General features: G+C 42.1%; 2 protein-coding genes and 4 long non-coding RNA genes across 43 annotated transcripts; 3 read left to right on the forward strand and 3 right to left on the reverse strand.

Annotated features, from left to right (window-relative positions):
- Positions 1 to 64,326: 64,326 nt before the first annotated feature.
- On the reverse strand, positions 64,327 to 226,233 carry ADAMTS9 (ADAM metallopeptidase with thrombospondin type 1 motif 9). 3 transcript variants are annotated; one of them, XM_019469801.2, is made up of 40 exons: positions 226,087 to 226,232; positions 225,061 to 225,473; positions 220,013 to 220,175; positions 198,346 to 198,635; positions 195,777 to 195,860; positions 195,563 to 195,675; positions 194,818 to 194,858; positions 194,584 to 194,689; positions 190,036 to 190,182; positions 188,667 to 188,808; positions 187,340 to 187,444; positions 181,608 to 181,753; positions 172,939 to 173,120; positions 172,701 to 172,837; positions 170,810 to 170,927; positions 170,464 to 170,559; positions 161,792 to 161,958; positions 161,570 to 161,699; positions 160,794 to 160,920; positions 154,818 to 155,028; positions 154,155 to 154,319; positions 151,718 to 151,882; positions 148,090 to 148,209; positions 145,097 to 145,201; positions 144,792 to 144,959; positions 142,727 to 142,996; positions 137,314 to 137,475; positions 135,030 to 135,206; positions 108,972 to 109,139; positions 101,865 to 102,038; positions 90,300 to 90,473; positions 86,197 to 86,391; positions 85,002 to 85,134; positions 84,367 to 84,461; positions 84,157 to 84,251; positions 83,931 to 84,064; positions 82,079 to 82,170; positions 77,169 to 77,273; positions 67,689 to 67,783; positions 64,327 to 65,841 (listed from the first exon to the last, which is right to left on the reverse strand). In XM_019469801.2, exons 1-39 carry the CDS (start codon positions 226,199 to 226,201, stop codon positions 67,694 to 67,696), a joined length of 5,820 nt encoding a protein of 1,939 aa, XP_019325346.2. In that variant the 5' UTR covers positions 226,202 to 226,232; the 3' UTR covers positions 64,327 to 65,841; positions 67,689 to 67,693. The 3 variants fall into 3 exon arrangements, with proteins under 3 accessions (XP_019325346.2, XP_019325349.2, XP_019325348.2); XM_019469804.2 differs by lacking the exon at positions 108,972 to 109,139 and having other exon boundaries at positions 226,087 to 226,233; XM_019469803.2 differs by lacking the exon at positions 195,777 to 195,860.
- On the forward strand, positions 101,411 to 128,832 carry LOC109279057 (uncharacterized). Of its 9 annotated transcripts, none has more exons than XR_008420473.1 (6): positions 101,411 to 101,792; positions 101,890 to 102,055; positions 108,779 to 113,500; positions 113,818 to 118,064; positions 122,820 to 124,901; positions 127,733 to 128,832. It is a non-coding gene; the product is annotated as an uncharacterized LOC109279057 (long non-coding RNA). The 9 variants fall into 9 exon arrangements; XR_008420474.1 differs by lacking the exon at positions 127,733 to 128,832 and having other exon boundaries at positions 113,818 to 117,431; positions 117,909 to 118,064; positions 122,820 to 125,586; XR_008420476.1 differs by lacking the exon at positions 127,733 to 128,832 and having other exon boundaries at positions 113,818 to 116,058; positions 117,172 to 118,064; positions 122,820 to 125,586.
- On the forward strand, positions 223,301 to 532,336 carry LOC109279056 (uncharacterized). Of its 25 annotated transcripts, XR_008420471.1 has the most exons (7): positions 223,306 to 223,836; positions 248,348 to 248,593; positions 325,806 to 325,897; positions 364,132 to 364,162; positions 379,461 to 380,623; positions 388,820 to 388,922; positions 433,498 to 434,188. XR_008420471.1 is itself a non-coding variant. In XM_053897784.1 (4 exons), the coding sequence occupies exons 1-4, from the start codon at positions 223,463 to 223,465 to the stop codon at positions 446,701 to 446,703; spliced, it is 612 nt and encodes a 203-aa protein (XP_053753759.1). In that variant the 5' UTR covers positions 223,301 to 223,462; the 3' UTR covers positions 446,704 to 448,066. The 25 variants fall into 25 exon arrangements, 14 of the variants coding, with proteins under 14 accessions (XP_053753759.1, XP_053753763.1, XP_019325351.2 ...); XR_008420469.1 differs by lacking the exon at positions 364,132 to 364,162 and having other exon boundaries at positions 223,308 to 223,836; XR_008420463.1 differs by lacking the exons at positions 248,348 to 248,593; positions 433,498 to 434,188 and adding an exon at positions 446,670 to 447,219 and having other exon boundaries at positions 223,311 to 223,832.
- Positions 462,409 to 693,268, reverse strand: LOC109279053 (uncharacterized). The gene is made up of 5 exons (XR_002085977.2): positions 693,014 to 693,268; positions 608,171 to 608,258; positions 607,157 to 607,247; positions 564,548 to 564,646; positions 462,409 to 462,639 (listed from the first exon to the last, which is right to left on the reverse strand). It is a non-coding gene; the product is annotated as an uncharacterized LOC109279053 (long non-coding RNA).
- LOC109279054 (uncharacterized) lies at positions 545,208 to 557,966 on the forward strand. Of its 4 annotated transcripts, none has more exons than XR_002085980.2 (5): positions 545,208 to 549,219; positions 550,847 to 550,903; positions 552,997 to 553,033; positions 556,409 to 556,500; positions 557,638 to 557,966. It is a non-coding gene; the product is annotated as an uncharacterized LOC109279054 (long non-coding RNA). The 4 variants fall into 4 exon arrangements; XR_002085979.2 differs by lacking the exon at positions 550,847 to 550,903 and having other exon boundaries at positions 545,208 to 548,236; positions 548,915 to 549,219; XR_008420481.1 differs by having other exon boundaries at positions 545,208 to 550,903.
- Positions 693,269 to 768,207: 74,939 nt separating the features above from the next.
- Positions 768,208 to 783,780, reverse strand: LOC109279141 (uncharacterized). The gene is made up of 5 exons (XR_002086032.2): positions 783,593 to 783,780; positions 781,812 to 781,975; positions 778,760 to 779,010; positions 774,608 to 774,730; positions 768,208 to 770,731 (listed from the first exon to the last, which is right to left on the reverse strand). It is a non-coding gene; the product is annotated as an uncharacterized LOC109279141 (long non-coding RNA).
- Between the last annotated feature and the right edge of the window lie 58,166 nt (positions 783,781 to 841,946).

Genomic DNA, 841,946 nt, shown 5'->3' on the forward strand with positions numbered 1-841,946 from the left:
AGCCAGGGAGGGGCAGAGAGGGAGACAAAATCCAAAGCTTGCTCCAGGCTCTGAGCTGTCAGCACAGAGCCCGATGCGGGGCTTGAACCCACGAACCATGAGATCGTGACCTGAGCTGAAGTCGGACACTGAACCCACTGAGCCACCCAGGCGCCCCTAGGCAATATTTTAAAGAATCCGAATTGATGCCAAAAAAAAAAAAAAAAAAAAAAAAGTCCATGATGAACAGAACATCAACATTATAAATAAAGACCAGATCCTACCCCACACTCATACGTCCCTGCCTCACTCACCTCACCATAATCCTAGCTCTGAGAAAAATGCTCCAATGTTTAGCCACCGAAAAGGTAGACTCTTGAATTGCTTTCATCTATTTACCCAACACCCTCCAACACCAGTAGCTGGTATTCTTGCAGAGTAAATGCCATGGCTCATTCCTCTCTTTATTTGCTCAGGCCTAGCATAGGCTCTGGCTCATTTCAGATGCTTGACAAATGCTGGTTACATGACTAGAGAGAAGGCAGTCGCTTTGGTAGAGGTGGGGGGCAGGGGTGGTGGCAGGTTATAATCAAACCGGTGCAGGAGGCTCAGCTGGCCTTCTCAGCAGGGCGACTGCAGACCCTGCCCTGCCCCGCACTGCACATGGCCTTATAATTGGCACATGTGGGTGGGGAGGACCATGTTCTCACTGTGGAGAGTGCCTACTTATATTTTAATTATGAAAATTTCTAGCAAAGGTCAGAAACGAAACCGGTGCATTACACGTGTCTCACAGATGGAAGAAATGTATCCTGAGGAAGCAGCACCATCTTCAAATTCCCTGGAAGGCAGTACGAGGGGCAAGTGGCGATAGTCCTGCCCGGTGTCTTACTTCTGGATAGACGCGGCTGGTGAAGGATGTGACAATAATAATGCTCTTGGGGAAAATCGTTGGAGTGATCTGGGCATTTAGCTTTTGTTTCTCGGTTAAAGAAGAGATGCCAAGAAGATGTAAGTGGTCTCCACGTAATGTCCGATCAAGCCACGTGCATGAGGCCCCCTTCCACGTCCCAAATAGAGCAACAAGTGTTGCCCCGACACCTGCCATAAAAAACACCCCTGAAACTAATGTAACATTGCATGTTAATTATACTTCAATTTAAGAAAAGCAGTAAAACTAAAAACATTTTTTTATATTTATTTATTTTGATAGAGACAGAGACCGTTCAAGTGGGGGAGGGGCAGAGAGAGGGGAGAGAGAATCCCCAAGCAGGCTCTGTGCTTCCAGTGCAGAGCCCGATGCAGGGCTCGAACCCACGAGCCATGAGATCATGACCTGAACCGAAACCAAGAGTCAGACGCTTTGACTGACTGAGCCACCCAGACACCCCCCCCCACCAAATCACCCCCCTCCTGGAATGAGTCCCCCTTGGTTTATCATCTCAGAACAGGAACTTGTTTTCCATGGGCTTTTTTACACCTAAGACTCTGTTTGGGAAGCAGTATTTTACATCTCTGGTCAACAACCACTTTATCTTGGTTAGGAAGATAAAGCTTAGTAACCTGGGAAGGAAAACTCATTCTCACTGTCAGCTGTAGGTGAACAGTAGACAATTTTATTTTACTTTATATTGCTGCATTTACTCTTCATAGACCTCTTTGATGTGTGTTCTTTCGTCATCTCTCAAGGCAGTGCAGGTACTGATGGAACTTGGAAGAATCCTCATACATGATCATTGACATGGGAAGACACCCTTCCTATTATACGAAGTGGGAACACAAAACCAGTATAGGCTGTTTGGCTTTAATGTTTTAAAATATGCATCAAGAAACTGGAAAGAAACACACAGAATACGTGTCTTTCTTTTTGCCTTTTAAATATATTTCCTATAATGAACATGTGTTCATTTGATAACCAGAAATGTAAAATTATTTTTCTGAATGGAAAATTGTTGCCTGAGGTCTTCTAACATCAAATCTGGAGCAGGCGTGGCAAGAAGCTGTTTGTCTCTTGGTATAAACATGCCTGTCGTCTATATTTCGGCTTTTCTGTTTTTTCTTATATGAAATCTGTGACTGTTAAGCCTCTGACTCCCTGTTCCCACACACCTGCAGGAAACCTTACGGATGTGTCTGCACAGTGCTTTTTAAAATAGGGAATAAGAACACAGAATCTCAGCACAGCCTCGCCCAGGTGCACAGTTCTGTCTGTTAGCTACTGGAAATAATGCCGAGTGTTGCAAAGGGGTAAAAATCTCCCAGAAGATCAGCCACCACTTAGAGTCTCCATGATAGCATTCCCCTACTCAGAAGTCTACAGAGGGTATTTTGAAAAAGTGTACAAAGCCATGGGTGGTGAGGGAGTTGGCAGGGGTGACCAGAGAGATGAGTCTCTCTCAGCAGGGGGATTGTAAACGGTTTTCTCTTTCCTCCCAACCAACTCTTCTATAGTCTACAAATTTTCTTGTATGAGCATGATGCCGACATACATAAGCAGAAAAAAATTAAATCTTTCAGGACAGAACTGGAATAAAGAGTGTTGGTGGGCTAAGTATTTCATAGGGCATTAAATCATCCTAAATTTATAAATAGATTCTAATATATGTAAAGCAAAAATATTTGAAATGATAAAATGTACTACGCTAAGAACCATACATCGTTCTCTCTGAAAATCCTTAGAATTCTGCAGAGCCATTGGCCCAACTCAACCCAAAAGTTAAATTGCAAAGAAACCACGAACATGACATTAAAGGATAGTCATGACAGTGGTCTTTCTAAGAGGAAAAAGAAAAGTCACAAATGATCTAAATACTTAACATTAAAGGGTCTGTTAAATAATCAATGGTGCATCTTCTAATAGAATTTTATTCAGACATTAAAAAGTGATGTAGAATATAGGGCAATTTGTATGAATATTGTTCCATTTGGAAAGCTGGCTACAAAACAGCAATATGCGTTCGTAGTTGCAAAAGATTTTTGGTACCTCTTATGCGTTCAAAACTACACTCACTTTTGAAAACTGCAGTCTAGAGATGGGCCGCCTGGGTGGCTCAGTCAGTTATGCATCTGACTCTTGACTTTGGCTCAGGTCATAATTTCGTGGTTTGTGAGTTCAAACCCCGCATCAGGATCCCTGTTGGAGGGTGCAGAGCCTGCTTGGGATTCTCTGTCCCCATCCCTCTCTGCCCCTCCCCTACTTGTGTGCGCACTCACTCTCTGTCTCTCTCAAAATAAATAAACTTGAAAAAAAAAGAAAAGTCCAGAGGCTACAACAAAAAATATTACAGACTGTAATCAATTATTTGGGGGGTTGGATTTCAAGTGGTTTAATAGTTTAGCTTTTGCTCATCTAATTTTTATAAAATAAACAGATTTGTTGTGTAAAAAAGGTAAACATATATAAAATATATAAATAATTATTTGACTTTTTAAAGTTCTAGAACGGTAGGTAGTCCTAAGTGGTAGAAATAGATGATTTTTGTTACCTATCTTTTCTCCATTTCTGCAAGAAGCATGTATTGTTTTGCATTAAGAAATGCTTCCAAACTTGAAAACATAATGGGCTTTAAATAGGCATAAATAGTTGTCATATATGACAAATACTACTATTCTTTTGGAAGGAGAAATTTCAGGTTTTATTTCTTTCCAATTTTCTATGCTGTTTTCCCCTATGACATATATGTCTGTTGTAACAGAAAAATATGTTTTCTCTTCTGTTACTGCCTTCAACCATGCACTTGAGGGCTTTGTAATACTGTGCTCCTGGTCGTCCCAGTACGGCTATAAAAACACAAAGATGGAAAATTGACTTTTTAATAATTCCTTATACTAATGTTGCAGCCTACTGTTTCCAAAATACATTCTTAAGTAACATGCTGGAACCCTGAGACTCACAGGAAGGTCAGAGGAAGAAACAAATATTCACTGAGGTGATGTGATTTGCCTGGTACCTTGTGCTGTTGAGAGGTGGTTCCAGAAGAAATGAAGCCCAGCTTCCTTGTGCCAGGTTTTCATGATTGTTTATTGCCTTTGGTGGATAGCTTTCTATTCAAGTGCTTTCTTTTTCTCTCCCCCTCTCTCCCTCCCCCGCCTTTCACACACACACACACACAAACACACACACACACACACAGACACACACGTGTTCAGATTCTTCATGTACCCTGGGGTGGGAGCTGGTTGCATCCAAGGGGCACCTTTTAATTTACCTGAAAGTATGTTTGAAGGACCACCATGGGTCTGAGGGAACAGCGTATTTGGGAAGGTGAGTGAACAACCTTCTCCCTTGACTGCCTTTGTTTCCCCAGATTTCCCAGCCTCTCTTCCCCCCAGCTTCCCCTTCAAGGATGCCCCTTCCCTTCAGCTCTCAACTTGGTGTTGTTTCATTTTCTTGCAGGGCCTTCTGTGAAATAAATAGAAACTATGAAAAGAAAAGAGAGCCTCCTGGCACCGATTCCCCCACTTGACCTAGTCTATGCCTGAGAAACACTGTGCCAACAAGATCTGACACAGGGAGCTGATACTTCTCCTCAATCCTAACTCAAAAATAGTTCTCTCCCCTGACCTTCTCAATCTCTCTGCTATTTCATGGCCTCTTTTTCTCACAAAGACACAGAATTATCCAGCGGTTCTCAACCTTTCTTTCTCTGCTTGTACTTTATGATGTTAGAATCTGAGAAGGCTCACTTGGTGGGATTTAAACACTCAAGACAAGACTAGATGGGTCAGCAAGAAGGACACAGGAATACCAACTGCAATGTAGGAAACCTGGCTTGCAAGAAGCCTTTCATCTTGCTCTTTAGCACTAAGCACTGTAGAAAAAAAAACAGCTCGGACTTGGCTGGACATTAACAATGACCTGTGAGAACTTTTAAGAATCCTAATGCCCAGGCCACACCCTAGGCCAATTAAATCAGAATCTCCAGGGGCATGACCCAGATATGAGCATTCTAAGAGCTCCCTGTATGATTCCAATGTGCAGTCACAAAGCAGAGCTATGGCCTGTGTGGCTCTTTAGGCGAGGGCTTCGTAGGGCCAGCTGCTTCAGCTATGGTGTTTGCATTGGCCATACCTTTGTCTTCCTTCCAGAAGCTGTACCCCTCTCTGCATTCATCAGAATACATTCTTCAACATCCAGGTAACAGTTTCGAACATACAGGGCTCCCCCGCTTTCCAAAAAACTCCTTTATGTCCCTTTACTATTACAAAAGACCTGCACTAGTACCCGTTTGCACTAAGCACAAGAAATCTGAAGACGAGGTTTGCATTTATGAAACGGTGATTGCTTCCTTGCTTCACACCCTCTTGGCTTACGAAAGGTTTCACGGGAAGACTCTACTCTGAGATAGCAGGGGAAACGTGTTTACCTAAGGGGGGGCGGGAAGGTTTCTAGAAAGACTTGTGTTTGCTATCTATGCCTGAGTACGGGCAGCCTCGTGTGGAGCAGCTAGGACAGAGCCAAACTCTGCTCCAAAGGACTTAACAAAGGGTATGGGGCATGGTCATGGGGGAGAATCTCCTTATTGGCTGCCTGCACAGGCATTCTGGGGGAGAGGATGTCTAACGGGGATTGCCCAAGATGTTGTTCAGTGGCTGATGTGCCCCCAACCCAAGACATAGGAATCTTAGGTGAAACCACAATATTTGCAGACGCTTGGCACGCCTGGATTCTGGAATGGGGCTGAGCTTTGTGTCAGAGCTGGCAAAGGGCCAATTCTGAGCTGGCTTCTGGTGACAAAGAGGCAGTCTACACCTGGGCTTCAGAAGTATAAACTCGATCACAGCAAAACTATGCTCATCGGTCTGAATTTGTTGGACTATCTGTGCTGGGCTCATTCCTCCCGCCCCTTACCCCCTCCCCACCCATAGAGGCCTACTGGACCAAGACCTAGTTAATGCTACCAGCCAAAGCTGGCTTCTGTGCTCCAGTAAGAATCCTTCAGTAGCCTCTGTGAGCACAGAGGACAATCAAATCCACAACGTTAATGAAAGAAAAAGAGCCTCGGATTCCAAAAAATGGCATGGATTTCACGTTTCCCATTTACCCTTGGCTTCTCAACAAATTGCTTCAGAGGACCAGATTTAGTGTTTTCGTTAACAGCTTCATCAAATGGATCTGATTTTTCAAGGTTTCAACCAAATGGCTTCTCTTACTTAAATTTCCATGATGCTTTTTTTTTTTTTTTCAACTAGCAGCCCCTCAAAATCAACCCTGATTTAATATCTTGGTAAGACCCCTTCCAGATTCTTTCCAGCTGGGAAAGTGGCCTCTTTTGTCTAGCCCAGCAGTTCTCAACCCTGACTGCGTATGAGAATAACCTGGGGAGTTATTTCCTTTAATATGTCACGTCTGGCCCCATCCCAATCAATTAAATCTGTATTCCTGGGGTGAGAATTGACAACGGAGAGTTTTTAAAGCTCTCCAGGTGAGCTTAAAGTCTAGTCAGGGTTGGAAACCTCTAACCCATCTCTTTTTCCGTGATGTCTGTACTCATCTGCCTAGGTTCTCCTTCCGGCCGCTAACTCTCCACTACCTTCATTTTATGACTTCCCCCACCTACTCAAAGTAGGCAGATCAGCTCACCTATGGAGGTACCAGGAGTGGGAAACACAGAGCGGGACAAGACTCGAACTTCCCATTCTTCAAAGGTGGTACCAGTGACCAGCAGCTTTGAAATTACCTGGAAACTCATTTAAATTACATACTCCTACTCACTCAGAATCTGCATTTAAACACAATCTGCAGCCAATCTGAATGCATATTGGAGTTTGAGAAGCACTGTAGTGATAAGCACATACACCGACATGCTCACGGCGGGACCGCCTTGATGCCCCTCCTTGAGGGGCCAGGCTTGGAATTACATGTTCCAAACCCTCAGTGTCCCCAGAGGTATGACTCTGTATGAAGCCCTGTCCTAACTGCTTTCGTAGGCAAAGCTCATTTTATTCTTGCTATAATAGCTCTGTGAGGTGGATGTGTTATTAACCCTAAAGACAAAGAAAACAAGGCTTGGAGAAGTGAAGTGACCTGTCCAAGTTCGTGATAGACTTGAAATTTTGGGTAGAGGTCTGTTTGATTACCAGGTGGGTCCTCTTTACAATGAAAGAGGTGTTGTGATGATGCTTTGCCTAGAAACTAGTGGGCAACACAAAGGAAGTGAGACAGGATGTGTCATCCTAGCCCTTCCAGCTTTGGACTGAAATTGACAAAACCCTCTCCCTGATGATACCAAAGAAAGAGAGACCAGTTGTCCTGCTCCAGTCCATTATTAGCAATGAATGAAAGGAACGGTGAGTGACGTGCACAGCCCCGTTGAGAACTACCTCCCCGCCTCTCCCCCCACAGCACAGTCTGGCCCATTTCTTGGCCGAATCCTCGTGGGCGTGGAGTCATTTCCTCTTTAGCACAGAATCCGATCTCCTGAGTATTAAAACTTACACTTTTCGTTTATGTTCTCCTCTTCGAAGCCAAAAATCACCAAACCAGATGGCTCTTTCTCTGTCATGGAAAGGACATGCCCAGTTTAAAAATCATTGTAAAAAAAAAAAAAATTGTCACTGAGTGTCGAACAGAACCGAACTTTCCTACCTAGCTTATCGCTGGGATCGGTATGGCCAAACCACTAAGGAAGCCACTTGCTCTCTGGCCCACGAAGCCACTTTTTTCATATTATGAACAGGATAATTAACACCACAGATGAGGTTAAAAACTCGATCGCGCGGGGGCGCCTGGGTGGCGCAGTCGGTTAAGCGTCCGACTTCAGCCAGGTCACGATCTCGCGGTCCGTGAGTTCGAGCCCCGCGTCAGGCTCTGGGCTGATGGCTCGGAGCCTGGAGCCTGTTTCCGATTCTGTGTCTCCCTCTCTCTCTGCCCCTCCCCCGTTCATGCTCTGTCTCTCTCTGTCCCAAAAATAAATAAAAAAAAAAAAAAAAAAAAAAAAACTCGATCGCGGTAGAGGCCTTCCTTGAGCTTGTAAAACGGATGAGTAGCGTGCTGAATCGTCCTCTCTTCATAAAAGTGGTTTCCAGGACGTGTGTCTGTATTAGTCAGGGCTGCCTCGCCAAAAAGCAATTCTCTATCCAAAGAGCTGTTATTTGTTGCTCACATCCCAATCCAATGCAAGTGGAACAGGAGATGGAAGGGGAAGGGGTGGAGAAAGGGGAAGGAAGAAGGTGCTCTGCTCCACCCAGACCTCAGGCTTCGGATCTCCAATCTTGCAGAACTGCAGTGTCCAATGGGGGCAGTCAGTTTTACCCACCATTTAAACTCATCAAAAGTAAAACCTCACCTCCTCAGTTGCGCTAGCCACATTTCCAGTGCATAATTGCCACATGTGGCTAGATGCTACTCTACTGAACAGAGCCAAATAGAAGTTTCCCACTGTTCCAGAAAGTTCTTTTGGACAGCTTGCTCTAAACTTCAGAGCCCCCCACTGGGTTGTTTGTATCCTCCAGGCAAGGAAGAGGAGAGTGTATGCAGGGTTATGTATGCCACACTAGGGTGTGGGGATGCTGACAAATTTTCCCTTAAATCCGTCAGCAAAAACTCAAGATTTGGCCCCCTCTTACTGCAAGGAAACTGGGACATGCCTTCTAGCCTTATGCCTAGAAACAAGCACAGATATGGGTGAGCCCTTGGCAGCCTTGTCCCAAAGGCCTTATCAGATGTGCAGTATTCTATTCCTTGTAATTCTAGAAGGATGAGCCAAGCTTCTAAGAAAGACTGCCTTCCTCTTGATTGTGGCAGATGTAAATTCTTGGTGAAAACAAAACAGAACGGTAATTAAGGTGTTGATGAGGGTTGACTCTTAGGCACAAAAAAATCTTTGACTACTGTTAACCACTTCTTAAAGAAAGCCTTATGACATTGATATCCCCCGTGGCAGGCCATGTGGAAAAGTTACTGTGTTTTAATGCTCTAAACCAAGGTTGGTGGACTTTTTCTGTGAAGAGCCAAATGATAAATATTACAGGTTGTGAGGGTCATGCAGTCTTTATCACAATGACTCAACTTTGCCAACAGGAGTGCAACAAGGGTCATAGAGAAATGAGTGACTCCATGTTGGCAAAACTGTTTACAAAAAGGCGTGGTCAAATTTGGCCTGTGGGCTTCGTTCGCTGATCTCTGGTCTTGCACCAGGTACTCTTCATTTTCCAGCAAAATCACCCTTTTCTTCTGCCTATATCCTCCAAAAAAGGGTTGCTAAAAAGAAAAATGAAAACACTGTTGCATTCATACAACCAACGTTCTGCGTTAAGCACTTCACTGGCGTTAATTACATTTCATTTCATTCTTACAACCCTTTAAGTTAGATTTTTACGATCGCCCCCATTTTACAGATGGGGAAGCTGAGGTCCAGGGAGGTTAGGTGATATGCTCAGTGCCACAGAGGCACAGCACAGGCAAAGGGCGGAGCCGGGATCAAAGCCCGGTCTGGCTGATGCAGAGGCTGAGACTCAAGTGCATGGTGTATGCTTCACTCCCAATCACTGGGGCTCAGAACATACTGTTTAATATCCTCCAAGGTAGTAATCAGGGAAGTATTTATCCATAGGCGTCACCAGACAGAGGGAATTAGAACAGGAGGTGGAAAAAGAACTTACAGACACCAACTGGTAGTTGACGGGGTTTGTTTGCGAACATCTGGAGGAAGGGGGCAGTGGAGTAAGAAAGAACTGTATAAACTATGTAGGGGTCTATAGTCTTGCGGTGGCAGATGGGGAAATCACTATTGTGATGAGCAAAGGCTTATTAATGTGCCCAGTTGTAGCCCTCCCCTACCATATCGGAAACAGGGATTTTTGTCTTTGTTATCAGCTTCTCCTTTTTCCAGTTGCTAGCTTTTTTTTTTTTTTTTTTTTTTTTTTTTTAATGCAAAATCAGGACATTGAGAAATAGAGAAATAGACCCAGGTGGAATGGAAAAAAAGGGAGATAGATTTTTGTTAGGCATTTCCTGTGCTCTCCTTTGTTGTGGGAAGGCTGGGTAGTGAACAAAATAGAGAAAGGGCAGCTAGAGAGGAAAACAGCCAGAGAGGTAAACTATACAGTATATTGCTTAGAAATAACAGAGGTAGAAAAGCTCCCCGAAAGCACATGTGGTCTGCTCTCACAGAGACTTGGGTTTGGGGTGGCGAATGAGAAGCTCTGATATAACAGAGAGGTTTAAGAGTTAAGAAGGGAAGGGGAGATACCTAGATAGCTCAGCTGGTTAAGCGTTCGACTGTGGATTTTGGCTTAGGTCATGATCTCGTGGTTCGTGGGTTCGAGCCCTGCGTGGAGCTCTTTGCTGATGGCATAAAGCCTGCTTGGTATCTTCTCTCTCCCTCTCTGCTTCTCCCCCGTTTGTGTTCTCTCTCTGTCTCTCAAAATAAATAAATAAATAAAAACTTAAAAAATACTTTTTAAATAAGGGAAACACTAGGGTTTTTAAAAAAAAAATTTTAATTTTTGTGTTTTTTGTTTTTTGTTTTTTTTTGAGAAAGAGAGAGAGAGAGAGAGCATGATGGGGGGAGGAGCAGAGAGAGAGAGAGAGGGACAGAATCCGAAGCAGACTCCAGGATCTGAGCTGTCACCACAGAGCCCGAAGTGGGGCTGGAACTCACACACTGCAAGATCATGACCTGAGCGGAAGTCAGACGCTTAACCAACTGAGCTACCCAGGTGCCCCAAAATGCTAGGGGTTTTTTTTGTTTTTTTTTGTTTTTTTTTTTAATTTTTTTTTTCAACATTTTTTATTTATTTTTGGGACAGAGAGAGACAGAGCATGAACGGGGGAGGGGCAGAGAGAGAGGGAGACACAGAATCGGAAACAGGCTCCAGGCTCCGAGCCATCAGCCCAGAGCCTGACGCGGGGCTCGAACTCACGGACCGCGAGATCGTGACCTGGCTGAAGTCGGACGCTTAACCGACTGCGCCACCCAGGCGCCCCAAAATGCTAGGGTTTTGAGAAATGCTACCATGAGTTATAAACTGGACCCCTTAGAATATTCTTTGAGTGAATAGTGAAAGCCTTGTTACCACTACAATTATTCCTGCTTTTGAAGATAAGACTCTACACAAAGATTGGGCCACATGGGACCTTGGGATTTTTATTGGGTTACATGAGCAAAGTGACTCCATTTTTAACCTCTGAACTGGTCAGAGGAATCCAAGTTCTATGCAAAAGAGAATTATAGTAGGCATAGCTCACAAGATAGAAAATTCTACCCTGGAAGTGTTCCTGTAGCCATTTATAGTGATGTTGCAGGAAGAAACTGATGAGCCATGTAGAGAAAGGGTTCTCCAACTTGGCTAAACATCTCCAACATGGAGCTCGCCCAATCCAAAGTCCCACACTACTTCCATTCCTGTAATAGTGTGGGGGCCTGACCCTTTACAAAATCTCTCCAGGGGATTGAGAGGTCTGGGAACCAATAATGTCAAGAATTGAGCATGGTGACCAATAACTGACTTCTAAGTATGACATGAGAGCAATATCCCCCACAGACCTCTCTTTCATAAAAGAACACCCTTAGGGATACTTAGCCAATGAGAGCACATTCTATTGAAAAGGAAGTGTCCAAAGCATCTCTCAAATAAATAGAGAAATAGAATGAACAAAGTCACTATGAAGTTATATCCTGCTTCTTTTTGGGTCTGCTCAGATGATACTTCAGACACATTAAGCTAGCCCACTTACTTATTTTAGTGCCTTTTATCCTTTTAGTGCCTATGGGGAACCACCCTTTCTCTGAATTTATGCCAAAAAGATTTTTTTTTTAATTTTTAAAAATATTTGGTTTTAGTTATTTATTTTTTTCATTTTATTTTTCATTTTTTAAAATTTCTATCCAAATTAGTTAGCATATAGTGAAACAATGATTTCAGGAGGAGATTCCTTAATGCCTCTTACCCATGTAGCCCATCCCCTTCCCACAACCCCTCCAGTAACCCTCAGTTTGTTCTCCATATTTATGAATCTCTTCTGTTTTGTCCCCCTCCCTGTTTTTATATTATTTTTGTTTCCCTTCCCTTATGTTCATCTGTTTTGTCTCTTAAAGTCCTCATACGAGTCAAGTCATACGATTTTTGTCTTTCTCTGAGTAATTTCACTTAGCGTAATACCCTTCAGTTCCATCCACGTAGTTGCAAATGGCAAGATTTCATTCTTTTTGATTGCCGAGTAATACTCCATTGTATATATATACCACATTTTCTTTATTGATTCATCCATCGATGGACATTTGGGCTCTTTCCATACTTTGGCTTTTGTTGATAGCGCTGCTATAAACATGGGGGTGCACGTGTCCCTTCGAAACAGCACACCTGTATCCTCTGGATAAATGCCTAGTAGTGCAATTGCTGGGTTGTAGGGTAGTTCTATTTTTAGTTTTTTGAGGAACCTCCGTACTGTTTTCCAGAGTAGCTGCACCAGCTTGCATTCCCAATATTTATTTATTTTTAAGAGAGAGAGAGAGAGTGTGCTAGTGGAGGAAGGGCAGAGAGAGAGACACAGAATCTGAAGCAGGCTCCAGGATCTGAGCTGTCAGCCCAGAGCCCAGTGCGGGGCTCAAACTCATGAACCACAAGATCATGACCTGAGCCGAAGTCAGATGCTCAACTGACTGAACCACCCAGGCACCCCCCAAAAATATTTTTCACAGGAAAACAGAGTCAGACAAAAAAAGAGAGAAGAAGTTCTCAGCCCTGTCACAAAAATTCTTCTAGAATCCAGATAATTGTGGCTGAAAGATATATCTGGAAAATAGCAAATAAACTACATTTTTTTATAAATGCAATCCCATGTGAAAAGCTGTACGGGAGATCCTTAGGAAAAAGGCTAAGTTAGGATGATTTTTCTGTAAACTGAGTGTGTATATTTTTAAAGGGATTATATATTTTTAAAGTTTTCCCTTGCTTGCAAAAATAATATTTATTATCGCAGAAGACATGAAACATTTAGAAAAACAGAAGAAAAAATTTAAATATGTATAATTCTATCACTGAGAGAGAGCTATTTTAAGTATTTTGGAGCATACCTTTCCAGATGAACACACGCGCGCACACACACACACACACACACACACACACACTCATATACACACATATGAACATATATGTACATACAATAATCTGTTTCCAAAAAATTGGAATCGAACCGTGCATAGTCCTGGTAACCATTTTTTTTTTCACTTCATCTATCATGAGAATCTTCGACATTGCAAACATTTTTGCACGAAATACTTCCCAAAGGCTGCAAAGGATACTATTAAAACTTTACTGTTGGCCACTGAGGTTGTTTCCAGTCTTTGATATGATGATGAGTGATGCTATTTGTCCAAATCAATATTATTTTAAATCAAGACACAAAGATACAAGCAGCAATGTCAAGGAAAACAGTGACATTGGTAAACACCTCATGTTTTATTTATTCTCAGACACTGAAGTTGTGTCTTGGGAATGGGTTAACTGGTTCAAGTGTACGAAGCTATTCCTCCCACGTCTGAACGGCGGCTGATGAACCGCTGTGTCAGGTATCTCAGGTTGTAAGAGAAGCATATCCCCTCAGGTGCCCCAGTGCCCTACCCTGTGCTCTGGTTCCTAGGCTCAGGAAACCTCTTTGTCCCTCCAATATTAATAATACTAAAGAGGCAGAAGAAAATATAATGGATGGCTTCTGTGATGGGCTGAATTGCATCTGCCCCAAATCCATATATTAAAGCTCTAACCCCCAGTACTTCAGAATGTGGCTGTATTTGGAGACAGAATCTTTAAAGAAGCGAGGAAGGTAAAATGAGGTCGTGGGGGGGGGGGGCATGCTAATCCAACGTGTCTGTGTCCTAATCTCCTTTTCTTACGAGGACACAGTTATATAGGACACACACGAAGACCATATGAAGATGGGGGGAGAAGACGGTCATCTACAAGCCAGGAAGAAAGACTTCAGAACAAACTGAGCCTGCTGACACTCTGATCTTGGACTTCTAGCTTCCAGAATCAGGAGAGAATAAATTTCTGTTCTTTGAAGACACCCAGTTACTGGTACTTTCTTAGGGCAGTTCTAGCAAAGAAATACAGCCTCCTAACACTTCTACAGAGGAATTCTGTTCAAAGACAGCTATTTTTTCCTAAACAAAAAACAAAAAAAAAAAAAACAAAAAAGATACCCCAAAATAAAAAAAAGCCCTTTCCCCTTTTATTCCAGGGGAGTCCAGCCCCTCGGAGCAAGGTTTAGTGTCAGAGAGATGGGACTGGAACTCGGGCTCTAGGGCTCAGGAGCTAAACCACCCTCAGTATGACTTTGATGCGTGTGAACGTCAGGAGCCTCATCTTTGAAACAGGGATCGTGATTCCTGTGACAAATAAGTCCCACCCCTTGGGAGGATTCTGAGGCACAGCAGATGGGAGGAGCCCCCGGCACAGTATGGAGGAAGCACTGGATGAACCCTTTTAGCTGGTGGCCTGTCCAAGCTCATCGACCTCCCTTCAGATAAAGTGAGTTGTGAGAAGCCATGTCATTTTTAAAAAGACAACCACATGTTCAGAACTTCTGCTTTAAGGCAGACTTGCTTTTGTGTAGCCCACACAATATCTTCTAAAACTTGGAATTAGCCGTCAATATTTTAAAAATAGGAGATTCTGCACACAGATGCTGAGTTTCTGGCTTTTTGAAAAACCAGAAGATCTGGCATCACTAGACCCCACACTCCTATAGCTGCACTCAGCTGGATCCGCCCAGCAGCTGCCCAGCCTTCTGGCTCACATGGCTTCTGGGCACAGAACTCATCCATGTTGCCTGCCAGGCCCTGTAGCATTGAATTTGTAACCCAAGCCTCAATGCATAAACTAATTTTTATAAACGAGAAATGCACACACAGGGGTGCTTGGGTGACTCAGTCACTTGACCATCGGACTCCTGATTTTGGCTCAGGTCATGATCCCGGGGTCATGGGGTCGGGCCCCACGTCGGGGTCAGCGCTGAGCCTGGAGCCTGCTTAAGAGTCTCTCCCTTCCTCTCCCTCTTCCCCTGTCCCCAGCTTGTGTGCTCTCTCTCTCTCTCTCTCTGTCTCTAAAATAAAATTTAAAAAATTACACACATATATATATATACATACAGAAATATACATATATATGTATATGTATGTATATGTGTGGGTGTCCCTTAAGTCACATGCCTCTTGACATCATTATTGCATCATCTTTTTCTTTTTAAAAATCTGCTTTGACTCTGAAGCGCACCTTTGATTGAATAAAACAGAACTCTAAAAACCCTATCACCACATACATCCTAGCAATGTGGATGAAACTTTACAATTCCCCTAATCTAACCCCTTATTTTCCACATGTGGTCAAGCAGCTGGTTTACAGCCAAAAATATAGCTTCGGAAGGGGCCCTCGAAATTATCGAGTCTTTGTAAGTCCTCACTGTTGCCGGGAACCTCCGAGATTGAGGAAAGGTTTTTAGGATCTGATTCAATTTTTATCAGGAAACAAAAAGAAAGAAAGAAACTCACATTTCATTAGTGCTATTAATTTTCTTTCTTTGCCGCCCCACAATCCCCCAGGTATCATGGAAATGATCCCAGGTATTCCTAAAACAGGCTTACCTCCACCCAGCCTGTGAACCTCTGCGTTGTCTTGTATTAGTTGCTAGGTAACTGAAGAAGATTTATGCACATCTATTGTTAATTTCGAAGACAGTTTCCAGTTCTGCCATAAACAGCACTAGAAGCAGACACCACACTTGCTCAAGAGAGGCTCTTCTCACCCTCCCTGAGATGAGGCATTTCAGGGCACATCTACAAGGTCTAAAATAACCTGGTTAAGAAAAAGAAAAAAAAAAAAAAGATAATGCTGGTAAATTCCCAGCTGTCTGCAAAACAGTTGAGCAAATGTGAGACATTTGGGCCCATCTCCAGTGCCCTCTTGTGCCAAATCCATTAGAAGTTGTATTCAAAGAGCATCATCTGTCCTCTTAGTTTGCCGGCACGAAATCTAATCTTGTACTTCTCCTTCCCAAGCCTTCCCAGCAGCACCAAAATCCAGTCTTTGAATGGAAAACTCTATATCCCAGAAGCATCTGCAAAATTATTTCTCAGGCCTGTAGCATCATTACCTTTTTAAACGCTCTCGTTAAGCACAAGTACCATTTATACTGGTTTGGACCACATGCACAAATTTTATTGCCACCGCCTGGGTAAGCGATGAGGAGACCCAATTTATACGATGGTCCCCCAAACCAAAGTTTTATAGAGTGATCATGATTATCATGACCCTTCGCATTTCGGGAGCAGTTCCTGTTTTACTAGGACCTGCCCTGAGCATCTCACCATCGGATTCTCAGTACAACTTCCTTTTTTTTTTTAATTTTTTTTTTTAACGTTTTATTTATTTTTGAGACAGAGAGAGACGGAGCATGAACGCGGGAGGGGCAGAGAGAGAGGGAGACACAGAATCGGAAGCAGGCTCCAGGCTCTGAGCCATCAGCCCAGAGCCCGACGCGGGGCTCGAACTCACGGACCGCGAGATTGTGACCTGAGCCGAAGTCGGACGCTTAACCGACTGAGCCACCCAGGCGCCCCCTCAGTACAACTTCCCAAGAGGCCTGGTCTGTGGCATCACCCATTGCTTCTGGCCCGCATGAATTCCTTTGCCTCTTCCTAATTCATCCTCCACACAGGCTCCAGAGAGTTCGCTTTCACATCAAGACCTGAGCGTGCCAGGCAAATGTTTACATCAGCCACCGCATTTCCTGATTCACAGGACGCACGTTCACGTTCCTTAGCCCGGAAGATGAGGATCTCCATCACCTGGCCTCTGCCTTCTCCGTCTCATGCCCCTCACTGCCCCCTCACATTCTGCACCCCCACCCCCAGCACTGCCCCTGGTGGCGTTCCCTGCACACGTGCTGTTTCTTGCCCTGGGTCTTTGATTGTACCGCTTACCCTGCTCCCACAGCATGTATTCCCACCATCCCATTGTTGCATCACCTCCTCGAGGCTCCCAGGATGCTCTCAGTGCATCTGTGGAATTGCTTTATAATGTTCTGTTCATCTGTCTCCCTCGCTACATGTCTGAGTCTTTTCCAAGGCAGCATCTACATCCATCTCCTTCCTTGAGGTGTCGCCAGAGCCTAGCACAGTGCCTGGCCCCTCGGGAGCGTCACTTTTTTGGCGAGAAGGAGTAGAGGGGAAAGGGAGAGAGACCCTATGAGGGAAGCCATGAACACCAATGCCTGATGGATGAGGCAACCCAGGTTCCGACAGAGGTAGAGTGAGCTGAGGCAACCCACTTAGCAAATGGAAGAGCCAGATACATAGAGGGAGAAAGATGGCTAGAAATAATCTCACCTATCCTTTCATAGAGTGGAAAGCGCTTCTGCTCGCTCTCTCCCAGGAATGGGGCACTCACTGCCTCTCCAGGCAGCCATGCCCACTGTCGGTCAGTCACCCCCCACGACAGCCCTTTCTTGGTTGGTGCTGAAACCAGTTTCCCGGATTCACATCAGTCTGGTTCTACTTTTGTCTTCTGCTGCGAGACGTTTCCTCTTGTCAGAGCAGAAGTCTCAGACTTCCCCTTCTGTGGATAAATCACCCTCAAGTTGCCCACCCCCTCAATCATCATCAAAAATGCAAAAATAACCAGATTCTCAGCCTGAACAGAAGTGTTTTCCATGCACTATCTAATCCAAACCTCCCTGAAGCACAAGTTAAAAAACACGCCCAAGATCACACAGCGAGAAAGTCACAGATCAGGCTAGACCCCAAGGGGTCTAACTCCAAGTTCATGGATTTAACCACCTCACAATACTCTTGCCTGTCTGAGCCCTTCAGCTATTCGACAGTGAAAAGCTAAGCAGATTAAAGGCACATAATTCGCTCTCTTTTTTTTCTTTCCTCTAAAACCAGCTTTATGGAGACCTAGCAGATTTCTCTCCTCTGAGGATTATTTTAAAAAGTGAGTTTCTTTCTCCTCCCTCCTCCCTCCCCCCAGCCCCATCTGAGGAAGAAAGATGGCTGACTGCAAATACCATGTTATTCAAGGGGTGCCGCACCAGGATGAGCCAACTCATTAGTTTCAAAGCCTCAAATTAATCTTACATTACTGTTCTCAAAGGTTAAAGGTCATTTTTTATCTTCTTAGCTTTATCCACCACCCGGGAAGAAATTGGATCTTTATGCAGGCAGAGACCCCTCTCCCTATGGTACCAGCTGTTCATGCTTCTGTCCTTCCTCGTGAGCAGAAACTGTGCAGAGTGCTGGGATTGTTTTAGAAACCCAGAAGTGGTTGTTTTTTAAGCAGGAGAATCTTGTAAATCATGCAACACAGAAATGATTAAGAGGCCAGTCCTAAAATTGTTGAAAAAAGCTAGAGACTTAAACACACTGCTATGCCAGAAAGAAGCTGGAAGAAGCTGGAAAGAAAAAGTCCCTTCTCTGTCCTCCAGCTTTGCAACTTCCCTCTGGTGCCTCCTAGTGGCAGAACCTAACATGGCACCGGCTGGCTGGGAGAAATGGCAGTCCCAGTCGCAGCATCACAAAATACGGGCGGCTTCGAGGCTGAAAGACAACAGCTTAATACACGGCACCTGCAGTCATACCTATACCAGGGATATGGGCTGAAAATGTAAGTATTTAATTATGCTGGTGTGTGGAGGCGCTGGTGGGGTGCTAGTGATCCACATTCATGGAATGTTCTAAGCTTGGTCCTGAGAGCCTTCCCAAATCATCAAAGGAGCCACCCCCACAGAGGGAGGCATCGTTCCCAGATTGGGCTGCCCCAGTTAGACTGAAATTCCTCCTGGGTAGCCCTGGCTGGATCAAAGCTGCATTGAGGAAGGGAAGAAAGCTGCATTGAACCTTGCCTGCTTGTGTTCACAGTAGCTATTGTCTCGCCCATAACGGTGTAATCAGAGCGAATACATTGAATGGTATTTGCTTTCCTGACCTGGGCCTTCTCCTACCTTTTCTCCCAGTTCCATAAGGTGGGCTGGCGTATAAAAGAGGGTTGGGGGTGGAGCGTGGCAAGAGTGATGGGTCGCCCCTGGAATAGAGAAAATACAGCCTGCTCTTTACATCTCTAAATGCTTCTAGAAAATAGGAGCCCTGGAGAAAGCACAGGTTGCCATGTGGTGTCGGGACACGATACTGTCAAACTGAGAGAGAAATGTGCCCTTTTCCAGGGCACTGTCCATCAAAACCGTTCCGTCGATATCTCGGAGCCAAATGGCATTCCTGCAAGATTGCAGCTGCTAAACAGAGCATGGAAAAGGTCAAGGTAGAAAGGTTGGATTTGGCAGAAGAAAGCAAAATACAGCCATCACAGCCTCTAATTCAACTTAATTTTAAATTGTGTTCAGCAGGAAGTTTAATGACCCCATGAAACAGGGCAAAGGTGTTATACGTATTACATACCACGCTTCCGATTCAGGTCAACTCTGTCTCGAAGACAGAGAGGCAGCAGGGCATGAACCCCACTGGGGATTAAAGCCCCATGAGCACAATTGAGGATGGGAGCTGGTGAGAAAGGACTGTTATAAATCAGGGGCAGGTGGGGACCCAGCAATAATTCCAGTCACTCGTTTTTACTTCCATGTTGAGCTGGCACTGTGGGGGTAAGGGAGGGTAAGTTGCCAGTTGGCTGAAGCCACCTCACCCATTGTGGCCTAGAAAGAGAGAGGCTAGGGGCTAGGGCTTTTCAGTGTCAGGAGTATGGAAAACACTGTGCACTGGGCCTCCCTGGTGACTGGTCTTAGCTCCCATTGAGTTCCACCCTACCTAGACTGTCAGGTGTAGACATGAGCAAGGTTGGTTCCTGACTCTTATGGTGCCATGGGACACAGATGTAATGGGAATCATTCATTCTGCATGCTTGGCATCCCTTCCACTTTCTTCTGGTAAAAGCACCACGATCTTCCTGTAGAGAATGACCTGTTTTTTGGCACCTAACACCTTGGTTCCAGATGCCCCCCTCTTTCCCCTGCATCCCAGTACTGGGAGCAGACCTAAGCCTGGCCACTTGAAACCAGTCTTAAAATTTTTGTTGCAACGGTAAGGAAGGAAAAGCTCTCTTTTTGTGCAGGTTATTGGGAAAATGGTTTATGTATCACTCAATTATGGCCACAATAAGTCTACACAGTGGACCCGCCCCTCACCTCAGTGGCGCACAATAGTAAGCATTGATCATACCGATGGGTCTGCATGTTAGCATCTGTGTTCAGTGGGCAGTTCTGCTCTAAAAGTCTTTTGCTCCTCTGGGACTGGCAGGCTACCTGTAGCGTATTCTCATGGAGATTCCCGAAGCACTACAGAAAGGCAAATGAAACAGGTAACTCTGAAGGGCTAGGCTTAGAACGGACATACTGTCATTTCCAAACACATTCCTCTGGCCAAAATAGGCCTCACGGCCATGCCCAACATCAATGGGGTGGCAAACGTATTCCCCCTCTGGTGGGAAAAACTACCCCATTACTGGAAACGAGTATGCACGCATGCATATAAGAGAGGTAAAGAATTGGAGACATTCATGTAGTCAATCACATGGTACAAGCCGCCTTTGCCACCTGATGGGACAAGTCTTCCCGAATAAAGCCAACAAAAAGGAGAGCAAAGGCAAGAGAGGAAGACTGACACATGATAACATTGTGGAAGCCCCTGAATCCTGCTGTGTCCTGACTTTTCAATTATATAATTGTTTAAGGCTGTTTCAATTGGGTTTCTGTCCTTTGCAACAAAGACTCCTGACGTACGGTATCAGTCAGGAAACTCGCAAAGTCTACAGAGTCAAGTCTAAATAAGAAGTGGCAAGATACAAAGAGCAAACAAGATAGAGTGAGTGAGTTCTGGAGGCTGAGCCTCGATTGGCTGCCAGAGGCCATCGCACCTGAGTTATGGAGCCTTTTTCAAGGTGCCCTTAGAAAGCCAATCAGTATAAAGGGAGTATTGAAGGACACTGCCATTGCACTACTCTGGACCAAAGAAATATAAGGGCTCTTGTTTCTCCAGTACTGACAGAAACAGACAAAGGATATCAGAGCGGGCCATGCTGATGTTAGCCACAATGGCCCCCTCCGATGTTAGAACAATGTAAGTTCTGGAAAAGTGCCACAGGGCTTCTGGGATCTTAGGTAGTATAAAAAGTCCTTGATCTTGTGATCCTAAAAAAGAAACCAAAGATCTCACAGGGGGAAAGGAGAATTTTGGCCTGAGAGGGTCACAAGGACGCTAATATTTGAAGAGCCTTAGCAACAACATTAACTATAGCCATTACCATTTATTGAGAACGAACCACAAGCCAAGCACCAGGGTAGGGAATCACCGTATGTTAGAACATCTAATCTTATCAGGAAACCTGGGAGGTCAGTATTTTATCACTATTTTACAAATGAGAAAGACCTTAGAGAGTTTCCATCCCCCATCTGGGGTCCTTGGGCTGAACATCTGCCCTGCCCCAGAGCCCTGGTAGTTAACAACAGCTGCGAGCCTCCCTAACTAGAATTCTTTGTTCTTTCTGACCCCGGAGCCCACAGGGACCTTTTAATTAGTACTTCCTTCCTTTCCCCTTTTTATAGCCTCCTGTTCTTTGAAATTGGGGCCCAACATCAGATTGGAGAGAAAAATATCCTCTCTGTAAAAACTCTTCTACAGTCTCATTGTCGAGGACAGTTGTTTCCCCTGACTGGCATCCAATCTCCCTTCTCCTGGGTAAGAGCACCCAGGGTTCCTTTGAGGAATCAGCTTCCTTTGGGGAATGAGATGCCCTCATTCCAGGCAGCTGAGGTGGAACTGGCCCTGCATGCTTTCTTCCCACTCCAGAGTCTTGGTTGCCAATCCCCATAGTCCGTGACCTTAGAGAGCCACTTAGTGTGGTGGGGCCAGAGACTACTAGGGTTTGACCTTAAGCCACTTACCTTATCATTTCTGTGCCTCAGTCTTCCCTTCTATAAAATGGAATGATAACAATAGCCCCAACTCTAGAAGGCTGTGATGAGAAAGAGTTAAAGTTATGCATATAAAGAACACTGATTCAGCCGTGACCATCACCAACCAAAGCTTGGGTGTGTGACATATGCAAACCAATGGGCATCTTTCCTAGGATTTTGTTGGAAGTACTAAAAAAAGCAGTACCTTCCTCTCTTTTCTCTCTCTCTTCACTTAATCCTTTCCTCTCTCTCTGGTGGGGGTGTTAGGCTGTGGGATATGGGCCCATATCTGATCTGAGTGGTCCATAGACAGGTTTTTATAAGCATTGTTTGAGAACCCAAGTCTGGCTGTGCCTGTAGTTACCCCTTCCCTGGACTTTTCAGTAGTGTGCACCAATGATTACCTTTCATGGGAAAAATCAGGTTTAGATGGAGTCAGAAGAGGGGATGGGGCAGGCAGAGTGACTAGGATAAGAATTGTTGGAGTATCTTCAGACTTAAGCATCTTCTGACTTTTCTCTCCTCTCTTAACACACAAGCCACTCAGAGGAGATAACTAGGACAGGGGAAGAGAAAAGCAAGTTTTATGCTATTTATTTCCTTCCTCCCTCCTCAGTGAAAGAGCACAGCCACTTTGGAACTATACATTCTGGGTGGGAATCTCAGCTTAGCCATTCCCCAGTTATAAAAACACACACAATTTTTGTAAACCCACTGATTCAACCGTATGAAATGATCACTTATATTGGTCAAAAAATGGTTGAATATTAACAATTTCACATTGTTCAAACTAACAGTTCCCACCTTATAGGGTATGGTTAGGATTAAATGAGGTGATGCACGTGCACATCTTATCATAATGCCTGGCACCAAGATAATGGCTGTTAACTGCTGCTACTACTATGATGGTGGTAGAAGTGATGAAGACGGTGATGGTGGTGCTGTTGGAAGTGGTGATGAAGATGGTGGTGATGCTCATGGTGGTGGTGGTGATGAAGGTGATGATGGTGGTGGTGAAGATGGTGATGGTGGTGGTGATGGAGATGGTGATGCTGATGGAGATGGTGATGAAGATGGAGATGATAGTGGTGGTGGTAATTAAGATAGTGATGGTGGTGGTGACGAAAATGGTGATGGTGGTGATGAAGATGGTGATAGTGGTGCTGATGGAGGTGGTGATGAAGATGGTGGTGGTGGTGGTGGTGGTGATGATAGTGGTGGTGGTGATTAAGATAGTGATGGTGGTGGTAATAAAGATGGTGATGGTGGTGCTGTTGAAAGTGGTGATGAAGATGGTGGTGATGCTGATGGTGGTGGTGGTGATGGAGATGGTGATGGTGGTGCTGATGGAGGTGGTGATGAAGATGGTGGTGGTGGTGGTGATGATAGTGGTGGTGGTGATTAAGACAGTGATGGTGATGCTGCTGATGGTGAGGAAGATGGTGGTGGTCGTGATGAAGATGGTGATGGTGGTGCTGATGGAAGTGGTGATGAAGATGGTGGTGATGCTGATGGTGGTGGTGGTGATGAAGATGGTGGTGGTGGTGATGAAGATGGTGATGGTGGTGACGAAGATGGTGATGGTGGTGCTGATGGAGATGGTGATGGTGGTGCTGATGGAGGTGGTAATGAAGATGGTGGTGGTGGTGGTGATGATAGTGGCGGTGGTGATGAAGATAGTGATGGTGGTGCTGCTGATGGTGGTGGTGATGAGATGGTGGTGATGCTGAGGGTGGTGGTGACGAACATGGTGATAGTGCTGATGGTGGTAGTGGTGATGAAGATGGTGATGGTGGTGGTGGTGATGAAGGTGATGATGGTGGTGATTAAGATAGTGATGGTGGTGCTGCTGATGGTGAGGAAGATGGTGGTGGTCGTGATGAAGATGGTGATGGTGGTGCTGATGGAGGTGGTGATGAGATGGTGGTGATGCTGAGGGTGGTGGTGACGAAGATGGTGATAATGCTGATGGTGGTAGTGGTGATGAAGATGGTGATAGTGGTGCTGATGGTGGTGGTGGTGATGAAGGTGATGATGGTGGTGATTAAGATAGTGATGGTGGTGCTGCTGATGGTGGTGGTGGTGATGAAGATGGTGATGGTGGTGATGAAGATGGTGATGGTGGTGGTATGAAGAAGGCGGTGGTAGTGATGACGAGGATAGTGATGATGATAATGATGGTGGTCATGGGAATGATGAAGAAACAGTCACAAATCAAAGGGAATAGAAAGAGCAGCAGTTTTCAGTCTTGACTGACATTTCTGCTTATTTCCCCCTAAATCTTATACGTTGGGGTCTTGGCTGCTTTTGTCTCCACCAACTCAGGGAGGCCAATGGTTCACAAAAGTAAACCAGGAATCTTCAGGCCTCAGTGGCTCCTCTGTATTGAAAAACTCCTCTGGGGTCCCAGGTTGTACAAAGTTCTGTTCTCCAGAGAGGGAAAGGAGGGGAGGGACGCAGGGTGTGACTGTCCCAGAATTGCTGCTCGTATTTTTAAACATCTTGACGTCAGTAAAACAGTTTCTAATTCAACCAAGGCATTTGTATAGATCATGGTTTCTCCACCCATCAGCCAGTTATTTTGGTTAAAACAGAGCATTTGTTCTCTGAAAGGTGACAAATTGATGCCACCAACTTATTCAGTCTATTCCTCCCTGCCTGGAGATTCGGGATGCATTCTTTCCTGAATCCAAACGCTCTCACCTCCTTCCCTACCTGATTTACTCCTACAGAGCTCTCAGCCTCAGTGTGACCTTGTGACATCTTTTAGACACCCAAATCCATCACCCGTTCTATTGTGTGACCTCAGATGACTTGGCACTTTTCTTTCACACCACATATGACAATGTCACTTGTCCCGTCATCTGTGTAACTCTCTGTTGAACACTGTCTTCCCCATTGGATTCCAAGATCAAGGTAACAGGTACTGACTGGATCTACTTTATTTCCACTATTCCCAAGACCTAGCCTGAGGGAGGGCAAGTGGTTGGTAATCAAAAATACATGTTAAATTAAGAATTGATCATTCGTATGGAAACCAATTTGACAATAAATTTCATATACTTAAATGAAATTAAATGATTGAGCAAAAAAAAAAGAATTGATCATTCAATAATTCATAATACTCAGTTGAATACATTTATGAATTAGTGACGGAGGCTTAGACCTTTGCCATGGGAAATACTATGAGTTTCAAATTGGGGGGCATAAAGGGATCACAGCCATGATGCAAACCTAGTCCACCAGATGAGGGGACACCAAGACGAAGGACACACCCTTTGACTTTGAGAATATTCCAACTCGTTGTGAAACCTGGGACAGGTGGTCCTCCACATGCTAAGAGAGGCTATAGGAACCAGTCTTGATTTTAGGCATGACTAGCAGGCTGGAATGAACAGTGAAAACGCAGAATGGAAGGAATTCTACGTTAGAATTAGAGGGGGTAAGGGACACTTATCCATCACCCTGAGATTGCACACTCAATCACAGGTCCTTGGGTCGGCCATGGCTAGCGGGGGGGGGGGGGGTTCACATCTGAGTTTGCATGAGTGACCAAAGACCACAGCAGTTACAGACAGGGAACATTTCAGTTAGTTTTCACTAACCAATCAAACAGCAATTCATCTGCTGGCCATGGCATCTCCCCAGCTCAACAGAGAGGCTTCTAATGTCAGAACCTGAACCTTATTTCACCTTTCAATTTCTGTTACATAGAACAAATGTCTTTGGATGAACAAACGCATGATGTCCATTATTGCCACGTGGCCTCTCTCCCTCAAGAAAACGAAGTACCATCCAAATCCGCCAATCGAGAAAATTTCCACTCCACGAAATCTCCATGATCACGAAACAAATACTTGTTGAGTACTTACAATGTACTAGACGTCATCTCACACTTTGAGAGGCACATAGGGACAATGGCCTCAAAGAGCTTAATTACCCGATTAGGAAGTATCCTAGTAAAAGCTCGTCTAGACCCACATAACAAAAACCTCACTCAACTCAAGTAAGAAAAAGAAAGAAAGAAAGAAAGAAAGAAAGAAAGAAAGAAAGAAAGAAAGAAAGAAAGAAAGAAAAAAAGAAAGAAAGAAAGAAAAGAAAAGAAAAGAAAAGAAAAGAAAAGAAAAGAAAAGAAAAGAAAAGAAAGAAAACAAAAGGAACATAGGTTGTGGAATGAAGAATGGGAGACAGAGTTTAGTGAGGTGTCATGGGCACAGAACTGAAGACACATGAACAGAGGCCACCGCACTGTCCCACTTAGGCTTTTTCATCTGCTTCCTTATCTTGCACGTGACCCAAGCTGGTGGCCAGTCTCAACGTGACATGATGACCTATCCTATCCTAACTGATTCATCATGTCTGGGGAAGGTAAAGGATAGATCATATGATTTGATGCCTACTTGGGCTACATGCAAGTTGCCCAAGAAGGTGTGGCAATGACTGACCTTTCAAATCCAGGTTAAAGGGATCCACAGACACAAAAGGGTAACAGAGCAAAGGACAAGCAGCAGAAGGCATAGAAGTCCAGGAAGGAAGTAATAATGGTGGCTGTGCTCTGTAGAAAAGGAAACAAAATAGGGGGGAAGGTCCCTAACTCTAAACCTTAGTAACACTAAAGGATTCCAAACCTTCTCTTCAAAGAGCCAAGGCTCTGCTTGTTCCCACTGCCAGAACGTCCCAGATGGTTTTGTTAGCAAGCCCAAGCCCTCTAGCTTCTTGGAGGTGGTATTTCAGGGAATTTGCTTCAATTTTGTTATTTAATATTTATTTAATTTTGAGAGAGAGTGTGTGTGTGTGTGAGAGTGAGAGCAGGCGAAAGGCAGAGAGAGAGGGAGACACAGAATCCGAAGCAGGTTCCAGGCTCTGAGCCGCCGGCACAGAGACCGACGCGGGGCTCAAACTCACGAACCACGAGATCATGACCTGAGCCGAAGTTGGACACTTAAGCAACTGAGCCACCCAGGTGCCCCTCAGGGCAGTTGCTTTAAGTCGTCTCCGTAGCATCATCGGCCCCCATGACACTGGGCTCCAGACAAGAGATGCCTGGCCTTTGAGGCATCCGCAGAGGCATGAACACAGACACAGCCCCAGAAATTAACAATAACATCTAATACTCATCTTGAACTTGGTAGGTTCCAGATAAACTTCTAGGTCCTTACACATATTAATCGTCTTCAGACCATTTCATTTGAGCTTCAAACATTGAGCTACTACCACTTACGAGGCAGTTTGCTAGAACTTGTTAAGAGCCATCTACATGTTCTGCCCATTCTACCCTAAATGTTTCTTCTTGCTTGTTTCAAAAAGTAACTGAACATGTCTAGGGTTGGATTGAGAGTGTGAGCTTCAGAGTTAAGGAGCAAGTAAAGTTGGATCCTAGTCCTGGCACTTACTGCTGAGAGACTTGGGCTGGGGTTCCTATGCTCTCTGAGCCTTAGTTTTTCTCATCTGTAAAATGGTGCAATAACAGTACCAACTTCATACAGTGTTCGGAGAGGAAAAATTAGAAAACATATGGTAAGCTCTCCATTCGATCCCTTGCAGAATAAGCATAATCAACACTGGCAATTAGCTTTGCTATTTAGAAATTCATGGCGGAAAGTTACTGAATACCGAGATGGATTCAGGAAAGAGAGTGCAACTGAGACGGGTGCCTGACAAGAGCAGGGCAGTATAGAGACAGGGAATGAACATGGGAAACCATTTTTCATTATTATCTGCAGGTGAATACAGGGTAGGGTCAGATACCTTTTATCTTCTGTTGCTTACTTTATTTATTTATTTATTTATTTAATATATGAAATTTACTGTCAAATTGGTTTCCATACAACACCCAGTTCTCATCCCAAAAGGTACCCTCCTCAATACCCATCACCCACCCTCCCCTCCCTCCCACCCCCCATCAACCCTCAGTTTGTTCTCAGTTTTTAACAGTCTCTTATGCTTTGGCTCTCTCCCACTCTAACCTCTTTTTTTTTTTTTTTTTCTTCCCCTCCCCCATGGGTTTCTGTTACGTTTCTCAGGATCCACATAAGAGTGAAACCATATGATATCTGTCTCTGTATGGCTTATTTCACTTAGCATCACACTCTCCAGTTCCATCCACGTTGCTACAAAAGGCCATATTTCACTTTTTCTCATTGCCACGTAGTATTCCATTGTGTATATAAACCACAATTTCTGTTGCTTACTTTAAAAGACAAAAGGTGAGTCTTGTGTTCACTGAATATTTAATACACTGCATTATTCCTTCAAGGAGTTTTTTCCTTGGGTATTTGTGACATGCTCCCCACCAACCAAGTTCTAGGACTATGTGAGCATGGGGTAGGGAAGAGTGTATTGACCAGCATGCAGAAGACAGGGGTCCAGTCCTTTCCCTAGGCCTCATGTCCTCTCTTGAGCTTGGACGTATAAAATGGATGCAATCTAAGATCTTTCTAGCATGAATTCTATGAACATAGCATCCTAGGGAAATTGTTTTCCCTTAATGTTCTCAAGATCAACAAATTATAATGAAAACTTACAGTCCGTAAGTTGAAATGAAATAAATTAGCCTCTACTATATTGAGAGGTAATTTTCAATCATTTATCCTACAAGGACATCAGTTAATTTCCTACTCCCCAGTAGGAATGAAAGATGAACTATGTCCATTGAGCTATTCAGTTAGTCTTTGTCATCAAGAGCAGGGGGCCCGGAAAAACAGAACTGCGAGGAACCAAGGAGAAAAACACTCAACAATGCTACCTCTTTTTCATGTGTACCTACGTACGCAGAAAAACACAAAAGGGAAAGTTCTAGACAGATACACCCCAAACTTGTAACCTCCACTAAGGAGGGTCAGGATCATGATGAGGAGTAATGGTCCAAGGGAACCGTAGCTTTGTCTGTGACACGTGAAGTTTTTTATTTTTTAATTTATTTTTTAATTTTTTTAAATGTTTATTTATTTTTGAGACAGAGAGAGACAGAGCATGAACAGGGGAGGAGCAGAGAGAGAGGGAGACACCGAATCGGAAGCAGGCTCCAGGCTCTGAGCCGTCAGCACAGAGCCCGCCCGACGCGGGGCTCAAACTCACGGATCTCGAGATCGTGACCTGAGTTGAAGTCGGCTGCTTAACCGACTGCGCCACCCAGGCGCCCCACGTGAAGTTTTTTAAAGGAGACTCTATTCATATCTGGTTTAGGTAATTAAAGTTTAATTGTTTAAATAGGAAACCTGCCTTAGAGCATGTTTCTCCAAGGAACTGCAAGACAGAACAGGTTTGCAGGCTGATTTCCCTGAGACTAGGTCAGGGTTCAGCACTACCGGCCACTTTGCCCCTATCCCCACCCCGTGATCCCAGAATTTAAGAGGTGGCTGGGTCAATTTAATTAGTAACTGAACTGAGAAAGTAATTTTCTGGAGACTGACTACTGATTTTGACATTGATGTCAATATGTAGATTTCTTTTCATTTCTTTCTTTCTTTTTTTTTTTAAAAAGAAAGCCTCTGGTTGTGTTTTCCCCAGTGTTGTTAAAGCAAAATTCGATGGGAAGACACATGTGCATAACTGCTATTCTGGGGGACTCTTGAGAAAATAAAAGTATGAAATAAACAGAGCATCAAGAAAATGCGTTCCGGGGGTGCCTGGGTGGCTTGGTCGGTTAAGCGTCCGACTTCAGCTCAGGTCATGATCTCACGGTCCGTGAGTTTGAGCCCCACGTCAGGCTCTGTGCTGACAGCTCAGAGCCTGGAGCCTGTTTCAGATTCTGTGTCTCCCTCTCTCTCTGCTCCTCCCCTGTTCATGCTCTGTCTCTCTCTGTCTCAAAAATAAATAAACGTTAAAAAAAAATTAAAAAAAAAATGCGTTCGGCAGTGGAGGTGCCATAACTGCATCCTCGACTCTTTCTCTGTGAATTACACACACACACACACACACACACACACACACACACACACACACCTCTTAGCTAATCTCTTTCCTCCAATTCTCAGGAGAGTAGAGGTGAAAAATCACATAATCAACACTTAAAAATTGTCAATGGATCAGAAATGTCACGGAGAATGTATAGCCTAAGTCTCGGAGCTAACCGCTGGTCTCCACTGCTTTCTCTACAATCCTGATCAAATCCACTGCAAAACCACAGATACTTACAGAGCCTTCCCGTGTAAAGCGCTTTGTACTTTTCTGTTCTGCCAGCCTCTTAGAACTTGTATCAAATTCTCCCTCCTGCTGGGCCCATCTCCTCTGTAAGAAAAGATTCCCGGCCTCTATGCCTCCCTCTGAGGCACTCTGAATATCCAAGGCTTCACAGAAGCTACTAAAAATAATAATACAATTTCAGGCACCTTTTTGCTATTCTTTGCCAGTAACCGTGGGGAAGAAGCAAACTATAAATAAGAATTAGGTAACAATTTGTTCTCAGACCAAACTGGGCCCGTGGAAATGAAGGATTTCTATAAAGACCAGGAATCAAAAGGTCACCTCAGGATCATGGGTAGTGATGGGGGAGCGGGGACTGACTTATCTGCCATCTGGAAGGGCAAGGAAGAGGGTCTTTAGAAACCTAAGAAAGTGGAGGTTATAGGGTGGCCTGGGCATTATAATAGTCGTAGTCGATAGATACAGAGGAGACTCAGATTGCACAGATCTTGTTCTTAAGATTTTGCTTAATTCTATGACAACTCAACCATTATCCTCATTATACAGAGGAGAAAACAGAGGGTTAGAAAGGTAAAGCCACATAATTGGTAAGTACAGGAGCTGTGATTTTAATCAAGGCAGTTTGACTTCTAGTGTTTACAATCACAGAAAGGAAGGAGGGAGGGAAGGAAGGAAGGAAGGAAGGAAGGAAGGAAGGAAGGAAGGAAGGAAGGAATAGAGAGAAGGAGAATAGATGGATGGTCAGTCTGAAAGAGACTAGAATTGAGAAATTATGGTTTGGGAACAATTAGCAAACATCTTGAACCCAAGCAATGTTTGGAGGAGGCGGTAAATATCAGTAGTGAGTTTCATGGAGCAACCAGAAATATAAATACGGCAAAGCCGTATTTATACAGGCCAAAGGAAGGTATGCCAATCAGGGACTCAACACACTCAAGTAAGGACAAGTGGAAGAAGGTTTATTTAGAAAGGGGCTATTTCGAGCGGGGCAGGTGCAGAGGAACGGAAGGACTAGTGCAATAACCTAGAGCAAGGAGAAGCTAAGGGTCACATCCCTAGATCTGAAGGGATGAGGGAAGGGACACAGTCTGGCTGAGGTGACCTTGAAAGGAAGGACCCAGGAAATCCCTCCCCCTCCTTCTCTTCCCCCCTCTCTCCAATGTCCTGCAGGGCTCTGCATTGGCAGACCCCCACTGAGCGCCAAAAGGCAAAGACATTGTGTGACAGATGGTCAGCCACCAGGCACAGAGGAGTGGGTCTAATGGGGGAACCCAGATGCCAAGCCCAGAAGATGGAGGCAGCACTTTTACCTAGAGACAGGTGCAGAGAAGCGAGCAGATAAGGGCTGAAGGAGGGGGTAGGAGAGAGCCAAGGTTGCAGATTGGCTCTGGGGTGAAGGAGCATTAATGGAGCATGAAAACCCACATTTGGCCGCTGCTAAGAACTGCCATCCCCACAGGGGATTGGGTAAGACCTCGGTGAAGCCCTTCATGGCTGCTGCAGGTTGTTTGAGCCCTGCAGATGTTTACCTAATTGATATAATCTAGCACCGCATCTTGCTTTGGGTTTCTGAATAGTCACTTGGGTTGCTGGAATGTTGAAAATAGCTCTTTCAGTAAAGGACACCCAGCCATTTGGGGACCTACAAGGACACACAGAGGTGATAAGTGGTGGGTAAGGAGGCACACCCACAGACCCCACCTCCCTTCACTCAAAGGCACAATCAAGGAGGAAGTCTCTCTCTCTTTTTTTAATGTTTCTTTACTTTTGAGAGAGAGGGAGAGTGAGAGAAAGAGAGCAAGAGTGTATAGGGGAGGGGCAGAGAGAGACAGAGGGAGAGAGAGAAAGAATCCCAAGCAGGCTCCAGGCTGTCAGCGCAGAGCCCCACACAGGGCCTGAGCTCACAGACCGCGAGGTCATGACCTGAGCCATGATCTGACCAAGAGTCAGATGCTTAACCAACTGAGCCACCCAGATGCCCTGCCTCTTGATTCATTCTGGACCGCATTCCCAGGGGACCAAAGGGCTTTGGTGACGGAGCCGGAACAAGCTATATTCAGAAATAAAAAGTAAAGACAGAAGAAAATAGATACAAGGAAAGAAACCATTGTAATTGGGACACTCTTACTTATCGTAGTGATCATTTCGCAGTGTATACAAATATCAAATCATTATGTTTGTACACCTTAAACGAATATAATGTCATGTATATGTCACTCAATTTTTTTAAAAGTTTAAAAAAGGAGGAATATGTCATGTTGGCAAAGAATCCTCTCTGTCCCTTGGGAGCTTTGATGTGTCGCGAAAGGAAATGGTAGGAAAGAAACCTCTTTACAAGGCCCACTTGCTGCTAGAACCACAAGTCCTCGAGGGGCTGGGTTATCAAGTTAGAGCGCCCAGAGAGTACCCGTCGTCAGGATGCTAAGAAAGGAGGACAGGACCTGCCAGGCAGCTGAGTACGGCAAGACCAGCCCTGGGAGCAGATAGGGTACCCTGGATGACAGGGGCTTCATATTCTAGGAGGTCACAGCCAGCAGCCCAGAGCGCCAGTCCATGCAGAAACACTAAACATCTCAGGAATAAGCTGACAACAGGGTGCCCATGAACTCTGGTTGACTGGCTACGATGCAAATTGGTCCTAATACTGTCAGAGTAGAAGTCACCCTTGGGCGGAAATAAACGACAGTGTCCACCGACGGGACCTATCTCTGGAAGGAACTAGCCTGGATGGGCTGGGAGTCACCACGACTGAATCTTGGCATTTGCCAATTAACCGCTGCTTAAAGGCACAGGCCACACAGATGAAATTTCAGAGCTGAGAAATGCGTGACACAGTACGGTTTCCCGAGGACCAGGTATTTTATTTACATTTCGCGCTTTTAAAAAAAACTTTCTAAGAAGTGGTCTGGTTTGTAATATCGCAAAGGAAAATTGAAGAGAGGGGCCCAGAAAAGGAGAAAGTATTTTTCTTTAGTCAGGGAACGAAAGAAGGCAGTTTGTTTTGAATGTACACAGTATTAACTAGAACCTAGGTGTTTTCCTTTATCCCCACTAAATACGTCTCGAAGAAATGTTTCAAGAGTTCTGGCTTGACTGGGAGATTTTCCCTGAGGAAGTCTGAGAGTTCAGTCCCCCAGTTGAACAAAATTTGTTCAATGCAGAACACGGCTTTGCTTGCTGATATCCCTTTCCTTCTTCTTTCATTCTGACAAACTCAAATTCATGGAGCACTTGCTCTTTGCCAGGTTCTAAATGTCGAACATGGCTTATTTTACCTAACGCCCAAGGGGATACACAGACCTTGAACTTAGATATGTGTTAGACCCGCACTACCCAATACAGTGGCCACCAACCACAAGCGTTTGTTCAGATGTATTATAATTAAGTAACATTTAAAAGTCAGTTCTTGAATTTTAAGTAGGCAGCCCTATTAATCGCTCAGGAGCACATGTGGCTGGAGACTACCCTATACTGCACAGTGCAGAGAGTGTTTCCATCGTAACAGAAAATATTGCTGGACAGCGCAGCTCTCGGACCTTCCAGAGCTGTCATTAACTGACCATCTCCTCTGGGCATCAAGGTCTGAGTCTGCTAGATAACATCACCTCACCCTATTTTAAAGATGAAGAAGGTCCAGCACCGAGAGGCTGAGTAACTTCCCCACCATCACATAGCAAGTGAGTTTCAGAACCATGGAAGTCTGATTTCAAAGGCTTTGCTCATTCAGGTGATGTCACCTTCTTCCAAGGGCATTTCCCCAAGACTCTCAGTAAAAGTGCCACCAGAACTAAGAAAGAGCTGCTAGGGATTCTGGCCCTTCTGACAGAGAAGTGTTCATGTGCCTTTGGGGTCAGACAGGCTAGAAGACGAAGCCCAGTTTCGCCATCGTCTAGCTCTGTGACACTGGCCAAGTCACATATTCACTGAATGTACATAAAGTGGGGATGTTAACAGCACCCATCTTGCAGAGCTACAAGGAATAAGTGAGACCGTACACGTAAAGCATTTGCACAGTATTGGGTGCATACTAGCTGTTTAGAAATGTAGATATGATTATTATTTCCAGAGTGGATCCCTTATCTCCCAGTTAAGTTGGAAACCGCGATTCAGCTCACACCCCGCAAACGCACATTTCCGAGTCTGGCGCGCCCCCTGCTGGTCACTCTGACTACGTCACTCAGCCGGGCGTTCCCTGCAGCTGCCCATTCACGTGTTCTGGAGCAACTTGGTTATAAAACAGAAACGTCCCACCAGAACATTCAGGAAAAAAGGCGAAGGTTCTTTCACAGTGCACACGTTGCAGCTCCTCTTATCTATCATTCGGGAGAAACTCAGGGCTTGCTAACTTGGCTGTGATCTTTGCCGCCTTAACTGCCAAGCAGATAGAGAAGGTGTCCCTCTTCGGGTGCCTGTTCTCAATGTCCAGCCCGTGTTCCCAGGCTCTTCTAGCTGCAGGCCACCTACCAGCACAGGGTTTTCACTATCATACTGGTGTCACCTGGACTGTGATGCTGAATTAATTCCCACCCTCTGTCTCCACATCTTACCTGTCTGAAAGTCTTATTGGCTTTGTCTCTTAGAAATATTAAAATCTTCCTCCTTCTCTCTTACCGGCATATCCTGGTGGCTTTAATGAACTGCCAATGCATAGGAGCCAACCCCAGACTAATAAGTCAAAATCTTGGAGCTGGGGGTCACTCAACATTCATAGGTCATTAAAGCTCCTGGATGATGATGATTACTTTTTTTAAGTTTATTTATTTTTTGATAGAGAGCATGAATGCGGGAGAGGAAGAGGGAGAGGAGACACAGAATCCCAAGCAGACTCCTGGCTGTCGGCACAGAGCCAGATGTGGGGCTCGAACTCACGAGCTGTGAGATCACGACCTGAGCCGAAGTCAAGAGTCGGACACATAACCCATTGAGCCACCTGGGGGCCCCAGCTCCTGGATGATTCTTTTGTGAAGCCAGGACTGAGAACCACTGAGTGTCCAGTCCAGACAGGAAGTATCAGCATCACCTGGAGGGTTTGTTGGAACGCAGACTGTTGGGCCCCACCCTGGAGTTTCTGTCCAATAGGTCTGGGGAGGGGGGGGCTGAGAATTTCCATTTCTCCCAAGTTCCAAGGTGATGCAGATACTGCTGGCCTGGGGACCACACTTAGAGAACCAGTACTGTAAAAATATAACTTGGAGCACAAGCTCCTTATTCAAATGGCTTCTCATTACACTTACATACATATTTCAAAATTCCCCTTCCATACATGGCCTGCCAGGCAGGATGTGGCCCTCCGCTCTCAGGGTCCCCCACCCCATCTGCTCACACTGGCCTCCTGTCTGCCTCTTGAACACTTATAGACCTTTATACCATCTGTTCTCTCTGCCCAGAGGGTTCCTCCTTTATTTCATCTTCTCTGGTTGCCTCTTAGTCTTTGAGGTTAATAGAAATGCCACCTTCTCACAGTAGCCTTCCCTCACCGCCCCATTCAACATGGACCTCACCTTTTCCTTCCTTCTTTTTTCTTTTATTAATTTTTTTTAAATGTTGATTTATTTTTGAGAGAGAGAGAGAAAGAAAGAGCACAGGCACGTGAGCGGGAGAGGGGCAGACAGCAAGGGAGACAGAATCCAAAGTGGTCTCCAGGCTCTGAGCTGTCAGCACAGACCCCAACATGGCACTCGAACCCATGAACCGGGAGATCATGACCTGAGCCGAGGTCAGACGCTCAACCGACCGAGCCACCCAAGCGCCCGCCCCTTCTTCCTTCCTTCTTATTGTCTTTCTCAGCGACCTGTTCATGTCCTTTACAGCACTTGTTACAATTTGCAGTTATCCCATGTGTCTGCTCACTTCTATTTTATCTACCTCTCTGCCAGGATGCAATGTGTGTGAGCAGACTCGGTCATTGTGTTCACTACCTGTTACATAGCAGGTGCTCCATAAATGGTCCCTGAGTCAAGGATTGAAGAGAAACACAGATTTAGAGAACGCAAGGTTTAGAAGTAGTAGTCATAATACAAGCAGGAGCCATTTTCCCCCCCTGAGGCTGGTCTTTTAACATTGTTGTCACTAATCCACCCAAGGACCCGGCAAGGCTGTGGCATTATCTTCAATTTACAGATGTGGAGATGGAAAACCCCCGGGGAGGTTAGAGAAACTGAGCTGAGGTCCTAGGGCTAAAGGGTGGAGCTGGCTGGGATCCCAGGCTGCCTCCTTCCACAGTCCCCCTACAGGAGAGAGGGAGGGAGGGAGGGAAGGAGGGGCAGGCAGCACAGGGAGAGCTTGAAGAACTCTTCCCTCTGGGAATTTTTAACTCCAAACTCCCAGCCAAGGCAAAAATAAAAAACTGAGCTGAAATCAAAGAACCCTTGCCCTACTTTCCAGCTCTCTGATTCTCCCAGAATCTCTTTAGAAGAGAATGATCAAGCAATGATGGATATCTCAACTTGAAAGATTTTTTTTTTTTTTTAGTAGCTTGCTCAGAGTTTTTGGAAGAAAAGCACAGGTGGGATGTGGGAAAGGCAGAATCTGAACCCTGCCCCACTTCCTGCATACACAATAAGGGGGGGGGGGGCAGCTGATCAACTTCCCTTTGTGACCATCTGCCTCGTGACCGTATTACTTAAGGTAATACTAGATGCTGTAACAGAGAGCCACCTCCCTCCCCAAACTCCATGGCTGAACATAATAGAAATTCATCTCTTCGGTAAAGTCCAAAATCAATGCTCTTGATGAGGGGGTGCCCATGGGGGCGGGAGGGGTGGGGGGCTCCCCTCATGACTGGGGAAGAGGACAGTACATGCGAAGTCTGATGGGCCGGGGCTGGAAGTGGGGCACAGCACTGGCCAGAACTCAGTCACAAGTGGTCACGCTTGGCTGCAAGGGAAGCTGGGAAATAGAGCCTAGGTGTGGGGGTTAGGGACTAGCCAGCTGGTCTCTGCCTCATTCCCTGGGCTCTGTGAGGAGACCTCTGCCCCGGCTGGCCTCCTCTTTCTGACGGGAGAGTTTCCATAATCGCAGACTGTGAATACGACCACCTGTGGGAAGAGGGCCACCTTGATATTAAATTCACATCACAGACGAAATGGTAGGTCTCCAGTGTTCCCCTGAGAGAAGGCTGGAGGTTTGGGGAGAGAGAAGGGAAGGAAGGTGAGGCTGGATGCCCAAACACTTACATTCAATCTTAGCTAAGAGAGGACTACAACTTTGTCCATTTTCGTGTCTACCTTGACTTCATTTCAACATTTTTCAAAATTTTACTAATGGAAAAAGCATTTATTGAGTATCTACCATTTCGCAAACACAGTCCTAAGCTTTGGGGATACCAATAAAGAAATAAAGAATATGATATAAACCCTATTCTTCATCTGGTTGAGGATTTGATAACATCTGTCACAAAAGTTGGACACGGGCTCCTGGGGGGCTCAGTCGGTTGAGCGTCCCACTCTTGATTTCCACTCAGGTTATGATCTCGCGGTTTGTGAGTATGAGCCCTGCATCAGGCTCTGCTGACAGTGTGGAGTCCGCTTGGGATTCTCTCTCTTTCCCCGTCTCTTTCTGCCTCTCCCCTGCTTGCACTCTCTCTCCCTGTCTCAAAATAATTAAACAAACTTTTTAAAAAAGTTGGACACAAATAGTATTCAACATTGTATTCGACACATGACACAAAGGGTCTCGTTGAATCTATAAAGATTAAATATAGATTATATCGGGGCGCCTGGGTGGCTTGGTCGGTTAAGCGTCCGACTTCGGCTCAGGTCATGATCTCACGGTCCGTGAGTTGAACATAAGGCTCTGAGCTGACAGCTCAGAGCCTGGAACCTGTTTCAGATTCTGTGTCTCCCTCTCTCTCTGCCCCTCCCCTGTTCATGCTCTGTCTCTCTCTGTCTCAAAAATAAAAAAGAACCAGTCAAAACTGAGCTCAAGTAGCTCCTGAGGGCCTTGAGGCCAAGCGAGCTATGCGTCCTGGGGGAAGACATTTTGCCTCCCTGTTTGTCAGTTTCCCCTGGCCTAGAGGATTCCTAAATTTCCTCGTTCCAGTAAAAGCAGCACTGCTAGGGGCAGGCACAGAAGCTGTCATGGCTAGGTACGGGCTCTTCCCGCCAGTCTGAGACTTTGTTTTCCCATCTGTGAAATTGGAATGGGGTCTGACTTACGAATTTTTCTTTCCCTGGTGTGTGGCACAGGGAATATAATAGGAGCTCAATAAATCCTGGCCATCCCCTTCATCTCGCACCTGACTGCAGAGGGCAGGAACTGTGTGAGCAGGAGGCAGACTTCTAAGTGTTGAGCTGCTTCTGAGAGCACAGTATTTGAATTTCCATCGGGGGGGGGGGGGGGGGTGGGAACAGGGCGTTCTGCGGAGCAGCTGGGGGTCGAGTGTAACGTTACACCAAGTGTTGCCCTGCCCTGTCTTCCCCATACCCCATGCCCTGTCCATCAACAACCAATCCCAGGGAATCTGGATTCCCACCATTCTCTCAGAATCCTCGACAGGCGAGTTCAAGACTTTGGAGTACGGGGTTCCAAGAGATGAATATGAAATATCCCCGCAGGCCTCCCCAGTCAGCCTTATTTCTTAAGGATGACTTTCTGGATGCTCCCAGGAGCCGTGCCTGCCTGGCAGGTATTGAACAAGGCAGAAAGAGCGTGGAGGAAAAGCAGCATCTTGGTTGCCTAGTTACATGGTGATCTGGACCACGTGGTCTCCTCCTCTCAGAGGGCCCAGGGTGAACTGAGGAGGGGAGGAACACGTGTCCCTGCACAGGAGGGGGGCAGAGGCAGCTAAGCCAGCTCCTAGACACTGTGCCTTCCTCCTCCTGCCCCACCACCTGCAGGGCAGGGCAGGAGAAGTGGACGAGCTGCCTGGGGCGGGGGGGGGGGGGGGGGGGGGGGGAAGCTCGCCTCACCTGCCAGATTTAGGAACTAAGTTTACATTTCCTATTCGCACCTCCCCTTCCCCACCTTTAAAATGAGTCTACTGTGTATTATCGGGTCCGACGTGTGCTAATAGGACGTTCCTCACTGGGTTCTTGCAAGCCTTCAGACAGATAATACACAAAAAGCGCTGAGCACAGGGCCTGGAGCATAGTATCTTGACTATTAAAAAGCTAGCACTGCCCAGTCAGAGCTGGAGGCCGACGGGAGCAGGGGTCCCGAGTCAGGACCTGGCACCTAATGTCAGGTTCCAGAGCAAAGCGAAATGCGGAGCCCTTGTTCAGAAAGTAGGAAAGACGTGTCGTTAACGGTACTAAAATATAAGGCTTTGGTTCTTTTGCAGACTCCCTCAACAACCACCAAGTGTATGGGGTGATAGGGAAGTAGAGCGAGGCGTCCTCCTTTCCCATAGGCCCTTTACCCCAACCCACAATGCACAGGTGACCCCAAAACTTGCATCCTCCATATCAGGACGCGCTAGCTTCCCGAATCAGGGCGAGGGGAGAGGCTCAGCCCTGCTGGGCTGCCCATTGAAGGCACCTGCCAACCTCAGGCAGAAATCGCTGCGGTTATGCGCTTCCCTGAGACGCTGTAGGGCGTGTGGGCCAGCCCTCCTCATCCACAGGCCCCTGAGGGTGGCCGCAGTAGGGATGGGGCTGGGAGAGTGGGGAGGGGCCGAGGGAGCCAGGCATGGGCCACTGGGGGGCTGAGAACCCACCTGGGGAGGCAGAGAGGCAGGACTTCACACAAATCCAGGCTCCCAGCCCTCAGTGCTTGCTCTGCTGTCCCGCAGACAACACTTAACAAACACAGATTTAGGATAAAATGAGAATTTCAGACACGGGAGCAGAGCATTAAGTCCTAAGGCCAGGTACAGTGGCGACTCTGTCCTGCATTCTCGTCCCAGCTGTCACTACCTCCCCTCTTTGGGCCTTGGTTTCCCCTTCTTTAAATGAGGGGGGAAGGCCACATGGTTTTTACACCCTCTTCCAGCTTCTACTTTTTAAGAATCCTGTCCTACTGACACACTATGTGGCCATGGGCAAGTCGCTGCCCTTTCTGGGCATCAGTTTCTCCTTCTGTAAAGTGGGGATTCGATGACCCTGAAGGGCCCTTCCAAGGTTAATAATACCTAAAGAGTTGCCTCTTCCTCTCCTCTCCCTTGTGTGAGGGGACTTTATCCTTCTGTGGAAGGCGAGGTAAAATCTTCAACAGGTGCTGGGGGCATAGGGTTAGCTGGGACATTCCTGGTCTCTTCCTTCTGCCCACACTGGTGAACTTGGGGATCAGGAGGGGAGAAAGGAGGAAAGTACAATCAGCATGTATTATGGAACCAATGTTTGTGCACCCTGTGAGGTAATAGAAAATATATATGGGACTCTTCACCCAGCTCCTGGCACAGAGCTCCTGAGACCTTTGCAACTTCCTGGGTGACAGAAGCATCATTCAATCTAATGAGGTGATTCTAGGTGGACGCCCAGAAGGGGGCTGGTCCCCAGGAAGACCAAGCCATGATAAGAAGCTTGGAATTTTCAGCCCTGCGCCCCATTCTTTGGAGAAGGCAGACAGGCTGGAAATGTAGTTACTGATCTAGAATGCCCAGGCGGGGAAGCTGCTGTACAAAGCCCCGGAGTACAGCAGTCAGAAAACTTCCAGGTTGGTAAGCACAACCATGTACCAGGAAGGTGACGCATCCCAGTTCCATGAGGACAGAAGCTCCCGTGCCTGGGACACGCCCGGAGCTCGCCCTATGTACCCTTTCACCGGGCAGTTCATCTCTGCTCTCTACCATGTCCTTTCCTAAACGGGAAAACGTAAGCAAGTATTTTTGTGAGCTCTGTGAGCTTCTCTAGCAACACGATTTAACCCGAGGAGGGGGTTGTGAAAATCTCCAATTTGTAGCCAAGGTGGACAGAAGGTGTGAGTACCTGGGGACCTGCTACTTCAACTAACATCTGAAGGGGGCAGAAGCAGATGGGCTGAACCCTTCGTCTGTGGGATCGACCATATCTCCAGGAAGATAGTGTCAGAATTGAGTGAAATTATAAGATACTCAGCTGATGTTGCCGAATTGCTTGCTGCAGGGAACACACAAACCCCACCATTTGGTGACCAGAAGTGTCAGAGAAGTTCTGTTGTAAAGCAAAAATTCAACGCCTCTCCCCATAATTCATATGTTAAAGCACTAACACCTTGGGGCACCTGGGTGGCGCAGTTGGTTGGGCGTCCGACTTCAGCTCAGGTCACGATCTCGCGGTCCGTGAGTTCGAGCCCCGTGTCGGGCTCTGGGCTGATGGCTCAGAGCCTGGAGCCTGCTTCCGATTCTGTGTCTCCTTCTCTCTCTGCCCCTCTCCCCTTCATGCTCTGTCTCTCTCTGTCTCAAAAATAAATAAAAACGTTAAAAAAAAAATTAAAAAAAAAAAAAAAGCACTAACACCCAATGTATTTGGAGGTGGGGCCTTGAGAGGTAGTTAGGTTTAGATGAGGTTATGAGGTGGGGGCCCCCATGATGAGATGAGGGCCCTTTTAAGAAGAGGAAGAGGGGTGCCCGGGTGGCTCAGTCAATTAGCCGTCTGACTTCGGCTCAGGTCATGATCTCGTGGTTCACGAGTTCGAGCCCCGTGTCGGGCTCTGTGCTGACAGCTCAGAGCCTGGAGCCTGCTTCAGATTTTGTGTCTCCCTCTCTCTCTGCCCCTCCCCCACTCGTACCCTATCTCTCTCTATCCTTCTCTCTCAAAAATAAACATAAAAATAAATGAATCAATCAATCAATCAAAGAAGAGGAAGAGACATCAGAGCTCACGCTCTCTGCCACGGAGGAACAGGGTATGCACGAAGAACGGAAACTACAGGCACCATGATCGTAGACTTGTGAGTTTCCAGAACTGTGAGAAATAAATGTTTAAGTCATCCCGTCTGTGGTGTTTAGTTACAGCAGCCCGAGCAGCCTTGATGGAAGGCTGGCTCACTAACTAACGGACCAGAAAGGCAAAGAGGAACAAATCGTCAGAGAAGGTGAGAAAGCAGGCAGCACTAGGCCATCCATCCAGCCATTCATTCATTCATTCATTCATTTATCCATTCATTCATGCACCTGCCTGAACAGGTGCGGCAGACTCTACCCTATCTCCCTGCTTCCAGGCTCTTACTCCCTTTTAGTCCATTCTCCAAACAGTGTCCTAAGGCAACTCCTTGCATGATAAACAGAACCATGTCCTTCCCCTCTGAAAACCTCCTTCAGTTAGTGTTAGATTCAGTTGTGACAGACAACGCACACTAACCGTGTCCTAAATAAGGCAGACATTTCCCTTTCCCATAGAAGCATCTGGCGCTAGGCTACCCAAGACTGGTGTGGCCGCTCCGTGGTGTCAGAATCCGGGCTCCGTCTAGCTCATGGCACCTCTGTCTCTAGCTTCCATTTTTAAGGCTGCTTCCAAGTCCCCGATGGTGTTGGGGCTCCAGCCATTGAGTCTACATTCCACAGAGGAGCGAGGATGGGGCCATTCCTCCTTTCACAGCTACACCTCAGCCTCCATTGTAGTGACCAGCCTGAGTCACATGACCACATCTGCAAAAGGAGGCTGGCAAAGTTGTGCCTATCCCACGGAGCTGTGTGTTGTATCAGCGAAGGGGAAGGGGAGGGTGGATACACGGAGACAACTGTGGGTCTTTACCAATCCAATCCTTCCATGGCTCCCTCCTCCCTTGGAATAAAACCCATACTCTTTCCTATGCCTCACAAGGCCTGGCCCATTTTCCTACCTTCCTGCCTCTCAGCCTCGCTTCCCGCATCCTGCTTCAGGCCCTCCTTTGGGTCTGTCAAAGGCCAAGGCTCTTTCCACACAGGAATATCCACGCATGCTGTTCCCTGGGCCTGGAACAGCCCATGCTCACTCTCAGTTGGTTAACTGGCTCAGGTCATGGTTCATGAGTTCGAGCCCCACATCGGGCTCTGTGCTGACAGCTCAGAGCCTGGAGCCTGCTTCGGATTCTGTGTCTCCCTCTCTCTCTGCCCCTCCCCTACTCTTGCTCGCTCTCTCTCTCTCTCTCTCTCTCAACAATGAATAAACATTAAAAAAATTAAAAAAACAAAAAAACCCCAAACCAACCATGAACGCCCATACCAAATGCCTGCCTTGGGGTTGATGTCTCCCTTAGAAAGGCAGCCTCCTGAGGGGAAGGTCTGTATCTCGTTCACAACTGGATCCCCAGAGATGCTCTGAGCAACTATTTTTGCTTTCCCACTATGTACCAGGAACTTAAAAGACGGTAAGAATATCCAGTTTTCTTCTGAACCACAGAGAGGCCAAGAGATGAGACGAAGGGTCTATCCGCTGGAGAGAGGCAATATTCAGCCAGGGTGGTCAGCAGAGACAGGATGCACCAGTCCGGTCAAATCCCGACCACGACCCTGCAGCGGCCAGAAGGACGGCTCGGTTCCTCTCAGACTTTGTTTCTGGCTCCACCCTCCGTCTCCACCCTGGTGTTCAAGCCTTCTCGGTCCCACTTCTCACTTGTATGGCCTATTGTTCATTCCTTATCCTCTTAAGAAGCTTTACATCCTTTCTGGAAGAGGGTGGGGTAGAAACACACAAGATAAAATGTATAAGGTATCTAGGTATGTCCAGTTGCCAGGGAAGAGAAACCTCCTTCAACCAGTGCCAGATGCCAGCAGGCAGCCAGTCATTTATTCGTCATCTGCTCCTGGGTGTTTTGTTGTTTTTTGTTTTTTTTAACAAGAAACACTTATTTCTCACCGTTCTGGGGGCTGAGAAGTCCAAGTTCAAGGTGCCAGCAGATTTACTATGTATCGAAAGCCTTCCTCCTGGTTCATACACAGTCATCCTCCTGCTGTGTACCTCACAGGGTCTCATCTTGGGCATCTGTAGGGACTTCAACTGGATGCATCCAGAAAGCAACCCACAGTTCCCCTCAAACTGGTCTTCTCCTGGTCTTGGTAAATGAGTTGTCTAAGGTGTAACCCAGGCAGTACCCACAAGAGGTGGAGCTTCCGACCCTGGCTGCTGTCCTGGGGGTAGCAGCAATCCATTAGCGGCAACCTTGGCTTCCTTTTGTTCTTTAGATGACAATAGCATCCCCCTACCCCGGTGGCGACAGCCATAAATGCCCCCAGATATTGCCAAACGGCCCCTGGGGCAAAATCATCCCCAGGTAAGGACCACTGGCTTATAGCAAGGACAGAAAACTCAGACTCTCAGGCTTGAAATCCCAACTCTGCTGTGGGACGTGGGGCAAGTTATTTAATCTTTCCACACTTCGAGTTCCTCTTCTGTAAAAGGAGACAAAGAATAGTGCCTCCTCCACAGATTAAATCAACATATCAAAGTGTTATGTCAGCTATTATTCTTACCTTTGAAATTACCCCGCATTCCTCAACCCAATCCATTACCATTTCTGGGCAATTTTACTTTATAAATATCTCTAAAATCTGGGGCGCCTGCGTGGCTCAGTCAGTTACACTTCCGACTTCGGCTCAGGTCATGATCTCACGAGGGGTGAGTTCAAGCCCCGCATCAGGCTCTGTGCTGACAGTTCAGAGCCTGGAGCCTGCTTCAGATTCTGTGTCTCCCTCTCTCTCTGCCCTTCCCCACTCATGCTCTGTCTCGCTCTCCTTCAAAAATAAATAAACATTTAAAAAAAATTTTTTAATAAAGAAATAAATAAATATCTCTAAAATCCATTCCCCTTTCTCCACATCAGCCTTGCCCAAGCCACCAGCATCCCTTGACCCTGATTAAGGCTTCCTACAATTTATTCTCTACAGAGCAGCTGGATCTGTTTAAATCATTCAATGCTTAAAACAGGTGAGGGGGGGAAAAGCCCCTCGCCAATGGCCTAGAAATTAAAGAATGACCCCTATCTATCTCTAGAATCTTGTCTCCTAATTTTGTCTCCCTTGTTTGCTAATGTCAGCTGCAACGGTTTTTCTCTCTGTTCCTCAAAAATGTCATTCTCTCTCCTAATCCAAGGCCCTCAAATATTCTAGGCCTTCTGCCTGCAGTCCCAAACGGAAGTATCTCCAAAGCAGTGATCACGGGCTTTTTAAAAACAAAGATAGGCCACTTTTTCAGAGTAGAAAGAGTTTAAGTGATTGAGCCAAGAAGGACTGCCTTGTTCAGTAGGGCAGTGTGTGCACTGCACAATAGCCAAGGCCATGAGTAGAGACTGCAGTTCGTCCCAAGCTGCAGTTGCCCAACCATACCCTGATGCAGAGCTACCTGGTCACCAGGCTGTCTGTGGAAATGTGCTCTCTGAAAGAGGGTGCCTTTGGCTAATTTGTAATGAAGATGCCATGCACAGTGACAGCCCTACAGTGAGAGCATACTGTAGGTAGATAATAGTGGAGCTGTATATAAAAATGCGTATTTCTTGTCTGTTGCACAGGCATTAATTTGCCAAAGGCCAAGAAAGAGACCAACTCTGCGAAATGACCGGCACTCTCTTTCCTTCCATGGCTAGAAAGTAAGCTATTCTGTATCTCTGGTACCAGTTTAGAAGTGAGGCTGACTTAAGAAAAGCTGTCCCTTACTTTGTGCATGAAGCAGTTGGACAACTTTCAAGTCTTGGAGTGATACAATTAGCACTTTCCATAATTAAATTCACAGTAAAATGCCTTCTGGGAATCCAGTATTTTTTTTTTTTTTTAATTATCTATTCTTATTAACCTCATTCATCTGTCTCATAAAAGATGTAAACTAAGCCTGGCCATACCGAACACATATCCTAACAAATATAATTAGCACTAAATATTTAGCCTTGCTGTTACAACCCTTCAGAGGCAGAACAAACCCCGAAGATCACCTCAGTACAAACATTCTCACCGGGGGCTTGGAAGCAAGTGGTTAGAAGCAATGTGCCTGGGATCACTCGGCTCAGGGGTCGCGTTGCGAGAGGGTACCCCTGTCTCCTGTCGGCCACACGACTGCCTCCGTAAGCCACAGTAGAAAAAGAAAGGAATTCCCCCTGTCTCACCAAGTAGTAAGTATAAAGGAAAGCCACATTGCTTACTACGTTCAGAGTACCACTCCCTAACTCTGTATTGCATTTAATTATAATCAATTACTGGGACTGTTGTTTTTCAGATGCCCACGTGTGGAGGGTTATCACTCCCTATCCAGACACAGAGTCTGGGTTGCCGAGGCTCAGATGTATTTTGTCATTCTCGTGCTCTTTAACAGGTCTGAGGGTTCGGAGATGACCAGACCTTAAGGAAACCCAGTGTAATGGAAATAGAAATGCAAATGGAAACACTAATAGTTATTTCCCAGAATCGGTTGGATTAAATGATATAATGTACGTGAGCATATGGTCTTAGTGGAGCTGAGTTTTTTGGTTTTTTGCTGTTTTCTTTTCGTTTATTTTTTGTATCCTGGGTCTCTTACAAGGCCGTGAGGTCTCTGTAAGGTCTTGGCCTATTACCTTCACCTCCGTGTCTGCAAAGACTGGCCTTACAATATGCACAGGGCCTTGTCTTATAATCTGCTCAGTAAATATTTGTTGAATTTATTAATCGGTGTTTGAGTGTGTGAAGAGGTTACATCTTTTCCTTTACCCGCAATACTAGAGGAATCTAGTGGATTGACTGATACCCTGACCAAAGTTATGTCCGCATCCCAATCCCCAGGAACTGTGAATGTGACCTTATTTGGAAAAAGGGTCTTGGCAGATGGAACTAATTTCAGGATGCCCAGATGAGATCTCCCTGGATTATCTGGATGGAACCCTGTTTTAATCTATTCGAGTTACTATAGCAAAAACAGCATAAAGGGCACCTGGCTGGCTCAGTCTGTAGAACATGTGACTCGATCATAGACATTGTGGGTTCGAGCCCTGCATTGGGTATAGAGATTACTTAAAAATAAAACCTTTAAAAAAAAATCACAAAACACCAAAAATTGGGTGACTTATAAACAACAAATATTTGCTTCTGTCAGTTCTGGGGGCTGGGAAGTCCCAGATCAAGGCGCAGCTGATTTGATGTCTGGTGAGAGCCTGCTTCCTGATTCACAGACAGGCATCTCATCACTGTGTCTGTCCGCACCTGGTGGAGGGAATAAGGGATCTGTCTGTGGTCCCTTTTATAAGGGCACTCATCCCATGCACTCTTGTGGCCTAATCACCCCTCAAGGGCCCCACCTCCTAATACTGTCATGTTGGGGATTAGGTTCCAACAGGAGTTTCGGGGGGGACATGAGCCCTCAGTCTGTAGCATACCTAAATCCAGTAACAAGGGTCCATATAAGGCACAGGAAAGAAGTCACAGAAACAGAGGAGGTCATGTGAAGACAGAGGCAGAGAGACTGGGCTGATAAGAGCCAAAGGAAGGCCAGCAGCTACGGGAAGCTGGAATTAAAAAGGAATAGTTGTCCCCTAGAGCATCCAGAGGGAGCATGGCCCTGCTCCCAGCTGGATTTCCGACTTCTGGCTTGCAGAACCATGAGAGAATAGATTTCTGGGGTGTGTGTGTGTGTGTGTGTGTGTGTGTGTGTGTGTGTGTTTTAATATTTACTTATTTTTGAGAGAGAGAAAGCATGAGCAGGAAAGGGACAGAGAGCGAGGGGGACAGAGGATCTGAAGCAGGCTCTTTTGCTGACAGCAGAGGGCCCGACGCGGGGCTCGAACTCACCGACTGCAAGATCAGGACCTGAAGCAAGACTTAACTGACCAAGCCACCCAGGAGCCCCTGGATTTCTGCTATTTTAAGCCACCCAGTGTGTGGCCATCTGTCACAGCAGCTCTAGGGAACTAACAGGCCTGCGTGCGGGAGGCATCGGGAAGCCCTGGAGGAGTAGTCAAGGGACGCCGACCCGTGTTTTGGCGTCTAACTCTACATACATCCAAACATTTTACCCAGGTTGGATCAGCCCGGAGCTGGAATTTTGGCAGGGGTACATTAGCCTCTGAAGTTGCACTGCAAACGGGACAAGAAATTCTGAAAAGGCACCCAGATTACTTCCTTTTCCTAGGAGAATATACACCATGTATCTCCTCTTCCCTCCATCGGCCAGAGATACCCAGGACAGCCAGTGCTTACAGATAAAAACCATTTTTTTGCTGAGAGGCAGAGATGCCCCTTAGACATCCCGGGAGGAACCAAAGAGCAGGGGGACATTCAGTCTGGAGGTTGGGGGCGGAGATCAGAGGTGACAGCCAGGATGAAACCAGCCGCCGCCTTGCGCTCCGGGTTCATGCGCCCAGTTGGGCCTTGACTTGCCCTCCACTGAGCTGACCGCTGTCACTCTACCTTGCTACTTGGCCCATCTCTGAAACCAGCCACTTCATTCTTCCCGTTCCTCCACCTGCTCTCCCAGCCCTTGGCCAATCGTGTGGGCCCTGCCTTGAAAATGGAATCCAGTCACTTGGCCCAATGTCCATTGGTACTATAGGCCACCATGCTTTCTGGATGGGACTATTTTGCGTGTCTCCCCCGCGCGGGGGTCGCGCTCATCTTCTTCGTACGGCACCAAATTTCAGTAGTCAGTGTGGCTGAAGCCAGCCCTGGGCGGGACGGTTTTAAGAGCTTCTTCCTAACTGGTTTATTTGCTTTAATCCCTGTCGGACTACATTGTGTTTTCCAACTGGAAGCAGCCAGAGAAAGTTTTGGAAACCTTAAGCTAAGTCTAATGACTTCCTCGCTGACTGGAAAGAGAATTGAGGAGCCTTACTCTGTGGATAATGTATAGACTGTCCCCATATCATCCTGCCCCTTCTCCGATTTCATTTCGTCCCGCTCCTCCTGCCCGAGGATATAGCCCAAACCTGGATTCCCTGCTGCTCATTTATTTATTTGTTTATTCATTTAATATTTTTAAAGTTTATTCATTGAGAGAGAGAATGAGAGAGAGAGAGAGAGAGAGAGAGAGAATCCCAAGCAGGTCTGCACTGTCAGTGTGGAGCCCAATATGGGGCTTGAACTCAGGAACTGAGAGATCATGACCTGAGCCAAAATCAAGAGTCGCCTGTTTAACCTCCGGAGCTAACCCAAGGGCTCCACTGCTGTTCTTTTAAAATGCCAAGCACACGCCTACCTCAGGGCCTTTGCCTCTGCTCTCTTCTCTACCTGAAACACTACCCTGCCAGATATCTTCGTGGCCTTGTCCCTTCCATCATTCAGTCTCTGATCCTGTGTCACCTCCTCCCAGAGACCATCTCAAACCACCCTATGAAACAGCACTCAGTCCTTACTTTCTAACCCTCCTTTTTCTAACCCCTGCCTTACTTTTCTTCCCTTCATAGTGCACTCCACGTCAAAAGAATGACCTTGGACACTGTGCTTAAAAATTCCTCACCCTTCAGGGCTCCTGGGTGGCTCAGTTGGTCCAGCCTCCGACTTCAGCTCAGGTCATGATCTCGTGGTTTGTGGGTTCGAGCCCCGCGTCGGGCTCTGTGTTGACAATACAGACCTTGCTGGGATTCTTTCTCTCGCCCTCTCTCTGCCCCTCCCCTGCTTGCTCGTGCTCTCTTTCTCTCAAAATAAATAAACTTCCAAAAAAATTCCACATCCCTCTGAGAGATATTCACAACATAATTAGAAAGCTGTAAATGTTGTGTGGTCTTAGGACTATGAAGGGAGAAGAAAAAAAAATATTCTGGTCAGGTTCACAAGCCTTTTAGATCTAGGAATAGATGTACTTATCTGTAAAGTAGATGAAATATAACACCAACAATGTGGTCATCTGGGTGAAGAGCCATGAATTACATGGGACTCTAAGAGACAGGAGTGAAGCCATCACTTTCTTCTTTTTTTTTTTTTAAATTTTTTTTCAACGTTTTTTATTTATTTTTGGGACAGAGAGAGACAGAGCATGAACGGGGGAGGGGCACAGAGAGAGGGAGACACAGAATCGGAAACAGGCTCCAGGCTCCAAGCCATCAGCCCAGAGCCTGACGCGGGGCTCGAACTCACGGTCCGCAAGATCGTGACCTGGCTGAAGTCGGACGCTTAACCGACTGCGCCACCCAGGCGCCCCACACCACTTTCTTCTTTAGACAGTGCTTATAAAGGGGTTGAGGTATCACATGACACTTCAATTACCTAGCAATATCCTCATGATACTCAATGAACCTGGAAGGCACCCCCCCCACCCCTAACCTGGAGGGGTTGACATCATCGTTCCTTAAAGGTTAAGCATATTACTACCCTTAGGAAAAGTACAATTAATTATAAAACGGTTTAAGATAACTAAATCCATAGATTAATATTTTATTTTATTTTTAAATTCTTTTTTTTTAATGTTTATTTATTCTTGAATAGAGACAGAGACAGAGTGTGAGTGGGGGAGGGGTGGAGAGAGAGGGAGACACAGAATCTGAAGCAGGCTCCAGGCTCTGAGCTGTCAGCACAGAGCCCGACGCGGGGCTCGAACCCACAAACCGTGAGATCATGACCTGAGCCAAAGTCGGACGCTCAACCGACTGAGCCACCCAGGTGCCCCTGTATTTTAAATATTTCAATATCAAAATGTAAATTTTACATGCTTTAAAAAAAATTTTTTTTAATGTTTTATTTATTTTTGAGATAGAGAGAGACAGAGCATGAGCAGGGGAGGGGAAGAGAGAGAGGGAGACACAGAATCTGAAGCAGGCTCCAGGCTCTGAGCTGTCAGCACAGAGCCTGACGCAGGGCTTGAACTCAGGAACCGCGGTATCATGACCTGAGCTGAAGTCGGACCTTAACCGACTGAGCAACCCAGGCGCCCTTTATGTGCTTATTTTGTTTACAGTAATTTGATCTATTAGAATGAACAGATCAGCCTAGTAGCAGCCATTTAAAATATGTAATTGAGTAATAATGGATCCTGACTTAGGATTTTAATTTGAAATCTTATGAAGTTTACATATAACGTTAGAACATTAAGATGCTTTAAGGATCACTATATTTATTAGCTTAATTTAATAGCTTTATAAAAATTACTTAAGCACCTAAGAAGATTTGTCAATAACTCAAATGAGCTACTAAAAAAATGAAACTGAATACACAAAATTTATAAATGTAGCTTAATTAAGTTTGCAAATGCAATCAGACATTTTCCAAATGGCCTTTAGAAACGATGGCTCACGTGTTTCAGGCTTAAAAGTAAATGTATAAGCTGAGCTTAAACCCTTGCTTTTTTAACAATTTTTTAAAATTGTTAATTTCTTTTTTTTAATGTTCATTTAATTTATTTTTGAGAGAGAAAGAGAGAGAGCGTGCACATGTGTGAGCGGGGGGTGGGGGCAGAGAGAGAGAGAGAGAGAGAGAGAGAGAGAGAGAGAATCCCAAACAGATTCCATGCTGTCAGGGCAGACCCTGATTCGGGGCTTGAACTCATGAACCGTGAAATCATGACCTGAGCAGAAATCAAAAGTTGGACGCTTAACCAACTGAGCCACGCAGGCACCCAGATGAATTGTTGATTTCTAAAACCAAGATACACGTCACAATTGTCTTTTCTGTACCCCCAAGCCATCAAGCACTTTAGACATTATTTACCTCTTTCATCTCCCATTAGAACAGAAGCCCAAGAGTGGTATTGTGATGTTAATTTCCTAGGGTGCTTTCCCTCCTCGGGCCCTGTGCTGTGTTTAGCAAATGCTCAGGAAAATGTTGAGTGGAGGTGAATACTCTTTGACCCGAGGTCCTGTATGATTCCTGGGCTCTTACTATATCCTAAAAGACAGAAGTTCAGTGACGGTGTGGAACACAGCCAAGATGCTGAACAAAGTCGGACGGAAGGGTTCAGGGACGGCCCTCCGACCCAGACTTCCTGGGTGTTCTGCTCTTCAAGGACCTCTGCCTCCTTCCCAAAGTCTCCAATGCACTCAAAGCACGTGTTACACCTTTTACAGGGCTCACCCTTGTGGGGTTACTTGTGTACTCATTTCACGTTCTCTTCTGAAGGGCCAAAAAGCTCCAACATCTTCACATGCCTTTCAAAAGAAGGAACGACCGAAGAAAAGCCTGGACAAAGAGCACTTTGATAAAGCACACTGTGCACACCCCTGCTGCAGAGGTTAACAGCCCAGGCTTTGCGACGAGGCCGCTAGGATCTGGTCCGAATTCCGTGGCAGGGGCGGTATGCGACTTCAACCCGTGTTTAAGAAACATGGTGAAAGCTTCATGCTTTAAAAATACATGCTAGCCTCGATCTGCTTACCAGGCAAGATGAAAGGAAAAACTAAACCCAAGACACGAGCGAAAACATTTGAAACTGTTTGCCTAAGATAGGTCAAGAGATAGCGGCAAATGTAAAAAAGTCTTACCGGGAAGGCAGGCCTTTGGGAGAAGGATTTCAACGTGGTTTACATTTCAGCTTCCATATTTATAAACAGAATGAAATCTGGCGGGAAGGAGCACGGGAAGATAAGCCTTTCGGTAAATAGTTCAGGAGGCACCAGAAGCTGCTTCCGGGGATGGGCCATCAAGATGTAACAATGGCAGTGATTGGGTATAGCTGGAAGGTAGGGTGGGGAGGAGAAACGAACAGACCAGGGCTTCTCAGATTTTAAAATGCACTCACCACCTGGGCATCTGGTTAAATACTGCTTCTGATTGAGTAGGTTTGTGCTGGGGCTGAAAGATTCTGACTTTTTAACGGGGTTGCAGGTAACGCCAAGATTTCTGGTCTGTGCCGTGCGCGTTGAACAGCAACGGTCTGTGGCGGGAAAGCATTATACGCCCCGCTCCAGAAACAGTAGTACACCAGAATAAAACAAAACAAAACCCCTGAGCTGCAGAAGTACAGACAGGGACGGGGCTATTTTTACTCTCAGCAGAGCGGTGTCTTAGAGGTTATGTATCTTAACACAAACCGCCTGGTAAGATTTATCTATTTGCTCAGTTGATGGGGCATTGACTAGGTGCTTGGCACTGCCAAGGTGTGGGGGTGCGGTAGTAAGTAAACAGGACTCGGTCTCTGACCATGAGGTGTTTCTATTCCAGTATGGGAAGTCAGACAATAAACCCAGAAACACATACGGAAATAATGCGAGCAAAAAAAAAAAAAAAAAAAAAAAAAAAAAAAAAGGTGAAATTGTGATAAATAGCAAAAGAAAATAAAACAGGGCTATGGATTAGAGAGTGGTTTGGGAAGGAGGGCTGTTGAGGAGGGATGAGAAGTAACCAGCCATGCAAAGCTCTAGGGGAAGAGTGTCCCAAGCAGGTAGTGCAAAGGTCCTAAATTGAGAAACATCCTGGCAAGTATGAGGTAAGGGGACTCACTGCAGTGGAGGTATAGTGACAAACAGGGGAAGAATTAGCCCAGAGCCAGATTACAGTAGGGGGCCTGGATTTATCTTAAGCGTAATGAATGGGTTGCCCTTGCAGGGCTTTAGGCAAAGGAGTGACAAAAACATGTTAAAAACACCACTCTGATTAATCCTAAAATCACCAGTAGTGGTCCAAGCAGCCACTACGTGCCTCCTAGTAAAATAGAAATTGGATTACACTCTGTCACTGATGAAACAGTTTGCTGAATATAATTAAGTCTTTAAATCTAACATCTAGTTTATAGGAACATAAACATACAGCAGATAAACGAACAAGTTCAAGGACATCACAAGGAAGCACTCAGATAAATCCAGCTGGTGGAACCATTGGCCTCCCTTCTTTAAAACCAATCGATGGCAGGAAAAAGGGGAGGATGGTGTTGGAGATTGAAAGAGAGTTAAAAGATATCACAGTCAAATTTATGCAGCGGGTGGATGTTAATTGATCGTCGTTCCAATAAACTATCCATAAGGGACGTTGCAGGGATAACTGAAAACGTTTTAAGATAGGAACAGGAACTTAGGTGATGTAAGGAATTATTTTAGGGGCGCCTGGGGGGCTCAGTCGGTCAAGCACCTGACTCTTGATTTCGGCTCAGGTCACGATCTCGCGGTTTGTGAGTGTAAGCCCCGAGTCGGATTCTGCGCTGATGGTGTGGAGCCTGCATGGGTTTCTCTCTCTCTCTCTCTGTCCCTCCCATGCTCCCGCCCTCACTTGTTCTCTCTCGCTCTCTCTCAAAATAAACAAATAAATAAACTTTAAAAATACAATAAATAAAGGAATTATTTTAATTACTTTAGAGGTCATAAGGCATTGTGGTTAAGGAGGAGAATGTCTCTTTTTTAGAAGAATCTAGGAGTAAAAGCAGCTCATGATGTTTGAAATTAGCTAAGGACTTGCTTCTTGTGAATAGAATACAGCCAAAGGGATAGGATCCCTCCTCCTAGATTAGGTTATAAGGGACTATGACATCCACCTTGCCGGCACTCTCTTTCTGGCTCTTTCTGCTTGTTCACTCAAATCAGAGATCCACTCTGGATCTACGGAGAGATCCACTGGCAAGAACTGAGGGTAGCATCTGGTCACCAGCCTCCTGGGAACTGAATCCTGCCAACAACCGTGGGCATGAACTTGGAAGCGGATGCCCCCTAGTCCACCTAGAACTGACTTTAGCCCCTGCCAACGTCTTGAGTGGAGCCTGTAGGACACTCGGAAGGGGTCTCAGACCCAGCTAAGTCCTACCAGGGTCGCTGATCCGCAGACGCTATTGTGAGATAAACGTGTGCATTGTTTTATGTTGCAAAGTTTTGGGGTGATGTGTTGGATGTACCACATTGGCATGAGATCAATGCCATGATTGCCCCGACTTACAAACGACTTACAAACGAGGAAGCGGAGGTCTAGAAAAGTATGCGAGTTGTCCAGATTTGAGAGACTGTACTCTTCACCGCCACACGCTCGCCAAGACGGTTTTGACGCTCTTCCTCTGGGACCTCGCGCCAACGCAGAGCACTTCGGTCTCTGTGACCGCGGAGCCAAATCTATTTCTTAGGCGCTGGCGATGACTAGAAGGCATGTTCATTACCAGGGAAACCTTTTATTCCATAGAAAAATGGAGCCATAAATGATTTAGCACACACGAGGAGGCAGAGGTGGAAATTGCTGCCGAAAACCTGCTCCTATCTGGGCAGCAGATCGGGACTGGAACAGAAGCTTGCCCTTTCAGAACGGCTCACATCCTATACCAATTAAGTGTTTGGGGAAGCCGACAATGGCTTCCTGATGTGGAAATCGCTTTGAAACATGTAGGCTGGTAGTTAAAGCCATTAGTCCCACTTGGGCTTCAAAGACAACTACAAAGAAAATATTTTGTAAATTGTGCAAGAAGCATGGATTTGCGAACCCCGGGGTTAGCCCAAACTGGCCAAGCAATTGCTTTTAACACTTGAGCTCCTAACTGGTCTAATACCTGGGCAGAGATGGAAAATAAACCTCACTTCAGACAACACTGGGCCTCTTAAAAGCCACAGGTCTCCACACCAGACAGCTGTCGAGTGAAGAGCTTGGCTCTTGCCCCAGACAAAGAGGTTTTATTTCAGACACCGTGTCACTGTGTCGAGGGAATGCAAATGAGCCCAGCGTTTCTCTCCCAACCTTTCCCTGTTGCAACCGGGCTGCTGGTCAGGCAGCAAGCTGGATAGGACGCTGAGGCTGCCATCTTTAAGGGCTTCTCAGTCGTATGAAAAGGTGAGCCACAAAGAGAAATGGAAGAGGAGGAAAGTCTTACTAATTAACTGGAAACTGACTTCATCCTGACTTCTCAGGGGCCCTGTGGCTCTTAACTGTTGCTGGTGTCTGGTTCAGGACATAGTCGAACACTCACAGGAAGTGTTCCGGGGGCGGGGGGGGGGGGACCATTTTCTTTCTTTCTCTGCTTGCTCATGTGCAGCAAGGTTCGAAATTTCCTCTTCCTTGTGTGGAAACTCAGTGGTTCAGGAGGGAGGAGATGTTGGCTTTGGATCTCGCCTGCCCCAAGTGCTTCAGACCCTGGGAGTCAGGCTGTCAGACTCAACTTTCCATGTCCTCAGCTTTAAAATGGGAATAAAAACAGTGGTTCCCCCAGAGGGCAGTCGTGAGGTTTCCATGAAAGGACACATGCAAAGCACAGGGCTCAGGGTGAACGGGACCCTCTGAAGTTGGGCAACAGAGCAGCTCCGGCCTGTCATACAGTATAATAGTCTCCAGAAAAAAGAGAACCAATAGGAGATATCAACCAGATATAGATATCTGTACAGAATATACAGAGGGGCACCTGGGTGCCTCAGTCCATTAACCATCTGACTTTGATTTCAGGTCAGGTCATGATCACAGGGTGGTGGGATCGAGTCGCACATCAGGCTCTGTGCTGAGCATGAAGCCTGCTTGGGATTCTCTCTCTCTCTCTCTCTCTCTCTCTCTCTCTCCCTCTCTCTCTCTTTCTCTCCCTCTGACCCTCCACTAGCGTGCGCGCTCTCTCTCTCTCAAAATAAATATATAAACATTTAAAAAAACAAAAACAAAAGTATGTATAGAGATAGACAATATATGCTATTATACGATCTAAAGAGAGATTTGTCTTGATGGCTTATGCGATGGCTTATGCTGGCAAGTCCAAAATTTGGCAAGCAGACTGGCAGGCTGGAGACCCAGGAAGGAGCTGATGTTGCAGTGTGAAGGCAGTCTAGAGTCTAGAATTCCTTCTTCCTCAGGGGACCTCAGTCTTTTTCTCTTAAGGCTTTCCACTGATCAGATGAAGCTTCCCCATGGCACAGAGGGTGATCTGCTTTACTCAAAGTTTACGGATTTAAATGTTAATCACATCCCCCCCAAAAGAAACACCTTCACAGCAACACGTAGACTTGTGTTTGTCTAAAAACTGAGTACCATGGAGGGGTGCCTGGGTGGCTCAGTCGGTTAAGTGGCCGACTTCGGCTCAGGTCATGATCTCGTGGTCCGTGAGTTCGAGTGCCGCGTCGGGCTCTGTGCTGACAGCTCGGAGCCTGGAGCCTGTTTCAGATTCTGTGTCTCCCTCTCTCTGACCCTCTCCAGTTCATGCTCTGTCTCTCTCTGTCTCAAAAATAAATAAAGGTTAAAAAAAAATTTTTTTTAAATAAAAACTGAGTACCATGGATTGGCCAACTTGACCCAAAGTTGACCCTCACACATAGTGAATGGTCAACAAATACAAGTTTCTATTGTTCTTTTGATGTAGTTGCAGTGATTATTGTTGGCCTATCTATCCTTTCAGGTTCCTTCTGGTCTTGACATCAACCTTTGATCCAAAGCTTTCGTTCACGTTTTGGAAAAGAAAGCAAAGAACTGTAGGATTTTGTGAGCAAATGGAATACACAAGGGGACATACACAAAAACCTAGTTTTCTAACCTATAGGGCATGGAGTTGAGGCAAAAAGTTGAGTCAATACCCTTGTACCTTCTCCACAGTAGCCCTTCCCAAATTAACGTATAGATTGTACATAGCCCTTATTAATGTTTTACATATATCTTCTAATAGCTAAGAGACACCGAGCAATTACTCCATGCCAGGAAATGTTCTAAATGCTTTAAACGTATTAGCACATTGAATCCTCTCGGCAACCAAATAACACGGGAGCCACTATTATCCCTCACGACATGAAGAGGAAAGTGAGGCTGGGTAGTGGAGGCAACATGTCCAAGGTTACCCAGCCGGGAGTGGAGGAACCAAGCAAGCCATCCCACTTGTTCTAGAGCCTGTAGGTACTCACCATAGATGACAATAGGCAGAGGTTAAGTGCTGGAGTTGGGGGGGTGTGGGAAACGGATGCTGCCCAGAGAGGCTCAGGTTGTGTGGGAAGAAGGAAACTCCAAAAGAGGGTCCCCCTCCTGGGCAGAGAGAGAGAGAGAGACAGAGAGAGACAGGGGCAGGTGGATCAAGGCACAGTAACTGAATGTCAGCTTTGGAGTCATTCTGTGGTTTTCTTTTTCTTTTTTGAAGTTTATTTATTTATTTATTTATTTAGAGCGAGTGAGAGGGAGAGAGAAAGAGCACGCAAGCGGGAGAGGGGCAGAGAAGGATGGAGAGAGAGAATCCCCAGCAGGCTTGGCACTGTTAGTGTGGAGCTCAACACAGGGCCGGATCCCATGAACCATGAGATCATGACATGAGCCGAAACTGAGCCAGACACTTAAACGACTAAGCCACCCAGGCGCCCCTAGATTTCTGTACATATCATTGTATGTCCTAAAAAGCCATCATAAAGGGGGGGACCTTTGATTCTCTAGGGCGGTTCAGAGATATCCAAGTATAAGAGAAACCAGAAGTCAGTGTGCTATCGCCTCTGTATTGTAGGAATTCTGTGTCCCAGGAAGTACATGTGAAAACACAGAATTCCTGTCGAGTTCAAAAGCCTTTGGACCAAGACAGAAAGGTATCTATATATAAGAGCTGTGTGCAAAATCCAACCAAGCCATTTGTTGCAGACCTTGGAATGTGAGTGGAAACAATTAGGCAGAACATGGAGAATTCAAATCCAGGAACATGGGCTATGGGAACAGTCCTGTCTTAAAGTTAAGGGTCATTGACACAAAGGCCAGTGTGGCCCATTTGGGATTTGGACGATCATGTCAACATCGGACCAATACCTCTGGTCCTGAAATGCATGGAGAAGGTATAACGGACAGAACCATGACCCCCAAAGATGACCACGTCCCAATCTCCAAACATCTCACGGGGGATTACCTTACATATCACATGGGCTTTGCAGATACGATTAAGTTAAGGATCTCAACATAAGGAAAACACCCTGGCTTATCTGGTGGGCCCAATGCAATCAAGAAGGAAGCAAGAGAGTCAAAGTCAGAAAAAGCTGTTGTGATGATGGAAGCAGAGGTCATAGGGAGAAATTTGGAAATGCTACTTTTTTTTTTTTTAAGTTTATTTATTTTGAGGGGGGAGGGGCAGAGAGAGAGAGAGAGAGAGAGAGAATCCTAATCAGGCTCTGCACTGTCAGTGCAGAGCCCAAGGTGGGGTTCGATCTCGTGACCCTGGCATCATGACCTGAGCTAAAATCAAGAGTCAGACCTTTGACTGAGCCACCCAGGCACCCTGAAGATGCTACTTTTCACGCTACCACTGCTGGCTTCAGAGATGGAGGGAGGGGCCAGGAGCCAAGGAACATAGGTGGCCTCTGGAAGCTGGAAAAGCAAGGAAATGGGTTCTCCCCTAGAACCTCCAGAAGGAACACAGCCTACTGACCCATTTTAGATGTCTTACCTCCAGAGCTCCAGATAATAAATGTGTATTGTTCTAAACCTGGCCTGAGGAAATCTGTTACAGCAGCAACAGAAATAACAATAACCTTGAGACAGAAGGTTTCTCTAGGTGGAGTGAGAAGAACTATCCTGATTGTCTCCCGCTCCTGACCTGCCAATGGGAATCCCAGGGTCTATAACACGGTGTAGGAGGCACAGCTTTTATTCATGCTAACCGTCGGACTTAAGATATAAAAATGCTTAAGGGAATCAGAACCATTGTGTCAAGATTTTTGTGTTAGGAATTTGTAAAAATTTAATAGCTTCTATAATTGCCATGATCTTACACATTTGAACCACGAGCATGGTAGCTTATAATGCCAATTTAAAACATGCCATTGACTACTTGATTTAAATTAGTAATTTTACCTTACAGCCATCCTGGATTAATTTTCTTTTTTTTTTTTTTTTTTTTTTAATGTTTATTTATTTTTGAGACAGAGACAGAGCATGAACGAGGGAGGGTCAGAGAGAGAGGGAGACACAGAATCCGAAGCAGGCTCCAGGCTCTGGGCTGTCAGTACAGAGCCTGATGCGGGGCTCGAACCCACGGACCGTGAGATCATGACCTGAGCCGAAGTCGGACGCTTAACCGACTGAGCCACCCAGGCGCCCCCTGGATTAATTTTCTAATTGGGATATTTAAAAGAACTTTATAAAAAAATTTTTTTATTAATGTTTATTTCTGAGAGAGAGAGACAGAGAGTGAGCAGGGGAGGAGCAGAGAGAGAGGGAGACACAGAATCCGAAACAGGCTCCAGGCTCTGAGCTGTCAGCACAGAGCCCGACGTGGGGCTCGAACTCACCTGTGAGATCACGACCTGAGCTGAAGTTGGCACTTGATCGACTGAGCCTCCAGACAACCCTAAAAGAACTCAATGCCACTGATTTATGTAATATTTATATTATATGTTTGCATTTATAAAAAAATATTTAAGTACTCAGAAAGGTTTGCTTTGGTCAGATAATTGAAGGACTTAAGACAAATTTCATGAAATGTATAAATACCGTATAAAGTATTTGAAGGCTTTTAATTGACTGAAGATGAAGCCAACATTATTTAACAGTTTTTAAAAAGTAATTGCTAAAAACTAGACGGATACATAAAATAATAGAATTTCTAAGCTGAACTCCAAAGCTTAAGAACTAGGTTTTTGCACTTGTAAATGTAATAAATTGACTCTTAGTTGTCTTTTCTACACATAAACGCCATGTTCGACCACTCTGTGATATGCATACCAACAATGTGTGAGGCATATTTGTTCCTAAGTCCTACCAAAGTGCCATAATACCAGCCACATAGTGATGTGAATATGTCTATGCAAAGTTGAATTTTATCTTCTTCCCCACTGTAGCTGGATGCCTCTCTTATAAGCACTTTGAATACTTGCTCCTTTGTCCTGATAGAATATCATTGTGACTAATAATGCTGTAAAACTAGCTGTATCACCTACTGACTACAAAACACCACTCACGGCTATAGAAAAACTGGTCTTCAAATTTCTTAGGAAAAAAAAAATCATTATTTGGTTTTTTTAAAAGATAGCCTTCATGAGGAAGACTAAATTGATGGTCTGAGTTATCTTTAATTTTGAGGTACCTATTTGAGGGGAGTAGCAAAATCTTTGCAGGGTTAGGGGCTCTGCGGGTCTTATGCCCTTCCAGCAAAATCACCTCTAAACTCAGCAGAAAACATTGAAGGCTTACCAGCGCAATGACCTAGCCTGGAGACCTCTCCCGCCATCTGTTGGTGACAGGTAGATTTTCCCCGCACCTGCTGGTACCCACAGCTTTGTTTGTAGCTGCAGAAGTTAATCAAGAAGGGATTTCTGACCACTTTATTTAAAACAGCAACACACTCAGGCACCCGGGTGGCTTAGTCAGTTAAGCCTCTGACTTTGGCTTAGGACATGAGCTCATGGCTCATGGGTTCGAGCCCTGTGCTGTGCTCTGTGCTGACAGCTCAGCGCCTTTAGCCCGTGAAGCCTCCTTTGGATTCTGTGTCCCTGCCCCTCTCCTGCGTGTGCGCGCGCTCTCTCTCTCTCTCTCTCTCTCAAAAATAAATACATAAATAAATAAAGTAAATGTAAAATAGCAACACTCTCCCCTCAGGACACAGGGCAGTGCCTGTTCATCTTCTTAACTTTATTTCTCCCTTTGTTCCCTCTCACCATCCCACACACTAGGTTTCACTTGCTATTTATTACTTTTGTATCAGAAGAGACAGAAAACTGGATGCACAAAGGCAAAGGGGACAGCAGCAGGTGTGAAAGCTCTGGCTACGAGGCTCTCGATGCTGAGGGAGTGATGTGGTGTGGCACGACAATATCTGGATGGCCATTGGGGAAAACAGGGTCAGATTTACTACCGGAAAACGACTGTGGAGTGCTTTGGCCGTGTCTTTGCTTATTTTCTTCTCCACCTGTCCTCACTACAATGTAAGCTCCGAAGGGCAGGTTTTTTTTCACTGCGGCTGGCAGAAGCTGCCATTTTGCCCATCAGCCACCCTTCCCTTCATCCTTTTAGTGACAGAACCCCCACCTCCACGTGGCATTTGCTGGGTGTGCGGTTGACCCACTTAGAGAGCATGTTTCTCAGCCTCCCTTGCAGCTAGACAAGGCAATGCATCGAAGCAATTGCCAGTAGGTGGTGAATTAAAGTCCTTTAACTTCCAGATCTTGCCTGGAAATGACTGCCCCCTTCCTGCAGGCTAAACTCAGATGCGGTGGTGAGGACAAGCCACTTCAGGACCACACCTGCGAGAATGGCTAAGCCGCAAAACAGAAGGAGCCCAAGTCCTCCGATGACATACAGAACAGACTCCCCAACCGGATCTGACCTCTGCATGGTGAGGAGAGAGCAATAAATATCCATCTTAACTTGCAATCTCTTCCTTATAGCCTCTGTTAGGAACTGATACATGTCTCCCCAAAATTCATAGGTTGAAGTCCTAATGCGGCTGTGTTTGGAGACATGACCTGTAAGGGGGTAATCAAAGATAAATGAGGTCATAAGGGTGGGGACCTATCCAATCGGACTGATGTCCTCATCAGGAGAAACAGAGACCCCAAAGATTGCGATCTCTCTTTCCCTCTCAGTCCTCACACCAAGGAAAACCCATGTGAGGACACAGTAAGAAAAGGGATGTCTATGAGCTAGGAAGAGAGGTCTCACCCAGGTGAGACATCTGGAGCTTGGCCTTCTAGCCTCCAGAACGGTGAGAATAATTTCCATTGGATAAGCCACACACTCTGCGGTATAGTGTTATGGCGCCCCCCTAGTGGACCAATATAGCCTCTAGCCTGTACCCTAGAGCCTAGAACATGCCTGGAAATTTGCATGTGCACCCCTAGAGCCCAGAACACGCCTGGAAATTCGCATGTATGCAATAAATATTACTTAAATAAACGAAAGAATAGAAAGACAATATTTAATTTGTATAGTGCTATAAAAATGTAAAAGATTAACAGACTCTAAAAAGATCGTATCTGTCCATTCAGCCATCTACACATTCAGCCTTGTATCACCCTGGCTGTATTTGCAAGCAAACGAAACCTCGCCTCTGAACCCTTACCAGTGCCTTCTCTCCCACAGACCACCCTCAGTCTATCCACTGTCAGCTCCTGTCAATCTCACCACCTAGATCACGCTGTAATTTTCTACTATTATGATCGCAACTTTAGCCCAGATCCTATCATCTCTTGCTTCCTTGGAGATAACTGCTTCTAAACCACTCCCTCGAATCTCTCTACTTGAACCTGTCACAGACTTTTAGTTGCCTCTCTCAGACTCATTTTGTGCTCTTTTGAAGGAACAGATCTCTCCTTTTATTCAGGTTGGCAATGTGCTCTGAGAAGCAACCCTTTTCCCCCACTGCTCCTGCAGCCTGGCTGCAGCCACGTGACTAATTTCTGGCTGAGGAGCTAAACGGGAATTTGTTAAATGCGGTTTCTGGAACACCTTTTTTTAATTTTTATTTATTTTTTTTAACCTTTATTTATTTTTGAGACAGAGAGAGACAGAGCATGAACGGGGGAGGGTCAGAGAGAGGGAGACACAGAATCTGAAACAGGCTCCAGGCTCTGAGCTGTCAGCACAGAGCCTGACATGGGGCTTGAACTCATGGACTGCGAGATCACGACCTGAGCCGAAGTCAGACGCTTAACCGACAGAGCCACCCAGGCGCCCCTGAAATACACTCTCTAATGTTGTAAGCCATTGCCGTCAGGGCTCTGAAATTAGCAGCAGAACGCAGTTCCTAACTGAAACATCTCGTGTCTCACTGTTGTAAATCTGTTTAAGCTTGCTGATGCAGAGTCTGAGGGCAGCTATTTTGCCACCATTGATGCAGGGCTGAAAGGGTCTTCAGAAAACCATCTCACAAGTAAGTGGTAGGACTATCAATAGCCTCATTTTACAAATGAAGAAACTAAAGCTCAGGATCAGACAGTTAATATATGTCAGAGAAAGGCCTAGAACCCAAGTTTTAGATGATGCTTAGGGATGATAAGGGGTGGGACTGTGGCTGATATGAGCTATGGGATTTGAGTTTGCCCGTGCATGCAAACACACACACACACACACACACACACACACACACAGGGACTCTGGAGTGGATTCCTTTGGCTTTTGTCTGTCTTTATTCTACCTACCTTTTTCTGAAAACAAACCTTTCCCTCCAGGAACCATCCCTTCCAGCTGAAGCTGTCAATCACCCGGCCCTAGGTGGTACAGGATGTCAGCTCCCTCAACAATATGACTGGTCCAGAAGTGGATGTGTAACCCCATCAGAGCCAAACAGGGTTCTTTTGGGGACGGTTACTTATTTGCTGTACGTGAACATCTACTTGGTGGTTGTCAGGATGAGCTCAACTAATTACGTAGAGGGGCTGGCGACCTACTATTTGCTGTTTATTAGACTTCTTTGGAAAGCTCTCATATCCCTGGACACCATTAAGTCCGTAGAGTAGAAACTACTGCTATACAAAATCAACAATCAAGCCCCTAAACCCACCGAAATCTCCTGTTTTGTTTGTTCATCTGTTCCCCATCACACAGACTCTTTCAGAAGAGACAAGTGATTTGAAGGATGAAAACGCAGACCTGAGGGACAGACCCTGTCCCTTATCGACCTCTGGAATGGCAACTGTAATGGATAGGATTAAGAAAATGTGCATTTCTTCTCAATCCGGCAACCTTAAAAAAAAAAAACAGATATATTTTCATTCCTACTTGAATCAAGAGTCCAGAAACCACGTGAAACACAAATGTTTGGATGTGGTCATGGTATTTATTCATAGTATATTTTCACAATGTATTAATAAAGGAGAATAACACTTATTCATACACTGAGTATAACTTCTTATGGAGCACTCTGGAGTTCGTTTGGGGGTTGGAGGATACTCCCAGGTTCTTTCTAATCGCTTTGGGTTTTGGACGTGGGCAGAATTTCAAACACTGAAGGTCTGCCACGGGTCATTGGCAATGACTCCCCTTCAATCAGGTTGGAAGGGCTGAGAGACACTGACTTCAGGACTTCCATTTTGGATGTAAGTAACAAGGAGTGGGTTAATGGAAGATTGGAAAGACTCAGGTGTCTTCCATTCCACGGTTTACGTCTTCTCACAAATGCTAACTACTGCAGCAGCCATGAACTGGCAGGGTCTCAGGCGCATGGCCTGAAGAAAAGTCATGTCACCAGTCAATGCGTTTAGGCAGAAGGCAGTCCTGACGATGAGGAACTAGTTTTGAACTTCTCCGGGTGTGCTGGGGGTGCTGAAGGTCACCCCATCCTGAGCATCCTCTGTCTTGCAGCTGATAAACGGGGACACCATTTTAGAACGTCTCGGCAAAATGTCGAGAGGATCTCACTTTCTCAATATCACTCTGTAATGCAGTGGCTTTGGGGTCTCCTCCATTTAACTTCAGAGAGATCTAGGCACCATGAACTGAAGCAAAGTATTAATAACAGTAACAAAAAGAACAGAGTCCAATCCTCTTCCAAAACAAGCGTGTCCAAAAATAAGAACAAGTGGTCTTACTTTTCCAAGTGATTCTGTCCGTTGCATTCTGTCCTTCTATGCCTCCCTTTTATTAAAAGTGTTTACATTTCTGAGTCTGGTGATCACTTAAATATATACATTATATAGCACCAAGGCAGCAATTTTTTTCCCAGAGATCATATGAAACTGAATAGTTAACATAACTAATAGCTGGTACAATCTGTGACATCGCTAAATTACTTGTGGGCGGATACTTTCCTAGAAATGCCAAAATACACTCACACGACTCTGTAGCACCTTGATGGCAGCTAGGTTGTTTTAAAAAGACAAATTACAATTTCTTAAAGGTCACAATAAAATATTTACAGATAGAAAGTAAACAATAGTGTACCGTGATAATGAAGGATCACTTTTGTCATAGTACTACATATAATGTAGAGTACGTAAAATGCAGTGATTTGACTGCAAGGGACAACATAATGCAAAAAGCAGTCATAATAGAATCATTTTACGTACAAAAATATTACATCACAATAAATAATTTCAAACATAAATATTAAACTTTACATCATTAGGATATTCCACATATATATACACACACACACATATATACAGATATATATGTGTGTGTGTGTATATATATGTATATATGTGCATATGTACACACACACACACACACTCATACAAGTCCTCACACACCCACACGCACACAAATTTAAGGTGGAGGTATTGCATTACTATCCTTCATCCATCCCATAATGGCTTCCTTTTCAGAGCACCTGGAAATAAACAAACCAAATAAGAAAAGTAAATCTCCTGTATCAACTGCGGTAAGTCAAGAGTAGATAAGCCAAAGATTTTTACGTACAGAATTTAAAAAATGACACTTGTTAACTTCTCTGGATTTTTAAAGTGATATGTGTCTGCTATAGGAACATGGACGTTTCAGGGGAGTATATAGAAGAAAATAGACTCCTAGCCTGAAATCCCCCACGTGAGATAATGCTTTTCAAATATTGGCACCTTTCCTTCTAGTTTTTTTCCTAGACATACATGTAAATATTATAATATACACTCACTCAAATTTTACTACACATAAACACACACAATACTATTTTACTAGATATCAAATATGTAAAATACACTTAAAATGGGAATCTCTAGTGGACACCTGCTGACTTTGCCTGTCTCCATCCCATCTCATCTTTCCTGATAACAATCGCCTCTTTCCTCTTCTAAAGGAAGCTGTCAATCACCTGACTCCAGGTGGGTACATGAGTTCAGGACATTGTCTCCTGGACATGGTGATTGGTTCAGAAGTGCCCATGTGGCAAACAAGAGCCTGAGTTCTTGTGCAGAATGAATGCTGGATGTGAGCGTTTTTTGGGGGGCAGCTCATGGTGTTGGGGAAATGGTCTGCTTGAGAATGAAGCAAGCCTTGTTGACTGATGGGAGAAAAAATGAGTACTGATGACTCCGTTTGAGCCTCTGGATCCAGCTATGCCTGCAGCTAGCCCACTGATTGGATTTCTCAGTTCCTTAAGATGATAAGTTCCTTTTTTTCCTGTTGCCTCTTGCAATAAAAACAATCCTAACTGAAGATCATAGTTTTGACTACGGATTTCAATTAAACTGAAACACTGATACACAAATGTCAAGTAGGTACTCCTGTGTCAGGATCTTGAAGAGCCCTCCAGGAGAATGGACTGCTGAAAGCTTGAAATAAGTTGCAGAAGGGTCACATGAGTTGGCTGAACTCATACCTTGTAGCTGAAGGCGCAGGGACCAGAAAATGAGTGACCGATTCATTCCTCTGCCCAGCAGAGGGAGCACTTGCCAGCATAATGTAGTGAGACCAGGAATTCTCAAACCTTCACACGCATGACTCTCTTGTGGATTTGTTAAAATACAGATTCTGGTTTTGTAAGTCCAGGGGAAGGCCTGAGATTCTGCATTCCAACAAGTTCCCAGGTGATGCTGATCATGCCAGTCCTTGGATGACACGCTGAGTCACAAGCGTGTGGAACAGAGCATTAATTGAGAGCACTGGCTTTGGTGTAGGACACTGATGGGTTCCGCCGAAGGAATCTATTGTGATCGTAAGCAAGCTACTTAATTATGTGGGCCTGAGTTTCTATCTGTGCAATGAGGGTAAGTGGCCCCTCTTGTGGCTTTACTATGAGGTTCAATGAAATAATGCCAGCAAAGTGTTCAGCCTGGTGCCTGGCACAGTCACAGCTCAATGAATGTCATGAATATTATTAATGCAGTACTCTCGGGCAGTATCTCAAAAGTTAATCCGTAAGTCACTTGAATCAGAATTCCCTGTATCAAAATTACAGATTCTTAGATGTGCCAGAGACCTCAGGACCTCTAGAGATGGAGCCTGGTTAAGTTTTTAAAGAAAAACTGCAGAGGAATCTGACGCAGAAAGGCTAGGGACCTCCTATCCACGGGCGGAGAACAGATGAACAGGGCAGATGAACAGGAAAGAAAAAGTTACAACAGCCAGTCAGTTTCAAGATGCTTAATAGTAACCTTTCCGGGGGCAAATGACTTGCTACATTTGCTAATCGTGAGTTTACAAAATAAGAGAGAGAGAGAGAGAAACGTGGGACCTACTTACCTTAACTACAAAATTCGAACCTCCAGGCCAGTGCCAGAGGACGGAGTACATTTTCCACAGTAGCCACCGCATTTTCCCATGACTCGGGTACCGTCCTGCAAGAAAACGCATGCTCTCAGACTCCCTGCCTGACTAGTGTTTCCAAGGCTTGCGCTGGCTTTTTGGACATCTTTCTTGCATGCACGGGAGGGAGGTAGGCCTTCTGAATAGAAGCAGACCCCAACGTCCCCACACGGTCTAAAGCAGAGGCTGACAAACTATGGTCTGTGGGTCCAATCCAGCTTGCCACCTGTTTCTGTGTGGCTCGTCAATCATCAATCAAGAAGAGCGTTGACATTTTTTCAACGGCGAGAAGAAGCAAACCAAGAACCGAATTTCCTGACATTTGAAAATTGTACGAAATTCAAGGTTCAGTATCCATAATCAAGTTTTATTGGAACACAGCCATGTTCATTCATTCACTTAATGTCTGTGCCTGCTTCCAGGCTGTAAGAGCAGGATGGACGGCGGTGACAGCTCTCATTGCTTTGCACTGCGACTCAGCATAATGCAAACCACAGGGACACAGGGGTGACTTAACAGTGTTTGCAATGCTGTGCGTGTTGCCATATCCTAACATTGTATTTTGTTTCATTACCAGCGCATACCATCGTGTCAGAACAAGAAATGGAAAGGGACTGTGTATGTTGCTCTTTTAAGGCACTGTTGTATGTGAGCTATTCTGTTATCAAACTTAGATGGCAAAGCATTGTGTTTCTCATGCAATGACACCACAGCTGTGCCAGGAGAATACAATATACACCATCGTCACCAACCTCAGCCTCAGCACACGTTTCCAACTCACAAGGAAAGCCATGGTCATAAATTTAGAAAATTCAAAACCGAAGATCTCACCGTAGCATTGTTTCTTCCCAACGATAAAAAAGTGAAACCGAGTAGGGGCACCTGGGTTAAGCAACTGACTGCGGCTCAGGTCACGATCTCACGGTTCGTGGGTTTGAGCCCCGCATCGGGTTCAGTGCTGACAGCTCAGAGCCTGGAGCCTGCAGCCTGCTTTGGGCTCTGTGTCTCCCTCTCTCTGCCCTCCCCTGCTCATGGTCTGTCTCTCTCTGTCTCTCAAAAAATAAATAAACATTAAGAAATTTAAAAAAAAATGAAACTGAGTAAAAATAATGAAACCAAGTAAGTTTCCAAGTGGCTGATGCATTAGCTAAGCCGGGAAAACAGTTTGCCCCATGGTGAGTTAAAGACATCCTTGTTTCATTGTTAACAGCTGAACAAATGCATCCAGAGAAAATAAATTGTTCAAGACTACAATCGTTTTCGGGAGGAAAACAGTTGCTTGAAAAATCGATGACACTGACAGTAACATCAATAATCAATTAAAACACGAGGCAAATAATTTGGGGGGGGGTGTTGTTTTTTGTTTTTGGCTCCTGATGAGCTGATAGGTAGGTATTATGGATATCATTCAGTTGTTTATTTGAGACGATGCTGAGCGTGAAGTGACTACAGACTTGGCTTCTGTGAATAGTCTGTGTGAAATGAATTCAGGCAAGACAATTTCAAAGAGGCTGAGAAAACACTAGCACAGAACAGCTGAAGTGGAATCTACCAAGATGTGTTGGCAACTGACAGTGGTAAAAAAGTATGTGAACGCAGAGAAAGCTTTAGTTGGTCAAATTTACAAAGCTCATAAAAATGTAAGGTGTCTGAAGCCTATAATCACTTCATGTATTATCCATCAGTAGGTGCTTGGTGGAAAAGAGAAGAATCCATCAGGTGTTACAGAGCCAGGATGAACAGCTTTCGCTACCACGACCTTACCCATCATCAGTTTTATAAACTTTCCTTGTCAGAACTAGAAACGGAACGCCCTGACCCATGCTGCCATCTAGCAGTTTGATAACTTAGCAGTGGACAGGTTTGACGGTGAACTTTCGAGCTCAGAGCTGGGATTAACATTTTTTTCTGAACGAGAACTGCTCTCAGTCGCTGTAATTGGACACCCCCCTGGCTGTGCGCATTAGCTTTTGCTATGGATCTGACAATATTTCTTAGGGAATGGAACCTGAATTTCAAGGCAAAAGTGCATTTACAGGCACAGCTTACCCTGGGGTAAAGTCATTTTAACGTCAATTAACATTGTTCCAATCGTAAGTAGGGTGAAGCCGCTTTACGTGCTCTCCATTCTGCTGAGAATGAAGACAAGAAGCCGTATCTCAGGCCACGTATATTTTTGGTGAATGTACTTTCTGAGCTTGAGTGGCAGCACCCACACCATGTTCTGGACTTTGGGCGAAGTGCCGAGCAAATTTCATATCTCAAAATCCATTTAACAAGGCATCTGAGAAGCTTCTATCTCGCCTTCAATGGCAAGGGCTTAATCTGTGATGTAATGACGTACAAAAGGGCGAATACCAAGAGAAAAATCGAATAGGATTCTAGAAATGCTTGCCAAGGTGTGAATATGCTCAATTAAAAGGACATGGTTGTGGACTATATCAGTGTTTGACAATACCTATTTGTGTAAAATAAAGTTTATAAAGATGAAATGCAGAAAATCTCATCGCTGACCCGCATTAACAAATACTTATCATCAGCTTTGATAACAGAGACTTAAGCAAAATATGCAGCTAGTTTAAGCAAAATATGATCATTTCTGAATATTCCATGGTTCTCACTGCTAAGTATGTTTACAAAAAAATGTACTCAATTATTATTTTTAAAATTGAATCAATAAAAATTTTGTGCAAATTTGTTTTCACTCTTGTCATATAAATACATATACAATTAGCACTGATTTTTGCCCCCTGGCTGGCAAAGTCTAAAATATTTATAAGTATTCATTATTCAGCTTTTCACAGAAGAAGTTTGCTGGCCTGTGGTCGATCCCTTCCTGACTCTCCAGATGCTATCATTTCCCTCCACCCCACCCCTGACCTCTGCCTTTCGTTGGGTTGTTCTTCTGACGTGCCCCTTATAACACAGGGCCTTTGCACATGCAATACCATGGCCTATGCCTGGAACTCTCTTCCGTGTCCCTTGCCCATCTGTGTACACTGGACCACCCCAGTTTTTGACTGTTAAATTCTTCAGAACCCAGCCTAGCAGCCACTTTCTCTTAAAAATCTTCCTTACCCAGTTACCTACCACATAGCATCCTATAAAACTGGGTAATACTTTCTTTACATCTGTCTTCCTGCTAGAATGTAAGTCCCACAATGGCAAGGTCAATGTCTTCTTTTGCTTTTAAAGTTTATTTATTTTAAGAGAAAGAGAGAGAGTGAGAGAGAAAGAGACAGCCAGTGAGCATCCTCATGGGAGGGGCAGAGAGAGAGGGAAAAAGAATCCCAAGCAGTCTCTGCACTGTCAGCGCAGAGCCCAATGTGGGGCTCGAACCCCAAGAATCATGAGATCATTACCTGAGCCGAAACCAAGAGTAGAACGCTTAACCGACTGAGCCACCCAGGTGCTCAAGGCCAATGTCTTTTTTAAATTTCAAGGTCTCTAGAACCCAACAGTGTATGGCTCAGGCTGGGACTAAATACAGATTTCTTAAATGAATGAATGAATGAATGAGAGGCTGAAGCTGATATACACTCTTCTTTTTGACCCGCAATTCAGATCGCTTGCTGAATTAATTCCCCTAACACTTTACCATGCTGTGACGAACTCCTTGTCTAATTGTGACATCATATCTCACTGTGTAAATTTCCCATGTTGTGTTAGCCACCCCCCACCCTTTCATTCCTGCACAACGTTTGGCATCTTGGATGGTTCACATTTTTCACTGTCCAGAGAAACGCTGTGATGAACTATACTTGTGCCTGCATTTCAGGATATCTTCGGGCCACATTCCCAGAACTGGGTCAAGGTCATGAAGGTTTGGTTCATATTGCCAAACTGTGAAAGTCTCTTGCAAATAATGGATAATCTTGTTTAAAAACAAAGGGAAGAAAAGCTCTGTCAATTTAACAAAGAGAACAAAATAGTTTCTCTCCCTTTTAAAAATTTGCTTGCCTTTGATTATGAGTGATGTTGAGTTGGAAGAGTGATCTATTTCTAAAACTCAAATTGGTTCTGCCTTTTAAACTTTTTTTTTTAACATTTTTATTTATTTATTTTTTAATGTTTATTCATTTTTGAGGGGGGGAGGAGCCAAGAGAGAGGGAGACACAGAATCGGAAGCAGGCTCCAGGCTCTGAGCTGTCAGCACAGAGCCAGACGTGGGGCTTGAACCCACGAACTGTGAGGTCATGATCTGAGCAGAAGTCGGAGGCTTAACCGACTGAGCCACCCAGGTGCCCCTAACTGGTCCTACTTTTAGGGGCCCGTATTAATTCTGGAGCCAATCTGATACCATCAACTGGATGTGATGCCAGACCAGCCAGCCTTCCAACTAGGAACCTTCTCTGGAGGCTAAATCGCTGGCCTGTGGGTCTTCAGAATGCTGATGTGCTGTGAATGTCTTCTGTCTCACACAAGCTCATGCTTTCTTCACACTCTCTCTGGACCCAGCAGTAGAGAGAACCACAGTCAGACTGCCTGGGGCTTGTATTGCATGTTTAAGCAACTCTCTAAGCCTCAGTTTCCTAGAACATCTGTAAAATGGGGGTAATATTTGTCTGCCCTCAGAGATCTGCTATAAAAGCAAGAATGTATGCAAAGTGCTTAGCAGAGTTCTTGGCCTGATGTGCTTGCTCAAAAAATACTAGCTATTATTATCGTAAAGGTAGTTTTTCATGTGTGGATCTCCATCATAGCCTTTTCTCATGAAGAAGGAGAAAAGTCTGGGTAATTATAAAGGTGCCGATAATGGCTTTGCAATGTTCATGCTATTTCACTAATCGGGACTCTGTTAATGTGATTTAGATCAAGTCTGAGCTAAAACTCATCATTTTTACTACAGAACACAAAGAAAAAAACATACTAAGAGAATGATTAGCATAAATATGATTGTCATGGAAACAGTGCCTATTTCAGAGAAAAAGGTATGCTTTCCAGCATCTTAGAAGTACCTACTCACATACAATGAAACACTAATTATAAATCATTTTTATTTTCTTCATTAAAGCAAGTACTCTAAAAATCTCTTTTCAGTGAATATTTTGTTAGCTTAGTTTGAACTGTTACATATAATTAAAACGAGAGATTCTCTGCTCCATTATGAATAGTTTGTATTTCATACTTTTCGTAAATGTTTCTGGTTTCCTCCATCAACGTGAGGTAGGCTTTGTGATTTTACTTGTGATTTTCTGGAAGCGTATTGATTTACATTTCTTTCTTTTTTTTTTTTAGTTTACTTATTTATTTTGAGAAAGAGAGAACATATAAGCAGGGTAAGGGTAAGGACAGAGAAAGAGGGAGGGAAAGAATTCCAAGCAGTCTCCGCACGGTCAGCGCAGAGCCTGACGCGGGGCTCGAACTCACAAACTGTGAGATCATGACCTGAGCCCAGATCAAGAGTCAGATGCTTAACTGACTGAGCCATCCAGGCGCCCCTGATTTACATTTCTTTGGAGTGTGCTGGTGGTGAACTGCCCATAAAACATGGGAGGTATATATATTTCCCAATATAACCCTACACAGTCACATATATGTGAATATACACATTGTTTAATATTTAGAATATATTTAAATCTCTAACTTCTACAGGAACGTATGGAAGAAAAAGTACACATGTCTAAAATGTCATTTTTCCCTCCTGGCCTGCAGTATGATTTCTATGTTTGCGGACAGTGGGATTTTCACAAGTGAACTACGAGGTAGGAGGCAGTACATGGAAGATGAATGAGCACTGACTCCGGACCACGTATACACTTGCACCCTGACCCAACACGTTCATCTCGTGTTCCCTTAACTCCACTGGTTGTAAATGAGCTACAAGATATGGGAAGCAAAAACAATATAGAAACAGGGAGGGGGGCACAACGTAAGAGCCTCTTAAATCTGGAGAACACACAGAGGGTTCTGGAGGGGTGGTTCGGGGGGGCGGATGGGCTAAATGGGTAAGGGGCCTTAAGGAACGTACTCCTGAAATCACAGTTGCACTACATGCTAACTCACTTGGATGTAAATTAAAAAAATAAATTAAAAAGAGATATGAATTGAGGCCATCTCCTCTATGACAATGCAAAATTCATTAATTTTTAATTTCAAAGCAGTTCTTCAATCTACAACCCTCCCTCAGCGTAAGGAATGTCTGTTAGGCCCCAGGGCCAGGCAGCCAGGCCTCAGAAACACAGGCCCCGCCCCTCGCCCCTTGCTGACCCCACAAATTCCCCAGGCCTGCAAAGAAGCAAGAAGACTGGTGGGCACCTCTCCCATGTGGCCTGAAGTGAACCTCCCTTCGCTCTGCTCAGCTCTCAAGGCTGTTCCAGAACCTCCTCCTGGAGGTTCAGATAGCAGCTCTGAGGATGGGCGTGGGGAGCCCCGGGAGACCTCTGGATGGGGCTGAGGGCCTTTTCGTATCCTGAGCACATCTGTGAGCTGAGGGGGCACAGAATGTCACTGGCAGAGGAGCTCCGAATTCCAACATCTCCTTTCCGATCTCACATCCGGGCCATGCTCCCCTTTCTGTGGGTCTCCCCCTCACACACAAGCAGGGTAGAAACTCTAGTTCCCGTGCATAGCAGGTGCAGCTAAAGCACCGCTGGGAAATAGGGTTGTCCCTCGCTCCCAGGTGGGGTGGGGACCCACCTGGTGCTCTGGGGTGCCAGCCACCAGAAGTGATTCTGGTGATTCGGTTTTACCCTGGACAACTGGAGTCTTCCTCTAGTTTTGCTGGGGAAAAACATTTTATTGCCAACCAGGTTTGGAGAATTGAGGTTTTCACCATGGCTTTTTCTTTGAAGCTCTCAGCAGAAGACCGTAGGAAAGTAAGGGAGGATGATCGGAGGCTGAATCAAAGCAGGGCCTCAGTCCCTCGGGGCAACACGGGAGTAGGTAATGGTGGGAGCAGGACATTGCAGGGTTTTGCAAAGTGTGTTCTAAGGAACACCAGGTTATTCGAGGGCAACTAAAAAGTGTAACTTTGAAAAGAAGCTTCTGGGGTTGGTCTAACTCAGGCCAACAGTTCTGGAAACGTGGGCAGAGAACAGGGCCATCAGCACCACCCAGGAAACTGCTGGAAATGTCCATTTTGGGCCCTTCCTGAGGCTGGCTGTGCTTTTAACTAGCACAGCAGGTGATGCACGCTCCAGTTTGAGAACCGCTGATTTAGGGCAACACTGGTTTCGATAAAGTCACACAGGCTTCCTTCCTGTATACTTCATTCCAACCTTTAGTAAGCTCAGGCTTATCGTGCCTCTTCAAGAAGCAAATAAAATATACAATTTTCTTCCAGATGTCATTGGCCAGGGAGGCCTGTGTTCGGGGCGCGTAGTCAGGGGATGCTGCTCTGAGAGCCCCTCAAGCAGGTGAGGCACACAGGGCAGCACGTGGCACGGCAACCAGGAGCCACAGATGGCTCCGGCCGGGCTCCCAGGGATTCACAAGGAGTGCTCAGCAGACCCTGGAGATTAATTTTTGAGCTCCGGCTCTCCGGGCTGTCACAGAACACCAAGAGTTTTGTTTTTTTTTTCTTTCTTTCCTTTTTTTTTTTTTTTTTTTCCGGAACACCAAGATTTAAAAAAAGAAAAAAATGCTGGCAGGCAAATGTCAAACCAACCCCCTCCAGGAAAGGCGGAACTTCTCCCAAACGCTTGGGAAAACAGCCAACCCGTCTTTGCAGGGCAGTGATCATTCTCTCCAGAAGGTGGCGCTCTCCGCCGTAATTATTTTTAGGTTCTGGATGAAAACAACAATACCGATAAGGGCTGACGGGATTGAAATTTAGGTATCGGAGTCTACATAGACGGTTTCCTACGGAATCATGCTTCGTGTCTGACCACGTTTTGGCAGTTAATGTTGTTGTCCCTCGGAGTGACTAAAACATAATATATGGCCCCTGGGGGGTAGTGGTGTGGAAGAACATAATCATTTGGTGCCACATTCTAAAGCAGGCGGGCCGTCTATCAGCTATCTTTATTCCTTTCAGTGCAAAGGAAAACGTTAAATGATTTACCAGCAATCAATGGGGACTGGCTTAGAGCAAGATGGGAGTCAGCTTTTTCTTTTTTCTTTTTTTTTTCCATAGACAAATTTAACCCTGGAAGCTGAAAATTGGGGCTCTAGAAACTCAGGGATTCCCCTGGGAAGTCACAATTGGATGTTTCGTCCCTTCCTGGGGGGGGGGGGGGCGGGGAACAGCTTGAATTTCTTCTTTATATTCATTTTGATAAGGTTTAGCAGATAAAAATACAGGGCACTGAGTTAGATGTAAGTTTCAAATAAGCAACAAGTAATCTTTTTAGAATAAATATGTCCCACACAGTGTTTAAGACATGCATGTAGTAAAAAGAAAAAATGTTCCTTGCTTATTTGAAATTCAAATTTAACTGGGCGTCCTCTACTTCATCCGGCAACCCTACTCTGGAATGATAACCCCTTTCCCCGTTCTCTTCCTCTTTGTCCTCCCCCAGCCACATTTCTGAGGAGACCCCGTGTGAGGGTCACGGCTGAAGCAGGACCTGGGACCACAGGCCATACTCTGGTAAATTTCCCCTTTGTCGTTGGGGTCAGGTTCCTGTCGCAGGTTCTCAGAACTGAGGGAAGGCTGGAACACGCAGCAGTTTCTGTCCTGGGTATATACAAGGGGAGTTAAAATTCTACCCCTGCCTGGGAGGTTCCCATTCAGTCAGTCTGGCTGGGGTCTGGGCACATGCATTTGAAACTTTTCCAGGGGATTCTGAGAAACACCGCCGAGACCAGGGTTTCTCAAGCTGTGCCTTGCTTATGATCCACCTGGAGACCTTGTTCAGCGGCAGATCCGGACTTAGAAGCCACGGGCCCCCAGAAACTGCATTTGCAACAAGCCTCAGGTGATGTTGATGCTCTATGTGGACCACACCTTGAGTGGCAGGATTTTTGAGCATGAAAACCTGGTAACTGTGAAACCCCTGAGTGTTTCTCTAACGCTCTGCGAACATCACCTGATAACATCCCTACCTTCCAGCCTCTGTTGTACTTCCATTTTTTCTTACAACAACAACAACAAACACACATCCTGTGCCCTACGTTCACAAAAGGAATCTAATGTTGGCTAATTGCAGGGTGTTGGAGCTGCACACTCTCTCAGAGGCTTCTTAACTGCTTTCAGCTTCCCCGTTAGGCATCCTCCAATTACTTGGATGGTTCACAGGTTGAGGACTCAGGGAAGGATTCACCAGAAGCGAAGCAAGGCTCTTTCGGATAAACTCAACTTACACTTGCTTCACCTTCAATTTATGTCCTAAATTTCCTTCCTGACACTTTGCAAAATAGTTTCAGCAAGTGGGAAAGCGCGTTCGTCCCTTTAGCACCACCACAACAGACCCGGCAAGGAAGGAAGGAAAGAGAAAAAAACAAAACCCAACGGAAGCCACTAGGTCACCTTACCGGGGACTTCTTAATGTCGGAGACCGCGTAGTTCCCTTGTGATATCCATCTGGCTGAGTCAGTTAAAGACAGGCCGGTCCCGTAAAGGTTGATGCTAAAACGACCCTGGAATAAATAGCCAATGAAAAAGACTTTTAGTCCACGTGATGTCCTAAGCAAAGGCCACACAATGAAGGGCCCTTGGAAAGGAGAAGGACATTAATTAATTACGATAGCTACTAATTAATGAGGGTGTTTTTTTTTTTTTTTTTGGAAGGTGGGGGGAAGTCTGGGCCAGGCACTTTACATGCATGCTCGCAAGAGCTCTCTGAAGGCGTTCTCTTTACAGATGGGGAAACTAAGGCCCGGTGGAGGTGATTAGCTTCTGCAGGAGACAGTGCGAGGCCAACTCACATTTTCCTGACTTCAAAGTCCTCGCTCTCAACCAGCGCCATTCTGCCTCCCTAACCCAGCAATCCTGATGTTGCTCACAATTATCAGATTCCTTCAGGAACAAAATACCACAGTGTAATTTTTCTAACAAGATCTCGCTGCCAAAGCTTCCCGGGCCTCCGCTTCCCCGCCACGCTGAGCACTGCGCGGCCTAAGCACAGCAGGGCGGGACTTCAAAGGACAGGTGCGCTCTCCGGGACGGCCAGCAGAGGGCGCGCGCGGCCCGTTCTACACAGCCTGCAGCGGGACCGCCTCTTCCAGGCCGGGGATCCCGGATCCCAACCCGCTCCAGGATTCCTTTCAAAACCGGGCCTCTGTGTTTCCACGTTTATTACTAAGGAGACGCCGCCGCAGAGCTCCTCTCCTGCGTTGCCCATCAGTCTCTGTTTCTCCCTCGCTTGCAAAAATGACTCCACAAAGGCACCTGAAATACTTTGCTGAGGCTTCCTTGAACCCCACAAGGAGCGGTTTCAGAACTGAAAATGTTCTGCACCAACACGCTCACGGTGAATGTTTCCTCTCGGAACCTGACACGGTCCCGTACTTTGTCAAAGCAGTCTTTAATAAGGCGAGGCGGACTCCGCGCCGGCCTCAGCATGTAAAAATCGGGCTCTTTCAGGGAGGGAGAGGGGGGATGAAATCTCAGAACCTCAGTTTGTCCACCTGTAAAATGGAAGATAGTAACAGTATCTGCCTCAGCCTACTGTAGGGAGGGCTAAATGAAATTAGCCATGCTGCACACGGCTGGTACCTGACTTCAGAAATCCTGGTTATTGGTTGTTTTGTGTTGGGTGTCTCGCTCCAAGAGGAACAGTAGACTTAGGGGAGGGACTTGGTATTGCTTTATTTATATCAATAATGGTCTGTAACACATAGGCGGTTGATCGATTGTTAATAAATATTCCATCCTGGCTTGTCCACTATGACCTGGCAGGACTAGGGGTACCCTGCAGGCTCCCTCTCTGTGTCCGTGCCATCACTATTTCCTAACCAGAAGTTATCAACCCCTTTGGAGCCTTAGATTCCACATGTATGACATGGGGACAAAATAACATTCCAATTCTCGGAAGTGATACGAGCATCGAAGTTAGTGGCTCTCCACAGGGGACGATTTTGCCCCTGGGGGGAAATTTGGCAATTATCTAGAGATCTTTCTGGTTGTCATAACTGGCAGGTGTGTGTGTGTGTGTGTGTGTGTGTGTGTGTGTTACTAGCATCTGGTGGGTAGAGACCAGAGGTACTGCTAAATAGCCTGCGATGCACAGCACAGTCCCTACAACAGAGATCGATCCAGTCCAAAACACTGATAGTGCTGACAGTGAGAAACTCTGGTTGTGACAGTTTGGATTTTTCCTAGAATCCAGATTCCTCTCCTTTTCGTGTAGGCTTAACTTTCCTGAGTCCATCTGTAAGATGGGTTAGTAATGCCTACACTGCAAATAGGAGGGGGTGAGGTAGAAGGTATAATGCATGTAACTCATTACCTGGCACAGAGTAGGTGATATTTAAAAAGTATTTTTGGAAATTATGATGTACCCTACAGACGTTAGTGGTTGGTAGGCGAAGTGGCCTCAGTAAGTGTCCGTGACTGTGGCTGCCCTGAGGCACGAAGCCCAATGTTGCCCGGCCTCCTCAGATACACACCTCTCCCAGCTCTGCTCTCTCACCTGCTATTTCCTTATTTCACTCTCCTGCCTGTCCTGAGGCCATGTTCACACCGTTCATTATGACCAGACCCCACTGCAGCCGAGGATCCCTCTCTTTCTCCCCTTCCCATCCTTCTTCCCATGTGGATGGTCTGTTCCCCCTGCACTGCAGGAGAAGGTAGCGTGATCTGCTTTGACCTCAAGGTTCCTGCAAGGTCCAGGCCCCTGACCTGCCTTGTGGCCCAAGAACTCCCCCTGCTGATCTGGGCGTCCGGTGTCTAAGCACCCTCCATACACACGTCTGGCTAGATCTGCCCTCTCGGAGAGGGTGACAGACCCGATGGAACGGGCAGTCTTCCTCCTCGTTCTCTTTCCACCTTTTCCAGCACAGGGGACCTACGTTTTCAGCTGATAATGACCACCTTAAGTTAAGGGTCCCGTGAGGAGTGAAAACTTACTGTCCTCTGAGCTCCAGGTGAGACATCTTTGCCCCTACAGTCCTCATCTTCGAGGGGTAGAGGGTGGGAATGTTATAGCTACTACCTCCTGTGGCTGATTTAAGAGGGTAAAAGTAATTCCGGGTTATGCATGCACTAGAGGATCCAGAGGGATTTGAGAAAGATGTGCCTGAGACTAGGAGAGGTTTTGTTCTTTGTTCAGACAAAGGAGAAGGCTGCAAAGTCCTCTCTGCAAGTGGGGTCAGGCAGACCCGTCTGCCATCATGGATTTGCACTCAGACACATTTGGGATCAAATCCCGCCTCTACTGAGCACCAGCTGTGTGGGTTTGGGCAAGCCCCCTTCCCCCCACCCCCGGCGTCTCTGTGACTCCATTTTCTCATCTGAAAAGGGGGGACATTCTCGCTGGTGGCTGCTGTGGGGTGACATGCCACACCACCTAGGAATGCTGAGCCAAGTCTAAACTCTAGTAAACACTCAGTAAATGCTACCAATTCCAGCATCAGTAACAGTAACGCCGCATCCCCTGTGGTCAGAAGAGGAAAACACATTCTGGCTACATTTCCCGTTGAGGGCCCTTGGGGGACCTGCTCTTACTGCTAAGTAAGTCGCCAAAGCCACAGTGTGAACGAGGAGGAAACAGCACATTCCCTTTGGCTTCTGTGCAATCAGCAGGTCACAGGAGGGGCCAACCGCTCCAAAGCTCCTCGCACAAGGGTGCTTCTTTGGACCTTTTCCTGGAAAACCCGTCTGCAAAACTCAGGGCTTTCATCAGTATATGGAGTTGGTGCTCAATAAATGTCTAAGGGATTGAGTTCTGAAAATCCCTGATATGGCTTGAAGAACAGGCTAGGAAAAAATACAAATTAGCTTCTCATGGGCTTTGGGTTTTCTCATTTAGCAATTGCTTCAGGGTCAGGATTTAGCAAATCAATACGTTCATTTGTCTCTGAATTATTAAAAGAAATGAATGCAGATTACCTTTCATTTACCTAAACTTCCCCAAAGATGCGCAGAGAGAAACAAGAAGATCCTCAGACTTTTGAAAAAGGCAGGACAGGGCTAATCTATCAGCTGTTAAAATGCAACCCACACCAGTGGGGTGTTTGAAGTCATCTGCTGCTCTAAAGAAACAGCACTTCAAAAGTTTTCAATTCCTGGGTAATAGAGGAGAGGCCCCCTTTTACCATTATGTCCTTTGTTTATTTTCTTTCTCCCTGAGAGCTTCCTTTTCACTTCCCTAAAATGTTTAGCATTGCTTTCTGAAGCTGGGGGCTGAGAAAACACTTTGTTAAAAGAAAATTCAGATGTGTTTGTCTTCGGATGGTCTCTGATTGGGCCTAAACCCATCCTGGGGAGATGGTGTATTCCCAGTGCAGCTCCCCGTCCTGGTCCCCAGACTTTTGAAGGCCCGGGGGTGCCGAGTGGGAAACTCCTGGCCCAGAGTTTAGCAATGGCCTCGTGAGGACCCCTTTCGAACCAAAGCCAGAACTGGGGCCAAGTTCTTCTGGCCTGAATCACGGAATTCGTCACGCCTTCTCAGGGCCGCAGCTTCTTGCAAAGATGATGCCGATTTTGCAAAAGTGGCACCAGGCAGATCCTTACGACAGCGCGTTTCAAAATATCCACACCTCCAGAGCGGCAAGGGCATGTGGCAGTGTGGCCGGGCAATGAGATGGCCGCTGAGCGGCTCTGCTGAACAGCAAATCCAGCAGACGATGGTAAACTTGCCCTTCGTCTGGACACTACACGTTTTATACATCTAAGGAGGGATAGCAGTTTTTCTGTCACACAACGTTTACAATTTGTAACGGCTGACCGTGGTGGTGGGTTAGAGCGCGCTTGTCCTGGCTTGCGAGAGCCAATCGTGCGCATTTCTGCCGGACTCCCCATTTGGGGACATAACGCTGGTGTCTTGAAATCAGTTACGGGGCGTGGGGGCGGGGCGGAGCGAGAGTATTTACACCTGGGAGGCTGGCAAAAATGCTACAAAGCAGGACTTGTGATTTTCTTAAAGAGCCAGTCATGAAGCCTATACCGGCCTGTCACTGACTGTATAACATTCACTCTGTGAACCAGCACGGTTTGTTTAAGCAAAGCCCCTGCCCTCTGATGCCTAATCTGCTTCCAGATGTTTACCGTTATAGCAGGTGCATTTTGCTGCATGTAGCTCTGAGTGGTTCCTTAGGAAACACTCCTAGGAGTGGCGTGGCTACATGAGTAGCTCAGAGCATCTCTGAGACTTCCTGCAGGGGGCCAAACTGCCCTCCAGAGCAGCTGTTCTAACTGTATTCCCGGGAGCAGAAGCAGCCAGGGGTCCCCTGCGGACAGGGCGGGACGTGGGTCCTCGGTGGGGGGAGCCCTTAGCACATACCTGCGGGCACTTGGCAGCACTGTAGCAGTCCCCGGCTGTGGCAAAAGGGACAGGGTGTCCTTCGCTGGTCCGGGCAAACTGTAAGTCAGTGGCTGCGGGGTTTTGCAGAAAGGGAGAGAAGAGAGAAGTCCGAAAAGGTACAGAAGGGATAGGACAGTCACAGGGAGGCGGGAGGGAAGAAGGATAGTGAGAGAATGAGTAAGAGGGAGAGCGGAGAGAAAAAAAATACCCGAAGTGTCATTAGTGAGCAAACGGATCCAGATGTGCAACAGATCCAGATGTGCACTGCTTTCCCCCTTGGATCTGTGGTTCAAGAGCCTCGCTCCCTGGGTTTTATCTGCACGGTCTCTCCATGGGAGGGAAGCCAAAAGGGGGGTTTAAGATGACTTTGGAATTGATTCTCACATAAATAAATAAATACGTGAATCACGTCCATTAAAGGTAAGCGTCACTGGATGGCTGTGAGTCTCCTACGTACAGCCTCCCAGCTGTAAGGATGGGAAGAAATCAGCTACAAAAGTATCTCCAGCTACTTAGGAGTTACTTCCTGGGGCTTTAGCTGCCCTCCCATGGCCAATGCACTATGCCTGCCAAAATGTGGCGCAGTTAGAACCCTCATCTTGAAAGTATTAATGGCAGTTTCTCAAGTTTGGGGCTACCTTGGAGTTTAAAAAAAAAAATCCAATGAAAACAATGCTTGTGTTTTTAACCTCTTCATAGCTCCGGAGAGCAGCTCTACACAGAGCAGGAGGAGTCGAAGCAAGGATCTCACAAAAGCCATCGCTGGTGGAAGGAGAGGCCGCTTTTACCTCCCGGCCTTGCCTTTCGGGAACAGCCCTTCATCTTTCTACAGTTAACCGAGCTCCAGTGGGAAGGAAGTCTGAGCTCCCTGTCCCGCAAAGAGAGGGGCCCTTGTGGCCACAGCACACCGAAGCCCGGAGTCTCAGCTGGAGTGTTTTTCTAAGCGGAAAAACTGCAGACTCTCTGCCTTTAGCCCCCATCAGGCTTGCGGAAGGCGATAAAAAGTAGCTTGGTACAAATCAAGTTTCATCCACCTCGAGGGGAAAGCAATGCAATATTACGGGAGCAACGGTAATGAGGAAAAATTAATTATTCATTATTTCTGTTTTTCCTCTATTCGAGGGAACACGTTTGGATCGTTCAGCTATCTACAACCACGCCTGTGATTAACGTCCCTACGAAAAGGCAGTGTTGGCTGCAGGATGAAATCAGCTCGCGCGGAGGCTGGTTACAAGAGGCAAGCCCGTGGTCCGCTTCTCTTCTGTAAATCGACAACTGGATAAAATTAGCTGTGTGCCCCTGCATGTGTGTGCACTGTGCAGGGGGGAGGCGGTTGGGGGAGTGGAAGATTCCATCAGAATCTCTTTAAGGCGTGCAGCTGCTCTGTCTTCTCCCTTCAAAGCTTCTGCTACTACCCTTCCTTTCCCCACGCCGATACCCTGTGCCTGGCTAACTGCTACTTGACCTTAAGATGTCAGGTTCAGTGTCATATTTTGGGGGATGCCGTCCTGACTCCCCCCACTGCAGTGGTCCCCTTTTAGTGGCCTTCACCTACTCCACGCATTGATTTCTCACAAATCTCACGGGAGCTCCGCCCTGGGCAAGGCACCTTCCAGGGACTGGCTGTACAGCAGTAAAATGGAAAGGAGCCAACCCCGCCCTCACGCAGCTTGGACCCCAGCTGTCGTCACTGGATGGCAAGGCAACCCATCTCGTTCCGCCGCAGCATCTCAGAGCCTTGCCCCCGGGCAGTGTGCGGTGTGCAGTGCGCTGGCTGAATGGGGAGAGGAATGGGCACGTCCCCTTCTCCGTGACATTCTACCGGACTTACTTATTATCTGCATCGTGGTCAGGTCTATTCTGATTTTCTGGAAACTGGAAAACCCAGCTGCCGTGTAGTCCTTCCGACACTGGCAGTCATCCCGTCGGCTCCCGTTGTAGGGACATTCGGTTGGGTTGTGCAGCCTACGTCACGGAGAGAATGTTCTGGTGAGGATGGCAGCTACTTCCGGGGCATCTCCAGCTGTCTGTGCCCTTCCGAGCCCGAACGCTCCTACCTGTGCCCGTATACCTCGGAGAAGTTTTCTGAGTCACCATGGACCAGGGTTATGAACTCTTTGGGGTGGTCAGACTGCATCCCTGCACAGAATATCTGAAAGAGAGGCCAGAAATAACCTAGGAAGAGCAGCTCAGAGGTGAGACCATGGGACCCAGGGCGACTCACTCTCCAATCATTCTAGAAATAATGACTGATATGCATCGCTCACCTTCAGGAGCTTTCCCGCGATGAGCAGAAAGTATTCACCATCTTCAGTGGCACCTTTCAGTCTCTTTACCTCCTTGCAGTTCTGGGGTAACTCACCTAGAAACCACGAAACGTACAAAAGGAGTGTGATGCTCCCGGATCCCCCCGCTGTCTGCCTGGGGAATGAATGATACTGTTCACACTAACACTTTGCAGCTTGAAAAGGCGGGGTGGGGGGGATAATTTCCTTAGAATAAATTCTTTCCCTTTTGGGGGGTAAAAGTTTTTTTTTCTTTGAGTTTTATGGAGAGGTAACTGACCTATAGCAGTGTATAGATTTAAGGCGTAGAGCATAGTGGCTTGAGTTCTACAGATTGTGAATAGTTACACTAAGTTTAGTTAACATCCATCATTTCCTACAGATAGATGCATAAAAATGGTTTTTGTTTCCTTTTTGATGAGAACTTTCAGGATCTACTCTCTTCGCGACTTCCAAACGTAGCATACGGCAGTGTTGACTATGGTTTTCACGCTGTGCATTTCATCCCCAGCACTTATTTATCTTATAAATTCTCTATTTCCAATGAGGGTGGGCAAACGAACAAGGAAACCCTGGTCCTCGTGCTCCGGAGAAAGGGCTTCAGCTGGCCCACTTACAGTTATAGATATTGTGACAAGTTTTCCTTTCTTCTGGCTTCAGGTCGGCAGGGCATAAGTGGCTGGGCTGGTCCTCGTTGGTTAAACACTGCACAGATCTGTGTGTCACTCCCACACCACAGGACACTGAGCACTGGAAGGCAGACCAGAGTCAGTGATGCAGCCCCGGAACCCGGGAGGCATGGGGTCTAGTGACGCGGGGCTCACAGCTCCACGTCCGAGGTGTCATTTCAGACCCTAGGCTGCTAAAAACAAATGCTGACGTATGTGCAACACTTACAGTGGAGCAGTCTCTGTGCTAAGCATTATACATCCATGTTCATATATGTGGGTATCTTACCTGTGTATTTATATTTACATGCATAACATATATACTTATATATATGACATATATATCCGATATATAATTTTCTCATTAAGCCTTACAAAAATTTTCTGAGATAGTACTCCCATTATTCTATTTTTACAGAGAGGAGATTGGGGCCCAAATGTCAAGAAACTTGTTCAAGGTCATGGTAGAGCCAGGATTCAAACCCTAACCCCTTTCAACCGATCCTGTACTTTGTCTCATCGCTTGGCCACACTGAGAACCTAGTAGGCAGGAGCCAGGGGGTGGTGGCAATACTCCAAGGACAGTCGCAATTTTAAATGTTCTTGCTTATTGTACGCCTAATGCAGTGAAATACTCCCGTTGAAGAGGGACTAGAGTCTGCTGACTTCCTAACCGCGGAAGCAACAACGAACTCTTCTGTAACTCTTACTAGGTGACAGAGTTCCGGGAGCTGGTGTGGAAAAACATCGTGGTAAAATACGCGTAACGTGAAGTGTGCTATTATGATCTACGAGCTGTTTACATATTAACTCGTCCCTTCTTCACCACCACCCATTTTGCAGATGAGGAAACAGAGACACAGAAGTGTTGCACCTCTCATTCAACTGGCAAGTAGGAGGGCCAGGATTCACAGGGCGGGCGTCTGGCTTCAGAGCCCGTGCTCTAAGCTCTGGGTTTGGCCACCCTGCCGAACGAGAAGAGAACCTTCTCTTCCCATCAGCCCACCTCGAAGTGCTAACACCAGTGTCTTCCCAGCATCCCTCCCGGAAGGAGGCTCCCTCGGGACGGCCGAGGCAGGACATGTCTAAGATGAAGTCTGGGATCCCAAAGCTTTCCCATTTGATCACCGAACAGTCTACTTACGCTGCCCCAGTTGCCGACTCTCCAGCTGGCCGACACAGGGCACTCCCTCAGGTAGCACGGATGGACGCTGGGGGGCTGAGTGCCCGGGCAGTTGACGGCTGTTTGGTAGCTGTACTCATAATTCTCCTTCCCGGTGTAAATCTCGCTACAGGAGACGAGCCTTTGTCTGTAGCCCTTTCCACAGGTCACTGAGCACTGGGAAAACAGGGGGTGGGAGGAGAGGCTGGAGCAGCGCCTGGGGGCAGCCCACAATAGGCCCCTGACCCCCACATCCAACGTTGACCCCGGACGACGCTGCAGAGAGCTCTCACTTTATTAGCTTGTTTGTGCATTGCAAGCGGCAGGCCCCGAGCGCACCGCGGACGGACAACCCTAAAAGTCGCCTTCGGGGATCTAGTGTGGCCCCCGCTGCGGGACGGTGTGCCCTGAGCCCTTGCTTTGGATTTCAAGGGGAGGAGGGGAGGAGGCTCCAGCTGTCCCTGGTTCCATTTAGACGCTCCCCAAAGCCCCACTGCACATGCTTCTCCAAACCGGAGATGTGGCCACGGGGGACGGGAGGAGGGCGTGTCACAGCTCACCTGAGTTACAGGTGAAACCCAAGCACTTAGCCAAAAGGGGACTTGGGCGCAGTTTTCCTTTCCTGCTCCGTTCGTTTTGCTTTCCCGTCTGCCCCGCACTCACTCTCCTTCTCTCTTTGCTCTCCCTGCCCATACGTCTGGACCGATAATGTCACCCTTCTGCTCTCCTATCTCTTTGCCTATCTAACCAGATCAGGCAGTCACTATACCTGTTGACCATCATTACACGGCATTTACAAATATGCAAACAACACGCCAAAGGAGAAAGAGAGGACGTCTTACTAGCGTCCAAGATCCTTCCTGTGATGAGACACCTAATTGGTTACTGACGCCATGTTCAAGTAGGTTCGACCTCCCACGCTAAGTACTTGATACAATATATTTAGAAAATAAAAGTGCATCGTAGTGAATTTAGTTTTGATGGTGTTTTTTAGACAATGTGGTCAGATAACCGGCCATCCCCTGGGAAGGTGTCACATAAAATTAAGTGAGAGGATCAGGATTCTCTAGACCAAAGGTTGCCGGAGGCGTCCTGGATGAACCCCTGACCCAGTCCGCAGCAAGTGGTGTGGTCTGCTTTTTCCAGGGGGAGCATCCATGAGGTCTCACTAGCTATTAAAAGCCACAGTGTCATTCTTTCCTAACGTCTCCTGAGCTGGTGCTTTCAGCCACGTGGCTTTCGTCTCCTATAACTACCTGTTCCAGGGAGAAGATACCTCTTGAAGAGGTCCTGGAGGCAGGGGGGTGACAGGCCCAGCCAGAGGCACACGGAGCATCCCTGGTCCTTCCTTTTCAGATGGCTCGAGACCTGGAAATGTTGTGCATGTTTCTTCCTTCTTCGGCTGCCACTGTTCAAATGCTTGAAGAGCCAGCAGAGGCCAGGCCCGGGGAGGGCGAGGCTGGTCTGGGGTGTTTCGTGTGTGGGCAGATCGCCAGCCAATGCTGGGTCTGTCTAGGCTGGGAGGGAGGAGGGGGACTGGTGGGGAGGAGGGAGGCAGGGAAGCTCTTACTCTTGACTCTCCATGCCCTGGGGGGTCATGTGCTTGCTTCATTATGAGCATATATTACTTTTCTAATGTGAAAATAACAGTAAAGCAGGATGAAATGGTAAGAATGTGCGCTCCTTGCATTAATGATGCACTTCAGGCCTAAGCCGAGAAATGCATGATGAGCCAGGGGTGATGGGGTGCTCTTTTCCCATCTGGCCCAGGCCTGCTCAAATTCAAGGAGAGCTCAGAGAAAAGCACTCAACTCTCCAGGGGACAGAGGTCCTAGAGAGAAGGCATGGCTTGCTGTGGCTCTTGAACTTTTCCAGAAGCTTTTCTAGAGGGATTTCTGGTCCAGTGGCCCTTGCATCCATGTGAGGTCCTATCTCCAACCCTTCTCCACTTTGCTATAAGTTTCCAGAGTTTTTAATCCATGAAACACTTGAGAATTTGCAGAAATACTGAAGACTTTTTTTTTTTTTTTTTTTTTTGGAGAAGATTTGGATCTTCTCCAAGTCTCATCTGTTGGGGGGTTAAGATTAAGGTTAAAATAAAGCTACAGGAGTCACATGACTCAGTCTTAGATCGCAATTCTTTTAGCATAATAATAACACACAAAAGACTGGCTAAGATGAAAAGTGAAGAGACCAATGTTTGCAGTGTGACAAGTGTAGAAACTCCAGAGAGATGAACGACCAAGAAGTAAGCCAGAAACTACTAAGAGGAGGCCTCCAGGAGGCAGAGAGGAGAGCTCAGAGGCCTGAGGAGCGAGAGAGGCTTTTCCCTGCCTGGTGGGGAACCAGGCAGTTATGGACCTGAGAACCAGAAGTTATGGACCACACCTGAGGAGGACCGGGGAGAAGCGAGTTGAAGAGAAGAGAGGCACCCTCCCCAGACGCCTTCCCCCAGACCCTCCTTGGAATCTGGATGGGTTGGAACCTATGCCTCAAACCCAAAGTCAAGGACTATTTTGAGCAAGCATCTGGACTCCCAGGTTCCTGGCTAGCCAATGGTAAATGTACTTCCTAATGATTTGGACCATGTCTCCCTTCCACTCTTTAAGAGTTGGAGAACATGCAGAGTCGGGGTAAAGGAGGGTTTCTCAACTTCAGCACCATGGCCATCTGGGCCAGATAGCTCTCTGTTGTGTGTGTGTGTGGGGGGAGGAGGGGTGGCTGGGTGGGGGAGGGCTGTCCCACATACTCCAGGAGATTTAGCAGCATCCCTGACCTCTACCCACTAGATGCTGGTAGTATCCCACTTCCTCCACTTGTGACAACCAAAAATGTCTCCAGACATTGCCAGATGTCCCCTGGGTGAGGAAGGGGAGGCAAAAGTCAATGGAGTAAAGAGAAGAAGGATGGGGAGACATAGTTAGAAAGGACTCTAGGCCAGCTACAGTGAAGGAAGCATTCACCACCCAACACACTTATCGTCTGCATGCAAATATTCCTCCTATTGAAATGTGAAACCGCTGCCCTGTGAAACTTTGCTACGAGCCCAGGTAATTCCGAAACCTCTAACTCCTTTTGGGCAAATGACAACTGGTTTGGATGTTAGAGGTCTTTCAGTCTTTGAAAATATTATGAGGCAGAGAAGGAAGTAAACCATACGAGACTCTTAAATACAGAGAACAAACTGAGGGGCTGCTGGAGGGGAGGTGGGTGGGGGATGGGCTAGATGGGGGACGGGCATTAGGGAGGCCACTTGTTGGGATGAGCCCTGGGGGCCATATGGAAGGGATGAATCACAAATTCTACTCCTGAAATCAAGACTACACTGTACATCAACTAACTTGAATTTAAATAAGTAAATTTAAGAAGTGTTACGAGGTTTGAAAACAATGTGATCATGTTTGGTCTATTAATAATAAAAAGTTTCTAGATTAGGCATTGTGGGCAAACGAAGAGAAGAAAAAAATTGATTCCTTGAATACTTTGGAAAATCATTTGGTTCCTCTGGATCAGAGGTTGTCAAAGAGGCAGCCCGTATCTGGCCCACGGAAAGGTTTGCTTTGCCCCACATAACGTTTTCAAATAAAAAATTGGAGTCCACGTTTTAAAGTTAGGAGACCCCGCATAAAAGTTCAGATTTTTGTCCTCCTTGAAAACTCAGGTCTGGTACCACCGGACCCACATTTCTGCATGGCCTCTGCTGGAGAGGGAGGGAGCTGCTCCCATCACACGGGACGTGCTCATTTGTCACAGTCTCTGCCATTCCCTGTTGTCTCCCCGACGCGAAGGGCATCTTCTTATGTTAACTCTCTTCAGACACCAACAGGCATCACATGAACTAGCAGGCCCTGTGATAATTCCTCCTTTATCATACCAACAGGACATCAAGGGGAATCACAGGACTGAGGGGAACCGAGAGATCATCTCAGGCATCCTCCTACCTTGCACATGGTGGGGAGGGGTCTAGCCCCAGCAGGTGGAACTGGCAGGTGGGTCCCAGTCTCCCCCGTTCCTACCCAGAGGTCACTCTGTTGCCTTCAGGCCATCGCTGTCCTGAAGGCAGTTACAGAATCCCCGGGACGTACCTCTGACCATTCTCCTGTGATCCAGACATACTCGCAGGGCTGCAAACTACAGCTCTCCCGGTCCGCAGGTCGCTTGCTCGTGTCGCAGCGTAGGCCGTGAACCTCAGTGCCTTTGTCCACATCCATACACACCACCTTGCGGTACCTGGAGCCCTCGCCACAAGTCTTGGTGCACTGTTCGTGACAGACAGAACAGGTGTTGATATGGAAAGCTAATAAATGGCTTATTATATGCTGTTTTTGTGGTGACTTATTTTCCTGTCTTGTCTACCCTTTAGGAATGTGAGGCCTCTGAGGGGAGGCATGATCAGAGGACTCATTGTCTTATCCCACTTATTCCCAACACTGTTCCTGGCACAGCGATAAGTGTTTGATAAGTGGCTATTGGAGGGAAGGAATGGAAGCACGAATGAACGGATGTCAGGTTTGGAAAGGACCTTACGGCTTGACGGCTTTACTCACGCAAACATGGATTCTCTTTAAAACTTACAGCTAAATGATTATCGAACGGTGTCTAAATACCTCGAGAGTCAGGGAAGTTGTTATGTGTCCAGGTGGCCCATTTTATCTTACGACTACACACACCAATTTGCAGACCGCAGCCTCGTGTCCTAGTTGTCGACTCCAGGGGAGCATGAAGGACAAATTTCATTTCTCCCAAATCGTCCCCCTTCCGGGACTTGAGAGGCTTTGCTTTACTGTGACACCTTCCCCACCCCCCCCCCCCCCCCCGCCCCCAACTGACTGCGTTTTCTCCTCCAGGATGAAGGGCTCTCATCCCTCATTCACTCGGGAAATATTCACCAAGTTCCTAGCATCAGGGCCTGTGATGGGTCCCGGGTCAACAAGAACGGACACGCACCGCACAGCCCTCAGAGAGGAGCTTATATTTTAGCAGCAAAGACAGACGTTGAGGACGGAGACAGCTAAGACTTAAAGATTACTGCAATCTCCATTTTTCAGATGGAGAAACTGGGACTTAGCCGAAATGCCTTGCCCCAGATCAAACAACTCTTTGTGAGGTAGATGGGACACATCTTTTTATTCCCATCCACCAAGTGAGGAAAACAGAGCAAGCCGTACGTGCTGTTCCAGGACCCTCTCTATGCTGTCTGCAAACTCCCTATCTTCTTCGCTTTAACCAACGGCACACCCACCTTTGAAGTTTAACCTGGTTATCTGTGTGCTAAAGGTTTCCCAAAGCCCGTCCTATCTAAAGCATCTATTGTGTCCCAGCATTTCAAGACTGTAAACCACCTTGGAGATCCACGGTGAGCTAATCTGGGGACTCCTGTTTCCTTTACACCAGGGATTACGCGTCCTATAGCCCCTGGGCCTTAGCTAACTCATTAACAACAACCGAGAGTTGTGGGTAGCATGGTATCTTTTAAACTTTCTCTTCTCAAAAGTATATTTAGGGGGCGCCGGGGTGGCTCCGTCGGTTAAGCACCCAACTTCGGCTCAGGTCATTGCCTCGTGGTTCATGGGTTCAAGCCCCGCGTCGGGCTCTGTGCTGACAGCTCAGAGCCTGGAGCTGCTTCCGATTATGTGTCTCCCTCTCTCTCTGCCCCTCCCCCACTTGCTCTCTTGCATTCTCTCTCTCTCTCTCTTTCAAAAATAAATAAACATAAATAAATTTTTTTTAAGTCTATTTAGGGAGACCCATGGACCCCCACCTATCTTTTTCTCCTCTCACACCTCTTTCCCTTTTATTACTTACCTTGTCCCACAGGCATTTCAGTTTGGGCTCCAGTCTGACTCTGGAAAGTCTTTGCAGATATGTCTTGTGCCTTGCTTTTTTGGCAGTAAAATACACCTAACCTAACCTAACATTGATCATTTCGATCATTTTAAAGTGTACAATTCAGTGGCATTTAATCATCTGCAACGTCGTAAGATCGTCATCCCTATGTGCTTCCAGAACGTTTTCATCACCCGAAAAGGAAACGCTGTACCCATGAAACAGTCAGTCACTCCTTGCTTCCCCAACCGCCCGGCCACCCCCCCTCCCCCACCCCCAGCCCGTGCAACCACCAAGCTGCTCTCTGTCTATAGCAGTTTGCCTGTTCTGGCTGTTTCATATGAATGGCATACAATACGCAGCCTTTTGTGACTGGCTTCTTAATTCAGCATACTGCTTTCAAGGTCAATCCATGTTGTAGCATGTATCTGTACTTTCTTCCTTTCTGTGGCTGAATAACCATCTGTTGTGTGGCTATACCACATTGTGATCATTCAAATGACAACGGACATTGGGCTGTTTCCACCTCGTGGCCATTATGAATGGTGCTATGAACACTCATGTCCAAGTTTGAACATGTGGTTTCAATTCTTCGGGGTGTACCCCAGGAGTAGAAATGCTGAGTCATCTGGGATACCCCGTGCCTTTTGTGAGCCACTTTGTTCTTTTAGGAAGTAAAAGGGAGATGCGATGTGTCCTGCTACCCCTTATCATTTGCAAACTTAACTCATAGCTTCTGCTGCTTGGAAGCGAACCTCCACGTCTAGAATGTGGAGTCACTTGAATTTTTCTGGGGCACAAATATGAATTGAAAGTTCTCTGAGGCGATGAGTGCAGATGAGCAAATCACTTCAAAGGGTCTGGGAGGCTGGTTGAGCCCCGTTCCCTAGGTCAACCCTAGCTTGGGGTTTTCTGTTCCTCTGGAGTGTCCTGGGTACTAGTGTGAAGCAATAACACTTTTGTTTATTCACACACACACACACACACACACACACAATCCCAAATGAGTTACAGAGCCACTGAATGTTCAAAAGCAAAACAAAGCCGTGGTTAATCTGTGATGTGTATACAAATGCAGAAGAAACACTTAACTGCCTGGAGAAAAAGTAATTCCTTAGAAAATCGGGACTTAGGTGACTCAGATCCTGATTACTGAGCGGCCCAAACTGGACTAAACCTTCCAGTGTCTTCTTCATTAATCCCTCGGGCTCTAATCTGTGCCAATAAGTAACAGTTTCGATAGAAATGCAAGGACTTCTAGACACCTATTTGCTTTTTAAGGGCTTCTGCCTTGGTGTCCAGGAAAGGTTAACTACCATGAAAACTCTTTTGCCGACGGTGGAGAAGGGAGTTAGTTGGGAGACCTTATGAACATTGCTTTTAGAAAAATTAAGCTAGGTAAATAAGTGACTCGTCCAGGGTGTTGGAATTAGTCAACAGCAGCTCTGAAAGTCACCTGGCAAGGCTTTTCTCCTGGGGTCCTAACTAGAGCACGGGGGCTGGGGGCACAGAAAGCAAACCCACCCAAGCTCCTGAATTTTACCAGCTTTTGGGAATATCACTGCCCACCAAACCCAGAATTAAGGACTCTTTCTATGTTCTATGTTCTATGTTCTAAAAACAGCCAGAAAGTTCAACTAGCCTCATTTTCACTTCCAAAAGGTTTTCTCGACTCTCGTTACAGCTCTGAGAAATAACTATAATTCATCAAGCCACGGGTCACGGGGCTGCACTAAACTGGGTAGCTTGCTCATCGCCCTTCAGGCTACATATGCCTTTAAATGTGCTGAGATTAACAGGAGGAAAATAGCTGTCGACATTTGAGAGTGAGGAAGAGCTACCGTAAACTTTTAAGGGACTATTTTGTTTAACCAGGTAGGTTGGCCACAGGGTAATGGTCTAAAGAGGGTCCTTTAACGCAGGGAGTAGAAACTGCCTTTCCTTAAACATGGTAATGGAGTTGCTTTACACTTTTTCATGAGATGCCCTAACCATGGGTAGGAAAAAAAAAATCATTTCATATTTACATGGTCTACCTTTTAAGGCTGTGGATTTTGTTCACGGACAAAGTCATTTGTCGTGTCGTTTCCAATGCGAGACTACCATTGTCAGACAGCGTGTGGACAGACGAGTGACAGAATGAGTGGGGACCTTGATGGCACAGTGTTTTGTGTATACTCTGCAGAGTTTTATGTGATAAGCAACAGTAATTACGAATCAATTTCTAACAATGCTTTAAATTGAAAAAGAAAAAAAGCAGCCTTCAAATTACTAATGGGTTCTTTCTCAAAGCTCATTTTAAAGTCAGGTGTGTGGAGTTGGGACATTCTTGCCCCCAAACAGTATATTCATAAGGGAAAAAGGCAGAAATAGGACTATGGAGATATTTGATAACTTCCAAGTTATTCACTCATTCAACCGATATTTGCAGGGGGACCGAGTTCTGTGCTGGGCCCTGGGATACAGCCCTGACATCTTCCTACTCATGTTCTCTCTCTGTTATGACACCCAGGTGGCTGCTACTCCCAGCTTGCTGTCCATATGCCAGGACAGCCGGCTACCTGGTGACCATCGGCATTCAACACTTAGGGCTGCCTCGTATGGCCAGAGGAGCAGGTGCGGGTTTCAGAACAGAGCAGGATGGCGAAAAGAAGCCACCAAGGTGTCCCACAACTGTGACAGCAAGAGAGGAGTAAGGGCGAGGGTCTAGAATTCCCATGGTGCCGAAAGGGGTGCCCAAGCAGTGGCTGAAGAGATGGGTTAGCCAGGGAAGGAGGAGAAGGGGACATTCTCAGGACAGGGCTCAGCGTGCATGGAGGCTGGAGGTGAATGTCGTGGGGAAGCCGGGCTCGGGACCGACCACTGCAGTTTGGGGCTGAGACTCGGTTCGAATCGAGATGGGAATTTCCGAAGGCGGGCAGGGGCCAGGTCACGAAGGCGCTTGTTAGCCACCTACACTGCTTGGGGGAAAACCCAAACCCTGGCCCTGGCCTACGAATCCTAATCTGGGCGCTCCCGCAGGTCCAGTCTTGTTTCAGCCTTCTGGTCCTTCACTTGCTCTGCTCCCGCCATGCTGCACTTTTGTCTGGGCTGGACCCTGTCCTCTTCCTTCCACCTGGAATCATCTTCCCCTGCCCTTCACCTCCGACCACCCTAAAGAAGGTAGGACTGGCCTGTCATTCTTTGTCTGTATCTCAGTGCCTTGCTTCTTTCCGTCACAGCACGGTTCACACTTGGCAACTTCACAGAACATGTTTGTTTGCTCGCTTTCCGTCTCTTCCACCGGTCAGTCAATCCCCCACAGCAGTGTCGCTGTCCCTACTGCATCCCCGATGCCCAGACCCCAGCATTTGGTAGGTGCCGGGTAAAGATTTCTTGAGCAAAGTAATGAGGGAAGGAATCATACAGAGTTAATATCTGGCCCTTGTCCACACACCCTATTGCAAACTTCGTAAAATCTTTGCAACAGGTTGACCAGAGGCCTGCCGTTTTCTAACTTTTCTGGGCTAAGGGGGTAAACTTGGGAATCATTCTGCAGTTGATCTCAATAAAAGCCCTTGGAATCCTAATATGTATGAGAGCACACGGTCCAAGTCTCTGCACTGGGCCAAAGAGCCACGGGGTGGGAAGCTCTGCGAAGGCCAGACATGTCAAAGCATAGCGTGTCCGTGGCAGTGTGGCAAGAAAATAAACTATCTGTTCTTACAGGAAAAACACAGTCTGCTTGACTGTTTTAAATGACATTTTAGAATGTCATGATTCTGAGGACTTAGGAAGGTATTGATATATAAATGTCTTCCCTCCCGCCTCTTTCCCTCCTCCTCCCTCCCTCCTCCTTTCCTTCCTTCCTCCCTCCTTCCTTTTCCTCCCTCCTTCCTTTCTTTCCTTCCTTCCAACTTTCTTTGGTCCCGCTGTCCACGTTTATTCAACAAGTGTGTTCAGTGCTCTGGGTACTATGCTAAACGCTGAGGAAAACTCTGGCGAACAAACTCTCTGACCTCAAACGGGTGACACTGTAGGCAAGGAAATCAGGCAACCACAATTCAGAGTGCTAACTGCTAGAGCAGAGTATTTTTGGGGTGCCAGGAGAGCTGAGAGGAGGGTAGTCTCACGCAGTTATTGGTGGGGAGGTGTGAGCTTGGAAAGGTCCAATACCTGGCCCCAAGTTGGCAGGTGATATTAAAAACCTGGAGTCGTGTCTGGATACAGCATCTGTCTCTTCTCTAATTGTCTCGCCTTATATCTATTATTATTATTATTTTTTTTTTAACATTTGTTTATTTTTGAGACAGGGAGAGACAGCATGAACGGGGGAGGGTCAGAGAGAGAGGGAGACACAGAATCGGAAACAGGCTCCAGGCCCTGAGCTGTCAGCACAGAGCCCGACATGGCGCCCGAACTCACGGACCGCGAGATCATGACCCGAGCCGAAGTTGGATGCTTAACCGACTGAGCCACCCAGGTGCCCCATCGCCTTATATCTAAAAGTCCAGACTCTACTCTTAGGGTATCCTGAAGGCACACGGGTGCTTCTTCCCTGCTGTGTAGGTACCAGGCCTCCCAACAAAGGAGGCCCAGTGAGATCTCCATCACCATCAAGACTGACCCCACTGGCTTAGGGGCGGACTGCCAACCCAGGGGACCAAGCATTCCATGTTCCGAAGGAGGTGGGGGGGGGTGCTCACCCAATAAAGGGAATTGGACTTTATGCCAACTCTGGCTTCTGTGAGAGGCTAGACAAGCCATTAAGAAGGAAATAAAATAATTTGCCTCAGATGAATGCTGGCACGGGAGGGAGGAGAATATAAAGATTCAGAGCGCGTGTTCCAGAAGTCAGGCTTCCAAGCTTCAAATCCCAGCCTTATTACTTACTGAATGCATGAACTTGGATGAATTAATCTATCTCAGCCTCAAGTTTCCCCATCTTTAAGTGAGGATAAAAACTTAATTACTTCGTTAGAGAGTTATGGAAAGGTTAAGTGAGGTCTTCCATAAAAAACACTCAATATAGTGCTTGGTCCCTAGCTTAATAAACAAAAAGATGTATTATTTTTATCATCAGTATCGACCACTGAACTGTGTAAGTCTGGGGGATGCCCCTCGTATTGTAACCTATGGGAATGGTACCCCCAGAGTTGTGCAGTGTGCAACCTGTATGACTGAGAAAAGCGTACCCGATGATCCTGCTGTTGTGGTTATGCAGAACCTGTGCTCCTCAAGGTGGACACCTGGATTATTTGTCAAAACGAGGGGGCTGCCATTCCCTATGTGCCTAGCATGACACACATCTTGCCCCCAAACAAGTGGGCTTTGACAATCCACAAGGGGGAGGCAAGAGGGAAAAATGCACACTCAGCAGGCAAACAAGAGCTCTGAGGTGGGTGCCAAGGACGGCTCTGAGGTGGGTGCCAAGGGCCTCGGCTGTGAGGCTGGACCTTGGCATCCTCACTGACATCAGGTTGAGGTGTCACTCGTGGATGGGAACCAAGTCAAAGCAGATCTGAGGGAAGATGGTGGAAGAGGGAGTGGGTGGGAGGGGAAGTAGACATGAGAGAGGGGTGAGGGCCGTGACTGAGGGGAGTCTGAAGGGTGCTGTGCTGTCCGATCTGCTGTTTAACAAGGATAACTTTGATCATGAAACTAGGGACAATGAATGATTACAGCAGAACTTCCCTAGGCATGCACAAGGACTGCGGGCACGCAATCAGGAAGGGAGATCTGGCCTATTAAGGTGGTTGCCCAGTTGCTATGAACACTCACTCTAAGTGTTGTGGCCGTGAGGACATTCTAAGAGGGCCACCAGCATGCTGTGCGTAGGAGGAACAAAGGCTTTGGACGGGTCTTCTCCCTCCTCCAGCTGCCCCAAGCCTCGCTCTGCCAATTCAGTGTCACGTGAGGGCACCCCCCTAGGCCTCTATCCTCTCTTACCACCCAGGTCCACCTTTCTCAAACTTTCCGCTTTGGGTTCAGGCAGGTGAGAAAGCATGGTTGCAGGTGGGTAACTGTAAGAATCTGCTTTTCCCACTGCTTAAAGATTCTGTTCTCTTCGTGAGAATGGTTAATCTCTAACTTTTAAATACAGCCACAGGTCAGGCTAGCTCCTTAGGTGTTCTGTTCTTACGTGGAGCTTGACAGCAATATTTAAAGCAGGATGTTAAAAGATCCATCTGCATAGCGTAGGCAAAGATGTACATTTCTAAGCATATTTTGTACGATCAGAGGCAGGACTTCCTCAGTGCATATTTGGCGAGGTTTCTATTCTTTGGAATTCAGAAGGAATTGTAAATGGAGCTTGCATTTCCCTGATTGGCTGGAGCATTTCTGAAAGTTGGCTAAAGCGTGAGCAGTCAGCTTAGATTCATTTCAGCACACTCTCTTACTTTCTGTTCCTTGGAACAGTTACACAGGGTCGAGTCTGGCGCGAGATGAAGAGGGAGAAGGAGAAAGCAGGCAGGGGTAGGTCTGAAACCAGACCAACAGAGAATCAAGAGGTAACACTGAGGGGGCGAGAGGTCAGGAAGCCCTTTCTTCCTTCCATATCTGATAGTGTCAACCCCCAAACCACTTTATTATCTCTCATTGTCTCACAACAACTCTGTGTAGTTGTTATTATCCCCATTCTATAGGTGGCAAACCCAAGAATCGGAGAAACCAAGCATCCTTGTTCGAAGTCACATGGCTAAACAGTAGGACTGTTGGGATATGAACTGGACTGCAGAATTCCGTAGTCTCTGGGGATCCCAGGAACCTGTGTGGCTCCAGTGCGATTAACTTGAAATTTACCTGCTTTAGCCATTCCTCCCCACCATCCTCTGGTGAAAGAAAAAAAAAAATACGGAAGGAAAACAAGCAAAAAAACCTGAGTAGACAGAGAGAATGAGAGTCCTAAAGAAAGGGCACGATGACAATGGAAGCAGTCCATCAGGAGGGTGAGGGAGACGGAAGGACCAGGAGGAAGGCTGATCTCCACATGGGTTAAACATGCAGCTGTAAGAAAACAGTGCCATTCAAGACTGCATCAAAAAGAAAAAAAAAAAAAACAAAACACCACTCAGGGAGAAATTAAACCATGGAGGTGTAAGACCTGTACATTGAAAGCTATAAGACACTGATAAAAGAAATCAAAAACGACACAAATAAATGAAAAGATCTTCTGTGCTCACCAGCTGGAAGCATTAGTACTCTGAAAATGTCCACACTATCCAAAGCAATCTAGAGATTTTAAGGCAATCCTTATCAAAATTCCAAAAGGTGGAAGAAACAATCCTAAAATGTGTATGGACCCACAAAAGACCCTGAAAAACTAAAGCCATCTTGAGAAAGGAGAACACAGCTCAAGCATCACCCTCTTTGATTTCAAACTATATTACAAAATTACAGTAATTAAAGCAACATGGTACTGGCATTAAAAGAAACACACAGATCAATGAAACAGAATAGAGGGCCCAGAAGTAAAGTCACACATATATGGTCAATTAATTTATGACAAAGGAGCCAAGAGTATGCAATGGAGAAAAGACCGTCTCTTCAACAAATGGTGTTGGGGAAACTGGACAGACACATGCAAAACAATGAAACTGAACTCCTATCTTACAGCAGACCCAAAATTTAGGGCAAAATGGATTAGAGACTTGACCCTGAAAGACCTAAACACATAAAATTCCTGGAAGAAAACATAGGGGGTAAGATCCTTGACAATGGTCATGGCCATACTTACTTTGAACATGACACCAAAAGCAAAGACGTCAAAAGCAAAAATAAACAGGTGGGACTGCATCAAACTAAAAATGGGCAAAGGACCCGAACAGACATTTCTCAAAAGAAAACATGCAGATGGCCAACAGATACATGAAAAGGTGCTCAACATCGCTAATCATTGGGGAAATGCAAATCAAAACCACCAGGAGGTATCGCCTCACAATGGCTATTAGCAAAAAGACAAAACATAGCAGGTGTTGGTGAGGATCTGGAGGAGAGGGAACCCCTGGGCATTGTTGGTGGGAATGTAGATCAGTGCAGCCTCTATGGAAAACAGTATGGAGGTTCCTCAAAAAAGTAAAAGGAGAACTACCCTATGATCCTGCAATTCCACTTCTGGGTATTCATCTGAAGGAAATAAAACCGCTAACTTGAAAACCTATCTGCTCCCCCCAGCAGCATTATTTACAACAGCCAAGGCATGGAAGCAACTGAGGTGTCCATCGATGGGCGAATGAATAAAAAAAAAAATGTGTATACATACAAAGGAATATAATAGCCATAAAAAGGAAGGAAATCCTGCCATCTGACAATATGGGATGGACCTTGAGAGCATTATGCTGAGTGCTACAAGTCAGAAAGGGAAAGAGAAATATCATATGACCTCAGTTGTATATGGAATCTTACAAAAACCAAACTTCTAGATACAGAGAACAGATGGATGGTGCCAGAGGTGATGGGAAAGGTGTAGGTGAGCGGGTGACGGGGTTCAAACGGTATAAACTTCCGGCTACAAAATAAGTAAGTCCTGGGGATATAATACACAGCATGGTGACTGAAGTTAACAATACTGTATCATATACTTGAAAGCTAAGAGAATAGATCTTGAAAGTTCTCAACACCAGAAAAAATTTTGGAACCGTGTGAGCTGACGGATGTTAAGTATAACATAGTTACTGTTAATAACAACTTATAATACATACATACGTCAAATCATCATGTCTTCACCTAAAACAAATACAATGTTATATGCCAATGATAGCTCAATACAACTGGAAAAGATGCACATCAGCATTGCCATGAGTGCTTGTGTAAACTTATTTTTAAATGTGGCTGTAGTATCAGGTAATGGTTTCAGTTTAGAATCAGGTCTTGCTCCTTCTGGGCACGTGACGCTTGGACAAATGGGGTTGGCTCTCTGAGCCTCAGTTTTCTTGACTGCAAAATGGGATGATAATAGTGATGCCCACTGTGCCCAGTGCTTAAAAGGATTAAGCGAGGGGAAGAATATAAAGCACGTAGCACACACCAGGCGCTGTTTCTCCCTGTTCTAAAAATCATTCCTGGTGGGAAATTCCTATCTTATCATTCATATCTCTGAACCCTTTACAGCATGTAGTTTTTATGTCGTTCCAAAGTCAATGGACACAGTTTTGCTTTCTTACATTCTTTCTCCCCTTTCTACAATGTATTCTGTTCTGGAAAAAGGAGGTTATCTCCTGCCCAAGTGTTACCTTCCTTAGCCAGGTTCTTCTCCAGGGACGCATAGTGTTTTCTTTAACTAAACATTAACTTGGTGAGGGAGAAAACAAGTCTATTTCTGCATCAACTGAGCTGTTTTTCAGATTCCGTCATTTTTTTTTTTTTTTTAATGTTGGAAATGCTTCACTAATTAACTGGGGCTTCAAGCGACCGCCTGTCTTCTCCTTGACAGCCCAAGTCACGGAAAGGAGACAAACACAGAGTAGGTCCTACCTGGAGTCTGCCCTGTGGCTGTCTGAGCTGACACAGAATGACCAAGCTTGGATATACATATTTAAAATATCTCTTCCATCTCCCCCTCCTTTTGTGAAAGATAGCTGTATGCATTTGGCCCAAGGCCTGTTACAGTTTTTCTGGAGGCAGCCAGACTTGGAACATTCAAGAACACAGACGTAGGAACTGCATAAAAAGGAGGAGCTCTCCCACCCTCGTCGGAGTGAACCGCTTGCCGTCTGACAGCAAACCTTTTGGGAAACAGCCAGCCTTGTCACCGTGCTTGAAGGCTTTTCAGGGTAACGGATGTGATGGTTGCAAGGGGGTTGAGCGAAATGCCTGGCAGGTGCCCACTTCATGGCTCTACTTACTTCTTGCCATTCCTCTGCCCTCCAGGCATAGAGAGGACACGGTGCGGCTTGGCAGGCGCGTTCCGACTCCGGTCTGGTGTAGGGGTTGCACTCAGTCTCTCTGGCTGTTTTGTGTGTTCCCGTCTGACAGCTCACACTTCTCCACCGTGTGCCTTGGCCGCAGGACACAGAGCACTAAGAAGAAAGACTGTGTAAGTGGGAGCTTTGGGTCATTTGGTGGGGAGGGTGTGTGTGTGTGTGTGTGTGTGTGTGTGTGGCAGGAGTGGCGAGGGTCACAGTCATGGGGAATGCGCTCCTAATCCAATGACTTTCCTTGCGATTACAAAGCTTTCTAATTTCCAATGAAGGGGACCCAAGATAATGTCTTAAATCTGCAAACTCACTGCCTGTCGATGCCGGTGAGCGAGCAAAGTATCTCTACCTTTCTTGGGGAATCTCTAAAGATACCAAAAGTCTTGGAGATGGGAGAGGTTGGGAGAGATCGTTATGAAACGATACGATCGAAAAATAAATAGTGCTGCCATGTGAAATGAAAATCCCAAATGATTACTATCCCGGAGGATTGCAGTTTCTTGAAAACTGGAGATAAGTGCTGTACAAGAAGAATTTCTTGGCAGATTAAAAGCATAACCCAACGAGAGTAAATTACTGAAGCTTTTAGGGCCTTATAAGCAGAATTATTTTCTCCAGTCTCTTTCTTTCCTTGCTCTTATTCCTGGAGATAGAGGAAAGAAGAATTTTTTTTAAACTACTGAATTCACTAAAGTGTTAGTGTCTATTTACAGCCTCAAATGAATACGTGAAGAATAAAAACTGACAAGGAAAAACCATTTCTTCAGGCGGGCGTCATGTTTCCAGCCCCTGAAAAATACTGTGAATCAGGCTGAAGCATTTTGTTGACCAAGTTGCAAAACGCCATATTAAATCTGCAATTAACTTTCCTTTAAATTAACTTTTTAATGGTTTCCTCATTGCTGGGTTTCATAATCTCACTTACAGGCAGGCCAAGAATTATTGTCTTTATTAAGGTTTTGACAGTTAAAAACCAAAGGCAACATTTGCTTGGAAAGAACAGCATATTACTGCGTTTATTTAAAATCGTTCCTGAGTTTTTGCGATAGCTCAGCCTCCGCTAATTTGTCTGGCATTGAGAAAACAAGTTTAGCATACATTAAAGCCGTATTTCTAAGAGGAAGTCTTAAAGAATAGAATCATGGTCCTTTCAATTAGAAAGGTATTCGTGCCCAATCATTTCATATTTTAAGAAAATAGTTGGTGCTCTTTAGAGGGCAGCTCGGGAAATCATATCATTTCAGATGAGTCTATACCAGGGAGGGGCTCAAATGTTCACATCAAAGCTAGCTAAAGAGAAGGAAATATTTTGAGGCAACACAGCTGCTATTGTTTGGGTTTAATTGTATTAATTGGATTGAATGAGTCTGTGACCCAGAAGGAACCAGACTTTTAAAGTCATTGTGTCCTGGGTGGAATAGGAGGGCCCCTGAAGACAAGTAATGCTCTTGTCTACAGAGAATGACCCTTTAAGGCTCACGGGAGCTACACGTATGTTTCCCATTGATTACCCTGGAAATGAAGGAACTGTAACTTGGGAGTGTCATCCCATGAATGACAGAAATGTTCCAAGGGCGTCATCGTCGACAACAAACAATGACAACTACAAACCCTGCCGCCATTTGAATTTGGGGTCTTAAATATAAAAGAGTACATTTCCAGAACAGTGTATCGAAATGGAAATACAAAGAAAGATTAAGAACCATTAGGTAAACAAATTTGAACATGGCATAGGGCTGATATATATTCAAAGTCTCCTAACGTTTTAATAACCTAAAGAAAAAAGAAAAAAAAAAACCATGAAAGACTTTCAGAGTGTCTCCTATTCAAGCTCTAAATAAATGAAACCTCTTTTTGATGCTATTGTTATTGAGTAAATTACTTATGGTTCAACGAAGGTAAGGTATTAAGAGCCATAAGTATCCAAAACTAAAAAAAATCACTTCCTCCAGTGTTGAATACTTTTTCAAAAGGCAAAGACACAGGAAAGTTCAACTATATAACATGCCGTCGTGGCTTCTGATGTTTATAATGTCAAAGCCAGGTGTGAAATAAAAAATAAAAGTTTTGACACGACTTAAAGGCATGTGAGGGACGAGCTCTGCCTTTCTGAATCCTGCATCTACGGTCATCTTTATTCTGAATGTAATAGGCTGCATCCGAGTGAACTCTCTGGGTTGCACTTTTCTGCCCGCACTGTGTCTCAAGGGAGGCAATGAGTTGCATACACAGCCAGTCAGGCTTGCTCGGAGAATTCTGAGCGATGTGTATGGAAACCTCGTGAATAAAACAGCAACCGAAAGACCTCTGCGTGACCCTGGAGGTGGTGAGGGTTGTGCTGTGTGCACATGTGTGTGCTTAATGCTTCTGGTTCCATTTGGAACAGGCTTTAGTTGGTTTGTAAAAGAAAAAGGTCGGGCAGTCTCTGCTAATGTGCTCCCTCTGCCATCATTCCGGCACAGGATGCGCAGGTCTGAAAGGAGGTGTTTTTCGTTCCAAACTACTGAGCCGGGAGCTATGTTTCATCTGTCTGCTCTCGGTACTGTGCATTGCTAGCTGGTGTGCAGGCCTCACCAACTTGACGGGGGGCCTTGACACTTATTTCCACGGATAAAAAGAATCTCTGTGCACCCTCTGGTGTGTGGGGAATCCTATATACCTGAAAACTGGAAAGTGTTTACATACTTTCTTCCAGAATTACTGCTGAAATTATGGTGGTGATGTTGTTTAGAGGAGGGACTAGCTTGAAAAAGAACTCTCGGAACCAACTTTAATACATAAGAACAGTCCCAATGATAATAGCCACCTTTTACCAAGCACTTACTATGTTCCTGGCTCTGTACTTGGGTTTTTCAACCTAATAATTCTTTCTTGCTGGGAGCTGTTTCATCCACTGTAGGAAGTGTAACAGCATCTGTGGACTCTAACCATTAGATGCCAGGTGTATTCCCCGCCCTCCACCAAGTTGTGACAACCAACGCTGTCTCTAGAAATTGCCTAATGTCCCAAAGGACAAAATCACCCCCTAGTTGAGGGCTTAGCTCCATGCCGAGCATGGCACACGACATATCTTTGTACTTCCTAATAAACCTTTTAGGGAGATCGTGCACAAATACAGCAAGGAACAGAGATAATCACTCCAACTCCAGCAAAAACAAAACCCAAAAGCAGCCAAAGTGAATTCTGCCCTAGGCAATGTACCATGGTTACTGTGGATTAGAATTTGGCTTCCAGTTTTAAAATATGGTGCTAATATGATGCAGTCTTCCGTACTACGTCAGCAAGAGTGTGGGTGAGAAGCCTGTGTTCACACAAATCAACATCAGTGCTCACAGTTCAAATACAAACAAAACAATGGAGAACTCGAAGCACGAAAGCGACCCTTTCTCATCACCGACTCTGTGCACATGGTTTCCTTGATTTCTCAAAGGACACGAGCTACACGTTTGCCATGTTTCTGCATTAAATACTTGCAGAATACTTCAGAATCAAACACCAAAACCAAGCTGCTCTCACTGGATTCACAAGGAAAGTCCTCACCAAAAATGGCTGGTGGATTCACAAGGCAACTTGCCAGTTTGCATTTTGGCATGAACGGTGGAGAGCTTTTAAAAAATTAGTTCTTTTCCCTTAACCTAAGGCACCGCTGATTGCAAGACAAAGCATAATGTTTTGTATCGCTACAAAAAAGGTCTATTTTAATTAAATCATGGCATTCTGTCGGCTGTTAGGCCCATTCTGAGAACAGTGAGGTTAAGGTGTGAGAGACACATGCATCTCAGGACTGATGAATGACTCCACTGCGTAGATTCATGACTGACGAGTGACGATAAAGTGTTACTTTTACTCTAATCTGCTCATTTAATCTTTTTATTTCTGACCTTCATTTTTTTGGAAAGCCTTTCTAGAAGAATAGGATAGATTAAACGATTTTTACTCAGGAATGCTTCTATTTCATGGGATTACCGAGCCTTCACATTTCTCAAACTGAATCAAGAATTCGAGGCTGATTTTTGTCTTAAAATTTCATGTGCATCCCTTACCTCTTGATCAAAAGCATCTACACAAATTGAACATGAGCTTCTAAAAATGCTTTACAGTTTTAGTGAGGATGTTTTCCTTTTTTTTAAATATATAATTTATTGTCCAGTTGGTCTCCGTTCAACACCCAGTGCCCATCCCAACAGGTGCCCTCCTCAATGCCCATCACCCACGCTCCCCTCCCTCCCACCCCCCATCAGCCCTCAGTTTGTCCTTATTGGATGTCTTCCAGTAAAAGCTCTCCTTTTACTGGAAAAATTTCCTTGACAAATTCAAGATTTTCAAAAGATGGAGAAATGAAACATTCCCCTTTAAATCTCAAAGCACCAATTTTGAGGGCGAGACTATGAAGATTAACACAGCGTACCCGTTGCCAACCCCAACATTCTACACGTCTTGTCATCATCAGACATTTCAACATGATGAGAAGTTGCACTCATTCCTCTTCCTACCTTCAACAAGAGATGACTAGGATATAGCTACCGGCAGAAAACAGAAGAACCAGACATAAAATCTTCCAACCATTGTTGCAAATGGGTAATCATTACTCTTGCTTCAGTATCCCTGCCTTAGGGACATTTCTGTTTACCATTGGATCATTAGTAAGCCAATAGTCTTTAACCACGCAGACCGTCTTTCTCCATCAACCACTGCGTCTGATTATTTTCAGCTATACTTCGAAACTGCACAAGTCAGATTTTACTCACGCAGCACCTTGTCCTGCCCGCTTTTATAATTCATTTCTACAGATCAAATCAGGGCATTTCAAAGCTGGCCACAGACCATTACATAACTGTGTTTACTTGCATTTTTCTACAAAGGTGACCAGACTTTTCTAAGCAATCATTTTGAACAGGTGCAGTCTTTTCTGGGGAGGCAGTCTGATAATCCTATTACATTATGTTCAAAAAACCCCACAGGGTTCAAACCTAATCATCCCAGCTTTGTAAGCAATTTTGGACTTCCCCAAAAGACCACAGAATGCTGGGCTAAAACTCACTCTGTGTTTACCAGTAGAGAGTGAAAGATTCTTTTAATTGTCTCTATGTCAAATACATAGCCCTATAAAATGAGCATCATCTCCGTGCTCTAAACTTAATATTCAGGGCATGATGCAAATAGATAAGTAGAGGCCAAGCAACATAAAGAAAAGCAACAGAGCATGAAAGTCTACAAGAGGACAAGCTAATTAGTGCAATATCTTAAATAATGTTAGCTGCAGGCTTTTACATGAATTGAATAGCTCCCCAAATAAAAGGGCTGGAAGTTACAGAGGACAGCAGTCACTCAGACAAACCGTTAAGGAAGACCAATATGAAACGCTGCCTTGAAATCTGATCCTGTAGGGAAGCCAGAGGGGAAACTAGCTCTGGCTGGGCACCGATGCTTGGATTGTTGAATTAAAACACAAACACAAACACAAACACACAGGTCATTCCGATAAAGGCCTCGAGAAGGATGAGGCTACTCTTCTAGGGAATGATGCAGGTCATGTTTTACATTTCTGTGAAGTGGCTATGGTGGGGGGAGGGCGTGCATGTGGGGCAATGGTGACAGCTCAGAGCCTTTAGGAAAAACTCACATTGCTAGAGGAACTTTCCGTTAGTCACATCGAAATGGAGGGTTCCCAACTCCTCCCCATGTTAACACAACTGTCCAAAGCTTCTTTGAGGCTTTAGGGAATCGAGATCAAGGCTCTGAAAGAACCAAATCTAGAGGGTGCCAACCTAGAACCTACTTTTCTATTTATTCCTAGGGGCAGCTGTGTGATTCTCCACTGCACAGGAGAACCACAAAGTCAGTAAAACCTCATTGAGGCACATCAGTGGAGGGGAAGAGCAACATTATATACAGAATATATGAAACTGCACCTTATTACTTTTTAAAGTTTATTTATTTTGAGAGAGAGAGAGAAAGAGACAGAGACAGAGACAGACAGAGACAGCAACAGAAAGAAAGAATCCCAAGCAGGCTCCACACTGTCAGCGAGGAGCCCAACGTGGGGCTCGAACTCATGAACCGTGAGATCATGACCTGAGCTGAAGTCGGACATTTAACCGACTGAGCCACCCAGGCTCCCCTGCACCTTATTACTATTAGGTAAGCACCTTCAACCGAGCTGAGAAAATGTACAAGTACAGAGTAAAGAGATCAGCTTCAAGGATTACGTGTCAGAGACTTCAGTTCACACAACAATTATTTATAGATAAATAGAAGCTTCTGGAGTTCTTTGTTGAATCCAACAGGGAAACTCTCTCACCCAGCTGCTGGCTAGATTATCAAATGTTTAGAATTAGCGGAGTCTGACTGCAATCGGTTTCTTGGGTACTTACCCCTTCCCCATCTGATACACACATCACATTCATCCACACCAAATACTACTCTTGAGAGCCTCTTAGATTTAAGACCTCTGAACTAAGTACTTGGCATTCATTATTGCATTAAATCCTCATAAGAGCTAAATGTAGTAGGCTCCGGAAGGTGAAAACAGATCACCCAAGGTCACATAGCTAGCAAATGAGAGAGAACGTCTGTCTCCCACTTCTGCTGTATCTAAGAACATTCGCTATAATACTTCACACTGACAGCCCTTTCTTTAAGAACCTCAAAGGTAAATTCAGACCCAGTCCCTGCGAGGTGACCAGAGTCAACCTTACTGCCATCTGAGTTAGTGTTTTTTTAAGTGGTGAGTGATGATAAAAATGCCATCAGCGAAGCATTAAAGGGCTCCTCCGTGCTAGATGTCTGACATCAATATCTACTACTACTTAGAATTAATTCTCACAACCATCCTACTGTAGGTGTTATCCAAGGCCCCGAGGGTGGAATCCACTCGGCCAGGTAACAACTATCCTGACGGAAAGAGTCGTCCCTCCCCGTCCCCAAGCTCCCCTCTGAAAAACCAAACCTGTGCAGACAAACACAACCAACACGCCGGTGTCAGCCACGTGGCCCAAGGTAAGGAAGCAGTCGTAGAGGAGAAGCATTGCTCACCTGACTCCAGGCGCCAGCTTTCCATTTGGGGCATCTTCCTCCTCTGCACTTTCTGTGCCCACTTGGCTTAGCAAGGTGTTTACAGTAATCACTTTCTAAATGGTTTCCATCTTTTGCCATGCAGTAAACATTTCGTTGTTTATGCCCTCGACCACAAGAGACAGAACACTGAAATATAAAGCAATGGCAAGGTTGTTGTTGTGTTTTTTTTTTTTAAATCACATGGAGTTTGATAAAAACCCGTGTCGTGAGATGTTAAGATCATACCTGACAAGAGTCACCATCTCCCCCCTTTTCCAACACCATTTAAGGTAATATCTCAATGCTCTACATGGCAAGAAGATAGCATTCGGGGAAAAAAAATGTCCGTAGTATTTCAGCAGCAATCCTGCCTAGTATTTTGGGTTCTTCAAGAGTGTGGGTAAATCCTGACAATTTTGGCCAAAAAATAAAGCCAATGAACCTGAAATTACCATGACATCCTGGGATTCTAAAAAATCTTCCTATGAATTAGAAAGGATGCCTTTCGCACAACTCACTTTATGCAGGATCAGGATACTTCTTCAACCAAATGCCTTGCGATTCACTGATGTGGATAAATGTGCATTTCCAAAATACAACTGTGTCCAATTTCCTAATGAAATGATTTAAGGAAACTCTCCTACCATTTTTCAGAGGATAAACTCTCATTTTCCCAGTCCGTTGGGAAGGAGGTGAAAAAGCCACATTAGAAACCGAAAGGTAAGCTGGCAGGTAAGTCTGTGCCAATTCTGGGAGGGGGGCATTACCTTTCAACTTTGATCTGCAAGTTCACTGAACTGTTTTAAATGTGACCTTGTCTGACCACATCTAAGGAACTTGACTTTGATTTCAGATTAGGTTTCTCAGAAAGGTCTAGGAATCAAAGCGCCCACGGAGTCAGGACAAAAATTTGATATGACAGCTTCTTGTGGAACAGGCAAGAGGCTGGCCCCAATGAGTGCACTGAGATATTCAACGTCCATTGCCTCATTAGCGATTACAGAAGTCATTACCACTTGGATCATAAGCTTGCTGGCTCAGATTTTCAAGACACATTACTTCCCAATATAACGTTCTTGACTTTTAGAGGGAAATGAGTTTAAGAATGAAGAACAAAATGTGAAACTGCAATAGGAATAGATTTCATGTCATCACCCCCTATTCAATAGTTCTTATTGCCCTCACTAACTTTGTGATTTTGTTAACTTAAATTACCAAAGTGCCCTTTCATGCCTAATAGATAAATAGCATCACGTAAAACACGTAGCCTAGTATTAATTCAACCACTGTTACCAAGCATGTCCAAAGTTATATCATTCATAAATGTGCCAGACCTCTTTCTCTAGTAAACACAAATCATTGTAAAGATTTCAATAGTAGCGAATAGATTATTTTGAAATATGTATATTAATAGGTTTGGCCCTGACTTTTTACTTTAGGAAAGGGAAACATTGCTGGTTTCGTTTGGGCTTCATCTTATGACAGTATTATGATTTGGAGAGGTCAATCTGGAGATCTTAACAGAGCATACAGTGAGGAAGAAAGGAGCCCAATTTGAATATTCAGATCAAAACAAAAATACCCATCTTTCAACCTATGGTGCTTTGACATAAATAAAGACTTGGGACATAATTCTGGAAGGTTTTTAAAAGGAAGCTCCTAGAAATATTCCTACAAACCACCGGTCTAATGACTTGCATACAGAATAATCTCTATTGTTAGTGACTAATTTTGGTCCTTAGAAACTTTCCTTGGACGAATAAATAACAAAGGGGCACAAGTGGAATTTGGGATGAGTTCCTCCGTGTTTATTCAACAAACATGTGAGCAACTACTAAGTTTCAAAAATTGTGCGAAGGGCTGGAAATACAGTGATGAACGAAGTTGACTACTCCCCGCCCTCACGGAGCTTACAGGCCAGTGTTAATCAAAACACTGCAATGTTGACAAAAAACAAATGCATGCTTATTAACAGAAATGAGTGCTCTGAAGGACACAGGCTGCCATGGGTGCAAGAGGGCTCCTGAGGCTTCCCCCCAGGGCCAGACCGTGCAGAGCTCACAGGTCGTCATAATGCATTTGGATTTGGAAAAATCACAGAAGAGTTTTAAATCAGGGCAAAACACGGTCTGATTTTTGCTTCAGAAATTCTACCCTGGATACTGAGAGGACAATGGATGGGCATACAGCATGAAGGGAAATAGTAAAACTGCTCAGGAAGAGTTAGTACACTGGTCCAGGCAAGAGGTGATGGTGATACTAAATAGACTGCAGAGGTATTGGGGTGGGGGAAGTTGGTGGACTTATGACCTATTTTTTTTTAAGGTAGAAATGACAGTTTGTGGTGGATCAGCCATGGGGTGCAGGGCAGAAGGCAGACTCAGGAGGGACTCCTAGGTTTGCAGTATGGGCAACCGGACAGTGATGACGTTTACAGGGATGGGAAAACAGCCCCGGGCGTCAAGGATGTATTTATCTGTAGGAAAAAGGCTGAACTTGAAAGATACAGATTCCTGGGTGGGAAAAGGTGCTTAATGAAGAAAGAGGCATAATGGTGATGAACATGGATGAACTTAAAACAAATCCACCTATAGGGATAATCATTTCAACATACAAATCATCCAAGCAAGCTGTCCTTTAATATGAAGGGGGGGGGGTGGGGAAGAGAGTTGATGAAAATGCTAATTCAGTAATCTGCATGGCATCGGAGGGACAGTCTAAAAGTAGACAGCAACCTACAGAGGCAGAATGAGAAAAGGCACAGTATCCTGGCGTTCATTAATGTGCCACCCACTCCTCTAAGACTGTGCGTGCAACGTCTCATTTAATCATCCTAACAACCATTGAGGTAGGTACTGTTATGGGAGATAACTAGTGTTTCCAACCTGGTGTAAGTAACCACAAAGCTTTCTAGATACCTCTCCCCACATGATTCCAACACAGATGGACAGATGTCTGTTGAGGATAATGCCAACACAAGGGAAACAGTTAAATTATCACTAACATCGCTGATACTAATTCATCTGAGGGGCACTACTGGTGTGACCCATGCCTATTGCCCTTCAAGTGAAAGGGAACAAAGGAGTTCCCAAATACGATGCCTTAAACATCCTGTTAACATCTAGATTAGCTACATCCCACCCATTCCTACGTGCGTTTTTCTTATCTGGGGATTTGAATGGAACCGACTTGGAAAAAAGAATGCAATAGTTCAGCATGACTCACATATTATTTGCCTAAAATGAAGATCTAAAAGTGATAAGGACATTCTCGAGGTAACTAATCAGAAAAAAAAAAAAAAAACCAAAACACTTTTCATCTCATGCTTTCTAACTTACCAGTGAAGAAAAGAAGCTGCTTATGGAAATTTTCATATCTAACAGGTTCATGAGTGGGTCTATTATGATTTCTCTAAAGAAGCTGTCATTTTGATAATCAAATAAACAAACGTTTCAGCTCTTCTACTCTGAGGGAAATTTCCATCTGATCATTTCCAGTCCTTTTCCAGACGCTGACTTTTGAGTCGATGTGCATCACTGAGATTTAAGAGTAAAGTTCAGTGCATCATCTACTATGTGCTATCTGTTGGCTACATGTCTCAGGGTTCTTGCTCTGGGGAATGTTTAAGTCCTTAAATGGGCAGTGGACATAGCCTCCTAAATTGCCAGTTGGAGTCCCACGTTTGCTCCTCTGGAGAAACAACCGAACATGTTTACGAGCATGCTTTCTCCCCAGCTTTGCACAACACTCCCAAACAATGGTATAGTCTCTCCTTGTGACTTAGAAACGTCAAGGTCAGGTGTGCCTGGGTGGCTCAGTCAATTGAGTGACTTCGGCTCAGGTCATCATCTCCATTTCGTGAGTTCGAGCCCCTTGTGGGGCTCTGTGCTGACAGCTTGGAGCCTGGAACCTACTTCAAATTTTGTGTCTCCCTCTCTCTCTGCCCCTCCCCTGCTCACACTCTGTCTCTCTTTCTCTCAAAAATAAATCAAAACATTTAAAAAATTAAAAAAAAAAAAAAGAAAGAAATATCAAGGTCAGTATCCCAAATGCCTGGGCTTTGAGGCTTTTGTTTCTGTGAGGCCATTCAAAGGGGATGTTTAAGGTGAAGCTTTGTTCAGGTCTTGCCTTAACACGGTCTACCCGCCTAACGTCTTAAGAGTTTGACATCCTTGCATTTCAACTCATCTGGCTGGAGACAATGTACTCAAGGCATGGGCAGTCTGCTCATCATCTCTCCTCTGGGCTTGTCCTCTCTCAGTGGTAGCCCTGGTTATGGTGCCGGTTAGGATCTGGCGGGCTACCGCTGGCATTCGCGATGCCCTGCTTCTGCCCTTTCACTTTTGTAGACGTGTGTGGTCTCTCAGACATCAAGGAGCCAGCAAACAACCCCAGTGTGTCTGCCAGGATGAGAAGGGCTGAGGACCTAGAGAGAGGGAGATTCCTGTGTTGCCAAGGCAGCCATGAACCTGAACATGTGTGCAAAGACAGAGGAGAGCGCGGAATTAGTAAGGCCACCGTAAGGAACTAAGAAGGAATAAGAAGTGGAGGCTGGAGGTCAGGGGTGCTCAGAGAATCTGGCCAGATGGAGGCTTCTCGATGGGGCTGGGAGATGCCGGGGCTTAGAGGAAGCACCAGCAGGGCCGAGGTATAGACCTGGACCGCCTGGTTATAGCAGGTGCTCACTACACAGGGGTTAATGGATGGTCTAGGAGAACAGCTGGCGGAATTCTGGCACTGCTCTGTATATCTAGGTGATTGCCAACTCCAAGGGATCTAGCAAACACGAGAAACATGTTTATTACTTTCTTCATAACATCTTTAGGACCCTGGGAAGAAAGACACTTATACTGCAAATACACAGTCACATAAACGGAAACATTCTGTTTATGTGTAATGTGTGATGGAGGATGCTGATCAACTAGCCCATATTTCCAACCACGGGACTGGCTGCCAGCAGGTAAGGAAGAGCTCGGAGGCCGAGAGGAAGGACAGAGACCGCAAGCCATGACCAAGTGAAGTCACGATTCTCCTGATGGAAGGAGTTTTGCCAATCAGGGAGCGAACCATCCCTCTGAGACCGACGAACAGAGCTCAGTTTGGGGGCAGGACCCTGAACTAATCATGACGTGCCTTTCCCTTGTGCGTCCCTAAAATGTGAAAGTAACATCCAAATCCCTCCATTTAAAAAAATGTTCCTTTGTGTCTTCCACGGACAGCAGGCTCTTTCTGATTCTAGTCTCCTTTGGACTTGGTTGAACAAAACACAAAGTCAAGCCTCACCTGCAGAATGTACTGTCAGAAAGGACGTGAGGCTCACACCCGAGGTTTGCATCTGCCTTTGCCAGTTACGGGGAGGAACGAAGGGCATATACAGGAGCATGGCACCAGTGGGGAAGGCAAAACCAGCCTGCGCACGCCGTTTCCGGGGAAGCCAGGACGTGAGCACAAGGATCTGGACTTAGGGATCAGAGTTTCAAACACAGCTCAGTGTGGGGCCTGGAACACCACGTGGGCTTGCCACCGAGGAAAAAGAAAGCAGCCATCACTCACATGTGCTTATAGACTGCCTTCCACGCCGTAGGCAGCCAGCAAATAATTGCGGGAACGAACGGACACGTGAAATCTGTAGGCATCACAGAAGTGTGCTCTAAACGAAACGTCATGTTTGCCTAAATGTCACAAAGAAAGAACCACTCGGAATCTGACCCACAGTGTGAGGGCTGAACCGATTTGGCACAAGTTATTGAGATGCAAAAAGGCCACCCCAGGACCCCTCTTTCAGTCAGAGCAGAGCTATTGGAAATCACACCAGCTACCTTTTATTGAACTCTTAACTGTGAATGGAAAACTGGGCTGAAGGACACTGGCTTCTGTCATTTATCCCAACAGCGACCGTGTGACTCAGAGACTATGAGGATTCCTTTTTTTTTTTTTAATTTTTTCTTTAACATTTATTTATTTTTGAGACAGAGAGAGACAGAGCATGAACGGGGGGAGGGTCAGAGAGAGAGGGAGACACAGAATCCGAAGCAGGCTCCAGGCTCTGAGCTGTCAGCACAGAGCCCGACGCGGGGCTCGAACTCACAGACCGTGAGATGATGACCTGAGCCGAAGTCGGACGCTCGACCGACTGAGCCACCTGGGCACCCCTGAGGATTCCTTTTTTACAGATAAAGAGAAACAAGGAGGTGCTGTCACTTAGCCAGGGACACAAAGCCAGGAAGCAACAGAGTTGGTCTTCAAACAGGTCCTCTCCAGAATCACCACTTTCTTCCTTAAGCTATACTGAAGAAAGGGACTGGAGAGGAAAACAAGGTGCTCACCCCTGCTCACTCAAGTCAACAACAGAGAGCAAGGACCTCAATGGAACGTCTCTTGAGCCTATTTTTGAAGCCTCTGATTCCTCGAGTCTCTCAGGGAGACAGTACCTATACAGAGTTAGTATGTCTGACTTTATTACTTTTTTCCTAACTCTTTAGGACCCTGGGAAGAAAGTCACTTAGTGGGCAAATAAACAGCCACATACATAAAGGGCCAGATTTCCCTTGGGCTGAAGCCACACCCTGATTTTCTCTTGGCCATTTTTCAGGGTTTATTCACCCTTTGGGGCCCGCCTGATGTCACGGGGCGAATGATTATTTCCGTTCACTGATGAATGGCTCTTTGCATGGTCATGAATGGAAATGTGGGCCTGTCCATTCACCGAGGGCTAATCTCTCAAATGTCTGAGCTGTAAGGGCATCTCAAAGATTATCCAGTCCGTCTGTTTATCTCACAAATTGAACACAAGAGGAAAGGAGACACGACATGCTGACAGTGACACAGTGAGGAAGGAGTACATGCACGCCTAGGACTAGGAGTTCCCGTGCCCCGCACAGAACGCCATCGCCCTGGGGATTTGTAGCCAAGTACGGGCGTTCTTCGTGTTGTTCAGCAGCCACGGCTGACCAGCCATCCTGACTCTTTCTATTCCAAAGGGAGAGTCCCAACAGGGACTAGCAAGGGAAGCACAGATTCTCCCGCCTCTGGCTTTGACGGACAGCAGACACGAGTATGAACAAGAGTGAGCATAACAAGCTCCTGTTTCGGGACACCAGCTAAGAACAAATTCCAACGGGTGGAGGCACACGACTGCCAGCACAGGAAACAAAAGCTCACTACTTGTCTTCACCTTGTTCTAAAATGCAGCATTTCAGGGTGCAGGGCATTTGAAATCAGGCAGTGCTAGGCTGGCCCGCCACCTGCCATTTCACCTCGGGGCCATCTGGGGCCAATTACCGAACCTCTCTCAGCTCTGTAAAACAGGGACAACAGCACAGTCTACACTCAACAGAGTTACGTTACAATTAAGCGGAACAACGGTATACATGTACGACTGTATTGCATATAGACGGAGCTCCTGGGGCTTTGGCCAAGCGGTGTAGAAATCGATGCACGTTCACTCGCATCACTACCACTATTTCTACTCAGCAGAGTCTTTTAGAATATCCCCAGCATGTGGTTAAAAAGGTATTAAAAAAAAAAATGTACGTCAACTAATGGAGTCTCAGATTAACGTTCTAACACAGGCACTGCTGAGTAAGGGAGGGACTTAGGCAACATCTCACCCAAGTGAAAGGGCGAAGACTTTTCCTTTCCAAAGGTCACAGAGCAATCCACAGAACAGACATAAATGTCGAAGATTCCTCTGCTTCTGCAGTGCCCTTTTCACTTTTATCGACTATTATTAATACGGTCTCTCTGACCAGAGAAGACAGGAAGACGAGGAAGACAAGGACCCCACATCTGAATGCCACATCTTTCTCCTACTCCACCATTTCCTGCTCATACTTATTATCTGAGGGACTACTTATGTTTCTCATTTGTTTCTTGTTATGTTATTTCTTTAATGTCTAGAGACACAGAATCCACACCAGGGATCGCCATTACTGCACGCCCATTCACTCACTTCCTGGCTCTGTTCGGCTCTGCCGTGGCAGTGGTCACAGTTATTTGTTAACTGGTGGGTGTGCACACAGTTAGGGCTTCTCACAACCCATGAATGGCTCTGGTCGGGGGGCATCGGGGAAGCCGAGTGACTGAGGAGGGAGAGAAAGCTTTGCCAGGAAACAAGGGCTGTGACTTCAGGGCGTAAAGCCAATGTTGACAGGCCTGCCTGATGGCTGTTTATGTCCAGGACCACCATGGCACTTATTACCATGAAAAGGAGCCGAGAAAGCAGGAGATTGGCAGGGAACACCATGGAAGAAAGCAGATGCGCGAGTCACGGTCATCCCAGCCGGATGGGGCACGAGGCCATCCTTCCATCTCCGTTGCCCCCAACACCGACAGTCTTTGCAGTACTCCAAAGGTCTAAGACCGTGGGAGAAAAGGAACTAAGGATCACATGTCAACCCTTGGGGCACACTCGAAGGCTGCTCTCAATACTACAGCCAAGTAGGTGGCCCCACAGATGGCTCACAAGGGGGATGGGAGGGCCAAGCCAATAAGGGGAGACAGTAAGAAGGGCTCACGCCCTCCACCTTCCGTTACCCCCAAGAATTAGGAGGCACAGGGCTCTCCAGCTGTCTCCTCCTAACCTCTTAATGTAACAACATCTTATGGGGGGGGGGGGACAAATATTCACATTAAACAGAACAGCATATGAAATTAGCTACATGAGTCATGAAACCCGAATTGAGGTTCTTTTTGTTCTGCCAGAATGTAAATATGACAGTTTTCCTCCCCATCAAGACAAAGAATAACAACCAACAAAATCTGCAAAAGCTGAATTTTCTCATGGCTACGTGCAGTGGTGCCCCCAGGAATCTGAGGCATAGTACATGCCCAGGCTCTGTTGTCCCTAACATGCCCTCCGACTCCCCATTTCTAAGCACACTGACTAATTTTACACAACTTCTTTTGCCTCTCGAGGTTATAGGTAATGATTATTTGTAATGTGACATCAGCAGAATAATCTTGCAGGAAAGAGGTGGAGATGACAGAAGGACAGAGATGACACAGGACAGAATCCCTGTGCTTACCCCGGGATTATTCATGAAGGCAGTCTGGAACATAGGGGGATAGGAGGTGAGATATTTGTGCCAGGTCTCAGCTGTTGCAAAGGTAAGTGAAGAAGTGTCTGAGTGATTTCTGGCAAAGCTACAGCTGAGGGAACAGTGACCAGAATTTCTTGGCACTCTGCAGGCAGGCGGTGACTGGAGGTTACCTGGAGATGTCATTCTTCTAGAAGATGACAATGCTCAGGAACACCCACTCATGATACTACAGGGCAGTCAGGAACTTCTTCCTCCTCCAAAAGAACTAGTCTATCGGCCATTCAGTCATTTAAAAGACACCAGGACCAAGTTTATTCCATTGCCTCTTCCACTGTCTTGCTTTCTCTGTGTATCTGGACCTTCCTCCATTGGCGTGGCACAAAAGGAACATCTTTACATGCCAACATGTCCAACATCTTACACTGGAAAACTTACAACTTTTTTGGGTTTTTTTTTTTTTTTTTTTTGGCAGGGGTGGGGGAGAAGTAGTTTATGTAATTAGTTTGCTTTCCGGTGGATACCAATGCCACCCCAAAACTGAAACGTGCATACATATTTGAGTCTGCATCCAGAGAAACATATCTCAGCAGGAAGGAAAAAAGATTATCTTAACCATTGTTGAATTAGATGCTCATCCTCCAACTTTGCTTTGCTCTATTGGGAGTACAGATCAGACCAAGGTGCTGTTAACAGGCACTATTCATTCGTGTTTCTTTTCTTAATTTTTAACGGTTTTAAAATTTTTTTATTTTTTGAGAGACAAAGACAGAGTGCTAGTCGGGGAGGGGCAGAGAGAGAGGGAGACACAGAATCCGAAGCAGCCTCCAGGCTCTGAGCTGTCAGCATAGAGCCCGACATGGGGCTCGAACCCACGAACTGTGAGATCATGACCTGAGTTGAAGTGGGACGCTTAAACTGACTGAGCCACCCAGGCGCCCCTCGTCCACGTTTCTTTTCTTGCTTCTCCTCCTGCTTATCACTTGGTAAAGAAATGGCTCCAAAGCACCATTATGAAAGGATCAGACAAGAAGAAATAAAAACCAGCTAAAACATAAATGGCTATCACGTGAATGACGTGGCATATGAAGTGGCTAACATCAGGTCAATGGTTCTATGTGAATTTAAATTATTCCTACACCACTCTGAGATGTACTCAAACAGACATCCAAGGGTTGAGTCAAAGAGGGTGGTAGGTATGAGTTTGGTTTTGGAATCATTCAGACCTGGTTTGACCAGGGCTGTCTCTTCCTTTGTGATATTACGCAAGATGCTTAACCACGGCAAGCATCTCTTTCCAGTTCTGCTCAACAGAGACATGAAACGACGGTGAATAAGCAAGCAGCTCAGTCTTAACATGTCCAAAGCATAAGCCCTGGTCCGCCTCCAAAAACCACTCCTTCCTGGAGTTCTCCCCATCTCAGTCAATGGAAATTCCATCCAACTTCTGCTTATTCTCTGCCCAATATTTGGGCTCATTCCACCACCTCTCTTTCTCTCATAGCCTATATCGAAACTCTCAGCTAATCCTTAGGTACTACTTTAAAAATACATCAGAATCCCACCAATTCTCACCGCTTCCACTGTGAACATCTGAGCCACTCACTGACGGGCTTCTCCCATGTGATTTACTGCAATGGTTTCCTAATATTCTCCCTGCTTCCAGAACTCTGTTCCTCGAGGAGCTTCCTCTAAATTCAGAAGCCAGCATCCGTCTTTGAAAACAAATTCACGTTCCCACTCAACTCCTCTCCCCACAATGGTTTCCTACTTCACCGAATGTAAGCAAAAATCACTCCAATAGCCTAACCCCTCGATCCCCATCCCATGATTTACCTCTACGTTATACTGCCTCAATCGTATCTCTAATTTCATATCCTACCACCCACCACCTCTAATCCAGCCACAGTGGCCTCCTTACTATTGCTAAGATGTGCCTGAAATACACCTGTCTCTAGGTCTTAACCCAGAATACTCTTCTTCTTGATATCCACACAGCTTATCTCTGTTTAAATCTCACCTTCTTAATGGATACCTGCCTGACTCCTTAAATGTACAGTTCTCATCCCCCCTTCCAAGCTATTTTCCTCTTCTCTAAGAATTTTTGTCTTTTTTGTTCACTGCTATATCCCCAGTAGCTAGAGAAGTGCCTGGCTTATAAAAAAACCTTCAAATACTTATGGAATATGCAAGTGAATGCATGAATGAGTGAATGAATAGCATCTCAAAGAACCTAGGGCCACTTATGTCTCAAGAATTTTTAAGGATTAAGTCAGTAACCTGCACAATGCTCAGTTCATTGTAAGGACCAAATAAATAACTATTGTGCTCTCCTATCTCCTGTGTCTACTCAGTCCAAAACTGGGGTACCTCTGTGGCTCAGTCAGGTAAGCATCCGATTCTCAGTTTTGGCTCAGGTCATGATCTCATGGTTCATGAGATCGAGTCCCACATCTGTCAGCATGGAGCCTGCTTGGGATTCTCTCTCTCCTCCTCTCCCCCACTTGCTCTCTCTCTCTCTCTCTCAATAAATAAACTTTTTAAATACTGCACAGGGGACACCTAAGAGGAAGGTTATGCGAGAATATAACACAAGACCAACAGCAAATGGCAGAAGCTAGGAACTCAGAATACTACTCTGCCCCTGCAAGGGCAAGACTATTGTTGAAAGTCAGCTCTAAGCCTTTGAGACTGTCTTGTACCCCAAGTGTCACATAATGTTTCCCACCCCCAAAGATGTCACCTCAGAATGATACTTTTCCCATGTGGAAAAATGTAAATATACAGACTGAAAGCAACCTATAAAGAAATGTATGAACACAAAGGGGTTCTATGTAGGTTGGGTATTTTCTATCTCCATTCTGGCTGGAAAGATGTAAAAGCAAAAAACAAACCAAAACCCAAACCAAAACACCTCCGAAAACTCACACTTGCTATTCCCAATAATTAATTATTTAATTAATTTTAGAGAGAGACAGCACGCACAAGCGGGGGCGGGGGGCTGAGAAAGAATCTTAAGCAGGCGCCACATTCAGAGCAGAGTCCGGCATAGGGCTCAGTCTCACAACCATGAGATCACGACCTGAGCCAAAATCAAGACTTGGATGCTTAACCAACTGAGTCACCCCGGTGCCCACGGACTTTTTTTTTTTTTTTTTTAAGTTCCCTTCCGTTGAAGAAAAGGCCCTCAAAATATACGATATACAGGGCTGCCAAAGCAACACGGAGTCCTGAGATTTCGTAACCGTAGGGCGAATTCGATAGAAATCAATCACTGCCTCTGTCCTCTACACCTTCCATAAACCAGCCACCACAGACCGATTAAGTGGTGTGACTGTGACCCAAATATTAGGATCAGGTTGTGTTCAGAAAGCCCTACTTTTCTTAGTCCAGCAGAAGTTTCCTTAAAAATGTATCAATTCCCATCATCCTAGGGTGCCGTAAATGTTTAGGGGGAAGCCAGGCCCTTTCGGAGCACTGGCTGGGGAATTCTGGATGACCAAGCCTAATTCTGGAGTTGTTTTGTTTTTTTTTTTTTGAAAACCATTCAACACCAAGTGAACTGTCAAAATTTTTCTGTTTAAAAATGCAAATATTCAGCTCCCTCCCACTTTCGATAAGTAAGGTCAACAAAACCAGGAACCTGGCTGAAAATCCTTGGGAAACATTTCAAGACTAAGGACTCAGCTTCAATGGATTTTTTTAAAAGCAGAGGAGAGCTACACTGGTTTCCATTTGTGCAAGAGCTAGTTTCTTGCATGTGTCACAAATCGAAAATCACTAGTTCTAGAAATTTTGAAAGCCCTACCAGAGAGGAAACAGGAAAGCATGGGGCCTGGGAGTCAGTCAGGTGGGGCTTCAAGAATTACTGATCATATGATGTTGGGAAAATTGCTTACCTCCGGAAGCTCAGTTTTCCCACCTGCAGAATGGACCTTATTACATCCATTATTATGTAATAAGGTCCATTCTGCAAGGATTTTATGAATATTAGTAATAACGCACAAAAAAGCACCAGGCCCAGGGCTTGGCTCACTGCAAATGCTCAGTAAATGGGGGTCGTTGCTATTATGTCTCCACTTCCAGTTAAATTATATAAATATAACTAGGTTTATAATTCGGATTATAATCAGGTAAAAGGCAAAAGTCAATTTCTAATTTTGAAGTCATTTTTACATAGTCCATTGGTAATTTAAGGTTCTAGATAATTCTGGAAGGTGGCACTCACTTGTCTTATGGAGAACTCTCTTCTACATCGGGCACCAGTGTCCAGATCTTGTAATAAAATTTTCTGTGGCATTCCAACAAAAATACATTAAATGTTGTGGGTCAAAAACAATATCTCATTAGGACTTAGATCCTACCAGAAAACTTCTGAGGTTGGTAACAGTATCTTGGGGCTTGTTGTGCTTGTCTTCTCCTCTACTGACAGATTTCTTCGGTCTAAAAGTTTTGGAGTCAAAATAGTGTTTTGTGTTTAGTGTTTATGTGGCCACTGTTTTGTGACCTTTTTTTTTTTTTTAATTTTTTTTTTTCAACGTTTATTTATTTTTGGGACAGAGAGAGACAGAGCATGAACGGGGGAGGGACAGAGAGAGAGGGAGACACAGAATCGGAAACAGCCTCCAGGCTCTGAGCCATCAGCCCAGAGCCTGACGCGGCGCTCGAACTCACGGACCGTGAGATCGTGACCTGGCTGAAGTCGGACGCTTAACCGACTGCACCACCCAGGCGCCCCTGTTTTGTGACCTTTTTGAAGGAGAAGTACTGAAATTGATTTTCATTCTAGGACCAGGAGAGGCATCATCTAAAATGTTCTCTGACCCACCATGCTCAGAGTTGAGGCTGCTCTTCGGAAGGTATATTCGTATGGGTGGTGTGGAGGTTGGAGACACGGCATTTGCTTTCTGCTAGAGCACGGAAGATTTGCAAAGTGGCAAAGGGAAGAGGAGAGGTAGAGCTTCAGAAACTTTCTTCCTCAGAGGTTCATGCGCTGAAAAGCCAACTTAATGCCACACATCTGGAAAAGCTGATCACCTACATATGGCTTCCTCTTAAGGATTTAAAAAAAACTGGTGGGAAATAATTGAAGGCATTGATGGTGAAAACCTGCTGATCTCTACAACGTAACAATTTATCTTTCCAGAAAGGAGAAAGGAATTTTATAACTTTTAATTTTTAATTTTATAACTTTAAGGACTTCTCTGACTTAAAAAAAAAATAGGAATTTTGTATCAGACACATTTGGGAAGTGCTGCAGTCTATATATAGCCCACCTAATGCCCATGAGAATATGGAAAGAAAAGTTTTACTGTCAGAAATCCATAGAAATGCAGGGAGGAGGCAATATCACCGCCCAGGGGATGTGGCAACGTTTGAAGACATTTTTGGCTATTACAACCAAGAGGATGGTTGGCATCCAGTGGGTAGAAACAAGGATGCTGTGTGACATCTTACAATGCACAGACCAGCTCCCCAACAACAAAACTACCTGGTCCCACACGTCAACAGTGCTGAGACGGGGGTATCCTGATTCACTCCTATTTACAACCCATACAAGACTTCCTGCACCTCTGCCTTAGTCTCTAATCAGAAATACACTCTGCTACTTCTCTGATCAAATGCAAATGAGGAATGAATCCTACTTTTAAAAAGTATCCAAAAGAAAAACCAAAATGTTCAACTCTGACACACCAGTTCCTAGATAGAGCCGGACTATTACATATGTTGCAAATTCTATCGTGGATGAGGGAAATACTGATGCCGGAAACACGAAGTTAAAAGCAACATACAAGTATGAACTATCAGTGCTACCAGAACAATCCAAAGGTGTGAACATGGCAGAGTAGCCCTTTTTAGAAATGCCCATCCTCGTGTGTGCCTTTGTTTCCAAAGTTGGTCACTCCTGCCAAAATTGCCATGCAGAATGTCTACGAGTTACATTGGACACATTTGTAGACATTTATAACAATTCTCCCTCCCGGCTTCAAAAAAAGAAGGAGGGACTCTACTCATTGGTTTGCAAATTCAGTCTGGTAAGACAACGTTGAGGCCTCATATTTTCAGCTCATCCTTGAAAGTGTTTGACTGACCTTGATGGCTTCCCGCAATCCCACATAATATATAATGGAAAATTCAGCTCTCTGGAGAGAACTGTTTTCTGATAGCTAGCCAGTGACGTTCCATGGGGCTTGCATCTGTGACCTTGAGTTTGACTTTTGCTGAGGAGTCCTCCCTCTCCTCACCAGATGTCTCTTTAGGATTTCACAACCTTGGTACTATGTCAACATCTTGGGTGAGATAATTCTTTGCTGTTGGGGGCTATGCTGTGCCTCGTAGGATGCTTATCAACATCCTTGGCTTCCATTTATTAGATACAAGTAGCACCCCCAACCCATTTGAGACATTAATCCCCAGACGTTGCCCAATGTCCCCAGGGGGTAAAAATCACCCCCAGTTGAAAACCACTGACTTATCCTAAGGTTTTCAGAAAGTCCTTCAACAAAATCTCAAAACGGAATTGATTTTAACTGATTTAATAGCCATGGTGGGGCACAGAGAGCTTTTTCATGGAAGGAAGTGGTAAAGGGCCTGCTGAACATCAATCCAAGATCAAGGTCTTAGGCTAAAAGAGTTGGGAAGTCCTGGTCTCCAGAGAACGTGACATGGACAACGTGAAACCAATTCCCACACACAGCAATGACTACAATGAACAAACACGCTCTTCGGGACAGCACTTCCTCCCTGACATCATGTCCCTGGCCTGCCACCGCTAAGAGTTCCCGGATATTTCACATATGATTCAAAAGACAACCAATGAGAAGGAAATCATGATTTCAACAAGAAAGGGCACATTGTAATGCAGAAATAGGTGAGTTGGTTGGGTGAGGGCTTTTTATTAAGTGCAAGGAAAATAAACACACGTTTTTGGAGGAAAAAAACAAACAAAAGAACCACAATCCTTAGTTTTCAATGGAATCTGGGCTTTACTGGGGAGTAGTAGATCTAAAAAAAAAAAAAAAAAAGGTGAATCTGCATACAACCAAGTATTTACTGGAATTTACTGGTACGACTTGCTATGAAAGTCTGGGTTTCCCTGGGAAAAAGAGGAATAAAAACCACACCATTCCCAGGGGCCTTTCATCTTAGTTGCATGGGTACAAGGGGGCCAAGGGAAGAAGGGAGATAGAGACAAGGGGAAGAGAAAGTCATGGGACATAAACCAGTGAAACACTGAGAAAGATTTTTACTGAGCCCTGGCTACAGAACTCACTTTTGTTATGATGTGCTAGTGGAAATCTGAGAATAAAAATAGCTAATATATATCAGAATTCTTGTAAGTCCTGGAATAAATCCAGAGACCTACCCTTCACTTCCTTGTGAAGTAAAATACACACTCTGAACCTATTTATGTTTAAGTAATTTTAACAATAGCTTATCTTGAAATACATCAAACTTAAAGAAAGATTGCAAGACCATCATGAAGACCTCCCTTATCCCCCTTATCTAGGTTTTCCAACTGCGAACATATTACAACAACCCCCTCTATTTAATAATGGCGTATATATATATACATACATATATATACATACACATGTGTATATATGTATGTATATGTATGTGTGTATATATACATATATATGTGTATATACGTATGTATGTGTATATATATATGTGTGTGTATATATATATATATATACACACATGTATATATTGCTTATACACATAATGTCCCATCAATTCAAGGACACTCTCCTACATAAATGCCATACAACTCCCCAAGTCAGGAAATCACTGTCGATACACCACCAACATCCAATCCTATGTGTTTCTTTTTAATTACTCCCTCATACAGATTAGCTCTTAATTTTCATATTTCTAGGCCAATGCCATAAGGATTTCAGCTCCTGAGTAGCGGGCTCATTCATTCATTCATTCATCCATTTCAAAATTGCTTATGGTATGCCCCTTGGAGTAAGGCAACAAGCTTCAATGGCAGGCCTGTTCAGCCCAAAGGAAATTAAGGTTCGGGGAAAGTAAATAAATGATTTGGTTAAAAGGTTTTTCACTTGAAATGTGGTGACTGTATCTGTTCCTTTGTCTTAGCTAAGAAGAAGCAAAAGAGCCCACTGTTTGTTTTTTTTTTCTGCTACGTCTTCCCTCTCTTCATCCCACACAGCTCCCAAACCATAACCAAGTCTTATCATCCAGCAGCCATGTGGATAGAGGAATACAGTGGTTGGGACGATGGGGGGGGGGGGGGGTGAAGAAAGGAACAGAATGTAAGGCCAGAACTCAGAGTTGATGACTGTCCTACCAATGGGAATAGAGGAAACTCAGCGTTGCTCAAGGAAGAGCTTAGATTTAGCCCAAGAACCAGTTGGGAAGGTATCTCAGTGCATTTGATGTGTTTTATTTCAACCAGAGAGCTGTTAGTGTGAAATCACTTTTTAATACATTTTAATTTCATCATTTTTTCATAATTCCCTTGTAGGGAAGCAGATTACATTCGACAACAAACCACATCACCACACGCATCTGCAAATCCCCCAACTGGCTTTAACAAAACCTGATCTATTGTCCTGTTACCTATACATCCACTGAACACAGAAAACACTTAGATTGACTACCCCAAGTTATTTCATTGCTCTTTGCATATTAAAATGTCAGAAATATCGCCCAATGCATGTTTAATAAATAAATGAGGATGCTTTTTTTCCTCAAAATCTTCTAAACCCAAATTTTACTTTTTACTTGGTTTAATTTTAAGAGGAACAATTTTCTCATATTCCTCCCTTCAGAACTCTGAGCAAAATTTGTTAATGGCTCAGGAATTCCAGAATGTGTCAAATCGTTACAATTTGGGGGAACAGAAAATCTTAAATTTCCTCTTTCCACAGAGGTTGCATTTTGCCACTTCACCAACTAAAGAGGAAGATGAGGGAATTATATCTTGGTTAAAACCTGGGGTTTGAAAGGCAGAATGCCCCAGGGTCAAGTCCTGACTCAGCCCCTTCTCAACAGTGCGACCTAGACCCAACATGATGCTAACTTCATCAAATAGAGAGGATTAAATTAGACTATATGGGCGAGCTGCTTTGTAGAATTCCTAGCAAAAAGTAAAGATTCCAAAATACAAGTGATTGTTATAATAAAAAAAAAATCAAAGCCCTTCCTATAATTATGGAAAGAAATACATGGTACAAAATTAAGTGAAGGGAGAAACAGCTCTTTTGCGGATACCTGAAGCTATCAGTTCATCCACTTTCTGAGATCCTGAGAATTATTTTACTTATTTCCCATTTCCCATGTATGCAGCCAAGCTGTGAGCATAAGTTAATAAGTGCTTCTTAAAAAGATTTCACCTGAGTGGTTTATAGTTTAATTCAGATGTCACTCTAAAGGAAAAAACAAACAAACAGCTATCTGGCCACTGGGAGACAGAATTGATGACATCATCATTCAATCTGCAGCCAACGCTGTTGCCCACATTTTAATTTCAAGGCAGGGGTGTGTGTCAGTATGGTGTACGAATGTGAATGAATCCATAAGGGTTTTCTTATCACTGGGGAGGCTAAGTTTTGCCAAGTTAAATGATGAGAACCACAGTGGTGGAGAAGACATTGCCTCAGCTCTGATTCTTCAGAAGTATCTTTCAAACACAGCCCCTTAAAGCTAATCTGCTCAACCTTTACCTTACAGGGCTCAGTGAATATGAAAAGCTGCCTTCCGGAGACTTCCTTCAAAGAGGGAATGATCTCTTGGAATTCAAGCTTCTACAAGGTGACTACCTGGTGTTTTCCATTTTTGTCTTCTCCTAAAAAGCATCAATCAAGCCTTGCCCTTTCGGCCCACTGAACACATAAACACTCTTTTTCCCTAACTGAACTTACTGCCACGATGAACTTGAACTCTAAGACGCACAAGAGGAGAGTTGTTTTAACAGCTGCTTTTACACTGAGGCTCTGGAGTTACTACTCTCAAGACAGCTGGTTCTGATAAGCCTCTCTTCCCACTGTCCTGTTTTTTCTAATGCCCAGCTGTCAGGGAACACCCACTAAAGTGTTCCAAAACAAAGGCACAAAACAGAAGAAAGGCAAGAGAATGGTACTCATTTGGATGCAAGGGCATCCTACACAGGGACCCTTCACGAGCCGACACAGGGTTTTTCTCTCCAACTTGCTTTTGTAAGTTTACGGATTTCTCGGCTAGTTGCGGATTAATTGCTAAAGACGTTGCCTGAGGTTGCCCTGTCCAATATGGTAGCCACCAGCAACAGGTGGCTGTTTGGATTTAGAGTAATTAAAACGAAATACAATTTAAAGTGCAGTATCCCTGTCGCACATTTCAAGTGCTCCATATAAGCCACATGCAGCTGGCAGCTTCCATGCTCGAAAGCAAAAAGAGAGAACATTTCCCTCATTGTAGAGAGTTATTGGACTGCACTGGCCAAGACATACGCTCTTTCTAAGAGGGGAAAGGGGATGCAGATCTGGTAAGAATGATGGTTTTGTCCGTTGGGCCTGTATCAATTATCTTCCATACTACTTCCTGTACACTCTTTTCTTGGCTGCCAATGTTCCATTTTCTACATTTTTGGAAGGGGAGGTTGTGGTCTTTAAAACAATCCATGAAAAGGATCCCGCTTCAGAGGAAACAAAACCACAGGAAGCAAAGGTGGTGGTGTGGCAATCCCCACGTTCTAGATGTTTTTATTGGTGATCATCAAATAACAAAGGGGACAATGTACCTCGGCCAGGGCTTCCCACGTTTGGGCGGAGGCTGAGGACCCTGACAGAGAGAGATGGAAAGCCAGGATCTCTGCCTATCCTGGCTCTCAGACCACGGACCTCATGTCTAGGTTATAATGTAGCGGTGAATAGAAGAACACTCTCTGGGGGCACCTGGGTGGCTCAGTTGGTTAAGCGGCCAACTTCGGCTCAGGTCATGATCTCACGGTCAGTGAGTTCAAGCCCTGCGTCGGGCTCTGTGCTGACAGCTCAGAGCCTGGGCCTGTTTCAGATTCTGTGTCTCTCTCTCTCTGACCCTCCCCCGGTCATGCTCTGTCTCTCTCTGTCTCAAAAATAAATAAACGTTAAAAAATAAATAAATAAATAGAAGAACACTCTCTGATAAGAGGTTTTTAAAGGTTCCGTGTCATCAGCCAGGGAGCGTTTATCACTGAAAATGATTGTGTAATTGTACATTTAAAAGGAAAGGTAGGATGGATAATTTTTATTTAATGACCAAAGATCATTAGCAGCTGTGTGCTAATGTACAATTACACAATACACACAGACACACAGACACACACACACAGTAAGAGCAATCGGTATTTTTATATTGATGGTTGTAACGAGGCTGCCAGGAAAAAAAAGTGTCAGTTCTTTAATTACACGTATAATTGGTTTGATTCGTTTAACAACACATTTTTCTTTCTCCGCTAGAATAGCTCCGACTTGTTCACTGCTGTATCCTTAGCACCTAGAACAGTGCCTGGCTCACAGCAGGCACATAAAAAAGTATTCGCTGAAAAATAAATGGTGACCCGCCTCCCCCTCCCCTTTTGAAAGGAATGACCTAGAACTGTTTACTCCCTCTTCGTAAAATCAATCTACCTCAACTGCCTTTACTAATCAGGATTCCCTCCTAAACAATTAGACATGGACTCAATCTCTCGCTCCCACTGTACATTCCAAAGTTTTCATTCCTTTCTGTTCCAGAAGGACAACTCGCTGACGTGAGTCAGTAAAAGGACCTACACTCCTCCTCATGGTCTAATAACTCTCCTACCCCTGTCTCCCCCATCTTCGGACTTTTTAAAGCTGTAAAAATAGAAATCTGTCAAGCTATCAGGACATATCAGCTGTCAACAATGGGGGGAGAAAAAGCTAGTTAAGTTTTATCTCCAACGAGCTAGATGCAGGCCAGTGTTTTGCTTGTTTTGAACACATCTGAGATGAGTGGGTTATTGAGGCTTAATCTACACTGAATTCGGGTATTTTGTAATTTCATATGTTACAATGTTTTGTTTAAAAAAGCCTTATTTTTCACTACTTCGTATGGATAGAGCCAAATAATGTGTTTCTTAATTTTTTTAAAGGCACCAGCAGTGTATTTAAGATGTGTCCTCATTAGTGAAAAATCTTTTTCTTTATAAAAAATGCATATGCATTTAATGTGACATTCCTGATGACCAAAATCTTTATACTGTCCTCCTAATCTGGCTAATGTGATAACTTTAAAATGAAAGAGAGATGTTCTGCCATTCCTGAAACATAACCAGCTGAAGTGTTTACAAGTGCTGGTTATGGGAATTTACCAATAATCGGAATAAATGTGGATTATTCTGTTGCTGGAGTCAAATGGATGATGTTGCTATTAGCTAAATAACGTGGAGGTTGATGGAGTCTGACTTTTAGGCATCTCTTTTATTGAATATAAGTGGGAGTTTAAAAAACTCATATTCTGAATACGGGCTATTTCTGTCGGACTAGGCAGGATTAGTATAGTCAGTATACTGTTAGTGAAGTCTTAACACTATAGTAGGTGATCAGGTACTCAAATGGATTCATAAAAACACCACCTTCCTGGGGTAACATGGGGGATAAATATGATGTATATTTGCTTAACTTGGCTTGGTACACAGAAAATACTCAGGAAAAGTTAGCTATCATCATCTGCTTTGGAGAAGTTACCTTATTTGGCACCTTACAGAAACCCCAAACTCACATACATCTGATTTTGGTCCTTTTAACTCTCAGTTACCATACTAAATTACATGTAAAAAGGAGACTCAGGGGATGTGGAACCAATAGGTATCAGGGATCATCTTTATGATGCATAATTTTTTGAAAACCGCAGGCTCTCTTAAAACTTCCAAGATTATTTTGATCATATTTTCTTTATTTAATAAGAAAGAAATTCCTTCTGAAATGTATTGCAGGTGAACCAATAACAAAATTGACAAATGCTCAAGTCTTTTATAGTTATCTGAACACAAAGAATAAAGTGTGATCAAATTTATGCACATTAGGTTAGTGTTTTCCTGTACCTAGCTCTTTTTACATGTTCAGGACCATTTCTTTTAATCGCTTGTTTTGTCTTCTGGCTATATTTTATCATTATCTACAAATTCAATAAATGGAACATTCATATTTCATAGCTGAGACTCAATGAATCAGGACAACAGTATTAGAAAAGAAAAAAAACCAAAATATTAAGCCTCATATATTTTTGTTTATATCACTAGGCATCATTTCCAATTCAGAATTCTTTTTTAAGTATCCTTTTAAAATACACATTTTAAACTATCCAATTACATAGAGTTTACCAGTTGGCCGCTCAGACTGGGGAGAGGGATGGGACACTGGGGAGAGGGATGGGACACGTTGGAAGGGATTTACAAAATTCGAATGTATCTTTTTAAAACCCAAAGAAACATACACATGAATTTCTAATTCACATAGCCTATTTGCCTTTACAATCTGCTGATAAACACTGATTTTTAAACATTGTATATAAAATTAAATAACATGGAAAAAATAAATATGCTTTATTATATAAACACATAGAAATCTGTACTGCTCAAAATATTCAGACAATACTAGGCTTGGCTGCATAAAACCGTATTCAGAAAGTTTGGTAGTGATATTTACAATCTTTATTTTTGCTAGAGATAGATGCAGCGAGGTGATAAAATACTGATGTCAGACATTTTCTCTTCCTACCTAAGGAAGCTGCAAACTTTAATATGAAAATGAGGTAGACACAAATTCGTAAGTTGGCCAGGCAGAAACAAAAGCACAGTTCCTTCATGAGCTCATAAATTCTCATTATTCGGGTCGACAAGCGTTGTTCCAGAGCACCTAAAGCAAGGCTCAGAGAACACTTTTAGGTTTGTCACGAAAAAACCCAAACAAGCAGTTTCTCCTAAGGAGAAGCACAGGGTCCAAGATGATGAGCAAGCAGATACACGGGGCAACGCAGAAAGGAATGCGACAAGACCAGCTGGGAGAGCTGACATCACCTGCAACCTTTGTTACTTGAATTCTCTCCACGGATCTGCTGACTGGAGAATGCTGCGGATTTTTAAACTACCTTCTGCTGTGGTTTGACAGTATAGAGCTCTCTTTCTAATTTATCCGCTAGCCATGGGACGTGTGCGTTCAACCCCTCAGCCCGCTCCCACAAGCGGCAGGAGCAGACTGGAAGGCATTAATTAGCAGGGTGCGAACCTGATTTAGAAATCAGAACGTTACCAAGTAAGAGTGGAAGGGCACATTTAAAAGAGGACAGAAAAGGCTGAGTTTTTGGAGGATGTTTTTCAAAATCATGATTCCGAATCTGCAATGACAGGAGCCAGAACTAAGGGTCTAAGACGGGTACTTAAGCCTACGTTCACCGAAGCTTCATTTTAAGAGACACTGGCAGGCCATGCTAACATGATGTGGCTTTTCTCTCCTAAATATTGTTCCTTAGTAACAACTGTTGAATGAGGCTATCTCCATTTTGACCTTGGAAAAGGCCTACTCCACACGGCCGCAGCTGATTCTGGACACTATCGCCAGTGTGTGAAAATCTGGGGAGAGAAAGCAATCCTACTGAAGGACTAATTGCTACTCTTGGTCTCTAATAAATGGAGTGTGCTTTCTCTTGAAAGCAACATGTTAGCACCTCAAATATACTTTTTGCTGTTGTTAATTTCACTGTCAGTTACAATGATGAAGCACCATGGGAGTGGTTTTATGGCTATTAACACGATTCTCTGAGGTATGCTTAAATTTAGAATTGCTCAGAAATTGTACCAAAGCATCCATGAAAATCGACATGAAAGTGAAATCACAGTCCTACAGTAAGAATCTGAAAGACTGCCCTCACACACATATATTTAAGTAATATATTACAAATGTTATCTATTTAAATAGAATGCTTTTGATTTCACTTTTTTTTTTTTTTTAAATCACAGCTAGAAGCCTTATGCAACTGGCCTTGCTCCTAGATTGTAGAGGCATTTAAATATATGCTTCAACAACGATCACTTTATAAAGGAAGCACTAAAATCATAGAGGCAGCAAGAATATTTTAAAAACCCATGTATTCTTTTCTGTGAATGACACAGCACTAGAAATCTCTCTTCTTTCTTTTTCTCTCTGTGTTTCAGAAAATCGTGTGCAGGCCTAAGAAGAGTAACTACAATAAAAATCTTAAAATTTTCAGCTAAAGTAGCAAATCATAGTTTAAAATTTAAGCACTGAACTCTTAAAATATCTGTGGGGGAGGGTGGTGGTCTTGTGTAAAAAAAATTTGAGGTGTATTTAGAAAGCATTCAAGGAGAACAGCAGTGGAAACCAATATAACATATATTATATATTGTATATAATGTGTATCCATACACATATACTATGTATACAGTATATAATATATTATCATATTACTATACATTATATATATTATATATTAAATATCTCCTGACCTCTGAAGGTCAGGAGATTTTTTTTTTTTTTTGGTCAAAATTAAAGAAAAAGAACTTTTTTGGAGGGCTAGAGGTTTTGAGACACAACTCTGGGGTGGTGTTGCTGTTGGCTGAGCGAACAAGGTAAAAATATAATGGGCTCGAGAGGGGAAATTTCATGAAAAATAATACGTCAAAGGTGAGTTAGGGAAGTTGGGAGTGCCAGAGGATGTTCCTGACATTCTATAGCCATTTCTGATCTTTTTCAAAATGTTCATTTTGGGAGGGTGCCAGTATTGCAGACAAAATGCTTCGGGTGAAGATACATCTGACTCAGAGTGGCATTTCTTAAGCTCTTGAAGGAAAGCCTTGCAGCCCAGCTAAATAGTACCAGTAGAGATGATACTCTAAAGTTTTCTGGCTTTCTACTTCATACTAAGTACAGTGCTTATGTGGCTAGGTTCTACCTGCAAACATGATCTCAGACCCTGAAACCCCTGATTCTAAGAGGCATCGACAGGTATTAGACATTTCACTTCTGTTAATCTGTTCTTCATCTGGTTTCAGGAATGGTTAAGACTTTCCCTCAGAACCCTATGCAGCCAAAAAGGCTTCTGGATATGACTTCATATAATACTAAATTCCGATTCAGTGCAATCAATGAGTTTACAGAAACGTTTACTCTATTTACATGAAACAGCCCTAACGGCTCCAAAGATTATGACACAACTCAACCAAAGAATTGTTTTGACGTAGCCAGCTGACCTTCTGTTTGCCAAGAGCCGCCCCAGAAGTTTGCATAGTTTTTACAGTGGAAAACCTGTCTCACAATGTCAGCGAGCCCATAGCAAGGGAAGCCTCGGACTGATGCAAAAAAGCGCCTCAAACGGGCTTTGTGTCTTGGGGAGAGGGAGGGAACATTTCAGATGCCTTGAAAGGCACCAAGTCATGGAGTCCACTGTCGCTGGTCTTTTGCGTTGTCAGAATGATATCAGTCTTTTTTTTGTGGGCACAGGCTTTATGGTGATTGCGTCGAGAGTCGTACCCGAGTCATACAGAGGCAAATTACAGTCATTGAAGAAAAAAAAATTGGTTTGGCCTCAATACGCAGGTATCTTCCCCACAAAGTCAAAACTCTTGTAGCTTAGGAAAGGAAAGAATGTCTGCTATTGAGTTGTCTGTTTAAATCACTTTGGAGCTTAATAACTACGTGAACGTATTTCATTTCTTAAAAAAAAAATCTATCTATCTATCTATCTATCTATCTATCCAGTCTTGCTTTTCTCAAAAAGGAAGCTACTTCTTGACATTGGCCCCAGGCCAATATGAGGTACATATTCTGTAAAGTCACTTCGGCAATACCACAAAAAAATTAATTCTCCTGTTTGTCAGTATGAGGACAATCACAGACCATAGCACAGTCCCGGGGGTGCCCTTGTGAGCAAGACCACTGGCTGTCGCAGAGGAGTGCGACCCAGAACACCTTGGAATCAGGCATGTTAGTCAAATAGTTTGGTTAACGAACATTAAGAGTTAGGGCCGTACCGAACTCCAAGGGCCGTGATTCCAGGCAGCGTCTTGCGGACAAGCGTGTGTGTTACACTGCTCGCGATCTGGAGGCTTATCAAGGATTTCACAGCTCAGATCTGGAAACCGCTCACCGCTGGGCCGCTGGCAGACCACCAGTCTCGTGCGCAAGCCCCCACCGCATAGCTTCGTGCACTGCAAGAGGGGAAAACGATGCTGTGGTCACTCGGTCTGAACAGCCAGCGACAAATTTTCCTTTCTTTCCCTTAAGAACAATTTCTTAACCAAATTCCATCACGGCACTGGGCAAGGTAAGTCTCTAGGCAGGACCGAGCTGAGTTACGAAAATTAGTATATACGATACACTGGAGTTCCCTGACTTAACGGTAGGCATCGTCTCTTGAGTGCTTCCCTTCCCCTGTACTAAGCGCTGGTGTGGGCGTTGTCTCATCAGGAGGAGACTATAATTATCTGCCCCATTTTACAAACGGGACAACGGAGCTTAAAAGAGGTTAATTAACTTGATCAGAGCCAATTCGACAGTAAGTGACTAGGATAAGATTACAGCCTTTTCTTTGAGGTCTACAGAGGCAAAAATCAAACCAATAAAAATCCCGAAACCACCCACTACCAAATAAAGGAAATAATGACTGAGCCAGTTTTATTTTCTGGCAGCTTGTAAGAAGCTGCTACCAACTTGTGGCTATTAAGTGACTCCAACCTCCCCAGACCTTTATGACGTTAAGATATTTTACGCTATCTCCGCATCTCAGGATAATGATGATTTTCCCCAGGATGAATAAACAATGTGGTGGGGGAGACCCGAACTTCTGAGGCAGGAACGAGCTGTGTTTCTTGGACGGCACTGCTGTGCTCACATCCAGGAACACTGACATCTGGCTTTCCTGCTGTGTCGAGGCCAGATCTCCCACAGAATTTGGAATGATCTGGTCTGCGCTGACAGCAAGCATCCCAGTGAATGCGTGTACTCTCCTGGCTTTGGTCCAATTACAGAAGCTTAATCACAAGCCCCACAGGACAGAACTCTGTGAGGAGTTTTGGGAAACCCACAACGCATGAGTCTCAAAGCCTGACTCCCCCTTCCTGCCTTTCGGCAAAGCCCTCCAGAATGGCGCACCGTCAACGAAAGTTAACAGAATGCTCCATTATAACTGCCTATTACTACTGGGTTATGTGAAACCAGGGACACGTGATTTGGGTTCGCCAGGAGCATGGACTAACACGCCCATCCCTCTCACTTGTCTTTCTCCCCCTCTTGGCACTGGGGTCTGCAAGACATTGACCTCCACGTTTTATTTTATAAAGTTGACAGTCAAGACAGAGCAATTCCACAAGCTTTAAGCATGCGCTCTCTCCGAGGATTCAAGAGTAGAGGGATGCATTCTTGGTCAATCAAACACGAAACAATAAGCATGTAAGCCCTCCACAAAAGAGTGGCTCAAAACCCTATCTGATACTGGTGGTCATCCTAATGATAAAGGGTAGTCGTAGTGAGGATAATGATGATGATTGCAATAGCAGCGAACTTTGGAGACTATATATGCTAGGTATTGGTCGTGCGCTATCTCATGCAATAGGTCGTGAGTTGGTGCCATGATTATTCCCGCTTACAGACAAGGCTACAGACATTTGGTAAAGTTACATAATTTTCCCAGGCGACAAAGCTTGGAAGAGTCAGCACCGGGAACGGAACCCAGTTTTGTCTGCTCCAGATACTCTATTGCCCCTCATTGGTCATTACTCTTAAAAGGTAACAGCTGAAGAGTTTTCTTACTTGAGGTCGTAGAGCTAATTATTCCCGTCCACCATTAGAACGCATCACCTCCGGTAGGAATAACAGCACCTATTCATTCTGGTTTCGTCAAGGATTTGGAACACCAGAATGATTATGCCATGGGAACAAGCGTAAATTATAAACAGCCCCAAACTATGAAAGGGATGGCAACGTCTTCGTGGACCAATTTAACACATATGTCCAATTACCTTCAAAGTGTCCAATTTTTAATCAGCAGAGGTTAACAAACAATCTAGCCTAGCATTTATCTGTGTGCTTTCCTAATTTTCCTCTCCTATGTGTTTAAGCTGTTTCTCATGGGTCATGACTGTACTTTTAAGATGGTCTGGAATTAAGACAGGTCTCGTGGTTAATCCCCAATCAAGAAGCTCTCACCAGAATTCATTCTTCTCCCTTAACATAGATTGCGAACAACAGCACAGTTTGGTCGGCAAAATTACTCTGTGTTCTTTCCAAAGGAGATGCAAAAGGATGGCTCACTCTCACCTCTCCCCAGTTGCCATAAGCCCATTGAGGACAAGGGCCAGATTCACAGGCTCTTTGCTCATCAGGTTTTATCCTCTCCACGCAGTCATTTGCAGTGTATCCATTTTCGTCCTGACATACCACGACACGTCGCTGGGACCCACCAGCACAGGTACTGGAACACTGAACACATCAGATATCAGTCAACAGGTTAATCCCTACCTCGATCGACATCTCAGCGACCCGAAAAGCAGCTGGTTGGAAAGTCAGAGACAAATGTGACAGAATCCGTTCTCAAGTTTCCCACCGTGGTCAAAAAGCAGTTATGAGAACTTCCACTCTGTGGGGTTGTTTACTGGGCATGCCTTATAAAAACCGGGAGGGCAGAAAAAGGGCCTCTCCCTTGCACACTTTCGGCACTCGCGAAGTGTTCAAAAGATGCCCCATGCGTGATAATGTCTTCCAAAGCAATTCCATTTACTGTCTTCTTTTAACCTCTCTGCAGCTCTGAGAAGTACAGAGGTGTTAACAGATACCATAGCCTATTGAGAAACTCTTTTCTTTTCAAAATCCAAATGCTCGTTTAGAACCAACATTTGACTTCAACACAGAGGTCAAAGTACATGCTTAACGAGACACCACTGTTGAAAGTCAACTTCGGTATTAATTCATTCGGTTACCCAAAGCGTAGCGGAACGTCACTAAGACATCATTTCCTTGCAGGGAATGTTCCCGTCTCTCTCTTCAGAATAGCCTTGACTTTAGTGGCTGATGGCAGCAAGATTTGCTTTTTAATTTATTTTTTACTTCCCCAAGGACCTTAATTGGATTCCACATTGACAAGCCTCTCTTCAGGGGCACTTTCTAACGCTCCCTCTCTTGGTTGTCACAGAATTATGTTTGCAGTGCAGCTAATTTCCCACACAAGCTTTTCATAGTTCTCTTATTTATCTACATCTTGAGTGGTTTTGTTCTTTCCATAATGTCCTTATCTTTTGAAAACCAATGTGTTTGCTAGTATCCTTCACTGTGACCCCTAAGTTGTAAAATCAGTTTGCCTATAAAATAGCAACTTGTCCTCAAAGCAACGCAATTCCCATGAATTATTAAGCTTCCAACTGCACTGGACAACTTTTTTTTGTTAGTGCTGGGTTCTTTTAAAAATTTTTTTTTAATTTTTATTTATTTTTGAGAGAGAGAGAGAGAGAGAGAGCAAGCAGGGTAAGGGCAGAGAGAGACAGAAACACAGAATCCAAAGTAGGTTCTAGGCTCCGAGCTGGAGGCAAAGAGAGGCTTGGACTCACAAATGGTGAGATCCTGGTCTGAGCTGAAGTCAGATGCTTCACCAACTGAGCTATATCAGTGTCCCATTTGTTCTGGGTTCTGATGGCTGATCTGTGCTTTCTGTCGAATCCTAGCTCAAACCAGGGTTATTTCAAAATACGTGCAAACAATGCATCTTGCTGGTCAGATTGTTCCAAATAAAGCTCTGAATATATTTTTTGGCTTATTGTTGGACCGAATTTCAATTTCTCTGCCCATCTCAGACAAATTACGGGTGACTTTAAAATACATCGGGTATAATTTTAAAATGTGGAGCCAGAAAACAGATTTATGACTTCTGCCTGAGAAAAAAATTAGGCAATTTTTGGGGTGCCTGGGTGGCTCAGTCGGTTGAGCCTCCAACTTCGGCTCAGGTCATGATCTCACAAGTTTGTGAGTTCGAGCCCAGCGTCGGGCTCTGTGCTGACAGCTCAGAGCCTGGAGCCTGCTTCGGATTCTGTGTCTCCCTCTCTCTCTGACACTACCCCGTTCATGCTCTGTCTGTCTCTGTCTCAAAAATAAATAAACGTTAAAAAAAAATTTAGGCAATTTTTGATTTACAAAAAGGCCATTTCTATTCTCGGAGGATTCTGGTATAATGACTCTAAACTTGAAAATACTTGTTTTCTATGTCTAATGTTTTTAATGTTTATTTTATTTATTGTGAGAGAGAGCAAGCAAGCAGAGGAAGGGCAGAGAGAGAGGAAGAATCCCAAGCAGGCTCTATCCTGTCAGCACAGAGCCTAACGTGGGGCTCAAACTCATGAAACTGTGAGATCATGACCTAAGCCTAAATCAAGAGTTGGACACTCAACTGACTCAGCCACCTAGCCACCCCTGTTTTCTATTTTTAAACAGCTTAGGACGTAACAGGAAACACAAAATCATTATTTTAATTGGCTTTGTTTGGGAACCAAAATATATAATGTTAGGAAGGAACTTCCATATTGTAAGTGCATTTGTAATATATATTTTGGCCCCTGAGTTCTTCCCTTGAAAATACAATCTTGTCTCATTCTTTTGTCACCTGTGAACATTACTGCTTCAATGAAGTGTGGTAAGCTCCTTGAGAGGGTTCAGTGCCATAACTTGTGTCCCTGTTAGCTCACATAGCAGCAGTCACAGGATATTCAGCCTGGTTCAATTAACGTTACTGGAAACAACAGCTCTATAAACCACATGCTACCCTGCCTCCAATATGCTTGAATGGAGCAAGGCTGGTCACCTGACCTATGGCCAACCACTCCAGTGGCTGTCCAGTGACGAATAAGATGTTTCCTACTGAAAATCTGACCAAAGAGATGGAGACAGTGCTCAGCTGGGGCCAAGGAACTACATAGCACAGTCTTGAACCATCTGAACCCAGGGCCTGTCTGGGGCTTTATAATCCCATAGACAAGTAAAGGGCTCTACATCATTTTTCTCCAGGTTCAATATGGCCATTTAAATAATGTTTATTTTTATTAACAGGGATTCTTAGTTCTCTTCCATGTTGCAGCATTTCACTCTGGACTTCTTTTGGTAACAATCTTCCTGTACTTTTAAGATGACATATTTTCTTAGGTAAACATCTCTTTGAAAAAACCCTGTACCTATCATCCACACTGGCCAAAATGAGAAGGAATGGTCTCTGCAGGGGTAGGAGGTGGTGGTCATCTGTTGTTCTTACTTGCCTAGCACACTTCCCCTTATATCTGGCAGCCCAATTCTCCTTTAATGAACCTTTCTTCCCCCAAGGGATGTCATCTTGGGGGAGAATATGTATTAATATACTATGCCCCTCCCTGATCACTGAGTGGGCAAGTGAAACAAGCAGGGCCAGTGAGACTTGCCTGAGAATTTAGATCCTAAGCAGGGTAGATGAGCGTTAAGAGGGATCTATTAAGACAGAAACTCCCTACAAAAATTACCCTCTAATTACCGTTCCATCTAGATAGGGGCTGGCAAGACACAGCATGAGGGCCAAATATGACCTGCTCCCTCTTTTATAAATAAAGTTTTATTGGAACATAGGCATGCCCACTCATTTATGTATTGTCTACACCTGCTTTTGTGCTACAACGACAGAGCTGATTAGTTGTGACAAAGACTAGATGGTCCGCCTCACACAAGATATTTACTATCTGGTCCTTTGCCAAAAAGATTTGCCAACCCCTGAGGCTAGATCCCTGAAGGTGCTCTGGTCTCTGCCTCTACCGGGGCCAAACGAAAAGTTTTGTTTGTTGGTCTTGTTTTCACTTGAAAGAGTCAGTTTCTTTTGTTCACAACCAGAGACCCCTAATTGGTAACAGGGGGCAAACCTCACACAGGGTCCAGGTTTATACAGGAATGTACTAGAAATTGAGGTATTTACTCCAGAATCCACTGAAAACATTAGATTCCCATTCTCTAGTGTTGAAGATTCTTTGCTGCCTTTCCTGCCATGGAAAGCAGGAAGAATCCCGTGGTTTGTGTACTGCACCAAGCAAACATGCACCTTCTGGAAGCAGGTCAGGCTAGAGCTGCAAAAAAATCACATTGTCCATTTTCAGCCTCACTTAACTTAGGGGGGGGAAAAAAGTCCTCAAACAAAAACACGATGAGGAAAAGAAAGGCATTGCCCATTGCTGCAAAAAGGTTACCTAATCCTCCCTAATTTGGAACACTGCCCAAGGGCAGAATCATTCAATTTTAAAAGAATGCATCATCTCCAAATGTAGTCGCAAGTAAGAATAGCTTTAAAATTTTGTTTGAAAGAGTTCTAGTGCTATCATTAGAACGCACATGAGTTTGGAAATTTTCCAATCCGAAAAATTGCGGGACACTCGGTGATTACCTCCTGTGATCACCTGTTAACTTCTCTGAACCCAAATCTCTTCTAACCCAGGCCCAGGAAGCCTGGAAGGGGTAAGCCAGCAAGGAGAATGAGATGGCGAAGGTCCTGGGCAATATGGCAGACGTTCTGCGGACATCCAATACTTGTACTGGGTGGAAATGGCTGACGGCTCATCAGTAGTCACAGGAAAGAAAAACTCACTTACTGAAACATAACCACAGTGGGAAGCACGCAGCTTCCTTCTAATGCGTTTTAGTTCAGAAATAATTAAACACAATTAGTGGTATGCGAAGGAAACTGAGAGTAAACAATTAGAACGAAGACCCCGGGGTGATTACTAGACATCTTCCGACTTCCCACACCTATGCGGGGTCCCTTGCTCTCTTACCCCTCCTGCAGTCCCATTAGACATGCCCAGTATTGCACAATATAATTACTTTGCGAAAAATATTTAGTGAAAAACCTAAAATTCAATATTTTTCAAGGTCTTCATCACGTGAAGGGCAATGATAAGAATACTGAGAAAATTCTCACTCTGGGGCAGGCAGCGCGCAAAGCACTTTATTTCCATCGTCACATGTGTTCCTTACAACCACCCAGGAGAGCTGGAATTGTTCACTTTGTTTTACAAAGGAGGAAACTGAGGCTCCTTGAGACTAGGGGGCATGCTAAATATCTCAAAATCTGAAAGTGTAGGTCGTTGGCTCACACAGAGGCACCTTCACTCGGAGCCTGTGCTGCTCGCCGTTAGATTCTGGTACTGCTCCCCTAAGCACAGAATTATCTGGACCAGTGATTCCCCTCAGTCCAGGACAATGATCTACTACTACAAATTATGCATGGACCACGCCACTTTGAGACTGCACTCGTCTAGAAAACAGCAAGAAGGAAAACCACTTTCATTAAGAGCTCCCTATCAGAAAACTTCCTCTGTCCTTTTGATTTCCTTACAGGTAAGAGCTGCCTGCCGCCTCCGCCTCCGGGATCAATCATCCTGGCCCTCACGGTACCTCCTAGGAAGCCACCTGATGCTGTTGTCCAGCTGTGATATGCCCCCCCCCCCCCCCCCCCCCCAGTTAAGGCAACTTCTAGGTGGCCTGCAGGCACTATCGGGGGACAACTTTTCAGGGACTGTGATGAACCCGTTAGGGTTCACCCAAAACAAATGGGAATGTATAAGGCCAAGCCCTTGTGAGAAAAAAGGGCTTCAGAGGTGTTTCTAGTTTGTCTGCCCCCAAAGCTGCAAGGGCGAAGGAGAAGAAAGCAAAGTAGAGAAGGACTTCAGGGAATACTCACTGCTCCCCAGGGGCCAGTCCTCCACTGGTTTCCACCAAGCACATGGGTGCGGCTGGGGCCCGCGCTTCTGGGGGGGAAATCCTCGCTTTGGAAGGGGTGCTGAGCGAGACCGCTGTCTGGGGTCCGCTGAGGGCATGGTGAGGTGGAACAGTCCTGGTCGGTTTCTGGGATGTAGTCTGGATCGCACTCACTCCGATCAATCACGTGGTCACTGTAGTTGACACACACCACTTCCCGGGTCGCCCTGCCTTGCCCACATGTCACGGAGCACTACGTTGAACACCCAGAAAGAGAAAGGGTCGGTCATTGGCAGGCACAAACCCATCAGTGTGCGTTTTCTGTGAGTGGCTCAGCGTTCACTCGGTTGCCCAGACCCCAAACTCTGGCATCATCCGTGTCTGCTCCCTTGTCTTCCCACCCTGCAGCCATCTCACTGAGACACTCTGTCAGCTCAGTCGTCACAGATACCCCAATCCATCCATTCCCCACCGTGTCTGCTGTCACCTTCCCCTGCCAGGAGTACCGCAATGGCTTTTCAGCTGGGCTCCTGTTTACAACGTCGAACCCCTCCCTGCAGCCCTAGTCTGTGGTCCACGTATCAGCAACTATGACACCTACAAATAAAAGATCATGCCATTTCCTCCAGTGACTTCCCAACTCACTTTGAAAAATGTCCAAAGTCCGTACCTTGGCCTGGGAGGCCCTCTGTGATATGGCCACTGGCGACCTCCTCGACCCATCTCCTAGCACTTATTGCACTCCAGCCAAACTGGTCTTATGGATGTTTCTTGACCATGCCAAGAACACTCTCTACTCAGGGTCTTTGTAACTGCTGCTATCTTTCCCCGTACAACATGGATGCCCACATGGCTCACTCTCTCACTTCATTCAAGTCTTGCTCAGCGTGCTATCGGGCCTTCTCTGACCACGCTGTCTAAAAGCATACTCCATTTTTCCCTATGCTATTATGCTGCTTGACTTGTTTCTACTACTTGTCAGTGTCTGTTGCTAAATCTCTCTTTATTTGTTGACTGACTGGAACCTCCATCAGAATGATCTTCATGAAGGCTAAGACTTTCTTATTTGCTGTTCATTGCTTTTTCTACACTAAGCTTTTACAAATATCTGGTGCACAGACAGGTGTATTTAATGGATGGATGGATGGATGGACGGACGGATGGACTGGAAGCTCAAGGCATCAGAGTGAGATTATCTATCATTTATTGAGCACCTACTTTGTCCTAAGCAGTTAACATAGGCAATCTCAAATAATACAACATCTTTGTAAGATAGGTACTCTTTTGGGTCTTTTAAGAAGAAGAAATTGAGGTTCAAAGGCTTTAACCAGACTGCTCAAGGTTATGCAGCCAGTATGTGTCAAGATCTGGATTTTTACACGGCTCTCTTTGAATCTATCGCTCAAATTTCGTACTTACGTTATGATACTTATGGAGATATTACTTCTCTATTTTCCTGATGGCCTCTCCTCACCTATCCTAAGCTTTATATTTCCCTATCGCTGGGATTTTTGCAAGGCAGAAGGCAGGTGCCGCCTGAAAATGAAGGTTTTTCTACTTTTGCACAAGCCCATAGATGGTGCCTGGTGTGCACAGGAGGCCGAGCCCATAGCATTGGATGAGGATTCCCACTTCCCACTCTTGACAGAGAAGCCAAGAACCTCTGAACTTCAAGAGTCTGGGTTCTAGGAGGCGCCCAGACTCAAGGTAAGAGGCTCTTTCCTGACTCCCCCTCTTCTCCCTGGCACTTTTGGTGCTCCACAAGCCTATTACATTCCGATGTGACCCAATCAACACCGGGTTTTCCAGTCAACCCAACAGGATGGGGCATCAGTCAACTGCACGTTGACTTACACATTTTAACAACATCCATTTCTTGCCCATCCGGCCAAGATTCATACCAGCCGCACACATAGGAGGCAAAATAATTTAAATCATAAACTAAGTCCAATTATAAAACAGTACCCATTGACATTTGTGACCTGTCGTTAGTCATCCTCTATGGTTCCCCCAGTCATTTCCCAATTCCCAAGAATCCACTCGCTTACAGGGCTCCAGTCCAAAGCTTTCCACTGCCCACAGGGAGTCACAGAACATTCTTCCTTTGCCACTGGTCTAGGCAGAGTCACACAGGCGCTCTCGTCAGCCACAGAGCCGTCTTCGTCCCGACAGCTGACATATCTCATCCGAGTACCTTTTCCACAAGTGGCTGAGCACTGGGTGTTGAAGTAAGATAATGCAGGGATGTTATTGGACACGATGGTTCATTGGACAGCAACCCACTTCCTACAGTCAAGTCAGAGAACCTCTTCCTCCCCTCCCACCCTCTCTATGTCTGCCATCTATTTCTTACTGGTGTCCAAGACCCAAATCGCCACTGGGTTCTTGGCGCACTCTGCGTGCTTCTTCTTCCTTCCGGGGCAGCTGGGGGAGGGTGACAAGATGGTAATTCACAGTCCTAGATGGGAGAGGGGGAAGAAAGTCAAAGTTACCTTGAAGTCAATGCACACTTTAAGGGTCAAGGTGAATAAAAATATAAGAGTGAAGAATTCTAAGACCTCAGAATTCTGGGAAAATCACATGGCATCTCTCGGCCCCAGTTTTTTTCAACTGTAAAATGGGGTATAATCTGAGTCACCTCATGAATGCACTGATATAGGGCAGGGATTTACTTGGTGATTGTTAATATCATATTTATTTGCCTGTCCATGTGGAAAGAAAAAAAGCGATTGCAAAATGGCACGTAAGTTAAGAAAGAAAAGGATATCCTTTCAAAATTATCAATTGTTGGGGTGCCTGGGTGGCTCAGTCTGTTGAGCGTCCAACTCTTGATTTTGGTTCAGGTCAGATCCCAGGGTCATGGGATCGAGCCCCACTTTGGGCTCCTCGCTGAGCATGGGGCCTGCTTAAATTCTTTTTGTCTCTCCTTCTGCCCCTCTCCCCGACTTGCTCTCTGTCTCTCTCTCTCAAAATAGAAAATATATATCAGTTGTTAATTTTTAAAAATTCCAAAGACCAAATTCTGTTTTCACATTTCAATTAATTTCCTAATCAGAATTTGCTAATCATGAACTGGCTTTCTAGGTTTACCCAAAGAGAACTCCCGAGGTTCTGATGGTCAAATCTAGATAAGAGGTCTATTCAATATGCCAATGCCTGGAATGTATATAAATAACACTCTTCAGTCACTCAGGAAATCCCTATAATGAATTGAGGTTATTTGTGTGTAGATAATACTTTCAGATTTACAGATGGGGAAACAGAAGTACGTACTTGCTCACAATTTAGCAAATACTCTTTGATTAAATACATATCCATTAAATTACTGAATGTGCCAGGCATGGTGCAAAGTGTGGTGAGCTCGGGACCGAGCCTGACATTAGGGAGCTTACAAACTGAATGGGGAAATTCCGCTACTTGGCTCCAGACCCTGCCTATTCTTCTGCCGGTGGTCCAAAGAAAACCACAGGAAACTTTTCCCACAGTGAAGAAATGGTCCATATGCTTCAACTGTGGGAGCCACCCTGTACTCCACTGAATATTACAGAATAATGTAGAGAGAAACGAGTATTCTGAATCTCTAAGGGAGTTGCTAAATCCTCAGTTCATGACTATTCAGATGGAATAGCTAACATTTCGCAGGCATTTAGCCTGTGGTGGTTTAGAGCATTTCGATAAAGTAAAAAAAAAAAAAAGATAATAAAGGGGACACAAGTCACAAGTGGTATTTTATCATCGATCAGTGACAACATGAACAACACTGCCATATTCCTGTACTTTTTGGCACTTTTCATCCATTCACAATACATGTGGAAGTGCAGACAGAATGAGGGCCCTCAGAATGGAATCAGCACATTGGCCAAAGGGGGCCTTAGAGCGTGAGCTCTGGGCACGGTCAGGGTTCAAGTCCTGTCTTCGGCAGTTAGCAAAACTGATGTAGAAACCCAAGTCTTCTCTTTACATAGTCTCTTTCCATAAATGATGCTAAAATCATGGCCCATAAAGAGGAAGTAGTGGCAGTAATGGTCAGCTGGCTCTCTTGAGAAAAAAGGAGTGCGTGTGTGTGTTTGTAGAAATGTATTTACATGTATACACACGCATATTACATGCCCATATACACCTATATATGTATACATATGTTTGTTTGGTTATCACAAAGTTTACTGATACAAAGGCTGTATAGTACACAATTTACATATAGTAATAAAATATACAATGCTCTCTTTTAAATTCCACATAGCCAGTTGAGTCTCACAGAATACTGTCGCTGATTTTTGTTGAATTCTTGAATCTGTTGCCAAACTATGGTTGTAATTGCTGAATGAGTGCACTTCAAACATGAATGAGAGCTGCTATTTTGTTTATGTTGAAGAGTAAGGAGAAAGTGGAACAAACAAGATCTATGTCAGAACTTCATCTACCAACGACGTGAATGACTTCTACGCCGAATCAGACAATAATGTCCAAATACCAGAAGAATATTTCCTTGATATTTGTATGTGTTATTTCCAATGTAACAGTTAAAGACAGAAGACTCTTTTAAACATAATGTAGATTGCATATGAGTATCATTTTCTCCATCACTTTCTTAAGTCTAAAAATAATCAATTAACCCTCAATTATAGCATTTGCTGATTCCTGTGGTGTAAATACTCTCACCACAGCCAATTTCAAACTACCAGCTTGAGGTCGATGAACACAGACTTGGGAAGAGATGTGCAATAGCTTACCATTATGTAATATTCCCACCACATGGACACACATGTAAATGTAAATAACCTCAAGGTCACAGATAATAGTAAAATGTAGTAAAGCAATGGAAAAATGTGAGTTTTGAGTATTTATCTGCTTTGTTGAAATATCATCTACTTAATTATAGGCTTATATTTTCAATTTTTACTAGTGTCTACATTTAGCAACTAGCTCGCAACATTCCTGAACATTCACCAATCCGCTCCTGTGAGATGGTACGATGGTACGAGCCAGCTCTAGCAAGTTGCTGCCTGAACATATAACACTATTTGCTCAGCCCTACATTAAAATCACTAAAAAAAAAAACCTCTGAGCTCAAGAAAACAAGACCAAACAATCAACATTTGCTAGCCAATAAAAAATCAGAATCAGACCTACCTACACTTCAAATAACCAGAGAAGAATGAAACTTGTATGTCCAAATATTAGATTCAAAATATAGCCAACAGGTAAATCTGGACCATTTACTTAATCATCTGGTTACTCTACCTACACGCTTACCCATTAGAGCACTTCCATTCTGACTGAACCACTGGGAAATTCTGGCATCCTACTGCCCAAAGCCAATCACTGGGCTGGACAACGGAGACTCACCTGGGTATCAGTTGGTCTAGTGGCTGCATTGCAGTCATTGTCATCGACCACTGACATGTAAGTCCCAATGATGCACTTCACTGCCCTCAGCTGGTATCCTTGTCCACAAGTGACACTGCACTGAGGGAAAGAAATACAACAAAAGGGATGCACACGTTAGCAAATTTTCTCTTTCCCTAACTTTCCTCATAATGTCCTATAAGAAAAAAAGTAGTTCCATCATAGTGGAGCAGAAGGCTACCACCCAAAGAACCTAGGTTAAAGTGGGCAGTCCTGCTCTGCACAAATTATATTTAACGATGGTTGGAATTATTTCCATCTCCCATTGAAATTCTATGTGTAGGGGTTCAACCCCTTGTCTGTGACTCAATATACCCCTATTTCAACACTCACTACAAAGCTACAGTGACCAAAACAGTGTGGTACTAACATAAGGATAGTTATATACACTCATGGAATAGAATTGAGTCCAGAGAGAAACCTGGACATCTATGGCCAATTGATTTTTAACCAAGATGCCAAGACCCTTCAGTAGGGGGAAAGAATAGTCTCTTTAACAAATACGTTGGGGGCAACTAGCTGTCTATATGAAAAAGCATAAAGCTGGACTCCTACCTCATGCTATTTATAAAAATCAACCCTAAATAGATCAAAGACCTAAACATAAGAGGTAAAACTATAAAACTCTTAGAAGAAAAGGTAATAGAAAAGCTCCATGACGCGGAACTTTCTTGGATAAGGATTTCTTGGATATTCTACCACAAGCACAGGGAACAAAAGAAAAAACAAGACAAGTTGTATTTTATCACAGTTAAAAATTTTTGTATCACCGGACACCACCAGCGGAGTAGAAAGGCAACCCACCATGGGATTGGGGAAATTATTTGTAAATCATATGTCTGATGAAGGGTTAAAATCCACACTATAAGGAGCAACTACAATTCAACAACAAAAAGCCAACCTTGTTAAAAAATGGGAAAAGAGGAACGATTAAACTGTACATTTAAAAATGGCTAAGATGTACTCTCAACAATAGCCAAATTATGGAAAGAGCCTAAATGTCCATCAACTGATGAATGGATAAAGAAATTGTGGTTTATATACACAATGGAGTACTACGTGGCCATGAGAAAGAATGAAATATGGCCCTTTGTAGCAACATGGATGGAACTGGAGCATGTTATGCTAAGTGAAATAAGCCATACAGAGAAAGACAGATACCATACGGTTTCACTCTTATGTGGATCCTGAGAAACTTAACAGAAACCCATGGGGGAGGGGAAGGAGAAAAAAAAAAAAAAGAGGTTAGAGTGGGAGAGAGCCAAAGCATAAGAGACTGTTAAAAACTGAGAACAAACTGAGGGTCGATGGGGGGTGGGAGGGAGGGGAGGGTGGGTGATGGGTATTGAGGAGGGCACCTTTTGGGATGAGCACTGGGTGTTGTATGGAAACCAATTTGACAAAAAATTTCATATATTGAAAAAATAAATAAATAAAAATAAAAATGGCTAAGATGGTAAATTTGATGTTATGTGTTTTTTTTTAATTTTTTTTTAACGTTTATTTATTTTTGAGACAGAGAGAGACAGAGCATGAACGGGGGAGGGTCAGAGAGAGAGAGGGAGACACAGAATCTGAAACAGGCTCCAGGCTCTGAGCAGTCAGCACAGAGCCCGACGCGGGGTTTGAACTCATGGACCGCGAGATCGTGACTTGAGCCGAAGTCGGACGCTCGACCGACTGAGCCACCCAGGTGCCCCTGTTATGTGGTTTTTTTAACCATAATTACAAACTTTTAAAAAATGGGCAAAGGACGTGAATAGACATTTCTCCAAAGAAGATACACAAATGTCCAAAAAGCACATGAAAAGACTCTCAATATCATTTGTTATTAGGGAAATGCCAAATCAAAATTACAACGAGATGCTACTTTACTCCCACCAAGAGCCATAATGTAAAAGGGGGAATATAATAAGCATAATGAAAAAGGGATGGAGTAGAGAAGATGGAACCCTTGTGTATTATTGGTAGGAATGTAATATGGTACGGGTTTTGTGCAAAACTGGCAGTTAAAGAGAGCAAAACAGGCTTCCCATACGATCCAGCAATACCACTCCTGGGATACACCCAAAAGAACTGAAATCAGGTACTAAAACAAATACTCGTACGTGAATATTCATCTCAGTACTATTCATAGTAGCCAAAAGGTACAAACAACCCAAATGTCCAGCTTGGTATGAATGGATACACAAATACGGTACATCTGCATAATGGAAAATTAAGGAGCCACAGAAAGGAAAGACACACAGAAACGTGGCTTGGTGCGCTGATGGTTTGGTGTAGACAAGGATAAAAAGACGCCCATCAGTTGTAAAAGATGTTATACGCAAATCTTCTCAGTGACTCTGAGCTGGGTTCTCTTTCTCCCTCTCTCTTTCTCTCGTTCCCTAAGAGCTACGCAGATGTTGACAAAAAAGGAGGCTGGATTTAGGAGTGTAAGAGACTCTCCTTGTTAGTGTAATCAGATATGATCAGCCATTCTGACTAGCGATGCTGTACCACAGGAGGGTTCAGAAGAACATCAGGTTCATAAAAATTGTAAGGGGGTAGTAATAAAGCTGCTCTCATTTATTGCATGCATCTTGGAAATGAAGACATAAATGAGAAGACTGGTTGCGGCTGGGCAGGGGGGCGGGGAGGGAGAGTTATTCTTCAGGAGATTGCACAAGTGACAGCAGACAGCTGTTTCGCTTCTCTCGGGAACTTGGAGTGCTACTTAAATAGTACCCAGAATGCTTTTGCTTCTATATTGGGAAGGACTTCATTTCAAGAGCAGTGGCTTCTCAGATGTGAGCCCAAGGGAGACTTCCAGTCTCTCCTTTAAGAATAGCTCAGGTTCAGACTGTGGAACCGACACACTAGGCGATGGGAAAGATTCTTTCACAGCGAGATGATTCTGCAACTTTTGATCACGCTCTTTCTGTATGAAGTGTCTGACTGGTTTATGAGAGGTGAGCTTTGGAACCGTGACACGGGAGCCAAAACATCCCTTCCAAATCCCGGTCCAGAACCCCCTGCCAAAGGCACTGGACCCCATTCCGTAGCAACCCACAGTCGCATGCCAGACGGTAACATCAGGGGGCACCTGGGTGGCTCAGTCACCCAGCTCTTGGTTTCAGCTCAGGTCATGACCTCACAGTTCGTGGGTTCCAGCCCCGCATCGGGCTCCGTGCCGACAGCACGGAGCCTGCTTGAGATTCTCTCTTTCCCTCTCTCTCTCTGCCCCTACGCTACCGACACGTGCTCTCTCTCTCTCAAAAGTAAATAAATAAACATTAAAAAAAAAAAGATTAACATCAGCCAGACAGGAGATCTGGTGGGAATCTGTGCACGAAGACTTGCACGCGTATCTACAGAGGGAATAACCAGCTCCAGCGGGGAAAGCAGCAACCCCCAGACCTGGGGCAGAATGGCTGCAGTGCGTCTTGCGCTCGATCTGGCGCCATGGAGGTCCAGTGCAAGTCACGAGACACAGCGGTTAAATCCCCACCACCGGAATGCCCCTCTGCAAGCCCTCTCCAGATAAGAAGGAAAGAATGTAGTTAAGAACTTTTATCGTTCAAAATACCTGTCCCCAGGGACCCGCCTGCCAGGACGCACATTCTGGCTGCTGACAAGTCAGTATGGAGGCTGGCTTGGTCTCAGGGTCACAGCTTCTATCGTTTAATCGATCTTCCCCAAACTGACACCAGACCTGGCGGTGCTTATGTCCTTTTCCGCAGGTGACCAGGCACTGTAATAAAAAGCACAGACAATCGGGGGTGTTTCTGAACAATGTGTTGTGGTTCCCAGGGATTATTCACGGGTAATCAGGAGGAACAGATGCGCCCTCTCCCACAGCAATTTGTAAATACGGCACGGCTCATTTTTCTCTCGTTCATGCGTTCATTCATTCACTCATTCATTCACTCCTTCTGTATTGATAAAGGCTCTGGACGGTGTCAAGCACAGAATGAACTCGGCACAGCACTACGCCACGAGATACAGAACTTCCCCGACTTGCAGTGGGCTTACATCCAGGTAAGCCCATCGTAAGTTGAAAATATCCTAAGTTGAAAATGCACTTAATACACCCAACCTACGGAACATCATAGCGTAGCCCAGCCTGCCTTAAACGTACGCAGAACACTCACATGAGCCTACGGTTCCGCAAAATCGTCTAACACAAAGCCTCTTTTATAATAACGTGTTGGCTATCTCATGTAATTTGCTGAATACTGTCCTGAAAGTGAAAAATAAAGCTGTTGTGCGGGGACAGAATGGTTGTGGATATATCCATTGTTGACCCTCATATGGTTTTGATTGCACGGCTGCCCAGTTTCACCAGAGTATGGACCACAGACAGCCAGCCCGGGGAGAGATCCACATTCAAAATTCAAAGAACAATTTTGACGAAATGTGTATTGCTTTCACACCGTCGTAAAGTTAAAAAAAAAAAATTGCGAAGTTGAACCATCGGAAGTCGGGGACCATCTGTACTGAAAAACAACATTCATGGTTTCCTAGCACAGGAGTTAGGTGTGGGGCTCAGCCTGGGTTTTAACTCCAACACAAACAGCTATAGGTACCAATACAAGTGATGTCTCCGTACCTCAGTTTTCTCATTTGCACAGTGGGGATAACAGTAGTATCCAATGCAAAGAATTGTGAAAACTAACCGAAAAAATCCAAATAAAGTGCTTACCATATGTTCATTTAATAAATGTTAAATATCATCCTTATCATTATCCGTGCTCATTGTAGAACATTTGAAAAATACAGAAAAACAGGAGAAAACTATAATGATTAAAAAAAAAAATCTCCCTACCCAGGGATAATCATTATTAACATTTTGCTGTTTTCTTCCCAGGTTTTTAAGCTAAGGAATGTTGCATCATACTGAATATATAGTTAGCATCCCCCCACCTCCATTTTACCAAGTATTCTTGCAAAGGTTGGTTACTCGATTTGAAGTGGTCCTTTAGCTATCATTAGCTATCTAAGTAAAACTTTAACCCACTACCTTCTTTCATCTTTTTAAAACCAAACACTGGAGTTTAAGCTAAGGCAGCTTGTTAACAGAACAAAAACAGTGGGTTTGTTGTTAACTTGTGCAGGAATCAGACACTGTTAATCATATGCATTCACTCTCAGCCATTTCAGGGGCATCTATAATATCCTTTTAAGATTCGTATTTTATTTGCTGTTGAAAGGAAACAGTTAATATTGTGCTTACATGGTTGAGATAAGGAAATGGGCACAGAAGTTGTTCAGGGAAACCTCTTTCCCCACATTCCTGACTTGGCCCCCAAGTAAGGGAACTTCTGCTCTCCTTTCCCCTTGCTCCCATAAAAGAAGACGGAGGCAGTCACCTGCTTGGTGAGACTCTCACTGGTCTGGGTTAATAGTGAGTGTTAATACCGCACCATAAAAGCAAGAAAAAGGCTCTTCCTTCTTTCTCTTGCTGTCCTGGGGCCACCTGTGCTAAGCAATGAGGCTTTGCCTTTTGCTTCATCAGGTAAGGGATGAGACAGGTAAAAGTCTGGAACCCTCAACTAGTCCTTTCTTTTCTAAGTTTTCCACTAGCAACTGGATGGGTGAGTCCAATAGGTTACTTACTGGGGTTGAACGATCTTATTTCACAGACGAGAACGTAGAAAACCTCTTTTGTTTCTTTTTCTTTTTAACTTCAGTTCTAAGCCAGCACAGATTTCGGATTAACAAAGCCCTTGTTTTCTTTTACAATGATTTAGCAGGGGCTCAAAGAGGAGGAAAGGTAAGACGCAGGAACTTCAAAATCACCAACAGAAGCTATCACAGTGGGTGATCCGGCCAAACCCACCACGCCTCTGAGGTCACCAGTGGACCAGTCACATCCTGTACGGCAGCCATGGGGCAGATGGGGAACCACAGTTGCTTCCTCCGGGGTAGGGGGCAGAAAGGTGCAGCAGGTTTAGGTTGCACTGAGCCGCAGAGACTCAAAGTACCACAGATGACCTGAGGAAATAAGAGTCCTCTTATCTTACCTCTGACCAGTCTGCTGACTTCCACTGTGGACAAGAGAACTCATTGCATCTCTGAATGGTGACTTTCTCTTGATGTGCGCATTTGCGATCGTCCAGTACATCATTGCGGGTGTTGACGCAAATCGCCCTTCTTCTCTGGCTGCCACCGTCACAGCTTTTGGAGCACTGAAAGGAAAATGAACGAAATAAAACCGCTGCTAAGTTTCCTACCCAGCGTGGTCAAGATCCTGGCTCTGTCCTGTGTCTCCTCCGGCCCTTAAGAAACACCCACCCACCCAACCCGATTCTAGTGGTGATTTGGGGAGCATCTGTTCATGTTATCAATTTATTTACCAATTTCATAGTGAAGTCAGTATTAGTAAACGGACACAGGGAAAGAAATTTGGAAACGGTTTGCGGGGTATGGAAAAGGGGATTGGATGAGTTGTTCCACTGCCCCCGGTTTTCCACATGCCATGGTCAATGTCATATCATCAAACATTACAAATTGATCATGGTACTCTTTTCTGCAGAATGAGGTCAGGCATTATAAATCAATGTATATAGAAAGTCTAAATGGGGGGTTCTCAATGCAGCCCTCACTAATCCATTAGTTGATCAGCCATCATTAACTACTCAGAGTTAGCATCCAAGAAAACGCTCATCGAGTGAGAACCGACTTACTTCAGTCCAGGCAGAATAGCGCCAGCCACCCGTGTTACATTCTCCTGAGCACTTTTCCCGGTTGCTTGGTTTGGGGTGACTGTTGCAAAAACTGTCGTCAACCTTCTCGGTCTTCCCATCTAGCCTGCTATATTTGGCACAGTAGATGTCTAGTGTGCGGTAACCCAAGCCACACTGGGCGCTACATTCACTCCTGCTGGCAATGTGCCACCTATGCATAAATAATGGGGAGAAACCAACATTTCTGTTAAATATGTATGTCCCATTTATAGTCAGCCGGTGGAAAAATTGAGTTCTTTTTTCTTCCTTAACTCAAATACCGCGAAACCCAAAGCCACAGTCAGCTACTGAAATCCAATTTTAAACCAACATATCCATGTATTTTTCATGGCTGCCAATGTACATGGAAGTCAGAGTGGAAGTCAGAGGTGCCATCTTTGTGAAGATTCTCCCTTCAGTCAATCTGAAGTTCAAGCAACCAAAAAGAGGAAAACATTGGAATTCAGCAGAGCAAAAAAAAGCAATTTTGTATTTAAAAGGCTCATGCAACTCAGCATTTCATTTCTCAAGAAGGCTGCTTCTAATAGACCACCACTGTTGGAAACTCTCCCGAGAAAGCCTCCTTCATAGGGGCCAGGCTGAAAAGCGTTTAGTGAATATCCTGTGACTTACTAAAGGCACGGATAGTTGGAGGGTAACTGTGAATTTCAAGTGTGCTGAACTCTGTATACGTTACTGTGAATAAAGACTAAGCTCCTTTTAGACATGGACCACAGTCTACACAGTTTAATTATACAATTTTTTTTTAAAAGACTTACGTTTTTAGAGCAGCTTTAAGGTCCATGGCAAAACAGAGAGGGAGGTACAGAGGTTTCCCATAGGCACCAGCCCCCACACATGCATACCCTCCCCAGTATCAACATTCTACCCACAGAGGGTGCATGTGTTATAATCAATTACACTGACATATCAGCACCACCCCAAATCCATAGTTTACACGAGTGCTTACTCTTGGTGTTGTATGTTCCATAGGTTTAGACAAATGTAAAATCACATGTATCCATCACTATCATATCATAGAATATTTTCACAAAAAACCTAAAAATTCTGTTCTTCATCTATTCATCCCTCCTGGCCCCATGATGATATACTTTTAAATTCAGAATTGAATCGACAAATCTTTATCATCTTTGTATCCCTAATACCTCTAATGAGCCTTTCTTGGGACGCAAGATGTACTCTGTGTGTGCTGAGGAATTGAGTTATTCTTAAATGCCCCCAAAACACAGTGCTTAAATTAAAAAAAAAAAAAATCCTAAACTGAATAGAAGAGCATGAATAAATAAGCTTAAAAGGTAGGTTGTTGGTTCAATTTAGTAATCAAAAAAGGATAATTTCTTTACATTCTTCATTTGAATTAACTCTTGTTAATTGTCTCCTCAGAAATTGGGTGGTTTGCCAAATACAGGGAGCCTGAAGAATTCTTCCATCCACACCTGTCCAGGGGCAAGGCTGGAAAACAATGAGTACTGGCCACACGCTTATCTTGGAGTTTCTCACAAATGCTTAAAAGTAGGTCAGAGTTGACCAACTTTTACGTTTGGCATATAAAGTGGGCTACTGAGATTTTCCGTTAGAGTGACACAGTATTTTGGGATTTTGTTCTCACCGGAACATGTTAAATGAGGGATTGTAAAACAAAGCTTTATCTCATCCTGTCAAAGTTTAATCTGGGCAAACTCTCACTTCCCTGAGGAAGTGAGGCAAAAATGCGGTCCAATTCAACAGAGGCATCTGGAACTTTCATCTGCTCTTTGATTCTTGGCTACCTTCTCTCTGCCTTCATCACCATTTTCTCGTAGAAAGCTTATCCCGGGTAAGGGAGGTAGGAGTCCTGCCCCTACCCCCCAGCCCCCCACAAAAAACAATACACCAGTAGGTCAAGTGTAGTAAGTCTCACTGATATTCACACAATCCCTGGAATTTGAACAGAGAAGCTGGAAGAGACTGTGGAAATGTTACAGCATGGCCTTAGGAAAGTTCTTTTCAAAATGCGGTCACCCGCTTCATATTCTCTCCCTGGAAGGTGGTCTCAGCTTGAGTGTTTTGAATTCATTTGGTTCATTTCATGTGACAAATCATTTTATGACTATATTTCAGAGAGGCAAAGTGTTTATTATAAGTGGAAACAAAACAATGTATATGCCTCCGTGGGTGGGCCGGCGGCTGTGAAGTACATAAAACTAGGAATCAATTTGGGAACTACTGATTTAAGCAGGTTTCTGTATTTCAGGGCTTTCTCAGGGCCTTCCAAGTGTTAAATGACATGATGCATTTCCACACGGGAGGAGACAGTTGGTAAGGCTCCTCACGCATACTGGTTCTCCACAAATCATCTCGTGGAACTCGTGTTCCACAAACACGCTTTGGGAAAAACTATTTAGAGTTTGATCCATCAGTAACAGTCCTCTCTCCAGTCTTTCAGTGTTTTCCACAGACATTCAGCAATAATTAGTATGAACCACAATGAAATGACAGTCGGGTCCACAGAGAGAAGAAAGACAGAACACCTTTTCTGGGGCTTGGTATATATTTTTGTACATTTTTCAGCGAACAACTTTATTTTTCCGACAGTCTATAAAATTCAGTAAGGAATGAGTCTGAGTGCTGACAAGGAAGCACGATCTATTTAATTTCAGATGCGAGAATGCACCTGTATAGTTGCAAGGGTAGGCAGGACTGCAGTTCCTTCACTTTCTTTTCTTTGATCAGCCAGAGGTCCTATTATGATCCAAGCCTGTTCCCAGAGCAGCTATCCCTCCTCCTCTACTTCTGTAGAATTAAGTACTTTTTTTTTTAAAGTATTAAAACAAGGTGGCTTACTCCAAATGCGGAATTTACAATAGCACCTTTGACACACCTACTTTATGAAATGAAGAGACTTTAAGCTCTGGTTTGACCTGGGTATTATGAAGTTATACCTGGGTGTGAACGTGAGCTCCAACACCCAGGTGTTTCCAACACCCAGACAGGTGACTCAACCTCACCAAGCTTCAGTGTCTTCATCTGCAAGATGGGGGGAAATTGCGTCCAATTTATCGAAACGTTAAATAAGCTACAACATGAATAGCATTTAATACACAAGCCAGGCCTTCAAGAAGAGTAGCTGTTATCATTATTACTACCACCCTTGGTATTTTATTCTGCAGCCAAGTTCTAAGTATCACGTAGCTCTGCAGAAGCCAATAACACAAAGTTTGAGGAGAAACCCAGTTGAGATCTTTGGTATCATTCTACATAAAAGTCTCATGGACTTGAGGCTACCTGTAATTGCATTCACTTTGTAAAATTTGCTTTAATTTTTGTTTTACATCTGAAAGCTTCCAATGCAGGAGAAACTCTGCAGAACAGTGATTCGCTAGCAATACCACAAACTAAATCGTGGCTTGCTTTAAATCTATTTGAAGTTAAGAATATTCATTTCTGGAAGTAATTGCTCAAACATCTCCACCCTCGCGTTGGTCCTTAGGTAGGCTTTCAGCAGGGTTCTTAAAGAATTGTTTATTTACTTAAGGTCACATTCTAGGACTTGAAATGCTTTGTACAAACTTGCCTTCCTTGCCACAGAAGAGCGTGCTTACAGCGCTGTGGGCAGGAGTCCCACAGCATGGGCTGTCATCATCTGAGACTCTACCAGTCCCAGTGTGATTCTGCTCGTGGAGAAGTGACAGCAAGTGCCTTACTCATCCAAGTCAGGGGACAGGGATGAGGCACAGAAGTCCTGGGAGCCGTTTCTATGCGCAAAGGTAGAAAAGCTTCACAGAACGGGATCAATGAGTAACCCTTATCATTGTGACTGAATTAAAATGGCTTTCTCCTAGGGTTTAAGAGTATAGAATCCAGGTTGTGAAAGACAACATTTGACTCCTGCCACTTCACTAATAGTTGTATGACCTCAGGCACTTTGTTTAACTTCTCTCAGCCCGTTTCCTTATTTGTAAAGTGGAGGCTAACTGTAATACTTAGGTCATTATGTTCTGTGCGGGAATTAATAAAATATTAATTGCATAGGACATATATTAATGTCGGCCCTATATTAATTTAATAGGATAGTAATAGTGCCTTAATTATTTTAATAGGATATGATTATATGTAGCACATAAGAATATTAATTATATTCTATTAATAGGAAAATACATCTTAGTAGATGGTTGACGATTATGTTCAGAGTAGTTACCACCCCAAATAATATTAATATCAATTGCTATTAATAATTATTAGTATTAATTAACCAATAATCAACACTAATATTCTTAATTATATTAATTAATTATTAATACTAATAATGTTAATATTGTTAATTAATAGTAATTAGTAATAGCAATTGATATTAATATTATTTGGGGTGGTAACTACTCTGAACATAATAATCATCAACCATTTACTAAGAACTATTTTAACAGTTACATATTTTCCTGTTAGAATCTAATTAATATTCTTATATGCTACATATAATATTATGCTACATAGAATATTCTTATATGCTACATATAATGCTATTAATTAATATTAATTAATTATTAATTACAGAACATCATTATTTTCAGTGATAATTTGATATAGGACTAATCTGAAAATGTCACCTTTCTCAATTTATTGAAGCTGTACCTCAGGGAATCTACTTACTAATTCATAGTTTTTTCCCTAAACTTTGGTGATTCAGTTCAGCAAATAGCTAACTAATTATTTTTCTGAAAAGACCTTAACTCTAATTCAACTAAATCAACTCAACTGGCTGAAGCAATGGGTTTATAAGTACATTACCTATAACAAGAATTAATACCGCAGAGTGCCAATGTCTGCCTTTTAATATCTTGGGTGTTCTCTTTCTATAATGGCTTGTCAATGCTTTGCAATAAGCTCATCAAACAAGCAGGTAACTGTTGCTGGGTAGACATAAGTATAGCGGGGGTAGAGAGAGTCTGGGTTTTGAAGTCAAAGCCACCAGGTCAGGCCTGGCAAAGATGTGGCACTCACACCGTGGCACCCCCACCTACTCTCGTGACAGACATTACTAATTGATCACAGCACTCCTCTTTTCTCTCAGAGCCTCAAGAGGGCCTTATAATCTTCACTCCAGCACTAGAGGCTGCCAATATCATTTGACCAGATTTGGCACCATGGCAAAGAAGCTGCAAAATGCTTAAGTATTCACTTTGCCACTTCCAAAAGGTAAGAACCTAACAATTTCCCACACCACTCCACACTGATAATTTCTGTTCTGTAAAAGGAGAATTAAAGCATCAACTTCTGTTACCTGCATTTAACTGACATGCAGATTACACAACACAATACCCAGGCTATTTTAATATTTCAAACCTGACATAGTCAACCTAGCGGGTCAATGAGAAAGCTTTAGAATTCTGTACCCATTCACTATTTCTTGCCTCAGGTTTCCTATTTTCTTAAATACAATACAGAGTATTTGTAATATCCAGATATCTTCTAGCTATAGTTCCTTCTAGTTGCTTCCATGACTTTCTTATGCAACTTTCATATGCATACGATTTTTTCTACTGGGTGATACACACTCTGGGTGCATAGAGAACATCATACGGATGCTCTGAGAAATGACATTTCCCCCTTTTCTGTTGACGTTCATACCAAACTTTTACGTAAGATGTGATTCAACCATAACAATACCTACGCACTGAGTTGTGAAAGTCAAATGAGAACTTCTTTTGGCAAGTGCCATACTCTATTAGCTATTTTTAATTCTTAGGAGAAGAACAGGAAATCCGCAGGCATATGTCTTGGATAATTGGTTTCAGAGGGATGGAAAATTGGCTGAAGCTTATTTCACAGAAACACAAGGAAGGGAAGAGGAACTAAACACCACTGTCTCTTCCTTCCGTTCCTTCCCCTACAAGACCCTCACTGCTCACAGTAAAGACCATAAGCAAACACCAGCCTCACCTCAGGTCACAGTCTGTGCCGCAAGGTTCAGTAATGGGTCCTGGCTGGGGCAGCCGGTCACATCTTTGATCAGAAACCGTAAGCTGATCAGATTCCCGGGTGCAAACGGGTTTGCGCTTCCGCTCCCCTAGGCAAGGAAGAAAACAATCAGAGAAAAGCACCCATTCTGTAAACTAGTTAGCCCAGGGACTGACAAACATTTTCTGTACTGGGTTAATTAGCTAATATTTTTGGTTTTGTGGGCCTTATGACCTCTGTGACAACCACTCCACTCTGCCATTATAGGACAAAAGCAACCATTCATAAACAATATGTACACAGAGGTGTGGCTGCATTCCAATAAAACTTTATTTATAAAAGCAGGTAGCAGGCTGGAGTTGGCCCACTGGCTGTAATCTGCTAACCCTCAATTTAGGCAACAGGAAACAAGATAAATGACACATAATATGACTACTAACTCCATGTCTCTGGAAAATCAAAGTGGCAGAACTGACTTTCTTGGCTTCACAATGTATATGAATCGCTTAAAAAGAGGAAAGCCAACAAATCCCGAATCGCTTAAAAAGAGGAAAGCCAACAAATCCCGAAACCCTTAAAAAGCTCAACTTGCCAGCTAAAAATAACCAGAAAGATGCAGGGAAAGGAGATTTGAGAATGCGTGCAGATAGAAAGTTTTATAGATCACATGTGTTTGGCTGCCTCCAAAAAAACAAACAATAAATAAAAAGAAACAAAAAACAGCTCAAATCCCCAAAACACAACCGAAAAGTAGATACCTTGGCAGGGTTTGCTGCAGGCTTGCCAGGGCCCGTGACTGTTCCAGTAAAACTGCTGGGGTTTGTCTTCAATTGGAATATTGAATGAATAGCGCACATCAGGGTTGTATAACTTTCCCACCGACAACACCTGGGACAAGTGGACAAAATGGAGACGATGTTTGCAGGTCTGGTGATTCCAAGTGGAAGGAAAGGGTGGTGGGCTCATGGCCAAGTTTTTACCTGAAGCAAAAGTTCTTGTTCGATGCGGTCTGTGGAGTTAATTCTTTCCACGACATTGTCGGACCCGCTGTACTCTATCACAGCGTTCCCAATGCGGATTTCCCTTTTAGACATTGTGACCACAAAGTCTCCATTTAGTAAGAATTCACCTTTACTGCTTGATAAAGCTGTAGATGAGAGACGAGAATTCACTGATTTTCTGCCAATGACTCACTGTCTGAATTATGAAATAACACTCTGATAGGCAGAGAGTCAGAGTGCAAAGAATATACACTTTTCGGCCAGACAGGATGAACTCAAAACTTAGTTTTGCCATTTGCCAGCTCCGTGGCCTTGGGAAATCACTTTCCCTCTCTCAGTATCCACTTCCTTATCTCTAAAATAGGGATTAAAACACCTGACCCTGTAATTATATTACTGAAATATAATATATGGGTCTTAATTAGCATGGCACTTGATATACAAGCCCTACATTATAGGATTACTGGTGGAAGCAAAAGTCTCATGATTTGAAAATATGTACTAATGAACTGAACATTACAAAATCGATTCCCATGCAAATATCCCTATTTTCTGTTAGGATTAGTTGAGTCTGATTAGTTGAATCTCTGTTAGTCTTCTTTCACAGATATTGAAATCTGAAAATTCACGGCCAACATGATGCTTAAATGTCACTTTTTTCACTGAGGTCTAGTAGAGTAGCCAGCCTCCAATATGGCCCCAATGATCCCTGCCTCCTGATATTCACACCCTGTGTCGTCCTCTCCCACATGGAATAACACTGACTGAGTAATCACTGCGATTATGAGGAAATGACAGACTGTGACTTCCAAGGCCAGGTCTTAGGCATTGGGGAACTCTTCCTTGATTCTCTGGCTTTGGAGAAGCCAGCTGAACCTCCATGTTGTGAGAATATCCAAGCAGCCCCACTGAGAGAGTTCCTGTAAAGAACTAGAGCCTCCTCAGTCAAAAAGAGTGAAATCTTGTCATTTGCAACAACGTGGATGGAACTGGAGGGTAATATGCTAAGTGAAACTAGTCACTCAGAGAAAGACAAATATCACATGACTTCACTCATATGAGGACTTTAAGAGACAAAACAGATGAACATAAGGGAAGGGAAACAAAAATAATATAAAAACAGGGAGGGGAACAAAACATAAGAGACTCATAAATATGGAGAACAAACAGAGGGTTAAGGGGAGGGGTTGTGGGAGGAGGGATGGGCTAAGTGGGTAAGGGGCACTAAGGAATCTACTCCTGAACTCATTGTTGCACTATATGCTAACTAATTTGGATGTAAATTAAAAAAAAGAAAATTTAAAAAAAAGAAAAAAAAACCAACTAGAGCCTTCTATCAGCAGCATCTGAATGAGGCATTTTGGAATGGAGCCATCAGCCCCAGTCAAGCTTTTGGATGTGATCACAGCCCTAAATGAAGTCTTAACTGCCACCTCATGAGAGACCAAGCCAGAAACACCCAGCTCTGCTGCTTTCAATTTCCTGACACACAGACATTGGAATATAGTAGACAGTTGCTTTCTAAGCCACAAAGTCTTGAGATAATTTGTTATGCAATAAAAGATAAGTAATATACCTTTCTGGATCATTCTTTTTAAAACTGCAACCCCCTCCCACTACCACACAGATTCCATACTTCCCATACCTTTCCCCTGCCCTTAATTTTCTTCCATAACACTTTATCCTCTCTCTCCCCAAACAAGAATGTAAGCCCCATGAGGGCAAGGATTTCTGGACCCCTTTATGCACTGCTATATCTAGCTTCAAAAAGAGGACATGGTACCCCATCAATAAATACTTTGTTTTTGGAAAGAATGACTGGATCTACTGCACATCTTGAAAAAGATGAAAAAATCAGAAAAGCATGAAAAGTCATATTGTCCAAAATATTGGCCAACTGAGAGCTTGATGGAGTTAGACCACTTACAAACTTAGGGAAAGTAAATAAAGTGGACAGAGAAGATAAGATGACAGCTGCTTCAGAAGAAATCATTTACCTAAGTCCAAGTGCAAGAGAGACTATCGAGAAAGTGAATAAAGCCCCAGAAAGCTTTAAAAATCTTTTTTAAATGTTCATGCATTTTGAGAGAGAGAGAGAGAGAGAGGGAGGGACAGAGAGAGAGGGAGATACAGAATCCAAAGCAGGCTCTAGGCTATAAGCTATCAGCGCAGAGCCCAAAGCGGGGCTCCAACTCACAAACCGCGAGATCATGACCTGAGCCGAAGTCGGATGTGTAACTGACTGAGCCACCTAGGTTCCCCAGTTCCAGAAAGCTTTTATAAAAATAACTCCTTTTCAGATTTTTCTGTGAAATTCAAACAAATTTAGGCAAAGAATGTACTACTCTGCTAGCACATAATTTAACTGGAAAACTTAGGTAGGAATATTTATCAATTGCTTTATCTTATCATCTAAAACCCTGGGCATGATTGACATGAAAATATAATTTTATTGAATGTAAGAAAAAACAAACTTATCTTCATACTACTTGATTAATTTCTCAAGAGAAAATCCCAATCATATCTTTCCCCCCTAGTATTTATTATACAATTTTGGTTTTATTTTAAGTACCACTTAATTTTTTTTCAGTTCTACTACTCCTGGAATAATGAATCCTTCTGAGTATTGGGCTTGACATAAAACAGGCACTCAATAAATCAGAGCTATTAAATATTTCGCCCCGAACAAAATATCAGAAAAAGGCCCTCTTACCTTTTATAAGTGGTGCACAACTAGTAAATCTCAGTAGGGAGAGAATCGAAATGCACAGGCCGTGTATTTAAGTGAATAAAAGGCATGTGGAAATTTAACTTGGGCAGCAGGTAGATTTCATCCCGGGTGCCAATGTCAACCAATTTATCCCAGCTGCTCCAGAAACTATGCAGCGCACAATTCATGAGGTCATGCCTCAGCATCACGTTAGTGACATTGATCTTGGTTGTGGGATAGAGAGCCGAGCTGTCTTCGGCATTAGCCAGATTCTAACCTCTCTTTCACCGATGCAGGTGATATCTTGTCTTTTACCAGGCAGGCCAGAAGCAGCGTGTATGTAGGAGAGGTGTAGAGGGTTTAGGGAAAGTTGGCCTTGCGGAGACGCCTGAGGGCTGAGATGAGGCTCTGAACATTCTTGGTGGCTCCGTGGCACCAGGGTCCTTGTTTTCTTGGACATGGAAACCCCACAGAGTTCAGTCATTTGGACACTACACTGATGCAAGAACTATTCTTTCTAGGGTCACTGATCAAGTGCATTGAATTCTGTCCCTAATCTAGTACTTTACTTACCCACTCATATAAGTCCTACCTTGGTCCTGAGGGAAGAACGAGATACCTTCATATGAAATGGTTGGGAAGAATGTGGTGACAGGGAAAAAAGCTCTTAAAAACACAAACCCTCCAAAATCTTGGCTTCTTCTTGACCCCAAATCCTTTGATAATCCTCCCTACCTATACAACGCAGTTCAAACTCAGCATAACCTGCCTGGGTCTTTGCCAATCTTATCTTAACCTATCTTTCCAGCCACACTATGCACTGCCAACAATAAACCTCAATTTCCATTCATATCCCTAAGTCAGCCAAACGTTTTTCTACACTGAGGTAGGAAAATGAAGTGGGTTAAGGGTGTAGGGTCTGAAGTCAGGCCAGTAACGATTCCAACTCTTTCCACTTTCTGAGAAGTTTACGTGACCTTGGGTAAGTTACATAACCTCTGTAAGCCTCAACTTCTTCCTCTGTTTAATGGGTTTCTTACTGGATTGTTACAAACATTAAACAAGATAGTGCACACTGGCTGCAGCTGCTGTCTGATCAGGATGCCTTCATATGCGCTGTCTTCTTACCATATCTTTACAGATGCCTAATTTAGGGATGGGAAAAGCATGACGTGAATATTATTAACATACCTTCCCAAGGGAAGGTGATTTCTAATCATGGGAAGTCTGTCTCCAGAGCCTGTGAACCACTAAAATTTTCTAACGACGAGGTCAATGAACGTCTGTTAAATGAGTGAATGAATTCATGCATGCTTTCTCTAACATACAAGTTGAAATCAAATATGGTGAGCCACAGATTTGAAAAAATTTAAGTCATTGTTTTTGCCAGTCAAGTGACCATGGAACAATGCACTTTTATAACCCCAGGAAAGGTCCTGGCCCATAGTAGGTGCTCAATCAGTGACGTTGAAAAGAAGGAGTGATGGATCGGACCTGACATTTATGGCAAGGAGAACAGAGTGCTTCCAGGCAAATGACCGTTTCCCTGTCAGTGTAAACGTCTGACAGCCTTGTCTCCCCTGCAGCTTCTGCAACGTGACATCCACCGGCCATGCAAGACGCAGGAGCTGCAATGGGTCACTGATTGGAGGCGAGGTTGTTTCCGTGGTCCCTCAGACATCCCGAGGCTGCCTCCTAATGTGGGTCATTTACACGGTGATGGCAGGACGTGCTGCCAGCAAAATCACCCAGTCCTTTCAAGGGAAGTCGCCTGCTGGCTACCCAGCTGATGTTTCACCAGAGATGAAATGAGATGTCACAAGGCCTGTTCTGTAAATTAAGCAATAATCCAGTTTTGGTCGTACTCAAAGAGCAACCGTCTACCGCAGGTCCATTCTGGGGCTCCTCCCCAAAGTCTCCTGCCTTCCTCTCCAGCTTGTGCCACCTCGGGTCATGTTCCCCTTCCCTGCGCGCTCCTTCTCCCAGTAGATGGTGAGGAGGGAAAGAGATAGGAGTCGTCAGGTGAACTGAACTTCGTGCTTTATCTCCAACTGAATTGATTCCTGTCTTCCCGTTGCCATAATTAATCAAGAGCTAAGTGAACTGGAGACAAAACGTATCATGGCAATGGCCCCTTTTTCTCCTAAAGAAACTCGAACATGGTGGCACTGGGTGCAGCTTGGCTCCAACCCAACCGGAGGGAGCGGGCTGTGTGAAAGGATGACCTTTGACAGGGAGACTTTCTGCTTCGGTACCTTGTGAAACAAATAGCTTCCTGCAAACAATAGTCTCCTGCCCAACCTTCCACTAATGCGATTAGGGGAGCTAATTTCCTGGGTTGGTTTCCCCCCCATTTCACCCATCAGAGCTAGGTTGCTACAAAGGCCCTCTCCCCTGGAAACGGCTCCCTCACCAACGCATGCGGAAAGAGCGTGGCTTGACTGGCCTTTAAAAAAAATGTGAGGGAGAAGGATGAAGATACCTCAGCGATGGAAACAGCTGTGGGTTTTAAAACCTTCTTGGAGCATTTGCTCTACCTTCCTTCGGGCCCAGCGTAAATTTGTACACACCTCAGATTGGACGACATCATGTTCTTCCTCACTTGTTAAGAAGCCACTGCAATGTTCAAAGGCCCTGAGGTCTTGACTTTCCCACTCAGTGAACTGTGACTGGCCATCTACGCCTGCATACTTCTCATTTGCTTCCAGAAAGTTCTTTGGTCAACAGGTGACTTTACCACAATATTCCACTAAAGAGCCACGGATGCCTCAGCCTGCATGTCCCAGATGACAAATCTTCGTGAATTTTGCTTTCATTCTTTACAAGGAGATTAAGAAACCTCCAATGAGGAATACAAGGTTATCAGGAAGGCCTCCCCAATTCAGGAGCCTGGCCTGGTTCATGAAGTTCAATTGAACTAAGGCTACTACTTGGAAGATCTTTCCAAGAAGGGAAAGAAGAGACAAGAATCCTCCTTTTCAAGGAGAAGAAAGAAGCAGGTCAACATGGCTTTTGGCTTTCAGGAAATGAATTAATAAATGAGGTTGTGGGGCGCCTGGGTGGCTCAATCGGTTAAGCGTCCGACTTTGGCTCAGGTCACGATCTCACGGTCCATGAGTTCGAGCCCCGCGTCGGGCTCTGGGCTGATGGCTCAGAGCCTGGAGCCTGCTTCCGATTCTGTGTCTCCCTCTCTCTCTGCCCCTCCCCCGTTCATGCTCTGTCTCTCTCTGTCTCAAAAATAAACGTTAAAAAAAAATAAAAAAAAATAAAATAAAGGAGGTTGCATGCGATGCTGCAGGATTTAATTAGGAAGTACCAGGGCCATAGCAGCCACATGTTCAAATTTATAACGCAGGGCATGAAAAACAAAAACAAAAACAAAAATGCTTGACCTATTTTGCTCAGTGCTGAAATGCGAAATGTGGATTCCCCCCAAAAGTAAATTGAAAAGCATCCCCAAGAACTTTGTTAATTGTTTTATAAAGTCACCATTCATTTGGATATCTAGGGTGGGAAAAAGTTGACGCAGTTACTGAGTGAATGATTCCAAGTGACACTCCGTGGTCTTTAAAAGAAGGGATGGTTCTGTATATTTACATGATAATCTCATCCCCCTGTTAAGCACATAGGAAACACCCAGTAAAGACAGCATGAGTTGGGGCGCCTGGGTGGCTCAGTCGGTCGGGCGGCCAACTTCGGCTCAGGTCATGATCTCACAGCTTGTGAGTTCGAGCCCCGTGTCAGGTCTGTGCTGACAGCTCAGAGCCTGGAGCCTGCATCAGATTCTGTGTCTCCTTCTCTCTCTGCCCCTCCCCCACTCACGTTCTGTCTCTGTCTCTCTCAAAAATAAATAAGCATTTGAAAAAAATTTTTAAAAAAGCATGAGCATTGACCATCTAACAACTGAACAATCATTTACTTAGCATGTATATGTGTAGGCTTTACATCAAGGGCTAAAGATATAAAGACAAAGCCTCTGACCTTAAGACCCTAGTGGTCATGTGGATAAATAACAAACAAATTGTCTCATCTCAGCTCATGGCAACTCTGTCTTCTCAGCTGCTCAGGTAGAAATCCTGGCGTCACCCTGACTTCTTTTTCTCTCTCATATATATACCATATTCAATCTACCAACAAATCATGATGATTCTGCCTTCAAAAAGTATCCAGATTTCAACCAGGTACTGTCACCTCCAGTGCTCCTAATGGGGACCAAACCACTAGCGTCTGTCTCTTGGACTACTGCAATAATTCCCAACCAGTCTTCTTGCATTTACTCGGTGCCCTTCTTCCAGCCTAAGTGCTCCTCTGAAAACACAAATGTGATTATATCAAGTTATTCCTCAGCTCCCAACCTTCACTAGCTCCCCATGTCTCCCAGAGTATGAGCAAGTCCTTTCAATGGTTATATGGCCCTATATTATCTAGTCCTGGTACATGGTTAGCCTCATCTAGAACTCTCCTCTGTGCTGCAGCTACAGCCACACGGGCCTCCCTCTATTCTCGGAGCAATCTAGACATGCTCCCATTTCAAGGATTTTGCACTGGCTGTTCCCTCTGCCTGGAATGCTCTTCCCCCAATCAACCTGTTTTCTCCTGCTACAATGCAAACATTTCAGCTCCATTGTTCCCAACTCATCCTCAGTATCCGAACTTCCCTTCTGTTGTTCTATTTTCCAATAGCACTTCCCACCTTCTAACAGTATACAGTTTGCTTATCTGTTAAGTTATTGCTTATTGTCTCTCTTCTCTCACTAAAAAGCTCCAAGGAGACAGTGATTTTTACTTACTTATTCTTTTATTTTGGCTTATTGTACCCAGAAGAGTGCCTGGCACATATTAAATAAGGGAATGAATGAATGAATGAATGAATGAATATACACTGCAGAAAATACTATGATGAAGTCGTGTATACATATCATACCGGATTAGCACGCGTGGCCAAAGGATCATTGTCTACTTATGAAGGATTTCATGTAGATATTCCAAAATACAGATAGGGATTCTAATTTGATTCAACAAGTACTCACTGACTAGCTCATTATGCCCAAATGTGTGGAGAAAGCCTTTACAGAGGCTGAATTCAGATAGATTAAATAGAGTTTCTGTCTGGACATTGTAAGAGAACAAGTACATTCATTTCTTTTAAAACATGACTGCCCAGCCAGACTGCTGTGATTTCTTCTAGATCAGAGGGCAAGCCATGCTGCCTTCCGTGGCTCGGAGGAGTCTGGTTGTACAAGGTGACCAGCTGAATCCCTTCAGTCATGACCTCACTCCCCTTGTCCTTCTCTTAATTAAAAGTGGTTGGGAAAATTTCATAATCACAGCGGTTTACAGAAGGACAAGTTGACGTGGGATTGGGCTGAGCAAACTGTTGAAATGAACACAGGGTTGTTGGCGCGTTGTGGTTTAAACAGAAGGCACAGACATGAATTAGTCATGTGCCTGGACATGAGAGAAGGATGAAGAATCTATAAAGGAACAAGGCGGGCCATTCTAGTCATGACATGAGAAAAATGTACCACTCTAGAACCTTTTGGAATAACAGGGCGTAACGAAATGCCGAATAAGTCCACACCAGTGGTCTATAACTGGTTAGAGTTGACACCACAAAAATTAGGGGAAGTGGTACCTTTAAATTTTTACGCTGAACTTACAAGGTAAGCGCTTTCAAAATCTGATTTAGGGCCTTCCTATTTACTGCGATCCAGAATAAAGCCCTGATATTGACTAGGGTAACTACACGACTCTTCATTCCATACTTCGAGGGTATACACATGAGGGAGAAACAAAATAAGGAATTTCAAGATCAACTGCTTGTATGAAAACACATGACATCGGAAAGCTCTCTGTGCGCTGAAGGGGGAAGGAAGGAGCACCTGCCAACGGCTCCAGAGAACCAGAATTCCCGCCCATGGCAGGGGACAGACCATCTTACCCAAGTAGTTGTCATCCTCTGATTTCCCTGAGAAACTGTGCTGCCGCACGTCGATATTGGTAGCACCGGCTGGAATTCGGACCACGGTATTGTAACCTGAAAAGAATTTAGCCAAAACTCAGTATTCCACAGCACAAGTCACTTTCTCTAGGTATGGAATAAAAGGTGGGCCACCCAGGGGGGTAATACAGTTCTCACTCTTGAGTGTCTTCTAGCCGGACGGCTGATGTACCCTAACGAGACTGACTTTACGCCTGACATGAATACTTTTACATACTACATGCGGTTAACAATTTTTCAGTTTTGACTATTTTCCCTCTCACGGTTCTTAGGGACAGGTTCTTACCATAATGCACTGTGTTAAATGTTCCTGCCACTGTTTTGCACGAAGAATTATCACCACCACAAACTCCACATTTATCTCTCCGGGCTTTTGAGTTTAAAACGTGGTCGCATCCAGCTTGCTTTTAAGAAGAAACGTTTGAAATGAATGGTAAGTATTATAAAGTTATACAAATCCTAAAACATTATGAAACGGCAGGTAGCATGTTTGTTTGAATGACGCATTCCAAAAATGACAAGAACGTCCCTTTAAAGTTGCAACGGCTAATAACTCAAATTGTCTTTAGCCCTGGTGTGGAAAATGTGGTCCTTGGACCGGCAGCCATGGGCATCTCTGAGGCTGTTAGTAATGTATTACCTTGGGCTCCACCCAGATCCACTGGGTGGAATTCTGACATGCTAGAGGACACTTAGGTGCTTCATCTACAGATTAAAGTTTGAGAAGTACAGGGGCGCCTGGCTGGCTCAGTCGGTAGAGTACGTGACCCTTGACCTAAGGGTTGCAGGTAGGAGCTCCACACTGGGTGGAGAGATTAGTTAAAAATAAAATATTAAAAAAAAAATAGGGACGCCTGGGTGGCTCAGTCACTTAAGCGTCCGACTTCGGCTCAGGTCGTGATCTCGTGGTATGTGAGTTCGAGCCCCGCGTCGGGCTCTGTGCTGACTGCTCAGAGCCTGGAGCCTGTTTCAGATTCTGTGTCTCCCTCTCTCTCTGACCCTCCCCCGTTCATGCTCTGTCTCTCTCTGTCTCAAAAATAAATAAATGTTAAAAAAAAAATTTTAAAAAAAATAAAGTTTGAGAAGTCTGTCTACAAATAGTGGAATAAATAAGAAAAACCGCTCAAGAATGAAGACATAGGAATGCTGGCGGGGGTGACTGTATCCAATTAAAGATCTGCTATCTCAGGGCGCCTGGGTGGCTCAGTCAGTTAAAGCAAGTGACTTCGGCTCCGGTCATGATCTCATGGTTCGGGAGTTCGAGCCCCACGTGAGGCTCTGTGCTGACAGCTCAGACCCTGGAGCCTGCTTCAGATTCTGTGTCTCCCTCTCTCTCTGCCCCTCCTCTGCTCAGGTCTCTCTCTCTTTCAAAACTAAACATTAAAAAAAAAAAAAATGCCTCTGAGGAGAAGCTCAGTGTTTTACTACGAACGGACTGACAAGGAAACATGGACTGTGCAGTTCTGAGTTGGGAAATGGGTGAAGCTCTCAGGGGCTCATTGCATCAGATCCGACTGACTAGAATCCCCATTTTCCTGGACCACACGCAAGGAACAAATAAATTATCTCAAAGCCTGGCGACGCTAAGAATGTTTTCTGATTGGTAAGAACAGTGAAATGGTATCAAGCCCTCTAGGAATCACTGCACTCGTGCTTCACGATCTTCCAGAAGTTTCTCCATGTCCCATTCAAGAGTAACAAACAGGTAGGTCTCAGGTAGAAGCTATGGTGTTTGAAATCAGAATGAGAAATCTGATGGAGGCCTGGCTGAAGCCTGATTCCTTACGACGTCTTTCTGGAACAGAGCTATTCAGTCTAGAAAACTCGCTGTGTGGGAAGCATTTGGTTTAACCTTAACCAAATGGTTAAGGGTTAGCCCTGAGGTTACAGTAAAGGAAGGTGTGTGTGTACAAATTATTGTAATAAATTTTCGCGGGGAGGTTTCGCGCAGATCCTCACAGAGGTTGAGAGTGCCGGAAAAATGCAGGACGCCGGTTCTCGAACTTCGGCATCAGAATCAAGCGATGCCACTGCTGATGCTGCCCTGGGAAACACGCTCGGAAAACCACTTCCCTGGAGACAGCGCACAGATATTCGCCGCTGGTCTCTTGAGGAAGCCACAAATCACGGCTTAGCAGCAAGACAACACGGTGAAGGAAACGCGATGTGGGACTCACCCGGCAGAGGCCTTGGACACAGATATCGCTGGTGTCTTGGCCACAGGGCGTCCCATCTATCACTCTGTCTCGCAGCTGGTAGTAGGCCGTGTTACCTGCCACCCTGCAGAACAACTTGCAACGGTCCTTCATCAAAACTAGAGAGGAAACACACGACGCAATGTGAGTTTCGGACCTGGACCCCCGGCCGACCTGCCGACCAACCACGCCACCCCCCCCACCCCCCGGTTGCACTTACTTCCACTGTACTTAGGGACCCAACGCACAGTGGGAAGCAGACCGTTGATGTTGAAATGCTTCCCGTCAAACTGAGCACACTGTTCATCTCGGAAGTCTCGCTTCTGCTTGAGACATGGCTCCGTGTTGCAGGACTTAAACTTCATCCTACGTCCTACACAGTACTTCCCACCATTTTTGGGCCTGGGGAAAGGGAAAGAACACACGCGCTGTATTGCCAGGGATTTCTCCCCACATCGCTCTCTCATCCGTGGCTTCCTGTCTCCCAGGGAAGCATGTCTAAAAGTGGCTGATGACAGAGGACAGGACTGAGGCTCTGAAATCTGCGTGTGCATTCTGCCTTCATTACCATGAAGTGTATGACCTTGGGCAAGTCACTTAGCCTCCAGAAGCCTCAGCCCCTCCATCTATAAAAACGGGAAGGGGTTATTGAGTAAGGCAGTGCTGAAGATGAAACGTTAGAGCACGTAACTTCGAGTTTGAAATACAAAGCCTGGGATCTGTTGGGCAATGATCTGTCCTCTCTCCTGAAAATGCAGTCCTTTGGTTTTCAAAATGTGGAAGGTAAAAGGCCCAGATGAACCATTGGAATGCTCCCTGTCTACTTTTTGTAACATGACAGTCTCACAGGAGACCGGCCTAAAACCTGTGTTATTTTACTTACATTCATTCTCTCCCTCCCTCCCTCCTTCTCTCCACCCTCACAACCATTGTTTTTCTTTGTTTTGTCTCACAAGTGAGACGGAGTAAAAGGAACATCCCCATATTGTGACTAACTTAATAGGAGAAGCAGGAAGAGCAGACTGGTTTCATTAACTTTTGTGTGACGAGAGCACGGAGGGTGCCTTGCACAGCACCAGAGTGTAAATTTCATCTCGACATGCAACCCCGAATTAGATGAAATTCAAATGTACATGTATTTTCCAGATGTGACCCAATGACTAAATTATACAACGTTTCTCCTAGCAGTCCACAGCTTGCCAAGTTCATCATGGAAACGGGAAGATCAGAGAATCGTAGGAAGTTGGGCTCGCCCACCCAGGGCTGGAGCAGGTCGGATTTCGCAGCTACGCTACGGACATCTCTGAAACGGAAAGAAAGTTTTCCACTTTTCTTCTTTAAAATGAATCTTTCAGGGCAATTTGGAGCATACAAAGGGGTTTTTGTTTTGTTTTGTTAAGCTGGGACCTGGGTGAATGGGAAAGACATCCGTGCCCATTTATACAACAAGAGCCGGTCCAACAGAACAGGTAAGGCTCTGGAGCTAGAGCTGGGTTCCAGTCCCGACCCTACCCTCAGTGCATGACTTTAGATGAAGTTCTGAAGTTCTCAGCCCCCGAGTATCAGTTGCCCCCTTGTCTAAAATGAGCACAAATAGTAGATGCTGAAAACGTTAGCTACTGTGCTAATATGTCAGCACCCCCAACCTAATCTGATCCAACCGTGCACTTTGAGTACCGAATCTGCGCTAAGACATGGTGTTCAGCGTGAAGGCAGGACTCACTGCTCCTGCAGAGCACCAAGCGTCAGGGAGGGCCACCCGCCATGACACTGTCGCAACGTGCTCCCATGCGGAGACTAAGGGAGGAGCATGGGCTTTGCAGCCACACACTGGACACCTTTGTGGGCGCTACCTGGCCTCTCTGAGCTCCATCCTGCATGTAGAACAGAGATGGTATTGTACACCTGCCATGAAAAGCTCAGAATCTGGGAAGTTTAGTAAGGAGGCGGATAAATATTGAGTTATTTATCACAAAGAAAACTGTATCTAGGGATACAACATGGCACCTAACCCAACAATAACTGTGTCTCCTTGTTTCTCCGTGAAACACAATTAAGCCCATATGCTTTCTAGCTCCACTGTGCACTTGACTCCCTAAAATACACTCCTATCTTGCCCAAGGGTAAGGCAGTGGCAGTATTTTTATATCGAGCAACAGGAAGTTCAGAGAAGTCAAGTACTTTGTCATGATCACACAGATAAAAAAAGAGAAGAGATAGGACTAGAATTCTAAATTCCCTGGGTTCTTCTCTGTGCTCTTTCTGCTACATTATCCAGGAACTATGGTCAAGACTTTTTTCTTTTTTTCCTTCCTTTTTTGGTGCCATTTAGAGATAGAGCCTTGGCTTCCTGAATTCCCAGCTCTTCTGTAAGTACCAAGACGCCCTAGTCCCATGCACACAATATCACAGATGATACATGAGTAACAGATCAGGCCCATATACCTGTTCAGGTGAAACACATTTTAAATGTGCTACATGTAAGACCTCTTGCAATTTTTCCTCAGATTGAAATGATCTTTGTGGAATCTTCTTAAAAGGCCCACTGACTATGCAGGATTAATCGTTTATTTATCGCCTGACAGTAGCTCATTTTTCTCTTTGAAATTAAATTTTCAAAAGTTGGTTCTTTTCTTTTGGCTCTCTTATACAACAAGTCTTAATGCACCCCGGAAACGGCCCACATGTAGCAGTTTTTTGGGCTGTGAATAATACATACTTACAGGTAGTTTCCCTTCAGAGGAAAGGGACGTTTGCTTTTGACCACTATCGAGTGGCAAACAGCATTCACTGACTTACTTTTATAAATGACATTTTGAAAAAACAACACACAGAAAACACTCCATGGGAGAGGCAGTGTTGCTGAGGGTCATAGGTGGGGACTGTGGAAACAGAGGGTTTGAATCCCAGGCCTGCCTCTTAATAATGGTGCAGTCTTGGGCAAGTTGCTTAATCTTTTGAAGGATCAGTTTCCCTATCTGTAAAAGGGAGATGATCCTAGTATCTAGTTCATCAGGGTAAGCGAGGGTCAGCTGGGTTAATACATTCAAAGCACTTGAACAAGGCCTGCCACACTGTAAATGTTTAGCTATTACAAGAGCCTGCCAACCACAGCCTGTGGACCAAATCCTGTCCACTTCCTGTCCTTCCCTGGCTGTGAGATAAGAATGGCTTTTCTATTTTAAAAACTTAAGGAAAAGCGTGCTTAGGTGGCTCAGTCGGTTAAGGTTCTGACTTCGGCTCAGGTCGTGATCTCACCATTTGTGGGTTCGAGCCCCACACCAGGCTCTGTGCTGACAGCTCGGAGCCTGGAGCCTGTTTTGGATTCTGGGTCTTCCTGTCCCTGCCCCTCCCCTGCTCAATCTCTCTCTCTCTCTCTCTCTCTCAAAAATAAACATGAAAAAATTTGATTAAATGAATAAAAAATAAAAATTTAAGAAAATATAAAACATATTTTGAGACACATAAGAGTTAGATGAAATTCAAAGAGTAATATCCATAAATAAGTTTTAGTTGGCATGCAGCCACACTCAACCCTTTACATGTCGTGGGTGTCTGTCTCTCACTGTATCAGCAAGGTTGAATAGCTGGGTCACAGACGCTCTGATCCTCAAGTCTGAAACACTTACTGAGTGTTTTGTGGCAAACATGTTCCTTTACGGTAAAGGTCTGCCCTGAGGCATGCAAGGCACCATGCCACTTTCTGTGACCGTGTCCAGCCGTGCTGTGAGGCAGGTAGTGGCAGCCTTGCTCCTGAAGGCTTGTTTGAAATTGTTTCCGAAGTGTGAGGTAACCTGGCAAGGTGACATGTCCATCAGGTGAGAACTGCTGGTCGATGGACCAATGCAGGTCTCCCGGATTCAAAGCTCATGATCTGGTGTCTTTCCTCGGCTTCCTCTCTTGAGACAGGCCTCTTTCTGTATCAAGACTCATTCTGTGACTCTGCTATTTTTTATGTAAAGACAGATTATATTTTATCAACAAACTTAAATTTGCCCTCTCAGAACATGTGCCTTTTCTCTTATCCCAGAGTACCTCTGCCTGATTTGCAATGACTGTGTAACGGGGAAGGCTGTAGCCAACCTAACTTACCTTTCAGCATGGAAAAAATTCATGCTGTAATTTAATAACTTCGCTGGATGGGAGTATTTTTTTTTTTTTCCATGTAGACAAAAAATAAAAATTAGAGGAAATGCAGCTTTAAAAAATAGTATTAACCACGGGGCGCCTGGGTGGCTCGGTCGGTTGAGCCTCCGACTTCAGCTCAGGTCATGAGCTCATGGTTTGTGGGTTCGAGCCCCATGTCGGGCTCTGTGCTGACAGCTGACAGCTCAGAGCCTGGAGCCTGCTTCAGATTCTGTGTCTCCCCTTCTCTCTCTGCCCCTCCCCCAATCATGCTCTGTCTCTCTCTGTCTCTCAGAAATAAATAAAAATGTTAAAAAAATTAATTAATTAATTAAAAAAATAATATTAACCACATTTTCCTGCTATTAAGATCCTTTCAAACATTGCAGGTCAAATACAGATGGAAAGGACTTAATGAAACTGCTAGGTTAATTACTATGAAAGTAACTATATTCAGCACAGCTGAGCTGAATCTTCCTTTCAGGCACATATTACACAACCACGCCTATTCGTATACAAAGAAAATTCATGATACTGCATGGCCAAAGCTATGAAGGAATTTTTGCAAAGATCACCACACGTCCGTTCACCCTCCAGGAAAGCTAAATTTTGGTCGGCAAATGGGTTTGAACAGAAATCTCAGCTTCTGTGAACACTTAAAATGAATTGCAGCAGGCCGATTAGGGTTAGCACAGGGAAGGAATTTCTAACAATTCGACAGGCAGCCCCAGAAGGTAGTGTGTTTCCTATGCTGGGAGGGTTTTGGGAAGAGGTCTAATGGACAACCGCAGTGGACGCTGAAAGGCTATTCAGGGATTAGACGGGTTGGGCCGGAGAGCTATACTTGCAATCATTAATGATCCTTCCAAATAGAGCAGTCTAAAGGCCTGGATATCTTTATTCATTCATTAGTTAATAGCTTTCCCACAGCAACTAATTCTTGAATTTTGAAATACGCTCACCCAACTCAGTGCCTGAAGAAAAAAAAAAAAAAAAACGTTGCTGCAACTCTTTCCAGCCAAATGAGCAATTCGTTTCCTTAGATGAAATAGACATCTATTACCTTGCTCGTATGCCAGATTTCATAAGCAGTTACTATGGTGAAAGCCTAAATGGGAAAATATCTAGTTCACAGTCTTTTCCTCACACCTATGAGTTTCTTAGTTTTTAATTTAACTTACCTCCTAACTTAAAAGCAAAACAGAAGCACCAGAAGAGGGAAGGGAAGCACCAGTTCTTTCCCAAAGAACCGGGACAATTTTTTTTTTTTTTTGATGGACTGTAAAAACTGTATACATTTTTTTTTTTCTAGCTACTAGGAAACTCAGAGTCAATTCAGAGCACAAAATAACAAGTGTAGGGCCCAATGGCCTCATACATGCGACTTCTAGTTCCAACGGTGGCCTTGTTTAGGTACCCTAAGTTATGCTTTTGGCAGTTATGATTTTAGGTTTTACTGTATTACATGTTTCTTATAGATATGATTGGGTGATCATGTAATTAATTGTTCAATTCAGGACACTTAGAGAATGTAAAGGGTAGCTATGAATAACTTCTCCTGGACAACAGACGTAAACTGGGACTGGGTTTACAAACCAGAACATAAGCTCTTATCTACAGGGCATGGGTCAAAGATGGGATTAAAAAATAAATAAAACATTTAAAGACAAAATATTAGGGCCCTATTCCCATGATGGCAAATCAGCAGGACCGCCTACTAGTGGAGACCAAATACCTTTTGACCAAAATCAGAAAGCATCTGGTTTCTACAGCTTGTTCACGAGTATGCCGTTATCCCCTGTGTAGGACAAGGCTATTTCTCTTTTGTAACTTTTACGCTTTCAAGGGAAACAACCCTAAAAGTACAGCGCAAAGTATGGATGTTAAATACGTTCTTGAATCACATGAATACTGTGAAAAAAAATAAAAAATAAAAGCAACTCAGGGTCTTAATAGAGACATACCTTGGACTAAAAATGGGGCTCTACATTATATTCAAAGGGCTCCTCAACCCGGGAAGAGGCAGGTTGCCAGCTCCGGGGGCACCACTTCCCTCAAACGCCTTGAGAGTCAGAAGCAACTACTACTGATCCCTGCATAATGAACCATCTGCTCTGTGAGTTTCTCTGAACGAGCTTTCAAACTGAGATTTGGATCTGATTTTCCCTGTTCTGTGTCCCTTTCTCTCGTCAAACTGACTTCCTCAAAGTTTTCGGAGGCAGACTCCTTCCTCAATTCACAGGGACATCCCAAAGTGCAAATAACTTGGAAGCTCTTTCATGAAATGGTGTCAGGGCTGACAGTCAACTGGGGGGATTGTATTCTTTTAAAACCTCCCATAGCAAACAGCAAGGACAAGGACCTCTAATTGAAGTCTTTAATGATCAGCCCCTAACTTGTGAATGCACGGATCTTTGCTTCACTTGGAAGCTCGAGATCCTTTCCTGCTGAGATCTTTACGCTGGGTGATTTTCTTTGTCTGGCTCGTTCCAATTATGAAGTGATTTATCTCTCTCCACTTTCTACATTACCTCTAGAACTGCTCGAAGACTTAAAAAAAAAAAAAAAAGACCAAACACTTCTTTTCAACGACGTATTCTTGAGTCACCATTTCAGAAATGCCTACTGTTGGCAACAGTCATATCCTCACGACAGTAACAGCTCACGAAGATGGTAATAATGTGGCTCCATGTAGCTACTGCATAGTTCTTAATTTTTAAAAAAAAAATGTGTCCTATTTGCTATTAGCTTCAAATGCTTTATTCTAAAGCTTCAATAATACCAACAGCTAAGATTGGTAATTGACTTGAAAGAAGCAAGTAGTGGAACACTATATATAATATGATCCTTATTTTATATCTACAGGATACTTATTTCATATAATACATATTACATGACAAATCTTTTTTAAAAGTCCAAAGTGATGCACGTCAAATCATTTTTCCCCGGTGATTTCTTGCGGGGAGTAGGTGGGAGGGAGGAATGATGATGACAGATTTTTTTTATTTCGTATCGTTCTGTGTCTGAATTTTTTGAAAGCATGTACTTGGTTTAAGCTATTACTTAAATAACTAACAGAAACTATAGACTCTATTGATCATCTACTGTTTACTCTTTATACCCATAGCTACAGACTACAGTCTGTGTCTTAGAGCTCTTTAGTTGTCTTTACAGAGGCTAATATCACATGGACATGAAATAAAGGTTGGACTGTGGACAGAAATAAAGGGAAACAAATGGATTGTCATTTGTGATTTGCACGAATGAGTATTTATTAGGCCACGGCTGGCAACAGTGGCCTAAAGGTACGTTCTTTACTGGTGAACACAATTCAGATTTTCCTTTTTTTTAAAAAATTTTTTTAATGTTTATTTATTTTGAGGGAGAGAGAGAGAGACAGAGCATGAGCAGGGAAGGGGCACAGAGGGACAGAGGGAGACACAGAATCGGAAGCAGGCTTCAGGCTCCGAGCCGTCAGCACAGAGCCCGACGCAGGGCAAGAACTCGCAGACTGCGAGATCATGACCTGAGCCGAAGCTGGATGCTCAACCGACTGAGCCACCCAGGCTCCCCGATTCAGATTTTTCTTATGAAAAAACTGGATGCTTTGCCAACACGAGGCCCCTTTCCTACCTGTGAACAACCAGCTAAGTCTGAGGAGCACCTGTCCGTGGTTTCTACCACCTTCTTATACAACTCTATCATACCATACCAGTATATACATACATCAATATACACCGTGCTACGCTACCCTAATATACGGCACCCACGTCACTGTTGTACCTGTGTGCTTCTGTCTACAATTCAGTTGGCTACCCCAACACAGTCTGTGAAAAAGAAATGAATACTACCGGATGAAATCACTTTACCTAATCCCAAGACAGCTGGTTCTTAAATATGGTTATCGGTGTATACACCTAAAAACTATTACTAGTCTACGAAGACTTCTCGGCCCCCTAGCCTATACAGGTTTGATGGCAATAACGTGATGTATTAGCTTCTAGTCCTTCAGATTTGACACATCTTGGAGTCACACAAAATTTGATGTCATTCCTTATCATCAAAATCTGATTTTTTAAAATCTACTTATAAATACGCACGCCTCCTGGGCTAGATGCGGGGGGAAAAAAAATCAACTTCATTTGAACATGTGCTACAAGGCTAGGTTGGTCACATAAGGAGAATTATCCTGAAAGGCAGGATACTCCCAGGCTGTATACTGTCTAGTTGTAGGATGGGCCTTCGGTGTCTTCCTCGTAAAACAACTAACTCGATTCTAAAAGTAATTCCTGACTTGAGGTTCTCAGTCCCTTAGAGTCTGCTATCACCATGGGGCTCCGTGTGCCCTGTCCAACATCTCAGTAGCTAACAGGAAAGGGTACAAGTTACCTACAATCTGGATGGAAATGTCCAGTTTCTTCATTTCCTCAGGAAAACCTGTTTCCCTTCATTGGCCAGCTATACTAAGCTCTGGAGGCAGGGAGATATGCCTGACTGTCAAACTGTTAAACAGACCAACCAACACAAAAAGCATCTACTGGGGTAGACCGAAGTCTTAATGGAGGATGGTGGGAGAAACTAATGCTTCAGAGGACAGTGCCCGGGAATAAACTGATTGGATACCACCAGTCTACGCAGCCCTAGAAAGGCACTTACTCTCTACCAGGGAAAGAGTTTTCCATCTGCTTCCAGCCGAACGATTCCCTTCCAGAGGGCTCCCATTGGGCCATCCCAATAATGACAGCAAGGAGTTCTAGGACTTACTCTGGTCTGTTGCACTCACGAATGGCAGTTTTGATGCCCCCTCCACACGTTCTTGAGCAGGTTCCAAAGTGACTCCAACTTCCCCAGGATCCATCAGTCACAGGGACCTCCATTTCTTTGGGAACACAAAATCCAAACTTGCAGTGCTGTGTTTAATAAGGGGAACAGTGAGGGAGAGCTCGGTGCTGGAGACGTGATAGTACCCACTGTCCTTTTGATTATATGGCATACTTCACCCCCCCCACCCCACCTCTCCCGCCACATGCTAGTTTGAAACGCTGCCATTTCATCATCTACGTGAATAATGAAAACCGTCGGGATTTTAATCTCGTCCTTATTGATTTTAGGCCATGTCTTCATTTACCACTTGCTTGAATAAAACTAACCAATGAGTGGTTGGTTCCAGGCTCTCAGGGTAACTCCAGTGGCCAGGCTCAAAGCGCTCAATTAGTCTATTTGGAAAAGTGAGGAGAGGAAGCGGGCAGACTGGCTGCAGACGGGGCCAAAGTGAGTTACTGGGTTTGCAGAGCAAATGTCCATTAAGAAGGCTCAAAGGTGCTGTGAGCCTGGTAAAATATGTTTTATTGCTCCCCGCAGATTTGAAAAGCCAATTTTAATTAAGTGGCAGAGAAAAAAAAAAAAGCACGTTAGAGGATTCCTATAAACTCCCTCCACCAAAGCACACAGGATGAGACTAGAGCAAAATGGACATATTCCAGAGAGCCCTAAACTTTATTGCTTTTTTTGTTACTAATGGTTTCAGCTTCTCCAGCCTGCAGCAGGAAGAAGGCCATGATGCTTAAAACAAAACCAAACAGAATAAAACTCCTCAGCAGGACAAGGGATTCGAGAAGCCCATTTCAACCCTCTGCCATTGTTGGGGTGTGAGGCCCTGACACAAAGCGAGGTCACGGAGCAGCGGACAAAGCGCTGGCTGCAGTGGCGGCAGGAGGGTGATGCCCCGCAGCTTGCTCAGATCTCTGAAGTGGAGCTGGTGGTGGCTGGCTGCCGTGATTTATCTGCAGGGAGGGCAGAGGCAGAGGCCCACCGAGGCCGGGGCCGGGGGGTGGGTGGGGGGGGGGAGCGTGCTGGGAAAATGGACGACAAATAAGATGCAGGGGAAGGTCCCAGACTGAACAGGGCGGCCACACAGAAGGCTCAGCCAACAATGACTCAAAGGGTGCACTTAGGCTTTCTCTACTTTGCAGCGCCTTCTCCCTCGTAATTATTCTCTTCGAGCATCTGAGGATTGCTCCCTTTCCCTGGGCTGTGTGGCAGAGGCTTAAAACGTTGTGCAGAGAACTCTGGGCGACTCTGGACCCGAGAAAGGCGGGCGGAGGAAGAGGGACAATGGCACTTCCCGAAATCATTTTGGATTTGTCTCCACGAGGCTCTTGAACGTTTATTGGAACGTACACACATACAAATAAAGGAGAGAGGTAGTAGCTTGGTCTAGAGCACCACCATCCAATGAGAATGTACCAGAAGCCACACACTTAAGGAAAGGTTTTTAATATCTAGAAGCCACCTTAAAGCAAGTAAAAAGAAAACTGAATTTTAATATGTTTTTACTTAGCTCAAAGCATCTGAATAGTATTACTTCTGTGTGCAATCAAGGCACAATTAGGTTTTTTGCACTCTTTTTCTCATACTCGGTCTTCAACACCTGCTGCATGTTTTCTCTTAAGCACATCTCAGGTTAGGACTGACATGTGAAGGGCTCATTAGCCATGTGCGGCTACTGGCTGCCATGCCAGACGGTGCAGGTCTTAGAAAGACAAAGCTTGGAAGGCCAATGGTCTCGTGGTGAGCGGGGCTCTACCACAAACTCACTCTGCGACCCTAGGTGAGTCCCTGACTCTGTTTCCACAGCTGAAAACGGACACCAACCTGCAAAGTTGTCGTGAGTATAACACTAGAGACAGTGTATCTAAAGCACCCAGTACCCAGCTGTGTAAGTCAGGGGACCTGACTAAATAAAGTTAGTAAGATAATGACAAACATTTATACAACTCTTAACTGTGACACATATGCTGCCTTCCCGATGGCGAGCAAATGGAAATAATTTTTGACATTAAATAGAGAAAAAAAAATTGTAAAAAGGCAAGATTAATGACATAGTTAAGTGAGGCCGAGACCCCAAGCTGCCTACCCAATATCCATTCTCTCCTATATCCTTGGTAAAAGAATCTGCAGATTCTTGCACAGATCAGAGAAGTCAGCAGACTTCATTGGGTGATATTCCTGGGAAGGTCTTTCTGCCCCTTTGTCCCCTGCCCCTTGGCTTCATTCTGCCTGGAACTCCCACTTGATGGCTGGAGTCGCTGCAGCCATTCTGTGATCTTGAGGAGGAAATTCATTTGCATATGAGAGCAGAACAGGAAGACGTTAGGAACCTACGTCTCTGCCTGATGATTTGTGGAGCTGCCACAACAGTTCTATAACCTGTCTAGTTCGGGACTAATTTTTTTGTATGTGTCAGAAAAAAGGGCCAATTTGCTTACATTACTATCATTGGATGTGACCTAAACAAAATCTTAATTAATAGACAAATGGGGTCTTAGCTGATGACTCTCAAATCCAGCCCTCAAGGCCAGCTGCTAAAAACAGGTTTTACAAATTCTACAAAATAATGAGAAATTCCTATACTTACAATTAAAAACTGATCTGCAAATCAAATATTCCTTACTGATGTGATCACAGATGCGCAGGAAGGGAAGGAGAAGAAGAACCTTAGAATAACAGGAGAAGTGGGGCACCTGGTTGGCTCAATCCAAAGAGCATGTGACTCTTGATCTCAGGGGTCTTGAGTTCAAATCCCACATTGGGTACAAAGCTTATTGAAAACAACAACAACAACAACAACAACAACAACAACAGGAATAGGAGAAGTGCCTGGAAATCAGAGCTGTTTGGCAGATATGTCCCAAGAGACTCTATTTCACCAGGCAAATTCGACAAATAATTACATAGTGGAAGAGCCATTACTTCATAACAAAGTGCTAAGCGGCTGGTGGAATCCAAGCCAAAATATAGTCAGCCTTTTTTAAAGGTATCCAGGACCATTTAAACGACAGTTTATATAAATGCATCTTTTTTGAGAGGTTGGAAGAGGTAGGTCAATTTTGTCCTAAGGAGACTTAAAACCAGAGTTTCATACCTCAGACTCACAAAAAGGGTTAACATGAAATGTTAATGGACTTAACAAGAGAATGGAGAAAATAAAGACAATTAGAGTCATTCATCAAAATAACATTGTGTCAGCGGCTCAAGACAGATCACTGCTGAGGGAGCAGGGCAGAAAGAAGAGAAAGAAACAAGAAATTAACCCCACCGCAAAGGGAGTCGGAATCGGCTGGAGAAAAGGCATATGGTTTTACTGCTAATTCTAAGAAAACAAAACAAAATGGAGGAAAGAAGAACACCAAGGATTTCTACGCCAACAAATCCACCATCTTCGGTGTATGCAAAATGCATACAGGCTCTTCAGGGAAACAAACACACACGTGCCCGCATCTTTAATAAAAGCTGCTAGACTTGCATACTTTTTCTAAAACAGAACCAACAGCTACCTATCGTGTTCTCCGCATAGTTGCTTCTCTGAGAGTGTTCTGAGCCTGCCCTCTGGAATGCCTTGAAGTCTTTTGCTCTTGCTAAACATAAGCATATATAGAAAAAGACTTCTGAAAGATCTACCAAGTTTCCCCATCCCTCAGGTATAAGATTACCCTGCAACCCCTTATCTTCTGCTTCTGTTACGAAAACAGAAGATCAGAAAAAGATACGACAAATGTCCTCCCAACTTCTTTTGTGTTTCAGGGTTGACTGGGATGCCACGATGCTACGCTGACGTTGGTAGCCCATTCGCGGCACTATCACTAAATACAATCCACGTCATCCTATTACTGAAAATTCTTTGTTACGGTTTTTCCAGCGATAACGTGCATGAGAAATGGACATAGCAGGTGGGTACATCAGATTGACTAAGGACCACCACTGGATAGCACCCGTGAGTTTTCTGGGATCAAACAGCATCAATTTAAGCAACATAGTTAGCTGGCTCTAACGCAAGCCAACCAACCAAGGTGTCAGCTAGGTCCAATCTAGGAACCACTTGCATCAATGGTCTCTCTGGATCAATGGAAACCTGAGAACCATATTCTCACTCAAACCTGTGATCTTCCAGCCATCAACACGTTGAGATAAACGTCCTGCAAAAAGTGAAGAATTCTCTCTGGCCAAGGACAGCCATGTCTTTTGAAGTTAACGAAAGGTGCAAAAGCTACTGTGCCCATGTCCATATATAGTTTTGGTTAGGTTGTTATTGGGGAAAGCTCTATTCTCAAGGGCTGAGGTCCTTAGCCATCAAGAAGCGACAACATGAGCTGACAGAGTCACCAAGTAAGTCAGATATAAAATCAGCTTCATTGTAATTTTTAATTTTTTGTACTGAACTTTGTAATTTTTCAAATAACTTTCATACTCGCCAGCTCGTGTAACTTTACAACCACCCTGACACACGAGTAAAGAAGCCACCGGTCTTCCTGCTTGACCACTGGGACCAAAGGAGCTCAGTGGGCCTGAGGTATGGCCACCATAGTAGACGCTTCAGACAAAGCAGAGGAGGAAAAGAGGGTGGGGAGGGGCTTGGGTGTATGGGGACACTGCCCTGATGAGCTGAGTGACCATGGGGCAAGTCACTTCTTTTTTAAATTCCCTATCTAGAAGATCAGGGAAGGGAGAGTTCAAGTCTGTCATTTCTGAGGACCTCTTCTATGGACACATCCTGAGGGCTACTAATTCCACAAGGGAAACTAGACGCAAATGAAATGAGCCAAGAACAGAATATTAAAAGTGAGGAAAGTGGACAGTGGGAAGAAGAGAAAAGACAGGAAAAAATCTATGTAAGGATGACAAGAGACTCAGAAAATAGTCCCAGGACTGCATCATTGGTGAGTGAAAGGACACCATTTCCATAGGGATAAAATCAGGTTTAGATCTAAAACTTCTTGTAGCCAATTTTTTTGTGATGATGATGATGATGGTATCACTGATATACTAACTTTTTATTCTTGCAGTGGAAAGCAAGTGCAGAAGGTGGCATTGATCATATTCCTAGGGGTGTGGATGCATCGTTATTTCCGGGCTGTACGAGTAGCAGATTTTGTTTGGTCATTAACAGATAAGTGGGAATAAGTGCAAATTCAGAATCTGCATTTGGATATATCCCAAGCGACCTCACAGCTCCTTTAAGGGACCAACACAGGCTGGGACAATCCTGGTATCCCACTAGTGAACAAAATAAGTTCACGGTATATCTGCGTTTCTTTGATTTTAAGACCCTCCATCAATTTAAAAACAGCCTTCCATTGCCCCAACCCCCCCGCCACCTCCTGCAAAAGAGAGAAAAGAAAAAGGAACACCGTCTCGCATTAAATGTACCCATACACTGAAAAGCATATTGGGATTTGAGGGAGGCTAAAATGAGAGAAGGGGGGTTTTCAAATTGAGGCAATAATGATGGCTCTGTGTCTTGCAGCATTATTGCACTGCAATGTAAGTCTTCACAATTTTCAAATGTAAAGTTGAACCTCCTGGCCCCAAAAGGTATTACGCATGCTAAAACACACTGCATCAACTTCTATTCTAAACGACGGCGACCAAGCTGACAGCTACAGTTTTGCCCGTTTCTGCCGCCCCGAGACAAAAGAACGGATTGGGGTGCTACTTGCCTTTCCAGGCTCACACTCTGTCCCGTCTGCCCAGGGCGTGTGCTGAGTCCGGCAGCCTTTGTGCGCTCCGTCCACATTATGGCACCAGAGCCGTCTACACTGCATCTGCTCAATTCCGTTAAACAAAAATTCAGCGATTAGACGTTATGGGACCAGGCAAGGACTGCTTTCAACTAACGTTTGGCCAGCGAGAGAGCGTGGGTTGGAAAGGGATTGTTTTTTTTTTTTTTCCTTGCTATGATGAATGATAAAATATTCCAAAGGCTCAGAGGGCAGCCCGTGAGACACATTTCGACGTCTGGTAGGACTTCAGATGGTGTAAAGGGGGAATCTTTGCCATCATGAGTAATGCAGAAAGGAATATAATCATGGACAAATTTTACTAAAAATTTTTACTATCTCCCTGGAATCCCCGTGTTTCCCAATTCACCATGCTATCTTGGAAGTCTGTCCCTCCAAAACAGCCAAACAGACTCCCACAGGAAGGAAAGGGGGTACCTTATGGAAGCACACTTGCACCCTGATAACCGATGGATAGCATTGGTCCAAGTGCCCACAGCACAGAGATTAAAATATCCCACACCCACCACTTGAGCTACCGCCAGAAATGATCTCAAGCCCCACACGGTCACGGGACACAGCCCTGACAAGCAGGAACCGGGGAACAGGTTTGCCTCATGAACCGCCTTCACCGAATCTAGAAGATTCTGTGTGGTAAAGGTCACCCCGACAAGTCAGGGGAGACGAAAAGAGGTAAGGAGAGAAAAGGGCTGAGCTGTGCCATCACCAGCTCTGTGACCCCGTCCTCTCTGAGCTCACTGTCCCACGTGAAAAATGAAAATGATAATGGGGATCTCTCTTTTGGGCTGCCACGACAGGGTAATGAGAATGTGTAGGTGAAGTACCACCCAGCGGCAAGCACTATTCCTACTTGATCACCAACATCACTATTACTATTGTCCTGAACAGCCAGTGGACCCTTCTCAAGTTTACCATGAGTGGCTGATGTTAGACTGAGAAGCCAGTGGGAAACTGTGAATTAAAAATGCCAGAATCAGGGCGCCTGGGTGGCTCCGTCGGTCGATCAGGCATCCGACTTGTGGTTCCGGCTCAGGTCATGATCTCGTGGTTTCGCGAGTTCGAGCCCCGCACTGGGCTCTGCACTGGTGGCACAGGGCCTGCGTGGGATTCTCTCTGTCCCCTTCTCTCTGCACCTCCCCCACTCGGACTGTCTCTGCCTCTCTCAAAATAAGTAAGTAAAATGTAAAAGTGTTAGAAAACTGTCCAGAATCAAGGGATGAGGGCAGAGATGGCCCCACACACTTACCATATACGGGCACACCTGAGAACCCGGTCCAAAAATCAATTCACATTGTTTATTCACGTTGTAAAGGAGGCCCGGCAGTTGGGGAGGCAGAGGGTAGCGTCTGGCTTCAGGTTCATTAAGCAAACACTCACCGTAACCAGTGCTATGGAAAGCAGAAAAACACAGATGGTGAGAGCACTGGATGAGATGTGGCTGTCAAAGGCTCCAGATGAAAGTGAAGGCCATCCCGCCTTTTAAAGGTAGAGCGGAGAGTTTATTTTTCAAATGTGCTTTACTCTGTATATCCCAGGCTAAACTCCAGGAGCTGAAGTTCTATTTTTGGCATATACTTGTTTGTGGATCTGCTGGCTATCCATACAATATAGTCAGCAGGAAATATGTAGTTTTCCTAGCATTTATCACATTTTGGGGCCATTACCTATTATTATTTGCTATCGTCTCCAATAGACTGCAAGCTTCTTAGGTGCTTGCACATCTTTTTCATGTGCACGTGGGGCTCTAAACATTATAGCAACAGGTCTTTAGTAATTGTTTGCTGAACAGATGAGTGAGTGAACCTACAACCATAGTAAGCAACCCTTCAGATCATCTGGTTAAAAAGAAAAAACAGCAACCCTCCGGTTCTTTGACTTTTCTGCAAACACCTCTTCTGGAAAATTCACACCTGGTGAGTTCTGATTAATAAGCCCCCTCTTCCCTGTGGCTGAAGAAATATACACCCAGTGACCTTGGACAATCACTTAACCTTTCGTACATCTGGGAGAGAACAGCAATAAATCTGTGACACAGGGATATTGTATAATGTAATTGGATCTCTGAACTGCCTGGCAGGAAGCTTAAAAAACAAAACAAGAAAAGAGAGGAAAGAAGGAGAGAGAGAGAGAGAGAGAGAGAGAGAGAGACAGAGACAGAATGTTCTCAATTCAACAACATGGAGGTCTGTGTAATTTTCATACACCCACATTACCCTCTTTGGGGTCATCTCACCACCCTCCCCCTTTCCAAGCCAAAATTACTAAGTTGCAACCACATAAATATTTGTGGCCTTCCTTCATCGTGTAATCACAATCATGGTCCCTCCCCGAAGACCTGAACAGATTTCATATCTTTACCAAGAATGAAGCAACATTTACATATTCTCTTTAAGATCCTGACCTTTTCTTTAGCTCAGTCTGTAATCTTCAAAACTCTGGCAAGGATAGAACTGCACAGATGTCACAGAGTATTTTTTTTACCTCCTCCCAGGAATGTCAACAAAAATAACAACTCAAAAGGAATGCTTGACTCTACATTTTCTTTCCCACAACGAGTTCACTACATGGAGGCCAGACACTAGAAGCCCGTGCTTAAAAGAAAGTTTAAGTCTTACTCTAAAAACTCAGTGATATATTTTCGACTACATTTTGACCACATCCAGGGGTTGGTGTAGAAGTTCAATGTGGGAGCCATGACATGCTGGGGACTCTTCACTCCTTCCTCTTTGCACTTGTTGTTGTCATCATGAGGCATGTTAAACCTAAGGCCAAAGAGACAAAGATGGGAACGTCAACAAACACCAAAGGATTGAGCTCTCATCATTGCTACAAGAATGCATCTAAGAGCAAAAAGTTAACTGACATCTTCATTGTGGGTAAGAATCTACATCCTGGTGATCACAAGAAAACCTACTGGATGGTTCGAGGCAGAGTGAAGCATAAAACAGAATTCTCCCCCAATTTAATACAAAGGGCCTTTAATGTATAAAAAAACAGAACAAAACAAAACAAAACAAAAAAGGAGAGTGGGCCATGATCTGGGTCAAGTGTACTTTTTGGAATTGCAGAGGCTGTGAACGTGCTATAGTTGGTGCTAGAAAACAGTAGTTGGAATTCCTAATAAGCTGTTAAAGGCCAATTTATAGAGTCAAGAATTTGGCCAAGTTATGATAGCATCGTGAATACAAAGAGTCAGTCAAGTGTCAAAACTTGAGGCCAAAAGCTTTCTAATAAGAGGCTCACTATGGGTCTTGGCATCCCTCCTTTTGGGTCCGGCTGACGAATGATATAACCCATAGGTATATCATTATAAAGGAATGTGAAGTTCGTGCACAATAAAACCCATTAAGGAAAGCGGCAGGCGTGGAAGCCGGAGACATGCCAATTCAATTGGCTTAACGCAGACATGGCAAATAGTTTCATGCTTCCTGCCAACGCCAATTGATTGGTACTGGCTTCCTAAAAAGTTGGGCACAAAAAGATTCTAAAACTAATCCAGGTTCTACCCGAGAAAAGGCAATGATGGAGTGTCAATGTCCTCTGGGGCTTGGGAGGGAACTCAGCAGCAGCATTAACACATACTTGCCATTCTTGGCTTTGCCAGAGAAAATGGGGCCTGGGAGGGGGGGGGTGGGTGCGTGGGGAGGGAAGGACAGGAAGCATTTCTCAATCTAGAAACATCAATTCTATGACCCACATGCCATTCACAGCTCAGGTAACAAACCCCCAGGGACTGTCCTCTCTGAATGATGCTGCAGTCACAAAATTGATGCATGTGATTAATTTTGCATTTGGGGAAGAATTTGCATCATGAGTTCATCCTGGAATAGGGAAAGCAGGGAGCTAGGCAGAAGTGTGTGGACTTGTTTCACATTCAAAGCCCAGATAAAAGCCTATAAAATCCATTTCATTCATTTTCCTTGGGTTTGGTTTTCTTCTACGTTGGAAAAAAAAAAAAAAAAAAACTTGGGCTCCTCAATAATTACTGCCTGATGGAGTAAACTCCAAATGGAAATTATGAGATAGAAAACCTTTATCTGTCTAAGTTAAAATTAATAGTTCTTCAGGCTTCAGAGTCCATTTTCTGCAAAGAATGACTGTCCCAGTTGCCAGTTCCCTGATGCAAAGTCACTGTCATACCAACAAACCCAACACAAACAACACCCTCAAATCTTAGTTTTTTGTTTCCTTGTGGTGCAGAGGATCTGGTGTTTGTGGTTAAATTGCTTGATTAAGGCCCCACAGCTGATGGGGTGGGGGAGCTGGGATTGGAAAGCACTTCAGTCTGACTCTAAAACCTCTGTGTTTCGGAATACATACAAAGCATATTCTCTCCTGTTAGACAAATTGTACAAGATTTGTCAGAAATACTGCGTAAAGATCTCTGTATCTTTATAGAGTAGAGACTCAGTGACCTCCCAAATTCTTCCTACCTCAGAGCTGTTAAGAGAATGTAGGAACTATTTTTGAAGCATCCAATGATGCTCGACACACATAAGATCAATTGCTTTTTCCTCTCCAACAGGGTTTTATGTTGTCAGACAGTCATGACTGTAACAACTTAACATTTAATCTTTAAAAAGGTCATTAGAAAATTTGCTAAAAAGTACTGTAGCAAATTAAAATACATATATATATACATATGTATATATGTATGTATACATATATATGTATATATATGTGTATATATATTCGGTATATATATATATATTCATTATATTCATTTTCCTTAAAATATAAGCAAACCTGACAAAGCACCAAAACAGAAAGAATTCACTAAATGGCTAGAGCTCTACCTTTTGTTTCGCTAATACCTCACATCATTCACCAATTACTCCATTTTTTTTTTTTTTAAACTTCTTAACACTTCAGAGATGTGGTGCATATGTTTTAGCCCTATCTAATAGTTAGGGAAACAGCATACATTTTTCTCAAGTCAAAGAATTAGTCCAGAACTTGCGTATCTGGCTCCCAGCTCCCTAGTCCCAATGTCACAAGTTGGTACCTCAACATTAGCAACTAACCTTGAGGCAATTTAATATTGCCAAGGTCAAACCAGGGAAACAACACTATCCACCATGTGGGGATTATGAAGTTTAAGGGAGACCATGTCAAAAGCTCCTAGGCCAACACCAACAACATGGTTTTTGTTGGGGGAGATGTGTGTTGACTACAGTTAACACAGCTGAGGCTCCTCTGTAGCTGAAAGTATTCAGGTTTTGCTGATCAAAATTCTCACTTTCCTTAAAATACAAACTTTGTAAATTGACTATCTAAATGGAGTTTGTAAGCTCTTGTGAGGAAGGAATTAACAGGAAGCTAATTATATTTCTTTAAATAGTATACGCCTCTTGACCATACATTGTGGGGAATTGTTAATCACAAAAACTCTTGCCTTTTGAATGCATTCCTATCTCTATAATTTCCCCCATTGTGGTCTGCATTGTTGAAACGCCACCCTACTCTTCATGGCCAAACCTATACCTCCTATTTAAAGGTCTAAAGCAATTACTAGACTTTACGCAAAAGAAACAAAATCCCCAAAAGATTCTATTAAAATAAGTTTGGGAAAACAGAGTTAAACAAAACTAAGCAGTTTACTTTAATACAGGACTTGTCAGAGCCTTGACTTTATGTCACTCAGCCTTGTGACTCCAAGCAGGGCTCTACCGGGAAGAAAAAAAATGTTTTAAATCACTTGAATATAAAAATCCTTCCCCCCTTCACAGAGCATTCTCCTGGAATTATTGTTGGAGCGCTTGTACTGGGAAATGTTGGTAGGACCAGTTTTTAAACTGAGTTCCAAGAAATCCTTGAGTTTCACAAAAATATCTCAGAAACCAAAAAGACAAAGAGGAAGCAGACTAAGAAGGACTCTGGCTCACCATATCTGCTTAATTGAAAGCCATTTCTCTTTTGTGCTATAAATATTGAGCATCTGACAATATTTCCTTTGGAGAAAAGAAAACAGGCGTGCTCTTAAAATATGCTTCAAAGTTTTAAAATATACCTATTATATGCTGAACTAAATTGGAGATGGCTTTACATATGCATCTTGCTTTCCTTCTAGAATATCACATTGTGCATACATGCCTTCAAAACTCATTTGTTGAGGGGCACCTGGGTGACTCAGTCAGTTGAACGTCCAACTTCGGCTCAGGTCATGATCTCATAGTTTGTGGGTTCAAGACCCGTGTCGGGCTCTGTGCTGACAGCTCGGAGCCTGGAGTCTGCTTTGGATTCTGTGTCTCCCTCTCTCTCTGCCCCTCCCCAACTCATGCTCTCTATCTTTCTCAAAAATAATTTTTTTTAATTAAAAAAGTTTTTAATTAAAAATTTAAAAAATTGTTGAATGAAAAAGCTTGCTTGATAGATTATTTTTCCTATAAACAAAGTTAACAATGACATGCAAACTGATACACAACTACATTAGTGACATCTTTTGATAAAATTATTTTTAAAAGATATAGCATAAGTAACTCATCCTAGAAAGAAAACAATGCAGATCAAAAATCAGAAGAATTTCTCGTAAATTTACACTCTTTCACCCATGTTCTAACTATCCTTTGTCTCTAAAGAACAAAAAGGAAAGGCCAATTTCATAATAACCACCAAGTGACCATAGTTAGGAAATGTTTTCTTCTCTGTATCTTTGTTTAATCTCTTCCCTGAAAAAAGGGATGCCATTGTGCCTAGAGGCTAAATGTCTGAAAGACAGCCTTGTATATCTACGATCAGGAATGATCTGGATTTGCGAAAATCTCGTGAACCAGGGGAAGAGAGACCGACCCTTCCAGATAAAGATGTTACGTCACAAAAGTTTCCTAAGCTAATACACCCTCAGCTTCAGTGGATGGGCTGGAAAGGCCTCATTCCTCCAATTCCCAGTAGGAAAGGAAAATATCAGATTTTGCACAGAAAACACGCGCATTTGAACCCAAGATACACGTCAGCCATGGCTGAAGAGGGTTCACCGCATTACTCAACTTTCTAAAGTCTAAGTTGTTTCTCCCAGTTAGGTCCAAGGCTCTTCAATCCTCAAATCTCTATTAGGACTCTAAGAGTAGTTCCACTCTCTGAAGTCAAGTGAATACTCACTGATGCCAAGGAAGAAAAGGGTTAGGTCACTGTGAATTAAATGGAAACACGGAAAGGAAACGTACACATGGCCCAGCTCGTGGGCTATTGTGAAAGCCGTGCTCAGTCCACTATCTTCACTAATAGAACAGCTTCGGTAGGGATCACAGATGGTACCCAGTTCAGCAAGACCTGTTCAAAGGGGGGAAAAAAAAAGAAGGAAAGAAGGACTGAGAATTGCTTTAAAAAGCAACTGCGGCTTGGAATAAAAACATGCAGTAGACCGTTGAAGCCATAGAGGATACACAGAGCACACTCACCTAAGGTGTCACATTTGTCATGAGCTCTGCAGATATCCTGTCTGAAAGCAAAGCAGACTTAGGGCCAGCATAATACTGAAGAGTAAATGTCAACACAAGTAAAACACTTCCCAATCCCCTAGACATTCACAACAGCACCCACCTTGCGGGGGAGGAGGTTACAAAACGCCAACAAGGCCGAGGGTTTGCAACTCACAAAAGCTTGGGAGCCAGTGACTTCCGGATTAAAAGCTACATCTAGCAGTCTCCTTCTGCCCCAGGGGTAGCCACAGAGCAAGTGAAAACCTCTCCAACTGGGACTTTCCCTCCCACAGCAGCGTGAGTGCTTCTAGTTCCTTTGGGAGCATTCCTGAGAAGGCTCTGGATGCCTTTCGTTTCAGTTCTTGTAAGAGTAAGCATTTGTGACTATATCCAAGGTGGCCAACAAGAAATACAGATAGGACAGCGCCCCTCTTGGTTGCCCTGCATGGCGCTTCAAACATTTTTGAGTTAGTAGCTGCCATTTACAAATTGGAAGATTTAAGGGGCGCCTGGGTGGCGTGGTCAGTTAAGCGTCCGACTCTTGATCTCGGCTCAGGTCACGATCTAACAGTTTGTGAGTTTGAACCCTGCATCAGGCTCTGTGCTGATGGTGCGGAGCCTGCTTGGGATTCTGTCTCTCCTTCTCTCTGGCCCTCCCCTGCTTGTACACTCTCTCTCTCTCTCTCTCAAAATAAATAAACTTAAAAAAAAAAAATCCATATACCTCGTTACAAGAACAGCGGTGTCATGCTGGATTCCACCTGGATAGTTGGAGTGCTGCCACTGGCAAAAATTTCTTAATGTTGTCTGGGCGTTAAAAGATATGGAAGGTCCTTCCTAAATGCAGAAGAGAATTATGATTGGCCCATTGTGCCGACACCAATTAGATATGCCATTTCGGATACATATACAAGAAAGAAGAAAAAAAACTTTATTACCTGTTCATTATGAATCACAACTAAGTTCACAATAACAATATTAATTAAATTTCCAATACTTGGGTCTTTATAGATAGAGGCTACCTGCAACCGAGATAAATTTTTCAAGGTTAATTGTGAACTCTGTGTAAGCAATAAGCAATACACTTCTTACGCTGGGCTCCACCTCTTGCCACGTTTTCACGTAACATATGCATTTGGTAGTTCTGAATTTGCATTCATTCAACAAACACGTATTAAAACTCTCTTTGAAAAATTCACAGACAGCAGTTTCAGATGATAATGAGACCTAACAAGTCTAAATTTCAAAGTGTTTTCCTTGGAAACTGCATTGCTACGCAACTTAAAAGTTTTCGGTGCCAAAGCACTGGATATTAATTTTCGATCACTCTTTCATCCCAGTTGAAGCCCCAGATTGCCCAATTATGGAATCTCACAGTGACCACGCGTTTGCTAATATTGCCATTCTTCATGTTTACCTCCCATTTGTGTTCCTCACAAGCTGGTAACCTGTTTTTTTTTTTTTCCCCAGTATTATCATTAATTATGAGAGCTAACATTCATCGAATGCCTGTTGTGTACCAGATCATTGCTGAAAACTGCACACACATTTGCATTTAGTCCCCACAGCAAAACTCTGAGCTGGGTATTATAATCTCTGTGCAACAAGCAAGGAAACTGAGGCTCAGAGAAATTAAGTAACTGTTCCAAGACTAGACAGCAGTGAGGAGCAGAGCCAGGCTCCATTTGACCCAGAGTCCGGGCTCAAAACTGAAATTCTTCTGAAAGGTCTGAACGTATAGGTTGGAAATGGACTTGACTCAGTGCGAAGGCTGATTAGGTTCTCCTTTCCTTCCTCCAAGACAGGAGAGGGCTGGGGCACATGGGACTGAGCCTGGGGAAGGGGTGAGAGGGGAGAGGAGAGGGGAGGCAGGTTGAGGTGTGGGGTGGGGAGGACAAAGGAGTGGTTCACAGCAGTGAGGGGAAAGAGAGAGAACCAGAGGCGAGGGCGAGAGAGGAAGAAATCCTAAAGCATAGTTCCCAAACACGGCTGCTTTTCTTATTCTTTTGAGGAATTTATTAAAAGTACATTCTTGTTTATATAACTTAGGGTCAGTCCATTGGAAGAAAAGCTATGTTGAGTCTTAAAATGAATGAGGGGAGATTATATGTGCTGCTAAAGAACAATTCCCAGTATTTTTAAAAGAAAAGAATAATACGTATAACACCGTATATTAATACTCCATTCTGGTTTGAAAAAAAGATACATATGCATACATATTCATCTAAGAAATACCTAGAGTTGTGTTGTCCAATATGGTAGCCATTTGCTACATGTGACCACTAAGTACTAGAAATGTGGCTCATCGAAAATGACATGTGGGGTGCCCGGGTGGCTCAGTCAGTTCAGGGTCCAACTCTTGATCTCAGCTCTGGTCATGATCTCATGGTTCCTGAGTTCGAGTCCTGCATCAGGCTCTGCGCTGACATTGCTGAGCCCGCTTGGGATTCTGTCTCCCTCCCCTCTCTACCCTGCCCTGCTTGCAGGCACACACACACACACTCTCTCTCAAAATAAACAAACATAAAAAAATAAAATGATACGTGCTGTTGAGTGTAAAACACGTATTGAATTTTGAAGACTTAGTATGAAATAAAAGTAAAGTATTGCATTAGCAAGTTTTGAAACGATAGTATTTTGATAGAAAATAAAATACATTATTAAAACTAATTTTACTTTTTTTTTCCTCACAGAGTGGCTAGAAAATTTAAAAATACATACGTGCCTTGCATTATATTTCTATTGGGCAGTGCTGGTTAGAAACATATGCAAAAAAACCTTTTAATAGTTGTCGCCTCTGGGAAGGAACCAGGGTAGGGAAGGACACTTATTTTTCATTAATAGTCTTTGGTTCTGTTGGATTTTTTTTTTTTTTTTTTTTTTTTTTTATAATGCAAACCTATTGATTTCTTGATTCAAACCAAGAGTAGGAAAATACAGAGGAGAGATTTGAGGGCCTCATCCCAGGGCTATTTCATTCGAATCTTGGGGAAGGGGACAGAGCTTGCAGCTCAAAAAGCTCCAAGGTGATTCTGATTCACAAGAAGCACTCAAAAGTCTTACGAGAGACCCGAACCCGGTTGTGCAAGTTCATATGTCACACAAAGAGCACTGGGTTTGGGACGTGGACACTCTACAGGTCACATGCAGTCTCTAAGCCCCTGATCAGCTTTACTTGACCACGGGCAAGTGACCTAAGTCCTCTGAGGCTCAGTTTCTCTGTAAAATGGGGGCGATAAGCTTACCTAGGAGAGTTGCCAGGAGGATTAGAAATGCCACCTTGTCACAATGAAGCACACTGTCTAGCGGAATGAACATTCAGGACGGTAGCCCTTATTGTTCTGACAGAAAGGCAACCAATACGTAATCTTAGGTTCTCTTCGGTCACTTGCCTGAATCGTTGAAATGCCAGCCCTGAGAAGGATCTTCCACAGCACTGGGTGGAAACCCATTTCCCAATGGCACATTTAAGGACCTCACAAATCACCTTCTTTGGAATGTACTTACAATTGACATTAAAGTTAAAATATAGTGCTGAAGGTTTGCTCCGTGGTATAAAACCATTTTGTTGTCTGCCACCACCATCACTTCTACAAACCGTGGGTAGGATAGAAAACGTTTTGTTCTTCTGTGGGTCCTCTTTTCCCTCGTGCTGTCCGTCTTGTTACCAGAGGCAGGCAGAGCCTTTGTTGCTAAGCTGCTTTTTAGTACCGCCACATCGTCAGCCAGGCTATGCTTCTCTCCCCGTTTTCTTGTTCTCATTTTCCTCTTGTCTTCACTGTGACTATTTTTGCGTTCTGTAACAAATCAGATGGCGCATATTATGTTTCGAGCCACATCTATTTCATATTAAGAATGTAATTCGCCACGTCTTAAAATGATGCCGCTGTTGTCAAATTACATACAAAACCGAGTTCTACACCCTGTGGACTCCACGGGAGAAACTCAATCTGCACTCTCATCTAAATGACGAAGGACCTGAAATGAGCCTCCCCGGAAGCTTCCATAAATGCTCACTTAAAGTATTAGAAAATCAGGCATGGGTTTAAGGGAAACAATTGCCTATGACTCTTTTCATTTAGTAACAAAGTCCTGCTGGGATTTAAGTGGTTTCCATTCATTGTTCTTTGCCACAGACAAAGGAAGCGCCAACACAGGTACTGAGCTTCAGAGAATGGAAATGGAGATGTCTCATATACACCACTTTTGATATCCAAGGAGCTACAAAATAAAGAGGCCTGAGAGGTGGCGAGGCTAACAGACAATACAAAGGAACTCTAGAAAACGCACGACAAGGTTATTTTTCTATTACTGTCTTAAATAACTGTAACACGTGAAAGGTAAGAATAGAATCACTCCTCTTCGTCGTCATTGAATTTTTAATTAATTTACTTCAGGGCTCAGCTAAGGAAGTGGGTTGAATTCAGAGAGTATGAACGGGCCATTGGGGCCGTGATGGATAGGGCCGGAATAGCTCTACTCATTTCTGACTCTTGCCTAGGTACCCCGTCAGTTCTACACAGTCTTGCTGCTCAGAGTGTGGTCCATGGACCAGCACCATTGGCTGCTCCCACAAGCTTGTTAGAAACGTAGACTCTGGCCCCACTCTACACCTGATACATCAGGATCTCCATTTTAACAAGATCTCCAGGTGATTCATATTCATATGCATGTTTTGAGAAGCACGAGTCTGGAACATGGCTTGAAGCTTGTATTGCTGATGGAAATAATTCAATTTTAAAGTCATCAACCACACAATAAACAGAATAAGCATAAATGTGCCTGCCCAAACAGGCTTGGAGTAAAAACAGAACTTAATCAGTGATGTTGCCTCTCATCTCATAAATGTACTCCCAGGTTTGAATGCCACCATCTTGTAGCCTGAAACAGGCAACAGAATTGTACAATGGACAAGTATGCTTACCTAAGACACGAGTGCTAGAATTTATTACGCCAATAACAAAGATTAAACTATGAGTGGTTTCACATTTGAAGGGTTCACATATTTGACCATGAAAACCATTGCTAAAGCAACTGATGGAGGCCAAGATGTGTATTTTGCCCAAGATGAGTGTTTTAGCAGTTGTTACAATAGTGAAATTAGTTCATACTGTCAAACAACTTATATGCGATTCGGCCATAGATCACATAACTAGCCCAAAGTCTGATTCATAGCACAATTCAATATGACATCCTTTTGTTCGGGTCTCCTTCAAGTACATTCATATACGTTATACCCATGCCATATGGGTCATTGGGCTGTCCCTTTTTAAGTCATCAAATGACTATGGAATAGATATTAATCAAGTACCTACTATGGGCCAGGCATTGAACTAGGCTCTTTGGTGTATGTTACCTCACGCTTCCTTTTAGAATGAGAAAATTAACCTCTACTGAGGAAAATAAATCTCAACGAGATTGAGCAACTCGTCCAATGTCACACGCAGGAAGTGGCCATACAAGGTATGAGATGTGTGTTTGATCACTGCCCTGAAAACCGCTTTATCGGGGCGAGATTTCTCAAGACCTGGGGATTGAAATGGGCTCATGGTTTGGTTGCATCTCAACTGAAAAAAAGAGAGCACCTGGATATTTTCACAAAGACTAGCTTTTTACGGAGGCCATGTTGAAAATGGAATGCTTTTTAATATTAAGAAACTATGTCATTTACTTTATGAGAAACAAATAATCCTGGTTAATGTCTTCTGTAAAAGCTTAAGACAATTATTGAAATCAGTAAAGTTTCAAAGGTTTTAGAGTCTCTTTTTTTTCTACTATTTCATGAATTTGTACTCTACTCTTTACTATTTTCTTTCGTCTACATACAGTGGTTTCATGTTCTTTTCCTTTTCCAGTGTCTTAAGGAGAAGGTACGATTACTGATCTGAGATATTCTTTCTGAATAGAGCCATCGATGGTGCTAAAGTTCCCTCTAGCTCTGCTTTACCTGTAACCCAGACATTCTGATATGTTCTATCTTCATTCTCGTTCACCTCCAAGTATTTTCCAACCTCCCTTTTGACCTCTTGGTTATTTCAGTGTGGGCCGTTTACTTTCCACATTGCTTTGAGTTTCCCACTTTTTAAACGGTTTGGATTTCGACTTTCATCCCACTGTAGTCAGAGAAGGTGCTATGTATTACCTCTATCCTTTAAAATTTATTGAGTTTTTTTTATGGCCTAGCATATGATCTATTCTGGAGAATGTTCCTTGTGCACGTGAGAAGAATTTGTGTTCTGCTGTTGCTGGGTAAAGTATCGTATGGGTATCTGTTGGGTGTAGTTGGTTTACACTGTTGTTCAAGTTTTCTGTTTCCTGTCGATATTCTGCTTCCCTGGTCTAACCATTATAGAATATGGGGTACTGAAGTTCCAAGAGTTACTGGTGAATTGTCCATTTCCCCCTTTATTTCTGTCGGTTTTTGCTTCATGTATCTTGGTGCTTTGTTATGAAGTGCATCTATATTCATTATGGTTAAATCTTCATAGTGAATTGGCCCTTTTTTAGAATTATAAAACACTCTGGCAAGCTTTACTGTATCAATAAAGTAATGTGAAAGCGGCCAGTCAGTATATGATTCCAGTCATATGAAATGTGACAACAGGCAGAGCGAAAGAGACAGAAAGTAGATTAGTTGCTGGAGGTGGGGCAGGGGTGTGAGTGGTTGATAGCTAAAGGGTATGCTGTCTCTTTTTCAAGTGATAAAGATGTTCTAAAAGTGACTGTGATGATGGTCGCACATATCTGTGAATACGCCAGAAGCCATTAAATTGTATACTTCAAATGGATGAATAGGATGATAGGTGAATTAGATCTCAATAAAGCCGTTCCAGAGAGAAAATATGTCAGTTTGTGAAAAATAAATAATATTTACTTCAGGTCTTCCTTAAGTATTTTGATTTATCAGGTTTAGTTAGAGAAAAGTATACCTGCAGTGAGAAAACCACTCAGGAAATGCTGTAAAGAATTCACTCTTTCTGACCACTGAGCGGGGAAAATATACTCTCAGAGAATCAACCATCAGGGGACTGGCACATGGAAAATCTGAGGAGGAACTGAGTCGGAGGAGGCACTAACTGGAAACAAAGTACACTTATTTAAATAACAAAGCTGAAGAAATCAGGCATTTAGTCACAAAGAGACTACAGTGTATAACAGAGAACAACACACGAAAATCCTAATATTCCTGGAAGACATTTCATTCACAAGTAATCTGTATATCAAAGAAATAATTCAGTAGGCTTTATGTGGCATGAACAAGCAGGAATAAAATGACTTCTTTGGAATCAAAAACAACATCTTCTCATAGATAATACATCTGATCTTTTACCCTAATCAGTTAGAATCCTATTTGATGACCTAATTGGCTCGACTAATTCCAACCACATTATCCATTTTAACAGGCAAATTTTAATTTAACATTAAAAAATAGTATGAGCTTTAAAGATTCAGGTATTCATAATGACTAAAATGCATGGACGTTGTTTTACTGAGAACTGAAAACACAGGAACTGTAACGTGCATACCTACAAATAGAATTTGTAATAACAGCCAAGGATTTCCGCCAAGGGACATACAGGATAAAAAGAAAGTTGTCCACATTTCTCTTTTATGACCTGGTCGCATCATAGAACTGAGCCTAGTGTTTCCAATTTGCAATGTTACTTTGCTACCAGTTTTATCAGAATGGGCTCCATAGTGAAATTTCACCCTGGTGGAAAGCACAGGACAAAAGGCACATTTTTGCTCTTCTGTCCCCTCCTCCCACCACTCCCCCCAAGAAGCTTTACATGTATTAGTACTTTTTGTTGAGATATAATTTGTATACCATAGAATCCACCCTTTCAAAGGGTATAATTCAGTGGTTTTCTTGAGCATATTCATAAACTTGTGCAACCATCACCATTATCTGATTTCAGAACATTTTCATTGCCCCATAAATAAGTTCTGTACCCATTAGTGGGCACTCCCCATTGCCCTTCTCCCTCTAGCCTCTGGAAATCACTAACTTATGTATTTATCGATTTGCCTACTCTCTCATGTCATACGGACAGAGTCATACACAACGTGGCCTTTTGTGATTGGCTTCTTTCACATTTTATTTATTCGTTTCTTAATTGGCGGCATTTGGGTCTAACAATCCAACTGGGTAATTCTACTAGGACCATGCGTGTACAAGTTTTTGTGTGACCATGCTTACGTCTCTCTTCGGTATGTACCTAGAAGGAGAACTGTTGTGTTTACCATTTGGAAGAACTGCCAGCTTATTTTCCAAAGTGGCTGTACCATTCTCTTGCCTCTTCTTAAAGTTCAAATATGACACTCAGAAATAGGAGATCATTTTTTCAAGATGGTTCTCCTTCGAGGATTCCTCAAAAACTCATCACTTAACGAAATAACTTAGGAGTGACCCGTACACCTTCAAATCTTAAAACAGTGCGTTGAGCAGAAGAAGATATACCGTTGTCAAATAAGCACACGAAACTACGCTCAGCATCGTACATTATCAAGGAAATGCAAATTAAAACAACATGAAGATATCGCTACATGTCATTTACAACGGCCAAAATCTGGAACACGGACAACGCCAACTGCTGGCAAGGATGTTAACAACGGGAACTCTCATTCATTGATGGTGGGAATGTAAAATGGTACAGCCACTTTGGAAGACAGTTTGTCAGTTTCTTACAAAACGAACCATACCATATTATGTACCAATCAAGCTCCTTGGTATTTACCCAGAGGATTTGTTCACAGAAAAACCTGCACATGGAGGTCTATGGCTCCTATTCATAATTGCTAAACTTGGAAGCAACCGAGATGTCCTTCAGTAGCTGAATGGATAAATAAACTGTGACACAGCCAGACAATGGAACAGTATTTAGCGCTAAAAAGAAATGAGCTAGCAAGCCATGTAAAGACATGAAGGAACCTTGAATGCATACTGCTAAGTGAAAAAAGCCAATCTAAAAAGGTTATACACTGTACTGATTCCAACTATGTGACATTCTGGAAAAGGAAAACTATGGCGAAAGTAAAATATCAGTGGTTGCCAGAGGCTGGGGCACGAAGGGATGGGTGGGCAAAGCAGAGAGGATATTTAGAGCAGTGAGAATACTGTGTATGAAATCATAATGATGGATACATGTCATTTTATGCATTTGTCCAAATACAGAGAATATAATTTTTTTTTAACTTTTTTTTAATTTATTTTTGAGACAGAGAGAGACAGAGCATGAACTGGGGAGGGGCAGAGAGAGAGGGAGACACAGAATCGGAAGCAGGGTCCAGGCTCCGAGCCATCAGCCCAGAGCCCGACGCAGGGCTCGAATTCACGGACCGCGAGATCGTGACCTGAGCCGAAGTCGGACGCTTAACCGACTGAGCCACCCAGGTGCCCCCAAATACAGAGAATATAAAACACCAAGAAGAAATCATAATATAAATATGGACTTTACGTGATTAAGATATAATCATTATGGTATATCAATGTAAATTCATCAACTGTAACAAATGTACCCTCTGGTGAGAGATGTTGATGGTAGGGGAGGCTATACAGGCCCGAGGGTAGGGGATGTATGGGAAATTTCTGTACCTTCCTCTCATTTTGCTATTAAAACTGCTCTATAAAATACACTTAAGACAAAAACAAACAAACAAAAACCACGAAAAAGCATAATGAAATGCACATTTGCCTTCAGAGAAAAGTGCAATATTTTGCAGTCTCCACCCTTGCATGCACAAAGAAACAAATGAGGCTGGTTAAACAGCTGGAGGGGGCAGGGGCGTGTTTCCTAAGGCCACATCATAAGCACTCAAGTTGTAACATTTTGTAACAAGAAGATGAGTTAATATTGGCTTTTCCAACTGCTTTGCGTTGCTGACTACTAAGCGGAACCAGTGATGCTTACACCAGCACAGTGTTCCAAGATCTCATGCGCTGAAGGGAGCACGCTTCAAGCCCTATTTGACTTTGGGCAAGTATCCCACCCTCCTGCCAATGCCCACCTTTCACTCTCCATTCTCTCACTTATAAAGCTCAGTAAGAACAGTACCCATTTCATAGACTTGTCTGAGGAATAGTTGGAGGTCATGCACATAAAGTGCCTAGCACATAGGAAGCAACCAGTAAGTAGAGTTATTCTTTCTATTCTTTTTTACAAGTCATAAAGGACTTAAAGGAACCATTTAAGGGAGAGTGACTACATAAAAACAATTATCTGGGGTACAGTGACAATTCCAAAGATATAAGCTATTTGTACCCTTAAATGATCTTTTCTAAGTCACCTCTCTGGACCTCAGTTTCCTGACCTCTTAAATGGGCATGTCAGGGCATGCTCCTATGTTACGGTGGTCTTGAGAATTAAATAACAAAGTACATAGAACATTCCTTATATGTTACATGTGGAATTTTAAAAAATTACTTCTGGAACACCTAATTTGTGAAGGTAGTGAGCTAGGTAAGTTGAAATAAACAATATCAAAAACAAAACAAAAATAAAACTTGGGGCCAATCCTTAAAAAAATTATATTATAAAAATTCAAGATGGCGGGATGCCTGGGTGGCTCAGTCAGTGAAGCATCTTGGTTTCAGCTTAGGTCATGATCTCATGGCTCATGGGTTCAAGCCCTGCATGAGGTTCCGGGCTGACAGCAAGGGGCCTGCTTGGGATTCTTTCTCTCACCCTCCCCCTATGCCCCTCCCCTGCCTGTGTTCTCTCTCTCTCTCAAAATAAATAAATAAACTTAAAAAAAAAAAAAACCAACAAATTAAGATGGTTTCATTATTTAAAACCTCACAGTAAAAAAAAAAAAAAAAACTGTAACATTTGGCTATTTTTGGTAAAAAATATTTTAAAGGCGCTTCATGTCACATTGCCATACAATAGAACGCATATGGCATTACAAAATAACTGGAATCATTTTAGAAACTAACATTCAAGCCTTGTTATTCAGCAGTCACTCAATGAGAGTTTCATGTCCGCCGGGGTTGGGCTAAGGAGACTCAAACGTTAACTTTAACAGTTGGGAAGTTAATTATTGCTCTCTATTTTCAGAAGGTTTATCAAAATTTAACTGAACTTCCTTAAGGCACTGAGCCACCTTGTGACCTCATGGTCTAAGTGGGCAGAGAAATCATAGCACAGAACCAAAGGGAAGACTATGCCTCCCTTCTGCTCCACCTTGGCCTGGCAGCCAAAGGAAACCGGACAGGAATCTGTGGGTCCTGCTCCTGGCTTCTGGAGGCAGACCAGCCCCGGTTTGTGGCCCTGCCTGAGCACTCCTATAACTGCCCTTTGTGCCTCAAAGCCTCAGTTCCCTCATCTGAAAAATGAGGATAATAACAGGATAACAACAAAAATGAGGATTATAACAACAATCGTAATAGCAATGACAGCACATTGAAGGGTAACTGTGAGGATAGAAAGAGAGGGTGTCCAAAACGTCCTCAGAGCAAAGCACGGCATGCAGGAAAGACCCACTAAGTATTTAAGGTGATAATAATGATGAGTGATGTCTTTACCAGTCGTTTGCAACAGATCTCCTCTTTAGGAATTCGTGTGCTGATACTAAGGTTTCTCAAGGAAAACAGTTCTATTTCAGAAAGACTCTTCTACAGGAAAGAAGGGAGGGTGGGGGAGGGGACCAAAGGGTGAAGGGCCGGTCCCTGCTCCAGTGGGACATCCGGTCCAGTGACAAGCACACGTGCACTGATAGGGGGAAGACAGTCTGAGATGTCACGGGATGGAAACAAAGGCCACAAACGCTTCCATCTCTCAACTGACTCCAAGAGCCGATAACATACCGGGAAGAAAAAGGAGAGGCCAGTGGCATTGCCCAGACTGTCTTTGTTCTCGTCAGATCTAAGATCTGCATTACTCCCGTCTGTTCAAAGGGTTCATGAAGCCTTCAGACAGAGATTCGGTTGGAGAGAAAAAAGTCTATTGGGACCAGAGGACGATGGATAAACAAGACCCATGGCGGGGGCGGGGGGTGGGGGGGGAAGGTAAAACATAAAAAGAAAAACGGCCATAAAACCAATGAATGTTCTAATAATAAAGAACAATGAGTTTCCAGCAACTGGGTATGGAAGGAGCTGGGGGGTGGAGGGAAGACTGTCCTGGATGAATGAAAACTCACCAATGTTTAATTTTTTTAAAGGTCCTCAACTTGCTGGCTTTAAAAGCAAGAGTGAATCCCCAGATACTCACTGGGATATGTCAAACCCATTTCTCTGTACAAATGGTGAGCTTTGGGGAAAACACAAATGGCGCGCACAGTGTCTCGTGATGCTCTGTGCTCAGTGCCGGCAGGGAAATACGTGCAAAGGGCAGTGGTGGAAGACAGTTTGCTAAAACTCCTTTTGGCTGGCCAGAACCTTTGTGAGCTATGTTTCCCTGAGAGTGGTTCATGGGACATTAGTCCCAGAACATATTTCCAGAACCGAATAATGTAGGTTTGCAAAACATTACATGCAGCATTTCCATCTGGGACTTTCTCCATGCTCATTAGCATTTTAAGAACGTCAAGTCTTGCAGGGAAGAAACCAGTGTACATTTGTTGAACCACATAAGAGGGAAACTTACGGGCTCTTGGCGAGGTTACAGGGCAGGTGAGGGGGACTGACCCAGTCCTGGAAAGACAATGGAAAGAAGTGTATTGAGGAACTTTCCTCTGGGCGGGGGCCGGTGGGGGGGGGAGGGCGGTGGCAGAGAGGGGGATGCCATTGGAAGAAAACACTTGAGAAGCTTTCTTGCAGAGTTCAAGGGGCTCGGGTGGGTTGTGGGCTGTGGGTGGTGGGAGGGACGTCTGAGGGTCATCACACTATCTTCCAGCGGGTGGGTGCCTCCAGCCAAATGGGGAGACTCAGGGCACTACACCCAAACGCCCAGCTTCCGCATTCAACAGCTGCCCCTTCCGCATTCAACAGCCTGCACCTCATTCAACAAAAGCAGTAACAAGGGGCTCCTGGCACAGTAACGCTGGCTGACGTTTGTTGAGTGGGTTTCTCTGTGTCAGGGACTCTTCTAAGCACTTCATATCGATTAACTAGATCATTCCTCCAAGCAACCAGATATGGGAGGGACTATTCTATCCGTTTCAAAATGAGGAAACTGAGTCATACTTGAAATAACTTGAGAAAATATTTAAAGAATATCTATTTGACGTAGTATAACATGCTGAACATACCCAGGCCTGCATGTCACTAAGAGACTGTTTGGTTTTACTATTAATATCCTGCAAAATACTCTTCTGGAAATGTTGGTTTTGACTCATTCCATTCTCTCCGCAGTAAGGGGAGCCTGGCCTTTCTGGCGGTGGGGTGCCAGCCGCCCACAGCCACCCTGTGCTATCTGCAGCCTGCTTTGGATGGCCGCCTCCCAGGCCCCTTTGTGACCCAACTTGGGACCTTCTAGGCCAGCACTTTCCAGAAGAAATAAAATGTGAGCCACACATGGAAGTTAAAATTTTCTAGTAGCACATCTTAAAAACACCAAAAGGAACAGATGAAATTAATTTTGATGATATTTTCTATTTAACCCCATATATCTAGAATATTATCATTTCAACATGTGGCACTAGGCCACATTTCAAAGGCTCAGGAGCCACATGGGGCTGCTGGCTGCCATTATAGGACGGTCCTTTCAAGGTGCTCGCAGAGTGAATACCGGATCCAACATGCTGTGCCAGGGAAGTGTGGGCTTGGGACTCAGAAGGACTTGCGTTTAAATCCCAGTTTCTCCACATTCAAGCTGTGTGACTTTAGGCAAGTCATTTAAGGTCTTTGTGCGTCTGTCTTGTCATCTGTGAAATGGGGATAAGGAGAGTTCCTCCCTAACAGGGCAGTGGGGAGGATTCAATGACTTCATACACACAGAGGAACGACACAGGGCCAGGCTGTGTAAAGGCTCTGAGGGCCTTGGTTCTGGGGTGCCTCGTGACTAAAGATGAGCAGCCCCGAAGGCTGCAGAAAAGAGGTGGCCCCAGGGCTTGCTGCTATCTGACCTTTCACTGCAGCGGCAGTGGCTCTCCAGCTGAATGTGGTGCCTGTGGGGGGTCGAGGTATCCCTCCCCTGTCAGAGATTAAAGAGCAGTTGGTCCTGCAACTCTTTAAAAAGGCTTCTAGGCAACTCCTCGGGGGCATATCTCCCACATTCCTTTGATACACATCTCCCAGTTTACACACGACTGAGGACTAGCTTCCACACCACAGCCCGGACTACACATCCTTTCTCCTCCTCATGTCCGTGTCTCAGCCACCACGGAAATGAGTGGTCACAGGGACACAGTCTAATCTGATTACAAGTAGAACCACCTGGAACCCTCTGCAGTCACAAGCCACCCTCCTGCAGCACCCTGGCCCAGCTCAGATGTTCTGTTGCTTTAAATTCAGCTGTTGCTTTAATCCCCTACATGAATTAAGAGCCTGTTATCTCTCTCTATAGCCTTGAGATAGCTTCCTAAAGGATCTCAGTAGTTTATTCCTCATTATCCTTACTCATCAAATAAATCCAGTGATATTCCCAAATCTCATTTGAGGTGCACTTTGGAACATCGTCTTTCCAAGCGCGGCTTCCACCAACGGCCTTCCCTTGACCTGCAGCTTGGAAAGTACACAGGACGCAGAAGTAAGAGGCCTGTGCTCAGGGCCCAGTTTTTCATTTGCCCTACTTCCAAGATTACGAATCCCTTCAAAGTGCTGAGCCTTGATCCTCTCTGATCCAGAAAAAGAAGGAATGGAAAAGAAGTTCTCTCTCAAGTTCCTTCCAGTATTAAAAAATTGTGAGTTCTTATCTTTTATAAGATAAAATCAAATAATGCTGAAAAATGAGCTCCTAGTTCAACACAGGCTAAACCCACCAGAGTGTCCTCTCCTGGTCAACTGACACTTGGAAAGAGGGTGTCAAAGAGACAGCCAAACAGGGGGCAGGGTGGGAGGGTGGAAGGAGCCAGAGTAAATCCAGAGCAGAGAGACACCCACAGAAAAGAAGTGGGTGGCAGCTTATGTTCAAGGGAAGTGCAGTGTGTGTGTGTGTGTGTGTGTGTGTGCATGTCTCCATTATTCACTGCACATTTTCTATTTGGCACCTGCTAAAACAGATAATAGTTGCTGAAAACCATTTCCATTCTCTCTAATCTAACTTGTTAGAGTGGAAAGGCATCAAATGTGAGAATTAGGAAATTGGCTTACAAGAAAAAAAAAAAACAGCACATCATCAGGAAACTTTGGAAAAGCCTTAAACTGTCCTCGGAGCAACTTGGGACTAATGGAGTCCTGTCTCTCATTCCACACACCACAGGCCAACTGCTTTCTTCAACCCCCTGCTCTGATTCTAATGTCCCGCGAGAGATGAAGAGTAATAAATCAGCAAGCATTGCACCAACATTTACCCCTTGCTTTTGCTCCTTCTCAGACCCCACCACCTGCAGGTACATAAAGCATCGTATCTTGCATTTCCTTATGCTCCTTTTTGGGGTCTTCAGAATGCTTCATATTTATTGATTCGCAGCTGTACAGAATGCCCATGTAGAAGTCTGGCCCAGACAGGAGCCGACTTTGGCTACTCACAAATGGCTACAGTAACAATTCTGTAATGATCTGAGTATCAAAGAGAGCCTAACTTTGGCAGATACAAAGTTAAACCGTTTAAATCTCAACTGCATGATAAAATAGCCCTTCATTGAACAAGTGGGTTTATTCCCTCATACGAAGAGAACTAACAGATTCTACAGCATCTTGCTTCAAAAAGACGGCCCATTCAGATCAGATGAAGAGTCTGAGCTCCGCCCCGATGAACCCCAAATACTTCTTCCCTCTGTTAGTCTGCACGCCTGACCAATTTCCCTCTGGCCCTGACCAAAGCCTTCTGAAGTTTGTTACATTTCTTCTTGAGAAGGAGGCGTGCATCTAAATTTGTTTTAGGGGCTTACCTGGAAGATAAACACATTGGCCAGGTATTCTATGACCCTTTTTCCCTCGACCGACAATGGGTTTCTGAAGCAAAGTGATAGGAACAACCAGGAATGATGACAGGTGACAAGGAAATCAATCTGGAGCTCAAAGTAAAGCAGGGAGCCCTCATGCTATCTCTGGTTCCAGACGCTTACCAAAAGTGCCAAGACAGGAGGCAGGAAAGCAGGTCGTACATCATGGGGTCCTAATTTCGTGCCCAAACCTAACTTGCCACTTGACAATTCCCAATTGCAAACTGACTCTCACAGGCTTCCAACACAGGTGAGTACAATCCTTGAATGGTAGACAAGGGAGTCTTAGTAAATACTGTAAATCGAGGATCTTTCTATTGGTAGGTTTAAAAAAAGAAGAAGAAAGAGGGTTATCAAGGTACTCCAGATAAAGGGGCAAAAATCAACCCAACCAAGCTGCCTTTTGTGCTCAATGAAATTACTCTGATAAGTGGCTCATTCCTGGTAGCTTTTTTCTTGGTAACTGCTCTGGGTTTAGGGCTGACCCAGGTCTTTCGAATGGCTGCAAATGCAGACCGACCTTAGGACGACAAAGAGGAATCAGTGAATAAAAGAAGTGGAAAGGGGGGGAAAGACCGCGGGGAGCAAATCTAACCCAGAAGGAAAATAGTAATTTAATAAGGATGACACTGGCAACGAAGTGAAAAGTTATTTAAGAGATAGAACAACCAGCCGCGACATGGGGAGCTGATTCAGATCACAGCCTAAACGAGTGGACTTGAAGGAGGCATTTCAGGGACAATTAGGAACGTTTTATAAACAGGCACTGTTCAGGTTATATGGAGCGATTATTGTTGATTTTGCTCAGCATGGTATATTTACATTACAGTTACGGAAGAAAGTATCCTCGTTTTTCAGAGATGTCCATGGGAGTATTCAGATAGACAATGTCATGGTACCTGGGTTTCCTTTAAAATAGTCCAGCAGAGAGAAAAAATAAAAAGCACACATGGAAAAAAAAAAAAGCACACATTACGGGTAGATGGGTTCGTTTACAATTGCCTCCACCTGTTTAAGTGTGCTTATATGTTTCTTAATAACGTGCTTTTTAAAAGACACCAGGGAGGGTCGGGGGCCGGGGGGCATCTGGGTGGCTCAGTCAGTCAAGCGTCTGACTTTGGCTCAAGTCATGATCTCACAGTTCGTTGGTTGGAGCCCGGCGTTGGGTTCTGTGCTGACAGCTCAGAGCCTAGAGCCTGGAGCCTGCTTCGGATTCTGCATCTCCCTCTCTCTCTGACCCTCCCTTCCCTCTCTCTAAAATAAATAAATAAATAAATAAATAAATAAATAAATAAATAAATAAGAAGACATGATGGAAAAAATTGAAATGAAAGAAAAAAACACTGCCTGTATTAGAAGTTTCTTTTTTATTATCCTTTCATTTTGTTGTATAGCACTATTAACACTGATGTTTTTAAATGTTTTTATTTATTTTTGAGACAGAGAGAGACAGAGCATGAGCAGGGAAGGGGCAGAGAGAGAGGGAGACACAGAATCGGAAGCAGGCTCCAGGCTCTGAGACATCAGCACAGAGCCCGATGTGGGGCTCGAACTCACAGACTGTGAGATCATGACCTGAGCCAAAGTCGGACGCTTGACCGACTGAGCCACTCAGGCGCCCCAACACTGATGTTTTTAAAAAGCTGCCACAAAGAAGATAAATCTGAGGGAAGAGGCTCAAGAATTCAGTTATTTAAAAAAGTAATTTTCTAGTAATTTGCAAAGAGAGAGGCCATTGCTTATTGCCTAATGCATCTGACTATGTATTAGATATAGTCATTGGAGAACATATCAAAGACAAAAAAAGGTATACACACTGATGAGGAACAAAAAGGTGTAAGTGACAGGAAATTAAGCCAAAACAATAAATCCCAAATGGTGGAAACTATCTTTAAAGATTCAAACAGCCCTGTGTTTGAGGGCTGTTTCCCTTACGCAGTGCGCACAAGTTCATTGACCGCTTGGAGTTCAGCTTTCTTATTTGTAAAAGGGAATAACTGAGGCATCTTCCTTGCAGGGAGCTGTTGTTGCAGGACTAACTGAAAGAACCCACGGTGTGCCCAGCACAAGGCTCCTTGACTGTTGCCCATTCTTACATTCACAGGCTGAACAGCCCAAAGAAAGGATGTGAAGATACAGAGGGTGTGTGGGAAGACGAAGGCAGGCCGGCTTCTCACAGAAGTAACTAATTAGCCAACAACCACTGACCTGCCTGAGCCCGGGCAGGAGCGTGAGGTCAGCCAATGCTTCTGTCGCATCCTGGAACCCTCAAGCTGTCCCAGAATTGTTTACCTAAAGCCCCCCTCGGAGGTCTGCCCTTAGCTCTGTCTCTCACTCCATTTGGGCCCAACTCTCAGGGCAGCTAATCTAATCAGCTAATCTATGCTAAATTATTAATGGGATCCCAGAGGTTAATGAGTAACAAGGATACTCTCCAACAGAGGCAAGCTGCAGACCAAGGCCTCAGCGAGTCATTAGAGTCTCGGTGGGAATTCCGGGCATCAGGCAGCCCTCCTCCAATCCTATCAAATTATAGGCAAGCATGTTAAAAATCCTGCCAGCAAAAGTAATCCATATCCGAATGCAAACGAATCAACAAAGGACAGAGCAAAAAACCCTCCAAGTACACCAGCACAAAATGGTTGTAGGCATTGGTGTGTTTTCAAGTTTTGTGTCCTTGGGCGAGCCCACTGGATGCACTTCTCTGTGTCCCCATCGTGCCATGTGCACCACGGAGGTCGAGGTAAGGATTAAATTACACAATCCATGTAAAGCACTTGGAACAGTGCCTGCCACACAATACATGCTCAACAAATGTCAGCCGTTGTTGATATCATTTGGACTTGTATATTCAATGGAGTTAGGCCCACAGTGCAGCACGCTGGAATTAGATCGGGGTTCAAATGTCAGGCCCACTTCCCACTAGCTGTGTGACTTTGCACAAGCGGTTCGGCCTCTCTGAGCTGTAATTTTCTCAAATGTAAAATAAAGATGATAATACCTACCCTATAGGGTTGATGAACAGATTTCAAGTGCTAACATATGGAATGTGGGTAGCACACATAAAGCCCTAACAAAGGATGTCTTGAACCATCATCTTGTGTTTTCCAGCGTTTTTGACTGCACCCTTGGGAGTCAGACCAACAGGTGACCAGACATTCTAGTGGACAGAGTCTCCAGTGCCTCATGGAGACTAAGCCATGGTAATCCCTGGGTATGTCCAACAGGCACAAGGCAGTTTAGCTGGGTTGAGATGGAGCCTCAGCTTTGATCGGTCCCGATGTCCCAAGGAAGTACACACAAGGCAGGATTTTCATCTGTCCGGCTACTAAGACTGTCTAATTAAAAAAAAAAAAACAAAACTGCATGGGATCATGGCTTGGCTGTCGATATCTGGTGACAAATGCCACGGGGCTACAAAATAATTACATGCCAGTATCCTCGTTTCTCTTTTAACTGTATCTTCTGATTATAAAATTACTATAGAATTATGTCAGAAATATAGGCATTTAAAATAAAAAGACAAATGTTGCCTATGTTCCTGTCAACCACAAACAATCCCTTTTTAATATTTCGGCGCATACCGGGGGCACCTGGGTGGCTCAGTCAGTTAAGCATCCCACTTCGGCTCAGGTCCTGATCTCATGGTGAGTTCGAGCCCCGCGTTGGGCTCTGTGCTGACAGCTCAGAGCCTGGAGCCTGCTTCGGATTCTGTGTCTCCCTCTCTGTCTCTTCCCCACTCACACACTGTCTCTCTCTCCCTCTCTCTCTCTCTCAAAGATAAGTAAACATTAAAAAAAAAAGTCTGTGCATACTGCTTCAGATTTTTCTCAATACACACATATACCACCACACTGTTGCCGTTTTAAAAAAATGAGATCATACCATACCCACTAACTTATCATCTGCTTGTTCACTATATGTATATATGTATATATACACATATACATATATACATATATATACATACATATATATACCTATACACATACATATATATGTGTGTGTGTGTGTGTGTATTTGTTAACATAAATCTGTATGCTTATTTCTGATGGCTGCATAGGAATCCATGAAATGTATACCTCATGAATATTTGATCTATCCTCCGACTGAGAGGCACTTAGGGTTTTCCATCCTGCTGCTATAATAAACAACACCATACTAAGTATTCTCCCACAAACATCCATACACAATTGTCCAATTGTTTCCTTAGAAGTGGCATCGATGGGTCAACGAGTATATAATTCTTAAATTCCTTAAATAAAACAAAACAAAAGCAGGCTTGCCGAGATGGGAGGGCGAGAGAGGTATTCTAATAACGGAAAAACACTGTCGTTTAGGCCCAGGCAAACGAAACAGCCTTGTGTCGGCCTTCTCCCCCGCCTTTCTCTCTCTCTCATCTACCAGGAAGCACGTCTGTCTCACTGATAAGAGCAACTAAATCCTCTTGTGCAAAATTCAGAGTCAAACGCAGAGTGTCCGTGAGACAGAATTTGGGGTTTCATCTGGAAAAGCCACGTGAAGGATCAGCAGGAAGCGGCTTGTAAAAGGCAATAAGCTCCTGAATGGCTCCCCTGAGCTTGCCACTTGGTCCCCCTGGTGTGTGGGGGCACACAGGCCGTCAGCTCGATGAACCCTACTGAGGACCCGCTGCGTAGGGGACCCTGAAATGACAAGGGCATGCCACAGGAGGCAGAAGATGCCCACAGCCCATGCGGAAGCCTGAGCAACTTACAAACAGGATGACAATCACAGATAAATCCAGACACACTCAACTGGCCCAAACGTATACACACAGACATAACCAATGATGCCACAACAGAGACATTCTCGCAAGGGCAGCCACCAGGCCGAGAGGAACTTGCAAGAGATGAGTTTTTACAATGCTGCATTAGGTACAGAAAAAAAAGAAGCTGAGAGAAAGGGCTCTCGGCCTTGCTGGCCACTTGCTGGCAGGGTGACCTTGGGCAAGTCCCATAAGCCCTTTATGACCTGGTTACCAAGAAGCTCTAAGCTTAATCACGGGAACCCGATTAGCTCTGGGTTTTGGTATTTTGAGTTTTCCTTTCCTTGCTGTGTTGTTTCAATTTCTATTTTCATGATTCTTCTTTCTAGCCCACCATTCAGTGATTGCCTACCATCTGCTAAACACTGTCCTGGGAGCTTTCATTATTTCATACTCATTTAGTCCTAACTACACCCTTGAAAGGTATGTGTTATTCTTACTTTATGCTCTAAATATGCTGGAGGTCACACGGCTGACTGGAATAAAGATGGTTCCTGGTTTTATCCTCATGGCACAGAGGGGTTAGTAAATACGTTGAGGCTGAATGCACACATGAATGAATAAATTAAGTTGTTGACTCCCATCTGAACCCATGAAATTTTCACTACATAAGACTCCCTTCTGCACGTGTCTTTTTAACATAATTTATCTCAGAATCTGTTCCTTGAAAATCAGATATACATCAAGAATCAGACATGAACAGGACTCACAATCCATCTGTAGGGAGCAGTGTGACAGCCACAGTGCCTGGCCCTGGGCAGACTCCCAGCAGCCAGCAACTAAAGGGTTAAGGCCCAGCTCAGCAGGGGACTTCCAGGAGCCTGCTCCAAGGCTAGGGCTATCTTAAATTCTGAGGGGCTGGTGCTGAATGTATAGAGTATCACTCCTAGAAATAAGTAACTTAACATCCCAGGACTACAGTTTACTCATCTGTACAGAATATTCGTTTGTTGGCCTAGAGCTAACAATTTAAATTTTCCTCCAGAAAATCTTCTGTCATCCTAAGAGAAGAATTAGAAAGCAGTGATGAAGAACACCAAGGGTGCCTGGGGGGCTCAGTTGGTTGAGCATCCGACTTCAGCTCAGGTCAGGAGCTCAAGGTTCATGAGCTTGAGCCCCATGTCGGGCTCTCTGCTGTCACAGACCTGCTTCAGATCCTGTCTCTGTCTTTCTCTCTGCCCCTCCCTGGCTTGCAAGCACCTCTCCCCCACCGGCATGAGCGCTCTCTCTCTCCCCTTCTCAAAAGTAGACACTAAAGTGGGTCACCATGAAAACAAAACAGAACAAAAGAACCCCAGGTCCAAAAGCAAGTGGCAAGCAAGGGATAGTGGTTATTGCCTTAAATCCCACGTTAGCACGAACTCTCACGTTTATCTGAACTTCTGGGTCCCGTAGAGCACTCGGTAAATCCCAGGTTTCTTGCTCCTTCTCACCAGCCCGAGACAGAGGTTGGTTTTATTGTTGTTGCTGTTGTTTTAAAGAATCTGCGTTTGTTTGAGGTTCCCAGGATACTTCTAAAGTTTACTCTGGGCTACCAACCACTGCTCTGGGGAGAAATCCCTACAGGTGAATGGATTGACACTGGTAGAGGATATTTTCTGCTCCGACCAGAGAGGCTTCTCCCACCCCCCACCTACTTTCACTCCCTGTGCACAGGCTACCTGGTTTTGAAGGTTTCCAAGACCTGCCACTCTGTTCCTCTAATGGCTGCTGGTGAATTGTGCCATATTCCGAAGTTCTCTCCAACTGTTCTGAGCCTCATGCATCTGTATTCAAACAAGGGTTGCAGAAGCAGCTGGAAGAGAGAAACCAGAATGGCAGCAACCAGTCCAGCAGCCACATTTGGAAGAGCCGATCAAACTGCTGGGCTCCTGATTCATCAGGAGTGAAGGAAAGGCAGCCATATTGGTCCCTGGCAAGGACAAACCAGAAGGAACACTAAGTTGGCACCAGTGATTTGGATGGTGGCACACAGAGGCCGCCAAACCCATAATGACTAGAACGCAAATAACTCCTGTGAAAACTTGAGGCATCTTCCCTTGTCCTCCATCTGCACCTTTCGAGAGTCCCCCGTTCTGTTTTCAACAGGACTTGACAATGACTCGTCCTCTAGCCCAGGAAACCAAATGTCCGTTGACTCAGGTAATTAACTTTTAAAAAACGAACTCTGAGGGTTTTCTGAGTGAGAGCGTCAAGTAAGACTTCTCTCTCTTTCTGTCACAGCCAACGCGCGCACGCACGCACACACACACACACACACACACACACACACACGTGCACAGACAAAATGGGTCACGGGATAAGACACATGGGCTGTCATGATGAAGTAGCTGTGAGACCTGACCCAAGTTGCTTCGTCTCTGCTCCTCTGCCAGGTACGATGGGGGTAAGAATGGCACCCGCCCCACAGGGTTGTGGTAAGGATTCAGGGAAGTCGTGAAGGGAAAGGGCTTTGCACAATGCCAGTGCAGAATAGGACCTTCAGAGCCGAAAGGCTTTTGTTTGTTGGTTTTGTTTTGTTTTAAATCTTGGTTTGCTGCCACTTTAGGGCAGAAGAATGTCACCAGGTGCCACTGTTCAATAAACAGATCAATGAACATACCAGTTGGGTATCTTTCAAACATATATTAGTAAGATAAAAGGGGAGGAATCACATCTTTCCTCTCTATCACACGCTATATATAGGTTTGTATACATATATAAGATGAACACTTGCTAATTCTGATATGGGAAGTCAAGAAGCAAAGGACACTGTTCTTACGAGCGGGGTCCAAACAACGGGACGACATCTTGCTGCTAAAGTTAATGGACGACATCTTGCTGCTAAAGTTTAGCCTTGCGGCTAAAGCTAGGAAGGGCGCAAGTTGCTGGCACTATTTTTTCTGAGCACACCACTCCTTCAACCGGCTCTCCCTCGCCCTGGCTCTCCAGTGAGTCTAACTGACATGCTATTTCACTTAGATTCCATTTAGCCCTGGCAGTGGGAACACGGTGCGACATGAGCTACCACACCACACAACTTATGACTTGACTACTCCAGGTCATAAGGAGCCAATGTTATCTTTCACTGAAAGATTTCACTTTAGAAATCACAATTCCAGGACGCAATAGGATACCACCGTGTCACAGCGGAAGAACCTGATACAGATATAGGATGAGATAAGGACTCACTTGGGAAGCATTTTGGGAACCCCCTGCCGGTTTTGAGCTCTATTTCGGAGATGCCAGAAAGACCCTGGGAGGTTATATGATTTAGAGAAGCAACTTTTAAAAAATAAAGAAGAGGAAGAAGGATAAAGTTTTAGAAACAGAAAGTCGGAAGAACAACAACAAAAAGAGTATTTTAACAAACATCCTAAAACAGGATCAAACTGAAGGACGATCTTTTTTTTAAAATTTTTTTTTTAACGTTTATTTATTTTTGAGACAGAGAGAGACAGAGCATGAACAGGGGAGGGTCAGAGAGAGGGAAACACAGAATCTGAAACAGGCTCCAGGCTGTGAGTGGTTAGCACAGGGCCTGACGCAGGGCTCGAACTCACAGACCGCAAGATCATGACCTGAGCCAAAGTCGGACGCTTAACCGACTGAGCCACCCAGGCGCCCCTGAAGGACGATCTTTAGTGATAAGCTGAGAAAGTGACCAGGCTTCAAAGAGGGTGAAGAGTTGCCTCATGGCTAGAGACTGAGCAACACACACAAGCATAAGTTTTTCAAGGTGCCCAGAATGACACATGTCTGACAATGGCCAGGCACATTAGCGCAAAGCCTCAAGGAAACTGTCCAGCATGGGCAGGAGTCTAGGGGTGGGCGGATACGCATTTGACACAAACCCAGAAATGCCATCTACACTTCCATTTGTTTATTTCCCAAAGTCACAGAGCAACGGCGAAAACCGAAGTTGATGGGAAAAATTCCTATAAACACACAGAGGTTTTTCGGAGTTCCATTTGTGAGACTTTTTCACTTTTCATAACCCTACATGGTTAAAAAAAAAAAAAACACAAATCCCTCATGAACAGAAAACACCAGAACACCCGGGGAACACGAGCGATGGCTGATTGAGGATATGGCCGCAAGAGCCTGAAGACGTTACTAACGCTTGATCCTAAAAATCAGCAACTTCAACGAGAGGCAGCTTTGCCCACAGAGAGCTTGAAGCTAGTTGAGCTTGTACCCGAACTTGGTGAGTTCCCAGCTGTGCTACCTTGGACAACTTACTAAACCTCTTTTCAGCTTCCACACCTGTGCCATGGGGCTATACGTACCTCGCTTGAAGACTGAATCCAAGACAACGTACGTGGTAGCACTTCGCAGCCTGTCAAAGAGCTACGTGTTTGTAGTGTGGCCACTAACCCATCTCGCAGAGCTGGGATCTCTGCTTAAGTGAGAAGGAAATACCTGAGGTGTCACACGCCTGCCTTCCTGTTGAGGGCTCTCCGTGCAGGATGCTGTGCCTATAGATAATGTGGGGTTTGTTTTGTTCCTCTTCGTCTTCTTGTTCATCAATGGACAGCAGTGGTTCAATAAAATAATCCCCATCATGGGACCGGAATGTGCCCAGCTGCAAATGAAGAGAGGGGAGAGGTTGATTTAATATAACTCAACCACAAGGAGGGAAAAAAAAGGAACATTGTCAAGTAGACAAGGTGCCGTTTCACCCAATCCCTTCCCCGTGAGGGCTGCTCGAATGGAACTTGCTGCCGACATATTTGGAGAAGCAGTTTATTTTCAATCCGCCAGGCCAGGCCCGTACCTTCTTCATTTGACAACTGCTCTCCAAATCTGTTTCTAAGAAATCCTTCCCTGGTGCTCAAATTCTCATCACACTCACTTTTAAAGGAAAGAGAGCATTCTTCTTTGTGTTAAGATAGCCCGGAAACTTAGGGAAAAGTGTGAGCTTCCCAGGGAAAAGCTGACCTGTGGAGGCCTTATCATTAATTCAAATTCAGAGAGCATATACTGATCACAGGCACTCCACGTGGTGCTGCCTGCGACATTGGCACATGAGCGTCTCTGCACCCCCTCCCTGTGCAATAGGGAGTGAAATGGTGCAAGGCCTGGAGTCAGGATGCCTTAGGTTCCCAACCCTGCCACTCACCCATCCACCCTGGGCAAGTTCCTTAATCGCTCTGAGTTTCAGCTTCCTTGTTCATCCATTGGTGATAAAAATACATACTGTAAAGCCTTACTGTGCAGAATAAATGGGAAAATGCATGGAAAGTGCTTAGCAAAAGGACCCTTTGTAAGGAACTGTAACACCTTAGTGGCTTTTTGTGTTGCTGTGTTAGCCTCTAACCGCCAGGACAGAATGTGTGTGGGGCACCTGGGTGGCTCAGTCCCTTGAGCGTCTGACTCTTGGTTTCAGCTCAGGTCATGATCTCTCAGTTCAGGAGTTCGAGCCTTGAGTGGGGTTCTGTGCTAACAGCTCAGAGTCTCGAGCCGGCTTCGAATTCTGTGTCTCCCTCTCTCTCTCTCCCTGTTCCCCACTCATTCTCTCTCTCTCTCTCTCTCACAAAAAAATAAACATTAAAAATATATATAAACAACTCTTGTGTTCTCTGAGCACACAGCAGGAAGCTTACTATAACACATGAAACCTACCAGAGACAGGTCATAAAGACTAAGAAAGAACTTGGGAGCTCATGTGATCTGACACCTTTGATTAGAAAAGAGGAAATGAAGACCCAGAGGGAGGAAGTGACTTGTCTAAAGTCCCTCTTCAGTGATACAGAAGCAGCTGAATCGTGCTTCAGGTTGAATCTTAACAGTGTCCAATGCTGAATCTAGAACTCAGGTATTTGGAGTTTAGTCCAGTACCTTTTTGGAAAGAACTTTGAGGGGCGTCTGGGTGGCTCAGTCGGTTAAGTGTCCGACTCCTGATTTTGGCTCAGGTCACAGTCTCACATGATCTTGTGAGATTGAGCCCTGCCTAGGACTTTGCGCTGACAGCACGGAGCCTGCTTGGGATTCTCTCTCTCTCTCTCTCTCTCTCTCTCTCTCTCTGTCTCTCTCTACTCCTCACCCACTTGTACCTTGTCTCTCTTAAAATAAATAAACTTTAGTAAAAAAAAAAAAAAGAATTTTGAAAGTCTTTTTAGGAACAGAGATTCAGTCTCTGGCCCATGGTTAGGAGCATGGGTCAGAAAGATAAGGTGGGAACCCCAACTCTGTCACTTAGTACGTAGGAGACCTCGGGCAAGCCTCCAACTCTCAAAGCCTCAGTGTCCTTCCTCATCTGTAAAATTGGTTGTTTTCAGAACTGGGCTGTTATGAGGATTTGGATGGGATGAGATGATGCATACAAAAAGTACTTATTACAGTGCAAGACACATAAGAGTCCAATAAATGTCATCCTTACGAGGTCAAATTAATTTTGTTGTCGATTCAGAGAAGAATGTTTGATCAAAGAGTAGTCCTTTCTTGGTTAAAGTGACCATTTATTCAAACATACGTACTAAGTACCTACAATATACAAGGCTCCAACAGGGGAGAGAAAGGCACCGATGTTGTCCCTGCTGCGAAGGAGGAAGGGGATAGATCATGTGTACCAAGAACCACAACACAAGAGAGAGCATACTCAGCATCATAAGAGAGGTACAGATAAGTGTGTGTGCAGGTGAAGAGGGAAAGAGAACAGTGGCTGAAGGACAAGGTTTCCCGGGGAAAAAGCTGTGTAAGTTACTTTAAAAGAAGGGTAGGATCTGAGCATGTGATGCTGGGGGACATGACCGAGTACACCCAGAGACCCAAAGGCAATGAGGTAGGACTGGGGTGGGAGAGAAACTCTGAGAAAATCTGCAAAAGCAGATTGCCCGATACCCAGAATTTGTGGAGGAAAGCCTGAGAGATGAGCCTGGCGGGTAGATGTGCAAGGCATGAGGAGGGATGCCGTAAATGGTCTCAAGTGTCAGATGATGAAGTCAGTAGTTGTTCACTAAGCAATGGGGAGCTATGTAGAGTGAGTGAACAGAGGAGTAATGTGATCTTACACCTAGTCACCCTTAATCTGTTAGCGGTGTTTGGCAGGGATTAGAGAGGGAAGACTGGAGGAGGAGAGACCACATGGAAACATTTCTGAGACAACAGTCCTAAAAGAGCGAGGGGCAGAGAAGTGAAAGAGGTCTAGAATTAGGATAGGGCCTGTTCAGACCAGTGAGAGACACATCTGAGATGGAATTCAGGAAAACTGATAACCGACTGGTAGGGTGTGTGTGTGTGTGTGTGTGTGTGTGTGTGTGTGTGTGTGTGTGTGTGTTCCGGGTTGAGGGGAGGGGGAGTAGATTGGCGTGGTTCATTCTAAAGAGTGAAGGAATTCCCGGGTGGAAATATTTCCACTAGGAACGCCATGATACTTCCGGTGCAGAAACGGTAATGGGAAGTCTTGGGAGGAAAGATAAATTCGAGAAGGGAGACAGAGGGATGAGGTTTTTGGAGCTAGGTTAATCACTGAAACAGCCAGTGCACCTATCCTTAAGACGTGTTCTGGACCTTTCCCTCCCCAGAAAGGCAGATTGCAAATTAAATGCAATATACATGGGTTTGTCACGGTCTATACAATCATTCTAAAGTCCCGGCCGGCCCTCAGTTCCCTAAGAGAGTTACCACTTGCCGTTCTACGTGCGAGATACCACCTAAAATTGGCAACAGAAATTAAGGTCCTGCACAGCAAAGTATTTATACAACTGCTGGGGCCACTCCGCGGGGTGTGGAGGCGGGGAGGGAGGAGGAGTGAAGGTTGTTTACAAACTTTACGTACATACTCAGCACCATTCCTAAAGTTCTGGAATTGGTGTTTACAACCTTCGGATCTAGGGGTGTTCTGATAACCTGGGTTCCAGTGCCTGGTTTATGCCCACCCCAGCCATAACCTTCGGCAGAATGTTAGGATTCCTGCGCTTTGGCCCTAGGTCTTGGGGCGGCGATGACTCACGGCAGCACCCCCTTACCCCCCCGCGCGTCAAACTGCCGTCTCCGCCCACCCCCAAACAATCTCAACAACGAGCCGAGCGGCAGCTCCTGGCGCTTTGCTGGGGGCTGGAGGGGCTCATCGTTGTGCTCGTATCCCAGCAGGCTAAAACCTTCCCAGTCCTACTCTTCAAGCTTGCCTCGTTCCCCCACCGGACCCTTCCGTTGAGCAGTGGAGACAGATGCGACATCCCCAACCGGGGACGCAGGATCCACCAACGACAGCGCTCGGCAGGGGCAGCCAAGTGGCCCGGTAAGTTACCCGTGCTCCCCTTAGAAAAGGTGATGGGGAATGTGGGTCCTCAGGGGAAGAGTAAACGCATCATGGGGGGGGGGGGGGGAGCAGTGCGCACAACGCCGTGCGCTGGGAGAGCCTGACCCGGGAAAGTTTCTGCGTCACACGCGCGTGTTAGGAACGCACATCGTTTGGGAAAGTCAAGGATCACTTTCGCTGGGGTAAGAACTTTAGAGCATGTCTTCAAATGTGCTGGGGAAGAAAGCGAATGCCTTATCGGACCAACTGGAGAGCAAGTGGGGAGGGGAGGGGAGGTCAAAAGGGGGTCGAGGCACCCTTTCGGAAACCCTGCTAAGTGCGTATTTTGCAGCGCAGGGAGGTGGCCGCCCCGCGCCTTCTCGTTCTCCTTCTGTAGGGGAAACGTGCGTTGTAGGCTCCGTCTCTCGACTCTCTGGAACCCGTATGGGTGGCAGAAAACCCAAAAGAACCTAACTCTCGTCCGGGCAGCCTCTGCGGGCTCTCTCCCACTATTTCTGTTTCTTAGGGGCTACCCCGCCAGCAGGGTGCAGAGTCGGACTGCGCCACACCCCCACTCCGAGTTATACCCTAATTCAAAGCGTCCGGGGCAGGCTCCGCCCTCTTCCCCGCCTCCGGAGTCCTTGGCCCACCCTTCCGTTCCTGGGACGGACCTGTTCCCTGTCAATCCTCTTCAGCCTCAGGGTTCCTGGCGCGTGAAAAGAGGCCCAGAGAGATCGCGGGGACTCTAGATTACGCACCGCCCTCCACGACACACAGAAGGAACTCCCCATACCCGAGGCTGGGGATCCTCAGCCCACACCCCTGACTCGAGACGCGCCAATAAGGAGTCGGGTCCTGCCTGCGCTCAGCTGCTCCGCTCCTGGGCGGCTGTGTTTGCTACAAGGAAGGGCAGGCAACTCTGGAGTTTGGAAACCGACTTCCAAGCCGCCTGCTAGCGCTGGGCAAGGAGCAGCGGAGCTCGGTTCGGACTCTAGAAAGCTCCAAGACACACGGAACCCCTGGGAGCGGATGCGTGCGCTCCTCTCCAGTGTAAGCGCACGCACTGGGCTAGTCATCCAAACCGCTGGATGCAAAGTAGTTTCCAGCGGGTATTTAGAGCCGGACTGGAAACTCGGCGCAGTGAGGGTCTTAGAAGAGAGAGCAGTGAAGTCTTCCAGAAACTTGTGAAGAGGCGGGAGGGGAGGGAGAGGAGCGGGCACCAACTCACCATTCCTGAGCAGAGGCTGATGACCGCCGTGTGCTGGGACTTGGTAGACTTGGTATTGACATGGCCTTTGTAGAAGCAGTGCTTGAGTTCCGCTTCCTCCTCAGAATAAAACTTTGTCTGGTTCTCCCCGGGCGTCCCGAGAAGGGTGACAGTGAACAGTGGAGCGATAAATCCGGAATGGGCGGAGAGATTAAATAGAAATTGCTGGCCGAAGGCAGAGAGGCGGTAATGCTCCTGGTCGGAGGTAGAGGAGGAGGAGGAAGACGAGGCAGAGGCCGGCCAGGGGTCAGAGGCAGCGTTAATGCTCCGGCGCCTCCTTTTGAAGTGCACGTTCGTAGAAACGGGTTCTCCGAGAGCGTTCACTCGGATGGGAGACGCGATTTCGTACTCGCTCAGGGTCTCTAATAATTTCACTGCAGGGAGAAGCAGAGACACATGAAGCAATAATTCAATTTTCTGCAAACCAATTTCCCGCAAGTTTTAGTTTAAACATGAGGGGGGCTTTGTCCCGGGTTATTTTCCAGCAGTTATTTTTTTTTTGCCCATTTGAGCCCACGCCTTCACCCTCAGCCAGTGCACAAATATTTGCTGAGCACCTACTATGTGCCAGGAATAGCCAGGAACTGTGTTCGACGCTGAGGCTACACCATTTGGAATCAGACAATGAACAAGTCAAAATACATAAGATACATTTCGTATTCTGACAAATAATCTGAATAAAATAAAACAAGTCAGTATCTGCTACCCCCAGTTACTAAGTAACTATAGTTTGGGCCCTGGAGGTGGGGAAGGGGAAAGATCAAACTACCAGCAAAGCGGGGTGGGGGAGACCAAGTCTACTCTACAGTGGCTCTCTCTAGAAATTGGCTGGGAATGACCTAAAGAAGGGAGAGGCAGCAAAGCCGGAGATAATTCTTTCTAGGAAAAAGAGAGAGGCCCTCCGCTGCGGGGTGCCCGATGTCGGGCGCAGACGCTGGGGAGGTGGCGACTGGGGCGGAGGGGTCGCGATGGCCGGAGTCTCATTACCTTGCCTCGGGTGCAGCCTGTCCTTGCGCACGGCCGCCGCGGCGTCTGGGCTCCCCATCTCGGCCAGGTCCCGCACCAGGAACGTTAGCAGTGTGGCCCAGGATACAAACTGCATGGTGCTTCCCACCCCTCCCCTGTTGCTCCCACCCCCCTCCCTCCTGCCCTCCCTGGCTGCGGCGGCGACGCGAGGCAGCGGCCGCGGTGAGCCCGCGGAGCCTGGCGCCCGCCGCCAACTTTTGACTTTAGGAGTCGCTGAGGTCTCGCCGCAACGCCGCCGCCTGCCGAGAGCTGAGCCGCTCGGGCCGCAGGAGGAGCCGGAGGAGCAGCAAGAGGAGGAGGACTGGGGCTCGACTGCTCGGCCGCATAATGTCCAAGGAGCGGGCAGGAGAAGGCGCGGAACGTGCGCTCCGAGGCGCGCCGGGCGCCCTTTGCTGGCGGGGATAGCGGAGCTGCTTCTTGAATGGGGGGCTGGGGGGGGCGGGGGCGGGGGGGCCGCGGGTCCTCCGCCGCTCAAGTACCCCGGGTGCCCGCCTCTAAGAGGAGAGGGGAGGGGAAAGCGCAGCGAGCGGGGACCGCCTCCTTCCAGACGGAGGAGTCCTCTCCTCGGCCGGCCCGTGCGAGTCTCGCGGCCGGCCTCGGGCTGCAGGAGGCGGAGGCGCCGGGAGCTCGCGGCCAGCGGCTGGCGCTCCCCGCCGCCTCGCGGGCATCAGCTTTGCTGAGACTCCCTGCCCCGGGGCCGGAGAGCACAGAAAGTTCTCTCCCTTTCCAGGCGCTCTCGGTTTCTCGACCCCTCTCCTGTCTCTGCTCCATTTCTGCCTTCAGAAGCTGTTTTGTCTTCCTCGCCCTTGCCTCTCTGCCGCGCCGGCTCTGTACCCGGTTCTCCCGCGGTGCCCCAGTTTCCCCAATTTCTCCCTTCCCTTGGCTCCCTTCTGCCTCCGTGTCTTTACAACAGACGCCTCCCTCTTCTCTCGTCCCCTCCTTGGGAATTTCTGTCCCCCATCTAGCCCATTCTTTGGGTTTCTTACAAGTGAAAGTGGCCGCGAGCAGGAGCGCCCGGCCCTCCTACAGTCTCTCACTAGGGACTAAATGTGGCATCTGAGCTCCACTCTCGGTTTAATCGCCCTAAGTCAAGAGTTTCAGAGATTCTTAAGATTCAGGGGTTCTTAATCTGGCAGTTGGGGGTGTGCTTCAGATCCCCGTCCTTTCGAAAGTTTTGCAAAGCTTTCAAGCCCTTTCCGCGCCCCCCGTCCCCAGTCTCTGCCCCCATCCGGAGAGGGTCCACCGCGTTTTGTAGGTCCCCGGCCCAAAAAAGGTTAAGAATTGCTCTTGGCCGCGAGAGGGGGCGGGGACTTTGGTGCCCAGACTGCCCCTAGGTTTAGAGATACAGGGGAGAGGACAGTAGGGGGTGGAGTGCCCGGGGAGAGTCCTGGACCCGCGCGGGGGACGGGGCACGGGGCGGGGAGTGGGAAGCACCAGTCTGGGGAGGGATTTCTCAATCATTTCTCCTTCACTTTGGCCAAAGACAAGGAGGAGATGCTTACCTTTGCCTTGGGAGGCAAATTTGGAGTTAGACAAGCCAGACCCCAGGGAGGGTGTGTGTGAGCATGTGAGCGCGTGAGGGGACAAGTCGGGTGGGGGGAGAGACAGAGGGAATTGTTTAATCCTGGGTGGTTAGAAGTACGTGTTTCTTCACCAGCCCTCAGGAAGAAGCTAGCTAGAGTGTGCTAATTTCAAGAGAAAGGAAATCGCAATTTCAGTAAAAGATACAATAAATGTATATTTGCCCAAGTGTCCCAGAAGTGGAGATTTCTGTTGCTTGCTGGGCTGGCACTCTGGATGGGAAAAACAAAGGCTACCAATACCAGGGACCAAATAGCAAAATGCTACAAGTATCCACTACTCTTGAAATATTAATGCAAATATTTCTCTTGTAGAGGGAAAAATGACTTGGTAAGACTGGAATTTCCTAAAAAAGTTGTTGACCCGAATGGACCAATGGTGCCATTCTCCAACTGTATTACCGGAATTCATAATAAGTATAAACAGTATAAAGATGGGAAAACAGAAACACCTGTAAAATGCTCAGTTTTAAAGGATGACATTTAGATCTTTTTCTTAAACCTTCAAAATAATTTACTAAAACATAAGTCTCCTAATACACAACCTTTCTTTTCATCATGTAAGAAAATTCCTCGCAATCCCAGTGTCTGGGAGTTGCTGTAAATTTAGCAAGGAATGGAAAAAAATACCACACAATCAAATTATTCGCTCATTTCAATGGAAAATATTCTAGAACTTTTACTTTAAAATGACGCAAAAATATAGTACTTTTACACATACATAAATGAAAAGAAATGAAACCCATGTTCATAGTCAGTTCACTTAGGGCAAAGAGCCAAGAATATACAGTGGAGAAAGGATGATCTCTTCAATAGTGATACTGGGAAAACTGGACAGCCACACACAAAAGAATGAAGGTGAATCCTTATCTTGCATTATACACAAAAATCAACACAAAGGGATTAAAGGCTTGAGTATTAAGACCTGAAATCATAAAAGTCCTAGAAGAAACAGGGAGTAAGCTCCTTGATGTTGGTCTTGATGATGACTTTTTGGATTTGATACCAAAGGCAAAGGCAAGAAAAGCAAAAATAAACAAGTAAGACTACATCAAACTAAAAAGGTTCTGCAAGCAAAGGACACCATCAACGTGAACAGGCAACCTATGTAATGGGAGAAAATATTTGCAAATCATATATATTTGATATGGGGTTAATATCCAAAAAAATATAAAGAGCTCCTACAACTCAAAAGCAAAAAGAAAAAAACATCAATGAAAAAATGGTCAGAGTATCTGGGGTGCCTGGGTGGCTCAGTCAGTTAAGCATCTGGCTCTTGGTTTCTGCTCAGGTCGTGATCTCATCATGATCAGGTCATGATCTCAGAAAAGGTTTGTGAGTTCAATCCCTGAATCAGGCCCTGCACTGACAGCGTGGGGCCTGCTTGGAATTCTCTCCGACTCTCTCTGCCCCTCCCCCACTCACATGCTCTATCTCTCTCTCTCAAAATAAATAAATAAGCGTAAAAAAATGGTTAGAGGATCTAAAAAACACTTTTCCAAAGAGGATACACAGATGGCCAGCAGGTACATGAAAATGTGCTCAACATCACTAATCATCAGGGAAATGCAAATCAAAATCACAGTGAGGTATCACCTTACACATGTTAAAATGGCTTTTATTAAAAAGATAAATAACAAGTTTGGGGAGGATATGGAAAAATGGGAACCTTTGTGCACTGTTACCATGGGAGTGTAAATTGGTGTAGCCATGAAGCACCATAGGAAAGTTTAAAAATTAAAAATTAAAAATAGGGGCTCCTGGGTGGCTCAGTCACTTAAGCCTCTGACTTCAGCTCAGGTCATGATCTCACAGTGTGTGAGTCTGAGGCCTGCATCAGGCTCTCCACTCTCAGAACAGAGCCTACTTTGGATCCTCTGTTACCCACTGTATCTGCCCCTCTCCTGCTCTCTCTCTCTCTCTCTCTCTCTCAAAAATAAACATTAAAAAGTAAATAAATAAAAATAGAAGTAGGGATCGAGCAATTCCACTTCTGGGTATTCATCTGAAGGACCTGAAAACACTAACCGAAAAGTTACCTGCACCCCCATACTCCCTGCAGTATTACCACTAATGGCCAAGATATGGAAGCAACCTGTGTCCATTGATAGATGAATGCCTAAAGAGGCCGTGGTACATATACAATGGAATACTGTTCAGCCATAAAAAAGAAGGAAAGCTTGTGGCAACGTGAACAGACCTTGAGGGCATTTTGCGAAGCGAGATAAGTCGGACAAAGGAAGACAAATCCCAGACGGTCTCACTTATGGGTGGAATCTAAAAAAAAAAAAAAAAAAAACCCACAAAACTGAACTCATAGATACAGAGAACAGACTGGTGGTTGCCAGAGGTGGGGGAGGGAGGTGGGCAAAATGGGTAAAGGTGGGCAAAAGATACAAAGCTCCAGTTGTAAGATAAGTAAGTCTTGGGATGTGATGTCGCATGGTGACTACAGTTAGTACTGTATTGTACATTTGAAACTTGCTGAGAGTAGGTGTTAAAGGTCATCGCAAGGGGGAAAAAATGTAACTCTGAGTGGGGAGGGATGTTAACTAGGCTTACTGTGTTGATCATTTCATAATATATACATACAATAAAGCATTCTGTTGAATACCTGAAACTAATATATTATTATATGTAAATTATACATCAGTAAGAGGAATAAAGTTTACAAAGGATAAAAGAAAACAATGGCACTTTTCAAAATTTCCTAGTAAACAAATATTCTCCCTTTTAATTTGAACCTTTCTCATAAAGATAAGCTGACAGCGTAGAAATTATTTTTTTTTAATTTTTTTTAACGTTTATTTATTTTTGAGACAGAGAGACAGAGCATGAACGGGGGAGGGTCTGAGAGAGAGGGAGACACAGAATCTGAAACAGGCTCCAGGCTCTGAGCTGTCAGCACAGAGCCCGACGCAGGTCTCGAACTAACGGACCGTGAGATCATGACCTGAGCCGAAGTCGGATGCTCAACCGACTGAGCCACCCAGGCGCCCCGTGTAGAAATTATTTTATGTAGGGATACAAGTCTCCTCTCTGTCTTCTCCCTCCTTACCTTTCTTTCTATGACTTGATTTTATTTTTTATTTTTATTTATTTTTAATTTTATTTAATGTTTCTTTATTTTTGAGAGACAGAGAGAGACAGCATGAGCGGGGGAGGGGCAGAGAGAAGGAGACAGAGAACACGAAGCAGGCTCTAGGCTCTGAGCTGTCAGGACAGAGCCCCACTCGGGGCTCAAACTCACAGACTGTGAGATCATGACCTGAGCTGAAGTCAGACGCTTAACCAGCTGAGCCACCCAGGCACCCCTAGGACTTGATTTTAAAAGATGAACTCTGTTTACTGTTCTTTACAATTGCTCGTGACACAAACAAGAGCTGATAAGGAAGGAAAATACAAAGTATCTCTTGGTGACCTTGTGACGTGATCAGGAGCCTGGGTTTCTGAATTTCTTATCCTCAGCAAGTCTGCTCAATCTTTCTCAAGTGTATTGTCTTGCCTCTGAATTTATATCTATAAACAAGGCTTAAAAAATTTAGGAAGATGTTTGAAATCTTACCTTAGGACAATGAGCTATTTATCTAAATAATTCAGGTCCAAATCATCATCATCAGTCATCATCATCATTTATTGAGTACTTATCACGTGCCAGACCATGTACAATTGTACAGTACTTAATTCTTAACAACAGCTATATGAGGCTGTAATTTCATTTTACACATAAGGATATTGAGGAGTAAAAGGTTAAATAATTTGACAAAGGACAAAGGTCCCTCAACTAGTGAGAGATAGGATTGAGATTCTGTTCCAGTAATTTAGTCCAAGTTCATAATCACTATCATATATAATGAATGAAGGGTTGATCAAAAGTGTGGCTGGGTTTTTGGGGGTTTGGTTTGGGAGACGTCAGCTAATACCACGTAGAGAGTTTCCTCAAATGTACCTTGATTGTATAATTTTTCTTTGCCTGTCTAACTTCCTATTCTAATGCTGAGTATTTCATAATAATCATCTTAGCTGATTTTTTCATTTCACTGATATTTCACAACTTTTTTCTTGGGATGTAGAACAAATCTGGCACATAGTAGATGCTCAAGAAGTATTTATTAAATGAATGAATATATTCTTTATTTTATAACAGCACACACATGTGCAGTTTAGAGGATAGTTTTATAAATAGGAATATAGAATGACTTGAGCTCAGGGAGAAAAGTGAATTCTTTGGTAAACTGGCCCATCGCAAAAGTTTGCTTGAAAAGAAGCAGAGTTTTGGGAGGTCACCTAGAGTTAATGGAGAAACAATTTTTGGTCCATTTTCTTCTCCCAGGCTTTACTGGAATTGAACATTATTGTAGGTTAAGAGGCAGACCTCTTTGGCTGATTCTCCATGAAAATTGTATCCCAGGGGAGTGATGATTGACATTAATCACTAGGGAGAGAGAAGCTGGCCAACGGAAATACGAGACATGACATCACAAGTGACTGTGTTTGCAGAACATCACTGGAAACAGCAGGAAGGAGATAAGAGGTACAGCCATCTATTTCCTCAGAAAGGGAAAACCCACACCCGAATAATAGGGAGAGACCAGGAGCCAGAATTAAAGTGAATAGTTTCCTGACTGGTCAGCAGTGGTGGTTTCTGGAATAGATAAGCCAAGGTACTGGATTATACCGGACTCTCCCACAAAGCAGAGAACTGGTAGTGGCCCAGCTCTGTGACCTCGAGCAGTAACCTCTCTGATCCGGTCTCATGCTTGCTTAGTGGAGGTGGGGAGAAACGGTCCTCTTTTCTTGTCACATGGGTGAAGGACACTACTGTATTGTTTGAAGTCTTCCAAATACTGACTTCAAGTAAACGATAATGTAGAGAAAGTTATAATTGTATACCAATGGTATACCAAAAGTTAGAGGAGTTTAGCTGTTAGTAATAATAGCACAAGATTCTCGAGTCCCTACTTTGTGCTAATGAATCCTTATCGCCAGTCCTGCCAGCTGGGTTTGACTCTCCCCATTTTACATGTGATGAAAGTAAGAGGAAAGTGAAGTGACTCACCCAGCGTTAAAGAGCTAGAGTGAGCTGCACAGGGATTTGAACTGTGGTCATTCTACCTCCAAAGCCTGTGATCTCCATTAACCGGAGAAGTCTACTAATATGAAGATGTTTGCCTAATTGTTCTTGATCATTCAGCCTTTATACTTGGCCTGATGAATATGATCTTTTAGAACTTTTCTCTTTAGTGTCTCTCTCTCTCTCCCTCCGTCTCTCTCTCTCTCTCTCTCTCTCTCTCTCTCTCTCTTTTATTTTGAGAGATGGAGAGCACACAGGGGAGGGGGAGAGACAGAGAGAGACAGAATCCCAAGCAGGCTGCACAGGTGGACTACTGAGCCACCCAGGCATCCCCTAAATAACTTCTCTTAAGCCTACTTTTAAAGTCATAGTTCCAATTTTTAATGTGGCTCTAGATACAGCTAGCTCATGGCAATTCTACAAAGTTGTTCACTCATCAAGTGTGCCTTGCTTACTTGTCATTCCAGAAGACCATACTTTTGCTACTGTTCAGGCTTTAGAGCCTGAAATGAATCCCACTGATCTTCACTGGAGAGTCTGTGGACCTCAAATCCTTATTTCATTCCCTCTAACACCCTATAGAAGAGGCCATGATACCTGGGTTCAACTGATCGGGTTGGCCATCATAACCTGGCCATCATATCTGGGTTCAACTACAAATGATTCAGAAGTAACTGGACTTCTAGCTCAGATCCAAACCACTTTTAAACTGAAGTCCAATCAAAAAGCAATACAGTGGGTGCAAATACAATGTCACCATCTTGTGAAAGAGCACATTCAACATAAACAGGTGTTATATATGTGCGAGCATGGAACCTGATAACTCTTACAGCATTTTGAGATGCACCAGGACGCTGTATGCCCCCAGAACCTTGACATTCTCCTGTCCTACTTTGTTTCACGCTTTCTTTCATTGTTGTTGCTTGGTATACTCTGTAGACTTTCAACTATCTGAGGGCAAGGAGCAGATCAGTCTCTCTTATCACGGTATCCCCTTGGTGGTGTGCAACAGGCACTTAATAAATATTTCTTAAATGAATGAATTAACTATTTCTGCAAAATTATTTCCAGCTTTCAGAGCCACTGTTTCTCTTCATTAACGAAAGTCATTCTTTCATACACAGTGCGCGCGCGCGCGCACACACACACACACACACACACACACACACACACACCTGGGAATGACTGACATAATCTCTGGTTTTTTATGGTATCATTACTCGTGAGAGGCAAGTCTTGCTTTAATTAGAATCTTATCGTGATTTCTTTTTTCCGGAGTAGAAATTTTCAGAGCTAGACTCTCCCCTATGGCAACTTCAGGATCACGAACGTGACAAGAGACCAATGCTGTGGCAATTTCCATATTCTTTTTGTATCCTAAAAACAGGGTCATTACAGTTACCTGCCTTGTAGGGATGGTGTGACAGTGAATTGACCAATGAAAGTCTTGGCTTATTGGCTGGCATAGAGTAAGTGATCTCTGTTCAAATCGGTGGCCTCACTGATTAACTGATAACCCTTCTGCTAGTTAGAAAGAGTGATTTCTGATTCAGTTAGACAGAAAACAGTCGTGGTAACCTAGCACGCCTTTCCCTGTTAACTGCCCTTCACCGGGTCATAAGCCTTTCTCCTCCTGGGAAAGAAAATCAGTCACACGTGTGCTATAATATTTCTTTGACTATGTATTTTTTTTCACACTTATCCTTGCTGTTAGCCCCCTTGCTCTTTTAAAATTATTTTCATTTTTGGGGTGCGTGGGTGGCTCATTCGGTTGAGCGTCCGACCTGGCCTCAGGTCATGATCTCACAGTTCATGGGTTCAGGTCCCATGTCAGGCTCTGTGCTGACAGCTTGGAGCCGGGAGCCTCTCACAGATTCTGTGTCTCCCTCTCTCTCTCTGCCCCGTCCCCTGCTTGCACTCTGTCTCTCTACATCTGAAAAAAATTTTTTTTTTAAGTTTAAAATTATTTTCATTTTTTAAAACAGCTTACTCTCTCTTTCTCATACTCCGCTTAAAATTAGCAGTTCTAGCATATAAGTCCGATTTAACATTTTTTTGAACCCTGGGCCTTGTGTTTTTCTGGCAGAATGCTGACATAATCAAAACATAATTTTCCCTCTAAACATCGAAAAAAACCTGTTTTTCTGTGGCAAGCGATTTTTACACATGCAAAAAAGTAATTTCCTCTGCAGATAATGCTTAATGTCCTGTCTGTCCTAATGTTATTTATTATAATAAGGGTAAACCTTACCAATTGCTTTCTATGTCTAGGTACGGTAGGTACTACTGTATTCAGTTCTCCCGACAACCCAATGAAACAGGAAGGCCGTTAGGCCCCCTTTTCTGAGGAGGAAATGAAGGCACAGAGGGGATACGTAACTTACCCAAGGTTGCACAGCTAGTGAGTAGCTGAGTAGAGATTTAAAGCCAGGCTTTCTGATCTCAAGGCCTGAACTCTTAAACCATGCCATGATACTGACTGTCATATGTATTTATGATCTAGTAAGCTTAATGCAGGATACATTTTTATGCTTAGAAATACATTCTGAAGGAGTGGAAATATTGACATTAGTAGAAATTCAGATATCAGGCCAATTAGGGAAGGAGGCCAATGGGGGTCTGGTTCAGGGAGTCAGAAGTGATGAAATTCTGAACATCAAGCCAAAGCGATATTGAGGAGAAGATCTTTCCAGTACCCTCAACCACTCATTCATCTAAATGCAAGACTGGCCCATGACAGCTCTAGTCTTCTTCAATAGTCTTGCTGCTACAACCACTTTTGTAAACTCCGGTGACCCTCAGTTTAGCCCTGCATCTTAGTGTTCAGGCTGCGCCCTGGTTCTTGCTATAAAAACATTGTACAGCCAAGCTTACCTTGGAATTTTACAAGTGGGATAGGATTTGAATTCCCCATGATGAGTTTCTGCGGGGGCCCAGTACAAAGGTTTTCCAAGAACTTTTCAAAATATCTCAGCTACTGTGACCACCAAAGACAATGGAGAGAGGCTGGGCGGAGGGGAAGCAGGGAGGAATACCTTCATTTTCCCAATTAATGTGCGAAAACCTAAACGTGTCCCATGTCCCAGCCTGACCTGGCATGGAGATTATGTGACATCAGATGGATGCCAGTTGTAAGTGGCATATTCACCATGCACTGCCCTTGTATTCCTTGGCACCAATAACACAAAATAGGTTGCTTCCTGAAATGTAAGCCTAGCAATTAGTGCCTTGTCGCGTCCCTATCAGATGTTGGCAAAATAACTGCCTTTGCACTTTTCTTTTGCCCCACTCAAAAACAGTACCTATCAGTGGCAGTCACGGCAAGCATAACTGGAATAAGCTTCAGCTACTGTTGGGCTCTGTGCAAGAGGTACGGTTACAAGAAGTGGGGGTTTGGAGGTAGAATTTTCTTTTGGGCAATCTTCTCACAGTGACATTGGTGCCTGAATTCTAGTTAGAGCAGGCCACACAAAATCACCTGCATATCCTTTCTTTTCTTTTTTTAATGTTTGTTTATTTTTGAGAGATAGAGAGCACAAGTGGGGGAGGGGCAGAGAGAGAGGAAGACACAGAATCTGAAGCAGGTTCTAGGCTCTGAGCCGTCAGCACAGAGCCTGACGCAGGGCTCGAACTCACGGACTGAGAGATCATGACCTGGGTCGAAGTCAGATGCTTAAATGACTGAGCCACCCAGGGGTCCCTGCATATACGTTTTAAATCAACACTTCATACGGTAGATTATTCAGTTCATTAATTATGAAAGCAAATCTGTACCTCACAAAATTCATATTTGCTCTAAGGTACCTTTTCTGGCAAAACGGAGGTCGTAGTAGAGAAAGGACTCCCTGAGCAGTGACTTTGGTCTGTAGGTCCCGGTGTGGCAGAGGTCCTAGAAATAGAAAAAGGGACAATTCAAGACCGTCCCCTCCCCACCTTACCAGTCAGGTGAGAAGGGAAAGGCACAGTCAAGAGACCACAAGTGCCATGAAGTATTAGACAATGATCGAAGAGGACGGAAGAACTGGGTGTTGTAGCACATAAACATGTCCAAGGTGTTTTATGAAGCAAGTTACAGAATTGTTTGTCTAATTGGGTCCTAGAATGGTAAAAAGAAAAAAATAACAAAATCTCAGCCGGTACTAAAACAGGGTATGCATAGAAAAAAAAAATCTAGAAAGGTGGCTATACATCAAAGCATGGCCACAGGGCTGTGCTTTCTGGGACTGGGGATTATGGAAATCTTTCATACTTTCTACATTTCTGATACCCATCTCCATATTTTTAATAATCTTTACAACAAGAATATATGTTTCTTGATGAGAAAAGTTGATTTTTTTAAAGTAAAAAAGATAATATATAAAGAAAATATGGTTTCACCATCCTTAGAGAAATTTTTCTCATGAATTATGCATGACTTCAGCTTTTTCTCTACCATTCAGTATGTGTTTCATTATTTGAAAATAACCTCATATATATTATGTATATATGAACAAGCACTAGGAAGAGATTTATGATAGGCAAGTCAGGCTTTAGAGAGAAGACTGTGACTTAGGAATATAAGCATTTCAGGGGCGCCTGGGTGGCTCAGTCAGTTAAGCGTCCGACTTGGGCTCAGGTCATGATCTCGTGCTCTGTGAGTTCAAGCTCCACGTTAGGCTCTGTGCTGACAGCTCAGAGCCTGGAGCCTGCTTCGGATTTTATGTCTCCCTCCCTCTCTGCCCCTCCCCTGCTCACGCTCTGTCTCTGTCTCTCAAAAATAAGATACGACATTAAAAAAATTGAATACAAATAAAGAAAAGAAATACAAGCATCTGATACACAGTAACTGTGCATTTAAAATGTGAATGCAGAATAACAGCTGAGTAACAGGACAAAAGTAAAAGCGTTCTCAGCCCCTCACTGTACAAAGTGAGAAGCCATTTGTTCATTCATTCAGTACATATTCTTGACTGTCTGCTATATGCCATGTACTTTGCAGATAGCATTGGAGTTCACACTCTAGTGGGAAAGACAAACACAAAATGAGTGAAGAGATGAACAGGTATATAATTCAACATTGTTCTAAGTATTTCGGAGGAGATTAAAAGGGTGAACAGAGAAGTGGTAGGTAAACTGAGATCTGGTGAATAAGAAGGAGCCCGCCCCCTAAGGAATGGAAAGAAAAAATATCCGTGGCAGAGAGAACAACAGGGCAGGGTCTGGGATAGGAAATTGGTGGGAGTGTTTCTGAACCCAAAGGACGCCTTGTGGCTGGAGTTCTGTGAACAGAGATGGTTTCCAGGGGGTGGGGGGCAGGGAGGGAGCCAGGAGCCAGGTGATAGAGGGCCTTGGGGTGCATTTGATTCTGGGTGCAAGGGAAGCCATGGAAATGGTTTAGGCAGGGGGATTACCAGATGCTCTTGTTGTTTTGAAAAGATCCCTCTGGCAGCTTTGTTTAGGGTCGAGGAGGGGTATTGTGTTGTTCCTGAGGGGCATCATGGCTTGAACTGGGGTGGTGTTAGTGGAGGTGGCAGGATTTAGACACGTGCAGAGTGTATTTTGAAGGTTAGTTCAACATGACATGGTTCTGAAGGATGTTACAGCAGGGATGAGAGAGGAGGGACATCAGGAATGAGTCCCATAGTTATTATTTTTTTTCCTGTTGTTTTTTAAATTTGTCTTATTTTTTAAAATTTAATGTTTTTAATTTACATCAAGTCCCATAGTTCTGACTGCAGCCATTGCTATCTTTTATGTACACAAATAACAACCAGACAGAGAATATACAGGAATAGAAGCCACACATACAATAGCAACAAAATCACTGGGAAGAAATAACGAGAAATCTGTACTGCCTATGTGAACAATATTTTAAAAACACTAATGAAGTCCTCAGAGGAGATATGAGTATACGGAAAGACAGCCAATTCTCAGGATGCCTGACTATCACAGAGGTGCCCATCCATTCTCCCTGAGACAGTTTACAAATGATTAGAACCCCAGTACAAATACCCACAATTTGTTTCTGTTATTTTTTGTTTTGTTGGAATGAGATAAATTGAGCCAAAGTATATTTGGGAAGATAAACAAAAAAGAGCAGCTCAGAAAACACTGGATCTCCACGTTGGTAGTATTAATACTAGATGTTAATATATAATATAAAGTCTCAATAAGTAAATAGTGGGATGTTGATCTGTGAATTAGGAGAACATTCAATGGAAGAGACTAGAAAAATCTAGAAACAGGGCTAACTGTGAGAATTTAGTTTCTGAAACAGACGACGTTAGAAACTTTCTGGGAAAAGATGGTTCGCAACACAATGAAAGAATGACGTGGTGGCCATGTGGTTTCAAAACAAACTAACTAAAAATAGTTCAGTTGAATCTTATCTCACACTTTCAATACATGCTTGATCCATATTGAATAAATCAAGAGTTGAATATAAGAATTAAATCAAGACAGATTTAGAAGAAAATAGGAGGAAATACTTGGTATCTGTGGCATAAGGAAGGATTCCTAATCATGATTCAGAAATCTACAAGCCACATGAGAAAAAAAGTTGAGGCATTTAACTTCTTTACAAAACAAAAACAAATTCTGCGTGAGAAGAAACATCCTAATCCAAATCCAAAAGTCAAATAACTGACAGACTGAGAAATGATATTTTCAGCTCAAAACACAGAGATCTTTCCTTCAAGCCAAAAGAAAAATCTACAAAACCTATCAATTGATATCTTACGAGAAAAGAAATGCAAATGATGTGTACCTGTAAAAAGATACTCGGTTTTACACATAATAAAAAAAATTCAAATTAAAACTATGCTAATACTAGTTTTTGTAGCTATCACGTAAAATCTTGATAAATACGGTGCTTTTTTGTGTGTGCCTGTGTGTGTGTGTGTGAAAAACACTGGGGATCTATTCTTAGTCTGCTAAGGCTGCATTGGGTCCTCCAGAAAAGCTGATCCAGAAGGGGTGTGTGTGTGTGTGTGTGTGTGTGTGTGTGTGTGTGTGTGTGTATACGTTTGTGTTTATTATATACATATTAACACTATATACCTATTAGTATCTATATTTCTTATAGGGAATTTATTATATGGAATTGGCTTATGTGATTATGGAGGCTGTCAGGTCCCCAGACCTGCGGAGTGAGTTCAGTGCAAGCTAGGAGAGGTGATGGGTTACTTCTAGTCCAAGTCTAAAGGCCTGAGAACCAAGAGTCAATGGTTTAGTTCCATTGGAAGGCCAGCAGCCTCAAGCCCCAAGAGGAGCCTGTGTTTCAGTTAGAGTCTGAAGGCACAAGTAGATGTCCCAGTTGGATGGCAGTTAGGCAGGAAGAATTCTCTCTTACTTGAGGAAGGGTCAGCCTTTTTGTTCCATTCAAACAAAAGAGACGGATGGATGAGGCCCACTCTTATCCTGGAGGGCAAGCTGCTTTACTCAGTGTACCAATTTAAACATTAATCTCATCCTAAAACACCCTCACAGAAACACCCAGAATAACAGTGCCTGATCAAATATCTCGCCACCCTGTGTGCGACGCATAAAATTAAACCTCACAGGCTGCGATAACAAAATACCACAGGCTTGGGGGGCTTAAGCAGCAGAAGTGTATTTCCTGACAGGTTTGGAGGCTGGAAGTGCAAGATTCAGGTGCTGGCAGGGTTATTTTCCGGTGAGACTTCCCTCCTTGGCTTGCAGATGGCCACCTTCTTGCTATGTTCTCACCTGGCCTTTCCTGTATGCTCATGCACTCCTGGTGTCTCTTCCTCCTCTTCTAAGGGAAAAGGACACCTCTCTTAATTGGATTTGGGCCCCACGCTTATCTCATTTAACTTTACCTCCTAAAAGGCGCTGTCTCTAAATATAGCCACATTGTGGGTCAGGACTTCATCAATATGAATTTGGGGTGGGGGCATATTCAGTCTATAATTGGAGATGAGGGCAGGAGGGAGACTTTCATTGTTTGCTTTTTGGCACCTTCTGGGTTTTAAGCTACGTGAGCATGTTACCTATTTTCAAAAAGTTAAAGAGTGATTTCCACATTTCTGCCTCCAGCAACTTGGAGGAAAAGGGTGTCATTCACTAAGATGGAGAAGGCTTCGGGAAAGTGGGAGTGGGGTCAGGAGCACTGGGCATGCTGGTGAGGCACTCTAGTGGAACGTCCCCTAGGCAGGTGGTGTTCAGGAGTTTAGGTGGGAGATGAGAAAAAAGCAAGTCTTCTACATGTTTCCAAAATCAGGGAAATGCACGGGCTCACCCAGGGCAGTGGTTCTCAAAATCTGGTTAATATAATTTAGAATCATCTAGAGGGCTTGCTAAAACAGCTGCCTCCAGTTTCTGATTCTGTAGTTCTTCAGTCAGACCCAAGAACTTAGACTTCTTCTTTTTTAATTAGTAAATATTTATTTATTGTGGGGAGAGTGCAAGCAGGGTCGGGGGGGACAGTGGATCCAAGATGGGCTCTGTGCTGACAGGTTGACAGCAGTGAGCCCAACATGGGGCTCAAACTCACAAACGGCGAGATCACGACCTGAACTGCAGTCGAACGCTCAACCGACTGAGGCACCCAGGGGCCCCTAGAACTTACACTTCTAACAAATCCAGGGGATGCTGGTACTACTGACTGGAGTCTCCACTTGGACAACCACTAGCCCAGGGCAGTGATTTTCCATTCTAACCTCATATTGGTATCAGATGGAAAGCCAGGAGAAAAAACACAATTACCTGGGACCCACTCCACTGCAGGCCAATTAAGTCAGAACCTCTGGAAAGTGGGCATGGACACCGGTAAATTTTAAAAGCTCCCCTTTCTGGGGCACCTGGGTGGTTCAGCTGGGTAAGCATGTGACTTCGGCTCAGGTCATGATCTCGCAGTCCATGAGTTCGAGCCCGGTGTTGGGCTCTGTGCTGACAGCTGAGAGCCTAGAGCCTGCTTCGGAATCTATGACTCCCTCTTTCTCTGCCCCTCCCTCACTCATGCCCTGTCTCTCTCTGTCTCTCAAAAAAAAAAAAAAAGTTAAAAAAATTTAACAGCTCCCCTTTTGATTCTGATATGCAGCCAGGGAAGAGAGCTGCTGACCAGAGAAAGAGACTCTGGAGAAACCAGAGAAAGCCAAGAATAAGGACCTAGGATTCTACCTTTTAAATGGCTGGTAGGCAGAGAAGAGCCAACCAAAACATAGCGAAGTAAAGAGATGAAATGGCAGGACCTCCACTTGCGTTGTGGAAGGCAGTTACTAGCTAGCAGGCTCTGTGATGGGTTCTGGCGATAGATACAGTTAAGCCCTACCCAGCCTTCAGGGAGCCTCCTTACCATTAAGGACCCAAAAAACACGGCCTTACAGAAGCAATGGCATGATCTATTCCCTTCCTGATGTGTTCCCTGGAGAAACACTTGCTCCCTTACATAAGAATGCATGTCAAAGATGTTCATGACAGTGTTGCTTGTAATGGTGAAAAACGAGACCACGTGTCCTCAGAAGGATGGCCACATTATAGAAAATGGCATGTTCATATGGCAGAATATTGACAAAGGAGTGAACCAGGAGACCTCCATTGGCAAGATCTAAAAAAACATCGTTGGAAGGACAAAGCAAGTTGCAGCATGATGTGCGTGTGCTTTAGGTGAAGAACAGCTCACATAGGTGTTTGTGCATAAAGATCTAAAAAGAGGTCTAGGAAGATGCACTCTAAATTCGTACCTGTGGAACGGGAGAGGGGACACATTTGAGGATGATGGGCAAAGGGATTTGATTTCTAATGCTCTTCATATTTTCAAAGCTTTTGATAAATGCATGTATTTAATTACTGCAATATTGTACTCATTAAATTGTGTTAAAGTCTTTTACAAATGTCGATAATCACCATCAAGTCTGAAGTTAATATATGCATGTTCTAGAATATCTGTCTTTCTGTGAGGTCTTGAAATAACAGTCTCCTGATTTGGGGGGTTAACTGAAAGTCTCTCCTGACCACAAGAAGTATTTCTCCCAGCCCATTTCTTAAACTGAGAAAGGGGCAGAAACTATAACTTAATAGAAAAAAAAAACCCATTGTGTGGCCGTTACTCTATGAATTTTTCTGCAAAACAAACATGTTTGAAATAGCGTTTCAAAGCTATAGACAGCTTCCCCAGAGTCTTGCCTGGCAGACATACTACCGTTACTCAGTCAAGGAGCTGTTGTGGAATGCAACTCTGAAAAGGCAACTGAGATTTTTATTCTGCAAGCTTCTGTCTCTTATGTAGTGAGTAAATGATGCTAGGAGGTCCCATGGATGAACATGCAGGAATCCACTGGAACACGCTTTAGCCTGACCATCCCTATGACTTTCTAGATAAATGGATGCCTTTGAGGTACTGTGCCGTTTTCCTGAAAAGCAGTGACTTTTGAATCCTCAGATGTTTATTTTCAGAGGCAAAAGTTACGGAAGTTCTAGGAGACCAAGGTCTTGTCTGTATCATCGCCGTCACTTGCCCAGTACCTAGCATAGTGCCTAACTATGGTAGATGCTTAGTAAATATTTGCGGACACACACAAAATTAAAAATAACACCATGGATGAATTCTATATTATGTCGAGCGAAAGAAACCAGACGCAGAAAACTGAATCCTACATTTTCCATTTATAATGATGTTAAAAAATAGACAAAATTAATTGATGGCGATTGAAAATGGTCACTTTGGGGGGACAGTGATTTTGAAGGACACAATGGGGGCTTCTGGGATGCTGGTCACATTCTTTTGCTTGATCTTGGCGGTGGTTACAGGGATGTGTTTACTCCGTGAAGCTTCATTAAGCTATATAATTATGATTTGCACACCGTGCTGTTTGCACGTTAATTTTTTAAGTTTACTTAAAATAAATGAAAAAAAAAGTTTTTTTAAAAAAAAAAACTCACTGTTAAATAAAGGCACATTAACTGGGGTTTTAAAGTTTTAATCCTTTATGTTGTAGATGATCTCATCTCTGGAAAATTATTTTCCAATACAAAACGTGTTTTCATTTTGTATTTCTGAAGAGATGTGTAACATCACCTCCAGGGCTTAAAGGCTTAGCCTTCCTTGTTCGAAGGCATTTGTTCCTCCTTATCGGAATTCAGCGGATGGTAAAACAGCTGCTGTATGATGAGAAGAAGTTTTGCTGTTGGGTTTTTAGCACCCATTCTTTATCCTGCCCCTACTCTTTTGAAATGTCTAACCCCTTTCACCGATGAGGGAGACTACTGAAAAAAAAAAAACCCAGAAACTTCAGAGATGTGCAGTCTGGGAAAAATATGTGACATTCCCCACTATTTAATAAACACCAGACTCACTAAATTTTCTATTTTTTTTTCTTTTTTCTCCCACATTCCTTTTTCTTGTTTTTCTTCTTGACAATAGCAAAAACATTAAAAAACTCCTTGAACCCAGTAACCCAGAAACTGAACTTGCACACACACACACACGTGTGCACGTACAAAGTGATAGATTTACAAGGTAATTCACAGACACGTGGTCTGTGGTAGCAAAAGCTGAAAAGCAACCTAAATGTCCAGCAAAAGGGGACTTTTAAGGGTATTACATTCAGCAGTAGAAAAGTATGTGACCGTAAAAAAAGAATGAAGAGGCTATGTTCAGAATATAGAGATAAGTGCAAAGTACAGTATATTTAGACTCCTACCATTTGCTAACACATGGGTTCCTTCTGGAAGGGATACACAAGAAACTGTTAACATGGGTTGCCCCCAGAATGGGATGGTGTACGTAGGCAGGACAGTGACTCTCCCTGTACACCCTTGGGTTCCTTTGATATTTAAACTGTATTGTATGTTGTCTAATCAAAAATAAATTTTAAAAAACATGTAAAATAATACTGTTGGGAGTAGTTACTAGAGAGAACCCCGATTTTGCCAAGAATGTAGAACAGTAGCACAATCTTACACCCATACTTGGAAGGGGAAATTGGGATCACCTAACATGAAGTTTGTCAAAACATATTAAAGACTTCCAGATTTTCCTTTGGACTAGATATATCCAGTTGCAGGAATTTGTTTTTTAAGAATATAACTGTTAACTAGAAGACACTGATGAAAGAAATTGAAGAAGACATAAATCAATGGAAAGATATTCCATGCCCATGGACTGGAGGCATTAGCATTGTTAGAATGTCCACACTACCCAAAGCAATCGACAGATTCAACACAATGTCTATCAAAATTCCAATGGTGTTTTCACAGAAATTAAAAAAAAAATCCTAACATCTGTGTGGAATCACAAACAACCCCAAATAGCCAAAGCAATTGGGGGGGCAGGGAAGCAGAAGAACAAACCTGAAGGTATCACACTTCCTGATTTCAAGCTATACTATAAAGCTGTGGTAATCAAGATAGTATGATCCTGGCATAAAAACAGACACAGAGATCAATGGAACAGAATGGAAGGCCCTGAAATAAACCCATGAATATATGGCCAATTAATTTACAATAAAGCAGCCAAGAATATACCATGGGGAAAAGATAGTCTCTTTAATAAATGGTGCTGGGAAAACTGAACAGCCATATGCAAAAGAATGAAACTGGACCCCTATTCTACACCCCCCCACACACAAACTCAAAATGGATGAAGAATATAAGACTTGAAAGCATAAAATTCCTAGAAGAAAACATAGGCAGTAAGCTCCTTGACCTAGGTCTTGGCAATGATTTCTTTTGGATTGGACACCAAACGCAAAGTCAACAAAAGCAAACATAAACAAGTAAACCACATCAAACTAAAAAGCTACTGCACAGCAGAGGATACTGTCAATAACGAACAGGCAACCTTTGGGATGGGAGAAAATATTTGCCAAACGTATAATTAATTAGGGGTTAATATCCAAAATGTATAAAGAACCCATTCAACTCAATGGCAAAAGATAATCTGACTAAAAATGGTTAGAGGATCTAAAAACTTTTTTTTTTTTTTTTTTTTTTTTTTTTTTTACCAAAGAAGACATACAGATGGCCATCAGGTACTTGCAAAAGCGCTCAACATCACTAATCATCAGGGAAATGCAAATCAAAACCACAATGAAATGATCTCTCACACCTCTTAGAATATTTTTTTTTTTTAATCAAAAAGACAATAAATAGGAAATGTTGGAGAGGATATGGAGAAAGACAAACTGTTGGTGGGAATGCAGACTGGTGCAGGTACTATGGAAAACAGTACGGGGATGCCTCAGAAAATGAAAAACAAAACTACCATCTGATCCAGTAATTCCACTTGTGGGTATTTATCCAAAGGAAATGAAACACTAACTCAGAAAGCTACATGCATCCCCATGTTCATTGCAGCTTTACGTATAATAGCTAAGACATGGAAGCAACTCAAGAGTCCGGTGATGGCTGGATGGGTGAATAAAGAATTTGAGATTATCTAGGTCTATCTATCTATCTATCTATAGTGAATGTGTAAATACACACAATGGAATATTATTCATCCATATAAAAGAAGGAAATCTTTGCTATTTGCGACAACATGGATGGACCTTGAGGGCATTACACTAAGTGAAATAAAACAGAAAAAGAAATATAAATATGATATCACTTATAAGTGGAATCTGATGACAACAAACAAACAAACAAACAAAAATACTGAACTCTTAGATACAGAGAATAGACTGGTGGTGGCCAGAGGAGGGGAAAGGAGATTGGGCAAAATGAATAAATGTACAAACTTCCAGTTTTAAAAGACATAAGTCCAGGGGATGTAATATTGTATATTTGAAAGTTGCTAAGAGAGTAGATCTTAAACGTTCTCATCACCAGAACAAAAATTATAACTATGGGGGCACTTGGGTGGCTCAGTCAGTTAAGCGTCCATCCGGCTTCAGCTTGGGTCATGATCTTGAGGTTCATGAGTTCGAGCCCCATGTTGGGCACTGTGCTGACAGCTCAGAGCCTGGAGCCTGCTTCCGATTCTGTGCCTCCCTCTCTCTCTCTCTCTCTCTGCCTCCCCACCTCGCGCTTGGTCTCTCAAAAATAAATAAAGGTTAAAAAATTTTTTAAATTATAACTGTGTGGTGATGGATTTCAACTAGGTTTCACAATATACACAAATAAGGAATTATTATGTTGTACACCTGAAACTAATATAATGTTATATATCAATTATATCTCAACCAAAAAGGTTGTCTGGAGAAAACAATGATACACAAAAAGGCTTAAATACAAGGAATTCCATCCCACTGTTCTTTGTAGTGAAATCGGAAATATTTTAGTAAAAACTGGAAGCTACCTCCCACCACCAAAGAATGTATGTATGAAAGAAAGAATGGTTATAACAGAGCACAATGACAGGCGCCTGGGTGGCTCAGTCAGTTGAGTGTCCAACTTCAGCTCAGGTCATGATCTCACAGTTCGTGGGTTCAAGCCCCATGTCGGGCTCGCTGCTGTCAGCACAGAGCCCACTTCAAATCCTCTGTCCCCCTCTCTCTTTGCCCCTCCTCACCCCCCCCCCATAATAAACAAACATTAAAAAAAATAATGGAGCACAATGAAAGACTAGATTGCAGAAATACTGGGGAAGAAACCTTACGCGTCTGAAAGAGATAATCAGTTTCATATGTTATGGTACAGCTATACATTAAAAATGCTATTTTAGAAGAATAATGACAGAGAAAATTGCTCATGATAGAAAGTGAAAAATAATACAGCATATACAGCATAATACTATTTATTTGTTGCCCAAAACGCACGTGTGTAACTGTATATACGTGTAGGTGTGTACACGTACGTGTAAAACCAAACTTTAACCCTTCCATTCTAGGTGATCGGATGATGGCTATTTTTATTTCCTGTTTCCATTCTTATATGAGTGTTAAGAAGGGACTATATTATGCTTATGTTTTATAGTAGAAAATGCACAACAAAAGACTTAATGAGAACATTTTTCAAAGGTGCTACAGATAAAGCCTGCCAATATAATGTAAGTGAGGTCCAAGATATTCACCTGCTAACAATGAAACACTGCATTAAACTGAGCTTAATTAAATGACAGGATGGACACTTCTGTGAAGGACGAGAGCCGGCAACCAAGCACTTGATATCCAAGGCTATATTGTTGAGGGATGTGTTATCATGGGGCGTTCTCTCCACAGGAAGCATGCTGATCACGCAGACTCTATTACTTCTCCCATACTAACCTATTATAATTCGTTTAGGAGGCAAGTAATTGTTTACCCCAAAGCAAAAAGAATTTGCTGATAGGCATATGGCATGGTGATATATTTTTGAAAACCACTTCTCATCAAATGACTCCCACACTGTTATCTTTTATCTTTATTACCTTTTTAAAAATCAAGGTGAGATTCACATTTTCACTGTCTTAAAGTGAACAGTTCAGTGGCGATGAGTGCACTTACAATATCACGCGACCACCAATTCTATCTAGTTGCAAAAGGAGGTCCCACACACATGCACACAGGAAGCAGGTCCATTTCCCCTTTCCCCTTGTCGCCTGGCAACCACCAATCTACATTCTATCTCAATGGACTTACCTCTTCTGGGCATTTCAGAGAAATGGAACCCTACAGCATGCGGCCTTTTGTGTCTGTCTTTCATAGAGCGTAATGTTTTCGAAGTCTGCACCATGGACCAATACTTCATCCCTTTTTATGGCCGAATGATATTCCAAAGTACGGATCTGCCACCATCTGTTTATCCGTTCCTCTGTGATGGACATTTGGACTGTTTCCGCCTTTTACCTATTGTGAACAGAGCTACTGCGTGTACCTGTGCTTGACTTTCTGACTTCAGTTGTTTTATGTATATAACTACGAATGGAATTGCTCTGCATGGTAATTTTTTTATGGTAAGTTTAACTCTTTAAGGAACCACCAAACTATTTTCCACAATGGCTGAACCATTTTAAATCCCCACCCAAAATATCCAAGGGTTTCACTTTCTTTTTTAATTTTTTTAATGTTTATTTATTTTTGAGAGAGAGACAGAGAGAGAATGAGAGTGTGTGAGCAGGGGTGGGGGAGGGGCACAGAGAGAGGGACACACAGAACTCGAAGCGGGATCCAGGCTCTGTGCTGCTAGCACGGAGCCCGATGTGGGGCTCGAACTCACAAAACCATGAGATCATGAGCTGAGCCAAAGTCAGGTCCTTAACTACTGACTGAGCCGCCCAGGTGCCCCTGAAGGGTTTCTGAATGTATTTGCCAACTCTTGTGATTTCCAGTTCTTGTTTGTTTTTTTTTTTTTTTTTTTTTTTTTGAAAAGAGCAATCCTAATAGATGTGAAGTGTTATCTCATTGTGGTTTCAATATACATCTGCCTCATGTTTAATGACATTAAGCATCTCTGGCCATTTGTATATCTTCTTTGGAGAAAGGCCTATTCAAGTCCTTTCCCCAATTTTCATTTGTCTTTTTTTGTTGTTGAGCTATTGAAAGTTCTTAAAAGATTCTAGATCCTAGGCCTTTATTAGATATATGATTTATAAATACTTTCTCTCATTCTGTAGGTTGTCTGTTCACTTTTTTGATAGTGTCGTTGATTGCACTTGTTACTTTCACTTACTAATGTTTACACAGAGAAATATTACTTCCTGTTTTGTTAGTTTCACCTACAATTACATTTGGACACACTTTTGTGTTTGACATTATTTAAAAAATTACATTATTATCATTTTGATGGCTGCATAATCCGTCATATTCATAATAATCTGAGGATTGCTGGCAAAGTATTTAACGTTTTCTTGGTATCAGAAACGAATGAAATCGAATGAACCATTGAACAACCAGGCACAGAGAAGGGAGGGGACCACGTGGTTTTGAGGATCACATGAGTTTGTGGACTTTGCCTCAAACACTGTAGTAATATTGCCTCCCCGTTTCTGGTTTCCTTGTCTCCCATTTCAAACTCTTAGACAACAGCATCTTACCAGCTCAGCATGGGTCAGTGTTGACCCCTGTAGAGGACACTGATCGACACAGTCCAGATCCCCCCTCAGGCCTGACATGCCCCTTCCCCCGAGTGCTGGGAGCATTGGCTGCTTCACGCTCTCGGTTGAATCCCTCCTCAGGACTTGGCCTTGACTGAAGATTGCCTTTTCATCCAAATTCATGTCTCTTTCCCACAGGCAGCCCATGTGTAATGATAGGTGATGCAGGACAACTCTGAAGGGTCATTCCAGCTCCAGGCTCCTGGGTTTGGCTGATGCCTTGTTATGACTGCATCACAGTTCATTTTCCCTCTGCCCAGTGTCAATTTACCTCACTTCCCCACAGGTATTGATCACAGGTATCGTTCCTGCACACCAATAACTGACTGAGACTCATTTTCCAGGAATGTAGCCTGTTGAAATCATTAATCCAGGCACTAGAAGAACATCATCGTATCTAGGAAAATATCTGAGGGTTTCAAAACTGGTTTCAGAAATGGAAGGAGTGGCTATGGCCTATTGCTATGGAGTACTGAAATAATTTCCAGTTGGGCTCTTTCAGGAATACTGGAATGAACAGCTTTTACTTTTGTATTGTTTCATTTGAATAGACCCCTAAGAGTTGGCTTGTCCTGACTCTGGTACATTTTTAGGCTGCTTTCAAAAAGGATTTTGCTAATTTAACAGTTGTCAACAATGAGCAAAAACTATGCACAATTTTTAATACACCTGTGACCATAAAGGGGATGGAAAAAATAGTATCAGATGTATCAGAAAATCTGCCAGGTGGCTTAAGTAAATCCAATGTTGTTCCCTAGTATTTTCCCCTTTATCTATAATAATAATGATAATTTTTATTAGATACAGAGTCCTAGGACATTTTGAAATAAAAAAGGCTCACCCTCTTTTGAAGCTAAGAAAGCTTTAGAAATTTGGTGACCTTTGAAAGAACCCATAATTATGAGTAGGGTTTGTATAATGGAGACGTTTGGGTTTTTGGTTTTTAGTGACAGAAGCCCAACTCTAGTTTAAGCTCAACTCTAGTTAAAGCAAAAATGGACTTAGCTAACTTAAAAAAATCTGGGGGTATCCTGCCTCAGGGGCATTTGGATCCAGGATATCCAAATGATGCTCTAAGAGAACAGTCTCTCCAACTCTTGACTGTTATACTTTGCACTGGCTTTGTTTTCAGACAGGTTTCTTCCTTGTGGAGCTAAGAATAGACACCAGCTCTCTCATACACCACCCCCCCTCCCCGCCCCCCGCCCTGTTAGCAGCTCTTATCACTCCAGCAAAAAGAAAATGCCTCTCTCTCCTGATAAATCCAGCAAAATATACCAGCAGCTCTGTTTGACCAGGTCTAGATCACGTGCCCAGTTCTAGAATCGAAAATAGGTTCAGCCCCAGGAACCCATGAACTGAGCCTGGGCAAGAGCGGTACTCCAAAATAATAAAGGGTGCTTCAAACTGCAAACGAGGAGAAAGAGGTGTCCATTACCAGTTTCACAAGTGGAGATGAAGAATGGGGAAGCATCGGCCTGAATAAAGGCGTGGAGGCAAGAGAGGAAGGTCCAGGTTGACAAGAAGATTGGAGAGCAGAGAAAAAGGTGACTGGAGATGTGTTGGAGAAAGCCTTGACTGCCAAGATAAGGTTTCGTGCCCAATTGTAAAGGCATTGCGGGGGTGGGTGGTGGCAAAGAGGTGTCCAAAAAAATCATCACATTTTACAAATATAATCCATCATCAAGCGTAATTGAAAACAGGTGAGCTTTCTGTGTTGTCTTCAAGACTCTGGTATGTAGTTGTAGGCTTCATTTCTAAGGAATTTGTTTTCAGTTAAACTGCATAAGCCTGCTTGACCTACCCCTGGAAAAAAGTTTTTAGTATGTTCGTTGAATGCATCTGTCTTTCCCACCTTATTCAATTTCTTCTTGCCTATCACTTTGAGATTTGGCTAAACTGAAAAATACATATTAGGATGAGCAATCCCAGGTGGAAAACCAGGAACTCTTGGGGATAAATAGAAAGAAGGCAGCCAACCATGAATCCTCAGACCTGATGGGCAATTTACAACCTCACCACTTGAAGGCACCTCATTTATTCCTCGGTTAAAGTTGCTCTCTCAACCTTAGCACAGACTTTGGAGAAAGACATATTTTGTTACAATAATGATCAGAAAGTCCCTCTGGAGGAAATAACTTGCTGATGGAGATTAATTTCTCTCTCCCTTCCTCTTCTGCCTTCTGTGTGTCTTCTCCATAAACAGAAGTGAAAATAGTTCACTGGAGCCCAGAGTAACGGACCACAAAGTTCCCAATAGATGGTCAACCTGGGTTGACTATAACTTAGTTTTAATGGCATCCCTTCACTATAGAGTGAAACCAGAAAGGGCTTTGCAAATAGCCACATGCTACACTTGAATTCATTATCATCATTTCAATCACCACGTTAAGATCCAGGAGGTGGGGTTCCTAAAGTTCCCCTTTTTTGGATGTGAAGCAGTGTAGATTCATGCTGACTAGTCCTCAGCCTCCGGAATATGACAGTCCTGAATTTTTTTTTTTTTAATTTTTAAAACAACGTTTATTTTTGAGAGACAGAGACAGAGGCACAGAATCTGAAGCAGGCTCCAGGCTCTGAGCTGTCAGTACAGAGCCCAATGCAGGGCTTAAACCCACAAACCATGAGATTGTGGCCCGAGCCGAAGTCAGACACTTAACTGACTGAGCCACCTGGGCGCCCTGACAGTTCTGTTTTTGTTACTTAGCATGCCTGAGCCTTCATAGCCTCATCTGAGAAATGGAGTAATTAAAGTATATACTGGTCTGATACAGCTTTGGGGGATTAAGGAGATCAAGATGAATAAAAAACAACCTGTTCATTGTCATAACATGACTCACTCATCATGGCGTTGCCAGAATTTCTTCGTTTTAGGACCAAAAGTTCCATATCCTGGGGACCTTGTCAGTCCCATGCAAACTGGGACTGTTGGTCATCCAAGGATGAGGAACTCAAACAACTTTCAGAAAGTATTAGCTATTTTTATTTCAGGGAAGAAAAGTGAGGATTAAAATTCTCAGCATGGTAGAAGGAACACAGGCATTTTGTTTAAAAAATTAGGATTACAGAATTAAACCTCCTAGGATTCATACATAAGGCTTCCAATGCAAATCCTGTACTCTTCCTGGGGTGCTTTGATTCCTTCTTTCATTCAATTCTTCATTCCTTTAATCAATGCTTGCCTTCATAGGACTTAGAGAAGAAGACACAGACAGTTAGAAAATAGAAACCTTACAAATGATTCACACTGCCACCGTGCTAAGTGTATTGGCATCGTGGGTTTTCTAGGGATTTTCCTGAAGCCATCTGCTCTCCAGTGTTTCCTCTTGTGTCCATATTTTCCTGCAAAGTGACCCTCGTAGGACTGCAGTCCAGCCTTTGGCCACAGAGGAGCAGAAAGTTAATTAGCCTGAAGTGACCACATTTGGTTTACTCAGAGGTGTTCCTCTTCTTCCATTTTGATAGATAGCAGATGTAAGGAGTACAACATCATCCCCTGTATCACATGGAATAATCCATGGCTGATAGGTTCCTAACTGGAGGAGAGGCCTTCATTTATCTGTGCAGGTGATGTGGATCTACGTTTGCCTGTTTAAGTTCACGAAACAAGAAAAGACCCAAGAGTCTTACATTTCAACCCATAATCTCACCATGCATAGGAAAGGAAAAGTGGTCTGTCCAGATGTGTTCCCATTACAATATTGTGTGGTCTTTTATTTTCATTCCAGTAGAGCCAGGAAATTCAGAATCAGTCACCTAGTCCAAAATATAATAATCTTTCGGTATTATATTTACAATAACATATCATGGGGAAAGTGGATATTTCATCTGGGAGCCAGGATAGCCACTGGGGGACTGACTTGCCTCAGCAGTACCGTGTTAATAAACTTGAGAAAGCCCTATGCTGGGTTAAAATGCAACTTTTCACCCCCCTGGCATGGCAAACTGAACAGGGAAGGAAACCTCTAGCAAAACAGGATTAGATTTCACAAAAAGATACGGAAGGGGATACAAAATCCCTCACCGTGTCTCCTGCAAAAATAAAAGAACAAAAGAGCCAGTGGCCATTTCTTCAAAGAAGAGCCTTGCCTGGACTGTTTGCATTTAAAGTCGACTTCTTTCTTGCATTTAAGTTTTAGGTGGCTGGTATTTAACAAAATCTTTACAAAATCGAGTTGTTGTTTTTTTTTTTTTTAATGTATTATTTTTAAATTTAGGATCATTTCAGGGGGAGATGTTTAGGTGTTTGGATTTGGTAGGAAATTCTCTGATCGGGTTCTGAGAACAAAATAGGGTTTGTTTTTGGTTTGGGTCTCAGATGGGACAAGCAGTTAGGGGATTGAGAAAGAAAAGTGCTTCTGTGGCATCAAGTACCAGGAAGGTGGTCTCAAGGATATATGTCAGCGACAGCAACTGTATTAACGTTTTTTTTTTCTTTTTTTTCAAAATTGCAGCAAGTCTGGGGCTATTTCTTAAAGGAATTTAGTGCAAAAGTTGTGCCCCTTGCTATCCTGAGATCTTGCCCAAGATTTGAAAACATGCCCAATGCAAACATGATAGGAGACTTTGAATGAAGAAAATAAGCTCCAGAAAAATGTTTTAATTGGTGGTGGTGTAGGGTGGGGGGTGTTAGAGAGGAGTTACATCTGTTTTTCGTTTTTCTCCTCTCCTTTTCCTTTCTTTTCTTTTAAGAAGGAATATTCTTTGTTAATCAGATATCCTAGTAGGAAAGAAAAAAGGAGAGCCCTCACGGCTGCTCTTGCTTAGTGTTCTAGGCTGAGTTGTGTTCTCCACCCATCCCCAAATTCACATGTTGAAGTCCTAATCCCCAGGAACTCAGAATATTTGGAGATAGGACCTTGAAAGAGGTAATTAACATAAAATGAAGTCATATGGCCGGGGGGTGGGGGGGTGTTTGCCCAATGTGACTGATGTTCTTATAAGAAGAGGGAATCTGGACTCAGACATGTGCACATAGAGGAAAGGCCATGTGAAGACGGTATGCCAAGAGAGGCTTCCAAAGAAATCAGCCCCGCCAGCACCTTGATCTTAGACTTCTGGCCTCCAGAACTGTGAGAAAGTAAATTTGTGTTGTTTAAGCCACCCACTCTGTGGGATTTTGTTATGGCGGCCCTAGGAAACGAATACATTCAGTCTAATGACTGTTTCCACCAAAGGATGTTGCCAGTGGAAGATGATAACTCCTTGTTAGAAACAGTAGCTTGTTTTCCATATTCCTCTGCCATACATGTTTAGCTATGTTTTAAAAGTACATACAGAACTCAGGGCATTTGTGTTCCAGTAGAGTTATTTTTTAAGGCGAGGGAGGACATGAGAACATATTTCAGTCACATCTATTAACTGGAATGCCTTTTAATATGCTTAATAAAATTGTGAATCATGCATGCCCTCTGAAATAATTTTAAAATAAAAGAATATTAATGTATTTTTAAGGTTCTGATTTCTTTGCATAGCTTAATTTAGATTTCTTCTTTTTGACTTAAAATGAGAGTGTTTTTTTTTTTTTTTCTGACCTTTGTAAGTTGCTTTAAATGCCCATGCTCAACTTCACAGTGATTAAGGCAAATATGATACAGCCGTAAAGGGAATAAAATGCAGCTGTTTAAAAAAAAGGGGAACCCCAGCATATCAAAAAGAAGTTTTAGTGTTAACTGAAAAACAATTTTAAATCATTGCGTGTATGTTATTATTGTGATTATGCATAGTTATGTATAGATTATGTATATTATGCATCTTTTATCATTACAGCTAAGTTTTCTTTTTTAAGCCAAATCTTATAAAAATTATTCTGGAGAAATACACTGAACAGTCATTACTTTTGGGGAATGGGGTTATAACTGCTCCCTTCCCCCCCCCCCCAGCTTATTTTCACTTTTGCCTACATTTCTTAAATAAGCATGTATTACTTTTTTTTTTTTAAATTTTTTTTTCAACGTTTTGTATTTATTTTTGGGACAGAGAGAGACAGAGCATGAACGGGGGAGGGGCAGAGAGAGAGGGAGACACAGAATCGGAAACAGGCTCCAGGCTCCGAGCCATCAGCCCAGAGCCTGACGCGGGTCTCGAACTCACGGACCGCGAGATCGTGACCTGGCTGAAGTCGGACGCTTAACCGACTGCGCCACCCAGGCGCCCCAATAAGCATGTATTACTTTAATGATTAAAGATAATTATCCACCACCAGTGTAAAAATGCATATGAGTTCATTATCCATTAATAATTAAATGAGCTAACCACCAGGTATAAACATCTGGCATGGTGCCTGGTCCAGACTGTGAGCTCGGTCAAGGTTAGCTTTCATTCTCTACGAGATTCAAACTAGTTTCCCACCATACAATGGATTACAGGTGTCCTGGAGGCAGCTAATGATGTTCAGTCGTGAGACCACAGGCCCAAAACCCAGAGTTGACACAATTTAAGAAATCTGGGTAGGAGGTAAAAGGAGAGGGCATTTGGTAGAATTTCATCTTTTTCGTGAATTAGTGTTTTATATTCCTCAATGGTAAAACTGCATATTTTTTATTAAGAATTCAATTATGTATTTTGGGAGAATTGTAAATATCATTGGATGTCTCCCCCCCATCATCCCCCCCCCCCGCCCAAAAGGGATATTCAGAAAGATGGATGGAAAAGTAAAAAAAAAAAAAAAAAAAAGGTTGCAAGTAGGAAAGCACCCTCCCTTGAAGTTTCCATCAAAAAACATTCCATTGGCTATATAGTCTTCATATATACTGTTTGGGGGACTACTGAGGATAAGAGCCATTTCTCTGATCAGGGTGCTCTTGTGGATTGACATGAGATACTGAGGGGGAATAACCAGGTGGTATGAAATTGTTCAGCACATGTGGCTAATGTCAGTAGAGGGACCCACGTTAGGACCAGCACTCCCAGACTGTGCTTTTGTTTTTTTAATTTTTTTTAATGTTTATTTATTTTTGAGACAGAGAGAGACACAGCATGAGCAGGGAGGGGGCAGAGAGAGAGGGAGACACAGAATGTGAAGCAGGCTCCAGGCTCCGAGCTGTCAGCACAGAGCCCGACGCGGGGCTCGAACTCACGGACTGCGAGATCATGACCCGAGCCGGACGCTTAACCGACTGAGCTACCCAGGCGCCCCACCAGACTGTGCTTTTGTATCTTGCTACTCAGCTTCCTGACCCTCCTCTTTCCCCAAGGGAAAAAAAAAAAATCCCTAAGCCGCTTTTAGAACAGCTGAGGAAGTTGTGTAATGAGGGGCAGGAAACGGCGTGGACTGTAAAACAGGGATTTTTCAATAGGCCCTAGCCAGCCACAGAATTTAGAAATTCTAGATTTTTTTTTCCTGTAGGTATCTAGAAACCCAGAACCCTGACAAAATAGAAAGCAGACTGCAGTGTGCCAGGTGAAACCTTATTTGTCCCTGTAGATGGATGGGTACCTTCAGTAATGACAGGAAGGATGCAGGCTTACCAGCCCTTTTTTCTCACCTGATAGAAATCTGTCAGGTTCTGGGTGGAGGAGAGAGAGGTGGAGAAGAAACTGGAAAAAAATCTCTGCAAGACTGCCCCAAGACATATGAGAATCACGAATCCTTTGTATTCATAGATTCTGAGCTGAGCAGTTCGTCTCACCTGAACAAAGTACTTTATTTTCTACTTTAATGTGAGTTGACCTGAAACTTTAGCCCTGGGGCAAATTACAAATATACCCTACGAGAAGTTGGCGTTGGTAACAAATTCCTAACTGGAGTCCCACTTTTAGTGAGGTCTGGCTGAACCTCAACACTGCGACCAGGCTCATTGTAACAATATGAGCTTTCATAGCCTTGCTTTTAAGATTCTTTCTCTCAGACTAAATAAGCAAAAGTGCTCCCAGACATCCATCCTGGGTATCACAGAGTGACTTACATATCATGTAACTTAGAATGGAGTGGTTCCATTCCTTCAGGCTTCCTGACTTGAGTTAGCTGCATCTGCTAACGTTGGAAATGTGTTTTGAAGACATTGTATCATTTGGCCAGGAAAATGGAGGGCCAGATGGCTTTGGAAGAATATTAAATGGCAGAAGGCTCTCCTGGAATGTTAAACTGCTTCTAGAGATCATGCTTCTATTTCCTAAGGGTAGTGTCCTTTTTGGGGTAAGATTTTGCTATTTTATCCGAATCAGAGGCAATAAAGAAGATAAATACTTGCAGGATATTTTCTAAAATAAAGATGATGAAAGCTTTTGGAGTAATGACAAATATAATTTTGGATATCTTTGATGGCACAGTGGTTAGGATGTTTTATCTTACTGACACATTCTGTTTTATTAGGGAAGGCATAATATTTACTGTTAGCTTTCAACAGTGTGTTTCCTATGCTGAAGGAAAAATTTTGAGGAGTAGGATGATATCCGTCGCTCATAATTTGGAAACTTAAGAATTTATCAAGAGGATTCAGAGAATAAATGTTGATCCTTACTGTCAGTAGGATTAATAAAATAATGTAAAAACAATTTCTTAGAATGAAGCCTGATACGTTATAACTGCTCAGTAATTTAATTACTATAATGACGATGATTAAGTTGTAGACTCAGAAAGTCAACTTATTTCACATCTCCTCTTGGCTATCTCCCAGGCACCTCAAACATGACATATTCAAAGAGGAGTTATTTATTTCTCCCCTGTTGCAATCTGGCTCCTACCATGGGCCTTTCCATCTTAGTAAATGACAATCCGCATTTGTTCAAGCCAGGGTTCTGGGAGTCTCACCTGATACGTCCCTCTCCCTCACCACTCTACATCCATCCATCACTTAGTCCCATACATTCCACAGTTTAAACATTTTAAAAATTTGTCTACTCCTGTCTATCACTTTTGCTAAACCTCTACCCTAGGGTTTACGGCCTCTATACTACTGACATTTGGGGCCAGAAAATTATTTGCTGTGGGAAGCTATCCTGGGCACTGTAGGTCTGTTGGTGGTTTCTCTGTTCTCTACACACTGGACGCCCGTGGGAACTCCCACTCTGATACAGCTGAAAATGTCTCCAGGCGTTGCCAAATGTCTGCTGGGGGCAACGTCTCCCCCATTTGAGAATCCCTGATCCAACCCATATTACTGTCAGCTCCTACAAAGCCTCCTTACTGCCCCTTACTCCCTCCCCAGTAAGGAGCAGACCCTCTCGCATTCGCCTTGAGCGTCTTTCAGGTCACAGAGGTCTTCATAGCATATGGATCTCACCAGCTCCCAGCCAGTCTGAACTTTTAACCGTTTCCTTCACACTTAGAACAAATACTCCCAACCACGTCCATCTTCATCGAGTCCTTCCTGTTCCTCTCTCCAACCTAATCTTTGTATCTCCCTCCCAATGCTCCAGCCACAGTGGGGTTCCCCCAAGCACCAAACATCTGTGGCCCTCGGCACCTTCACGCATGCTCTCGCTGCCCAGAGAGCTCTGCAGCCCGACTTCATCTTTATCCCTGAAGAGACCCCCTCTTACTTTCTATCACAGGACCCGACGTGTTTCTATCCATGCCTTCATCACAATTTGCAACTGTGCAGTTTTCTTCTTCCTTTAGGTGTCTTAGATGAGACTAGGAGTTTCTAGAAGGCAAGAGCAGGTCTGTTTTATCCCCTATTCAATACCAGCACCATCACAGTGTCTTGCTTACAACAAGGAAACCATACATATTCATGGAATGAAAAGAATGACGAATGAATGAAATTAAAACCAGTTTTGACTGGGAATTGCTTTCCCCATTCTTCACACTAGGGGGTGCTAAATCAAATAATTTTTAATTTATTTATTATTTTTTACGGTGTTTGGGAGGTTTGGATATTCCTTTGCCATGATGCCGTTTAAGTTAGTTGCTCAACAAGCTTTCCTTTTCACTTCATCGCAGTTATCAAGTTCAAAGAGTTGTGTTCATTAAATGAGATATGCCTGTAAAGTGCTTATGAGCACAACACTGCCAGGCAATCAGAAGTATTCAGTAAGTGTGCTAATTGTCACTTTAAGTAAATTATTTTAAAATTTGACTTTTATCAAATTTCCCACCAAAACAGTTCCAGGAAGTAGTTTAAAGCAGAGAACCGTCACTAAGTTTCCCTCAAGCGAATCAATTTCCATGTCTCAGGGTTTTCATTATTTGCACTGAAACCTGTATCTTCCAGCTCTTAACAAAAGGGGATCATGTTTAAAATACAAAATGGCTAAAATCTGAAGAATAACACGTTCAGTAAAAATACTCGGTTGACTTCATTGTAAGTCCATCCTCAGTGTTCTAATTCCTAAATAAAAATGTCGTATGACGAGAGACTTATCTGACAATTCAGGTTTGGCTCTCATTTAAAATTTATGAGGGTTTCAAAAGCCCCATAGCCAAACAAGAGAGGATTTTACAACCTCTATCACTAGATTGGATTAGCTGCAGGTGAAAGGTCTTCATGGTGTCAAAGCTCATATGTTGCTTGGCTCTTCTCAGCATATTTTTTTAAGTTAGTTAGTTAGTTAGTTAGTTAGTTAGTTAGTTTGTTTGTTTATTTATTTATTTATTTATTTATTTATTTATTTATTTATTTATTTATTTATTTATTTATTTATTTATTTCGAGACAGTGTAAGCATGCATGAACAGGAGAGGGGCAGAGAGAGAGAGGGAGAGAGAATCCCAAGCAGGCTCTGCGCTGTCAGCACAGAACCTTACCCGGGGCTCAGTCCCGTGAACCATGAGATCATGCCCACAGCCGAAATCAAGAGTCTGACGCTCAACCGACTGAGCCACTCGGGCACCCCCTTCCCAGCATATTTTAAGTCACACGCTATTCACAGCCTTCGTTTTATCCAGGCTGCCAAAATTCTACTGTCTAAGGGCATTAAAACCTCTTAGGTAGAAAGAGCATGTGAAAAAATAGTGTCTTTCAGATATCTGTCACATATAGAGTAATGGATTTTTTTTTTTTTTCACACTGCAGCGAAGATGTAGTTGCAACGTAAAGTTGTAATGTCCCTGTTTTCTGCTGTCCTTTTAGGCTTTCACAGCGTCCTGATTTATTCGTGTTTCCGTGACATGTAATTTTGTGCCTGTTAGATCCTCACAATGAAACGGAGTGGTTGTTCTTATGTCTCAGGAAATGCAGGCCGGCTCCGTCCCAGGCCTTCTCCCAAGGAGTCACCATAATCTGGAGAAAATTATTCCAAAGGAAAATCTGCTGAGGATAGAAAAGGAGCCCGATAATAAAAATATTTTCTGCAGACAGTTCTGTTGTAGAGCCAAGGAAAAAACCTCAGGGACTGGTTTGGGATTTCATGCTTCCTTCATGTCAGACTAGTTAGCTCTGTTGGTTATGAGTACGGTGCTAGTAGGAGCGAGATGTGATCCAAGGTGAATCCCCGCCTGGGCCTGTCAGCTCTGTGAAAGCAAACAACCATCTTACGAGCATAAGCTCCTGCTCACAGGAGGGCCTGGCCAGAGGACTCGGGAGGAATAATTTCAAGTTTGTCCGTAGAAGGAGGAACACAGTTCAAAGAATTTAGCCCTATTATGCTACAGAGTTCTTTCTTTCTTTTTTTTTTTTTTTTTTTGATCTAGTGTAGTGTATATCTAACCTTGGCCTTTAGAATAGCATCATGGGGAAGGTAAAAGTTAGGTTAGGTGGGAGAGGGAAAGAATCACTGAGCTCATCAATGTCATGGTTGTCATCCCTCCCCCCCCCCATCTTGGATGTCTTCTGCTTCATCATCATCATCATCATCAATATAAACATCATCACTGCCATCATGTTCTTATTATAAGCCAGGCCCTGGGCTAAGCGCTTTATCTACATTATTTAATCTTTGCAACCATTTCTGGAGGTAATCTTGGTTAAACCCATTCTAGAGTTAACAAAGCCACCAACCTAAGAGACTCCCCAGCTCATGCATGAATACCCAGTCAGTGCATTTCAGAGCCCAGATTCAAATCCAGGCCTCTGTGATTCCAATGTTCATGATCTTAGCATCTACACACATAGGCTAACCTCAGAGCAATGAGGCTGTCCGCTTTTGATCTATGCTAACCTTATGTTCAAAGGCTGGGTTCTCTTTTTCTAACAAAAATGTTATTGTGGGAAAGTTTAAAACTCTTTTGAGGAAAAGCTTTACAGTGACCCAATTTCTTGTGACCTAGATTTTCCCAGTTAGCTGACAGTCGATACCCTTTGAAAAATTACATTATAAAACATACTTGTGTCCAACTCCCCTAAAGAGTACGGCCTGCTCAGTATATGACCACGTACAAATAAAATGAAAGCTGCCTCGTAGACATCAGATGCCCAGGAATGCTGCGGAGATAAATTCTACTGTTCTACCACAAAGACACTGTAAAGAGGGATGCCTGGGTGGTTTAGTCGGTTAAGCGTTCGACTTCGGCTCAGGTCATGATCGCATGGTTTGTGGGTTTGAGCCCTGCGTCGGGCTCTGTGCTGACAGCTCAGAGCCTGGAGCCTGCTTCGGATTCTGTGTCTCCCGCTCTCTCTGCCCCTCCCCTGCTTGTGCGCTCTCTCTCTCTCTCTCTCTCAAAATAAAAAAGAAGAGTTTAAAAAATAGTAACAGGAGCTAACATTAGTGAGCATTTCTCCATTTTTATGTGGAATCCTAAGGACAAGAATGGGATTTTATCTTTGCAGCCACTACAGTCCTTTGTACGTAGTAACATTACCAGATGACACTGGCTTATTACTATAGGAATAGATTATAGGAATATAGTTTCTGGTTTGTAAGCTCCACAATATCTTCCCTGATTATCGCCATAGCACACAGCATAGTGCCAGGAACAGAGTAGGGACTCCTTATTTAGTTGCTTAACACTGAATTGATATTAAAGTTTACTTTGTAACCATTCACCCTATCCTACACTGTATTGGACACCCAGCATGTACTCAGATATATACTAGAAATTTCACAGCGGCTATCGGTGGCAAGAGTGCAGGTTTGGGTATTTGCTGCTTAGCCCCCTGGTAATGGATTTGCACCAATCCATCCACCCAGTTGCACTCTGTAACTTGAAATGGCGCTGCCCATGGAATGGGGCCAATCATAGCAACAACATCTTGGAGCCTGAATAAAAGGAACTGACCCCTCGACGGATCCAAACCATGGCGTTCACCTCCTTAGTTATTGCTATAGTAACAGACAAAAGCAGTCTCACGATCACAGAAGGATAAGTTTAGGAGCACGTGAATACCATCTGGTCAGAAACACCGTATTAAAATGCTGGATGCACCCTGAGCTTGCTTCCTAGCACCCCATTAAATTGTGTTTCCTAAAGTGAGGTCTGAGCTGCCAGGTGGCATGTAGGGCCACTTTGTGAGGGAAGGTGCTTTTTATTGCTAAGAAGCTAGACTAGAAAATTCATGGGCTGAGCTAAAAAAAAAAAAAAAAAAACGAAAACCCACCACCTTTTTATATGACTGCTGATGGAAGAAATTTCAGTTCAGTATAGAATGACTCTGAATAGCAAAGTAGATAATAAAAGGAGACGGAAAAGCAAGGCTTTTAGATTTAGGAAAGTCATTTCACAGCCTGGTATAGCAGAAAGACTCAGAACTTTCTGTTAGAAGGCCTGACGTGAGTATCAGCTTTGCTATTCATTGTGTTGACCTTGAACAAGTGATAACTTTTCCGAGGGCTCACTTTCCCCATCTGTAAATTAGGGATGCATCTCTTAGCCTAGCACAGTGGGGTCACAAGGGCCATTTGACCAAGTCTCATGTTCGTGAAGAGTTTCAAATGTAGATGTTTAACATAATCACTAAACAAGGTTCCCGAGATACACTGACAAGATGGCAAGAAGTTAATTATATTACTTTAAATGATGTTCCATTACCAGACCACACTACTTATGATGAATTATTTATTAATTTTTTTTGGTAAATTCTATAATTATCTTGCTTCAGTACAAGTACATAGCAATGCATTTTCCTTCTATTTTAAAAATGTTCATCTGTTTAATGTAAATATTTAAGAATGTGGCACAAGTTTTTGTGGACTGGGGAAGTCTTTCAGTGAGTTAGAAGCAGTACATTAGGAAGGCTGAATTTTGGCCCTTTGAAGCCCCAAGTCCAAAAATGTGTGCTGGTTAGACATTTAAAAATGGCTAAGATGGTAAATGTTGTGTGTGTTTATGACAATATTTTTTTAAAAATGGGACTATTACTTATCATTTTACTCAGTTAATTGCCCAAGATAAGCCAGTTAATTAGAATACCTTAAAACCATGCTGCCTATTTGGAATATCAGATGAAAAAAAAATGAAACATTTTTTTTCCTTCTTCTCTCCCTCCTTCCTCTCCACAAATATTTATTGAGCTCCCACTTATTTGCTGACACTCTTTGAAAAGTTGGAAAATAGGAAGATAACAAAGTTCCAGCACTCGTGGATCTTACATTCTAGCAAGGGCGGGAACAATAAATAGGAAAACAAATAATGTCAGATAGAGATAAATGCTATGAAAAAAAAAAAATAGGAAAGATCATAGAGTGAAGGGATAGGCAGCTACTGCTTAGGGACCCAAGAAAGCCTTCTTGCAGAAGAGCCATTTCACTGGAGGCTTGAAAGAGACGAGAGGGTGAACCCACAAAAATCTGAAGGAAGAGCTGTTTCTTGGCAAAGTGCACGTGCAAAGGCCCTGAGGCAGTAATGTGTTTGGCATGTCCAGGAGACATGTAGGCTGTCCTTGTGGCAGAGGATGAGTGAGGAAGGAAAAGAATGGCAAGAGCTATGGTTGGAGATAGAGCCAGGGGCCAGAATTAGGGTCTTGTAGGCCACTTTACAATGAAGTAATTGAAGTCTAAAGATACTGCTTCTTCCACTCTGGAAGCTGCTTAAGATGGAAAAGAGCCTTTCTGTCCACCCGCCCCCCCCCCCCCGCCCCCGCCAGGGAATCTCTCTTGACTGTGCAGAGTCATATTACAAACCTGATTCATTCCTTTTTTTGTCTCTTCCTGATAAAACCTGAAGTTCATGAATGATATTTGATGATCTCTCTCCCTAAATTGTGATGGTATGTATACTTTGAAGGAAATGCAAAAAGGTGTGTAGAGAATGAAGGCCGTTCTCTTGTAATTCAAAGAATGTACGTTACAATAGTCATTTCAGAATTGCTTTTAAGTGAAATCCAGCATGGTTTGATAAAGGTTGTAATGTGCATAATTAGGCAAGCTCAAATTCTCTATCTGTGCACATGTACTATCTGTGCTATCTGTGCACATGTACAAGCTATGCATATTAGATGCGTGAAACTATAATACTTTCCATCAAGTGTTTCTTACTTTTGCAAAGCAGATCCCCAGGTAGCAGCCTTCTGTTTTCAGGTATGTTGGTGTGGGTCTTGGTGCTAGTTACTCATTCTTTGTTTTTGAAATCAATACTTCTTAGATTGCTACCTAACACTAATTTCTACTTATGAGCATCAGCAGTTGGTTTTTTTTTTTTTTTTTTTTCCTTGTAGCGTTTTAGACATGCTTCATTTTCTAGCCATGCACGTCAAATTCCGGCCTTAAATAGGGCACAGCTAGAATGCATTTGCTCTGACTGGGAATTGTTCTGTGGTCCTGAAGTTACTTAGAGATACTTCCCCACCTGTGAATGGGGATAATTCTACTTGGCTCACCTCCTCGGATTGTTGTTTGGTGAACTGAAAGGCAGAGTTTTAGACGTAAAAGGGTCTGTGCGCCTGCCAGGCATGGCTACATTCAGTAGAGGAAGTCTCCTGTTTTAAAAAGCTCTTTGTTGCTGCCAGAAGCACTGAGACCATGGTCTTTAAACACTGTAGTAGAAGAGACTTCTTTCTCTTTGCCACAGCACTGCCACACCAATCTTTTGAAAATCTTGATCCTGACACTTCTATTTTAAAGTTTCTTCATTGACTCTCCAGCGCATAGAGGACAAGAGCCAAGCTCTCCTTAGTATGGCTGAAATGGTTCTTGGTTATCTCTTGCCTGTTCCCACCAGGCACACCCCAGCCGTACCTAATGAATACATGCAGTGGCCTTTGCAGAGCTCAGTTCTTTGTTGGGACAGCTCTTGTCCCCCTGGTGGGTACTTTGAAAAGGACTGGACCGACACGTAAAATGTCTTTCCCAGCTCCATATTCTGCCTCCAATTTAAATCATCCCCCTAGCACCACTGCCAACTCCAAACTATCTATGCTAGTGCAGAGAGTAATTGATGTTGAACAAATGCCTGTTTTGGCAAATGAGTTTGGGATGTACAGATCTTCCTAGACTTCCAAGGGGGTTAGGTCCTGATAAAACCATCCTAAGTTAAAAATATCCTAAGTTAAAAATGTGCCCCTCCTCTCTCCAAATACGTACATATATATTATTACTCAGCCATCAGAAAGAAATGAAACCTTGCCATTTGTACTCATGTGGATGGAGCTAGAATGTGTTACGCTAAGAAAAATAAGTCAAAAAGAAAGGTGAATACCATATGATTTCACTCACATGTGGCATTTAAGAAACAACACAGATAAACACATGGGAAGGGGAGGGAAAAAAAGAGAGGGAAATGAACCACAAGAGACTCTTAACAATAGAGAACAAACTGAGGGTTGGTGGAGAGCGGTGGGTGGGAGATGGGCTAGCTGGGTGATGAGTTAATTAAGGAGGGCACTTGTGATGAGCACTGGGTGTTGGATGTAAGTGATGAGTCACTGAATTCTACTCCTGAAACCAATATTGCACTGTCTGTTAAATAAATTGGAATTTTAAAAAATGCATCCCCAATACACCGAACCTATCCAACATCATAGCGTAGCCCAGCCTGCCTTAAACGTGTTCAGAACACTTACATTAGCCTATAACTTGGGCAAAGTAATCTAACACAAAGCCTAGTCTGTTGAATAACTCATGTAACTCAGCCAACTGTACTGAAAGTGACAAACAGCACGGTTGTATGGGTACAGAATGACTGTATGTGTTTCAGCTGTTGATTCTTGTGATCAGAGGGCTACATGGTAGCTGAGGCTTGTTGCCCAGGTTGAATGATCATTCATAGTTAACTTCTGAACGTTAGGTTTCAAATCCTTTTCTTTCTTGCTGGTCCTTCCATAGCGTATGTCTCCAGTAATGTTTGTGTTCATTCTGCCTCTACAGGATAGTTTAAAAGGACCGATGACACGGCATGGGGAAAGCCCTTGGCAAAGTGAAAATCCCTTTGTACGTGGGAGGGTTTCCAGTTGCTGCATCATCACTGCGGGTACTTTTACCCTTCTGCTGGTTAAACTGTTTCCTAATTGTGATGGACCAAAGAAGTGACTTATTATTAATCTACTGACTTCTTAGCACTTCCCAGCTTCTTTACAATTTTTCTGGGACAGGAAGGAAATCCTTGCAAGAAGTCTGCTTTCCGCAAATCCTGTCTCCTTGCTCTATTATGCCCTGCCAGTCGGGGCATACCTAAAGTGTGGGCTTCAACAGAGATAAAACTTGAGACTCCTATTTCTCACCGGGTTGGGTTCAAACCCCCCACACGTCACATACCAGAGGGTGATCATGAGAGTGGTACTTAACCTCATTGAGCTTTGAGCATCTCATCTGTAAATTGGGGATAGTAAGAGTGCCCTCCCTCCTTGTATCCAAAAAAGTAACACAGGGAAAGCAGATGAGAATCAAATAAAAAGCAGGTGTTCAAATGTAGGTAATGCACATAGCATGAATAAGCAGTGAATGTTATTCACCATCGTATTATCATTATTTATCACTATCATTAACGCAAGGTTTTAGGCAATCTGAAGGGTAGCTAGCTGTAAGTTCACCTTAGTATCCTACTGAAAATGATTTAAGGGGCGCCTGGGTGGCTCAGTCGGTTGAGCGGCCGACTTTGGCTCAGGTCATGATCTCGCGGTCAGGGAGTTCGAGCCCCGCGTCGGGCTCTGTGCTGACAGCTCAGAGCCTGGAGCCTGTTTCAGATTCTGTGTCTCCCTCTCTCTCTGCCCCTCCCCCGTTCATGCTCTGTCTCTCTCTGTCTCAAAAATAAATAAACATTAAAAAAAATTTAAAAAAAAATAAAAGAAAAGAAAATGATTTAAGATACAAGTAAATGAAAGCATGGTTGGTCCGGATAAGTTTGTTTCCAGATCAATTTATTATTTTTAACAGAAGCCTTTATATACATGGATAATGTAAATGAACTTTATAACAAATTTCTGTTGTGAAGCTTCAGCCAGCTGACTGGGACCCATCAGAGTGTTATGACACTGAGTTCGTACAGGTAAACTGATCTGATACTTTGTACTGTCGTGCAGTGACCCTAATGGCTACCAAGACCAAGAACCTGCTACATGGTTTACAATCCACATTCCGAGGCATGAAACAACACTGGCTTCCAATAGCAATAGTTTACAAATAATTATGATACTAATGGGAGCAACTGTCCTCTACCGGTAACTACTACATTCCGGATTTTTTGCTGCATTTCTATGAACTGTCTCATTTAATCCTGTGGAAGTCTACTGAGGGGAGTCCTTATACTGTAGTACAGTTAGGAAGAGCGAGGCAGGGAACAATGAAGTGAACTGTCCATGGTCGTACTTCAAGGAGATGGCAAAGCTAATATTTGGACCCATGTAGTCTAATTCCAGAGCCAATGCTCACCCAACAGCCTGTGTTTGATTTCCCACTCTTTTTTCTCTTTTTCTTCAAGTTGAAGAACCTCAAAAGATGCTTTAATGACAGGAGCTCATATTCCCTAAGCACGTATTTTTGTTGCTGTCGCACCTTTTGTCCTTTTACATTTCTTTTTTTTTTTTTAATTTTTTTTAACGTTTATTTATTTTTGGGACAGAGAGAGACAGAGCATGAACGGGGGAGGGGCAGAGAGAGAGGGAGACACAGAATCGGAAGCAGGCTCCAGGCTCTGAGCCATCAGCCCAGGGCCCGACGCGGGGCTCAAACTCATGGACCGCGAGATCGTGACCTGAGCTGAAGTCGGATGCTTAACCGACTGAGCCACCCAGGCGCCCCTGTCCTTTTACATTTCTAAAAGTCCTGGGAGGGAGGGAGGAAGCTCACAGATAAGGAAACAGAGGCTCTGAGAGGCTGCATGATCTAACGTCATATAGCCACAAAGAGATCTCTGGGGCCATACCCAAGCACATCCTATTTTCCAACGCAGTTATCCTCAAGCGTCTAATTATTACAAGACCTCGAATGAGGTGATGTGGGTTGTGCAAAGATACATCGCAAAGACTTTACACTTTTCTGTGACTAGAAAGTACATGGCCACAACCTATCCTAAACATGATGACCCAACAACCACTAGAATGAAAATATTTTCTTCTGAAAGACAAAAGGATAGCATTTTCAGTCAAAGTCAAGGCTTAGAAGCCATGGTGCCTTTTTTAAACTCCTCCAAGTGGCTGCACAGATCCCTTGATGGTTTTCTGGTAGGAAATGCTCCCGACACTGACATCCTATCGCATGACAAGAAGACAACTGTAAAAGGGGCTTTCCCAAACGGGACTCCAAGATGCTGCTGAGATGTTTTCAGGTTCTAAAATAGTCACTTCCATCCAAAGTCCTACAAGGTAATTATAGCCTTGCCATTATTCCCAGCCTGGCGGTGATCCAGAACTCTGCTGTCACTACCGCTGCTGCCTAACTCGGGGGTGTGATGGAACCCTTCCATTATTGATCTCAGGACCGGCTGAGCATTCTGTTCTTGCTCTGCCTTCCAGTTGTCTCCTAAACATTCCTGAATGTCTTGGCTTTGGCAGGTCTTGAGGGAGGAGAATTAAGGAATCAGCAGTTGAAAGAGAGAACAGAGCAAAGGAACGGGTTTCCTAGTCTGCGAGGTGGGAAGGGTGCGCTTAATTTTTTCTCCAGGTTTGGGCATGTATTTATAGGCCGTTAGAAGGAGTGGAGGGTGTTAGGTAGACCGGCTTCTCTCTTAAGGCAGAAAAGAAAAACATCCTTCCCCACCCCGTTTCTTTTTAAGGCCACAGTTGAAGTCATGCTCACCTTCCACTGTGAGGCACGTTGATGTTTTTCTAATTGTCTGGAGTCAGGTCTGCCACACTTCCTTGACTACACTTCTCCTTCCTGTCGGGGACAGGTTCCTGGGGTCAGGCACGCAGCAGGCTCCAGCCCAGGGCGTCAACTCAGAATTCAGGAGCCACGGTGTCGTCCAAATATGGAGGCGCAGGGCCCAGACTTCGGAACTGGGACGTGACGGAAAGCCAGAATCAGCCCCCACACACTGTGACGAATTCGGGCAGGTTTTGCCTCTCTAACTGGGTATTTCAGAGCCCTTCAATAGTAGCCTAGATTATTAGAGGGTGTTGGCCAATCACCAGAGCTCTGTGCATGGCCAGATTGGTGTTGGCCAATCACCAGAGCCCATGCGGAAAGGAGGTGGGGCTAGCTCAGGCGCCGCGCCCTACTACGAGCAGCGCCGGGTGCTTGAGCAACACGTTCTTAAAATACTCCTCACGGACGTCGCCCGTGATACAAATGCGCCTGTAATCCTCATTTTACAGACAAGGAAACGAAGATTCAGAGAGAGAAAGAAACAGCTGAGGTTACCCAGTGCCTTGTGGTTTGCATTCTGACTTGAAGCAGAACCTGTGACAACGAGTTGAGTGAAAATAGTTCGTTTGGGATGTTCAGGAGATACGCGGAGAGTCATGGGAAAAATAGACACAAAAAGGCTGGCTGCTAATAAGGAGCGTGATGCTAAGCCAGTGGGAGATTAGAGGGTTAGTCCGCAGGGAAACTCTGAAAAAAACACTGCAGAACATATACATCAGAGTTCTCGCTTCCAGAGGGTGAGGGAACTGCAGCGTATTCCCACACCAGCTTCTGTGGATCATCGGTGGAGGGTGGGTGGGGTGCACATGGAGTGTTAATTTCACAGCTGGGATCGAGCCCTGGCCAGGACTTTGCAGAAAGGCCCTCAGCAGGGAGTTTCAGATACTGGTAGTTGGAAGTCACCCAGCCTGCGATGGAGGTGGTGAGACACCCGCCCCCCCCCCCCCCCCCAAATAGGAGCTAGAAACTGCTACATACATGAAGTGGCACATCCCTAAGTGCCACTCTCCATGATTTCTTGCTGCAGAACAGACCAGCCCAAAACTTCGTGGCTTAACACAACCACCATTATATTTGTTCACAAGTCTATGGATCTGCAATTTGGGCTGAGTTCAGCTGGACTGTTCTGCTGGTCTCACCTGCGGTTATTCATGTGGTTGCCCTCCTTTGGTCACTTAAGTGGGAGCCGCTTGTTCTAAGGAGACATCAGTTGGGACAGTTCCTCTCTGCTGTATGTACTCTCATCCTGTAGCGGCCAAAGGTACAGCAAACTTTTTCGACAGAAAGTCAGATGGTAAGAATCTTTGGTTTTGCGGGGTATCCAGTCACGGATGTATCTACTCAACTTACTGGTGTAGTATAAACCGGTCATGGGCAATACGGAAACAAGTGGACACAGCTGTGTTCCAATAAAACTTAATTTACAAAAACGGTGGTGGGGTGGATTTGGCCCATGGGCCATACCTGGCCAATCCTTGTCTTCAACCAAACTTCATCACATGGGACTGCACCTTTCCAAACAGTTAAGGCAGAAGCTACAAGGCCTCTTGAGACCGAGGCTCAGAAGTCACAGGGTCTTTTCTGCTGCATCCTACTGCTCAAATCAAGTCACCAGCTGATACTCTACACGAGTGGGCGAGCTGTAGACGTGACCTCCTGAAGGAAAGCTCTGAAGCATCATAGCACAAAGGAAAATGCATTCAAGGATGGGAGGAATGTTGGTGTTCATCTCTGCCGACAATTTGCCCTCCAACCCAAACCTGTTTCGTTTCGGAGTCCTCTACACTGAGGTCCCACACTGTCTCCTCTATTTCCGTATGTAACTGGTTCAGGGATGAGGTCAGGAGGGTAGGTATTGGCAGCCTTAGGTCATCTTCAGCCCAAAACTGGAACAAGGTCTTTGTGGCCCTAGGTAATGAGATTTCCATGTGTTAGAGCTCACCTTAGAAATGGAGGTTTAGAGACCTAGAGAATCCTCTAGTCCACTCAGTTACTCAGTCCACTTAGTCCTTTCAGTTGGAAAGAATTCTTTCTCCAAACTACCCAACAAATGACCACTGAGCTTCTGCTTGATGAACCCTTGAGATAGGAAGGTCTCTACTCCAGTCTTTCTTCCTTCAGTTATTTGTATGTTTCATCCATCCTTCCATTCGTTGAATCATTCAGCCACGTGTTCAGTGAACACCTCCTGTGTACCAGTTCCCGAGTTAAATGACATACAAATAGACCCAGGAGCTTCTTTCATTGAGCTTATGATCAGTTAATGTTCAGCGAGGTACCTGTTTTCAATTTCTTCTTGGTCATATACTTTCTTTTATCTTTATCGTCTTTGTTCTGAGATCTAGGGTAGTGTCTTTTTTATTTTTTTAAAGTTTATTTATTTTGAGTGGGGGTTGGGGGGAAGCAGACAGTGAGGGAGAGAGACAATCCCAAGCAAGCTCCGCTCTGTCAGCATGGAGCCCAGCACAGGGCTTGAACTCACGAACCGTGCCATCATGACCTGAGCTGATATCAAGAGTTGGATGCTCAAGGGGAACCTGGGTGGCTCAGTCAGTTAAGCATCCAACTTTAGCTCAGGTCATGATCTCAACGGCTTGTGAGATTGAGCCCTGAGTCTGGCTCAGCATGTATTGGTAGCTCAGAGCCTGGAGCCTGCTTTGGATCCTGTGTCTCCCTCTTTCTCTGCCCCTCCCCCATTCTGTCTCTCTCTCTCTCAAAAATAAATAAACATTAAAAAAATTTTTTTTAAGTGTTGGTTGCTCGACTGAGCAACCCAGGTGCCCCTAGAGTAGTTGTTCTTAACTCTCTTGAGAATATTTAGAAATACTTCTCCCTCTGTACTGAAATGAATTCCGTTTCTTTCCTGAAATGAACTTCACAGATGCATAGCTACCTACACAAATGCAAAAGAATCTACCCAATGCATTAACTGTAATGAATAGAACTTAAAGGGAGAGCAACATGATAAAATCACGCGTCTTTCAACAGGTAAATATACCAGAAATCAACTAGACTAGGTACTGAATGTTATTCTAGACACAGAATCAGGTTTATACCTAGGATTGGCAAACATTTCTGTAAAAGGTCAGAAAGCAAATGTTTTAGGCTTTGTGAGCCATTCTCATCTCTCCTGTTGTGCTACAAAAGCAGCCACAGACAATATGTAAACAAAAGAGCATGACTGTGTTCCAACAAAACTTTATTTACAGAAACAGGCGGTGGCCTGGATTTGACTAGCTGACGGTAGTGTGCTGGCTCTTGGCATATTACAACATCTGTGAATGGAGACTGATAAGGATATGTTGTGTGTATAATGGTGTTCAAACATCATGAGCATGACTGTCAATGATTTTCCAAAATGGTCGTGAGTATACTTTTGGCAAAGTTCTGAGGAAAACAAAGTACAATCCTCCCATAATCTACTAAGCAGTTACTCTCCCAGAAAATTCAGTATATAATACTACCTGGCAAAAAAAAAAAAAAAAAAAAAAAAACCAAAACCAAAAACAAAAAGTAAACCCCACACATTTTTCTGCATTTTTATGTAGCTTTAGGTTGTCATATATAGGTATCGTCTCTACGTGAATGTCCTGTGGGACATTTTGAAGGCAGTTGGGATGCACAATATTTTGTATTGTGAGGACTGAGCTGGGCACTGAAGAAGGTGTTCATTTTTCAAGTGTCACTGCCCATGAAACAGCTCTTGTGCTCCTTGGGCTTAGCAACCACCAAAATTACCCGCCCCACCCCCAATCTCTCAAATGCCCTGCATTATGCAGTGCCGTTCACTGCTGAGGACCACATTTCTAGACATACTCTCTGTATTAGTCTGCTCAGGCTGTCAGAACAGAATACCACAGACCAGGTGACTTAAACAACAGCAATTTATTTTCCCACCGTTCTGGAGGCTGGAAGCCAAGATCAAGGTGTCGGCAGATCTGGTTTCTCCTGGGGCCTTGCAGATGGCCATCTTTTTTCTGTGCCACCACATAGCTTCTTTTTTTTTTCCTCTGTGTTGTTCTGCTCCTGGTGTCTCCTCGTCTTCTGATACAGACACCAGCCTTCTTGAATCAGGGTCCTACTCTTATGACCCCATTTGACCTTAATTACCCCCTTAGAGGCCCCGTCTCCAAATACACTATATTGGGGGTTAGGGTTTCAACCTACGAATTTTGAGGAGACACAATTCACTCCAAAACACAACTTCATGTCCACCGCCTAAATCTTCTAATTCTACACTCTTTTTCAGGGCTCGTGGGAAGCTCACTCCTCAACATAGCTTTCCTGGTCCATGGCAATGATAATTATGACGCATACTGCCTTCATATCACCTTATATTTGGCAACGTACTTTTATGTAAATGCCCAACAATTTTTGTTAACAGTCTCTTTCCCTTTTTTTTGAATCCAACTTTTTAAAAAGTGGAAAGCATTTTAAATTTATCGAAAAAATACAAAGGATTGTGTAGCAAATATCCACGGATCCCCCACTCAACTTGAACAAATGTTCATATTTTTTGCCATATTTGATTCAGATTAGTTTTATGGAATAAAACACTATGGGGTCAGGTGAAGTGCTTTCTACACAGCCCTTCCAATATCATCCCTTTCCCCCCGCCGTCTCTGAAGTTGGTGTGTTTCCTTCATATCCATGTTTTTTTTTTTTTACTTCTAGATGTGCATAGATCCATAAAATAGAGTTGTCCTCTACTTTCAAAATACACTGAAGTGGTATTGTACTGAACACCCGCCATCCAGAAATTTCTCTTTTTCACACTACACTTTGGTTTCAAGAAGTGTCTGTGTTGATAGGTGCAGATCGACTTCGCTCCTTTTTCATTGCTGTGTGGTGTCTCACAGGTTATTTATCCATTTCCCTTCTGATGGGCACTAAGCTTTGTAATTTTCCACATTACATACTTCTGTGTATGCCATCTTATGCGCAAGTGTGAGTTTCTCGAGAAACCTATCAAAAGTAACCGAACTAACAGTGAATTAATGGCACGGGAGGCCACCGTTCCTAACAGAACAGTAGGCATGCTAGGACAACCGTGGCCATCGAATGATGCCAAGGGATCCAGGATTGTTCCATTTCTCTGCCCTGCCATCCTTAGAAGGTACACTTGAATCCTCAGATTTGCTCTTTCGCAGCCACAAAATAGAGCGACCTAGGCACTGTGTCAAGTTCCAGTCAGAGGGAAAGGAAAGGAGCGAAAGTCTAATAAAGCAGTCCAGCCAGTGTGTCCGTCCTGGTAAGCACGATTTCCTAGAGGCCCCCTCAGTAATTTTCACTTATACTCTTTTAGCAGAACAGGATCTTGTGGTTCATTCCTCAGCCAATTAGAGGAGGGTTTCTGGATGGTGTGGGGCTGTGGAAAAGGGTTGACTCATGTGACCAGTTGTATCTGGCATAATGCCCAGGGCATCATGGCTGGCCCCTAGAATATGTGCATCTTCAACACTCCTAGATGTTGCCAAACTGACCTCCAAGGCGGTTTAACCAATTCACAGTCTTGCTAACAAAGTACGCAAGCCCCTGCTTCCTCATGTCCCAAATCAAAGAATGATTACGAAGCTACTGTGTGCATAATGCTGGATCAGGTCATTTACAAAAAAACAAACTAACAAAACCTCAAAATCAGTGCATTGAGAGCTTTAAGCAATGCGTCTAGAGCTTAGCGGAGACTGTCAAATAGGTCTGCTGGACTCCCCACCCTGCCACCTACTGGTGGGTGATTCCATATAAGTTTTTCTGAGCCTCAATTTCCTCATCTATATAATGGGGATACAAGTATCATTTATCTCATAAAGTTGTTTTCATGATTGAAAGACAAAATGCCAACGAATGACTACCACAACACCAACTACAGAAGCAGGCTGTAATCAGTGTTTCATACTGATGTTAATATCATTATCTAAACATATGTCATACATAGATCGACCAAGTTTCTGAACCCCAAATTAGGAAATAGACATGGCACTTACGAGTTGTACTCATGGAAAAATGGACTCAAATATTTGAAATGGGACCACTCTGGAAAATGTGGAATGATTTCTAATGTCTTAATGTATTCACTTATACTCAACCGTGGATTTCACATCATCTGACTCTGGAACTTTGTATAAAGTGGAACATATTTCAAAATATGAACCTCAAAAAGATGGCAGACTGAGATCAAATCACCATTCACTAAACCCACATCTTACTCCTCACCCCGTGGATATGTTTGTTGAGTTTTCCTTTTTTTGTCTTTAAGCTCTCAGAGAACAAAAGTAGGAATATGAACCTCAAACTTTCATTATGAGATTTAACAATAAGAGCTAGGATATGAGTGATATGGGGAGGTGGGATAGCAGTGGAAATTATTAGATTTTTTTTACAGGGATAAGGTTAGGAAGCTGAGGTTATTAAATCTAGAAAAGAGAAAGCTGAGGGGAAATGTCATAATCATCATTAAGCCCCTGAGCATTACCTTTGCAGGGAACCAAATGAAGGGAATGAGTTTAAATGATGGGAGGGTCCCTTTAGGAAAGAATGTTCCAGCAGTAAGTACTATTAAACCTTCTCTGGGTTTCCAAATTATTGAGTGGCCTAAGAAAACAGACGGGCTGATACTTTCCTGCAAATGTTTATATCCCTATTAGGTCACGAAAAGTCTGATCTTTAAGCATTTTATTACACAATGCTGAGGCTTAAAAGAACTAGCATGTTTTGGAGTTCTCAAAGGTACCATTCAGCATGGTTACTAGGTGTGTAATTACATATCAGGCACGAGGCTAGCTGTTGAGGATCTAGAAGACGGCCTGCTGGAGCCTGCCCTCATGGAGCTTATAGGCTGCTGCTGCAAAAGTCCCAGAGGGACCAGTTAATCCTGCTAGAGTGGGCTGGGCAAAGGGATCCAGGAAGGCCTTCTGGAGGAGGGGAGGTCTGAGCTGGAATCTGATGGAGAAGTAGGAATCAGGGTGCAATTAGGGTCCTGCAGGAGGTTGGTGATTAAAGCTGAGGAGGGGTAGGGAGAGGACAGCAGGCTCCCTTACGGGGACAGTGAGTCTGAGGGATGGGCTGAACTGGAGAAATGCAGGGACTGAGCCACCGTTTGTTGTCTGTTGTATGTAGCACTCTTGCTATCCTAGTGCTCCTCTATTGTTTTTCCTTGTTGTCTCAACATCCGTGACATTATCATTGTATCTTAAAAATCATTGAGAGGCTCCACTTGAGAATGAGCCCTGGTGGAAAAAAACCACCTCGCCTCCCTTTTCTCCTTAGCTACACATTGGCTGAAAAAAGTCAAACGGTGGTGTAGGGGAAGGGAGAAAGAGTGGACAAGCAGGGACTTGGAGGGCAAATTAACTCATCTCTTCTGTTTCAGGAGTTCATGTAGTTCAGCCACTGGATTTGGGGCTGTGTAACCACTTCCCGTGTAGCGTCAAGGTTAAGAGACTGTGCTCTGGAGCTAAAGTGCCTGCTTCCAATGGAGAATGACTGGCTTGTGACCTTGGGCAAATGAGTGGACATCTCTGGACCTCAACATCCCCATCTGTAAAATGGGAATACAACAGTCATTCCCTACAGAAGTTAGAGGAAGCATTAAATGAGATAGGTATGTGAGGTGCTTAGAACTAAACGGTTAGCAGTGATCGTCATGGAGCCTAAGGTAGGGACCAGTAACCGTGATGGTTCTCGCTGATTGAGTATTCGTTCTTTAACACCTACTGTGTGGCTTGCTTTGCCTTCATGATCTCTCTTAATATTCACAATCAACCCTTTTTGTGGACAAAGGAGCTAAGGATCAGAGAGGGTAATGAACCTGTCTGAGAAGAGTGGTAGTTTGGTGATTCTACCAAACACAGTCTGGTATGAATTTGCTGAGGAAGACTGGGATTCTGGCTCCTAGCCTTTCACTCAGAATGCCTTTTTTTTTTTACAGCTCTGTTGGTGGACTCTTTTTAGAACCATGTGGTCACTCTAGAGGTATGACTGGCTCTTTAAAGACCTCCTGGCCGTTATATTAATAAACATGGTTTAAATAAGTGCCAGAGAATTGGCCACCATAGCTCAAGAACAGCCAAAGGAAAGTTACCAACGTAATTTGTGTTCTATCAACAAATGTGTCTGGGGCACACGAGGAGCTTAACTTCCCCACCAGGGACATAGATGGTGACGGCATTCAGGACGAAAGTTTATTCTCAGTCTTCCATTGCTCAGCTGGGGTCCAGGAGCCCTATTTCAGAGACACATAACTGACAGAGTCAAGTCACGTGAGGTCATGTGGTCCAAGAGCAAAGCGCAGAGACTTGCCACACTCCAGGCTGTGACGCCTGCTCTCCTCACCTCTGGCTAGGTGAGCAAGGCTAACAATTTCAGTTCCCGGTTCCACGTCCCTGTGAGCTGAGGATGTGAATATTCACATCGCAAACTCCTTGCAGGATTTTTTGAACGCCCACGGAGATAAAGAGCACAACACAAATAGTACACCACACTACACACGGTCTTGAGGCCTAGATATCAGCATGTAATTAATGTTTTGTTTTTGGAAAGAGTGGATTGCTTCCCGAAAGGTTTTTGGAGAATGTGCCCTGATGCAAAAGAAAGGTGTAAGAAAGGAGAAGAAATTCTAAGGGGGCAGAGATGTTGTTCAGGGGGCTGATGCGGGAAGCAGTAGGCTGGGCTTGGGATGCAGCTTCTGGGAGCACTCCCTGGATCCTGTGGTATCTTGGTCCCTTTCCAAGCTTTAAAGCAACGTGAAGATCTGGGAGGGGAATCATAATACTGGGAAGTGAGAGAAGATGGCTTCTTGGATGCAGAATAGGGCGGTCCTGTCCCTCCTTTCAGTCATAGATTAACAATGATTTAATTCTAGAAATATTGTCAGCAAGTAAAATAAATAGACTAATCACTGTGGGCAAATTGTATGTTAATACATCTAGGCATTGTTTCCAGGCTGACCCTTAAATATACGTTTAATCAATCTAGATGGATGAGTCATCCTGTTCTTAATTAATCTTTTTGGACATTTATAGAGAAAAGGCAGTCTTTACAAAGACCTTATAAATGTGTTTAAGTTTAGCATGGATTTTATTTATGTGCATAGCACGAGCGGCCGTTACTCCTAAATGATGGCTTATTTTGAATGTTCTCAGACCTTCAAAATGTTTTATTTCCACCCTTGGGGAGAGAATCAGGGGTAGGTTGAAAGGAAACACATGATGGCCATTTTCCATGGCATGAGCTGCCTGACCTTTCTGGAGCGTACACATTTGTTTGGATTTTCCAGCATTGTAAGCAGAGGATAGGAGAGAGAGTGAGACGGGCGCACTCATTCTTTTGGAGGCCTTTGTTGGGAAATGGTGTCACACGCAGAGATTTGTCTCCATCGGGGTGACCCTAGGCTTCGTCTCCTCTGCCACCCAAGTCATCACTATCACAAAGGCATTTCCCTGGAGCCTAAAGCCTGACTCTTACAACCAACACTGAGGAATGTCCAACTGCACTTGTTGGCATGACTTTTGATGTTGTCTGCCACTGCTGTGATCCACCATCTGGTGGGACATTGGAAGTGTGGTTCTGGTGCTGTGTGCTGTAGGGACGTGACTTAAACTGGAGCCAGTTCTCCTAGGACACTAGGCTATGGGTGTGCGAGAATGGTGTCACTCAGTCTCCCAGCTTCTCTTATCCGCCAGAATTCTGTGCGCCAGGGTCAATTATTTTTGCTACTTTTGTGGTCCAGCTTTCAGCTGTTGGTGTTCGTATGTGTTGAATGCAGTGAGGATATTATTTTGGTGTGCACTGTGAGAATACGGTGGTGCCTGCTGTAGACTAAGTTCTGGCAGCTTATATTCTGCAGGTTTGGAATAAGTCGGAATCCCAGATACAGATAAGGGTCATTTAAACAATGATGAAAAGGTGCTGGGATAAGAATGGCATATTGGAGAGGCAGAAAGAAGACCAGGGTGGCTGATGGAGAGAGGACAAGGCAAGAAGAATGTTGAGACTTGTCCAGCAATGGGAGCAGGGGCTAGAGTATGGTAGGTCTCAAAGACACGCAAGGACTTGGGATTTTACTATAACTGCAGGGAGAAGCCACTGGAGGGTTTTAGGCAGGAGGCTGACACAATCTGATTTAGGTTTTAGAGATCTCTTTGGCAGTTGTGTAGAGTCTTTGTGCTTAAAGCGTGGTCTGTAGGTAGACCGGTCACATGAGCACCACCGGGAAACGGGCTAGCAAGCAGAACCTTGGGCCTCCTCACCCAGGTCTTCTGATGCACCATATGCACTGTTTTTTTAAGGTTATTTGTTTATTTATCTATCTATTTTTGAGAGAGAGAGCGCGCAAGCAGGGGAGGAGAAGAGAGAAGGGGAGAGAGAATCCCAAGCAGGCTCCTCACTGTCAGTGCAGAGCCTGACGTGGGGCTCAAACTCACAAACCACAGGAGCGTGACCTGAGCCAACATCAAGAGTCAGATGCTTAATCAGCTGGGCCACCTAGGTGCCCTGCAGCATGTGCACTTTTAATAAGATCCCTAGTGTGAAGAGTGCTTTTGCCGGAGCGCTTGGGTGGCTCAGTTGGTTGAGTGGCCGATTTCGGCTCAGGTCATGATCTTGCCTGACATGGGTTTGAGTCCCACATGGGTTCTGTGCTGACAGCTCAGAGCCTGGAGCCTGCTGCGAATTCTATGTCTCCCTCTCTCTCTGCCCATCTGCTGCTTGCATTCTGTCTCTCTCTCTCAAAAATAAATAAATGTTAAAAAAAATTAAAAAAAAAAAAAAGGAGAAAAGTGCTCTTGCAGAGAATGAATGGGGCAAGGAAGAGTCATTATACAAGCCCTCTAATCTCGCTTTCTTCTCAGGTATAGGAGATGAGCTGTTCTAGACAGATGTCGAAAGGCCGACTCAAGCTTGCGTTCCCAGGCCAATGATGATTGAATCATTTAACATAAAGTTTTATTTGTTCACTGATTTCTCTAGTTTTTACGTAACTCTCTGTCTTGCCTTTTACCCAGCAGTTGCACTAGCTTTTGGATGTTTCACTCAACCTCTAACTCCTTACTCCCCAAGAAATGACCACCATTTCCAATACGATTCCTCGTGGTAGTTACATAAAATTCCCATCTCCTAATAGGCTAACTGGATCCTGTGACAACGTTTGTATATTTATTGTTTAGCCATCGTTACTATCATGTTACTCTCAGGGTCTTAGGGAATGCTGTTGGCACGTACGTCAGGTCGGATTTGATTTGCCATAAATGAATAAACTTATAATGGTGTATAAATAGAAGTTTATTCTCTCTCATGTCAAGACCTGGAGGAAGAAAGTGTGAGGTTATCATGAGGTTCTGTTCCATGAAGATCATGAGAGCCATGCTTGTTCTGTCTTTATGACCTACTGTGTATGGCCTCTATTTTCAAGGTCACCTCATGCTCCAGTGTAGATGCAAACACATTAAATTCCGACCACCAGGAAAGAAGGAATAAAGAAGATGGAGCTAAGGAAGCATAGCCACAGATTTTTCAGGAAGATTCTAAGGGCTGCCACATGATACTCCCACTTACAGAGTACTAGCCAGAATTTAGACACACAGCCCCAATTCTGATAAACTGGGTAGCCAGATACCTGGCTAAAAATCAGAAGTCTCTTTCTACAGAGAAAGGGGGGAGGATTAGGGGAAGAACTAGCAGTTCCTAACACAGCATGTTTTAGTGATTTGACATATCTAAATACACAATGGTACCTCCCCACGAATTTAATCTAGGCTGAGTATTCTGCACCATCATCTCATTATGGTGTCTTGTAATTCTTTCCACTTTCCTTTCCAGAGGAAAGGAGGTGTCTGATTTAGCAAGAATGCATTTCTGCATTCAAAGTTGAATTATGAAGATAAACCTCACCACCTGAAATAAGATAAAAGAAAATCGCCTGGATAGAAAAAAATATGCAAACAGTTCTATTACCATGTGTATCTTTTCCTGAACTAAGTCTTTATGCAACAAAGGAATTGGAGGTAAACCACTCCTTACCCTAGAGTATTCCTGAGCCAGCAATTCCAGATGCCATTGTTACTACCAAAGGATTGGAAAAGGGTGCAAGCACTACAATTTCAGAAGACTCTCTTCCTTAATTTCAAAATTTAGGTCCGCAAAGGTCATGTTTAAAATGTTTCAGTGGACTGGCCAGGAGGACAGGCTATGGAGTCATGTAGGCCAGAGCCAAGAAATGGTGTTTCTTTTTAGAAGTAGATAACTGCCGATCTCTCTCTATATGCTAGTTAAGCTGAGAAAACATACTATCAACTGAGGGCTCATTTGAAAATTAAATGAAACACTGCATGTAAAAGCTCATAGCCCAGAGCCTGGCATTGTAAATACTTAAGAAATGACAAATTCAGCCCAAATTGCAAATTAAAAAGATTTTTCTCCCAAGGGAGCCTTAGGGATATCGTTGAATCATTTACATGGTATTACTTATTTATTCAACGATTGGTTCATCCATTAATACAACACATATTGACTCCTACTATGGGCCAGGTCCTAGTAGCTGCTGTTTGTTAGACAGGGTGGGAAATGTACTAAGATAAATAACATAGTTTCTGTTCTTAATGGAGCTCAATGCTTAGTGGAAGAGAAAACGACTAAAGGTGTAATCGTGTTCCAGGGAGAAAACGACTAAAGGTGTAATCGTGTTCCAGGGAGAAAAACACAAAGAATAAGGTGTTCCTAACTTAAGAAGAGACCATTACAATCAAGAGCATCACATCTGTGACATTTCCTTGGTGTATCAAGACATCATAGTGCATCCTTTAACATCAGCTGTGTTACAGGGGCAGAGGGAAAAAAAAAGAAAACATATTATATGTATATAATGATTCTGAGACCTACCTTCGTCTCAGAAACGTGAATATGTCAAGAAACATGAACGTTCGTTTAACAATTGAGGAAGGTCATCATTACAAGTAGTAAATTACTTTGGTCTTGTTAGATGACATACCAGTGGGTTGGTAAGCTAGCCGCATGTCTGTGGACTAGAGTCTCAAGAGGAAATTCCAGGTGGAAAAGTGTTTTCCATCACATGGGGAACAGCTCACGCCCAGGGCAGGATCTGGGAGCGAAGGAGGACTAGCATCCTATTTTGGAGTGCCCACTTCTGTTTTGGGGCTTCCCGCACCTTGAAGACTAAGTTTGTCTCCTACTTCCCTCAGCTGGCCTATAGAGTCATTATTAACCATGGCAGGAACTCTTGGACTCTGCCAAGAGTATGGCATGTAATAAAGTCTTCACTCTTTCTCTAATAGGCGGTAATTGAGAAGTACGGATTTGACTCACCTCCCTGCAAAATGTGTCACGATACCACACGCACGCTTTACTTATAGTTTCCCAGCACTCCTCAGATGGAGACCACAACTTGTATCATGGCCTGAAAGACCTGTGTCCTGTATCTTCAACTACCACCCTTCAATCCATGATAGCAATTCCGCGAACAGTTTAATGTCTGTGAACCTGTCTTATACCATGTTTCTTTCTGATCTGTTTCAGCCACTCTGGCTTTTTTCTCCAGTCCATACACTCTGTGGGTTTCCACTTGCGTCGCAGTCTCTGCACGTATCTAGAAGAGTCTTTCCTTCTACTCTTTGTCTAGATTAGGTGGGACCCCCCCTCAAGAGCTACATATCGTCCTGAAGCCTCACCTGCTTCTTCTCTTTCCGGGGGGATGGAGGAACTTACTTTGCACTTAACACATCAAGGTGTTTTATTTTTATGCTTTTCACTCCAAGGCCTATAGCTAGTCACTTCCTGCTTATTTTTCTTTTTGATTCTTTTCCTTGGGAACTCTTGAGTATTTCTCTATCTTTGGTCTCTGCTGCAAGTTATTTCTTCCTTCTAGGCTGCCCTGTTCAGAACTCCTTAATTCTTTTCCAGAATTGAGCAGGGGAGGAGAGGAAGGATGATACTGATGATGATGACAACTGACATTTATTATGGGTCAGCCTTGTCTGCGGGTGACTGTCCTGCATGGTGGCAAATGGCTCCCCACCGCATATACTGTTAACAAGGAGTTTCTGTAGCCTAACAAAAATCCCCCTGCTTTGACTTCACTGATCCCTCTTGCCAGAGAAATGCCTGTTCTAACTAGCCAGGCAGGGATACCTAGTCAATCTCTACGATAAGGGGGAGAGGATTATCCTGCATTTGGTTCAAATGGGCCCCATCCCTGGATCTAGGAGCGGAGCAAATCTGACTCTATGGCTGCTACTCCGTGGGAAATGGGTGGGATTGAAGTTAAGGACATAAGAACCATGTCTATCACAGCTATGCTTCTTCTCGGGTATGCTGTCAATCATGACACTTTGCTCGTGACACAGGGTGCTTCTACGGGGTGCTTATCTCGGACTTTGAAAGTAAGCAGATTCACAGCTTTTACTGCAGGATCTTCTATTCTTGGCTACAGTGTTTGTGGGGACTAAACGCCTATACACTGCTAACTCCTAGCGCTAAGCTCTGATAGTGTAGGGATACCATAGGGTGAGCAAACATACTCTTGAGTTTGTTGAACTGCATTTAGCCCCCATATCTCGAAGCCCTTTCTCAATACGATGACCAGTTAGCTTTTTAGCTTATTTTAAGATCCAGTCACTTCTAGGATACAGACATATAAAACCTTGCTTACGTATACCTGTGCTAAAGCTTCCTTCCAAGGATGGCTCAATCTCATCCCACCAACTATAGGATTATGAAAGTGGGGTGGTTTTGTATTTGCTTTGTTTGTACAGGTAAGGTTACCAGTGAAAAAGATCCATATGTGGAGAGGAGAAGGTAAGAGCTCTCTACCATGCATCCCATCCACCAGGACTTGTTACAACACAAATTCCCCATCATGTCTGATTTATCAGGTTAGGAACAGGGCCTAGGAATTTGCATTTCTGGTGTGATCCTAAGTGCTCCTGCTGCTGCTGGTCCCAGGCTTTGACAATCACCTAACTATCATGACCCCATTTGACCAGTTGGAAGTGGAGAACAGGATTTCACCAAAGCTTATCATGTTCCCTTTGGGAAATCTGGCCCTAAATTTGTAAACACCACTACTGGTTCAACAGAGGAGAGCAATTCCATGATGATGTTTATGTCTAGGCACCCAACGGTTTTCTGAATCATGCCTGTATTAGAACCTAAAAATGGCCTCTCTTTCCTGGAACAGTTGGAAACTCTTCTCTGCCCTCCTCCTCACATCCTGTCATCCGTGGCTGGATTGAGGAGCTCACAGTGGGAGCTGACCAAACTCCCCAAGGATCCTAATACGCATCCTGGCAGTGGTCTACGGTGGCTGGCACTTGGCTAATGTTCTTCCAGCATTATCGCTTTCAAATCTCACACCACCCCTACGGATAGGTGTTAACATCACTCCTAACATCTGGTGAGGGAATGGAGAAGAAGTTAAGTGGTGTGCCTTCTTTGCCAAGCAAGAAGTGGGGTCAGCTCAGTCTGACCCAAAGCCCAAGCTCTCAACTGCCCAGTTGCACTATTAGCTGAACATGCAAAAGGAAAGTGAACTGGGGCGACTCTTTCCACCATAATCAGAAAAGCCCTCTTCTTGCTTCTCAGACTCCAACCCTGTGCATCAAGTTTCCCCCCTAATCTAAAGAAAACAGTAAAAGGGCTGTGAGTCTGGAATACCTATTAATCACAGAGAAGCCAAAAAACCCCTACCACAGCACGTTACTACTTATATCAGTGCCACGAGAGAGAAGTTACACCATCCATTATTTTGATGGTTACTGGAGGGAGGCTGAGGGTGAGATCAGCCCCAGACAGATCCAGAAGTTATTGGCAAATACAGCTGCGGAGGATGTGCTTTCATACGTTTTTCAACCTTTCACTGAGGATAAATAGCATAGGACCATAAGCAGCTATCTGTCTGAATATGCCTCCCCAAATAAAAAGTCTTACAAAGGGAAAAATTAAGACAATCAGAAACAAAGAAGATAAGAAAGGATGAGTACATGTCTCTCCTACTCAGAGCCATATTATGCCGTATTTCTAGTGCATTCAGTGACTCCCACTCAAATTATTTCTAAACTTCTAGGCAGTGAAAAAATGACCCTAGGTTGTTGGTCTGTGCACTGATGTCTATCAATGTCTATGCATTGGTAAGAGGTAATTTATTTTTTGGTTTTTATTTCCAGAAAACTGTAGACCTCGGCATGAGAGTGAGCTAAAACTGAACCTTGGCTGAAAGAGTGTTTATAAATAGTTGGGCTGGGATGGCAAGAGGTTGGTGGTTTTTCTCTACATATGCTATTATAGAAGCTTGTGTGTTTAGATTTGCTCTGCAACCTGTCAGGCGGTTTTGTGTGGGTTTGGACTTGACTCTCATGTCTTTTTTATTTATTATTCTAGAATCAATGGCCCCCATAAGTCTTCCCATTCAACATGGGTTTCCAGTAAATGGCAAAGGCCCCTTAAATCTGTCTTCAGTTTTAGTGGAGGCTGATCCAAAGCCTTTACAATAATCATGGGTGGGCATTTGTTGAAGGGCTCACTGTCACGTTTATTTATTCAGTTCAAAGGTAGGAGGTTTGCCCGACAACTCCAGGAAGGAATGTAGATGCTAAGATGATCAATGGTTAAAAGCTAGTGCAACCTAAATGGTTGGGCTTGGAGGAAGCTGACTGGAACCATAACCCCCCAGCCTTGTCCAAGTGGAGAGCTATTATTATGGCATTAGCATTATCATCACCACGATTATTGCCCAAATGACCCTTTAATGGGGCCACTGTACCTTCAAGTCTGTGACTAAGACACAGATCACTTATGTCTTCTGTTCAGCAGCCATTAGAAATGTCCCAGGCAGATTTCAGCCCTACCAACTCTAATTCTAATCTTCATCTCCTCCAGGGGTTGTTCTGTTTATTTCTGTTATTCATGTTATTTACGTGTGCGCTTAGGATTTGCCTTTAAATTTTGACTCCTACATGGAGTGTAAAGCCACAGTTGGTGTTCTTATGTATTCAGGGTACTTACAGCTTTCATATTCATGGATGGGGTTTAAAAAAATATTTTTCAGAGTCATTTTGATATAGGTTGTCCTACTATCCTGAGCTGTAAAACTCAATGAAATTCCTCATAATTCCACTGCTGAGGAGTTGGACTGTCTTCTCTTTTGTCTTTTGCTCTTGGATTTGGTTTTTCCCAAATTCTGCCTGGAATACTTTTGACTATCAGAGAAGGATGGAAGTAAAGTAGGTGATTTATAACCAGTGATCAATACATTTTAGTCCCCTTCCCACTTGTACAGTTTAGTGACATTTTCATTCTCATCTCAAAAGGCTTAGAATCCTTCCCAATTCATGAATTGAGTTTAAAGTATGAAGGAGAGCTAATATACATCCAGTTTCCACAATAAATAGGTTAACTTTCTCTTATTTGCCAATTTGAAATCTGACACCTAAAGTCCGTGAAACTAGGAGCTTCCTTGAAGTCAAGTGCTGTTCTGAACCCATTTCTAGGTTCTCATCACCTAGCAGAGTGTTTAGCTCCTGCGTGTGCATTAAATGACTGTCGAATTAAGTTGGTTTTCTAAAAATGTTTATTTATGTCTGAGAGAGCACAAGTGGGAGAGGGGCAGAGAGAAAGGGACAGAAGATCCGAAGGGGGTTCTGTGCTTACAGCAGTGAGCCTGCTGTGGGGCTCTAACTCACGAACCTCAAGGTCGTGACCTGAGCTGAAGTCAGACACTCAACTGCCTGAGCCACCCAGGTGCCCCTCGAACTAAGTTGTTTTATTTCTGCATGGGTCTAAGTACCTTAGTAAGTGTAGGATGACAGAATAAGATAAAATATTATAAAAAAAGTAATGATAAAAAGGAGGAAACAGGTATGGAGAGGTGATGTGACCTGTCCAAGGTCACAGAAACAGAACTATGGGGACTGGCTTCAGGGCACACCATCCCAATGAGTCTCTGCCTACCACAACCTTCATTTATACCTACAAATATTTTTTTTTTTTTTTTTTTTAATTTATTGTTGGGACAGAGAGAGACAGAGCATGAATGGGGGAGGGGCAGAGAGAGAGGGAGACACAGAATCGGAAACAGGCTCCAGGCTCCGAGCCATCAGCCCAGAGCCTGACGCGGGGCTCGAACTCACGGACCGCGAGATCGTGACCTGGCTGAAGTCGGACGCTCAACCGACTGCGCCACCCAGGCGCCCCCTATACCTACAAATATTTTTAAGGATAGCACATTACCCTTAAAAGTCATATTACCTAAAATTCATATGTTGAAATTCTAACCCCAGTACCTTAGAATATGACCATATTTGGAGATAAGGACTTTTCAGAGGTACTCATGTTAAAATGAGGTCATTAGGGTTGGCCCTAATCCATTTGACTTGTATTCTTAAAATTGGGGGAGGGAATTTGGACGCAGAGACATGCAAAGAGGGAAAATGATGTGACTAGACATAGGAAGAAGATGGCCATCTACAAACCAAGGAAGGAGACCTGGAACAGAGTTTTCCTTCACAGCCCTCAGAAGGAACCAAGCCCACCAATACCTTGATCTTAGACTTGTAGTCTTTACGACTGTGAGATAGTACATTTGTGTTCTGTGAGCCATACAGTCTGTGGTGCTTTGATAACTCAGTCCTAGCAAAGTAAAACAGGTTTTGGTATTAATTTCCTATGGCTGCCATTAAAAAATGCCACAGACTGGGGCGCCTGGGTGGCGCAGTCGGTTAAGCGTCCGACTTCAGCCAGGTCACGATCTCGCGGTCCGTGAGTTCGAGCCCCGCGTCAGGCTCTGGGCTGATGGCTCGGAGCCTGGAGCCTGTTTCCGATTCTGTGTCTCCCTCTCTCTCTGCCCCTCCCCCGTTCATGCTCTGTCTCTCTCTGTCCCAAAAATAAATAAAAAACGTTGGAAAAAAAATTAAAAAAAAAAAATGCCACAGACTGTGTTTCAATTATTTCTGCTATTCTGCTGTTCCTATTCTCTTACCAGGTGACACATAAACAAGAAAATAAGATGGAGTTGACCAGTGGTGGCATTCAGAACTATGGGTGGAACTGGTGGAAACTGGGTAGGCGGAAGCATGGTCTGAGAGTTATTTGCAAGATCGAATCCAGTGACATCCGGCAGAACTTTCCATGATGAAAGGAATGTCCTAGACCTGTACTGCCCAGTATGGTAGCCAGGGGCCACATAGGACTATTGAGCACTTTCAATATGACTGCGGTGATTGAAGAACTGAATTTTAATTATAGTTAATTTTAAGTAAACATAGTTACATGTGGCCAGTGGCTCTTGTGTCGGACAGGGCGGAAAATCGTACGCTTATCTGAAGCTCTTCATTGCACCAATTGTTTGCAAACCTTTCCTGCTCTCCCACTCCTTAAGTTCTGAATGTATTTTATCCAATATCTGAGTTATTTCCATGTAAATTAATCTTCAGAGGTTAGTTTTGATGGTAATGTAAACGTAACCGCCCGGCAAATAGTTTTTAGAGGTGGAATCGCGAGGCAAAACAATATACTTTAAAACAAGCTAGAAGGGGTTATCAGCCAAAGGAGCATAGCGGGGAGTGAAAAACAATTAGGTGGATCACGTTATTTTAATCCTGTGTCTGGGCGTTCTAAGCAAACTCATCTGCTATTTAAAGAAAGTTGCCAACATTTGCCCTCCTGTCCTTTGAGGAAACATGCCATATATGCTTTCGTTTCCTCCTGTTTAGACAGTTGTTTTAATGCCCTTTTCCGATGTTATCCCTGAACACACAATTAACAGATTTCTACTTAGATGCCAGCTGCTGTGAGAATTGTCTGTCTGTCACTTGCATGTTGCCTCAGCCCTGGCTCACTTACACTGCTTGGCAATGAGATTCTATAATAACTTTAAGCTGCTCTGTCCGAACAATAAACTCTATGGAATTTCAGTCTAACCATTAATTTCTTTTTAGGGCAAGTTTACCTCCTCTGTTTTTAGACTCCTCCAAGCCTGCCATGCCACTCTTAATAGGCTATGAAAGTTTTATGGGTTTTTGACCATTTTGCCTCTCTCAGGGTATTCTGATGCCAAAGATAGCAGAGATATATCCCCATTTCCTTCAGCCAACGGCTTGTCTTTGCCGGCTGCTTTATTAAATGGGTGTGCAACGCTGGGAAGGAGCCCTGCGATTTTCTGGCACGATAAAATGGACTATATACATTGAGGCTGTTGTTTCAGATTCCAGCCATGGGCTTCCCAGATTTGGCAACCTATTCAGAACGTGTCCTGTAGGCACGGTACCATAATAAGTCCAGCACGGGGCCCTTTCTTCCCAGGGTCGAATGAACAAGAGCAGAGCTTAATGAAGATTTTTGAGAGAGCTGTTGACTCTCCAGCGCTATTTTAAAGTAACTTGCTTTACGAAAGTACTCAGGTAACATGCAACTTTACAAAATATTAAATGGAGGTACGTGCCATGAAGATAATAACGTATATATTCTTTGACCTAGCAATTCTGGTTTTGGGTATCAGAAAAATATTTACAGATGTGCCCAACAAGGCACATTAAAGAACTATAATGCCAGCATTTGAGATTAGCAAGAGTCAAGACCATCTAAATGTTCATTTGTAGGGGGATTGATTAAATGAAGCTTGGGACATCCCTATAATGGAATAATTTGCAGTCATTTGAGAAGATGCACAGATTTACGTGTAAGTGCTGATAGTGAATGATATTTAAGATGAATTAAGAAGGGAAATGCAAGGTGTAGTTCAGTGTTATTTAGTTTGCTTCTACTTGTGTTCTCAAAAGGCTTTTTTATACTAAGAAAAACCCACACACCCACAGATGTGCTTGTGTAGGCAAAAAAAAAAAAATTTTTTTTTGGAAGAATACCCAAAAGCTTGTAAACAAAGTGGTTATTTGAAGGAGATAGACATGTTTTATTTTGTATTCCATTTGCACTGTGATATTTTTGGAATCGAAAATATTCGATTTATCGAAAATAGTGTGTTTTAATTTTCTCGTAAAAAAATTACTTAATACAAAGACAGTAAGATTCATCTATAAGCCCACTACTCAAGAAACGTTTTACTATTTTAGTGTATGTTCTGCCAGACTTTACTTTTGCTCATATATGGCATATGTTAGATGATGTAGTACATCCATTTTGTGATTCATTTTTTTTACCCAATAAAAATCTCTCGTGTTAACAAATACACTTTTTTTTGTTTTAATAAACTTTATTGACAACAAAATGCAAAGATAATAAAATGCACCCGTTTTAAGTGCATACTGTTTCCACAAATACAGACGGGTTTGTACAGTGTTATTTTTAATGGCTGCATAGAACGGCTTCTTACTAAACAGGGATTTCTGTCTTCCTGATCAGAGCAACTAGTTCAGGGATAGGTCCATGAATCAAGTCAGCCCAAACTGAACCATTCCTGGAATTTCTGGTGGAAATACCATAATTTATTGCTAATTCCACACAGAATGGATGTTTACGATGTTTCACATTTTGAACTGTTATAAATAATGCCGGGATAAATGAACATTTTTTGTAGCCAAGTCATTGCACATATCCTTAATTAGATTATTTTCTTCGCGTGAGTACCTAGACGCAGAAATTCTGGGTGGAACGATATAAATGACATGTTGCTACATTTCTCTCTATGGAGAGTATGATGGTTTATATTCCCTCATCCTTCACCTCGCTCTTTTTGTTCACTCTACCTGTTAGTTTTTGTAACCTTGCTAAGTGCCATCACATAGATATTTGAGCACAGCTTCCTAGCTGACTGAGTAGATAGAAGAGGGTGGGGTGCGTTGGATGAAACTGTGACTTTACAGAAGGAAGATCTGCTCCCCAGCTCCCACCTCCAGGCTCAATTATTTCTTCTGCCTGGAGTTCACTTCTCCCATTCGCAGGATTGGGTCTTTCTTCTCCCTTAGGTGGCTGGTGCTCAGCTATCACCTTCTCAGTCAGGTCTCCCTGCCTGGGCAGGTTACGTGTGGCCCCCTAGCACTCCTTCCAGGCTTCAGTTTTCTCTTCTTCCCTCTGACTTGCCAAATATTTTTCTGTGTTGTTTATTGTCTCCCTCTGCTGACATATAAGCTTCACGTGAGCATGGATTCACGTTGTGTTAACCATTACACGTGTACCGAGCACAGGGTAGGCTTCCAATAATTGGTTGGGGGAATGAATCATACTCTACAGTAGACAAAGCACTTTTGCTCTAAGCACGTCCTCGCAGCCTCTCTCTTCAAGGAAATCGGCCTGTAATTTCATCAGTGGAGAAGCAGCCCGGGTTACAGCAGTTGGGCCAGGGAGCCCATGGACTAAAGGGGTAAGAACCGGGAGACCTGGATGCTAACGCAACTTCACTGAGCGTTCTCACGTTCCACATTCTACCGTCCACTCACCCTAAAGGGAGATATCCACCAATGAACTGATACACAGAGGCTGTCCAGCAGGGAGGCCAACCCTCCTGCCTTTAAATATATCACCTCTAAAACTGGCTCTACAATATGTCCCTCCCGGTTCAACAAAGTGGGCCATCACTCCCACTTGTGCTTCTCCTAAGAGGAGGTGTGGGGAGGAAGTACCGGCTAAGCTGATGGCAGAAAATCCTTTTCCAGGAATGGGGAATCCCGGCCCTTTGTAAGTCGTAACACTCTGTCCTAGGGGCTTTGTCGGGGTGTGTAAACACTCCTTCCATTAGTCAGGATTCTTTTGGTCACGAGAGCTGGAAACCCGACTTTGATTTAAACAAAAATGGGGGTTCATTGGCTCACAAGGCTAAAAACTTCAGGCAGAAGGCAGATGTTAAGCTCAAGCAAAGTCATTAGAACTCTGTCTCTCAGCTCTGTGCTCCTCTCTGTTGACAGACTGGATGCCTGACTTAAGTATTATCCTCTCAGATCACCTAATGCCTTCCCGGGGTTTCCATCAGAAGTGGTTCCGGTTGGCCTGACCTCAGTCAGAGGCCCATCCCTCAGAGACAGTCTCTACAGCTGGGGAGATGGAACATACAGACGGGCAAAACCTGGATCATGCATCCATCTCTAGGTCATAGCACATGGTCTTATCTCATCCAGACCCTATGGACTGAGAGCTAAAGGCATGAAAACAAAGGTACTAACCCTAGGAGTAAGGGTGGAGCAGGCCGGAAGAGAGAACAAAAGTTCACTGTCTTTTTGCCAACCCCTCATCTCTTTCCCTCTCCCTCTCCAAACAGCTGCAGGACATGCATTTTGTTCTTGTGCTGATTGTTGTGGTTGTTGAAGAATTAGAGCATTTAAAAATCCATTTGGTTGTGAACTACTGGGGAAGGGAAGGGAATTCCCTCACTCCCCATAAGGTCCCTGGAGATACCCTGGGCTGGCCAAACCCCACAGTGAGTTGTCTCTGCTTTGGAGGAACGGCCAGAAATTCTTGCCTAGGAGCTGCCCTAGCGTGCCGGAAGTGTGGCAGGATGCAATCGACAGAGAAATGTGTCTCAGCACGAGATTCAAAGGGTCATACTGCTGATGGCCCTAGTGTGCAGGCTCAAGGAATGATGTTCAGCAGATCCTGCCAGCATTCTGGGAGTTGGAAGGCTTACCAGTTATCATCCGGAATTTTTAGAAGAGCCAGATATTCAGGGCCTAAAGATTTGAACGGAAGACATTTCCTGTGTCCTTGTTTCCCCTTCAGCGGACACAAAAAGACAAGCTTCTTCTTAAGTAATCCATTCTCCCCGGGCCCCACCCCCAACATGGTCCAAAGCAACTTTAGTGTTTTAGAAAACATTTTAGAGAAAGGACTGATGGCAGAAGAGTGAAGTAGCCAAGAAGGTTGACTGGCTGAACCCTCTTCGCTCCTCTGTCTACAGATGCATGTTCTCAACTGCCACTGCACAACATGTGTGCCTCAGGTTCTGTGTCACGCACTGGGAATGCAGAGATGAAAGACTGTCCTTGTCCCCAGGGTGCTCAGAGTCTCTGATGAGGGTCTTGAGAGATGGAAGCTTGAGAAACTATGGGAATATGAATCAGGGGTGGCAAACTACCATAACCCCCGGGTCAAATCTAGCTCACCATCTGTTGTGGCCAATCAAGTTTTAGTGCAACGCGGACTTGCTCACTTGTGTAGGCTTTCGTGCTCCAATGGTAGAAATGGGTAGCCCGGAATACTCACTGTCTGGATCTTTAGGGAAAATTTTCCAATCCCTGATGTAGACCCTAGAGACAAGCGTAGTGGTGGGGTCTGGGAGGTAGCCAGTAGAAGCAATACCCGAACTCGGACACAAGGGTTATGGAGGAGTTAACCAAATGAGGCTGAGAAGTCGGAGGAGGCCAAGGTAAAAAGACTCCTTTTGCCAAGAGAGGGAGATAAGAGAGAGCACAGTTAGTACTGGCACCGCTGGGGTATGCAGAACTAACTGCAAAGATGGCCAGACCAGAGATGTCACCCACATCACGAATATTCAGAAGTCAAGGGGAGCCTGGAAGGTTTTTAAGCAGGGGAGGGGCTGATCAGATGTGTTTTCTGAGAAGGTCACCCTGCAGGCGTAGGGAATGGGTTGAAATAGAACTGCTTCCATTGCCTTCCATTCTGTCTTCTGCTACCTCTTAAAATATTTAGCTTCTAGGCAACAAGCCAGCATAAATATCTGAAACCATCTATCTTTGCCTTGTATCCTTGGGATACCCATGTGACCTCATGGCCCCTGTGCTCTGTGGTGTCCTGGTCCTTTTCCACTCAAGGCTGCCTTCTTCTGCACTGTATCGTGGGAAGGAGTGGGGTAAGTGGGTGGCTTAAGGGGCCATTTCTCCCCTTGGCGTTTGCAGCCCCCTCAGCCTCCATATGGAAATTTCAACGACAGTAATTGGATAAACAGTTTAATAGTAACAGAAGAACAGGCCCAGCATGAGGAATCTCAATGCCCTTTCCTCAAAGTGACTTTCCTTTCCATGCATTATGATGTAGCCAGGTCATCGGGGATGCAGAGAAATACAACGGATTGACTTCACCTGGCAATAAGGTCAGACAGTAAGAGGCAATTTTAATAGTCATGTTATGAAAGGGACATGAAAAACGATATAGATCAGCGTGAGGTGGGGGCAATCAGAGGGAGGCAGAAGGGGAAAAAAGTTGTCTTTCCTATTTATTTCTGAAAGTGAGCTACACCTTTACAAAAGCATTAACAGCCATCTCCTATTTTCCAGTCGGAATGGATTAATTCTTTAATGTATTTCGGGCTTTATTTTCTCTTCTTTACTCAAAAGAAGAAAACATTCTTGCCAGAGGCATAGTTTCAGTCCCTTCACTTATAAAGTTACAAAATTTAAATTTTGCTCAAAGATTTCCAAGCTTAAGTTCACAAAAATGTATTCTTTGGGACTTTCAGAATCCTCATTCGAGATTTTCAGAATCCTCATTCCCCCGCCCAGACACAGACCTCAGACACCTGAGCGGCTCATTCCGTGCATGCCTGTGCTGCAAAGTCTGGTGCAGACAGACAGCACCTTCCAGTCTCTCCTCCTTTCCCTCTTAGTTCCAAGCCGGCCCTTCCATCCAGCTCTCTGGTTCTGATATAATCCCGGTCAAGCATTCAGTGATAAGTTAGGTATTAGCAGATATGAACTGGAACCCTCTCCTGAAGACAGAAAATGGTCCAGGTTCCAGGAAATAGGCACTAAGAGGAGACAGAATCCTAGCTGGCTGTATACCTGGCTGACACTGAAGGCCAACACTTGTCTGCTTTCACATCACTGTGGGGAGTATGAGCGCCCTCTCTGAAGCGGAGACGTGGGAGGCAGTTCTCACTCATACGCTCACGAGTTGGCAAGCAGTGGCAGAAATAACGGCTCACCCGCAGCCGGTGAGCAAAAGTCGTTTAGAGATGACTCTATCACACATGCCCTAGCAGCTTGGGCCTCCCCATTTAGGCTTCACTTAATAAACTGGCAATTGCTGTTTTATCCACTAAGCAGCTGGAAGCATAAGGAAACAAGGCAAGTAGGAATGAGATGGTCCAGAGAAAATGTACGTCCATGAGAGCCACTTTCAGCCTTTAATTGAGACTCACTTTCTGTTCCCCCCTTTCCCTCTACCTTCTTTCTTTGGCTCCTCTGTTCTCTGCACGACATGAGAATTGGGGGTATCTCTACAGGCAGGTCCAGCCAGTTCTTCGTTGTCTGCTATGGGAGGAAATAGTGGTTCCCTTGTTGAACGGGAGGAAGAACCCAGGGTCTGAAGTGGGATGTGCAGAAGTGCAACTCAGAATCCCCTTGTGCATGATCTTGGCGAATGTAGGGCAAGGTGATTTCCCCTCTCTGAACCTTGTTTTCAGCACCTATAGCGTGCGAAGGTCGTGAATTCATCGTGTTGTTGAGAAGATTCAATCAGATGACATAGGGGTGAGGTTCAGCCCTGTGCCTGTGTTATAAATCTATTCTAAGAGTCAAATATCTGCGTATAGCAATACTTGATGTAACAAGGTGGACACGTTTACAGAGTCACCAAGTTGCTCCCTCCATCCCTCCATCAAATGTTTGTGGACCACTTCTCACGTATAAGCCATGGTGAACGACAGCAGGTCCGAAGGCAAACATGGATAGGCTGTAGGGTGAGAATGGAAAGGAAAGGAAGGGAAGAGAAGTAGACTATGAACCAAAAGTTAATTCAGTCAGAATTCATGAAACTCGTACTGTATTCCGGACACAAGGGTAGTGTGCAAAAAGTCATGGAGGACACAAACACAAGAACAGAACTCTTATATCAGGAAGGATGTAAGCATGCAGGAGGGATATTCGAGTATGAAGAAAAAGGCCAGAAAAAGGTAACAAAGAGCAGGTAGAGACACAAGCATGTAAATTACATACAGTGAGACATCAGACCTTGGCTTAAATTTTTTTTTTAGTTTTTATTTATTTTTGAGATAGAGAAAGAGCACGAATGGGGGAGGGTCAGAGAGAGGGAGACACAGAATCCGAAGCGGGCTCCAGACTCTGAGCTGTCAGCACAGAGCCCGACGCGGGGCTCGAACTCACGGACTGTGAGATCATGACCTGAGCCGAAGTCGGATGCTTAACCGACTGAGCCACCCAGATGTCCCAGACCTTGCCTTTAAAAGGTCCTATTGATATGTTCTGTCATCTTTGCCTGGTGGAATACCAACCAACATCCACCTCCAATGGCACATCCTCTGAGAAATCTTTGGCATCATGGAAGAGGGACAGAAGGGTTGGAAAGGATGTCTCTCTTTGTCTCTTACTGTTAATACCACGTCTGTATAGGATTCTTGCGGCACGTACTATCAGCTGCTTTGATTATTTAGATCAGCTGTCTATGCTGATCAGATTTCACTTGCGGTTTGTCTGTGTGGACTCAGTGCTTCTTGAGTGATGGCAGCCGCATAATTGAACCAAAGAATCTCAAATGGCATTCGCTTACCCAAGCAACCATGTGCTTACAAACACAGCTGTATCTAAATGATGAAATCAAGAACTATTTACCTTTCCTTCCCAACACATTGCGGCTACAGGATTTTGATGGAGACCAAACAAGGGAACTTCAATAAGACACCAGGAGGTGCAGCTGTGTTTCTGAAGGCTGCACAGGGCTTGAATAATTCAGTTTACATTAAATACCTCTCAGTATTAACAAGGTGCAGAATAAACTGTTTACTGATGAAGCGTACGCCTTCAAATAGGATGTGCTCGTCTCAGTAGCTTACATTCTACTTTGGCAAAGCAAGCAGTCACAGCCAACACCCTTGGGGGCCTGGAGTCCGTTTATCTTTCTAAGAAACCAGGTACAACGAGGCATCTGAAACTGTTCAAATACAGTCCAGAAAGAAGCTTCTGCCAGAGAGAGTGGAATCTCAGCTCTCAATATGCAAACACTAAGGTTATTTGTTTTCATCTTCTTTACCACGAAGATAAATGGCGTTTCGTTTTTCAAGAGGATCACTTGACGCCATTTATCTCCTTTGACTTCAAATAGAAGCTACGGAGAGGGACCAAAGGTGTTCAAAAACTGGATCCATTTTGTGAGTTAGCAGGCTTAAGGCCATGTGCGAATGTTGGGAGGCATTCATGGGAATTCCCTGGTTCTAATCTACGAGCCAAGCTGGGTCACCAGAGGCTAGCCACATCATGTTTGATGAGGAAAAATCATCTCAACAGATTTACTTCTGTGTCCAGAAAAGGGCACTTCGTTGTGATCTTCCTTGAACTTTACCCTCGTAGACTTGGGTGGACCATTAACTAATTTAGAGACAGCTAAAAAACCACATAGCCAGCATAACTTTCACTTCTCCTGGGCCTTTATTTTGCTTTTGTTTTTGCTTTTCCTTTTGATTTAGAAAGATAAAGGCAAATGATCTAGAATTTATGCCTGGACTCTTAAGCTACCCTGGTGGTGTTTAGATATAAATGAAAATTGCTATATATCCTTAATCTTCTTGCTGGTGAATTGCTAGAAAATGCTGGAATACTTTATTTTGGCCGGGCCCCAGCTCCATTTAAAATGCCAGACACAGCAGGGCTGAATTTGTTCATGTTCATTTGAGGACAGGGAAGCAGAGGAAGTTGTGTAAGGGATTTGGAAATGGATGTGGTGAGAGTGTGGGACATGAGAGAAGGACACAACAAATCTCTAACAAAAGGAAATTTATTTGTTCTACCAAATATGCCTTTCAGGGAAAGGCCATTTCTAACCTGCAGCAAGTAATAACTGAGAGGAGACTGTAGACAGGGAATTGCTTTGTATTTCTAAGTCACTGAATTTGGAGCATCTGATCTGACTGTGCAGTTCAGCAAGGGAAAGAAACCCATTCATCCAACGTAAAGATTATTGAAGGGGAGAAAAGAGGATGAGTATGATATAGAAACTGTATCCAAGAGAGAGTGACATGATGCAGAAGAATGAAATTAGATCCTTACCTCACTCCATATACAAAAATCCACTCAAAACGGATTAGAAAATTAAAGGTAAGGCCTGAAACCATAAAACCATTAGAAGAAAATATAGGCAGTAAGCTCCTTGACAATGCTCTGGGCAATGACTTTTTGGATATGCCCCCAAAAGCACAGGCAACAAAAGAAATAATGGATGAATGGACTGCATCAAACTAAAAACCTTCTGCACAGAAAAGGATCCAATTAACAGAGTGAGGAGACAACCTATGGAATGGAGAACATAGGATAAGGGGTTGATATCCAAAATATATAAGGAACTCAAAGAATTCAACAACAAGAAATCACTCAATTGAAACAATGGGCAGAGGGCCTAAATAGACATCTCTCAAAAGAAGGCACACAAATAAATGGCCAACAGATATATGAGAAGGTACTCAACATCACTAACCATCAGGGAAATGCAAATCAAAACCACAATGAGATACCACCACCCACCTGTTACAATGGCTATCATCAAAAAGATAAAAATAACAAACAATGGTGAGGATGTGGGGAAAAGGAAATGCTTGTGCACTGTTGGTGAATCTTAAAAAAAAAACTTAAAAAATAAGAGAATGTAGGGGCGCCTGGGTGGCTCAGTCGGTTGGGCGTCCAACTTCAGCTCAGGTCATGATCTCGCAGTCTGTGAGTTCGAGCCCCACATCAGGCTCTGTGCTGATGGCTCAGACCCTGGAGCCTGCTTTGGATTCTGTGTCTCCCTCTCTCTCTGTCCCTCCCCCACTCATGCTCTGTCTCTTTCACTCTCAAAAATGAATAAATGTTAAAAAAAATTAAAAAAAAATAAGAGAATGTAAAAATAAGGTGAGAATGTAAACTGGTGTAGCTGCTATAGAAAACTATGGAAATACCTCAAAAATTGAAAATAGGACTATCACATTGTCCAGCAATCTCACTTCTTGGTATCTATGAAATGAAATCAGTATGTCAAAGATTTATCTGCACTCCCATGTGCACTAGAGCATTATTCAAAATAGCCAGGATCTGAAAAGAACCCGGGTGTCTACTGATGAATGAGTGGCTGAAGGAGATGTGGTATACGTATGTAAATGCAATATCATCCAGCCACGAGAGAGAAGGATATCCTGCCATTTCTAACAACATGGGTGGATGTTGAGGGCACTCTGCTAAGTAAAAGAAGCAAGGCAAAGACAAATATTGCGTGATCTCTCTCACATGTAGAATCCTAAAAAAATAAGGTAAAACACAGAAGCAGAGAGTAGAAGAGTGGTTATTAGGGGCTGGAAGGTGCAGAAGAAATGGGGAGATGTGGGCCAAAGGGTAGAGATTTGCAGTTCTGCAGGATGAGTACGTCTAGAGATCTAATGTATAGGCATGATGATTGCACTTAATACTGTATTGAACAATGGAGGTATGCTGAGAGAGCACATTCAGGTGCATTCATAACACAAAAAAATTGGACATAGTGTCTTCACATGAGTAATAATTTCACTATGTATAAGTACATTAAACCTTCCTATTATATACCTTAAATATATATGTAATTTTTATTAAAAAAAATTAAAAAGTGAGGGGTTCCTAGGTAGTTCAGTCAGTTGAGCATTCAGCTCTTGGTTTCTGCTTAGGTCATGCTCTCACAGTTGGTGAGATCCAGCCACACGTCAAGCTCTGCACTGATAGCGTGGAGCCCGCTTGGGATTCTCTCTTTCCCTATCTCTGCCCCTCACCCACTAATTCTCTCTCCCTCTCTTTCAAAATAAATAATTTAAAATAGAAAAGGGAGTGACATGGGATATAAAGAAACTTGAAGTGAAATTCATGCATATATATGTATCTACCTACATATACACAGAAGTTTTATAATGGCCTAGGTTCCAATCTTTGATCTGCCACCTGTTCACCGTGTGACATTGAGTAGGTTATTTAACCTCTCTGGACTTCAGTTTTCTATCTCTAGTAGTGCCAACCTCACAGAGTGGTGAGATCACAATTATATACTATGTGCCCTCCTCCTGGTATATACTATGTGCCTGTCAACAAGTAGCTTTAAAAACTGTATTTGGCAGTTTAATATCATGGATGGTAAGTAGGTTCAATTTCTGGTGTCAAGTCTGGGTAATGAGTTATGACCACCTGGAGTGCTGTGTTTAGAAGTAATGAGAAAACTTCTAGACTCATTCTATGAAGATGGCATTACTTTGATTCCCAAACCAGACAGAGACCCGGAAAAAAAAAAAAAAAAAAAAAAAAGAGAGAGAGAGAGAACTACAGGCCAATATCTCTGATGTATATGGATGCAAAAATTCTCAAGAAGATACTAGTGAATCTAATTCAACAGCATATAAAAAGAATTATTCACCATGATCAAGTGGGATTCATTCCAGGGCTGCAGGGCTGGTTCAATTTTCTCAAATGCATCAATGTGGTACATCACATTAAGCAACAAAAAGGTAAGAACCATATGGTCCTGTCAATAGATGCAGAAAAAGCGTTTGACAAAATACAGCATCCTTTCTTGATGAAAACCCACAAGAAAGTCGGGACAGAAGGAACATACTTAATCATCATAGAAGCCATAGATGAAAAGCCCACAGCTAATATCATCCTCAATAGGACAAACTGAGAGCTTTCCCCCTGAGATCAGGAACACGACAGGGATGTCCACTCTCAGCACTATTGTTTAACATAGGGTTGGAAGTCCTAGAAGGAATGAGAGACTGTGGCTAAACGTGGCACACAAGAGCAGGGTGACAGATTACTGATGTCTGCTCTTGGCACCAAATGCAGAAGTGTACATGCTATTCTGAGTCTAAGAAAAGATCACACAATGTCAGGAGATGTGGTCTCCTTGTCTCCAATTAGCTGTGTGACCAGGGACTATCTTTTATACCCCCTGGGCCTCATTTTCCCCAATATAAAACGAATGGATGATATGCTAAGGTTTGAGTATGAAAATTCTGCTCCTAATCCGGAAAATATTGTCACTGATTCACAGGATTGGAATGGTGACAGTTTTTAAAAATATTTGCACTCAGTGCATGTGTATATGAGAAAATGTTCCATGGTCTCGTTTTGAAGAGTATCTACCATCACCTAAGTGAAAGGGTATGGAGGTCAGTAAGTGAACTACATCTAAGGCCTCCTTGTACCAGCTGTGTGCTCCTATTTCAGTGAAAACCTCTCTGGGCCTCAGGTTCATCACCTGCAGAATGGGAGAAAAATCATGTCTGTCTCTTCTGACCCTGAGATGTGGAGCAAATTAATGAGGTCACATTTTCTCAGTGCTTTGAACTTGTCAGATGGCAGATCTTATGTGACCCTAAGGGAAGAGGATTTATATACAAATGTGGCCCAGAAATTGCCCCCTTGATACGATGCACATTAATATCCATTTGATGTACTACAGCTTTATTACAGCAGAGTAATGCTTCCAGAAGGAAAACGAGATTGCTTAAAAAAAAAAAAAAACCAGACATTATTCTTTTACTTTTAAGTTGAGCCTTCCTTTTCCTTGGTGTAAATCTCATAGTCTCCAAGGTTAAAAACATGATCAAATCTGAAAGAAGCTTGATATTGAAGTAGTTCATTTGGCAAACTTGGCCTTCATAGGAGTAAATGTACACTGGCTACTTAAAACATCCTTAAAACCTACTTGCTGTTGGACATATGCAAAAACGAGTCTACACGAAGTTGAAATATGTTGGCCCCGTAAATAGTATGACAATGGATCCTAGTGCTAACTTCTGTTCTCCTGGACAAAGTGAGAACCTGAAAGGTGTCACATTATTGCCCTAAAGCCCACATTCCGAAAATGACTGAATCAACAATGGGAAAAAACGTGCCCCAACTCTTACCTTGGACACACTTGTAGGACAGAGAAGATAAGCTAAAACAGGTAAATAGGATAAATGTGCTTCTTCCTGATCACTCGAATCAACAACTTTAGCATGGAAATAGAAGAAAACAGAATTGGCCACCATTTACTCCATTCAACTGTATTTCTTTCTTCACGTCTCAACCAGAGACTCTAGGCAGTAATGGTGACAATAACAGTAATGACTATTGCAACAAGATTTTAAAACAGAACTCTTTCTGTCTCAGTTTCAGGTGACATATCAATATGACAGATTCAAAATAACAAAGTGAATGAAACGAATCTGCATACACAGATTTTTAAAGAAAATGTCCAGTAAGCTCATTCAGCATTCTTGTGCCTTTTTTAAAAAATTGAGATAAAATGGACATATAACATTATATTCATTTCGAGGGTACAACATAATAATTTGTTATTTGGACATTACCACAGGATTGGATTGTTTCGGTTCTTTTTGGTTTGTTTTTTATTATTGAGTTGATTGAGTTCTTTTATATACTTTGGATATTAACCCCTTATTGGGTATACAATTTGCAGATAGCTTCTTCCATCCAGTAGGTTGCCTTTTCATTCTGTTGATGGTTTCCTCTGCTGTGCAGAAGCTTTTCAGTTTGATGTAGTCACACTTTAATTTTGCTTTTGTTGCCTTTGCTTTTGGCATCAGATTTAAAAATTCGACTCAAAGACTTTTGTCAAGAAGCTTAATGCCTATATTATTAGGAGTTTTAAAGCTTCAGGAATTACATTCAAGACTTTAACCCATTTTTCATTAATTTTGAATAATGTATAATATAATGGTCAAGTTTCATCCTTTTGCTTGTGGCTCCCCATTTTCCCCATCACCGTTTGTTGAAGAGACTGTTCTTTCTCCATTGTATATTCTTGACACCTTTGTCATAAAGTAACTGACCATATATCAGTGGATTTATTTCTGGCCTTCCTTATTCTGTTCCATTAATCTATGTGTCTGATTTTATGCCAACACCATAATGTTTTAACTACCATAGATTTGTAGTATAGTTTGAAATTAGGGAGCATGAAACTGCCAGCTTTGTTCTTCTTTCTCAAGGTTGCTTTGGCTATTTGGGGTCTTTTGTGGTCCTATACAAATTTTAGAATGACTTCTTCTAGTTAGGCGAAAAAAGCCATTGGAATTTTGGTAGAGACCGCAAAGAATTTGTGGATTATTTTGGGTTGTATGGATAATAATAATGTTAATTCTTCTCGTCCTTTATGAAATATCTATTTGTGTCTTGTTTAAATTCTTTCATCAATATCTTACAGTTTTCAATGTATAAGGCTTTCACCTCCTTTCTTAAATTTATCCCTAGGTATTTTAGTCTTTTTGATGCAATTGTAGATGGGATTGTTTTCATAATTTCTCTTTCAGATATTTTGTTATTAGTGTATAGAGATGCAAGACATTTCTGCACATTGATTTAATATCCTGAAATTTAATGAATTCATTTTTATTAGTTCTAATAGTTTTTCTATGGAGTCTTTAAAGTTTTCTGTATATGGTATCATGTCATCCGCAAATAGTGACAGTTTTACTTCTTTCTTTCCAATTTGGATGCTTTTTATTTCTTTTTCTTGTCTTATTGCCATGGCTAAATCTTCTAACACTACATTGAGTAATAGTGGCCAAGAGTGGGAATTTTTGTCTTATTCCTGATTTTAGGGGAAAAACTTTTAGCTTTTCACCTTGGTGACGTTTGCTGCAAGTTTGTCATACGTGGCTTTTATTATGTTGACGTATGCTTCATCTATATGCACTTTATTGTGAATTTTTATCATAAGTGGATGTTGAATTTTGTCAAATGCTTTTTCTGAATCTATTGAGTTGATCATATGTTTTTTGTCATTTATGGTGTTAATGTGGTGTATCATATTGATAGATTTGTGGATACTGAACAATCCTTGCATCCCTGGAATAAATCCACTTGATAATGGTGTATGAACCTCTTGATTGTTGATGTTGAATTTGATTTGCTAATATTTTGTTGTTGATTTTTGCATCTATGGTCATCAGAGATATCGGTCTTTAATTTTCTTTGTGGTGTCCTTGTCTGGATTTGGTATTAGGGTAATTCTGGCCTTGTAAAATGATTTTGAAAGGGTTCTCTCCTTTTCATTTTATTGGAGGAGTTTGAAAAGGATAAGTATTAAATCTTATTTGAATGTTTGGTAGAATTCACCAGTGAAACCAGCTGATCTGGGACTTTGTTTATTGGGACATTTTTGATTACTGCTTCAATCTCCTTACTCATAACTGGTCTATTCAGATTTTCTATTTATTCATGATTCAGTCTCAGAAGATCGTAATGTCTCTAGGAACTGAACAATTTCTTCTAGGTTGTCCAGTGTGTTGGCATATGAGCCACACCCCTTTACATATCATGTATGGCTGCTTTGGCACTGAAAAAGGAGAGTTGACCAGCTATGACAGAAACTGGCCTGCAAAGCCTGAAATATTTATCATTTTTGTCTTTACAGAAAAAGTTTTCTAATCCCTATCTAACCACAAGCCTGGTTTAAAAAAACAAAAAGGTTTGGAGAGGTACTGGAAAAATCTGAAATGTGTCCCTTGTGTTTGGGACATTTCACGACTACTGATTTCCATATGAAAAGTCCTGATTAGGGGAACTATTGTCTAGGGATCTCTTCCAAGGAAACCAATGGCTAGAGAAGGGTTGACCAACTTCTCTGGTGCTAATTTTGGGAGAGTTTTGCTGTGGGGGCAAAGGCCTCAGTTTCCACATATTGAAGAACAGATGTGTCAGCATTTCTTAGAGATCAGATACAGGATGCATGAAAGAGGGCTGGTGTAGACTCTTGGCTGCCTGGAGGGGATCTTAGTAGGAAGTAGATGGATGTGCCCTTCTGGAGGTCGAGGGCTTGAGGAAGGAGCCATAAGGTGACAATCTGGAATAGCCAACACTTTGTTTTTTTGACAGGCCAGAAATTGCGCAGCCAAGTATAAGCCTTTCTAGCCTGCTATAAGCCTACAGTTAACAAAGAGAAGATGAGGTGCGCCTGAGTGGATCAGTCAGTTAAGCATACAACTTCAGCTCTGTCATGATCTTGCGGTCCGGGAATTTGAGCCCCACACTGGGCTCTGTGCTGACAGCTCAGAGCCTGGAGCCTGCTTCAGATTCTGTGTGTATCTCTCTCTCTGCCTCTCTGTCTCAAAATAAATAAAAATAAATAAATATTAAAAATATTTTTTTAAAAAAGAGAAGGTAGTAGGGAAGGTGAGAGGTGATGAAGGCGAGGCATGCCCTACCCATTCTCTCTAGCTTTTTCAAGATCACCCTCACTGATTAAAGTTTAGACAGAAAGTGAAAAAAAGAGAGTTGTGTTTTATTAACGCAGGAGCTATGCTTTTCTAACATACTAGTATTTATTGAGCAGTGCCAATAAATGAAAGCTTTATATCCACTTCTCAACTAATTATTGTAACAAATCTCTGAGACAAGTATTAAAACACCCATTTTATGGGAGAGGAAACCAAAGTTCAGAGAACTTATATGATATACCTAAGGCCCCACACCAGTAAGAGGCAGAGCCAGGATTTAGTCCATTGGATGCCCAAATGCATGTTGGTTTCATTGTATCCTGGGAAGCAGCTTTTATCTTAGGAATGAAATTTTGGGTCCTATATTGGTGTCCAGAGCCCAAACACCCCACGATGACAGTGTTCATCGAGTATTTTTGTGGTTAAGGAACAAGCATTCATTCAGGTTAACCAAAGAGATACGTGTTTACAACAAGGGCACACTTTGCCCTAGGTCACCTAGCAGTGGAATTCAAACTTTGGAAGTACTCAATCCCTGTGTGGAATTGCTTCCCAGTAATAAGTGTTTGGAAGTGGGGCAGTTTGCAGTCATTCAGATGACTTCACACATTCCTTAACTGAATCTTTGCAACAGCATAGAGTAATAGGCAAGGAAATTACTGTCCTTCTTTTTCAGATGAGTAAACACAATCTCAGATGCTCAAACTGTACCGCTCAATGAATATTTGTCAAATGAATAAATGAATGAATATACCCCATCCCTGATGTATGTGTATGTGGATAGCCAGGCATTGCCGATGATTATTTCATTTTTTTGACTAGATTATAAGCCATGGAGCCCCCATCTCCGTATCCCATATTAGAAGCATAAGACCCTGTACATAATAGAAGCCCTATTGGTGTTAGAGGAGAGCCTTCAATACCCTATAACAGGAGAGTGTTATTGTAAGCAAATATTTTGTATTAAGTAGCATTTTGAAGGGACTCAGTGCAGTCGAGGGGTTAATTTTCTTCAGGGGACAGGCTCTGGGGTGAAAGAGACCTGCATCTAAATCCTGTTGCTTTTTAACCTATTAAATTATTTTCACATGAAGGTAGCGACGGTGGTTTTCAATCCTTCACTGCCATTTGCTGGCCTTTGCGCAAGTTAGTGTCTTTTTACCTCTAAAACGGGCCTAAGTTTACTCAAACATGGCTTTACTTTCAGGGCTAAATGAATAATACTACCTGGCGTAGAGTAGGTACTTGATCAAGGGTAATCATTTTTATTTAAAGTGACCATCTGCTGGCTTGATTTTCTAAAGCTCATTCTTTTTTTTTTTTTTTTTAACGTTTTGTTTTTTTTTTTTTAATTTATTTTTGGGACAGAGAGAGACAGAGCATGAACGGGGGAGGGGCAGAGAGAGAGGGAGACACAGAATCGGAAACAGGCTCCAGGCTCCGAGCCATCAGCCCAGAGCCTGACGCGGGGCTCGAACTCACGGACCGCGAGATCGTGACCTGGCTGAAGTCGGACGCTTAACCGACTGCGCCACTCAGGCGCCCCTAAAGCTCATTCTTACCTCCAGATCACAAAGTACAAAATTTAGTTCACAGGTAAGGAACTAGATTCTGCTCTTCTGTTCAGGCCAAAGGAAGCATTCTGAAAGCATGGGAATAAACTGTTCAGAGACTTCTTAGAACCATTTGGGGGCCATAGTGGAGAACAACAGTCTGCAAAACAGACCAAATCGACGAATGTCCTGGGAGCACAAAATAACTATGTTTTCAGTTCCTTTATCCAAACCTGGAATTGTAGCTTTATTTTAAAATTTCCAATCTTGCCCTTTCAACTAGATCATTATTTAAAATGTAGGAGGCATATTAAAGTAAGAGGAAGACATTTCATTTACTTAGGTCCAAATTCAACCATTTTTGCTGTTCTCATTTGAAACTGGTGATTGCTTGTGAAGGATGAAAGAACTGGGTGGTTAGAGAATAAGATTGGGGGATAGATTTTGAAAAGGGTTTTGTCTGTACAGATCTCCGAAATAAACTGAGCTCACTCAATAAGTTAAATCCCACTAAAGCACGATTTTCCAGTTCATCCACTAATTAATCATGGATATAACGACCGAGGCAAAATTATGTTCCTCCATAGATGTGAATTGCTATTTTGCAAGAGAAAAACACGATTTCTATTAAAACAAATGATTAACATCTCCCTTGAAAATGTCTCAGATATTTTTCTCTAAACAAAGGATTCCCCTTGAGCCCAGAATTTCTTGGCGTCATCTGGTTCTTTGGTCTGAATTTGACATAAATTTGTACATTGGTCATTTGTGTTTTATTTTCTCTTTCATATTGGCCATCACTCTGGCGGGACTATGGTAAAAGCATCATTGTTAGAGTAAATAGGTCCCCTTTTGCAATCAGTTCCTTTCTTGCTGGTTTACTGTACAGACAGTGGGCTCCTTGAGGGGATCTCCTTCTCTTTATCTTCGTCCTATTCCTACCCCTTTACCTAGCACACAGGAGGCAAGCAAAAAATGCCCTTTGAAGTGGAATTGAAGGGCTTAGGCGTTTCCTGCTTTTCAAGGCCAATCCTGCCAATTATTGGAGAGCAATAAACTGAGAAAGCGGGAAAGAGAAGTAAGCGGTGTCATCTCACATGGGGTTAATTTGGGCATAGAGGAATGCATCTGGGAAATACACTTCCCACTACTTGGAGGTATTTGATTTTCTCTAGCTAGGTAGCCCATCAGAATCCTCCATGCTAGTATTATTTGGTCGTAGGCCCCCCTTATTTTCTTTAATGTCACATTCTGCTTTGAGTGTTTCGTGCCACAAAACACATGGTTAGGGAGCCTGCGACGAATCGAAAGTTCTCCAGACTTTGCTTCTTCTCACATTGTTTTCGTGGTCACACATCTCTGGCATGAAGTGAAGCATCCCCCAGTTACGAAACACTTGCAGCCCACAGGCTGCTGGGCAAGCATTTGCTTCAAGTCCAAACAAACAGAGATAGAACTTCTCTCTCTGGGCATTAGTCTTTACAACAACAGCAGCATGTTGCTCGCAGGGTAATCTCAATCTAAACAACCCACATTTAAAAAGACATAAACGCTTTCCACGGGAGCCTGGGAAATTTGCAGAAGGCCTCACACGGCCCTTCTCGAACGCTCCATTTCTATACTTCCCTCTGTTTTGGGTCACAAATGCTGTTCCTTTTTCAGAGCTGGCTTGGAAAATGACTTGGATGTGATCCTGCTGGCCTGATACCACGTACTTGGCCGGCCAGGACTTCCTGGCTCTGCTGTTGATAGTATACAGCAGGAGCAGAAGAGTCTTGGCAAATCAGACACCCTGTGCTTGGGCAATTTGCAGGGTTCACTGGCAATAGCCGTCGACATACCGTATTTTATATATTATATAATCTATATACATGTATATTCGTGTCTATTTACGCGTCCAGCATTTCCTACGTATCACAAGTCCGGGGGCCGTCCTTCACAATGTAGTTTGATTCGTAGCCTGTGGAACTGTGTAGCTCACAGGCCCTAGGATCATACCCGGCAGCGTGATGGCCATCATTGAATGTTCACTGGGCACTTACTATATTCTAGGCACCGTGCCAAGCACTTTCCACAAAAGATCGCAGGAATTTTCCCCACAACCTTATCAAGTTTCACTGTGTGTCTTTTACACATGCGCAAACTGAGGTTCAGAAATGAACTGGAAGTCAAAGATAACCTCTCAAGGAGAAAATAGAGTCTGCACTAAGTGAGAACGATTAGTGCGTGTGCCCTAGCTGTGGCCCTTGACTACAGGACGCTTCTCCCTAGGGGAGGTGTATCAGAACCTCCCCTCCACGGGCAGGATGATGAAGATGAAGGGCAAGTTATTAAAGGAGAGGTAATATTGTAGCTTAATAGCTGGAAATTAAAAAAAAAACAACTTGCAATTTTTATAAAACAAGTGAGGGTAAGTAAAGCTTGGCAAAGGTTGCCATGTGGTCACATACAGGAGACAGAGTCTGTGTTCTGGGTTTTAGTGCCTGTTCTTGGTGACAGGAAGGGAGGGGCAAGCCCTGTCCCCCAGCCAAGGCTGTGTTTCAGAAATTCTGGGGTTTTTTGGGGGGATATTTAGGATTATCAGAATGGGGCATGCATTGTAAAAGGTTAAGAAATTCCCATCTACACCGATCAAACGAAACTGATGTTCCTCAAATTTCTACTCTTTTAAAGTTATCTTCACCCAGAAAAAGCTAGAAGTTATATTTTTATTCCGGTTTTCATTTTACAGGTTCAATTCTCTGAGCAATGACTCACTGTTTCATTTTCCCTCCGTGAAGTTCTGGCTGGGTTAAGCTGGGCATTGCACAGAATGTACACATTCCCCGTGATCACTGTGAAAATCAGACCTTAAAACTAAAGGATTTATAGTCCTAGACGCAAAACCAGTACTGCAAGGCCAAACAAAGATTAGAAAGGAGGTATTTGGGCTGAAAACAGCCATAAAATGCTTCTCTTGTTCTGTACGTGGCTACCTAGGAATGTTTTTCCAAAATTTAAGATTAGACCAAGAAAATCATAGCTACCTAGAGTTAGGCCTTTGGGAACTATTTGTGACAATTGCTGCTTTTATAGGTAGAAAATCAAGGCTCAGATTGGGCTTACCTGAGGATGCAGAGAGAGAGAGAGAGAGAGAGAGAGAAGCTAAGTGGGACTCAGAACCTGACTTTCAGCCTGCCAAGAGACCAGAGCCCCTTCATTATACTAGTACTGACCAAAAGACTGAGTATCTCTCTCTTATGCTTATTGTATTGTGTGTTTTTTTTTTAAATTCTTTTAATGTTTATTTAGTTTTGAGAGAGAGACAGAGACAGAGACAGAGACAGAGACAGAGTGTGAGCTGTGGAGGGGCAGAGAGAGGGGGAGACACAGAATCCGAAGCAGGCTCCATGCTCGGAGCTGTCAGCACAGAGCCCCACGCGGGGCTTGAACCCACAAACCATGAGATCATGACCTGAGCCGAAGCTGGACGCTTAACTGACTCAGCCACCCGGGTGCCCCTTGTATTGCATTTTTAATGGACGATGTTATTTTGCAGGTGCCTTTTAAAGTATAGCCTGAAACTTACATGAGATGGTAGAACGTTGTGCCCGTTTTAGATGCTCCCCACAGTCCCTCCTTTCTCTTGGGAAATGGTAGTATCCAATCGTAGCCCTCTGGCCCCTGTGCTGGAGCTTGTCATGTGACCTATACTAATGCAATCAGAGACCTTCCCTGAGATTTATTTAAACTTGTCGTCTTTTCCCGCCCTGATCAAACAACCAGTGGAGTATAAGAGCACTGGGGCTTCTAGTTAGCATAAATGCACTTTGTGGAAAAGCACGCTGGTAAAAACCCGAATGAAGCCAATCCTCAATCCCTTGAGTGTCTAAGTTCAAATGCTTTCTCTGCCCCTAGGGCACTTACATCACTTCTAGGAGCCTTAGTTTCTTCATCTAAAAATAATTGCTGGGTGAAAATTCAGTTATATAATATATTAAAAGTATGATTTAGAGTGCCTGATACATCATAAATACTGAATAACAGCAACAAAAACAATAGAGGCTAATTAAGACTCCTGCTGTATTTATCTTTACATATTTTGAATACCTATGTTGCCGTCTTCCGGCTGGTTTTATTCATGTACTTCTTGGCAAAGCTAATCCCCAGCACTCATAGTGGCTTCCATAAAAGCTCAGCCTTGCTGCACATACTGTTTTTTATAGTATGTACTTGGGTAAACACAGTAAATAAAGTTTGCTTTTGTTGGGGTACACTGGATAGGGAGGCAGGGGACGTCAGGGGTCATGGTGAGCCATAGGCAGCCAAGCCGCTTGAACTTTATAGAAAAAGTAAGGATGATAGAGGACAGAGACTGTTGTTTGCCAGAGTCTGGGCCTGTCTTCTATATTTTGAAGAAACTGTGGCTGGTGCATTTCTACTATAGCTATATATGGGATCGGAAGTTCCTTTTGGTGGCAAATCCAGATATACATTTTCCAGCTACAGCTATAAAAGGCAATTTTGGGGCTGAAAAGACAGGTGCTGTTTCTCATGGAATCATTTTTTTTTTTTCAATATATGAAGTTTATTGTCAAATTGGTTTCCATACAACACCCAGTGCTCATCCCAAAAGGTGCCCTCCTCAATACCCATCCCCCACCCTCCCCTCCCTCCCACCCCCCATTAACCCTCAGTTTGTTCTCAGTTTTTAACAGTCTTATGCTTTGGCTCTCTCCCACTCTAACCTCTTTTTTTTTTTTTCTTCCCCTCCCCCATGGGTTTCTGTTAAGTTTCTCAGGATCCACATAAGAGTGAAACCATATGGTATCTGTCTTTCTCTGTATGGCTTATTTCACTTAGCATCACACTCTCCAGTTCCATCCACGTTGCTACAAAAGGCCATATTTCATTTTTTCTCATTGCCACGTAGTACTCCATTGTGTATATAAACCACAATTTCTTTATCCATTCATCAGTTGATGGACTTTTAGGCTCTTCCCATAATTTGGCTATTGTTGAGAGTGCTGCTATAAACATTGGGGTACAAGTGCCCCTATGCATCAATACTCCTGTATCCCTTGGGTAAATTCCTAGCAGTGCTATTGCTGGGTCATAGGGTAGGTCTATTTTTAATTTTCTGAGGAACCTCCACACTGCTTTCCAGAGTGGCTGCACCAATTTGCATTCCCACCAACAGTGCAAGAGGGTTCCCGTTTCTCCACATCCTCTCCAGCATCTATAGTCTCCTGATTTCTTCATTTTGGCCACTCTGACTGGCGTGAGGTGATATCTCAGTGTGGTTTTGATTTGTATTTCCCTGATAAGGAGCGACGTTGAACATCTTTTCATGTGCCTGTTGGCCATCCGGATGTCTTCTTTAGAGAAGTGTCTATTCATGTTTTCTGCCCATTTCTTCACTGGGTTATTTGTTTTTCGGGTGTGGAGTTTGGTGAGCTCTTTATAGATTTTGGATACTAGCCCTTTGTCGGATATGTCATTTGCAAATATCTTTTCCCATTCCGTTGGTTGCCTTTTAGTTTTGTTGGTTGTTTCCTTTGCTGTGCAGAAGCTTTTTATCTTCATAAGGTCCCAGTAATTCATTTTTGCTTTTAATTCCCTTGCCTTTGGGGATGTGTCGAGTAAGAGATTGCTATGGCTGAGGTCAGAGAGGTCTTTTCCTGCTTTCTCCTCTAGGGTTTTGATGGTTTCCTGTCTCACATTCAGGTCCTTTACACATTTTGAGTTTATTTTTGTGAATGGTGTGAGAAAGTGGTCTAGTTTCGACCTTCTGCATGTTGCTGTCCAGTTCTCCCAGCACCATTTGTTAAAGAGACTGTCTTTTTTCCATTGGATGTTCTTTCCTGCTTTGTCAAAGATGAGTTGGCCATACGTTTGTGGGTCTAGTTCTGGGGTTTCTATTCTATTCCATTGGTCTATGTGTCTGTTTTTGTGCCAATACCATGCTGTCTTGATGATGACAGCTTTGTGGTAGAGGCTAAAGTCTGGGATTGTGATGCCTCCTGCTTTGGTCTTCTTCTTCAAAATTACTTTGGCTATTCGGGGCCTTTTGTGGTTCCATATGAATTTTAGGATTGCTTGTTCTAGTTTCGAGAAGAATGCTGGTGCAATTTTGATTGGGATTGCATTGAATGTGTAGATAGCTTTGGGTAGTGGAATCAGAGATTTTTTATTGAGCACCCACTGCATGCCAGATACTCTTAAAGTAGCTGGAGACAGGGTGCCTGGGTGGCTCATTTGGTTAAGCGTCCGACTTTGGCTCAAGTTATGATCTCGCAATTTGTGGGTTCAAGCCCCGCATCGGGCTCTATGCTTACAGCTCGGGGCCTGGAGCCTGCTTCGGATTCTGTCTCTCTCTGTCTCTCTCTGTCTCTCTGTCTCTCTCTCTCCCCCTTCCCTGTTCTCTCTCTCTCTCTCTCTCTCTCTCTCTCTCTCAAAAATAAACAAACATTAAAAAAAATAGATGGAGGCATAGCAGTGACAAAATAGATAATTATCCCTACCATTTTTTTTAAGTTTCTCTTTTTTTGTATTGAGGTGTAAATCACATAACATAAAATTAACCTTTTAAAAGTGAAAAATTCCTAGGCATTTAGTATATTTACAACCTTGTGCAACCATCACTTTTGTCAAGTTCCAAAACATTTTTATCACGGGAAAGGAAAAGGTACCTGTTAAGCAATTGTTTCCCACCTTCCTGAATGAACCCTGCCCTTTGATAACCACCAATCTGTGCTCGGTGTCTATGGATATTTCACACAAATGGAATCATACAAGTGACCTTTTGTGTCTGGCCCTTGTTCACTTAGCATAAAGTTTTCAAGGTCGTCTACATTGTAGCATCTTAGATATTTACTTTTTTTCTGAAGGTTTAATAACATTCCATGATATGTACAGAATACAATTTGTTTATCCATTCACCCGGTAATGGACATTCAGGCTATTTCCACATTTTCTCTATTGTGGCTAGTGCTCCTATAGATATGCATATACGTGTACTTGTGTGAGTACTTGTTTTCAATTTTTTGGGGTATATATCCAGGCGTAGAATTGCTCAATCATATGCTAATTCTATGTTTAACTCCTTGAGGAACTGTCAGACTGCTTTCTAAACTTGCTGAACCACTTTAAATTCTCACCAATAATGGATGAGCGTTTCAATTTCTCCACATCCTTGCCAATACTTGTTATTTTCCATGTTTTCATTATGGCCATTACAGTGGGTGCAAAGTGGTGCCTCACTGTGAATTTTGTTTGCGTTTCTCCCAGGACTAATGATGTGGAACATCTTCATTTCCCTAATGTTTATTTTTGAAAGAGAGAGAGAGCGAGAGGGAGGGAGGGAGGGGCAGAGAGAGAAACACACACACAGAATCCAAAGCAGGCTCCAGGCTTTGAGCTGTCAGCACATAGCCCGACGTGGGGCTTGAACCTGTAAACCATGAGCCCCTCAGGTAAATCATGACCTGAGCCGAAGTTGGAGGCTTAACCAACTGAGCCACCCAGGTACCCCAATGTGGAACATCTTTTTATGTACTTGTTGGCCATTTCTTCTTTGGTTATATCTTCCTTGGAGAGATGTCTGTTCAGATAATTTGTCTTTTTAAATTGGTTTGTTGATATTTTTTATTGTTGAACTGTAAAAGCTCTTTATATATGCTGGATACTATATCCTTATGAGATACATGATTCACAAGTATTTTACCCTATTCTCTAAGTTGTCTTTTTTTTCTTGACAATGACTTTTGATACAGAAAGGTTTTTAATTTTAAAGAAGCCCAGTTTGTCTACATTTTCTTTTGTCATATTAAAGAATACATTTCCAAATCCAAGGTCATGACGATTTGTCTCAAATGTTTTCCTCTAAGAATTTTACGGTTTTAGGGACACCTGGGTGGTTCAGCTGGTTAAACCTCTGACTCTTGATCTAGACTCAGGTGAACTCATGGTTCATGAGATTGAGCCCCATGTTGGGCTCTGTGCTGACAGTGTGGAGCCTGCTTGGGTTTCTCTTCCTCTCTCTGCCCCTCCTCAGCTGGCATTGTCTCTCTTACTCTTTCTCAAAAAATAAATAAACTTAAAAAAAAGAATGTTCTGGTTTTAGCTGGTATATTCAGGTCACTAATGCATTTTCAGTTAATTTTTGGACATGGTGTGAGGTAGGGGTCCAATCTCACTCATTTGCATATTGCACTCATTTGCAATATGCCTATCATTTTGGAGAAAGGAAACATAGTACCATAAACATAGGAAAAAGTAAATTGACACTATCAGATCCAAGAGGAGCCCAAGAAGACATGACAATTAAATATAATAAGGTATTCTGGATGAGATCCTGGAACAGAAAATGGATACTAGATAAAAACTAAGGAAATCTGAATAAAGTCTGAGTTTTAGTAATAATACATCAATCTTGCTTCACTAACTGTGACAAATGTACTATACTAAAATAGGATGCTAATAACAGGGGAAATTGGGTGTAGGGTGTATAGAAACTCTGTTCTGGCTTCACATTTTTTTCTGTGCATCTAAAACTCATCTAAAATTAAAAAGTTATTTTAAAAAAGTAAACTGATAGCATCTAAAACAATTCCAATGTCTAGGAATAAACCTAATGAAAGATATTCAATAAAACTACACCAAAACTAGAAGACACTACTAAGAGAGATACTTCATGTTCAGTGATTGCTAGGCTTGGTATTGGTAAGAGGTCAGTTCTGTCAAATTTGTTTATAGGTTTATTGGCATCCTAGTCAAAATGCCAGCAAATGTTTTCCTAGAAGTTGATAAGATGATTTTAGAATTTGTATAAAAACAAAAAAGATATATACCAGCCAAAATAATTTTGAAAAGACACAAAGCTGGAAGAGTTACACTGTATGATTTCCAAGCTTATTATAAAGCTCCAGTAATCACAAGAATGTGGTATTGACAAAAGTATCGACATATAGAGCAGTGGGACAGAAGAGAGTCTAGAAATTGAGACCCACACACCAATGGTCAATTGAATTTTGGAAAGGTTCCTAAGTAATTAAATGGGAAAGTAAAATTGTTTTTAATAAGTGATGTGGGAACTGGAAATTCGTATTAAAAATGAATTCTGATGTCTATTCATGCCATAAACCAAAATTAATTCAAAATAGTCTTTAACTATAAACGTAAAAGCCAAACTATAATATTTCTAAAATAAAATGCAGGAGAGAAGCACCTGGGTGACTCAGTTGTTTGAGCATCTGACTCTTAGTTTCAGCTCAGGTCATGATCCATGAGTTCAAGTGCCGTGCGGGCTCTGTGCTGACATCACGGAGCCTGCTTGGGATTCTCCTTCTCTCTTGGTCCCTCCCCCCATCCCTCCCCCATTCACAATCTCTGTCTCTCTCAAAATAAATAGAGAAAAATTTTGCAACTTTGGGGTGAGCAAAGGTTTCTTAGACTAAAAATAAAGATATATTTGACTTTATAAAAATTGAAACTTTTTGCTCTTCAAAGGACACCAACTGGAATACCCTAACGCAAGCCACAGACAGGGGGATAACAGTATCAATGCCTGACTCTGACAGAGCTTCTGAATGCAAAATACATAATCCAGAATGTATAAAGTGATCTTCAACTCAACAATTAAATGACAAACAATTCAACTAAAAAATTGGCTGAAGACTTAAAAAGACCATAAAAGAAGATACAGTAAAACCTTGGATTGTGGGTAACTTGTTCTGCGAGTGTTCCACAAGATGAGAAAACATTTCTAATAAATTTTAACTTGAAATGATGTCTCACAATACAAGTAATAGCTGCCACCGAATGTCACATGATCACAACTGAGCCAGTGGTTCTTCAGATTTGCTTTGATATGTAAGTGCTTCAGATTACAAACATGTTTACGGAACAAATTGCACTCACAAACCAAGGTTTTACTGTATATAGCTAATACACACATGACAAGATACTCAATATTATATTGGTCTTCAAGGGACTGCATGTTTAAAACACAGCAAGATACTACTTCATGGCAATAGAACAGCTAAAATTCAAATGACTAATAATACCAAGTATTGGCAAGGATATGGAGTTTGCAAAAACTCTCATACGTTGCAGAGAGTTGTGTAAAACGGTACAACTTTTGGGAAAACATTTTGGCCACTTTTTGTGAAGTTGAGCAAACACCGTATTACCCAGTAGTTTCACTGAGGCATTTATCCCAAGAGAAATAGGAATATATGCCCACAAAAAGGAATCAGATGCTAATGTCACAATAGCCTTATTCAAAGTAGGCAATAACTGGAAACAACTCGAATGCCCATCAACAGATGAATGGATTAACACACTGTGGTGTATTTATAAACTATTATATTAAAAAGTTGTTTATTATAAAATATACAAAGGTATATTTATAAAATGAAAACTTATAAGAGAGAATACTGAGCAATAAAGGGGAGTGAACACACAAACATATAGACTAATCTCAAAAGCAAATGAGTGAAAGAAACCAAACACAAAAGAGAACGTACTGTGTGATTTTCTTTTCAAGTCCTAGACTAGGCAAAACTAAAGTATAGCAATAAGTTTCAGTTCAGTCTTTGCAGTGGTATAATCCCAACCGAGAGTGAATACTTTCTTAAATACCTTGCCCTAGGCACTTCAGTCACCTTACCATATTTTCTGACTCCGGTAATCATTTAAACTTGTCCTATGAAAGAAGTTCATTGAGAAGTCGGTTTGTGTCAGTCATGTGGTTTGAAGACCTCCTACTCTCCCCATCTAGTTTAGTGTTCCTTCAGTCATCAAGGTTTTATAATATATAGAAATGAAAAAGTTGTGGTTGGGATTTTATCTTGAAAAATACAGCATAACTTGGGGAAGGAAAGTACCTCATAGGGAATATAGTCAATAATATTGTAATAACGTTAAATAGTAATAGATAGTAGCTACACTTATTGTAGCGAGCATCGCATGTAGAACTGTCAAATCACTATGTCATATACCTGAAACTAATATAATGTATGCCAAAAAAAGATAAGGTGTATCCCTTCTAAGCAAACAAAAATACAATGTAACTTATGAAACAATCTGCGTTTAAGATAACTTAGGTCATAACTCCAAGCATGAGATAGTATTAGGACAATTAAAGCATGAATCAAGTGCTGTTTCTTGTGCGTGTGTGTGTGTGTGTGTGTGTGTGTGTTTGTAAGTCTTTAAAAATTGAGCTATATTTACCTGCAAAAGAATTAAACACCACCACTTTCTTACACCACACACAAAAATAAACTCAAAGTGGTTCAAAGATCTAAATGTAAGACCAGAAATCATAAAACTTATCAAGGAGAACTTAGGCAGTAAACTCTTGGCCATCAGCCTTAGCAATATTTTTCCGGACCTGTCTCCTTAGGCAAGAGAATCAATAGCAAAAATAAATAATTGGAACTATATCAAACCAAAAAGCTTTTGCAGAGCAAAGAAAATCATCAACAAAATGGCAATTTACTGAGAAGATATTTGTAAATAACATATTTGATAAGAGGTAAATATCCAAGATATATAAAGAATCCATACAATGCAACATCATTAATAATAGTAATAATCTAATTTAAAAATGGGCAGAAGATCTAAATAGAAGAAGACATTCAGATGGCAATCAGACACATGAAAAGGAGTTCAGCATCATTAATCATCAGGAAAATGCCAATCAAAACCACAATGAGGTATTACCTCACAGTAGTCAGAATGGCCAGCATAAAAAAGGCAAGAAATAAGCAGCGATGATGACTATGTGGAGAAAAGGGAATCCTCGTATATTGCTGGTTGGAAGGTCAGCTGGTGCATCCACTAGGGAAAATGATATGGTGGTTCCTCAGAAAGTTAAAAATAGAAATACCATTGATCCAGTAATTTTCCTTCTGGGTATTGACCCATAATTTTCCTTCTGGGTATTGACCCCACACCAATCAATCAATCAATCAATCAATAAAAACACTGATTCAAAAAAGATACAAGAAACCTTATATTTGTCACAGCATTATTTACAATAGCCAAGAAATGGAAGCAATCTAGTGTCTATCAGTAGATAAATGGATAAAGAAGATGTGGTATGTGTGTATATATATATGCCATTGTGTGGAAAGAGCCCAAATTTCCTTCTGCTATTGAATGGATAAAGAAGAAGTGGTAGGTAGGTATGTAGGGAGGGAGGGAGAGAGATATAGATAGACACACACAATGGAATATTACTCAGCCATAAAAAGAATAAATCTTGCCATTTAAAACAACTTGGATGGACCTAGAAGGTCAGTTTTGATGTCAAGTTTTGATGTTAAAGTCATTTTATTTTAAGGCATCTATAGCATTACCTCACTTGGTTATGTTCTGTTGTTTTATTGCTAATTCTGCATATTCCTATCTGTAATGGCAATTATGCTCATTTTACAAGATCCCACATCTTCTGCAAGATTTGTAATTTTACTTTACCATCCATTTTCACTGTTTTTGCACTGTATTTGGGGGATTTTAAAAACAGCTAACAACCTATGGGATACTGACTAGAAATACTATTGACACGAGGAGAGAAGGTAAAATTAAGTCAAAAGGTTGTTTGAGGGGACACTAGATTTTAAAGAGATCATTTCTTTCAGAGACACAGATAACTAATACTAAGATAAGGGGGACCTCCCATACTTGAAGCATAATTCCCTCAAACAAGTTGTTCTGAAATTAAGGTGCTTTTTTATATAGTTAAGTTTCTTACCTCAATAAATGGTCCTGGGACAAACTCATATTCATATGAGAAAAGTAAAATTGAATCCCTACTTCACGCCACATACAATGTGAAGATTAAAGACAGAAGTTAAAAGAAAGTCTTTAATATGATATAGGAAAATATAGAGGAGAATATTTTTATGACATTCAGATGGGGAAGAAGTTCCTAAATAAGATAAAAAGCACAAAACAAAAGGGAAAAGATTGATGAATATGACCACATTAAAAAAAAAATACATGAGTTCATCAAAATAAATAAAAATACAAATTAGAAATAATTTAAAATACATGGGATAAGAATAAAAATCTAGATGACATAAAGAATCTAAAATACATGGGATAAGAATAAAAATCTAGATGACATAAAGAATCTCTATAGATCATTAAGAAGAAACTAAGCACGAAATAGAGAAATTTGCATAAGTGCAAACACTAGTAACTAAGCTTCTAAAAATGTTCACTCATTTGAAATATGGAAAATGCAAATTAAAATTTAACAAGGTAGACAATGTTACTTCTGGGTAATAACGTCCTGGTTTATTTTAGACAGTCTCTCCATTTGATAATAACTAGACAAGCTTGACTAAATGTCTTAAAATGTTTCTTTGAAAGCATTGATAAACAATACTGATACAGTAAGAACTTGTAATTCTAGGATTGGAGGGAGGGTGGAACCCCAGAGAGGTGAACCCATAATTTGAATTGCTTGTTTCCCTAAGGAATTTGCTAATATTAAAGGATCAGATGAGAGCTTCAAATTATTTCCAGGTTTCAAAGTCAATGTTTAGCACTCAAACAAAAATAATGAGACACACAAAAAGACAAAAATTGACCAATAACTAATATAAAACAGTAGTAATATAAAACTATAACAGTAGAAATAGATCCATAAGTTATCCACATATTTTTGTTATCAGACATAGATTTTAAAGTAAACAAGATGCAGGGCACCTGGGTGGCTTGGTCGGTTAAGTGTCTGACTTGGGCTCAGGTCATGATCTCACGGTCAGTGAGTACAAGCCCCGTGTCGGGCTCTGTGCTGACAGCCCAGAGCCTGGAGCCTATTTCAGATTCTCTGTCTCCCTCTCTCTCTGCTCCTCCCCTGTTCATGCTCTGTCTCTCTCTGTCTCAAAAATAAATAAACGTTAAAAAAAATTTAAAAAAATAAATTAAAAAATAAAGTAAACAAGACTAATATGTTAAAATAGTAAATAATGAGGTGGAGAATTTTGGTGGAAAACCAGATTTTATACAAAGGGATCAAGTGAAACCTGGAAAATTTTAAACTATAATAACTTAATTGAATAACCCAATCAGTTGGGCTTAATAGAAGATTAGATACAGAAGGTTAGAAAAGAGAATTAGTAAAGGGGGAGATGGGCCAGAAGAAAATATCCAGAATGGAGAGGTATCATTTTCCTAGGTATTTTGGAGGCCAGCATAATTTTAATACAAAAAAATGACAAGGATATGATAAGAAAGTAAAGCTACAGGTCAATCTTTTCCATGAAACCAGATTTTAAAAATTACAATAAATGATTTTTAAACATCTATAATGTCATATTTAAGTGAAATGTTGAATTTTTACCTCTGAGATTGGGAATGAAACAGGTTTGGCTATTATTACCACTTACATTTAATATCAAGGGTCCTGTGTTTTATATGTTTGAAGTATTTGTGTATATGCTTTGTTCTAGTCAATGAGAAACAGAACAAGTGGGCAGAAGTGTTAAACCACTACTTGATAAAATAGGATATTAAGCAACCCACAGGCTTTTATACAAGGGCTCATCTTCCCTCATCAACAGGTAAATGGAAATTAAAAGTACAGTATGATACACTGCCACCAAAATGGGTACTCTCATACACTGCTATAGGGATGTAAACTGTAGAACAACCTTGGATAACCATTTCGCAGGATTGACTAAACTTCAGCATATACATATCTTACTATCCAGCAATACTTAACACAAATACATGCTTCAAAAAACATGTAAGCATGTCATTAAACAAATACTAAAAGTAACTTAAATCTAGCAATATGGAATTATAATAGGGTAGGTACATACAGTGGAAATCTATACAACAATGAACAGTAATGAAATATTGCTACACACAAGAGAAATGAATCTCACAAACAAAATATTGAGCAAAAGAATCCGGACAAAAAAACATGTGTTGTATGATACCATTTCTAAGTAGCTTTGTTTGCAATAGCAAAAATCTAAAGATAGTCCAAATATCCACAAACAGGAAAATGTGAAGAATACTCACATAATAAAAGTCCACAAACAGTAAAAATGAACAAACTAGCATTTCATGCATAAAAACATTAAATGAAAAAAATCCAGACTTAAAAGATAGTAAACTAATATATTGTTTAGAGATTCACATAGACATAGTAAAACTATGAGGGAGGAAAAGGAAATGATGAACCCAAACTTCAGAATAAAATGCAAGCTCTGTGAATCAGGGCTTTTCATTGTTTCATTATTATTTTTATTTTATTTTATTTTATTTTATTTTATTTTATTTTACTTTATTTTATTTTATTTTATTTTACTGTCTTTCAGTGACTAGAACAGTACTTGACACATAATAATCATGCAAAATATATTTATCAGGGCACCTGGTGGCTCAGTTGGTTAAGCATCTGACTTCGGCTCAGGTCACGGTCTCACTATTCGTGAGTTGAGCCCTGCATCCGGCTCTGTGTTGACAGCTCAGAGCCTGGACCCTGCTTTGGATTCTGTGTCTCCATCTGTCTCTACCCCTCCTTCACTCATTCTCTTTCTCTCTCTCTCTCAAAAATAAATCAAACATTAAAAATGAAGAAAAAAATGAAAGAAAAAAATGAAGTATTTTTTTCAATAAATAAATAAATGAGGAGAGAGGCAAATGATAGAGGTAGTTACAGTAGGATTCGTGAAGTTCTGTTACTCAGGCTGCATGATGGGTATTTAGGGGTATGTGTCTTGGTGCTCCTTATCCTACATATGTGTGAATATGTAGTTTCTGGATTATGAAATATATTATACAATACTTCAAATTTTTAAAATGCACTACTGAATTTTTATATTGAGAAACATTGCCAAGGAAGATATAAAACAGACCTCCTCAGTGCATCACTCAGATGCAAATTATCCCTGCGACTGCCTTGGCTCTCATGGGAGGTGGGTGGGGTGATGGGTATAGGGTTGATAGGAGTCCCAGAAAGAGAATTGGAGAGGGTAGTTAACTCCATATTTTAGCAGATTAAAAATTAACATTTTACATTATGATTTTATATTAAAGTGGCCATGTTGATATGTCTTGCTTTGTGCCTATATAAGAGCAAGGAGTGAACAAGAAAAAGAGGTAGATCTATTTGCGCAGGTGGGGAGATTTTAGGTCATAGAGGGCTTTTAAGAAGGAGTAAGTAGCATTTAATTTTTATTTCTTTCCTTTCTTTAGCTCCAAAAGAATTTCCACAATATATGCAAAACTCTCTTTCTGATGAGTCAGTAAAAATTACCTATACCAAAAATACCAAGGCATCTCCAAAATATAGTCTTAGAAAAGGAGGATATGGTTCATGTGACCATATGAGAAAGCCCACCAAAAACGCCATTTCCCCACAACCATGAAGATCAACTGGAGATCAATCCCATTCTTTAGTTTCTTTTTGTTTGTTTGTTGTTTTTTGAAAAGCAAGCCATCTGTTTGAACAATTCAGAGGGTGTAGGTTCTTATTAATGTGCCTGTTGCCACAAAGTATTTCAGTTCATTCATGCAAGTGCTGGCTGAGTGCCTAGCCCTTATGGAAATGTGGATAGCAGTAGGTTTTGGTTCCCAAACACCTCAAATACAGAGCGAAACCTCCACCACAAGGTATTTTATCAGTAAAGAAACTGGGTGATTTCATTCCCTGTCATGTATTCCACAGGTTTACCTTGATACATTTGAACGTCACATGTATGGTATGTTATCACCCTTTACTCATTAGGACCACTTAAAGATATTACAAAAATAAGTTACCAACTTTAAGAAACAAAACAGATGATCATATGGGAAGAGGTGGGGAAAAGAAAGGGAAACAAACCATAAGAGACTCTTGATGATAGAGAACAAACTGAGGGTTGATGGAGGGAAGTGGGTGGGGAAGGGGCTGAATGGGTGATGGGCATTAAGGAGGGCACTTGTTGGGATGAGCACTGGGTGTTACAGGTAAGTGATGAATCACTAAATTCTACTCCTGAAACCAATATTACACTATATATTAACTAACTAGAATTTAAATAAACTTTTGAAAAAAAAAGTTACCAACTTCAATGATATTCTGCAACAAGCACACATAATCTACAAAGAATTGGTATCAAAATAAGTTAAAATGTCTATAAATCGCTAAGAATAACACAAACAATCCAATAGAAAAATAGACAAAAAAAAAAAAAACAAGAATAAGCATTTCAGAGAAAAGACACAGGTGCAATAGATGCATGAAAAAAATGTTCAGTATTATTAATAATCAGGGAAATGCAAATCAAAATTATAGGAGATGCCATTCTACTGACATTAGAGTAACCAAAATGAAAAAGGCTGATGATAACAAGTACTGGGAAGGATTTGGAACCCTAGGACTTCGCAAAAAGTGGTAGTGGTAGTGGTAAATTAGAGCCATCTCATTGAATTCTATTCCGGCATTATCTCCTAAAGATTCACATACTTTAGGGCCACCTAGGTGGCTCAGTCAGTTAAGCATCTGACTTTGGCTCAGGTCATGAGCTCGCCATCTGTGAGTTCGAGCCCTGCAGCAGGCTGTGTGTTGACAACTCAGAGCCGGGATCCTGCTTCAGATTCTGTGTCTCCCTCTCTGTTCCTCCCCCGCTCACGCTCTGTCTCTCTCTCTCTCAAAAAAAGAGACTCACCTACTCTATGGCCCAGAAGTCTACTCCAGTGAAGTGCTTGCAATGTCTGATAGGTGACACACACTCAAAGATTCAGAGCATGGCTGTGCACAATGGCAAAAACTGGGAAACAATCCAAACCCATGTCAGTGGGCAAACAGATGCTTAAACTGTGGTATACTCATCAGAGGAATGTAATAAAGCAGTCAAACCAAACGAACTGCAGCAACACCCAACAATATAACAATAAATATAACTCTCAGCAACATGATATTAGGTGAAAAAACGTCCCCAGATACTGTGTACGCATGATATCCTTTCTATAAAGTTCAGAACAACCAACATAAGAAAAATAAATTTGAAAATAGGCAGTTAAACTATTCAAACAGAAAGCAAGAGAATGGCGATGACAGGAGGCTGGGTCAGGTGGAAGGATGGAGAAGAGAACAAGTGTACTATTTGGGTAAATGTCAGCTGTTGTGATGTGAGGATCTTAGCTTTTGTTTTGCACTGTGAATTTGTAGATGCTTATTATGATACAAAGTAACAAAACATATCTAAGTGGGTCCTTGCAAGGGCTGGTGATGACTGTTTCATGGAACAGGGATCACCATTAATGCACTTCTGTACATCCAACATCCATAATAAAGAAAGCAAACACCATTTTTTACAAAGAGAAGATGAACACTAAAAACATACGATGACCTTTAAATTTCAGAACATAGGAATACTCCTTCACATTGCCCTTTGTACCACCAGGGCCATCCATGGCATGGAAACCGTTGCCCTGCTATACGACAGTGAACAAGAAACTGTTTCTGCTCTTGAGGAATTCATGTTTGGTGAAACACGTAAGTAAGTGGGTAACTCCAGCATTAACTAAGTGATAGGATAATCATGGAATATGAGAACACAGGGCAGGGGGCAGGAAACTTGCCTGCACGTGGAAGCAGTCACCCTAAAAGGCTGTAGCATCTAACTTTGGATTTCAAAGGGCAGGATATTTTAGGCAGAGAAATCCCACGTGTGTGGGGCTCGAGGTGGGACATCGGAATTGTTAAAAGTTGTTCCATTTGACTGAAGCAGAGAAATGGGGGAGGGCTGGCGGGGAAGAAGGGAGATGGGGCTGGGGAAGTTGACAGGGGACCTCATCATGCGGGGCCTTGTAAGCTATACAACAAACTAGGGACCTCATCTCAAGAGCTACCGGAAACAATTGAAGAGTTTAAGCCAGAGAGTGAAAAGATTAGATTTTGTGCCTCATCAACAGCAGGACTGGAGGCAGAAAGGATCAGTGAGAGCGAGCAGAGGCTGAGGCATGAGGCGGGGCATGGTGGTGGTTGGAAGAAATGACAGGGAGAAGTAGCCCACTTGGGGATTTATTGAGGAGGTACAAGAAGGAAGACTCTAGGATGACGTGCAGAAAGGGACCAAGTAAGAATCATTTGGGCAAGAATCGTTTTGACTTTGGGTAGCTGGGGAGGTGGTCGCACAGACGCCGAGACCTGAGAAAATGTGAGGAAGCACGTGCACATCTTGCCCAGTGCATTGGTGCACAGCATCTCCCAAGCCTTCTCAGATGAAACTTACTTTCCTCCGACAAAATATGGCTCTCGAGTTCTAGAAATGACAGAGATCCTCTCGTTCGCAAACCCCTGGACTGAGTTGTTAAAAGGTGCTGTCTCAAGGTACCATAGGAGGAACCTTTAAATGAAGGTTCCCCAAATCCATGACCTGACCTTATGAAAGTGGCTTCACTTTATTTTGTGATTCTTGGATTAGTTACTTGCGCAGCCTAAGGTTTAGGAGTATTGCTAAATATTTGTGCCACTGACCTCCAGTTTATAAAATGAGGTCAGAGTGCCTTTGAGATTATTTTCCTTCTATTTAAAAGCAACATAATTACCTAAGCATGGCTATACTGGGCAGCGGCTAAATAATAAAACCTTTTGCTTCAGGCATAACATACAACAACTGCACATATTGTTTCCTTTCATATGGTGAGCCATAAATATGTGAAGGAAGCGGCATTAATTTCCTATAGAGTGATTTGCCAAGGTGAAATGTTCTGATCAGTGGTAAAATAGGCATGCTTGGACCTATGTCTTATAACAGTCCTGTGATATGGCCAGTTCTGTGGTCATTTTTATAGCCAATACCCACAGAAACCTTTAAAGCAAGACAGCCATAGGAGTGATGCATTGCCAGACTGCAAGAAATATTGGCCTATTACGTCCAGCTCAGTTCCTGAAGGGTTACTGTTAATATTTGGCTTTGGGGAGAGGAGTTAATAAAAATCCATGTTCATGGTACTTTATATACCCAAGTGCAGGCAGAGGGAAGGCTAAGGGAAGTAAAAATAGTTTACATAGCACATAATAGGGATCATGAATATTAGTTACCAGTTGTAACACTGCCAATGTGTGGGTTTATGTGGATGGTAATATAGCTTAGTAGTTAGCAGAATGGATGTGGGTGTCCAAGAGACTGAAGTCAAATCCTAGAGTTGTCAATTAGGAAGCAATGTGACTGAACAAATAATTTAAATTCTAAATCTCAGTTTCTTCATTGATATGATGGGACAACATGCAGCTTCTGTGGCTTTGATGAATTAACACATGCAAAGAATCTAGATCAGTACTTGCTGTATCATAAGTATTCAACAAATGGAGATAATGTAACTAAAGCAACATAAATGTATACTAATGATCCAGAGCTGACTAGCGTCTGAGATTAGACCTAGATGCCTAGAATAACCAAACCATTATAAAACACTTAAATTTGTGGATCATTGAGTTTTTAACATGGTCTACAGGAAACATAATATCATATTCCACTGACTCTAAGATGTGCATTTTTAAATATTTAAATGAGGGGCATTGGCTTTGCCTGCACATACGTATCAAAGTTTGGAAAAAAGAGGATGGTAGTTTGGTAGAAAAATCCAGACCCAATAATGGAGCATTCTTTTAAGAAATGCGACATCACCGGGGCGCTTAGGCAGCTCAGTTGGTTGAGTGTTTGACTCTTGATTTTGGCTTAGGTCATGATCTCAGGGTTGTGGGATTGAGCCCAGCATTGGGCTCCGTGGTGGGCACAGAGCCTAGCTGAGATTCTCATTCTCCCCCGTTGCCTGTTCTTCCCCTGCTTGTGTGCATGTGGGCATGCATTCTCTTACCTTCTCTCTCAAAAAAAAAAAAAAAGGATAAGAAAAGAAATGCTACATCATCGATCCTCTCATTGACACGGAATATGACAATGTGGAGACATACAGATAGCAGTGACCTTCATCTACAAAACAGTTCAGAAGAGCCAGACTCCAAATGAGAAACTCTAGGAAACGTCTCCTTCCATTTATTTGTTTTGGCTTTCTGTTTTATATTCGTATAACAGTAACATTAGGGAAATATGTATGCCTAACGGGGTCTGTTTATTACATAGAGTGTTTTCAAATCAATATAGAGGGAAAATTGTGGCGTTAAAGCATTGTGTCATAGTTTAACTGTCAGTCTTTGTCATACAGGCACGCAAATAATGGAACACCTTACGACGGATGACAGGTTGGCTTTGCTGAAATATGGTAAATAAGAAAGTATGATGAGTCCAAAGAATTTAGAATTCAAGTGAATTCTGAGTTGATAAAGGCCAACCTATCTGGATTCAAATCTTATCTCCTGTATTTCTAGTTATGTTATCTTTGGACAAATGACCTTCCCTCCAAACCTCTGTAAAATGACAATTTTATCTAAACCATTAGGTAAATTCTACAGATTAAACAAAATAATGTATATACGAAGCATTTAACACCGTACTGTGTAAGTACTTCAAGACGGCAATAAATGATTGATATAATTCTTATTATGATAATTAACAGTCTATCATTCTATTTAAGAAGTCAAATTGCTTCTGGGTATTTTTCACAGCATGTAACAGAAAGCCATGTGTTATAGCTACCAATCACTCACATTAAAAAAATTATATATATATATATATATATATATATATATATATATATACTGAAATATATTAACCTAAGCTGTGAATTAACCTCCTATATTTTAGCTTAAGCACAACATAAAAACAAGTGAATGAATGTTCACCAGATTTGAAAGTTACATTTATAATGGTCTAGTTTGAAATATAATGTAAGTGCTCTACTCAAGGGTTTAAGTTGGGGTGGTCAAGAGCAGTGAAAAGACAGGTGGCCATCTTTTAGCTGAAACTCGTGAATAGGAGGAATACGTGATTGCTAATCAAAAAGCCAGGCCACATATACTAAGAATACACAGACTGAAAACATCATTATCCTCAAGAGGGGTTTCAAATGCAAGGCTAGAGCAACGGGAGACTTAAAGACAGATACCCTGAGACTAGCAATTGAACTGCTACATATATGGACAATTAAGGAAAATGCTCTAGGGTGAAGAGTAGTAGGTATTCCTTCATTTAACAGTTAATGAGATGACAGTGTGTTATAAGATGCATACGCCTTTCTGAAGACCCTCCCTCATGGATTCTCAAACTGAAGATTCCTTTTAAAGAAAAAGTAATTGCTGTTCTCTGGTGCTGGCTTAAGTATTTTATTATAATGTCACTTAAATGTCTACGTATACAACTAGATACAAGGAATTATAATGTTCAAGAGAATCCGAAAAAATTAAAAAAGCAAAACAAAGCCAGTAAGAATTAAAATTGACTGCATTTATTAAATGCAGCTCAAGTTGTTTTGTTGAAGCCCACTAACTGCTTGCAATTTGAGTGTGGCATTGACAGAACAAAGATTCCTTTGAGTTCAGCCTGCCAGAAACACCAAGCTGGGTGTGATGAGCCATTTTCTTGTCACTGTTCTCTATTTGAACCGCTGCAAGACTTTACCCCTCACTTGACATGCATTTATTAAGTCTGCCTGTATTCTCTTCTCATTCGCCCCTAATAAATACATGGTTGCAATGCAATCATAAACTCAACTGCAAGCAAGAACAGAGTAGTAACCTATTGCTTTGTAACATACACCACAAAACTCGGTGACTTAAAACAGCAATGACCACGTACGTCCCCTGGTTTCTTTGGGCCAGAAACCCAGGGATGGTTCAGCTGGGTAGTTCTGGCTTGGGGACTTTCATGAGGTCATAGTCAGATGGTGGCTGAGGCTGGGGCCCTCTCAAAGTCTTTATCACATGCCTGCTAGCTGGGCCGGGAAGACTTGAATAGTTGGGGTTCTCCTAGCAGTCTCTATAAAGTCCCTCCATTTGGTTGGTAAAGCATGGCAGCGTCATGAAAGCCGGATTTCTTATACGACTCAGAGCTTCTTAGGCGGATGCCCTAAGACAGTGAGCCAAATGGAAGCCATATCACCTTTTCTAACCTCTGCTTGGAAGTCATGCAAGGTCGTCTTGCCTCACATCATTCCTTAGAAGCAAAGTCACTAAAGCCTGCCTGCATTCAAGGGAAGGAAAATTAGATCCCACCTACTGAAGGGAAGGGTGATAGAGGATTTGAAATATATTTTAAAACCTCCAGATATTGAAATCACATGACCACATTCAGTTTTTTTTTTTAAATGTATTTATGTATTTTGAGAGAGAGAGAGAGAGAAAGTGCAAGCTGGTGAAAGGCAGAGAGAGAGGGAGAGAGTCCCAAGCAGGCTCCTCACTGTCAGTACAGAGCCTGACATGGGGCTCCAATTCACGAACCGTGAGATCATGACCTGAGCTAAATCAAGAGTCGGATGCTCAACACCCAGGCACCCCAGCCACATTCAGTTTTTCAATGTTTATCTACATGACTCAGCATATGCCTACAACTCTTTACAAATCTCATAGGGAATTCACAGAACCCCAAGAAAAGGTAAGCCGGCCCTCGTTGGTCCGTGAACCTCAGACTGAGAAAAATTCAGTTATGCACCAGATACAATAGCATGGAATGGAAGTTTCCTTAAATCACAGGGTAGCAGAGAATGCACTTAAATAAGTAGGAAGAGAAGATGAACTGAAATGTGTTCGGTGAGTTGGTGGAGCTAACGAACTTGACGTATTCATGGATGACTTTATGTCTTTTTAAGTGCCTTTCCCACGTAATCTAATGATGGTTAAGTGGCACACTCCATAAATAGGGCTTCGTGTCAAGAGTGTGCAGTGTTCTTCCATTATTCAGTGAATATGGTAACACACTCTTCTAAGTATTGGGGAAATGTTAGTAAGAGCAATGCATATTCATTCCTCATGGGTATTAGGGTCTAGTGGGGGAAGACAAGCACTGAGAAGATCATTATAAATGCACTAAATGCTACAAAAGGGAAATCATAAGGTCCTATGGGAATGCTAACTTAGTCTGGGGGAGAGGACTGGAACAGAGAATAAAAGGCAAGCCAACATCCAGAGATCGAGACTGCCAGATGAACGGGAGGTGGCTGGGGAATTTCCAGGCCTTTCCTATATTTGCTTTCAACCAGGGTGCATCTCCTTCTACCACTGAAATAGATTTCCGGTCCACAAAATAATGGTCTTGATGAATATGCATATCAATTCATATTTAAGGATTATCTGGTGATCTATAAGCCCTGGGAAGACATAACAGAAGAACAGGTATTCAAACAGCTGGAGTTTGTCCTCTGCAAACCATCTTCCCATTGAAGACCGGCCACTGTCTAGATGGTTTTCAGACTGGCTAGTAGCACATGGTTGGTTGACTCATGCTGGGCATGCTATGCATCAGGGCTTCCCTTCCACTCACAACTGGCTTCTCCATCTCTGCAGCTGAGAAGAGTCAGAAAAAATGGCTTACCTCCCGTTGACTTCACAAGGAGCTGAGGCTGTTATCTCTGCAGCTGGCGAGCTTGGTTTTCCTTGTATTTCCACTTGTCGTGAGTAGGGCTCTCAGGACTTGAGGGATGGCTCTACCATTTTAAAAAGAAATAAGAAAGGTGAGAGAGGTGGGGCAGGACCCTTCTTGCCTCTGACAATTCAGATGCTCTGAACTTCCTCTCTGTGGGAGAGAACATTTGAACCCACACCTGGAAGGGGATGGCAAGACCTCCTCAGAGTCCTGAATGCTGGGGCAGAACGTTCTCCTCTTGTGCACTCCCTCCTCCCCCTGGGCCCCCACAACGTGTACTATGTACAGCTGACTTGATTGGCTTTCATCTGTTTCTTACATATGAGATAATACTGTTATCCCAAATGACTGACATGTGGCCTGTAATCCACCCGTCAATCTCCCATTATCTGGAGGGAAAAGAGCATGCGTGCTGGCTTTTGTGTTAAGGAAGGGTTCATATTAAAAATATTTAACGAAGGAAGGGGCTTGACTAATCAGAATGGAAACTGGCCACAGGGACAGATAATAGCCCTTTCAGTTATTGATTGTGGGGAGGTCTAGGAGTCCTGAGGAAAGAGAGAGTTTCAGGATGGTTGTCATTTGCTAATCGGTGTGCATATATTTTAGAATTTTAGTAACTGGTGCATCTATAATGGTGACGTGTGTTGAATAACAAGATGTGCACTGCACAAGAACTGGGGCATCAAAGCTAGATTTCAGTGTCTGGTTCTTTATCTTGCTACATGGCTTTGGGGAAGTCACTTCTCTCCCTCAGTCTCAGGTTTTCCACCAGGCTAAATGAGGTTAAAGCCTCCTTCCAGTCCTAACATTCATCTCCGCAGTTCTGTCGCTGTGGTGATCCAGGCACTGCGTTTTTTTTCTTAACACTTAACCTTGTGTGATGATGGAGAGCCTGCCCGATCCTTGGGTCTGAATCCTGCTCAGTGATCCAGGGCAGGTTCACTAAGTTTTCTAGGTCAAATTCCTTGAACTGTAAAATGAGGATTACAATGGGACCTACCACACAAGGTTGTGTGTGATGAGGGTTCAAAGGGACGATGCAAGACGAGTATTTAGTGCTGTGTGTAGTACAGCTATACTCGATTAATGTTAGTTCTTATTCTATTTAATGGCTAGAGATGGCTGAAGAGCTACAGTGTGTTCTTTTTCATCCTTCAAATCCATCCATGAATTTCAAGGTTATATTTCAAGTCCAAGTTGCCCTAGCTCTTGAGCCCACTCCTAGTGTTAATGGCATACTGAACGTGAGGGGGCAGGTGGCATGGGGCCATGTCTTCAGAACGTGTGCCAGGCATGGCCAACGGCCCATTCTCTGATGTCTCAATCTGGTCGGCAGGACTCTGCCACGTGCCAACTTTTTCTAAGCCACGAAAAGATTTAGAGCCCGTGGTGAAGTGAGATGTTCAACAAAGGAGAATTCTTCCTTTTGTTGAAGTTTGGAATTGGTGATTCAAGGTCTCCTCATTTCAGATGTTATCTTTGTCCATAGGAGGGGGTGAAGAGGCTGCAAGATGTTGGGAAGGCTCTGGACATTACAACACCTCCCAGTTAGAATTTTCCTATTAAATTTTGATACGAATGAGGCGAACATATGGGAGAACAGGGGTGCCTCAGAATTTCTCACGTAAGTGAAAAAATGAATAAAGTGGAGGCGCCCGGGTGGCTTAGTCAGTTGAGCATCCAACTTCAGCTCAGGTCGTGATCTCATGGTTCCTGAGTTCGAGCCCCACGTTGGGTTCTGTGCTGATAGCTCAGAGCCTGAAACCTGCTTCGGATTCTGTCTCCCTCTCTCTCTCTGCCTCTCCCCTGCTCACATGTATTTGGAAGGATATCTACATATCTCTATATATGTATATAAATATATGTCTCTATGTACCTGTGTGTGTGTGTGTATACAGTTGGTTATAAGGTGGTTGAAACCCTGAGAATTTAGTGGCCCATTTCCTTGAAGGATCCAGGAAATGGGTTGACTTTAGGCTTGGGTGGTTCAAGTTGGTCAAATATGTTTACCAGGACTGTTCTTTCTCCATCTCTCAGCTCAGTTTTCTTCTATTTTGGCTTTCTTTCCTTTTCTTTTTTTCAGTTTATTTATGTTGAGAGAGAGAGACATAGCATGAGTGGGGGAGGGGCAGAGAGAGAAAGGGAGAGAGAGAATCCCAAGCAGGTTCTGTGCTGCCAGTGCAGAGCTCGACTCTCATGAAACTGTGAGATCATGACCTGAGCTGAAACCAAGAGTCAGATGCTTAACCAACTGAGCCAGCCAGGCGTCCCTACTTTGACTTTATTTTCAAGGATATTTTTCCCAAGTAGGGGCTATGAAGTCTACTCGTAATCACAAGGCTTGCCTTTTACCCATTTCTCAACCCTAGCAAGAAAAGAACACTTCTTTCCAAATCAAGCAGCAAAATCTCAGGTGGGATTCTCATGGGCCCGGCTGGAGTTACACGTCTCTCACTGAATTCCTCTGAGGCCAAGGGGAAACACTATCTGGCTGTGCCCAGGCCGCAGACCATCCCTTCAAGCCAAAAGGAAGTATTAAAATCAAACTTCACACACCAACAATAAGGGGAGGGTTGGTTGCCCCAAAGAAAATTAGACTGTTTCCCCCCCCCCCCCAAAGAAGGCAGTAAAACCAACAGATCCCGTTACAAGCAAGAATTCAGAATGAAAAAAGTCATCAATGCCCACGTGCCCACAGACACGTTTATCTGGAAACTTTCGTCAAACAGCTGGAAAAATGAGGTATCAATCTTGACGAATTATTTAGCTGTTCCCTTTTCTTCAGCAAAGTCCTGAAGGTTCATTCGTCCAGCAGTCCTCACCCTTTGGAGCCTTGACCCTCAGCCTAGGAGCTGAGGGCAGGGAAAGAGCAAGACCCCCCTCCCCCCAGAACTCAGGTCTGGCTGAGAGCCAGAATATTCCACCACTTTGTTACACTGCTCTCCTACACTGATTTCTGTATTCCATCATTCTTCTCAAATAAAGCTCGGACCTGCTTCTTTCCCTTCGAATGCTGCGGGCTCTGTCTCCCAAGTTCTGCCGCTGGAAGGCGTATTATGAAATGGGATGTACCATCAGAGACAGAGGTAAGAAATCTGAACCGCATGGCCTCACATAAACCCACAAGGTCTCTGTTAGGGGCTCCTTCCCCTTTCAACAGGTGTAAGGACAAAGGGCCCATTGTCCTTAGGAGCCTATAGGATAAATAGAAAGAACATGTCCTTGCTGGTTAGTCCGCTGGCGATAAAGAGTATTGTTTTATCTCCTGCCATCTCCACGGTTCCATGGGATGAGCTCTATTGTGGCACAAAGTCCGCTTTGTCTTTCCAACCCAGTGAGACGTTTAAATTGACCTTTCATATATTCCTTGGTTGTCACAACCTGAGCACTGAGTTGGTATTATGTATTGAGAGGATTATCAATTTCTTTTTTCTCCAAGGGCACTGTCATCTACAGAGATGCTATGATGCTGAAAAACAGTGTGATTCTCTTCTGGTTAAGAAAAATAAATTCATAGACTTTTTTTGGTTTCCAGAAGAACTGAACACAGACTACCGAGTTCCCATCGACTCCCTCACATTGCTTCCTCCCTCAGTCTCCCACATTACTGACATCTTGCATTACTGGGGTACATTTGCTGTCATTGGTGAGCCCATAGTAATACATTGTTATTAACTAAAATCCATAGGTTACATTACATTACTCTCTGTATCTTACAATCTTTGGGGTTTCACAAATGTATAATGACATGTATCACATTATAGTATCACGAACAATAGCTTCCCTGCCCTAAAACTCCTCCTTGCTCTGCCTATTTAGTCTTCCCTCCCCACCAACCCAGGCAACCACTGATCTTTTTACTGTCTCCACAGTTTTGCCTTCTCTAGAAAGTCATACAGTGGGAATCCTATAGTATGCAGCCTTTCCAGTTGGTGTCTTTCACCTAGCAATATGCATTTAAGGCTCCCCCGTGTCTTTCTGGGACTGGATAGCTCCTTTCTTTTCATTGGTGAATAACCTCTGCTTAATATTTAAAACTTCTAGTGTTCGAGACCGGAATGGTTATCCCCACCCCTCCCTCTCCCACCCGCCGCAACTGGCATTTTCACATTCATTAAGATTACTAGTCATCACCTAAGTTTTAAAAAGTTTTAAAAGTGTTATTTCAGGGAGTTAAATACTATTTCAGACCAGCTTCAAGTACCTTTTGTACAGCTGGAGAAAGAAAGCAAATTCTAATATCTCAATCACAGCCAAAGTAGCGGTGGTCTGTTCAGGCTGCAGGCAACAATGGACTTCTTGGCATTTTTACCCAGAAGAATTTATATCCATAGAATTAGTGTTTTCCCTAAAATAAATGATCTCCTGGGTTTTTTTTTGTTTTGTTTTGTTTTGTTTTTTACTTCCAGCAACATCAGAGGCTCACCTACCTGATTCGTGATAACATTCATTTTTAAAACATGAATCCAGCATTTTTAAATTTATTTTTATTTTTTGCCTTAAACTTCCTAAATAGCACCCATCTAGTCCTTGCAAAGAACAGTGGTGGAGGAGCTCCCATTCACTTACTGCGTTTGAGAGTCATAAAAGGTACAGGCTTTCAAATTCGAGGGAGTAACGTTAGTTTCCTGGCTCTGTCCGTCACTAGCTGTGTGTCTTTTAACAAGCCATCCCACCTCTCCTAGCCCCGTTTTTCTCCTTCGTAAACTGCAACTAATAATAGGCTCTCTCTTTTATGACTGTTATGGATATGGAAGGAGATAGTCCATGGACAGCATACAACAGTTTCGAGCACCAAAAAACGTCCTTGAACATCATCCAGTCCACATCAGGCAAAGGGGCTGTGTGAAAAGGAAACGCCGAGTATCGTGTAGGTGCTCATTAAATTTTTCCTGACTGATCAAGGGGGCAAAGGGAGGGCAAATCCTTTCGTGTGTGGACTCTCAGAGAGCACAGACATGTACGGCAGGAAGCTGACTTAACCGGGATCAAGCACGATGGAGTATGAGATAAGGTGCCCTGTGCAATCTTACATGACCGAGGACACCACTTCTAGTCCCTTTTGCCCCTCCTCCTGCTGAGACAGGTCCCCTACCTACCACTAACTCACATTCTTCTCTTCGTCACCCTTGCAAAGCCCATTTCCCGAGCAAGCGCGTGCTTTGGTAAAGTGATTAGCAGACAGCCTGGCTCCTACATTTAATGAACACTTTGTTTAGGGTGAAACACTGGGTACTGAACCATTCTCGGTCTCCCCTTCTCCTCACCCCTCCCCCTACATCTCTCAGATAAAATGATTGGCCAGCTAACAGTTATTAAGATGCATTCCTTCCACTGGTGCAAGGAATCCCAACCCCTCCAACCTAAGGGTTAACGACATACCCGGAGTGTCCTTTTTTATCTTATGCTTGCTTTTTACTCACTTTCATTCTGTGGATGAAGACTCTCTTGCCAAAGACGGGGTAAATAAACTCAGACGCATCCTGCCTCCCTTACATCTTTGTGGATCTGTAAACTGTCAGAGATACAGATGAAAATCCACTAAAGCATGCTCAGAGCAGCTACACAAAGGCCATGTGAGATCAGAGCATGAAAGCCTGATGTTAGGGGAAGCTAGCACCTAAAATGCTACCAACTTGGCTCTATGTGAAGACATGAATAAACATTGGAGATGCCAACAAATAGTGACCAATCGCTACGGTTAAGGATGGCCTCAACTGTGTAAAAAAGCAATAACGACAACGAAAACAGTTAACAGCAAAGTGTCAAAGTAGCCACGGCAGTCAGTGAGAAAGTGAGAAAGCTGAGTGGCTAAGAGCGCGCATCTGGGAACAAGCACAGACTCGAAACCTGGCTTGACCTTTCACCTTTTAACCAGGCAACCCATTTAACTGCTCCACACCTCAATTTCCCCATGTGCAAAATGGGATCAATCGGCATCCACCTCTGAGGATTATTTTTTGAAGCCCTAAAGAGGTAAAATACATAAGGTGCTTGGCTCAGGCAGACTTTCAATGAGACTCAGCTCTTATTTTTGTTATGTTAATGAGGACTGCAGGCCAAGGGACACGTAACATGCAGCAGTGTCCCAATTTTACCACCATAAGCCTTTTATTCCAGGACATCTTTGGAGGTTAATGTTCTACAGAAAACAATTTGGGAAATGCTGCCTTAAATAAATAAAACCTGAGACTTTGGGGGTGGGCAGTATGGCTGTTTGTCTTAGATATCCTCACTAGCAAGTTAAAAGTTTCAAAATCATGTTTGTGGTTGTTTCTATCACATTTGGGGCATCAGGTTTTAGGTCAGGATCCTCAATGCTGTCCGCATTTCTGTGGAAAATCAGATTTCATTTACATCATTCCTACTTACAGCAACTTTTCTGGGACCCAAATACAAACAAGGACTGCCTGCACAAATTGGCTATGAGATTTGCAAAGCAAAATCTGCCTTTTGACCTATATCCTGGAAGCAGCTCTCTGCCTACCCCATCCTGCCCCAGGTCAGAAATCCCCCTTGTATTCCATGAGCACAGAAGCCATCACCTACCCCGTGGGGGGAGGTACGAGGAGCCTGGAAGAAGCATCTTCAGCCTCTCTGGAGAAAGATAAACTGCGTGCAAGGTTATGGGTATTTTATGATCTGTTATAGATGGATAATCCAAGGTGCAGGCTTGCAGCTTGAATTTTTTTTTCCTTTAAAGCAAGGAAGCTTAGCAGTTAAACTCATTTTCCATAACTCCCAAAGTGGTTTTGCAATAAATCTGTGAATTTAATCAGCCTCTCTGTTGAGGCAATCTTGCCTAATTGGGTTCTTGTGAAGAATAATAGACATGATGACAAAAATACTTCATCTCTGCAAGGGAAGCCAGAGTCTCGTCAATAATACCGATAATAAAGCTCCCATTCCCCTAACAAAACGGAGCATAGGGCTCACCTGTCTCAGGTACTGTGTGCTTTTTAGACCATCACTCTCTTTCTCCTCCTACCTGGCCAACAGCAAGAAAGTAAAAATCCCAAAATGAAAAATGACCGTTGCCATGGGCTTTAGCCAGTAACTAGGTCGACTCCTAAGTAGGCTTCTAGAAATTTTCTAGAAAATTACAACAGAGAAGTGGGGAATTGCCTCTGAAATGAAACTAAAGATGGAACACAGAATCCCAACAACACGATTTTGTTTTGTTTCTCTGGTCGGCGATTCCTACTCCTCTCTCCCAATCCTGGGAGTAATGGTGGGGTCTGGAAGGGCCCCTGCCAGGAATGTAACACACACAGCTGTTGGCCTTCAGCTGGCAAACCAACCTAGTGACAAAATCGGCCACTGGAGCTAGATGCCACATGTTTTCTGATGATCGGCCAGACAGGACCTCCAGATCTAGCTGGGATCTGTCCTACACAGGTTGGGGGCTGAAAAAGGAAGATCCTAATATCGGAGGCAGGCCTGGCAGGGTTGCTCACCCCTGTGGAAGGGGGTGAGGAGCAACGGCAAACACAACCTAGGTTTTTCCATCCTGGAGTATGAGAGAAGCAAAGCGTGATAATTGAAATTAGAAATGGAAGGAAAGGCATAATTTCACAAGGATGTCATCTGCCACGGCCTTCCCAATGAGCTCAGCATTCCAGCACCCTCCTCACTCTTTGCGTGGGAGAACATTCCTGACTTGTCCCCCCCCCCCCCCCACCGTCCCTGCTCATGGCCCTCGGGGGTCAGTAGATCACGTAGGTGATAAACACAGGAACTCACCTGTGGTCAGCAGACACAGAGCCAAAACTGCAGGAAGAGAAGTAAAAAATGCCACCTTCCCCGCGAACTGGACACAAATGCTTACTCGCACAACAAAAGATGTAGCGTGCTTGGTCTCCTCTAGCTTCAGGCCTTCACTAGCACATGAGTAAGGGCACTGAGGGGGCACAGAAGCAATAAAATCCCAGGTTTCCTCGTTTGAGCCCTGAGTTGTGGTTTCTCTGCTTCCTCCCACTGGACGGCTTCAGTATGAATTGCTCCCAAAACCAACAGTAAAATTTAACCACCACTCCTTGCAGGAAAAGAAGAAATCCTCATCTCTTCAGAGAATTTACTTTTGGTGCAAGTCTTGCTGCCTTTGGCTTGTGTCTCACACACACGCAGGCGTGCCCACGCGCGCGCGCGCACACACACACACACACACACACACACACACACACACACATACACACAGCTGTGGGGGTTTCCAGATGATCCTTCTAAGTAGATCAGGGCTCTAACAATGTGTTGTCCCTGGACAAGAAGGGTACGAATGGCGTTAGAACTCATTACAAATGCAAATTCATGGTCTCACACAGCCCTGCTGAATTGAAAGATCTGAGGATTGGGCCCAGCATTCTGTGTTTTTTAAACAAGCCTGTAGGGGCGCCTGGGTGGCTCAGTCGCTTGAGCTTCCCACTTCGGCTCAGGTCATGATTTCACGGTCTGTGAGTTCGAGCCCCGTGTCGGGCTCTGTGCTGACAGCTCAGAGCCTGGAGCCCATTTCAGATTCTGTGTCTCCCTCTCTCTCTTCCCCTCCCCTGTTCATGCTCTGTCTCTCTCTCTCAAAAATAAATAAACATTTAAAAAAAAATAAATAAACAAGCCTTTAAGTGATTCCAATGCGCCCTTAATTTTGAGAACTCCTTCTATAGGCTGATCATTTGTCCAGAATTCCTTACAATTTTATGCCTGTATATTTGCTCCTTCTGTCTGCCCCAGGTGGCATGCTTCTTTCTCTTCTGCTTGGCAGGCTCCTGTTCAGTCTTTAATGCCCTTTAAGAAATACCCTCTTCTATTTGTAAATATTCCCCCACCATTCTGTCTATCCAAGCAGAATTAATTGTCCCTGATTTGTTTTTTGACAATATATCATATCATATCATATCATATCATACCATATTACAATCATCATGTATCTGTTTTCCACACCAGGCTGAGAGGGCAGGAAAATGTCTAATTCAGCAAATGCCTTATACAACATATCATGGGCCTATTATTATGTTAGCTCTGGTGATGCCAAAATAAAATAATAAAAATATTAACTAAAAAGTAGGTCACTGCCTCGTTTGCCTAATTCATTATTGCATGCCAAATAAGGTTTCAAATCCCTGGCATATGCTAGCTGTGTAACTTTAGGCAAGGTACTTAACCTCTTTAAACCTCATTTATAGCAAGAAAAATGCCAAGAGTATATACCTTACTGTTTATGGGATGAATAAATTAGCAATATGTGGACAGGGCTTCGTACAGTACCTGGCCAGGGAAAGCACTGAGTGTATGTTAGTTATTGTTGCTGATGATAGTAATATTAATATCATTGTCGTCCTCAACATCAAAACACTAGCAACTTGCATTGTGCCTGGTACAGAGGATGTAGGCATACATGTGAACATTTTTAAAAGATCAGGGTTCTAGGCTTATCTACTTTGCTTGCCGGGTCACTTGACACTGAATGTAAAAAATGCAACTTTACCTAAAATGTTTCCTCAGGGGCGGCTGGGTGGCTCAGTCAGGTGAGCCTCCGACTCTAGATTTCGGCTCAGATCATGATCTCACAGTTAGTGAGATCGAGCCCCGAGTGGGGTTCTGTGCTGACAGCATGGAGCCTGTTTGAGATTCTCTTTCTCCTCTCTCTCTCTAAAAATAAATAAACTTAAAAAATGTTTCCAAAGATAGGCAAGAAGGTGCAGAGAACATTTACGTTGCCTCCCTAAGTTGCCCAGTGTAAGGACTGATGAATACAGAGAATCCTGCTGGAGACTAAGAGGCTGAATTGAAAGCCAAGGGTGGTTGGTCAGCCATGCACGTCATCCGTATGTTATTTCTGATGCTCGCTGACTTAGCATCACTTGCGATGGTACCTCACTCAAAGCATTTCTGTAGACCCCACCCCCCGGTTGTTTTACTGCACACGATGCCCCCCTCCACTCACACCACTGTCTGGTTCTCAGACGTGATTTCACATGAGAATCACTTGGGAAGCTTCCAAAACAAAATCCTGGTGCCTGCGTCTAGCTCCCAAAGACTCAGATTGAACTGATATGAGATATGGCCTGGGCACTGAGACTCCCAGGTGATTCCCGCGGGCAGCCAGAGTTTCTCCCTGCTGTGTCCCCAAACTTACAAGGAAGGTAAATGGTGGCTCACGATGAGTGGTTAAGTAACTACAAAGGTCTTACCATTTTTCATAGAATGGAAGTGTGATGAGCATACTGCTGGTGGGGGGAGGGGGAGGACAGTAAATCACAAAGCATCGATAGAAATGCTTTGACTCTTAAATTCCTCACAAGGGAAGGGAAACAAAAATAATATAAAAACAGGAAGGGACAAAGCAGAAGAGACTCATAAATATGGAGGACAAACAGAGGGTTACCAGAGGGGGTGTGGGAGGGGGGATAGGCTAAATGGGTCAGGGGCATGAAGGAATCTACTCCTGAAATCATTGTTGCACTAGATGCTAACTAATTTGGATGTGAATTTTAAAACATAAAAAATAAATTTAAAAAAATGCTTTGAGTGGGTTACCATTCAAAGTGATGCTGGGGCGCCTGGGTGGCTCAGTCGGTTGAGCGCCTGACTTTGGCTCAGGTCATGATCTCACAGCTCTGTGGGTTCGAGCCCCACATTGGGCTCTGTGCTGACGGCTCAGAGCCTGGAGCCTGCTTCGGATTCTGTGTCTCCCTCTCTCTGCCCCTAACCCACTTGCATTCTGTCTCTGTCTCTCTCAAAAATAAATAAACATTAAAAAATATTCAAAAAAAAACACACAAAAAACCAAAGTGATGCTAAGTCAGCGAGCACAGGAATAGCAGAACGGCCCTTAGCTTTCAGCTTAGCCCCTTGGCCTCCGCAGCTCACCCCTCGTGACTTCACCCTGGGCAACCCAACGTCATCTATCAACAGAGCCCCACCAGCCTGTAGGAGGATAACAGTCACATCAGCCTAGACTTTCAGTCAGTGAAACGCCCAACAGACACCTTGAGGCTGCTTTCTCTCTCCTACAATTTAGAGATTGTCTTATGTGCCAAGAGCTCTGTGGATTAAGACCCCTTTCCCTGACACTGCATCAATCTCCAAGTGTTTCCCTCTCCTCAACCTTGCTTCCTTGATAAAGAAGCCCAAGTATGATGACAAGGGGGTGGCTACTTGGGACAGGGTCCCAGTGCCACCAGAGCCAGGCTCAAAGCTCTGACTGAGAGCCATGTTAATGCTCTTCTCAAACTCCAGTTAGGACCAATAAGGAAGGGTCTATATGGCAGAAAGCGTTCGTTTTAAAAGTAATTGTGGAGGAGAGGCACTAATGACTTTCAAAAGGTGAATATGGGGTGCATGGGTGGCTCCATCGGTTAAGCAGCTGACTCTTTATTTTTATGTCATTTTTTTAAGTTGATTTACTTATTTTCAGAGACAGAGACTGTGAAAGTGGGGGAGGGGCAGAGAGAGAGGGAAACGGAGGACCCCAGGTGGGCTTTGCGCTGTGGGTGTGGAGCCCGGTGCGGGGCTTGAATCCACGAAACTGAAATCGTGACCTGAGCCGAAAGCAAGAGTCAGACACTTAATGACTGAGCCACCCAGGCGCCCCAACTCTCTAACTCTTGATGTTGACGTCTACTTTATCATAAAATGCAGGCGTGATGAGCGTACTGCTGACGGGGGGAGGGTGAGGACAGTAAACCACAAAGCATCTATAGAAATGCTTTGAGTGGGTTACCATCCAACCCTTGATGTTGGCTCAGGTCATGATCTCATGGTTCGTGGGTTTGAGCACCACGTTGGGCTCTGCACTGACAGTGAGGAGCCTGCTTGGGATTCTCTCTCTCTCTCTCTCTCTCTCTCTCTCTCCCCGCCCCTCTCCCTCTCCCACTCACACACACACACACATACACACACACACACACTCAAAATAAATAATCTTCAGAAAAATAAGCAAAAGGCAAATGACATTAAAATAGCTAAAGGGAAAAAATGAAATAATAAACAAGCCCACCATATACTTTATGTTCAAAAGAGAATTCCTTGGACTCATGATTTGAACAACTTACAGCTGTTTGGAGAGCCATGTGTTCTTTAAGTCACACGTGTAGATAAATACGAGCTCACAGTTTCTTCTCCCTTGCTCTTGCCCGCCCCCCCACTTTCCGTTTCTTTTTTGTCTTTTCCTACCAGTATCGTGAGGGTCAAGGACACACATCGTGGTACATTCAGCACGGCCGTGGAACAGAGAGAGGGCCACTATAACATTACTTGAGAATCGCCCACATGCCAGGGTGTTATGGAACAATACCTTCTCTAATCTGCACAAAAGCCCACAAAGGGATATTATATGCCTGTATTTAAAAAGATGAAGAAGGTGAGGCTCAGATAATAAAATGCAATTTTCCCAAGGAGGCATAGCTAGCAAGTGTGAGAGTCAGGACTCAAGTCCTCAGCTATGCGACCTTGAAGCCCATTCCTTTTTTTTTTTTTTTTAAATGGGTTGGGAAGTGTTCTCTTCTCTCTCTCTCTTATTAAGTTTATTTATCTTTGAGAGAGAGAGAGAGAGAAAGCACAAGTGGGGGGGCAGTGAGAGAGAGAGAGGGAGAAAAAGAGAGAGAGAGAGAGAGAGAGAATCTCAAGCAGGCTCCACACTATCAGCACAGAGCCTGATGTGGGGCTCAGACCCACAAACCATGAGATCATTACCTGAGCCAAAGTTGGATGCTTAACTGACCAAGCCACCCAGGTGCCCCATGAGCCTCATTTCTTACATTACCCTGGGCTGGGCTCAGCTGGCAACTGTCCTCCTCCAAGCCATCAATGACGCTGTGTTTGCTCTGCCTACAGATGGGGGAAAGACCCCCTTTGGGCCCCTTGGCTCATAGCTATCATTTCAGTTTGGATCTCTGTCTGTGTTCTCACTCCAGTTGTCCTAATATCCCCTTAACATAAAGTCCATGCCTGTCACCCCGGCAGAAGCCACATGAAAAGTTAGGGGAAGGGACTCCATGACCACAGGGACAGATCTACTCTAGGCATTAATTCTACACATTTGGCGGCTTTATTTCCCAAGGTAGCGTTCCTTATGCGCGTAGGAGACGGAAGGGAGAGAGTCAGAGAGAGGAGAGTCCCGGGCAAGGAAGAAGCTCCAAGAGAACATGCAGCAGCAAATTCAAATACCATTTGATAACTATCAGCTCACAGATTCAGGTCTTGCCAGGTCAGAACACTGGCGGAGGCAGGACCCAAACGAGGGAGATGTGCGTTGTTTCTGGCCAGGCCCATTTCTTCTCTTCGGAGCAGAGAGCACTGCAACAAAGGGAATTTGGAAATCCTGTCCCACAAAATGGGTACGATTGAACACAGGCAAATGAATCATTCATGGAATCTCTTGGAGTTCTTGCCTATCACTATCCAATGATGAACGTGCTTCCCCATTCAAAAATGGGAATACATTCTAAGAATAATAACCTCTTCATTAAAAAGCTAGGCTGTAATTTTTCCAAAGGTCACCTGGGTACCATGCATTCTTTTATAATCTCTTTGGGCTGTTGGAGCGGGACTGGTTTGGTGCTATTTCGGGAGAAGAGATTCTGCTGTGTGTTTTCCCCTCCTCTCTGAGGTTGTGGTAGACAGGCAGGCATTCACATTTTGCACCTCTGTCATGAAAATGACACCCCTACTTCAGGGTTTGGGGCTGTTTTTCCAGAAGTGGGCACAGATGGTGTTTCTGTCTCCTCCAGAGAATATTTTAGGATATAAAGTCTCTGAAATAAATTATTCGGCTGAGGCCAAAATAGTCTTCTGGAAAAAATCATATGTGAGTAGGAAATAAGAGCAGCCGGGCCAAGGCTGAAAAAAAATTGTAATGCAGCTGGTTTTTAGAAATGGTAATATTTGTAATAATGCTTGTATTGGGAATGTAATGAGACCTGGGATTGTGGAAGAGAGTGCTATTTTACCCAGGAAATTGAACGATTGTCTTGTCTTCCCTCCCCTTTCCTCTCCTTCCCTGCCCTGCCCTGCCCTCCCCTCTCCTCTCCTTCCTTCCCCTTCGCTTTTCCTTCCCTCTCTTCTCTCTCCTCCCAGCCCCCTCCCCCATTGGGACTGGTGAAGAATAGGCAAAGGTCCATACTTGTAAAACTTTGATAAGAATATGAATTACCTGGGGATTTTGTTAAACTGCCCGTTTAGGTTCCGCAGGTCTGGAGTGAGACCTGAGACTACATTTCCCACAAGCTTCCCTGGTTAGGCTGCTGTTCCTGGTCTGTAGATCATTCTTTGAGTAACAAGTGCTAGAGGAAGTTCAGATAAATTATGTAATGGGGTATAACTATGCTTTGCCAAGCTACTAAATAATTTCATTCATTCCTTCACTAAGTATCTACTGAAACCTGCTTAGGACTGGGCACAGTGCCAGGTGTTGGGATCAAGCGATGAGTGTGACAGACCCTGTCCCTGTCTTTACGGAGCTTAGAGCCTGGTGTGCATGATAAATGGCAATCAAACGATCACATCTTGAAATGTAACATTGCAACTACATTAAATCCAATGGAGGAGAGGTATAGGAGCACTGTAAGTATCAAATAGGGTGCTTTCACGAGAGGGTCAGGAAAGGTTTCTCTGAGGATGTGACGTTGAGCTTAGCTAGGAAGATAACAATAGCCGTGACTGTTATAATAGCAGGCAGCTAACCCTTACCGAACATATACATTGGACGGGTACCCTACTATTCCTGTGCATTAGCTTATTTAATTATCAGAGTAACTGTGTACGGGAGATGCTATTATCCAATTTTACAGAAGAGAGACCCAAGGCGTAGAAACTTGCACAAGGCCACACAGTTAGTACACAGCCAATTCGCGACCCAAATGTGGGTCACACATAACCTTGATGACTCCACCTAACTGCTTCCGCTTACGAGCTAGGACGTTAACTAGGAAGACCATTAAATCAATTGGATCAACCGAATCGGCTTCTTTGCTCCTTGTGGTAACAATGACCATAGAAAAAATCCTGCTCCTGCTGATAGGAGGGCAGCAAGGAAAACCTCAGGCAGGAATCAAAAGTGGGAGTTTGGGTTGTAGCTTTGCCAATAACTTGCTGTGGGTTTGGGCCAAGGTCATGACAGCTACCACTTTTCAAGCACCTACTGTGTGCCAGATACTTGTCCAAGAGCTTTACATGTGATCATGTCAAATTTTCAAGTTAATTGTGTAAGACCAGAGTTATGTATTAATAGCTGCATCTGACAGGTGCAGACACTGAAGAAACTGAGAGAGGCTAGAGTGGTACAGTTTGTAAGAGGGACGGTCTGGATGTGAGAGGCTGGTCAGCATAGTGTAACAGTTCTCCCAGTGTGCTCTGTGGGTCCCCTCAACTTGCCAAAGGTCTTTGTTTAAATGTTTATTTATTTTTGAGAGAGCGAGAGAGAGGAGAGACAGAGAGAGAGGAAGAGAGAGAATCCCAAGCAGGCTCCATTCTGTCAGCACAGAGCTCGATGCTAGGCTCGAACTCGCGAACCAGGAGATCATGACCCGAGCTGAAATCAAGAGCCACACACTTAACCACTAAGCCACCAAGGTGCCCCTGCCAAAGGTCTTTTAAGAGGGCTGTGTGGTCAAAACTATCAGCATAATAAGGCCAAGACATTGTTTACCTTTTTTTATTATGTTAATCTAGGCACTGATGCCTCCAAAACCACTGCTGGGTAGAGCTGTTGGTGCCTTAGCAAAATATTTTTTCCATAATGATGTTAATTATATAAATTGAAGTAACTTTTCTCCTAGAGATATTACTTGAGGACCTCTGATAAGCACACTCACATAAATCAACGAAATTTCAGAAGATACAAACATAGCTGGAAGCTAATGTCTAGAAATATATGCTAAAGCAATGACCAGAAGGGCAACTGGGACAGTAACCTGATATTCCTTGCTGCCAGTAATACAGTTTGGACTTTTCAAGCAAAAATCAGAGTTTTGGAAAACACGTTTCTGCCACCATTAGCTTGTCAGGTTTCTATTTCATAAAGCCTTTTTAAAATGAGAATGGGTGACATTAATGAACCTGTTAAAAAATTTTTTTTTCTGAAATATCTGCAAAACTCACTGAACTGGAATCTTCCAAATGTCCAATGCATAGTGTTAAAAAAAAATCACATGTGGGCAAAAGAGCCATCGAAAATACGAAGTGACTCATGGATCCTACTGTAACAAGGTAGGAGAAATTTCTTGGTACGATTCTGGATTCCACACAACTAACCTTTATGACAACAGCACTTACCATACTATCAAAAATAGCACTTTTGCATACAAAGAAGAACACCTAAGATTATCTGAAAGAGCTAGTAAACTATTCTTTTCCAATTGGGTATCTGTGTGAAGTTGGATTTTCTTCATATACTGCAATCAAAACAACGTGTAATAGCAGATTGAAAGCAGAAGCAGATGTGATCATCAAACTGTCTTCTATTAGGACAGGCATTAAATGTAAAACGATGCTATTCTTTTTGCCAAATGTTTTTTGTTTGGGGAAATATATTTATCTTATGTTACTTATTGTAACATATAATTAGTGTATTGTTATTTTTAAATGCATTAGTGAGGAAATATTTTTTATTTTTTATTTTTTTTTAATGTTTATTTATTTTTGAGACTGAAAGACAGAGCGTGAGTTGGGGGGGCGGGGAGGTGCAGATCTCACAGAATTCCAAATAAACTCCAGACTCGGAGCTGTCAGCACAGAGCCCTTATGCGGGTCTCGAACTCGGCAATGGGGAGCTCATGACCTGAGCGGAAGCCTGACGCTTAGCCGACTGAGCCTCCCAGGCGCCCCTGAGGAAAATTTTTTTAAATGTCTTAGTTTTCATTTTGAATACAATAACTATTGATAGGTATGATGCACCTAAACAAAGCTCTGTTGGGTCCTCAGTACTTTTAAGGAGTGTTAGGGGGTCCTGAGATTAAAAAAAAATAGAGGACTTTGGGCATAACCACATGAGAACATGGACTCTGGGGCCTGGGTTCAAATTCAAAACACCATCTCCCAAGAGATGTCTAGGCTTGGGCAAATTATTGCATTTTCTCTGCCTTCTATTTCCCATGATATAATGGGAATAAAAACAATGATTCCTCCCTCCTGGGGTTGTAGTGAATGCTGAACAAGTTAATACAGGTAAGTTCTGAGAACACTGCCTGACAGGGTTAACTCTTGTCTGACTTTGGAGTCAGTATTCTTTCCACTAGATTCCATTTTGTGAGCATCACTTTCCTTATTTCTGAGGTTTTTTTTTAAAGTCTCTCTAGCTTAGCTATTGCATGCTTCTGATAATATATTCCCTACTGTTTAAAAATACAACACTATAGCCTTCTAGCCAGACGTGGCGCTGGCTTAGAAAACAATGCCATTTAGCCTCTGAACAGAGGATATATGCGCTGTGTAGACCGAGAAAGCTACTTTAAAAGCTTACCCAGCTAGGGGTGCCAGGGTGGCTCAGTCGGTTAAGCGGCCGACTTCAGCTCAGGTCACGATCTCGCGGTCCGTGAGTTCGAGCCCCGCGTCGGGCTCTGGGCTGACGGCTCAGAGCCTGGAGCCTGCTTCCAATTCTGTGTCTCCCTCTCTCTCTGCCCCTCCCCCATTCATGCTCTGTCTCTCTCTGTCTCAAAAATAAATAAAACGTTAAAAAAATTAAAAAAAAAAAAAAAGCTTACCCAGCTCTGCTACAGATTTATAAGTGCTCTTTGGATGTGAACTTAGATATTTTCTTTTAGAATTTATTGACTCCGATCAAGTATTTTGATTATGAAACTTAGCACCATTAAAATGCCAACAGGCATCAAGTTGCATTCTGTTTTCCAGCAAATGTTTACGGAGCCCCTAATGTGTGATAGGCACTGTTCTGCATGTAGGAATAAAACAAAAAGCAAACAAGGCAGGAATGTATATTCTGGGTGTGTCTATCAGGGAAGAGACAAATAATAAAAAAGAAAAATATGAAGTATGGTCACAGATAATAGGTACAGGGAGAAAGACAAAGCAGGTAGAGGGGAAAGGACATGTGATGTGAACTTGGGTTGCAATTGCCATCAGGGTAGTTGGGAAAGGCCTCGAGGCAGAGATGACTCTGGAATAAAGATCAGAGGGAGTGAAGCATGTGGATGTCCAGGCAAAAGAATTCCTGGCACAGGAAATCCAGGCTCGTAGAAAAGACAGGAATCTTCCTGGCATGTTACAGGGATGGAATGGAGGCCCATGTGGCTGGAGCTGAGTGGGTGAGGCAGGAAAAGAAGATGTGGTCAGAGCGGTAAGGGGTGGCAGATCACAGAGGGCCTTGTCGACCTTCACGCATCGATTTGGGAAACCACTGGAGACTTCTGAGAAGGCAAGTGACATGATCTGACCTTCATGTCAACGGAAGCAGAGAGTCCGACTAGGATATTTATCGCAACAAACGTGGCAAGAGATCCCGGCGGTGAGTCCCGTGGCTGCAATGGAGGTGGTGACACATGGGCAGATTCCAGATCTATTCTGAAGTTCGAGCCAACGGGATTTGCTAATGGATGGAACTTGTGGTTTGAGAGAAAGAATGGAGTCCAGGATCGCTCTAAAGTCCAACTAACTGGAAAAGCGGGATGCCAAGAACTGAGGCAAGAAACACTGGGGAAAGGGGCAGTTTTGGTGGGAGCAGGGGGAGAACAGAGTTTGGGTTCGAGTCTGTGAATTTGGGGATGCCTCCTAGGCATCCGCATTTCTTTCAGATACAACCAAGGATGATCCCAGCCAGTAAAAGTGGCTGACATATTGTCAGGAATTACTAAAAACAAAACAAAACAAAACAAAACAAAACAAAACAAAACAAAAAAACCGAAATGAAGGTGGCCGAAATTTCTTTCTTGGGAAAAAAACAGAAAAGCCTGGAAAACTCACATGTAAGGTGTTCTTTCTTTAATGGCATTCTAGTGCAGTTCCAGAACTTAACACTCTGTGCCAGGTGCGGTCTTATTAAAGTTTTGGAAGAAAAGATGATCTGTTTTGAGAAACAATGCCTCTACTTACGGAACCAGAACTAACTCAGCTCTCACTCTGCTGTATACAGGGGTCTCTAATTGGCCATCCATGCATGTCCTCGTTGGCTTGGCAAGTGAATTTCCAAGGCTCACCTGCTCACCACTCCCATGGCATCTGGGGTTTAGATTCATTTTAATTTTTCATAGCTCCTTTTGCCTTTCTCACAAATGTTAACTTTCTCTACTGCACCCTTCCCTTCTCACCAAGGCTGTTGTTGAGTCCGGCTGCCTGATTAATTAATCAGTCATTAATTAATGAATACTGTCATCAACAATGAAAACAGCATCTCCCAATTTAGTATCATCTGCAGATTGCATTAATGTGCTGTTTGTATTTTTGTCCAGATACTTCCAAAGGATGTCCAATAATGTGGATAATCCTCTTACAATGATAGTAAGGGAAAGGTTAACTTTTGGGTTTTTTTGAGGATAAAAAGGACATGCTCTCTGTTGTTGTTTTCAGTAGCTTGTGTGCTTTGAAAACAGATAAGAAAAAAAGCAGGAATAGATTCTTTTTTTTTTTTTTTTTTTTTTTTATGAGGATGCCAATCCATTTGTGGACTGGGGAGAATTGGCCGGAAGCTCAAGGAGGGTGTTCCTCATCCATATTATGCCGCATGTATTTTCAAAACAAATATGAGCAAGAAATGCAGATTTCATAACCTAAAATCTCTTTCGCTTCATCAGATGCCAATAAGTGAATGCGATGGCAGAATAAAATACACTCTTGTGTTTTGACACAATGATCATGTCTGTTTCTCCTTAATGAGCCAAACTGGGGGTTTCCAGCCATACAGAGCCAGGGCGATGCTGTCCAACGGCCAGATGTGCCCCATTCTTGTAAGGAGCATTTACTTAATGGACCATCTGAATACTTGTCTACGTGTCAACGTCAACAATGATGCAAACATAACATCTCTCGGCTTGAGAGTTGCTCTAGCTCTTGTGTGCAGACCGATTTACAAAGTCATAGGATAGGGCTTGGAAAGGAATTTTTAACTGGGAATACATTTCATGGCTCAGCTGCCGGCTGAAGACTGCAGGAAGGAATTCACTTTCGGCAGCTATGTGAATCCATGGAGTACGTCCATTCTATTTCCGTCCTGCACAGCTGGCTGACCGAAGCTTTCTCTTTCTCTTCTCAGAGCCGAGAGACATGTCTTTAATGAGTCTGGAATGACAATTGCCAGCTCTCTTGATGATTTTGTCTTCTCTCAATTTGGATATTTCTTCTTATGTAGGTAATTCCTCATCTTAAGATTCTTTTTTTTTTTTTTTTTTTGGCTAATGTATGAGTTCTTTTTTTTTTTCTTTTTCTTTCCATGGTTGCTGGGAACATGCATTCAGTTGGGTAAACTTCATCAAAAAATGAGGATTTAGTATAAGGATGCAGAGGTGTTGCAATGGAATGGTGAGCAGGAATATAGTGAGGGCTCAGAAAAGTCTAGAATAGTGAACTGGAAGGATGGCGGGAACCAGGGAGTACACACTCTCTTCCATCTCTGCTGTATCTGCACAACTGCTTCCTTTTTATTATTATTATTTTTTTGTCCCAGGAGATGCATCTTCTCTGCTCCTCATTCCATGTGGTGGGGGAAAGATGCCCACCCACAGCTCCCAAGGCCACATGTTATAGTTCCAGACACATTAAATGACCAAATAAATTCCATTCTCTATCTCTTGGCTCTAATTCCAGGTTCCTGAGGAAAACTGACCCATCTCACTTCAGGCTTCCACCCCTGGTCCAGTTTGCTGAGGCTTCTGTCAGTCCGTTGCTTTGGGTTGGCTAAAAACTAACGGAATGATTGTGAGAAGTTCAGAAACTCTAAAAAGTGTCTACTACTATTGCAGGAAAATGCCCAGAGACAGATGGATTTGGATAAAGAAAAGTAACAGGATGATAGAAAGGTAAATCCTAACCTTATTTTTCCTACAGAGTAGGAAACAATATTCCAAACATCTCAGTCCCCAGAAACTGCCCAATGAACCTCAGGAGCAGCTAAGCACATGGGCTGAAAAACGATCGGGCTCGTCCTGAGTTTTCAACACCTTGAAAACATCAGGCATGGCCTTTGCTACCTAATTTCAACCACAATGCATCTTCCCTCTGATTATGTCAGATGCTAGAGAAGAATGTAAAGTCTTTAGCAAACACATTTCAAATACTTGTTAAGTCTTAAAACCAAAGAGAAGAGTGTGAAACCTGATGGTCCTTTTGGTTTAGGACTTTGACACATGGACAAATATCAGTTTGCAAGGATTCCATTTAATTCATTCAATGAATATTTTCTGAGCAATTTTTCCTGCATGCCAGATATGCTGTTAGGTAGTTATAGTTAGGACTTTTTGGTTGAAACTATCTGAAAGCTTAAGCATATCAGATCACATACTTGAAAAACTTAGAGTAGTAATGGCTAAACCAAACAGGTGAAGCAAATGTCATTAGGATTTGTCCCCTTTGAATATTTTTACTCCAATTTCTTCTGTGTCTACTTCACTATTACACAGGCTCTCTCCACATGATGACTCCAGATTTTATACTGTCTGATTCAAATTTAAAACAAAAGAAAAGAAAAGAAAAAGACTCCCTATTTCTCCATCTCTCCTCTGTCTCTAGCTCCTTTCTCTTGGTCATTCCAGCAAAAGTCCAAGGATTAGCCTCAGTTGGCTGTGATTGGTCATGGACCTGTTCCCAAGCCAACCACTGAGTCCAGAGGAGATGCTACTTTGATTGGCCAAGCCGGGTCACAAGGATAATGCTGGAGTTGGAACAGAGAGGGCTCCAACCTAAATACAAGGGATTGAGAGTGGGCGAGGGGTTGTTCTCTAAAGGAAACTCAGGACACTGACACCCAAAGGAGGAGTAGATGCTGTGACAGCAAACCCCATAATGTCTCCTACATAGGCTAAGGAAGACGGAGAAACACACACAGGTTATTATCACAGACACCTAATGGTAGTAAGTGTTCGAGATGACATAGTTGGAAAACAAAGGGGAGAAACCATTAATTATGAGAAATTCAGGAATGGAGTTTTTCAGAAAAGATAGTATCTGTGGTAGGCCTGGAACAACATGAGGATTTTGACTGGTAAAAATGGTAGGTGACAGGGAGTGTGGGAAAGGACATTCTAGGCAGAGAGAGCAATGTGCAAAGACACTGTGAGATGTCTAAGGGGAAGTGCATTTTGTAAGATATTACTAGCGTGTCCTGAGAGTATGTAGATTAATATAAATATAACATTTCTGACCCTTGAGGATTAGTATCAATGTATATGTATATTTATTGAAGAGTCACATACATAAGGCTTTAGGTCTCAAATTATAGACAAGCATGGACACATTACATGCAAGGGTGAGATCAGCAAAGACTTAGAATTTAGACTTGGTCTGAATCTTGCCATAGCTACCTACTAGCTATATGATTCTGAAGAAGTCACAGAAGTTGTTTAGCCCTTGCATTTTTATATGTAGGATGGTGATGTGTCTATGGTGTATTGTGCTTCTGAAAAAAAAAATGAGATGGCATATACAAATCACCCAAAATGTCATCTGGGATGTAATAGACACTCAATAAGTACTAGTTACTCCCTCTTCCCATTCTCCTTGTAGACACTCACACTTTTTCTCATAAGGACATGACATTGATTTCCTTCCGTGCACATGTCGCACCCACTTCCTTGTTTATCCACAGTTTTCAAAAGCAATGATGTAACTGGGCTGTGCATAAATACTGGGAGCTGAAAAATCACTTTTGCCCCCACAGACCCACATTCTACCTTTCTCTAGTCTGACTGGTGTCTTAGGAGGCTGGCCCTCAAGGACTGTATTCACAAATTCTCATGTCCTCTGGCCAATGGTGGGCTCAGCAAAATAGATCACAGGAGATGGAGGTAAGAAAGAATACATTGGAACTTTTATTCTCCACATTTCCTTCCTATAGAGTGGTCATGGTTCTTTTCAGACAGGCTTCTCCACCCACCTACCTCCCCCCCCCCCCGCCTTTACTTCAGGCCTAGAAGTATACACAGTGGATCAACCTTTACTAGCTGTTTTTTGTGCATTAGGGCTGGTATAACTAAATACTATAGACCAGGTGGCTTGTAAACAACAGAAATTTATTTCTTACAATTCTGCACACTAAGAGGTCTGTGATCAAGGTGCCATCAGATCTGGTGTTTGGTGAGTGAGGGCTTCCTGGTTCATAGATGGTCATCTTTTTCCTGGGGTCTTACATGGTGGAAGGGACAAGGAATCATTATCAAGTGTCATACAAAAAGGGCACTAATCCCATGCATGAAGGCTTCCCTCTCATGACTTAGTCACTTCCCAAAAGCCCCACCACAAAGTGTGGTCACACTGGGCATTAGGTTTTCAACATATGAACTTGGGAGATAACACAAACATTCAATTTATAGCACAAGCCCCAAGGTATGGCATGATCCCGTGTAGTGTCTTTATACCCTGCCCATGCCTTTGTTAATTACTCTTTTATTAATACCTCTTCAAGTTACCCAATGTGACTCTGTTATCATTTTCCTATAGGGACCCCGATTTGTCCTTATATCAAGGAAAAACTTGATGCCATCATTGCTCTAATTTGATAAGAACCCTTCTAAACACTGAGATAAATTCTGATCTGTATAGGTAGGGGAAAAACTCTTCAGGCTGAATGGAGGCATTTTGGTTAAATGTAGCTAATGTGTAAAATAATTACCCTTCTTAGGAAGCCTTGCACTCCTGTATGAAGCATGGTGGTGCCTCCTGCATTTGGATTTCAGAGATTATACAAGTTTTGGTAATGAACTTGATATAAGAAACAGCACAAAATTCATTACCCCCTGGGTTGAATGGGAGGATGGGACATGAGTCCCATTCATCTCCTGTTCTAATGACTTTTGGATCATTTTTGGGTCTCAAGTTGCTCCATGTAGAATATCAACCATTTTGGAGGCTGAAAAACTCCCCTCTTTTTAGATATTGACACCAAATCCTATAAGAACAACTCTGTTAGACCCCTGAAAGGCAAATTGTGTCAAAGGGACAAAGTAGGGAAGTAGATCATAAGGAGTCAAGTGTTCATGGCATACCTTTGAATCAGACCACTTTGAGACCATCCAAGGCCAATCAGTTCTAAGCAAACTACTAAGTTGAATCATAAGGATTGCTATCATCCTACTATATTCTGACCTACAAAATGGAAATTTCCTTTGGCTTAACTAACAGACGATTCTTGCTGCTCTTTAAAAGAACATGACCATGGGGCGCCTGGGTGGTTCAGTCGGTTAAGCAGCCGACTTGGGCTCAGGTCATGATCTCGCGGTCCGTGAGTTCGAGCCCTGCGTTGGGCTCTGTGCTGACAGCTCAGAGCCTGGAGCCTGTTTCAGATTCTGTGTCTCCCTCTCTCTGACCCTCCCCCGTTCATGCTCTGTCTCTCTCTGTCTCAAAAATAAATAAACGTTAAAAAAAAATTTAAAAAGAACATGACCTTCATTTACTTCCTTGTTTCTTGAGAGAATTTTCTTCTCACTTTGGTGGTGAATTCCAGATTTTTCTCCACTGATTCTTTTGATAAAATATCTGAGAGATAGCATACAGACATTGCTATAATATTTAATTTTTTATTAGTGAATTGATTATATAAATTGCAGTGACTTTGTTCACCATGTTTACTATAGGAGGACTTCTGATAAATGCCTTCACACAAATCAACACAATTCCAGAAAGTAAAAAACCCAATTGTCACTAGAAACTAATGCCTGGAAATAATATAACTTATTAATGGTCACAGAAGCCTCTGGGCCAATACCTGTTGGCTATTAAAAATTCTACGCTCAGTTAAAATTTATTTACCAAAACATCTAGTCTTACCAATTAACACCCTTCTATTCTGCCATCTGCTTTAAATAACTCTACTTTTTCATTGAACTAGGGGGTAGCTTACTAATCTCCAACCAATACTAATGCATCCTTTCCAGGGCTGGCTTGTATACTCTCAAGACTTAAGCTTCAAAAGAGGTGTTTTAGTTAAGGTCAAAAAGGACCAGCCAATTACACACACGCCAAGATTATGAAATGACTAAATCCACTCCTGGGAAGAGTGATGAGCCTTTATGGTTATGGGGTTTGCAATTTCTGCAAATGGAGTGTGTCTAGCTTTTGGAGAAAGTTAACAATAAAGTCATCCTCTGAAACTAAAGCTAACAAAGTTAACAAAATATTATGAAATTAATTCTTTGAAAAAGTAACATGCCAAAGGATAATTTATGTATGTATTATTTATAAGATAAGTCATCATGGCTTTAAAGGCATCTACAGAAAAAAAACTAAGCAAAAATCTCTGTTAAATATATGTAAAATATAACTATAGTCCTGTCATGTTATAAAGGGTGATTTTGGACCAAGAGCTGTGTGTAATTTCCACCACAGTCTGTGTATAAAATATTTTGCCCCATTGTCATATCATATGGCTACAAGATTTTTAAATAGGAAAATAGGACTTCTAGTTTCATAGGTGTATGAGTTTCCTGTGGCTGCTGTAACAAATTACTTCGAACCTGTTAGCTTACACAGCAGAAATTTATTCTCTTACAGTTCCACAGGCTACAGGTCTGAAATCAAAATCACCGGGCTGAAATCAAGGTGTCGGTAGGTCCATGCTCCCTCCAGAGCATCTAGGGGAAAACCTATTCCCTGCCTTTTCTAGAACCTGGTGGCTTCCAGAGTTCTCTGGTTTATGGTGGCATCACTCCAAGATCCAAGGCCAGCATCTTCAAATCTCTCTCTGCTGCATTTTCATATCACCTGTTCCCCTGTGTATTATGGATTCCCCTTTGCCTAGTTCTTAAAAGGATAGTGTGATTGCATTAAGAATTCACCCAGATAATCCAGAATAATCCCCCTATCTGAAGACCCTGACCTTAATCAAACACCTAAAAAGACATTTTTTTTCTCCATACAAGGTAACATGTATGGACACCAGGGATTAGGACATGAATAACATTTGGGGGCCATTTTTCAGACTACCATAATAGGGATTGTAGAGAAAGCTTACAAATGAACAGGAAATATCAGAAGTTAGAAAACTGGGGTCAGGCCCATGGTTTGTCACAGTCAATGAATGTTTCTTTTGGCAAGCCTCTTCTTTTAGAATCATTTGTCATCTATGATATTGGTAACAGTTCAGGGAAAGAGATGTTCTCTAAGGTTCCTTTCAGCTTCAGAATTATATTAGGCATAGACAGGACGCATCTGTCTGCATGGATCATTCTCTGAGGGTAGGTAGAGAGGCAGAGACAGAAAAACAGAGAGGGAAAGGAAGAGAGAAAAAGAGGGAGAGAGAGAGAGAAAGACTGACCTTATATTTGGGGTATTTGCAGGATACAAACTGTTCAACCACCAGAAAAGTACCAGAATAGTGGAACCAGGGTCGGTCTCTGGTTGGTATCACAGATCCCACACGACCATAGAGACAATACCTTGTGTTCAGATTCAGAATGCATAAGCACCTTTCTGACTATCAGTTCTATGTTCTGACTGCCTTGATTTCAGGAAGTCCTGACCCCTAGAAAAAAATATATCTTCCATTGTAAATTGATGAATTGCCATTCCGGCTAAGAAGCCAAACTTCAGTGATTTCCTTAGGCCTGACCACTACAAATTGAACTAATAAAATGTAGTTCCCTAGTGGCCTCCAATTTGAGTTATCCAAGTGAGCTTTATCTTGAAAGAGCCTGGCATTTATTATTTTATTTAACATTCACCAATCGGGTGCAGATAATAATAACAATGAAAATTGTATCTCACATGCATTGAGACTCTATGCAGGCATAGGGTTAAACATACAACATGAATTGCATCATTTTCTCTGCATAATTTTTCAGTGTACTAAGATCTTACTCAACAAATCATCATTGGATACCTGCTATGGGCCAGTCACATGATTGATGCTGGGGATACAACGATGAGCAGGACCTGGATTTAAAGTAACTTAATGTCGACAAATCCCTGGAAGGGAATTCAGTGTAATACAAAATACCTGTTTACTTCAGGTGGTGAAGTTGTGATTCACAGAACAGTTTTCTTTTAATATTGCTATCATGTGATAATTAAAGAAGATAATTTAAAAAAGAGAATACAGTGAATAAATTATAGTCTTTTCATACAATGAAAAACAAATAAAGTAACTTAATGTCTAGGGGGGTCTGGGTGGCTCAGTTGGTTAAGCACCCAGTTTCGGCTCAGGTCATGATCTCGTGGCCTGTGAGTTCGAAACCCCATGTCAGGCTTTGTGCTGACAGATCAGAGTCTGGAGCCTGATTCATATTCTGTGTCTCCCTCTCTCTCTGCACCACCCCGCCCCTCAAAAAATAAATAAACACGAAAAAAAGAGTTTTAAAGTTACTTAATGTCTAAAAAGAGGAGACAAATATTAAGCAAAGAAGTACAGAATATGTATAACATTTACAGCTGCGTTAAATGCTACCAGTGGGGGTACATGGTTGCTATCAATACTCACTGCAGAAATAAATCACTTTGAAAGAAAATTGCATGATTTGCTCCAGGTCACAACCTCAGTAAGAAAAAGAGCCTGACTTGGAATCCTCATTGGTAACCATTCTGCTATGCCTTGCCCCATGCCTGATTTCTCGATCACTATTTGACGTAACATGCTCGCCTTTTTTGTTGGCATTCTGTGCGTAGTCATTTTCCCACCGTGACTGCTTGGCTCCAGAGTTTAGTTTTATTGACTTGACTGAACATTCCTAGTATGTGGAAACTCTGAAAAGCACCCTCAAGCCATTCCTGAAATCTATGACACAGACTTGCTATCACGTTCTATTAAGAGTTTGATTCCAGGCCCACTTCTGAAAAGTGAAATTGTGTACTTGGTAAATTCCTGAAACTGACAAGAACCCTTTGGCTATTATTCAAAAATGTCTAATACCATGAACTAAAGTGGTGAGTTATTTCCGTACTCCACACACAACCCCCCTACCCTTCAAAGTAGAGTGCTAAACTATGTTTACCACTGGGGACAAAACCATTTCCCCTTGAAGATAATGTGAAATAATTTGATAATGATGGTGGATTAGAAATCTATGTTGATACAAATCTATGTAAATCGGCTATGCTTTAAGAAACTTGTTCTAACTGACCGCATTTGTATCCTATAAACTATTTGTATAGGATTTTTAAATTGAACTTCACACACCGTTAACTGGATACGGCATTAGTAAACACAACCATTTCCTTTATATTAACATAGCTACACTAAGCGTGAATTCACTGTAAGTTTATTTGTTTTCCTAAAGTATAGTCACCTTTTCATATATAACCAATACATTTTTATGTGGGCAAAGCCAGAAAAAGCCAATATTCACCATGGATTTTGTATTTCCTGTAAGTAAGTACAAGCAGAAAAGCTGGCTTTACATCCACTTTAATTAAAAAGAAAACAAACCTGGTTTTAAGTCTTTCTTTTCCATTATAAGCAGGATCATAATATAAAACAAATTAGTCATTTAAAAAACTTGCCATTTGATTTTTTTTTTTTGCCATTTGATTTTTTATGTTTTGATATTTGAAAAAATTGCAAATATGACTTAAAAGAGGCATATATATATATATATATATATATATATATATATATATATATTTCCCCCCCCCCTTTGGAATAAACAATCCCTTTTGAAGAGCTTTCCTCTGAGCTGCTCACTGGCAGATTAGTTAGCAAATCAAGGAGTGACTCCATGGACTTATATACCATTACGCACTCAATAGCAAAGGAGCTGATGGAGTAAATAACACAATTCGAAATGAAACACCAACTACGCAATTCCCCAGTCACTTTTATATTGGTGACATATGCCCTTTAATTCCGAGGAATTTGCTCTTCTACTTATCATTTCTTACCATATATCTCTATAATCTGGTTTTGCAGAAGATTCCTGAGAAATCATTTTCATTCTGCATAGAACTGGTCAGGCCTATTTTAGAAATCCTAAAGTAAATACTTCTAATCCCTGTCCTCTTTAAGTGATCAGTCAAAGGGGACATGACATGTTCTTTTAAGTGCCAAACAGCTGTTTCGTTTCCCAATTAAGGGAGAGCACTGTAAATGATAGTTCTAAATAAATATATAATGTAATCTACTGATAAGCACAATGTAAATATTTATGGTGATTAGGGAAACAAATGTACACATATTTGAATATTCCCCAGGGGCTGACATCCATCCATTGTAAACCTTTGCCAGAAAAAGTCTCTTTGGTGGATTCTGCTGAGGAAGCAGGGTGTTTCGCTTTAATCTGGCTCAGCCTCTAGAAGATGTGTACAGGAGGGAGAGCCCAAGGAAAGGAAAGCTTTCAGCAAATTGCCTTCCAATAGAAACTGGGTTCCCTGTCCTCTTGGTTTCATATCCTGGGTAGGGTGAGACTACATGTCCCCTCGGCGCTAAGGGACAGAAGACAGAGTTTGCAGGGGCCTGGGCAATCTGTCTTTCTAATGAGAGCCCTAATTTGGTTTTCATGTAAACATGGCAACAACGGAGATACAAAACATTGCTTCAGGGTGACATTTTTTCCAGGTAAGGTTGTACTACAAGAAGCACGTAAAAAGGAAAAATAAAAGACTATCGTAAGGAAAAAAAAAAAAAGACTATGCTATGCAACAGTGCCACTAATTTTACGTAAACTTTTGTTTGGATTTAGGTCACAATTGTCTGGGCCTTAGTTCTTCCATCATTAAAAAGGGATTGTCCCTTCTGGCTCCCTCATTCTGAGCTTTAGAAGACAGTTTGGACATCCAAGTACTATACGTACTTTGACTTTAAAAATGATTCACCATTTTTGATTATAAAAATAATCAGTAATCATTATAGGTCAAAGGTGAATGATTAAAAAGACAAAAATCACCTCTTTTTCCATCATCCATGGAATATACTGTATAATGTATATTCAAATACATCCATACTGTATTCATTATACAGTATACATATATACTGTGTGCATATATGTGTATAGATACACAGATATTTACATATATAGAGACTATATAGAATATGTACATTTAGTTTTTTTTAAATGTTCATTGTTTTATTGAGAGAGAGAGAGAGAGAGAGAGAGAGAGAGGGAGTGTCTGTGAGCAAGTGCAGGGGAGGGGCAGACAGAGAGAGAGAGAGAGAAAGAGAGAACCCCAAGCAAGCTCCACACTTAGCACAGAGCCCGACGTGGGGCTCAGTCTCACGACTGACATCATGACCTGACCTCAAAACAAGAGTCAGATGCTTAACTGACTGAGCCACCCAGGTGCCCCCAGAATATATACATTTAAATTCTGCTTCTGTGGTCTTGCTGTTGTGAACATTTCCTCATGCCATTAAGTACTTCAGGAAAGTATGATTTTTAATGCTGCACAATATTCCATTGTATGAATGAATCATAGTATCTTTAAGGGTAACTATTTGAGACATTTAGGTAGCTTCTAATATAAATGGTCTCTTATCAAAATGCCTGTCCCTGTTGTGTTTTAGTCTCTCACACTCTATTTTATCTCTTGGGGTTGACTCAAATGTTAAGCCTGGGAAGACAGGAAGACGCAATTTTGAAACCCTCCCTGGTATTTGCTAAGAGTGTGGTCTCTGGAGAAGTTTAACTTCTTGGGGATCTTAGTTTCCCAATTTGCCAAATGGGAACCCCAAGCCCTGTCTTTCAAGGCCATTGTAAAGGTGGGTTGGAAGTCCGTCAAGTGTCAGCCACCCCAAAGGCTCCTAGTAAGAATTAGGCTCTTTTTTTTTTCTTTCTTCTTTTTCTTTTTAAGTTGATTTTATTGTTTTAAATTTATTTACTTAAATTCAAGTTAGTTAACATACAGTGGAGTATTGGTTTCAGGAGTAAAACCGGGTGATTCATCACTTACATACAACGGCCAGTGATCATCCCAACAAGTACCCTCCTCAATGCCCATCACCCATTTAGCCCATCCTCCCCCCAACCACCTCCCCTCTGACAACCCTCCATTTGTTCTCTGCATTTAAGAATCTCTTACGGGTTGCCTCCCTCTCTGTTTTGATCTTATTTTTCCTTCCCTTCCCTTACTTTCATCTGTTGTGTTTCTTAAATTCCACATGAGTGAAATCTGATGATACTTGTCTTTTTCTGCCTGACTTATTTCACTTAGCATAATACATTCCAGTTCCATCCTATTTATTTGTTTTGAGAGAGAGAGAGAGACAGAGCTAGCATGCATGTGCAAGCAAGCAGGGAGGGACAAGAGAGGGAGAGAGAATCCCAAGCAGGTTCCACACTGTCAGCGCAGAGCCTAACTTGGCCCAAACCCACAAACCGTGAAATCATGACCCGAGCAGAAACCAAGAGTTGGGCGCTTAACCGACTGAGAGAGCTGCCCCTCTCTCTATTTCTTAATACAGGAGTCCAAGGTCCCCATTATTAGGTATCAGGGTCTCTGTGAAAACCCCTGAAATTGTGTGCAAAATTCTGTATGTCCAGATATTTTTTTCAAGGGAAAAACCTCCATAAGTATAAGCAGGGTTGCAAATCTCCTTCCTGCTCTATGACTTTCCATTTTGCCATGAAATGATAGGACTGGTATTTCCCTGGTCCCTTAGGACTACCATATTGGGTCTGATTTCTCTTGAATATCTCTCTCATCTGTGGGTGAACTGACTGTTCAACATAAACCCAGACTGACACACAGTCTCTATGCTGACACTCCAAAGCATTCAGCCTATTGCCTGACACAAGAAACAATATTGCTGCTGATATTATTACATTCATGAGAAAATTTTTAGGAGAGGTGCATTCATTTTAAATGACTAACTTAATCATGGAAGGTCCATTGTATATGAATGGATAGCTATCTCTCTCTCTTGCTTTAGCTCTCTTGCTTTCTCTCAAAACTGAGACCTGTATGGATTTGGTCAAATCCTGAAACATTTCCAGGTCCCATTTATCTTATGTAGGTTTATAAAGGGATTAAGCGAGCCAGAGATTACAATTTCTTTTCTATAATAATAATAAAAAAAGGGATGTGTGCAGGAAAGAGGAATTTGGCATGAGGCAAACATCAGTATAAAATAGGATGACGGTCCATCTGTCTTGAATAATATAGACCACAAGTTGACTAGCAAAGGGGAAACTGTTGAGATTCTTTCCAACTTTGTGATTCTCTGATCTTACAGATGGTCCATTTGACAGATCTCTCAAAAGCAAGTAAGTACCTTTCTGAGTGTCCATTATAAAGCAGGGCTGTTCAGGCTAGTGGGTATGACAAGGTAAAAAAAGTTCCAGGAGGAGGTCACTGATGCTACTGTATGATTTTCAAATCATTGGCTCCTATAACATTTGATTTATGTCTTTCTGTTTACGGTAAGAGCACTCCATGACTTCATTCAAGTTTATCTGTGTGTGTGTGTTACTGATACTTCTAGAAATATGTGGTAGTGAATTCAGATAATCAGAAAGGAATAATCAAGGAAAATAGAACCTGGACCCACTTTGTTCTTAGATTGGCTTAGGGAAGTGAATGCTTTTAAAAGGTCCAATTTGAGGGGCGCCCGGGTGGCTTAGTTGGTTAAGCGTCCAACTTCGGCTCAGGTCATGATCTTACAGTCCATGAGCTCAAGCCCCGTGTTGGGTTCTGTGCTGACAGCTCAGAGCCTGGAGCCTGCTTCGGATTCTGTGTTTCCCCTTCTCTCTGCCCCTCCCCTGCTCATGCTCTGTCTCTGTCTCAAAAATAAATAAAAACATTTAAAAATAAATAAATAAAAGGTCCAATTTGCGATTTTTATGTTCTGTTTGTTTGGTTTTTGGTTTTTACCTTTATTTATTTATTTTGAGGGAGACGGAGAGAGCATGAGCAGGGGAGGGGCAGAGAGAGAGGGAGAGAGAGAACTCCAAGCAGGTTCTGCACTGTCAGCATGTAGCCCAACACGGGGCTCAAACTCACAAGCTGCACGATCATGACCTGGGCCAAAATCAAGAGAGGGATACTCAGGTGACTGAGCCACCCAGACACCCCAGGACCCAATTTGTTTTAAGCAAGCCAGTTTTCAGCAGCAGGGCTAAGGAACTTAATGCATGTGGAAAAATTATCTGCATCATTCTGCCTTGTATTTTCTGAATCCAAAGCAGAGGTGGTATCCCAAGTCTTAGAGCCTATTTCTTTTGTTTCTTTACTCATGCTACCTAAGTCAGCTAAAACAAGCCTTCCCCCCCTTTCCCTTTTTTTTCTGTCATTTATCCTTATCTACTGGAGTAAGTTACTACAGTATGGCCTCCAGTAAGTCATGCCTTTCTATCCCCATGCTCTTGTGCAGTCACCTCCATTACTGATGGGGCTTGGCTATTTGACCAACTTTGGCCAAAGGGACATCAGAACATGCAATGCAGGCATAGGTTTGTGTCCCTGGGGCTTGGCTCTCAGCATGCTAATACCATAAGAAGAAGCTCAGACTATCTTTCTGGAGACATAGGAGCTATGAGCTACAGCCAGCACTAAGTGCCACAAATGACAGTGAAGCCATCCAACCCCAGTTGGGCCACTAGATCACTGCAGTTTCACACGTGATGTCAGCTGGGACCTGCAGAGAAACTACCCAGCTAACCACAGCCCAGAGTGCTGACCCCAGAGCACAGTGTTGACCCCAAATCATGAGCAAACTGAATAATTGTTTTAAGCTTTGGATGCAGCAATAGGCAACTGAGACATCTATTTTCGACTGGGTAGAGACTGGCTGGTCCAGCGACTGCTAGCTGTTTACTTAATATTCATGCAGTTGACTTCTCTGTAGAGTTCACGAGGGGCTGCGCGATGAGACAGTGGGGCAAACAGAGGAAGGCAGAAAGAGATGGGATAGCATGAAAAAAAAGAGAGGGCTTTTCCTTTCTCAGGTCTTTCTCTTCCCCATTTAGCTCTTCTTTGGATGGTTATGCTAGACTCCATTTGGCTGGGTTGCTGAGCAGAACGCTAATAGTAGGTAAATAAAACCTGCTTCCCCACCTCAGGCACTATTTCTTTGGAAGGTTGCTTAAAGGAGCCAAACCTTATGTTTGATTCACACATTGGAACACCAAGGGGTTGTCTTTTAATGGGACGCCACTGGGTTCTGCGGTATGAAATTAAGCATTTCGACATAGCCCAGCCTCTACTTATGTTTGATGTTCTGAAACATGAACCACTATCCATCCCTGGCACAAATCAAAGTGTGGCTTTACCAGAGTAACTTTTGGGGTTTTTGTCTCTCTCTTCAACTAGAATATAAGTAGTTACCCACCAAGTGATGCAAATTCCTTCCTTTAGCTACCAAATTTAATAGTAAGCTTAGAATGTTTGAAAACCTTAATCCTTATGTTTAAGTTAACATAAGGAATTACTGTTTAAGTTCAAGTATAAATGTGAAGTAAAATAAAATAAAATAAAATAAAATAAAATAAAATAAGATAATGTCCCCTGGGTCTTTAATTTTTAATGTGTTTCCCAACACACTAAATTTAAGCTTAACTGATGTATAATATTTAGGCTATTCATCTGAAGACTGAATAAATAAATCTTCCTGCTTTCCTAGGTCAAATGTCCCTGTTTTTCCTCAAAACTATAATCTGGAAAGGATGAAAAAATATGGCTAGAAGTGCCCCACTATCCTCTACCTTAACTATTATGTGATGAGGGATAGTCTGGAATTAAAAAGCTATTGTTTTGTTAGTATTAACAGCTGTTGGACTCAAAAGAAGACTCCTAAAATTACATGGATGGACAAACAACCCAAATAAAGAAATGAGCAAACTTTCCCAAGAGCTTCCTTGGCCTGTGGTGTTACTGAATGGCAGCTGACAAGGTTTTCAATAATGTCAACCCAGCTGGTTCTAAAATGCTGGGGTCCCCAAACTTAATTAAAAGTGTTAACAATTTAGTAGTCGATATTAGAACATATTCTCCCTACATACCTTCAGTAACCTGGTCACAACTGTTAGAGACCAGTAACCCTCTTGCCTTGTTTTATGTCCCGAAGTCATTGTACCCTAGGCCACTTCCTTGACCGTATCACCTCACAGACTCCAAAACCCACCCAGATGGATTGCATGGAGTTCTTCCAGCAGCATCCTTTTCCTTTCTTGGGATGACAACACACAATCAAGCTTTTTGAATGTTTACGGAGGAGGAAAATGCATGCGGTTTGGCGATTTTCTGTCAAGTTACTTTTGTTAAGTCCCTCCACACATGAGTGAAGCGAGCTAGGCTTCCTGGTGGAATGGGAAAAGCTGGAAGGGACTTGGTAAATCATCAAGTTGACCCAGCATTTTATGTTTTGGAAGCCGAAGGCTGTAAATGTGGAATGCGTTACGAGCGTCTGCACCCTCTAACTGCTAGGGCACTCTTCCTCTATCACCATATAGAAATGTAAGAATTTGTACCTTTGCATCTAGAGCTGGGGTAACCGTGCCAACCTCGTAAGTCAAATCCCAGTTCTAAACATAGTCATTAGTGAAACAATGCCAAGTATTCTTAAAAGATAAGGGTAAATGTATATTAGGCACCTACCTAACATCTGATGTGTATTCCATACAGATCCAATTTTGGTGATTATTTTTCTCTGTTCTGTGTGACATTATAGATGATTGGGTAAGAGACAAGAGTATTATCTCCCTTGTTAGGCTGCTGGTCAGGAAGGAGACTCTGCCGCCCTTCTGCACCGTGGCGGAATAGATGCCGTGACTCGATCAGAGCCTACCTTCCTGCTGATTCTCATTGGAGCCTTGGAATTCTTCTGAAGGCATCACTTCCAACATCACATCCACTTCTGCCACTATCAAGGACACTCCAGATGATACTTAGTTGTTATGCTTGAAGATCAGGATCTGTGTCCTGTTCACCTCTGTACCCCCCCGACCAAGACTCTAATAGTGCTTTGTGCATCAGAGGTACTCAGTAAATATACTAAAAACATACAATCAACTTAACACCGATGGGATAATCACAAGAGTACAACAAGGGGAAAATTAGAGCTTGGGGATTGGTGTCTGTTCTGAAAATCCCCAGGCTCTCTGAAACCTCTTGCAGGGTTGCTGAAAGAAACGACTCAAAGGTTCATACTAGGTCAGAGAGACATCTTGGCTCATCAGAGCCCCCTTTGTAGTTAACACAAGAGGACTAAGTAGTAGAGGTCAAGGGGCACCTGGACCTGAGCTGAAGTCATGCGGTTCTACTTGGAGATTCCAAGTCAGTGGCGCCAGTGGTGGTTTCCTCAGTTACTCCAGACCAGCATCCCTCCTTGGCCTTGGTTCTGGATCTTTGTGGCTGGACACTCACCCACCCGGCTCCACATGAATAATTCAGGGAGGTGATCCAAAGCCAAAAGTTGCCCCAGGGCCCCTGATTCCATTCTCAGCTCTGAGATGGGCTTTACGTAGTGGCACCAAGAGTCAGGAAGAACAAGGATGATCACTCACTATCACATCCCTCAAGGGGAGGAAAAAAGCCTAAGAGGAAGAGATGAGCATTTCTCTCCTCTGAAGTTAAGATATAAAATAATCATCAAAATATGCTCATTGGTAATAAAATTAGAGATGAATCAAATCTAATTGGACCTATTAAGGCAAGTGAAATGTTTAATTACTCTTAATTGGCAACCTCTTAATGTAGCTTTGCATCCATTTCCCCCCCAAAATAGAAACGGCATAGCTCAAGTCGTAGGCCGTATGATGGGTGTTGGCCTGTGCTGATGAGTAAATGCTAATACAACAGAGATCGTGTCACATGCATTTAAGATAGGGGTTTCAAATGTGAGTGCCTTCGGGGAGGAGACTGGGTTTTCAAATGTGTAACTGAGCGGTAGGACATGATAAAGGAGGGAGGGTAGCTATAATGAATTTTTTTTTTTTTGGCTTCACTTTTGAATTCAGTATTTTTATATGTTCCTGGCCATTCAGAAAATCCACGTACAAGCCAAATTTGGCCAGTCCACAGGAGTTTGCCATCCTTGATTTGGATACTTTCTATAAGTGAATTTAAACTTAAAAAAAAAAAAAAACCAGAAGACCATGGGGGAGGGGAAGGAAAAAAAAAAAAAGGTTAGAGAGGGAGAGAGCCAAAACTTATATAAGAGACTCTTAAAAACTGAGAACAAACTGAGGGTTGATGGGGGGTGGGAGGGAGGGGAGGGTGGGCGATGAGTATTGAGGAGGGCACCTGTTGGGATGAGCACTGGGTGTTGTATGGAAACCAATTTGACAACAAATTTCATATTAAAAAAAAATCCTGTACTAGGGCGCTTGGGTGGCTCCATTGGTTAAGTGTCTGACTCTTGATTTGGGCTCAGGTCATGATCTCACACTTCATGGGATAGTGTCCTGCGTCAGGCTCTGTGCTGACAGCATGGAGCCTGCTTGAAGCCATTTCAGAATTTCATTCAAGACTCTCTCCCATCAGACCTTTGGTTTGCATCCTATCAGTCTTAACCATAACTGATCTGGTAGTTGGGACATATCCGGTTCTGCTTTGACACTCTTCCATTTAGGTCACCTTTTGGAAGCCTTAGTAGAACGCAGAAAACCTACAGCCTAATGATTTTCATTTTCATCCCCGACAGGAGATAAGTTCATGAGAATAGCCTCGGAGCTAGAGATCTTAGATCATGAAATGATACCTTCCACTTCTCCCAAGTACTTTAGAGAAGAAAGATGCCTGGACCATTTCATCCATTTTCACTATGTTAGATGGAGTGGGTTCAGAACGGGCAGCGGTAGTTTGTTGAGGGGTGAGCTCAGGCAAAGCTGAACCTAAATTCTGCTCAAGGATTTGGTCACATTTGTAAATAAGCTAAATGACAGGCAGGCTCAAATGACCAGGAAGTACAGTACAGTGGGTAAGAGCACACGATGTGAGATAAGCAGACTTAATGTGAATGCTATGCTACTTACTTGCTGTGAGACCTTTCAGCAAGGTAATAACTTTAAAATTGGCATAATAACACCAGATGTGTGGAGACAGGGTAAATATTAAATAGGATAATGTATGTAGTCCTGCCCCTGGCACAAAGAAAACGTGTATGGCTCTGTAGTGGGAATTGGGTCGTTTGTTATTATAAGAGGGGACTGCAGAAGGCATAAGGTTTTTATGTGATTTTCTTTTTCCGTAGCCAAGGGGAACAGGGTTAGCGGGAGTCCGGTTAAAAGCTACAGCAAGAAAGGGAGACGTCCTCAACTTGACCTGCTACATTGGTAGCAGACCTTTCAGGGGTTTTTAGAGGATATTCCAGCATAAGGCCCCACCCCTGTGGGTCCTTCTCAAAGGATGAGCACCCTCAGCCTGGCTCAGCTCTCTCTGCTTATGGTGGCCCTTCCTCCCGTGCCCACTTGAATGGCTTCCCAGGATTCAGAACTCCACTTCCACCCACATTGTCCCAGTACCTGCCAGCCCTGCTCCAGCTAAGGCGCTGCCATCATTTACACTTTGTTTGTGTGTGTGTGTGACTGTGTCCTTTGAAGATCCGCTGTAGTAACCTCTAGCCGTGACGAGTCACCCACCTCAGCTGGCCCACTTCTTTCCCCATGGACCTGTTGGTTTTGTTAGTCCGTTGGTTGTAAAGTGGGCAGGTTTTGAGTCCTCTGCCCCTAGTCTTCCGTGCTCTACAATCTTGGTTATTTTCAGTGCACACTTGTGCTCAACAGATTTTTTTCGGAAGGCATGTATCACATGATGGGGTGACATACCGGAAACAACAGGAGAAGGGAGGTTCTAAAATGAATGCTATTTCTGGGGCATCGGTTAAGCGTCTGACTTCAGCTCAGGTCATGATCTCACCATTCGTGGGTTCAATTCCCACACAGGGCTCTGTGCCGACAGCTCAGAGCCTGGAGCCTGCTTCAGATTCGGTGTCTTCCTCGCTTTCTGCCCCTCCCCCACTCATGCTCGCTCGCTCTCTTTCTCAAAAAAAAAAAAAAAAAGACATTAAAAAAATTTTAAATGAATGCTATTTCTATAGAGTTGGACTCAGCTCTTTTCCCGTGGTCTCCAGAATGGGGATGACATTTACTGACCAGGCTTTCACCCAGGTAAGTAGAATGCTCTTGAGCCTTTCAGGTTATTCCTCAGGCATTAGCAAAATAGTTAGGTACTGTTAACATCGGAAGACTCTGCTTCCATCTAGAGTGGCAATGAGTACCATTTATTCAGTGTCACCTCTTGTGCTTATACTCCTCACCGTGTAGTATGTATGTTCCCTTTTAGACTTACAACACTCCTAGGTGGTGCATTTTATAATCCCCATTTTGAGGAAACTGAGGGGTAACAGCTTCTAGGATTATTCCTTAGCCAGTCAGGGGCTGAGCCAGAAGGCGAACCCTAGCTTCTTCTGACTTCCAAAAGCTGAACTCTGAAATAGCATCAGTACTATAGATAGAAGGGCATTTGTGCCTGGCCCTTTATTAAACTTCTTGAGAGAAGCTCTGTCCAAAAGAAATATAATGTGAGCCACATATGAGAGCCACAGCTGAATCTTCTTTGAATTGTGGTAAAATACACATACCATAAAATTTACCATTGTAACTATTTTTAAGTGTGTAATTCAGTGGCATTCACCGTGTTGGGCTACCATCACTGACCATTTCCAGAAATTTCTCATCATCCCAAACAGAAACTCTGTACTCATTAAACTCTAACTCTCCATCCTTCCATCCCCACCAGCCCCTGGCTGCCTATACTCTACTTTTTCTCTCTATGAGTTTGTCTATTCTAGGTACCTCATAAAAGTAGAATCATACAATATTTGCCTATTTGTGTCTGACTTACTTTACTTGGCATGTTTTCAAGCCTCTTCCATGTAGCATGTATCAGAATTGCATTCCTTTTTAAGACTGAATGGTATTCCATTTTACATATTTACCACATTTTGTTTATCCATTCATCTATTGATGGACATCTGGGTTGTCTCACACATGAATTTTTAAATATTTTAGTAGCCACATTAAAAGAAATCAAGAGGGGGGCGCCTGGGTGGCTCAGTCAGTTAAGCTTCTGACTTCAGCTCAGGTTGTGATCTCACAGGTCGTGAGTTCAAGCCCTGGGTTGGGCTCTGTGCTGACAGCTCGGAGGCTGGAGTCTGCTTCCGATTCTGTGTCTCCCTCTCTCTCTGCCCCTCCCCCATTTGTGCTCTGTCTCTGTCTCTCTCTCTCTCTCTCTCTCAAACATAAATAAGCATTAATTTTTTTTTAAGAAATCAAAAGGAACAGGTGAGATTAATCTTACCATTTTGATTTAACTCAATATGTCCAAATTATGTTTTCAACATACAAACACTGTGAACTTATTAATAATACATTTCACATCCTTTATTTAGTACTATGTCTTTGAAATCCAGGGTGTATTTTATATTGGCAACATATCTAAATCTGGCCTAACCATATTTCAGGTGCTCAATGAACACATGAGGCTCTGGTTACCACACTGGACAGCTCTACCCCAGAGATTTAGTCGGGGGCTTTCTCTTTAATGATGTTCCATTGAGCCCCAAACCTTAGTGATGTAAATTTCTTAGTTAGTTTCTATGACATTTAAAGTTCCCTTATCAACTGTCCATAATTAACGTGTTTCTTTGTAACGCTAGGTATTGTGAAAGATAGGGGGGAATATCACATGGTCAAGATAGGCCCAAGATATAAGGTAAAGAATAATACAAGGTAATACATTAGTCTTTGCCAAGAAAAGAGGTATACATAATGGCAAGTGTATCTGGAGCAAATATTCAGTTCCAAAACTAAAGAATTTTTCTTCTGATTTGTGAATTTTTTTACATGCAGTTTATGAAAGTTTAACAAATCATTTTCCTTGAGTGTTTAACACATTATCTTGATGGTAAAGGATATAAGGACATGAAATCTGAAATCTAATAGGAAACCTGGGATGATAACAGAAGAATGAATTAAGGTGATGTCTTTTATTAAAAAATTTTTAAAAATGTTTATATATTTATTTTGAGAGAGAGAGCACAGGTGAGGTGGGGGGGCAGAGAGAGAGAATCCCAAGCAGGCTCCAAGCTGTCAGTACAGACCCCGACGCAGGGCTCAAACTCACGAACCTTGAGATCATGACCTGAGCCCAAATCAAGAGTTGGATGCTTAACTGACTGAGCAACCCAGGCACCCCAAGGAGAGGGCTTTTAATATCGGAATCATTAAGGAAGAAAGGATGACATTTATTTATAAAACGACAGCCTCTCATATGCCATGCCCTGTATACTCAGTATACGCTCACATTGAACTCTATGACATTATCAAGCATTCAACGGTTTTTGATCTACAAAACTGTCAGTTTCATCGGGTTCAGCCTAATACATTATTTCACCATGCATGTGATGTTAGCAAATTCTTCATGAAAACTTCAAGAGGAGCCTAGAAGACTGTGTACAACTTAGAGAGGCTAAAGAATTTTTCTTCTGATTTGTGAATTTTTTATATGTAGTTTATGAAAGTTTAAAAAATCATTTTCCTTGAGTGCTTGAGAAAAAGGCATGGCTCTTCCTGGAGGATGGCAGAAGGTAGAAGGAAGGGAATTAATGTTATAATAACAGCAGTGATGATGGTGATAGTCACTGTGTCTTCAGTGCTTACAATGTGACAGACCCTGTCCTAGGCCTTTAATATACAGAATCACAGTTAACCCTTAGTCCAACCTTGTGAGAAGGGCATTTTTATTCCCATTTGGAGACTTAGATGCTGAGACTCGGGGAGACAGACTGGGCCCAGATCACCCTGTGGTTTCTGACTCCAGAGCACCCATCAACCATCCAGGTTTACCGGGGACTGAGGGGTTCCACGAACGGGGAGCTTTTCATTTAAAAACTGGGATGGTCCTGGGCAAACCAGGACAAGTTGGTCGCCCTCCTGTCAGAAGTCTTCTTACTCTATAATGGCAACCTCGCACTCTTTGCTCACCAGCCTAGAGAGGCCATTCCATTAAGCACAAGGCACTGATATTTTTTTCCAGTTTTTCAAGCTTTCTCACTGTGGGCCCTGGTCAATGGGAACATTTTATTAGTGGAGTAGTAGTTTAAACACATGTCAGCAACCACAGGCATCTCTATGGTGAAGTTGGGTGTAGTGTTTAGTGGGGAGGCTGCACGGCCTGGTCAGTGTCCTTGCCCAAAGTTCTCATCCTGGTCTAGAAGCTGCAGCCTGCATAAGATGATACCGTTATTTTTTATTAACATCTAACTGAAATTTAGCATTTTCTTTGATTACAAATATAGGCAACACACCACAGTACTGTACATAAATTGTAGATGTTTTCACTTCACAGTACAGAGGTTGCAATACTTCAAACTATAATTTAAACTTGTCACCGCTTTAGGGATGCCTGGGGGGGGGGGCCTAGTCGGTTAAGCATCCGACTTCAGCCCAGGTCATGATCTCGTGGTTCATGAGTTTGATTCCCAAGTCGGGCTCTGTGCAGACAGCACAGAGACTGCTTTGGATCCTCTGTCCCCTTTGGACTCTCTGCCTCTCCCACACTTGCACACGTGCTCTCTCTCTCTCTCAAAAATAAACATTAAAAAACACCCAAAAACCTGATCACCGCTTTGAAATGACATAAATTTTCAGACCTACTGCTAGCCCTTGATATTTAATGTATTTACAAACATCTATACTACTGATCTGTCTTGGGGAAAAATGGATAAATGGAATTCAATATAATTACTTTGCCTTGAAATTTTATGCTCTTTCTTTTACACATTTAAAAACATTATTCTGAGAGGAAGTCCGTGGCCTACAAGAGGTTAAGAGGGGTGACAAATGAACCTTCTTAGATCAACATCAATAGATTTCACTTCACCCCAATACCACTTCACCAATCTGTTGCTTCTTTAGAGAAACTACCCGGCTCTCAAGATCGAATCCAAGGCTCTCTCTCAGGCTCTAAACTAATCCAGTTCAGTGGAAGGGTATTGGGCCACAATCGACTAAATTTAGAAAATAAACATAGTCACCCTCTAAGCAGCGAGGGACAGGGTTTTAAACTCTGGAAGGAAGAAGGCTCCCCTCACTCTGTCCAGCCCGCCCATTCCTTCACAGGCAATTTTTTCCCCCCTGACCAATTGTGAGAGTCCCTTTGTGAATTACATGTCTGGATTAGTTTGCTGAACAATTGCCTCTTCTTAGTTAGCCTCTGATTGTCCTTGCTTTTGTGACTCAAAAATCCTTAATCTTATTTGAATGCAATTTAATTCCCTAGAGAGCTGAGTCTTTAGTCTCTTAGTTTTATAAAGTGAGTGCTTAGGGAAAATGCATGAGAGCTGACACGGTACTCCTTCAAAGCTAGGTCAATCTACCAAGGAAATAATTAGATAAATGTGCACGCCAATTGGGGAGAGGAGGAGGAAAAGAATTTCTCTACAAATTACTTTTAGGACATTTAAGTGGAATTGAATTAGAATGTCAAGGGCCAGACAGCTCTCAGGAGGTCATTTGATCTAGTCCCCTGTTGCTGGGCAAGAGCACAGATGTGAAAATCTAGCCCATACTTAAAAAGCTTTAGAAAGGAGAGCAAACATTTTACCTAAGCAGGTCCTGCAAGGTAGGTAGAAGAAGGTTGTGGATTTACAGGAATATTTGTAGTAAACCAAATAATATCATGTAGCTCATCAATTAACTAGTCAATTAATTAAACACATATTTATTGAGCCCCTGCCATGTGTCAGAGACTGTCCTGGGCACTTGAGAAATATCACTGAGCTTACGTTCCAGTGGGGGAAAGACACGAAAACAATAAACCTAGTAAGAAAATTATAAGGAATGTTGGAAAGAGATAAGCGCATTGAAAAATGGTGGGGGGCGGGCAGGGAAGAGTATCTTAATAAAGTTGTAAGCATAAATGGGTTATTACATGTTAATAGGAGTAGAATAGAGCCAAGGGTGGTAAATTCTCAATAAATAAGATAAATATTATATATTTAGTAATATGTATCACATATATGTGTATATATGTGACATTTTGTTTAGTATCTTATACTAGATGGGCTTGCTTAGGTGCAAGAGCCAGAAATAGGCTTTGCCTAATATAAGCAAAATAGGAATTTTATTAGAAGGGTGGTGTGGGCAGCTCTGAAGAACCAGAACTCATCAGGAACCCAATGCCTGTAGAGAACCCTTCACGACCTTGCAGGGTGAGAAAAGCAAGGAAGCACAGAGCCCGACACAGGGCTCGAACTCACGAACTACAAGAACTCTAGGTTTCAGCTCAGATCATGTTCTTGTAGTTCATGAGTTCGAGCCCTGTGTCGGGCTCTGTGCTGACAGTGTTTGGGATTCTCTCTTTCTGTCCCTCCCCCACTCATGCTCGCTCTCTCTCTCTCTCTCAAAATAAATAAAAAAACTTAAAAATAATCTCTGAAAGGACATTGGTGGAAAAATGGTGCAGTGAGACAAAGATAATCTCATCCTAATTAATAATCTGACCTAGGTGTATAAAATGGATTGGGTTTACAAAAAAAGTTACTGGGGGAGGATATTACACACCCTAAATACTAGCTATAACCCAATATGATGCCAAATTTATTGAATGAGTTTTAATTTAGAACATATAATACTCATTATAATCTTCCTAGCTCAAAAACGTTATCAAATCTTAGTAGGAATGGGTAGAGTATAATCACAGCCATGGTAAATTCACTCTCGAAAACCTACAAATGGATTCTGGAGAATTCAATCATCTCTGATGAGGGAATTACTGTTCCTTCCAAGTAACAGATGAAGTGAACAGATGAAGGGTGACAGATGAAGTGAAAGCAAACCAAACCATACATGTTCTCTTGACTTTGGATGATCTCTTTTCAAACCAAACAAAACCAATGTTGGGTTCAACAATTTCCCCTGCCCTTGGCTTCACTTGGTACCAACACTTGTTGCCGCCCTTGTTTAGGTCTGTCCACATGTGTATAGCTTGACACAAGAACTTGTCTATTACCCAACATGAAACGTGACCACATTCAAGCAGAAAGGTACAGGGGCTCTGTGGTCTATTAAAACGTGCTGTAGTGTATCTAAGAGCGTAATCACCAGTTCATTGTGATTTACAAAAACTTTCTCATCGGAGGCATAATAACTAAACACAAAGTAATTCTACTTGAGTAGTTCAAGCACTTGATTTGTCCCTTTGAATTTCTGCCAATACATATGAAGCTACGATCTATTTGCCACACTACCACCATCTGTATATTTTATTTCCTATCTCTGGGCACATAGACTCCCTTATCCTCATGCAGCTTCTTTTTGGACAGAAATCTCACACTTTTCAATGAATCATGCTTACTTTGCATGTCAACGTGATGCAGGTGTGTGAAGATTTAGAGGAAGGATTTGAGTCTGAAATACAAACAATTTGGGTTTCAGATATGGTAGGCCGGAGAGACTTATTTTTTATGACCGAATGGAATAGTAATATATTTGGACATATGGAATTCACGTTATGTCTCATTTTCTTCAATGTTGCTGGCAGGAAAGCTGTAGCTAGAGAAATGGTTTTCTTTTCCCCTGTGGTTTTGCTTAGGCAGTAGAGACTCACCAATCAACATTTGGTTCTCACATCGATCCTCTGCTCAGGCTAAAGAGTCATAGGCGGCCAATTAATAATAGGATCTTCTACGGTCAAGTTTTGGGGGGAGTCAAAGCTGTTCACACACAGACTCATTATCCATTCTCGACCTTGCCACATGCAGGGAGTACCTAGAGAGAGGTGGTAGGGAAATAGTTGTAGAGGGGAAAAATCTGAGCCACCGATATTAAGCGTCTACTTCAAGAATAGAGTATTAGGAGCCAGATCTCCTTCTCAACTCCTTAAAGGCCTCAGAGCCAAAAAGGAACATAGAGATAATCCTAGACAGTGCTTGTTGAAGTGTGATGTATTTGCACATGTTGGTAGGCACAGCTCACTGATGAGATGCTGGTAGGGCAGGCATTGTTCTAAGCGCTGTACGTGTAATAACTCACAGTAACACGCTTAAATGGATTCACATTATCTTGATTTTACGGATGAGGAAACTGAGGCACAGGTACGTTAAATGGCTTGCCCATCAACACAAAGCCAGCAAGTGGCAGAGCTGGGATTTGAACCCAGGCTATCTGGCTCCAGGGTCTGCTCTCAGCTGCTACACTGTACCTACTGGTTTCACATGTGTCTATATTAACGTATATTTGAAACAAAAAGATAACTATTATAGCTCTGGACAAGTCCAAGGCATGCAAGGTATTGGTAATCCATTTGGCATAGCTATGGCGTCCAGACATACCTGTGAATGGGTCGAACCTCAAGTGACAGGATCTTCACAATAACACGTTGGAGTAACCCATCTACATTAAATGACAGATTTATTTTAAATTTGTAGATTTATACAGATATACTGAATATCTGCGCATTTGGCTTTATTCTTTCCAGGGCTGTACTGCAGGGGTATTTTCCCCCCTTCAACAGCAAAAATGTTAAGGGCTGGGCTGTGTAAGAATGATTAACTGGGAGAAACATTGATTCTAGTCCAAATCTCCTAATTTGGAAGTAAGGAATTGAAAGCCTGGGCGGTAAAGCACCTGCTGAAAGTAACACAGTTAATTGATGTTGACAATAATGATTTTTTTTTCTGAGCTCTTACTATGTAGCAGGTACCATTTTAAGTGTTGTTACGAGGCTTATGATATTTAAATCTAATTACAACTTTTATGGTAAACACTACTGTGTTACCTCCATTTTACAGGCAGGTAAACTGAGGCTGACACAAAGTGTAATCTGCCATGCGGTCACACAGCGGTAAGGGATGGAGCTGGACTTGAACCTTAGCTTTTCTAATTCCAGAACCTAAGATGTCACCTCTGCCACTACACTTCCACCCGTGTGAAGTGTTAGCAGTTCATCACAAAGCAAGTCCCTATCTAGATTTCTTTCAACGTCACATGGCCTGCCACTGCCTCTGCGTACTGAGTTGAACTGCTGCAAAACATAACTTCAGAAGGAAGAGATGGGGTGTCTGACTCTGAAGGGTACCCTCCCCCCTCAAAATAACCATTTGAAAAGTTTCAAAATAAATGCAGTTCCAAGCAGAACGCTATTAAAACGCTATTAACTCACCTGCCGTAATAGCAAACATTCTTTGTTTGAATGCAATGAGATAATGCCGTTAGAACACCAAAAGAAAAATGTTTAACGGTACATCCGTAAACGTTTTGTAATACCATGATCGTGTTTTCCTAACAATAGGATGTAACTTGTTACAGGTGAGCCAGATATAAGTTCGCTTCCCTAAGAATTCTCCCTCTCAAGCTTCTCCTGCTCCGGCCCTCATCTTGTTTTCTATTTCTGACTTTTACAAGGCACTGATACGATTTCAATAACAAACAGTGGCCTGTAGGTAAGGCTTTCATCAGAAAGAGGATCTCAAGGTTTTCTTTATAAGCAGCACCTTGATTAACTGCCACTCTTTGGTGATGATAAAATGAAGCCAAGTTAATAATTTTCTGTTCTCATTTCCAGTTGAAGACAATGGCCACAGAGGAAATATGAATGCTTGGTTTGCAGGCTTTAAAGCCTGAGAGTCTGCTAAAAAAGTAGAATCCAGAGAAGTAAAGCTGCTGTGTAAACGTGAGAAAATCTACAGAGAGAAGGAGAGTTTCCTGAGGTTTCTGTCATCACAGCCATGTGAGCCAAGCATTAGGTCCATTTGACAGACTCGGGGAACTGAGGCCATACAACCAGCAGGGAGCGGACCTGAGGTGGGCACCCATGTGCACTTGCTTGTAAATGTGCACTCTTGCCGTCGTTCCGGGCTGAGGCAAGAGGGGAACCAGCAAATGCACAAGGGAGCCCTTGGAACACACACATCCCTGCTGATGACCCTCTCCTTCTCACTTCAGTTTCCCAAACATTTCCTGTGATTAAGGAAGGGAATTAATTATTGATGAGGCAGCAGGCCAACACAGATAGAAATCCCACTCGGACTGGACACGTTGCCCCTGTGGAGAGCTGGGATTACCGTGGAGGAGAATCGTTTTGCTCTTCCTTCAAGAAAAGGCCTGAACAATTGGTCAGCGCCCAGCAGCCTGGTCTTTGGGCCCAAATGGGCATGGCTCTAATTAAAGGCTGTTACTCAGGCCACCTGGTCTGTTCTCTCCCCGTGAAGTGCATTGCGCCAAAAGGTATATCACGTCAAGGTAGAAAGTGGAAATCTAACAAAACGTTTCATCGCTGAATATTGGGATGTGCCACAGTGCAAAGAAAGATCACTCATTCCAGCCAGTGGAATGCATTTAATATTGTCCAATCCTAAGAAGGACTGACTGCAAGATCCAAGCTGAACGGTATCCAGACATCTTAGCATGGCCCACAAGGTCTTCCATGATGTGCCTTCGCTGATCTCGGCTTCCCCACGAGGTCATGATCATCCCGCCCCAAGGCCTGTGCCGTTCCCTGGGCTGGACTACCTTCTCCACCGATCTCAGGGATGGCTCCCATTGGTTCCAGTTTCAGCTGAAATGTCACCTTCTCAGAGACCTCTTCCTCTGTCCCAGGGCACAGCCTTTCACATGACCCTGTCATTTCTCGTCTTTGTAGCATCGAGGCTGTGTGAATACCTCTGCTTTGATTTCCGCTGCCGTCTGTCTCCATCACTAAAATGAAACTCCCTGAAAGTAGGAATGGTCTGTGGTCTGCAGGTGGTACCTTAGCATCTAGAATAGTGCCAGGCGTGAAGCAGATGCTCAGTAATACTTGTGATGTTTTAATTAATGACGCCAAGGGCATAAATAGAGATTATATAATGGCCTTTGTATTTATTTGCAATAGAAGAAACTTCAATGAAAAGGGAAGGGGCATATGTAATGGCGAAGGCTATCAGTGAATTTATGATTGCCTGGATCTTTATGAGTCTTAATTGAAATCTCACCAAACTAACACCTATTCACCTTTCAACTCGGAAGCAGAGCTCACTCCCTTCTGGAAGCTTCCCCAACCAACATATTTTCTTCAGTCTTGCTTCGTCACTTATACTTCTTCAATGATTGCACTAATCACACTATACTATAACTTCCAGCTTCCTAGTTTGCCTTCACCACCGGATTGTTTTTGTCTTGCATACTGCATGGTACTTTGTTGTTACCCAGTAATTAAAAATAAATAAGATAGGGGCACCTGGCTGGCCTAGTCAGAGGAGAATGTGACTCTTGAACACAGGGTTGTGGGTTCGAGCCCCACATTGGGTGTGGAGATTACTTCAAAATAAAATCTTTAACAAAATAAATAAAACCAACCAAACTGAACCCAGCCAAACAAAATAAGATAAAATAAGATGAAATAAGATAAAAGAAAAGAAAAGGAAAGAAAATGAGATAAAATAAAATAAAATAAAATAAAATAAAATAAAATAAAATAAAAAATAAAATAAAATAAAGGGATGCTTATGACATGGTTTTAAAGGAAAGCTCTAAGTTGCCACTGGAGGACTTTTCACCGACTGTTAAAGTGTCTAACAAACCCCCTGTGCCCAGAAATCACTCGGGCTCTCTCCCCTTTTTGAGTGATTACCAAGAGGCATTATAACCCTCTGGGGAGTCTTAGCTCCCAGACTCTGCCATTTAGAGTGTAATGTAAGAAATCCGTTTCTGGAAGGAACACCGTGCATGGTGGTACCTTCCAGCATAGTGAAAACTCGAAAAATAGGGTGGTCTCAGCCAGGGGTCAAATTGCAGATACAATGCTTTATGTATCTGGCAGTGCTCTAGAGACAAATACATAATCACCGAGGTATGCGATCTGGTCGGAAAATTCAGGCCAGATAGAATGACACGGGTAGAAACGCACACGCACACAAACACACGTAACAATGAGCACTCTTATTTGTAAAAACCACATGAAGGGATGGCAGTTCCCTACCTCTGAAGTGATTTATAAATTAAAATAATTGCCTCTTTGAACTGTTCAGATATTAATTGACCTATCACTAATGTATGCACGGTCCCCAAACCATCCAAACATTACCTAAACATTTTTATTCCCTTTATTCTGGATATCCAAAAAAACCACAAAAATAGGCTCTTTGTTCTGATGCCAAGGGCCATAAAGGAAAAGCCATCATCTTTGATGACTTTGCTGTTCTTATTCTATTTCTTCCTCAAATTAATTCTAAGTGAAATAGTGAGTACTCTGAGCTTGAATAAGCCTTCCCACTCCCCTCCCCTTCTAACAATCTCATCCCAGTGCACACGGATCCAGTTCTGGCTCAGATTTCTGGTAATGAGAGCAGGGCAATTCATTATTTTTTTTATTAATTTTAGCTTTGGGTACATATCCCAAACCACCCCAGATTGTGGGTGGCAGGCATTTCCTTCCTACGTAGAATGAGGGAGAAACTATACATTGGCCAAGGCCCAGATGTGCATAGACTGGAACAAGTTTCCTGGGGGCCCATTCCGCAAAGGGTGATCTTGACCTAAATTGAAAGGCAGGCAGAAAAGCATAGCGCTTAAGACAGGAGCTTTAGAGCAGTAGTTCCAAACCAGAGGCGATTTTGCATCCCACCCCCAGGGCAAATATGGCAAAATCCGGACACATTGTTGGTTGTTACAACTTGGCAGCAGTTGGCAGGGGTGGGAGGGTGGGGTGTGGAGGGGAGTGCCAGTGGCACCTAATAAGCACTAAGGATAGTGCTCAATCCTACGATGCCCAAGACAGCCCCCACAACAAAGGACTATCCAGCCCAAAATGTCAAAAGTGCTGAGGTTGAGAACTCTACCCTAGAGTCCAAAACATTTGAATTCACATTCCCACTCTGCTCTTTTATGGCTGGGACCGTGGGCCATGTTTCCTGATCTCTCCGAGCCTCAGATTTCTCTTCTGCCAATGGAGATAATGATAAAATACCCACTCTGCTGGCCTTCTGTCAAGGCTAGCACTGGTGAGGGGTTGAAAGTACAATTTATTTTCATTTCTCTATTAACGTATTCGTTTAAGTTTGTTTTTGAGATGGAGACAGTGCAAGAGGGGGAGGGGCAGAGAGAAAGGGAGGCAGAATCCCAAGCAGTCTCCATGCTGTCAGCACAGAGCTGGACATGGGGCTTGAACTCACAAAACCTTGAGAACATGACCTGAGCCAAAACCAAGAGTCAGACACTCAGTGGACTGAGCCACCCAGTCTCCCCTGATGTATTTTATTTTTTAAATGTATTTTCATTTACTACATAATTATATTAAGAATCAAGTACTTTTTAAAATTTTATTTTTTGTTTTATTCCATTTTGTTTATGAAAAAATGTTTTTATGTTTATTTTTATTTTTGAGAGAGAGAGAGAGAGAGAGAGACAGAGCACCAGCAGGGGAGGGGCAGAGAGAGAGGGAGACACAGAATCTGAAGCAGGCTCCAGGCTCTGAGCTGTCAGCACAGAGCCCGACACAGGGCTTGAACCCATGAACCCTGAGATCATGACCTGAGCTGAAGTTGGACGCTTAACCAACTGAACCACCCAGGCGCCCCTATTCTAGTTTGATTTAGAAAGAGAGTATGTGCAAGTCAGGGAGAAAGGCAGAGGAAGAGAGAGTGAGAGAGAGAGAGAGAGAGAGAGAGAGAGAGAGAGAGAGAGAATCTTAAGCAGGTTCCAGACTCAGCACATAGTCCAACATGGGGCTCAATCCCATGACCCAGGGATCATGATCTAGGCCTAAATCAAGAGTCAGACGCACAACCAACTGAGCCACCCAGGTGCCCCAAGTACTTTTTTTTTTTTAAAGTAAGTTCTACACCCAGTGTGGGGCTTGATCTCACAACCCCGAGATCAAGAGTCACATGTTCTAGCAACTGAGCCAGCCAGGCATCCCTCTATTAATGAATTTTAAATGAAAACACAAATTGCCACAACTTGAGGGGAACTGTCAACTTTTAAATTTCAGTTCCAAACCCAAGTTTTACTTTGTCTTTATATTAATGCAAAATGCATGATTCAATGGAAGGATACAGAAATGCAGAATTCAATCTATAAAATAGAAAGATCTGGCAATAACTGACTCTTCATTTGGTGTGGCTAAGTAACACTAACTTCAAAATGTCAAAAACCCATTCTGTTTTGAGTCAATAACAGGAAAAAACAATTATGAATAGATATGTTTTCCAGCCTCTACCCAGACCCATGGTTGCCAAGTCAGAAATACAGGACCACTTGCTTGAGTTTAAAAAGTTAAAAAAGTCCCAAGTTTCTAGTGGGCAAAGACACAGCATTTTCAAAATGCTTAAGAGAGTAGAAGAAAATGGACATCTAAGTCACATTCTGGTATGCTTCCATGTGATGTTAATATGGAATATCAGTTTAAGCAAATATGACTGTGGTACAAAGTTTAATATTTATTTGAATATGAAATCAATGTGGTCTTATAACACGTTTACACGAAAATTGTCCTGAAACTGTTATTTACAATCCGAAATCTTTTGGTATTATATAGAAATAGTGTGCTAGTGCTTTATATCAACTGAAAATACTGTTCCCAGATAATCTGATGTGTGAAAATCACGGCCTCCCGATACTTCTGAAAGTCCCAACTCACCCTTCCTTGTACTGGCTCTTACTTAACAGACTAACGAGGATAGTCCTGGGGTGCCTGGATTAATACAGTTAGTCCTGGATTCTCTCTCTCTCTCTCCTTCTGCCCCCTCCCCTGCCCTCTCTCACGTACATGTGCTCACTCCCTCTCAAAATAAAAAATAAAAATTAAATAACAATTTTTAAAAAAGAGGACAGTCTTTCTGGTCATTCTACAGATATTTCCTGAGTGCTAACTATGCGTGCCCACTATGACAGGTGCTGGGGATAGGTCATGTTTTGCAACATTCAAATGGTCAGGAGATAGCATAGCTTGGAGAGTGAGTTCTCAGATTCAGGAGTCGAAGAAATGTGGCTTGATTTCTGGTTAAGCCATGTGTTAGCTGGTGACCCTCTGGCCACCTATCAAACTTGCCAGAGGCTCAGTTTCCTCAGCTGAAAAAGAGGCTGATAGAGTTTTTTTTCCCTTTTGTTAAAAAAAAAAAAATGCCAGTACAAAGCACTGAGCATGGAGCTTGCTATTTATTAAGAAAAGTGCTCAAAAACCAGTTATGTTAGGGGCACCTGGGTGGCTCAGTTGGTTAAGCGGCCGACTTCAGCTCAGGTCATGATCTCACAGTCCGTGAGTTCGAGCCCCGCGTCGGGCTCTGTGCTGACAGCTCAGAGCCTGGAGCCTATTTTGGATTCTGTGTCTCCCTCTCTCTGACCCTCCCCCGTTCATGCTCTGTCTCTCTCTGTCTCAAAAATAAATAAACGTTAAAAAAAAACCCAGTTATGTTATTATAAGGGCCACTATGCTATTTTTACAGCCCAGAAATGGCCCAGTTTTGGAAAATGGAGGCCGTGTTTCTACATCAATGGGAGAATTTAAAAAGCATTACAAATGGGAGGCTGAATAAGCCATATTTCTTACAGTAACGTGTATACGCTTACCAAATGGAGCCAGCTGTCACAAAACAATCCAAGGTTGCTGTTGCTGCTTTTTGTTTTAATTCTTAAACTTCTGATGGCCAACTGGATGCTTAATCCAGTAGCTGGATGAGCTTCTCCACATTGCATTGTTTACATATTTTCTTCAGACATGGGTAGTATTATGAAACAAACCCTTCAGTTTGCACACATTCAGAGCTGCTCTCTAACTTCACTTCTGACAAATGTATTTTTTTAATGTTTATTATTTTTGAGAGAGAGAGAGAGAAACAGAGCATGAGTGGGGGAGGGGCAGAGAGAGAGGGAGACACAGAATCAGAAGCAGGCTTCAGGCTCTGTCAGCACAGAGCCCAACGTGAGGCTCGAACTCATGAGCTGTGAGATCATGACCTGAGCCAAAGTTGGATGCTTAACCAACTGAGACACCCAGGTGCCCCCTGATAAATGTATTTTTTATAGACAGCCAACTCATGACGAAATTCTCAATGGTCGTGAAGAAGAAACACAAATGGTAAATAGCACTTACTGTTTTTCTTATTAAAAAAAAAAAGCAATAAGTGGTTTCTTGTGAAAAATATAAAAAACACAAAAGGAAGAATATAAAACATTCACCTCTAATCTCAAGGACCAGAGAGAGTTTTTTCTTTTCCATGCATGCGTGTGCATGTGCGTGTATGCGTTTGTAGGCATACACATTGAATGCTACTCTCCCTCAACAAACTTTTCCTATTTCATTTTATCCTTGATTGGGATCACCAGATGTTACCATACTAAAAACAGAGGTCAGCAAACTCTTTCTGTGAAGGGCCACATAGTAAATATGTCAGACTTTGTGGGCCATGTCATCTCTGTCACAACTATTTGATCCTGCCATGGTAGCATGAGAGCCACCATAAACAATCTGTAAATGAACGTGGCTGGATTTTGCTCACTGCAGGCTAGATTTCTCCCCATCCCGTATTTTGCTGACTCTTGTACAAGAGCCTCATGGATAGTTATGATAGATTATTAAGCATAATTATACTCTAGTGTTATCACTAAGTATATTTTGTTATAACGCTTCCAAGGAAAAACTATGGCTCTTTAATCTCGTAGAGCGCTTTTTAAAATTTATTTTTTATTTGATTTTTTTTAAAGTAATCTCCACAACTACTGTGGGGTTCGAACTCACACCCAGAGATCAAGAGTCACACGCCCCACCAACTGAGCCAGCTGGGCATCCAATGCCTTAGGCGATTTCTTAAAGGGTTATCACGTGAGCGCGTATTTTGAGAAATTAAATATAAACGAAAGATAACCAGGCATGAAAGGAAACAAGTTTTCTGGAGGTCAATTAAAAATGCAAAGGACTCCTGACACGGCTCATAATTAAGTAAGTGTGCGCTTGTTTCCCCTGAGCTCGTCGTGTTGTTTGGGGAGCAGCATTCCCAGGGAATGCAGGAAGAGGTGGCCTGTTTCTCCTGGCTACCAGAGTCTTTGTGTTGCCTTACGTGAATAGTGTGAATCCAAATCTCTGTCGCAGCTGCTCCCAAGATCCAGTAGCTTTCTCAAATAATAACATCATTTGTTACTAAATGGTTCAAGTGGGGGAAAGGAAGTCCTTGAATGGATTCCTTTGTGTTTCATTCTGTGGAAACAGAGAGGCATGGGTTATAGGTTGTGCTCTGTGGGAAGCTAAGTCAGGGTCAAATATTAGCATTTAGGAGGTTGATTAGGAAGTGCTCTTGGGATCAACACCTGGGGACGGGATGGGACAAAAGCAGGATGGGGCAGAGAGAGAGAGGTTGGGCTGTTCTGCATTCTCAGCAAAAGCTCAGCAGACCCCAGTGGGAGCTCTAGAGCTAGGAAGACCCTGCGACATCATCCTGAGTTGGAGAGAGGAGGCCTGGCCTTTCCAGTGGTGTTGACCAGGTACTGGCAGAGGGCAAGGTAGCGTCCCTCAGTGGTCTTTTCCCAAAGTGGGCAGACAACCAAGGGTGCTTTCTAGCAGGGAGGATAAGTCCTTCAACCCCGAAGGAAGTTTATGGGTGGCGTGTCAGGGCACCTACTGTCTCCAGGGTTAACTCGAGATGAGAAACTTACCCAAGTCAATATTCTGTTCTTAGTTTGAAAAACCAATGTTTTAGGGGTAGTGTGGCATTTTAGCTCAGGTTTAATTAAGCCATTAGGTTTAGTGATTTCACGGAGTCATTACTTCAGTTTCAAGACCTGCCAACTCTCTCTGTGCAAGGCACTGTCAGTGCATGTAAGTTAGATACAAAAACAAATTCAAGGCCTAGGTCTTGTCCTCGGGGACCTGATAGTCTCTTTGGAGAATGCTGAAACTTGAGATTCAAGGATTTTGAAGTGGTGACAAGTCTTGGGGATGATGTTAAAAAACCACGCTTCACCCAACCCAAATTCATGCAAAAGAATTCCCATTTTACTTTTTTAAGCCACTACCCTTTATAAGTTTATTAATAAATGGCATCAGTAATAATCATGGCTCCGTTTCTGCTGCAGGGAAGCCTGGGGTAATAAACAGAGTAGAGATGTGTGGCAAGACTTAGAGACTGGTATCATGGCCAAGATTTATTATCTCCAATAGACACTTAGTTATCTAAAGTCCCCTGTGCCAGCTACCCCAGCTTTCAATACTGTGATCTATCATCTTCTTTGGGGTGTCACTTTTTTCTTCCCCCGAGGGTTGTATATATTTTACCAGCATATTATAATACATTACAGATATTACCCAAGGGTCCCATTGAATGAGAATCCTATATTCAAAACACACTTTGACTCACAAATGGAATACAGCTTTAGTGCTTTTTCACGTGCAAGTTACAAACGAGATCCCTGTACAATTAAGAAGCCAGAGTGGGACTTTATACTGGCACCTGGAGGGTTGTGGACCAAGTTCAAGAGTATGAAAAGGTGTTTGTGGAATTCAGAGGAGAGCAAAAAAGATCTCATTCAGAACACGTAAAATGCCCAAATAACTGCTTCCGTGTGACATACGTGCAAGGCGTATGTAACTACCTGGGGTTTTACGGTTTTTAGGAAATACTGGACGTCAAATATCATGTTCTGCAACAACACAATTCTTTTTTTAAAAAACATTTTTTTTTTACAATTTCTGTATTTTTGAGAGACAGAGAGAGACAGACATGAGTGGGGGAGTGGCACAGAGAGGGACACACAGAATCCGAAACAGGCTCCAGGCTCTGAGCTGTCAGCACAGAGCCTGATGCAGGGCTCGAACCCACAGACTGTGAGATCATGACCTGAGCTGAAGTCGGACGCTTAACCGACCGAGCCACCCAGGTGCCCCACCACAATAACACAATTCAGTATCAGCGGTTTCGTTTACTCATTATTTATTCCTTCTTTCATTCCATCCAGGCAGCATCACTGATATCGTCTGTGTGGATGGTGCCCCTGGAGCTGGGCAGTACATAGCCTGTACAGCTGCATCCTGGGGCCCCGATTCAACAATATGTACTGGGTGAGTATGTGCCAGGCACTGTGCTGGGTGCTGAGAGCAGAGTGGTGAGCAAGACAGATTCGGATCTTGCCCTCATGGAGCTTTATTTAAATGAAGTCGGAAAAAAAAAAACCCCAAAAAGCAAACAAATACAAGTTGAGATAAGTCCTCTGAAGTATAGGAACAGGATAGGATATGGACCTCTCACAGGGAGATCTAGGCTGGCAGGTAAGAAATTCTGAGGAAGTAACTTTGAAGGGGGGCGCCTAAAAGACAAGAACGTGTGTGGATGTGAAAACTGGGATAGGGAAGATCAAGAAGTAGTATGAGATAGCCCCAGAACTGAACAAGACCAGTGTAGACGGGGTGCAGACGTGGGAGCGGAAGGAGATGGGGCTGGAGAAGCAGACAGGGGACAGACCTTCCAGAGCTTCGAAGGCAGTGTTGAGGATTTCGGTCTTCGTCCTAAGAAACATCGGAAGAGGGCACCTGGGTGGCTCAGTTGGTTTAGCGTCTGACTTCATCTCAGGTCATGATCTTGCAGTTCCTGGGTTCGGGCCCCGCGTCGGGCTCTGTGCTGACAGCTCTGAGCTTGGAGCCTGCTTGGGATTCTGTGTCTCCCCTCCTCTCTCTGCACCTCTCCTGCTCATACTGTCTCTCTCGAGGCGGAATTATTTGATGTTAACATCAAAGACCACCGCAATCAAGTGTGGGATTTGCCTATTAATATGCCATGTAGCTAATAAAATGGTCATTCCCCTTTTATTTCCCAGAAGCCTATGTGACAGCCTAAAAGTGAATCCCTCTTTCCTCTTCTGTAACATATAGTACTGACTTGTTTGGGGATATTTGACAGACTAAAATTTAAGCCCTCTTTCCTTTTCCATAATATGTAGTACCAATTCGTTTGCGATTGCAGTGAAAATTCAAAGAGACAATACATAACTCAACCATTTAGCACAATGACTGCTCTACCATAATTATTGTTAGCTGCTCTTGCTTACTACTGTTAGCCGTACATATGTTAGAGGTTTACAGTAAGAATCACATCCTTTTCCCTCTAAACTGAGAACCAAAATTCGAGAAAATAGATACAGGAATTAAACCAAGAGAGATGAAAGGATTAGTTTTATAACTGATATTGCTAATTGGAAGAACATGGACTGGATTTTCTGTCCACCTCTACCAAATCTAGCAATTGGTATAGCTAAGCCCAAGAAACATTGAAATTGCTTTTTTGCCTCCATCAAAGATGGAGCGGCCCGGACACTGTCCCATCCCAGGTTGGCTGACATCATGGCAGAACAGAGCCGACCCCTCAGGTGAGTCACAGAGCAGAGAAGTTGAGAGCTCTGATCGTGGCGTTGGACACGTGAGCGAACCTGGCCGTGCCATTCATTAGCCAAGAAATACCCAGCTCTCAACGTTTCTGTGACAGTCTTGTCATCTCTAAGAAGCGGGTGGTAATGGTACCACCTCACAGGACTGTCATGGGGGTTGAATAGATGAAAATGTTGCTCTCTGGCACATAGAAACTCCAGTAATATATGTTTGTCGCTATCAGTATCGACAAAAAGAATACAGAATACAGAAAGCATGGCACCCCCATGTTCTCCAGTCCCTCCTATCAAAGAGGTTACTCTTCTTCCCAAGGAGAAGAGCACGTTAGGAGCAAATACTTCTGAAAGAGAGGTCATGGTCCCATGCATTTTCTTTCTCTACTCTGGATACTAAGCAGAAGGGAATAGGGTTTACCTTCCATATATTTTATCACTTGATATGGGTTTGAAGCTATCCTATCCCTGCAGGTCCCTATGTCCACCTGGAGAGAAGGGGCTTTGTCACATTCATTAAATATTCCCATAAAAAGGGCCATGTGCTGTGCTTTGCATCCAGTCAGCACTCAATCAATGCATGATGCATTTGAACGTGAGCATCTTTCTCTGAGAGATTTTGTTTCCAATATACTACTTGTGAGGGGCTAACGTGTGGGGGCAAAATACAGGCTCTGAACAGAAGTGTGAGGTTCCCACTTGTTTGCTCCCTTTCTTCAAAACAATCGAGCCTTCTGGATCCTGATTTGCAGGACCATCCTGAAACTGCAGGATATCTGACACTGACAAATTTTTTAGCACAGGGCAAACACTTTTTACATTCAACTTCCTCGTGTCTGCTTTTTTCCTGATCTAGAGTTATTGGACTTATATGTCCAAAGCAGAAACAAAGAATTAGAAAAAGTTTACTGTAAGATGAACACCTTGATTTATTTGCTCCCTCCATTTGTATGCTCATAAATTAGGTTTAGCTAAATATACACATAGAGGAAGGATTCAGTGAAATATGGAACGGCAACTGGGGTGCCTGGGTGGCTCAGTTGGTAAGCATTTGACTCTGGATTTCAGCTCAGGTCATGATGTCATGGTTTGTGGGATTGAGCCCTGCATCAGGCATAGTGTGGAGCCTGCTTGGGATTCTCTGTCTCCCTCTCTGTGCACACCACCCCCCACCCCTGCTGCCCGTTCTCTCTGTCTCTCAAAAATAAATAAATAAAACATTAAAAAATATGGTATAGCAACTAGGCAATATATTGTGAGGCTAGTAAATATGAAGATTGTGTGGCTATGTAGAAAACATTCACAAAATAATATTCAATTCAGTAAAGGAGGGCACCATACTGGAGGTATACTATCATTCTAATATATGAAATACATTTCCTTTGTTGTACTAATTACTCTCTGAAATTATTTGCTTGGTATTTATTACCTGCCTCCCCCAATTGCAATGTATGTTCAATGGGATTTTGTCTATTTTGTTTGTCCCGATAATTCCATGGCCTTGTGGCAGGGTTTGGCACACCACGACCAGCTGGCCAAATCTGACACGCTGCCTGTTTTGTAAATAAAGCTTTATTGAAACACCACCAGCCATCTTTCTTTACATATTGTCTATGACTGTCTTTGCCCTACAATGGCTGACCTGGGCAGTTGTAACAGAGCCTGGGTGGCCCTGGAAATCTCAGTCTTTTACTACGTGGCCCATCATGGAAGATGTTGGCTGATCTCTGGCGTAAAACACTGGCTGACACATGTTAGTGCTTAAGAAGACTTAGAGAATGAATGAGTGAGTCAATGGATAAATGAATACGTGTAAATAAAGAGCGACAGAAAATGCTGATAAAGAAAAACGTGTATGAAAGGGATAGAACTATGGTTGACATTCTTGCCTTTTGAAATCCTGAACTGTTTGTTTAGCAACGTTATTCCTTAAACAGAAGTAGAAGAAAAATTTTAAAAGTCATCCTACTATCTTTGTAGATCTCAGAGAATATAGTTTTGAGGTCTGCGGTTCAAGAATTGCTGAAATTCTAGATTACTGAGCTATTCACTCATGTTTTCATTTTTAGTTCAAAAGCAAAGCGCCCTCATTACTAATTATCCTTCTAATTGTGAGTTAACAGTGGGGAAAGCCAGTCCGTGGGGATTACTGGAGAGGCTATGCCACAGCAGACCGTGTGGGTTGTTCAAACATGAATGGAACAGACCTGACTTGTGTAGTAATGTAAATAATATTTACCAACTGGTCATTCATCAGAATTAAATTGATCCAAGGCCCCACGAGGCTTGGTTATCTCAGTCTGTGCTCCAGACATAACATTTACCTGATAACTCACAGGGTCCCCAGGCCAGCTCTGCCCTCCTTAGTGGAGTTCTCCTTCTATCGGCCTTCAAAAAGAGTCTTCTTTGTTTAAAAGTCAATCTGTTGGCCGAGAAAAGAGAAATCAGCATATACCTTTTTAAAAGATCAAGAAACAAAAATAGGACGAGAGAGACATTTTGTTTGCTTCACGTGATGATGAAAATTGGTCTCACACACTGCCTCTATCCATTCCCATGCTCCTGTGAATCTGGTTAGCACTTTTATAACTATTTGCTCATTTGCTTAACACTCCTTTAGGGTCCTATCCAACTACTAGCGGAAGCCAAAAGAGGAAAAGCAATCTATTCACCAAAAGGCTGCATTTTTAAAAGACATTCTGCATACTCCATTTCACAAAGAAACAACGGGACTATGAGCTCTGGGACATTAATTTTTCATAGGCAAGATATTCATCTTTAATGCACATGGCCATAGGTTCAAAAAGTAATGTTAAGCTTGTGTATGTTGGCTGGAGTAATGCTGTTCAAGACTTCCTCCCAGCTCCCTGTTGTACAGGAGTTTTACCCCACTGTGTTCAGTGTTTTCCTTTGCATTTCAGAGCCCTGGAATCAAGTGTAGTTGAGGTTGCATGCTGGATTTTGGTACAGGCATGTGTTTGCGTGAATTTATCTGTATTTACATCCTTCATTAACAGTGGTGGCAATTATTCTAAAGTAACCCAACAATAAGGTGCAAATTATTTGACCCCTTTGAGCAAAAAGTCAGGAAAAGATCACAATGCCCCAGAAAGAGGCTCGGATACCTGAGTGACCTCATTAAATATGGCTGTCCCATCCCTCCTAGAACTCCTATTTATAATTAATCATTAAAATGGCTAGATTAAGCAGAATCCAATTATGATGAAGGCACAGCTTGCCTCTTTGGAAGAGAAAACGGAAATGCTTCTCTAGCTTGGGGTGATACAGCTCTTTGTACAGGTTCACTTCGGAATTGACCTCGCTTGAGCGGAGACGGGAAAGGTCTTTGAATGAACAGAAGAGGCGGCAGCCCCAATAAAACAGCACTGACATACATAGACACACAGAGAATGAAGACACCGAGTGGGACAGAATGCCAAAGGCATGCAAAAAGTCACGCCGACAGAAATGGAGCAGGGACGCTATTTGTGACTCTGCTTCATAAAACACATATTCACTGAGGCCACTAACATATCTTTCTCCACAATTTCAAATGTAGTATATCACATAAGCCTCTTTTTGCTCTAGACCCAAAGCTGCAGGAAGTCCACCAGCCGTGTACTCTGCTTTTATTAGGTTGAGTATATCCAGATGATTTTAATAAAGTTTTAAAAGGGCATTAGTTTCCCGCTATTTCAATGAAAACCACTTGCAAGACGAATTTAAAGCAATAGATCTATTTCTTGTCAACACGTGCCCCTTTTATGCAAATAGGCTACTCTTCTGTAATAGCCAACAAAACAACACACACACATAATCATCAACTGCATGTGACATGGAAGAAAAATGTCAGTGTTGTAAATGTTTAAAGATGAAGAAAATGGAATGTATGCTGGGTGCCATGGTATGCTGTCCAGATTCCCCATTCAGGACCGAGGTTCTTGTTACCTCAATTGCCGTAAGCTCAGAGTCTGGACACTGGAGGCTCTCTCTGGGAAGTGTCAGCCAAATAGTGTCTTTCAAAAAAAAAGTATTTATTTTTGAGAGACAGAGACAGAGCGTGAGCAGGGGACGGGCAGAGAGAGAGGGAGACACAGAAACTGACGCAGGCTCCAGGATCCGAGCTGTCAGCACAGAGCCCGACGCGGGGCTTGAACTCACGAACCGCGAGATCATGACCTGAGCCAAAGTCAGATGCTTAACAGAGACTGAGCCACCTGGGTGTCCCGATAGTGTCTTGTTTTAAGTCATGCCTGTTCCCTAGAGGCAGCTCACAATCCAGTGACTGGTCAATATGTGTGTTGGATGGGAGGGCAGAGAGAGGTGCATAAAGGCCTGACCCCCTGACGTCACGTGACCACGAGGCCATTCTAGCAGGAAGCTACTGAGGTCTTGCTGTGACCACATCATGGTTCAATATCTCCTTGGGCCCAGTTCTACCTCTTGCTTCCTCCTACAGGGTTTAAACTTAAGAGAATTACATGCAGATCTGTAGGTCGGAGCTAATTTCCTAGGGAACCCAACCTAAAATAGTGAAGAATATTCCTTCCCAATCTCTCTTTGATTTTCTCTTCAGCTTTTTATTATGGAAATATGCAAACATACACAAAAGTCAAGAATATAACTCATCAGCCTTATCAACATCTTGCCATTTTTGTTTCATCTAAGCCTTTTTTAAAGCTGTCTTCTTTTCAAGTCAATCATTTTAGCCGTAAATATTTCAGTATGTATCTAACGTATGAAGATGTTCTAAAAGCAATAACCACAATGCTATTAGAACATGTAAAATTAACATATAAAAATAATTCCTTAAAACCATCTAAAACCCAACTGTGTCCAAAATTCCTCAGTTGCTTCCAATTTTTTTCTTTTTCTTTTTTCTTTTCTTTCTTTCTTTCTTTCTTTCTTTCTTTCTTTCTTTCTTTCTTTCTTTCTTTCTTTCTCTTTCTTTCTTTTCCTACAGGGCACAATGATTTGTGAATTGTTATTCCCACTTGAGGACTCATCTTAAGGTAATCATGACTCCTCACCAGCATGCCTACCCTGGCCTTCTATCTGGTCTCCTCGTCTGTACCTCACCTCCCTCTTTGGAAGCCTTTCCCACTGTTGTCAGGTCGGTTTTCCTAAGATTCAGGTCTATTAATGTTTCCCGCCACAAACAGCACTATTTCTCTAAGTATGGCGAATGGAACATTAGTCTGTCAACTGCGTTTTAAAAAGGAAAAAACATAAATGGATATTCTGTGATCAAATAAATCTCAGAAACGCTATGAATTTTGTTCCCTATTCAAGGCTCTGAGCAGTCCTGCAGTAAAAGACCTGTCAAACCTTTTAATCCAGTGCTTTTCAAACCTGTTTGGCGACAGAACACTGTTTAGACCCTGTTGACATCCAACAGAGACCGTGCTCTGTGGAACACCCCTTGGGAATTGCTGGCTTCCTGGAACGGCATTCAAGGTCCTTTGTAGCCTGACTGTAGCCACATCTTCCAAGTAGTAGGTCTAGAATTTTCTTTCCATTTTCCTTCTTTGATCCTTTGGTACCTGCCACCGTAGACAGTTCTTTTGTTGAAATCCATCACATGCTGTATTATTTTTTTTTAGTTTTTTGATGTTTGTTTATTTTTGAAAGAGAGAGAGAGAGGCAGAGAGAGGAGGAGACACAGAATCAGAAGCAGGCTCCAGGCTCTGAGCTGTCAGCACAGAGCTCCATGTGGGGCTTGAACTCACTAATAGTGAGATCATGACCTGAGCCAAAGTCGGATGCTTAATTGACTGAGCCACCCAGGTGCCTCTCCATCACATGCTTTAAATCCCAGATTCTCTAAGAAGCCTTACACATATTTCCCAACCAGAGTCAATCGTTTCTTTCTCTGAATTCTCAAAGTATCTGTGCAATATATGGCAGCCATGGAGGCCTCGGGCTCTGAATGATGTTTTGCAGGTTACCAGAAAAAGGACTTTCTCATTTCAAAATGGGAAAATGTAGCACTTGCTCCATTAGAATTATGTTGTGGGTTAAACAAGAGGATGAATGTGGGTACAATTAAATCTAAAGTATTAAAATCAAGGACTGCATAGAATTCATCATTGTACTTTCTGATAAATCTTGCATAGCTTTGAGTACAAGCGATCTTTACTTATGTTTGTAGAATTGTTATACTCAACTGTTGACTCAGTTTTTCTACTCAACTGAGATTCTGGGTCATCTGTCACCTTCATAACATTGATGAGACAAATTCTTTGTGCTTTTGGAGGAGAATTCTGTGTTTTAGGCTGTGATCATTCATCCCAGTTGTACTTATAAACGAGATGGGCTTTAGAAGGTCACTTATCCTCTCTGGAGCTCAGTCTCCAGATCTGTAACGTTTAAGAGATCAAGCTAAGTCAATAAGACTCTCAAAAATTTTTTAAATGTTTATCTATTTTGAGAGAGAGAGAGAGAAGAAGTGTGCATGTTGGAGGGGGAGGGGCAGAGAGAGAGGAAGAGAGAGAATCCCAAGCAGGCTTCATGCCATCAGCACAGAGCCAGACGTGGATCTCAATCCTGTGAACCACAAGATCATGACCTGAGCCGAAATCAAGAGTCAGATGCTTAACCAACTAAGCCACATAGGCACTCCTCAAAAAAATTTTTAAACCAAGACCTTTAAAAATTAATATTCCCATGATTTGAAAGACATTTAAAAAAAAAGCAAACAGGACTCATTGAAGTAATAATGATGTTCCTATTTTTTTCTAATCAAAGTGATATTAAAAAAAACCTGATGATTTTGCTTCCTTGTTCAGTCTTATCACAAATAAGTGAACAGTTTTTCCCTGGGCTTTCTATAGTGTTGAACCATGGCACTTAGACATAGATTGTGGCCTTCACGGATAGAGAAGGAACATAGGTGATGGATAGACCTCATCCAGACAGACAAGGCAGTGAGAGAGTCGGTAGGAACAGTGATCTGGGCAGAAGGAACTGGTATAAAGGCCCAAACACAAGAAAGATCGGAGAAAATTCCGTACTTGAAGGAACTCTGTGTGTGTGTGCATGTGTGAATGCAGCACCTATTTATACGGGGTCACGGTATAAAATTTATTGCTAACTATGTGTTGGGGTCAAAAAGGTTTGCTCAACATGACTCCAGACTTCAGGAAGCTTTCTTACAAATGCTTACTGAGTCACCATGGGAACCAGGTGGTAGACATTAAACAAAGGAGCACAAATCCATCTCTTCCACTAAAACGTGGGGTTTAAGAGAGCATGACCTGTTGCTGTTGTGTAAGAATCTACTGACAAGTTCAAGTTGAAAGAAAAACTTCCCCCAGAAGACCAGAGATGGACTGCTTCACAAGATGCACACGTTTGGGACACCTGAGTGGCTTGGTTCGTTCAGCTCAGGTCATGATCTTGCAGTTCTTGAGTTGGAGTCCCACATTGGGCTCTGTGCTGACAGCTCGGAGCCTGGAGCCTGCTTCGGATTCTGTGTCTCCCTCTCTCTGCCCCTTGCCCGCTCGTGTGCACTCTCTCGCTCCCTAAATAAATAAATAACATTTAAAAAACTTTAAAAGAAAAGGAGATGAATAGGTTTAATGCATCTCACGTTGGACAGGGGCAGTGCTCGGCCATTTCTGTAGTGTTGGATATTTGTGGTCTCAACTTCCTGTGGGAGAGGACTCCCTTTTGTGCTTAGCATCTACCATGGGAGGGCTGGGACCTGCCATCTGTGCACGAACTTCAAAGATGTGTTTTGGTTTACATTCTGTTACAACGAACTCAATGCAAATTGTTTTTATGTTGTTTTTAAAATGTGTTATTTTACTTGTTTTTGGAAGGGGGACATTAAGGGCAGTGAACTGGTATTGGCCATGGTTTAATATGGTGTTGGCCTGACTGGAAAAAAAAAAAAAAGAAGAAGAAGAAAAGAAGATCAACAGTTATTAGTTTTGATTCATTGTTTTCTGTGGGAATCTAGTTTTTACTAGTTTTTTTTACTAGTTTTCGAATTCTATTTGGATCCACATTTTTCTTGGTAGGGGAAAATGCTAAATTTCCATTTAGATAGATGCACTTTAACAGTGGCAACTTGCCATATGCTCCTCCTTTCTTCCCTTATTTTTTTTCAAAATAGCACAAACCCTTCCTCGAGCTTCAGGCTGAGCTGAACTTTACTGAATGGTCCTTCAAAGGTCAACTGGAAGGCACTATTTCTCACGGACGAGAAGGCTCTCAATCAGAGCTTGGAGTGAACCGGAAGAGACATGACAGTGAATTGAATTCCATTTCTACTGATTTTGCTTAAGAGAAGTCAAGCTTAAGAGAGGTGTTGTCAACTGCCCGTGCTCCCCGGTTCCCAGGCTAGACCTCAGCCCGAGCTCAGGAAAACCAGACGAGGCTCTTACATTTGACTTCATTGCCTCTTCAGATGCTTGGCAATAGCTTCTCCAAGATGCAAGTTGGCATGGCAAACACTAGCCATGCTGATCAGATAAAATGTACCGTACATTGTGTTACTGGCAAGGGAATTTCAAAAGTAATTGATGTTGGAGAATTGGAGATTTTATTTAGTGGTTAATTAAGTTTATTTTTATAGCAGGAGTCTCCAGAGAAAATTGCTAGTTTGTTAAGGGTATTTACTGTGATAAATAAGAAGATAGAATGAAAGTTCGTAAGAATTGTCAAGGTTTCTGATACTTAGAATTTTTTTCCGTTAGAATTATAATTATTAGAAGGGTGTAAATTATAATCAGAGGAATTATACAAATCACCTTCTGGCAGTTGGAATTGAGGAAGGAAAATCTCTAATAATTTAGACCAGAGTTTATTAACCTCGGCACTATTAACAGTTTGGAGCAGACAATTCCTTGTTATGGCGGGGGGGGGGGGCTCACCTATGATTGCAAGGTATTTAGCAGCATTCCTGGCCCCTGCCTCATAGATGCGAGTAACACCCCCCCCCCCCAGTGGTAATAACCAAAATTGTCTCCAGACCTTGCCAAATGCGCCTTGGGGGTGGGTGAGACTACCCCCACTTGAGAATCACTAATTTTGGCAAGGATGGATGTTTAAAATGTAAGGGTCTAGTTCATTCCCTAAAAGAAAGAGAAAGAGAATAAGAGAGGGAGACAGGTAGTATTCTTTTGACTATAGATGCAACACCTTATAAAACATCGAAGCATATTATTTAAATGATACCAGGTTACCTCAAGGTCCATCTCTGCATGTTGTCGCCGTCAAGAACGTCACAAGCCTGACCTCCCAAAATCATTTAAAAAAAGGTGGCTTGTCACCGAAGTCCCCCTAAGAGATGGAGGGACAGCAGATGCAGGTCATGGCTGAGACTTTGTTAAAGCTCTCTTCAACCACGTATCAGTTCCTCTTATCGGAGCAGGTGCTCTCTCACAATTTCTCTTCTCTCTCAAACTCAACCCCAAACTCCAGCTCTTGCGGGCTTTCCCATCTCTTTTTTGCTGCCCCCGCTGTAGTAGCCACCGACCCAGTCCTTTCGCATGGGGTTCTCTACCTCTCTGGTCTAGATCCGCACGACCTCTTACCACGCAGCTGCCTTACCTCTTGCCTAGATCCGCACTACAAAAGGCCTGGAGCCCAGGCAAATACTTAATCTTCCGTGGAATGTTCTGAGGCCAGGGAAGGTTTTAAAGTTTTATACAAGACTGTTTTTGTCCCAGTCATACTAGGAAGAAGAAAATAAGCAGCCATTCCAGTACTCACAAACAAATCTGGCGGATGTCTAGGTAGGTGATTTTGACAGCTGGAGCTATAAGAAGGAGAGAATCAAGGGGCAAAATATATAGTTTGCGTTCCCCAGTCATGGAGGGAAACTAAGATGACTTGACCTTTTCTTCCACATCCTTTATTGAATTACGAGGCTGACTTCAGGATGTTTCAGGTTTTTTTTAACTTTACTTTTATTTATTTGAGAGAGAGAGAGAGAGAGAGAGAGAGCGAGAGAGAGAGCACGAGCAAACAGGGGAGGGTCAGAGAGAGAGGGAGAGAAAGAATCCAAGCAGGCGGAGCTGGAACCCATGAACTGTGAGATCATGACCTGAGGCAAAATCAAGAGTCGGACACAACCGACTGAGCCACCCAGGCGCCCCAGGATGTGTCAGTCTTATATGGGACCGTCATCATCATGGTGGTCATCCTCCTCCTCATTTATTAAGTACTTTCTATGTGCCACAGAGCAAGCATTTGGAAGAATGTAATACTTAACTTTCATTACAATTATTAACATGGTACTATTAGTATGTCCAACTGACCGGAGAGGAAATGAGTCTCATGGTGGTTATGCAAGCTACCCAGGACCACATAGCTATAAAATTTGACTTGTAAGTGCAAGAAAAATTCCTGAGCTCAAGAATCTCTAGCTCCACTTCTTCCTTTGCCATGTGTCTGTCTTTGAACCCAGGCTGGGGTAGGTGGCCAGGTGCCTTTGCCACCTGACTTCCAACAAAGGTCTGTGGACGGCTGGAGGAGGGCTGGTCAGGTGGGCAGTGGGAGGCACTTTGCCCATGGTTTCAATCGTAAGAACACAGCCAAATATTCTTCCCTCTGCATACTAGCCATGCCTGTTCTAGTTTCGTTGGAAGCGTCTTGTGATCCTGTTACTCAAAATTGACTCCACACGCCTACAGCATCAATGTAGCACCTGGAAGCTTGTGAGAAATGCAGCATCTTGGACCACACTCCGGACCTACTGAATAGTATCCCAGGTGATTTGAATACAGTGTCCTCGGGATGTTGGCATGTGGTCCCAGTACAAAATTTCCAGGGTCCCGTGGTTCCTCAAACTTGTGCCAACATCAAATTCACTTGGAGGGCTTGAGAAAATACACATTGCTGAGCCTCTCCTTGCCCAAGGGTTTTGGGTTTGGTAGATGTGGGGTGGGGCCCAAGAATCTGCATTTCTGATAAGTTCCCGGGGGGCGGGGAGCACAGTTCGTGAACCACTGTTACAGTCAAATAAATACACTGAGAAGCTGCTAAAAGTTAAACCAAATGAAACCACTGGTTTTCTAACAGGTCTCAGAGCTGTTACTGGGCTAAGACTTGGGTTCCCAAACCCCTGGCTCATTAAAACCACTTGGGGGCGGGGAGGCACGGGGAAGATAGTGTTCCACAAAATGCACTTTGGGAACCACCACTGCTCTGCACACAATAAAGTCTACCAATTATGACAAAAAACCCCACTAAAGCTGAACGGAGTAAAATGACCACGACCGCTTTGGTTGAGCAAAGGGTAGCCTTGACTTTGGTAGTGTCAGCACAGCTGTTGTGTCTTGTAGCAAATGAGAAGCACATTTCTCTAAGGGATTTCTACAGACTGAAAATAAATGATAAATTATTGAGATTCACATAACATAGACCGGGAATTAAAAAGAGACTAAAAAAAAAAAAAAATCCTCAACGACATTTGAATTGCTGCTTCATTCCCCCTCCTCCCTCCCCCCCCCCATTGAAATACAAGCCAAGAATAAAACATTGATTAAATAGAGAGCATTGACATTTTACTCCTGTGGTGCTGGATACCAGCCTAGACAAAGAGCCGGTTAAACTCGAAAGACAAAGAGCCCTTTTGTGAGGCAGTAAGTTCATCTGGGAGAAATATTAAGTGAACTCTCAAAGGAGAGAGTTCTTCAACATCTTTACCTACAACATTCATTGAGAAGCAACAGGTAAAATCACACTCAAAATATATGGGGGATAAAGGGATTTATTAAAGGATGGAATTGGGATACACATAAAACACAACTTTGGCCTCCAGTGATGGAAATTTATACTAGGAAATGAAAACCAAAATGAACAATGAGATACGAGCAAGAAGATATATTCTTCTGAGCAAACAAAACGTAAAATGTCAATCTGGTCATATTCTCTCTAGGGAGGAGATATAGCCGTGGACAAAATAGGCATTTTTCTGTCAAAGATCTAACTGTAATAAGGAGTACAGGTTTAAAAATAATAAACAGTAGATCAAATAAGATTCACGTTTGAAGACAGACAAGGAGAGGAGACAAAGTAAGAGGGATTGGGTAGATTTGCTTTTGAAACTGTGCTCAGGGAAAGCTTTTCTGATGATTTATTTGGGCTAAGAAGAAAGAGAATAGAAGAAATGACCCACATAAATGTTTGGGTAAAGAGCATTCTAGAAATCCAGAATATAGCGTGAAAAGGACAATAATCAGAAAAAGAAACAAGTATTTATGGATTTGAAAGGACTTGACATTAAATGGACACTAGCTTCACACAAGTGACCATGGTGAGTCACCTGTGAGTGTGTGCCTGCATATGCAGTAGGATGGTGTTCAAGATCAAGTTAGACCTCGGTCTCTTGATTTTGACCATTTCACTTCCTGTGATTCCTTCACTCGGCCCTCAGCTGTTACGGGTTGGTTTCTGCCATGTGAATACAGAACAAATACATCATGTGACTACGTCCAGTTCTACATGTAGAGTCACGTGTAGTATTAGTAACTGTTATTCTTTCTAAAGGATTCTTTTATATCCCCAGCCTGCAGTTAAGAGCCAGTCCTTAACAATGGTGCTAAGTTCAATTTTGGACAAACAAAGGCAACAATTTAAAGTTGCTCCGTGCTTACAAATCCTTCAGGAAGCTCACATCTCTTTAAAGTAGTGCTACAGTGAGAGATGAAATATTAAGGCATGCGTAGTCTATGATGGCCCCAATTCATTCTCCTTCTTGCATATTATTGTAAAAGACTTTCAGATGAACAGAGGTAGTAGGTAGATCTTACGTATAAGGAAATGATTGGTTGCGGCATTCAGTAAGTTACAGATAAAGATTTCTTAACCCAAGACTGACAAAGATGAGCATGAAAGGGATATGAATGTATCTGGAAATGACTTTATTGGAAGAGCATTTTAGAAAGTGAATATGCAGAAGATTACTATTGCATTATTTAATATAATTAAAATGAAAATAAGAGCACTCAGAAAAATCCCAAAAGGTTGGAGTTAATTATCAAATTGTCGTACTCAAGTATCGAAGGGGATTTGTTCCAGAAAGACGGAAGGTTGGCTGGCAAGTGAATTCAATGAAAGTAGCACAGCTCAGACTTGGGGAAAGAAAGCATTTCTCTTCCCTCCTGTGATTCCCAGTCCTATGAACCCGAGAATGTGCCTTCTAAGTTCAGATCCTTGCAATAGTAACTCTCCCACTGTCAGAGAGGAGCACAGGCCACGTGATTGCTTCATCACTCAGAAGCCTCAAATACTAGGTTTTCTCTGGGCTTTCAGTTGGCATCAAGTTATTCAAGGCGGGCTGGAAACCTTCGAAGAAGAGGCAAAAGTCTGCTTTTCCTTTCCTTTCTGAGAGATGGTCTGATTGCATAATCATACCCCAGCCGAATCTGGCTTGTGTTGTTGGAGGAATTATCTCCTCATTAAAAACAAATCTTAATAGGCCTAATTTGAAGGCGGCTTTTGTCTGTAACTTGATCAAGAGGGTAATGACTGTGAGCCATGCTAAACAGAGAGAGAGGAAAAGAAAGTCAGAAACATTAAACAGTGCAGATTACAGTCACATTAGAGTGCTTTTGATATGCAAATGATGCACACAAGGCAAAACATAAAAAATATAAATGGACTTATTTCTATTTCATTTCTTGATACTCTCCTCAGGGCATGCGGGAAAAGCCAAGTCTTTAAGAAATGATTCAGTTTGAGAGACATTTAATTGTTATTTTCAGGGTCTTAGTGACCTCAGTTGTAAAATGGGAATACTAATGTCTATAATTATTATAATAGGGCGGTTACAAGGATTAAATGAATTAATAAATGTGAAGCATTTAGAACAGCGTCTGGGTTTCTAATCCATCCAACACATAATGATAGCACTATAAGGTTTAGCTATTATTGTTGTTGTTATTGCTATTATTATTAGCATTTTCCCCCTATTCTATATGAACTAGAATACCAGTCATAGACACACAGAATTTTGGAACCGGAAAAACCTTAGGGTAGAGTTTCCAGAACTGTAGCCCATGAAGATCCACTGTTACCTAACAGGTTTTTTCTGATCAGTGACTTTTCGGGGGGAATTTTAGGTTAGATAAAATCAAGACCATTTCACCACAGAGGCTTTTGAGACCCTTTAAGGTGTCAGCAATGTGAATCGCAAAGAGCATGATGTTCTATTCAGTCTTCCCTAAATGTATTTGACCTCAAACCCATTTCTCACAGAATGTCTTATGACCCCCTGAGAAACATTAATTCTTGAAGAAAATTATGGATGGCAATTCAATGATGCCCACAGGGAAAATGACTTCTCCTAAGCCCTCAGCTAGTTAGGGGCAGAGTCTGGGCTTAAGCTTGGGTCTCCTGGTACATTCTCCAGGATGCTTTGCATTCATGCTCACAGCCTCTTCTGTCCCGCATTTCTGCAGGAAAAGGTCTCACAGGAGATGAAGAGCAAAGCATGCTGGTTAAAAACAAGGACCTGGTTTAAGTGCCCACTTCCCACTGTATGACCTCACACGAGTTGCGTGATTTTCCAAAGACTCATTTTTTCCCCTCCTCTTAAAATGGGGATAATGATTGCACCTGCCTTGCAAGGTTGCTGAGAATTTAAGTGACATAATGCATGTAAAGTACATACGTTAATTATAAACAGTTTATCATTGTTTCCGGACATAGTTAAGTGTTCAAAATATGTTGCCAATTATCAGTAAATAGTATTTTAAAAGTGGGGGACAGATCCCATAGAGGGAAGGGAGATCTGATGACCAGACTTTTATTTAAGAGTTTTTCAATAGAAGCTCCTCTATAATGCTCTTCTGTAAGCGATGCTAAGAAGCTCTCTATACCACTGAACCAGACCCGAAACAAATCATCATCTCCTCCTTTATATCGGATGGCGAAGAGAAAGGACTGTTAACCATCAATGGCAAGGGTAGGAGATTCTGGCCTAGATTTGGGATCTTCCATTCTACTGCAGGAATTTCTCACACAGGAAACATCCTTAGGGCCCCCAGGCCAATGCTACTCAGTAAGGCCAGGAGTGTATCGTGGGTTTCCTGTAACCGGTCCACAATGAGGTAAGCACAGACATTGTGGGTCAGCATTCGGAAACTTTTATAACAATTCGCAGAGGAATTCTGTGTGTATGCAGATGTGGAATCTAAGCGACAGTTTTTAAAACAGGACTTGTACTTGTAAACCTTTTTAATATTTCATTTTTCTAGTAATTCATTTTTATTGTACCTCCAAAAGCATCAGTCCAGGACAGATTAAACATTTAAAAAAAATAAAATAAAACTTGCCCATTACCTTAGATAGTTGGAGAAACGGAATCTCAGAAGTGTGGAATCAGGATCAGAATTATCAGCATCACATAGGAACTTTTTAGAAATGCAGTTCTCAGTCCCATCCCAGACCTACTGCATTAGAAATTCTGGGGTAGGGCCCAGGAATCTTTATTTTTAAGAAGCACTTTGGGTGATTACTATGCACACGAAGTTTTAGAATGCATACATAGATGTACATACATATACATACATAAATCCACATATGTATATGTATACACACACACACACACACACACACATACATATATGTATATGAGAGAAAGAGAGAGCGAGAGACACAGATCCTAAACTCTGGTGTGCAAAGATACTATGACATTATTTCTCTATAATCAAATTAAATTATACTCCTAACTACCACTCATTCAAGTTGGAAGTAATTTCGATGTCAGTTAGGATTAGGTTCAGTTATGAATCACGGAGACCCCCAAAAACGGTGGCCTCATTAATAAAGAGACTTTCGGGAAAAAAAGCCAAGTTGCAAGTTTCTTTGAGGTCGATTCTGTCTTCTGCTCTACTATCCAAATCCTCTGAAACAAGAGGACACAGAGACCTGCCTACCTTTTTTAATAGAGCAGGAAAAACTCCAGAAGGAACCAAAACAAGACTCCGGTATACTATTCTGCTGTATCAACAATGATATTTAATCATCCGCTGTGGTGATCTTGGAGCCAAACCAATGCCCAGAAGGTTTGGGGCCCACTCTGAATAACTTGGAGTTCTTTATGCATCAGATAGTGTTTTCCCCTTTCAACCATTGTCTGCCCCGGTCATTAAAACCCCCTGCATCGGTTTTAGAAGCCAAATGATTTCTTTCACGTCCTTATCGGTCTGTCTAGGATTCTCTCGCTTGTTATAGATTTTTATTTTCTTGATGCATTTCTTTGTAACTGGAACCCTCAAGCAAAAAAAAAGGTGGGTGAAAGCACATTTTATGAATTCATGCTCAGGCCTCTGATACTAAAGTCAATTTCTAACTGAAAAATTAGTCTCCAGGGGCCAGTAATTGAGACTTCGAGATTAATGCTTTGTGCAAAATTTAGTGCCTTTCCAGTCTACCCTGCTTTTGATGGTCCCTTTTTTTTTTCATTCTTTCTATTTTGTAGCTTAAGGGGTTCCCATTGGTCTGGGCTGCTAGCGATAATGCTTATATAGTAATATTTTTGAAAATGCAGGTGAAAACATTGGCAACTTTGAAATGAATTGTCATACTTTTCCCCATGTCTACTACTGTCTCTAATGAGTTACGTAACTTTTTTAGTGTATTAGATAATTATATGTTTGTCATATATCCATTTAGTTGTAAGGTTTTTAAAAAGCTATGTTCAGAAGACCATTTCATTTACTCCTGTTTCTTTCCCTGTGTGACCTCTGTTCCATTATATGAATCTCCACCTTTTGTTTCAGAATAAAAAAAAAAAATCCCCAGAAAATGTAGGCTTCTGCATTTAGATATATTTGAAGCTGACTTTCCTCCTATCCCTGTTTACTTCTCCGCCAAAGAGTTCAAAAAAAAAATTGGAAAAATGGGAATCCTAGCAAATTAAATAGTATATTACTTACACTAATTTTTTAGGAATAACTCGTACAATTTGGATATCAATCTCATTCTTTGTTTCCATGTACTTCCATGCTCTAATATAACTTTTCCCTCATTTTTCTTGCTTAGCTTTAAAGAAGAATGAAATTACTTGCAATTTCACTCAGAGACATCCGCTGTTGAATATTTTGTTTCACTTCCTTCTAATCTCAAAGAAAGCTTTCGTTTTAGAAACGCTACCTTTATTTTTTAACGTGTATATGTATTTTGCTTCTATCCAAATGAATTATTTTTTCCCATTTATAAAAGCAATGCATATTATTGCCATAAAATTAAACCCAATAAGGTACATAAAGAAAAAAATTGGTTGTGTTTTCTTACCAAATCTTTAGACGCATTTGCCCAAAATTTCAGGCAAATCTCTGTGGCTCTGGCAACCATTGGTTGGCTGTTATTGAAACTTTTCTGCCAAATTACAGGGAAGGTGGATAATCCTCTGGGCCCCCAGGTCAATTTGAACGGACCCTTTGTTAGTTTCAAGATATTTAAAATACATTTTGTTTTGGAACATCTTTTCTGAGTAGTAGGGTCAAAACTTACTTCCGTGTCTTTCCTAGAGCAAACTAGAACAGGGCGGTCTAGCTAATTGAGTGTGATATTTAAATTTTTCTAATGTTTATTTATTTCTGAGAAAGAGAGAGACAGAGACAGAGACAGAGACAGAGTGTGAGAAGGGGAGGGGCAGAGAGAGGGAGACACAGAATCTGAAAGCAGGCTCCAGGCTCTGACCTGTCAGCACGGAGCCCGATGTGGGGCTTGAACCCATGAGCCATGAGATCATGACTTGAGCTGAAGTCAGATGCCTAACTGACTGAACCAGCTAGGCACCCCTTATGAGACTGATTTACTGAGTACATTGATTCATTTATTCAACATTTATTGAACATCTAAACTGTGCCAGGCATGGTAAAGGCATTCGGGAGCAAGACACGGAGCTTACATTCTAATGAAATGAAAACTTTTTATTACCTTTTTTGGCCCTGCCCATTTGCTTGGCATATAGTAAGCACTCAATAAATTTCTTTTGTCACACTGCCTTGAAGTGACTCGTGAAGAGTATTCTGGCATCAGCTGACCCAGCTGAGACGTGGAGTGTGGCCATGGTTCTCCCCCAAATAACGAGAACATTTGTTCCGCCCCGGTTCACTTCCTGCTCAAGGTCTATTAAAAACAAACTCACCGTCAAGATTAGTTCTCAACCGGGTATGTTTCCAGGGGCAGGGGTAGATAGCCAGCAGACGCATCATACATGGAAACTCATCTCATCCCTTAAATCTGACCTCAGAATGCCTTTTAGATCTGCCGATTAGATTCTTGCTAGAACACAATATCAGACTCCATCCTCAAAGGAAATAAATTAAGCTGCACCACACGAGGACAAATGGTTGACATTCTGCTCTGGCTAGCATCTTGTGTGCAGCTGTGAACAGCTGTGTGAGTGCCAGTTAAGCTGTGTTGCTATCACTGGGGAGAGAGATAAAGGGCAATTCATTCACAAAGCACTATTCAAAGGGCCTCACAGGTGTGTTCTAAGGATTGGTTTTCTGCTATCCCCTTTCCATCTGAAATTTATCCTGAGATAAGGTGATAGAACATAATATAGAATTATAGGTCTTCTCCCTCCGGGAATGGTGTTTTAGGAATACATGCTGTGACATTCATAAGCAAACATGAAATAGGGAAACGCACTCTCCACTTGACAAAGAGGATTAGCTTCTGACTCTCTGGAGCGATTCTTGGACCATTTATTCATTCCCTTATGAATAAGCCTCAGTACCCCCCCCCCCACCGCCACCGCCCCCGGCGGCACCGCCGGTAGAGAAAGCACAAATGTGGCAAAGAGAGTGGCCCTTTTAGAGAACAGCTTTATTTATCACCCATATTTGCAATTCCACTCCCCTAAAAGAAGCCGTCAGCTGCTCATCCTTTGACTACAGTCGAGGCCTTTGGTGAACAAGGATGGGGTCAGATGCTAACTGCCAATGAGGGGGACAAAATGAGGTGAGGAGAGGGCATTTTGTAAAGAGATTGAAATGGCATGTGGATGTTTGTTTGAAACAGACTGTACATTGCTGCTTGAAGGGAAAATGGTATGTATCAGCTACCCTCTTGAGAAATGCAGTTAGAAGGTAAAACAGGAAAATTAACACTGGGTACAAATCCTACGTCAGTGTTCCTAAATGCTGGCCCGGGACACGGGCCAACTTCGTGGACTCAGTTGCCTAGTAACCTTGTTAAAGCTGCAGCTTTCCTGGTTTCACTCATGACTGCAGAATCACCAAAGGACTACCTGAGTTTTTGCAACCAACTCCCCAAGATGAGCCGAGGGTACATGGCCCTGTTGGGGAATTACTGGTAGATCCCAGGCTAAACAAATAAACAAACCAGCAAACAAAAATAAAGCAGATGGGGAGGCGAAAATCACAAACCAAGCCAGAAAAATGAGATAGCAGGGCTTCCTGCCCTGCTATATGGTCACACACCAATAAGTAATAGTTTGCAATCAATAAATAGCAATTAATTGAAGGCTTACACTATGTCCAGGACTGATCTATTGCCTTAAATCTTTTCATCTTTAAATTGCAAGGAAATTTATGAGTGAGGTAGGATCCATGAAGCCCCGGGTACATGAGACACAAGCATTTTAAGGCGCTCAGGGAAGACCACACCGCTGGAAGCTGCCAGGACCAGGCTTCAAACTCAGCAAGTCTGGCTCCAGAGGCGGTGGTTAAACTTTGACCAGTTACTGTCTTTCCTGTGCAAACGGCAGGGCTTGGGGAAATGAAGTTGAATAAGGCAGTGTTGTCCCTCAAGGAGCTCATGGAAATGTATAACGTCACGTAGCAAGTGCAGTGTGTAAAGCACAAAGAGAGACTCGGCGGTCTTCGCAGGATTACAGAGGAGGCCCGACCCGGTATGGGGAGCGGGCTCTCTGGACCCGAGCAGAAATTTGAAAGGATGAGCAAGAGTGAGCCACAAAAGGATTAGAGGGAGGGAGGGTGCTCCTGGGGGAGGACACAGAAGGGGCCAAGCCCCAGAGAAAAGATATAGGGGTTCCAGGCTTCTCCCAGGGTGTTTTTACCAGAAGAAGGGTGAATGGATACAAGGTGGCAAGAATGAGAAGATCATGACCTGAACCGAAGTCGGAGGCTTAACCGACTGAGTCACCCAGAGGCCCCAAGTCTGCTTTCTGATGTCCAAGGCCTTCACCTGGGGCTGGAAGTTCTTCTTCCAAGAAGGATGGTCTACCATCTTGGGGGGGGTGATTGGAAGGCTGGACTTAAATGGGGCTGTTGGCCAGAGCATCGCCATGTGCCCTCCTCACCATGGAGACCTCAGGAAAGTGGGATTTCTTCTAAGGTGCGTCACAGTCCCAGGGAGTAAGATGGAGGCTGATACTTGCTGACCTAGCTTTGGAATGACACCAAGTGTTACCCTACTATATTCTATGAATGAAAGCAGTCACAAGCACATCCAGATTCAAGAGGAAACATAACCTGAGGCGTGTCAAAGAATTTGGAGCCAAGTTTTAAAATCACCTTATGGTTAACATTTACTGAGTGCTTTCTCTTTTTTTTTTTTATTTTTTTTTTAACACTTATTTATTTTTGAGACAGAGAGAGACAGAGCATGAACGGGGGAGGGGCAGAGAGAGAGGGAGACACAGAATCGGAAGCAGGCTCCAGGCTCTGAGCTGTCAGCACAGAGCCCGACGCGGGGTTCGAACTCACGGACCATGAGACCATGACCTGAGCCGAAGTCGGCCGCTTAACTGACTGAGCCACCCAGGCGCCCCTACTGAGTGCTTTCTAATGTGCCAGGCACTGTGCTAAATGCTTTAGCAAGGATATCTCATCTAAAGTTCATCATAGTACGGGGCACCTGGGTGGCTTAATTGGTTGAGTGTCCAACTTTGGTTCAGATCATGATTTCACAGCCTGTGGGTTCGAGCCCCACGTCAGGCCCTGTTGCTGGCAGCTTGGAGCCTGGAGCCTGCTTGGGATTCTATGTCTCCCTCTCTCTCTGCCCCTCTCCAACTCACGCCCTGTCTCTCTCTCTCTCAAAATAAACAAACAAACAAACAAACAAACATAGGGCACCTGGGTGGCTTAGTTAGTTAAGCATCCAACTTCAGCTTGGGTCATGATCTCACGGTCTGTGAGTTCAAGCTCTGCATTGGACTCTGTTGCTGACAGCTTGGAGCCTGGAGCCTGCTTTGGATTCTTGTGTCTGCTTCTCTCTCTGCCCCTCCCCAACTCACATTCTCTCTCTCTCAAAAATAAATAAACATTAAAAAAATTCAAATAATTAGACATTAAAAAAATAACAAAGTTCATCATAATGGTATGAAATATGTGCTCTGATTATGCCAATTACAGATAGGGGATCACAGCCTTCGGGAGGATGTTTAACTTGTCCAAGGTCACCAGGAAGTGGCCAAATATATTAGAAAGTGAACTCAACTTCGTAGGATTTAAAAGCGTTAAGCCTAAGCTGTATCACCTTGGTATTCTTCTTCGTAACTCAGCCCCAACTCTTGGCCCAACGTGCATGGAAGGCTCACTGTTAATGTTTGTGGGAGGGAAGAAAGTCTCCGCAACTATACATCTAAGGGGACTCAAATAGGGACTCTCTGGGGGCAACATCATGGTTGGCAACTTCTGTGCTCTCTGTTGCCCTTGTCAGAAGTGGACTCCTGAAGAAGCAATGGCTGTGTGGACTGTGGGCCTGCTATTTACATTTCTCATGTAAATGTTCACATAATTCTCTCCCTGGAAGCCTCATCCCCAGAGGCCTTGGGTCTGGATCCTGAAATCAAAGAAACAGGACAAATATACTTTGGAAAATGCTTCTGAATTGAAGTTCTCTCAGATCCAGGCAAAGTGCTACACACTGGCAGTATTCATTCCCAGGAATATGAAAAAATACCTTTGACTACTTTTTTACAACTTATACGTATTGGAAGAGTAATCTATGGTATTTAAACTCAATTTTGTTTCATGTACCCACTCGATATATATCGAACAATACATATTGAATACCTATTATGTGCCAGACATGATGCAGGATTATGAAGATCCTATGGGCAAGCAAGACAGAGATGATTTCTTCCCTCCTAGAGCTCGCAGTCTAGCGAAGGAGACGCAGAGAAACTAAGTACGGAACTATAGCAGTATGTAATTGCTAATTCTCAAAAGTGCCTTGAGGGAAATTAATGTGATAAGATAAAAAATAGGACAAGAGTAAGGTGGGAAATCTGTATGTATGCTGGTTGAATTAGGCCCCTCTGGAGACCCGATATTACTTAATCAGACAGCCAAAGTGAGAGAAGAAAAGAAAGGCTATGATCCTGTTTATTTCTATTCTGTTCTTTAGTCCCAACCTCCTTTCCTTTGAGTTCAGACCCTGTTCCAAAGGGAATTCAGCTAAAAGAATGTTGATGGATGAAGAAACTAACTGGTCCTTATTCCAGTATCGAGTTCATGCACACAGATTCTTAATAGGCAAGTGTAAAACCTGACATTTAAAGGATGACCTTATTCCCCAGCTGCATAGAAATCTGAGTCGAGCTCTAGCTAACAGTCTCAAAGTGTCGGTCCCTAGTGTGTTCACCAAGCCCCTGAGTCCTCACCCTGGTGGGCCATTCTTCCTGCCTTCCACGGGCACCTTCAAATGACAAGAGAGTGCTGAGTGTTCAGGCTAGAAGATATGCTTCCAAAAAGCTTCAGGGATTTTCCTTTCCAAGATCAAACCATATTTATCAATACTGGGGGATTGATATTTAAGGAAACTTGGCCTTGGGGGTGGTGTTGCGATGGGGAATCCTACTAATAATTACCCCTTAATATAGTTATTAAAAGTTAGGTATTCACTGATCTGGTAAAGGAGTCTCTAATATTTGAGACCCAACACCTATGGCAGTTGCAAGAGGTGACACAGGGATTCAGTGAGTTCGAGCCCTGCATCAGGCTCTGTGCTGACAGCTCAGAGCCTGGAGCCTGTTTCAGATTCCGTGTCTCTGTCTCACTCTCTGGCCCTCCCCGGCTCATGCTCTGTCTCTCTCTCTCAAACTGCGAGATCATGACCTGAGCCAAAGTCGGATGCTTAACCAACTGAGCCACCCAGGTGTTCCAAGAGCAGCTAATATCCTAATTCACACTGACTTATCTCACTTAATTCTTATAACCACCCTAATTATTGTATGACATTCGACAGGTGAAGAAACAATTGTATAGGAAGTAAGAATATTCACTAGAATAGCCACCAGATATATGTGGCTGTTTAAATTTAAATTATTTAAGGGGCGGCTGGGTGGCTTGGTCGGTTAAGCGTCCGACTTCGGCTCAGGTCATGATCTCACGGTCCGTGAGTTCGAGCTCCGCGTCGGGCTCTGTGCTGACAGCTCAGAGCCTGGAGCCTGTTTCAGATTCTGTGTCTCCCTCTCTCTGCCCCTCCCCTGTTCATGCTCTGTCTCTCTCTGTCTCAAAAATAAAATAAAAAAACGTTAAAAAAATTTAAATTATTTAAAAATAAATGAACACTCAGTGCCTCCGTCACACCAGCCACATTTCAAGTATTTAGTCGTACATTTCCACCACTGTAGAAAGTTCTGTTGGATAGCTCTGGAGACTATAGGCCAGAGTTTCTCAACTTTGGCAATAGTGACATTTGGGGCCAGCTAAATGCTGTGGGGAAGGGCTCTCTTGTACATTATGTTTGGCAGCCACTACCCACTGGTCACCAGGAGCACCCTCCCCTAGTTGCAGCAACCAAGAAGGTCTCCTGAGAGTGTCAAATGTCCCCTTGAAGGGGAAATAAAATCATCCATGGTTGAGACAACTGTCCTAGACCCAGCCTAGGCTTTGTGGGAACTTGGGTAAGTTGCTTTCAGTTCTTTCTGCTCAATTTCCCTCATTGGTAACATATTTAAAAAACAGAACACATTTCCATAAGGTTTTTGTGAGTGTTAAAGGTAAAGCATTGGTAGGTAATAAAAGCACATTAAATGGTCTTTAGGAAGGTAATCCACTAATTCGCCCCCTTAACTGTGAGATATCCAGATTAGCTGATATGGGATCTGGGATCCTGGAAATTCAACTTTCTGCTTGCTGCTCCAGAGTTCCATCCATGAACTTGGGCTTCCTTGGGTAGGTACCTCCAAGGCTGCCGACAATGACAGATATGAGTGATTTATTTAGACAACAAAGTCTGGGGACTTGAAAACAAAAAACAAAATGGGGCGCCCGGTGGCTCGGTTGGTTGAGCATCTGACTCTGGGTTTCAGCTCAGGTCATGATCTCAGGGTCATGGGATTGAGCCCCGAGTCGGACTCTACACTGAGCGTGGAGTCTGCTTAAGATTCTCTCTCTCTCTCTCTCTCTCTCTCTCTCTCTCTCTCTCTCTCCTTCTGCCCCTCTCCCCTGCTCACACACTCTCTCTTTATCCTCTCTCTCTAAAAACAAACAAACAAACAAAACTCCAACCAAACATAGAAAACCATCTTTCATTATCTATAGCCTGAATTTTGCCATGATCGCTTTGAAAATGTATCGGACAGTGAGGCAATCAATTAATGAGGAAGGTTTTTTTAAAGGTCTCTATAAAAATTGAATCAAATATTTAGATCAATCACAGTGAAGATGATTAAAACACATCAACGGACAGCTGCCAGTAAATTAATTCAAGTTTCAACTCAAATGTCTAAATAGGCACATTCAGACAATTGGCCCTATCAGTGTATCAGGTTTAGACTACCCTGTTCGTAGGATGGAAAGATAATTAAATGAATTATTTGAAGTTTGTGCTTATTCTTGCCTTGAAAAAACCAAGTACAAGTGCTTTAATGGGCTCACAGAGGAGACTTATTTTTATCCTTGAGATTTTTTTCCTGTGGTTTATAGGATTAAGCTGAGTGTAACTTTCTAAATCTAAAACTGTCATTAGATTGGACAATATGAACCAATATTTGACCATTTTTGACCCATAAGAGAGGAAATTCCATAAGATGTAAAACTGATGCATCGAAGAGAGGAGCAAACATAGAGTAGTTCATTTCTTCAATTTATGTTTCAATAATTGATACCTGGTAGGTCATCTCTCTATCAGAAACAGAGATCAGGTTCACCCATTCACATAATAACCTAGCCATTCGTCATGCATTTACAATCGGGCCCCAGGCTAAGCATTACCTCATTAACCTCATTTAAACTTAACAAAAACAAAGTGAAAAGGGTATTATTTATTTCCATTTTGAAGATGAGAAGACAGGTTGAGAAGGTTTGCTAACTTGTAGGTAAGAGGTATAGCCAGATTTCACATTCAGGAGTGCAGAATTTTAAAGCTTTTGTCCCCGGCCATACTGTAGCTGCAGGTGAATGGTGAAGAACATACTCATTCTCAGTGTTATAAATCACATCCATAACTAGTACTCCTCCACAACACTTAACCTACTCACTGCATCTGGACCACATGGGACATAGTAGGTATCATCTTTTATGGTCTGACTCCTTTGGCCATATGAGCTCATTAAATCAGATTATGAATGAGACTTCTTTCACACTTTTGTGATGTAAAATATTTTCTTTTCAAGATGCCAATCGCCAAAATCTTTTACATTTTTTTTTTTTTTTTCTGGCTTCTTATTCATCAGAGAAAAATTCTGACTGGCCATTTTAAAAAAGGAAGTAGGTTCTTAACAAATTAATCCATCCAGAATACCACCAGGCCCAGGATAAGAAAGATACTGTCTCAAAGAAGGAACTCACTAATTGAGAGTAACTGAAGGGAAAGACAATTCTGAATTAATAAAATGTCTTAAAAGTAGGAGTTAAAAGAAAGAAAGTCTTAATATCTTTTGATATCTGATGGATAAATGAATCAATGAAGCTGGAGTGTGGAAAATATAAAACCCTGTGGTTTTATGGAACCCTGTGGAAGTCTACTTAAGTCTATTTTGATGAACAAATGAGGTCTAAGGAAATGGAGTATAGTTTTCCAGTTACTTGTAGGTCAAGGTGCTACTACGGTCTTGGGAAAAAAAGAATTCTCGTAAGCTGATAAACATTCCCCTTGCAATCTTTTCACACTGTACTACATATAAATTGTATGATGTGTACTATATATATATATATATATATATATATATATATATACACATATATCAAATCTATACTATATATGTAATCTGTATACTACCTAATCTTAACTATATATTAATATATACGAATACAAATACTAATACTAAATTATACTATATACTGTATAACCTATCTGCCTCTCTATTTATATATAATCTCACAAAGATAATGAACTCTTCAGCAGACTCTATTCAAATAATTAAATTTTGAATTGTTGGGGGTGGAATTCATGAAGTCTTTATAATTGATGGAGTCAAACTTCAAAAAAAAAAAAACCAACTAAAAAAGGACAACCAAGTATGGTTTCTACTTGAACCGGTCACATTATGTTCCATCAAATTTATTACTCATCTTGTACCAATCACACGTGAAAACCAACTCTGATGTGAAGTGTTGGTATTCATTTCTGGTTTGGTAAAGCACTTAGTCCTACCTCCAATATCTGTCTAGAAGAAAAAGCCATTTTACTGCTATCCCACACTCAAGGAGGAGGGGGTGCACAAGGTATGCCATCTTAGAGGCTGCCCAGCACAGTGGGCATCTTAGAGGCTGCCCAGCACAGTGAATTTCTTCTGTGCTAATATCTATGTTCTGTGGAATATCTAGATATTGTCATCTCTGCAAAGCATGCCCTGATAATATTAGAAAGAGAAATAAAACAAAGAGTAGAAGTATCTAAACCATGTTTCAATGCTTGTCCCTCACCACTGCCCCCGCAATCTTTCTCCTAACCCTTAAAGAGAATCAGTTCTGTTCTCAGAGTTGACAGCCCAGAGAGACGCACATATTGGTCATTTCCACTGTGTGGCTTGAGAGGAGTCAGCGAGCGGGCTTCAGAGCATTTTAAAAGAAGCTGTATGATTCCAAGGGTGTTGAACATACATTCTCAAGGGGGAAATGCCACCCCCAAGGGGCCAACAATTCATTCTTTGGGGGCAAATAGTTCTTATTCTTTTTATGTAGAAAGCACAGATGTACATACAGCACATAAGCAGATATATGGTAGATCTGTGGCATGAAACTTCTATGGTGGGTGTGATTAGGGAAAAAAATGTCTTCAAAAGCTACCGTAGAAGAACGATGAGAAAAAAGGCTGAGAACAGCTTGATGCAGGACAAGACAGTAAAGAGTAGTCTGAGGTCAAGAAAGCTTCAGGGAGGGAGGGGCTGGGATGCAGATTTGGCAGGGAGGAGACAGTATTCGGAACTTGGAAGAGGGCTTCCGAGGCACCTAGTGGGCTTTGGTTTTACCCCATTCTGATTTTACCCAATTTCTACCTTCCGGGGATTCCCCACAGTGTCTGATCCACTGAGAATTCTTTTCTGGCTTTGGAGTACAACTATGTTCAGATTCACTTTAAGCATGTTTTCTAATGTTTCTGAGAGATTTGGGGTTTGTGGGGAAGCTTATAGCAAGGGTTTTGTTCACTACCTAGAAATGTAAAGGATTCATTACCATGTAAGAAAAGATAGGCTCCACTTTCTCTCTCTTCTTCCTTCCTCCTACTCTCTCTGTTGGGTAGACGCAAAGTCTGTGATTTGAAGGAGGAAAGAGGAAAGGTCTTGAACATTGGCAGAATGGTGTCACAGGAAACCTTGCCCTATCAGCCACCATGTGAGGGTCTGGGCCTGAGGCTTCTGGTGTGTCTAGATTTCATACTTCTTGTGTTTCAAATGAAGACTTTGTGTAAAATAATACTTAAGGTTGATTCCAGCTTCAATAATACATTAGCCCATACAATGCCATCTGCATTTAGACAATAATGTGTTTAAAGTATAGCTGTTGGAGCTGTACATCTTTGGGTGAAGGTTTTGATTCTCCTGTTGCAATCCAAACACTCAGTAGAGTGTTGAGCTGAATCTATAATTGTGACCTTTGTGTGAACTGCACATCACCACAATACAAGGGGAAGAGCCTCCACCGCTGAGTCTTTACAGATTCAACATAGGGGGCCAAGGTTCAAGTCCTCTGGACTTGGAAGCCTCTGAAGACATACTTAGCCAAAATCACAATCTTGCCTACTGCAGTGAGCCACATGAAATTCCCATTTTTGTAGTTCAAAAATCGTTGAATTTTGGCAAATTTAGAGTTCAACCTGGAGCTTAACCAGCAGATCAGTCTCCTTTAATGAGGCGACCATTTTTACTAAATAAAATCTTTACCTATGTCAAGACACAAGAAATAGCTGTCACTGATTTATTATTTTTTTTAAGTTTTTATTTTAATCACCTGGTGCTCATCACAACAAGCACTTTCCTTAATCTCCGTCACCTAATTTTGCTCATCGCCCCCCCCCCCCACCCCCTCGTAACCATCAGATTGTTCTCTAGAGTCAGGAGTCTGTTTCTTGGTTTGTGTGTTTCTCTCTCCAACCCCACCCCCAACCTTGCTCACTTGTTTTGTTTCTTAAATTCCACATATGAGTGAGATCATGTTATTTGTCTTTCACTGAATGACTTATTTCATTTAGCCTGGTACTGTCTAGCTCCATCCATGTTGTTGCAAATGGCAAGATTTCATTCTTTTTGTGGCTGAATAATATTCCGTTGTAAATATATGACACATCTTTATCCATTCACCAATTGATTGACATTTGGTCTCCTTCCATAGTTTGGCTATTGTAAATAATGATACAATAAACACAGGGGTGCAGGTATCCCTTTGAATTAGTGTTTTTGTATTAGGGGGTAAATGCTTACTAGTGCAATTGCTGGATCATAGGATTTTAAGTTTTTGAGGAACATCCATACTGTTTTCCACAATGGCTGCACCAGTTTGCAACCCCACTAACAGTGCATGAGGGTTCCTTTTCTCCATATTCTTGCCAACACCTGTTGTTTCTTGTGTTTTGGTTTTAGCCATTCTGACCAGTATAAGGTGATATCCCAGTGTGGTTTTGATTTTCATTTCCCTGATGATGAGTGATGTTTAGAATCTTTCCATGAGTCTGTTGGCCATCTGTATGTCTTCTCTCGGAGAAATGTCTGTTTACGTCTTCTGCCCATTTTTAAACTGGATTGTTTGCATTCTGGGTGTTGGGTTTTATAAGTTCTTTACATATTTTGCATTAAAACCCTTTGTTGGATATGTCATTTGCAAATACTTTCTCCCATCTTATAGGTTGCTTTTTAGTTTTGTTGATTGTTTCCTTCCCTGTGCAGAAGGTTTTTAATTTGCTATAGTTCCAAAACTAGAAAAAAAGTTGCTATGGCTGACGTCAGAGAAGTTACTGAGTACACTCTCCTATGGTTTTTATGGTTTCAGGTCTCACGTTTAGGTCTTTATTTTTTTTTAATTTTTTTTTAACTTTTATTTATTTTTGGGACAGAGAGAGACAGAGCATGAACGGGGGAGGGGCAGAGAGAGAGGGAGACCCAGAATCGGAAGCAGGCTCCAGGCTCTGAGCCATCAGAGCCTGACGCGGGGCTCGAACTCACGGACCGCGAGATCGTGACCTGAGCTGAAGTCGGACGCTTAACCAACTGAGCCACCCAGGCGCCCCTCACATTTAGGTCTTTAATACATTCTGAATTTATTTTTGTGTATGGTGTAAGAGAGTGGTCCACTTTATTCTTTTGCAGTATCTGTCCATTTTTCCCAACACCATTTGTTGACAACACCGTCTTTTACCCATTGGATATTATTTTCTGCTTTACCAAATATTAATTGACCATATAATTTTGGATTCATGTCTGGATTTTCTGTTCTATTCCGTTGATCTACATATCGGTTTTTGTGCCAGTACAATACTGTTTTGATTACTACAGCTTTGTGTTATAACTTGAAGTCCAGAATTGTGATGCTTCCAGCTTTGCTTTTCTTTTTCAAGACTGCTTTGGCTATTTGAGGTCTTTTGTGGTTCCATACAAAGTTTAGGATTGTGTGTTCTAGCTCTGTGAAAAGTGCTGTTGGTATTTTGATAGGGATCGCATTAAATATGTAGGTTGCTTTGGGTATTGTAACCATTTTAACAATATTTGTTCTTCCAATCCATGAGCGTGGAATGTCCCCATTTCTTTGCGTCATCATCAGTTTTCATCAGTGCCCCAGCTGTGTGTTTTTCATATATGGCCTTTATTATGGTGAGGTATGTTCCCTCTAAATCTACTTTGTTGAGCGATTTTATCATGAATGGATGTTATATTTCGTCACTTTTCCTACATCTATTGAAATGATCACATGGTTCTTATCCTTTCTCTTATTGACATGATGCATCACGTTGGTTGATTTGTGAATATGTAACCACCCTTGCAACTCAGGAATAAATCCCACTTGATCATGGTGGGTGACTTTTTTTTAATATATCGTTGGATTCAGTTTGTATTATGTTGAGGATTTTTTGTTCTTTTTTAAAAATTTTAATGTTTATTTATTTTTGAGAGAGAGACAGAGCGCAAGCACTGGGGAGGCAGAGAGAGGGAAACACAGAATCCGAGGCAGGCTCCAGGCTCTGAGCTGTCAGCACAGAGTCTGAGGTGGGGCTCAAACCCATGAGCTGTGAGATCATGACCTAAGCCGAAGTCAGATGCTTACCCAATTTAGCCACCCAGGCGCCCCAATATTGGCCTATAATTCTTAAAAAAAAATTTTAATGTTTATTTGAGAGAGAGAGAGAGAGAGAGAGAGAGAGAGAGAGAGACAGAGCATGAGAAGGGGAGGGGCAAAGAGAGAGGGAGACACAGAATCTGAAGTAGGCTCGGGGCTCTGAGCTGTCAGCACAGAGCATGACGTGGAGCTCAAACTCACAAACTGTGAGATCATGACCTGAGCTGAAATCAGATGCTTAACTGACTGAGCCACCCAGGCATCCCTATAGTTCTCTTTTTTTGTGGTGTCCTTATCTGGCTTTGGTATTAAGGTAATGCTGGCCTCATAAAATGAATTTGGAAGGTTTCCTTTCTCTTTTCCTTTTTTTTTTAATGTTTATTTTTGAGAGACAGTGCATGCACACACAAGCAGGGGAGGGGAAGAGAGAGTGGGAGACAGGATCTGAAGCAGGCTCCACACTGACAGCAGACATCCTGATGCGGGGCTCAAACTAACCCCAAGATCATGACCTGAGCCAAAATCAGACACTCAACCAGCTAAGCCACCGAGGTGCCCCTCTTTTTTACTCCTTGGAATAGTTTGAGAAAAGAGGTACTAAGTCTTCTTTAAATGTTTGGTAGAATTTGCCTGTGAAGCCATCTGGTCCTGGACTTTTGGATGTTGAAAGTTTTTTGATAATTGATTCAATTTCTTTGCTGGGAATTGGTCTGTTCAAATTTTCTATTTTCTGTTTTAGTTTTGGTAAGTTGTGTGTTTCTAGGAATTTACACATTTCTTCTAGGTTGTCCAATTTGTTGGCATATAGTTTTTCAAAATATTCTATTAAAATTGCTTGTATTTCTGTGGGTTTTGTTGCTATTTCTCTTCTCTCGTTTGTAATTTTATTTATTTGGGTCCTTTCTCTTTTTTTCTTAATAAGCCTGGCTAGAGGTTTATCAATTTTATTGATTTTTTTTTTCCCAAAGAACCAGCTCCTGGCTTCATTGATCTCTTCTATTGCTTTTTGTTGTTTTTTGTTTATTTTTTATTTTGTGTGTGTGTGTGTGTGTGTGTGTGTGTGTGTATGTGTGTGTGTGTGTTAGGTTCTATATCATTTATTTCTGCTCTAATCTTTATTACTTCCTTCCTTCTGCTGGTTTTAGCAGCAAAAGGTGTTCTGCTTTTTCTAACTCCTTTAGGTCTAAGGTTAGGTTGTTTGAGATTTTTCTTCCTTGTTGAGGTAGGCCTATATTGCTATAAACTTTCCTCTTAGCCACTTTTGCTGCATCCCAAAGTTTTTGAACTGTTGTGTTTTCATCTTCATTTGTTTCCATGTACTTTTTTAATTTCTTCTTTTATTTCTTGGTTGACCCGTTCATTGTTTAGTAGCATGTTATTTAACCTCCATGTATTTGTGGTCTTTCCAGATTTTTTCTTGTGGTTGACTTCAAGTTTCATAGCATTGTGGTCAAAAAAGATGCATGGTATGACTTTGTTCTTTTTGAATTTGTTGATGCTTGTTTTGTGGCCTGATACATAATCTGTTCTGGACAATGTTCCATGTACACTTGAAAAGAATGTGTATTCTGCTGTTATAGGATGGAATGTCCTGAATGTATCTGTTAAATCCACCTGGTCCACTGTTTCATTCAAAGCCACTGTTTCCTTGTTGATTTTCTGTTTAGATAATATGTCCATTGATGTAAATGGGGTGTTAAAATCCCCTATTATCGTATTATTAATGATTAATTCCTTTATGTTGGTTATTAACCGTTTTGCGTATTTGGGTGCTCCCAAGTTGGATGCAAAAATAATTTATTGTTATATCTTCTTGTTGGATTGTCACCTTTATTATCATATAGTGTCCTTCTTTGTCTCTTGTTACTGTCTTTATTTCAAAGTCTCTTTTGCTGTTAAAAATATTGCTACTCTGGTTTTCTTTTGACATTCATTTGCATGATAGACATTTCTTCATTCCCTCACTTTCAACCTGCAGGTGTCTATAGGTCTAAAATGAGTCTCTTGTAGGCAGCATACAGAGGGGCCTTGTTTTTTTATCCATTCTGTCACCTATGTGTTTTGATTGGAGGATTTAGTCTATTTACGCTTAAAGTAATTATTGATAGACCTGTATTTATTGTCAATTTATTACTTATTTTGTGTGGTTTTTTTTCTGAAGATTTTCTATGATCCTTTCTTAACTTTCATGATTTTCTGGTTTTCTTTAGTAATATATTTGGATTTATTTCTCTTTATTCTTTGCATATCGATTAGTGGTTTTCGATTTGTGGTTACCATTGGGTTTGTATATAACCTCTTCTGCATATAGCAGTGTATATTAAGTTGATGGTCATTTCAGTTTGAACCCATTCTTTACTCCTGTTCTCCTCACATTTTAGATATATAGTGTCTATTTTACATCCTTTTGAGTTCCTTGACTGATTTTTTACAGAAATATTCTTTTTTACTGTTTTGTGTTTCCTACCTTTATACTGTCACTTCAAGTCTCTCCTTTCCACTCAAAGAGCCCCTTTAATATTTTTGTCTATGGTGTAAGAGAGCGGTCCACTTCATTCTTTTGCACATAGCTGTCCAGTTGTCCTAACACCATTTGTGCAAGCTACTTTTTCCCATTTCATATTCCTTCCTCCTCTATTTTTTACTTTATTTTATTTTATTTTATTTTATTTTATTTTATTTTATTTAAAAAAATTTTTTTAACGTTTATTATTGAGAGATAGAGAGAGACAGAGCATGAGCATGGGAGGGACAGAGAGAGGGGGAGACCCAGAATCGGAAGCAGGCTCCAGGCTCTGAGCTATCAGCACAGAGCCTGACGCGGGGCTTGAACTCACAAACTGTGAGATCGTGACCTGAGCCGAAGTCAGACGCTTAACCGACTGAGCTACCCAGGCGCCCCATCCTCCTCTATCTTTTTAACCATGGTTTTATTTCCCACCCTTTTCCAAAAGATCTCAATGTGACCAGGAGTGCAAAGGAATGGGAATATTCCAGAGCTGCTTTAAGAGAGACAAACCTATAGCTTTCAAAGAAACGTCTATTTCTTGTTGTGTTCCCTATGTCATACAACAGCCCTGTGAAACTGAATTAGGAAATTCATAGTCTTAAAAAAAAAAGTGCTCTCTAGAAACCCTCTGTCATCCTTTACAACCTAACCAATCCCTTTTGGTATTAATGTGTTTCTATGAATTCTGACCTTTCTGGTAATCAACATGGATATGCCATATCCTGGAAACAGACTAGAAATGTTGTTTGACCTGTGGATTAGGCTGCAATGACAGTGTGGTCTGTCAGTCCACTAAACACAGCTACCTGTAGAAAATGAACCCCCAAGTAGCTATATCTTCTCTCCTAGTGAACACAGAACTGTCTCATTTCTGAGCGAAAGCACAGCAGAAAAGGAAGACTTGCATGCTGCTTCTCAGGCCGTATCCTTATTTCCATGTCACTCCAGTCGACAATTCCCAGGACAACACAATCCACTATCTTGACAAGCAAATAAAAAGATACAAGAAATAAAGAAATAATCCTTCTCAGTATCTTTTCTCAAGGTCTTTCTCCCAGAACAACTTTCTTCTCTCCAGAAGCCAGCTCCAAGGCCCTGGTTCATTGGCAGTATGTATTTTCAGGTGGCAAAAAATGTGAAAAGGAATCATGCTGAACTTAGCTTCCCCAAAACTGAATTCAACTCGATGTCAAACTCCTACTAGGGCTGGTAATTAGAGAATTACATCTGTAGTTAGAGAATCTGTAGTTAGAGAAAAGAGACAGCTGTAAAAAACATCTTCTCACCCAAAGATAATTTGGGAAAGGTCATTTTATTACATGATTTATTTATATTCTTTCTCCACGGTACACAGAGCTCTGATGGGTACACAGAGCTGAGAGGAGGAGAAACATTGAAAGAAACCCTTAAGGCCCACCAGTGGTAGGCATCTTATGGGCCAAGGAGATGTCTGGGGTACATCCTTTAACTAAAATAGCCTTCAAGTCAATGCAGTCCTTCTGTGTCAGTCAAATGAAAAGGAAAGTTCTACCATAAGACCCATGTTCTCCCCAGTTGTCTGAGGCATCATCAGTAAGAAACATGATTAGCAGATCTTGCTTTTATAGTCACCAAGAACAATCAAGATAGTTTTCCCCTCTGAAAGGAAAAAAATGTCAAGTTAATCAAATTTCCAATGGTTCATCTTCTTTACACATTGTGTTGGCATGTTAACGGGCATAAATTTTCTCTTCTGGATTTCTTTGCCTGGAGAAGCATGTGATAATTACATTCTAAACAGACCTACATAGTTAATATGGAAAGCTGAATATCTCTTTAAATGCAAACAGATGGGCAGTTTTGTTTATCTTCACTTGGCTCTATGACTGTGTCCTAAACACGCAGGCAGGATTTTTTAATACCAAGTTTATAATGGTGACAAGTAGGATTTACTGGAGAAATACTTTTTGACCATATATTTGATTTAACCTCCCCCTGAAATGGAGTCCAAGCTAAACGTTTCTGGGTTTTGTATTTTTGTTTTCTGTTTAAGCATTACTCCTCTCTGTTTATTGCTGGCATGTCCCAGACGCTGGGGTCAGGTGTTTGAAAATGAGAACCAAATAGTTTTTATTCTTGCCCTCAGAGTGTAGCCAGTACTGTGGCTTTGTTAAGCTTCTTGTTTCCCTTGCTAAAAAGTACTTTAAAGAAATGCAGCGAAAGAGCCGAAGAGATGGCGAAGGTAAAGAATGTGACTTACTTTCCATGATTTCCTTCAACCCAACCAGTTAGGCATTCCTGTTTTTTGCTTTTACAAATGTTTATATAGGTAGCAACTTTCAGGATCCTCTAGCCAATTGTAAGTTTTCTGATAGGGCAGACTTTATCATCCTTTCTTCAAAACTGGCTTATGGGGGAAAGCTGTGATGAGGATCGTATTCTCTAATAATGTCTGTGGCTGTGTTTGACTGATTTGCTTCTTAGACGATGAAGTATGATGTCTCTATGGAATTCCATTTGAGAGAGATTTAAAAATTAAACATCATGAATATTCAGTAAAGCTGCCTGGAAGTTCAGCTCTAAGTGACTTAATCACTTTCTCTGCAGTTTTCATTAAAGAAGCCATTGCTGGGGCGCCTGGGTGGCTCAGTCGGTTGAGCGGCCGACTTCGGCTCGGGTCATGATCTCGCGGTCCGTGAGTTCGAGCCCCGCGTCGGGCTCTGTGCTGACAGCTCAGAGCCTGGAGCCTGTTTCAGATTCTGTGTCTCCCTCTCTCTGACCCTCCCCCGTTCATGCTCTGTCTCTCTCTGTCTCAAAAATAAATAAACGTTAAAAAAAAAAATTTAAAAAAAAAAATAAAGAAGCCATTGTTGGAACTAGGCAAGGTGTTTTGTTTTGTTTTATATAGAAAACCCTTAAAGTTAATTAGCAATACTATGTCAAACATTTCCTTGAAATGTTGAATTTTAATGCCCCTCAAAATACAAGTCACCCTAGCAAGGCCACGGCCCGCTGTAGGAGCCAAGGTTATTTCTTAATGCTATCTCTCTGCTTGCATGCACATTAGTTTCCAAAGAACACAAGGCCAATACAGAATTGATCTGTACTAAGTTCATTTTGTTCTTTTTTTGTTCTGTGTTACAAAGAGAATCTCAAATTATAAAACGTCCCATTTAAAATTAAGAGGACCATCTCCAAAGTTAGAAAAGAAGTAATAATGTAGGAGAGGTAAATGTGTTCAGAAAAATTACCCAAAAGTGACATAAGGCAAAAACTTTACTATTTGCTCCTTCCAAGTTATATCAGTTGTTCTATCTAGCCCACCTTAATAGATTAAAAAAAAAACAAAAACAAACAAGATAGCAACAATCTCAAAGACTAACGGGAAAATTATTTAGATTACTGAACGTATGCATACTTTGTAAAACAAGTAAGAATGTCAAGACTGAGGCCACTACTACAGGCTCTGAGCTCTGAGTTGTCCATTGCATTAGTCAGACCACCTTTAATTGAATTAAATTAAATTAAATTAAACTTGGCCACAATGGGTCAAGTCCAAAGGCAGGAGGTCTTATACCAAGTTGTTCCCTATGGTGGGTAGTGAGATTTCCCACCTATAATCCATGCGTGACATAGCAACTAATTAAAATCCAATCAACTAGAGAAGTCACTAGTTAATGAACATTCAAGAATAATAGCACATTACATGTAGTTAGCATCTCTTAGAAGTCTCAGTACCCCAACTTTGGAAGGGAGATATTGTTATCCTCATTTTGCAAATAGGAATATAGATGCATGGAGAGGGCAAACAGCTATTTCACTGTATAGCATCCAGAGCTGGGATTGAAAGTCAAGACTGTTGTGAGCTGGGAACACCACTTAGTTTTAGTTACGGTTTCGATATGTACCGGTTGAGTAACCTCGAGGAAGTCACTTAACTTTTCTGAGCCTCAGTTTGTCCATCTTTACTAAGGAGAAAACAAGCACTAACTCACTGTTGGGAGCATTAAGGAGACCATTCACTCACTTAAAGCATTTTAGCACAGAGGCTAGCCCACAGTAAGTACTCGGTCAACCTACTCTGGACACAAAAAGAAAAATGAGATTCTAATACAAAGTTGATTTCCAAAGAGTCGTCCAATGTGTTCAAGGAGAGATATGCAAACTACTGAACGTTCAACTCAATCGCCATTCTCCACAAGGGTAAATTACAGTGGGAACTCATGTGGAAAATGATGAGTTAGAGGCATAGGGTGGCATATGAGACGAAAAGAAACATATGATGCATCATGTTTACTGTGATTAACAAGGCAAGAAGGTGAACGTACACTTCAGAAAGCTCTTGAACAACAGCAGTGAGACAATAAACCCATTTCGTCAGTCTTCAGTTAGCTTAAAAAAATCAATGCTCATTCTGGTTTATATAAGTTATATATGTTTCAATAGGAAATTTTTTTTTTAAATACAAGGTGCTTAAAAACAACTCAGAAGTAAAATTTCAAGACTCTTTGAGAACATTCAGATTTCCCTTTTTAACTTTCCTCTTCTGGACTGTAATGATTTAGGGTGAACTTTATTTGACCTTCCAATAAAGGCTTCAGTTATTTGAGGGAACAAGAAAGATGGGAAGATGAAAGAAATCGAGTCGCCCAAGTTGCCAGGGCTGGCAAAGTGATTCCAAATTCAGAATCCTTGTGCCTTGAGCCCCTTTCAGAACAGGCTCCTGGCAAATCCAGGGCAGAACTCCAAGCTACTGGCAGGCAAGTTTCAGTACAAAGCAAGCCAAATGTAACATAACTGCTTAGATTCTGATTCTTTGGAGGTGTGAACTCCATCTATGGATTGTGAAAGTCTTTAGGATTTATCAGTGAGGGGCTATGAATGTAAGAGAGTTGAAAATGGGCAGATACAGCCAGAAATGCATAAGCAATGCATTTTTCTTTTCCTTTTTCTTTTTAATGTTTATTTATTTTTGAGACAGAGACAGAGTGTGGGCAGGGGCCACACTGCAGGGAGGGGCAGAGAGAGAGAGGGAGACACAGAATCTGAAACAGGCTCCAGGCTCTGAGCTGTCAGAACAGAGCCTGACGCGGGGCTCAAACCCATGAACTGTGAGATCATGACCTGAGCTGAAGTTGGATGCTTAACCAACAGAGCCACCCAGGCACCCCAGCAATGCATTTTTCTATGATACAATGTATCTGTCCCCTTCTGAACAAGATACACCAGGGACCATTAGAGGATCCCATTTTTTAAAAATCTCAATCATTTCATAAATAGCTTATCTGAAACAAATCAATACAAATCCTCCTTGCATCATTTTATCATAAAGACCATGTATTTCCTTTCTTTTTTTTTAAAGGTCACACCGGTCTATTTCCTGTATGAGAGATCTCTTTGGGAGGTTCACTGCTAACTGATTAAAACCTAATCACCTTGGTACACTAGAATTTCTTTATCAGAAGCCTTTCTTACCCATTAGGAGTACTAAAGTTTGGCATTTGAGAACAGTTCATTCTGGGCTGTCTGCAAAGAAGAAAGGGGATGAGAACCATTTTCAAGGGCTTTTCTCGTGACATTTACTCCTCAGCTCTGCAGGAGAACACGTCAGCTCTCTCAGTCCACAGCTGCCTGTACGTCCATCCTGACTGCATTGCCCAGGGACTGTGTGCTCAGTTCTCAAAGGGGCCATCAGTCTGAGAGCTGGATGGGAGCCACCAGTGGGCAACGGTCTGGAAACAGACCAGTCCCTTCCTGTTACTCACAGCAAAAAAAGTCAAACAAGATTGATGGAGGGAAGGGTAGGAGAAACGAAAGTGTTAGGAAAAATACTCCCAAATTTGGAAATAAGGCAAAAAGAATACCACAAGCCGTTTCAAAGTCATACTAACTGTTCTAATTAGCCCCCTAAAGGTCATTTGACACTCCAGAACTGCACTAATATAGTTGCCGAGAACCACATATGGGCCCTTTAAGTTAAATCCGAATTAAAATTTAATAAAAAGCTTTTGTACCATGAAGGAAACCATCAACAAAATAAAAGGCAACCTACTGAATGGGAGAAGTTATTTGCAAATGATATTGTAATAAGGGGTTAATATCCAAAATATATAAAGAACTTCTACAACTCAACACCAAAAAAAAAAAAAAAAAACAAAAAACAAAAAACAAAACAAAAAACAAAAAACAAAACCCTGATTAAAAATTGGTCAGAGGACCTAAATAGACATTTTTCAAAGAAGACATACAGATGGCCAACGTCTGTTGGCCATGAATGGATGCTCAACATCACCAATCATCAGAGATATGTGAATAAAAACCACAACGAGCTATTACCTCATGCCTGTCAGAATGGCTAGCATCAAAAAGAAAAGAAACAACAAATGTTGACAAAGATGTGGAGGAAAAGGAACCCTCATGCACTGTTGGTGGGAATGTAAATGAGTGCAACCATTGTGAAAAACAGCATGGTGTTTCTACCAAAAATTAAAAATAGAAATACTATATGATCTAGTAATTCCTCTGCTGGGTATTTGCCCAAAGAAAATAGAATCACGAATTTGAAAAGTTATATGCACCCTTATGTTTAGTGCAGCATTACTTACAATAGCCCTGATATGGAAGTACCCATATATTGATGGAAGTGTCCGTAAACAGATGAATGGATAAAGAAGATATGTATATGAATGATACACACACACACACACACACACACACACACACACACACACACACTGGTAGGAATGAGATCTTACCATTTGCAACAACACAGATGGAACTAGAGGGTATTATGCTAAGTGAAACAAGTTAAAGAAAGACAAATACTGTACGATTTCACTTATATGTAGAATCTAAAACACAACACAAATGAACAAGGAAACAAAAAAGCCAAACAGTCGTAAATACAGAGAACAAACTGGTGGTTGCCAATGGGGAGGCAGGTGTGTCTGTGGGCAAAATAGATAAGAGAATAAAGATGTAAAAACTTCCAAATATAAAATAAATAAGTCACAGAGTTGAAAAGTACGGCATAGGGAATAGAGTCAATAATATTGTAATAATGTTGTATGATGACAGACAGTGACTACATTTACCGTAAACACTGAGTGATGTAGAGAACTGTCTAATCAATATATGGTGCATCTTAAACTAATCTAATATTGTATGTCAACTATACTTCAATAAATAGCTCAATAAAATTAAAAAGTCGGTTCTTCAGTTATTCTAACCACATTTCAAGAGTTCAATGGCTACAAGAGGCTAGTGGCTGCATACTGAACTGTGCAGATAAAGAACATTTCCATCATTGCAGAAAGTTCTATTGGGTAGCTGTTCTAAGGAAAGGTAAATCTGTGTTAAAATTTACTATTAATTAGAGCTTAGACCATAAAGTTAGATGTCAACTGGTAGAAAATTGATAAGTTGCAAAGACTTTTTGTTTCTTAGAGATGCAAATAATTTTTGGCCAGAAGATAACTCCACAAGTTCTGGTTTTATTACCCTGAAGGAAATTAATCAGTTTTGTATACACATTAGTTATTTTGTTCCAGCATTGTTTAACTGAATAAATATGTATCAGTCTCTTACATCCTCCTTTTGAACCAGTTTTGTCTTCCTGCTGTGTCTCTTGGTTACTGAATTAGAGAAATCCTTAACATATGCCCATTACATATTTTGGAGTATTATATTTCTAACTTTTAGAGAACTGTAACAAAGGGATTGAACAGATGCACCTAGTGAGAATTTGATTTAAATAGGGTCTAAATTAAATATGGGGAAGATTGTTCTCTTGGCAAAATTTATGTAAGTGCTTCTCAGCTTTTCCAACAATACAGTAGCACAGCAGAGAGATTAGAGTCTACGCTTTGAGGATCTTTGTCAAGGTCCATAGAGGTCACTGCCAGGATAATACACAGGAAGGAAGTAGAAGCAAAATAGAAGAGAAAAAGCTGAGGAAGATTGAAACTTTCCCCCTTTTTTATTTTGTGTAATATGGCATGGTTTTATTTTTTAATTAATGAGTACACAGAACTACATAATTACAAATAAACATTAAAAAATGCATAAGCAGGGAGGCAATTTATCATTAAATCAGCACTCTACCACTTACTAGTGTGTCCTTAGGCAAGTGATCTAATTTCTCTGAGCCTTGGTTTACTCATCTGTGAAATGGAAATAATAACAAGTAGATCATAGGACCAGTGTGATGATCAGATTAGACGAATTGTGACACAGAGTTAGGACTCAATAAACGTTAGCTAGAATTATTATCACCCCTGGCAGTCCAGGAACATTCCTTAGAGTTACCGAGAAAGCAACATCTAATACCTCTCATCTGATTTTGAAAATTCATGGGAATACTGCTGCCTCATCCATAATATATTTCCTTTTAATTCGATCATAATTTCATCTCACATTCTTGAGTAAAGATACTTCACTTTGATCTTGACTTTACCTGTTCTTGGTGAGCTCAGTGTATCATTAGGAGGATGCATACCCCGGATGGCAAAACATGGCATCTATGGTAGACAATAGTTTCCCTGAAGACTGGTAGGAAAAACCGTTATACCTAATTTTAGTGGACTTTGAGAAATCAAGAGTGTCAGAGGAAAGGTACAAGTACACAAATATACACATGCCCCTACCACCACCAATAGCACTACCCGAACAATGCCCAAACAACCCAAAACTTATTAGAACTTGCAATTTGGACAATTATTTTTGGTGAAGGAAAAGAAGAAAGAACAAAGACGTCACATATGACATGTCACACCAACCTCCCTCCACCCCGTGCCCCAACCCCGTCCTTACTTATTTCATTTTCTCTTCCTCGTAGTTGAATACGTAGATTTGCAGAAATTTACGTTCCAGAATAGAGAGAAGCCCAGAGAAGCAAAGCTCATAAGCAAGTGTGTTGGCAACAAAGAACCAATCTTAAGAAGGTGGGAACCCAAAGTAGCCCAGACAATCTCCCTGGGAGAATGGAAATTCCTCCTCCTCAGCCCCGAAGGAGGCTAACCCAGGTTCTGTTGCCCTGCCTGTGGCAGATGGTGAGATGATGAGATGGTTATGGGTGCCCGTGGATTCCTCAAAGGGAAGTTAGGAGAGAAGGAAAGATAGATACTAAGTCTTTTGATCTCATGACAATTAATGGTGAAGATGTTTGTCGCAAGGATTAAGCAAAAAGGAGTTTTTGCTAAAAGAGACCCCTTGTTCACATTTATCCAATGCCCTTAAAGGATTATTTAATATATTTTTATTAATATTCACTACTTATAAAATTGATATTTAATATTATTATTTAAACAATCGTTTCCTTTGGACTTAAATAGGCTTTAGCTGTAAGTGCCCTATAAGTGGTTTCTGCCCCCCTGCAGCGTATTACCTTGAGTAACTTTCAGGGACGGTCAATCCTCACTTCCTAGGTATCTTTGTGAACTTAGTAGAGTTAGTGAACTTAGTAGTAGGTGCTTAGTAGAGTACATGAGGGCGTGGAAAGCCAGTAAGCATTAGCTCCCATTGTGATCACTACTGAACTAACTCTGGGGTCACCCTAAGAAGGCTAACTCTTACTATTTCTTAAACTTAACTAAGGAAAAGCCAGTTGTGCCGTTTATCAGGATCCTGGCAATAAAAAGGATGCACCCCCAACCCTGAGGTTGGTTGTAATGAGAAGGTGCTCATGATGGGAGGTGTGGATACAGAGAAACAAGAGGTGGCAAGGCACTAAAAGACTAGCAAAACTAAGTAGTTATGACTGTTTTTTTATGGCCTGAATGCTGTATGCCCCCAAATGCATACGTTAAAACCCTAACTCTCAACAATGGTATTAGGAGGTGGGGCCTTTAGGAGGTAATTGGGTCACAAAGGTGGGAGCTTTCATGAGTGGGATGGCTGCCTTTCTAAAAAAAATTTTTTAATGTTTATTTTTGAAGGAGAGACATAGCATGAGTGCAGGAAGGGCAGAGAGCGAGAGGGAGACACAGAATCTGAGCTGTCAGCACAGTGCCCAACACGGGCCCAAACTCACAAACCGCTAGACCATGACCTCAGCCGAAGTTGGACACTTAACTGACTGAGTCACCCAGGCGCCCCATGGGATTGCTGCCTTTCTAAGAGGAGACAGGAGAACTTATTTCTCTCTCCACTCTCTGCCCTAGGAGGATGCAAAGAAAAGAGGTCCATCTGCAAACCAGGAAGTATTCCCTCACCAGACGCCAGATCTGCCAGTGCCTTGATCTTGGATTTCCCAACCTCCAGAGCTGTGGGAAAATAAATTTCTTACTTAGGATGTTTAGGCCATCCAGTCTATGGTAATTTGTTAGAGCAGTCCAAGCTGACTAAGACAACTGTCCTTTGGGCTGAAGAGATAAGTGGTAGCCTTAGTCACTGCCAGGGGGGAAATGACAAAACACTAAGGGAGGAGGGAAGACATACCCCGACTTCTTTCTTTCCTGCCCCCTGACTTCCTTGTCGGTATCACTCTCTAGCCGAACCCAACTTGAACCTAGCTGGCCAAGGAGCCCCAGCTGCAGCCTAGAGGCGGCCCACTGTGCCAGAGATGGGGAAACAAGGATGTAGGGGGAAGAGAGACAGAGAATAACCATGTTCTAAGACTGCAGTCACATACATGGTTAATTTTCCTCTTCATTCCTGATGGTTGAAATTCACTTTCTAGAAGAGGCCCACCCTAGCCTTCTGTCCCTAGCTCTGGCAACTTCCTTCTCTTCATTAGTAAATGCTGCCATTAAAACAACAACCTAAGCAAGTCAGAGGATATACAAAGACAACTTGTGCTACTTAATTTCAAAGCGCCAGCTCTTTGAACAGCATTAAAGTCTGTTTCTCATAGAGGGCAAATTAGTTAATTTCAAATGTGCTCTGTGAATATCAAGAGACCACCCAAATGTTTACTTATTTTAGGCCCGTCCTCTTAGTAGGTTAAAAGAATCCATTTGCTCTGAGAGAAAGAAGGGGTTGGCATTCATGCATATAAATTGTCTAAATTAAGGGTCAGCTCTATATTAAAACAACATTAATTATTCATTTAGCAGAGGAGAAAAATTTACCTATCACAGAAAACCCTTAGGGTGACATTCTTTTCTACAAACCCGCTTCTAAACCAAATAACATCTCAAATACTCCTCTTATTCAACCTCGCTTCCTGGAAATGAGAAAAGGCATGGAAAGAAAAACAACTCAGTGCTTTATAGTCGCACCGTGTCTTAGGGGTTGGTATATGCAAGTTCATTTACACCAGGAGCTTAGATCCAGAATTCCAGAGCCGAAGAAATATGCGCTGAAAAATCCCTTGACTGTTACTCTCTAATAAAGCTCAAACTTTGGAAAAAATCAGTGGGGTCTGTTCCAGGCCTGGGATCCTGGGGACTAGCAGAGGAGGACCCCAGAGGAGGTGTCTAACACCTGGCTGAGTTACAAGTCCCCCTTCCTCTCTCTGCCCCCACTCCCCCAGGGACTTTCTGGAAGCAGAACAATCATTGTCCAAACTCAACTCACAGTTGTCCACCAAGAAAACAGTCTCTTTTTCTGCCAACGGGAATGTTTTAGATTTGCAACAGCAGACTGAAGGCCAGTCCTAGGGACTTGAGGAAGAAGAGTATCCAAAGAACACATTTTTATTTGCTAGAAAACAAGTACCTTGTTTATCATAACAAAGTCAGGGATCTGTATCTTTCTACTCTTTTTTTTATTGTTTATTTATTTTTGAGAGAGACAGAGACAGAGACAGAGAGAGCACGAGCGGGGGAGGGGCAGAGAGAGGGAGACACAGAATCTGAAGCAAGCAAGCTCCAGGCTCTGAGCTGCCAGCACAAAGCCGGATGTGGGGCTCGAACCCACAAACTGTGAGATCACGACCTGAGCCGAAGTCAGACGCTCAACCAACTGAGCCACCCAGGCGCTCCTCTTTCTAGTCTTGATCTGGATAAATTCACTTTGCCCCTGCTCTCAAAATAGCTATGGACTCCTACCAATGGCTTAAAGAATTTTTCTTGTTGTTCTGGTTTTGATGAATCAAACAGCTTAAGGTGTAGCCTGTTTTTGAGAGTTCCTGTGTTATGAACTTGACATTGCTGAAAGCCAGGGTTGTTAAAATTTTCAGAGTAGGAGCATCTACCTGGAATCACCATAGAAGCCTTGGGGAAGGCTACCAACATACAAAGATCTTCCCTCTTTGCTTGGTTGCATGGTCTGAAATTCAACCTTTAGAAGTGATTTCTTTGGATCTTTCATTGTCTTGTTTTCTAGAAGACTCATATTCAAATGCAAATACCACTAAGAAAGATACTGTTGAAGCTGTTGAGACCCTTGGCAGTTTGGGAAAAGTGGTATAGGGCACCAAGGCATTCCCTTTGGCTTGAAAAGAGGGCGTTGAAAAGGTGCTAAAAATGCACCTTCTTCAGAACTTTTTTGAAGTTTTTTTCACCACGGCACAAAGTTCTTTCAAAAGACAGGCTTTAGGTTCAGAAGTTCCTGCTTATTAGCAATGTGGCCTTTGGCAAATCTCTTAAAACTTCTAGGCCTCAGTTTCACCATCAATGAAATGGGCCAATAACATTCTATTAAGTATTTTTGTGGGTCTCACATGAGATAACTCATATCAAGTTACTAACATGGCACTTAGAACATAGTAGGTGTTCAGTAAGTGGAAAATGGTGATGACAATCGCATCTGCTCCCTACAAACAGATGAATCAGGAAAAAACATTTAAATGTGTACAGAGTAGGGAAAAATAAGGAAGAAGCAGATGGTCGGAACATTTCAATGGCAGCTGGCTCTCTGTGTCACTCATGCATTGCCTCTGTCTCTTGCTGGGAAGAGGGAGGTTTTATAAAGGAACTGTCACTGCTTTCCGTAGAGCTGATTTGACTCAGAGAGAAGGAGACACAGGGGAAACCATAAATAGATGCAGCTGTCTGATTCCTCAGGTCCATCCCTGGGAGAATATTTACTCAGCTCCAAGGAAACAGTTTTATTTGGCAGATTATGGTTTTAAAGTTTTTTTGCATCTGAATGCTAACATTTCCTCTCTCTCCAACTAACTGCTTTCTAACCTTTATAATGTGGCCTTGTAAATAACCTTTTCTGCGGCTACCAGCCCGCTTGAAATTTAACTAGCCAGATGTAAGCCTATCTCACACTATATCGCCTCCTATAGTGATGCAACAATAGTCAGGGAAGACAGGGCAAAACAAAACAGAACAGGACGTAATGGATTGGGGGTCCAATTGAGGCATGCGGGTTTTAGTTTGATGATAATCCTAATATGCTCAGTAAATGAGTTTGCAATGGAAGGAAAACGGCGTGGATAAAGGTTTAGTCCTCATGAAGAGGTCTCGAAAACCATTCTGCTAATTTTAAGTGATGGGAATCATTTCAAGGGCACATTTTCTTTGTGTATCAACCCGATGGCCTGATCTTCTGGTGGTATGTTTATCATCCTAAAAAAGAAAACCCGTTTCATTGAACAAGTAATGCATGTTTCCATGGGCATATGTGAAATCATCTAGGGAGAAACAGGTGCAGAACTGAGCTCTGATGTTCACCAGTCTGCCAGCTCTGCAGTTCCCAGTGGGCACTGGGGCTTTCTGAATGTCCTGCCATTTTTCAGTTAGTCAAGTTCCAGCTTGTAGGGACAATGCCCTTCTTTCAAGCTGAACACAGCACTTTGTCAATTAGCCCCTGATGCAACACCCTGGGGTTGTTATGTCTCAAAGGCTGTCTGGAAAGGGTTCTAGAGGCTTCAGTTCCAGAACGTGAGACTGCACCGTGGGCATCCTCATATCCATTTCCTCCTATCCATCTCTGTGTGAATTTTAAGATGCACCTATAGGTTCCTCTCCACTCAAATGCAAATGAAGATATTCTTGGCTCCTTACAGTCATCAAATATTCCCAGACATGTTAGAAATCCCTTTAGGCTCTCCTAAGATTCCAAAGGATATGGATCTGCAGGGCTGCTAATTGCCATATCTGTATCCCCTGGGGATGGCAATTCCGTATGTGCTCTCTAGACAAAGACCAGCAACTTTCTAGCCAATAATCCCCCCCCCCCCCCCGCCCCTTGGTCAGATGCTACTAATAATATTGCCAGTCTCCATTCTTCCTCCCAATCCTAGTAATGAAATTAAAAAAAAAAAAAAACAAGTAAATGTTACATCTTAGAAGAGGTTGGAAGTTGCTTAAAAACAGGTAGACTATTTTGCTCTCATTATCCCGAATCCTTATTAATAGCACCTCCTTCACTCTCACAAACTGTCACAATTTCAGTGGTAAAAAAACGTGATTGCCATGTGTTCAGAGATTACTTGAGAAACCAAAATATTCCCCTATATTAGTGAAGGCAAGGGCTTGGCTGTTATACAAAGAAACCTCTAAAATACAGTCGTTGAAAGAATAGAGAGATTTCTGTGCCATCTAACAGTCCCGAGACAAAGTGTCCAGGATGGCAGATTCTGTTCCCCAACAGGATCATTGAGGAACCAAAGTTCCTTCCCTGTTGTTGTTCCGCCATATCTTAGAAGGTTGAATTTGAAGTCAAATTAAATTCTCCATATTTGAATCTGAGTAGTAGTGGGGGTTGGAGCTAGTGGGGGTTGGAGTGAAGGGGAGGAGGGGGGAGGGAGTGCAAAGGGGAGGATGCCCAAAGATCAAAGGGCTAGGAGTAAAGGCAGCACACCTTACTCCTGCCCCCATTTCTGTTTGGAAGAGCCTAGTTACACAGCTTAGGGTCACCCAGCTAGTTGAGTGGTGGAAAATGGATTTGAACCCAGGTATCTCAAGCTCATGGTCTTTGAGAAAAAGACACAAACAAATAATTACATTACACATAAATAAACACATCTATAATAAATTATATACTAGAAAACAGGTGCCAATAAAATACATTGGAATCTGAGAAAAGTGTGCCTAACACTTTTCTCCCCACATGATCATGGAAGTCTCCAGGGTGGGCCTAAAACTCTGTGTCTTAACATATGAGCAGGTGATCTCTAAGCAGCCAAGAAGGTAGAAAGGCTAGAACGTCAACCATCACGGAGACAGGGATTGGGTCAGTTTTGTTGTCTTCTGCCTCCGAAACACCTGAAACGGTATCTTGTATACAGTAGGCACCTAATAAATAGTTCTGCTATGAACAATGGAATTTCAGGCAAAGTGCACAGCAGGTATAAGGACTAGGCACCTGGCTTGCATTGAGTCTCTTTGACTAATACACGGCCAGTCTTTCGGGTTCAAGAGACATTTTCCAGCTGCTTCTTTTTTAGAAAGCTTTTTCTTTTAATTTTTTTTTTTTTAACATTTATTCATTGTTGAGAGACAGGGAAATAGGATGTGAGCAGGGGAGGGGCAGAGAGAGAGAGGGAGACACAGAATCCGAAGCAGGCTCCAGGCTCTGAGCTGTCAGCACTGAGTCTGATGCAGGCCTCAAACCGACGAACCATGAGATCATGACCTGAGCTGAAGTCAGACGCCTAACTGACTGAGCCATCCAGGTGCCCCAAGAGACATTTTCCAGCTGCTTCTCATGGAAACCCTTGCAGAAATCTTGACATGATTTTTAAATTTCAACTGTCCAATGGCCAGGTCCTGTACCCTGAGCCCTGGGATTCAAGAGCCTTTCTAACAATCCCCTTTTGATAAGCCTGGCTTTGGCCTCTGTGGGCTGCCCCGAGGTGCAAACAAAACAGAGATGTGAAACTTGGGAGGCAGGCTTCTATTGCAGTGTTCTGCCAACTCTTTTGGATGTTCTGGATTCTGTTCCTCGTCTCTAAGGCACCAGCTCAGATTCTGGCCAAAGAAGGCTGAAGCTCATGGAGTGGCAGTTCCCAGGGGAGAGAAAAGGGGATGGATGAGAAGCTATTACTTAAAAAGCTCACAAAAGGGTGTTCAGGCAGGTGCACTGGGTGGCAGGAAGGCAGAGGGAGAGATTGCTACCCTTTTTCTACAGAAATTTTGAAAACACTATCAAGAAAAGCGTATGAAATTACCCTCATGCCCACACTGAAAGAGTAGCAGTTAAAATATCAGAACAGACACTTATGTTTTCTAGGGTTACATAGAGGCACAGGCAATGGAATGAGGCCTGTGTGTCTGTGCTCTCACATAAAGGAATAGCAGGAACGTTTTGCATCAACCTTAATTATTTGTCTACCAATTCATTTTAAATAGCTGCATTTTGGGGACACCTGGGTGGCTTAGTAAGTTGAGTGTCTCTCTCTTGGTATAGGCCCAGGTCATGATCCCAGGGTCATGGGATCAAGCCCTACATCAGGCTCGGTGCGGAGTGTGGAGGCTGCCTGAGATTGTCTTTCTCTTCCTCTGCCCCTTCGCTGCTCACATTCTCTCTCTTCTCTCTCTCAAAAAAAAACTAGCTGCATTTGTTCAAAATTTGATTTAACCAACTGTCAAGATATGTTTTCATTGAAAAAGTTTTATTGATTTCATTAAACAAGTATGGTCAGGTGGTGTTAAATGGGCTTTAGTGTGGACTGGAGGGCAGTCTTCTGGTGCATTCTGGCTGCATAACCTTAAAGGGGCTTATGTTGCCTCATCAGTAAAATGAGGATGATGATAGTACTTCACTGGTCTCTTTGCAAAGGAGCCAGTGAAGTGATTGCTAGGAAATTCTTGGCATCGTACCCACAGGAAATGGCACCCACATGGGCAAACCTCCATACACATTAGCTATAATTATTAGTATAAAAACAGACAATGCAGAAAACCATGAAATTTAGAAATCACCTGCAATCCTACCACCCAGAGAAAATCAAAGTTAACTCTGTCGTATTACACTTGTGCTTCCGTAACAGATATGTACCGCGGGCATCTTTTTCCGCTAAGTTCTCTTGCTCTGCAGTCCATATCATCCTTTCTAAAGGCTGCAGAACATTCCATTGATGCAAATGTACCAGGATGTATTCTTGATGAAGAAGAAAATAAAGTTAAGCCCAGCAGACCACGAGTCCTCACTTCTATGCCTGGCCAAATCCTCGTCGTGCACATTTCCTATCACCAGCAAAAAAACAAAACAAAACAAAAAAAAACACCTCACTATAAACTCAACGCCGCAGTCAGGAAGGATCTGTGAACTGTGCCCCAATTTCCTAATCAGAGCTGACCTCGAGTGTTCCAGGATATCTCCCTTCACTGGCATACTCTGCTATTGGCTTTCAAAAGAATGAAGAGGAGAAGGGGTCAAATCCCACCCACCTCCGCTCTAGGACTCCTGCCGACTCAGCAAACAGGGGCAGTTCTGAAAGTGCCCCTGGGTTTGGCCAAGCAGGCACTCAGGCCCCCTTGAGAGTCACAGCCTCCTGGGGGCCTGACCGGGGAGGAGGGGCACTTGTTTACACTGCATCCCAGACCAAACAGCTGGGGAAATTGCCACCCCTTTCTTTCCCCCTGCTGCCTTAAAAACTAATTTGATTATCTCACATGAAGAAGAAATTTCTTTTCTCACTCTTTGTTCTGCTCTCTCCTTTCTGTCTTCCCTTCTGCTTTTTCCCCCTTTTCTCCTTCCCTCCCTCCTTTCTTTTTTTTTTTCTTCCCTGCTCATCCCTTCTTTCCTCTTTCTCTCTTTTCTCCTTCCAGCGTCCATTTGTTGAGGAAAGTTTAACAAAGTGATACATTCTTTATTTTCAGAGCCAGAAGGATTTTTTGTTTGTTTGTTTTTTTGGCCAAAGATTTATTTGCAACTGAAAGAACTAATGAAATAAATGGGCCAAAGTCCTCTTTGTTATTCAGGCAAAAAGTCCACGGAAAGTACAGAAAGGGCTGAACTTCATGGTGACCTCAGCAAATACATTTTTGGAAAAAGAGGCCTGGAGTTTGGTTTCTACTCCTGCCCATGTGTCTCTGGTACTCTGCCCCAGCCCTGTCAGTGGGAGAGTCCACTCCTACAATCAGAGGAAAGGAAGGAGTGGTGTGGACAGGGGGTCCAAACCCCCAGCTGTATGTCTTCTTCCAATGTGACAACTAGTTCTGCGCTTCCTTGCGAATGAATCACTGATCAACCTAATGCAGGAGACAAAGACCTGTGGCCTGTAATTAAAGCCCTCATTTCAATCCCTACTTATTTTCTAGGAAGGCAATATGAAATAATAGGTAAAAGCACATTTCATGAGTCTGTTATTTATACACTGTGTGTCTTCCAGAATATGACAGCCTTTCTAAGCCAATGGCACCCAGGGACAAGGCTTTGTGTGTAGAGGCTTATCAGCACGGTACCTTCCTTGCTCAGACAATTTGTAGCCATCGGTGATTAATACGACTCATTCAGTTAGCTGTGAATCTAACTCATCAAATTATCATGTAGTCCACACTTTCCACCAGGAGCCCACACCTGTGTAGGAAATACTCTTGCTGGAATTGAAATGCACCATATCTGCAATTTTTTACTGGTCTACCAAAAAGCAAGTCTTGAAAGAGGAAGTAAAGTGGGGCCAGCACGACCTGGACCGCTGCAAACTCCTGGCTGCCTGTGGCTGAGCTCTCTTTCCCAAATGTTCGTGAAGGGTGTGTTTAATAATGGAGTTCTGAATGCTATATCCATTGCCTTCTAGCTTTTAGAACCCACATTTTTCTCATTTTTGAAAACTGGAATAACATATTCCTGTCTCCAATTCCCTGGCCTTGCTCCCAGTCTCTGATTTCTCTAAGACCGCTGACAGTGGTTTTGTAATCACATCTGCAAACCCTTTCTATGTTCTAGAATTTAATCCAACTTGAACTCATTAAGTGTCTAGTTCCCTTTTATTATCTCTTGTGCTATTTCAGGCTTCACTTTTCTCTTTAAAAGCATGTTTCTTTAAATATTACATATTATACGTAATATACATGTTCATCTGAAGATTTCACAAATATGGTTAAGCAAAATGATGAGGCCAGAAATCATCAGTAATCCTAGCACGTGAAGACGATAATGGTGGTTCCAGATCTGCAATGCTACCTTCTCTGTGTTTCTTAGTAGAAATAGATACACATGCTGCTGGCTAAATAAAGCATGAAGCTTTCCCAAACAATTCTTTTTCTACAACCTTATTTTTAATGTTAGCATAGGGCTTCAGTATAGCTAATATGAAATAATTCATTTGAGCATTTTGGCTTTTCAGCTACTTGCTATGCTACCAATGCCACAGTCACGGCTTTGGTAAAAGGAGGAGGTGCTCAGTAAATAGTTGCTGATGTCCTTAAGTAAGGAGGCTCCACAGGCATGACGATGCAGACTTGGGAGTTAGAGACACTGTCCTGAAGCTTACTATCCCCATGTTATATGGCTGGCCCCAGGCCAATCTCCAGATTCATCAGGGACTCAGTTTTCCTTCAGAGAGCTCTCTCCTGGTAAACGGGGGTGACAGACAGTGGCTCCTGGAAGGAGATCTTGTGAAGGTTAAATATAAATATAATGCTCGTACCACAGGGCTTGGTTCTTAAGGAATATCCAAAAATAATAGCTATTGTTGTTAACATTTTTTTGGTTATATGATTCTGTATGGTTGACCGTCTACGTACTTTGAAAACAAAGATGTTTTTAGAAGTCAGTGGTTCTCTTCATTTAAGAAATTTACATTTTGAGGGGCGCCTGGGTGGTTCAGTCGGTTAAGTGGCCGACTTCGGCTCAGGTCATGATCTCGCGGTCCGTGAGTTTGAGCCCCGCGTCAGGCTCTGTGCTGACCGCTCAGAGCCTGGAGTCTGTTTCGGGTTCTGTGTCTCCCTCTCTCTGACCCTCCCCCGTTCATTCTCTGTCTCTCTGTCTCAAAAATAAATAAACGTTAAAAAAAAATTTTTTTAAAGAAATTTACATTTTGAACTCCATGCGAAGTAAAGGGAATTCAACAGTGCCCTATAAATACGATCTGCATAAGCATTCATGTTCAAACACTCATTTCATATCGACAGTCACTTCTGCTATGATGGGACATATATACGTTCCTAAAAATTATCATGCTATGCAAGTAATCTGAAAAATACCACAGGGCTCATGGGACATGGCGTTATAGCAGCGATTATCACTCACAAAATCTCAAAATCCCATACAATTTTACCCCTCTCCTTAGGGGACAATTACAATGTCTGGAAACAGTTTTAGTTGTCACACTGGTGGGCAGTGGTAAAAAGAAGGGGGTAGGGAAAGGCCAGGGATGTTGGTAAACATCCTGCAGGGCACAGAACACTTCCCACAGCACAGAATTACCCAGGCCAGTATACAAAAGCACCGAGACTGAGAAACCCTAGGTTAGGGACACAACACTCGAAAATTTGTCCAGGCCTCATTAAAGGAAAAAAGGCTAGCTATCTCATAAAAACAGTCACACAGCATAAAGAAATGGTTAAGAAATGGTTAAGAAATGCATAAATACCGCGGCATCGGGTGGCTCAGTGGCTCAGCATCTGACTCTTGGTTTCGGCTCAGGTCACGATCTCGCGGTTTCTGGAGTTCGAGCCCCACCTGGGGCTTCCCTCTGACAGGGCAGAGCCAACTCGGGATTCTCTGTCTCAGTCTCTTTGCCCCTCCCCCAGTCATGCTGTCTCTGTCTCTCTCAAAATAAATAAATAAATAAACTTAAAAAAAAAAAAAAACCCAAAGACGCATAAATACTGCAGTAAATATTGCACTTTGCCTTGAAAAAGACCTGGCGTTTGCCTCTGGAAATGGGCGTTGGAAGGGTTGCGGCCTGTGGGCTACTGTGCAGTGGGTGGAAGCAGCGTTGTGTACAATGGGACAGACAGTTGTAGCACCAGACGCACATAGTGTGGCTCATAACACCCAGGGTGGCCTGAGGTGGATGCTGATGTTTGGGGGGGAGGGGGGTGGGTAAGTGTATTTCCCCCCAGTCCAGTTCAGCAAGTGGCAGTTTTCTGCCCTCGCCTACTCTTTCCTGGGTGATGAAATCATGCATAAGCACACATGCAATTCAGTTATGTCCGAATCGTTCCTTAACGTATCCGTGGAATTGGAACAAATCCACGTTTTCAAAACAGATTTTATAGCAGAACTGACTATACACACATAATTGCCCTTAAATTGATTTAACTAAAACTATACCTCACAGCAAGAGTGATCCTCAAAAGTGTGACAGACTTCATTATCACAAAGACTTTTAACCTATAGAAATTACCAAACAGGAATGTTCAGAGAAGCAACGAGGACCCTGGTTAAATAAAATTCTTTCACACGCGGTTGTATATAGCACAAGACTTTTCCATGACCTGGCAAGCGGCCTGTGCTATTTATAACGAAGCCTACTTTAAATCCTGTACGATGCTGAGATATTTAAGGGTGAAATTATATATGTCAGATTTATTTGCTTCAAAATAATCCAGGTGGGAAGAGTGAGTAGTGGGGCTAAGAGGAGAAATAAATGGCCACGAGTTTATAAAAGAAGTTAGCAGATGGGAACGCGGAACTTGGTTATAAGCTTCTCCCTACTTTTGAGCAGTAAGAAGAAAGAGAACAATAGTTAATTTAGAAAATGGTATGCAGTGCCTTTGCAAACAGGTTCATATAACTATTGATTGTAAAATGGTGAGACTGCTGTTTATGGGGCTCCCGTGTAGCTATCGTACTGAAATATCATGTTAAAAAAAAATGGGATGTATGGAAGGTATTTAAAGCATGCTTCGTTACCAGAGTTCCCAAAGGACCGGCTCTTCTAAGTAGAGTACGATGAGTAGTAAAATCAGGTGTCAAAAGGAGAAAATTAACACTCACATCAAGGTCAGTGACCAGGGCCAACTACTCAGGGTTGTTTCACAAGCTGAGAATAGTAAAAGTGTGAACAGTGGAGGTGAGGTTGACCTTGTGAATCCGGACTGAACAAAGGAGGATACTGTGGTGGTTAAGAGCTTGGGTGGGCCTCACAGTCTGACCTCGCTGGGGCACATGAATCCAATAACTTTGAGAAGTTTTGTTGCCCTTCAAGTTTATGAAAACTGGATACTTGTTATAATGAAAAAAAAAAGGGCAAGTTTTAAAGGAACAACAACAGGGCTCACCGGAGATGTTAAAGGCACATCAGAATAGACTTGCTGAAGCTCCAAAGCAACGTTGAGGTACTCTTTGGAGCATCTGATGAAAACCAGAAATAATTTGCTCAGAAAACGCACGTATGAATTCACACCAACATTTGCATGCAACGCCAAGAGAGTCACAGACCCCCGAACATTCCTTCAGGCACTGGGTTAAGAACCTGGATTAGGGGCCGGTGCCAACCGTTGGTCTAGAAGCCAGAGAGTGAAGACAAGTTAAATGCGTTCCTGTCACTGCAGCTGTTCCTCCTGACCTATTTCTCTTGCCAGAACAGTTTCCTCCACTCACCCAGTTCTACCCCCTTCTTCAAAGTCCCTCACTTTCCGGGCGCCTTCCTCAGCCAGGGCTATCTGCAGAATTTCTCCTCTGAACTCAGTACGGAACTTATCAGTGCTACTATTTTGGTCCTTAATCATATGCTCTCTTTGGATGTTTGTCTCTGGATACCTGTGTGTGTGTGTGTGTGTGTGTGTGTGTGTGTGTGTGTGTGTGTGTGTGTGTGACGTATATAAGTAGATTACAAGCAACTTGTGAGCAACACCATGCATCACACTTCCTGGTATATCCTCCCAGAACCAATGATGTACAGAACTAACAAAGAAACAGATGCCGTATGTGGCTTGGAAGGAGGCACTCATGAAATACTTACCGGACAAATGAATATCTTACTCCTTCCCTCGCTCCTTTCTCTAATACTTCAAACTTAGCACTGTTTGCTCCTTCTGTCAAGAGCACTCTTTCCCCAGGACTCCCTAGCAAACTCCCATTTATGATTTGAATCTCAGTTCAGAATCTTCAGGGAAGTCCTCTGACCTCACTCTACCCCCTTCCTCCCCAGCTCCATGGCGTCGCCTCTGGAAGATCTCTGTCATGTTCCTACATGCAGCACGCAGCATATGGCAACGATTCCCCATGGGTGGTCTCCCCCCGCTGCTGGGAATAGGTGAGGCACGGTGCCTATGTAGTACACGGAGGGACACGTTTACTTGCTTATGCATTTATTTTAATGTGCATTTGTAACAATGTAATAATACATCAGACCCACAATTTCACACTGTGTATTGATGAGGGTGAGGCTAAGTAAAGAGGAAAAAGAGAGAGAGAAACAGAAAGGAGGTTTAAGGAAAAGTAGTGAGCAACTGACAACCCGCTTGTTAGGTATGGTTTTACGGCAGAATTTGTGGAGGTGAGGTATGTTTATTCAGTGTTTTTGAGCACCAGGCTGGCATTTGGAAAAGGCAGGTATGTCATAACATCCTGTCTCTGTGTCCATCTCTCTTCCTAGGAGGCAGCCCCAGGAGGGCGGGGATGGACCCTAAGGCAGCTCTACACCGTCCAGAGCTGGGGCTCAGGAGTTCTTTGGCTGAATCGGGTCAAAGAGGACTGAATTAAAAAATTGTGTCGCAGCACCAGCTTTGCCCTCCTCAAAGCGCTATTTTGTCTGCTCCCTGGAACAGAGGGAAGGCACAATGATAGGCCAGAACATCACAGCTCTTTTTCCCCCCGACATGTCCCCAAGTAGTCCAGACAGACCAGTGCAGGAGCCCATCCTAATAAAATCCCACCAGATGCCTTCGTTTGCTTCAACCTTCTTCCTGGGTTTTCTAGGCAGCATGAAAGCCTAGTTACGCTTCTGCAAAGAGCTTTCTTAACCAAGGGCTCTCAGAGTCTCTTCACCGTGAGCACAAGTTTTACCCACCCAGGCGTTTGCTAACTCCACAGAACAATTCTTATTACCTTAGTAATCATGAGTTACTGAAAGAGAGGAAACGCAAAACACAAACGCTGCACCAAGGGAAAACTTGGTCAACCGGCACCTGCCAGAAAAGCCCGGAGGGTGGGAATGGAGTGGGGAGGCTTCCGCGGGCTCCTCCCCAGGGGGGGCTGCTGCAACTTCCAAGCTGAAGGTCTTTGTGTAAGAGGTGAGGGGTGTGGTGGACCCAGAGACTTGTGGCTGGCTGGCGAACAAAGGAAGGAAAAGGGAAAGGCAAGGGTGCTTCCACTTTTCAAGGTAACATAGTTGAACGAATCCAAGATTGAATTGGCCGCAATCACTGGTGATTCATTTTGAGAATATCACAAAGGGCCTCTTTCCCCCCCAGTTTCCGCTGTAGGGATTTCCCAGGCTAAGAGGGCAGCCCAGTTTGAGTCACCGGGTTGAAGAAACCTAGAAACGATAACGTGAAACAGATCAACTACACCCATAAAGGACTGTCAACCCTGTGCCCGCAAGAATTCTTTCAACACTAATTTCTCTATCATCAAATCTGGGTTTTTGTAAGTCTATTTATAATGGGACTCCAGCTTTCTTTCTTTGCTCTGTATCTTCCCCCTCTGAATGGTCAGAGGGCCATCTAAGAAAGAACTGACAAGTTGAAATTATCATCAATTATGCTGGCTACGCATTACCAGGTATCACAATGAAGAGCTTTCCTTCTTTTTGGGGTGTGGCCAGGTATCTCTAATAGAGAGATTTCACAGGAGCTCAATATCATTTCATGTCTGTTTGACTGAAAATAACAGCATTTTTGAGTGCTGAGTGCATTCTAGGCACTTAACATTCATTATGTCCTTGATTTCTCACAAGAATCCCACCAGAAAGGTAATATTTCATTACTGAATTGTCAAGAAAAGCTAAGGTCTAGAAAAGCTAAATACATGATTGGTCCACCATCACCTAGAAAATAAGTGGCAAAGCCAAGACAGAACCTCCGCTTTTACCTGTTCCCAATTTTTTGTCTTCCCACTCCCCTGATTGCCCTTCTAGAAACTCTATAAAGACAGGACTTAACAAAAGCAAAAAGGAATGTGATTTAGTACGACAGTCAAGTAAAGTGTGACTCATCACAAATGTCCATAACATGACATATCTCTTGCTATGAAATAATTCAACAACCTCACTCCGTTCGTGCATACGTGCCAGTCAGCCCCCATAAATCCCCTGGGGCATGTGCCCTAATGTTCCCTATTCATCCCCCAGTCTGATACCTTGCAACCACACGCTGACATCACAATATTTATTTTGTTAATGGGTGGGAACAGAGGAAGTGGCCATTTATGGGGCATGCGTTTTTTTTTTAAATGATTCCATTCCTGGCATTTGTGAACACCAAAAGCCCAGCGTTCAGCTCATTTCCCTGAGGATTTGAGGTTCTGAAAAGAATGTTTCGGGAGACTGGGGACTCTTGTCGTTTCTACTTCTAGGAGTATCTTCTCTCACTCTGAACTCATTGAACAACCAGAGTCAGTATAGGTGGCGAGAGAGCGAAAGAGCAGACATCTCTTGAAGGAGCAGAAGATGACAGAGACTAAGGGGAAGGCCAATCTTGGCGGCCAGTGTTCATGACTCTTTGCCACACCCAAATCTGGTCGCCATGATATGCCGTCCGCGGTATTCACGCCTTGCCATTGCTTTTGTTTTCTGAGTGTGGGTTTCAATGCTTAGTGGTAATCCACAGGGTATCATCTTCTCATTGCATCTGGCGCCATCTTCTCACCAACAGCCTCCTTATTCGTGGACTGGCTGAAATTCACTGCTCACTTCAGCAGTGATCAAAATCAAGCATCAGGGCCTCACGGCTCCTAACTGACTCAGAGTTCCAGGATCCGAGGCAAGCCCCACGCTGTCTCCTCACGAGTCCCAGTCACATCTATCAGGGTTGCTCTGTTGGAAGGAGCTCTGCCCGTAAACTTTTAACTTTCCACTGTGCGATGTGCGGCCACGCAGGCACTTCCAGTCCCGCTTATCCCCAGGCCAAATATCGGGGTAACGACTGCCCTTTGGTGATGATGTCCAGACCCTCTGAGGCCTGTTCTCACACTCACAGCATTCTGTAGGCTGCTGGAAAAAACTGGAGCTGGACAGGCTTATAAAAAACAAGGAATGTGCCTCCTCCTTAAAGAACCCATCACCTCAGCATACTCTCCCTGGGAGGTTTGCATTCTTTAGAGTCCCCAACTTTCCATGCATAATCCTGGGCCCGTAGCTTCTGTTTGAGTGGAAGTGAATCAAGATAGGAAGGACACACACTGTTACGATTCCCATTTGCAGATGGTGAAACTAAGACCGATAGGTTCAAATCATTTGACTGGTGTTACAAACCTAACTGAACATATAACGGTCAGGCTGGCACCAGATGCAATTCAAACGTTAAATAAGGATTGTTTTAGCGGTCATCGGAGGTGTACTTGTGGGGGGTGGACAAAGGTGAATGCTACATACCTAATGCATCAGAAGCAGCAAATGAAAGGGGGTGGGGTGACAAAAGGGGGTGAGAAGGAGCTGTGGTAAGGCCCTCACAGTCATGAACTATTAATGGCCAAGGAAGGGAAAGTTGTTTTTGCCACACGTGGTTGAATATGAGCTTTTCAGGGCGTGTGCTCACACCATCGACTAACTGTGGGGAACTCAGAGGAAAAGACTTACGTTTCTCTGTGCCTTGGTTTCCTCATTTCCTTAAAGTACAAACAATACCACCTACCTCACAAGGTTGTTGTATGGAAGAAATTAGATAATCTAGATCAAGGTTTCTCAATAGTGGCATTATTGATGTCTGCAGCAGGAAAATCCTCTGTTGGCCAAGGCAGTGAGGCTGCCCTGTGCAGTGGGGCATGTTCAGCAGCCACAATGGCCCCCTGGCCCCCTACTGGATGCCAATACTGTATCCCTCACCCTCAGTCATGACAATCAGAAACGTCTCCAGACATTGCCAGATGTCCCTAGAGAGGCAAAACTGCCCCCGGTTAAGAACCACAGATTTAGCAGCGCCTGGGTGGCTCAGTCCGTTGAGCATTGACTTCAGGTCATGATCTCGCGGTTCATGAGTTGTAGCCCCACTCTGGGCTCTGTGCTGACAACTCAAAGTCTGGAGCCTGCTCCGGATTCTGTGTCTCCCTCTCTCTGCCTCTACTCTGCTTGCACTCTGTCTCCCTCTCTCCAAAATAAATAAACATTAAAAAAAAAGAAGAAGAACCACTGATCTAGACAAAGTGTAGGGGTACGGCACACATTTAATAAATCTTATTAATGAATGTCCACCCTCCTACCTACTTTTCTTCCTGAGATGTCTTTTCTGTGACCCCTTCCAAACATCTCCAGGTCTTCTGTTCCAATATTCGCATTTAAAACAATCTCTGGGGGAAGGGACGTGACAAATGCATTTACTTTGGGAGTGTTTTCACTTCAATCTGGGTAGAGCAACCTGAGCCAAGGACACCACGTCAAATGAGTTCAGTGTAAGCACTAGTGACCTGAGTGAGACCAGTATTTCAGGGAAGTTTCCTTCCTGCCTTCTCAGAAGATAGTTTATGCAAAGGGTTATATATGCTACCCACTTGTAAGATACGAATTAATGGTTCCCAAATGGTTCTGTGGAACTTCAGTTCTAAGTGGATGGGAATAAACCACATAATTAGAAAGTTCTGCAGTACATGAATTTAAGAAATTTTGGGTAGACCAAGATTAAACAGATCTCTTTACTTCTCGGGTCTTCTCGGGGTCTTTCACGTGCTACTCTGCACCATAATTACTCATGAAGAGATATGTTTTGTAGCTTTTTTGAAACTCATTTTTATATGGCACCAATTTTTGTAGGCCAGGAGTCAGCAGACTAGAGCTTTGGGTCAAATCTGGCCTACTGGCTATTTTTATAAGTAAAATTTTATTGGAATACAGCCAACCTCATTCATTTACATATTCTCTATGACTACTTTCATACTACAATGGCAATTTGAGTAGTGACAGAGACTGTAGAGCGTCTAAAGCCTAAATTCTTCACTACCTGGCTTTGAAAAGAAGAAGTCAGTTAACCCCTTTTATAGCCTGAATGGTTTGTGAAAAACACTGCTTTGAAGAACCTCAGTGTTAGAAAGGATTTAAAAGGTTACTGCTGCTTGTGGCAGTGTGACTTCACAGTGGCCAGCTCCTTCAACATCATCTGGGGAGCTTGTTAAGAATGCAGATTCTGGGCATCCTGTCATGACCCACCGAACTAGACGTCTAGGGGCAAAGTCCAGGAACTGAAGTTCAATCAAATCACCCACCAATTCTTACGCACAACTGAGTGCTGCTGGTCTAACCTGATTGCCACCCGGGTAACAGAATCTCTCCTCAAGTGTCTTTGGCCTCCTTCCTACCTCGAAGGGTGGGGAACTCACTACCTTCCCCAAAGCCCATTCTGTTCTTAGGCTGGGAAAATTATCAGAACGTTCTATATGCTGAATATATATAAGTCCTCTAGGAAGCCTACCCATTGGCTTTCATTTCCCTCCACTCCCACTTACAACTGTGGAGTGCATGGAAGCAAGAAGGCAAAGGGCAAAGTTACCCAGAAAATCTACATTTATAATTCCCTGGATCTAGTATTCCTCAGGAAGCCTTCTCTGGCTGCTCCACATCCTGCCCTGTCCAGTGCGTTCAAAAAGCATTGGAGGTTCCTCTGTGCAATCTCCACGTGTCTGTGATCCGGTATTGTAGTGAAAGGTCCAGATATCTGACCAACTCAAATAAACCTGAAGCCCGAGCCCAGTCTATCACTCCATAGCTGTGGGGCCTTGGGCAACCGACTTTGCCTTAGATCTTCATTTCCTTCTCTGTAAAAAGGGTGTGATTATAGCACCTACCTGGGGATGGTTTTGAGGCTTTGATATTACAGGTACAACAGGGCTTAGCTCAGAAGTGGTTTATAGTAAATGCTCAGTGTCATCAAGGAGAGGATGAGGTTGGTATGTCCCTGAGTGGACGATGACTTTCTCCAGGGAAGGGACTGTCCATAGCTTACCATCCTTTGAATGCCAGTGTCTATCATATAATAAAAAAGAAAGACGGAAGAGGGCCGCTAAAACAGCGGCCAAGAGCAATGAGAATGAAAGAGCTGCCTAGTTTCAAATCCCTTTACCACCTGTTGCCTCATGTGTGGTCTGGAGGAAAGAGCTTGATTTCTCTATGTTTTCGTTTACTCCTGAGTGAAAGCACTACCTAGAGTGGTTGTGAATGTTAAATAAGATAATGCAGGCAAAGGACTTAGCACATAACAAAAGTTCAGCAAGGGCTATAATTATTATTGCTGACACCATTGTTATTAATAGTGCCCCCTCAGCATGCGCCGGTGGGTGCTTAGATAAGAGGCTTGCCTAGAAAACATGTCTGTGCTCATGAAGAAGTCTTAGCTCTTTTTTTTTTTTTTTTTTCTACTTCTTATCCTTAGATCCCTTGGGAAATACATAGGCGGGGAGACAGCTTAAATTTGGGACTAGGCTAACAGAGGCCCAGGCAAATCCATCCTAGATTTATATACAGAGTAAATCCTGTGGCTACACTAGGCTGTGCACAGTTAACATTTCCCTCGGTGCCGTAAACCAGACGCCCCTCTCCTCCCCAACTGTTTGTAGCATATTAGGTGCAGATTTCACTAAACTCCTAAACAAGGAAATGACAGTACCCAAAGGAGATGGAAGAATGTCTTGTGTCCAAACCAAATAAAGGAGAGACCATAAATACCAGGGCTCTGAGACATCAACATTCATTCTCAGAAGGCCCGTCTTTCTGCTAAACCTGACTCTTTCATCCCCCAGAGCCTTGCCCTTGCGTACCTCCCTCCGAGTTGAGGCTAATGGCCAAACATGAGCACCTGGAGCTTTTATCACACCTGCTTCTAAAGAGGTCAACAAAGTTGGATATTGAATGTCCTACTGTCTGCTTTATGAGCTGAACATTGTATTAGGCTCTGGGGGCAAAAGACAGACACACACAATTCTTGCCCTTCTGGAGCTCATAGTCCAGTCAAGGATACAGACGTTAACCAAAGAATTTGTGGTTTGCACAGTGATGGAAGCAGAAGGAACAGGGCAAAGGCCCTGTGGCAGGAAGGAAGAAGGCATGTCAGAGGAACGAGAGGGGGCCTGCTTGATTATAGGAGCAAACGGCATGGTACAGAATGAAGCTGGAGAAGAGAGGGAGGTCAGACCACAGCAACACATAGCCGCTCTAACAAATGCAGTCTTTCTGTGCCAAAAAGAACAAGAAGCCACTGAAATATCATAAGAAGTAGATTGATGGGATTTGCATTTCAAAAAGATCAGAAGAGTACTAGATTGAACAGATCCATTAGGAAGCTATTACAGGTAGGCTGGCAAGAGATGGGTGCTGACACTGGCCAGTGCTGATAGACAGCAAAGGGGAAGACAGGCGGGACGGACCCAAGAGGTGGAACTGAGATGAGGAAACAATACCTTAGATCGCAAACTAGGAAATGTATAGCTCCATTCTCCTGAAAAAAATAATAACACGGGGATTTATAAGCCTTCAAAAGTAGAAAAGGAAAGGCGATTCAGTCTTATTGGGCAACACTAATGATATTTACAAATCTATCCTGCTCCATTACAAACTTAGCTCAAAAACTTTATGCATGATTTTGATAAGGGTGCCAAGACCATTCAGTGGGGGCAAGAACAGTCTTTAGAATGAATGGTGCTAGGAAAACTGGACAGCTACATGCAAGAGAAGGAAATTGCACCCTTACATAAGACCAAATACAAGTATTAACTCAAAATGGATCAAAGCCCCAAATGGAAGAGCTGAAACTACAAACTCTTAGAAGAAAACACAAGGCAAAAATCTTCACAACATTGGATTTGGCAATGATTCCTCGGATAGGACACCGAAGGAACAGCCAAAAAGATGGACAAATTTGACTTAGCGAAAATTAGATAATTGTGCCCATCAAAAGACACTGTCAACAGAATAAAAACGCAATCCACGGAATAGGAGAAATATTGGCAAATCACATATTTGATAAAAGATTAATATGCAAAATGTATAGAGAACTCCTAAAACTCAACAACAAAAATGATTTAAAAATGGGCAAAGGACTTGAATACACGCTACTCCAAAGAGCTACAAATGGCCCACAAGTACATGAACAGATGTTCAATATCACTAATCGTTAGAGAAATACAAACTGAAACTCCAGGGAGATGCCACCTCGCAGCCATCAGGAAGGCCGCCTCCCCAAAAATCAGAAAATAATGTGCTGCTGAGGACAAAGAGGAGTTGGAACCCTGGTGCCCTGTTGGTGGGAATGTAAATGCAGCCACTGTGGAAAACAGTATAGCATTGCCTCAAAAAATCAAAAGTGGTCCACCATAGGATCCACCAATTCTACTTCTGGTTATATACCCAAAAGAATCGAAAGCAGGGTTTTGAAGATGTATTTGTACACCAATGTTCACAGCAGCATTATTCATAAGAGCTAAAATATGGAATCAAGCCAGTGTCTACTGACAGAGGAGTAGATAAACAAAACGTGGTTTATCTCTACAACTGAAGGTCATTTAGTCCTAAGGATGAACGAAATTCTGACACAGGATACAACGTGGAGACAACTTGGGGGACATTATTCTAAACGAAATATATTATTCACCAAAAGACAAATACTGTGTGATTCCACTTCGAAGAGGTACTTAGAGTCATCAAAATCATAGAAACAAGAAAGTAGAAAGGTGGTTGCAAAGGCCTGGGGTTGAAGGGGAGACAGAGTGTTATTGTTCAGTGAGCACAGAGAGATTCAGTTTCACGAAACGAACAGAGTTCTAGAGATGGGTGGTGGTGATGGCAGCACAATATTGTGAATGTATTGAATACCACTGAACTTTGTACTTAAAAATGGATAAAATGGTAAATTTTATGTTAGGCAAAAATCAGGGGGAAAACTGGCACAAATTCAAGGATTCACTGTGAAGGGCACAAAAGCAGCTTCACAGTGTATGCTCTGGTTAGTTGCAATATATAATTCCATAATCAAAATTCCAAGTTAGAAATAAAACTTTTTATAGCAATATAGATCACTTTACACTTAGCATCGGAGTCAGAAGAGAATGGGTTCAAATCCCAGCTCAGTCACTTCCTGGCAATTGACTAGTAATATCTCCGTCCTGACCCTCAGTTTTCTCATCAGTCTAATGGAAAGGATGAACCCTGCCTCATAGGGTTATTATGAGGCTTGAAGGATATGACATAAGGATTAAATGTGGATCATGTGTATACACTGCCTAGTCCTGAGCTAGTTTTATATATTTATCTATCTATATATATATATTTATTTATTTATTTATTTTAGCTCTTGTCTCCATCGATGACACACTGCCCGGCAGGAACAGACACAACAACAGGAAGAATGAAGGGTGATTTCTTTCAAGACAGGAAAGTCGTACCATGTCTCCATCCCCAGACGATCACCTTCGACAGGGGCTGGTGGATTTAGAATCACAGTAGAGAAACCTCTTAGAAGTAAAAGGATAGGGCAGTTTCAAACATTTTCACATCACAAAGAAATACATTATAGGCTCTGAGCCAGTTACAAACTCTGCTGTTTTCCATTTGATCTGATTGTATTTCATTTAAAAAAAAAAAAACAATCTGGTCACGACTCAACCAAAGTGAGGTGTTTTTTTTTTTGTTTGTTTTTTGGGGTTTTTTTTGACCCTGGGGTCATGACTCACAGTTTGAAAAACACCTGGTTAGGGAATTCACAGTGTGCGTCCTTCCGGGAAGCCTTCCTGGAACACCCTCACCCTGTAGGGGCTGTTCCCACACTTGAATTTCCTTGGCTTCAATGATTCCAGGCTATGCCTCACCATTTATTCATAAAGCTTCTCTTGCCTCCCTAGATAGACTCCCCGTGGGTGTAGCCTTCCAAATCGGCCCTCCTAGCCTCCTCCATTACTTCATATCCAGGAGACCTAATTTAAGAAGCTGGGACAGTTTAATGTATATTGAAGGTAGCACAGGTAGGGGCAGATGGCCAGGAGACTAGCATCTGGTCCAGTTAACCTGCTCTGGCCAAGCACTGGCTCTGTGCCTTGCACTGTGCAAAGCTCAGGAAGAGGACAGCTTTCTTCCAGATTCCCAGGGCCCTCAAGGCTAGGCATGTGCTCAGATTGTGGGAACAGAGCACACAAGCTTCAGCGTAAAGCCTCCGAGGGCTCCTGAACAGGGACACCTGGCACGATGAGACCTTTGCCCTGTGCAGAAACAGCTTCCTTAGCAATAAATAGAGCAAGACTCCGTCGCCCGAAGGCAGGGCAATGGCGCAGATGGCCTTGCGGGGCCTCAGCTTTGGGAAATAACCGTTTGCACTGGAAGCTCCCCCTCCCGTGTGAAACGCACGGAGAAGGGCAACTCTGCGCAGGCGCTTCCTTCCAGCAGGCTGGGAAAAGGAGCTGCTCTGATTTCTGCTTGACTGTTTAGGCTCGGGATGGACGTTCAAGACCCAAGCAGCTGAGAAACCATCCCGTCGCTGAATTGACTGCAGCCCCACTAGCGTGGAGAACAGCGTGGCTGTTGAAGAGGCAGACAGCAGTGGATTTCCAAATTGCCTCCCCCACTTCCAAGCCGTTTGACAATGAAGATATATATATATATTTACCTCTCTGAGCTTCTCTTTCCACACTGTAAAATGGACTAATAATAATATCTCTAGAATAGGGCTGTCAGGAGCATGAAATGAGACTCATATACGTAAAGCCCCTCATATAGTCCCAGGCACATTGTAAATCTTTAGTAAATGGGAGCCAGAGTTATTATTTTTCAACACTCAATACAGCATAATTGAGGGGGAAAAAGGCAGTCACCTGAAACAGCTCTTCCTCCTTTCAGCCAAAAGGACATATTTTCCTAGTGAGAAAACGTGGATGTTAGCCCTCCCTGCCCCCCCCCCCCCTTGCTCCTAGAACACCAAGAGATTTTATCTTGGGAGCCTCTGTGTGATGCTAATGTACAAACATGACTTAGCTGATGATCACCTGTGAGCATTGCAGATAGAAGGATGCCTCTGGCATTGGCCACCTGTCCCCTGGGGGGACCTCCCAGGCTCAGGAGACTTCAGCCAGCCTCTGAGCTTTTCAGAAGCAGGTTTTAGTAGATACTCTTTGGAGGCCTCCCCACTCCTCCCCTGGTTTTCCCCACACCTGCCAGAAGCCCTACTCCCTCCTCTGGGAAAACACACCCCTGGCCTGCTCCCTGTACTGACTCCCAAGGGCCTTCATCCTCCGTGAAACTGTCCCTGAGGACTCCAGCCTCTACCAACCCTTCTTTTCGTTGAGGTCTTACAGTGAAAATCTACCATCTAGAGCAATGCTGTCTCACAAGAATAGAATGTGAAAATAGAATTTTACATTTTTTTTTTTTTTAAAATTTTTTTTTTAACGTTTATTTATTTTTGAGACAGAAAGAGACAGAGCATGAACGGGGGAGGAGCAGAGAGAGAGGGAGACACAGAATCGGAAGCAGGCTCCAGGCTCTGGGCCATCAGCCCAGACCCCGACGCGGGGCTCGAACTCACGGACCGGGAGATCGTGACCTGAGCTGAAGTCGGACACTCAACCGACTGAGCCACCCAGGCGCCCCTAGAATTTTACATTTTTTAGGAGTAACATTAAAGAAATTAAAAAAAAATAAGGTGAAATTGACTTTAAGAAAATATTTTGAAGTCTGCTGTGTGTTTCACGTTTACAGCATATTTCAGTTTGGACTAGCCACCTTTTGTGTGCTTCGTAGCCATGTGCAAAACAAGGAGATTTTGAAGACTGAATGCTCCCCTCAGAAAAAAAGTAAAATATTTCATTAATATTTTTTCATATTGATTACATGTTGCAATGATAATATTTTGGATATAGCGAGCTAGATAAAATATATCATTTCCATTGGACACTCCTTGGCTCTTTTTTTTTAAGATTTTAAAAAGTTTATTCATTTTTGAGAGAGCGTACGTCAGATAAGGGCAGAAAGAGAGAGGGAGACACAGAATCTGAAGCAGAGGCTCAAGACTCCGAGCCGTCAGCGTGGAGCCCAACACAAGGTTCGAACTCACCAACCATGAGATCGCCTGAGCATTCCACAAGCCCCCACTCCCTGGCCCTTAAGGGCCACTTCCTGCTCCTTTTACTAGAAAGCAAAGGCTTTCCCCCACCCCCTTGTACCATGTACTTCCCACACCTGGGTCTGCCCCCAAGCCGACAAGTGGATAGAGAAAAAGAAAAAATGCACAGTTACCCACCCCCAACTCTTCAAACGTAGTTCCTCTGGTCAGAGAGAAGGTTGGGGAGCCTGCCTAAACTCTGCTGCTGTTGTCACTGACCAGGACTACAGCTGACAGGTCTGAAGCTTGCCCACGGGCCGGAGGAGAAGGGGGAAGAAAAAACAAAAGAAAAGACATAGATTGCCCCCACTCTCTCTGTTCCTTAGGGTCCCATTTACACTCCTTGGACTAGAAGCAGGGGCTCTTCTTGGGGTTCTTTCTCCCCGTAACCACATGCTGTTTCAGGATTCATATTGCCCTTGAGCCCGGACCAGAAAATGTGGGAGTAAAAACCTAGGAAATTCATGGTCTCAATTTTACTTAGAGTTCTGGCTTCTTTTTCTAATCCACCTGCTACCACTTACTTTTCAGATTCCTCAGATAGAAGCTGCGTGCGTTTTGTCTAGGGTTTTTGCCTGCATTCAGTGGGAAAAATAAGGTAGAGTGTGTTTATGTTATTTTAACAAGAGCCAGAATCCTCAAGAAACACGTTTTTCAGTGTGTTGTATTGCATTCAGTCTCTATGACACTTGATCATACACAAATGGCATCTATAGAAACTTAGATTGGATTAATTAGGATATCATATTCTAGACCATGCCAAGTATCCACTATACCCACACACTTAGAATGGAACAGACTGCTTTTTGCATTGAGAACAAACACAAAGGGATTTCAACACTTGTCCTTGAGTCAGGAATGAATGAAGAATAACCGGTGACTTTTTTCTTTGTGAAAAGTTTAAACATCTATTGCCCCACATTACTGACCGTCACATATGTGTTTAGTTACAGAATGTATATTACCTCCATGTTTTCAGACCACAGTTTTGTAAACATCTGACTTGATAAGGCAGCTGTTTTATTTATTTGGAATCTCTGATCATCACTCATAGTAGCCTTAAACTTCCTTTTATGGTAGACAATAGAGTTTGGAATTAAGTAATTAAGCATGGATTGCCGAGAAGAAGTACATCCATTTATATGGATCAACTAATTTCCCAAAGTATTGTCCACTTAACCAAAAAGGAAGTGATCCACACCTCTAAAAATCATTAGAGGGCCAGTCATTACTTTGGACACATGATGTGCTCACATACTCACACAGAGTTGATAATGCACTGATAAGGTGAGCCAAATTCCAGAAAATGTTGTGAAATAATTGGGTGGTTAAGAACATCACAAAACGGCAGAGTTATTGGAAATGATATCGTGGATATTGGCATAGTAATATGTACAGCACAAAATGTTTTTATTTAGTTGGTTATTCCTTCTTATAGTCATCATTTATTAAGTGTCTATGATGTGTCATCTGTTTCCTAGACCCTCTCATATGCATAATTTGTGAGTAACCCCAGGTATGTTCTGCTTAAACCAAACCTTACACACAAAGTCTGAACTGACAGAACAGGTATACAGAGAAGTATACAAAGATAAGTTATTGAGTTCTTAAAACAACAAACTTCAAATTCTTTCCATTTACACGTATTAAAGCTACACACATTTTGGGGGACTAGAGACTCACTAAGGGGCAAAAGCCAGGGCTTTGGATCAGAAGCACCTAGATTCAAATCCTTAAAATTAGTTTAAACCTCGACCTAGTCATCTCTGACTTTCATTAGATAACAGTATCTATGTCAAAGGATTGTGGTCAAGTGTGTATGATATAATGCAGCTCAAGTTCAGAGCACAAACAAACATGTGGTAAGCTCCCAATATCTGTTTAACTACTATATAAACTACAAACTTTATTTGTATGATATATAAAGCAAATTATTTATCAATGGTTTATATACATATATATATATATTTTTTCAAATATATGAATTTGTTCTATTACCTATAAGTTTAGAAGAATGATTACATGTAGAAATAAGACAGGGAATATGCTGGAATCAAATATTTGAATTTTCATGTTTTCACAACTCCTGTCCTCTAAATGATATCAATTTAATATTTATCTCATTTTCTTGGGCTATTTTTATCTTTCTCACTTACTAAGCAACCATAGTGTATGTTTGAGGATCTACAGAACCCATGTGAGACATCATCCTTGCTCTCTCGGAGTTTACTTGCTAAAAAGACAAGAGGTACTTGAAAAGGTAAATCTTTTGGAATGAGGATTATTTGTGTTGCTAAACTTTGTGCGGGGAAAGAAGGCAAGTTCACTCACTCTTCTCTTTATGTTTCCCTCACTGGGTGGTGGCTTTAATAAGATAAGAATACTTAAATGGTTATTTTCTTGTGCTTTCAAGTGGGGGTTGAGTCTTTGAGTGGAGTGAGCAGAATACAGAGCAGAGATGACTGCACACTGAGATAGTCTGGGAAGTCGAGAATCATTTAAACAGTAATATAATTTGTTAAGTACCTCCTGGGGCCTAGGCTCTTTGCTAGATGTTTTCACATTTAACCCACACCATCAGGATGCGGTATTACCTCCATTCCACTTCTGTGGTCGGTGAAGCTTAGAAATGCTTAGTAACACACGCAAAGTAAAGGAAGCAAAGCCCAGTGTAAACCCAGGAGGGTCTGGGTTTTTTGTTGTTGTTGTTGTTTTGTTTTGATATCAGTCCTTAGCTCAGGTCAAGAATAGGTAATGCCTTAAAATGCAGATTTCTGTTCCTCTTGAATACCTTCCCTTATCCTTTCTTCAATGGGTACAATTCTAATGATTAATGTGCAACGCTGAGACCCTACCCGGCTCACTTCTGTCTGTGTCGGACGTTGCTTAATTAATCACAGGGCTTTTGTCCACAGAAACTGGACTTCACTTCAGAATCCTTCTGAACACAGCATCCCAAAGCAGTCAGTCTCAACCAACTGACCAAAATTAATACTAAAAATCTGTTTGATGTGTCTCCCATGACACCCTGCTAATGACTTTACTAATAGCACATATAAGACTACGTTTAAATGATTCGCTTCCCTTTTAGTTTTAATCGTAAGGCTTCGGTGACAGGACCATTCATCTTCCCAAATCTAGCCCCTGTCCACAGTCTGCCACATAACACAACAGGCACCAAGTAGAAGTTTTGTTGGATCCAATGTAAGAAAATACTTTCTGTTTAAACCTCTAGGACTACTAGGGGTGCCTGGGTGGCTCAGTCGGTTGAGCGTCCGACTTCGGCTCAGGTCATGATCTCGTGGTTCGTGAGTTCGAGCCCCGCATCGGGCTCTGTGCTAACCGCCTGGAGCCTGGAGCCTGCTTCGGATTCTGTGTCTCCCTCTCTCTCTGGCCCTTCCCCCCTCTCTCTCTGTCTTTCTCTCTCTCTCTCTCTCTGTCTCTGTCTCTCTCTCAAAAATAAATAAACATTAAAAAAAAATAAACCTCTAGGACTACCAAAATGCTGAATATGTTATTGGCTAATAATTAGAATTGCTAACATTTATCAAGAATTTATTATTTGCCACAGATGGAACTAAGTACTTCACATATATTAATTTTTAAATAGTGTTTAAACAAGGATTCCATGAGATAGTTACATTATCCCCATTTTATAAATAGTGATACTCCAGGTCAGAGGGCTTAAATGATTTGCACAAGGTCACAGGCCCAAACCCACATGTTCTGACCCCCAAACCATACTCTTAACCACTACACTGGTTACAGCAAAAGCCCATATAGGATATAATTTTCCATCATACTCTTAACCACTACACTGGTTACAGCAAAAGCCCATATAGGATATAATTTTCCATCTCATGGCATATTTATATAACTGTATTGCTGCCCATTACTGGCCTTCCAGAACTCAGCCAGGTGGTCCCTGAGCTTTATTTCAAAATTTTGCCAGAAAATTAACATCTTTCCCCGCTCTTTATTGGGGTCCTCCCGCTAAAACAACAATCCCCCCAAACTTGTGAATTAACCGATGAGAAATAGATTAAGGTCCCAGAGAAGTCTCTCCTCCTTTTTCCAGTTCCTTATCCCCAAAACCATTTTCGGGTCTACTCTGTGCTGGCCACCGTGGCAGGTGCCATAGGGTACAAAGTTGAATAAGACTTGCTTCCCCACATGAGCATACTCACAGTCTAGTACAGAAGGAGCTGCATGATAACCATGGGCTGTTATTCAGAAAGGCAGGGAATGCTCTGGGTGCATGAGGAAGAGCCACTCCGCTTTGCCTGAGAATCTTGGATGGTGGCAGAGAATCATCTGGGACGCAAAGGAAGGAAGGGCACGCTGCGGAAAGAATATATGCAACATTGTGTTTCAGAGTCTAAATCCAGGCATTCCAGGGACATAACTGTCGATTTCAAGTCTCCGGTAGGTCCCTCCTGTCCCTGGCAACATGATTTGGGATCTTGTAAATCGAACTCCAGTAGATGTGCCCTGGAGCTCTAGAGTTCCCGGCATTGAGGCGACCTCTGTACATATGTTTCCTACACCAACACATGGGAATATTCTTCTATTTATTTATTATTTCAATGCGGTGGTTGATCATGGTGGTTGAAGGGTTATCAGGAGTTTTTGAGGATTTTAGTGCACCTTTTACATACCCTGAGGGTCCACCTTCTGAAATCAATGAACGCCTCGTGAGCATATTCTTCCAGAATTGAGACCTTCAAAAAGAGGCACATAAGTTCCCCAATTTCCTATGAAAGACATTATTCAAGTGTCCTCAAGTGACAGATGGTCTAATAATTTGCAAATACGTGCTCCTCACACTCTGAGGTCAGCTCTGTTTTACTTAAGAGCTTTCACTCACACGAGTACCATCTGGAGCCCACATCCTCTATCTTAGGCTTCAAATAAATCCTGATTTACCTCAGAAATATTTGCCAAGAGTCTGCTTGCTAGAAAACTTACCAGTTTCTCTTCTTTGAGGACTGCCTTTGCAGTATATGAAACCTACCTGGTAGGCGTCCATTGGAATACTCTTTAAAATGCTACAAGAAGATACGTATTGAGACAAAGATTTGGGGAACTGAAGCTAAATCTTCTTTTTCTTTTTCTTTTTGGTATGTGTGGCGGGGGGTAGTCTGCCAAGATTAAATCATTTTCTTTTAGCTGAAGCATCCTAATCCAAATTAAAGCTGCATGTGCTACATCATCATCCCGAATGAATACTGCTGAGGTTTCTTTGCCAAGCATCTTTTCAGCTAGCAGAATTTGTAAGTCTGGGGCACATTTTGATCCGATGATGTTATGTATGTAGAAGAATGAATGAGTGCTTGAGGATGAACTTCAAATCGTGAAGGAATCATGTGCTATTGTGTTCTTTGAAGAACCTGAAGAATGATTTTGTGGGGTCCACCCCCTAGTATGCTGGTGGAACGTTTGTGGCTAACACCTGGCAAAGGGAACCTGGGGCCTGGTGCTGAGGTCTTCTCTCCGGGGCAAAAACCAAGGTGCATATAAGATTTTATCAATAATTCCAAGGTGTTATCCAAGCCCAGGCCTGGGTCCACAGCACTCTGGAAAATGCCTTAAACATTGGAACTAAACCACTGAGAAAGGCAAGGAAGCTCATCTAGCTACTCTGTTTTTGTGCCAGTCATTAAACCCACAGACGCTCTGAGCACTGGCCAGCTTGCCGGGACTGGAAATGGACCACTCCTGTCCTTTCACACTGACTTCGCCTGAGAGCAGGAAGGCATCCCTTTCCTCTCCAAAGTGGACCCGGATGCAGCAGATTCAACTAGTTTTAACTTTTTTTCAAACTTGATTAATAGTCATTTGAGTCAATTCCGGGTAGGAGGTCGGTCCTGCACACATAATTTTTTTTTTTTTGTAAATAGGGAAGTGAGTAATTCTTAAGTTTTAGGGCAGGAAGAAAATCTGGAACTCTACCAAGTTTATTACATTTGGGGGGAACAATTATAAAAGGCTTTTTTAAAATAAATTTATGTAGGAAATCACCCACAATTCCATTATCTAACAATAATGTTTTTGCCACTTCCATGTTTAAAAATCTAGTCTTCTCAATATTAAAACTATAAAAATGGGATGATGGCACCTAATATTTTGCAGAATACATTTCATTATCAAAACCTTTTGATCATTTTTTGATACCCTTAATTCCTAAATATATTCAAAAAGTTGACATGCGGCGTCACCTAGTAATCCACAGAATCCTCTTTGGAAACGCTGTAAAAAATCAAACCAGAAAATATCTCAAGAAAGTTAACAGAGAAGGCTCTAGTAAGAAAAAAACTGGGTTTGAATCCCAGTTCTCCCACTAACCAGCCAAATAAGCATGAACGATGCATAAATAATTCAAGTCATAACCATTTAGTGACCACCTGCTATGTGACAGGGACTTTGTGAAGGGTCTTGCCTGTGTTCATTCTACTTGATCCCGGAACCCCATATGGCTAGTGCTATTAGTATTCCTACTTTGCAGATGAGGATATAGAGGCTAAGGAATGTTTCCTGAATAAGATCACAAAGCGAATCAACACGAACTTGATCTGGCCTGTGTCCACTCCACCAGACTGAGTTTCCCTGATGTTCCTCCTCTGACTCTTGGAGACCTGGTCCCCACCCCACCTCCTTCCCCACCGCTGTTAGTTCCCCTAACACTGGGCTATTTCTCACTCCCAGCCTTAGCACCAACTCGAACACTGAACCCTCCCCTTCACCCTTTATGTTTCCCTCTCCATGCCACTTGCTCCAGGAAGCCTTCCTGATACTTCGTTACACACTCTCTTCATTATATATTCTCTTCATTCATATGCACATGTTCATTAAGAACACTTATGGGGGTTAATTCTTTTGGTAACTATGAGTTCACCTTCCATCTCCCCTGCTAGACTGAGGCTCCAAGGTGCCCTCACATCTATATTATTTACCCCCACAATGTGAGTAAGTGACTCATCCTGAAGTCTTTAACTGGCAAGGTGGTCAGTTCCTATTAGCTCTTTTCTAAACCTGTGACTTTCAGCATGACAAAAGAAAAGTATAAAAGATGAAAGAAACTGCTCAGTTAACTTGCAGGACTTTGGGTGAGTAACCTTGAGACGCTGGGGGTTTTGAAAGCCCGGTCCATCCTCTGTTTCTTTTTGAACAGAAGCTCGAATCTGCATACACCATTTTTGCCAAGAGAGAACATGAATGGCTATGGAGGAAGTGCATTTACACTGCTTTTTCAGCCACATGAAGCTTTAAGCCCACGGAACTGTCACTAAACAAAAATTTGATCGCGGCCACCGAGCTTCTCCCACTATAATTAAGACTGGAATAAGAGGTCCTAGAGTGGTTGTGCTAAGGCTCAATTTCTCCTGTGAGGGGCACCCCTGCCTCAGTTTCCATGGCTAAATAAATAAAGGAAATGCTGCATCAAAACTTGTCTTGAAAATTCACAGGGCACGTTAGCACATTAGTCAGACTGGGAGGTCCTGCAGGGAGAAAAAAAAACTATGTAACTTTGTTCAGTTCCTGAGTTTATTTGGCCATGTTTAGTCATAGAATGCTGCCTTGGATTAGACTATGCCAGAAGCAGACCCTGAGATAAGGATTTAAGCGCAAGAAGGTTTATTTGGGAGGTGAATTTGTAAAAAGCACCAGAAGGGGAGAAAGGGAGTGAGACTGGGGAGGGAAGGAGGCCGATGCAGGATGCGTGAATGAGCAAATTTACCTCTGTAGGCAACTCAAAGGCAGCCTCGCTGGGGACCCATGGAAGAGGCTCACCAAAAAGGTGACCTGTCTCAGCAGTGAGGAAACTGGATTTTATTCACCCACTCTCATCAGTCGTACACCGAGGGCTGCTTTGGGGGCCACTAGCTTCCTGGCACTTCCGGCCCACTAGCTTCCTGCATGGTAGCCGGAGCATGATGTCAGGCAAAGAGTAGCAGGTGTTTACAACAGAGCCCCGGGTGACATGCACAGGGACTGTGAGGGCTGAGGGGAGGTGGGTGGGACCATGTCTGCTGCACCAGTGTCCCTCTCTGCCTTTTCTTTTTTCACACAGGACACCCATTCACACCTGGTGGACGTGGTAGTTGAGGACCAAAATCTGGAAAACAAAATTCCAAAATTTGAAATTCAGGCAGTTCGATGAGTTCCCAGAAGCTATCCTTCAGCTGAACACACGGAGTGAATGCTATGCTGTAGTTTGCAAAACCCCAAAGGAAATTCCTGTGAATGCCACCAAATACCAAACATATAAATCTCAAGGCTCAGCAGAAATAGCCTTGGAAAATCGTAACTTATGGGATGCTACATCAAAAAGCCTTCTAGGGATCCAAACTTAGAATGGGGTTCTAACCCAGGCTGTCTGTGAAAGCAAAAAACCCTATTTCCCACAGCCAAGAGCACCTTGTCCTACCGATGTATGGTGACAGCAGGCTACGTCCACAACAAGCTAGGGCTTGTCATGTAGAGATACAGACAAAGCCGGAGAGCTCCGGGGAACCCCACTCTTATGGACTGTCTTACAGTCAAGCCAAGTCAGACAATATAGTATCAAGAAACCAATAGAGAAAATAGCCATCGATGGTGGTACAGACTATGAAGGCATTAAAATGGATAATGGGAGAAAGAGCAGCTGGGGGGAGAATCACTTTAGGCCGAGTGATCTGGAATGGCATCCTTGAGGAGGTGAAATACGACCTGTCACCTCCTTGCTTCAGTGGGAGAGAAAGAAGGGGATTTTAGGAGGATGAAATATCAAGTTCAAAAGCCCTGAGGGGGGAATATGATTGGAGTATTTAAGGACTCAAAACAGGGGCCTGGAGTGTCCTGAGTGAAGGGTAGAGTGCTAACAGTAAGGTTGACAAGGAAGGCTACAGTTGTAGTGTTGTGAGTAGAAATTTGGTGTATTTTCCCATCCTTTTCATTGTTCTTAAGGAAAAAAAAAACCTCTCCAAAAGCATCAGGGAACATTTGCTGAGTACCAAATGATGCTCCCATGGTCTAGATCCAATTCTATTTCCAGGCAGCCATCTTTTTTTTTTTTTTTTTTTTTTTTTGAGACAGAGCACCAACTGGGGACAGGGGTGGAGAGGTGGAGAGAGAGAGAGAGAGAGAAAGAGAGAGAGAGAGTGAGCAAGCACATCCCAAGCAGTATCCACACTCAGTGCAGAGCCCAACACAGGGCACAATCCCACGACCCTGGGATCATGAACTCAGCCGAAATCAAGAGTTGGGCGCTCAACCGACTGAGCCACTCAGGTGTCCCCAGACAGCCATATCGATAATCTCATCTCATTCTTCAGCATCTCCCACCAAGATCTCAAGTGGCCTCAGAGATTAAAACCTGACTCTAAAAGCTGAATGCTGACCTACCCTTCAAAAGTCTTACAGCCCAGTCCCATAAAAGCAATAATGCAAAGAAACAGGGCACAGTGTTGCTAGGACTCACTTTTTGCTGGAAAGATGTCTGCTGAGTATACACCATCTGATCTCACCAATGGCTTCAACCGAACCTTCGAGGCATACCCCAGGGCTGTCCCTCCCGGACTGCCATTCACTGACTCTACAGGAAGGATCCCCAGTGGCACAGTCACAAGACTCCCTCAGGCTGTCCCCTGAGGATGCTATCGGATAGGCTGTCTCAGGAGTGCACTTGGCCTTGTATGGCAAGAGAAGGTTGCTTCTTCACCCTCTGGCAAAGCCTAGGCCAGGAGATGAGGGGAAAGAAGAGGCTAGGTCTTGGCCTTTAGGGACAGGGACATCCCAACAGAGGGCTCTGTCATCCTGCAGGAGCCTGGACAAACCTCAATTTTCTTTCACTGGCAGTTACTGGGCACCTGATGTATGCGGAACAGGGCACTCCTGCAGAAGTGAGTCAAGCACAGACCCTGCCCTCAAGGTGTTTGTTATCCTGTAAAGAAAGAAACACTGGCCTCTCCTGGTGGTAGCAAGCAGAATGGAATCAGGGTCCAAAGGGACATTCGCACAGAGAACTTCAGGACAGTCAGGGGAAGGGAAATTCATAAGCTCCCTGGCTTTCTTTGGCTTTGATGGCAGTTAACTGGGCTGACCAGGTATGTGTAGGACTTTATGGCTCCCTTGTCACACTGATGAGTCAGGCTTTTTTGGGCTGAGGATGAGGCGACACTATGTCAGGCAACGGAGCACTATTGTCCAGAGACACGGGGAAGTGAGTAGGAGGAAAACAGCTCATGGAGACCTGGAACAATGTCCCCTGTTCCTCACAATGAGAGCCACTCTGAGATGTCTTCTCAGAAGAGAGTTCTCTCTCCCACTCTCACTACCCCCACCTTTTGCTTCTGCTGTTCCCCCTACATCTGGGTCCTCTCAAGATCTTTTTAACAGGCTCCTAGGTAGACAGTCTGTTGGGTGTGAAGGTTACACTTAACCTTGGGCAGGTTGCTTCATCTCCGTGTGCCTCGGTTTCCTCATCTGTAACAGGTGGATGTTAATAGTACCTACCTCAAATGGAATCTGTGAGGGTTAAATGAATTAATACACAGAGACAGAATGGTGCTGTCTTTGTCGTCAGGCTAAGGTGCTTATCTCTGGTTCCCTAACTGTGGCCAGGGTAACACGCTTTCGTGGACGAAACGGCTATTTACCAGTTACATTTACTTGGAAGGCAGCTGGGGATATTAGACGTGTTAAGGTTTCCTGGATGCTTAGAACCTCTTAGATTCCTCTCTTCTATATCACAGTATATTTCAAAACAAATTTTAAAACTTAAATGCTATCAGAAACGAATACAGGATCACTAAAAACCAGTTAGGAAAAAAAAAAAGAGTCTAGCAAAAAGCAGATGAGCATCAGAGTAGAGGTGGAAGGAGTCACTCTCCCGACGCTACAGTAATCCTTCTAATTCCATGTGGTCTGCATGGAGCTGACCCCACTGCAGGGGTGGGCCCATGGACCAGGCTGTCTCTCCCTTAGGACTTCTGCTGTACCTAGTGAATGCTGCTCTTTTCTCCCGGGACCCTTAAGAGATAAGGTTGAATATGTTTGAAGCTTCTGACGGTGAAGAATAGAGAAGCAAGCACATTCCAGCTTTCTGGATGAAAAGAAAGAAGGGTGGGAAATGAAAGATCTCCAATGACAGTTTGAGGACCTGCATCCAGTGGGGCCCCAAATGATAACTTCTATTTATTGGCCAAAAAGTTATATGAGCGAATATGTTTCTTTTATATATTTTTTTCACTTCAACTTGTTTTGGCTGAGATTCTGTTACTTGTCAATGAAATAATTTTGACCAACCATCCAGAAATAACCACATTTGCACTTGTGTATATTTCCTTCCAGTCTTTTTTTTTCCCTCGCTCAATCTCTCTGCATAGTTTTTTTTTTTTTTAAATGGAAGTGGATCTTGATCTACAAATTTTAGTACTTTTTTTTCCCTTCCTGATCCTGTTATAAAATTTAGTGTCTTTGATTAGCATCTAAGTCTTTTGGGGAGAGGGCAGAAGAATTTCTGCTGCCCCCACCCTTCCCTGTCACCCTTCTGATCCCTGGAAGGTATTTCAGAGGGCAAGGGGCTATCCCGTGACATCCACAGATTGGCAGTTCCTTCCACGCTCAGTTCTATACCGCTGAGCTGGAGACCATCAGCTTTGATAGAAACTTTGGCCTTAGGTCAGCTTGGACTCCTGCCTGGTCTTTCAAAGCACTTTCCTTTTAAAGCCTCCAAACCCAGCATTTTCCATAAACATCTTGCTGCTTTTTTTTTTTTTTTTTAAGTGGAGAGAAATTCAAGGGTGAGCATATTGTATATTAATGGTGGTCTAGAGACCTGCAACACGGACAGGAGTTTCAGGAATCCAAAAAGGGATGCACAGCATGCATTTGACTGGCAAGCAACCATTTGGAGGATAATTAAAAATTGAAAATGCTGTAATCACATGGTAGGAATTATACCTGCGATTCCTAAAGAAAATCTGAGGTGAAGCAGCCTTTGCTTTATAATTAGCATGATGAAATAATACAGGCTACAGAACATTTGCTAGCAATTATGGCTTGCTTGCTCTGCTTATAGCTCAAAAGCAACAGCAACGTTTGTTTTGCTAATCTCTCCTCCGGATTTGTGAATTATTTGTTTTTATTATCTTAAAGATAAACTGGAAAGAAAAATCCAACGCAGGGGGAATTTTTATAAGACAGAACACTCGAGTTGTCTTTGGATGTGGACACCACACTTAATTTAATAAAAACCAAAGCAGACCATGTTGGAAGCTCTAACGGAGGAATGTGTTTATAATGAGGGAAGTGCCACAGGTCACAAAACAAACATGGGCTTTGAAACTGTGGATAATGGTCATACCCATGATGCCTTATTCTGCCCGGTGATTCTGAACAAGTCACATCACCTTCCTGGATGCTGACTGCCCTCCTCTGCCTAGTGATAGCAATCATACCTGCCCATCTCAGAGGCTATGAAGAATGCAGGAGAGAGCATGCTTTTGATTATGAAGAGTGCTTTTATAAATCCAAAACGATAACACTATTATAGTGTTCCGATACTGTTCTCTAGAACTTACAGAGGGCTCGCACATCTAACAGATGCTGCTGTTATAATTCCTAGCCATCTTCCCCACCTTGTAGATCACAGATGTCAGCTACTTGAGTAGAGATACTGTTTGAGGGTCAGACAGTCAGGGATTTTAACCTTAGCGTGGGCTGTGTGACCTTAGGCGAGTTAGTGATCTCTCCGGTCTTGGAAACATCCTGTGTGCGGTGGAGATAAAGAAACACGTGCCTAAGGGTGCCTGGGTGGCTCAGTCGGTTAAGCGTCTGACTTCGGGTCAGGTCATGATCTCGCGGTTCATGAGTATGAGCCCCACATCCGTCTCTGTGTTGACAGCTTGGAACCTGGAGCCTGCTTCGGATTCTGTGCCTCCCTCTTTCTCTGCCCCTCCCCGACTCACACTCTGTCTCTTTCTCTCTTCCCTCTCTCTCTCTGTCTCTCTTTCAAAAATAAATAAACATTAAAAGAAAAATTAAAAGAAAGAAAGAAAGAAACACCTGCCTAACTACCTGAAACCTTTCTGGTAGATAGCAGGTACATATAACTAATTACGGTAAGCAGTAACACTCAAGTATTAGGGTCAAATAGGCTGATAAATGGGTACAGCAAAATTATAACAACATCGTAACAGCTGTCGTGTTTTGACCACCTTCTCTGCCTTGAGTGCCGTTGTAAAACTTTCACATGTATTAACTAAATGATGCTCACAGCGCTTCTATGATGAAAGGACTGTCATTCTCAATTTATAGATGAGTAAACTGAGGCACGCAGGGATGAAATGTCTTACCCAAGACCATCCAGCTAATAAGTGGCCCAGCTGGGATATGGCACAGGAAGTCTGGTCCCAGAGTCTGCACCTGTAACTTTCATACTGCACTGTCTCTCTAATTGCTAACATTTATTGAGTGCTTACTATGTGAACATTGTTCTACCACTTTTCTAAGTGGGTTTCAATGATTAACTCCTAATATTCTGAGCAAGCCTTTATTAGAGTTATTGTTTACTTTTCAAAAAATGATGCCTAGTTAAATTTGATTGTCAGATAAATGACAAGTAGTTTTTTATTATAAGTATGGCCCAGGCAATATTTGGGAGGTACTTATACTAAGAAAATATTGTTTACCTGAAATTAAAATTAAAATTTAACTGGGCATTCAATATTTTATCTGGCAATCCTACCCTGTGGGGTAGGTGGAAACTAATCTAGTTCCTTGTATTGAGCAGACTTCAGGAAACAGTAATTTCTACCATTATTGGTATTTTCAGGTTATTCTGACATCTGTTTAAATTGTTCCCCTAGCCAACTAAAATGAGAAGCTATATGCATACAAAGAGTAATAATTATGATATACTAATAAAACGTTAAAATAATGGTGCCTCTGTAACTTGTAGAAACTATCCAAATGGAGTCTCATGACAATCCTGTAAATATTATCTCTATTTAATAATGAGAAAATGGAGTCTCAGAGCCATTAAATAATTTGCAAATAATTATTGGCACACAAATAAAAAAGCTAAATACAACATTACACTGTGGTTCCTAGGATATGAGAGCTGTGCCATTGTATCTCAGGGTTTATAATGACGAAAGTTAGTGGGAGTTTGGATTCTAGCCCCAATTTCCATTAACGACAGGACACATCTAAAAACTCAAGGCACAGTCAGCTCTATAAAACGAGTCAGCAGCAAAAGAAAAGGCAGATGGAAAAAAATAACATCTTCAAAATCACTATTAAATGGTCCAAAAGATCATCTCACATACTTTTTCCTTGCCCCTAGTGAGATTTCTATGGTGCCACAACCCTCAGGGATATGTCTGGAGAGTATCCATTTATTTTGAAGTTTTAATGTTCCAGGTGCTTTGATAAGAACTTTACTACCCCCTCAAGTAACCAAGAGGTAAAATTCTCATTGCATATATGGGAAAACCAACATTCTGGAAATTGTCATCTGCACAAGGTTTAGCTTCTGGCTGGAAAGTAACAGAGCTGAGCCTGCACCCCAGTCTTATATGACTTCACAACCTCTTCTTCTGAAAGATACATGATACACGTGCTGCCATGATCTATCCCATCCCCACTGCAGACATTACTAGTCGATCACGGTGTTCTTTCTCTTTGAGCCTGGAAATGACCACAGAATCCTTCTGCTAACATTACTCTGGGCAGCCACTACAGGTCAACAGCAGCAGACATTCAATGTTATGCCTAGTAGCCACCACTGCAACACCTCCTTCTGATGCACACCTCCGTCTTAATGGTTACAGTGAAACAAGAGTCAACTCTGCCTGCTACGTGATGGATGCTACCTTAAGGAGACTGTTTGGTAACTTCCAGAAATGGAATTCGACTGAGATGTGATGGTTCAGAGGATGCAGTCCAACCGCTACTTATAGAGACAGAGAGGATACCATGTGAAGAGCCCGGGGCTCTCTGCCACCAAGCCAGTTGTGAAGCCACCATTTCCAAAGTCTTGATGCTGCTGTGATGGTCTGTTGCTTTCCACAGGAGGAAAACTGCACTCTACTCCTGCCAAGAAGGAAGTTTAAAACTCCACCTCCTCTCTGAGGAGTTAGATTTCACTCTCAGACAGCATGCTGTCACTGGCTACTGACTGGTTTGAAGCTGAGAGTGCCCTCGGATTGTGACACGGTACAGATTGAGGAGAGAAACAGGCCACTCCCCTGGCTTCCCAGTCTAGAAACCAAGCCCACTTGGTTCACCTCTTTGCGCCCCCAGTTCCTCCCAATATCCCCCCCCCCCCCAGCCCACATATAATGATGCTTTTCTTCTTTCCCTTTCTTGGGGAAGGATTTAAGAGCTGTATGGACACACCCGATTCATTGTTAGTGAAAGTTCAGGAAGAGACCGTGAACCCAGTTAGGAATGAGCAGAATCAAAATGAGAGTAGGAGGGAAGGAAAAAGGGAACATTACCCTTGCAATATGCCTACTGCTAAGACACTATAACTCAGAGATCTCACGATTGGGACCCCCAAATTGTATTTAGGACCCATCCTCCCCACCCTCATCATTATCGAAACCGGCACAGAGCAAGTTTATCAGGATCAAAATACACTCCAGCATAGGGAAAGTCTATGCAGACTCCACAAATAAAGCAAAGACATGACAAGCTTGGAAAGGTGGCCCGAGGGTGTGGTAAGTTGCAGGGGGTGCACATGAGGGGAAAGGGAAACAAGTGAAGGTCTAGAGCAGGCAGCCAGCGCAGGGAGGCACCAAGTTTGAAGGGAATGTGTAACGTGCACCACTATGAAGAGTGAGAGAGAGGTAGATTTGTAAACCCTGACATGGGGAGTGGCTAAGAGCTTAGACTCCGAAGCCCAGCTCTGAAGACTGAACACAGACTGAATCACCTCCTGCCAGCTCTGGGGCCTCAGACAAGTCACCTGTAATTTCTAGGACTCGATTTCCCAATCTGGCAACAGGAACATAAATAGCACTTGTCCTATGGTGCAGTTCCGAGAATCGTGGTGAGATCATTTGTATACAGTGCTTAGCACAGAGTCTGGTACCTAAATAATTCAGCACATGTAAGTTGTCCCCATATCTAAATATGCCCACAATACATTATTCAGACTTTTTAAAGTTGTATAATACTATTTATTAAATTATCCCATTTACCTAAAGCATTTTCTTTATACATGTGGATGTGCACAAAAGGAGAAAAAAAATAAAGCTTTGAAAGCTATGGACCAAACACTGTTAACCGTGAGGACACGATGATTGTTTTTTTCTGCTTTATATATCGCTGTATCTATTGGTATTTATCTGAACTAGAAGCTTGTATTATTTTTATAAGAAAACACAGAGAAAACTGTTAAAAATATAAAGCAAAGGACTTCTGACCCTGAATCTTGGGGTTTAATGTGAGTTCTAAAAGGGACCAAGGTGGCTACAACAACCTCAACAAAGGAACAGATGTCCCCTGTCAAGGTAAGCCTTAGTCACGAGAGAGGACAAGCACTTGGCCAGAGTGTAAATGAAAAGGTTGAAAGGGCTTGGTGACGCAAAATGGGACAAAACACACAGGCTGTGAGGCTGCAACACAACACCTAGTAGTTCCCACGCCAGCAGACGATGTGACCCACCCTCCACCGTTTTTAATGGAGTAAGGTGCTTTGTGTCGTCTTCAATGAAGGTAAAGCTTATTCCTCTGCCTCCAGCTGTGTCTGGACTGCACGTGAGGTGGATGAAGTTTGGAAAAAGAGCAATGCATCTTGAAGAGAAATTGTAGAGCCTATTTGCCAAGTGAAGAAGGCTTTGTATGGCCACCTTTGACTGATCTACTCTGAGAATTTAAAAACAATTGTGGGGCACCTAGGTGGCTCAGTCGGTTAAGCCTCCAACTTTGGCTCAGGTCATGATCCTACGGTTCATGGGTTTGAGCCGTGTCGGGCTCTGTGCTGACAGCTCAGAGCCCGGAGCCTGCTCTGGATTCTGTGTCTCCCTCTCTCTCTGCCCCTCCCCTGCTCCCTCTCTGTCGGTCTCCCTCTCTAAAAAATAAAGAAACATTAAAAAAAAATTAGGGGGGAGCACCTGCGGGGGGCTCAGCCGGTTAGGTGTCTGACTTTGGCTCTGGTCATGACCTCGCAGTTGGAGAGTTTGAGCCCCAGGTCAGGCTCTGTGCTAGCAGCTCAGACTGGAGCCTGCTCTGGATTCTGGGTCTCCCTCTGTCTCTGCCCCTCCCATGCTCGCACTGTGTCTGTCTCTCTCTCAAAAATAAATACACATTAAAAAAATATTAAAAAAAACTTTTTTGAAAACAACTGTGAAAATATAAAGACAGGCCTGCTGATTGGATTGAGGTTTTTGGAACTGGCAATGAACCCAAGAAGCTGATTTTAATTGAATGGAGAGGTAATAAACATTTGATTGTATTACTCTAGCTGCAATCTGTATTCCAAGTATGATTTTTCAGCCAATATTTCATGAGTGAAAATAACCTTCTTGCCTTTCTATCTTTTGGAGAAGGTGTTGACAAGGCACGAAGCATCTGAAATCACCTCCATTGTATTTCAGTTTCTGTCTGGGTCAACGAAACCATAGGCTTTGTGTTCTTAAATAACTCTGGGGTAGGAAGGTCCTCTTCCCAGGTGGCTCGTCCACACAGCTACAAGCTGGTGCTGGCAGAGGCCTCCGTTCCTTTCCACACGTGCCTTTTCACGAGGCTACTCGTGTATCCTCTAGCACGGTGGCTGGATTTGGCCAAAGCAAGTTATCCAAGAGACTAAGGCAGGCGCTGCAATGCCTTTTATGACCTACCCTCAAAGTCATAAGCTACTAGCCTTGGACGTTAGCTCAGGCCAGTCCTGATTCAATATGGGAGGCAAATACGAAAAGGGGTAAATAAAAGGAGATGAGGAGTTTGGGGAGGGGGCATCTTTAAGAATGGCTTCCAGATGGCTTCCAATACATAGTGACAGTTTTTAGAACCCATCGGAAGCAATATTGAACAGAGATTGCAGAGGTTATCAAAGCCTGGGCTAAGGGCTGGAAGTTTTGAATAATCAAAAGATCCAACTGTGAGGCAGGAGATGAACAACTTGGCCTCTAAAGTGTATGTGGGCTCTAGTTCGGACCCATTTCCTAGTTACCTGTAAGCTTGAGACCCTCTACCCTAGAATTAAATGGACAGCAGTGAATAACTGGTTCCTTCAATAAAATATTTACTGAGGGTCTGCTATGTGTCAGACACAGAGCTAGGTCCTCTAGCTACCCCTGCCTAACAGTGCCAGCCCCAAGTATAAACACTTACCTGATAAATGAATTATATTTTTTCACAAGAAAAATCATAGGATGCCATGGGGAGCAAAATGAGCCAGGCACCATGAAGGAAGTGATAGTCAACTCAGAAATGATGAGTAGGAAAGATCTAGAGGAGGGAGAACGAGGAGGGAGTTGTTCGTGGAGGGAACGGCATGTACGAAGGCCATGAGGTGGGAACATGATAAAGTACTATGAATCTTGAACCTCCTGGCCTACACTCAGGAAGTTACTGATAACTGATTCACTCGACTCACTGCTTGATTACTGGGAGGAAAGTCTTTATCATTTAATACCAAATTATTTCTTCTTTCAGTTCTAGATAAAGATACGTAAGCTGTTTTCCAGACACCCAAAGCACTGAGGCAACATTGTGAGGCGCATATTAGGAGGAGATAACTGCTCTTCTAGCTTACAGAATAGGAAAAAAATATATCTGAATTAGCAAGGAAAACATAACTGGGAACTTAATTGCTAAAGGCCCCGGTTCCTCCCAATGCCTGAAATTAAAAATGAACAGCCTAAGAAATGAGTGAAGTGGGTATTTAAATCTCATGACCACTGACATCATAGGCATCATTGAACACAGGCAAATCATCACAAAGGGACTCTCAGCTATTTGTATGGATGGTCAGGACCATCCCTTTTCTGGGCTCTGAAATGACCTCAGGTATAAAAAAATCGTAAATGAACAAAAGCATAACCATGTCATGGTCCCTTTAAGATAAAACTGGCAGTGTTTCACTAGAAATTACTGACTGTTCCAGAGACGACATTCTGTGTTCTGCAGTAAGGAGGAGAGCTTTTTTGTGTGTGTTTTCTTCCCTCCCATTTGGTTACAACAATGAGTCACCATTACCTGCAAAGCTAGACATGTAGATTTGCTTCTGGTGCCAGAAAGGCAAGACATTAGTTGGCTGGGATTTAAAATGAGAAGGGTAAAAATGTTTAATTTACCAGATTTAATTAAACATGAAAGCTTCCAGGAAGGAAAACATGCTCCCCATCCCCCATTCCCCACTTCTAAAAAAGTCTCTACTGATCTTCATTCCAAAGAGGCTACCTACATTACAGAGCTAATTTTTAATGATTTGTGTAAAGCATCAATTTGCCCCAAATTAGAAAAACTGTGTAATGAGGACCGGTACAGACAGAACTCCCAAGTTTTATCTGACAAAACCACACCTCTGAAGGAAACTTATTTAAACGCGTTTATATAAAGGCTGTCTCTTCTGCCCACCTGTCTTTGGCCTCCATGAGGTACAAAAAGGTGAGGTAGTGGAAACATAGGCTCATACATTTCCTAAGAATATGATGATTATGTACAATGCACAGCAGGCCTAAGTTGCCTCTTAAGACAACGTCTCTCTCCAGCCCTTTCCCCCCAAATGAGGTCTTCCCAGGCAAGAAACCTGACTCTTATTTTCATAATGCTTCAGGCATGCATAGCAAAGAGCAGCTCTTTCTGCCCCTGTACTTGAGACAAGACTCCTGCATCTGAGCTGCGAAGTTAGGATTTCATCTCTGTGTCTTTGCGAAACTGAATAGTCAGAAAGAAAACAAGAGTCGACCCATTCTACACCTTTCCAAAAATAAAGGAAGGAGTGAATAATGAACGTGAGCATACACTTTTAAAAATATCTCCCTGGGAAGCTAATATAGATACGGATATGTATGAATTTCAAGATATCCACTGGGTTCTCCGGGCACGGATGGGTTGCCTTATAACCAGCCCCAAGATCTCTTTCGTGTCTGCATATTCACCTCAAATTATGTTTCAAGTCCTGAAGGCCAATTTTCTCAGTTTTTTAAAAATTTTTTTTTTTAACATTTATTTATTTTTGAGACAGAGAGAGACAGAGCATGAACCGGGGAGGGGCAGAGAGAGAGGGAGACCCAGAATCGGAAGCAGGCTCCAGGCTCTGAGCCATCAGCCCAGAGCCTGACGCGGGGCTCGAACTCACAGACCGTGAGATCGTGACCTGAGCCGAAGTCGGACGCTCAACCGACTGAGCCACCCAGGCGCCCCTCAGTTTTAATGAAATATATCCAAATGTGACTCCCACGACGAAGTGACAGTGGAAGGGTATACTTTTGGATGCTGGAGGTGGTGGTGAAGGACAATAAGCTGACAGCTTTCTAACGTAAAGCAGAAAAGGGGGGTGTTGAACCCCAAATCAAGAGGAAGCATATTTTTTGAGGGTAAGAACCGAGTCTCTTACCAAAAAAAGGAGACAATGTGACTGTAAGTGGGATTTTTTTTCCCAGTTTCTCTAAAGGGATTTTTCAGGAGCATATTGTTCAACAGAAAGCATTACCTAGATGAGACTGTCCAGACCAGAATTGTTTTTAATGCTATTTTCTGCACTGTTAATACTCAACAAATAAGCAGCCATATTCCAACGGTGATCAGTCAAGTACATTCATTGCTCTAGCATCTCTGCATTCATGGTGGCTTTCTTGAATGCAGATAGTCATAATGGATAAAGGCAGACACTCTTAAAGAGCCATTCATGTCTGAGTCTCCTTATACATTTCCTTTATACTCTCCATAAAAAGACTTCTATTCTCTTTTTACTTTTCTGTTAAAATTCTCTAATATCTTTGACATTCAGTACCGGCTTCTTCACCTTCACTTTCACAGAAATTTTTATAATTGCTCAAGTTCATTCACCTAGGGAAGACAGGGGCATCCAGAAAGACGCCATGAACTTGTCATTTTGTCTACTAAACACATAGCCCTTCATCAAAAAAGAATCTCTTTTAATTTGGGAACTATCACTTCAGCAGCTTTCGGTTCTGATGGGAATTAGCTTGACCCATCCACCTGCTGAAATGAGAAGCATGTGACCCAGCCGGACCAGTCATCCTGCCTCCTCTCTGTGACCGGCCAGATAAATCCACATATGACCAATGTCAGCCAGTAAGAGTCCTGTTGGGGGTTGACCCGTGGAGGCACCCCGTTGACTCTGATGAAGATGCACCTGGGAAGAAGCGAGCCTGGAAGCTTCCATCAAACCTGCCCCCGGGCATCGGAGGAAGCTGAATGAGGAAATGGAGCCCGTCCATACTCCAAAAGAAAGAACCGAGAAAGGGAGAGAGTAGACTTTGAGTCCTATCTCTGTCATTGTTCACAAAGCTGTTCCTTCAGATATGTGAGCAACCCATGATTCTCCCAACTAATCCCCCTCTGTAACTCCTCTGGTAGTTCAGGTTGGGTTTCTGTAACTTCCTGATGATGGTAGGTTCTAACAGTTGTAACAGCATATCCAGAAGCATCTTGCACAGTGGTGTGCACAGAATAGGTACCTAAAGTATGTGGGTAAATTAAAGGGCAGATATTTATTTATTCATTCATTCATTCATTCATTTTAATATATGAAATTTATTGTCAAATTGGTTTCCATACAACACCCAGTGCTCATCCCAAAGGGCAGATTTTTTTTTTAAACAAACGAACTGTAGAAAGCAGAAGAGGGATTTCTAAATCGCACAACTATTTGAATTTTCTTGTTATTATTGGCACTAATAGTGACATTGTGTCAGACCTACTGACATTTCAGGTGTTCCTGTGCGAAGTGATTAAAATAGACCAATGCCGTCCCGTGGAAATACAACTGGAGGCACACGTATAATTTTAAATCTTCTAGGAGTCACAGTTTAAAAACAAACAGGTGAAATTAATCATAATATACTATTCTATTTAGCCAAATATGTAAAAAATGTGTAATTCCAACATATAATCAATATAAAAACTACTAATGGGATATTTTAATATTCTGTGTGTGTGTGTGTGTGTGTGTGTGTGTCCTAAGTCTTAAAAATCCGGTATGTCTTTTACACTTAGAGTATATTTCTATTTGGACTAGCCCCGGTTCAAGTGCGCAGTAGTAACACGTGGCTTGTGGCTACTAGAGTGGACAACTCCCTGGTTTTAATTCTTATTCTACCACCAACTAGTTCTATCACGTTCAGAAACCTATCTGATTTATTTGGGCCTCAATTTCTTCATCTGTAATACGGGGATAATGATAATCATCCCTTCAATCACAGGATGGATAAAGATAGCAAGGTAAGTAGGTTGGATGAAATTCCCGCCATGCAGAGCTGTGTTCTAGTGGGGAGCATAGACAACTTACTGTTATAAATACAGGGAAACAGCAGAATGTCAGACAGTGCCAGAAGACAAAAGGTTACAGAGAAGGCAAGTAACTCTTCGGGGGATGGAGAGAAAGAGCGTGCTTGGAGAGATGTATCAGAAGGGGCCTCTCCAGGAAGGGGATCGGTCACCTGAGAGCTCCATAGTGAAACACAGCCAGCCCCACCACCATCCAAGGTAGGAGGCCAGGACCTGTGTTCCAGGAGCCTCAACACTGTCTTGCAGAAAGAAAACCCAGAAACAGGTCGCACAGAGAGGACTCCCGTACTGTAACCCACGTGCCTGCAGCCGGCACCCGGTCGTTTTCTCAGTTTCGGTGGGATGAAATGCTGGCAACGGCCGCTTAGGGTCTCGCAGGCTTTTCTCGGGCAGCTGCTATATCTCTGCCACGCGCCGTGAGAAAGAATTAAAGAGAGAAAACCCTATTGACAGAAGGAGGTGTGGGCCTCGGTGGTATGAAAAAAAATCAGGACCAGGTAATCTCAGGCAACTCTGGGTTTGGAAAAGACTGGTACAGGTGCCATGGGGCAACCCCGACAGATCTTCCCCTTGAGTGTGGAGTTTCGGGACGGTCCTGAGCTTGTGAGGTCCTGCAGAGACATACTCTCTGGGCGGCGTGCCTCTTACATTGCTGCTGCCGAGGGCCAAATTGTCCTGGCTCGGGGCTGGGCCCACTGCTGGCTGCCTTGTTTTTATTCCCGCAGCCTGTTTCTCTTTGAAAGCAAATTGCTCCCCAGGCTGTTTATGACATGTCTGAGGCAGCTGGTCTGGTAGCCTCTGGAGTGTTCCGGGTATGCCCTACAGGTAAGGGAGCTTAAGAAGGCTAGCTGCTTCTCACATCAACACGGGCTCCAGAAAAGGGTCTGTGCCAAGACCTTGCTCAGTACCTAATATACCTCAATTCCTTTCATCCTCCCTCAAACAATCCCGAGAGAGGTCTTACTACCTACATTTTGCAGCAAAGGAAACTGAGGCTCATAAAGGTTAAGTCATTTCCTCAAAACCACACACCAATTAAGTTGTGACTCCAAACTCTTTGATATCTCCCCTGTTCTGGGCTAAATGGCAACAGTTTAGGCTGGAGAGAGGGGAAGTGCCGGGCAGGTCATGTGGTAATCTATGGGTCTTTCATAAGTAGGAAACTCAAGCAAGGGAAGAACTTGAACTTGATTCTACTCAGTCTCTGACTTCACACACCCAGGTCACTGTGTGTCGATTTCTCATTTTGTTCTCGAGTCAGCTCCAAAGACAACAGATACTGCGTAGAAAAGATGCACTTTAAGGGCATAGGGAGTGCATCGCTGGGAACGGAATCTAGAGAAAGGAAGAAGGAATTTGGATCAGTACTGCAAAGCCAGATGTTGAATTCATTAATAGATGCCTTTAGGAGCGTTTTTAGAAGCAAAGGATCATAAGATTGAGACCAAAATTCAGATGAGAAATAGAAAGCAAAAACAGATTGCATTATTCATCCTCAAAAGGTCATCCTTCCCACCTGCAGCAGCAATTGCAGTTTAAATTTGGTTACGTCATATGGGATCTATACATAGACCCACAGAAGCCTTGAAACCTACTCTACCTCTTGTCATCCCCGCTTACTGACGCTGCCTCCTTGTCAGATTCAGTGCTTTCTTTTTCCTTAACATCCTTGGTTATATTTGATCTCCCTGACACTCTTGTCACTCCCCCTCCTCATTCCTGTGTCCTCTCTTGCCACCTGTGAGATCGTATGTGCCACGGTTCTATTTACTGTATAACAAATTAGCCCCAAACCGAGGGGCTCAAAACAACGCACGCTTATTTCATGATTTTTGAGGGTCAGGAAGCCAGGCACAGCTTAACAAGGTCCTCTCTTTCGGGGTCTCTCTCAGGCCACAATCATGGTGCCAGAGGGAGCCCAAGACCTCCCCATGAGGGTACAATCTGCTTCCAAACTCATTCAGTGGTTGTTGGCAGGCAGATTGCCCATGGGTAGTTGGATTGAGGGCTTCAGTCGGCATTGGTCGATCATTGGAAGCAGCCCTCAGTTCCTTGCTAGGCGAGCATCTCCAGAGGGAACTTCATCAGAGCAAACAAGAGAGCAACAGCAAGCAGAAATCAGTCTTCTGTAATCCAATCCTGGAAGTGACATCTCATGACTTTTGCTGTATTCTAGTGGTTAGAAGGAGGTCAAGAGAGCCAGCCCTTGCTCAAGGGGAGGGGACTGCACAGGAGGTGGGGACGAATGGTGGCCATCTTATAAACCTGCCTATCACAAAAATCACGTGCAACATTTCTTTTTGGTACCATACCTGATATATCTAAATGTCCAGTAAATGATGGCTGTGTTTGACATTACATTCTCCTGCTCTCCTACCTCTTCCACTGCCCTGGAGCTCACCCCAAGAGGATGGAACAATTATTGTGGCATGAAATATAAGAAAACTTAAGCATCCATCCCCCACACCTCTCCACATACATACTTTTTCCCCATTGGGAAGCCAGCTTAATCTTTCCAAAACCCAAATCTGATCATGTCCCTTTCTGCTTAAAACCTTTCAGGGGGTCCCCAACATCCTTAACATACCCTTATCATGGCTTTGGAGGCCCTACATGTTAGACCCAGATGAACCCCTCCAATCTCGTTTCTCTTCACATCCCCTCTCTCCTTTTATGTTTCAGCCATACTTACCTTCTTTTAGCTCTACAAACATACAAGGATTTCTCTCCTCTCTCCCAGCCTGTGCTAAATATACTCTCTCACTTCAAGCCTTTGTACTCTAAGAAAAGTGGGGGAGTTCCTTATCTAGAACCTCCATGAGGGCAGAGGTCATACCTATTAGATTATAAGCCCATCCTTAGGACCCAGCACAGGGCCTGGTGGCAGACAAGAGCCACAGAGGAAAGACTGTGCCCCATGGAAGATGGCGGCAGAGTTTCAATTTGCCCTGACAGCACCCCACAGGCAGAGGGGCTACGGACCTGCTGCATCCAGGGTTTACTTTCCAGCACCTGCCTCTTCTACTCTACCTCATCCCAGGATGCCTTCTTGGAGAACAGAAAAAGGTGACATCATATCTTCCAGGCGCTGTGTTTTTAGGGCAGGGAAATACATGAAGACACATTTGTATCAATTATATTGTGAATTCCTGACATACGTTTTTGAACGAATGAAGGACGTAAGGCATCCAAATACAAAGAACACGCGTCCATCTTGCAGACGACGTCAGCTAGCATTCATTACATACTTATGACATGTCCAGCAGGCTGCAAGGGGGTTCACAGGCAGCAACAGCAGCAATCCCTCCTTTATTGTTTACAGCACTGTGAGCAGACATAATTATTCCTGTTTCATGAATGAGGAAAATGAGGCTCAGGGAGGCACAGTTACTTGTCTGCCATCATGCAGATAAGAAGCAAGCTGAATTGGGACATGATAATGACAATGACAGCTGCTGTTAAGTAAACCTTTAGCATAAGCCAAGCTTTCACCAGTACTTGATATGAGTCCTCTTACTTAATGCTCCTAGCAACCCATTAGAATGGGGACTACCTTTATCACTAAATTAGAAATGAATAAACAGGCTCAGGAAATTTAAGAATGCTGCCTCTAATTACACAGCTCGAAAGAGGCTGCATTGGAATTTACTTTTTTCAGTGCATATTTTATTACAGTGATATTTTAACAGATAATTTCACTTCCAGATATGGAACATATTAGTATGTTAAGACAACAGGCTGATAACAGTAGCCAAGGTTAGCCCTTTTCCTGTAAGAAAAAATGGTGGTATAAATACTTAAGAAGCTCAAAATCATCACTTTAAGAAAAATGTATCTTAAAGTGAGTTTTAGTTCTACTTGATAGGAAAACCAAATGAACTTAAAGCCGGACATCAATAGGCTACTCACCGGCATGTTATTCAAGAAAAGAAAAACATATTAATACACAAAAATAATGAAATGTTTGTATTTCTTGTGTTTTCATTTCCTATTGTCCTAAAAACAATCACTGAAATGTAATTCAGGATTTTATTTCTCCAGCCTGGCTGCTCACTTGCATTCTGGAATGTGATAGCACAGACATTAACTATTCAGAATATCATGACCTACTGTTTGTGGCTTTCTAGTGTTGTGTCATGCTCCTACCCAGCCCTGGGATGTGAACCCAGGACCATCTGGTACCCCAGATCATGCTGTTATCACCACACAAACTACCTACGCAGGCCGCAGTATGAACCACAAAGCATGGGGAAAATTTGTTCCTCAAATACAAGATGTTTGAAAGCTATTGTGTGCTTGTGCAAGAAAAGGCCACAAACTCTCTAGATTCCAAAAATAATTACCCCAGGCTCCTTTGAGTCCCTTCTGGGTAACTCATCGGGAAGATTTCCCAATGGTCCAATGGTTTTAAAAGCAGACCGATAATCAGAATCAGCTGGAAGGTCCTTAAGATTCATATTCCCAGGGGCCACCACAGACCCACAGACTCAGAATCTCCAGGCCCAGGGATTAGGAATCTGATTCCAGAGGCCCCTCAAGGATTCTGATGCCCAGCCTGATGAGAGCCGCCGGTTTCCCCAAGCCCGTGTTCCCTAGAAGAACACCACCCCGTTGGGACTTCCATGCCTGCCACCTCTTTCTTCACAAACTCTGAAGGAGGGTGCTTTACTGCCAGCTGGTGATTAAGAATAAGCAAGTTCAGCCTGAAAATGCATATTCTTTTCCAGGCAGAACTTATAAGCTCCCTTTTCCAACATTAAAAATAAGATGATGATGACAACGGTATCTATAGTCACTTATGGGGCATCTACCACACACTTTATGTACGGCATCTCTAATCTCAGCAACTCTACAGGGCGTATTTTATTCTCCCCAATTTTCACGTAAGGAAACCAAGGCTCAGAGAGGTTAATTAATTTGTCTAAATGTGTCCTTCCAGCAAATGACAGAAACAGGTCATTTTAACTCCAGAGTCCAAGTTCCTTCCCTTCCCCTCTAGCTGTGTCACCTTGGGTAGATACTTAACCTGTCAACGCCTTAATTTCTCCCCCTGTGTAAAGAAGAAAGCAAAAGTACCTAACTCACAGGTTAGATTAAAAGACACGATGCACATAGCACTCAGAGCACGGTAATATCAGAAATTACAGTAGTTGGGTTTTACACCAGGGTTTCTCAAACACGTCTTGGAATGCACACATCCTCTCTAAATAGTGTGTTAAGGATGCTGCAATGTTCCACTGAGGAACCCAGTTTCACTCTACCTCTAGCTGGAAGATACATGTATTTCAATCACTTAGCTTCCACCTAATACTTTGGTCCAACCAAGAAGGAAAGGGGCCTTTCACATATGATTTGGAATGGCATTGCTTGGATGATCTCACCATCCACCAGCACTTGGAAAAGGCCCTACTGGAAGAACATACCAGTAAGAAGTACTTGCTTTGATACTGGCTGCTAATCCCATGGCCCAGCTTGACATTGTCTCTTAGCAACGTCCTGTCCTTTTCCCCTTTTCATTCTTGTGCCTCTAACGACACTTCCTTTTCTCCGGTTTCTCTTCAGCCTCGGGCTTTCACGGCCCCTTAAGCCTCGTTTACGCAGGGAGAAGCAGGAGCGAAAGGCCCCGTGCACATATTTATGTTAATAGTACTGAAGGGAGGAACAGCCTGTTCTGGGGGCTGCTTTCCAACTGTCACATAAATCAGTCAGAAAAAAAAAAAAGTTACTACTTTCACAAAGACACTGCCAGAGTAGTCTTGGCAATGCATCATCCCCCTAACCCCGCCTTCTCAAGTGCCTTCAGTAACGTCTCCCTCAGTTGTCAGGAAAGAGAGGATGAAGGATTTCAGAGATGCGGAGGATTTCCGAGTCAGAAGGGACCTTTGAGATCATCCAGTGCTAAATCACATGGAAACTTCTGGTAAATACCTGTGCCTGGGGCCTTTACCCACAGATTCTGGTGCTGTTGTTTGGCCATGAGGCACAGGCAAGATTTTTAAAGCTTTCCAGGTGACTCCAATGTGCAACGAGGGCTTGTGGTACTGATGTAGTGATAGCCCCATGAAGAGAGGACCAGACCTCCCTCAGATCATGCAGGGAGTTAGTGATATCGGCAGAGCCCTGACACCCTGTCACATTTTCTCCCATGATGTTATGCCGTAGCTAAGTTCTGGTGTTAACCTGCAGAAACACTAGATGGTGATTTTACTAGAGTTGTGGATCCAAATCACTGGACGGCCTCCTTCATTGAAAAAAAAATTTTTTTTTAAAGTTTATTTAGTTTGAGAGAGAGCGAGAGCGAGAGAGCGCACATGCATGCAAGCAATGAGCAGAGGAGGGGCAGAGACAGAGAATCCCAAGCAGACTCCACACTGTTAGCTCAGTGCCCGATGTGGGGCTCAAACTCATGAGCCACGAGATCATGACCTGAGTGGAAATCAAGAATCGGATGTTTAACCAACTGAGTCACCCAAGTGCCCCAGAGGCTCTTTTAAACTCACTTTCACCCACCTTGTTCTACCTGGACCAATTGAATCAGAATTTCTTGGTGAAACCCCAGCACACAGATTCTGAAAAAGCCTGTGGTGGCAATTTTGATGTGTATCCCAGTCCAAGAACTAGCCTGATGGAGAGACCACCCATTTTGGAGTTAGAAAAACTTGGGTTCATATCTCTGGTCCATGAAATACTAACTGTGGTTCCTTGGACAAGTTACATGAGATCATCCAGTGCTAAATCACATGGAAACTTCTGGTAAATACCTGTGCCTGGGGCCTTTCCCCACAGATTCTGGTGCTGTTTCTTCATCTGCAAAATGGGACCACATAGGTAATTCCATTCTTCACTTTTATAGTTCAAGAGTCATTTCTCCTAGGAAGTCACAAGTGAGCTTTCAGAGGAAGCCATTCACCCAGCTTTCCAGGAAATGCTCTCTTAGAGAACACACTAAACTTCTCCTTTGTAACACTGAGCATAACTCATTGATCAAGTAGTATGAGGCTTAATACATGGCTTTTGAATGAATGAATAAGCAATTAATAATGATTCAACGCATGTATAATGGATTACTCGCTCTTCATCCCCACCACCAGAGATGAGCTAAGAAGTCGAGCTGTCTTGTTCACTGCTGCATCCACGGTGCCTAGTGTAAGGCAGGCTGAACAAATGACTGATATATACGAAGCACCTGGCACGTATCCACAGTAAATGGAACATGTAATAAATATTACCTGTTGTAACAATTATCTTCAGATAGGCCCCGTGTTTTACCCAAAGGCTCACAACAGATCTGAGACTTGAACTCAGTCCTCTGGACCGCCAGGCTCATTTTCAATCCATGAGGTCAATCTGCCTTAAGGTTTTCCTACTGGGAGGAGGGAATCTAGGAAAAAGTGGCAGGTTGTCTGTGCCCACTAGAATAAGCTGGAAACCCAACGGGTTCTTGCATGCTTCCAGCCTCCACTGTGCAATCCACGCATGCACACATATTTGCAGACGATAGTGACTGTTGGCATAAGCATCTTGATTCTTTCTTGAGAATGCTTTGGATCATAAACTCCTTAAGGGCAGTAACCATGGTTTTGGCTTCCACCACAGGCTACACCCATGGGAACTCCGCTGTTCGCTCATGACAGGTTGGTGGCAGCACCACTGTGTTGATCCCAGCACCATACACATGGTGGGTCCAAATACCTGTGATGATTTCTGGGGTGCCTGGATGACTCAGTCCAACTCTTGATTTCAGCTCAGGTCATGATCTTGCAGTTGTGAGATCGAGCCCCACATTGGGCTCTGTGCCAAACACGGAACCTGCTTGGGATTCTCTCTCCCTGTCTCTCTCTGGCCCTCCCGTGGGTGGTGCACACACACACTTTCTCCCTCCCTCCCGCACTCCTCCCTCAAAACAACCAAACAAAAATTAAAAAAAAATGAACACCGGCGGTGATTTCTGATTTCCCCACTAGTCATCATGCTGTCTGTGATTAGGGGGAAGCTGGTGAGTGGAGGGGCCCAAGGAAGAGACGACATTCACATTATTGGCTGCATAAGCACACAATGTAGAAGGGAGTTCAGAATAAGGCTAGGGGTGGATGTTTCTGAGAATAACTCTGGGTGATTCCTTGTCTCTCTGTATATATCACATGGAAATCAAGAGCTTTTCAAATGTTCATTTTATGTGCTCCAGATGTTATGCCAAGTACTTTAAAGACAGAATATCATTTAATTCTGACTCTGAGTGGTTGAAATCATCACTGTCAGTATTTTACAGAGGAGAAAACTGAGGCTGAGGATAATTTGCTAAAGGCTACAAACACCAGGATGAGCCAAGAACAGCCCTGGAAACAGACCTAAGTGATGGTTCCAAGACCATAATTCATTCATCAAATGTTTACTGAGCGGTACTATGAGCCATGTTGTTTTCTAGTTGCAAAGTATGTGTTACAGATGAAAGTCAAAGTCCTTGTGGGACTTAGGTTCTGTCTAGGGGAGACAAACCATAAATAACGAACCTAAACATTAACTAAATTATGTGATCTGTTAGAAAGTGATGGTACTACGGGAAAAATAGGGTAGTGCAAAATGGTGGGGAGTAGGTTGGAGGTGAGTGTGGAGGACAGGGTGGGAGCGTCTGTGATATAGGTTTGCAATTTTAAATATGGTGATTGAGAGAGGCCTCAGCGACAAAGCCACATTTGAGGAAAGAAGGAAAACTTCAAAAAGCTCTAAATTATATTATGTTCATTCTGCCCACCCCCCTAAAATGAATGGATGGATGAATGAGTGAAGTACCACTGATTAGCACCTGCTATGTCTCAGGTTCTGTGCTAAGTGCTTTTTCCACAACTTCTCATCAAGTCCTTACAATGACCGTATAATAACGGTATCACCTCTGTTTTTCTGATGAGAAATTTGAGACCCAGAAAGGATAAAAGATGCTGTTCAGAATTATTTAGTTAATGAGTGATGGGGCTGGGATTTCAACTCAGCTCTTCAACTCCAAAGCCCATGCTCTTCTTACTACAGGATGATGATGAAGAGTATGGGGTGGCTGGGGCCTGTGAACACAGAGACACAGCATGGACCCACCCCTGACTTGAGAAAGCCACCCTGCATCATGCCCCACAAGGGCAGGGCAGCTGTGAGGCTGGGTGCCTGCCTGGTGAGCCAAGTGCGCACAGGTGTAGGTAGCATGGCTGACGTACGGTGTGCCCTACATGCCATATCTCCCACATAGGTCCTCTTTTTTCCCCTACCTGGTTTGAAATAGGTTTCTTCAGTAGTTACAGCAGATAGATGTAAAGAAGCAGTTCTTGAAGAGCTATACCATTTGCCAATATCAAAAAGCTTATGGTTTCTGGAAGCTCTCCAGGAGGGCTGCTCTTTGACCAAGGACCAGTGGCACCCTGGACACTGCAGGCCAGAGGCTAAGATCTTTCTAGGATGCTTTTGAAGGGAGCTTTCATAAACTTGCCGGAGTCTTGTTCTTGACCAGACAAGTGTGGCTCTCATGAATGATCTCCCCCATGTCTGGGGCCTCTTTTCCATACACTACACTTTCTCTTTCCCAGGGACATTAGGAGCTCCACTGTCTAAGAGGACTTTACTTGAATGCAGGTCGACCCAGCCTACGATGTATTCTGTCTCCCTCCAGCCTCATGAGGCTAGCAGTCCAGTCATACCAAATGACCTCCATTTGGAAGCATGCAAGCAAAAGGGGTGGGTCGCCTGAGTGACACTGGTCACTCAATAATGGACCTACTGAGACAATGAGACATGCACATGAAGTGACTGGTGTGTGAGTGCTTTGCATATCAGGAATGCCACAGAATATACTTTGGAGATAATAAGGAAGAGGAGAAGGATGCTAGAATTTTCTCACGAATGCCCAGAGTTTCACAACCTTGGTCCATCCTTTGACCCCAAGCCAACCCAAAAGCATAGATTCTGTCATTTGTACCCACTGTGCATACATATGTTGAATATTTTTATATATAACAATGACAACTAGTATTAACCCATTTTTATGTTTTGAAAGCATGGATTCATGGGCATTTATGTCCTACATCTCATTTAAGTGATAAAACAACACAGTTAATGGGATGTAGTGATTTAAATATCTTTTTTGCAAAGGAAGAAAATGAGGTCATAGAAGTTCATTGACTTTCCAAGGTCAGAGCTGGAGAATGATGGGAGTATAACGTGGGGCCCTGAGTCACATCCTCATGTTTCTTTCCTGACAAGGAAAGGCTGTTAGGTACCAGATTCATTTGCAGCAAGAACAGTATGATCACACTCCACTTGTCTCTCTTCTTCCTGTGTCTCTGTTTGCATGGGGTCCCTATTCTTTCATCCCTTCCCTTCTTGTTTCTCTCCCTCCACCCACCTTCTTTCCTCCCTCTCCCTTTTTCTATGTCTCAACTTGGATTTAAATTTATACCAGGCTGAAATGTACAGAAAAGCTCCATTACCAGGTGGTCTCTCCTACATCTTCCTATGGCAGAGACCCCAAGAGGGACATTGCAATGAAACCTTAGTACATTACTCCGGAGTTCTGAGCTGGTGGCATGCCCGTGTGCCTCAGAGGAGGCAAAATTCTCATTAGAACCAGCATCAATGATGGCATCCCATAACAGTGTGGGCTCACACAGAGGGAGAGAAGATCCAGGTTACCTAAAGTCAAGGCTAAAGCCCTAGGCCCTCAGGGCCCTTCCTCATGACTCCTTTACACCATCACACTTTGATATATTTGCCTGTCCAACATGTGTCTCTCCACTTGACTGAGGTATGTAGGGCATGAGGACCATACGAACTGTGTCTGCCTGGTTAGCACTGTCCCTTTGGTTCACAGCACAGTGTCAGGCATTGTGTGAGCCCTCAGAAATATGTGGGGAATAAAGAAATGAATGAATAATGAAGGAATGATGGAATAACAAGAGCTTAATATGTCATTCTCTTTAGGACCACTTGTCTTTTGAAAGAAGATTCTAATCAAGGATGCCTCTTAAGCCCATTAGAATTTTCACAAGGAAGGGGTTCTACCTGGGAAGCCATCCTGGAGTGAGCGTGATGAGGAGTGCATCTTTCCAGCATTTCTCAAATGGTACCTAACAGATGCCTTCATATGAAATCAGTCTCATCACCAAAACTAAGAGTGGCTGGACCTCAATGAACAGGGACTTTGAGGAAGTGGAGGGGGAAAAAAGGCAGCTGGGTTTGACTTCATTCCACCCAGATGTCCTTTCTGTGAGCCTCTGATTATTCTATCCTGAATCTGAAGGAAACGTGTAGAGATCTTGAGTCACAACCTAGAAGGCCAAATTCTTATGGGACAATAAAAATCTGAACCAAATGCTGGCCCTGCTGGGTCCGTCTGTTATTGGAATTAAGTCCCCCTTTTCATTTTATTCAAACTGAAGAAACTTTCTGGCAGGGTGTCAGGTTTCAAACAGAAATGTCAGCCAAGGGCTCATGAGGCCAAGATCCGAGCAAACTTGAATCAATTTATGCTTTGGGTAAAACTTCATATGGAATTTAGTGGTCTGGTGGGTCCATTTGTTAAATATTCTTCATTTGCATGTCCTGGACTAAAACCCTGCAAGGAGCTGTGTATAAAATCAGCATCAGAGGCCAAAGTAACCTCTTTTACCCAAAGTGAGGGTACATCTGTAGATGAGTGTGAAGGGCATACTAGAGTGATTTTCTTCCCCAATACGAAAGCAGAAAAGAACTTGAACATGTGCTAAGCTTGATTCAAATCATGATCTGATACAGCCAAAATTAACCCTATTCATAATAACAATAATAACCTTTACTGAATGTTTATTATATGCCAGGTTCTATACTATGCACCTAACATTTATTGGTCCATTAATCCTTTTGATGATTCTACAAAGTAGGTTTTATTCCTTGCTCTATTTGATAGCAAACGAAACAGAGGAACAGAGCTTCCGAAATGTGCCCAGCTTGCAAGCCAGCAAAGATCAGGATTGAAAGCTGGACAGTTTGTCTCCAGAACCTCTGCCCTTAATGTTGGTCAGGGACCGGTGGGGTAATGAATCCCATAGGCAGAAATATAAATATGATGCCTACAGCAGGTTTAGTTAGAATCTCATACCCCATGGGGCATTTTTAGAACCCCATTTTGATGGCAGAGATAGGTAAGCCACACAGTAGAACTGGGTTTTTCCCTTGAGATGCTGCTATAAAGAGAAAGCACTAGGATAATTAACTGAAAAATCCAGTCTTTGAACACTTTTGATTTGTACCAATATTCTGGACGGATCAGGATTCCCCTTGTTCCCTGAGATGTTGAAGAAATGTTTAAATCACCTCTTTGCACTCTTAGCATTGGATGGAGATACAGCCAGGGGCTGTCTAGGATCCCGTGGCTGTGAAGATCAGAATGAAGAACAACACGGCCATAAGGAGATGCCCTGATGGGGGACTGGCTGGCCTCACCCATCCACTAAATGACTCACAATTACACACTTGCTCTTTGCAGCAGGCTTGAATCAAACTCAAACCTAATCAGCAAACAGATGACAAGATGCCCGACTGCAGTAATATGGATGAAAATGCAAATTAAATTCTATTTTCCACATATCATTTTGGCAAACATTTCTAAGTTTGATAATATCAATCATAGCAATGGTGAGCGGAAACAGGTCCTTTCTCCTGATGAAAGTGTGAATTGCAAGAGCCATCTTGGAAAGCATTTTGGAAGTATTAAAAATGTATACCACCTGTGACCTAGCAATTCTGTTTTATACATATTCATAAGAATGTTCATTACATTATCATTCATGGTATCAAAAAGTTAAAGATAGCTGAATGTAATACATCCAAACCACAGAATGTTATACGGCTCATAAAAAGACAGATATTTATGTACTGACAATAAAAAATGCTTAAGACACACTGGTAATTTGAAAAATCCACACAGCATGATATTATCCAATGATATTATCACACACACACACACACACACACACACACACACACACACACCCCAATGCATAAGAGAAAGGAATGAAAAATATACACCAAGCTCAGAGATGAGATTACCCCTGGGGAAGCCCAAAGAATAGAGAGCAACGGTCACAGGTACTGTCATCATTCAATCATTCAACAAATATTGTCTAGTGTCTTCTGTGTTCAGCATTGGATGCTACTTTGTGATCAACAAAACACAAAAATCCTTGCAACCATGATACCTATGTCCTGGCATCACTGTTTTGTTGTGTTTATAGAACAAGAATGTACTCATATAATACTTGTGTAATTGAAGATAAGTAAAAACAAAAGCAAATTTAAAAGCACATTTTTCTATTAACAAAATGTCAAGTGCCTGTTTTGGCTTTTGAGAGCCTTTTCAAACAGTTCCAACCATAAATGTGTATTGGTGACTGCCATGTGGCTAATGAAATTCCTCCAAGGACCCCCTCGGATGGTTGGCACAGATGGGGCGCAGTGACAATTTCTTATTGCACAATGGCAGGCAGAAAGTTGGTCCGATCCTTCATTAACATTTGTGGGAGCATCATTAGACACAAGTAGCACAAAGTAGACATTGGGTGCTAAAACCCAATCTGATTATACATATATTCACCAAAATACATGTACAGGATGTACAGGATGGTCTTAGCACCACTATTCATAGTAACCCCAAACTGGAAACTGTCTATCAACAGTTGAAAAAATGAATAATGTACTATATCCAACAAAGAAATATTACACAAAGACGAAAATGTATGCATGATAACTATATGTAACAATGTGGAAGAATCTTACCAACACAGTGTTGAATGAATGAATCCTAGTAGAAGAGTAAGACACCACCTAATTCCATTTATTTATATGACATTCAATAGCAAGCAAAACAACACATGACACCGGAAAACAGGATAGTGGTTATCCTTGGGAGGGAGTAGTAGCTAGGGTGCATTACGGAGACTCTGGAGTGTGCTAGAGCTATTCAACTTCTTGCTCTGGGTGCTGGTTATTTGGTACGCATCATTTATGAAATATGTAAAACTGAGTTTTACGGTTATAATCTGTGGATTTTTTAATAAATATATTCTACGTCCATCAATAGTTTACAAACAAACAAGGGGTGCCTGTGTGGCTTAGTTGGTTGAGCTTCTGAATTTTGGCTCAGGTCATGATTTCATGGGTTCATGGGTTAGAGCCCCATGTCTGGCTCTGTGCTGACAGCTCAGAGCCTGGAGCCTGCTTCAGATTCTGTGTCTCCCTCTCTCTCTGCCCCTCCCCTGCTCGTGCTCTGTCTCTCTGTCTCTCTCTCAAAAATAAACATTAAAAACAATTTAAAAAATAGTTTACAAAAGACAAAATTAAAACCTAAAACCCTAAAATCTAACCTGTTTCTTGAATCTCATCTTGGGCAAGTCACATGCCTCCTCGGGGCTTCAGTTTTAGCATCTATAGAATGGAAGGATTTGCTAGCTGATCTGCATAGGCCCTTCCAAATGCATAGTTCTGTTGTATTACTTCTTCAATTCCAATACTCAATTTCTGAAGCAATAGGAAAAAAAGAGAGAAAGTAAGCCTTGGATCGTTTGCTATCAGAATTTATAGAAGGCTTACAAAGTCACATGTATCCCATTTTCAAGGCATTTGTTGTAAATTAAAGACACAATTAATGAACAAGAGAGGTTCTGTCTTCCAGGAAAATGCACGGAGTTCATTCTTTCCCAAAGTGCTCATGGGATAAGTGTGAATATGCCAAATACTGCTTTCTGCCAAGCCTCTTCCTATCATGCCAATTCACAAACCCTGCGATGGGGGAGTCAGCAATTGCAGAGGTGGGGCTGTTCCTGGTAGGAAGGAGGCAGCTACCATGCTCACAACCTACTGCTGTTTGAATAGGCACTTCCTCTATGAGGGGAGTTGGTTCGTAATTTTCCTCTTTCCGCTACTGGAAGTCCTTGAATGGCAACATCACAGCCTGTACCCATTCACAACAGGAAAGTTTGACATCCGCAGACACTCTTGGCACGAGAGGAGGAAAAGTCCGGTCCTGTGTGTCAGCTTCTATATTAGAACCAGGAAAGTAATTTCTATAGTGTAGACCATGCTGTAATCTTCACACAAAATGTTGGGCTCTAAGGACTCTAGGGAGTCTTTTCCTAGTTGTAGCCAAACCTCACTGACACTTGCAAGGCAGGACTCCAAGGAGGGCAACAGTTTCAGGACCCAAACAGACACCCTTTATTAACTCTAACCCCAAGGAAAGGTGATTTGGAAGTGGAAAACAACTTCTATGGAGTGTGCTCACTGTAGGGACGTTATCCTGTTCAGGAGAACTGAGTCTCATATAAAAGGTGGGTTCTCACAGAATACTAAAGTTAGCAGCTGAAAAGAGGCAAGCACAAAATCTGACAGGGGGCTTGGGCATGTAAATCAGCTCTTCTCAAATGATCACAGGTGAAGGCCAGTTTTGTTGTTTCCTTTAATTTTGTTTGGTTAATTATTTCTACGAGTTATTTCATTGTTATTATTTTATTATTTCTAATCTAATCTAGTCAATACATTTTTCAAAAATATAATAAAAAGGAATGATTAAGAACAGAATAAGGAGACAGGCAAAATAGAAGCCCCAAGTTCTGATTACTAGTTTCAACAGACATTATTCTGTCAGGTGGCTGGAAAGGCTCATGAATGCTTCTTCTTGATCTGGGTGCTGGTCAGATAAATGTGTTTAGTTTATGAGAATTGTTTGAGCTGCGTGCAACGTCTCCATGTATCCACTGTTAATCCATGGCGGTCTGGGGATCTCTGGACCATGGCTCACTGGATGCTTTCTCACACTTCCAAGAGCCTTCTTCTTTGGGAATAAAGAGAATGAACACAATGGCCAATGGCCAAGTAGGGGAAAGAATATTGTGATAACAAAGGTGACTCAAGAAGATGGAAGAACAGGTAGGAAAGTAAATTTCTCTCAGAAAGCAAGGTTTTAATGATGAAGCAATTTTGGGTAATGATGGGAGAAACCTGTTGCTGTCATAAAAAAAAGGACGAAAGAGCATCCGTAAACGGCCAGATTAATTCTGTAGAAGGACTCACAGAGATCTCTGCTCACTGTGTTGGATAAATCCAGGTGCTAATCGGCAAATATGCGCCACGTGACATACTAAAGTTCTTGTCCAGGTCAACCCTGGGACACTGGGCAGGTCAAGCATCACTTCTGTCTGCTCATTTCCTACTCAAAGATTGCAGATGGAAAACCAATTTTTACAAAACCATTTTTCCTGTTTCACCAAAGACCAGATATAGAGTTCATGTCGATATCCTTACAGATAGTGATTCTTGAAAGCAAATTTAGAATGAGGGAAAATTACCACAAAACATTAGGAGAATAAATTGTAAAACTATTTAAAGTCACAGGGATTATTTCTCACTGAAGCAAGCCAACCCTTCTCGTATTGTTCTGGTATCTTGGACAAGAGACTGACTTAAGTAGGTAAGACACAAGACTGAAATCCTACAGGCATTTGAGTTTCTAGTCCAAGGCAGCTGTTGGGTGATATCACCCAGTGCGAGAACAGCCATGTGTGGAGAGAATTAGCAGATGAAAAGCAAGTAAACTCGATATGGGGTGTATAAACGTGCTTTCTCCGTCTCTTTCAATTCTCCTTATAGATAGACACACCTAAAAGTGAAGTTACATATGTAGATGTTTATACAAAGCATAAAGGACACAGAAAGGGCCTGAGACATAGAAAACAGTGGAGGAAGATAAACATTTCATGATTCAGATCATGTTGCTGCCCCAATTCATAGAGTCTCTAAGGGAATAGCGATTCAACTCTTTCTATTCAACTCTCAGCTTCCTTCTAAGGAAGAAAGAGTTTGCTATGAGCAAAGGAAGTGCCAAAAAAAAAAAAAATGCCAATTTGTGTCACACTAACAACTTTCTTAAGGCTGAATGTGGAGTTCGTAAACTCTTGGCTATAGTGAGCGCAGATGGCCTTGGGTTCTTCAGAAGGACTGTGGGAAATCTGAGAGGAGATCAAATTAGACACCCACTGATCAGAAAATGTTCTGACATCAGAGTTTTATTTGCAACAAGTGGCGGGGTTAACTCTTCCATGGCACCTGAGGTGAACTCAGAAAAATGGAATCCCTGAAACCATGTTTGGAAATGATTTCACTGAAGACAGAGAGAGACAGCAACTGCTGGAGGGAGGACAGGACAGCAAGCAAACCAAAGTGAGACTCTGTAATCGAGACGACCTGTGGGGAAAAATGGAAAAAGAACAGTCCAACTTGCCTGCCTCAGACAAAACAACCTTCAAAGGCTACCTTCTTCCTAGTTGGTGGGGTACAGTCACTTAGAATAACTACCAGTGCATGATACATATTTAAAACTCTCCTTTCTGGGTTTATAATTTTCATAGAGGCAACTTCCTGCAAACTCCAGTAATGAATGTAAGATGATGCTCCTTTGGGGGGTTGTAAAGACAATCTAAGAACAAGTCATTTCAGAGGAACAAACTTCGCAGCCGGAGATCATTTCCATTGCATAATGTGCTTATCCTTGAAGCGTTCATTGTTGCACTCTTACCCGGGTGGGTCATTATTTTACTTACCTCATCAGGGAAATCATTGTTTAAAAACCGAACATAAACGGTGAAATAGTTTTCTACTTATCTTTTCCAGGATAATGGCTTCCCTCCCCCACTTCCCGCCACACAAGGGTTAGGCCCATGTGGGTGATGAATTGCTCCAAGACTCTGACAGTCCCAGAGAGAGGGACAAGAGTAAAAATAACTAGCTGATTACCAATAGGGAGCAAATTGGCCACTTGAGAATTCAGTGGCTAGAATGACAAATGAGAAAATGAAAATCCTCATCAAGAGACTAGACTTTCTGATTAGTCCAAGTGCTGATGACCACTTTTCATGCCTCTCCCTCCCTGCTGGGTGATGATTTACATCTGATTGGACATCATCTTGTATTTGGGGCAGTCGTTTCTAAAAGGGTGTTTGGAAGACTTTGAAGTACTTAATTATAACCAGGAGACATTTGGGGGCTGAGCAGTGAAATGGAAGATGCTCTGTCTTTGGCTGTGGAATGTTCATTTATACAAGGAGCCCATGTCTGGTTGGTTTGGTCTGGTTTTTCATTCCATCACCCCATAAGGCAGCCTTCCAAGGTTTTCTGGACTCTAGAACAAAATAAAAATGAGAGTATTCTTGGCTAAGGGATCCACATGCAAGGCAGAGTCAAGGATTTCAATATGTGGATAGACTGGGCTTTCTGTTAATAGTCAACTACTAAAAATAGAAATAGTTTGGGAATCCTTTGAAGAGAGGCCATTTCTAATAGCCCTGATTTGAACAAATTCATCAAGCGAGGGAGGATATTATAGAGTGAACCATAGACATGCTAGCTGTTCTCAAAAAGCTTAAATATATCAGGGGTGCTAAGTCATAGATAGAATGAGATAAAACATGACCATGAACCATGAGCCCCCCATTTGGGGATAGCCATATGAGCTGTAAGAATTAAGAGGAAAAAGAGGGGATTTGAAGTTAGGTAATCAGGATAGGATTCATGGAGAAAAGTGATATGACCCAGGCTTTGAAAAATGAATAAAACTATAGTAAATTTCTAGGTGAAAAGAGCTTCAGTGAACAATGGTACTAGTATTTGTTTGTCTTAATGATTTGGTATGGAGTGAATTGAATGGTTTATCTTGTGCAAAGGGGGTGTAGAAAGGTGACTCTGAACATAAGTTTCCCATGTATGCATGGGCAGGGAATTACGTTTGGTCTTAAGAGCCTGGAAGAACATTAAAGGTTCTGAGCAGAGTTAGAACTCTGTTAGAGGTCTGTTATCTTTATCTGATGAAAAGAAAGCAAAACATTGTTCTCTGGAACTTCACCAACAGGTATGATCAACAGATAAGACTGCCATTTTGATTCTTCTTTGGCTTTCACACTTGTGCTCTGGAAGAGAGGAATGAATAACAGCGCCTAGCATATAGAAAAACTCAACAAATGCTGACGATCGGATGAATGAAGCTGAAATTATTTAGAATCAGAGTACTTCTATTTGGTAGGACAGTTGAAAAACATCTGAAGTTACCTCAGCCCTCTCAAGAAGTAGAAATGAATAATTTGAAAAGAACAAAATTAGGACTTAAGTGAACTTAGGCATTTAACTTCACCTTCTTGGGTCTGAATTTTCCTCACATGAAAAGACAAGTTTTATGAATGGGTTCTAACTGCAGAAAGTTTTTTGTGAGACTATCTTGGGAGAGAGATGCCATTCCCAGTTTATGTTGAAGACTCAGAGGAGCATATATCCAAAACAAGGCTGAGGACCAGTGGACTATGTTCCTTTTAAACACAAAGAGGCTGTGATTCTGAGTCCAAGGATGATTTACTTCCTGGATGGACAAATGGAACATCTGATGATACCATAGCTTTGCCAATTTTATCACCTTGCAGGAAGCCTGTTTCTGATTGGGTTAACCAAAATAAAGAGGAAAATCTTTTTCCTGTCAACCCAGCTTTAGATTCCCCAGCAATTTAAGGAGAATTATTGATCTGATCAGCCATACTGGGGTGTAAGCGACCATCAAAAGAGATGAATCATTGAAAGACACCTACTCCCATCAGAACATGACATTGGCAATGTGTAACCTCCAACATAGTCCTTTTTTGTAGAATTTTCTTTCTCTATATCTACTTCCTTTTTTTTATACTGGCTTCTGTTATAAGATTATTGGAAAGAATAACTAGTTAATGATGGGGGAAAAAGCAGTTGGGAAGATTATATGCTTTTGTACTCAAGACTATTGTTTAAAAACAATATGCAATAATATTTTTGCTGAATGTACACACTCAAAGTCACTCTGATCTGGGGATTTGTCCAGACAAATATGATGCTGACCAGTTGAAGTAAGAGCAGTTAAAGAAAATGTTATTGTTCCCCAGAAGCTATATCATCAGTGTAAAACTCCAGCATGGAAAGCTACTTCTGGCAATTTATAATGAGGCAAGACACTTATTAATGATTTTTGGCTTAATATATTAATGAATAGAAATCCGAGGGGTAAAGGACTTACAATGTAATAAGGAAAACTCAAGAAAAGATTAGGCTCTAATCAAAATAGACTGTTTTTAGACTGATTTTCATAAATTTAACTCTTTTCCTTTATTTATACCAAAAAGAAATGCAATGTGGAAAGCTGATTGCTATCACTGAAAAAAAAAGAATGGATATTAAATTTTAATATAATATTAATAAGCTGCAAATGCCAACTTACAAGAAGAAACCATATATAGGCAAGAATATAAATTCTTGGAGAGAAAATTTTCTGCCTATAAATATTAAGAAATTTATTTTCTATTTTTGAATAGTAATTTCCAGGTTTAACTGAAAAGCTGATTAGAAAAAGCACCATTGGAAAAAGAGCTAAAATAGTGATGTTTTGAACAATGACAATAACATTTATTATGATTACCTTTTCTTTCTATTCTTCCTCCCTCTCAATCCCTTCTACTCTAATAATGCTGTTCCTTACTATTCATTAGGCAATCTAGACTGAGGAGAGACAATTTCCTCTAAGAAAATGTGTTAAGAACTTTTGTTTACCTCACGAATAGAGTTCTCTGGATGATACTTTCCAATAGTGAGTCAAGATCACTCTATTTGCCACTTAACTATTCTAGACTTGTCCATATTTTAGTATTTTACCTCTTTGTCATGAAAGCAGAAACTTCTACTCCATCTGTAATTTTCTTGCTTCTACTGACAACAGTTGTTTATTAAAAGTACCTAGCATCCAAATGTCTGTTTTCCACTGTGCATAGTGACTTGTTTCTAGTTGCCCAGAAATGAACTTATGGGTTAACTCCAGCCTGAAGCAGTACCATAGGTTATAAGTAACAAAATGTTTAGCTCAATGTCCCATAGTGTCAGCAAGAGGAAGTGCCTGATAAAAACCTAAGTAAAGCTGAAAAATGGCCCGAATTGCAATGGGCTTTATGGTACAATCCCAGTGGGGGTCCCGCGGTTTTCCACAGCACCAAATCTACTCCCATATCATTGCTTATAAGTTCTGAGAAGAGTTGGCTCAGTGTGTGTGTACTGTGATATTGATTTGTTATTCTAAAAATTACTGTATATAATAACTTTTAAAAAAAAAATATACTGACCTGATTCTACTATGGTCAAAAGTAGGGTAACACTGGGGACATATTTTCATCATAGCAAACAACCAAGGGGGAAAACATGGAGACAGTTACAAAGGGTATAAACTAGGCTTACCTCTGTTGAGCTCTAATTGACTGCTTAAGGATGAGAGGATCTGACTGTAGATGATTTATTTACCCAAATAAAAAAACCACACAAGGGCATTTACTAAATGCCTTTAGCCATTTAGTTTATGGCATGTTTAAAAGCCAACAAGGACTTTAATTTTCTAGTAGTATGGAATCACTGGCATTTTCATGTCAAGCAGTAGATGTTAATGAAACCTATATTATGGTTGGAATCTCCACTGGAAACTTAAAGAATTTTGTGGTGTTTCTTCTTCACTATCTGAAACATAGAATGGAGTTTTCACTGAACATCTTTGTATTTGTGGAGATTAAGTTTGCAATGCAGAGACATTACATCTTGAATGTTTCATGGTGTCCTCAAGAGGTTAGGGAGAGTGACTGTGGTTTTCAAACCAATGTGATGGGCTCCTAAAATGCACACTAAGCTCGAAGGGATTCTGTGCTCCTCATTCATTCTTTATGATTATATCTCTCTTAGTGTATGGTTTTCTTTATTTCAGAGCCGAGAAAACTCGGTTTCAGCAAAGTTAATCAGTTATCCACAACGACACAGCTAATATACATTCAACCCAAATGCATTCCATTGATTTAACATCTTGAGAAATTTCTACTAGGATCCTGAACAGGCTGTACCCTGAGAGTCTACCTTGAAGGCTCTCAAAACAAGTAAAGACTTAACTGAATACCAGAGAAGAAGGAAAAGTGAGACCCCACACCTATATTGTTGAGGTGTGTGTGTGTGTGTGTGGTTTTTAGCTTCAGCTCTGTTAACTGTGTTTCTTGGACTTAGGGGAAGTCACTGTGCATGCCTTTCTTTTCCTTATTTGTTAAACTGAGGTGGACAAAAGAGTGAATGGATCAGTTCAACTGCATGCAATCTTAGGGCTGATGCTGAAGGATTCCAATGTGTGTGTTTACGCCAAAGCATGATATGTAAAAGTCTGGAAAATACTGTAGCTTCCAGGTCTCCTTTTCAAGGTACTTGCCTTTTCTCCTACCTCTCAATTGGAGAACTCCCAAAGTTCTACCCCAAACCCTCAGTTCTTCTCTAGCAGTGCTTTTTCCTTGGGTGGTCTCACCCTTTTCTAGCTCTTGTTTTAAAGTCTGTATTGTCTGATATTAGCATATCCACGTGCATATCCACGTCACATCCTTATAGTTGCTATTTTCATGATATATCTTTTTACAAACTTGTTCTCTCTCCATATATATATATAATCTTTGAATCCAAATGATCTCCTGCAGACAGCATACAGTTGGATCTTGCTTGTTTTTTTAGGGGAGGGTGGGGGAGAGGGGAAAGATGGGTGATGGGCATTGAGGAAGGCACTTGTTGGGATGAGCACTCAGTGTTGTATGTAAGTGATGAACCATGGGAATCTACCCCGAAAACCAAGAGCATACTTTATACTCTGTATGTTAGCCAACTCGACAATAAGTTATATTTAAAAAATAAAATCAAATACAATCTAAAAACCTCTGCTTTTGAACTGGATTGTTTGATCATGCATATTACATGGTATTACTGATATGGTTAGATTTACATCTGCCCCCTTGGTTTTTTATTTTCTAGGTCTCAAATTTCTTTGCTCCTCTGTTTCTCTTTTACTGTCTTCCTTTGTATTTAATGGATATTTCCTAGTGTAACATTTTGATTTCACTCACATTTCATTGCATTAAAAATATTTTCTTAGTGGTTACTCTAGAGCTTATAATATACATTTTAGCTTATCAAAATCTACTTCATATTTTTAGTAGCTTAGTTCCAGTGAAAAGTAGAAACTCTACTTCTATCAAGTGCTGTTCCCCTTCCTTTTATAACATGATTTTTCAACACATTTGATCTAAATATGTTACAAACTAAACAATGCGTTGTAATAATCATTACTTTATGTAATCTTATGTATTTTACAGGCCCTGGGAGAAGAAGAGCAAGTACCTATTTATAGAATTTATTATATTGATCTTTTTACCATTGCTGATTCATCTCTATTATTCCTATGGATTCAATTATCATCTGGTATCATTTCCTTACCCCCCAAACAGCTTTATTCCCAACCACCTCCTCTGTACTGTTGCTTTTGACTGCATTCCCTTTCTGTACAATATAAGCCCTTCAGTATAATTATATATACATTGTTTTATATATACACATTTACTTTTTAAAATCGGTTAAGAGGAAAAAGGGGGGAAATAATGCAATTACATTGTCTTTTTTTGCCATTTTTTAAAAATTGAGGTGAAACTGACATAACATATAATTAACCATAGTAAATTACAGAATTCAGAAGCACTCAGTGCATTCACAATGTTGTTCATCCACCACCTTTTCTAGTTTTAAAGCCTTCCAATGCCCCCCAGAAGAATATTCCACATCCATGAAGTAATCACCTGCCATTTTTCCCTCCCCCCATCTTCTGGCAAACACTAGTCTGCTTTGTGGCTTCTATGGATGTATCTACTCTGGATATTTCATATAAAAGGAATCCTACAATATGTTTCTAGATTCTTTCCCTTAGCATAATGTTTTTGAGGTTCATCTGTGTTGTAGCATTTATCAGTAGGTTCATTCCTTCTTTATGACTAAGTAATACTTCATTGTGTGTGTATGTATGTGTATATATATATATATATATATATATATATATATATATATATATGTATATACCACAATTTGTTTATCCACTCATCTGCTGATGAACATTTGGGTTGTTTACAGTTTCATCTTTTGGCTACAAGGCATGATGCTGCTATCAACTTCCATGTACCATTTTCTATGCAGGCATGTTTTTATTTCTCTTAGATATATACTCAGAAGTAAACTGCTGTGTCATATACTAATTCCGTTTTTACTCTTTAAAGAAATACCAAATTATATCCATACTGCCTGCACCATTTTATATTCCTATCAGCAGTATACAAGAGTTTCTATTTCTCCACATCCTAGTGAATTGTTACTATTCTTGGTTTCCCCCCACCCCACCTTTTTAATAGCCATTTAATGAGCATGAGGTGGTATCTCATTGTGGTTTAATTTGCATTTCTTTAATGACAATGATATGGAACATGATTTCATGTGCTTTTGGTCATTGGAATATCTTCTTAAAAGAAATAACTTTTCAAGCCCTTTGCTTTTTTAAAAAATTGGGTTGTCTGTCCTTGTGTTTTTGAGTTGTAAAAAGACTTTATTTATTCTTAATAGTAAAGTGTCCCTTATCAAATATAGGATTTGCAAATATTTTCTCCATTCTCTAGATTGCCCTTCCACTTTCTTGATAATAGTTTTTGATGTATGAAAGTATTTCATTTTTATGAAGTCAAATTCGTTTATTCTTTTTTTCTTGCTCATGCTTTTGGTATCAAATCTGAGAATCCACTGCCAAAATGAGGTCATGAAAATTTACCCTTATGCTCTATTCTATAATAGCTTTATTATTTTAGTTCTTATATTTAGGTTGTTAATCACTTATAGTTAATTTTTATAAATGGGCTGTGACACAGGTCCAGCTTCATTCTTTCCTATGTGTATACTCAGCTGTCCCAGCACCATTTGTTGAAGAGACCATTCTTATCCCATTAAATGATCTTGGTACCCTTGTTGAATGTCAAGTGGCAATAGATTTTTGGGTTTATTCTGAACCCTCAATTTTTTTCTGCTGTTCCATATATCTATCTTTATGCTCATACCACAGTTTTGATTGCTGTAGCTTTGTAATAAGTTTTGAAAACAGGAAATGTGACTCTTCTACTGTTTTACTTTTTCAATATTGTTTAATCTATTCGGGGGTCCAAATAGATTTTGAGGAATATTTTCAAATTTGAGGTATATCTTCCCATTTCTGTAAAAAGGCCACTGGAATTCTGATAGGGATGCACTGACATTGTAGGTTGGTTTGGGGAATATTGGCATCTTATCAACATTAAATCTTCGAATTCATGAACACAGAGTCCTTTCCCATTTAATCAGATCTTTAAAAATTTCTTTCAGCAATGGTTTGTAATTGTCAATGTACAAGACTTTTCATCTCCCTACAGTACTCTTTTGGATGCTATTATAAATAGAATTATTTTCTTAATTTTCTTTTCAGATTGTTCGTTTTTGTGTAGAAACATAACTGATTTTGATTATGTACTCAGTAATTGTGCCGAATTTCTTTACTAGCTTTAATAGTTTTTGTATGTGTGTGTTCTTGGGGCGTTTTGCTATATAGAATCATTTCATGGGCAAATAGCAAAAGTTTTACTTCTTCCTTTTCAATTTAGAAACCTTTATTTTTTTTCTTGCCTAATTGCTTTTCCTAGGACTTCTAGTGCAATGTGCAACAGTAGTGGTGAAAGCCTACATACTTCTGTTGTTCTTGAGCTTAGAAGGAAAGTTCTCAGTCTTTCACCATTGACTCTGATGCTAGCTGTGGATTTGTGGTAAATGCCCTTTATTGAGTTCCATTATATTCTTTAAAATGTTTATTCTTTTTTTGAGAGACAGAGAGACAGAGCATGAGTGGGGAAGGGGCAGAGAGAGAGAGGGAGACACAGAATCCGAAGCAGGCTCCAAGCTCTGAACTGACAGCACAGAGCCCGATGTGGGGCTCGAACTCATGGACCGTGTGGTCCTGACCTGAGCCGAAGTCAGATGCTTAACCAACTGAGCCAGCCAGGTGCCCCTTCTTTAAAAAAAAATTTAACACATTATATTCTTAATTTATAAAATTTTTTATCATGAAAGGATGTTGAATTTGTCAAAGGCTTTTTCTGAATCTACTGAAATGATTATGTGGTTTTATTCCCAATTCTATCAATATAGCATATCACACTAATTAATTCTTTTATGTTAAAAGACACGTTTATTATGTTTGAATTCCTGGGATAAATTCCATTTGGACATAGTATATACTCATTTTAGCCCACTGTTGTATTTGGTTTGTTACCATTTTGTTGAGGTTATTTGCATCTATATTAAAAGGGATATTGGCCTGTAGCTTTTTTTCTTGTGGTATCTTTGTCTGGTTTTGTTATCAAAGCAATGCTGATGTCATAGATTACTTTAGTTAGTATTCCTCCCTTTTCAAATTTCTGGAAGAGTTTAAGAAGGATTGGTGTTAATTCTTCTTTAAATGTTTGGTGAAATTCACACTGGAGATTTCTGGTCCTGGACTTTCCTTTGTTGAGATATCATTTACTACTTATTCAAACATTTTGTTTTATGCTGTGATTGCTATTTTCTTCTTGAGTCGCTTTTGGTAATTTGTGTGATTTTAGGGATTTTTCCATTTCATGTAGGTTACCCAATATATTAATTGGATTATAATTGTTCATTGTATTTTCTTACATTCCTTTTATTTCTATAAAGTAAGAAACAATAGCTCCACTTTCATGTCTTATTTTAGCTATTTGTGTCTTCTGTGTTTTCTTACTACAGCTAAAATTTGCCTAATTTGTTGGTCTTTTCAAAGAACTACTGATTTCATTGATCCCATTTTCTATTCTTTGTTTATCTCTGCTCTAATCTTTCTTACTTCCTTCTTCCTGCAAACTTTGGGGTTAGTTTACTCTTCTTTTTCTAGTTCCTTATGGTGTTAAGTTAGCTTGTTCATTTGAGAGCTTTATTTTTATTTTTTTATTTAAAAACAATTTTTTTTAACATTTATTCATTTTTGAGAGTGAGAGAGACAGAGCATGAGCAGGGGAGGGGCAGAGAGAGAGGGAGACGCAGAATCTGAATCAGGCTCCAGGCTCTGAGCTGTCAGCACAGAGCCCGATGTGGGGCTCAAACCCACAGACTGCGAGATCATGACCTGAGCTGAAGTCGGACGCTTAATCGACTGAGCCACCCAGGTGCCCCAATTGAGAGCTTTATTTTTAATGTAGGCATAAAAAAGCTCTAAATTTCCCTGTGGGTACTGCTTTCACTGCATCCTGTAAATTTAAGTATGTTGTGCTTTCATTTTCATTCTAATTTCCCTAGCGATTTAATCTTTGACCCAATGGTTAAGAGTATGCTATTTAACTGACACATATTTGTGACTTCTCCGGTTTTCTGCTATTGATTTCCAGCTTCAACCTGTGTGGTTGGAGAATATATTTTGTATTATTTAAATGTTTTTTAATTTATTGAGAATTGTTTTATGACTTAACATATCGTATATTCTGGAGAATGTTCTGTATGAACTTAAGAAGAATGTGTATTTTGCTGATGTTCAATGAAATGTTCTTTAATATGTCTTCTAGATTTAATTGGTTTATAGTATTGTTCTGGTTCTCTCTTTCTTGATTGGTAGTTTGGCTAGATGTTCTATTCATTTTCACTTTTGGAAGTGGAGTATTGAAGTCTCCAACTATCATTGTAGAAATGTCTATTTCTCCCCTCTATTTTGTCTTCATTCGCTTTGCATATACACTACACAATGTCCTTCGTAGTCTCTTGTTAACAATTTTTGACTTACACCTACTTTGTCTGGTATTAGTATAAAAACCCAGCTCTCTTTTGGTTACTATTGGCATGGAATATTTTTTTCCATTCTTTAACTTTCAACTTATTTGTGCCTTTGGACCTAAAGTGAGTCTCTTATAAATAGCATATATTTAAAACATTTTTATTTTTCTTTTTTTCATCATGATAAGTGTAATCTTTAATCCTTACCACCTATAACCCCTCCCTCCCCCTGCCCACCTCCCCTCTGGTAATCATCAGTTTGTTCTCTGTAATTAAGAGTCTGTTTCTTGGTTTGTCTCTCTCTCTTTTTTTCTTTGCTTGTTTTCTTTTTTAAATTCCACATATGAGCGAGATCATAGTATTTGTCTTTCTCCGATTTATTTCACTTGGCATTATATGCTTGACCTCTATCTATCTTGTTGCAAATGGCAAAATTTCTTATGGCTGAGTAACATTCCATTGTAAACCTATGTATCACAACTTCTTTATCCATTCATCTATTGATGGACACCTGGGCTGCTTCCATAGTTTGGCTATTGTAAATAAGGCTGTAATAAACATAGGGCGCATGTATAAAACATTTTTTAAAAATCCATTCTGTCAATCTCTGCCTTTTCATTGGTGAGTTTGATTTACATTTAGAATTATTACTGATAATGAAGGACTTAGTTCCGCCACTTTGCTATTTTATATATGCCTTATATTGTTTTTGTTCCTCAGTTCATCAGTACCAACTTCACTTGTGCTTGATTTTTTTTTCTAGCATAGTATTTTTTATTACTTTTTCATTCCCTTACCTGTATAATTCTTAGTTATTTTCTTAGCGGTTACTATGGGGAATACAGTCAAACCTTCAATATGTAACAGTCTAGTTTGAACTGATACCAACTCCAACTTGGCTTCAATAGTATACATTAATTCTGGTCCTATCCAGTCTTCCAACGCATTTTTATTGTTATTATTATCGCAAATTACATCTTTATATATCCTGTGCCCATTAACATAGATTTACATTACTGTTTTATGCATTTGTCTTTTAAATAATACAGGAAACAAAAAAGAGAAGGAAAAAGCCCCAAATTCTGTAATACTAGCTTTTATGCAATTACCTTTACTATGGTAGAACTATACCTCTAGGTCTCTTTTTAGCATTCTTTTTTAGGGCAGGTGTATATAAACTCTCTTAGCTTTAGTATCTTGGAATGTCTTAATTTCTCCTTTGTTTCTAAAGGATAATTTTGTCAGATGGAATTCTTAGTTGACACTTTTTTTTTTCTTTCACAATAAATATATCATCTCACTGCCTTCTGGCCTTCATGGTTTCAGAGGAAAAAACTAGCTGATAATCTTATTAGGGATCCCTTATATGTGATGAGTCCCTTCTCTTCCTACTTTTAAGATGTGCCTTTGCTTTTGACAGTTTGATTAGAATGTTTCTTGATGTGGATCTCTTTTTTCTCCTTGGAGTTGTATGAGATTCTTAAACGTATAAATTGATGTGTTTAAGCAAAATTAGGAAGCTTTCCCTTGTTATTTATTCGAATATGTTTTCTACACCCCTTTCTTTTCCTTTTCCTTCTACTCCTTCTAGGACTTCCAGAAAGCATATCTTGATACCTTTAATGGTATCTCATAGGTTTTTTTGGCTCTGTTCATTTTTCTTCATGCTTTCTTCTTTCTGTTCCTCAGAACTGGTTATTTCAATTGTTCAATAGTTTTATCTTCAGGTTTGCAGATTCTTTCTTCTGCCTGTTTAAATCTGCTGTTGAACACCTTTTGTTAATTTTTCATTTCAACTTTCATATATATATATATACATATATATATATATTTCAACTTTCATATATATACACACATATATATACATATGTATGTATATATATATATAGGCATTTCTATTTAGTTCCTTTTAGAAATTTCTGTCCGGGTACCTGGGTGGCTCAGTCAGTTGGAATGTCTGACTCTTGATTTTGGCTCAGGTCCAGGGTCTTGGGATCGAGCCTTGCACTGATTGGGCTCTGTGCTGAGTGTGGAGCATGCTTGGGATACTGTCTCTCCCTCTCCCCCACTCACGCACACTCTCTCTCTCAAATAAAAAAAAATCTGTCTTCACTGGTATTTCACTAATTGTTCCTACATTATTTTCTTGAATTCCTTTAGGTCTTGTCTATTAATTCCTTTAGCTCTTCACATATATTAGTATCATTAAAGTCTTGTCTGGTATGCCCAAGTTCTAGGCTTTCTCAGAGATATGTTATGTTGATTTGTTTCCCCTATGAACAGGCCACACATTTCTGATTCATTACTTTGTAATTTTTTGTTGAGAACTAGACATTTTTTATGTCATAATGTGGTACCTCTAGGATTCAGATTCTCCTTTTCCCCCCGGGACTGCTGATGTTGCTTGTAGAAGGATATAGTCATCTGTTTGTTTACTGACTTCTCTCAACTATTTTTGCAAGGACCCTTTTTCCTGTCAGGTGTGATCGCTCACTAAAGTCTCTGTTCTGTTATCTCAGTAGTTGGCTAGTGGCCTGATGGAGAATTCCTTGAATGCATGGATCCAATAAAGAAAGAGAAGTAAAGGCATTCTATTCTTTTAATTACCCAACAAATGCTGCCCTGAAGCTGCTTCAGTCTAAGAGGGCTGCAATAATAGCCAACTCGTGCACTGCTCCCTCAGTAATCTGCAAAACAGATCAACACATATAACCCTGATCCTTGGAAACCAAGGTGCTTATTGTACAACCTGGCAGCTTCAAGACACATCAGAAACATAGGCTGCCATTCCCACAGCTACCTGATGCAAGGCCAGAAAATGGAAGAGGGTAGCTCCTCTGTGAAATGCAAAAATTCATTGGCCAGCATCTCACTTAAGCACTCCCCTAGATACTGCCAGAGTTTGACCAGACTCCAGATTTCCAATAGTTGACTCTGATTATAAATGCCTCCTCAAAAGTGATTTTTTCCCCCAGGGGTGGGACTGGTTCCTGAAGTTTCCTACTTCATCGTCTTCCATGACATCACTCTACATTGTCTTTTAAAATTATCTGTATTGACACTCCATGTTTGTGTGTGTGTGTGTGTGGGTTCAAATTATTGTCTGATGCTACTACTTTTCAGCCCAAACAACTTCCATCGGCATTTCTTGTAAGGCAGGTCTGCTATCAACAAAATCTCCCAGCTTTTGTTTATCTGGGAATATATTTACTTTGTTTTCATCTTTAAAAGGATTTTGCTGATTCTTGCTTGACAGTTTTTTCTCTCATCACTTTAGATATGCCATCCCATTGCCTTCTGGCCTACATTGTAGTCAAAAGTTGGCTGTCTACCTTGATGGAGTTTCTTTGTATTTGATCTTGTATGTGATGAGTCATTTGTCACTGCTTTCAAGGTGTTCTCTTTGTATTTGACTTTCAAATATTTTACTATTATGTGTCTGAATGTGGTCTAGTTGTGTTTATCCTACTTATGGAACTTCTTGAATGTATAATTTTTCATGAAATTTGGGACGTTTTCAGCTATTAGTTCTTTGAATATTTTTTCTGCCTCTTCTGCTTCTCCTTTCCTTGTATTATTTTCATTACATGTATGTTGGTATGTTTAATGATGGCCTATATTTTTCTTATTCATTATATTCATTTTTCCTTTAAAAAAATTTTTTTTCTTTTCAAATTGCATGATCTCTATTGATATCTATTCAAATTTCTGGGGCCATTTTTTGTCTGACAGAGAAAATCTACTTTTGAACTCTTCTAGTAAATTTTTCATTTCTGTTATACTTTTCAACTACATAGTGTGTATTTGGTTCATTTTTTTATAATTCCTATCTCTTTATTGACCGTTTTAATTGGAAGACACATTGTTCTCATGGGTCCCTTTAATTGTTTAGACATGCTCTTCTTTAGTTCTTTGAACACATTTATAATGGCTGTTTTAAAGTCTTTGCTAAGTTCAACACCTGAATTCCTTCAAAATAGTTACTAACACCTTCTTTTTTTCCTTTCATATAGGTCACACTTTTCTGTTTCTTTGAATATCTTGCAAATTTTTTTGTTGAAAACTAGACATTTTAGATAATGTATTGCAGCAACTCTGGACATTGATTCTACATCAGCCCTTGCCCTCAGGGATTGATATTATTCGTGTTTTCCAAGTTATTGATTTATTGGTTTCATTACTTGGCTAAACTAAATCTGTGACGTCTATTTCCACCCAGTGTGCAGTTTGTGATATCCCTCTTATTTTTTGTTTTTGTCTTTTAGTCGGGTTATTTCAGGGTCACTAATTAATTGGCATAAGCCACTTATCGGTTAAAGGTCGTGCTTAATCCTTGCTGGTAATTAGACTCTTGCCTTTACAGTGGATATGTGAGTAGCATTGAGGCTACTTCCACAGATGAAGAAGTTTTCATTTTTTGTGCCCTGTTTTTCTAGGGACTACCCCTCTCCATTCACTCCTGAGAGTGCAGCCTCACACATACACACACAGTCTTCCAGACTACCCGGGATATATGTGATTTTATTTTTAAGCCTATCTTCTTAGAAGTTGCTCCTGGGTTCCAGTAGCTTATTACTCAGTCACTGTTTGGTTAGAGGTTATCCTTAAGCCCCTGGTGCCAATGCTAGATTTGTATTTATTTCATTTTTTTCTGTGTGGAGCTTGGAAATATTTTCAAGTCTGCCCTGTGTCTTGTTCTGATTACTCTTGAGTAGAGACCGTCTATTACTTGTGTACTGCTCCTTCAACCCCCAAGGTTGCCTATGATGCCAGGAGGGCTCTTCTTGGTGGTCAATTTTTGTGGCTGTTTTTTGTTTGTTTGTTTTTTGTTGTTGTTGTTAAACTTCTGATTGCTCTACATTTTACTCATTGCTACCAATGTCACGGAGTTATTAGCATCTTCATAATTAGTCTCCATCAAGATCACCATTGTTTTCAGCAACACTGTAGGCACAGAATTCACCATGTTTTGTTCCAAAGAAAGTCACTCCCCTCAGTCAGAGATGTAGTGTCCTGCCTCTCTACCCTGGACTGAAGCTCTATGCTACTGAACAAGAGTTTGACATGGGGAGAGAGGCCCACTTCTCATGCAGTGACACCCCTGCTCTATGTCTATAATCAGGCATTGGGGAGGGATGGTGGCCCCTATTATTCTTGACTTGACCCTCCTAGCATGGGACTCCTACTCTACCTGAAAACTGCTCAAGCATGACTAGAGTCCAATACTATTGGCCTGTCATATTTGGCATATAGCTTCTGTCCCACAAGTTGGGGCTAGGTGGAAACTCCAGTCCACTGTGAAAAGAGCTTTTGAAACATGGGGTTTTGGGGAGACAATGAAAAATGCTGGAAGCCTGCCCTTTCATTGGTGATTCCATAAGATATAGCTGGGAAGTGGGTATCATGGCTCAAATATTACAGACTTTATGGTTCTTACTGAGATTTAGTAAATTTATTTGAGTGAATATTTCTCCATTTACCATATGCCCTTAGGACAATTTCTAGAGACTTTAAGGAGATTTATGTATTTATATTTTCACATACTTGTATATATTTTTAATTCTATCTATATATTATATATATGGGGGAGAGAGAGAGGGGGAGGGAGAGAGAACGTCTAGATAGATAAATTTTCTTCAGCTAAATAGTTATTTTGCTGGGGTAAAAAGTTTACTGTGTCTATACTGTATCATTCCAGAAACTGGTCTCCTATTCTGCCTCTTAAATATCATCTATGAGGTAATGATGCCCATGTGCCTATCTCAAACCCAGCCTTTCATATGGACACCAGAGTTCCATATTTAGCAGACTATTTGTCATCAAGTAGGTTTGGGTTTGTTTGTTTGTTTGTTTGTTTGTTTGTTTTTACCAAAAATGTTCTCTACAGGTATTCCTTATTTCAGTAAATGAAACTACTATTGTCCTGGTTAATAAAGTAAAAAATATAAGCATCAGCCTGGATGCCTCCCTCTTACCAACTACATATAATCCACTGGCAAGTCTCATTGGTCCTGTCAACTGCTCACTATCTAGAAACTGCTCACTTCTTTCCACTTCCATGCCTCCTACCTGAGTCTAAATCATCCCCCCCCCTCCTGATCTATTAGAATAGACTTCTAATGCACTCTGCCTTCATTCTTATGTCCCCCACCTCCAATCCATATCATGAACAGTTCCCAGAGTGATCCTTTTACATATAATATAAATATATGTCCCCTAGTGCACACTGTGCGCCACTGGCTTCAGCCCTCTTTTCCTCTCCTGGAACCTTTTCCTCATCTGGAACCCCTCCCTTTCTGTTACAGTCACACTGTCCTCCTTCATGGTATGCTTACCTCTGTCTTGGTTCTCTCCTTCTCCCTTTCCAAGACTGGCATTTCTCCTCTTTGTTTTCTTAAATGTTACCTCCTCTGAGAAGCTTTCTAGGTAGTTTTCCCCCTATTATTCTCTCTTGCGTTGTCCCATTCATTTCCTTTGCAGTTCGTGACATACTTGGTAATTATTAATTTCTTTAATGACTTATTGTCTGCTGCTCCCACAAGATGGTAAATTCCAGGACAGCATGAAGCACGGTTGTTTTCTTTGCTGCTCTGTAATAAATACCGACTACTGGGGTGCCTGGGTGGCTCAGTCGGTTAAGCACCTGACTCTTGATTTCAGCTCAAGTCATGATCTTATGGTTCATGAGATTGAGCCCTGTGCGGGTCTCCACACTGACAGCACAGAGCCTGCTTGGGATTCTACCTCTCCCTCTCTCTCTGCCCCTCCCCAATTCACACATGCTTTCTCTCTCTCTCTCTCAAAATAAATAAATAAACATTAAAATATATGTACTACAATTATTAACAGCTCCTACTGACCAAGCACAGAATATGTGCCAGGAGTAGTTCTAAGATATACATACATATATACACACACATACACAAATATATATACACATAATTACACTCACATACATGCACAATGTATGTAAATTCCTACAGGTGTGCACACATGTACACACATACACACACTCATTTAATCCTCACACCAACCCTATGAGATAATTTTATTATTTTCACTTTACAGATGATTCAACAAAAGCAGAGGCACGTTAAGTGACTTGCCCAACATCACACAGTGAGTGAACAGCCTAACCAGACTCTGTTCCAGCTATTCCAGAGTCTATGCCCTTAAACATTTCAGACCTTTCTCAGTGCAGTGCCAGAAACAAAGCAGGTGCTCAGTTAGTATTTGTAGAATCAAAGAACAAGGAGACTGACAAAATGATTCTATCATCCCCTAGAGCAGTGCTGTCTGACACAGCATTCTGAGATGATGTAAATGTTCTACATCTGTGTTGTCTTATACAGCAGTCAATAGTTGTATGTGGCACCTGACCACTTAAAATGTGGTTAGTATGACTCAAGAACTAAATTTTTTTATTTTATTTAATTCTAATCAGTCTAAATATAATAGCTACATGTGACTACTGCCTACCACATTAGACATTACAGTCTAAGATTTTATGAGGTGGTGTCACTTTTGATGCATTGAGATTTATATAGCCTTGATGAATTTAACTCCAAAACAGAAGACAAAATTCCCTTTTGCATTTCTTTTTTCCCTAGTGACTTCCACCCCCAGTTTTTCAAACATCCTTCATCCTCCTACTTTACTTCATTCCAGCCTGTAGAATCAAACCTCCTTCATGTGCAGCTCCAGCAAAGCCATTTTCCCCACCCCTCAACAGTTCTTTCGAGTCCTTCAAAAGTATTTACTCAACCAACATCTAGAGCCTACTTGGATGGGGCACTGGCCCAAGTCCTGGGAAGGGTGGAGGGAAATAGAGCCACAAAGACAAACTAAACAAGGTCCCTATCTCATAGTGAAGGGGAGTTGGTTAGACTAGTAAACTCACACATAGTAAGGAACCAATAAAGGGTGTGGAATGTAGGGGGGCGGGGGATGGGGGCAGGCTGAATGTCTAGTTTCGCTGCTGTGGTTTCCAAACTGGGACTCTGCATTGTCTACTTGGCAGAAATTGCTGCATAATGGCACTGATTTCACTTGCACTTGGACCACTAGAATAAATGGGATTGATCTGGCTTTGCTTTCAGAACTGAGCTTATAATGGACATGAGAAAATCTTACTGGTGTCTAGAAAGAGGCATCAGTAAGGAAGGAACTGCTATTACATTTCACCCTGCTGACTTGAGCGGATAGAAGATGGATCTAGTTCTCAGACCACCACCCCATCTTTTACAAAAAAAGAAATCATCAAAGAAATAGTATATAATAATTAGACTGAGACTCTATTAAAGAAGAAGAGGAAGAGGAAAAAATGTGCACATTAATCACCTAACTCATGGGCAATTACTACTCGTATTTCTAAACAATGTCCAGTAACTGGGGTAGTGAAAATGCATTTCTTCCCTCCCACCATTTGCATACTTGGCATCTCACTTACATTGTACATAGGTTACAGTAAAAAGATGCTGCTTTGTTTGGATTTTGCTTTTTCTGTGGAATCCATTATAAAGCAATGTGCTTTTGTGTGTCAAAGAGCAGAAAGGCTCCACTTCCTCTTTTCAAAAGGATTTGGGCAGAAGTCAACTACTGTATTTATTCCATGCAGTTCTCCTTTTGATTACTAGATGTGTGCTGGTTGTAGATGCCACAGAAAAGCAGTGAATGTTCTCACCACAAAGGACTTTCTATCTTAAGATGGGTCTTACAGCATCATGCTTCTGAAAGCAAAATGTTCAGTCACCTAAATGTCACTCTATAAATAGGAAGCATTTAAACACATAGAAACATCCAGATAATGCCTTCCATGCTTCATTTCTCATCTACATATCTGCTATCAGTGCATAGGTGGAGTGACCATGTATTTCGTTTTTTCTCAAACTTCCTCAATCTTACTCTTTTCAAAAAAAGCAGTTCATTAAAATCAAAATCAAAAGAGATTTCACCGTGATAACTCTAACAATTTTCTTTTAAATTATACGACAGATTAGAAAATCAAAAAACAAACAGGAAAGACCTAGATCAACGGTCCCAGGCTACTCCAGACTAATGGAAATATCACCTAAGAAATTTACTCCCTGCATCTAAGTTTATTTCCCAAAGTGTGTTCCTGAGAACACTAGTTACGAGCGGTATCACACTGAAAACATTCCATAGTCAATACCCTAAGCCCATCTGCTCATGCAAAATGGTTGTGTTGGTATCATGAATATTTTCACCAGTATTTCCCAAGCCTTCCGATGTACCTTCCACTCCACCGCACATTCCCACTGCCACATAAAAACTCCTAACACAAGCAAGTCCTAGACCACCTTCTGCCAAACATACACATATGCAATAGCAAGTAGGCAAATACACATGAACGCATACTGTTCTTGTAAGTTCTAGAAAGTCCCAGTCTACCTTTGGGATCTCGCATAAGCCCCTTGTGTAAAATATTCACTCTGCCTAAGACGGGCTGAGATCACAGTCTGCTGGGTGCTGTACTAGCAGACTACAGGACGGTGTCACGTGACAAAGAGCTCCGTGAAGTGTGGGTGCAACACCTCAAGGACCAAAGAGATCAGATGACTGAATCCTCTGGTTCCCGTGGTTCAAGGGAGGGTTGTGGGGCTGTGAGATCATTCTGGCTTGTAATACATCTGAAAACCACTAATTTTAATAATAAAAAAGCATTTCTATTTCCTTTCTGCAAACCTATGGTGTAGATTGCAAAAGTGTCATTCACAATGTCTGAGCAACTACCTCTGAGGTACAAGTCTTTCTGAGGGTTGCTTCAAATGCTAATTTTTCCTACTGGGTAGGCTAACTTGCATGTACCCATATACAAAACATTACCCTGTTCGTTAAGCGCTTACTAAAGTAAATCACCACATTGATCCAATAATGCATGCCTGGGGATTCAAAGAAATCATAAACATGCTAAAGATTCTTACAAGTCCTACAAAAAAGAAAACTTTGGCTCAATCCAGAAGATTTTAACTTATGTGGCCTTGGAAACATCAGGACACATGCTTTTGAGGAAAACACTTATTTGATCTTGGAAGCAACCTACTACATATTGTTTCTTTTTAAAGTGGATTATTTTTTTTCTTCTTTTAAGTAGGCTCCACGCCCAGCATGGAGCCAAGCGCAGGGCTTGAACTCATGACCCTGAGATCAACAACCGAGCTGAGATCAAGAGTTGGATGCTCAACCAACTGAGCCATCCGGGTACCCCTCCAAAGTACTTTCTAAATAGAAGTGCTGTTAGATGCCATTCTAAGTCCAGCCAATTCTTTACAGACAGAGAAACGGTCATTCTGTTGTGACCATAATGTGCAAGGATGTGCCCCGTAGAGTCTCATATCCTCTCCGCCCTGTTAATAAAAGGACAGTTCCATTACAGGAAAAGATCTCTTTCACTACCACTCTCTTTGTCAACTTTCTACCTGGGTTCTGTTTGGAGTGATAACCTCTAGCTCGTGACAATGAGGTAAAACGTATAAATATGAATGCCAACAACTGAGAAGGTAGAGATAGCAGGAGACTGAAGATACCGTGGAGCAGCTAAACCAAGGTTGCCAACCTCTGATTAACTCATTAATTGTTTACATTTCTATTATCTATTTTGTTTGTTTGGCAACGAGACATATTTGTCACTAAGCACGCACTTTTGCAGAACCTCATCCCGTTAACTAAAGAACAGCCTTCCATTACCTACCGGGGAAGATGCAGTTCAGGGGCTGTCATGGGTGGCTCAGAACAAGCCCCCCCAAAGCACCTGGGCCTCCCCTCTACTTCAAAACTCAGCATATCGCCCTAGAGTACTGATTTGCAAACCTATCACTACACTGCGTGCATCCTCGTGGTACTGCCTCCCAATGGCTCGCACAGAACCAGGCACATGCAGTCCCTCTTGGGAAATCTGTTGAATAAACCGATAATGTAGTATTCTCTCTTTCCTCAGTGATACTATCTCACTCTCCAAAAACTTTGTCCTTTTGACAGTGAATTTAAAAATAAAATACCACCTAACATTTTGATAGTGATGACTTTAAAAGACAGCAGTGGCTTGCGGGGTGGGGTTAGATGCTCTCGTATGGTAACTGAGGAACACTAGGTATAAAAATGACTGAGTTCTAACAGGGTATCATTGCTCCTGACAGAGGCTGATAGGATCTGGTGTGGCAAGGGGCGCTGCGGGATGGTGCTGCATAGAGGTCAAAGGCAAAGGCCGTGGAGCCAAACTTTCTGGACTCCACCCTCAGTTCTATCACTCACTTACTGGATGCCCTGAAGCAAGTGTCTTCTCCTCTCTGAGACTTTGTTTCCTTATGCTAAAATGGGGTGGTATCTAACTCAGGAAGTTTGTAGGAGGATTAAATACATTTCAAAATGAAAATATAGAACGTGCTTAACACAAGACATGGCACTTAGTCAATATGCAACAGATTTTAGTTATTGTTATTTTCCATCTCAGGTACTATCTGGCAGTTGCTTCTCAAAAATTCACAGAGCATCACACACATCTGTTCTCTACCACTTAGAAAGCATGCAATACATTTTTAATGAAAAACTTAAAAACAGTTAGTGGCACACCTATTAGAATGGCTAAAATCCAGAACACTGACAACCCAAATGCCGACAACGATATGGAGCAACAGGAAAGTTGCATTCGCTGCTGCTGGGAATGAAAAATAGTGCGGCCACTTTGGAAGACAGTTTTGAAGTTACTTTAAAAACTACACATAATCTTACCATTCACTCCAGAAACTGTGCTCTTTGATATTTACCCAAAGGAGCTGAAAACATGTGGCTGCATAAAAACCTGCACGTGGACGTTTACAGGAGCTTTATTCATAATTGCCCACGCTTGGAAGCAACCAAGATGTCCTTCAGCAGGAGAATTGGTAAACTTTACTACAACCAGACAATGGAATATTATTCAGTGCTAGAAAGAAATGAGCTATGAAGCCATAAAAAGCCATGGGAGAACCTTAAATGTATATTACTAAGCGAAAGAAGCCAATCTAGGAGGCTATATACTATATAGTTTCTACTCTTTGACATTCTATAAAGGGCAAGGGAAACTCTACAAATTTTAACGGTTGCCATGGCAGGGGAGGAGCAGGGGTGGGATGATAGGGAAGCACAGAGGATTTTTAGGGCAGTGACAATATTCTGTATAATGACAGATACCTGTCATTATACGTTTGTCCAAACCCATGAAATGTAGAACACCAAGGGTGAACCCTTAGATAAACTATGGACTCTGAGTGATAACAATGTATTAGTGTAGGTTCATTAATTATAACAAATGAACCAGTCTGGTGGGAGATGTTGATAATGGGAGAGCTGCACATGTTGGGGGGGAGGGGACGGCAAGGAATATATAGGCTGCTTCTGTACTTTCCTCTCAATTTTGTAGTGAGCCTAAAACTGTTCTAAAAAAATTTTTTTAAAGAATTTAAAACCCAGCAGGTAGCCATGGATAATTTCTAAATAGCCAAAGGGATCACGGTATGTCAGAGCTTGGGGTCTGGGGTCCACTGGCCTGAAGTTCCCTCATAGCCTAGCTGTGTTACCAAGAGCAAGTCAGTTAACCCTTCAATATAAAATATAAAATTCCCTGCAGAATGTTTGGAAGAACGGGTTCTGCCTAGTGTCTGACACTTAGCAGTCAATAAATCTTAATTCTTTTTAACAAACCCTCTGGGAGGTTCTGATGTACTGTGCTGAATGAAAATGTACATTTTATTAAAATGTCCCTTTTTGGCTGTCTGAGGCCCTTTCTAAATCTATGACATTCAGCTATACATTGAGCACCAATCACCCTTGGAACTTTTCCACTCTCTGCGTAACTGTGAACCTTACCACGCTAAGAACATTACACACACCATGTCATTTCTCATTTAATAAAGCAAATTGCTACATGCAAGGGTAGTTATTCTCATTTGCAAATTCATATCTAATTAGCTCTCTAAAAGCAAACTGCAAATTGGATCCAAGCATATCACTCCTACAGCACTTGCCCTGGTGAACTAAAATGAACAGTGGGTCCATTCTGCAGTTTGCCAAAGATACTACATATGGTGATGAAATTGTGTTGACACGTTTCTCAGAAGAAATCCTAATCTACAGCCATACCACCCTGAACGCGCCCGATCTCGTCTGATCTCGGAAGCTAAGCAGGGTCAAGCCTGGTTAGTACTTGGATGGGAGAAGAAATCCTAGAAGAAATTCTTCTTGGTTGTCTGCAGCTATAGGCATTTTTCTTCCTTCCACAGTTTGAAGGGAATTGCAAGAGTTGAGTGACAAAGTTTTATGGAGACTGGGAGGCAAAAGGGTGACAGTGTGGGAGAAAAAAAAATCTCCAAGGGAAAATCATATGGGGAGGGACAGTCAACAGCCAGAACTAAGACCTCAGTGAAGTTCATGTTGTACAGGTGGAAAAAGTAAGTGGTGGACAAATGATTATCATTTGGGCAAGAGGCAGATCTCTTGTAGAAGAGATAGTATGTCTTTTGACAGTGGTATGTGGCAGAATTTTATTCTAGGCAGACTGGGTATAAAGAAGTGATGGGAAGCAAAGGATATAAAGACATTTATTATGTTTCCCTGTCCAGCACCCATGCCCTCGTTTTTTGAACTCAATGCCTCAGTTTCCTTTGAGGAGTCTTGTACTCTATGTGGTTCAGGTGCTGCTGATACCAGTCCCCTCTCTGCAAGGTATGGGAGAGACAAATGACCCAGATGCAGCCAGAGTGAATTTTCAGACCTTTCACTCTAACACTATGGGAAGTCATTTTCTTTATATATGAATGCCAAGCTCATAGGACATGAACTCTGGGCTCCTGGTGTCACCCAAAGAGGGAGCCTGCTTGAACATAACACCAACATAGGGAAACAAGAGTAAGCAGGTGAAGAGAGGTGGCTTTGCTGGGTCACTGTTTGAGAATATGCATCCAGCCAGCCATGAATCCTCTGGACTTTTCTGTAATAAGAGTCAGGGAATCCCCTTTTTGTCTCAGCCAGTTTGAGTTAGTTTCTGTCATTTGAAACTGAAAAAAATCTGACTCATTACTAAGACAAAGGAAAAGTCACATCTACTTATAGTATGTACTACCTTTTCCTCAAACACCATGTATTGTTGATATGATCATATTGGTCTATAGTGGCCATGTTTTCCCAACCACTTCCCCACAAAATCAGCTTATCTGGTCATACAGGTAGAATTTTACTCATAGAACAGCCGAACGTCTGAATATCAGAACTATTCTGAAAACCTGGGTCATGTGCAAAAAAACACACTTCCTGATAGTAATAAGCACACAGTACCATTCCCCTACTGAACTCTTGAAGCATGCGTTTCAAACTCACATTCCTCTCTTTAGTAATCAGGCTAAAAATATCTTCCCTACACTCTCTGTGTGAAGATTAAAACACATTGCTCAAAGCTGTTGCACCACATAACTGCAGCAAACTCTAAGTTGTCAACCAATACTTGGACCCTGTGGAGAGAATCCCAGGAGAGAATTCAGCCCTCCGCACCCCATCTTGCTATTTTATCTGCTGAGAGTGATTCACTCCAGTAACCTGGTTCCTCAGTATCTTAGTAACCACTTTATTATACAAGGGTGACCCTACCTTATGCCATAGAAAAGTTCTCCTGAGAAGCTGTACAAACCCAGGTGTGTTCATTCCAGATCTATGGTCTGTGCACTACACACGATCATTTCAAAGACGATCCATTTCAAAATCTTATGAATTGGCAGTTGGCAAGAGACTCCTAATGCTACGTCTTCTGGTATGACTTTTGCAATCATGATCTCACTTTTGTAATCCAGAGGCTATCATGGGATTTAGTACTTACTATGTACCAGGAATCATGTTAAACATGTTAAACATGTGCTGACCTGGTCACAAAAGCTCATGACATAGAATCTATTGATATTTTCAATTTACAAATGAGGAAACACAGAACAGTTGAGCAAAATTGCCGAGATCACACACTTAGTAAATGTTGAAGCCGAGGCTAAATTCTAGGCCATCTCTTCTACTTCTCAGGGTCCAAGTTCTGAATGCCAGTTGGGGGTTGGGTGGTCGTCCACACTGGCGTCTGCTCTGCTCTGCTGCCAGCTGGTGATGGGCACCTGAAAGAACTATTTGCCCTTTGGGACTTCAGTTTTCTAATCAATAAAAGAGTGATCTCCAAACCCTCCTCCAGCCCTGGCACGTGGTGAGCCACAGGCCCTCCTCCTGGGTTCCTGAAGGGTTCCCTGTAGGCAGACACCTGCTAGAGCACAGTTCTCAAACTTACTGAACATCATTAAAGTCTAAGGAAATTGTTAAAAACAAAGACTTCCAAACCCTCAGGTAGAGGGGCTGCAGCCAGAAGTTCCAGGATGGGGCACCAAGATCTACATTTTTAATAAGTCTCCTGGGGGATGTTGATATATGAACTGTGATTTGAAAGAGCACTGGCAGCTCTTGGGAGCTAATCAGAAATGCAGATCTTGGGTCCCATCCAAGACCCACTGAATCAGAACCTGCATTTCACCAAGGTTCCCAGGTCATGCTTGTGTATATTGAAATGATCCTAGAAAAGGGCCAACCTGATTAATCCTGACACCATACTCAATCTTGAAACCAAGGTAAACACAGCACATCCTTACCTAATTGTTACTACTTTTAACTTCTCTATAATTGCTACTCCTAAAAGCATCAGCTGCAAGTGTGCTTTTCAAGATACCTTTGGCAGAGCCCTAGGCTTCAGTCCTCCAGGGCCATCTGGGGATAGGGACTGTGTGAGGCAGCCTACACTGAGTGGCCTCCAAGCTACAAAGTCTCCTTCAAACGAACCACTCCACTTTGATCAGTTTTAGAATTGCAGTTTGATTTTCTTTGAAAACAGGGTTTTGTTGCTTTAAGTTTTTTTCTCAACCAACATCGTGCTCCATAGTGCACATACATCAATGCCATTAGTACCTTCCCCATGATACCCAAGAGATGGGCTTAGGGAATGAACCTGGCTCCGTTTTCTCAAATGCTTCCCTAAGGGGCAGAAACATGACCTTCAAAATGTCAAAACCTGCTCCTGTTCCCAGGAGCACTATTAAGTTACTTTCCTACCCTACTTTAATATGCAATGACCAAGAAAGACACTAATGTGGAAAATTCTGAATTCAGCTCACATACCATTGCTAGTTTATAACAAAAGCTCTATGTATCTTCTCTTATAAACTAAAAGGTTCCCACCAGTCAATGGGAATTTGATCCTTAAGGTAAACACAAGCAGTCCAGATCTTTCTTTAGACCAAGTACTTTGGAGATATCTTTAGTGATTAGTATTGCTGGGTGGCTCTGGAGTTAGAGAGTCTCAGAATTTACTTAATAAAGAAGTTAGGGGGAACCTGGGTGGCTGAGTTGGTTGAGCATCAGACTCTAGATTTCAGCACAAGTCATGATCTCACAATTGTGAGATCGAGCCCCACTTTGGACTCAGTGCTCAGTGTGGAGTCTGCTTGGGATTCTCTCTTTCTCTCCCTCTCTCTCTCCCCCTCCCTCACTCATTCTCACTCTCTCTCTTTTTCTCAAAATAAATACATAAACATTTAAAAAAATAAGTCACAAGAGGTCCAGGAAAAGATAACCTCAGTTTTATTAACACCTGACGACTGGTTCTCATCTGGGATACACATAACAGTCATCTGGGGAACTTTGAAAGATCTTGATGCCTAGGCTATACCCAAAAAATTACATCAGAATTTCTGGGAGTAGGTCTCAAGTTTTAGTGGGTCCCTAGACATCTTCAATGTGTATCTGAGATTGAGAACCATTGACTAGGGCACTAGATATGGGAGCACTGGAGACAGAGTCCTGTAAGACACACGCTCAATGGCCCCGCTTGCCCCTCTCTTGGTCCCCCTCTTTCACATACAGATGACCATTCATTTATTCATTCAGCAGTTATTTATTGAAAATCTACTATGTACTCACTTGTAACTGGGAATTATAAACTCAAAAATCCTGTTCTTGTGGAGCTAACAGTACTACAAACACATTTTTTTCTTTTTAATTTTCACCCTAAATAGGTGCTATAAAGAAGATGAATTCTCATGTTGGTGTAGTATGTAAGCATAGCCTCTCTGAGAAGGTACCACCTGGGTTCTGAGTTGAAGTTTGGGAAGGATGTAGTTAAAGGATCTAGGGATGAAGCTCTTACACAGAAAGAATAAGTATAAGTGGACCCCCAATGGGAATGGTATATTGAAAGGGTAGATTAAAAAAAAAGTCAGGGTGGCTGGAGCACAGTCAATGAAGAGTAAGTTAAAAGAAATGAAGTCATAATGGTAGGCAAGGACCAGATGGTGTAGGTCTTTACAGACCATATTAAAGAAAATAGAAGAGATAATCTGATAAAAGAAAACTTCAACAGTGGGAAATTATCCACACAAAAGTTCATGCCGATCTCACGAACAACAGCCTATAGTCTAACGTAATACTTCTGAATTTTATTTTACTTTTGTTTTTGGCAAGGGATCGGACAGGGTTGGCACTGTTCCTTGGGGACACATAATAAAATTGCCTGGGAGAGGGGTTCATTCAAGCTGTGTGACACACACTGTCTTTCTCCACAGGTGTGATTCTATTACACTCCCCTAGGGGTGTGACCCTTGTCCACAATGAGGGACTAAGAACAGGAGTAGGCCATATCCAGTGATGTCAAATAAAAACAATATGCACATTCAGGATTTGTAGGTCTATATATTAAGTCCAGCTCATTCACCCTAAATTTCTATATTCTCTAAGTATAGGATGTCCCACAACATGTCAATCACATGACCCAAACTGCATTCATCTTTATTCATAAATCGACTGGTATCTCCTATAATCTCTATATCAGGTGGTATAAACAGATGGTGGTTGAGGCTGGATCATGTGATGATTCTTCTCTCACAAGTCTGCTTCCTGGGCTGGGGTCACCAATATACCTGAGTGGGAGCTGGTCAGGCCTCTCTACTCCCCTGTGGTTAAGCTGGTCTTCCTCAGAGCATGGTGGTCTCAGATTGGCTGACTTCCCCTATGGTAGGTGGCTTCTCCCTGAATGAGTGTTTCAAGAGACGGGATGTGGAAGCTGCCATGCTATTAAAGCCTGAGCGTGAAAATGGTCACAGCTTCACCTCTTCAATATCCTCTTGCTCAAAGCAGTTTCTGAGCTCATCCAGATTCAAGGGTAGGAGTCAAAGACTCACCTCTCAATAGGAGAAACATTGATAAATTTGTGGCTACGTTTTGTCCACCACAATATATAAAGCATATACACACAGCATGTGGTATAAAAATATGTACCACTGGAAATATATTTTTATATATGTATATATACACAAAGCATGTACATTATACGTACATTATGTATTATATATAATTATACATAATAATTAGAGTGCATGGTACATTTTAAGGTATAATGTTTCAAATACAATCTGCTATAATAGTAACTAAATGCTAGCCCAATCACCTTATAGTGATGTCCTATCATCTTTTCGTAAACTTAGTGGAAGATAGGATCAACAGATATGGGGAGGAAATTGGAAGAGTGACCAAAATAAGCGGTGAGAAGAAACATTAACTTCCCTGTCAGAGGCATGAGTCACCCTCCATTAGGTGGGCACCACAGGATTTAAGGAAGTTGCTGTCATAATCCTTCCAATGCAACCAATGTGAGGCTGCCCAGAAGAGGAGGCTGTGAGGGAGATTCACTTCATTGCCCATGCTGGGTGTTCTGAATGCTTTCGTGTGAAAGGTAGCACCATCAGCAGGGAACAGGACACGCCAATGTGACAGTGAGTCACCAAGTGAAATCATGGCTGCTCATGGTCCGATGCCTGTCATGCTGGGAGCACAATAAAATTGTTCCAATGTCCCACCCCCTCCAAGGAAAGGTCAAAGAAGTTTCATCTTAGGGCACACATGAGGAGAGGAGAGAACTTCGTGTCTCAACTATTTATTTTATTTTATTTTAAATTCCAGTAGAGTTAACACAGTGTTATATTGGTTTCAGGTGTATAATATAGTGGTTCAGCACTTCATACATCTCTCAGTGCTCATCACGCATGTGTTCCTTAATCCCCATTGCCTATTTCACCCAACCCCCCCCCGCCCACCTCCCCTCTGGTAACTATCAGTTTGCTTTCTATAGTTAAAATGGTAGCCTTCTTGGTTTGTCTCCTTTCCCCTTGCTCATCTGTTGTTGCTGTTGTTGTTGTTTGTTTCTTAAATTCCACATATGAGTAAAATGATATGGTATTTGTCCTTCTCTGACTTATTTTGCTTAGCATTATACCCTCTAGATTCGTCCATTCAAGTATTTTCATATAAGAGTATTCTTGGATTCTTTTTGAGGGCAAGGATACCTCCAATTTTTCTTGACATTTATTGTGAGGGAAAAGTAAAAATTAGCCAAGCTAAACAAGTTATATATTATGTTCTAGAAGAATTCATTTTGACTTAGGTTTATCCCAAGTATGCAAGGCTAGAAGACATTAGAAAATCTAATTGATGTAATTCACCACATTAATATGTTGTGGTAGCTGGTCTTAGAGATGGCCTCTTGGCATCATATCCTTGCATAGTCTTCTGGCACTGAATCTGGGCTGGCTTGTGACTTATTTTAATCAACTGAATGTGGCAGAAGCGGTGCTGTGCCAATTCCAGGAACATGCCTTAGGAAAGACAGGCAGCTCCTGCTGTGCACATTGGATCACCATGTAAGAAGTCTGCTATCCAGCTGGAGAGAACTTCCGGAAGCCAGAGAGAGAGAGAGAGAGAGAGAGAGAGAGAGAGAGAGAGAGAGAAAGAAAGGCCTAAGACTGTGGACAAAGACTGGTCCAGCCATCCCAACATCTCAGCTGCACTGGGACTGCAAGCCATCTCTACTGAGATGCCAGACACGAAATGAGCCATGTAAGATGCTCCAACAGCCAAGCTGAGCTTCACGTGACTCCAGCCCCAGACACTTTCTCCCCGTGACTGCATGAGAGCATCCAAGTAACAGGAGCTGAACAGTCATCTTGCTAAGTCCTCTCATTCCACAGATGTGGAAGGTCCACCAAAATGGTGGTTCTTCTAATCCACTAAATACTGGCATGGCTTCTTATGATGTAATAGATAACCAAAACATTAAAAGAGAATATTCATACGATGATTTCCAAGGATGCAGAAACGCAAAAGGCATTTGACAAAAAAATTCTACACTCATTCAGGATTTAAAAAAAAGAAAAGAAAAGAAAAGAAAATCCTGGAGCAAACTAGGAATATGAGGGACCTAATTTACTTAATTTGATAAAGTAGAGCCACAAAAAGAACCCCAGCAGTCATTTCACTTGAAGGTATATTCCTACTCTCAGATCAAGAAAAGACAAAGCTCCTCACTATTACTTCTAGTAAGAATTATACAGAAGGTTCTAGTCAGCGCAGCGAGTCAAAAAAAAAAAAAAAAAAAAAACAAAAACAAACAAACGAATGAAGAAAGAAAGAAAAAAAAGAAAGAAAAGCCATAAAGATGAAGAAGGAAGAAAAAAAATCTGTCCCTTAAAAATGGTATGATTTTATATATATAAAACCTTCCAAAACTATAGATATGTTACATGTATTAATACAATAATTAAACATCTTTTCTAGATATCAATATAAAAAATCAACTGTACTATATACTAGCAAACAAAAAATTAAAATTAAAATATAGCATTCATAATAGCATCAAAAATGTGTAAAAAAAAATCTAACAGATGAGTTCTAAGACTTCTAATGAATAAATTATAAAATATTAATAGACATTAAAGGAGACCTAAATAAATGCTCACAGATTGAAAGCATCAATATTATAAAGATTAAATTCTCCTCCACTATAATCCCAATTATGTTTCCAGATTTTTCAACAATATGAGAAGCTGAATCTAGAATGTATACGGAATTGCCAAGGATAAATATAGGCAAGAAGAACAACAGTAGTATGGGAACGTGTGCCCTGCCAGGGATCAAGAATTATTATATTAGAATTAACTGTAGATCAGGATAGGTAAACAGACCAGTGGAAAGGAGCAGCAAACCCAGAAACGACCCATGCATGTAATATGGGCGTTTGTTGTAAGACACATGCATGGCAGTTTGGGAGGGAAAGGAAAGATTTCAATAGATGTTGCTGAGACAATTGGGTATCCATGTATTTTGAAAAAGAAGAAGGAAATATATAAATATATATGTGGAATATGTGCACATAATTATGGAATATATATTATATATAATAGTAATATGTTATGTGGAAATAAATATAAATATATATATCATGTACATAATATACCAAATATGTATATATAATTATAGAATATATAATATATACATATATATTTACATATATGTATATATTTATGCTTATAAGAAAGATATATTTATAAATATATATTTAAATTATATAATTTAATTTAAATATTTATATATTTCCATATAATATCACATACAAAATAATTCCAATTAGTTTCTGACTCATATAGAAGAGAATAAACCATGTTTTCAGGAATGCAGTGTAGATAAGAATGTCTTAAAATACAAAGGACAATATGTAAAGGGTTATATATTTCGCTACAGTAAAAAAATATACCATTAAGAGAGTGAAATCTATATATTGGGGTAAGACATAACCAACAAAAGGCTTGTTCTCAGAAAACAAAAAGAAGTCTCCCAAAACCTTAAGAAAAAAATAGGCAAGACAACAGAAAAAGTTCTGCAAAAGATTCAAGTCTTTTGTTTTACAAAAGAGGAAATCCAAGTGATCAATCAATAAATATATGAAAAGGTGCTCAACCTCATAATACAAAATATGCAAATAAAAACCAAAATGAAATGCCATTGTGTACATCTACTGGATTGAGAAAAAAAATTTTTAAGTGTGAAAACACCAAATGTTTGGAGAACACAGAACTTTGGGAATTCTCATACACAGCGGGTATGAATAATATAATCACTTACTTGGGTATCTACTCAAATTAAAGATACACTTATCCCACGACTCAGTGATTTCAACCTTGGGTGTGTACCTTAGAGAAATGGGTGCGTATGTGCCCTAGGATGATTGTAGACTGCAGCAGATCTAACCTGGGATATCCACCTTGGGTACAATGGATAAATTACAGTATATGCACACATGCTGTGCCATGCAGCAATGTAAAGGGACACACGACACAAATAAATCTTGTGAGCATATACTGAGCCAAAGAAGTCACATACAAAACTATGATTCCATTTTGATAAAAATTCAGAAACATATATTTTGGGGTCTTCATTCATATTAGGTAAAACTAAGATGAAGAGAAAGATACCATAATGGTGGTTACCTCCAGGAGAGGCTGAGGGAGCTGTGATGGGCTCATGGGCTGGGGCAATGATCTTTTTCTGGCTCAGCATAGTAATTATATCAGTGTTCTTTTTTTCCTTTCCTTTTTTCTTGTTGTAAAATATATAGAACATGAAATTTAGCCTTTTGGCCATTATTAGCATACAGTTCTATAGCATTAAGTATGACATTCATACTGTCATTCAATCATGGATGCCTATTTTTACCATTATTCAACTAACTGCAAAAATGTTTTATGCACTTTTCTGTGGGTTTATCTCTCAAGAAAAGAAGCAGAGAAAGTCAAGGGTATGTGCAAAGACTTAGTCAGAGAGGTATTAACCATAGTTCTGTTTATAATAAGCAACAATATGAAACATTCAATCACTACTTTGAGTTGCATGAAGGGACGGATCAAATATCAACACACACAGAACCGTGGACGGGATTTCATACAGCCTCCAGAAATGAGATCACAGAAGAAGATGCCATGGCACGAAAGACAAGTGAGGTGTGCAGTGAGGTGGAAAAAGATATTTATGATACATTATGCACAGACATTCCAGTATTTTAAAATAAACTACAAATATTTATGCAAGGAAAAAAGATAGGAGAAATACATTACGATATTAACTATGATTCTATTTGAATAGTGGTTTTATGAGTGACTTTTATTTTTATCGTTTTGCTCATTTGTATAGTTGCAATTGTGAGCAATGAACATGGATTACTTTTTAAGGGAATAAAAAGGAGCCAATACATTCTACTGGGAAATGATAATGAAGAAGAGACTAGAAATCTCCAAATGGGAATATGAAACCCGGAATTAGCTTCTAGGTATATCTGGAGAACATCTGGAACCCTATCAGCTCCCATCAGCCTACTGGAATATAACTTTTCCTTGTCAGTTACCTCTTTCCTACCGGGTTACTTTTTCCCAGAGTCCTAGCTCTGACAGTGAGATGAAATTCTAGCTGTCTGCTCTGGAAAAAAATTGGGCCGTGGAGGCAGGGGGATCCTTTGAGAACAGCCGGCTCCTAATTGAAAGGAAGTGAAAACCCTCCAAACATTTGCACGCACAGTTGATGGATCATCCCTCACTTTTCCTCCATCTGGTCTGTGGCCTCTTGCAGAAACCAAGACAAGAAAAATGAAGTGTACCTGACACAGGGAATGAGGGGAGTCATTTGGATGACAGAGTACCAGCTCCCCATAAAATGCTTGGAGTGAGAGAGGCAGTGGGACAGAAGGCGCAGTGCTCATATCTGACTTCACGCTGGGTAAGTAGACACCAAACACAGGGCAAGTAGAGAGGACTCGGCAGTCAGTACACAAATAGGCTTCACAGCCAGGCTGGGTCACACCCTGTGCATACCTGTTAGCTCATCAGAATGGAATTCCTAACTGGTAAGCTGTGGTTGAATGCGCCCCACAACCCCGCCCCCCTCTCCGCCCCTCCCCCTCCCTCCCCCCCGCCCCCCCCCCCCCCCCCCATGCTAGTGATCCCCTACTGGGACCTTACTTCATAAATTTCTAAAATAGGAGAATTCAGATTATTTTATGGCAGGGAAAGAAAGTCAAAAAGCATTAAGTGGAAAAATACTAATAATTCGTTATACATATGTGTGGCATGCAACTACTATAATTTGCATTATAGAGTCTCAAGGAAGAGAAGGGCTGGGGGGCACAGAGGGACTTATGGGTTAAAGAACTATTTTTTTTAATATATTTTTTTAAAGTTTATTTATTTATTTTGAGAGAAACAGAGACAGCACAAGTGGGGGAGGCGCAGAGAGAGGGGGAGAGAGAAAATCCCAAGCAGGCTCTGCATTGCCAACACAGAGCTCCACACAGGGCTGGAACTCACGAAACCCTACGATCATGACCGACATGAGCCGACATCAAGAGGCAGATGCTTAACCGACTGAGCCACCCAGGTGCCCCAAGGAACTATCTTTTTAATTCGTCTAGTTCTTGTTAATAGGTGTGCTATAAAAAAGGGGTCAAATGAATTTGGGAAACGTTAGATAAAATATACACGGTTTCAGGAATTCCTAAGGTCTTTAATTGACTAAAATGCGTGTGACTCTACAAATACAAATAGCGTAGACTTTTTATGCAGAAACTTTTTGACCATAAAATATCATCTAAGGAATTCACCTTGGAAACTGCTTCAGTAAAGTAATCCTTTTCTTGTCGCTTTTTCCAATGTAGGAGAGCAACAACATGCTCTTTTTTCTCACGGATTTCGCTGGTCGTGTGGTATCACCACAGGACGTTTCAGGGCTTTCCTATCTGATGAGATGGTTGTCCCCACACTGGCTTTTCTTTGTACTTATGGCAAGTGATAAACCTGATAAAACTCAAACTACTAACAAGTATCAGGGGCTTTCATCAACCAGACTAAGTCCAGAGCCTTTGCAAAATGACCTCCCAGAACTCAGAGGTACTCTGTTATTGGAGCTATTAATACTTTGCCAGAGAGTACACTTTGTCTTTGTTTTCAGTGTATTTTCTTTCTCGAAAGAAAGAAAACAAATGGGCTCAAAGGAATGAATAGGGGAATGTATAGAAATTCCTTAAAAATTGCATCTCCATAACTTTGCAAATAAATGAGGAATGTATAATTTATGTACGCTTACATGCTTGTCACACCTAACCATCATTCTATATGGCACTCTTGATTTTCTTTGAAAATAATGGAATACAAATACTTGGAGAAATTGGCCAATAGAAGGAGAATAGTTCAGATGTAATGAGGACTAAATTGATTAAGAACATGGCTAGGAGTTAAGTGGCCTTCTTCACCTTTCCAAAGCTTCCAGTTAAGACTTTTATTCTGCAGTAATGAAAACCCCAGCCTTATGAACAAAATTCAAATGAAGTCTATATGCCAAAAGAAATAGAACTTAGCATTTATTCTCCGTTCTTGCTTCCACTTGGAAGGTGCCTTTTCCCCTAAGAACATGTTTAAAAGGATATAAAAGTGGCTTTCTATTTTTGGCCAGAAGCAGAAAATGAAAGACAATGGAGAAAAAAATATTAGCTCAGCTTTTCCAGGCTTGAAATAATGTGTGATTTTTGCTGTTTTTCCAACTTTTGAGCACAAGTCTGGTAGAATGCTTAATTCATTCACCTCGTGAATCACCTTTCTTTTGTGGGAATATTAATGCCAAGCTAAAATTTCTCCATATGAGGAAAGAAAACAAAATCAAACGCAGCAAAGCTGTGAGTAGTTTGGTAAATAAAATCATTCTGTCTCTACTTCATTAATTCTCCCTTCATCCTTTGGAGGTCCTGTGAACTGTAGCAGTGCATCATTTAAATGGTACCTTCAGGTGTTTCACTGAGACATAATTAAAATTGATGTTGTCATCTGGCGTTTCCTTGTGCAATTTGTCTAACTCCTCGCAAAAGGCAAAACAAAGCTCTTTGTTATGACTTTGTCTTTCTTCAAGAAACTGCCTAAGATTTTCTTCCTATGTTCTGGAAAACTGGCCAACTGAAAGAGAACTTACGGATTCCTGAAGGGATTTCCTTAGCACGATAACCAAGTGGTCCATTTGGAAGGACCTGCCATGACAGGAAAGTTGGTATCCCCAAGACACTCCATTCCCTAGTTGAAAAGCACTCATGAATTTTTAAAAAATCTTCTTTACATTGATTTACTCCCTCCAAAGATATGCATCAGGCTAGTATGAGCCTGATAGAAATAAGCCTCCTGATAGAAATAAGGCTCTAATAGCCCACAAGACCCCACCTCTTAGTGGGGCTCACAGTCCAGCAGGAAGGCAGACATGAAACTCGTAATTAACAATAACACGTAATGAACACATCAAGAGGAAGTAACTGGTGATGTGGATTTAACCTACAGGTCAGGAAGGTCACCCTCCCTGAGGAAGTGAATTCAAGAAATCTCCCAAAGGATGCTGAGCGGAGATGGGGCTGAGGAAAGGACCAAGTTAAGGGAGAGATAGGGGCTGAAGGACCCTGGAAATAAAAGAGCTAGGCATTTGCTTTCTGTCTTTCATACATAGTCCAAGTTTCACCTTTAGTTTCACGTAGACTAAAAACTACTTTCTCCTCCTACAACACCATTAATAAGATTCTGTTTTCTACTATTTTCATCTCTTTTGTGTTTCTTTAGAATATAATGATTTAATGAGAACTACTATTTTTGAACATTCATTTTGCACCTAGCCCACTGAATCCTCACAAAACCTCTTCTCCACAGTTGAGGGAAACAGAGATTCAGAAGGTTACCCAGTCAGGCAATTACTAAACTAGAATTCAAAGCCAGGTCTGAGACAGAGATATTCAAAGAGAAGATTTTAACCAGTTTACTGGGGTTTCTTTAGGTTCAGATCTACCAACTATTTCATCAACATGCTAGGGGTGGTAATGGGGAAAGGAGGTGTTAAAAAGATTCCCAGCACTCATTCAGCTGTTTTGAGTCTGAATCTCTGAGGACTTGGTCTGTGGATTTGCATTTTAACACGTTCCCCAGGTGCTTCCCTTGCCTTTGAGAATCACTGAACTTCATCCCACTTCCCCAGTGAGAGAGAAGGGGGTGGGGCTGGAAAGGGAGGGAGGGAGAGGGAGGAAGAGAGAGGAGGCAGAGGGACCACTGCTGATGCACTTTACTATACACTCTTGTCTATGTTCTTAGAATGCCCTTCTGCCTGCTTGGTGAAATGAAACATAGAATGGTCATGATTTTCAAACTGCAAATCATGTAGCCTCATGCACTGGCAAGATGTTAGGCAAGGCACAGAGAGCTGCGAGAGCTGCGTATTCAGGCTTCAGCCAAGCTGTGAAAAGTCAGGCTTTTTCAGAGGAAGTGAGATAAGACAAAAACTTACAAAAACAAACATCCTGAGGCTGGTGTTCAAAAGGCCACTGGCAAAATCTATAGTCTAATGTGAAGTGAGCTAAACAAACACATTACTGGGCCATCCAGGAAACGTGAAGCAGATGCCTGGAAGTGGGATGTGTGTTTTCAACCTGGGTAGAAATATCCTGGGGAGTGATGATATGGAATCAGACACAAAGTGCAGATAAAAACAACAAGGGGGATTGGCAACAGGCAGTGTCTCCAGGATGGACAGAAGGTGCTGTTGTTAAGTGGTTCAGAGCAAGTTCAGGGTAGGTGGGGGATCGGTGCTCCAATCTCACTTAAAGTTGCACGCCCTAGTTTTCTCCTAGTCCTGGCATTACCTAATGGCAACTAATTCACAAAGGAGTGGTGGTGGAGACCCAGTGGCCCCTGCTAAAGCTTTAGAACTTTTGTTCCTGCAAAGATTACGGTGCTGCCCACAACCCCCCCCCCCCCACAACGTGTTATGTACTTTCAAATAAAAACAATACCAATTCAAAATATGAACAAAGGTAGTTCAGCAACATTCCAAGTTTTCCTCTGAGACTCATTTAATGCTTTTTGAGAAATAAAAAATAGCAATTTCTGGCAAAAAAAAAAAAAAAAGAAAGAAAAAAAAAAAGATTTTGTGTGCTTTGCTGTTTCCCGACACACAAGCTTCACCTGGTGAGATAGCGTTCATAAAGTGCTTTCAAACTCCTTGGAACAAATGAGGTACTCAGTCAGTGGTAGTTACTATTATTTTTAATAATAGCAAGATATGAGGTGCCTGGGTGGCTCAGTGGTTTGAGTGCCCGGCTTCGGCTCAGGTCACGATCTCACGGTTTGTGGATTTGAGCCCTGTGTAGGGCTCTCTGCTGACAGCTCAGAGCCTGGAGCCTGCTTCGGATTCTGTCTCCGTCTCTCTCTCTCTCTCTCTCTCTCTCTCTCTCTCTCTCTCTCTCTCTGCCCCTCCCCTGCTCTCTCTCTCAAAAATAAATAAACGTTAAAAAAAAATAACATCAACATATGTTCCCAATTACATTTACTGCAGGCTCCTTCCCTACCTAGCTAAGGCTCTCCTTTCTGTAGATGCGATTTTGCCACAATGGTACTATTTGGCATTGTTGGAACCCAGCTCTACAGAAATGAGGAAGGTGCTCGTGGCTGCCCTCTCCTCAGGACCAGAGTCCAATTCTCTGGCATGGTTTCCCACTGAGCCCTGTCTCTCTTTATACTTTCCCTGTCCTATCATGACATTTAATTAGTTATTTTTTGCTAGCTTTTAATTAAAGAAACACTATTTACACTCATCTGGGAACCATTCACCGAATGCCATCTAACTCTTGACATTTGTTTAGAAACCATCATTTTATTTTGCAGAATTTTTAAAGCATGAATATTTGATGACAGCCCTCTCCAAGCACAAGCTCCTTCCTCTCCTTCTAGAAGGTAATAGCAGTCAAGTCAACCTTTAAATTGTTGTGACCATCACACTGAAATTTCAACTGCATTTTGGATTTACATTATCAGTAACAATTGGGAAAATTGTTGTATATCTTAAAGTAACCACACATATTGTTGTTATGCCTTGAAATAGTACATGTATTTCCTCAAAAAATCTTTTTCCTGGGAAGTCGTATCTTCTGCCACCAGCAATGTTTCAACGTGGCAGTTGTCATGGTAATGTCTAATTATTATTACCAGTAAACTATTCCAGATCTAGATTTGGGTACAGGCAAGATATACTCCAGGGGAAAAAAATGATGGCAAAAACTCTTAACCACTATTTCCTTTGTTAAAAAATTGCATTCGGGTCACTTAATTCTACCCATGACATCAAGGATGCCTATTTTTATGAAAAGCTGGTTTTATACAGCAGGAAAATTGGCCCTTTCGTTATGATGCCTAATGATTCATGGCTGTTAGGGAACTCTTTCACAGAACAAAGCAGATTGGATTTGGTGGTGGACTTTGCATTCCACAGCATCTCTTAGGGTCTCTATGGGGTCAGGGATTTAAGTCTTAGAAATTGCGCTTGGGCTCCAAGTTGTCCAGTTCCATTTTCTGGAGTTTCTGAGGGCAATTGTAAAACTGGTAAAGAGGCAACAATGTGAGTTGATGCAAAACACCGCTGCCCATGAAAAGACCCGGAGGCACCAAGGGTCTCAGTTCTTAGCAGTGAGACAGAGATGCTCACTAAGAAGGGAATGAAGCATGGACAATAGAAAAAGGTGGCTGTAACAGGGGTGATCAAAATCATGTAAAATGAGTTAAACCTTTAGAAATTAGATAGGCACACTCTCTAGGTGGGATAGCCAAGGTTTTTCTGGTCCCAGAAGCATCTCACTGAGTTGCTAGAAGAGAATTCTTTCCTATATATACTTGTTCTTCTCATCTGGGTTCCTGATTCTTTCGTTTAGATCTGTGCATAAGAGCCAGGTTTTGGGAATCGTGGGGCACATCATGTTCTAACAAAGTTCTTCTGAGCACTTAGTATATCTAGAGTGATAAATACCCTATTTCCTGAGTTCTACCAAGTCCATCTGTCAAGTTAATGCCAGGATGCAGGAAGAACACTGTGTGGATATAATAAGTTATATCCCCAGTTCAGAAATTTTAAAATATGAGAAGAAAAAGAGAGTTTATCTTAGAATAGGGTGCTGTGGGATATTCAAGAACGCAGTTATATTTAAGAATATGGCTTTAAATCAGACTGACCTAGGTGTAAATCCTGGCTCTGCCATGGATGAGTGAACTCGAACAAGTTATTTAACCTCCCTATGCTTCAGATTTCTCAACTTTAAATCGGGATGATGGGCAGTATTTCATCATTTTTTGAAGAGCCTGAAAATATTGTTAGTAAAACATCAATAGCACCATCATCATTGTCATGCTCCCAAGGTCTGGGCTAGAGATTCAAAATGTGATGGTTGTCAACACACTGGCACCAGGTGAGGGAGTAAGCATAGGGAGGAAGAATTTAGCACTTGCTATCTGGGTTTCAATCACCGCTCTGCAACTTCCTAACTGCATGACCTTGGGCTTACTTGACCTCTTAGGGCTTTAATTTTCTCGTTGGTAAATACGAACCACCATAGCACCGATCTCTAAGAGTTCATGGAAGGTTTAAACGAATGACTATACATAACGTGACCAGCCCAATTCCTGGTACGTGGTAATCAATAATTATTGGCAATTTTTCTTTTAGTATTATACTCTATTTACTTTAAATATCTTTTCTACTGTGGTAAAATATGCCATAACAAAGTCTGCTGTTTTAACCACTCTTCTCCTTTGCGTGTCTACAGGTTTGTCTTCTCTAAGTGTCTCGGTGAGTGAATTTGTATAGCATTTGGCCTCTTCTGACGGGCTCTTGTCACCTAGTGTAATGTCTTCGAGGTTCCATGTTGTCACACCTTTCAGAACTGCCTTTCTTTTTAAGGCTGAATAATATTCCATTGTGTGTATATATCACATTTTGTTTATCCGTTCATGTGTTGATGGACATCTGGGTTGCTTCCCTCTTTTGGCTCCTGTGAATAGTGCTTCTGTGAACACTGGTGTATACAATGCTTATTAAAACACAGCATCAGGGAATTCATGGCAGGAGTAGCTGGATAAGGAGAAAAAACTCAGGAGCTCCAACATTTAAAGGACAGGCAAAGGAAGACTTACTTCTTTGGGAAAGTTCTTTGAAGGGTTCCAGGCAGAGGCAGGGTGTGGTGTCATTCACGAGGTGTTCGAAAAACATGTCACGAGTTTGATTTAGGATAGTGGCCTTGCACACGGGCAAGAGCGAACAAACAGATATACTGAGGAAATACCACGAAAAGGGATCATAGCAGCAAGAAGAGCCATAATCGAAACCTCACAGCCTCTTCAAGAAGGCTGTGCTGTCCTCAAGTGCTTACAACGTGCTTGGCTCTGCTAAGTCCGTTACATCACAGCTTTAATCCTCTCTGCTACCCCAAAGTAGACCATCCCATCAAGGGGGTGAGGAAATCCACTATTGTGTAACTGCTACCGTCTCAGTGAGCTAGTGCTCAAACTAGCACTTTGCCCTGCTCGGCCTGCTGCGAAACCCTGGGTTTAAATGCCATGTGCTCTGTGCCCATCCTGAACAAGGCAAGAACTCATTTCACATTCAGCAAGGACTCTCCTGAATCCTTGTGTCTGCCTGGTCTTTTGGCACTGTCTTAAAGACATTTCCAGAATCAAAGGAGGACCTTTAAGTGTCTAATGGATTTGACACATGTATATTCTTATTTTTTTGGCTTGCCAAAGAGACCCAAACAACATCTGAGCCTGTGATATCCCTGATCCTTTCTTCACTAAATTTTCAAGTTATGGTCTATGGACCACAGCATGTTAAAGCCATACAAAGAACAGAGCAGAGGCCAGGAATTTCCCTTGATCAAAACCCCATTCTATTTTAGGTTCTATAAAAAAGGCAGCTCAAGTAAGAATGACACTTCCAGTTATCTATTGCTACTACCCAAAAACATTAATTTTTGTGGCGCAATCGTGGCGTACCATGCAATTTACCACTTCCCAGGCAGTCCCTAATCTTCCATTTTCCTCCCAGGTAAGTTCACTCACGCCCAGTGGAAGAGACATGGGCAGCCCACACCCTGAGTATTTCCTCCTAGAAATACTTGACATGTGACAGATTTGTTGGTGACTCCTCAGTAATTAAAGTGTCATAACAAGTTGAAAAGCCATTTCCAGCGATTCAACAGGCAAAAATAATTTCCTTTCTATAAAATGGTTATGTTGCCAGCCATAACTCTTAAACAGGACTGAAGTGATAATCAAACACAGTGATATATGTAAATTTGTTTTGCACACTATAAAGGACCTTATGTATGTAAGGGATTATTATTTTTATTATTACCAATTGACCTGTTTTACATTTGATGTTACAAACTTGAAAGTCCTTTGCATCAGAAAGCTATTGACGTATCATGCGAAAATCTAAATTAAATTCAATCTTCAGCTTTTTCTCTAAGCAAGCTTAAAAACCTGGAAAAGTGGTGCATGTTATTCTGGGTTTAAAGGGGTGATACGGACCCAGGTTCTTTGTCCGTGATACGGACCTCAGCTTTGTCACTATGGACATTTTGGTCCAGATCACACATTGTTGTGAGGGCTGTCTTCTGCATTGCTGGATATTTTGAAGTATCCCTGGCCTCCGCATCTACCTCTGACCCATGACAATCAAAAAGTGTCTACGCATTGCAAATGTGCCCCAGGAGGCAAAACTGCCCCAGACTGAGAACCACTCCTATAGACAATGGAGCTGGAAAGGCTGCTATAACAGCATGGACGATGGAAAGTTCTATATAATTGTAGATTTTTCAGTGTTGTTTCTGCTTTATGGGGGAAGCCCTTTTTAATCCTTCTCCTTCACAAATCTGCGAAGTTGAACTGAAAGTTCTGTGGTGTGGCACTGAATTATTGGCTGACTGTTGAGGCTTCTAGGGGATTAGACTTACTTAGCTAAATTAGCACTTGGATTCTATCAACATGGAGACCCAGAAATGAACAAAAGTGAAAGCAAATGAGATGTGTGCAAGTGAGTGGGGCAGGGGCAGAGGGAGAGGAAGATAGAGAATCTTAAACAGGCTCCCTGCCCGGTTTGGAGCCAGACACCAGGCTTAAACCCACGCACTGTGAGATCATGACCTGAGACGAAATCAAGAGTCGGACGCTTGACCAACTGAGCCACCCAGGCTTTATATTTATATTTACAAATCCCCAAATGCTTTATATTTTGATGTAAAAAAAAAAAAAAGACAGATGGCCAACACTGCCCACACACAGCTCAGCCTAACACACACACACACACACACACACACACACACACACACACACACACACACAATCTCTAAAGCTCCCAAGAGCTCCTGTGCTCTTGTCTTCTAGGTGAAACAGGAAAAATTTAGAGCAAATCAGTCTGCTGAATAGCAATTTTTTTTCTTTTTCTTTTCTGTACAGAAAACTTCACCAAGTTCTCAACCTCTGAGGAGAACTTTATCAAAGTTACTTGCTGTTGCTACCTGTTAAATAAGATATCAAAATCCTTAGAGCTTATCAGTTTCAGACAAGTCTGAAATATAAAATATGTGTCATACTTGACACTGCAGTTACACCTTTCCCTGAAAGGCCACCAAGGACTCTATAGTTTAATTAAGACTTCAGATTTAGAGAGGGCAACAAAGACGTAGATAAAGTGATTTCATCCAAGGCCATACAGATGGAAAATGACAGACTAAAAAGTGAACACCGGAAGGATTTTAAAGTTTCTTTTCCTGAGTTATTTTTCATCCCTCTCTCCTACTTCTATCTTCTTTTCTTTTTTTTTCATTCTGCCTCCCTTATGTTATTACTGATGATCTGTCAGCACAGCGCTTGGCTCCTAATACATGCTCAGGAAATACCGATCACTTAATCAAAGAAAGACTCAAACCACAGATATCAAGGGAAGTGAATTAAAGCAACTTCCCACTGAAGAGACTATTTGCCTTAGAAGAATATGGCATTGTGACTTTTTAAAAGTAAAAGTGCTGATCGACAGCATTTTAAATTCATGGCCACAGATCTCAAATGGCCGTTCAGTGGTGCCTAGCAATCCTACTGTTTGGGACATCCAATTCCCTTTCTCCAAAACAATGAGTTCATGAATAACCTTAGAACTCCATAGACATTTTGGTGGACAATGAAATACTAAAATAAAAACAAATGTATAGGTAAGACATTGGCTCAGCACAGCTTAAAGAAATGTCTGCTTTTGATGAAGCCTTTCCACAGGCAGTGGAACAGGCAAAGGCCAGTCAAAAATCTCAACTGGAGCTTTAAAATTCATAGCTCTGGTCTCCACACACTGCCATTTGAAAACAGAGATCATGCCTCCCCTTCTTTTAAGGTATTCCATGAGCATACACACAGACAAATTAAAACAAAACTCATTTTTGCTGGTAGTTCACTGCCTTCTCTATGCAACCTCACGTCAAGGAGATGGAAAAGAGACTAAAGCCAAGTGCACCTTCTAATATCCTTGCCCGAGCTCACTACCCGGCAACCACATGCACCACACATCACATGCAGACGCTTGCAGAATTCCAGAAGTTCAATTATTTTGCACATTACTATAATCACGGATATAGGTGCTTTGGATACTTGCAGTCTCTGGCAATTGACAGTTTCAAGCTGCAGTAATGGCCTTGCGGTTTCCCTAATTGTTATTTCCCCTGAGAGGGCTTAATGGAATTCATGCAATACAATCAAACTTACACAAACATTTCACATGCATGTCAGCTTTGATGGAGGTCCAGCCAATGGCAAGAGAACAGATAAACAGATATATCTCACTCTTGTTCCTCTGCTCTGCTGCACTTGAACTATTAGAATTGCCCACTATCTACATTCTTCGCTTCCACCGTATATGCCCTTGCCGACCTATCTCCCCCAGATGGAGTGTGAACATCACAGCTGGACCGATAATCCTACAATGTAAATTGGACCCTGTCACCTCCCTGTTTAAAACTCTCCAGAGCAATCTCATTGTCTGAGACCCACTGGCCACTGCTGGAGCCAGCCGCCCACTGTCCCAGTAGGCTCTCGCCACAGCCTCCAATCAGCCCGAAGTTTCCCCAGTCTCAGAGTCTTTATTTGAGCAGCACCCCAGCCTGAGAAACTTTGCCCAGTCTCAGTCTGCACGTGTCTCCATCAGACGGTTCTCCTTCGGCCACATCTCCCCTGCAGACTTTGTCTACAGAGGTCTCTCCCTTCATTCTTTATCAGAGAACCCCAATCACTTTCTTCATAGCACCGGGCTCAGTTTGCAAATACTGGCTTATGAATAGCTGTGCTTATTTCCTTATCTCTTCCCCCAAAGACTCTAAGAGATTCCATCTATTCCATTCTCTGCTGTAGAACAAATTTGCAACTGTAGTGGACATGAAGCAAACATAATAGAAGTTGCTTAAATGAACAAACATATATCATGACACAAATGGATGACAGCTTTGAAGAAACACATTTGCCTGAGAAGAAACCAAATGTAAGCCTTCTGTTCAAATGATTGCCCATACCCATTTAACCTTCTTTTTCTTTGGGCTCTGCCTGTCCCTTTACCCAGTTTGGGATTTACAGGAACTCAGGGTTTCCAACGTGGCATGGCCTCAGGAAACACCAAATGAGCCCAATGCTTATGTTTCATTCCCAGATTTTTGACCCCTGTATATTTTAAGGGAAATCTAACCTTGATTCATTTACAGTTGGTAAAAACTATTTCATCTAATTGTCCTCTTTTTTTTTTTTAATCAAAACCTTCTTTTGCTGACACAGGAAGTCATATTTTGTCAAGACTAGATGAACTTGAACCCAGAGAGGTTTGAATTCTACTGCAACCTCAAAAACCACAAAAATGGAAGAAATGTGGGAAGTCAAATATGTTCTTGTGCCTCATCGATAGGGCTTAACATTTTTTTCATCTCGGGAAGATTTATGTGTTGCCAGTTCCAGCCCTACCCGTAGTTTCTTGGTATAGACATGAGACACCATGTGGGGACTCCAACTTCAGAAGCCAGTTTTCACTGCAACCCCTTTTGGCTTTTTGAGTTTCTAATGTAACCTTTGCAAACAGCTGGTCCAAATTCCATCATGTCCCAGACCCACACAGACCTCCTCTGCGTTATATTCAGTTTGAGGACAAAGGAAGTTCAGGGAGGAACAGTGAGCAAGATGTGATTTGGCCAAACGATTATAGCTGCTTTGCAAGCAGCTACCCAGAATACAGATTTTACTGTTTTGTTTTTTTTTGTTTTTTTTTTTTTTGTTAAACCTTTAAATGACTTAATGGAACTGTATGCTTTTATGCTTTTTTTCCTCCAGAGCTGAGATAGAGGGCTCACCCCTCCTATGTGATGTACCACCCATTAAAATAAACCCTCTACAGTCACAAAGCATATGTCCTCATGACTTGGTTAACCCCACAAACACAAAGACCACCACAGCCCTTGACTTCTATCAGTGAGCAAAATGGAATTAAATAATGTGTCACCCCTCCGACTTTGATGAGAGTTGTATATAAACAGAGTGCAAGAGGAAAGAGATTCTAGTTCTGGGTCTAGAGTCCGAAGGCCTTAGGTTTATACCTTAGCTTTTTCACCTGTGAAATATATTACCTGGACCTCAATTTCCTCAGGTGAAAAGCAGGGCTAAACAAGAGAAACTTCCACATCAGAGGACTTCTGCGAGACTCAAATAAGTGAACGCAGATAAAATGCTGAGCACAGGCTCTGTGGAGAGTATATATTACATACTCAACAAATAGAAGTAAGTAGCATATTTTTTTATCATCATTTTTTTTTTCTTTCTGAATGAGGAATAGTTAATACTCTGGTTTCCCTTCAGATTGCATAAATCTTTCACCTTTTACTGAATGAGGAATAGTTAACAGCAAAGCTGTCTGAGGTAGAATCTGGTCAGTTGATAGGGCTCATTCAGGAGCTCTGCACACATGGGTATACATCGGTCTTGGCATACAGAGTTCAAATTCCTTCTATGGCAACAGGGTGAGTAACTTCATGGCATGAATGTTAGGGACTACCTTCAAGGAGACTAAACTGTAAGTGTCAAGCGTCTATAATTTTTTTTAAAAAGTATTTATTTATTTTGAGAGAGTGATAGAGAGCGAGAAGGGGAGGGGCAGAGAAAGAGGGACACAGAGAATCCCAAGCAGGCTTCAGACCATCAGTGTGGAGCCCAATGTGGGGCTCAAACTCATGAACTGCGAGATGACGACCTGAACTGAAATCAAGAGTCAGACGCTTAACTGACTGAGGCACCCAGGTGCCCCCAGTGTCTACTATTTTTTAAATTTTATGTCCTGGAACTTGAGATGTGAAACCAACTAAAATTCAACCACGAATGAAAATATTTGGGGGTCAAAAGTGAAATTCCAGGTTTAAATGATCAGAGACAGGTATTCCAATGCACTACTAATGAAAGTAGAAACTGGTTTCACCATTTAGGAAAGGACTGTGAAAACATCCATTGATGTTAAAGCTTATTCATCATCTCAAGACCTAATAAGTCTACTTCACTGTGTTTAACACTACAGAAACACACCCAAGAAGACAGGCACAAAATATTTAGAATGGCGTGGTTTGCATTAGTGAGAGAAACTGGAAACAACTGAAAGGTCCTTTCACTTTTAAATAAGAGAAGCGAATTCCTTGAAGAAATAATCCTAAATATTTCAACAGATTCACAATTTGTCGTGCGGTTCGTGGACAGCCTATGTGGTGATTCAGTTACCCAACCTTATTTCAAAGGTGGCTCTGCCATTCCCTGGGACCTTGGAAACTTCTGCTAAATCTTTTGCATTCTGCTAGCACACAAGGCATGGGGAAAGGCAGTAAAGACTTTGACATTTGAATAGATCGAGCCTGGGTCACAGAGCACTTCTTTCCACAATTCGGTGGCCAGAATGCGGTAACCGAAGCCATATCTATTCATGGCGTGGTCCAGATACAGGTTCGGGAAGAATGGGAACCAGGCTTTTGATGAACAACTACTCAGTTTCCGACACAAATACTGTAAGAATATTAAAAGAATAAGGCTGATCTATTTTACTAGCAAATGAGCCTTCTAAGACATACCACTGAGTGAAAAAGCAAGCGAGACACATGTCACAGAAGGGGTTCCTTGGAGGCAGACTCTAAGACGGTGTTTACTGTTCAGGAAACTTATTAAGGAATATTCATTTTATCAGTATCTGAGGAAGCAGGATCGGTCAGAGGAAAAAGCTGAGCTGCAATGCAGGCCCAACGGCAGCTTCAGTCACTCCACAGCGTTCTGAACCTAAAAGTTCATTCTGAGTTGTCCCAAGATGGGCCAACATTTAGAGTCTTGCACTGAACTGGGGTAAGAATGTGCACAGTGGTTTCAAATGGAACCGGATCGGTTATTGAACGCTGGCTGAATCTGAAAGGGGTGAGGCTGAGGAGCTTCTGTGCAAGTCGTCAGTCCCTGAAGGGCTTGACAGCTGAAGACTGTCTGCTAACGACATTCCATAATGAGGCAAGGAGTCCTTCATGGAAGAGTCATGTGGGCAATGCACAGCAGATCTATCTCGCGCCTCAACAATCGAATCGTCTACCATTACTGCCAACCAAAAGGACATGATTACTTTCTCTGACTGAATTTCTGCATGCATACATAAAAGCAATTTGAATAGATAAAAAGCTGGACACTGTTTGTCATGACAAACAAGCATCAGGATTGTTGTGTTCCTTTTGAGAAAAGGAGGCAGGTCTGAGACAGAGGGCAAAGGTCAAGGAAAAGTTATCGGTAATGTTAATGTTTTTAAACAGAGAAAATGAATTGACACATTAGTTCTGTGATGAGGATTTAATAAAATGGCATTTGAGATGTATTTCTTGTACAAATATAGTGAGCAAAACAATATTCTATAGGAGTAGGACTTTCCATTTCTAAAGCGTTGGATTAAAATAGCTCTAATTTATTCAAGGATTGATGGACTTTCCTTCTCTCTTCTTCCTCCCACAGGTTTATGGCCATTTCATTGCTCACTGTATCTCCATCAAAGGGTGACTGGGGTTGGAGGGCCTGGGTGTGGGGAGGAGAGGAAGGAAACTAGAATCAGCAATTTCCATTACTTGCTAGCAACTCTGGTGAATATGTTTAGTGGGGGAAATGCTGAAAATCAGTTATTTGGATTATCTGAGCCTGTCAACCATCCATGTTACACCCTCTTCCCATTAGCAGAGACTCATGAGAATTGGCCATAATTGCATTTGCAGTGACGGCAATTGAAACAAGATTATTTTCAATGACTGTGTGGTTCTGACTGAACTATTATTATTTTTCCTCTTTCAAACAGCATGTATCCTAACAAGGCATTTTGAGGAAAGAGACAGAGCCCACTGTATTCTCACCTGTTACTTATCTACCAGTCTTTCAGGAAAAGATAGTTAATCTAGACAGAACGAGACAATTTTGTTTTAATCTGGTAATAGAATAGCTTATTAGGGATGCCCAGTAGCAGAAAGGCATAATATAATCAGTAAAAGGACATGAAGGTCACCTGGGTGGCTTGATCGGTTAAATGTCCCACTCTTGATTTTGGCTCAAGGCATGAATCCATGAGTCGAGCTCCATGTCGGGCACAGTGATGATAGTGCAGAGCCTGCTTGGGGTTCTCTCTCTCTCCCTCTCTCTGTCCCTCCCCTGCTCTCTCTCAATAAATAAACAAACACACACACACACACATGGTGAGTGAGAAAGAGAGAGAGAGAGAGAGAGATCAGGGAAGGGACAGAGAGAGAAGGAGAGTGAGAGAATCCCAACCAGGGTCTGCACTGTCAGCACAGGGCCTGTCTCAGGACTCCCAACTCGCCAACCGTGAAATCATGACCTGAGCCAAAATCAAGAGTCGGAAGCTTAACCAAGTGAGCCAGCCAAGCGCCCTTCAATAAATATTTTGAATAAATAGTTGTTGAATTCAAAATAATTGAATATTTTCATAATGCCAGTGTTATAACTCTATCTTGAAAATCTCTGTGTTGTGACTGTTCATACACTGGGTTTTAACCAAGTCACTGCCAAGATGAAAGGTTTTCTCCTGGAATTACAATGCTGTGTTGGAAAAACCTTAGAATAAAATTCAAAAGAATACGGTTCTGATTCAGACCACCACTTACTTCATTTAGTGATTTTTGAGACAAATCCCACAGACTCTGTGTCAGTTCAGCTATCAAATGAATATACAAGGACAAATCCTATGCTTAATGTTTTATACATACTTTTGTATTCATGATTTTACCTTGACACTGATGTTAACAAGCTATTGAAGGGTTTCATTGGTATCAAACACAACTGAATCTTGACCTAACTATAGATTGACTGACGTTAAGTAAGCTAAATGGTCTCCTCAAGATTCTATGCCTACGTCTTCATTTTAAAATGAGTTCATATACTTATAGTTCATTTCTCATCAGATTGCTGTGAAGTCAAAAGTGAAAAAGCATGTAAAGTGCATTGCACAAAGCCTTCATATAAAAGGGAGTTATCTTCAAGTCTCAGCTATCCCTTTAACAAGGCTCACTCTGCTTTTCTCTTTTTCCAAGGAAAAACACACGTTGTAAAATAAGCATTCTTCAAAGACAACCTGAAGACGTCTGGGAATTCCAAAGGCTGAAAATTCCATGAGTTCATAGAAGCTTTCACTAATTCCACAGATTTAAAGACAAAAGAGAGTCAACTGTGTGCCCAAACTCATTTCTGATGATTTCTTCCATCCTACCCTTTCTGCCTCTCTGGGGGTGGCTGTGCCTGTAAAAAACACTGAAGTTGTCAGGAACAGAGTCTGCTTTCAAGACTGGAATGTCAGAGTAGAGACTTCTGTTCCTCAGACCAGAAGAGACTTGATTTGGTAAGTTTCCAGGTCTGAAAGGAGACAGAGCTGGGACATGGGAACTGATACAGATAAACAGCACAAACACCTTGAGAGAGTGATATATCAAGAGAGACTAGAATAGGACAAGAACAAGATCATGACACAAGATGAGATAAGAAACCAGAAGACCCTGTCTAAAAGCTCTAATGTGTGTTGCAACCAGAGGTTGACCATATCCCACAAAATTCCACATTACATAATTGCAATGGGTAATGGGCGCTTCCTTGTAAAAAGGAGAGATTTGTTTTCCCTTTTATGGCTAAAGTAAAAAGCATGAGAAGTAGCCCCATTAGGAAGAATGAAGTGTCATCATGTGAACTGGCACATCTCAGGTGAATTAGAATAAGATGATTATGGAACTGGGTTGATTTTTCGTAAAGCAAAACCTTATTTCTAAAGGTGCCGAGAGACAGGATGGGGACAGGTATTACAAGGTTCAGGTAGTCTCTTTCGTTGTAAATAGACCAGTAAACAATACACAGTTGGACACAGAGCCAAAGAAAGGGGTTCCATTCCTCACTAGAACATAAGCTCCAAGAAGTCTTGTTTTGTTCACTGCTGTATTCCAAGCTCCTAGATCATGCTCAGCCCTTGATGATTATCTATTGAGTTAATTAGCCAGCTGTGAGGCCTTGAAAAGAAACCAGTACATCTGTGAAATAGGGAGTAGGTTTAGATATTCTCTAAGACCATCCTAGTTTTAAAATTTTATGGTTGTATCAGAAACTACAAATGAAAAAATGGACTTTACATTTTTTATCTCTATTACCTATGTTATTTCTTCATCCAATGTCTGTATGATCTATTCTAGCATGGCTAGGTGTAGAAAAATACCCCTGGTGGGGTATAAGATGTCTTCAGGAGTCCAAAGATAATTACTCTTTAAAATGAAACCTTTTTTTTTTTCGATATGTGTAAGAAAAATACAATTCGTTTTTCAACTCCATTTATGATAATGTTGTAGAGTTTACTTTTCAAATAAAGTTACAGGCAAGTCAACTTAATTAAAATATTTTAAGTAAATTACAATGCAAGTGTCTTACAGCAAAACTCACAAAAAGTAGAATACAAGCAACTCCTGTTTGAGAAAAGCACCTCCATCGATACTTACAGCATAGATCTCAAAACCTGATTTTGACTAGTGATCTCTAGAGGAATGAATCCCATCTGAGGTAACCTTGAACACTACAGCCCTATTTGCAGTAAAGTAACTACCTTCATTGTACTCTTTAAAAATATAGTAGGTATTTTTAATACCTTTACATTAAATATACAGTAGCTACTGGGCAGCTCAGTCAGTTAAGCGTCCCACTTCAGCTCAGGTCATGATCTCTCCCTGTTCGTGAGTTTGAGCCCCTTGTCAGGCTCTGTGCTGACAGGTCAGAGCCTGGAGCCTGCTTTGGATTCTGTGTCTCCCTCTCTCTCTGTCCCTCCCCCACTCATGCTTTGTGTCTCTTGGTCTCTCAAAAATAAATAAAAACATTAAAAAAATTTTTAAATATACCTGTTCTTCTGGCCATGATGGATTAACAGCTACTGAAGAAACCACCTACCATAAACAATTAGAAAACTGAAAACATCTATGTATGACCACTGTTTCCAGACCATGGACTACAGACAGCACAAGACTATGATCCCTAAGAAAAATAAAACAGATGAGGTAAGGATGTAATAGAATTTTTTTTTTTTAACCAGGAGATACTTTTCAGATTGCTAGTCAGGGAAAGGAAGCCCAGGTAGAACATGGGCCCTCACTAACTGGAACAGACAGAGTTCAAAGACTGAGTAAGCTGAAGTGACTGGAATTTGTGGGACAAAGTACTAGAAAGGAAAGAGATATTTAGGAAAGAAATTCAAAAAATATGCACAAGGGCGCCTTTGAGCCTTTGGGTGATTATCAAGCCATACAGAGCAATACTCCACAAAGTACAGAACTGGGGAAAGAACAATATTTAACTTAATGGCTACCTTATCTCCCATTGGGCTGAACCATCTTTAAGCTCAGGCCAGCCAGAGAGAAGAAACATCACTGAAACCATTAAGCAGTTAGTAGAGACCCTAGAATGGCCATGCCTCAGTAATGATACAAAATTATCCCTGGAATAAAGACTACTCCATACCTTCCCTAACACATCTTAAAAACAAGTCTCATAAAGATTAAAGTGATCCATACTTTAAATGACTGCCAGATCACAGAGCAACACTATTTAAAGGAACATCATAAAACCTGAACATTCAACAGTACAACATTAAGAAAGCACCGCATCTAATCTAAAATTACCACACCTGCAAAGGATTAGAAAAAAACCTTTTTCTTCCCCCACAAGCAGAAGAAAAATTAGGCTACAGAAATAGACCCACAAGTGACAGAGAATATGTAATTAGCATACGAAGACTTTAAAATAGCTATCATAAATAGTTGGATTAAAAAAACACGAATACAGTAACAGAAATGAAAACTGTTAAAAAAAAGAACCAGTGAAACTTCTAAAACAGAAAAATATTTAAAGTGAAAAAATTCACTAGGTGTAATAGCAGTTTGATTCTGCAGAGGTAAAGGTCAGTGAACTTGAACAAAGAGAAGAAAGGATAATCTTTTCAAAAACTGGTGCTGTAACAATCAGATGTCTGTGTTGGAAAATATCAACTTTGAACCCAAGTTCCTATCACATACAAAAATAAACTAGAAACAGATCCCAGAACTGAATGTAAAATCTAAAACTGTACAAAGTTGTGACTTTAGTTAAGCAAAGATTTCTTAGGACACAAAAAGTACTAACCATTGGAAAAACTGATAAATTAGATTTCATCAAAATTAAAAATTTTGCTCCTGATAAAACAACCACAAAAAAAGATGTCAAGTCAAAAATTCAAAGAAAATAGTTGTAATACTTATCTTTACCCAGAATATATATATTAAAAAACTGTCATAACTCAATAATAAAAACACAACCGAATTTTAAAAATGGGCAAAAGCATTGAACATACACCTCACAAATGAAAAAAATATATAAGTGGCCAATAAGCACTGAAAGATATTTCAAATCACAGTCACCAAAGAAATGCAATTTTAAACCACTCTATACCCACTAAAATGGTTAAAATGAAAAAAAGAGGAACATTACTAATATTTGCCAAGAATACAGATCTGGAAATGTCACCCATTCATGGTGGGAGCGTAAATGGTGTAAGTATCTTAGAACACAGTTTGGTAGTTTCTTGTAAAGTTAAATATAAACTTACCATATAACCCATCAGTTCATCTCCTATGTATGAACCTAAAAAATAAAAAGTATGTGTGCACAGTCTGCTAGTCTATTTATGTGAGTGTTTGTTGATACATACAATATGAATGAGCCTCAAAAATATTTTGCTGAGGGAAAGCAGCCACACACAAAAGAATATATAGCACATGATTCCATTTGTATAGATAGATTAGTCTATACTGATAGTAATGTAACGGCAACTAAGGTTGGGTTGGGAAGTTGTCTGGGCAGGAGCAGAAGAGAATAGTTTAGTGAGTTGGAAATTTTCTCTTTCTTGACTTAGGTGATGGTTACATGTGTTTATGCATATATCAAAACTCACTGAGCTATACATTTTAAACAGGCACATTCATTTTGTAGTATGTAAATTATACTTCAATAAACTTGAGAATATGTTTATTTACACACTCACAGGGCAAAGTTATTTTAGGTTTCTGCCTATACATCTTTTGTATCATTTATCTTTTTTCTATTTCTTTTATTTCAGATTTGTATTCTCTGATGTCTCCCCTTTCCTACACTTGGTAAGTTTCAGCCCCTTCCCCCATCATGGTGCATGACCAACAATCATGGTGCATGACCAACATAATAAGTGATAGCTGTTGTCATGTCTGCAAATGCTTTCAGTTGTACAAAAAGAAAACTTCACAGACTGTTCCCAATTAGGTGACGTACCCATGTAAGGTTGGTGGTAAACCAACTGAGACCCACAGATCTATAATCTAGCTCGTATTGATGCCGCAATGCTTAAGTTAATTGTTCTTTAGGCAGATCTTTAGCAAGTTGACTTTATTTCTTCTTCTTCTAAACACAACAAACTAAGGATGTTATCCCAAGTCTACGTTCCTGAATGCCATGCATTGGTGAAAGGAGGCAGGAGGAAAAAGCTTGGAGACTCAATACTCTTTTCATGCTCTGAAAGCCTCTTTGGACTAAAGATAATACAAACTGTGGGTGTTGTTGCCAAAAACATGAGATTTTTGGTTTCAGCTGGTGATTCAGGAGCTCAAAGTGTCAACTGGGTAATGGTACCCAGGAATAATTCAGTCCACCAGTCTTTGTAGAGTGATTGGACACAATGCAGGTCAACAACACTGAACAGCCAAAAAACAAAAGTACATTGTCAGCTAGCAACAATGAGAGAATCTTAACAGGTGTAATTTATAGCACTACTGTTGATGAAGTTAGTAACCTTTAGCAAGGAGACAGACAATCAATAAATAGCTGCCTGAGAGTCTGCACCTGCAGAAATTTAAGTGGAAATTGACCAGAAAGTCAGCTGTAAGAGGTACTAGCAGAATATTTAAACCAGATGAAAAAATTTAAGGTTAATGATAAATAAGTGACCAAAACTGTAGTATTAGAATAATGATTTCTTCAACTTCCTAGAAAAACTGGATGAATGTTCACTAAAAAAAGAAAAAAGAAAGCAAATGTAGAGAGTAATACATTGATGCATTTACGGAAAGGGCTTGGGGTATTTAAACTGTGGCTTTGAAACTGCAGAAGGGGAAAACATATTTTTAGAATTTAGCGCATGCATTTCTATTTATCAGTGTACCATCTATTTCTCTGCTTAGATTTTATGGTATTACTGTGGAGATACTTGTCATACAGCTTATTCAATTGGACCACGGTATATGGATGTACAGAGTTAATCAACGTTGTAGATAAGTGATAAGGCCTCGGGGAAGAAGAACATTAAAGCTCTGGTCTAACACAATGAGTTAACACCCTTGGGAATGAAGAGCTATTAAACAAAACAGGGAGGCCATATTGCTCAGTGAATTCAGTGAGATCTAATGGGAATTTCAGAGTAAATTTATTTTACAGATGTGTAGGCAGCTTAATAATTCCAAGTGCTTTTTCTATTCTAAAGCAAATCACCCCACCACATCTTTTCATTTAACACTAATCAATTTGCTTAACGGATTAGGAAGGGAAAGGATGTGCCCCAAGTAAAATGATCCTTCTTATCTTTAAGTTTTGCACTTATAACTCCTTTCATAGCCTTTTACAAATCTACATTAGCTGTGCTGTCACAACTTAAGTACATCTTTTGGCTTCAGGAATCGTGGGGGAGTTCAGGAGAGTCACTTTTTACAGTAGTAAGACAGCTCTACCAACAAGCAAAGGGCTCATCAAAAATAGAAGACATCAAACAGACAAAGCGATCAGGTAGCTTCGAGTAACTTCCCATCTTAGTGCAGCAGAATCAGATACATCTATATCCTCAAACATTCCATATCCTGGTTTCAAAATGTTCACTTTAAAATAGATAGTAAATAAACCCAGACTTGTGACAACTTTTTGCTATTATCCCCTATCAACTTGAGGTCAGACAGTGAATGGTATCCTATGGATTTTAAAAACTAGTGACTATCTCAATTTAGACTCAAGGTCCAAGGACAACTGGACCTGCTTCTATGAATAATTAGTAACATTCCATAGAAGGCATTCTTACTTTTCGTTGTCTAATTCGGAAACCACAAATAAAACGTTGCATTCAAACTAAATGAAATTAAGAACTTTTATGAAAGAGGATAACATTTTTTAACAGTAACATTTTCGACTTGGAAAGATTTGATTGAGGGTCTGAACGCTCTGTTCTGCACACTAGCTCTGTGAGACCAGCTCTATTGTAAACTGCTTACATTAGTGTCAGTAATGTAACAACTACAACTACAGGGTTTTTTTCCCTCTGTTCAAGTCACTGTTCTAAGTTCTCTACGGTTACTCACTGAATTCTCCGAATAACATTACGCGTTAATTATCATCCTCTCCACTTGACAAGTGAAGATATTGAAGCGCTAAGAATATTTAACGTGCTCAAGATCGCAGAGCTTGGGAAGAGATGAAACAGGTTTGAGCTCTGCACAAAAAGGCGTCCGTAACTGTACAAGGAACACAACAGGAGTGGGCCCATGAAAACCCACCTGTAGATGTCCTTTAGCTAAAAATACCAGCCAAGTCGAATGAAACAGCAAACAATCAATGAGGGTCAGCCAGGGTCAGTATCTTTTTATGCCCAATTGTAAAAAAGATTCTCTTATAGTCAGTCCATATGAATTTGTGTTAAAGAAGGTACAAATACCAAAACGAGGGCAGGTTAGCTTCTGAAACATAAGAGAGAAATTTTAGAATCACTTCCTGGTGGTACATTCTATTGCTAAAAAGTGATCTTCATCAGAAAACAATTTTAAAAAATCACCAACAGTTTTAACTATGGAATACTGAATAGATTTTCCAGTCTACTGTTATGGAATGGAGCACAGTGAATGTTTGCTCAGCAGGCACCGAGAATGGCATTTTACACACGGCCCGGCATGTTGGGTTAAGAATTACGTCACTTCTAACCGATTTGGAAACTGAGGCTCCAAACATGCTACAAGTCACACAGCTCTCCCGGGTGGTAATGTTGGGATTCATCTCCTGGTCTGTTTTCAAAAACTCTCACTCTTTCCACTCTCCTGCACTTTGAATCTCATCACTGAAGCCCTAAATTCAAATAACAACAGAGATCACTGTCCAAGATGAGTTTCAATTGTCAGCTTGTCTATTGAGATAGAGAGTTTGGCTTTGGAAAAGAAAATCAGTGGTTAGTCTGTCACCCTATTTCAACTTCTTCTCTTTCAGCTTACACAGGAGAAGGTTTCCTTGAAATTTTAATGTTTGCAAACAAATCAAATCTTGTGGTATCAGATGAGCTATATTTTCCACACAAACAAGGGGTAGGAGGGGTGGGAAAATAACCTGACCTTCTTCTTGAGATTGGAAACGCTTAAAGGCATATGTGAAAAGCCCCCAGGGGAAAATATTCACTATTTTTTTTCAGCAGTTCAGCTCAGTGTCTGTTGCCTAATCATTTTCTTATCGCCAAATATTACATATTTACACAGGTGCTTCTCTGATTTAATTGTTTGGAAGCAGTCACTGGAAGCAAGGCTATGTGACTCAGCTTTGGTGATGCAGTCCAGCTGGGGTCTGACAGGTAAATAATTACCACTAATCAAGGCCTAAATGAATTCAGGTTCTTCAAAGTCAGATGGGGGGGAAGGGGGTAAGGGTTATAAATGAACTGTTAGCAATATCAGGAGAAATAAGAGCTGAGGAGTCTAGTCTTACCCGAAAACAACAAAGAGAAGAGCTAGCAAAAGTAAGACCTCGACTGCCATATGTATTATAGCACAGAGACCTCTGGCTGGGGTTCTGGCATTCCCCATTCAGGCCTAATTCACCTGGGGATCTTAGGAGCCTCTCTGTAAAACTGAGTTGGGTCATGAGCTATGTCCCTTCCAGTCCTCACAGGGTATAATCTCCTGATTTCCTGATGCGGTAATTCAGATTTCTTGACATAAAGAGGAAAAACATTTCTTGCTATGGTTTCTGTATCAATAAATATTGTCTCAAATAAATACTAAGAATGAACACATTTGCTCCTTGACAACGAACCATAGGTTGTGAGTGCTTATTAAGTGAACAGACTTAGGTGGGAGGCTGTCCACCCTCTTCAGGGGCCAGTGGAGATTTCCTTGGAGTTATTAGGAAGGGAACCTGCCCCAAGGCCCAAGGCTCTACATGATGTATTCACAGGCTGCGAGGACATTTGTTTCAAAGTCGGCCTCCACTTGCTAGAGAAAGGCTTGCAGCCACGTTTGCCGGTCATTTTTCAGGCTCCCGGTAATGAACAAAACAGGTCTGATAATTTTCAATAATATACTCAGGAAATGTGTGGTGCAGCTTTCAAGCAGTTGACGCAGAAATCTGGTTCAATCAGTGTTGAGAGCCATGCCTGAAGAAGCCTTCTGTGTTTTGGGACCAGCCAGGGTAGCTGTATCAGCCACAACAAGGCCATATTTTGACTGGTTTTCATCAGTTTGACTCGGGTGTTTTTTCTTTCTTTTCTTTTTCTTTTTCTGCCTCTTGTAAAAGCATTTGGCTTTGAAGCACAAAAAAAGAATTTTTTAGTTATAACTCCAACCAAGTTCTCTCTTATTGTCTTTCATAAAATGTGGGTTGGAGGATTTACCTCATGGTTTGACTCCTGGCTAGAAGTAAGCAAGAGTCTAACATCAGGGCAAAGTATTAAATTATCACCTGTGATTCTCTTTTTTATCCTTTTCTCTAGTCTGAAATTGTGGCGCACACACCTTTGCTCCGAGCAGAGTCCCCACCACAGCTATGAATGTGGGGATCTGGGAGAGAAACACCCTCTCTTGTCAGAATGAGCACAACCCTGAAGAAAACATCACAACCCCGAAGAAAATTACCGACGTCTTAAGGAAATGGTTCTGACTGAGGTCTTCCAACATGCAATACTATGTGCTGACTCAGGGAAAACTTAAGGCAACATGCTGAAAACATTTACAGGCCCGGAAAATAACTGGTTTAATAATTCAAGATGCTTTTAAGTTACAAAAAGAATACTTAAAAACAAATAAACCTCCCTTTCCAAAAGCCGTGTCGTAGAGTCGGCCACTCTTGAAATGAAAAAAACAGAGCTTGCCATCAAATGCAAATTCAGCCTCTGAAACTCCTCAACAATGGACAAAGAACCTCCACACCCCACACCCCTAATCGACAGATGGAAATAAATGTCTGTTTCAGGACTTCAACATAGTTAGATGAAAAGTGAAATATTTAATCAATTCCTCAGATGTATTTTCGTCTGAGAGTGCTATATGTCAGTGCTTCCAAGTGTTCCACATTCCTGGATCATTTTAGGAGGGTTTTTTTTGTTTTTGTTTTTGTTTTTGCATTGCTACACAGCAGGTACTGGGATATGGACCAAAGTTCCTTAACCTGGGCAAGTATTCACACTTTGGGCTGAATAATTCTTTGCTGAGGAGACGATCCAGGCGTTGTAGGATGTTTTAGAGCATCCTTAGTCACTTTTCACTAGATTCCAGCGGCACTCCCCCAGTTGTGACAGACAAAAATATCTCCAGACACTGTGAAATGACTCCTGAGGGAGCAAAGGTGCCACTAGTTAAGAACACACTTTACTTACTTTTATTAATTCGATGCCAAATACACTCGATAAGGTAGGTGCTATTATTGTCCTCCTATTTCTTCATCATTCATAAGTAATGAGAACATAGCATAGAGGGCATTGAGTGAGCTGTTCAATTTCATTCTAGTGAGTGGCAAAAAAAAAAAAAGAAAAGAAAAAAGAAAAAGACTTCAACCAGGGGTACCTGGTGGTTCAGTTGGTTAGGGGTCAGACTCTTGATTTCGACTGAGGTCATGATCTCACCGTTCATGGGTTTGAGCTCCACATCAGGCTCTGCACTGTTGGATTCGGGATTGGGATTCTGTCTCCCCCTCTCTCTTCCTCTCTCCTGCTCACTCTCTATCTCTATCTCTCAAAAAAAATTTCAAAAAAAGACTTCAACTAGATCTGAAAATGTTATACTTAAAAAAATGTTTATTTTTCAGAGAGAGAGAGAGAGAGAGAGAGAGAGAGAGCACAAGCAGGGGAGGGGCAGAGAGAGATGGGGACAGGGGATCTAAGTGGGTTCTGTGCTGACAGCAGAGAGCCTGACACTGGGCTCAAACTCATGAACTATGAAATCATGACCTGAGCTAACGTCAGATGCTTAACTGACTGACCCACCTAGGCACCCCTGTAAGGGTTATACTTTTTATCCTACCACTGTCTATATCCAGAATCTGAATTGAGCAATACTGTAGGTGCTTTCTCTATAGTCTAAGATTTCTAAAAATACAGAAATAAATGAACACATTCTTAAAAGAGTTGCTAAAATGTCACATTATGCAAATCTCCTTCCAAATCAAAGATGTTCATTGGAAGGTGGGGAATGACCATCCGATGGGGCATACCTGGATGACGGTAACTGAGACACATGTAACTGCTGCCATTTGCTTGACCTTTGCTGTTTCAGCTCCCTGAATGGATAGGCAAGTCTAGATCCTGCCAGATTCACCATAAAGCAGACCACCATAACACTACTGCTTAGCAAAAACTACATTGGGATAATGGAAAGAGAACGGAATTGGGTTCCGAGGGTTGGGCATACCTAGGCATTTCTGCTCACTAACTCTGGGAATTCGGGGAAGTTGATTAATTTCTTTTAGCTTCTGATTCCTTATCTGAAACTAAAAAGGACAATCACACCTTCTGCCAAAGTGGTTATAAGGACAAGTTAATACATGCCAAGCCCAGGACATAGAACTTGGTAGGAAACAGAGTACACTCAGTAGAGGGACATGAAAACACTTATTGAGCTTTTACTGTATACCAAGTGCTGTGGCAAGGGCTTTACATAAATTATTCAGCTTAATTCATGAGGTTCGTTACCTGCCTGTTCTGTTAGGCAGGCACCCCTTCCTGGGTCTGTTTACTTATCTGTTATCTGTCTCCTGCACTTACAGAACAGCAAGGAGTGTGCCTGTTTTAGTTACTGTCGTAACGCAGTGCCTCATACCTCCATCAATGTTTGTTGAGTTATGAATGAACCAATTTCTTCTTAATGAAAGAAGACAGATACACCTGGGAACAATCTTAGGCTCTCTCCTATGAAGCACTCTTGATTCTTTCATGGCAGCATTTCTGGGATTCATTCCTTTCTCCTCATTCACTCACCCACCATCCTACTCCTGACCCTCACTGCCTGGAGTCTGGACTACCCGAGTCACATCACAATCTTCATGTGGTTCCTAGCCTCCTCTCACACCCACCCCTGCTCCTCACCGAAGAAGGAATCTTCTTCACGCACCCCCATCAGCAAATCACGACCATTCACTTGCAACCCAAGCCTTCCATGATCGATCCCACTTTCCCTAACCCATCTCATCTTCTGTCACTTACTAACATTATCATTATTCCAGGCAGATCATTATCTGCTTGAACGTTCTGCTCCGGGGACCTGATGATCATCCTGTTACTTATTTAGTGTGTACTTTACTGAGTGTCTCTATTGTACACATACCATGTATGTGTGCTCCTACCACACAAAACATAATTACTGTCCTTGGGAGTTTAAAAACACGGTTAAGGAGAAAAGCACCAACACAATTGTGATATACTACTACCTATCCATTTGAAAAGGGTACAGGATGCCAAGTAGGCACCTGGGAGGGTCTGTCACCCACAACTGGGAACTCAGAGAAATGTTTCCAGTTGAGGCGGGGAGAGCTAGATAACCTGACCCCTCACACGTCAAAAAAGGAAGAGAGCTTTGCTAGGAAAAACAGCGCAGAGACAATAGCAGAAGGAAGAATACGGCTCACTTCACCCATGAGCCACATGAGCCCTACTCTCAGGACAACGGGGAATCACAGAGGAATTCACAACAGGTTAGTTGAAATGTAACTGTTTGAGACTCTAAAGGAGGGTGGTGCTGCCATGAGGACTTTACCAAGTCACCATTTCTTCTTTATAAAATATAGCCTTACGGAGCAAATCCATTTCCCGGCAGAAAGAGGGAATGTCAGGAGCGTCTGGGTGGCTCAGTCAGTTGAGCGCCAACACTTGCTTTTGGCTCAGGTCATGATCCCATGGTTCGTGGGTTCGAGGCCTGCATCAGGTTCTGTGCTGGCAGCTGTGAACCTGCTTGGGATATTCTCTCTCTCTCTCTCTCCCCCCCCACCCCTCTCCTGACCTCTCTCTCTCTCTCTCTCTCAAAATAAATAAACACTTTTTTAAAAAGAAAAAGGGAATGTCAAACAAAAGGATTTTTGTCCTAGTCTTTGGGAAAAAATCTGAAAAAACCTACACTGAGGTCCTCTCTGAGCTGTTAACAACTTTGGTGCTCTTCCATGCCTCGATTTCCTCATCTGTCAAATGAAGGGAATTAACGGACTATATGATCTACCAGGCTTTTCCCAGCTCCTTCCTCCTCTGAATCCTGACCTCTTGCAGATGGTCATTTTGAAGCTAGAAATCTGCTAAGAAGACCCATTTGAGAAGCTTGTTAAAATCGTGGAAACCCAAACCTCACCCTCTGAAATGTAGGTAAGGTAGGTGTAAAGTGGGAACATTTAAAAATAAAAGTGCCCCAAGTGAATCTCATACACTGGTTTTCAGATCCAACATTTGAGAAACTCTGACGGAAAGGAGCGTCCCTTCATTTAAATGGAAATAGAGGGCGCCTGGGTGGCTTAGTCAGTTAAGCGTCCAACTTCGGCTCAGGTCATGATCTCACGGTTTGTGGGTTTGAGCCCCACGTCGGGCTCTGTGCTGACAGCTCAGAGCCTGGAGCCTGCTTTGGATTCTGTGTCTCCCTCTCTCTCTCTCTCTGCCCCTCCCCAGCTTGCACTCTGTCTCTCTCTCTCTCTCAAAAATAAATAAAACGTTACAAAAAAATTAAAAAAAAAAAAATAGAAAAGAGGCCTGGAGATGACTACTCTTTCAGGAACTGGCCCCTATACAGTTAATCATAAAGAGCCCCAAGTATCCAATTATACCTTTGGGAAATAGAAGCCAAATTAGAATAGATCACCTTGGGGTACCTGCGTGGCTCAGTAGGTTGAGCATCCAAATCTTGATTTTGGCTCAGGTCATGATCCCAGGGTTGTAGGATCAAGCCCCATATCCGGCTCTCTGCTGAGCATGGAGCCTGCTTAAGATTCTCTCTCTCTCTCTCTCTCTCTCTCTCTCTCTCTCTCTGCCCCTTTGCCATGCTCGCAGTCTCTCTCTCTCTCTACGCCCCCCCAAATAAAAATAAAATATTTTTTTTAAACAAAGATCATCTCAAAAAAAAAAGATCATCTCATTGGAATTTAAATGGAGAGACTATCTATCACCCCTTGTTGATTCTATGCTGTGTGCCCTGCCCTGTGCCAGGGGGCCTGTAATGGTCAAAACCAGGTGGCAGCATCACTCGTTTCCAACATTAAGAGGCTGTGGCATTTGCAAATGAGGAGTTAGTATCACAAATGGTCGCAGGCTTTGGTTACCTCTTCTAGTTTCCCATCACCTGGAGATAATTTTCCAGCATATACTGAACATATACGCCCTTTGCTTTAGTGTTGCTTCCCCAGTACTTGGTCATTTGAACCAACACAATTATCTCATCAATATACTACCCTAATACATAACTGAAAATATGCCAGTCTTTGAGGATGGGCTCAAGAAAATCAATTTTCCCAGCTCTTCCTTGCCTTCCAGATATGCCCTGAAATAGGTAAGATCAAAATAAAATGCATCAAAGAATTCATCCATGGAAATCTTTGCAGGAAACAATCCCTCAACCACTGAGAAAGTTAGTCAGGCTCTCCAAACCAGGGTTACTCTCTGCGTGCAAAACTGTAATTAATGTCGAACTAAAACAAGCCTAACATGAGGTACTCTCAAACAAAGAAATGGAACATAAGGAGAATTTGATTTCAAAGGCTAAGCATGGATTCAGAATTAAGCACCGAAATAGATGTTCAGGTATTAACAACTGCTCCTTGTTATCACCATCAAAATGTTCTTGGCATTGAGGAAGATGAGCCGGGTAGCATGATTAAGCCGAGCGGACAAAGCTTTAAAGGAACATTTGCCTTGAATTTTAGTTTAAGGTCAGTGTGTATCCTTCTCACAAGGATAGTTTTCAGAGAGAACTTATTCATTCATGTCCAGTACCAATTACTTTGGCAATGCAACTCCCATAATAAGAAGAGGGAGAGAGCTCCCATCTTGGATGACCAGGTAGCCCCGTGAGGCAAAATGAGCTTCAGAGACAGACCTGAATTTAACTTCTTGCTCTGCCACTCACTAGCTACAGGTCTTTGGCAAGTGGCAAAACTTCTCAGGGCTTATGCCATGCCCTCTCGTTTGTAATGCAAATACTAACCAGTACTTTAAAGAAATAGCAGGAAAACTAGAGGTAACATGTGAGATGTGCTTAGGACACAGCGTGGTAAATGAAGTCACCACAGACAGTAACCATTATAACTGAGGAGCATTCACGTGAATTGGTTTCTTTGAGTGGCGTCACAAACACCACCCTCTCGTCAAGATACAGTTCTGTGAAAAAGAGAGTTTCTGAACCTGCAGAGCTGTGCACCGTTCTGTAGACACCTCAAGACTCAGGCAAAATTAGGCTGCCATTTTCAACAATCTCCACTGTGGCCCAAAGCTTTCCTTATAGTTTAGTGGCCGGCATCGTTCTACACAGAAATTTTCAATGTTATTGCCAAAAACTCCATGAAACCATGTTCTGAGACTCTTATATATCACAGAGATGGTGCTTATTAAATAATAACCTTATTTTCCTTTTCTTTACAACTCTAGGGCAGAAATAACCAGTCTTGAAACGACATCATTCACTTATCTATAAATATCTACGGAACACAAGGTGTTATGTGCTCGGGATACAATGCTGGCCTCCTGCTCAGCAGGATGGGGAGCCAGACAAGGAAAAGGACTGACAAGTGAATGAGAGCTAGCCGAGAAAGAAGATACAGGGGAAGTGCTTTGGGCACAGGGATTAAATGCAAGGCTTCAAAGTGGCAGAACAAGGTGAATCCCATACAGGCAAGATTTTTGGTAGGGCTGGAATGGGACTTTCCCAAAGTATTGAGTCCTGCATCACCTCACGTTGGTCAAGTGTTTGATTTCAGGTAGACTACTGTAAATTTCCTCCAGATCCCTGATTTGTAGAATAACCACTGAGAATAATAAAGGGCTTTGAGGAAAACAAATCCAAGCCAAATTTCCCATTTCATGACTGGGTGTCTACACAACTTGGGCAGGTCACGTGTCATCCTTGAGCCTCAACTTTGGTATTTACAAATGGAAGAATAATACCTACTTTGTTGAGCAGGTGTGACCATTAAATGTAGTGATAATTTGGTTAAAGAACCTAATGGATGCCCAGACATGTGGTAGGCACTCAATAAACTTCAACCTCTACCCATAACTGACAGCTGAAATCTGTACATTTCCAGCCGGCAAACACTGATAAAGTACCTGTGATTAAAAAAAAAAAAAAAATCAGGTATATCATATTTAGAGTTTTCTGTTTTGGAAACCAAAATCCCTCATTAATAATAATCATACGACTGTAATACTACTATTGAGTACTTACTCTGGGCCGGACATCACAGGAAGCATTCATTTTAAATTCTTAAATCTTACAACAATCCTATGAGGTCATTTGTATTTCATGAAACACCGCTCCCATTTTCTACAAAAGAAAAAAGTTCATGAACTCAAATACATTTTGACATTTTGGATGAAACTAAGTTAAACAGGTTTGTTACCTTCGGAGCTTCTCAGAGCCTTTAATCTGACAATATGCATGATCAAATCCCAGAGAGAAGAAGAAAGTCTAAAGGGTTTTCCAAGTATATTTGACCATTAAATCCTTTTTTGGTTGGATGTGTACTGAAATACTTTTTAAACATACTTTGTGAATGGCTCAAAAAAGAATTAACAGCTCCATCTCTAGAAAACTGGGGCTCAGAGAAGTAACTTGTCTGAGGTCATCCAACTAACAAACAGGATGAACCGTGATTTGAAACAGGGTCTTTCTAATTCCAAAAACCACGCTCCTAGCTACGGGACAATTATTTGCAACACTGCCCCAGTTCTTAGAAACTGTTAAGGCTGCAAAAACAGGCCTTTGCACCAAGTTCTGACAATTCCAGATAGAATACCTTCCTAAAGAAAACCTTAGGGTATTAAGTCAGGAGTCTGGGGATGGCAATCACCCCCTGTGCCGGGAAAAGGCAAAAAGGCAAAAAGGCAAGACCCCCAGGACCCATTCTGTCCTGCTACGGAAACTTGCTAAGACCTGGACACAAAGCTCAGCTAGACACCCACCTTATTGCCTCTGGTTGTGCCCCGGGCTGTTTCCCCCAAATCTCAGAGCTCACGCACTACGTCCGTGGCCCAATCCCTCTCCCTACCTCTCACTATTTTACTGGTGCTTAGTGACAGCTCACACCTGGCTGTTCCCTCAGCAAGGCAAATGCAGCCCACCGCTGAGCGGTTGCTAAAGTAAATAACTCACTTAACCCAAACCTAATAATCCCTCTACAAAACTCAGGGAATATGAAAAAGAATTACCCCATCCAGTTCCCTCGGCATTATGGGAACAGGCAGGCCTTTCATTTACTCCAGCAGTCCATATGTTTGAAGGTCAAACAACACCTGGATATTTCTTTGAAATAAACTAATTGAGCCTGGATGATTTAGAGTCAGTCTTGCTGAAAGGCTCACTGGATCACCAATGGTAAGGCAAGACCTGCTTTTGAAAAATCCTGGATCCTCCAACCCCAGCTTTGTCAAAGGCGATGAATATTTGATGCTGTTCAAAGATTAAGACCTGGACCAAACTGAGAAAAGAGAAAGAGAAAGGATTGCTTTCACACTGCTATGAAAAGGAGTCTTGGCCCCAGGTGTTCAGGGTGGTAAAGAAATCAGAGCCAGCCAAAGAAAAATCAGGCAGAGAGCCTAACGAGGAATAGTTCTCAGCCACTACATGTACATATCAAGCACCTGGGAAACACGTTAACAATGCAGGCTTCCTGGCCAGCCTTTCCCTTTTGTTCCTCTCAGAGCCGGTTTTCATGGAAACCCTGTTTATAAGAACGACACAGAATTAGCACATACAGAGACCAGTTTGACTCGGAGCGGGAGGAAAACATCAACTTCACTAATTGGTTTTGCTGCATATGCCACTGTGTACTCTCATTGCTTGATCTGCTTTGTGCACAGGCAGCTTCAACCTGTGAGTCAAAGGTGAGCTTAGAGGAGAAAACCTCTCCCAGCTTATGGGTGGCCTCCTAGGTTCAAACACATAATGTGGGACCTTGTACTTCTTCATAGCATTTATTGTCACTGTGGTGAACAGTTTTCCCACTGGACTGTCAACTCTATGAGGACCGTGCCCATCGTGAGCACTAACACAGCCCCTGAACCTAGTACATACGGGCACATACGAGTGCTCCCTAATTATTTCCGAATCAGTGAATGGCCTTAGAAACCAGTGAACAGGCTAACAAGAAGTTCCTGGAGCAAATATATTGGCAGCTAAATAATTTTTGAGGAAAAAAAATTGAGATCTTGCACAGATACCTGATTTTTATCTTATAATTTTAAAATGTGCATTCTTGCTAAGAACCACTCTATTTGGTTTTCATCACACTCAACCTTAAGATTAAGGGAGATTTTGGAAACTGGAATAATGGTAATTAACGGTGTAGTTGTAATTATAACAATGCTCGGAGCTAACATTTATCAAGGACTTGTGTGCTTCGCCGTGTCCCAGGTTTTATCCATGTAGTACTTCACTCCATTGGCCCCCTAAACCTGTGAGGTAGGTATCCCATTTGAGAGGAAGAAGGCACTGGAAGCTGACCATGAGAACTCCGGTCTGTCTGTGCTCTCAAATAGTTTACACAAACTGTAAGGGAAAATTCATCTGAGCACAGGCTCTATCCTCTTACCAGACACTACAAACAGCAACAAGCAAAACCAGATACCGTCCCAATTCTTTTGGAGTTTATAGTCTAGTGGGGGAGACAGATGTTAATCTATAACCAGAAAAATGAGAAAATAAATACAACTATTTTAAGTGTTATGCAGAAGCATTTTATGGTATTAGGAGGAATTAGTCATCATCAGCTTTCTTAAGCTAAGATCTCAAGGAAAAATAGACATGAACCAGGGAAGGAGGAGAGGATGAAGCTTCTAAGGAAGAGAAAAGAGCTGTGTAAAGGTCCTGTGGTAGAAAGAAACATGTTGCTATATGAGGGAATGGAAAAAAAAAAAAAGGTGTAAGAGACTGGAATAGTAAGAGCAAGAGGCCAGATTTGGCCAGAAAGGAAAGTAGGCTCTAGAGCAGTGGTTTTTCAAACTTGAGTAGACACATCATAATCATCTGGAGGACCTGCTAACACACAGTGTGCTGGACCCCATCCCCAGAGTTTCTGATACAGTAGACTTTGAATTTGAAAACACACACCTGGGTGATGTCGATGCATTCTTAGACCATATTTTGAGAACCACTGCCTTAGACTATACAGCATCTGGTAGACCAGGGCATGGGTTTCTGATTATGTCCTAAGGAGAATGGAAAATTATTGAAGGATTCGAAGCATGGAGGTCATGTGACCCAATTTACATCTGAAGGAAAACAAATCACTCTAGCATCAGGGTGAAGAAAATACTGCAGGGAGGACAGCGTGGATGGAGGTAGACCAATCAGAAGGTATGTGGCAGTTGTCTAAAAAAAGAGTTGTGGCTTGGACTAGAGTGTGAGACAGAAGCAGATAGATTCAAGAGAGATTGAGGAGGATGAAATCAGTAGGACATAGTGATGAATATGAGGGTTAAGACAGAGAATAGTTTCCTGGCTTCTACTTGAGCAACTAGACAGTGTTGCTGTTCACCGAGAGACACCCTGGATGAGGACCTGGCCGGGGGGAGAAGATTATGCGCTCAGTCTTGGACTTGCTGAGTGTGAGGTCCCTTTGAGGCATTCAAAAGATGGCAAGTAGACAGTTAATGTACAGGTCTGGAGTTAAGTGGTGAGATCAAGACTGGAGATAAAAACTGTGAGTCATGTGAGAATATGTGTGATATGAAACTATGGGGGTGGATGAGATCACCAGGGAGGGAAACTAGAATAAAAAGAGTAGAGGGTGTAGGGCTTCCAACATTTAACTTCTGGGTAGAAGGTGAGCCAACACATGAGAGAGACAAGGAGTAATAGGACAAAACTCAGGAAGAATTGTGCCCTGAAGCCAAGGAAGGGAGGCAACAGTAGGCCGTCATGCAAGTGCTGCTCAGAAGTCAACTAAACTAAAGACTAAGGAATATCGATTGGATTTAGGAAGGTAGAGGTGACCATGATTAGAGCTGATTTGGTGAAGGGAGAGAGAAGAGATGGGGAGTAGGCTATACCTGAAACCGGGGGGGGGGGGGGGGGGAGAGGGTGTCTCACCCCCAGCCTTTATTTGCTATTATTTTCAATCTCTCCTCTTTCCATTTACAGTTCAAATACATTATTTCCCCTCCCTGTTCACTGTCAGATGAATCAAAAGTTCACACTTTCCATTTTTACCTCTCTTTACTCTTCGTACCACTGCAACTGGACTTCTGATCTCATTACATTTTTATTGAATACCACATTCATTTTGTATTTGTCGTCTCGGTGCCCAAAATAGTTGCAAAATTTTACCAACTCCTAATTTTCATCAAAGGAGATCTCAGCGCCAAGTCCCAGATCCTGGTCTTAGTTCTCTCATTGGCCAATCACCTTCGGAGAATGGATAATCAAGGGAAGATGTGCTGATCAGGCCAGGGGAAGGCAAAGACAATGTCAAGTTAAAGATCACAGAAGTCCTTTATCCTACTTGAAGAGTCTGTCTGAATGTCTATGGGGAAAAAAATTTTGGCTGGCCCCAATCAGTCCTTGCTCAACAGCAAACTTAAGAGTTTGGGATTCAGAGCCAGTTGAGTTGGGATTCAGAGCCAGCTTGGCTCTGCAGCTGACCTGCTGTGTAAACTTGGACAAGGTGCTCAACCTCTCTGAGACTCATTTTTTATTCATGGATAAAACAAACATAAGAATAGATACCTCAAAATATGGTTGTAAGGGATTAACCGTTCAGTTTAGTGTCTAACTCCCATTAAGCAATAAATGCATTTTGATAGTGAATGCAGTGGGCCCAGCAGACAGAAAGAAGAATAATGAAATGCAAATGGACAAGATGGCACTGGTTTCCAAAGTCACCCCTAATTCCCAAGTATTTGGGCTTTTCTATCCTGGCCCCTTGAAAGAACTTTTAAATTCATTACACTTTTCAATTCATTCACTATGGATTGTGTCTTCTTTGATCAATATTGTACTCTTCTAAAAGGGGGCTTGTTGAGTTGCTTTTTAAAATTAAATACTCCCAAGTTTTTACTGTTCAGCTTCTATTAAAATAAAAACAAGTAATGAGATGAGTTATAAAACAAGGAGAATATATATTACGGGAGCTGGCTGATTTTGTCTAGGGCTAGGCAGATAAAACAAACATTAGAAAAACAACAAAGCATGGCCTAGTACTTTTCCCTAGGTAAAAGAACCAAAATAGACACTGAAAATGTGCATCATTCATTCATTCATTCATTCATTCATTCAACTAATCAGTCCTGAACACTTACTTAGTAATAGGTCCTAGGCTAGGATCAAACCAAAAGAATCAGACTTTGTTGTTGTTTTTAAACTCCCATCCTGCCAGATACAGCACTGACTCACTGTTTACAGTAGAAGTAGAGTCAACAGATTGGATGCCAGAGAGAAGAGGTGTGATTTATGCATGGATTTTCTGCAGTTTGGTACAAGGAGACCATAAAATCACTGCATGGAGATTTTCACATCCAGTTCATTATCCACCTAGTGCCAAGTTAATAGCAACACAAGTGTCATTCAGAAAAAGTTCTCCATCCTGTAGCATCACCAATAAACTCATGAGAAGAATAGTAGTAATGATTGCAATGATGATGTAAACCTTTACCTTTTGTATTTAAAAGCAGAGTATAGGGCCACCTGGGTGGCTCCATCAGTTAAGGGTCTGACTCTTGGTTTTGGCTCAGGCCATGACCTCATGGTTTCCTGAGTTCGAGCCCTGCATCAGGCTCTGCGCTGGCAGCGAGGAGCCTGCCTGGGTTCCTCTCTCTTTCCTTCTCTCTGCTCCTCCCCAACTCACGCTGTCTCTGTATCTCTCAAAAATAAATAAATAAAAGCAGTGCACATGCATTAATGTGTGTTATCTCTTTTGCCCTGGTAAAACTTCATGAAAAGGACACTATGATCATCCCCATTTTACAGACAAGGACACTAAAGCTAGCATGGATTAAGAATTTTGTCTAGACGTTTAGGTGGCAGATCTGAGACATAAAAGCATGCGGTCTATGGTATAACTCCCCTTTTAAAATTAACATACTTTACAATTTACCATTTACAATTTAACTAACAAAATTTAAAAACTAGTTCTGGGTCTAAGAACTTCTACATCTACGTACCCTGTCCGCTGACTCTTTGCAGGTCATAATGATCCCTACAAATCAAGTGTGAAGCTCCCCTTTCTCTCCCTAGCATTTTTTTCTTTTTTTTAGTTGCTCTGCAAAGCAGCATGGGTACCCGGCTCATTTTTCATCTTCCAAAACTAGTCTTGCCTATCGCCTCTCCAGGCAGGGGAGCCCCATCTAATTGGCCCTCAAGAGCTTTCTGCAAATTAATCATTCTGAATCCCGAAGCTCAGCAAAAAGTTTCTCATTCTACGCTGAGTGCAACAACTATTTCTGGCTCCAAAAGAATGTTTTCACTCACTGCCACAAGGGCCTGTGAGAATAGCCAAGAGGAAATGGCAGGACTGTTCTTAACTGTGAGGTCATCTCATGCTGGTGGCCCAGAGACCTAAGGAAAAAGAATATTCTTTCCTTAGGGTAAGACTGTCTAGCTATAAACTTGTTGTTTTATTGTACCTATTGTTATTTCAAGGACAGTCTCATCTCCCTATGGAGCTTTATTTGCCCTTCACGAGTCATTTGGAATTTTCACTGAGATACGGCCCTAGTTAGCTAAGCACTGGATTCCTGCACTAGTTGGGGGTTACTTCTTTAAGAAAAGATCGAATCATTTCATGCCTAGGGCCTATATGCTCTGTGAACTTCTGAACACCAGTAAAAACCACAAAGATCCTACCTTCTGCTCAGCATAGGCTGTTGTGTCTTCACCCCAAGAATATTCTTGATTTAAATGTCAATAAACTTTTCAAAGCATTTATTATATGCCAGCCTCTATGCTAAAAAGTCACATATGCTATTGCTATTATATTCCTCATAAGAACTCTTGGACAGGAGAATTCCTGTTTTCATTTTACTGCTGAGAACATGGTTAAGTAACTTGCCCAAAATGTTGGTAATGTCTGAAGTTGGGTGATGGGTACATGACAGTTCATGGTACTAGTTTCTCTAATTTTACTTATAATATTTTTCATGATATAACGTTATCATTGCTATTGCTCTTACATTCAGTTTCCCAAGGCTGTGGTTTCAAACCCAAATCTATTAAGCCTACAAAGCCTAAGCTCTTAAACGTAACCATACTGTTGACTATTGCCCAGTTGAAAATGTTAGCCAATGTTCACTTGATGCCAAAACAACTTCCTAGAAAACCAAAACCCAAACCGAAACAAGTTAGTCCATTTCGTGTACTCGGCAGCAGGCAGCCATCCTAAAATGACTCTTTGACAGAAATTTCTGGGTGAATCACATTACAAAAAGCATTTCCTAGGTGAAAATGACTTGACTGTTTTTCTCAGACCAATCCAAACCGCATGCTCACCATGGATGAGCTTTATTCATTTATTTATTTCCCTTGCATTCCATTTGTGGTATGAGGAGCCCCTTCTTACCAGACACAGCAGGCCGAAGAACAGCTAACGTGGCATCTGGCTGCAATTCCAGCATAAAACGAGCGCTGCATTTGCTGTTTCCTGGTTATTTATCCCTCATAATAGAAACTCATCTCAAATAATGATCGGGGGGATCTTTGGGACTGAGTTTAGATGATTCTTTTTATTAAACACCTAACAGCAATACACAAGTCATGTTTCCATAACCAATCATTATTGACTTTATGGCTTCATGCTTTTGTTTCTTAAAATGACATGAAAACTCATTTGTAAGTAAAAGCAGTGAGTTTATTTTCTCTTGGTAGACTTTTATAAGCCTCTGTGATGCATTCTGCCATCCTCAGATATTGAGAAACTAGGCCTAGGATTTACTCTGGCACCAATTCTCTAACAACGTTTATGAACAACTTCTAGCCCCAACTGTTAGAGACCTGACTCTCGTGCCTTCCTTATTTCATTATGTCTTTGAGGAAACAAGATTCCTCCCTCTTGCCAAAGTTTGGTTTAAGTGATCTTCAGACGTGCCTGAGGAATAGTTTCTGGAGAAGCATGGAGTTCTGGGAAGCATCAACCATCTGTCAGGCGGTGGGGGAAGCATTATTTAGTTTGTAAAAAGAAGAAAAAGGAACTCCATTGAGCTTAAGAACATAAACTGTGGTGGTGGGGTGGGGGGGGAAGGTTATTGGGTTGTGTTCTTTACTTATCACTAAAATGGCTTATTCAGATAAATCTTCTCAGGGGAGTCCCCTCTGATGCTATGGTTTCTGAACATGAGGAAAACATTTTGATCCACTGAAAATGCTGAAAAAGAAGTTATATTAAGAGCCATTTTCTTGGTCAAGTCTGTTATTGCATAAATATTCGTATCTAAGTTATTTAAACATTGCAAAAAATATTAAAAGGCCTATCTACCTCTTGTTAAAATAGACGACTAAAAATTGACATATCTGAGCTAACTTTATTTTGGCACTAGGAAGGTAAGACCAAAAGGTGATCAAAGATTCACTCCCATTCCATGCCCACCCCAGCCCTGACCCCCGACTCCCAGGGAATTTAAGGCAACATGTCCTTTGTAATTCTCAGGTTTGATGTCTTAACCTAGGAGTTTTTATGCTTCTCAAACTCTACATCCCATTTCTATGATAAATATTTGGTAACACAGCCAATGTACGCATACAATTGGAAAAATATTAACAAGATCACCTCACTATAATATAGAAGAGAAACAAAGAAAACTCATTTAAATGGACTACTAATAAGAAGAAGCTAAATTAACACATTTTAAAATAGAAGCACTCAGGCATGATTACACTGAAGACACCTACTGCTGCTTCACCTACTTTCATTAAATCACCTTGGATTTAAGAAAAGTTACAGTATTCACAGAATGTGTCTATTCTTTCCCTTTCAGTCACAGAGTAAAAGTATGAAGTTCTCCCTTGTCCAGCAAGAGAGCAGATGCAGAAATGAATACGAGAGGCGCTAATGTCCAGGAGGAGACAAATGCCCCCAGCAGGCGTTTCGTCTCCGTATTTATTGAGCCTACAAGATATTACCCACGTGGTGAGAGTGAGGAAAACAAGAACTTAACACACATGAATGTGGAGAAAACAATCAGATAGTAATCATTAACTTCTGTGTGTAAGAAGCAAAGGGTCTGGGGGAGTCGAGTGGAGTTTGTGATCAAAGCACAATAGTATATTGGCGTCAGATGGAAAGTGATTTTACTCGTGATCTCATTACAATAGCTGGATACCTAGCCTGGGGGCTTTCACCCCAACGAGGCGGCCTTCCGCCCTAAGCTTTTTTCTAACCCATTTATATAAGTAGAACCTATTTCCCCACACCTTTCCATCACACATTTTGAAATGAGAACTAAAGAACATTCACATATACATGCGTGGAGTTCCCATGAGTATGACAGTTACAAACTCAAAGTGAAACTCAATCCCAAATTTTCACAAGTGGGATTGTTACTAGTGATATGATTTTCTGAAATGGTGAACAATGCTTAGAAAAACCCTGAAACCTACTCCCTGTAGTTACAATCCCAGAAAATGTAATAATATTAAGCCATCTATCTATTAACATCTAACATCTATCATCTACCTAAGATAATCATATGTAGGTTTTTCAGCCCAATGAATGTCCAGCAGGATATCTGAAAGTCATACAAGACTCAAGTACATTTCCTATCTTGTGTGTTCATCGCACTCATAACAGGATGCCTAGCACCCCCAGATGCCCCCCACTAAATGCCAGTAGCAGCTCCCCAGTTGTGACAATCTAAATCATCCACACAAATTTCCAAACGCCTCCTGGTGATTGTGCTCCCTTTGAGGACCAAGGTCTGATGAAAACACCAGTGCTTTCCTGTACAATTTGTACTGTGGTTCCTACAAGGGATGACCTATTCTCACCTTTTTCCTAGATAAAAGCTTCATCTCTTTTAGAGCTCACTAAATTCATTCCCTCATGTTAGACCTGGCCGGCCACTAACTCCTCTAGCTGGACCAGATGTCTCCTGCTTCTGAACTCCTGTTACATGGATTATCTGGAGGGCACACATCAATGAGTAATTATCTGCTAGCCCATGCTGATATTTGAAAGCTTCATATGAAGGTGTCTTATATCTCTAAATCAACTGCAAATTCCTTACAAGCAGTCTTTTCAGTATTTCTATTAACACAGTTCTTTAGAGGCACTTGTGGACTGAGGTTGAGTTAAGAAAGCTAAAAGTCTGGACAAGTGGATTTTATACTTTTTGGATTTGTGAAGATGCAAACTTGGAGCATTCCAGACAATACCTCAAACTTCTAAGTATTCCACCTGAATGTCATTCCCATAGTACCAATTCCACCTGCTTCCTATTCCCAAGGGCCTGGCATTCTCACTCATTTTGAACTTATTTCTGTAGTTCTCAGAAACCAATCTCTCTGCTTTCTCACGGGTAGTGAATACCATCTGTGTCAAAATCAACCAAAGATACATGTTAAAAATAAACTAAAACAGACAAAACAAAAAAACCAATATTGGGTGCTATCACCTGGAATCTATGCTTTGAGAAACACTGCTTTATAATATAAGCTAATTCCTTCATCATGAAACAATTCATCCATGAACGTAAACAGGACTTTTATATTAAATAGGAATCCAGTCAAAATGGTAAGGCGGCTTCTAAGTCCAACTTAAAAATATTATAGACCATAAATCTCATGAAAGCCAAGGTCAACGAGTGTTAATCGTTTCGGCAGTTGACTTTTGGTGATACTGTCTACTTTATTTCATGGTTTCCGCATTTGGCTTTTGTTCATTATTTCATCAGTGTTCTACCTATGTGATGCATCATTTTGCTGGTCAAAATCTATATTTCATTCCCTGATGTACTCAAATATATGCAGGTGAAAAAAAATTCATGTCAAAAGTCCTTCGGGAGACAGTTTCTCAGGGGGAATAAGTCTAGAACGGGTAATACCCTGCAATGCATTCTTCTGCTGAATTAGAGACTCCAAGGAGGGCAATGACTGTCTCTCCTCTTTACTCCTATCTTCCTTTTCCTTGCTTGAGCCTGATCCATATTGGACAATTGATAAAAATGAATGAATGAAACATTCATATAAAAATATATCGACTGGAGCGCCTGGGTGGCTCAGTTGGTTAAGCATCTGACTCTTGATTTCAACTCAGATCATGATCTCATGGTTCATGGGATCGAGCCCCGTGTCGGGCTCTGTGCTTACAGTGTAGAGCTTGCTTGGGATTCTCTCTCTTCCTTTCTCTCTGTCCCTCCCCTGGTTGTTCTCGCTCTCTCTCTCAAAAATAAATAAAGTTAAAAAAAAAAAGCAAAATAAAAATATATTGACTGAAAAATATATATATTGACTAGAGCATTAAAAATTAATGATAAGTGATAACTCATTCATCTGATAACTATTTGTGCATTTCCTAACTGTGTGGCTTTAGCTCCATGGGGATCATACCCCTGGTTGTCAGAAGTCAAACTACCTAATAATCACAACAGCTACAGTTATGGAGTATTTAATCTCTGCCAGGCATTGTGTTGAATCTTTCAAAGATATTATCTCATTTAATCCTTACAGCAACCCCAAAGAGGAAGGTACTAGTTTCCCATTTGGAGAAACAGGACAACTAAAGCTTAGAAAAGTGAAGCATTTTCCCACTTATAAGCCGAAGAAGCAGAATTCCAGGCCAGCTCCATCTGCCTCCAAAGTCTGTACTCTGAATCATGCCAACCCTCTGTTCTGTGTTGGGGGGATAGGAGATGTGGATACATAAAAGACCATGATCAGAGAGCTGGAGGTCACAGGGACAAACAAGATGAGGTGTCAAGGAGCTAATAAAAGGCATCCTTGACGGTTCAGAGCCAGAAGAAGGGATGGAAGGTGGCGATGGAGGTGTGGGGAATGAGGTCACCCTTGGAAGAGAATGGAATGTCAAATAAGAGAGGGTATTCTGGGGCTGGATGCCAAGCAGGAGGCAGCGCTATGCCCCCTCACACACAGGTGGGGCAGAAACCTCTGAAAAGGAAAGAGACTATGTGACTAAGGAGCTTGTAAGCGATTCAGCTGGAAGCAAACAACACAAGGAGAGCCCACACAGATGCCTGCTCTGGTGCCTCATGAGTTTACTGCAAGCAACTCACATGCACCTCACGCACACAGACCGCCTGTCTTTTCCAGCTCAGCCAACCAAACCCTATGAGTCATGCCCTGGCCCCTCACATCTGTTCTTAGCTGGCGGTTTGCAGCTACCCAAAAGGAGGGCAGGTGAAAGATGAAATTACCCATTTGGGTTTCATTGCAGGCTGGATCAAGTGTAATCGTTGATGGAGAAACCTCTATCAGGCCCAGTTTGGAGGGTCACCGAGAAATGGATTACAGCTACAGAGAGTTTATGTGACCCATCGGTACCGGGTGCAGGTACAGGGGATTTGAGGCCATGGCTTACGGTGAACACTCACCCTGTGGTCCTTGTCCCTTTGCTGAGTCTAGAGAGCCACTGATGCCATTTCTTCTCCCTGCTTCCTCCCTGTGAAGATGGGGCCTTCGGTCTCCGTCCTCAGTGCTGTCTGTTCGACGGAAGGGGGTAGGAGACTCAGTGCATTTACCAGGAGCGAGTAGGAGCGTGCCCCTGTCAAGCTCTGTGCAGCAAGGTAGATCCCTCACTCACTGAGAAGTGACACACACCCTCCACTAAAACTCTCCAAATCAAATTTGACACAAAATGAAATGTTAAATGCTTAGAGAAAAGGGATCACACCTATATGTCAGGTCCAGTACCAGATATTTTATATGGAATCATCTTGTGTAATGATGATCATACCCACCCCATGAGGTTGGCACTATGTCCCCTTCACAGATGAGAGAACTGAGGCAGAGCAGAGATAAATACATACAGTTCTGCTCTAAAGGTTTTTGTTCCAACATAATTGATGTTTTAGGAAACAATTTGAACCTAATGTGAATTTGTGATTTTCACGTTTGCTCATGCTTATTTGTCACTGCAACGCACACCGGGCGGATGCAGAAACTGCACTTGGCTGAACTGGGCTCCATAGAAATGCACAAAACACATACTTGCATTTCCGCCATCCACCTTCAGGTCACCAACGGTTATGAACCACACCATCCCTGTCTGCCGCCACAATTTTCTGTCCCATTTCAGATAACCCGGCTTCCACCTGCTTCACAAATGCCCACAAGTTGCAACCCTTTCAATGCCCACTGCTGCAAGCAAATTCAAGATGTTTTTCAAGGCTAAGTGCAATATTTATTGTCATATTTATGTATTTCCCAGCTATCTAACAAGCGTAAACTACCATTTAGACTCCTAAATACTGACAAGTTTTTGTTTTGTGTCCCTTGCTTCATTTTCCCCATAAGCTCTGTGGTTCTTATTGCCTGGTTTTGCAAAGCACAGTGATTTTCAGAAACACATATGTTGTATTATAGCATTATTATTTGTAACTTGCTCGAGATCTCATGGCCAAGTAGTGGCCCAGCAGAGATTCAGACGCCATCTGCTAAGGGACCCATCCTACCTTCTTAACCCCTGTATTTTACTGCTTTGACATGTATCATCTGTTCTAATCTTCACAGAGGCCTTAAGAGAACCTTTTGATTCACATTCTTAACCTGAAGAAATTGAGATTCAGAATGTAACTCGCCTAAGGAAAGCTTGGACCAAGTTGACCATAAGGGATAAGTCTGAAATTCACACTCAGGTCTGTTTCCTTCAAAGTACTTACCCAGGTCAGGATTCCAGCAGTGTGTATAAATGGCAAGAGTTTTTGTGGAAGGGGTAATGCCACAGGTCTAAACAGCTCTTCACTGATATTTCACTAATGCAACTCTCTTCTGCCAGCCGAAGATAGGTCCTCAAAATTTGAATCACTATCTGAACTATTTATCTATTCACTCTCTTTTGTTGTTCTTTTGTTCATTCATTCCTTCATCAAGTATTTATTGAGCAGTATTGATGTTCTCTCCATCTGAAATGCTCAATTCGAGTACCTCACATTGACGTCTTACCTTAGACATCACCCTTAGAGCCGCCTTCTGTAATCTATGCCCCACCAGACCAAGTAGGAGGTTCCTTGACTGAGAGCATCCTTTGTCAACTTGTACTTTGCTAGTACTTACCACTGCCAAAGGTGGCATGATCACCTGTAAAGAGTTCTTTGATCATCTATCCCCATGTGACGGTAAGCCCAATGAGAGCAAACCACATTTGTCTTTTTTTTTTTTTTCATGTGTATCCCCACCACTCAGTGCCACACTACAAACAGAGTAGGAGCTCAATAAAGGCTGTTTTACTGATAGCCTTGGACCTGGCACTGATATAAAAAGAAGCCCAGCGTTACAGAGAACATCTTCATCCCAGACAGGCGCCTCTTCAACAGTTAAAGTTTTACAGGTTATTGAAATTCTTGCACTGGAAGGATATATCCAGGCAGTGTGTGCACAGAAGGACTGTAAAGAAAAAGTAGCTGACAGACAGAAAACTGATCCACAACAGCTTCTATAAAGGGACCATGAAATCATCAGGTTCCTTGGTCTTTTATTTGTTTCTGGATGGAATCCCAGGCAGGGAAGATAACCTTCACCTCAGAACAATGTGGCGCATCATATGTAAATGTAATGAGATGATGAATTATTCCAATGTCATTATGCCCATGATTTATGGGGAGACATTATCTGCTAAAAGCCTGGGCTGAAAGAATATTGATTTCGCTTTTACCGAGACGGCCATTTAAAACTTTTTAAAGACAGCGAATGATTGTTTAAAAGACCAACTTCAAAAAGGCCAGTTTCCAACCATTTGGTGGGGAGGGGAATGGAGAGGAAGCACAGATGATGATGCAGCGACTTTAAGAGCCAGTTGGACACAGTTAGCCCCTCTCACTCCATCATCTCCTGGAACACCTTGCACTTCTCTTTTGTAGCACTTGGCTGCACGCACAGGGCTTTAGACCAAATTCTGCTTTGGGACCACTTCTGGGTTTAAAGCTGAATTTTGTTCCTGGGCAAATAATTTTCTTTATCCTTCTCACCCAATTTATTCTGAAATCCAGAAGCAGCGGGTTGATGACATTTGGTAGCAGCAGTGATGGTAGGGAATTTTCTTTTCTCCTTTAAGTCAAATAACGCAATTTTCTAAATCACACGCTATCATGCTGATAGTAAGTTATGCTTTCCCCAGAATATAGGGAGAGCATATGTGGTGAATTTTTCAAAAGGAGGATATGACAGTATGGAACAGGATGGTGGATTTGGGTCTAAGTTAGTGAATCTGAACAAATATTTTCTTGTCCTCTATATCATCTTATATTCTATAGTTGGATTTTTCCACCATGCAAAAGGAAGGAAAATTAATATTTCCGAGTATCTTCAACGTGCTAGGCACTTTTAACCATGTTTTATTTAATCCCCCAGCAAGTTTCTAATATAGTTATTGTTGTCTTCATTTATAGATAAGGCAACTGAGGCCTGGAAATAGTAAGTCTAAGGTTACAGTAACAGGTGACAAAGCCTGAATTTGTACCCAGTACTATTTGATTCTTAAGCCTCTTGCTCTTTCCAGGACCTTCTCTGCATCTCAGTTCATAATATCATGTGTCCTCACCAAGGAGGAAATTTTAGTCTTCATACTGTGTTGTTTTAAGTTTGGAATTAGCAACCAACTCTTTCTTTTGGTCTATCTGGTTAATTAGGCATAACATTCATTCCTCATCTCTCCATACTTCTGGTCAGCTGAGATGGATACATAGAAAGATAGGTAGATGGGCACCTGGGTGGCCCAGTCATTTAAGCATCCAACTCTTGCTTTGTCTCAGGTCATGATCTCACAGTTTGTGAGTTAGGGAGAGCCCGTTTGGCATTCTCTTTCTCCCTCTCTCTCTGCCTCTCCCTCGCCTGCACTCTTGCAGGCACTTGCAGGCACACTCACTCTCTCTCTCAAAAGAAAATTAAATAACTTTTAAAAATTAAAACAAAGATCGGTAGAAAGATGGATGGATGGATCTAGATGTAGATCATCAACTCGAGTCACCTGTTGGTCCTCCATACTGAACATTAATTCATTTTTTTCAGGTCAGACTTCTCTGCCACAAAATGAAAATCCTGAAGCTAAAGAAGACCTTAGAGAGAATCTATTCTGGGAACCACAAATTGGTGATGAGCTAAATTTGACACCAGGCATGTTTTTGTTGTTGGCATTCATGGATTGTTCTCTTTTGGTTGGTATATTCTCTTATGTATATAAACTTATTGATTTATAATTCATATATTATGCAACGCACCCATTTAAAATGTACAATTCATGGTGCACCTGAGTGAGTCAGTCGGTTGAACAACTGACTCTTGATCTAAGCTCAGGTCTTCATCTCAGGGTCATGAGTTGAAGTCCTGCACGGCTCCATGCTAGGTGTGAAGCCTACTTAAAAAAAAAAAAAAATGAGATCATGCCATTTAAGACAACATGGATGGACCTAGAGGATCAATTTGAGTAATGCCATTTTAACAATATAAGTCTTCCAACCCATGAACATGAAATGAGTTTTCATTTATTTATGCCTTAATTTTAGCAAAGCCTTATAGTTTTCAGAGTATAAGTTTTGCATTGCTTTGACAAATTTAGTCCTAAGTATTTTGTTCTTTTTAATGCTAATGTAAATGGAATTTCATTTCTTTTTTTTTTTAAGTTTATTCATTTCTTTTGGGGGGGGGAGGGGGAGGAAGAGGAGAGAGAGAGAGACAGAATCCCAAGAAGGCTCCACACTGTTAGTACTGAGCCCGACGTGGGGCTTGAACTCACAAACTGTGAGATCATGACCTGAGCTAAAGTCAAGAGTCAGATGCTCAATGGACTGAGCCACCCAGGCGCTCCTGGGAATTTCACTTTTTAATCTTATTTTTATTTAGTCCATTGTTACTGTATTTACATCCAATTGACTTTTGTATGTTGATCTTTGTCCTGCAAACTTGAACTCACTTATTAGCTTTAATATATATTTTTTATTCTTTAGAGTTTTCTCTATAAATTAGATCGTCCCACCTGCAAACAGAGATAGTTTTACTTCTTCCCTTTTAATTTGGATGCCTTTAAAAAAAGAGAGAGGAAAACCCAGAAGCCGACTTTTAACTATAGAGAACAAATTGATAGTTACGGGGCGGTGGGGGGGGGGGGGGGATAAGTGAAACAGATGATGGGGATTAAGCAGTGCACTTGTTGTGATGAGCACCTGGTGATGTATGGAATTGTTGAATCACTATATTGTACACCTGAAACTAATATTACACTGCATGTTAACTGGGATTTAAATTTAAAAATTTAAAAAATATATACATATACATATATATGTATATATATGCCTCATCTGAAAAAGAGAAGAAATTTGGATGCCTTTTATTTTTCTTGCCTAATCTTCCTGACTAAAATCTCAAGCCTAATGTTAAATTAAAGTGGCATAAATGGACATTCTTGTCTTGTTCCTGATCATGGGGAAAAGGTTTCAGTCTTGCCTTTAAGTATAATGTTAGCTATGGGTATATTGTAGCTATCCTTAATCACTGAGAAAATTTTGTTCTTTCATAGTTTATGAAGTGTTTTTTTTTGTCAGAAAGGAGTGTTGGATTTTGTCAAATGCTTTTTCTGCATTTATTGAGATAATTATATGGTTTTTTGCCCCTTGTGCTATTGATAGAGTATATTGCATTAATTGATTTTTAAATATTAAGCTAAACCTGTGTTCCTAGGATAAATCCCACTTTGTTATGGTGTATACTCCTTTTTCTGTATTGCTGGATTCAATTTGATAGTATTTTGTTGAAAATGTTGTATCTCTATTCATAAGAGATATTAGCTGTAATTTTCTTTTCTTGTGATGTCTTTGTCAGGTTTTCATATCAGTATAATACTGGACTCACAGACTGAGTTAAGAAATGTTCCCTTTTTTTTTTTTTTTTTTTTTTTTTTTGAGAGACTTTGTGAAGAATTGGTATTGATACTTTAAAATTTTGCTGAAATTCATCACGGAAGCCATCTGGTCCTGGGCTTTTCTTGTTATAGGTTTCTAATCTGAGTTCCTATATCTTCTTGAGTCAGTTCTTATGCTTTGTATTTTTCAAGGAATTTTTCCATTTCATCTTGGTTATCTAATTTGTTGACATATAGTTGTTTGTAATATTCTTTTGTAATCACTTTTATTTCTTTGAAGTTATTAGTATTACCCCCTCGTTCATTATCTATTTAGCAATTTGTCTTCTCTCTCTCTCTCCCTCTTCCTCTTCCTCTCTCTCTCTCTCTTTTCTTGAGCAGAATGCTAAATGCTTATCAATTTTGTTTGGTTTCTCTAAGAAACCTGGGCGTGTACACAGTCAACCCAGGTGACAGTGTTTTCTGCAGGAATCTCTGTTTCTTTCTCTGAGCTTTCTCTTAAACTGACTGCCTCTGTTGGTATCACACCCAGATGTTGGGCTACACTAACTATTGACTTATTGCTCTACTGTTTATTGGCAATGTTCTCCAGCATAAGTTGCTTCAGGGTATGACACAAATGAATTCAGGCCCCTTCACGAAGTCCTCTGGGGGAATATGTGTCCCAAATGAGTCTTCAGCATTATAGTAGCAGCCCAGGACTGTAGCAAAACCTACTTACTCCTAACTGACATGCCGTGATCGATCCTTGATTCAGTGACTTGTGGTCACCCAAGTCCTCTCTTTGCAGACAAGGAAACAGAGACATAGAAAAAGGAAATAACTTATCCAAGATCACCTCACCACAAAGCATGGGGCTCAGGAACCAAGTTTCGTAACTGCATGTCATCTTCCCTCGTCACTTCACATTCATACTATTTTCAAAGTCAAATCTGAGCAGGTGTTAAATATTTACGGTAACTTGGCTACAAACAGAGCTGTAGGTCTTCATTTTTCCCTGACTCAGGGCCTCCTACAATGTGACTTTACAGCAAAAGTCCCATTTTCTTATTGCTTGAATGTGAACTGGCATTGCAAGTTTCTTTGACCAATAAAATGTGGTAGAAGTGAGGTGGTTCCAGATTCTAGTGTGGGCCTCAAAAAGCCTTATGGCTTTGGCTTTCTCTTGGAACCTTGAAACATGGGAATGAGTCTAGCATAGCCTGTTGGAAGGTAAAAGACATGGTCCACTCCATGCATTACCCCAGGGCAAAAACCAGACAACCACCAGAGATGTAAGGGAGGCCATTCTAGACCAACCAGCTCTGGCCAACCTGCCAGCTGGTCACAAACACATGAACAAGCCAGCCAATGCCAGCCAAGTCTAGCTCAGATCAGCAGAACTGCCCAGCTGACCTATAGACGCCTGAAGAGTGATAATAAATTATTATTGCTCAAGCCTCTCAGTTTAGAGGAGTTTGTTACCATAGTTCATTGATAAAGCTGCCAAAAAAGAACAGCATCAAAATGTGCCACAAATATAAGCAGTCTTGGGATTATATGAAATTTTGAAATATCTCTACTTTGGACCTCATCTAAATGTGATACACATAAACTAGTGATATGCAGGATACTTTAAAAATAACACAAAGAAGCCTTAAAATTTCTAATAAATATATGTTTAGACTAATAGAAAACACTAGTTTTCTATGAACAATAGTCATAAAAAGCTTTTGCCTTGAATAAGCTTTTTAAAGCAAAAAAGTATCCCAACTTAAAGATAATAAGTAAACAATGGTACAGGCGGTAGGCAGAAATAGTACAATATGTGAAGCAGAAGCAGGGAAATAAAAGGAATGCCTGAGGTTTGGGAAACACTGTAGTAAGGCAAGTGACCTGAACTTGGCTGTGGCATCTAACGTTTAACCCAAGTGCTTTACCTGAGTATTTGGCAATCCTTAGAGAACACTGGCCTGAAGGAATTTATCTTCTAAGTGTGGGATGAGCATGAGGCATATTGATGTGATAAAGAAAACAGTTTTGTCTGATAATCCAGTTTTGTAGACCTAGGTCTATATCTCTATATGGCAAGTATGTATACAGACACACATTACTTAGTGTTTACACAGGGTCTTATCTGAAGATCTCATTACCCTTCACAGGCTTTAATTAAACCCCACAATACCCCTGATGAAACAGCTATTATTTTAGATGGGTAAATTGAGACACCCTTAATCAAGGCTCCTCAAACTGATGAAACAATCTGCCTACAGACAGGCAAGAAGTGATTATCTAAGCTGTGAACAGAAGCTGCTAGTCTTTCTCTTAAGTTCCAACTCTTCCACTTTACTGCAGAGCCTGAGGGAGGAGAAAATTACCTCTTTTTAACCGTATCTTAAAGCAAGGTAAGATTGTCTCTCTCCCTGGGCCTTATTCATATTATAGTAGGGAAGAACAACTTGCTTGCCTTTTTTGTTTGTTTTTGGTAACACGTAAGTTCCTTATCCCTTCCCATGGAAAGTATCCCAAACAAAGGTCTTTTTCAGAAGTGTTCTGGAATGATCTACCTATTGCATTAAGACAGACACCAAGACTCTCTGCTTTTAGGGAGTATTTTAATCCCTTATCATAAAACGCTTTGTCAGTGTAAACAAGCTTGAAGCTGTCCATGTTCCCTGCCAGAGGTAATGATCCATGGCCAAGCATTATCTTTGGCTCATTTAGATTTCCTGGAACCGTGAGTTCAAATCCTGCCAGGTCAGCTTAGGCTTTTATCCTTTCAAATTAGATAAATGGAGCAGAAGACAGTTTACCAAGTTGTATTGCTTGGCTAACACTTTGGAAAGCAAGAGTCTAATTTAAAGTTCTTGGGATAGTGGTTCTTCACGAAAACTTGTTGACTTTCCCTCGTATCACAAGATCAAAGCTAAATGCTACTAAGTAAGCACCTCTTTAAAAGGACTAATAGAAAGTGCTTAGAAAGTTTTGCCATATTTTTTTTGATAGAAACTATACTGTAAGTTGTCTAGGATATCAGATTATTTTTCCTGTGTTGCTTAACTTGAACTGTAACACATACACACACATACACACATTTGAATTGTTCTTAAGATATATTATTTACTTATATCTTTAGCTAGATGCTCTTACTGACCTGGAACTAGTGACTCACAAAGGTTCATAGGAAACAGCCACTAGGAGTCACTGGGAGTGTAGGAAGAAGATCGTTCTGATTATGACCTTTCATATCATTTTTCTTGGCTTTGGAAAAATCTCTTGAACTAATCTGTATCTTAGCTTCCTCATATAAACTAAGGATGATAATTACTGACCAATTCATAAGCTACTATGAACACAATGTATGTGAAAGTATTTTGCAATCTATGGAGAATTATGAAGCTCTAATGGATTTGTTATTTATGGACTGATTCTTGGTAAACTCATTATTTATATGTTAATGTATGCTATCAAAGACCATCTGAAAAAATCATGTGCTACTGCTAAAGAAGTGTTTTTCTTTATTACTTTTAAATTTATTTTTGAGAGAGAGACAGAGCACCAACAGGGGAGGAGCAGAGAGAGAGGGAGACACAGAATCTGAAGCAGGCTCCAGGCTCTGAGCTGTTAGCACAGAGCCTGACACAGGGCTTGAACCGAAGAACTGCGAGATCATGACCTGAGCCAAAGCTGGACGCTCAACTGAGCCACCCAGGTCCCCCAAAACTCTTCCCGTGGTGGTTTGTTCAGCACACTACTTTGGTTGCAAGTAACAGAACCTTCAACTTACGCTGTCTTAAACAGAAAAGGGAATTGATTGGCTTGTGGCACAGCTAGATTCGGATGATGTCAACAATATACAATTGGGATAACAGAATTATTAATTTTGCTATGTGTGTTAATAGCGCTGTAGGTATGCTTTTTAAAAGTCCTTCTCTGTTAGAGACACAACATAAGCAATTATGGAGAAATAAAATGATGTCTAAGACATTTTCTGCTTTGTGTCTCTGTGTCACAATTTGGTAGTTCTTGCAAATATTGCAAACATTTTCATTATTATATTTGTTATGGTGAATCCATAATCAGTGATCTTTGAGGTTGCTATTTTAATTGTTTGGAGCGCCATGAACTACACACATATAAGACGGTGAACTTAACCTATAAATATTTTATGTGTTTTGACTACACCACCAACCAACCATTGCCCCATATCTCTCTCTTCTCTTCTCTTCTCTTCTCTTCTCTTCTCTTCTCTTCTCTTCTCTTCTCTTCTCTTCTCTTCTCTTCTCTTCTCTTCTCTTCTCTTCTCTCTCTCTCTCTCTCTCTCTCTCTCTCTCTCTCTCTCTCTCCCCTCAGGCCTCCCTATTCTGTAAGACATACAAAACTATTGAAATTAGGTCACTTAACAACTGTATAGTGTCCTCTAGGTGTTCCAGTGAAAGGAAGTCACACATCTCTCACTTTAAATCAAAAGCTAAATTAATTAAGCTTAGTGAAGATGGCACGTCGAAAGCTGAGATAGGCAGAAAGCTAGGCCTCTCATACCAACTAGCCAAGTGGTGAATGCAAAGGCAAAGTTCTTGGAGGAAATTAAAAGTGCTACTCCAGTGAACATATGAATAATAAGAACGTGAAACAGCCTTATTACAAATATGGAGAAAGTTTTAGTGGTCTGGATAGAAGATCAATCCAGCGACAACGTCTCCTTGAGCCAGAGCCTAATTCAGAACAAAGCCTTAACTCTCTTCAACTCTATGAAGCTGAGAGAGGTAATAAAGCTATAGAAGAAAAGTCTGAAGCTGCCAGAAGTTGATTCGTGAGGTTTTTAAAAAACCCAAAACATAAAAGTGCAAGGTGAAGCAGCAAGTGCTGATACAGTAGCTGCAGCAAGTTATCCAGAAGATCCAGCTAAGAGAGTTCATGAAGGTGGCTAGTCTAAACAACATACTTTCAATATAGATGAAACAACCTTCTATTGGAAGAAGATGCCATCTAGGACTTTCATAGCTAGAGAGGAGAAGTCAATTTCTGGCTTTAAAGCTTCAAAGGACAGACAGGCTGACTCACTTGTTAAGGGCTAACGCAGCTGGTGACTTTAAGTTGAAGTCTACGCTCATTTACCGTTCCAAAACTCCTAAGGCCCTGAAGAATTAAGCTACATGTACGCTGCCTGTGCTCTGTAAATGAAACAACAAATCCTGGATGACAGCACATCTGTTTACAACATGGTTTACTCAACAGTTTAAGCTCAATGTTGAGACCTACTGCTCAGAAAAAATGATTCCTTTCAAAATACGACTGCTCATCGATGATGCACCTGGTTACCCAAGAGTTCCGATGGAGACGGACGATGAGGTTGATGTTTTCCTGCTTGCCAACACAACATCCATTCTGCAGCCCATGAATCAAGGAGTCATTTCAAATTTCAAGTCTCATTATTTAAGAAATACATTTTGTAAGGTTATAGTTGCCATAGATGGTGATTCTTCTGATGGATCTGGGTAAAGTAAATTGAAAAACTTCTAGAAAGGGGACCATTGACATTTACGATGCCATTAAGAACATTTATGATTCATGGAAAGAGGTCAAATGTCAACATTAACTGGAGTTTGGAAGAAGGTGATCTCAACACTCGTGGAGGACTTTCAGGGGTTCAAGACTTCAGTGGGAAAGTAACTTCAGATGAGGTGGAAACAGCAAGAGAACTAGCACTAGACGTGGAGCCTGAAGATAGAAGTGAATTTGAGCAATCTCATGATAAAACTTGAGTGAATAAAGAATTGCTTCTCATAGATACGCAAAGACAGTGGTTTCTTGAAATGGAATCTACTCCTGATGAAGATGGTAAGAAAACTGCTGACATGATAACTAAGGATTTAGAATATTAAACTTAGTTGACAGAGCAGCAGCAGGGTTTGAAAGGACCGACTCCAGTTTTGAAAAATGTACTGTTGTGGGTAAAATGCTATCACATGCTACAGAGCAAGTATTTGTGAGGGTCAATCAATGTGGCACACTTCATTATTGTCTTTTTTTTCTGAGAGAGAGAGCGCGTGCACTTGTGCATGTATCACATGTGTGCATGAGCAGGAGAGGGGCAGAGAGAGAGAGAGAGAGAGAGAGAATCCCAAACAGGCTCTGTGCTCAATGCTGAGCCTTATGGGGGGGGGGGGGGAGGGGGGCTTGATCTCACAGCTGTGAGATTATGACCTGAACCGAAATCAAGATTCAGACGATTAACCCACTGAGCCACCCAGGAGCCCCTATTGTTGTCTTATTTTAAGAAATTGCCACAGCCAACCCAACCTTCAGGAACCATTACCCTGGTCAGTCAGCAGCCATCCACACAGAGGCAAGACCATCTACCAGCAAGACTAACAAAGCACTAAAAGCTCAGGTGATGGTTAACATTTTTTGAGATAAAGTATTGTTTAATGAAGGTATATACATTGGTTTGTTGTTGTTGTTTTTTCAGACATAATGCTGTTGCACACTTAAGAGACTACAGCACAGCTTAAACATAACTTTTATATGTGTTGGGAAACAAAAAAATTCATTCGATGTGCTTTCTTGCAATATTCACTTTTTTTGTGATATTTACTTTATTGTGGTGGCCTGGAACTGAACCCGTGGCATCTCCGAGGTATACCTATATTGCTGAAATGTAGATAACTGCTAAACCCACATGATGGGCATAAGTCAGAGTGGGAAGTTCATTATACTTAAGCTCTCTACTTTGATGTATATTTGAAAAGATTCAGAACAGTTAGTTATAATATAGGATTTTCAGATGCCATCACCAGGCATTAGTTAACGCTTCTCCGTCCTCAGCTCTGCTTTCCTCACCTGTCTGTGTCCTCTCTGAGATGAACTCTCTCCTTTGGTGATAAACACGGATTCTTGGGACTGACATCATTCTTAGAGCCAAAGACCCTTAAGAAACGACGGTGCCATCTTTTTCCTATTAGTGTTAGCAAAATTCCCAGAGGAGCCACATCTCCATTTCTGAATTAACTACTGTTGCCTAGGAAGAGAAGTTCTGACATGGCAGCCTAAAGAATGGAAGGCAGATGAGTGTGGTGATTACACTGTGCTCGACAACCTAAGTTCAGATCCCACCTCTGTCACTCACCATGCGGGACAAGTTCATCAACTTCTCTGGAACTCAGTTTTCTCATCTCTAAATTAAGGGCAATAATAAAAGTACTTCATGCTGTCATTATAAGAATTAGAAGGTTAGTATAGTTCAAGTGATTAGAACAGTGCCTGGAATGTAGTAAGTCCACTAATTCTAAATAAAAATATAGTATTATCTGCCAATCCCTGTAGTGCTAAAGATAAAGTCATTCCTAGCAGAACCATATGGGATGGGATGCCATAAATCAAAAGAAGTTACTTTCTAGGAGATAGGCTTATGAGAAGGCATACTGGTCAGACATAAACTCTACAAATCATAGATATCCCACCATCATATACACATGCTTCACTGCTGTAGCAAATTTTTCATTCATAGAAAATTCAAAGACAATCTTCATTCTAAAGCTGGTAAAATGACTTCAAATGCCAAATTAGAAGGGTGTAAACTGAGATCATTTTCCTAGATGTCATTTAAAACTCCTCCTAGGAGTATTCATTTACATGCAGACAGAGCATTCATCAACATTAGTCCTATCTATTATAAAAGTCAGCTTGGTAAAACTTTAATGTCACATCCTCTGGTGATTGATCCTTGACCTAGAAACCTGAAGTTTCAAATCTTCTGAAAAACCCTTTAATTCAGACATTTCATTAACTCCAATATTTTTACAGCATCTTCTGCTGAGAAACCCATACTAGATTTTAAGCATATTGAAAGCAAGGACTTCATTATTCATCTTTTTTATTGCAGCATATCTGAGACAAAGTATTAATTTATTCAAGAAGTATTAATTGGCTCTCTGCCTGGCTCTGGCAAATTAAAGAGATACAGTCTATGCCTTCACATATCAAATGTTTATGAGACAAAAAGGACAATGTGAAAAAGTACTAAGAATCCAGAAGGAGGATTGTTAGGCTCGAATTCCAGAGAGATTTGAGGTCTATCTTAGTCCAGGACTCAGGAATACTCTCCTATGGATAGGCAGTTGAGTGGCAATTTGAAGGAACTGATCTGGAGAATTGGTTAGAGAAGACTCATTCCAGGCAAAAGGAATACATGTGTGAGAGGAGCGTAAGGATTGGGAAGACGTGAGAACACCTCATTGCTATAATAGTGTGCAATGTGGAAAGGAGACTGGGCAAAAATATTCCATAAGCTTCCTTTAAACAAACTAGCATTTGACCAGGTCAGTCATGGGACACTACTTAAATACAGCTCATGACATAAGGGGCCCTGTCCTTTCTCACCAAGCCTGGAAAAATTTAAGTATGATTTAGCTATGCTGGTCATGAGAATTTACCTCTCAGGTCTACTGCAGGAATCACAGTTGGTCACAGGTCGTAGCCTTGGAACTATGATCTGCCATCATTGCACTGAGGTCATTATTCCCATTGGCTTCCAGCCAATGACTGAGCACAGCAGGGAAACTGAGGCATACTTGTTCCTGGGAGATAGAAGCTCGTCTGATGGGCAACTGTGGCTGAAGGATTCTCATTCAGCCATGTTGAAGAGCACAGCAGTCTGGACCCTTCCTATGCAGGCTTCCTTCCTTCCCTTCTCACAGGGTCAGATGGCACACAGTCCGATGTCTTTCCACACCTCCTCTGGCTCCTCTGGCTTCTTCCTTCACAGGTATTTCCCCCCAGTAAAGTGCTTGCCCATCTAATCCTGTCCTAGTGCCTGCTTTTCAGAGGACCCAAACAAATAGTCCAGACTAACCATGTATGTGTCTTATCCTGTGAAGGGAGATAGCACAGTTGGTTACAAAGATTTTTTTCCTGATGGTCAGTTAGGCATAGATATGGAATCCCAATGAATATTTAATGAGTTCCTTTGTTAACTTAGAAGAGATCATCATGGGCCAGGTTGTAGAGGGTTTGAAATCCAAGTGATAGGGAGAGAGAGAGGTGAAGGGGTGAGGAGATGTGAGAAAAGCAGATGGGGAAGGAAAGGGAGAGAAAGGTGGGCAGGTGGAAAGGGAGGAGTGCAGGAGAGGAAGGGAATTTGAAAACAAAAGAAGTTTCATTGGGACAGGGGAAGAAAAAATACAACACACTTTATTAATTCTGTTGAAATGACAGTCTCTTGTCCTTGGAAGGCTTACTCTTCTCTTTAAGAAAAAGGTATCATCACTATATGTAGAAGGGAACTTGTGTGATCGCTTAAGTCTAGGACAGAGAGAGGCACTCTTTAAGGGAGAGGATATATATATATAGGACACCAGCCTTTGTATCGTATAGATCTGTAAATTGAAAGAGCCTAACTTCTGGAGTTTAAACTCAGATTTTTTTTTCCCCCGGCTGGTATGTCTTTGGAGGTCAAGTCACTTAGGAATTCTTTCCCTAGTTTCCCTTTCAGAGTCCAAATATCCCTCTCCAAATATTCAGAAGCAAAATGTGAGGGAGCTTGAAACAATGACAATCCATTCCTGATGTGAGACCCAGAAAGAGATATGACCTGCGATGGTGGGTGAGAGGATGTGAAATCTGCACTGTCTGTTAACGGTAGCTACTAGCCACATACGGCTGTTTGCATTTCTAGTTAAATTGATTATAATCATATAAAATCTTAAAGATTAGTTCCAGAGGCCCATTCATGACATTTCAAGTACATAATAGCCACTTGTAGCTAGTAGCTGCCATACTGAAGGGCCACATAGAGAATATTTTCATCATCACAGAAAGTCCTAGTAGACAAAGTTGTGTTAGATAGACAAAAGTGCAGTTGGGAAAAAGAGAAGGAGAGTGGAAAAGTGAGGGTGCAGGAAAATCTTGCTCTCTGGCAACTGGTTCTAGGGTTGGCCCCATGTCATGACCAACAATCACGGACAGGATAAATACCTTAGGAAAGTTTCTCCCACATATTTAGCCTGTCATGGATTCTCTCTGAATGGGATTATGTAACTTGAACCACAAATTTAAAATTATTAAGTATTCTTACATATTCCCTGTATATGGTAACAGAAAAAAAATTATTTGACTGTGCCATGTTTTCCTTCTAGAACAGAGTTTCTTGACCTTGACACTATTGACATTTGGGGTCAGATGATTCTTTACTTGGATTAATTCTTTACTGTGGGGCTATTCTGTGCATTTTAGGATATTTAGAGCATTTCTGGCTTCTATACCCCAGATGCTATTAGCATTCCCACCCCATCATGGCAACAATTATAAATGTCTCCAGACATTGTTCAATGTCCACTAGCAGGAAAAAAATCACACCCCTGTTGAAAACTACTGACCTAGTATATGACACATGGTGTCTATAATATGGTCTTGGGCCTGGTCAGAAAAGTAATTGCCACCTCCTATCCTGAGCTATAACCAAGCAGTGGCCTGTGACTGACCTGGCAAAATAACACTTTATTTAGAGGAAGTTCATAAAATAATTTTGGCCAGAAGGATGAGCTAACCTCATAATAAGTACTTGAAGAAAGAAACCACCTCTCAAATGCATGATGTGTATCACGACTGGGATTGACTTAACTAGGATGAAGAAATCATATAATTTGCTGGGTCTACAGATATGTAAGTAACTCAAATGTGTGTTTCTTTTTTTGGTATCAAAAGATAATTCTAGAATAAAATTCCCTGTCACAGTCATTTTAAAGTACATCCACACTGTCAAAAGTCTAAATAACTACATTTCTCACTCTCTAAAAATGGAAGGCACTAAATAATACAACACTATGTTTTAACCTGAAGATTTCATACTCAATTCTAATTCAAAAATATATTTGCTGACATCCATGCTTTATAAAATAATTCCCTTGTGATAATTATGTACCTTGAGCAGAATTACCAATGCATCTGTCTTGAATGCTTAATATATTCTATGGCAAGTGCCTTGAGAATCTTCAATTCTGCCACAACCAAGAGAAAGAAATATTAACCATTCAGAATGAGATGATCATATTAGATTTTGTGCACAAAGAAAATCACAACTTAAACGGATGTCTCTCCAGAGCCCAATGTCGCTACTATTAAAAGACTACAGAGTCCTGGAGAATAGGCACCATGAGTCTTACCACTCCTTCCAATAGTGTCCTACACTTATTAGGCACTCAATAATGTATTTGTTCAGGAATAAACTAACTTAGAACTAACGTCCTGAGTGTATCGCTATAAAACGTGGACCAGAATAAAAGTCCCTCAGTTCCCAATCGCTCTTGTTTTTTAATGCAAACAATGTAAGAGGAATTATGTATGGTTAACAGACTGTGCAACTTGGAACCTAAAGGATCAAATTTCTTTTCAGTTGCTCTGGTCACCAGCACATCTTCTCCACTGGTTACATGTTAGGTGACCTTATGAGTTCCCTAATTTTCTGAATTTCAATTTCCATACCAATAAAAAGAGATAAAAATGCCATATTATTTTGAGATCTTAAATGACAAAATCTACTCAAAGCTTTAAGCATATAGGCTAGCACATAAAACGTGCTTTCTAAATGTTAGCTATTAAGTTTATAATTTATCTGTCCCATAGACCTAAAAAGATTTTTCTTTTCATTTTTTTTAAATGATGACTATTTTTGAAAACTATTATTTTTTTATCTTTTGGAAGTCAAATTTCTCAACACTTAGCCTGAAACTTACAATGAAGTTAGGGATCTGAGAAACACTCTATCACAGATATTTACATGTGGCAATACATGTAAATACAATTACAGTGGCAATGAGAGATCACTTTCTTAGTAACAATCTATTTGCACCTTAAAAAAAAAGCACCCCATATCAAATATAGGCTTGATGTTAATAAGAGGTAGGGTATGGGGCACCTGGGTGGTGCAGTCAGTTAGGCATCCGACTTTTGATTTCGGTTCAGGTCATGATCCCAGAGTCATCGGATCGAGCCCTACATTGGGCTCTGTGCTAAGCATGGAGTCTGCTTGGGATTCTCTCTCTCTCTCTCTCTCTCTCTCTCTCTCTCTTTCACAGTGCCCCTCTTCCCCGCTTCCCTGCTCACATGCTCTCTCTCTCTCAAAAAAAAAAAAAAAAAAAAGGAAAGGAAAGGAAAGAATAAAAGGAGGTAGGGCATAAGTGGCACAACCTTCTAAAATAAAGGAATTTAATAATATTTTTTTAGGTCTTGAATTTATGTTAAATAGAATTTAGAAATTAATTTGAGGAGGATTGATATAGATATCATTCTGAGCCTTACCATCTAAGAATATGATTTCTAACAGTATTGTCTTATATCTTTCAATAATTTTAAATTACTTCATCCTTAAAGGTCTATCTTTTCTTAGGTTTGCCTCTAAGGATTCTGTAGTTTTTATGGATTTGTATGTGGGATATTGTGGGATATTGTGGGATATTGTGATATATTATTATCACATTTTCTAACTGGTTAAAGCAAGAATAGTATATATGATTTTGTATCCTGCAATCTTGCTGAAGTCTCCAGTTATTGCTTATATAGTTTGTATTCTCTTATATTTGCAATGCTGACAATCATATGCAAACAAGCAATAAATTTCTATCTACCATTTTAGTTTTTGTATGTCTTTTTAAAAATTTTTTAGGTCTTTATTTTTCTTGTCTTATTTATCTGGCAAGAATAGCCACTTAATGGTAAATGCAAATAATGTCCAAGGAAAACATTGATTTATATATATAAATACAAATAAATAAATATTAAAAGAAAGGCAGCCACTCTGGAAAACAGTATGGAGGTTCCTCAAAAAATTAAAGTTAGAACTACCCTATGACCCAGAATAGCCATTTAATATTAAATGCAAATAATGCCCAAGGGAAAAAATATATATAAACATATATATATATATAGACATATATATATATATATATATTTAAAAAAATGCAGCCACTGTGTAAAACAGTGTGGAGTTTCCTCAAAAAGTTAAAATTAGAACTACCCTATGACCCAGCAATAGCACCACTAGGAATTTATCCAAAGGATACAAAAATGCTGGTGCATAAGGGCACATGTACCCCAATGTTGATAGCAGCATTATCAACAATACCCAAATTATGGATAGGCCCTAAATGTCCATCAACTTATGAATGGATAAAGAAGATGTGGTTTATATACACAACGGAATACTACTTGGCATTGAGAAAGAATGAAATCATGCCATTTGCAGTAATGTGGATGGAACTGGAAGGTATTATGCTAAGTGAAAAAAGTCAGTCACAGAAAGACTGATATCATATGTTTTCACTCATATGTGGATCATGAGAAGCTTAACAGAAGACCACGGGGGAAGGGAAGGGGAAAAAATAGTTACAAACGGAGAGAGAGGGAGGCAAACCGTAAGAGACTCTTAAATACAGAGAACAAACTGAGGGTTGATGGGGGTGGTGGGGAGAAGGGAAATTGGGTGATGGGCATTATTATTAAAACATTATTATAGTAACATACATTTGTTACATGAACCAATCTTGATACTTTATTATTAACTAAAACCTAAAGGCTATTTAGATTTCCTTAGTTTTTACATAAGTCCTTTTTCTGTCCCATCCATGGTACCACATACTAAATAATCATGTTTCTTTAGGCTCTTCTTGGCTACGACAGTTTCTTAGACTTTCTTTGTTTTTGATGACTTTGGCCATTTCAAGGACAATGGGTTAGGTGTGTTATAGGATCCCCCTCAACAGGAATTTTCTGAAGATTTTTCTCTCGATGAGACTGGAGTAATATGTATATTTTTAATTATCATTACTTGGAGTGGAATTGTATGAGTTCTTTGCTAGTGAAACAATCATATAGTCTCTCTTTAATTTGCTTCTGTAGTTAAGTATATTATCAGATTTCAAATGTTATACTATCTCGAGTCCTGAGAAAAATCAACCTCATCATAATGTATTTTTTAAACGAGGCCTATAATTTTACTTTCTCATACCATCCTTGTCTGGTTTTATTATTGTCTTTGACCATATTCCCTGGGAATCAAACTGTGGGATAGAGATTTATGTGCAAGAACTTTACTGGTGAGGCTCTCAGGATCAATTCCTATGGGGGCAAGGACAGGGGCCAGAGCGGAAGTGCAAAGCAGCTCCCGAGGAAGCCTCAGCAATGTAATTAGGGTCGTCCTTCCAAGCTGTCTTAAATCAATTCGCTGGGGCTGGGCTCTTGACCTACTGCACCTACCAGTCTTGGATGTGGGCCCAGGGGACATTCCTGGAAAGGGACTTAGCTATGAGTGGTCTGCAGCAACCACTCCCAGCGTCTAGGGGAATGTATGCCTTGGTCCTTAAGAGGGGACCTAGGAAGTTTGCCACAGGAAGGGAGAATATGCTTTCCTCCAAACAGGATTTGGAGTGTTGGACAATTCACGGAAGCTACAAGTTGTCTACTCTGTTGACGGGGTGGTAAAACTTGACTTAAAATCCATGTGGGACATGAGAGGAGGTGGGAGGGGAGAGAGTGGATATATGTTTGACTCCCGAATCAAGGGTTTTCGCAGCTTCATAAGTCCTTCATCCCCATTGAAATCAACACTGGCAACGGATGGATTTTCTAAGAAATAATAATTTTAGATATTATCAGATGTATCAGCATAGAGCTATTCACAATAACTCTTACAATATTTTAAGTCACCATTATATAATTATGTCCCCTTTTTGCCCTCAGCTATGCTTTGTGTCCTTTCTTCTTTATTGCTTGTCAACCTCAGTAATCTTTTCAAAGAAACATACTTGGTTTCTGCAGATCATCTCTATTATTTGTTTTCTGTTTCACTGATGTTTGTTCTTATCTTTATTAGTGTCTCCTTTCTACTTTCTTTGGGTTTACTCTGTTCTTTTTCTAACTCGTCTGGGCACATTACTTTTCTATTGTTTTTTTCTTTTTTAACATGTACATTTAAGGTTACAACGTTCCCTTCTGAGCACTGATTTAGCTGCATTGCATATGGGGTTTTTGTTTTGTTTTGTTTTTATTGTCCTTTTTTTTTTTTTTTTAGAGAGAGAGAATGCATGAACAGGGCAGAGGAGCAGAGGGGCAGGAGTAGAGAGACAGAAAGAGAAAGAGAGAGAGAGAGAGAGAGAGAGAGAGAGAGAGAGAAATCTCAAGCAGGCTCCACATTCAGCATGTAGCCTGATGCGGGGCTCAGTCTCACAGCCAACTCAGGTCATGATCCTGAGACAAAATCAAGAGTCAGACATGCCAGATGGACTGAGCCACCCAGGTGGCCCTGCATTCTATATGTTTAAACTAAATGTAATAGAGATTTTCAGTCGTCCTACATTTTCCATCCTACCCTCCTTCAATTTGTTCCAGGACTTTTTGAGGAGTAGGTCCAATTTGTAAGCAGATATGAGTTATAGAAACTCCAGGGTAGCCATACAGATGCCTGGTCAGCTGTGAAACCTATTCATCAGGCCAGGAGAGCGCAGGCCAGATCCTAGTACCGCCACAAGAGAGGCTGGGCAACGTAGAATCTCACCAGAGTGAGATGAAATTTGGAGTCCATTACTGAAAAGAGTGAGGAATGGATGTTGGGAAACTATTGGCAATATCTGCCATAACTATAAACAAACACACAGGGAACGCAGCCATGTGACCTTGCTTTGAATAATGGAGATGTGAGCAGAAGAGATACATGTACCTTTCAATTCAAGTCTTTAAAGAGAATGAGCATGCCTTCTCCTTACCCTCTTCTTCTTCCCTATTAGCAAAAGTCAGCATGATGGTTGGAGCTGGAAGTTATACTGGACGATGAGACGAAAAGGGCATGTTGAGGATGTCAGAACAAGCTAAGAGGCTCCGAGAAAGACAGGACCTAGTGAGAGTTCCCCTGGAGATCTTCTCTACACTTTCTCTTCCTGAGAAATGGCTGCCAAACATGGGCAGGGTGAGTCTCAGGCCCTGGTCATCATGGAGTCCCAGTATCAAGCCAGGAAAGGAGTAACACCAGTGGTGATAGCGAAGCCAACTCTACCCTTACCTGCAAAGTTTTATTTTTTTGCAGATTTATGCATCACTTGCAACGTAAAGTGATTTTAACCACCTACAAGAATTTTTTTTTAATTGAAGGGAAGAAGATATTTCAGAGTTGGCCTGACAGACTGTGGATACATAACAGTTAAATGTAGCATCAGTGACATGCTGCGTGTTACAGGGTGAGGTTTGAGGGTACCCACAACATAGCACAGTGTTCACAGCAGAGTGTTTACCAGCTTGGAGAGACTTGAATAGATTCTGCTCCACCTCTTTCCAGCTTTGAAACTTTAGGGAACCCTCTGTTTTCCCTAACCCATAGGGCTATTCTGAGGTTTTAATGATACTGTAACTACGAAGTGCTTTTTTGTGCCTGGCACATAGTGAGTACTCAATGAGTGGCAGCTAGCCTTATTTCTAGAACTTTAGAGCACTGGCCCAGATCTGGAGTCTTCTCCTTGGCATTGTCTCAGGCCCATGAGTTTCCCTTCCCTTCCCAACACAGGAAGACTTGACATATGCTTGCCACCAAATTCTAACACTGCCATAGGTTTCTTAGTTTAAGGATTCAGCTTCTAAAAAAATAAATCAGCATCCTGTTTTATGGAAGCCTAAGGATCAAATTTTTATAAAACAGGTTTACATTTAATGACAAGTACCTGTGCCATGAACATGTCGTTGTTAATATTTGTTTCTACGGTGAACTGCACTGAACAAGAAGGTGTTCAGATAAATAACCTCATGTCGTCGGGGGGGATGGGGGGAGCCTTCTTACTTCTTATTAATTCTCGATTCCAAGTGCCCTTTGCACCTATTAGCTCACCATTAGATCAGAGTAGTTATTATTATTACTGAAACATAAGGTTAACATTTCCATCATCACTGGGGTTAAAATTTGCATACTTCTGCATAATTCCTGTGCACAGATGCTTGTACGCTCCGTCTTTCATCTTGCTGTGCACAATTCATCTGGAATTTCTTAAAACTGGACTATTCATAATAGTCTTGAAAGAACTTCAGGGGGAATGTTGAGTTCAACATTTTAGCAGCATCCTTCACTTAAATAAAAAGCTTCAGAGCCTCTTGAAGACATGAACAGTTTTGACTGAAAAATCTAATATCAACCACATGGGCTAAATGATTGCAGAACAAACTTTTTATTGCATTATAAATCTGCCGGAAACAACAACAAAAAAGGTCATCAATCTCTTCCTTACTTCTTCTTGGCATTTTGAAATTACCCTCTTTTCCTTCCTTATTTCCCAACCAAAACCAGGGTATTCAATGTTGTCACAAATTCTATTTGTCAGTGATGTTCCTTTGATAAGCTGTTGAAGCTTGTAGGCCAGATGAGAAGAAATCACGTAAGAACTCAAGCCATTTTTTTTTTAATCAAGATTGACTAAGGGACTAAATGACTTCCACTTTGTAGTGGAATCAAAAGAAACTGGTCAACAGCCATTATGTGAGAAGAAGGAAAGGCACCACAATAGAGCAGCTCAAAAGGAAGGACATCTGACTTTTAGTCTTGACTTTGCCTACAACTTGATGCATTTTCTTCAACTTTGCATTAGTCAGGCCTCTTGGTTTCAAGGGACAGAACGCAACCCAAGTGGCAAAAGAACAGGTGAAAGCGGGGCTAGGATGGAGCCACTCACCAACTGACTCCCATAAAAGGTCCAGGGGTATATTTGGTTCAGGTGTGTCTAGACACAGGCACTCAAATGACGTCACCAAGAACACGGTTCTCCCCGTCCCTCACATCCCTCTTCCTGTGGGTTGACTTCGTTCCTGGGCAGGCTCGTCACACCCTGTGCAAAGAGAATTATCGGCAGTTCCAGCTTACGTCGATCAGCTCAGCAATCCCACTGGGAAGAGACCTCCACTTTCCCCATTGTTTCTGTAAGTCCTATGGTCTTTGGAGAATCCCTGTGGATTTCAGACCCAAATTTGAACCAACAAAAAATGCAAATTGTCCAGATCGAGGGTACATGCATCCCACAGCACATGGACTGAAATCCGGCAGGAGGCACTTACTCAAAGGAAAATTAGAAATTAGGGCACTATCACCGGAAAAAGCAGGAGAGGCATCATAACAGTAGTCAGGCAAAAACAATATCCTTCCAGTCCAACTTGTCTTGGATTTCAAATACTCCAAAAATTATATAATTTAGAGTTGATGATGTGAAGTTTTTTACTCTAAGGTTCAAACCACATTAATTTGAAGAAATTTCTCAAGAAGGGATGGCTGATTGGAACCCTATACCCATTCCCAGTCTAACTTTAGTAATAAGACATGCTAACTTGTGTTAGGAATATAGCACTCCACAAAAGACTATTATTTCTGATGCTGCATAAAGCTAAGTGTGGCCATAGGACTGTGGTAGTCTGGATTACGGCTTCCCAGGATATCCAGGTCCTAGACCCTGGAACGTGCGAATGTCCCCTTACATGGTAAAAGACTCTGCCAATGTGATTGAGTTAAGGATCTTGAGATGAAGAGAGTATCGTGGCTTATTCAGGTGGCTCCTAAAGGGAATCACCAGTGTCCCTATAAAACAGAGGCAGAGGGAGATTACATGCAGAATAGGATCAGGTGATGTGAGCATGCAGAGATCGGAGTGATGCAGTCACAGCCAAGGAGTCACCAGAAGGTGGAAGATGCAAGGAGACTGTCCTCTTGAGCCCCCAGAAGGAGTGCAGCCATGTGGACACCTGCATTTCAGCCACAGAAACAGAGAAATGTGAGAGTATAAATTTGAGTGTTTTTTAGCTACTAAATTTGTGGTAATGTGTTACAGCAGCCACAGGTAACTAATATAACTGAGTTCTGGCAAATAAAATATGAGCAGAACGGGAGGTATCCAGCTTCTAGCTCGTGCCCTTTAAGGGAAGGGTACTTCCCGCCTTTCCCCTCTCCCTCCCCTGTCCAGTGGCTGCAATGCCAACATGCTGCTGAGCCATCTTGGGCTGCCACTCATTATGGGAATAAAGGGAACATGCCTGGATAGTAGAGCAACAAGATAGAAGGAGCCTGGATCCCCAATATCCACTTTGAAACCTCAACTTAAGAGATAAATAAAACTCTGTCTTGTTGAAACCACTATATTCTGGGGTCTCTTATTACAGCTAATCTATAACCTAACAAAATTACCATTTTTGTCTGCCATGAAACTGCACTTTAAAGACTTCAAACTCCAGGGAGTATAATTAACTGAAGACCTAAAGGCTACAGTCTGAAATCTGCCACCACATTTGCACCCAGCCCTCACTTTTCCCACAGGCTGCTCCCAACATCTGGGTGTGGTGGGGATACTAAAGCAATTTTATTACTGGGCGATATGGGGCCCATCTAACAGCCAACTTTGGCTCAAGGACTCCTCAGTGGCTTTGCCAAAGCTCCTGAGACAGCACAGCAATCTAATATATTTTCATCAAATTCCCTTCCCCCTCACTTTACTTGGGGCAGGCAGTTTCGTCATCCGATGGCATTCCCAGTCTTACCAGTTCCTTCCCCATTCTCCATCCCAGGTGTTTCCCCTAATTAAATCCTTGCTCATTTAATCCCATCTTGGCAAATGTGTCTCAGACTAATACACGGTCTTTTCCCAAAAGTTCAAGAACCATGAGGTCCTCTGGCAAAGTAAGAAAAGAAATGAGAATCTTAGCAAGTAGTAAAAGCATCTTGTCATATACATATTAACCCAAGGTAATTGTGAAGTGAAGAAGAGTTGACCATGTTATAGTTAATTTTCCCCCAAATAACCTCTTGATCACTTTCAGATTCTCTCCTGCCACTTGGAAATAAATTAGGAGGGCAACAAAATTTTCTCTAAAGATTTGGCAGACTGCATATTATTGACTATTCCAAATTACTAAATGAAAAGTAAAATTCCATCAATTATCCAATCACTTAAAAAATTTTTTTTCAATGTTTTTTATTTATTTTTGGGACAGAGAGAGACAGAGCATGAACGGGGGAGGGGCAGAGAGAGAGGGTGACACAGAATCGGAAACAGGCTCCAGGCTCCGAGCCATCAGCCCAGAGCCTGACTCGGGGCTCGAACTCACGGACCGCGAGATCGTGACCTGAGCCGAAGTCGGACGCTCAACTGACTGCGCCACCCAGGCGCCCCTACTTTATTTAAATATCAAACATCTGGAGGCTGATGATAAGCAGGTTAAGAATTCAGGATGACTGAACTGTTCCTTAATCTTTGGCCAGATTTAACCTAGCGTAGACGCAATCCATTAGTCCTGAATTTCGGTGTATTTGCACATTTTTGTCTTGGTGTGTGTGAATCACTTCCCCTGGATGTACAAATGTCCATACAATGTGAAGTCTTGTGTAGCTCCCCCATCGGGAAGTCATTGTCATATTCCACTTCAATCTACTGTCTTCAGCTTCAGTTATAACAGATTTCTTTCTGCTTTGTTTGTCTTTTGGACTGTCACACGTTTAACTCATGTTAGTAGTCCCATAATTATTCTTGGCACATCTGTCTTCATCACACATTTGCTGAACTGAATCAAATGTGAAAAAGTTGGGAAACGCATGCATTAATATTGCAGGAGACTAACGTTTCTGCAACAGATTCTGGCACAGGAGTTGGGAACATCTCTCCTGGATTCATTATTGGAATCAGAAAATATGTCATTGAGAGGATCTCAGGGAAGGAAATGCCTGTTGTTGACAAAGGCCTTGAACACAAAACAGAGCAGATGAAATTGAGAACAATGAGTTCTAATCCTTCCACATGTGGTATATTTACAACCATGACAACTGAGGCAAGACTTGCAGAGGCATGCCTCATTCATTGTGAGGAGAGACGGGGTGTGTGTGTGTGTGTGTGTGTGTGTGTGTGTGTGTATGTAGTCCTGGGGATAAGAGCTGTGCATTGTTTTTTTGTCTCTGATCAGACAAAAAACAAAGTCTTTATACTGCACTTCTGAAAACAGGTTAGATATCTTATTTTAAATGATTACAATAGAGAACAGTTACTAACATAGCTCCCACCTAAAACATGTGTTTAGGTCTCTAAGGGGTCCTTTGGTTGGTTGTATTTGTGGGATTTTTTTTTAATTAAAAGAAGACATAATATCTAGCCATGGTAATAAGAAAATATTATTAGAGGGAAGCCTGGGTGGCCCAGTCAGTTAAGCATCTGACTCTTGATTTTCGCTCAGGTCATGATCTCACAGTTCCTGAGACTGAGCCCCAATTCAGGCTCTCTGCTGACAGCATGGAGCCTGCTTGGGACTCTCTCTCTCTGCCTCTCTGCCTCTCTCTCTCTCTCTCTCTCTCTCTCAATAAATAAACATTAAAAAGAAAATATGATTAGAAAAATAATGAATTCTTAGGATATTAGTGTATTAGTAACATTCAACTAGGAAGTAGAAAGCATCGATATCAATTTCTAGATCTGAATTTGCCACAAATAACAATGCAACCTAGGACTACCCACCTAAACTGAGACCCGGCAACCTTATCTATACACAGGAAAGGGCTGAAGTGTTTCAGTTGAAAACTGGTGGATAATGGGCCAAGTTCTGCCTAAAGATATGTTTCCTATGGCCAGTCATCATTTTTTTTTTAACTAAATTAGTTGCTTGGCTATAACTCAAGACATTTTGCCAGAAGAAGAAACACAATTTCTGGTTTCTTCTGAAAAATTAAAAGATCCAACCAACCTCATCTTACACTTCCATATGACTTTACCACTGGGTAAAGCCCATGTTCCCCAAGTACACCTGGTACACTTTACTCATGAAGCCTGACTGCACTTGACAGACACCAGAATGTGTGACTCCTATACTCCGTGATCTGAAAGGGCCCGTCTAGTTCTCAATGTCTGTGAGCCCAGAATATAACTAAGAGTCTAGAAACAAACCCATACATTTAGGGTCCACTGATGTTCAACAGTATTGCAAGACAATTCAATAGGAAAATAAAAGTCTTTTCAACAAATGTTCCCAGGACAACTTGATATCCACATGCAACAGAATAAAGTCGGGCTCTTTCCTCACATCATACATAAAAATTAATTCAAAATGAAAAAAAATAACTCAAAATGGATCACAAACCTAGATATAAGAGATGAAACTATAAAACTACTAGAAGAATATAGGCAAAAATCTTCATGATCTTAGGTTAGGCAAGGTTGTCTTAGATATGACACCAAAATCCCAAGTGATGAAAGAAAAACAGATGAATTAGAACTCATAAAAAATTTAAAAACGTTTGTGCTTCAAAGGATACCATAAAGAATATAAAAGGCAACCTATAGAATGATAGAAAATATTTGTAAATCATAGATTTGATGAGGGGCTCATAAGGTATATATAAAGAACAGGTACAATACAACAATAAAATAACAAATAACCCAATAAGAAAATGATAAAGGATCCCAGTAGACACTTCTCCAAAGAAGATACACAAATGGCCAACAAATACATGAAAAGATGTTGAACATTATTAGCCAACAGGGAAATGCAAATGAAAATCACAATGAAATATGACTTCACACCCACTAAAATGTCTGTAGTCAAACAGACAAAGGCAACAACTGTTGGCAAAGTTACGGAGAAAGCAGAACCCTCATATGCTGTTGTTAGGAATGTGAAATTTTGTACCCACTTTGGAAAACAGTCTGGCAGTTCACCAAAAGTTTAAATTTAGAGTTACTGCATAACTCGGCAATTCTACTACTAGGGAAATGAAAACATATGTCCACACAATAACATGTACATGAATGTTCATAGCAGCATCATTCACTATAGCCAAAAAGTAGAAACATCCAAAGGCCCATCAGTTGATTGATGGATAAACAAAATGTGGTATGTACTGGAATATTATGTGGCAATAAAAAGACACAAAGTCCTGAAACATGCTATACAAGGATAAACCTTTAGGACAGTGTGCTAAGTGAAAGAAGCCAGATGCAAAAAAAAAGCCACAGATGACAAGATTCCAATTATACGAAATGTCCAAAACAGGTAAATGCACAGAACAGAAAACAGATTGATGGCTGCCAGGGGTGGGGGGTAGAAGGAATAGAGAGTGATGGCTAACCAATATGGGGTTTCTTTGGGGAGTGATAAAAAATACTGTGAAATTAGACAGTGGTGATAGCTGTACAGCTTTGTGAATATGCTAAAACCCACTGAATTGTATGTTTCAAAAGGACGGATTTTCTGATGGATGAATTATATCTCCATTTTTAAAAGTACATGAGCCTGCAGGAGAATCTAAATTTTCATCTCCATTATCCTGTCAACATTATCAATAGCATCAAATTTCCTTCCCCAGTGAAAGGCTAACCAGTATGAGCAACCCACTTCACTTTAGCATGAAGCAAAGTGAATTATGGCTAATGTGGCAATAAATTTTACTTATGGAAGAATAAAACTTGAGCCTCTTATTTTTTTAAAAAAAGAAAACTTTAAGAAAAATTTTTAAAAAGATGTATGTTTACTCTTCTTTTGAAGTTTAACATTTTTTATATTTTCTTCTCCAATAAACATCTGACCATGTGAAATACATCTCCTTTTGTCTGCAGGCTGTTTCTGGGCAGGGAAGACATACCCTACCCTAGTCAATGACAAATTGATTCATTTAAGCTCGAACATCCTATTGCATAATTACCCTTAAGGCTGTGAGCTCATGGTCTCTTCTGAATTTCAGATCAAGCTGGGACATCTGGGAAATGGACACACTACAGAGACTCATTTCAAGCCACCTTCCCCCCATTCCAGTACTGGAAAATGGCCAGTTGTCTTGTAATGGGACTACAACAAAAATCAATTTCCAAATTGAAGGGCAGTATACCAGCAAGTGAATTATACCATCGCTTTAGTATTCCTCTTCTTGACCAGGCACAAAAGTTAGTGAATTATGTAACAGTATCCAACCAAGCTGGGCAAAATTCAAGCATTAAATGTGAAAACATGTTTGCCCTTAGAAAGGGGTTCACATGGAAATGACTATGAACACAGTTATGAGTGCATATATAATGAGAAGCGGGGCGGGGTGTGTGTGTGAAAATATGTTATTTTCTAAGTTGGCTGTTTGAACTGGTTTGACTAAAAGGAGTGCAGATTCTTTTTTGGCAGAAACTTTTCCTTTGTTTAGAAAAACACCTTTATGAATCTCCTCAAGCCCTGGCTGAGATCTAAGAGATCCAGAAAGAGAAGAATAAAATGGATTTATGTAATAAAATAAAAACAATTCCTTAAAAAGTAACTTCCCTAATGGTGTTGGGCAAGATGATGCCTTCAGATCCATCCCTCAGCCCTGCTCTATGCACTGTGTTTAAACTCCATGGATGGCAATAAACAGACTCCCTAACCCACTGGCTTCCCATTGGGTTCGGCCCATTAATGGGAGGTAATTGCCAAACACTGGAGAGTGGGAGGAGAGTGTTTATTCCCCAGCCTCCCTTTATGCTAGGCCTCTGGCTAGCAGATGTTATGCAACCCGCAACCACTCTGGGTTCCAGAGTCTGTTTCTCTGTCCTTGTCCTTCAGGCCTGAAAGCAGTGACAGCTCCCTGCTCTTCCCTGCCATAGAAGTGCTGCTTCAAGACAGTCACTTCTGCTATAAGCAACGTAGGTGTTCTCGAAACCATCATGCTCTGCAAATTTTTGTCAACAATACCAAGGAGCTTATGGGAAAATGGGGTTAGAGGCACACAAACTGTACCTGTGACATCTTAAAAACAGAGGAACCTAACAAAAATGGTTGACGGTGTTACACTTGTTACACAATTAAGAAACACACAAAGACAATAAATGTTGCCTTTTTACCTTGAACAAGACCTTGACATGTGCTTGTGGAAGTACATTTCATAAGGGTTGCAGCTTGTAAACCGTTGCAAAGTGGCAGCAGGAAGCTTATCTGAAATGCAAAGAAAGTTGCCTTACCAGATGGGCATGGTGTGGCTCATGCGGCTGTGGTGAACTGAGGAGGATCATGGCTGTCTGGGGAGGGGGTGTGCATTGTGTGTATTCCTACACTGTCTGGTTCAACTGGGTGCAGATTTCTGGGTTCACCAAATGCTTTTCATGGATCACATCACGCATAAGCAAATGCGAAACTACGCCCACAGACTTCTGCTCAGGTCATGATCTTGTGGTACATGAGTTCAAGTCCCACACCGGGCTCTCTCCTGTTAACGCAGAGCCCGCTTTGGATCCTCTCCCTCTCTCTCTCTCTCTCTCTCTTTCTCTCTCGCTTTTCCCCTCCCCCACTTGTGCTCTCTCTCTGTCTCTCTCTCAAAATAAGTAAATAAATAAAACAAACAAACAAACAAACAAAAAAACTACGTCCAAATCGTTCCAAGGTATATCAATGGCATTGGAACAAATCTGTGTTTTCAAAACAAGTGTTATAACAGAACTGATTGAACATAGCTTATTTCCTTACACTTGGTCAATGACTTTATCAATAACATTTGAGTATGTTGTTTCCTGTGAAAATACTTAGAGACTTGTGGCAGTCTGGGGACAAGAGTCTCCAAACGGCCTGTAAGAAATTCCTATTGGAAGAAGTTGCCAAGAAACTTTGAAAGATAGTGGTGTGTCTTAAGAAAATTCTAGTGTCTTAACGTTCTATACTATCTCGCAGTCCCTGCCACAGCCTGTCTCACTCACCCTGTTCCCTGCAACAGCTCTGGGTTTGTGGGGCTTTGGGAAATGAAAGGGGGGACAAGCGGCATATAGAACATGAAGATGGGCAGAAAGGACAGTAGTCACAATTGCTGAGAAAAAAACAGCTGAGACACAAGCCCTTTTCTCCCATATCAGCCAAAGAAAAATCACCTTTAAAAGGCATCAGGCAGTCCATGTTCTGCTAATACGGGTGGAGCTCTGTAAGGGGCCCTTCCATTGATTGAGAATTGGACTCCACCTAAAAGGAAAATGAATATAGCTTTGAGTTCCACATTTTCCACCAAGAAAAGCCTTTCAACAATATCTTCCATTCCAAAGGCACTTGTTCTGCAAGCAACACATATTTAGGAGTGAAAAAACTGAATTTTTTCTCCCTTGAACAAGTCCGTTTATTTATTTATTTATTTTTACCTGAGTCAGAACATAAATATAACTGAGGCTCTGCCCAACAATACTACATTAGCCATAGAAGCATGCCCACATGAAGGGATTATTAATCCTCAAAAAAGCCTTGGCAGAATTTGATGAAAGCTGAAATGTATTTTCACAGATGGTTGTGATACGCTGTATTTGATTTGAAAAATATTAAACAAAGCAATACCCCATTTCTGTTTTATTCCCTGAAAGCAATTATTACATGAAAAGGTAGACAGACAGGACACAGTTAACAAACAAAGACTAAAGAGTTGTCATCAGCCTAGAAATGTTCTGGAAAATAAATGAGAGCCACTCGCCAATAATACGACTATAAAATACAGAAATAAAAAATCTATATTGCGAACGTACACATACTTACAGCCCACATCACAGTTTGATGAAGCAAGAGATAAATGGCCCAACACTGATTGTTTTTACAGGAATATGACAATCCTCCAAAGAAGAGAAACAGAACATCTCTCCATTCACATAAAAAGCAAATTACAGATGGGGAAAAAAAAATTCACTATGCTCAGAGCAAGATTCAATTAAAAAAATATGTCTGGCTTTGACAGGGCAAATTCCAGGCGTAGTGTATTTTCATAGAAGTTGGTCCTAGAGGAAAGATTTCAGTGCTACAAAGGCCTGTGGAACTTTTCATGGCTTGTCATTATTTCTCTGTAAGTCTAAACAAGGATTTCCGCCTCCTTAGCTCATATTTTCCCCCTAACTGATCCTGCAAGGTGCCATTATGCTTCCGACAGTGTTCTTCCTTTCTGAAAATCACACTGTATAAAGCTGCATGGTGGATTTTGAATAATAATTAATGCTGCCTTATAGCAGCAATATAACACACGGTGCTTTACCAAGGATTACATGGGGTGTGTGTGTGTGTGTGTGTGTGTGTGTGTGTGTGTGTGTGAATACATATGGTTAAATGGCAGGATGAAACCATGGAAAAGACCAGAGACAGCTTGTCATGTCCCACGCAATGCTTGAAGAACAGCACAAATAGCATTATTCAAACAGAACACAACTCTAACTCTGGGACATCCATTTGTATCTTCAGAAAATTAGGCGGCAGCTATTATCTTTCTGTTGTTCAAATGATGAAACCAACACACAGAACCGCCGCTGGAAGTCACAGGGTTTTTGAGCCAAAACTTCTGCACACATTCCCTCTGGCTTGTCACCTCTCATCCACTTTGTCCAGAGTATCATTAAGAATTTCTAGACATCGGGTTCTGGATCTTGTTACAATGCTCAGAATGGCTGTCAATGGACAGGATAAGAACTCCAGTAGTCAGGCTTGAATTGTGTGAATAAATGCACCCATTTGGGTGTTATCAAGCTGTTCCATTTGTCTCATCATTTCATTCTTCACTTGACACTGTGACCCTTGGAAAGCCAAGGAAGGTGTTTCTTCGGTTTTCACCCTCAACCTCAGGGTAGCATGGCCTTTATTCTCTGTCCCCTATTGCCCTTTGGAGATAATTGCCTACAGTTTGGTGCCTATATTACATATGTTTCAACCTGTTCTCCAAACATTAACTGTTTGGGATTAAAATAGTTTCTACGAAGCATTTGCAGCCTTTCCTTGAACTCCTGCCAATGTATGGCTCTCCACAGAAAGGAAAATGCTGAGCATTAAAAACGAAATGAGGATTAGTCAGAGCAGATAATAAATAGCACACTACTGCATGTGGCAGAACTAGAAGAAAAAACAACAACTTGTTTGTATTTTAATGATTTAACCATGACAACCATTTGAGGTCCTGGTAAAGGTAACAGAAATAAAGGCCCGTGTCAAGAAGTACGGAAAGACTGGAGAGAAGCCGTGCCATCAGAAAACCTATCAGATCATCAGTACTGTGTATGTAACCAGATTATGAGAGTCCATTTAAGTATTCCTGCAATGCATTATTTTCAATGTAAATATTAATCAAAGTAATAGATGATGCAATGAATCCTGAGAATGATAAAGCTAGGAGTTGGGATGATGTCTACAGGATCTAGTCCTCCTAATACGATGCTGTTGAAGGGGCAGGGCAAATTCTATCCAGACCTTTGTCAGAGACTCTGCAGGTTGGGTGGAGAGCGGCCTGGCTGCCACTTGGGAAGGGAGAATCACAGTGGTAATACAATAACAAACGCCACCACCACAAGTAATTTAATCTAACAAAGAACAAAAAAAAAAAAAGCCCTATATGAAGCTGACGTACTGTTTTCATCTCCATGTTAGAGATGACAAAACCAAGGCAGAGAGGTTAAGCAACTTGCCAAAGGACATACAGTTGACAGATGAGGGAGCAAAGATTTAAAACAAAGCAGCGCAGCTCCTAAGAAACCCTATGCAACCCCCTAACCTCCCTGTATGAGCGGGCTGGGAGTGTCGTAGCCTTTATGCCACATACCATGACAGGAGGAAGCGCTTAGCCAATCACTCACGCATTCCTTCAGACATTCAACAAATGCATAATGTACACCTACTATGTGCCTGGAATTACTGCTGGAGACAGGGATTTCATGATAAACAAGCAGATGAGCTCCCTGCTCTTTTGGAATTCAGTCTAGTTGGGGAGATGGGTGGCAAAATCCAGGCTGCTTACAGAGCTCGGAGGAAAATAATACTAAAATGGATGTGTAAGTTTAACAGGCCTCAGAAGTGCCAAGAGCGCTTACTAAAACACAGACTTCTGGACCTCATCCCCATAGTTTCTCATTCAGTAGGTCTGTGTTTAAGCCCAAGAGTTTATATTTCTAACAAGTACCACAGCTGATAACTGCTGACTTAGGAGCTCGACTTTGAGATCACCACCATAAGGGTTATTTGGTTGGGAGAGAAATATTCTTTGTGTTGTACTGCACCTCGGTTGGAGGTGAGCCTGTGCTTATGAAGAATTGTCACTGACTATATAGATACAATTTTAGACCTGCCAGGAAGTTTCTCTCACCTGCCTTAAAATGTGGACATAGGGGCGCCTGGGTGGCGCAGTCGGTTAAGCGTCCGACTTCAGCCAGGTCACGATCTCGCGGTCCGTGAGTTCGAGCCCCGCGTCAGGCTCTGGGCTGATGGCTCGGAGCCTGGAGCCTGTTTCCGATTCTGTGTCTCCCTCTCTCTCTGCCCCTCCCCCGTTCATGCTCTGTCTCTCTCTGTCCCAAAAATAAATAAAAAAAACGTTGAAAAAAAAAATTTAATAAAAATGTGGACATATTCCCTAGGATGGGTATAACCCAAACCGCCACCAACAGCTATTCACACATGGTATCTGAGAAAACAAGACGCAGATTCAGTAGCTTCTGATACCAAAGAATTGAAAGAAAAAGTAAAATACGAGGCCACAGAGTGACATCTTGAGTACATTATTAACGAACAGGGAGGCAACATTTAAGAAAGTGACCCTATAAAGGCACGGGGTCCTTAAGGAAAGAGCACTATTGCAGGGAATTTCTACCCATCAATCCATGAAACACATTCCATCCTTACAGATAATGATATGCTATCATTTAATCGACATGATGATTAAAATTGCTTCCAACTGCATGAGTCTGGTTTTAACACATCTTTTAAAAAAAAGCCTGAGTGTTTCTTCTCTGTAAAAGGGGGGTTTTCCAGATTCACAACCTTCTTGTCTATTGGAAATATCCATGGCAAGAGTGAAAAGAAGTACTGGGAAAAGGCCAGTTTCTTTCAAAACCATATGTGGATACAAAGGGCAGCATTATCTGTAAGCAAATTATTATATATCATATGTATGTGTGTGTGTGTATATATATATATATGCATATACATATGAGATAGATATATACATATTATATATATATACACACGTATATATGTATATATATATACATATATACGTGTGTATATATATACATATATATATATATAAATGGCTTCTTTTCAAAAGAGAGTTAATAGGTCAATGCTATGGGACAGGAGGGCTTCCACTGCAGAATGGAGGACCATAACCATTGACATTTGGCTGACCTTCTTTCCACATTACATAGAATGAATTTCTAACGTGGAGGATTCCACATTAGTGTGCTCTGCAAACAGCCTTATGCTAAAGCCACAGAGCAGCACAAATAGTTGCATAAATAAATATCCCACCTTAAAGACAAATGCAAGTCATATGGAAAGTCCTTTAAGACTTGGGTATGTGTACTCAGTTTTTAAGAGTCTCTTATGGTTTGGCTCCCTCCCTCTCTAACCTCTTTTTTTGTTCCTTCCCCTCCCCCATGGTCTTGTGGTAAGTTTCTCAGGATCCACATAAGAGTGAAAACATATGGTATCTGTCTTTCTCATTACTTATTTCACTTAGCATAACACTCTCCAGTTCCATCCACGTTGCTACAAAGGGCCATATTTCGTTCTTTCTCGTTGCCACGTAGTATTCCATTGTGTATATAAACCACAATTTCTTTATCCATTCATCAGTTGATGGACATTGAGGCTCTTTCCATAATTTGGCTATTGTTGAAAGTGCCGCTATAAACATTGGGGTCCAAGTGCCCCTGTGCATCAGCACTCCTGTATCCCTTGGGTAAATTCCTAGCAGTGCTATTGCTGGGTCATAGGGTAGATCTATTTTTAATTTTTTTGAGGAACCTCCACACTGTTTTCCAGAGCGGCTGCACCAGTTTGCATTCCCACCAACAGTGCAAGAGGGTTCCCATTTCTCCACATCCTCTCCAGCATCTATAGTCTCCTGATTTGTTCATTTTTAGCCACTTCTTAACAGAAGACCATGGGGGAGGGGAAGGGGAAAAAAAAAGTTAGAGAGGGAGGAAGTCAAACCATAAAAGACTCTTAAAAACGGAGAACAATCTGAGAGTCGATGGGGGGTGGGAGGGAGGGGAGGGTGGGTGATGGGTATTGAGGAGGGCACCTTTTGGGATGAGCACTGGGTGTTGTATGGAAACCGATTTTAACAATAAATTTCATATTAAAAAAAAAAGACTTGGGTATCTGTAATATCAGCATCTGGTTACCCACTGTTTCTCTTGGCCAGGTAATTATAAGCTAACTAGTTTTGTCAGTCACTGAGTTTCTAAGTTGACAGCTCACAGGCCAAATCTGACCCAAAGATGTGATTTGTTTGACTTGTGCATTTTGTTCCTAGTTGCTGTGCCCTTAAAAGCTGATCACGAATGGCTGAAATGGAACATTTGCTCTCTTCTGTGCAACCTTGCTTGTCGCTCTACAGTACCTTTGGCCTGGACTGGGTGACACCTTTACATTACTGGCAAATCGCCTGAAGAGGCTGGAGTGTTTTGACCCCTGCTATTTAATTTACAAAATCAAACTTCAACTCCAGCACAACTTTCCTGTTAATTCCAACTACCTCATATTTTTTCTTCATTTCACCAGGGGACGGACAGGTTTTTTCCATAAGAATTTTAATTGTTCCTAGGTGAGTGATATAATACTATATAAAACTTTGGGAGGAAGTTAAGTTTCTCAGTAAAAGGGCAGAATTACCTTGTTGTATGACTCCTGCTATGGTCGACATTGCTGATCTGTTTTAGATTGGCTTGGAAATTTTGAGCTGATGAAATGAAATGTCAAGACTGGGAAGTGTCTTGATTTTTAGCAAAATGGGCATATCACCACCAGACATGAATTAGCCTAGAAAATACATTAAGTTTTAGGAGGTTCAGAGTGGGCTTTAAAAAAAAAAACTGAGAAGGCTGAGAGAATGTGAAAGGCCCCAAGGCATGTTCATTTTTATTCTGTAATGAATAGGAAATACACTGCAGTAAAAGCAGCATCAATGATTCAAAAACAGCTGGGGATATTGCAACAGAAATTAATCCTACTTACCTAGCTCTTAAAACTAGTAAAAGGGCAAGGTGGGGTTGAAAACTCGTACCTGAAGCAAAATGGAATGTTGGCATTAAGCACCTGTGACCAGTCATTTGTAGGCCACTCACACACAAGCACAGCAAAGCCTCTAAGTGGCAAATCTCACTAATTAGAAATAACTGGGGTGATGGCCACTTGGAATCACTGTGAAATCTGAAGTGTGGACACTTTTTAAGGAGATATAGCAGATTGGTTTCAAGGGCAAAGACTAGCAGCAAGTGACGCTTCAAGGACAGCAAGGTCCCACTGGATCCGCTCAGGGGAAAATCATTTGTTGTTAGCACATTCATTATACACCTGGGACTGCCACTAGGCTGTGTCTATCACTGTAAAACAGTTTTTAAAAACTAAACATATCTCCAACTACCTTTTCTATCCTGTTTATGTGACCATTTTCTTCAGAAATGGTTGGAAAGTTTATTTTAGGCCGAGCTCTCTCTTGAGTGACAAATTTCACCATATCGGTGCCCGATGCATCGAAGTTGTCCCAATGATCTTAAAAGTTCTTACTGTCATAATTTTTACTGAAACATGGATGTATGTGTGTGTGAAACATATTCTTGCCACATCTTCTATATTTGTGTAACATTTTCTTTGACCATGCTTGACACACAATGTATTCGTTTCAGGTGGACGACTTAGTGATTCAACTTCTTTATATGCTATGCTGCGCTCACCACAGTGTAGCGACCATCTGTCGCCATACAACATTATTACAATATCACTGACTATGTACCCTATGCCGTGCCTTTTATTCCTGTCACTTCTTCCTTCCATAACTTGAAAGCTGTATCTCACTCTCCCCCTCACCCATGTGGCCCATCCCCCTTCCCGCCTCTCCTCTGGAAACCAGCAATTTGCTCTCTGTATTTATAGACCTAAATCTGCTTTTGTGTTTGTTTATTCACGTTTTTCAGATTGCACATATGAGTGAAATTGTATGGTATTTGTCATTCTGGGACTGACTTACTTCATTCAGCGTAGCACTCTAGTTCCATCCATGTTGGTGTAAATGGCACGATCTCATTCTTTTTTGTGGCTGTGTGATCTTCATTATTTATATATACTACATCTTCCTTATCCATTTTCTGTAACTTTCTTGATTGAATAAACTCAATTCTAGGAAGCAAGTCTAGCCTCCACCTGTTCACTTTGTGGTTTCACTCCGTGGGTGTGTTGGGAAGGTATGGACATCGTGACTAGGGCCTTTCCTCACTAATGAATTAGGTGGGGACTTTTAAGCTAAGAGAGAATATATCCAGCAGCCCATTTTACATATTCATACCCAAGCCTATTTCAACATCAACTCTTAACCATAACGGAGTCTTAACAGAATTTCCAAGACCAAAGCACTTCATGAATTCCATATTCAGTGACTCAAGAGTGAGGTTTAGAATGTTTACAAATGTCTTTGTGTTTCCTTTGGGTCAATGTACAAATAGCTTGCTCAAAGATCCTCGAGAAGAAGACCTCCCGGGCTCTCTAAGGAGAAACAAAAGAACTGACCTCAAGTACATTCTCAGCCCCAGGCCCTGAATGATAAGCTTTAGATCTGCAATGTGTGATAAGTCACCTTTTTAGTGAGATTCTGCCGACCACTCTATTTAAAACTACACCCCCTCCTCCTTAATTTCTCTCCCTTACCATTTACCACTTTGCACTATAAAATTTACATATTTTGTTTATTTTTGTCTTCTTCCTCTAGAATATAAGCTTCATAAGGTAAGGAATTTTGCCTGTTTCTTACTGCTTTATCTCTGATGCCTAGATGGTCTGGCAGGTAGTAGATAGTCAACAAATCAGTGTTGAATAAGCAAACCGCTGAATACGTATCTAGTGATATAATTTCATCATCGGTGTGCCAGTGGACGCTGCATCAGCAAGAGTTGGGTGGGAACACTAATACTGCCATTTGCAAGCTCAGTGGCCTCAGACAAGGGACACTTTCTCTGAGTCTCAGCTTTTTCATCCCTGAAAGGTAGATAAGGATAGTTTCTTTCCCATAAGGTTGTAGGAATAACAAAACAAGGACATGTCAGGATAGCCTTCGGCATGGTCTTAGGCACACTGTAAAGGTTCCCAAAGTGTTGCCTGTTATTACTGCTGCTGCCTTAATCCTCACTCATAAACTTATGCAGAATAACAATCAGTGAGTAGACAGAATCCCACAGCTACATATTTCTGCCCCCATCTCTTCCGAGAGCTCTGACACAGAAGTAGGGAGAAATTGGTGAAGAAGCTGCCTTAGTCTTGCTCCTATTTTGCAAAACCCTTTCTTGGGGCTGGGGGTGGGGTGGGCCTCCTGCATGCGACCCCACGCAGGGCGGTGTGCGGCAGCTGGCCTGCCTGCCGCTGCGTTGTGTGCTTTGTAAATCAATAGGGCATTTGGGTCTCAGGCTATCCACTCTGCTACCCTTCTGAAGTCTTAACTACACTTTAAAAGCAATTATTTTGCTTCTAGCTTTGGGAAGGAGGACGTGAAAAGAGGCCTGGCTGAGGCAAAGCTCATATTTCAAGGCATGTCAGGGACCAAGATCGATGACGTGTAGATAACAGGGGAAATGGATGTAAAACATAACCTCAGGTAGACTCACAACCAGGCCCACACAGAGTTCTTCCCCTGCTTCAGAATCAAGAGGAAATCGAGTCACAACATTCAAAACCAGGGACAGAGAGCTGCAGAACGAAAGAAGGCTCAGTAACACTCACTATTCGGAACTCCTGGAACTATAAAGTCTTAGCACTGCACCACATGGGGGTCTGTACACACAGATGCTTCCAAATAATGCCTATTTTCCTACTTCTTCTTCTCTGTGTTTAATTAACAATAATTGGTTAGAATTAACAATAAAGGCTACTGTTTAAAAGTTCTCATTCTATGTCTAAGCTCTTGTTTAGCTCCTTGCAACAAACTGTTGAAATAGAAAGCATTGACTCATGTGCCCATTTCACAGAAGGGGCTTAAAGAGGTTAAGTCACTTTTCTTTGGTCATAAAACAAGTAAGCAGCACAGTCAGAATGGGTACCGAGGTCCGATTCCATCCCAATATAATTGGACACTCTGCTCTGTATTATATAACACCATAAACTAAATTAGATCCTCTATAAGGCTCTCGTAGCTCCTTGTACTTTTCCTCACAGCATGGAAATGAATTTGTAAATAAATGTAAGGATGTGATTACTTGCCTAATATCGGACTCAGTACTAGAAAACACATTGTTATTATAATCGTTTTTGGTTATCACCGTATTTGCAGCACAGAGCACAGGTCGAATTCACAAGAGAAGCTCAGAAAATATCTGTTGAAGATCTGAAAAAAGACAAAGTGGACAAAAATTGAGATTTCAGGTTAAGATGCAAATTCATTTAGTTGTCTTAAATAAGTAAAAAACACTCAAAACCCATTTATTCAGTGATTTTCCCCTTTCGAAGGATACAATCAACACGTAAGCATTTCTAATAATCCTTCACATAGATATCCCACAATAACATGGAAAATTCAAACAATTCTACAACCTTTATTGCTTGACTCTTTCGCTAAAGAGGTACCGGTATATATCTATCTTACACCCTCTTACCTCTCTTTACTTCTAGTTCTCTGTAGAATCTTTTTTTTGTAATGCTTGATAACATTTGTGGAATGAACAAATCAAAAATACTGCTGGTCAGCTGTTGTGGTATTTTAATGAAATAAAAAATGCTGGCACCTTTATAAACACATATAAATCTTTTCTGATTGACACAAATTTTGAGATTTGCAGCACAAATTACTTTGTGATTTTATAACATCCACAACACAACGGAACAATGTCATTCCTATTCAAGGAAGAAACTCTATGGTCATGAACCCAGGCAAAAGAGAAAAGGCCTTGCTGTTTTAGTTTGGTTTTCCCAAACAAAGTAGGGAGGTAAACCACAGCCTCTGACCATGTATATAAACATTTGGAAAACTGGTTGAAATTGCTTACATGTAAACAGCAAGAGATTAATACTGTACTTCTGAAACTGACTTTAATGAATCCTGTGAGATTTCACCACACAAAAAGCTAAAATTATTGTTCCCAGAAATAAATAAAAGGAAAGCAATGTAAGAGTGTATCATACCCTTCTCTTAGCAAAACAAAATAAAACAACAACAAAAACAACAATAAAATGGATAAAACAAACAGAAAGAAAAAGAACAAATACTCTTTGGGGAAGGGAAGGAGTGGTGATGGAGTGTAAGGAAGGAGGAACATTCTGTGAGGCAAGACAAAGAACATTTTGGTGCAATGAAAAGGAAACACAGAATGAAGGATGGGATACAGTGTGGGAAATCAAGGAATGGAAAGAGAACGGATACAGAAGCAGAGGAATCCAGCTCCCGGCTGGTAAGCCAAATGCCACAATAATCCAATTTTAATTATACGTGAGTCCCATCTCTGCTATTTGTTTAATTTTATTCTCCTCAGCAAATACAGAGACAGCTGTTTCCCTTTTGACACAATTATCTTTGTCTAGAAGCTTTCGAAATGTTCCTTTGAAAAGTTTGCAGAACTTACAAGAATCCTGAACCTATTAAGTGACAGATCTTTTGGATTTTAAACAAGGAAAACATTTTTTTTTCAAGGCCTTAACTCCGAAACCCAGAGGATCAGAAATGATAAAACAAAACGCTTTGAAACTCAAAGTAGGATGAACAGCAGCACTTGTTATGTTGGAAGTCAACAACCTGACCATTAGGCTTAATTATATTCTGAGTGAAAAACTGACCCGATGTGTCAATACCTTAGTTCAATACTCAGAATCTGTACTTAATTGTGGATGACACTGGAACATAAAGTCAAGTAGATTTTAGGATGAGTGGTCACACTGGCCGTGTCAATGAAGAGACAGAAAGAGAAAACTGAGGAAGTTAGTCAAGAGAGAGTAAAGATTACAAAAGCAAAAAAGCGGGGAAAGACCATGAAGGAAACAAAAAGGCTAAACAGGTGGCCCCAGAGAGACAGAAGTATCTTCCATTCCTAACCATTTGCCGCCTACTACCTCATGAAGATTTGGAATCCAAATTTGTGATAAACATATAATGGCCAATATTATTGAGCACAGATCCAAGGCATCATACATACACTGTTTCATTTCATCCTGCAACAACCCTATGAAGAACTGTTATTATTCCCATTTTACAGATGACAAAACCAAGGCTTAGATCTAGTAATCTGTCGTCACAAGTCTTATGATTAATGACTGGTAGCAAAGGATTAAAACTCAGTTCTGTCTAGTCCCAAAGCTCGTACTCTCAAACCCAACTACGTTGCTTGTTGTAGCCATAACTGACCTTTGTCTTTACTTGAACAAGCTTGAGAGTTTCTTTTTATAGAAATCAGCCATCTCCAATTAAGACAAAAATGCAAAACTTTAAGATGTTGGGCAAGGAGGAAATCTCACTACATACTGAGGTTATGATACGGAGGCAATTGAGAGGCTTACAGCCCCATTACCAACTATGGAGACCGCCAAAAGATCACTGGTTGCAAGGGGGTAGGGGGATAAGAAGGATGAGTAGGTGGAGCACAGAAAATTTTTAGGTCAGTGAAACTATTTGTACAACACTCCAATGGTAGATACGTGTCACAACGTATTTGTCCAAACCCATGGAAGGTACTCCACCACCGGGGTGAACCCTGATGCAAACGATGGACTTGGGTGATAAGGCAATGTCAGCATAGGTCCTCCGATTACAAGTTGTGGCAGGGGAGGGGAAGGGAGTACTCTATACTTCAACTCAGTTTTGCTATGAGTCTAAAACTGCTCTAAAAATGAAGTTTATTAATTCTAAAACATTCTTTTGGGTATAAAGAATCAGCCTTTAGCTGCGGGTCCCGGCCAACACAACAGAGCACTGACCTGGAGCCAACAGGAGGTAGTGTTTCTCATTTAACGGGGTAAAAATGAGAGGTTCCTTGTCCCAACCTCCCATTCTTTTATTGTGTTCGTAACATCAGAAGCAAATTTTTCACCACGTGTTTAGAAACATCTACACAGTTATATGAAGTAAGCTTTGCAAAGGATAATCCGTAAACAAATGAGACTTTCAGTTGGGACTATGTAGGTCTATTCAATGTTCTCCTCCCTTTAGCAGGTGAACAGCCTATTTCTAAGGAAGGATGCCCCTCTGGAGAATGTATGTTATAACTTGTGATCATCGGCTTCTCACGCAAGGAAACAAAGTCACCAAGCCAAGCCAGGATGTGTCAGCATCCAAGTAGAGAATTTCATGGAATGGGGTAGGGGTGCACGAAGCTGAGGGGAAAATCACAGAAGCATTGTCAGGGATCATCCCCAAACCAGGACCACTATGCAGTCAGTGCTTATCAAGGCATAGTGACAGAGTGTGTAGAGACATCCGAGTATGAATAAAGGGTGTCGTGGTGACAGACGTGTAGCTACAGCACCTGCAAGAGCTTCTGCGATTCTGCAGACACTTTGGCATTAAAATATGCCAACATGGAGGAGTGAAGAAGGCTCTAGGTAGGCATCATACAGCTCTTATCTGGGGGAGTGATAATAAATGGAGGTATAAGCCCTAATGAGAGACGGGTATAAAGACTAGGGAGACCATAGAATTTATCATCCAACAATTTATCATCAGCCAAGACAATTTAGGAGTGAAAGTGAACGCTATTAGTAATTATACTAGGCATAAACTAGACTGTCTTGGGCAACTCGGTACATGTGGGCTCCCTACTGAAAGCAAACGATGCTTTGCCTTAACGTTGACCCCTATCTAGCCACTGAGGCCAAAAGTTCGGGCTTTGGAGTCAGCTGCCCTGTTCGGAATACAAACGTTGTTGCTTATTCATCGTTTGATTTAGGACAGGTTGTTCAACCTCTCTGTGCTGAGCTTTCCCACTTGCCTCACAGAGTTGCTGTAGGAATTAAAGGAGTTAGTTTCAAAAGGCTGAGCACGGTGCCTGGCACACAGAAGTCACTCAGTCAGTCATTGCGGTGCCTGGTGGCTCAGTAGGTTAGGCATTTGGCTCTTGGTTTCAGCTCAGGTCACGATCTCATGGTTGGTGAGATCGAGCTCCACATCGGGCTCCATGCTGACAGCACAGAGCCAGCTTGGGATTCTCTCTCTCTCCCTCTTTCTCTGTCCCTCCCCTGCTTTCCCTCTTTCTGTCTCTCTCAAAATAAATAAACATATTTTTTAAAAAAGAAGGTAGGTTCCACATTTGCTGCTTTCCCATCTTTGTATTTTGTGATCATAGAACCGTGTATCTTACAAAAAAAAAAAAAAAGAAGTCTCTCAGTAACAACAATATCATCATCATCAGTGTAGTATGTCCAGATATACAGGTATATGGTGCCTGGAATCTCAGCAGAGAAGCAGTTACTTCAATTTGTTGTTGGGGAGGGGAGTGGAAAAGACAGGGGAAAGGAAAGGTTTCAAAAATTTTCCTAGACAAGAGTGATGTAACACTTGACAAAGTATGACCAACAAAAATCTTATTCATTCCAATTTCACTTTTTAAAAAAGTTCTGTGGCTACTTACACAGATACGAAGTAAAGTTACTGATGCAAAACTTATGATTAACATGTTGGTAAGTATAAATGTATAGTAATCAAGATTACAGTGGGAAAAATTAAACTCTAGTAGAATGACATTTCTATGTCTCATAGAATTAGCAGTTCAACATTCATTCTACCATTGTATGAACGCAGGAAACCCTAAATGAGGAAGCAACACTTTGGCTGGTTTCCAAGTCCTGACTACCCATGACATACATGAAATCTCACTCTTTCATTTTGGTATTTCCGGACCTCAGTCTGACCTCCCACCATTTTCACTGTTTAGCCTCTTGAATTTATGCACATTCATTCTGATAACACCAGTTAAATTTCAACCCTGATGGCGGGTAGCATTTATTTAGCAATTATTGTGTGCGAAATGGAATGTTAAATGTTTCATGTAAATTATTCCAATTAAACTTTGAATCGATCTATGTTAGAGAACTAGATAATCCTCATTTCACAAAGAGAGGCCCAAGAGATGTAAGTAAGTCACCCTGGGTCACTGACCTAGGAATCAAACATCATTCAGCTTTAACCCAAACTTAGGCTCCTAAGCCCCTACCATAGTAACTATACAATTAGCTCTGGTCTTTGTGTTCTCAGCTTATTCACTATGAGCAACAGTGGATAGACCTACACAAGTTTTAACCATTTTTCTCCCTGACCAGTATTTTTGGATTCACAAACACACACCTCTTCCCAGCTTTGTCATGCCCTCAAGCAATAGCCCACCCCCACCAAATGCCTGGTATCATCTCACTGTGGAAGGTTTTACTTAAAATCTGCTGTTCCCTCTACCAATAATCCCCCTGCCTTACAGAATGTTCTCTCCCTGGCCACAGAAAGGAGGTATCTGTTTGATTTTAATCACTCTCCTTACAACCCCAGCTCAAGGGGATACAGGTAAAAACAAGAAAAGGAGTCAGCTGAAAAGACAAAGTTCTTGGCTCCAAATTAAAAACAATTCCGAACACTCCATATCTGAAAAACGTGCACATGATTCCTGGGAGGGACTTGGAAACGAGCTTGCCTCTTACACTAATATATCAACTGTCAGCCTCTAATCATTGGAGGTTTAAAGACACACGCTGTTCTTGTTATGGAAGGCATGTTCTTGAGGGTACATCCGTTGCAATTCATCACTACTTCAAAATCTGTTGCAAATTTCATCTAGCTTTGGAATCCAACATTTATGTGTGTTTTAGGCGTATAAAATGATCTTAAACGAGATTATATGTGTAAGAGCCAGTGAAAAGTTAGAAGGCTCTTACAAATGCAAATACTGTTGTTATTAGAAGAACATTAGTTATTTAATACATGTGAGCCTCTTACATAGTATTCTCCTAGGGAAATGGGTTATGGCTTTATTTTTTCAATGTTTTATTTAAGGTCTGTTTTGGTATTTCAAGTTTTTATTTAAATTTTAGTTAACATATGGTATAATATTGATTTCCGGAGTAGGATTTAGTGATTCAGCACTCACATATAACACCCAGGGCTCACCCCAACAAGTGCCCTCTTTAATGCCCATCCCCCATTTAACCCACCCCCCCCCCCCCACCTCCTCTCCAGCAACCCTCAGTTTGTTCTCTACGGCTGAGAGTCTCTTATGGGTTGCCTCTCTCTCTCTCTCTCTCAACTTCCAGTAAATCTGACTTTCAATGCAATGCAGACAGACATTATTTTCTTATTTTTGTTTTCATTCTATCGCTGTTGACATATTTTAAATTAGTCAGTGAATCTGTAAGGTGCCCAAATGAAGCAGCATGGGCTCCTCCAAACACCATCACTACTTAGCTGTAATGCAACTGACTGGAATAAGAAATGCAGAAAAATAACTCTTTATTATTACCTGTACAACCTTTTCAGCTCAGGCCACACTAATTTGAACAATGCAATTATTCAACCAAGTCTGTGATGAAGGTTTTCTTTCTGTTCTCTCTGATGAAGTGAGTTGTTTAAGCAAATGAAGGTATAAATAAAATAAGAGCTCAGAGGAGAAAGTTTAAAGACAATTTTTTAAAGTTTTGAATATATCCTCAGGCAACAAAACAAGAAATGTTAATGATTAAATATAGGCAATCAGGTATTACCTAAACTTATACACCTCTTTAAAAACATTTTAGTGATTGTCCAGAGGTTTACAATATACATACTTGATTAATCAATCCACCTTCAAATACTATGAAAGTGCATCATATGATATGCCAAATGGCATTAAATCCCTTTTGTTATATAATGGATAGAAATGAAAATAAATTTGAGCTACTACACTATACATTTCAGTCTGTTTTCATTAATTCAGACAGATCATTCACTTTGCCTCCCTTTACGCCCTTTGACTCTTACAGTCTGGGCTACTGGAAATGTTCTATATCTTGAGGTGAGTGATGGTTACACAGGTGAATACATATGTAACAATTCATTGTGTCCTTTATTATATATATGTTATACTTCAATTTTTTTAATATGAAATTTATTGTCACATTGGTTTCCATACAACACCCAGTGCTCATCCCAACAGTTGCCCGCCTCAATACCCATCACCCACCCTCCCCTCGCTCCCACCTCCATCAACTCTCAGTTTGTTCTCAGTTTTTAACAGTCTCTTATGTTTTGGCTCCCTCCCTCTCTAACCTTTTTTTTTTTCCCTTCCCCTCCCCCATGGTCTTCTGTTAAGTTTCTCAGGATCCACATAAGAGTGAAAACATAAGGTATCTGTCTTTCTCTGTATGACTTATTTCACTTAGCATAACACTCTCCAGTTCCATCCATGTTGCTACAAAAGGCCAGATTTCATTCTTTCTCATTACCACATAGTACTCCATTGTGTATATAAACCACAATTTCTTTATCCATTCATTCGTTGATGGACATTTAGGCTCTTTCCATAATTTGGCTATTGTTGAGAGTGCTGCTATCAACATTGGGGTACAAGTGCCCCTATGCATCAGCACTCCTGTATCCCTTGGGTAAATTCCTAGCAGTGCTATTGCTGGGTCATAGGGTAGATCTATTTTTAATTTTTCGAGGAACCTCCACACTGTTTTCCAGAGCAGCTAAACCAGTTTGCATTCCCACCAACAGTGCAGTTTTTAAAATGTGATGCATGGTCTAAATCTCCATCAATGTTCTCCCCGAAGGCAGTACCACATTACGGAAAATATGGATGAAGCATATTTTGAAGGTTGTCTGGGTTCCTTGTGTCAACACTCAGAGCTCAAGAGGCTGGAGTCTCTGCTGATCAGTTATCATCACTCCAGTCCTAGAATGCCTTTGTTGTTCCAGCCAGCCCACTTACAGATATTGCCTATTGCTCAAAAAAGCCAGACTCACACCAACAAAGAGGTATCTTGCCAATGAAACAATAAATTACAGTCTACCTGGCAATTGGGGATGGAAGTGAATATTTTTTACCCTAGTCAGATATGAAGAATTCCATCTTAATAATGATGGGAAATCTCAGCAAACTGAGCATCATTCACATTCACTTATTCATCAAGCATTTTACTGTATGCTCATTATGTGCCAGACTCTATGCAGGAACACACAGTCATTATTATTCCAAGGAGCTCACTGTATTTGGGGATAAACAAGCAATTACAATGTAGCAACACGGTAAGTGTGAGAGAGGGAATTGTAGATTCTTTCAGTTGCTAAACTAAAAAATCTAGGAGTCCTGATTTTTTAGTCTCAGACTAAAAAATGTCTCAGACTGGAGACTCAGTCCGCCAAGAATGGCTTAGGACTAGCAGAAATATCCTATATTTCTGTATTATAATGGCGGTTTCACAGGTGTAAACATCTGTCTACACTCATCTAGTTGAACACTTTAAAAGAATGAAATTTGTCAAGAAGTTGATTAAAGTCTGAGTTATCCTTAATTAATCCTTTTCTCTCATCCAAAACTTACATATGCATGGTCCATTCAACATCTAAAAATCATCCAATCCATCCACTCCTGTCCATCACCACCATTTCTGTCCAAGCCACCACCACACGTGGGCTACTGGTCACGGTAGCCTCTGACTGGTCTTCTGACCCTTCTTGTGTCACAAACTCCATTCTCCACATTTGTTTATCATGTAAATCTAGATCTTATTTCTTTGTTTAAACCTCTTAAATAGCTTCCAATCCCAAATCACACTTAGAATAAAACTCAAGATTCCTTACCAAGCCCTTCGAGATGTTAACAGCAGCAAGTCTAAAACTTCTTGGTCTCAGGACCAAATATTACACTCGTAAAAATTAATGAGAAACACTAAGAGCTAGGGTATAGCTATTTATATTTACCAATTTAGAAATTAAAGATGAGGTATTTTCATGCCTCTTTTAAAATAATTTTTAGTGTTTGCTCTGGAGCTTATGTATCTTTAATTAATCTACCCTCAATATTATACTGCTCCCCATGGTGTACAAGGAAGTTACAAGAGTATTTTTCTAGTTCCTCTCTCCTCTCCTTTTGCTATTGTTTTCTACATTATACTCATACATTTTCCTAAATAAACAATATATTACAGCTTGCTTTAGACAATGAGTCATCTTTCAGAGCAATTTAAAGTAAAAAAAAAAAAAAGGACTTGATATTAATGTTCATTAATGCCATTTCTAGTGTTCTTCATTTCTTCCCAGAGATCCATGTTTTTACCTGGAATTATATTCTTCTGCCTGAAGAACTTCCTTTAATATTCTTTATAAAATAGATTCCCTGGTAATGAATTCTCTTGGTCTTTATTTGTTTGAAAAGTCCTTATTTCTCTTTTGTTTTTGAAAGATATTGTCTGTTGGGTATAGAATTCTGGGATGATGGGGTTTTTTTCAGTGCTTTAGACATCACTCCATTGCCTTCTGGCTTGTGGAGTTCTGATGAGCAGTCTTTTTTAATTTCTATCTTTGTTCCTCTTTATATGATGAATCTGTTTTTCTTACACTACCTTCAAGAACTTCTCTTCATCTTTGATCTTGAGAAATTTGATTATCATGTGTCTATGTTTTGGGGTTTTGTTCAGCTAGGGTTTTTTTGGAGGGGGTTGTATTAGAATCCTACTTGGTGTTCCCTGTGTTTCTTAGATCTATAACTTGGCATCCTTTCGATCATTTGATATTTTTCCATAACTCTTGTATGCTCAGCTTTGAGTTTTGTTTTCCATTTGTGTCTCAGACTGGATAATTTCTATTGGCCTATGTTCAGTTTCATTGATTCTGTCCTGAACTGTATTGAGTCTATAGATGAACTTGTCAAAGGTTTTCTTTTTTTTATATGCAGCATTGCCATGTGATGGTTCTTAAAATTTTTAATGTTTATTTTTTGAGAGAGACAGAGACAGAGACAGAGACAGAGTGTGAGTGAGCGAGGGGCAGAGAGAGGGAGGGAGTCACAGAATCTGAAACAGGCTCCAGGCTCTGAGCACTCAGCACAGAGCCTGATGCAGGGCTCAAATTCATGAACTGCAAAATCATGACCTGAGCCTAAGTCAGATGCTTAACCAACTGAGACACCAGGGTCCCCATGATCATTTCTTATAATTTCCATCTCTCTGCTGAAGTTCATCATCTGAAATTATATACTGTCCATGTTTTCTACTAGAACCTTCAACATATTAATCATATCAATTTTATTTTTTTAAGTTCACTTTTTTTTGGGAGGGGGGAGGGAGAGAGAGAGAGAGAACTAATGGGAGAGAATCCCAAGCAGGCTCCACACCATCAATACAGAGCCTGATGCGGGGCTCAAACTCACGAACCGTGAGATCATGACCAGGTGCCCCTAATCATATTAATTTTAAATATCTTCTGATAGTTCTAACTGAAGGACCTGGGTCAGGCTTCATGCCTTTCCTAGAGAGGTTGCTGTTCCCTTCCTCTACACATGCACCACAAAAGAGCTTCACCGTGGACTCTAATTTGGCCTCCACTCTTTCTCATGAGTACCCAGTAAGGTCTGTGTAAAAGAGCCTGTTAGTAGGTGTCAAGTCCTCTCCATTCTGAGGCTCTCAGGGTTTCTATACTTTCATGTTAGCCATCCCTAGCCTTTATCTCATGTATTAAATTTTTTATCTGTCATTTTTCTTATCAGCTTGTATGGCTCATGTACCATTTCTCCTTGGAGCTGCCTGACTTTCCTTAGATTTCACGTTAGTTCATTGCCCTGAGAACTCACACATTTGAAGGACGTGTGTGTATATTCTACATACAAGAAAAATTGTATGTCGTCTCTGGAAAACTCTTTCATAGGCTCATGAGAGAACAGAAGTGAAAAAGTCAAATAAGCTTTAGTATTATTGTGAAAAACATCTTAACACTATGGCTTTGGGTCCTTTGAGTAGTCTTTGAGGCTTAATGCCCTACCTGATCCAATCCCCACCGACCCTTCTGATGTTATCACCAAAAACTATCCCACTTTCCTCACTACAGCCAGCCATGCTGGTCTTTTCATTCTGCCGGCACATCAAGCTTTCTGATGGTTTAGATGTTCAGCCCCCACTATTTCTCCCATATAAAATGCTGTTTTTCTTCCATCTTAGAAGGACTGACTCCTTGTTGTTGTTCAAATTTCAGCTTCAAATTACCTCAAAGATATCTACCATGATCACCTTGGTCTAAAGAACCTATAAACACATATCAACTCTACGACATTTTATATCACATCACACTATTTTCTTCTTTCAAAAATTATTTGGATTTTCAATATTTTTTATTTGCTTATTTTCTATCTTCCTCCAACTTTTTGGCTTGTTTGCTACAATATCTAGAGTAACTAGAACAGTATCTGTTGTGTAGTAACTCTTAAAAATACATCTGAAAAAAAATATCTTAGACTATTTTATTGGCCAAATTGTATCAATCATTATCAAGCTAATTGTACCTTTTAAAATCATTAAAAATGGGAAACAACTCCCAAAGGGTTGTTTCACTGGCCAGGTCTGGTTAGTATATAGTGGAAATGTTCTTTGAACTGAGTTGGTTTTTAATCTAGGCCCAGTTGAACTCACTTCAGAGACAGGCTTAGCCACCAGAGACATAGAAGCATGGCTGAGAACCTAAAATATGATTTCAACACATGATAAAGCAAGGCTGTTTCAACAGCGTGGGAGGTGCTATTCCCTAAACAGCCAACACTGAGTTTTCTATATCACACTACCTGGCAAATCATTGTTTTCTTTTCAATAATCTTTGGCTTACCATCCTTAGGCAATGTGAAAAACTAAAAGGGAACCTTTGAGCCAGGAGGTTGGTGGAAATCCCCTGGTTTTCAGTTGTGCTCTACCTGGATCCCCCAAATGATATTTCAACAAATAAAGATGTCAGGAGTGAATGTAGACTTCAGAACTGGGGAAAAACATGATTAGGTGTCTGATTAATCTCATGATGCATTTTCCCCTTATGGAAAACTATGGAAACTGGAAAAAAACAAAAAACAAAAAGAAGCATACCCCTTTTTTAATGTGATTTTTGGCAAGAAATTAAATGCAGATAATTTGCGGTTTGTTTTCCACAAAATGAATGGAAGTTTCAGTAATAAACTTTTATTCAACTCTCCTAATATAAATGATCACTTTTTCCTCAGCTGTCTAATTTTAAATGTATGTTACCAAGTGGCTGAATCTTTTCTCTAAGGTTTTGATTGAGGCACATAAAAAAGAAAAGACAACAACAAGGACCATGATCCATGCCTGTATCCAATGGTCTGAGAAGTCCCCAACTCTGTCCTAGAGAAAGGGCATAATATGATGAGGATGGGGAATGAACATGGGGCCAAAATCTAACCTATATTCATATATATATTGTTACCATATGACAGGTGCTGTGCTAAGTGAACAATGGTGAGAAAGAAAGATATAGTTTCTTCCTTAATAGGCTTCAGAGTCTAGAAAGAAAATAAGGGCATAATTATATATGCAAATTACTCTAAATGTAAAATGGAATATGCTATGAGAAAAATGAATAATTGGACATACAAGACTGAAACCCAGAGGAGATCAATAATGGAGATGAAAATTGGCAAGAATCAACATACAGGTGTTTTTTTTAAGGCTATGATAAACAGATTGCTGACCTAGGATGACAGAATAAATACATGACACAAGGAACAAAAGAAAACTATGATTTACAGTGTGGCTCAAAGGTGGAGAAGCCAGTAGATAGGGCCAATTTAAAAACAGGTGAAAAATCAGAAAACACCCATACCACAGAAGCCAAGACAGTGAGTGCAAGGAATGAGTATGAATGTCAAATAGCGTTGAGGTCCAGTAAAACGAGTCCCTAAAATGCCTGCTAAATAAGACAACATGGATGTCTCTAGTGACCTAAATAAGATCACTTTTACTGATGCAATAGAAACAGAAACCAGATCAAAGCAAGCTGCAGAATAATGGCAATGTCTGTGCCATGTTGAACGAAACACACATCTAATTCACTTCCTCCCAATACTTCAGTAAGACAACAACAGAGTTGCTGTTGTTGTTGCTGTTGCTGTTGTTGATGATGATAAAGACACAAGCCTACAAAGATGGGGAGAACAGGAGAAAAGACAATAGCAACATAATGTGGAAGCTTGAAAGCAGATGGGTGAGAGGGGCAACTGGCTTAAGAGATTCAGGAAAGCTAAATTCCAAGCTACTCATGAGAAAATCTGAGCATAAACCAATTGACACCACAGAGTCCTCAACAGACACAGGAATTAGCAATAGTTAGTAACTCTAGAACTAAGGGATTTGGGAAGTTTACTAAAATGAAAAGGACTGGGTGAAAGTTGTTTGAAAAACAGAGGTCTAGATTCCCTCCATTTTACCTTGTTGATTAACTACTCCTCTGTTACCCTACAGAAGTCTAGAGGATTTTTCTGTATAGAAAATAAAACAGAAGTTCTCTGGATTAGTTGATAAAGTGAATGCTGTCATGAAAACAAGCAGATTAAATGACCATATGCATATTCAATATTGAATCAAGATTCCCTATCTGCTTTCCTACTTGGCTCCAAAACCACATGGATCCAGAATCTACTCTTTGAGACACTTTCTCAAGGGAACCTGATCAAATCAAGATGAAAAGGATCTAAAGATACTTACATTGAAGGTTCATGCCAAAATGACCCACCCAAATGTCCTGAAGTAGAGCTCAACCTTGACAAGCCCTGCCCACATATTCAGGTTATCCCATTGGTTCAGTGCCCCCAACTCTCAATCATAAGCATATGGTCAAGAATTACCAGATATATGGAAGAAAGAGACCATTAAAATATATGGGGCGGGGGAGGGGTGAAGGAACTTGAAAGAAACAGACACCATACAGAAAGTAAACTTCAAAAAATTATCATTTTTAATACTTTCCAAATATTTCCAAGAATATATATACTTATTTCATAACAAAACAAGATGCTCCTAAAAAATAAATATATGGTATCAAAAATAAAAAAGTATGTAGAAGAACTGGGACACAGAATTAAAGAGATCTGTTAGAAAGGAAAACAAAAATATATATACAGAGGAAAAACAGAAGAGGAAAAAATAAGAAAACTAAAAACATAAAAAAGTCTGGGAAGTCCAACTTCCAAGAAATAGGAGCACTGTAAACAAAGGGAGGAGTAGAAATCATCAACAAAATAACTCAAGATCTCCTGAAGTACATTAGTAGTTAGATTGAAAGACTCATTGAATGCCAAAATTAAAAGATTAAATAAACACATTACTGGAGATAAATAATCTACAGATTTTCAGAAAGAAAAGAAAAAAGAGTAATGGGTCATAAACAAAGCATGAGAAATCAGAATGGCTTGGAAATTCTCAACATACCACTGGAAGCAAGGAAAATTATTTCAATGTAGAATTCTGCACTCAGTTAAGTTGTGAGTCAAGAACGAGGATAAAAGGATCACAATTAAATATGCACATTCTCAAAAAAAAAGTACCTTCTATGTAACCCTTCTTCAACAATTACCAAAAAATAGCTTCTGTCAAAAATGAGAAAATAAACTGAAGAGAGACAAAGGAAGGAATTCTGGGATGGCAGGGATGGGAGATCCCAGGGTGACAGCCGAGCACCAGACAAAGAAAGCTGTGAGTCCAGATTTGTTCAGGGTGACTATGGAAACAGAAATCCTGAGGCTGCCATCACCAAGATGCCCACTGCCAGTTTATCCTGAACGAAAGATGGAATGCCCCAGATTCTTAACTATACTTGGCAGTGTAAGCAATGTGCTGACGTGTTCCGGCTCTCCTCTATGTCCTTGACGCAAGAATCAGCTAAGGACATTGCACCGTACAGAACAATTCTGCTTTGACGTACTCTTCAAAAGGAGGTCATCGTTCACTTAAGAACAGAATATACAGAGCATCCCAAATGTGTTGACCATATTTCTGCTGATGACAGAATCTGTGCCAATCCCCAATGTGGGAAACCCTGTTTTCCTGGCTCTCTGCTAACCTTGCTCACTTATTTCTACATTAGAGACTCTTAAATTTTCAAGAAAGTTAAAACTAGACTATGCCCCAGAAATGCTGTTGAGCTTCTCTTCCTGAGCCCTTCTTCTAATGATGACAGTAGAGTCTTTTGCCCAAACAGCCAAACTTCTGCTTACTTCAGAGTTTTTCAAAACCAAACAACAGTTTAATACATAGAAGTGTGGTAAATATAAAAGCTGGGTGAGGGGATAATTAACACAGAAGGCATTATATGCTTACTTTGGGGCAAGGAAGGGACAGAGGGACTTGACTGAGGAAGGCCACATAAGAAGATTCTAGGATGTGAATAGAATTCTACCTCTCAAGTTGGAAACGGGTTTATGGGTGTTCATGTTATTTTTATTCCTTAAACTGTATACATACATTTTATTTACTTTTCTGTATCTGCAAGACGTATTTGAAAGTTTCAAAAATATTTTGTCATAAAAAAGTAAGAAAGGAAAACTAAGAACTAGAGTTATTATGATTTGCTTATGAAGAAAGGCAAAGAAATAAGGTAATATCCAGCAGGGAAGGTGGAGTCAAGGGAAATTTTTATTAGGAAAGATTTGAGACCATATTTTCATGATGAAGGTTTTATCCAATAGAGAATTTGGCAATGTTAAGAATGAATAACAAGAACACCTAAGAGGCAAAGACCACTTGCAACCTTACTGCCTGTTGCTCTATAATACAAACCCTCTACTATAGCCATTTGTTCCACTATATGTAATTTACTTGAAAATATTTTAATAGGTTGCGTAATACACAGGTGTACGAGTATAAATTAAATCTATTCTTAGAATCTAGAGTCAGATGATTAAATCTGAAGAATACTAGTCGGGTTAGTTAACATTTGAAAGATCCCAACCACGAGTCCGTAACTGAGCCATTCTACAGCAAGCATGTCAAATATCTCTATCTAAAGTTACACCAGAGGGTTGGAAGTACATTTTTCATTGGTGAAGTGAATGGTATTCAAGACACGTAAATTATAAATGCTACAGAGGAGCTCTCATCCTTACAAAGGTGGGGCATAAGAATCTGGTGAGCCAGCAGCCTGACAATGCTCCTGCAGGGATTTCATTCATACATTCATACATATATGATGTAGGTAAAATATCATGGCTGTTTTGGCTGCCTGACACAACTGGGTCAGTTAATCCAAACCATTAGAGCATGGCCACATTTGTCTTGGAGTGACTCTTTTACTCAAGGTGTTGACCAGAGAACCTAAAATGGCAGAGTTGGCAAATAGGATTATAGAAGAGGCTTGCTTGTAAACTTTCACACATGGGGCAGAAATCGGTTTGAGCCAGGCACTCACTAATGCCATATTACCTGATAGAAAAATTTGTATGTAGGAGAAGAGACATCTACTTCCTACCCAGCTGTTATTGTCAGAGGCTACCAGTATTTAATGAATGTTCTTGACAAAGGCCAATGAACAAATTAGGTCCATTTGTGACACTTGTGCAGCAACACTCAGATTCAACTTTCTTTTTGGATTAAGGCTTCTCTTTTACTGTCTCCTACTCCAAACGTCCCGTCTTCTCTTACACACCAAGCCCACTCATCTTAATACATTATCAGAATCATTCAAGTAATTAGATAATTCATTTGTGACACTTCATGACAATTCAACTGTAGGCTCCTAAGTAGCAGAAATTTTGTTGCTCAGTTTTCTTTTTTTTTTTTTTTTTTTTTTTTTAATATATGAAATTTACTGTCAAATTGGTTTCCATACAACACCCAGTGCTCATCCCAAAAGGTGCCCTCCTCAATACCCATCACCCACCCTGCCCTCCCTCCCACCCCCCATCAACCCTCAGTTTGTTCTCAGTTTTTAACAGTCTCTTATGCTTTGGCTCTCTCCCACTCTAACCTCTTTTTTTTTTTTTTTTTTTTTCCTTCCCCTCCCCCATGGGTTTCTGTTATGTTTCTCAGGATCCACATAAGAGTGAAACCATATGGTATCTGTCTTTCTCTGTATGGCTTATTTCACTTAGCATCACACTCTCCAGTTCCATCCATGTTGCTACAAAAGGCCATATTTCATTTTTTCTCATTGCCACGTAGTATTCCATTGTGTATATAAACCACAATTTCTTTATCCATTCATCAGTTGATGGACATTTAGGCTCTTTCCATAATTTGGCTATTGTTGAGAGTGCCGCTATAAACATTGGGGTACAGGTGCCCCTATGCATCAATACTCCTGTATCCCTTGGATAAATTCCTAGCAGTGCTATTGCTGGGTCATAGGGTAGGTCTATTTTTAATTTTCTGAGGAACCTCCACACTGCTTTCCAGAGCGGCTGCACCAATTTGCATTCCCACCAACAGTGCAAGAGGGTTCCCGTTTCTCCACATCCTCTCCAGCATCTATAGTCTCCTGATTTGTTCATTTTGGCCACTCTGACTGGCGTGAGGTGATATCTGAGTGTGGTTTTGATTTGTATTTCCCTGATAAGGAGCGACGTTGAACATCTTTTCATGTGCCTGTTGGCCATCCGGATGTCTTCTTTAGAGAAGTGTCTATTCATGTTTTCTGCCCATTTCTTCACTGGGTTATTTGTTTTTCGGGTGTGGAGTTTGATGAGCTCTTTATAGATTTTGGATACTAGCCCTTTGTCCGATGTGTCATTTGCAAATATCTTTTCCCATTCCGTTGGGTGCCTTTTAGTTTTGTTGGTTGTTTCCTTTGCTGTGCAGAAGCTTTTTATCTTCATAAGGTCCCAGTAATTCACTTTTGCTTTTAATTCCCTTGCCTTTGGGGATGTGCCGAGTAAGAGATTGCTACGGCTGAGGTCAGAGAGGTCTTTTCCTGCTTTCTCCTCTAAGGTTTTGATGGTTTCCTGTCTCACATTCAGGTCCTTTATCCATTTTGAGTTTATTTTTGTGAATGGTGTGAGAAAGTGGTCTAGTTTCAACCTTCTGCATGTTGCTGTCCAGTTCTCCCAGCACCATTTGTTAAAGAGACTGTCTTTTTTCCATTGGATGTTCTTTCCTGCTTTGTCAAAGATGAGTTGGCCATACGTTTGTGGGTCTAGTTCTGGGGTTTCTATTCTATTCCATTGGTCTATGTGTCTGTTTTTATGCCAATACCATGCTGTCTTGATGATGACAGCTTTGTAGTAGAGGCTAAAGTCTGGGATTGTGATGCCTCCTGCTTTGGTCTTCTTTTTCAAAATTACTTTGGCTATTCGGGGCCTTTTGTGGTTCCATATGAATTTTAGGATTGCTTGTTCTAGTTTCGAGAAGAATGCTGGTGCAATTTTGATTGGGATTGCATTGAATGTGTAGATAGCTTTGGGTAGTATTGACATTTTGACAATATTTATTCTTCCAATCCATGAGCAGGGAATGTCTTTCCATTTCGTTATATCTTCTTCAATTACCTGCATAAGCTTTCTATAGTTTTCAGCATACAGATCTTTTACATCTTTGGTTAGATTTATTCCTAGGTATTTTATGCTTCTTGGTGCAATTGTGAATGGGATCAGTTTCTTCATTTGTCTTTCTGTTGCTTCATTGTTAGTGTATAAGAATGCAACTGATTTCTGCACATTGATTTTGTATCCTGCAACTTTGCTGAATTCATGTATCAGTTCTAGCAGACTTTTGGTGGAGTCTATCGGATTTTCCATGTATAATATCATGTCATCTGCAAAAAGCGAAAGCTTGACTTCATCTTTGCCAATTTTGATGCCTTTGATTTCCTTTTGTTGTCTGATTGCTGATGCTAGAACTTCCAGCACTATATTAAACAACAGCGGTGACAGTGGGCATCCCTGTCGTGTTCCTGATCTCAGGGAAAAAGCTCTCAGTTTTTTCCCGTTGAGGATGATGTTAGCTGTGGGCTTTTCATAAATGGCCTTTATGATCTTTAAGTATGTTCCTTCTATCCCGACTTTCTCAAGGGTTTTTATTAAGAAAGGGTGCTGGATTTTGTCAAAGGCCTTTTCTGCATCGATTGACAGGATCATATGGTTCTTCTCTTTTTTTTTGTTAATGTGATGTATCATGTTGATCGATTTGCGAATGTTGAACCAGCCCTGCATCCCAGGAATGAATCCCACTTGATCATGGTGAATAATTCTTTTTATATGCTGTTGAATTCGATTTGCTAGTATCTTATTAAGAATTTTTGCATCCATATTCATCAGGGATATTGGCCTGTAGTTCTCTTTTTTTTACTGGGTCTCTGTCTGGTTTAGGAATCAAAGTAATACTGGCTTCATAGAATGAGTCTGGAAGTTTTCCTTCCCTTTCTATTTCTTGGAATAGCTTGAGAAGGATAGGTATTATCTCTGCTTTAAATGTCTGGTAGAACTCCCCTGGGAAGCGATCTGGTCCTGGACTCTTATTTGTTGGGAGATTTTTGATAACCGATTCAATTTCTTCGCTGGTTATGGGTCTGTTCAAGCTTTCTATTTCCTCCTGATTGAGTTTTGGAAGGGTGTGGGTGTTTAGGAATTTGTCCATTTCTTCCAGGTTGTCCAATTTGTTGGCATATAATTTTCATAGTATTCCCTGATAATTGTTTGTATCTCTGAGGGATTGGTTGTAATCATTCCATTTTCATTCATGATTTTATCTATTTGGGTCATCTCCCTTTTCTTTTTGAGAAGCCTGGCTAGAGGTTTGTCAATTTTGTTTATTTTTTCAAAAAACCAACTCTTGGTTTCGTTGATCTGCTCTACAGTTTTTTTAGATTCTATATTGTTTATTTCTGCTCTGATCTTTATTATTTCTCTTCTTCTGCTGGGTTTAGGCTGCCTTTGCTGTTCTGCTTCTATTTCCTTTAGGTGTGCTGTTAGATTTTGTATTTGGGATTTTTCTTGTTTCTTGAGATAGGCCTGGATTGCAATGTATTTTCCTCTCAGGACTGCCTTCGCTGCGTCCCAAAGCGTTTGGATTGTTGTATTTTCATTTTCGTTTGTTTCCATATATTTTTTAATTTCTTCTCTAATTGCCTGGTTGACCCACTCATTCGTTAGTAGGGTGTTCTTTAACCTCCATGCTTTTGGAGGTTTTCCAGACTTTTTCCTGTGGTTGATTTCAAGCTTCATAGCATTGTGGTCTGAAAGTATGCATGGTATAATTTCAATTCTTGTAAACTTATGAAGGGCTGTTTTGTGACCCAGTATATGATCTATCTTGGAGAATGTTCCATGTGCACTCGAGAAGAAAGTATATTCTGTTGCTTTGGGATGCAGAGTTCTAAATATATCTGTCAAGTCCATCTGATCCAATGTATCATTCAGGGCCCTTGTTTCTTTATTGACTGTGTGTCTAGATGATCTATCCATTTCTGTAAGTGGGGTGTTAAAGTCCCCTGCAATGACCACATTCTTATCAATAAGGTTGCTTATGTTTATGAGTAATTGTTTTATATATCTGGGGGCTCGGGTATTTGGCGCATAGACATTTATAATAGTTAGCTCTTCCTGGTGGATAGACCCTGTAACTATTATATAATGCCCTTCTTCATCTCTTGTTACAGCCTTTAATTTAAAGTCTAGTTTGTCTGATATAAGTATGGCTACTCCAGCTTTCTTTTGGCTTCCAGGAGCATGATAAATAGTTCTCCATCCCCTCACTCTCAATCTAAAGGTGTCCTCAGATCTAAAATGAGTCTCTTGTAGACAGCAAATAGATGGGTCTTGTTTTTTTATCCATTCTGATACCCTATGTCTTTTAGTTGGCGCATTTAATCCATTTACATTCAGTGTTATTATAGAAAGATATGGGTTTAGAGTCATTGTGATGTCTGTATGTTTTATGCTTGTAGTGATGTCTCTGGTACTTTGTCTCACAGGATCCCCCTTAGGATCTCTTGTAGGGCTGGTTTCGTGGTGACAAATTCCTTCAGTTTTTGTTTGTTTGGGAAGACCTTTATCTCTCCTTCTATTCTAAATGACAGACTTGCTGGATAAAGGATTCTCGGCTGCATATTTTTTCTGTTTAGCACACTGTAGATATCGTGCCAAGCCTTTCTGGCCTGCCAAGTTTCAAAGGAGAGATCAGACCCGAGTCTTATAGGTCTCCCTTTATATGTGAGGGCACGTTTATCCCTTGCTGCTTTCAGAATTTTCTCTTTATCCTTGTATTTTGCCAGTTTCACTATGATATGTCGTGCAGAAGATCGATTCAAGTTACGTCTGAAGGGAGTTCTCTGTGCCTCTTGGATTTCAATGCCTTTTTCCTTCCCCAGTTCAGGGAAGTTCTCAGCTATAATTTCTTCAAGTACCCCTTCAGCACCTTTCCCTCTCTCTTCCTCCTCTGGGATACCAATTATGCGTATATTATTTTTTTTTAGTGTATCACTTAGTTCTCTAATTTTCCCCTCATACTCCTGGATTTTTTTATCTCTCTTTCTTTCAGCTTCCTCTTTCTCCATAACTTTATCTTCTAGTTCACCTATTCTCTCCTCTGCCTCTTCAAGCCGAGCCATCGTGGTTTCCATTTTGTTTTGCATTTCGTTTAAAGCGTTTTTCAACTCCTCGTGACTGTTCCTTAGTCCCTCGATCTTTGTGGCAAGAGATTCTCTGCTGTCCTGTATACTGTTTTCAAGCCCAGCGATTAATTTTATGACTATTATTCTAAATTCACTTTCTGTTATATTATTTAAATCCTTTTTGATCAGTTCATTAGCTGTTGTTATTTCCTGGAGATTCTTCTGAGGGGAATTCTTCCGTTTGGTCATTTTGGAGAGTCCCTTGCGTGGTGAGGACCTGAAGTGCACTTCCGCTGTGCTGTGGTGTATAACTGGAGTTAGTGGGCGGGGTCGCAGTCCGACCCGATGTCTGCCCCCAGCCCACTGCTGGGGCCACAGTCAGACTGGTGTGTGCCTTCTCTTCCCCTCTCCTAGGGGCGGGATTCACTGTGGGGTGGCGTGTCCCGTCTGGGCTACTTGCACACTGCCAGGCTTGTGTTGCTGGGGATCTGGCGTATTAGCTGGGGTGGGTAGGCAAGGTGCACGGGGGGTGGAGGGGCAGGCTTAGCTCGCTTCTCCTTAGGTGATCCACTTCAGGAGGAGCCCTGTGGCAGCGGGAGGGAGTCAGATCCGCTGCCGGAGGTTTGGCTCCGCAGAAGCACAGAGTTGGGTGTTTGCGCGGAGCGAGCAAGTTCCCTGGCAGGAACTGGTTCCCTTTGGGATTTTGGCTGGGGGATGGGCAGGGGAGATGGCGCTGGCGCCTTTGTTCCCCGCCAAGCTGAGCTCTGCCGTCCGGGGGCTCAGCAGCTCTCCCTCCCTTTGTCCTCCAGCCTTCCCGCTTTCCGAGCAGAGCTGTTAACTTATGACCTCCCAGACGCTAAGTCGCGCTTGCTGTCGGAACACAGTCTGTCCGGCCCCTCCGCTTTTGCCAGCCAGACTCGGGGGCTCTGCTTGGCCGGCGAGCCGCCCCTCCGCCCCGGCTCCCTCCCGCCAGTCCGTGGAGCGCGCACCGCCTCGCCGCCCTTCCTACCCTCTTCCGTGGGCCTCTAGTCTGCGCTTGACTCCGGAGACTCCCTTCTGCTAATCCTCTGGCGGTTTTCTGGGTTCTTTAGGCAGGTGTAGGTGGAATCTAAGTGATCGGCAGGACGCGCTGTGAGCCCCGCGTCCTCCTACGCCGCCATCTTCCGGAACCCCCTTAAAAGAGACTCATGTTGCTCAGTTTTCTTAATAGGAGTAACATAATAACAAGAATCATCTCTCTCTCTCTCGTACTTAACCACGTGCCGGGCACTGCTCTATGTACTTAATATGAGCTAACTCCTATAATCTTCACAGTAGCCCTAACAGCAGTTACCATCAATATCCACATTTTACAAAAGAGGAAACTAAGTCAGAGAATGGTTAAGTAAGTTATCCAAAGTCACATGATAGTCATTCAAACCAAAGCCAGTGGAGGTCCAGAACCCAAACTCTTAACCACTATTGTGAGACTTCTAACCTGGAGAACTGTAAGACAATGAACTTGTGCTGTTTTAATCCATGAACTTTGTCATTCTTTGTTCTATCAGCAATAGAAAACTCATATGACTATATTCCCTCCACACCCATTCAAATCACAAGCACAAATCTTTGCATGTCATAAACTTTAACAAGTAAAGATGTGAATGAATACATATTTGTTGAATTTATTACAACTACCAAAAAGGACTTTTGATGCAGAAGACATACAAATATAATTATCACAGAGAAAAATTACATAAACATGAATTTCAAAGAGGAAATGAATTTCGAAGAAGAGGCAGGGACACAAATCATAGAGACCAAAGAGCTTGATTCTGGACCTCATGTGATCTAGAAATGCCTACATGACTTGAACAAGTTTCTAATTTCTTTAGGCTACAGCTTCTAGGTCATAGAATAAGGGAGTTGGACCTGTTCATCTTGGACTTCCTTCTGGTATTAGAATGTCTTTCTGAATATATTTTCTTTCTATTTATTTGGATCAAATAATAGTGTGCCCAAAGTTTCCTTTGAGATAGTCAAAATATATCATCATGAGCAGGGCTAATAATCAGACTCATGATGAAATGCACAAGGAAATACTCAAAGCTGACCTTAAAGGACCACTACCTAATATAAACCCAAGGCTTCCTCCTTCTACTTTAACTGATCCTGCTTAGTGGCCTGCCGTTCATCACAGAAACTGATCACACAAACCACAAGGGCGTCGATCATATTTCTTGGGTCTATGCATTTGTATAACCTCATTGTCTCTATACAGTGAACAGAATAAGAATTTCTGACAACATCTCTTTCTCTGCTGAAAAATAATAGACGTTTGTATAATACCAGTGATACTGGTCTTCTGATGGCCAGCTCAGGGGTTTATGGTTTCCAATAGAATATGCTTTTATGTATTGTCTTTCTAACAGTACTGTTACTGTGAAACATAATGGGAGAGTGTGCTGGGGAGCAGGAAGGGGACAGAGAAGGGATAAGAGAGGGGAAAGAGAGGTTACAGTTGAGGGGGCTGGGAGATGCTTGAAGCTATTTGGCCTTGTGTCCACAACTGACAAAACCATTTACATTTTTGTGGGTTTTGAAGCTCCAGCTAAAATTCACTTGAGATAATGAAAAAAATATATGAAAATTAGATTCAGAGAACAGAGCAAAACAATCATTATGTGCAGAAGACTGGAGTTCTCAGGACCAAACTGTTGCAAATGTTTGTGCAGACAACATAGTTTGAGCACAGTGTACATTCCTCACAGTCAAAGAGAGTAGCCAATGATGAGTGAAACATCCAGACAAAGGAGACCCCTGCAAAGTAACATGAAATTCTTTTCTTAGCAAACAATGAGATTACATCCAGTTTGATTTGTTGAAAACACAGCCAAGACATTTTTCTTGCTTTGAATATCTTAATATAATGAAAGGATAAGGATATGGGAAGGGATGAAGAGAAGGATAAAACTTTATTAGAGATGCAAACATTGTCAGATGGCAAGGCAGAAAAGAGACATGAGACATGTTAAAAGAGATTTCTGGGAATGGATGCCTTAAGTATCCAAAGGAAGCCAAAGTACAGGCTGGGAAGAAACAGGAAAGGAAGATTAAGAGGACAAGTAGTGGGAGAAAACAAAAAGTGACAAAAATTGGGGAGAAAGAGAATGGAAAATACTAAAAAGAAAAAGAAAGAGAGGAAAGGAAGTAGGAAAAAGAGAAAGCGGAGGCTGGCTTTCTGTCCTTCCACATTAGCACATTCAGAACCCGTCTGTAGAGTCTGACCCATCATTGCCTCCACTTTCTTTTCTTTCTCAGTTTTTCCCAGGCCAGAATGGATGGGAGGAGAAGCTGAGAGAGGACACATCCAGGCTCCCCTTCACTTCCATGATAAACGGGATGCACTTGATTTTCTATCCCACCAAGACAGAAAAACAGATGTCACCACAAAAGGTACTGTTATAAGACAGCATACAATGGGTCCCCTGAATGGAAATCAGGGTACTGTCAGAAAAGGCAAAAGATGTGGAAATCAAAATACTGTACAATCAATCAATGTCCACAACAGAAATGATTCTCTGAGCTAGTCCTATATTACGGTAAGCTCTAACCACACACAACTTAGTGAAAGAGAACTGACAAACAGGAACCCTAAAGTAAATATTCAAAGGTCTTTTGAATCTTTTTAAAAGATGATTTAAAAAAAAAAAAAAAAAAAAACTTTCCCCTGACCTCATCCCACAGATCAAGGTTATAAACAAAAGCTCAGGTAGTTTTCTTATGCTATATGTTCCTACAGTAAATTCCTAGATTAATTAAACTCTTCTTAAAATTCCATTAAAAATGTAAAAACACTGATTTATCATCCCTTGAAAATTAGCTATACTTTCAGTCATTTTGGTAGTTTTTATCTTTATGTTTTCCTTTGTTTTCTGCTATGCCCACTTTTTAAGAATTAGGTATCCTACATTTTTTCATGCAGGAACAAAGTGATGCTGTCTGCTTTTGGCTCATTGCAGTAACTTTTTTATCTTAAAAAAATTTATTTCAGGGCGCCTGGGTGATCCAGCGGTTTCAGTTCAGGTCATGATCTCATGGTTCGTGAGTTCAAGCCCCACACCAGGTTCTACCCTGACAGCACGGAGCCTGCCTAGGATTCTATCTCCCTCTCTCTCTCTCTGATCCTCCCCTGCTTGCTCTCTCTCTCTCTCTCAAAAATAAATAAATAAACATTTTAAAAAATTTTCTTTCAACATTTTTTCTTCACAGGAATGCTATTCAGGCCTCACAGAATCTGTCATGTTATATTGTTTTACATCTAAAATCGTACACAGTTATTGTAAATGCATTTATAAATGGCAAATATTTACATATATATAGATACACACACACACACACACATACACACACTTGCAGACAGGTATATATTCAATATTTACCATACAGATAAATTTTGTCAGAGTCTGTGTTAAGCGGGTGATTATTAAAGATGTCAAAATCTGGTTCTAAGGCTATGGTTTTATAATTTTAGGATAATTATACACCTATAAGGATTGATGTATAGAAATGTTAAGTGAAAAAAATAAGATGGGCAATATATATAGTTTGATCTTATTAAATAAAAAGAAAACATAACTGTAGATGTATACATTAGTCAGACACTGATCGGTTTTGCTGTGGTAACTAATTAACCCTGACATCTTAGTAATTAAACACAAAGGTATGTTTTCCTCATAGTACATGAATCACACACATGCAGCAAGAGAGAGCTGTAACCTACACAGTCATCAGAGACCCAGGCTGACAGTGGTTCCACCATTTTGAATCTGCACTACTTGGAACATGGGGCCTCCTCAGCCTTTGAAAGTAAAGAGAAAAAACTCATAGAGCTCACAGAGGTCATAGAGAACTCATACTACTATTTTATCCATCAGCCCAGCAATGACCCATGTCGCTTCTGCTTATAGCATACAAATCTAAACTATTCCTGTGGCCCATCTGAGCTACAGAGGTACAGAGAATGGGAAGAGGACATGGTTATCCAGCTGACATTAATGTTTCTGACACATTATATAAAATGCAAATAAAAATTCCAGAAGGAAAAACAATATTTAATGGGTGTCTCTGGGAAGGGGAATCAGATTACAGAAAGAATGGAGACAAATTCCACATTTTATATTATACACTTCCAAACTTACTGCATTTTAAAAAATTTGTTAAGCTTTATTTATTTATTTTTGCAGGGGCAGAGAGGGAGAAGGAGAGAGAGAGAGTTAGCATAAGCAGGGGAGGGGCAGAGAGAGGGAGAGAGAGAATCCCAAGCAGGTTCCATGCTACCCGTGCAGAGCCCGACAAAATGCTCGAACTCACGAGCCATGAGATCATGACCTGAGCTGAAATCAAGAGCCAGACGCTTAACTGACTGAGCCACCCAGGTGCCCCAAAACTTTTCGCATTTTTAAAATAAAAAGCAAGTTTCACATTTGATATTAAATAATATTTTTTAGACACTGTTAATGAGCTGTTCTGAGATAATCCAGTTAAAATGAAACTGGTAAATAAGTGGTTAAAAAGCAATATACAAGGAGTTTCCATCAATGGCTCAGCTTCAAGAATGGGCCTAGTTTTCAGGGATCTGCCAGAGCTCTCTCTGATTTAGTGGCTGTTGTTTGATCAATGGCTGAAATGATAGAGTGGAGAGCTTGCTGATTAAGTTCATGGATAAAGCTATGTTAACTAAAACTTTTGAGAGCCGTGATTAAGATCCAAACCAAGCTGTCAGAAGTGAGCTATGGCCAAGTGTGGGGTGTGAATGTACCTGGGAGTGAAGAATGAATCTCTGAAAATGGCAAGGGTCAGACAAAAGTACTTCAGTGCCTCTGGATTCAGTGTAAATCACATGTCCGATGAATGTCTGGAATAAATGGAGTTCCTCCAAGAAATGTGGCACTACTTGGGCATTTCAAATGTTAAGGGAAGATAAGATTGAAAAGCCAGGAACATTCAAAGCTTGCTGTTTTCACAGTCATTAGAAAAACACATATACATTTGCTGAATATGGTGAATTGTGTCAGTCCATGGGCTACAGTGGCAAATACAGCACACGTTTTCAAGGTGTTCATGGAGATACAGCCTAGCTAATTTCTTTACATCCTTCTGTCTCGTGGTACCTAGCTTGAGTGTTCTCTGGAGACACTGTTTTCCAAAGTGTGGTCCAGGATCCAGCAATAACGGACTCTCCCAGGAGCTGATAAGAAATGAAGACTCTGACGTGCTATTTCAGACCCACTGAATCAAAATCTGCTTTTTGAACAAGGTTTCCCAGGTGGCAGATGTGAACATTCAAATCTGGAAACAAAGGGTCTAAGTTCTATCTGTCTGCTCCAATTATCCTGTCAAGGAGCAAGACTCCTTACTTCTTGTTCAGTCTTCTTGCCTTTGATGTTGTCTAAAACGAACAGATGAGACAACTGGGAGGTTGGACAGGCTGAACAGACAAATGTAATGAAGAGATGAGCCAAGGAGGGGAAATGCAAAGAGAAAGATTCAGGCAGGGTAATTCTGTGGGTGAATTTTAAGGAAAAGTGGAGACAAGAAGGGAAGAAAGATGGAGGGCAGTTGTAAATAAATATGGAGGGGGGGAAGCAAATCTGAAGAAAAGCTGTGTGTTGTTCAACGAGTCTCCAGCCGTCGTTCATTGAGAGAGGGCAAAAATATTAACATTTCTTCTTCACTATCTTCAGGTGTCATGACCGGTGATGCTTCTGTGTGAAAACAGAGGAGAGGGAACCACTATGCACCTCAGCTTTAGATGAGTTACCTGTTTGTGGGATTTTCCTGTCCTTTTGTAGACAATAGCGTGGGAAAGGCAAAATAAAAATAAGACCACTTCTGCAAACTAAAATAAGCAGTGATCATTCTATACCCTTTCCAAAATGGAAGACACTTTTTTCATTACTTCATAATGATTTTGTTGACTTTCATCCATCTTTGTACTGAATTACTTAATATTTTAGTTCTGTATTTCTTTCTGTTTTAATTTTTTTCATGTTTATTTAGTTTTGAGAGAGTGACAAGAGACAGAGCGTGAGCAAGGGAGGGGGAGAGAGAGAGGGAGACACAGAATCCAAAGCAGGTTTCAGGCTCTGAGCCATGAGCACAGAGCCCGACGCAGGGCTCGAACTCACAAACCATGAGATCATGACCTGAGCTGAAGTCCGATGCTTAACCAACTGAGCCACCCAGGCACCCCGATTTAGCTCTGTATTTCCAAGGCTAGAGTGAATGAAAAATCATCAAAAATAATCTTCAACTTGTGGAACTTAAACAGAATATTTCAGCTCTGGTTGTTAGCTAAGTGAACTGCTTCAGCACTGACAGCCTTTACTCTTTCTATGTACATAACAGAGTATTGATTTTGGAGCCTACGTGAGTAAAAGTGATGGTGGGAAAGGGAATTTATAAACCACTTGGTAAACTATAATAACCCCGACTCTTGTGACTGCTGTGTATAATCTGTGCATTTCAAAAAATATATAAACCAAGATAAATCTCTCATAAACAATCTTTAAAGGTTACTGGAGATGAGGTGATGGCTCTCCTTAGAAAACAACTCTCATAAAATATATCTTTAAAACAGCTTTGAGATTAGGAAAAAAATAAGAGAAACTTCTTGGCTCTTTTGCTCTTTTTGGTGCTTGTCTGATTTGAGCTCAGGTTGGGTATGTTTATGACAACAAAATAAAGAATTTTGTTTTAATTTACGCATAGCCTTTAATATTGCATTACCTATACACGATCTTGTTTGACTTGGACAAATTACCATGTATTTAACTTCAGAACAATTTCAAAGACCTTCATGACACTAGGTGCTCTTTGTCTCTGGGGCAGTATTTCAATTGGTCCACGGAAAGAAGCCTTTGAAACATACACACACCGATACCGATGGCAAGAAGAGTGTTGAAGTTCACAAAATGTGGTGTGAGTATTCAATTTTTATCACTAATTGCTGATATAGGTATGACCCACATCTTCCAGATTAAAAACAGAGAGGAAAAGAGGAGAGATCGAGGAAGGGAGGTTGCTGATCTGAATGTTCTTTCCAATGACCATACCAAGGCTATAATACTTCAGGTGTTCCACAGGTTATCATACAAACATGGTGAAGGCAAAAAATCATGTTAGGTTGATTGCTGCTCTCAAAGCTGATTGTGTAAACCTCCAAGACACAGCACTGTGTCTCTTGGTAGATTTTTAAATCATGCTTCATTGGCCCACTGTTTTCTGGCTTGGGCTGTTGGCATATGAATTCTAATTACAGTTAATGCACTAATACTAGGTACTCATCTCCAATCCCCCAGCCACCAAATCCACTGTAGAAATTGGCCACAAGTCAAAGCCAGGAATTTTTACGGGAAAATCAATTGCTGAGAGGGACAGGATCCCATTCCTCTTCTGCTTAAATGTGTTCTCACGGCTCTTGGGATTAAGATTCAAACCTTTAGGATGAAATGCGAGTCCCACACAAACTGCCAGCTCCCTCATTCATGCTGCACCCCCTCCTCCCTTAGCTTTTTGCTCTTCAGCTACACTGCCTTTCTCCTGCTATGGGGTCTTTGTCCAGATCACTGTCCCCTGCCTGCTGCCTTTGTAGCTCTCCTTCATCCTTCAACTCAGAGTGTAAACATCAAGTCCTCAGGACAAGTCCACCTTTGACACTCAATCTAAGTAGTGCCCTCTGTTACGTGATCATAGGACCCTCACTTTCCCATGATAACATATACCACAATTGCAGTTATATCACCACATATTCAACTGCTCTTCCTGACCGCCTCCTCCTAGGTTTTACTTACGCTCCTTAATCCCAGTAGTGTGTCTGTCACATACAGACTCCAAAAATACTCCTTAACTGGATGTATGAATGAAATAAAGAACACATGAGTCAGTTCCATAAGCACCTAAATACTTTAACTGTACCTCTCTAACAGCCCTTCTTACCAATATTATAATTTCTTAATCTGTCTCCTCCCTTTAGTTGTATTATCTTCAGGCCGAGGGTTCTGTCTGCCTTCATGTATAGCTCTGGGTCTGGCTCATATAAATTAGCTTGAAGATAAAACCACTTGGAGACAAATAGGAGGAAGACATGGAGACAGAAGACGGGTAACAAGAAGGAAGGAAAAAAGTAGAGATATGGTAGGAAGAGAAAAGGAAAACAACAAGGGGCAGAATTTCTAAGGACTCGGAACACAGTCGTTACCTACATAACTTTTAGCAAGTCCTTAAGTTCGATGAAATACAAATACAGGAGAAAATTCATGATTAAAACCTTTCTTTGGAGAGAGAAGAGACTTATGCAACCCTTCTGGAGTGCATGCCAGACAAATGTGGCAGGCTGACAGCATTATAAATAATACTGATTAAAAAGTTGTTTTTATAAAGACAAACAGAAGGCTAAAATTCCCGTTGGTAATATCCAAACTATTAATAATTTTGATTTCAGGTTAATACGTTCTTGGGGGAAGAACAGAGGACTTCAGAAGGTATTTTAAATAGTCAGAAACCAACGTATTACCACTGGTATTAATGAATCTTGGGAAAATTCATGATGTCACTTGCTTTGAACAATATGAGGACCAGCTGCACGCAGTGCAAAATTAAGACTAATGACTAACTGTTCACATGCAAAACTCAAACTTGCTGAAGAGGACTTGCTAGGCAGCAGCAGATTGTGAGGCTCAATTACTAGCCCATCTTAATTGAAAGTGTGAAAAGGTAGCGTACAAGTACCATTGCAAGATGGTCCTTAGCCAGTCGTCTGGTCCTTAGCTACAAGAACCTCACCGAAAGTGTTATGATGCCAGAGCTTTCAACTATACTTCACAGATATTTTACCGTTGATATTTTGCAGTTGTATGAGACATGTTCAAAATGTGCTATGGCTACACTCAATAGATGGTCTGCATCAGAAAGTCTCCAACCCTCTTATAGGTTACAATTTTTTACTTAAACTTAGTTATCCAAGATAGTATATTTGTTCACTGTCCCCTTCTCAGAGGAGATGAGTATTATTACCACATGTCTTAACTCCTTGGTATTTTTTTATTCCAAGGTAATACACTTTTGTTGACAATATTATGCTTTTTGGGGGGCAAATGGAAACAAACCTCTTAGCAACTGCTTCATTCATTTTCAAGAAAAGATGCTTGAATATCTTTGACGGAATCCTAAGTCAAGTACAATGAGTTTCTAAAATAAAATCAAATCCTATCAATTTTGCTTCCAAAATACATTTTTCATTCACCCATTTTGTACTACCTGAGCTACTACGACAATCTCCTATCTGGGCCTCTACTTTATATCCTTGGTCTCTTCAATCCATCCTCCCCATGGCAGCCCCAAGGGAACTTTTACAAACAGACATCAGACCTTATCACCCTTCAATGATTCTCCTTGTATTTAGGATAAAGACCTTTACCCTTACCTAAAATGTCTTGCCAACCTCCCCAAACTCATCTTGTATTACTTTCCATCTACCTTCTTTATATGTATTTTCATCTTAAAATTTAAGGTTTATTGGGGCATTTAGGTATCTCAGTAGGTTGAGCATCCAACTCTTGGTTTAGGCTTAGGTCATAATATCATTGTTCATGGGTTCAAGCCTCACGTCGAGCTCTGTGCTACTGGTATGGAGCCTGCTTGGGGTTCTCTTTCTCCCTCTCTCTCCCTTCCCCTCTCCCACTTGTGCTCTATCTCTCTTCATTAATTAGTTATTTAAAAATTTAAGGTTTATTAACACCATGCACATATTTACCCTGGTCTCCTCGCTCATCTTGGGTCGTGCACCTACAGTAAGTGTGGCACTTATCTGGGTAAGGCCCAGCTGCTGTGAGTTTAGAGGTCAGCAGGAGAGGTTCAGATACTACTTTCAGTGAGAGGAAGAGGCATTAGAGGGTCTTGGTTAAGGTATGAACTGATCTGACTTATGTTTTTAAAGAGTTCACTCCAGCTCTGGGTGAAGAATGAAATGTAAGGAAGCCAAAATGGCAGCAGGTGAGGACCATTCTAACAGAATTATAATGTTTTAAAAACCCAACACCAAGTTCAGAACTAAAGGGAGTGTAATACTTCTTTATCGAATGAACAAATTAACAACGAAAGAGCAATAAACAGTAGTACCAAAGAATGAGTCAAAACTAGGAGTGACTTATAGCCCAGAGAAATCCATTTGTAACCCTTTGGGTCAGAAATCAGAACCGCTGACCACTCCTGTTCTGGATGTCAGCCGGCCATGTGCTCATATTTCAAACAGAGTGCATTTTATGATTAATCTTAATCCTCCTACCTTCCATAGATGTAAATCATGTAAACATTTTACTGGAGGAGGAGAAATGGTAAATGATCTCTCCAAACATCCCCTTTAAACTTCTTTTGAGGAAAGCAAATTTCCAAACTCATACATTCAAGTGGAAGCTAACTGGTGGTAAACAAATACCCTACTTCTGCCCATGAGATTTCAGAGGTGACCCCCTCATCTGCCATCACCGAATACAGGATGCAACAGAGACAAGATCCATACCCTCATTTTTGTCTTTACTTCCAACTAACTACAACACAGAAGCCAGAAATTGTCCAGGTTAAAATATGAGATCGCTGGTCTCCTAGATTAGAATCCTCATGCATTTTCTCTTTCTCTTCTCAGGCTTCTTTTTTCACTATCAACGTGGATGCCTCTTCCTGATTTGCAAATCTCCTTCCAGGGACTGTCTAAATTGCAAGCTTCCTTGATCTATAACCCAGTCAAAGGTACGATCTGTATCTCCAAAAATCCAGCATAGGCTGCCTGCCTGTTGATACTAATCTTCTGCCTTTGCCAGGCATAGACAATAGGGGTTGGAGAGTGTGAATCTGAAGATTCACCAGACACCAAGCCATAAATGTGCCTGAGGGTAGGTAGACTTGTGGCAGTTTCGACTTGCTCCTCTAAGAAGATGCTAAGCTCCATTTGATCTTCCATTGTTTCTGCCCTGAAAGATTCAATTACTTATAACACTGAAATTCAGTTCCTTCAGAGAATCTCACATCCAGCAAAACAGAAGAACAAAAACACCCCCCATTCACTTCAGAAATTGAGTCAGAAAACCCAAAAGGCAAACATTGTATACATATGCTATTATGTTGTTTTAAGATGTTTTGATTTCCAATAGAGTAAAGTAAGGGAGACGTTTCTCATTTCACAGCCGAAACCGTCATGGGCAACACAGTATTGCTTATTACTGTTAATTTCAGTATCTGTGGGTGCTTTTTTTTAAAAAAAAAATCAAGGTTAGGGTGACAATTCTCCATTAGAACTCAAATGATAAGGTGTTTATAAGAGAATACTACCAATAGGCTGGATATCTATAGTACATTTTCATCAAATCCAACTGTTCAATAGTAAGCCTGAAAAGTTTCCTATACACAGAATGACAGATTGGACAAATGTGCCTTCAAAATCAAAGGCATCATAACTTCTCTGTAAGCACAACTGATAAATGATTTCCCTGGCAAAGTGATTTCATATTTTTGTTTTGACTTTTGTTTCCCCTGAGATAAACTGTACTATTAATTCATATGGCTAGAGACCTAAAGATCATTTTTTCATCTTTTTCTCTCTCTCCAAAAAAGAAATCTTGGACATACTAATTAAGTCACATGTCCTATTTCTACTTGTTCTGGCTTAAGGAAATACCTATCTTAGGATTCTGGTCTTGTTGATAAGCTGGCAACTTGCGATACCTTCCAGGGCTAGAACTTTCTAATTAGTAGGGATTTCTCTGTAAGAATTAAAGGAATTCTTTCTCGCACCTCTCTAAATAAAGTTTGAGCTCCTTTTTACCCTTGGGATGATCCATATGTTGACATCACTAAAAGGGGCACCCCAAAGCATACAGAAAGAAATGTTTCATTTCGCATGCCAAGAAAGAGATGGTGGTGGTGGGAAAGAGTGCCAGCATCCTAAGGGCAAACTCCCACAGGAAGGTGAAGCTCTGTAAGGGCACAAGCTACCTCTTCACAATCTGTCTTCCCAATATGTGTTTTATGTTGACAGAGTTCATCTGGAACTGTTCACTTTCCCCGTCACTTGCTAGTCTTTTAACCAATGATTTGGGACCCCTCCCCCTTTTTTTTTATTTACCTCTGCATCAGGGACTAGACCTTGGGCACTCAGCTTCAACCTCAACTGTAATATAGCTCATTCTCTGTGCTTCAGTGTCCAGACTAATTCTGCAAGTAATCTGAATTAGAGTTAGCCTGAGAATCTCATAATGAGTTATGTTTCTAGGATAGTATATGTACATTTCAACTCAAATTCGGGGCTTGAAAAACCATGGGAAATAAACTTTTCCACATACATATGCACACACATTATCGTATGGCTCGCTGCATCATGCCAAAATGGCTGGTCCCACCTTAATGCATCAGCCCTGGAAATGAAGACTGACTTTTTCTTTGCTGATGAAAGCAGTGCTCTAGAAAGCCTCATGACCTCAGGATTATGGTCTTATAAGAAACGAACTGTAAACCTATGCACAGAAGAGGTCAGCATCTTGTAAGCATACAGGAACGATTTTGGTTGCAATTTTTACTACAGTGTGCTTTGTCAAGTAAAACCAGCTCAACATTCCACATCCAGTAGTCATGCAGATTTCAGCTCTTTTGAAAATTGGTAACCAAGAAACACAGCTTAAGAAATAAACCTCATATACAAAAATAACCTGGGAGGAAAGGGAAAGTCACATGTGGGAAATACACTTTGGTAGTCAGTACTGTAAATCATGAAACAGGTTAGTTAAATATCCAGAAACACAAAAAATTGTCCTCTCAATTGTTCTTCTGATGCACCCGCTCCCCATGGACTCATTACTAAATTATTTGCCAATAATGAATTTTCTCTTCTTCAAATGTTTTTAGAGCTAGGAGGAGTTGGCACTGATGAAAAGCTTTCTGGAAGGAGAAAGGTTATATCCACACGACTCTCAATCAACTGGTGATAAAGTTGAAAACTTCTGTTGAACCATAAGAAAGTTTTCTCTTTGTGTAGTGGTTATCAGCCAATTACTTTGCAACACCCTCTTGAATATTCTGAAATAAAATTCGCCAACAATATAACATACCAACATATCACTAAAATAAATACACAAATATGCCCTAACTGTAATATGAAGGGGACAAAGTCACTTGTCATAATATATTAGGCAAAATTTATCTGCATGTTTGGGTACTAAATTACAGTTCATGATAAAGGAGTCAGATGATTTCATCTGTGCATAAAAGCACAAAGCTACAGATATTTTCAATCCTTGGGAAAACCAAAATTGCACCTACATATTTCTCACACAAGCCCTAGAGGAAGGTGCTTTTACTTAGAGCCACTGTTATTATAACATTAGATGGTTAGTTTGATAGTCCCTTTTTTATATTATTGCTTTTGGGTTTGATTCACCATTGGATGAGCTAGTAGGGTCACAGCCATTGATGAGATTTTAGAACCACAATATTAAAGTTTTTTTCAACTCTGTTACTAAGTATAATACTCTAAAAGTATACAATTCTAATGAACAGAGCTTAAAAACTTGCCCAATTTCCATGGCCTGCCACATGATCATACCTATAGAGGAAAATAGTAAAAACCTAAAGATAAAAGGACAGTCCTTAGTCCCCTTCAGTTGGGTCTCCAAAACTCCGAAGGACAGTTTCCTTGTGATATCTGAGTTTGGAGAGCAGATTTCTAGCATCCAGAAATGGACAGCATCATTCCTGAGTTTCCTGTGAATCCCATTTCTCACTAGGGACTAAAATATTTGAACTCCTCTATATCTCACCTGTGAGGCGGGGACAGAGTGGTGTAAATGCTCTCACCTACTCTATAAGGGAGTAAGTTCTACTGGGTTCTACTAGGCTAAATACTACCTGAGAGAGAGAAAGAAATAGTTTCCTCTGGGTTGTTCTTCTTAAGTTACCCTGGAATAAAGATCAGTTTTAATTTTGCTTCTGGTGAACCACACAGATGAAAAAAAAAAAAAGTCAATGGACTCCAATATGTCAACCATGTTTCCTTCTTAGTTGTAGACCTGTAATCAGATCTCATACTTACTAACGTTATCAATGGTGTGTGTGTGTGTGTGTGTGTGTGTGTGTGTGTGTGTGTCACATTATACTATGCACATGATCCAGGAACTCAGTGTGTTCTACTTCACTACTCATTTATAAGAAAATACCCTTCTGACTCTTGGGTAACTTGCCTCCTGAAGAGAACAAATAATTTCCATGATTGGCCCTCAAGCAGTTAATAGCTCTCCTCATAATCACAAGATAGCTCCCACACAGTTCCAAGTTTCATATGTGGATGAAACAAGATGTAGCAAAAAAGACTGCCTCTTAAAGAGTGAAATAGAACCTTCTGGAAAAGTTCTTTCTGAGAAGTCCCCTAGCCAACCTCTCCTCATTTTTTAAAGACCAGTACTAGATTTCATGCCTACTCCTAAAATAATTTATTGGCAAAAAGAATTCTTGATGGGATCAAACAAATGAGGATCTACCCTTTGGCTGAAGGAATACTAGTGGAGCAGGAGTTCTAAAGAATGAGAACTTCACCTTTCCTTTCCTTCTCTTCCCCTCCCTTCCTTTCCTTTCCCTTCCTTTCTCTTCTCTTTCCTTCTTTCCTTCCTTCTTTCCGTCCTTCCTTCCTTCCTTTCTGTTTCTTTCTTTTTTGATATGGATGGGAAAGAAGGCAAACAATACTGTTACATAAGGTTTCTAAAGGCAATCAAGAAATTTCCATTTTCTGAGTTTTCTTGTCATGAGGATTTCCCAACTACCTCCACACTCCACAGCTTCCAAAGAGTACCATTTTTTCCCCAGTCCATACCGCACTGTCACAGCTTTGTTGCTTATGCAAAATTCTCTTATTTTCTCTTCACTAAGACTTCCAAGTCAAGTCATTTAGGGTATGTAAAAGTGCTCACTCATTCACTTATTATTATGTATTAATAAATTAAACGAATTTATAAGCTACTTTTTACTATTTACCAGGTGCCAGACATTGTGATAAAAACTCCCTATGCATGGATGTACTTAATCATCATTGCATCCTGGAGGAAGGTACTATTTTATCATCCTTCTTTGGTAGATAAAGAAACTGAGCCTCAGAGAGGTTAAGAAACTTGCTCAAGTTCACACAGTTAAAAGTGGAAGAGCAGATGGGTGAACCTGTGCTTACCTGACTCCACAGTCCAAGACTAACCATTGTTTGATATCTCCTTTCAGATTATCAACTATAGTGAATGAGTTCATATAAGCATTGTTTGAGCTCCATGTGCATAATTACTCACAGCTCTGGCGTTCCTAATAGTTCAGTGATTATAAACATGATATCCTGTCCGCAGAGTTCCTGAGAACTGGTTAGTGGGCTGGGGTCATTACCAGCATGACTAAAGGTCCCTAGATAAGTGAATCAGAGAAAGAGCTTAAAACTAAAACAAGAGTCCCCTGATTCCCAGGCCAGGGCTCTTCCCATAGATAAACAAATTGGTTACCCAGGACACAAACCATTCTTCTGTGAAGTTCATCCAAGTAACCTCCTCACAGCTCTCTAATAAATAACAGGTAATGACGTTAACCTTGATAGAAAGAAGCGAACCCGATTAAGGAGAAACGTGACGTGGCTTTTCCACGACAATGAGACAAGTCAGAAGTTATGGATAGAAACTAGAGTCAAATCTGGGATCTAAATGCCCCTCCCAACCCCTGGTTACAGAAGTCCTTCTTATAATCCCTGCTGTCTTGGAGAAGAAAGGAGTAAAGTATTCCATCTATTTTGTCCACAGGACGCAATTCCTTATGCTCCATCTGCTGTCTAGTCAATCAAAAAAGCATCTTCGTCTGTCAGTCCCAGGGAATAAGACAGAGTGATGCTGTAGTACTGGGAAGGAAGAAACCAAGTCAGGAGGAGTGAACCACACCCATCAACTGCTCTAAGCATGACCTCTAGCTCAATGACAAAAGTCTTAATTTCAGAGTGCTGAGGAAAGAGTATCCTTGCTGGCAGATAAAGTACAACTTCTCTGTGAACAATGGACCCCCCACAAATCATTGCTTTCTCTTCCCAAGTATCTATTTGACCCTTTGCAAAAGGTTAATCAGATTCAGCATGGAGTAATGTCACTGTGCAAGTCTAAAATCTATGATTTGCAGATAGAGATTGGCAGGGTGAACTGAACCACAAAGTCTGTCATCAAACAAAACACACTCACCTCTGGGCAGCAGTGCAGATTCAGGGCAGCTTGCTCCTATGCCTGGTAGGTTAGAGGAACACTTTGGTAACTAAAATGAGTGTGGGGGTCCAGGTTTGATGAGCTGATGTCCCTTCAGACTTCCATTTGAGGTATTTGTATGTCAGAGTATTTGTACTGTTCGAAGATGGCTTTCGTGTATCAGACTGTATGTTAATCTAAAGTAGCCATCCAACATTTTCTTCAAGGTAGTTTTCTCCAAATGGCATTCCCTTCAACTTAGGTCCTATTTCCACACAATAGAGTATAAACTCCATGAGAGCATAGACCCAGTGAGGATGAGCTTCCTGTGCTGCTCCTAGAAAATCCAAACTAACAGTGGCTTAAACTAGATAAAAACATATTTCTCTCTCACAGATAAGAAGTTCAGAAATAAGCAGTCGTGGGCTGGTAAGGTGGCTCCAAGATCTTCAAGGTGCTCAGACTCTTTCCATCTTTTGAGTTTTGTACCTTTAAAGGCTTTTGCCTTCAGGTTCAGTCACATCTTCTGTGTTTCAACCAGCAGAAAGGACAAGGTGAAAAGAGGCAATGCCCTCCTTCCTTTAAATATACTTCTGCTTATGTCTCATTGGCCTATACTGAATCACATGGACATACCTTCTGCAAGGGAGGCTGGGAAACAGTCTTTATTTCTGAACAGGCTCAGTAAAAAACTAAGGATTTTATTATTAAAGAAAAAGGGGGAAACTACTATCAGAGTGAAATTAGCAGTCTCAAACACACCTGTCTTATTTGCTGCTCTATATCTAGGACCTGACCAATGCTTGCCTATTATAAAGGTTAAAGAAGCCGTTTGTTCAATAAAAATGAATGAATGAATGATGAATGAATGAATGAATGGAATTCTTTGGCTTATACACTCAAAGACCTCCCATTGCTTGTAGGCTGAAGACCCTAAACCTTAAGATGGCCCACAAAGACTTTTTTATTGGAATCCTACACACCACTCCAGCCTTCCTTCCTTCCACTGTTCCATCTCTCTTTTAGCTCCAGCCATGTTGACTTTCCTCAGTTCCTGGAACACCACGGGTTCTCTCCAGGTCACTGTACATGCCATTTCTTTTGCCTAAGATATTCTTCCCCACTCTATTCATCTAAATATTCCCTACTCTTATCTTATTCCTTTTCCACCTCACTTCCTAGGAAAGTACTCAGGATAAAGGAGATACTCAATAACTATTTCCTGATTGACTGATTGATTACTTAAACATGTAATTCCTCAGCGAAGGGTCTCTAATTCTCTAGATTGAGTTGGGGTCCTTAATATATATTCCATAACAACTGGAACTTTTCCTTTGTGACTTATGTACTCTTAAAATTATTTACTTAATTACTTAGAAGTATTTACTAAATATCTGCCATCCTTCATGGAAGAAGACCCTGGAGGGCTAGGATTATGTCAGTCTTATTCTCTGCCAAATCTCCAGAGCATAGAAAAGTGTACTGCATATAGATACTTCACAAATATCTGCTGATTATGGGTGAATGCCTAATCTGTGTAAACTATAATATGAAGCTTTTGCTGAACATAATTAATGTTCGAAGAAAGACAAATAAGCATAAATGCACATTCAGGAAAAAATTATATAATACCTGATTGTATTAAAGAGACATTTAACGAGCACCTGCTTTTTGTAGATGAATAAAAGTATTGCCCCTCAAAGGCCTCACAGTATAATGAGGAGTATGAATTTGTTAATCATCTTGTAGTATTTATTTTACGCTATTCCTTTTAATTACAGATTCTCTACCCACCCATCCAAGTGCAGTAGGGCACATGGCTACCTTGCTAGAAACTACCTTTTTCAGCCTCCCTTTAATCAGATACAGACATGTGACCAAAATCGGGCCAATGGGATGTGAACATCAGTGATACATGCAACTTCTACACTATGATCTTCTAAGGAAGCTGCTTGCCTTCACCTTCCCTTTTCCCCCTCCAGGTGGCTAGGAGATAACAATAACTAAAGCCACCTCCTTGGACCTAGAGATAGAAGATCCATGGTTAGGATAGTATAGGCACTCTAGACTGTTCATTGTTTGTTCTGTAAGAGAGGAATAGAACTTCCATCTTATTTCAGCCACTATAATTTGGGGCCTCTCTCTGTTACTGCAAGTTAACTTAGATCCAAATAGAGGGGGCAAACAAATACACCACCATACATTAAGTGCAACAGTAGAAGTATGAAGGTAGAGTCTAATCTTACCAAGATATTACATCTGAAGATGAAATTCCTGCACCATCTAAATTACATCTAGATCACCCAGAATACATTCTAATTAGTAGTCAACCTTTCTCATGGCCTCTAGATTTTTCCAGAGCATGAAGAAATCTTAATTGCCTCCTGAACAAGGAGTGAGGTGTCACTTTCCATGTTGGTGAAACCTCTGAAATCATTTACCCATTCTTTCTCTGTGTTTCTCCTATATAATTGGACTAATTTCATCCATGAATGCAGTAACTGGGGGCTTACCTATTGTGTGTATTTGATGTCATGTAAGTCAAATGGGCATATAACGGTCATCCATGGAGGTGGCCTAGAGAACTCAGCACGCAGCTCTGTGTCTATGAAGCGGGGCATGAAATGCTATAAAGAGCCTCCAGGAAAAAGGAAAAAAAAGGAATCTTCATATCTATAATAAGACATGAGATTCAGGATATTTAGCTTACTGGCTTTATTGAGGCCCCCGTCTCGTTCTACCTTGTATGACTATATATCCCACAACTCATGGGTTTTTCTTCAGAAGTTTTGACACATCTCAGCAATCATCATCATGAGCACACCTGCACTTATTGGGTCCACATATTTATGATACATGTAACATATTGTGACATAGGTTTTGTCAAAGCGGTAGACAGAAACTATTCCATGTTGTCTACAATAAGCTACTTACAAGAAGAACCTGTAAACTCCGGATTTCTTAGGCAAGTTGGCTTTATTTCAAACTCATTCCTATAATAATCTTTTTTACTTTTTTTAATTTTTTAATATTTATTTTTGAAAGACAGAGAGAGAGACAGAGTGTGAGTGGGGGAGGGGCAGAGAGAGGGGGAGACACAGAATCCGAAGCAGGCTCCAGGCCCTGAGCTGCCAGCACAGAGCCCAACGTGGGGCTCAAACCCACAAGTGGTGAGATCATGACCTGAGCTGAAGTCAGATGCTCAACCAATTGAGCCACCCAGGCGCCCCAGTAATAATCTTTTTAAACCCCCATGGAAATCAAATTATAATTTATATGGCTATGGAGGAATGAGCTATTTGGAAACACTTAGCATGCCTCTGCCTTTAAAGGAAACAAAATGTCACCTAAATGGTATTTGTTTTCATTTTTTTACCTTAATACATCCAGTTGGCTTATATTGAGGGTTCGCTGCCAGTAAATTCATGTCCTGCTCGAAATCTGCACTGATGTGTATTTTATCTCAAAAAAGAATCTCAGAGTCTCTACCAAGTTACACTTTTCTCCTGACGACTCAGGAAGTTGTGGTCAGGATAATACGAACTACCTGTCTCCACAACCCAATGATCTTCATGTGATAGATGATCTACAAAAATACTTTCCCACAATTCCACCTATCCCTGACACACATGCTATTCCTAACACCAAGGTGGGGGGTGGGAGGCTATTTCCCTTTCCTTGAAACTGGACTGGCCTCAGGACACTCTCTGACCGAAAAAAAAAAAAAAAAGCAACCAAAATGACATTATGTGATTTCTAGGCCTACCCCCTTAAGAGATTCGGCAGGTTTCCTTGTGCCTTTTTGAGATCCAGATGCCGTGTGAAGAAGCACGGGCTACGTCGCCGAATGATGAGAGACCATGAAGAAACAGAAAGAGTCAATCAGTCCTCTGCTGTTCCATCCACCCCACCTAAGGTTCCCAGGCCTGTGAATGAGGCGGTCTTGGCTCCTTCACATCCAGTTAGAGGACCACAGGGAACAGAGACCAGCCAAGCCCTGGCCAAATGGCAGGACTGTGAACAGCGAAGTAGTTGTGGTTACTTTAAGCCACTGAGTTGTGCGGTGGTTTGTTCTACAGGCATGATAAATAAGACAGATGACGGAATTGAAGCATAAGAGGCCATCACAGCTAGTCAAGTAGCAAAGCTGGGATTTGAACCCAGGCAACCCCGCATCAGAAGCCACACTTTTAATTACTATCCTATGATGACTGTTTGGCTGTAAACAAAAAGCAAAACTGAATGAGAAGGTAGATCAAAACCACAGTCTAAGAGGCAGGTATGAATAAAGGAAGGGGAAAAGACAATAAACAAAACAAAACAAAACAAAGATTAGGCCAGGGATCTGAGGCAACAGAGTCAAGAAAAGTATATAGGAAACAACATGGTTTTCAACATGTATTTTTGCCCTTTGACCCCTGCCTGAGGCAGGATATGTTTACCTTGATCTTCATGCATGTACACTATCCCTTAGAGTCCCATAAAAGAGACAGCAGTTAAGAGCTTGAACTCAAGGGGCACCTGGGTGGCTCAGTCAGTTAACCGTCAGACTTGAGCTCAGGTCATGATCTTGCGGTTAGTGGGTTCGAGCCCCACGTGGGGCTCTGTGCTGACAGCTCAGAGCCTGGAGCCGCTTCAGAGTCTGTGCCTCCCTCTCTCTCTGCCCCTTCCCCACTCACACTCTCTCACTCGCTCAACAATAAATGAAAACATTAAAAAAAAAAAAAAAGAGCTTGAACTCTGAGTTCAGTACCTCTCATCTCAAGCCCCTTCATCTTAGCTATGTGCTCTGGTCACATCACTTAACATCTCTGAGTCTTCCTCTAATCCATCTATAAAACAGCCAAAATAATTTGAACTAACTCATAATTTGTTATAAGGATTAAGTAAAATAATATACTCCTGATGAAGGGCCTCCTGGGTGGCTCAGTCGATTAAGCGTCTGACTCTTGGTTTCGGCTCAGGTCATGATCTCACAGTTGTTGCGGGTTTGGGCCCCGCATGGGGCTCTGTGCTGGCGGTGCAGAGCCTGCTTGGGATTCTCTCTCTCCCTTCCTCTCTACCCCTCCCATGCTCACACTGTCTCTCTCTCAAAATAAATAAAGTTGAAAAAAATTAAAAATATAAATACTGCTGGTTAAATCTCAGCAGATGAGAGTTATTATTTTGATGAAAACCTACTCCACACTGTGGCCCAGAGACATTGCTCCGTACACCTTTGGCAGTGTTCCTTGTTTGGTCTGGTCTCAGATCTTCCACATTCTATTTGCAAATCCACGTGCAGCGTCAGCCACCAGATGTCTGTCCTCCCACACCGCTGTAGGCTAATTCCTCCTCGTGCACACACTGCTAAACTGCCATACCTGTTTGGCCTACAGGTTCAGAAAACTCTATTTTAAGCCCCCAACTGACTGCCAAATCTGAAAACCCCCTATCCAACCCCGGAATCTCATTTTGCATCTCTTGCCATGTTAAACAGTAAATAAATTACCCCCTGATCAAGGCAAAAGCTCTTTCAAAAGGGCCTTCCCTTTCCTTTCTTCTTTTATCATCAATCTTTGTTGCTAGTCAGGTCATTTTTTTATAATGACATCTAAGCTCTCTGCTCCCATGGGCATCTGATACAGCCTGCTCTCTCTCAGCCTGTAATGCCCCAATCCTCCCTTTCTTTTCCCATTATCTCAAATTCCCCAGCCACTAGAGTGATACCAACAAGCTGACAACTCACTTGGCTGCCAGACCTCTTCTAAGTACTCATTAATTCGGCTGGTTCCAGAACAACATGCCTTACTACCAGATGCAATTCTCTTCCCTTGCTTTTCGTTTTCCAAGCAAGGGGCCTGCACCTTGGAGTGGCTATGATGGATTGTTTTTAACTTTAATTTATTCCTGCATGCATAAAGAAAGCATGAGGATCCCGGTTCCCCTTGATTAATGTACCGATACACCCTGAGAGCCTTCATTTTTGTTCCCAATCACATTTGGGAGGATGTGTCCATGGCATGCAATAGTGGTAGTCACCACATTCTGCCTGGGGCGATGTTCTTCCCCTGAGTCTCCACAGACTCCCAGTGGAGCTTCATCCTCTGAGCTGGGCTACTCCGCATTTTACATTCCACCCTGAGTTTTCTCTCTTCTCTTTCTTCTTGGGATATCATAAGAAATCTGGCTTTTATTTTTTTTTTAATTTTTTAACTTACATCCAAATTAGTTAGCATGTAGTGCAACAATGACTTCAGGAGTAGATTCCTTAATGCCCCTGACCCATTTAGCCCATCCCCCCTCCCACACCCCCTCCGGTAACCCTCTGTTCTCCATATTTATGAGTCCCTTCTGCTTTGTCACCCTCCCTGTTTTTATATTATTTTGCTTCCCTTCCCTTATGTTCATCTGTTTGTCTCTTAAAGTCCTCAGATGAGTGAAGTCATATCATTTTTGTCTTTCTCTGACTGACTAATTTCACTTGGCATGATACTGTCTAGTTCCATCCACGTAGCTGTGAATGGCAAGATTTCATTCTTTTTGATTGCCGAGTAATACTCCATTATATATATATACCACATCTTCTTTATTCATGCATCCATCAATGGACATGTGGGCTCTTTCCATACTTTGGCTATTGTTGATAGTGCTGCTATAAACATGGGGGTGCATGTGTCCCTTGGAAAAAGCACACCTGTATCCCTTGGATAAATAGCTAGTAGTGCAATTGCTGGGTCGTAGGGTAGTTCTATATTTAGTTTTTTGAGGAAGCTCCATACTGTTTTCCAGAGTGGCTGCACCAGTTTGCATTCCCACCAGCAGCGCAAAAGAGATCCTCTTTCTATGCATCCTCGCCAACATCTGTTGTTGCTTGAGTTGTTAATGTTAGCCAAGAGAAATGTAACTTTTAGAAGAAACATAGAACACTCCCTAAGAGAATCTAGTCCAATCAAGTAATAATGCCTCACATTTCCAGGAGGAAGCAGTAATTCCTACAGCACAAAGCATCAGTCACTTCTAGCAACAATACCGGTAGCACTTCCAGAGAGTTTCCACAGAGATAGAAAGGACATGTTCCTCAGGAAAAGAAAGGACAGCAAAGCCCAGTGACATTCGCTCACTCTCTGAAAACTTGAAAACCAACAGATGAAAAGACAAATCAAAAATCTCTTACAAACCTATTTTCCCCAAATAGATGAGAGAGACGGAAGCCTGATAGATAGCCCAACCCTACCAACTACTAGAGAAGAACAGGGAGAGTCAATGAAAGTATCCAAAAAATAAGAAGATATTTTTGTTTCAAAGTCATTTGCCATATTTTTATTACAAAGTGTACCGAAATCATAGCGTGGGTCTGGGGGAGTAAAAGGCTTTCTTTGTTCATAGAGTATCAGATGAACAGATCACAAAAATGTGAGTGTCTTCCTTTCTTTTGGGATCTTTGTAGAAAGGATCTTTCTACAGATCCTTTCGTGTAGATCTGGTACACGGAAAGCTGGAGCAGAGAAGGAGAGCCAAGTGGAGACCAGGAATTTGCGGACAGAAAGGCTAGAGCATCTTTCTAGTTGAAGAAGACTTTCTTAGCAGCAACTCAACAATCCTGACAATCCCTTCAAGGGGATTCTCATGCCCACCTCACTCCCTCTCTACTGGCCAGGCTATGTGTCATTCCCCTCCATCACAGGTGACATTGTGATGCCTCAGGAGCACTGCTCCTACTAGTCCTTTATTTGGAATTCCCAACATCCTCCCTTCTGACTACTTCCCCTACTCTTTGAAATCCTATTTGACACACATACGTATTCAGTATTTGTATGTATTCAGTTCAAATGTATTCAGTATTTCTATGGAGACTTCTCTGGTATACCTAGCCGCAATTTCTCACTCCTTCATTAGAATCCCGTCATCATCAATACGGCTAGCACTCATCAAAGGCTCTTTTTTGTGTGTTCTGTTATAAAGCAAACATATTATTCAGGGTCTTTGTGGTATTAATTACTGCCTGTTTGGAGAGGCAGGGAGTGTGACGGATCAAGGGAAATGAAATGTGTGCTCTCAAGGGAATGTCTATCAGAATGTTGTTGGCGTTGTCATCACCATCATCCCCATCAGCATCAACCATTATTTAACTGGTGCAGTTGCCCCATGGTTGATACATTCTCTGCCCCCTGAAATTCATGTGCTCCCCTGCTTTTTCCTGTCCTCTGCATTAGAGGGGGCTGTGTGACTGGCTCTGACAAATGGGCTCTGTGCAGATGTGGCATGTGTCCCTTCCAACCTGAAGCATTTAAGAGCTGAGGAATAATGATCCCTGTCTTCCAGCTCTCTTTCCTTTTCCAGCAAGGTATGCATTGAAGTGGCAATGTCACAAGATTGAGGTGACCTGGATGACTGCTGAGCCAGTGGATGGATAGCAGTTGCCCTGGGGAGCCCCCTGACTCACAGCAGATTTTGTGTGAATGAAAAATAAACCCTTGTTGGGTTGAGCGTCTGAGTTTGGGGAGGATATGTTAGGGCAGCACAGTCTATCCAAACCAATACATATCTAAGAGTTGGGCGCTCTTACTATGCCCATTTCTAAATGAGAAAACCAACACAGAGAGAATAGAGCTGTGCGTACAAGGTAGGAACAGAACCACATTCCCTCATGTGCATGATCAGATCAAAACAACACCAACAGAGCCTATTGGAAAAATGTAAAGCTTATCAACAAACTCATTACTCAGAGAGAACCACCATTGTCACTAATGTGAAGACCGGATTTACTACTATGCTAAATCTAAATCACAACAATAACAAAAAATCATGGTGGAAGGGAAAATGGAATCTATCAGAGAGATACACTGATTCAGTAGATTGCTTCACTCTCAATTTTTTTCTTTAATGATTTTATCTATTTGCATATATTTCATGGATGTACTAAGTAAACTCTGTATATTGTCTCACTCTAGTGAAACTACTAATTTTTTTGTCAGAGCATTTATTGATACATTCATTCATTCAACATATATTTATTAAATGTCTATCATATGCCGAGCACTCTGATAGTCCAGAGGGTTTGGCAGTGAAAACCACAGGCATAATTTCTACCCTCAGGGAATACTGATAGTCTCATGGATTGGGAGGTCATAGGTCACCAGACAGATATAAATGAAGACAGTGATGAATGCTCTAAGGAAAGGGAACATGGTTCTAGAAAAACATTTGATGATAGAACCTTACATGGATGGGACCATGTAAGTGTTAGTTGAAAATATGGAACTTGAACAAAGATCCAGAAGCCAAGTCAGAGTTGAATATGGGATCAGGGTGAGAAAGAGGAGAGCATTCTAGACTGGGAAACAGCTCAGATAAAGGTTCAATGCCAGTAAAGTGCAGTCTGAAAAACTGAGAGGTCATTCTATAGGACATTAGAATTTTCATGAAAAAAATAATTTGAAAGATGAGACTCAAGAGTTAAGCAGAGAACAGACAGCTTAACACCTGCTTGGTCTGGGGCACAGTGCTTGAGGAGAGGCCACTACCTGTTCTCTTAAAATCCTTTCTACTCTTCTTTCAATCAAAGAACACTTGTTTTTTCAACTGTGCACAAGGCAACCTGGAATAAAATCTACATTCACTAGCCTTCTTTACAACTAGTTATAACCTTGGCCCTAAGTGATTTATAGGATATAAGCAGAAATGGTGTGTGCAACTTGTAGCAAAGTTCCTTAACAGGGAGAGTGCCCTTTGCAACTCCATTATCTTTACTGCGGGCTAAAATACTGATGTAATGGCTGGAAGTGAGCAGCCATTTTGGACGAGGAGACGTACATGGGAAAGAAAATACATGTGACAGGAAAACAGTATAGAAGAAACCTTGTTCTCTGATGCCATATACCATCCCTAGATGGACTTCCCCTAGCTTCTAAAATATGAAAAAGAAATTCACTTCAACCTTCTTTAAGCCACTGCTGTCTGGGGATTTTTTTTCCCTTATTTCCATCTAAATGCAACCTAACCCAGTGCTGCATATTAAATAAACATTTATTAAACTCCTTTAAAATGCTATTACATGATTTAGGAAATTGACATAATCATAACTGGAAGATAAATTTTCACTCAAGAATTCTAAGTGAGGAGCAAGGTTAGTGTACATTTTGCACAAAATCTTTGAAAGGAAAAATCGTATTTTAAGAAGAAATGCTGCATAACAAATTAAGAGATGTCCATTTAAAAGAGAATCATTATTGGGAGGCCTGGGTGGATCCACTGGTTAAGCTTCCGACCCTTGATTTTGTCTCAGGTCATGATCTCCTGGTTTGTGAGATAAAGCCCCACACTGGGCTTTGCACTGACAGCACAGAGCCTGCTTGGGATTCTCTCTCCCTCTCTCTCTGCCTGCCCCCCCACCCCCCCCGCTCCATCTGTCTGTCTGTCTCTCTCTCTCAAAATACATAAACTTTAAAAATAATTAAATAAACAAGAATCATTTTTTAAATGTTTATTTATTTTTGAAAGAGAGAAGAGAGAGCGCATGAGTGGGGCGGGAGGGTCGGGGAGGGACAGACAGAGAGGGAGACACAGAATCTGAAACAGGCTCCAGGCTCCACACTGTTGGCACAGAGCCCAATGTGGGGCTCAAACTCATAAACTGTGAGATCATGACCTGAGCTCAAGTCGGGTGCTTAACCGAGTGAGCCACCCAGGTGCCCTGAGAATCATTACTTTTTCAAGGCATTCTTCAAATCACTGGACACTACTCCTACTCCAGCAAGTCAGCTTCTTTACGAAACTAAGTTGTAGAGTGTGGGAACAAATAGACATCTAACAATCTGAGCAGGTCTGCTCAGACCACAGCAGCTAATGACTAGAGCGATGGACATCTTTTGCCGCTGGCTTTCCAATGCTGGAAAAAATACTGTGAAAGTCAAGTTTCTGTCTCTGTTTATAATTTGAGGCACGGCTAATCCTGAAGACAAGAATGGGTACAGTCCCCAGCTCTTCTTTATTTGCCCACTGATGTCCTGTGTCTTTTCCTAGCTGCTAAGCTACACACAGAGACTTGAGTCACTGAACTGTGGAACCGTCCTAGAAGACTGAGGCCTGGAGGGTAGAGAGGAGAGCACCCCACACCACTTTCTGCAAGAACACTGATTAAGAGGTACTGAGAAGAATTACTGCCAGACTTTTTAGATAGCAGCAGTACAGGCATTTGAAGTTTTGGCTTCTAGACATGAGGAAGATGAGCAGCACGCATATAACGAACATTCCTTAGCTTCTAAGGAGGTACCAGCACTAAGCTGCAGACTGCATGTAATCAACGGTCAAACTTTCCCTCCGCGCTTCCAAAGAAATGCCAAATCTGAAAAAGATGAAAATGACTGTGGGCCAAACAAGCAAACTTTTCTTCGGCTGAACTCCACGTCAGTCAATAAGAGGAAGGGCAGAAGAGGGCTCAGTGAGCACAGAATCTAATTCCATGTGACAGTAGAGGAGATGACTGAGGACAGAGAGGGAGTCTGTCCCCTGTGGTCATGCAGCTGGACACTGTAGCTGGATTCACAGCAGGGCCTTCTGTTGCTTAGTTTTCTCTCCACAGCATCCCGCCACATGGTGGTGCCTCTTAGCCCCATTGCTTCCTCCTCTTCCACCAGGATCAGCCATTGTGCAACACAACAGCATCTTGGGAGTCTTGAAAACCTGTGCGAGTGCAAAGTCATACTGCCTTCTGCCATGACGTTTCCCTGCCTTCCCCCGAACTTGTGGGAAGTGCTGGGTCTTGACATTTGCACAATGTCAGGAGACAGGAGCTGTGAGAGAAAAAACCACTGCCACTAACTCAAAGGCTCAGCCTATGGAAGGAATGGCTTTGTGCTGGTCGCAGCCTCTATGCTTCCTTCCCTTGGCAAGATCTGACAGAAAAAAAGGAGAGAAATGGGGGATCAGATGGCTGCTTTTGCAATCCCCATTTTACAGATGAGAAGACCAAGGAATGGTGGGACTAAGGTACTCCCAGGATTCAAACCCCAGGTCTTCTGATTCCCAGTGTAATGCTCTCCCCATTGTGATACTGTGCTTCCAGACATTTGTGGTATAAAATTATGTAAGAACGCAGAAAAGCCACTAATCCTAACAAAATAAAGTAGGCTCCTGCTTTAGGTTGAATTTGTCCCCCTAAAAGATATGTTAAAGTCCTAACCCCTAATCCCTCAGAATGTGACTTTATTGGTTAAAAGGGCTCTCACAGATGTAATCACTTAAGATGGGTTCATACTGGAGGAAGATGGGCCCCTAATCCCATGTGACTGTTGTCCTCATAAGAAGGAAGCCACATGAACAGAGACGTACAGGAAGGCACCATGTCACTACAAGGACGGGAGTGGCACACCTACAGGCAAGGATGATGAAGACATATTGTCAGCAAACGACCAGAAGCCAGGAAGAGGCAAGGAGGGGCTCTTCTCCACATTTTCTCAGAGGTAGCAGGGCCCTGTGGGTAGGAGCTTCCAAAACAGCCAGCGAGACAATAAATGTCTGTTGTTCTAAGCCACCCAATTGGTGGTAGTTTATTACGGCAGCCCTAGGGAATTACTACAGCTCCCATTTAGACAAATCATAAACAAGGGAGAAGCATAAACAGCTTAGCGTCTGGTAGAGATACAAAAGCACCCATGTGGAATCACTTGGCCTCAGGCTACAACACCAATTCCCTGGGTGACCATGGGCACGTTAACTCCCTTCTCTCTGTCTCCACTTTAACAACAAAAAAGCAGAAATGGAAATAGTAGCTCTCTTACAGTTTGAGGTTAAGGTTAAATGAGGCAATGCATGTTAAAACACATAGCACAGACAACACACAGAACATAATAAGGACTCAAGAATGTTATTATCACCATCATTATTCATTTTTCAAGGCAGATTTAAATACACGGTGAGGAAGAACAGGAAAATAATTCACAAACTTAACAGAAGTCTCCATAATCAACCTTCTGTTCATGAATACTACAACTAGCTACAAGATGCATGTGACTATTTAAATTTAGATTAATAAAAGGAAGCCAAAATCTTAGTTTCTAAGGCACACTAGCAACATTTCAAACACTTATCAGTCACATGTGGTTACTGGGGCTACCATATTGGTCAATACAGGGTAAAACATTTCTAGTATTGCAAGAAATTCTATTAGACAGCAAAGTCATCACCCTTGCTGCATTAAGGCCTAGGGTAGAGACTCTGCAGCAACAGAGGCCAAGATGCCAAAGTTATGTTATTTTCTTTTCTGCTTATAAAGAATTCCCAGTGCTGAATCATTAAATGGACATTTAAAAAATCCCTTTATCAGTGGCAAACATAAATGTCGGTTCTTATCACAACTTCAAATAGAATTCATAGCTACCTAAAATATTTCATCTACAGTTGGCTATGTTAGAAGTCATGAAATGGAGTGTGTATTAATCATATGATTACCAGGATATGAATAGCTTCCTTAACAGTATCCATAAAAATGGAAAGGCCTTTGAATTTTCGAAACAAGAATTGGTACAAACACATGTAAAATGAGCCCTAAACTCACTCCAGATTAAGAGAGGCCATTCTGGTGTAACATGTTGACCACACAAATACATTTTAAAAGTTGAGCACCTGGGATGGATTAAAAACCACATGGAGGACTGTAGCCAAAGCAAAGAAAATACAAAAATAAGCGATAGAAGAGAAATCAAAGTGACAATATGGTTTACAAGTCTCCGGTGAGATGTCGCCTAAAATGCTTTGTTCCCTGTAATTGGGCTATCACGAAGACATCATACGATGAACACCCAAGAGGCAGCCCACAATGCTTCTACTCTTGATAACATTTCTGTTTCAATCGAGGGGGAAATCACTTCAAGAAAAAGCAAATCAAAATAGAGAAATAAAGTTTGGTTTCCTACAAATCAGAGAAGACATCAAAGAACAATCAAATTCTTGAACCAAAGCCCAAAACTCTAACGAAATCACTTAATCCCAAGCATAATAGGGTCATGGTGCACATGAGCAGAGATGTGGATAATATGGATTTTGGTCCCATTGCACTTTTTATAGTAAGAGAAAGTCCTGATCGACGGAAGTGATAAGGCCCAGGCATGTGGGAAGTAATCCCAAAGGGGTCACAGTGGAAGTCCAGTGACCTCTTACTGTCCAGCCATGCTTTATCTCACAGACATAGCCCACCATCAAATGAGTTCCTAGGGCAGACCGAGGAGACCAGGGGTGCCTGCCATAGTCACCCTGTCAAGATGTCCCCTGCCTCAGGAAATGATCACATCCTTCGGTCTTCCACATCAAATTTCACAGATTCTCCAAGTTCTCTTCTTTCTACCTCATAAATGTTAGTGTGGGAAGTGGCAGGGTCTGGTGAGCACACCCCAGTAAAGTCCTTCCATCCTCTTCCCTGAAAGTAAAATCCCTTCCAGCCTTTTCCCTGAAAAGGGAAGAGAAAAGATTAATGAAAGAGAAGATCCATACAAAAGAAGGGGTCAGAGAAAGAACATCTAAGAAAGAACCTTTCTAAAGAAGAAGAACCCCTCTCCAAGTGAAACCACCATTGCCTCTCTGACAGCTCAAAGAGAAAATGCAGCAATTTTAACATCATGGCAACAACCCACTGATGCTCCATAGTCCTTTCATACGACACCTACCTGCCATCTGAATAGATGTCCTCATCTCCTCTTCCTTAGAGGGTTTCTGCACATATCAAGGTAGCCTCAAGTCAAAGGCATGCTACAGGTAGGCAGTCCAACTATGAGTTGTTTCTGAGGTCCGATCCTGGACTGGTCCTACCACCATACAATACACAAAAGCTATCACACCCTTGCTGTGTACACTATTAAGAAATACAAGCAATATATTGCATGATTTATTTCTGGACACACCCTTGCCACATAAAATGGGTTTGTTCCTCTACTTGAGCAGGAGGTTCTAGGCTGTTCAACCAGCCAGAAAGTGTATGCTCTAAAATGGTATATATGTGTTACAAGATAATGACTACATTCAATGATAAAGAATGAGGTTAATAAAAGACAAGAGCATCAGAAAATGACTCTGAAGATTAAAACCTCTTAGTAGAAATTTTAAGAAAAAGGAATAGCCCAGTAAGCCATCAGAGCAACAGAGGCTGCTGTATTTAATGGCATATTGGTGACAACATCAGAAATAGCTTCAGTCTAGTATAAAAGGGATCTCAGTTTTAAATCAGCCTGGGCCCCTATCTCAGAACTTCAGAAGCTGTCTCTGGAAGGTCTCTCCCAGTTCTGTCCCTTCTTTTTTGCCAATGTCTACATGTCCTGGGGGCTTCCTGAGTCCCACAAGAGGATATCCGACTGAGAACACCTGGGGATTTTGTTTTGCTACACTTAACACTCATCTGCCAACATGTTGTAAAAAGCAGTCCATACAACCAAACGTCATTCAGCTGTGATCTACACGAAAAACAAAATCGATGGGTAGATCCAAGGATAAGCAATTCACTAAAAATACTAACAAGATAATCCTAAAAATAGCAAAAATTACTGTGTGTTTACTGTGTGCCTGGCTTTAATCTAAACAATTTACACATAACTCCGTTAATCCTTGTAACAACTCTATGAACTAGGTACTACTATTATCTCTATTTGATATATATAAGAAACTGAAGCATGGCAAGACTAAGTAGTTTGCCCAAGGTCACATATCCAGGCATAAAGTTTCCAGAGACTGTATTCTTGACCACTAACTCTCCTACTTGCAAAGAGACACAAATTTAAGCACATCCTTGTTTCTTTTAATAAAACACAAGAGAGTGAAAGGGTAGCATTAGAGTGAGAACTTTAAATTCACATAAAGATGTTTTTAGAAAAGAAATCATCTTCAGATATTAGTATAGAGAGGCACAGATAAGTATCAAATTACTTAAAGCTGCTGCATAGCAAAGGAAGCAGTCAACAAAACTAAAAGGCAGCTTATGGAATGGGAGAAGATATTTTCAAATGACATATCCAGTAAAGAGTTAGAAAACAAAATATATAAAGACCTTATAAAACTCAACACCCCAAAAATGAATAATCCAATTAAAGTGAGAAGACACAAATAGACACCTTTCCAAAGAAGACATCCAGATGACCAACAGACACATGAAAAGATGCTCAACATCACTTCATCATCAGGGAAATACAAATCAAAACCACACTCAGATACCACCTCACACCGGTCAGAGTGGCTAAAACGAACAAATCAGGAGACTACAGATGCTGGAGAGGATGTGGAGAAAAGGGAACCCTCTTGCACTGTTGGTGGGAATGCAAACCGGTGCAAGCACTGTGGAAAATAGCATGGAGGTTTCTGAAAAAGCTAAAAATAGAACCACCCAATGATCCAGCAATCCCACTACTTGGTATTTACCTAAAGAATACAAAAACACTAATTCAAAGGGATACACGCATCCCAAAGTTTATAGCAACACTATCTACAATAGCCAAATTATGGAAATACCCCAAGTGTCCATCAATTAGTAAATGGATAAAGAAGATGTGATACACACACACACACACACACACACACTATGGAATATTACTCAGCCATAAAAGGAATGAAACCTTGCCATTTGCCAATGACATGGAAGGAGCTCGAGAGTATTATGCTAAGCAAAATAATTCAATCACAGAAAGTCAAATACCATATGATTTCACTCGTGTGTGGAATCTAAGAAACAAAACAATCAAAGGGGAAAAAAGAGAAGAGAGAGAGAAAGGCAAACCAAGAAACAGACTCTTAATTGTAGGGAACAAACTGATGGTTACCAGAAGAGAGGTGGGTGGGGGATGGGTTAAATAGGTGATAAGGATTAAGGAGTGCACCTGTCCTGATGAGGCCCAGGGAAAGTACAGAAACGCTGAATCTCTATGTTGTACACCTGTAACTAATATTACACTATATGTCAACTAACTGGAACTTAAATTAAAACTTTAAAACCTATCAAATGATTTGAGACACTACTTATACATGTGTGTGCTAGCTTTGCAGTCAAGTTCAATGGGAAGTATAAAGCAGAATTTTTCCAGTGAAAGACTATAGGCAGGTGTTGAATACATGTGCTATTTAGTCCACATGATATTTTCAACTTTTTAAAAAATTCGCGGCCAAAATACAAAAGCTGAACATTTTTACATGTTCATGGCCTTAGGAGACACAGGTGCCCCAACTCAGTCCCAAACTTCAGACTTTTCTAAGAGAAGGTTTGTCAATGCCCTCTCATGCATGAATACTTAGGACTAAAATGTACGTTTGTCCTTCAGAAGGAGCACAGGCTTGAGTTCACCACACTCACTACCACTCCCTTTTATCTTAAACCTGGCATCTTCCCTCGTTTGTATTTCCCACTACAACCTCAGAAAACATCTGAGCACGTGAGTCCTAATTTACAGGAAAGGAAAGGAAGTTAAAGAGGAAAAGATTCTGAACCAAAGGTGAAATAAAGGGATTCTGCTTCTAGCTGTGGGACTGCTACCACTACCTCATCCCCCATATACTCACTCTTTAAATGTGAGGCCAGTCTAGACATCAAAGTTGCACAGGTTATAAAACTTAGCTGGAGATGGAAGCAATAAATGTGATGTCACAGCAGTGAGAAAGGAGTTTGTCACTGTTACAAGGGCTACCTAGGAGAGGCTCTACCTGTGCACGGCATGACAAAGAGAACTGGTCTGGGCTGGTGATATGGGACATACACTGACCTCTGAGGTATGACGGGCAGTTACCAATGTTGCTTCTCACTGGTGTATTTGGTGGACTCTTCAGATAAGAGAATGACTTTTCCTTTCACTCTGCCAATTTCTAAACTTCCCAATTTCACTTTGATATTATAGGTGCATGTAGTTTGTTTTTTTTTTTTTGCTTTTTTACTCATGCAAATATGCAAAAACTTATTAATTCATTCCATAAATGAGGATGGAAAGGATGGAGCTATGGGCACTGTGCCAGGCACTGTGATATAAATCTACAAGGTAAACCATCAAAGCACACTTTCACAGATGGCTGCCATTGCAGGGAAGGTTACTTCCAGTATCCGAAGGTCACAGTAATTAGCTGTAGATAACTGATACAACCTTTTCCTGAGGTGCATCCCAACTCTAGAGAGAAACGACTGATGCTTCACAAAATACTGAGGAGGATGGACTTTTTACAGGAAGAGCGGAGTCAGAATTTCATGGTAGGATCAAACATAATACAAAATCTGGAAGGGTAAGTAGATTCAGGAAGCAGAAAGAGAGAAGCAAAAATAACTAATGCTACAAAATCATGAGGAAGGCTCACCACTGTCCTTGAGTTGTGCAAGATTCTGCTGAAACATGACTTCATCAGAACACATATCAGAAACCACCCTCTAACAGCTTAGTTGTGGCACCATTTCTATGAAAGATGAAAGGGTATCTGGACTGTGCTGTCTGCATTCTGATTCCAGTCTTACATTCTGAAACCACCCAAAGCAAGGCTCTTCATTCAAGTGGGCTTAAGAGACATGTCTGCTCCATGGTCAGTCCCATTTCACAACAGGAGGGCACTCATTTCCATCCTGCTTCAAGAGGTCCCCTTAAATCTACAGTAGATCTGGGAGAAGGAAGGGAAGATACACTCATGAATTCTTAGATGGAGGCAGAGAAAGGCCTTGGGTCAGGTGTTCCTGCCAGACTGTCCCTGACAAGGGTTCTTCAAATACTCTTATATGAAGATTAGACTGTCAGCGGGAGCTCGGCATATGCCATGTGAAGTTAGTAATTTTGTGGGAGTGAGTAGTGTGCTAATAAGTGTGCTGACCCAGGGCTGCTTCTGAGGGCCAGTTCACCAACCACCTCCCAAACAGCTCCTAGGTAGTGCCGAATCCCTTCTTCCCAGAGCCACAGGTTTTAGGCTCCTTTCTCTATGATTTTCTTCTCATAGACTACTGCTCAACTACCCACCATCCACAAACCTATTTTCTTTGTTTGGCCCGCCAGGAAACCAGTGCCTTATTTAAAGCAGAACCTAATTTCAGCAGGCCAAAATTTGGTTGTCATTCCCTTCAGGACAGGGAGGGCTTGGTTTTCAAAATCAAATTACTTAGTTCTATTTCATGGAAGTGAGGAACTATTTCCTTGTCATACTTCGGGAAGACATCTCACTCTCAGATCAGCTAAACAACCTCTTCCAATGCAGCAGCAGCAACAACGAAAGACGTTCCATATTAAGATGGGTCAAACCTTTACTTACAATTTCATGTCTACTATGTATGCAACCTCACCATCCAGATAAGCTAATGGAATTAGGAGACGATTTCATGTTTTAAGCTCTTTATTTTGTTGGAATCCAGTGAAAACTTGAATATGGATCAACAAAGACTTCTTTACAGTCTGGCCTGTGTTCATAGGCAGGCAACAATCACAGGGGTAAAGCAATACCTTGAATTCATACTTCCAAATTCCAGTTTAGACCTCAATTTAGATACTTAAACATTGTGTGTCCTTGGGTAAGTTACTTAACTTCTAGAAGCCTCCATTCTCTTACCTAGAGAATGGGAGTAATATAGCCTTGCTATACTGCCCAGTCCTAGGCAATACACTAGATCTGAACATCTGGACAGGCATCCAGCACAGTGCCTGGCACAGAGCAGGGGCAGGGCACATAAATTATGGCAATGCCCAGCATGGAAGAGACGGCAATTAAAACAAGGAGAAACTGTTCTCCCTACTGCATCAAGGTTTAACAGTGCACCCAAAGAAAGGCTAAAGCTTCAACTATTGGCACAAACTATGTTTAAAAAATAAATTTTTGGAGAAAAAACAGACCAAAGAGGTATATCAAAAAGTTCACAGAAACGAAATGAATGGACAGATGGTCTGTGTTGAAGGATAGGAAGGCTCAGTACTGTCATGATGTCAGTTCTTCCCAACTTAATCTACAGATTCAAAGCAATCCCAATCGAAATCCCAGCAAGTTATTTCATGAATATTAACAAATTGATTCCAAAGTTTATACAGAGAGGCAAAAGATGCAAAATGGCCAATGCAATATTGAAGGAAAACGAAGCTGGAGGACCAAAACTACCTGACTTCAAGGCTTACTATAAAGCTACAATAATCAAAACAGTATGGTATTGCAAATGAATGCATAAGCAAATCAATGAGTACATTGATAGCAGTAGAGTAGAAAGCCCTGAAGTAGACCCACGTATACACAGTCAATTGGTTTTCAAAAAGGAGCAAAGGAAATATAAAGATGTGAAGACGGTCTTTTCAATAAATGGTTGCAGCACAACTAGGCACCCATATGCAAAGAAATGAACCTAGACACAGGCCTCATACCCTTCACAAAACTCAAAAATGGATCACAAATTTAAATGTAAAAATGCAAACTATAAACCTCCTACAAGACAGCACAGGAAAAATCCAGCTGACCGTGGGTATAGTTATAACTTTTGTAGATATGACACCAAAGGCACAATCCATGAAAGAATTAAAAGTAAAAAAAATTCTGCTCCGCAAAAGAAAATGTCAAAGGACAAGCCACAGACAGGGAGAAAGTATTTGCAAAAGACATATCTGATAAAGAACTGCTATCCAAAATACACAAAGAACTCTTAAAACTTAATAATAAAAAAAAAAACCACAATTAAATACCGGGCCAAAGACTTTAACAAACACCTTACCAGAGAAACATGTAGATGTTAAATAAGCAAGTGAAAACATGCTCCAAATCATGCCATCACACAAATGCAAAATTAAAAACAACAAAATACCACTAAACACCTATCAGAATGGCCCAAATCCAGAACACTGATAACACTAAATGTTGGTGAGGATACAGAACAATAAGAAGTCTCATTACTGGGGCGCCTGGGTGGCTCAGTCGGTTAAGCATCCGACTTCGGCTCAGGTCATGATCTCACGGCTCGTGAGTTCGAGCCCTGTGTCGGGCTCTGTGCTGACAGCTCAGAGCCTGGAGCCTGTTTCAGATTCTGTGTCTCCCTCTCTCTCTCTCTCTGACCCTCCCCCGTTCATGCTCTGTCTCTCTCTGTCTCAAAAGTAAATAAACGTTAAAAAAAAAAAATTAAAAAAAAAAAAAAGAAGTCTCATTACTGCTGGTGGAAAAGAAAAATAGTACAGACACTTTGGAAGACAGTTTGGTAGATTCTTAAAAAACTAAACATACTCTTAGCATACAATCCAGCAATCATATACATCGGTATTTAGCCAAGAGAGTTAAAAACGTATGTCTGCACAAAAACCTGCACCTGGATGTTTATAGCAGCGTTAGTCACAATTGCCAACACCTGGAAGCAAGCAAGATGTCCTTCAGTTCATGCATGGGTAAACTGTCGTACACGCAGACAAGAGAGTATTATTCCACACTAAAAGAAAATGAGCTAGGAAGCCATGAAAAGACAAGGAGGAAACTTAAGTACATATTACTAAGTGAAATAAGCCAACCTAAAAGGCTGTATACTGTATGATTCCAGTTATAGGACATTCTGGAAAAAGTAAATCTATCGAGACAGTAAAAAGATCATTGGTTGCTGGGAAGGGGAAGGAGGGATGAACAGGCAGAGCACAGAGAATTTTTAGGGTGGTAGAAATACCCTGTTAGGATACCATAATGATGGATACATATCATTATACATTTGTCCAAATACCAAGAATAAATTGTAGCATGGGGCACCTGGGTGACTCAGTCCGTTAAGCAGCCGTCTCTTGGTTTCTGCCCAGGTCATGATCTCAGGGTTCATGAGTTTGAGCCCCACATCAGGTTCTGCACCAATAGTGCAGAGCCTGCTTGGGATTCTCTCTTTCTCACTCTCTCTCTGCCCCTTCCCTACACGCATGCCCGCGCCTGTGCTCACATGCACACACACGCACCACCCTCTTTCTCTCAAAATAAATAAAATAAAAATAAATAAACAAAAAAAATTTTAAAGAATAAACTGTAATGTAAACTATGGGCTTTGGGTGATTATAATTCATCCTTGTAGATTCATCACTTATAACAAATGTACCATTCTGGGGGGCACGCTGATAATCAGGTAGGCTGTACATATGAGGGAGAAGGGGTATATGAAATATTTTGTACCTTCCCTTCAACTTTACATGGAACCTAAAACCTTTTTTAAAAAATGAAGTCACGGGGCGCCTGGGTGGCTCAGTCGGTTAAGCGGCCAACTTCAGCTCAGGTCATGATCTCACGGTCCGTGAGTTCGAGCCCCGCGTCGGGCTCTGTGCTGACAGCTCAGAGCCTGGAGCCCATTTCGGATTCTGTGTCTCCCTCTCTCTCTGCCCCTCCCCCATTCATGCTCTGTCTCTCTCTGTCTCAAAAATAAATAAATGTTAAAAAAGAATTAAAAAATTAAATTAAATTAAATTAAATTAAATTAAAATAAAATAAAAATGAAGTCTCAATTTAAAACAAATTGTTGAACAGCGTTGATTCATTCAGCCAATCTATACTGAGTAATGACTTTATACCAGATGAGAACTAAGCACTGGGGGTATAATGCTGAAAAATATTTAGTTAGTTTCTGTAATCATGGAGCTATGGGGAAATAAAAGTAAATAAACAAGTGACAAAATTAAATTGGGATACTGCTCAGGACAATAGAGAATATTCTGGAAGTGGGTGCCTAATAAAGACCCTTTTGGGAAAAGCAGCTTTCCCAGAGGTCCTCTAAGCTGAGACCATAAGGGTAGGCAGCAACTAGCAAAGTGAAGAAGGAGGGTAACAACAGGCACAAAGGTCTGGAAGCGAAAGCAAATGAACCCTTCCAAAGAACTAAAAGAAGTCAAGGAAGTCATAGAATGCAAGGGGGCCAACAGGTATGCTTGGGGACTGGCAGGGGGGTGGTGGGCCAGGCTCAGGAGAGGGGATTTAATTCCAAATGCAATGGAAAGCTATCAGAGAGATTTCAGCAGAAAAGTGGCTTATTTTGAGGTAGTGGGACTATGGAAGATAACTTCCCCCTTCATATTTTGATTTTCTAAAATCTCTATAATGAACAGGTACTACTCACGTAATTTTTAAAAAATTTAACAGTTTCCTTTAAAAAGAAAGAAATACATTAAGCCATACGTTAAGTAGGCCCTTTTCAGAGAGGAAGTCAGTGATCTGAACATCATTAACACCACCAAGAACTCAAACCAACGATGTAGAAATGGGAGAGGGTAAACACAGCATCTTTGGCTCAATGCATCAATCTAGAGATTTAGCTCAGCTGAGTTGCAGACCAGGCTCTAGACACTTCAACATGAAGTTCTCAGGGATTAACATCTTGAAGATATCAGAGAAACAAGCAAGAAGGAAGCTTAGAGATGTAAGGTGTTTTCAAACACTGTTAAGAAAAAGCCTTTTCTTTCCTTCTTCAAATGCAATGATGAACACACCATTGCAGTTTGAACAGGATGGGAAATGCAGGAGGGAAACCCCAACTGTGATGACTTAATGTCCTTTATTTCCTGTAGTGAATTCCTCCCCAAGACCTCGAGGCAAAGGCTCCTCAAAACCGCTTGAAACGTATCCACCTTGATCCAACATTGAAGAAAATGCAGCCCACAGACGGGAAGCTCAAGCTTTCAGTCCTGGAAAGGACTGGCATGAGGTTGTTGGCTTAGTATAAAGCAGGGGTTTGACCCCCAGCACGTGTTCTGCATTCATTCTGGCTCCCTCTACCCAAAAAGGAGTAAAAAAAGTAATTGCCAGAAATGAGGGTGCTCCAGGCAAAGAACTGGACAGACCAGCACATTTCTTTATAGCCCTCCTTACCCCACTTCCCAGGACCCAGTCAAGTCTTCAGGAAGTCACAGTCTACCCTCCGAAAGATCACCCACGCAGTTCTGTAGTTTAGTTTGGGCTCCAACTGTTGGGCTTAAATAACAACAATAACAACAACAAAGGGGACCTTACTGGCTCATTTATGAGGGAAGGCTAAGGTCAGTTGTTCCTGGCATGGTTAGATCTCACAGGACTCTTTTTCTCACCATCTCTTGCCTCAGCTTTTCTCTGAAGTGCTTCATATCAAGGGAAGATTCTCTCTACCACCATGGTCACTGACAAGTCTGAGTTTAAGATTCTTGGCATCCAAGATCCTGAAGATATGTGCAACTCTTCCCTGCTAATTCCAGCGAAAGTTCTCAGGAAGGCTTGATTTAGGACAGGTGCCCGTACATCCCTGAAACAATCATTATAATCTGGTAAAACTTGGTTTTTGGATTGGCCCAGTCTGAGTCTTGTGCCCACTACAGGAGCCTCAAAGTAAAATCATCCCCATCTAGGGGAGTGGGAGAAAGACTGAAAATGACAGGTTGGTGGTTCCTACATGGACACTTGGGCTGCTTTTCTCTAAGAAAAAGGGCAGGGATGCTTGGTCAGCAAATACAAGATCTATCCTTGACATCTTATGTCTGTACCACATCATTTCCTACTAGCTGAAAGTCAAATACTGCACACAATCCTAATTGAATTAGCCCCCCCCCCCCATCAAAAACAATGTGGTGTCAACTAGAACCAAAGTGAAATGAATCAGCTGAATTAAGAGATTTCTATGGTTTACTTGAAGTCAGATAGGTCCCAAGCCATGTCTGAAAATGCACATTGTAAAGCTATACTGGTATTTATTCCTTGTCTCCATGACAGGTAACTATAGAAAGAAAGAGTAGTTGAATGCATATTACTAGATTCACTATATCCACCTTTAGGATAAATAAAACCACTCAAAGCTTCCAAACATGACATGAATTTTTAACACCAAATCTTAAGAATTTTTTTTACAAAGACCACAGAGGGTAATTGTATGCGTATATGCAATTATAATAAAACTTATGGCTAATTTTTTAAAGAAATATCATCTTTCAGAGCACAGTAAGTACTCAGCATCTGCCTTTGCCTTCTCTGGACCATTGGCATGAGGAATAAGGTCAAACGCATATTTCAGAGCTTAGACGTTTCAAGTGTTCTACTCCTTGGGTTTCCAAAATAGCTCTCAGATTTCTTCAAAGGTTTATTCACAAAACAGAGCTAAAATGTAATGAGAAAAGGCTGAAAGAAAAGCTCTAACCCAGAGACATCAGGTGGCTTTTGAGAAGCACTTTAATGACAAAGCTGAAATCGACATCTGTTAGCACCTTTCATAATGCCCCCTGGAAAATGCACTGAATCCATTTAACTCTTGGCATCCAACAAGAAGGGATCCTCCAGGTCCAGCAACTATTGGAGGCTCTAAACATAAGCCGCAGAGTGGCTGCGATGAGAGGAAAACAAAGCAAAATGAGGTAAAATGAAACTCACTTCTCTTCTACTTGCCCGTCCTGCCCTGGAGGGAAAGATGACAAAATCCACACGAGCTAAATCGCTGCACAAGCGAACCATGGGTAAGGGCCTTGGGTCAATCCAGGACAGGAGAATGACATCTGTTAATGTTTGGGGATGGTAACATTCCTCAAGGACCTTTAGAAACAATGCCAGCTTTCAAATAGCGCTGGTCACTTCCCTCCCCCTTCTCCCCATATAAACAATATCCTTCAAACTTTAATAATGGGAACCAAACCTCATGCCACACTTAACATGGTAACATAGCTGTTCAATGACTTTGCTGAGGAGAGTCCATTTTTTTTTTAAGTAAAAAGTTTCTCTACCAAGCCAGTAGAATACAATTTAAAAAGTACCTACGGTAAGCCAATTCAAGTACTGGATGGCTTAGAGATTAAAATTCTATCTTCCTAAACCCAGTTTGGCAAAATCTTTATTCTCAGTTGGATTACTCCTTCTATAGAGAGTAATCCAAGTAATCCAGAAGTATGTAAATACGATTCTTTTCCCCGTTGTAAAACACATGTCTGTGAGTACCTCTGAGGGAGAATAAGCTCTGAGGGACTATTGTGGAACAGTGAGGTTTGCACCTTTACCTCGAGGCCTCTAGTTCTGCTCTTTTAGCTCCTATGTTTTGAGGGTCTAATATATGCCAGACACAGGGAGTATTAAGGATGAGCAAAAGTTCACCAGCAGGCAAGTCAGAGAGATAAACACATAAAGAAGTGATTACCATCCATGTGACTATTTAAAGCAACAACCAGCAATTTAGCCAAACAAGGGATTATTAGGGAAGGTTCCCTGGGAAGCTAACCTTTGATCTTTGAGCGTTATGTACGACCTCACTGGGTGGAAAGCGGTGTTGAGGGAAAAGGCAGAACAAAGAGTGGGGAGTATATTCTAGACTAGAGGACTATGGAAGACCAGTGGGAATCTCCTCTCGAATTGTTTGGGCATGGCTGCTCCAAGTGTGGCGATGAAAAAGACCGAAGCTGTATGGCAGACATTATTGAAGCCTCACTCTATAATCCACCCCATAATCCACTCAATCCACTCCCATCTTGGGTTCACCTATAGCCTCGATGGGACAGTTCTTTTACAGGCTGACAGCCTTCCATTTCAACCACCTACAGCTTTCTGCTTCTCTGAGGATTTTCTGATTCTTTCAAAGGCCAAGGGCAAGGCAGCCAGGAAGTACTGAGGATTTAATGGCCCCCTGGGCAATCTTCAGTCAATGAGGAAGGGCAGTTGGTGTGAAGATACACAAGCTTCCCCACCCCTTTGTGACACAACTCTCAGTACAAACTAAACAATCCTCAAAGTTTCCCCAATGGGATTGAGTCCAGTTACCCACATTTACAAACCTTACCTGTCTTCCCTCATTCATTTTCCCCCACTGCCTCATTTAAGCTTGCTAGGATCACCTTTCACACCCTGTGCATTAGTTATCTATTGCTTTGTAACAAACTACCCCCGAATGCAGCAGGCTAAACAACAATGCTCAGCACTGTCAGTGTAGAACCTGACATGGGAGCTACATCGCACAAACCATGAGATCGTGACCTGAGCTGAAATCAAAAGTCGGCTGCTCAACCGACTGAGATACCCAGGTGCCCCAAGAATAAAAAATTTATTATCTCTTGTAGTTTCTAGAGGTCAGGAAATGAGGAGAAGCTTAGCTGTGTGGTTCTGGCTCAGGGCCTCTCATGAGGTCTTGGTAACTGAAGACACCACTGGAGCTGGAGGATCCAGTTCTAAGATGGTTCACTCAGATGACTACCAAGTTGGTGTTGAGTGTTAGTGGGGGGCCTCATCATTAGAATTCTTCATAGGGTTGCTTGACGGTCCTCATGACATGGCAGCTGGCTCCCCCCCAGAGGAAGGGATGCAAGAGAGAGCAACGCAGTTGTTACAATGTCTTTTATGACTTGGCCTCAGAAGTCACACTTTTCCTATCCTTCACTTCTGCAGTATTCTACTGGTAAAACAGGCCAGCCTTATGCAATATGGGAAGGAACTACAGAAGGGCATGGATACACGGGGCTAGGACTATTGGGGGACATCTTGGAGGCTCGCTATCATACTTTATCTTAGGGTTTAAGAGTAAAGTTTATCCTGATCCATTAATGATGCCTGCATGAATGGGACATAGAAATGCTATCATGGATTCATACATGTATGCATGGGGATCCGTTATCCTAAAATTCCTGAGTTCGATCTCCAAAATTTTCGAAGATTGCTTTGATTCTGACCAAGTTCTGAAAAAGCACTCCCATTCTGGATGTAATTGTTCCAAAATTAGGCCAACCGCAATTTCCTACTAATCTAATTCTTCCTTTTGGGATTCATGTTGCTGAGCAGATCTGGGACAATACCACCCTACCTCATTTAGGAACATTTTGAGATCTTTCAGTTGTTTATGACAATGCTAGACTACTTTGGTCACCAATACAGGTTCAACATTCTAAAGACATTGTTTCTTCTAACTTGTAATTAACACGCATTCTTCAGCAAAACCATTCACTAGGAAAAAGCAACAAAATTTCAATTATCCTTCAATATTACCATATTCATATCCATATGGGAATTCCACAATATAAATCAGGTCTCAACAAGTTCTGCCCCCAGATTCCTTAGAATATAAAAAATGATATAAATAATTCAGTTTGCAAATGACAGTTCAAAGTCTTCCTCTTTCCCCTCTTGTGACAAAATTAATACAAATATGTCCAAAGTAAAGTAACTGTCAAACAGCAAAAGAGGTTCACTAGGAGGAAGAGTTATACTTGATGTATGTTTCAACCACTCCCTGAAATAACCTGTCAACACATAGCCTAAACAATATTCTTAGTTTGCTTCCATGGAATATGCAAATTGCAATCCAATTTCACAATTACATGTCCTCAGGTTTACATCCTTGGTTATATCAAGATCATACAAGCATGTAAGACTTAAGTTAGCAAACACAGAGCAAAATGTAAATACTTAGGCATGTGAACACCTAAAAACTCAAGTTTCAAAACTCACACTGTTAAAAGTTCTCATGTGCGCTCTTTTTTAAATGATGTACTTGGTTATTTCTAACAGCATTTAAAAGCATGCCAGCAGAATATTATCTATTTGTAATATATTCTTGTACATCCCAGGGACTGGGAAAAAAATGTTAACATTGGAATGGTAGAATAAGATGTGAGTATTAAGTAAACAAAGGTATTTACCTGGAAAGAAATGGGTCAAACCAACAAAAAATACAGAGGAATGGTCTAAAGTCATCTTCATTGCTAAAAGCTCAAGTGTTTTATTGATTATCATTTTTTATTATGGTACTGGGTAGAGGAGTCTGAGTTTTTCTTTTTCAAGGAGATACCAACCTCTTTTTAATCGTTCTCCAAGTTAAGGGAAAAAAACTGCTTAAACTCTGAGAGGTATAGTCTTTTCTTAGGATGCCAGGAAGACAGATTTTAATTAATTTAATCACAGTAAAATCTCAACATCTAAAATAATTACCAGTACCTAGCCAAGAAACTATTATCTGTTGAAAGTAATCAGTAAAAGGGAGCCAGGCTGGTCAGTTAAGAATCCAACGAAAGCCTTTTTAGTGTTGCTGATCAAGAGCAAAATCATCAGGCTTGAGTTGTTCTGCCTTAACTTCCCTTTCTCTTTTTCTCTGCCAACCCAAGCTCACTATAAAATGACCAAAGCAACTTGGATGTATTTATGGGTGAATCCCATCTCCATATGGTGCCTGTAAAGAAATCTGTTTTGTTTATCCAGTTTATAACAGTGAAATGTGATGATTACATTTTGTTTAATATATGTTTGCTGTATTGCAAAATAGTTTGGCTCTCTTAAAAATATAAGTTAGAAACAACGGGGTTCTGCTGAGTCATTCATACACATTAGCCCTGAGAGCATTAATTGAAAACAGCTGGGGAGTGACTTTTTTTTTAATAACAGCTTTATTGAGATATAACTCACATACCATAAAATTCATCCTTTTAAAATGTACAACTCAGTGTTTTAAATATATTCACAAAGTTGTGCAACCTCACCACTATCGAATTTCAAGACATTTTCATCATTCCCAAAAGAATCCCCATACGTTAAACACTAAAAGTCACTCCCCACCTTCTCTTCCACCCCATCCTTGCAATAATCTATAATAGCTAAAGATTCTATAAATCTAAATAATCTATAAATATAATCAATTTGTATCTCTATAAATCTGCTGATGGACAATTCATATAAATGGAACACTGCAACATGTGGCCTTTTGGATGGACTTTTTTACTTAGCATCATGTTGTAGCATATAGTGGTATTCAGAATAATATTGTATTGTGTACGTACCTATATATACATTGTGTATGTATGTATATTTATATATATATATACACCAAGATTTTTACTATATACAGAAAATCTACAAACTCCACCAAAAAAACTATTAGAATACATGAATTCAAGAAAGTTGCAGGATACAAAATTAACACACAGAAACAATTTGTGTTTCTATATACCAAAAACAAGCTACCAGAAAGAGAAATTAAGAAAACAATCTTATTGACAATTGCATCAAAAAAAATAAAATAAAATTCACTGGAATAAATTTGAGCAAGATGGTGAAAGACCTATACTCTGAAAACTGTAAGACATCAAAGAAAGAAATTAAAACCAACACAAATAAATGAAAAAATGATACCATGCTCATTAACTAGAAGAATTAATATTGTTAAATGTCCAGACTACTCAAAACAATCTATAGATTTAATGCTCTCCCCATCAAAACACCAAAGGCTTTTTTCACAGAACTAGAACAAACAATCTTAAAACTTGTATGGAACCACAAAGGACCCCGAACAGCCAAAGTAATATTGAGAAGGAAGAACAAAGCTGGAGGTATTGTGTTCCTTGATCTCAAATTATACTAAAAAGCTAAATAATCAAAACAGTATGACTCTGGCACAAAAACAGACACAAAGATCAACAGGACAGAATAGAGGGCCCAGAGATAAACTCACGCTTATGTGGTCAATTAATCTACAACAAAGGCAAGAATATACCACAAGGAAAAGATGGTCTCTTCAATAACTGGTATTGGAAAAACTGGACAACTACATGCAAAAGAATGAAAATGTACCACTATCTTACACCGTATTTGAAAATAAATTCAAAAGGGATTAAAGACCTCAATGTAAGACCTAAAACCATTATACTCCTAGAGGAAACATAAGCAGGAAGCTCTTTGACAGTGATCTTAGCAATATTTTTTGGACCATTCTCCTCAGGCACGGGCAACAAAAGTTAAAATAAACAAATGAAATTACATCAAACTGAAAAGCTTCTGCACAGTGAATAAACCCATCCACAAAATGAAAAGGCAACCTACTGAATGGCAGAAGATGCTTGCAAATAATATAACCAGTAAGAAGTTAAAATCCAAAATATATACAGAACTTATGCAACCTAACATCAAAAAGACCAGCCAGACTAAAGAATGGGCAGAAGATCTAAAGAGACATTTTTCCAAAGAAGATATACACATGGCCATAAAGCACACGAAAAGGTGCTCAACGTCACTAACCATTGGAGAAATGCAAATCAAAACCACAACAAGGTGTCACCTCACATCTGTCAGAATAACTATCATCAAAAAGAGAAGAAATAGCAAGCATTAATGAGAATGTGGAGAAAAGGGCATCTTCATATACTATTGGTGGCAATGTAAATTGGTATAACCACTATGGAAAATAGTAATGGAGGTTCCACACACACACACACAAAAAGAACTATCATAAGATCCAGCAATTCCATTTGTGATTTTTTATCCAAAGAAAACAAAAACATCAATTCAAAAGGACACGTGTACTCCTATGTTCATTACAGCATTATTTACAATAGCCAAGATAAGGAAACAACCCAAGTGTCTACTGATAGGTGAATGGATAAAGAAGATGTGGTATATGTATGCAATGGAATGTCACTCAATGATAAAAAAAAAAGAATGAAATCTTGCCATGTGCAACAACATGGATGGAGCTGGAGGGCATCATACAAAGTGAATTCAGAAAAAGACAAATACTATATGATTTCACTTATGTGTGGAGTCTGGAAAAAAAACAACTGATGAACAAATATAACAAAACAGAAACGGACTCACAGATGCAGGAAACAAACTGCTGGTTACCACAGGGAAGAAGTTTTCAGAGGGAGGGGAGGACAAACTCCCAGAGATAAACGGTACAGCAGAAAGAACATCGTCAATAATACCGTAATAACTTTGCATAGTAAGAGACGGTAACTAGACTTATTGTGGGGGATCATTTCATAATGTAGAAAAATATCACATAACTATGATATACACCTGAAACTAACAGGATGTTATATGTTAACTATACTTCAATTTAAAAAGATGAATCAGGGACAATCCTTGCCTGTAACTAACACTATTACTTTCCTTCTGCCCCCAAATCTTCCCAGATTTAAAAAAAAATTAAAAAGAAAGGAAGTCAGGAAGGCGGAAGGAAGGAAGGAAGGAAGGAAGGAAGGAAGGAAGGAAGGAAGGAAAGAAGGAAGGAAGAGAGAGAGAGAGAAAGAAAAGAGAAAAGAAAAGAAAAGAAAGAAAGAAAGAGAAAGGAAGAAAGAAAGAAAGAAAGAAAGAAAGAAAGAAAGAAAGAAAGAAAGAAAGAAAGAAGGAAAAGAAAGGAGAGAGAGAGAAAGAAAGAAGAAAACCCTTTTTTGTTCAGGCTTTAATGTGCCGAACTTCCACAGATAAGTCATAATTTCTCTGAATAAATCATGATAATTCTCCTCTCCTTGTCAAATATTCTCTTTTCCAGCTTCCCTTGCAACTAGGAGCGGCTATGTGGCCCAATTCTGGGAAATGACACATAAGAGAACATTTGAGCTTCTCAAACCTTCTCCACTAATTAAAGGAGACTGATCTCCCACACACTACTCTCCTTCCTGCATGGGATGCTAGGGACACAGTGCCTAAAGCTGTGGCAGCCACCCTGTGACCATGAGGTTACCAACACAAGGAAGATGAATCAATTCACTTAGGGTGACGGGAAAATGATTATCTTGGGTCTTCAATAGTGTCATTGAACCACAAAATATTCGTTCAGAACCTCTTATTAATAATATACATCATGATGACTTCAACAAACAAACAAGTCCTGGAACTTGTTTTCAGCAAACTTACAGACAGGCCAGATAGTGGAAATTCTCTGGGGAGTAAGCTTTAGGGGAGCTCCAAAGCCATTTTTCCCCTCCAGTGGCTGGCAAGGCTGCTGATTTTCACAGCTATGACAGCGCAAGCCTGCTGGTTTTCAAGGCTACCGAGCTCAGGAAGAGGGTAGAATTATGGCAAGTTTAAAAGTGTCATAAATCTTGCTGTTCTTGCTAAGATTCACCCATTGTTTTTGAATAAACCCTTCCTACATTTTTGTAAGTTTTCATTTCCGGAGATCCCCTAAAGTTGATCTTGACACTTTTGCCAGTGTTCTCATTTCTTTTATGGAACAGTGAATTTTTGGAGGTCCTTCTTCCACTATTCCAGAAGCTGGCCCAATGTCTTTTTTTTTTTTTTTTTTTTTTTTTTTTGAGATTCCTAATCCAGAATTTTGAAAAGAATGAACAAAAAAGAAGACTTGAGACATTTCCTTGGGGGGGGGGGGGGTGGAAATGTATTTAATAGAAAGTAGGCAAGTGGATTAGTTGTCAATTCTAAAAAATAACAGAAAAATTGATGTGCCAATTAACCAATTATTAAATTTTGTTAGGTGCACAGCACACCCTGTGTACTGAGCTTCTTTTCCTTTTGCTTATTATTAATTCAGAACCAAACAGAACTGGAAAAAAATATTTTCATTATACTAAGCATGCAAATCCTTAATTATATTTCTTCATAGCTCTCACTGGTGAGAGTGAGGAGGGGAGATTACTGATTTTTGTTACTTTTTCCATGCCCAAAGAATGTGTCAACTGCTGTGCTACCAAAATGAGGCATGTTGTGGCAGCTACCAGAGATGAGGCAACGCGCTGAGAAAATTAAACTCTTTCAGACTTGTCCTAAAAAACTTAACCCTTTAATGTGATAGCAACATCTCAGAGATTGCCCCCAAATCCGTTGGAGCAGGAGCAGGGGCAGGGCGGGGGTGGGGAATCCCACTGCTAATAGTGATGTATACATTATTGCAGTCTGGATTTTAGAGGGGTAAAGCATCTTTTTCTTCCTTCCTTCCTTCCTTCCTTCCTTCCTTCCTTCCTTCTTTTCTTTCTCTTTTTCTTTCTTTCTTTTAGGATAGCACTTGATATCCAACTTTCAAGATTATGTGAAATCTAAACACGTGTAGAATATTTCAATGTAATTTTTAGATTTCATAACACACTACATAGCGGCTGATGGCCTTAGGGAATCGATTGTTATCACTTCCGAAATTGGTGATGTTAGTAGAGAGAAGGTAGCAGAAGTTATTCCCCTTCAGATATCTCCAAAGAGCAGCAATGGCTCCTTATAAATGTATAGCCCAGTCACCCAAACCAACAGCTGCTTCAGTATGATGGAAGCAAAGTGAGATTCCCAACGTAGATATCTATAAGCTTCGAGGCAGAATAAAGGTGTACTATGTTCCTTTCTTGATTCAGCTAATTGCTGAATGACATTTTAATAAGCACCTGAGATACGACAAACCTGCTATTTATATTAAAATCAGCTCCAAGCTGCAGACAAGAATTTTGACTAGAGAATCCAACAGGAACACCCCGATACCAAAGCTGGGCAAAATGAAAACACTCTAATCACTGTATATCTTTGAAGTCCATAAGCAAGGGATAAGAAAACGTTCTCCCCTTCCTATAAGAAGAATCAATTCCAAAGGCTGCAGCGAGGATAATTTCTGTACAAGTTGTTAAAATCCTCATTAGAAATTTCAACTTGAAGATTCCAATAGTTCTTTGCTCTCATTTTATCTGAACTAACATTTTAGACGGTTGGTTTGTGATCTTCCAGAAAACCTTGTTTCAAGATAAGCCCTTTCATCTTTCAAATGGCTTTAGGGCATCCTTCTCAGTGCCAGGAACACAGCCATTCATTTCACAAATGAGGCCAAATGATGACATTACTTGGCCTTCTTTCACAAACATCCTTCCTATGCACAGCAAAGCAGTGAATGTTACAACGGCATCTGAGGCCTACGAATTGTCTCTGTAAATCCCCCCACACACAAGAAAATCAATAGATGTTTTCAGAAAGTTAGAGCTCCCCTATACACTAATAAGCTGAATACATTGGGAGAAAGACAGTGTTAGAGAATTCCACTTCTGTGATGAGTCTTATTATGGTTTCTTGGCCTTTTTTTTTTCCAACTCAAAGACTGAAACCTGAGAGAAGAAGATTCTCCTCCAAAACAGGCAAGGTAGTCCTTAGCCAATAGGACTTTGAACAAATCACCTAAGCCTTACCTTATTTGCTTCCACCCCTTACGTATCAATGGAACACTAACAGTATCCAGCCCAAAGGACTGTACTGAGGCATAAGTCTGTGTCAAGTGCCTACTCCAGGCTCTCGTCAATGCCCAATAATAGGTGGCACTGAGGATGACAAGAATTGCATCGATGGTTGGTAAGGAAGAGGACACCGATGACTGGCTGACATTGAAATTTCGCTCAGAAACTCCCTGTTCTGTTGCTCGTCTTCCACTCGCCCTTGCAAGGTTTCCTTCCTCAGCACTCAGAGAGTTCAGATCCCCCAGAAGGAAAGAGAATCAACAGTTTAGTAAGTCCAAATGTCTGCAACATAAAGACTGGAAGAAAACAGTGAATAAATTACTCAGCAGTGTGAATTTGGATGCTAGAGCATCTATGTGGAGCCACTTCCTGCAGACAGCCACACAGGAAGAAAAGAAAGAATGAGACCAAGAAATAAGCAGAAGAAACAGCCCAATGGAGAGTCCACCTGGATAGTGAGTCTTTGTGAAATGGATTCACAGGTATCACTACAGTGAGCACCTTTGTCAGAAGAGCTGAGCCGTAGAGACTTTCCTTGCGTTGTGTGATTAAACTGTGACTCAAAGCAGCATAAATGCAGCATAAATTTAATTCTAATTCCTAGAGGAAAGTGGATTTGTCGATATGGTGAAGAAAAGAAAGATTTAAGCTTCTAAGATTTAAATTCCAAGGTTTTTGTGGTGAGGACAAGGGGTTTATTTCTGTTTGATTTCAAAGATGCAGATATTGGTTATTAAAACAATGTTTATGGTTAATGTAAGAAAGAGGAGTAATATGCAGGAGTAATCATACAGATGTTGAAGCCCAAAGAGCTGAATCCAAATTCCATCTCTGGCTCGAATGAGCTGGACTAGAGTAAGAAAGTCATTGAATTTCTCCATGTTTAGTTCTCTCACTTATAAAATGAGAGAGCTTAATGACTTATTTTATTTTGTCCATATGCATTTGAAAACCTTTATGCATGCTTATCATTAAAAAAAAAAAACACAGAGGTTATGTTAAGGTACAACAAAAGCCCTCCCCAACTCATTACTGACAATTCTCATTACTCAGATCTAACTACAATGAATAGTTCATATACATTAACATATATAAGATAAAGACATATATTTTACCAAAAAAATGATTCTACTATACTGACTATTATGCAATTGCTTTTTTATTCCTAGTGCTATTTCATGAGCTCCATTTCAAGCAAGTCTAGGTAAATGTACTTCATCCTTCTTAAATAACACATAACATTACATTGTGTCATGGTTTATTTAACTTTTCATCCTTTTAGAAACTTAGGTTGTTTCCATTTTTGTTTTTTAGGGGATACAAACATGGCAGAAATGAACATTCCTGGACATACATTTGTGCACACTTAGGCTCACATGCCTGTTAATGATGGATATTTTACAATGCTTCCAAAAAATTCGTATTTTTCTTCTTTCCCAAACCATATTTTTTTGTCTAAAAACATGTCGTAGAGAGCGTTAGCAAGTGATTCTGAATGACCTCTCTCTCTCCCTCTCTCTTAAAGAAATAAAGATACAAATATGATGACATTTTACTGAAAATCTGACAGAAAGCCTAAAGACAACTTTTCAGAAGGTGTTGTTTAATATCATCAATAATGGGATACAGTTTAACCTGTCAAGCCCCTCAGAATTTTAAAGAACTATTTGGGTCTTGATGAATGAGAATAATAACAAAGTAATGGCATAGTGTGGGAGAAAGGGGAAATATTAATTACCTAAAGAAAACCAGGCAGAGCTCAGCTGAGAAGACAAATCTCTTTTCTGACTGACATACTGAGTGAAAAGAATAATTCAACTTCAAAGCCAGAACAAAAAATTCGCTACTCACAATAATTTAGGAGTCAAGATTGACAGTTTGCCACAACAGTTAATCTCCTGATTCGCATTCAAGGCATTGACTCAATAGAATGCCATCACTTATAGTATTGCCTAAACCTAATGAAATTTGCTACTGGAGATTTTACAACTTCCTGTGTTTAAGAACAAAGGTCCCTGGAAAAAATGAGATGTCATTTTAGCTGTTCATGCCCCCCTTTCAACTCGAATACTGCATATTACATCAAGTCAACAAAATATAGTGATTAAAACCAGTCAAATTTACTACAAAGGAAACAGATAATATGATGGATGGCATGTTTACCTGTGTCTGAAGGTGGAGTATCAAGTGGAAGAAGGGAAAGTCAGGTAAGAATGGCCTGACCACCCTCTTGTTTTCTTCCAACAAGGCATCCATCCAAAAACACCGATTTACCTTCCACATGTTTTATTTTTGGGGGGAGCATCCATCTTCTCAGAAAGAGACACATTTCCCATGTTAGAGGGAAGAAATTCAAATTAATAAGTTATTGATGTATTAAAAATTTTTGGAAAGGAATAAGAAAAGTGCGGTGAGAAAATTACCAAACCCAAATCTTTGTATTTTTTTTTTTTTTATGGAACCTTATTGCAAGGTGGTGATGTAATTCTAAGAACCATTCCAGTGAGCCAATTCATCACCCCAGCTAGTGTTTTCCTTCTCTATAGCTGCATCACTGAGAAAGTTCTGAATGTGGTATATTCAAAGAGCCTAGGGATGATAATTTCACAAAAATTACAGTCTTTATGGCTCTGAAATTATTTATATTAAGGTACTCTGAAGAAAATCCTAAGTCTATCATAAGGCCATGTAACAAGTAACTGAGGGGTGCCTGGGTGGCTCAGTTGGTTGAGCATCTGACTCTTGATTTTGGCTCAGGTCATGGTTTCACGTCTCGTGAGATTAAGCCCTGCATTGGGCTCTGCACTGACAGTGTGGAGCCTGCTTGGAATGTTCCCTCTCCTTCTCTCTCCACCCCTCCCCCACCTCAAAATAAATAAATAAACTTTAAGAAACAAGTAACTGAAACTGAAGTCTTCGCAATTTCATAATATCCAATCCTTACTTTCTCAGTATTGTTATATTTGTAAAAGTATTCTGCAGGTTTTTAACATTTTAAGTATTTCAGAACAATTCCTGTGTAAAATATCCAGCACAGAGAGACAGCTATGCTTCCTATAAATCCCACAGAAATGCTTATCTTAGACACAAATGTTTCATTCAGAAATATGTCATTAAAGGAGCTTGGATTCTACACAGTGCCTGCTTTCAAGAGAACTCTCATCTGTTGGTTTCTGTTTGTTACCTGCCTGACTTCCATTCATTCCTCTTTTGCATCCTGATTTTCCCCGTACTGCTCTTTCCATAATCTCAGCAGGGTGCTGTCCATCATCTCCATAGATCCAGAAGTGGACAGGTGACTCAAGTCTGACCAAGCACAGCATCACATCCCTGGGACCATAGTGATTCATTCAAGGATGAAGAAAGGAGTTCAGTCTGGGCTGGCTATAGCCAGTGAGTTTCACTGTCAGGAATCCATTTATTCAGTCAGAGGAGCCATGAAAGCCACCTCTTTGGGGCTATAAGGCAGAGCATCTCAGAAAGCTGAAGGGAAAAGAGAAAACCAAAAGACTCTTAGGCATAATACAGTCCCCACCACAATGTATACACACACACTTCGCAACCACTGAGGGTCTTCCTATTACTCCAACCTATTCTCCCATGTGGTTAGGGATGGAAATGAAGTTGAACAACTTTCTCCTCTCAGGCTATAAATAATCCACACTTCCAACCTCTCTCATGTGTTTCCAAAGTGCAAGCTTCCTCATAGCCCGCGGAAGCAGGGTCAGGACATCTCTCAGAATACTCTAAAACAGAGATGAGTCCAGTAAAACCCCAGGCCAACTCCAGCCGATGTTCTAACTAGTACCAGACAGGCCAGACACGACGAGTTCAAATCTTGACTCCATCAATTATTAGCCAGGTTGTCCCTAGAAAGTCATTCAACTTCTCTGTGCCACATTTTCTTTGACTGTAAAATGTAACCGTTGTGGTCTTTGTGGTCCCTCCTCTATGATATTCTGCAATGATTTATACAGTGGGCCTGTTTGGTGGTATTCTCTTACATGTAAACTACTGTTAATACTCTAATCTTCTTCTAGACCAAGAAGAATTATTACATGTCAAAAAATAAAAGGAGCATCGGTATGGAAATACAAATCTGAATTCTCAAGCCAGCCCTGACCCCAGTCATTGTGCGGCCTTGAGAAGGCACTAGGGTCCCTGGATTCTCTCCTATAAAATGAGGGAATTAGAGTAATTGTCTCCGTGTTTCCTTCCAGCTTTATTCTAATAATACTCCTTAAGTGTAACAACTATTTTAAGACTGGACGTGAGGTAACTCACATGTTACCGTCATGGAAACATTAAGATGTCTTTGTTAAAAAAGGAAGTACCAGGATGCTGTCAAATATGGAATTCTCTTGTATACGCGAGGCTGGAGAAAAAAAAAAAATTAAGACCGTGACTTCTTAGTAACACTTCTGATAAGCTCTCTGGGGTACCATCCTGAGAGAATATAGCTCTTCATTAAGATGTCCTAGCCCAGCACGACAGAAGACAATATGCAGAACATTTTCCCTTGTAATATGTTGCTGTCTTTTTGTGGGTCGGTTGTTTTTTCCTCTATTGATTCCATTTACTGGATAACTACTAATCGTTTCCTTGGCCTAGTAGTAAGCCCCATTTGTGACTTATAAGATGGATTCCAAAGCAATCTTTATCTTGTTGGAGGCAGAGAAATTGGCTTGCTGTTACCTTATAGTCTTCTGGGTTCTGGAGGAGACTTACCCTGAGCAGTATTATGTCTGAGTAAGGAGCCGAGCGGTCCCCGGGCTGTCACAGCCATATATCCTTGGTATACCAGGAAATACGCTTTTGTTCAAAAATCATTTTCAAGTCACTGCCCGGGCCTCTCCACAGAAGCAAATGCCATTCCATCATTAGTTTCTCTTCTGACCTGTGCTCAGGCACAAACACATTCTCCTACAGCATCAAATACTCTTCAGCAAAGACTTCATCCTCAAACCATCCCATCAAAGTAATGAACAGAGGACACTTAACAGCAGGACTAATCTTGAGTATGTGCCCTATTTTGTGAGCCCAATCGCATCTTCTTTATAAAAGGCAAGAAACCAATTAGAAGCGCAACATTCACAGATGAGTATGAAAGAGTGCGGTATCTGACACTCTAGAGAAATAAGGAGGATAGAAAAACCATTTGTTGAGTGCAGACTACCGGCTGAATTTTAAATGCAGTGTCAAATTAAATCCGAGTAAGAACTTAGTGGGGGAGGTCGTGCAGACGTTCCTCTTTCCTTTTTACCCTTTTACAGGGTTATGAAGCAACTTGTCCAAGGCTGCTGAGATGCTAAGTAGTTGAGCTGTGACCTGGACCCAGGGCTGTCTTGCTTTCAAGACTGTGCCCCCAACTTCACCCCAAGATGCCCAAATACCATGTGATATAACTGGGAGAGCATGGGCCTCGTACCTCATTCAGATCCACACTGATGCATATTACACAGTTTCCTATACAATGACCGGTGCCTCCTTCTAAAGCACTTTCATAATGCCCCAAAAAGTGAAATTGTTCTCAATATCTTGCTTACTTGAAAAGGCAGATTACACTCGTCATTCAAAACAAAATAGCTCCCCCTACAGTTTTTGTTCCATACAGATTCTCAGCTTTGGCAAAGGAGGAGGGAATCCGCAGGTCGGCAAGGCTGAGCTGAGCATTTCCTCCTTATTGATGGGAGTAATTATCAGTCCATCTGCTTAGAGAGGATCAGCGGGTGCTACTCGGAATGAGAAGATGTCCCTTTTGCATTTTTCTCCATTTCAGCAGAATCAGTCTATAATCTGTTAAGAGCCCTGCACTGATTCTGACTGGCTCCAGGCTGGAGTGAAAGTGAACTTTCTGGAGGCCGAATTCCCTTCTGATTTGCAGCCCAGGGCTGGCAAAGGCATTCTGTCAGCCTTCCAAGCCCTGAGATTCCTCTGTGACATCACAAGTGTCGGCTTTGCCCGACGCCCAGTGCCTCCCCGGAACTGTTTGGACCAGCGCACAGCTGTGCGTCAGCATCACCCCTGGACGCGGCCCCCACGTGCGTTCCCATGAGGCTGCAAGCGGGAACACCACTGATGATGCAAGCCCGGTGGGAACTTCTCTGCAGTGTCGTGGGTGCTCAGGGGGCCTGGGAACATCATGAATGCGGAGTGGCCTAATGTCATTTGATCTCATCATTATGCCTTCCAACAACAAGCTGTCTCTACCCCTCTCCCATCTGATTCCTTCCCTTAGAGCATTTCCTAAGAATATGGGTGGGAATGATGGGGAGGAGACCCTTCCTATGTCCATGCAGAATCTACCTAAGTGGATAAATGAGTACCATGCGTAAGTACCATGCATAAGTACGATGCATAACAGTCAGACCTCCAGCCCTCCCCGCATTGATACCAGACAATTAAATGAGAAATGCAGCTAAAAGGTAAAAATTTTAAAACATAGACATAGTGATAGCTACTACCTAATGAGTTCTTCACATAGACTAACCACTGTGTTAACAACTTTACGTGTAACGTTTCGTTTAGTTCTCAAAACAGGCTTATGAGGCCTGTTCTGCTAATACACCCATTTTGCAGAGGAGTAAACGAAGATTCAGAGAAGCTAAATAATTCTGCCAAGCTCACGCAGGTGTCAAAAAGCGGAGCATAGAGTTGAACTTATATCTCACTCCAAAGTCCATGCTCTTAGCGCTCTGCAGTACTGCTTCTCCGAAACAGAAATGCCAGCTTTTATGCAGCTACTTACAATAGAAAGTACAAACGGATCCTAGAAATGACCCTTAAAATACTCGGATACTTAAGAAAACTGAAATTCTGAAATGAGCACGCTTGCCTCATAAGGTTGTTCTTTGCATCCAAAAATGGCCTTTCACTCCACTGACTGGACGTGACAGTTAATGTGTATAGAATGGTTTGTGACTTTTCAAGCATTTCCATGTACGCCATTGGATTGGATATTGCCAGGAATCTGTGAGAAACAGAGGGCAGGCATTATTATTCCCACTATCTAGATAAAGTGGCAGGCTTAAGGCCATTCGGTGACATGGCCAAGGTCCCAGAGTTTAAAAACAATGCGTCCCAACTCAGTTCACAGCTTTTTCTAGTCCCCAGAGATGCCTGACTTGGGAACAGAGAGTAACTTCAATCTTTCCGCCTGGTGCTGAGGACAAACCCAATCCTTCAGACCCACTTCCTTCCATCTCAGTTAAAGATGTAACTGGCCTTTCATCCAGACACCTCCATCCAGGGCCAAGATTAAGTCACTTATTTGTGCTAATTCTCCCTGCCTACCCACATTTGAGGAGTGGCTTGTTCAGAAAATTCCCCCAAGTTTTCAGACCAGCTGAAAGTGATGCGCAACAGGAAAGATCACAAGGCAGGAGGGATGGATGGGAGTGTGGCAGACTAAACATCTGGGGATGACACGGCCCAAATTGGTGAATTTATTTTAAACAAGTTGCTTAGTCTGAGCCGTGATCACCTTCCCCATGTCAACGTTATCAATGGAATGACCTCCTAAAATTTCCTGCGGCCACTCAGGTCCATTTTTCACAGTGAAACGGTGTCATCTTACAAAAATGCAAGTCCCTCTCAGCTTGAAGCCTTCCAAATGCTTCCTAAAGCTTTCAGGCTTAAGACACCAAATCCTTATAATATGTAACCCCAGCTGATTTGTCCAAATTCTTAGGTCATTCCCCCACCAGGTGCCTTTCCCCTCTGAGTCTTATTCTTAATCTCTTTGCCTAATACATGAAAAGCCTCTTTATAATCTCCCTCACAATAACCCCCAACATAGGTTTGGGCATCTCCAGAAATAGCCTGGCAAGACACCCATTCCCTTGATAAGCATACCAAATTATCATTCACTAGTTGAATCCCAGTCAGCTCCTGAAGTCCCACAAATCTGGGTCCAAATCCCCTTCCATTACACTAGCTGTGTGAGCTCTGTCTCAGTACCTCAGTTTCCTCATCTGAGAGGTGACCTCAGAAAGTCACTGTAGCAAGTAAATGAGAACACACGTAGAATGATTCAAAAAGTGCCTTACACGTGTTTAGTAAGTATTAGTCATATCATCATCATTGTTATCACCATCACCATCATCATCCTCATCATCACTTTCCCCACGTTCCTTCCATTCACTTGGCTACACACCCCAAGTGTCTTTATCCAATGCCTAGTAGTATAAGCTATTTTTTAAATGAAAACATTTATCAAATCCCCACAGGACTCTCTAGAGCCCAGATACTTTTTTTTTTTTTTTTTGACAGAAAAGTGCCTGGATTATGGTGAATGTTTCCCTAGCCCTGCCGCCAAGTTTCTGAGGAGTTTACTGACCAGGACCACAAGCCATGCCCAACCTCCTTCCACAAAGCCATGCCCACACCTCACACCCATGCACACAGACCAAAGAGTAAGTTAATTTCCTGGTTCAGTTGCTTTTAGAAAGGGATTTCTAACTCAACTTGAGTTTCTACTACGTCAACCCTATAGGTGTAGAGGGAATTGAAGAGACGGTAGGTGACAAGTAAGGACCAGAGGCAACTACATCAGGACTTTCTTTTTAACAGAAGGATGGAGAAATAAAATAACAAAAAAACCTGATGCGGCGCTCTCATTTGTGTTTCAGGTTCACGGCAAAAAAAATCAATATGGTCTCTGTCTTTTCTTTCAAGATCTCAAATGCTTCCAACTTCAAAGCATATCATCTGTTTAGTTACTGCCTTTCACAAAGACACAAAGTGAGACATTAATTTGTGCAGCATGAACTGAATTTCCAAAAGGTATACATGGGGAGTGTACATGAGAAGAATCTGTGGATGCAATGCAGCAAAGCACACTGCCCTGCCTTGGTGATGGGAGTAACTGTGCTCAGCGCATGTGGGTAGATTCCACTATTTCACCACACTCATGTCGAGAGCACAAACGCCATGCCACATGAATCATTAAGGAGCATCATATTTTCTTTGTACCTACAGCCTCTTCTAACCATAATGAAGTGGTTGAAACAAGCAACTGATAAAAACCGTGGGCCAGTCTATTATTTTTACCCAAATATACCATAGCAACCACAGGGATGAAACAGACAAGACAGAAAAAAAAATCAACCTTTAGAGCATAAATTTAGGTAATTCAAAATGAAATCACCATTCAAGGAACCCAGTTCATCTCACCTTATCACTGCAAGAGGGCAGCCAACTCAGGGCAAGAAAAAGATATTAATTCCTCAGTTCCTACTCACTTTACCGTCGCCTCTCCGCCCCTGGTATGACTTCAGGTTCCCCATCAGGTTCTGCCCCAAGCAGAGCTCATGAGAAAGCTTATAGTAACACCTTTTATCTCCCTCTTTCATGGCCCTTCATTGCAACCATTTCTACCTTTCTGTCCTCAAGACACTCAGAACAATGCTGGGTAAATCCATGGGACTCCTTTGATTACAAGTGACAGAAACTAAACTTAAATTCATTAAGCTACACGGGAGTGTTTGGCTCTAGTAATGGGGAAGTCCAGGGTTAAGCTGGCCTCAAGGAGCCCAGTAACTTAGACAATGTGATTATATTTTACCATCCCTCTCCACCTCCCAGCTCAGATTCTCCTTGATGTCCTCTTTTTCTACTGATTGGCTGCTGGCTAGCGGCCAGCCTCAGCGATGGAATGGTAAAGAAGCATGAGTGCAGAAAACTCCAGCTTTCCATCACCCCTGCTTAGCCACACCAGAGCATCTCTCTTCCCTCATGGCTCTATATAAAATTGCAGGAAAGGACTCTGATTGGCCTGAACTGGGTCATGCACGCATTCCCGTAGCCTTGGAAACAGGTAGCTATGATTGGCCTGGCCTACTTGTGTGCCCACGCCAGCAGCCACAGGGCTAGGTCTTGTGATTAGCAGCTCCTCACAACCAGAACAGTTCCTACGAAAAGAGGTGTGTTTGGTGTTCCCAGAAGGTGGGTGGGAAGACAAAAATAGCATCTATTCACTGGCTTATCTCATTAAGCCTTTATTTCCAGGATACTCACACACTCTGACCCTCCTGTGCCTTAACTGATGACCTTTGTTTCCCACTAAATATTCCCCGCTATAACTCTTATAAAGACCGGCCTTTTGGAGACCATCTTAAAGCTCTACTTCATCTCATTTTCATACTTAAAGAAATTCAGCCTAGCAACCACAAGTAAATAAAAATCAATTTAAATATTTACTACATTTTGATATGAAAAATGCCAGCTTAAGTATTATTCTTGTAACTCCCGGAAAAATATTCTCTGAGCATTCCCTCCTTCTCCAATTCTGAGATGAATGAAGGTGGCTCTAAAGGTCAGTGAACCTGCGCTGCTCTAACACCAACAATTCCTCTCCAAACCTGTCCCACTTTTCATTTCCCCCTTAATATCTCTATCATTTTCCTCCTATCATTTGCTTTTTGACCTTTCTAGAGTAATTAGCATCTCCAGACCTCACCATTTGCAGTGATGTATATAATAAAGACCAAGATGATGATGATCAAGACAGAAATCTATTTGGTGGAGCAGGAGGAGCCCCGGAGGCAAGCTGGCAAAGTCAAGTTTTTCTTCAGCAGGTGAGGGAAGCAGATCTGTGAAGGTTCACATGTTGGTGCATTTTTCCCTGAGATACACTATTCACTTAAAGTCTAGCCACTCATTTCACAAACTCACTCAGAACCAGAGTCACACAAAGCATGTAGCATAGACTGTATTCTCATGAGATGTTACATGATGAAAGGCTTTGTAATTACATAAATGTGGGAAATGTTTATATTTGATGCCTCCATTTGAGACTTATGATGCATCTTAAAGGCTCTGAGAAGTCCTGAGGTAAAGGAATACGTTTAACTTATTTTGCTTAGTATTTCCAAAACTAATTAACGGATAAAACTATTCAGGGTAACACATATTAACAGTCTTTTGAATATACTTTGAGCACTGCAATGCTAAGAGATTTGTAGATAATAATACCTTCTCGGGAGAGTTTTTATGTTTTTGGAGGCTCATCCCCCACACAAAGCTCTAATGGTGAAGATGCTGGGTGCACGGCTGGCCAGCATTCTGTTCTTGGAAGCAGGACCCTCTGATAATTAGTCTTCTACTGCCTGCATTTGGCTTGGAATCGCTCTCCATGTGAAACTGCTGACCTACTGGGCAACATGGGTAACAGAAGAACCGTGAGCCCACTGTAGACCTCCCTCCCATGAAACCAGTTTAGTGCTCTCACGGCTCCTACCGCACCTGGGGCTTGTTACCAGTTTCCTACAAAAAGGACCCAGTTCTGTTTATCAGTGTTTCAGGAAACTTCTCCAAGCTCCTCCCTTTTTTGGTCCTGTTAAATATGTGTGTCCTCCACCTTGCCACTTCTGGTTGAGAACCTTTGGCTTTGGGCTGGGCTTCTACCTCTCTGCCTAGCCCCTTAGATTTAATGTTCTGGCCCAGATGACTAGCTCCAGCTCCAGGTCTACTCTCATACCTTAAAACGACAGGTCAACTTCACCCTCTTAAACTCAGATTCCAGAACCCCAGCTGAGGGATGAACGTACACTTACTACTGGTGTTCAAGGGAAATAGAGAAGTTCTTCTTTAAAACATCCTATACATTTTACCTCTTTCTTTTGTCAAACTTAGTGCGCACACTCGTGCTCTCCCTCTCTCCCTCTCTCTCTCCCCCCATATATAAAAATATATATATATATCTTAAATCTCTCTCCCCCCATATATATAAATATATATATATAACTTAAATCTCTCTCTCCATATATATATATAACTTAAATCTCTCTCTCTCTCTCCCTCTCTCTCTCTCTCTCTCTATATATATATATAACAAATAACTCTCTCCCTCTCCTCCCTCTCTCTCCCTCTCTCTCTCTCCCCCTCTCTCTCTCTATGTGTATATATATATATATATATATATATATGTATATATATATATATATATGTATATAACTTAAATCTCTACACCACCTCTGAGATTTCAAGCTTCTTGAGAAGAAAAATCTCCATTTTTTCATATATTTCACAATGCCTGCATAAAGCCAATTGCACACAATAAGTATTTGATGAATGTTTATTGACTCCACAAATAGGAAAATGAATGATCTTTTATTCACCATATGGAATTTTGCTTTTGAGGACCAAGAGAAAAGGTAACAGATTTATAAATGCAATGTATAAAAGTAAGATAACATTACATCTTGTTAATTTAGGATTCCCTAATTCAAAAGCTGTGTTAATTCCCACAGAGTGGTGATTTTGCTTGCCTCCATACAAGCCCAGGTCCATCTGGCAATGTCTGGAAATATATCTCATTGTCACAACTGGGGTGGAGGGAACAGAACTATCAGCATCTAGTGAGTAGAAGCCCGGAGTGCTCTAAATGTCTTACAATGCACAGGACAGCCCCCACAACAACAAAGAATCGTGTGACCCAAAATATCAAGTACCGGTACTAACAAATCCTGCCACAGAGATCAGGCAAAAGCCCTCCTTTTCATTGCCCAACAGCAAAAAGCTTTCTAAAGAAATTAATAGCCTAAAAAGATTCCAAAAAGAATTTAAGCTTTTCCAAGTGCATAAAGTCACCTGATTTGCTTTCATCAAAGAGTGGTCCTCATTATTGTTATTATTCCACTCTGTAATCACCCAGAATGCTTTGCTCATGCTCTGTGTTTGACCAATTGCTGAATTGAATTGCTTAAATGCTTTCTCTTCTTAGTGATGCTGTTGTCTATATTACAGGGTAGGAACCAAATTTAATTCGCTAGTCATAGGACAAATATTTACCACAAACAATAGCATTCCAACGGTTTGAATATCTAACTGCCAGAATGGCTTCTATAAAAGAAATTGTAAGCACAAATGCTCAGTTAGCATTTAAAGACCCAACTGCTCATAAGCCAGACAGTACATGCACAAATTACTGCTTTCTTCACTTGACAACTGCTGTTTTTATCTTGACACATCCACTTAAGAATTATTTCTGACAAGAAACTTAACAGCTTTAAATCAGTCTAATTAAAAGTAATACAGTTTTGCTAGAAAAGTGTTTGAAATTATACAGTATTGCACAGTTGACTTCTCAAATCAAGTTACTGAGTGCATTAGTAAATGCCAAAAACACCTCCACTGATATATGGCCTCCTATCAAAGGAAAACATTTCTACTATTCTTATGGAAGTTCCTAGCTGCGAAGTTGTAGGTGGTGAAAAATGCTTAGAGCTTTTCTGTGGTGTATCAGCACCATGTCCTCAAATGTTATATAGATGTGGTAGGCAGCCTGTGACAGTGATCACTGGGATTTCCGGTGATCCTCACCTCCTGGTATCCACATCCAGTGTAACCCCTTTCATGGGAATATGTATGAAACCTGGTGACTCACCCCTAACAAAAAAAAAATATATATATAGCACAGGTAATGGGATGTCACTTCCATGATGACGTTATGAGAGAGTCTAGCTTCCATCTTGCTAGCTTTCTCCCTTGCTGGCATTTTCTCCGACCCTCTTGCGTCTTTGCTACCGTGCTGTCAGTTGCCCAACAGAGAAGCTTACTCGGGAAGGAACTGACGGTGGTCCACAGCACATAAGGAGCCAAAACTCTGTCCAACAACGCACAAGTAACTGAATCCTCCCAGAAAACACATGAATGAGCTTGGAAGTGAATCCTTCCCATATAAGCCTGGAGATGACCACAGCACCATGACAGACTCAAAGCCTTGCTAGGCTGCCCCTAAATTCCTGTCCCACAGAAGCTATGAAGTAACATGCGGTCATTTTCAGCTGCTAAGTTTGAGGCCATCTGTTGTGGAGCAGTAGGTAAGTAATACACAATATAACGTCTACATATTTCTATTCTTTAAAAAATTTTTCATACATGAGACTGGGTGACTCATTTGATTAAGCACCCAACTTTGGCTCAGGTCGTCATCTTTCAGTTTGTGAGTTCAAGCCCCACATTGGGCTCTGTGCTGACAGCTCAGAGCTCAGAGCCTGAAGCCTGTTTCAGATTCCCCCTCCCTCTCTCTGTCCGCCACCCCCCTTTCTCTTTCTCTCTCTCTTTCTCTCTCTCTCTCTCTCACACACACATACATTCTCTCTCTCTCTCTCTCTCCCTCAAAAATAAATGTTAAAAAACATTTTTTTAATAAAATAAAATTTCTTCATTGACAAAAGCCCCACATCTCCTATTCCCTGATGGGTATTTTTTACAGTTCCATCATAAACATCTCTTCATGCTCTTAAACTAAACTTTGCATGTCCTCAACCCCACACCAGTATTTTGTCCTGATGTCTATATTTCTTAAAAGCATGCTCCTTTACACTCTTTACCAAATGAAGAGAACGAGAAATGCAATCTTGGTGAGCTGGGTTGAAAGCACAGGTGTCGTCATTAACTTCTCCATTTTCTTATTGACAATTCTACACACAGCCGTGATGCCCTCAGACTGTGCCTCCTTTCTTCACATCCCTCCTTCCTTGTTTCCTTATGTCCGAACTAATGTAATTGTCCAAAATAGACTTCTTCTCCAATTCACTTTGTACCTACAAAACTGGATTATACCTCTTAAAACACCACTTTTCTCATTTTACATGACATTTTTGCCAAAAAGTATCGAGAAGACACATTCATGTTTGGAAAATTACCTTTGACCAAGATATTCATACTCAAAGTACACGTGGCATGCCAGTTTCTGTCCCTTTTGTGACCAGGGCCTTATGAAAACTGGACTGCTAAGGTTGTTCTGTCCAAGTGTTAGGGCCAAATAAAACAATACAGCCATTTTGATATAACATATCCATCAAGGCTGTTGATCAAGGCTGTTGTTAGAGGTTAGGGTCCCAGGAAGAGGACTGCAAGGTGGAGATAATTACCAGGAGAGAAGATTATTAGGGAGTCCTTTAAGAATGATGGCAGTGGGGGGAGAAAAAGGGGAAGTAGGACCGGGCAGAGGAGATGCTGGGTGACAAAGTAATCACTACAAAAGCCTCAGCCTTATTCAGATTAGCATCTTTATTCAGAGAAGCCTAAAACTGGGAACAATTCAAAATTGTTCATCAACAAAATTAATTGTGGCATATTCAGACAAGGAACACTATACAGTTAAAAAAAAAAAAAGCAAACTACTGTTAATTCGACAACATAGATGACTTTCACAGGTGTGATATTAATCAAAAGAAATCAGACACCAAAGGGTAATTAATGTATGATTCCAATTATATGAAGTTCAATAAGTAACAAAATTAACCTATGGGAAGAGAGATCAGAACAGTGGTTTCTCTTAAAGGAGAGAATGAGAAGAGACAAGTGCGAATCTTGGAGGGGAAGGGGCACTGAAAACATCCTGTCCCAGTCTCGATAGCTGTTGTATAGGTATATATAAAGATATCTAGATCTAAATCTAGATATACATGCACATATATATGTAAGAATTTCTCAAAGTATACACTGAGTATTTGTATACTGTGATGTATTCATGGTTTTTTTTAACGTTTTATTTATTTTTGAGACAGAGAGAGACAGAGCATGAACAGGGGAGGGTCACAGAGAGGGAGACACAGAATCTGAAACAGGCTCCAGGCTCTGAGCTGTCAGCACAGAGCCCGACACGGGCCTCGAACTCACGGACCGCGAGATCATGACCTGAGCCGAAGTCGGCTGCTTAACCGACTGAGCCACCCAGGCGCCCCGATGTATTCATGTTTTAAATGAGAAAAATAAGTACCAGCCAAACAAAACAACAATTTTCTCAAGAGAATATGTCCATCCTCCTTGGTCACCCAGCTACAGGTGCAGACAATTTTTCAAATAAATTTTCACAGCTGTATGGCTATATGTATACCTCTACCCATAAAGTGTAGGATACATGCACCAATACAAAAGGAAGACACCTGTATAATGACAATGGTCATCTCCGGCCACTTCAATTGCATGCAGTTTTCATTTTCTTTTTTTTACCTCTTCTATTTAAAAAAAAAAAAAAATGAGCATTGGTTGTTTCTTATGTAACGGAATGAGTGATTATTCTTTTTAAAATGCATAATTCACTGAAGCATGAGCTAAAACAGAAAAGCGATGCTACAAGTGAGGTTATAAGCACCGTAGTCACTTGGAGCATGTGTTCAACAGCAAGGTGAAAGAGTATCTTTTTCAGGACATGAGAGTGGAGATCAGTATAGAATGCCAATGAGGAAAAGGTGCCACATTAAAAACGAGCTGAAAATGACTCAAGCGGCAATGACCATGCATTCGGTGGGAATACCCAGTTTGAAGGACCACCGCAAAACTGCTGACAAACAGAGATTTCTGGCAAGCAGCAGGCAGAGACAGAGGAGCTGTCCCCACATGGGGGCTCTGATCTCCCAGAAGGCCAAGAGCCAGCCCGATCCTCTGACAGTGACAAGCTCTTTCTGTGCCTGTGGCCTCGGATGCTGCACAGAAGACAGGCCAGAGAGATGCAAAACAAGAAAGCCTTTCAGCCGTGTTCAGACACCAGAGTGACTGGGACGTCAGCCCTGAAGTCTGGGGAATACCCCAAGTAAGCCACAGTGACAGGTAAATAAAGAAGGGTGTGAATTTGTCAGATTCCAAAGGCTTCCAGCCACTCTGACTCATTGCCCACTGAAATCATTTTGCAACGATCCGACTGTTCCCAGATCTCCGTACCATGGAGCATCACATTGCCTGCCAGCACAGCTCAGGATCAGGAATCCTTAGGAGCGGCCAAAGGAACACAAACATTTCAGTACAGAGTTTTTATAATAGGAGGGAAAGGATTCCTTCTCTCACAAAGAACATGGAGAGCTCACAAAAAGAAAAAAGCTTAATTTCTTTACCACCCAGTAGAACTATAATAATAATAAAAAAAACCAAAAACAGTAATTTATGGATTCTTATTTGGAGAAGCATCAGGGAGATAGGGTGGTGACGGTAAAAGAAGCCATTTGCCCCTGTGGAAACAACAATAGCCTTGTGATTCAAAGGACTTGCGCTGGCTGCATGGCCTTGGGCAATTTATTTCTCCAAGCACCAGCTTCCTCTAGCATAAAGTAGGGAGAATGATAGCACCCATCTCACAGCACACGTTGTGAAGAATGATGGGAATAACCTAAGTTATGTATGCTTAGTACCATGCCCAGCACTGAGCAAGCACTTATTAACAATATACGTTAGATGACATATATGATTGTCACAGTTACTGGCCGTTCTCACTCCCGCCTCTTTTGAGCTTCATTCCTGGTATAAAGTTTTCTTTTGTGTCTCTTATTGTGTGTTCTTTCTAAAGTAGACTCTAGCCTTATGAAAAGAACACATGACAAGAGCTGGCCTAAGCCAACTGGCACAAAAGACAGTAAATACAAGTGATGTAGCCCACTGCCAACCCAGAGGGGTAGAAGCCTACTTAAGCCAATTATGCAAAGTCAGCTTACCTGGTTTTTTTCCCCATTGGTGAGTCATTAAAATCCTGACTCAGAAAGTCTGGAATGATCCATGTGTCTAAGTAACTACGTATTCGAGAATACAAAGAAGTGCTCCTTAATCGCAAAATTGGAGAGGCTCCATATTTATAAGGAAGTCTACATTCTAGAAAGTTGATGGTAAAAGACAGTATCTGGCCACTCCTCACTAAGGAACTGGCGATAATCTTTTTTTTTTTTTTAATGTTTATTTATTTTTGAGAGAAAGAGAGAGAGAAAGACATAGCATGAGCAGGGGAGGGGCAGAGAGCTAGCGAGAGACACAGAATCAGAAGCAGGCTCCAGACTCCAAGCTGTCAGCACAGAGCCTGATGTGGGGCTTGAACCTACGAATTGTGAGATCATGACCTGAGCCAAAGTTGGACACCCAAGTGACTGAGCCACCCAGGTGCCCCAGGAACTGGTGATAATCTTTAAAAATGAAATTGAGCAAACAATTCTCATTATCTGTCTGACAACAGAGAAACTTTTTACTTTCTGTATAGGTATTTGCTAGAAGTATAGTACTACAGTTAAAAGGGCAGACTTGGAACATCATGCCGTGTGGGATCCCAAACCCAGTGACAGTATTTGTTAGATGTGTGGCTTGGGTATGTTATTAACATCTTTGTGCCTCAGTTTTGTTAACGGTAAGTGAAATTAATAATAGTACCTGTCTCAGAAGATGAATAAAAGCATTAAACAAACTTATTTCAGAAAAGGTAAAGTGATTAGTGCCTGGCACACAGGAGGTAAATCTTTAGCTATTTTTATTCATTAAATTGTTAATTTTTTTATTAATTTGTTATAACCCATTAAAAATGAATGGATTTCTCTTATTATTTTATTTATATTCAGTTTAGAAATTTCAGAAAATAAATTAAAAGGGAAAAAAAATCGTCTGCTATTCAGCCTCTCCGAAATAACCACTGTTAACATTTTGAAAAAGTTTTCTTCCAATTGGCTTTTTAAACAATTTCAGAACTGAGGCCAAAGTGTACATGCTATTTTGTAACCTGATTTGTTTCCACTTAACTGCCAATTATTGGGGGAAAGTGTCATATTTTTCACTTAACCATACTTCACAGAAACATTTCTTCTCATTAAATATTCTTCTACAACATTATTGTGCCTAATGCAAGATATTACATTGCCTCAGAGTATTTAGTTAACCATTTTGCTATTACTGGGTATTTAGAAGGTTTCTAAATCTTTACTATTTTTTTTAAAATGGTCAAACACCCTTAGAGATAAATGATTGTGTCGGTCCATGAACTTGTCCTAAAGGTAAATACTAGGAATGGAATTTCCAATATCCAAGAGGAATAAACGTTATTAAAGCTTTTGCTATATTCAATAGCTCTCTATCGTAATGCATTATTTCTTCCAAAGTGCTCTTTAAAATTCCTGGCTAGAAATATGTGCTGCTATAGTTCTTTGTCTCTCTAAGCAACAGGATCTTTTTTCAGTTCCATTGTAAGATCCACATTCTCTTCTGTGGGGCAATAAAAGGGCTCTTTTTTTAAGGCCATCTTGGTTTACGTTTTTAACAGGAAGGGGCTTTTAAAACTCTAATAAAAAAGAATCCTTTCCTGTTGCCTTTAAGCCGGAATTAAATTATGCAAAAATACCATAGCCACAATATTTATTGTGCAACCTCTGGCAAGCACAACCCTAGATGTTCTCTCTTTGCCACGTGAAGCTCAGGATTGTGTACTGTTCCCTGTTTACCGGGTCAATGCTTGGCTAGTCAGCTCCTCTTGACTATCTTTCCACCTTCCTTTTTCACTTTCTGAGCTAGGATGTTCCTATTTTGGAGGCCAAAAAGAAAAACCACTTTTAACGTGAAATGCCCACGTCAACACATTTACAAACCTGTGCACATGCCCATTTTCCTCTAGTGGTTTCTCTTTGGAATTGGAGTCAATCTCAACCCCTTCCACTGACGTGCACACTCCGCAGAAGATCTAGCCTGTGGCTCTTCCTCCAAAGGCCCTGCTGCTTCCTCTCCCTCATCTGCCAAACTCAAGTCACACCAAACCTTCTTCCGGTCCTTTAATACTCCAAATGCCATCTGACCCTAGAGCTGTGCATGAGCTGTCCCCTCTGCCTCAAATACTTTTTCTTTGCTCCTTCCAGTCATTCAGATCAGAGCTCAAATGACATCTCCCCACAGACCTTCTCTGGCCATTCAACCTCAAGATGCCTCTCACTCACTCTTTCTCACATCTCCTAACTTAAACTTCTGCAGCACGCTTGTCATTTTCTGATCTTAACTAATATCAAGGACTTTAACTATTTTGATTCCTGCTCCATCCCTTGGAAGTAGTGCCTGGCATGTAGTAGCTGCTCAACAAATATTTACTGGGAAGTTATGCTAAATGGATTATAAAACAATTTGCTTGTTACAGCCTTTTTGACACTTCCAGCAGAAGCTGAGTTCTGGAAGGAGGGAAACGTTGTAATGAGAGTAAGGTGAACCTCTGTAAGAGGAACATCTCCATTATACAAGTAGCCTTGGGAAACCAACTGCAGGCAGATCTGAAGACACTAGATCTACTATGTACAGACAGTAGACACTACTTTAGCAGCTTTAGAGGGCAAAGAAATTTCCTTCTTTTTTTAAAGGTTTTTTAAAATTTATTTATGATTTATTTTGAGAGAAAGAGAGAGAGAGCACACAGGGGAAGGGCGGAGAGAGAGGGAAATAGAGAATCCCAGCAGGCTCTGCATTGTCAGTGTGGAGCCCAATGTGGGTCTTGATCCCATGAACCTCTGAGATCACAACATGAGCTGAAATCAAGAGTCAGATGCTTAACCGACTAAGTCACCCAGGTGCCCGAAACTTCTTTCTGATTGTCAAAAAGGAATGGAAGAAGAGAGCAAAAGGAGTTGGAGAAAAAGAAAGGAAGGAAAGGAAAAGGAGAGAAGGGAGAAGAGAAAGGGGAAGAGAAGGAAAGAAAGAGTGAATTCAAAGTGGATCTTTGAAATAAACATAGGGGTACATATATCTTTTTGAATTAATGTTTTTGTATTCTTTGGGTAAATACCCAGGAGTGGAATTAACTGGATCATATGGTAATACTATTTTTAATTTTTTGAGGAACCTCCGTACTGTTTTCCACAGTGGTTGCACCAATTTGCATTCTCATGGGGTTCTTTTTTCTTCATACCCTTGCAACACTTAATGTTTTTTGTTGTTGCTGATTTAGCCATTCTGATAGGTGTAAGGTGATATATCATGGTGGTTTTGATTTGCATTTCCCTGACAATGACTGACGTTGCACATCTTTCCGTGTATCTGTTGGCCATTGGTAGGTCTTCTTTAGAAAACATCTATGGAATATTACTCCCCCACAAAAAAGAATGCAATCTTGCCATTTGTGAAACATGGATGGACCCACAGGGTATAATGCTAAGTGAAATTCATCAGTCAGATAAAGACAAATGCCATACGATTTCACTTATATGTGGAATTTAACAAACAAAACAAAGGGAAAAAATGAGACCCCCCCCCAAAAAAAACCACAACAACAGCAACAAAAAACCAGACTCTTAAATACAGAGAACAAACTGGTGGTTGCCAGAGGGGAGGTGGTAGGACGATGAGTTAAACAAAGAGGGTTAAGAGTACACTTATCATGATGAGCACTGAGTAACGTATGGAATTGTTGAGTCACTATACTGTGCACCTGAAACCAATATAACACTGTATGTTAATTATACTTAAAAAAAAAGAAAAACATCAAAAATGAAGCAGTTCTTTGAAATGCGTGGTTGAGTTCTTATAGACACGCAGGCCACATGTAATAGGCCCAGAGAAAACAGGAATGATGTACTAAAGGGCCAAGCAACCAAGAAGAGTTTCAAGGAGGAATCTGAAATGAGCTTGTAGAATTAGTAATTTTTTTTTCTTTTTTCTTTTTTAATTTTTTTTTAACGTTTTATTTATTTTTGAGACAGGGAGAGACAGAGCATGAACAGGGGAGGGTCAGAGAGAGGGAGACACAGAATCTGAAACAGGCTCCAGGCTCTGAGCTGTCAGCACAGAGCCCAATGCGGGGCTCGAACCCACGGACCGTGAGATCATGACCTGAGCCGAAGTCGGATGCTTAACCGACTGAGCCACCCAGGCACCCCAGTAATTTTTTTTTCTAATAGAAAAAGAAGGCAAAGAAAATCATAGCAGACTGAGCAAAGGCAAGTAAAAATAAAAGTGCACGACTGGTTCTGAGAAATGGAGGTCATTTTGTGGAGCTGGTATGTGAGGTACAGAGAGCAATTTGAGGGAACCCTGATTGCTAGTGTGTATGTATTAGACACTTTCATTCCCCAGGAGCACTTGCAAGGCCTGTCCAATTGTGACACATTAGCAAGAAGAGACACCGGTTATGTATTACTGGTTCTTACTGGTCGCCTCTCTCATTTTTCTTTTTCTTGACATCTTTACTGAGATAAAATGTACATACCATCCAATTTACCCTTTTAAGGGTACAAGTCGCTGAGTATATTCACTGAGTTCTGCAATCATCACCACTGTCTAATTCCAAAACATGTTCATCACCCCAGAAATAAACCCCAGAGTCATCAGAAGCCAATCCTCACCCCCATCCTCTACCTCTGGACACACATGAATCCCCTTCCGTCTCTATGGATTTGCCTATGCTGAGCATGTCATATAAAAGGAATCCTATGATATGCAGTCTTTTCTGACTGGCTTGGTTTACTCAGCGTAATGTTTTCAAGGTTTATCCTCATTGTATCATACTTTATTCTTTTTTGTGGCTGAATAATATTACATTGTGTGGATATAATACATTTTCTATATTCATTCATCAGTTGATGGTCATCTGGATTATTTCTACTTTTTTTGGCTATTACAAGTAATGCTGTTATTAACATTTATATACAAGTATTTCTGTGAACACATATTTTCATTTGTCCTGGGCCCAGACCTAGAGCAGAATTGTTGGATCTCATGGTTAACTCTATATTTCACATTTTGAAGGATTGCCTAACCATTTTCCAAAGTGGCCTCACTACTTTACATTCTCACAAGCAATACATGAAGTACCTACCAATTCCTCTACCTCTCTGCCAATATTTATCGCATCTTTCATTTTGATTTCAGTCTTCCTAGGGAACGTGAAGTGCTATCTCACTGTGGTGAGTATCTCATTATGCTTTTGACTTGCATTTCCCTAATGACTAATGATGTTGAATACCTTTTATTGTGCTTATTGGCTATTCTATTCTGCCTAATGTATCCTCCACACAGGATCAAAATGATAATCTTTTATCTATACTACGTCTTAATATTCCTTTGCCTAAAACTCTACAAAGCTACCCCATTACCCTCAAACTAAAATTCAAGTACCCCCCACAATACACTTGGCCCTGCATTATGTTACCCCTTGCAATTGTTTTATGAATCTGCATGTTTCCTTTTGGGGAATGTGTCAGTCTTCCCCATTCAGAAGGGAAGAAATAATCTCTGCCTGTCCTCCATGAATCCCCTTGCCTAGAACAATGGCTAGCATATGGTATGACAAATGCTCACCAAATGCATGAGTAATTAGGAAATTTTAAAAAAATAAATGACTCCCACAAAATATAGCTAGAAAATTCACAGTACTATGTGAATGAAAAGTGACACAAATGTGTGTCCTTCATTTACTTAGATGGAATAATAATGGTACGTTAACTTCTATCATAAAAAACTATGCACTAGCCCATCTAGAAGTAGAGAATGTAATAAAAGTAGGCATGCTTTTTGTAGTTAATCCAATTCAATCAGTCTTTAAACAGTGTCGTCTGCTGTTGTGATATTTTCAAACAGCATAACTCATATCCACGTGCTATCCATTTGTCACTCAGCAATATTAAAAAAAGAGTAAGTTAGTCAGGCAACAGGCCCGTTACCATTACGCAGATTTATAACGCAGGCTTTACTACACAGATTGGTACTGATATTTATTCTGATTCTGTTAACAGTGAATGTGTAACAGCCAAATGAAAGTGTCGGCAGCTCCATTGTGAGTCTGTGTCTTAACACTTTCCATGGGTATTGCGATTCTCCCAAAAGTCAGCCTTTGTTCAATAAGACATAAAAGTCATTTTGAACCATGCTACAAGGTTCAAATTTCTTTGGGAGTTTGCTATTGCCACACCCCGGGAAATTAGTTTAAGGTCATTGGAAGTTAATAGAGAGAGAAATTACTCATGCCATATGTTACATAAAATGAAAAGCCATCAGTTTGATGACTTGTGGTCTTTTATGTAGAAAGCAACTTTTTTCCTTAGCCTTTCTAAACATACGATTTTGAGGATTAAAAAGGAAACAAAAAAGTAGTTCCCAAGCCTCACCAACCTATTCCTTCTCAGAGCACACCTTTCTACCATTTGTCCTCAAGAACTCATCCTGTTCTTTACTTTTATCTCCCCCTCGAAAGATTCTGACCAGACCACTGCATCTCATCTTGAATCGTCCACTTCTTGCTACCTTCTCATCACCACAGGGGTCCAGGCCACTCTCACTTCTTTTCTGGCCCCCTCTGCCTCCTCCACTGGTGACTCCTCCAGTCAACCTCTCCCTACCAAGTCAGGCCATGCCACTCCCCAGCATCACTGAATGAATGTACCGACGAATGATCATCCCATAGGAGGAAAAGCAGCAATTCTGTAATAATCTTCTCACGTGCAGAAAGCATTTCTCCATATCTTCAAATCAGCACACTGATGAGGATGGGTGGGAATTATGATCCTTATTTCCATTTCACAGATGAAGAAACAGAGACCCCATCTTTTGCACAAACTCAAGTTCCTGGATAGCAGAGACTTGATATTTTAATGTTCACCATAGCAGAATGTGCTCAGGATTATACAGCTAGACTGGAGGCAGACAGAGCCAAGACTCTAACTTGGAATCCCTGTTCTATGTTCTTTCCATGGCCCTGTGTTTGCTGTGCCTTCCTTGACCCAAACACACACACACACACATATCAACTCAAGTGAAATCTAGGGTGCCTAATGTGTTTCAAAACAAATCTAAAAGCTATTTATGTTTTTCTGTCTTCAGACCGAGAAAAGCTATTGCTGGAACATCTTTGATAGCAGAAATATACAAGTGGGAGATTATTTCATTTCCCAGATAGAACCAATCATGCTGTCCCCAGAACTGCCCATTAAGAAACTCCCAATGTCTGAACATGCATACGACTGAAATTATCAGGACAGCCACTGAGATACGAAAGCCATGATCTCCTTTCTAAAGAGGTGCCTCAAATTAATGTTCAGCTGAGTGTATCTAGAAAATGGGAAAGATTAAAATGCTCCTTGACACGTTTCTTCCTTTCAAGCCGGTTATTAAATGAGACAGAGCTCTTTACGGGGCCTATTTTTCCTGTAGTTCACAAAAGGAACTTACAACATGAGGAAAGGATTCTGATTATGCAGGGCAAAGGACACCAAAGCTGAGAAGAGAGGATAGGGAAATTTTAATAAAAAATAAGAGGAAGAGAACCACAGGGTATCTCCTACCAAAATACATGTCAGAAAAGAAGGCAGGCAGGGTGCACAGAGCCACAAAGACTATGTCACTGTGGCATCTTATTTTTTACGAATCATCTTCACCTCCTTTCTCATCCAGGGCAAGAATGATGCCCCTGTCTTCTGAAGAAGGTGGTGAGGTAAGTACACGGGAGAAAACATGTCCACGGTGGGGAGTAAGGGGGTGCTTAAGGAAGCTGTTCACCTGCCATATCATACATCTTCTATAACCCTGGTCCAAAAGTAACCTCAAGAACTAATGGTAACTAAAGGGACATCAAATAAAATTATCCCAGAGGCCCCTGGGTGGTTCAGTCTGTTGAGTGACCGACTCTAGGTTTCAGCTCAAGTCATGATCTTACGGTTCGTGAATTTGAGCCCCGCACTGGGCTCTGTGCTGACAGTGCAGAGCCTGCTTGGGATTCTCTCTCTCTCCCTCTCTCTCTGTTCCTCCCTCTCTCTCTCAAAATAAATAAAAACAAAATGAAATAAAATAAAATAATCCCAGACCAAGGATGCCAGGGCAAAACACAAAAGGGATGAATCAGAGCTTGAGTCAGAAGTACAGATGAAGTTCAAAACTCTTCCTCTAGACCACCCTCCTTGCTTTCCACTAGTGTATAGTTACAATTTCTGCCTTGTTAGCACCACACCCCATCCATTCAGTTCCTCTTTTTTTCTTTTGGGTTCTAAGAATGGGAAGGTGTAAAAAGCAACTTTCAGTTGCCTACATAAATGACAGCAGTGAAGCCCTAACTGCCAGGACTGTGTCTCCACCCCATTTCTATCAGACATCACTGTCACACCATGCCCCTGTTTTCACCAGGTGGAAGGACATCGCTGTCTCGGTTTTTTATTTTTATTTTTTGTTACTTTTTTAACATTTACTTATTTTTGAGAGAGAGATAGAGACAGAACGTGAGAGGGGGAGGACAGAGAGAGAGGGAGACACAGAATGGGAAGGAGGCTTCAGGCTCTGAGCTGTAGGCACAGAGCCCGATGCAGAGCTTGAACTCATGAGCTGCGAGCGAGATCATGACCTGAGCCAAAGTCTGAACTCAACTGATGCTCAACCAGGTGCCCCTCGGTTTTTTAGATATTCCATCCATTTTATTCCTTGGGACCTCCAAAAACTGTTTATTTCCTTCTCCTGGAATATTTTATTATTCTTATTCTTATTCTTATTCTCCCTCTTTGGGTACCTGCCTTGACCATGCTCCCTCCCCCACTCCCAACCAGACCTGATTAGTTCACTTTGTCTTACCCTTATGGTACTTATCACAGAAAAAAAAATAATTAATGAAGTAACTCTAATTATTTATTGCTTGTCTCCCCTATTAGACAAGGCATTCCAAAAGAGCAGGAACAGGATCTAACTTTCCCTACTACTAAAACCCCACTGTTTTACTCATTGCTTGGCACATCGTAAGTGCTCAGTAAAAAATGTGTTGTTTTGGTGTCTGGGTGATTCAGTTGGTTAAGCATCTGGCTCTTGATTTCGGCTTAGGTCATGATCTCACAGCTCATGAGATCAAGTCCAGCATTGGGCTCCATGCTGACAGTGCAGAGCCTGCTTGGGATTCTTTCTCTCCCTCTTTCTCTGCTCTCCCCAACCACCATGTTCATGAGTGCGCGCTCTCTCTCTCAAAATAAATAAACATTTTTTCAAATGTGTTCTTTCTTTTGCTACCTGTCACCTTTCAAAATCTCCCCACAGCACTATCTTTCTCAAGTTGTAGCTGGAGTATACTGACTTGGAGATGAAACACAGGTGACCAGAGAGAGGCTGTAAGACACTAATGACCAAGAAGCAGTAGGATTACTTCTTCCAAAGTAATCTATTTTGCTGATATCTACCACCATCCCTCTTGTTGCATAGCCAAAAATCTAGGAATCACTCTTGATACCTGTCTCTTCCTCACCCTCACATCTAACCCATCACCTGTCATTTTTATCTCCTATCTATTGCTCTGCCAAACACTCTCCAAGTCCCCTGTAGCACACAAGTCCAACCCACCATTCTCTCCCAGCAACAGCTTTCTCCTGGCTGGTCTCACTGCTTCCCTGCTGCTCCTCTGCCTTCACTTAGCAGCCAAGGTGTCTCTTGTGAAATATCTACCAGGCTACAGCCCTGTCTTCAGTGACATTCATTGTTCTTAGGATAAAAAACAAATACCTTAATTGATATGCCCTTGTAGAGATGGCCACTGTGCACCTGACCCTTTCAACTGAAGCCAGTTCCCCATGTGTTCAGCCAGCTCAAGATCACCTCACTGTGCTATGGTCACACCAAGCCCTTGGTGTCACATGACCTTGCACAAATGCTTCCTTAGGCCACAGTGCTCTCTCACCCCCTTTTTCTCCATTAATCCCTGCTCACTCTTCAGATTCCATCTCAACTGGTCTACTGGGGACAGCATTCTCTGACCATATCCCATTCTTGCATCCAGAGGCACTGTCTTTCCTTTACAGTGTTTAGGTATGTTTCTAATGATGCACTCATTCAGTAGGGCTGCTTGAATAGTGCCTGTCTTTTGTATAGACTCAAGTTCCTGGATAGCAGAGACTTGATATTTTAATGTTACCGTTACATCCTCAACATATAACACAGTGCCTAGTAAATAGAAAGGACTAAGTAAACTTTTGTGGATGGATGGATGGATGGATGGATGGATAAATGAATAAACGGTGTGAGGTGCCATTTGTCTATTGTCTAAAGCCAAGCATTAGAAAATCCCCACAGAGGCCAAGCAAGTAGCATAAATGTGTGAATTAAGCTGGAGGTTAGTAAAAAGGAGTGGTAGAGAGTACATTGAAATTTAACATTTTCTTGAAACCCTACATTGGCAAAATAAAACATTTTTACACTTTTTGGCAGCTTTTAATGTAGGCCTTTTAGGAGACTGTCCAGGAAACTCCTCCCTCAAGTCCCATCTAATTAGCCCTCAAAGAGGAAAGAGGGCTTTGTTGCTGACAGGTCATGACCACAGTCTCTCCACGCAAGACCTCTGCTTTCTATTTACAGGGAGCAAAGGGTATCCACACAAATTCAACTCGAGGGAAGAAGGCTATCCCACACCCTAGAAACCAGGGACTGGGGCGCCCACATCCACTTTTCCTGATTCATTTCATGAGTTTAAAAGACTAAAAGAGGTTTAAAACTTAAACATGTGGTAAAACCCCAACAATTCATTTTAAAAAGAAAAAAGAAAGAAAAAAGTTAAACTTTGTAACAATAGTATGAACACAAAAATATTTCCTAGGAGCAAAAGAATTGTGGCCTTGAAATTCTGCCTTTTATCTTCATGGGAAAAGCAAGTGCTTACAAACTGGAAAAAGCTAAATTTCCTTTTGGTGAATTCACAAGACCTTGGCTCTTGCTTTCTCACAACCTCAACTGTTGTACCAATCTATGCCTTGATCATGTGGAAATGTTCAACTGAAAAATCAAGGTCATTTCAACTTACCTTTCTTATTCTTTTCTGTGAAGAAGACCCAATATATTCCAGGTTTACATATGATTTTGCAAAATGTTTGCCATCACAAGCCTGTTTTCCTTTAACTGCAAACCACCTGATTCTGATTTTCTCTTGCCATAAATCTGGATTTTACTACATTTTATCTGAGATTCACAACATATGGGCCATGAACCAAGAAAAATACAATGGGAGGAAAGAAAAGATAAACTTTTGGGGCAAAAGACGCACGGAGGATGGAACAACTGTCAGATATGAGAAAATGGGGATGGAAGAGGTAGTTCCAACAAAACAAAAAAAAAAATGATCTCACAAGTAACCCTACACGATGAAAAACATTTTTCTTAATAAAGCTATAGAAATAGCTGCATTACCTTTAGTGTTGTCGCAACCCAGAAAGAAAGAAGAGAAAGAGGTATCTTGGCATTATTTCATATTTTATGTCCCGCCATCAAGGTTTTCTGTTCTCTGTATACTTTTTGGTCATAAAACAAAGGAACTATTTTCAGTGATCTTAAATCCTTCAACTCCTATAGTTTTGACTCAACACTGCATTTCCCTGAAATGAAACTCACTAGACAGTTTTTAACCAGTCTTGCAAAAAAATGTTAATGAAACCAGTGTCTACTCAAACTCAAGTCTAGCCCATCCAAGCATTCTAGAACAGGTAAGGGCAGAGTGAATTGACTGAAGAAATACCTACAATTTTAAAGTTATGCTAAAATTCATGATTAAATGAAGAAGAGCAATTTATACTCTGATACAAAATATTTAAATAGGAAAAGTTCAACTCATTGTACACACACTATGCTTGCAGGATGCCAAAAATTTTGCTTGAAAGTCAGATCTTAGAACAGCTGTCTTCACATTAGCAACTTGCAATCTAATTTCTGTAGGGTCCTCATCCTATGAAACTTCTCTGATGTATATTATTACCTTATTTTTTTAAACCCCTGAATAGAAATTTAAGGACTGCTTCTATCTGATGAAAGTATCCCATCTTTCATGAGAAAAGTCACTGATAAAACTTGACTTTCATTCAAACCCAAGACTTCATTTCCAAAAATCTCTAGAACATGGCTTTAAGCAAACTTAGCAACACTTTCATTCAGATTAAAGCTTTTGTTGTTGTTGATGCTGTTGTCCTTGATTTTTATAAGGATTCATCCCTTTTGTGTTAAAAGCTCATTTTGGTCAGAAGTAACAGTAATTCTCTGAATATTGCTGTGGGATAGGAGAACAAAATATATTGTGAAACTCAAGGGCAGGAAATAGTTAAGGGAGGATGGCACCCAAGAACTAGATAGCCATTTGTTGGATCTCTTTACCTCTCTGCATGATGCTCTGTATTTCTGAACAGTCCACTTGGTCTGTCTCTGTAAAACAGCTTTCTCTGCCACTCTAGACATGGTGACAGAAACTGGCCATTTCCAAAACTTGGAAGACTTCAGGTCCCCAATTCAAGTGATTAGACTACCTTTCCAGGGTCAATTTTCTAACAGAATCCAACTACTAATCAGCTTTCAGCAGAGGGGCAATTTTTTATTGTAGAGCCACCTGGAAATACTCAGATAAATTATATATATGCATTGCCTGTGACCTGGAAATTCTACTCCAAGGGAAACTTCCCCCAGGTTCAAAATGGGACATGAATAACTGTGTTCTTTTACACCGTGTATGGTGGCTAGGCATTGGGTGTCCACTACGGGGACAGCACTAGGTAAAATTCAATGGATGCACATCACAGAGTACTGTGCAGCAGTTACAAAGGACTGCAAACGGTGCATGCAGATCTTTGTTGAGTGCAGGCTTTGTCACACACCCTGTAAATCTCATATGGACACAGCAGAAGTCCCAGAGGGAAGGACTGCAGCAGGATGTTGGACATGCAGCTTCCCTTCATGACAGCATCTCGTGCAGAAATGTTCGTGGGCCAGAGTGCAGCCAGATGTATCATGGCTTATGCCCCAGGAGGGAGATCTCCTCCCACCTGTATAGGGCTTTGAGAGCTGCCTTGTGTGTAGGCAAAAGAAGGCCAAAACAGGCCGTGCACAGGTGTTGGCTTTTCAGGGAAGTTGCATGCCCATGCTGATAGCACCGGGAGAACTTTTTGGGAAAATGAGGGTGGCTGCAGCCCATCCCACTAGGACTAGGGACAAACAGAACAGAAGAGAATCTCTCATAGAACAATGAGGATAATGTGGCAGCAACCGCTGAGTACAATTAACTGAAGCCTTCTACCGGAGGTCCAAAACCAACAGAACTTTTTAAAGTAAGTAAGTAAGTAAGTAAGTAAGTAAGTAGATAGATAGCTAGATAGACAGATAAATAATAAATAAATAAATAAATAAATAAATAAATAAATAAATAAATAAAGATGTATACAGCAGCAGTTTTAGAAGGGTTGGATGGGGGTCTCGGGCTAAGAAGAAAGCCTTGAAGCTGTATATGAAGACCTGTCACTAATCATTTGTACAGACATTAAACACTGATTCTGAACCAGGAATGAAGGCTGTTCTACAGTGGAGCTGGAATGACCTTTCCGTAACAACCTGTCTTTGCCACCAGGATATTTTTCACTTACCAGTAGGTTGCTAGGAAATAAGATTAACTCTCCTTTTCTTTGAAGGTGGTAGTGATGGTGAGATCAAATATCCTCGTGACCTCAAAAATCACATAAATAACCACTCAGCAACGTAATGCTTCATTGTTGTCAAGGAAAATCTTGTCCATGAGCAGTTAAGCATTTGTAGAAAACGAGGAACAAGAAAATATCTGGCAAATGTTTTTAATAAATCACTACAGCTTAGAAATGTGTCTGAAGGCACATGGCATGGATTGATTTTTAGATTTCTGATCTTAAACTCTTGAGCATGCTCAATAGCCGCAAGAACATACCTTTTTCAGTGTTCATCATTTTTTCAAATCAACTTGAAATGAGTCAAAGGTAGACTAATATCAAAGAGCATCTTTGATTAATGTGGGACAAGGCAAATTTCCCACATCAGAGGACAATTACACATTGGACTTTTAAGTATGAATTTTCAATTAAGTTTGTATTTCCAACTTTTGCCTTATAGCAACAGACCAGGGTTGCTATAGAGAAGGTTTTGGGGTAGGAGGAAATGCTGGCAGAGCCAGGCTGGGATTGGAGGAGCACTTGAAAACAGGACTGCTCTCTTCCCTGGAACTTTTTAGGCTCATAAAAAACACAGATGATTGGATCTGCAGGAGAGAGGGCCATGGCCACCAACAGGCAAACAGAAGGTCACTAGTTTAAAGATGTACACAATTTACGGTGACCCCTTGCTTGTGTCTCAGGCTTTACAATTTATAGTTTGGTTGTTATGTGACCCTCAGGAGTTTATTGAGAACCATTAATTCTCATTAAAAGACCTTTTTTTTTTTTTTTTTAGCTCCAAGTTTGTTATGGTTCATCTCTAGAATTCTTATAAAGGGCACTATGTTTATGAAACTTCCCAATACCCAAGAACTTGGCTGAACCAACGCAGCCCTAGGAAGCAGGTAACACCTGTTATTCTATCCCAAATCAGTCCAGTGCTGCTCTATTATTAAACCTTTCCCACCCCAACTAGACAGCCAGTCCCACACCCTGCATCTGTGGTCCCTGAATACTCTTAACTCTCCCTTCCCTCCCCTGACTTAGGTTTTTGCTAGGAGACTGCTGCTAATAGGATGAATTCGGTGTCAAAGAGTCAGTAGGTACTGGTTTCCTGATACCCTGATTCTCAAAGTTAGGGGTATGCGAAACAGCGGACACCATATGAAGCAGCATCTGCTCTGACAGCTCAGGGCAGCGCCCCCTGCTGTGGAGGAGCTTGTCCACCCTACATGAGCCTTTCCTTCGTTTTTCTCCAATATCTCGGTTCCCTTTACCCCAACCCAAGATTTTATCTCATGAGTCAATGCCAAGGTGAGTAACTGTGATCGATAAACTGTGTGGTAATCAGCAGACGTTTTGATTCAGAAAAAAAATATCCAAGGACCCGAGCTTAAATTGTTATTGCAACTGTTCTCAAGCCTTGTTGCAGATCAGAAAATTGTGTGAAAGACGTTTTTGTTTGTTTTTTTTTTTTTTAACAGATACTGATGCCTAGTTCTACCCTACGGCAATTAAATTATATTTTCTTATAGATATGGAATGGCATAAATATTTTTTAAAGACTCTCCAGGTGATTCTAATATGCAGTCAAAGTTGATAGCCACTGAGTTGCTGTTTCCACATAAAATACCATATCTGTGCTCTAGGGCTTACAATGCTCTAACTCAAAGGAAAATTTACAGAGGAATTTCAGGTACTCCAGCTGAGTAGAAGAAATATTTTGGGTAAGTGTGGATATCACATTATATAATCACTCTCTTTTTCTGTCTAGGCCTATCTTAAATTCTCATCATATTTAACCAACAGGGAAATCAGACTGGCTGAAGACTCTGATGAGAAGTACTCTAGTACCTGCTGGCATGTATCTTATGAAAGTCTTCTCCAGTTATGTTCATGCATGGAGAAGCAAACTCTATGGTACTCTGCTGTTGAGCATTGAAATTAGAGGAAAAAAAAAAAAAAGCAAAACCAGTACCCTTAATACACTCTACTTCCTCATGCTTGATTTAGTCTACTTAAGTTTAGTCCATGCTGGTATTTCTATATTAAATTGTTTTTCCTGCTGTCTTATATTTTAAAACCCTTTGAAAAGTCTGACATTAAATTGGCCACACAATGGTAAAACTGGGAAAAGCAGACTCCCTCCCACCCTCTTTTGTTAGCCTGATTGTTTTTGATTAAGTCAACTCCAAAATGAAAACCACAGGGGCCTTCTATCACAGACATCTATCATAAGCCATATTGAAGGCATTCTCAGAATCCTATAAGAAGCCCTACTCGTGTGGATACAGAGAAACTTGCTTGGAAATTCTGGTACCTCAGAAAAATTTCTAGGGAGTCAGGTTGTGGATACAGGTATAGGCCAGGATCATTAAGCGATATGGTTCAAGATAAAAGAACGTCTCCTGAAAAATAGCAATTTTTTCAGTTAGAGTATTTCCAAAATATCACCACAGAATCCAAGTGATTATTTAATTTTTTATGGGTTCACTCTTTCCTCAGTTGCTTTTGTTTATAATGGTATTTCTATCTTGATTTCAACGCCTCCATTCTAAAGATCATATGCCACACATAAAGCAAAGTTTTTCCCCAGAGGGGAGAGTGGTCAGGGGATCTTTATTTGACACAGAAACTGCCATATATTTTCCTAATCACTGACAATAAAAATAATAAATGCAGCAATCACTCGTTCTGCTTAGCACAGATGCTTATCGGCAGTGCCTTGTTCAAAGGTTCGGCTTATGAAGTCTAGCTCAATATTCTTTATAAAACAACCACTTATCAAGTCTCACTAAGGGCAAGACATGGTTCTCCGTTTTCTGTATTCTTGTCTAATCCTCACCACAGATATTATATCCTTCATTTTACAAATGAAGGAACTGAGTTTCCAGGGGTTAACTTGCTCAAGGCCACACAGATAGTATCCAGCAAACCCAGAGAGGGGAACCCCATTTGCCCCATTCCAAAGCCTATTTGCTCTCAAGAACAACTCAGTATTCCCTGTGGGACAGAGATTACTAAACGGAATCTTAAAGCAAAACGAAATGCATGCATATCTTCTTTCCAGAATCCATCTTGGAAGACACTGGGGCAGAGGAGGCTGGGATGGGCAAGGATTAGATCATTCACGTCAGGCAGGGTTTCTCCACCTCTTACTATAGACATCTGGGGCCAGATAATTCTTTGTTGTTGGGAGCTGTCCTGTGCATTGTAGGGTGTCCAGCATCCCTGTCCTGTACACACTAGACACCAGGAGCACTCCCCTCCCAGTTGTGACAATCTACAATGACTCCACACATAGAAAATGTCTTCTGGAGCAAGGTCATCCATGGCTGAGAAGCAGTGACACAGACTAAATTGACAATGGGTGGGACGGAGCGGAGGGGAGGCTTTGGAATTGCAGCAGGACAGCAGCCCTGCTCCATCCCATCCATTAAAAAGAGTCTCCAAATGAGAAGTGGGATCCGAATAGATGGAACCAAATCAAAGGTGAGTGGATGCTACCTGGGAACAGAGGAAGAGACTCCTCTGAAGCATTTCTGTGGCCAGCAGATTGACCGGACTGGAGTCTGCACGGCTCCCCACGTCAGTGAATCATCGCTTTACAGACAGCCGCTGTTCACATTCTTCTAGGAGCTGTCCAGTCGATGTCCCCTTGCTATGTCTGGTTTATGTTGCACCCTGATAGATCAATGATCTGCTCTGTGCTGTGGTCTACATTCCTCAACTCTCAAAAGGAGAACAGAAAATAGAGACACTAATAGACTCAGCAGAGGGGAAGGCTTGAGGTCAATATATAAAATCTTGCTACTAGCCTGGTGTGCTTCACAGCACGGATTATTCCTGTTCTACAAAATATCCTTGTATCATGTATTCCTAGGTCGTTTAACCCAGCATTATGCAAATCGCTGAGCCCCCCACCCAAGGAAACTAGGCAAAATAAGCCACAAAAGGCAGTTCTTTAAGTCTTGGGATATTACGACTTAAGTTAAAATTAAGACCCGGAGAAGCTCCGTGCAATAAATTTTAACCTGAGCACCAGGCCGTGTTAGCAAAACAGAGTAACCATGACGCGGATTTAATTTATTTGTTGGTCTTGGCATTCTGACCGTCTTTATCTCCCCAAGCATTGGGCCTGTTGGAACTGCAGACACTCTTCAACTCCAGTTCAACGTGATACCCAGGATGAATGCAAACCATTGCATTAACGGCTGATAACAAGTAAAGGAGGGGGGAGAGGAAGGCCCTAAGATTCCAAAGGCGTTTTCTGTAGAGCTACTCTCTCACAAATCTGTCTATAATTCATTTTCTGTTTCAAAGAGGCTCAAGACATCAGGCTCTGCAGTATTACACACGACACCGGAAAGCTTTCCAGCTTGGTCTTTTCAGAGTCCTTCTGCCTCCTGCCATCTCTGGATGTCACAGGAGATGCGGTCGCTTCAATGTCATGCAACGGGAGCCTACCAGGCTGGCTACCAGCCACCGGAGCCTGGTAATGATATTCACACCACACAGACACTTCTCCCTTGGCACTCTGGGGTCCCAAACTGAATGAGCTTGGCCTCAAAAATTCTTCCTGTGTTGAACAGAGCCGAAAGAATGAGTTATGTCAAGCAGAAGAGCCTCCTTTGAGCTCAGGACCTCTCTGCCCTTGCCAGATGCCTCAAAGGATGAATCTGATTTTTCCTCCTTTCTGCTAATCTTCCTTCTGGTGTTCAGGCCACGTGCGTGTCTCACAAACATTTTTACAAGTAGGGAAGCAGGTAAAGAAACAAAGCAGCTCATTCTCCCACCCCACCCCTTGAAACACCTTCTGTGAAATAAGCCTCAGGGAACTAAGAAATCACTAGCTGAAACAGCTACATCTGAAGACTTGGGACTTTTCCCCATTCAGGATCATGCCATCTTTCAGTTATATCAATAACTGTGGGTTGGCAAGTTCTTACCCTTGTGCTTGGCACCGAGGCTGGTACATTGGGAGTGCTTGAGGCACATATGAACCAGCTAAATCAAAGTTTGCTATGGGCAGAGTTTAGAGAATGGCAGTCAATGAAATACAGTCCAGAAACCAAAAGGGAATTCAAGTACACGAATCCTTTACCCAGTCACCCACAGAAATGCCAAAGAAGAGCCCCCTAACTGGTCTCCCTGCTTCCTCCCTTACTCTCCTGAAGTCTAATTTCCATAAAACAACCAGAATCATCAAATGAAAATTAGGCCCTGTTACCCTTCAGCTTAGAACCATAGTTTTATCATGGTCTCTGTGATCTGACCCATGAACAGTCACCTCACACTTCTCATCTCTTCCCTTCACCCTCTCAGTGACTCCAGTCCAAACCTCTGGCTTTCTTTCTTTTCTCTAAATGCACAGAGCAAGGTCCTGCCCTTACCTGGTACAAATATCCACTGATCAGGGAAGTCTTTGCTCAATGGCCAATAAGGTCGTCATCTAGCCTCTCATCCAGATGTCTATCTGTCTCCCTTATCCTTACTTTGTGTCTTGTCACATTAAACATTAAATGTTCATCAGTTTGTTTGTCGTCTTCCCTGAAAGGTCGGCTCTATGAAAACAGAGACTTTGTCAGTTGGGTGGTCAAGGAAGGCTTCTCTGAAGAGGTGACATTTGACCCGAGATCTCAGTGACCCCCAAATGACAGAAGAGATCGAGCTGGCTGAAGAGAGTTCCTGTCAGGACATAAACAAAAGAATCTGAGATAAGACTGGGTGTGGCAATTCTGAGAAACAACAGGGGAAAAATCAATAACTTTACAATAACTTCTTAATGTTGTCCTCTTCTTTTTCTGGACACAAACACACCACTCTAATGATGTTCATTATATTTGATAACATTAGATGAAGGTTTTGTGTCTGTAAACATTCACAAATTCTCTCTTAAGAGCACAAACATTCTCTACAGTAAGAAACGTGGGGCCAAAAGGTATTTTTTGAAAGACGTCGTGTCTGAGGAAAAGAAAGTCTCAACTGCTTAATCCATCCTTCTTCTAGCCCCCAAGGAAGATTTTTATCTGAACCTTTTAAATGCTTTCTCCTAGTCAAAGTCCGTCTCCTTTTAGAAAACAGGGATTAAGCACATGAAGTGAAGTGTCATCTTGACCAATACCAAAAAGCCTGCTTTACACAGCAAAGAGGCAAAGGTCTAATTTTAATTCTCTAGAAGAATTAAAAAGTCAGTCCAAGGGCCTTCCCTCAGAGAGGCTAAATGCTAATTCATGGTTACTCCAAGTCTCAGCGTTACTGGTTGTATTTACTTTCATTAGGGAGAGATAGGATTAAGGGTGTCAGGAATCCTTAAAAAGCATATGAGATACACATACCAAAGTTTGGTTTAGAGCAAGGAATTACCTGCCAGGTAATACCTTTGGGATAGATGGGAGAATTTAGACCATGTATTTGTAATTCAATTATGCCAAAAGATGTGGGCTGGTCATGTTTTTAAGGCATTTTGACCTCTTGATGTGCCCCTGAATAAGGAACCAGAGGGGATACCAGTTCGGTCTGTCACCTAGCATCCAGGAAAGGATCTTATAAACTATTTCACACCAAGGTGATGGCAACTATCTGCTACTTCTCTACACATGTTTACATTACAATTTCATTTTGCTAAAAAACTTACTAAGCATCTGCTATGAACCAGGCTTACTATTCACTGATTAAACTTGATTTATTTCAGTGATTCTTAATAGGATGAGGCTATTAGAATTAGGTTGGATGGGGTGGAGAGGGCATAAGTAGTCGGAAAAAGAATATGGGTAGTAACTATTATTTTCATGGTATAAACTGAGATTAAAGCTCAACCTACATCTTCTTACTTAGTGGCCTTGTGCCAGTTGACTGTAGACCCTGAGGTTCAGTAATTCTACCTCCCCTCTTTGTCCCTCATCCCTAGAGGTGCTCCAAGCTTCCTCCAGCTGCTGTCTGCCAACTCCTATGGTTTTCTTAGCCTCTCTTCCATCACCCATATAACTAATTCTCTGCCTTATAGTCCCTGAATTTTAAGTACATAAAGTTTTTTTTTTTTTTCTGGTTGGTTCCTAATTGATTAGAAACCATATATGACATGCCCAAAGTCAAAGGTAAAAGAGGCAAGGGTGGGAATAAAACTCAAGTCTGTGCACCTCCAACAGCCACACTCTTTCCACTATTTCTTGCTGTTTGGATAAACTCATTCCTTCATTGAATATTTATTGAACTCTCACGGTCCGCTGGGCACTATACTAGGAAGTAGATAAATAAGATTCTGAAAGCAAAGGCTTATGGTTGACAAAGACTCCAGAGGTGACCCTAGTTTGGACCCCGTGTTTACAGATGAAAGGCATTAAGAGGATTCCCTTTCCAAGGGCCAGCCTGGTTCATTGTTCTCCCTGTGTTTACGGCCACACACTCCAGAGGGAAACTCCAGTACTGAGGGGATGATTCACAGACTTCAATGTCTAAGAACAAATCACAAGAATGTCCTAACTTTAAATAATGGCAATGTTTGTTTACTGAAACATCAGGAGAGGCACTTGTGCTCCAAGACAGAGAGCGTCTGAACCCAACTCCCACCACCACAATTCACAGATATATCCTGCTCAAGCTCAGTAGTATGTTCTGGTGTTTGCTTGAGTCCCTACCCCACCTCTCCCATGGAGACGTACTGGCAGGAGTCTAGCCTCAGCACTGCAAGGTTGCAATAGTATTCATATTTCAACCACTCCCAGAGAAGGTAAGCCCCAAATGATATCATGAAATCCAGCCTGCGTTTCTTCCTCTTACTATATCCTACCAACAGAGGAATGGGGTGATCATAAAATCCATCTTGCATGCCCCATCTCTTCCAGTATCTTATCAGCACAAGAGTGAAAGCATACGGTAGTGACCCAGAGGCAGTGGGGGAATTGCTGAGAAGCCAAGCATGCCCATTTCAATGTTCACGGGGTTTAGGCACATCTAGAAGGAATTTGGTAAGATACATACATTGGAGGGCTTTTGTGAAGCTGAGTGCCTCAGGCTTTGAGGTTTATGGGTGTTGGACATGAGCTCCTGAATAAACTCCATGCCCAATGCGGCACAACAAAGAAGCTGAGGCAAAGAAAGATGACATAACTTGTCCAAAGTCACAATCCAAACTGTTACAAACAGAGTTGATAAGGCCAGCCATTAAAGTTTTCCATAGATAGAAAAGGATAGCTGCTTCATTTGGTTTTGCTAATAAAACATTTTAAGCCATTTCTTTACACACACACACAAATTTAGAAATCCTTGAGAAATATACTACAAATAATGGCATAAAAGAAGATTAGGTAAACCTGGAGAGCAAAAAGCAATTCTACAATTCAGAATATCTTTCTTCAATAAAAATGGCAATTTCCACAAGAAAACAAGGCTGTAAATGTATCTAGGAGCCTCTGTATGTACAGGAACTACAATGGTCTATCACTGACCAAATACACTACCCTCCCTTCAGTGTGAGGATTGCTGAAGTCAATAAATATAACAACAAACACAGACCCGTGTGTGTATAAATTTTCAGTATTAAATCGTATGCTTCTTTGGGATTTGCAGTACTGATTAAAAAAATAAATTAAAAACATTTTTCTACTCTAGAAATAAAAAACCTCTTTGGATTTAGTGACTTTACCACCTTCCTCTGTCAAACACACTTAGGTCTCAGCCAACTCTTGATCTCATCTGGAAATAATTCACAATAAGTTCTGGCTCAAACAAAAATGATGTTTTAAAATTTACATGTGATGATGTAAAAATGTGTCCACAAATTCTTTGATGCTCCTCTCTTCAAGAGTGGAATCTCATTCCACTCCCTTTAAACATGGTTCCCTTCTAAGGACGAGAAGGCAGTGGACCTGTGTGTGACTTCTGGAGCTTGATCCCTAAAATGCACCTGGCTCTCTCTCCTTTTAGAGAGGCATAGACTCCTGTCTCTTCTCCTTTTGGACACAGACCTCTAGCCACCATGCAAGAAATCTGGCTACCTTATAACTACCATACTGAAGACACCACAGAGAGGGAGAGAGAAGCAAGAAATGCCAGCTGTTTGAGTCTTTCCAGGCCAGGCACCAAATATATGAGTGATGATGTATTTAAGATGACCCCAGGTTAGCCACCATCTGATTATACCTGCTTGAATGACCCCAAGTGGGAAACATCTAGTTCAGCCCTATCAGCCCACAGTACTCTGAGAAATATAATATAAATGATTATTATTGCTCTGGGCTATCAAGTTTGGATGATTTGTTATACAGCAACAAATAACCATATATCCTAAAAAATAAATTGTTACCTTTGCCCTGAGTGGATATGTGGTACTTTATAGCTGCCTGGTATTTTTTTCCCTTTTAGGAACTCTTACCCTCCCCAATTCCATCTGATTTTTCTGGGGTTGTCTACCAGGTAACTAAGAGTTCTCTGCCTCAAGGACAGATATGTAGCTGGACCTGGCCAGTCAGAGTAGCCCATCCTACAGATAGTAATTGGTCTGAGCCAGGGATTGTGTCACCCTTCAGAGCCAATCAGAAACCCTTGGGGGAATCACTGCATAATCTACAAAAAAGGGATGTTGCCCTTTTCTCTGGATTCCCTAACCGTGGGGTAACATTTTTGCAGACAGGAAGAAGAGAGTTGGCCTGGAAATAATGATAGGACAAGAGAACCAAGAGTGCAGAGACAGAAATGTGGAAAGCAGAGAGTTTGAGGAAATGAACAGAGAGAGCAACTGGGTCATCATGCCTGAAACTCTTGCATCTAGTCATAGTTAAGCCAAGATCCACCTCCTTGGGCTTTTCACACACATGAATTAAAAAGCCTAATTTAGGGACAGGAGGGAAGATGGTGGCGTAGGAGGACGCTGGGCTCACCTCGTGTCCTGCTGATCACTTAGATTCCACCTACACCTGCCTAAATAACCCAGAAAACCACCAGAGGATTAGCAGAACGGAGTCTCCAGAGCCAAGCGCAGACGAGAGGCCCACAGAAGAGGGTAGGAAGGGCGGCGAGGCGGTGCGCGCTCCACGGACTGGCGGGAGGGAGCCAGGGCGGAGGGGCGGCTCGCCGGCCAAGCAGAGCCCCCGAGTCTGGCTGGCAAAAGCGGAGGGGCCGGACGGACTGTGTTCCGACAGCAAGCGCGACTTAGCGTCTGGAAGGTCATAAGTTAACAGCTCTGCTCAGAAAGCCGGAAGGCTGGAGGACAAAGGGAGGGAGAGTTGCCGAGCCCCCGGACGACAGAGCTCAGTTTGGTGGGGAACAAAGGCGCTCGCCAGCGCCATCTCCCCCGCCCATCCCCCAGCCAAAATCCCAAAGGGAACCAGTTCCTGCCAGGGAACTTGCTCGCTCCGAGCAAACACCCAACGCTGTGCTTCTGTGGAGCCAAACCTCCGGCAGCGGATCTGACTCCCTCCCGCTGCCACAGGGCCCCTCCTGAAGTGGATCACCTACAGAGAAGCGAGCTAAACCTGCCCCTCCTGCCCCCGTGCACCTTGCTTACCCACCCCAGCTAATACGCCAGATCCCCAGCACCACAAGCCTGGCAGTGTGCAAGTAGCCCAGACGGCCACGCCAACCCACAGTGAATCCCGCCCCTAGGAGAGGGGAAGAGAAGGCACACACCAGTCTGACTGTGGCCCCAGCGGTGGGCTGGGGGCAGACATCAGGTCGGACTGCGGCCCCGCCCACCAACTCCAGTTATACACCACAGCACGGGGGAAGTGCCCTGCAGGTCCTCACCACTCCAGGGACTATCCAAAATGACCAAATGGAAGAATTCCCCTCAGAAGAATCTCCAGGAAATAACAACAGCTAATCAACTGATCAAAAAGGGTTTAAATAATATAACAGAAAGTGAATTTAGAATAATAGTCATAAAATTAATCGCTGGGCTTGAAAACAGTTTAGAGGACAGCAGAGAATCTCTTGCTACAGAGATCAAGGGACTAAGGAACAGTCACGAGGAGCTGAAAAGCTCTTTAAACGAAATGCAAAACAAAATGGAAACGACAACAGCTTAGATTGAAGAGGCAGAGGAGAGAATAGGTGAACTAGAAGATAAAGTTATGGAAAAAGAGGAAGCTGAGAGAAAGAGAGATAAAAAAATCCAGGAGTATGAGGGGAAAATTAGAGAACTAAGTGATACACTAAAAAGAAATAATATACGCATAATTGGTATCCCAGAGGAGGAAGAGAGAGGGAAAGGTGCTGAAGGGGTACTTGAAGAAATTATAGCTGAGAACTTCCCTGAACTGGGGAAGGAAAAAGGCATTGAAATCCAAGAGGCACAGAGAACTCCCTTCAGACGTAACTTGAATCGATCTTCTGCACGACATATCATAGTGAAACTGGCAAAATACAAGGATAAAGAGAAAATTCTGAAAGCAGCAAGGGATAAACGTGCCCTCACATATAAAGGGAGACCTATAAGACTCGTGACTGATCTCTCTTTTGAAACTTGGCAGGCCAGAAAGGATTGGCACGATATCTTCAGTGTGCTAAACAGAAAAAATATGCAGCCGAGAATCCTTTATCCAGCAAGTCTGTCATTTAGAATAGAAGGAGAGATAAAGGTCTTCCCAAACAAACAAAAACTGAAGGAATTTGTCACCACGAAACCAGCCCTACAAGAGATCCTAAGGGGGATCCTGTGAGACAAAGTACCAGAGACATCACTACAAGCATAAAATATATAGACATCACAATGACTCTAAACCCACATCTTTCTATAATAACACTGAATGTAAATGGATTAAATGCGCCAACCAAAAGACATAGGGAATTAGAATGGATAAAAAAACAAGACCCATCTATTTGCTGTCTACAAGAGACTCATCTTAGATCTGAGGACACCTTTAGATTGAGAGTGAGGGGATGGAGAACTATTTATCATGCTCCTGGAAGCCAAAAGAAAGCTGGGGTAGCCATACTTATATCAGACAAACTAGACTTTAAATTAAAGGCTCTAACAAGAGATGAAGAAGGGCATTATATAATAGTTACAGGGTCTATCCATCAGGAAGAGCTAACAATTATAAATGTCTATGCGCCGAATACCAGAGCCCCAAAATATATAAAACAATTACTCATAAACATAAGCAACCTTATTGATAAGAATGTGGTCACTGCAGGGGACTTCAACACCCCACTTACAGAAATGGATAGATCATCTAGACACACGGTCAATAAAGAAACAAGGGCCCTGAATGATACATTGGATCAGATGGACTTGACAGATATATTTAGAACTCTGCACCCCAAAGCAATAGAATATACTCTCTTCTCGAGTGCACATGGAACGTTCTCCAAGATAGATCATATACTGGGTCACAAAACAGCCCTTCATAAGTTTACAAGAATTGAAATTATACCATGCATACTTTCAGACCACAATGCTATGAAGCTTGAAATCAACCACAGGAAAAAGTCTGGAAAACCTCCAAAAGCATGGAGGTTAAAGAACACCCTACTAATGAATGAGTGGGTCAACCAGGCAATTAGAGAAGAAATTAAAAAATATATGGAAACAAACGAAAATGAAAATACAACAATCCAAACGCTTTGGGACGCAGCGAAGGCAGTCCTGAGAGGAAAATACATTGCAATCCAGGCCTATCTCAAGAAACAAGAAAAATCCCAAATACAAAATCTAACAGCACACCTAAAGGAAATAGAAGCAGAACAGCAAAGGCAGCCTAAACCCAGCAGAAGAAGAGAAATAATAAAGATCAGAGCAGAAATAAACAATATAGAATCTAAAAAAACTGTAGAGCAGATCAACGAAACCAAGAGTTGGTTTTTTGAAAAAATAAACAAAATTGACAAACCTCTAGCCAGGCTTCTCAAAAAGAAAAGGGAGATGACCCAAATAGATAAAATCATGAATGAAAATGGAATGATTACAACCAATCCCTCAGAGATACAAACAATTATCAGGGAATACTATGAAAAATTATATGCCAACAAATTGGACAACCTGGAAGAAATGGACAAATTCCTAAACACCCACACGCTTCCAAAACTCAATCAGGAGGAAATAGAAAGCTTGAACAGACCCATAACCAGCGAAGAAATTGAATCGGTTATCAAAAATCTCCCAACAAATAAGAGTCCAGGACCAGATGGCTTCCCAGGGGAGTTCTACCAGACGTTTAAAGCAGAGATTATACCTATCCTTCTCAAGCTATTCCAAGAAATAGAAAGGGAAGGAAAACTTCCAGACTCATTCTATGAAGCCAGTATTACTTTGATTCCTAAACCAGACAGAGGCCCAGTAAAAAAAGAGAACTACAGGCCAATATCCCTGATGAATATGGATGCAAAAATTCTCAATAAGATACTAGCAAATCGAATTCAACGGCATATAAAAAGAATTATTCACCATGATCAAGTGGGATTCATTCCTGGGATGCAGGGCTGGTTCAACATTCGCAAATCAAACAACGTGATACATCACATTAACAAAAAAAAAGAGAAGAACCATATGATCCTGTCAATCGATGCAGAAAAGGCCTTTGACAAAATCCAGCACCCTTTCTTAATAAAAACCCTTGAGAAAGTCGGGATAGAAGGAACATACTTAAAGACCATAAAAGCCATTTATGAAAAGCCCACAGCTAACATCATCCTCAATGGGGAAAAACTGACAGCTTTTTCCCTGAGATCAGGAACACGACAGGGATGCCCACTCTCACCGCTGTTGTTTAACATAGTGCTGAAAGTTCTAGCATCAGCAATCAGACAACAAAAGGAAATCAAAGGCATCAAAATTGGCAAAGATGAAGTCAAGCTTTCGCTTTTTGCAGATGACATGATATTATACATGGAAAATCCGATAGACTCCACTTTTGTCTGCTAGAACTGATACATGAATACAGCAAAGTTGCAGGATACAAAATCAATGTACAGAAATCAGTTGCATTCTTATACACTAACAATGAAGCAACAGAAAGACAAATAAAGAAACTGATCCCATTCACAATTGCACCAAGAAGCATAAAATACCTAGGAATAAATCTAACCAAAGATGTAAAAGATCTGTATGCTGAAAACTATAGAAAGCTTATGCAGGTAATTGAAGAAGATATAAAGAAATGGAAAGACATTCCCTGCTCATGGATTGGAAGAATAAATATTGTCAAAATGTCCATAGTACCCAAAGCTATCTACACATTCAATGCAATCCCAATCAAAATTGCACCAGCATTCTTCTCGAAACTAGAACAAGCAATCCTAAAATTCATATGGAACCACAAAAGGCCCCGAATAGCCAAAGTAATTTTGAAAAAGAAGACCAAAGCAGGAGGCATCACAATCCCAGACTTTAGCCTCTACTACAAACCTGTCATCATCAAGACAGCATGGTATTGGCACAAAAACAGACACATAGACCAATGGAATAGAATAGAAACCCCAGAACTAGACCCACAAACGTATGGCCAACTCATCTTTGACAAAGCAGGAAAGAACATCCAATGGAAAAAAGACAGTCTCTTTAACAAATGGTGCTGGGAGAACTGGACAGCAACATGCAGAAGGTTGAAACTAGACCACTTTCTCACACCATTCACAAAAATAAACTCAAAATGGATAAAGGACCTGAATGTGAGACAGGAAACCATCAAAACCTTAGAGGAGAAAGCAGGAAAAGACCTCTCTGACCTCAGCTGTAGCAATCTCTTACTCGACACATCCCCAAAGGCAAGGGAATTAAAAGCAAAAGTGAATTACTGGGACCTTATGAAGATAAAAAGCTTCTGCACAGCAAAGGAAACCACCAGCAAAACTAAAAGGCAACCAACAGAATGGGAAAGGATATTTGCAAATGACATATCGGACAAAGGGCTAGTATCCAAAATCTATAAAGAGCTCACCAAACTCCACACCCGAAAAACAAATAACCCAGTGAAGAAATGGGCAGAAAACATGAATAGACACTTCTCTAAAGAAGACATCCAGATGGCTAACAGGCACATGAAAAGATCTTCAACGTCGCTCCTTATCAGGGAAATACAAATCAAAACCACACTCAGATATCACCTCACGCCAGTCAGAGTGGCCAAAATGAAGAAATCAGGAGACTATAGATGCTGGAGAGGATGTGGAGAAACGGGAACCCTCTTGCACTGTTGGTGGGAATGCAAATTGGTGCAGCCGCTCTGGAAAGCAGTGTGGAGGTTCCTCAGAAAATTAAAAATAGACCTACCCTATGACCCAGCAATAGCACTGCTAGGAATTTATCCAAGGGATACAGGAGTACTGATGCATAGGGGCACTTGTACCCCAGTGTTTATAGCAGCACTCTCAACAATAGTCAAATTATGGAAAGAGCCTCAATGTCCATCCACTGATGAATGGATAAAGAAATTGTGGTTTATATACACAATGGAGTACTACGTGGCAATGAGAAAAAATGAAATATGGCCTTTTGTAGCAACGTGGACGGAACTGGAGAGTGTGATGCTAAGTGAAATAAGCCATACAGAGAAAGACAGATACCATATGGTTTCACTCTTATGTGGATCCTGAGAAACTTAACAGAAACCCATGGGGGAGGGGAAGAAAAAAAAAAAAAAGAGGTTAGAGTGGGAGAGAGCCAAAGCATAACAGACTGTTAAAAACTGAGAACAAACTGAGGGTTGATGGGGGGTGGGAGGGAGGGGAGGGTGGGTGATGGGTATTGAGGAGGGCACTGGGTGTTGTATGGAAACCAATTTGACAATAAATTTCATATAAAAAAAAAGCCTAATTTATCCTTAAGCTAGCTTGAATTTGGTTTCTGACACTTGCAAAAAGAGTTCTGTTTAATTAAGTATGCTTTTAGAAAGAAGGGGTCAGGAAAGAGCTAAAGAGACAGATACAATTTTAGCAGAAACAAATTACAATCATAATTATTCATACAAATGCTACATGCTAATGTTGAAAAACAAAATACGCAATTCATTTTAATACACATTAACATATTTAATCCAACTGAAAACAAAGGAATAAAAGTACAAAACTGAGGAGTTAAGATACAGATTGGAACTTGACTTAATAATTATTCTACTTTAGGATGCAAATGTTACTTTAAGACCCCAAAATTAGTGGGTTAAAACATTTATTATCTCAGTTTCTATGAGCCAAGTACACAGGAGCAGCTCAGCTGGGTCTTCTGTTTCAGGATCTCTTAGGCTACAATCAAAGCATCAGTACTGAGGTCTCATTTGAAGGCTCAACTGGGGAAGGATCCACTTACAAATTCACCTATATAATTACTAGCAGGATTTATATTCTCATGACCTGTGGGCTGAGAGTCTCAGCTCCTCACTGGATATTGCAAAGAAGACACCCTCATTTCTTTGCCACATGAATTTTTCTCAGGGGCAACTCACAACATGGCAGCTGGCTACCATTAGGAGAAGCAAATGAGAAACACAGAGAGTAAGAGCAAGACAGAAATTAGTCTTTTAAAAACTAATCCCAGAAGTGACACCCCATCACTCTGCCCTATTCTACTCTAAAAAGCATGTCAGTAGGTTCAGCACAGTCTTGCACAAGGGCATGAATACCAGGAGGCAGGGAACATTGAGAGCCATTTTAGGAGCTGTCGAAGTATCCCTGCAGGGGTATTCTCACTTCATCTTCATAAGCCAAACGTAAAGCCACAAGTGTCTTAGGATAGAGTTCTTGGTACAGAAATCAATGGTGGCAGAGAAATCCTTTTAGGGAATTGAAGGGAGGGGTTTTCCCAAACCTAGACTGCTCGAGAATTTCTATATATTACAGGATTGTAGTCAACAGTAGTGTTAGAAAATGAAAACTAGATTTACCTCATTTACTTTTAACTTGTTGTTAAATGGTTGAAGAGTGGGAATGGTGGATGGTCCTTATGATGGTACTAGACCTTCTCCAAGCCTTACATATGCCAGAATCAAAATTTTCTTGGTCTAAAGGAAGACCGGCTTTGGATCAAGTCCTTCCGATCCAAGCCACAGAAGTCACTCTCACTGGCCCCACTGCTTGGGAACAAAGGTGCACTCTGGGTCTGTAGGAATGGTAGCTAGAGTTCAGAGTAGATGAATCTGATGGAATTGGAAGAACATCACAAGCTATCTGCTTATCAAAGGCACTTGAGATGCCCTTATTTCAAGAAAATGTTTGTTCCTCTTTCTTTCTAGCCACTAATTACTCCATAAAATCCTGTTTGGCTATTGTAAATACGTTCCTCCAGCTAAATGAATCTGTAAAACCAAATTGACACCATTAGAACAGCTCTTTGTTAAGCTTTTTAAAAGGACTATCATTACTTGTATTTGGCACAAGAAAAACAATGAAATAATTTGCATAAAAATCATTGAATGTAGAGGCTTAAAAGATTTTAGACTCCAGAGTGCTTTATTTTGGAAATAGTTGCGCTTTTTTTATTTTTTTAAGGTATATTTTTGAGAGAGACAGAGACAGAGCACAAGCAGGGAAGGGGCAGAGAGAGAGGGGGACACAGAAACTGAAGCAGGCTCCACATTCCAGCTGTCAGCACAGAGCCTGATGCGGGGCTCGAACCCATGAACGGCGAGATCATGACCTGAGTCAAAGTCTGATGCTTAACTGACTGAGCCACCCAGGCACCCCAATTGCACTTTTTTTAAAAAAGAATTACTATTTTTGTAATTTGTATTATGTATATTTGTATTATATTTGTATTATGTAAAAGGAATTATTATTCATTATTTAGTAACTTTCCCCTACATAGAGGGGGTACATTCTAGATTTTGTACGCTTGCTACTTATTCTTGAATAAGTGTCTCCATTTTCCCACCTACGTAAAGGCAACGTTAGACTGCCCTTGAAGAACAACAGCATTAGCAGAGAGCCTGAAGATCGCTCTTGTGAGCATGTTTCCTGTGTGGGAAGGCCAAAGTTGAGGTAAAAGAGTAAAGCAGCAACAGGGAATTTTCTCAGCTTGATTCAAGTTGTGTACATGTCAAATTCATTCAAGAACACACAAAATAACCTGCCATCTACTTATTAAACCAAGATAAGTGATCTACAGAGAAACAGTGCAAGTCAGCAGAAAGCTTAACTACAAAAGTGCTGCCCACCACCAAAATACCAATATAATAACTGATACTGTATAGTTGGTTCTGACCTTTTAAACCCTAGTGATGTCCCTTCCCAAGCTGATAATGAACAATCTGAGCACAAAGACTAGGACATGAGTTTTCGGTGAGAAGTAGCCTGGATGTTCCTTTCTCCACCTACGACCTTTGACCCAAAGAATAGAAGCAAGGTCAGAAAGGACAACTGTCTCCACTCTGTAGTTTCACCCAGTGTTGTCCACAAAAGGCACCTCACATGGGTGGGAGGCTACACTGATTAGAACAGTTCTTTGGTCTTATGGCTAGATGACTGATGCCATAGGCGTACATCTCCATGAATGCCAAGGTAGAAGCCATTTTGAAGTGGTTTGCTTGAGTCTATAATTCCATTAGATGCAATTGTGACAGGGGAAATGATACCCAAACACTTGGTTTATTGGTCTTTATTCTTGTATCATCCAACTTGAATGGAAGGGTCCTGTCCTTTCCATCTACCCAGGGTAACACCATACTTGCCTTTCTTTCTTCTAGCTCCCTACCTTGATAGGTGGTTCTTAGTTATGAACTACTGAGAACTTCCTATCTGGTCTTAAATTATTTTTAGCAATTTTATCTAAAGCCCAAGATTACACATTCTGGTTATCTCCAAATATTCATTCCATTCCTCTCCCGCTGGGAAGCAGACATACAGTTTAAAAAGATGTACCACATGCCCAGAATCCCCTTTCAGGTTAATTGTACTGAGATCTTTCACTTCCCACAGGACACAGGCTGGTAGTGAAAATACGGGTTCTGGTATCAGAGAGCTTGAGTTCTAAACCTAGTTCTGCTTCTTACTCTCTCTCTGGTCTTCATTTTCTTCATCTTAACACATTGGGGATAATCATGAATCCACTTTACTGACAGGTTGCGATTGTTAGATGAGATAATCTACGGAAAGTGCTTTTAACAGTTCCTATAGTAGGTGTTCAAAACATAGCATAACACTGGAATATAGTAGGGCTCAATACAAGGCAACAAGTACCATCATTATACTGGTGGTACTGAGATTGTGGGAAGTGAGTCTCTGCATTCAGAAACCAGAAAATCTCAGAAGGTAACAAGGCGTGAGATTTCAAATGGAACTGTACAGGTTGGGTGGGAAAGAGCTTGGATGAGCCAACAGCTGGGCAATTGCCTTGTGTGCCCTGCAGCTAGAATGATGGAGGGACAAGGAAAACACCAGCTCTTAGGCCTTCGGAGTTATTTTTCTCCTAACCTCTGATGGGAGCCATAGCTAATGGTCTAATGAGGCCATAGCAAAGTCCTAGTCCTAAATTCAAAGAAACTTAAGAGTATCAGACACAACTCCTTAGTTTAACAGAATTAAAGTCCAGCAAGACAAAATAACTTGCCTACAGTCAGTTAACTGGTTTATGGTAGACAGAGTGATGCAATATGATGGCATAACAGCCAGGCCAGTATTTTTTACCCACCAGCCAGCAATCTAATCAGCTTTGATTACAATAATCTCATGAGAATGTTCAAGGTGTCACAACCTGCAAGTCAACTTGACACATCAACAAACCCCAGTCTAACTTTTTACTATTTAGAAGGCAAATGTGCACCACAAATTTATTCCTATCAGTAAGAAGGACAGAAAAAAATATATACTACAATTTCCAAATGATTGAACCATCAAATAGAATGTATACTTAGTTAGGATATCAGTCTACACATAAAACAGAGCAAACAACGGACCATAAACTGGGTACAGGCAGAATGGGGAAGGGTGGGATGTTAACAAAAATGATCCAAGCTAAAGCAGAAGAACTAAAAAGTGCTCTCAACACCTCAAATTTACCATTTTGACCCTCAAAACTGCCATAAGACTTGGGACACAAAGACCTGAATTTCAACTCTCTTCCACTCACTAGATGTGTTACTTAAACTCTCAGAGCTCCAGATTCTGCTTCTATAGACAGGAGATAATAGCATCTGACTCAGAGGGTTGTTTTCATGAAGCATTAGAGAGAAACTGCTGATGATGTCAAGCATGGTACCTAGCCCATGGTGTTTGGCACTGCTTCTCCCAATCCAGGTATATCCAAAGATACTCATTTTTTGAAAAAAAAACAAAAAAACAAAAAAACAAAACAGTAATTATCTATTATGTAGTATGTCTTTCCTAATTGGGATCTTGTTTCGTTTTAATGATTTTTCCAAATTGAATAGAGAAGAAGGAGCTGGTTTAGATTATAGGGTCACCACAAAATAGCTAAGACTGTAGATATGACCCATTTTCAAGCTGCCACAGCATAATTGAGAATATTTTCTTTGTCTTAGAAAGAAGCCAAAGCTAGAAGCCTCCTATCCTCTGTTTTGTGAATCATACCAACCAAGGCAGCCACTTTTGACCACTACAAAGCCCTAGCCCATGCCTGGGAGCTTGCCCTTCTTTGACCTTCCTGGGATCCCTCCCCAGAAGGCTTGCTTAGCACACTGGCCAGCGTTACTGAAGGGCCTCTACTTAAACTTAAAGCTCCAACCAATATGATCATAAGAGCATTTGTGATTCTACTGATGCAAACTCTAATGCCATCTGTTGGCGATAGGTACAGCTGATATGCTTCTGGTCCAGCACATGGCTTTGCTGAATTCTATAATAATTTGAGATAGATTGTCTACAAAAATTGTCATTAATCACCTTATCAGAAAACTAAAGGAAGTTCATTAGCCTGAAAGAAAATATTCCCAGATGGTAACTGAAATCCATACACACACACACACACACACACACACACACACACACAAAATATGTACCAGCAAAGGTATGTGTAGTCATAAAAGACAGTATAAAAGATTATTTCATTTACTTTCTTCTGTTAGCTAATTTAATAAGCAGCTGTATAAAAAAAAGGTGCATATACTTGTATAGTTAGGCCTATAACACATAGAAGTGTAGAATATTTGACAATAACATCACAAAGGTGGTGGGTCAGAGCAAAGCTATACTGGAGTAAAGAAATCACACCAGATGGTAACTTGAATTCACAGAAATGAAAAGAACTGCAAAATGTAAATAGGAAGGTTAATATAACAAACTCTATAAATATATACTTGTCTCCTTTTTCCTCTCAAGTTTGCTTATAGATTTAAAATTATATAAAGCAATAATTATGACAATGTATTATTGAGTCTATAACATGTATAGATGTTATATATGTAACAATAATAACATAAACAGGGGAAAATGGAATAGAGCTACATAGGAATAATGTCCGTATCATATCAGAATTACATTTGTAACAAATCTAAAGTTGATTCTTATAAATTTATATGTATTTGGTCAGCCCTAAAGCAATCACCAAGAAAATAACCCAAAAATATATAGTGAAAAGATCATTAAAGGAATTTACATGTTTCATTAGAAAATACTCACTTAAGGGTGTCTGGGTGGCTTGGTCGGTTGGGCGTCTGACTTCAGCTCAGGTCATGATCTCACAGTCCGTGAGTTCGAGCCCCGCGTCGGGCTCTGTGCTGACAGCTCAGAGCCTGGAGCCTGTTTCGGATTCTGTGTCTCCCTCTCTCTCTACCCCTCCCCTGTTCATGCTCTGTCTCTCTCTGTCTCAAAAATAAATAAATGTTAAAAAAAAAAAAAGAAAAGAAAATACTCACTTAATGCATAAGGAAGAAACAAAGGAAGGATAGGGGAGCACATTAGACATGTATTATGTAGAAAACAGAAAGTAAAATGGCACACATAAATCCCATTATATAGTAATAACATCAAATGTGATGGATTAAGTAATCCAATTAAAAGGTAGAGATCCAACTATAGTATACACACTTTAAATCCAAAGACACAACTATACAGAAAGTAAAAGGATGGGGAAAATATATGCCATGTAAATAGCAATAACAAAAAAGCTGAAGTAGTTACACTAATATTAGACAAAATATATTTTAAAACAAAAAAAAGTGTTGCTAGAGATAAATATGGACACTTCATAGTGGTAAAGAGTCAGTCAGTCAGGAAGATACAACAGTTATAAACATCTATGCACCTAACAACAGAGCTCCAAAATACAGGAAGCAAAACTGACAGAATTGCAGAAGAAATAAACAATTTGACATTAACAGCTGGGACTGCAATACTTTACCTTCAATAATACATATAACTATGATATCAATAAGTTAAGAGAAGACTTGAACAAGGTAAACCAGGTAGACCTAAAAGACATATGTAAAATGCTCCAACAAACAACAGAGAAGACACATTATTCATAAGGAACTCACTTGAAAGAACAGACCATATGCTAGGCCACAAAACAACCCTCAATATATTCAAAATAACTGAAATAATACATAGTATGTTGTTTGACCACAACTGAATAAATTATAAATCAGTCAATAAAAGAAATTGTGGAAAGACAAAAGTATCACAAATTAAACAACCCACTCCTAAATAACTAATGGATCAAAGAAGAAATCACAAATGAAAGAAAACACTTTGTGTTGAGTGAAAATAAGACATGATACCAAAACTCATGGTATGCAGCTAAAGAGTGTTTAAAGAGAAATTTATAGCTATAAATGACTATATTTAAAAATAAGAAAGATCTGGGGTGCCTGGATGATTCAGTTGGTTGGCATCCAACTCTTGATTTCAACTCAGGTCATGATCCCAGGGTTGAGGGATCAAGCCCTGCATTGTGCTCTGGGCTGAGCATGACCATAGAGCCCACCTAGGATTCGCTTTCGCACTCTCTCTCTCTCTCTCTCTCTCTGCCCCTCTCTCCTGCTCGTGTGTGTGCACTCTCTCTCAGAAAGAAAGAAAGAAAGAGAAAGAAAGAAAGAAAGAGAAAGAAAAAGAAATTGATAACATAACCTTCTACCTTAAGACGTAAGACACTGAGAGAAGAAATAAAAGAGTAAACTAACACAAAGCAAGAAGACGTTAGGAAATAATAAAGATCAGAGCAGAAATTAATGAAATAAAGAATAGAAAACCAGTAAAGAAAATCAATGAAACCAAAAACAAGCCAATAATTTCTCCTTCCTGTATGTACACATAGCTCCTACTATCAGAGGTGGAAATCTATTTCTCTTCCCTTTATTTTTTTAAAAATTTTTTAATGTTTATTTATTTTTGAGACAGACAGAGAGAGACAGAGCCTGAGCAGGGTGGGGAGCAGAGAGAGAGGGAGACACAGAATCTGAAACAGGCTCCAGGCTCTGAGCTGTTAGCACAGAGCCCAACGTGGGGCTCGAACTCACAAACCATGAGATCATGACTTGAGTGGAAGCCGGACGTTCAACCACCTGAGCCACCCAGGCGCCCCTATTTCTCTTCCCTTTAAACCTGGACTGTCATTGCAACATGCACTGACCAATCAAATATAGCATAAATGACAAGTAAAAGAAGCCACCATGCTACCTAAGTCCAGGCTAGCCTGTGTTGGGAGACGCCTCACGTAGAGGCCATGGAGTATAAAAAGACACGAGGTAAAGAATCAAGGCTTCCTAACTATCTGCCAGTGCTGAGACCTCAGACATGTGAAACGGGACTTCTGGAGCCTTACAGCCCAGTCATTAGTTGAATGAAACTTCATGAGCTATCCAAGCCAATACCATGTGGAGTGAAAGAACCACTTGTCCAACTAAGAAAAATCATAACAAATAACACATGGATGTGTTAATCCACTAAACAATACATAACTGAAAACAAGTTTTAGGTTTAAAGCTCATAAGTAGAAGAACTTCTGGTATAGTAAATGTTGGCTGAATCTCAATATCACGCTGCTATAGTATTGAAGACAGAAGATATCTGATCTTTGGTTCCAGTGATCTTCAGTCTCCTACAGATGAAACTGTTGAAAGTTAAGATTCTCTGGCTAAAGAAAAGATGGCAGTGAGGAGCTACGCAGAAGCCACGCATTTGCCCTCTCACTGCTAGAACCTTGGAACAACCAAACATTATGAACATCATTTGAAGACTCATGATTTGGGTTAATACGATCATTTTACAAATTATGCACAGAAGGATAAAGGGAGCTACTCAAGTCATATAAAAAGTTACTAGCTAACTTGTAATCAAAGTTAGGTCTTGTGAGTTTAATTAGGTACTTCATCCTAAACCCCAGGGTATTTCTGAAAACTATTTTACTTTGTGCTCACGTTGGGGCCATTTCTCATTGCCACAAGCCAGATAGAGTACACCAGTTAAGACACAGACTTTGGAGTTGCATTTCCTTATTAGCTATGTGACCTTACCCTCTCCTAACCTCTCTCAGCAGCAGAGACCAGAACTGAGTTCCTGATTAGCAGCATTCTCCAGGTGATCAGCAGTTACCTGGTGGCAGGCTGATTACACTGGACTGCTTCCATCAGGAAAGAGGCAGCATTTTGTTTTTACTGGAATAGACACTTAAACTGGATATAGATTTGCCTTCCTTGCACTCAATGCTTCTGCCAAAACTACCATCTGCGGACTTACAGAATACCTTAACCACATTCATGTTATTCCACACAAAAGTGCTTCTGATCAAGGAACTCACTTCATAGAAAATGAAGTGCAGCAATGGGCCTATGATTATGGAATTTACTGGTTTTAGCATGTTACCCAGTATTCTGGAGTGGCAAGCTTGTCAGACTGGTGGAATGATCTTTCAAAGACTCAATTATAATGCTAGCTAGGGAGCAAAGCCTTGCAGAGCTGAGACGAGGTTCTCTAGGAGGCTATATATGCTCTGAATTAGCATCTAATATATGGTGCTCTTTCTTCCATAGCCAAGATTGATGATTCCAGGAATCAAGGGATGATCTACTAGCAAATATCCTTAGTGATCCCTACAAAATTTGGGGCTTCCTAACCCTGAAACCTTATCCTCTGTGGAGCTAGAGGTCCTAGTTCCAGGGGGGAGGAATGCTTTCACCAGAAAACACAACAATAATTCCATTAATTAGAAGTTAAGACTGTCACCCTACCACTTTGGGTTCCTCATGCCTCCAAATTAACAAGGAAAGAAGGGAGTTAGTATGGTGGCTGGGGCGACTGATCCTAATCACCAAGGGAAAACCAGACCACACTCCACATGGAGGTTAGGAAGAGTGTGTATGGAATATAGGAGATCCTTTAGGGTGTCCCATAGTACTCTCTTGCTTTGGGATTAAAGTCAATGGAAAACTATAACAAATAAAATTAGGCAGGACTACTAAAGCTCCGTCTCTTCAAGAACGAATGGTTGGGTCACCACACAACGTAAAGAACCACAACCAGCTCAAGGGCACCTGGGTGGCTCAGCTGAGTATCACACTCTTGATTTTGGCTCAAGTCATGATCCCAGGGTCATGGGATGGAGCCCCGCATTGGGCTCTGTACTGAGTATGGAGCCTGCTTAAGACTCTCTCTCTCTTTCTCTGTCTCTCTTTCTCCCTCTTCCCTTGTCCCCTTCTCTCTCTTTCAGAAATTAAAAAAGAAAAACAAGAACCACAAACAGCTGAGATGCCTGATGGGAACAAAATGAATACAAAATGGGTAGTGGTAGATGATAGTCATAAATATCAGTTATGACTATAAGACTAGTTAAATAAACAGAAACCATAATTGTCATTAGTACTTAATCATTTTGTAACGATTGTATGTGTATATATCAAACAAGTATCTTTTTCTTCCTTCTCTTATTCCCATATCATATACCCTAAGATGGTTTAACTTTACATCATAGTACTTAAGTATTATTAACTTTACATCATAATATTTAAGTTACATATCAAGGAGAAGAGTAAACACTACCCAAGGATTGGTGCTTTTTAAGATATAAGAAGGATACATGTATGTTAGATATGAGTATGTCTTTGTTATTGTCTTTATTTGGAAATTAACTATGGGTTAAGGAAATGTGTATAGGTACAAATTAACAAGGGGTAGATTGTGATGGTTAATTTTATATGTCAACTTGGGTCAAATGCTAGCCCAGATGTTGTTGTGAAGGTATTTTTTTTACATGTGATTATCATTTAAATCAGTAGACCGAGTAAAGCAGACTACTGTCCATTATGTGGGTAAGTCTCATCCAATCATTTGAAGGCTTTAAGAAAACAAGATTGGAGTTCTGAGAGGAACAAGAAATTCTGCCATCAGATTGCCTTTGGACTTGAACTTTCCCTGAGCCTCTAGCCTGTCAGCCTGCCCTGCAGATTTTGAACTTTCCAGCCTCCAAAATCTTGGAAGCCATTTCCTTAAAATAAATCCATCCATCTCTCTCTCTCCCTGACTCTCTCTCTCTCCCCCCTAACAGAAGATAACAGATAGATGGCAGATAGATATTCTTCTATTAGTTCTGTTTCTCTGAAGAAACCTGACTGAAAGAAATATTACATAAGCTATTATATTATATATTATATTATTTTTAGGTATCTTTCTAAGTCATCTCAAATTTCCTTTATACCATAATATTACTTCTTGTCCACGTAACTCTTTAAATCACATTATAGGTATCAATTTCTCTTTACTAAAATGTAAGACTTTGAGGACAAAAACTGGGGTATTCATCTTTATATTCCCATAGCAAACCGTAGATGATCAATAAATATTTTTGAATGAATAAATGAAAGAATAGAGGGAAAAATTCTGCCCTATAATAGATACAGAAGTCCACTTACTCTTAGCCATATCACATAGGTTCGATCAATTCTGTCAATGTAACTGATGCTTACATGTTGGTTATGCTAAAGGAAAAAAAGATTGAAAGCAGCTATTTCAGTGATGAATCACTTACCATAGGATCCATAACTGCCTTGACATTCTTTAGCTAACATCTATTAGCTAAAATTTCCCAAAAGATCTTAATCATAACACAAAAGAAATCTGTTCAGGTTTCCAAAGTCGGATACTACAGTATAAGCTGTCTTCCGGCTGAGGGTACTTAGGAACTATGAGGGCATGCTTTGAAGAACTGTGAGCAGCTCTCAAGACTTCATGACTTCTCAAAACCAAAGAGCCAGAGCCCAATAATCCTCAGTCCATCATCGCTCTTTAACGATGCTGTGGAATCAATACGGTGAGCATTTCACTTACCATAATGGGACTCCCTTTCTCAGTAGCTTACTGTCTTCCAATTTTATTTAGCATTTGCTAAATTGGTGAAAACCAGAAGACAACTATATCCAGAACAATGAGCATATACTTCCATGGGCTAATGAGAGTCATTTGCTAGAATTTCAATAGAGACAATCTTGTAATTACCATTATAAAAATTCGTAATAATAATGATAAGTAATTTGCTAACCAGCAAGGGTGAAATCACTCAACACTCAAAGTTGACACATATTCTCAGCCAGGATTATATGCTCAACTTTTCAGCTGTTTGGGATTCCAACAGTTCTCGTGCCACTTTGAAGAAATTAGCTTGAGGATTGGGGAAATTTGATTCATAATGAGTCACAAAATCCCAGACTCTCAGAAAGTCAGAGCTAAGAAAATGATCTACATTCAATCTCGATAGAAGAGGTTAATATGCAGAGACATAAAAATATGTTCAAGATAAACTGTCAAATTGAAAACAATAAGTTGCAGGACAATACATAAGTATCGATTTTTCATAAGCAACCGCCAAAAATGAAACGAAATATGTTTTCTGGAAAATATGTATTCTCCAAAATAAAAAGAAATAGAAGATACATATTCTGAGTATAAATCTAGAGGAAAGTACTTTACAATATTAACGGTGATTATTTCACTGCATTTATGTAGTGATTATAAAAACAGGACCTATTATTCCCCCTTCCTGGGGGTATGCCGCCTGCAATGTGATTTTGCAACTCCTCCAACCAAAATGTGGATCGGTTTCTCCTTCCCCTGAATCTTGGCTGGCATTGTGACTTGCTCTGGCCAACAGAAGCAGCAGGAGGAAAGTTCTGACAGTGAAAAACCTAGGCCTCAGAAGGCTCCCACTTGCTCTTTTAGGCCCTGCTCAGCCACTACGAGAATAAGCCCCAGACCAGCCTGCTGTGTGATAAGAGAAACAGCCCAAACACACCACTGCCCTGCCTGACAGCCAGCCTCACCAGATTTACAGATGAGGCTATGTGAGTACACCAGCTGACCTTAGACACGTAAGCAACCTCCAGAGGGATCCCCTAAGTTCGGGTCACGTTGGCAGAACAAACTCAACATTTGAGTCATGAGTAATAACAAACGCTATTTCAAGCCACTGGATTTGAGTACAATTGGTTATACAGCAACACTTAATGGATAAACGTGGACACGACCTAATAAACCTCTCCTATATCATAAGAACTTTACAATGAGCATATACTGCTTTTTTTTTCACACATTCTTTTTTTAATCAAATGGCAAAATAAAGTTTTTGTTTTCTTTTAAGGAGCTGGCCCTTTAAAGAAAAGAAAGTTGAGGCCCTGAAGGAGAAACGCCCACCCAGTAAGTTAGGAACTCTGGCTGCAAATGACAGAAACCTAATTCAGAGCTTAAGCAAATCAGCCAACATTCTGATGCCCAGGCCCTTGAGGTCCTGAGTGGGGTACTTCTGGATTCAGGAATGTATGAGTCTAGGTGATCACACCCTATTTATCTGGGATATGTTTTTCTCTTCTTGCACATCTCTTCTCTTCTGGTTTGGCTTCATTCTCAGGCAGGTGATCCACAGAGTGAGAAGGCAGCCATCTGTAAGTTTAGTAGCCTCCCATGGAAAAGAGAATTCTTCTTCCTTGAAACTTATAGCAGGGTCTCAGGACTCACTCTGATTGGCCCAGTTTGGGTCACAGGACCATCTCTCATTCAAACACCGTTGTTCTTAATGGTCAGGTCTATTCATATTCCATCCCTCAGTTAGGGATGTGCATTAAATGGAGAAGGGTCAGTTACTCATGATAAATGGGTTTCTGCTACCCTAAGGGGAAAGTGGGAGGCACCTGGGTGGCTCAGTCGTTAAGCATCTGATGTCAGCTCAGGTCATGATCTCACAGCTCATGAGTTTGAGCCCCAAATCAGGTTGAGTTTGAGCTCCACTTTGGGTGAGCTCAAGCCCCAAACTTTGAGTAAGCCCTGCTTCTCTCTCTCTCCCTCTCACCCGCTCTCCCCTTATTCAATAGCACTCTCGCTCTCAAAAAAAAAAAAAAAAAAGGAGAAAGTGGGAGTTTGGCAGAGAGGAAAAAAAAACAGACACAACACTCAGAGGCATACAGCTACTAAGAAGCCAAGTTGGCACTAATCTCCAAGTCTTTGGACTCCTAGCACAGCACTGGAAAATGCCATTCTTTATCCTGCCGTTATATGGTATAAGCATCTCTGCCCTCACACGCTTCCTCAAGCTGGCAAGCAGTCTAAAAAGACTATGAAATGTTCTGCTGCTGTGAAACAGCATGACAAAATTCGTGTTTTTACAAATTAAAGTGAAGTAACCACCTTGTCACCACCACTATCTGCCTATATACCTCTTATCAAGCATAGGCGTGAAAGCAATACAGACACCCTAAAGAGGGGTTAAATTCAATTACCATCTCACAACCTGTTTGGCAAACCTTCCCAAGTAGAGTGTAAAAGATGCCTTATCACAGCAGACACAAGGGGAGGCCATTATTTGAACTGTGGGATAAACTGAGTTCCTGAAAATAAAAGCTCTGGAGGGGTTTTACGACGGTAACTGTCATGCCCTTCTCCTACGGTTTCAAAATATTTACGTATTGTCACATTTGCCACAACCTCTCACAGCAGAGCCCCCTGACTCACTTTAAAGTAAAAGAAAATTAAGACCCAGAGAGAGAAACCAACACGTTCAGGGTCACTGTTTAACTAGGTGTGTGTCAGCCGTGACCATCCAGGAGTGGAAAAGAATCTGACCTGCAAAGTGGGAGGTGGAGACATTTTTCTTCCACATTTTGACATCACATAGACAGTGTTGGTACATACTGGAAAATATTTGTTCTCACCATCCCCAAATAAAATGCCCTCCTCCTATGATACATTTGGCAATTAATCACGGACTGCCTTCTGGCATTTCTTCTTTGGTTATTGTGGACTAGGAATTAATCTTTATACTTTGCTTTATCTCCTGTTTGCCATGTCTCCCAATTAGATACAGTGCCTTAGGGGCAAGTACTCTCTATTAAGCCAGCAAAGATGAGTAGATGGCTCCTTGTGTGCATCTCCAATCAATTGCTGGTAACTAGTGGGGTGTTGGGATGTTTGATGCCAGGACTCTGTGGGAAAGAGGGCTGAGGTTGTTGGTAATGTTTCATATGGTGGGAGGGGGCGGGTGACTCCAAATCGACCAGACACTTGCTACCTTTGCAACCCCAGGGCCCAGCTTCCCTCTCATTTGACCCCAAAGCTGCATGTCTTTCACAAAACATTGATCTGTATTCTTTATGTAACATTCAAACCTTTGTACGGGAGTGGATACATGAATGTTAGGCAAGTACCCAAGGTAGAGACGGACAGTCTTTAAAAAATCTGCTTTCTGATCCGAAAGTTATCATGCGCTTTGTGTAGTGAGTTTGGAAAACAAAGGGGAAATTACAATAAATTTAATAAGATAAACAAAAATGACCATCATTATTTATTTTTCAATTTGGATTCCTCCCCTTGATATTGTGATTTATAAGAAACACAGGAGTTCCCCTGACACACAAGGACTACATTGCGAGACTCCCAAGGGATGCCTGAAACTGTAGATAGTACCAAACCCCATATATACTATGTTTTTTTCCTATACACACATACCTATGATAAAGTTTAACTTACAAATGAGGCACAGCAAGAGATTAACAATACGAACTAAAAATGGAACAATTATAACAATACACCGTAATAAAAAATGATGCGGTCTTTCTCAAAATATCTTATTGTACTGTACTCACCCTTCTTGCGACCACAGGAGAAGGTAAAATGCCCACACGACGAGACGGAGCAAAGTGAAATGACAGACGCAACGGGACGTATGTAAGTAACATTAGTTTCTGTTGACCTGCTGACGATTCGTCAGAAGGACGATCACGCTAGGCTTCTATTCACCTTCCGACGATTCGTCACAAAGAGTATGGTCTGCTTCCAAACCCTCTGTCGACCACAGGTAACTAAAACTATGGAAAGGGAAACCTCGGATAAGGGGGGCACTGCTTGGATATATTTGGTCCCTGTCCTATTTCTGGCACCTCTCCTAAAATCCTTGAAATCTCCTATGATAAGAGCCACGGAAGTGTGTCTTTTGTTATGTTAATGAGGTGACTTTTGCAAAGACCCTAGGTAACTCAAGGACCTGGGCTGGTTGCCCTCGGGCATCAACCCTGTGATCAGAGGGTTGGAACTTTCAGGCTCACCCCGTGATCTTCGGGAAGGAGAGAGGGTCTGGAGATTTGATCAATAACCAATGACCAATGAATGATTCAATTAATCATGCCCAAGTAATGAAACCTGCATGGAAAAAAAAAAAAAAAAAAGAATGAGGTTCAGAGAACTTCCAGGCTGGTAAACACTTGGAGGTAAGGGAGAGTGCTGTGCCTGGAAAGGGCGTGTAAGCTCCCGTTCTTTCCCCGTGCCTTGCCCTATGCATCTCTTCCATCTAGCTGTTCCGGAGTCACATCTTTGTATAAGAAACTGGTGATCTAGTAAATAACATGTTTCTTTGAGTTCTGTGAGCTGTTCTAGAGGATTAATCAAACCTGAGGAGGTCACGGGAACTTCCAATCTGCAGCAGCTCTGTCAGCAGCACAGGTGACAACCTAGGCTTGTGATTGGCATCTGAAGGGAGCGGGGAGGTCCTGAAGGACTTCAACTGTGGAATCTGATGCTCTCTCCAGGTAGACAGTATCAGACTTGAATTGAATTGAATTGTAGGATACCCAGCTGATGTCCATAGCATTGCTTGTTCTTGGTTTGAGAAAGCTCCCCACCTACCCCCACCACACACACACACACACACACACACACACACACGCACACAGACTGGAATTCGATTTAGGAACACAAAAGACTCCCAAATTTGGTTCGGGCTAGTTATATTTTGGGGTTGATTTCATCACTTAGCATTGAATCTTGAAATTTTTTTTTCTTAAATGTTTATTATTTTTTAATTTTTTTAACGTTTTTATTTATTTTTGAGACAGAGAGAGACAGAGCATGAACAGGAGAGGGGCAGAGAGAGAGGGAGACACAGAATCTGAAACAGGCTCCAGGCTCTGAGCTGTCAGCACAGAGCCCGACACGGGGCTCGAACTCCCAGACCGTGAGATCATGACCTGAGCCGAAGTCGGATGCTTAACCGACTGAGCCACCCAGGTGCCCCCAAATGTTACTTTTTGAGAGAGAGCGTGAGTAGGTGAGGGGCAGTGAGAGGGGGCAGAGGATCTGAACAGGCTCTGTGCTGACAGCAGCTAGCCTGATGCGAGGTTCTCAAGAACGCTGAGATCATGACCTGGGCTAAAGCTGGATACTCTACTAACTGAGCCACCCAGGTGCCCCAAATCTTAAATATTTTAAATGTAATCATTCTAACAGAAAATTTCATTTACTACAAATATTCCTTCATGTCAATTTCCACATGTTGATCTCCAATTTATGTGAGGCTCTATTTATATTAAAGTATGTTGGTTTTGATTATTTACATAACTATTTATAACTTTCTTCAGAGCAGTGGGACATCTCCCTGCATTGTTACAATTAAATGAAACGTTTTTAGGGGGTCAGCTTCCAAACCGGAAAACATCCTGAATTCAAACCCAGCAAAGATAAGAGTCGGGCTTTCCTATAATGTTGGAAAAACACATGATCTTATAAGAAGAGGAGAATAATAATTAGGCTAATGTGTATCTATTCACAGATAGTCTGGAAGCAAATTATACCTTTTTTAAACAGAATTATGAATGTGCACTAAAGCCATCTGTCTCTCTTTTTTCCCCCTTGTCTCTCAAGTCTTCATATCCTTTTTTAAAAAAATTTTAAGTGAATTATAGTTGACATATAATATTATGTTAGTTTCAGGTGAATGGCATACTGATTCAACATTTATATACACTATGAAATGCCCACAAGGATGAATTGTACTTACCATTTCTCACCATACAGTTATTGCAATATTATTGATTATATGCCCTGTGCTGTATTTTTCATCCCCATTGTCTTTGATATTTCACTTAGCATAATGCCCTTTAGTTTCATCCATGTTGTCAGGAATGGCAAGATTTCATTATTTTTATGGCTGAGTATATATATACATATATATATATATATTCTATTATATGTGTATATATATATATATATATATATATATATATATATATATATATATACCACATCTTCTTTTTCCGTTCACCTATCGATAGGCACATAAGTGGTTTCCATAGCTTGGCTATTAGAAATAATATTGCAATAAATATAGGAGTGCATATAGCTTCTTAATGTTGTCCTTTTTTTTTCCCAGGTAAACACCCAGAAGTGGAATTACTGGATCGTCTGGTATTTCTATTTTTAGTTTTTTTTAGAAACTTCATACTGTTTTCCAGAGTGGCTACACCCATTCACACTCCCACTGACAGTGCACAGTGTTCCCTTTTTTCCACATCTTCTCTAACCCTTGTTGTTTCTTGTCATTTTGATATTAGCCATTCTTTAGAGTCTCCACATCCTTGAAGCCAGGGGGAAAAGAGTCATACTATCAGCAGAGAATTTCATTAATCTCATGGCAGGTAACACAGTCTTCACATTTCATTTAGGGAATGTTACCCAGAAGCTGTCTCTGGGGATAAGATTAGGGAGAAAGAAGAGATGGCAAGAGCTGGAACATTCTAGCAATTATCCTAGGTATGTCACTTGCAGGCTTCTTTACTTTTTCTAGACTTAAAAATAAACTTTAAACCTAACTACTCTTTTTTAAGTTACTTAATTTCAATGTTTATTTATTTTTGAGACAGAGACAGAGCATGAACAGGGGAGGGTCAGAGAGAGAGGGAGCCACAGAATCCGAAGCAGGCTCCAGGCTCTGAGTGGTCAGCACAGAGCCGGACGCGGGGCTCAAACTCACGAACCGTGAGATCATGACCTGAGCCGAAGCCGGATGCTCAACCGACTGAGCCACCCAGGCACCCCATAAGTTACTTAATTTTGATCTACAGTAGAAATTCCTGTATTTAAGTGTGCATAATAATTACCTGGGGGCTTGTTAAAAATTCATGTTCCCAGGCCTTACCCCAGACCTACTAAATCAGAATCTTGGGGTAGAGAAGAGGAAAACTGAAAAATCTGTAATATAAAAGTTCCCCTAGGTATTCTAATGCAACTTATGGGAAACTACTGTCTCAAAACAAACAAGTGGAATTGAAAATCTCAGTCAATAACTTGCTATTCAGTCGACTCGATTTGATGTCAAGCAGAGTGAATAACTTGATGAAATAGGCTTCTCCAACCCCAAGCCAAATAATATATAACATTAACATTGTGTTCATGTATGTCCCTGGCCAACAGTTTGCGATTCTTTCACTATCAAACTATAGGGCTCTGATCATTGGTCCTCCGCACACATCCCAGAAATTTTTATAATGTCCTTAGCAGCCAATTGGCACATCTAGAAAACAAGAAATAACTAAGATTACCATTCTGTACATATAGCTCCAGCGAGGACAAAGAAAATGGTCATTTTAGTTGCCCTAACTGGTTCTAAGGTGGGAAAATATACCATGTCTGGTTGACATTTTGAGATATTAAAAACAGGTCAAGGTCAAGGATCCTCATCTACTACTCTCTACTCAGAATCCCTAGCTGTTTTTGTTTTGTTTTTTGCTAGGGAAGAAACATATAAGGCATATCCTTACTTAAGAAAATTACCATGTGATGAAGAGAAACAAATTGATTCCAAATAATGAGTAGGGAAGAATATAAGATATCACATAATCAAGGGCTAGAACTTCAGCACCAGAAGAATTTGGTGAAGAGAAAAACTATGTGAGATTGGGTCTATATAATTACATTAGCCTTGCAGATGGCACCTTGCCTGCAATTGTGGTTTCCTATGATCTCTATTCTAAATGTCTCATTATAATACTATCTCTGGAGTGTGGATGTGTTTACCATTTTGTTCTGTGGATATATTTGGGGAATTTTTTGAAAGCCTGATTTCAACTGTAAATCAATCAGTTAGAACTCTCAACATAAAATCCATTTAAAGAAGCAATTATAATTCACCCTCTCCTTCTGGCTATATTAAGATAATTTTTCACCCCAGAAATCCAATTCTGAATTGTCCAAAAGACGTCATTTTCAGAAGAGTTTGTCACAAATAATAGAAAGGAGACTTTGATCAGTTACAGCCATTTCACTATCATTTCGGAAGAAAATTTTTATTTTAATATAATGGAAGTGTGAGCATTTAGGAAACAAACCCTACAAATAGTGCCATAGATACAAATACGTTTTAATAGTAAATATAACTTCAGAATATCTTTATTACACAAAAGGGGTTTTATGCCTATAATTCCACCCACCAGAGAAAAACATTGCTAACACCTTGGTGCATAATTTTGCAAATCTTGGGGGCCCTGGGTGGCTCAGTCGGTTGAGCGTCCGACTTCAGCTCAGGTCATGATCTCGCATTTGGTAAATTTAAGCCCCACGTCGTGCTCTGTGCTGATAGCTCAGAGCCTGGAGCCTGCTTCAGATCCTGTGTCTCCCTCTCTCTCTCTGCCCCTCCACCATTCAGGTTCTCTCTCTCTCTCTCTCTCTCTCTCTCCCTCAAACATTAAAAGAAAAAAAGGAAATATTTTCACCAGTACTGATTACAGTCTCAGGATACATTTCTTGTGTGGAATTTGGGGGCAATTGTGTGCTTGGGATACATACAATGGCAAGTGTTCCCTAACCCCAGACCAGACCAGACCCATTTGCCTAAATTTTGTGCATAAAAAGGGAGTAACTATAACACTAACCAATCTTCTCTAAATAATACAGATCGCCTGTCCTAACATACCTTACAGTGTTAACACATTACTCAGCTGAAAGAACTCTTTCCTATCACAAGTGAGGTCGGGAAGGTCAGTGAGGCATAAAGGGGGTGGGGGAATCCGCACGAGACACATTCCATTCATTCATTCCATAAGCATGTATTAATCATCTACTTTGTGCCAGGCACTGTGTATGGTACTGGGAATTCAAAGTTTACTGACCAATGTTTTGAACAGAGATAATCACAGATTCTCAGAGATAATCCTGGAACAAAGTGATATGTGCTATATGAGAGTCATACGCAGGGTGCCCAGAAAACACAAAAGACAAGGTGACTGGCTCTACCTGAGAGATCAGAGTCACAGGTTATAGAAAAGTTCACTTGTTTTGATCCTAAGGGAATAAGAAGAGTTTTGAAGGGGAAGAACATTACAGTCAGAGGGAACAGATACACAAAGGCTCAGAGGCCTGTGTGAGAATGGCATTCTGGGAAATGGCAAAAAAATTATGGCTCTAGTAAAGGAACACGGATCTCAGCTATAGGATATGAGGATGGGAATGTGGCCTGGGCCAGAATTTAAAATTTCCTAAATGTTGTATTAGGGACCAAGGGCCTCAAAAGACTTTGGAGAAATCTTTTTTTTTTTTTTTTTCTGAGAAAAAAAGACTTGGAGAAAGAGAATTTTTATCTTTTTTTTAAATTTTTTAAGGTTTATTTATTTATGAAAGACAGAGTGCTAGTGGGGGAGGGGCAGAGAGATCAAGCGAGACACAGAATCTGAAGCGGGCTCCAGGCTCTGAGCTGTCAGCACAGAGCCAGATGTGACCTGAGCCAAAGTCGGATGCTGAACCCACTGAGCCACCCAGGTACCTGGAGAATTTTTATCTCTAAAGACATGATCTCCTTTAACCAAGCAACGAGTGGTTAAACATAAGGCTTTAGAGTCACGTTAAGCTGGAGATAGTATCTATTTCACAGGATTGTTGAGATGACTAAATGCGTTGACATTTGTTAAAAACCTCAGCACAATGCCTGAGCTATACCTTGCACTCAATAGATAGTAGATACTGTAATGATAAGCATGACACATTGTTATTAATCCTCCCGGCAACCATTTGAAGGATGCATGAGGGAAAAAGAAAGTTCAAAAGGACTAAGTGACTTGCCTAAATTCCAACAGGTAGTTAGTGGAGAAGCTTGAGCCCCCCATCAAATTTTGTGGCTGTAAATCAGTGCTCCCTTTTTTTAACAGCACAGTGAATAGCCTCCCCAATGTCTGAACTGACCAGTACATTTCTCCCTGACATTTTGGTCCAGATGGAAGAAAAAACAAATCTCTCTCTCTCCAACCTCTCCGGGAAAGCCAAGTTCTAACCATTAGCCTGGTTTAAAGTAACATCAATAATAAGATGAACCCCAGCAGTAATAAAGCAGTGTTAACAATCACTACCTTTTATTGAGTATTGACTAGGTTCCAGGTCCCATATTTTACACACATTATACCACGTAACAACCCCCCAAATTAAGTACTATTCTACGGAAGAACAAACTGTGGATCAGAGAGGTGAACTGACTTGCCCAAAGCTACAGAAACAGTAAGCAATAGAGTCAAACATGAGCCCCACCATTCCTGAGTCAGTATTTTTATCCTCTGGCAATATTTTGTTCAAACAAGGCAGATGGTCCACCTCTTCAACAGAAAAGAAAATTCTACATGGTAACAGGAACTGCCAGCCAGCTTTGAAACAGGCTTTTTCCAGAGCTGATGCTTATGTATTGGTCTCAGGAATCAGTTCTTAGGCCACAGAGTGACCCTGGCATGCTAAAGAGCCATCTCCCTTTAGAAAAGCCACTGTGGGCAAAGGCTCTTCACTACTGTAACGGGCTGATAGCAACATCTGCAACGGAGTTTCACCGCCTGGCAGTGTGTCTGAGGCTGGTGATGAATGGAAGGCAAGAGTGACATTTACTAAATCAGGCCGTATGCTCCACGCAGAGGAGCGAAGAACTCCAGTAAGCAGGAGTGATTCACTGAACCTGCTTTGGCAATCTGTGAAGACTTTATTCCAGACTCACAGCAGGGAAAAACATACTTAAATCTTGCCCACAGAGCTCTCCCAGAATGAAATCTATCATATCACCGTAGGGGGAGAGAGAGAAATCCGCTCTGCAATTGTGTGCCGTATCCAGCGGCCGGTCGCTGCTGTCGGTATTCAAAGTGCCCTGCATGTGTGATGAGATGTTACCAACAATGCCTGTGTATGCAACACAGAACCGGCTACTGGGCGGGAAGGCTCCGCTGGGCAGTGAGCAGCGTGGATGTAGTAGGAAACAGTCTCAGTGCCCAGAGGAGGAGAGAAGGGCTTGGTTTAAAGGCTCTCAACTGTAAGGACAAATAAAAGCAGGATTCTCACCGCAGCCTCCCCTGTGGTCTGCCGTTGTCTCCCTAAGCTGAGTGTGGGTTTGCTGTGAGTTCCAGGCTCCTATGCTGTGGAAGCAGGTCCACTTAACGCATAGTGGTACTTGTGGGTAGGGGGAGGCAGGAAAGCTTTAACAATCCCTTATCACCCCATCCCCTTCTTTAATCTTATTCCTACGTGATAATATGAGTTCTAGTCTCTGCTGAGCCCTCACGATGTACAGGTGCAGTCTAAGTTAAGTCTATTAACTAAATTTGTAAAACAACCCTATAAAGCGGGACTAATGTCATCTCTTTCCTACAGATGAGGTTTTTAGTGACTCACCTGGTGTCACCCAAGTCATAAGTGCCTTTGCCGGGGCTTATATAGAGCCTTGTAACCTAACCACTAGGCTTTATCACTTCAAGTGCCGACCCTTGGTTCTGCTTTCAAAGGTCATTTCCAAATTACTGTTTGTCCAGGAGTGATTCTGAACTGAAGCACTGAAATCAGTGCTTACTGATTTCCCAGTCCATTCCCTTTATAATATTTATCATGTTGTCAACATATCTTATTTCCTCTTTGTATACTTATTTTTTTTAAGTTTATCTATTTTTGAGAGAGAAAGAGACAACACCAGCAGGAGAGAGGCAGAGAGAGAGGGAGAGGGAGAATCCCAAGAAGGCTCCTTGCTGTCAGCACAGAGCCCAAAGTGAGGTTCATTCTCACGAACTGTGAGATCAAGACCTGAGCCGAAATCAAGAGTCAGATGCTCAAGCGACTAAGCCACCCAGGTGTCCTTTTGTGTACTTATTATCCTGTTTTCTCCAACCAGCTGTAAGCCCCAAGAAAGAAGGGGTCTTACGTGTCACATTTGTCAACCACTCACTCACCAGCCCTTAAAACCCTGCCTAACAGATGTGGGGATTTCACTGCCTATTTGTTGAGGGAATGGTGTACCATTAATACTGTTGATTTAGGTAGGTATGTATGTCACGAGCTTCTCAGAGGCAGGGTCTTGAGATCTCATTCATCTTTGTGCTTTATGGTCTATTTTAGGGCCTAGCCCGTAGTGAGCATACAATTAATGCTTGCTGCCATGTGGTATAGTTTTAAGGGCAGGCATTTGATTTTTCGAGCAGATAGACCCGAGAGCAATTACTTCCTAATTGTGTGACTTTGACAAAGTTACCTAAACCGTCTTCCACCACCGTTGCAACATCTATAAAACGACAGGATTAGGGAAAGGGTTCAGTGATTAAAATACTGGCACCTAGCCACATCTGAACATTAGTTGTTGAGTTCTTTATCTTCTGTGTCCAGGGTAATGTCAGGCATCTAGCAGAGACTCAAAAATGGAGAATGAGGGGCGCCTGGGTGGCTCAGTTGGTTGGGCGTCCGACTTCGGCTCAGGTCATGATCTCGCGGTCCGTGAGTTCGAGCCCCGCGTCGGGCTCTGTGCTGACAGCTCAGAGCCTGGAGCATGTTTCGGATTCTGTGTCTCCCTCTCTCTATGACCCTCCCCTGCTCATGCTCTGTCTCTCTCTGTCTCAAAAATAAATAAATGTTAAAAAAAAAAAATGGAGAATGACTGGAGGGAAAAATCAGTATTTCAGGAGATGGGGTTCTTGGGAGTTCCCAGTTCCTGTAGCCAAGAACACCCAATGCAGTGCTATGGTCAGCTTAGCCCACTGTAGTTGGCTGAATGGTGGTCTCCTCTCTCCCAATTTCACGTCCACCCAAATGTCCAGAATATGACCTATCTGGAAATAGGATCTTGGCAAATGTAATTAGTTAAAGTGTTCAATATAAAAACCTGGATTTAGCGTGGCCCTTCTTCCTTTTAAGAAGAGGCAAAAGGGGCACCTGGGTGGTCTAGCAGGTTAAGCGTCCGACTTTGGCTCAGGTCATGATCTTACAGGTTCCGAGTCTGAGCTCCACACCAGACTCTATGCTGACAGTGCAGAGCCTGGCGCCTCTTTCAGATTCTGTGTCTCCCTCTCTCTCTGTCCCTCCCCCACTCATCCTCTCCACACACCCCCCCACCTCTCAAAAATAAATAAACTTAACAAAAAAAAAAAAAGAGGAAAGAACTCAGAGCCACACAGAGAACTGAACGTTAGGGGAAGAAGAGGCAGAGACTGGACTTTTGCTGTCACAAGCTATGAAATACCAGGAGCCACCAGAAACTGGAAAAGACAAAGATTCCCCTTTAGAGGCTTCACAGGGAGTTTAACCACCTTGATTCCAGACTTCTGTCCCCCCAGAACCATGATAGAGTACATTTCTGTTGTTTGAACCTATCCAGTTTGTAGTGATTCGTTATGGCCGCCCCAGGAAATGAATACAGTGGTGAATGTAGATGCTATTTGAGGATATAGATTAACTTTAAATAATGGGTAAATAGAGAAATAAATAAGAACAAAGCAACAGCCAATGACCCATATTTGAAGCCATCCGGGTCCTCTTCTCGGGGAGCAAGCTTAATGACTAGAAGTCTTAGTTCATAGACAAGATGAATTAGAGAGCAAGGACCTTGTCAAATGGATTTATCGCAGGGTCTCCTTAAAGAACAAGATTCAATTTAGCAAAATGTGTTTGCCCACAAATTTTCATCTTACATTTAGTGAGGAAAATAAGATATAATTATAAAAACCATTATCCTTGAATCAATCATAGCCCTTTTCTTCACCTGGTAAAATGAGATGGCCTGTTGATGTATCAGGCATCTCTCATGGCAACCTTTTTTTTTTTTTTTTTTAGGTAAGTAAATTATTTCAGTGAAGTATAACATACATGCACAAAAATGCCCCACATATATAAGTGTATGGCTTAATGAATTTTTGCAAGTTGTTCATGTTCATGTAATCAGGCAAGAAATTGAATGTAACCAGCATTCTAGAAGCTTCTGTCCTGCTCTCTCCCAGTCACTCCCCCTCCCCCATGAGAGGTAGCCACTATCTTGACCTCTGACACCTTAATCAGTCTGGGTAGCGTTTTGACTACATATAATGGAATCACGCAGTATTTATTCTATAGTTTTTGGATTTCTGTATAACTGTAATGCACTTTTTAAACCCATTTTATTGTCGATCAGATTGGGTTGATTCTAATTTTGTTGCTATTAAAAATAGCACTTCTATGAACATTCTTCTATCTGCCTTTCAGTGTACGTGTGAACACACTCTTTTGGGATATTTAACACATTTAGTGTAAAATTACTGAGTCATGAGACATACATACATGTTTTCAGCTTTCTGATGTGCAGTCACTTTCAGCCATTTTGGTGGATTTGTATCGCTTCTTGGCCTTTTGGCTAAGATTGAGTTCATTTTGGTGGATTTGTAGTGGTATTTCATTGTGGTTTTAATTTGCATTTCTATGGTCATGAATGATGTTGGGCACCTTTCAAATACTTTCAAATACTGATTGTCCACTTGGCCATCCTCTTGTGAAGTGCCTTACATATCTGCCCATCTAACAAAAAAATTAGTTTGCCACGTAAGTATTTTATAAAGATCACACAATTAAAACATCTCAGCTGGCCAAATACTATAAACAAGAGGCTGACAACAGAAATCCTATTTTGCTATGTGGTTAGACGACCTCTCTTCGTTACTGGACACTTGAGAGCCTTGCAAAAACACAAGTCAGCTGAGTGTTGAGGCTAGAGGTCCATTTGGGGCCACAAAACTGGAGACACTGCTACAAACATGTTATAGAATTCCCCCCAAGAACCACTGGAGAATATTTTAAATCCTTAATTTCCAAGTCAGCAGCTATATCTCTCTCCTTATAGGTAATTTGAAGGCAGCACAAATAATCTGAGGTCCAAGTTGATTTAGGACCTCCAAGATGCTCGTCTTTTCCTCAGCTTGTGGGGAACTCATCCATCACTGATCATGTTATCTTGGTAGACAGAGGTGAGTTTTTCCCAATGGTAAGCCCCACAATGTTCGTCTATGTCCTTTCTTTTCCGAGTGAAAAGAATTGATTTTCTTTCTAATTTTCACTTTGCTTTTAGAGAAAATACTTTGAGTGTGATTGGTTGGCTCAGGTCTGGCATCTGTCCGTGCTGATGCTCTATTAATCACTGGGATGACCAATGTGAGCGCCTTTGTCTTTGTTGATGGTAAAATGATACAATTTTCCACAATTCAAGCTGTGCAAAAGTGCCTAAAATAGTAGTTTGAGTTCTCTTGAAGAAGGAAGAAACTTTTGTACTCAATAGAGAGATCACGGTTCCTATTGGCATTTCAGACTTGGAGCCCAAAGGCAGCTATGCAGGAAACCCTGGGGGAAAAACTGAAGAATTGAAAATGCAGTCCTTGGGCATTTTTCTTAGGTGCGTTTCCCAAATACCATTTTGAAATGTTACCTCTGAGACACCCCAGAGCAGACTCAGTCTCAGGAAAAAGTAGGTATAAATCAGAAAGGGCACATTCTCACCACTTCTCAAGTCATTTCCCCCAATGACAGAGATAAGTTTCTACCTGGGGTTTCTCCCCCAAATCTAGTGCTAGAGGTCACAACCAAAACCGGTCACCGTTGGCTTTGATGGTTCTGCTGGCAGAATATATCCTAGTGAAATAATAAAGGATATACACAAAATTTGCAGATGGGAATGGTCATGTCAGCACTATTTACAATAGTAACATTGTCCATTACCTAAATACTAAACAGCAAAAGATTGGAGTTAGATTTTTTTCCTTAGCTTTGCTTATACGTGTTTCTCTTTTTCCACAAAAATATGTGTTTCTTGTTTAATTAAGATGTATGTTTAAAACTCAGTGACAGTAAAAATTACATTAGATAAAGAAAAGAATTACAGGAGAGCAATTGCACAGAGGTATTTCATAACCTTTGATATAAAGTTAGGATCGTGCTGGGTGGGGCTGAGCTTCTAGTTTGAAGTGACTTTCTTTCGGAAAAAGAGAAGATGGCTGGTTTCTACAGAGGCTCTTGTTTGAGAGAAAACAGTAACAATGGATCTGTCCTTGGGTCTAGTGATGGTTACCATTTAAGCGCTATTAGATGCCAGGCCATGTGCCAGACATGATAGTTACACATATCACTCAATTTAGGCAAAGATGTAAAGCAGGCACATTCTGTGATCAATGCTTCCATTTCTCCTACAACTCCATCCTTCCTATCTACATTATTTTCCCTACTCCGAGCCTTCTAAGTTGGGGGGCTGGGGGGAGGTTGAATGCTGTGCTCCTGTCCATAAGAATTATTACTTGATCTCTGCTAGTCCGCTGGAGCATTATGTATCTTCTCTCCTGCCTCACAGTCATGTTATATGCAGCAAAGTCATTCTGACTTCCTTCCATCCTTCCTTCCCTCCTTTTCTGTGTTTCTTTAAATGTATTTTTCATTTTTTTTTAAATTTTTTGAGAGAGAGCACACATGCACACACGTGTGGGAGGGGCAGAGGGAGATGGAAGGAGAGAATCCCAAGCAGGCTCCACGCTCAGCACTGAGCTGGACACAGGGCTCGACCCCAGGGCTCGACCCCAAGGCTCGATCCCACGACTGTGAGATCATGAGCTGAGCCAAAATCAAGAGTCTGATGCTTCACTGACTGAGCCACCAAGGAACCCCAGGAACTGGAATCCTTATTATATTGTGGGCCGACTCCAGAATCATACTCTTCACTTATCTCTTTATGATTAGCCTTGGCACACACAGAAGCTTTGATCTACACACACATGGATTCAAATCCCTGTGCTGCCAATTTCCAGCCAGATGGGACCTTGGGCAAGTCACTGAGTTCCCTATATCATGCTGCCCTTATTTACAAAAATGAGTTTCCTGATGGTAACTGTTTCGTAGGCTTATATGGGGGTTAAATGAGACAGTATAGTAAAAGTCCTTGCACAAAGCCTAGCACACAGACAATTTAGTTTGATTGGTTACAATCGAACTGAAATATTGGCCCATGAAACCAGGTTTCTGGAAGGAAAATTTATTAACTGTTAATTGCAGCATTTGGAAAGTGTCTGAAAATGAACCTCATAAATGAAGCCATTTGGTAAGTATATAAATACAGAGTTTCTGTTGAGGTCAATTCGTCCCCAGTCATCCCAGATTATCATTTTCTAAAGGCCTAATTGAGGGCCTTCTGTTCTGGGAAGTAAGCAATGCCTCTAGCAAATTTTTCACTGAACTTCCTCTCTCTCTGAGGTGTAATCTTCTGGTCCCCTTGATTCCTCCCAATAAGATTTAAAACGGGATATTATCACACCATACTAAAAAATTTGGCACAGTGTTTGACAGAAAGACCCCGTAGGATCATCCCTCCTATTGCTTCTCAATCTTTCACGTACACACAAATCACCTGGGGTTCTTGTTAAAAATGAAGCTTTTCATTCAGCAGATCTGGCTTGGGCCTGAGATGCCGCGTTTCTAAGAAACTGCCACATGCTATGCGGCTGGTCTAAGGATGAGGCCTTGAGGAGCACAGAGATGGAGTTCTCTCATGTCCCTGTACAGCTGAGTCACCTTGGAGCTTTCAAAACACTGATACCTGGTTCTCACGCCCGGAGATTCTGTTTGCCCTAACATAGCATGCAGCCTGGGCAGTGGGTGCTTTTATTGTTAGTATCTATACATACAAGATTCTTAGGTGGAAGGCAGTACATTTATAATGAAGTATTCGCAGAAATGCACGGAATGTGCTATGATCTCCAGAAACCAGAGAGTAGATGTTTACGCGTATGACCCACATTGCTTTCTGCTAGGTACAATCCCCACTCCAGGGTGGGGATAATACCCCATCCTGGGTATTCAGTACGTACTGAGTACTTTGCTAGAAGGCACATATATTTCACTTGATTGTATGACAGCCTTCTGGGGTAGGTAGTATATCCGTTTCACATCTGACGCTCAAAAAATGAAGCAATTTCCCCACGCTGATGTTAATAGTGAGAGGCAAAGCTGACATTAAAAACCAAGCCTGCCTGGTGGCAAGTTTTGGGACACTGTGGTTTGTTTTTTTTTTTTTAACACCTTTATTGAACTATAATTGACATAAGATAAATATGAGTACTTAAAGGGTATGAGGTGGTGAGTTGTGAATTGTCTACATCTGTGAAATCATGGCCGCAATCAAGAAAAGATTTGATCCTTCTCCCCGACTTTACCATGCTTTTTGTCATCCCTCTCTCCCTGAGCCCACCCCACCCCCAGGCAACCACTGATCTTTCTGTCCCTACATACACCCTGATTCGCATTTTCTAGAGTTTTATATAAATGCAACCATAAACCGTGTGCCTTTTTTGGCTGTTTTCTTTTACTCAGCACATTGATGTTGAGATACATCCATGTTGTAGGGTGTATCAATGGTTCATGCCTTTCTACTGCTGAATAATAACCCATTGTACAGCTATCCCACCATTTGTTAATCGGCTGACCTGTTGATGAACATATAGGTTATTTCTAGTTTGAGACGATTACAAATAACACGGCTATGAGCACTCAGTATCTTTGTGTGAATATATGCTTTCAGTTCTCTGGCATAAATACCTGGGAGTGGAATGGCTGGGTCATACATTCATTGTCTTTAACTCTTTGAGAAACTACCAGATTGGTTTCCAGAGTGACTACACCATTTTTCACTCTTCCCGGCACCACACGAGAGTTCTACTGGCTCCATATTCTCACCAACACTTGGTATGGGTTAGTCTTTTTCATTGTAACAACTCTGATGGACATGTGGTAATACTGTGCTGTGGTTTCAATTTGCATGCCTCCAGTAACCAATAATATTAAGCATTTTTTCATGTGCTTATTTCAAGCGCAAGCTTTTACATTCAACAATACTGTTTCTCAAACAAATACCATAAGTGTCATTTTTAATGAAAAAATAAAGTCATGCCAATCCCCAAACTTTGCTTAAATAACTTTTAAAGTGATAATTATTGGGGCGCCTGGGTGGCTCAGTCGGTTGAGCATCCGACTTCGGCTCAGGTCACGATCTCGCCGTCTGTGAGTTCGAGCCCCGCATCGGGCTCTGGGCTGATGGCTCAGAGCCTGAAGCCTGCTTCCGATTCTGTGTCTCCCTCTCTCTCTGCCCCTCCCCCATTCATGCTCTGTCTCTCTCTGTCTCAAAAATAAATAAACGTTAAAAAAAAATTTAAAGTGATAATTATTGTTATTACAATATTAACACGATACCAATAAAAAACCAGGCAAGCCTTTCTTTTACTGATAAATTTCATGACTATAAACAAGTAAATCCAAACAAAACTAAAAATTCATGCTAATGCAAATCGTAATATGAGAGAGGCTTTTGCTGACCCTAAATCACCACTTGCAAATTTCCTCGCATTGCTCCTACAGTACCCCATGATATTATGTAGACTTTTCTTGGCAGGAATTTATAATTTGTGTATAAAGTCTGCCTTCACTCTTTAGCCTGGGACAATCAAAGTAGTTCTTCTTGACTCCAACACAGTTATAAACACCAATGCAAATGTGGGCACTGGCCCTGCATGGCAATACTTGTTTATAAGGGGAACCAGATGATGTAGAACATGCTTACGTTGTTTTGTTAGATTTTCAACGAAATGAAAAGCACAATATCGAAATGCCCTCATGGCAAAGAAGTCATCCCGAAAGACGGGACTATGAATTCCAGGCTTTGGTACACACCCCAGGTAGAAAAGCCCCACACTGTGATATGGGGTCCTGGTGCCGTCTTGACTTCACCACACTCCTTTGTACCCTGTGCCTAATAGTCCTTGCACTGTCCCATAGTGCTAACGACTCCTCCAACAACGTATATTTCATTAAGTCACTTGATTCCCCCGCGTGCCCGCTGAAACCCTGCGAGGAAGGCAGAGCATCACCCTGAATTGCCGGTGGGGAAAATGAAGCTGACCACCCTAGGTGAGTTTTCCCCCATTCACAAAGCAGAACCTGATCAGGTCAAGGCTAAAGCCCGTTCTTCCAAATCCAAATTACATCTTTTTTCCTGTGTCACATGACTTCGCAGGCTTTATTACTAGGAAGAAACATTCTGGAGAACACACAAACCTGGGACTTTTTAAATAGCTCTTCTTATGCTCAAACAACCAAATGTTTTCCACCCATTTCCTCTCCACTAATCCAAAACAGACCCAGTGCCCTTTTCCCTATGATTCACGTCTATTTTTCTTTAGATGTCTCTTTGTCCTCTTCAGTAGGAAACGCACAGTCTCAGGCACACAACTGGGTATGACACAATCCAGCTGCCACCCACCATGCGGCTACTGTCCATCATGAAAAACAGGGACGCTGTCCTCCCTCATTCCTACAAACAAGACACGGGTGTTTTCGTGATCGTGCCAGCTTTCAGTACCCTCAGGACATTCACAAATGTCATTAAGGATGCCACATTTCTTTTCCAGGTGCAACTTTTCAAATAAAGCTCTCAAAACCACTGCAACAAAACCGTGACATCTGCCGTTCATCGAACTTTTGTTTCACGCCAGGCGTGATGCTAAAAGCTCACACGTGCCTCATCTCCACACCATGTCCCTATGAGGCAGATCCTATCTTACTCCCTTTTGGAGACAGTGAAGCGAATCTAAAGAGTGCCAATGTTACACAGCTAATAACTAGCGGAGCCACGGATCAAACCCCAGTTTTTAAGTGCCAGTAACACATGCACTACATCACTAGACCATCTCTGAGAAGTCATTTCCAATTTCCCCTAGCTATAGGGAATAGTTCCTTCAGCTGAACGTTCGTAGGCTTTCCACCGTCTCCCTTACCCCACTTAGCCCTTCTGACCTTGCGCCGTCTTGATTTGTGAGTTGTGTCTCACTGTCCTTAGGAATCTCAGACATGGCTTAGCATACTGCGATGGCTACAATACAGTCAGTGAATGGCTGCCCACTTGTTTGGGTAGCTGGTTGCATGGGTACGCGGGTGGATGGAGAGGATCCCATTGCTTTCATCTAATTAGCACCCTTATTTCTGGAAGTGACACCTGCCACCATCACCACCTATTTCACGTGTGGCCAATCATGTTGTCCCTGCTCACGAGAACAAAATTATTCCAGGATTCCTCTGCAATGGCAATGGACAGGAAAGGGCAAGTGATCTGAGCAGGTGCCTTCGCTGAAGTCATATATGGACACAGGTGGAGAGAAGTACCTCTTCCTTCTGGGACAGTTTAACTGGGTCAGTGTGATTCTGCGATGGCTAGAGCTCATTTTTTCCCTACCTTGAGGGGAGAGCCCACATGCAGGAAGAGGGAAACATCATTTGAACCCCTGGATTCCGCCAGTCATGCCTGAAGCATGAACCACCACCAGGCTTACCCATTACATGAGCCACGTTTGGCTTGTACTGGCCACTTGCAATTTCAAATATCCTGAAAAATATAAGAAATCAAAAGCCTAGATAAGGACAGTTTTGTTTATACAAATGGTAACTCTGTATTATCATGAAATTGGTGAGGGTAGATGAGAAAGGCAGATGTGCTAGATGAGTTTTATGTAGTCCGTCATCATTCACAAGCCACGTATCACATAACACAACTTAGGTGCCATGGTGTTCACAGGGGTCTTCTCCTCCAGTCTCTTACTTACATTCGTAGACATTAAAAAGGCTATTTATTTTCTCACCCATATGAAAAGCCCAGAAGTAAACCTGATTTCAGAGTAGACTCAAACATCACCATCAAGGACCTATTCCTTCCTCTAGCTTTAGTCTGATTCCTCCCTTGTTGGCTTTCCCCTCAGGCTTCCTGTGCTGAGCCGTTAGTGGTTCCTAGCTCTCTCTTCGTGGACACAAACTGGCCACAGCAGTTTGAACACCACCTCCTCATAACACACGAGCCAGACAAGGAAGAAGAGTCTCTTCTTGCAGCAACTACAAGGGAGCTTGGGAGAAGTCAAGTTGTCAGTGTCCTACAATTACATGATTAAAAAGGAGAAGTCTAGGAGTGCCTGTGTGGTTCACTCAGTTAAACATCTGACTTCGGCCCAGGTCATGATCTCATGGCTCGTGAGTTCAAGCCCTGCATCAGGCTCTGTGCTGACAGCTCAGAGCCTGCTGCCTGCTTTAGATTCTGTGGCTCCTTCACTCTCTACCTCTCCCCTGGTCACAGTCTCTCTCTCTCTCTCTCTCTCTCTCTCTCTCTCTCTCAAAAATAAAAACATTTTAAAAAATTTATAAAAAAAAAAAAAGTTGGGAAATCTGTTTTCTCAAAGCAAAACTCATGTATTTTACCATTATGAGAGGGCCGGACACACACACACAAAGTGGAAAGAGCCAGGCCAACAGATAGACAAAGACAAAAAGAGAAGAGTCCAAGTATGCCCATACTGAACTATCGTTGAGTCTAGGAGTAGAAGGTATATGGATGTTCACTCCAAGATATAACTTTTCAATATTGCTATGTGTCTGTAATTTCCATGATAAAAAGTTGATGGGAAAAAAGAAGGTATGGAGGCCATTAGTGCTGTTCACCAAGTATTTTTAGCTTTCTGCCTTCAAGGCACATGATAAGTTTATACTTCCCAGTTTCTTTGAATTTAGATGTGGACAAGTGACTTGCTTTGGCCTACAAAATATGAGCTAGTGTCACTACTGGAAGAAGCTTTGTAGGCCTATATCTGATTCTCCATATTTTATTCCCACTGCTGCAGTGACCGAGGAAGCATGCATTTAGATAAAACCTCCCCAACCCGGGTCTTGGAGAGAATGTCTAAGAATAACCCCCAGACAAACCTCCATAGACATGCATCTAAGAAAGAAATAAACCTTTCTTGTTAGGCATTATTAAGATACTGGGTTGTTTGCTATAGCGTCAATACCTAGATCATCCTGAGGGATATAAAACAGATGCTGTGCAAGAAAAAAAACTCCATCCTCTAAATAGCGGGGAGCTTTAACTATAAAGTTTTAACTCCTAGACCATTCTTAAATAGGAGCTGTCAAGCATACAATCAGAGCAGACTAAAAATATTGATTTTGTTGTTGTTTACAATGATCAATTAAACACACCAAACACAATGTGCTCGCTCTTTTAAGGTATCTGGGCTATGAAATAATATTGGGAAAACAATTCCAATTGCCCGTATCTCCTTCTTTCCTACCCACCAACAACATGTCCTGGAATGGTGTCAAGACAGCAGGCAAGCATCCTTGCAAAAGGCTAGAATCTGTCCTATTAGCGGATTGTTTCTGACTCCGCAGGAGGGATGCAAGGAGCCAGCACATTGTAAGGCAGATCACTGCCCATTAATCTAACTGTGAGACAAAGGAAGGGGCAAATGTACCTGGCTCTCAGGAAGTGCCCAAGGGGAAGCTGTAATAGGCAAGTAGAATTAGAGTGAATTCACCAGCAAATACCAACCAGAGAAGTAAATGACTTCTCTTCTCTACTTAGAGGAAATCTTTCTTAACTACTCAAAACCCTCTGCACCAACTCCACAAGCATTACCAGTTGTGCCAAGTTGCACTTGCTAAGTCAGTATTGGATTTTTTTTTTTTTAAGGAACTCAAGTAACCTCTCCAGAGAGAAATCATTTAAAAGTGGAGAAGTCACCAGAATCCAAACTATGTGGAAAAAAAGATTCTCAGAGAACAGAGAAAGAACAGGTAAATGTCTTGATGGATAGGTCTACGTTTTTTAGAAGGAAATTGATCATAGAATTTTGGGTTAATGATGGTTTCATGTTAGCTTTAGTATGGAAGTGCCACTCACCCACCTTGGAGAGCCCCTGCCTTGTTTTACCTCCCAGAAACTCCTTTGGCAGCTCTGTCTGAAGCCTTCACATTTGTCTAAATTGACTTAGCAGCCATATGATTTGGGGCAAGCTGTCAAAATCTCTGCGCCTCAGTTTCCCCCTCTATAATACGGAAATAAGACTATTGTAAAGATTCAATGAAATCACAAGGTAAAGTGCTTAGCAAGCCCTGGCACATAGTAAGAGCACAATAAATGGTTAGTTGCTATAATTATAATTTTTATGTCTTCCTTGGAAGGATCTTGTGTGTCCTTTCTGGGTGTTGGCAGCTTTTCCTTCCAACTCTTCAGGGGCTTACATCATTATTTTCTTTCCTCCTTAATTCAAGGACATTGAACTATGTGCCAGGCACTGTCCTCATAGGTTGGTGACAATGATGAATGAGACAGATTTTCTTGTCCTCAATAGACAATACACAGAATGTAATGTGATCAGAATCTAATGTAATCAGAATCTAATGGCACCATGGAGGTGGGGCACTGAGTTGGCCTGAGTTCCCACAGTCCTACCCTGAGTAGGTGATATTTCAATGGTATCCTATCCCTAGGCCTAGCTCCATACCCAACAGGACCTGCAAACTCTCCAGGTGCTAGGAAATAATCAAAACTCCCCACCCAGCTTTCAGGGCTGTGAAAACTGGCCTGAAAAAAAAAAAAAGAGAGAGAGAGAGAGAAAGGTTCAGGAGAAACAGACCCTAGATTCTAAGAAGCATTGGGCTGGAGGCTTGACGTAGGCATAGTTTTCTTGTTTGTATTGGAGATTTTCATACTAAAAACCATAAGGATAGAGCTTCTATTCCAATGACATTGGGAAAAGGATTCCAACGGCTATGTTTCCTTCTCTCTGCAATTCCTGCAATGGACATTTCTCATTGCATGCTTGGATCATAAAGCTTCATTTTACAGGCTTCCTGCATTTCGAATCTGAATTTATTGCTTCAGCAAAACCTGTATAATACCATGACCATTCATCGTGATTTGGCTAAGATAGTCCAGCTTTATTCCTGTTATTCTAGCATAATTATTAATAGCATTACCTTTCACTTTCAAAGGTGTCCCAGCTTGAATGATAAGTTAGCAATTACAGAATCAACCTAATTTTAGTAAATCTCTCTAAAAAAATTTTTTTAGGGGTGTCTGGGTGGCTCAGTCAGTTAAGCGTCCCACTTCAGCTTGTCATGATCTCACAGTTCGTGGGTTCAAGCCCTGCATCTGGCTCTGTGCTGATAGCTTGGAGCCTGGAGACTGCTTCAGATTCTGTGTCTCCTTCTCTCTCTGCCCCTCCCCTCCTTGTGTTTCTCTCTCTCATTCTCATACTCTCAAAAAAAAAATTAAACATTAAAAAAAATAAGGATATTTTGATGCTGAAAATACCTTAAAATTATGAGAGAAGTGATATCATTCATATCACAGACTGAAAGAAACAGAGTGATAATACAAGTATTTACCATTTATTAAAAAACAAATGTGTCAGTCATTATGCTAAAGACTCACCTCATTTTATTTCATGTGTAAACTTTATAGTTTCACTCTGACCAATTTCTATAGGTGTAGAAATGAAGCACAAGATGATGAAGAGACTTTCTGAGGAATCATCAAGGAGTAGATGGAAGTATCCTGTGGAGGGAAAACAAAATCATGATAACCAGAGGGAAGGAGGAAGATACCAGAAGAATATGAGGCATGCAAATAGGGACAAAGCCCACACAAGGAAGACCACTTGGTTCAAGGCCAATCATACCCCTTGGCTAGCACCTTGTAGAACCTGAAACACTAATGCATCTTGGGAGCTTGAATCACATTCAGCTGCCCAGATGCTTAAGGGAAGACCTGAAGTCCACTGACCCTAGAACACTGAGATACAAAACCTTTGCAATAATGAGGTTTTTTTCTCAACTATCTCCCCCCGCCCACCCCCTACCTTTTCTTTGGCCTAGCACCATCTCTCTAGAGCTCTCTAGAACAATACCAAATTATAAATATTGTCATGACTTTTAAAATCCAAAGGCCATTAAGAATGGATTCAAGAGTGTCATGGCCTGCAAAGTCCCTGATAAGGCTCAGTCGCTGAAGATTAATCTCTCACCTCTTCTCAGATCTGTCTATTGGCTAACATGAAGCATGGTCCATGGATCTGAGCACTGGAAGATGGGTTTTGAACTTTCCTCTTGCATTATTCACATTCTTTCGGCCACTAGCAAGGGATTCTCATTTCCAACATCATGATTAATCTAATCCCTCCAAGTTTCCACAAGGAATCACATCTTCGTGAAGTTTAATTTAATGTAATTTGACGTAACACTGCCCCCTTGTGCCTCACTACATGAGGGGCCTTTTCGGGGAAAGATTTATTTTTAATTAAAAATAAAATTTATTATTTCAGCACCTTATTGAACATTATGCTGGGGAGGGGAAGATGCATTTCTTGTTTATATCCCTTCATCATTTATCTCAGGCCTTTGTTACATTGGTTTCCATCATTGCTAACTGCTGGCCAAGGAAATCAGTTCTAAGGGGCAGACTTCAACATAAATCCACATGTGATTATTTTAAAGTAGCATATGGACGGAAATAGCAAACAATAATCCAGGCTGCCCAGGAATGAGGAGTTCAGGAGAAACTGAGTAAGAAATCAGGAAATGAAAAGAAAGTTATTAAATAGACTTGCCACAGCTGGCCTAGTGATTTCAATAGACTTGGTTAATGGGAAAAACAATCATAGAGAGCTCTTTAATTGCTTTTCTGCTGAGTTCCTTTCCACATCTCCATGTTTGCAGAGATTAATTAGGAGTTCCAATCACAACCTAAAACTAAACTCAATGAGACAGATCAGAGAATTAAAAAAAAAAAAAAATGGTGCCATGCTCTGGAGACTTCTGAGCAGTGTATCTCATAAAATTGATGGTCAGTGCTTCTGGTTTGCAAAAGATTACTTGCAAAGAATAAGTAATGTAAGGGCAGAACCCTAATATCAAATAACGCACAAATCCTTACTCCTAGCTCAAAAATTGGGCCTGGGCATTTTTCTCTTGATTAGCCACTACTCAGCTCTCTGGGCAAGATATTGGTAGGAAAATGATCCAGAAAACTTTGGATGTTCTATAAATCACTGAAGCAAAGAGGATGCAGCCAAGCTGACCTCTGAGATAAGGTGACACACAAAGAGACCGCATAAACTAACCTCTGGAAGTGTACTCGTCACCCTTCCAGGGACAGTTCTGAGAATTGTTCCATTTCCATTGGGTTTGTAAACTCCAGCATCATCTCCGTGATCATCTCAAGATAGACACATTGGCCTATGATAGATGTCTGGGGATTGAGTACATAGTAGGGGTGCCTAAAAAACCAGTCCATGTGCTTTTCTTCTCCACCCTTGACTCATCCCCTCCTAGGCCAGACTTTGCTTTCTGATGAGCTCTTTTTAACCCAGTCCAGGAGTTTCAGCTTTGCCTAAGGCTGTGGACATTCCCCATGTCTTGAACAACCAGAAGCCCCCTTTCCATTTATCTTTTATTCCTGGTTTTTGTTTTTTTTGTTTGCAGTATTTGTTTTTGTTTTAAGTGTGCCCCCTGCCGGTCTATTGTTTCACACAGAACCCCATCAGGGTTCCATGACAGACCAGCAAAAGTGCTCTAAGAGGTTGTGATTGTGATAGGTTTGTCTTGCCTAGTTAAGCAGGAGGGACAGGTTTCCCTGAAGAACTTTCACTCTCCATGAAGAAGGGGACCCTGATAGCAGTAGGCTAGGAGACTAGGGGGGAAGCAGAGGAGAAGCATTTCCAATGGGAGACACGGGAAAGGTAAAAATCAATAAAGACATAAACACAGAGTTAAAATCAAATAAGCAGGAAGGAGACCGTCACAAGATGAGACTGGGAAGGTCCATTTTGTGACATTTTTCAGGAGAGACTAAGAACTTTTCTCACCTCTCTATTATGAGGCTCCCCTTTCTTGATCCTTGGCACCCCCCTTCCCAAGCACACCAATTCTGGACCCAGCAATTCCCTCCACCCATCAAAACTAAATCTCAGCCGTGCAACTGATCAAACGTGGTCACGCAGAGAAATGACTGCAAAAGCTTGATGAATCACAGTAGTTCCTAAAATCTTGGTAGACTGCAGAGCCCATAAACCCCAAGATGGTCTGAGTTCAAATCCAACACTTCACTCTGTCAGTCTCCTCATCTGTAAAGCCTTTCTTCCCAGGCTTCTGGGAGAATTTAACAAGACAGTAAAAGTGCTCAGGGCAGCAAAGCAGGACATTCTTAGCTAGGATTTGCATTTCGATCATGGCACCGAGCTTTCAGCCAGAGGAATAAATCCTGGTGGCATTTTAGATAAGAGTGAGCTGGAAAGGCGTTTGTGCATTTTGTTCATCTTGGAGTCGCGTGCAGATCTCCAGCTGGGCCCAGTTGAAAGGCCAGGTTGACTATCTCATGAAGTAAACTGGAACATACTTCATACATCAAGTAGCCTGCCCTGGATAGAAATGACAGGATTTCTCTTGGAAGGGACACCGAATGTATGGGGCTTTTTGTCTTTTCTGAGTGGCCTATATTTACTGATCTGTTGTTAAAGAACATGAAAGGTTTCTGCAATTTCAAAAAGCATTTATTTTTTACTTAAACTTAAAATTTCATCGAAGTCTTCTTCAATGAACTTTTTAGGGCTTGGATGTTTGCAACTTTTTCCTTAATTAAAAATTTGGGATGTTAAGATTATTTTACTTCCTTTATCAGATACCGTGCACGTTTTTCTCTGGCTGCAGTATTTATTACTGTTAAACGTAGGATAATACTCACATTTGTCAACACAATCATTACTTATTTTTTTTTCATTACCTATTTTGTATATGGCACCGATAGAGACTGTGTACATGTGTTGGGGTGGAGGAACTATTAGGAAAGGGGCCACAGACTGATAAGATCCCGAGTTTTAAATCCAGAAGGAGAGAAGAGTGCCATCCACAGAAAACGGCTTCATAAGGAGGGGAAGAATAAGTAGCCCCCAAGAGACAGGGACCAGTGGCACTTAGCTATCAGTGTGCATCAGAATCACTTGGAGAGTTTTTTAAAAATATGCAGATACCTCTGTTCCACCTCTCGAGATGCCGATTCCATGTACTGGGGGTAAATTCCTGCCTGTTTGTGATTGGTTTAAACAACGCACAGGTGATTCTGATGCGTAGCCAAGGTTGAGAACAGCTACTATGGGTCGACAGGAAGGGAGATTCAGAAGAGCACGAGTCCCTTTGCTCTTGGAGAGAACGAGAGAGTGGATTCATGGAAGAGATGACATTTTACACATATATGTGGTTGTAAGATGAATGCAGGCATAACGTATGTGATGTCATCCATAGAGCTGGCCCCAGATAAGCATGCATGTATTGGTCATCCTTAACTCAAGAACCAGAGAGACAAGGTAACCACCCGGTAGAAGATATGAGAGATACTCAAAGATAATACCAAACTCAAATGTGCAAGGAGGCCCTGGATATTCCACCAAGCAAGAGTAAAGCGCTGCCTGATGGAAAACAGAAAGGCTGAAAACTGCTGCAAGTTTAGAATTCCTACAATCCTGTCGTTCTAGAACTACAAAATGATAAAGGGGGGGGGAGCACATCCAACATTATTGGAAATGTTACTTACAGCTGAGAAAAGAGGGCAGATGTATGATGGGAACGTGGCAGCGCCAATGACTACAGCATGCATTGTCTTGAGTCTTCCCACGTCAAAGAGGGAGAGAGCTCCGATGGCTTCTTGAAGGTTTCCGCTTTACTGAGAAGGTGAGGCAACAGTCTAAACTCTGCCATTGAGCACCCTGTGTTTCTGTCTCGTTCCATGTGGCTTCCTTCACACTTCTGCTTTTATTGGAAGTACTGGAATGACCATGAGCACCTCTGGAATTGTGTTCAAGTTGGAGACAGATTTAATTTGGGTTTAGTAAATTGTATCTATGTGGCTCATAGTCATTTCCATGTAGTGATGTGCAGGTCCTGAGCCGGAGGCCATATCTCAGTATGAATGTGCCCTGTAGTAACTGACACCACAAACATGTTAAAAAGAAAAAAAAAAAAAAAAACATTGAAACATATAGAGCCAGAGCTCATATGCAAAACACTCTGTCTATTCGTATAGCTTACAATATGGAAGAAATAGAGGTTTTCCCAAATTTGACAACAATTTTTAAAACAATTTTTTCAACGTATGATCTTGCTATGTGTGAAGGTGAAAATAACCGTTATAAGCCACAAATAGTAAAAATCAAATTTTGATCAAATATGCTAGAGAAGAGATTGAATCTCTAATATCTTTCTATTCTCTCCTTAAAAACAATATGAGGGGTGCCTGAGTGGCTCAGTCAGGTATACGTCTGTCTCTTGATCTTGGCTGAAGTCATGACCTCACGGTTCATGAGGTCGAGCCCCACGTCAGGCTCTGCACTGACAGCGTGGAGCCTACTCGGTATTCTCTCTCCCCCCCCCCCCCCCCATCCCTTCCCTGTTTGCACTCTCTCTCCCGCTCTTTCAAAATAAATAAATAAACTATGAAAAAAATATGATAAAATATCATATGAAAAGTTCTTCAACTATGGAGATATGTCAGGCAGTTAACTAATAAAAGTATAATGCTCTTTTTCTGGATTTTGTGTGATGTCTGTGGTATCTATCAGCTTTTTGAAATGTGTTACTTGTTGTGATTTGTTTTCTCATTCTAAGAAAAAAAAACCCACTGTGTTCACATCACTATAATTTTTTGCCTCTCCTGAAATTCACAACAAAAGAAGCATTATGGGGAACATTCTAAATGTCGCACCTCATCTCTCATCTCAAGACGACAAGAAATTCTATGTTTTTTATTCACTTAAATCAAATCGTCTAACTCCCAGGGCTTAGCTTTTCAAGAATTCAGGAAATTCTCGGTCATCATTGGTGTTTCTGCCCTCCCAGAAACACCCGGTTCCCAAGGTCTTACCCAACCCCAAGCAAGAGGGTGACGTGTCTATTTATCTGCTAGGGCGTCTATGGCACACTGCTCCAAGGAGACTCTAAGGCTGCCCTGCTTTGCTGGGGACATAGCCATCTTGGACTAGTTTTAGACCCCTTCCGCTTATGGTCCTTTTCTGGGTTTGCTGTATACACATCACTCTTCCCCAACCCAGGAATGGGGCATTGGATGGATCTGCCCCATCCCAGTCCCCAGTGAGCTTCACCACATTTAGGTACGTCCAAATTCCTAGGAATACTCCCTTATTCTCTATCCTTGACCTCAAACACTCTCCCTCGGCTCTATAAGCTAGGACCCTTAGTCCCATATCTTTTACAAGCTTAGGCTTTCAAAAAGGCAAGAAAAGCATTGTCTTCAGGCAACACTGGTTCTCAATCATGGAGGTAAAAACCTAGGCTGAAGGAAAAGTCAAAGGCCCGGCTACTTTCGGGAACAGAGAGAAAGGGAAAATATAGGGAGAATGTTGAGCAAAACAGAAATACTCGATTAGTATCTCCAATTGAAAGAACAAATCTGACCACACCACTCCCTAAACCGCACCTTTTCAGTGGCTTGCGATCACTTAGTAGATACAGCAACTAACCAGTAACGACAAGACTACTTACTTGTAGCACCTGCCCCCCCAATTCCACAGAGGTGCATTAATAATTGCAGTGTTCATCAGACTGCTTAAGGGTCTTGTTAAAATGTGCGTTCTGGGGCGCCTGGGTGGCTCAGTCGGTTAAGCGTCCGACTTCGGCTCAGGTCACGATCTCGCGGTCCGTGGGTTCGAGCCCCACGTCAGGCTCTGTGCTGACAGCTCAGAGCCTGGAGCCTGTTTCAGATTCTGTGTCTCCCTCTCTCTCTGACCCTCCCCCGTTCATGCTCTGTCTCTCCCTGTCTCAAAAATAAATAAACGTTAAAAAAAATTTTTTTTTCAATAAAAATAAAAAAAAAATGTGCATTCTGATTCAGAAGGTCTAGAGTGAGGTCTGGGATTCTGCATTTCTAACAAGCTCCAGGTGACGACACTCCAGGACTTCAAGGACCACATTTTGAGTAGCAACAGACCACGGCTTTTTTTTTTCCCGAGCGTCCAGCACATCACACAACACCCTTGTTTCATAGTGGATTGTAGAATGACCTGTCCTTAGAGTTACCTGGGGACTTTTCTTTAAAATGCCGGTTTCCTGGATCTCACCCCAGATTCACTCGTTAGAATCTCTGTGATGGGTTCCATTAAGTGCATTTTAACAAGCCCCTTGTTAGGCTTCATAGCATTTAGCAGCCATTGTTCTGACTTTGCCCATGATTAACTACTCAAAGTATTCCCAAGGTACCTTTCACTTTCCTGACCCCAGGACTCTGCATAAACTGGAGCCTCCAGGGTCCTTATCCAGTATCATTCTTCACCTGCAGTCTATCCATTCTACGTGCATTATTCCTACTAAGCCTTCAGAAACCTTCTGGGTCGCCTGTCAATCTGGACTGAGTACACTTCTGGGCTGCTTTCAAGCATCCTGTGAATACTTGGATCCCAATATTATGACTACTTGCATGTCTCCCTCACAGTCTGTGAGCTGCTTGAGGGCAGGGAGTTAACATTTATATACCATGGACATGAACCAGTACCAGGGATGGATAAACAAACGAATGGATAGGATGAAGAGAGAGAGAAAAAACAGAGAATGAATGAAAGGCAGATCAGTCTTACACCAAGGTTTATGATGCCTTCCCAATGGTTTCTGCCATTTCTCATTTCTCCTCGATCACCAGCTTCCACTTCCATATTCTCTTTCGCTGTTTGTCAACTCAGAGGAAAAAATTCAGCCCTTTTCCTGTTTCTACAAAAGTATCCTGAGGGCAAGGAAGAATTTGCTAGAAGACAAGGGATGAAGAGAGCAACCACATGAGAACTCTTGTCAGATCACCAGTCCACCTCCTTAGTGCCCTCTACACTCATTGCCCAGAGAAACCAATTTAGTTCCTTCCAAGTTTGCAGAATACACCACACTGATGCGTGGATAATTGACATTTCCCTCTATTGCATCCTAACAGAACCCTGAGATTTTTAGGGATTCACCTATCCAAGCAACCACGTGCTTCAGAGGACCTCCCCTATCCCCAACTCTGAGGACAGGCTTGACTTATCAAAGAAGTGATTGACAAACATAGGTAGGGGCAGGTGACCCAATCCAGGCCAAGAGACAGGTGAGAGAAGGTTTCCTGAGGTGCTCATAAGAAAAGTGTCCTCATTCATAGGAGATAGCCCAAAAAAGAGATTGTCTCTTTTCTTCCCTCAGCCATGATGGTTTGATATGACACCTAAAACTGTTACAGGCATCTTGCCACCAGGAGGAGGAAAGTGACTTTGAGAATGGCCGCAGACAAATGGAAAGAACCAATGAGATAGAAATAACATAGTAAGTTCACCAAACCCATTTCCTTTTCCTCCCGATCATATAGCAAATCACACTGAATAGCCTCCCGCGAAGTTAGTGCCAAAAGAATTGAGTCCTGATCCATAGACTATGATAGTTGTAGCTTCTAGACCTGGACTCTAAAATGTCCTGCTTGTTCCTCCATATTCCTTCTCTTTCTCCATCTCCAGGTTGGGTCATGCTAGGGTGCTTCTGAAGCCTTCAAGATGGTAGAGCTAGAGCATAGATGAAGCCAAGATCCTTGGATGTGATAAAAGTATCTATTTTCATCGAGTACTTACACAAATGAGTAGTAGTATTGTACTGTGTTAAGCCATGGAGATCTCGGGACTAGTTTGTTAAAGCATGTTGTAGACTGACTGTATCGTTCCCCAATTCATGTGTTGAAATCTAATACACAAACTTATGGTATTTGATGGTGGGGCCTTGGTGAGGTGATTAGGTCATGAGGGTAGAGCCCTCATGAATGGGATTGGTGCCCTATAAGAGACCAGAGAGCTAGCCCTCTCTCTTTCCACCATGTGAGAATCCAAGGAGTTCAGTAGTGTGCAACCCAGAAGAAGGTCCTCAACCGAACCTGACCATGCGGGCACCCTGATCTTGAATCTCCAGAATTGTAAATAAATGTCTGCAGTTTTCAAGCCACCCGGTCTATGGTATTTTCTTACAACAGCGCACGTAGACTAATACATAGCGTGTGGCATTACTTACACTGATTAACAAAACTAAATTCCTTGAGTGCTGAATCAATTAACCCTGCAGTCCATCTACCTCTAGACTTTGTTTCCTGAGCAAACTTTTTAAAATCTTTGAGTCCATTTGGGGAAGGATCTTGGTTACTTTCAGCCCAAGACATTGTAACAGAGAAATTCACATCTCTACAGCTCCTGCTTTTATATTTGTATAAACAAACCCATCCAGATGGTCACGGAACAAAGACCAGAACCTAATCTGTTAAAAATGTATAGAAATATATAAGGATTTTTTTTAACCCCCCAGGGATGGTCTGCTTTTTAATCCTCACTTGTGATTTTCTGTCCCCTATTGTCCATACCTACTTCTGTGCTTATTTTTTGCTTGATGAGTTCAGGGGATTCTTCTTCTAACCAGCATCCTCCTCCAGACAGCCAAGGACCTAAAGCAATGTGGAATTTAACACTAGGCATTCTGGAATACCTCTCCAGATAAATCTACTGATCAGAACTCCTTGAGCAGTCTCCCCAGACCTAACAAAAAACTAGATTTTTCTCCAGAGTCTTATCTTGTGTGCTCTTGATTCAGGGGCCTCCCTTAGGAGGAAAGCCTTTGTGACATTACCCCCCATTCCTTTGTGACACACTTTCATCAGCCCCTAGACAAAGGGCCACAAGCGTGGCCTTTCTCCCACTGCGGGTGCCCCATCATTCTCAGCCTGATGGCTCCAGTGTCCCAGGGATTGATGCATCAGTGGATTCACCCACAATCCAAGACCGACAAGACTACCTCAATTAGTCTTTCTATAGATACAGCAGATGTAGAGAGGAAATAAAATGTTCTAAAGTTATTTATGTATTTATTTATTTATTTATTTATTTATTTATTATTTGTGGGGAGTGGGCAGAGAAAAAGGAAGAGAGGATCCCAAGCAGGGTCTGCACTGCCGGTGTGGAGCCTGATACAGAGCTCAAACTCGCAAACTGTGAGATCATGACCTGGGCCGAAATCATGAGTTAGATGTTTAACCGACTGAGCCACCCAGGTACCCCAGAAATAAAATATTCTCAACAAACAGGATTTACAACATTAGGGATACGGAGAGCACACGTCTACCTATTCTCCCTTCTCATGGTATTTTCCTTTAGAAACTGAAATAGTTTTTCTGAGCTCCAAAGCATTTCCTGAAATGTTTCCTCCTTATTTCCTTCCCACATTAAAGCTCACCACTTCCTCTTTTATGAATCCTATTATGGTATCTACTGTCCTTTGATATGTTTATCAATGCAGCAGCATACAGGGGTTACAAGCTTGGACCCTGGAGCCAAACTGCCTCAGCTTGATTTCCTGGTTCTGTCCCTCACTGGTTTTTTAACCTTGAACAACGTAAGCTCTCGGGGCCTCAGTCTCCTCCCCTGCAGAAGGGGATTATAAAAGTGACTTCATCAGGTGGTGTTGAACATTAACTGAGGAAATTCACTTAGAAGAGCACCCAGAACAGTATAAGGGCTCAGTAAACATCGGGGTAGCTATTTGGATATCTCTTTCCGCCCTTTTATGATAATAAGCCCCTTGAGGTAAAGAACAAAATGTTACCCATCTTGTATTCCCAGTGTGGGGAGGGGGCCTGATGTAATGCTCTGTTTGTGTTGATTGAATGAATGGGAAATAAGTAACTGAATGAGTTTCTGGATATGTCTAGGGCTAATAAGCAATTATTCAGAGATTTCCCCACCGAAAATCATAGCTCTATAGCCAAGGAATTCCAGTCTTTGTGTCATCCGTCATAACCCAAGATGAGCTTGGATTCGTTTTCTCTGCACCAGTGACTGAGCTTTCCAAAGCCTCCTCTGCTTCCATTTCCACCCTCAACTCCTGCACTCTGCATCCTTGCAAAGGGGTGAAAACATCCTGCCTATCCAACCACAAGGAAACAGTTAAGGAAGTCAAACCATACTACGAGGCCATGAAAAAGACGGGTTAGATATCTTATCCTTCTATTGCAAGACATTAGTAATTAACTATTAAATGATAAAATCAAGTTATAAAACTGTATTACAGAGTGCCCGTTTTGGTAAAATATACATTTGATATACTACATGTCCAGACATATGGTTTTCACCTGCACATCAGACCTTAAAAAATGATCCCTGCCCAAGCCCACTCCAGACCACTTGAATCAGAAACTCCAGGGGTGACGTACAACCATTGGTATGCCTTAAAAGCTCCCCAAGCGATTCTAATGATATAAATTGATATGTTATCAGCAGCTGTCTCTGCCTGGTGGGATTGCTGGTGTTTTTATTTTCTTCCCTTTGCTTATCTTTTTTTTCCCCTCCTATAAATGTGTATTGCTTCTGTGATAAGGGGGAAAAAACATACACAATCAAAGTGAAGTAAGGAGAAAGGTAGAGCAGAGGCGATTTTTAATATAGGCTAGGCCCTTACTGGAAGGGAGGGGGCTGTAACACTTGGCACGCTGTGCTGTTTAAATTGCGATTCCACAGGAACTCATACGAGGGGCCGGGGGTAAAAACACACCATTGTACTGCAGTTCAACGCCAACCAGCAGAGAGATAATTAAATGATAAGCTAGCAGCTCTAAAACACTGGACTCATTTTTGAAGTTTATTAACCTTCTTGTTGGGTAAAGCTCAGCTTTAACTGTCAACTACCATCAAGACCTTGACCAAAAGAAAGAACGGAATGCACGGGAGTCCCCTGACTGTTCACTAGATTGTCTGACAAGGGAGTCGATGCCAAAGGCTACCATACGACAGGCAAATCCAATCCTTTCTGATGCCCAGAATTTGAAATTAATCTCTCAGTTTCTCTAGGTAATCGTAAATTCCAGTAGTTGCATAAGTAGTGGGATGGGCAGGGAGATCTGAGAAACATTTGCAGGGAGAGGCACCTGGGTGGCTCAGTCATTTAAATGTCCAACTTCAGCTCAGGTCATGATCTTGTGGTCCATGAGTTCAAGCTCTGCGTGGGGCTCTATGCCGACAGCTAGGAGCCTGGAGCCTGCTTCAATTCTCTCCCTCTCTCTCTGCCCCTTGCCCACTTGCTCTCTCTCTCTCTCTCTCAAAAATAAATAAACATTTAAAAATGTTTTTAAATATATGATAAAAAAAATAAGTCGCCCCTCACCTTAAAATTCCACTATTATTGGCAAGACCAGTTCATTGCAGTAGAAGAAAGCATTATCTTCTCTTGTCTTCTCTTCTTAAGCTTCGAACATTCCTGAAGGGGATTAACATTCTATTATCTATGATTCATTCATTTATTCAACAAAATTTTACCCATCTATTCAATAAATATTTTTAGCACCTATCATGTATCAGGGACAGTGTTCAGCAGTAGGGATAAGTTGGTGAGCAAAATCTGTCTTGCCCTTTTGGCTCGTGACCTAGTAAAAAAGACACAAGTTAATCCAAAAGTGACACAACTATAAAATTCCAATCGTAATAAATATTGCAAAAAACATTTGATGTCACAACAGAATACAGGAGAGGAACTGAGTTTGTTTGGGGGCAGAGAAGACTGAAGTGTGAACAGAATATACATTTACAGTGTAAGAAAGGAAAGAGCACATACAAAATGTCTTAATTATGACGTGGTAAGTCTAATAAGAGTAATGTGAAAAAATACACAGGGAGCTCAAAGGAGGGTTTGCTCTTAGTATAAAGATCAGGTTACAGAAGAAGGACCACCTGATCCCAATTTTGAAAAACAAGTAGGCAAGGAAGTGTGTCCATATTCCAGAGATTGATACAAGCAGAAAGTGGCAGTATTAGGGTTAGGGGAGGGCAAAGTCTTGTTAGGAAAAAGGTAACTGTCACCATGTGTCTACTCTCTGAGCAAAGATGACTGCATCTTTGGTTTCAGGGGCACATGATGACTAGATTGTGAAGGGCCAAAAATGCAGCCTTTTTTCCAAGCCATGTGGAACCATGAAAAGCCTGTAAACAGTAGAGCTCAATAGCTACTTCTTTGTCTGAAAGGTAACTGCCGTCCTCCAGAGAACTGAGCTTCCAAAACGTTGAATGAATAAATGAATAAATAATCTAGTCCTACACCTAGAATGGTGACTGCTGAAGACTTCTGAGAAAAGTACAAGACATAATCTAACGTTTATTGCTAATGTGGTCACCGCAGTTTTAAACGACACAACCTGGGGGCACCTGGGTGGCTCAGTCGGTTAAGCCTCCAACTTCAGCTCAGGTCACGATCTCACAGTCCGTGAGTTCGAGCCCCGCGTCGGGCTCTGGGCTGACGGCTCGGAGCCTGGAGTCTGTTTCCGATTCTGTGTCTCCCTCTCTCTCTGCCCCTCCCCCATTCATGCTCTGTCTCTCTCTGTCTCAAAAATAAATAAACGTTAAAAAAAATTTTTTTAAATAAAATAAAATAAACGACACAACCTGGTTTACCCACTACCTTAAAGGGATGAATTGTCCAGACTGCCACGCGTGAGGAGCTCTGATGTAGGCCTGAAGTGAGGTGCTCAGAATCCCTCCCCCAAAGCCTTTACCAATGAAATGTGAACTTCTGTGAGAAGATGCTACCATCACTATGATCGTTTTTATACAGAGAGATGGTTTCCATCTATAAATATAGGAAGAGGCACATCAAAATAGGTTAATGCACATGACTATGAGTCAGAACTCTATATTGCAAATGACAGAAATCCAACCAGAACAAGCCTAAGCAAAAGGGAATTTATAGGACCATAAAACTGAGGAGGTTTTAACCAAAGGTTGAAACCAAAGGTTTTAACCAAAGGTTAAGAGCCTCGGGCACAGGTTTGATCCAGAGGTTCAAGCAACATCAAAAAAATCTGTATCACCCTCCATTTCTTAGATCTTCCTGAATCTGCTTAGTTTCATTTTCAGATACGCCCTCTCTTTATGAGAAATCATCCATCACCGGTGGCCTTCACATTCACATCCTCTATGTTCAGAATTATCAGTAGTAGAAACAAGCCTTTTTTGTGGCTTTAGCAGAGGAGCCTTGAAGAAGAGTCTTGCAGAACTCTAGAGAGACAGGTTCATCTAACTGGCAGATGTGAGTCAGTGTCTATGACTGAGTAAATTGTTCCCTCATAGAAAAAAAATAAAATAAAAAAGTTCTGTTTCTAGAGGAAACAGGATGATGCGGTACCGAGCAAACAAAAACAACAAATGTGATAGATTTTGCAACGGGCTCACATTTTTCTGCTCTGACCCCCTTGTAGCATGCCCTATTGGATGCCAGAGGCTGGAAAGCTAAAAAAAACCACCCATCCCAGACTCCCTTACAGCTCAGATGTGCACAGGGCAGCTTCTGCCAGCAGACATACTCATGCAAAATTTAGCAGCTTATGTTGTTTATTCTGGCAAGTGCATTCGTGGAGGCATTTTGGCGAGATAATTATAGATGGTCCCCAGCTTCACAGGTAGCAGGAAAAAGGGTTCCGGGCAAATAATTTGCTGGTACGGGTCACACCAAGGCAACTCGGTCTTGGAATCAACATCTGTGGTGTGGCTCTAATCATTGCAGAGGGTGTCGCTCCCTTGGTAAACCTCTTGTGCACTGTATGTTTGGAAATCTTCCATGAAAGCCCAGCCCACAGCCTGTTCCTTCAGTCCTTCCAAGGGTTTTGTAAGTCCTTACATCTTTGTATATTTAATCCCTTTCTATTTAAGTCAAGTGGGTTATCTTCTGTTATCTGCAGCTGGCCCCTGACCAATAAATACAGCAATCCACTATAATTTCTGAACAGTGTTCTACAAAAACTTTCTTCTGAATTCTTCACATAAAGGGTGGAATCATGGAATCTAGCTCAGTATAGTTATTCTAGACCTCTCACGAGCTCATTCCATTACTGATGGGCCCTGGCAGTTTGAGATATACATTTTCATTCTGACATCTTACAGCTCACTACTGCTCTCTTCGTCCATACCTAATTTGTTATTAAACTCATCTCTTTAGATGTTAATTTTAATTACTGCAGTTTTCAATTCCCATGTTTGTATGTGGTTCTTTTTAAAATCCGTGGAGTCATTTTCCCAGTTTCCTGACATGACTTTTCATTTTTCAGCATAGCTATTTTAAAATGTGTTTGATCTTTGCAACATCTGGGTAGGGCCTATCTCTACTGTCTGTTGTTCTGTCTGTAATTAGTCATGTGTAGTCTCCTTGTCTGCGTGATTCCCTGTGGATATAAATGTAATGGCCTATACGTTAAAATGGTGTCCACAGAAATAACTTGAGAACTCGAATCATGTTACCTTCTCCCAAAAAGAATCATTCATTTACTTTTGTCACAACCAGAAGCAGGAGGAATCTAGAACCAGCTCTGTGTAACTTCAGGAACCACCCAGATAAGGCAAAGATGAACTGCAGACTCTAAGAACCCAGGTTTACTCCCAGTTTACCTGGTCTAATTGAGGAGGGGCTCTTTATGTGCCCAGCCCAGTCCATAGTGTTTTAACGACTTCTCTGCTCTTGGAAGGTCCTGAACTCCAACTTTTGTCTTCCAGGCCCCACGAGGCTGTCAGTGTGCAAACATCCAGGTTTGCACCAATGAGGGCAACCAGAATTAAGGCAGCCAAAAATACTGGTTTCACCTCTCTCAAGGGCTTCTATCTCCTCCATCTGGTCCTCCAAATTTTTCATAACCTTTTTAACGCTCTTAAGCCTTAAAATAAATAAATATATATATATATATTTATATATATAATAAATTTATATATTATATATATATTTATATATATAATAAATTTATATATATATACAAATTACATATTTGTGTATATATATACATACATATATATGTATATATATGTATATATGTGTACATATATATATACAAATATGCATATAATATATATGTGTATATATATATACAAAAATTTGTATATATATACAAATTATATATGTATATAAATTTATATATGTATATAAATTTATATATAAACATAAATAAATAAATATATATAAATTTATATATATAAACATATATAAATACATATATAAAAATATATATATATTTATTTATAAATTTATATATATAAATTTATAAATTTACATATAAATTTATTATATTTATATATATAAATATATATAAATATATATAAATATATATATTTATATATATAAATATAAGCCTTAAAATAAATAAATATATATATTCATATATAATAAATTTATATATTATATATATTTATTATATATAAATACATATATTTATATATATATTATATTTATATATAAATTTATATAAACATAAATAAATAAATAAATATATATTTATATAAATTTATATATATTTTATGTATATATATATACATAAAAATTTTGTAAAGGTTTCTAAACCTTTGTCCAGGTTTCTGGCTGTCATTAGCAGATGGGTTGGGCCAAACTACAAAATCTGCCATAATCCAGGGGCATATTACTTTTCTGGCATCTAGAGACAGCTTTTCAAACACAGTCTCACTCAGATTATACAGAGACTCAAAAGAAAATGAGAAACTCGTATAAAAGGTTCCAACTCTTCTACCCTAAAGTAGAAAATCAGCGCAAGTGCATTTAAGGAATAAACCAACCATTTTGAGGAAGTTAATGGCTAAGAACTTCTGTCTTTCCTCAGACAAACTCTCCTGTCAAGGAGCATTCTTTTTATGGTAAGACAGGCAGGTCTCACACATAAGGCAGCTGCTAGAAATGACTTCATTACGACAACTGCTCTGCTTTCTCCTCACTCCTAACAAGCTGAGAAGTTCTGGAATGGTTCTCCCAGGAAGCCTGGCGCGTTTTTTTTTTCCTCCTGTCATATTTCATTTTTAGTCAGCAGGGCAGAAAATGCGTGTTTGGGGTGAAAACAATTTTCTCTCAATGAATAAAAAAAACAGTAAGTAGGGGGCTCGACTCAGACATGTTTTGCAAAGAAATTACATTTTAAAGACCTAAGAGATTTGATCATCTTTCATATTGCAAATGAATAAATATACCTATAAATAACAAACAAAAAACACTCCTCCAGAATAGTTTATGCTTACCCTTTTAATACTTACCCAAAATCTGATCTGGTCTCACATGGGTCTCCTCACATTCACTTTATTTGCTTTTGTCACAACACTGAAGGGGCAATAATCCAATCACAGAGCTTAAAGCCATTTGAGCAGTGAAAAATCATGAAATACTACCAAGAGAAGTCCCAGATTTTTCTGGTTTGGCGTTATGGGGGCGGGGCGTGGGGGAGGGACATTTTATTCCATTCTACAAGAAATAGAGTCCCTTCAGGCTGTTCCTCTGGCAGACACATTCATCACTGCTGAGAAGTCAGACAGGGGCTCCCACGAAATACTAAGGGCTGTGGTGTTGATTGTATTTATTAAACAGCCAAGAATAAAATATTGGTTGCAATGTATGAGAAATCACACAAAATGATCCATAGAAGGCAGTCACTTTGAACAGGTTAGGGGGGAAGGTGAGAGAGACTGGTCATCAGAGTTGCCAAGAAAAAAGACAGTTATTATTTGTTGTTAATGAGAGACCTTGTGAATTGTTGACATGAAAGTAACGTACAGAGCAATGGAACAGTCCAAGGATTAAGAAATCAAAAGTCATGTAAAGCCAAAGTTAGAGAACATAAATATCTAGGCCTTTGAAAGTCGTTTTTTCCATATGGGTGCATATAATAAAAAAAGATTTTTTTCCCCACAAAAGTGGAGTAAACGTGAGCTCAGTGCCCAGCTTTGTCACTAACTAGTTTGATGAGTTGGGACACATTTAAGTCTTTCTACACCTGAGTTTGCTCATGTCTAAAATGGGTTTGGGACGCTGGGGTGGCTCAGCTGGTTGAGCATCTGAATCTTGCTTTCAGCTCAGGTCATGATCCCAGGGTTGTGGGATTGAGCCCCACATTGGGCTCCACACTGGACGTGCAGCCTGCTTGAGAGTCTGTCTGTCTGTCTCTCTCCCTCTCCCCTTCACTTGATCTCTCTCTCTCTCTCTCTAAAATTTAAAGAAAAGACAAAACTGAAATTGTATATATAAGATAAAATGGGTTAATGATGGTTGCCATCCTCACAGGCCAGTTGCATATGAAAAGCTTTGAATAGTCTTTGGCATGGAGTAAGCGACCAATATTGTTATTGTTGACACGACCCCATTATTATTCAGTTAGCTTGCCATGAAATCCAAAGGACAAATGACAAAATGAAGTGTTACCCGTCAAACTGATATCAGCCAAGGAGGAAGAAAGTACAGTGTTTTAAGGCTTTACAGCGAAACATTTTTAAGTCAAAACCCACGACTTCAGACCCAATAGTATTAAGGAAAATGCCTCACTAACATTTCCTTTTGAACTGCTGATTTCACAGAAGTGTTTTTAATCAAATGAAATAATGGAAAGCAGACTACATAGACTGAATATGACTAACTTCGAGCAAAACAGAAGTCTGTTTCCCTGGTCACTTATGCAAAGGTGACTCTGCTCTCAGACTTTATTAAGAGAATAAACAACACGTTGCCTTGGCAGAGAGCTCTTTGCGCAAGCAACTGTGTACGTTCTCCATCCATTTCTCTGACATTTCCATCTTCATATTCTTGGCAAAGTCAACACCCACCTGCCTATTAATCTGTATTGTTCCCAAGAATCCTGGTGGCTTACTCTGCCAGATAAGATGTAATATTTGGGTCTGTTCACATGCACATGGCATGATCTCTCCTTGGTTTGAGAAAAACTGGAAGGGTCATTATTACCTGTGTAACTAACAAAGCCAAGAGGTCTATGGGCGCACAGTGGAATTCAGATGCTCAGATGACATCCATTAGGAATCAGTTTTTGTCATGTTCGAACTCTGCTTTCCAAGATAGTGGCTGGCTCTGCTCACATTAGCAAGTTGACCACCAGATGCTGATCTACTTAGCAAGAGCAGCAGAAAGAGAGAAAGCTCCTTTTCCTAATATGTCCATCATATATCTTGGGGCTAACTCTTAATGGATTGACTTGGGTCCCAAGCCCATGACTGAATCAATCACTGAGCCAAGAGGGAAAAAAATATATATCTATATATCTATATATCTATCTATATATTTATTCTATATATAGATATAGATATATAGATAGATATATAGATATATATAGATAGATATATAGATATATATAGATATCTATATCTATATATAGATATATAGATATATAGATATTTAGCCAGACTTCATTCAGACTACCAATCTGACTGTGGGACAGCAACGCAAAAGAAAGAGATTTGTCCTGTTAGCAGGAGGAATGCTGTGCCTATAGAATAACAATCATTGCAAGCACCAGGTTTGGACCCACTCTCTTCTCCCACTCCTCTGAACGCTCCCTGCCAGGGAAGCCTAGTGGATACCCTTTCTCATCTCCATCCTTCATAAAGGTAATCCTCACTCATCCTACAGGACTCTGCTCAATTATCATTTCCACTAAGAAGTCTTCCCTGACTATTCAATTCACCATAACTCCAGGCTGGATTAGGCACCCCAGTGATCATATAATTCGCTTTGCTTCTATCATGATACTTATATACATATGTGCCAGTCTCCACCCATTGACTTCTTGAACACAGAGACTGTCTAACTCACGCTCATATCCCCTGAATTTAGCACAGTATCCCACATGTAGTGGGATATGTTGAGTGAATAAATCAATGAAAGAAATTTCAACATAAGATCAGATGCCAAATAACTACATACACACATACATGAACACAAAACACACAGATGGTTTTTCAAAATAACTAACAACCTATAAATTCACAAACCAATCAGAAAGGATGCTGGCAGTGGGGCTGGGGAAGTGTACTGGATGCACCCTCCAAGAGCCAGGTATTAGCACTTCAGCTACTGGATCATGGGGAGACTACGAGTCCCAGAGGGTGGCAAGAGGGGCCCTCGAGGGCATCAGCTATTTACCAAGTGCGATGGAAATATTTCAATATTACATCAGCTGATATGGTGGTGCATATTCGGTAATTACAAACTGTATATGTATTTATGTGTATCTATATGTACAACTCATATGCATGTGTTTGTATGAAATAAAAGATCTCCCTCAGTTTGTGTTTTATACTTTCTCATATCCTAAAACTTCCGGGGTATTAAAGCAGGTATCTGGATTTCTGAGAAATATACCTTCACCTGGAAAAACACTATAACTCTCTCTCCCATTATACTTTCCATCAAAGAAGCATCTGCTCTGATTTCAGCTCCCAAAGCAGCAGGCCCCAAAAGATCCCTCGGAGATGGCTCAGATATGATCCCAGTCTCATTGGCACCTGCTCTTCTCATAAGCAACCTAGTCATACTCATAGCCTTCCCCCCCAAACTCGCATTCATTTCCCAAGAGAGCTTAAAACTCTCCTCTGAAAAGATGGAGCAAACATTAGGAGTCTTAAGCGATCCAGAGGTGACCAGGTCTGGGAAAACCTTCAGGAAAGCTCATTTCGCATTCACAAAGGAGGCAGCAGTGGTCAGGTTCTGCCTGTGGGTGAATTTACAACATATAATTCTTTCAGAATGAGATATGCAAATTAAATCAATTAAATCCTGGCTGTGCTTGGCCATTCTAATGCGCACACTCATCGCCACATTAATTGAAACAGCGCTGAAGGAGGGAGTCTTAAATTCAGGGTAATAAGTTGTGTCTGAGATAATCAACAGGCACTGCATTCATATTAGGGCTGAGTAGGAAGAGCCGATTCTAAATCATTCAAGAATTCCACACTGCATGTGAGAGAGGCTAGTCACATGGTGCTGATAACCAAAAAGGAGCTCCATTTTCAATTCTATTGGCAAAAGCCACAACTTGCTCAGGTGAGGAGTTATTCTTCCCCCCTCTGGACACTGAGCAGTCATGAGGTGAAGAAGAGCAGTGACTGAGACCGTGGGTAAGCAAGAACTCAAGGTAATGAAATTTCAGAATGAAACCAGACCCGTAGCTAGAAGTGAAGGCAGAAAATGACTCTATACATGCACACTCCTCACGGCTCAAGACAGAAACCTGGGTGTTATTCTGGACTCCTCCCAATTTAACTGTCCCTTTTCACGAGCCAACCCATCACTAGATTCTCTTGTTCCTGTCTTCTAATTATACCCTTAAACCATCAGCCTCTCTGGACCTCCGCTGTCACCACCACCCTAGAACAAGCCATGACCATTCCTCTCCTAGACTTTTTGTTTGTTCGTTTGTTTGTTTTGCCTCTCCTAGACTTTTGTAATTACCCTCTCACTGGTTTGCCTGACTCCAATATCTTCTTGTAGAGGCCATAGAGACTTGTATAAATAGGAATCTGATTCCTTTACTCCTTTCTTTAAAACCATTCAATGACTTCCTGTTGTATTTTGAGTAAAATCCAAATTTTGCATCATGGTCCAGATGGCGAAGCATAACAGGCCCCTTCCTGCAACGCTCTAACTGTGTCTGGATGGCCAATCTCCCCGCTGCCCCTCCACAATCCTCCCCCACTCACTCATTATAGCCATGCTGGCCATCTTTCAGTTGCTCAGTTTGCCTGGAACACTGTTTCCTACTCCCCCCAGTCTCATCCGCAACCTCTTTGTAGGGCTGGCTCCTTCTGGTCTTACTGGTCTCACCCTAAATATGACATCCTCCATGAGCTCTTCTCTGACCACCTTACCCAAAGAGCATTGTTGTCCCACTCCAAGCCCATTGCCATGCAATACCACCTCCCCCAAAAGAAAGTTTGACACCCTCTTCAAGGTTGTCCACATTATCTCCTTTACCTTGTTTCAGGAAACTGGGAAAACAAAAACCCCAATTTTTACCCTGACTGTCTCAAGGCTGTAGATGCTGCTTCAGAGGCAGTGAGAGATTAAATACATGGAGATCTGCTCCTGCTGGGATCCATTTCCTCTATCAACAGGCACACTCCAAAAGGAATAGCATTTGGATGGCGGGGGACCCACTTGAGCTGATTTGCCTTCAATCCAGTCAACAAGGCAAGGCAATTTAGTCTCACATTTAGTACCACTTGCTTTGCTAAGTACATTCTAACAGTTTTAATGACCTAACCCAGGGAGCACTCTATCTACATATAAGTTGATTGGTTGAGAACTTTGATTTCCCCACTGGAGATTTCACTATTAATTCATGATTTATTAAGCCATTAGTCAAAGATTTCAACACCCCAAACATGCTGTCACTAATACTTAAGCTACCCTCCTGTGTTTCACCCTCGCGTTCCACATCTTGGAATGGCTTCTGGGAGTTGCTGCCTCCAGATATCTGCCCCAAGGACCACCGGTATCCCCATTTCACCTCATGTTTGGGACACACTCGCCAGCTTTGAACTGTGAATTTTTCCCCCAGAGTCCTTGACATAATCGGCACTATAGCCTTAACCAACTTCTAGGCTTTATCTGATGTTACCCATCTTGGTCCAGTCAGAGCTTTTAATGTGCCCTGTGGCAGCTTCCCATTTTTCTCAACTAATTAGGAGACTTGATCAGACTCATCCCCTGCAAACTCGTTCATTTTTGCAAATACGCTTGAGGATGCAAAAGAGGTGTATGTATAATGGATGCCACCTCTCTGCCAAACATGATCCATCAAATTGTTCATTTCTATAGTTGCTTTTAAACATTTTAAAATTATTTTTAGAGAGAGAGAGCATGAGCAGGGGAGAGGGGCAGAGGGAGAGAGAGAGAGAATCCTAAGTAGGCTTCATGCTCAGAGCAGAGCCTGATATAGAGCTCGATCCCATGACCCTGGAGATCATGACCTGAGCTGAAATCAAGAGTCAGACACTCAATTGACAGGTGCCCTATAGTTTCTTTTAAGTGTGTGTGTGTGTGTGTGTGTGTGTGTGTGTGTGTTTAAATAGTTTTACATTTTTGATATTTGGGGTTAAAATAGTGAAGTCTGGGGGAAAAATTAAAATCAACTCATTATTACTACTGCCATATCCTATTAAAAAGGTATTTCTTCATACTAATACTAGTATAGGTAATAAGCATTATTCTAGAATTCAGCTTTCCTTCTTTCCTCTTTCTCTTTTGTCACTTACTCTCTGTAACAATCAGAATTCATAGTTCCAAGAAGCCAAAACCAACTCTCAGTGTCTAGAGGTAGAATGGAATTTCTTGGACAGAAATTGGAAACTCACAGAAATAACCAGAGATCCAAAGGACAAGGATTAGAAAATGTTAAGCAGCCATGAGACACTGGGAAGCTGGGTTTGGGAAGTGTTTTGGGCAGTTACTACTGCCACAAACCTCAAAAGATAGCCATGCTTACTGCTGCTGCTGCCACCTATGAATGCTAATGGAACCTTCTTGGCATCTTCTCTCAAGATTTAAAGTCCTTGGCGACAGAATATGATGGGCTGAGCTATCTCACGTGCACAGGCAACATGGAACCAGGTAACATGGAGACAGGAAAACTGGCCCCAGGAACGAATGTTGTGGTACAGTGCAAGCTCCTCCCTTCAGGACCCAGGCCCTCATCCCCAAGCTTCTGGGGTTGTTGCCTGAAGATGCCCCACAGAAGAATCCCTCTTAACTAATCATCTCCCACTGGGAGGAGCTACCTCACCCACAGCACATCCTCTACAGGGAGCATCCTCTATTCAGTGCCTGGTGGATACAGGAACACAAAGGCCAGGCCCCTGTGCCTCATTTTGGGACATTCCTGAAGGGCCATCCCAGACTCAGAGCTCTGCATGGCGTTGGCTGACATTTGGTGTAAACTTATATCAGAGTTCAAGTTCATCGTCTCCTGGTCCTGTTTTCCTCACTCCCTTACAGGTGTTGTTCCCAAGAGTGCTCCTACAGACAAATGTCTGTCTCAGGGGTCTGTCTTCAACCTATGTTGAAGTTTTCCTCTCCTTAACAGGGGAGTCTGTCATAAATAAGACAGGGCTTGGATACTCGGTCACCAAAGCAAATGGCATACGTTCACTAATCGTCCAAGTACTTTTCCCCATTAGATCAGATACTGCCATTAGCAAATAGTTTACAATCTATAGTTCTATTTTTTAAATGCCAGAGAATGCCTGTGAAGTCAGGTGAGTTTCCTTACCCTCACTCAGCCCTTCACTTGCCCTTTCTGCCTTGTACATCGCACTCCTTCCTGTATCTATAGGTATATATTTCTGTATCTCTCTCTCTGTGTATATATCTCTAGAAATGCTAGAGATGGAGATACATAAAGAAGGATACAGGGAGGAAGGGACATGGAGAAGGAGGGAGGGAAGCAGGGAGGGAGGGAGAGATAGAAGAAGTGATCTTCTCTGTATCCTCATGCTCTTCTCCCTCCCTGGAATTCCTTTCTATCTCTACCAGCATCACTTCTACAAATTCTTATTTATAAAACCCGTCCCTCACATTTACAGGTACTTGTGTAGTTCAAAGTGCCTTGACTGATTGGATCTCACAAAATCACCACAAAGAGGGGCGCCTGGGTGGCTCACTCAGTCAATGAGGCATCTGACTCTTGATTTCAGCCCAGGTCATAATCTCACGGTGGTGATGTTGAGCCCCAACTCAGACTCTAGGCTGAGCAGAGACCAGCTTGGGATTCTCTCCCTCCCTCTGTCTCTGCCCTTGCCCCTCTTGAGCCTGTATGTGCTCTCACTCTCAGTCTCCCTCTCAAAAAATAAAAAAATCAATAAATAACATTTTTTAACTACCATAAAGAAAGCAGAACAGATACTGTTACTCCCACTTTACCAAAGGGGAGACTGTCTTGGAGATGAGAGATAACTCTTTCAGATTCATCCCTCCATCATGTCCTTTGAGAATCTTCCAACCCCCGTTGACCCTTCTCTGAGCTACTCAAGATTACAGTTTGCCCACCAAACATGATTCACAGCGTCAGGTATCCATCTCCTGGAATTCCTTGCATGGATGTGTTTTGTTCCTGGCATTTCCATTCTCCAACCCACCCTACTTTGCCCCAGGCTACAGATATGCTTCCAGAGGGTCAGGGCTCCATCCGGATTTCTACCAGCACCCAGGAAGTTAAAAGGCTAGACACATAGGGCTCAGTCCTTGTTTTGTCACTTCCTTGCTGGCTGACCTTGGACAAGTTGTCTAACTCTTATGAGCCCTAGATTCCCCATCTATAAAAGGACAAGTGCCTGCCTTATAAAATTACTGTGAGATTAAATGAAGCATTTGAAATAACTTCTATCATTAGTCATACAGTGGCCATTTAGTAAGGGATCATTTGTCCTTCATTTTCATGTGCACAGTGCTAGGCACACTAGTATCACTAGGCTCATTTTTTTAAGTTTATCTATTTTGAGAGAGAGAGAGAGAGAGAGAGAACACAAACTGGGGAGGGGCAGAGAGAGAGAGAGAGAAAGACTCCCACGCAGGCACCACACTGTCAATGCAGAGCCTGACATGGAGCTTTATCTCACAAACTGTGAGATCATGACCAGAGCCCAAATCAAGAGTCAGGCACTTAACCGAATGAGCCACCGAGGCACCACATACTTGGGACATTTTTGTGAATATTTATTAACATACTATTAACATAAATTAAGGACATAATCATAATAGGAAGACAAGGTATGTAAGGAAATGGCAATGGTCTTGAACAGAGTGAAAGATGTGTATAGTATTTACTGCATGCAAGCCTAAATATAGATTTCAGTCTGGTTGTCTTTCATGAAGCACCAGTGAATCCCTGTGCCTTCCCACCAGCCATGCGTCCGAAAAATGGCACTCTTGCATGTCTTTATTGTGCAGATTATCGCACCCCATTAACACATACTGCAGTGTGTATACTACCAAAACATAGTATTTTATAAACCAGAAGCGGGGAGCCCGGGTGGCTCAGTCGGTTGAGCGTCCGACTTCAGCTCAGGTCACGGTCTCAACAGTACATGAGTTCGAGCCCACGTTGGGCTCTGGGCTGACGGTTCAGAGCCTGGGCCCTGCTTTGGATTCTGTGTCTCCCTCTCTCTCTGCTCCTCCCCCACTCATGCTCTGTCTCTCTCTCTCAAAAATAAACAAACATTTAAAAAAATTAAAATAAAATAAAATAAAATAAATATAAACCAGGAGCAAGTCTCATCGTGAGGATGTGTTAACTTCAGCCCCGAGAAAAAGAGATTGTCCAAAGTCACACAGACAAAAAGTAGCCGAAGACGAACTAAAATTCAGATTTTGTGAGTCCAGAACCAGTATCTTTTCCTCTACTCCACAAATGAATGGTGGCATTTCATAACCAGCTCACCTTTCTCTCAGATACATGGTGAAAGCTCTGTGCTGTGAACCAAAAAATATATACAATTAATGTTAATTTTATCTTAGCCAACATTCAAAGTCATTTGGTTGCCAGACATGGAAACCTATTCAGACTCCCTTGAATAAAAGGAGTTGGGGTTTTGGAGGTTTCATTGGTTGGTTGGTTTAAGAACCAAGAGTATCTTATGGAATTTCAAGGCTGCTGAGAAACGGAGAACTAGAAAAGCTAGCTCAAACCTAGGAAGCCATGTTCTCTGTTTGCTCTTCTCCAGTCTTTACCACCACATCGCCTCCTGGTCTCTCACTTCTGATTCTCTCCCTATGTCTGCACATTCTTCTCAAAGTCTGCTTTCTCCGCTTCTTCAAAACTGAAGACTGAAACATAACTACCTGAACTCCTTTATTGCCTCCCACTTCCGGTGCCACTAACTAGCTCACTATCATCCTTGTCCCAGTTCCAAACTCCCAAATCATCCTTGTCCCAATCCCAAATTCCCTTGTCCCAATTCCAATTCCAAAATATGTGATTGGCTGAGCCCAACCAATGGAAGGACTCACTTCACTCAGATGGATATCCTCATCCAATCTCCTCATGAAGGAGCATAATTATGTAACACAATCATGAATTGTAAGGTGTCATATTCTTTGTATGTAGAGAGGGACAATTTCCAAGAGAAGGAACAGCCCAAAAGTAGCTATGAGAAAACCCTTAGATATTAAAATGATAGCCTTATATTAATCATCTGGCTTTTCCCAAACATTTCAATCATGGGCATCTCCGTTTATGCATTATGACCATCACCCAAAGAGAGATGTGAACTCAAATAGTGTTGCACTCATGGGGCTGTACCACTCAAATCTCCTTTCAAGAGAAACACTGGCATCTCAAAGACATTTGCACACCTGTGTTCATCACAACATTATTCACAATAGCCAAGAGGTGGAATCTACCTAAATATCCATCAACAGATTAGGGTGCCTGGGTGGCTCTGTCAATTAAACATCCAACTTTGGCTCAGGTCATGATCTCACAGTTCATGGGTTCAAGCCCCGCATAGGGCTCTGTGCTGACAGCTTGGAGTCAGGAGCCTGCTTTGGATTCTATGTCCCCTTCTCCCTCTGCCCCTCCCCTGCTCATGAACGTGCTCTCTCTCTCAAAAATAAATAAACATTAAAATTTTTAAAAAATCTATCAACAGATGAATTAAAATTGTGGTATATATAGGGGCACCTGGGTGTCTCAGTTGGTTGAGCGACCGACTTCGGCTCGGGTCATGATCTCACGGTTTGTGAGTTTGAGCGCCGCATCGGGTTCTGTGCTAACAGCTCAGAGCCTGGAGCCTGCTTCAGATTCTGTGTCTCCCCCTCTCTCTGCCCCTTCCCTGCTCATGCTCTGTCTCTCTCTCTCTCTCTCTCTCTCTCTCTCTCTCTCTCAATAATAAATAAACGTTAAAAAATGTTTAATGTGAGATATATATATATATATATATATATATATATATATAAAATGAAATATCATTCAGCCTGAAAAATTATGAAATTCTGACACAGGCCACAACATGGATGAACCTTGAGGACAATACACTATGTAAAACAAGTCTGTCATAAAAAGAAAAATATTGCATCATTCCACTCATATGATAATAGTCAAACACTTAGAAACAAAAAATGGAACGAATGGTGGTTGCCATGGGCTATGAGGAAGGGGGAAAAAGGGAGTTGTTCGACGGATATTGAGTTTCTATTTTGCAAGATAAAACAGTTCTAGAGATCCACTGTGTAACGATGCACACAGAGTTAACATTACTGTGAACTTCAAAATGGCGAAGATAGTAAGGTCATGTTATGTGTTTTTGATCACAATAGAGAGAACAGGGCACAGGGAGGGCAGCTAACTGTAAGTCTCCACCTGTGGGTGTCTTCAGACTCTGCTTCAGTTTTCAGCTGAGGCCACCCACTTCTCAGATACACCCCAGTCAACGACAGAGCATAGCAATAGCACAGGGCTCACCAACATTGGATGCCTCTATAGGTAATCCCGGTATTAAGCGCTCCCTTTTGGTTGGCCAGGACTCCTGTCCTACATTCTCACGCTCCTTCTCTTTCCTTCCCCCTCACCTTACATAGATATCAGCCCTACTTCGTGGTCTGAAGGCTTTCCCTGACTACTCTTCCCTCCTTTCCCTTATCTTTCATTGGCATTATATCCAATAAATCTCTTACGTGCCTACCTCTCCCTTACCATCTGCTTCCCAAGGGAGCTGCCTGTCACAGATGACTAAAACTTCACATCTACATGTTCTTTCACAAACCCGTGAGAGAAAAGAGTGTGCACGTCCATGCATACCCATTGTTAAGGGCACTAGATGAGGAAGCCCCTCGGAAAGCTAACCCGAGACCCCCCGGCCAGCTCTTGTCCGTTTCCATGGCATCTTTCATGCCTCCATTACGCACTTAGCACACTGTCACGGTCGTTCACAAGTCCAGGATCCCACTATGAATATGCTCCTCGAAGGTTACAGGCATATGCTGAGTTATTTCAGTGTCCACAGCACCTATCAGGGTGCGTGGCACATAGGACATGCTCGGGAAATGCTTGAGGAAGCAAAGAAGAGGTATGAGGGGACAGTCCTGGAAGAAGGGGTAAAGGACAGGAACCGTTCCTGGGGTATCTCAGCACACGGCTGATGTTCAAGAACGCTCATGCACAGGCTGTATGTATACAGTAGTCTGCCCCTTTCCGTCATCCACCCGGCAGTTAACAAATATATAGAGTGCCTACTGTGTGCTAGATAGAGAAGGTCTCCACATGACTTAGGCACGTGGTCTCTGTGCTGAGCATTGAAACACAGGGCCATGTGATTCTCCTGTTGTCACTTGGTATCCATGTTTTCCCCAGCTCTGCTTTGGTCAACCAAACATCTTGTGCACCCTGGATTCTGACAGATGTGAGGAAGGGCGGGGTCACCACTCAGGAAAATGGACACGGAGGTCACCGACCGTTCTCCCAGGTGATAACGGGAAACATTCTACTTAATGACCCATCAGCTATTTTCAGGTATAGCCTAAGCTCTCTCGTTGCCAATTATGCGGACCTTTCTGGAAACAAAGGTTTACCCTATGAATATATTACCTGTTTCAAAAATCATCTGTGTATAAATGAAACAGTGCGTTGGCGTGTGGGGAGGTTGGCAGGCGTGGTGACATGAGCCGTCTTTCTGTTTGAAGATTTTACTACATCTAAGTCATTTAAGGCTTTTAAAACAATCACCCCAACCATTCCAAAATCTTGGGACTTTCTTCAAGAACAAATACTACCAAACATAGCCCGATTTTAGCTCAATCTTTCAAATTTGTTTTGCTGACTCATCCTGGCTCCGGGTGAATTTCTGAGCTCCACAGTGGAGTGACCAGTAAGTGAAGGAGATTGCTTCAGTTCAGTGTCCCTTAGCAACCATCATTTCACTTGCCTGTTGCCATAACAACTATAGCATGAACATCAAGGTCATCAAGCCCACTGAGCCTCTCTCAGGAGGCTGCCTCTCTCACTCTCTCCAGGCTTGTCTTCTCTGCTTGTTCTCACAAGAGATGTTTTCTGGAAACTGGCATTTGTTTGTCCCTTCCTCCCCTCCACAGTACTTTAGACAGCAATCTATGTAAATAAACAAGATACTTCATAATAAAGGAGATGTAAAGACCTTACCTCCTAGATTGATAGAGCCACCGTGATTTGGTATGTAAACGGTGCTATATCTTCAAATGGTTCTTTGTTTGTTTGTTTGTCTGTTCTGTAACGGAGAGACAATATACCAGAGGGGGGAGAATTTTGAAATTCTCAGTCTTCGTTTCCAGTGTAACATTTGTCATGATCTCTGTACTCATTTAGGTCCTCTCGCTTTGTAGTTCTAGGGAAAAAAAGTGGAGTGGGGGGGCGGGGGGAGAAGACAGGAGAGGCTAAATTTGATGATTTCCAAGGTCCCTTTCGGTTCTCAGATTTGTGAGTTCACACGTCTGTGCATCACATTTTCCAGAAGCTTGCTTTCAAGTGGTAAACTGAAGCTAGTGGAGCAGAGGAAGGCTCATCCACCTCTCATAAAACAATCAGCTTTGCAGAGCAGAGACACAAGGCCCCTCTGGATATTAGCCTTGTGTTCATCCCTATGTGTGTGGGCTAGAGCGGGCACTCCAGAAATGTTGAATCACCATGAATAATTATGCAGCAAGGAAACTTTCCCCTTTTTTGTGTTCTCTTAAGAATTATAAATAGTTGGGGCGCCTGGGTGGCTCAGTCGGTTGGGTGTCCGACTTCGGCTCAGGTCATGATCTTGCAGTTCGTGAGTTCAAGCCCCGTGTGGGGCTCTGTGTTGACACCTCGGAGCCTGGAGCCTGCTTCAGATTCTGTGTTTCTCTCTCTCTGCCCCTCCCCTGCTCGTTCTCTCTCTCTCTCTCTCTCTCTCAAAAATAAATAAACATTAAGAATTATAAATAGTTGACATTAAAAATGGCTCTTCGCCCTCAGTTCTCACCCCCAATTCAGAGGAATTAGCTGGGTATTAGCCCTGGGAGATAGTATAATTTCATAGCTCTGTTAAGGCAGGCAAATAAACATCCCGGCAAAACTGATTTTCCTTTTGGGGAAAGAAAGGTCTACTCAGGCTCCTACCAGAATCAGGGATCCTTGGCACATTCCAGATAAACCCCACTTGCCAAGCTTTCCAAGTCATTATTGTTAATTGCAGCCATCGTCTGAAATTATGCACTGCTCATCATGCGATGTTTCAATGCACATCACATAAATTTGATTTTAGTCCATAGGCATTGTGTTCACTTACTAAACTGAAGACCTCACCTGTTTTCCTTACTTGTTGTTGATGGTCGGAAGGAGTATTTCATTAGGTGAGGTTAGTTCCTACTGTACTGTGCCTTTTCCTATCTGCCAAAGTGTTCACGGTGTTGTGATTTGGTTTTTCTTTCCCTTTTTCCCAAAAAGGAGGATCGGCAGGGGCTGATGTTTGAAATGCTCATCTGCCCCTTCGCTGGTTCTGCCAACTCTTACTGACATCAAGGTCTTACTGCTTGCTAATCACAGCCTCCCCCGCTACCGGCATGGACACCTTGAAAAGATGCCGGGGATAGTATGGCACCACGAAAGCCACTTACGTAGTTGAAATTTTGTCTTTGGGGAAAAGGAAGGGCAGTGCAAGAAAGAAAGGCTGCTTCCTTTTTGCCCTTGTTTTCATCAATTCTTTCTCTCAAGAGGAGGGAAAAAAAAATGACTCTTGGCACAGAAGGCAAGACACCTGGAAACTAGTCAATGATTTCCCCCTGGAGGCATAGAGATCTGAGTAGCGTGTTCAGTAGAATTGGAAGAAGATGACAGACGCACCACAAATGATAAATTCCTTATAAAAATGCTAATTAGAAACCGGTGCCAGGCACATAGTGGGCACTTAATAAATATCTCCAGAATGAATACATGAATCCCACTGTCAGTAATGAGCATGTGCTGAGTGGAGGGAGAATAAAGTGGCAACACTGAAGGATTAAATCAACGTCTTCTGCTCAGGGATGATCCACATAATTATATCGCACATTTATCATTTATGTGGCAGTTTTGCATCTCGGTGTTCTGCCACATACTCTCACTCTGAGCAGAAAACGTTCCTATCCCCATTTTATGGGCAAAGAAACTGAGATGGATATTAAACAACTTGGCGGAAATCATAGAGCTAAATGGTTGCAGAAGTGGGGAGTAAATTTAGTTCCCCCAACTCCAGGCCCCAAGGCTTCACCCGAGGCTGGAAGCTTTTCGACAAAGTGGATGAATTTGGAACTGGAACTCCCCACCTATAAAATACAGTTAAAGCCACAAAGAAAACTGTTTTTTTTTTTTTCACCATTTTTTTTTTTATTTATTTATTTTTGGGACAGAGAGAGACAGAGCATGAACGGGGGAGGGGCAGAGAGAGAGGGAGACACAGAATCGGAAACAGGCTCCAGGCTCCGAGCCATCAGCCCAGAGCCTGACGCGGGGCTCGAACTCACGGACCGCGAGATCGTGACCTGGCTGAAGTCAGACGCTTAACCGACTGCGCCACCCAGGCGCCCCAGAAAACTGTTTTTAAACGGAGGCATCAGTTAGGATTCTTACCTTGAGGCAACATACACCAACCGTGACTACCTTCAGCGAGAAGGGCTCATTGCAAAGATGTAAATGGCCCAGGATCAAGGGGTGGCTGGAAAGTGAGGTTTGGGAATGGCAAGGATTCTGAGAGCTAATGTGCTAGAAGCAGGAAGCACAGCAGCCCTCTTCAGAAATAGTCTGATGATGATCTCACGGTTCAGGGGTTCGAGCCCCGCGTCGGGCTCTGCGCTGACCGTGCAGAACCTGCTTGGGATTCTCTCTGTCTCCCTCTCTCTCAAAATAAATAAATAAACTTTAAAAAATTAAATAAAAAATATAATTAAAAAAAAAAGAGAAATAGTCTGGTCAGAACACTGCAGGTCACACAACTCTTAAATTTTTTTTTTCAACGTTTTTTATTTATTTTTGGGACAGAGAGAGACAGAGCATGAACGGGGGAGGGGCAGAGAGAGAGGGAGACACAGAATCGGAAACAGGCTCCAGGCTCCGAGCCATCAGCCGAGAGCCTGACGCGGGGCTCGAACTCACGGACCGCGAGATCGTGACCTGGCTGAAGTCGGACGCTTAACTGACTGCGCCATCCAGGCGCCCCAGGTCACACAACTCTTAATGCTGCCCCTGAGACCAACGGCCATGAAAATCCCTTCAAAAATGTTCTTTATGCTTATATCAGTACTTCAAGAATAAAGTCCCAGGAGGAGTGTCTGATTAGCTGAGCTCAAGATACACGTCCAACTCCCGGCTCTTGGAGAGAGCAGGTAGAGGAAGAATATTCTTTCCTTCCCCAAGCCCCCTCCCCAGTTTCTATAGCAGGACATTGGGGCATAGAAGCCCGCGACCAACAGAGGAAGGATAATTCTCCAGAAGAAAAAAAAAAAAAGCCAACGGTATTAGGAAGAGGAATAAATACTGCATCAAAATGGAAGTCAAGAAGTCAAGTGCTTATGATTCCAGGTTATGGATATTATCCGAGAGAATTTTACCAGGAAGTTAAATCCTGAACGTAGAAAGCTGGCTCACCTCCCATCATTAAGATAACATAGCAAAATCACAGCTAGTAACACACAGAGAATCCTGCCGTGTGAGACGTGCGGGCATCACGGAAGGAGCCAAATTAAGTCCTGCTTAACAAAGCAAGCTGCTACGATGTCTGGCGTTGGTGAAGCCCTGCTGTACGCTGTACTATCTTTCCTAAAGTCCTCCCAGTGAAGAACGCTCTCCTTCACCAATACAAATCACAGCTCATAACTATCTGACTTAGAGGTATGTTGGCACCATAGTGAAAAAATGTTACTTCTGCCTGTCCAGCACACTTTCATCTTTTTTCCAGAGCAGCACCTGGGTTCCGGCAGGGGGTGCAACACCTCCTCCACTCTCAGGCCACAGGGTGCTAGTGAGGCTGCCCACACTCTCCCCTGACCCTGGGATGGGCATGACCAAAGCCCGAACCACTCAAACACTCCTCCCTCCTGGCAGCAGTGACTGGTTCAGGACACTGGCATGTTAACCAAGTTGGCCCCATAACATTCAAGTCTGGGACTTCTGATGGAAGAATCCAGAAAAAGTCACTTTTCTTCACGGAGATGACTCAGCTGTGAGGGTACCATCCACAGCTCGTGGCAGTGTGCTCCCCATAAGGTAAAAGATGGCCTATACAAGAAGAAAACAGAAGCAGAGCTGAGAGACGGAGAAAAACAGATCTTGATTCACACTGTTTGAGATCTGGACACAGTCATTCCTGCATCCATTTCAGAAGCTACACCTGGATTTTCAATTTTGTGAGTCACTAATTCCCTCTTGGTGCCTGAGTCCTTTGGAGTTGTATTTCCCTCCATGCTTGTCCTCCACAAATGCAAGAACAATAAGTCCATCCCTTCCTTCAGCAAATATTGTTTGAGTGCTGGGCGCTGTGAGCGACACATTGGTCAAGTAAACGCACAGATAAACATGCTTTGGAAAACTGATGAGTGCTAAGAAGGAAAATACAGAGTGCTTTGAGACTTAAGGCGGCTGATCTGCCTGCTTCCTGGACACCACGGGGATCAGAAATGTCAACAGGTGAAAGAGGATGCTGATGTCAGAGAGCTAAAGAGGGTCTCTTCAGGAGAGGCCAAGGGAAGTGAGAGGAAGATGAAGTGAGTAAGGGAAAGGAGTTTCTAACCAATTGTATGTGAGCATCCCTTTTTTTTTTTTTTTATATACTGTGGTAAGAACACTTAACGTGAGAGCTCTCAAAATGTTTTAAAGTTGATTTATTTTGAGAGAAAGTGCAAGTTGGGGAGGGGCAGAGAGTGAAGGAGGGAGAGAGAATCCCAAGCGGGCTCTGCATTTTCAATCACTAAGCGGGACTCAAACCCATGAACTGTGAGATCATGATCTAAGAAGCTGAAAGCAAGAGTTGGACCCTTTACCAACTGAGTCACCCAGGCACCCCTGTCCAGGATATCTTATTTCACCAGCTTTGGGCTACACCCTGAGGGAGGCCAAAGGAGAACCATAAGACACCCTCGTCCTTAAAATGCTCACACAATATTTGTACAGAAGAAAGGATAAGAGTACTCACTTTTCCCAAGGGCTTGGTTGTAGGCGCATGTTCAAGGACAGTGATTCTTAGCAGGGAGGAAGAAGATGTTGGATATATGAAAAAGCATTCAACACCCCACAAACATAAGGCTTGTTCAAAAGTTTTTGGCTGGTACAGATACACAGAAGATGGTGAAAGTACTAAGGGAACATGTCATTTTAAAAGTTCTAGGAATTTGGGGCGCCTGGGTGGCTCAGTCGATTAAGCATCTGACTTCAGCTCAGGTCATGATCTCATGGTTCATGATTTCGAGCCTCGCATCGGGCTGCCTGCTATCAGCACAGAGCCCTCTTCAGATCCTCTGTTCTTCCTGCCCCTCTCCCACATGAGCACTCTCTCTCTCTCTCTCTCTCTCTCTCTCTCTCAAAAATGAATAAATATTTACAAAAATTAAAAGTTCTAGAAATTCTTCTTCTAAAGGAGAGTCTCAGGGCAGCTACAGGAGAGATGGAAGGTGGCACTTGTTAGGTATGAGAGCTTGCAGGTTAGATGATCCAGTGTTCCAATCCCAGCACTGCCGTTCCCTAGCTGTAAGAAAGGGGACACCGGCCATAGGACTCCACTTTTCTGTGTATCAGACACCTCCTTTAAACAAAAGAGATAATAGTACTACCTACTTCAGGGAATAGTTCTAATAACAAGATGGGACAATTACCAGAAAGAACTTTGTGGGAAATACTCAATAATTCTTAACTATGATCACTACTATCATCGTTCTGGGCTTCAATGGATGGGGAAGGTGCGGAAAGACTTGACTCTTAAAGACTAACATTGTTCCAACAGGTAATAATAATAGTTAATGTATGTAGAGTATTGACTGCATGCCAGACATGATGCTGAGCTCTTCCCACATTAACACTCATTCACAGCAGAATGGGGAAGGTACTACCGGGACCACTCTCTAACAGACAACAGCACTGCAGTAGAGACAAGTTAAGTTACAGGTCTAGGCTCAAATAGCTGAGAAGTCGCCAAGCAGTGTTTAACCCTCTACACGCGGACCTAAAGTCCCCACCTGTTACCACTACGTCATGGGGGTCAATGTGGGTTCTTGAGCCTATCCAGTCCTCACAACCTCCTGCGGGGATTTTTCTCAAAGCCTTTATGTCAGAGCCCTCGCCCAAGTCTCCCATGCAGTGACCTGTGGGGGGCCTGGGACCCAGTATCCTTAAAGCTCTCTGGGAGGGTTCTGAAGATCAAAGGAATCTAGAAACCATAGCTTTAGAGGACCATGACCCCCATGACCCTACCCTGGCAGAGGGAGCTGTGCCCCCTCCCCCACCAGGGTCTTCAGAATAGACCGAATGGTGCCACGTCTTCACCGATTTCCGAGAATTGTTTTCCTGCAGTAATAACTCATTTGGGACCAGGTATAACTCAGCAACGGGGACTATTCCAGGTGCCAGTTCCCCGCATCAAAGTCACCTTACTTTGCCCAGACTTAAGGGTGGCTCAAATATTAATTTCCGTTCCATTATAAATCACAGGTTGTAGCTCATGCCCACAGTCCTTCAAAATATTTTGAGCTTCCTAGACTGAACTCGGCGACCCAGCTCTCCCTCAATTTACCCCACTCCCTCCTAAAATGTTATGCTATCCCTGAATGACCACCCCTTCTCTTCTCCCCCACATCATGGTTGGGCACCAGCCTCCTAATCACTGCCAAGGAGATAGTGAACATTCCCCATGTGGTTCAGAGCCAAAATTTCCCACCGTGACTGTCTGTGCAGGCTCGGAGCAGAGGAATTAACTGCTTAAGTGGTCTTGTTATGTGCTCGGCACAGACTCACTCCAACACGTAAAAGCTCTATTTGATTTTCTGGGAACACTGAGAGTGAACTTTCCTCCCAGTGGGCCATCTAACCAAGACGGGAAGTTGTTCCCTATATCCTGTGAAAAACACCAGAGCTGGGGGCTGTATACATGTGGCTGTCAGCTCAGTCCAAACAAAGCTATCATTTCCACTGCGTGACCTCAGCAAGTCATGAAAGACGTGTGGTGCCCATACCCACAGATGAATAACTCAGGCAACTATACTCAACAGCGCCCAATGTCAATGCCAGCCCAGTAAATGTTTAATCCAGGCCAGGCATTTATATGCAGTGGAACCATTCATCTGCTTAACTCTTTTCCCCATGCTGGTATGATATCCCGGCAGTCATTGGTGCCACCTGCAGCAGCAATAAACCTTGTTTAGACAAGTGTTTGAAGCACATTGTTCACACAACAATGGAAAGAGAGACACTGAGCAAAAGCTCCAAGCTTTGACTGATGCGTGATACAGCCTAAAGTGACATATTATAAAATATTTAGTTGAAACAATGCACATAGCTGGAGCTCTTATGTAAATATAAATACAGTCCCTTCATAGCAATTTCCTCCTTCTCCACTGGTGGTTTTTCTGCAATATTGCTTTTACTCTGTCCTTCGTGATAGCGTACTTTGGGGGACTTCTCCACTGCCGTTCATGTCTTTTCAGTACGGATTTTTTAACTCTATTAAAGACAGATTCCAAACTCTAAATCTAGAAGCACTGGCCTTTGAAATACAAGAACACCTTATTTTTTGCCCAGGTGAAGGCATGAGGGTAAGCAGGGCTATTTGGAGGCAGTTGACTTCATCTTTTCCAGGATACATACGGACAAGCGGAAAAGTGAGCTGCCTTCCAGCCCACCACACTCGCACCCCTTGCCCTAGAATAAATATTTAAAACAAATTCTCAGCATATTAAATACGCCATCCCTGAATGAACAGGCAAATCATGTAAGTAAATGGAAAAGGGTGAATTTGGGGGAATGTCTAAGATTTTTCTATCCTGATTTCTGATTTCTCCCCATAAATGTGTTAAATATAACCGTGTGCTCTTATTCACATGTCCTGAAACTTAACACTTTTGGGCCACTGAGGAAATGTATTCTCTTTTAGTACGAGTTACTTCCAGATTTTTATAGTCTATTCCTTGCTCTTATTTTTTGTTTGTTTGTTTCTTTTTTGGGTTTGTTTTGTTGTTGTTGTTGTTAATTGTATATTCAGGCAGGATTCACCGTGCATAGTCTAATTCTCAGTACTGCGGCAGTGAAACACATTCCCTGACAAACATGTTGAGCTTATCCTTTGTGAGAAAGACACAGCCTCTCTTCACATAAATCTAAAATTAACAAAAAGCATTGCAACTCCACCCACCCTCATCCTTCCAAAGGAGCAGCAAACCCTTCACAACAGTCACCAAAGCATCATTGGAGGACCATCATTTTCTAAGATGTGTGGCAACCTCCTCGTTTCTGATGTTTATCGGTTTGAGCTACCTAAAGCCAACAACAGCCCCTGTCTGGGAAGCAAGGTCGGCCATGGGATCTAAAAACAGAAGAATAAGAGAGAAAGGAAAAGAAAGCTTAACGAACGTTTAGTTGAAACCTGCCCTACTTCCTTCCTCTTCTTTCTCAACAGCCTTCCACTTGCCTTTGGAGACCCATGTGGCTCTGGGAAACTGAGTGCACCCCCTATCTAGCGGGGTTGCTTGTGACCTCGGCTGAGCCCCTCCACACATCCTCCTCGTCTATGATTGGTTCAGGAGTAAGTCGGTGTTTACAAAAGGATGACTATGAATGGGACAGAGACCCAAAATTAACAGTGACCTCGATAAGATCCAAGTTTATTTCTCTACCACATAAAATTCAGACTGGTGTACTGAATCTGCTCTATGCAGGCATCAGGGGGGCCTGAGTTCCTCCCGTCTGGTTGCTCTTCCGTTTCTAGAGTTCTGCTCTTGTCTGCATGTTCCCAAGACTGTTTACAATGGGAGCACCCATGTTTCCTCCTCTTTACTTTAGACAAAATGCCAGACTCGCACACAGGGCTTTCACTTACGTTTCGTTGGCTACAACTCCATCACAGGGCCACACTAGCAGCAACAGGAGGTGGAAAATACAGTGCTTTTCCAGGTATTTACGTGACGGGCTAAAATTCTATTACCAGGAAAGAACGGGAGGATGGATATTAGAGGTCAACCAGTAGCCTCTTCCTGGCATGTGACTAAACTATTCCAGACCCTCAGGTTTTGGGTTGGAACCCAGGAAAACCAGTATGTATACTCCCTCTGGATGCATGAATGACAGCAAATTTTGCAACTGTAAGGAAACTGATATTAGGACAAAGCTGACATACAGAAGAGACAAGGATCAAACAAATGCCAGAGAAGAGTATTCAGGTATCTAGTCACATCAGAAAATGCTGGATCAAACCATGTCTGAAACTGTGTCTCCAGATTTTCACTTACGTAGCCAATAAATTCCCCACGTTTTCTGAAAAACCTTGAATTGAGACGTTGTTATTTGCCATCAAAACACCCTAAGGTACAGAGTGAGAAGGGGACACAGAAAGAGAGGGGATAAAGACTGTAAGGTAAATAGTGGGAGATGCCAGATGGCTACGAACAAAACATCTGAACAGAAGTCACTTTCAAAGACATGATGAGCAAAACTTTTCAAACAGAGGCACTGAATATTTGCAAAAGCAGGCAATGACCCAAATGTTAGGAAAACTTGTCAGAACGAAGAATTGGGGACAGACAACAGAATAGCTAGTACTGAGAAGCCAAGAAGTACGTTTTGAATCATTCTCTCCCAAACTGCTCACGTGGATAGAACCCGACCTTTCTACCACACTCGACTCCCCTCCCTTGCAAGGAAAAGACTGTTGGGTGAGATCATACCTTGAATATAAAAACCTTACTAGCTTTGTAACTATTCTAGGTCAAAGCCTTGGGCAGATGCCCCTGGCCTTGATTCTTCCATAAATTCTACCGTGGTGGTCAACGTGAGACCTCAAAAACTAATGATAAACTTCCAAGGACCTACTTTCAGGCTCCTTTAACTTTCGGCCCTGCTGACAAGACCAAGCAATTACGACCTTTTTGGCCTCTGTTTTCCCCTCAGATCATCATCAACAAGTTATTAAGCAAAACTAAATCATGTAAATGAAAATGAAATAGGCTGTTGGTTAAGTGTCTGACTCTTGATTTCAGCTCAGGTCATGATTTCACGGTTCATGGGATTGAGCCTCACATCAGGCTCTGTGCTGACAGTGTGGAGCCTGCTTGGGATTCTCTCTCTCCCTCTCTATGCCCCTCCCCTGCTCATTCTTTCTTTCTCTCTCCCTCTGTCTCTCTGTCTCTCTCAAAAATAAATAAATAAGCGTAAAAAATAGGTATAGTTTTTAGAAAACTAAGTAAGGAGTTTGTCTTTCTAGAAGATAACTCCAGAAAACTAAGTAAGGAGTTTGTCTTTCTAGAAGATAACTCCATGTCGTGTAATAAGACGACATGTTTGAATAAAAAGGAAATGTAAGTGTTGCGAAAAAATAAACATGGAAGAGATTGTGTTCTTCACAGTCACAAGTAAATTGGAGGCAGAGTTGGCATTAGAATTCAGATCTACTTGCTGGAATAGACATTCCACCCCAGATTCCTTCCATTTTATTGATTTCCAGACTGAGAAGACATATATGCCAGGGGTAAGCCCTGACAGAAATATGCCTTACAATTAGTATTCCCCTCCCGCAAAAGGTCATTCAGATTCAAAAACAAAAGCTAGACATTCCAGTAAATATTTTCACAAATTATTTTGCATATGAGACACGTAAGGGATGAAGCAAGGCTATTGCGAGTAGAGATTAAGGAGCAGGACGCTCATTCATTCATTCCACCACAATGATGTCTCCTACTACGTGCCCTGAGCCGCTCTGGCTGCCGAGGGTATGGCATTAAATAAAACAGAGAAGAAACCCCTGTCCTCAAAGCCCTTAGGTGGGGCTTAGGGCTAAGAAGAAAACCACCACGGAAGGGGACTGGGGAGTTCTGTGATAGCAGAGGAAGAGAGTCAGGGAAAGACTCTCTGAGAAGGTGACTGTGTTGGTGGTCTATAGATCCACAGAAAATTGCCCCCAAACTTCGCACCTTAAAGCAACAAAGTTAGTTTCAGCGGCTCAGGCATTCGAGAGCAGCTTACTTTGGTGGTTCTGACTCAGGGTCTGTCAAGAGGCCGCAGTCAGGCTGTTGACTGGGGCTGCAAGTCTCTGAGCCTCGCCGGCACTGAGAGGCCTGCCTCCTCCCTTGTTCGCTGGGCTCGGTTCCTTGCTACACGGGATCCTCGACGTGCTTCTGAGAGCTTCTGCCAACACATCCACAGTTCAGGAAGGGAGAAGGGGGTTCCAGAAGCTCCGCTCCCCAAGATGCCTCGGCCGACTTGCATGCCACTCTCATGCCTCACGACATTGCCACTTGGCTTCCCCCAGAGCAAGGTCGGGAAGAGAGCGAGAACCCAGAATGAAAGCCAGGGCTCATACGTGAAGACTAACATGATACAAGTAAATTTCTTTAGCTCAGGGCCTGGCACGCCACAAATGGACAATACATGTTAGCTGTTATTACCCTCATCATTATTATTAATGTGATTATCATTATCGTCCTCATTCTAGAGATAAAGAAACTGTCTGAGGCTTTAAGATTTAAATACCCACTGATGCTCATGCCCCTGAAACAGATGAGAATCGCATTTAAGCTTTCCAAATCCAGGAGTCTCTTTTCTTCACTGAGATGCCTCATCGATACCCCGGAAGGGAGAACAAGAGTTTTGAAGATTAATCGGAAGCAGGAATTAGAAAATTAGAATTATGTGAGGAAAGAAAGGCAAAAAAAAAAAAAAAAAAGACTCAAAACCTACCCCCCTGGCAATAACCAAATGGCACCATCAGGAGTGTTTTTAGCTGAAATAGAAAACCCAGTTCTCTGCGGCTTAAACAAGAAGGATGAAGGTAGATACTTGTTAGCTTTGATTAGGACAGTTACCTTTAGGTTTTTTGTCTTTGCGCTTGTTGCCTCATAGTTACAAGGTGACTGCTGTAGCTTCTGCCATCACATCCACAGTTCAGGAAGGGAGAAGGGGGTTCCACAAGCTCTGCTTCCCAAGATGCCTCGGCCGACTTTCATTTACACCTAATTGTCTAGAACTCTGTCAACAGCTACGTGATACAAGGGCGGGTGGTAAAGGCGTGGTGTAAACGAATCATGATTCACTCCCAGACATAGACACATTACTTCCCGCCCAGATAGAATGTGGGTGCCGTTTGTAGAAAGAACAAATGTCTTTGTCTTGCTTAGGTTCTGCCCAGCGGATTCCCCCACAGAAGTGCCCGTAAGGCACGCTCATTTGTTTCACACTTACCAGGTTAAATCCATCCCAAGTAAAACACTTCCAGGATAACTGAGAAGAGTTACCAGAGTTCGCCTGCAACTATGTCGGAGATATGGATAATGCAGACGTACGCCTGGGCAAATGCCCACCTGAACATGGGACGCACTTAACCTTGTTTGTGTGGTCTCTCAGAGACAGAGGAGAGAAATCTGGCATCATCTTGATAAAAGCTCTTAAAGGGCACCAAGCAATAAAACCACCTCCCACACAACCAGAATATACTCTGCCCCACATACTTCAGACCTAACTTGCCTTCCTGCATGACCTCACTGCCACTCTTTCCTTCCCTGCTAATTCAGGATCACCGCTTACCACCCTCAGTAGGTGGCAACAAATGTTCTCACAATTCCCAACCACAGATACCACACACATCAACATCGAGCGTAGAATGAATCACTTTTTTGATGACTTTATGAGTCTGACGTTTTTTGTAACTATGTTCCATATTTTGTGGGGCCCCAGAGACCATAGATGCATTCTGGTGGGGGTGGGGGGGAATTCTCAAAAGCTAATGAAAGTGCAGACTTGACAAGAAGAGCCTTCTCAGGTGGTGAAATAAAAGCACAGTGCAGAAGACTTTTTAAATTAGTTCAGAGAAAGCAGATGATCTTTCAAAAAAAAAAAAAATCTCCTTACCGTTGAAGTCATGAAGTGATGTGGCACGTTGGAAAGAACAGAGAGAATCAGAATTCCTGACTTCTAAGCCACGTTTGCCTAGCTATAAACCCTGAGGCTTGAAACAATGTATCTATGCTAAGGCTGAGATATTTTCTGGCAACAGGGTTCATCTGGGTAGTGGACGCAAGTGGCGGGAGGTGTTTTCTAAGTAGCTACGTTGTATCACGTGACAAGTTTGCAAAGATGCTACAATGTACACTTGACTCTCATGTCATTTGAGCCCAATCTACATAGCAAATACTGATACCACTATTTTACAGCTGGAGAATTTGGGGATTAGAAAAACTACAGGGACTTAGTGTTGATTATGTAGACAGAAAAGCATTCCGATTTGGGTCTGTATGGCTCTTTCCACCATGGGATTATTGTTTTCAGTTCAGAATCACACACACACACACACACACACACACGTGCAATTGCAGTGCCTTTATTTATATTCTCTAGCTTTCCACCTTTCAAAATATCTCACTGTCCTCCAAATCTGCCCAATGTAACTTTTTTACTTTTATTTTTTTAAGATTTTATTTTTTTAAGTAACCTCTACACCCAATGTGGGGCTCAAACTCACAATCCCGAGATCAAGAGTCATATCCTCTCGGGGTGCCTGGGTGGCTCAGTTGGTTAAGCATTGGACTCTTCATTTCGGCTCAGGTCATGATCTTTATGATTCGTGGGATCAGTCCCTGCATCAGGCTCCATGCTAACAGCAAGGAGCCTGCTTGGGATTCTCTCTCTCCTTTCTCTCTGCCCCTGGCCCCACTCATACTCTCTCTCTCTCAAAAATAAATAAACAGCAAAAGAAGGGTCACACGCCCTACTGACTGAGCCAGTCAGTATTTTAGAATATTGGGTAGTCTCAGTATTTTAGAACTTATAAACGAAACTGAACAACTTACTCCAGTATCTCTGTCTGCCCCCACCCCCCCCCCCCCAAAATTCCTTATTTTAGAAACACACATGCTTACATGCACACATACAGACACAAATGCAGGCCATTTTGGATCTAATTGTTTGGGGCGATCTATCAGAAGATGAACAAACTAACTAAAAGAGAATACATTGGAAAAGTGCTGAAGCTTACAAAACTTTTAGAAGCCAATAATCTTGGGACAGAGAAGTTTACTGATGTTTTGGATAGATGTGGAAAATCAAAGAAGTGGGAAATTTGATGAGAAAATGATTCTGCCTTTTAAAAGGGAGACGAAGGAGGGAAAAGAGCATCAGCTACGGAAGTAATTATACTAGGACACATTGAGTTCCAGGAAAAGTTCTTTGATAACCAGAAAACACCACTATAAAGTGAGAGATTTAATACTTCTAAGTCCATTTCAGATAGAATCTTTCCCATGCTGGAAATAATTGAAAAACAGAGTCATGCAATTGACCACTTTATGGCTTCTTTGATTTCTCCAGGCTGTTTGAAGAGCTGAATTCTGGAAAGGATTTGAAAACTGTGCATACCAACCCCGACCAGCTAATTGCCAATGAAGAAGAATGAATGACTCTGCAATTATATTAAAGGTGAAAGAGGTCCCAGGGAACAATTCAAACCAAAAAAATGGACTGACATAGGATAAAAGCTTGATCAGTGACAGCCATGACTATTAAGATGTTGAGCCTGAGTTCAAAGGGAGGACAAGAGAAACTTTATGTTTGACAATCTTTAGACAAGGTCATCACCCTCTACCAAGGGCATACCAACTTATTCAGACATGATATTCCATCTCATAGATCCTTTCTTCAACCACAAAAGTTTTGCAAATGCTACCAGATTTCTTGACCACAACACACACCTAGATTTGTCCTTAAGGTTTTGCATACAAGTTATTAGTTTAGCCGTGGTTAAGTTACAGACACATTTATGACGAAGCAGCACAGATAGACTTAGTCTTCTGCAGTTGTAGGTGGTTAGTCACCTTATGGAACTCATTAATCCCCAAAGTTGATAGAGCTCGAAAATAGAGATAGATTGCAAGCAGGTTTTGATAATTCTTGGATGACAGATCATAATGGGTTATTTAAAAAAAAAAAAAAAGAGGTCTAACAATTATCTACCGAACCTCTGTTAGGGTTGCCACATAAAATACAGAACACCCAATTAAATTTGAATTTTGGATAAAGAATGAACAATATTTTAATGTAAGAATGTGCCAGGCAGTATTTGAGACATAGAGTAAAAAAAACAAAAAACAAAAACAGTGTTCACCTGAAATTTAAATGTAACTGGTTATCCTCATGTGTTTGGTTTTTGCTTATTTGCTTTTTTGTTGTTGCCAAATCTGGTAACCTTACTCTCCGCTAGTGTAGAGGCTCATCTCAAGTGGGGTTAGTTTCTTAATTGTTAAGTGCAAGGAAAAACAAGTCTACCCTAAATACTATTATGCAACATCTATTAAGTCACCCAAAGTCAGAAATACTGGATCTCATATCATGGCACCATCTCTCATTGATTCGAAAACACACCGTTTTCCCTCCGTGTTGAAAAGTTCTCTGAGTACAAGTCGTTAATGTTTCCCAAATGCTTCAACATCTCTTCCACATTCTGAAGAATACTATTTTCCGTGTACTCAAAGGCATCAGTTCCATTTTCTTTCTTCCTCAAACACCTCTCTCCCAGAGCTTATGCTCTGGGCCCCATTCGGGACCTCCCGCCATTCAGCTGACGTTCTTGGTCTCTTCTTTTCCAATTCTCCTATTCTGCTGTGCCTGCTTCTGAATTCCACGTTTGTTTTTGTTGTTGTTCTCTCAGTTGTTTACAAGAGCATGCCCTCCAGAATCTTCCTGGGGAAGGCTGCCCTAAACGTAAATACAGTAAAACCTTGGTTTGGGAGCATAATTTGTTCTGGAAACATGCTCGTAATCCAAAGTGCTTGTATATACCCAAGTGAATTTCCAGAACCATTGGCTCAGCTGTGGTCATGTGACCTTCGGCATCACGTACTGCTCGTATTGCAAGACGCTGCTCGTCTACCAAGTAAAAAATTATGGGAAACGTTTGTTCGTCTTGCAGAATGCACACAGAGCAAGTTACTCACAATCCAAGGTTTTACTGTATTTTGAGTCCTTGAACGTATGATAGTGTCGTCTGTCTCTTCTTTGAGGGAGCGAATAGAACTTCAGCTCAAAAATCATTTTCATGCAGAATTTTGTTATTCCATTGCTTCTAGTTTCCAGTGTTGCTAATGATGAGAAATCTGATGTCATCCTCACTCCTGTTGCCCTACACGTGACTTATTTTTTCCTCTTGAAGCTTTCTGCACTCACTCTTCAATCTTTGGGTTCTGAAACATGGCGATCATGTGCTTTTATATGGCTCGGATCTCATCCACCAGGCTGGGGACTTGTATTGGCTCCCCAGGGCTGCCATAATCAAATACTGCACGGTGGGTGGCTCAAAGCAACAGAAGTTGCACCTCTTCCGGTTCCAGAGGTTAGAAGTTTGAAATTAAAGTGTCAACAAGCGTGGTTCTTGCTGGAGATTCTGAGGGAGAATCTGTTCCATGCCTCTCTGCTAGCTGCCAGTGGCTTCTGTAAATCTTTGCTATTCCTTGGCTTATAACTGGATGGCTCCAATTTATGTCTCTGTGGCCACATGGACTTCGTCTCGGTGTCTCTTCATGATCTTCTTGCAAAGAACACCAGTCATTGGATTTAGGACCCACTTTAAACCAGTATGACTACATTTTAGCTGAACTACTTCCATCTTTAATGACTTTGTTTCCAAGGAAGGTCACATCCTAGGGGTCCAGGTGAACATCAACTTGGAGGGTGTGTTAGTCAACACAAACAGTGGTTCAGGGGTCCCTTTTACTCTGGAGCTCACCCCTCCTTCACTTCGAGATATTTTTCTTAATTAATGCCTTCCTTCCCTCTCTTTTCTCTAGTTTTGCTTTCTGAAATTTTTGTTATTTGTACCCTAGGCATCTTGCAATTATCCTCTAATTTCTCATCTTTTCTCCGCTGGCAATTTTCTCTTTTGTTACGCCCGCCTGTGAAATTTTAATTCCAGCTCTTGTTTCCATTTCATTTCGGCAGTGAATTTCCAAACATCCCTTCTCTTCCTGAGATGTTTCCCTTTTTTGATGGCCTCTTGTTCTCAGGCCATGGACGCAATATCTTCTAAAGTCTCTGAGGACACTAACTACTGGCTGTTGTCGCTGCTGCTACTGCTAAGGTTTTTAAACGTTCCTTGGTTGCTGCTTTGTCTCTTTTTCTTCCACGAAGATGAAAACGTCCCTTGGGCAAGTTGAAGCCTTCCTGCAAATGTTAGCGACCTTCTGCTGTCTTTACTTAAAAAAAAAGCAAGATACTATGAAAGCAAACTGGAGTCATTTCTTGTATGGAGGGGGTTGGTGATGGGGGAGCTGCCCTACAGGGTGATGACCAAAAAGCCACTTCTCACATCCAACCTCTGCATACAACAAATGCCCAGGCTCTTGTCAGGGTGGGTAGCCAGGAGTACAGGGTGGAACAGGGAATCTGGCCCCTCGTAGCACCAGAGAATTTTTTTCAACCAATCTCTCCTTTTATTCAACCCCATTCCTCACCCCTGAACTTGGAAACAGTTTGTTGAATGAACACAAAGTAAAAAAAACACAAAAACCAAAAACCAGCAGCTATTGTTTTTTAGGGTTCAGTGTGGATCCGGCACGTTAGCCAACCTAGCTTCTATTTCTACCATCTGAGGCCGCCACCGAGCAAATGTTACCCTCAACTACCATTTTGGATTAATGATAAGAATGACTCAAAACGTCCTACCTTACATGAAGTGAAAAGGAAAAGACAGCATTTGTGTCTGTCAAAGCTGTGCCGGAGAATTCTAGAACAGGTAGGGGGAGAAGACGCGGTAATAATTGGAGTTGAGGAAACCCTACATGGCCGGGGATGGAATGCTGGTCGGGAAAAAATGCTGACGCTAGAGCACAGATAAGCTCAGGGCAATGGAGACGGCCTGTGGGAAGGACCGAGGCAGCCGCGCTCAGGACTCCAGCGGTTAACGACACAGATCTGTGTTTGAGTCCCAGCTTCTATGTCTTCCCGCCAATTCTGACTCCATTGCTATCTCACATGGTTGCTCGGAATTTCTCCCTTGCTCGCGATTTCCTGGAGAATGTGCGGTCACATTAGATACAACCCCAGTGCCGCCACATCACAAAGCACCTTGGAAAGAAGATAATACATGAGCTCCGCTGTAGACAGTTTAGAAAAGAGTGACCAGGCAGCGGTGGGGAAGTGGTCCTCATGGCACTTTCAGAGAGTAACTAGATTGGACTTGGGCCACAATTTTGGAGGGTTTCTTTGTTGCTTGTTTTAAACCCTCTCTCAGGGCACCTCAGTGGCTCAGTTGCGCGTCTGACTTCGGCTCAGGTCATGATCTCATGGTTCATGACTTTGAGCCCTGCATCAGGCTCTCTGCTGTCAGCGTAGAGCCTGCTTCAGATCCTCTCTCTCCCTCTCTCTCTGCTCCTCCCCAACTGGTGTTCTCTCTCCCTCTCTCTCAAAAGTAAACATCTTGAAAAAAATAAAATAAACCCTCTCTCACAGCCACTGGCCTAGCTCTCTCTAGCTAGTTCTCTCTCCCCTCTTTCCATGGTGACTCCTGACAGCTCTCAGATTCATACTGTATCATGAGCAGAAGTTACTTCTCTTTGTTTCAATTTCCTACCTTAAAAACCTGTACAGGGACCACCATTTTATCGATAAATGGCCTATTCCCGTGTTTTGCTAAGCAAAAGGTTAACTGATCTACAAATGAATGTTACCACCCCTTAAAGAGAAAGATACTACTGCACATATTTGATTAGGAAAAAAATTGTATTTTTCTCCTATCTTTATATAGTGGTATAGCGTGGTTTGCGGATATATATGTGTGTGTGCACATACACATACTTCATATGTATATGCGTGTGTATAAGTATGTATATTACACACACAAACTTGCATGCACGCGCCTATAAAGAGAGTGAAAAATTTGGAATGACATTTACCAAAACTCTTAATGAAGGGTACTAGAAGTCATCTCTGAAAGGTGACATTACAAAGGGCTTTGTTTTTCCACATTTTTACAGAGATGTATTCCTCACATGAGAAAATAAAAGCAAAAATATCTCCATTTAGAAAAAAAAGTAAATTGACCATGTGTCAGATGAGTAATAAACATAAAAAGTCTAAGTGGGATTACAGAGAATGTTTTTAAAAGAACAAAAAGACATTTGTAACAGAGAGGAAGTCGTAGTCCTAAAAAACTTATTAGACAGAGGAGAACGCATCTTCTGTAACATTCCGATAATAACAAAACAGAGTTCCTAAGTGCATTTCATGAACCATGGAAAAAGACAGCTAAAGGTTAATGAAAAGCCAAGGTGAAGAAAGTTCATTGGGAGACCTGCAAAATCCATGTGATCTAGAAGTGCATTCATACTAAGGAAGTGCGCGGCTCATACTTCCCTTCTTCATCTACTTCTCTGTGATCTGTCTGTTTTCTCTACTGGATTGATCCAGCTCAGATCACTGTCTTTATGGAAGCATGTTATATAAGTTAAGTCGATTAGCCAATGTGGTCGATTTTATAGAGAAACAATAATTCTGTATACAATCCCACCTCGGGTATAGACAAGAGTAAAAGTCCAAGTGTCACTGTCGGGCTGCCATATGCTCTCCTCATTTCCCCTTAGCACTCTCAAGTTGATGATACCATTAGGAGAAAAAAAAATGAATCCCAAGAAGTTAGACGTAATCTCAACATTTTTAAAAAGAAAGAAAAAGAAGAGGGCCTAAGTCAAATAAAGGAGAGAAAAATTCCCGAATTTCTTAGGGTTTTTTTTTCCTGACTATAAAAGGAAAAAGTAATTAAAGATGATTCTTTAAAAGGGTGATGAAGTGGGGCACCTGGGTGGCTTACTCGGTTAAGCATCCGACTTTGACTCAGGTCATGATCTCCTAGTATGTGAGTTCAAGCCCCAGGTAGGGCTCTGTACTGACAGCTCAGAGTCTGGAGCCTGCTTCAGATTCTGTGTCTCCCTCTCTCTCTGCTCCTCCCCAACTCGCACTCTATCTTTCTATGTCTCTCAAAAATGAATAAACGTTAAAAAAAATTTTCTTAATAAAAAAATAAAATAAAAGGGTTGTGAGGTGACAATGACAGCCTAGGTAATTTGGACCCATTCTCCCACTGAAAACAGCTGAAGTGGCTCCCCTGAACATTTTTAATTATTTTAACAGCATCAAGGAGCTAACAAAACAGAAAGAAAACCCCAAATTAGTGCTCAAGTAAGAAAGGTAAATGGAGAACTTCACAGTCGTGTTAGCTCTGAAGCCATTTGCCAGCCTGTGATTTTGCTGGCCTTGTGGGATGGAGGAAACCAATGCTAACATGCGGGGCATGTTCTAGCTTGTGTGTCTGGGGAATCACCTTGCATGAGCAGGAAGCTGAGATCTCAAAAGGCCAGGCATCAGGGGAAGGATAACCAAGCAGTCTGTCCACCCCCCTTGGTCCCCCCTTGGGTTCGGGTTCGGGTTACTTCTGAAGGAGAGGTATGCTGGCACCGAGCAGAGCAGGAGAAAAGAAAGGAAGCAGTAAACAAAAATGATTGTCCGTGAGAATAGGTAAATCATTTCTCAAGGATTATAGGCCAATTTTACAGTACCTCAGATACAAAAATATATAAAGGATTTTAACTTAAAATAGTTTTTCAGTCCTCAGGAACACCCTCCCTACACACACACACACACACACACACACACACATATAGTTATTTAAGAATAACAAAGACATAGGATATAACATACCATGGGCGAGAATCCGCAGAAATAATAGGCACCTAAATATTTCAGATACAGCAATTCTGAGACACAAATTATAAAAACAAAGACAAAAACAAAAACCTGTTCTTGGTTTAGTGAAATAAAAGATAAATTTGAAAATAAATGAAGGGTACGGGAAATTATTAAGTGTTATAGCAGATTGGAAAAAGAAACAAACTGAACTTGTGTAAGTGAAAATTGCTATAACAACTTGACACCTAATGTGTACAGAGGGCAGCGGATCACATAGAAAGAGAACGTGGACGGGAAGAGAGGGCAGAAGACACTCATCCTGAATGCAGCACACAGAACACATAATGTGAAAGAAAGAGAGGCTTAGGAAAGGCCTCGTTCAGAATAGGTGTCCAAAAACATTTGTTGGAAATCGTTAAAAGTGAAGACACTCTAGGAGAGCCTGGGTGGCTCAGTTGGTTGAACATCCTACTTCGGCTCAGGTCCCGATCTCATGGTTTGTGGGTTTGAGTCCCACGTCAGGCTCTGTGCTGACAGCTCAGAGCCTGGAGCCTGCTTCAGATTCTGCGTCTCCTTCACTCTCTGCCCCTGCCTCACTTGCTCTGTCTCTCTCTTTCTCAAAAATAAACATTAAAAAAAAAACAAAACTGAAGACACTCTCATTTTACTGGTCAGATTATTTTCTGGCTTTGAATGTGAGCTGGCTCTTCTAGCCTGAGACTGAAGAGGGTCCTGTAAAAGGAGTATCAATTTCAATGGCGGCAAGGGGAAAATTTGATCTGCTCAACAGACACTGACTGAGAACTGACTAATCGCAAAACACTGTTAAGCATCAATCTACAAATACATACGTCATCACAAAAAGGCTGCATATTTTTTCTTGTAAGAATACAGTGTTCTAAGGGTTTTGCCAGGCCAAGATGGACCTGAGTTGTAATCTGATTCTTCTACGGCTTGCTGGGCGATTTTGGACAACTTATGCACAGTCTCTCTGAGGCTCATTTTCTCTATTTGCAAAATGGAGACAACACGGTCAAAAAAGACAAGGTGCAGAAAGCAGGGTGCTCAGTAAATGTAACTCTGCTTTGCCCCGTTAGGTGAAATCCTTTTTGATGCACTGGTGTTGGAGAAACTTATACATAATATTTCATCTCAAGTTCATTGTGAACCCACCTAATCTCCAAAGCCAATGAAGTACTCACATCTACCTTTGGTCTTGACATGGTTGCCTGGCAGTTTGGAGACAATATAGCCAGTGTCCTGCCCAATAGCCATCCCTTCTTCTTCGTCACAGAACCCAAACTGTATCTGTGGCAATAATAGGCTGAGCGAATGCTTCATCTCTCAGAATCTTGGAAGCCAGAGGTGTGCACGTGGCAGAAATCTGGCTAGTGAGGTATTAGCTGTGTTGCCACATGAAGGTCCTCACAGTCTCCTTGAACTTTTGCCCCTGTATCTCCTTCATTTCTGGAATGCAGATACCACGCCCGGATGTGCAACAGCCTCCCGGCGAGCATGGAAACAAAGCCACACAAAAAGGCAAAAAAGGAGCAAAGAGGGACCCTGTGTCTTTGGCACTGGGCTGCCATGTTAACTTAGTACTCCCTATACCCAGACCACTTCTACCGTGAGACAAATACACCTCTCACTAATTTAAGCGTTAAAGATGTTTTCCTCACAAGCTGTATTAGTCAGGATTCTCCAGAGAAAAAGAACCAACACACAGGGAGAGAGAAAAAGAGAGGGATTTGTTATAATGAATTGCCTTGCGTGATTACAGAGGCTGACAAGATTAGCAGGCAGTCAGCTGGAAACTGAGAGGGCAAGCCCAATCCAACTCCAAATGCCCAAGAACCAGCAGAGTCAGTGGTGTAAACCTAAGTCCAAAATCTGGCAGTCTTACTCTGGAAAACAGGGTTGGGGAATCCTCATAAAGTTAAAAATAGAACTACCCTGTGATCCAGCAATTGCACTACTAGGTATTTACCCAATGGATACAAAAATACTGATTCGAAGGGACACGTGTGCCCCGATGTTTATAGCAGCGTTATCAGCAATAGCCAAGATATGGAGACAGCCCAAATGTTCATTGATTGATGGACGGTTAAGAAGATGTGGTATACACACGCGATGGAATAAATACTATTTAGTCATCAAAAAGAATGAAATCTTGCCATTTGCAACGACACAGATTAAGCCAGAGTGTGTTCTACTAAGCGAAATAAGTCAAAGAAAGACAAATACCGTATGATTTCACTCATATGTGGAATTTCAGAAACAAAACAGATGAACGTATGGGGTGGGGAGAGAAGAAAACAAACCGTAAGAGCCTCTTAAAGACAGAGAACAAACTGAGGGTTGATGGAGGGAGGTGGGGAGAGGGTGGGCTAGAGGGTGATGGGTATTAAGGAGGACAGTTTTGCGATGCACACTAGGTGTTACACATAAGTGACGAATCACTGAATTCTACTTCTGAAACTAATATTGCACTGGACGTTACCTAACTAGAATTTAAATAAAATTTTGAAAAGAAAAAAAAAAAGCTGGCAGTCTTGAGACCCAAGATGAGCCAGTATTTCACATGAAGTCTGCAGCAGGAAAAGACCTGTCCCAGCTCAACCAGTCAGGTAGGAGGTCTTCCCCTTAATCACGGGAAGGTCAACTTTTTGTCCTATTCAGGTCTTCAATTGATTGGATGAGGGTCACCCACATCAGGGAGAGCAATCTGCTTTGTTTAGTTCACTGATTCAAATAATCATCTTACGCCAAACACACTTAAAGACATACCCAGAATAATGTTTGACCAAATATCTGGGCACCCTATGGCCCAGTCCAGTTGAAACATAAAATTAACCATCACACAAGCAGTCAGAGACAATCCTCATACACTGTCTGGCCCACCTCACAGGCACCTATAAATAAAATTCAAGCCTTCAATTAAGATTAAGCTCTTTTTTGAGGTGTTCCTACATTTTATAATTTTACATTTAGAATAGTGAAGAGGGGTGCCTGGGTGGCTCGGTCAGTTAAGCATCTGACTCTTTGATTTCGGCTCAAGTCATGATCTCACAGTCGTGGGATCAACTCCCATGTCAGACTCCTAATTGAGCATGGAGCCTGCTTGGGATTCTCTCTCCCTCTCCATCTGCCCCTCCCCACTCATGCATCCTCTCTCTGTCTCAAAATAAATAAGTAAACTTTAAAAGAATTTTTTTAATGTTTATTTATTTTTGATAGAGAGAGAATGTGAGTAGGGAGGGGCAGAGAGAGAGGGAGGCCCAGAATCCGAAGTGGGTTCTAGGCTCTGAGCTGTCAGCACAGAGCCCGACGCGGGGCTCGAACCCATGAACCGTGAGACCATGACCTGAGCCGAAGTCAGACACCAAACCGACTGAACTACCCAGGCACCCCCAAAATAAACATTTTTTTTTAAAAAAGAAGAAGAATCGTGAAGAAAATTGGCTACTGTGCCTTGAAATGTTAACTAACTCTCAAAGGATAGCTATAGCAAGATTCTTGGAGTAAGTAAACACCGCAAGTCCCTTCCAAAGGAATCCTCCATAATTGCTCCCAAAAGAACTTTGAAATCTCCAGTGCTTAACCTGGAAAATGAGCCATGAGCCATAGATTCCAGCACTGGCCTCAAGAGAGAGAGCAGAGCTGTGTGCTTCATCGGCACTACAAAAGCTTTTATGATGTGAAATTACATTCTTTTTGATCATTTTCGCTGATAACTTTTGATTTTGTGTGTAATGAGCATGTAAAGTACAAACTCATTTGTATATTAGAAATGGTTTCACGTGCCCAAATGAAAGGTCCCAATTTACATCTGACACTTGCTCACTCGTTTATTTACTTGTTGGGTATATTATTGTGCATTCTAAGTGTTAAGCTTTGGGGACGCACAGCAGGGCCTTTGGAAAGACATTTAAAGAGCCAGCTTGGTCTTCTAAGAGTTAGTAGTCCCATACTAACACTGATAAACCTGTAAATAGTTCATGGCACAGGATAAAAGAATTAATCCGGGATACTCTTGGACAGGGAAGTATTTATGTCACAGACAAATGAGCTTAGCATTGAAGTTAACGTTTGCAAATAAGAGTAATTGGAAATGTAATGAAATGAGTTTCTTCTGCATAAACTACCAGTCCCAGTATAGCAAAGCAACCATAGGCAAGTTGCAGAGCCTCTGTGAGCCTTTCTCCTAGAGAAAAACAAAGATAATATCTAACAATGCAGATTCTTCAACGAATAAATAACAGCTTTTAAAACATATAACGCAGTGCCCAGCGCGGAGTAAGTGGAAAATGCTGTTCACGGCTGCTTCTACAATTATGACAATTGCCTGAACAAGGTTAATCTCAAAAGAAAAATAAAGGGTCTGCATACAGCATGTATATTTGAATTTCACAGATATATCTTTCTCCTAACAGAGTCAGGGTCCCTAAATTGTCCCTAATGACTCACTTCTCACCAAGGCAAAATGTTGTATTTAAGCAAATAGTATGGTATAGGAAAAAAATTAAGTATTTCAATTGTTTTGCCAATCATTAAATTGGTTATATCTGTTTTGTGTTATCAACTGCTAGTCTGAAAGCCTGTCTTCACTTCACCTTCCCTTTTAAGATAAGCCACTCTAAATAAAATGTTACTAAGAAAATCATAAGGAAGAGAAAATACATTTACAGTATTTATCCCCAAAAAATCCACATAAAAGTGAACTTACAATTCATATCCTTGTTCAAGGGTCAGCTGTACTTGCATAGAATTCTTCAAATACAATTACATGCAACATCCCACTCCCTAATCTTTTCTGCACCCAAAGCTAATAGTGATCTGAAATGTGACTGTCACTCCCCTATTTAAAATTCTTCGAAAAAATAAAATTCTTCAGCACGACCAAAATGCCCTTACGATAAAGTTGTAATGCTCTAGAATAGAATAGAATAGAATAGAATAGAATAGAAGAAAATAAACAATCCTGGTCAATATAGTTGATGGTATTGTAATAGCCTTGTATGGTGACCGATGGTAGCCACACTTGTGGGAAGCATAGAAAAACATATAGACTTGTCCGGGCACTGCATGACATTGTAGGTCAATTATACTTCAATTAAAAAAAAAATTAAAGGGGCGCCTGGGTGGCTCACTCGGTTAGACGTCCGACTTCGGCCCAGGTCACGATCTCACAGTCCGTGAGTTCGAGCCCCGCGTCGGGCTCTGGGCTGATGGCTCAGAGCCTGGAGCCTGCTTCTGATTCTGTGTCTCCCTCTCTCTCTGCCCCTCCCCCGTTCATGCTCTGTCTCACTCTGTCTCAAAAATAAATAAACGTTAAAAAAAAATGTTTAAAAAAAAAAAAAAAATTAAAAATTCCGTATTGCTACCCATTATTTTCTAGGTCTTTCTTTTAATGGATTCATATTTCAGTTTAACATCTCGTTGCTTTCATTCATTTGTCCACCCATTCAAAAATATGTGGTTTGAGCACCCACTAAGAGCCAAGCAGTAGTCTGAATTAAGCGTGTTTAGTAATATCACCAAGATACACATGGTTCCTAATCCCAGGTGCCTTGGTCAAGGCGTCCTTCCACCCATGGTCCGCAATGTCTTCTAGACCCCCTCATGTCGTGCACTTTCCTAGCCAATGTTAAAGTCTCATCCATAGCGCACTAAACTCCCATCTTTATTTACAGATTACAATTCCTCAAGATTTTTTTGATTTCCACTTCCATTCTCTAATCCACAGTGTTTCAAGTTAGTGGGTCCCAGGATGGACAGAAGGACGGATGCTTAATTTTGGTGGCTGGAAAACTGTTCGTTTCAAAGTTTCATTGAATGATAAGTCATTCCTCTGACACAAATGAGGTCCTAATGCACTGGGTTGATGACACATGAAAAGGAGGCTTTCCGGTAAATTCTTTAGGATTTTCATCAACTCAGCAGGTAGGAGAGCTTGAATATCTGCTCAAAGCATATGTTTATCAGGGACATATGCGCTAAGATGTGAGCTATCATTTTTCCAAGCAAGATTTTAAATTCCGAGTACTTTCATGTTACAGGACATTAAAGGCTCTGAACATTCACTGCATGAATTATAGCCGTTCGCTGCGTGGGGAACCAGTGGGTAAGTAATTCTCTGTACATCAAAGATGTTGCCACCAAGTTTTCCATCTCTCTCTCGACGTTAATGCTGGCCTTCACTGATCCCCCATGAAAGACTAGTCTAATGTCTTTTTAAATGACCTTTTGTGCCTTATGGAACATTCACAGACCAGGTATTCAGAAAAAAAAAAAAAAAAAAAAACCTTAGCAAATTTCTGGGAAGAGTTGAAAGCATGTTTTGTTTTAGACGTTCATCCTCTCGTTCACGGAGAGAGGAGACAAACACATTTGCAAAAGCTCAGCAAAACTTTTTCAGAAGTTGCACAGACCTCTTGGAAAGCTGAGAAGTATTGATTCCTTCCAGGCCAGCAGCAGCGTCCCAGACAACTGTTTAACAAATAGTGGCACAAGTCCTATATTGATGTCCTTTCTGAATCGTCTAATTTATACCCAGGAAGTAACTCACCCGGCGGGGACTTGCCTCTTTGTTTAATCATCCACCAGCCCCTTCACAGCCCAGTCGTGATGATGGAGCACAATGCTGGTGCCCCGGTGCAGGCCAGCAGGTGGGGGGGGGGGGTCCCTGGGTGCTCGCGGGCTTGGGAATTGTCTGCCTCTCACTCTGCCTGTCTCATGCTCATCTGTCCGTGTCTGCAACAATCTGCCTGATCGACTCTGTCTCTGTGTCTCTCTATCGCTCACTCTTCCTTCCTCTTAATTTCTTTACCACTATCTGTGTCTCTGTCTCTGCCTCTTCCTGTTCACATGTCTCTTGCTGTCTTTCTGTCGCTCTCTATGTGTATCTGTCTGTCTTTCTCTCTCTCTCTCTCTCTCTCTCTCCCTCTCTCTTTCTCTCTCATGCACGTGCATGCATACACAAACAGCCAATGGCATTACTGTCTTATCTTTATTATTGACCCCAATAGAGTACTATGTGTCTCCCAGACTATTACAATGAAAAACAAGCTTCTATGCAGAGAAATGTCATACGTTAGAAAACAAAATTCCAACACAAGCAACAGGCAACTCCTCCTTATCCTCTGCATCCAGGGTTTGATTAATGAAGCCTCCTTCTTGTCACTTAATAATCCAAACTGTCCCTAGAGAACCCTTCAAATCCATCGGTACATCTATCACTAGGTATAAACTGAACAAGTTGTATACTTTATGTTTGAATTTACTATTTGTTTCAAAAACACATAATTCAAACATATTTAATTAATGAACTTCCTGAAACTGTAGGTAGTTTTCTGCTGCTAAGCATTTTTCAGGAGAAAAGTCCATTGCTTTCCCCAAGATTTCCACAGGAGTCTTCCTCATAGAAAGAAGGAAAAAAATTAATCATCCAAGTGGTTGTTCATCATTTTCAAAAAAAAATTATACATTTTTTGTAAAGATTTTACTTTTGGGGAACTTCTTCATTTGGTACTGCTGTTATTTTTCAATCTTTTCTATAATACTTGAGAACTATTTATGACAGTCCAAATGAGCTTCATCTCCACAAATTTTTACCTTCCTGAATATTTCCAGAAGACTCTTTTCTTTTCTACCACAGCTCCTTAAACAGACAATCACAGGCGAGGTTAAAGACACGATGCGTTTAGCAAGTGGTACATTCTATTCTCTACAATTAGTCCCACAGAGGAGTTGTATTGGAGAAAACGTTCAAAAGGTTATCTATTGTCTTGCTTCTCAATGCAGGATGAGTTTGTGTGTTTGGCTTCAACTCCCCAAACAATGAAACTACAGAAAATGGTCAAGGTTAATTCAATGTAGATGCTTCCACTTTAAATGCAATTGTCATTTCATTTCTAAAACACTTCTAAGAAGAAACGACTGCTTGGGAAATGAGTGTCTGAGCAGAGAACTGAAGCCACACATGGGGTTCTTAGCAAGGATGCTGGCTCCAGGAAGCAATGGGAGGTTATAGAAGGAAACGTCCTTTAGTACGTTTTGCAATGCCAAAAGGGCAAATCTCTCACGCTGGCCTTCAAGGCCCCCTACAATGTGGCACAAACTTCAGATCCATCCTTACCTCCAAAATTCGTCAACAGCCAGTTTATCTCTCTCTTTCTCTCTTTAACCTATTATTTTAATAACAGTCCCTGTCTTTGCCACTGTGACAAAGAGACTACAAGGTGGCCATGATGATCCCAAGGTGCCTGGTGTTCACATCTTTGTATCATTCTTGCCCTTCGAGTGTGTGCTCCCAACCAAGAGAATATGGCAAAGAGATGAGATGTTACTCCCATGATTTGTTAAGTTATATAAGACTCCATATTTCTGGCAGATTCGTTCTGAAATACTTCTTTCTCTGTCTCTCTCTCTCTCTCTCTCTCTCTCTCTCTCTGGTGCTGTCTCCATTGTTGACTTAAAAGAAGCAAGCTGCCATGAACCCTCGAGCCCCAATTCTGCCAACAACTTCATAAAACTTGGAAGTGCGCTGTTCCCCAGTTGAGCCTCTGATGGGAACCCAACTCTGTTCAAACCTTGACTGCAGTCTTATGAGATCCTGAGCAGAGAACCCAGACAAGCTACGCCCAGATTCCTGACTGACAGAAACTATGAGACAATAAATGTGTGTTGTTGGAACCTTCTAAGTTTGTTACACAGCAGAGAAAACTAGTGCAGGTAGTACTGTGCGCTCTCTCTGGAATGTTCTTTCCCATTCTTTAAGCCCTGTCCCTTTGTCAAGAATCAGATCCAAAATGGGGCACCTGGCCGGCTCAGTCGGTAGAGCGTGTGACACTCCATCTTGGGATTGTGAGTTCAAGCCCCACACTGGGCATGGAGCGTGGAGCCTACTTAAAAAAAAAAAAAAAAGAATCAGATCCAAAGCATCTTCTTCATCCCTTCCTTACCTAAAAGCTGACAATTTCTCCCAGGCCTGCTCAGCAGTTTGATTTTCAGTCTCTTCCTAGGGCCCCCTTCCCAGGTGGATGACTGGTCTCGTCTTGCACGGATTTCTCTGTATGTCTCCATGTAGATCGCCATGACTTCACACGAGCATCTACTTAACCTCCTCCCTCTGCCTCATAAATTCTTCATGGCTTTTGTGGTCTGGCTTCCTTGGTGCCTTCCACCACCACCACCAAATTCTCTTCCTCTTTCCCCAAGAAAGGTAATCTGTAGCATCTCTCTGAACTTCAGTGACACCCCAGTGTCAGATTTGTGGCTTGGTTTCTTCTCCGCTCTGAACCCAAGCTGATAGCCCCAGCTCACCAAACACTCTCTCACAAGCTTGGAAGAAAGCGTGCACGCTTGGTTATAGATTCTCCCTTCAGCAGGCACGGCTCGGTAATCAACTCAACAAGGCCCTCCCCTCTGGTACACTGAGCAAACAGCTCTCAGACCAGCCACTCATCAGGGACCTGGCCACCTTTTTAAACACTCAGTACTCAAATGCAGGGAAAGATGGGCCCACGTTTGAGTCCACATCTGGGTCACAGATCTACTTCACTTTATTCCACCTATACCCACGAAACATCAGGTGGGTATACAGTTGTCCTCCTGGGCCTGCACGATATTATCCAGTACATATAAGGATGGATGGGAGTATAAATGGAGAGCCTTTTTTCAGGGAAATTTGGGGAGTCCATCAAAATATAAGAGTTTATACCCTTTGACCAAGCATTTCCACTCTAATTAATGCCATAGAAAAAATATCCTTGCAGATGCAAAAATATACATACAAGGCCATTCAATAGAGCATGGTGTTTAGAGCAAAAATTTGGAAAAATGTTAAAGATGGACAAAATACTTTATGATTTTTCCATACATTCACACTATAGGGTTAAAAGGAGTGCTGGACATTATATATAAAACAAACATAAGGAGGGGCACGTGGGTGGCTCAGTTGGTTGAGCATCAACTTCGGCTCAGGTCATGATCTCGCAGTTCATGGGTTCAAGCCCCACATCGGGCTCTGTGCTGTCAGCTCAGAGCCTGGAGCCTGCTTCGGATTCTGTGTCTCCCTCTCTCTCTGCCCTTCCCCTGCTCACACTCTGTCTCTCTCGCTCTCTCTCAAAAATAAATTTACAAAAACATTTAAAAATTTTTTAAACAAACATAAGGAAATACTCACGGGAATGAAGAGGGCAGACCAGCCAGAAATCTACAAAGGAATGGCATGGTGGTAAATGTCCTGGGTTTACCTTTTACCTTATATATCCACAAACTGGAGCTGAAGAAGTCAACACCCAACTTATACATGAATGTTTATACCATTTCTGGTGGCCCCAGACTGGAAACAACCAAGATGTCCTTCAACGGGTGAAAAAGTTAAACTATGGTATATCCGCACGGAGGAATACTACTCAGCAATGAAAAGGAATTGTTTCTGCACAGAGCTGAATGAATATCCAGAGACACCTGCCAAGTGAAATGAGCCATTCCAGAAAGGTTACATACTGCAATATCCCGTTTATATAACACTCTTAAGGCCATAAAATTATAGAAATAGAGAGCAGATAAGTACTTGCAGGCTTTAAGGAGGAGCACGGGGCGGGAGGGAAGTAGGTACGGCCATAAAAGGGCAACATGAGCGGTCCGTGTGGCAGTGGAAGCGTCTGTAGCTTGACTGCATCCATGTCAACGTTTGACTTTTGTTACACTTCTGTGTTATAAGCTGTTACCATAGGATGACACTGGTGAAGGGCACCCAAGATCTCTGCATGTGAATTATGTTGCGTGTGAATCTGTAATATCTTGAAATGAAAAGTTTCTTTTTGTAAAAGAGAGAATACTGTCTCTAAGATCTCCAATATGTATGGTTCAAAAATATAAGATGGGAAACATCACCTGCGATATGACCCCATTCCTATCAACAACACGAGTTAACCTTTACAGAGATGCACTGGGCAGCAGGCACTGTTCCAAGCCCGTCACTGACATTTACTCACTCAATCCTCACTCTAAGTTTATGAGGTAGGCACTATTATTATCGGCATCCTGCAAAGAAGGAAGCTGAGCCTCAGAGAAGTTAGATAGTCCACCCAAGGTCATTTATCATAGAATAAAATCAAGATTGGACCCTAAGCCACCTGACTCCAGGGTTCATGCTTCTATACCACTTTTTAATTTTTTTTTATTAATTTTATTTATTTTTGAGACAGAGAGAGACTGAGCATGTCTGGGGGGGCGCAGAGAGAGAGAGAGAGAGAGAGAGAGAGAGAGAGGGAGACACAGAATCCGAAGCAGGCTCCAGGCTCTGAGCTGTCAGCACAGAGCCCAATGCGGGGCTCAAAGCCACAAACCGCGAGATCATGACCTAAGCCAAAGTCGGACGCTCAACTGACTGAGCCTCCCAGGCGCCCCGATGCTTCTATACCACTTACTGCATGTTTCTAGCTATTGACCTGAAATGGATTTCCATATGTAAATAAACACGAAAGGGTCTTAATAGATACACATGACCTGCGGTGACCTTGTAAGCAAGCTTTATGGGACAGGCTTGGGGGAGGGGGGCAGTGGTACTGGCTCTGATTTGTAGCCCTTGCCAATTTCCGTGGCACAAATATGCCCAATTGAAAGCTACTAATGTGATGTTCCTAAAGATAAGGTTTGTTAGGATCCAGCTTGAGCACATCACCATCACGTCCCTGTGTGTGATACAGCAAATCAAAACTGTGATGCCCTTGGGAAGGGGGAAATGAGGGTTAAAAAAAACAAAAAAGAGTGATTTTTACTTTGTATTAATTGTTGACATTGAGACTGTACACAGCGCTCGTGCATTTTAAGAATACAAAATAAAAGGGGCGCCTGGGTGGCGCAGTCGGTTAAGCGTCCGACTTCAGCCAGGTCACGATCTCACGGTCCGTGAGTTCGAGCCCCGCGTCAGGCTCTGGGCTGATGGCTCAGAGCCTGGAGCCTGTTTCCGATTCTGTGTCTCCCTCTCTCTCTGTCCCTCCCCCGTTCATGCTCTGTCTCTCTCTGTCCCAAAAATAAATAAACGTTGAAAAAAAAAAAATTAAAAAGAATACAAAATAAAAACAATTGAAGGCCATATCCTGTTGCCTTAGAATTTAAAATCTTTTATGGCCAAAGCCCCTTCCAATAGATTCCGGTGCTCAGAGTACATCAGGATGCCTTTACCCCCAGGAAACTCTGCCAGTCCCTTTTCAGGACAGAAAGTCCTGTCAGGAGTTTGGTTCTGGTCTAGTCCCAGCTCCAATGCCAGTCTCTCATCCCACCAACTCCTCTGCCTCGGACTGCTTGCCGTGAATGGTCACGCCGCTGCCCCTTTGTCCACGCTGTTTTCTACTCTGAGAGTGCCTTTTGCATGTCATTTCCATACTGACGCTCCACAGTGGACATAAAACCTCCTACTAGACTGTAATCTCCTTGATGGGGAGGGTCGTTTCTTAGTCATCTTTTTCTTAGTGCTCAGAGTTCCGCTACGTGAGAGTTTCACTTATCATCTACATTTTCCAGGTAAGGAAACCCGGATTTAGAACTCACTGGAGATGTATAAGTTACCTATTGCCCCATAAAAAAAAACTACCTCAAAAGTTAGCAGCTTAAAACAATAATAGTTACTGTTCACAATGTCTATGGGTCAGAAATCTGGGCACCACTGGATCTCCGGCTCACTTCTTTCAAGGCTATAAAAAAGGACCACCAGGGCTGCAGTCTCATCTTAAGGCTTGACTGGGGAAGGGTCCACTTCCAAGCTCACACGTGTTGTTGGCAGAACAAGGTTCCTGCAGGCTGTGGAACAGAGGGCCTCCATTCTTCACTGACTGTTTCATCTATTACTTGCCATGTGTCACTCTCCATAGGGCAGTTCACAACATGGCAGCTTGCTGCCTCAGAGGGAGGAAGTAAGAATAGTCAGGGGGATAAAGCACAAGCAAGAGAGGAAGCTAATCTTTCAAAATCTAATGTTGGAAGTGCTATGCTATCACCTTTACCACATTTTATTCATTAAAGCGAGTCGCTAGGTCCAACCCTCTCTCAAGGGAGAGAACTGAAGGGCATTAACACAACACCATCATTGTCTTTGGTGGGGGGGAGGTATCCCATCCCTTCCCTTCTAGAAACTGCCTATACACAAGAGTACATAGCTGACAAGGCGCAGAACACAAATATGCATAACATTTCCAGTATTTCTACACTGATATATATATATATATATATATATATATATAGCATACTTTATCACTGATATATATATATATCACTGATACATATATATATATATCACTGATATATATATATACATATACATATATATATATACATATATATATATATATATATATATATATATATATATATATATATGGCATACTTTATCGCCTATGTACATGGCTGGTATTCTCTGTCTTGCCATATGCATCCTTTTAATAAATATGTATTAGAAGCCTATGATATGCCAGACATTGTCCTGGGTGGCTGAGGAACAGCAGAGAACACAAAACTGAAAAGCATAAATTATATTGGATGACAAGGTATGAGAATAAAGAGAGATGTCGAGGGAGGGAATGGTCAAAGGAGACCTGAGTACAGACATGAGGAAGTGAGGGAGTAATCCATGTGGGGATAGAGGGGAAGAGAGTTCCAAGCAGAGAGAACAGCAAGTGCAAAGGCCCTGAGTTGGGACTCTGCCTGACATGCTCAAAGAATGGAAGGGAGGCCAGGTTGGTGTCATGGAAGCGAAGAAAAGGGAGAGAGGGTCAGAGAGGTTGACAAGGCCTTGCAGACCATGGTAAGAACTTTGGTGTGTCAGGAAGCCATCGGAGCATTAAAAGACTTCTTTTTAGGATCAAGTCATGTAGTAGGAGACCAAAGTACTTTTGAGCCACTTTCTGACCCTCACCACTGTCCTAACTTCGACAGATTTTATTTTCACCTGTCTCAAAGGAAGAATTTCTAAGTCACCAGCACATGACACACTCACACGGCAGGGTTCACCATTGTGAACCTAGTCTCTTTGCATTGAAGCCTCTGCCCACTTTCTCTTCTTGGCTTCACTTGGGAGGTCAACAGAAGTTGCCGACAGAACAGAAAAGGGATATTTTTTCCCTCAATCTTTTCCTAAGCAAACGTCCTGATTTTTCTGTGAACCAACACCCCCAAGTTTGACTAAGAACACACAAACACTGGCCAAAATGAAGTCCAAAGCTCAGTCAAGATGAAAACAACGCCATCTGGGCACCTGTGTAAGCAAACGCTCCCACCCCAGGGAGTCCTTAGAGCTTAAGGAGGTTTTGTGTCACACGCGTCTTGCTAAAGCTGTGCTCTGGCTTTATCCTCTCCTTCAGATCCGAAGTGAGTAGTACATCCACAGCTCTGTTGCTCCGCACTGTAAGTATAAAGATGGGTTTCTCAGCTGCGGCACTGGCAACATTTTGGCCTCTACAATTCTTTGGGGCGGAGGGGAGCTGACCCGTGCCTGGATGTTTAATAGCATCCTGGTCCCTACTCACTGGCTGCCAGTAGCACCTTCCCAGTGTGACAGCCAAAAGTGTCTCCAGACATTGCCAAATGTCCCCGGGAGGGCAAAACTGCCCTGGTTGTGAACATTTTCCACAAACGCTCAGGTATGTGTCCTTGGGGAAGCTACTAACACTCTTTGGCCCTCAGTTGTTTATGTAGACCGTGGGAATGGTATCCTACACACCTTAGGAGAGGAAGTCAGACAATAGGATTCCCTGCGCTATCTGCCCAAGGTCCATGCTTACGTGAATCTATGATGCTTAATGTAACCATTGCATTAGATTGAGAGCATCTCTATGGAACTCTGAGCTACTTGGGGGCCAGACGGATCTTACACAACTCTTTGTACCTATTATGTCTAGCCCAGTGTATGACACGGAGTAGGTTCTCAATAAATATTGGCTTAACGATGATTACGTATTACCCAATTTGTTCTTCTCGCGTCTGACACAGCTAGACCGCTTGTACGCAGCACACGGTAAGTACTCCGTCAATGCTTAATGGTGTTATGTCATGAAGTGAGGTCACTTTAAAATTAGGTCCTTTGTGACTATGTAGGAACTAACTCATTTCTCAGTTAGAACCCTTCGTGAGATGGATCATATATTTCCCCACCTTCCTAACCGAATCATACGAGTAATTGAATCCAGTGATGCTTTTATATTGAGTGCCAAGATGCTGAGTGTCAACACGTATGTTGGCTTCCAGGAGAACTATGTTCAGAATGATTCTGAGGCCACATTCAAGCCCATGCTCAGCGTGTTCCATGGACCAAGCCTAAAGAAATGGTGTCTGACCACGTCGATTCAAACTCTTCTCGTAAGTCAAAATTACATTGTAAATATGACCCACGATCTCAGTAAACGATACTCCATCATTTCATTTGCTTGAGACAAATCCTTGGAATCATCCTGGACTCCTCATTTATGTTCACAGGCCGCATCCAAATTGTCAGCAAATACAAATGACTCTACCAGCAACATACATCCACCTTCATGGCTTTCTCCTAGGGTGAGTCATCAGCACCTGTTTCCAATCTCTTGAAAGGATACTTACCCAACTGCTGTTCTGTGAATCTTCCAGAAACCCTCCCAACTCAGAACCTTTGAGCTTCTAGTTTCCCGAAGCTGGCATGGTCTTTTACCAGGTAACCTTGACTTTACTCCTCACCTTCTTCACCTTCTCAATGAGGCCTTTGTCTTCCCATTTATAATTGCAACTCTCACATCTTCTTCTTCTCTTGATCCCTTTTCCCTGACTTGTACATATCACTCATCATCAATTGACTACATATATATAGTCAATTAACTATACATATACACATGTATTACAATTGACTATATATACATATGTGTGTGTGTGTGTGTGTGTGTGTGTGTGTGTGTGTATACAAGAGAGAGTGTACAGGTAGAGGAGAGGGGCAGAGGCTTAAGCAGGTTCCACACTCGGCATGGAGCCCAGTGTGGGGCTCAGTCCCATGACCCTGGAATCATGAGCCAAAATCAAGAGTCAAGATTTGGACACTCAACCAACTGAGACACCCAGGCATCCCACATCCTATATATTTTGCTATCTCCTTTCCAGAGGACAAACAGATCTGTCACTGCTGAGGGAAGTCTGCACTCCAACACTCGTAATGTCACCTTCAGGAACAACCTCAGTCTCTCTCCCACTTCTTGCTCAATTACAAACTGCTTTCAGATCCCTCTAAGGAACTGAACCTATCCCGGATTGACAATGAGCCTTGAGATCCCTCAAGGCTAAGATCAGAGGTTGAGTTTGAATGAACTACCAGTGCAACCTGACCTAATTTTAACCTTGCTAAAAAACTGTAGGGAAGAACTTAAGCAAACTTCTAAAAAAGTACTCAGGATGTCTTTTAATTTACAATTAAAAGTTACGTATTTTGAAAACACGCCATGTTTATACGTCTTCTTTTTCTAGTCTGAAGAATAGCTTGGATATTTCACAGCCAAGATATTCCTATTGCTTTCTGAAGGCCAAATGTTTAACACGGTGACTTTTCGCTATTTAATGGTTGTTTCATGAACAATACAACTGTGTCCTAATCTCATTCATGATTAATTGGTTCTTCCCTTATCTATGCCTCAGTTCCATATCTTAGGAAGCTGGCCAGTGTATCTTTGAGGATTCTGAATAAGTCTTGCACACCTTTTGTGTTTGCCTCATAGAGAATCTGATTGTGAATTAGTGTGCAATTCTTGAATGAACGTATGAGTGAAGGAATGACTGCAGAGTAACTAGGTGAAGAGTGATCATAAGGGCCTGTTGAATGGCAGTCTTGACCTCTGTGTCTTCACTTCAAGGATGCGCTCAGATCTGGCAGCTGGAAACACACTTCCCAATGGGACTTGCTAAGTGTGTAGGAGAACCTGGCTTGCCCCAGCTCAAGGATAATCGGGAGCAGGTAAAGGACAGATACTATGAGAACACTGGGCTGCAACACAGCTTTCAAACAACAGTAAGGACCCAGACA

Source organism: Panthera pardus, unplaced genomic scaffold (genome assembly GCF_024362965.1).
Source record: "Panthera pardus isolate Hobbes unplaced genomic scaffold, ASM2436296v1 HiC_scaffold_8, whole genome shotgun sequence".
Taxonomy (NCBI): domain Eukaryota; kingdom Metazoa; phylum Chordata; class Mammalia; order Carnivora; family Felidae; genus Panthera; species Panthera pardus.

Bases quoted from the DNA above. Each gene is read 5' to 3' on its own strand.
- ADAMTS9 (XM_019469801.2), bottom strand. From the start codon at position 226,201: ATGCAGTTTGTATCCTGGGCCACACTGCTAACGTTCCTGGTGCGGGAC. The intron at 170,560-170,809 runs GTAAGAACCTGT...AATTCTTTTCAG, and splicing joins ATTTAACACAGTGCATTATG to GTTACAATACCGTGGTCCGA. The intron at 82,171-83,930 runs GTAAGTCCGGTA...AAAACCCCGCAG, and splicing joins GACCACGATGCAGATAATAA to CCACTGACTTACAGTTTGCC.
- LOC109279056 (XM_053897783.1), top strand. From the start codon at position 223,463: ATGCCCACCCCAGCCATAACCTTCGGCAGAATGTTAGGATTCCTGCGC. The intron at 223,833-388,819 runs GTAAGTTACCCG...CATTCCATCCAG, and splicing joins AGGGGCAGCCAAGTGGCCCG to GCAGCATCACTGATATCGTC. The intron at 388,923-433,497 runs GTGAGTATGTGC...TCTCTGCCCTAG, and splicing joins GATTCAACAATATGTACTGG to GAGGATGCAAAGAAAAGAGG.